Here is a 1,153,433-nt window from a genome sequence, read left to right as displayed (position 1 = left end):
ATTTAATAAAGTATAGTTTGTGTGAAAACGTTTATTCGGAGAGTTTTAGTCCCTTTGCATTTATAGTTTGTATATCGTATGCGGTTCGATATACTTAGATCACTATAAACAATGCTCTGATACCAATCTGTCACACCCCCAAACCAGAACGGCAGAATCGTTCGAGGGCGGATGACTTCATGTAGTATCATAACAGTTGAGTAATAGTAAAGAAAGTAACACAACCATCATAAATATAATTTAAAAAGTTACATTGTTGCATGTGATACATGATTCAAAATAAATTACAATATGATGACAAAATGAGTTTTGAACTGACGCCTTAGCATCCTTTCCCCAAAAGCTGGTGTTTACCTGTATAACTGAATCCCTGAGAAATACAAGTAGTTTTGAAAAAGTGTCAACAATTAAGTTGGTGAGTTCATAAGCATTTTTGTATAAGAATTGTGTTCCTTTCTGTATAAAGTAACCGAGTTTGTTTCTAGAAAATCCAATATTTTCTATAAATATGTGGTGGTTTTAAAAGTTCCAAAACCGGAATGCATAAGTATTTTTCTTACCTAAAATAATGTAAGTAGATTTATATAAGTATATATAATCACTAAGGCGTTTGTGTAATGCCCGTGTTTCTAGGCTAGGCATTAATATTGACGTAATATTCTAGGTTAACCTTTGTAACTCATTTTGAAGTAATAAAGAGGAGTTATGTGAATATTATCTACTTATCTGCTTAATTATTATGATTAATGAATTAAGAATAAAAATAAGCGTCGAAAATAAATATTAGACAAAGTCGATATCCAAGGATAAAGTTGTAAAGAATCTCGTTAGAAACATTTAGGCGAAAACTGATGGATTTTGCGCATTCTAACACTCCTAAGTGTACATGCAACCCTAAATACCTTGGATCTATGTTTTCTCTATTATACATGCAATTATGAACTTTCCAAGGTATTACCCTATCTAGCATACAATACTTGATACTTGGGTAATCAAATGGATAGAATACATACCTTTGTTTGATGTAGCTTGTCTCCATGAAGCTTGAGTGCCTAGTGCCCCAAGTGTGACACCTCAAATGGTTCACACAACACCAAATGCACATGGAATGACTTGAGAGAAATGGAACACTCCTTGAAATCGTCTAGCCCTCATATTCACACATTAGTGCACGATTTCTTGAGCCATGGGATTCTTTTATATGGTGGCTATTAGGGTTACACCATGTAACTCATAACTTTACCCATTCCTTATGCTCCATGGATTTTAACCTCCATGGAGTATCCATGGGTCACCCCATGGACTTAGTCCAACATAAGGAATATTGGATCACAAGCCCACATATATAAGAATGAATGATTTACACAATCAACCCATATATATAATTAGTCTCCTTTTGATCACTTAATTAATTCTTGATCAATACTAATTAAATAACCTTATTAATATATTAGAACTTATAATATATTAACCAACCTTAAGTGTTATTTCTCTCATTATAGTCTATCCAAATGCATGATGTCATGCAACCCAAATGGACCATGTCGGGTCGGGTCAAGTCTTACCAATTATAGTTATGGACTTAGACATTAATCCAACAGTCTCCCACTTAGATAAGTCTAAAACTATTATTGCGTATGACTTCAGGAACCGATTAGCAATCGTAGCTCTCAAAAGCTTCTGTCGAACTCTAACCTTGTCGATGAACTCTGACCTTTGTCAATGACTTGTCCATTAGATAAGGGATCATATATTCCTCCATTCTAGATATCATATGGACTGAGACATGGATTATCAATCATTCTCTCTGTATATTTGTTGTTTCCCGATTTCCGATTCATGATGACTGACTGATTGAACAAATCAAATCAGTCCTGGCTTGGCCAAGCACTCACATGTATAGCGGCAAACTTCCAGAATACTGCTTTAATGGAGCAGCAGCAGTGGCAGGTGTTGTCGCACTATGAACTACCACGATCTGCTGTTTCTTGGCAGCCTTCTTCTTTTTCTTGTCATCCCAGAATTTCTGCTTGGACTCTGCAGTTCTGGCGGTTTCTGAGATGGCCAGGGTGGTTGTTGCAGCCGGGGTACGGACCCCGTGGTCAATTAGCTGCTGTGCCAATCGCTTGGCACTATCAAATGTAGTGGGGTGTGATGACAATACATTTCCCTGGTATGGTGGCACCAGCCCCCATATATATCTCTCGATCTTCTTTCCCTCTGTATGAATCATGTTGGGACAGAGGGCCACCAGTTCACAGAACCTGGCGGTATATGCGACGATGTCGGAGCCCTTCATGGTTAGGCGCCAAAGTTCTTCCTCCAGCTTTTGGATCTCGCCTCTCGGGCAGTACTCCTCAATCATGAGGTCTTCCATGGTGCCCCAGCCCATATCATTTGCCACCACTAGAGATAGTGACTTAACATAGCTATTCCACCATGTTAGGGCTTTTGATTCGAAGGTGCAAGCGGCAAACTTGACCTTGCTTCTCTCCGGGCACGAGCAGATTTCAAAGACCGATTCTGTCTTCTCGAACCATTGTGAGAGTACAATGACTCCGCCAGTTCCCCTAAATGACAATGGCTTGCAGTTTGTGAAGTCTTTGTAGGAGCACGCTCTCGAGCGCACAGGGGTTTCAACCTGAATAGTTGGAACATGAGTCCCTCCTCCAGTGGAACTTGAGGAATGATATTCAGCCATGGCTGTAGCCACAGCCGCAGCTATAGCAGCATTTAGAGCTGCTGTATCAAATTGAGGAGTAGGTGGAGTTGGTGCGGGAGGATTGCGTCTTGTTGATTTACGTGGAGGCATCTTTGAACTGAAAGTTTAGAAAGATGAAAACATTGATAAGCATTTGATAGAAATATGATGAGAATGACTCATGGACTAACTCTTCAGAGCCCAAAAGCGTAATTGAATGAATACTTGAATGAAGATGAAAGCATTTGGATAATAATTTCCATTAGATTAGATATCTGTCAAAGACACTGGGATTACAGATGTAACAAGTTCGGGAAAAATGACCTAGAAGTAGGTCTTACATCAACCAAGATTGGAAACTTTTGACAGTACTACGACCTAATAATTGACCTAACAGGTCTAAGGTTGAACAAGATAGGAAATTAGCCTAAAGTTTTTACATAAACTAGGTTATGTCCAAAAGAGAAGTCGATAAGACTCTAACGGCGACGAGAACTGCTAGAGTGAGTTCTTGAATCCGATAGGAGACACTCTATGTCCCTCACATGCCTATCAGATCTTGCTTGCTGAGTTCGAAGTTCCCTGACTTCGGCTCGGGTTTCAGCAAGTTCCCTCTGAAGCATTGGATTACTAACCTAAGCCCTTTCATGAGCAGACTCCAGCTGGCGAATGCGGACAGTGTTAACACCAAAATTGGCATCCACTTCTACTACCCGGTCGATAGCTGCTCGAACTTGCTCGGTGTTCCGAGCAATCCTACGAACCATGATAGGTAGGACCCTATCAGCTGTACCTCCCTCAGTAAGGTTGTAGAAACTTCTGTCTCCATTGTAGGGAAAAGGTTGACCTTGTTCCTGACTCCACCTATTCAAGTTTGTGGCCCACAGAGGTGTGGGTCCTTGGAATGCGGGACGAGGGTTTGGGTTTTGAACAGCTGGGGGTTGGTTGTTGACTTCTGGCTCCGATTCGGAACCATCTGAAAAACCTTCAGCTTCATAATCATCTAAAGGGATTGGGTGATTATCTTCTGGTTCTTCTTCCAGCCATCCTGCGTTGTCGTGGTTGGGATAGTACGGGTCTCCGTGGGGATGGACTCCAGCCATGATGTCTACGCGAGAAAAGGGATATAAGAAATAACTAAATAGACGTACTAATTAGATAATTATAAGATGATCTTTATTAGTTACTTCAATACTTGTTTAAGGCATACTAGTTATATGTATTCAGGACAGGATAGACCTTCGAATAAGTGACCCTAACTCTAAGCCCACAACCAAACAAGGACAGGAAGTAAAGCAAAGATTCACAGATTCTAAGTCTATGACGTCCTAGGTACCTATAACCTTAGTGTATCCACTAAACAACCATTGACATAATAATGAAGACCTTTAGTTCTTAGATAAGAAATTATAGTAACACAAAATACTCTTATAGTATTTTAAGTTTATGTTCTGTACTACTGTTCTCATTGTAGTAGTGTTGGTAAGTTTTTAGACTTGTTGCAACCTCACAACCACACTTAGGCACATGCTAATCACTCCTCGGATAATTTAGTTGATCAGGCTACATCTTCCCAAGGTTGACCATATGTCTCTAAGCCTACTTGTGCTGTCCAACAATCGTAATACTTTTGTTTTGTCCTAGTGACACTGATTTTAGTATGAATGCATGTATGTATACTTGGTTAAATATTTTATTATTTAAAAGCATAAACTCTTTATCAGAGTATTTTAATCCTGCTGTGTTTATAGTTCGTATATCTTTTATGGGTTGATACACTCGATTCACTATAAACAATGCTCTGTACCAATCTGTCACACCCCAAAACCTATGAACGGCGGAAACGTTCCGGGGTGGAGGACGTCATGTACTGTATCACAACAATGCAAAGTAGTAAACAAACAACAACATCATCCATTGCATTAATAATATAATTTATACAAGTGTGTTCTGTCAAGTTATATAGACACCAAAAATATACATCAAAAATATAAGATGAGTCTGGAACGAGCTCCATCTTCTCAAAACCTGGCTCCGGTACCTGTCTACTGGTGACCTGAGAATACAAGTTGTTTTGAAAGAGTTTATCAGCTTTAAAGCTGGTGAGATCATAAGTATATTAGTGTCTGTGTTTGCATGAAAGCATTTGTAAGATGTTTTGTAAAATGTACTATATATGTTTGTAAAAAGTTTGTATTTGTTTGAACTCTCCTAGAAAACCCTACATTTCCTACTAAAAGTAGCCTTCTACCAAGGCATCTAGTGTCTGTGTGTGTATCTCTTGTAAAAGTGTGTATTTTCCCAAATTCGACTATCATTAACCAAAAATATAGTTTTTACATCATTGTTTATTGTGTGAATAACACAAAGTAAAATGTAAGGGAAAATGTTATAGTACTGTAGTGTTGTATTAAGTAACTATTGCTGTACTAACTACCTTAAGCCAAATGTAAAATTTAAAGGTAACATGTGATCGGCCTGTATCTTGCTACCGACTCAATAGTAAAACGACAATGTAACATGCCGTAAAAATGACGTTTGGCACCCGTAGACTTGCAAGTCCCACTGTAGCGAGCAGCAAGGTGTAGGATAGTCAATCCAGTATAGATCTATACACAAACTCATACGCTCCCCTATTAAGGAGATTCTGATACAAAAACAGTCATGACAGGTAGTGACATGCCCTGTTTAATGGCTCACATAAATGTATTAATGTAAATGTTATGTGATTTGTGTGCTAGCTGTATTGTGTTCTTTCTCTGTCTAGCCTGTATGTTTGTTTCTCGTCATAGTGTCTATTGTTTGTTTCTCATCACTCTGTTTTATGTTTGTTTCTCATCATAGTATGTATTGACTCATGTATGAACTGACTCATTGTATGTTTCATTGTTCTAGTAATAATATCTTCCTAAACTACCCCTATGGTAGCTTACTAGCAATGTATGAACATGTTTGTATACCCTTGCTACCCAAGGGCATGTATCTGAATGAAAGAACTTTTATGACTATATATGTATACAGGATATACAATTAATATTTAAACTACCTTCGGACGGATAACCGATGCCCTAAAGCCACATCCAAACAAGGAAAAGGAATTAAATCGAGCTAGCCTTCCTAAGTCCTTTAAACATTACTTATATAACTATACATATATAGGCAGGCATTTAACAATAAGTATAAAAGAGTTTAAGTAAAGGTATTTGACAAGTAAAAGAGTTTGAGGTAAAACAGTTTGAGGTAAAACAGTTTGGTAAACAGTTTGAAAAGTAAGAAAACCACTTGTTTGGTAGTTATTAATCACATGTGATTGATATAATAACTATAATTGTTCAACTTGTATCCCCCCCCATAAGAGCATTTAAAACATTTAAAAGGTTAATTAAGGGGTATGAACTCACGTGTAGTGAGTGGTTTGGATGAACTGAAGAGATAGGATTTCTAGGTGTCAAGTGAAGACTTGTACACACACAATGATCCTAGTTAACATATAAATACACATATATGAATTCAATTAGTCTTTAAACAACTAATTAACCAAGTTAAGACATCCTAAGACATGTAAAACACCTTATATAGGTGCTATAAGTCCCAAGGATTGCATCTAAGTGTTGTAGGACAAAGCTATTGGGTTTAGGGTTCAAGGGAACCCCTTTCTTGAGTTTACGGTTTCTTGACCATAACTCCATGAGTTTACGGTCGTAAACCCATGTGTTTACGGTCGTAAATCCATGCGTTTACGGCCGTAAACTCCTACTCTTTTGACCATTTGTTGATTTTGAAGGTTTAAAAGTCTTTAGAAGTGTTTCCACTTGAAGTATAAGCCTATGGAAGAAGTTAGGGCACCATTTCACTCCTATATGGAGTTTACGGCCCTAAGACCTTTTCCCTTTGGGTTTACGGCCGTAAACCCCTATGGATGATTGTATTTTGATGTTTTCAAGTCCTAAACACATTAAGGTATGAGTCTAGGCTAGTTTCCAAGGCTAAGGAAGGGACTAGGGCCACTTTCGCCCTTTAAGAAGGGTTTACGGTCCAAGGCATTCTTGGACCGTAAACACCTTTGATCTTGGTGTTTCCTTGTGTTTTCTTGATGTAAAGATGTGTAGCAAGATTAAACATACTCTAGGATAGAAGTACTTACAATATAGAAGCTTGAAATGAGACAAAAGTCCAAGAACACTAGTGTGTGTTCTTGGTGAAACTTGAAGATCAAGCCTTTTTGACTAATTTTTCGGATAGAAGTGTGTTAAAAGACTAGATTAAGTGATATACTAACTCAAAAGGGCTAGAAACACTTACTAGATTGAAGATCTTGAATAAAACTTGGATGATACTTGAGAGAGTTTGATATTTGTTCTTGAAAAAGTGGAAAAGTGTTAAAAATGGCTAAGTGCCACTTATATACCCCTTTCCTTTAGGGTTTACGGCCGTAAACACCAAGTTTAGGCCGTAAACTCTAAACTTTTGATGTGTCGGGACTTTATTGTTGCACAATAAACCCTAGGGCATCCTCTCTCCTGATATCTCCTAAAGTATTAATCCTAAAATACTCAAACTTATTCCAAAAAGTCTGAAAATTTAACAGTAACTGTTTTGACTTCTATTGACTTGACATGTTGTACAAAATAGAAATTTCGGGTTGTCACAGAGTATGACTCTAAGACTTGTTTTGAAACGAAGTATGACTCATCTTCTTGATTTAACCATTTCAACAATTCATGACTCCTCTTCTTAGTCATAAGAATGCACTAAGATGTCCTTAGAAGACCAATTGTGATGTGGTTCTTTAATCATTAAGATGATCACAAAACATGATACTAAAGTACTCTCCCATCTTTTCAGATTTGAGAAACTTTTATCTGTCTGCCTAATTTGATTCTTCCCATTCGTTCTGCCATACATTGAGACTTTTCCAATGTTTCAGAATTATACTTGAACTTGTAAGTATAACCATATTTACTAAAATTTAGTAAATCATGACGAATAGTCTTAACGAGCTTTGTGGTGGACTTGACCAGTGCACAAGAATGCGTACTCGATCCCTTTAGTCCTTAACTTGACTCACACATCCATGTGAACAAGTCTTAATTTTCCAATGCTTGAAAGTTCTCATTCATCATACTATTCAACTTGCATGATTCCAAGTTTCTATCCAACTGAAGCCTTGGGAATGAGAATCTTTCCTTATTTGGTAATTATGACACTACCACAAACGAAAGAATCAAGTCCATTTTTTTTTCAAATATTGCTATCAATGGAATCATATAAACAACCATTTTTCACAAATGCCACTTGTAAGGATATTTAAAATAAATATAAAATTAAAAACTTTTATTTTATTTCAAAACTTTGCGGAAAAAACTTATCCTTATAGTGGAAATGCATACATAAAAACTTGTTCTTATCTATTCCTAAGCAATATATCATAACTCCTAAGTAACAACTTCAAAATTCTGATGCGATCGAAATCCACCTACGCGATCAAAATCAGCATATACTTCCTTTAAGCTTTTTCTCTATTCTTTGATTAAGTGATATACTAACTCAAAAGGGCTAGAAACACTTACTAGATTGAAGATCTTGAATAAAACTTGGATGATACTTGAGAGAGTTTGATATTTGTTCTTGAAAAAGTGGAAAAGTGTTAAAAATGGCTAAGTGCCACTTATATACCCCTTTCCCTTAGGGTTTACGGCCGTAAACACCAAGTTTAGGCCGTAAACTCTAAACTTTTGATGTGTCGGGACTTTATTGTTGCACAATAAACCCTAGGGCATCCTCTCTCCTGATATCTCCTAAAGTATTAATCCTAAAATACTCAAACTTATTCCAAAAAGTCTGAAAATTTAACAGTAATTGTTTTGACTTCTATTGACTTGACATGTTGTACAAAATAGAAATTTCGGGTTGTCACATCATCCCCTCCTTAGAAGGAATTTCATCCCAAAATTATGATTTTAAGCAAATAAGTAGTTACAGATAGCTAAGTAAAAAGACGAGGATATTTCAGTTTCATCTGATCCTCTCGCTCCCAAGTGAATTCAGGTCCTCGCTTGACGTTCCAGCGAACCTTCACTATCGGGATGCGGCTTTGTTTCGTTTGCTTGACCTCCCGGTCCATGATCTCTACTGGTTCTTCCACGAAGTTGAGGCTCTCGTTGATCTCGATCTCGTCGAGTGGGATTACAAGAGTCTCGTCGGACAGACACTTTTTCAAGTTCGAGACGTGGAAGGTAGAATGTACGTTACTGAGTTCGCTCGGTAAGTTAAGTTTGTAAGCTACAGGGTCGATTCTGGCAAGAATCTCGAAAGGCCCAATGTACCTTGGATTTAGCTTTCCACGGTTTCCGAAGCGTATTAAGCCCTTCCAGGGTGAGACCTTCAATAGAACACGGTCGCCCACCTGGAATTCCAACGGTTTCCTTCGTTTATCAGCGTAGCTTTTCTGTCGGTCTCTGGAGGCTTTCAATCGTTCACAAATCTGAACGATCTTCTCCGTCGTTTCCCGAATGATTTCTGGACTTGTGAGAGTGCTTTCAGGAACTCGTCCCTTAGCTAACTGGGTCTCACCTACCTCGGCCCAGCACAGAGGGGATCTGCACTTGCAGCCGTAGAGGGCCTCGAATGGAGCAGCCTTTATGCTTGTGTGATAACTGTTGTTGTAGGAAAATTCGACAAGGGGTAAATGAGTATCCCGTCTGTCTGCGGATGGTAGGCCGTACTCATATCCAGCCTAGTTCCTAGGGAATTTTGTAGCGACTGCTAGAACCTAGAAGTGAACCTACTATCTCTGTCCGAGATAATGGATATAGGAACACCGTGCAGTCGTACAATCTCTCTAATGTAAGTTCTTGTAAGCTTCTCCATCTTGTCTGTCTCTTTGATAGGCAGGAAGCGCGCGGACTTGGTCAATCTGTCGACGATGACCCATATGGTATCAAGTCCACCCGTTGTCTTGGGCAACTTGGTTATGAAATCCATAGTGATCCGCTCCCACTTCCATTCTGGGATCTCAGGCTGTTGAAGAAGACCTGAGGGTTTCTGGTACTCGACCTTGACCTTTGTGCAAGTAAGGCATTTACTTACGAAGGTAGCAATCTCTGCTTTCATGTTAGGCCACCAGTATAACTTTTTAAGATCCAGATACATCTTATCTGAACCTGGGTGGATGGAATAACGAGTTTTGTGCGCCTCATTCATGACCAAGTCTCTGAAACCACCAAGTTTCGGGGTCCAGATCCGATCCATGAGATAATAGGATCCGCCACCTTTGACTTCCAAGTTCTTATCCATCCCTCGAAGGGATTCACTGTTCACATTTTCAGGTTTCAAAGCGTCGAGCTGAGCTGCCTGTATTTGTGTGGATAAGTGTGAATGGATAGTCATAGTCAATGATTTGACTCTACGACCAGAATATTCTTTCCGACTTAGGGCGTCAGCTACTACATTGGCCTTGCCGGGATGATAACGAATTTCGCATTCGTAGTCACTGAGTAGTTCGACCCACCGTCGTTGTCTCATGTTGAGTTCCTTCTGGTCGAATATATGCTGCAGGCTCTTGTGGTCTGTAAAGATTGTGCTCTTCGTACCGTACAGGTAGTGTCTCCAGATCTTCAAAGCAAAAACAACTGCTCCTAGTTCAAGATCGTGGGTCGTGTAGTTGACCTCATGTGTCTTCAGCTGTCTCGACGCATAGGCGATGACCTTACCTCGCTGCATCAGAACACATCCGAGACCTTGGTTTGATGCATCGCAATAGACAACGAAGTCTTCTATCCCTTCGGGGAGGGATAGTATTGGTGCGGTGCAGAAGGCTCGTTTGAGCGTTTGGAACGCTCTCTCCTGCTTTTCTTCCCAGTCAAAGGGTACGCCCTTCTGGGTAAGCGTTGTAAGAGGCTTTGCAATGCGGGAGAAGTTCTGAATGAACCTGCGATAGTAGCCAGCGAGGCCTAGAAATTGACGAATTTATGTAGGCGTCTTCGGTGCTGACCAGCTCTCAATGGATTTGATTTTGGATGGGTCCACGTGGATTCCCTCTTCGCTAACCACGTGCCCTAAGAATTCGACTCGTCGGATCCAAAATTCGCATTTCGAGACCTTTGCATAAAGCTTCTCCGCGCGTAGGGTTTCTAAGACTAATCGCAGATGTTGGCTATGCTCCTCCTTACTTCGAGAGTAGATAAGTATGTCATCGATGAAGACGATGACGAATTGATCCAAGTAAGGACGACACACCCTATTCATTAAATCCATGAATACTGCGGGTGCGTTTGTTAATCCGAATGGCATCACTACGAATTCGTAGTGCCCATAACGAGTTCGGAAGGCCGTCTTCGGAACATCCTCCTCTAGCACTCGTAGTTGGTGATATCCGGATCTTAAGTCGATTTTGGAAAAGAAGTTCACCCCTTGAAGTTGATCAAATAAATCGTCGATCCGAGGCAAAGGATAACGATTTTTGACGGTCAGTTTGTTGAGCTCCCTGTAGTCGATGCACATACGAAATGATCCATCTTTCTTCTTGACGAACAAGTCTGGAGCTCCCCAGGGTGAGAAGCTCGGTCTTATAAAGCCTTTGCTGAGCAGCTCGTTAAGTTGACAGGATAGTTCTTGCATCTCTGCATGTGCTAGACGATAAGGCGATTTGGCTATGGGAGTAGCCCCTGGCACTAAGTCGATTCTGAACTCGACTTGTCGTTGCGGAGGTAATCCTGGTAGCTCTTCTGGAAAGATGTCGGGAAAGTCGCGTACTACGGGAATGTTCTGAATAAGTTTCGTTTCTTGGTTCACATCGACCACATGAGCAAGGAATGCGCGACATTCCTTTCGCAAGAATTTCTGAGCTTCAATGCTCGAGATAATACGAAGGTTCGTGTCGGGTTTGTCGCCATATGCTACTAGGGTTTCGCCAGACGAAAGATTAAGGCGGACAGCCTTTTCGTTACACATGATGTCGGCACGAAGAAAACTCAACCAATCTATGCCGATGATGACGTCGAAACTTTTAATTGAGACCGGCATGAGATCAATCGAGAATGAATGGCTATCTAAGGTTAAGGTACACCCTATGAATATGCAGCTAGTGCTCTCTATCTTCCCATTAGCCATTTCTACTGTGAACAGTTCTTTGAGTGCTCGTGATTTTGCTTAAGTAAATGAGCAAATTTTTGGTTCACGAAGCTCCTCTCCGCTCCACTATCAAATAGTATACAAGCATAAGAGTTGTCGAGGAGAAACATACCAATGACCACTGTGGGGTCGGCAACCGCCTCCTCATGACCTATAGCCAGAACTCTTCCTACTCCACCGGCAGTCCCTGCCTTGGGGCAGTTCCGTTTGTAGTGGCCCACATCGCCACAATTGTAGCAAGCTTAGCCCACTCCAGCGCTGGGGACTTGGGTGATTGGCCTCACCGGAGATTTGCAGAAACGGGCTGTGTGCCCCTTCCTGTTGCAGTTTACACACTGCATTTCCCGGCAGGCTCCCACATGGTGGTAGTTACACTTGTTGCATAGCGGCAAACTTCCAGAATACTGCTTTAATGGAGCAGCAGCAGTGGCAGGTGTTGTCGCACTATGAACTGCCACGATCTGCTGTTTCTTGGCAGCCTTCTTCTTTTTCTTGTCATCCCAGAATTTCCGCTTGGACTCTGCAGTTCTGGCGGTTTCTGAGATGGCCAGGGTGGTTGTTGCAGCCGGGGTACGGACCCCGTGGTCAATTAGCTGCTATGCCAATCGCTTGGCACTATCAAATGTAGTGGGGCGTGATGACAATACATTTCCCTGGTATGGTGGCACCAGCCCCCATATATATCTCTCGATCTTCTTTCCCTCTGTATGAATCATGTTGGGACAGAGGGCCCCCAGTTCACAGAACCTGGCGGTATATGCGATGATGTCGGAGCCCTTCATGGTTAGGCGCCAAAGTTCTTCCTCCAGCTTTTGGATCTCGCCTCTCGGGCAGTACTCCTCAATCATGAGGTCTTTCATGGTGCCCCAGCCCATATCATTTGCCACCACTAGAGATAGTGACTTAACATGGCTATTCCACCATGTTAGGGCTTTTGATTCGAAGGTGCAAGCGGCAAACTTGACCTTGCTTCTCTCCGGGCACGAGCAGATTTCAAAGACCGATTCTGTCTTCTCGAACCATTGTGAGAGTACAATGACTCCGCCACTTCCCCTAAAGGACAATGGCTTGCAGTTTGTGAAGTCTTTGTAGGAGCACTCTCTTGATCGCACAGGGGTTTCAACCTGAATAGTCGGAACAGGAGTCCCTCCTCCAGTGGAACTTGAGGAATGATATTCAGCCATGGATGTAGCCACAGCCGCAGCTATAGCAGCATTTAGAGCTGCTGTATCAAATTGAGGAGTAGGTGGAGCTGGTGCGGGAGGATTGCGTCTTGTTGATTTACGTGGAGGCATCTTTGAACTGAAAGTTTAGAAAGATGAAAACATTGATAAGAATTTGATAGAAATATGATGAGAAAGACTCATGGACTAACTCTTCATAGCCCAACAGCGTAATTGAATGAATACCTGAATGAAGATGAAAGCATTTGGATAATAATTTCCATTAGATTAGATATCTGTCAAAGACACTGGGATTACAGATGTAACAAGTTCGGGAAAAATGACCTAGAAGTAGGTCTTACATCAACCAAGATTGGAAAATTTTGACAGAACTACGACCTAATAATTGACCTAACAGGTCTAAGGTTGAACAAGATAGGAAATTAGCCTAAAGTTTTTACATAAACTAGGTTATATCCAAAAGAGAAGTCGATAAGACTCTAACGGCGACGAGAACTGCTAGAGTGAGTTCTTGAATCCGATAGGAGACGCTCTATGTCCCTCACACGCCTATCAGATCTTGCTTACTGAGTTCGAAGTTTCCTGACTTCGGCTCGGGTTTTAGCAAGTTCCCTCTGAAGCATTGCATTACTAACCTGAGCCCTTTCATGAGCGGACTCCAGCTGGCGAATGCTGACAGTGTTAACACCAAAATTGGCATCCACTTCTACTACCCGGTCGATAGCTGCTCGACCCTGCTCGGTGTTCCGATCAATCCTACGAACCATGATAGGTAGGACCCTATCAGCTGTACCTCCCTCAGTAAGGTTGTAGAAACTTCTGTCTCCATTGTAGGGAAAAGGTTGACCTTGTTCCTGACTCCACCTATTCAAGTTTGTGGCCCACAAAGGTGTGGGTCCTTGGAATGCGGGACGAGGGTTTGGATTTTGAACAGCTGGGGGTTGGTTGTTGACTTCTGGCTCCGATTCGGAACCATCAGAAAAACCTTCAGCTTCATAATCATCTAAAGGGATTGGGTGATTATCTTCTGGTTCTTCTTCCAGCCCTCCTGCGTTGTCGTGGTTGGGATAGTACGGGTCTCCGTGGGGATGGACTCCAGCCATGATGTCTACGCGAGAAAAGGGATATAAGAAATAACTAAATAGACGTACTAATTAGATAATTATAAGATGATCTTTATTAGTTACTTCAATACTTGTTTAATGCATACTAGTTATATGTATTCAGGACAGGATAGACCTTCGAATAAGTGACCCTAACTCTAAGCCCACAACCAAACAAGGACAGGAAGTAAAGCAAAGATTCATAGATTCTAAGTCTATGACGTCCTAGGTACCTATAACCTTAGTGTATCCACTAAACAACCATTGACATAATAATGAAGACCTTTAGTTCTTAGATAAGAAATTATAGTAACACAAAATACTCCTATAGTATTTTAAGTTTATGTTCTGTTCTACTGTTCTCATTGTAGTAGTGTTGGTAAGTTTTTAGACTTTTTGCAACCTCACAACCACACTTAGGCACATGCTAATCACTCCTCGGATAATGTAGTTGATCAGGCTACATCTTCCCAGGGTTGACCATATGTCTCTAAGCCTACTTGTGCTGTCCAACAATCGTAATACTTTTGTTCTGTCCTAGTGACACTGATTTTTGTATGAATGCATGTATGTATACTTGGTTAAATATTTTATTATTTAAAAGCATAAACTCTTTATCAGAGTATTTTGATCCTGTTGTGTTTATACTTCGTATATCTTTTATGGGTTGATACACTCGATTCACTATAAACAATGCTCTGATACCAATCTGTCACACCCTAAAACCTATGAACGGCGGAAACGTTCCGGGGTGGAGGACGACATGTACAGTATCACAACAATGCAAAGTAGTAAACAAGCAACAACATCATCCATTGCATTAATAATATAATTTCATACAAGTGTGTTCTGTCAAGTTATATAGACACCAAAAATATACATCAAAAATATAAGATGAGTCTGGAACGAGCTCCATCTTCTCAAAACCTGGCTCCGGTACCTGTCTACTGGTGACCTGAGAATACAAGTTATTTTGAAAGAGTTTATCAGATTTAAAGCTGGTGAGGTCATAAGTATATTAGTGTCTGTGTTTGCATGAAAGCATTTGTAAGATGTTTTGTAAAATGTACTGTATATGTTTGTAAAAAGTTTGTATTTGTTTGAACTCTCCTAGAAAACCCTATGTTTCCTACTAAAAGTAGCCTTCTACCAAGGCATCTAGTGTCTGTGTGTGTATCTCTTGTAAAAGTGTGTATTTTCCCAAATCCGACTATCATTAACCAAAAATATAGTTTTTACATCATTGTTTATTGTGTAAATAACACAAAGTAAAATGTAAGGGAAAATGTTATAGTACTGTAGTGTTGTATTAAGTAACTACTGCTGTACTAACTACCTTAAGCCAAATGTAAAATTTTAAGGTAACATGTGATCGGCCTGTATCTTGCTACCGACTCAATAGTAAAACGACAATGTAAGATGTCGTAAAAATGACGTTTGGCACCCGTAGACTTGCAAGTCCCACTGTAGCGAGCAGCAAGGTGTAGGATAGTCAATCCAGTATAGATCTATACACAAACTCATACGCTCCCCAATTAAGGAGATTCTGATACAAAAACAGTCATGGCAGGTAGTGCCATGCCCTGTTTAATGGCTCACATAAATGTATTAATGTAAATGTTATGTGATTTGTGTGCTAGCTGTATTGTGTTCTTTCTCTGTCTAGCCTGTATGTTTGTTTCTCGTCATAGTGTCTATTGTTTTTTTCTCATCACTCTGTATTATGTTTGTTTCTCATCACTCTGTTTTATGTTTGTTTCTCATCATAGTATGTATTGACTCATGTATGAACTGACTCATTGTATGTTTCCTTGTTCTAGTAATAGTATCTTCCTAAACTACCCCTATGGTAGCTTACTAGCAATGTATGAACATGTTTGTATACCCTTGCTACCCAAGGGCAGGTATCTGAATGAAAGAACTTTTATGACTATATATGTAAACAGGATATACAGTTAATATTTAAACTACCTTCGGACGGATAACCGATGCCCTAAAGCCACATCCAAACAAGGAAAAGGAATTAAAGCGAGCTAGCCTTCCTAAGTCCTTTAAACATTACTTATATAACTATACATATATAGGCAGGCATTTGACAATAAGTATAAAAGAGTTTAGGTAAAGGTATTTGACAAGTAAAAGAGTTTGTAAAACAGTTTGAGGTAAAACAGTTTGGTAAACAGTTTGAAAAAAGTAAGAAAACCACTTGTTTGGTAGTTATTAATCACATGTGATTGATATAATAACTATAATTGTTCAACTTGTATCCCCCCCATAAGTGCATTTAAAACATTTAAAAGGTTAATTAATGGGTATGAACTCACCTGTAGTGAGTGGTTTGGATGAACTGAAGAGATAGGATTTCTAGGTGTCAAGTGAAGACTTGTACACACACAATGATCCTAGTTAACATATAAATACACATATATGAATTCAATTAGTCTTTAAACAACTAATTAACCAAGTTAAGACATCCTAAGACATGTAAAACACCTTATATAGGTGCTATAAGTCCTAAGGATTGCATCTAAGTGTTGTAGGACAAAGCTATTGGGTTTAGGGTTCAAGGGAACCCGTTTCTTGAGTTTACGGTTTCTAGACCATAACTCCATGAGTTTACGGTCGTAAACCCATGTGTTTACGGTCGTAAACCCATGCGTTTACGGCTGTAAACTCCTACTCTTTTGACCATTTGTTGATTTTGAAGGTTTAAAAGTCTTTAGAAGTGTTTCCACTTGAAGTATAAGCCTATCAAAGAAGTTAGGGCACCATTTCACTCCTATATGGAGTTTACGGCCCTAAGACCTTTTCCCTTTGGGTTTACAGCCGTAAACCCCTATGGATGATGGTATTTCGATGTTTTCAAGTCCTAAACACATTAAGGTATGAGTCTAGGCTAGTTTCCAAGGCTAAGGAAGGGACTAGGGCCACTTTGGCCCCTTAAGAAGGGTTTACGGTCCAAGGCGTTCTTGAACCGTAAACACCTTTGATCTTGGTGTTTCCTTGTGTTTTCTTGATGTAAAGATGTGTAGCAAGCTTAAACATACTCTAGGATAGAAGTACTTACAATATAGAAGCTTGAAATGAGCCAAAAGTCCAAGAACACTAGTGTGTGTTCTTGGTGTTCTTGGTGAAACTTGAAGATCAAGTCTTTTGGACTAATTTTTCGGATAGAAGTGTGTTAAAACACTAGATTAAGTGATATACTAACTCAAAAGAGCTACAAACACTTACTAGATTGAAGATCTTGAATAAAACTTGGATGATACTTGAGAGAGTTTGATATTTGTTCTTGAAAAAGTGGAAAAGTGTTAAAAATGGCTAAGTGCCACTTATATACCCCTTTCCCTTAGGGTTTATGGCAGTAAACACCAAGTTTAGGCCGTAAACTCTAAACTTTTGATGTGTCGGGACTTTATTGTTGCACAATAAACCCTAGGGCATCCTCTCTCCTGATATCTCCTAAAGTATTAATCCTAAAATACTCAAACTTATTCCAAAAAGTCTGAAAATTTAACAGTAACTGTTTTGACTTCTATTGACTTGACATGTTGTACAAAATAGAAATTTCGGGTTGTCACAGAGTATGACTCTAAGACTTGTTTTGAAACGAAGTATGACTCATCTTCTTGATTTAACCATTTCAACAATTCATGACTCCTCTTCTTAGTCATAAGAATGCACTAAGATGTCCTTAGAAGACCAATTGTGATGTGGTTCTTTAATCATTAAGATGATCACAAAACATGATACTAAATTACTCTCCCATCTTTTCAGATTTGAGAAACTTTTATCTGTCTGCCTAATTTGATTCTTCCCATTCGTTCTGCCATACATTGAGACTTTTCCAATGTTTCAGAATTATACTTAAACTTGTAAGTATAACCATATTTACTAAAATTTACTAAATCATGACGAATAGTCTTAACGAGCTTTGTGGTGGACTTGACCAGTGCACAAGAATGCGTACTCGATCCCTTTAGTCCTTAACTTGACTCACACATCCATGTGAACAAGTCTTAATTTTCCAATTCTTGAAAGTTCTCATTCATCATACTATTCAACTTGCATGATTCCAAGTTTCTATCCAACTGAAGCCTTGGGAATGAGAATCTTTCCTTATTTGGTAAATTATGACACTACCACAAACGAAAGAATCAAGTCCATTTTTTTTTCAAATATTGCTATCAATGGAATCATATAAACAACCATTTTTCACAAATGCCACTTGTAAGGATATTTAAAATAAATATAAAATTAAAAACTTTTTTTTTATTTCAAAACTTTGCGGAAAAAACTTATCCTTATAGTGCAAATGCATACGGAAAAACTTGTTGTTATCTATTCCTAAGCAATATATCATAACTCCTAAGTAACAGCTTCAAAATTCTTATGCGATCGAAATCCACTTACGCGATCAGAATCAGCATATACTTCCTTTAAGCTTTCTCTCTATTCTTTGATTCTTAAAACATCAACATGTGACCCAGTCACATCATTTAATGAGGATCTTAGAATAGAAACTTAACAGAGTTAGATAATGGGCTCTACCTGAAGTAGAGTCAGACTTATTGACTTTAACATCCTTAGGTAAACTTGGCAGCTTTGCAATCAACGCCCCTTCCTTTGGCAAAATAAACATATGGACCCTTTGGTAATGGGACTATCTCAAACTTAGCCTTTCTCCTTACCATTTGGTCAACAGGGTTGACTATGGCCAATCCATTTCCATTGGGAAGAGAATGCTTTTTCTGGGTATCCAATGTTACCATTGTCAATGTCCATTGAAGGTTTTGGGAAGTTGATCTACTAATCAGATTTGCTTTACTAGCCTTCCAAGTCATTGCTGATTCAGCAGTACTAAGCAAATAGATAACATCATTAAGGGTCTTGTCATAGTCTGTTTCATAGGAGTCCCAAAGGAACTCAATATGTGACTTAGAAAGTGATTGAACCACCAACTTTCTCAAGACTTTGACAACCAACTCTCCCGGCTTGTCAATATGTGACTTCATCTCCAAGATGTGATCACATCTAGACCTTGCCTTGCCAATAGGGTTTGAGTGACCTTGAACTTGTGGGTTAGGGAGAATAATTGGAGGAGGTGGAGGAAGTAAAGTTCCAAGAGATTTGGGAAGATCATAGATGTCTGAGCTAGACATCTTTTGGGAGATATTCAAGATAGTTGATTCAAAGTCCTTAATATAACACCCAATATGAAATATTAAGGCTAGGACCCAACTCACTATTTTATAACTTTGAAGGTAGGTGAATGACGATTCACCAATTTCCACCATGAAAAACGAATTAATTTATTAGGTTTTTAATTGGATTTGAAACTCCTAGATCTTTTGAGATTCATTGAACTTTTCAATGGCATGTTTCAATCTCGAGTGTGCCCTTCAGGTTTTGTGACTGGGATGCCGAGGATCACAAAACAAGGTGTGAAGTAACCATGCAGATATACTTGGTACCCTTAATATTTACCCCTCAATCGATGTGCTGGTTAACCACACGAGCTCCACCGATACTATGATAAATATTAAGTTACCCTTTGCCTACTTTGTTAAATCCAGGTTAGTGTGCCGGTTAACCACACACGCTCCACTAACGGTTTAAACAAAGTGCAAAGTGTAATTTCATGGATTAGCACCTTATTCATATTTTCCTAAGTAACTAAGATTGGGAATTTATAAGTGTTTAGTTACTTAGTATTTATCATTAATACTTTTAATGATGGGAGAATTATAGTCCTTCTCCTACCCGTTCGGCTAACGACCCTCCACCAGTCAAGGAAGCGGTGGGTGAGAGTGGACACCCATTAAACTGCCATTTTATAGGCAGTAACCTTATACCCCCCTTATAGACCGACTTCGTGAATGAGGCCTACTAACGGTAAGACTGACTTGCTCTTATACATATATTTATTGTTAATTTATAATACTATAAAGTATAAGGGTTGAATTTTAACTTTTAAAATTCTAAGGGCTAACTTGGAATTAAAGTATTCAAGGGGAAAACTTTACAAATTCCAAAACTTGAGGGCAAGTTTTGAAAATATTCAAAGCTAATTAATTCCATAACTTATGTGTTTAAAGTAGTTTTAATTAAAAAAAACTCTTCAAGTTCCATAACTTGAGGACAAGTTATGGAAGACTTTAAACTAATAAAAGAATGTAACTTTTTTTTATTTTTGTAACTTATGGAACTAATTAAGGTTACACATTTTATCATTTAATGAAGTGACTCTTGAACCTCCATAACTTGAGGACAAGTTATGGAGTCATAAAACCATTTAATGAGGACAAGACTGTTCATTTTTGTAACCATTGCCAACTTTTTATGAGTTTTATGAAACTTAAATGTGACTTTTCATATAACTTGAGGACAAGTTACAAAAACACATTTTAGAATCAACTCTTAGATTAAAATGGATTGAAAACACATAATCAATTAACTTTTCTATTAATCTAATAAACTTATATGAACAAAGATAATTCACATCAAATTTTTTTTCAAGTAATTAGCATAACTTTTAAACTAATACAATTCGATTTTTCAGCTAATTTTGCAAGTATAACAAGAAAACAAGCCTTGGCTCTGATACCACGGATGGATTTTGCGCATTCTAACACTCCTAAGTGTACATGCAACCCTAAATACCTTGGATCTATGTTTTCTCTATTATACATGTAATTATGAACTTTCCAAGGTATTACCCTATCTAGCATACAATACTTGATACTTGGGTAATCAAATGGATAGAATACATACCTTTGTTTGATGTAGCTTGTCTCCATGAAGCTTGAGTGCCTGGTGCCCCAAGTGTGACACCTCAAATGGTTCACACAACACCAAATGCACATGGATTGACTTGAGAGAAATGGAACACTCCTTGAAATCGTCTAGCCCTCATATTCACACATTAGTGCATGATTTCTTGAGCCATGGGATTCTTTTATATGGTGGCTATTAGGGTTACACCATGTAACTCATAACTTTACCCATTCCTTATGCTCCATGGATTTTAACCTCCATGGAGTATCCATGGGTCACCCCATGGACTTAGTCCAACATAAGGAATCTTGGATTACAAGCCCATATATATAAGAATGAATGATTTACACAATCAACCCATATATTTAATTAGTCTCCTTTTGATCACTTAATTAATTCCAAATTAATTCTTGATCAATACTAATTAAATAACCTTATTAATATATTAGAACTTATAATATATTAACCAACCTTAAGTGTTATTTCTCTCATTATAGTCTATCCAAATGCATGATACCATGCAACCCAAATGGACCATGCCGGGTCGGTTCAAGTCTTACCAATTAGAGTTATGGACTTAGACATTAATCCAACAAAAACCTCACCGAAATTCGAGTTATAACGAAGAAGTTATGACCTGTCGAAGTTTCGCGACAAAACCGACACGGCACCGAATGACGTAAAAAGTGAGTTTTTGATAAACTACCTTTTAGCCTTGGTGATCTAACTGAAAGTTGTAGTGTTCGTTAAACCGAGAATATGCATAAAAAGAACGCCAAATCTGACTTCGTATGAGGAAGTTATGATTTTTCTAAGTTTCAGCTTAGCAGTAGACAGCTAACAACTCGAATTTTAGATCGATTGATTTTTAGTAGACACAATCTAAATGAGAATCGAAGGTCTTGTCAATATTAGTGCAACGGTAAAAAGACAGACGAAAACGGACGTCAGATGAAGAAGTTATGAATTTTTAACGGATTTTCCTGTCCTGGTCGGTTAAAAATAATAATATTAAAAATAAATCAAAATTAGCTGACGAAGTCTAAACGAAAGTTGTAGAGCATAATTTTCCCTACACGTGCATATAAAGAATGTCAAAAACGGAGCTCGTATGCGAATGTTATGGATTTTAGAAGATTTTGGCACAAATTCTGAGGAATCTGGCATAGATAAGCCTTATCCGGATTGGCCACGTCACCCTCGTCCGGATCTCGCCCCGTGTCCACCTCATGTCCGATGTCGATGAGCTGGGCAGCCGAGAATCCGACAAGCATCGCTATTCGATTCGACCGAAGCCGCGGCCCTCTCCCCTTTCGATGTGTGGCGTCGCGTTGTAGCCTCCGAACTCAGACGCGTGCCTCCGTCCGAACCGAGCCACCTGTCATCCGAGCCTCGCATCCGCCACCTGCGTCCCTCGCATGCGAGCCATCTAGAGCCCCTCGCATCTTCTGCCACGTGCTTGCTTCTCAGCCCTCAGATCCGAAGCTCACACCCTATAAAAGGGAGGGCTGCGAGACTTTCCGGGTAAGTTTGGATTTTTGCCACTTTTTACCACTAAACTCATATTTTCACTATTTTGACTTCCCCCGAAGCCCCGAGATCATTTCCAACACCTAAAACACGCCCCGAAGTGCCCGAAGACCAGGAAAATTTTATCTTTTCGGTTTTGAAGCCCAACCCTCGCAGAGCCCGGTTTCTCAATAAAACTCTCGGTTTTATTAGAAACAATTGTTTCACGAAACGAAGTGCTGCCCGATTATCGTTAAATCAAGTGAGTGTATAGTCACTTTCATCTTACACATAGATATGAAGTATTTTATATAAAATATGTGCTATGTGATTATATATTGTTTATTTATTTGAGATGGATGCTGAATGAATGATTTATACAGATTTTTAAATAAATTAAACTGTATATGTATTTTTATCTACAAATTTGGATAAAACATTGGTAGATAGTTGATGTGTGATGAAATATGATGAGAAGCCTCGATGTTATTGTGATCCAATCATCTAGCGGAGTATGGATGACGACCACGGACTTTTTCTAGACAGTCCAGTGGAACGCTGGCAGGCTCGCAACCTGTAGGTGTTAATGAGCTTGGGTTTTCATTTGTTGTACTCCATCCCCCACACGGTTGCCTTATTTGACATAAATTGATGGGAAACCCCCCAAGCAGTGTTGTCGCCCCGATGAAAATCCTTAGACTAGGTCCCTTGTGATAGTTGTTTTAGGGACGTAAAGTAAGGATAACGAGAATGGTTAATCAGGTTATTATTGTTTGATAAAATTAATAAATTTATTTATTGTGGGTTGAAAACCCTATATGCTCACCAGGCTCCCAAGCCTGGCCCACTCAGTTTTCTTTGTATTACAAGTAGTGGCGCGAGAGCATAAGTTGAACGACTTATCAAGATATTTTGATGATAGGCATGTAGTGTATATAACTGTTGTAAGGCTTATAATGTGCCATTTATGCTTTTGGTCTGTATCGGAACATGACATCCCGGGTTTTGTTATATAATAAAAATACATTTCTTTAAGAAATGCCTTGGTAAATCTTATTTTATCATATTTCGTTTTGGGAACAAATTCCGCAACTCTTTTAATCAAAGGATTACTCTGAGATTATTTTAAAAGCATAAATTAAACCGGTCTTTTCTGGCCGTGAATTTGGGGATGTCACAGTTTGATAGCCCCGTAAACCAAAATGTATTATTAATACTCCATGTGATGTTTTATAACTGTGCTATTGACCCAGACTGACTGTAACAACGTTCTTCAGGCATTGAAATGATATGACGTTTGTCACCCTAGACCTGCCGGTATAACTATAGCTAACAGTTTAGGTGCGGGATTGTCAGTCCCGTATAGATCTATACACAAATATCACGCTCTCCCTACAAGATATTATCGTTTATAATGCAAGACTTTAAAATGCGTACTTAAAAGTACGGAGAAGTCAAATTTTCTCACAAAATTTAGTATCAATAGATTTACGTATGGAAAGCCCGTCTTTCTTGTAAATGTAAGTATTTCCTCTTTATAGTGTTTATAGTATGTAAAATATCATGAATATCTCGTAAACTATACCTATTATAGTTTTAAAAGTGTGTTCCGTTTGAATGAAAAACCTTGGTGTATTACCCACTTTGCATGTAAAGTATAACATTATTAGTTACGTAATTATACGTATTCAACATTTATAAAAAAAATGTAGACGAAGCATTTGAAACTATATGAAAAGATTCGTATTTTAACATAAGTTTTTCTTGCGTTTCACTTGTATTTTCCCCCTAAAATATAGTAAAGACGTGAAAATATAGGGGTATGAACTCACCTGGTAAGTGTGACGATTTGAAGAAAACGAGACTTTACTCGGGCAGCATTCGACCAGAATGTGGTAAATTTCTCGGGAATCTCGGAGCTTCGGGCCTTCGTCGGAGCTTGGATACATAATCGGGGCGTCGGGGTAGTTTCGAGGGGCTCGAAAGTGAGAAAATATGGGAGAGAAGTTGTAAATTGGCAATTAAGTTCGGAAGCCTCGCATGCTTATTTATAGGGTGGGAACCGACCTCGTACACTGGGTGTACCTCCGAAGAACGGCGGGCGTTCCCGGTACGCTGGGTGTACTCGTGTACGCGGTGCGTACGTCATGCATGACGTCTTCGTCGGATACCGGACTTCGGATGGGACGGTCTACAAGGCAATAGGGAAGACGTGGACGATCTGAGGCCCTGCATTGCGTACGCTGGACGTACCCTCGTACGCCGTGGCGTACCCCCCCTCGGTTTGTGTGCCCCAATCTTCTAAAATCCGTAACTTTCGCATACAAGCCCCGTTTTTGATGTTCTTTACATGCACGCGTAGGTAAGAACATACTCTACAACTTTCATTTAGACTTCGACTGCAAATTTTGAATTTATTTTTAACTATATATTTTTAATAGGCCGGGACAGGAAAAGTCCGTTAAAAAAATCATAACTTCTTCATCCGACGTCCATTTTCGTCTGTCTTTTTACCGTTGTACTACTATTGTCGAGATCTTCAATTCTCGTTTAGGTCGCGTCGGCTAAAAATCACTCGATCTTTATTTCGAGTTTTTAGCTGTCTACTGCTATTCTGAAACTTAGAAAAATCATAACTTCCTCATACGAAGTCAGATTTAGACGTTCTTTTTATGTACATTCACGGGTTAGTATAATCTACGACTTTCGTTTAGACACCTAAGGCTAAAAATTATTTTATTGAGATTTCACTTTTTACACTTAACGGTGTTTTACCGGTTTTGACGCAGATCTTTGATTGATGATAACTTCTTCGTTATAACTCGGATTTGAGTGTTCTTTGTATTTCTAAAAACCTTGTCACGATATCCATCGTTTTATGTATCCCAAAGGAGACTTTTGAACATTTCATTTTTGACGCTATTTTTTGTTATATCAAAAATAGATTACAATACTTGACTTAGGTCACTACATTGGCGTGAAATATCTGGTTGTCACAGTACTTCAGTTCTATTTGATCATTGCGTTCTCCAGTGAATTCAGATCCTCGCTTGACATTTCAGCGGATCATCACTGTTGGGTCTGTTGTTCTGATCGGTGGAGAGTTTGTGGGTTTGGCTTACTTGTCTATGTTCATTCGGATGATAGCATGTACGCTTGTAGTCATGGGCAGCCTTTTGTCATGTAGTTCATTGTAGGATTCATACCTGGTTCATCTACATCGCCTCGTGTATACAAGTCGTATATAATTAAGATTGATAAGACGGTCGGATGGGTGACTCTGCCCCAAGTCCACAGCCTGATAAGGAATAGGAGATAGAACGGAAACACATATTCTAAGTCAATAAAATCTTAATTATATACCACCCTCGCGTATACACTTAGTATTGATACGTTAGCCGTATTTTTCCCTAGCCTCTGTGCTTGAACTTGACTTGTTATACTAGTGGTATTCCCGAAAGGTCTGTTGGGAATACTTCGAGAAGGTTTTGGAAGATAAAGTACTCCTCGCATGAGTACTTCGGGGTTCTTGAAAAGAGAGACGAATTTGAGGTTCGTATCTGGTTTGTCGTTATGAATGACGAGAGTTTCGTTAGTCGGTCAGTTAGAGTGAAGGGTCGTTTGGTAGTACGCGTGATTGGTATGGTGAAGACCAAGCCAATCCAGGTCGGATGATGTCATCGTAACTTCTTATTGACACACGTGTTAAGTTGGTTTGGCAGGAGTGTTTGTCAGAGCGATAGTGCATCCTATGTGTATGTTTCTAGTGCTTTCAGTTTTCTCCTTGTTATTACTATTGCGAGCATTTTGTAATGTATTAAGCGAGTACTAACAGTAGAAGTGTTCCGTTGGATGGTATTGATACTTAATATTATGATCCCCTTTAGGTCCGTCTATAATCTCTTGTTGTCTACAAGTCATATATAATTAAAGCCGAGAAGACATTAGACTGACCCTGCCCCTAAATCCACAAACAGACAAGGAATAGGAAATAAGGCAGAATCACGCATTCTCAGTCTATAGGTTTTTAATTATATGTGACCCTAATGTTTACACTAAGCCATTATAGCTTACGTGTAAGGGTACTTAGTTTTTATATGGACGATGTGCTATGTTTGGACGAGGAAGCAATTTATGGTTAGGGTTTAGCTGGTAACGGTTTTCGTAAAATTTAAGTCGTAGAAATATTTTTATTTGGAAAACGTACCACTATTCTTAGATGGTTCTGGGATAGTCTCTCCTGAGGTAATCATCAGCACTCTTCCTTCTTCACCGGAGTTCCTTGTTATTGGACAATCTCTCTTGTAGTGTCACGTTTCGCCACACTCGTAACAGGCCTGACTTACTCCGTCGTATGGGACCTGGGAGATTGGTCGTGCCAGTGCCCTATAGAAACACATAGTGTATCCCTTTCTGAGGAAGTTCTTGCAATGCATCTTCCGGCACACCCCTATATGATCGAGGTTGCACTTATTACGTTTTGGGAGGGTTCCAGCATATCGACTGACAGGTGCTGGAGTGGATGGTATCGTGGCAGCATTAACCGCAATCATCTCTTGGCCATTTGAGGGCTCTTGTGTTGACTGTCTTTTCTTCTTGCTCGCGGATTTTTGTTTATCGTCACACCCTTTGGTTGACTTAGTAAAGGGGGTCATTATCCCTTGGCGGACTCCATGGTCCACCACTGTTAGAGCCAGACGCTTTTCACTGTCGAACGTAAGGGGTTTCGCTGATATGACGTTTCCTTGGATTGGAGGAGGTAGTCCCTAAATATATCTCTCTACCTTCCTGCTCTCCAGGGTAACCATCCCAAGGCATAGCGCGGCTAAATCGATGAATCTATCAGTGAAGGCTACTATGTCTGAGCCTGCCATGGTAAGGTTCCATAGCTCTTGCTCTAGCTTTTGTATCTCGCCCCACGGGCAGTACTCTTCCAGCATCATCTATTTTAGTTTCTCCCAGCCCATCGTGTTTGCCACTGGTAGGGTCAGTGACTTGACATGGCTATTCCACCATGTCAGGGCTCTGTCAGAGAGGGTGCAGGCAGCAAACTTCACCTTGCTCCCTTCTGGGCACGCGCATACCTCAAAAATCGACTCCGTTTTCTAGAACCATCGCATTAGGGCGATGACTCCCCCACTTCCATAAAATGATTTGGGTCCACAATTCATGAAGTCTTTGTACGAACACTCTCTTGTGTGTCTGTGGCTTTCCCCATGGTTAGAGTTGTTAGTACCACTACCCAGTCTGTTGGCACCACTTGAATGGATTTGAGTCATGACAGATGTCACTGCAACTGTTACTGCAGCCTAAAAGACAACCGGATCATACTATGTAGGTCATGGCGGTGGTGCATTGTTTTTGTTTCTATTCGACTTCTTCGGTGGCATCTTTCTGCCATAAGGTTTAAAAGATGAAACGAGGGTAAGTCTTTAGTAGCGGTTACAAGTCAAGTGTTATTCGAATCGAAGTTATTTTAGTTCTGAGTGTATCATGTTATGACTTTTGAAAGCAATTCATAACAGAGGTCTATGTATAATAGACTTATGAATTTTTTTAGTAGTAATCACCTTTGAGGTGAAATCCTATGATCTGGTTTACTGTTACTAGTTGTTACTGAAGTGGCGATATGCCTAACACATAATGTGAGTAGCATAATCACCAACTCACTAGGTTATGTTATTTGGTTAATTATTATTGTGACGCATAAGGTGCTTTACCACCTCCCACGCCTCGTGAATAGTTTCCTTTGTTATCTGTCCTAGTTATGATTGCCTTGGTTTCAGTTGTGGGAATCTGTTGTCTTTGGACTTTCCTATGGTGTTCTTGTTCTCAATAGGTGTGTTGAATCGTCAATATGTCATGCTTTGGGTTCTATCACTGACCTCCATCACTTCATGATGGAAAGTCTGACTCTGAATGTCCCAATGGACCTAGCATGTCTGCGTTTGATAAGGTAGGGTCCCCAGTGATTTCTCCAGTTCTTCACTCCTCGTCTGATCCTTTCTCGGAATCCGTTTTATGAATCCTCTCTTGTTCTTCCTTGACTCCTCTGTTGGTGGTTGTAGTGGTGTGACTATATATATCTAGGTTGTTCATGCGAGAATGGGAATGTCTAAAGAATCTTATGTGATTAAGTAAAACATTTCTTCTAAAGTTTTTGATGATCCAAACTGGTTCCTCCTATAACGACGTTGTCGCACCCCAAAACTGGAACGGCGGAAACGTTCTGGGGTGGAGGACGTCATGTTTAGTATCACAAGACATGCATTATAGTAAGCAAAGTAATGAACAACCATTTCATTAGAAAGAAAGTGTTTACAAGGTGTGTGTTCACAAAACATAGAATACATAAGCAAATAACAAACAAGACTTGAAGCTATACCGCTCCATCTTCTGAATTCCCAGCACGAGTACCTGTCTACTAGGCTCCTGAGAATACAAGTTATTTGAAAGAGTTGATCAGCAATTAAGCTGGTGAGTTCATAAGATTTTAGTGATGTAAATAAGTTGTAAAATGTTGTGGTAAACTGCTGTTGAAAATGTAGTTGAAAAATGTAGTTGAAAAGTGTAGTTGAAAAGTGTAGTGAGTTTTAAGTTCTGTTTAGAAAACTTCGCCTGTTCCCCTTAGGAAATCCTATATTTCCTACCTTGATGAAAGATACGTAAAAATGATCCTATAGTCCCTTCTATGAGTACTAAATGGATACAAGTGATGTAAAAATGATCCTATAGTCCCTAAGCTCTCAACCAATTAAGGAACAGGGAGTAAGGCGGATAGCACACATCCCATTGTTTGTTAGATCATTGTTGTATATAACTTTGGCGTGTTGACTTGTTACTCATGGAGTTAATTGTAATGGTTTCTTTATATTTAATGAAAAGATTCTTTAAGGAAAATTCTTATTTCTTATAATAAAATGGTGACCACAGTGATTACTTCTATAATCTCTTAGTTTATACTGACTATATAGGATCAGATATCGGATAGAGAGTTAATTGGGTGAATCTGCCCTAAGCCCATAACCAAACAAGGAACAGGAAGTAAGGCGGAAAGCACACATCCAACTATCTATTGGATATTAATGATATATAACTGTGATGTATAAACTAAAATATTATAGAGTTAATCACCTAAGGTCCTTTAAGTTTATACTGGTTTAATAAAATGGATTAAACCCTTAGCTGGTAAGTTTCTAGTTTTGTATACCAAAAGTTCTGACTTGGAAAGTATCTTCTGTACTAGAAAACTGTGCATTGACTCTATGTCCTATGACTTGACCCATACCTGGTACCCTTATGATGACTCAATGTATACTAGACATATATATCTAGAATCGAATAGATAATAGGCTGGGTGAATCTGCTCCAAGCCCATAACCAAACAAGGAACAGGAAATGAAGCGGAGAGCACACATCCTATTACCTGTCGGATCCTATCGATATATATGTATCATTTGATGTATACATTAAGGAATCATAAGGTTAGCCTTATGGTCCTTTCTACTAAACGTAGCCTTCTACCAAGGCATCAAATGTTATGTATGTATGTTTCTTGTATGAGTGTGTATTTTCCCGAGTGAAACTGTCATTAACAAAATATAGTTTATACATTAATGAATATGTAAGAAGATCACAAAGTAAATGCAATAGGGAAAATAATATTTTACCTCAGCAGTGACACTGCTGGCTATAAAGTAATAAAAATACCGACTCCAGATAGTATTAAATGTACAATACACCTCGGGGAGTTGTTTTGTAATAAAATACAGACTCCATGTACTATTAAATGGACAATACACCTCGGGGAGTCTAAATTAGCCCTTAATTCCTCGCTATAAAGTAGTAAAATACAGACTCCAGGTAGTATTAAATGTACAATACACCTCGGGGAGTCTAAAGTAGCCTTTAATCCGAAAATGGTAAATTAAAGGTTTTAATGTGAACTCGTATGTAACCATGCTGATCGACGACTAAATAAAAGATGACCCTCCGGTGTCATATGTAGTGAGGTGACATTTGTCACCCCTTGGCCTTATCGGCTGGAACTGTAGCTAGCAGTCAGGGTGTGGGAGTGTCTATCCCGTATAGATCTATACACAAGATGCCCGCTCACCCTCCAGGAGACTCTAGTTACAAATGGATACAACACAGTGTCGTTGTATCCTCAAATAGTTTGTGACATTAATTTATCGTATAACAATGTTTGTATAGTAAGTCATAATGTAGTAATGTTCACTCTGTACTAGTGTATAGTATACTCTCTTGTATAGTATGTACTAGTTGTATTCTATGTTCTCTCTGTCTAGTATGTATGTATGCTCTGCTTGTTTCCCATAATAGTATGCTTTGACCCATGTATGGGCTGACTTTAAACTATACCTATTATAGTTTACTAGTAATGTACTTGAACTGTTGTGGAAAAGACTCATTTTACCACTAAGTTATGTTTGTACTTTAAAAACGGGGTTTTGTTAAACTATAAAGTAACATAACTTGAAAAGAGTCTTTGAGATGTTTTGACAACTTATAAATGACATAAGTAATCCTTTTGGAAATGTTTATAACAAACAATTACACCATTAACATTGTGTTCAACTTGTATTCCCCCCCTTAAAACATTTAAAACAGTTAAAAGATTCATTTTGGGGTATGAACTCACCTGATCTGGGTGATTCAACGAATACGCATGTATGGATGAGAAGTTCCACGAATGAAGTCCCGAGACACAACAAGTCCTAAATGACATAAAATGGCATATTTTTACATAAATATAGTGTTTAGAAGCAACCACATGCAAGGAAACACCTCACGGGACTTGGAAACACTTTGACCAAGTGTTGGAATCACATGTGATTCAATTTAAGGGAGTGTACGGCCACTTGAGGGAGTGTGCGGACATGGGTGTGTGGCCAGGGGAGTGTGTGGCCATGGGTTTACGGCCATGGGAGCGTGCGGCCGCACACTCATGGTAAAGAGTGCACAAAACGTTTTCCAAATGGCAGGGAGGCTTGTAGGACTGATGCTCATCAAGTGTTGAAGCTAGAAAGGCACTTTGGAGGCCGTAAAGCACTAAACAAAGGGGTGTACGGCCACATGGAGTGTGTGCGGCCGCACACTCCTTGATGAACATGGTTTGGACGTTTCTAAGGCTCACATCTAGTAAGTAACAAGCTTAGGGAATGGTACTCACAATATGGAAGCCTTTAGGGGTGTTTTGAGGGGTGTTTGAGGGGTGTACGGCCACATGAGTGTGTACGGCCGCACACACCATATTTTCTTGAGTTCCGGGCATTTTTAAGGGCTTAAACTAGTGTTCTTAACAAGATTTAAGCATAAGGTAAGAGTACTTACGATCCGGAAGCTCAAGAAGGCCTAAAATCGCCAAGAACAAGTGTGTGTTCTTGGTGTTCTTGGTGAAATGGATGAAGATTTGAATATCTAGTCAAAACTTGATTTCCAATGGATGAAATCAAAGAGTGTTACTAGTTTGGAAGGATTAATAACAAATCAAGTGAAGAACACTTACATTCTTGAAGACCTATGCTAAAAATCGGATGATATTTGAGAGACAAATCGAGTTCTAAGCCTTGGAGAGTGAAAAAGGGTAAATGAAGGCTAACCCCTCCTTTGTACACGTGAGTGTGCTTCCAGGAGAGGGGTGTGCGGCCGTACACTCCTGATGTTGGAGTGTAAGGCTTGATTTTGGTGGTGGAAGTTTACGCGATCCATTTCTATGCTCAATGCTGGAATGTACTGAACTTTGAACCTTTAAACGGACTCTAGAACGAGGCTAAATGATAGCAGAAATGAGTCTGACGTTCAACGGAGTTGACTGGCTGTGCTTTGCAATGCAAAAAGTTTAAAAATTTTCGGGTTGTCACATCATCCCCCCGTTAGATGGAATTTCGTCCCGAAATTAGCTTTCTTACAGTACTACTGGGGTTCCGCTCCTTTGATTTGCAGAATACCTACTCGTAGACCTGGCAACTTTGCCCTGGTGTTCCTGATAGGATTCGTACTTGGTCCATCTATCATTACTTCATGTATACAAGTCGTATATAATTAGGATTAGTAAGGCTGTCGGATGTGCGACTCTGCCCCAGGTCCACAACCAAACAAGGAACAGGAGACAGGGCGGAAGCACACATACTAAATATGCGTAATCATAATCATATACCACCCTCTCGTATACCCTGAATAGTGATAGGTGGGTTGTATTCGTCTATAGCCTCTCTGCTCGAACTTGGGTCTGTTGGACGAGTGGTATTTCGTGATGGTCTGCGGACATCCGACGATAAGACTTCGGAGGACAAAGTACTCTTCGCATGAGTACTTCAGGGTTTAGAATGCGAAAGTTAAAAAATGAGGTTTAGGTCGGACTGTTGATACGAATGACGGGAGTTTCTAGAGCTTGACGATCGAGGCGATAGAAACATATGAACTAAGTATGGTGAGGACCACGCCATTTCGTGACGAATGATAGTAACGGACTCTTTACTGAATAGGGTTTGGCCAATTTGAAAGAAATGTATGTTATACGATGATGTATCCCTAGCGTGCTCGAAAATGTACCCTTTGTGTTCGACTGTGTACTCTTAGTGCGTTCGAAAATGTACTTGTAGTGTGTTCAATAGTGTACTCTTAGTGCGCTCGGTAGTGTACTCTTAGTGTGTTCGATAGTGTACTCTTAGTGCGTTCGATAGTGTACTCTTAGTGTTTTCGATAGTGTACTCATTGTAAATGTTCTAGTGATTTCTGTTTTCCCCTTGATGTTAACACTTCTACGTATCGTAACGCGATGTGCGCATACATACAAATGAAAGTGTTTTTGATAACTGGTGATGATACTTTATATCATGATCCTCCTCGGTACCACTACAATCGCCTGTCATATACAGGTTATTAATAATTAAGATGACTATGAACGTCGACTGAGTAACTCTGCCTCAAATCCACAACCAAACAAGGAACATGAATTAAGGCGGAATTACCCACTCTAAGTCTGCAACATCTTAGTTATGCACAACCCTGATGTATATGGTCAGCCATCATAGCTTCTCTAAACGGATCCTTTAGTTCTTTTGAATACTATGACTTGTTCCTATGACTGAGTTATTATAATTACTTTTAGGTGTTATCCCCAAGTTTTAATCCTATATAAATATAAATTAATTGTCAAAGCAATTACTAGGTCGAAAACGTACCGCTGCTCGAAGGCGACTTTGAGGTCGATTCCCCTGCGGTGATCATCAGAATTCGTCCATCCGCTCCTGAGTTCTTTGTTATCGGGCAGCCCTCCTGGTAGTGTCCAACCTCACCACAGCCATAGCAGGCTTGGTTTTCTTCAACTCCGGGGACCTGGGAGATCGGTTGAGCCAGTGCCCTGTAGAAACGGACTGTGTTTCCTTTTTGGTGGCAGTTCAGACACTGCATTTTCCGACATACTCCGGTGTGGTGATAGTTGCACTTCCCACACTTCGGAAGAGTTCCAGCATATCGACTGGCAAGTGCTGGAGTAGTAGGTTTTGTGGCGGTGTACATAGTACTCGTGCGTTCCTCCTGCGGGGTGTTCTGTGTTGTTTGCTTCTTCTTCCCCTTGTTCCCCGACTTCTGTCCATAGTCCTCTTCCCTCGATGGCGCAGGAACCGGGACTTCTACGCCATGGTGGACTTCATGGTCGATGAGTCGCTGAGCAAAATGCTTAGCACTATCGAATGTGGCCGGCTTAGAAGACAACACATTTCCTTAGGTCGGGGCAGTCAGACACCAGATGTATCTTTCTATCTTCTTGCTCTCCGGGGTAACCATCTCGGGGCATAGTGCTGCCAAGTCGCTAAACCTGTCAGTGTAGGCCACTATGTCTGAGCCAACCATCCTGAGCTCCCAAAGCTCTTGTTCCAGATTTTGTACTTCACCCCTTGAGCAGTACTCTCTCATCATCCTTTCCTTCAAGTTTTCCCAGCCCATAGAGTTTGCCACTGTTAGAGTCAGTGACTTAACATGGCCATTCCACCATGTTAGGGCTCTTCCGAAGAAGGTGCAGGCAGCAACTTCACTTTGCTCCCTTCGGGGCACGAACAGATCTCAAAAATCGACTCTGTTCTCTCGAACCATTGCATCAGAGCGATGATTCCACCATTTCCATCAAAGGAATTGGGTTTGCAGCTCATGAAGTCTTTATACGAACATTCCCTTGGGCGTTCGTGGGTATCTTAGTGGTTGTTTAGCTGAGCACCACCATCAGATCCACTGATACCACTTGTGCGAATTTGGGTTAGGGCGGTTATCGTTGCTGCTGTTACCGCTGCCTGAAAAGCAGCTATGTTGAACTGTGGTGGGGGTAGTGGCGGTTGAGTTGGAGTTATCGGAATAGAGCGTCTGTTTGATTTGCGAGGAGGCATATTTGCTAAAAGAATACAAAGATGAGATAGAATAAGTCTATAGCAGTGGACACAAGCCGAAAGCTGAAAAGACAAGGTTATTCTAGTTCTGAGTGTATCGGGTCCTGACTTCCACAGGGTACTAGAAAAAATTCATAAAAGGGTCTATACTCAATAAACTCTATGAATTTGAAATGGCTATCCTCGAATGAATATATGTTACCAGCTGCATGTAAGAAAATAATCCTAACACATAATGTGAGCAGTGTTTCCACTCGCTCATTTAGTTAACCAAGATTATTATTTATTAGTGTGACGCATAAGACGTTTTGGTTACTTCAGTTGATCCTTCTTTGAAAACTCCTCATGAACTTGCTCTTGTTCCTCCTTGACTCTTCTGTTGTCTACTTATGAGGAAGTGGTTACATCTATCTGGGTTTGTCGTGCGAGAACGGATGTGACTAAGGAATCTACGAGATTTAAGGTAACTTTATGGGGTGATCCTTATAGAGTCCTCCTATAATTGCACAATCTATACAAGTTGTATATAACTTAAGATTAAATAGACCTTCGAATAAGTGATCCTACTCCAAAACCACAACCAAACAAGGAACAGGTAGTGGAGCGTAGATCCCAAATTCTATGTCTATAAAATCTCAATTATATATAACCTTGGAAGTATACATTGCAAGATTATAGACCTATCTGTAAGGGTCTTTTAAGTTATCACATAAGTTATTTGTATAGTGCCTAAAATACTCCTATAGTATTTTAATGTAATGTACTTAGTATGTTTCAAACTTGTTATCGCGTTATAGTATCATAGAATACTCCTATAGTATTCTATCTCAAATGTACTTGTTCTAGTATTCTCTTGCCTTAGTATTCGGTAAGTTTTAAGACTGTTGCAACACCACATCACTCCCAAACACATGTCAGTCACATCTCGAATGAATATAGTTGATCAGGCTATATTGATCCTAGCTATGATTACATAACTATTTAGGTTTGACGACAGTGTTCAACCTTTAAATACTTTTAGTTCTGTTCTTCTTGTGATACTTGGTCTAGTATGTACATGTATAAGCAAGTAGGTATATTTTTATAACTTATCGTTATACTCTTAAACTATACCATTATCCAGAGCAGTTAAGCCCCATTGTATTTATAGTTGTATATCTTTTATCGTTTGATATACTTAGTTCACTATAAACAATGCTCTGATACCAATCTGTCGCACCCCAAAACCGGAACGGCGGAAACGTTATGGGGTGGAGGACGTCATGTTTAGTATCACAAGACATGCATTATAGTAAGCAAAGTAATGAACAACCATTTCATTAGAAAGAAAGTGTTTACAAGGTGTGTGTTCACAAAACATAGAATACATAAGCAAATAACAAACAAGACTTGAAGCTATACTGCTCCATCTTCTGAATTCCCAGCACGAGTACCTGTCTACTAGGCTCCTGAGAATACAAGTTATTTGAAAGAGTTGATCAGCAATTAAGCTGGTGAGTTCATAAGATTTTAGTGATGTAAATAAGTTGTAAAATGTTGTGGTAAACTGCTGTTGAAAATGTAGTTGAAAAATGTAGTTGAAAAGTGTAGTTGAAAAGTGTAGTGAGTTGTAAGTTCTGTTTAGAAAACTTCGCCTGTTCCCCTTAGGAAATCCTATATTTCCTACCTTGATGAAAGATACGTAAAAGTGATCCTACAATCCCTTCTATGAGTACTAAATGGATACAAGTGATATAAAACTCAAAGTAAACAAGCAATCGACTGCGCGCATCTTCCCTAAGCTCTCAACCAATTAAGGAACAGGGAGTAAGGCGGATAGCACACATCCCATTGTTTGTTAGATCATTGTTGTATATAACTCTGGCGTGTTCACTTGCTACTCATGGAGTTAATTGTAATGGTTTCTTTATATTTAATGAAAATATTCTTTAAGGAAAACTCTTATTTCTTATAATAAAATGGTGACCACAGTGATTACTTCTATAATCACTTAGTTTATACTGACTATATAGGATCTGATATCGGATAGAGAGTTACTTGGGTGAATCTGCCCTAAGCCCACAACCAAACAAGGAACAGGAAGTAGGGCGGAAAGCACACATCCAACTATCTATTGGATATTAATGATATATAACTGTGATGTATAAACTAAAATATTATAGAGTTAATCACCTAAGGTCCTTTAAGTTTAAACTGGTTTAATAAAATGGATTAAACCCTTAGCTGGTAAGTTTCTAGTTTTGTATACCAAAAGTTCTAACTTGGAAAGTATGTTTTGTACTAGAAAATTGTGCATTGACTCTGTGTCCTATGACTTGACCCATACCTGGTACCCTTATGACGACTCAATGTATACTGGACATATATATCTAGAATCGAATAGATAATAGGCTGGGTGAATCTGCTCCAAGCCCACAACCAAACAAGGAACAGGAAATGAAGCGGAGAGCACACATCCTATTACATATCAGATCCTATTGATATATATGTATCCTTTGATGTATACATTAAGGAATCATAAGGTTAGCCTTATGGTCCTTTCTACTAAACGTAGCCACTGACCAAGGCATCAAATGTTATGTATGTATGTTTCTTGTATGAATGTGTATTTTCCCGAGTGAAACTATCATTAACAAAATATAGTTTATACATTAATGAATATGTCAGAAGATCACAAAGTAAATGTAATAGGGAAAATAATATTTTACCTCAGCAGTGACACTGCTGGCTATAAAGTAATAAAAATACCGACTCCAGATAGTATTAAATGTACAATACACCTCGGGGAGTCGTTTTGTAATAAAATAAAGACTCCAGGTAGTATTAAATGGACAATACACCTCGGGGAGTCTAAAGTAGCCCTTAATCCCTGGCTATAAAGTAGTAAAATACAGACTCCAGGTAGTATTAAATGTACAATACACCTCGGGGAGTCTAAAGTAGCCTTTAATCCCAAAATGGTAAATTAAAGGTTTTAATGTGAACTTGTATGTAACCATGCTGATCGACGACTGAATAAAAGATGACCCTCCGGTGTCATATGTAGTGAGGTGACATTTTTCACCCCTTGGCCTTATCGGCTGGAACTGTAGCTAGCACTCAGGGTGTGGGAGTTTCTGTCCCGTATAGATCTATACACAAGATGCCCGCTCTCCCTCCAGGAGACTCTGGTTACAAATGGATACAACACAGTGTCGTTGTATCCTCAAATGGTTTGTCACATTAATTTATCGTATAACAATGTTTGTATAGTAAGTCATAATGTAGTAATGTTCACTCTGTACTAGTGTATAGTATACTCTCTTGCATAGTATGTACTAGTTGTATTGTATGTTCTCTCTGTCTAGTATGTATGTATGCTCTATTTTTTTTTCCATCATAGTATGCTTTGACCCATGTATGGACTGACTCTAAACTATACCTATTATAGTTTACTAGTAATGTACATGAACTGTTGTGGAAAAGACTCATTTTACCACTAAGTTATGCTGGTACTTTAAAAACGGAGTTTTGTTAAACTATAAAGTAATATAACTTGAAAAGAGTCCTTGAGATGTTTTGACAACTTATAAATGACATAAGTAATCCTTTTGGAAATGTTTATAACAAACAATTACACCATTAACATTGTGTTCAACTTGTATTCCCCCCCTTAAAACATTTAAAACAGTTAAAAGATTCATTTTGGGTATGAACTCACCTGATGTGGGTGATTCAACGAATACGCGTGTATGGATGAGAAGTTCCACGAATAAAGTCCTGAGACACAACAAGTCCTAAATGACATAAAATGGCATATTTTGACATAAATATAGTGTTTAGAAGCAACCACATGCAAGGAAACACCTCGCGGGACATGGAAACACTTTGACCAAGTGTTGGAATCACATGTGATTCAATTTAAGGGACTGTACGACCACTTGAGGGAGTGTGCGGCCATGGGTGTGCGGCCAGGGGAGTGTGCGGCCATGGGTGTACGGCCAGGGGAGTGTGCGGCCGCACTGTTAAGGTAAAGAGTGCACAAAACGTTTTCCAAATGGCAGGAAGGCTTGTAGGACTGATGCTCATCAAGTGTTGAAGCTAGAAAGGCACTTTCGAGGCCGTAAAGCACTAAACAAAGGAGTGTATGGCCACATGGAGTGTGTGTGGCCGCACACTCCTTGATGAACATGGTTTGGACGTTCTCTAAGGCTCACATCTAGTAAGTAACAAGCTTAGGGAATGGTACTCACAATATGGAAGCCTTTAGGGGTGTTTTGAGGGGTGTTTGAGGAGTGTACGGCCACATGAGTGTGTACGGCCGCACACACCATATGTTCTTGAGTTTCGGGTATTTTCAAGGGCTTAAACTAGTGTTCTTAACAAGATTTAAGCATAATGGAAGAGTACTTACGATCCGGAAGCTCGAGAAGGCCCAAAATCGCCAAGAACAAGTGTGTGTTCTTGGTGAAATGGATGAAGATTTGAAGATCTAGTCAAAACATGATTTCGAATGGATGAAATCAAAGAGTGTTACTAGTTTGGAAGGATTAACAACAAATCAAGTGAAGAACACTTACATTCTTGAAGATCTATGCTAAAAATCGGATGATAGTTGAGAGAGAAATCGAGTTCTAAGCCTTGGAGAGTGAAAAAATATGAATGAAGGCTAACCCCTCCTTTGTACATGTGAGTGTGCTGCCAGGAGAGGGGTGTGCGGCCGCACACCCAGTGTGCGGCCGTACACTCCTGATGTTCGAATGTAAGGCTCGATTTTGGTGCTGGAAGTTTACGCGATCCATTTCTATGCTCAAGGTTGGAATGTACTGAGCTTTGAACCATTAACCGGACTCTAAACGAGGCTAAATGATAGCATAAATGTGTCTGACATTCAGCAGAGTTGACTGGCTGTGCTTTGCAAGGCAAAAATTTTAAAAATTTTCGGGTTGTCACAGACGCAGTGCATGCAAGGTTATATAACCAAGATCAAATAGAACTTCGAATAAGTGATCCTACTTTAAAACCACAACCAAACAAGGAATAGGTAGTAGAGCGAAGATCATAAATTCTTAGTCTATAATATCTGAATTCTATATAACCTTGGAAGCATACACTTCGCAATTATAGACCTGCCAGTAAGGGTCTTTTAGTTTTCACATAAGTTAGTTATAGTTCCTAAAATACTCCTATAGTATTTTAATTGTATGATTGTTTCTAAAGTTTCTTGTATATGGACTTGGTAAGTTTTCACACTTGTTGTTATCTTATATTACCATAAAATACTCCTATAGTATTTTAAGTTTGTGTTTTGTTCTAGAGATCCTTTGTATATAGGGTTGGTAAGTTTTAGACTCCTTGCAACACCACTATCACTCCCAAACACATGTTGGTCGTATCTCAAATAAATATAGTTGATCAGGCTATATCTATCCCAAATAGGATTACATAACTGCCTAGGTTTGAATGTAGTGTCCAACATCTAAATACTTTTGTTTTGTTCTTTTTGTGATACTTGTTCTTAATATGTATGCTTGTTCGTATACTTCTCGTAAAATACTTATATTTTAAAAGTATACTTTTAGTCAAAGAACTTCGGCCCCATTGTATTTATAGTTGTATATCTTTTATGGGTTGATATACTTAGTTCACTATAAACAATGCTCTGAAACCAATCTATCACACCCCCAAACCGGAACGGCGGAAACGTTCGGGGGCGGAGGACGTCATGTACAGTATCACAACAATTGAATAATAGTAATCAAAGCAACAATAACCATTGTATTGATATTAAAATGTTTACATTGTATTTGAATCATATATGATTTACTCCAAAAGTAAATAGTATAGTAAAGACTTGAAGCTACTTTGCATCGTCTTCTAGAAACCTAGGGCGTGTACCTGTCTACTAGTGTCCTGAGAATACAAGTAGTTTTTGAAAGAGTGTCAACACTAAAGTTGGTGAGTTCATAAGCGTTTGGTTTTAGAAAAACAAGTCCTTTGTTCTTTGTAAAACATGATGTATCTCCAGAAAATCCTACATTTTCTAATGTGATGAATGATAAGTAAAATGACTCGTACTAGTTGCTTCCTCGAGTACTTAGTGTATACAAGTCATATACAAACCAGATCGAATAGACAATCGATTGTGTGGTTCTGCCCCAAGCCCACAACCAAACAAGGAACAGGAAATGAGGCGGAAGCCATACATTCCACTGCATGCCAGATCCTCATTGTATATCACTTTAGCGTTTTCACTAACTACTTACAGAGTTAACTATAATGGTCCTTTAAGATGTGATGAATATGTTCCTTCAGAAAATCCTATATTTTCTTTGTAAGAATTATGATTACACCAGTTCCTTCTATAACCACTTAATTTATACTAGTTATATATAAACTAATATCGAACGGACAGTTGAATGTGTGGATCTGCCCTAAGCCCACAACCAAACAAGGAACAGGAAATGAGGCGGATACCACACATTCCACTGTCTATCAGATATTCTTCATATATAACCTGGATGTATAAACTAAGGGATTATAGAACTAACAATGATTGTTCGTTAGTTGAATGATAAACCGTTTGCTTGTAAAATACTGGTGTTTGTCCTGGAAAATCCTATATTTTCCATAAAAGTGTGTTGTTGTCTTAAATGTTCCAAAACTGAAAAGTACAAGTATTTTCCCATACTTAAATTGTTAAAGTGTATCTTTTCTATTAAATAAAACTAGTCCAAAACGTGTTTGTTCTATAAACTAGAAGTGATGTTAATACCCTCCTGTGATCACTTAGTACATACGAATTATAGAAATCTAGATCAAACAGACAGTCGATTGGGTGATTTTGCCCTAAGCCCACAACAAAACAAGGAACTGGAAATGAGGCGGAAGTCACACATCCTACTACATGTCGAATGTTAATTTCATATCACCCTGATTTAGATACTAAGTAATCACATACTTACTAACCCTGATGACTGTTTGTTAAGTATAATATTATTCCGTGAAGGAGGCCATGTTATATCCATGTGAGTTCTTATAACCATACTGATGGACGTTAAACCCTACGACGTTCTTCGGACGTCGTTAATGTTAATGACGTTTGTCACCCAGAACGACTGTAGCTAATAGTCAGGGCGCGGGATTGTTAGTCCCGTATAGATCTATACACAAAATCACGCTCTCTCTCCAGGAGACTCTGGTTCATAAGGTTAGACTTCCCTTGGTAGTTAGGTAAGTACTCGAAGACGTGTCTCACAAATTTGTTCCCTCAACGAATTCATGAATAATACAATGAAAACCTTTTTGTGAATAACGTGTAACTTTGTAAAAGTAGTTCGTTCGTTCCATAAACTATACTTAATATAGTTTATAAGTTTCTTTCCGTGTTAAAATTTGTGCTTGTAAAATAGTTATGTCTTAACATGTTTTGTAAATTGTTTGTAAATCTAGTATTCATAATGTTTGCTGTAATTAATACGTTTCACGTTCAAATGCATGTTAGCGGTAAGAAAATATAATAAGCAAAATTATATTTTTAAATACAAGATTACTTATGTTTTACTTGTATTCCCCCCCCCCCTAAAAACATTGAAAAAGCTTGGAAAAATATGGGGGCATGAACTCACCCTGAATGTGTGTGCTCGGTTGAGTTACAAAGTGCTAACGGTAAAGCCTCGGATTAGAATACGTGACAGTAGTCATATCCTAAAAATAATTATCCCCGACGTCGTATTTAAATTAATAAGATATTAATTTAAATAATAATTAAATAGTGATTTAATTAGTTAAGGGATACTTACAATATTTATTTGGAATTAGTTGAAATATTGAAAGGGGTTCACGGTTGAAAAAGAAAAGGGGTTTACAGTTGGAGGTTATGGTGTTCACGGTTGGATCTTGGTGTTCATGAGGAGTTTATGAAGATTTGAAGATGTTACGAATGTTCTTGGTGAATTGGTTGAAGATTTGAAGATTTTGGGCGTAAACCTTTGAAGATTGAGAGGAAATGGGGTTGTTCACAGATGAAGATTGAGAGGATTTTGGAGTGGTTCACGGTTGAGAAAGGAGGAAATGAATTGATTCATGGTGAAAACACACACACATACACACACACACACACACATATATATATATATATATATATATATATATATATATATATATATATATATATATATATATATATAGGGGTGTTTACGAATGAAGTGGTATTGGGCTTTAGTGTTTACTGTCTACAAATGGACTTGAAATGGGGATTACATCCTATTAAGAGGGGTTCACGGTCATAAAGTAACCGTGAACACCCTTTGGTTCCAAGTCCCAAACCGTGAACTTCCTATTCTTGAATCCCTTGGACCGTGAACTCCATGGTGGAGTGACTTTTGGACCGTGAACTACTTTTGTGAGTTATTTTTGGCCGTGAACCCTAAGATCTAGATACTTTTGGGTCGTGAACACTTTCTTTCTAGAACTTCTTGGCTGTGAACACATCCATGATGTGTTATTTATTTTTTAAACCTTAATCTTTTGCCCAAAGTTGGATTATACCTTCCTAATTTAGTTTAGTTTTCTTTCTATACTTCTTTGTTATCTCTATAAACAAGCCCTAAGGCTATAGAGGACACCATGCAACAAGGATTGCAATGTGGTTTACACTAGTACTTGGTTAGGGTTTAGACATTGCTATGTCTAAAATTTAGAGTTGTAACATAGAACATTGCTCACTTATGCAAATTTACCTCCATATTTTTGAGCATAGGCTATTTCTACAGCTTGTTTCATGCAAAATCATTCTTTCATTCATCGAAGATTTAATATCACTCCTTATGAAATCATTAACAAAAGGAAACCTAATGCTAAAATTTTCGATGCTTTTGGTTGCAGATGCTTTATGATGAAATTGAAATATCATCTTTCAAAGTTTCAAACAAAGGCTGATGAAGGATCATTTCTTGGATATTCTAAAAATTTTGTGGCATATAGGATGATGAACAAAAGGACATAAAGGATTAAAGAAACTTTTATTGCGAAATTCAATGATTAATATTTATACTAACAAAATTCTTTCACATTCTAAAGAGTATTCTAACAAAATTCTTACTTTTGATATTGATTTTGATCTAATTTTTACTATTCCTGACAGAGTAAGCTGAGGTAAATATCGAAGATAATCAAGTACTTGAAGCATCGAAGCACTATGATGATTGCACAGTTCCTGATGGATGATCAGATGAATGTACATCTTTGGCATGAAGAGCTCAAGTTGAAGAAGGTCAAACTTCGACACCTTTTCTAGTTGAGGGGAACAAACTATAAACATAACCTCGAGTCGAGGGGTAGTCATTAACTTCTAGTGTTATTGTTGAGGGGGAGTAACGTATAGAAGCATTGTAGAGTCAATGTATCTTCTGAGATGACGGACCTTTGGTAGTATCTTAGATGTTGAAAAGTTTGTAAATAGCGAAGGTCCTCTAGACTTCGCTATGTAATGTATTACTAGGCAGTATAGTGGTTCGCTATATAATGTCGAGTCCTTGTATTTTTTTTCCGTCAGTACACGATAAATAGGGTAAGTGCAAAAGAGAGTCGTAACTTTTTGGGCATTTTGTATGCTTTGAGCTTTCTCCCACTACGATTCTCTTGTACTCATTCCGGAAGTAATTCAGCTGAAACTAGATCTTATTTAGATCTTTGTGTTCTAACTTACTCTAACTGAACTAAAGATTAATCAAAACATATTACAAGCATCCTTTCAATTGGTATCAGTGTAGGAATCTACACATCGATAGATGAATCTTTTTCGCATTTTCATCTTATTGAATCGTTCTTTCCGATTTAACTATTCCTCAAGATTGAAACATAATTATTTATTCGATCATTGTGATTAAACGATTCTAAGTTTGTTTTGTCAATCGATTTACATCGGAGTTATTTCTTGTCAACGATAATCCTCTTTCTACTCAATCAAATGGCAAGTCCGAATGTCAACACCATGATGAACTTTGCAAACTTGCTTGGATCTGCAATAAAAGTTCCAATGCTCCTTCCAGAATACTATGATCAACGGGCAGATCGTATGGAAGATTATCTCAATGGAATCGATGAAGATCTATGGCCATCAATCGAGAAAGGACCTTATCATTCAAATCTTGTTCAAGTTGTTGGAAATGTTAGTAATGTTGAAGACATGATTGCTCAAGGCAACAAGAAGAAGGCGAATGACAAAAGATGTTTCTGTAAACTACGAGGAGCTCTTACACCAGTTATTTAGAACTATATTTGAGGTTTCAAGACACCAAAAGAGATTTGGGATACTTTGGAGGAGAAGTACCAAGGGAATGAAAGAACCAAAAAGAGCTTAGTGACAAAGTGCTTGTCTGAATTGAATGATTTTAAGCAAAACGAAAGTGAGACTATCGAACTATATAACAATAGATTGAATGAGCTCATATTTAAGTGTACAAGATACAGAGTCGTTCGTACCACTCTAGAGTTCAATCTCACGTTCATTTTGGGACTAAGAAAGGCATGGAGGAATATTTTTTTCATGATCAAAACTCAAGAGAATTTTGATACATACTCTTTATCGAATCTATGCAACATTTTGAAGGCACATGAGTCCGAGGTGCAGGAAATTGCTGAGGAAAATAGCAAATTGGATTTTAGTGGTCCAATCGCGCTCATTTCGAAAACAACAAGAAAGGAGGATGGATCTAATGATGAAGGTGAAGATAATGAAGAAATATTTATGCTCAATTCAGATGACGAAGTTTTTGACGATTACTCCAATAACAGGGTTAAGAAGTTCTATAAAAGGCCAGTTAGTCGAAACTTCAAAAAATAGTTATGTGAAGAACCCAATGACTAACTCTGGTGTTGGTCAGAAAGGTGTTGAGAAGGTAGAGAAGAAAGAAGAAGGGAAAAATATTTAAAAGAAATTAAAAGGTGATTCCAGTTATAATTCTAATTATTGTAACAGACATAATCACCTTGTCAAGGACTACATGTTGAGGAAGCAGGAGAAGAAGTAAGAAAAGGTGAAGGATGAGGCTTATTATGTGAAGAAGATAGAGGAAATTCGTTCCAAATCCAAGAATATATCCTTGGTGGAGAAGGGTGTTGATGATGATGAAGTGACATATCAAATATGGTCCTTTAGCTCCGTGGACGAAGAAATGTGTCATCCTACTCATGGAGTCATTTTCACAAAACATGAAGAAGGTTATTCTAGAGGAAAGGGATTGGTTGGTGAAGATATTTTTGGTAGTGATTGGGAAGTGTCACAGAAGGAGATTGGAGAAGAAAAAGAATAGGGGAGTAAAGAAGAAGAGATGTTAATTGGAAGGTGCTTTACGACCACAACATTAAAGTCCCCAATTATTTCGAAGGTATATGATCTTCTTGTTTCTCTTAATGTTCCTTTGAATTCTTATCATGCTATTTTATCTGATTTTCATGATACCTGCTCTTACCTGAATGATATGTTGATCTCTATGAGTAGTGAAGCATAGAAATCTAAGACTTTTCTTTACGAAGAACATAATAAACTAGAGAGGATGAAAACTAGGATAGAAGGCCTAGAGTTAAAAATAACAAACATCATGATTGATAGGGATCCTATTCGTTTGGACAATAGCATGTTGGTAAAACAAAGAAATATTTACTATAACACTGTTGGGCGTCTGTATGGAAAATTGACTATCTTTATCATTCTTCAGACATATGCAAAGAACAACATAGGCAAAGAAAATTGACTATCTTTATCATTCTTCAGACATATGCAAAGAAAATTGACTATCTTTATCATTAGTATACATAACTACTTTTGATTGTGAAAGTAAAGTAGCTGATTATCATCATGTTCCTAATGATTCGTATGCATATGGTATTCTTAATATAAATGATTGTTTGAATCCTAATGAATTGGTTGATATTGTGAATGAGACTTTGACTAAAAACAAACAAATGAGAATTTTCAACAAAACTAAGAATTCGACACAAAGTATTCAATAAAATTTTGTTGATACTGAAGATGATTTTGATAATATCAATGAAATTAAGGAAGATGAATGTGTTGATTGATCAATATTGTCTTTCATTAATTTCATTTCTGTAAGGTCACACCTTATGACCTGATGAGTGAAACACATTACAGGCTGACCACCAGCACCAACGTCAACATCAATGCCAACATCAGCTCCAGCATGATCAGCGCTGTGACAACCCGAAATTTCTAACTTATACATTCTTCATTTTTATCAAAGTTAGCCTCGTGTTGCTATTTTGTTATGAAGTTATGGGTCTATATAAGTGCTTTAGGCTTAATACAATCGAGATATAAGTCGTAGGGAGGTTTAGAACGTTTGTAGCATCACAAAAATCAAGCCAAACACACCCAACAAGGTGTGTGCGGCCGCACACCCGAGTGTGCGGCCAGCCAGCCGCACACAGCCGACCGCACACCCTTTCTTCGGCAGCACACTCGTCTAGCAGCACTCACATACCTATAAGAAAGAGTCTTGGCCTTCATTTCACCCTTTTACACCCTGTTAGGCAAGAACTCGTTTTCTCTCAAGTGGATCCCGATTTTTTTCACCTAAATCTTCAAGTGGTAAGTGTTTCTAGCCTTTGATTTTTAGATTCCTTACTCCATCTAGTGTAAATCACTGATTTTCTCCATGAAATTAGCTCATTCTAGTGAATCTTCAAGTGTTCTTCAAGAACACCAAGAACACCAAGAACATCTACTAAGTTCTTGGGCTCCAAACACCCCCATACGCTTCTACACTGTAAGTACCCTACTCCTACATGTGTTTAGATATATTAGAGCCTTGTTAGAAGCCCCAAAAATCGATCTGAAAGGAGTGTGCGGCCGCACACCTTCATGTGGCCGTACACCCCTTATGTTGGTGCTTTAAGGCCTCAAACTCAAGTAGTATTCTAGCACATGATCAAGGACACTTAGGGGAAACAAGATACGAACTTAGAAACACGTTTTGGACCATTTTGCCTAGGAGTGTGCGACCGCACACACCATGGCCGCACACACTTGGCCGCACACACCAAGTGTGACCGCACACACCCTTTTAAGGGTCCAAAATAGCAACAAACTCTCAATCCAGCTAAGCAATGGCCAAAACACCTTCTTAGGATCATCACAAAGTCTTGGAAAATCGATTTGGACACATTCCTATGGGAGTGTACGGCCGCACACAGGCCTGGCCGCACACTCTGGCCACACACCTGGCCGCACACACATAAAAGTTGAGTTTGGTGGCCTTACACTCAAATCTAAGACCCTACACTCATTTAGGGACTTCCATAGGTGTTTGTAACACTTAATTCTAAGTCTTTTCATGTCCTTAAGGCATGTCCCTATCACCATTAGTGGTTATATACGTTAATGTATTCATATATGTGTAATTATATGTTAAATAGGATTCATTTGTGCTCGAGACTCCATTTGACACCCAACGATCCTATATCGATCTTCCATTCGAGTTACTCAAAACATGTGAGTTCATACCCCTTTAATTAACCTTTTAAATGTTTTTAAATGCTTTTATGGGGGGGATACAAGTTGAATCATGATAGTGTCAGACCTCGCTAAAGTGGAAACACGAGGCGTGGCAGTATAAAGGGTTTCATAGCAAAAGTTAAAAGACAACACCAACCATAGTATTAAAAATCATTACAATTTTACAATGGGTTTGAACAACTTTTAAAAGAAATTACAATGTAAATTGAAATACAACACATGCGAATGCTCCTAAAAGTGAAGTGTCCCTAAGTGCCACTTACTCGATGATTCCTGAAAAAGCATGTAAAACGAGCGTCAACTAAAAAAATAGTTGGTGAGTACTCACAAGTTTAAAAATAATATTGGTTTCATGAATCGAAATCAAAATTTCGATATAAGTTTCCATAGATAAAAATATATTGTTAAAATGAGTAAATAAGTTTGTGTAAACAAAGTTCGTTGTCATCATGAGAAATAAAGTATGTTGCCCAAAAGAGATGCAACGTTCATATCCTCATGGGAAATAAAGTTTGTTACTAAAATGAGTAATCAAGTTTCACTGCTACAAGGAGCAAACAAGTTTGTTACTATAGGAAGTAACCAAGTTTGTTGCTAAAACAAGTAAATAAATATTTAGTAACAAAAGTTTGTTGTTATAATGAGATACAAAGTTTATTGCTACAATAAGTAACGAGTTTGTATGTGTATGAGCAAACAATGAGTTCTCAACCAAGCCTATTACTGAAGCCCTATCAAGATCTATGCTTATCGTTCCATAGATTATATGGTATCATGCACTCCAGCAATCGGGCGAGTGAGGAGTTGTCAATTCCTAATAGCGCTATCCATAATGACCATTGGCTCAAAGAGTTAATGGTTAGAGAAAAGTGTAAGGGAAGGGCCTTAAGACGATAAGTTCTCATGTTTCGTGTTGCATAGACATACATAGAGAGATATAGCAATAAAATAGCAATCATATTTGATACAAATCAATTTAAATACAACGAACAAATAATAGAATTCCGGGACATGCTTTTCCACCCCAAAACATAAAAACTGAAAATAGGGGAGTGCGTGAATACTCACAATATGCAAAATATTGCAACCAAGTTTATACGAGTCAATTAAATACAACGAACATAAATAGTTTAGGACATGCGTGATAAGTTACAAACATTTTTCTGAAATGGTGAAATTTTATAGCTCATGTGATTAAGACAATTTTGGATATTAATTTCCAGATTTTTGTAATATTAATTGAGGGTATTTCAACACATTTAAATGTGTTTTAAGCTCTTAAAAAGCCAAAATATTATCAAAAACTTTCCAAAAATTCTCAAACTTTGCATTTTCATTCTAAACACAGTAGAGGTCTTCCAGAAATTTTCCCTTGAATTTTTGATGTGATTAACTATTTTTCCCAATTTTTAAGCCTTCAGAAAAATATAAATTCGTGAAAAATAGGATCCAGATGATAAAAATTCCCAAACATTTTATAAAATTGTCATTAGACATAGTTAAGCTGGGAAAAATATAAAAATGGATTTCCAAACTATTTAACCCAATTTTATGATTTTTGAGCATTTATTCTAATAAAAATTGAAATAATTAGAAAACAGTTTCCAAAATTTCTCAAACTTTTTATATTACTGTTATTAAACATTATTAAGCTGGGAAAAATATAAAAATTGATTTCTAAACTGTTTAACCCAATTTTATGATTTTTTGTGCATTTATTCTAATAAAAAATGAAATAATTAGAAGTTGTTTCCAACATTACCCAAACTTTTTCTATTACTGTTATTAATCATTATTAAGTTGGGAAAAATATAAAAATGAATTTCTAGACTATTTAACCCAATTTTATGATTTTTGTGCATTTATTCTAATAAAAATGGATTTAAGTGTATTTAATCTTGGGAAAATAGATGAAAAATAGCATACAGAAGAGAGAAATTATCAAAAATTTTATATAGCATCCTAATATATTATAAGGTGTTCTGGTAAATTTTCATGAATTTTGGATGAGTAAAACTATTTTTCCTGTTTTTAGTCCATTATAAACACAACAAATCATGAAAAATAGATACACATTTTTAAAAATTCCTAAAATATTTTCCTGAGTCTTCCTCATAGGGCAGAAGCTGCGAAAATTATTAGATACCCTTTTTATCTTCCCTAATGTGGTTTTATGATTTATTAGAGCTAAACAAAAAGAAACTTCAAAACCATATTAAACAGTAACAAAAGTCATTGAAGCTTCATGGGAGATGTTTATTTGCTTAATGGATCATCCAAGAATTTTTCCAGAATTTATTTACTAGTGTAAGTATTTTATATGATTTAACACTCTATTTTCTTATTATTTTCATGTAAAAATAAAGGAAATATAGATTGAGCTGAAAATTTCCAGAATGCATCTTCATACCATGTAATAACAATGAAAAATTGTTTTCTTATTTTTGATGTCGAAAAACATTCCTAAAGGCTCAATAAATTATAGTGAAAACTTGGTTCTTGTGATTTTGGTAAAGATTATTGATGTTACTTTGAGAATTTTTGTAACATGTTCCAAAGACTTTTGAATCAAGATTTTTTTGTATCTATTAATACATGATGTTAAGAGTGCAAAATAATTTTTGAATGATTTTTAGTGATGAATAAGTCCTTTGAACATGCAACACAAAACAAATGTTCATAAGGAAAGTGCTGTTTGAGCAACAGTTTTGTAAAACTTGTTAAAAATCGAAATATTGGAATTTTCCAGTGAGGTCAGATGGGTGTGAAAGCTAACTCAAAATGTTATATTTCAGAAAAAGAATCACGAATTTTGGTTAAGAAATGAGTGTGATATGGCAGTTGAAAGTCAGGTAAAGAAATCAGGCAGATTGCATGCATGATGATTGGTTAGAAAAGTGAGTTTTCATCATTTCCTTGAGTAAATCTTTTGAAATATTTAAAATATATGATGATAAACACATATTTTAGTCATGTTTCCAGAGATCAAAAGATTAAAACTTATCAAAATGTATACATTCATTTAGGAACAAAATTTTGATTCTCAAAAACTCTTAACTTGAGTTTGATGTTTTAGTCCTTAAAATCGATTTTTGCACTAAGATCATGAACATGCAACCTTGTTTATCATACATGCATGGTGTTAAAACACATCCATCATGTTCTAAAAACCATTTTAACAAAAAGAAAACAATTTTGAAGAAGATGAAGAAGGAGAAAGTGTAAGAAAAATAGCAAAACTTGAAGGGAAAGTGAAGTAGAAATCGATTTTACCTTCAAGAACACCACAAGATGATGAAGATTTTGAGTTTGAGGAGTGTTCTTGGGTTTGCTTTCTGGAAAATTTTGTGGTTCTTAGAGGGAGGAAGAGAGAATGGAGTGGTGTTTGGAGAAAAAAATTAGAGAGAAGGTAAAGAGAGTTTTCAAGAGAGAGAAAGAAGAGAGATGTGTGTGTGTTGGAGAATGAGAGTGTGAGAGAGAGATATGGGGAGAGAGGGATCCGAATTTTTTGTATAATACCCCTTTCTCATTCATTTTCTTTTATAAAATTTAAGTTATTTTATAAAATATCTCAATTTTTATATAAAATGTGCACTAAAATCAAGTTTTTATTCATAAAACCTTGATTTTTGATTTATAAATTAAGGGTAAATGTTAATGAGTTAAATTTTATTCTCCTTGAATGCATTTTTATAATTTTAATTATTATAAGATCATATTATGAGGTTCATAACTATGTTTATAGAAATTTTAAGGTTAAATTTCATAAATTTAGGTTTTTAGGGCATTTAGGGTTTTTGAGAGTTTGTAAATCTTTGGATATCAAAATCAATAGAACATTTGAGACTTAAATTTATCTTATGGTATTATAAATCTTTTATAGTTATAATAATGTTTGTAACTAATTTTATCGGCTTATTGGCATTCTATGTAGTGGTTTCGAGATTCAAGCGAAATTGAGGAAATCAAGTATACTAGTCCTAGTTTTCAACTTTGACTCAAGTTTCTATGAGATTATGACCTAATTTCTACTACTAGGTCAAGTGCAATATGGTGTATATGATTCATCAAATGGTGTTCAAGTCAAGGAATGACCCGAATGTGGATAGTCGTTAAAGTTAAGTAGTTGTAGAATCCACATAACCATGTGAAATCTAAGTACACTATCATTCGATTCTACTTGTTTCCAAGTTTCTAGTAGGTTATAACTTAGATTCTAGTTACTAAGTATAGTATGTGTCGTGCCTATACGTGCAACTAAGTTTAGTCAAATCTAGAACCGACTCGAATTTTGACGGTTGTCACAGTCTCCCCCGGTTGAAAGAATTTCGCCCCGAAATTCAATTCGTGACGTATTCTATTAGAACTCAGCCGAATACAATTGTATACCTAGAGAGGTGGTGACTTGAAGTGTTCTTTGATTATTTTGGGTTTATTTCCTCAAAGGAAGATCCTAATTCTTTAGCTATAGTCAAATTAGTGTTTCCTTAATTCGAGTTCTTTCGTCTAGATTATGGAAAATTTGGTTCATGGAATCATGATCCAACCATGGCGACCTAGTCGAAAAGGATCATCTAGTTAGATATTATCTAAATTAAGAGAGCAATATAAGTTTTGCTGAAGCACCAACTGCACTGAGCGTTAAATTCGCATTGATCCTTAAGTTGCATTCTAAATTAGCACTAAGTGTAAATTCGCCGCCTAATGAAGAAGAGATTAGGAACAATTTGTTCACTTCCGGGTTGGCTATTACCTCTGGAAAAGATATATTTCGAAATAAGAAGGGGTAGCACGAATGAAAGGGAAGCGATCAAGGGTAAGTTCCTAAAAATACGTACTAAGGGTAGGCAACGAAGTTTTGGTACATCTCAAATGTAAAGGCTATTTAAGTGTCGTCTACAAAATAAATTATGAAATGATTGAGGATCTCCGAGGCTATAATTACTACTACGGTTACTCTTACAATAATAGAACTATATTCGAAGAGTATATATAATTGGAGAGTCATTGTTTCTAATGAAGGCGGTGAAAGTTTATGATAAATTAAATCACATTGTGTAGATAGCATTTTAAGTGCTTAGAAGTGATAAAAATCTCACTGTTATCAAAATGTGTGTTTAGAAATGATAATTAATCTCACTATTATCAAAATGTGTAATAATTCCAAGATAATGAAGATACATGTGTGGTGATCCAACAAAGTAGTAAAATAATATAAAGATTAATTAAGGTTAAAGGTTCAAGTCGTCATTAAAGGAATTTGTATAGAAATATTTGTATTAAACTTTTGAGAAATTGTCCAATTGTCAAAGTCTGGACAAATTCAAGTTTACGAGGAGTCAGAATACTAATGAAAACAAGTTTGAGAGTTTAGGAACTCACTGAAAATTGCAAAGTAAAATACTATTTTAAGAAAGGTGTAAAATGTCAATCTTTGAAAATAGTGCATTCATAGTTTAGTGTTTCTACAAAAACAATCATCTAGAGAATAGATAATCGTAAAATTCAAAACTTTTGATGTATTTAAAGAAAAGAAGAAACATAAGGAAATATATCATTCACATATATTTTCCGGATATAGAAAAATTATAAGCATAAGAGTATTCATCTTGTGTATTAATTATAAGGAAAAATACAATGAAAATTGCATTTTATATCAAGTTTCTGAATTTAGAACGAAAGGGCAAATGTAAATAAGGATCACTTGTTTATTGTGATTTCAAAATAAAAACAAGATGTATATGATAAAAGGCGTAATTGAATATATCAAAGTTGACTAAATAAAAATTATTCCTCACGGCTATACATGTATTAATCGCTCAAAACGAAAGGATAGACTTCTAGTATGTATGTGTAAAAACATGATACCAGGAGAAGCAAAATAGACAAAAACAAAGTTAGACAATGTATTATGTTACTATTATGGGTGTGAGCGATCTGAAATCATAAGGAGAGCAAGAAATCAAGTGCGGGGGAAAGAAAAAGGAAGGTAGCGGCGGCAATGATTGTTATTGTTAAAATTATAAGAACAATACCTATAGGTAGATTAAAACCAGGTTGAGATATATTTCAAACTTCAATATTTGATGTATATTGATGATTAAATAGACATGTGGGAGTTTTAAAAGGTTTTCTAAAAATTTATGAGTTATCTATTAAGTTAAACTCCATTTGTGAAAAAGAAGCAACACTAAAACTTGTAATTGAAATTCCGACAGCTTTGACCTTTTTGACTGGAGTCCAACAGTTAAAACGGATAAGTTAAAGACTTAACATATTTAGATGAATAATTGTGCATTGTCGAAAGTGTGCCACTGGAAATTTAAAAGTGAACACTAAGTTTTGCAATGCTTTATATTTTAGAATCTTTATAGATTATAAAACTATATTGAAGCAAAGTACACAAATAAGGTATGTTTTGAATTACAAGCGTTAGATATGTCTTACAAACATGTTTGAAGTAGACATTTGCATAAATATCATGTTGTGTTTTCGAGAAAACACATTAAAGTAAATTACAATGTCTAAATGAGAAAGCGGTTAAATGTGTCAAAGCAAAAGTGGTTTCGAAAATCCGAGGACGCCTTTACATATAATAGGACTTCAATGTTATATGTTTAAGTTTTATAGCATAGAGTTTAAACACTTTTAATTCTCGAATTCTTTTTACACGTTGAACTCTTCATCAAACTTGTTTTCTAAACTACACCTTTCCTTTCAAATTCTGTTATGACTAAGTTTCAAGAAAAGGTTTTCATGTACTTAAACTGTGTTCCAAATAAGGGATTTCTTATACGTTAAACTGTTTATATCAAACAAACTGCTTTTAAATCGTTTTATAAATTGACATCAAGTCATCAATTTCTTCTTATTAAACTTTCCTAATGTTTTACAAAACTTCTTTTAAACTTTTATATTATCAATTGCATGCCTCTATATGTATAGTTATATAAGTAATGTTTAAAGGACTTAGGACTGCTAACCCGCCTTATTTCTTGTTCCTTGTTGGGTTGTAGACTTAGGGTATCCTGTTATTTGTCCAAAGGTCGTCTAAATATTAGTTATATATTATGTATACATATATAAACATAAAAGTTCTATCAGTCAGTTCAATACCTTTGGGTAGCAAAGGCATCCTTCCATTATTCATATACATATAGTACTAGTAACTACTAATGGTATAGTTAGGAGATACTATTTACTATTTCTAGTACAAGGAATCACACAAGAGTCAGTTCATTCATGAGTCTATACAAATATTTAAATACTACAAATAGAATGTGACATATTACTTCTCGATATGACACTTTATTGTGGTATCACCTTGTAACCAGAGTCTCCTGGAGGGAGAGCGGGCATTATGTGTATAGATCTATACGGGACAGACACTCCCACATCCCGACTGCTAGCTACAGTCTGAGCCGATAAGGCCCATGGGTGACAAAATGTCACCTCACTATATATGACCTGGAGGGTCATCAATTATTCAGCGTCGATCAGCATGGTTACATACGAATTCACATTCAAATCCTTTATTTATCCAATTAAGAATTAAAGGCCAATTTAGACTTTTCGAGGCATGTTGTTCACTCAATACCACCTGGACTCTACACTTCATTCATTTACACTTTTCGAGGCGTGTCGTTCACTCGATACCACCTGCAGTCTACACTTCATTCAATTAGACTTTTCAATGCGTGTCGTTCATTCGATACCACCTGGAGTCTACACTTCATTCAATTAGACTTTTCGAGGCGTGTCGTTCATTCGATACCACCTGGAGTCTACACTTCATTCATTTAGACTTTTTGAGGCATGTCGTTCATTCGATACCACCTGGAGTCTACAATTCATTCATTGAGTCTATGTTTTATTCACTTTATAGTCAGCAGTGTCACTGCTGAGGTAAAATATTATTTTCCCTATTACAGTTCCTTTGTGATTTTATCACCTACACGTTTATGTATAGCTATATTTAGATAATAATAGTTATACTAGGGGAAAAACCTCCATTTTTACAGAGGCGCAAATCTTCAAAACAGTCGGGTCTTGGTAGAAGACTGCTTTTTATACTAGTAGGAAATATGGGATTTTCTAGGTTTTTTCATACTTATACCAAGTTTTCATATAATAATTTCAAGTCTTTTCTTTACAGTTTTACAAATCAATGACACTAAAATACTTATGTTCTCACCAGCTTTAAAGCTGATACTCACTTTCAAAATAACTTGTATTCTTAGGTCACCAGTAGACAGGTACGATGACCAGGTTTTGGAGAAGACGGAGCAGTCAGGACTCGTATTTTATTTTTGATTTATTATTATCATACCGTATACTATGAAAGAACACACATGTATTAAAATTCTACTATTAATGCAATGGATGATGTTGTTGCTTGTTTACTACTTTACACTGTTGTGATACTTTACATGACGTCCTCCACCCCAGAATGTTTCCGCCGTTCTTGGTTTTGGGGTGTGACAGATTGGTATCAGAGCATTGTTTATAGTGAATCGAGTATATCAACCCATAAAAGATATACAGACTATAAATACAATGGGATTAAAATACTCTGACCAAGAGTTTATACTTTTAAATAATAAAATATTAAACTAAGTATACATGCCTGCATTCATACTAAAATCAGTGTCACTAGGACAGAACAAAAGTATTACGATTGTTGGGCAGCACAAGTAGACTTAGAGACATATAGTCAAATCTGGGAAGATATAGCCTGATCAACTATATTATTCGAGGATTGACTAGCATGTGCCTAAGTGTGGTTGTGAGGTTGCAACAAGTCTAAAACCTTACCAACACTACTACAATGAAAACATTAGAACAGAACATAAACCTAAAATACTATAGGGGTATTTTGTGTTACTATAAATTACTTATGTTCTTATTCCTTATATCCCTTTTTCTCGCATAGATAATATGGTTGGATTCCATCCCCACGGCAACTTGTACTTCCCTAACCAAGGTAATGGAGGAGGGTTTAAAGCAGAGCCAGAAAATGATCATCCAATCCCTGTGGGTGATCACCAGGCTGAAGGCTTTGCAGATGGTTCTGACTCCGAGCCTGAAGTCGAGAACCTACCCCCGATGGCTCCCAATCCAAATCCTAACCCTCTCCGTCTTTTCAAGGCCCGACGCCTCCTTGGGTAGAATGTTTGGAGACGTGGAGCCAAGATCAGAATCAGCCCATACCATTCGACGGAGACGAAAGCTTTTATGACCTCAGCGAGGGAGGCTCAGCAGACAGAGTCTTGCCAATCCTGGTCCACAGAGTGGCCCGAAACAAGATTCAGGGCAGGACAGCTCTCCATCGAATCACGGAAGCTGACGCCAATGCGAGAATGCATACCCTCCGCACCATTCGTCTGGAAGATGCTCGCGAGAGATCTAGGGGAGACCATGAGACCCTGCTACAAGAGCTAGCTGAAACTCGAGCTGAATTCATAGAGCTCCGAGTACGCCAGAGAGTGTACGAAAGACACCTACTAGATATGGAACGTCAACTTGTTGAACTATGGATTCACAAGAGAGATGACCGTCACCAGTAAAAGATGCCTTATTTTTCCCTCCTTGTTATAGGGAATCGTTTTCTTGTCTATGCCCTATGTATCACTTTTCTACGTAACTACCCCAGCACCGTGAGTACTTTTAGTTAGGAATTTATGCTGTCAAAACATTTCTACTCCAGATATGATGTAAGACCCACTACAAGGTCATTTTTCCCAAACTTATTACATCATCAATATCAACGATGTGGACAATCGGCGAATTTCCGTGTCAAACTTTGTTCAAATACTTTCATCCTACTATTGCTAGAGTTCTATCTGAAACTCACCCTCGTCAAATTATCGAGCTATGGTAATTTAGCTCACGGATCACTTCCACATTCTTGTCGAAGGTTGGATAGCAATCGCCTTATAACCATTCTATGAACTTACTTCTACTCTTTACTAGGACTGCATCATAGGGATGTAGGTCAAACCCTCGAGAACTTACTCCTACTCTTTACATGAATGGTCGAAATGTGTCTAGGTTCAAGCATAATCACTCACGAACTCATTTCCTTTTGTATAACAGAATCATGTCGTCACCCAAAAATAACCACCCGAGCAACGAAACCCCGATCCTTCATATCGACGCCGCTACCTTCCAAGCAGCGGTATCAGCTGTCGTGACAACTGTCCTTGCACACCTCAACACTAGTAACGAAAGCAAGGCTGAAAAAGGTGGTGACAATTCAAATTGTTGTAACCACCCGGGAAGTCAACAAATGATAACCGTTGCGAACACCCAAAGCCACAGCTCAGAGTTTAAGAAACGAAAGCGTCAAGCTCAAAAGGAACGCAAGCGATTCCAAAGGCTTGCCATGCAACAGCAACCAGTGGCGACCCCTGCCACCTCAGCACCGGTCAAGCGATATGAGGGAACATTCCCAAAGTGTAACAAGTGTAACTACCATCATAATGGAGCTTGCCGGGTATTGCAATGCATCAATTGCAACAAAACGGGACACATTGCTCGTTTTTGTAGAACCACCTCTACCACCAGAGCTAGCCAAGTTTGCTATAGTTGTGGTGAGGCAGGACACTATTACAGGAATTGTCTAAAAAGGAAGATCAACGAAAACAACTGTGTCCACATAACTCCGAACCAACACTTCACTTCCACCACTAATGCAGGTACAAGCCAGATATGTCATTTATGTGGTGAGATTGGACATCTGCGGAAGGATTGTCCAATAACAGAGAATTCTGGCGCAAACGGGAAGATACTAAGGATCACAGCCACAGGAGAGACTACTCTGGACCCACGTTGAAATACTAGGGCGTTTCGTTATAATAGACTTGTAAGCTGTTAAACACTAGTGCAACTCGAGTCTTGTCTTTTGCGAGACCTTGCCAGTTAAGGGGCTCTCGTTCTGCGTATACTTGCTTTTGTAGTATACCTTATTCGCAGCAGTAGCCTTGTAGTAAACTTAAGTACTGAAACTATGTTAAAAGTTGCACCATTGTGTTTAGTTTGTAATACCTTTATGAACTAAGTCTAATGCCTTTTATTCCGAGTAGTCCGACATTTTCATATAACTTGAGCAAATCTGACCCTCACAATACCAGTCTCACGCGTAAATTCTTTTCTCCGAAACCGCCTTTCTAGCGAAGCCGTCATTTCAAAATTCCGAGGTACTCATGTGGAGAGTATCTTATGCTTCGTATCCTTCCCGAAGACACCTCAACAAACCTCCTCGGAGTACCACTCGTACAGTACGTCAAGTTCAACCCGAAGACCCATACGGTTGATCTAACACTGGAGAAGGTATACGCAAGGGTAGTATATAATCAAGATTCTACAGGCTTAGAATTAATGATTCCGCTTTAAATTCTTTTCCTTGTTTGGATGTGAGCTTAAAGAAGAATCATTCATTCGACTGCCTTTTCAGTCTTAATTATATACGACTCGTATACACGAAGCTGTGATTGATGAACCAAATATGACTTCTGATAGGAACTTTAGGACGGAGAACACCCAAGACTACGAGTGATCGTACTGCCATGCGGATAAACTTAGAATCCAATCAAATGCCTTCTAACCGATCGAGACAATAGATTCAGATAGAACAGAAAACTCCCAGGATTACCTCCGCAACGTCAAATCGAACTTAGGATCGACTTAGTTCCAAGGGCTACCCCAGTAGCCAAACCGCCCTATCGTCTAGCACCTGCATTGAGGCAAGAACTGTCCGATCAACTTAACGAACTACTCAGCAAGAGTTTTATAAGACCAAGCTTCTCACCCTGGGGAACTCCGGTCTGTTTCGTCAAAAAAAAAAAAAAAAAAAAAAAAAAAAAAAAAAAAAAAAACTTATCACTGTCGTATATGCATCAAGTACAGGAAGCTCAACAAGCTAAACCATCAAAAATAAGTACCCTTTTGCCTATCATAGACGAATTATTTGATCGACTGTAAAAGGGCGATCTTCTTTTCAAAAGTCCATCCGAGATCCGAGTATCGCCGACTACGAGTGCTAGGGGAGGATGTTCCGAAGACAGCCTTCCGAACTCGTTATGGGCACTACAAATTGGTAGTGATGTCGTTCGGATTAACAAACACACCGCAGTATTCATAGATTTAATGGATAAGGTGTGTCGTCCTTACTAGGATCAGTTCGTCATCGTCTTCATCGGTGATATACTTATCTACTCTCGTAGTAAGGAGAAGCATAGTCAACATCGTCAACAGATCTTGGAAACATTTCGATCAGAGGAGCTCTAAGAGAAATTCTCTTAAACGCGAGTTTGGATTCGAAGAGTCAAATTCCTATGTCACATTGTTAGTGAAGAGGGAATTCAAGTAGACACTTCCAAATCCAGGGCTCAGTCGCATTTTGATGTAACGAAGTAAGATCATTACCTAAGCCTCCCATCAGTTAGAAACCCTCAAAGCTAGCTATGAAATTCACGATCTAGAGTAAGAGGGCATCATTAGGGAAGATCGTTCAGATTAGTGGACGATTAAAGCCTCTAGTGACCGACAGAAAAGTTGCGCAGGGCTTTTCGAGATTCTCGCTAGAATCGGCCCGTAGCGTACAAACTCAACTTACCTCGCGAACTTAGTAGCGTACATCCTACCTTCCCCGTCTCGAACTTGAAAAGTGTCTGTCCGATGAGACTCTTATAATCCCACTCGACGAGATCGAGATCAACAAGAGCCTCAACTTCGTGGAAGAACCTGTAGAGATCATGAACCGAGAGGTCAAGCAAACAAAACAAAGCTGAATCTCGATAGTGAAGGTTCACTGGGACGCCAAACGAGGACCTGAATTCACTTGGGAGCGAGAGGATCAGTGGAAACTGAAATATCCTCGTCTTTTACTTAGTTATTTTGTAACTACTTATCTACCTAAACTCTAATTTCGGGACGAAATTCCTTCTAACGGGGGGATGATGTAACAACCCGAAATTTCTAACTTATACATTCTTCATTTTTATCAAAGTTAGCCTCGTGTTGCTATTTTGTTATGAAGTTTTGGGTCTATATAAGTGCTTTAGGCTTAATACAATCGAGATATGAGTCGTAGGGAGGGTTAGAACGTGTGTAGCATCACAAAAATCGAGCCAAACACACCCAGCAAGGTGTGTGCGGCCGCACACCCAAGTGTGCGGCCAGCCAGCCGTACACAGCCGACCGCACACCCCTTCTTCGGCAGCACACTCGTCTTGAAGCACTCACATACCTATAAGAAAGAGTCTTGGCCTTCATTTCACCCTTTTACACCCTCTTAGTCAAGAACTCGTTTTCTCTCAAGTGGATCCTGATTTTTTTACCTAGATCTTCAAGTTGTAACTGTTTCTAGCCTTTGATTTATAGATTCCTTACTCCATCTAGTGTAAATCACTGATTTCCTCCATGAAATCAGCACATTCTAGTGAATCTTCAAGTGTTCTTCAAGAACATCTACTAAGTTCTTGGGCTCCAAACACCCCCATACGCTTCTACACTGTAAGTACCCTACTCCTACATGTGTTTAGATATATTAGAGCCTTGTTAGAAGCCCCAAAAATCGATCTGAAAGGAGTGTGCGGCCGCACACCTTCATGTGGCCATACACCCCTTATTTTGGTGCTTTAAGGCCTCAAACTCAAGTAGTATTCTAGCACATGATCAAGGACACTTAGGGGAAACAAGATACGAACTTAGAAACACGTTTTGGACCATTTTTGCTAGGAGTGTGCGACCGCACACACCATGGTCGCACACCCTTGGCCGCACACACCCTTTTAAGGGTCCAAAATAGCAACAAACTCTCAATTCGGCTAAGCAATGGCCAAAACACCTTCTTAGGATCGTCACAAAGTCTTGGAAAATCGATTTGGACACATTCCTATGGGAGTGTACGGCCGCACACAGGCCTGGCCGCACACTTTGGCCGCACGCCTGGCCGCACACACATAAAAGTTGAGTTTGGTGGCCTTACACTCAAATCTAAGACCCTACACTCATTTAGGGACTTCCATAGGTGTTTGTAACAGTTAATTCTAAGTGTTTTCATGTCCTTAAGGCATGTCCCTATCACCATTAGTGGTTATATACATTAATGTATTCATATATGTGTAATTATATGTTAAATAGGATTCATTTGTGCTCAAGACGCCATTTGACACCCAACGATCCTATATCGATCTTCCATTCGAGTTACTCAAAACATGTGAGTTCATACCCCTTTAATTAACCTTTTAAATGTTTTTAAATGCTTTTATGGGGGGATACAAGTTGAATCATGATAGTTATCATATCAATCACATGTGATAATAACTATCAAACTATGGAGTTACTACACTTTTAGATGTTTTACCAAGCAAACTACTTCAAAATGAATTCTCGAATGCTTTTTACACGTTGAACTCTTCATCAAACTTGTTTTCTAAAGTACACCTTTCCTTTCAAATTTTGTTATGACTAAGTTTCAAGCAAAGGTTTTCATGTACTCAAACTGTGTTCCAAATAAGGGATTTCTTATACTTTAAACTGTTTATATCAAACAAACTGCTTTTAAATCGTTTTATAAATTGACATCAAGTCATCAATTTCTTCTTATTAAACTTTCCTAATGTTTTACAAAACTTCTTTTAAACTTTTATATTATCAATTGCATGCCTCTATATGTATAGTTATATAAGTAATGTTTAAAGGACTTAGGACTGCTAACCCGCCTTATTTCCTGTTTGTTGTTTGGTTGTAGACTTAGGGTATCCTGTTATTTGTCTGAAGGTCGTCTAAATATTAGTTATATATTATGTATATATATATAAACATAAAAGTTCTATCAGTCAGTTCAATACATTTGGGTAGCAAAGGCATCCTTCCATTATTCATATACATATATTACTAGTAACTATTAATGGTATAGTTAGGAGATACTATTTACTATTTCTAGTACAAGGAATCACACAAGAGTCAGTTCATTCATGAGTCTATACAAATATTTAAATACTATAAATAGAATGTGACATACTACTTCTCGATATGACACTTCATTGTGGTATCACCTTGTAACCAGAGTCTCCTGGAGGGAGAGCGGGCATTATGTGTATAGATCTATACGGGACAGACACTCCCACATCCCGACTGCTAGCTACAGTTCGAGCCGATAAGGCCCAGGAGTGACAAAATGTCACCTCACTATATATGACCTGGAGGGTCATCAATTATTCAGCGTCGATCAGCATGGTTACATACGAATTCACATTCAAATCCTTTATTTATCCAATTAAGAATTAAAGGCCAATTTAGACTTTTCGAGGCGTGTCGTTCACTCGATACCACCTGGACTCTACACTTCATTCATTTAGACTTTTCGAGGCGTGTCGTTCACTCGATACCACCTGCAGTCTACACTTCATTCAATTAGACTTTTCAAGGCGTGTCGTTCATTCGATACCACCTGGAGTCTACACTTCATTCAATTAGAATTTTCGAGGCGTGTCGTTCATTCGATACCACCTGGAGTCTACACTTCATTCATTTAGACTTTTCGAGGCATGTCGTTCATTCGATACCACCTGGAGTGTACAATTCATTCATTGAGTCTATGTTTTATTCACTTTATAGTCAGCAGTGTCACTGCTGAGGTAAAATATTATTTTCCCTATTACAGTTACTTTGTGATTTTATCACCTACACGTTTATGTATAGCTATATTTAGATAATAATAGTTATACTAGGGGAAAAACCTCCATTTTTACAGAGGCGCAAATCTTCAAAACAGTCGGGTCTTGGTAGAAAAACCTCCATTTCAAGTCTTTTGTTTACAGTTTTACAAATCAATGACACTAAAATACTTATGTTCTCACCAGCTTTAAAGTTGATACAAGCTTTCAAAATAACTTGTATTCTCAGGTCACCAGTAGACAGGTACGATGACCAGGTTTTGGAGAAGACGGAGCAGTCAAGACTCGTATTTTATTTTTGATTTCTTATTATCATACCGTATACTATGAAAGAACACACATGTATTAAAATTCTACTATTAATGCAATGGATGATGTTGTTGCTTGTTTACTACTTTACACTGTTGTGATACTTTACATGACGTCCTTCACCCCAGAATGTTTCCGCCGTTCTTGGTTTTGGGGTGTGACAAGCGTCAGCATGAAGTCCATGATCTTGGTGATCATTATATATTAGAAAGTTATACATTTTATATATAGAATAGATGTTTGATCCGTAATCTTGGTGATTAGGATTAGACCTTTATATATATATATATATATATATATATATATATATATATATATATATATATATATATATATATATATATATATATATATATATGTATATATATATATATATATATATACATATATGTATATATATATATATACACACACACATCATTTTATATTTAGATTAGATACAATCAATCCCTTGATTGAAGGGATATACTAGTATAGTTTAGTATATATATTCAATAAAAGGATGAAACCCTAATGTATGGCTTGGTGCCGTCAATATCTTTGAGACCTTTGTTGTCTTGGTGAGAACACCCTTTCTTGGTAAAAGTGTGTTTTTGATAATCTTGTTCTTTGTTCTTTTTTTGTTCATCATCTTTTATACTTGAGTGTATTCGATCGATACAAACCTTTAATTAGTATCATAGAAGGTTTTCTGATACATTCAAGATTCAAATGTTCAAGCTTTCTTCAAAAACTTGAAAAATTAGATGAAGAAGAGGAAGAAGAAGAAGAAAATACTTCAAACATTTGAAGATAATATCTCTTTATCTGATTAAATTTTTTTGAAAGTAAGCTTAGAACTTTTGTCGTAAGATCTATTAAAGATTTAGAAGTTCAAACCCAATTAAGAACCTCGAAAATTAAAAGGAGAAGAAGAAGAAGAGCTCAGTCAGGTAAGTTCTCTGATGTATATATGTGCTTAAATAAATCTTTTTACAAAGACAAACATAAAAAGGAAAGGATGTTAGGTAACACAAAACCAAATAAGATTTGGGTTTCAAAAATTACATCTCATGATTTGGAATCGAAGCCAACAAGTGAAGTTGGAAAGTGAGGTATGTTTCAACACCGAATCCCATTTGGGTACCCAAGATCTCTGGTTGATTTTTGAGATATGAGAGAGATGCTGAAATTGTCAAGCATATATATGTTGTTCTCTCTCATTCTAATGAAAGTTTGTGTCTATAATCCATTCTTCACTGTGCTTAAATTTTTTTTAGCAAAAGATTTGATCAGGAAGCAGAATTGTGAGATAAAGTGAGAGATATTTCGTATTTTTCATGTATAAATGCCTGAGTTTTATCTCTTTTGAATAAATGTGTGACAGATTTTAATGGATCTTGTCAAGACTTGTTAAGTAAAAGCGTTTAACAATGTTCTATCAATTCGAAAGGTTCTCTACAACTGTTGTAATATTTTTGGTTTCCTATATGTATGTTGGGTCAAGTTAGACAAGTAAATGCCAATGAAAGGAAAAAGCATGTGATCTTCATTCAAAAAGCTACAAGCCTTCAAGGGTATTTGGTGTCATATGGTTGGAGGATGTGTAAAAGATATGTTGGTATTGAAATTATGGAACTTAAGTGTGGTGATGCTCAAAGAATTAGTCGTTACATCAAAAACCCGAAAGACACATCAACCAATGGGAAAAGCATCATCCTCTACTGTCCAGGGAATTAAATGAATCAAGTGTGATTCCAATTCCTCATTGTTTAAATTTGTATGCAGGTAATCAAGAGAAAAGTTTTAAAATCTCTTGAGCTTTGAAGAAAAATACATTGAAGTTGCATTAGTTTCGGCTCTCGCTGAAAAATGTTCAAAGTTGCAACTACTTCCATCAGCTTCATGAAATTCACCAGTGTCATCTTGCCTTCTAAGTATCCAACGTCTCACTCAAAGTTCATCTACTACCTTCTCATATGTTTTTCACGCTAATACACCTCTCACGCAGATATCACAAGCTGATTCATTACTCTTTTCTTTCAACTTCTCAAAACTCTGCCAGCTTCATCGAGCTTCACACTTATACGTTTTTCACGCTGATACATCTCTCACTCATCAACTTCACTTGTTTCAGCGTTATGCACTCTGTTTTCATGTTCTAAAAGTGAAGAAATGCCTCAAGAAAATCCTTCTTAGCTTCATGATCAATCATTGTCTCAATCTCCAGCTAAATCAATTTTCACACTGATTAAGTGTTGTTGGATTAAGAAGTCATCATAGATTTGCCACTCGATAATGGAGTCCGATCTTTATTCAGTGGGTGTCACCAACATAGAAGATTTGCATTGTATATCCAGCAAGGAGGTCTAACGGACATAAGTTTGGCTTTTATTGATCAAAACAACCAAAATCTTGAAGTGAGATGGTGCAACAAGTGATCCATTAAGTCCTTTGAGATTTCAAAAAAATGCAGGTCCGTTAGAAAAAAAAAGTGACTTAAAGAAGGTTGTAAAGTTATTTTGGTCTTTATTGGTTTCAATAGATTTTCATCTAAAAATAAAGTTGGTCCTTTTTCGGTATGTCAGTGGGTGATTATTATCCGTAAGATTATAGATGAAAGACAAGTGTAGGGGTCGAACGTATATAGAGAGGAGTCAAATTGGTCAGAGACTATAAAGTGTCGAAATCAACATGACTTCGACACTCTATCTATTTTACAAGGCATTGTTATTTCGATACGTTAATGTTTAGTCCTTTGAACTTTTTGTGAGTATGATGTATCCTATAAATAGGGTAGGTGCATAGAGTTGAGTAAGATTCAAACACTTGTAGAATTGACTTGTACTCTTTACTCTCGTGTACTCATTCAAACTAATCGAGCCAAACATACATTATATACATCTTATGTTCATTTACTTCTTTGAATGTCTTAATCGTTTGTGTGCATAATCAATTCTAACATACTACAATTGGTATCTGAGCTGGATTCTTTCAATAGATTTTAGTTTTCTCGTGTTATTCATTTTTTTAGTCCTTCATTCCGATTGAAAATATGCTGCAATTTGAATCACAAAACTTGTGTTGAACGATTGTTTTGAATAGATTTTTGACTTTGCATGTTAGATCGATTGATTTCTAATCGATCTTTATTTCATTTCCTTCTTCAATCTCGTTTTAAATTCAAAATCCTCTTTCTTCTAAATCCGTACAACAATGGAAAACTTCTATCTGAACACAATGACGAATTTCTCTCACTGGTTCGGATCATCAACTAAGATTACGATGCTAATTCTAGAGTACTATGAGCAATGGGATGATAGGATGGAAGACTATCTGAATGGGATCGATGAAGATTTGATGTGATCCATCAACAAAGGTCCATTTATTCTAGATATGCTCGTTACTCTTGGAACTACTACTACGAATGATGATATCATCACTCAAGGAAACAAGATGAAGGTGAATGATAAGAAATATATACGTGAATTATGTGGTTCTCTTCCACCAGTAGTTTACAATTATGTTCGCAGATGTTCTACATCCCAGCAAATTCAGTATACCTTGAAGAAGAAGTATCGAAGTAATGAGAAAACAAAGAAAGTTCTGTGAAACAGTGCTTGCTAGAGTTGGGAGAGTTCAAACAGAAGGATAATGAATCAATTGAATCTTATTATGATTGATTGAATGAACTGATTTTCAAGTGTTCTTGATATGGAGTGACTCATTCGTCTCTGGAGTTCAATCTTACTTTTCTTAAGGACTTGCGAAAAGAGTGGAAGAACATCAGTTTGATGATTAAAACTCAAGAAAAATTAGATGGTTATTCTCTTGCAAATTTATATAATATCCTGAAAGCGTATGAGAGCGAGATCAATGACATTGCTAAAGAAAGTAAACTAATTCTTGGATGACCACTAGCTTTGGTATCGAAAGTTACTGGTAAGGAGTCTGAGTCTAAAGAAGAAGCCAAGGACAACAAAGAGGGATATTTATTCAACTCTGGTGATGAAGCAGTCGCATACTACTCGAACAACTATGTCAATAAATTCTTCAAGAAGCCTTTCAATGAAAAGTTTAAGAACAATTATGAGAACAAGAATGTGTCTTCGACTGGAAAAAGTGTGAAAGATAAGTCGAAAGTGGAGAAGAAAGATGTTCAGAGTACGTATGAGAAGAAGAAGGAGTTGAATTTGAAAGGAGACTTAGGTTAGGATTGTAACTACTGCAATGGGTCGAATCATCTGGCAAAGGACTGATGCTCAGGAAGAAAGAAGAAAAGAAGGAGAAAGTTAAGGATGAAGCGTATTATCCTGAGAAGATAGACGAGACTAGAGCTCAAACTTAGGGTGCGTATTTGGTGGAAATAGGAGGTAACGAAGAAGAATGAACTTATCAGATCTGATCTTCTAGATCAGATGATGATGAGATGCAAAATCCGAATCATAGAGCCATGTACTTGAAACTGGAGGAAGATGACAAGGAGAAAGTTTGTTTTTATGAGATGGGTGATGAAGATCAAATTACTGGCCGGTGTTTTGTGTCCACTGACTCGACAAAATCACCAATAACTGCTAAGGTATGTGATCTTATTAAGTCATTTAAAACTCCTTCATCTTGTTATAATGATATTTTTTCTGAATTTAATAATACGTGTACTTATCTTAATGACATGTTAATCTCCATGAGTAGTGAAGCAGAAAAGTCCAAGTCCCTTTACTATGAAGCTAAGAATAAATTAGAAGAAAAGAAGGGTGTCATAGAATCTGTAGACTTAAGTATCACAAATTTGTTGATTGATAGGGATTCTATTCGTATGGACAACATTATGCTTGTTAAACAACGAAACATTTATTGTAATTTCGCTAGGAGATTATATACTAAAATGATTGAACTTCATCATTCTGCTAAGATTTGTAGTGAACAACATCGAAAGCTACTTCCTTTTCTTTCTTTTAAAAGAGAACAAATAGACGAAACTACATATGACTGTGAAAGAAAGATAGCAAATTATGATAAAGTTCCAAATTATTCATATGCGTATGCGATTGTAAATATTAATGAACATTTGAATGCTGATGATCATGTGCATATTGTGAATGAGATCTTAACTAAAAACAAACAAGTCAAGATTTTGAACATGACTGAGAAATTGACACTTCGATCTCAACAAAATTTTGTTGAGCCAACATAAAAGTGTCAATTCTTCTCCTAAGAGACAAAATGGACCAAAATCTTCATGTTGTTCTCCATGCTCCCACTTGTTTTGATAATCTACTTTAAAGAAATTTTATTAGACTTTTATAAAAGTTATGAAATTTTATAAAAACATTATAAGACCATGGGTTTTCCTCGAATCTTCAAAATGGTCATCATCTTTATCTTGTTACGTTTTATATAAAAAAACTAGTCCAACAGTAATCTACTACTAACTAAATAATAAAGATGAAAACTAGCTATTTATTATCATTACATACCATATGAATAAAACAATATTCTAACCATTTTAATGAATCATCACAAACAACAACTCAATAAGGCTCATGGCTTGTTTATACACTCTAAAATAAGTTAACATATAAAAAAACATTTGTTTTCTAAGACAACTTTAAATGAAAAAATATGCATGTCAACTTTTATCACATAAAATAACAATTATAAAGTTTTCATAGAAAATATATATGAACTTGTTTGTAACAAAAAAAAAGTTATCTATATTTTCTAAGAACCAAGATTGTCCAAATAATGATAAATTCTAACCAAGCTTGTAACTTGGCTCTGATACCAATTGTTGGGTTTTTATTTAAAAATTATTTCTAAAACACAAGATTATGAATGCCAGACTTTAAAATTTGAACAACATAAACTAGTTTTATACCCACCAAATGATCTACATGAAAAGATTGGGAAGAAAAACAATAGAGGGATAAAATATTAAAAAAATCCGTAGTCCTTTGAGTCTTTACGGAGAGGCTTGAATGATGATTAAGATGGAAAAGATACAAAGCAGAATCTTTCTATGTGTATCCTCAACAAGTCACCAAAATTAAGTCTTCAAACAAGAAGTAAATAGAAAACCAAAATTAAAACAACAAATTTGTTGGATAGACGAAAGGGGAGACATGTGTGCTCTCTACTTTTCTAGCAAAAGAAGAGGAAAAAGTTTACTAAAGGTCTCCTTCCTCCTTTACATACTTTCAAACATAAATGAAAACCTATGCTTTCATTAATTAATTTCAAGACTTACAAGCAACTTGTATGTCTAAGAAGAGGTCAAAGGAAGCAACCAGTCATACCTTGTACTTGGAATGGATGGTTGGAAAAGAGGGAGAGAGAATGACTGTAATATTTCAAAATACGGTATATGCACTAACAATCGAGCATAAGCATAAACGAAGTATAGAACTGTAATTGATAAACAGTTCCCTGAGTATTCTAGTGTGTGACCCTTCGATATCTTTTGTTCCTTATAATACATGTGTTTTGAAGATACGTCAACATAAAATTGGTTAGTTAACAGATTTTAACTTTGTGTACTTTTTGTAACCAAAATTATGTTTATACAGTATATATATTTGCTACACCAAGTTATATAAAAACATACTTTTTATAACCAAAGAGTATACATTACAGTCATTAAGCGTTTTATACTTATATAAAATAGTGTTTTTCTAACCAAAAGTATACGTTTATAGTGTATGAATATTACTTGACTTATAAGTAACCTTACTTTTTAACCATACAAATATATGTGTCGTGTATAAATGTTGACTTATAATATAAGTTCTATAATAGCATAGTTTATGTAATTTGTTTATAAGTTCATACAATCCTTTTAAAAAAATACAGATAGATATAAACCGTTTAAATACGTGTTTGTGCTACATATAAGCTTATTTTATCTTTATATGAGTGCTTTTAGAAGTGTACTTGGTGTTTACCGGTCTTATATTTATAGAATAGTGTGTCTCCCACTCATGAGTGAATGAGTGTACCTCCGAGGAATGAGTGAATGAATATTCCTACAAGCCATGAGTGAATGAATATTGCCTCCAAGGCATTAGTAAATGAATGTTTTATATGTTTGCATGTTTGTAGGTTCTTATGATTGTATGTTTGTATCTAAGTTTTTGTAATTAGAGTATTGATAGTATATTACTACTTTATAGATGTATAATCAGAGTATTGATAGTGTAAGGTTTCTAACCAAGTATTTGGCAGCATAACGACTTCTATATAGTATAAATCCAAAGTTTAACAAATGTACAACCAACAAATATATATATATATATATATATATATATATATATATATATATATATATATATATATATATATATATAGAGAGAGAGAGAGAGAGAGAGAGATTTAATCTCAAATAGTGTAAACAGATACGCATATCATTTTAAATTAAACATTTAACGAAAAAACAAAATACTAACAATTTAAAATTATATAATCTATAATATTTATTTAACATTTATATGAATTATAAATATCAAACACAAATGTCACAACTAGAATTTTAGCTAGGAAATTTTGTACTCTTGTAAACATTATCTATTGTAAACTCGTAAACCCCCTAATTCATGTTGTGCTTGAAATTCAACCCACTTTCATAAAACTTAACTTTTTGGGCCATAGTGGGCCTAAAAATGGATTGGTTTACCTTAATGGGCCTTATTAGGCCATAACAAATCCAAATAACTTTAATAGACTCCAATCCATTCTTTTATACACATTGGCCGTGAACCACCTCTAAAAGCCCAACGGGCCGAAAACCTACTTAATGGGCTCATGGTTTCGAACAAAATCAAGCAATGGCCCAAGATAAACTACTTCCTTCCTCCTAAGTCCAAGAATTCGGCCCAACTACAAAAGAAATGGGGAAGAGTTGACTTTTAATGGTGCCACCTCATAATTACCCATGGGATATCCATGCACCAAATCTCATACTTCCATGCACCATCACCTCAAGACTCTCTCCTCTCTCTTCTCTGCTTGTTTCGGCCGAGAGCACCCAACACCCACACAAAATTCATTTTGCAAACACTCACTATTCTCTCAAGAACACCTTTCATTTCTCCATCCAACTTTTCGAGATCTTGGAGCATTTTAAGGTGGTTTTTCCACAAGAATCATCATCTTAGAGAACTCTACGTTCGAGATCCACCCAAGAAGGCTTACTAGGACCAAAACTCTTCCATTTCCTTCTTCAAAACCGAACCCACAAACCTAAGGTGAGTTCATACCCCTCTATTTTCGGTTTTCATATTTTTTATGGGGGAGAATGCAAGTAAAATGTGAAGATTTATGTGTATTTGTATGATATGTGTGTTTTCTTGTGATTTTGTGATATATTTGTGCTAAAAATGAAAGATGTTTCGAGATCTATAGTTCAAAAAGGGAAAATATGTGATCTAGTTCATATTTCACTCAACATGTCAAGATAAACTAATATGTAAGTTTTAAATTAACATACTACTACATCAAACTCATTTTTGGACTATTTTTGTCAAATAAGTAAAAGTTTGGGGAAAAAGTTGTCATTTTCGGTTTTTACAAGGTTCAAAATGCCAAAACAGTTAAAATAGAAGTTTCTATGAACATTATGTTTTTCAAAGGACTAAAAATGAAATTTTATGACTTATTGGGCTAAATTTTGGGCTTTTCGGTCCATAAGCCCAAACTTGCAAAAAATATGTTTCTTAAGCGGCTAAAATGGAAATTTCTCAAAACAGTGGGTAGAAAGGTAAATAAATCTATTTCTGGGGTTTAAAATAATCATATTTGTTAAAAAGGATTTAAAATGCAAAGAATTTGGATTTTGGGTAAAAAGTGTAAAAGTTGCGAAAAAGGTGGGCTAAAATGCAATCTTTTAACTAAAGGGGTTGAAACTTTCAAAAAAGTCACTTTTGGGCTTAAAACATTATTTAAATAAGTGTTTGGGTAAAAGATGTCAAGAAAAATGGTTCAAGGACCTAAAATGTCTTTTTTTATAAAAAGGGCAAAAATTGCCAACTTTACAAAATAAGGGGACTAAATAGGTCAAATTAATGTTTTTGGTCAATTATGTTAATAATAATAATAATTGGGTCAAAACATACAAAACTTTATAACTTATGGATTTTAAATAGAAAAATAACTATTTTATAAATCTATAAATCGTTATAAAACAATTTCGTGATTTATACGACATATCGATTAAGCAACTCGCCACATTAATTCTATATAAAACAAGTAAACGTTCAAGTGGTTGGGCTTCATAGATTCTAATCATGCTTAATGGGCCTTCGTGACCCATTAACATGGTTTCTGGGCCCAACATAAATAATACATGTTATTGGGCCTCCTGTGACCCAATTACATGCTTAATGGACCCTCAATGGTTTTTGCATGCTATTGGGCCTCAGTGGCCCATTATGCATTACTAGTAAGGTCCAAATAAATTATATGCGAAATAGGCCAACGCTCTTTTCGTATACCCGACAGCCTTAAATAACATACGAAATTAGTAGGGCCTAGTAGTCCTCTTCTCCTTGTTTGTTAGGCTTACCTTCTCTTCATGTAAAATAAAATTCGATCATTAATCAAGGTTAATCAGATTCATGTGGATTGAGAGAGTAATAATGGGTGACACCAATAAGTGTCGGTCGTAGTCTGTAGTTGTAATCAAAGTCTCCTGGAGGGAGAGCGAGAGTTTGTGTATAGATCTATACGGGGGTGACTCCCCCACACCTAAGCTGTTCGCTACAGTTAGACTCGGCCAGCCTAGGGTGACAAAGTCTTAGGATCAAATTTCGGTGTTCATTAGAATACCAAAACAGACGAACTAGTCATTATCATGCATGGCTATAACGACTCACGTAGATATCCGACATCATTAATCAGGGGAAATCATTAATCAAAGGAAAATCATTAATCAAGGGAAATCATATTCATTCGATGTAACGATTCAATAAAGCAAAAACACTCATAACTTTTATTCGGAAGACATCCGGTTTTCCGGGGAAATCAATCTTACTCACTTGTACTTTCAAACATCATAATGTAAAACTTCTCATTTATTCATGTTTTGAAATCATTCACGCATATACTTACAGGATCATCACAATATTTTCAAGAAAAGTTTTATTACAGAAAATATCGGATTTTTTGGGTTTTACCAATGACATAAACTACTTTACATCAAACACACTTATGAACTCACCAACATTATATATGTTGACCGTTTTCAAAATAACTTGTATTCTCAGGTAATCATTAGACAAGGAAGCATCCGGTGTGTTGAAAGTTTCTTTTGTAGTAGCTAATCACCAAACACTTAATATTTCGAAATCATGTAATGTAAACCTTGTACTCGATGTAAACAATGCCAGTTGTACTATGTAATGGTTGGTGATGTATGTGTTATGTTTCATATATATTCATTGTGATGATATTTCAATTTAAGTCACGCCAGCCCCCGGACGTTTCCGCCGTCTGGTTCGGGGGTGTGACAACAAAGCAAGTATTCTCCCCCAAAAAAACTTTAAGAAGATTAAAAATGGGGTCGTGAACTCGCTTTCGTTGCCTGCGTTAAACTGTTAATAAGTTAGTTTCGGGAACCAGATTCGGATTGCGACTCAGGATGTCACGAACGGTACCTTGATTCCACGAAACGTTTCAAGAGGGTTATAAATCGGAAAAAACCAAGTTTGAAAAACTGTTCAGACTTGTCGGAAATTTTTTGACAGTGTTGTCGTTGACCAAAAAGATGGTTGGAAAAGTGGTTTTCTAGCGTTGGATTGAGATAGGCACAGTTGGTGATAGTCAAGGAGGAGGAGGGGAACCTGTTTGTGAAATTTGGTGGTTGTTAGTGTTGGCCGACAGCTGCAACCGGCGATGGACGACGGTTCTTAGTGGTGGCAGTAGCTGCCAGAGCTCTTTACTCACCGGTTTTATGGCGGAAGAGAAAAGGGGAGTTGTTGGAGGGGGTAGTTGGAACAGGTGGGGCTCCGATGGTGCTCCGGTGGCGGCGACGTGGTGGCTAAAGGATGGTCGGTGGGGGTTCTGGTGGAATTTGAGAGAGAAAGGGGAGAGAGGTGCCCAAAATGTGTTGATTTCTTCTTCCATTTATAGGCCAAAGGTGGTGATTTGGCTCCTCTCAAAGTATGACAAGTGTCACGGTTATAATGGTGCGATATGGCGCCTCCTCGATCCGCATGCAAACGTCCGACGAAAATCGAAAAAAATTGGCATCTCTCAAATTTTATGAAAGCACTAGTTCGACGTCCCGAAAGTGGTGATTCCAAATATGTAATTGAAATTTTCTAACGAGAGACATAACTATGTCAAAAACGCATTCGAAGTCTTTATTCAGTATTTTTTTGGTTGTTGTGATTCGACACTTTTTGTAAAACTATGAAGACTTCGTGTTAAAGAGATTTTGAGAATGAATCAAATATTAGGCTATGGTCTGATTCAAAAAATATGCTCAAAAACACTTAACAGATGTCACACCCCCGAACCAGACGGCGAAAACGTCTGGGGGTTAAGTGACTTCATCTTGTAATATCATCACATTGAATATAAATGAAACATGACAAACACCATCATCATACATACCAAATACAACCATCATTGTTTACATCAAGTATTGTATTAAATATTACATGCCCAAATAGTTAATGTATGATGATACAAAATATGACAATTTCCGTATGTTCCTGTCGACCTTTCAGCTTAACGATTTCCTGAGAATACAAGTTAATTTTAAAAAGTCAACACATATAATGTTGGTTAGTTCATAAGAATGTTTGAGTAAAATGTTTTGTATTACTTTGTAAACACCAGAAAATCCGATATTTTCTGAAAAACGATTTGAAATGTTTGTGTCCGGTCTTGTATTAATGCATGTGTGTTAATATTTGAAAATGTATAAAGTGAATGGTCCCAGACAATCCGATATTGTCTGTTTATAAAACGTTGTGCTCTTATCACCTAAGACTAAGTACCAGTGTATGTTTCCGTGTTACTAAACTGTAAATGTATTCCGTAAATTTTTATAATGGAGTTAAATTTCTTTGTGAGTCGCTATAACCATACTTGATAATGACTGATCCGCCCGTCATGACGTTTTTCAGATGCCGACTTGTTTAGGTAAGGTTTATCACCCTAGACTGGCCTAGTCTAACTGTAGCGAACAGCTCAGGTGTAGGGCGTCAACCCCGTATAGATCTATACAAAAACTCTCGCTCTCCCTCCAGAAGACTCTGGTTATAACTACAGGCTACGGTTGTACACTAGATAGGTGTCAAGTGAAATGTCTCACACAAGCCTTAACTGAATTTACACGAATATTGAATTGCACAGTAGATATTGTTTCCATGAATGTATATAGTTTTCAAGGCCCAACTAGTATGTACGTGAATATACAAAGTCACAAGCATGTAAATGGACTACAAGGGCCCAAATAAACATGTAATGTAAGTTCCATGCCCAATAGCATGTAAAAGGACAACTAAGGCCCACTAAACATGTATTGTATAATGCAGGTCCAATAAGAATGCAAAAGGACAACTAAGGCCCACTAAGCATGAAATGAGTATTCCAGGCCCAATAAGCATGCAAAAGGACAACTAAGGCCCACTAAGCATGAAATGAATATTCCAGGCCCAATAAGCATGCAAAAGGACAACTAAGGCCCACTAAGCAGGTAATGTATATTCCAGGCCTAATAAGCATGCAAAACGACAACTAAGCCCAATAAAAGTGACTTTAACGTGTTAGACTTGTTTGTTATTGTAATGTTCGTTCTTGTTTAATCATTTTTCAAAATGACATAAAAAGGCCACTTTTGTAATATGGACATTTTTGGTCCATTAGACTAAAAATTTACATTTTAGGCATATGTTTGGTAAAATTTACTTTTTAGGTCCCTTAAGACCAAAAGTTTACATTTAAGGCTAGATTCAAATAAAATAACATTTTTAACCAACTTTTGTCAGAAATATTATTTTCGGCCCAAGTGTATGAAATTTTACATTTTCGGCCCAAAAGCATAGAATTTACACTTTTTTGGCCCAAGTTTGATAAAATTATCATTTTCAACCCTTATAACCGAAAAATAACATTTTTGGCTCACATTTGTTTAAAATGACACTCAAGCCCACATAGTCCAAAAATTTACAAACTTAGCCCAAAAATCGTGAAAACCCAGTATGAGGCCCATTTGTGAAACTTTATGCTTTTAGCCCTTTTAAAGTCATAAATACCATAAAGATCCATATTTATTCAAAATAAATCCTTTTTGGTCCCTTCAAAACCGTGAGTTATTTAACAACTTCACTTTTTTTTATTATTTTGTCATTTTTGGCCCTCTTATTTGATTTTCTTAGTGTTAAACAACCTTTTAATGTTTTAAACCTTTTCTTTGCATAATAAGTTGTATCAAGTGTTATGTTCCACAAATATCATCATATTTTAGCATATGTTCGATTTTATGAAGTTTACAACACATGATCACAACATATATCATGAAAAACACACAAAATCATGCATATACACATAGATCTACACAAAACAACTTGTATTCTCCCCCAAAACATAGTAAAAACCGCAAATAGTTGGTATGAACTCATATTGGGGTTGATGGATCGGTTTTGGAAGAATATTGGAGGAGTTTTCGGCTCTAACAAGCTCCCTTCAGTAGATCTCGAACTTATGAGGTTTCTAAGGAACATGGATCATGAAATGAAGTGTTAAGAGAAGTAAGTTTAACAAGAACATGAAGTTAAACCCCTTGAGTGGAAGTAGCTTACCATGATGAGTGGATTTTTGGATGAAGTGTTCTTGATGCACACTTACAATTCACGAAAGTTTGGAAGAATGGAGATGAAATCTTCATGAGAGCTCTAGAGAGGATTTTATGTTTGAGAAATGAGAGAGGTGTGGGTGGTGTTGGGGTTCTCGGCCGAGGCTAGAAGAAGAGGAAGGGAGGGATTTCATGTATGCTTATTACATGAAGGATTAAGGCTTAACTTGGATGTTTGTGTTGCAATTAGCTTGGGAGTCCATTAAATAAAATTAAGGTGCCAAGTTCTAATTCAACCAAATTTTGTTTTCTTTCTTTTCCTAATTTTTTCATTAAAACCGAGGATGGAGTGAAGGAATGAAAGGAATTTTGATTGTTGGGCTAAAATTGAACATAGCCGAAAATATAAGGTCCAATATGGAGGTTCTCGGCCCATTGGGCCCTCTTATGAGTTTACGGCCCAAAAGGGGAAAATATATGGGTTTTCGGCCCATTTAGGTTCAAGAAGATTGTTCACGGCTGTCACAACTAGGAATTTTGGTGCCTTGTAACTACAACACTTATATCAATTATGAATCAACAATATGAAAGCACGTATGATGCTTATTCAATAACAACAAAACTTCATCAAATACTCCATTCAAACACTACAAATAGTTAATAAAGAATTGGAAACCCTTGACATCCCGGTTTAAGTCCATTTTGGACTAGGATTTCCTTATTGGACCTAATGGACCAATAAGCTTTCAATTTAACTATCTTGAACATAGAACTCTCAAATGGGCCCTAATTGAACCCATATACATGAAACTTAATATTTTGAGCCTTATTGGGTCACGACCAATTTAATATAGCCTTAATAGGTCATAAAAATCATTCTTTGATTTTTGTTGGGCCAAAAATCATCTAACTTAACCATAAAATGGGCTTAAGCATGCAAGGCCCCATTTTCCTCTCTTCCCCTCTCCTTTCTCGGCCCAACTACACCAAAATGGAAGAGGGTTGACTTCCATTGCCACCTCTTTATTATCCCTTGGATCTCCATGCAAAACTCATCTCCCCATGCACACATCACTTCAGCTACTCTCTCCTCTCTCCTCTCTCTTTTGCTCTCGGTCGAACACAGCACAAACACACACACATTTCACTCAAAACTCTCTTAAAGAAACTCTCTTCACTCTCCACCAAATTTTCGAGATTTAGGAAGCTTTCAAGGAGATTATTCCACAAATACATCATCTAAGGTAAGATATTGCTTGGATCCATGATCTAGCTACTTCATTTCATCAAAAATCTCTTCTAAATCTATTCAAACTTGTGATCTTGCATCTTAGAAGCCTCTAAATTCGAGATCTTCCAAGAAGACTTGCTAGGATCGAAACTTTCTTCATTTCTCTCTTCAAAAACCGAAACTGCAACTCAAGGTGAGCTTCATACCCTCTCTTTTCGGTTTTATATGTTTTATGGGGGATAATACAAGAAAAATGTGTAGATCTATGTGTATGTGTATGCTATGTGTAATTTTATGCATGTATGTGTGATTTTATGTGTTTTTATGATGAACATGTCACTAAAAAGGGGTGATATTCGAGATCTATGACATGAGAAAGGAAACAAACATGATCTAAGTTATTTTACACTAAACAAGTCAAGAATAATAACTTATAAGATTATGATGAACATATTTCCAACATAAAACCCATTTTTGGGCTTAAATTGTCAAAAATACAAAACTTGAGTTAAAAATTGTCAAGTCACACTTTCTTAAGGGCCAAAAGAGTCAAAACAGTTTCCATAATTGTTTTTCTGAATATTAACACTTTCAAAGGACTTGAAATGTAAATTTTTAGCTTAATGGCCTAATTTTGGGCTTTTTGGCCCAATAAACCCAAAATTGCGAAAAATGACAACTAAAGGGGCTGAAATGAAACTTTATTCAAAACAGCGGATAAAAAGTGTAACAAAACTATTTCAAGAGTCAAAAATGCTTTTCATATCCAAAAAGGATAAAAAATGTAAAGTTTTTGGATTTTGGGCCAAAACTGTAAAAATTGCAAAAAATAGGGTTTTAACCGAGAAATACCATTCTGGAAGGGCTCAATCTGTTAACAAAATAACTTTTGGGTTAAAACTATCATTTCAATAAATTTATGATGCAAAAGTGTCAAGAAAATGTTTTAAGGACTAAAAATGCAATTCTTTTATTTAAAAGACAAAAATTGTTATTTTTATAAAAAGAAAGGTAGTGAAAAGGTCAAATCCCCACTTTTAAACAAACTATTTCATTAAGTCAAAATACAAAATCACGACGACCGACAAATCGAAAGACGAATACACGTTTAACTCCGAATATCGTGATAAACAAATCGATCGGTCTCGAATCGATACCAAACCAACAAACGTTAAATCAAACCCTTCAATAGATACGTGATACCTAAGATGAGTAGATATACAAAATTTGGGCTTGAGAGTTTCAAATCATGCTTGTTGGATCTTGCAAGTCCACGAACATGATTTTTGGGCCCAAAGGGATAACGCTTATATGTTATTCGGCCTCCTATGACTCGATTCCATATAAAAGGAATTTCAATGGCTTTTATGTGCTATTGGGCCCTAGTGGTCCATTAGTATGGCTAGTAAGGTCAGAGTAATCAAATGCGAGTTGGGCCAACATGTCCTTCGCATCCGCGACAGCCTAAGGTACTTACGATAAGTAGCAGGACTTCGTATTCCTCTTCTCTTCGTTCGCTAAGGCTCATGAGTAATCAAAGCAGACGGAATTAGGACGTTATTCAACAGTAATCAAGGTGGTTTGGATTAAGTGAGTAACAGCGGACGACACCTCTATGGGACGTTTGTAGTTGGCTGTTATAACATGTCTTCACCGGACATCGTTACGACGACTCACTTTGTTTATCCGACACCATCCGAGTATTCAAGGATGAGTAATCAAAAGCCATTCGTTGTGGCGGTATAACAATTTGTAATCACGTATACCTTTCGACATCGGAAAACATCGGGTTTTCCGGGGAAATCAATACTACTCGCTCGGAATTTTAATACTATAATACAAAACACCCTTTTATATATATATGTCTTGAAATCATTCATGCATCAACTTATGGATCTTCACACTTTGATAAACTATTGCCTTTTCAGAAAATATCGGATTTTCTGGGTTTTACAAACTATACAAATCAATTTATTCACAACCTTGCTTATGAACTCACCAACATTTCATATGTTGACGTTTTTCCAAAATAACTTGTATTCTCAGGTAACAGATAAGCGGAAGGGTAATACCAAGTATGTTAGAATGTTTTGTTTTGAAAACTCTGAAACAATTTGTGTTATGAATGTGTAATATTTGAAACAATGTACGGGATGTAAACAATATCAGTTGTAATGTATTGATGCATGGTAATGTTTATGTTATGATTCATGTATATTCATTATGATGGTATTCAATTTAAGTCAGGCGAGCCCCCAGACGTTTCCGCCGTCTGGTTTCGGGGGTGTGACAGGTTGGTATCAGAGCTCTGTTTATAGTGAACTGGCATATCTAACCACACATTGATATGCAACTATAAACCAAAGAGGGACTAAAATAACTCTGAACAAAACAAATAAAACAGAACGATAAAACATCCTTACTTGTGTGATATAGGAAAAAAAACATGATACCAAATCAAAAAAAGATAACACTGACATCTCGGTTAAGTCGGTAAACCTAAAAACATACCCTTGATCAACTACATTTTCTCTGAAGTGCAACTATCACATGCTCCGGGAAAACCTCGATGGTCAGTAAACCTAAAAACATACCCTTGATTTCCAAGAAAAGAATATTAACTCAAAATACATAGTAACTAAAACATCTTAGAAATAATGAATAGTACATTTATATACTCTCGCAGACAGTATGGCCGGCTTCCATCACCCCGGAGATCCGTATTTCCCCAATCAGGGAAATAACGGATGGCTGGAGGAGGAGGAACCCGAGGAAGACCCCGAGGAAGGGTCTGAAGAGGAACCTGAGGAGGAAGTCGAGGGCGGACCTGCCGAGCCAGTAGAGGTCCAGGAAGAAGAAGAAGCCGGAGAGGACTTCGAGGAAGAACCTAACGATGATGATTCGGACACAGAGTCCGAAGTCATCAACCCCCCTTACCCGACTAGGGTGCCCGCTCATCGGATGGGCCCGACCGGCCCTACACCCCCCTGGGGTATCGACCTTTGGAGATGGAGCAGACAGCAGGGACAGCGCCCTCCATTCGGCATGTCTCGCGAGTTCTACGACTTGAAGGCGGGAGGACCAGCTGATCGCGCACTTCCGGTCATGGTGAGACGACTGCGGAACACTGGCGACCTGGCGCAGAGCACCACTGATCAGATACACTAGATGCGGACTAGGGTTGAGCGTGCAGAGCAGGAGACGCGAGAGGTTATTCGAGAGTTCCACATGAGGCAGGTGAGATGGGAGACTCGCCTCCGAGATGCGGAACGACAGGTGGCTCACCTTCAGGGAGCGTCCACTTCTTCAGCACCACCCCCTGGCGCATCCCACCATGACTAGGACTATGTACCATCGACTCTATGTTTAAGTGATTACACTACTCATAGAGCCGTTACGCTGCCTAACTTGCACCACTTATGTATGCTCTTCTGAGCAAAATTTTCATGTATCAAAAATGCAGATAATATTAACGAAAAACTTTATGTGTTCTATTGTGATGTTGTGATCTGCTATGTGTTATATATACATGATTATATGCTAAATTGCGAAACCACTTAAGTTCATGCGAAACACCTAGTCTATAGGACCACAATCTCACAAAAACTATAGGCACTCAACATCTTTCCGTTCCATGACAGAAAGATGCCTCGACGACCAACTCGTGGAAACCCTGGACCTACCCCACCCGAAGTCAACTCAGTTGCATTCCAGGCAGCTGTATCTGCTGCAGTTAGTGCAGCAATGGCACAGATCCAACAAGGAAACAACGGTGGAGTCAATGGACAAGGGGCTAGGAGTTCGAACAATGGAACAAATTACGGACCTACCAGGACATGTTCCTACAAGGACTTCACCAAGTTTAATGGCACGGGTGGAGTGATAACCCTAAAGAGATGGGTGGAAAAGGTGGAATCGGTGTTCGAAATATGTGAATGCCCCGAGGAGGTGAAAGTGAAGTTTGCCGCATGCACATTTGTCGACCAGGCTCTCACCTGGTGGAATGGACATGTAGAGGCCATGACTCTCCCCGTAGCCAACGTTATGCCATGCACAGAGCTGAAGGAAATGCTGATGGCTGAGTACTGCCCACGTGGCGAAATTCAGAAGATGGAGCAAGAGCTATGGAATCTCACCGTCCGGGACTCTGATATAGATGCATACATATCAAGGTTTAGCGAGCTGTCATTGTTGTGCCCTGGCATGATTACGTCGGAAGGAAAGAAGATCGAACGATTCATCTGGGGATTGACCTCCCCAATTCATGGAAATGTAATCGCTGCAAATCCTGAAACCTTCGACAGTGCCAAGAGATTGGCCAAGAGGCTGTACGACCACAACAACAAGAAGGGCGAGAAGCCAGCGGAAATTAAAGGAAAGAAAGAGAGTGACAACAAGAAAGGAAAGAACAACAAGAGAAAAGGGCGACAAGGCTCGGAATCGACAAAGAAACAACAAACAGTGACAGTCAATGCTGCAACCACCCAAGTACCCTTCGCACCACATGCTCCAGCCTCAGCTAATCCAAGCACTCCCAGGCAGTATTCTGGGAATCTCCCAAAGTGCAACAAATGCAATTTCCATCATAATGGCGAATGCAAGGAAATGTAATGCACCAGTTGCAATCGGAAGGGTCACACGGCAAGTTATTGCAGGACCTATCCACCCAAGAACCAACCACAAGGAAACAACAACAACAATAAATGCATCAACAACAACAACACCAACAATAGCGGCAATAACACAGGATCAAGCCCCACCTGCTATGGATGTGGAAGGACTGGACATATCCGTCGAAACTGTCCCAACACCAACAACCCTGGGAACGGAGGAACAGGGAGGGTGCTAGCTATGGGTCAGGGAGAAGCAGTTCAGGACCCCGCTGTGGTTACCAGTACGTTTCTCCTAAACCACACTTATGCATGCATCCTATTTGATACTGGGGCAGAACGAAGTTTTGTGAGCAATAAATTCGAACACTTATTAAAACAACAACCCTAGAAGCTTAATGAAACCTTCACGGTGGAAATGGCTAATGGGAAAACAGAATCCGCTGGGGAAATCTACATTGGATGTACCCTGACTTTAAATCATCACGTCTTTCCAATAAACTTAATGCTTGTTTCCATTAGGAGTTTTGATGTGATTATCGGCCTGGATTGGTTAAGCCCCCACCATGCTGAAATTATGTGTCATGAGAAGGCCGTCCGCCTTCATCTCCCAAATCACGAAACCCTAGTTATTTACGGAGACAAACCCAGCACGAATCTCCGTCTTATCTCGTTCATTAAGGCACAAAAGTACCTACGAAAGAAGGACTTGACGTTCCTAGCTCACATAGTGGACAAGTCCAAAGAGGAGATCAATATTCGTAACATCCCTATGGCTTGTGATTTCCCGGATGTCTTTCCAGAAGATCTTCCGGGGATACCCCCAGAAAGACAAGTCGAGTTTCGAATAGATCTAGTGCCAGGAGCTACTCCCATCGCCAAATCGCCCTACAGATTGGCTCCTGCGGAGATGCAAGAGTTGTCCAGTCAACTCAGCGAGCTTTTGGACAAAGGATTCATCCGACCCAGTTTCTCACCTTGGGGAGCTCCGGTTCTGTTTGTCAAAAAGAAAGACGGTACCTTCAGGATGTGTATCGACTACAGAGAACTTAATAGGCTTACCATCAAAAACCGTTATCCACTTCCGCGAATTGACGATCTATTTGACCAGCTCCAAGGAGCTAGTTACTTCTCAAAGATAGATCTGCGATCTGGTTACCACCAACTCAAAGTCCGGGAGAAGGATATTCCTAAAACCGCCTTCCTAACTCGTTACGGACATTATGAATTTGTCGTAATGCCTTTCGGTCTAACGAATGCTCCTGCCGCATTCATGGATCTAATGAATCGAATCTGCCGATCATTCCTCGATAACTTTGTCATCGCTTTCATCGACGACATCCTCGTCTATTCTCGAAGCAAGGAAGAACACGGCCGACACCTCCAACAAATCCTGGAAACCCTGCGGACCGAAAAATTGTATGCAAAACTCTCTAAGTGCGAGTTTTAGCTCCGAAGTGTGAACTTTTTGGGACATGTTGTTAGTCAAGAAGGAATTCATGTGGATCCTTCTAAGATCCAAGCCATCGAAGGATGGGCAATTCCAACAACACCCACGGAAATTCGCCAATTTCTAGGCCTCGCAGGCTACTACAGGAGATTCATTCAAAACTTCTCCAAAACGGCAAAGCCACTCACCTCGCTTACACAAAAGGGCGTACCCTTCGTATGGACGGACAAGCAAGAAGCTGCATTTCGAACTCTGAAGCAAGCACTCTGCAGTATGTCGGTGCTATCGCTACCCGAAGGAACAGAAGACTTTATACTTTACTGCGATGCGTCAAATCAGGGTTAGGCTGTGTACTCATGCAGCGTGGAAAAGTGATAGCTTACGCGTCCCGGCAACTAAAGACGCACGAGGTAAATTACACCACTCATGATCTGGAACTGGGAGCAGTGGTCTTCGCCCTGAAGATTTGGAGGCACTACCTTTACGGTACCAAGTGCACCATCTTCACTGGCCATAAGAGTCTCCAACACATTTTGAATCAAAAGGAGTTGAACATGAGACAACGAAGATGGGTCGAACTGCTGAATGATTACGAGTGCGAAATCAAGTACCACCCAGGCAAGGCTAACGTGGTAGCTGATGCCTTGAGTCGGAAAGAATACTTGAATCGTCGTTCGAAGACTCTCTCCATAACCATTCGATCCCACCTAACCTCTCAAATCAGGGCAGCCTAGTTCGATGCCATGAAGACAGAAAACAAAACAAGCGAAGCGTTGCATGGAATGGAGAAGAACTTTGAAGTGAAGGAAGACGGAACAAATTACTTCATGAACCGCATTTGGGTCCCTAAACTTGGAGGATTCAGAGAAGTTGTCATGAACGAGGCCCACAAGACGCGATACTCCATCCATCCAGTTTCGGACAAAATGTACTTGGATGTTAAGCAACATTATTGGTGGCCTAACATGAAGGCATAGATTGCCACTTACGTTGGCAAGTGCCTCACATGTGCTAAAGTAAAGGTGGAATATCAGAAGCCCTCCGGATTACTACAGCAACCAGTAATTCCCGAGTGGAAATGGGAAAGGATTACCATGGATTTTGTGACCAAACTACCCAAGTCGGCGGATGGTTTGGATACCATCTGGGTGATAGTTGATAGATTACCGAAATCCGCCCATTTCCTACCAATAAAAGAATCATACAAGATGGAGCGCCTGACAAGAATCTACATCAAAGAAATCGTGAGACTCCACGGAGTACCCGTATCTATCATCTCAGATAGAGATAGTAGATTTACTTCACGCTTTTGGCAATCGCTTCAGAAAGCTATGGGAACGCAACTTGACATGAGCACTGCCTACCACCCACAGACGGATGGTCAAAGCGAGCGAACCATTCAAACGCTAGAAGATATGCTTCGCGCGTGTGTGATAGACTTTGGAAAATCGTGGGATACCCACTTGCCTTTGATTGAGTTCTCATATAACAACAGTTATCACTCGAGTATCAAAGTCGCTCCTTTCGAAGCATTATACGGGCGTAAATGTAGATCACCGCTGTGCTGGGCTGAGGTAGGAGACACCCAGATAGCAAGAGGACAAACACCAAACAATGCCTTAACGGGACCGGAAATCATACGCGAGACGACCGAGAAGATAATTCAGATCAGGGCCCGACTGCAATCATCACGAGACAAACAAAAGAGCTACGCCGATAAACGACGAAAGCCCTTGGAATTCCGAGTCGGAGATAGGGTGTTGCTAAAAGTCTCTCCTTGGAAAGGAGTGATTCGTTTTGGGAAGCGGGGCAAACTGAACCCTCGATACATTGGACCCTTCGAGATTCTTGCCCGAATCGGTCCAGTAGCTTATAGACTGCAGCTACCCGCTGAGCTCAGTAGTGTACACCCTGTGTTCCACGTTTCCAATTTGAAAAAGTGCTTATCTGACGAGACTCTCGTCATCCCTTTAGAAGAAATTGAAATCAATGAGAATCTTCTGTTCATCGAAGAACTAGTCGAAATCATGGACATAAAGGTGAAGCGTACTAAGCAGAGCCGCATTCCGATTGTGAAAATTCGATGGAACGCAAAACGCGGACCAGAATTCACATGGGAACGCGAAGATCAAATGAAGCAGAAGTACCCTCATCTATTCTCACATTCTCAAATCTAGCTTTCAAAAGAATTTCGGGACGAAATTCCCTCTAACGGGGGGATGATGTCACAACTAGGAATTTTGGTGCCTTGTAACTACAACACTTATATCAATTATGAATCAACAATATGAAAGCATGTATGATGCTTACTCAATAACAACAAAACTTCATCAAATACTCCATTCAAACACTACAAATAGTTAATGAAGAATTAGAAACCCTTGAAATCCCGGTTTAAGTCCATTTTGGACTAGGATTTCCTTATTGGACCTAATGGACCAATAAGCTTTCAATTTAACTATCTTGAACATAGAACTCTCAAATGGGCCCTAATTGGACCCATATACATGAAACTTAATATTTTGAGCCTTATTGGGTCACAACCAATTTAATCTAGCCCTAATAGGTCATAAAAATCATTCTTTGATTTTTGTTGGGCCAAAAATCATCTAACTTAACCATAAAATGGGCTTAAGCATGCAAGGCCCAATTTTCTCTCTTCCCCTCAACTTTCTCGACCTAACTACACCAAAATGGAAGAGGTTTGACTTCCATTGCCACCTCTTTATTATCCCTTGGATCTCCATGCAAAACTCATGTCCCCATACACACATCACTTCATCTACTCTCTCTTCTCTCCTCTCTCTTTTGCTCTCGGCCGAACACAACACAAACACACACACATTTCACTCAAAACTCTCTCAAAGAAACTTTCTTCACTCTCCACCAAATTTTCAAGATTTAGGAAGCTTTCAAGGAGATTATTCCACAAATACATCATCTAAGGTAAGATATTGCTTGGATCCATGATCTAGCTACTTCATTTCATCAAAAATCTCTTCTAAATCTATTCAAACTTGTGATCTTGCATCTTAGAAGCCTCTAAATTCGAGATCTTCCAAGAATACTTGCTAGGATCGAAACTTTCTTCATTTCTCTCTTCAATAACCGAAACTACAACTCAAGGTGAGCTTCATACCCCTCTCTTTTCGGTTTTATATGTTTTATGGGAGAGAATACAAGAAAAATGTGTAGATCTATGTGTATGTGTATGCTATGTGTGATTTTATGCATGTATGTGTGATTTTATGTGTTTTTATGATGAACATGTAACTAAAAAGGGGTGATATTCGAGATCTATGACATGAGAAAGGAAACAAACATGATCTAAGTTATTTTACACTAAAAAAGTCAAGAATAATAACTTATAAGATTATGATGAACATATTTCCAACATAAAACCCATTTTTGGGCTTAAATTGTCAAAAATACAAAACTTGGGTTAAAAATTGTCAAGTCACGGTTTCTTAAGGGCCAAAAGAGTCAAAACAGTTTCCATCATTGTTTTCCTGAATATTAACACTTTCAAAGGACTTGAAATGTAAATTTTTAGCTTAATGGGCTAATTTTGGGCTTTTTGGCCCAATAAACCCAAAATTGCGAAAAATGACAACTAAAGGGGATGAAATGAAATTTTATTCAAAACAGGGGATAAAAAGTGTAACAAAACTATTTCAAGAGTCAAAAATGCTTTTCATATCCAAAAAGGATAAAAAATGTAAAGTTTTTGGATTTTGGGCCAAACCTGTAAAAATTGCGAAAAATAGGGTTTTAACCGAGAAATACCATTCTGGAAGGGCTGAATCTGTTAACAAAATAACTTTTGGGTTAAAACTATCATTTCAATAAATTTATGATGCAAAAGTGTCAAGAAAATGTTTTAAGGACTAAAAATGCAATTCTTTTATTTAAAAGACAAAAATTGTTATTTTTATATAAAGAAAGGTAGTGAAAAGGTCAAATCCCCACTTTTAAACAAACTATTTCATTAAGTCAAAATACAAAATCATGACGACCGACAAATCGAAAGACGAATACACGTTTAACTCCGAATATCATGATAAACGAATCGATCGGTCTCGAATCGATACCAAACCAACAAACGTTAAATCAAACCCTTCAATAGATACGCGATACCTAAGATGAGTAGATATACAAACTTTAGGCTTGAGAGTTTCAAATCATGCTTGTTGGATCTTGCAAGTCCACGAACGTGATCTTTAGGCCCAAAGGGATAACGCTTATATGTTATTGGGCCTCCTATGGCTCGATTCCATATAAAAGGACTTTCAATGGCTTTTATGTGCATCCGCGACAGCCTAAGGTACTTACGATAAGTAGCAGGACTTCGTACTCCTCTTCTCTTCGTTCGCTAAGGCTCATGAGTAATCAAAGTAGACGGAATTAGGACGTTATTCAACAGTAATCAAGGTGGTTTGGATTAAGTGAGTAACAACGGACGACACCTCTATGGGACGTTTATAGTTGGCTGTTATAACATGTCTTCACCGGACATCGTTACAACGACTCACTTCGTTTATCCGACACCATCCGAGTATTCAAGGATGAGTAATCAAAAGCCATTCGTTGTGGCGGTATAACAATTTGTAATCACGTATACCTTTCGACATCGGAAAACATCGGGTTTTCCGGGGAAATCAATACTACTCGCTCGGAATTTCTATACTATAATACAAAACACCCTTATATATATATATATATATATATATATATATATATATATATATATATATATATATATATATATATGTCTTGAAATCATTCATGCATCAACTTATGGATCTTCACACTTTGATAAACTATTGCCTTTTAAGAAAATATCGGATTTTCTGGGTTTTACAAACTATACAAATCAATTTATTCACAACCTTGCTTATGAACTCACCAACATTTCATATGTTGACGTTTTTCCAAAATAACTTGTATTCTCAGGTAACATATAAGCGGAAGGGTAATACCAAGTATGTTAGAATGTTTTGTTTTGAAAACTCTGAAACAATTTGTGTTATGAATGTGTAATATTTGAAACAATGTACGGGATGTAAACAATATCAGTTGTAATGTATTGATGCATGGTAATGTTTATGTTATGATTCATGTATATTCATTGTGATGGTATTCAATTTAAGTCACGCGAGCCCCCGGACGTTTCCGCCGTCTGGTTTCGGGGGTGTGACAACGGCCCATCAAGGCCTATGAAAATGAAGTGAGTCATTTTAGGCCCAATAAGGCCCATTATGCTATAGTTTAATGAATGTGGGTTCAACTAGAGCCCAAATGGGGTTCCTTGGCCCAAAATAATCAAATTGAGAGTTTATTGGCCCAATAGGCCCAATAAAAGGATCTTGGTCCATTCCGAGTTTGAATCGGGACATTAGGGTTACAAAACCACAATTTAGTATATGAGATGTATTGAATTAGGTTTTGAACTTCACGAGTGAGTTTTGATTCAAATGGTTGTTTTTGGAATGAGCATTTGTACATAACATCAACTTATATTACAAGTTACACAAGAGTTGATTACACGAAGACATAATTTCCTAGTCACAAATGCTGGTTGTGACAACAAAATCCATAGCCATCCCTACGAATCGATTTAAAGTTCATTCACGGAAAAATTAGTTATATTACTGATTTGTTTCCTTAAAATGGTCATGACTTTCACATACGACCTCCATTTTTGACGTTCTTTATATCTATGGAATCGTATTTTCATGTTCTATCAGTTTTGAATTTTATTTCTACATAAAAAATACTTAATAAGTAAATCATGTTTTTAATGTACTAAATTATTAATTATGTATAGTGAGTAGTGTTTTCTTGTCAAGGATTCAAGTCCATCGAATATTATAGTGATATTAGGTATGCATTTCTAAGTGTAAAAAGTTCAATTGCATTAAAGGTGTGGAATATAATACATTAGGTCTATTAAATAGTGGTTTCACGGTGGTTTTGATTGACAAAGAGTAACCTAATTTTATCGGTTGTCATAAAATCCAATAAATCAAAAGTTCAAATGATCTTATATTTTCTAAATTGTGGCACTAGAGTCGATAATATCGGTGTGATTTGTGGTCAAACCGTAGATTTTTAAAAAAATCATATTTAAAATAGCATGGCTCATTAGGGTTTGAATTTTTTTTCAGAAAAAATCATCTTGTTTGTTAAAAATAATATAAACCTAGTGGTAAACCATTATTATGCCAAAGTATTGAGAAAATCAAGATTTTATCATTCAATAAGTAATGTTGCATAAGAGAGTGTAAATTCATGCCTTTTGTGATGTGAAGTAGAGTTCCAATGAAATTGGCTTGAACATATTTTTTGTGAGGTTGTAAGAGTGATTGAGATAATGGTGAAAAATAAGAGAGAAAATTCAAACTTTATAACATGTGTATACCCTTTATCTTGGTATGATTTGCGACAAAAAATAGGGTTTCAAGTCGGTGATATTTCTCTGCACGATTCCTTCCATATCGGACCGATTTGCTTCTAGAACCTTCTTTTTATCACTCCCTTCTTCTTTTGATCAATATTATCTTCTAAAATGCATTTCTAAACTTAAGGAATCTTTAGAAATAAATTTTCAAATGATAGATTAACATTGTATTGACTAAGGTAAAAACTAAGTTAAACCAAATAAAACTGAAAAGAAAATCAAACCAAACATAGGGTTTCCTCCTGTAAGCGCATCTTTACGTAGCATTTAACTAGACTCATTCATTTTATGTGTTCTTTGGCTTAGCCTCTGTGAAGCTTGGTAGATTTCCTAGGAACCTATCTTTTAACACTTTAGATTTCCCAACTTGATTCTCAATGGTGAGGACTAATGCGCGTGTATTCCTTTATGTTGGTTTTCTACTTGCACATATTCTTTTTTCTACCTCGTCTAACTCATTGTGTTGTTACTCAAACGTTGTTGAAAATTTTACTTACATTTATTCGAAATTAACTTTCTTTACTTGTTGTGGCACTACTTTTCCTAGAGGTTCCTTGTTGTAGTAATCTTGTCATGTTTTCTTATATCTTATTTCCATTTATTTTATATTGATCGTGTGATATCCAACATTTCCTTGCTATAGGTTCATATCTATCTCCTAATGAGTAGAATATATCTTCCTGCCGCATAACTTCTTTCTCTTGTGGATATTCTTTAATGAATAGTACATTTATATACTCTCGCAGACAGTATGGCCGGCTTCCATCACCCCGGAGATCCGTATTTCCCCAATCAGGGAAATAACGGATGGCTGGAGGAGGAGGAACCCGAGGAAGACCCCGAGGAAGGGTCTGAAGAGGAACCTGAGGAGGAAGTCGAGGGCGGACCTGCCGAGCCAGTAGAGGTCCAGGAAGAAGAAGAAGCCGGAGAGGACTTCGAGGAAGAACCTAACGATGATGATTCGGACACAGAGTCCGAAGTCATCAACCCCCCTTACCCGACTAGGGTGCCCGCTCATCGGATGGGCCCGACCGGCCCTACACCCCCCTGGGGTATCGACCTTTGGAGATGGAGCAGACAGCAGGGACAGCGCCCTCCATTCGGCATGTCTCGCGAGTTCTACGACTTGAAGGCGGGAGGACCAGCTGATCGCGCACTTCCGGTCATGGTGAGACGACTGCGGAACACTGGCGACCTGGCGCAGAGCACCACTGATCAGATACACTAGATGCGGACTAGGGTTGAGCGTGCAGAGCAGGAGACGCGAGAGGTTATTCGAGAGTTCCACATGAGGCAGGTGAGATGGGAGACTCGCCTCCGAGATGCGGAACGACAGGTGGCTCACCTTCAGGGAGCGTCCACTTCTTCAGCACCACCCCCTGGCGCATCCCACCATGACTAGGACTATATACCATCGACTCTATGTTTAAGTGATTACACTACTCATAGAGCCGTTACGCTGCCTAACTTGCACCACTTATGTATGCTCTTCTGAGCAAAATTTTCATGTATCAAAAATGCAGATAATATTAACGAAAAACTTTATGTGTTCTATTGTGATGTTGTGATCTGCTATGTGTTATATATACATGATTATATGCTAAATTGCGAAACCACTTAAGTTCATGCGAAACACCTAGTCTATAGGACCACAATCTCACAAAAACTATAGGCACTCAACATCTTTCCGTTCCATGACAGAAAGATGCCTCGACGACCAACTCGTGGAAACCCTGGACCTACCCCACCCGAAGTCAACTCAGTTGCATTCCAGGCAGCTGTATCTGCTGCAGTTAGTGCAGCAATGGCACAGATCCAACAAGGAAACAACGGTGGAGTCAATGGACAAGGGGCTAGGAGTTCGAACAATGGAACAAATTACGGACCTACCAGGACATGTTCCTACAAGGACTTCACCAAGTTTAATGGCACGGGTGGAGTGATAACCCTAAAGAGATGGGTGGAAAAGGTGGAATCGGTGTTCGAAATATGTGAATGCCCCGAGGAGGTGAAAGTGAAGTTTGCCGCATGCACATTTGTCGACCAGGCTCTCACCTGGTGGAATGGACATGTAGAGGCCATGACTCTCCCCGTAGCCAACGTTATGCCATGCACAGAGCTGAAGGAAATGCTGATGGCTGAGTACTGCCCACGTGGCGAAATTCAGAAGATGGAGCAAGAGCTATGGAATCTCACCGTCCGGGACTCTGATATAGATGCATACATATCAAGGTTTAGCGAGCTGTCATTGTTGTGCCCTGGCATGATTACGTCGGAAGGAAAGAAGATCGAACGATTCATCTGGGGATTGACCTCCCCAATTCATGGAAATGTAATCGCTGCAAATCCTGAAACCTTCGACAGTGCCAAGAGATTGGCCAAGAGGCTGTACGACCACAACAACAAGAAGGGCGAGAAGCCAGCGGAAATTAAAGGAAAGAAAGAGAGTGACAACAAGAAAGGAAAGAACAACAAGAGAAAAGGGCGACAAGGCTCGGAATCGACAAAGAAACAACAAACAGTGACAGTCAATGCTGCAACCACCCAAGTACCCTTCGCACCACATGCTCCAGCCTCAGCTAATCCAAGCACTCCCAGGCAGTATTCTGGGAATCTCCCAAAGTGCAACAAATGCAATTTCCATCATAATGGCGAATGCAAGGAAATGTAATGCACCAGTTGCAATCGGAAGGGTCACACGGCAAGTTATTGCAGGACCTATCCACCCAAGAACCAACCACAAGGAAACAACAACAACAATAAATGCATCAACAACAACAACACCAACAATAGCGGCAATAACACAGGATCAAGCCCCACCTGCTATGGATGTGGAAGGACTGGACATATCCGTCGAAACTGTCCCAACACCAACAACCCTGGGAACGGAGGAACAGGGAGGGTGCTAGCTATGGGTCAGGGAGAAGCAGTTCAGGACCCCGCTGTGGTTACCAGTACGTTTCTCCTAAACCACACTTATGCATGCATCCTATTTGATACTGGGGCAGAACGAAGTTTTGTGAGCAATAAATTCGAACACTTATTAAAACAACAACCCTAGAAGCTTAATGAAACCTTCACGGTGGAAATGGCTAATGGGAAAACAGAATCCGCTGGGGAAATCTACATTGGATGTACCCTGACTTTAAATCATCACGTCTTTCCAATAAACTTAATGCTTGTTTCCATTAGGAGTTTTGATGTGATTATCGGCCTGGATTGGTTAAGCCCCCACCATGCTGAAATTATGTGTCATGAGAAGGCCGTCCGCCTTCATCTCCCAAATCACGAAACCCTAGTTATTTACGGAGACAAACCCAGCACGAATCTCCGTCTTATCTCGTTCATTAAGGCACAAAAGTACCTACGAAAGAAGGACTTGACGTTCCTAGCTCACATAGTGGACAAGTCCAAAGAGGAGATCAATATTCGTAACATCCCTATGGCTTGTGATTTCCCGGATGTCTTTCCAGAAGATCTTCCGGGGATACCCCCAGAAAGACAAGTCGAGTTTCGAATAGATCTAGTGCCAGGAGCTACTCCCATCGCCAAATCGCCCTACAGATTGGCTCCTGCGGAGATGCAAGAGTTGTCCAGTCAACTCAGCGAGCTTTTGGACAAAGGATTCATCCGACCCAGTTTCTCACCTTGGGGAGCTCCGGTTCTGTTTGTCAAAAAGAAAGACGGTACCTTCAGGATGTGTATCGACTACAGAGAACTTAATAGGCTTACCATCAAAAACCGTTATCCACTTCCGCGAATTGACGATCTATTTGACCAGCTCCAAGGAGCTAGTTACTTCTCAAAGATAGATCTGCGATCTGGTTACCACCAACTCAAAGTCCGGGAGAAGGATATTCCTAAAACCGCCTTCCTAACTCGTTACGGACATTATGAATTTGTCGTAATGCCTTTCGGTCTAACGAATGCTCCTGCCGCATTCATGGATCTAATGAATCGAATCTGCCGATCATTCCTCGATAACTTTGTCATCGCTTTCATCGACGACATCCTCGTCTATTCTCGAAGCAAGGAAGAACACGGCCGACACCTCCAACAAATCCTGGAAACCCTGCGGACCGAAAAATTGTATGCAAAACTCTCTAAGTGCGAGTTTTAGCTCCGAAGTGTGAACTTTTTGGGACATGTTGTTAGTCAGGAAGGAATTCATGTGGATCCTTCTAAGATCCAAGCCATCGAAGGATGGGCAATTCCAACAACACCCACGGAAATTCGCCAATTTCTAGGCCTCGCAGGCTACTACAGGAGATTCATTCAAAACTTCTCCAAAACGGCAAAGCCACTCACCTCGCTTACACAAAAGGGCGTACCCTTCGTATGGACGGACAAGCAAGAAGCTGCATTTCGAACTCTGAAGCAAGCACTCTGCAGTATGTCGGTGCTATCGCTACCCGAAGGAACAGAAGACTTTATACTTTACTGCGATGCGTCAAATCAGGGTTAGGCTGTGTACTCATGCAGCGTGGAAAAGTGATAGCTTACGCGTCCCGGCAACTAAAGACGCACGAGGTAAATTACACCACTCATGATCTGGAACTGGGAGCAGTGGTCTTCGCCCTGAAGATTTGGAGGCACTACCTTTACGGTACCAAGTGCACCATCTTCACTGGCCATAAGAGTCTCCAACACATTTTGAATCAAAAGGAGTTGAACATGAGACAACGAAGATGGGTCGAACTGCTGAATGATTACGAGTGCGAAATCAAGTACCACCCAGGCAAGGCTAACGTGGTAGCTGATGCCTTGAGTCGGAAAGAATACTTGAATCGTCGTTCGAAGACTCTCTCCATAACCATTCGATCCCACCTAACCTCTCAAATCAGGGCAGCCTAGTTCGATGCCATGAAGACAGAAAACAAAACAAGCGAAGCGTTGCATGGAATGGAGAAGAACTTTGAAGTGAAGGAAGACGGAACAAATTACTTCATGAACCGCATTTGGGTCCCTAAACTTGGAGGATTCAGAGAAGTTGTCATGAACGAGGCCCACAAGACGCGATACTCCATCCATCCAGTTTCGGACAAAATGTACTTGGATGTTAAGCAACATTATTGGTGGCCTAACATGAAGGCATAGATTGCCACTTACGTTGGCAAGTGCCTCACATGTGCTAAAGTAAAGGTGGAATATCAGAAGCCCTCCGGATTACTACAGCAACCAGTAATTCCCGAGTGGAAATGGGAAAGGATTACCATGGATTTTGTGACCAAACTACCCAAGTCGGCGGATGGTTTGGATACCATCTGGGTGATAGTTGATAGATTACCGAAATCCGCCCATTTCCTACCAATAAAAGAATCATACAAGATGGAGCGCCTGACAAGAATCTACATCAAAGAAATCGTGAGACTCCACGGAGTACCCGTATCTATCATCTCAGATAGAGATAGTAGATTTACTTCACGCTTTTGGCAATCGCTTCAGAAAGCTATGGGAACGCAACTTGACATGAGCACTGCCTACCACCCACAGACGGATGGTCAAAGCGAGCGAACCATTCAAACGCTAGAAGATATGCTTCGCGCATGTGTGATAGACTTTGGAAAATCGTGGGATACCCACTTGCCTTTGATTGAGTTCTCATATAACAACAGTTATCACTCGAGTATCAAAGTCGCTCCTTTCGAAGCATTATACGGGCGTAAATGTAGATCACCGCTGTGCTGGGCTGAGGTAGGAGACACCCAGATAGCAAGAGGACAAACACCAAACAATGCCTTAACGGGACCGGAAATCATACGCGAGACGACCGAGAAGATAATTCAGATCAGGGCCCGACTGCAATCATCACGAGACAAACAAAAGAGCTACGCCGATAAACGACGAAAGCCCTTGGAATTCCGAGTCGGAGATAGGGTGTTGCTAAAAGTCTCTCCTTGGAAAGGAGTGATTCGTTTTGGGAAGCGGGGCAAACTGAACCCTCGATACATTGGACCCTTCGAGATTCTTGCCCGAATCGGTCCAGTAGCTTATAGACTGCAGCTACCCGCTGAGCTCAGTAGTGTACACCCTGTGTTCCACGTTTCCAATTTGAAAAAGTGCTTATCTGACGAGACTCTCGTCATCCCTTTAGAAGAAATTGAAATCAATGAGAATCTTCTGTTCATCGAAGAACTAGTCGAAATCATGGACATAAAGGTGAAGCGTACTAAGCAGAGCCGCATTCCGATTGTGAAAATTCGATGGAACGCAAAACGCGGACCAGAATTCACATGGGAACGCGAAGATCAAATGAAGCAGAAGTACCCTCATCTATTCTCACATTCTCAAATCTAGCTTTCAAAAGAATTTCGGGACGAAATTCCCTCTAACGGGGGGATGATGTCACAACTAGGAATTTTGGTGCCTTGTAACTACAACACTTATATCAATTATGAATCAACAATATGAAAGCATGTATGATGCTTACTCAATAACAACAAAACTTCATCAAATACTCCATTCAAACACTACAAATAGTTAATGAAGAATTAGAAACCCTTGAAATCCCGGTTTAAGTCCATTTTGGACTAGGATTTCCTTATTGGACCTAATGGACCAATAAGCTTTCAATTTAACTATCTTGAACATAGAACTCTCAAATGGGCCCTAATTGGACCCATATACATGAAACTTAATATTTTGAGCCTTATTGGGTCACAACCAATTTAATCTAGCCCTAATAGGTCATAAAAATCATTCTTTGATTTTTGTTGGGCCAAAAATCATCTAACTTAACCATAAAATGGGCTTAAGCATGCAAGGCCCAATTTTCTCTCTTCCCCTCAACTTTCTCGACCTAACTACACCAAAATGGAAGAGGTTTGACTTCCATTGCCACCTCTTTATTATCCCTTGGATCTCCATGCAAAACTCATGTCCCCATACACACATCACTTCATCTACTCTCTCTTCTCTCCTCTCTCTTTTGCTCTCGGCCGAACACAACACAAACACACACACATTTCACTCAAAACTCTCTCAAAGAAACTTTCTTCACTCTCCACCAAATTTTCAAGATTTAGGAAGCTTTCAAGGAGATTATTCCACAAATACATCATCTAAGGTAAGATATTGCTTGGATCCATGATCTAGCTACTTCATTTCATCAAAAATCTCTTCTAAATCTATTCAAACTTGTGATCTTGCATCTTAGAAGCCTCTAAATTCGAGATCTTCCAAGAATACTTGCTAGGATCGAAACTTTCTTCATTTCTCTCTTCAATAACCGAAACTACAACTCAAGGTGAGCTTCATACCCCTCTCTTTTCGGTTTTATATGTTTTATGGGAGAGAATACAAGAAAAATGTGTAGATCTATGTGTATGTGTATGCTATGTGTGATTTTATGCATGTATGTGTGATTTTATGTGTTTTTATGATGAACATGTAACTAAAAAGGGGTGATATTCGAGATCTATGACATGAGAAAGGAAACAAACATGATCTAAGTTATTTTACACTAAAAAAGTCAAGAATAATAACTTATAAGATTATGATGAACATATTTCCAACATAAAACCCATTTTTGGGCTTAAATTGTCAAAAATACAAAACTTGGGTTAAAAATTGTCAAGTCACGGTTTCTTAAGGGCCAAAAGAGTCAAAACAGTTTCCATCATTGTTTTCCTGAATATTAACACTTTCAAAGGACTTGAAATGTAAATTTTTAGCTTAATGGGCTAATTTTGGGCTTTTTGGCCCAATAAACCCAAAATTGCGAAAAATGACAACTAAAGGGGATGAAATGAAATTTTATTCAAAACAGGGGATAAAAAGTGTAACAAAACTATTTCAAGAGTCAAAAATGCTTTTCATATCCAAAAAGGATAAAAAATGTAAAGTTTTTGGATTTTGGGCCAAACCTGTAAAAATTGCGAAAAATAGGGTTTTAACCGAGAAATACCATTCTGGAAGGGCTGAATCTGTTAACAAAATAACTTTTGGGTTAAAACTATCATTTCAATAAATTTATGATGCAAAAGTGTCAAGAAAATGTTTTAAGGACTAAAAATGCAATTCTTTTATTTAAAAGACAAAAATTGTTATTTTTATATAAAGAAAGGTAGTGAAAAGGTCAAATCCCCACTTTTAAACAAACTATTTCATTAAGTCAAAATACAAAATCATGACGACCGACAAATCGAAAGACGAATACACGTTTAACTCCGAATATCATGATAAACGAATCGATCGGTCTCGAATCGATACCAAACCAACAAACGTTAAATCAAACCCTTCAATAGATACGCGATACCTAAGATGAGTAGATATACAAACTTTAGGCTTGAGAGTTTCAAATCATGCTTGTTGGATCTTGCAAGTCCACGAACGTGATCTTTAGGCCCAAAGGGATAACGCTTATATGTTATTGGGCCTCCTATGGCTCGATTCCATATAAAAGGACTTTCAATGGCTTTTATGTGCATCCGCGACAGCCTAAGGTACTTACGATAAGTAGCAGGACTTCGTACTCCTCTTCTCTTCGTTCGCTAAGGCTCATGAGTAATCAAAGTAGACGGAATTAGGACGTTATTCAACAGTAATCAAGGTGGTTTGGATTAAGTGAGTAACAACGGACGACACCTCTATGGGACGTTTATAGTTGGCTGTTATAACATGTCTTCACCGGACATCGTTACAACGACTCACTTCGTTTATCCGACACCATCCGAGTATTCAAGGATGAGTAATCAAAAGCCATTCGTTGTGGCGGTATAACAATTTGTAATCACGTATACCTTTCGACATCGGAAAACATCGGGTTTTCCGGGGAAATCAATACTACTCGCTCGGAATTTCTATACTATAATACAAAACACCCTTATATATATATATATATATATATATATATATATATATATATATATATGTCTTGAAATCATTCATGCATCAACTTATGGATCTTCACACTTTGATAAACTATTGCCTTTTAAGAAAATATCGGATTTTCTGGGTTTTACAAACTATACAAATCAATTTATTCACAACCTTGCTTATGAACTCACCAACATTTCATATGTTGACGTTTTTCCAAAATAACTTGTATTCTCAGGTAACATATAAGCGGAAGGGTAATACCAAGTATGTTAGAATGTTTTGTTTTGAAAACTCTGAAACAATTTGTGTTATGAATGTGTAATATTTGAAACAATGTACGGGATGTAAACAATATCAGTTGTAATGTATTGATGCATGGTAATGTTTATGTTATGATTCATGTATATTCATTGTGATGGTATTCAATTTAAGTCACGCGAGCCCCCGGACGTTTCCGCCGTCTGGTTTCGGGGGTGTGACAACGGCCCATCAAGGCCTATGAAAATGAAGTGAGTCATTTTAGGCCCAATAAGGCCCATTATGCTATAGTTTAATGAATGTGGGTTCAACTAGAGCCCAAATGGGGTTCCTTGGCCCAAAATAATCAAATTGAGAGTTTATTGGCCCAATAGGCCCAATAAAAGGATCTTGGTCCATTCCGAGTTTGAATCGGGACATTAGGGTTACAAAACCACAATTTAGTATATGAGATGTATTGAATTAGGTTTTGAACTTCACGAGTGAGTTTTGATTCAAATGGTTGTTTTTGGAATGAGCATTTGTACATAACATCAACTTATATTACAAGTTACACAAGAGTTGATTACACGAAGACATAATTTCCTAGTCACAAATGCTGGTTGTGACAACAAAATCCATAGCCATCCCTACGAATCGATTTAAAGTTCATTCACGGAAAAATTAGTTATATTACTGATTTGTTTCCTTAAAATGGTCATGACTTTCACATACGACCTCCATTTTTGACGTTCTTTATATCTATGGAATCGTATTTTCATGTTCTATCAGTTTTGAATTTTATTTCTACATAAAAAATACTTAATAAGTAAATCATGTTTTTAATGTACTAAATTATTAATTATGTATAGTGAGTAGTGTTTTCTTGTCAAGGATTCAAGTCCATCGAATATTATAGTGATATTAGGTATGCATTTCTAAGTGTAAAAAGTTCAATTGCATTAAAGGTGTGGAATATAATACATTAGGTCTATTAAATAGTGGTTTCACGGTGGTTTTGATTGACAAAGAGTAACCTAATTTTATCGGTTGTCATAAAATCCAATAAATCAAAAGTTCAAATGATCTTATATTTTCTAAATTGTGGCACTAGAGTCGATAATATCGGTGTGATTTGTGGTCAAACCGTAGATTTTTAAAAAAATCATATTTAAAATAGCATGGCTCATTAGGGTTTGAATTTTTTTTCAGAAAAAATCATCTTGTTTGTTAAAAATAATATAAACCTAGTGGTAAACCATTATTATGCCAAAGTATTGAGAAAATCAAGATTTTATCATTCAATAAGTAATGTTGCATAAGAGAGTGTAAATTCATGCCTTTTGTGATGTGAAGTAGAGTTCCAATGAAATTGGCTTGAACATATTTTTTGTGAGGTTGTAAGAGTGATTGAGATAATGGTGAAAAATAAGAGAGAAAATTCAAACTTTATAACATGTGTATACCCTTTATCTTGGTATGATTTGCGACAAAAAATAGGGTTTCAAGTCGGTGATATTTCTCTGCACGATTCCTTCCATATCGGACCGATTTGCTTCTAGAACCTTCTTTTTATCACTCCCTTCTTCTTTTGATCAATATTATCTTCTAAAATGCATTTCTAAACTTAAGGAATCTTTAGAAATAAATTTTCAAATGATAGATTAACATTGTATTGACTAAGGTAAAAACTAAGTTAAACCAAATAAAACTGAAAAGAAAATCAAACCAAACATAGGGTTTCCTCCTGTAAGCGCATCTTTACGTAGCATTTAACTAGACTCATTCATTTTATGTGTTCTTTGGCTTAGCCTCTGTGAAGCTTGGTAGATTTCCTAGGAACCTATCTTTTAACACTTTAGATTTCCCAACTTGATTCTCAATGGTGAGGACTAATGCGCGTGTATTCCTTTATGTTGGTTTTCTACTTGCACATATTCTTTTTTCTACCTCGTCTAACTCATTGTGTTGTTACTCAAACGTTGTTGAAAATTTTACTTACATTTATTCGAAATTAACTTTCTTTACTTGTTGTGGCACTACTTTTCCTAGAGGTTCCTTGTTGTAGTAATCTTGTCATGTTTTCTTATATCTTATTTCCATTTATTTTATATTGATCGTGTGATATCCAACATTTCCTTGCTATAGGTTCATATCTATCTCCTAATGAGTAGAATATATCTTCCTGCCGCATAACTTCTTTCTCTTGTGGATATTCTTTAATGATGTGAGGTCCATTGCAATTATCACATCCTACTTGTATTGTATGCATATATTTTATTATTTTCTTCATTAATCTTTTAATATCATCAACTTTTTCATTTAATGCTTCAATCACTTCAGAGTTATACATACCTTTCTTCTTTCATACTAAAGGATCTCTTACTAGTAATCGTTGGTGAGAATGTTCAGCAAGTTATTCAATGATAGTCTTTCACTTTGTTGGTCGTTTTGTATGAATTGGACCCTAACATTGATGATTTGTCAAGTCGTTATGTCTGACCCATTATAGAAGGTTTGCATCTCTTTATGAGAATTAATATCATGTTAAGGCATCTTTGTAACATTCTCTTGAATCTTTTCCAGGCTTCATAATGCGTTTCATATTCATTTTGTTGGATTTTCTAGATTCCATCCTTTTTCTTTGCAATCTTCGTTGGTGGACTGAATCGTTTATGAAACTTTGTCGTCCAATCTTCTCATGTTGATATTTCGTCTAAAAGTGTAGTTTTAATCAAAGCTTCCGATACTCATATAAGTGTTATTGGAAACACTCTTGACATAACCTATCTTCCAAAGCATTTTGAATATTAAAGCAGTCGATAATTTTTATCAACTCTTGTACGTGTTGGTTTGTGTCTTCATGCTCTTTCTCGGCAAAAGGAGTGCCTTTGATTAAGTGAAGAAATTGTAGGTTTGGCGCTCATACTCAAATCCTTTACTCTTGCTATTACGAGTCATATAAGTTTTCTAAATTCATAATGTCCATCATGTTTCTTTCATCTTCTGCTTTGGAAGATGAATAAAAATATGTCAGCTAAATGTGGATGATTCGTCTTATAATTTGTATACTCTTTCAACTTTTTTCTTCTTCTTTTGAGATCAACTTCATAGAAGCTCTGACTCTTCAACTTGTGGTATTAAGTTAGATGTTGAACTGATGATCGTATACTTCAAATTTTTTTTAGCTTAGTCACCTAGCTCAAAATAAATAAATAAAATTAGAAAAATAGCAACTCTTATCAAAATTCTCGGCAATATTAGTGAATCGTGTAATATATATATATATATATATATATATATATATATATATATATATATATGTGTGTGTGTGTGTGTATGTAAATTATTTATTTAAGTTATTATAAGATCATTCACATTACTGCAATGTCACTAATCGTTCAATTATATCACATCAACTTTGTTATTACATCTTATACCACTGCAATAACAATACTCTTTCAAAAATAACTGATGTGGGCACTAGTGTGGATGATCGGGCCCTTGCATTCCTAGAGGCCCACGATCCTAAAGGGGATTCACAGAAATTGCCATAACTTTGGCTATGGGTCTCTGTTTTGGGCCTATGACCAGTTAAATCGAAGCTTGGAGCAAGGAGCACGTCTGGATAAGTACCCGAAGGGGACTTACCCTTTTTTGAGTCTTGAAATCACTTTCTAAGTGGAATTATGAACAATTTTGTTATTCTTCCTTAAATTTTGGGTTTGTATTTGGCGGATGAGCTTTTAGGGTTCCGCTTTAATTTCTGCTTCTTATTTAACTGTTTTTTGATGAAATCGGGATGGTCGATCATCAATTTTATAAACTTTCATTTTCTCCCAAAATTTTGTGCGTGTTAACCCAGATTTTAAAGCCAATCGCACGGTATTCGTAGAATCAATGTGGTTTTAAAGAGATTGACCTGATTATTCTTTTAGAATCAACATGTTCACTCTTGTTTATTTCTGTTTGTTTTGTACGCTGCATCAATAACCCCCACTTACACGTCAAGAATTCTTTTATCTATATTATTAAATATTTATATATATATATATATATATATATATATATATATATATATATTGAAAGAAACGTGGCCACTATGAAGGACATTGAATGAGATTAAGCTTGTGTGGCATATTAAAACTCATTAGCAATTACAATACAAATAGTCTAAGGTTGGAGGGTGTCATGTTATGGTTCTACAATGATAAAGACACTCCACGATAACTCCATATAAGGTTGGGGTGTGGTATCAATTTTAAAATCATGGACTAGATGAAGTCGAGAAGAAAGGATGAAGAGAGGGAGAGATAGAGGAAAGATGATTGCAGAAGAGACAAAGACATGAGTGAGGAGAGAGAGAAAGACCTCGACTGTTTTTTCCGGGCTCGGTCAAATCGTATTCGAAACTATAGGGTGGGGCAGTGTTCTGCACATATGATGTGGCAAACCGTCTAGCCTAATGGTAATGTATGCATTGTATGTGTGTTGCTTTTAATTGTGTCGGGTGATGAAAAGACAATTAAAAGTCAAATCGAATCATATGTATTAATATTATGTGAACGGTTTATTTATGTAATTTGGATGTGTCAAAATGTATGTGAAAATGAACTAATGATGCGTAAACGAAAGGTGAGCACGTGAAGTTGCCTGGCAAATTTAAAAAATCTAATGGGTTTTCCTCTTTAGGCTACGAGGGAGTAGGGTGCGATTTCGCCGCAGTCCTTGCCACGGTGGCAGGGGAACACCGCGACCGTATGCCGTTCGAACCGCAGTCATGCCCAGAACGGCAGATTTTGGCCGCACCTCTTCCTTTCTTTCTCTCTCTCTCTCTTGAAAATCCTCTCTTCTTCTTCTTCTTCTTCTTTTCTCTCTCTCTCTCTCTCTCTCTCTCTCTCATTGTGTGTGGCAAGGAACCATATTTTTGTGGTAAAAATTGATGTGACACTTACGTAGCAGTGAAAAAAATATAGTTTTTGTGATATCACTCACACCAGGGTTAGGTTGGGTTTGGTTGTATTGGAAATAGCTGCAAGACAAAACAGGATTGCTCCTATCCATTATTTCATTCTATCAAACTTTTAATTACCATTTTTTTTACTATTTTTTTATTTGAATGAGTTTAATGTATTATTAAATAGTAATTTTTTTTTTCTTTTAAATCAATTATCTAAAAATTTTAAATTATATTATTGTTTTCATTTATTTATTTATTTTGAACTTCTTTTTCTCTATTTTTATTATTTAAAATTCATCCAATTCTTTATACTTTATAATGTATGTCCGTTACTGATTACCAAATAAAATTTTGCTAATAAAAAGTTTTATATCACCCATTCTTAAGTCAGATGATAATCTCCATCTAACGTAGACATCTTCTTTCGCTTTTGAATACATCTTCAAAATATCAATCGTTTTATCTCCCTTTTTACATAACAAAAATATACTTTTGATATGTGATATTTTTTTAATAGAACGTACCTTATAGTAAATCTTACTTTTTATGTGCACAATTGTTGTACACCATAAATATTATAAAATAAAACGATATTGTAAAAATACATTATAAAATAAGTATAAAATTTTATAAAGAAAAGTTGTAAATTTAAATAATTTGTATAAAAGTATTAAAGCTGTAAAAAACATAAGCAAACAGGTTTAAAAAATGTAAGTTGTAAAAAAAAAAATTAAACTTATTAAATATATTTTTTTTAAATATATTTGTAAATAAGTTAAAAAATTATGCAAAAGTAGTTTAAAATTTTTGAAGTTTTTTTAAAAAACAATTGCAAAAAATTAAAAGAAATTTAAAAAAAAAAATTGTAAAAGAGTATTTAAAAAGTTGTAAAAAAATATAATAATCATTACTTAAAAGTAATATATCTTAAAAATAATAAATATTCATTAATAGCTAATTATTAACATAATAGTAAAATATTTTAAAAATAACGAATATTCATTACTTACCTAATTATTAAAGTAATAATGATTTTTACTTAAGGTTTTTTAGTAAAGATTTTCTATTTAGTAATATAGAGTGCTTTTTTAGTCATTTATTAAAATAGATGTGATTAACAAAACACTAGATTCCCCGATAACTCGACCAATGTTTGTGAGGCTCTGGCTAGAAAGAGCGGTGACACATATATCTCATATTATTTATGACATAGAAAATATTGTTTTTTGCCACACACTAAGTGTGGGAACTATGATATAGAGAGAGAGGTAAGAGAGAAGAAGAGAAAGAAAAACACATGGAAAGAGAGAGAGAGGCCAAAAAGAGAGGAGCCGCTGCCAAACGGCATCCAAGAACGTATAGGAGCGGTGTTTCCATGCTTATGTGGAAAAGAGTGCGGCCAAACCGCATACCAATCTCCCTAATCTAATCCATTTAATTTATATTATTTACATAATGTGTTGGATATCTTTTCTCAACGTTTGTACTAGTTATTAGTAGAATGCCCTTGTGATGGTATCCAAATCTTTGAATTAAAATGGAGTATAATAAAAAGGATATGTGCTAATTCTTTTTCGTTCCTAAGATGCCAAGTCACATCATACTATGTGATTTAAAAGATAAAAGAAATCAATAATTTAATCATCCAAGAATCATCATCATGATTGGAATCCTACGGGGATCCATAATTTGATTAACATGTTCAAATATATTGATATGCTCTTGTTTTTTGTATATTACCTTTATGTTTAATGGTTTATATGTTATTTAATAGTTTTAAATATTTAATTTGGGAATAACACATGTCTTAAAAATTATAAATTTGTTTTCTAAAAAATAAATCATATATATATATATATATATATATATATATATATATATATATATATATATATATATATATATATATATATATATATATAAGTTCAATTGAGAAAAAATGAAAAATGTTGAGAATTAGGGAATCATTTTCGGTCACTCATTTAATTTTGCCGCAAAAGCATCCGTCGTACCAGCGGAAATGGGAAAGTAATGCACATGTGTTTCCAACAAAACATGTTTCCTTAAACTATAATAATCATTACATTAATATATAGAAAAATATAGTTTTTTTTTTCGTTTTTTTAATTTTTAAGAAGCTATTTTTATCGAAAAATGATTTTAAATATACCAGAATTCATGATTTTTTATTCTCTACAAATACACATCCATATTGATATAGTTTTAAGATAAAATAAAAAATTTATTTTTTTTATATTTTCAGTTATCGTTATTCATAAGTAAATAAAAATGCATAAGATTTTTACTACAACACATTCGTTATTCACTTATGAATAAAAAATATGATTAAATTTTTTTATAGATTAAGTATCATTCATATATAAATATAACATATAATAAACTTTTTACAATTACATCAACTCTCGTCACATGTTATATTCACATATTAATAAAACGTGTATTGACTTTCCTCACAAGTTATATTTATATACGAAGAACACCTTTATAACAATTTTGTTACAGTTCATTTGTTATTCCTATATGAATAAGTATTTTAAATTTTCAAAACACTTCATTTGTTTTAACATACTACTTATTTATATATGAATAACAAATGAACTGTAACAAAATCCTTAGAAAATGTCTTATTAATATATGAATATAACATATGACGACAAGTAATACACGTTTAATTCATATATAAATATAACATGTGACGAAAGATGATGTAAAAAAAATATATTTTTAGGTAAAAAAACTGTATAACGTGTTATATTCATATATAAACGATACTTAAACTGTAAAAAAGTTAAGCATGCGTTTTATTCATAAGTGAATAACGAATGTATTGTAATAAAAATTCTGATGCATTTTTATGAATAACGAAAGCTGGAACTCTAAATTTTTTTTTATTTTATCTTAAAACTATATCAAAATGGATGTCTATTTATAGAGAATAAAAAATTATGAATTTTGATATATTTAAAATAAATTTTAGATAAAAATAGCATTCTAAAAATAAAAAATAAAAAACAGAAAAAATTATGTTTTTCTTTATTTTAAGTTAATGATTAACATACTTTAAGGAAACATGTTTGGTTGAAAAAACACATGTGTATCCGTTACCCATTCCGCCGGTATGCCTAAGTGTTTTGCGGCAAAAATAAATGTGTGGCTAAAATGATTCCCTCATTCTCAACTTTTTTTTCTCAATTGAACCCTCCTCTCTCTCTGACTCTCTCTCTCTCTCTCTCTCTCTCTCTCTCTCTCTATATATATATATATATATATATATATATATATATATATATATATATATTGATTATTATACTATGTGAAATGTATGTTATGTATAATACTTTTGATTAATATAGTGTAAATTAATTAATTAGAGCAGCTGAGCATTGTAGAATGATACTGCAATATAAAGTAATGAGTTTGTTTAGCCTAGATATATTGTAAGAGCGAAATGGTATGTCTGAGAAGTGATTGTGTGTGGAGAATTCTTATTGTTGAATATAACTATTAAAATTGTGCATAAATGGTTATAACTGAATATAATTATCGTCTTATCATGTCATAAACTAAGAATATATATAGTCGGATGGTTATAGTGGAATATAACTATCATACTGTTAAAGCTGAAATGGTTTGTGTGAGAAGTGATTGCGTGTATCAGATAATTATAGAGGAATACAAATACTATTATTGTGCATAGATTGTTATAGTTGAATATAACTATTATGCTGTACAAGCTGAAAACTAAGATTGTATACAGCCGGATAGTTATAGCTGAATATAACTATTATTACTATACTCATATGGTTATAGCTGAGTACAACTATTGTACTACACAAGCTAAAAGATGAGATATATATTATAGTAGAGATTTAACAAATATAGATGAATATGAGTGATATAACTAAGTAAAGTTGTGCAGTTATAGCTGATTGGTTAGATGTAATGTAAAAGAAAAAATTGAGTATACTCAAACCATTGCAGACAAATATAACTCATGTAGTTGATGATAGCCTGAAATGGTAGCTAGAGTAGGTATAAATCCGTTATTATATGTAGTTAGCTAAAATGTTAATCTTTATGCTTATATAACCATAACTACTTGTTAATTAAAAAGGGGATTGTGTTGTTTTAATAATATGGTTCGACGATACTAATTGTTTATAACTTAAACCGGTAGTTTGAATGGTTGTAAAACCGTTATTGAGAACTGTTAGTTGAATTAGCAGTTTGTGTAGTTATATAATTATCGATTAGTGAACCTGCATGACAATACTTAATAAAAGTACGTACCAAGTTATTTGAAAGCATTTAAAGATTTAATTAAGTTGCATTAAGTTATTTATATAATCTATGATACGAGTATTACATATATTGTTGAAAGTGTTACCCACTAAGATCTTGTAACTTACTCTTTTTTGTTGTTGAATGTATGTCTTTCAGGTTTAGGTGATACATTAAAGAAGTGAAGATCGGTATCTCTAATTGTGAAGCCGAGCTCGTATCATCGTGTCATTTTTTTTGTAAATAATGATATTCATAACTTTGTATATCTAACTAGTTAACATAAATATATACCAATTTGTTTTATGAAATTTAAAGAATAATTTTTCTTTTGGTATACTTTGTCTTAAAAAGTCGGTTGTCACGCTCCATGATTTGTATTCGGTCAACCATTTAAAACTCTAAGTATGTAGATCATAGAAGCATTCAAATAACGAACTATTGATATGACCCAATAACATTAAATTTGCAAGATTAACTACATAATTTGAATTTGCACAAGACATTCAGGTAATGAGTTTATAATTTCAAGTCTCGAAATAGTTCGTCATATAGAAATCATAGTTTGAATTTCCATATTTATTGCAAGGTTAATGGTAAGTGTTCTATGAGCTAGCAACTCCTCTCTTCAATGAAATCATGTTTTATATAATTTGTTGGAAAATTGGTCTTAACCAATTTATAAAAATGGGTTTCCCCATTTTTGAACACGAAATTTGAGCCCTAAACCATTACTGAATAAATAAATGGTTATATGTTTGTGTTCCCCTCCGTGATACCTTCATTTCGGTATATCACATCTCCAAATATTTCTTGCAAATATTTCTTTCTTTTGTAACTGAAATCGTAATTAATATTACAGTTTAATTACATATTAAACACACATTTATCTTGTGATTAATAGAGGTGTTTAAATGAGAGGTTATAGAATGTGTAGTATAAATACCACTACTCTACAACCACTTGTAGACACCAAAAAAATGCCAAAACTCTCTTAGTCTTCGGTTCATTTTCCTAGTTTTCTTTCTATATCAAAGGTATAATTTATGCCTATTGAGGGTTTGGGTGAGCTTGAAGAGCCACTTCAAAATGTTTGTATCCCGGGAAAAACACCCGGTAGCCGGCGTATTTGTTTTAAAGACAATATGTTAAACATATGCCTCAACTTTTTTGTTTTCTTGTTTGCTTTCATATATTTCCGTAATATTATTCCTACACTCTTAAAACAAGTTTGTTTGTATGAAACGAATTAGAAATCGGAAACAATTTTACTTGCATTATTTTTTTATATTTTACGATTTTCACGACGATAATAGGAAAAAATCCAATCTTTTGTGGGTTTTTCTTGGTCGTTTTTGGTCAGAACAACTTAATTTTATGCTAAAACAGCTTCAAAACATATTTGTTTTGTTAAAAACATCGTTTTCTGAAGAAAAAAAAAAGAAAACAACTTTATTTTATGAGTTTTAATAGTTTTTTCTGAAAACAAGTTTAATTGCTTAAAAATTACTACAGTTTTGCTGGAAAATAGCATATATATATATATATATATATATATATATATATATATATATATATATATATATATATATATAAGTTTTTGTTGAAAAACAGACCAAAATTTGGTGGAAAAACTGCATTTATAACAGTTTTGGCTGAAAAACAGCTTAGTTTTTACAGTTTTAGTTTAAAACTGCATCAGATTTGGAAAAAACAGCATCATGTTTGTCGAGAAATAGCAATTTTAACTGGAAAACATCATCGAATTTATAGTTTTGTTGAAAAAGTGCATCATATTTTCGCAAAATAGCCATCTTTTAATAGTTTTACTGTAAAACAACATTGGTTTTCCTGGAAAAAAGCTTATATTTACTAAAAACCAGTTTCAGTTTTGCTAAAAAATAGTCCTCACAAAAATTCTCGAATAAGATTTTAGATTTCAGAATTTTTTAAATAGAAGCATCTTTTAATTCTAGAATTTCAAAATTAGATTTTCAGGTTTAAAACCAGATTTTTTGATTCTTAGAATTTCAAAAGCCTTGATGATTTCAGAAATAGTTTTTTGATTTCAGATTTTGAATACAAAATTTGGAATTCAGAGTTTATGAAATTCTAAAATCATATTTTCTGATTTTAGAATTTAAGCATTAGTTTTGCTTCGAATTTAGTAGCGGTTTTCTGCTTTAGATTTTCTCATCAGTTTTCTAAAATCTAGTATTAGATTTGCATCAGAATTACTTATCAGATTTTTGTTTCATTTTTCTATTAGAAATCTTTAAACATTAATTTCCAGGAAATTTGAAATTTTAGAAATCAGTTTCTGAAAGCAGAATTTAAGCATTAGTTTTTGCTTCAAAATTTCAGATCAGTTTCAAAAATCAGAATTTAAAATCAGTTTGTTTCATAAATCAAGTTTCAGAATTTCTATATCAGAAGGTTTTCAACAATTTTCTGCATCAGAAATCAAGTTTCAGAATTTCTGCATCATAATTTAAGAATCATTTTTTTGCATCAGAAATGAAGTTTCAAACTTGTTGAAATATAGATATTCAATTATGTTGAGTTATGTCCAAGCAAGAGCAAGAAATATTTTCTAGGAAATTATAAGTCCAACCCATTACATTAGGTGTTTAAATGATTTGAGAAATATCACCATCAGAGCGGAATGTGTAACACCGCATTTTTACATTACAATAGAATTCGATATAAACTATTGTTTATAAAATTTGAAATAGAAATATATTACGTTTTAGCAAAATTAGTCATTATAAACTTATTGAAAACGTCAATAAGATTTCCATAGATATATAGAATGCTTGAATTTGACTTCGTATGAAGAAATTATGATTTTTTGAAGTTTTGCGTTCAGCCCTATACGACAAAGCGCGTCGTAAAGTACGAATCAGAGATAGATTGCTTATTAGCGTAAGTAATCTAAATGAAAGTCGTAGTAGTCGTAAAATAGAGAGCGTGCATATAGAGAACATCCAAATCTTACTTTGTATGAGGAAGTTATGATTTTTAGATGTTTCAGCGCAGCAGTATGCGACACAGAAACCGAAATTAAGATCGGTCGATTGTTAGGAAAAATAACTTAAACAAGAGTTAAAGATCTTATAAATATGATTTCGCCAATATAAAGACAGTCGAGAAGGAAGTCCATATGAAAAAGTTATGAATTTTACACGGTCGTCAGCAGTGTAATCTTCAAGGAATGTCAAATTTAAGATCGGACGAGAATTAGTAGACTAAGTCTAAATAAAAGTTGTAGTACTCATCGATATCTATGTTTGGATATAAACAACGTCCAAAACAGAGCTCGAATGTGGAAGATACGATTTTTAGAAAATCTTCAATTTTACTAGGCTTGGGAGGTCCAAAGAGCGACATGTGGCAGGCCAGGGTCCACCTAACCCACCTACCAAAAGGCATGGCACGCCTAGTAGTTCGCGTGGTTTCCTGTCTGATTTTTTCCTATTAATTCAGTTTCAAGCTCCCATTCTTCCTTACACCTATCTCTCTTTCTCTTTGACGTCTTTTGAGGTTATAAGCTCGAGTTCTTCTAGTTATTAGAAGCATTTATAAAGCCTTTGAGGAATCTAAGGGTTTGTAGAATTAGATGTACTTAGTATCGAAATTCTACCTATGCAATTCCCAGTTTTCGCTAGAACCCCCCTATAAGGTAAGATGCACTTACTACGCCTTAAGTTTAACTTATATTTATATTCATAGTCGTTGTTATGTGTAACGACCCAAAAATAATGACATCAAAATTTTTGTTTTTAGATTAATAAAACGTTAGTACATATTTTTCCCAAAAACCAAAGTAACAAAGCTTTAACATGACATCATCAAATAAGAGAAATTCGCAGATTCCGAAAACATGCGGTGTGTGCCGTGCAATCATCCAGAGCTCTTCCAATTGAAAACCAGAGTACCTGAAACATAAACTGAAAACCATAAGCAGAAAGCTTAGTGAGTTCCGCAAAATCCCATACCACATACAACCACAGATTATCATGCAACATACATATAGTTGACATGGGCTCCTGTAACATCCCGTTATTTTTCTATATGTAAAGTAACCTATATTCAACCAAAGTCAAACAAAGGTTAACTAAAGTTCTTCTTATTGTTTGGGTTTTTATTTAGGTTATGATAATAACCTTTATTTGTTAAAATCCTTAAAATATCCATAGTTGAATTTAGAAGGAAAGGGCTTAAAAACCGAGAAACTTCGCATTTTATTTCAGTGCTTCGGACCGCAAACACTTCGGGCCGCAAAGAGTTTACGGCTGTAAACTCCTCGCAGCCGTAAATGAGGCTTCGACCGTAAACGTATTGCCGACTTCGGACCGCAAACTCATCGGCCGTAAACCCTCGCATACATATATAGACTTCCTTCAATTTTCACCATTTCTCACACTTTCAACCCAAGAAACTCGATTTCTCTCTCAACTATCATCAAATTTACACCTTGATCTTCAAATAAGTAAGTGTTTCTTCCATTCATTAGTTGATACCTTGCTTAATCTAGTGAAACCCTATGATTTCATTCATGAAATCATCTCTTTTGGCTAGATCTTCAAGAACACCAAGAACACCAAGAACACACACTAGTTCTTTAGACCGTGAACACCCCATTCAAGCTTCAAAACGTAAGTATTCTTTTGTATACTAGTTATTCTATAGGATTTCATAACTTACATCCTTGAAATCAACCAATTTCCAAGAACAATGAGAGTTTACGGCCAGGAGCATCTCCCTTGGCCGTAAACCCTTGTTAAGGCTGCTAGTTTGACCATAAACTCTTCTTAAGAATAGGAATGGGTCTAGAAGACTTCCTTGATGCTTGAAAGACCTGAAAAACACCTTTTGGCACAAGACTTCATGAGTTTACGACCGTAATCACATAGGGCCGTAAACCCTATGGCCGTAAACATATAGGGCCGTGAACACCTTGGCCGTAAACACCATTGTGTAGCCATACACCCCTTAGATGAAATCCTTTGTGATTATAACACTTACATATAAGTGTTTCCTAGTTCCTAAGGTGAATCTCTATCATGATTAGTTGCTTAAACACTAATTATATACATATATGTGTCACTATATGTTTAATAGGATCCGTTGTGTTCAAGACTTCACTTGACACTTAGCATCCTACACCAATCTACATTTGAATAACTTACAACAGGTGAGTTCATACCCCCCGTATTTACATAGTTTTTACTGTTTAGGGGCTGGGGAGAATACAAGTCTAACACAACGTTTTTGTGTTATAAACAAATGATTTTCAAATATCTTATCAAAATGGATTTTAGTTATTATCAAATCAAATGGTTTTAAAAGATAGTTTCAAAATGACATCAAGTCACCAAATGGATTTCAAAATATCAAACTTCTTTCAAATGTTTTTATAAACTTATATTTTTTCCCAAAAATCATACCAGTATACATATATTTATATAAATAAGATTTAAAAGGCTTAGGACTGATAAACCACTTTGGTTCCTTTTCCTTGTTTGGATGTGGGATTACAAGTATCAATTATTTGTCCGAGTGTCATTTAAATTTTACTTATATATATTAATATATGTATACAAGTATAAAAGTTTGTTCGTTAAGTTTCAATTACCCTTTGTAACATGTTAAGCAAGGGGTTGCATTCATGAATTCTAAGTATCAATACAGAAAGTACAAATAAATTATAATAGGTATAATTTATGATTCACAGAACATTAATTCACGATTCAAGTATACTAGAATACATTGTTTTACAATAACAAAGGTTTGAATCAAAACTATTTAGGTGTATACATTTTTCATATACATGTTAAGAATACTAATTCAAGAACATACTATCAATCATTTAATTCAGAATGATTGGGTTTTCATAACTATTACACATGTAACGTTTATATGCTTTTATGAGACAAGTAGTTCAGGTTGTTTAATTCATTTTAAACAACATAGTTAAAGTCCTGACATTATAACCAGAATTTCCAGTAGGGGATCGAAACAATGTGTGTATAGATCTATATTGGGATTGACAACCCCGCACTCGGACTGCTAGCTACAGTCGCGCATACACGCCTATGAGTGACAATTGTTATCAACAGCTTTCAGCGCATTCATAGCATTGGGTCAGGCCATCTAGTCAGTATGGTTATAATAACTCATTAAAGATATTAACAATACGTTAGTGTATAATTAACTAAACTTATGTACATTTTTAAAGTACTAGTTTACAAGATACAGCTTATAGTATTTCATTACAGTGTACAATAACAGTTGATGAAATCAGACATACTCATAGATATAAGCTTACAAAAGGATTACAAATACAAAATATTGATTTACAAATAGAACAGTTTTATGTAACAAAAACTACTTTTCATATACAACAGAAAATATAGGATTTTCTGGAAACAATTTACTTATTACAGAAACAGAAAACATTCTTACAAAACATAAATACTTATGCCCTCACTCAACTTTTGTTGATACTCTCTTTTCAAATTACTTGTATTCTCAGGGAACCAGTAGACAGGTACACCCCGAGCTTTTGAGAAGATGGAGCTATTTATATCTTGTCTTCTTCTTTTGTACAACTATGTATTTTCAATATACAATGTTGAAACACATGTAAATACTTATACTTTTTAAATATAGTGGTTGTTTGTACTCTGATTACTATAATGCATGTGTTGTGATACTACATATGAAGTCCTCCACCCCCGGACGTTTCCGCCGTCTGGTTTGGGGGTGTGACAGATTGGTATCAGAGCTTTGTTTATAGTGAACTTAGTATATCAATCCGTAAAAGATATACAAACTATAAATGCATTTGGGGCTAAGAGCTCTGACTACAAGTATACTTTCTAAAAATTTAAATATTTTTACAAGAAGTATACTAACACTCATATCTATAAGTACAGTATCATAATCATAAGAACTTAAAAGTATTTGGATGTTGAACATTACAGTCAAACCTGGACAGTTATGTAATCATATCTGGGATTAATATTGCCTGATCAACTATATTGATTTGAAATATGACGAACATGTGTTTGGGAGTGATAGTGGTGTTGTGACATGTCTAAAACTTACCAGTCATATATATTCAGAAGAACTCTAGAACAGAACATAAAGGTTAAAATACTATAGGAGTATTTTAGGCACTACATACTAATAACAAACATGTGAAAACAATAGAGCAATTAAGGGTAGAACTATAAATATTAAGGGTATATTAGAATTATATATAATTAAAGTTATATAGACTTAGAATATGTGATCTAGCTTCATTTCATGTTCCTTGTTTGGTTGTGGATTTAGAGCCGGGTCTTTTAATCGAAGGTCGATTATACCCAAGTTATATATAATTAGTATACACTTTATAGTTATAGTAAGACCTAGAACAAGTTATACAGAATACATTATTTGTTAACTGTAAATCCCTCTCGTAGAAACTTATATCCTTAAATAATCGTTACTAACTATATTCTATATCTCTTATCCCTATTCTCGCTTAGATAACAATGATTGGATTTCACTTACCCGGAGACCCTTACTTCCCCGGTCAAGAACAAGATGCAGAGCCAGAGGAAAATCACGAAATTCCCTTAGATGATGATTTTGCAGAAAATTTTCCTGAAGAAAATGATTCTGAATCAGAAGCTTATAATCCACCACCAGTAGCCCAAAATCCTAACCCTCGTCCGGCTTTCCAAGGTCCGACACCTTCGTGGGTAGAAAGCTTGGAAACATGGAGTCAAGAGCAGGGTCAACCCATGCCATACAACAGAGAAAAAAGCTTCTACAACCTGAACGAAGGAGGCTTATCAGACAGAGTCCTGCCGATTATAGTCCGCAGGGTTGCTCGAAATGAAATTCAGGGCAGAACAGCCATCAACCAAATCAGGGAAGTTGATGCCAATGTGAGAGTTAATACAGTTCGCATTAATCGTCTTGAATATACTCATGAGAGAGCTACGAGGGACAATGAGTATTTACTGCAAGAATTAGCTGAAACTCGAGCTGAAGTCATAGAGCTCCGAGCACGTCTGACAGTATATGAAAGACATCTGCTTGCTGTGGAGCGTCAATTGGCTGAGTTGAGGTTTCATCCAAGAGATACCCGTCGGCAGTAGAAGATGCTCTACTCGTTTCCTGTTCACTTTTTTTGGTTATAGTTAAGTCTACGGATAGGTTCTAGCGTTATTTTTCATGTTTTTCAGTAAGACCACGAAAATTTTATTTTCGGTAGGTCTTTATGATGTCGATGTTTTCCCAGAATTTGGTGTATTGTAGACCTGTTTACGGTCAAATTTTCCAGACTTTATGTATTCAATATACCAATTTAATCGACATGCATTTGCTTACTCTCTGAAAAATAACCATTCAATTTCATATCATTATGTTACAAGTTGTACTTGCCGTAGACTTCTATTTCCAATTCATTACAAGATTCAGGTTGAACTATATGTTTTAGTTCATAGATATCAAAATTCATATTCACTCTTGATATCTTACCATCCTTGTATCTTTTGACTTTTATAGAAAAAGATGCCTCCTCGTAGAAATCCAAGACATAACAATGTTAATGAAGCACCGATGCCACCTCCGCCACCATCTCCTCAGTTCGACCCCGCTATGTTCCAAGCGGCGGTCACGATGGCTGTAGCGGCTGCCATGTCTCATATTAATACTCCTGGTGCTAGTGGGTCGGGAGCTGGTGCACATCCTTCTAACCATGGCGAGAGTCATGGGCACTCACGAGAGTGCACTTATAAAGATTTTTCCAATGCCAAACCCATACCTTTAATGGAACCGGAGGAGTTATGGCATTAAGGCAGTGGATAGAAAATACAGAAGCAATTTTCGAAATCTGCTCCTGTCCTGAAAGCAGCAAGGTCAAATTCGCTGCTTGTACCTTTTCAGAATGAGCTTTAACGTGGTGGAATGGCCATGTTAAGTCACTTACTCTGTAGTGGCTAATTCGATAAGCTGGGAGAACTTTAAAGCCATGCTTATGCGGGAATACTATCCGCGTGGAGAAGTTCAGAAACTCGAGCAGGAGCTATGGGGTCTCACAATGGTTGGTTCTGATATATCAACCTATACTAGTAGATTCTGTGATCTGGAAATTCTTTGCCCGGATATGGTTGCTCTGGAGAGCAAGAAGATTGAGAGATATATTTGGGGACTATCGCCCCAAATTCAGTCAAGTGTTTTAGCTTCGAGGCCTGTTACTTTTGACAGTACCAAAGAGCTGGCACAATCTCTTATCGACCACGGAGTCCGTCAAAACTCGGGGTTGCTGCACCAGAAAACCGAAGGGAAACAACAACAACAACAATGACAACAACAACAACAAGAAGGGTCGGAACAAGAGGAAGGGCAAGTTTTCACAGGATTCCTCAAGGAAACAACAACTAGTTACAGTTAATGCTGCTACTGTGCCTGCTGCTGTTCCTGTTAACCCAGTACCAGCTAAGCCTTATGCTGGTAATCTCCCCAAGTGCAACAAGTGCAATTTTCACCATAATGGAAATTACAGGGAAATGCAGTGTCATAACTGCAATAGAAAAGGGCATACTGCCCGATTCTGTAGAGCACCACCCCAACCAATTAACGAAGTACCTGCTGCTGGAGTAGGTCAAGCGTGCTACAATTGTGGTGAAGTAGGACATTTCAAGAAAGATTGTCCTAAAGCTGGAAATGCTGGTGGAGTTGGGAGAATTTTTGCCTTGGGTCACGAAGAAGCAGTGGCAAACCCAGCTGTAGTCACGAGTACGTTCCTTCTCAACAACACTTATGCATGCATTCTATTTGACTATGGTGCTGAGAAGAGCTTTGTGAGCCATAATTTCAAACACTTACTAAATCAAAACTCCCAACCATTAAAAGAAACATTAACAGTCGAAATGGCTAACGGGAAATCCGAATCCACCAACGATATATACATAGGATGTACTCTTACTGTTGGGTCTAGAGTGTTGCGTCATATGGGCTTAGTGTCGATAGTTTGTTTACCCGATTTGGGCCTGTCCAACCGTGGTTTATCATTAGGGTTAGTGTATATATTATGCATGCATGTATAGCTTTCAGGGAATCGATCTCACTAATTACTTTGCATTGTAACCCTAAACACACCTCTACAGTCGAAGTTCTTCATCGAGCTCTTCTGAGGTGTGAGTTATTAATCATTCGACATTGTTTGATCCATTCTTGTTTTCTTTACTTGATTATTACTGTTTTTCTGTTTGGAATCTATCGATCATTAGAGTAATATTCTCATCAATTGGTATCAGAGCGGGAGACTGTGTAATACATACGCATATCTTCTGTTTGAAGAATCCTTTAGGGTTTCCGCTTTTATCAATATATAGAAGTTGCTCTCTTCTTGTGGACGACATCTTTTGTGGTAAATAAAACCCTAAGTTCATCTTTACAAGTCTGATTCTAATAGAAATAGTTCATAATGTCTCACGATGACTCGCAAATCAATCCAATCAACATCTCCAACAACATAGGATCAACTACAAGGATTCCCATACTCTATACTCAATATTATGAAGTGTGGGCGTATCACTTCGAAGATTATGTAGTTGGATCTGAAGACAATGGCTACTTGATATGGGAAGCAATAACATTGGGTCCGTTTGTTCATTCTGGAACAAACCGAATAGTCAAGAATCAAAAAGAGTATAACCAACTCCTGGTGGACGAAGATAAGATGCCTCAAGACGAAAAAGACAAGGTGTTATGCAACGTTAAAGCCATGAGGATGATCCGCTTCGCATTGCAATCTGATACTTTTCGTCTGGTGAGTTCATACACAACAGCTAAAGAAATATGGGATAGGTTGAAAGAATTATATTCAACCGATGAAGATCTAGAACACTCGATCCAAACCCTTTTGCTCTCTGAGTTTGGTGCTTTTGAACAAAAACCTGAAGAGAAGCTTGTTAAGACATTCTAGCGATTCAATCATCTGCTCAGTAAGATGATGAAGCATGGCATTGAAAGCAAGGTGATAGAACAAAAGGTTACCTTCATGAATAGATTAAGGCCCGAATGGATGGCGGTGGTTTCGACTGTGAAGGCTCATGAGCAATTTAAATCATATTCACTGGCGAAACTGATGGGTATTCTAAAATCTCATGAAAACGTGGTGACAAAGGAAGCGAAGGTGGTTTCGGGTGTGGGTTCACTGACCCTCGTTTCTAAAAGCAAGAATGTAGCAAACGAGGAGGAGGAATCTGATTTGTCTGAGTGTGATCTATCCAACGAAGAATATGCTATGATGGTCACAAACCCAAAAAAGTTTGCTCGCAGAAAATTCCCGATCAACAAGAACCGAAACTGAAGAAGAACCGAAGATTGCCACTCAAAAGGACGATAAAAAGAAGGAGAGTAAGCTTGTGGGAGACTCAGGGTATGATTGCAACTACTGTCATGGCAAGAACCAGTTTGTCAAGGATTGCATGCTAAGGAAGATAGCTGAGAAGAAGGATGGTGAAGAAGAAGAGACTTACTACATGAGAAAGCTGGAGGAGATAAAGAAGAAGAAAGCTACTAACGTTTCTATGAATGCTTTGATTGTATAGGAAAATGTTATTGATGATGAGTTTGGTGGAGTGGAAGTCTGGTCCACAGATTCTAAGGATGAAGAGGTACGAAGACCCTCGCGTGGAACAACATTTATGGCAAGAGAAGGAGTTGCTGAGTCGGCTGGGAGATGCTTAATGGTTACAACCGAAAGTAAGCATGAGGAAGCAAAGGTCATGGAAGACAAATGTTTCGCTGCCAAGCCCATGAGTGAAAAAATCAGCGACTGCGATCAATTGATCAAGAAGGTACAAACTATCCTAGAATCTCATAAAGTGCCAATAACAAACTATGAAAAATATTTAAATGAATTATGTGACAACCCGAAATTTTCATTTGTATAATCTCTACAGTCTAATACTTCAAATAATAGTCAAATACATTTCAGTACATTTTTGGCCTGATTTAAGTCCGTTTAGGTGTTTAATTTTAAAAAATCGTCAAACGAATAAATAAAAGGAAGTGTCGTTATGAGTGATGTGTAGCAAACAAAACAAACAACACCTTAGCTAGGTGTTTGCGGCCAAACAAGAGGAGTTTGGGCCGTAAACACCATTTTTCCAAGAACTCATGCATATAGCATGAGTTTACCCACTATTCCCTCACTTTACACTTCCAACCTCAAGAACACCCAAGTTTTTCTCTCAACTATCATAGGATCATTTCTTTAAATCCGCCAAAATGTAAGTGTTTCCTTCCTAGATTCGTTCATACAACACTTAATCTAGTGTTTATACATCATTTCATCCATGGATTCTTGATTTTTACTTAGATCTTCAAGTGTTCTTCAAAACACCAAGAACACCAAGAACCCACACTAGTGTTCTTGGGCCCTAAACACTCTTACAAGCTTCATATAAGTAAGTATACTCCCCTTAACTAGTTATTTGCTTAGTATACTTGCTAATCAATGGAATGAACATCAAAATCCCCAAAATCATATGTGTTACGGTCAAGGGATATCCTTGAACCGTAAACACCACCAAGTGGTGTTTAGATGCCCCTAACAAATTCTATAGCTTGGATAAAAGACTAGAAACTTCCATGCATGAACTAGAAACACCAAAACACGAAATGGTTGGAGTAACCATGAGTTTACGGCCGTAAACACATGGGTTTACGACCGTAAACCCAAGTGTTTACGACCGTAAACTCTCAAGGGTGGTCCAAGGACCGTAAACTCCAAAAGTGAGCCATTTCGAGCCCTAATCACTTCCCAAGCCTTTGATGCAAACCTAGAACACTTCTTTGTGAGGTATAAGACCTTAAAACACACAAATGCACCATTACCATGAGTTTACGGTCGTAAACTCATGGGGGAAATGGTCCAGAAACCGTAAACACATATAGGGTTACCATTTGAGGAGTAAACTCCAATGTGAGGCCATACTCTCCTTAGATACAACCCTTTAGCACTCCTAGCACTTGACACTAAGTGTTTCCATGTATTAGAGTGTCTTTACTTGATTATTTAGTTATCAAATAACTAATTAGACACATTTATGTATCACTACATGTTACATAGGATCAGCGTGTGTGTTCAAGTCCTCACTTGACACCTAGCATCCTACCCGACACTTCCATCCACTCCACTCACTGCAGGTGAGTTCATACCCCTAAATCAACCTTTTAAATGATTTTAAATGCTTTTATGGGGGGAGGGGATACAAGTTGAACTGTTATAGTTATTGTATAAATCACATGTGATTAATAACTAAAACAGACTACAAGATTTGCTACTGCTTTCAAATTACCATCAAACTTTGGATTTTCAAGTGTTTCAAACCTTTTATCAAACTCTTTAAATGCCAAAACTGTTTTCAAACTCTTTTAAACTTGCTTTATTTTCAAACCCATACCTATACTAATATATTTATACAAGTAAGACTTGAAGGACTTAGGACTGATAGCTCACCTTATTTCCTGTTCCTTGTTTGGTTGTGGACTTAGGGTATTCTGTTATTTGTCCTATTGTCATTGAATTCTTAGTTATATATCATATATATATTTGTGTTGGATATAAAAGTCTTCACTTTAGTTCAGTACCTTTGTGTATCAAAGGCATGCAACCAACATTACTATTTAACTATAATCGGTATAGTTAAGGATTACTACTCATTACTACTATTACAATGACACCTACCAGAGTCAGTACAGTTATGAGTCAATACATGCTAAATACTATACAAAGAGAATACTATATACTATACAAGAGAACACTCTATACATTATACCAGAAAATACATTATACAATATACAAGAGAATATACTATAATTAGAATGTGACATACTACTTCTCGATACGACACTTCACAGTGGTATCACCGTGTAACCAGAGTCTCCTGGAGGGAGAGCAGGCATTGTGTGTATAGATCTATACGGGACAGACACTCCCACATCCCGACTGCTAGCTACAGTCCCAGACGAAAGGCCAAGGGGTGAAAAAATGTCACATCACTACATATGACTCGTAGGGTCATCAGTTATTCGATCGTCAATCAGCATGGTTACATACGAGTTCACATTTAAACCTTTAATTACACATTAAGAATTAAAGGCCAAACAGGCTCCCCGAGGTGTATTGTACATTTAACACTACCTGGAGTCTGCATTTTACTTTACATGAATAAAGTCTAAAACTATATTTTATTACTGATAGTTTCACTGGGGAAAACTTTTACATTTTCAAAGGATCAAACATGCAAACAAACGGGTCTTGGTAGAAGACTACTTTTACGGGAAAATATAGGATTTTCTAGGGAGTATACTATTGTCAAACATTGATATCAGCTATTATACTACATTGTTGTAAACATTTTTATACAAGCAATGACACTAAATACTTATAAAATCACCAGCTTTATGCTATAAACTCTTTCAAAATAACTTGTATTCTCAGGTCATCAGTAGACAGGTACAGATGAAGCTTTTGAGAAGATGGAGCACATACAAGACTCATCTTCTATTTTGATTATAATTTTGGTGTCTTACAAACTGTATAGAACACGCTTGTATTACAATTATTATATTAATGCAATGGATGTTGTTGCTTGTCTTTACTATTATGCATTGTTATGATACTGTACATGACGTCCTCCACCCCAGAACGTATTCCGTCGTTCCGGTTTTGGGGTGTGACAGATTGGTATCAGAGCTTTGTTTATAGTGAATCAAGTATATCAACCCATAAAAGATATACGAACTATAAACACATCGGGATTAAAACACTCTGACCAAGAAAATATACTTTTAAATAATAAACTATTTAACTAAGTATATATATACATTTACCCATACCAGTGTCAGTATCATACTAGAGGAGAACAAAAGTATTACGATTGTTGAACATCACAATTAGGCTTAGAGACATATGGTCAAACCTAAGGGGATATAGCCTAAGAATGATTATGGTGTTACAACAAGTCTAAAAAGTTACCCACACTACTACAAGAGCATTAGAACAAGAATATTATAGGAGTATTCTGCATTACTATGAATTACATAAGTGAGAACTAAAAAGGTCGTTACTAGTAGGACAATAGTTGCTAAGTGGGTACACAAAGGTTACATGTGACTAAGGCCCTATAGACTTAGAATCTGTGATCTTTGCTTTACTTCGTGTTCCTTGTTTGGTTGTGGATTTAGAGTTAGGGTCACTTATTCGAAGGTCTATCCTGTTTCGGTTGCATGTAATTGGTATGCACTATGCAAGTATTGAATCAACTAATAACGATCATCTTATAAGTATCTTAGATTAGTACGTCTGTTAACTATTCTTTCCCCATTCTCGCGTAGATAGCATGGCTGGATTTCATCTCCCTGGCGATCCGTACTATCCAAACCAAGGCATTGGAGGATGGCTTGATGATGAGCCGTAAGATGATCACCCAATCCATTTGGATGATCACCTCGCAGAAGGCTTTTCAGGTGGCTCCGACTCCGAACCAGAAGTCAACAACCTACCCCCAGTAGCTCCAAACCCCAACCCCCGTCCGACATTTCAAGGTCCCACTCCCATGTGGGCAACAACCTTGAACCAATGGAGTGATGAGCAGGGTCAGCCCTTATCCTTCAACGGAGACCGAAGCTTTTACAATATAAGCGAGGGAGGATCAGTTGACCGAGTCCTGCCCATCATGGTCCGAAGGATTGCTAGGAACATCGAGCAAGGTCATGCGACCATCGAGCAAGTAGTAGAAATTGACGCCAACTCTAGCCTTAACACAGTCCGTATTCGTCAACTCGAAGAGACGGTGGATAGGACTAGGAGGATCAATGAGACTCTACAACAGCAACTAGCTGCATCCCGAGCCGAAGTCATGGAACTCCGAGTGCGTCAGAGAGTGCATGAACGACATCTTCAGGAAGTTGTACGTCAACTGGCAGACCTAAGGGTTCGTCCGAGGGATACCCGTCGCCGGTAGAAGATGTCAACTCATCTTTACTTTTGAGTTAGGGAATAACCTTTCTTTCCGTGCTTTAGGAAGCACTTGTCTGTAAAATATTCCTAAATTTTTAAAAGTACTATGATTAGACTTCTAAGCTGCCAACAATTTCCTTATGGTTTGATGTAAGACCTACTGTTAGGTCAACTTTTCTGAACTCATTTTACATCAGTAATACCAGTAATATTGACAGTTATCTAATCTATGGGAAAGTTTGTACTCTTGTGTTTCTCTAATCTATTAGTACATTTCTATCTGGTAGTTGGACTATGGCGATTTAGTCCATAAAACACTCCCATCATGCTTACACTTGTTTCTCACTATTGTCATCATCTTTATAAATTTTCAGTAAAAGATGCCTCCTCGCAAGCATCCGACCAGAAACACGCATGCAAGTCAAACTCCACCACCACCACCTCCTCCGCAGTTCGATGCGGTGATGTTTCAGGCAGCTGTAACCGCAGCTGTGACCGCAGCTATGGCCCAAATAAATTCTGGTGATGCAAGTGGAGCCGGAATGGGCACCAACTCTAGACATGATGAAATCCACCCACGTACACAGGGGTGTACCTATAAGGATTTCATGAGCTGCAAGCCAACATACTTCAATGGGACCGGAGGGATAATTGCACTGTCCCAATGGGTCGAAAGAACTGAGGCAATCTTCGAGATGTGCTTGTGCCCCGAAGAGAGCAAGATAAAGTTCGCAGCTTGCACCTTCACTGAAAGGGGCTTGACGTGGTGGAATGGCCATGTCAAATCACTCTCCTTGGTGACAGCCAACGCCATGGGCTGGGATACACTAAAGGACCTGTTGACGAGAGAGTACTACCCAAGGGGCGAAATTCAGAAGCTGGAGGAGGAACTGTGGGGCCTCAAGATGAAGGGGACCGACATAGTTGCTTATACAGCCATGTTCTACGACCTGATGACTCTGTGTCCTAACATGGTCCCCACCGAAGGCAAGAAAATTGAAAGATACATCTGGGGTTTAGTGCCCCCGTACCGAGGGAACGTTCTAGCATCACACCCTACGACCTTTGACAGTGCCAAGGAATTGGCCCAAAGGTTGATTGATCATGAAGTTCCTTACACTCCATCAGCAACCACAACGGTTGCCACTGCACCGACCAAGACATCCGACAACAAAAGGAAGCGGTGGGACCGAAAGAAGGGTAAATCAGCCCAATCCTCTTCAAAGAACCAACAAACGGTGGCTGTCCATGCTGCCACTACTCCCGCTGCCCCTGTACCAGCCAAAACATATGTAGGGAGTCTACCCAAGTGCACCAAGTGCTCTTTCCATCACAACGGCCCCTGCCGGGAAATACACTGCACTAACTGTGACCAGAAGGGCCATACCGCCCTATTGCCGAACACCACCCAAACCCACTTCCCAGGTCCCCAGTTCGGGAGTAAGCCAGGCCTGCTACAGCTATGGCGAGATAGGGCATTTCAAAAGAAACTGTCCGAAGGCTGGGAATGCGGGAGGAACAGGGAAACTACTTGCTATTGGCCACAATGAAGCAGTAGCAGACCCCACAGTAGTCACAGGTACGTTCCTTCTCGATAACTCTTATGCTTGTATCCTATTTGATAGTGGGGCAAAGAGGAATTTTGTATACCAAAACTTTAAACACTTACTTAAACAATCACCGCAACCACTAAAAGAAACCTTCGACGTAGAAATGGCTAACGGAAAGACAGAGAGTTCTAACGAGATCTACATAGGTTGTACCCTCACGCTAGATAACCATTCGTTTCCAATCGAACTCATACCAGTAGCAATCAAGAGCTTCGATGTCATTGTGGGCATGGACTGGTTGAGTCTCCATTGTACCGATATTCTGAGTTTCGACAAAACAATCCATATGAACCTACCAAATAACGAAACCTTGTTGATCTACGGAGACAAACCCAGTACGAGCCTCCGTATCATCTTAAGTATTCAAGCCCAGAAGTACCTACGTAAGGAACATCGTGCATTCCTTGCACACGTCGTCGATACGAGCCAGAAAACAAAAGACCTAAAAGACTTCCCCGTAGTATGCGATTTCCCCGTCATCTTTCCGGAAGAGCTACCAGGTTTACCTCTGCAAGGACAAGTCGAGTTCCGAATCAACTTAATGCCAGGAGCTACCCCCATAGCCAAATCGCCCTATCGTCTAGCGCCTGCTAAGATGCAAGAACTATCCGAGTAACTTAACGAACTGCTCAGCAAGGGCTTTATAAGACCAAGCTTCCCACCCTGGGGAGCACTGGTCTTGTTCGTAAAGAAGAAAGACGGATCGTTCCGTATGTGCATCGATTATAGGGAACTCAACAAGCTGACGTTCAAGAATCGTTACCCTCTTCCTCGCATAGACGATTTATTTGACCAACTGCAAGGGGCGAGCTACTTTTCCAAGAATGATCTAAGATCCGGGTATCACCAGTTACGAGTGCTTGAGGAGGATGTCCCGAAGACAGCCTTCAAAACTCATTACGGACACTACGAGTTCGTAGTGATGCCATTCGGACTGACCAATGCGCTCGCAGTATTCATGGACTTAATAAATAGGGTATGCCGTCCTTACTTGGATCAGTTCGTCATCGTCTTCATTGATGATATACTTATCTACTCTCGAAGTAAGGAAGAGCATAACAATCATCTACGACAAGTCCTGGAAACCTTACGACCGGAGAAGATATACGCGAAGTTCTCTAAGTGCGAATTTTGGATCCGAAGAGTCGAATTCTTAGGACATGTGGTGAGCGAAGAAGGAATCCACGTGGACCCATCCAAGATTAAAGCCATTGAGAACTGGTCAGCACCGAAGACGCCTACGTAAATTCGTCAATTTCTAGGCCTCGCTGGCTACTACCGCAGGTTCATTCAAAACTTCTCTCGAATCGCGAAACCCCTGACTAAATTAACCTAGAAAAGCGTGGCCTTTGACTGGGAAGAGAAACAAGAGAAGGCATTCCAAACCCTGAAGCGAGCCTTGTGCACCGCACCGATACTGTCCCTCCCCGAAGGGATAGAAGACTTCGTGGTATACTGCGATGCATCCAACCAAGGGCTCGGCTGTGTTCTGATGCAATGAGGTAAGGTCATCGCCTACGCCTCAAGACAGCTGAAGACACACGAGGTCAACTACACCACACACGACCTCGAATTAGGAGCGGTTGTGTTCGTCCTAAAAATCTGGAGACACTATCTGTATGGTACGAAGAGCACCATCTATACCGACCACAAAAGCCTCCAACATATCTTCAACCAGAAAGAGCTCAATATGAGACAACGACGGTGGGTCGAACTACTCAATGACTACGAATGCGAAATTCGTTATCATCCGGGTAAAGCCAACGTAGTAGCAGACGCCCTAAGTCGGAAAGAATATTCTGGCCGAAGAGTCAAGTCACTAACAATGACTATCCATTCGCATCTATCCGCACAAATTAAGGAGGCTCAGTTCGAAGCTTTAAAACATGAAAATGTAGCGGGAGAATCCCTGCGAGGAATGGATAAGAACCTGGAAGCCAAGGTGACGGAGCCTTATATCTCATGGACCCGATCTGGACACCGAAGCACGGTGGCTTCAGAGACTTGGTCATGAAGGAAGCGCACAATACTCGATATTCCGTCCACTCAGGTTCAGATAAGATGTATATGGATCTCAAGAAGTCATACTGGTGGCCTAACATGAAAGCAGGGATTGCTACCTTCGTAAGTAAATGCCTTACTTGCACGAAGGTCAAGGTCGAATACCAGAAACCGTCAGGTCTACTCCAACAAGCGGAGATACCTGAGTGGAAGTGGGAGCGGATCACTATGGACTTCATAACCAAGTTACCCAAGACAGCGGGTGGACTTGATACCATATGGGTCATCGTCGACAGATTGACCAAGTCCGCACACTTCCTACCCATCAAAGAAACCGACAAGATGGAGAAGCTCACAAGAACATACATTAAGGAGATCGTACGGCTGCATGGTGTTCCTATATCTATTATCTCAGATAGAGATAGTAGATTCTCTTCGAGGTTCTGGCAGTCATTACAAAGCTCCTTAGGAACGAGGCTGGACATGAGTACAGCCTACCATCCACAGACCGACGGACAAAGTGAGAGAACTATCCAAACTTTGGAAGATATGCTGCGAGCCTGTGTGATCGACTTTGGTAAGGCGTGGGATACCCACTTACCCCTTGTCGAATTCTCATACAACAACAGTTATCACACGAGCATCAAGGCTGCTCCATTTGAAGTCCTCTATGGCCGAAAGTGCAGATCTCCTCTGTGCTAGGCTGAGGTGGGTGACACTCAATTAGCTAAAGGATGAGTTCCTGACAACACTCTCACGGGTCCGAAGATCATTCGGGAAACGATAGAGAAGATCGTTCAGATTCGTGAACGATTGAAAGCCTCTAGAGACCGACAGAAAAGCTACGCAGACAAACGAAGGAAACCTTTGGAGTTCCAGGTTGGAGACCGAGCCCTTTTGAAAGTCTCACCCTGGAAAGGCTTGATACGCTTCGGAAAGCGTGGAAAACTGAATCCGAGATACATAGGGCCTTTTGAGATTCTCGCTAGAATCGGCCCCGTAGCTTACAAACTCAACTTACCCCACGAGCTTAGTTACGTACATCCTACCTTCCACGTCTCAAACTTGAAAAAGTGCTTATACGACGAGACTCTTGTAATCCCACTCGACGAGATCGAGATCAATGAGAGCCTCAACTTCGTGGAAGAACCTATAGAGATTATGGACCGGGAGGTCAAACGAACGAAAGAAAGCCGTATCCCGATACTGAAGGTTCGCTGGAACGCCAAGCGAGGACCTGAATTCACTTGGGAGCGCGAGGATCAAATGAAACTTAAATATCCTCATCTCTTTACTTAGTTATGTTGTAATAACTTAGTTGCTTGAACTCTAATTTCGGGACGAAATTCCCTCTAACGGGGGGATGATGTGACAACCCGAAATTTTCATTTGTATAATCTCTACAGTCTAATACTTCAAATAATAGTCTTACATTTCAGTACATTTTTGGCCGGATTTAAGTCCGTTTGGGTGTTTAATTTAAAAAAATCGTCAAACGAATAAATAAAAGGAAGTGTCGTTATGAGTGATGTGTAGCAAACAAAACAAACAACACCTTAGCTAGGTGTTTGCGGCCAAACAAGAGGAGTTTGGGCCGTAAACACCATTTTTCCAAGAACTCATGCATATAGCATGAGTTTACCCACTATTCCCTCACTTTACACTTCCAACCTCAAGAACACCCAAGTTTTTCTCTCAACTATCATATGATCATTTCTTCAAATCCGCCAAAATGTAAGTGTTTCCTTCCTAGATTCGTTCATACAACACTTAATCTAGTGTTTATACATCATTTCATCCGTGGATTCTTGATTTTTACTTAGATCTTCAAGTGTTCTTCAAAACACCAAGAACACCAAGAACACACACTAGTGTTCTTGGGCCCTAAACACTCTTACAAACTTCATATAAGTAAGTATACTCCCCTAACTAGTTATTTGCTTAGTATACTTGCTAATCCATGGAATGAACATCAAAATCCCCAAGATCATATGTGTTTACGATCAAGGGATATCCTTGAACCGTAAACACCACCAAGTGGTGTTTAGATACCCTTAACACCTTCTATAGCTTGGATAAAAGACTAGAACCTTGCATGCACGAACTAGAAACACCAAAACACGAAATGGTTGGAGTAACCATGAGTTTACGGCCGTAAACTCATGGGTTTACGACCGTAAACCCAAGTGTTTACGACCGTAAACTCTCAAGGGTGGTCCAAGGACCGTAAACTCCAAAAGTGAGCCATTTCGAGCCCTAATCACTTCCCAAGCCTTTGATTCAAACCTAGAACACTTCTTTGTGAGGTATAAGACCTTAAAACACACAAATGCACCATTACCATGAGTTTACGGCCGTAAACTCATAGGGGAAATGGTCCAGAAACCGTAAACACATATAGGGTTACCATTTGAGGAGTAAACTCCAATGTGAGGCCATACTCTCCTTAGATACAACCCTTTAGCACTCCTAGCACTTGAAACTAAGTGTTTCCATGTATTAGAGTGTCTTTACTTGATTATTTAGTTATTAAATAACTAATTAGATACATTTATGTATCACTACATGTTACATAGGATCAGTGTGTGTGTTCAAGTCCTCACTTGACACCTAGCATCCTACCCGACACTTCCATCCACTCCACTCACTGCAGGTGAGTTCATACCCCTAAATCAACCTTTTAAATGATTTTAAATGCTTTTATAGGAGGGGGGGGGGAATACAAGTTGAACTGTTATAGTTATTGTATCAATCACATGTGATTAATAACTAGAACACACTACAAGATTTGCTACTGCTTTTAAATTACCATCAAACTTTGGATATTCAAGTGTTTCAAACCTTTTATCAAACTCTTTCAATGCCAAAACTGTTTTCAAACTCTTTTAAACTTGCTTTATTTTCAAACCCATACCTATACTAATATATTTATATAAGTAAGACTTGAAGGACTTAGGACTGATAGCTCACCTTATTTCCTGTTCCTTGTTTGGTTGTGGACTTAGGGTATTCTGTTATTTGTCCGATTGTCGTTGAATTCTTAGTTATATATCATATAGATTTGTGTTGGATATAAAAGTCTTCACTTCAGTTCAGTACCTTTGTGTATCAAAGGCATGCAACCAACATTACTATTTAACTATAATCGGTATAGTTAAGGACTACTACTCATTACTACTATTACAATGACACCTACCAGAGTCAGTACAGTTATGAGTCAATACATGCTAAATACTATACAAAGAGAATACTATATACTATACAAGAGAACACTCTATACATTATACCAGAAAATACATTATACAATATACAAGAGAATACACTATAATTAGAATGTGACATACTACTTCTCGATACGACACTTCACAGTGGTATCACAGTGTAACCAGAGTCTCCTGGAGGGAGAGCGGGCATTGTGTGTATAGATCTATACGCAACAGACACTCCCACATCCCGACTGCTAGCTACAGTCCCAGCCGAAAGCCCAAGGGGTGACAAAATGTCACATCACTACATATGACTCGGAGGGTCATCAGTTATTCGATCGTCAATCAGCATGGTTACATACGAGTTCACATTTAAACCTTTAATTACACATTAAGAATTAAAGGCCAAACAGGCTCCCCGAGGTGTATTGTACATTTAATACTACCTGGAGTCTGCATTTTATTTCATTTAGCTGGCAGTGCCACTGCTGGGGTAAAACCTTATTTTCCCAATTACTTTACATGAATAAAGTCTAAAACTATATTTTCTTATTGATAGTTTCACTGGGGAAAACTTTTACATTTTCAAAGGATCAAACATGCAAACAAACGGGTCTTGGTAGAAGACTACATTTACTGGAAAATATAGGATTTTCTAAGGAGTATAGTATTGTCAAACATTGATATCAGCTATTATACTACATTGTTGTAAACATTTTTATACAAGCAATGACACTAAATACTTATGAAATCACCAGCTTTATGCTGATAAACTCTTTCAAAATAACTTGTATTCTCAGGTCATCAGTAAACAGGTACAGATGAAGCTTTTGAGAAGATGGAGCAAATACAAGACTCATCTTTTATTTTGATTATAATTTTGGTGTCTTACAAACTGTACAGAACACGCTTGTATTACAATTATTATATTAATGCAATGGATGTTGTTGCTTGTATTTACTATTATGCATTGTTATGATACTGTACATGACGTCCTCCACCCCAGAACGTATTCCGCCGTTCCGATTTTGGGGTGTGACAAATTAAAATTCAAGTTTTCAAATTTAAGTGGAAGTCTTATGGAAACTCGCCTAGCTAACTCTAACCCAACTGACCAACTCAGCAGGGAGTCTTCCAAGCGTGAGGAGAGAAGGATGTGGATTCAGCAGTAGGAGTTAGAGTTAAGTAGGGCTAGGGATGAACTTATTTATTTGCAAAGAGAGAATTTGAAATTTTTAAACAAAGAAATGTTTTCTGTTTGATTGCTAAACGCCTATATACTAACATCACTTAGTTACATTTGGATTGTGAGATAGGAAAACAGATTCATAAAATGATTTTGCCTTTCCTTGAATTTAAGGAGGACGAAGTTATTGCTGAATGTGAATCTATAATGTCCTCGTATGAAATTTCTGTCACTTACAAATATGGACTGGACAAAATAGAATCTTTCATTGAGTCCAAAGAACATAAATGTATGCTTAAGAATTTACTGGACGAAAACGATAAATTAAAAATCAAGACCGAGACTATACAGAAGTTTCACTCATCCAACGCCAAATTGAGTTCAGAAAATAAAATAAATTTGGAAACAACTTCTGAATTTGATGAGGAAAGTGAGGTGAGTGAAATCTATGTGGAAGATGAGGTCGATTGTTCAGAATTTCTTAAAAGCGAACCCGATGTAGCCAAACCACTCATAGCTGAAAATTCGGTTGAATACGCTCGAGTGTCAAAAGACAAATCCAAGAAAGTCAAAGAAAAGGCTATTGTTTATCAGAAAGTGCAAACTACACCAAACCAAGTGTATGCAGTCACTGGAGTTACTAAGAAACAAACAGCTGAGATGACCTCCATGGTTGATAAGGATAATGCTGAAGGGTGTGATAACTTCTTCTGGTCAGCTCCCATTGGTTGGTCTGTTAGAGCAAACCTCGTGGAGAGTTAAGGGATGATACATACCTGAACCCCTCAACAAGACCTCAAGCTTCGATAAACCCAACACAAATGGTACAAAAGATATACCAGAGGAACCACTGAAAGTGACCATCGATTCATCAACAACAACCGGTGCTCATGAGAAAGCGAAACCTAAGGCCAACATTCACTGGACTCAATAGCAACTTGCTGAACAGAAACGACAGAGGAACAAAAGATACATGAAAAATGTCAATGAGAGAAAGCAGTTTTGGCACTCACAAAATCCCTCTTATGTTCGCTCTGAAAAAGCTTCTACTCTCAAAAAGGAAGCACAGGCCAAGTCTCATTCTAGCAATCATCATCAATCGTACCGTCAGGCGAACCGAACGACCTGTTTCGGCCCTAATACTTGTGGTCATGAGAACCAAAAGACAAGTTTTGGTCCCAGCTCCTACTACGCCAAAAACCGAAGGTCCAGTCTCGGTCCCAACACAAGAGCTCAGAACCAAAAGTCAAGTTTTGGTCCCAAATCCCATCCTCCTCACTCTCATCCTAAATCCAACTATATGAAGGATGTTAAAGGAAAGGGAAAGCTGTACTCAGATACTGAAATCCAACACACCAAAAAGTCAACTACCCCTAGAACTTCCAAGAAAACATCTACTGAGAAACCTACTAACAATAACACACACCGGTTAAAACAAGATAAAAATAAAATCAAAGTTTACACCATCAAACGTAAAGATGAAACCACATTAATAAAAAGAACATATATGGTTGATCTTTCGGTTGCAATTCCCTATTCTGTAAAAGACTCACAAGGGCCCAAGAGACTTTGGGTTCCTAAATCTGCTTAATTTTGCAGGTTATTAGTGACGAGCAGTTTGACGAAGAATGGTATATTGACAGTGGCTGCTCTCGTCACATGACTGGAAGGAGGGAAGAGCTTAGGGAGTTTCGGTCCCTTAAGGATGGTGGATGTGTGAAATACGGAAACAACTCTTTCGGAACGATTAAAGGGTATGGGATGATCACCAACGACGAGTTCTCAATACGAAAAGTGGCCTACATGGAAGGACTGCAGCACAACCTCATCAGTGTTTCTCAACTAGTCGTAGGAACCGGTTTAAAAGTCTCGTTTGACGATGAGGGCTCAGAGATAATTGAAAAGAAAACGAAGAAAGTCATGTTGAAATCTGAGCGAAAAGGGGAAATGTATCCTCTAAATCTCAACACAATAAAAGGAAAGCCAGCAGTATGTTTGCTGTCAAAGGCGAACTCAGATGAAAGCTGGTTGTGGCACCGAAGACTGTCGCACCTGAACTTCAAAGATATCAATAAACTGGTGCTCGGTGAACACGTGCGTGGACTTCCTGTTCTTAAATTTGACAAAGAACATCTGTGCGCAACATACGAGATGGGTAAGCAAAGTCGTAAAAGTCACCCCTCTCGAATCAATACAAAGATCATCGATCCTCTGGAACTACTGCACATCGATCTATGTGGCCCTTCGGCTATCGAAAGCTTCGGTGGTAGTAAATTTATACTTGTAATTGTAGATGATTTTTCTCGCTTCACCTGGGTTTTCTTTCTTAAACAGAAATCAGAAGCGACTCCCAAGCTGACGGTTTTCATCAAACAAGTGGAAGTACAGCTGCGAAAGGTGGTTCGAAACATTCGAAGCGATAATGGTCTTGAGTTCAAGAATAAAGACTTTGAAGATTTTCTGACTGAAAAGGGAGTAACTCACAACTTCTCTGCTCCCTATACTCCACAGCAGAATGGAATCGTTGAAAGGCGAAACCGTTCTTTATGTGAAGCGGCGCGAACCATGCTGAGCTTCGCCTCTCTTCCTCTATATTTCTGGGCGGATGCAATTGCTGCTGCATGTTACACTCAGAACCGATCCTTCCTAAACAAACGATTCTCCATCACTCCATACAAGATTTTGAATAATCGTAAGCCCAATGTGAAGTTTTTCCACGTGTCCGGTTCCCGTTGCTTTATTTTCAGCTCCAAAGCGAACCGAAACAAATTTGATGTCAAGGCAGACGAAGGAATCTTTCTTGGTTATTCTCTTACTTCAAAAGCATATAAGGTTCTAAATAAAGGATCAAAGAAGATTAAAGAAACCTATTATGTCACTTTCGACGACAATTATATGAAGAAAATGCGAACAACAGAAAGTCCAATGGAGGAAATCTTTCCAATATCTGGTAGAGTCTCGGTTCCTATTGCTAACTTGTTCGATGAGTACATGCTACTTTTTGATGAACCAGAAAAGGCGATCAACTCAGAAGGGAAAGCAGAAGATAACAAAATCGATAACTTGAAGATAATCATCGATGAAGCTGCTAAAGACATGGAAAAGGAACCTCACCAACCAACCGAGAAGCAGACACAAAGCGAACCTACTATAGCAAGTGATCATCCAGGTACCAATGACCCTCCAAGAGAAAGTACTACAATCCAGGGGGAGGGTTCGGCTACTCCAAAACCACACGACATGCCTTTCCAGGGGGAGAATCCTTCACAGACCCCAACCCATGAAGATCCATCTGAAGGGTGAGCATTGAATCTGACACATGATTCGGTTCTCCATTTGAGGGGGAGAATGAAAATGCAAATGACGAAGGCGATATGTCAGAAATGGAAGAAGAAGTCAATGCTGAGATGGATCCTACCTATGATCCAAATTACCCTCCTATCATTAAATGCACAAAGGTGATGGGTTTTGAGCATTCTAACACTCCTATGGTGTACATGCAACCCTATAAACCTTGGATCTATGTTTTCACTATCATACATGCAAATATCAAATATTCCAAGGTTTCATTCTAACTAGCATATTATGAAGCACCTATACTACAAAGTTCTAGTTAGATGACACCTTTTGATGTAGCTTGATGTCTACAAGCTTTAAGCGCTTAGCCCCAATAGTGTGGAAGCCTGAAGTGGAATCGCAAATCACCAAAACACCTTGGAAGAACTTGAGAGAATATGTATGCACACTAAAATCGGCCCACTCTTATGTCCTCACACACTAGTGCCATTTCTTGTGCCAAAGGCCTCTTTATATAGTATGGAGGATTAGGGTTACATCCATGTAAACCCTAATACCCATGATCTTTCATTTCATAGGATCCATGGGTTAAAACTGCATGGACTATCCATGATAGCTTAGCCCAACCTAAATGAACTTGGCCCATTCCATATATATATATATATATATATATATATATATATATATATATATATATATATATATATATATATATATATATATATAAGAGTCCATATTTAATGAGTTCCTTTTGATCACTTAATTAATTCTAAAATAATTCTTGATCAATACTAATTAAATAATATGATTCCATATTAATATATTAGAACTTATAATATATTAATATAAATCATAAATATACTATTCTCAAAAGTCTATCGACATAAATTGCGCCGGTGAAGTGCAACCCAAATGGACCATGCCGGGTCGGGTCAAGTACATACCAAATATAGTTATGGACTTAGACATTAATCCAACAGTCTCCCACTTGGATAAGTCTAAAACTATTATTGAGTATGACTTCAAAAACCAACTGGCAATCGTAGCTCTTAAAGCCGCTGTCGAACTCTGACCTTGTCAATGACTTGTCCATTAGATAAGGTATCATATATTCCTCCATTCTAGATATCATATGGACTGAGACATGGATTATCAATCATTATCTCTGTCCATTTGTTGTTTCCTGATTTCCGATTTATGACGACTGACTGATTGAACAAATCAAATCAGTCATGGCTTGGCCAAGCACTCACAAGTATCATCATTAAATCATCGAGGGGCCCACATATATCGCTTTTATCCCGAAGGTAAACGGAATGGATAAACTTCGACTCATATGGCTTGTTCTACTACTTGTTGAATCATACACAAAGGCACGTTTTATAACACCAAGTTACCGAATGCGTTTTCGTGCAATCAATGTACAACAAACTCATAGTAACAACTCATATCTCTAGGTTTGAAGAATATAAGATATTATCATCTCATGATCACTCGTGATAAAATCCATGAAGTGATTGAAATGAGCACGGGTTGAATCCAATACTCAGAACTTATGAGTACTCATGAGTGTTGTAGCACAACTTTGTCCACCAACTTGGACCTCTACAAGCCAACCCATGATAGTCTTGATTCATATCTACTTCCAACATATGACCGACTGTGGATGGTTTGAATAACTTAGTCATTCCGAAAGAATAACCTAGTTATTGTGGAAGTCAAAACATGCAAAGTGAAACACAAGAATAAATGAATCTAATATGGTATCAAAACCTATGAATATAAATAAAACACTTTCTATTTATCACCATACTGATTACACATTATTCATTGTTTCGGTTTTATCAACTTTATACTTGAATTAAAACACTAGGTGTCCCATGCTCCAAGCATGTACACTATGTCTTCTAAACAATAGCTTTGCCATACACCAAGTATGAACTCTATGTTTGTCTATGATCCTCTTCTTTGTGAACTAGATCAATTGAACATAATTTCAATGATTCTCTTTTCACACTCCCAAATCCTTGTTTTAACGGTAAGAATTCCAAATTCCAATCATTTATCGAAATCTGTTTAGATTTTAAAATTATATGCACTGTTCCTCTTGTAATGATTATGCACAAAGCCACAAAGGCTTGGCACCAATCATTAAAGAGTATCCCAATGGAGACCAATTCCATGGAAACGATGTCTCAGATTCAAAGCGCATTGCTTTGAACATGCTTCTTGCATTAAGTTTCTTTAACCTTACACAGATTGCTTTCACCTATGAAGACAACTCTCTATTCCCATTTTGACTACCACTTCTGAACAAGAGTTGCCACTTTTCAGACTATGTCAATATGGTTCATCCAATATTAACAGTATACTTCCAACTGTCCTTGAGCAACCAATCTTTGGTAAACCTTAGATTGTCCTCGACAATTGCTTAATCACTTTAGTCATATCCAACTCTCGACATTGTTCCCCTTAATGCCCCAAGGCATTTGGAAAATTCAGAAAGGATAAATATTATAACACATGTAATCGATCTTGTACCCAAAGTAAATGGGACACGATTCATGATGTTTCACATAAAGACATGGTTCTAGACCAGTCTTTTGCCATAATAATTTTTGTTTGCCATATTCTCAAAATTTGACTATGAAAAGGGATGCCGTAATCATAATCGAATTTTGAGAACGCAATATATAGAATTTTCTTAAGTTGAACCAATCCAACATGAAATTCATATACATATTCTTGACTAAAGGTGATTAAAACCTCAATATAAGCTCTTTAGAATGATCATAAACTCAATCTAAGCTTTTTAGAATTGAAATGAAGTATAATTTCCTCTCCCTTAATTATAGAAAAACAACTTTTTCAACCACCGCAACCTCACAAATTGAAATTTTTGTTTTCTATAATTAACATTGCTAACTTGCAATACTTATCATAATTATCATGCTCCCACTAACATGATGATTATTAGTATAACACTTATGCTCCCACTAGCTTTGACATGTATCCAGAAAATAGCTGGACCTCTAGAAGTCAATACTTTATTGACATTCTTACCAAAGTTCAGATTTCTGAACTAGACATCTTTTTTTTGGGAGATATTCAAGATAGTTGATCTAAAGTCCTTAATATAACACCCAATATGAAATATTAAGGCTAGGACCCAACACAATATTTTATAACTTGGAAGAGGGATGCCGTAATCCAAGCTATAGAATATTTGAAGGTAGGCGAATGACGATTCACCAATTTCTACCATGAAAACGAAATAATTTAATTAGGTTTTACTTGGATTTGAAACTCCTAGATCTTTTGAGATTCATTGAACTGTTCAATGGCATGTTTCAATCTCGAGTGTGCCCTTCAGGTTTTGTGACTGGGATGCCGAGGATCACAAAACAAGGTGTGAAGTAACCATGAAAATATACTTGGTACCCTTAATATTTACCCCTCAATCGATGTGCCGGTTAACCATACACGCTCCACCGATACTATGATAAATATTAAGTTACCCTTTGCCTACCTTGTTAAATCCAGGTTAGTGTGCCGGTTAACAACACACGCTCCACTAACGGCTTAAACAAAGTGCAAAGTGTAATTTCATGGATTAGCACCTTATTTACATTTTCCTAAGTAACTAAGATTGAGAATTTATAAATGTTTAATTACTTAGTATTTATCATTATAGTTATAATGAAGGGAGAATTATAGTCCTTGTCCTACCCGTTCGGCTAACGACCCTCCACCAGTCAAGGAAGCGGTGGGTGAGAGTGGACACCCATTAAACTGCCATTTTATAGGCAGTAACCTTATACCCCCCCTTATAGACCAGCTTCGTGAATGAGGCCTACTAATGGTAAGATGAGTTTTGTTCTTATACATATATAAATATTATTAAACTTATAATATTATAAAGTATAAGGGTTGAATTTTAACTTTTAAAATTCTAGAGATTTGAACTAAAGTTTTAATGGGAAAACTTTACAAATTCCAAAACATGAGGGCAAGTTTTGAAACTATTCAAAACCCTTGGATTTTCATAACTTATGAGTTCAATTAAAGCTTTAAAACTTTTAATGAAGAGACTCTTGGACATCCATAACTTGTGGACAAGTTATAGAGCCATAAAAACTATTTATAAGAAAAGACTCTTCATTTTTTGTAACCTAAGGCATTTTTATGAGTTTTAAGATTCATAAATGTGACTTTTCATATAACTTGAGGACAAGTTACAAAAACACATTTTATGAACAACTTTTAGATTAATTTGGATTGAAAAAAACTAACACATATTTTTCATTAATCTAAAATAACTCATAAAACAAGGTAACACAAAAGACTTTTGGTAATCCATAACTTGAGGACAAATTATGGACTCCATTAAAATACATTTAGATCAAGAATTAACTAACAAACACTTTTGTAAATAATTCTTATGATCTACCAAAACTCATAAGCATGAACAATTTCAAGAATTACAACAACATAAATAAAACTTGAAATTTTGATTTTAACCTTGAAATTGGTTTACTATAATCATTACCACTTTAAAAACAAGTTTTATAAGTCCAAAACAGCTTAAGGTAATGATTCTAGACCAATTCCAGCTTTAAAACTCGAAGATATGCTGTCAGGGGGTCCAACTTGTCGAGTGCATGAACCAACTCGACGATTTGGATGAGTTTGCACTTGGACTCGTCGAGTCCCTTCATGGACTCGGCGAGTCTGCTGAGCAGACAGCACAAATCTTCGATTTTTCAGCAATTTAAGCAAGTATAACAAGAAAACAAGCCTAGGCTCTGATACCATTGATGGGTTTTGAGCATTCTAACACTCCTATGGTGTATATGCAACCCTATAAACCTTGGATCTATGTTTTCACTATTATACATGCAAATATTAAATATTCCAAGGTTTCATCCTAACTAGCATATTATGAAGCACCTATACTACAAAGTTCTAGTTAGATGACATACCTTTTGACGTAGCTTGATGTCTTCAAGCTTTAAGAGCTTAGCCCCAATAGTGTGGAAGCCTCAAGTGGAATCACAAATCACCAAAACACCTTGGAAGAACTTGAGAGAATATGTATGCACACTAAAATCGGCCCACTCTTATGTCCTCACACACTAGTGCCATTTCTTGTGCCAAAGGCCTCTTTATATAGTATGGAGGATTAGGGTTACATCCATGTAAACCCTAATACCCATGACCTTTCATTTCATAGGATCCATGGGTTAAAACTCCATGGACTATCCATGATAGCTTAGCCCAACCTAAATGAACTTGGCCCATTCCATATATATATATATATATATATATATATATATATATATATATATATATATATATTAGTCAGTTCCTTTTGATCACTTAATTAATTCTAAATTAATTCTTGATCAATACTAATTAAATAATATGATTCCATATTAATATATTAGAACTTATAATATATTAATATAAATCATAAATATACTATTCTCAAAAGACTATCCATATAAATTGTGCCGGTGAAGTGCAACCCAAATGGACCATGCCGGGTCGGGTCAAGTACATACCAAATATAGTTATGGACTTAGACATTAATCCAACAAAAGGATCATCCTAAAACGCAGATCATAGGTGAATCATCTGAGGGTGTTCTCACACGCTCTCAAATGAAAGCGAAGCAAACTGCTTTATTATCTCAAGTAGAATTCTGTATGTTTAATTCGTTTGTCTCTAAAGTCGAACCGAAGACGGAAAATGCTGCTCTTGATCACTCTGATTAGGTGCAAGCTATGCAAGACGAACTCCATGAGTTTGAACGAAATTGTGTTTGGAGACTGATTCCCACACCAAAGGATGCATCTGTAGTCGGCTTAAAGTGGGTATTTAGAGATAAGTTAGATAAAGAGGGTAAAGTCATTCGCAACAAAGCGAGGCTGGTGGTGAAAGGGTATTGCCAGGAAGAAGGAATAGACTATGAAGAGACCTTCGCTCCAGTAGCAAGGTTGGAATCAGTGAGAATCTTTTTGGCATATGCTGCACATAAAAACTTTAAAGTTTTCCAAATGGACATAAAATGCGCTTTCTTGAATGGAGAACTCCAAGAAACGGTATACGTTGAGCAACCACCCGGATTTGTGAACGAGAAGCATCCTGATCACTGCTACATACTGGATAAAGCAGTCTATGGATTGAAGCAAGCCCCGAGAGCCTGGTATGAAACTCTAACACGATTTCTCAAAATGTCAAAATTCAAGAAAGGTTCGGTTGACCCAACCTTCTTTCGCAAGAAAGAGGGCGAACATTTAATGATCGTTCAAATTTACGTCGATGACATCATCTTCGGCTCCACGAATCCTAGCTTAACAGTCGAATTTAGGAAGTTGACGGAGACTAAATTTGAAATGAGCGCAATGGGTCCAATTAAGTTTTTCCTTGGATTAAATATAAGACAGGGACTAGAAGGCATCTTCATCAATCAGGAAGCGTATACAAAGACATTGTTAACGAAGTTCAGCATGGCGGGAGATTCGAAAGTAAAGGTTCCAATGGCATTTGGCACGAAGTTGACTCCATCTCTTGAGAAACCGGCTGTTGATATGACTCTTTAGCGTCAAATGATAGGGTCACTAATGTATCTAACGACTAGTAGGCCAGACATAATGTTTTCTGTCTGTTATTGTGCCAGGTTTCAAGCTAATCCAAGAGAACCTCACATGATTGCAGTGAAAAATATCTTCCGATATTTAAAGCGAACCTCGTCTCTCGGTCTTTGGTATCCTGCAAAATCTGGCTTCTTTGTTCAAGCTTTCTCTGACGCTGATCTTGGTGGATGTGGATTGGATCGAAAAAGCACAACCGGCGGGTGCCAGTTCCTTGATGGCAAATTTGTCAGCTGGCAGTCAAAGAAACAAACTTGTGTGTCCCTCTCCACAGCCGAAGCTGAGTACATCGCTGCAGCATCCTGTACATCACAGGTTATCTGGATACAAAGCCAACTTAGAGATTATGGCTTAAGTATGAAGAAGATCCCTCTTTACTGTGACTCTGAAAGTGCAATACGAATATGTCACAATCCAGTGCAACACTCCAAGACAAAGCATATCGCACTGAGATATCATTTCATCAAGGACCACGTTGAAGATGGAAATGTTGAAATTCACTTCGTTCGGTCCTCAGATCAACTGGCTGACATCTTCACTAAGGCCTTACCTGAAGCAAGCTTTAACAAGATACTCCAAGGCTTGGGAATGATGGAAGCTGAGTCAGCACCGAAACCTTCTTCTACTCACTAAAATTGAATAAGCAAAATAGAGCGTTTGCTCGGTCTATTTTGGCTCCTGAATTTTCGGGAACCGAAATGAACCGAACGCTCGGTCTATTTCGGTTCTTAAATTTTTTGGAACCGAAATGAACCGAACGCTCGGTCTATTTCGGCTCTTAAATTTTTGGGAACCGAAATGAACCGAGCGCTCGGTCTATTTCGGCTCTTAAATTTTTTGGAACCGAAATGAACCGAACGCTCGGTCTATTTCGCTTCATCTTTTCTAAGGAATGGTTTCGGTTGTATAATTTTGTAAAGCTTTCTTATTCTTTCGTGTGTTAATATTTAGTTTCTTTTCTGTTTTTATTATTTTTCAGAAAATCCAAAAATCCAAAAATATTTTCTTTTCTGTTTTTATTATTTTTCAGAAAATACAAAATTCCAAAAATATTTTCTTTTCTGTTTTTATTATTTTTCAGAAAATCCAAAAGCCTCAAAAATATTTCTAAGTTTCTTTTTGTTTTTGTCTAATATCTCTATTCTAAACATCACTTCAAGTTCACAGATGCGAAACACGACGATGATGGGGCAGGTATAATCTTCTTCTCTTTGTACTAGTTAAGTGTCCCTAGAAGCATGTTGCTGCATGTAGACCGAAGCCTCCATGACTCTGAATGAAGCCTTAATGATTCGAAAAACACCAATCGTTTCTTCCCAATCAGGCTGCTTAAATGACTCCAGTCACGAGCTACCTTAATCTTCTCATAGTGAGTTAAGAGTTTTCTGCTTTGTCCTTCTAAAATAGCAGAGGTACTTTCGGTTCCTTAACCACCTCACATTTCTCCATTTAAGTTTCGCTTCATAAAAGTAACCCTTGAGACTCTCAACAATTACCACTGAGGTTTATGGTTACACAATCTATGTGTTGATGATCTTAGTTTTGTTTACCACGTGCTAAGTGAAACCCAAAATCCAACACCTTGAATGCATTGACGATGAACACTCTAATGTTCAAGCTATTACTTGTTTCCTCACGAAATCTCTTTTTATTTTTGCGTGATCTTTATGAAACTGTCTAACACCAGGACGTTTCTTCCAATAAGATCCAGTTTTAATTTTTTTTTTAGATTTCTAAAATCCATCCTGTTACTAATTTTTTTATCAAACCTACTTGTTCAACAAACCACATCGGTTTCACAAGTACTTCACCCTACTTTCGGTCTTATTTCAAGTATCAAGGTTCGGTTGAAGGTAAGCTACCCTATAAAGCCTATAATTGAAAAGATGCCTTTCAATGTTTCTTTACAAACATTTGATCGTATTTCACGGGAAACCACACAGACACTTCTCAGTCTCTCTAGACTTTGAAAGAAGAGATTCGTGCACGGGATCATCAGTTTCATGTCTCAATAGACATCACTTAAATCCCACAAATGTTTTGCTTTGTTTCTTTTTCTTTGGCACACTCTTGCACGAAGATCTTTATGATTTTCCCAACTCTTGTTTGTGGTACTAATGGCACTTTTCAGCTTTGTGCTTTCGGTTCTAACAGAGACGATGGTTCCTTTCTTAAGAAGGAGCGACGGTTGCTTCAAATGAACCGAACGAATGACTCTTCTTTGTGGTTGCTTGTATTTTTCAAAACTGATGAGACGGTAAGTGGATAAGCATTTGAATTGGGTGCGTGAATTTGAAACGGTTCCTATACCACGCCTGCTGACGTATTTCTAGGGAAACCATGCTGTCAACTCGCTCTTTTTCAGGCGATGTTTCAGAGATCGTATCACACCTTTTGTACCTCCTTACCTTCTTCAACCTCTCTCTTGCAACCAACCGGTGATATTCAACTGTTCATCTTCTTCTTCAATACAAGAATGGCGGAAGCATCCTCTCATCAAGATCAAACTGCTTCATCAACATTGCTAGCGATAAAACCTAATCAGAATCTTATCATTCAACTGGACCCTTTTCTTTATGATTCGTACATGCTTCACGTTTTCGAGTGTCTCACGTATTCTCCATTGGTGATTGCTCTTACACAAGTCGAATCAGTTCCCATGTCCCTTCTATCACAGGTCTATTTCACTGCCTCCTACGAAAAACACAAGGAACATATCTATTTCGATATCTTTGATCAACGGACATCTGTATCAAAAGCCCGCTGTTGTTCACTACTAAAGCTTGCTGCAAATGCTTCTGTTATCTCACCGGATTTCATAACAACAACTCAGTTGTTTTCGATGTTCTACGACATGGGATACATGGAAGTTTTAACTACGGTGACGAGATTTAAGAAGTCCTGTTTACCACCGCAATGGAGTGGTCTGCTTACACTTCTTTACAAGGGATTAGCAGAAAGGGTTGCAGGGTCCGATGGTGCGAGTAAATGTTTCATGACCATCCTTTATGGTCTCTACAATGGCATCAATTTGGATTATGGTTCTCTCATTTGGTCTCAACTGGTGCAAAGTCTCAACTCCTCATCTAGGGATTCTGAGATTTCATGTGCTCGCTTCTAGACTTTAGTCACTCGCAGAGCTATTGAGACTTTAAACATTCCAATCATGGCAGACGCTCTGTTTTCTTCTATAGGTACTTTTCACACGGTCAAAATCATTTTTGCTGACCCTACTAAGTTCCACTACATCGGTTCTATTCCTGAATCAATGAGCCGATGTGTCTATAAAGAAAGTAAAGTCATCGCTGAGTACAGAAAATTGACTCCTTCGGGTCCAAGACAACTCACTCCTGAGATGCAGAATGCTTTGGAGCTAGCTGACAAACCTGCCAAGCGAGGGAAGAAATGGGAGACTAAGAAAGCTGAAACCGAAGGTCCCTCATCTCCTAAAAAGCGAAAGGCTGATAAAGCTGCACTTTCGGCTCCCAAACAGAAAAAGGTCAAGCATATGGCAAAGCGTCCAAAGGGACGAACGCCTTCTGTTTCCAATGAAGAAGAGCAACAAGGCAATGAAGAAGAAGAAGTTCAACACGAACATTCACCAAGGGGAAATACTTCTCTCCGATCTCCGACTCCTGACGTACAGGTTCATGTTTCTACTCCTCCTCCTTCTCCAAAACAAACCTCCATGCCAATCTCAGTTGCTCCCGTTCCACCACCTATCACTTCTCAACCTACTACTACTGCTCCACTACCCCCACCAATCTTTTCTCAAGCCATAACAACCACAACCACAACCACAACCACAACCACAACCACTGGCCCTTCGGTGAGTGTCAATGTATCTGATACATGGGCACATACCGTTGGCCTTACCATCCCTGTTACCACTAAACCTCTTTCACCATTGCCTTCAACAGATTCTGAGCCCATTCTTGAGGTGAAGACTTTGAGTTTGATTCCACTTATTATAGTCCTTATCGAATTCCAAGTGAAGATGCTGATGATGCTCCGGTGACTAGGCTTCATTTACAAGATATTCATGATAAGCTTGACAAATTGATTGGTACTTCAACCACTTATTCCGATGTTGTGTTAAAAGCTTTTCTTGATACTGCTCTTCAGCAATATACAGACTCCATTGATAAGTCTACAAAGGCTGTGGAAGCTTCTACATCTACCCGCAAGAATGCAACAACAGAAGTCACAGATCTCGTTCGTAAGTCCAAGATCTTTTTGGAATCACTCAAAGCCCATGCTGATTCCAATGCTGCCAAGGTCAATGCTTCTGTTGATTCTCTCTCCAAGTCCCTTCAGGAAGGGAAAGCAAAATTCGATGCTATTCGCACTGGAATCCAAGCTGATCACACTTCTCTTTTCACTTCGGTCAACTCTCGCTTTGATAAGTTTCAGGTTGACCTTGCCACATAAAAGAAGCTTATGGATGAACTTGCTCAAAATACTACACAACTTGAAGTCCAGTCAGCTCATCTTTTGTGACAACCCGAAATTTTCATCTAGTGCTATTATTCAAATCAATTAAAGTTAGACTCGTTTTTGCTATTTTCTAGCTTTGTTTTGAGTCATTTGGGTGTTATAAACCTAGTAGATGAAAGTTAGAAGTTTGGATTTGTGTTCCGCAAGTTCACCATACGCAAAAAAGTAGCCAAACACTCCAACATTAGGAGTGTACGACCGCACACTTGGGTGTGCGGCCGCACACACCCTCCTGGCAGCACACACGAGTGTATAAGATAAGAACTTATCCTTCTTTAGACTCTTTTCACACTCCTAATCCAAGAACACACTTCTCTCTCAACTATCATTCGAATTTTCTTATAGATCTTCAAGTGGTAAGTGTTTCTCCTTATGTTAGGTTGATTCAATACACTTCCTAAGTAACAATACATGATTTCATCCATGAAATTACTCCTTTTGTTAGATCTTCAAGTGTTCTTCAAAAACACCAAGAACACCAAGAACACCTACTAAGTTCTTGATCTCCAAACACCCCCATACACTTATACACTGTAAGTACCCTACTCCTAAATGTGTTTAGCTATATTTGAGCCTTGTTTAAAGTCCAGAACTCCATCTTCAAGGAATGTGCGGCCGCACACATTCATGTGGCCGTACACCCCTTATTTTAGTGCTTTAAGGCCTCAAACTCAACTAGTATGCTAGCAAACGATCAAACACACTTACGGGATACAAGATATAACCTTGAAAACATGTTTTTGACCATTTTCCCTAGGAGTGTGCGGCCGCACACTCCCTGACCGCACACACCTAGCCGTACACCCAATAGGCAGCACACCAGGTGGCCGCACACGACCCTGTACGGCGGTACACCCACTTCAGAAGACTTTTGATGCTTCTAACACTTCAATCTAAGTGTTTTCTAAGTCCTAGGGTGTTTTCCTTTCATGATTAGTGGTATATAGACTAATTATATTCATATATATGCCAATATATGCTCATTAGGATCCGTTGTGCTCAAGTCTTCACTTGACACTTAGCATACTATACCATCCGTTCATCCAAACCACTCACTATAGGTGAGTTCATACCCCTTAATCAACCTCTGAAATGATTTGAAACGCTTTTATAGGGGGGGAATACAAGTTGAAACATTCTAGTTATTATATTAATCACATATGATTAATAACTAGAACAAACAGAAATATTTTCTATTACTTTCAAATCATTATCAAAATTTATGGATTTCAAACACTTCAAAATATTTTAAACTCTTATATATGCTAAATCCTTTATAAAACTCTTTTTAACTTATATTATTGGCAAACTCATGTCTATACAGATATATTTATATAAGTAAGATTTGAAGGGCTTAGGACTGATAGCTCACTTTATTTCCTGTTCCTTGTTTGGTTGTGGACTTAGAGTATCCTGTTGTTTGTCCGAATGTCGTTGAAACCTTAGTTATATATCATGTATATGTGTTTAGATATAAAAGCCTTTTACTTCAGTTCAGCACCTTTGGATAGCAAGGACATACAAACAACATTACTGGTAAACTATAATAGGTATAGTTTAAGAGATTTCTACTCACTATTACTAGTACAACGAAGCATACAAGGGTCAGTACATTTACAAGTCAGCAAACATACTATAATGAAATACAATACACACTAGTCACTATACAAGAGAACATACTATACACTATATAAGAGAGTATACTATACACTAGTACAGAGAGAACATTACTACACTATGATATACTATGCAATCATGCGAATACGATAACCAGAATGTGACATACTATTTTCGGATACAACAAGACCGTGTTGTATCATTTTGTAACCAGAGTCTCCTGGAGGGAGAGCGGGCATTGTGTGTATAGATCTATACGGGACAGAGACTCCCACACCCTGACTGCTAGCTACAGTCCCAGCCGATAGGCTAAGGGGTGACAAAATTTCACCTCACTACATATGACACCGGAGGGTCATCATTTATTCAGTCGTTGATCAGCATGGTTACATACGAGTTCACATTCAAACCTTTAATTAACCAACAAATGATTAAAGGCAAAAAGACTCCCCGAGGTGTATTGTTCATTTTATACTACTTGGAGTCTGTATTTTACCACTTATAGTCAGCAGTGTCACTGCTGAGGTATAACATTATTTTCCCTAACACATTCACTTTGTGATCTTCTCACATAAATATTAATCAAAACGATATTTTGATAATGATAGTCATACTTGGGAAAACTCATACTTTTACAAATGAACAAGCGTACAAAAGTCGGGTCTTGGTAGAAGACTACATTTCAGTAGAAAATATAGGATTTTCTAAGAAGTACAAACAACTGCAACTTTTACAAACATTTCACTAACACTTACATTACGCTGTTACAAACATTTTCATACAAGCAATGACACTAAATACATATGAACTCACCAACATTTTATGTTGATACTCTCTTTCAAAATAACTTGTATACTCAGGGAACCAGTAAGACAGGTATACCCATGCAGCTTTTGAAGGACGAAGTGGATCCAAGACTCGTCTTCATTTTGATTGTACATTTTTGGTGTCATTTAAACTTACAAAAGAACACAATTGTTGTCACACCCCCAAACCAAGGATGGCGGAAACGTTCGGGGGTGGAGGACTTCATGTATAGTATCACAACAACGAATATAATAGTGCTCAAAGTAAATACAACCATCATAAATATAATTGAAAAGGTTACACCATGGAATAAGTTTACATGTTTCAAAATCAATTACATTATGATGACAAAATGAACTGTTTGACGATTTATCGTCCCATTCTCAAAATCCTGTTGGTTTTCCTATTTCACTGATTTCCTGAGAATACAAGTAGTTTTGAAAAAGTGTCAACAATTAAGTTGGTGAGTTCATAAGAGTTTTGTTTGAGAAAGAAACCGTTTTCCTTGGAAAAGCGACAGAGTATGTTTCCATAAAATCCAATATTTTCTTTATTAAGTGTGAAATGAATGCTTCTATGTTATACGATAATGTACCCTAGAAGGACCCGTAGATTCCTTCTATAATCGCCCAGCATATATAAGTTATATAAATTTTAAGTTAAATAAACCGTTGGATATAATGGGTCTGCCCTAGGTCCACAACCAAACAAGGAACATGAGATAAGGCGGGCCCACCAATTCTAATTCGATTGTGACTAGATTCTTATATAACCCTAGCATATACACTTACCGATTATAGCTGAAGTCTAACAATTCTAGATGAAATGAAGTTTAACAGAAATATGTTTCCAAAGAAAATCCAATATTTTCCTTATAAAAGTTATGTAGCCTTAGATGTCCAGACCGAAATATACAAGTATTTTTCCATACTTAAAGTAATTCATGTGAGTTAATTTGACATAACTCGCTAATTTAAAAGTAAAACCCATAAATCTTATGATTTGTTAATACCACATGTGAGCTATTATAACCATGCTAAGACTCAGACGGCCTCGTAATACGACGTTCTTCAGGAGTCGCAAGTTAAATGACACTTGTCACCTCAAACCTGCCGGTCTAGCTGTTGCATGCAGCTCAAGTGCGGGCTTGTCAGACCCAATATAGATCTATACACAACTATCACGCTCTCCCTACAAGAGACTCTGGTTACAATTTACAGGACTGTTGACTTTGTTACTATGAAGGTAACACGAAGCAAATGTCTCACAAATTTATTCATTAACAGATTTACGTGAACTGAACTGAAAACCTTTGGTAAATGAGTTTGAAATGTAAATGATACGTAAACTATACCTATTATAGTTTATCCAAAACGTTTGTAATGTAAAAAAACCCCTTTTATGAAAATACATTAGTGCTATGAGTCCATAAACTATTACTATTATGTAGTATATGAAAACCCATTTGTTTTGAGAGTAAAACCTTTCTCATGTAGGTAAAAATCCATAAACTATGCTTATTATAGCTTATTATATGTGTTCGAAATGAATGAAGAATCCTTATCATGAATGACTAAATTTCAGTTTATGATGATAAACTAACAAGAAAATACATTCAATATTTAGAAGTTATTGTTATACACTTTGCTCAACATAATACAAAGTGTTATGAAAGTTATAAGCTGTTAACTAGTTTTTAACCTTTCTGCACTGTTTTAGAAAGTTATAAGCTGTTAACTAGTTTTTAACATAATACAAAGTGTTATGAAAGTTATAAAACCGAAGGTAAGGTTCGGTTGTCTGCTGGAACCGAGAGTAGAGGGAACCGAAAGTGGAGTAGGAGCCGAAAGTAGCCTTTCTCGGACCGAAGGTCAAGATCTCGGACCGAAGGTGGCCTCTCGGTCCCTTACCAGGTTCGGTTCTCAGGAGGTGGTTTCGGTTCTTAGGAGGTTTCGGTTCCTTAAGGGAGGTTCGGCTCCTTGAGAGGGTTCGGCTCCTTAAGAGGTTCGACTCCTTGAGAGGGTTCGGCTCCTTAAGAGGTTTCGGCTCCTTCAGGCTCTTTTTCGCGTAGACTTCCGTTTTCGAGCGGTTTTCGTCTAATTCGAGGGTCGGGATGCCCCGAGTGATTATAAGAAGTTGAGAGAGATTTCGAGAGAGATTTGGGAGAGATTTGACATACTTGGAGAGATTTGACATACTTGGAGAGATTTGGGAGAGATTTCAAATAGTTGGAGAGATTTCTCGTACAGAGAGATTTGGGAGAGATTTCACATTCTTGGAGAGATTTCTCATACAGAGAGAGATTTGGGAGAGGTTTCACATTCTTGGAGAGATTTCTCATATAGAGAGAGATTTGGGAGAGATTTCACATTCTTGGAGAGATTTCTCATTCAGAGAGAGATTTGGGAGAGATTTTACATTCTTGGAGAGATTTCTCATACAGAGAGAAATTTGGGAGAGATTTCACACACTTGGAGAGATTTGGGAGAGATTTCACATACTTGGAGAGATTTCTCGTATAGAGAGAGATTTGGGAGAGGTTTCACATTCTTGGAGAGATTTCTCCTACTTAGAGAGTTTTCGGAGAGTTAGAGTGCAAGAGATTGGGAGAGACTTCTTTTGTGACCTTTTTGAGTGTTTGGCTTCGCAATGCAAGGTTCTTACACTTTGTTAAGCCTTGTTATGAATGTTATACGCTCTCGAGGGGTATGGAATAATGTTTTATCGAGCAGATTCATCACTTATCCTGATTAGGGTTTAGAATTTCCGAATACGTGAAAACTCTAAGAAATACTTTATACTAAGATTACGAGTAGTACAATAAGAATCATAATGGAAACCCTAATATACAAGGGTTAGATGAGTTGACCGGTTTGACTTGTTGACTTTAGTTGACTTTGACTTGGCCAAAAATTGACGGTTGTCACATCATCCCCCCGTTAGAAAGAATTTCATCCCGAAATTAGTGTTTCGACTGGGACTTCAAGAATTTGGAGGAAAGATGGGGAACTTTTCGTGGTACAAGAAATTGATTATGGTGGGGAACAACCCGCCTGATGTTAAATGACGACCTTGGAATTTCTTATTGTAACTTGAGCTGAGTCGATTTAAAAGGAGTTGTTGTTTTGGAATGATAGTGTATTAAATGTGTGCCTTTATGCTCCCTGTTTTATCCTTGTTGTTACCACTATGAATATTTTATAATGTAGTTAGTGAGTACTGGTATTACGAATGCTTTAACAGTTTGTGATGAAATTTGCAATATAAGTCCTATCAGATCTTTTATAATCGCTTGGTGTAAACTAGTCGTATATCATTAAAATTGCAAGGGCATTCGAATGAGTGACTCCGCCTTAAGCCCACAACCAAACAAGGAACAGGAAATGAGGCGGAATCACCCATTCTAAGTCCATAGAATCTTAATGATATATGACCATAATGTTTACACTAGCCATCATAGATTCACCAGTAAAAACCCTGTGTTTTTATATAAATGATAAGACTTATTCGGGTTTTGCTGTGTTCTCGAGATGCTTCCAGCCTTTCTCGAACTTGTACTAAGTCATAAGTGATAACTTCTCCTCGGAGCGCTGCATAGGGTCTGCATTAGTGTTTCTCGTTTGATTAGATCGGTAGGGAACATATGGGTTTGTTTTACACGACTAGACTTATTCGGATGGTGGAACGTTCACTCGCTCTCCTGGGTAGCCTTGTCCCGAAGTTTATGGTAGGACTCGTACCTGGTCCATCTATCATTAACTTGCACATATAGGTCGTATGTACTTAAGGTTGGCAAGACAGTTGGATGGGTGACTCTGCCCCAAGTCCACAACCAGACAAGGAACAGGAAATAGGGCGGAAACAGACATCCAATATCCGTAGAATCTTAATTATACATTATCCTCGCGTATATACTTAGTAGTGGTAGACTAACCGTATTCGTCCCAAGATTCTGTGCTTGAACTTTATCTGCTGCGTGAAGGGTCTCCTGGAAATACTTGTCGTAAGGTTTCAGAAGGTATAATACTCCTCTGGTGAGTGTTTTGGGGTTTCACAGCGAGAGATGAACCGGAGGTCCGAAGGTTTCGATATTCAGTGGGTTAGGTGAAGGGTCCTTTCGTAGCCGTTAAATCGGGAAGGTGAGGACTATATCAATCGAAATTGAATGATGACAACAATATCTTTTTAGGTAAAACATGTTTTAAGTTGTATTCGCAAGAAATGCTTATTAGGGTGATAGAGTATCTTGTGTTTATTTTCAGTGTGTTCCGTTTTGTTCGATGTTATTATTACTGCAGATGATTCATACCATAGCGTCTAGCACTGGTAGTGAGTGTGTTCTGATAGCTAGCAATGATACTTGATATCATGATCCCTGACAGGTCACTCTATGATCGAGCGGTATATGTAAGTCGCATGTAATTTGATATTGGTGAAATCGTCGAGTGGGTGGCTCCACCCTAATCCCACTACTAGACATGGAACAGGAGTCAGGATGGAATTATTTGCTTTAAGTATTTAGTATTTTGATTATAATTAACCCCTATGTATGCACAAAGTCATCACAACTTACAGGTAATGATCCTAAGGTCATATATGAGTGTCTTTGATTTGATTTGAACGAGAGAGTATTTTAACTACTTTTAGAAAGACGGTAATTTTAGCAAGCATACCAAATTCATTACAAACATATGGTACTTAAACGTTTTTGTCATTGGAAACATTACAAAAGTCCTAATAGGGTTCCCTTGTTGCTCCTGCTGGTTTATTCATCACACTCCTCCTGCTCCCCCGTCATTCTTCTCAGTTGGACATTCTCTCTTGAAGTGTCCCGTTTCACCGCATAGGTAGCATCCTGGGCCTACCCTGGTGTTGGTGGTTGAAGCGAGGTGCTGGGTCTGGTTTCTGCAGAAGCGGGCAATATGTCCGTTCTTGTTGCAGTTTTTACAGTGCATCACCCGACAAACCCCATTGTGATGGTATCCACACTTGCTACACTTTGGGAGTGTTCCCATATATTGTCTGACCGGTGCCTGGGTGACAGACCTCGTGGCTAGTGTCGAGGCATGTGTCGTGACTGGTGTTGTAATGGCAGGGGCAGCCACAGATTGCTATCTTCTAGCAAATTTTTGAGGTAGGTTACACTCATTTTTGTTCCAAAACTCTCGTTTCTTGTTCGTAGGTTTGTGGCCTGAGGCGCCTTCATTGGCAGACACCCGCCGGTGTTCCTGATTGTTACAACAATTTGTATTGTCGGTACCGCTTCCATCTCTGCTGGCGTTGTTAGCATTGAGTTGCGCCATGACGGCTGTCACGGCTGCCGTGACTGCAGCTTGAAAAGTAGCAGGATCTATATGCAGGATTGCTGCCTTGCTTGTCGGCTGGTTACCTTGCTGTGAAGACATAATCCTGTTGCATGAGGAGAAACGATGTCGTGAGTGGGGATGATTATCTCTAGTTATATCCTTACCATTTATATACACATATATAAATTTCACACTTTACTGAACTATTCTCGGTGTTTCTGCTAACGTTCCTGAGACAGAGTTATGGTAGTGGGTAAAAGTAGGTTACGTACGGGCGTTAAGCTTTACTCATCTTGGGATCATGTTTGTCCAAACTAACTTAGCTGAGAAGTTTTGATGGGATCCGGTGCATTAGTGCTGGTATGATCGCACTGTCATAGGTATACGAAAAAGGCACCTTTCAACTATGAGGCTTGAATAAGGGCTTATACGTCGGGAGTTATTTATCTTAGTTCTGACTGTATCGTGTTCCGGTTGTTTATGGTGTTCTGATAACAGTTCATAACGAGAGTCTATATATGATAACCTTTTGAATTTTAGTAGTATTGCTCCCAATGAAATAATACACATGCCTCTTTTATTTGTATGATTTTAGCATATTTAGTTTTTAGAGGAAGGTTTTGAGCTTGATGCAGGTCCACACCACATCATTGCAAGAAAAGTTTGGATCGCAAATAAATCTCTCGACTAGTGTAATCACTGACTCGCGGGGTCGGGCCTGCACATGGAGAGGAGTAACACCAACGCATACTCATAGACCTAATCTACAAGGTCTTGTGAGTAAAATGAACTCTGCTTACGATAATACGTCCCCAAATGGCGAGTTATTGTTGCTGATGGCGACTCCATCCCTCGATCAATGCTACCCAACGGGGCACAGGTTTGATGGAGTCGAGACGCTTCGCGAGAGCCCAGGCTATGTGAGGAGAGTTGTCGACCTCTGGCTCCACCTCCGACTCTTTTCCTCATCACTCACTAACTCTCCGGGTTCGGAAAGTAGGGGTCTCCTGGTGTGTAAGATCTTGTCGTGATGTCCGTGCGAGAATATGGGTGGAAGAGATAATTAATAGACGTCTAATCCTATAATTACTTATAGGGGGTGATCCTTATAAGTCACGTCTATAATCACATAGTGCATACCAATTATGCATAATCTGAGATAGAATAGACCTTCGAATAAATGAGTCTACTCTAAGTCCACAACCAAACAAGGAACAGATAAGTAGAGCAATAGTCATAGATTCTGAGTCTATAATATCTTTAATTATGTATAACCTTGGAGTATGCACTCAGTCATTATAGACCTACTAATAGGGGTCTTTAGTTTTCACATAAGTTGATTATAGTATCACCAAATACTCCTATAGTATTTTAATGTTTGTCTTATGTGTTTTAATGTTTCTTTGTAGATAGAGTTGGTAAGTTTTTAGACTTGTTGTAACAACACAACCATTCCCGGGAACATGCTAATCACTTCTGGGATAGACATAGTTGATCAGGCTATGTCATTCCCAGACCTGACTATACATCCCCAAGTCTACTTGTGCCATTCAACAATCATTACTTTTGTTTTGTTCTAGTATGATGCTGACCTTAGTATGTATGCATGCATGTATACTTTTAACACGAAACTATTTATTTCTAAAAGTATAGTCTTTTGAAAAATGTTTAATCAGAGACTTTAGTCCCAATGCATTTATAGTTTGTATATCTTATGTGGTTCGATATACTTAGTTCACTATAAACAATGCTCTGATACCAATCTGTCACACCCCTAAACCAAGGATGGCGGAAACGTCCGAGGGTGGAGGACTTCATGTATAGTATCACAATAACAAATATAATAGTGCTCAAAGTAAATACAACCATCATAAATATAATTGAAAAGGTTACACCATGGAATAAGTTTACATGTTTCAAAATCAATTACAGTATGATGACAAAATGAACTGTTTGACGATTTATCGTCCCATCCTCAAAATACTGTTGGTTTTCCTGTTTCACTGATTTCCTGAGAATACAAGTAGTTTTGAAAAAGTGTCAACAATTAAGTTGGTGAGTTCATAAGAGTTTTGTTTGAGAAAGAAACCGTTTTCCTTGAAAAAGCGACATAGTATGTTTCCAGAAAATCCAATATTTTCTTTAGTAAGTGTGAAATGAATGCTTCTATGTTATACGATAATGTACCCTAGAAGGACCCGTAGATTCCTTCTATAATCGCCCAACATATATAAGTTATATAAATTTTAAGTTAAATAAACCGTTGGATATAATGGGTCTGCCCTAGGTCCACAACCAAACAAGGAACATGAGATAAGGCGGGCCCACCAATTCTAAGTCGATTGTGACTAGATTCTTATATAACCCTAGCATATACACTTAGCGATTATAGCTGAAGTCTAACAATTCTAGATGAAATGAAGTTTAACAGAAATATGTTTCCAAAGAAAATCCAATATTTTCCTTATAAAAGTTATGTAGCCTTAGATGTCCAGACCGAAATATACAAGTATTTTTCCATACTTAAAGTAATTCATGTGAGTTAAATTGACATAACTCGCTAATTTAAAAGTAAAACCCGTAAATCTTTTGAGTTGTTAATACCACATGTGAGCTATTATAACCATGCTAAGACTCAGACGGCCTCGTAATACGACGTTCTTCAAGCGTCGCAAGTTAAATGACACTTGTCACCTCAGACCTGCCGGTCTAGCTATTGCATCCAGCTCAGGTGCGGGCTTGTCAGACCCAATATAGATCTATACACAACTATCACGCTCTCCCTACAAGAGACTCTGGTTACAATTTACAGGACTTTTGATTTTGTTACTATGAAGGTAACACGAAGCGAATGTTTCACAAATTTATTCATTAACAGATTTACGTGAACTGAACTGAAAACCTTTGGTAAATGAGTTTGAAATGTAAATGATACATAAAATATACCTATTATAGTTTATACAAAACATTTGTAATGTAAAAGAACCCTTTTTATGAAAATACATTAGTGCTATGAGTCCATAAACTATTACTATTATGTAGTATATGAAAACCCATTTGTTTTGAGAGTAAAACCTTTCTCATGTAGGTAAAAATCCATAAACTATGCTTATTATAGCTTATTATATGTGTTCGAAATGAATGAAGAATCCTTATCATGAATGACTAAATTTCAGTTTATGATGATAAACTAACAAGAAAATACATTCCATATTTAGAACTTATTGTTATACACTTTGCTCAACATAATACAAAGTGTTATGAAAGTTATAAGCTGTTAACTAGTTTTTAACCTTTCTGCACTGTTTTAGAAAAATCATAGAAAAATCATACGAAGTCGAAAACTGAATCCGTAAATTCTGAGAATTTACAAAATGTGTCTAGTTTATTCATAATTTTTATTATGATTTTTAGAAGTCTTTAACTTGTGTTAAAATGTTTATATTCACAGACTGGTCCGAACTCGTTTCTGAATTGATAGGCAGTTTTGTAAAAATCACCATAAATCGTGTAAAAATCGTATGGAGATGTGCAAGTAGTCATTTTAAAGGTATGAAGCTGAGCTATTTGCATATTAAACAGTTTTGAAATATATTAAGTTTAAGCTAGTAAAAACAATCCGTGAATAAGACTTAACTTTTCTGATTAAAGCTGTTGTTTGAGTTTGGTTAAGTTTTTGGTGTTTTAACTTGTATTCCCCCCCCCCCCCCTAAAACTTGAAGAAAACATGAAAATGTAGGGGTATGAACTCACCTTGAGTGATTTCGGTAGATGGATGATGAAGAAAAGAAGTGTTCAACTCAAGAACACTTAGAAGATTGCTTGAAGATTCGAAGAACTAACACAAATATGATGAAATTTGTATAAGCAACCTATGATTTGAATAGAAAGAGGTTGAATAATCACATGAAGGATGATAATACTTACCAAAAGTAGAATAAAAGCTTGGAGAATAGCCTTGAATCTCGAAATTTAGAGAGAGAAAGTGAGAGAGAATGAAGTTTGTTCTTTGGTGGAAAATGAGAGAAAATAGAGGAGAGAGGGGGGGGGGGAGGGGTTTCCAGCCTTGGATCAAGGATGTGGCTGGAAAATGATGGAAAAAGTACAATGAAAGGGCTAGGTATGGTGGAAGGACAAGGGGTTGTACTATGAAGGTATGGGGAGGTTGCTTGTGTCATTGTCCAAAGGATAAGTCAACACTCCACCTAAATATCTCACTAAATATATTTTATTCATAGGCAATGATTTTCCTCAAAATATGATTAAAATATGAATATTTAGGGTTTTATATGTCAAAATACGAGTTTGGGTGAAAATCCCACGTTAAAATAATTAAAAACGGGCTTAAAATGCTAAAAATATTGAAAACCGGGTAGAATTTACTGAAATCTGAAATTCAGGCCGAAGGTGCGAAGGTTCGGCTCCTTAGGAGCATAGAACCTAAGGTAAGGTTCGGCTGTGTGCTGGAACCGAGAGTAGAGGGAACCGAAAGTGGAGTAGGAGCCGAAAGTAGCCTTTCTCGGACCGAAGGTCAGGATCTCGGACCGAAAGTGGCCTCTCGGTCCCTTAGCAGGTTCGGTTCTCAGGAGGTGGTTTCGGTTCTTAGGAGGTTTCGGTTCCTTAAGGGAGGTTCGGCTCCTTAAGAGGGTTCGACTCCTTAAGAGGTTTCGGCTCCTTAAGGCTGTTTTTCGCGTCGACTTCCGTTTTCGAGCGGTTTTCGTCTAATTCGAGGGTCGGGAAGCCCCGAGTGATTATAAGAAGTTGGGAGAGATTTCGAGAGAGATTTGACATACTTGGAGAGATTTCTCGTACAGAGAGAGATTTGGGAGAGATTTCACATTCTTGGAGAGATTTCTCATACAGAGAGAGATTTGGGAGAGGTTTCACATTCTTGGAGAGATTTCTCATACAGAGAGAGATTTGGGAGAGATTTCACATTCTTGGAGAGATTTCTCATTCAGAGAGAGATTTGGGAGAGATTTCACATTCTTGGGGAGATTTCTCATACAGAGAGAGATTTGGGAGAGATTTCACACACTTGGAGAGATTTGGGAGAGATTTCACATACTTGGAGAGATTTCTCGTACAGAGAGAGATTTGGGAGAGGTTTCACATTCTTGGAGAGATTTCTCCTACTTAGAGAGTTTTCGGAGAGTTAGAGTGAAAGAGATTGGGAGAGACTTCTTTTGTGACCTTTTTGAGTGTTTGGCTTCGCAACGCAAGGTTCTTACACTCTGTTAAGCCTTGTTATGAATGTTATACGCTCTCGAGGGGTATGGAATAATGTTTTATCGAGTAGATTCATCACTTACCCTGATTAGGGTTTAGAATTTTCGAACACGTGAAAACTCTAAGTGATACTTTATATTAAGATTGCGAGTAGTACAATAAGAATCATAATGGAAACCCTAATATACAAGGGTTAGATGAGTTGACCGGTTTGAGTTGTTGACTTTAGTTGACTTTGACTTGGCCAAAAATTGACGGTTGTCACACTTGTACTTAACTATTATATTAATGCAATGGATGTTCTTGCTTGTCTTTACTATTATACATTGTTATGATACTGTACATGACATCCTCTACCGTAGAATGTTTCCGCCGTTCCGGTTTTGGGGTGTGACAGATTGGTATCAGAGCATTGTTTATAGTGAATCGAGTATATCAACCCATAAAAGATATACAAACTATAAATGCAACGAGATTAATATACTCTGACCAAGGGTTTATGCTTTTAAATAATAAAATATTTACCTAAGTATACATACCTGCATTCATACTAAAATCAGTGCCATTAGGGCAGAACAAAAGTATTACGATTGTTGAACAACACGATTAAGCTTAGAGACATATAGTCAAACCTAGGAGGATATAGCCTGAACAACTATATTTTTCCATGGATTGACTAGCATGTGCCTAAGAATGGTTGTGGTGTTGCAACAAGTCTAAAAACTTACCAACACTACTACAACGAGAACATTACAACAGAACATAAATCTAAAATACTATAGGTGTATTTGGTGTTACTATAATTACTTATTTGAGAACTAAAACGGTCGTTACTAGTAGGGAAACAGGTACTAGGTGGATACGCTAAGGTTACATGTGACTAAGGTGCTATATACTTAGAATCTGTGACCTTTGCTTTAATTCCTGTTCCTTGTTTGGTTGTGGATCTAGAGTTAGGGTCACTTATTCGAAGGTCTATCCTGTTTTGGTTGCATGTAATTTGTATGCACTATGCGAGTATTGAATTAACTAGTAAAGATCATCTTATAATTATCTTAGATTAGCACGTCTATTATTATAAGATTCTTATACCTCCTTTTCTCGCGTAGATAGCATGTCTGGCTTCCATCTCCCCGGCGATCCGTATTTTCCCAACCAAGGCAATGGTGGGTGGCTCGATGATGAGCCAGAAGAGGAACATCCAATTCCTTTGGATGATCACCTCGCAGAAGGTTTTTCGGATGGTTCTGACCCCGAACCAAAAGTCAACAACCTGCCCCAAGAGATTCCAATCCCAAACCTCAACCCCCGACCAACATTTCAAGGCCCCACCCCCTTGTGGGCGACAACCTTGAACCGTTGGAGTGATGAGCAGGGTCAGCCCTTACCCTTCAACGGAGACCGAAGCTTTTACAACATAAGCGAGGGAGGCTCAGCTGACCAAGTCCTGCCCATTATGGTCCGCAGGATTGCTCGGAATGTAGAGCAAGGTCGAGCAGCCATCGACCGAGTCATGGAAGTTGACGCCAACTCTGGCATTAACACGGTCCACATTCGCCAACTCGAAGAGGCTATGGAAAGGACTAGGAGAACCAACGAGTCCTTGCAACAACAACTGGCTGCATCCCGAGCCGAGGTCATGGAACTCCGAGTGCGTCAGAGGGCGCATGAGCGACACCTTTAGGAAGTTGTTCGTCAACTAGCAGATCTGAGGGTTCGCCCGAGGGATACCCGTCGTCGGTAGAAGATGCCTAGCCCATCTTTCTCTTGGTTTAAGGAATAGCCTTCTTTTCTGTGCCTATGTAGCACTTGTCTGTAAAATATTCCTATCTTTCAAGTACTCTAACTAGACTCCTAAACTGTCAACATTTTCCCTATATGGTTTGATGTAAGACCTACTATTAGGCCATTTTTCCCGAACCCATCTACATCATTAATACCAGTAATATTAACAGTTAGCAAATCTATTGAAAAGTCTTTACTCTTGTGTTTCCCTACTCAATTGTGGTGTCTCTATTTCAATCATACACTCCTTCTAGTGGTTGGATTATGGCAATTTAGTCCATGGATAACTCTCAGCATACTTGCAATTAATTCTTACTATTATCATTATCTCTATAAACTTTCAGTAAAAGATGTCGCCCCGCAAGCGTCCGACTAGAGGCACACCTGTAAATCAAACTCCACTACCACCACCTCCTCCGCAGTTTGATGCAGTGATGTTTTAGGAAGCTGTGACCACAGCTGTGACCGCAGCCATGGCTCAAGTAAATTCTGGTGGTGTTAGTGGAGCTGGAACGGGCACCAACTCTAGCCATGGTGAAATCCAACCACGAGCACGAGAGTGTACCTATAAAGACTTCATCAGCTGCAAACCAACATACTTCAACGGAACCGGAGGGATCATCGCGCTGTCCCAATGGATCGAAAGAATGGAAGCAATCTTTGAGATGTGCTCTTGCCCTGAAGGAAGCAAAATAAAATTTGCTGCCTGCACCTTTACCGAAAGGGCCCTGACAGGGTGGAATGGCCATGTCAAATCACTCTCACTGGTAGCAGCGAACGCTATGGGCTGGGAGACACTGAAGGATCTGATGGCAAGGGAGTACTGCCCGAGGGGCGAGATTCAGAAGCTCGAGGAGGAACTGTGGAACCTTAAGATGAAGGGTTCCGACATAGTGGCTTATACGGCCAGATTCAACGACCTGGTGACTCTATGTCCCAATATGGTCCCCACCGAAAGTAAGAAAATCGAAAGATACATCTGGGGTTTGGTGCCCCCGTATCGAGGGAACGTTCTAGCATCGAACCCTGCTACCTTTGATAGTGCCAAGGAATTGGCCCAAAGGCTTATCGATCACGAGGTTCCTTCTCCTCCAACAACAACTACAACCGCTGTTTCAGCACCAACCAAAACGGCCGACAACAAGAGAAAGTGTTGGGACCGAAAGAAGGGAAAATCAGCTCAACCCTCTTCTAAGAACCAACATACTGTGGCTGTCCATGCTGCCATAACTCATGTTGCCCCTCTACCAGCCAAGCCATATGCAGGGACCCTACCCAAGTGCACTAAGTGCAATTTCCATCATAACGGCCCCTGCCGGGAAATGCACTGCACCAATTGCAACCGGAAGGGCCATACCGTCCAGTTTTGTAGAGCACCACCCAAACCCATCACCCAGGTCCCCGGTGCAGGAGTAAGCCAGGCCTGTTACGGGTGTAGCGAGACAGGGCACTTCAAAAGAAACTGTACGAAAGATGGGAATGCGGGAGGAACAGGAAGACTACTTGCTCTTGGCCACAATGAAGCAGTGGCAGACCCCACAATAGTCACGGGTACGTTTCTCCTCAATAACTCATATGCATGCATCTTATTTGATAGTGGGGGCAAAAAGGAGCTTCGTCAACCAAAAATTTAAACACTTACTTAATCAAGCACCACAAGCACAAAAAGAAACCGTCGTCGTAGAAATGGCTAACAGAAAGACAGAGAGTTCTAACGAGATTTACATAGGTTGTACCCTCACACTAGATAATCATTCATTTCCGGAAAGACGTCGGGAAAATCGCGTACTATGGGGAGGTCTTTTAGGTCCTTTGTTTTCTGGCTGGTATCGACAACGTGCGCCAGGAATGCACGATATTCCTTACGCAAGTACTTCTGGGCTTGTACACTCGAGATGATACAAAGGCTCATACCGGGTTTGTCTCCGTAGATCAACAAGGTTTCGTTATTTGGTAGATTCAGGCGGACTGCTTTTTCGAAGCACAGAATGTCGGCACGATAAAGACTCAACCAGTCCATGCCTATGATGACGTCAAAACTCTGGATAGGTACTGGTATGAGGTCGATTGGGAACGAATGATTATCTTGTTGGATATAGTGTCTAAGTCCATAACTATATTTGGTATGTACTTGACCCGACCCGGCATGGTCCATTTGGGTTGCAATTCACCCGAACAATTTATGGATAATCGTTTGAGAATAGTATAAGTTATGATTTATTAATATATTATAAGTCCTAATATATTAATATAAAATCATATTATTTAATTAGTATTGATCTATAATTAACTTAGAATTAATTTAGAGATCTAAAGTATGACTAATTAAATATGGGCTCTTGTATTTATATAGTGTGGGCTAATGCTTATTTGGAATGGGCTAGGCTTGCATGGAAAGTCCATGGATACTCCATGGAGCTTTAACCCATGGATCTCATGGAAATGAAAAGACATGGGTATTAGGGTTTACATGGATGTAACCCTAATCCACCACACTATATAAAGGAGGTTTTAGTTCTTGAAATTACACTAGTTGATGTGTGTAAACTAAGAGGGCCGATTTCAAGAAGTTTGTGACTATTCTCTCAAGTTTCCAAGTTTGTGGTGATTTGTGACTTCCATTTGAGGCATCCACATTATTGGTGCTAGGCTCTCATACTCCAAGCAATCAACTACTACTACAAGGTAAGTAATTCTACTAGTTTTATTTGATTCAAGTACGCCATGCGATGCTAGTTAGGACAAGAACCTTGGAAAAATAATTATTCGCATGTATCTTAGTCAAACATAGATCCAAGGTTTCTAAGGTTGCATGTACACCATAGGAGTGTTAGAATGCTGAAAACCCATCAGTGGTATCAGAGACTGGTTTGTTTATTTGATACTTGATGCAAAAAAAAAAAAAAACCTGAAAATCGAATTTTTGTTCAAAAGCTCGTATCAAAATTTCAAGTTTTGTATATGTACTTACGATTCTTGAAATTTTTGATATGAACATTCATAAACATATGAGTTTGGAAGATCATAGAAATTATGTGCTAATAATTGATTAGATTAATTCTTGATCTTTATGTGTTTTAATGGAGTCCATAACTAGTTCTTAAGTTATGGATAACCAAAAGTCACATTTATAAATAACCATTAGAAGAACACATAGGTTACGAAAAATGAAGAGTCTTCCTTTTTAATAACCATTAACTCATAACTTATGAGAAATGAAAAGTTTTGAAAGTTTACAAAACTTGCCCTCAAGTTTTGGAACATGTAAAGTCATATTAAAAACTTTAGTTCCAACCCCTAGAATTTTAAAAGTTAAAATTCAACCCTTATACTTTATAATATTATAAGTTTAATAATATTTATATATGTATAATATCAAGTCGTCTTACCGCTAGTACGCCTCATTCACGAAGCCAGTCTATAAGGGGGGTATAAGGTTGTTGCCTATAAAATGGCAACTTAATGGGTGTCCACTCTCACTCACCGCTTCCTTGATCGGTGGAGGGTCGTTAGCCGAACGGGTAGGACAAGGACTTATAAATTCTCATTAAAAGTATAATGATAATACTAAAGTAACTAAACTTTATTGAATTCCCAATCTTAGTTATTTTAGGAAAATGTGAATAAGGTGCTAATCCATGAAATTACACTTTACACTTTGTTTGAGTCGTTAGTGGAGCGTGTGTGGTTAACCGGTACACAAACTTTAAATTAACAAGGTAGGTAAAGGGTGACTTAATGTTTATCATAGTATCGATGGAGCGTGTGTGGTTAACCGGCACATCGATTGAGGGGTAATACATTAAGGGTACCAAGTAATTTGCATGGTTACTTCACACCTTGTTTTGTGATCCTCGGCATCCCAGTCACAAAACTTGAAGGGCACACTCGAGATTGAAACATGCCATTGAAGAAAGTTCAATGAATCTCAAAGAATCTAGGAGTTTCTAAACCAATTAAAACCTAATTAAATATTTCGTTTTTCATGGTGGAAATTGGTGAATCGTCATTCACCTACCTTCAAATATCTTATAGCTTAGATTACGGCATCCCTCTTCTAAGTTATAAAATATTGTGTTGGGTCCTAGCCTTAATATTACGTTTGGGTGTTTTGTTAAGGATTATCTCTATATCTAATCTAATCTATTCCCTCTTCTTTTCAGATGTCTTCCAATAACAATGCTTATGGCTCAAACCCTACTAGCTCCTTCTCTCTCATGAATCTTTGTGGGAGAGTCATATTTAATGGGTCCAACTTTATAGATTGGATCAGAAACATCAGGATGGTCACTCGGTATGAGAACAAAGAATATGTTCTCGACAAGGAGCTGAAGGTACCCGAGCCAACTACTACTCCTGAAGAGCTTGCTGAATATGAGGTACATGAAAGAGATGCTACAAAAGTGGCATGCATCATGATGGCCACCATGACAGCCGAGCTCCAAAAGTCCTATGAGGACTATTATCCTTTTGAGATGCACCAGGACTTGATGGACCGCTACCATCAAAGTGCTCGTCAAGAACGATATGAAATAATCTCCTCCATGATAACAACCCGAATGAAGGATGGTGAACCCATCACGGGCCACATGCAGAAAATGCAAAGGTATGTGGACCGTTTACTGAAGCTGAATGTGAACTTCCCTGAGGAGTTAGCAATAAACATCATTTTGCACTCCTTGCCATCGTGTTATGATGAATTCCGCATGACATATCACATGAGCAAGGAAGAAGTCACCCTCAACAAACTTCAAGGACTCTTGAAGACCGCCGAAAGTGGTCTAAAGGGTAAGTCGGTTGTTACTACTCCTACTCCTACTCCAACTGCGGCCAATGTCTTGGCAATCGGGCATGGCAAAGGGAAGAAGAGAAAGAACCCTTCTAAGGGTACCAAGGGTAAGACCCTTGAAGGCTCCTCTTCAAGCAAAACCAAGAAAGGTTTTGTCACTCCTTCTGCTAACCCTAATGAGGCTGAATGCTTCTATTGCCATGAAAGTCGCACTGGAAGCGAAACTGCCCAAAGTACCAGCAAGATTTGAAGGATGGGAAAGTAAAACCCAACCATGCAGGTATATACACTATATCGTCTAATAACTCACCTCATTCTAAGTCTTGGGTCCTTGATACAGGTTGTGGTATTCACATATGTTGTGATTTGCAGGGACTAAAAAGAAGTGAGAATGTGGAGCAGGGAAGGATAAACTTGATCATGGGAAACAGGAAAGCTTCACCTGTCACCAAGATAGGAGTTTATTCCTTAGTGCTAAATAGTGGGTTTACATAAGATTTGATTAAATGTTATTATTCGCCAGAAATGGCAAGAAATGTTATTTCCTTTCATGCGTTGTATAAACAAGGTTTTAGCTTTTATTTTGATAATAATAATGGTAGTATTGATGCTTTCTTTAATAATGTTCTTTATTTTAAAGCATTACCTTGTGATGGCGTGTATGAAACTGTATCTGTTGTAGATAATCTAAGAAATAATGTATTGTGTATTAACTCTTCCACTAGCTTAGATAAAGCATCCTTATGGCATTGTCGTCTTGGACATGTAAGCAAGAAACACATAGGCTAACTCCAAAAGGATGGAGTCTTGGAGTCATTTGACCTAAAGTCAGATGATAGTTGTGAATCTTGTTTGCTTGGTAAAATGACAAAGTCACCTTTTACTGGCACTTGTGCTAGGGGTGAAGGTTTGTTGGACCTCATACACACGAATGTGTGTGGAATCTTCAGAACCACCACAAGAGATGCTAATCGGTTCTATGTGACTTTTACTGATGATTTTAGTACATATGGATATGTCTACCTAATCAAGCATAAGTCAGAAACCTTTGAGAAATTCAAAGAGTTTAAGCAAGAAGTGGAGAATCAGTTGGGCAGGAACATTAAGATGCTTCGATCCGATCGTGGTGGTGAGTATCTTAGTACTGAGTTCCTTCACTATCTTAAGGAATGTGGGATTGTCTCACAATTGACACCTCCTAGGACACCACAGTTAAATGGTGTAGCTGAGAGGCGCAATCGGACCTTGTTGGACATGGTTCGTTCCATGATGAGTCGAGCTTCGCTACCAATCTCATTTTGGGGGTATGCCTTAGAGACTGCCGCTCATATCCTTAATCTAGTCCCTACAAAGAAGGTTGCAAAAACACCTCACGAGGTGTGGACTGGAAAAGTTTCCAATCTAGACCACATCAAGATTTGGGGTTGCGAGGCTTTCGTGAGACGCGAGACTCACGATAAGCTGGAACCCCGAAGCGAAAGGTGTATTTTCATCGGCTACCCACAAAAATCCTTTGGTTACATCTTCTACAGACCCAGTGATAATGTGGTCTTTGTAGCAAGAAGAGGATTCTTTCGAGAGAGAGAATTCATGAGCCAAGGAGACAGTGGGAGGCAAATTGACCTTGAGGAAATTCAAGAGTCAAGTGGTGAAGGAACCTCAAACCCTAGCCCTCAACCTGAGGAAGAAACTCCTGTTGAGCCGACTGAAAAATCTATACCTCTGAGGCGTTCCACCAGAGTTAGGAATGCACCTGAGCATTATTATGGTTTTCATATTACTATAGAAGGTGAGACACTTATTAGTGATAACACACTGGTAAATCTGGATGAGCCTAACAGCTACATGGAAGCCATGGCAGGCCCTGAGGCTGCTAAATGGAAAGAGGCTATGGATAGCGAGATACAGTCCATGTATGACAATCAAGTATGGAACTTGGTTGATAATGTACCTGATCGTAAGATAGTTGGTGCAAATGGATCTTCAAGAAGAAGCCGACATGGATGGTAATGTACACACTTATAAGGGACGACTGGTTGCAAAGGGTTATTCTCAAACTCCGGGAGTTGATTATGATGAGACATTTTCACCAGTGGCCAAGATTAAGTCTATTAGGGTTCTGTTAGCCATTGCTGCATTTCATGATTATGAAATATGGCAAATGGATGTCAAAACCGCTTTCCTTAATGGAAAGTTGGCTGAAGATGTTTACATGGTTCAGCCAGAGGGTTTTGTCAGTATAGAGTACCCCAGTAGAGTGTGTAAGCTCGAGAAATCCATTTATGGATTAAAACAGGCACCTCGCAGATGGAATCTTTGCTTTGATGAGAAAGTCAAAGCATTTGGCTTTTCAAGGAGTGAAGATGAATCTTGTGTCTATATCAAGGCTAGTGGGAGTATAGTCAGCTTTTTGGTACTGTATGTGGATGACATACTACTCATCGGAAATGGCATCCCAACCCTGCAGGAAGTAAAGTCCTGGCTTGGGAAGTGTTTCGCTATGAAGGACCTTGGAGAAGTTGCCTATATCCTAGGGATAAGGATTTTGAGAAACATGAGTAAAAGACTAATTGGACTTAGTCAAAGCACCTATGTGGACAAAGTGTTGAAAAGGTTCAACATGCATAACTCCAAGAAAGGAGAGTTACCCATCCAGAGTAACGCCAGATTGAGTAAGACACAAAGCCCTGGTACTGAGGCTGAGATAGCAGAAATGAGTCGAATACCTTATGCTTCAGCTGTAGGATCGATCATGTATGCTATGACGTGTACTCGACCTGATGTAGCCTTTGCTTTGAGCATGGTTAGCAGGTATCAGGGGAACCCTGGCAAGACACACTGGACTGCGGTAAATAATATCCTCAAGTACCTACTGAGGACTAAGGACTGGGTCCTTACCCTCGGTGGCAGTGAGGACTTGAGAGTTGTAGGGTACAGTGATGCTAGCTTTCAGAATGACAGGGATAATTTCCGCTCTCAGTCGGGCTGGGTCTTTACTCTAAACGGAGGGGCAATTACTTGGAAAAGTTCCAAGCAGGAGACAGTGGCTGATTCCACTTGTGAATCAGAGTATATAGCAGCAAGCGAGGCAGGAAAGGAGGCTATATGGCTAAAGAACTTCATCGGAGACCTTGGAGTTGTACCAGCTATAAAGGAGTCAATGGAGATTTTCTGTGACAGTAATAGTGCGGTTGCCTTAGCCAAGGAACCAAGAGATCATGGGAGATCCAGACACATTGACAGAAAATATCACTTCATCAGACATCGAATAGAAGAAGGAATCCTCGTGGCAAAGAGGGTATCATCGGATGAGAACCCATCAGATCCCCTCACGAAGGGACTGACTCGGGCTAAGCATCTCCAGCATGCTCGGAGCATAGGGCTGAAGGATGATATTAGTTTTAGTAGTTAGATAATCTTGAAATTTGTAAAATGGAATTGACATTTGATGATAAATAAAAGTTGTTATTTATGAGTAAAGTGTTGCTATCTCTTGTCAATCGTTTACTATTATTTCTTTTTGCATGTTTTGACTTCCAGAATAATTATGTTATGGTTTATATCATATTATTCAAACTCTCCACAGTCGGTCGTATGTTGGAAGTAGATATGAATCAAGACTGTCATGGGTTGGCTTGTAGAGGTTTAAGATGTTAGACAATGCGGGGCTACAACACTCATGAGTGCTCATAAGTTCTGAGTATTGGATTCAACCCACGCTCACTTGTATCACTTCATGGAATTTATCTCGAGTGATCGTGAGACGGTAATATCATATAAGTCTTCAAACCTAGAGATATGATTTGTTACCTATGAGTTGGTTATGCATTGATTGCACGAAAACGCATTGGTAACTCGATGTTATAAACCGTGCTTTTGTGTGTAATTCAACAAGTAGTAGAGTAAACATATGAGTCGAAGTTTATCTGTTCCTTCTAGGATTAGAAGCGATATCTGGGCCCCTCGATGATTTTGTTTTGACCTATGTACCGGGCCCGGTCAGAACTAAATTGCTGTGTTCAGTTAAGTTCTATGTCAAACAAATCGGAAATCGGGAAACAAATGTTGGACAATAAGCAAGACCATGTTCCATGTATTTGTCCGGCTGATATCTAGAACAGAGGATTATATGATCACTTATCTAAAATGGCGCTTCATAGTTCAACAGAGTTTAAAGAGCTACGATTGCTGATCAGTTCCTGAAGTCATACTTGCAACTATAGTTATTAGACTTATCCAAGTGGGAGACTGTTGGATATATTGTCTAAGTCCATAACTATATTTGGTATGTACTTGACCCGACCCGGCATGGTCCATTTGGGTTGCACTTCACCCGAACAATTTATGGATAATCATTTGAGAATAATATAAGTTATGATTTATTAATATATTATAAGTCCTAATATATTAATATAAAATCATATTATTTAATTAGTATTGATCTATAATTAATTTAGAATTAATTTAGAGATCAAAAGTATGACTAATTAAATATGGGCTCTTGTATTTATATAGTGTGGGCTAATGCTTATTTGGAATGGGCTAGGCTTGCATGGAAAGTCCATGGATACTCCATGGAGCTTTAACCCATGGATCTCATGGAAATGAAAAGACATGGGTATTAGGGTTTACATGGATGTAACCCTAATCCACCACACTATATAAAGGAGGCTTTGGTTCTTGAAATTGCACTAGTTGATGTGTGTAAACTAAGAGGGCCGATTTCAAGAAGCTTGTGACTATTCTCTCAAGTTTCCAAGTTTGTGGTGATTTGTGACTTCCATTTGAGGCATCCACGTTATTGGTGCTAGGCTCTCATACTCCAAGCAATCAACTACTACTACAAGGTAAGTAATTCTTCTAGTTTTATTTGATTCAAGTACCCCATGCCATGCTAGTTAGGATAAGAACCTTGGAAAAATAATTATTTGCATGTATCTTAGTCAAACATAGATCCAAGGTTTCTAGGGTTGCATGTACACCATAGGAGTGTTAGAATGTTGAAAACCCATCAGTGGTATCAGAGACTGGTTTGTTTATTTGATACTTGATGCAAAAAAAAAAACTTGAAAATCGAAGTTTTGTTCAAAAGCTCGTATCAAAATTTCAAGTTTTGTATATGTACTTACGATTCTTGAAATTTTTGATATGAACATTCATAAACATATGAGTTTGGAAGATCATAGAAATTATGTGCTAATAATTGATTAGATTAATTCTTGATCTTTATGTGTTTTAATGGAGTCCATAACTAGTTCTTAAGTTATGGATAACCAAAAGTCACATTTATAAATAACCATTAAAAGAACACATAGGTTACAAAAAATGAAGAGTCTTCATTTTTAATAACCATTAACTCATAACTTATGAGAAATGAAAAGTTTTGAAAGTTTACAAAACTTGCCCTCAAGTTTTTGAACATGTAAAGTCATATTAAAAGCTTTAGTTCCAACCCCTAGAATTTTAAAAGTTAAAATTCAACCCTTATACTTTATAATATTATAAGTTTAATAATATTTATATATGTATAAGATCAAGTCGTCTTACCGCTAGTACGCCTCATTCACGAAGCCGGTCTATAAGGGGGTATAAGGTTGTTGCCTATAAAATGGCAACTTAATGGGTGTCCACTCTCACCCACCGCTTCCTTGATCGGTGGAGGGTCGTTAGCCGAACGGGTAGGACAAGGACTTATAAATTCTCATTAAAAGTATAATCATAATACTAAAGTAACTAAACTTTATTGAATTCCCAATCTTAGTTATTTTAGGAAAATGTGAATAAGGTGCTAATCCATGAAATTACACTTTACACTTTGTTTAAGTCGTTAGTGGAGCATGTGTGGTTAACTGGCACACTAACTTTAAATTAACAAGGTACGTAAAGGGTGACTTAATGTTTATCATAGTATCGATGGAGCGTATGTGGTTAACCGACACATCGATTGAGGGGTAATACATTAAGGGTACCAAGTAATTTGCATGGTTACTTCACACCTTGTTTTGTGATCCTCGACATCCCAGTCACAAAACTTGAAGGGCACACTCGAGATTGAAACATGCCATTGAAGAAAGTTCAATGAATCTCAAAGAATCTAGGAGTTTCTAAACCAATTAAAACCTAATTAAATATTTTGTTTTTCATGGTGGAAATTGGTGAATCGTCATTCACCTACCTTCAAATATCTTATAGCTTAGATTACGGCATCCCTTTTCTAAGTTATAAAATAGTGTGTTGGGTCCTAGCCTTAATATTACATTTGGGTGTTTTGTTAAGGACTATCTCTATATCTAATCTAATCTATTCCCTCTTTTTTTCAGATGTCTTCCAATAACAATGCTTCTGGCTCAAACCCTACTAGCTCCTTCTCTCATGAATCTTTGTGGGAGAGTCATCTTTGATGGGTCCAACTTTATAGATTGGATCAGAAACATCAGGATGGTCACTCGGTATAAGAACAAAGAATATGTTCTCGACAAGGAGCTGAAGGTACCCGAGCCAGCTACTACTCCTGAAGAGCTTGCTGAATATGAGGTAGATGAAAGAGATGCTACAAAAGTGGCATGCATCATGATGGCCACCATGACAGCCGAGCTCCAAAAGTCCTATGAGGACTATTATCCTTTTGAGATGCACCAGGACTTAATGGACCGCTACCATCAAAGTGGTCTTCAAGAGCGATATGAAATAATCTCCTCCATGATAACAACCCGAATGAAGGATGGTGAACCCATCACGGGCCACATGCAGAAAATGCAAAGGTATGTGGACCGTTTACTGAAGCTGAATGTGAACTTCGCTGAGGAGTTAGCAATAAACATCATTTTGCACTCCTTGCCATCGTGTAATGATCAATTCCGCATGACATATCACCTGAACAAGGAAGAAGTCACCCTCAACAAACTTCAAGGACTCTTGAAGACCGCCGAAAGTGATCTGAAGGGTAAGTCGGTTGTTACTACTCCAACTCCTACTCTAACTGCGGCCAATGTCTTGGCAATCGGGCGTGGCAAAGGGAAGAAGAGAAAGAACGCTTCTAAGGGTACCAAGGGTAAGACCCTTGAAGGCTCCTCTTCAAGCAAAACCAAGAAAGGTTTTGTCAGTCCTTCTGCTAACCCTAATGAGGCTGAATGCTTCTATTGCCATGAAAAGTCGCACTGGAAGCGAAACTGCCCAAAGTACCAGCAAGATTTGAAGGATGGGAAAGTAAAACCCAACCATGCAGGTATATATACTATATTGTCACTTGGGAGCGCGAGGATCAAATTAGATTGAAATACCCTCATCTTTTCGCTTAGTTATTTGTAATAACTTAGTTGCTTAAACTTTAATTTCGGGACGAAATTCTCTCTAACGGGGGGATGATGTGACAACCCGAAATTTTCATCTAGTGCTATTATTCAAATCAATTAAAGTTAGACTCTTTTTTGCTATTTTCAAGCTTTGTTTTGAGTCATTTGGGTGTTCTAAACCTAGTAGATGAAAGTTAGAAGTTTGGATTTGTGTTCCCCAAGTTCACCATACGCAAAAAGTGGCCAAACACTCCAACATTAGGAGTGTACGGCTGCACACTTGGGTGTGCGGCCGCACACACCCTCATGGCAGCACACAGAAGTGTATAAGGTAAGAACTCATCCTTCCTTAGACTCTTTTCACACTCCTAATCCAAGAACACACTTCTCTCTCAATTATCATCCGAATTTTCTTATAGATCTTCAAGTGGTAAGTGTTTCTCCTTATGTTAGGTTGATTCAATACACTTCCTAAGTAACAATGCATGATTTCATCCATGAAATTACTCCTTTTGTTAGATCTTCAAGTGTTCTTCAAAAACACCAAGAACACCAAGAACACCTACTAAGTTCTTGAGCTCCAAACACCCCCATACACTTATACACTGTAAGTACCTTACTCCTACATGTGTTTAGCTATATTTGAGCCTTGTTTAAAGTCCAGAACTCGATCTTCAAGGAGTGTGCGGCCACACACATTCATGTGGCCGTACACCCCTTATTTTAGTGCTTTAAGGCCTCAAACTCAACTAGTATGCTAGCAAACGATCAAACACACTTAAGGGATACAAGATATAACCTTGAAAACATGTTTTTGACCATTTTTCTCTAGGAGTGTGCGGCGACACACTCCCTGACCGTACACACCTAGCCGCACACCCAATGGGCAGCACACCAGGTGGCCGCACACGACCCTGTACGGCCGTACACCCACTTCAGAAGACTTTTGATGCTTCTAACACTTTAATCTAAGTGTTTTCTAAGTGCTAGGGTGTTTTCCTTTCATGATTAGTGGTATATAGACTAATTATATTCATATATATGCCAATATATGCTCATTAGGATCCGTTGTGCTCAAGTCTTCACTTGACACTTAGCATCCTATACGATCCGTTCATCCAAAACACTCACTATAGGTGAGTTCATACCCCTTAATCAACCTCTGAAATGATTTTAAATGCTTTTATAGGGGGAATACAAGTTGAAACATTCTAGTTATTATATTAATCACATATGATTAATAACTAGAACAAACAGAAAGATTTTCTATTACTTTCACATCATTATCAAAATTTATGGATTTCAAACACTTCAAAACATTTTAAACTCTTATATATGCTAAATCCTTTATAAAACTCTTTTTAACTTATATTATTGGCAAACTCATGTCTATACAGATCTATTTATATAAGTAAGATTTGAAGGGCTTAGGACTGATAGCTCACTTTATTTCCTGTTCCTTGTTTGGTTGTGGACTTAGAGTATCCTGTTATTTGTCCGAATGTCATTGAAACCTTAGTTATATATCATGTATATGTGTTTAGATATAAAGGCCTTTTACTTCAGTTCATCACCTTTGGATAGCAAGGACATACAAACAACATTACTAGTAAACTATAATAGGTATAGTTTAAGAGATTTCTACCCACTATTACTAGTACAACGAAGCATACATGGGTCAGTACATTTACAAGTCAGCAAACATACTATAACGAAATACAATACACACTAGTCACTATAGAAGAGAACATACTATGCACTATATAAGAGAGTATACTATACACTAGTACAGAGAGAACATTACTACACTATGATATACTATGCAATCATGCGAATACGATAACAAGAATGTGACATACTATTTTCGGATACAACAAGACTGTGTTGTATCATTTTGTAACCAGAGTCTCCTGGAGGGAGAGCGGGCATTGTGTGTATAGATCTATACGGGACAGATACTCCCACACCCCGACTGCTAGCTACAGTCCCAGCCGATAGGCTAAGGGGTGACAAAATGTCACCTCACTATATACGACACCGGAGGGTCATCATTTATTCAGTCGTCGATCAGCATGGTTACATACAAGTTCACATTCAAACCTTTAATTAACCAACAAATGATTAAAGGCAAAAAGACTCCCCGAGGTGTATTGTTCATTTTATACTACATGGAGTCTGTATTTTTCCACTTATATTCAGCAGTGTCATTGCTGAGGTATAACATTATTTTCCCTAACACATTCACGTTGTGATCTTCTCACATAAATATTAATCAAAACTATATTTTGATAATGATAGTCATACTTGGGAAAACTCATACTTTTACAAATGAACAAGCGTACAAAAGTCGGGTCTTGGTAGAAGACTACATTTCAGTAGAAAATATAGGATTTTCTAAGAAGTACAAACAACTGCAACTTTTACAAACATTTCACTAACACTTACATTACGTTGTTACAAACATTTTCATACAAGAAATGTCACTAAATACTTATGTACTCACCAGCATTTTATGCTGATAATCTCTTTCAAAATAACTTGTATTCTCAGGGAACCAGTAAGACATGTATACCCATGCAGCTTTTGAAGGACGAAGTGGATCCAAGACACGTCTTCATTTTGATTGTACATTTTTGGTGTCATTTAAACTTACAAAAGAACACACTTGTACTTAACTATTATATTAATGAAATGGATGTTGTTGCTTGTCTTTGCTATTATACATTGTTATGATACTGTACATGACGTCCTCCACCCAAGAACGTTTCCGCCGTTCCGGTTTTGGGGTGTGACATCTTTCTCAAGCCCATACTGAAATTGCATCCCTTAAGTCTGAGTGGGCAGTTCTTAAAAGTTTTGCTGGGGATGTTCTCTCGATTCTTAGTAATCTTGTTAACGCCCATGATCCTGTTCTAACCCTTACTATTCGTAATCACTTGACTGCTAGACTTCTTCCTGCTATTCAGATATTGAGTGAGATGTAGGGTGTTACGGAGTCTGTAGTCACTCCGCAACAAGGGGGAGATGGTGCTCAAAATCCTCAAAATCCACCCAAAGTCACTATCGAAAATGAACTGAAGGTTAATACAGCTTTGGGTTCTGGTGGACAAGAAAAATTGAAGGGTGTTGTGGAGGATAGTGATGACGAAGAAGAAGAAACAAGTGCTGAAACTTTAAGGAGGAAGAAAAGGGATAAAGATCTCAATGAAAATCTAAGGATAGCCAGAGAGGAAGAAGAAAAAGAGCGAAAGCAGAAAGAAGCTCAAGATGCTCTGGTTTGCAAGCAGGCTCTCTTTCCGCCTTGGACACGCGAAAGATTAATCAAAGAAGCGATTGAGTCTCCAAGTACTCAGTGGCTGGAACCTGTTGCCTCGTTTGACTGTGAAAACTCAAGGGATTCTCAATTTGACATGCCCATCACCTGTAGGGCGTTCGTGTTCCATTGTTTTGATTCCACAGTTGAAGTCCCTTCACCTCATCCACAGGTTGATGAAGATCTAATCAACTATTATCTTCAAAATGCTGAAACCCAATACTTGACATGGAGTGCTCAGAAAATAACCTCTGTCAAGGTATTGAAACCAATCGTTGCTGGAAAGTTTATCAATGTGCAGTTCAGGGTGACCCGAGGTGTGGATAACTTGGTTCACATGATTTCGTTAGCTGATCTTCCCAACCTGAACCCACACAATTGGATTTTGCTTTTCAACATTCTGCTTACCAATCAACAACAGTATGAGCCGATCCTTGCTAACCTCAAAAGAATGTTGGCTTCCTACATCCATGAAGTTGCTAAGTTGCATCGGGAGATTGCTCATGTTATGAGAAAGAAGCCTACTGTGAAGGCTATCGGGAAGCCAAGTGATCTAAATAAGATGAAAATGGGCAAGATAGATCCGGTTCACCACACTGTAATGTTCACTAGAGGGGAAGGTGAAAAATTCCTTTTTGCTCTTGTTGAAAAGCACCTGTTCTCCACAACTTGCTTGGATCACGTACTCGATATAACTCACAGGTGTAAACAGAACAGTGATTCGGATAAGAAGAACTTCTCTGACGTGCTTCGGTGGTATATAGCATTTTGTCACACTCTTTTGGCCATTATACCGAATGTATTCAAGACAGTGAAGAAGACTACACTTACTCAACCGAACTAGTATCTCGCCTCTATTGACGCAATGGGGGAGATTGTTGGGTCTAGAGTGTTGTGTCATATGGGCTTAGTGTCGATATTTTGTTTACCCGGTTTGGGCCTGTACAACCGTGGTTTATCATTAGGGTTAGCATATATATTATGCATGCATGTATAGCTTTCAGGGAATCGATCTCATTAATTACTTTGCATTGTAACCCTAAACACACCTCTACAGTCGAAGTTCTTCATTAAGCTCTTCTGAGGTGTGAGTTATTAATCATTCGACATCGTTTGATCCATTCTCGTGTTCTTTACTTGATTATTACTGTTTTTCTTTTTGGAATCTATCGATCATTAGAGTAATATTCTCATCACTTACCTTGAATAAAATTTGGTTCCTAATAGACCTTATGCCGGTCTCTATCAAAAGTTTCGACGTCATAATAGGTATGGATTGGTTGTTTCCTAACCATGCTGACATTCTATGCTATGAAAGAGTCATTCGTCTGAACTTGCCAACTAACGAAACTCTTGTTATTTACGGTGACAAACCCAGAACGAACCTCCAGATCATTTCTTGCATCAAGGCATATAAGTACCTTCGTAAAGTGTACTGTGCTTTCTTAGCTCACGTGGTAGACAAAAAGAAAGAAGTGAAAGAAATGGAAAAGATTCTTGATGTCTGCAATTTTCCCGACGTTTTTCCAGATGATCTTCCAGGAGTGCCTCCTGAACGACAAGTCGAATTCCGAATCGACTTAATTCCAGGGGCTACCCCTGTAGCCAAATCCCCCTATCGTCTTGCACCTTCTAAAATGCAGGAATTATCCGGTCAGCTTAACGAACTCCTTAGCAAATGTTTCATAAGACCAAGCTTCTCACCCTGGGGAGCACCGGTTTTGTTCGTGAAGAAGAAGGATGGATCATTCCGTATGTGCATAGACTACCGCGAGCTGAATAAACTTACCATTAAGAATCGATACCCTCTACCTCGCATTGACGATCTGTTCGACCAACTTCATGGTGCGAGCTACTTCTCAAAAATAGACTTAAGATCTGGGTATCACCAGTTACGAATTTTGGAGGATGACATTCCTAAAACTGCATTCAGAACTCGTTATGGTCATTATGAGTTCGTAGTGATGCCATTCGGATTGACGGATGCATCTACTGTGTTCATGGATCTAATGAAAAGAGTGTGTCGTCCATTTCTGGACAAATTCGTCATAGTCTTCATTGACGACATCGTTATCTACTCAAGAAGTGAAGAGGAACATGGCCAACATCTTCGTCAAGTTTTGCAAACTCTTAGAACAGAGAAACTCTATGCGAAGTTTTCAAAGTGTGAATTTTGGATCATGAAGGTTGAATTCCTAGGTCACGTGGTCAGTTCAGAAGGAATACACGTCGACCCTTCCAAAATTAAGCCAATTGAAAAGTGGTCAGCACCCAAAACACCTATAGAAATCCATCAATTCTTAGGTCTTGCTGGCTATTATCGCAGATTCATCTAGAATTTCTCTCGAATAGCTAAACCTCTTACCACCCTGACGCAAAAGGGTTTAACTTTTAGCTTGGGAGAAAATCAAGAAACAGCATTCCAAACGCTGAAGCGAGCTTTGTGTAGTGCACCGATCCTGTCTCTCCCTGAAGGGACAGAGGATTTCGTAGTGTACTGTGATGCTTCTAATCAAGGGCTTGGATGTGTTCTTATGCAGAGAGGAAAGGTTATATCCTATGCCTCAAGACAACTAAAGACACATGAAGTCAATTATAGAACACATGACCTTGAACTTGGAGCAATAGTATTTGCTCTGAAGATCTGGATACATTACTTATATGGCACGAAATGCACAGTATTCACGGACCATAAAAGTCTCCAGCATATCTTCAATCAGAAATAGCTGAACATGAGACAACGACGATGGGTGGAGCAACTGAACGATTACGATTGTGAGATTCTTTATCACCCTGGTAAAGCTAACGTAGTAGCTGACGCCCTTAGTAGAAAAGAATACTCGGACGCCGAGTAAAGTCGTTGACCATGACAATCCATTCACATTTATCCACACAGATCAGAGAGGCTCAAATTGAGGCCTCAAAACCTAAAAACAAGGCAGGTGAAGCCTTGAGAGGAATGGATAAAAACGCCAAAGTCAGGAATGATGGAGTCTATTGTTTCATGAACCGGATATGGACACCAAAGTTCGGTGGTGACAGAGACGTAGTCATGAATGAAGCACACAAAACCCGATACTCCATTCATCCAGGTTCAGACAAGATGTACCTAGACCTCAAGAAACTATACTGGTGGCCTAACATGAAGGCGGAAATTGCTACCTTTGTGGGAAAGTGCCATACTTGTGCCAAAGTCAAGGTAGAATATCAGAAACCTCCAGGTTTTTTGCAACAACCTGAAATCCCTGAATGGAAGTGGGAGCGGATGACAATGGATTTCATAACCAAGTTACCCAAGACATCGGGTGGTTATGATACTATTTGGGTAATCGTCGATAGATTAACCAAATCCGCACACTTCTTTCCAATCAAACAGACAGACAAGATGGAGAAGCTAACAAGAACTTACCTCAAAGAAATCGTTAGACTGCATGGTGTTCCAATATCTATTATTTCTGACCGAGATAGTAGATTCACTTCTCGTTTATGGCAGTCTTTACAAAAATCTTTGGGAACTAGGTTGGACATGAGTACAACCTACCATCCACAAACTGACGGACAAAGTGAGAGGACGATTCAAACTTTAGAAGATATGTTACGAGCTTGCGTGATAGACTTTGGTAAGGCATGGGATACTCATTTACCCCTTGTCGAATAGTTATCACACTAGTATAAAGGCTGCTCCTTTCGAAGCTCTCTATGGCCGCAAGTGCAGATCACCTCTATGCTGGGCTGAAGTGGGTGATACGTAGCTAGCTAGAAGTCAAGTTCCTGACGGTACTCTCACTGGTCCAGAAATCATTCGCGAAACCACAGAGAAAATCGTACAAATTCGGGAGCGACTTAAAGCTTCCAGAGATAGACAGAAAAGCTACGCTGATAAAAGAAGAAAGCCTTTGGAGTTCCAGGTTGGTGACCGCATCATGTTAAAGGTCTCACCCTGGAAGGGCATGATACGCTTTGGAAAGCGTGACAAGTTGAATCCAAGGTATATAGGACCATTCGAGTTTCTTGCTAGAAGCGGTCCCGTAGCTTACAAACTCCGACTACCTCAAGAACTAAGTAACATACATCCTGTTTTTCACATCTCAAACTTGAAAAAATGTCTGTCCGACGAGACTCTTGTTATCCCACTCGACGAAATCGAGATTGACAAGAGCCTCAACTTCGTGGAAGAACCAGTAGAAATCATGGACCGAGAGGTCAAGCAAATAAAGCAAAGCCGTATTCCTATAGTGAAGGTTCGCTGGAATGCCAAGCGGGGACCTGAATTCACTTGGGAGCGCGAGAATCAAATGAAACTGAAATATGCTCATCTTTTTTCTTAGTTGTTTGTAATCGTTTAATAGCTTAAAATTTTAATTTCGGGACGAAATTTCCTCTAACGGGGGGATAATGTAACATCCCGTTATTTTTCTATATGTAAAGTTAACTACAGTTAACCAAAGTCAAACAAAGGTCAACTAAAGTTCTTCTTATTATTTGGGTTTTTATTTAGGTTATGATAATAACCTGTATTTGTTAAAATCCTTAAAATATCCATAGTTGAATTTAGAAGGAAAGGGCTTAAAAACCGAGAAACTTCGCATTTTATTTCATTGCTTCGGACCGCAAACACTTCGAGCCGCAAAGAGTTTACGACTGTAAACTCCTCGGACCGTAAACTCCTCGCAACCGTAAACGAGGCTTCGGCCGTAAAGGTCTTGCCAACTTCGGACCGCAAACTCCTCGGCCGTAAACCCTCGCATACATATATAGAGTTCCTTCAATTTTCACCATTTCTCACACTTTCAACCCAAGAAACTCGATTTCTCTCTCAACTATCATCAAATTTACACCTTGATCTTCAAATAAGTAAGTGTTTCTTCCATTCATTAGTTGATACCTTGCTTAATCTAGTGAAACCCTATGATTTCATCCATGAAATCATCTCTTTTGGCTAGATCTTCAAGAACACCAAGAACACACACTAGTTCTTTAGACCGTGAACACCCCATTCAAGCTTCAAAACATAAGTATCCTTGCGTATACTAGTTATTCTATAGGACTTCATAACTTACATCCTTGAAATCAACCAATTTCCAAGAACAATGAGAGTTTACGGCCGCGAGCATCTCCCTTGGCCGTAAACGCTTGTTAAGGCTGCTAGTTTGACTATAAACTCTTCATACGAATAGGAATGGGTCTAGAAGACTTCCTTGATGCTTGAAAGACCTTAAAAACACCTTTTGGCACCAGACTTCATGAGTTTACGGCCGTAATCACATAGGGCCGTAAACCCTATGGCCGTAAACACATAGGGCGGTGAACACCTTGGCCGTAAACACCATTGTGTGGCCATACACGCCTTAGATGAAATCCTTTGTGATTATAACACTTATATATAAGTGTTTCCTAGTTCCTAAGGTGAATCTCTATGATGATTAGTTGCTTAAACACTAATTATATACATATATGTATCATTATATGTTTAATAGGATCCGTTGTGTTCAAGATTTCACTTGACACTTAGCATCCTACACCAATCTCACATTTGAATAACTTACAACAGGTGAGTTCATACCCCCGTATTTACATAGTTTTTACTATTTAGGGGGGGGGGGAATACAAGTCTAACACAACCTTTTTGTGTTATAAACAAATGATTTTCAAATATCTTATCAAAATGGATTTTAGTTATTATCAAATCAAATTGTTTTAAATGATTGTTTCAAAATGACATCAAGTCACCAACACCTGAACTATGATGGCACATAATAACTCAACTCTTAAACCCAAAACCAAAGGATCCATAAAGGCCCACTAATGGCCCAATTTTACAAATTGGGCCCAATCCCATATGGGCCTTACCCTAAGCCCATAGTACCCTTAATTACAATTCAAATTACCACAATTACCCATTGGGACAAACTTTCTCAAAGTCATAAATCAAAAGACAAAGTCAACTGTCCAAGTTGACCCAACTCACCGAGTTGTCCATCAACTCGTCGAGTTTCTCCTGTCACTGCACAGATCAGGAAAACTCCCATCAAATCGTCGAGTTCACCAATGAACTCGCCAAAATGACTAGAAATTCAACATCTTATTGCAATAAGTTGTTTCCATCGAAACCAAGGGCTCCTAAACCCAGATCTCTTCCAAAATGATGTCTAGAAGGGTAAAGTTTTGCAACATTACCCTTAAGAACCATCCAAAAAGAGCCAAACTCACACCCTAGGCTCATTAGAGTGAGTCTTAACCCATTAAGATCTTAAACTCTCACAACATAGTCCCAAAACACAGATCTGAAGTCCAAAGGTTGGAAACTCACGTAAAGTTTCCTACTTTAGGTCCATTCAGGCTAGAAATACTCTTTAGAGCTTAATAGAGACTTAGTGAGGGACTTATTGCATGAATGGGACATAGAAACATATAAAGTTTGCAACTTTAAGTCAAGAGGAGTCATGAAGGGGTCAGATCTAACTTTCTTACCCCTGGAAATCTCAACATCTTGGACAACCCTACCAAAATCCCAAAATGATGCTAAAACTTCAAACAAAGAGATCTATATGAATACAAGGCAAGATGTCGACTTTATACCTCAAAAGAACTATAACAAATGGAGAGTTTCTGGATCCATAACCTTCCTTCCAAATCAAGCACCTTCAATCTTCAAGCCCCTTCCAAAGAACACCAAAAACCCACTCTCCAAGCTCACTACTAGCTCGCACTCGCAACCTTGAAGGATAACACACGAAATTAGGGTTTTCTGGACAAGGAGGCTGGTAAAGAAGCCAACCAAGAGAGTTATGGTCTTTAAATAGGGTGCAAAACCCTAAAATTAAGGTTTCCTCCACAGCCGCCAACTCGTCGAGTTGTGACTCCCTGACTCGTCGACTTGAAACATTAAAACTCGCGGACATAAAATTCTCGACACGATGAGTTGGAGCTCCCCAACTCATCGAGTTCCCACAAAAACTCAAATATTTTGAGAAATGAATAGTACTTGGACCAAGCGTTACAAATCTCCCCCACTTGAATAATACTTCGTCCTCGAAGTCGCTCTTTACAAACACTCATCTCAAAACGACAACCTGAGGAACACAAACGGAAATTTTGCGCATAGAACAACTTTATAAAAAAACCGAAACCCAAACGAAACTTCCATCCCGAAGGCACTAATTAAACCTTCAGCCCTTTCAAACCACCTCTATCTTTCTGAGACCCGCAATCTACAATGAACTGACTTCCTGACAGACTGCCCATGCTAAAAAAACCCATGCCAACCCTCAACGAATATCAAACTAATCCTAAAACTTCCAATTATGATCATACAACGGCCTATACAGGTCTACTGAAACCATCCTCAAAATAGTTCTTCAAGCCCGACGAAGAACGGATTCTCAATCTTTTGAATAAAACCAATCCTAACTCGCCTCAGTTTTGAAACCTATAGTCTTAATGGTCTGACTCCTTGTCAGATCTCTCACACCGAACCGATACCATGCCAACTTCATAGAGATTCGAACCAATAAACAATTAAAAGGGAATAAGGTCCCTGACCATATACAGCTACAAAACACTTATACTCTGCAGAAGGCTCAAATAATCCTTCGAGTAGAAGGTTCATCCCAACAACGGTTAGACTCAAACGAGAGTTGCGCAACAGGGTAAAATCAATTACTCTGAGATTATTTAATCCCGATGTGAGTGAATTAACATTTCCCAAACGCCCACATACTTCACACACACATGAAAACCCAAATCACTAACATTTCCCGAAGCACTGATATTGCCTGAAACACTGATACCGCTTTCCAAATCCACCGAGACCTCCCTGGTCCCAACTTGTCTGCCAATTTTCTGAAATACCGGGTTCCTGCCTGGTTGTTGAGCCAAATATTCCCACACACTCGCCCCTTACGACTTCCGAAAGAAAATCCCGAATCGAAGTCTTAACCAAATCCAATCCGGTACTTCACTTATAACCCGAGATTCATGAAGCTGCACTTGCACTACACTCAAAACCTTCTGATTCCTGACATCCCATCACTAGACCGAGGTATAAATAGTATTCCTATACCATCCCTGAGACTACCAGTCGCACACCTGATCCATCCGCCAGGTTCCCAAGAAACCAAATAACAAGGCTACGCAGCCTAAACCCTATTGCATCACATAGTGATTATCCACATGATCCTGCAACTGAAGATCCAAACCCTTGACCCAACGGTCTCTACTAGTTCCATCCCAAATTCCCATAATCATCCGGGCTCGCCCACGGACTTCAAAGATCCTAAATCTACAACAAAAATAATTCCCCGACAACCCTGGCCGGCATGCCCAAGGCACTAACTGATTCCCCTTCCATGCTTATGACCATCACATAAATAATCTACTTTGAACTGATAAATACGATCCTATCTCAACCTAACGTTACTTCCATCCAACCATGCTTACCACCCATGGCCTCACTACACTCGACCCATCACAACGTCGCACCTCCCGAGCCGAATCTTAAAACCCATCAGGAGTTCGGGTCACGCCTACAAATTCCCACTGCCTACTATGCATAATCAAGGCGATGCCGAACGACGATTGGGAGTTTCCTAAACTACCACCAACACAACCTAGGCCTATACAACCACTTATTTCTCCCCTACATGGAATCAACGATGCTCTCTCACCTCTTAAACCTTATGGATCTCCAATCCATCTCCCTCAATTAGCACGAGCAGCCCAAATCCTGCGTTGAACACTGCAAGCGCCCCATTGCTAGCCAACACAATGATCACTCAGGTCTAGGAATCTCGAAGAATACCCTTGTAATATTAACCAATCGGATGATTCCAATCACTTCCCATGATACCCTTTACTGAAAAAATCCGAGAGCAATTAAATATTTGTCACCATCTTACCGATGCCTAGGAACCGGTGAATGCTACGGGCTATCCCGCAGTCTTACAACACTCTCGCCCCAAGTGACTACTAGTGAATGCTACGGCTCCCCCATAGTCTTACAACACTTTCTCCTCACCAAAATCGCAACCCAATGCCTTACCCCTAATCTATCAATTCGAACACACAGAGTCGAGAACGCACTCGACCGAATACCCAAACTGAAATCAATTCATGATTGGAATCCCAACCTGATTTCCCTAAATCCTGCTATCAAGCACCAAGAGGACGTGATTCCCATGTTGGGAAGTTTTACCGAATTCCCAACTCACACAACCCTTAAACCAAACAGCCACGTGGGCCTCCCCCCCCAACGGGGACGTGGGATTTTTCCTAGTTTCATGACCACTCCCGCTCCTGAATACCTGAATGATTCTCTCCCATTTGATTTGATTATGTTCCCACGACATATGAGAATCGAAGTATTCCCAAAGCTTCTTACCCCTAACAATCTGCTGACAACCAGTGCTTAGCAATGCTAGTGTTCCATCACTAACCATCCCAAAAGACTGCACAATCCCTGAAGATCCGATGAACACTCCCCAAATCCGGACAACACTAATGATCCCAGACACTTACAATGATACAATATCCAAAGCTTGCAACCGTAAGAACTGATACCCAGACCAAAAACTGATCAATAGACCACTTCCCTAGTCGTCCCTAATGGTCAACCAACACGACTAGAAAAACCACTGAATCCTGACGATAATGGAGAATGAACTCGCTGAATCCTGACCATAAACCTTCCACCCAATGCCCATGAACCGATCTCGACTTCCACCCAAAACACGACCGAACACTTGGATTCTGCTATACGAGCTATGACCCTTCAATCATCCCACTAATGACTCCTGGCATGCAAAAGACATACAACAATTCTCGAAGATATAACCCTCAACATCAGAGAACTAGACCAGATATATCGCTTACCCTAATCTGTAAAACACTCTAAGCAACATAAATACTGATAGCAACCGAAGGAAAACAAAAGATACATACCCGCAATATCACCTGTTGACATGGTCAAACCTGCTACGCTTGTGGCAACCTATACTCCTGAAGCGACAAATTCCATAGAATGCAGGGGCTCCACGAGCACGAAACTCTCAGAAAGAAAGGATGCGAGCTCCAATGATCGCCAAAACCTCATAACGGAACGCTCCGAAGCGCTCATTCAAGATCTCCAAAAACCACTCCTTGACCGAACCAAAGATTACAAGAGTCTTCTCCAATACACCACAACTAATCTCCCGATGAAATAAATTCACGCGTCTACTTACTAGTCGGCTAAATACCCTTACCTGAGCCGGAACCAGAACCTAAACCTTCTTTATGGAAGCTCATCACCAAGCCAAAATACAACCCTGTAGAAGATCATAACATACTAAAGAATCCTCTTCCCCAGGCTTCCCAGATTCTCCAAGACTTTCCCCGATTCGAGCATGGATCCTGTGCTTCTAATAGTACGTGCCCAATACTACCTTCCCCACGTATCCATGCTTTCCTCCAAGATCCTCTCGCATCCTCTAAGTCACCAACTCCACTGATGCATTAAATATCCGCTAAACAGCAACACGATACCCACCGAAGCACCTCCTAGGCTTCCCCCTAGGTTCCCGACCTCACCCTGCCATCAGCTGCTGAAGAACTCCCATAATGCCAGTCATCCACCTCATGATTACATTCATATTCACTTAGTGGTTAACTCCCATTACCTAAGAGTTCCACAAAGCACAAAGCAAGCAACATTCATGCAGTAACACTCGAATACATAAAACGATCATAGGACATTCAACCCACATACCACAACTCATGCTACCATTTTCCACCCTCACTGTTGGCTGCCTTATACATGCAAATTATACACAGAACATGATCAAATAGACTGTTGAGTAATAGACTCTACCCCAGAACCACAACCAGACAAGGAACAGGAAATAAGGCAAAATCAATTATTCTAGGGCTATAAGATCCTAACCGTATACAATTTTCAAAGCATACACTTAGCCGTTACTGATACCAATAGATATTCCCATTACAGTATTGCATTCAATACTTCCAAGACTACTAAACATCACACAATTTTGAAAGCATACACTTAGCAGTTACTGATACCAATAGACTCTACCCCATGGTCTTTTTCTGAAATGTCACAGGCTCCCCCATGGTCTTTACTTGGAATGCCATGGGCTCCCCCATGGTCTGATATCCAATTACCACAGGCTCCCCCTGGGGTCTTCCATGCAAGTATCACAGAGACAACTAGCATACTACATAACACAGAACAACTATCATATCACATAACACATAATGGGCCAGAATTGGTGCCTTCGACCCATAGATATAGTGAGGAGACTCACCTCACACTGAAGAAGCTCACTGAAAAATTCTCTCGCTGCTGCCCTGACGGCTTCCCGAACTATCAATCTGAACAATACACCCAATTAACAATTGGGTTCCAATCCAGAATTACAACTCCATGCCTGGGGTAAAAGGACCATTTTACCCCCTCACCTATCCTTATCCAAATTTATGACCCATATACAATCTGAAAGGCCCAAAGGCCCACGGATCAACCATTGGCCTAATTTTCCAAATTGGGCCCAAACCCCTTACATGGCCTTGCTTTAAGGCCCGACTATTCTTTTTAGTCCAACACCTGAACTCTGATGGCCCATAATAACTCAACTCTCAAACCCAAAACCAAAGGATCCATAAAGGCCTTACCCTAAGCCCATACTTCCCTTAATTACAATTTAGATTACCACAATTACCCCTTGGGACAAACTTGCTCAAATCATAAATCAAAAGTCAAAGTCAACGGTCCAAGTTGACCCAACTTGCCGAGTTGTCCTTCAACTCGTCGAGTTTCTCCTCTCACTGCACAGATCGGGAAAACTCTCATCAACTCATCAAGTTCACCAATGAACTCCCATCAACTCATTATGTGTTATGTGGTGTGATAGTTGTTCTGTGTTATGTAGTATCCTAGTTGTCTCTGTGATACATGCATGAAAGACGCTGGGGGGAGCCCATGGGAATTGAATATCATACCATGGGGGAGCCCATGGCATTCTAGTTAGAGACCATGGGGGGCCCATGTCATTTCAGACAAAGACCATGGGGGGAGCCCATGGCAAATATATGTATGTTGCATGATAATCTGTGGTTGTATCTGGTATGGTATTTTGGGGAACTCACTAAGCTTTGTGCTTACGGTTTTGAGTTTATGTTTCAGGTACTCTGGTTTTCAATTGGAAGAGCTCTCGATGATTGCAGGGCACACACCGCATGTTTTCGAAATCTTCGAATTACTCTGATTTGATGATGTCGTGTTAAAGCTTTATTACTTTGGTTTTTGGGAAAAATATGTAAAAACGTTTTGTTAATTTAAAAACAAAAATTTTTATGTCATGATTTTTGGGTCGTTACATTATGAATATATAAATAAGATTTATTCGTAACTCCAGTTGTAATGCTGATTCATCTACTTATAGAAGCAAGTTGTCAAGAATGGTCGCATTTGCTTGGTTGTTGGATTTTAGAAAATCTATATGCTGAAATGGTCTTGTCTCCCAACTTTCCTGCCTGGTTGATCCTTATTTGATAGATTTCTTAGTATTCATTGCGATTAGTGAAAAATATAGCTTTCATTACTATATTATAATAGGGATTAAATAGTTAAAGTATTATTGGATAATACTTGTTCGGTACGTTGCCCTCCATTTGAATCATAGTAGGATCACCTAGATAATTGTCAATCGTTTGAGTAACTATCCAAGTAAGTTATCTGACTATACCATGTAGTATAATATATATCCATGTATGTTAGGATATAGATCTAGTAGAGAAAGAGTTGATAATATAATCTCTTTATGGTTAATAATAGTAGAAAGTATAAATATGCATGTATTAGTAAAGTCTAAAGTCCAGTCTCTATGTGCGTAATTGTTGTATTATCATATTTAGTTAGGGAATGATGGTGGAACGACAAAGAGTTTGGGAGACTATTGGGCCACGTGTTGCTGAAAAGGTGTGTAGGTCATAAGTACATATAGAACCGTGTTAACAAAATGACGTGTAGGCAGTAAGTGCACATAGACCCGTGTTAACGAAATGGTGTGTAGGTCGTAAGTACACATATTATTGGCGGATCGTGAGTCATTTCTTGTATACATGTATATGTTTTGTGGTATATGGTATTTTGGGGAACTCGGTAAGCCATGCTAACCCAGTTGTTATATATGTTTTTTCAGGTGCTTCAAAGATTCATGAGAAGGGCAAGGTTCGACTGTACACACATATTCGCAACATGTTTCCGCATAATCTAATTATACTATGATATATTTGAATAAACAAAAATGAAAATTTTGGGTTAAAATTGGGTCGCTACGAGTTGGTATCAGAGCCTTGGTTTGAGAGAACTAGATGAACACTCATGTGATTCCAGACTAAAGGAAAGTGATTTCCAAAATATCCATATTATGATGATAATTGATATGTGAAGTGTTAAAAATGAATGATAATATGTAGGCTAGAGATCCTTTCAGGAATTACAGGATAGAATTATCTGATACTTAAAGAGACCTCGTAGCCTAGGGTTTTGCTTGTCATTTGCTGCCCAGAACTTATATTAATATTAATTAGTTATTCGACAAATACGTTAGGTTGCATGATCCCAAAAATTAAATAGTTTTAGATTGATTGATTTGACGTTATTGCGCAACTCTCGTCTGAGTCTAACAGTCGTAGTGTCAGATTTTACAATCGACAAACTCTCGTCTGGCATGCAATTGTATTTGTCTGATAATTATTTAATATTGGTATAAGTTCTTCCTCAACCAATGTTAAAGGGGAGGGAAGGAAATGCCCTATCGAGAGTTCTATAACTAGTTATCTGAGGAACAACTTCTACCAATATTAACTAGAGGAAAGGAAATGCCCTATCTAGAGAAAGGGAAATGTGATGGTTTTAGGAATCCAATTTAACTAGAGAAAAGGGAAATGCCATATTTAGAAAAAATGAATGCCCTATCTAGAGAAAAGGAAATGCCCAATTAAGAGTTCAATAACACCAAACCTCCTGAGTTATGCGCAAAAACTTCTACGTCTAGGAACAAAATATTGGTGGAACTTTGTCACCAACATCTATTCACCTGCTGAGAAGAGCGTGGTGACTTGTGAACAGTTTGTTGAGAAGTTCAAAGAAGAGTATGTTCCACTAGTAGAGAGGGAGCGAATCACTCAAGGATATCTGTCACTCAAACTGATAACTGAATCAGAGACTAAGATCACCAAGATGTTCACCGACAGAGCCTTGTTTTGCCCATAATATGCCTCTATAGAGTTGAAAGTTGTTGTGAGAGTCGAAAGTAGTGTCTTTATGTTTGATTCTACAAATAGCAAAAGTTTAAGGACTTTCGTAATCTTATCTATTTACAAGGCATATTAGAGTTTCGTGTGTAATGACTAGTCCTTTTTTTTTGGTCTGTGATTACTTTATAAATAGGATAAGTACGTAGAGGTTAGAATAGTGAACTTTCTCACAATTACTATTGTTCTCTCGAAATCTCTTTGTATAATTCCAGACATAAATTGAGCTAAGCAGATCTTATTTAGATATCTTTGTTCTTTACTACTTTCATTAATCGATTGATTCAAACTCGTTCTAAACACTCTTCAATTGGTATCCGAGTAGGAATCACTAGTTTGATTGAAGATGGTGGTTGTCGAGGCCAACAAAATTAATAACACTAAATCTTTTACACTAAAATAACGTATAGTGGTAAAGGGATCGTATCCACGGAGATTGGTTCAATTTTATAACAATATGAAAAATCTCTTTGTAAAATACTTGTATTTGACAATAAAAGTAAAAATGGGGGTTTTGATCTTTTGAAATACTTGAATTAAACTAAGATTTAAACATACAATTCAACAAAATTAAGAGTTTGATGTAAAATCAATAAGAGAAAGATGGTTGACTTAAGGTTTCCTCACTTCGACTTTTGATGAACATATCGTTAGAATCCAATAGTGCAATACTTGTTTTAAATCCATAAATTAGCTATAGTAATACACGAAGCTTGAGATTACCTAGACTTTTCTTAGTTGTTAAAATGGTTAGAGGAGCTCATAACAATTTCCTTAGTCAAAGTCACAATTTCGATTAAGGATGTAATTAGTAAAAGTCAACTACCATTAAGAACCAAAAAGTCACCAAATCCAAGAGGAGTCAAATTCTTTCACTACCATGTTGGATAAAATGTTTTTATGAATGTGTGAAGTAAAACTAACACAAAAATCACTTGTTGCTTGCTAATTTGAGGATCCTTTACTTAATCAAGAAACTAGCTAACTAATTAGCTCAAGAACATTTAAACTCATGAATAAAAACATACAAGTAGTAATAAGATGTTAAAACATAAAACATTCTCATAAGGATTCAAGAACAAGTTCATGGAGTCTTCAACATTCAACAAAGATTCAAAGGATTCCACCAAAGTCAACCAAGTTTAGTTCAGCCTAGCATGGCTAAACTCAAGAAAACAAGATAAAAAAAGATTGTACCAAACATTCAACAAGATTTAAAGATGAAAAGATGATGTTCTGGAAGGTTCTTGGCCTTCAAAGTTTTCAAAATCTCCGGAGAAAAGGCTCCAAAGTCGGATGTTTAACAGTTGAGAAAAGTGGCACACCAACCTTCCCCATATGGACTTCCAACTGAAATTCCAAAATTGCCCCAGTAGGAATCCACGCGGGCCACATGAACTGACGGAGTATGAGGCTTCTTTGAGTATTGGGCCTCCACAACTTAGCCCATTTGGCCCAGTTCGAGTCCAATCATCTCCTAACCCATTTTTCTGCAAGTTTTCTTCATTTTAAGCCCAATTTTGGCTTCTCCAAATCACCCATAGCTCTCGTAATCGCCGGATCATTGATTCCCGCATGCTGGAAAAATTCTTCCATCTTTGTTTAATTAAGAGGCCATCTTCTTCCTTGCTCCATCCTTCTAAATCCCATTTTAATCATCACCTCCACTAGATATTAAGCCCAAGATCCTTGTTGTCCTCCAAGTCCAACCGCTTTCCATAAGTCCTGAACGTTCCCGTTCTGCTAGTTTCCAAAAACATGCAATTATGCTCGAGAAACTAGAGAGCACCCGAAATAGGCACAAAATAACAAAGAGGGAAAATATGCATGGGAATTAACTAAATTATGAATGAAATAAACTAAAATAATATATAAAAAAAAATAAGTAAAATGAAACTATCAAATCACCCCAAGCTTAAACCTTACTTGTCCTCAAGTAAGACAAGTCTAAAATGAAATTGGCATGAACTATCCTATGAAAAACAAAAAGAATGGATAGAATCGTAGAACGTGATCACAGTTAGTCAACAAGGTAAGAATTAATCTTGTAATTCTCTCACGAATATTTCATCCGATGACAATGGAACCATAAACCACAACCGTAACAACTCATCTAGGTGATTAAGGAGGGATGGTCAGTCGTAGCCCCAATGGAACATGCATACAATGAAGAACATCTGTAGTAGGGAGAAAGCATATGGACGGGCTCACATGGAGCTCTTCTTTAAGTGTACACTCTTATCACGAAAGTTGCATGATCTCATGTCTGTCGGTCACTCTAAAGTATGATTGGGTTTCACTGCTCGGGCACCGTTGTAGGAATTAGTAAACTTAGTGTAGGGCCAAACCACTCGTAGTATCCGCCTCGACAGTCTCCCTAACATCACCAATTTGCAAAAACAAATCGATCTATATATGTCGCACCCCCAAAACGGAACAACGGAAACGTTCAGGGGTGGATGACGTCATGTATAGTATCACAACCATTGTATCATAACAATCATAGTAAACATAACCATTACATTGAATACATATATGAAAAAGGTTTACATCTGTTTAAGTCTTGTTTGAATACATCAAAAGTGTAAGTAATTTATAAAGACATGATTTTAATCGCTCCGACTTCTCAAAACTCTAGGAGGTACCTGTCTACTGATTACCTGAGAATACAAGCAGTTTTGAAAGAGTATCAGTATAAAGCTGGTGAGTCCATAAGCGTTGTTTTATGGTGAAAACTTGTTGATGAATCTGTAAAATATTTGCATGATTCCAAGAAAATCCAATATTTTCGTTAGTAAAAGTGACATACCATAGTAAAAATGTTTGTATGATTAGACTAATACCAGATGCATTGTATGATGAATTTTGTATGAAAAATCTATGTATTAAATGTTCTGTGTGAAATCCCTGGTTACTACCAGTATGTATAGTAGCTTTAGTTCTTATAAAGAAACCATGTATTTTTCCATAATTGTACCCAATTATCATTGTTCATGTATAGTATATTACTACATAAGTAAATCATTGTTATGTATTTGCGAGCTTTATGACCATATATTAACTTGATATGACGCGAATCGGGCACTAGTATCCTTTATGACTTTGTCACCCGTAGGCCTGCCAGTCCTACTGTAGCTAGCAGCAAGGTGCGGGATAGTCAGTCCCGTTTAGATCTATACACAAAAATCACGGTCTACCTTGAGGAGATTTTGGATCATAAGGGGTAGTCCTCCACTTAGTTAAGTTTGTAAGCGCCAAAGGACATGTCTCCAATTAGAATAATGACTTTACAAGTAATAATATAGAAAAACCCTTTTTATGAATAACCGAAAGGTTTGTAAACTGTTGTATGAATTTCCAAACTATACCTAATATAGCTTGTGTGTTTGTATATATATAACCTTGTATGTATCCCCCAAACTATACCTATTATAGTTTGTATGTTTTATATGTATAACCTTGTATGAATTCCCAAACTATACCTATTATAGTTTGTGTGTTTGTATATGTATAACCTTGTATGAATTCCCAAACTATACCTATTATAGTTTGTGTGTTTGTATGTGTAAAATCATGTAGTGATCTGAAAACTGTGTGGTTAAAGTTGTAAGTTGAAAACGTCCCTTATGCTCAGCATAATACAGAAGGGATAAAATTTCTAAATATTTTATAAACATATAGAACTGTATGTTTGTCTCGATTGCGTCCGTTTTTAGTATATTGAAATCCTTTTTGTATAAATTTCATAGAACAATTTATGTTTGGCTTGTATTCCCCCCTAAAAACATTAAAAACTCGAAAAAATGTAGGGGTATGAACTCACCTCGAGTGAGTGGTTTGTATGAGAGATCGATACGAGATGCTGAGTGTCAAGTGAAGCCTCGAACACAATTGGATCCTATATAACATGTAATAACACATATATGATTCAAAATAGGGTGTTTCTCAACTAGACATTGTGACAACCCGAAATTTCTATCTTGTACAACCATTCAATTCAGTTAAATTCAGACTTGTCTCTACTAAATTTTAGCACTGTTTAGAGTCTGTTTGAGCATTCTGAACCTAGTTCATCAAAGGAATCAGTGTTTAGATTTGTCAGTTAAAGTTCCAAACCATATAGGAAACCGTAACCCTCCTCAAAAGGAGTTTACGGTCAGGATCCTTGAGTTTTCGGTCAGGGTGACCGTAAACTCCCTCCTATATATATATATATATATATATATATATATATATATTATGATCATTTTGATCATTTCTTCCCTTTCAAACTCAAGAACTTCCAAATCCTCTCAAGTATCATCAAGTTCATCATCCTAGATCACCAAAATCGTAAGTGTTGTTCCTTTGATTTATTGATACGTCTCTTAATCTAGTATCATCTCATGATTTCATCCATGGAAATCATCTTTTCTTAGATCTTCAAGAAACACCAAGAACACACACTAGTGTTCGTGGACCTTAATCACCATTTCAAGCCTCTATATCATAAGTACTCCCTCCTTAGCTTGTTATCTAGTTGAAACACCTGATTAGAGCTTTGAAAACATCATTTTTAACCAAGAACAAGGTGTTTACGGTCTAAGAGTATCTCCTTAGACCGTAAACTCTAATGAAAGGTGCATTAGAGACCCTAAACCCTTCCTAAGGCTAAGCATGGTCCCTAGAATCCGATGCGCTTGAATGAAGCCCTTGAAAACCATCATTGTGCAAATATTTGATGAGTTTACGGTTGGATCTCCTTAGACCGTGAACTCCATGACCGTAAGGCCATTAGACCGTGAACACTTGGACGGTAAACACATAGGACCGTAAACACATAGGACCGTAAACCATAGGACCGTGAACACATAGGACCGTAAACCATCTTGACCGCAAACACTTATGGTCATGCCTTTTCGACCGTAAACTCTATAGGGTGGCCATACACCCTAGTTATGCAATCTTATGTGATTGTATCCCTTAAATCTTAGAGTTTCCTAGTCCATAAGGGTGTTACCCTTCTTAATTAGTTGTTTAGACACTAATTACATACACATATATGCCATTATATGTCATTTAGGACCCGTTGTGTCTCGGGAGTTCATTCGTGGAACTTCTCATCCTTACACGTGTATTCGTTTGAATCACCCACATCAGGTGAGTTCATACCCCGTAATGAATCTTTTAACTGTTTTAAATGCTTTGAAGGGGGGGAATACAAGTTGAACACAATTATAATTGTATAAATGTTTGCTATAAACATCTTTCAAAAGATTGCTTATGTCTTTTATAAGTGATCAAAACCTTTCAAAAACTCTTTTAAAGTTATGTTACTTTATAGTTTTACAAAACTCCGTTTTTAAAGTACAAGCATAACTTACTAGGTAAATGAGCCTTTTCAATAACAGTTCAAGTAAAACATTAGTAAACAATAATAGGTATAGTTTAGGAAGACACTAATCATTACTTCTAGTACAATGAAGCATACAAAGAGTCAGTTCATACATGAGTCAGATCATACTATATGAGAAACAGAACATACTATATGAGAAATAGAACATACCATAACAAGTACAGGGAGGAACATACTATAACAAGTACATGGAGGAACATATTATACTAAGTACCGGGAAAAATCACGTTAATATATCTTTTCGGGTTTGCGTTGACACTGGTACGATTTCACGTACCAGGACTAGCAGGCACGAGGTGATAAACTTAATAATATATCTTTTCGGGTTTGCGTTGACACTGGTATGATTTCACGTACCAGGACTAGCAGGCATGAGGTGATAAACTTAATAATATATCTTTCCGGTTTGCGTTAACTTTAGTACGATTACACGTATCTGGGTTAGCAGACACGAGGTGATAAAATATAATAATATATCTTCCCGGTTTGCGTTAACTTTAGTACGATTACACGTATCTGGGTTAGCAGACACGAGGTGATAAAATATGATAATATATCTTTCCGGGTTTGCGTTAACTTTAGTGTGATTACACGTATCTGGGTTAGCAGGCGCGAGGTGATAGCAATATATTAAATCGAATTTATTTATACATAGCACACTTATAAATATTTGACAGAAGTGAATAAATCGTACAATTTTACAAAACCTACATCAGTACCAACTAAGTTGTCTATACGATAGAACATTGAGTAAACTAAACTAGAAACTAATCCGTAAAAGGTTTAATCCATTTTATTAAACCAGTGTAACTTAAAGGACCTTAAGTGGGTAATCCTACAATACCTTAGTTTATACATCAATGTTATATACAATTAATATCTGATAGGTAGTTGGATCTGTGCTTTCCACCGCATTCCCTGTTCCTTGTTTGGTTGTGGGCTTAGGGCAGATTCACCCAATTAACTATCTGTTCAATATTAGATTACATATAGCTAGTATAAACTAAGTGATTATAGAAGGAATCACTGTGGTTGCTATTTTATTATAAGAAATATGGGTTTTCTTAAAGAAACTTTTCATCAAATATAAAGGAACTATTACAGTTAACTCCGTGAGTACCAAGGGAACACACCAGGGTTATATACAATAAGGATCTAACAACCAATGGGATGTGTGTCATCTGCCTCATTCCTCGTTCCTTGTTTGGTTGTGGGATTAGGGCAGATACACACAATCGATTGTTTGTTTACTCTGAGTTTTATATAACTTATATTCATTTAGTACTCATAGAAAGGATTGTAGAGTCATTTTTACTTATCTTTCATCAAAGCAGGAAATACAAGATTTTCTGGAGGAACACGCGAACTTTTCTAAACAAAACTTACAACTTACTACATCTTACTAAGCTTTCTACAACTTACTTACATCACTAAAATCTTATGAACTCACCAGCTTAATTGCTGATCAACTCTTTCAAAATAACTTGTATTCTCAGGAAACTAGTAGACAGGTACTCGCTCTGGGAATTCAGAAGATGGAGCAGTATAGCTTTAAGTCTTGTTTTGTTATTTGCTTATGTATACTATGTTTTGTGAACACATACTTTGTAAACACTTTCCTTCTAATGAAATGGTTGGTTATTACTTTAATTACTATGATGCATGTCTTGTGATACTAAACATGACGTCCTCCACCCCATAACGTTTCCGCCGTTCCTGTTTTGGGGTGTGACAAATTGGTATCAGGGCATTGTTTATAGTGAACTAAGTATCAACCGATAAAAGATATACTACTATAAATACAATGAGGCTTAAGTGCTCTGGATAATGATATATTTTATGAGTATAACTATAAGTTATAAAAATATACCTACTTGCTTATACATGTACATACTAGAACAAGTATCACAAGAAGAACAGAACAAAAGTATTTAAAGGTTGAACACTGCGGTCAAACCTGGATAGTTATGTAATCACAACTAAAATCAATATAGCCTGATCAACTATATTCATTCGAGATGTGACCGACATGTGTTTGGGAGTGATGTGGGGTTGCAACAGTCTTAAAACTTACCTAACACCAGTCAAGAGAATGCTAGATCAAGTACATATAGTTAGAATACTATAGGAGTATTCTAGGATACTATAACACAATAACAAGTTCGAAACATACCAAGTACATTACATTAAAATACTATAGGATTATTTTAGGCACTATACAAATAACTTATGTGATAACTTAAAAGACCCTTACGGATAGGTCCATAATCTTGCAATGTATACTTCCAAGGTTATATATAATTGAGATTTTATGGACTTAGAATTTGTGTCTACGCTTCACTACCTGTTCCTTGTTTGGTTGTGGTTTTGGAGTACGATCAGTTATTTGAAGGTCTATTTAATCTTGAATTATATACAACTTGTATACATTGTACAATTATAGAAGGACTCTGTAAGGATCACCCCATAAAGTTACCCTAAGTCTCATAGATTCTTTAGACACTTCCGTTCTCGCACGACAAACCCAAATAGATGTGACCACTTCCTCATAGTAGTCAACTAAAGAGTCAAAGAAGTAACAACCGAAGTAACCAAAACGTCTTATGCGTCACACCTATAAATAATAATCTTGTTTAACTTAATGAGCGAGTGGAGACACCGCTCACACTATATGTTAGGATTATTTTCTTACATGCAGCTGGTAACAGTTATTCAGGCAACAAATATTCATTCGAGGATAGCCATTTCAAATTCATAGGGCTTATTAGGTATAGACTCTTTTATGAATTGTTTCCAGAACACTGTGGAAGTCAGGACCCGATAGACCCAGAACTAGGATAACCTTGTCTTTTCAGCTTTCGGCTTGTGTCCATTGCTTTGGACTTATTCCATATCATCTTTGTATTCTTTTAGCAAAGATGCCTCCTCGCAGATCAATCAGACGCGCTACTCCGATAACTCCAACTCCACCTTTGCAATTCGATCCTGCTGCTCTTCAAGCATCGATATCCTCCGCAGTGGCAACTGCTCTAGCTCATTTCGGTGAAAGTGGTACCCTCGGATCTGGTAGCGGTACCCACCTAACCAAACCCAGAGTTACTCACGAACACCCAAGGGAGTGTTCGTATAAGGACTTCATGAACTGTAAACCCAATTCCTTCGATGGAAATGTTGGAGTCATCGCTCTAATGCGATGGTTCGAGAAAACAGATTCGGTCTTCAAAATTGTTCGTGCCTCGAAGGGAGCAAAGTGAAGTTTGCTACTTGCACCTTCTCTGACAGAGCCCTGACATGGTGGAGCAGCCATGTTAAGTCACTGACCCTATCAGTGGCTAACTCAATAGGTTGGGAGAACCTAAAAGATTTGATGCTGGAAGAATACTGCCTGTTGGGCGAAGTTCAAAAGCTGGAACAAGTACTATGGGAGCTCACGATGGTCGGCTCAGACATAGCGGCCTACACTGACAGGTTTAGTGACCTAGCAGCACTATGCCACGGGATGGTTACCCCGGAGAGCAAGAAGATAGAAAGATACATCTGGGGTCTAACTGCCCCGATCCAAGGAGAGGTATTGTCTTCTAACCCAGCCACATTCGATAGTGCTAAGCGCCTGGCTCAGCGACTCATCCACCATGGAGTTCGTCATGGCGTTGGAGTCCCCGTTCCTGAGCCATCGAGGGAAGGGGACTATGGACAGAAGTCGGGGAACAAAAGGGAGAAGAAGCGAACAACACATGACACCCCGCAGGAGGAACAAACGAGTACTATGTACACCGCCACAACACCTGCTACTCCAGCATCTTCCAGTCGACATGCTGGAACCCTCCCGAAGTGTGGAAAGTGCAACTATCACCACACCAGAGTATGTCGGGAAATGCAGTGCCTGAACTGCCACAGAAAGGGACACATAGTCCGTTTCTGCAGGGCACCGGCTCAACTGATCTCCCAAGTCCCCGAAGTTGAAGAAAACCAAGCCTGCTATGGTTGTAGTGAGACTGGAGACTACCAGGAGGACTGCCCGATAACAAAGAACTCAGGAGCAGATGGACGAATTCTGATGATCACCGTAGGAGAATCGACCTCGGAGTCGTTATCGAGCAGCGGTACGTTTTTGAAATATTAAATACTTTGAAAATTAACTTATATTTATATAATATTAAAACTTGGGGATAACACTTAAAAGTAAATATAATAACTCACTTAATGAAGTAGGTCATAATATTTAAAAGAACTAAGAGATCCGTTCTGAGAAGCTATGATGGCTTGGTATGTACGTTAGGGTTGTGCATAGCTAAGATTTTGTAGAGTTAGAGTGAGTGATTCCGCCTTAATTCCTGTTCCTTGTTTGGTTGTGGATTTGAGGCAGAGTTACTCAGTCGACCGTCCAATTCATCTTAAGTATTCATAACTTGTATATTTCAGGCGATAGTAGTGGTACCAAGGAGGATCGTAGTCTAAGTATCAATACTAGATAACAAATCACTTTCGCGGTATGATATGCGCACATCGCGGTATGATACGTAGAAGTGTTAACATCAAGGAGAAAATAGAAAGCACTAGAACATTTACAAAAAGTACATTGTCGAACACACTAGGAGTACATTATCGATCACACTAGGGATACATCATCGTATAACAGACGTTTCTTTCAAATAGGCCAAAACTTTGTTCAGTAAAGAGTCTGTTACTATCATTCGTCATGAATTGGCGTGGTCCTCACCATACTAAGTTCACGAAACCTTCATCATTCATGTCGACAGTCCGACCTAAACCCCAATTTTGTCTTTCGTATTCTAAACCCCGAAGTACTCGTACGAAGGGTACTTTGTCCTCCGGAGCCTTACCGCCGTATGTCCCCACAGACCGTCATGAGATACCACTCGTCCAACAAACCAAGTTCGAGCATAGAGGCTTAGGATGAATACAAACCACCTATTACCATTCAGTGTATAAGAGAGAATGGTATATAATTATGATTATGCAGATTTAGTATGTGTGCTTCTGCCCTATCTCCTGTTCCTTGTTTGGTTGTGGACATGGGGCAGAGTCGTACAGCCGACCGTCTAACTAATCTTAATTATATATGATTTGTATACATGAGGTAATGATAGATGAACCGAGTATGAGTCCCATCATGAACACTACGGGCAAAGTTGCCTATGCCTACGAGTGGGTATACCGCTAAGCAGAGGCAGCAAATTGAGTTGAGCTTCATAGTCAAGCCTCCCAAGACAACAGGCAGACACGATATCGTTTTGAGTGACCGTTGACGGATTAAAACCGCACGTTCCTCGCAAATCGAAGAAAACAGACACATTAATTAAGATAATGGAACGTACGTCCGAGGGATTTGTTAGACTGCTCGGTGTTCAAAAGATCTATTATTTCTATTTGAGATAATAGAATCACCTTCCAAATTAGGCGGCTACTTCAAGAAAATCCTCGAGGGCTAGGCTAGTCATGAGCATAGCCTACCATCCATGAAACGACAAACGGAATGATTGGATGAATTCAATTATTAGGAATTTTGTGGGAAAAATGTATTTCGACCGACCTTGGAGAGGTTTGGGATACCCAAATTGCCAACTAGTCAAGCCCCTTACAATATTAGCATTCGGAGTTGCTCCATTTGAAAACTTTCATTGGTGGAAAGCGCAGAGCCTCTTTGCACTGGACTTGATTAAGTGTCACGTGACGAGTTAGTTGCCAAACATCAAACAACATATTTGCCGATCCAGAAACGTTCGAGGAAACTAACAAGCAGAAAGTGCGAATTCACAAACGACCTAGAACTTCTAGAACCAACCAGGATAGCTACGCCTTCCGTAAGAGTGAAACCTTTGGAACTCTAGGATGGTGATCACGTCGATTAAGGATCTCATCATAGAAGAACATCATGTGTTCCAGATGCATGGATTGCTAAATCCAAAGTGCTCAGGACCATGGGAGATTCTCAATAGAATCGGCCTAACAGCATGCAAGTTCCATCTATTTAGGGAATTCGATACATTTCACCCTATCCTGCCAAGTATATAGAGATTTGAAAAAGCGGTTGTCGGTCGGAAATCATATCATTCCAATCAGGTAGATCGATGCAAGCAAAAGCCTCATCCTGGGAAAGAAATCTGTAGAAATCTGGTTCAGTGAAGGAAACCCTAGTCAGTAGAGTCCAGCAAACGAAAGCGAAACTATACCTCGTGGACTTAGTAACATACATTCTATTTTCCACGTCTCAAAATTGAAAAAGTGTCTGTCCAGTGAGACTCTCGTAATCCCACTCGGCGAGATCGAGATCAACGAGAGCCTCACCTTCATGGAAAGACTAGTAGAGATCATGGACCAAGAGGTCAAGCAAACATAGCAAAAACCGCATCCCGTTAGTGAAACGTTCGTTGGAATGCCAAGCGAGGATCTGAATTCACTTGGTAGGACGAGAATTAGATGAAACTAAATTATCCTCATCCCTTAGCATAGTCTTCAATTCTTGCTTAAACCCTAATTTCGGGACGAAATTCTCTCTAACGGGGGGATGATGTGACAACCCAAAATTTCTATCTTGTACAACCGTTCAATTCAGTTAAAGTCAGACTTGTCTCTGATAACTTTTAGCACTGTTTAGAGTCTGTTTGAGCATTCTAAGCCTAGTTCATCAAAGGAATCAGTGTTTGGATTTGTCAGTTAAAGTTCCAAACCATCTAGCAAACCGTAAACCTCCTCAAAAGGAGTTTACGGTCAGGACCCTTGAGTTTACGGTCAGGGTGACCGTAAACTCCCTCCTATATATATATATATATATATATATATATATATATATATATATATATATATATATATATTTTATGATCATTTTGATCATTTCTTCCATTTCAAACTCCAGAACTTCCAAATCCTCTCAAGTATCATCAAGTTCATCATCCTAGATCACCAAAATCGTAAGTGTTCTTCCTTTAATTTATTGATACATCTCTTAATCTAGTATCATCTCATGATTTCGTCCATGGAAATCATCTTTTCTTAGATCTTTAAGAAACAACAAGAACACCAAGAACACACACTAGTGTCGTAGACCTTAATCACCATTTCAAGCCTCTATATCATAAGTACTCCCTCCGTAGCTTGTTATCTAGTTGAAACACCTGATTAGAGCCTTGAAAACATCATTTTTAGCCAAGAACAAGGTGTTTACGGTCTAAGAGTATTAGACCGTAAACTCTAATGAAAGGTGCATTAGAGACCCTAAACCCTTCCTAAGGCTAAGCATGGTCCCTAGAATCTGATGCCCTTGAATGAAGCCCTTGAAAACCATCATTGTGCAAAGATTTGATGAGTTTACGGTTGGATCTCCTTAGACCGTGAACTCCATTACCGTAAGGTCATTAGACCGTGAACACTTGGACCGTAAACACATAGGACCGTAAACACATAGGACCGTAAACACATAGGACCGTGAACACATAGGACCGTAAACCATCTTGACCGCAAACACTTATGGTCATGCCTTTTGGACCATAAACTCTATAGGGTGGCCATACACCCTAGTTATGCAATCTTACAGGATTGCATCCTTTAAATCTTAGAGTTTCCTAGTCTATAAGGGTGTTACCCTTCTTAATTAGTTGTTTAGACACTAATTACATACACATATATGCCATTATATGTCATTTAGGACCCGTTGTGTCTCGGGAGTTCATTCGTAGAACTTCTCATCGTTACGCACGTATTCGTTTGAATCACCCACATCAGGTGAGTTCATACCCCGTAATGAATCTTTTAACTGTTTTAAATGCTTTTAAGGGGGGAATACAAGTTGAACACAATTATAATTGTATAAATGTTTGCTATAAACATATTTCAAAAGATTGTTTATGTCTTTTATAAGTGATCAAAACTTTTCAAAAACTCTTTTAAAGTTATGTTACTTTATAGTTTTACAAAACTCCGTTTTTAAAGTACAAGCATAACTTACTAGATAAATGAGACTTTCCAATAACAGTTCAAGTAAAACATTAGTAAACTATAATAGGTATAGTTTAGGAAGACACTACTCATTACTTCTAGTACAATGAAGCATACAAAGAGTCAGTTCATACATGAGTCAGAACATACTATATGAGAAACAGAACATACTATATGAGAAATAGAACATACCATAATAAGTACAGGGAGGAACATACTATAACAAGTACATGGAGGAACATACTATACTAAGTATCGGGAAAAATCACGTTAATATATCTTTCCGGGTTTGCGTTGACACTGGTACGATTTGACGTACCAGGACTAGCAGGCACGAGGTTATAAACTTAATAATATATCTTTCCGGGTTTGCGTTGACACTGGTACGATTTCACGTATCAGGACTAGCAGGCACGAGGTGATAAACTTAATAATATATCTTTCTGGTTTGTATTAACTTTAGTACGATTACACGTATCTGGGTTAGCAGACACAAGGTGATCAAATATAATAATATATCTTCCCGGTTTCCGTTAACTTTAGTACGATTACACGTATCTGGGTTAGCAGACACGAGGTGGTAAAATATGATAATATATCTTTCCGGGTTTGCGTTAACTTTAGTACGATTACACGTATCTGGGTTAGCAGGCGCGAGGTGATAACAATATATTAAATCGAATTTATTTATACATAGCACACTTATAAATATTTGACAGAAATGAATAAATCGTACAATTTTACAAAACTTACATCAGTACCAACTAAGTTGTCTAAACGATAGAACATTGAGTAAACTAAACTAGAAACTAATCTGTAAAAGGTTTAATCCATTTTATTAAATCAGTGTAACTTAAAGGACCTTAAGTGGGTAATCCTACAATACCTTAGTTTATACATCAAGGTTATATATAATTAATATCTGATAGGTAGTTGGATGTGTGCTTTCCGCCTCATTCCCTGTTCCTTGTTTGGTTGTGGGCTTAGGGCAGATTCACCCAATTAACTATATGTTCAATATTAGATTACATATAGCTAGTATAAACTAAGTGATTATAGAAGGAATCACTGTGGTTACTATTTTATTATAAGAAATATGGGTTTTCTTAAAGAAAATTTTCGTCAAATATAAAGGAACTATTACAGTTAACTCCGTGAGTACCAAGGGAACACACCAGGGTTATATACAATAAGGATCTAACAACTAATGGGATGTGTGTCATCTGCCTCATTCCCTGTTCCTTGTTTGGTTGTGGGATTAGGGCAGATACACACAATCGATTGTTTGTTTACGCGGAGTTTTATATAACTTATATTCATTTTGTACTCATAGAAAGGATTGTAGAGTCGTTTTTACTTATCTTTCATCAAAGCAGGAAATACAGGATTTTTTGGAGGAACATGCGAACTTTTCTAAACAAAACTTACAACTTATTACATCTTACTAAGCTTTCTACAACTTACTTACATCACTAAAATCTTATGAACTCACCATCTTAATTGCTGATCAACTCTTTCAAGATAACTTGTATTCTCAGGAAACTAGTAGACAGGTACTTGTTCTTGGAATTCAGAAGATGGAGCAGTATAGCTTCAAGTCTTGTTTTGTTATTTGCTTATGTATTCTATGTTTTGTGAACACATACTTTGTAAACACTTTCCTTCTAATGAAATGGTTGTTTATTACTTTGATTACTATGATGCATGTCTTGTGATACTAAACATGACGTCCTCCACCCCATAACGTTTCTGTCGTTCCGGTTTTGGGGTGTGACAGACATGATAGGAAACCACCCTAAAGACTTGGAAACACTTGAACTAAGTGTTAAAACCTTATGTGATTGAGTGAGGGAGGTATACGACCACCCTAAGGGTGTGTACGGCCATGGGTGTGCGGCCGATGAGTGTACGGCCGTACACTCATGATGAGATGTGCTTTTGAGGTGTTTCCAAGGTTCTAACTAGCATCCATGAAGTGTTCTAGGTCCCATGCTTAGTTGTAATTCAAGTTTGAGGCCAATAAAGATCATCAAAGCGGGTTTGCGGCCCTAAGAGGTGTGTGCGGCCGTACACCCTTCTTGTTCATGCTAAAGTTGTCGACTTTAAGGTGTATCAAGGCTAGGATCATGTCCAACTAGAAGATAGGGGCCAAACTCTCACTTTGGAGGGTCTTTAAGGTGTGTACGGCCCACCTTATGAAGGTGTGTGGTCGTACACCTTCAAAGGATGATGAATCATGTTGAAACTTGATGAATCACGGCTTAGATCAAGAGGTATTTGAAGTATAACAAGCTAGAGGATGGAATACTCACGTTTTGAACCCTTGGAGAGTTCACGGTTCAGTAAGCTTGAGAGAAAGGGAGTAGTGTGCAACCAATAGAAGAAAGGAATGAAGGAAGGAAGGTTCACTCATATATATAGGGGTGGGTGTGAGGCCATAAGGGGGTGTACGTCCGTACACCCATGTGTACGACCATACACTCCTCCTAAAGGAGTGTACGGCCCGGTTTGCTACATTTACGACTTGATAACTCATCCCTAATCTCAAACTTGGTTGTACACAAGCTTAGAACACTTAAACGAACCCTTATAAAATGCTAAAAGATAACAAAAACGAGATTAATATTGATTGAATCGAATAGTTGTACAAGAGAGAAGTTCCGGGTTGTCACATCATCCCCCCGTTAGAGTGAATTTCGTCCTGAAATTCAAGAATAGAGATACAAATCATGGACTTGGAAAAAGATGAGGGTACTTCTGTTTCATTGAAGCCTCACGCTCCCAAGTGAATTCAGGTCCCCGCTTGGCATTCCAGTGGACCTTCACTATCCGGATGCGACTTTGTTTCGTTCGTTTGACTTCCCAGTCCATGATTTCAACTGGTTCCTCTACGAAGTGTAAGCTCTTGTCTAGTTCGATCTCATCGAGGGGAATCACAAGTGTCTCATCGGACATACACTTCTTTAGGTTCGACACGTGGAAGACGGGATGTACGTTGCTAAGTTCTTGGGGTAACTAGAGTTTGTATTCTACGGGACCGATCCTAGCGAGGATCTCGAATGGTCCTATCTATCTTGGATTTAGCTTTCCACGCTTTCCAAAGCGTATCATGCCTTTCCAGGGTGAGACCTTCAAAAGGACACGGTCAACTACCTGGAATTCCAAGGGTTTTCGTCTCTTATCGACGTACCTTTTTTGTCTATCTCGTGATGCTTTAAGTCATTCTCAGATTTGTACGATCTTTTCAGTCGTCTCTCGGATGATTTCAGGAACCGTAAGAGTGCTATCAGGGACTTGACCCTTGACTAGCTGCACGTCACCCACCTCAGCTCAACACAGAGGGGATCTGCACTTACGGCCATAGAGGGCTTCAAACGACGCAGCCTTGATGCTGGTATGGTAGCTGTTGTTGTAAGAAAATTCGACCAAGGGTAGATGAGTGTCCCACGACATGCCGATGTCGATGATGCAGGCTCTCAACATATCCTCCAATGTCAAGCCTCTTATGGCTGTGGAGAGATTGGGAACTTCAAAAGAAATTGCCCCGAGGCAACAACAGCTGGCAACGCAGGGAAGGTGCTAGCTGTGGGCCAGGAGGAAGCAGTCGCTAATCCTACCGTTGTTGCGGGTACGTTGCTCCTTGACAACTCTTATGCATGCATTCTTTTCGATTCTGGTGCGGAGAGGAGTTTTGTTAGTAATGCATTCAAAAATCTACTCAAATGTAAATCCCAACCTTTAACTGAAACATTTACCGTCGAGATGCTAATGGAAAGAAAGAGAGCACTAACGACATATTCATAGGTTGTACTCTTACCCTAGACGATCATTCCTTTCCCATCGATCTTATGCCAGTTTCCTTTCCCAATCATGCTGATATCCTTTGCTATGAGAAAGCTATCCGTCTCAATCTTCCCTCTGGCGAAGCCCTCACTATTTATGGTGATAAACTCAGTTCGAACCTTCGTATCATTTCACGCATCAAAGCCTAGAAGTATCTTCGGAGGGAGTGCCATGCATTCCTAGCTCATGTTGTTGATGAAACGCAAATAGTTAAAGACCTCGAGACCATTCCCGAAGTCTGCAACTTTCCTGATGTATTCCCCGAAGATCTTCCAGGAATTCCTCCCGAGCGCCAAGTCGAGTTTTGTATCGACTTAATCCCCGGAGCTACTCTTGTAGCTAAATCTCTCTATCGTCTAGCGTCGGTGGAAATGCAAGAGTTATCCAGCCAGCTTAATGGGCTAATAAGCAAAGGATTCATAAGGCCGAGTTCCTCAACCTGGGGAGCCCTGATCTTATTTGTGAAAAAGAAAGATGGATCCTTTCGGATGTGCACCGATTACCAAGAACTAAACAAGCTTACCATCAAGAACCATTATCCCTTACCCATAATCGACGATCTTTTCGACCAACTTCAGGGAGCCAGTTATTTCTCGAAGATAGACCTTATATCAGGGTACCATCAGTTACGAGTTCACGAGAATGATGTTCCCAAAACAGCGTTCCGAACTCGTTACGGACACTACGAGTTTATAGTAATGCCCCTCGGTCTAACCAACGCAACGGCAGTATTCGTGGACCTAATGAATCGGGTGTGCTGCCCTTTCCTAGACAAGTTAGTGATCGTGTTTCATTGACGATATACTTGTCTATTCACGGAGCGAAGATGATCGTAAACAACACTTGAGACTAGTGCTAGAAATATTAAGGGAAGAGAAGTTATATGCAAAATTCTCAAAGTGTGAGTTCTGGATCAGGAAGGTAACCTTCCTTGGACACATGGTTAGCGAGGAAGGCATACACGTGGACCCTTCCAAAATCAAAGCGATTGAGAATTGGTCAGCACCAAAGACACCCACAGAAATCCGTCAATTCTTGGGTCTCGCTGGCTATTATCGTAGGTTTATCCGAAACTTCTCCAAAATTGCTAAGCCTTTAACCACCCTGACACAGAAAGGTGTAACCTTTAGTTGGGGAGAAAAACAGGACACTGCGTTTCAAACATTGAAGCAGGCCCTATGCAGCGCACCTATCTTGTCCCTGTCCGGAGGGACAGAAGACTTCGTTGTCTACTGTGATGCATCCAATCAGGACCAAGACTTCGTTATCACCTATGCCTCGAGGCAGCTGAAAAAAACACGAAGTCAATTACACAACTCATGATCTAGAGTTGGGAGCAGTGGTCTTCGCGTTAAAGATCTGGAGACATTATCTCTACGGAACCAAGTGCACCGTATTCACTGACCATAAGAGCCTACACCATATCATCGATCAGAAAGAGCTGAACATGAGACAACAGTGATGGGTAGAGCTACTCAGTGATTATGAGTGCGAAATACGCAACCATCCCAGCAAGGCCAATGTGGTAGCAGATGCCCTCAGCCGAAAGGAGTATATAGGTCGTAGGGTGAAGGCATTGACTATGACCATCCATTACCAATTGTCCACACAAATTAGAGAGGCTCAGCTGGAAGCCATAAAACCAGAGAACATGACGAATGAAGCCCTACGAGGAATGGAAAAGAACTTAGAGGTCAAGGGAGACGGAGCTTACTATTTCATGAACCGGATCTGGACCCCAAAGTACGGCGGGTACAGGGTGGTTGTCATGAATGAGGCTCACAAGACTAGATACTTCGTTCACCCAGGTTCAGATAAAATGTATCTGGATCTCAAACGACTATATTGGTTGCCGAACATGGAAGCAGAGATTGCTACTTTCGTGGGCAAGTGCCTGACTTGCGCCAAGGTGAAGGTAGAATATCAAAAACCCTCAGGTTTACTTCAACAGCCAGAGATACCTAAGTTGAAGTGGGAAATGATTACAATGGGTTTTATCACTAAGTTACCCAGATCTCCGAGTGGGCACGACGCCATCTGGGTAATTGTCGATAGACTTACTCAATCCGCTCACTTCCTAGCAACCAAAGAAAACTTCAAAATGGAGAGACTCACATGAACATACCGCCATAACAGCCATAACAGGCTTGATCAGCATCTCTTATCGATCTCTCATCCAAACCACTCACTCGAGGTGAGTTCATACCCCTACATTTTTCCGAGTTTTTAATGTTTTCATGGGGGGAATACAAGCCAAACATAAATGGTTTTATGAAATTTATACAAAAAGGATTTCAATAAACTTAAAACGGATGCAATGAGACAAACATAGAGTTCTATACGTTTATAAAATATTTAGATATTGTATCCCTTCTGTATTATGCTGAGCATAAGGGACGTTTTCAAATTACAAGTTTAACTACACAGTTTTCAGATCAATACATGATTTTACACATACAAACACACAACCTATAATAGGTATAGTTTGGGATTTCATACAAGGTTATACATATACAAACACACAAACTATAATAGGTATAGTTTGGGAATTCATACAAGGTTATACATATACAAACATACAAACTATAATAGGTATAGTTTGGGGGATACATACAAGGTTATACATATACAAACACACAAGCTATATTAGGTATAGTTTGGAAATTCATACAACAGTTTACAAACCTTTCGGTTGTTCAGGAGCGTTTGCTTCTGCATCCAAATCAACCCCATGATCTATGAGAGTCTGCGCCAGACACTTGGCACTATCAAATGTAGCGGGCCTAGCAGCCAAAACATTTCCTTTGGTTGGGGGCGCCAGTCCCCAAATGTACCTCTCAATCTTCTTGCTATCCGGGGTGACCATTCCCGGACAAAGAAGAGCCAGATCACAGAATCTAGCTGTGTAGGCATCAATGTCGGAACCCTTCATCTTCAGGTTCCATAGTTCGTGCTCTAACTTTTTCACCTCGCCTCTTGGGCAGTATTCAGCGAGCATCAGTTCCTTCAGACTTTCCCAACCCATGGCATTAGCCACTGGTAGGGTTAGGGATTTGACTTGACCATTCCACCAGGTCAATGCTCTGTCGGTGAAAGTGCAAGCGGCGAATTTCACCTTGTTTGCTTCGGAACAGGCGCAAATTTCGAAGATGGATTCGATCTTCTCGAACCATCGAGTTAGGGCAATAACGCCTCCATTGCCGTCGAAGGATTTGGGTTTTGTGTTCATGAAGTCTTTGTAGGAACACTCCTTCTGATGTCCCTGATCATCGAGGTTCTGGGGATGAGTACTACTTCCGGATCCACCAGAGTTTACTTGTGCCATTGTTGCAGTCACGACGGCTGTAACTGCTGCCTGGAACATAACAGGATCACGCTGAGGAGATGGCGGTGGTGGAGTGTCGTTGTTCCGTCTAGTGGGTCTTCTTCGGGGAGACATTTTGTTCTAGAACAATCATGAAGAAGAGGATGATAAGTCCCCTGAATTGGAATCAAGATATATGAAACAAGATATATCTCATTCTGAAAGTTAAAGTGTTCTACGAAGCGATATATAGAGGAGGGTTACTATCGCAAGTAACTATCTCTAAGAAGAAATATGTAGCAACACTTGGAATGAATCTCTGTACTGTATTCGGCTTTAGCTAAAATACTCCTATAGTATTTTAAGTTGTATGTTATTGTTTTACTGAAATCTGATGTATGTATACTTGGTAAGTTTTAGGCTTGCCGCAACACCACAGTCACTCCCAAGCACATGTTGGTGATGTATTGAATAAATACAGTTGATCAGGCTATATTGACCCTAGACATGATTACATAACTGCACAGGTTTAACCGCAGTGTCCAACATCCAAATACTTTTGTTTTGTTCTACTTATGACTCTGGTTCTGTTATGCATGTATACTTGTATACTTCTTATGAAATACTTATATTTTAAAAGTATAATTTTAGTTCAGAGTACTTCAGCCCTTTAGTGTTTATAGTTGTATACCATGTAAGGTTCGGTATACTTAGTTCACTATAAACAATAGCTCTAATACCAATCTGTCACACCCCAAACCGGAATAGCGGAAATGTTCAGGGGTGGATGACATCATGTATATTATCACAACCATTGTATTATAGCAATCATAGTAAACACAACCATTACATTGAATACATATATAAAAAAGGTTTACATCTGTTTAAGTCTTGTTTGAATACATCAAAAGTGTAAGTAAAATATAAAGACATGATTTTAATCGCTCCGACTTCTCAAAACTCCAGGAGGTACATGTCTACTGATTACCTGAGAATACAAGCAGTTTTGAAAGAGTATCAGCATAAAGCTGGTGAGTTCATAAGCGTTGTTTTGCGGTGAAAACTTGTTGATGAATCTGTAAAATGTTTGCATGATTCCAAGAAAATCCAATATTTTCTTCAGTAAAAGTGAGATATCCTAGTAAAAATGTTTGTATGATTGGACTAATACCAGATGCATTGTATGATGAATTTTGTATGAAAAATCTTTGTATGAAATGTTCTGTTTGAAATCCTTGGTTACTACCAGTATGTATAGTAGTTTTAGTTCTCATAAATAAATCATGTATTTTTCCATAATTGTACCCAATTATCATTGTTCATTGTGACATCCCCTAATTTCTCGGCCAGAAAAGACCAATTTAATTTATGGTTTTTAAAATAAAATCAGAGAAATCTTTTTAAAAGATGTTGCGGAAATGGTCCCCAAAACAAAACATGATAAAATTTTGTCAATACCTTTCTTTAAGAAATATACAATTTCCTTTTATCTCAAAACCTCGGGATGTCATGTTCCGATACAGATCAAAAGCATAAACAAGACATTATAAGCCTTACAACAGTTATTCATAACTACTGGCCTATAATCCATAAATCACTCATCATCATCCGACTATGCTCAGGGTCCACTACCTGTAATATAAAAAGCTGAGTGGGTCAGGCTTGGAAGCCTGGTGAGCATATAGGGTTTTCAACCCACAATAAATAAATTTATCGTACTTAAACGTCAATCAATCAACCAAATTACCCCAACCCCATTATCTTATTAATTTCTTAAGGGTTTACCCTAAGATTCAACTATCACTCCTTCCTAAGGATTCATCCTAAGGAATAGGCACGAAGTCACATCATCACCTGGGTTTATACAAAAGGCACTATGTCCATAGCTGCCAAGGTTTATTCAACATGTGCTAAGTTCATAGCTCTCATTTATCGATAGTATTGGTGACAGTATTCACCCTTGTCATACATGTCAATGGGTTTTTAGAGTACACCTTATGAACATATAGTTCACCCACCTACAGGTTGCAAGCCTGCTAGTGTTCCGCAGACAATCTAGAATAGTCCATGGTTGTCATCCATACTCTGTTGAATGACGGGGGTCACCGTTTGGGTAAGGCTTTTCTCATATTTCACCACTCACCCTCAACTTATGATCTCCTTTCACCACTCACCCTCAACTTACGATCAATATTACTGATCATCTCCTTTATCCAACTCACCTTTCATCACACACCCATTATTTCATCTACCCATGTTTTACCCAACATTTTTGTAGATAAAAATATATATACAGTTTAAATTATTTAAAAACATGTATAAATCACTCCTTCAACATCCAACTCAAATAAACAAACAATAAATATTCACACAGCACGTATTTTATATAAAATACTTCATATCTATGTGTAAGGTGAAAGTAACTACACACTCACCTGATTTAATGAAAATCGGGCAGCAATTACATTCGTAAAATGATCGTTTCTAATAAAACCGGGAGTTTTATTGAGAAACCAGGCTCTGCAAAGGGTCGGGCTTCGAAACCGAAAAGATAAATTTTTCGGGCTTCTCGGGCACTTCGTGGCGTATTCCGGGGGTTATAATTGATATCGGGGCTTCGAGGGAAGTTGAAATGAAAGAAATATTGAAAAAAGGGCAAAAAATGACAAATTTTCAAAGTATACCCGGGAGGTCTCGCACCATCCTATTTATAGGGCCGAGCCTCCTGATCCGATGGTTGAGAAGAAGCCACGCGTCGCAGATCCGAAGAGTAGCTCACGTTGGTTGCGCATGCGAGGCCCTCGCTAGCATGTTCTGATTGGACCGAAGTCCGGGTCCGATGAGGGGGTTCGTGGCTCATTGCGAGGCTCGGACGGATGAGTCACTACACACGCGTCGGATGCGAGGCTCGCCACCGAAGCTTATACGTGTAGTCAGCGGATTGGACTGCAGCTCGGACTCGGAAGGACATGACACGCCTCGCCAGGTGGCTTCGTGACTCAGCAGATTTCGGACACGCGTCAGATGCGAAGCGAGGACACGTGGCCGAAGTCCACGTGTGCGAAATTCCTCGGTTTTGGGGATTTTTCTCGTTTTTCGCGACAAAACTTATGAAATCCATAACTTTCGCATACGAACTCTGTTTTTGACGTTCTTTATATGAATGCATAGGTAAAATTACGCTCTACAACTTTCGTTTAGACTTCGTCGGCTAATTTTGACTATAATTTTTATATTATTATTTTTAACAGACCGGGACAGGAACTTCGTTAAAAATTCATAACTTCTTCATCCGAAGTCCGTTTTCGTCAGACTTTTTACCGTTGTGCTACTATTTACGAAACCTTCGATTCTCATTTAGGTTGTGTCGGCTAAAAATAAATCGATCTAAAATTCGAGTTTTTAGCTGTCTACTGCTAAGCCGAAACTTCGAGAAATCATAACTTCCTCATACGAAGTCAGATTTGGGTGTTCTTTTTATACCTACTCTCGGTTTAACGAACACTACGATTTTCGTTTAGATCACTAAGGCTAAAAAGTAGTTTATCAAAAACTCACTTTTTACGACATTCAGCACCGAGCCGGTTTTGTCGTGAAACTACGACATGTCATAACTTCTTCGTTATAACTCGGATTTCGGCATTCTTTATATATTCGTAATCCTTGTCACGACCACTACAACTTTCTTAATAGATATCGGCTTTATCTAATATTTATTTTTGACGCTCATTTTTATTCTTAATTATTTAACTCCTAGTAATTAAGCATAAAACACATAAAACACATAATATTCACATAATCCTTTTCATTTCTTCTAAATGAGTTACAAAGGTTAACCTAGACCATTATGTCAATATTAATGCCTAGCCTAGAAACACGGGCCTTACATTCATGTATAGTATATTACTACATAAGTAAATCATTGTTATCTATTTGCGAGCTTTATGACCATACATTAACTTGATATGGCGCGAATCGGGCACCAGTATCCTTTATGACTTTGTCACCCGTAGACCTGCCGGTCCTACTGTAGCTAGCAGCAAGGTGCGGGATAGTGAGTCCCGTATAGATCTATACACAAAAATCACGCTCTCCCTCGTGGAGATTCTGGATCATAAGGGGTAGTCCTCCACTTAGTTAAGTTTGTAAGCGCCAAACGACGTGTCTCCAATTAGAATAACGACTTTACAAGTAATAATATAGAAAAACCCTTTTTATGAATAACCGAAAGGTTTGTAAACTGTTGTATGAATTTCTAAACTATACCTAATATAGCTTGTGTGTTTGTATATGTATAACCTTGTATCTATCCCCCAAACTATACCTATTATAGTATGTATGTTTTATATGTATAACCTTGTATGAATTCCCAAACTATACCTATTATAGTTTGTATGTTTGTATATGTATAAGCTCGTATGAAATCCCAAACTATACGTATTATAGGTTGTGTGTTTGTATGTGTAAAATCATGTATTGATCTGAAAACTGTGTGGTTAAACTTGTAAGTTGAAAACGTCCCTTATGCTCAGCATAATACAGAAGGGATAAAATATCTAAATATTTTATAAACGTATAGAACTGTATGTTTGTCTCGATTGCATCCGTTTTAAGTTCATTGAAATCCTTTTTGTATAAATTTCATAAAACCATTTATGTTTGGCTTGTATTCCCCCCATGAAAACATTAACAACTCGGAAAAATGTAGGGGTATGAACTCACCTCGGGTGAGTGGTTTGTATGAGAGATCGATACGAGAAGCTGAGTGTGAAGTGAAGCCTCGAACACAATTGGATCCTATTTAACATGTAATAACACATATATGATTCAAATTAGGGTGTTTCTCAACTAGACATGATAGGAAACCACCCTAAAGACTTGGAAACACTTGAACTAAGTGTTAAAACCTTATGTGATTTAGTGAGGGAGGTGTACGACCAACCTAAGGGTGTGTACGGCCAAGGGTGTGCGGCCCATGAGTGTACGACCATACACTCATGATGAGATGTGCTTTTGAGGTGTTTCCAAGGTTCTAAATAGCATCCATGAAGTGTTCGAGGTCCCATGCTTAGTTGTAATGCAAGTTTGAGGCCAATAAAGATCATCAAAGTTGGTTTGCGGCCCTAAGAGGTGTGTGTGGCCATACAAGGGGGTGTGCGGCCGTACATCCTTCATGTTCATGCTAAAGTTGTCGACTTTAAGGTGTATCAAGGCTAGGATCATGTCCAACTAGAAAATCGGGGCCAAACTCTCACTTTGGAGGGTCTTTAAGGTATGTACGACCCAGCTTATGAAGGTGTGCGGCCGTACACCTTCAAAGGATGATGAATCATGTTGAAACTTGATGAATCAAGGCTTAGATCAAGAGGTCTTTCAAGTATAACAAGCTAGAGGATGGAATACTCATGTTTTGAAGCCTTAGAGGGTTCACGGTTGAGTAAGCTTGAGAGAAAGGGAGTAGTGTGAAGCCAAGAGAAGAAAGGAATGAAGGAAGGAAGGTCCACTCATATATATATGGGTGGGTGTGCGGCCATAAGGGGGTGTACGGTCGTACACCCATGTGTACAGACGTACACTCCTCCTAAAGGAGTGTATGGCCCGGTTTGCTACTTTTACGACTTGATAACTCATCCCTAATCTCAACCTTGGCTGTACTCAAGCTTAGAACACTTAAACGAACCCTTAAACAGTGCTAAAAGATAAGAAAAAACGAGTTTAACATTGATTGAATCGAATAGTTGTACAAGATAGAAGTTCTGTATTGTCACAATATATATGTATAAAACATTCCTAATTAAATGAGCAATCATACGCCGGGTGACCAAAATATGAGAAAATTTTGTTCAATAATCGAACCGGTCACCCATCTAGGATAAATGCCTCTTGGAATTTGCTTGAGCCTCTCGGTTTTTTTAAGGGGATACTTGAAGGTCACTAACATATCGATTTTTTTTATCAAGCAAACTTTTTTACTCGAAAATTGGTTCCCAAAATTATGTAAGTGGAACCGAAAGGTAATTATAATAAAGATGTATGCTCCTTTTCAAACTTGTGATTTTCCAAAAAAATATGAAAATGTCCAAATGCGGACTAAAAGACTCTCTATAATCCTAAGAAATCAGCAAAAAAATGGTGATGCAAGGAGACCGGATATAGATTCTACTCGGGGACAAGCACCAGTGCTTCATCCTAACGGTTCAAACATTATCAAGTGTGATCCTATCGGCGGCATGGACCGCAGGGCTAAAAAAATCAATTGCTATAGTATATCCTATAGTTGTTAGTATTGCATCCATAATTCTTCATGAAAACTACCTGACCATGATCACTTACTCCTTTAAGCTCCAACAGTTGATCCCAAGTATGAAGTCCCAAACTGCATCCTAATGGTCCCGGTTCCATGTGTGAGATAGCAACAAGATCCTGGACCAACAATGATACAATAACTATGAACCTGTTCCATGGCATCCAAGGGAGGGGGGTGAGAATAAACAGACAACAAAAATGCAAGCATGCTAATGTCCTAAGCAAAATGTTATGCAAAAATAAAAAGTGGAAAAGAAGAAAATAATTTTTTTTTTTGAATTTTATAAAAAAAATGAATGCAAATTAGCTTAAAACTAAAATGTTATCCAACCTAACTAAAAAGTGCATGAAAAAGTAAAAAGAAAGGGAAATCCCCCACCCCAAGCATAAGAACAAGCATTGTCCTTAATGCTTAAGGAAAGGGCGGAAATGACCTAAATCATAGGGTCGGGCGGCGGAAAGTGTCCTGGCGGTAGTGGTGGTCCCACATGTCCTGGACCTGACGGGAAGTGGGTGGGAATGACTGCTCCAACCAATCAATGCAGGTCACCAAATCCTGAATGGATCGAGTGTTCTCCTGTGGCTGAGTGTCGATGCGCTGAACGGTGGAGAACATCATGGCGAACTGGTCAAAGAATGTAGGGGGAAATATGATGGGATCTCGTGTCCCCCCTGCTGTTGCGGAGGATACTGGGGCTGGTCAAAATGTTATGGAGGAGGCCGAAAATGGTCATCAACATGATCAACAGGTGGAGGGTAATCGAATGGAATGACCCAATGCTCGGGGTCGGTTGGTTCAAATGACCCGATATACTCATGAGGGAGAATGAGGTATGGCTGACCATCAAGATTCCATATGTGACCATCGAGCGAGTCGCAGATGATTTGCATTCGTCGGAGTGCATTGATTTCAAGACGAGAGGGGCCAGATGCTTTTTCAAATGGAAGGGTGGAAAGATGTAGCTAAAGTGGGGGTCTACACGCAATGAGTGTGATCAATCCTCCAATAAAAATGTCCCCGGTGTCCATGGTGGTGAGATTGTGACATTTGGTGAAGAAGAATGATGCAAAATCCGGTCGAGGTCCATTTTCACGTGTCATGCACCAAAAAAAAATTAATTTAGCTTTAGAAATTTGACCCACTTCGGAGCGGGGAAAAATGGTGCATGTCAGGACTCGGTGGGCTAGACGTAAACATGGGAGAATAATCGAGGAAGCCTTGGATGAAGACGATGAATACCATGGTTCGTGGGCAATTTGTTGCCAAAAGTGGTGCTCATTAAAGGTTGCGGGCCAAGGATCTTGTTGGGAATACGTATGGTCCACCGGGGTGCCCATTAGAGCATTCATAACCCTAAATGGCAATGATCGATTTTCGCTTAGCATTTGGAAAGTTACGGTTTTCACTCCGTCATCAGGTTCGAATGTGGAAAGGAATTCTAAGGTTGGTTCAATGTATGTGGCTGCACGGTTATGAATAAGTTGACCCCATCCGATGTTGTCAAATAGTGCTTGAACTCCTTCGAGCACCCCGAGATCTTCAACAAACTCTCTATTGAGGAATTTTGTCGATTTGACTTGCCGTTTGTTGGAAGTGAGAAATTCATATGTTTTACGGTTCTCACGATTTAACAAATGAAATGGGGGGTCCGTGGATTTGCCTTTTGACCCACCTTTAGATGAAGTAAGTCCGGTTCACGCTTAGAAATTTGACTAGGGATAAATTTTTGAAAATAATAACTCTCAAATCACACTAAAGACCACACAAACGACAACTCAATTCGAACAACAAATGGGTATTAAATATGAAAATAATCAAGTGAAAGGAACGAGTGTACCCATTTTGTTCATAACCGGAACAAATTGTGGAAGCGAAATTACAACCACCAATAAGATTCTCCAAGGCACACCCCAAGCTTATGTGTTTGCTTCGAGTTAACGTCTGAATTGTTGAAACGACCCAAAAAACATGCTTCAAAAATATTTTCCGGCGACTGGAGTGGCGGCGGCACTTAAAATCCGGCAAAAAATTTTAGTGACCTTTTGAGTGAAGATTCGTGTGGTTGGAAAGCCCTCGGTAAGAGGAACAAAACCCCGTGCTCGGATTTTCCAAAGGTGGCCGGAGTTGGCCTGAAAACGCAGATGAAGGCGGCGGAGGGGGGTGGTGGCGCCCAGAATTCCGGCCACAGATTGGGGAAACATTTGGATAGGGTTTTTAGAAGAGGAAAAATAGCAAAGAATGGCGGTGGTTTCACGGGATTCCGACCGGTAAATCTCCGGGAAATCGAGTTCTTGTTTGGGGCTTCAATGGCGTCTTGAGAGAGAATGGGGTAGGGAAGAAGAAGTATCGATGGGTGAATGGAAAAAGAAGAATGAATTGGATATTTAATCCATGTGGTCATGAAAGTCAAGAAGGTCAACATTGGTCAACTCATTAAAAATCCGGTCAAGGTGTTACAACCGGGTAGGGCGCGGGCCGCACACAGGCCGCGTCTAGTTTCTCTCGAATGACTGAATTCCCAGAATATTTTTTACCGACTCATGCGGGCCGCATGGAACCGGCACGAAGGCCGTACAAACTGAATCTCGGAAAAATTCTTTAAGTGTTGGAAGAGCTGTGCGGGTAAGGCGTAGGTGGCGTACTAGCTGCATGTGATGAACAAGAATTGAGGGGATTCTTCTACGCGATCAACGAATGGGCCGCACATAAGCAGCATAGAACCCTATGTGGGCCGCGTGAACTTCAGGCTAAAACCTTGTGCAGGCCGGGTTAACTTCCAGCACTTCAAAAAATTTGATTTTCTAAAAACTTGATTTCTGGCCAAAATGACTCCCGTAAGGCCCGGTTTTGAACATTTGACAAAGGTTTGGAACAAAAACGGGAATGAAGTGTGAAATCTTTCAAAAATATCATTTTTAAAATCCCAAAAACATTTTATAAAACAATTTATTGAATTTCGAATAGATGAAAGCACAATGCTTTCCAAAAATGCCCTTCTTTAACGTCTTTGGCGAGACGTCTTCCTAAGTTGATTCAACACATCGGGACATCCAAATGGATGATTTCAAGAGCATTCGCACTAAGACCTTCATAGAATGGCTTCACACGGTGCCCATTGACTTTTAAAACTTGTCCCATTTCTTCACTTTGAATTTCTACCGCTCCATGGTCAAAGGTCTTGATCACAACAAAAGGCCCAATCCACCTTGACCTTGACTTGCCAAGAAATTTCGTGAATGGTAGAGTAAGACCCTATGTCCCGGTTCAAAATGTTTCCGGGTGATGGACTTGTCGTGGAAAAGCTTCGTTTTATCCTTGTAAATTCTCTAGTTTTGATAAGAGTCATTTCTTAATTCTTCTAACCCTTGAAGTTGAAGCTTCCTATGTCTTCCCTTGACTTCTTCTTGGAACTACTCTCTCCGGTTTGTTTACCACTTCTCAAAGTCACTACATTGACATTTGGGTTCTTTTCGGTTTGAGAACGTAGTTTGCCACGGGACTCCAACTTACTTATAGATATAACTATATCTCCCTTTTGTGCTTCAAGGTTGGAGATACTAGTCCTTGTCTCTTTTTGGAATTGTTGGGTACTAATGGTAAGAAACTTGTCACACCCCAAAACCGGAACGGGGGGAACGTTCGGGGGTGGAGGACGTCATGTTTAGTATCACAATACATGCATCATAGTAATCAAACTAATAAACAACCATTTCATTAGAAAGAAAGTGTTTACAAAGTATGTGGTTCACATAACATAGACTACAAAGTAAATAACAAAATAAGACATGAAGCTATACGGCTCCATCTTCTGAATCCCAATGCGCGTACCTATCTACTGGTCTCCTGAGAATACAAGTTTCTTATCTTGAGCTTGTTCTGACCCTTGATAGAGATTTTTGAGCACATCGCAGATATCCTTAGAAGATTTGCATTTGATGATGATGTCAAAATTATCGGGAGCAACACCACAACAGATTTCATAGAAGGCTATAGCATCGTTCTCCATTTTGTCGAGATCATCTTTGGTTGGTCAATACATTGCGGCCTGACCTCCACCTAGTCGTGCTTGAGCACCATCTGCTTGAACATGAGTAAGAACAGGGACATGGAGTCCTTCTTCCACAAATCTCCACACGTCTCTTCCGAGCCTCTTAAGATACATTTCCATTCTTTGTCACCAATGGTGATATTTATTTACAACAAGTATTGGTGCTCTATTCGAGCCTCCAACACTGTTGGAAACGTTCTATGATAATGCTTGTGCCATATTTCCTTTTTTTTTTTTTTTTTTTGAAGAATGAGTTGTTAGTGGTATAGAAGGCTTTTCAAAATCAGAGTTTTTTTTTAAAAAACCAACCACTTTGACTCTGATACCATTTGTTGAGAGAAAAACTTGGGAAAACACTTGAACAAACGTTAGTACAAGATAATAGTTGCAGAATAAGTTAATCTCAAGGATCAAGTTAGCTAAACAATAATAAGTATGAAATGTTAAATAGTTAGTTGCGGAAAAGTAAAGGAAATGTAAATGACAACAAGTTATATCAAGTATGCATTCAACTGATTCATAACGAGGTTTGCATTCGAACACAAGTTAGTAAGTGTGATCAGTTTAAGATGAAGAGGATCTCGAATATTAGATAAGATAGAGATATGAGAGAATGATCTTTGTATTTAAGTGAAAGTTCAAGAGATCGTTAAGAAGTGGTAAATGGGGTAAGATTACATGAAGAAAGGAGACTCTATTTATAGAGTTCCATTAAGTTACATCAGAAAAAAACAATAATAAACTACTGACTTAAGTGACCATGAAAATTTCACTGGATAAAACTATGCTAACACATTAAGTCAGTTGACGTAACAAAATATCTTCACCGTGGTAGACGTTGTTGCGGTAGACAAACATCCATTGCGGTAGCAAAACTGATTGCGGTAGCCAAATGATATACGGTAGCAATACAAGACTGCGGATCGATAAGTTTAAGAGTGTAACTTTTTCCTTTAACAGCATGTGAAGTCCAAGTTTATAAGTCAACTTCAATGGTATCTTGAAGTCCGAGATTGGTTGTTCAGAGCTCATGTGTTCATCCAAGAGGAAGCCAACTAAGCTGACTAGATTGCTAAGTTCACTTAGAGGGAGATTGTTGGAACCTAGAAAGTGAACCTCTAGCAATCACAAGTATTGAAGATCCAAAGTCTGCAAGTTCCAAAGTACAAATTGAGTCCGAACTGAAGACCATTTCGAGATGGTGCAAAGATCTGAGATTGATAGTCTGTTTTCGCATTTATTGTTTCTTCTCTTTTTTGTGATGTAACGTTTCATAGGACTTAGCTTTTGTATATGTTTGATAATCAGTTGTGAGTAGCTGTTTATTATCCAGTCCTAGGAACGTATTAAAGTTTGTACGATGCACATCCTTTTCCTATATAAGGAGTGATTTTGATGACAAGAAATATACGGATTGTTCCTCTAAAGATAGCAAATATTATTTTTAACTCTCTTTCACTTTTCTCGCAAGTTAAAACCTTTCACAACATTCTTCTTGTTCATTTATTGTCTTTACATTGATTATACTCATAGTTTCTTCATTTAATACTTGACTATTTTGTTGAAGCTTTACTTCAAGTCTCGACTGGTATTACCTGACTTGACTGGAACATCAATTAAGAGCAGACATTGATCTTTAAGATTAACTCAAGGTTTGATTTTTCAAACCTTGTCCTTGCGCATTGATTCTTGTACTCACAAAAACAAGTGCACAAAAAACAACTAGGTACAAAATTTTCTCATGAAGAAGAAATAGATCATGATGGAATCAAAGGTTACAAGATGATAAATCATTCGGAGCTGAATTCTACACGTATATGGTTGAAAGAGAACCTCAAACTTTCAAAAAGGAATTCACTTCCTCTGAAATACCTTAATGAAAAGAGGCTATTAAAAATGAAATGGGTTTTATCTTGCAAAATCGCACATGAGAGCTAGTGGATATACCTATAGTATGTAACCCATTAGGCTATTAGTGGATTTTCAAGAGGAAAATGAAAGCATATATATATATATATATATATATATATATATATATATATATATATATATATATATATATATATATATATATATATATATATATATATATATATCCAAATAACATGAGAGTTCCATAAAGTTACATCTGAAATAAACAATAATAAACTACTGACTTAAGTTACCATGCAAGGTTCACTGGATAAAACTATGCTAACACGCTAAGTCAGTTGACGTAAAAAAATATCTTCGCTGGGGTAGAGGTAGTTGCGGTTCACTCCGGTTCTCAAAACAACATCTTCAATTACGGTAGATAAACATCCATTGCGGTATCAAAACTGATTTCGGTAGCCAAAAGAGTTACGATAGCAAAACAGGATTGCGGATCGTTAAGTTTAGGAGGGTCACTTTTGGCTTTAACAATTTCCCCTAAAGTGACCTCTTCAACTTTTCTTCTTCACTTGTCGAGCTTCAGGAAAATGATAATGATCCACCAAAATTTCCTTACTTCACCTAGCCACTAGATCCTCTGGCTGATTTCAAACTTCACCTCTTCAATTGTATTGAGTTTGAGAAATCATTGCGGTTTAGTGGTTTACCAAATGAGAAGTAAGAGTTAATGGCAAATTTGAAATATATGTTTGGATTACAAACATAAAAATGTGTTGATTAATTTCATTTGTGTGCTCTTATAGTTATATGTGGTTCTATTTGATGGGTTTTATAGGTTATAACAAAAATGTACTTGCGAAAAATCATTTAACAATTAAAGGGCACATGCAACCTACAAGGATCTATGTCATAACACTCTGAAGGAAACATACTACGAATAACAAAACCGAACATGAACCTAATGTAATCGAAAATTCCAAGTTAGTATTACATACCTTTGATTTGTTTAGTAAACAAATCTCTTCAATTCCTTGTAGTTGTTGGTCTTGGAAAGCTTAGCACCATAAGGATGATGCCTCGAATGGTTCATACCCAAGCCCTAGAATTAGAAGATAAGAGATGAGAGAGGATGAGCAATGAGAAAATCATATTTTTCTTGGGAATAATGAGGCCGAAAATCAAAGGGTTGTAACCCTTTATATATTTACTAGAAACCCTAAATTTGAACATATAATTATATATTTGAATTCTAGTAATTATATAGTTTCCTAATATCAAATGAAGGCTTCCAGAAACCATAATATAGGGCAACAAAACCGTCTATATGATGGAAGGTTCTGGATCCTCTCATTTGTACAATTATTAAACAATTTTAGCCCAACCCTTGCACCTTTAATTATTTCTAATTAATCCCAAATTAATTCTCGATTAATTATGATTAATAATTAATTAATTCTTAGGGACTGCATATTAATTTATTAATCATATAAATTAACAAATAAATTATATAACTATTGATCTCATATTAATTTATGAATCATATAATAAATTAACAAACCAACTATTTATTTCCAATTAATATATTAATCATATAATATATTAACAAATTATTTATTACAATGTATTAATCATATAATAAACTAATAAATTTTTCCTCTCTCTACTAATGTCATTCTAACCAAGTTCTAGTTATGAGAGAAACCCAAAAAGGACTTCGCTTTTAACTACAAGAGTATACCAATTCTAGTTATGAGGGCAACCCAAAAAGGACTTTGCATGTATAACCTTGAACTAAACAGCAAAGTGTTCTTTCCTAAGCTACTGTCGAACTCTGATTCAAATCAAACTTTGTCCCTAAGATAAGTGATCAACTATTCCTTCATATTAAACATTGTCCCTAAGATAAGTAATTAGCAATTCCTTCATTCTACAAGATATCGTAAGAACAGAGACATTGATTAAATAATCAACCTCATGTTCATTTTTTGCTTCTAGTTCACCGATTTTATTATTAAATTAAGACTACAAAATCGAACACAACAATTTAGTTCGGACCATGCGCCTGGTTTTCATAGATCAACTAAAATCACTGAGGGGCCCACATATATATTTTTTCTTGATAGGGGAAAAGGAACGATTATAATTTGATTATACAATCAGACATTTTACTCACCAAATTATGCATGGAATTACACTTTATAACACTCAATTACGAGATGGGTTGGAGTAAACCAATGCACAACTGATTTGCAAAATATGACTTATATATCTCTGTTTGAAGAATAGAAGATATTATGATCTTAGAATTACTTGTTATTGAATCCATGAAGTAATCCCTAAGCATGGGTTTATCCAATAGTTAAAATCTCCTTTTTCAAAATACTCATGAATATTGTAGCAATATGTATGTAATGACCAATCCCTATGGACAATCTACAAACAATTCATAGTAATCTTAATTCACTACTTACTTCCAAAAGTATGAATGATTGTGGAATTCGAATAATATTTAATTTACTCAGGAAGTAAAACATACAAAGTGAAACACTATAATAAACTAAATAACTATGGTATCATACCCCTTGAATAAAAATAAATCCATATTATTTAATCGCCATAACAATTACGAATTTATTCATTGTATAATGTTTCGAGTAATCAACTAACCACTTGAATTAAATAACATTAGTCATGCCATGTTATGAACATGCATACTATGTCTCTTTATAGTCCTTCCTTTGTGAACAAATTGAATAAACATTACTCCAATGACGCTTATTTTACAATTTCAAATTCTTATCACTATCCAAGATGTAGTGGAATTCCACCTTTACATGCATTGACCTTATATGATGTGGAGGTTCTAAAGTCACAGAGACTGAGCCTTCGATATTACAGAATGTTCCACTAAAACTTGTTACTCATAACAATCCAATGGTTATGATGTCTCAAATTCAAGGTACATCCTTTGAACACTTATCTTGCATTAAAACTTCAAACTCACATGTAGATTCTACAAGCATCTCCCATTATGGAAACATTTCCATATTCCCATATGACCATCAATTCTAACCAAAAATCATCTCAATGCAAAATGTGTCATTATGATCCTTTCCAAATAATATTATACTTGTAACTATCCACAAGCAACTAATCATTGGTAAAACCTTAGAATGTTCTTGACAGTTGCTCAGACAAAATTTTAATCCTTTTCTCACAATGCACAAGGAATTTAAAAAAAAAATAAGAATAAGTACATATTATAACATATGTGATCGATCCTATATCCGAAGCATATGGAACTCGACTCATTATTACCTATACAATGATTTATTAATTGTTCAGTTTCTTCCTATAAGATTTCCATACAAAATCTTCTATGTTAAAATGTTTCAACATGATATTCATATATGTCTTTGACTAAGTTCTATTAAACTATACAATATAAACCTTTATATTCGAAATAAAGTATGAGTTCCCTCTCCATTAAGTCCATTATAGCGAAACATTTATCGAGCTCTACATTTTGAAAATTTGAGACGTTGTTCCCTACAAACAGTATAGTCAACATGCAATACTAGCATAAAAATTATGCTCCCACTAGCTTTGAGATGTACGCAGAAATAAACTGGACCTACAGAAATCAATACCTTTTGACTTTCATACATAACTACATAATTATGTTATGTGATGCTTCTTTAAGTTTCTAATAAGACTTCTTAAGCTTATACACCTTAGTTGGATAATATATGTGTCTGTGTGTGTGTGTATTTAATCCCTTCAACACAGATATATATATATATATATATATATATATATATATATATATATATATATATATATATATATATCTTGAATGTTCAAATAATTCCTTTTTATTCCTCATAATTCGAAATATGAAGAGATATGTCGTAATCATGTTGTGAATTTAAGAATGCACCAAACACAACAAATATCCATATTAATCTTTATCAGATCTTTAAAATCTATCAGGAAAAGTGTTTCCTCATAACCATATTCATGATTTAGAGTGAAACCTTTTACCACTTAGATTTAAAGGTGCATACGTTCCTATCCATGTGAATCTATCACTTCCAACCTACAGTCACAAGACAAGATTTAAGAAAAACGAAGCTCGGACATAGTTTTTCTTCATGAACTAAAATTTTCTATTCTTAATTCCTTTCCTTCTAGTAGCACAAGGGCTTACTAGTGCTTCTATTTTGTTAGCAGCTTACCCATATTGATTAGTGTATTTCCACTGACCCACTTGCTTAGCTTTTTGCTGTCAAATGAAAAACATAGAACTCACAAGCATTGCTAACTTAACTGGAAGTGCAAAGAAATAAGAATGTGTCAATTAAAACACAACAGGTTTTCAACTTCAGGTCGTGTGCAGGTGATAACTAAAAGGTTTATTTCCGGTTGACTCTTGAATTTGTTTCAAGATCAACATGAATTTGTTTTTGTCAAGGAACCCTCCTCGACGATCTAAAACAAATATTCAAAAGTTTGTGCAGATACTCGACAAGAAAACACTTGATAGAATTGGACTCAGATTATCTCTTGTTTCTCGATCTACAAAAACATCAAAACTTCGATTCTAAATGTGCTCGAGTTAGGAAAGCATTATTACACCACATATTATGAGTTGTTATCAACCTACTTATTTTGAAATGAGTTTCAATACGTGATTTAGAGTCACTAGAGCATGGCTCTAAAACTTGATTAGAACAAAGTATGACTCATCTATGAATGAACCATTTCCAATAATGTTTGATTCCTCTACTTAGTCATACAATTGCAATAAGATGTTCTTTGAGGATTAGTTGTGATACAATTCTGCAATTACCAAGACGATCATAAAACATGATACTAAAGTATTCTCCATTCCTATAATATTGGAGAAGCATTTATCTTTCTACCTAATAGATTCTCTTATTCGGTTAGCTACTCTTTGAACCCTTTCAAAAGAATTAGAATGTTGTTTAATCAAATAAACATAATCATATTTACTGAAACATCAATATATCATGACGAATACAATTATCTTCCTTTGTGGTGGATCTAAAAAGTCTATATCAAAATATACTAGATCAATCAATTCTTCACTAGCTTCACATAAACATGTGAACAATGAGTTAGTCATAATTTTTCGATGAACAAGATTCTCATGCATCATACAAGTCAAATTGTATGACCCCAAGTTTTTCTGTCCAATTGAAACTTGGTGATGATATTTCTATTCACTTGGTCAATTATGGCAGTACCACAAGTGATATCATAAGAATCAAATCCATACTTAATATTGCTATTATTGGAAACATCTTCAACACATTCATTCATGTCATTACGAGGATATATAAAATATGTAACCACGTAAACCAAAACTTCACTTTTTATTGATTCAAGAGAAAATTGGAACTTCTCCTTACAATGTGTAAGGGTCGAAGTATGTAGTGAGGTGTCGAAGTACATGTTAGCCTGCATAGTGTTGATATCGAAGTTCTTCACTTCGAATGTATGTATTACGTAAGGCATCTTAGATGTCAAAGCTCAAATGTTAATTCCTTATTTATTTTTTGTAACACGTCTCTTACACCCTATAAATAGGGTAAGTGTTGGAGTCGAGAGTACTTTTGAGAGCTTAAGCACTTGTACTCTTTTGTGTTCCTATTCTATTTAAGACGTAATCAAAGTGCCAAACATATTCTATTTACATCTTTTTTCTTAATTCATTCTGTTATTTATTTCGTACAATATACTCGATTCAAACACAGTAAATTTGGTATCAGAGCAGGAATCATGTTGTTGTTTTATGGTTTTCTCATCTTTTTCAAAAGTTTTGAATCTCTATTTTCAATTCAAAAGATTTTCGTACATTGGAATAATAAAACCTGATCTAATCAACTGATTTGTTTCGATTATTCATTTAGTTTGACGAATCGAGTGTTCTCTGATCTTTTTCTGAAATAATTATCCATTAGATTTCAATTTCTGAATCTTTTCGTCATTTTAGTCCGTAAAACAATGACAAATTTCAACATGAACACAATGTCCAGTTTCTCTCATTTTCTTGGTGATGAGTTTATAGCATTCTAACACTCCTATGGTGTACATGCAACCCAAAAAACCTTGGATCTATGTTTTCTCTAATATACATGCAAATTTTATTTTCCAAGGTTCTCATCCTAACTAGCATGTTATGGGGTACTTGCAACATAAAAAACTAGTAGAATGACATACCTTTTTCTTGTGGTTTATTGATTGGAGCTTGACAGCCTAGCACCAATAATGTGGATGCCTTAAGTGGAATCACAAATCACCACACAACTTGGAAAACTTGAGAGAATAGTATGCACTTGTAGAAATCGGCCCACTTTATGTTTTCACACACACTAGTGCCATTTCATGTGCCAAAGACCTCTATATATTATATGGTGGATTAGGGTTACATCCATGTAAACCCTAATACCCATGACCTTTCATTTCCAAAGGATCAATGGGTTAAAAATCCCATGGACTATCCATGCAAGCTTAGCCCATCCTAAATGAACTTTGGCCCATTCTATATATATAAGAGTCCATATTTAATTAGTTCCTTTTGATCACAAAATCAATTCCAAATTAATTCTTGATCAATACTAATGAAATAATATGATTTCATATTAATATATTATAACTTATAATATATTAATAAATCATAAGTATACTATTCACAAAAGATTATCCATACAAATTTTTTTGGTGAAGTGCAACCCAAATGGACCATGTCGGATCGGGTCAAGTACACACCAAATATACTTACGAACTTAGACACGTTATCCAACAGTCTCCCACTTGGATAAGTCTGATAACTATAGTTGCAAGTATGGCTTCAGAAATCGACCAACAATCGTAGATCTTAAAAATCTGTTAAACAATGAAGTGCTATTTTAGATAAGTGATCATACAATCCTCTGATCAAGATATCAGCCGGACAAATACGTGTAACAACGTCATACTTATTGTCCAGCAGTTTGTTTCCCGATTTCTGATTTGTTTGACATAGAATGAAATTGAACACATCAATTAGGTTCTGACCGGGCCCGGTACATAGGTCAAAACAAAATCATCGAGGGGCCCAGATATCGCTTTTAATCCTCCAAGGACTTAAAAGGAACAAATAAACTTCGACTCATATGCTTGTACTAACTACTTATTGAATCATACAAAAGAGCACGTTTTATAACATGAAGTTACGGATGCATTTTCGTACAATCAATGTACAACCAAATCACAGTCAACAACTCATATCTCTAGGTTTGAAGACTTATATGATATTACCGTCTAACGATCACTAGAGATAAATTCCATGAAGTGATACAAGTGAGCGTGGGTTTAATCCAATACTTAGAACTTATGAGCACTCATGAATGTTGCGGCAACACTGGCTATGTCTAAACACTTTAGACATCTACAAGCCCAATTCATGACTGTCTTGATTCATACCTACTTCCAAAGTATGATTGACTGTGGAGAGTTTGAATAAAGTAATTATTCTGGAAGTCAAAACATGCAATGTTGAAACAATAGTAAATGGTTGACACAAGATAGTAACATTTTACTCATAAAAAAATAACAACTTTTATTTAATCACCAAATGTCAATTACATTTTACAAGTTTCAGAAATATCTATCTAATTATTAAAACTAATATCGTACTTTAGCCCGATCCTCCTCGCATGTTGCAAATGCTTAACCCTACTCAGTCCCTTCGTAAGGGATCTGATGGGTTATCTTCTGACGATAACCTCTTTTCCACAAGGAGTCTTTCTTCTATCTTGTGTCTAATGAAGTGATATTTTTTGTCAATGTGTCTAGATCTGCCATGACCTCTTGGTTCCTTCGCTAAGGCTACCGCACTATTGCTGTCACAGAAAATCTCCAGAGGCTCGTTTATAGCTGGTACAACTCCAAGGTCTCCAATGAAGTTCTTCAGCCATATCGCCTCCTTTGCCGCTTCACTTGCTCTTATGTACTCTGAGAGCGGAAATTATCCCTATTAGTCTGGAAACTGGTGTCACTGTACCCTATCACTCTCAAGTTATCACTCCCACCGAAGTTAAGGACCCAGTCCTTAGTCCTTCGCAGGTACTTGAGAATATTCTTTACCGCAGTCCAGTGGGCTTTTCCAGGGTTCCCCTGATATCTGCTGACCATGCTCAAAGAAAAGCCACATCAGGGCGAGTACAAGTCATAGCATACATGATCGAGCCAACAGCGGAAGCATATGATAATGGACTCATCTCAGCTATCTCAGCCTCTGTACTCGGACTCTGAGTCTTACTCAGTCTGGCATTGTGCTGGATCGGTAAGTAACCATTCTTGGAATTCTGCATGTTGAACCTCTTCAACACCTTGTCCAAGTAAGTGCTTTGACTAAGTACAATTAGTCTTTTACTCCTCTCTCTCAATATCCTCATCCCTAGGATATAGGCAGCTTCTCCAAGGTCCTTCATAGCGAAACACTTCCCAGGCCAGGACTTAACCTCCTGCAAGGTTGGGATGTCATTTCCTCTGAGCAATATGTCATCCATATACAGTACCAAAAAGCTAACTATACTCCCACTAGCTCTGACATATACACATGACTCATCCTTGCTTCTCGAAAAACCAAACTCATTGACTTTCTCATCAAAACAAAGATTCTAGCTGCGAGATGCTTGTTTCAATCCATAAATGGATTTCTCAAGCTTACACACTTTATGACGGTGCTTTTCATTGACAAAACCCTCAGACTGATTCATGCAAACATCTTCAGCCAACATTCCGTTTAGGAAAGCGGTTTTGACATCCATTTGCCATATTTCATAAAAATGAAATGCAACAATGGATAGCATAACTCGAATAGACTTAATCTTCACTACTGGCGAGAATGTTTCATCATAGTCAACTCCCGGAGTTTGAGTGAAGCCCTTCGCGACCAGTCGCGCCTTGTAATTGTGTACCTTCCCATCTATGTCGGTCTTCTTCTTGAATATCCATTTGCACCCAAATGTCTTACGACCCGGTACATTGTCTACCAAGATCCAAACTTGATTCTCATACATGGATTGGATCTCGCTGTCCATAGCCTCTTTCCATTTAGCAGACTCAGGGCCTGCCATGGCTTCCCTATAATTGTTAGGTTCATCCAGATTTACCAGTGTACTATCACTGATAAATATATCACCTTCCGTAGTAATATAGAAACCATAATAATGCTCAGGCGGATTCCTAACTCTAGTGGAACGTCTCAGAGGTATGGGCTTGTCAGTTGATTCAACAGGAGTTTCCTCCTCAGGTTGATTGCTAGGGTTTGAGGTTCCTTCACCGCTTGACTCCTGAAGCTCTTCGAGGTCAATTTGCCTCCCACTGTTTCCTTGGCTTATGAATTCTCTCTCACGAAAAGACTCCTCTCCTTGCCACAAAGACCACATTCTCACTGGTTCTGTAGAAGAGGTAACCAAAGGATTTCTGTGGGTAGCCGATGAAAATACACCGCTCACTTCGAGGTTCGAGCTTACATTGAGTCTTGCGCCTCACGAAAGCCTCGCAACCCGAAATCTTGATGTGGTCTAAAGTGGGTACTTTCCCAGTCCACATCTCGTGAGGTGTTTTGGCAACCTTCTTGGTAGGGACTAGATTAAGGATATGGGCAGCAGTCTCTAAGGCATACCCCCAAAATTATATTGGTACCGAAGCTTGACTCATCATGGAACGAACCATGTCCAACAAGGTTCGATTGCGCCTCTCAGCCACACTATTCAGTTCTGGTGTCCTGGGAGGTGTCAATTGTGAAACAATTCCACATTCCTTAAGATAGTCAAGGAACTCTGTGGTAAGATATTCACCACCTCGATCGGATCGAAGCATCTGAATGTTCCAGCCCAGCTGATTCTCCACTTCTTGTTTAAACTCTTTGAACTTTTCAAAGGTTTCTGACTTATGCTTGATTAAGTAGATATAACCATATCTACTATAATCATTAGTAAAAGTTACATAGAAGCGGTTAGCATCCCTTATGGTGGTTTTGAAAGGTCCACATACATCTATGTGTATGAGATCCAATAAACCCTCACCCCTTACACAAGTACCAGTGAAGGGTGACTTTGTCATTTTTCCAAGTAAACAAGACTCGCAATTATCATCCGAATTTAAGTCAAATGATTCGAAAACTCCAGACGTCTGTAGTTGGCCAATGCGCTTCTTGTTGACATGTCCAAGACGACAATGCCACAAGGATGCCTTATCCAAACTAGTGGAAGAATCAATATGCAATACATTATTTCCTAAGTAATCTACAACATTCACAGCTTCATATACACCATTGCAAGGTAATGCTTTAAAATAAAACACATCATTATAAAAAACATTAATAGCACCACATTCATTATCAAATGAAAAACTAGAACCTTGTATGTACAAGCCATGAAAATAAATAATATTTCTCGCCATTTCAGAATAACAGAATTTATTCAAATCTAATGTTAACCCACTAGTTAGCAATAAAGAGTAAACTCCAATCTTGGTGACAAGTGATGCTTTCCTATTCCCCATGATTAAGTTTATCTTCCCAAGCTCCACTTCCTCACTTCTTCTTAGCCCCTGCAGATCAAAACAAATGTGAATTCCACACCATGTATAAAGGACCCAAGAATTAGTAGGTGGTGAGTTACTAGAAAAAATAGTGTAAATACATGCAAAGGAGGGCTTGATCTTCCCATCCTTTATATCCTGCAAGTACTTGGAGCAGCTTCGCTTCCAGTTCCCCTTTTCCTGACGATAGAAGCATTGTGCTTCTTTTGGGTTGGAAGTGGGAGTGGTAGAACCACCTTTGGTTCCACTTGAATAGGAGACTTCAAGAGACTTTCCCTTGGTACCCTTCGAAGAGGTATTCCTCTTTTTCCCTTTTCCATGCCCAATTGTCAGAACAGGGGCAATGGTAGGAGTAGAAACAACATTTTCCCTTTGAGGTTGCTTTCAGCAGTCCTCAAAAGTCCCTGAATCTTACTCAAGGTGACCTCCTCCTTATTCATATGATAGGTCATGCGGAACTAATCATAACAGGGAGGTAAGGAGTGTAGTATGATGTCAATATCCAGCTCCTCATCAAAGTTCACATTCAGTTTGAGCAGGCGGTCCACAAATCTTTGCATTTTTTGTAGGTGGCCCATGATGGACTCTACATCCATCATATTAGTTATTATCATGGAGACGATTATTTCATACCTCTCTTGAGGTGCACTCTGATGCTACCTTTCCATCAGATCCTGGTGCATCTCAAAACGGTAGAAGTCCTCATACGACTTTTGGAGTTCAGGTGCCATAGTGACAATCATGATACAAGCTAACTTGGTAGCATCTTTCTCATGTGCCCTAAAATCAGCAACCTCATGTGGAGTGGCAGACGACTCATCAAGTTCCTTAAGCACCTTGTCAAGGACATATTCCTTGTCCTAATAGCGTGTGACCATTTTGATGTTCCTAATCCAGTCATTGAATTTAGTTCCATCCAAAAATGACCCTCCCACAAAGGTTCATGAGAGAGAAGGAGCCAGTAGGGTTTGATCCTGAAGCATTGTTGGAAGACATCTGAAAAGAAGAAAGACAAAGTGTAATATTAAGGCTAGGACCCAACACAATATTTTATAACTTAGAAGAGGGATGTCGTAATCCAAGCTATAAAATATTTGAAGGTAGGTGAATGACGATTCACCAATTTCCATCATGAAAAACGAAATAAATTATTAAGTTTTAATGAATTCAAATTCCCAGATTCTTTTGAGATTCATTGAACTTTTCAATGGCATGATTAAATCTCGATTGTGCCCTCTCAAGTTTGTGACTGGGATGTCGAGGATCACAAACAAGGTGTGAATAACCATGCAAATTAACTTGGTACCCTTAATTTTATCACTGAATCGATGTGCCGGTTAACCACACACGCTCCATCAATCTATGATAAACATTAAGTTACCCTTTACCACACTTACTAGTCCATGTTACTGTGTCGGTTAACCACACACGCTCCAATAACGACTTGGTAAGGTACAAAGTGTAATTTCATGTGTTAGCACCAAATTCACATTTTCCTAAGTAACTAAGATTGGGAATTTATAAAAGGTTTAGTTACTTTATATTTATCATTATACTTTTAATGAGAATTATAGTCCTTGTCCTACCCGTTCGGCTAACGACCCTCCACCAGTCAAGGAAGTGGTGGGTGAGAGTGGACACCCATTAAGCTGCCATTTTATAGGCAACAACCTTATACCTCCCTTATAGACCGACTTAGTGAATGAGGCCTACTAACGGTAAGACTGACTTGCTCTTATACATATATATATATATATATATATATATATATTATTAACTTATAATATTATATATATATATATATATATATATATATATATATATTATTAACTTATAATATTATAAAGTATAAGGGTTGAATTTTAAGCTTTTAAAACTCTAGGGTTTGGAATAAAAGTGTGAGTGAGAGTTTACAAATTCTAAAACTAGAGGGCAAGTTTTGAAACTATTGAAAAACATTTCATTTCTATAACTTATGAGTTTTAATGGTTTTAAAGAAAAGGCTCTTGGAATTCCATAACTTGAGAACAAGTTATGGAGTCCATTAATTGGCATTTAGATCAAGAATTCCATAAGTATGAACATTCATATCAACAAATTTCAAGAATCATATAAACATATATAAAACTTGAAACTTTGATAAATATCATTGACATTGGATTAGCATAATCATTACCACATCAAAAACAAATTTTACAATTCCAAAACAGTTTAGGGTAATGATTCTAGTCCAATTCCAGCAACAAAACTCGAAAATATTCACACAGGGCCCCCTACTCGTCGAGTGCATGAACCTACTCGATGAGTAGGATGAGTTTTCGCTTGGACTTGTCGAATACCCCCATGGACTCGGCGAGTCCACTGAACAGTGAGCATAATTTCGACTTTTTTCAGCAATTTGCATCAAGGATAATGAAAACAAGCCTAGGCTCTGATACCACTGATGGGTTTTGAGCATTCTAACACTCCTATGGTGTAAATGCAACCCTAGAAACCTTGGATCTATGTTTTCTCTAATATACATGCGAATTTGATTTTCCAAGGTTCTCATCCTAACTAGCATGTTATGGGGTACTTGCAACATAAAAAACTAGTAGAATGACATACCTTTTTCTTGTGGTTGACTGCTCGGAGTTTGAGAGCCTAGCACCAATAATGTGGATGCCTCAAGTGGAATCACAAATCACCACACAACTTGGAAAACTTGAGAGAATAGTATGCACTTGTAGAAATCGGCCCACCTTATGTTCTCAAACACACTAGTGCCATTTCATGTGCCAAAGACCTCTATATATAGTATGGTGGATTAGGGTTACATCCATGTAAAGCCTAATACCAATGACCATTCATTTCCATAGGATCCATGGGTTAAAAACTCCATGGACTATCCATGCAAGCTTAGCCCGTCCTAAATGAACTTTGGCCCATTGTTTAATTAGTTCCTTTTGATCACTAAATCAATTCCAAATTAATTCTTGATAAATACTAATTAAATAATTTGATTTCATATTAATATATTATAACTTATAATATATTAATAAATCATAAGTATACTATTCTCAAAAGATTATCCATACAAATTGTTTTGGTGAAGTGCAACCCAAATGGACCATGCTGGGTCGGGTCAAGTACACACCAAATATAGTTACAGACTTAGACACCTTATCCAACACTTGGATCTTCAACTAAAATTCCAATGCTAATCCCAGAATACTACATGCAATGGACAGATCGCATGGAAGACTACCTCAATGGGATTGATGAGGATCTATAGCGATGTGTTACAAGTGGTAATTACTGTCCAGGAAGGCTAATACAAATTGGAGCAGCAAGTTCTTCTGTTGATGTTAGTTTACACGGTGAAAAACAAAAACTAATGACAAAAAGTGTCTCTGTGCACTTCGTGGTGCTCTTCTATCGATGGTTTACAATTTTGTTTGGGGATGAAAATCAACAAAAGAAATTTAGGGTACTTTGAAAGAAAAGTGTCATGGAAGCGAGAAGACAAAGAAGAGTTCAGTGAAGCAGTGTTTACTTGAAGTTGGTGAATTCAAGAAAAACGACGGTGAAACCATCGAACTCTATTACGATCGCTTGAATGAATTGATATTCAAGTGTAATCGTTATGGAGTTACACGATCAACTCTCGAATACAATCATATATTATTGATGGGACTTCGAAATGAATGGAGAAACATCAACTTAATGATCAAATCACAGCAAAGCTTCGATGGCTACTCATTGGGAGACCTTTACAATGTTCTCAAACCTCAAGAGAGTGAAATTAATGAGATAGATGAAGAGGGGAAGATGAATCTGGGAGGTCCTCTTGCCTTGATGTCGAAGGGTTCTGCAAAAGAATCTAGGAGTATCAGCTTAAAGATCAAAACATCATTTCCTGTTTCTCTAACAACAACTTCTACTACAACAACTTCGAGACCAATAACTAAAGGCATTGTTATTGGATAATCTGTTGGGGGATCTAGTTCGAGTTCAAGGCCACGACCTTCTAAAGATAATAAAGGTGACAAAAGTAAGGCTATTGAGAAAGTGATTTATGATGAAGAGAAAAAGAAAAATGTGGAGAACGAAATAGAGAAATAAAGACAGATAAATAACATAATAAGGCAACAAGAAAGTGATCCACCAGGTTTTAATAAGGGTGATCCTTGTAAACTTTGGTGTTACGAGACAATCGAACAAGTTGTTTCTACATGAAAGATGCATGATTTTGGAAAGTTTCCTAATAAAAGTTATGACATTGAAAATTCTGATTTCAATCAACTGATTTCCAATTAACCACATGATGTTCGTCTCTTCTCAGTATCAGCTGGTTGATAAGTTTGAAGATAAAGATGAGTATAAGAGATTGAAAATAATGTTCCATATTGTTTGGGGAAAGAAGGAAGATGAAGTTTGGTCTCCTGTCAAAATCGTCAAAGTATTGAACATATCGAGAAAAAGTTTGTTCGAAGGTTTGTTGTAGAATTTTCGCTTCTATGTAGTCAGAGCGAACAATATTGCTTGTGACTTCTCGATTGCAGACTTCCCTCTTATGAATTTAGATGATCTCATCAATGTGGCAAAGATATTAACCATTTTCGGTGTGTCAAAGCTTGAAGTTAACAACATAGAAGATTTCTTGAATGGTTTTGCTCATATCAAAGTTTTCATAGATAACTACTATGATTTCTTGGTTGTGACGGATATCGAACTTGCTATAGCAGTGTATAGAACTTCGAAAGTGCCTCAGTCGATGCTGAAAGGGCAAGGTAGTCTCAAGGACTATGAGGATGAGGAGATTATTCACAAACCTTTTAGTATTGTCTTTGTTGGAAAGAACAAGAATAATAAGATAACCAAATTTTTGTTCCAAGTTTGTGATATGGAGAAGTACAAGAACTCTCAGTATACGAGTCTTCTAGTTCGTCTTAATAATTGCAAGAGGAATACCGCAGAAGATAAAGCTGAAAACTGAAAGACGGTCGTCTGGTATACATAGGTTCGTCGAGTACTTCACCAGGCAGTTAAAATGAAGATGACATTGATTCGACACTTCTCACCAAAGGGGGGGATTTTAAGGGTCGAAGTATGTAGTGAGGTGTCGAAATACATGGTAGCCTGGATAGTGTTGATATTGAAGTTCTTCACTTCGAATGTATGTATTTTGTAAGGAAACTTAGAGGTCGAATCTCAAATGTTAAGTCCTTATGTATATTTTGTAACGCGTCTGTTACACCCTATAAATAGGGTAACTTTAGGATTCGAGAGTACTTTTGAAAGCTTAAGCACTTGTACTCTTTTGTGTTCCTATTATCTTTCAGAAGAAATCAAAGCGCCAAACAGATTCTATTTACATCTTTGTTCTTAATTCTTTTTGTTATTGATTTCGTACAATATACTCGATACAAAAACACTACACAATGCATGAAAAATTGAAAAGCTATGTTTCTAGACATCTCCGAAGAGTAATAGCAACATATTTATTGTCCTAACACTTTATTAGTATCTCCAATTTCTGACAATCGAACCATGCGACAAAATTCCATTTCCTATGACCAAATTTAGCTCACTTTTGCTTAAGCTTCCTTCTTTCTTTTGGATCTTGAAATGCGATCATCACATCATGTATTAAAATTCCATGAATAGGAACTTACAATGGAGTTAGATAATGGATGTACCTGAAGTAGAGTCACCCAAAATGACTTTACCATCTTCAAGATTGTTAAGGTATTTTGGGCAGCTTCACTTCCAATGTCCCTTCAATTGGTAGTAGAAACAAATGTACTCAATGGGGTCAACAGTGGGAATGATTTTAGAATCAATCTTTCTCTTTACCATATGATCAAACGGTTTGACATTGGCTTATCCCTTTCAATTTTGAAGATAAACCTTTTCTTGATCACAAATGTTACTATTCTCAACGTCTATGGAAACCTTAGGATTAGACCCTATAATAATTTCTTCTTCAGCTCTGTTCTAAAGCATTTATGCTTCAACAACTATCAACGTATCGGTCAGATCGGTTAGGGTCAGATCAAGGTTCCTCATAATAAAGTTCTCAATGAATTAACCATATGACTTACGAAGCGAGATATGAACCAAATCAATGGCTTGATCCATTGGGAATGCGACACCCATTCTCTCCAATTTGTCAATGTATTATTTCATTTTTAGAACATGCAGACACATAGAATTTCCATCTTCGTGTTTACACGCCAATATGGCTTCAGTAGTTTCATATCTTTCAACTTGAGGAAAACGTGATGTTAGGAGAGTCACATGTGACATCCCCTATTTCTCCGAACAAAAAAGAACATTCCTTACGCTTTAAAATCATATCATTTTTATTTGCAGAAAAACCCAATGTAATAAAACATTTGCCGAAACTGTTTCGTTTCATTAAAATATCTTTAAGCAAAGAAGTTGTGTCAAAATACAAAAAAAATAGGATGTCATAACCAATACATAATATTGTTACAGCGTAAAGACCTAATGGTCCTGAACATTATTGCAAGTTGTCTCTTAAATTATTCGACAACCTAATCAAGTTCCAAAATGTTTATCCCTATAACTTGTGATGCATATAAATTGAGTGGGTCGGGTTGGGAAACCTGGTGAGACTCATAGGGTTTTCAATCACATAATAATATTATGATAATAAATTTTAATTATCAAACCTCCAAAACCCAACTATTACCAAACAATATAGATATATACTTAACTTAGGTATCTATAAAACATTTCACTCTTACATACCCATACCAACTGATTCTCAGAAATCCTAGTCCACGATTATCATGAAGAATCACTCTGCCTAATGAATTGCTTAGAGCAATGGTTTGAGTACACAACTAGGGGCTTCCATGGCTAGTATATGTCATAATGGCACTTAAGCCATCTAATTAATTGATTAATATGGTATTTCATTTTATCTATGTATGTGTGTAATGAACCCACACTAGCAATATAATTCACAAGACTACCTAGAATGTCAAGTGTTGTCATCCTACTCTAGAAGATGCTTAATACATACCCTCTAGTTATCTGATATGGACCTACCAATTTTGACTATCCAGAGGAATACTTTATCATACTCTGGTACATCATTCGTATAATCAACACCTGATAGTGTCATAGAACAGAGTTCTTCTCTCCATTGCTATCGCACAGAACTTCAATATGACACTACCCAAAACCCAAGCTTAATTGAACTAAGCATCTCCTTTAAGTCCTAGTGTATAACTAGACAAGATTACAAAGCTTGTAATCAACACAATTTCATGTCTATGTAATATTTTTACAACACATGGTGTAACTAAACAATCTTATAACTCAACTCGAACTAACAATTATTTATAATTATTTGTTTATCAGATAAGTTTATAATGCTTATAGTGGATTTCCAAACGATTTTTATGTTTACACCGTACTATCTCAATACCACATACGACTTTTCTCTTTTCCAACTTATCCGGATCTAAATATTCCTTATATGTCTTAGTCTAGAACTTACACGGGATTACAATCCTTGTAATCGTCTTTTAAGATTAACACTTGTTTAAACGACACTTGTCGTAATAGAGTATTAAATATTTTAACATGCAGTAATCTTTTTAAGTAAAAATACTTATTTTAAAATTATCATGTAATAATATCATATAAACATTTTAACAATTAATTAACCATAACTGGTTCACATAATGCATGTTATCAAATACACATTTAACAAAAATTCCAAATAATAAACATCAAATTTCACATATAAACTTTCATCAATGGGCAAGTCAGATCATTATTAATAAATTATTGTACTAAATTATTTTCATGAAAGTAACTATGTACTCACCATATGTAGGTGGAAGACTCATGGGAAAGTCAGATCATTGTTCGTATTTATAAAGTTTTATCGTTATAGAGTTTTCTCAGATTTATCAATAATCCCAAACGAAATACTAACGAATACCTGATAAGAAACAACCATGTAAGATCGTATCAGATGTAAGATCCGTTTGGCATAAAAAGATATATTGTTTGGAAAATCCTCATTAAACACCTCACTAATATTAAATTTTCATCATTCCTATAAGTAGATCGGTCACTATAATGACTGGTATTACGGTATGAGGAGGCTTGGACTGTAAATAACGCTGCAAAAATCGTAACTTCTTCATACGAGCTCTATTTTAAATGTTTTCTATATCGTTGACTTCATATTGAAGAGAACTACAACTTTTATTTAGATTGTTTTAACTAACAATCAACCAATTTTTATTTCGATTTCTATGTCGCACACTATTGTATTGTATCACAATTGAAACTATAAAAAATCATAACTTCCTCATACGAAATTAGATTTTTGCGTTCTTTATATCGACGAGTTCCTATTAACGAGCACTATGAACTTCTGTGTAGATTATTTGGGCTAAAAGGCATCCTAACTCTAGTTTATTTTTTATAACACATCTTCTCGAATTAGTTTGAACGCGAAACTTAGATAAATCATAATTTTCTCATACGAAATCAGATTTGAGAATTCTTTATATCCTCATAATCAATGTCACGACTACTAGAACGTTTGTCAAGATTTTTTTTCAAAAATAATATTTTATTTATATTTTTTATTTTATCGTTTTAAAGATAACTTCAATATTCAAGTTTTCTAAAAATATTATATAATCCTAGTATTTGTTCACTTAATGTGTACGCGATAATTATTTATTATCACACAACATATATGAAGAACAATCATTTTAATTAACAATTTTAATTGTTTGATCAAATGTGTAATTACTACAATCTTTGAGTAATGATTCCCAAGTTGTCTCTCGATCCCCTTAGTAAGGATTTATCTCAGTACTTGTTTCCATACATTGCTATCTCACGAAATAATGTGTTTAGGTTCTTTTATGACAACTTCATAGCTCGCCGACCTAATTCCATAACATTAACTCTATTAATTAAGGTTTCATTTAATCGACCTTTTATCGAGTTCTTTACACAAAACAAATTCTCCTTATCTAGAAATTTGACAAAGTTCACGAACTTAAATGTTTCGTGCCCATTTTAGGTTCCGATTTTGTCAAACTACAACAGTTTTCACTTTACGACCATCATAACTATTCTTTAAGAAGGTCAGAGAATGGCCTTAGAACAAAATCTTTACTTATTACCAATAACGAATCTATGAAAACATTCTCTATAGATCAAGTCTCTAATTTTGTGATACCTACAAAGGTATACTTATATCGCTTGGTCAATATTGACCCACAACATATCATGATTCTACACAATCATGTGACACCTGATGACGAGATCTAAGGTAAGATCGTTCCATTTACCCATAGACATAGGTATAGGTCTCAAGTTCCCTCACGATATTTTCTCACTTTCCAACCAAAACATCCGTTCTATCACTTACATAACAACAATTGAAGATAATAATTCTTTTCCTAGCTTCTTGTGTTGGAAATATCATGGATATTGACATTCAATACATGTTGATTGGCCTTTTTCACTATTGCATTAAGGGGTTGTTATCCCCCTGCTTGGGTTAGAACCCTTATCAACAGCTACTCACAATTAATTAAAGCTTAAATGGCTCGAATTATGTGATTCGTAGCTCCTTTTCTTACTATTAGAAACTCTTGGTTATCATATTTATGATTTTAACATTCCCAGTGCAGTATTAATTCATGTATTTATATGAGTGTTCTTCTCGCATAACATGGATACTATCTTTTCAAGATCATGATAAGCACGAAGTTAACTAATGCATATGTATACAACAATGGTAATAAAGGATATTATTAACGTAGTGGAAATATAGCAACAACGATGGTTGTTGAACTCAATATTTATTCATTCCTCTTTTCTAGGACGATTAATCTTGTGGCGCTTCAATTGATCTTCTTGTGATGATCCTTCCGATCATCTCTTGAAGTATTTGGGTATACACATAAAAGACAATTGCATACACCATATGAACTAGCTACAATAACTATGGCTCCCATAGGTTTTTGAATAAAAATAAATAGGTTTGAACCTATTTGTTGATGGTGGTGCTTGACCCTCAACTTGTTCTTTCATCAACCCATCGACCTTCCGTCCTAACTCTTAAGTTATAAACCTGACTTTCATCGAAGACTATTGTTCTTTTCTAAACTGGGTCACAAATTTAACCCAAGATAAGGTATTTACTTTGGCTATAGTAACAGACCGAATGGCCAGATTCTAATGACCTTCCATTGCATGACGCAATGGATACATAATGAACTGCACTCTTGTATCTACAAAGGACATTAACATGAAATACACCTTCCATCTGGTGTTAACAACCTGATCTTTCCTCTTTTGGTCAAGGAAGAACGACCTTCAACCATATCATGTCATGTAGCATCTTTAGCTACTATCTTCTTATCCCTAACGAAGGCTCCAATACTTATGTAGATCACTCTGATCATCTATATCTCACATCTATCGATAAAATTGATTATTACATAGGAAATGGTTCTCTGAACCAGTTAACTCACTTCACAAATTTATAATATTTGTATTCGATACTTTATGACCACTTGGGTTTGAATCAAGACTACTTCTCTAGTTATCACCATAACACATGTAATAATAGAAACGGACAAAACAGAATCAACTACTAGTGTCGTAGTAACCTTGTGACTCTTCCTGATTCAAGTACAAATCTTGTGCTTCTGGTAGTACAAGCTTATACTACCATTCACACCTATGTATACTCGTCACAAGAATTACCTCGTAGTTCCCAAATCACTATACATGATAACCACAAAACAATTTAGCATATATGTATGTGTCCAGATGAACACATGAAACAAACTTTCCTAGACTCCACTAGGATTTTTTTCGTCTTTATTAGTTGCTTTAACAATAATCACGTGTTTTACCAAACACATACTAGGAACTCCTAGATTCCTCTTCAAGGATTTTTCTTTGTGCATATGCTTGATTTATCATATCTTATGCTTTTTCTTAGTTCCATGTTGAACTCTACTTCTAATTCATTGTATTCCTTATAGAATACTCCCTAGTCTGTAGGGTCTACTATATCCAAATATACTTTGGTGGTATGGAAAAAAAACGCTCTTCAATTACTTGTACCACCTATTGACAAATGCAATGCATCATGCATATCATACTATCTCTATACTTCATTATCCTTTATATTGGAGTCAATCCTAAAAATCTGCATTTTAGCTGGATCTCCGTTTGTTCTACTACCTTCCACTTAGTGCTTTGTCATTTCTTTACATTAGTATTTCTCTTTGTGCAATACTATGGGTGTATCGCCACTTTAGCTAAATGTTCTAACTCTACTTAAACAAGTAAGTTCATTAGCACTTAACAAACTGATGACTAATTTCACCATCCTAGTCATGTAAGTTGAAGTCGGCTTAAGACACTATGGAATGCTTGTAAGAATGTCATAGAAGTCAATTGTCACTTAGTATTTCTAATTATTAAGTTAGAGCATCATGTATATGGTACATATCAGCTCTTAACACTCTATTACTCAAACTTTATAATTCATCGCAATGATAGACAAAGTCTCTGCCTAATGAGTCTAAAAGCTTTGTCGTCCTTTCCTTTCGTTTTCTCGAATTCTTTAAATAAATCTAACTTCGATGTTGTTGAATTATTTATGACCATCTCAGTACTTCTAAATTCGCAAGCAATTACGACTTCTAACTGGTAGACCTCTAATTGTCAATGTACTTCAAATGTACGATAATTTATGAAGGTAGTATCACTTTACCAAACACACTATAATGGTATGATACCACTCTATTTGTATTTATATATTATTTATGATGTTACCAAATCATGGTCCGCAATAGACCTCAAATTCTTTCAATTATTAGCATGTTAGGCAGACAACCAAAAGCATGATATAACACCTAACTTTTAGCACATAATAGCAGAAAAGGCATTAATCTATAATATGTTAGTGCTCCTTATAGAAAGTAAGGTATATAAACTAATCCATGCTATAAATTAATTTTTATTAGCACTAAATATTAATTAAGGTATTTACCCTAAAACATTCTCGTGCTTGTGTCTTTATTATTAATTTACGTATATTACCTAAAATATTCTAGACACAACTTTCGCCATCATCGCTTAATCTCTAAGTTAAATTTTAGAAATCCTAACAATTCCTAGATCGCTTAAACTAATTCTCTAATACGAACTGTGACATCCCTATTTTCAGAAGAAAAAAAAACTTTTCTTTACGCTTTAAGATCATATCATTTTTTTGTGGAAATCTAAGTATAATAAAACATTTGTGGAAATTGTTTCGTTTTATTAAAATATTTTTGTGCAAAGATGTTGTTTCAAAATACAAAAACTCTAGGATGTCATAATCAATACATAACATTGTCACATCGTAAATACCAAATGGTCCTAGACGCTATTGCATATTGTCTCTTAAATCACTTGGCATCCTAATCAAGTTCCAGAAGCTTTATCCATGTAACCTGTGATATATATAAATTGAGTAGGTCGGGTTAGGAAACCTGGTGAGACACATAGGGTTTTCAACCCCACAATATTATTGTGATAAAAACTTTTAATTAGCAAACCTACAAAACCAACTATTACCAAACAATATATATATCCTTAACTTAGGTATCTATAAAAAATTTCACATATACATACCCATCCCAATAGATTCTCACAAATCCTAGTCCACGATTATCGTGAAGAATCACATTGCATGTTGAATCGTTTAGAACAATGGTTTGACTAAACAAGTAGGAGCTCCCTTGGCTAGTATATGTCATAAAGGCACTTAAGCCATCACATTATTTGATGAATATGGTATTTCATTCCATCTATATCTTTGGGTAATGAACCTACAATAGCAATGTAAATCACAAGACAACCTACAATGCCAACTGTTTTCATCCTACTGTGGAAGACTCTCCAGACATACACTCTGGTTTTCTGATCTGGACCTGCCAATTTTAACTAAACAAAAGAATACTTTATCATACTCTGGTACATAATTCGTAACATCAACATTTGATAGTGTCATAGAATATAGATCTACTCTACATTCCTATCGCACACACCCTGAATGTACTGATACCCAAAATCCAAGGTTAATTGAACTAAGAATCTCCTTTAAGTCCCAGTGTATAACTAAACAAGATTACAAAACCTGTAATCAACACAATTTCCTATCTATGTAATATTTTTACAACACAGGGTGTAACTAAACACTCGTATAATTCAACTTGAAGTAAGCATTCTTTGTAATTTTTTATTTTATTATCAGGTAAGATTATAATTCTTATAATGGATTTACAACCCATTTTTATGTTTACATCGTACTATCTATATACAACATATGACTATTCTCTTATCCAACTTATATGGATCAAAATATTCCTTGTATGCCATAGTCTAGAACTTAGACAGGATTACAATCCTTGTAATCATATTTTAATATTAACTCTTGTTTAAATGACACTTGTCGTAACATAGTATTAAATATTTTAACATGCAGATATATTTTTAAATAAAAATACTTAGTTTAAGATTATCACGTAAGCATATCATATAAACATTTTAAAAATTAATTAACCATAACTAGTTCACATAATGCATGTTATCAAATACACATTTAACAAATATTCCAAATAATAAACATCAAATTTCATATATAAACTTTCAACACTTATTTAATACTTATTAATAAATTAGGTATTAAACTATGCTCATGAAAGTAACTATGCATTCACCTGATGTAGGTGGAAAACTCATGGGGAAGTAGATTTTTCTTTAAAACGACCTAAATACAAATATTATTTAGCCTTAGTATTTGTTCGTATTTATATAGTTTTCTCTTTATAGAGTTTTCTCAAATTTATCAATAATCCCAAACAAAACCTGACGTATAGCTGATAAGAAATAACCAAGTAAGATCGTATCAGATGTAGGATCTGTTTGGCATATAAAAGAAATACAATTTGGAAAATCCACTTGAAACACCTCACTAATATTACCTTGTTATCATTCCCGTAAGTAGATTGGTCAGTAGAATGATTTGTATTACACACAGATCTTATTTGTAAGTTCATAATAACGATAATAAACATAACTATAAGTTATACTTAAAGCAAGAGAAGCATAACTCAACTTATAAGTAAATTGACGAAAATTCATAACTTTCTTATACGAGCTCCGTTTTCGACGGTGCTTAAATCTAGGTGAGGCTATAAACGAGTACTACAACTTTCATTTAGACTTCGTCGGCTAATTTTCAATTTATTTTTCATTTTACAGTCCAATGAGGCTTGGACTGTAAATAACGCTACAAAATCATAACTTCTTCATACTAGCTATGTTTTCAAAATTCTATACATCGTTGACTTCATATTGAAGATTACTACAACTTTAATTTAGATTGTTTCAGCTAACAATCAGTCTATTTTGATTTTAATTTGTATATCGCACACTATTGTACTGTGTTGCACTCCAAAACTTTGAAAAAACCATACCTTCCTCATACAAAGTTAGATTTTAGCATTCTTTATATCGACGAGTTCCTATTGGCGAGTATTACGACTTTCGATCATTTAGGCTAAAAAGCAATTTATCTCTGGTTCACTGTTTACGATGCATCTTGCCGTATTGGTTTGAACGCGAGACTTAGATAAATGATAACATCCTCATGCGAAGTCAGATTTGAGCATTCTTTATATAATCGAAATAAACTACTACAACTTTCGTCAAGATTGTTTACCCGAAATAATCTTTTATTTTTAATGTTTCTTTTATCGTTTTTAACGATAAATTCAATATTCAGGTTTAATACAAATATTATATAATCCTAATATATGTTCACATAATGTGTACACGATAATTATTTATTATCACTGAACACATATGAAGGAAAATCATGTTAATTAACAATTATAATTTTTTGATCAAATATATAATTATGATGATTATACTCTAATCTTCTAGCCCACAATTGTGGGCGTTACATCACAGGAGGAGGTTGTGGAAGAGTTGATGAGACACAATGTCCATTTCCACCATTACCTAAGGAAAGGAAGACATTTTCACCTTGATTAGAATGTAGAAGATCATCCCCTAAAGATTGAGGAAAACCATTTCCATAAGAAAGAGGAAGAATATTATTATCTTGATTTGACATCTAAAAATTGGAAAATGATAGAATTCAAGTTAGTTGATTTTAGTCCTTAATTATTAACCCAAAAATTAAATTTAGGCTAGGATCCGTATTTTCTTTTTGTAATATGAAGAGGGACGTCGTAGTCATATTAGGAAACTATTTTAGGTAGGTAGAAACATCTCACTAATTTCAATCACATGAAAATCCTAGATCTTTTAATATTTTCACTGAAACATCAGTGACATGTTTAATCTCGGATTATGCTCTTACAAGTTATAACTGGGATGTCGAAGATTATAATAAAGATGTGAATAACCATGAAAACCCACTCAAACACCCTCAATTGATTTATAATCTCCCATTGATATTCCAGTTAATCACACATGCTCCATTAACACTTATAAACAAGAGTTGTTTCATTATTTCATTTTTATAGTCCCATAGTTGTGTTCCGGTTAACCACACATTCTCCATTAATGACTCATAAAGAAATGATGTGCCTTTTCATGGATTAGAATACATTTTGACATTTTTCCTTAAAGTAACTAGAGTGAGATTGCTTTTAAAGAATGTTCTAGTGTTTTATTATTATACTTTCAATCTTTTTATGTCCTATCAAATTCGTTCGACTAACGAACCCTCCACTACACAAAGGAGCTGTAGGTGAAAATGAAAACTATTCAATGGTAATTTTATAGGCCATTTCCTTATATCGCTTGTTATGATATGTGCTTTGGACTTGACACTATAACTCGATGACTCTTATTGGGTTGAGTCATGTAATGTCAACAACGAAGAGACAACGTCAGTCGATGTCCGAGTGGTGGTCCCGGGATGAAGCTCTGACGGTCTTGTTAGTGTATATTTGAGAATAAGGTGGTCAAGGTTTTTGATGGAGAAAAGGTGATCCCTTTTCTGTAGAAGAATGATCCTTCGGACTTGTTGTTGGTGTAGAATAAACAGAGGACAACGCCATGGGCACTACACTTGTCGCTCTAGAATATGGGCACGAGAGTACAAAGTGTGACGGTCTTAATGTGAGGGTAAGGGCCCGAGTTTGGTGCTATAGCGGATTCGAGATCGTTAGCTAGGTTATCTTAGAGATATCAGTTTTGTTATCTTTAACGTATTCCTAGTCGGTTACGTTAAAAAGTCCCCTAGGCTAGTAGATGTTAGCGTTGGCGTGGCGTAGCTGAGTTGTTCTAGCTTACATCAAGACATGTGTTTGGAAAATATGGCCCTGACGTCTGTTGATGTGACGGAGCCGTTATTGCAGACAGTTTCATGATAGTAACTGTTTGGTTCTCCCGTTTTGCATTTAAAACTTCCTTTATCAGGGACGGTTTTACTCTTTACACTTCCCATTCTTCAACTACTTCTATCTTTCCTTCTTTTCTGCTGTTGCTCTTAGAGAACAATTTCGACACAACTAACTGGAATCGAGCCGCCCCAAGCGATTTCGACTTCTTGCCTAAACACAGGGTGTAGTATCCCAGGAAGGGCGTGATCATCTGTCATCCACCGGAGGGTAAGGTCGAAGTCCCCATTCTAATCTTCGAGGTGGGCCTGAGGCTGCTGACAACTGACTTTTTTTACAAGATCATGCGTCAATACGACTTCTCCATGGATGATCTGACTCCCAACGCCATCAAAAAGATCATGGGCTTTGAACTGGCCTGTTGAGTCCTTGGAGTAATTCCTTAGTTCTGGGAGTTCAAAGCCTATTTCACCTCTTCCACCCAATCTGGCATCCCTACCTTTTCTCAAAGGAGAGGCATTCATACATTTATCGTTAACCAGAAACCACCCAAGAAGAATTAGCAAGATAAGTGGCTTTTGGTGAATATCAACCTGGTTGGTTACATTTATCCTCAGGTGACCGTTTATTCTGACCATTCGCCCAATTGTAGGGTGCTAGCCTAACCGTAGCACAGGTGCTGAGAGGTATTTACTTCACCGGGGAAGACTCGGAGGATGATATCCTTATTGCGGTAGGGATAAGTGTCGCCTGGAGGGCACGAGGGATGATGCCTCAGTACTTTGTGGAGAAGGACAATAATTGTTCTTCTACTCCCCCCCCCCCAAGGATATATTTTTGGCAAAAGAAATTTACTCATTTCATTTAATTATTATATTTGCATGTCATGAGAGGATCTTGCCCTTTGAAATGGTTTTATGGGGAAAATTTAAGCGGAATCTCCAGTACCATGAGGTACCTTTGGTGGAGATCCTCTCACCACCCATTAGCATTTATCCAGCCCAGGCTCTTGCACACCTGTTGCTTGGGATGAAGGATCTGGTCCTCAAGTTGATCTGGCCTTGGTCGATGTAGTTGCCAAGGGTGTTTCTCGCGATCACCCTACGCCTTAAAACTCTAAAGACGAGCCAACGAAAGAGGTGGCGGGTAGCGACGACCGGGAAACTACCAAGCGACAAATAACTTGGTGGACTTCCCACTTGCCAGATACATTGGTACCGGTACTATTGGTAAACGTCTTTGCAAAAGACGCAATATGGACTTCTTCTTAGGGCGTATTATGTTTTGATTACTATCCCCGATGATGACGCTTCCTACCTTTCGGAGGGGATGGACACCGAGGAAACAAAACCACCTCATTAACCAATAGAAGAACCGAAGGAGTGCTTTGACCTTGGTGGTGGTGATTCTGGAAAAGAGCCAGAGGGTAAAATTCCAACCTCTTCTGTTTTTACTTTGTCTCCATTAAGAGACAATGTTGATGTGGGTGCTCCTCCTTCAGCTCCGGTTAATACTAGTTTCTTTCTCACTGACTGGACACTCACTCGTGATTCTCTACTTACGCAACATCCGGTTGCATACGATTGGATTCGTCATGTGTTCCCTCCAGCCACCATATAAGCATTGGAGCTCCTCTTCAACTCCCACATGGCTAATAGCTTGTAGTATCCAGCGGTTCAGGTTGACCCTTCTTGGTGGCGGCGTTTGGGAGTCTGCGTCATGTTAGCTTGGATTTTGTGAGCTTTACTGCCGTCAAGGATGACCATGACGGGCTAAGGGAGAGGGTGCTTAGCCTTGAGGTCGAAGGGCGCTACAACTTGCGAGCTGGGGAGAAAGAATATGTGGAGGATCATCTAGCGAGATTGGATGCGAAGGTGGAGTGCTTGCTGTAGCAGGTGGAGGGCTTGGAGGTAGAGAAGAAGGTATTGGAGAGGAGAGTGAAGTTGCAAGGCGATCATTTAGTTGTGGATGATTCATAAAGGAAGGTTTTGGAGGAACATGTGGTATGGCTCCTCTAGAAGGGCGTCGTCCGTGTGGTTGACGGGGTGATTAAGAGCGTTGAGTTCTTGTTGGGGGTCAGGCGGATGGTGGCAACGTGCATGGCCACCGGTGTGGAGGGTGGAAAACAAGTTGTTCGGGAGCATGTTGCTACCGGGAAGTTTACCCCTAGAGAACCAAGTGCCATTGTGGGGCATACCCAGGCGATGCACGCCTCTGTGAAAAACTTCATGAAAACAAAATTTCCCTCCTACCTCCGTCTTGGTGAGCTAGATATGGAAGGCATTCGTCGAATATGCACCGATTCTGATGTTGAATACAACCAACCTTAAGGTAGCTCCTCCAGAGTCAGGCCGACCTCCAATCCTCTCAATGAGTAGTCATTTCTCTAATGGTTGATGTTTAAAAGACAAGGTTGAACAAAACTAAGTTTTTCTTTTGGCCCTGTGTGGCCTTTGTCTAAGTCCAGGAAATGTTCGGCGAACAACAAACTTTCACTTGTGGTGTTAATGTTGTGGTTGTTCCACTGTTAGATAAGGTGTCTAAGTCCATAACTATTTCTGGTATGTACTTGACCCGACCCGGCATGGTCCATTTGGGTTGCATGGCATCATGCATTTGGATAGACTAAATGAGAGAAATAACACTTGTGGTTTATTAATATATTATAAGTTATAATATATTAATAGTATTATTTAATTAGTATTGATCAAGAATTAATCTAGGATTAATTAAGTGATCAAAAGATGACTAATTAAATATATGGGTTGATCATGTAAATCATCCATAACTTGTATAGTGGGCTAAAAGGCTCCATGGATAATCAAGTTGGGTTAAACCCATTGAATGCTCCATGGAGGCTCTATGGGAGTTACAAACCCATGGGTCATGGAAATGAAGAGTCATGCCACATTAGGGTTTACATGGTGTAACCCTAGATGTGACACACTATATAAGCAACATGTTCTCCACCAAAATCGGCGACACATAAGAAACAAGAGGGCTAGGCCAATTTTAGAAGTGTGTATTCTCTCTAAAGTCATTCCAAAAGCATTTGGTGTTGTGTGAAGCATTTGAGGCATCACACTTGGGGTGCTAGGCTCACAAGGTTTCAAGGATCATAAGCAACAACAAGGTAAGTTATTCTATCTTTCATGCAAGTTAAAATTTGTTCCCCATGTATGCTAGATAAGAATATAACCTTGGAATTCAACTTTGCATGATAATTAGACAAACATAGATCCAAGGTTATTAGGGTTGCATGTACACTTAGGAAGTGTTAGAATGCTCAAAACCCATCAGTGGTATCAGAGCCTAGGTTTGTTTGTTGTTTTTTTTTGTGTGCAAACAGCTTGAAAAAAAATCATTTTTCTGTTTTCTGCTCGTATGAAAGTTTGCACATTTGTTGCTGGAAATGGACTAGAAACATTACACTAAACTGTTTTGATGTTTTAAAGCTTGTTTTAGATGGTGTAATGTTTATGCTAATCCATTTACAATGGCAATTATTAAAATTACAAGTTTTTTTTAAGTGTAATTTTTGATTCTTGAAAGTGTTCATATTCACGTTCTTGAACTTATGAAGATTAGATGATCATAGGAATTGTTTGTAACCTTCATGGTAGTTTAATTCATGATCATAATGTGTTTTAATGGAGTCCATAACTTGTCCTCAAGTTATGGAAAACCAAAAGTCTCACTTTTATTAAAGCCATTAAAAGAACACAAGAGTTATAAAAATGAAGAGTCTTCATTTTTATTACTCAATTAATTCATAAGTTATAAGAAATGAAAAGTTTTGGAAGTTTACAAAACTTGCCCTCAAGTTTTGGAACATGTAAAGTCTTGATTAAAACATTATTTCCAACCCTTAGAATTTTAAAAAGTTAAAATTCAACCCTTATACTTTATAATATTATAAGTTACTAATATATATATGTATAACGTCAAGTCGTCTTACCGCTAGTACGCCTCATTCACGAAGCCGGTCTATAAGGGGGGTATAAGGTTGTTGCCTATAAAATGGCAACTTAATGGGTGTCCACTCTCACCCACCGCTTCCTTGATCGGTGGAGGGTCGTTAGCCGAACGGGTAGGACAAGGACTTATAAATTCTCACTAAAAGTATGATGAATATTATAAAGTAAGTAAATGCTTTTATTAAATTCCCAATCTTAGTTACTTTAGGAAAATGTGAATAAGGTGCTAATCCATGAAATTACACTTTACACTTTGTTTAAGTCGTTAGTGGAGCTCGTGTGGTTAACCGGCACACTAACTTGGACTTAACAAGGTAGGTAAAGGGTGACTTAAAGTTTATTATAGGTCGGTGGAGCTCGTGTGGTTAACCGGCACATCGATTGAGTAATAAACATTGAGTGTACCAAGTGATTTGCATGGTTACTTCACACCTCGTTTTGTGATCCTCGGTATCCCAGTCACAAAACTTGGAGAGCACACTCGAGATTGAAACATGCCTTTGAAAAGTTCATTGAATCTCAAAAGAATCTAGGAATTTCTAAGAACCAATTAAAAACCTAATATCTATATTTCGTTTTTCATGGTGGAAATTGGTGAATCGTCATTCACCAACCTTTCAAATATGTTATAGCTTGGATTACGGCATACCTCTTATAAGTTATAATATATTGTGATTGGATTCTAGCCTTAATATTACATTTGGGTGTTTTATTAAGGACTCTCTTAATATCTAAACTAATCTTGTTCTCTTCTTTCAGATGTCTTCAAACAATGCTGCTTCTGGCTCTAATCCTAATGGCTCCTTTACCCTTATGAACTTGTGTGGGAAAGTCACTTTTGATGGATCCAACTTCAATGAATGGATCAGAAACATCAGGATGATTACCCGCTACGAGGACAAAGAATATGTCCTTGACAAGGAGCTTAAGGAGATTGATGAGACCACTGCAACTCCCCAGGAGATCGCTGACTTTCGGGCACATGAAAGGGATGCTACAAAAGTGGCATGCATCATGTTGGCCACCATGACAGCGGAACTCCAAAAGTCCTATGAGGACTTCTACCCTTTTGAAATGTACCAAGATCTGATGGAAAGATACCATCAAAGTGCACGACAAGAGAGGTATGAAATCATATGCTCTATCATAACAACCATGATGAAGGACGGGGAATCCGTCACGAGCCACATGCAGAAAATGCAAAGGTATGTGGATCGGTTGCTGAAGCTTAATGTCAACTTCCCTGAGGAGCTTGCAATAGATATCATTTTGCACTCCTTACCATCGTGCTATGATCAATTCCGCATGACATATCACATGAATAAGGAAGAGGTCACACTCAGCAAACTTCAGGGACTCCTCAAGACCGCAGAAACAGGTCTTAAGGGTAAGTCGGTTGTTAACACTCCTACTCCAAACTCCGCCCCGGTTTTGGCAATCGGGAAAGGTAGAGGGAAGAAGAGGAAGAGCTCTTCGAAGGGTACCAAGGCTAGGACCCTTGATGACCCTTCTTCAAGTGGAACCAAGAAAGGTTTTGTCACTCCTTCTTCTGAGCCTAAAGAGGCTGAATGCTTCTATTGCCATGAAAAGTCACATTGGAAGCGGAACTGCCCAAAGTACCAGCAAGATGTGAAGGATGGGAAAGTTAAACCCAACCATACAGGTATTTACACTATCTTATCTAATAACTCACCCCATTCTAACTCTTGGGTCCTTGATACCAGTTGTGGTATTCATATTTGTTCTGATTTGCAGGGACTAAGAAGAAGTGAGAATGTGGAGCATGGAAGAATAAACTTAATCATGGGGAATAGGAAAGCTTTACATGTCACCAAGATTGGAGTTTATACTTTATCGCTAAGTAGTGGGCTTAGTTTAGATTTGAATAAATGTTGTTATTCGCCAGAAATGGCAAGAAATATTATTTCCTTTCATGCATTGTATAAACAAGGTTTCACCTTTTCATTTGATAATGAAGTTGGTTCGATTAATGCTTTCTTTAATAATGTTCTTTATTTTAAAGCATTACCTTGTGATGGTGTGTATGAAACTGTATCTGTGGTTGATAACTTAGGAAATAATGTATTGTGTATTGATTCTGTTAATGATAATAACTTGGATAAAGCATCATTATGGCATTGTCGTCTTGGACATATAAGCAAGAAACGCATAGGCCAACTCCAAAAGGATGGAGTATTGGAGTCATTTGACCTAAAGTCAGATGATAGTTGCGAATCATGCTTACTTGGAAAAATGACAAAGTCACCCTTCACAGGTTCTTGTGAGAGGGGTGAAGGTTTGTTGGATCTTATACACACGGATGTGTGTGGGCCCTTCAAACATGCCACAAGGGATGCTAATCGTTATTATTTGACTTTTACTGATGATTACAGTAGATATGGATATGTCTACTTAATCAAGCATAAGTCAGAGACTTTTGAGAGGTTTAAAGAGTTTAAACAGGAAGTCGAGAATCAATTGGGCAGGAACATTAAGATGCTTCGATCCGATCGAGGTGGTGAGTATCTTAGTTCAGAGTTCCTCGACTATCTTAGGGAATATGGGATTGTCTCACAATTGACACCTCCTAGGACACCGCAGTTGAATGGTGTAGCTGAGAGGCATAATCGAACCTTGTTGGATATGGTTCGTTCCATGATGAGTCGAGCTTCGCCAGCAATCTCATTTTGGGGGTATGCCTTAGAGACTGCCGCCCTTATCCTTAATCTAGTCCCCACAAAGAAAGTTGCCAAAACTCCTCATGAGATGTGGACTGGTAAAGTACCCAAACTATACCACATTAAGATTTGGGGTTGCGAGGCTTTCGTGAGACGTGAGACTCATGATAAGCTCGAACCTCGAAGTGAGAGGTGTATTTTCATCGGCTACCCACAGAAATCCTTTGGTTACCTCTTCTACAGACCTAGTGAGAATGTGGTATTTGTAGCTAGGAGGGCTTTCTTTCGAGAGAGAGAGAGTTCATAAGCCAAGGAGATAGTGGGAGGCAAGTTGACCTTGAAGAAATTCAAGAGTCAAGTGGTGAAGGAACTTCAAACCCTAGCACTCAACTTGAGGAGGAAACTCCTGTTGAGCCAATTGACAAGTCTGTACCTCTGAGGCGTTCCACAAGGGTTAGGAATGCACCTGAGCATTACTATGGATTCCATATTACTGCGGAAGGTGATACACTTATCAGTGATGAGACACTGATAGGTCTGGATGAACCTAACAGTTACGTGGAAGCCATGGCAGGCCCTGAGTCAGCCAAGTGGAAAGAGGCAATGGACAGCGAGATACAGTCCATGTATGACAATCAAGTTTGGAACTTGGTTGAGAATGTACCAGCTCGTAAGACTATAGGGTGCAAATGGATCTTCAAGAAGAAGACCGACATGGATGGTAATGTACACACTTATAAGGCACGACTGGTTGCAAAGGGTTTCTCACAAACTCCGGGAGTTGATTATGATGAGACGTTTTCTGCAGTGGCCAAGATTAAGTCTATTAGGGTTCTGTTAGCCATAGCCGCATTTCATGACTATGAAATATGGCAAATGGATGTCAAAACCGCTTTCCTTAATGGAAAGTTGGCTGAGGATGTTTACATGAGTCAGCCAGAGCGTTTTGTCAACATAGAGTACCCTAATAGAGTGTGTAAGCTTGAGAAATCCATTTATGGGTTAAAGCAAGCAGCTCGCAGATGGAATCTTTGCTTTGATGAGAAAGTCAAGGAATTTGGCTTTTCTAGGAGTGAAGATGAATCTTGTGTATATGTCAAGGCTAGTGGGAGTATAGTTAGCTTTTTGGTATTGTATGTGGATGACATACTACTCATAGGAAATGACATCCCAACTCTACAGGAAGTTAAGTCCTGGCTTGGGAAGTGTTTCTCTACGAAGGACCTAGGAGAAGCTGCCTATATTCTAGGGATAAGGATCTTGAGAGACCGGAGTAAAAGACTAATTGGACTTAGTCAGAGTACCTACTTGGATAAGGTGCTGAAGAGATTCGGCATGCAGGACTCCAAGAAAGGAGAGTTACCCATCCAGAGTAACGCCAGATTGAGTAAGACACAAAGCCCTAGTACTGAGGCTGAGATAGCAGAAATGAGTCGAATACCTTATGCTTCGGCTGTAGGATCGATCATGTATGCTATGACGTGTACTCGACCTGATGTAGCCTTTTCTTTGAGCATGGTTAGCAGGTATCAGGGGAACCCTGGCAAGGCACACTGGACTGAGGTAAAGAATATCCTCAAGTACCTACGGAGGACTAAGGACTGGGTCCTTACCCTCGGTGGGAGTGAAGACTTGAGAGTTGTAGGGTATAGTGATGCTAGCTTTCAGACTGATAGGGATAATTTCCGCTCTGAGTGAGGCTGGGTCTTTACCTTAAATGGAGGAGCAATTTCTTGGAAGACTTCCAAGCAAGAGACAGTGGCTGATTCAACTTGCGAATCAGAGTATATAGTAGCTAGCGAGGCAGCAAAGGAGGCGATATGGCTGAAGAACTTCATTAGAGACCTTGGAGTTGTACTAGCTATTAAAGAGCCAATGGAAATTTTCTGTGGTAGTGAAAGTGCAGTTGCCTTAGCCAAGGAACCAAGGGATCACGGGAGATCCAGACACATCGACAGAAAATACCATTTCATCAGACATCGAATAGAAGAAGGACTCCTCGTGGCGAAGAGGGTATCATCGGATGAGAATCCAGCAGATCCCCTCACGAAAGGACTAACTCGGGTTAAGCATCTCCAGCATGCTTGGAGCATAGGGCTGAAGGATGATATTAGATTTAGTAATTAGATAACCTTGAACTTTGTAAAGTGTAATTGACATTAGATGATGAATAAAAGGTGTTTTATTTATGAGTAAAGTGTTGCTATCTCTTGTCGATCGTTTACTATATTTCTTTTGCATGTTTTGACTTCCAGAATAATTATGTTTGGTATATCATATTATTCGAACCTCCACAGTCGGTCATATGTCGGAAGTAAGTATGAATCAAGACTGTCATGATTGGTTGCAGAGGTCTAAGTTGTTGGACATGGCTACAACACTCATGAGTGCTCATAAGTTCTGAGCATTGGACTCAACCCACGCTCACTAGAATCACTTCATGGAATTTATCTCGAGTGATCGTGAGACGGTAATATCATATAAGTCTTTAAACCTAGATATATGATTTGTTACTTATGAGTTGGTTATGCATTGATTGTACGAAAACGCATTGGTAACTCGATGTTATAAAACGTGCTCTTGTGTATAATTCAATGAGTAGTAGAACAAACATATGAGTCGAAGTTTATCTGTTCCTTCTTGGATTAGAAGCTGATATCTGGGCCCCTCGATGATTTTGTTTTGACCTATGTACCGGGCCCGGTCAGAACTAAGTTGATGTGTTCAATTGAGTTCTATGTCAAACAAATCGGAAATCGGGAAACAAACTGCTGGACACAAAGTAAGACACTATTCCATGTATTTGTCCGGCTGATATCTAGAACAGAGGATTATATGATCACTTATTTGAAATGGCGTATCATCATCTTCTCAGTTCTGAGAAACCATGAAAAGAGCTATGATTGCTGATCTGTTCCTGAAGTCATACTTGCAGTTATAGTTATTAGACTTATCCAAGTGGGAGATTGTTGGATAAGGTGTCTAAGTCCATAACTATTTCTGGTATGTACTTGACCCGACCCGGCATGGTCCATTTGGGTTGCATGGCATCATGCATTTGGATAGACTAAATGAGAGAAATAACACTTGTGGTTTATTAATATATTATAAGTTCTAATATATTAATAGTATTATTTAATTATTATTGATCAAGAATTAATCTAGGATTAATTAAGTGATCAAAAGATGACTAATTAAATATATGGGTTGATCATGTAAATCATCCATAACTTGTATAGTGGGCTAAAAGGCTCCATGGATAATCAAGTTGGGTTAAACCCATTGAATGCTCCATGGAGGCTCCATGGGAGTTACAAACCCATGGGTCATGGAAATGAAGAGTCATGCCACATTAGGGTTTACATGGTGTAACCCTAGATGTGACACACTATATAAGCAACATGTTCTCCACCAAAATCGGCGACACATAAGAAACAAGAGGGTTAGGCCGATTTTAGAAGTGTGTATTCTCTCTAAAGTCATTCCAAAAGCATTTGGTGTTGTGTGAAGCATTTGAGGCATCACACTTGGGGTGCTAGGCTCACAAGGTTTCAAGGATCATAAGCAACAACAAGGTAAGTTATTCTATCTTTCATGCAAGTTAAAATTTGTTCCCCATGTATGCTAGATAAGAATATAACCTTGGAATTCAACTTTGCATGATAATTAGACAAACATAGATCCAAGGTTATTAGGGTTGCATGTACACTTAGGAAGTGTTAGAATGCTCAAAACCCATTAGTTCTTGGTTTAAAGTTTCTTCACTTATCATCCCGGTAGGTTTATGTTGGCCATCCTAGGTTTGGATTCATCCCAAAGGTTTGTGTTGGCATTTGGGGTCGTTATGCTTTTTTGAGGATTTTTTTGTGTCAAAAAATTATGAGTGTTTTCCTTAGGAATTTATCGAGTTTAATTCCCACCTGTTTGGCAAGTTTTTAGGACCAAATGTATGCTCTCTTTTAGTTGATGGGGGTTGTTTGTTCTTAGCTGTAATGTTTTGGCTTTAGCCTAGGAGCTCGCTCTAGTAGGATCGGACCTCGTACCTCTTTAGAGTCATGCGCTTATATTTTTGGGTCAAGGCTTTGGCCAGGCTTCTCGCGTGAACCTTGGCTGGTCGATTTTTTATTAAGGTATTCCATTTTTAGTAAGGTTTTTCGATCACCTTTTCAAGACTTCGTTCTAAGTCTTGGGCCTAAGAGATTTGCATTCTGGCCTTTTTCGTCTAAGTTAAGCCGAGATTGTCACCTCGAGGCATTTAGGACTTAGGTATTTTCGTATCAAGGGAAAGGTTATGAGCCTTTAAATCCTTTGTTCACGTCATAGGAAAAGGTGATAGTCCTTTGAATTAGGTTGGCACATTTAGGGATAGGTTATGAACCTTTAAAGCCTATGGTTGCATCCTTGCATCGATTTCGCTCAAGTTACATTCATAATCAGTCCTTCTTGTCGCTTGGTAAATGTGCACAACCTCTTACTAATATGGTACCAAGCTTAGGTATAAATAAACATTTAGATTGTTTTTTCTTTTTTCAAATAGTCAGTTTTCATCATTCCATTGATAATAATTTTGAGATATCAATTTTGTGAAATGAGAGTAATAATGACTAAACACTGGCACTAAAGTGGGCCTAAAACTAGATCTACTTTATGGGGTGTGATTATCCGCTTGGAGTTAGATCTCACTTCCCTCGCTCTCGGCGTGCATTGTTTTGAATTTTCTCCTTGTTCTAGGAGTAAAAGTGGCGCAATTTGCGCGTTTCTGGTTTGGGGGATGGGTCTACCATCTTGTGCTTCTAGAACATAAGCTCCATTTTGATGTGTTTCAACGATCTTGTACTGGCCTTCCCAGGTGACACTTAGTTTTCCCTGAGGTTCTGCATGGCTGGACTTGTTCTTTCTCAACCCCCATTTGCCTACATTGAAGTTCTTTACTCGCACATGTCTATTGTAGTAATTATCGGTGTGGGCATTGTAGGCTGCTTGGTGGAGCTAGGCGGCTTCACGTTTCTCGTCAAGCTTGTCCAGGTCTTGACATAGCTCAGTTTCATTGGCATTTGCTTCGAAGTCCGTTATACACAGTCATCCTGCCAAGTATTTAAGTGGAAGAACTGCTTCCGAGCCATACGTTAAACTGAATGGTGTTTCTCTAGTGTTGGATCTCGAGGTCATGCGATGACCAGAGCACCATGGGCAATTCTGCTACCCAGACCCGTTTAGACCTCATTAGGCGCTTTTTGAGGCCATTGACAATGATCTTGTTTGATATATCAGTCTTGGTCTAGCTTTGGCTTGGGGGTGTGCCACTGAGGTAAACCGACGATGGATCTGTTTTTCTTAAGACCACTCTTTGAAGGGGCTTCCTTCAAATTGAGTGCCATTATCGTTGATCATGAACCTTGGAGTACCAAACCGTGTTAGGATGCTTTTCTACATGAACTTTATCATTTTTCTCCATGTAACAGTGGTCAGGGACTCAACCTCAATCCACTTGGTGAAGTAATCGATAGTGACCAACAGGAACTTAGATTTTCCTGGGGCGATGGGAGATGGTCCAACAATGTCTTTACCCTATTGGTGGAAATGCCAAGGGTTGCTGAGACTGGTTAGTGGCACGGTAGGTTGGTTTTCAAAAGAAGCAAGAGCTTGACGCTCCGAGAACTTTTTGGTGAGCTGGGCTACGTCCTTGTAGATGTCCGACCATTATAACCCAATATAGAGAACTTTTCCGATGAGTGCTCGTGCACCCTCATGTGCTCTGGTTTACCCTGCGTGGCTTTCTTCCAAAAGCGACTGTCCCTCAGAGCTTGCTATGCACTTCAACCATGGTGCAAAGTATCCCCTCTTATATAATTGTTTATCCCTTATAGCGAACTGTGGTGCTTTGATCTTGATCCTCCTAGCCTATGCGGGATCATCGGGGAGGATCCCATGAAATAGATAATCTATAAGGGGTATGGTCCAATCTAGGGTTGTCGAGATAATGTCGAACTGTTTGTTATCAATGCTTCTTTCTGAAAGAATTTACACCAGGACCTTCTTGGTTAGGTGATCGAACGATGTCGAGGCCAGCTTGTTGAGGGCATTAGCCTTCACATTTTCTCCCTGGGGGGTCTGCTTAAACGAGAAGCTCTTGAATGATTGTGCCAACTCTCTTACTATTTTGGGGTACCTTTGCATCCTTTGATCCTTGGCCTCATAAGTTCCATTAACCTGGTCGTTAATAAAGAGAGAGTAACTGAGGGCTGCAAGGTGTTTCGCTCCAACTTCTCAAGCTAGCCGAAGACCTCCTAGGAGTGCTTCGTAGTCCGCCTCGTTATTGGAAACCTGGAAGTTGAAACACAAAGCGTACGTGATTTCATCGTCATTAGGGTTCTTAAGGATTAAGCCTGCTCCTGACCCCTTGTTTCTTCCAGCTCCATCGGTATGTAATTCCTAGATATCCCAACTTGCCTCCGGATCTGAGGGATCTATTGGGAGAATCGATGGTACATTCTTGAGCGTGTTGGGGATCTCGACTAGGAAGTCTTCTAGTGCATGGACTTTGATTTTGGTGCATGATCGATAGTCTGTGTCATGCTCTCCCAAATCGATTGTCCATTTCGTTAGACGTACCAAATTTTCTGGCCTTAACAGAATTTGATTTATTAGATAACTGGTCAAAACCTCAATCTTGTGAGCTTGAAAGTAGCATATGAATCACCTGGCTGCATAGATGAATGCAACAACCAGCTTCTCTAAGATGGGTAATTGAGCTCAGGACCCTGTACTTCTCTGCTCACGAAGTGTATTGGCAACAGCTTCTTGTATGTTTCAACAGTTAGCACCATCAATATGTCTTCGTCGGATGTTTCCAAGTACATCTGCAAAGTTTCTCCTGGTAGGGGGCTTGCCATGGCCTGGAGTTGGTGCAGGGCTTCTTTTAGATGTTTTAGAGCTTTTTCGATTCATCCATTCAAAGTTTGGAAAAGCGGGAGGGATTTGGCTGTCCTGGCGATGAATCTGCAGAATGTTGTTAACCTTCCATTGATCTCTTCCAGTCCCTTGAGGTTTTGATGGGTTTTAGAATCGGGGAACTCCTGCATTGTGGTCTGGATGGGCGATATTTCCTTAATGTTTATCTGATAACCCATAAACTAGCCTTCCTCCACCCTGAAGGTGCATTTTCCTTGGTTGAGTTTCATCTGTGCCTTTGTCAAGGTCTGAAAAGTTTCCTCGATATCATAGAGCAATACTTCTTCGTCATGGATTTTGATGACCATATCATTGATGTATACCTTGACATTCATCCTAATTTGGTCTGCAAACACTATGTCCATCAGGCACTAGTATGTTGCTCAGGCGTTCTTGAGACCGAATGGAATTTTCCGCTGGCTGAAAGTGCCACAATCGGTATTAAAGTCCGTTTTTTCCTCATCTCCTCTTTTCATTTGGACTTGATGATAACCCTTGTAGGCGTCGAGGAAGCACTTGAACTAGAATCCTTCCAAGGATTCAACCTTTTGATCTATCTCCAGGAGGGGGTAATGATCCTTTGGGAAAGCATTGTTCAAGTCGGAGTATACAATACACATTCGTCATGATCCGTCATGCTTCTTTACGATTACTGGGTTTGCTATCCATGTAGGAAAAATTTGTCTTCCGTAGGATGCCTGCATCCACCAACTTTTCCACCTCTGCATTGATTGCCTTACTTCTAACACCTGCTTTCCCCCCTCCTTTTTTGCTTGATGGGGGTGCTCCCCGGGAAAATGTTCAAGTTATGCTCAATGACCTCGCGAAGACCTTGGAGTGACGCTTCAAGAGGGAGACTATCTTTACTTTTGCTTCCTCCGATAACTTGACACCTATTTGGATTATTTTCTTTGGGTAATCCGGATGAATGATACGTTTTTTTTGGGAAGTCTTCCTTTGACTTTTTCGGTGCTCGCACCAGCTCTGGTACGACAATGACTTGATGGCAATGGTGTGTTCATGGGTTAATGGCATCTATTGCAGTTGACCTAGTGCGTGTGTTAAACTTGACAATACCATGAACTGTTGATGGTATGGCATGCAGCTGGAAGAGCGTCGGTTGCCCGAGCAAGATGTTGTGCTCTGCTGGGAGGTGAATCACAGAAAATTCGATCCTGTTTGTGATCTTATCACATCCATCGTGACTGACCAAGGTAAATAGTAAATGTATGGTGCCCGGCGGGAATAGGTTATACCATATGAAGCTTGTTAATGGTCCACATGTAGGGGCTTTAGTCCTTCCTTCCAAGAGGTGGGAAAATGTTGGGTTTTAAGCACTATAACACTCCTATGGTGCACGTGCAACCCTAGATGCTTTGGATCTATGTTTTCTCTAATTATACATGCATTTTTTATTTTCCAAAGCATACATCCTAACTAGCATACAATAGAGGATATACAATATAAAACTCATAGTTAGATGAATACCTCTTGATGTATTTGTAGTTCTTGGCCTTAGAAAGCTTTAGCACCTCAAGTGTGATGCCTCAAATGGTTCACAAACACCATGAACAAAAGAGGACTTTGAGAGAGAGGTTTAGCACCACCAAAATCGGCTAGGGTTCTCTTAGAACTCCTTAGGTGTCACGATTTTGTCTAAGGGGTGATATTTATATAGTGTAGGATTCCAAGAGTCAAGGGTAAACCCTAATCTATCCACTTAGGTTATGATCCATATCTCATGTGGGCCAACTCTTCATGGATACTTACATAAAACTTAGCCCAACATAGATCAATAGCCCAAACACTATATATGTCACTGATTTACATAATCAATCCCCGTTAATTTAATTCGTCTCTTTTGATCACTAAATTAATTCCAGATTAATTCTGGATCAATAGTAACTAAATATTATGATTTCATATTAATATATTGAGAATTTTATATTGAGTATGTTACCAGATAATACCTCGGTTTCATCATTTTCTTTTTGGGGCTCGCCTCTTTTGCGCGGCTTGACGATAGTGAAGATTCACCCTTTTTCTCTAGGCGTTTGCCTGCATCTTTTTGAGCTTGGGCATTCTTCTGATCAACATCGAACATGAATCTTATGTCCTTTTTGATGTCAGAGAGATCGTCCTTCAACATTTTTTCTTCAATCTCTCTCTTCAGCACCGTACAGTCGCCAGTATCGTGAGTTTTTCACTTGTAAAACTCACAATACTCTCCCTTTTCTTTGTCCGTCTTCGAATGAGTTCTCTTGATGGCATGGACATCAAATTCGGTGTCCTCGGTGCTCGTCCTTGCCAAATGGATGATATCTACGGGATGGGTGTCGCGAGTGCCGGATGAGTTTGATGTGGATGTCGTCCTAGTGCTTTCGATGGCTAGTATTGGAGTGAGAAATTGCTTCTTCCTATTTTCTGTATGCATTAGCAACAACCTTTAGATTCACATGTTTTCTCTCTTCTCCTTCAATCTGCCTAAGATACTTCTCGACTCTGTACTTAAGCTCCTCCCTCGATTGAGGGCCAGGGAGTAGACCTTGGGCGAAAGTGCTGGTTACAAGGAATTCCTCATGGTCTGGGACGTTTAGCGTTGTAAGAGTAAATATGTCATAATATGCCCCTATTAACTATCCCTCCTTTGGTTTGCATGTCATTATTGAGTTTGCATCTCCATTTCCCTTCCTTAGTTGCACGAATTTGTTGAGGAAGAGGTATGGCAACTACTCAAAACTCAACATGCTTCCAGGTCGTAGTGCATTGAACCATTTGTCTGCATTTACCAATAGCTTAATAAGGAAATACGTGCAGGTGAACCGATTGTCCATCCTCAACGACATCATCGTCCACTCGTAAGTGTCGATATGTTTATCTGGATTGGTGGTACTATCATACTTTAGAATGTTTGGGATCATTGTCGACTGTGGGATCTCATAGTGCAGGAGCTCTTGGCAGAAAGAAGAGCTAGTGCTTCTTACTGAATTTTCCACGTATGGATATGGAAAACCACCATACGTCGTTAGTTGTAGGGCGTAATATGGGTTGCTATATGCTTGATTGTACATCGATGCTTGGGAGATGTACGGTTGCTACTATGAGCTTGATTGCATCACCCATAGTTGTATAACCAAGGATCCTGAACTTCGACAATGCAGGATCTTCAGGAAATCAACTGGGAAACACAGCTCCTACTACTGCTGCATCACCCTGGGAACGACTATGAACAATCGAGCATATATGATCAATGACCTCGATGAGCCTTTCAATACTCCTAGAAACCTTGATTCTAGTAACCTCTTAAACAACAATAGCATCAATACTAACTCTATGAATGTTGATGTAGGGATACGTCCAAACATGGTTAGGGAACTTTAGCAGTTGAGACAAATGATCTCAAATGTACCCGGGGTAGTTCAACCCATACCAGAAGAATTCGCCGACAAATCATAGGATCTCGAGATTTTCTCCTGCGATAGCCGATACCGAAGTTCCTAAGCGCTTCCTGACTCCTAGCATGAAGTTTACGATGGAACTATGGATCCTAAGGAGGACGTAGCACAATACCGAGAAAGGACGGAGATCATTTCCATCCCAGTGCACTTGAAGGAAGCTTGCCTATGCAAAGGCTTTGGTTCAACCCTCACGGGATCAGCTCTCAAATGGATGTTAAATGTTCCTCCGTATTCTATTACTTCATTTGCACACTTAGTCAATATTTTCAATAACCAGTTTTCTTGTATCAGAACCTTCGAGAATATCACTAGTGATCTCTATCGGGTGGCTTAGGATCCTAAGGAACGACTTAAGGATTTTGTTAACAAGTTTGGCAGGGAATCTCTGAGCATCCCCAACATTGACATGGCGACTGTTGTCAAGGCCTTTAATATGGGTCTAAGGAAGGATTCACCCTTCTATGAAGATCTCGTGATCACTCCATGCAAGAGATTGGATGAAGTTAGGTGCCGAGCATTGAGGTTCATAAGGCTTGAAGAGAATAGAGAAGTCCATAAAAGGAGCAACCCTTCAAGTCAATACGAGAATCCCAACAGGAAGGCCGAATCCTCGGCTCCAAGATTCTACAAATCGAAGCCCTATTCCAAACCAGATCATCACAGGGTTAATGCCCTCGAAGATGAAGGAGAGGAAGGGGAACCCCCTAAGATCACTAACTATTGTTTTTTTTGTGGATGTTTCAGGTTTAATCCATGCTATGCAGGATCTTGAAGACAAAGCAAGGTGGCCAAAGAAGGATAACAAGTCTACCAGTTGGAAAGACAAGTCCAAATGGTGTGCTTACCACGAATATTTCAGTCACATGATGGAGGATTGCATAGCCCTAAGAAAGGAGATCAGCTACCTCCTTAGCAAAGGGAATCTCAAAGAGATCCTCGGAAGAAAGAAAGAAAAGACCAACGAAAACAACAAGGATGGTCACAAGATCCCGGAGAAACCAGGATCTCCACCCCCAAACGCCAAGATAATTAACGTTATCTTAGGCGGATGTAACATTTATGGTACTTCTTATTCTCAGGCTAAAAGACACGCCAAGGTCTCTAAAACATAAAAGGAGGATAGACCACGGAAAATACCTCAGTTAGCAATGAAAAGGAAATCACATTTGACGAGACGGGCAGGCAAGAGATCCAGGATCCTCACCATGACGGACTCGTGATAACACTGTACATTGCCAACCACTTCGTCAGAAGGATCCTTGTTCACGGAGGATCCTCGTTCAACATCGTACTCTTGGAGGCACTGAAGAGGATGAACATCCCGGAATCGGAGATAATCAAAAGATCCTCAATCCTCATAGGATTTAACAGAGAAACAAAACGCACCATCGGGGAGATAAAGCTACCAATATACATAGAGGGGGTAAACTCTATACAAAATTTATGTGTTATTGAGACCTTATCTTCTTATAATGTGATATTGGGAAGACCATGGAGCCACGAGATGAAATCGGTTCCATCAACATATCATCAGTGTGTAAAGATGCCTACTCCGTGGGGAATAGTGAAGATCATAGGAGATCAACAAGAGTTAAAGGAGTGTTATAAAATCTCTATGAAGCCTGTGACAAAACCCCAACAAGCATAGCAATTAAGATAAAATCTCGAAGGAAGTGCCCTTGAGCAGTGAGGATCCTGAAGCCAAAGTCCTCATAGGATCCTTAATGCATGAGCAAATTGAACAAGACCTGTTAAACTTCCTTCGAACCAGAAGCAAGATGTTTACATGGAAACACGAAGATATGACAGATATAGACAAGAGTATTATCACTCACAAACGTAATATTGATCCTTCTTTCGAACCGAAAAATCAAAAGAGAAGGAAGTTTGCACCCGAAAGGAATCAGATCATCCAAGAAGAAGTGGAAAAGCACCTCAATACAGGGATGGTCAAGGAAGTGAAGTTCCCAAGATGGATAGCTAATGTAGTTGTCGTACGAAAGAAGAACGGAAAGTGGCGAGTATGTATAGAATACACGAATCTTAACAAGGATTGTCCTAAGGATCCTTTCCCTCTACCACACATTGACTCCATGATAGATGCAACGGCTGGCCACGAACTCTTAACCTTTGTGGATGCTTCAGCAGGATTCCAATAAATCCAGATGGAACCATCCCATCAAGAAGATACAACATTTATTACACCAACAGGTATATACTGTTACACTGCAATGCCTTTTGGTCTTAAAAATGCATGTGCAACATATCAAAGACTGGTGAACCGCATGTTTAAAGACAAGCTGGGGGACACTATGGAGGTCTACATTGACAATATGGTGGTAAAGTCCATGATAGCTGAAGATTATATCGGGGATCTTAAAGAAGCCTTTGAGATTGTGGACGAATACAACATGAAGTTGGATCCGTCTAAATACCACTTTGGGATGAAGTCGGGCAAGTTCCTTGCGCATATGGTAACCAAGAGATTAATAGAAGCAAGCCCGGAGCATATCAAAGCAATCATCGAGCTGAAATCTCCATCTTCAACAAACGACATCCAAAGGCTAACCGGAAGAGTTGCAGCACTCAACAGGTTTATTTCAAGATCCTCAGAAAAGTGTAAGCCCTTCTACGATATCTTGAAGAAGAAAAAGAAGTTTGAATGGACCAAAAAACACAAAGAAGCTTTTCAGGAACTCAAAATATACTTAAGTTCCGGGCCACTACTGGTGAAGCCTCTAGATGGAGAACCACTTTTCCTCTACCTCTCAGTATCCTCAAGTGCGGTAAGTGTTGTCCTAGCCAAGGATCTTAACGGAGACCAACATTATATCTACTATGTAAGTAAAAGTCTTCTGGATCCTAAAACAAGGTATTCTCATCTCGAAAAATTAATTCTTGCAAAAGTAACTACTTCTACTAAGTTAATACATTATTTCGAGATACATACTATACATGTGAAAACTAATTATCCTATTAAGAATGTGATGAGAAAACCAGAGATGTCAGGAAGGTTGGGAAAATAGTAAGTGAAGTTAAGCACATTTTCCATCAAATATGAGCCAAGATCCGCCATAAAGTCACAAGAATTAGCAGACTTTGTGGCTAACTTTGGTGATGATCTACAAAACGAAGTAGACATTGAAGCTAAACAACTCATAGAAGATGAACACTTGGGAAAATGGATATTATTCATGGATGGAGCTTCAAACCAATAAGGAATCGGGATAGGGATCATACTAAAGTCGCCACAGGGGGATATCCTACCCCAAGCAGTTAGTTGCGAATTCGACGCAACAAACAATGAAGCGGAATATGAAGCACTCATCATGCGACTACAACTTGCTTAGGATCCTCAAATCAAGGATCTTCAGGTATTTGTTGATTTTTTATTATTAACCAATCACTTCAATGGATCTTATGTAGTGAAAGGTCAAACATTAGCATTATACCTCCAAATCCTCAAAAAGTTAGCCTCTGATTTTGAAAACTTTAGCCTAACCCAAGTTCCCAGAGAAGAAAACACAGAAGCAGATGCATTAGCCAACTTAGGATCCTCCATAAGGATACCACCAGAAATGAAGATTCCTATAACCCACATAATAACTCCAGCTATAGAAGCCCTTTTCGACAAACCCGATGACCCTGAACAACCAATAAGTATAGCATCCATCGGAGATCCTGACCCTCAGATCCCTCCTCAAAGAGATCCTAAAGAACAGGATCCTCGCAGAAATCCATGATCATGGATCCAACCCATTATGAAGTATCTCCAAAATGGCACGATCCCAGCAGAAGAAAAAAGCAAAAGAGCATTCAGAACAAGAGTCTCAAGATTCGTAATAATCGAAGGTAAACTCTATAAAAAGTCTATGGCAGGTCCATACCAGAAATGCTTGGAAGATCCTGAAGCTGCAGAAGTCTTAAAGGACATACATGAAGCAGACTGTGGAAACCACACTGGGGGCAGATCCTTATGCTCAAAGGCATTGAGAACATGATACTACTGGCCAACCATGAAGAGATATTCTTTACTACATGCTCAAAAGTGTGATGCTTGCCAAAGACACAGCAACATCCTACATCAAGCGGCAGAACCTCTACATCATATTATCTCTCCATGGCCATTCATGAAATGGGGAATGGATATAGTAATAAAATTACCAATAGCTCCAGGAGGAAAAAATCTTCATGTTGGTGATGACTGATTACTTCTCGAAGTTGATCGAAGCTGAAGCCTTCGTTCAGGTTAGAGACAAAGAGGTAGTCTCATTTATTAAACGTAATATCTTGATCAGGTTCGGAATCCCAGCTGAAATCATATGCGACAATGGATCCCAATTCATAAGCTAGAGGACAAGAGACTTTTGCACGATTTGGGGAATCAAAATGATAATGTCTACTCCTGTTCATCCCCAAGCTAATGATCAAGCAGAATCTAGCAATAAGATCATAGTAAACAACTTGAAGAAAAGGCTAGATAAAAAGAAAGGAAGATGGGCAGAAGAGCTTCCTTCCGTCCTATGGGAAGATAGGACTACTTCCAAAGTAGCCACAGGCTATACCCCCTACTCCTTGGTGTTAGGGACAAAAGAAATGATCCCTACTGAATCAATGATCCCGACAGCAAGATACTTGCTCCAAAATCAAGCAAAAAATGACAGGATCCTATCCCATGATCTTGAAACTATTGACGAACTTAGAGATCTTGCCAAGATACGCATTGCGGCTCATCAACAAAGTATCACCAAGCCTTACAACAAGAACATAAAAGTCACAAGATTCCAAATAGGAGACTTGGTATTAAGGAAGAGATTCCAAAACACCAAGGATCCTACTGCAGGTAAATTCGCTCCTAAGTGGGAAGAACCATATATCATAGATGCTGAAGCATGGAAAGGACCATATTGGCTAGCAACACTCGAAGGAGACATTTTGCCAAGATCCTGGAATGTTGTACATCTCAAAGCATACTACATGTAAACAAGATCGATTGATCTTCAACAAAACCAAGGTGCACATGTTCTTTACCTTAAACTTTTCATCATTACTTATTTTCTCCTCAAATACATTACTAACTTAAGCATCAGAGGGGCGTTATCTAGACTAACTCCCACCCTATCTAGTGTTTGCTATGTAGAAAAACATACAACTAAGGATCTCCATAAGCAATGATCCTGAAACATAAGGATCCTCAAGGTCGAAGATCCTGAAACCTAGGGATCCTCTAGATTGAAGTTCCTAAAACATAAGGATCTTGACACACAAAGATCTCAGCATCTTAACACTTCAATAATTCCATTATATCAACGGTATGATCTTTAAACTATCATATAGACAAGCTAGAGACCGATCATCTCTCATACGCTTAAGGTTACTTAATCCCCTCTAAGGTTTAAAGTGCTAATTAACTCCTTCACACGAACTAAGGTTTATTCATCTCACTTGAACGCACGATAACTAACTATAGGATATGAATAAGGGGGTCATTTCACGATGCAGTGGCTTAGCAACCCTCTTATCTTTGAAAATAAGTTAAGATCTTTAAGGTTTATAACATTTTCATGTTATCTGAAATTGGGACCTTACCCCAAAATTAGATAAGGTTTATAACATCTTCATGTTATCACAACTTGTGATTTTTCCCCACAAAATACACACGAATCGTAACACTTTCATGTTATCATAAGTAGGGATCATTCTCGTGAAATATTTCACAAGTTGGGATCCTCCCTAGTACATAACATTAACATGTTATCAATTGAACTTATGGTGTTACCCAAGAATTTTCTTAAGGTCTATAACCTAAACAGGTTATCCTAAGAAAGGAATTCCCCCGTATGATCTCATGATTAAGGATCCTCATCGTCATCATTAAGGATCCCCATCGGTATGGATCCTCATCAGTAAGAACCTTATCATCAGAAGTCAACATCGATCCTAGCTTCTTTCATAAGTTGAGATTTATCCTCAGTAAATTCTAAGATTGAAAAGCTTATGAAGCTTAAGGAAAAACTTGAAGACAATCAGGTTCTATCCATCTTTATTCTCGAAAAACTCTATGTAAAGTTTAAAGATCCTCAACTTTCTAGGATCCTAAGAAAAAATCATTTGGTATACTGAGAATGATTTAGTAAAAGTATTTTGTCTCAAGATTGTTTGCAGGAACCAAGTTTTCTGGGATCCTGGTTGTTTAAGGATCCTATTATCATAATAGTCATGCAGAAAAATAAAGACAGATAAAAGCGAAGTACTACCATGTCATTCAAAAGGTTGCACACCAACCTACAAAGGTAAAAGCTAAAATGTATTACATAAAGCAAAAACTACTTAATTTATCTTCTTGCAGGCCTATACCTTAGTCTGATCATCATTGGCCCCATCTTTCTCTCCTCCTTCCAACGGCTGCGATGCAAGATCCTTAGTGATAGGAGCAGGCTTGCCAGTCAGCTGGCCTAATGCCTCACGCCAACCAACCACATTCCAGGATCCTAAATTTTTATGATCTCCAGCAAGCTTGATCTTATCTTCCCAAATAGCTATCGCAGCGCTACTCTTCACCTCGGCAATCACCTCCCCAATCTTTACAACATGCTCGCCCTCTTTCTCAGCCTTCTCCTTACTCAAAAGTTCCACTCGCTTCAGAAGATCCTCATGGGTCGCCTTCCACATCTTTTCCTGTTCTTGAAGAGTCTGCTCAGTTCTCTCAGCCTGGAGCCTCAAATCAGCAGAGATATGGTCGGAAACCTGAAAAAGATCAAATGACAATAAAAAATAGAAAAATAACAAAGAATGAAAGAAAAACTTACGACTTCAGTAAAAGTGGTCAACTTCCTGAGAGCATCCTCAATGCCGAGATTCTATAAACCAAAATCCATGATTTTAGAAGGCTTGCGCTTCCGGGATCCTGAAGCCTTAATTGTAGGGTCTACATGAGATCTCTTGGGAGGAAGAAGAGGGACACCCTTTTCTTCCTTAACCTTGATCAAACCGCTAGTCATATCGTCTTCAAGATCCGCCAAACCAAAATGAGCCTTGGACCGAGTAGTCTTGGAACCTGCCAAAGATCTGATGGATTTTGCGCATTCTAACACTCCTAAGTGTACATGCAACCCTAAATACCTTGAATCTATGTTTTCTCTATTATACATGCAATTATGAACTTTCCAAGGTATTACCCTATCTAGAATACAATACTTGATACATGGGTAATCAAATGGATGGAATATATACCTTTGTTTGATATAGCTTGTCTCCATGAAGCTTGAGTGCCTAGTGCCCCAAGTGTGACACCTCAAATGGTTCACACAACACCAAATGCACATGGAATGACTTGAGAGAATTGGAACACTCCTTGAAATCGTCTAGCCTTCATATTCACACATTAGTGCACGATTTCTTGAGCCATGGGATTCTTTTATATGGTGGCTATTAGGGTTACACCATGTAACTCATAACTTTACCCATTCCTTATGCTCCATGGATTTTAACCTCCATGGAGTATCCATGGGTCACCCCATGGACTTAGTCCAACATAAGGAATCTTGGATCACAAGCCCACATATATAAGAATGAATGATTTACACAATCAACCCATATATTTAATTAGTCTCCTTTTGATCACTTAATTAATTCCAAATTAATTCTTGATCAATACTAATTAAATAACCTTATTAATATATTAGAACTTATAATATATTAACCAACCTTAAGTGTTATTTCTCTCATTATAGTCTATCCATATGCATGATTCCATGCAACCAAAATGGACCATGTCGGGACGGGTCAAGTCTTACCAATTATAGTTATGGACTTAGACATTAATCCGACAGTCTCCCACTTGGATAAGTCTAAAAGTATTATTGTGTATGACTTCAGGAACCGATCAGCAATCGTAGCTCTCAAAAGCTTCTGTCGAACTCTAACCTTGTCGATGAACTCCGACCTTTGTCAATGACTTGTCCATTAGATAAGGGATCATATATTCCTCCATTCTAGAGATCATATGGACTGAGACATGGATTATCAATCATTCTCTCTGTCCATTTGTTGTTTCCGGATTTCCGATTCATGATGACTGACTGATTGAACAAATCAAATCAGTCCTGACTTGGCCAAGCACTCACATGTATCATCGCTAAATCATCGAGGGGCCCACATATATCGCTTTTATCCCGAAGGTAAAAGGAATGGATAAACTTCGACTCATATGGCTTGTTCTACTACTTGTTGAATCATACACAAATGCACGTTTTATAACATCGATTTACAAAATGTGTTTTTGTGCAATCAATGTATAACCAACTCATAGTAACAACTCATATCTCTAGGTTTGAAGAATATAAGATATTATCGTCTCATGATCACTCGTGATAAAATCGATGTAGTGATTCAAATGAGCGCGGGTTGAATCCAATACTCAGAACTTATGAGCACTCATGAGTGTTGTAGCACCACTTTGTCCACCAACTTGGACCTCTACAAACCAACCCATGACAGTCTTGATTCATATCTACTTCCAACATATGACCGACTGTGGATGGTTTGAATAACTTAATCATTCAGGAAGAGCGACTTAGTTATTCTGGAAGTCACAACATGCAAAGTGAAACACAAGAATAAATGAATCAAATATGGTATCAAACCCTATGAATATAAATAAACACTTTTATTTATCACCATACTGATTACTCATTATTCATTGTTTCGGTTTTATCAACTTTATACTTGAATTAAAAACACTAGTTGTCCCATGCTCCAAGCATGTACACTATGTTTTTCTTAAACAATAGCTTTGCCATACACCAAGTATGCACTCTATGTTTGTCTATGATCCTTACTTTGTGAAATAAACCAATTGAACATAATTTCAATGATTCTAATTTCACACTCCCAAATCCTTATCGAAAAATGTGAGAATTTCAAATTCCTATCATTTATCGAAATCTGTTTAGATTTTAAAATTATATGCACTGACCCTCCTGTAATGAATATGTACAAAGTCACAAAGACTTGTCAACAGTCATTATAAGGTATTCCAATGGAGATCAACTCCATGGAAATTAAGTCTCATATTCAAAGTACATTGCTTTGGACATGCTTCTTGCATTAAGTTTTCTAATCTTACACAAATAACTTCCACCTATGGAGACAACTCCATATTCTCATTTTGACTATCACTTATGAATAAGAGATGCCTCTTTTCAGAATATGTCAATATGGTCCTTCCAAAATTAGCACTATACTTCCAACTGTCCCTAGCAACCAATCTTTGGTAAACCTCAGATTGTCCTCGACAATTGCTTAATCATTTTAGTCATATCCAATTCTAGACCTTTTCCCTTCTTAATGCCTCTGGGCATTTGGAAAAATTAGAAATGACAAATATTATAGCACATGCAATCGATCCTGTACCCAAAGCAAATGGTACACGATTCATGATGTCTCACATAAAGACATGATTCTAGACCAGTCTTTTGCTACAATATTTTTATTTGCCATGTTTTCAAAATTTGACTATGAAGAGGGATTCCGTAATCATAATCGAATTTTGAGAACGCAATATATAGAATTTCCTTAAGTTGAACCAATCCAACATGAAATTCATATATATATTCTTGACTAAAGATGATTAAGGTCTCAATCTAAGCCTTTAGAACTGACATGAAGTATATCCTCTCCCTTAATTATAGCAAAACAACTTTTTCAATCCCTGTAGCCTCACGAATTGAAACTTTTGTTTTCTATAATTAACATTACTAAATTGCAACACTAACAATAATTATCATGCTCCCACTAACATGATGATTATTAGCATAACACTTATGCTCCCACTAGTTTTGACATGTACTCAGAAATCAGCTGGACTTCTAGAAATCAATACTTTATTGACTTCCTTACCAAAGTTCAGATTTCTGATACGAGATGCTTTGATAAAACTTTATCAAAATCATACACCTTTCCTTAGATAGCATGCATGTGTGTCTAAACAATTTCAGAACTATGAAAAGGGATGTCGTAATCATAGTCTCAATTGTTTAGACCTTTTGCCATCTGCTTCAAATCTACTTGGTGGAAGTGTTTCCTCACCATCATTTTCATGAATCGGAGAGAAACCTTATGACCCTTAGATTTTATGGTGTATGTGTTCTTATCCATGTGAATCGTCAAAACCATAGTCACAAGAAAAGGATAATGACAAATCCAAACTCATATGGACTGAACTTATGCAATCTTAACTTCTCGCCACCTGGCAGTACAGGGCCTGCCATTGCTTCCAAGTTGTTATGCAACCAATTGAGAACTTTCAAAACTCCTATGCAAAGCCAACTTTAACTGGAATGGGCACAGAATATGTCAACATGATAGGTTATAAACCTCAAGTTGTGTGCTAGTGAAGAACCTCAGGTTTTATTCTTGATTAGTTCTTAAAATTCTTTTTAGGATCTTTAAGACTCCCAATGTCCTCTTGACATATAAGACTATCTTGCCAAATATTCAAGAGATAGTGCAGATTCTTTATCAAGACAAACACTTCACACAATTGGCCTTAGTTGGTCTTTGTTTAATCCAAAACATCACAACTTACCAACTTCAAATGTACAAGAGTAGGACACTTTTACTCTTACATTTGACAAGTGTTATAAACCTTTCTTTAAGATATGTCACTCAACTTATAGTCTTGGAGTATGACTCTAAGACTTGTTTTGAAACGAAGTATGACTCATCTTCTTGATTTAACCATTTCAACAATTCATGACTCCTCTTCTTAGTCATAAGAATGCACTAAGATGTCCTTAGAAGACCAATTGTGATGTGGTTCTTTAATCATTAAGATGATCACAAAACATGATACTAAAGTACTCTCCCATCTTTTCAGATTTGAGAAACTTTAATCTGTCTGCCTAATTTGATTCCTCCCATTCGTTCTGCCATACATTGAGACTTTTCCAATGTTTCAGAATTATACTTAAACTTGTAAGTATAACCATATTTACTAAAATTTAGTAAATCATGACGAATAGTCTTAACGAGCTTTGTGGTGGACTTGACCAGTGCACAAGAATGTGTACTCGATCCCTTTAGTCCTTAACTTGACTCACACATCCATGTGAACAAGTAATTAGTCTTGATTTTCTAATGCTTGAAAGTTCTCATTCATCATACTATTCAACTTGCATGATTCCAAGTTTCGGTCCAATTGAAACTTGGGTGATGAGGAAATTTCCTGATTTGGTAAATTTAGACACTACCACAAATGAAAGAATCAAATCCATTTTCCAATATTGCTGTCAGTGGAATCATATAAGCAACAATTTTCCACAAATGCCATTGTAAGGATACTTCAAATAAATAAAATTAAACAATTTTATTTTATTTTAAAACTTTGCGGAAAAACTTATCCTTACAATCCACATGGAAAATTGTTGTTATCTATTCCTTAGCAATATATCATAACTTCTTAAGCAACTGCTCAAAATTCTGATGCGATCGAAATCCACCTTCGCGATTAGAATCAGCATATACTTCCTTTAAGATTTCTCTCTATTCTTTGATTCTTAAAACATCAACATGTGACCCAGTCACATCATGTAATGAGGATCTCAGAATAGAACTTAACAGAGTTAGATAATGGGCTCTACCTGATGTAGAGTCAAACTTATTGACTTTAACATCCTTAGGTAAATTTGGCAGCTTTGCAATCAACGCCCCTTCCTTTGGCAAAATAAACATATGGACCCTTTGGGAATGGGACTATCTCAGACTTAGCCTTTCTCTTTACCATTTGGTCAACCGGGTTGACTATGGCCAATCCTTTTCCATTGGGAAGAGAATGCTTTTTCTCGATTTCCAGTGTCACCATTGTCACTGTCCATAAAGTTTTTGGGAAGTTGATCTTCTAATCAAATTTTCTTTACTATCATTCCAAATCATTGCTGATTCAGCAGCACCAAGCAAATAGATATGATCATTAAGGTTCATGTCATAGACTGTTTCATAGTAGTCCCAAAGGAACTCACTATGTGACTTAGAAAGTGATTGAACATCCAACTTTCTCAAGACTTTGACACCCAACTCTCCCGACTTGTCAATATGTGACTTCATCTCTAAGATGTGATCACACATAGACCTTGCTTGCCATTAGGGCTTGAGTGACCTTGAACTTGTGGGTTAGGGAGAATAATTGGAGGAAGTGGAGGAAGTAAAGTTCCAAGAGATTTGGGAAGATCATAGATGTCTGAACTAGACATCTTTTGGGAGATATTCAAGATAGTTGACGTAAAGTCCTTAATATAACACCCAATATGAAATATTAAGGCTCGGATCCAACAACCTATTTATAACTGGAAGAGGGATGCCGTAATCCGAGTTATAAAATAATTGAAGGTAGGTAAATGACGATTTACCAATTTCCACCATGAAAAACGAAATAATGTAATTAGGTTTTTAATTGGATTTGAAACTCCTAGATCTTTTGAGATTCATTGAACTTTTCAATGGCATGTTTCAATCTCGAGTGTGCCCTTCAGGTTTTGTGACTGGGATGCCGAGGATCACAAAACAAGGTGTGAACTAACCATGCAAATATACTTGGTACCCTTAATATTTACCCCTCAATCGATGTGCCAGTTAACCACACGAGCTCCACCGATACTATGATAAATATTAAGTTACCCTTTGCCTACTTTGTTAAATCCAGGTTAGTGTGCCGGTTAACCACACACGCTCCAATAACGGGTTAAACAAAGTGCAAAGTGTAATTTCATGGATTAGCACCTTATTCACATTTTCCTAAGTAACTAAGATTGGGAATTTATAAGTGTTTAGTTACTTAGTATTTATCATTAATACTTTTAATGAAGGGAGAATTATAGTCCTTGTCCTACCCGTTCGGCTAACGACCCTCCACCAGTCAAGGAAGCGGTGGGTGAGAGTGGACACCCATTAAACTGCCATTTTATAGGCAGTAACCTTATACCCCCCTTATAGACCGGCTTCGTGAATGAGGCCTACTAACGGTAAGACTGACTTGCTCTTATACATATATTTATTATTAACTTATAATACTATAAAGTATAAGGGTTGAATTTTAACTTTTAAAATTCGAAGGGCTAACTTGGAATTAAAGTATTCATGGGGAAAACTTTACAAATTCCAAAACTTGAGGGCAAGTTTTGAAAATATTCAAAACTAATTAATTCCATAACTTATGTGTTTAAAGTAGTTTTAATTAAAAAAAAACTCTTCAAGTTCCATAACTTGAGGACAAGTTATGGAAGACTTTAAACTAATAAAAGAATGTAACTTTTCTTTATTTTTGTAACTTATGGAACTAATTAAGGTTACACATTTTATCATTTAATGAAGTGACTCTTGAACCTCCATAACTTGAGGACAAGTTATGGAGTCATAAAACCATTTAATGAGGACAAGACTCTTCCTTTTTGTAACCATTGCCAACTTTTTATGAGTTTTATGAAACTTAAATGTGACTTTTCATATAACTTGAGGACAAGTTACAAAAACACATTTTAGAATCAACTCTTAGATTAAAATGGATTGAAAACACATAATCAATTAACTTTTCTATTAATCTAATAAACTCATATGAACAAAGATAATTCACATCAAATTTTTTTTCAAGTAATTAGCATAACTTTTAAACTAATACAATTCGATTTTTCAGCTAATTTTGCAAGTATAACAAGAAAACAAGCCTTGGCTCTGATACCACTGATGGATTATGCGCATTCTAACACTCTCCTAAGTGTACATGCAACCCTAAATACCTTGGATCTATGTTTTCTCTATTATACATGCAATTATGAACTTTCCAAGGTATTACCCTATCTAGCATACAATACTTGATACTTGGGTAATCAAATGGATAGAATACATACCTTTGTTTGATGTAGCTTGTCTCCATGAAGCTTGAGTGCCTAGTGCCCCAAGTGTGACACCTCAAATGGTTCACACAACACCAAATGCATATGGAATGACTTGAGAGAATTGGAACACTCCTTGAAATCGTCTAGCCCTCATATTCACACATTAGTGCACGATTTCTTGAGCCATGGGATTCTTTTATATGGTGGCTATTAGGGTTACACCATGTAACTCATAACTTTACCCATTCCTTATGCTCCATGGATTTGAACCTCCATGGAGTATCCATGGGTCACCCCATGGACTTAGTCCAACATAAGGAATCTTGGATCACAAGCCCACATATATAAGAATGAATGATTTACACAATCAACCCATATATTTAATTAGTCTCCTTTTGATCACTTAATTAATTCCAAATTAATTCTTTATCAATACTAATTAAGTAACCTTATTAATATATTAGAACTTATAATATATTAACCAACCTTAAGTGTTATTTCTCTCATTATAGTCTATCCATATGCATGATGCCATGCAACCCAAATGGACCATGCCGGGTCGGGTCAAGTCTTACCAATTATAGTTACGGACTTAGACATTAATCCAACAAGATCCCCATCAACTCAGGATCCTTATCAATCTAAAAGAATTATCCAAGCTAAATAATGTTACCAGTAGCCACAGAAGCAGTAGTTGAAGAATCCTATTGGAGAATGGAATGTTCGAACCTGAACGACCTTTCAAATGCAGGAAGTGAAAGAAATTTGGAAACCTTGTCCTCGGAATCACCAGTAGCAGGAACAAGCTCCTCAAATGTAACATCCTCTTTCGAATTGTTCCCATTTTGAATTGGTGATCAAGGATTAAGTGCTATCAAGCTACGGATACCTGAGGGGTCGGGTTTCCGATCTAGTTGGAGTTAGATAATATGCCTTAGATTGCTCGGGTATTCAGTTTGAGATTTTGGATCAAAGGGTATTTCGGTAATTTGTCAGCTCAGGTCTTTATGGGAGGATGATTTTGGTTCGGGACATTTTACAGCAGGCAAGAATTGATAATTGTGTTGAGCATCTCGATACCTTTCTATGGATATATGAATGGGTGGAATCAAATTTGTATCGAGTAAGTTATAGCCTTCGGAAGAATTAGGGTTTTGGGAAAAACTCTAGTACGCAGGGCATACCGAAGAGAAAGAACTATGCGATGCGTAGCTGGAGGAACGCGTAGCGTATATGCGAGAATTAGATCGGGGTGCCCGGCCTCGTATGCGGGTCGTACGAGAAGGTACGTTGGGCGTACGATGGTCAGATTGAAAACCCTAATCTCTTAGAGTTGTTCCCTATATAAGTATAATGTTGAGCCTCCTTCTTCATTTTAAGGCAGCCCCCTCCCTCTAAAACCCTAGAACTCGTCTCTAGTCATTCATGGTGCCATTTTGACCTTATGGAGTCCATTTTTTGAGTGTTTGGTCCATTTCCAAGAAGGTGGAGTTTGATGCAAAGATGGGGATCAAGGAGAAGCTTATGGATCTGGCTTTTGTGATTCATTTTCAGCTTGATCAAGGTAGAAAGCTTTGAACTTGATCATTGGTGTCTTAGATCTACCATTTATGGGTTTTTGTTTTTTTTGGTCACAAGTATGAGATCTAGAGGTCTTGATTTCATTCTAGGAGCTTTGAGTTGCCCCTCTTAGTGTTTCTGAGGTTCAAGGTCCATAAAGTTGGAACCTTTAGAGTTAAAGACCACCTATGTTGGATTTTGAGCCATTTCCATGAAAGTAGAATGCTATTTGGTCTTGTTGGGGCATACAAAGTCACCAAGTCAATGACTTTATGGGTTTAGACGTTAGTAGGGGCTCAGATCTGTGGTTAGGATTTGTTGGACCAAGCATTAAGAGCTTAATGAGGATTTGGGTTAATGGAGTAGTACGTTGGGCGTACAAGTCTGTACGCGCAGCGTACAAGCCAAACAGGCTGTACGTTTAGCGTACAACTGAGTACGCCCGACGTTACTCAGTCAGATGGAGTTATGAGTATTGGGCTTTGGTGTAGGTAAGCTGTTGGGCTTAATTGTATTGGGCCCTGTTGGGTCATCAGGTTTTGGGCTGTTAGAGATGTTTGGATTATTATTGGACCATCAGAATATAAAGTGTATTGGACTTAAAAGAAGGATTGGGCCTCATGGCAAGACCATGTAGAGGTTTGGGCCCAATTTGGAAAATTAGGCCATATGTTGGGCCTTAGTTGATTATGTGGCTTTTGGGCCTTCAGGCTGTGAGATTGGGCCTTGGTTTTTAAAGAAAGCTAGGTTAGGGGTAAAATGGTTCATTTACCCCATGTGTGGATTTATGGTTATGCATTGAAACCCAAGTGGCTAATTGGGTTTTGTCTTAATGATTGACATTACGAGGATCGGTCAACCAGCAGTAAGGGATTTATTCACGGGAGTTCACCAGTGTAAGGTGAGTTTTCTCACCATACCAATGGGTCTAAGGCACCAAGGCCGGCCCATTTTATGATATGTGGATTGTCGATTGATTATGTGCTATATTAATATGATATTTGTATGGAAGACCCCGGGGTCTGCTCTGGGGAACTCACTAAGCTTTGTGCTTACTGTTTTGTTTATGGTTTCAGGTATCATCGGTTTGGAAAGGAAGAGTCGTCTTGATCAAAGCGCACACAGCCATGTTTTCCGCATTACGTGATTTTGGGATGAACTCTGATAAATGTTTTAATTAGCGATGTTTTGGAATGTTTGGAATAAATGATATATATGTTTTGGTTATATTAAAAAAGAAATTTTTACCCTCGATTTTTGGGGAGTTTTCAAGTTGGTATCAGAGCCTTGGTTTGAAGGATTCGTACATACTTTTGGGTGTGTCTGAAGTCAAACTGAGGATCTGTAAAGTTTTCATAAAAAAAAAGAGAAAAATGTTTTCAAGGAAAAGTTTTCTAAGACAAGAAAGGGTGTGGTGCATGCAATCAATCGAGCTCAAGTAAGTTTCCCCAGAATACCCCTATATGTTATCTGTTATGACTTGATTTATGAATCCGAGAATCGCATGCTAGTTAGGGCTAGGAGAGATCCCTTTATATGTTGTATTAGCTGGTAGACATGCATGCTATTGCTGAGTAGTCAGCGATAGATTGGCCTGATATGTGATACTTGGAGATATTGGATGCCATGCTAGAATGAGGAAGATTATTGGTATTGGTAACTGCTAAGTGTATGTTTTGAAAACTGTATTCGGTTAGGATCTTATAGCCTTAGAATAACTGATTTGGCCTTATTTCCTGTGGTCTTAGCGTAGAGTCTATTCTTCGACGGTCTATTAGATCATGTTCTGTGTATAATTATGCATAAGGAAGACGGCAGCGAGGATGGATGGATGTGGACAACATGAGTTGTGATATGTGGGCCAAATGTTCTATGATAGTTTCATGGGTCATAGATTACCCTAGGGTAATCCTAGGATGATACTAGTGACAGGAGTCACCTGATTGCAATTTTTATGTGTGGATAGAATTGCTTGATTGGAGTATGTTGGTTAATTTTATGTTGTCCGAATGTTGGTTTCTTTGTGCTTTGTAGGACTCTTAGCAATGTGAGTTAGCTACTAAGTAAATATGCTAAGTCACCTGTAGCACAGGCTGGATAATCTCAGAGTGTTGAACTTGACCCTATTGTGCAGCTCTCTTCTGAGTCCAACCGTCCTAGGGTTGAGACTTTTACTCGAAGAATTATCCGATATCTGTTGCATGTGGCGGAAGGGTTTTGAGCATTCTAACACTCCTAAGTGTACATGCAATCCTAGAAAACCTTGGATCTATGTTTGTCTAAAATACATGCAAAATACTTTTTCCAAGGTTCATAAACCTATCTAGCATACATGGGGAACTTTAAACATAAAAGATGGCTAGAATTACATACCTTGTAGTTGTTTTGATTCCTTGAAAACCTTGAGAGCCTAGCACCGCAAGTGTGATGCCTCAAATGTTTCACACAACACGAAATGCTTTGGAATGACTTTGAGAGAATATAGAACACTTGAAAATCGGCCTAGCCCTCTTATAATTACTTGTGTAGCCGATTTTGGTAGATAACATGTTTATTATATAGTGTGTTACATTTCGGGTTACACCATGTAAACCCTAATGTAACATGGCTCTTTATTTCCATGACTCATGGGTTTGTAACTCCCATGGAGCATCCTATGGACCTTAGCACATCTTGATAACCCATGGAGCCTTTAGCCCACTATACAACTTATGGATGATTTACATAATCAACCCATATATCTAATTAGTCTTCTTTTGATCATTTAATTAATTCCAACTTAATTCTTGATCAATAATAATTAAATAATATTATTAATATATTAGAACTTATAATATATTAATAAACCACAAGTGTTATTTCTCTCATTTAGTCTATCCAAAAGCATGATGCCATGTAACCCAAATGGCCCATGCCGGGTCGGGTCAAGTACATACCAGAAATAGTTATGGACTTAGACACCTTATCCAATAGTCTCCCACTTGGATAAGTGTAATAACTATAACTGCAAGTATGACTTCAGGAACCGGTCAGCAATCGTAGCTCTTTTCAAGGTCTCTCGGAACTGAGAAGATGATGATACGCCATTCAAGATAATTGATCATATAATCCTCTGTTGTAGATATCAGCCGGACAAATACATGGAACAATGTCTTACTTTTGTCCAGTAGTTTGTTTCCCGATTTCCGATTTGTTTGACATAGAACTTAATTGAACACATCAACTTAGTTCTGACCGGGCCCGGTACATAGGTCAAAACAAAATCATCGAGGGGCCCAGATATCGCTTCTAATCCAAGAAGGAACAGATAAACTTCGACTCATATGCTTGTTCTACTACTTGTTGAATCACACACAACAGTACGTTTTATAACATCGAGTTACTAATGTGTTTTCGTACGATCAATGCATAACCAACTCATAGGCAACAAGACATATCTCTAGGTTTGAAGACTTATATGATATTACCGTCTCACGATCACTCGAGATAAATTCCATGAAGTGATACCAGCAAACGTGGGTTGAATCCAATACCTAGAACTTATGAGCACTCATGAGTGTTGAGGCCATGTCCAACATCTTAGACCTCTACAACCGACTCATGACAGTCTTCATTCATATCTACTTCCAACATATGACCGACTGTGGATAATTTGAATAATATGTAAAACACAACATAAATATTCTGGAAGTCAAAACATGCAAAATAAATAATAGTAAATGATTGACAAAAGATAGAAACACCTTACTCATAAATAAACACAACTTTTATTCATCATCAAATGTCAATTACACTTTACAAATTTCAAAGTTATCTAACTACTAAAACTAATATCATCCTTCAGCCCTATGCTCCTTGCGTGCCGGAGATGCTTAACCCTACCCATTCCCTTCGTGAGGGGATTTGTCAGGTTCTCATCTGATGATACCCTCTTTGCCACGAGGAGTGCTTCTTCTATACGATGTCTGATGAAATGATATTTTCTGTCAATGTGCCTGGATCTCCGGTATTCCCTTGGTTACTTTGCTAAGGCAACTGCGCTTTCACTATCACATAAAATTTCTATATGCTCCTTTATAGCTGGTACAACTCCAAGGTCTCCAATGAAGTTCTTTAGCCATATAGCCTCCTTTGCTGCCTTGCTTGCCGCTATATACTCAGATTCGCAAGTTGAATCAGCCACTGTCTCCTACTTGGAAATTTTCCAAGAAATTGCTCCTCTGTTTAAGGTAAAGACCCAGCCCGACTGAGAGCGGAAATTATCCCTATCAGTCTGGAAGCTAGCATCACTATACCCTACAACTCTCAAGTCATCACTCCCACCAAGGGTAAGGACCCAGTCCTTAGTCCTCCGCATGTACTTGAGAATGTTCTTTACCGTCGTCCAGTGAGCCTTACCATGGTTCCCCTAATACCTGCTAACCATGCTCAAAGCAAAGGCTACATCAGGACGAGTGCAGGTCATGGCATACATGATCGAGCCTACTGCAGAAGCATAAGGTACTCGACTCATTTCTGCTATCTCAACCTCGGTACTCGGGCTCTGAGTCTTACTCAATCTAGGGTTACTCTGGATGGGTAACTCTCCTTTCTTGGAATCTTGCATGCTGAACCTCTTCAGCACCTTATCCAAGTAGGTACTCTGACTAAGTCCAATTAGTCTTTTACTCCGGTCTCTCAGAATCCTTATCCCTAGAATATAGGCACCTTCTCCTAGGTCTTTCATAGCAATACACTTCCCAAGCCAGGACTTCACTTCCTGCAGGGTTGGGATGTCATTTCCTATGAGTAGTATGTCATCCACATACATTACCAAAAAGCTAACTATACTCCCACTAGCCTTGACGTACACAAAAGATTCATCTTCACTTCTCGAAAATCCAAACTCTTCGACTTTCTCATCAAAGCAAAGATTTCATCTGCGAGGTGCTTGCTTTAATCCATAAATGGATTTCTCAAGCTTACACACTCTATTAGGGTACTCTGTACTGACAAAACCGTCTGGCTGACACATGTAAACATCCTTAGCCAACTTTCCATTAAGGAAAGCGGTTTTGACATCCATTTGGCATATTTCATAGTCATGAAATGCACCTCTGGCTAACAATACCCTAATAGACTTAATCTTGGCTACTGGTGAAAAGGTCTCATTATAATAAACTCCTGGAGTTTGAGAAAAGCCCTTTGCAACCAGTCGCGCCTTATAAGTGTGTACAGTACCATCCATGTCGGTCTTCTTCTTGAAGATCCATTTGCACCCAACTGTCTTACGACCTGGTACATTGTCAACCAAGTCCCAAACATGATTGTAATACATGGACTATATCTCGCTGTCCATTGCCTCTTTCCATTTAGCAGACTCGGGGCCTGCCATGGCTTCCACATAGCTGTTAGGTTCATCTAGACTTACCAGTGTCTCATCACTGATAAGTGTCTCACCTTCTGCAGTAATATGGAAACCATAGTAGTGCTCCAGTGCATTCCTAACCCTTGTGGAACACCTCAGAGGTACAGACTTGTTAATTGGATCAACAGGAGTTTCCTCCTCAAGTTTACTGCTAGGGTTTCAGGTTCCTTCACCACTTGACTCAAGAATTTCTTCAAGGTCAATATGCCTCCCACTGTTTCCTTGGCTTATGAACTCTCTCTCTCTCGAAAGACAGCCATTCTTGCTACAAAGACCACATTCTCACTAGGTCTGTAGAAGAGGTAACCAAAGGATTTATGTGGGTAGCCGATGAAAATACACCTCTCACTGCGAGGTTCAAGCTTATCGTGAGTCTCGCGTCTCACGAAAGCTTCGCAACCCCAAATATTGATGTGGGCTAGACTAGGAACTTTTCCAGTCCACATCTCGTGAGGTGTTTTGGCAACGTTCTTTGTAGGGACCAGATTAAGGATATGGGCGGTAGTCTCTAAGGCATACCCCCATAATGATATTGGTAGCGAAGCTCGACTCATCATGGAATGAACCATGTCCAACAAGGTTCGATTACACCTCTCAGCTACACCATTCAACTGTGGTTTCATGGGAGGTGTCAATTGTGAGACAACCCCACATTCCCTAAGATAGTCGAGGAACTCTGTACTAAGATACTCACCACCACGATCGGATCGAAGCATCTTAATGTTCCTGCCCAATTGATTCTCGACTTCATATTTAAACTCTTTAAGCCACTCGAAAGTCTCTGACTTATGCTTAATTAAGTAGACATATCCATATCTACTATAATCATCTGTAAACGTCACATATTAACGATTAGCATCCCTTGTGGCAGTTTTGAAGGGTCCGCACACATCTGTGTGTACTAGATCCAACAAACCCTCACCCCTAGCACACGATCCTGTGAAGGGTGACTTTGTCATTTTTCCAAGTAAGCATGATTCACAACTATCATCTGACTTTAGGTTAAATGACTCCAAGAATCCATCCTTTTGGAGTTGGCCTATGTGTTTCTTGCTTAGCCATAATGATGCTTTATCCAAGTTATTATCATTAGTAGAATCAATACACAACACATTATTTCCTAAATTATCTACAACAGACACGGCTTCATACACACCATCACAAGGTAATGCTTTAAAATAAAACACATTATTAAAGAAAGCATTTATTCCACCAACTTCATTATCAAAAGAAAAGGTAAACCCTTGTTTGTACAAAGCATGAAAATAAATAACATTTCTTGCCATTTCTAGCGAATAACAACATTTATTCAAATCTAAAGTAAACCCACAACGTAGCAACAAAGTATAAACTCTAATCTTGGTGACAGGTAAAACTTTCCTATTCCCATTGATCAAGTTTATCTTTCCATGCTCCACATTCTCACTTCTTCTTAGTCCCTGCAAATTAGAACAAATATGAATACCACAGCCGGTATCAAGGACCCAAGAGTTAGAATAGGGTGAGTTATTAGATAATATAGTGTAAATACCTGCATGGTTGGATTTCACTTTCTCATCCTTCAAATCTTGTTGGTACTTTGGGCAGTTCCGCTTCCAGTGCGCCTTTTCATGGCAATTGACGCATTCAGCATCTTTTGGGTCAACAGAAGGAGTGATGAAACCTTTCTTGGTTCCTCTTGTAGAGGAGCCATCAAGGGCCATACCCTTGGTACCCTTCGAAGAGTTCTTCCTCTTCTTCCCTCTACCTTTCCCGATTGCCAAGACAGGTGCGGAGTTTGGCGTAGGAGTAGGAGTGGAAACAACCAACTTACCTTTAAGACCTGATTCTACGGTCTTTAGGAGTTCTTGAAGTTTGCTAAGGGTGACTTCTTCCTTGTTCATGTGGTATGTCATGCGGAATTGATGATAACACGAGGGTAAGGAGTGCAAAATGATATTTATTGCCAACTCCTCGGGGAAGTTCACATTGAGTTTCAGCAAACGCTCCACATACCTTTGCATTTTCTGCATGTGGCCCGTGATGGGTTCACCATCCTTCATCCTGGTTGTTATCATGGAGGAGATGATTTCATATCGCTCTTGACGAGCACTCTGATGGTAGCGGTCCATCAAATCATGGTGCATCTCAAAAGGATAGTAGTCCTCATAGGACTTTTGGAGCTCAGCTGTCATAGTGGACATCATGATGCATGCCACTTTGGTAGCATCTCTTTCATGTGCCTCATATTCAGCAAGCTCCTCAGGAGTAGCAGTCAGCTCGGGTACCTTAAGCTCCTTGTCGAGAACATATTCTTTGTTCTCATACCGAGTGACCATCCTGATGTTCCTGGTCCAATCTGTAAAGTTGGATCCATCAAAGATGACTCTCCCACAAAGGTTCATGATAGAGAAGGAGTCGCTAGGGTTTAAGCCAGAAGCAGCATTGTTGGAAGACATCTGAAAAGATGAAAAAACAAGTTTAGTTTAGATATAAAGATGGTCCTTAATAAAACACCCAAATGTAATATTAAGGCTAGGATCCAATCACAATATATTATAACTTAGAAGAGGGATGTCGTAATCTAAGCTAAAACATATTTGAAAGGTAGGTGAATGACGATTCACCAATTTCCACCATGAAAAACGAAATATATAATTATTAGGTTTTTATTTGGTTTTAAGAAACTCCTAGATTCTTTTGAGATTCATTGAACTTTTCAATGGCATTTTCCAATCTCGAGTGTGCCCTTCATGTTTTGTGACTGGGATACCGAGGATCACAAAACAAGGTGTGAAGTAACCATGCAAATTACTTGGTACCCTTAATGTTTTTCACTTAATCGTTGTGCCGGTTAACCACACGTGCTCTACCGACCTATGAAAAACCTTAAGTCACCCTTTGCCTACATTGTTAAGTCCAAGTTAGTGTGTCGGTTAACCACACACGCTCCACTAACGACTTAATCAAAGTGAAAAGTGTAATTTCATGGTTTAGCACCTTATTCACATTTTTCCTAGAGTAACTAAGATCGAGAATTTATAAAAAATTTAGTTACTTTATAATAATCATTATACTTTTAATGAGAATTCTTAAGTCATTGTCCTACCTGTTCGGCTAACGACCCTCCACCAGTCAAGAAAGCGGTGGGCGAGAGTGGACACCCATTAGGTTGCCATTTTATATGCAAAAACCTTATACCCCCCTTATAGACCGGCTTCGTGAATGAGGCATGCTAACGGTAAAACGACTTAATCTTATACATATATATATATATATATATATATATATATATATATATATATATATATATATATATATATATATATATATATTATTAAACTTATAATATTATAAAGTATAACGGTTGAATTTTAACTTTTAAAATTTTAGCGGTTGGAACTAAAGTTTATTAAGATGGCTTTACATGTTCCAAAACTTGAGGGCAAGCTTTGTAACTTTACAAAACCTTTCAATTCATAACTTATGAGTTATTAAAATCAAGACTCTTCATTTTTTGTAACTTGTGTGTTCTTTTAATGGAATTAATACAAAGAAACTTTTGGTTATCCATAACTTGAGGACAAGTTATGGACTCCATTAAAACACATAAAGATCATGAATTCAGCATTAAACAAGTAATTCCTATGATCTATCAAGAACTCATAAGAGCATGAATTAATCATATCAAAATTTCAAGAACATATGAACACATATAATCATGTAATTTTGATATTAGCCATTGTAAATGGATTAGAACAAACATTACACCATCTAAAACAAGTTTTAAAACACCAAAACAGTTTAGGGTAATGTTTCTAGTCCATTTCCAGCAGCAAAAGTCGAAAATTTGCACTCTGCATGACCAACTCGTCGAGTGCAACAACTGACTCGCCGAGTTGGTTGTAGATACGCTTGGACTCGTCGAGTCCCCCCATGGACTCGGCGACTCCCCTGTGCAGACAATAAGAAATTCGACTTTTTTCACTATTTTGCATCAAGTATCAACAAACAAGCCTAGGCTCTGATACCACTGAAGGGTTTTGAGCATTCTAACACTCCTAAGTGTACATTCAACCCTAGAAAACCTTGGATCTATGTTTGTCTGAAATACATGCAAAATACTTTTTCCAAGGTTCATAAACATATCTAGCATATATTGGGAACTTTAAACAAAAAAGATGGCTAGAATTACATACCCTGTAGTTGTTTTGATTCATTGAAAACCTTGAGACCCTAGCACCCTAATTGTGATGCCTCAGATGTTTCACACAACACCAAATGCTTTGGAATGACTTTGAGAGAATATAGAACACTTGAAAATCGGCCTAGCCCTCTTGCAACTACTTGTGTAGCCGATTTTGGTAGATAACATGTTCTTTATATAGTGTGTTACATTTAGGGTTACACCATATAAACCCTAATGTAACATGGCTCTTCATTTCCATGACCCATGGGTTTGTAACTCCCATGGAGCATCCTATGGACCTTAGCCCATCTTGATAACCCATGGAACCTTTAGCCTACTATACAACTTATGGATGATTTACATAATCAACCCATATATGTAATTAGTCTTCTTTTGATCATTTAATTAATTCCAAATTAGTTCTTGATCAATACTAATTAAATAATATTATTAATATATTATAACTTATAATATATTAATAAACCATAAGTGTTATTTCTCTCATTTAGTCTATCCAAAACCATGATGCCATGCAACCCAAATGGACCATGCCGGGTCGGGTCAAGTACATACTAGAAATAGTTATGGACTTAGACACCTTATCCAACAGTGGCTATATTCATGAGGTAGCTAGTTTACATTAATGGGAGTTTTTCAGCAGCTGAGGGCACGGTGAGGTTGGGAACCTAGGAAACCTAGGATATGCTGCAGTGGGTCGGTAGTATAGTCCAGTGAGTACTGGCGTAATGGTCTGAATAAGTGACTTAGAGGATTTGGGAGGATTGCTGAGGAAAGTATGGATAGGTGTGGAAGGTAGTATTGGGCCTGTACTATTGAAAGCACATGATCCATACTCGAATTAGTGAGAGTCTTGGGGAATCTAAGAAGCTTATGGGGAGGAGAATTATTGATTATGCACCGATTATGGGGATAGTTTCCTTGCAGATTGAGGTTGAGCACGCAAAAGGAAGGACCAGGTTTTGGTCCCGGCTCCGGTGGTGAGCCAGTTAGTGGAACGACTGCCGTGATTTTGAGTTTGCCTTGGATCTCTTGTATCAGGCGGAAAGGATTGATTGTGTGATTTATTACACTTTCGGGATTGGAGACTATGTCTCGGGGATAGTTTGTAGCCCGGTTTAGACCAGAGGTTGCTCCAACTATTGCAGATCAGCCATTGACGATTGAGCTGGTGAGTGTGTCAGGGTGCGCGACCCTGAATGATACGGATCCCATAGCCCGAGGGCGGAAGATCGATTTGGAGTACCTCGAGAAGAGAGGTTCAGGTTATGTGCATGTAGTGGACGGTCTCGGGAAGAGATCCAAGACTTTTGAGCAGCGTTTGAGAGGCCAGCAGGGCCGGAGTCCGTACGCCACGTGCGGGGAACCGTACGATGGAGTTATCACTCCAGGAGTATGGGTTACTACAAGAATAGTAGGATTGATCATGCCAGCAGGTCACATTGCGAGTGGGTGCTCGACTTTGGGTGTGTCCAATCCGATGGATCGGGGATAAGTTTTTGGATAGTTGTGATGAGGCGATGGTATTGTAAGACTGTAGGGTAGCCCGTAGCATCTACCGGTCCATAGGCAGCGGTACGATGGTGGTAAATTTGTATTTGCCTTCAGATTTCTTTGGAAAAAGGGTGTCCTGGGAAGTGACTGGATCATCCGATTGGTTAAGAATACAAGAGTATTCTTCAGGATTTCCAGAGCCGAGTGATCATTGCGTTTGGATAATTATTGGGCGCTTGTGTTGTTCGGCGCAGGATTTGGGCGGGTTATGCATATTGCTAGAATTGGATCGGAGGTCCATAAGGTGTAAGAGGTGGAAGAGCATTGTCAAGCCCATGTGGGGGAGAAACAAGTGGCTGCTTAGGCCTAGGTTGTTTTGGTGGGAGTTCAGGAAACTCTCAATCGCCTGTCGGCATCGCCTTGGTTATGCATAGTTAGCAGTGGGAATCCGTAGGCGCGACCCGAAATCCTAATAGGATATAAGACTCGGCTCGAGAGGTGCGACGATGTGATAGTGGAGTGTGGTAAGGCCATGGGTGGTAAGCATTCATCGGTTTGAAGTAGACTATATGTGTGATGGTCACAAGCATGAAGGGAGATAAGCTCTTGCTTTGGGAACACCGGCCAGGGTTGGCAATGAATTAATCTTCGTTCTAGGATAAGGATTGTTGGGGTCCGCAGGCGAGCCTGGATGATTATGGAATTCAGGATGGAAATGGTAGAGACTGTTGAGTCAAGGGTTTGGATCGTGAGTTGCAGGATCATGTGGATAATCAGTATGTGATGTAGAGGAGTCTAGGCTGGGTAGCCTCGATATTGATCTCTTGGGAATCTGATGGTTGGACCAGGTGCGAGGCTGGTAGTCTCGGGGAATGGACTAAGGGTATTTACTTATCGGTCAAGTATGGGATGACGGGAAGTCGTGGTGAATTATGCAAGTGAAGGATTTCGTATCAGTGAGATGAGATTTGGGGCATCTATATGCCAAGGGCGTCAAATGCAGGATTCCAGGGTAATGAATGGGTTTGGTTCGATGGTAGCTTAAGTAGTTGTGATGTATATCGGGCTGGTTCTATCTGTAATAGAGCCACGACATGTTGGAATCAAGAAAAATTGGTAGTTGGTGATCGTATATGATACGAGGCTATTATGTATGTGTATTTTAGCTCAGCAATCGGGTAGGTGTCCGATATTCCGGACAGTTGGCAGACAAGTCGGGACCACGGAGGTCCCGATTGTGCTTAAGGAAAGTAGCTATATCGCAGCAGGAAGAGTCGAAGTGGTTTTAGCGACTGGGATTCGTGTGTGGGGTTGCTTGTTATTCGGTAGTCGCATTTGACCGGTGATTTTGTTCTTTTGGAAACCTCAAGGTATTACGGGTGGAAAGTATTCTGTTTAGGTCGGTTTTCTTATGGAATAAATTCAATGATGGTTCGTGCGGGCAGTTGTTGGGAAGCTAGGCCAATTTGAAGTTTCAAGTTTCGGAAGGATAGAGGTGGTTTTATTCTATAGGGTTTCAGGTTTGGTCAATTTCAGGTTGGTAAGTCCTTTTAGGGTTGGTATTGGTTGCCTTGGGGAGGCTGTATATATTTCGGATTGTGGAGGTATTGACCAGATTGTTGGAGGTGTTGGGAAGGTAAGGACGGATTTCGAGGATGAAATCTAATTCAAGTGGGGGAGAGTTGTAACATCCTGTTTCGAATTATTTCCATTTTGAATAGGTGATCAAGGATTAAGTGCTATCAAGCTACGGATACCTGAGGGGTCGGGTTTCGGAACTAGTTGGAGTTGGATAATGTGCCTTGGATTGCTCGGGTATTCAGTTTGAGATTTTGGATCAAAGGGTATTTCGGTAATTTGTCAGCTCAGGTCTTTATGGGAAGTGGATTTTGGTTCGGGACATTTAATTGCAGGCAAGAATTGATAATAGTGTTGAACGTCTTGATACCTTTCTATGGATATATGAATGGTTCGAATCGGAGTTGGATACGCAGGGCATACCGAAGGTGGTACGCAGGGCATACCAAGGTGGTACGCAGGGCATACCGAAGGTGGTACGCAGGGCATACCGAAGAGAAATAACTTTGTGAGGCCTAGCTGGAGAAACGCGTAGCGTATATGCGAGGATTGGATCGGGGTGCTCCGCCTCGTACGCGGGCCGTACGAGAAGGTACGCTGGGCGTACGAGGGTCATATTGAAAACCCTAATCTTAGAGTTGTGCCCTATATAAGCATAATGTTGAGCCTCCTTTTTCATTTTAAGTTAGCCCCCACCCTCTAAAACCATAGAACTTGTCTCTAATCATTCATGGTGGCATTTTGAGCTTATGGAGTCCATTTCTGGAGTGTTTGGTCCATTTCCAAGAAAGCGGAGTTTCATGCAAAGATGGGGATCAAGGAGAAGCTTATGGATCTGGATTTTGTGACTCATTTTCGGCTTGATGAAGGTATAAAGCTTTGAACTTGATCATTGGTCCCAAGTATGAGATCTAGAGGTCTTGATTTCATTCTAGGAGCTTTGAGTTGCCCCTCTTAGTGTTTCTGAGGTTCAAGGTCCATAAAGTTTGAACCTTTAGAGTTTAAGACCACCTATGTTGGATTTTGAGCCATTTCCATGAAAGTAGAATGCTATTTGGTCTTGTTGGGGCATACAAAGTCACCAAGTCAATGACTTTATGGGTTTAGACGTTAGTATGGGCTCAGATATGTGGTTAGGATTTGTTGGACCAAGCATTAAGAGCTTAATGAGGATTTGGGTTAATGGAGTAGTACGTTGGGCGTACAAGTCTGTACGCGCAGCGTACAAACCAAACAGGCTGTACCATGGCATCCTAATATGTTCGTATGTTTAGTTTTCATGATATTTCCTTGGCTAGTGAAAACCATGTGGGGTTCCCATGGCAGGTAGTTAAGACCATGTGAGGGTTCCCATGGCAGTGGGCTAAGACCACGTGGGGGTTCCAGTGGCACCCGATGTAAGACCTTGGAGGGTTTTGATGGCATCCTTATATGTTTATATGCATGGATTATATGATTGATATGGTTTATGTGATTATGTGGATTATGTGGGTTATGCTCTGGGGAAGTCACTAAGCTTTGTGCTTACAGTTTTGTTTATGGTTTCAAGTATCATCGGTTCGGAAAGGAAGAGTCGGCTTGATCGCAGCGAACACACCCATGTTTTTCCGCATTACGTGATTTTGGGATGAACTCTGATAAATGTTTTAATTAGCGATGTTTTGGAATGTTTGGAACAAATGATAGCTATGTTTTGGTTATATTAAAAATGAAATTTTTACTCTTGATTTTTTGGTCGTTACATCAAATCTGAGTGCTGCATCAAAAAAAAAACAAAATAAGCGAAGTAAATTTCAAGATCCTTAAAATATAAATTCAAATCCTACCCTTTTTTATCCATGTTTTTTTCGGGGGGGGGGGGGGGGGGGGGGGGGGGGAATCCCCTTCGGGAATCGAATCACGTCTCACGAAGAAGTATTTTTCCTTCCAAGCACCATAATGAGGTGGGGTTTGTTTCTCTTAACTCTTAACAAGAAACGAGAATAACTAAAGGTAGAAAGATCATAAACGAGAGCCAGTTCAGGTAACCCGATGTCCATATTCTTGGACTGATTCAAGCGATCAATCCAAAACAGGATCCTCCAAACCATATGCATAGCTTGGATATAAGAAATTTGGGTAATCGAAAGGAAATCATGAACGATACCAGTAAAAGGATAAGTTAAACCTAGAGTAAATGAGTATTCGGCAAAGCAAACCCACGTCATAGAAACAAAATTCGGTTGAACGGTGAGCTCTAAAGGTCGAAAAACTACATCGGAAGGAAAAGCCCCAATAGCTTTCAACGATTCCATATCCTCATCGTTGAAGGAGCAAACCTCAGCATAAGATAAGATTGCTTAATCACTGAAATCGTTCTTGGGAGAAGTAACAACACTAGCTCAAGAACGGATACTTTTCTTAACCAGGACGAAGAAAAACGGAGGAACAGAAGAAAACAAGTAAGAGGAAAATTTACCTTCGCAATAAGATGATGACGACTGAAGAAAGTAAAGAAGAAATTACCGGAAGCCCATATTTATAGCAAAGAAGAGATAAGAAAGACGATTTGACTTCTTCTCGGTTACCACGAGATGGATAAAACTTATCCATTAAGGGACAATTTTTAAACTCTTCTTTATCTTCTCTTTTTAACTTTTAATTTAAGTTATCCCTTTAATATTCTCGAAATTAACTCTCATATTTTCAGGAATAACTTGGGGGCAATTGTTAGGGCCAGGATCCTCAAAGCTCTCAGGATCCTCAAACATCATCAGATATTCAGGATCCTCAACTATCTCAGGATCCCGACTATTACCGTTATTATTATTTACTAACATTTATAACGGTTATATTTGGTTCTTAACTCACACATGTGCATAAATAGTCAAGAGAAGATTTATTCTCAACAGAATTTCGTCTCAACTATGCAAAAGACCCGAAATACCAAGTCAATCAACGTTCATAAAGATGGTCATAGAGGATCCTAGGAATATCGGACATCTTGTTAGCTAGTTTAGACTATAAATTTACACATGTATCTCACAAACGAGACACTCTACTGACTCTTAGCTTACTCTACGAACTTTTTCACTTGTTCTTACTGGAATACTCTTTGTAATCGTCATTTTATATCAATAAAATCATCGAGGCATGTGATCATTATCACATCCCAAGGTTTTTGTGCCGGAGATCCTAGCAAGGATCAAGGGCTTTCCTTGTAAACAATCATGTCATTCTCTTTACCTTTTTCTATTGCACAATTCGAACATCACAGCCTCTCATTCAATTTGGTTGATTTATACTTCTGTAATTTTTTGACTAAAACAACAGCAACGAAGAGACAACGCCAGTCGACGTCCAGGAGGTGGTCCTGGGACAAAGCTCTGATGGTCTAGTTAGTGTATGTTTGAGAATAAGGTGATTAGGGTTTTTGATAGAGAGAAAGTTATCCCTTCTTCTGGAGAAGAAGGATCATTTTATACATGTTTTTCCTTGTGCATGATCCCAACGGTGTCCTTTTTACTGTCTTGGCCAACAAGATGTAGAGGAGCTCCATTTATAGATCGTGCACCACCAGTGGTCATCTGCAATTAGTGCAGAACAAAAAGAAGACAAAGCCTTGGGCACTACACTTGTCACACTAGGAAACGACCAGTTGTGTGTTGTCTCATTATAGACCGGAGATTGTCGTCAGGAATTGGACTTGGGAGCGAGAGTGTCGAGTGTGAGGGTCTTAGCGCAAGGGCGAGGGTGAGGGTCTAGCGCAAGAGCGGATTCGCGATCGTTAGCTTGGTCATCCTAAAGATAGCAGTTATGTTATCTTTAACATATTTCTAGTGGGATACGTTAACACCCTTCTTATAGCATGGCTTCGTTAATGAGGCATCGTAGATATTCGATTGACTTTTCTTATAGATATAGTATTAAACGTTTAATATATATATATATATATATATATATATATATATATATATATATATATATATGGTGTATTTAAAGAAAAATAAACACAAGGTTTAAATATTAACTATCTAAATTAATCATATAATTAATTAATCAGTTTAAACCTAACATGGATATTATAATTATCTTTAAATTAGTCTTATAATTAAATGTATTATTAATCTATAAGGATAAGATAATTTATTTAATCTTATAGTTAAATCAATAAGGATAACTCGATTTAATTAATATTTTAATTAAAAAATTATCTATTCCAAGATTATCTCATAATATTCAGGTTTTTATATTTAATCATATAAGGCATTTAAAATTTGGATATTAGTAGAATCAAAACTAGATAATCACTAAAAATAACCATACTGATCAGATTAGGCAGAAAAATCTCGATATCGTTTTTAGACTGGTGTCACGTTGTGATAGACTGAAATTGAAAATTTTGTTTTGTTCAATTCATCTCACGTACAATCAATGTTAGACACACCAAGACTCTAATACCACTGATGGGTTTTATAGGTTATAACAAACATGTACTTTGTAAAATCATTTAACAATTAATAGGCACATTGAATCTATAAGGATCTATATCATAACATTTTGAAGGCAACATACTATGAATAAAAAACACCTAACATGAAACCTAATGTAATGGGAAATACCATGTTAGGATTACTGTTGGGTCTAGAAATCTGGTTTATACTTTGATTTTCTAAGCATTTATTGTATTTATTATCTAGGCCGAAAATAGTATTAGATTATTTGTAGCTTGGACCGAAAACCCATGTGTTTTCGGTCTAGCATTGGGTTTGAGCCTTGACTTTGTAACCCATATATATATAGAAGTAATGGGTGAGGAGGAGGGGGTAGCCTAGAGGAGAGTTATTGGAGAGGGGCATATTGTAGAGAGAGAAACAAGAGAGAAGAAGAGTGTGTGTGTGAGAGAATCTAATGTGTATGGAGTATCACTCATATCTTTGAATACATCATATATTCAAGTTGTTCTTCTTCTCGTTCTTCTTTATTTGATCTGGCATCATCCGTTTGATTAGGATTCTGCACCATCAAACGGATCTGATTGATACACAAGCAGATCAGGGACTTACAATTGGTATCAGAGCTTGGATTGTATCAATCAATTTTGTCAGATCTGGAGCTTATTTGATCGTATTTTTGAAACATTTCTGCGTTTTTGGATAGATCTCTGAAAATTATGGGACGGGGGGGGAGGTTTGTTCTTCGCGTTTTTCATAAAAACGAGTTTTGGAGCAAAAATGGTGAAAAACGTCGTTTTTTCTTTAAAGCTGTTGAAGGTGTGCGGCTGGTTGAAGGTGTACGGCTCGGAGTGTGCGGCTCGGAGTGTGCGGCTAGGTGTACGGTTCAGCAGGCTCGGTCTCTGTCTCGGTCAGTAGACGTCCTCGTACACGGGAGTTCGGTTCGCATCGCACTTCGTTCAGCACTCAGCATCTTCGCAGCGTGTTCCATTTAAAAAAAGAATCAGATTATTGGAGGTGCCGAGGATCGAACCTGAGTCTCCTCCCAACTCAACCAAGCAACTTACCAGCTGAACCAACTTGGCACACGTTACTCTCGTCCCAAATTTTATTCAAAAGGTGTTCTTCTCTCGCTTCTAGTTTCGCAATTTTAACACTTTTAACCCCAAAAACAATTTCCTTTTATTTTTAAATTCCATTTTCAACCCAAAAATTATAGATTTAATTTTTGACTTTTAATTTTGACGTTTTACTTAAAATTTTGACTTTGACTTTAAGGTTTGACCTTTGACTTTAAATTTTGACTTTCTCGTTTGACTTTAAAATTTTCAAATTTAGATTTTCGGTTTGACTTTGAAGTTTGACTTTTCAAGTTTGACTTTTAAGTTTGACTTTTAAATTTGACTTTTAAGGTTGACTTTTGAGTTTTTAGTCAAAGGGCATATTTTTTATAAAAATGAGTTCCTCATCCATTCCGGTAAATGAAGTTTCATGTAATCCATCTTGTGAAGCTACGATTAAATTTCTTCGCGAACAAATTGATTTGCTAAAAAGGGAAAATGAGGACCTAAAATACGAAGGATATCAACTTAGGAAAGGTCAGAAACCATTAAAAGCACAATTAGAAACCAAAACCAAGGATTTCAGAAAACTGCAAGAAGATTACAGCAACAAGTGTGAAAATTACAATCACATTAAGAAAAAACTTGCTGTTGTAACTGCCGAACTTGATGCATTGAAAGCTAAATATAATGATGCTGAATTTACATTTAAGAAATTCGATGTATCAAGTGAGGTATTTGTGTCCATGATGGAACATAATATGAAATTTAAGGATAACCAGCAAAAGGGTCTAGGTTATGAGGGTGTTCCTCCTCCTTTCAATCACACATATCAGTATCACCCTTTGACTAAAGAGGAGATTGCCAACGAACCATTCATGGTTTATGGCAAATTAGCTGGTTTTGTATCAGGAGGCATTATTAATGTTGAAAATACTAATGTTTCTACTTCCTATGCAGATCAATCGTTAAACCAATACAAGCAAGCAGCTGAAGAGAGTGTGTCTGATAGTAAGGTAGCAGAAGATGAGAACAAGGAAAAAACCATCGAACAAACGAACATCTCCTTGAGCTCTGAATCTGTTGCTTCGAACTCAGCTGCTTCTGATCAATCTGTTGTTGAGAAATACAGGCCACCAATTCCAGTGAAACCGAGTGCCTGTTGTAATTGTGCATGTGGGAACAACCTGAGACAAGGCATGGACATGCCACTAGGGGCAGGAAGAAGCAATTTCCCAATGAAGAAAAAGACTTGTTTTCACTGTGGAACACCTGGTCACATTGCCCGAAACTGTCCAAATCGCGCATATGTTCCCTACTACGCACAAGGATTGCAAAACGCGCCAAGAGGGAGATACTCCAAAAGAAACCCCTCAAGCTCACGTTCAGATAATGGTGACTGGAACGCGTAGAACGCCAGGAATCAAACCCACAAGGCCAAGAATCTGAATCCCAAAGGCAAGAAGGGAATGCCGGACAAGAAGCCAAATCCAAGAGATGCTGCAGCGAAACCAAGAACATCTAGGTCTAAGTCATTTCAACGGCCAACTTCCAGTTCAAAAACAAGTGCCAGGGCACCCATCGGACCGAAAAAGAAATGGATTAAACCCAACTATAAATGGGTACCAAAGGTTCAATCTCCCAAATCATCTAACGATTCTAATATTTCGTCATCTTCTATTTGTGATATGCAGGATATGTCGTGGGAGAGAGTTCCTTGGAAAGATGACAAAAGTCAACCCAGTTTCAAAATGGACTGGGTTCCAAAGACCAACTGATCTCGCTCGGTGTCGGAACAGCTATGGAGGCATATCATCAGACTTCGGTTTGTTGATAGTGGCTGTTCCAGGAACTTGATAGGAGGCATCTCTCAACTGTACAACATTCAGAACTTTGTTTGAGAATATGTGTCCTTTGTGGGAAAGGAAGAAAGGAAGGGATCACACATGGGGTTAGTTCTTAATGATATGAAGAATTTTCGGATCGGTTCTGAGATTATGCATGCTGTTCTCAGACCTTCTGGATCCAAATTCAATCGGTGAATTACGGTTTGAGTTTTCTTCTCGATACTCCTGAGTTTATTTTACACTGATTCATTTTGAAGTTAGTATTTTATTTTCTTATAGTTTTTCGTTAGTAGGTATTATTGGGAAGTGATATGAAGTCTAGTGCTAAAGGGCAATATGCAATTCGTGTAATGCACTAAAGCCGAATTGTCTAGACTCTGTATTCAATGTGCTGGTAGGCACAAAGGATTCAAATGGACTAGACATTGATTGACCATGAAAGGACTAGACAATATAGACTTAGATAGTTTCATTTGGACTGACCATACGACGCTCGGGTAGATTGAGCAGTGAGATAAACATGGGAACCTGCGAGATACACTAAAATTTAATTATCTTGAACTGTGGCTGAACATTTCCTTGATGTATGGACTCATGTCCTTAATTTCGGTATTGATAGGGAAACTGGGGGGTTCTGATAAAGTAGGTCTGTAGGAAATTATTTTCTTGCTTTCTATCTGTCAGTCATATGTTGCTTCCTTTGCGTGATTGGAACAAATCCGACCTGGATTGCAACATATGCAACTCTAATTCTACGGACCTCCTTATCTATGAAATTCTTTCTATCTGTTAGCCATATGATGTCCCCTCTGCGTGATCGGAAGATCCGACCTGGGACACAGCATATGCAACATTCTACCTCTCAATCCCTCTATCTATGTTAGTCATATGTTGTTCCCTCTCTGTGATTGGAAGACATCCGACCTGGGATACAACATATGCACTTCTATATCTGACTTCTTTCTTAATGATTGAATACTCACCTAAAGTAAGGAGTTCTTTGGATGTTCTTGATTAACGGGGTATATCGGGAAGTGGGAAACATGTTCTAGTACATCTAAAATTGAACCATTTAATAGGTTGTCTGTAGATCTTGCTGCTTAATTTAAGTGGACAACAATATCCTTGGTCGTCGTCAGCTAAATGTCCATTCAGGAATATATATCACAATGACTTGTCACCTATAATATGTCCAAATTGTCAACATCATTTGTGTTTAAGTGGACCACAATACCGGTGATTGACCAGATCTAGACATGCAGGCGTGTGCTGATAAACGATATTGGATTGCTTGACAACTTTGATCCCAAATATTTTTGTTTTTGTTAAATTTGTTCATAGTTTTCCTTCATGCACAAATTTAGGGGGAGAATTAAAATTAAAAATTAAAAACAAAATCAAACAAAAATTAAAAAAAAATTAAAAAAAAATTAAAAAAAAATCAAACAAAAAAATCAGAAAAATTCAAAATGCAAACAAAAATCAGAAAATCAAAAATCCAAAAATATTTTTTTGTGTGCTAATTTTTCTTTTAGTTTTGTTTTGTCTTGAAAAGCTTCATTCGTGATCATCGAAGAATTCTCATTCAATCCTTCAACCCCAGAAGCAAGGTGAAGCTGACTTCAAGATTATGTGACGGATTGCATTGAAGCCTCCTCAATCAGTCTGCTGCTATCTTGTACCTGCTGAAGTGATCTAGAAGATTATTTCTCTCCGTTGTTTTCTCTGAAGATTCTCAAGCTGAAAGTGCTATCTTTCAAGAATCTTTTCATCAAGCCTCCTCACCCAATGTGCGTTCAGAGTCAAATCTTGAAGAAATGCCCAACTGCTTAAGATGAAATCATTCATGGAAGATTCATATGTTCATCCTGATGCTGTGAAGAAATCGAAGATAAACGTTGAAGCCAATCTCCAACTGAAGATTAACAAGAAAAGCCAGCTACTTTTTAGGGGGAGCTTGTTGGGTCAATTAGAAAAGAAATCTATAAACCAAGGGGGTGATTGTTGGGTCTATAAATATGGTTTATACTTTTCTTTTCTAAGCATTTATTGAATTTATTATCTGGGCCGAAAATAGTATTAGATTATTTGTAGCTTGGACCGAAAACCCATGTGTTTTCGGTCTAGCATTGGGTTTGGGCCTTGAGTTTGTAACCTATATATATATATATATATATATATATATATATATATATATATATATATATATATATAGAAGTAAGGGGTGAGGAGGGGGGTAGCCTAGAGGAGAGTTATTGGAGAGGAGCATATTGTAGAGAGAGAAACAAGAGAGAAGAAGAGTGTGTGTGTGAGAGAATCTAATATGTATGGAGTATCACTCATATCTTTGAATACATCATAGATTCAAGTTATTCTTCTTTTTCTTCTTCTTCATTTGATCAGGCATCATCCGTTTGATTGAGATTCCGCACCATCAAACGGATCTTATTGATACACAAGCAGATCAGGGACTTACAATTACATACCTTTGATTTGTTGTAGTAAACAAATCTCTTCAAATCCTTTTAGTTGTCGGTAATTGAAAGTTAAGCACCAAAAGGAAAATGTCTCTAATGGCTCACACCCAAACCCTAGAACTAAAAGACAACAAAGGAGAAATGAGGAGCAATGATAAAAGCGGATTTCTCTTGGGAATAATGCAGGCCGAAAATCAATGGGTTACAACCCTTTATATAGTTTGTAGAAAACCCTAGAAACATTAAATTTGAACATATAATAATATATTTCGAATCTATAATTATCTAGTTTTCTAATATCAAATGAAGTTTCCAAAAACCCTAACATAGGGAAACAAAACCCTTCCATATTATGGAAGTTTTGGATCCTCTCATTTGTTCAACTTTTAAATAATTATAGTTCTTCCCTTGCACCTTTAATTAATTCTAATTAATCCTGAATTAATTTTGTATTAATTATGATTAATAGTTAATTAATAATTATTGATTTCATATTAAGTTATTAATCATATAAATTAACAAATAAATTATATAATTATTGATCTCATATTAATTTATCCGTCACGTAATAAATTAACAAATTAACTATATATTTCTAATTAATATATTAGTCATATAATATATTAATGAATCATTTATTACAATTTGTTAATCATATAATAAATTAATAAATTTATCCTCTCTCTACTAATGTTATTCTAACCAAGTTCTAGTTATGAAGGCAACCCAAAAAGGACTTTCTTTTTAACTATAAGAGTATACTAATTCAATGATGAGCTTGGACACCTTAATCCAATAGTAACTTCTCGAAATTTGGAAGTATATATCATTTTGATAAGAAACTAAAACTTCTAAACATATATTTAGAAGTATAAATTTGCATGGAATTGCCAAGTATTTATCTTACCCGGAGGAAAGCAATAAAATGTGTAAGTAGTAAAGTCATTATATGACTTAAAGCAAGCTTTAGAGCTATGGGTATCACAAGTTTGAATATGTCATTCAACATCAATAGATGTGATAAAAATAGATAATGACACTTTATAGTGCTATTCTATTTTATGACATAGTAGGATCCTATATATAGGATGCCTTAAGATATTTACATGTAGACGGTTAATGCATGAAATTGCATGGAAAAATACGATGTTTTCATGGAAACTCATGTTTGGTATATTCATAATTATATCTAGGCAATGTTATTGTGAATTCACAAATACATGTAGTGTATATGCTCATCATATCATGGTGACATAATTATTCATATTCAACAGTGGTAACTATGGTGTAGTAATAACCATATTGATAATGATCAACATTTGTTGGGTAATATAAGAAAATAAGTTTACAAGTTTATCCAAGGTTGGACAGTAAACTAAAGGCCTTTTTCAGTTCTTGGGAGACGTCCCATGATGAGCCAATATCTCTTATATGTGTACATGACGGTGAGTCTAGACGTATTTGACAAATACATAACACCATTTAACAATGACTCTCAAGATGAATGATCTTTAATGATTACATAAATCAAAATAAGATTACGGATGAACTAATGAAATGTTTTGAATGAGAGGTCATTATGAGAAATGGGACTAAAAATCATGAATTAATAAGTTATTGCGAAGGAAAACCCAACCAAGTTAACTAGAGATCCCAAGATCTAGGTTCAATGGGATAACATACTTGCATATAACATTTGTGAATCACTTTAAGGGCTATCCCCGACCCAATTCCTAAATCAAATAGTGATGCAACTTAAGCTTATAGTCATGGATGATAAATTAGAAATCATCACAAGTTAGCTTTTAATGATTATTATAAAATTACCTATGCGAGAGAGAAGTGGGATCGCTTCAAAGGGAAATGTATGGGCACATTCCTATGAGCTCTTACAGAACCATGCAAGTGTTCATGACAATAACAGACACACTAATGAGAACCTAACTAGGTCAGGGAGAATCGCGTGAGAAACATATTGATTATTAACACAAACGACAGAATAGTTCAAGGACATCGAGTCTGTCACACCCCAAAACCGGAACGGCGGAATCATTCGGGGGTGGAGGACGTCATCTACAGTATCACAACAATGAATAGTAGTAAACAAGCAACAACATCGTCCATTGCATTAATAATATAATTTAATACAAGTGTGTTCTGTCAAGTTAATAGACACCAAAAATATGAATCAAAATAAAAGATGAGTCTTGAACGAGCTCCATCTTCTCAAAACCTGGCATCGGTACCTGTCTACTGGTGACCTGAGAATAAAAGTTATATTGAAAGACTTTACCAGCTTTAAAGCAGGTGAGATCATAAGTATATTAGTGTCTGAGTTTGTATGAAAGTGTTTGTAAGTATGTAATGTATAAGTTTGTAAACAATTGTAAGTGTTTGAACTCTCCTAGAAAACCCTATGTTTCCTACTAAAAGTAGCCTTCTACCAAGGCATCAAGTGTTTGTGTGTGTGTCTCTTGTAAGAGTATGTATTTTCCCAAATCTGACTATCATTAACCAAAAATATAGTTTTTACATTACTGTTTATTGTGTGAAGATCACAAAGTGAATGCAATGGGAAAATGAAATAGTACTGTAGTGTTGTATTAAGTAACTACTGCTGTAATAATTACCTTAAACCAATTGTTATTTAAAGTACCATGTGATCGGCCTGTACCATACTACCGACTATAAACACGACGATGTAAGACGTCGGAGGAAATGACGTTTCGCACCTATAGAGTTGCAAGTCCCACTATAGCGAGCAGCAAGGTGTAGGATAGTCAATCGAGTATAGATCTATACACAAACTCAATGCTCTCCATTTAAGGAGATTCTGGATACAAAACGAGCTATGACAGGTGATGTCATGCTCCGTTATGTGGTTCACATAACTGTATTAGTGCAGTTGTGTATTTATTGTATGTACTAGCTTTATTGTATGTTCTCTCTCTGTCTAGTATGTATGTATGTTCTCTCTGTATGGTATTGTTTGTTTCTCATCATAGTATTCTCTATCTGTATGTTATGTTCTCTCTGTATGGTATTGTTTGTTCCTCATCATAGTATTCCCTATCTATATGTTATGTTCTCTCTGTATGGTATTGACTCATGTATGAACTGACTCATTGTATGTTTCACTGTTCTAGTAATAGTATTTGTAACTTCCTAAACTATACCTATTATAGTTTACTATTAATGTTGTTTCAATGCATGAACATGTTTGTATACCTTTGCTACCCAAAGGTATTGAATAGAATGAAGGATCTTTTATATCTATATACATATACATAATATATGACTAGGATTCAAACGACCTTCGGACAAATAACCGATACCCTTAGTCCACAACCAAACAAGGAACAGGAGGCAAGGTGAGCTATCAGTCCTAAGTCCTTTCAATCCTACTTATATAGCTATATCTATATAGATACACATTTAACAAAATATAAGTTTAAAAGAGTTTTGTAAAAGTATTTGACATGTAAAAGAGTTTTGTAAGACAATTTGAAGTAGTTTGCTTGATAGCACAGTTTGAAAAGTAAGAAATCCACTTGATTGGTAATTATTAATCACATGTGATTGATATAATAACTATAATAGATCAACTTGTATTCCCCCCTCCCCATAAAAGCATTTCAAATCATTTAAAAGGTTGATTAAGGGGTATGAAGTCACCTGTAGTGAATGGTTTGGATGAACGGATGGTATAGGATGCTAAGTGTCAAGTGAAGACTTGAACACACACAAGGATCCTAGTTAACATATAATAACACATATATGTATCCAATTAGTCATTTAACAACTAATTAACCAAGTTAAGACACCCTAGGACATGAAAAACACTTGATTTAATTGCTATAAGTACTAAGGATTGCATCTAAGGGTTGTAGGGCCTTGCTTATGAGTTTAAGGTCCAAGGGTAAACTCTTTTTGAGTTTACGATTTTGGGACCAACTCCCATGGAGTTTACGATCGTAAACCCATGAGTTTACGACCGTAAACTCATGGTAACTCCACCATTTCGTTTTTGAAGTCTTATAGTGTTGGATTAATGTCTAAGTCCATAACTATAATTGGTAAGACTTGACCCGACTCGGCATGGTCCATTTGGGTTGCATGGCATCATGCATTTGGATATACTATAATGAGAGAAATAACACTTAAGGTTGGTTAATATATTATAAGTTCTAATATATTAATAAGGTTATTTAATTAGTATTGATCAGGAATTAATTTGGAATTAATTAAGTGATCAAAAGGAGACTAATTAAATATATGGGTTGATTGTGTAAATCATTCATTCTTATATATGTGGGCTTGTGATCCAAGATTCCTTATGTTGGACTAAGTCCATGGGGTGACCCATGGATACTCCATGGAGGTTAAAATACATGGAGCATAAGGAATGGGTAAAGTTATGAGTTACATGGTGTAACCCTAATAGCCACCATATAAAAGAATCTCATGGCTCAAGAAATCGGACACTAATGTGTGAGTGTGAGGGCTAGACGATTTTAAGGAGTGTTCAAGTTTCTCTCAAGTTATTCCAAGTGTATTTGGTGTTGTGTGAACCATTTGAGGTGTCACACTTGGGGCACTAGGCACTCAAGCTTCATGAAGACATTCTACATCAAAGAGGTATGTATTCTATCTTGTTATATTTATTATTTTGTATGCTAGATTAGGATAATACCTTGGATGTTCATAATTTTATGTATAATAGAGAAAACATAGATCCAAGGTATTTAGGGTTGCATGTACACTTAGGAGTGTTAGAATGCTCATAACCCAACAGTGGTATCAGAGCCTAGGCTTGTTTTCTTGTTATACTTGCAAAAGTAGCTGAAAAATCGAGTTGGATGCATATATTCGATTGTTTTGGCTGGAATTGGACTAGGAACATTACCCTAAGATGTTTTTGGACTTATAAACTTGTTTTTGATGTGGTAATGTTCATGCTAATCTAATTTCTAAGATAATTGTCATAATTTCAAGATTTGTATTAGTTTGTATGTTCATGCTAATTTCTTGAAGATTGATGATTTGAATTATCTTGTTCTTATGAGGTTCTTAGATTAATAGAAAAGTTGTGTGAAATAGTTGTTTTCAATACATTTTAATCTAAGAGTTGATTCCAAAGTGTGTTTTTGTAACTTGTCCTCAAGTTATATGAAAAGTCACATTTAAGAATCATAAAACTCATAAAAGTTGGCAAAGGTTACAAAATGAAGAGTCTAGTTCTAATTAAATGGTTTTATGACTCCATAACTTGTCCTCAAGTTATGGAGGTTCAAGAGTCTCTTCATTAAATTAAAAAAAAAAGTGTAACCTTAATTAGTTCCATAAGTTACAATAAAAAAAAGTTATTTTTTTTTATTAATTAGTTTAAAGTCTTCCATAACTTGTCCTCAAGATATGGAACTTGAAGAGTTTTTTTTTTTAATTAAAACTACTTTAAACTCATAAGTTATGGAATTAATTAGTTTTAAATAGTTTCAAAACTTGCCCTCAAGTTTTGGAATTTGAAAAGTTTTCACTTATGAATACTTTAATTCCAAGTTAGCCCTTAGAATTTTAAAAGTTAAAATTCAACCCTTATACTTTATAATATTATAAGTTAATAATATTTATATATATATGTATAAGAGTAAAGTCAGACTTACCGTTAGTAGGCCTCATTCACGAAGCCAGTCTATAAGGGGGCTATAAGGTTACTGCCTATAAAATGGCAGTTTAATGGGTGTCCACTCTCACCCACCGCTTCCTTGACTGGTGGAGGGTCGTTAGCCGAACGGGTAGGACAAGGACTATAATTCTCCTTTCATTAAAAGTATTAATGATAAATACTAAGTAACTAAACTCTTATTAATACCCAATCTTAGTTACTTAGGAAAATGTGAATTTGGTGCTAATCCACGAAATTACACTTTGCGCTTTGTTTAAACCGTTAGTGGAGCGTGTGTGGTTAACCGGCACACTAACCTGGATTTAACAAAGTAGGCAAAGGGTAACTTAATATTTATCATAGTATCGGTGGAGCTCGTGTGGTTAACCGGCACATCGATTGAGGGGTAAATATTAAGGGTACCAAGTATATTTGCATGGTTACCTCACACCTTTTTTTATGATGCTCGGCATCCCAGTCACAAAACCTCAAGGGCACACTCGAGATTGAAACATGCCATTGAAAAGTTCAATGAATCTCAAAAGATCTAGGAGTTTCAAATCCAAGTAAAAAACCTAATTAAATTATTCCGTTTTTCATGGTGGAAATTGGTAAATCGTCATTTACCTACCTTCAACTATTTTATAACTCGGATTACGGCATCCCTCTTCCAGTTATAAATAGGTTGTTGGATCCTAGCCTTAATATTTCATATTGGGTGTTATATTAAGGACTTTAAATCAACTATCTTGAATATCTCCCAAAAGATGTCGAGTTCAGACATATATGATCTTCCCAAATCTCTTGGAACTTTACTTCCTCCACCTCCTCCAATTATTCTGCCTAACCCACAAGTTCAAGGTCACTCAAGCAAGGTCTATGTGTGATCACATCTTAGAGATGAAGTCACATATTGACAAGCCGGGAGAGTTGGGTTTCAAAGTATTGACAAAGTTGGATGTTCAATCACTTTCTAAGTCACATAGTGAGTTCCTTTGGGACTACTATGATACAGACTATGGCATGAACCTTAATGATCATATCTATTTGCTTGGTGCTGCTGAATCAACAATGATTTGGAACGATAGTGAAGCAAATTTGATTAGAAGATTAACTTCCCAAAAACTTTATGGACAGTGACAATGGAAATCCAGAAAAAGCATTCTCTTCCCAATGGAAAGGGATTGGCCATAGTCAATCCGGTTGACCAAATGGTAAAGAGAAAGGCTAAGTCTGAGATAGTCCCAATACCAAAGGGTCCATATGTTTATTTTGCCAAAGGAAGGGGCGTTGATTGCAAAGCTGCCAAATTTACATAAGGATGTTAAAGTCAATAAGTTTGACTCTACATTAGGTAGAGCCCATTATCTAACTCTGTTAAGTTCTATTATGAGATCCTCATTACATGATGTGACTGGGTCACATGTTGATGTTTTAAGAATCAAAGAATAGAGAGAAATCTTAAAGGAAGTATATGCTGATTCTGATCGCGAAGGTGGATTTCGATCGCGTCAGAATTTTGAGCAGTTGCTTAAGAAGTTATGATATATTGCTAAGGAATAGATAACAACAATTTTCCATGTGGATTGTAAGGATAAGTTTTTCCGCAAACTTTTAAAATAAAAGAAAATTGTTTAATTTTGTTTATTTGAAGTATCCTTACAATGGCATTTGTGGAAAATTGTTGCTTATATGATTCCACTGACAGCAATATTGGAAAATGGATTTGATTCTTTCATTTGTGGTAGTGTCTAAATTTACCAAATCAGGAAAGTTCCTCATCACCCTAGTTTCAATTGGACCGAAACTTGGAATCATGCAAGTTGAATAGTATGATGAATGAGAACTTTCAAGCATTGGAAAATCAAGACTAATTACTTATTCACATGGATGTGTGAGTCAAGTGAAGGACTAAAGGGATCGAGTACACATTCTTGTGCACTGGTCATGTCCACCACAAAGCTCGTTAAGACTATTTGATTTACTAAAGTTTAGTAAATATGGTTATACTTACAAGTTTATGTATAATTCTGAAACATTGGAAAATTCTCAATGTATGGCTGAACGAATGGGAAGAATCAAATTAGGCAGAAAGAAAAAAGTTTCTCAAATCTGAAAAGATGGGAGAGTACTTTAGTATCATGTTTGTGATCATCTTAATGATTTACAAAGCATATCACAATTAGTCCTCTAAAGGTCATCTTAGTGCATTCTTATGACTAAGAAGAGGAGTCATGAATTATTGAAATGGTTAGATCAGGAAGATGATTCATACTTCGTTCCAAAACAATTCTTAGAGTCATACTACAAGATTGTAACTTGAGTGACATATCTTAAAGAAAGGTTTAAAACACTTGTCAAATCTAAGAGTAAAAGTGTCCTACTCTTGTACATTTGAAATTGGTAAGTTGCGATGTTTTGGATAAAACAAAGACCAACTAAGGCCAATTGTGTGAAGTGTTTGTCTTGATAAAGAATCCGCACTATCTCTTGAATATTTGGCAAGATAGTCTTATATGTCAAGAGGACAGCGGGAGTCTTAAAGATCCTAAAAAGAATTTCAAGAACTAATCATGAATAAAACCTGAGGTTCTTCACTAGCACACGACTTGAGGTTTATAACCTATCGTGTTGACATATTCTGTGCCCATTCCAGTTAAAGTTGGCTTTGCATAGGAGTTCTAAAAGTTCTCAATTGGTTGCATAACAACTTGGAAGCAATGGCAGGCCCTGTACTGCCAGGTGGCAAGAAGTTAAGATTTCATAAGTTCAGTCCATATGAGTCTGGATTTGTCATTATCCTTGTCTTGTGACTATGGTTTTGACGATTCACATGGATAAGAACACATACACCATAAAATGTAAGGGTCATAAGGTTTCTCTCCGATTCATGAAAATGATGGTGAGGAAACACTTCCACCAAGTAGATTTGAAGCAGGTGGCGAAAGGTCTAAACAATTGAGACTATGATTACGACATCCCTTTTCATAGTTCTGAAATTGTTTAGACACACATGCATGCTATCTAAGGAAAGGTGTATGATTTTGATAAGTTTTATCAAAGCATCTCGTATCAGAAATCTGAACTTTGGTAAGAAAGTCAATAAAGTATTGATTTCTAGAAGTCCAGCTGATTTCTGAGTACATGTCAAAGCTAGTGGGAGCATGAGTGTTATGCTAATAATCATCATGTAAGTGGGTGCATGATAACTATTGTTAGTGTTGCAAGTTAGCAACGTTAATTATAGAAAACAAAAGTTTCAATTCGTGAGGCTGCAGGGATTGAAAAAGTTGTTTTGCTATAATTAAGGGAGAAGATATACTTCATTTCAGTTCTAAAGGCTTAGATTGAGACCTTAATCATCTTTAGTCAAGAATATATATATGAATTTCATGTTGGATTGGTTCAACTTAAGCAAATTCTATATATTGCGTTCTCAAAATTCGATTATGATTACGGCATCCCTCTTCATAGTCAAATTTTGAAAACATGGCAAATAAAAATATTGTAGCAAAAGACTGGTCTAGAATCATGTCTTTATGTGAGACATCATGAATCGTGTACCATTTACTTTGGGTACAGGATCGATTGCATGTGCTATAATATTTGTCATTTCTAAATTTTTCCAAATGCCCAGAGGCATTAAGAAGGGAAAAAGTCTAGAATTGGATATGACTAAAATGATTAAGCAGTTATCGAGGACAATCTGAGGTTTACCAAAGATTTGTTGCTCAGGGACAGTTGGAAGGATAGTGCTAATTTTGGAAGGACCATATTGACATATTCTGAAAAGAGGCATCTCTTATTCAGAAGTGATAGTCAAAATGAGAGTTGTCTCCATAGGTGGAAGTTACTGTGTAAGATTAGAAAACTTAATGCAAGAAGCATATCCAAAGCAATGTACTTTGAATATGAGATTTAGTTTCCATGGAGTTGATCTCCATTGGAATACCTTATAATGACTGTTGACAGGTCTTTGTGACTTTGTACATATTCCTTACAGGAGGGTCAGTGCATATAAGTTTAAAATCGAAACAGATTTCGATAAATGATAGGAATTTGAAATTCTCACATTTTTCGATAAGGATTTGGGAGTGTGAAATTAGAATCATTGAAATTATGTTCAATTGGTTTATTTCACAAAGTAAGGATCATAGACAAACATAGAGTGCATACTTGGTGTATGGCAAAGCTATTGTTTAAGAAAAACATAGTGTACATGCTTGGAGCATGGGACAACTAGTTTTTTAATTCAAGTATAAAGTTGATAAAACCGAAACAATGAATAATGAGTAATCAGTATGGTGATAAATAAAAGTGTTTATTTATATTCATAGGGTTTGATACCATATTTGATTCATTTATTCTTGTGTTTCACTTTGCATGTTTTGACTTCCCGAATAAGTAAGTCGCTCTTCCTGAATGATTAAGTTATTCAAACCATCCACAGTCGGTCATATGTTGGAAGTAGATATGAATCAAGACTGTCATGGGTTGGTTTGTAGAGGTCCAAGTTGGTGGACAAAGTGGTGCTACAACACTCATGAGTGCTCATAAGTTCTAAGTATTGGATTCAACCCACGCTCATTTGAATCACTTCATGGATTTTATCACGAGTGATCATGAGACGATAATATCTTATATTCTTAAAACCTAGAGATATGAGTTGTTACTATGAGTTTGTTATACATTGATTGCACGAAAACGCATTGGTAACTCGATGTTATAAAACGTGCCTTTGTGTATGATTCAACAAGTAGTAGAACAAGCCATATGAGTCGAAGTTTATCCATTCCTTTTTCCTTCGGGATAAAAGCGATATCTGTGGGCCCCTCGATGATTTAGCGATGACACATGTGAGAGCTTGGCCAAGCCAGGACTGTTTTGATTTGTTCAATCAGTCAGTCATCATAAATCAAAAATCGGGAAACAACAAATGGACAGAGAGAATGATTGATAATCCATGTCTCGGTCCATATGATATCTAGAATGGAGGAATATATGATCCCTTATCTAATGGACAAGTCATTGACAAAGGTCAGAGTTCATCGACAAGGTCAGAGTTCGACAGAAGCTTTTGAGAGCTACGATTGCTGATCGGTTCCTGAAGTCATACGCAATAATAGTTTTAGACTTATCCAAGTGGGAGACTATTGGATTAATGTCTAAGTCCATAACTATAATTGGTAAGACTTGACCCGACCCGACATGGTCCATTTGGGTTGCATGGCATCATGCATTTGGATAGACTATAATGAGAGAAATAACACTTAAGGTTGGTTAATATATTATAAGTTCTAATATATTAATAAGGTTATTTAATTAGTATTGATCAAGAATTAATTTGGAATTAATTAAGTGATCAAAAGGAGACTAATTAAATATATGGGTTGATTGTGTAAGTCATTCATTCTTATATATGTGGGCTTGTGATCCAAGATTCCTTATGTTGGAGTAAGTCCATGGGGTGACCCATGGATACTGCATGGAGGTTAAAATACATGGAGCATAAGGAATGGGTAAAGTTATGAGTTACATGGTGTAACCCTAATAGCCACCATATAAAAGAATCCCATGGCTCAAGAAATCGGACACTAATGTGTGAGTGTGAGGGCTAGACGATTTTAAGGAGTGTTCAAGTTTCTCTCAAGTTATTCCAAGTGTATTTGGTGTTGTGTGAACCATTTGAGGTGTCACACTTGGGGCACTAGGCACTCAAGCTTCATGAAGACATTCTACATCAAAGAGGTATGTATTCTATCTTGTTATATTTATTATTTTGTATGCTAGATTAGGATAATACCTTGGATGTTCATAATTTTATGTATAATAGAGAAAACATAGATCCAAGGTAATTAGGGTTGCATGTACACTTAGGAGTGTTAGAATGCTCATTACCCAAAATATAAGTCATAAGGAAGCATCGTAACTTGAAGTCTAAGCCTTAGGAAGTGATTGGGGCAACATTTCACCCCTTTGTAGAGTTTATGGCCCATGGACCATTTCTCCATGAGTTTACGGCTGTAAACTCTAATGGTCCTTGATGTTTTCGATGTTTAAGGTCCTATACACTTCAAGGATGTGATCTAGACTAGTGTCCAAGGCTTGGTAGGGGACTAGGGCACACAATGGCCCTTTCATTATGGTTTACGGTCCAAGAACATGTTTGGACCGTAAACACCTTTGATCTTGTGTTTCTTTGTGTTTACTAGTTGATTAAGAAGTGTAACAAGCCTTATAACACACTAGAGTAAGAGTACTTACAATAATGGAGCTTGAAAGGGTGTTAAAAGTCCAAGAACACTAGTGTGTGTTCTTGGTGTTCTTGGTGAAACTAAGAACACTTGAAGATCTACACAAATGGAATGATTTCACAGATGAAAGCATGTAAGATCACTAGATTAAGTAAGATATCAAGTAATTAGGGCAAGAAACACTTACAAAGTTGAAGATCAAGAAGGAAAATCGGATGATACTTGAGAGGATTTGATGTTCTAGCTTTTGAAAGAGTGAAAAAAAGTGAGTAAAATGACTAAGTGTCATATTTATACTCTTTGAAGTTTACGGCCGTAAACTCCATGTTTAGGTCGTAAACTCCAAACTCTTGGATTTTTGAGACTTTATTGTTGAACAATAAACGCTAAGGTATCCTCTCTCCAGTTATCTCCTGAAGTACTAAGCTTTAAAACACTCAAACTGAGTCTACACATCTCAAAAGTTAGCAGAAACAGTTCTGACTTCTATTGAAGTGAATTGTTGTACAGAATAGAAATTTCGGGTTGTCGCATCATCCCCCAGTTAGAAGGAATTTCGTCCCGAAATTAGAGTTTAAGCAAATAAGTAATTACAAATAACTAAGTAAAAAGTCGAGGATATTTCAGTGTCATTTGATCCTCTCGCTCCCAAGTGAATTCAGGTCCTCGCTTGGTGTTCCAGCGAACCTTCACTATCGGGATACGGCTTTGTTTTGTTTTCTTGACCTCTCGGTCCATGATCTCTACAGGTTCTTCCACGAAGTTGAGGCTCTCGTTGATCTCGATCTCGTCGAGTGGGATTACAAGAGTCTCGTCGGATAGACACTTTTTCAAGTTCGAGACGTGGAAAGTAGAATGTACGTTACTGAATTCGTGCGGTAAGTTAAGTTTGTAAGCTACATGGCCGATTCTTGCGAGAATCTCGAAAGGCCCTATGTATCTTGGATTTAGCTTTCCACGCTTTCCAAAGCGTATTAATCCCATCCAGGGTGAGACCTTCAATAGAACACGGTCGCCCACCTGGAATTCCAACGGTTTCCTTCGTTTATCTGCGTAGCTTTTCTGTCGGGCTCTAGAGGCTTTCAATCGTTCACGAATCTGAACGATCTTCTCTGTCGTTTCCCGAATGATCTCCGGACCCGTGAGAGTGCTTTCAGGAACTCGTCCTTTAGCTAACTGGGTATCACCCACCTCAGTCCAGCACAGAGGGGATCTGCACTTTCGGCCATAGGGGGCCTCGAATGGAGCAGCCTTTATGCTCGTGTGATAACTGTTGTTGTAGGAAAATTCGACAAGGGGTAAATGAGTATCCCATGCTTTCCCAAAGTCGATCACACAGGCTCGCAACATATCTTCCAAGGTTTGGATAGTCCTCTCACTTTGTCAGTCGGTATGTGGATGGTAGGTTGTACTCATGTCCAGCCTAGTTCCTAGGGAACTTTGTAACGACTGCTAGAACCTCGAAGTGAATCTACTATCTCTGTCCGAGATAATGGATATGGGAACACCGTGCAGTCGTACAATCTCCCAAATGTAGGTTCTTGTAAGCTTCTCTATCTTGTCTGTTTCTTTGATAGGCAGGAAGTGTGCGGACTTGGTCAATCTGTCGACGATGACCCATATGGAATCAAGTCCATAGTGATCCGCTCCCACTTCCATTCCGGTATCTCCGGTTGTTGTAGTAGGCCAGAGAGTTTCTGGTATTTGACCTTCACCTTGGCACAAGTAAGACATTTACTCACGAAGGTAGCAATCTCTGCTCTCATGTTAGGCCACCAGTATAGCTTTTTGAGATCCAGATACATCTTATCTGAACCTGGGTGGACGGAATAACGAGTGTTGTGTGCCTCGGTCATGACCAATTCTATGAAACCACCATGTTTCGGTGTCCAGATCCGATCCATGAGATATAAGGCTCCGCCACCCTTGACTTCGAAGTTCTTATCCATCCCTCTCATGGATTCACCCGCCACATTTTCAGGTTTCAAAGCGCCAAGCCGAGCCTCCTTAATTTGTGTGGACAAGTGTGAATGGATAGTCATAGTCAATGATTTGACTCTACGACCAAAGTATTCTTTCCGACTTAGGGCGTCAGCTACTACGTTGGCTTTACCCGGATGATAACGAATTTCGCATTCGTAGTCACTGAGTAGCTCGACCCACCGTCGTTGTCTCATGTTGAGCTCCTTCTGGTCGAATATGTGTTGTAGGCTTTTGTGGTCTGTAAAGATAGTGCTTTTTGTACGATACAGGTAGTGTCTCCAGATCTTCAGAGCAAACACAACTGCTCCTAGCTCAAGATCGTCAGTGGTGTAGTTGACCTCGTATGTCTTCAGCTGTCGCGAGGCGTAGGCGATGACCTTACCTTGTTGCATCAGAACAGAACTGAGCCCTTGATTTGACGCATCGCAGTAAACAACAAAGTCTTCTATCTCTTCGGGGAGGGATAGTATTGCTGTGTTGCACAAGGCTCGTTTGAGCGTTTGGAACGCTCTCTCCTGCTTCTCTTCCCAGTCAAAGGCCACGCCCTTCTAGCTCAAAGTCGTGAGAGGTTTTGCAATTCGTGAGAAGTTCTGAATGAACATGCGATAGTAGCCAGTGAGGCCTAGAAATTGACGAATTTCTGTAGGCGTCTTCGGTGCTGACCAGCTCTCAATGGCTTTGATTTTGGAAGGGTCCACATGTATTCCCTCTTCACTAACCACGTGTCCTAAGAATTCGACTCTTCGATCCAAAATTCGCATTTCGAGAACTTCACATAGAGCTTCTCCGAACGTAGTGTTTCTAAGACTAGTCGCAGATGTCGACTATGCTCCTCCTTACTACGAGAATAGATAAGTATGTCATCGATGAAGACGATGACGAACTGATCCAAGTAAGGACGACACACCCTATTCATTAAATCCATGAATACTGCGGGCGCGTTTGTTAATCCGAACGGCATCACTACTAATTCGTAGTGCCGATAACGAGTTCGGAAGGCTGTCTTCGGAACATCCTCCCCTAGCACTCGTAGTTGGTGATATCCGGATCTTAAGTCAATTTTTGAAAAGAAGTTCGCCCCTTGAAGTTGGTCAAACAAATCGTCTATATGAGGCAGAGGGTAACAATTTTTGACGGTCAATTTTTGACTGTCAGTTCAGAAGGTTGTCTTCAAAACGATCCGTCTTTCTTCTTGACGAACAAGACTGGAGCTCCCCAGGGTGAGAATATTGGTCTTATAAAGCCCTTGCTGAGCAGTTCGTTAAGTTGACAGGACAGTTCTTGCATCTCTGCAGGCGTTAGACGATAGGGCGATTTGGCTACGGGGGTAGCCCCTGGAACTAAGTCGATTCTGAACTCGACTTGACGTTGCGGAGGTAATCCTGGGAGTTCTTCCGGAAAGATGTCGGAAAAATCGCGTACATCTGGAATGTTCTTAAGGTCTTTCGTTTCTTGGCTCACATCGACCACATGAGCAAGGAATGCGCGACATTCCTTTCGCAAGAATTTCTGAGCTTGAATGCTCGAGATGATACGAAGGTTCGTGCCGGGTTTGTCGCCATAAACTACTAGAGTTTCGCCAGACGGCAGATTAAGGCAAACAACCTTTTCATAACACATGATGTCGGCACGATGAAGGCTCAACCAATCCATGCCGATAATGATGTCGAAACTTTTAATTGAGACCGGCATGAGGTCGATCGAAAATAAATGGCTATCTAGAGTTAGGGTACACCCTATGTATATACTGCTAGTGCTCTCCGTCTTTCCATTAGCCATTTCTACAATGAACGGTTCTTTAAGTGCTTGTGATTTTTTCTTAATTAAATGAGCAAAGTTTTGGTTCACGAAACTCCTGTCCGCTCCACTATCAAACAGTATACATGTATATGAGTTATCGAGGAGAAACGTACCAGTGACCACTGTGGGGTCGGCAACCGCCTCCTCGTTGCCTATGGCCAGAACTCTTCCCACTCCACCGGCATTCCCTGCCTTCGGGCAGTTCCTCTTGAAATGGCCCACCTCGCCACAACCGTAGCAAGCTTGGCCCACACCAGCGTCGGGGACTTGGGTGATTGGTTTTGCTGGAGCCTTGCAGAAGCGGGCAGTGTGCCCCTTCCTGCTGCAGTTAGAGCACTGCATTTCACGACATGCTCCAGTGTGGTGGAAGTTGCACTGGTTGCACTTGGGCAAACTTCCAGCGTACTGCTTTACCGGAGCAGCAGCGGCAGGTGCTATCGCAGCATGTACTACCACGACCTGCTGCTTTTTGGCAGCCTTCTTCTTCTTTTTGTCATCCTAGAACTTCCGCTTGGAATCAACGGTTTTGGATGGTTCTGAGATGGCCAGGGTTGTTGTTGCGGCCGGGGTACGAACCCCATGGTCTATAAGTCGCTACGCCAATCGCTTGGCACTATCGAATGTAGTGGGGTTTGAAGCCAAAACATTTCCCTGGAATGGAGGCACCAGCCCCCATATCTATCTTTCTATCTTCTTTCCCTCTGTATGAACCATGTTGAGACAGAGGGCCACCAGCTCACAGAACCTGGCGGTGTAGGAGACTATGTCGGAGCCCTTCATGGTTAGGCTCCACAGTTCCTCCTCCGGTTTTTGGATTTCGCCCCTCGGGCAATATTCCTCAATCATTAGCTCTCTCAGAGCTTCCCAGCCCATAGCATTAGCCACCACTAGAGATAGTGACTTGACATGGCTATTCCACCATGTCAGGGCTTTTTCCTCAAAGGTGCAAGCAGCAAACTTGACCTTGCTCCCTTCCGGACAAGAGCAGATTTCGAAAACCGGTTCGGTCTTCTCGAACGCGAGAGGGCAATGACTCCGCCAGTCCCTCTAAAGGACTTGGGCTTGCAGTTAGTGAAGTCCTTATAGGAGCACTCTCTCAAGCGCACAGGGATTTCACCATGAGTAGATTGAACCGGGTTTCCTCCTCCGGTGGAACCAGAAGAATGATATTGAGCCATGGCTGTTGCCACAGCCGCAACTACTACAGCATTTAGAGCTGCCGTATCGATTTGCGGAGCAGGTGGTGTTGCAGTTGATGGAGGATCGCGTCTCGTTGATCGACGTGGAGGCATCTTTTAACTATAAGTTTAAAAAGATGACAATATTGATAAGAATTTAATAGGGAGAATTTGATGAGAATGCCTCATGGACTAACTCTCCATAGTCCAACAGCACAATTGAATAGCACGATTGAATGTATATTTAGTACTAACAGATGATAGCATTTGGATAATAATTTCCGTGAGATTAGATATCTGTCAATAATGCTGGTATTACAGATGTAACAAGTTCGGGAAAAATGACCTAGAAGTAGGTCTTACATCAACCAAGATGGGAAAATTTTGACAGAATTACGACTTAATCAAGATCTAACAGGTCTAAGATTTACAAAGATAGGAAATTAGACTAGAGTTTTTACATAAACTAAGTTATATCCAAAAGAGAAGTCAAGGAGACTCTAGCGGCGACGAGAACTACTAGAGTGAGTTCTTGATTCAGGCACACGGCGCTCTACGTCTCGCATGCGCCTTTCATACATTGACTGCCTAGCACGAAGTTCCCTAACTTCAACTTGGGATGCATTTAACTGTTGCTGCAGAGTCTCATTGGTTATCCTAGCCCTTTCCATAGCTACTTCTAGTTGGCGAATGCGGACCGTGTTAACGCTAGAGTTGGCGTCAATCTCCAACACTCGGTCGATAGTTGCTCGACCTCGCTCGGTGTTACGAGAAATCCTACGGACCATGATGGGCAGGACACGATCAGCTGAACCTCCCTCGGTGAGGTTGTAAAAGCTTCTGTCCCCATTATAGGGAATGGGTTGACCCTGTTCCTGACTCCATCTATTCAAGTTTGTGGCCCACAGAGGTGTGGGTCCTTGAAATGTTGGGCGAGGGTTCGGGTTTGGGTCTTGAGCAGCTGGGGGTTGGTTGTTGACTTCTGGATCTGAGTCAGAACCCTCAGAAAAACCTTCAGCTAGGTGATCATCCAAAGGAATTGGGTGATCATCCTCTGGCTCTTCTCTAAGCCATCCAGCATTGTCGTGGTTGGGATAGTACAGGTCTCCAGGGATATGGAATCCAGCCATGATATCTACGCGAGAAAAGGGGTATAAGAAATAAGCACATAAGTAATTTATAGTAACATAAATTACTCCTATAGTATTTTAGGTTTATGTTCTGTTCTAAGGTTTTCGTTGTGGTATTGTTGGTAAGTTTTTAGACTTGTTGCAACCTCACAACCACACTTAGGCACATGCTAGTCAATCCTTAGATAATATAGTTGATCAGGCTATATCTTTCCAGATTTGACTATATGTCTCTAAGTCTACTTGTGTTGCACAACAATCGTAATACTTTTGTTCTGTCCTAGTGACACTGATTTTAGTATCAATGCAGGCATGTATACTTAGTTAAATATTTTATTATTTAAAAGTATAAACTCTTGGTCAGAGTATTCTAATCCCGTTGTATTTATATTCTGTATATCTTTTATGGGTTGATATACTCAATTCACTATAAACAATGCTCTGATACCAATCTGTCACACCCCAAAACCGGAACGGCGGAATCGTTCGGGGGTGTAGGACGTCATGTACAGTATCACAACAATGAATAGTAGTAAACAAGCAACAACATCGTCCATTGCATTAATAATATAATTTAATACAAGTGTGTTCTGTCAAGTTAATAGACACAAAAAATATGAATCAAAATAAAAGATGAGTCTTGAACGAGCTCCATCTTCTCAAAACCTGGCATCGGTACCTGTCTACTGGTGACCTGAGAATACAAGTTATTTTGAAAGAGTTTACCAGCTTTAAAGCAGGTGAGATCATAAGTATATTAGTGTCTGAGTTTATATGAAAGTGTTTGTAAGTATGTAATGTATAAGTTTGTAAACAATTGTAAGTGTTTGAACTCTCCTAGAAAACCCTATGTTTCCTACTAAAAGTAGCCTTCTACCAAGGCATCAAGTGTTTGTGTGTGTGTCTCTTGTAAGAGTATGTATTTTCCCAATCATTAACCAAAAATATAGTTTTTACATTACTGTTTATTGTGTGAAGATCACAAAGTGAATGCAATGGGAAAATGAAATAGTACTGTAGTGTTGTATTAAGTAACTACTGTTGTACTAACTACCTTAAACCAATTGTTATTTAAAGTACCATGTGATCGGCCTGTACCATACTACCGACTATAAACACGACGATGTAAGACGTCGGAGGAAATGACGTTTGGCACCCGTAGACTTGCAATTCCCACTGTAGTGAGCAGCAAGGTGTAGGATAGTCAATCCATTATAGATCTATACACAAACTCAACGCTCTCCATTTAAGGAGATTCTGGATACAAAACGAGCCATGACAGGTGATGCCATGCCCCGTTACGTGGCTCACATAACTGTATTAGTGCACTTGTGTATGTATTGTATGTACTAGCTGTATTGTATGTTCTCTCTCTATCTAGTATGTATGTATGTTCTCTCTGTATGGTATTGTTTGTTTCTCATCATAGTAGTCTCTATCTGTATGTTATGTTCTCTCTGTATGGTATTGTTTGTTCCTCATCATAGTATTCTCTATCTGTATGTTATGTTCTCTCTGTATGGTATTGACTCATGTATGAACTGACTCATTGTATGTTTCACTGTTCTAGTAATAGTACTACTAACTTCCTAAATTATACATATTATAGTTTACTAGTAATGTTGTTTGAATGCATGAACATGTTTGTATACCTTTGCTACCCAAAAGGTATTGAATAGAATGAAGGAACTTTTTTATCTATATACATATACATAATATATGACTAGGATTCAAACGACCTTCGGACAAATAACCGATACCCTAAGTCCACAACCAAACAAGGAACATGAGGCAAGGTGAGCTATCAGTCCTAAGTCCTTTCAATCCTACTTATATAACTATATCTATATAGATACACATTTAACAGAATATAAGTTTAAAAGAGTTTTGTAAAAGTATTTGACATGTAAAAGAGTTTTGTAAAATAGTTTAAAGTAGTTTGCTTGATAGCACAGTTTGAAAAGTAAGAAATCCACTTGTTTGGTAGTTATTAATCACATGTGATTGATATAATAACTATAATAGATCAACTTGTATCCCCCCCCCCCCCCGTAAAAGCATTTAAAATCATTTAAAAGGTTGATTAAGGGGTATGAAGTCACCTGTAGTGAGTGGTTTGGATGAATGGATGGTATAGGATGCTATGTGTCAAGTGAAGACTTGAACACACACAAGGATCCTAGTTAACATATAATAACACATATATGTGTCCAATTAGTCATTTAACAACAAATTAACCAAGTTAAGACACCCTAGGACATGAAAAACACTTGATTTAAGTGCTATAAGTACTAAGGACTGCATCTAAGGGTTGTGGGGCCTTGCTTATGAGTTTAAGGTCCAAGGGTAAACTCTTTTTGAGTTTACGGTTTTGGCACCAACTCCCATGGAGTTTACGGTCGTAAACCCATGAGTTTACGGCCGTAAACTCATGGTAACTCCACCATTTCGTGTTTTGAAGTCTTATAGGTCATAAGGAAGCATCCTAACTTCAAGTCTAAGCCTTAGGAAGTGATTGGGGCAACATTTCACCCCTTTGTAGAGTTTACGGCCCATGGACCATTTCTCCATGAGTTTACGGCCGTAAACTCTAATGGTCCTTGATGTTTTCAATGTTTAAGGTCCTATACACTTCAAGGATGTGATCTAGACTAGTATCCAAGGCTTGGTAGGGGACTAGGGCACACAATGGCCCTTTCATTAGGGTTTACGGTCCAAGAACATGTTTGGACCGTAAACACCTTTGATCTTGTGTTTCTTTGTGTTTACTAGTTGATTAAGAAGTGTAACAAGCCTTATAACACACTAGAGTAAGAGTACTTACAATAAAGGATCTTGAAAGGGTGTTAAAAGTCCAAGAACACTAGTTTGTGTTCTTGGTGTTCTTGGTGAAACTAAGAACACTTGAAGATCTACACAAATGGACAGATTTCACGGATGATATCATGTAAGATCACTAGATTAAGTAAGATATCAACTAACTAGGGAAAGAAACACTTACAAAGTTGAAGATCAAGAAGGAAAATCGGATGATACTTGAGAGGATTTGATGTTCTAGCTTTTGAAAGTGTGAAAAAAAGTGAGTAAAAGGACTAAGTGTCATATTTATACTCTTTGGAGTTTACGGCCGTAAACTCCATGTTTAGGCCGTAAACTCCAAACTCTTGGAGTTTTGAGACTTTATTGTTGCACAAATAAACCCCAGGGTATCCTCTCTCCAGTTATCTCTAGAAGTACTAAGCTTTAAAACACTCAAACTGACTCTACACAACTCAAAACTTAGTAGAAATAGTTCTGACATCTATTGAAGTGAATGGTTGTACATAATAGAAATTCCGGGTTGTCACAGAGTCTACTGGTCCGCTAGTAAAATAAATGTTTATCTTAAGGGAATGTTTAAAAGATAACACCTACTTATCCTGTGCATGATTCAACTGCTGGATTTTATTTAGGTAGCTTTAAAATATTGATCAATTTTCATTAATGTGGGGGGGATTAATGGAAAATTGGTTTTAACCAATTTGTAAAAATGGGTTTCCCTATTTTTGAACACAAAATTTGAACCATAAACCATTATTAAATGAATAAATGGTTGTATGTTTGTGTTCCCCTCCGTGATACCTTGATTTTGGTATCTCACATGTCCAAAACGGATTTAAGATGAATGAAAAAATAATCCTTAAAATAAGGGTGTGGGAAGAAGTAAATAAAAGAGTTTAATGGGTGACAGAAAGAAAAGAGAAGTTCAGTGATTACATATTAAACACACAATAGTCTTATGATTAATAGAGGTGTTTTAAATGGGATGTAATAGAATGTTTAGTATGAATATCACTACTCGACAACCATTTGAAGACACCAAAAACAATGTCAAAACTTTGTTATGTCTATTAAGGGTTCGAGTGCTCTTGAAGAGTCACTTCAAACTGTTGTATCTTGGGAAACAAACACCCGCTAGTGGGCGAATATGTTTTAAGGACAAGGTATTAAACATATGTCTCAGTTTTTTTGTTTTCTTTTTTACTTTCGTATATTTCCTTAATATTATTCCTATAATTTTTTCACGCATGCATTGCAATTTCAAAAATACATTAAAGTTCCACATGCTAGTTAAATTCAAACTAAAATGGATAGATGATTTTGTTTTGAGAATTTTTTTTTTCATGCAGCCTACTAACAATGATATGTTTTCGCTGCATGTATGTAGTAAATATAAAACAATAGTTTGCAAATGATAAAACATCGATATGTTGTTTTAATCAGTTTGTTATAAATTTGGTTTTAGCGTTGTTGGTAATATCAACATCGATGTATGCTGTAATGATTATATTATAATCGATGTATTTAAGCTGTGTTTGACGTGCCACAGCTAGCTGATACGGTAGCTTATTTTTCGAGCTTTTTTAAGTTCTGTAGTTAGCAAACCAAAAAGTAGCTTATCCGCTAGCTTTTTAAAAAGCTACTTAGAATAGTTTTTTAGGAGCTTTTTTAAAAATTTCCAAATATAGCCCTTAATTAATTATAGAACACATTTCTTTAAATACCCTTTTATGCCATGTTATATCTTTCAGCTAGTTTTTCCAAACGTCATTTGTTACCTACTAGCTTTTCAGCTATCCGTTAACTTTTTATTTAACAACTAGCTTTTCAGATATTAGCTAATTTTTCAACTAACAGCTAGTTTTTCAGCTAGTACATCAAACATTTATTCTGAGTCAAATTGAATATGAAAACGGATATTATATTATTATTTATAATTATTTTGGAGATATAAAAAACGGTTCCGGAAAACACGATGTTAGTTTTTGGTCAAAATCACTATTTTTCCTACCATTGTTTCACAAAATTGCCAATTATATATATTTGCTGAACATTGTTCCTACCATTGCATCATGTGTGGTGGAGTAGGATTAACAATTAACAAGCACACAATTATATACCATGATGTGACTACTTAAAAAGAGACAACGTCACCTTTTGAACTCATAATTGCCTCTTGAATAGACATTTTTATTCGTCAAATAAGACCAATAATCAAACTAAATCAGAATAACTGAAAAAGAAAGAATACTATATGTTACTAAAGTTGTAGCGAAGACTACAAAAACTAACAAAATATTGGTCTAATGGAAACTAATTTCTAAATTTAGAGTAATTTTCAAAATAAAATCATTCATAATGAAATGGTGTCCGTCGTATTGTTAATTATGCCATTAGTATTTGTAAGTACTTTACAAAAAAAAAATTAATAAATAAAATAAAATAAAAAATTTCCATTCATCAAGACCTCTACATACAAAATTACAAATAAAAAAGTACATTCAGTTTTTTTTTTTATTTTTTTTATTTTAGACCTTATTTTATGAAGAAAAAAAACTATATGTTAAAATTCATATTTCTTTTTCCCTTTTTAAAAATCTCTCTCTCTCGCGCGCTCTCTCTCTCTCTCTCTCTATATATATATATATATATATATATATATATATATATATATATATATATATATATACATATATATATATATATATATATATATATATATATATATAACGTCTCATTTTCATGACCAAAAATTTTCATTTATTTAAAGTAAAACTTCTCAATTATAGAACCATATTAAAAAAAACCATCTATTACCTATTACAGTTATTAAAAATCAGAGTATTATAATGAACGTGAAATTTTCAATGTTGTTGATGAGTGTGTACAGTCATGTCTTCGTGGTCTTATAGTCACCGATGATACCTGAAACAATAAACAACTGGGTAAACGTAAAGCTTAGTGAGCTTCCCCCAAAATACCCCATACGATAAACACATAAGCATGCATAACGACCCACAACCTCCCGGTTGGAATGCCCAGGCCCAATCATTGGATTAGAATGCCAACATGCAACAGGTCCAATTATTCATCGGGTTGGAATACCCAGTATTTATTGGCCTACAGCCTCAACCCAACCGCTCTTCTCGAGCCTTTGTGCCTACGGCTTACAGCCGACCCGCACCAGGTATCTTGGCCTACAACAAAAAGCAAGACTGCCTCAACCCAACCGCTACCATATGTCGACATATAAATAAACTGGATCAAATAGGCACATATTACAAGCAAAAACCAATCAGACAGCTCACTACTGCCTACTAGTCCTCACAGTACACACTTTCCCGCTACCAGCTAACCTCTATGAAATGTGTAACCATAAGTAACCAGAGGTGAGATAGCCACCTGAACAGATGATCCTACTCTAGAGCCACAACCAAACAAGGAACAAGGAAGAAAGCCTAGATCAAGAGTTCTCAGGCTATCCTATATGACTAGATACAGTCCTTAGGGAACTCCACTAAATGATAACTAACAAGTACAGGTAGACATACAGATCTAACAGATCACAACAACATAGCAACATCCTATACACCAAGATACATATCTAACAGATCACGACAACATAACAATATTATATATACCAGGATATAGATCTAACAGATCACTACATCATAACAACATCCTACATATCAGGATACAGATCTAACAGATTGCTACAACAAAGAAACATACTAAGGTCCAACAATACCAAGAATACATGACTATATATACTCAGAGGTGAGATAGACACCCGGAAAGGTGATCCTACTCTAGATCCACAACCAAAAAAGGAACAGGAAAGAAAGCCTAGATCAAGAGTCCTCAGTCTATCATACATGACTATATACAGTCTCTATGACATCCTTCTACTAAAAGACAACCAAAACTAGTGGGTGGGCATCGGTGCCTTCGACCCACGGGTACAATGAGGCAAAACTCACTTGAATCGAAGAATTGTGAAACACTACGATACGATCCCATTTCAGCACTACTTACACCCACGAATTCGCTAATTAGTAAAACCAAGTAAAATCTTAATCAACAGCCCAAAACCTTCATGTTTGACCCAAAGTCAAACTTGGTCAAAAAGTCAACGGTCAACGCCACGTCGTGGTCCTCCTTGGCCACGTCGTGGCGATGCCAAAACAAGGCAATCATGCATTTTTTACTTCTCCACACCGTGGCTACCCTCGCCATGCCGGGGCCACTGGAAAATCACAAATTTCTCAATAAGATCTTAATCCTTTCATATCTAAGCTCATACTTCCAGATCTACTTATCCACACTAACTTAATGGATAAAGTTTTCAACTTTATCCATTAGAACCTCACCATAGGATAAGATCTTAAACCCTAAGTCCATTAAGTCCTAAATGTGACCAAAACGCGAACATTAGACTAAGAACACTCAAGTTAAGACCTTTTTCTCGCTAGCATAAAACTTCATGACCAAATAAGCACCACATGAAACTATGGAGTTCATCAAACTTCAAGAGCACTCAAGAATGGGACCAAATCATCCAAAATGGGCTCAAACATCAAACAAGAAACACAAAGGTCAAGATATGAACTTATACATACAATAACTCAGAAATGTGAAGAAGATCTTGGATCCAAGCTTGCTCCTTGCTTCCTTTCACTAAAATGAACCACCTTCTTCTTCAAGTTTCACTTGATGAAGCAAACAACCTCAAGATATAGCCACCAAGATAATTTCTTTGGAAGAGAGGTTAGGGTTTCGAAATGAAGGGATGTAGGCTGAAGAAGATGACCTAACATAGGGGTTAAGATGTTTAAATATGGATGACACCCTAAAAATATGTGGGCTTGGTCCTGAACAGGTACCACGACGTGGCCATCCACTTCCACTATAACAACCCAAATTTTCAAACAAAATTTTCATTTTTAATTAATCAAAATATTCCCATAAAATATGAAATCCAAATGACAATTGTTTTCAAAATTCATAACATAAACATTTTATTTCAAATATCAGAGTGTCCCATATAAAATGTCGGAGAATGCACGTCGCGCCATCAAGCCTTGCCCTTGCCCTTAGGCTCACAAGTACCTGAAACAAATCAACAAACTGTAAGCTAATGCTTAGTGAGTTCCCCAGAACATACCCCACCCAATCCATATACTTACATAATCCATATTAGCTATATAAGCTACATAAAGCACATAAGCCATGCATACAAACATATAAGGATGCCAAGGAAACCATCCAAGGTCTTATACTGAGTGTCATTGGAAACCCCCACGTGGTCTTAACTACTTGCCATGGGAACCCCCACATGGTCTTCGCTAACTGCCACTGGAACCCCCACGTGATCTTAGCTACCTGCCATGGGAACCCCCACATGGTCCTAGCTAACCAAAGAAATATCATACAACCTAAACATGCAAACATACTAGGATGCCATTGAAACCCTCCAAGGACTTATACCAAATGCCATGGGAACCCCTACATGGTCTCAATCTACTCCCACGGGAACCCCCGGGGTCTTCCATGAAAATGTCATACTAACATAACGTATAATCAATCAACAATCCATATATCATAAAATGGGCTGAACATGGTGCCTTAGACCCATTGGTATGGTGAGAAGACTCACCTCTCAAGAAATGTTGAACTGATAAGATAAATCCCAACCCGTAGCTCCAACTCAACTGCCTACAACTATCAAATGACTAAACATTGTCAAAATCCCGAAATACTAAAAATACACTCGAAGTCAAACTTGGTCAACCATGGTTAAAGTCAAGGTCAACAGTCAAGGTCAACAGTCCATGTTGACCCAACTCGTCGAGTGCATGTAGCAACTCGTCGAGTTCCTTCAGTGTTCAGAAAACCGGGGAAAACCCTAACCAACTCGTCGAGTTATCCTATCAAATCGTCGAGTTCACTGCGCATAACGAAAATAGGAAAACCCAATCCAGCTCGTCGAGTTGCCAGGGCAACTCGTCGAGTTTTCCCCTGTCTTAACATATTCAGTCCTTCCAGTCGAATCCAAAGCCCCAAACTACAGATCTTGTCCCTTAGGACCGATATATCACGTAAAGTTGCTAACTTTACGTGCATGCAAGGCCTCAAGAGGCTAAAACACTAAAACTAAGCTTAATAAAAGTTTTAGGGCATGGAGGATGGCCAAAGCTTGATAAATCTTGAATATTTAGGCCCAAGGAGGCCTAAGGTGTCCAGATCTTAAGTCACAACTTCAAATCATGCTCAACTCCGAAAATGGTTCCAAAATGGGCTTAAAATGCACTAAGCTTCCATGGTATAAGTTCTAAGAAACAAGAGGTCAATGTAAAGACTTTTTACCTCCAAATGGTTGCTAACTGTAACACCGAAATTTTCAAACCAAAATTTTCATTTTTAACATAAAAGTCACATATCATATTTCCCGAAATCTCAAGTATGAACATTAGTAAAATTTATTTATCAAAATTTGATTATCACATAAACCAGGATCCTCCAAAGCGGCTGTGTGTGTACAATCAAGCCGGGGCCTTCCCGCGATCATCGGAAGTACCTGAAACACATAACACGCTAAGCATAAAGCTTAGTGAGTTCCCCAAAATACCACATATAACTCATTAGCCAGTCTAGGCTGTAACTCGATAAGACCCTCCGGTCAGTGTGTCTCAGTGGGACCCTCCGGTCCCAGCTCAGTAAGCTCATAGTAACAATATTCAGCATAAACCACAAAGACATAATGCATAATATCAAATACACAGATAAACACAATAACAGCTCAATCACACAATGTACCACTCGAGGCAAGTATAGTGAGAAGACTCACCTCGTAAGTAAGCTGAGTGAATGAATACTCTCGCACACAAATCACTAGTCTAGCCTCCTCCTAATCACATAAGATAAGTATATCTAATTAACTCTTAATATTGCACATTTCTCTAAGTTATCCCTCTTTCTCTCTCTCTTGAAGTGGGAAAATACCATTTTACCCCTCCATGGTTTCCCAAAGACAGGGTTGTCCAAACCCTAAGCCAACATAAGTCAAACTCGAGTCAACTGTCCATGTTGACCGTACTCGTCCAGTGCACTCATGGAACTCGACGAGTCTACTCGCCATTCCCAGAATTACTCAAAAGTCTGACTTAACTCGCCGAGTTGACCCGTCAACTCGCCGAGTTGCTGTACAATCTAATCCCTCAGGACAACCGCATCCGACTCGTCGAGTCGGATTCTTGACTCGGCTAGTCCATTCAGACTCATCTCTCATTCAGTTGCTTTCAAGGCAGGGAACTTCCCCAAACTCTGGATCTACACTCCTAAGGCTCATCTATCACGTAAGGTCACATGCTTTACGTTCATGCATGGCATTTTGAGATTAAAATGCCAAAACACACCCCAAAAAGGGTTTTTCACTCAAGATCACTATTATGGTTGGATAAAGCATGGACTTTTGGACTCTAGGGACCTCACATGGTCCAGATCTGAAGTTCAACCCTTCCATTGAGCATGGAACCCTCAAGGTCCTCATATTTGGGTGGAAAAACCCTAGATTCACAAAATCCTAAGATCTATACAATAGAATGCGAAAGGTGAAAGCTTTATACCTTTCGCAGAAGCTTTGAAGTGAAACAACCTCAGATCTAGCAGCACCCTCTTGTCCCTTGGCCTTGAAATCTTCTCTTCTCTTCACAAAATGCACCAAACACTCACAATTAGCAAAGAACTCTCTCTCTAGGCTCACAGGTCGTTTAGGGTTTACTCTCAAATAAGGGTAGCCGCAAATGAGGCTATAAGTGCCTTTAAATAGCCCCCAAACCCGGGGATTTAGGGTTTCTCATCACAGCGCCTACTCGGCGAGTCGTCTCTCGGACTCGTCGAGTAGGTCATTAAACCCATGTGTCCATTCGCGATACTACTCGGCGAGTTGTAGCACCAACTCGTCGAGTCATTCTATAAACTTCAAAAGTAAATAATCAAAATGATGTACCTGGGACTCCGGATGTTACAATTCTCCCCCACAAGAATCAGACTTCGCCCTCGAAGTCATGATCTGGAAATAACTCTGGATACTACTCTCACATCTCGAACTCTGGATCCCACGTCAACTTGGACCCTCTCTGATGTTGCCACTGGACCTGAAGCGAGGGTACCTCCTTGTTCCTCGGCACCTTCACCTTTCGATCCATGATTGCAATTGGTCTCTCAATGTAATTCAGGCTCGCATCCACCTGAATGTCTTCTAATGGTACTACTGCCGTCTCGTCGGTTACACACTTCTTTAGTTGAGATACATGGAAGGTGTTATGAATCTGATTCAACTCCGCAGGTAGCTCCAAACGGTACGCTACCCTACCCACTCTGGAGGTCACCCTGAAAGGACCGATGTATCGGGGCCCAAGCTTGCCCCGTTTCCTGAACCCGATCACCCTTTCCAAGGGGATATCTTCAGGAGGACAAAGTCTCCAACCTGAAACTCAAGCTCAGATCGTCACCTGTCTGCGTAACTCTTCTGGCGACACTGGGCCGTCAGTAACCTCTGCCTGACCTGCTGAATCTGCTCAGTCGTCTTGAGCACTATCTCAGTGCTATCCATCACTCGTTGTCCCACCTCTCCCCAATATATAGGAGTCGGACACCTTCTCCCATAAAGGAGCTCGAAAGGAGGCATACCGATACTAGAATGGTGGCTGTTGTTGTAAGAAAACTCAGCCAAGGGCAGATATGTGTCCCAACTTCCACCGAAGTCCATAACGCATGCCCAAAACATGTCCTCGAGCGTCTGAATCGTCCGCTCACTCTGCCCGTCCGTCTGTGGGTGGTAGGCTGCACTGAAATGCAATCTCGTACCCAACTCCTCATGAAACTTCTTCCAAAACCTGGAAGTAAAGCGCACGTCCCGATCTAACACTATCGACGTCGACACTCCATGTCGGGCTACAAACTCTCTTACATATACCTCGGCTAATTTCTCTGCAGAAGAACTCTCACTATTAGCGAGGAAGTGAGCGCTCTTCGTCAATCGGTCCACAATCACCCAAATTGCGTCGACACCTCGCACGGTCCTCGGCAATTTGGTGATAAAATCCATGGAAATTTGTTCCCACTTCCACTGGGGAACCTCTAATGGTTGCAGCTTGCCATGAGGACGCTGGTGCTCAGCCTTAAGCCGACGACAGGTCAAGCACCTCTCGACTACCCAAGCCACATCCCTCTTCATACATGGCCACCAATAGTCCCTCTTTAGGTCCAAATACATCTTGGTGGCTCCTGGATGGATCGAGAATCTCGATCTATGCGCCTCCTCCATAAGAACACGGCGAGCTCCGCCAGTGTAGGGCACCCAAATCTGCCCTCGGAAAGTCATAAGCCCACGACTATCTGTCACAAACTCAGACACCTGCCCAATCACCTGCTCCCTCTTGCGGTTCTCCGGTCTCACGCCCTCCACCTGGGCCTCTCGAATGGTATCTAAAACTGGATTCATCACCGTCATCCTCATACACACATCTCGGATCAGAGCGCTCTCAGCTCTACGGCTCAGGGCGTCGGCTACCACATTAGCCTAGCCCGGATGATACAAGATCTCACAGTCATAGTTTTTCACCACATCCAACCACCTCCTCTGTCTCATATTCAAGTTGGGCTGATCCATGAGGTACATCAGGCGCTTGTGGTCCGTGTATATAGTACACCGCACGCCATAAAGATAGTGGCGCCAAATCTTGAGGGCGAACACCACCGCCCCTAACTCCAAATCATGGGTGGGATACCTCGTCTCCTGAGGTTTCAGCTACCTCGACGCGTATGCTATCACGTGACCCTTTTACATCAACACTACACCCATCCCTGAAATAGACGCATCGCAATAAACCACAGAGTCCTCCACTCCTTCCGGAAGGGCTAACACTGGAGCTTCGCACAATCTCTGGCGAAGGGTCTCAAATGATGCCTGCTGCTCAGGCCCCCAAACAAAAGTAACACCCTTCCGGGTCAATTTGGTGAAAGGAACTGCAATCTTGGAGAAATCCCTGATAAATCTCCGATAATAACCGGCCAATCCTAGAAAACTCTTGATCTCGGATGGGGATCTCGGCACCTCCCATCGCATGACTGCCTAAATCTTGGCCGGGTCGACCAATATCCCATTTTGATTAACGAGATGCCCTAGGAACTGGACCTTTCATAACCAGAAATCACAATTGGAGAATTTGGCATATAGCCTCTCCGATCTCAAAACTCCCAAAACCTCTCTAAGCTGTTCCTTGTGTTGTTCTCTGGATCTTGAGTACACAAGAATATCGTCGATGAACACAATCAGTGATTGATCCAACATGGGCCTACACACCCGGTTCATGACGTCCATGAACGCCGCTGGTGCGTTGGTGAGCCCGAAGGGCATCACCAGAAACTCATAGTGCCCATAACGAGTCCTAAAGGCCGTCGTCAGAATATCCTCCTCGCAAACTCTCATCTGATGATATCCGGACCTCAGATCAATCTTGGAGAACCAAGATTCCCCCTGCAACTGATCGAACAAATCGTCGATCCTCGGAAGTGGATAACGGTTTTTGACCGTCAACTTGTTCAACTCCCGGTAATCAATGCATATCCGGTGCGAACCAGCCTTTTTCTTGACAAAAAGGATCGGAGCTCCCCACAGTGAGCTACTCGGTCTAATAAACCCTTTCCCCTGCAGCTCCTGGAGCTGAGAGGATAACTCATGCATCTCTGGTGGCGCAAGGCGATAGGGTGCCTTGGCAATAGGTGCCGCACCCGGAATCAAATCAATCCGGAACTCTACCTGCCTCTCGGGAGGCACACCCGGTAACTCCTCGGGGAACACATCAGGAAACTCGCATACTATCGGAACCTCAGATACAGATCTCGGTATCTCTGACACAATTCGCGTATCCATCACGTACGCCAAGAAACCCATACAACCCTGCTGCAAGCTCTGCCTTGCCCTGGCGGCAGATCAGAAAGCTGACCCAGATCTGGTACCCTCGCCATACACTGTAAGCACTCCCCCACTAGGGTCTCGTATAGTCACCAACTGACGCTCGCAGTCGATCACTGCTCCAAAACGACTCAAACAATCCATGCTCACAATGACACAGACATCTCCCATCGCGATCTGTATCAGGTCGAACGGAAACTTGACGCCAAAAATCTCCAGCACACATCCTCGGAACACCTCAGTAGCAAAAACCGCATGCTCATCAGCTATAGAAACCCTCAGAGGTCGAGTCAACTCCTCACACTAGATGCCAATGTGACGACTAAAGGCTAATGGATACGAAGGATCGACTCGCACCCGAATCATATAACACTAAAGCAGGTACAGAACTCACAAGAAATGTACCTAAATATAGCACAGGATAATCATAAAAGAAGCACAGAGCAAATAAATGGATAAATAGAGGAATACATACCAGCCACAACATCTGGTGCAGCGCGGACCTCCTCCGCTGTCAACTAGAAAGCTCTCCTACGAGCCTTTGGAACCTCGGCCTTCACCGGCCTAGCATCAGTAACACGCAATGCAGTAGGAGTGGAACCCTGGGTTGATCACTGAACAAGTTGAGGACACTCGACCTTCTGATGGCCGGTCTGATTGCAGTGGAAACAGACTGCAAAACCCTTGGGAAAATCCTTCGCCATATGCCCCTCCTTGACACATTTGTAGCAAATCCCTGCCCGGCAAGATCCCTCGTGACTCTTGCCGCACTTCCCACAAGTGCGGCCCTTCTGGCCTCGTGGTCTCGAATCAGCGGGTTTAGCCCGCTTGGCTGCCGGCTGCGATTGCGCCGGTTGCCGATCTCTCCCCTGAGACTCCGTGTCCTCCCTCGCCTGAGTCTCCAGCTCGATCTCTCTCCTCCTGGCATTCGACTGCAGCTCAACGAAAGTACGGTAAGACGATTTCGCCACGAACTCTCGAATGTCCCTCCTCAAAATGCTCAAATAATGACTCATGCGTGCCTGCCCAGTCGACACATGCTCAGGGCAGAACAACGCCCTCTCGTGGAACATCCGAGTAATCTCAGTCACTGACCCTGTCTTCTGTCTGAGGGACAGAAATTCCTGGTCCAACCGTTCCCTCCCCACCGGGGGAACATACTCATCACAGAACATCATCACAAATCTCTCCCAAGCCACTGCAGTATGCTCTGCAGGAGTAAAGCTGGCTGTCGTAAATTTCCACCAGTCCTTCGCTCCAAAACGAAGCTGGTTCAGCGCGAACCGCACCCTCAAATGCTCTGGGCATGAACAAGTATAGAAACAACCCTCGATATCAGAGATCCACCTCATCGCCGCAATCGGATCCTGAGCCCCATCAAACTCTGGTGGCTTCGTGTTGCTGAATTCTCGGTACAGCAACGAGTCACCTCCTTGTGGTCCGGTAGCAGCGAGTGTTGCGGTGGCTGCAGCAGCGGCGGCCTCAGTAACAGCAGCATACCGCTCATCGAAAGTCACAATCAAAGTGGTCTTAATAGACCCAAACATCTCCGAAATCTCAACTTGAATAGTTGCAGCCACCTCCTCGTGAATCAACCTACGAAGCTCATCATCACTAGTCCCACTGCTCCCGGGCTTGTGGCGTGCACCCACCATGATGTCTCTGAAACACAACACAAAATCATAAGAGTCTTGCTCGATTATACACGCACTCGCTCACTCGTGAATCATCCAAAATTTGGGATTTAGGGTTTCTCATCCCAGCGCCTACTCGACGAGTCGCCTCTCGGACTCGCCGAGTAGGTCATTAAACCCACGTGTCCATTCGTGATACTACTCGGCGAGTTGTAGCACAAACTCGTCGAGTCATTCTATAAACTTTAAAAGTAAATAATCAAAATGATGTACTTGGGACTCCGGATGTTACACTAACACAGGGTAGATTCTGAATCTATAGCCTCCTCATCACTTCAATTTATTCAATCTTCAAGTTTCCTTCCAAAGATAACCAGATTTACTCTCCAAAGCTTACACACACTCAAGAAAGCACTAAAGCATGGCTAGGGTTTCTCTTTGGATAGTAAGGACTACGAGGGAGGCGACAAATGAGCCATGAGCTCTTTAAATAGGGTACATAGCCCTAAAAATTAGGGTTTTCCTTTACAGCGTCTACTCGTCGAGTCGGGGCCTTCCAACTCGTCGAGTAGACCCTAAGTCCCACGTCCAAAATGATCTGTACACGACGAGTTGGAGCTCCCCAACTCGTCGAGTTCCAGTCGAAAACCCAAAAATGATCTGCAGCAGCGGCGGCCTCAGTAACAGCAACATACCGCTCATCGAAAGTCTCAATCAAAGTGGTCTTAATAGACCCAAACATCTCCGAAATCTCAACTTGAATAGTTGCGGCCACCTCCTCGTGAATCATCCTACGAAGCTCATCATCACCAGTCCCACTGCTCCCAGGGTTGTGGCGTGCACCCACCATGATGTGTCTGAAACACAACACAAAATCATAAGAGTCTCGCTCGATTATACTCGCACTCACTCACTCGTGAATAATCCAAACTTGGGGATTTAGTGTTTCTCATCCCAGCGCCTACTCGGCGAGTCGCCTCTCGGACTCGTCGAGTAGGTCATTAAACCCACGTGTCCATTTGTGATACTACTCGGCGAGTTGTAGCACAAACTCGTCGAGTCATTCTATAAACTTTAAAAGTAAATAATCAAAATGATGTACTTGGGACTCCGGATGTTACACTAACAGAGGGTAGATTCCGAATCTATAGCCTCCTCATCACTTCAATTTATTCAATCTTCAAGTTTCCTTCCAAAGATAACCAGATTTACTCTCCAAAGCTTACACACACTCAAGAAAGCACTAAAGCATGGCTAGGGTTTCTCTTTGGATAGTAAGGACTACGAGGGAGGCGACAAATGAGCCATGAGTTCATTAAATAGGGTACAAAGCCCTAAAAATTAGGGTTTTCCTTTACAGCGTCTACTCGTCGAGTCGGGGCCTTCCAACTCGTCGAGTAGACCCTAAGTCCCACGTCCAAAATGATCTGTACACGACGAGTTGGAGCTCGCCAACTCGTCGAGTTCCAGTCTAAAACCCTAAAACCTTGAGAAATAAATGATACCTGAAACGAGCGTTACAGCCACGTCGTGGTGGCCCTCGAAAACATGCGTTCAACAAGTATAACGCCACGTCGTGGGCATCCAAACCCCATATCGTGGCTGAGGGTCTGCTCCAAAAATCCTTACTTGATTCCTTAAGCCTTGGCCTGCCTTCTTTGGAAAAAAGGATGTTAGAATTCTCCCCCACTTAAATTAGATTTCGTCCTCGAAATCAATTCTTGGAGTCTCGTCTCAAACACCCTCTAAACCCCTTGTGGGTTCTTCAAACCCGACTCCCTTGTCACAAGCTGATATCAGTCGCATACTAGCAACTGCAAACATCGACAAAACAGGTTCCATGCCTAGGCTAATGGGCCAATTTGAAAAGAGACCCTAGCGGTCTAAGTCACAACTCCCACGACATTCCTTGATCTTCCGACACCTCTGCAGATTTAACGAGAAAAAAATGACCTGACGGAAAACCATTCCACGAGGAGTTTTCCCTTCCTAACCAATGACCTTCAGATCCCAAAATTACGCACAACCCCCAAGCAACTGAGATATCCTGAAATCTACAGATTTAATCAGTCCAAAAGCTTTTCGTCCACCGGCGTCATGCTAATCCTGCAAAAAAGTGCACCTGCTTAATGAAAACTAAATGTTCGTATACTGAACTAGACGACACTCCTAGTCGGCTCTGACAACCCTGCTTAAATGGTCATCCCTGGTCTGCTAATCGACAACAACAATCAGGCTTACCCCCGACCCACTAACTGACAACAGCACTCGGGCCTACCCCCGATCCACTAATCAACAACAACACTCGGGCTTACCCTCGATCCACTAACCGACAACAGCACTCGGGCCTACCGCTGATCCACTAATCAACAACAACACTCAGGCTCAACAAGACTTAAGTTATCCTACCAAGTCTTCGGGTCGAGACTCAGACCTACAAGCCCCAATAAAACAAAAACAAACAAGGAATCCCTCATCACACCCTCAAGCTGGGCCCCTAACATCCTAGAGTCTAACAAAAGAATGCCCTACATATGATATTAGAACTAAAACTAATACGACCCGAAGGGAAATCCAATAGCTGACGATGATCTTGACGCTAAACAGGAAGATCCAACAGTTGCGCAGAACTCTTGAACTTAGAGAAATTCGACCGAGAGCTGAACCTTGGAACAAGTTCTTCCTGCTATGAGGTTCCAATCTCCCCCACTTGAGATATGTTAGAGTCTGACAACTTCACAATCCTACGATACTCAGACTAACTTGACCTCCACCACTTGATCCCAACCACTGTTGTCTAGATACATAGGAGAATCTGAACCCTCACAACATTCATAATTGTCCAACACACATACATTTCAAGTACAATGATAATTAATCCATTGATAACAAGAAAGCAGACTAAACAGTTAAAACAAGATAATTCCATTCAAATAATGATCCAAGATTACAACTGAACTTGAAACACAAACATGAATTGCAGATGAATAACAATACTGCAGTAGTTGCTACATAGATGAGCTGCTAAATCAAATCTCAGTCTCCAGGAGTTCGGTCGTACCATGATGATCGTCAGATAACTACCAAGCTAGGGGTGTAGGATCCAACACCTCACCGAAAACGATAAAAGGACAACGCACTCTGATGTGGCCTTCCTGGATGCAATGGAAACAAACTCGCACACTTTGCCTGCAATCTCTACCAAAATGGTTTTCCTCACCACACCTATGACATACAAAGGATCTGCACCTCCGCTAAATTGATTTCGAACTCCGACCGGTGGACTTGAACCGCTTTGCTGCAGGCTGGGACTGAACCGGAGCCTGACGCCGCTCCCTCGCCTGGGTATCTATCTCAATCTATAACCTCCCCATGACATAGTGAAGCTCAACGAGGGTACTGAGTCGTTTGAGCCTACTCTGAAGTAGTGAGCTCAAGACAGAACAAATCCCTCTCAGTGAACATCTTGGTGATCTCCATCACCGACTTACTTGTCTGTCTCAGATGCAGGTACTCTTGAGCTAATCTCTCCTGATCCACAAGAGGAATATTCTCCGCTCGGAACATGTCCATAAACTGCTCACAAGTCACTACGGCTCGCTCGGCTTGCAAAATCCCTGGGTCACAAACTCATACCAATCCTCCGCGCCCCAACAAAGAAGATTCAGCGCAAACTTCACCTTCTGGCCCTCGCGACATGAACACGTGAAGACAAAGCCCTCCATGTTAGAAATCCATCTTGAAGCGATGATCAGATCCTGTCGCCTCTGAACTCTGGAGGCTTCGTGTAACTGAACTCTCAGTACTGTATTGCCGCACTTCCCTGAGATCCTACAATGGTGACGGATGTTAAGGCTGCGCCAGTAAAACTCCTCGATTAACGTGGTCTTAACCGACCCAAACAGCTCCAGAATCGCCTCCGTGATCCCCTATACCACCTTGACAGCAATGATCTCGTATATCTCCTCCTCACTCAGATGTGCTCTCCTGGTGCCACCAACACCTAATCTTGAAACTCCAAAAGCCGCCATATTGAAAATGTGCCAAGGAAATATCATACATCAAAACATAGTGCTCAAAACACCAGACCACATTCCTATTAGTTCCTTAGTAGCCTCTAGGTTCCTCATGAATCTCATACAGATCTTGTGCTTTCACTAGTACAGGCCCATACTACCTTCTACACCTATCCGCAATCCATTCAAAATTCATCACAAGGTCCTAAGTTGTAACATTCGGACTCCCAGGTATATTATTTCTATGTTATTCTGGGGTTTATTGAGTAACTCGACGAGTTCGAGCCTCAACTCGTCGAGTAGAGTCGTGTTTGGCCACGTGGGATTAGTAACCTACTTGACGAGTCAGAGAGTCGACTCGCCAAGTAGACGATGAGTGATGAAACCATAAATCCCTGGGTTTGAGGCCTATTTAAGGACACTTATAGCCTCATTTGCGGCTCACCAGCTCCCCAACTTCACTGAGAGAAAACCCTGATCGGCCATTGACCTAAGAGAGAGTATTTGAGCTAACTTTGAGTGTTTGGTGCATCTTTTGCAGAGAAAGGAAGGATTCCAAGCCCAGGAGACGAGAAGAGGCTGTTAGATTCGTGGCTATTTCATCCAGGAGCTTTTGTGAAAGGTAAAAAGTCCACACCTTTCTCATTTTGTTGGGTAGATCTCATATTATTTGGAGTTTAGGGCTTTTTCCATCTAATATTGGGATTTTCAGTGTACTGAGTTCATATAGAGATTTGGACATCAGATCTGGACCTTGAGAGGTCACTAGAGTCCAGAGGTCCCTGCTTTATTCGCCTATAGTAGAGATTTTGTGTCCCCTTTTTGGAGCTTGTATTTGCATTATGGAGAAAATACGCCATGCATGAACGTAAAGATCGAAGCTTTACCTGACATTCGAGCCTTGGGGGACTAGATCTAGAGTTTGGAGTAATAGATCTGCCTTAAAAGGTCTGAATGAGAATAAAGACTGAATGAACTCGATGAGTCAATGAGCTGACTCGACGAGTCAGCTAGGGTTGTCGCGATGAGATTGAACATGCGATAACTCGGTGAGTTGACAGGTCAACTCGGCGAGTTGAGTTGGACCTTCCCGAGACTTCTGAGGAAACGAGTGGACTCGACGAGTCACATGGGTGCACTCGGCGAGTTAGGTCAAACATGGACTGTTGACTAGAGTTTGACTTCTGTTGACTTTAGGGTTGGTCAACATGAGTAATGGAGAGCCATAGAGGGGTAAAATGGTCTTTTACCCATTCCAAGAGTTTGAAAGAAAGAGAAATAGCCTTGATTTGTTTAGAGTTGTGAATAGAGTATTAATTAGAGATAATTATCCTATGTGTTAGGCGGAGGCTAGACCGGTGATTCGTGTACGAGGTGTATATGCTTGCTTCGAGGTGAGTCTTATCACTATACTTTCCCTAGAGTGGTAATTCTTGTGTGACCAGAGGGTCTTATGTGTTTATATTGAGTATTGTGATATCCTACATTATGTCTATCTTATTTATGTTGTCTATTATTCTGAGCATACTGAGTTAGGACCGGAGGGTCCACCCGAGTTGTGGGACCGGAGGGTCCCACTGAGACACATTGACCGGAGGGTCTTATTGAGTTATAGCCTCGAGTGGCTAATGAGCTATGTGTGGTATTTTGGCGAACTTACTAAGCTTCGTGCTTACCGTGTTATGTGATATGTGTTTCAGGTTCTTCTCAGAATCGCGGGAGGGCGCCTATTCGATTGTACACACTAGAGAAAGAGTTATGTTTTGAGGATCCTAGATTATTAATCAAACAATTATGGAGTTGCGTTTTGTAAATTAAATAAATTGGATTTTGTGAAATGTGTTATGAGAATTATGTGATTTTAAATTGAAAAATTTGTTTGAAAATTTACGGTGTTACATAACTTACTGCACTAGGCCACTCCTAGGTGTTCTAACACCCACTTCCCCTACGATCTGCAACTAACTTCATAGGATTATCTTCGCTCCTGCACCATCGGTTGCTTTTGTGCATGCTTGATGTACATAATATGAGATCAGATAGACTTTCGAATAATCGACTCTGCCCTAAGTCTACAACCAAACAAGCAGATATTAAAGCTAAGTCGATCATTAGAAGGCTATTCCATCCTGACCATATACAACTAATCAACATACACGCAACAATCACAAATCCATTAATATATATATATATATATATATATATATATATATATATATATATATATATATATATATATATATATATATATATCAATCAAGCAACTCCTTATACCATCAGGCATCACAGAAATCAGGCATTTCTATTCAACAGTTCCTAAAACAACCTTAGCTTATCCACTATCATGATTTCCTAATAGTTCACATATCAACAACATCAAAACTTGAAGGGTCTAGTTTATGGTTTAGGCTAGGCTAATGGATGTATAGGTCTTATTGTCTTTTGAGTTTTTTAATTGAAGTGTTTTGGTGAGTTTACGGCGAGAGTGTGTTTACAGTCATGAACAGGTTTACAGCAGTAAACCTGTTTACGGCCTGCCTTTTCCCTATATATAGGATGTGTCAGAGTCTGTTAGTCGTTGTTGTCAGTCCACAGAGTTTACGGTCATTTGTGTGTGTCCAAGTTGTACTCGACGTTTCTTTGATATAAATATGTGCAAGGCTTGGTTTAATCTACTTCTACTCCATTCTTATATTGTTTGATTGTTAGATTGCTTGATCACCGGTTAAGATCCATGATTTTAGGGCCTTACAATTGGTATCAGAGCAAATCTGGTGTGAAATCATCTTTCAATCAAGTTCACGGTCAAAGGAGCTTAGTTTCTTCATTATTCGAGGCCTGTTTTTGTGTATTCGGTGTAAAAGGGGATCAGATCTGTTTAAAACTAGTGTTTTCATCAAATTCTTGGCATTTACGGTCAAGAGTTCACGGCCGTAAACTCCTATTCACGGTCGTAAACTAGCAATCTTCAGTGACAGTAAAGTAGCAATCTTCAGTGACCGTAACCAGGCAATCTTCAGAAACCGTAAACTCATCAACCGTAAACTCCTCAACCGTAAACTCAACCGTGAATTCCTGAACCGCAATCTCCAACCGTAAACTACCTTCAACCGTAAACATCTTTCAACCGTAAACTTCTTTCTACCGTAAACTTGGTTACGATCATAATCTTGTGACCGTAAACTAGATTTTTGGTGTTTTAGTTTATTTTTAGGTCATTTTCAATTTAGAAAATTAAAAAAAAATCAAAAATGGTATTTCAAAGCCCTGCAATTCATCATGAATTGGATTCAATCATGGGAACAACCACTCGTAGTCCACGCTTGTTATCTGCAGAAGGGTTCCCAGAATGGAAATACCGGATCGAGAAATACATCAAGATGAAAGATTTTAAGGTTTGGCGAAGTATTCTCAAAGGACCAGTCAGAATCACTACTAATCTTCCGAATGGAAAAATAATTGTCAAATTGTATGCTGATTACACTGATGCAAACTTCAAAAAAGTTGAAGAACAGGAAAGGGCGCTGGCTACTTTAACTATGGCTTTATCTCCCGATATTGCTCAAGGATTCAGAGAGTATGATTCAGCCAAGGCATTGTGAGAAACTTTAATTGAGGTCTATGAGGGTAATGAAGACATGAAACAGAGTCGTCAAGACATGTTAAGACAAAAATTCAATATGTTTAATTATGTTCTTGGAGAAACTCTAGAAGCCCAGTTGCAGCGTTTTACCACACTCACCACTGAAATGAGTTCAGCCGGGATTTATGTGACTAAGTCTGAGATAAACAAAAAGCTGCTGAATTCACTTCCGAAGGCATGGGACATGAACGTGGCTGTCATCAAGAAGACGAAAGATCTCAATCGTCTCAGTCTTTCTGAAACTATGGCAATCATCAAAGCATGTGATCTTGGTTATAAGCAAAGAGAGATCAATCATGTGAATTCTTACTCGACTCCAAATTTTGGGATTTCCTCAAATAATGCTTTTTCATCCTTTACCTCCTCCCCAAGTTAAGCTTTTGCCGTTTAACCACCTCAGAATCAAACCTTTGTTGCTCCATCAGCTGCACCATTTGTTGCTTCATCATCTATGTCTCATCCACAAAGTCAGTCTTTTGTTGTTCCAGAAGTTGTTTCCTCCTCCAAAGCACCAGTTATAGTTCCTGCTCCCAATCCCAACGAAAGCGATTAAAACTTAGCTCTTGCAACTGGACTTGTCAATTGCTACAATGCTTTTGTAGCTGGAGAGCTTCAACCTCAACTCTCATTTGCTGATCTGGATCAAATTCATCCAGAAGATGTGGAAGAAATGGATATTACTTGGCAGATAGCAATGGCAGTGTTCATGGCAAAGCAATTTGCAAAGAAGACGGGAAAGAACAACCGGCGGATGAATGCAGACAAGAAGGTTGGGTTTAACAAGGGCAAGCTTCGATGTTACAATTGCCACGAGCCAGGTCATTTTGCTCGTGAGTGTCCAAAGCCAGACAGAAGGATAAGCAATGACAGAACTATGGTTCTAGTAGGAAATAGTCGTGGAAGTGCTTCTATCAACAGTGAGACTGCTAATCTGGCAGTGGTTGCTCAGTCTTTTGACTGGGAGGACTAGATTCAGGCACTGAATATTTCAGGACCTGAGAGTGCTCACTTTGCTCAAATCGATGATGATCCAGAAGAAAAAGCCAATGTTGATCCTGAAGAAGAGATAATGGAGTTGCAGTTTGCATTTATGGTATCTTCTACTCCGGAAACTAAAAAGAAAGAGGTAAGTAGGTCTTCCTGTTCTCAAACAATCATTGATAATGTCCAAAATTTACTTGAGCATATAGAATTATTGCGTAGAGAGAACGATGACCTAAAATTTGAAGGATATCAACTTAGGAAAGGACAGAAACCTCTAAAAGCTCAATTAGAAGCAAAAACAGATGATTTTAGAAAACTTCAGGAAGATTATAGCAGTAAATGTGCCAATTATAGATTTGTGACTGAACAACTTGCTGAGTTAACTGATGAGCTTGACACATGGAAAAACAAATTTGAAAATGCAGATTTTAATTTTAGAAAATTTGATGTGTCGAGTGAAGTAGTTGCATCAATGATGGAAAATAATTTCAGATTTAAAAATAATCAGTCAAAGGGTTTAGGGTATGATAAAGTGCCTCCTCCTTTTAATCATACCTATTCTAATAACCCTTTGACAAAAGAGGAAAAGGACAGAGAGCCACATCTTAAATATGGATTTCTGTCAGGAGGTAGTATTAATGTTGAAAATTCTAATGTTTCTACTTCCCATGCAGATCAATCTTTAAGTCAATCAAAGCAAGAAGCTGAAGGATGTATATCTGAAAATAAAAATGTTTCTGAACCTGCTGTTTTTATTTCAAATGATAACTCTTTTGTTTCTGATGTTAACATAAATGATGTATCTTGTGATGATTCTGCATCACAAAATGATTACTCCAACTTTTTTGATATATTTGATGATTTTTTTGCCAATAACGATGTTTCTGTTTCAAGCACATCCACTTCACCAATAACACAACATGGTTCATCCTCATCAATCACACAATCTGATTCTTGCACATGTTCTTGTGGAAAAAGTAAGGGTGTCAGTAAAGAAAGTAAATCTAACAAAGGCAGTACCAGTTACAATAATAATAAGCAAATTTGTTTTAACTGTGGTACTACTGGTCACATCCCAAGGAATTGTCCTAATAGGGCATTTGTGCATTTTTCGTCTCAAAGAGGAGAGAACGAGTCTCGAGGAAGGTCTTTAACTAGAAAATCCTTGAGATCTCGCCCTCGTGATGATGATTGGAAGGCTAATCAAAACAAGAAAAGGGCAGTTTTTCAAAAGAACAAATAGGTTTTCAATAATAAAGTCACAAATAGTTTGCCAAAATCGAACAAAGCTAAGCCGAGGTCGGTTTCGTCAAAGAGTAGATCTGGACCTTCAACCACTTCTACTAGAAAATCCAAGTGCCCTAAGCAAACGGAAAAGAAAAATGTTTCAAAAACACCCGTGATTTTTCAAAAACCTAAATACCAGTGGGTGCCCAAATTAACTTCCAACCAATCATCGTCATTCTCTGAAAGTGTTTTAAATGATGAGTCCAAATCAAAAGGTTCAAACGATAAATATGTGATCGTAAAGGGTCAACCCAGGAAAGTAATGACCTGGGTCCGCAAATCTAAATAATCCCGCTCATCTTGCGGGGACAGTTGCGGAGGAATGTCGTCAGACCTTGGTATGTCGACAGCGGCTGCTCCCGACATATGACAGGAGACATCTCCCTGTTGAACGACATTCAAACTTTTAATGGGGGATTCGTTTCCTTTGCGGGCGGAGAAGGCGGAAAAATCACTCAGAAAGGAACTGTGTTAAATGGAGTGCTGAGTTTCGAGAACGTCAACTATGCTCCCGAGTTAAAGCATAGCCTATTGAGCGTCTCACAGATTTGTGACAAGGGTTATTCAACTCACTTCACTGATAAGTAATGTCTGATTCTGAAGCCAGACATTGTCATCCTGGATGAGTGGATTCTTGTTAAATCAAAGCGGGATGGAAATGCATACATCATCGACATGAATAGCAACATTCCTGAACAAGTCACCTGCCTCTTTTCAAAAGTCTCAGAACAAAATGCTATGCTCTGGCACCGACGACTCGGTCATGCGAACGCTAAGAATCTGAATCGTCTTGCTAAAAATGAAATGGTGTGTGGCCTACCTGTCAGAGACTTCATAAAATTCGAAAAGTGTGTGTCATGTGCCTAGGGAAAGAATCACAGGAAACCACACCTGCCAAAACAGGTCAATTCAATCAGCCAAGTGCTCTAATTATTGCATATGGACTTATTTGGTCCGGTCAATATCCTAAGCATCAACAGAAATTCATATTTTCTAGTTGTGATCGATGATTTCTCGTATTTCACGTGGGTCTTCTTCTTATCCAACAAAGCTGGGGTATCTGATTTGATCAATAAGTTCATCGTAATGATAGAGAACCAAACAAATAACTGGGTGAAGGCGCTTCGAACTGATAATGGAACATAATTCAAGAATGCGGTTCTTGATCACTTTTGCGCAGAAAAGGGAATCGTGCGTCAATATAGTTCCGTTCGCACGCCTCAACAAAACGATGTTGTTGAACGGAGGAATCGAACATTGCAAGACGCTACAAGGACGATGCTGTGTGACTCAAAGTTAGCAGTTTTCTTTTGGGCTAAGGCGGTCAACACTGCTTTCTATGTTCAGAATCGTGTTTTGATCAACAAAGCTCAAATGAAGACTCCGTACGAAATTCTATATGGCCACAAGCCATTTGTCAATCATATCCGTGTATTTGGCTGCTCTTGTACCCTTCTTCTCCTGGAGTCCAACCCGAAGTTTAATGCCAAAGTTGATGGCTGCTATTTTGCAGGGTATGCTGCTCGCACTGCGTACAGGGCCTACAACAAAAGAACAAAGAAAATAGTAGAATCCTTCGATGTGCGCTAGTTGGAGGAGAATGAAACGGATGCTAGAGTGGGTCCTGATTGGCTTTTTGATTACACATCTTTGTTCAAATCATTCAATGTGTGTTCAGATAGTTTATTTGGTTCTACTTCTGGTTCGAAGACTGTACCTGAAGATGAAGACGAAGAAGTTGTTTACAGACCGCCGATAGTGTCTTCTGCAATTCCTATGGTGGATTCATCTGTTCCAATTACTTGTGGAGATTCTCCAAGTCACAACAAGCTACAGATGCTGATGCCACACCTCTTACTCCTGTTGAAAGAGAGTTCATGTCCAGAGATGCCTCCGCTGTTACTCAAACTTTTATGGAAGTTCTCTTTCCTGAGCAAATTGCAAATGAGTTTGTGGCAGATCCTTCTAATGAGACAGGTTCATCTGAAGTGGATCATTTGGAAAATGATGGAGTTATCAACATTCACAATCTTCCCATTTCACTCAATGACATCAGTCAGCAGATACCTTCTCGTATTCAACGCGATCATCCGATCGAAAATGTCATTGGCCAGCTGGGTGATGGTGTTAAAACAAGAAGTCAGAATGGACATGTTAATACATGTCTTTATTCTTGCTTTATCTCTCAAATTGAGCCAAAGAATGTTGAAATGGCTTTGAATGAGCCCAGCTGGGTAGATGCTATGCACGAAGAGTTAAATCAATTTGAAAACCTCGGGGTTTGGACGCTGGTTGAACTACCTAAGGGAAAAAAGTCTCTTGCCACACGCTGGGTATATCGCAATAAGCAGGATGATTCCGGAGTCATAGTGCGCAATAAGGCGAGATTGGTGCTTCGTGGGTTTAGACAGATCGAGGGTCTTGACTACACCGAGTTTTATGCTCCGGTGGCTCGCTTGGAGGCTATTCGTATCTTCCTTGCATATGCTTCCTACATGAACTTCATGGTTTACCAAATGGATGTCAAGACAGCCTTCTTGTATGGCAAGGTGAAGGAAGAAATCTACGTTGATCAACCCCATGGGTTTGTTAACTCGAAGTTTCCCAATCATGTCTACAAGTTGGACAAGGCATTATATGGGTTACATCAAGCTCCTCGAGCGTGGTATGCAAGTCTCACAAAGCACTTGCTCGAACATGGATATTCTCATGGCACTATCGATCAAACCTTGTTCATCAAGCATGTGGGTAATGATCAGATTCTAGTTTAGATCTATGTTGAAGACATTATCTTCGGGTCTACTATAACGCCCGTAGATCCGGGCTAGTCAATTCAAAGACGATAAGCATCAAAAATGACTTTTTGATAGAAGATTATTCAGAAGGATTAATATTACCTAAGTTGTAGTATATGTTACAAGGATTCCGTACATATAAAGAACGCCGAAATCCGAGTTATAACGAAGAAGTTATGACATGTCGATGTTTCGCGACAGAACCGACACGATAGAGCGATATTTGGATTTAGCGATCTAAACGAAAGTCGTAGAATATATTAAACCGAGAGCGTGCATGAAAAGAACGCCCAAATCTGACTTCGTATGAGGAAGTTATGATTTTTCGAAGTTTCGGCTTAGTAGTGTACAGCCCGAAGTTCGAATATGAGATCGAGCGATATTTAGCTGAAACAATCTAAACGAGAATTGAAGATCTCATCGATAGTAGTCCAACGGTGAAAAAACAGACGAAAATGGACGTCATACGAAGGAGTTATGATTTTCTAACGGAGTTTTCCTGTCCCGGCCTACTAAAAATAATATATTAAAAATATAATAAAAATAAAGTCAAAGTTACCCGACGAAGTCTAAAAGAGAGTTGGTGAGCATAATCTAACCTTCACGTCGATATAAAGAACATCGAAAACGGAGTTCGTATGCGAAAGTTATGAATTTATGAATTCGGGGCGCGAAACCCCAAAAGTGTCAGAGACCACGACGTGAAATCCATGTTCACGATGTGAAATGTCTTCTGACGCCTCCTGGAGTCTGCCAGACCCAACTTGCGATGACGCATGCAATGACGACCAAGCCCACGACGTGAAATAAGGGTTCACGACGTGAAAATCGGAAAATCAGCCCTATAAATAGAAATTGAAGGCAGCGGGTTTTGGTTGCTAATTTCTCAACCTCTCTCACTCCCGATACCCTCTCTAGCCCTCATAAAGTACCCCCGAAGCCCCAGTATCATCCCGACACCCGAAGCGAGTCCCGAAGCCCCGAAGATCCCGAGGAGAAAAGAGTTTCAAAGTCGAAACTCTACCCACGAGAAGCCCGGTGTGTGAAGATATCCCGGTTTCACCTAAGAGTTACTACTTGGAGAGCCGTAGTGCTGTCCGACAATCGTCTTAACAAGTGAGTGTGTAGTTAGTTTCTTCTAACACATAGATATGAAGTATTTGTTATGAAATACGTGATATGTGTTTATATATTGTTTGTTTATTTGAGATGGATATTGAACGAATGTTTTATACAGGTTTTTAAATGGTGTAAACTGTATATATAATTTTTATCTACAAATATGTTGGGTAGAACATGGGTAGACGAAATAGTTGGTGTGTGATGAAGGATAAGTTTAAGGATGAGACGAAAGATGATATAGATCATGAGATGAGGGTGACAAGTGAAAAATAAGTAAAACCTTTACCCAAATGATGGCCCCGTCATTCAGCAGAGTAGGGATGACAACCACGGACTATTCTAGACAGTCCAGTGGAACACTAGTAGGCTCGCAACTTGTAGGTGTTGTGAACGATGTGTTCATCGGTGTACTCTAGAAACCCTGGAAGCTATGGACTTAGTGCCTTATATAAATACAATGGTAGCTATGGAATTAGTACTGTGTAGGTGAACGAAGGTAGCTATGGATTTAGTACTGTGTGGATGAACCTTGGTAGCTATGGATTTTGTACTTTGTAGATGACCCATGGTAGCTATGGATTTAGTACTGTGTAGATGTACCTCGGGCAGCAATGGATTTTGTGCCAATTCCTTAGGTCAATCCTTAGGAACGAATGAATGAAGGATAGTGGATTCTTAGGGTAAGACCTTAAGAAATAAAGAAGATAATGGAGATGGGTAATTGGATTGATTGTTTGATGATTAAATATAATTATTTATTGTGGGTTGAAAACCCTATATGCTCACCAGGCTCCCAAGCCTGACCCACTCAGTTTTCTTTGTATCACAGGTAGTGGCACAAGAGCATAAGTTGGTTAACATGACGAGAGATTTTGGATTATAGATCAATAGTTATAAATAACTGTTATAAGGTCTATTTTATACTGTTTATGCTTTTGGTCTGTATCAGAACATGACATCCCGAGATTTTATTATTTAATGAAAAGTACATTCTCTTTGAGAAATGTTTTGATAAAGTTTTATCATATCTTGTTTGGGAACACATTCCGCAACCGTTTTCTTTAAAAGATTACTCTGATTTATAAAACAAAGCATAAACAAATCGGTCTTTTATGGCCGTGAAATTGGGGATGTCACAGTTGGTATCAGAGCATTAGTTTATGCGAACTAGGAATTTGTAGGATTTCTAGACTTAAACTTAGAATGCTAAGTGAAGATTATGAGATGAGTGTCTGCCATATTTTAGACACGAGCACTTGTATATTTTAGGAAAGATGCCTAAAATGCTTTTATGTGCTAAATGTTATATGTTTGCCATATATGATATTGTTTGTTCGGATCTATGGTCTGTTGTCGACCGGATCTGGAAACCTTAAGTGTTTAAGATTCTAAGCGTACGATTACGAAATTAGAACTAGCATGTAAACGTTTCGGAGTGATAAGGATGATTTAAATATCTATCGTGAATGAGGATCTAAAATCACCTTATTCGGTGTATAGATCAAAAATGGCAAGAACCAGGAGTGGAGCTAGAAACGTGAACGAAAACAGGAATCAACCACCTGTGATTGAGCAAGTAGTTGTTGCATCAGCACCACCTGAGCCGATGACAATGGCTGGAGTACAATTGATGATTCAAACGATGTTGGATCGTCAGATGGAAGAAACTAGACGCCTGCTTCAGCAAAATCGTGAAGAACTTTCAATACAAGTTAAAGGGCCCGAAGTGAATGGAGGGCAGTCAGAAGGAGGAAACTTAAGTGGGATTATTGGTCAAGCCGACCCACCGTTAGTTTGACTGAACAACCAGGATGGAGGAAATGATGGGCGTGGGTGCAAGTACAAGGATTTCATGGCATCCAAACCGTCGTGTCTATCTGGAAGCCCGACACCAGTGGAAGTTATGGACTGGATCCCCGAGATGGAGACAATGTTTGAGAGTTGCGAGTGTAGCAACCGACAGAAAACCGCTCTCGCGATTACTCTGTTAAAGTCTGGAGTGCTGAACTGATGGAAGCTACTAGCTGGTTCGATGCCCAAGGGAGAAGCTAGCAAGATATCTTGGGAAGTTTTTGTGGTGCAACTAAAGATGCAATACTGCTCTAAGCAAGATCTTCTGTAAATCAACAATGAGTTCCAGAATCTGAAGAAGGGAAGATTGAGTGTCACCGAGTACGCTACTAGTTTTACGGAGAAGATGAAGCTTGTTCCCTACCTACTTCCAACAGAACTTTCCAAGGTCAACAAGTTTGCCAATGGATTACCAGCGGACTTTGGTCCAATGGTCAAGCAAGCAACCACTTTGAAAGCCGCCATCTGGGCAACCAAGAATGTTGAGACCCAAATAAGGGAAAAGGGTCTGGAGAAAGATGAAGTTGGCAAGAAAAGGAAGCTTGAAGGATCCTCAAGACCTGATAGTAAGGGAAAGTTCGCAAAGTCTAACCTGGATGACCAGAGGTATGAAGCCAAGTGGTGTGAAAAGTGCAGAAAGAAGCACTTTGGAGCATGCAACGAAGAAGTAACCTGTTACAAATGTGGAAGGATCGGCCACTATTCCTCGAATTGTACACATAATGATAAGGTATGCTACGGATGCGGAGGCAAGGGGCACATGTCTAGAGACTGCCCAAAGAAAAATGGGGCATCAAGGATAGAGGCACCACCAAAGCCAAGGGCATTCCACATGATCCTCGACGAAGCAGACAATAACGCAAGGAATCAGGAATAAGGATTTCATATCCAAAGATCAAATTATGAAGTAACTTATGGTGTATCCTATTAGAGGAATAGTATAGGGTGAACTTGAACTTTTGTGTAATAGTTTCAAGAATTAATATAAACCATGGTTTTGTTATCTGATGTATTGAGTGACACCTATCGGAAGATGTCGAAGGTGGTATCTTGCCTTTAGTTTATGTTTGATAAAATAACAGTACGTTTAAAGGATTACGGTACGTCTGAAGTACACCTTCGATTGGCAGGATGATGGAACGATTGGTGTAATTCTTGAAGTTGTCCCATAATCTGGAATTTCCATCACCAATCGAGTTAAAGTAGAATTGATGATTGAAGATACGCATGTAAGAAGTCCTAGTAGAGTCTAGGAAAATTTATATGATTATTTGGACACATTCGTATGTGTTAAATTGTTTTGTGATTTTAGGACTTGGGGACTGCGAGACAATACTTGGGACGAGTATGAGTAGGTGTGAATAGTAGTAGAGATCTATACTACTGGAAGCACAGGACTCACGCTTGGATCAGGGAAAGTCACAAGGTTACCAAGAAGCTAGTAATTGGTCTCGTTTTATTCAAATATGTCGTTACCATCGTTTCGGTAATGAGTAATGAGATGATTGTTATTCCGACCCTAGTGGTCATATCAAATTGTGTCCGACTACGATGAGTTTGTTACGTGGTTCATGGAACCAAGTTCGATGTAACATCTGACTTAAGTCAGAAGATTGAAATCAATGCGATCGATGACATCGCACTCGTTGTTAAGGAAGCTTGTAGCTAGAAATGCTACATGCAAAAATGTGATTATATCACATTAGAATATGAAGGAAGGTATATTCCATTCTGGAATTTGACTCTAAGAGACCTGAGTCTAAGCGTTGCATCATATGATGCGAGGTCATTAGAACATGACCCATCGATCTGTTACAATAAATAAAGGAAAGTACTTATCCTAAGAAGAAGAAGGAGTCCTCTATAAGGATTTATTTTGTAACTCGTAGGTTACGATTGAAAGTCCAACATAGTACGAAGAGCAGGTGCAAGATTGAGCATCACTTGCGGTCATGAAGTCCAAGAGTTAGATACTCATTCGAAGAAACATAAAAGTTATGATTATTACCTAGGATGAAAAGATCACGTATGGAATCATTATACAAGTCCTATTTTCGTTGATGATTCCGGGACGTAATCATCCTAAGGGGGAGATAATTGTAACGCCCGTAGATCCGGGCTAGTGAATTTAGAGACGATAAGCATCAAAAATGACTTTTTTATGGAAGATTATTTAGAAGGATTCATCTTAACTAAGTTGTAGTATATGTTACAAGGATTCCGTACATATAAAGAACGCCGAAATCCGAGTTATAACGAAGAAGTTATGACCTGTCGAAGTTTCGCGACAGTATCGGCACGACACAGCATGACGTAAACAATGAATTTAGGATAGAGCGATATTTGGATTTAGCGATCTAAATGAAAGTCGTAGAATATGTTAAACCGAGAGCGTGCATGAAAAGAACGCCCAAATCTGACTTCGTATGAAGAAGTTATGATTTTTGAAGTTTCGGCTTAGCAGTGTACAACCCGAAGTTCGAATATGAGATCGAGCGATATTTAGCCTAAACAATCTAAACGAGAATTGCATATCTCGTCGATAGTAGTCCAACGGTGAAAAGACAAACGAAAATGGACGTCAAACGAAGGAGTTATTATTTTCTAACGGAGTTTTCCTGTCTCGGCCTACTAAAAATAATATAATAAAAATATAATACAAATAAAGTCAAAATTAGCCGACGAAGTCTGAATGAGAGTTGTAGAGAATAATCTGACCTTCACGTCGATATAAAGAACGTCGAAAACGGACTTCGTATGCGAAAGTTATGAATTTCTGAAGTTCGGGGCGCGAAACCCCAAAACTGTCAGAGACCACGACGTGAAATCCGTGTTCACGACGTGAAAATGTCTTCTGACACCTCCTGGAGTCTGCCAGACCCAACTTGCGATGACGCATGCAGTGACGACCAAGCCCACGACGTGAAATAAGGGTTCACGACGTGAAAATCGAAAAATCAGCCCTATAAATAGAAATCGAAGGCAGCCGGTTTTGGTTGCTAATTTCTCAACCTCTCTCACTCCCGATACCCTCTCTAGCCCTCTTAAAGTACCCCCGAAGCCCTGGTATCACCCCGACACCCAAAGCGAGTCCCGAAGTCCCGAAGATCCCGAGGAGAAAAGAGTTTGAAAGCCGAAGCTCTGCCCACGAGAAGCCCGTTGTGTGAAGATATCCCAGTTTCACCGAAGAGTTACTACTTGGTGAGTCGTAGTGCTGTCCGACAATCGTCTTAACAAGTGAATGTGTAGTTACTTTCTTCTAACACATAGATATGAAGTATTTGTTATGAAATACGTGATATGTGTTTATATATTGTTTGTTTATTTGAGATGGATGTTGAACGAATGTTTTATACAGGTTTTTAAATGGTTTAAACTGTATATATAATTTTTATCTACAAATATGTTGGGTAGAACATGGGTAGACGAAATAGTTGGTGTGTGATGAAGGATAAGTTTGAGAATGAGATGAAAAATGATATAGATCATGAGATGAGGGTGACAAGTGAAAAATGAGTGAACGATATTCAGCAGAGTAGGGATGACAACCACGGACTATTCTAGACAGTCCAGTGGAACACTATCAGGCTCGCAACTAGTAGGTGTTATGAACGATGTGTTCACCGGTGTACTCTGAAAACCCTGGCAGCTATGGGCTTAGTGCCTTATATAAATACAATGGTAGCTATGGAATTAGTACTGTGTAGGGGAACGATGGTAGCTATGGATTTAGTACTGTATGGATGAACCTTGGTAGCTATGGATTTAGTACTGTGTAGATGAACCATGGTAGCTATGGATTTAGTACTGTGTAGATGTACCTCAGGCAGCAATGGATTTTGTGCCAACTCCTTAGGTCAATCCTTAGGAACGAATGAATGAAGGATAGTGGATTCTTAGGGTAAGACCTTAAGAAATAAAGAAGATAATGGAGATGGGTAATTGGATTGATTGTTTGATGATTAAATATAATTATTTATTATGGGTTGAAAACCCTATATGCTCACCAGGCTCCCAAGCCTGACCCACTCAGTTTTCTTTGTATCACAGGTAGTGGCACAAGAGCATAAGCTGGTTGACATGACGAGAGATTTTGGATTATAGATCAATAGTTATAAATAACTGTTGTAAGGTCTATTTTATACTATTTATGTTTTTGGTCTGTATCGGAACATGACATCCCGAGATTTTATTAATTAATGAAAAGTACATTCTCTTTGAGAAATGTTTTGATAAAGGTTTATCATATCTTGTTTGGGAACAAATTCCCAACCGTTTTCTTTAAAAGATTTCTCTGATTTATAAAACAAAGCATAAACAAATAAGTCTTTTCTGGCCGTGAAATTGGGGATGTCACATCTACAAGTCCGCATCTATGCAAGGATTTTGAAGGCGTCATGAAAGAGAGGTTTGAGATGAGTTCGTTGGGTGAAATGACCATGTTTTTGGGGCTTCAGGTCCAACAGAAGTCAACCGGAATCCTGCTCCATCAAGCCAAATATGTGGACGATATGCTAGAGAAGTTCGGGTTCCGAGACGCAAAACCTGCATTGACACCGATGGCCGAAAGACCCCTGCTGACTCCGGATACTGATGGCAAACCCGTAGATAAGACCGACTACAGATCGAAGATCGGATGGTTGATGTATCTAACTACAAGCCGACCATACATCATGTTTGCAGTTTGTCAATGTGCTCGATATCTGGCCAATCCTAAACTTTCACATCTTATTGCTGTCAAAAGAATCTTTCGGTATCTCAAAGGCTACCCAAAATTGGGTCTTTGGTATCCGAAAAATTCTGAATTTGATTTATACGCTTTTGCGGACAGTAATTATGGAGGCTGTGAGCTTGACAGGAAATCAACTTCAGGAGGGTGTCAATTTCTCGGTGATCGTCTGGTGTCGTGGCAGTGCAAGAAACAACACACCGTCTCAACCTCAAAGCAGAAGCGGAATATGTTGATGCCTCTGATTGTTGTTCTCAAGTTATATGGATCCAACATCAGCTGTTGGATTACGGTTTGAACTATCTAGAAACCCCTATTTTTTGTGATAATGAGGCTGCAATTTAGATTGCAAAAATCCAGTCCAGCATTCGAAAACCAAGCACATTGATATCAAAATTCATTTCATTAGAGATTGTTATGAGCGTTCGCTCATTCGGCTGGAACAGGTGCCCTCTGCTAATAATGTGGCGGATCTGTTCACAAAGCCGTTTAACAAAGCTCGATTCGATGTGCTTGTGAGTTTTTTGAAAATGATACGTTTTGAGGACTAATTTTTGTTTCAATTTAGTTTAAATTTCCGCATTTTAATTTCATTCTCACCCATGCACAAATTTACGGGGAGAAATAAACAAAAACCAAAAACAAAAATTTTAAAATTCAAAATCCAAAAACATTAGAAAATCAGAAAATCAAAATTATATTGCTGATAGTTTTTGTTTGTAGGAGATGTGTTGGGAAGTGATATAATCGTGTGATAACAGGCAATCTAAATCTGTGTAAGGTACCAAAAGTTGAATTGTCTAAGCTTTGTGTTTGATGTGCTGGTAGGCACAAAATTTTTAAAATGGACTTGACTAGGATCAGATGAACTTAAGGAATTTAGAGACCTGACAAATCTTGAACTAGATAGTTCCATTTAGCCTGACAATACGATGCTTGGGTAGGTTGAGCAGAGAGATATTCATGGGAATCTGCGGATACATTAAATGATCTGTATCTAGAACTGTGGATTAACTTTTCCTTGATGTGCGGACTTTGTCCTTAATTCCGGTATTGACGGGGCAACTGGGGAATTCCGATAAATTAGGTCTGTAGAAAGTTATTTTCTTTCTTTCTTACTTTTAGTCATATGTTACTTCCTCTATGTGATCGAAAGATCCGACATGGAATGCAACATATGCAATTTTGTCTCTCTGCATCCTCTTCTATGCTATTCTTCCTAACTGTTAGTCATATACTGTCTCATTTGCGTGATTAACAATCTGAAATGGTACACAGTATATGCAACCTTCTACTTCTCAATCCCTCTAAACTCTAGTGATTAAAAAGTTTTTGAGTTTTGGACTTAAATTTTAAAGATTTTTGTGGATTGCGGCCCATAGCCTTTTGGACCAGGTATATAAAGGAATGAGTACAGCCAAAAAAACTTTTCATTCTTCATTTTTGTATTTCCGGCAGCAAACTCTGATTCTCTCTCTCTTACTAATTTTTTTTTGTGTTTTTCGTGAAATTGATCGGTTGAATCTGTAGGTATGCTATTTTCAATCCTCAGAGTGCCATTTTCGCATCAAATAGACCTATATTGAGGATGTATTCGAAGAAAAATCGAACTGTCGGCGTTTACAGCCAGACCGTTTACAGCCAGACCGTTTACGGCCAGGCAGTTTACGGCCAGGCAATTTACAGCCGTGAACTCCTTTTGGTCAACAAAAATTGACTTTTCTTTGTGTATTTCACTTAAAAGCCAAATTAAACTGCAAACATGAGTAAAACATAAATTTTAAATGTTTAAATAAATTGTTTTCTCACTTGGCTTGATTTAGTGCAGACTGAAATGGCAGAACTCAAATTCGCTGACAATCACAACCTGGCTATTCTCTTGGCTGATCCTCCTGCTGCTCACGGAGAATTCAAATCAATGATGCATGGACTGCGAGAATGTTGTCTGACTAATGCTCTGACTGTTAATCCAACAATCTATCAAGGTTTGATCAAAGAATTCTGGAGGTCAGCAGATGTGAAGAAAGGAAGTGATGGATCTGTTTTTGTTGAAGCTACAGTCAAAGATTGCAAAATCATCATCACAAAACAGTTCATTAGGGATGCTCTAAAAATTGACGATCAATCAACCTTTCCCTCTGAGATTGAAATCGTCCAAGTTGAGGAATTTCTCATCAAAATGGGATATGAAGGTGTCTTCCCTCCGACTATGAAGAAGTTGTTGCCACCATTCTGGAGGTTCTTAGCTCATGTCTTTATGAGCTGCATATCAGGAAGACGAATTGGTGCAGACGAGATCTCTTTACGGAACACAGGAGCTTTCATTGCTCTTGCTGCGGGATTTGACTTCAATTTTTCCAAGTTCATTCTGGACGAGTTTATGGTGAACATCAAAGCGAAGACAAGAGAAAAATTCTTGAGGTACCCTAGATTCATTCAAGTGTTCCTTGATGAGCAATTTCCCGTGATCATTAAAGAAGGAGAAACCCTCGACATGAAGTCTCTTGGACCGAACACCGTCGGGTTAATGAAGCAAAACCGAAAGGGAAAAATTACTTTTCAAGGAAACTATCCCGTAGTGAAGTTTGGCTTGTTTGCCAATTCATGTGAGGCATTTGAGTCTCATGTATCATCAGACCGCGTGACCTCTAAAGATGACATCTTTTCTGAAGATGATGTTATTCCGGTTTCTGATCATGAAGATGATGTTGTTAGACCTGTTGCGATGGTAGCTGAAGAGCATGACTTGCACTATGTACATGTTGAGAGTGATTACAACGAGGGAACGACAAAGGATGCGACAGAGTACGAAGGAGAAGATGATGATTCATTTACTGATTTGGATCTTACAGGTTTTGACAAGGATGATATTTCATTGAATCTTGGAGGCAATGTTAATTTCTTGTCCAATGAAGACCTTGACACGTTTTTTGACACTATCTGTGATGTTGCTCATCCAGCAACGAAGATAAGGAATTCAGAAGACATTCTTGAAACAACGCCTCCTACTCCAAATCAAATGGCTGACACTTCAACTCCTATGGAGACAACTTTAGGGATTCCTCCCTTTGAGGATGGTATTCCTACTACTGAGCCAACAGTGAGTGAACCGTTGACGACTCAGACCTCCTCGCCTACATTGACGAGGAAAAGACTTGATCCAAGACCGGGAGTATTTGTTCCAGAACTATCTCAAGGCCTTCCGACTCAACCAATAACTACTTCTTTTGCTACTTCACCTACTCCATCCCATGAAAGACCGAGCACGTTTTATGAAGCTGGTGGTTCATCAGTTCCCTCGGGATCATCTCCTCTTAGGCCTTATCATGATGTTGCCTCTAAGCGGCTTGCTCTACATCTGGCCCAAGAACAAAGCTCAATGCCTTCCTCCCGAGCTAAAGGATTTTTTATTGAGGAAGGCCACTCAGGAGAGGATGATCCCACCATTCTTGGACTTCAAAAGGATATCAACGTGCTTAACCAAAAGAATATTGAGCTTGATATCCGTGTGGCTGATCTTGAAGGTCAAAAGGCCCAACTTAAATTTCATGTTGCAGATCTTGAAACGGATAAAACTCTGAAATCACAACAAATATCTAATCTAGAAACACATCTGGGAACCTTAACTGCAAGCTACTTTAACCTGAAGAAGAAACTGGCAGAAGAATTTGGCGACAAGTTTAAATCATCCGTTCAACATTCCAATGTTGGCCAGTCATCTCAAGATCCCCCTGTTGACCCGCCCACTCAAAGAAGAACTTGGATCGTCGATCACTTTGACAAGGAACCAGTTCAAGCACCCAACGTTGATGCACTAAAACGCGCCAAATTAGCAGCATCCGACAAGAAAAAGCAACTACTGTTCAAGAAGAGCTCAGATCAAAACGCTCCTGAAGTTCAACCCAAAATCACCATCACTGATCTTGAAAAGAAAAAATTTGGACACAGATACGGTGATAGAATAGGGATTGTCTCATGGGGCTTTCATGACAGGCTAAACATGTGGATAGTGAGACGCAAAAGTAAAAACATGGAGTATTACAACGACTTCCATGATTTCAGTTCATGGACAAGGATTGATCTTTCAGAATTATCCAATGCTCCATTTGCAAATTCATCAGGTGATCCACGGGCAACTCATTTCAAGCTATCCTTGGAGGACCAAGTAAAGAAGGGATTTCCTGGTATGAAGACTTCTGAGTCTTTCATTAAAAGCTTCCCTAAAGTACTGGATCCCAAGACAAATGAGCTTTTCCAGACTGTGATGTGGCCGCCAACAAATCAAGTTAGGCAAATTCCAGTGTTGCAGACTTTCAGTGATGGATCTCTTGCAAACATGCTTTACTGGGTCTATGATGAAACCACTGCGACTGCTATCATTAAGTTCCAAGATGGTTGCTTTCGCTTGTTCGAAAAAAAAGACCTACTTTAATTTGGAAAGTGGGATATTCATCATTTGGCCCTACATCAGATCAAGGTGGCTGAAGAGATTTTCGAGTCTGCTGCTAAAGATTACACAACAATGGTTGCCGAGATTATTGGAAAAGAGACGTGGCAAGGGGCAATGGGAGGGTCCGAGGTGCTTATAATTGAAAAGGACTGAGTCACGGCTAGCCCCAAACCAAGGGGGAGATTGAAGGGTCTAGTTTATGGTTTGGGCTAGGCTAATGGATGTATAGGTCTTATTGTATTTTGAGTCTTGTAATTGAAGTGTTTTGGTGAGTTTAAGGCCAGAGTGTGTTTACGGTCGTGAACAGGTTTACGGCCATAAACCTGTTTACGACCTGCGTTTTCCCTATATATAGGATGTGTCAGAGTCTGTCAGTAGTTGTTGTCAGTCCACAGAGTTTACGGTCATTTGTGTGTGTCCAAGTTGTACTCGACATTTATTTGATATAAACGTGTCAAGGCTTGGTTTAATCTACTTCTACTCCATTCTTATATTGTTTGATTGTTAGATTGCTTGATCACTGGTTAAAATCCTTGATTTCAGGGCCTTACGAAACTCAGTACATATAACAAGTATGAGTATTTTGGGAACCACTCTCATGTTCAGGCTCTGGCCGACTATACACATCACATCTTCCTGTAAAACCAAAGTTACGTCAAGGTCCACGTTCCCAATCCTAAGCCAACAATCAAACAAGAACATGACAACAGAACGAGTCCATGTCCCTAGCCCAACCCTTTTATTATAAATTATTTTTGAAAACATTTTGTGAAAATTCTCGGATCCTAGTTTGAGACTAGATTCACACAAGTGTTCCTCCAATTCGTTAAAACCAGGGCTCTGATACCAACTTGTAACATCCCATTTTCAGAACCAAAAATTTTCAGTTTATTTAAAGTAAAACTACCAATTATTAAACCATTTTAAGAAAACCATGTATTCCCAATTACAATTATTCAAAATCATAGTATTATAATGAACGCGAAATCCTCAATGTTGTTGATGAGTGTCTACAGTCCTGTCTTCGCCTTCCCATAGTCACCGACGCTACCTAATACAATAAACAACTGGGTAAGCATAAATCTTAGTGACTTTCCACACAAATACCCCATACGATAAACATACAAGCATGTATAACGGTTCACAACCTCCCGGTTGGAATGCCCAAGCCCAATCAGTACTTGGACTGGAATGCCAACATGCAACGGGTCCAATTATCCATCGGGATAGAATACACAGGGTTTGTTGGCCTACACCCTCAACCCAACCGCTCTTCCCGAGCCTCTGAGCCTACAGCTTACAGCCCATCCGCACCAGGTATCTTGGCCTACAACACAAATTAGGACAGCCCAACCCAACCGCTACCATATTTCGACATATAAACAATCAGGATCAAGTAGGCACATAATACATGAAAAAACCAATCATACAGCTTACTACTGCCTACTAGTCCTCACACCGTACACTGTCCCGCTACCAACTAACCTCTATGAAATGTGTAACCATAAGTAACAAGAGGTGAGATAGCCACCCGTACAGATGATCCTACTCTAGAGCCACAACCAAACAAGGAACAAGTAAGAAAGCCTAGATCAATAGTTCTCAGGCTATCCTACATGACTACATACAGTCCCTAGGGCACTCCACTAGATGATAACTAGCAAGTACATGTAGATATACAAATCTAACATATCACTACAACATAACAACATCATATACACGAAGATACAGATCTAACATATCACTACAACATAACAACATCATATATACCATGATATAGATCTAACAGATAACTACATCCTAACAACATCCTATATACCGAGATAAATATCTAACAGATTACTACAATATAGAAGCATACTAAGTACCAACAATCCTAGGAATACATGACCGTATATACTCAAAGGTGAGATAGACACCAGGATAGGTGATCCTACTCTAGAGTTACAACCAAAAAAGGAACAGGAAAGAAAGCCTAGATCAAGAGTCCTCAGTCTATCCTACATGACTATATACAGTCCCTATGACATCCTTCTACTAAAAGATAACCAAAACTAGTGGGCCGGGATTGGTGCCTTCGACACACGAGTACAATGAGGCAAAAATTACATGAATTGAAGAACTCTGAAGCACTACGATACGATCCCTGTTCAGCACTACTTGCACCTACAAATCCGCTAATCACAAAAACCAGGTAAAATCTTAATTAACATACCAAAACCCTCAAGTATGACCCAAAGTCAAACTTGGGCAAAAATTCAACGATTAACACCACGTCGTTTTCCTCCATGGCCACGCTGTGGCAATGACAAAACAAGGAAGTCGCGATTTTTTACTTTGCCACGTTGTGGCTGCCCTCACCACACCGTGGCTACCCTCGCCACGACGTGGCCACCGGAAAATCACCAATTTCTCAATAAGATCTTAATCCTTTCAGATCTAAGCTCATACTTCTAGATCTATTTCTCCACACTGACTTAATGGACAAAGTTTCCAACTTTATCAATTAGGACATCACCATAGGACAAGATCTTAAACCCTAAGTCCATTAAGTCATACATGATACCAAAACTTGAACATGAGGCCAAGAACACTCAAGTTAATACCTATTTCTCACTAGCTTAAAATTTCATGACCAAATTAGCACCACATCAAACTATGGAGTTCCTTAAACTCCAAGAGCACTCAAGAATGGGACCAAATCATCTAAAATGGGCTCAAAGATCAAACAATAAACACAAAGATCAAGATATGAACTTTATACCTTCAATAACTCAGAAATGTGAAGAAGATCTTCAATCCAAGCTTGCTTATTGCTTCCTTGCAACAAAATGAACCACCATTTCCTTCAAGTTTCATGAAATGACGCAAACAACCACAAGATATAGCCACGAAGCTCATTTCCATGGAAGTGAGGCTAAGATTTCAAAATGAAAGGAGGCAGGTTAAAGAAGATGACCTAAAATGGGTGTTAAGATGCTTAAATATGGATGAAACCCAAAAAATATGTGGGCTTGGGGTTGAACAGGTGCCACGACGTGGCTATCTATTGCCACGTTGTCTTGGCCCTCTAAAACATGCGTTTGATAAGAATCACGCCATGTCGTGGGAATCCAAGCCCCACGTCATGGTTGAGGGCCTTCTCCAAAAATCCTTATTTGATTCCAAAAGTCTTGGCCCACCTTCTTTGGAAAACGCGATGTTACTATATATATATATATATATATATATATATATATATATATATATATATATATATATATATATATATATACATATACTAGTTGTGAGACTCATGTAATACATGGGTTAATTTAAAACAAAAACTTAAATATAAAGGTCTAAATATTTTAGAATTTAGAATTTATAAAAAAATAAGAAAAATAATGAATTATTAAAATTGAAATGCGCTTTTTATCTTTTAAATTTAAATAAATAATTCAAATAAATAAACAAAAGAAACTAATGACCTTTAATTTGAGAATTTTGGAGTTAGAAGATAAGTCCATTAATGAAATTGATATCCATTTATTACTAAATTTATTTATATTATATCGAATTTAATAAAATAGGAAAACGCATAAAATGACATGTGGAAAAAAATTATATATATATATATATATATATATATATGAGTATATTTTTCTTTAAATCTTAATAAGGTACTTAGGCCAGAGTAACAACTAATATATATATATATATATATATATATATATATATATATATATATATATATATATATATATATATGTATATATATGAGTATATTTTTCTTTAAATCTTAATAAGGTACTTAGGCTAGAGTAACAACTAAGTATAATGTTTTATCTTAAATTTGGCAAGCATTTTGAACTAGGTGCTTTGTCATCCTAGGATTTGGCCTGTGTAACTGATGTGAGTTAGAGATTGATTAAGAACACGATTAAGACAGTCAAAGCTATAAATTAACACAATATGTATATAATGTATGTTTGGCTCGATTTAGTCTGAATGAGTACAAGAGTTCGAGAGTACAAGTTGTAGAATGAGGTTCGAGATCTACTCCTCTACTCTATGTACATGTCCTATTTATAGGAGAAAACAGACTCTCAAAAAATTACAATGACTAAACATTAAATTGTCGATAAAACTACGCCTTGTAAAACAGATAGAGTATCGAAGTCATGTTGATTTCGACACCTTACAGACTCTGACTACTTCGACTCCTTACTATAAACATTCGACTCCAACAATATCCCCCTTAGTGAGAGAAGTCGAAATTAAACAAGCATCTTCATAGTCTGTAGAATCTCCCTCCTGACGTCCATATACCACAAAAGAATCTTTCTAATCTCAGCCTTGTCTTCAACATCATTCTTCTTGCAGTTGTTGTTAAGAATCAGGATGTTGGTTTGGGATCCACAAGGTTGAGCATCGCATCCGAAATGCAAGCAACATTGGGAAAAATAATAGGATCATCCACAAAATCCTTGGTGCAACCATTATTGGAAACTCGACAGATTCGAAACCAGATGGAACAAGAATATTCTCTTGATTATAACCTTCTTGTAGAATTAGGCTCCAAAAATGAGAACTCGAAACACCAGTTGTTAGATTCATGTGTGAGATCGAAGTTCGAAACTCTTCCCATAGATGTAAAGGATAATCCAAATTCAAACTATAATACAATCCTGCTATGACTGGGTATACTTCAAGCTTAGCTTTGCCGAGCCCAGAGCTTCTTCCTGTTAAACACCTTAGTACAATCCCAAACAAAAGCTCAAAACATAGGGAACACTACACTTCATAAAATGACTGATTTCAGTGAGGGAAGGTTGATGCCCAATTTTATTGAACATATGAATCACCTAATCATTTGTAACTTCATAGAAGGTACCTGATGTTGGTAATTTTAGAATTTGGGAAAATTGCTTCCGAGTGAGCTTCTTTGTTTTTTTGAATTCAAGATCTTGAACGTAACCACCTTAGTAGTTTTGTTGAACACTTTAGTTGAAGCAGCAAGTGAAAGCCATTCCATCAGGATTGCAAATGATGAGGAAAGTGAAATCGATAGTATAGAGTTGTTTAATGTTTGAACAAGCATCCATAATTCCGTTGGGTATTGATCAAGGTATGGAACTATAAGAAGATTAGTGATTTGGATCATCATCATTGGTTGTGAGACTTATTCATTATTAGAAGTTGTTGGATTAGCATTGTGATGACTAGCAGCCATTCTAGAGAATTTTGGAGAAATTTAGAATGATGAACAGTTAGGGTTCTTTGAGGTTTGATCACAGAACATAAAGTTTGATAAGGAAATCAGCATCTTCCTTTTATAAGCTCTGTTATTTTTTAATGTGAACCGGTACCCAATAAGAAAAGGCCATGTATTGTGTTGTTACTTAACCAATATCGTAAAATTCGCCATGTCAAAAAAGTGATCATCACGTTCTCCTTGATTCCCATGAAAATCCTAAACCATCACTTCCATCGGATCTTTTGTTGTTCCCAGTTGGATAAGAACCATCACTAGTTTCGTTCCTCAAACAAGTTCGCCATGTGATTCAAAACCAATGTAAAACCAATCCTTCGACATGGAGGTTGGGATTATTTGCTTTTGGGATTTGAAAGAGAAATAATATGCCAGAATGTGCAAAATCTAAGTTTCGAGTTGGTAAGACTCAAAACCTCAAGGATTTCAGTGTTTTTGTGTGGCAAGGAATGAGATAGAAGAAAATAAAACAAATTGTGGATTTTGTGATATCAAATTTCATTTGCTACGGAAGTAAAATGATCCTAGGAAAAGATCTCTTCATTCGACATCAAGAGAGATGAAGAATTGCTTGTGTGGTATCCCGTGAATTACAATTGAATACTCATTGATGAGCTTCGAAGGGCTTCTTTTGCTTTGGTTTCGAAGGCGGATTCAATTTTGCACAAAGCCACAACTTAACATAAGTGTGATTCAAGTGAGCAAAATTACTTGGATGACCATTATGTTGGGTTTTGTATAATACAACATCCTATGGTGTAAATAGAACCCTAATTGCTTTGGATCTATGTTTTCTATAATTATACATGCAATATTGTTTCCAAAGCATGAAGCCTACAACTAGCATACAATTGACATAAACAACATAGAATTGAGTTATAGAATTACCTCTTTGTTGTAGATTGTAGTTTTGGCCTTTAAGAACTTAGCACCTCAAATGTGATGCCTCAAATGGTTCACAAACACCATGAACAAATGGAGGACTTTTGAGAGAGAATATGAAGCACTAAAATTCGGCTATGCTTCTCCTAGAATACATATTCAACCCATTTTAGGCCAAAGGGGTGTCATATACATAGTGTAGGAATCCAAGAGTCGTGGGTAAACCCTAATCCATAACTTGGGTTATGATACAAATTTCATGTGGGCTAACTCTTCATGGATACTTACATAAACTTAGCCCATCATGGATCAATAGCCCAAACAATATATATATATATATATATATATATATATATATATATATATATATATATATATATATATATATCACTGATTTACATAATCAGTCCCCATTAATTTAATTAGTCTCTTTTGATCACTAAATTAATTCCAAATTAATTTTTGATTAATACTAATTAAATAAAATGATTTCATATTAATATATTAGAACTTATAATATATTAATAAATCATAAATAACCTCTTCTCAAAAGTCCATCCTATCAAATTGCTCTGGTGAAGGCAACCCAAATGGACCATGCTACTCTCGGGTCAAGTACATGCCAATTATAGTTATGGGCTTAGACACCTAATCCAACAGTCTCCCACTTGGATAAGTCTAATAACTATTATTGCAAGTACGACTCCACAACCCGACTAGCAAACGTAGCTCTTAAAAGCCGCTGTAGAACTCTGACCTAGTTAATGACGCGTCCATTAGATAAGGGATCATATATTCCTCAATTCTAAATATTGTATGAACTGAGACATGGATTATAATCATTCTCTCTGTCCATATTTTGTTTCCCGATTTCCGATTTATGACGACCGACTAATTGAATAAAATCAAATCAGTCCAGGCTTGGCCAAGCGCTTAGGGTGTCATCACTAAATCATCGAGGGGCCCACAAACATCGCTTTTATCCCTCTAAGGGGAAAAGGAATGGATAAACTTCGACTCATATGCTTGCTATACTTACTGATGAAATCGCACACAAGAATGCGTTTTATAACACCAAGTTACTGGTACGTTTACGCATCATCAACGTGCAACCGATTTGTAAGCTACAACTCACACGTCTCTGTTTTCAGAATATAATATATTATCATCTCACAATCACTCGTGATAAAATCCATGAAGTTATTCAGATGAGCGTGGGTTTAATCCAAAAGTAAAATTTTATTACAGGAGTACTCATGAACACTGCAGCAATCTACAGTCAGATTCATGACAGTCTTGCCTCAATACCTATTTCCAAATTATGATCTACTTTGGATAGTTTGAACAACCTAGTTATTAGGGAAGACAAAACATGCAAAGTGAAACACAAGAATAATCGAATCCAATATGGTCTCAAAACTTGTGAATATAAATAAAACACCTTTTATATTATCACCATATTGATTACACATTATTCATTGTATAATGTTTCGATTAATCAACTTAATACTTTAATTAAAACAATAGTTATGCCATGCTCCAAGCATGCACACTAAATTTGTCTATGATCCTCCCTTTGTGAAATATATCAATGGACAACATTTCAATGATGCTCATTTCACAATTCAAATCCTTATCGTAAATGTAAGAATACCAAATTCTTGCCATTTGCTAAAATCTGTTAGATTCTAAACTTATATGCAATGATCATCTTGTAATGACTATGTACAAAAGTCATAGAGACTTGGCCACAGACATTACAAAGTATTCCAATGCAGAGCAACCATGGAAACGAAGTATCATATTCAAAGTACATTACTTTGAACATCCTTCTTGCATTAAGTTTTATAATCTTAAATAGATTTTATTATTAACTTCCACTTATGGTAACATTTCCATATTACCATTTTGACTATCACTTCTAAACAAGAGTTACCTTTTCTCAGAGTATGTCAATATGGTCCTTCCAAAATTTACACTTTACTTCCAACTGTCCATGAGCAACCAATCTTTGGTAAACCTCAGCTTGTCCTCGACAATTTCTTAACCATTTTAGTCATATCTCGTTCTAATCCCTTTTCCCTCTTAATGCCCTAGGCATTTGGAAATTAGAATAGATTAATATTATAGCATATGTAATAGATCCTATATCCGAAGCATATGGAAAACGATTCATAATGTCTCACATAAAGACATGATACTTTTGTTGGATTAATGTCTAAGTCCATAACTATATTTGGTATGTACTTGACCCGACCCGGCATGGTCCATTTGGGTTGCACTTCACCGACACAATTTATATGGATAGTCTTTTGAGAATAGTATATTTATGATTTATATTAATATATTATAAGTTCTAATATATTGATATGGAATCCTATTATTTAATTAGTATTGATCAAGAATTAATTTAGAATTAATTAAGTGATCAAAAAGAACTAATTAAATATGGACTCTTATATATATGGAATGGGCCAAGTTTATTTAGGTTGGGCTAAGCTTTCATGGATGGTCCATGGAGCTTTTAACCCATGGATCCTATGTAAATGAAAGGTCATGGGTATTAGGGTTTACATGGATGTAACCCTAATCCTCCATAATATATAAAGGGGTAATTGGCTCACAAAATTGGAACAAGTGTGTGAAAATAAGAGTGGGCCGATTTTAGTGTGCATACATATTCTATCAAGTTCTTCCAAGGTGTTTTGGTGATTTGTGATTCCATTTGAGGCTTCCACACTATTGGGGCTAAGCTCTTAAAGCTTGAAGACATCAAGCTACATCAAAAGGTATGTCATCTAACTACAACTTTGTAGTATAGGTGCTTCATAATATGCTAGTTAGGATGAAACCTTGGAATAGTTAATATTTGCATGTATAATAGAGAAAACATAGATCCATGGTTTATAGGGTTGCATGTACACCATAGGAGTGTTAGAATGCTCAAAACCCAACAGTCGTATTAGATCCAGGTTGTTTTCTGTTATATTGATGCAAATGTTTTATTTTCAAAGTTGGAAAAAAAAGGAAAAAAAAACATGACGTTTGTCAAATTTTAAGATAATTACTTGTTTTTGTGAAAAACTAATTATTTGTAAAATTTGAATCATTTGCTATATGAGTTGAATTAGGTCAAATTTAGTAAAAGATAAAATGATATGATTATTTTATTAGTTTCACAAGTTTGATTTAAAGAGTTTTTTGAAACCTCCATAAGTTATGGATATGAAAATGTTTAAAAAAAAATTGATTCAAAATTTTTTATGGAGTTACAAAACTTGGTCTTAATGTTTTATAGAATTCCATAACTTGTTCTTAAGTTATGGAACATGAAAAGTTTCATCATAAAACAAAACATTAAACTCCATAAGTTATGGAATCCAAAAGTTGTGTTTTAGTTGTTTTCAATCCTAATTAATCTAGAGGTAGTTCATAAAATGTGTTTTTGTAACTTGTCCTCAAGTTACATAAAAGGTCACATTTATGAATCTTAAAACTCATAAAAGTGTCATAGGTTACATAAAAAAAAATGAAGAGTCTTTTTCATTAAATATATTATGACTCCATAACTTGTCCTCAAGTTATGGATGTTTAAGAGTCACTTCTTTAAAAGTGTTATTAAAGAATAAGAGGTTACATAAAAAATGAAGAGTCTTCATTTTAATGAACCATTAAACTCATAAGTTATGAAATGAAATTTTTTTAATAGTTTCAAAAACTTGCCCTCAAGTTTTGGAATTTGTAAAGTTTTCCCATGAATACTTTAATTCCAAGTTAAGCCCTTAGAATTTCAAAAGTTAAAATTCAACCCTTATAATTTATAATATTATAAGTTAATAATATTTATATATATGTATAAGAGCAAGTCGTCTTACCATTAGTAGGCCTCATTCACGAAGCCGGTCTATAAGGGGGGTATAAGGTTACTGCCTATAAAATGGTAGTTTAATGGGTGTCCACTCTCACCCACCGCTTCCTTGACTGGTGGAGGGTCGTTAGCCAAACAGGTAGGAAAAGGACTATAATTCTCCCTTCATTAAAAGTATTAATGATAAATACTAAGTAACTAAACTTTTTATAAATTCCCAATCTTAGTTACTTAGGAAAATATGAATAAGGTGCTAATCCATGAAATTACACTTTGCATTTTGTTTAAGCTGTTAGTGGAGCGTGTGTGGTTAACCGGCACACTAACCTGGACTTAACAAGGTAGGCAAAGGGTAACTTAATGTTTATCATAGTAACATTGGAGCGTGTGTGGTTAACCGGCACATCGATTGAGGGGTAAATATTAAGGGTACCAAGTATATTTGCATGGTTACTTCACACCTTGTTTTGTGATCCTCGGCATCCCAGTCACAAAACCTGAAGGGCACACTCGAGATTGAAACATGCCATTGAAAATTTCAATGAATCTCAAAAGAATCTAGGAGTTTCAAAACCAATTAAAACCTAATAATACATTTCATTTATCTTGGTGGAAATTGGTGAATCGTCATTCACCTACCTTCAAATATTTTATAGCTTGGATTACGGCATCCCTCTTCCAAGTTATAAAATGGTTTGTTGGGTCCTAGCCTTAATATATCATATTGGGTGTTATATTAAGGACTTAAATCAACTTTACGTGAATTTCTCCCATTGTTGATGTCTGGTTTAGACAACAATGATCTTCCCAAACCAAGCTTTCCTAATGAATATGACTTCCCGAGTTTGGCTCATGGAAGTCATACTTCTCTTCCTCCACCTCCTCCAATTATTCTCCCTATCCCACAAGTTCAAGGTCACTCAAGCCCTAATGGCAAGCAAGGTCTATGTGTGATCACATCTTAGAGATGAAGTCACATATTGACAACTCGGGAGAGTTGGGTGTCAAAGTCTTGAGAAAGTTGGATGTTCAATCACTTTCTAAGTTACATAGTGAGTTCCTTTGGGACTACTATGAAACAGACTATGACATGAACCTTAATGATCATATCTATTTGCTTGGTGCTGCTGAATCAACAATGATTTGGAACGATAGTAAAGCAAATTTGATTAGAAGATCAACTTCCCAAAAACTTTATGGACAGTGACAATGGTGACACAGGAAATCCAGAAAAAGAATTATCTTCCCAATGGAAAGGGATTGACCATAGTCAACCCGGTTGACCAAATGGTAAAGAGAAAGGCTAAGTCTGAGATAGTTCCATTACCAAAGGGTCCATATGTTTATTTTTCCAAAGGAAGGGGCGTTGATTGCAAAGCTGCCAAATTTACCTAAGGATGTTAAAGTCAATAAGTTTGACTCTACATCAGGTAGAGCCCATTATCTAACTCTGTTAAGTTCTAATCTGAGATCCTCATTACATGATGTGACTGGGTCACATGTTGATGTTTTAAGAATCAAAGAATAGAGAGAAATCTTAAAGGAAGTATATGTTGATTCTGATCGCGAAGGTGGATTTTGATCGCATCAGAATTTTGAGCAGTTGCTTAAGAAGTTATGATATATTGCTAAGGAATAGATAACAACAATTTTCCATGTGGATTGTAAGGATAAGTTTTTCCGCAAAGTTTTAAAATAAAAGAAAATTGTTTAATTTTATTTATTTGAAGTATCCTTACAATGGCATTTATGGAAAATTGTTGCTTATATGATTCCACTGACAACAATATTGGAAAATGGATTTGATTCTTTCATTTGTGGTAGTGTCTAAATTTACCAAATCAGGAAAGTTCCTCATCACCCAAGTTTCAATTGGACCAAAACTTGGAATCATGCAAGTTGAATAGTATGATGAATGAGAACTTTCAAGCATTGGAAAATCAAGACTAATTACTTGTTCACATGGATGTGTGAGTCAAGTGAAGGACTAAAGGGATCGAGTACACATTCTTGTGCACTGGTCACGTCCACCACAAAGCTCGTTAAGACTATTTGATTTACTAAAGTTTAGTAAATATCGTTACACTTACAAGTTTAAGTATAATTCTGAAATATTGGAAAAGTCTCAATGTATGGCAGAACGAATGGGAAGAATCAAATTAGGCAGAAAGATAAATGTTTCTCAAATCTGAAAAGATGGGAGAGTACTTTAGTATCATGTTTGTGATCATCTTAATGATTTGGAAATCATAACACAATTAGTCCTCTAAAGGTCATCTTAGTGCATGCTTATGACTAAGAAGAGGAGTCATGAATTGTTGAAATGGTTAGATCAGGAAGATGAGTCATACTTCGTTCCAAAACAATTCTTTGAGTCATACTCCAAGATTGTAACTTGAGTGACATATCTTAAAGAAAGGTTTAAAACACTTGTCAAATGTAAGAGTAAAAGCGTCCTACTCTTGTACATTTGAAATTGGTAAGTTGTGATCTTTTGGATAAAACAAAGACCAACTAAGGCCAATTGTGTGAAGTGTTTGTCTTGATAAAGAATCTGCACTATCTCTTGAATATTTGGCAACATAGTCGTATATGTCAAGAGGATAGTGGGAGTCTTAAAGATCCTAAAAAGAATTTCAAGAACTAATCAAGAATAAAACCTGAGGTTCTTCACTAGCACACGGCTTGAGGTTTATAACCTATCGTGTTGACTTATTTTGTGCCCATTCCAGTTAAAGTTGGCTTTGCATAGGAGTTCTGAAAGTTCTCAATTGGTTGCATAACAACTTGGAAGCAATGGCAGGCCCTGTACTGCCAGGTGGAAAGAAGTTAAGATTGCATAAGTTTAGTCCATATGAGTTTGGATTTGTCATTATCCTTGGCTTGTGACGATGGTTTTGACGACTCACATGGATAAGAACACATACACCATAAAATCTAAGGGTCATAAGGTTTCTCTCTGATTCATGAAAATGATGGTGAGGAAACACTTCCACCAAATAGATTTGAAGCAGATGGCAAAAGGTCTAAACAATTGAGACTATGATTACGGCATCCCTTTTCATAGTTCTGAAATTGTTTAGACACACATGCATGCTATCTAAGGAAAGGTGTATGATTTTGATAAAGTTTTATCAAAGCATCTCGTATCAGAAATCTGAACTTTAGTAAGAATGTCAATAAAGTATTGATTTCTAGAAGTCCAGCTGATTTCTGAGTACATGTCAAAGCTAGTGGGAGCATAAGTGTTATGCTAATAATCATCATGTTAGTGGGAGCATGATAATTATTGTTAGTGTTGCAAGTTAGCAATGTTAATTATAGAAAACAAAAGTTTCAATTCGTGAGGCTGCAGGGATTGAAAAAGTTGTTTTGCTATAATTAAGGGAGAGGATGTACTTCATTTCAGTTCTAAAGGCTTAGATTGAGACCTTAATCATCTTTAGTCAAGAATATATATATGAATTTCATGTTGGATTGGTTCAACTTAAGGAAATTCTATATATTGCGTTCTCAAAATTCGATTATGATTACGGCATCCCTCTTCATAGTCAAATTTTGAAAACATGGCAAATAAAAATATTGTAGCAAAAGACTGGTCTAGAATCATGTCTTTATGTGAGACATCATGAATCGTGTACCATTTGCTCAGGGACAGTTGGAAGTATAGTGCTAATTTTGGAAGGACCATATTGACATATTCTGAAAAGAGGCATCTCTTATTTAGAAGTGATAGTCAAAATGAGAATATGGAGTTGTCTCCATAGGTGGAAGTTATCTGTGTAAGATTAGAAAACTTAATGCAAGAAGCATGTCCAAAGCAATGTACTTTGAATATGAGACTTAGTTTCCATGGAGTTGATCTCCATTGGAATACCTTATAATGACTGTTGACAAGTCTTTGTGACTTTGTACATATTCATTACAGGAGGGTCAGTGCATATAAGTTTAAAATCTAAACAGATTTCGATAAATGATAGGAATTTGAAATTCTCACATTTTTCGATAAGGATTTGGGAGTGTGAAATTAGAATCATTGAAATTATGTTCAATTGGTTTATTTCACAAAGTAAGGATCATAGACAAACATAGAGTGCATACTTGGTGTATGGCAAAGCTATTGTTTAAGAAAAACATAGTGTACATGCTTGGAGCATGGGACAACTAGTGTTTTTAATTCAAGTATAAAGTTGATAAAACCGAAACAATGAATAATGAGTAATCAGTATGGTGATAAATAAAAGTGTTTATTTATATTCATAGGGTTTGATACCATATTTGATTCATTTATTCTTGTGTTTCACTTTGCATGTTTTGACTTCCAGAATAACTAAGTCGCTCTTCCTGAATGATTAAGTTATTCAAACCATCCACAGTCGGTCATATGTTGGAAGTAGATATGAATCAAGACTGTCGTGGGTTGGTTTGTAGAGGTCCAAGTTGGTGGACAAAGTGGTGCTACAACACTCATGGGTGCTCATAAGTTCTGAGTATTGGATTCAACCCGCGCTCATTTGAATCACTTCATGGATTTTATCACGAGTGATCATGAGACGATAATATCTTATATTCTTCAAACCTAGAGATATGAGTTGTTACTATGAGTTGGTTATACATTGATTGCACGAAAACGCATTTGGTAACTCGATGTTATAAAACGTGCCTTTGTGTATGATTCAACAAGTAGAAGAACAAGCCATATGAGTCGAAGTTTATCCATTCCTTTTACCTTCAGGATAAAAGTGATATATGTGGGCCCCTTGATGATTTAGCGATGACACATGTGAGTGCTTGGCCAAGCCAGGACTGATTTGATTTGTTCAATCAGTCAGTCATCATAAATCGAAAAATCGGGAAACAACAAATGGACAGAGAGAATGATTATAATCCATGTCTCAGTCCATATGATATCTAGAATGGAGGAATATATGATCCCTTATCTAATGGACAAGTCATTGACAAGGTCAGAGTTCGACAGCGGCTTTAAGAGCTACGATTGCCAGTTAGGTTTTGAAGTCATACTCAATAATACTTTTAGACTTATCCAAGTGGGAGACTGTTGGATTAATGTCTAAGTCCATAACTATATTTGGTATGTACTTGACCCGACCCGGCATGGTCCATTTGGGTTGCACTTCACCGACACAATTTATATGGATAGTCTTTTGAGAATAGTATATTTATGATTTATATTAATATATTATAAGTTCTAATATATTGATATGGAATCATATTATTTAATTAGTATTGATCAAGAATTAATTTAGAATTAATTAAGTGATCAAAAAGAATTAATTAAATATGGACTCTTATATATATGGAATGGGCCAAGTTCATTTAGGTTGGGCTAAGCTTTCATGGATGGTCCATGGAGCTTTTAACCCATGGATCCTATGTAAATGAAAGGTCATGGGTATTAGGGTTTACATGGATGTCACCCTAATCCTCCATAATATATAAAGGGGTCCTTGGCTCACAAAATTGGCACAAGTGTGTGAAAATAAGAGTGGGCCGATTTTAGTGTGCATACATATTCTCTCAAGTTCTTCGAAGGTGTTTTGGTGATTTGTGATTCCATTTGAGGCTTCCACAGTATTGGGGCTAAGCTCTTAAATCTTGAAGACATCAAGCTACATTAAAAGGTATGTCATCTAACTAGAACTTTGTAGTATAGGTGCTTCATAATATGCTAGTTAGGATGAAACATTGGAATAGTTAATATTTGCATGTATAATAGAGAAAACATAGATCCAAGGTTTATAGGGTTGCATGTACACCATAGGAGTGTTAGAATGCTCAAAACCCAACAACTTTACCAGTCTTTCGCTATAATATTTGCACTTATAGAATTTCCTTATGTTGAATCATTTCAACATAACATTCATATATGTCCATGACTAAACTCAATTAAAATCTCAATCTAAGCTTTTAGATTCGAAATGAAGTATCAATTCCTTTCCCTTAATTATAGCAAAACAACTTTTCAAACCCCACAACTTTGCGAATTGAAACTTTTGTTTTCTATAATTAACATTGCTAACTTGCAACACTTACCATAATAATAATTATGCTCCCACTAGCATAATAATTATTATCTTACTAGCATAAAACTTATGCTCCCACTAGCTTTAACATGTACCCAGAAATCAGCTGGACTTCTAGAAATCAATACTTGTTGACTTTCTTACCAAAGTTTAGATTTTTGATACGAAATGCTTTGATAAGTATTTATCTAGGCTTCTCAAACTCATACACATTTCCTTAGATAGCTCACAAGTATGTCTAAACAATTTTAGTACTTACAACAATAAGTATCAACTGTTTAGACCTTTTTCCATTTCTCATAATTCGAACTATGAAGAGGGATATCGTAATCATAATCGAATTTGAGAATGCAAATATCACAATTGCTATCTCCTTAAAATCTACTCAGTGAAAGCGTTTCCTCACAATCATTTTCATGAATTGGAGAGAAACCTTACAACACTTAGATTTTATGGTGTATGTGTTCTTATCCATGTGAATTTGTCATAACCATAATTATAAGACAAGATTAGAGACAAATCTAAACTCAAATGGACTAAACTTGTTCAATCTTAATTTCTTGCCACCTGGCAGCTCAAGGGCCTACCATTGCTTCCAAGTTGTTCATCAGATCACTCTTACTGATCAATGAACTTTCACTGATCAAGTTACTTTGCCCTATGAAAACAATTGAGAACTCATATAACTCACATTCATAGTCAACTTAAACTGGAATGGGCACAAAAATAAGAATATGTCAACACGATAGGTTACAAACTTTAAGTCGTGCGCTAGTGATTAATAATGGGTTTACTCTTGATTAGTTCTTGAAACTTTTCATGATCTTTAAGACTCCCACTGACCTCTTCACATATAAGATTTTCTTTGTCAAGAAACATTACTTGACAACAAATATTCAAGACAAACACTTCACACAATTGGTCTTAGTTGGTCTTTGCCTTATCCAAAACATCACAACTTACCAATTTAAAATGTACAAGAGTAAGAAAAATATTACTCTACATTTGATGAGTGTTATACACCTTTCTTAAGACCATGTCACTCAAGTTACAATATTGGAGTATGACTCAAAGACCTGATTTTGGAACGTAGTATGATTTATCTTCTTGATTTAACCATTTCAACAATTCGCGATTCCTCTTCTTAGCCATACAAATGCACTAAGATGTCCTTAGAGGATCAATTGTGATATGGTTTTATAATCACTAAGATGATCATAAAACACGATACTAAAGTACTCTCCCTTCTTCTCATATTGGAGAGACTTCTATCTTTCTACCTAATTTGATTCTTCTTATTTGTTTTGCCATACATTGAAACTTTTCCAATGATTTAGAATTACACTTAATCTTGTAAGCATAACCATATTTACTAAACTTTAGTAAATCATAACCAATAGTCTTATCGTTCTTTGTGGTGGACCTGATCAGCACACAACCAAGTGTACCCGATCCCCTAGTCCCTCACTTGACTCACATATACATGTGAACAAGGAATTAGTCTTAATTTCCTAAAGATGAAATTTCTCATTCATCACACAATACAAGTTGCATGATCCCAAGTTTCTATCCAACTGAAACTTGGGTGATGAGAATCTTTCCATATTTGGTAAATCCTGACACTACCACAAACAAAAGAATCAAATCCATTTTCCAATATTGCTATCAATGGAAACATATAAACAACAATTTTCACAAATGTCATTGCAAGGAAACTTAAAATAAGATAAATTTCAAAAAATTTTCTTTATTTATAAAATGCGGAAAAACTTTTCCTTACAATGCAATTACAAATGAAAACTATGTTGTTATCAATTCCTAAGCATACTATCATAAATCTTAAGCAACAACTCAAAATTCTGATCATAGAACCATGCGATCGAAATCCATCTCTTCGCGATCAGAATCAGCTTACTCTTTCTTTAAGTTTCCTTTCATTCCTTTGATCCTACAAAACATCAAAATGTAATTACATTACATCATCTATTAAGAATCTCCAAATATGAACTTAATAGAGTTAGATAATGGACTTACCTGAAGTAGAGTCAGACTTTTTGACTTTACCATCCTTGCGATCTTTCAGGTAAATATGGCAGCTTCGCAGCTAATGCCCCTTCTTTTGGCAACAGAAACATATGGACTCTTTGGGAATGGTACATGGGACTATCTCAGACTTAGCCTTTCTCTTTACCATTTGGTCAAAGGACTTGACCATGTTCGATCCCTTTCCATTTGGAAGAGAAAGCTTTTATTGACTTCCAATGTTACCATTGTCAATGTCCATGGAAGTTTGGGAAATAGATCTTCCAATTAAATTTGCATTACCAGTGCGCCAAATTATTGCTGATTCAGCAGCAACAAGCAAATATGTTAGATCAATAAGGGTCATGCCGTGATCTTCCATATAGTCGTCCTTAAAGAACTCGATATATGACTTAGGAAGTGATTGAAGAACCAAGTCAACAGCCAACTTCCTTGAAACGACACCCAACATTCCCAGCCTGTCAATTTGTGACTTCATCTCCAAGACATGTGCACACACAAACCTTCCATCTGGGTGTTTGCTAACGAATAGGGCTTGAGTGACCTTGAACTTTTCAAGTCTTTGGACTTGTGGGTCAGGGAGAATTATTGAAGGAGGTGGAAGAAAAGAAGTTCCACTATAGCACAAAGAAGGGATTAATCATTCACCTTGATCGTTAATGCGACATCGGCTCCAACCACTTGCTTTGAGCGAGTGCTTCTACGCCGTAGACGGATCTGCAAGGTCACAAAAGACAAGGCCGTTAGAGCCGACCCAGGGACTGTGCCCCGGGAGCGGACTCCGACAATCAAGTTAGATCAGCTGGAAGATATGAGATGGTTCTCCTTAGCTATAGAGGACCATCTTGGTGCTGGTGGTGGTGTATGGTGGCTAACGGCGGCGGGTGGCGGCTGAGCCACCCGGCCGGAGTATAGGGCGGCGGCTGAGCCAAAGGGAAGATCCGTCTCCATGGAGGAGATACTATTCACTTTATAGGGGACAATTAGGTCAAGGGGAATTAGGTCAGGCCTTGGGCCAGCCCAATACATGCCCAACTAGCAACGAGCTGGGCAAGGCCGCCCGGAGGCGCCGGGCGGGGCTGGCGGACATGCCCCAGGCAAGGCTGGCGGGCGCGCACCAGGAAAGGCTGGTAGGGGAGCGCCAGGGCAGGGAGCGTCGGGCCGGGCCGGCAGGAGAGTCCCCAGCACGTCCGACAAGGGAGCGCCAGGCAAGGCTGGCAATGGAACTCCAGGCAGGGCTGGCAGGAGCGCGCCAGGCCAGGTTAGCGCTCTACAGCAGTCTAGTCCATGCTAATGGATCATATATCATCAATCGTCTTGTAGAATATCATCTTTATAAAGATAGGATTTGGTAAGACCATAGTAATCTAAACTAGACATCTACAAGGGAGAAATTCAAGTTTAGTTGATTTAAGTCCTTAATATAACACCCAAATGAAATATTAAGGCTAGGACCCAACACAATATTTTACAATTCGGAAGAGGGATTTCGTAATCCAATTGCAAAATATTTGAAGGTAGGTAAATGACGATTTACCAATTTCCACCATGAAAAAACGAAATTGATTATTAACTTTCAATTCCTAGATTCTTTGAGATTCATTGAACTTTTCAATGACATGTTTAAATCTCGATTATGCCCTTCAGGTTTGTGACTGGGATGTCGAGGATCACAAACAACGGGTGAATAACCATGCAAATTAGCTTGGTATACTTAACGTTACATATCACCTAATCAATGTGCCGGTTAACCACACACGCTCCATCGATCTATGATTAACATCAATCTACCCATTGCCATCCTTCATTAGTCTCATATTAGTGTGCCGGTTAACCACACACGCTCCACTAACGACTAATAAGGTGCAATGTGCAATTTCATGGGTTAGCACCAAATTCACATTTTTCCTAAGTAACTAACATTGGGAATTTATAAGAGTATTTAGTTATTTGGTATTTCATTATACTTTTAATGAGAATTAGTGTCCTATCCTACCCGTTTGGTTAACGACCCTCCACCAGTCAAGGAAGCGGTGCATGAGAGTGGACACCCATTAAACTACCATTTTAGAAGCAGTAACCTTATACCCCCCTTATAGACCGGCTTCGTGAATAAGGCCTACTAATGGTAAGACTAACTTGTCTTATATATATATATATATATATATATATATATATATATATATATATATATATATATATATATATATATATATATATATATATATATATATATATATTAAACTTATAATTTTATATAGTATAAGGGTGTATTTTACACTTTTAAAATACTAGGTGGTTTAATCTGTTAATAAATTATACTCTTAATTTAATTAATCTTAAACCATGTTACAATGGATTTATTAAACTTCCCTTTTAATTAAACTCTTTAATTAATTTACTAAAGTCCATGAGGTGTAATTGAACTATTCAAAGCAACTAGGTTATTAAAAATTCAAAATTAAATGTATTGAATTAATTTTTAAGTTAGGAACCCAAGAGTTACACCTTTTAATTACAAGAGTTTCTTAATTTGAGACTTTTCAAATACCGAAACTTGAGGACAAGTCTTGTAACTCTTTAAAACCTTTTGGTTTTCCATAACTTACGAGTTAATGTGGTTTTTATGAAAAAAATTTCATGTTCCATAACTTGAGGACAAGTTATGGCAGACTTAAAAAAAACATTTAAGATCAATTTTACCAAGAAAAATTATCATATAATTTTTCATGATCTAAATTAACTCATATAGCAAGGCAATTCATATCAAATAATACAAATAATTATCTTATTATCTTAAAATTGGACAATTGTCCTTTAATTGGATGAGGATCATCGTTACCAAATCAGAAGCTACATTTTTTATGATTACAAAACAGTTTGTGGTAATGATCATAGTCCAATTCTGGACAAACACTCGAAATTCTGCAACCAGAAGCATCAACTCATCGAGTGCAAGAACTTGACTCGTCGAGTTGCCCTTTTACTGAGTGGACTCGTCGAGTCAGCCAGTGGACTCGGCGAGTTCATCTATCAGAGGCCAGAAAATCGAGTTTTTTCAACTTTGAAAATTAACAAGCATCAAATATAATAGAAAACAATCATTGGCTCTGATACCACAGTTGGGTTTTGTATACTACAACATCCTATGGCGCACATACAACCCTAATTGCTTTGGATCTATGGTTTCTCTAATTATACATGCAATATTGTTTCCAAAGCATGAAGCCTACAACTAGCATACAATTGACATAAACAACATAAAATTGAGTTATAGAATTATCTCTTTGTTGTAGCTTGTAGTTTTGGCCTTTAAGAACTTAGCACCTCAAATGTGATGCCTCAAATGGTTCACAAACACCATGAACTAATTGAGGACTTTTGAGAGAGAATATGGAGCACTAAAATTCGGTTATGCTTCTCCAAGAATACATGTTCAACCCATTTTAGGCCAAAGGGGTGTCATATATATAATGTAGGAATCCAAGAGTAATGGGTAAACCCTAATCCATACACTTGGGTTATGATCCATATTTCATGTGGGCTAACTCTTCATGGATACTTACATAAACTTAGTCCATCATGGATCAATAGCCAAAGCAATATATATATATATATATATATATATATATATATATATATATATATATATATATATATATATATCACTAATTTACATAATCACTCCCAGTTAATTTAGTTAGTCTCTTTTGATCACTAAATTAATTCTTGATCAATACTAATTAAATAACATGATTTCATATTAATATATTAGAACTTATAATATATTAATAAATCATAAATAACCTCTTCTCAAAAGTCCATCCTATCAAATTGCTCTGCTGAAGGCAACCCAAATGGACCATCTACTCTAGAGTCAAGTACATTCCAATAATAGTTATGGGCTTAGACACCTAATCCAACACATTATAGTCAAGAACAAGTATGATGGTGATGAGTTTTAGTGACAAAAGTTCAGAAAATATATTCAAATGGAAATCTTATTCCAAAAAAAATTAAAATACTGGATCTTTTATGGAAAAAACGTCTTGGTGTTAGAAAATTTTATCAAGATCACTCAATTCGAAAGGAATGATATTTTGAATATCGAAATGATACAAGGAAACAATTGTTTCGTAAAAGTATTGAACAATATTGTGCACCGTCAATTCTTTGATAGTTAGGTTTGTTGGGTTTCACCATCATCACGGAAAAATGACTTAGGATCATAAATACAGATTTTTGACATATCTACATTCTGGTAGGTTTCGACCAAAGATGTCGATGATATGCAGTGTAGTGTGTGATCATGAAAGAAATTTTGGGTGAAAAATATTAGTGAAAGAACTCATTGTATGTAACATCCAAAAATTTTCAGGCCATATTTTGCTTTTAAATCATTTCAAACATCCAACAATCATATCAACGCAACCAAAAGTGTATCATAGTGAATAATAATAATATCAGTATACAAATCCCAGAATCTCATAGTGCGGAAAACATGGGCGGATGCGGTGCGATCAAGTTGGGCCCTTTCCATTGGAGCTAGAAGTACCCGAAAGATAAACTGAAAACTGTAAGCACAAAGCTTAGTGAGCTCCCCCAAAATACCCCATACCATACATACATAGAAGTCAAAAACATGTTGGGTCTATTTCACCCCCGTTGGTATCTTTCAGCCGGTACTGAGTCTATTTCACCCCCTACATATCTTTTAACTGATATTGGGTCTATTTTACCCCCTTTGGTATCTTTCAACCGGTACCGGGTCTATTTCACCCCCTTTGGTATCTTTCAACCGGTACTAGGTCTATTTCACCCCTTCGGTATCTTTCAACCGATATCAGGTATTTCACCCCTACAACTAGTATATAATCATAACAACAAGAATCACAGAGACAACAAGCATATACAGGCATAACAAGTAATTGTTACGAAGATAATGATCATCGTACAATCATAATCTAGTGGGCCAACATTGGTGCCTTCGACCCACGAGTACAGTGAAGGAAACTCCCCTCTCGATCGATAATCAAATACTGTTGCTTTCACAGTCAGTTACACCAGAGCTACACCACCCCTAGATAATCATACAAGGCAAACCTTTAGTCCACCATCAAAAGCCAAGAGTTCACCAAAAGTCAACCCTAATCAAAAGTCAATGATCAACATTCCCCTCAGTTCACCCTCACTTCATGATGATATCTATGGTTACGTCATGACAATAGGCTCGACCCAACCCCACTCAGCGAGTCGACTCTGTCACAACTCATCTAACCAGATTCCACAGATCGGTACATCCTCATTTATGATGTTGTGAGATTCCTATTTCTCACGTCGTGAAATCAGTTATTCAAGGTCAGCAACAATGTCCTCGAAGTCCACTGCTGCAAATAACTCTAGATAATGTTCCTTCATTTCATCCTTAGGCTCCCATGTCCATTATGAACCCTTTCGATACTAACACTGCACCTTCACCAAGCCCACAACCTTGTTCCTCAAGGCCTTCGTCTTCTGATCAAGGATCGCTACCGGTCTCTGAATATAATTCAGACGATCATCCACATGGATATCCTCCAATGAAACCACTGCATATTCATCAACCAAACATTTTCACAGCTGAGAGACGTGAAACGTGTTATGGATCTGACTAAGTTCTTTGGGTATATCCAAGTGATAAGAAACCCTGCCCACCTGGGACAAAACCTTGAAACGACCGATATACCTGGGCCCCAACTTACTCTTCTTCCTTAATCGGATGACACCTTTCCAAGGTGACACCTTCAGGATAACCATGTCCCCAACCTGGAACTCTAGATCTGATCGGCTCTTGTTGGCATAGCTTTTCTGCCGACTCTGTGTTGTCTGAAGACTACCATGTACACCTTGAATCATCTCGGTCATCTTGAGCACCACTTCGGTACTCCCTATAACCCGCTGACTGACCTCACGTCAACATATCGGGGTCCTACACTTCCTCCCATAGAGCATCTCAAAAGGAGGTCGATCGATGCTGGTGTGATAATTGTTATTATACGAAACTCTGCTAATGGAAGGTATGTATCCCAACTACCGCCAAAATCCAGAATGCACACCTACAAAATATCCTCCAAAGTCTGGATAGTCTGCTCACTCTGACCATTAGTCTGTGAGTAAAAAGTTGTGCTGAAGTGCAGTGCAGACGATACCTAACTCCTCGTGGAACCTCTTCCAGAACCTAGAAGTGAACCAAACATCCCTATCGGAGACAACAGAAACCGACACCCCATGACGTGCCACAACCTCCCGAATGTAGATGTATGCCAACTTCTCCGTGGAGATACTCTTCTGAATCGGGACAAAATGTGCACTTTTGTTCAATCTGTCCACGATGTTCCATATCCAATCCACCCCGTACGCCGTCCAAGGCAAATTGGTGATAAAATCCATCATAATCTCTTCCCATTTCCAAACAGGAATATCCAACGACTCCATTTTTCCGTGGGTTTGTTGGTGCTCGGCCTTGACTTTCCTTGTTGGTGCATGGAAATGCTCCACAAATAATGAGTGTTTATTAGGTTGTATTTTCCCTTATTGTATTTTAGGTGTATTTACTCTCCCTCATATATAAAGGGAGAGGTGGTCACTTTTGATGTAATGCACTTCTCAGCATGTAATCTCGAGAGAGAGAGAAAGTTGGTGGGTTCTCCCACCCAGGGAGAGTTTCTCTCCCACCATGTTCTTCATGCATTAATATTATTATCTCTCTTTGTGCTTTGCCTTATTCCATGAACTCATAATATGTTCTTCGTGTTCATACTTACAAAAACACGATTAATCTCGAGATATCTTACTTCCGCATTCACCGTTCGTATAAAAATGGGTCTCTACAATTGGTATCATAGCCATAATGGTTGCTTTTTGAAAAACAAAACTCTGATTTCCAAAGGGCCTTCTATACCACTGAAGCTCATTTCTAAAAAAAAACAACTTTAAAAACAAGGAAAAGTGGAAAAAGCACTATATCTGAATGTTTCCAACAATGTTGGTGGTTCGAATCAAACCCCAATTCTGGTTGCAAATGAATATCATCACTGGTCTCAGAGAATGGAAAGATACTTAAGGAGACTTAGTAGAGATGTATGGCGATCCATAGAAGAAGGACCACATGTCCCTGTTCTTACACCAGCTCAAACAGATGGCGCCACAGCCAGACTAGGAGGAGGACAACCAGTCATGAACCGTCCCACCAAAGATGATCTTGATAAAATGGAAAATGATGCTGTTGCTTTTTATGAAATCTCTTGTGGAGTTGCTCCCGACAACTTTAACATTATCATAAACTACAAATCAGCAAAAGAGATCTGGGAAGTTCTCAAGAACTTGTACGAAGGCTCAGAACAAGCTCAAGATAAGAAGCTCACAACTGCACTCAATGAGTTCAACAATTTCAAAGCTCATACTGGTGAAAGCTTAGAAGACTCCTTTAAAAGGTCCAACCTGATAGTCACCAAGTTGTCAAATGCTGGCACCATCCGTAGTAACCATGAAACAAACCTTCAGTTTCTCAACGGTTTAGGAAGACATTGGACTACTGCTAAGATGATAGTTCAAGGAGATAGAAAGATTCATTCTTTGTCTCTCTACAAGCTCTACGGGGAACTACAAGCACAAGAATCAACTGTACTTAAAGACTGTGCTGACTTCGGAGGACCACTTGCTCTTATAGCACAAGCTCCACAAAATCAATCCTACTCTCCCTCGTATGACACTACACCGCAGTCATACGAAGCTGACTCAGAGTATGATGATGAAAAAGAATTTCAGAAGGCTATTGCTCTTGTTGGTCAACAGTTCAACCGGCTACCACCTCCTTCGTTTCGTAAAAATCATCAGTTCAACAAACCTCCATTCAACCGTAATTTCAACCCTCAAAACAACCATTCTTGTTATCCCAAAAGTCCTCATCCACCACCGCAATCTCAAAATACTCAACCAAAGGAGGCACCACAGTCCATTCAAACCACTAACTCCGGTACTTCCTCAGAAGACAAAACTGATGTTGTGATTTGTCACAAGTGCAACAAAGAGAATCATTTTGCAAGAGATTGCAAGGCAAATGTAGTGAAAGACAGAGCATTCTACCTTACAATGGCTCAATAATTGGAAGAAAAAGAAAAGGCTAGGGCATACGTAGCCCATGTCAAAAGAAACCATCAAGTTTGGTCATCCGAAGATGAAGAGGAAGCCATCAGCAATGTCAAAGGACAAGGAAAAATTTGCATGCTGGCAACTGCGGATGATGATGGGTCTACAAAGCTGGAAAAGAACTATTGCTACATGGCTAAGGATGGAACTATAAGCATCGTCGAACAGGTAAAACTCATGATTCAAACTCTAAACTATAACATGCATGACTGTCAACCCTTCATAGATAATCTTAATGACATATGAGTTGCCGTCCTTACAGACTATAACAAAGCCTTAAATGAGAAGAACATAGCGTCCCAAGAGATGTTTCATGTAAGAGAACGACTGGACAACAAAAGACTCAAAATGGCTATGTTAGAGAAGGACTTAGAGTTAGAAAAAGATGCAAGAATGTTGAGTGAAACACAACTAGAGATAGCTTTAAACCAAAGAGACTTAGCTCAGAGTGAGATTGTACACTTAAATATTTTTATAGAAAAATTGTTCAATGAAAGTGAAGCTATTGAAAATTTGGTGAATAATGGAACTGTGGGCAATACATACAATTGGGGTTGGTCCAATGGATATCCTACCGCAAAGGATTCCTCACCCCGGTTTAACAAAGACCGACTGTATGTACCTTCGGACAGAGAATTTCATTTCCCAGTCAATGACAAGACCTTTCCCGAAGATATCAGAACACACTTCGGTAGACTTCATAATCTAAGTAATAACTGTGTCATAGAGGAAATCGTGCATGTGGTTTCGGGTCACACAAGTGATCAAACTCCTATCTGTGACACAATCTATCCAAATTCTCAGACCTCATCAGTTGTTGATGAAGAAATTGTCATAGAGAGTCCCAAAGTCTCACAGGACTTCCCATCTCTGCCCTCAGAACGCAGTGTCTCTCACTGTAGTCAGGAACCACAAAAGTCCCACTAAAGTCCCAACTCAGACTTACTATGCGGTAGTCAAATCATCCTTACCGCAGTCCTCAATAAAAAGTTCTGTGACTCTTTAGCCAATTCATCATGACTTACCCATAGAGAACTTTGAAGTGGGTCAATGCTCTCAAATGACTGAATCTTCAAGTTCGGATGAATCAAGTCCTCGTTTTCAAAAAATTTCAAAGGCTTCCTGGAAACCGCATCTGAACACTAATGACTGCGGTTCTCCAAAAACTATAGCAAAAAAGGCTTTCAAAGAGGAAATTCGTTCCCGAGGCACAAATCGACAAAACTTTTCTAAAAACAAAAGACATATCAGATTTCCAAAATCTAAGAGTCCAGAAAAGTTTGTTTTCTCTCACTATTTTTCAAAAAACTCTCCCATCAAGAAAACATGCAAAAAGGAATGTACAGTTTCAACAGTCATTCCTAACTCATCTAACACAACCCAAAAACGTGTAAGGTGTTTTCGAAGCAATGGTTTTCAAATCTATTCCTCAGATGATCCAAAATGGAAGGGTATCTTACCCACTCAACCACTTTTAAAATCACATCAAAATTTTAACAAGTGGAAGGGCATTTTACCAAATCTAATAAAAAAGTCCAAAGACTCTACACGTGATAAATCTTTTTCGAAACAAACTTTTTCAAATTCCAACAACACTAATGTCAAGTGATAGGAGCACGTGTCTGATCAAGTCCCGATCCGAAGGTACTATGTATCCTCTGGATGTATCTCTAATCATACGCAAACCGCAGTTATGCTTCCAATCCAAAGTAGTATTCGAAGTCAGCTGGCTATGGCACCGCAAGCTAGCTCATCTCAACTTCAGATACATCAACAATTTGGTCACCGGAGAACTAGTCAGAGGTCTTCCAATCCTGAAGCTCAGCAATGATACTCTCTGTCCTGCATGTGAATGTGGAAAGCAATCCAAAGCAATTCACCCCATGGTGATTGACTCCTGAATTTCTGAACCACTGGAACTATTGCACATTGATCTCTGCGGTCCATCTACCGTAGCCAGTCTTCATCACAAGAAATATATATTGGTTATAGTTGATGACTTCAGACGGTTCATCTGGGTCTCTTTCTTAAGGCTCAAATCAGAAACTCCGCACATCATGATCAATTTAATCAAGGAAATTGAACTTTAAATCAAACTACCAGTACGACGTATCCGAAGTGATAATGGAACCGAGTTTACTAATCATCTCCTAAATAGTTTCTTGGTTTCAAAGGGCATCACTCACAACTTCTCAGCTCCTTACACACCGCAACAAAATGGGGTAGTAGAGCGAAGGAACCGCGCTCTAGTAGAAGATGCCAGATCTATGCTCAACTTCGCACACCTTCCTCTTTACTTCTGGGCTGAAGCAGTGGCCACAACCTGTTTTGTACAGAACCAAAGCATTGTGTGCAAACATCTCAGCAAAACACCGTATGAGGGCCTCAACAACCGCAAGCCAAATGTCCGATTCTTTCATATATTTGGGTGTAGATGTTTCGTAATCAACAACAGAGACCACCTCAACAAATTTGCACCGAAGTCTCATGAAGGCATCTTCCTTGGCTACTCCACTAACAAAGTTGCTTATAGGGTTCTCTCAATGGTCCTTATTGTTTGTTGTTACTAATTCTTGTTCAAGTGTTCTCCTCAGTTCTTCTACTGCAGTCATTCAACCATCCATCCGCAATGACAAATGTTCTGTCCGCAATGAAATCTCAATCCGCAACCACATTGATTGTTTTCTCAACTGTTTCATTAATTCTTGATTCATGGTGTGCTATTTAATGATCCTTCATTAAATCAGAAAAACATTAAAAAAAAACATCTCTTGTGTAACTGTCCCATTTTCTCTTTTGAATTAAACCTTGTGTCAGACCTATTTTAGGTATGATGACAAAAAGAACGTTTTTCATAAACAAATCCTTTTAAGCTGTCCCTTCCTATACCCCCAACACGTCCAATCCGTTACACCTTCCTCTTTACACAACGGATTAAACCCACCCTCACCACACGTTCTTCAGACGTGACTTTTTTTGACTGACACTTCATTAAATGCCAACCCTTTTTGGAAAATCTCAAAAAAATAGATTAAAGCTTTTATTAATCTGTGGCTGAGATTTCATCTTCCAATCGAAGAAAACACCCAAACGTTTTTTTACCTTATCTAATTTCACCTAGGGTAAAAATCAATTACCGATCGCATTACACCACTATAAAACCCCTTCTTCTTCCCCAAGAAAGGTTTACGCTTTCTGAACATCGAACCTACTCTCCATTTTTCTTGCACTTTGTGTCTGCAACTTTCTTCAACCTCTCAACAATGGTGAAATCCAACATTTCGAAGAAACACTCCAAGGCTTCTGTCTCAGCAAACCCTACTGGTTCAGACTCTGCAACAAGGAACCAAATGCCAACGATTGCCTCAAGCAATTTTAGGGCTGTGTTTGAAGATCATTCCTCCTACAATGCTCCGATCAAGCTAATGATCAAGTTCCTGAACAATCACCCTCTGTTTGGCCCCTTCGATTCATTCACAGATGTGGTTCCTCTTTCAACTCTATTCAAATGTTCCTTTTCTGCATATCGACCCCTCGAGAATCTACAAGAGGTGCATCTCAATTTGGTGAATGATTCTTTGGTCATTCTGAACAAAGAAAAATTCCTCAATGCCATCAATCTTCTTGTTCATCCGTCCACCAAGATTTTCACTCCAAGCATGGCAGACATTCTCTCTGCTCTATACCAAATGGGTTACCAGAAAAAGATCAAAGGCATAGGCGAGTTCAAGAAAAATCAGCTGCCTACGGTGTGGCAATTCGTTTGCCACTTTGTCATCCGCAGTCTGTCAGGCCGAACCGAAGGCACTGATAATATGGGTCTCAAGCTACTAGAGCTGGTATGGAGTATCTTCACTGGCCATGATGTCAATTATGGTCAGATCTTATGGAATGACTTCCTGCAGTACATTCCCAAAGGGAGTCCAAGAGAAAACCCTACCGAACTCACGTTTGCTAGGTTCTGGTCTCTTTGCATCTCAGATCTTCATGCGGATGTAGGAATTAGCATGGGCAACGACACCAATCTCTTCATCACCAAACATCTGAAAAGGTACAATCCCTCTACTGATCAATCTATTTTTGGACCCATCAGACGACTACCAGTCCACATCCTATCTTCCCTTCGTCTTAAAACCCCTGAAGTCACAGACCATATAGAGGCTACGGAAGGTATTAGCCCATACCTTTCTACCCCGCCTCTACAAGCCACAACCGCACTCACCACTCCTGGTAGTACCGCAGTCTCATCCTCCACCACTCTATCCAATCTATCTCAAAGACGAAAGAAGTTAGCCTCAGCCCATCAAGGCCCCCGCAACGTCTCCAAGAAACAAAGAACTCCAAAGAAGAAAGATACTCCCAAACAAGCTGAAACCCTCAAAGAAAAGAAAGATTATACAAATTGTGTCCTCAGATGACGAATCATCCGAACATCAACCTCACTCTCCCTCTGTGAGTGATTCTGATGAGGATGCACAACCCATCTCCATCCTTAATAAAAGAAAAACCAATCCCACAGACCAAATGCGTGACCGGACTGATACCGAAGCCTCTCAAAAGGCTCTGGTAGTCCTTGGGGTAGCCGCAAACCCATTCAATACCACTATCGAATTCTTCTCAGACTCAGAAAGTGAGTCTGGTTCATCTCAACGTGGAGACTCACCCCCAGCTCACTCCCAAGGGGATGGAACTGGTTCTCGCCCTAAGGTCTCCAGGGCTTCCCGTCTACATTTCTTTTACAGATGATTGTTGGTAGCATTGTTCCTGCAAGTCAGAAACAAAGAAAAAACATAGGCAGAAGTAGTCAACATGGACGTACAGCTCTGCATAATATATATATATATATATATATATATATATATATATATATATATATATATATATATATAATTATGTTGCAGATGGTAGAGAACTTGTACAGATTCTTCTTGTTGCTGGAGCTGATGCTACTGCTCAAGACACTCAACATGGAGGTACAACTCTGCATAATACTGCTATGACTAATGATGTGGAGTTAGTTAAAGTAAGTTTATTTGTTTATTTATTTATTCTTCCATCAATTTCCTCAAGCGTGTTGACATTTTATGTACAAAAAGGCTTGATTGAGTTGAATTGGTTGGGTCATTAACTGCTGTTATGTTTGAAGAAATTATTCCTTATGCTGGAGGTTATGTGAACATAAGGAATGTGCAAAACACCATTCCTTTAAATGTGGCAGTGGCAAAAGGATCAAAATCATGTGTTTGAATGCTTCTTTCTGTAGGAGGTCTGGTAGAAAAAAAAAACTCGAAGCATTTATTTATAATTATATCATATCAGTTATCCAAGGCAATATGTTCCGCTTCCCTAAATTGATCGGATTCAATTTTGGATAGTATTTTGTTGTTAATTTCTTGCAATTTACATGGAAACCCAATAATCATGGGGCTGATTTTATGTAATCTATTCATTAAGGGTCGTTTTGGAATTTCACTTTGAGCAGGAAGGCATTAAGAAGATGACACGTGCCATAAAATAGCCTCTTTTATTAGATAGGAAGATTTTTATGGCTCTAACATGGGTGCTGCTTGTTTCCAATTTTTTTCTTTTCAGGATGATGACGGAAACAATGCTTTTCATATAGCTGTTGATACAACAAAGATGATACGTGAAAATCTGGAGTGGATAATTTTTATGCTTAAATATCCAGGGTTTGTGTTGAAGTTAGGAATCACATTAGTTATTACTCGTTGATGTATGTTGTTTAATGGTTTATATAAATCTAATGTTATGCTTATCTATTGCTTGTTGTATTTATGCATTGATTTGCACTTTACAGCTAAGAATCTTATTCTTGCTGAACTCAAGCCTGTGACATTCAACCATGTACATTATCACGCTCAATCTTATCTCATCTGGGTTCATGCAGGTAAGCTTTTAATTAATATGTCTACATTTGTAGAATTCTATTTCAATTTTTTGTTTCATTTTACTCACCTAATTTATACATTATAAGATCACCTCATGTACTCGAATCCATACCGGGCAAGCTTGTATGGATTTGTTTTTTTCATAATTTGCTAGACTAAATGCGGTTATTTGTTTTTCTGATTTTGGTAAGTTGTACCCACTTTATTAATTGTTTCTAACAATTACATGATTGTTAATACTTATGTAGTCATCTTCCAGATCCACATAGTTTCATCTTTACGTGGTATGCTGCTCTACCCTTCATATTATGGTCATCTTTTTCACTTACTAAAGTCAACTTGATGCCAATCTTTTTAAAAAGCATCTCACATTAGGCAGACTCACTGAAGGTAAGTTCACATTGTTTATAGATTTGAATATTTTTCCAATTTTTTTAAAATTATAAATCCTATAATTAGATCCCTCAAAGTTGTTGGTCAAATGTTAGCTCCATTAATTTTGAGGGACCTGTTTTGCATAATTTGATAAAAATTATAATTTGACAGATTAAAATTATCGAATGTAGGAGGAAATTACTGAGTTATATCACCAATAATGAACTTAATATGTAGTTAAGTATAAATACTTGTCAAGTTTTAATAGTGTGTTTGAATGATGAAGGATATGAAATGAAATGAATAATTAGATTTCTTGAACCTCATTATTCTAGAAAGAAAGAATCATTCTTGAAACTTCATAGTAAGAAAAAAGCCAACATGAGATTTTTTTTATTATTAAAAGTCCTTTCAATTTTTGTATAAAGGATCACACTATCGTTGGTAATCAAATGCAAAAATTGAAGTTTGAATGAGCTATATTAAAATTATTATAGATATATATAGAAACATATAAAAGATTTTGGTGCTCAAAATTCCAAAAGATTGCAACCAATTTAATTCAAGAAATTGTGCACAATAAAATTAACACTTTTTAACGTAGTTTTTTTATTTGACAAAGAATTAGGAAGAAAAGAAATAGAAAGGTAATATAAATTATTATAATTAAAAATTATCACATATTATTCCCTTTATTCACTGATATATTATCATTTTTTCTATTGATTTTAGACAAACTGATGTCCTGCCCCTGGTTGTGACTATGCTGTGGACTTCATTGTTGGTGGTGGAGCATTTGATGTTACCTATGGTTTATGCCTCATGTTTTTTGTATAATTATTATTATATTTTTAGTTTTTAAATGAAAACAAAAAAAATTTCATTACTTTTGACTGATATTAACAATGTACTAAGGAGGCTCACAGACCGGTGGACTGTGACACTGTGCCAAAGTGGATAATGAAGAACAGTGCAGAATCTGAAAACATGAATTGGTATTTAATTATATTTACTTATTTGCCCCTATATTTTTGTACTTAACTTTACGGGCTTACAAAGGGTTACAAAAAACTTTGGAGTTTGGATCCTCAGATGGCTTGGCAGAATGAAACCAGGTGTCACATTCTCATTCCAATTCAACGTCTATTTGTTGCATTTATTGAATTTTGTAAAAAAAATTAGCTTTTGATTTGGGTATGTTTTTTAGACAGAGGAAGAATCAACCTGCTTATGAAATTTTCATTTGTCTTATAGAAAGATTTGCATCTGCATATGACTTTCACTTCCGTTTACAATTATTACAATTATTTGATTTGGGTATTATTTTTTGAAATTCATTTTCGTTTACAATTATTTCTCACAATATTCTTTTCAGAATGTGCATCTACACAAACCATTGTCCCATTGTTGATATTTGACACTCGAAAATCGGTAACCTCCTAATTTCTTCATCCTTTTAAAAATTGTTGATTTTACTCATATTTTTTCCTATTAATTGTAAACATATCATATTAGTTACTAGGTTATCATTTATAAATTATGTGCACACTCCAGCAAGTGTGTTTCCACTTTAAACAAGAAACAAATCTATGATAGCTGTAGTTGACTTGGCATAATTTCTTTCAGCTAAAACCCATGTTTTTACTATATGTCTATTTCAATAGTCTACAGTGTATATTGAGAAATTTCATCATCATTTAATTCTTAATATTCTTATTTTTGTGCTCTATAAAATCTAAGTACAATTTATTGATTATTACTGTTGTAGGCGTATTGGAGGAAATGAATATGAATGTCACTTTTTGTTGATAAATAAGGCATGTTCAATGTTAGTACTGTAGTGCATAAAATAGTCTACTTATGTAAATTAAAGTTTTACATTTTAGGTTTGCACATACGAACCCGTTACATTTTGATGTATTGTGATATTTCAGGCATAAGTGATGGCGCTCTTCTTGGAAGTAAAGAGAAGTCATCTAGAGGACAAATATGCGGTAACAAGACTTCAGGAGGAATATAGAGTATATTGTTAGTCAACTTGTTATATCTTATGTTGATCTGATCAAATTAGTTAATAACATATTTATATAAAAAAATCTATCATGTAGCTAAACTTGATTGTGTGATTAATAAGAGCTTTTTTGTTTCAGCTAATCTTCAAGTCATTACTTGCCATCCACGCCCGATGGACAACAGCCCAACATACCAGGTGGCAAACCAATGATATGGATGATTTTTTTGACATGATATATGAAACAAGAAGGTGCCCTAAATAGCAATGTAGGATTAGGTTATATAGTTAGGGAAAACCTCTTAATAACAATGGACAATCAGATCCCCTTAATATCAATGTATTAATTTTTTTTGACATGATGTTATTGGATGAAATTGATTATTTTGTAATATATTTGTTTCCATATTTTTGTATTATGCGTAAATGAGTATCGTAAAGACGCATCGTAAATGTGTATCGTAAATGGTTGCTGAATTTTATAACATGAAAATGCATGTCATCTTCATTTATGGCAAGAGCTTTAATGATACGCAATGCGTGTTCTAATACAAGTATGAACTTTCATATATAATTTATGATACAACTCAAAGTATACGTCCATACGATTCCAAAAATATAGAGAACGTCTAAATCTGACTTCGCGTAAAGAAGTTATGATAAACCCTAACACTATAAATCTCTATAATTAGAGGAATTTAAAATATACTTAGAATTACCTATTGGAGTCTAAAAGAGAGTTTTAGTACTCATAAATACCTATGTGTGGATCTAAAGAACGTCAAAAACGGAGTTCGTATGCAAAATTTATGGCCTTCCGAAGTTACAGCTGTCTCAGAGCATGACATGTATCCGAAACCCTAATCTGAATGGACTCACAACGTGAGCTTGATTTCTCACGATGTGAGGAGTCAAAATGCCACATTTCGAAGCTATAATTCTATGGAACGATAACTCAAAAGCTCACGACGTGAGCAAGGATTTCTCACGACTTGAGGAGTCAAACGGACACTAATCGAGCCTAGAAAACACGTGGGAAGACTACAGGATGAATCTTGCCATGGCTCACGCTGTGAGTCTTGATTCTCGTGACGTGAGAGAGCCACAAACTTCCTATAAATAGCAAATTTGACCTCAACCATCCTAACACCTTCTAATTTCTTACTCTCTCGTTTTCTGAAGGCTGTTTCCCTTCCCGAGCCCGACGATCACGAACCGCTGACCATTTCTAGTTAGATTCCATAAAATCACACTACTAAGGTGAGTTTCATGGCCCCAGCTTTTAATGTGTTCAGGGGAAAATGCATGCTAAATATTATATAAAAGTTAATATTATGTTTATATGATAGTATGTTCGTATCAACGTAAATAGTTATAGTAACTGGGATATAGTTGTTTTATATCGTATATACTAAGAATATATCTAATATATCTAAAAAATACAACTATCTTAAACTTGTTAGCATGTTGTTATCATAGTTTATACTAATGTAGCCTCAGAGTTATACTCGGGAGTTTTATATGTATTATAGTCTCGGAGTTATACTCGGGAGTTCTATATATACTATTTGTGTTATATCCCTGAAGTTATATTTGGGTATAGATCCTATGCTTCCAATAGTATGAGACCAATACTACCTTCAACACCTATCTACACCCTCCTCATGAACTACCCCGAATCCTCCAAGTCACTCCTTCCTATCTAATACTCTCCTCTTACTATAAGGCGTCCTACGCGGCAATACATACTCCAGGAAATTCCTAGGGTTCTTTTCCTCACCACTCTCTTTTATCAGCTGCAAAAGGAACTCCCACTAGTACCATCTAACTACCACATTGCAACGCCCGCAGACTCGGGCTAGTCAATTTAAGGACAATAAGTGTCAAAAATGACTTTTTGATGGAAGATTATTTAGAAGGATTAATCTCAGCTAAGTTGTAGTATATGTTACAAGGATTACGTACATATAAATAACCCTGAAATCCGAGTTATAACAAAGAAATTATGACCCGTCGAAGTTTCGCGACAGAACCGACACGACACAGCGTGGCGTAAATAGTGAATTTACGATAGAACGATTGTTAGCCTTAGTGATCTAAAAAAAAGTTGTAGAGTTTGTTAAACCGAGAGCATGCATAAAAATAACGCCCAAATCTGACTTCGTATGACGAAGTTATGATTGTTCAAAGTTTCAGCTTAACAGTAGACATCTAAAAACTCGAATTTCAGATCGAGTGATTTTTAGCCAACACAACCTAAACGAGAATCGAAGGTCTCGTCAATAGTAGTACAACGGTAAAAAGACAGACAAAAACAGACGTCGGATGAAGAAGTTATGAATTTTTAACAGACTTTTCCTGTCCCGGCCTGTTAAAAATATAATAATAAAAATGAATTCAAAATTAGCCGACGGAGTCTAAATGAAAGTTGTAGATCATAATTTCACCTACGCGTGGATATAAAGAACGTCAAAAACGGAGTTTGTATGCAAACGATATGAATTTTCGAAGTTCTGGGCACAAACTTCGAGACCTTCACGAGGTGAACATTGAAATTCACGAGGTAAATTCGTTGCATGACACCTTTCGAGCCTGGAAGATACACGGCAAGCCTAGGAGATGATCAGGATCGAATTCATGAGGTGAACATACTTGGTTCACGAGGTGAACCTCAAATTTTCACCCTATAAATAGAAGTTCAAGGGGCAGCCGGGTTTGGTTGTTCCTTTTTCAGTCTCTCACTCCCGATACTCTCTCTATCCGTCTTGAAGTACCCCCGAAGCCCCGGTATCATCCTCGACACCCGAAGAAAGTCCCGACGCCCCGAAGATCCCGAGAAAAAGAGTTTTCGAGTCGAAACTCTGCCCGCGTGAAGCCCGGTTTTTGAGAAAACATCCCAGTTTCATCGAAGAATATTGTTTTAAGGGACGAAGTGCTGTCCAATCGTCGTCTTATCAAGTGAGTGCATATTATTTTCATCTTACACATAGATATGAAGTATTTTATATAAATTACGTGCTATGTGTGTGTATTATCTGTATACTTGTTATCTATGTTAGATGAACACTATTATATATGTTTTAAATGATTTAAACTGTATATGTATTTTATATCTACAAATATGTTGGGGTAAAACATGGGTAGATGAATTAGATGATGTGTGATGAAATAAAAATTGATGAGAGGTATTGATGTTTAAGATGATCTAGTCATCTAGCAGAGTATAGAAAACGACCACAGATTATTCTAGATAGTCCAGTGGAACGTTAGCAGACTCATAACCTGTAGGTATTTTTGAACTAAGTGTTCATTAGGTGTTTTTGAACTATGTGTTCATTAGGTGTTTTTGAACTATGTGTTCATCTGATAGTTCTTCTTTTTGACACTATTGTGTGTCAGGGTACGGGAGCATACGGGAGTACTTTATTAGTATTTTCCCTATAATTTTTATTTTAGAGAGCTTTGGAGTCTTCGTTTCTTTTATGAAGTGATCGGACGAGCTTCATGTGTCAGCATTTCCGTTCATGATATTCAGACCTCTGCTAGGCAAAGTTCGATGTTGGATTGGGTGAGTCTAGGGGTAAAATACCTCATGATATTCAGACCACTGCTAGGCAAAGTTCGTTGCTGGATAGGGTGAGTCTGGGGGTAAAATACCTCATGATATTCGGACCAGTGCTAGGCACTGTTATCTAGATAACTACCCCTGACTTAATTGTCTTGTGGTTCTTTCTTTTACGAACGAAGGTTCGTGGTGAAACTTATTCCATTCCGTTCATTTGATGTCTTTATCGATCCTCGTTTACTGCTTGGGAATTTCCGAAGCAGCTTCGTCAGTTTGTTGTTCATATCGATCCTTTAGGCTAGATCTTGAAAGATCATTGTATAGGATCAGTACGTGGGGATCGATGTTCGTTAGTGCTTGTAGTATAAACCTCAGGCAGCGATGGACTTCGTGCCTATTCCTTAGGATAATCCTTAGGAATGAAGGATAGATGATTTTTAGGGTAGATCCTTAAGATTAAAGAAGATAATGGAGATGGGTAATTGGGTTGATTGTTTGATGATTAAATATAATAATTATATTATTGTGGGTTGAAAACCCTATGTACTCACTAGGTTTCCCAACCTGACCCACTCAAGTTTATTTGTATCACATGTGTCGATACGAAGCTACTTTACACTGAGAGATATAAAGGAGATGTAGATAACTAGTGTAAATAATGTAAGGTCTGTTTATGCTTATGTTTCAGTATTGACGATGACATCCCAAAGTTTTAATATGAACAAAATACATTTCTTCGGAAATGCTTTGATAATATATTTATCATGTTTTTCTGGGAACAAATTCCACAATATATTTATTTAAAAATATACTTTGATTTTCAAATAAAGCATAAACAAATCGGTCTTTTCTAGCCGTGAAATTTGGGGATGTCACACACATGAATACAATTACATACTATCGGTACTAGATATTTTCTTAATGAAAGATCCCACATTACAATGGTTGGACTCATACAAGAGTTGTGCAACAGAGTTAAACCTATCCTTCTAAAATTATCTAATCCCTATAATATGTAACCAAATGAATTCATCCACTAGTCAGCTGGTACTAATAAAATTTCTAAAATCACAAAGCATGCAACATTCGAGCATCAAGCAATTCAAATCAGAACACAACCTAAACAGGCCATCCTATTACATAATTGATTTCATATTGGCATGAAAATCTGTAAGCTCATACGACAGGCACATAAAGGCATCTCTACTAGCATTCAAACATGCAATTCAGAGCAGATCCTTAGCCCTAATCTAGCATGCAATTCTCATATCATAATGTAAAACATATAACATGTATGAGTATTTTGAGAAGACTTACTTGAGCTCGGTTGATTGCACGCGTCACACCCCTTTAATTTATTAAGATACCTTATTTAAAATATTTCTTTTTATGAAAAAATATACCAAACCCCCGATTTGAGTTCAGGCACACCTGAGAGTATGCCTGAATCTGTCAAAACAAGGCTCTAATACAAACTTGTAACATCCTAAAAATTTTAGGAAAATTTTTGCTTTTAAATCATTTCAAACATCCAATAATCATATGAAAGCAACCGAAAGTGTATCATAGTTAATAATAATATCAGAGTACAAAACCCAAAATCACATAGTGCGGAAAACATGGGTGGATGTTGTGCGATCAAGACAGACCCTTCCCTTTTGAGCAGGAAGTACCTGAAACATAAACTAAATACTATAAGCACAAAGCTTAGTGAGCTCCCCCAAAATACCCGATACCATACCTACATAAAACTCAAAAACATGATGGGTCTATTTCACCCCTTGGGTATCTTTCAACCGGTACTAGGTCTATTTCACCCACTTCGGTATCTTTCAACCGCTACTAGGTCTATTTGACCCCCTTCAGTATCTTTCAACTGATAGTGGGTTTATTTCACCCGCTTCGGTATCTTTCTATCGGTATCGGGTCTATTTGACCCCTACAACTAGCATATAATCATAACATCAAGAATCACAGAGACAACATGTAATATCGTAAATTCCAAAACAATTTTTCACTTTTAAAAATATAATTTCATTCATAAATATTATCAATCTCCATGTATCACATAACAAATCCATAAAATTCATCCCAAGATCACAATACATAAAAACTCCACAAATGTGTACTGATCATGCCAGCGCCTTCCCGCGATCCTCACTAGTACCTGAAACACATAACACAAAACACTGTAAGCATAAATGCTTAGTGAGTTCCCTAAAATACCACATATAACACATATTAGCCACTCGAGGCTATAACTCTGTGGACCCTCTGGTCCTAACTCTATGGACCTTCCGGTCCTAACTCTGCAAACTCTGGAATACACACAACATAAATCACATAGAAATAATGCAGTGCAACACATCACATACAAAGCATACAAGATACTCTGTCACATACTCTGCTTACCACTCAAGGTAAAGTATAGTGAGAAGAATCACCTCGGATAGCTCGGTAAACCTCGAACTCGGAAATACTGATCTAGCCTTCGCCTAATCACATAAAATAATTACTCTAATTAATACGATTTTCAAAGACTAGGCTAATCCCTCTCTAAGTTCTCTAAGAAGGGTAAAAGACCATTCTACCCCTCCAATCGCTCACAAGTCCAAACATTGACTCAACCCTAAAAGTCAACGAAGTCAACTCTAGTCAGCGGTCAAACTTTGACCAGACTCGTCGAGTGCATCCGGGCGACTCGGCGAGTCCACGCGGGTCCTCTGAATCCTTCTAAGCCTCACTTGGCATGTCGAGTCCATCCTCCACTCGTCGGGTTTCTCTGCAACGAATCGCGGGGCAACCCCGACTCGACTCGTCGAGTCCACTTATGAACTCGGCGAGTTGCTCCCATGACAACACTCAAATGACCTTCTGAGGTCAGATCTGCTTCTCTAAACTATAGATCTGACTTCCCCACGATCAATAACCACGTAAAGGTCGAATCTTGACTCACATGCAACGCACCCAAGGCTTCTTTTGGTGAAATAACTACTAAAATGGCCACCTAGGCTCATAACTTCAAAGGAATGGCATAAAGCAGAGTGATAGGGGCTCTCTGGACCTCTTAAGATCCAGATCTAAGAATCATTTCACATTGGGACCTCACACACTCCAAATTCAAGCTAAATAATGCATAAAGAAACCCTAGATTCAACTACATCATCATAAATACGAGAATGAGCACAGATTGATACCTCCAACAGCTTCCTCTGGTCAAATGGAAGTAGATCCAAGCTCCCCAACCCGCCTAGCTTGTTCTTCCTCCTTCCTTCTTGCTAAAACACACAAGAAATGGTGAACAATGACCTCCTTTCTCACTCACAAGACTCACAGATGCTCTGGTACTCTCAAACACGAAGGTTGCCGCAAATAAGGGCCATAAGGTCCTTTAAATAGGGTGCAGGCTCGGGGATTTAAGGTTTCCACTTACAGCGCCTACTCGACGAGTCTACTCTTGGACTTGTCGAGTAGTTCATTAAACTCACGTGGCTACCCCCGCTTCTACTCGACGAGTTATAGCACCAACTCGTCGAGTAGATCAAAGATCCTCAAAATAAATAATTAAAAATAACATACCTGAAAATCCGGATGTTACAATTCTCCCCCACTAGAATCAGACTTCGCCCTCGAAGTCTCGCTCTGCAAACAACTCTGGATGCTGCTCCCGCATCTCCGACTCCGGCTCCCAAGACAGCTCGGACCCTCTCCGGTGTTGCCACTGGACCTGAACCAGGGGTACCTCCTTGTTTCTCAGGACCTTAATCTTTCTATCCATAATCGCAACTGGCCTTTCAACATAATTCAGGCTCGCATTCACCTGAATATCCTCCAACAACACCACCTCCGACTTGTCGGCTATACACTTTCTCAGCTGAAACACGTGGAAGGTATCATGAATCTGACCCAACTCCGCAGGTAGTTCCAAACGATATGCTACCCTGCCTACCCTGGCGGTCAACCTGAACGGACCAATGTACCGGGGCCCCAGCTTGCCCCTCTTCCTGAATCGGATCACTCCTTTCCAAGGAGATACCTTCACGAGTACGAAATCTCCCACCTGAAACTCCAGCTCGGATCGTCGCCAATCCGCATAACTCTTCTGGCGACTCTGAGCCGTCAACAACCTCCGCCTGACCTGTTGTATCTGCTCTGTCATCTGAAGCACTAACTCAGTGCTACCCAACACTCGCTGCCAACCTCTCCCCAGCAGATAGGAGTCTGACACCTCCTCTCATACAACAACTCAAAGGGAGGCATACCGATGCTCGAATGGTGGCTGTTGTTATAAGAAAACTCAGCCAACGGAAAATACGTGTCCCAACTTCCTCCAAAGTCCAATACACATGCTCGAAGCATGTCCTCGAGCGTCTGAATCATCCGCTCACTCTGTCCGTCTGTCTGTGGGTGGTATGCGGTACTGAAATGTAGCCTCGTACCCAACTCCTCATGGAATTTCTTCCAGAACTTGGAAGTGAATCACACATCTCGATCTGACACAATCGAGATCGGTACTCCATGCCGCGATACCACCTCTCTCACATACAATTCTGCCAGTCTCTCTGCGGAAGCGCTCTCACTGATGGCAAGGAAATGAGCGCTCTTCGTAAGTCGGTCAACGATCACCCAAATTGCATCGACACCCCTCGCAATCCTCGGAAATATGGTGATAAAATCCATGGAAATTTGTTCCCACTTCCACTGGGGAACCTCAAGTGGCTGTAACTTGCCATGCGGACGCTGGTGCTCGGCCTTAACCCTGCTACAGGTCAAGCACCTCTCCACGAACCACGCAACATCCCTCTTCATACAGGGCAACCAATAGTCTCTCTTCAGGTCCAAATACATCTTAGTGGCCCCGGGATGGATCGAGAACCTCGATCTGTGCGCCTCCTCTATCAGAATGGTATGTACCCCGCCCTCAAATGGCACCTAAATCCGACCCTGATAGGTCATAAGCCCTCGGCTATCGGCAACGAACTCAGACACGTGCCCGATCACCCGCTCCCTCTTGCGGTTCTCCGGCCTCATGGCCTCAACCTGAGCCTCCCGAATGGTGTCCAACACCGGAGTCATCACCGTCAATATCAAACAAACATCACGTATCAGGGCACTCTCCGCCCTACGACTCAGGGCATCGGCTACAACGCTAGCCTTGCCCGGGTGGTACAGGATCTCACACTCATAATCCTTTACCACATCCAACCATCTCCTCTGGCGCATATTCAGGTTGGGCTGATCCATCAAATACTTCAATCTCTTGTGATCCGCGTATATGGTACACCGGACCCCATATAGATAGTGACGCCAGATCTTGAGGGCGAACACCACATCCCCTAACTCCAGATCGTGAGTAGGATACCTCGCCTCATGAGGCTTCAGCTGCCTCGATGCGTATGCTATCACATGCCCCCTCTGCATCAGCACCGCACCCAATCCCAATATCGACGCGTCACAATACACTACAAAATCCTCCATCCCCTCCGGAAGGGCTAACATCGGGGCTTCGCATAATCTCTGGCGAAGTGTCTCAAAGGAGGCCTGTTGCTCTGGGCCCCAACTAAAAGCCACGCCCTTCCGGGTCAACATGGTGTGAGGAACAGCAATCTTGGAGAAATCTTTAATAAATTTCCTATAATAGCCGGCCAACCCCAGAAAACTCCTGATCTCGGTGGGGGATCTCGGCACCTCCCAACTCATCACCGCCTCAATCTTGGCCTAATCGACCAATATCCCATTCTGGTTAATGAGATGTCCCAGGAACTGGACCTCTCGTAACCAGAAATCACACTTGGAGAATTTGGCATAAATCCTCTCCGATCTCAGAACTCCAAGGATCTCTCTCAAATGCTCCTTATGCTCCTCCCTGGATCTCGAATACACTAGTATATCATCAATGAACACTATCACCGAACGATCCAACATCGGTCTGCACACCCTGTTCATGAGATCCATGAACGCCGCCGGTGCATTGGTAAGCCCGAAAGGCATCACCACGAACCCGTAATGCCCATAACGAGTTCTGAACGCCGTCTTCTGGATATCCTCATCACGCACTCTCATCTGATGATACCCAGACCTCAGATCGATCTTGGAGAACCAAGACGCTCCCTGCAACTGATCGAATAAATCATCGATCCTCTGTAAGGGGTAACGGTTCTTGACCGTTAACTTGTTCAACTCCCGGTAATCGATGCACATCCAGTGTGAACCATCCTTTTTCTTTACAAAAAGGATCGGCGCTCCCCATGGCGAGCTACTTGGCCGAATAAACCCCTTCCCCAACAGCTCCTGAAGTTGTGAGGATAACTCCTGCATTTCTGTTGGCGCAAGGCGATAGGGCGCCTTGGCGATAGGCGCTGCCCCTAGAACCAAATCGATACAGAACTCTACTTTTCTCTTGGGAGGCACACCCGGCAACTCCTCGGGGAAAACATTCGGGAACTCACGCACTATCGGAACCTCATCGACCGATCTCAGTCTCTCAGCATCAAACCTCGTATCCATCACATAAGCCACAAACCCACTACAGCCCTGTTGTAGGCTCTGCCTCGCTCTAGCGGCCGAACAAAACGCTGACCCAGAATGGGTACCCTCGCCGTACACCGTAAGAAATCCCCCACTAGGGTCTCGTATGGTCACCAGCTGACGCTTGTAGTCGATAACCGCTCCAAATCTGCTCAACCAGTCCTTGCCCACGATGACACAGACATCTCCCATCGCAATCAGGACCAAATCAATCGGAAACTCAATGCTGAAGATCTCGAGTACACATCCACGAATCACATCAGTGGCATACACCGCTCTCTCGTCAGCTATGGAAACTCGCAGAGGTCGACTCAACGCCTCTCAACGGATACTGATGTGCTGACTAAAGGCTAATGATACAAAAGATCGACTCGCACCCGAGTCAAATAACACCAAGGTAGGTACAGAACTCACAAGAAAAGTACCTACGCATATCATAATATAAGCATAATATCTCAAACTCAAAATAAATACATCAAAGAATACATACCAGCCATGACATCGGGCGCTGCGCGAACCTCCTCCGTTGTCAACTGGAAGGCTCTCCCTCGTGCCTTCGGTGCCTCGGCCTTCACCCGCTGACTCTCAGTAGCTCGTACAGTAGCAGGGGCAGATCCCTGCGATGCTCCCTGTGCTGACCCCCGCAGCTGCGGACACTCGGCCTTCCGGTGTCCGGTCTGGTTGCAGTGGAAACAGACTGCAAACCCCTTGGGGTAATCCTTAGCCATGTGCCCCTCCTTGCCACACTTGTAGCAAGACCCTGCTCTACAAATCCTCTCATGACCCTTGCCGCACTTGCCACAAGTGCGGCCCTTCTGGTTCCCTAATCTCGAATCGGCGGGCTTGGCCCGCTTGGCTGCCGGCTCGGACTGTGCAGGTCGGCGATCCCTCCCCTGAGACTCCGCCTCCTCCCTAGCCTGAGTCTCAAGCTCTATCTCCCTCTTCCGAGCATTCGCCTAAAGCTCGGAAAATGTCCGGTATGACGAGTTCGCCACGAACTCGCGGATGTCTCTCCTCAAAATGCTCAAATACCGACTCATGCGTGCCTGCTCGGAAGACACGTGCTCAGGGCAGAACATCGCCCTCTCATGGAACATCCTGGTGAACACAGTAACATACTCAATACCCTGCTTGGGGGTCAAGAACTCCTGGGCCAACCGTTCCCTTTCCACCGGGGGAACGTACTCATCACGGAACATAGCAGTGAACCTCTCCCAGATCGCTGCGGAAAGCTCTGCAGAAGAATAGTGCGCTGTCACAAACTTCCACCAGTCCTTCGCTTCCAAGCGAAGCTGGTTCAGCGCGAACCGAACTCTCAGACGCTCCGGACAAGAACACGTATAGAAGCATCCCTCGATGTCAGAAACCCATCTCATCGCAGCAATCAGATCCTGCGTCCCATCAAACGCTGGTGGCTTCGTGTTGCTGAACTCCCGAAACAGCAACGCATCACCACCCTGAGGTCTAGCAGTAGCAACAGCTGCGGTAGCTGCAGCGGCTGCAGCCTCAGTAACCGCTGCGTATCTCTCATCAAAGGTCTCAATCAATGTGGTCTTAATAGACCCAAACATCTCAGGAATCTTTGCGCGGATAGCCGCAGCCACCTCCTCGTGGATCATCTGACGAAGCTCCTCGTCACTCACATCGCTGGTCTCTGGTCTGTGGCGTGTCCCAACCATGATGTCTCTGAAATACAACATAAGAAATATCAGAGACTCGCTCGAGCATACTCACACTCGGCAACTCAGCCCTACTTGTTCCTTAGTACCCTAAGGATTCTTACTTGGACTGCGCACTGATCCGATGTCTTCAGTAGTACGGGCCCAATACTACTGTCCACACCGCATCAGTATTCACCCCAAGTCCTCCTCCTAGGATCCCAAATCCCAAGTACTCTACTCTCACTATGCATAGGCTACTTCTAGCAGACCTCTCATAAGCTCCTCACTGCTATCTACTCACTTTCAATCATCTCCCAGCAGCAAAACCCCTAGGCTAAGGCATCACGAATCAGGCCACTTTAGTCCTAATAAGAATACCTAGCCTACTCTAGTATGTATAACATATCATATCATATCTCATAACACATAATATAAGGGTATTTTGGGAAATCACCGTTCGGGCGCTGGCTAATCGTACACACTGCTCTGCTCTACTCTTTTCAAAACCTTTTATTCCTTTAGAAAAATTTTGTTTTATTTCGAAAATTTTCTCAAATCCTCAGTTTGAGTTCAAATGCGCCCGAAGGTGCATCCGAATCCCTCAAACCAAGGCTCTGATACCAACTTGTAACATCGTAAATTCCAAAACAATTTTTCACTTTTAAAAATATAATTCCATTCATAAATATTATCAATGTCCATGTATCACATAACAAATCCATAAAATTCATCCCAAGATCACAATACATAAAAACTCCACAAGTGTGTACTGATCATGCCGGCGCTTTCCCGCAATCCTCACTAGTACCTGAAACACATAACACAAAACACTGTAAGCATAAATGCTTAGTGAGTTCCCTAAAATACGACATATAACACATATTAGCCACTCGAGGCTATAACTCTGTGGACCCTCTGGTCCTAACTCTGTGGACCTTCCGGTCCTAACTCTATAAACTCTGGAATACACACAGCATAAATCACATAGAAATAATGCAGTGCAACACATCACATACATAACATACAAGATACTCTGTCACATACTCTGCTTACCACTGAAGGTAAAGTATAGTGAGAAGACTCACCTCGGATAGCTCGGTAAACCTCGAACTCGGAAATACTGATCTAGCCTTTGCCTAATCACATAAAATAATTACTCTAATTAATACGATTTTCAAAGACTAGGCTAAGCCCTCTCTAAGTTCTCTAAGAAGGGTAAAAGATCATTCTACCCCTCCAATGGCTCACAAGTCCAAACATTGACTCAACCCTAAAAGTCAACGAAGTCAACTCTAGTCAACGATCAAACTTTGACCAGACTCGTCGAGTGCATCCGGACGACTCGGCGAGTCCACGCCGGTCCTTTGAATCCTTCTAAGCCTCACTTGGCGAGTCGAGTCCCCCCTCCACTCGTCGGGTTTCTCTGCAACGAATCGTGGGGCAACCCCGACTCAACTCGTCGAGTCCACTTATGAACTCGACGAGTTGCTCCCATGACAACACTCAAATGAACTTCTGAGGTCAGATCTGCTTCTCAAAACTATAAATCTGACTTCCCCAGGACCAATAACCACTTAAAGGTCGAATCTTGACTCACATGCAACGCACCCAAGGCTTCTTTTTGTGAAATAACTACTAAAATGGCTACCTAGGCTCATAACTTCAAAGGAATGGCATAAAGCAGAGTGATAGGAGCTCTCTGGACCTTTTAAGGTCCAGATCTAGGAATCATTTCACCTTGGGACCTCACACACTCCAAATTCAAGCTAAATAATGCATAAAGAAACCCTAGATTCAACTAAATCATCATAAATACGAGAATGATCGCGGATTAATACCTCCAACAGCTTCCTCTGGTCAAATGGAAGTAGATGCAAGCTCCCCAACCAGCCTAGCTTGTCCTTCCTCCTTCCTTCTTGCTAAAACACACAAGAAATGGTGAACAATGGCCTCCTTTCTCATTCACAAGACTCACAGATGCTCTGGTACTCTCAAAGACGAAGGTAGCCGCAAATAAGGGCCATAAGGTCCTTTAAATAGGGTGCAGGCCCGGGGATTTAGGGTTTCCACTTACAGCGCCTACTCGGCGAGTCTACTCTTGGACTCGTCGAGTAGTTCATTAGACTCACGTGGCTACCCCCGCTTCTACTCGAAGAGTTATAGCACCAACTCGTCGAGTAGATCAAAGATCCTCAAAATAAATAATTAAAAGTAACATACCTGAAAATCCGGATGTTACACAACAAGCATATATAGGCATAATAGATAATTATCACGAAGACAATCATCATCCTACACTCATAATCTAGTGGGCCGACATTGGTGCCTTTGACCCACGAGTATAGTGAAGGAAACTTACATCTCGATCGATAATCAACTACTGCTGCTCTAATGGTCAGCTACATCGGTGCTACACCACACCTAGATAATCATACAAGGAAAACCTTTAGTTCACCCTTCAAAGGTAAGAGTTGACCAAAAGTCAACTCTGATCAAAAGTCAACGCTTAAGGTCAACGGTCAATAGTCCCCCTAGTTCACACTCACGTCATGACCTGATCTCTGGTCACGTCGTGAGAATGGACTCGACCTAGCCCCAGTCAGCGAGTCGACTCACTCACAACTCATCCAACCAGATTCTCCAAATGGGGACATCCTCATTTCTCACGTCGTGAGATCTGTGTTGACCAACTTTGAGAATTAAGCTCTTAATCGTTTAAGACATTCATTGGGACCTTCCATAGGACCTTCCTCGACACTAAGGAATATAAAAATTGTAGCGGTTGATTCATGCATGCCCAATGAATTACTTAGATACTATCTAGTTCAAAAGAAAGGTAATAAGATCAAGAATCATGCTTGGAGTCTAAAACCAACACCAAAACTCTATTCCAAAGCCTCATATACAGAAGATGTCTCAATAATCCATAAATTTGGCAACTTTTTGGATCCCATGCGTGCTACACAACCCATCCATGCAAAGAAAGATCTCAAACCCTAGATATAGCATGCAAGAAGCAAAAATGTAAGAGCTTTATGACTTAAAGAGGTCCAAAAGCTCAGCAAGACCAGGAGGTAGAAACTAGATTCCCAAAATGAAGCACCATAAATGTCCTCTTCCACTTCACTGGACTAAAAATCACCAAATAAGCTCTTCAAGGTCACCAAAATTGGCCAAAGGTCTCAAGGATGTCAAATTTAGGCTTTTTAGGAGGCTAGAGAGTAAGAGAGGATGAGGATGGACAACCCTAGCTGTCTATCATTCCATTAATACTCGAAAATTAGGGTTTTGGGTCATCAGGCCTTGCTCACGTTGTGACGCCTTATGCTCACATCGTGAGATTCAATAATGCGTTTCAAATAGTTAATGGCCTCTCACGTCGTGACCACTATGGTTCATGACGTGAGACCTCCTCCTAAAATGGAAGAATTTAGTAATTTAAGTACCTCAAGGATTCGGATGCTACATTTTACCTCAGCTAAAATTTTTGACCAAACAAAAAACTCTTAACTCAGCATGAGAAGAGTAAGGTAGCTCATTAGACTAATGTGAATACATCCTGATTGGGAAGAAAATTTTTTGTGAAAGATTTCATTAAGGCTTCGAACACATAGTGTCTTTGAGTCTTAGAGGACAACATGGAGCAGCATGGTTCTTGGGACACTTAACTAGTGCATAATTTCAAGTAATACATGTTCCCTTGATGAATATCCTCATGTGGCATGCAAAATTGCATCATGTTGTTACAATGAAGAACAAATTGTAGAAAATCTTATAGAAATTTTGATTTTTGAATAAACAAAGACAAAAAAAAGAAAATCTTTTTGGATTTTTGATGTTTGAAAAGACAAAAAAAAATAAGAAAATATTTTTGGATTTTTGATTTTTGAAAAACACAGCAAAAACAAAAATAAACTAAAAAAAATGTTACCTAGATTCATTCGACCCATAGTCTAGCAGTCATAAAAAATAAGTTGAGCGTTGAAAGTCTCTCACCAGAAACGAATTAGAATTTGCAACTGAACGATTCAGAAGGAAGTTGAATGCGAAGCCAGTCGAATGTTGAACATGAACAGTAACCTCTGAATAGAACACAAACAATCGAAATTGAGTTAAAACACACGAAAGAAATACCTACTAATCGAAAGTAACAATAACAATCGAAAGTAAGATAAAACTTATGTTCGAATCAGATTCAATCAGAATGAGGAACTGAACATGCTTCCATCATACCCAGACCATTCAAAATCCTTAAGAATGATTTTTCATCTCAAGGTTTTGTGAAAATGCAGCGAGATGTTCTATTGTTTTGACAAAATGGACTTCAATATTGTCATCTTCAACGTGGTCTTTGATAAAATGATATCAAAGAGAAATATGTTTTGTATTCGAGTGTTGGACCTGATTGTGACAAATTTGAATTGCACTTTGAGAATCACAATATAGAGGTATTTTCTTCATGTTAATTGCATAGTCACACAATTGGATTTGAATCCAACTACTCTGCCTCAACAGTCGAAATAGAAACAGAAGTTTTCTTTTTCGATTTCCGACTCACAAGTTTCTCATCTAATAATTGACATGTTCCAGTTGTGCTCTTTCGTTCCAATTAACATCTGCCCAGGTCCGAATCAGAAAATGCTTGGATAAAAAATCTTGTTCTCGAAGGATACCAATAATCCTAATGAAACTGTACCTTTGCGGTATCGAAAGATATTCTTTACTGCAGAAAGATGGGGTTCTCTTGGGTTCGATTGGTACCTGGCACAATGGCATATAACAAATATTATATCAGGTCGACTTGCAGTTAAATACAAAAGCGAGCCGATCATGCTTCTATACTTCGTTATATCCACAACAGGCTTATCCAACGAAGGACTTAGGTGCATGCCAACTGCCATATGTACTTTTACTTTCATGTTATTCGTCATTCCAAACCTTTCAAGTGGATTTTGAGTATATTTCTCTTGATTGAGAAAAATTCCTTCCATTCTTTGACGAATATGCGAACCCAAAAAGTTATTGATTTTACCCATCATACTCATTTCAAACTGACTTTTCATGAGTTCTTCAAATTCCTTAGACAATGAAGGATCAGTCGAACCAAAGATAATGTCATCGACATAAATTTGAACGAGCATCAGATGATCCCCTACTTTATTTTAAAATAAAGTAGGATCAACTGATCCTTGTTTAAATTTAGTGATTTTCAAAAAAAATTTCAGAGTTGCATACCAAGCACGAGGTGCTAGTTTCAACCCGTAGACTGCCTTGCCTAAAATATAACAGTGATCAGGATACTTATCGTTAACGAAACCCGGTGGTTGTTCGACGTACACCTTTTCTTCCAGAACCCCATTGAGGAATGCAAATTTTACATCCATTTTGTAAACATCAAAATCCTTGTGAGTTGTATAGGCAAGAAAAATGTGTATTGTATAGGCCAAGATGTCATCAGCTTCCAAACCTTCTCATGTGATTGAGATATTATCAGTTACATCATGAAAATCATTATGTTTATCATTACCATTATCATGGTTCGATCCACTTGACTCCCCCTCAACCAATGGGTTTTAGATGTGATGCTCCCCCTTGACATCAACATGGGTAAGCATATGCTCCCCCTCAACATAAGAATCATATCATTAATTTTTAGACGTCGAATTCAAGTGCTCCCCTTCCACTTGATCATCAGTCGAAATAGGTATTCTTTCGACATTTATTCAAGTAGTTGATGATGAAGGAGCTTTTTTTCTTCATTTATGACCGTCGAATCATCATAGAGTTTCGATGTGTCAGGAACATGATTATCATCAGAATTGATCTCTATATCAATGGCCGTATCAGTAATATCGAAAATTAAATCAATATCAATTTCATAATTATGCATTTGCTCAGATTCAACATTTGATTCAACAATAATTGATTTTTGAACGAAAGGTTGTTCAATTATTTTGACATATTGATCATCGAATGTGAGATTGAACGCTGGGTGTACACTTGTGTACGCTGGGTGTACTCATGTCAGAAGGAAACCCTAATATTTTGGGTTTGGGTGCTATATAAACATCCTTATGGCTCATTTCTCATGTCAGAAGGAAACCCTAACACTTGTGTACGCCTCCATACCCTAGAGACGTCCCAAACTCTAGCCTTGTGTGTGAGTGTGAGTTTGTGTGCATTTTGAGCACTTGAAGGAGAAGGTGTTGCAATAATAGTTCCAGGAGGTAAAAAGCTTCTACCTTGGCAATTATTTTGAGTAGATCTTGTCTTTTTTAGCTTCTTGGCACTTTCTTGTCCCAAAAAACCCCAATATTGTTCATAATGCGTTTTGGACATGTTAAGCTATCCTTCTAGACCCTAGAAAAGGTCCTAAGTGATAAAAATGATGTCCTAATAGCTGAATGCGTCCCATGCACGGAGTAGGTAGGTCATAATGGGTTAATAACATGTATTAAGAACTTTCAGTACTTCCAAAGTCTTATAGTTCAAGACTTTATGAGTCTTAGGCACATTTGGTCAATGGATCTGAAGTTTGGGCTTAAGTGCTTAAGCTATTAAGCACTTATGAGAGTTTTGGTACAGACTCGTGTACGCCCCGCGTAGAGAGCAGTATGCCCCGCATACCGAGTCAATGGTCCCGTTTTTCAGTTAACACGAGACAGGGTACGCCCCGCATACCAGAGGAGTAAGCCAAACGTACGCCCCCTGTTGGGCTTCGAGATTGGGCCACCTTTGGGCTAGTCGGACTTGGGCCTTGCTGGACTCTCTGGATAAGAGTATTTTGGGCCACTTTTAGTAGTGAATCTTTACATGAGGCCCAATTAGGGAGTTGGGGCCAATTTGGAAAATTAGGCCAATGATGGGCCTTGTATATGTGGACTATTGGATCATGGATTTGGTATTGGGCCTTGACCAAATTAGAGAAAAGGTAAAATGGACTATTATTATATGTGGGGCTCTTGGTTACGATTGATATTCCCATTTATTGACTTATTAATCGTTATTTTGGATAGTTTGGGATTTTTGGTGAGACAGTGATTCGGGAATTTGATTCTTCATTTCTGATCGACACTGCGAGGTCAGTTATCCTCACGATACCCATGGGTCTAAGGCACCAAGTCCGACCCTTTGAATTATTATTTCGGATTAGTTGTTGTTATGATATGTTAGATCGATGTGCTGGTAGATAGGATGGTTATTCTTAGTGAGCTATAGTTTGGTCTGACTGTATGTATGCTGATAGGAGATTACCTGTTATATGTGCACAGAATTGATTGGTAGTTGAGGGTATTCCATCTCGAAGATGATAGGACCCTAGTATGTTGTCTCTATAGACTGTTCTAGGATTATCTGATATGGGTGCACATGTTTGATTGGTTATAGGCATTTGAACCCGATGGTTGTGGGCCGAGAGTATTCCATCCCAAGGATGATTGGACTCGTAGTATATGAGAATTCCAACCCGATGGTTGTGGGCCGAGAGTATTCCATCCCGATGATGATTGGACTCGTAGTATATGGGAATTCCAACCCGATGGTTGTGGTCCGAGAGTATTCCATCCCGAGGATGATTGGACTCGTAGTATATGGGCATTCCAACCCGATTGTTGTAGGCCGAGAGTATTCCATCCCGAGGATGATTGGACTCATAGTATATGGGAATTCCAACCCGATGGTTGTGGGCCGTGAGTATTGCATCCCGAGGATGATTGGACTCGTAGTATATGGACATTCTAACCCGATGGTTATGGGCCGAGAGTATTCTATCTCGAGGATGATTGGACTCATAGTATATGCGCATTCCAACCCGATGGTTGTGGGCCTGGGGTATTCCAACCCGATGGTTGACTAGACCCATAGGATGTTGGCATTCCAACCCGATGGTTGAAGGCCTGGGATATTCCAACCCGATGGTTGATTCGACCCATAGTATGTTGTTTGTTATTGTATGTGTATTGTTGTGTGTATGGGTATTTTGGGGGTAACTCACTAAGCCTTCGAGCTTACGTTTATCGATTATTGTTTTAGGTACAATGGATGATCGCGGGAAGGCGAAGGCATGACCTTACACTTCCTCGATTTATGATTATGATTTCTGGGAACTCTAATATGAAACTATTTTGAAAACACTTTGTAATAATTTATGGTATTTTGGATATTTTAAAAGTTTTAAATTTTCATCAATTTTATGGATGTTACAAGTTGGTATCAAAGCGTTGGTTTGAGTGAATTGGACGAACACTAGTGTGAATCCTGTCTCAAATCAAGGAAAATATTTTCAAAATGATTTTAAATGGTTTTCAAAATATTAAAGGAGAATGTAGAGTGTACGATCAGTTGGAGCCAGTAACTAGACCCCAAAATACCATGCAGTTATTTGATATTAAGATATGTTAGAACAACATGCTAGTACTAGGCTAGGGATCTTCAGAAATTGGATAATAGAATTGCCTGATTGTATGATGTCTGATAGCCTAGGGTTTTTCTTTATATGAAATTGACATAATTAATGTAGTTGCTTAGTGTATGCATCACGGCTGTACATAATTAACATCTTATAGCCTGAGAATGTTTGGTTTGGCCTTATTTCCTGTTCTTGTTTGATGAAGGGCTTAGGGTAGGATCAGGTATTCGAAAGTCTATAGGCTCCAACGTTATGTATGGTTAGCATACACGAGTGCTGCAGGGTTGGTGGAAGTTTCATGGGTGGGTTGTACGAGGCCGGTAGGCCAGTTATGAGATATTTAGCATTCCTCTAGGATTGAGGATTGAGTGTTCGCCATGTTATGTATACAGTTACGGTGTTTTGATGATACTTGAGACAAATATCGGTACGTGTGGAAGGTACTATGGGCCCGTGGTACTGAAAGAAAAGGACCCATACGCGTAGCAAGGAAGTCACAACCCCTAAGGTTTGGTTGGGAGTTGGTTCCCTGTCATTATATGGGTTATCAGAGATCCTTCTGGTGTATTATCAGAATGGTGGTTACGAGACGTCTTGAGACCGAATCCGGCTCAGGATCGGGAGCTGGCAGCCAGGATAGGCCAGTATTGTCAGAGGATCGTGTTTGTGAGATCATCCGGGAGGAGGTGATCGAGATTGTCCGGGGACAGTTGCCGGAGATGTTCGGGTCTATCAAGACCGTTATGGTGGAGTATTACGATGAGCGCTATGCAGCCCTTGCGGAGACGGCTGCCGTAGCAGCTACAACAGCTGTAATGGCGGCAGGGGATGATCCAGTCGGGGCTTTCAGTACCGAGAAATCGATAACACGAAGCCCCCGACTTTCGATGGGACCCAGGATCCGATCATAGCCATGAGGTAGCTGCCTGACATGGAGGGATGCTCCTTCACATGTTCATCCCTGCTGACCAGAAGGTGAGGTGTGCTCTGAACCTGCTGAGGTCCGTAGCAAACGACTGGTGGAGGTTGATGACTGGATCATATTCGGATGAGAAGCGTGCTGTGGTTACTTAGGATCGATTTCGGGATATGTTACATATCCGTTACGTCCAGCGGGTTGAGCGGGAGAGACTGGCGCATGAGTTCTTGGATCTGCGACAAGATTCAGAGTCGGTGACGGAGATCACCCGCATGTTTACTGAGAGGGCGATGTTTTGCCCTAAGTTTGCTTCGGAGCAGGCTCATATGACCCGATATCTGATCATGCTCAAGACTGACATCAGACAATTCGTGTCCACGCAGAGATGTGATACCTTGCTAGAGCTACAAGAGGCTGCCAGGCGGCGTGAGTTGGAGATTGAACTTTAGTTGAGGGAGCAGAGGCAGGCCCCGGCGTAGTCACAGCCTGCACCAAAATGGTTTAGGGCCGCTGATTACAGACATCAGATTCAGAGGGGTCACACTTGTGGGAAGTGCGGCAAGGTACATGATGGGGTTTGCCGATCTTCTTAAGGATGCCACAAGTGTGGCAAGGAGGGTCACATCGCAAGGGAGTGTAGGTAGCAGACTCCAGGTTCTGGTGTCAGAGTTTGTTACCATTGTGAGCAGGTGGGCCATATGAAGGCCCAGTGTCCCCTACTAGCTGCCATGCCAGCGCAGGTGTCAACGTCGGCTACCTTGAGGATCATGGACGGGATTCAGAGTAGAGCAGAGCCCCCAAGGGCTCAGGGACACGTCTTTTCTCCTATCTATTTGTTTATGATTGTATTATGAGCTTTTGTTTTCTTTCTGCATGATTTATTAGAACATAGGGGATGTTAGGGAGAATTTATAGTCAATGGATTAAAGATGGTTAGGATCCGAAGATTCATTCAAGGATAAGGAGCTAGGATAGAGAATCGCCAGTCTAGGACGAGCGGTTATAATTTAGAAATTCAGAGGTCATCATCGGGAATTTACATTCTCTTGAAATTCGGTTACTTCGTATCTGGAGGATTTTTTTGCGTAGGTTAACCCCTCTAAGGTTAAGTATGGTAATACTCGATTAGGACGGTTAAGTCGCGTATCAGCTTTGCGACCAGTAGGTAGTAGTTAGTGCTCTAAGTGGGGGAGAATCGGGAATTCTCGGATGATTGACTCGTAGTATATGGGCATTCCAACCCGATGGTTGTCGGCTTGGGGTATTCCAACCCGATGGTTGACTGGACCCATAGTATTTTGGCATTCCAACCCGATGGTTGAGGGGCTGGGGTATTCCAACCCGATGGTTGATTGGTCCCATAGTATGTTGTTTGTTATTGTATGTGTATTGTTATGGGCATGGGTATTTTCAGGGTAACTCACTAAGCCTTCGAGGTTTCGTTTATCGATTATTGTTTCAGGTACAACGGATGACCGCGGGAATGCGAAGGCGTGACCGTATACTTCCTCAATTTATAATTATGATTTCTGGGAACTCTGATATGAAACTATTTTGAAAACAATTTATAATAATTAATGGTATTTTGTATATTTTAAAAGTTTTAAATTTTCATGAATTTTATGGATGTTCCGGGTAAACCACAAACAAGATCATTAAAACCAAGTTTGTTTAGATTTTTGAAGGTGAGATGAGAAAGACGTCGATGCCATAACCAGTTGAGATCCGAAGATGCTTTCGACAACAAGCATACTGAGGGAATGCCCACAATTGGTCTCATTTCAAGAGTAAACATGTCTCCCTTTTTTTTACTTTAGCAGAATCTCCTTCATTTCCTTGTTGGAGATAATACTTCTTTCCTCATCAAAGAGAACCTGATCACCAGTGCCAACAACAAGTTGTGAAACAGTAATCAAATTGTTCTTTAAACCTTCTACATAAGTGACTCGATTCATCGTGAATTTTCCATTTGTCACTTTTCTATAACCTTTGAATTTACACTTGTTGTTTCTAAGCTTGACGACTCCATCATTGTCCAACTTTCGAAAATCTGGCAAATTCTCCTTCCTTCCACTCAAATGACGCGAGCATCCACTATCAATATACCAGTTTTCTTCATATTGCTTGTCACGTAGAACCTGCGATCAATCAGAAGAATTTAGGTCCCCAATACCTTTTGGGTCCTTGGACATTAGTTTGGAACACGTTATGCAACGAAGAACCTAAGACCTAATTACGAACTTTCGATTTAAAATTGTCAATTAAGTCAATTTCATTGGCTTTAGGCATCTAAATATAATCATGCAATGGGGAAGGTTCAACATTGAATTTCACTTTCTCATCCTTTTTCAGAGAAGCATCAATTTTCGTCTTTGGAATTTCGTTCCACTTTCGCACTGTTGGAGTAGATCTTGATATGACGTACTTACATTCATCGAATCATTCAAGTACTTCTCGTAAGCATTTTATATTTTCTCTTGAGAATACTTTCGTTATTGATATTGTTTTCCTTTTCCTTCAAGTAATTATTGATGTTCTTGACATCATTTCGACCTATTGTGAATGATGCTTTCATCTTCTTTGTCGAATCAGGATTTGGAAAGTGGGTTTTTGGGATTAAAAGGCTCATTCTTCCTTCCTTTAAAGTCTAATTTCTTAAATTGTCTTTTGGGAAAAGATCTTTGTGGACGATTTTGAAAACGATTTTGATATTGGTTCTAATAACCAACACCATTTGTTGAAAAACCTTTTGATTTTGATCAAAACTTCTTTGTTCACGATTTTGAACAATCTTCCCTTGTCCATTACTTTGATCAAAACTCTTTTGTTCATGATTTTGATCAAACCTCCTTTGTTCATGATTTTGATCATTTCTTTGTAAACCATATGGTCGAAAGTGATTTTGGACATAGTTTCGACTCCTTAGAAAATCATTTTGCTTTTGAAATTGTTTATTTTGAACATTGTTTTCAATTTGTGAAAACGTGTTGACTGATTCAGAAGATTTCTTTTGAAAAACCTTTTGTTTGTGAAAAGCTTTTACATTTTTCCGATAGGCTTTATTTTGTGCTTTTGATTTCAAAATTCCTTCCTTATAAGCCAAATTTTCAACTTTTACTTTGAAGATTTGTGTTTTCACCTTTTCATGTTTTGGATCATTAGGTGAAGAATCAACACATTTTTCTTTTGTTTTTATTATTAACAACATATTTTTCTGTTTTTACTGCCTAAACACATTTTGGTTTATTTTCTCGTTGAAAATTTTTCGAGGTTTTGTTTAAACCATTTTCGACTATGTTTTGATTCGAATAAAACCCTTCTTTTGTCACACTCTCATTGTCTTCCTTTACCAATTTATTCAATTCAGGAGGCACATGATCACCATTTCCTTTGGTGACAAAGACATGATTTGGAAACACAACTTCTTCTGAATCCTTGAACCTAGGGTAAACCACTACATTTGATTTAAGATAATGTTTCCCTTTGTCTTTCAACACTTTCAAGTACTCCTTTAAATCTTCGAATACTTTATCAACCTCAACTCTTGGAACTGGTTTTTCATTCGAGACTTCACCCTCATCACTCACATAATCCTCAACCACAACAGTATCATAAGAATCATAGATTTTAGATGTCGAAGGTTGATCACTGTTTACTTTCGACACTGAATCTTTACATTATTTTCCTTTATCCATTGAATTTACATTAATGACAACCATTCGTCAGCAATCAACACATTCCTCAGCCTCAATTTCACTAATATTATCAGAATTATCTTCGATATCAGCAAAATTTTGTTGAGAGCCAAGTGTCAACTTCTCACTCATGTTCAAAATCTGGAAATGTTCATTTTTGGTTAAGGTTTCATTCATAATTTTCACAAGATTATCAGCATTCAAATATTCATTAATATTTACAATTCGATTAGCATATGAATCATTTGGAATTTTATCATAATCTACTATATCGCTTTCACAGTCATATGTAGTTTCGTTTATTTGTTCTTTTTTAAAAGCAAGAAAAGGAAGTAGCTTTCGATTCTGTTCACTACAAATCTTAGCAGAATGATGAAGTTAAGTTATTTTTGCATACAACCTTCTAGCAGAATTACAACAGATGTTGTGTTGTTTTACATGCATAATGTTGTCTATACGAATAGTATCTCTATCAATCAACATATTAGTGATCCTTAAGTCCAGAGATTCTATCACACCCTTCTTTTCTTCTAATTTATTCTTAGCTTCATAATAAAGGGACTTGGACTTTTCTGCTTCAATACTCATGGAGATTAACATGTCATTAAGATAAGCATGCATATTATCAAGCTTAGATAAAACATCATTATAAGAAGATGAAGGAATTTTAAATGAGTTAAGAAGATCACGTACCTTTGCTGTCATCGGTGATTTAGTCGAGTCAGTGGATACGAAACACTGGCCAATAATCTGATCTTCATCATCTGAAACTTCTTTCTCTTCTTCATCTTCTTGCAATTTCGCATACATGGCCTCATGAGTCATATTTCGCATCTCATAATCATCCGATCCAGAAGACCAGATCTGATGAGCTCCCTCTTCTTTGTCATCCCCTCTATCAATCAGAGAGACACCCTTAGTTCGAGCTCTAATCTCCTCAGTCTTCTCATCATAATACGCTTCGTCCTTAACTTTCTCCTTCTACTCTTCTTTTTTTCTCAGCATGCAATCTTTCGCCAAATGATTCGACCCATTACAGTACTTACAGTCGTAACCTGAGTCTCCTTTCAGCTCAACTCCTTCTTCTTCTCATGCGAACTCTTAACATATTTCTTCTCCACTTTCGACTCATCCTTCATACTTTTTCCAGTCGAAGACACACTCTTGTTCTCAAAATGGTTCTTAAACTTTCCATTGAAAGGCTTCTTGAATAATTTCTTCACTTTGTTGTTCGAGTAGTATGCGACTGCTTCATCATCATAGTTTAATGGGAGTCCGTCTTCGCTATCATTGGATTCTTCTTCAGACTGAGATTCCTTACCAACAACTTTCGATACCAAAGCTAGTGGTCCACCAAGATTCAGTTTACTTTATTCAGCAATGTCATTAATCTCGCTTTCATGTGCTTTCAAGACATTATACAGATTTGCAAGAGAGTAACCATCAAAACTTTCCTGTGTATTGATCATCAAGTTGATGTTTCTCCATTCCTATCGTAAGCCCATGAGAATGGTGAGATCAAATTCCAGCGACAAACGTCTCACTCAAAAGCAATAACACTTGAAGATTAATTCATTCAATCAATCATAATATGATTCTATTGATTATGTTTGCTTTCGCTTGAACTCTCCTAACTCCAACAAGCATTGCTTAACAGAACTCGTCTTCGTCTTCTCATTACCTTGATACTTCTCCTTCAAGGTATCCCAAATCTGCTTGACTATAGAACATCCACGAACATAGTTGTAATCTACTTGTGGAAGAGAACCACGTAATTCACGTAGATATTTCTTATCATATTCCTTCATCCTGGATCCTCTAGTGATCATGTTTTCAGAACTTAGATACGTCCCAACATCAACTAACATCAACGGATAATATTCTCCTCTTTTGATAGATATCATCAGATCTTCATCAATCCTATTCAGATAGTCCTCCATCATTTCAGCCCATTGTTCATAATACTCCGGAATCAACATTAGAATCTTTGTTAATGGTCCAAGCAAGTGAGAGAAATTAGACATCGTGTTCAGATTGAAAATTTGCATTTTTGTACGGATTTCGAATAAATAGAACTTTTGATTCAAAAACGAGATCTAAGACAGAAATCACTTAGATATTTACCAGAAATCAATCAATATAACACAAAGAGTGCAGAATCAATTCAATACAATCAATTGACACCAATTTCCTGATTAAATTTGCGGAAAAATTTTGAATCGGATTGAACTATTCAAAAAAAATTGAAAAACACGAGAAAACTACAATCGATTGAGTGAATCCTGTTCTGATAACAATTGATGTGAGTTAGAGATTGATTAAGAACACGATTAAGACAATCAAAGCTGTAAATGAAGAGAAGATGTAAATAATGTTTGTTTGGCTCGATTTACTTTGAATGAGTACAAGAGTTAAAGAGTACAATTTGTAGAATGACGTTTAAGATCTACTCCTCTACTCTATGTACATGTCCTATTTATAGGACACAAACATACTCTAAAAAAATTACAAGGGCTAAACATTAAAGTGTCGAAACAACTATGGCTTGTAAGAGAGACAGAGTATCGAAGTCATGCTGATTTCGACAACTTACAGACTCTGACTACTTCGACTCCTCACTATATACATCCGAACCCAACAGTAACGGCTAGGTATACTATTGTCTTTTCGAATTGGCTATCATAACGACTAGGTGTATGATTTTCCTAAAAACTTGGCCAGTATAACGACTAGGAATAATATTATCGCTTAAAACTAGACAGAGTAGCTACCAGGTATAACATTTATCTTATAAATTTTGCAAGGTAACGATAGGATATCATATCAAATGTTATTTTATCAAAGTAGTGATATAAAATATATCATGTGAAAATAATATTTATAGCGCAATGATATATAATGATTTTTAATAAAATAACATGTATCCCCCTTATATTTTATAAAACAATGGACAAAGGGGCCGTGAAACTCACCCTTGAAGTGTGATACCGTTGATGTAGGGTAGATTCGGGACTCGAAACTTCGGGTATCGCCTCGGGATCGACCACACTCAAGAGTATAATAATAATAACAATAACTAAAGATTTCTTAAGGATTTTATAAGAGATTTTGAGGGAAGACGAGCGTAACGAAAGGAAGAAAATAGATTTGAGGTGATGACCAATGACTTGCAGTAACACTCTTTTTATACTCGAAGTACGTGTCGCACAAGGCCTGGTTTGCGCCGTGCACCGGCCTTGTGGCTCCAGCTTCCTACCGACACATGTCCAAATCTCACTGGTGCTGCATTTCCTCCTTCTAGAATCAAATGGGCGCCGCGTGTAGCGCGCACAAAACGCTGATTCTTGTAAAACCCATAACTTCTTCATACGAGACCCGTTTTCAATGTTCGTTTATCCACACGTATCAATTGACGAGTACTAAAACTTTCCTTTTACCAACATTCATATCCGATTTAGGCTGCATTGGCTAATTCTAAATTTATTTTTAGTCCATATTTTTATATAATGTAATGATTTTATAAAATCATAACTTTTTCATACGGACTCCGATTTTGGCGTTCCTTTTACCAACATTCATATCCTAAAAAGTACTACCATTTTCCCATTGGTGACTTTTGTAAACATTCAACCATTCCACTCGTAGTTTTTGATGTCATGCATTCCTTGTGTGGGACTGACTTTTATATTTTATAAAATTCATATCTCCTTTATATGAACTTTGATTTCTACAAAATTTATATTTTCAGGTTGGGGATGACACCTACTTTCTATATATATATATATATATATATATATATATATATATATATATATATATATATATATATATATATATATATATATATATATATATTTATATATATATAGATATTTTGGCGCACTAATTTTTACGACTTATGAATGATTCGATTGATTTTTCCAATTTATCTTAATACTACATTTTATATTTCTATCATATATTAAGATATATTATGTGTTAAGTCTATTATACTCGATATTTGTCACTTTTTGAAAGGTGCAAAAAGTCGTAATCGTTATAAAAATAATACAAGTTAGAAAATTTTGGCCAAAAAAACGCCTTGATGATTCATTTTTTATTGACTCAAGTGATAATTCCTTTTTCGGACAATTACGGTGAGTAATCCGAAAAAATGAATATGGGAATCTTTTTGTGATTCATCTTATTTTTATATGATCTAATGACTCGTGTATTAGGTTCATCAATAACCATACATTTGATTCATTTCTCATGACAATTTTGATTCTCACATGAGCCAAAACCTATATATATATATATATATATATATATATATATATATATATATATATATATATATATATATATATATATATATATATATATATATATATATATATATATATATATATATAGAGAGAGAGAGAGAGAGAGAGAGAGAGTTAGGTTCAAATGTTTCTAGCAACTATTGTGTGAATGTATGCACCAATGAGAATTGAGGAAATAATAAATCATTAAATAAATTATTTGAGGGTGTTATAGTAATCTTTGCATATTTAATTATGGTAGATAATTAGTATATTTATTATCCCTTTAAATATGGGATGTCAAAGTCAAAACTTGTCGAAAACCCTACAATTGTCGTCGGCCTTAACACAGTCCCCAAAAACTTCAATCGGCGACCACAATCCTCAACGGAACTCTTCACTGCGGTCCTCAACTTGGCACCGCCATTCAACCCTAAGAGCATTGTTGTAACTGTTTCCATCACCACTTGATTTGAAGAGGACGCCTAGTTCTCCATTATGAAGATTTTAGGTATGAGATATTTAAATATTGAAGGATGCTTCATACTCTAACCAATCGATGTTTGCTGTGAAATCCAAGGTTAGAGATTTTCCTTATTCCTTTATTTAGTGTTTAATCTCTTAATAAAAATATCACTTACATCTATAGTATAATATTGATATTGATTATCAATATTTTGAAATAACATATTCAATCATAACTAATTATTATGAATAATTTTGTAACATCCAAAAATTTTACGACAAATTTAAAGTTTTCAAGCATAAATAAAACCCAATAGTATTGTTTACAAAAATGTTTTCAATTCATTATTCAATCAGAGTGTCTCAAAAGCCAGATCATAAGGATGAGGAGCGGTACGGTCATGCCTTCGCCTTGCCATGAACTCCTGAAGTACCTGAAACAATAAACTGAAAACTGTAAGCCCGAGGGCTTAGTGAGCTACCCCCAAAATACCAATACCACATTGATAATACCATATCCGTAATAACCAATCAATCAACATGCATACTGGGCAATCGGCCTGACTGGACCGCCCTACAGGGCCTACAGTCCAACTGAATCTACACCGAGCCTTCGACATGACTGGACCGCCACGTGGGCCTACAGTCTTCCCGGACCGCTTATAGGGTGTGTTGGCCTTCAGCACAAAGCAGGACCGCCTCAACCCAAACAACAAGAAAATAACCATGTGCGCATAACTAACATTTACTGGCATATACAAACATCGAACGAATCTATCTCACTGATTACCAAACATATCAATCTCTCATAACTAGAGCACTGACCTAGCAGGTCACTAACATATCAATCCATACGGATCATAAGAGCATAACATACTGTCTATCCTGATTCTGATCTAACAGATCATATCCACATGTAGCATACCATAACGAGAACAACTAAAGGGCCGACCTTGGTGCCTTAGACCCTATCGATATAGTGAGGATAACTCACCTTGCAGATGTCAACTCGGTAGATAAACCTCAACCCTCGGATCACTGCAACAAACTCCACCACCTATTACCATAGTATAACCATACCCATAAGTTCCCAACACTTCAGGGTACACCATAAGCCAACTAATCAAACCCTGGTCAAAGTCAAAGTCATCAGTCAAGGTCAACAGTCCATGTTGACCTTTGTAAGGGTCGAATTGTTGTAATTAGTCGAAATGTATTTTGATCTCTTCGAATATTTTGTAATGTATTTTACTAGGGCGCTTTTATTCGAAGCTTAAGTGGCTATGCCTTAGTATATTTTTTTTACGCTTTCGGTTCCCTATAAATAGGGTTATTTACTAGAGTTAGATAAGAGTTTTTACAGACCTGTCTATTGTACTCTGTAAACATACGAAAGCGTAATAGAGCTGAAACAAGATCATATTTACATCTGGTGTTCAATCTCGCATTCATACTTGAATTCATACTCTGATTAATTCGATACTCGATTCTTTGATTCATCAATTGGTACCAGAGCAGGAATCACATCTGTGATCTGATTTTCATCCATTCAAAAAGTTTTTGAATCAAATTTTTGGTTTGAAAGTTTCCGCACTTTTTGATCGTGATAAATTTGTCTAGATCTTAGTCTGTGATTTGATTCTGCATTTGAATTGTTGAATTGAGTGTTCTTCTAGCAATTCCGATTTGATTCAACTAGCTTGATTTCAAATTTCCAAATCTTCTTAAGAATTTTCAAAATCAACTTCCGTACAACAATGGAGAGTTTCAATCTCAATTCGATGACCTGGTTTTCTCATCTGTTAGGTTCATCAACCAAAATTCCAATGCTAATCCCTGAATATTATGATCAGTGGGCTGATCGTATGCAGGATTATCTGAATGGTCTTGATGAAGAATTATGGTCATGTATCACTGGAAATGTCAATTGTCCAGTGAATGTTCAACCAATTGGATCATTTTCTACAAATTCTGGAGTTGATAATCAAACTGATCGTCTGAAGAAACTGGAGAAGAGGTGTATGAGGGAACTGCGAGGTGCTTTTCCTCCAGTTGTGTACAATTATGTTAGAAGTTGTACAACTGCAAATGAGGTCTGGAACAATTTGAAGGATAAGTTTCAAGGAAGTGAGAAAACGAAAATCAATTCAGTCAAACAGTGTTTGGTTGAGCTGAAAGATTTCAGACAAAAAGAAGGTGAAACAATCGAAGTCTACTATGATCGACTGAACGAGTTAATCTATCGTTGTAATCGCTATGGAATTACCAGGACTTCAATGGAATTCAATCTCATCTTTGTGATGGGTCTTCAAAAAGAATGGAGAAGTGTTAGTATGATGGTGAAGAATCAGCAAAGTTTTGATACATCAACTCTCAATAATTTGTACAATCAGTTGAAAACACACGAAACTGAGGTAAATGAAATTGCTGAAGAGACGAAGCTAAATTTGGGAGGTCCATTGGCACTTGTGTTAAAGATATATGAGAAAGAAGCAGAAAATGGTGATTTTGAGGAAGAAGAAGGTTTCATCATGCATTCGGATGATGAGGCAATAGCTTTTTACTCGAATAATCGTGTTAAGAAGTTTTTCAAAAAGTCGTTCAATCCGAAAACTAAGCTTGCTGAGGTAAAAGGAAGTGCTGTGAGTAAAACTGCTGATGAGGAAAAAAAGAAAGTTGAGAAGAAAGATTTGAAAGTGTCTGAAGGAAAGATTGAGAAAAAGCTGAAAGGTGATGCTGGAATAGATTGTCATTATTGCAAAGGTGCGAATCATCTTGCGAATGACTGTATGCTTTGGAAAAAGGATGAGAGGAAGAATAAAGTCAAGGATAAGGCGTATTATACAGAGAGGCTTGAGGAGGTTCGTGCAAAAGCCAAGAATTTGTCATTGGTTGCAAAGGGTGAACATCAGGATGAAGATGGAACTTATCAAATCTGGTCATCCTGATCAGACGATGAAGAAATGCAAAATCCAACTCATGGAGAATTGTATGCGAAAATGGAGGAGGACTCTGATGATGAGGAATTCGAAGTGAAAGGACGATGCTTCGTATCCAAAGCGGCAGACAAATCTCCAATGACAACAAAGGTACGTAAAATTCTCGAATCTTTTAATATTCCTACACATGCTTATGATTCTGAACTAATATCTTTTGATGAGACGGTTACTTATTTTGATTCAATTGTTGTGTCTACTAGCAATGAGGCCAACAAATTGTCCATGGAGTTATTAGAGACCAAAAAGAGATTAGACTTGAAAATAAGCAAAATCGAATGTTTGGAATTACAAATAACAAATATTATGTGTGATAGGGATACTTTAACGAGTGAAGTCAAACTTTTGCTAGCACAAAGAAACATTTATTGTAATTCTGCTAAAAGACTTTATGGCAAATTAACTGATTTATATCATTCATGAGACATAAGTAAAAAGCAACATAGAAAATTACTACCTTTTCTAGCATTCGAAAGAGCTAAGGTAGATAATATTTCGTATGATTGTGAGCAAATAATAGCTGATTTTGACAAACTTCCTGATGATAGATATAAATATGGAATTGTCAAAATTGATGAATGTATTGATGCGAATGAATTAATTAACATCGTGAATGATACTTTGACTAAATCTGAACAAATTCAAATTTTGAAAAAGACTGAGAATTCAACATCTGATTCTCAATCTAATTTTGCTGATATTGAAGATAATTCTGACAATATTAGTGAAATTAGTGAACTTGAAGATGTTGATTGTTCTCAGTTGTCTGTTGTTAATGTTGCATCAACATCTAAAGGGAAAGAAAAAGTTAAGGATTTGATGGTTGAAAATGAAAATGATATACCTTCAAGTTCGAAAGTTTGTGATATGAACTTTGTGGATCTCAAAGACAGTCAAACTGATGATAGTGATGATGAAGATGAAGAGAAAATTTCGAAGGAAAAGAAATCCTCAAAGGAAGAAGAAACTCCTTGAATAGTGGTTGATCAAGTGTATGGTGATACACAAAAGTTCGAAAAAGTAATGAATGAAAAAGGTGAACACTATCTTGAAACGAATACAATGGTTTATCTAAATTTCAAATATATAGATGATGTCATTTTTCCAAATCAAGTTTTCGTAACTACTGGAAATGTTGAGAATATCATACCAGAATTAAAGAAGTTAGTTGAGGACGATAATTCAAAAACAACTGATGAAGGTCTTTTCGCAAATCAAAGCACAGTTGAAAACAACTTAACAAAGAATTTGTATGTGTTTCAACGTCAAAAACCACAAAGAAACTCTAAGGAATTTAAAGATCAAATTGACAAATTTTCGAAGGAAAACAACATTTCAAAAAGACAAGCAAGAAAGAAAATATTTTGGCAAAATGTTGAGTCTCAAAAGATGTCTGAATCACAATCACCCAAAAATGTTTTCAAAGCTAAAAATTCCTCTTTTTCAACAAAACCTCAACGTTCATCACAATCAATTCATTCAACGTCTGAAGTGAATAAACAACCAAGGTTTTCGAAAGTTTCAGAAACTAACAATTCAAGAACATTTTCAAATAAATCAAAACCAAATCAAAAATTTTTTCAACGTCAACATTTTAAATCAACAGTTGATACATCATATGCTCAATCTTTTCTAACAAATCCAAAAGTTGATTTTGTTCCTCAAAAGCCAAATTTTCCTAATCATACGAAGAAAGAACATAAGAAAACTTCACGTGAAAAAGGAATGACTTCAAGGAAGAACATTGACCATTCGCTTGAAGGCAAAGGAAAGATGTATCAGTCGAATACATATTCAAAGGAGCAAATTCACGAAGCATATGAGAAGTATGTGAATACATCATCAAACGGCAGTTCATCTTCTAAAGATTCGAACATATCAGTCAAAGCTTGGAAACCAGTATTAAAAGCAAAGAATGTTCATTCACAAACTCAGAATTCGAAGGGTAATGTCATTGAACATTCGAAACCATAAAAAATTTATGTTTCGGTTCCTTTAAATGAAGATGTAAACTTAATTGATAGTCTCAAAACCAAAGTTTGTGATTGGGTTAAAAGTTCTTCATTTCATTCGAAATTGAAATCTAATTTCCAAGGACCCAAAAAGCCATGGGTACCTAAATTTTTCCACTGATTGTAGGTACTGTGTGACGAGCAATATGATAACAAGTGGTACATTGATAGTGGTTCCTCTCGTCACATGACTGGGAAGAAGGAAAATTTATGTGATTTTCGAAGTCTCAAAAATGCTGGAGTAGTGAAGTTTGGGAACAATCAAAAATGTCAAGTCAAAGGATATGGGAAGATCACGAATGGACAATTCACAGTGAATCGTGTTGCATATGTTGAAGGTCTTCAACATAACTTGATAAGTGTTTCTCAACTTGTTGTGGGCACTGGCAATCACGAAGAAGGAAGTGTTATTTCGAATGTCAACACAAAAGAAGTATTACTGAAATCCAAAAGGAAAGGTGACATGTTCACTCTAAACATCAATCCGATAGTAGGGAAACCTGTTATATGTCTTCTTTCGAAAGAAACATCAGACATAAGTTGGCTATGGCATCGAAGACTTTCTCATCTCAATTTTCGAAACATCAATAAACTTGTGGTACAAGATCTGGTAAGAGGTTTACCTGTACTTAAATTTGACAATGATTCTTTATGTGCAGCTTGTGAAGTTGGCAAGCAACATAAGCAAGGTCATCCAATTACGATTGATTCGAAAATTGTCTCGCCTTTGGAGCTATTACATATTGATTTGTGTGGTCCTTCGACAGTTTCAACTCTCAACAAGAAAAGGTACATTTTAGTTATTGTTGATGACTTTTCAAGATTTACGTGGGTTTATTTTCTCAAGCTTAAATCCGAAGTTACACAAATCATGATTGACTTTATCAAAAAGATGGAAACAACATTGAAGAAGATTGTTCGAAAAATTAAGAGTGATCATGGAACTGAATTTAAGAACAATGTCCTTGATTCATTTTTGGTGGACAAAGGAATTTTGCAAAATGTTTCATCTCCATACACACCACAACGAAATGATGTTGTCGAACGAAGAAATAGGTCAGTATGCGAAGTGGAAAGAACTATATTGGCATATGCGAATCGTCCACAATACCTTTGGGCTGAAGCAGTATCCACCGCATATTTCACTCAAAACAGATCTTTCATTCATCGTCGTTTTAACATTACTCCATATGAAATTCTCAACAATCGAAAACCTAACATCAAATTTTTTCATGTTTTCGGATGCAGGTGTTTCATTATGAATCTCAAGGATAATCTTACGAAATTTCAAACTAAAGCAGATGAAGGGATTTTCTTGGGATATTCGCATAATTCAGTCGCATATCGTGTGTTGAATAAAAGAACACGAAAAGTTGAAGAAACTTTTAATCTTACATTTGATGATTACTAGATTAAACAAACTTCCTCACAGTTTGAAAATCATCATATTCTGAAAAACATACAAGATGAATCTGAATCCTCACAAACATTAGATATTGATTATGATTTAATTTTTGAAATTTCAGATCATGCTGTTGATGCTGAAATAAAAGCAAATGATAATCATCTCTCTGAACTAACGAAGCTTACTGATGATTCAACATCAAATTCTCCATAGAAAGGCGAAAGTATGCAAAACAATCGAGTGGAGGGGGAGCAATTGGATTTGAATACTCTAGTTAAGGAAGAGAATTCTTTCGAGGGGGAGAATGGAAGATTGAATGCTGATGTTGAGGGGGAGCATAATGTTAATCATCAGTTGATTATGATTTAATTTTTGGAATTTCAGATCATGCTGTTGATGCTGAAATAAAAGCAAATGATAATCATCTCTCTGAACTAATGAAGCTTACTGATGATTCAACATCAAATTCTCCAGAGAAAGGCGAAAGTATGCAAAACAATCCAGTGGAGGGGGAGCAATTGGATTCGAATACTCTAGTTGATGAAGAGAATTCTTTCGAGGGGGAGAATGGAAGATTGAATGCTGATGTTGCGGGGGAGCATAATGTTGAGGGGGAGCATTTAGAAAACATTGAGAATAATAATGATTTTGATGATGTTTATTCGATTGCAGGTTCAGAGAATGATGATATGTATGAAGATGCAGCTTTGAAATTTGATCCAGCATATCCACCAATGGAAAAGTGGACAAGAGATCATCCGAAGGATCAAGTAATTGGGAATCCACAAGAGGGAATTTTAACAAGAGCTCAAATTCGTGCAAAGAATGAGGTATTGAATACTCATCAAGAATTTTGCATGTTCAATGTTTTCATCTCTAAAATTGAACCAAAACAATTAAGGTTGCAATGGAACATTCAGATTGGGTTGTTGCAGTGCAATCTGAATTGTCTGAATTTGAAAGAAACAAGGTTTTGAGATTAATTCCTAAACCTGAAAATGTTTCGATTGTCGGGTTAAAATGGATTTTCAAAAATAAAACCGACAAAGATGGAAACATTGTTTGAAACAAAGCCAGACTTGTTGTTAAAGGATATTCACAACAAGAAGGAATCGACTATGAAGAAACTTTTGCCCCTGTCGCAAGACTCGAGGCTGTTCGTATATTTCTGGCTTATGCAGCTCACAAAGATTTTGATGTTTATCAAATGGACGTGAAGTGTGCATTTCTAAATGGAGAGCTTGAAGAAACAGTTTACGTGGAACAACCCCCAGGTTTTATTAACGAAGAATTTCCAAATCATGTTTATATTTTAGATAAGGCAGTTTATGGATTGAAACAAGCACCACGAGCATGGTATGCAACTCTTACCTCATTTTTGAAACAATCTAAATTTAAACAAGGATCAGTTGATCCCACATTGTTTCAAAAGAAAGTTGGGAATCATCTAATGCTTGTTCAAATTTATGTTGATGATATTATTTTTGGCTCAACTGACCCTACCTTGTCTACAGAATTCGAAGATCTGATGAAAAGCAAGTTTGAAATGAGCATGATGGAAAAAATCAATAATTTTTTTGGACTAAATATTCATCAAAACAGAGAAGGGATTTTTATTAATCAGGAAATATATACGAAAAATCTGCTAGAAAAGTTTGGATTGACGAATAGCACAAAGTTACGAGTTCCTATGGCAACTGGCATAAAGTTGACACCTTCGTTAGATAAACCTGCAGTTGACCTAACTCTTTACAGGAGCATGATTGGTTCATTACTTTATCTTACAGCGAGTCGACCTGATATCATGTTTTCTGTGTGTAATTGTGCTAGGTGTCAGTCAAATCCACGAGAACCACATCTCATTGCTGTGAAGAATATATTTCGTTATCTTAAAGGAACAATTTCGTTAGGATTGTGGTATCCTTCGAGCACTGGGTTCTTTGTACAAGCATATTCGGATGCAGACTTGGGTGGTTGTAATCTTGATAGGAAAAGCACAAGTGGTGGATGTCAATTTCTCGATGGCAAATTGGTGAGCTGGCAGTCGAAAAAGCAAACATGTGTCTCAATCTCAACAGCTGAAGCAGAATATGTGGCTGCTGCTGCTTGCACTTCACAAATTATATGGATTCAAAGTCAATTGCGTGATTTTGCAATCAATATGAAAAAGATTCCATTATATTGTGATTCTCAAAGTGCAATAACAATTTGTCATAATCCTGTGCAGCATTCGAAGACTAAACATATTGCACTTCGTTATCATTTCATCAAATATCACATGGAAGATGGAAATATTGAAGTGCATGTCGTGAAAACAACTGATCAGTTAGCTGATATTTTCACGAAACCTTTAGATGAAAAATCTCTTGTGAAAATTATAGAAGGGCTTGGAATGATCGATGGAAATTATGTTCCATGCGAAAAAGGAGAATGATGGTTGACAAGGAATGAACCAGAGGCGCTGAATAAAAGACAATGCAAAGTCATTCAGAATTCAGAGGTTATTGTTCATAGTCAACGCTTCGACCCCTTCGAATTCGTAAATTTGTTACTTATTTTAAGGGTTGATTCAGAGGTTACTGTTCATAGTCAACGCTTCGACCCCTTCGAATTCGTACAGTTGTCACTTATTAGGGGATGATAAAATTTCGTGTTATTGTAACAAGTACATTATATTTTCATTTTCGAAAAATTAAAAATCCAAAAAAGATTTTCTTTTGTTTTGTCATTTCATTTTCGAAAATACAAAAATCCAAAAAGATTTTCATTTTTTTTGTCATTTCATTTTCGAAAATACGAATATCCAAAAAGATTTTATTTTGTTTTGTCATTTCATTTTCGAAAATACAAAAATCCAAAAAAAATTTCTTTTGTTTTGTCATTTTATTTTCGAAAATACAACAATCCAAAAAGATTTTCGTTTGTTCTGCCTTTACTTTCGAAAAATTAAAACATCAAAAATATTTTGATTCTTATTTATTTTTAGTATTTTGTTGTAGATAATCTTGAAGATATAGAGTGGACTATGCTTGCAGTTCTAGGGTCAGGTACATTTTTCGTATGAATCGATAAATTTTTCATCATTTGAACTAGTTAAGTTGTCCCTAGAAGCATGCTGTTGCATGTTGTCCAAAGCCTCCAATGACTCAATGTGTGTGTACGAAAGCCTTAATGAAATTTTTCATACGAAAATTTCTTCCCAATCAGGCTTATATTCACATTAGTCTTTGAGCAACCTGACTCTTCTCAAAATGAGTTAAGAGTTTACTGTTTGGTCCTACTATAACAGAGGTACTTTTCGTGTCTTACATCAATATTTTTCATCAATAAAGTTCTTACACGATCATACACGAAGACATATGTCCGAGAGGTCTCTGATCAAACTCATCGAGACTTAGACATATCAAAAATCTGAGTTTATGATCTGACATTATGAGACCGTGATGAAAGTGAAACCCAATTCTCACAACATTTTCAAGGAATTGACGGGGAATAATGTTCCAGATTTTCACGAAACTTTTATTTCTGTACCAAAATTCGAAACTCCAAATCATATTCATTTTGAATGAGTGGTCTTGATCAAACATTCGAAACCCATGATGTTTGTTACCCAATAAGATCCAGCACAAATTTTTGTTCTTGAATATGATTTCCGTGTGAGTTTCATTCGAATGTCCAAGTCATTTCAAATTTATCAAAGCAAACTTGTCACTGACTACACTGGTCAAACAAGTAATTTTGGTTACAATTTATCACCTTATGTTTAGGTTGACATGTAACGAAAATTTTGAACTACCCACGAAGCTTAATAAAAGAAGCGCTTCGATACTTATCAACAAGTATTTGATTGTAATTCACGGGAACCCACACAAACTATTGATCATTTCTCTTAATGATTAATGAAGTAATCTTTGCCCGGGATTTCATCTGCTTTTGTGTCAATTGTTTGACATCACAATATCCCAAATTTTTCTTATATTTGTTTCTCGTCTACATTCTTTGGAACACTTCACTCACGAAATCCTTGAGGTTCTGAGTAATACCTACTCAGGCTGATGATTTTGTGACAACCCGAAAATTTTCATTTGTATAATTTCTACACTCAAACACTTCAAATATTAGTCAAAAACATTTCAGTACATCTTTGGCTGGATTTGAGTCCGTTTGGGTGTTTTATTTTATTTTCGTCAAACGGTTTAATAAAAGGGAGTGTCGTTATGAGTGAGGTGTAACAAACAAAACAATCAACACCTTAGCTAGGTGTTTACGGCCAAACAAGAGGTGTTTGGGCCGTAAACAACATTTTCCCAAGAACTCATGCATATAGCATGAGTTTACACATCTTTTCCTAATTTTCCACTTCCCACCTCAAGAACACCAAGCTTTTTCTCTCAAGTATCATAAGTTCATTTCTTCAAATCCGCCAAAATGTAAGTGTTTCCTTCCTAGATTCCTTCCTACAACACTTACTCTAGTGTTTATACATCATTTCATCCTTGGATTCTTGGTTTTTACTTAGATCTTCAAGTGTTCTTCAAAACACCAAGAACACACACTAGTGTTTTTGGGCTCTAATCACTCTTACAAGCTTCATATAAGTAAGTGTACCCTTCTTATTTAGTTACTTACTTAGTATACTTGTTAATCCTTTGGAAAATCATCAAAATCCCCAAGAACATATGTGTTTACGGTTTGGGGATCTCCCAAAACCGTAAACACCCCCAAATGGTGTCTTGATGCCCCTAACACCTTCAAATGCTTGGATAATGGGCTAGAAACTTACATGCATGAGCTAGAAACACCAAAAAACGAAAAGGTTGAGGCATACATGAGTTTACGGCCGTAAACTCATGGGCTTACGACCGTAAACCCAAGTGTTTACGATCGTAAACTCTCAAGGATGGTCCAAGGACCGTAAACTCCAATGAGGGGTCCTTTTGTGCCCTAACCACTTCCTAAGCCTTTGATTCGAACTTAGAACCCTTCCTTGTGAGATATAGGACCTTGAAACACACAAATGCACCATTACCATGAGTTTACGGCCATAAACTCATGGGGGAAATGGTCCAGCAACCGTAAACACATATAGGGTTCCCATTTGAGGAGTAAACTCCAAGGTGAGGCCATACTCTCCTTAGATGCAACCCTTAGCACACCTAGCACTTGAAACAAAGTGTTTTCATTGATTTAGTGTGTCTTTACTTACTTAATTAGTGATTAAATAACTAATTAGATACATTTATGTATCACTACATGTTACATAGGATCCGTGTGTGTGTCCAAGTCCTCACTTGGCACCTAGCATCCTACCCGACACTTCCATCCACTCCACTCACTACAGGTGAGTTCATACCCCTGAATCAACCTTTTAAATTATTTTAAATGCTTTTATGGGGGGGGGGGGGAATACAAGTTGAACTGTTATAGTTATTATATCAATCACATGTGATTAATAACTAGAACATACTACAAGATTTGCTACTGCTTTCAAATTATCATCAGACCTTGGATTTTTAAGTGTTTCAAACCTTTTATCAAACTCTTTTAATGCCAAAACTGTTTTCAAACTCTTTTAAACTTACTTTATTTTCAAACCCATATCTATACTAATATATTTATATAAGTAAGACTTGAAGGACTTAGGACTGATAGCTCATCTTATTTCCTGTTCCTCGTTTGGTTGTGGACTTAGGGTATTCGGTTATTTGTCCGACTGTCGTTGAATTCTTAGTTATATATCATATATATTTGTGATAGATATAAAAGTCTTCACTTCAGTTCGATACCTTTGTGTAACAAAGGAATGCAACCAACATTACTATTTAACTATAATAGGTATAGTTAAGGATTACTACTCATTACTACTATTACAATGACACTTACTAGAGTCAGTACAGTCATGAGTCAATACATGCTAAATACAATACGAAGAGAATACTATATACTATACAAGAGAACACTCTATACATTGTACCAGAAAATACATTATACAATATACAAGAGAATATACTATAATTAGAATGTGACAAACTACTTCTCGATACGACACTTCACAGTGGTATCACCGTGTAACCAGAGTTTCCTTGAGGGAGAGCGAGCATTGTGTGTATAGATCTATACGGGACAGACACTCCCACATCCTGACTGCTAGCTACAGTCCCAGCCGAAAGGCCAAGGGGTGACAAAAATGTCACATTTCTACATATGACTCGGAGGGTCATCGGTTATTCAATCGTCAATCAGCATGGTTACATACGAGTTCACATTCAGACCTTTAATTAACACATTTAGAATTAGAGGTAAAACAGACTCCCCGAGGTGTATTGTACATTTAATACTACCTGGAGCCTGCATTTTCATTACATGTAACCGGCAGTGGCACTGCTGGGGTAAAACACTATTTTTCCCAATTACTTTACATAAATGAAGTTTAAAACTATATTTCATACTGATAGTTTCATTGGGAAAACTTTTACATTTTCAAAGGATCAAACGTGCAAACAACCGGGTCTTGGTAGAAGACTACTTTTATTGGAAAACATAGGGTTTTCTAGGGAGTATACTATTTTCAAACGTCGAAGTTAGTTATTATACTACATTGTTGTAAACATTTTTCTACAAGCAATGACACTAAATACTTATGAACTCACCAGCTTTATTTTGATTATACTTTTGGTGTTTTACAAACTGTACAGAACACGCTTGTATTACAATTATTATATTAATGCAATGGATGGTGTTGCTTGTCTTTAATATTATGCATTGTTATGATACTGTACATGACGTCCTCCACCCCAGAACGTATTCCGCCATTCTTGGTTTTGGGGTGTGACAGATTGGTATCAGAGCACTGTTTATAGTGAATCAAGTATATCAACCCATAAAAGATATACGAACTCTAAACACATCGGGATTAAAACACTCTGACCAAGAATATATACTTTTAAATAATAAAATATTTAACTAAGTATATATATACATTTACCCATACCAGTGTCAGTATCATACTAGAACAGAACAAAAGTATTACGATTGTTGAACAGCACAATTAGGCTTAGAGACATATGGTCAAACCTAAGGGGATATAGCCTGATCAACTATATTTCCTGAGGAGTGACTAGCATGTGCCTAAGAATGATTGTGGTGTTACAACAAGTCTAAAAACTTACCCACACTACTACAAGAGCATTAGAACAAGAATACTATTGGAGTATTCTGCATTACTATGAATTACATATGTGAGAACTAAAAGGTCGTTACTAGTAGGACAATAGTTGCTAAGTGGGTACAACAAGGTTACATGTGACTAAGGCGCTATAGACTTAGAATATGTGATCTTTGCTTTACTTCATGTTCCTTGTTTGGTTGTGGATCTAGAGTTAGGATCACTTATTCGAAGGTCTATCCTGTCTCGGTTGCATGTAATTGGTATGCACTATGCAAGTATTGAATCAACTAATAACGATCATCTTATAAGCATCTTAGATTAGTACGTCTATTAACTATTCTTTCCCCATTCTCGAGTAGATAGCATGGTTGGCTTTCATCTCCCTGGCGATCCGTACTATCCAAACCAAGGCATTGGAGAATGGCTTGATGATGAGCCGGAAGATGATCACCTAATCCCTTTGGATGATCATCTCGCAGAAGGCTTTTCAGATGACTCCGACTCCGAACCAGAAGTCAACAACCTACCCCCAGTAGCTCCAAACCCCAACCCCCGTCCGGCATTTCAAGGTCCCACTCCCATGTGGGCAACAACATTGAATCGATGGAGTGATGAACAGGTTCATCCTTTACCTTTCAACGGAGATCGAAGCTTTTACAACATAACCGAGGGAGGTTCAGCTGACCGAGTCTTACATTTCAACGGAGACTCTGCAGCAACAACTAGCTGCATCCCGAGCTGAAGTCATGGAACTCCGAGTGCGTCAGAGGGCGCATGAGCGACATCTTCAGGAAGTTATACGCCAACTGGCAGACCTAAGGGTTCGTCCGAGGGATACCCGTCGCCAGTAAAAGATGTCCACGCATCTTCACTTTTGAATTAAGGAATAGCCTTTCTTTCTGTGCTTTGGGAAGCACTTGTCTGTAAAATATTCCTAGCTTTTAAAAGTACTCTAGCTAGACTTTTAAACTGCCAACATTTTCCCCTGATGGTTTGATGTCAGACCTACTGTTAGGTTAATTTTCCTGAACTCATTTTACATCATTAATACCAGTAATATTGGCAGATATCTAATCTATTGGAAAGTTCTTACTCTTGTGTTTCCCTACTCTATTGTTATGTCACTACCTAACAGTTGGACTATGGTGATTTATCTATGAAACACTCTCATTGTACTTACAGTTGATTCTTACGGTTATCATCGTTTCTATAAACTTGCAGTAAAAGATGCCGCCTCGCAAGCGTCCAACCAGAAACACGCCCGCCAATCAAACTCCACCACCACCCCCACCGCAGTTCGATCCGGTGATGTTTCAAGCAGCTGTAACCGCAGCTGTGACCGCCGCCATGGCTCAAGTAAACTCTGGTGGTGTTAGTGGAACGGGGACTGGCACAAACTCCAGCCAAGGTTAAATCCATCCGCGTGCACGGAAGTGCACCTATAAAGATTTCATCAGCTGCAAACCTACATACTTCAATGGGACTGGAGGGATCCTTGCACTATCTCAATGGATCAAAAGGACAGAAGCCATCTTCGAGATGTGCTCATGTCCTGAAGGAAGCAAGATAAAATTTGCTACTTGCACCTTCACCCAAAGAGCCCTAACATGGTGGAATGGCCATGTCAAATCACTCTCCCTGGTAACTGCTAACGCCATGGGCTGGGACACACTGAAGGACCTTATGATAAGGGAGTACTGCCCGAGGGGCGAAATTCAGAAGCTCGAGGAGGAACTATGGAACCTCAAAATGCAGGGTTCCGACATAGTGGCTTATACAGCCAGGTTCTGCGACCTGGTGGCTCTATGTCCAAACATGGTCCCCACCGAAAACAAAAAGATCGAGAAATACATCTGGGGTTTGGTGCCCCCGTATCGTGGGAACGTTCTAGCTTCAAACCCTGCAACCTTTGATAGTGCCGAGGAATTGGCCCAAAGGCTGATTGATCATGAAGTTCCTTCTACTCCATCAACAACTACAACCACTACCGCAACACCAACCCACGCGACCGACAACAAAAGGAAGCGTGGAGACCGAAGGAGGGGGAAATCAAATCAATCCTCTTCCAAGAACCAACAGACGGTGGCTGTCCATGCTGCCACTACTCCAGCTGCCCCTGTACCGGCCAAAACATATGCAGGGAACTTACCCAAGTGCACAAAATGCTCTTTCCATCATAACGGCCCCTGCCGTGAGATGCACTGCACTAACTGCGACCGGAAGGGCCGTACCGCCCGGTTTTGCAGAGCTCAACCCAAACCTATCTCCCAGGTCCATAGTGCAGGAGTAAGCCAGGCCTGCTACGGGTGCAGCGAGACAGGACATTTCAAAAGAAACTGTCTGAAAGCTGGAAACGCGGGAGGAGCAGGAAGACTACTTTCTATTGGCCACAATGAGGCCGTGGCAGAACCCACTGTAGTCACGGGTACGTTCCTTCTCGATAACTCTTATGCTTGTATCCTATTCGATAGTGGGGCAGAAAGAAGCTTCGTTAACCAAAAATTCAAACACCTACTTAAAGAATCACCGCAAACACTAAAAGAAATCTTCGTCGTAGAAATGGCTAACGGTAAGACAGAGAGTTCTAACGAGATTTACATAGGTTGTTCCCTCGCACTAGATAATCATTCGTTTCCAATCGACCTCATACCAGTAGCTATCCAGAGTTTCGACGTCATCGTAGGCATGGACTGGCTGAGTCTTTATTATGCCGACATTCTATGCTTCGAAAAAGCAGTCCGCCTGAATCTACCGAATAACGAACCCTTGTTGATCTACGGAGACAAACCCAGTTCAAGTCTTCGTATCATCTCAAGTATTCAAGCCCAGAAGTACTTGCGTAAGGAATATCGTGCATTCCTGGCGCACGTTGTCGATACGAGCCGGAAAACAAAGGACCTAAAAGACCTCTCCGTAGTACGCGATTTTCCCGACGTCTTTCCGGAAGAACTTCCAGGATTACCCCCGCAACGTCAAGTCGAGTTCCGAATCGACTTAATCCCAGGAGCGACCCCCGTAGCCAAATCGCCCTATCGTCTAGCACCTGCAGAGATGCAAGAATTGTCCGGTCAACTTAACGAACTGCTCAACAAGGGATTTATAAGACCAAGCTTCTCACCCTGGGGAGCACCGGTCTTGTTCGTGAAGAAGAAAGACGGATCGTTCCGTATGTGCATCGATTACAGGGAGCTCAACAAACTGACGGTCAAAAATCATTATCCTCTTCCTCGCATAGACGATTTATTTGACCAACTGCAAGGGGCGAGTTACTTTTCCAAGATTGACCTGAGGTCCGGGTATCACCAGTTACGAGTGCTTGAGGAAGATGTTCCGAAAACAGCCTTCCGAACTCGTTACGGGCACTACGAGTTCGTGGTGATGCCGTTCGGACTGACCAATGTGCCCGCAGTATTCATGGACTTAATGAATAGGGTATGCCGTTCTTACTTGGATCAGTTCGTCATCGTCTTCATTGATGACATACTTATCTACTCTCGAAGTAAGGAAGAGCATAGCAATCATCTACGACAAGTCCTGGAAACCTTACGATCGGAGAAGCTATACGCGAAGTTCTCTAAGTGCGAATTTTGGATCCGAAGAGTCGAATTCTTAGGACATGTGGTGAGCGAAGAACGAATCCACGTGGACCCATCCAAAATTAAGGTTATTGAGAACTGGTCAGCACCAAAGATGCCTACAGAAATCCGACAATTTTTAGGCCTCGCTGTTTACTACCGCTGATTCATTCAAAACTTCTCTCGAATTGTGAAACCCCTGACTACATTGACCCAGAAAGGCGTGGCCTTTGATTGGGAAGAGAAGCAAGAGAAGGCATTCCAAACCCTGAAGCGAGCCTTATGCACCGCACCGATATTGTCCCTCCCCGAAGGGATAGAAGACTTTGTGGTATACTGCGATGCATCCAATCAGGGGCTCGGCTGTGTTCTGATGCAACGAGGTAAGGTCATCGCCTACGCCTCAAGACAGCTGAAGACACACGATGTCAACTACACCACACACGACCTCGAATTAGGAGAGGTTGTGTTCGCCCTAAAAATCTGGAGACACTATCTGTATGGTACGAAGAGCACCATCTATACCGACCATAAAAGCCTCCAACACATCTTCAACCAGAAAGAACTCAACATGAGACAACGACGGTGGGTCGAGCTACTCAATGACTACGAATGCGAAATTCGTTATCATCCGGGTAAAGCCAACGTAGTAGCAGACGCCCTAAGTCGGAAGGAATATTCTGGTCGAAGAGTCAAATCATTAACTATGACTATCCATTCCCATCTATCCGCACAGATAAAGGAGGCTCAGCTCGAAGCCTTGAAACCTGAAAATGTGGCGGGAGAATCCCTGCGAGGAATGGATAAGTACCTGGAAGCCAAGGGTGACGGAGCCTTATATCTCATAGACCGGATCTGGACACCGAAACACGGTGGCTTCAGAGACTTGGTCATGAAGGAAGCACACAACACTCGATATTTTGTCCACCCAGGTTCAGACAAGATGTATCTGGATCTTAAAAAGTCATACTTGTGGCCTAACATGAAAGCTGAGATTGCTACCTTCATAAGTAAATGCCTTACTTGCGCTAAGGTCAAGGTCGAATACCAGAAACCGTCAGGTCTACTCCAGCAACCGGAGATACCTGAATGGAAGTGGGAGCGGATCACTATGGACTTCATAACCAAGCTACCGAAGACGACGGGTGGATTTGATACCATTTGGGTCATCGTCGACAGATTCGCCAAGTCCGCACACTTCCTGCCTATCAAAGAAACCGACAAGATGGAGAAGCTCACAAGAACATACATTAGGGAGATCGTACGACTACATGGTGTTCCTATATCTATTATCTCTGATAGAGATAGCAGATTCACTTCGAGATTCTGGCAGTCACTACAAAGCTCCTTAGGAACAAGGCTGGACATGAGCACAGCCTACCATCCTCAGACCGACGGACAAAGTGAGAGAACTATCCAAACCTTGGAAGATATGTTGCGAGCCTGTGTGATTGACTTTGGGAAGGCATGGGATACTCACTTGCCTCTCGTCGAATTCTCTTACAACAACAGTTATCACACGAGCATCAAGGCTGGTCCATTTGAAGCCCTCTATGGCCGAAAGTGCAGATCCCCTCTGTGTTGGGCTGAGGTGGGTGACACTCAGTTAGCTAAAGGACGAGTTCCTGACAGCACTCTCACAGGTCCAGAGATCATTCGGGAAATGACAGAGAGGATCGTTCAGATTCGTGAACGATTAAAAGCCTCTAGAGACCGACAGAAAAGCTACGCGGACAAACGGAGGAAATCATTGGAGTTTCAGGTGGGAGACTGAGTCCTTTTGAAGGTCTCACCCTGGAAAGGCTTGATACGCTTCGGAAAGCGTGGAAAGCTGAATCCGAGATACATAGGGCCTTTTGACATCCTCGCTAGAATCGGCCCCGTAGCTTACAAACTAAATCTACCCCGCGAGCTCAGTAACGTACATCCTACCTTCCACGTCTCTAACCTGAAAAAGTGCCTATCCGAGGAGACTCTTGTAATCCCACTCGACAAGATCAAGATCAACAAGAGCCTCAACTTCGTAGAGGAACCTATAGAGATCATGGACTGCGAGGTCAAACGAACGAAACAAAGCCGCATCCCAATCGTGAAGGTTCGCTGGAACGCCAAGCGAGGACCGGAGTTCACTTGGGAGCGCGAGGATCAAATGAAACTTAAATATCCTCATCTTTTTACCTAGTTATTGTGTAATAACTTAGTTGCTTGAACTCTAATTTCGGGACGAAATTCCCTCTAACGGGGGGATGATGTGACAACCCGAAAATTTTCATTTGTATAATTTCTACAATCAAACACTTCAAATATTAGTCAAAAACATTTCAGTACATTTTTGGCCGGATTTGAGTCCGTTTGGGTGTTTTATTTTATTTTCGTCAAACGGTTTAATAGAAGGGAGTGTCGTTATGAGTGAGGTGTAACAAACAAAACAATCAACACCTTAGCTAGGTGTTTACGGCCAAACAAGAGGTTTTTGGGCCGTAAACACCATTTTCCCAAGAACTCATGCATATAGCATGAGTTTACACACCTTTTCCTCATTTTCCACTTCCCACCTCAAGAACACCAAGCTTTTTCTCTCAAGTATCATAAGTTCATTTCTTCAAATCCGCCAAAATGTAAGTGTTTCCTTCCTAGATTCCTTCCTACAACACTTAATCTAGTGTTTATACATCATTTCATCCATGGATTCTTGGTTTTTACTTAGATCTTCAAGTGTTCTTCAAAACACCAAGAACACCAAGAATACACACTAGTGTTTTGGGGCTCTAATCACTCTTACAAGCTTCATATAAGTAAGTGTACCCTTCCTATCTAGTTACTTACTTAGTATACTTGTTAATCCTTTGGAAAATCATCAAAATCCCCTAGAACATATGTGTTTACGGTTTGGGGATTTCCAAAAACGTAAACACCCCCAAATGGTGTCTTGATGCCCCTAACACCTTCAAATGCTTGGATAAAGGGCTAGAAACTTGCATGCATGAGCTAGAAACACCAAAACACGAAAAGGTTGACGCATACATGAGTTTACAACCGTAAACTCATGGGCTTACAACCGTAAACCCAAGTGTTTACGATAGTAAACTCTCAAGGATGGTCCAAGGACCGTAAACTCCAATGATGGGTCCTTTTGTGCCCTAACCACTTCCTAAGCCTATGATTCGAACTTAGAACCCTTCCTTGTGAGATATAGGACCTTGAAACACACAAATGCACCATTACCATGAGTTTATGGCCGTAAACTCATGGGGGAAATGGTCCAGCAACCGTAAACACATATAGGGTTCCCATTTGAGGAGTAAACTCCAAGGTGAGGCCATACTCTCCTTAGATGCAACCCTTAGCACTCCTAGCACTTGAAACAAAGTGTTTTCATTAATTTAGTGTGTCTTTACTTACTTAATTAGTGATTAAATAAATAATTAGATACATTTATGTATCACTATATGTTACATAGGATCCGTGTGTGTGTCCAAGTCCTCACTTGGCACCTAGCATCCTACCCGGCACTTCCATCCACTACACTCACTACAGGTGATTTCATACCCCTGAATCAACCTTTTAAATGATTTTAAATGCTTTTATGGGGGGGAATACAAGTTGAACTGTTATATTTATTATATCAATCACATGTGATTAATAACTAGAACAGACTACAAGATTTGCTACTGCTTTCAAATTACCATCAGACCTTCGATTTTCAAGTGTTTCAAACCTTTTATCAAACTCTTTTAATGCCAAAACTATTTTCAAACTCTTTTAAACTTACTTTATTTTCAAACCCATATCTATACTAATATATTTATATAAGTAAGACTTGAAAGACTTAGGACTGATAGCTCACCTTATTTCCTGTTCCTCGTTTGGTTGTGGACTTAGGGTATTCGGTTATTTATCCGACTGTCGTTGAATTCTTAGTTATATATCATATATATTTGTGTTAGATATAAAAGTCTTCACTTCAGTTCGATACCTTTGTGTAACAAAGGCATGCAACCAACATTACTATTTAACTATAATAGGTATAGTTAAGGATTACTACTCATTACTACTATTACAATGACACTTACTAGAGTCCGTACAGTCATGAGTCAATACATGCTAAATACTATACGAAGAGAATACTATATACTATACAAGAGAACACTCTATACATTATACCAGAAAATACATTATACAATATACAAGACAATATACTATAATTAGAATGTGACATACTACTTCTCGATACGACACTTCACTGTGGTATCACCGTGTAACCAGAGTTTCCTTGAGGGAGAGCGGGCATTGTGTGTATAGATCTATACGGGACAGACACTCCCACATCCCGACTGCTAGCTACAGTCCCTGCCGAAAGGCCAAGGGGTGACAAAATGTCACATTTCTACATATGACTCGGAGGGTCATCGGTTATTCAATCGTCAATCAGCATGGTTACATACGAGTTCACATTCAGACCTTTAATTAACACATTTAGAATTAGAGGTAAAACAGACTCCCCGAGGTGTATTGTACATTTAATACTACCTGGAGCCTGCATTTTCATTACATGTAACCGGCAGTGGCACTGCTGGGGTAAAACACTATTTTCCCAATTACTTTACATAAATGAAGTTTAAAACTATATTTTCATACTGATAGTTTCATTGGGAAAACTTTTACATTTTCAAAGGATCAAACATGCAAACAACCGGGTCTTGGTAGAAGACTACTTTTATTAGAAAACATAGAGTTTTCTAGGGAGTATACTATTTTCAAACGTCGAACTGAGTTATTATACTACATTGTTGTAAACATTTTTATACAAGCAATGACACTAAATACTTATGAACTCACCAACTTTATGCTGATAAACTCTTTCAAAATAACTTGTATTCTCAGGTCATCAGTAGACAGGTATAGATGCAGCTTTTGAGAAGATGGAGCGCATATAAGACTCATCTTTTATTTTGATTATACTTTTGGTGTCTTACAAACTAGACAGAACACGCTTGTATTACAATTATTATATTAATGCAATGGATGTTGTTGCTTGTCTTTACTATTATGCATTGTTATGATACTGTACATGACGTCCTCCACCCAGAATGTATTTCGCCATTCTTGGTTTTGGGGTGTGATAGATTTCAAACATCTGGCATATGACTTCGCTTTTCATCCCAAAAGTGAAAGAGCCTTGCTTCCATTCGAAGGGTTCTGACGGCTACAATATTCTTGGGGATAACAAGACAGGCTGTTTATAAATGACGTATGGTATTCTGTCAGTTTTTCATGGCGATGTGACAGCTACTTTTTCACGCATGGCTACTTTTACGCAGTAATGGTCCGCTTTTCAAGGTGCCACGTCGGATATCATTAATTACCTATCCCGCTTCAAATTCAAACTTCAGGGTTACATATAAAAGGGGATTCAAAGGTTCATTATCAGTTTACGCGATCAAAAAGCAAAAATTCCCAAATTCTCTGATCATCAAAATCTTCAAACCCTAACAATGGCGACTTCTGCTCATGTTGATTCTCATACCACTGAAGATGCCTCTTCATTACCAATAATGAAGATTCAAGCAACAAACTATCACTTGGAGGGTGATGTTTCTCAATACCCAGAAGAATTGAAGATGCTAATTGTTGCTTTGAAGAACTATGTTTTGTCAAAGGCGATGTTCAGTTCATTCTCTGTTCCAATGTCATGGCTGTCTCAAGCAGGATCTACTGCTACTTACAACAAAGCTTCTGATACGATTACTTTTCATCTGGTGAATGATAAAAAGGTCAGGCTAACCAAGAAACTCTTTTGTCAAATTCTTGAAATTCCGAATTCACCTCCATATGTTGCTTTCACATTTCCTCAAATCGTTAACATGTTTAATGAGATGGGATATCAGCCTCCATTGTCTAAGATCAGTGATTTTAAGAAATCTGGTCTTCCACGACTATGGAATTTCTTATTTGGAATATTTCTACGATGTTTAACTGGGAGAACAATTGGTCTTGATAAGGGAAGAATGGAGGTTTATGCAATGGTTACTGGAATCTATTATGATCTTCAAGTGGACTATTCTACACAATTATGGAAGGAATTCCAAAAGGGTGTAGAACATACGAATGCTATTCATGGTATTTCGTTTGCAAGATACTGGAGCCTGATTTTGCAATACTTTTACAATAAGGAAGGGATTTTGGTTCCCAATGATGAAGAAAAAGCCGTTTTTCAATCATACCACTATCCGAAGGATGTCACAGACAGTGCTGAAGTTTTTCCATCAGTTGCTCGTATTCCTGATGCAATGCTTAAAAGAGTTGATCCTTCGAATTCTGTCTTGGTAGCATATTTGAAGACCATTGATTCTACAGTCGAAACTGGCATACTATTGGGAAGAGATGATAAGAAATCCAAGAAGACGAAGAAAAATGAAACTGAGTCAAAATCGTCTAAATCTCCAAAGAAGAAGTCTGAAACCGTTGAAGTTTCTGTTGCTGAGACTCAAGTGATTGAGCCTATTCTTGAAGAAACACAAGAGAATGTAATCATTCCTTCGAAGACTGGTATGTTTCGAAGAATCAAAATGAGGTCAACCCATAAAAGCAAGTCTCCTACACACAAAGTGGTTCGTAAACCTCAAATCACTCATCAAGGTGTGTTAATTAGAAAAGTGCCCGCACCTGTTTCTCCGGTGTCCAAGAAACAAAGGACTGAGGATATGGCAAAACATTTGTCAAAGAAGAAGAAGAAGAAGAAGACTCGAAAACTCGTGATTTCTACTGAGTCAACAGAAGATGATGATGAAAGAATTCCAGAAACCCCAAAGTTAAATCCTAATGCAGGAAGTTCAACTCCTGAGCAGACAGTCATCATTCCACCCGAAGATTCGGTTGCCAAATCAATTTCTGAGGCGGTACGAACTTCAGGCATCCCTGCAAACGTATCTGATACGAATGCACATGTCAATATGGGTGATGGAGGTTCGAAAAATGATGATCAAAATCAATCTACTTCTGCTCCTTTCGAAAGTACTGTTTCTTTATCACAATCCACTATTCCCATTACATCAACCACTGATTCCCCTACATTCGAACACATTATCAATCAACCATTCACTTCTATTTTTTCTTCTCAATCCACTGACACACCCAAAACGACTTCGAATGTTCAAGAAACCATTTTTATGTAGACAGAAAGGGGTTTGGAGGCACGTTTGAAGAATTGGAATTTCATGAAGAAGAAGAGCAGTTTCCAGATCATATGTTGATGACCATGAAGCAATTTAAAATTCTGAATCAGAAGTTGAATTCGATAATTCAATCTCAAGCTGATCTGGGGGGTGGTTCATCTGTTTCAAGTTTGGAGGTTGATTCCTTGTTGAAAATGCTCGAAGCCAGAGTTGTGAGCAAAGTATCTGGAATGATTACTGACTCCGAATCTCGAATTTTGGAGAAGGTTGATTATAATGATCAAAATAATGAACTTCGGATCAAATCTCAAAATTCAATGTTTACCAGTGATGTGAAAATTTTAAAGAATGTCACAAAGGAACGACATGTTCTTTTTGTTCAAGAAGTGAAGAAAGTAAGGGAAGATGTTAATTTGAAAATTCGTGAACTCCGCGAAGATATGCAAAAAGAAATTGGAAATTTTCAAAAAGATTATGCTTCTCTGAATCAGAAGGTTGATATCATTTGTGATGCAGTCACACGATTTGTTAAATTGTATGAAAATTTGAGTCCACAACTAACTCAACTTTCAACATCCGAAAGTACAAACTTTGAGGAAGTAATTACTTTGCTCAAGGAGTTAAAAGAACTTTCTGACAGGCCGGTTTCTTCTTCCCTGATTACTCCTGAATTTTTATCACAAAATTTTGTCCAATTCGAAGCCATTCTCAACAAGCAACTTGCTCCTCTCTTTCGCATATCAAGCCTTCTTCCAACAACAAATGCCCCACCTGTTTTCATAGGGGTGCAAGGGGGAGAAAGAAAAACTAGTGAGTCGAAGGCTGGTGGAGAAGATGCGAAAGTTGTAGGAAAGGTATTTTCTTCGAAGATCCCAACAACAAAGCCAGTTATAGTTTCTGATGGGATGGTTACTTCAACAGTAGTTACAACATTACCTATTACAAGACCTATTTCTAAAGGAATTGTGATTGGTAAATCTATGGAGACTGGTGAGAGTGGTTCGAAACCAAAAGAGGCAATTGACAATCCAGCTTTGAAAGATAAAGGGAAATTGATTGTAGTGGAAATGTCAAAAGAAGAAAAGAAGGCTGCAGCAGAAGCTGAAATCGAAAAAGTGAGGTTGATTCAAAGCATTATGGCTCAGCGTGCTGGTGATCCGAAAAGAATGGACAAAGGTGATCCTACCAAACACTACAATTACGAAACAATCGAGGCCAAGGTAGCGTATAATCACATGTATTTGTTTGAGAAGAAACCAAAACAAAGTTATTTGGTTACGAATACAGATGCAAGCCAGCTGGATTTTACAATAAACGAAATGATGTTCATCATGCCTCAGTTCAAAGCAGAAGGGAATTTTAAAGAAAAGGAGGAGGGCACACACATGAAAATTCGTTTTCATGCTGTTCTTGCAAAAGCCCCTGAGGAAGTGTGGTCATTGGTTAAAATCAAGAAAGTGATTAGTATGAAATAGGATGTGGTACTCGAAAACACAGTCCAGAACATTAAGTATGTGGTTGCCAGGGCAAATGGAAAAATTTGCGAATTTACTGTTGCAGATATTCCATTGATGAACTTGTATGATCTTATACAAGTTGCACTGCTTTTAAAAGACAAATCATTTTCATACCTTCAAAACACAGAACCTGATGAATTCAAGCTTGGGGTTTCTCACATGAAGAGTTTCATAGAAAATTACTATGAGTGCTTGGCTCTTACAGATGTGGAGTTAGCTACGGCTAAAGGTATGGAAATTAAAGCTCTGATGGCTCCAACAAAGACTCAAGTAGAATTGAAAAAGTATGCTGATGGTGAAATCTGCTTGAAGCCTTTTGGAATGGTATTCGCAGGAAAAGACAAAGTTGGAAAAGCTAAACGGTTCTTATTCCAGGCATGCGAAGTGGAGAGATATTCAACGTCTCAATATACGAACTTAATTGTTCGTATGAATCATTGCAAGAAGAACAATGAAGGAGATAAGAAAGAGCTGAAGAAGATTATCTCCTGGTACACGGAGATTCGAAGAGTGTTACTATATTCCATCACGCTTCTTACGAATTAAGGATTTCGACTATGATTACAAAGGGGGACATTGTAAGGGTCGAATTGTTGTAATTAGTCGAAATGTATTTTGATCCCTTCGAATATTTTGTAATGTATTTTACTAGGGCGCTTTTATTCGAAGCTTAAGTGTCTATGCCTTAGTATATTTTTTGTACGCTTTCGGTTCCCTATAAATAGGGTTATTTACTAGAGTTAGATAAGAGTTTTTACAGACCTGTCTATTGTACTCTGTAAACATACGAAAGCGTAATAGAGCTGAAACAAGATCATATTTACATCTGGTGTTCAATCTCGCATTCATACTTGAATTCATACTCTAATTAATTCGATACTCGATTCTTTGATTCATCAACCTTGACTCGACGAGTACCCCCGGCTACTCGCCGAGTTCCTTGAAGTACTAACCCACTCGCCGAGTCACCTGAGTGACTCGTCGAGTTCCTTTGGTTTACGATCGAGACCCTAAGGCCACTCGTCGAGCTTCCTTCTTGCAACTCGACAGTTACCCGCGCATACATAATTTGGGGCAACCTCATCCGACTCGCCGAGTTGTTCATACACTCGTCGAATCTACGACAATCTTCATCGGACTCGCCGAGTTGTTCTTCCAACTCGCCGAGTTCATGCCTATCTTCATGTGACTCGCCGAGTCGACCATGCGATCTCGCCGAGTCCCTCCAGTCCTTTTTGCCATACAGACTCATTTGAGCCATGCAGCGGCTCCAAACTACAGATCCAAGCTTCTAAGGCATGCTTTTCACGTAAAGTTGCAAACTTTACGTGCATAGATAGCTACAAAGGCTCTAAATGTCAAATCCAAGCTCACAATGGGAGTTTCATACTCAAAGAGACTTCATACATGACCAAATTCGGAGCTTTATGACTCTAGAACTCAAGAAGGGTACAGATCTGAAGTTACAACTTCAGATCTAGCTCATATCCCACATTACCATCTCAACCAACCCATAAAAACCCTAGATCTCAACCAAAAGAGGTCTAGAAAGAAAGAGTAGAAAAGGTGACGACTTGATACCTCCAAATGATGCTATATGAGGTAGATTTCTGATTTCCCACACTTCCTTGCTCCTAGCCTTTTGTTCCCCAAGCTCTTCTTCTCAAAAGATCTCCTCTCTAAAGCTTTACACACATAAGAATGAAACACCACACGAATTAGGGTTTTCTGAGCCCTCAAAGGACTGCAAAGAGGCCAAAGGAGGCTTATGCTTCCTTAAATAGGGTGCAAAACCCCAGGATTTAGGGTTTCCTCTGCCAGCTCCTACTCGTCGAGTCCCTTCATGGACTCAGCGAGTAGGTCACTAAACACGCGTACCAAGCTCGTTGCTACTCGACGAGTAGGGCAACCAACTCGTCGAGTAGGCCTTGAAACCAATTAAATTATTATTTAAAGAATACCTAAGAATCGGGGCGTTACAATTCTCCTCCACTTGAACTAGACTTCGCCCTTGAAGTCTGCTGGAATCAACAATGCCGGGTAATGCTCCCGCATTTCTGCCTCCGGCTCCCACGTCCACTCGGATCCTCTCCGATGCTCCCACTGCACTTTTACCAAAGGTATTTCTTTGTTCCGCAAAATCTTCTTCTTCCTTTCCAAGATGGCTACAGGCCTCTCCACGTAATTCAGGCGCTCATCGACCTATTTATCATCCAGCGAAACTACTGCCTCCTGATCCGTAATACACTTTCGCAACTGCGAAACATGGAACGTGATATGAATTCGGCTGAGCTCCTCAGGTAGCTCTAGCCTATAAGCCACTCTGCGAACCCTGGCAATGATCCTGAACGACCCAATATAACGGGGACCCAATTTTCCACTCTTCCTGAAGCGGATCACAACCTTCCAGGGCGAGACCTTCAGAAGTACCATGTCACCAACCTGAAACTCTAAATCCGATAGGCGTCTATCAACGTAACTCTTTTGCCGACTCTGAGCGGTCTGCAGCCGCTGTCTGATCTGCTGGATCTTTTCGGTAGTCTGCAAGACTACCTCCGTCCGACCCATCACTCTGTGCCCAACTTCACCCCAACAGACCGGGGTTCTACATCTCCGACCATACAATAGCTCAAAAGGCGCGGCGCCAATACTGGAATGATAGCTGTTGTTGTAGGCGAACTCTGCCAGCGGTAGGTGAGAATCCCAGCTCCCACCGAAATCAATAACACACGCCCTCAACATATCCTCGAGGGTCTGAATGGTCCGCTCGCTCTGACCGTCGGTATGCGGATGGAATGTTGTACAAAACTGAAGCCGCGTACCCAGTTCCTCGTGGAACTTCTGCCAAAAACGGGAAGTAAACCTGACATCCCGATCGGAGAAAATGGAGACTGGAACCCCGTGGTGAGAGACAATCTCGCTGATGTACATATCGGCCAATCTCTCAGCCGACGAACTCTCCCGTATGGCCAAGAAATGGGCACTATTGGTCAATCGATCCACGATGACCCATATAGCATCAAGCCCCTTCGCCGTTCTCGGCAACTTGGTAATAAAGTCCATCGTGATCTGTTCCCATTTCCACATGGGAATCTCCAGGGGCTGTAGTTTACCATGCGGCCTCTGATGCTCGGCCTTTACCATCCTACAAGTCAAGCACCTCTTGACGTACCAAGCGATTTCTTGCTTCATGCACAGCCACCAGTAGCTCAAACTCAAATCCTGGTACATCTTGGTGGCCCCCGGGTGTATAGAAAAGTGAGACTTATGAGCCTCCTCCATCACTGTCTGCCGGACCTCTCCGGACATCGGAACCCAAACCCGACCGTGTCGGGTCAATAATCTGCGGCTATCCTGAACAAACCGGGTGTTCTCGCCCTTAATCTGCTCCATCTTCCAGTTCTCTGGTCTCATGCCCTCGACCTGAGCATCCCTAATCAAGCTCACAAGCGGGGAATCCACCGTTATCCTCATACACCTTGCCGGGGTAGAAGACCCAGCTGACTTGCGGCTCAAAGCGTCCACAACCACATTCGTTATACCAGGATGGTAAAGGATCTCACAATCATACTCCTTGACTACATCCAGCCACCTGCGCTGCCTCATATTCAGGTTCGGTTGATCCATGATGTGCCTCAAACTCTTGTGATCCGTGTATATAGTACATCGGACCCCGTACAGGTAATGCCTCCAAATCTTGAGAGAGAATACCACCGCTCCCAACTCAAGGTCATGCGTAGGGTACCTCGTCTCATGCGGCTTCAGCTGCCGCGATGCATAGGCTATTACTCGTCCCCTCTGCATGAGGACCGCCCCCAGACCCGTGATGGATGCATCACAAAATACTACGAAATCCTCGACTCCCTCGGGGAGCCTCAACACTGGCGCCTCACATAAACATTGCCAGAGGGTCTCAAACGCCCTCTGCTGCTCAGGGCCCCACCGGAAATCCACCCCTTTCCTCGTTAGACGAGTGAGGGGTACTGCAATCTTGGAGAAATCTCGAATGAGTCTCCGGTAGTACCCTGCTAAACCCAAGAAACTCCTGATGTCGGAGGGAGATTTCAGAATCTCCCACTGCATAACCGCCTCGACTTTGGCTGGGTCGACCAAAATCCCCTCCTGCTTAACGAGATGTCCGAGGAACTGGACCTCTCGTAACCAAAACTCACACTTCGAGAACTTGGCATACAGCCGTTCTCGTCGCAGAACCTCCAGCCGCTCCCTGAGGTGCTCCTCGTGCTGCTCTCGGGTCTTGGAATACACCAAGATATCATCTATGAACATAATGACCGAGCGATCGAGCATCGGTCTGTAGACCCGATTCATCAAATCCATGAATACTGTTGGCGCGTTGGTGAGCCCAAACGGCAGCACCACGAACTCGTAATGACCATAACGAGTCTGAAACGCGGTCTTCTCCACGTCTTCCTCCCTCACCCTGACCTGGTGATACCCGGATCTCAGGTCGATCTTGGAAAACCAAGATGCACCCTGTAGCTGATCGAAAAGATCATCTATCCTTAGGAGTGGATAACGGTTCTTCACCGTTAGCTTGTTCAACTCCCTGTAGTCGATGCACATCCTGTGCGAACCGTCCTTCATCCTGACGAAGAGGATCGGTGCTCCCCATGGGGAACTACTCAGACGAATAAACTGCTTACCTAGCAGCTCCTGCAACTGAGATGACAACTCCTGTATCTCTGGCGGTGCCAGTCGATACGACGCCTTAGCGATAGGGACCGCACCCGGCACCAGATCAATCCTGAACTCCACCTGCCTCTCCGGAGGCACTCCAGGTAACTCCTCTGGAAACACGTCAGCAAACTCTCTAACCACCGGGACCTCTAAAACTGAAGTCTGATCCCTGACGCAGGTGTCCACCACACACGCTAAATAGTCTGCACATCCGTACTGAATATACTGCCGAGCCCTGGCGGCCGAACAAAACCCTGATCCTACTCTGGTGCCCTCACCATATACCACCAGTTCTCCCCCACTTGGGCTTCGAACTACTACTCGCTGTCCCTCACAGTCGATCATGGCGCCAAACCGGCTGAGCCAATCCATCCCTACGATCACACATACCTCCCCCATGGGAATAGGAATCAAATCTATCGGGAATGATACCCCGAAAATCTCCAGCTCGCATCCCCGGTAAACCGAAGAAGCAGAAATCCCGTGCTCGTTGGAGATCGAAACTCGCAACGGACACTCAAGCTCATCTACCGACACACTGAACTCTCTACTGAAAGTCTGAGATACAAACGACCGACTCGCCCCCGAGTCAAATAAAACCAATACAGGCAAAGAGTTTACTAAAAACGTACCTAAACACAGGTACCAACAATAAGCACAACATAGATAAAATGACTGAAACAGAAAATAGAAACATACCAGCAACCACATCCGGTGCTGCCTTGGCCTCCTCGGCCGTGAGCTGGAAGGCGCGCCCCTGAGCCTTCGGAGGCTCCACCTTGACTGGCCTTCCATCCCTAACGCTCAAAGTAGCCGGTGCGGATCCCTGCGCCGGCTTGGCGGCGAGCTGCGGGCAGTTGGTCTTCACGTGACCAACCTGATGACAATGATAACAAATCCTCATATCTGCTGGAGGGGCGGACTGACGATAGTCCCTGACATAGTGCCCCTCCTTGCCACATTTGTGGCAACCACCTCCTGCTCGACAAATCCCATAATGACCCCTGCCACACTTTCCACAAGTGCGGCTCTGCTGACCCCTCGGTCAGAGTATCAGCGGTCTTGGACCGCTTAGGTGTCGGCTGAGACTGTGTCGGAACCTGACGCTGCTCCTTCAACTGCAGCTCTATCTCCAACTCGCGCTGCCTCGCGGCTTCCTGAAGGTCCAAAAGAGTCTCACAACGTTGCGTAGCAACAAACTGTCGAATATCAGTCTTGAGCATGCTCAGATAACGAGTCAGCTGAGACTGCTCTGAAGCAAACTCCGGGCAGAACATAGCCCTCTCCGTGAACATACGAGTGATCTCCATCACTGACTCTCCATCCTGTCTCAATGTCATAAGCTCCTGAGCAAGCCTCTCCCGCTCAACGCGTGGAACGTAGCGGGTGCAGAACATATCCCGAAACTGCTCCCAAGTAACAGCAGCTCGCTGATCATCAGTGTACGACCCTGTCGTCAATCTCCACCAGTCCTTTGCCCCAAGCCTCAGCAGGTTCAGGGCACACCTGACCTTCTGGTTAGATGGACATGAACACGTGAAGAAACATCCTTCCACGTCAGATAACCACCTCATAGCCCTGATCGCATCATGTGTACCATCAAACGTCGTGGGCTTCGTGTTATCGAAGTCCCGGTACTGGAAAGCCCTGTCGGCTCCTCCTCCAACCCCTGCCGCAGTTACAGCCGATGTGGCTGCAGCGGCAGCTGTCTCTGCTAGAGCTGCATATCGCTCATCAAAGTACTCAACCATCGCGGTCTTAATCGACCCAAACATCTCTGGCAACTGCGCTCGGAACGCTGCAGCAATCTCGTCGTGCATAATCTCCCAGATTCTGGCATCCAACTCCTCTGTCCCTATCTGTACCACGGGCTCAGGTGCTATCGGCACCTCCGACCCTCCGTCTCCCGATCCTGATCCTGATCCTGACCCGGATACAGTAGTAACACGTCTCGTCACCACCATACTGAAATATATATTCAAGTCATCAGATAAATAAAATAATATCGGGAGGCCAAAACCCACAAACCCTAGGGGTTGTGACTTCCTTGCTACGCGTATGGGTCATGTGCTTTCAGTAGTACGGGCCCATACTACCTTCCACACCTACCCATATTTGTCTCAAGTATCACCACAACACCCTAACGCTATCATCAACATAATATGCGCTCAACCCTTACTCCTAGGGAAACATCGCCTAGCCCACAACTAATCTCACAGCTCCTCACAACCCACACATCCATGAAACTTTCATCAACGCATGCAGTGCTAGTGCAGGCTACTCGCACATAACACTGGACCCAATAGACTTTCGAATATCCAATCATATCTGTAGTCTGGATCAAACATTTTCAGGCTATAAGATCTTGATTACGCACAGCCGTGACGCCTACACTAACGACTACAGTAATGATGTCAATTCCATATACAAGAAACCCTAGGCTAGTAGGCATCATATAATCAGGCAAGTCTATCATGCGATTCCTGAAGATCCCTAGCCTAGCACTAGCATGTTGTTCTAACATATCATAATAACTGTATGGTATTTTGGGGTTTACTTACAGGCTCCGGCTGATTGTACCCTCTGCATCCTCCATCCTTTATTTTGAAAACCATTTTAGAATTTATTCCGAAAATTTCCTTGATTTGAGACTGGGTTCACACGTGTGTTTCCCCCAATTCACTCAAACCTGGCTCTGATACCAACTTGTAACATCCAAAAATTTTACGCCAAATTTAAACTTTTCAAGCATAAATAAAACCCAATAGTATTGTTTACAAAAATGTTTTCGATTCATTATTCAATCAGAGTGTCCCAAAAGCCAGATCATAAGGATGAGGAGCGGTACGGTCACGCCTTCGCCTTGCCATGAACTCTTGAAGTACCTGAAACAATAAACTGAAAACTGTAATCCCGAGGGCTTAGTGAGCTACCCCCAAAATACCAATACCACACTGATAATACCATATCCGTAATAACCAATCAATCAACATGCATACTGGGCAATCGGCCTGACTGGACCGCCCTACAGGGCCTACCGTCCAACTGAATCTATACCGAGCCTTCGGCATGACTGGACCGCCACGTGGGCCTACAGTCTTCCCGGACCGCTCATAGGGTGTGTTGGCCCTCAGCACAAAGCAGGACTGCCTCAACCCAAACAACAAGAAAATAACCATATGCGCATAACTAACATTTACTGGCATATACAAACATTGAACGTATCTATCTCACTGATTACCAAACATATCAATCTCTCATAACTAGAGCACTGACCTAGCAGGTCACTAACATATCAATCCCTACGGATCATAAGAGCATAACATACTGTCTATCCTAATTCTGATCTAACAGATCATATCCACATGTAGCATACCATAACGATAACAACTAAAGGGCCGACCTTGGTGCCTTAGATCCTATCGATATAGTGAGGATAACTCACCTTGCAGATGTCGACTCGGTAGATAAGCTTCAACCCTCGGATCACTGCCACAAACTCCACCACCTATTACGATAGTATAATCATACCCATAAGTTCCCAACCCTTCAGGGCACCCCATAAGCCCACTAATCAAACCCTGGTCAAAGTCAAAGTCATCAGTCAAGGTCAACAGTCCATGTTGACCTTGACTCGCCGAATACCCCCGGCTACTCGCCGAGTTCCTTGAAGTACTAACCCACTCGCCGAGTCACCTGAGTGACTCATCGAGTTCCTTTGGTTTACGATCGAGACCCTAAGGCCTCTTGAAGCCATCGCTACCTACACCCTCCTGACATTGTCGCTACCTCCACCCTCAGGCAGCCTCCGCTACCATCACCCACCTTACATCGCTACAACCTAAAAGAGGGTCCCATATTAACCCTTACATACTCCCCCAAGTGTTATTCCCTTTCACCTATATAATCGATGCCATGGAGGTCCACCTATACTGCCACCGGGATCCGCCACCCCTATGCCACTCCACTTCACCTCCCTCTTTATATATTTTCCACATGATTCGGCCTATAAGTTTCTCAGTTGTTCTATGCGTCTGTTAGTCGATTGATGTGTGTAGTTTCAAAATAATTTTTGATTTTGCACTTGCAATCTAGACGTCAACTTCATGTCGAACCTGGGGCTCGCGAGAAAGCCATAAGTGTTTGTTTGATCCCCATTTTGTATTGATTTGTATCGATGGTTGTTGGCATAGGATTGCATGTGCATATGGATAGGTCAAAAATGAAGCTAGATATTTTAATTGATGTCTTATTTGTCTAGATTTTCTTTGTTTGAATTTCAATCTCTCTCTCTCTCTCACACTCTCTCGTATCACCAAATCATTAAAGACATGGTAAGATCTACTGTATTCTTCGTCGTTCGTGATGGTATGGATGAATGTTACGATGGGAGATCATGGGATTTTATGAAATTTTATTATATCATCCATATTTTCATTTATGTTTCCTATTTCAAATTTCGTTGTATTCTGATTTTGTTCTCATCAACGATTTAGGTCATTCAACATACTTTGGATCTGGATAAAGTTTAGGAAGAGAAATATAAATCACGATGGAGGTTACGAAGATAAATTTAAACACATCCATATACACAACATGATCTAGCAAAGAGGTAATGGATTGGAAATATGAAGAGGGGAAGAAGGGAAGCTGATATATGTTTTTATCTGTTTATCTCTTTGTTGACATAAACACATACATAGATGTGTGCTTTTAATCTTTTTGACTAGCTACACTACGTTTTTTATTTGTGATTTTAGTCCTCTTTAACCTAAATTAGGGCCTTTGTTTAAATGTCAAGACTTATGTGTGGTTCTTGCATTTCAGGATCTGATGAAGAAACAGATGGTGAAAATAACAAAAATATAAGTACCAGATAATCATAGTAGGTATTTTTTTCATTCAAACTTAAGTTTTATACAAACCATGTTAACACGTTTTTTCCGTACCGAAAAAATTCTACGTTTGAAGCAAAGCCAGATATCGCAGATGTCGAGTGATATACCTCCTCTCGGTGAAGAACCCATCATAAGTAAGTAAGATCTGGAATTTTTCTCAACCGTTCTCAAGGTAAGCTTTGTTTTCCGGTGTCATATTGCGTATCTGTGTGAGTTATCCTTTTTTCTAATTTGTATTCTTTGAACCCTAAATCGATTTTCTAAATCAGTTTGAGTTGATTTCGGTTTTTTGTTTTGTTGATTTGATGGTTTCTATGTCGCTGTGAATGAATCTAACTGAATTAATCTCAGATGGACAACTTACAAGGGAAACCAATGATGTTCTTGTGCGTCCTGGGTGCTCATTTGTGATGAGCTTTTAGGTTTTGCACATCCATCCTTAAAGTTTGTTTTTTATCCCTAAATCTTGTTTGCTTAGTAGTTTCATAACTTAAATGTCTTAATCTCCATGTATTTTGGGTTGTCTTTAGCTAATACAAGTGGAAAACCCAATGAAACTACAAAGAATGTGTTAAAATCAGGGCAAAAGTGTGTAGGTGTAGTTCTAAGCAAGCTATCAAAATTTCATGGTATGTGGTGGATTTTTAGAATGATATTGCTAAGAAAAAGATAGTGAAAGAAAACACCCCTGAAAACCCTATAGTGGAAGATAAGGATATATGAGTTTTTTTATTATGGTTTTGATTGGATTTTAAGAATGATGGATGAATGAGTATGAAAGAAAACAAATGCCTGTTGTTAATTGATGTAAAAATAGTGAAATTATTTTAGTAAACTTGTGCTTGCAGTTCTGTATAATTGTTTTGATATATATAACTATCACTATAACCGTGTTTCAGGTTCTTCAAAGGAGGCTGTAATTGCAAACCAAGAGGCAGAAAGATTTGCTAGAAATTGTAAGTTTACATGTGACTACTCAAAGTTGGGATAATTAGGCACGTAAATGTTAAAGGTTTATCATGAAATTTTGACATATTTATGCCTTTAATGAACTTTGATTGAGTTAAATTTTCTTTTCAGAGCAAGATATGACCTTGAAGTTTTCCTTTTTGATTATGATCTGGAAGTGATACGGATATTCATCAACATAAAAAAAAAGTCCCCACGATTTGGCTGCATTCTTTTGTTTTGAGATATGCATTCTTTTCAGAGCAAGAAATGACCTATAAAAAAATATGATTTTGGTTGGTAGATCAAGAATAATGTCCTTTGGTATTATTACTACATTCTTCCAGAATTTAAGGATTTAAAATTCCTTTGGTTTTAGAATTTAATAATTATTATTTCTTGAGTTTTTGTTATGTAATTTACATACAATTTGCCCTTTGGTATTTTAACTTTTTAGATTGTTAGATAAGGTTTTTTAGATTGGAAAAGACGTCAATCAAAGTACTTTGCTTTAATATCTTTATTATTTTTTTTATTTTGTTATATTAAACTATTAAATAATAAATTAAATTTCAGTTGAAGTTGTTTTGATTGTAAGTGAGAGGAAAATAAGGTCAGCCTTAGATTGATAAAAAAAAATGGGTTTTGTTTATATAATCGGTATCTTTTATGGATTCTGACGATGAATGTTTGAAATGAAAAGGTAGAACCGGAGGCTACACTTAAAGATGCTATAATTTAGTTTTCTACATGTTCATCACCTTAGCACATCCAATACCAGCAAACACGCATCTTTCTAACTATAATAATTTTTTTTGTCACAAATGGTTAAAATACAATCACAATGAACTTAACTCACAATTTTTTTTAGTTAACATACTCTTTAACTTCAACAAACTTCAATGAACGTTTAGTTTTAATCCAAAATAAAAACATATTTGATTTTTATACCCAAAAGAGAATACCAAAACCAAAGTTATCGACTAAAGATAACAATCTTCCGGTCCACTAAAAGGAAGCGAATCAACGCCAGAACAATACCCCTCCCACCCACCCCCTCCCCACGCCAAAAAAGAGGGACTAATCGTTATATGTAAATTAGTCGTCAAAATAAAATTAATTGACGCCGCCGGATTGCACACCCCTAACTATATCATATCGTCAGTTTTGTAAAACATATCGTTTTTTTTTATATATTAGTTGTCATTTTTTCCTTATGCACACCCTTACTAAATAATCGTAAAGTAAAAACCAGATTAATAGATAAAACCGGAAAGGAAACTATTCAGCCCCACGGCTACAGACCTAGCTAGAAACTATTCTCCGAAAGGTACCATCTGTCACAAACAATCCGCTAAAAGGATGAAACGAACTATTTAACGTGAAAAAGAAACTTATCTCAACATGGAAACTATCTGTCGAAAAAAACTATTTGGCGCCGCTGCATCGCGCGGGTATGCTACTAGTTTAATAATCATATAACAATTAATAAAGAAAGTTGAAAAGTTTGATAGGTTTTAAATTAATAAAAAACTTTAAAAATATTTTAAATATAAATAGTATTTATATAATTATCAAATTAATTCACTGGTTTGGCGGATACCCTCGCGTTGCACAAAAATAAAATAATATTATTTAAAAGTTATGAGAAATATAGATTTTTAAAAATAACTAAAGTATTACCATTATATATATATATATATATATATATATATATATATATATATATATATATATATATATATATATATATATATATAAACATTGTTGTTATTATATATCCTATCATCTCCATTTTGTTTGCATGATATTTACTTCAAACTCCCACAAATTTTCTAATTTCTTTATAATATTATAATTGATGATTTTTATTTCGCACTCATAAATGTAATATTTTTATTAGATAAGTCTTTTAAAATTTATTTTTTTAATATTATTGCTAAAATACATCTCATTTACATCGGTTTGTACATTAAATTTGTCAGCTTAATCTTAATCAAAATATCGATATAAACTTGTTTCATACACTTTGTGGGCAGTTTTAATCTAGAAAGCAATATACGGATAAATTAAAAATATTAACATTGTCACTTTGCCGATGAATATGGCCAAAAAACCTTAAACCAACAAAAAAAAATTAAATTTTCTAGATATTTTGTTTATATTGGTTTTCTCTATCACTTTTTATATGATTTCTCTCTATCTTTCTCTCTCTCTATCTCTCTCTCTCACTCTTTCTATATATATATATATATATATATATATATATATATATATATATATATATATATATATATATATATATCAGTATTGCAGAAATCGGCATTGGCGGCCGATTAATCGCTTGGCGGCCTTGAACCGATTATGATTAGGGTGCTTGGCGTAAATTGGTCAAAATCGGTGAAACTCGGTCTTGTCGGTCCTTGACGGTCCTCAGCGGTCATAGGAGGGAAATATTTAAAAAGTTGAAAAATTTTTATTTTCAAATATTGCATCAATATTTTAAAATTTCAAATTTGTAAGTTTTCAAAATTTAAAATATTATACTAAAATTTTCAAATTTTCAAAATTTCAAAATTCTAAATTTTCAAATACTTAATTTTTTAGGAAATATTAATCTTTTAAATAATTTTATTAATAATTTAGGTTGTCCGATTAAACCCCGATCAATCCCCGTCAAATCGGATTAATCGTTTATCGTCAGTCGACCACCAAGCTACCGTCGAACGATTTTTACATCCTTGATGTGTATATATATATATATATATATATATATATATATATATATATATATATATATATATATATATATATATATATATATATATATATATATATATGTGTGTGTGTGTGTATTTACTCACACAATTCGTATTTTTTATAGTAATAAAAAATTACATATAGTTCAATTGTAAATTTTTTCACTAAATGTTTAATTAACTATGAAATTAGTTAAAAGCTATTCAATTCTCCATAATAAATTTTACCATAATCATTAAATCCTCTCTAATAAATCAAAATCTTTTTGTCACATGTCCACTTGTCATTTTTCTAGAATTTTTAAAATTTACTATTTCCCACTTGTCATTTTATTGTATTTTTCATTTTATTAAATTAAAATTCCACATTTAATATGTAAGGTAATATATATGTACAGTATTTATTAGAAAGAGTTTATATATGTAATGTATTCAATGTAATAAAGCCTCATTAATTTTAATAATTTAAATTTTTTCTTATTTTTCTTATAAATTCAAACTTATTAAATTGTTAAAATTTCATATTTAATTTTTTTTTAAATAAACTCATGTAATACATGGGTCTCACATCTAGTATTTAATAATCATATAGCAATTAATGAACAAAGTTGAAAAGTTATGTAGGTTTAAATCAATAAAAACATTTAAAATATTTTAAATATAACTAGTATTTCGATAATTTTTAAATTTATTGAATAGTGTGATTTAAGTTTTGTATTTAATATATATATATATATATATATATATATATATATATATATATATATATATATATATATATATATATATATATATAGAGAGAGAGAGAGAGAGAGATTCAAATGTTTCCCACATCTACTGTGTGCTCGAATGCAGTAATAAGAATTTAGTAATACTTATATGTATATTAAATGCTATCCATACATATAACTCATTTTTATGAAAACTAATTAAATTCGTTATTAATGTCAACAATAATATTCTTTCAGAATGAATTCATATTTAGGAGAATGAGAGTGTATTCCAGCAGAATGAGAGTGTATTGTATTCTAGTAGAATACACTCTCGTTCTTCATATTCCATGCAACTTTATTGTATTTGAAATGAGTAAGTCCTGAAACAAAATACGAACTCATATATAAAAACCTAGATGCGAATTCATTTTGAAAGAATGTTATTGCTGACATTAATGGAGGATTTAATTAGTTTCCATAAAAAGATAAATATAATTATCGATATCATCTAATATACATATAATTATGGAAATCATTTAATATCTATATTTATTTAATTAAATAATTATTTAATTTACTAAATTTATATTGGTGCATTCTAGCACACAACAAATATAAGAAACAAAATAACCTAACACTATATATATATATATATATATATATATATATATATATATATATATATATATATATATATATATATATATATATATATAAACAAGTTAAGTATGTGATAATTCAAAATAATAGAGAAATATTTACACTGGACCATATGATTTTATTTTTAAAATTCTTATTTCAAGAGTCAGTGAGTTTGATTTTTAATATTTTTCAAATTGTTATTTCAAGAGTTATTTACATTGGACCATATGATTTTATTTTCAAAATAGTTATTTCAAGAGTTGGTGAGTTTTTCTTAATATTTTTAAATTTCAGTTGGACTATAAGTACTAAATAAAATATCTAGGTAAATAATCATGCATACAATTATTTTAAAATCTTAAACACCAATATATATATATATATATATATATATATATATATATATATATATATATATAAATGATATTTTCCTTTGTATTCCAAAAAAATCGCATAAAGTTATTATTATCAAAACTTGTATTAGATGGAGATGTTAATATTATAACATATCATTAATAATACAAAAATGCTCAAATGAAAATCCAAAATCGTGAATAGATTAAATAATTTTGGTCTTGAATTACAAACTTGGCATAAAAACGTAATTAAATAGAATAATATGGGAGCCATTATTTGATACTTATAAATCCATTGGAAAAATAGTTCCATACACTCATGTTTTATAATGCTTGTTGGTTATTTTTAATCTATAAAACATAATTGAAACTACTAAACCATTCTACTAAAATATAGCGATCGTATATATGAAAAGTTTTAACGTTGTAACTTGCCATGAAAGATGGTCGAATAACTTTGAACCAATACACACACATTTCTATTACTTATACACACACTAATTTCATGTATATATATATATATATATATATATATATCAAAATTCTTTTCCATTTCCATGTACTGTAGATAACAAAAGCTAGAAAATATGAAATCATGTGCGAGTAACCAAAAGTAAAACAGAAGAAAATATAAGTAAAACATTTCAATGTTCTTATATAGACAACTTTTTAATTAACCAATCAATTATACCATTAACTATTATAAGCTATAAAAACTATTGTGTGGTTTTTGTTAGATAGATGCAATTATTATTAAATAAAATAATAATTATAAATAAATATGAAAAGACATGGAAGTTCAAATCAATTTGGTGCTAGGGTTTGAAGAGTTATGTGAGTGGTTCCATGAATGTAAGAAATCAATTGAAACTTTTCCAAATATAAATTCATGTAAACTCAAATTGGGTTCATGTAAAGTTTTAGATATTAACCAGTGTTCAAATTTAGGTATGTTTGTAAAGGTATACACGGGATCATTTTTTAAGTTTATGTGTTATGCATCTTTCTATAATCACAGGATGATGAGGTGAGATTGATAATTACTTCTAATGAACTTTTGGTAAATCAACCATCAAGCTATTTATCAGTTATAGAAATTAACTTTGTTAACATGTATGTATCTTTATGTTGTCTCTCTCTTTTTTATTTTAAGAAAATATATTTTATGTACAAGAGAAGAATATTCAACATGTATTTTATGCTATTTATATACTATGTTAGTTTCTATCGTTTACTTTGTTGTAAATAACATCGATGGAGTTTTTTATAATTGATTTTGATGAAAGGAGTTCACAATTATTATTATTCCAAATTGTTGGTGATAATGATGAGTTAAAACGAATGATTTTTAATATGATATGAATTTATTGTTAAAAACCAATAATTATGTGTGTTATAGAAATTAATTATTTATGTTCTACCAAAACTTATATGGATGTACCAAATTTTAAATGTTTTTATAGTCATAAAAATAAATTATCTTACTACATTTGTCAATTTCTTTTTTCCCTATTCGTTTTTTATCATAAAGGAAAAGTAAAATAAATAAAATATTAATATTTTCATAAGAAAATATAAGTGATAAAAATATACCTTAAGTGTAACACTCTTCCTCCCCTAACCTACTCTTAACATATATATTTTTTTAAGATTAGTCGCAGTACATAACAAATATTATAATTTTAAAATTAAAATCACAATTTTATTTGAATCGTTCATTCTCTTCCAATATTTCATAGCTTTAAGGATAAAATGACAGTACAATAAAAAAGTATGATAGTTTTTTGTAAATATAATAATGAAAAATTTCAAACAAGTAGTTTTTAATTAGTAAAGTAATAATTGTTTAAAATAACGTAAAACTAAAGAATAGATTATATTATATTAAAAATTATTGTTATTTGAAATAATATATAATAATAATAATAATAATAATAATATATGAAATAAAAAATATTCAAATAAATTATTTATAAATTAGTTAAAAATACCTATAGTTTAAAATATTTTTAAATCAAAAACTTAATTCAATTTGATTCAATATCTTTCTTATCCTATACTTAAAATTATTATAATATTAGTTACAACTTAGTATAAAAATTATTATTTCAATGATAAATACTTATAATATTGTTTTTATAACATATAAATGTTAATATTTATATTACATTATTGGGCAAAATCAAGATTTTAAAACTACCACTACAACTGAATAGTTTTTTTATTTAAATGTAATTATGTTTTCAAATTTAATGTAATTTGCCTTTATATTTTCCACTACATTCAAAAAAATTTTAAACTTATGGTTATTAATGTGCAATTTATAAATGAAAAAACAATGTTAATAAATGAATATAAAACATATATTGATTTTTATATATAACGAATAACAAACAGTATAAAAAACAAATATTTGATGATTTTATTGACCATTAATTTAAAGTTTGTAAATTGTATATAAATAGTATGTTAATTTATGTATTTAATGAATAACAAATATAAGAAAAACATAAGTACTACAACTTTTAATATCATTTGTAACAAAAAAAACCTTATTAAACCTTGATAAATCATACAAAAAATATATAGAAGACACATATTATATATATATATATATATATATATATATATATATACACACACACACACACAGACACATACATATATACATACACGCTATTAAAATAATCAAATCGCTATTATTAACTTTTAAATAATTATATTTATACGAAGTTGATATAAAAAGTCATTATAGTATGTTTGATGCCTTTAAGGCATACAACAAAAAATTATTAATAACATTAAACTAATTATGAAAGAATACTTATTGTTCCAAGAAAATTCTACATAGTAATAACCATGATGCTGCAAAACACTTTTTTTTTTCAATTCTTCTATTTCAATTAAAAATATCTTAAAACACGTGATTGTTTTTGATAAAACTTATTTATATATTACTAATACGGATACAATATATATAAATAAGAGGAAAATAAAAAGTCATTACCAATTACTAAAAATAAGTTACAAAAACTTTTGAGTTGTAGTGATTAATAACTTTATATGTCAAATCATAAGTATACACAAATTAGAAAACTCTTTTGTTGTTGTGAAAAATTCAAATGAATTTGATTAAAGTAAATTTCCCCAGTTGCGCAGAATAGAATTTTATATATATATATATATATATATATATATATATATATATATATATATATATATATATATATATATATATATATATATACGTATATATATATATATTCAAATGTTTCTAGGAACTATTGTGTGCCTAAATGCACCAATGCGAATTCAAGAAATAACAAATAATTAAATAAATCATTTAAGGGTATTTTGGACCTTTTGTACTTTTAATTAAGGAAATCATTTAATTGAAATATTGCAATTAAGGAAATAAAGTAAATATATTTGACCTAGTCATGTGTGGTAGAACACGTTCATCGTCGGCATCAACACCATCACCATCACCGCTGCCCACTTCCTCTCTTCGCATCAATTTCGTCGAATCAATCAAGCCTTAATCGAGATTGACATGAAGCACGCATGTCATCGCCTCCATTTTATGTTTTTTTGCTGAACTTTCTGTTCATCTCGTTTCCACATCCATACATGAAAATCGATTAAAGGGATGAAGACCGATCTCCACCCGGTGAGTTGCCTGGTGTGCTCGAAACCCACATATACCTCAAGAAGACCAGAACCCACCATCTTCCTTCACTCGATGCAGATCATAACCATTCATGTTCGTTCCTTTGATGCAGAATGAATGCACCAAAAATCATAAGGTACACTTTATAAACCGATTTAATATCACATTATAATCTCGCTGCTCTTCTGATAGATTTCGGTCAGACCATTTATTTGTTGATAATAATATAAGTTTCTCAGGAAGTGTTTTTAGTTATCCAAGTCCTTTTTTTTCTGAACACCAAGTGTTCGACTAAATGCCTAAATGAAGAATTACTTTGTAATTTGTCACTTGTCCATTAAAAACTCTTCTCTATGCTACTAAGTGAATTGTTACTAAGTTTAGGTAGTTCTTATATTTTGAGGAATGGTTTTGATTTTACTTTTTCAAATAGTTTTTTACCTTTCAATTATGTTTGGTTCAATTATTAATTTATGTTTGTGTAAAGTGCACTAATCTTATGTGGTTCAATTCTCGGATCATGTGATATATAATTTCAACAGGCCTAATTAAAAGAATGGTCATGAAATTAATTTATGTTATCTCATCTCATGAAAATTGAGTAAGTAATTGTGTTGTTTATTTGTAACTTATAGGTAAACCATTGAAGGAGCACAAGCAAAGAAAGTATAGACAATATTCTGCCAGAATGTATATTATGTAGTCATCCATATTCTATATATATATATATATATATATATATATATATATATATATATATATATATATATATATATATATATATATACTGATGGGGTTGATTTCATATGCCAACGCAGTGAATTATTTTTGTTTGATTTCATATACCAACATAGTAAAGGCTTGATATCATATGCCAATACATAGAATATATTCTATGTATTCTGCAGAATATATTCTGCCAGAATAAAATCTATGTATTCTGCCAGAATATATTCTATGTATTCTCTCATATTCTATGTATTCTAGCAGAATATATAAAGTGATAGTTAATTGCAAGCAACATGTTTTTAACCATTATTAGTTTTTGTTGTATTTGTGATAGGAATGGCTGGAAGAATGTGTTGAAGACCTAATAGGAATAACTTGAAGAATGAAATAAAGTTTGATCATACTCACATTCTAATAATGTTGTTATTTTTTAAGAATTTTATTCATTTTTGTTAATATTCTTTTAGAATATGTATAATTATATTAAAATGTATAAGACTTTTAGTCTGTAAAAATATGTATGAATTTGTTTTTATGTTTGGATGTATAAGGATATATTAGAATGTTGTTATTTTTCAACCTCGGATTCCAGAACTTTGTTATTATTAAATAATATTCTAATAGAATAAAATTCTAAAAGAGCATCATTCTAACTAAAAAAATATTCTGACAGAATAAAATCGATTATGTTTACAAATTATGTTAGAATTAAAATTGAATTAATTAAAAAAAATCATATTTTTAAAATTAGGAGAATTAATTATCCATAAATATCCGAAAATTTCCTTTTATAATTGTAGTTAATTGTCCAAAATACCCTTTTGCTAAAATTTGTGTGATTATATGGTACATGCTATCCCATTGTAATATCATACACTCTCAAATCATGTCCATTGATGAATTTCATCCGTTGGTCCAGATTTGTGCATTCTGGCACACAATAGTTAGTAAAAACAAAATAACCTAAGCCTTTATATATATATATATATATATATATATATATATATATATATATATATATATATATATATATATATATATATATATATACACACACACAAATACATACATACACGCTATTAAAATAATCATATCGCTATTATTAATTTTGAAATAATTATATTTATACGAAGTTGATATAAAAACTCATTATGACATGTTTGCTGCCTTTTAATGCATACAATAAAAAATTATTAATAACATTAAAGTAATTAAGAAATAAACTTTGTTAAGCTTGTAAACTTCTGATTTTAGGCCACTTCATATAAGATTTGTACGACTTGCTATAACGAGGGACTTGAAATTAAGCTTTTATGATACAAATTATGGAGTTAACATGTATTGCTTTAATCAATTACAATATGTGGTTAAAACAACCTTTTATACATGTACAAATGTAAATATAAAAGGATACCAAAATCTAAGAACAAACAAAGCATATTGAAATATTTATAACAAAAACGAAGAGATAAAAACAAATAGGCTAATGATGATGTTCTCACATGTAACTTCGAAAATTGCAAACCACAACTCGAATTGCACATCACTATTGGAAAAAAAGTATAACACGATCAAACTATGAGTAAAAAGTGATACATTCATCCACAACATTGACTTGTAGAGCTCTTTTAGGGACTCTATCACAGCTAATATGTTCTAAAAGAATTTTTGCCTATTGAAATTTTTTCTTTTCATTTTTTTATGACATCCTTTTTACATGTAAGAGTTTATATAGCATGTTTGGTGTTTAATGCTAAATCAATTACTTAGAAGACATTTGAAAAGTCATTTGAAAAGTCATTTGAGCATATGAAAAGACAAAGGAGTTTCAAATCAATGTGGTGCTTAGTGTCACACACCCAAACCGGAACGACGGACACGTTCGGGAGCGGAGGACGTCATGTTAAGTATCACAACGAATGCATCATAGTAATCAAAGTAACAACAACCATCATATTAATAATATAAATTTTACATTATGTTCAAAACATTTCATGATTTACATTAAAACTATAGCAAAAGTTAAGACGTAAAATTTCGTCTTCGCAACCCCTGAAAGGGTACCTCTCTACTAACGTTCCTGAGAATACAAGTGGTTTGAAAAAGTGTCAACATTAAAGTTGGTGAGTTCATAAGTATTTTTGTTATAAAAAGTATACTCTTTGTTCTTTGGAAAGTTTGCCTGTTCCTCCAGAAAATCCTATATTTTCTTAATGAGTAATATGACCGTACTCGTTAATTCTGTGATTACTTAGTGAATACAAATTATATATAACTCAGATCGAATAAACAGTTGAATGTGTGGATCTGCCCTAAGCCCACAACCAAACAAGGAACAGGAAATGAGGCGGAAGTCACACATTCCACTGTCTGCCGGATCTTCATTACATATAACTCTAGTTTATATACCAAGTAATCACAGAATTAACATTAATCATTCTTTTAGATATAATGTATGTGTTTCCTTCAGAAAATCCTATATTTTCTTGGTAAAATGGTAACCACAATAGTCCCTTCTATAATCACTTAGTTTATACTAGCTATATATAACCTAATATCGAACGGACAGTTGAATATGTGAATCTGCCTTAAGCCCACAACCAAACAAGGAACAGGAAGTAAGGCGGAAATCACACATTCCACTGCCTATCGGGTATTATTTATATATAACTTTGATGTATACACTAAGGAATTATAGAATTAACCATTAAGGTCCTTTAGATTTCACAAAACGTTCGGATGGGTGACTCTGCCCCAAGTCCACAACCAAACAAGGAAAAGGAGATAGGGAGGAATTACACATCCTTAATCTTGTAAAGTCTAACTTATATACCACTCTCGTGTATACACTTAGCGGCGATAGATTAACTCAATGAGTTCTTAGTCTCTATTCTTGAACTTGACCTGCGGTACAATGATTTTCCTATGAGATCTATTGAGGTACTTCGGTAGTTACTGACTTGTATGACTACTTCGGTGCTTTTCGTTTGAAGTTTTATGTCTACTGAGTAGGCTAGAACGGCGTGGTACTCTTCGCATGGGTACTTTTGAAGTTTTGAAACGAGTGACAACCTAAGGGTTTTGTGTTATGGATTGAAAGAATTTCATCTTACCACTGATTAAGGAAAAAGTTCCCTTATACAGCATAAGAATTTTCACATGGTAAGGGCCATGCCAAACCATGTCGAATGAGGACGTCAGAATTTTCTCGATGAAATAGGTATTAAGTCGTCCTGGGACGAATGATTACTAGAATGATATCCTATGTACCTAAGTTTTCAGCGCTTCTGGTTTTATTCTGTTATTATCACTACGAACCCCTTTTTGATTCGAAATTGGCGGGTACTACCAATACGAGAGTTTTGATAATTCGAAATTATGAACTTTCATGAAACGATCCTTACTAGGTCTCTCTATAATCGCTTGGTGTATACAAGTCATGTATAATTAAGATTGGTAAGACTTTTGACTGAGCAACCCTGCCCTAAATCCACAACCAAACAAGGAACAGGAAATGAGGCGGGATTACTCACTCTATGTCTACAAATCTTAATTATAAATGACCCCTATGTATATAGTAAGTCATCATAGCTTACCTGTTAGGGTTTCAATTTTTATATAATTGTTATGATTTAATTTGAACGAAAGAGTAATCATAATTATAGCTAGTTATCGGGGTTTGGAAGCGTACCAAAATATAGCAGGGTTCTTTGATGCTTCTCCATGTATTGGGGTCAAATTCCTCCTGCTCCCCGTCGTTCTTCTCTATTGGACAATCCCTCTGGTAATGTCCTATTTCACAACAAAGGTGACATATGGGAATGGTTACAACATTGGCAGTTGAAGTGATGAACTCAACCGGAGTTCTACAGAAGCGGGCGGTATGCCTCTTCAAGTTGCGTCTATTGCAATGCAGCTTTCGGCAAACTCCATGATGATGGTAGTTTCACTTGCTGCAGCGTGGGAGGTTTCCTAAATACGGCTTAGTCGGTGCTAGAATAACAGGGCTGATGGGGGTATTGATCGCCCCAGTTCGTTGCCCTCTGTTAGGTTCTTGAGTTGAACAACTCCCTTTCTTGTTCTTGAACTTTCGTTTAAGGATATTAGGCTTAAGGTTCAAGGTGTTCTTACAAGTAGGTGCTTGTTGCTGTACTCAGCCATCACCATGATCGGGGTTACCGATAACATTACAACTAACATTTGCATTGTTAGCATTAAGGTGTGCCATGACAGCCGTTACAGCTTCTGTGACCGCAGCTTTAAACGTGGCCGCATCTATCTGAAGGATTGGTGTTTCGCTGGTGGGTTGGTTATATTTCCTTGAAGACATGATTCTGTTACATGATAAGAAAATGAGCTCATGAGCGAGGATAGTTGTCTCTAGATGTATTCTAACTATTTGTATCTATGTATAAATCTTTCGTTTTGTTATATTGTTCTCAATGATTCGACCTGCATCCCTATGATGCAGTCCTGGTAAGGAATAGAAATAAGTTTCTAGAATGGTTAGGAACCGAGTATCATCCGAACTAAGTTACCTTCGTTTGGTGGATATCGTTTCCTAATTTTCGAAAATATTCGAAAATAATTCATAACAGTGTCTACATAAAATAGACTTATGAATTTGTGAAGTAATCATTATCAATTAAGATTCCGTGATCTGAGTTATTGTTATTAGCTGTGACTGGAAAAGAGGATAAGCTCAAAACCTAATGTGAGTAATGAGATCACTAACTCACTAGGTTGAACCGATTTACTAGTTATTACTTAGATGAAAAGGTGCTCAAATGCTTCACATGAATCATGCGTGGTTTTCCTTTGTTCTCTATTCTATTCTGGGTGGTAATGATTTGTTTCCTTCCGGTATCTATAGGGCGTCCTTCTCCTCTGTAGGTATATTGAATTCCTGAGCTGTCTTACTTCCGATTCTGAGACTGATCCCCATTACTTCGTAATGAAGATTTTGAATCTCGGAAGTTAATGCGAATCTCTCATTGGTGTTCTTAATAGGGTGAGGGCACTAAACGATTTCTATAGTTTATGTACTTCTCATATGTTTCTTTCTTGGGATTCTCCTAATGAAATTCTGTTGGATCCTCCTTGACTCTTCTATTGATTGCTGGAGTAACTATGTTTATCTAACGGGTGTATACGGAAATGGGAATGTCTAAAGAATCTATGAGAAAATTTAAATTTTTACGAAGGTGATTCTTTCTGGTCCTTCTATAATCAGATGGTGTGTACCGATTATATATGTAATCCAGATCAGATAGACCTTTGAATAAGTAATCCTACTCTAAAACCATATCCAAACAAGGAAAAGGAAGTAGAGTGAAAATCACATATTCTAAGTCTATAAAATCTCGGCTATATATAACCTTAACGTATCCACTTAGTAATTATAGACTTATCAGAAAATATCTTTTTAACATTTCCCCAAAGGTATGTAACATACCTCGATGTTATTTTAGTTATGAGTTTGATTCTTGGACTTCTATATACAAGAACTCAACAAGTTTTCAGTTTTCTTGTTATAGCATCCTAAAATACTCCCATAGTATTTTAGTCTTTTTGTTTGGTTCTAGAATTCTTCTGGTACTTAGGTAAGTTTTAGACCAGTTGCAACACTACAATCACTTCCCAAACACGTGTTGGTCATATCTCGGATGAATATAGTTGATCAGCCTATATTGATCCCAGATATGATTACGTCACTGTCTAGGTTTAACTGCAATGTCCAACATCCAAATACTTTAGTTTTGTTCTTCTTGTGATACTCATTCTGGTATATATACTCTGCATGTACTTATACTTTTATAAAATATTGATATATTTTTAAATTATAACTCTTGGTCAGAGTGTTTTTATCCCAATAGGTTTATAGTTGTATATCTTTTATGAGTGATATACTGAGTTCATATAAACACTGCTCTGATACCAATCTGTCGCACCCCCAAACCAGAACGGCGGAAACATTTGGGGGCGGAGGACTTTAGGTAAGTATCACAACACATGCAATATAGTAATCAAAGTACAAACAACCATTGCATTAATAAGTATAGGTTTTACATAAGTGTTCAAACATTACATATTCAAACACTAAAGTAGGTACAGTAGAAGACAAGAGTCGCGGTACGGTACTAGGTAGTCTTCTCAAAAGCTTCAGGAGTGTACCTTTCTACTGGATTCCTGAGACTACAAGTTATTTGGAAAGAGTAGATCAACATTTAAGCTGGTGAGTTCATAAGTATTTTAGTTCTGTTAAGTATACCCTATGTTCTTTGGATAAGTTCACTAGTTTCCCAGGCAATCCTATATTTCCTGAGGTGATTAACTGATAACCTCAATAGTTTCCCTCTGTAATTACTTATTTTATACTGATTATATATAACCCAATATCAAATGGACAGTCAAATGGGTGTATCTGCCCTAAGCCCACAAACAAACAAGGAACAAGAAGTAAGGCGGAAGTTACACATTTCACTGTCAATCGGATATTACTTATGTATAACTATGGCGTAGCAACTAAGGAATTATAGAATTAACCACTAAAGGTCCTTTATGTTATACTAGTTTACTGAAAGTAACTGACTAGATTCCCATTTGTAAAAGTGGTTTAATCCCATAAACCGTTCTCTTTGTATTCATGTTTTGTATTTGTATTCCTTTATGAAAACTTGTAAGTAAGAGTGTGCCTGGCTCCACCAGCTGTTATTGAAAACTGTATTGAACCATTGTATTTTGTATTCCTTAAACTGGTACTTTGAAGGTATACTTTCGTTTAGTTGTTTATACACTAACGTATTGTTAATATCTTTTTAATGAGTTATTATAACCATACTATTACGGATGGCCTGAAACAACCGCTTTGTGGGCATTTAAACTGGTGATAACAATTGTCACTCATAGGCTTATAAACCTGACTGTAGCTAGCAGCCTGAGTGCGGGGTTGTCAATCCCGATATAGATCTACACACACTTGTTTCGATCCCCGGCTGGAGATTCTGGTTATAATGTCAGGACTTTTCCTATGTTGTCTAAAATGAATTAAACAACCTGAACTTAGTGTCTCATAAAAAGCATATAAACGTTACATGTGTATTATTTATGAAAAGCCCAATCATTCTGAAATAATGATTGACAGTGTGTTCTTGAATTAGAATTTCTGACATGTATTTGATAAGTGTAAACCCTTGATTTGTTTTGAATCAAAACCCTGGTTTCTTGTAAAACAATGTATTCTAGTATACTTGAATCATGAATTATTACCTCGTGTTTGCTAACTCGGGTACTCTGTATAGTACATTTTCTAATGCAAACCCGGCAGAATGTATTATTACCTCGTGTTTGCTAACTCGGGTACTCTGTATAGTACCTTTGCTAATGCAAACCCGTCAGGATGTTTTATTACCCAGTGTTTGCTAACTCGGGCACTCTGTATAGTACCTTTGCTAATGCATACCCGTCATTACCACGTGTTTGCTAACTCTGGTACTCTGTGTAGTACCTTTGTTAATGCAAACCAGGTATGATGTATCTTTACTTCTTAAATATGTTGTTCGTATATTAAATGTATTATACATATCTTGGTATAGTTGAATGAATTTTGGTAATTTCCTCGGAAAGTATATAGTCGTGAATCATACTTGTATATTTAGTTTTGAATCATAAATTATACCTATTATAATTTATATGTTCTATCTGATTAGCATGAATTCTCATGGAATATCACCTTGGCTCAGCCTGATACAAAGGTAATGATACTAGAAGGAGTAACCTTTTAGACTCATATATGTATAATATATATATATATATATATATATATATATATATATATATATATATATATATATATATATATATATATATATATATAATTAAGATGGAAACGACCTTCGGACAAATAACACAACTTTAATTCCACATCCAAACAAGGAAAAGGATATAAGATAATTCATTAGTCCTAAGCCCTTCAAGTCTTATTTATATATTTATACATATAAACATGATTTTGACATTTATACTTTGAAATAGCTTATAAAACATTTTTCAAAGAATTTAACATGGCTTTACGTTATTTTGGAAGTATTTGGTGATTCTTAAAAGCATACAGAAACTTTCTGTATGATTATTATCACACACAGTTATTAACACAATTTATTATTGTGTTAAACTTGTATTCCCCGCCTTAAAAGCATTTAAAAACCATTGAAAAGGTAAATTATAGGGGTATGAACTCACTTTGATAAGCGGTGATTCAGGCAGCGTTTCGTTTCCCGGAAAAGAGTTTGTTTGACGAAAAACCGGCTCAAACCGGGCAGAGTTTCGGGGCTCAGGGGCTTGCTTCGGGTTTTAGACACGATACCGGGGCATTGGGGGGTCGTGAGAAAGTTTACGGGGTTAAAATGTGAATTTTGGAGAAATTTGGGGTGAAAAATGGCTTTCATCCGAGAAGGCTCGCACCCTTTATATAGGGGTGCGAGGGTTCGGCCGATGAGGACAGGTGGCGAGGCAGGGGGTGAGTCAGCAGCCACGTGTCGGCCAGCAGCGAAGGATACCTGCGAAGCTCGGAAAGATGGGGGCTTCGGATTGGCTAGGCTGCGGTCCAATAGGAAGAGGCCACACATGCGAAGGGGTCATCCGAGGAGTGTCTCATGCGAAGGCTGTCGGCTGCTTAGTGGACCTCGGCTGCGGTCCAATCAGAAGGTGCCATGCAAGTTTCGGTCCTATAAGCAGGTGACAAGTGGAGGTCCGCACGTGATGATGACATGTCCGAAGCCTTGCATGCGAAATTGCCCGGTTTTCAAGATTTTCTTGTTTTTCGTGCCAAAAACTTGGCAAAATCATAACTTTCGCATACGAGCTCCGTTTTTGGCATTCTTTATATGCACGCGTAGGTAAATTCATACTCTACGACTTTTGTTTAGACTTCGTCGGCTGGTTTTCAATTTATTTTTAATATTATTATTTTAAACAGACCAGGACGAGAATCCGTTAACAATTCATAACTTCTTCATCCGACGTCCGTTTTCGTCTGTCTTTTTACCGTTGTGCTACTTTTGATGAGACCTTCGATTCTCGTTTATGTTGCGTCGGCTAAATATCGATCGATTTATATTTCGAATTTTTAGCTGTCTACTACTAAACCAAAACTTCGAAAAATCATAACTTGCTCATACGAAGTCGGATTTTCACGTTCTTTTTATGAACGTTCTCGGTTTAACATATTCTACAACTTTCATTTAGATTGTTAAGGCTAAAAATCTTTTTGTCGAAAATTCGCTTTTTACACTGAACAATGTTTTGCCGGTTTTACCGCGGATTTTCGATTGGTCATAACTTCTTCATTATAACTCGGATTTCAATGTTCTTTATGTTTTTGGAAACCTTGTTACAAACTCTACCACTCGGTTCATCCCAGTTACGATTATTGATCAATTTATTTTTGACCAAAATTTGACTGGTGTCACACTATATCCTCGCACCCTTAAGTCATCACTCCCACCGAGGACAAGAAACCAATCATTGGTCCTCCGATGGTACTTAAGAATATTCTTGACTGTGGTCCAATGTGCTCTACCAGGGTTCCCTTGATATCTGCTGACCATCCTTAAAGCGAAGGCCACATCAGGGCGAGTACAAGTCATATCATACATGATCGAGTCAATTGCGGAAGCGTAAGGTATTCGACTCATCTCTGCTATCTCAGTCTCTGTACTCGGCTCTGAGTCTTACTCAGTTTGGCGTTGCTTTGGATTGGTAACTCCCCTTTCTTGGAATTCTCCATAGTAAAACACTTTAGTACTTTCTCCAAGTAAGTATTTTGACTAAGTCCTATTAGTCTTTTACTCATGTTTCTCACTATCCTTATTCCCAGAATATAGGCAGCCTCTCCGAGGTCCTTCATAGCGAAACACTTCGAAAGCCAGGACTTAACCTCCCGCAGGGTCGGGATGTCGTTTCCTATGAGTAGTATGTCATCGACATACAATACGAGGAAGCTAACTATACTCCCACTCGCTTTGACATATACACATGACTCATCCTCGCTTCGCAGAAAACCAAACTCTTTGACTTTCTCATCGAAACAAAGATTCCATCTATGAGATGCTTGTTTTAATCCATAAATGGATTTATCAAGCTTACACACTCTATTAGGATGCTTTGCATCAACAAAACCCTCTCGCTGACTCATGTAAACATCCTCAGCTAACTTCCCATTGAGGAAAGCGGTTTTGACATCCATTTGCCATATTTTATAGTCATGAAATGCAACAATGGCTAGCATCACCCTACTAGACTTTATCTTCGCAACTTGTGAGAATGTCTCATCATAGTCAACTCCTGGAGTTTGAGTAACGCCCTTCGTAACCAATCGCACCTTATAAGTGTGTACTTTCCCATCCATGTCGGTCTTCTACTTGAAGATCCATTTGCACCTGACCATCTTACGACCTGGTACATTGTCAACGAAATTCCAAACTTGGTTGTCATACATGGACTGAATCTCGCTGTCCATAGCCTCTTTCCATTTTGCACTCTCCAGGCCTGCCATGGCTTCCTTGTAACTGTTAGGTTCATCCAAATTTATTAGTGTACTATCACTAATAAACGTATCACCCTCACTTGTTATATGAAAACCATATAACACAGGAAGAACACTAACTCTACTGGAACGTCTAAGAGGTAAGGACTCGTCAATCGGTTCAACAGGAGTTTCCTCCTCAGGTTGAGCGCCTGTGTTTGAGGTTCCTTCATCACTCGATTCTTGAAGCTCTTCAAGATCGATTTGCCTCCCACTGTCCCCTTGGCTTATGAGTTCTCGCTCTCGGAAAATGTGACAACCGTCAAAATTCGAGTCGGTTCTAGATTTGAATAAACTTAGTTGCACATATACGCACGACACATACTGGACTTAGTGACTAGAAGCTCAGTTATAACCTACTAGAAACTTGGAAGCAACTAGAAACAATGCATAATGTACTTAGATTTCACATTGATATGTGAATTCTACAACTACTTAGCTGTAGAGGCTATCCATATTCGGGTCACTCTTTGACTCGAACACCTTTTCATGAATCATATACACACATCATGCACTTGACCTAGAAGTAGAAATTAGGTGAAAGTCTCATAGAAACTTAAGTCAAAGTTGAAGACTAGGACTAGTATACTTGATTCCTCAATTTCGCTTGAATCTCGGAATCACTACATAGAATGCCAATAAACCGATAAAAATAAATTACAAACATTATTTATAACTATAAAAGAGTTATAATACCATAAGATAATTTAAAGTCTCAAATATTCTATTTATTTTGAAATCCAAATTTTTACAAACTCTCAAAAACCCTAAAAACCCTAAAACTTAAATTTTATAAAGTTTAACATCAAGAATTCTATAAAAATAGTTATGAAACTTATAATATTATCTTAAAACAATTAATTTTAGGGAAATATAATCAAGGAAAATAAAAATTTAAGTCATTAACATTCATCCTTAATTTATAAGTCAAAAATCAAGGTTTCATGAATAAAAACTTGATTTTTGTGCACATTTTATATAAAATTTAGATATTTTATAAAATAACTTAAATTTTATAAAACAAAATGAATGAGAAAGGGTTATTATACTCAAAATTTCGGACCCCTCTCTTTCCATATCTCTCTCTCACACTCTCATTCTCCAACACACACACACATCTCTCTTCTTTCTCTCTCTAGAAAACTCTCTCTACCTTCTCTCTAATTTTTTTTTTCTCCAAACACCACAATCACAGCCTATTAACCACGAAATTATGGAGATTCATAAGGGTTTTTCAAGCCACAAATAAATTTAAGGTAAAGAACATACATCTCTTGAAGATCCACAACAATGATTTCAGCCATGCATGTGCATTTTACTTCAAAAATCGACTTCTACTTCTTCATCTTCTTCAAACTTGTTTTCTTTTTGTTAAAATGGTGTTTAGAACATCATGGATGTGTTTTAACACCATGCATGTATGATAAACAAGGTTGCATGTTCATGATCTTAGTGCCAAAATCGATTTTAAGGATTTAAACATCAAACTCAAGTTAAGAGTTTTTGAGAAACAAAATTTTGTTCATAAATGAATGTATACATTTTGATAAGTTTTAATCTTTTGATCTCTGGAAACATGACTATAATATAAGTTTATCATGATATCTTTTAAAATATTTCAAAAGATTTACTCAAAGAAATGATGAAAACTCATTTTTCTAACCAATCACCATGCATGCAATCTGCCAGATTTCTTTACCTGACTTTAAACTGTCATATCTCACTCATTTTATTAACCAAAATTCGAGATTCTTTTTCTGAAATATAATATTTTGAGTTAGCTTTCAAACCCATCTGACCTCACTGGAAAATTCAAATATTTCGAGTTTTAGCAATTTTTACAAAACTGTTGCTCAATCAGCACCTTTTTGTGAATACTAGTTTTGTATTGCATGTTCAAAGATCGTATTCATCACTAAAAATCAAGGAAAAATTAACTTGAGCACTTAACATCATGTATTAAGAGGTATAAAAATATCTTGATTCAAAAGCCTTTGGAACATGTTGCAAAAATTCTCAAAGTAACATCAATAATTTTTACCAAAATCACAAGAATCAAGTTTTCTCTATAATTGTTTGAGCATATAAAATACTTAAACTTGTAAATAAATTCTGGAAATATTTGTGGATGACCCTTTAAGTTAATAAACATCTCTCATGAAGTTTCATCGATTTTTGTTACTGTTTAGTATGGTTTTTAATTTTCTTTTTATTTAGCTCTAATAAATCATAAAACCACTTTAGGGAATGTGAAAATATTATTTCTTATTTTTCGCAGCTTGTACCTTATTTTTAAGACTCCGAAATTTTTTTTGGGAATTTTTTAAAATGCATATCTATTTTTCTTGAATTTTTGTGTTTATAATGGACTAAAAACAGGAAAAATAGTTATACTCATCCAAAATTCATGAAAATTTACCAGAAACTCTTATAATATGTTAGGATGATACATAAAATTTTTGATGATTTTTATCTTTTGTATGCTATTTTTCTTCTATTTTCCCAAGATTTAATACACTTAAATGTACAAAAATCAGAAAAATTGTGTTAAACTTTTTGAAAACACATATTAATATTTTTCCTAGATTATGTACACTGTAAAATAGTTACACAAAAATTACAAGAATGTTTCATGATAATTTACTATTTTTCCATGATTTTATGATTATTCATGGAATTAAATGGTGAAAAATAGTTAGACAAATCAAAAATTCAAGAAAATTTATCTTAAGGTGTTTGACTTCAATTAAAAATGAAATACAAAGTTTGGGAAAGTTTAGAACTAAATTGATTTCTTTTTGAATATTTAATCATTGGAACACCTCTAAAATGTTAAATATTAACATTTCAATAATGGAAATTTTCCACTTAAATTGTTATATAACAATTGATTCTTTGAAACTTAATTTCCACAAAAATGTTTGTAACTTATCAATATTAAATTTTGACACATTATTGGCATAATTCTATTGTAGTAGTAAGTATACTAGTATTAGATTTCAATTAGAGACTCATTAGTGTGTAACATCGTTGTAGGAAAACGATAGTGGTACGAGTGGAGCGTAGATCAAGGCATCATTTGCATCATCTCAATGCATTGTGAGTATTCACCACTCCCCTATTTTCGGTTTTTAAATGTTTTGGGGTGGAAAAGCATGTCCTAAACTATTTATATTCGTTGTATTTATTTGACTCGTATAAACTTGGTTACTATATTTTATATATAGTGAGTATTCACGCACTCCCCTATTTTCAGTTTTTTTATGTTTTGGGGTGGAAAAGCATGTCCCGAAAAACTATTATATGAATGTTGAATTTAAATTGATTTGTATCAAACATGATTGCTATTTTATTGCTATATCTCTCTATGTATGTCTATGCAACACGGAACATGAGAACTTATCGTATTAAGGCCCTTCCCTTATCTCTAACCATTAACTCTTTGAGCCAATAGTCATTATGGATATCGCTATTAGGAATTGACAACTCCTCACTCGCCCTATTGCTGGAGTGCATGATACCATATTCATCTATGGAACGATAAGCATAGATCTTGATAGGGCTTCAGTCATAGGTTTGGTTGAGACTCATTGTTTGCTCATACACATACAAACTCGTTACTTATTATAGCAATAAACTTGTTTATTAATTATAGAAATGAACTTTGTTTCTCATTACAACAACGAACTTTTATTACTAAAAACTTATATACATGTTTTAGCAATGAAATTGTTTGCTCCTTGTAGCAACGAAATTGATTGCTCATTTTAGCAATGAAACTTGTTTACTCGTTTGAGTAACGAACTTTATCTTCCATAAGAATATGAACGTTGCATCTCATTTGGGCAACGTAACTTTATTTCTCACGATGGCAACAAACTTTGTTTATACAAACTTATTTACTTATTTTAACAATATACTTTTATTATTGGAAAGTTTTATCGAAACTTTGATTTCAATTGATGGAACCAATATTATTTTGTTTATCAGTGAGTACTCACCAACTATTTTTATAGTTGACGCTCGTTTTACATGCTTTTTCAGGAATCATCGAGTAAGTGGCACTTAGGGACACTTCAGTTTTAGGAGCATTCGCATGTGTTGTATTTCAATTTACATTGTAATTTCTTTTAAAAGTTGTTCAAACCCATTGTGAATTTGTAATGATTTTTAATAATATGGTTGGTGTTGTCTTTTAACTTTTGCGATGAAACCCTTTGTACTGACACGCCCTGTGTTTCTGCTTTAGCGGGGTGTGACAGAAAACCCCTCTCCTCACATCGAAGACAATATTGTCACTTGGTCTATAGAAGAGATATCCAAAGGATTTCTATAGGTAGCCGATGAAAATACACCTCTCACTACGAGGTTCGAGCTTGTCGTGAGTCTCTCGTCTTACGAAAGCTTCGCAACCCCAAACCTTGATATGTGCCAACGAGGGAGCTTTTCCTGTCCACATCTCGTGAGGTGTTTTGGCAACCTTCTTTGTAGGGACTAGGTTAAGGATATGGGCGGCAGTCTCTATGGCATAGCCCCAGAATGAGATAGGTAGCGAAGCACGACTCATCATGGAACGAACCATGTCCAACATGGTTCGGTTACGCCTCTCAGCTACACCATTCAACTGCGTTGTCCTAGGTGGCGTCAATTGCGAAACTATTCTGCATTCCTTGAGGTAGTCATGGAACTCAAGACAAAGGTACTCTCCACCTCGATCGGATCGAAGCATCTTGATTTTCCTGCCTAACGGATTCTCCACTTCCTGCTTAAACTCTTTGAACTTTTCAAAGGTTTCTAACTTGTGTTTGATTAAGTAGATATAGCCATATCTACTATAATCATCAGTGAAAGTCACATAGAAGCGTGTAACATCCATAAAATTCGAGCCGATTTAAAACTTTTTAAATCATTTAAAACCACTAAGTTATTACAATTTGTTTTCAAAATAGTTTAAACATCAGAGTTCCCAGAAATCATAATCATCAATCGAGGAAGTGTACGGTCACGCCTCCGCCTTCCCGCGGCCATCCGCTAAACCTGAAACAATAAACAGAAACTATAAGCCCGAAAGCTTAGTGATTTACCCCCAAAATACCCATACACACAACAATACACATACAATAACAAACAACATACTATGGGTCCAATCATCCATCGGGATGGAATGCCCTAGGCCCTCAACCATCGGGTTGGAATGCCAACATACTATGGGTCCAATCAACCATCGGGTTGGAATACCCCATGCCCTCAACCATCGGGTTGGAATGCCAACATACTAATCAAACATGTGGACCTATATCAGATAATCATATAACAGTCTATAAAGACAACATACTAGGGTCCTATCATCCTCGGGATGGAATACCCTCAACTACCAATCAATTATGTGCACATATAACATGTAATATCCTACCAGCATACAGACAGTCAGACCAAACTATAGGTCACTAAACATAACCACATCCGATCTACCAGGATACAGATCTGTAGAGTCGAAATATCTTGTAATATGTCGAAGTCTATGTAATTGTCTGTTTCGTATGTTTCCTTATGTATTTTCTAAGGCATCTTTGTAACGAAGCTTAAAGTTTAGCTTAGTATTTTTTGTACTTTCAGCCTCCTATAAATAGGAGTTGAACATAGAGTTGATATTAGAGTTTCCCTTTTTTACTATCGTTTTGTACTCTTGTTCATTGGAAGTAATATGAGCTAAACCTGACCTTATTTTTACTTCTCGTGTTCATCTTTTACTCTGATTTGATTCTCATACTCGATTAATCACATCTACAATTGGTATCAGAACAGGAATCAATACTGCTAAGATCTGATTTTCAATTGAATCTCTAGTTTTTGAGTAGCGAGTTTGTCTCAAAAGTTTTCGCACTGTTTGATTCTGAAAATCATCTCTGATCTACAGTTTTGATTTGATTATGCGTTTGAATTGTGTAATCGAGTAATCGTTTTTGAGTTTCTGATCAATTCATTCATTCAATTTCAAGTTTCTTCAAGTTTTTCTGAAAAATCTTATCCGTACGTTAATGGAGAATTTCAACATGAACACGATGACTTCATTTTCTCATCTGTTAGGATCTTCTACGAAGATTCCTATGTTGATTCCAGAGTATTATGATCAGTGGGCTGATCGAATGGAGGATTACTTGAACGGATTGGAAGAGGAACTTTGGAGCTGCATTACAGGAATCGCTCAACCTCCATCGAATGTTCAACATATTGGATCATCTTGATCAGCACCTGCAGTTACTGATCAATCCACCAGGCTGAAGAACAACGAAAAGCATTGTTTGAGAGAATTGTGAGGTGCCTTGCCACTTGTGGTTTACAATTACATCCGTGGTTGTAACACTGCAAAGGATATTTGGAATACTCTTAAGGAAAAGTATCAGGGAAGCGAGAAAACGAAGATAAATTCTGTTAAGCAATGTCTTGTGGAGCTGAAAGAGTTTAGACAAAAATAGAATGAAACGATTGAAGTTTACTATGATCGTCTTAATGAACTGATCTATAGATTCAATCGTTATGGAATCACAAGGTCATCAATGGAGTTCAATCTCACTTTTGTGATGAGACTTCGTAAGGAGTGGAGAAGTGTCAGCATGATGGTGAAGAATCAACAAAGCTTCGATACTTCATCTCTGAATGATTTGTATAATCAGTTGAAAACTCACGAAAGTGAAGTGAATGAGATGGCTGAAGAGTTGAAACTGAGTTTGGGAGGTCCTTTAGCTCTTGTTTCGAAAGTGTCCGAGAAAGAAGCTGCTGAAAAAAATGATTCTGATGAAGAAGGATTTCTAATGAACTCTGATGATGAAGCGGTTGGTTTTTACTAGAACAACCGAGTTAAAAAGTTTTTTAAGAAACCTTTCAATCCTAAGGTGAAGCAGAGTGATGTGAAAGCAAGTTTCGTGAATAAGTCTGTGGGTGAGGAGAAGAAGAAATTCGAGAAGAATGATATGAAGGCAACTGAAGCCAAAATTGAGAAGAAACTTAAGGGAGACTCGGTCATTGACTGTCATTACTGCAACGGAGCAAATCATTTGGCTAATGATTGTATGCTTCGTAAGAAAGAAGAGAAAAAGAATAGGGTCAAGGACGAAGCCTATTATGTTGAAAGATCGGAAGAAGTTCGTGCAAAGACGAAGGGGTTGTCTTTGGTTGCTCAAGGCGAAAGTGAGGAAGATGGCACATATCAGATCTGGTCTTCAGGGTCTAATGATGAAGAGATGCATAATCCGACGCATGGGGCTATGTTCGCACAATTTGAAGAGGATGAGGACGAAATGGTGTCTGGTCGTTGTTTCATGACCAAATCAGGAGACAAATCACCGATGAAAACCAAGGTACGTGCTATTCTTCAGTCTTTTAACATTCCTTTACAAGCTTATGATTTTGAAATAATTGCATTTGATGATACTGTTGCTTACTTTGATACAATTGTGGTGTCTGCTAGTAATGAAGCTAAGAAACTAAACATTCAGTTTCTAGAGACCCAGAAATTGCTAGATTCGAAACGAAGCAGAGTAGAGTATTTGGAATTACAATTGAATAATGTGAATAATGATAGGGAATGTCTAGATAAGGATGTTCGATTGTTACTTGCTCAGAGAAACATTTACTGTAACTCAGCAAAAAGATTATATGCTAAATTGACTTCATTGCACCATTCATTTGACATTAGCTAAGTACAACATAGGAAATTGTTGCCTTTTCTTGTTTTGGAAAGAGAGAAAGTTGATAGTTTGTCCTATGATTGTGAGAAAACCATAGCAGAATTCGATAAAGAGCTTGATAATCGATTTGCTTATGGTATTGTTAAGATAGACGAATATTTGAATGCTGATGAACTTGTTGAGATAGTGAATGATACTTTGACCAAAAGTGAACAAATCAATATTTTGAAAAGAACTGAGAATTCGTAACTTAACTCTCAATCTAATTTTGCTGATATCGATGATAATTCTGATAGTTTTAGCGAAATCAGTGAAATTGAGGAGAAGGAAAGTATCGATTGTTCTCAGTTATCTGTCATTAATGTCACATCTAAGTCAAAAGGTAAATAAATTTTTATTGATTCGATGGTTGAGGATGACACTGATAGACCTTGTACTTCGAAAGTTTGTGACTTTGATCATGTGAGTGTAAGAGATAGTCAAACAGATAGTAGTGATGATGAGAATGAAGAAAAAGTTTCGAACAATTCTGAGCCAGAAAAGAATTTTTCGAATGGAACATCCATTCCACGAGTTGTTGTTGATCAAGTGTTTGGAGACACTGAAAATTTCGACAAAATCGTCTGACAAAGGTGCTCATTATTTGGAAGCAAATACTGTTGTGTATCCAAATTTTAAGTGTTCAGATGATGTTGTATTTCTGAATAAAGTGTTTGTCACTAGTGGAAATGTTGAAAACATCAAACCGGAGTTCAACAAAATGGTCGAAGAAGATAACAAGAAAACATCAGACGAAGGATTCTTTTCAAACCAAAGCACTGTCGAAAACAATCTAACAAAGAATTCATCTGTTTTTCAAAGACAAAAACCACAAAGAAAATGGGTTGATAAACAAGAAAATACAAAAGAGATTTTGAAACAGGAATCTAATGAAACAAATGAGAATGTCAAACTTAATTCACAAGAATTTAAGGATCTTGTTGAAAAATTTTCAAATGAAAAAGGAATTTCGAAAAGACAAGCACGCAAGAAATTTTTTTTGTCAAACAGTGTCAAATGAAAAGCAGTCAAAAATACAAACCATGAAAATATCTAAAAAGGGGGTGTCTAAATCAGTACAAACAAAATTTTCAAATCCTTCGGATAAAAAGGAAAATCCCGCTCAACCAATTTCGTCTGACACTCAAAAATTTTCAACGAAGTTTTCAAAATCAACATCTTCAAAGACTTTTCAAACAAATGTGCAACAAAAGAATTTTGATTCACAAAGCCAACAAAAGTTTTCAACTTCAAATTCATCTTTACCAAAACCAACAAACGATCAAAACCGATTTTCTTCAAATTGAACAAATCAAAATTGTGCTAATGTTCGTCAATTTGAAAATATTAGAAAATTTGAAAATGTTCGAAATTTTGACAATGTTCGCAAATTTGAGAATGTTCGAAAATTTGACAATGTTCGAAAATTTTACAATGTTCGAAAATTTGAGAATGTTTGAAAATTTGAAAAAGTTCGAAATTTTGGAGACAATCAAACATTTGTGAATGATAAATCCACAACATCTGCAAACTTTACTCCACAAAAACCAAATTTTCCGAATCCATCCGCACACAAAGCCACTAAAGTTTCGTACACAAAAGGTTCATCTGGGGTGGAAACAATCAATCATTGACTTGGGGAAAAAGGGAAAAAGTATTAATCGGGAAAGTTTTCTCAACATCACATCAAGAAGGCCTATGAACAGTATTTGAATGATACTTCATCTGGAAGTTCATCTTCGAAAGAATCAAATACTCCAGTTCAAAAATGGCAACCAATCTCAAAGGAAAAACACACTGAGAAGCATGAGAAGAAAGTCAGTGAAAGTCCAAAACTATCGAAAAATTATGTTTCGATATCTTTAACTGATGATGTCGACTTAATTGATACTTTCAAAACCAAAGTTCGAAATTGGGCATTAGGTTCTAAATTTCATTCGCTTTTTCAAACTAATGACCAAGGACCCAAACAGCTTTGGGTACCTAAATTCTTTTAATGAATGCAAGTACTGTGTGATGAGCAATATGATGAGAAATGGTACATTGATAGTGGTTTCTCACGTCACATGACTGGAAGAAAGGAGAAATTGAGAGATTTTAGAAGTTTGGAAAATGCTGGTGTTGTGAAGTTTGGAAACAATCACAAATGTCAAGTAAAAGGATACGAGAAAGTAATGAATGGACAGTTTACTATAAATCGTGTTGCTTATGTCGAAGGTCTTAAACATAATTTGATAAGTCTTAAACATAATTTGATAAGTGTTTCGAATGTTGAGACGCACGAAGTATTGCTGAAATCAAAAAGATATGGCGATATGTTCACTCTTGACATCAAACCTATTGTTGGGAAACCCTCAGTTTGTTTACTTTCGAAAGATTCATCTGATGTTAGCTGGTTATGGCATCGACGTTTATCACATTTAAACTTTCAAAATCTAAATAAGTTGGTGGTAGATGATCTTTATGTGCAGCTTGCGAACAAGGAAAACAACATCGTAAAGGACATCCAATTGTCATAGATTCAAAAACTGTTGAACCGCTGGAACTTCTTCATATTGACCTTTGTGGACCATCAACTTTTGAAACTCTCAACAAAAAACGGTACATTTTGGTTATTGTTGATGATTTTTCACGATTTACTTGGGTGTATTTTCTCAGGTTAAAATCTGAAGTCGCTGAAATAATGATTGAATTTATCAAGAAAATTGAAATAAGTCTGAAAAGGAATGTTCGTAAAATCAAAAGTGATAATGGTTCCGAGTTTAAAAACAACGTGCTCGATTCGTTCTTAACTTAGAAAGGAATTTCGCATAATTTCTCATCGCCATATACACCACAACAAAATGGTGTGGTTGAAAGGAGGAATAGGTCTCTTTGCGAAGCAGCAAGAACCATCTTGACATATGCGAATCTTCCTCAATATCTATGGGCAGAAGCAGTTTCGACAACATGTTTTACTCAGAATCGATCCTTTATTCATCGTCGTTTCAATATAACTCTGTATGAAATCATAAATAACCAAAAATCTAATGTCAAATTCTTTCATGTGTTTGGTTGCAAGTGTTTTATCATGAATCTCAAAGATAATCTTTCGAAATTTCAAGCTAAGGCTGATGAAGGAATATTTTTGGGATATGCAAATAATTCTGTTGCATACAAAGTGTTGAAGAAGCGAACAAGAAAATTTGAAGAAACTATTAACCTCACTTTTGATGATTACTATGTGAAACAAGTTGAAAAACATTTCGAACAAAAACCAATACTTAATGAATCAAATGATGAATCTGAAAGTTCTAATTCATCTGATTTTGATTATGTTTTAATTTTTGGTGTTCCAGATAGAGTTGTAGATGCTGAAGTCCATGCTGCTGATAATCAAACTCCTGAATTTTCGAAACATACTGATGATTCGACAATCACATCAGATACAACTGCTAATGGCGAAAGTATGCTAGATGCTCAAGTGGAGGGGGAGCACTTGAATTTTCCTTCAACTGTTGAAGGGGAGCATCCTTCAACTTTTGAAGGGGAGCATCAAAATGACAATTATGTCGAGGGGGAGCATAATGATAATGAAACCGTAAATGTTGATGAAAATGATGAATTTCATGAACTAAATGATAATAATTCTGTTGCAGGATCAAAAAATGAAGAAATGTACCAAGATTCACCTTTGGACGTTGATCCAGCATATCCACCATTGGAAAAATGGACAAGAAATCATCCAAAAGAACAAGTCATTGGGAATCCACAAGATAGAGTTTTGACTATAGCTCAAATTTGTGCAAAGAAAGAGGTACTGAATGCTCATCAAGAATTTTGCATGTTTAATGTTTTCATCTCGAAAATTGAACCAAAGACAATTAAGGTTGCAATGGAACACTCAGATTTGGTTGTTGCAATGCAATCTGAACTTGTTGAGTTCGATAGAAACAAGGTTTGGAGGTTAATTCCTAAACCTGAAAATGTTTCAATTGTCGGATTAAAATGGATTTTCAAAAACAAAACCGACAAGGATGGTAATATTGTTCGAAATAAAGCACGATTAGTTGGTAAAGGATATTCGCAACGATAAGGTATCGATTATGAAGAAACCTTTGCTCCTGTTGCAAGACTTGAGGATGTTCGAATTTTTTTGGCTTATGCAGCTCACAAAGATTTTGATGTTTATCAAATGGATGTGAGGTGTGCTTTTTTCAATGGTGAACTCGAAGAAAGAGTTTATGTTGAACAACCTCCAGGTTTCATAAATGAAGAATATCCTGATCATGTGTATATTTTAGATAAAGCAGTATATGGGTTAAAACAAGCACCAAGAGCATGGTTTGCAACTCTTACCAGTTTCTTAAAACAATCAAAATTTAAACAAGGATCAGTTGACCCCACATTATTTCGAAAGAATGTTGGGAATCATCTAATGCTTGTTCAAATTTATGTCGATGATATTATTTTTGGCTCTACTGACCCTGCTTTGTGTAGTGAATTCGAATGTTTGATGAAAAACCAATTCGAAATGAGCATGATGGGTAAAATCTATAATTTTCTTGGTTTAAACATTCATCAAAGCAGAGAAGGAATTTGCATTAATCAAGAAAAATATACCAGGAATTTGCTCGAAAAATTTTGAATGACAAATAGCACGAAGTTAAGAGTACCAATGGCGGTTGGAACAAGGCTTAATCCTTCGTTAGACACACCTGCTGTTGATCTTACTTTATACAAGAGTATGATAGATTCATTTGTTTACCTTACTGCAAGTAGACCTGGTATGATGTTTCATGTATGTAATTGTGCTAGGTATCAAGCAAATCCAAGAGAACCACACTTGACTGCAGTGAAAAATATTTTTCGTTATCTCAAGGGAACAATTTCGTTAGGATTGTGGTATCCTTCGAAATTAGGATTTTTCATTCAAGCGTTTTCATATGCAGATCTTGGAGGATGTACTCTTGATCGAAAAACTACAAGTGCAGGATGTCAATTGTTAGATGGGAAGCTTGTAAGTTGGCAATCGAAAAATCAAACCTGTGTTGCAATTTCTACTGCTGAAGCTGAGTATGTTGTAGCTGCCGCTTGCACTTCGCAAATCATTTGGATCCAGAGTCAATTGCGTGACTATGCAATTAATATGAAAAAGATTCGATTATATTGTGATTCACAAAGTGCTATACGCATTTGTCATAATCCAGTACAACATTCGAAAACCAAACATATTGCACTTTGTTATCATTTTATTAAAGATCATGTGGAAGATGACAATATTGAAGTTCATTTTGTAAAAACAACTGACCAGCTTGCTGATATTTTTACAAAAGCATTGGACGAAAAATCATTTGTTCGACTTTTGAACGGATTGGGAATGATTGAAGCGAGTTCAATTCCATGACTACTTTCGAAAGAATAACAAAGAAAGAAGATGAAAAAGTGTCGATTCAGAGGCATCATTGAATGATTCAGAGGCGTAGAGTATTAACCATTCAGAGGTTATTGTTCATATTTAGTGCTTCGATACGCTTCGTTTTCGACTTTTGCGGAAGAAAATTTTCGTCAGTTTGGTGCATTCTTAGGTTTTCGTTTATTTTTTAAATTTCAAAAAATTGGAAAAACCAAAAATATTTTCATTAGTTTGTATTCTTTTAGAAAATCAAAAATTCCAAAAATATTTTATTTTTGTTATTTGTTTTAATTTTTGAAAAACTTAAAAACACAAAAATATTTTCTTTCTTTTCAAAAATATAAAAGACCAAAAAGATTTTTGTTATTTTGTATTTTGTCTTTTCTTTCTTAGTACAGATTCCACGGAAGCTTTACAAGGGTCATGCTTGCATTTCTAGGGTAAGGTAAATTTTCGACAACTTTGAACTAGTTAGAATGTCCCTAGAAGCATGCTGCAGCATGTCGACCCAAGCCTCCATTGACTCAATGTGTGATTTCGAAAGCCTTAATGAAATTTTTCATTATGAAAATTTCTTCCTAATCAGGCTTGCATTCACATTAGTCTACTGAGCTACCTAACTCTTCTCAACTGAGTTAAGAGTTTTCTGTTTAGTCCACACATATCAGAGGTACAATTGAATTCGTGAAACAACCTTTTTCATCTCAAACTTCTAACACATTTCACACACAATGACGTATGTCCAAGAGGTCATTGATCAAACCAATCATGACTTAGACATATCAAACTTATGTGTTAATGATCTAACATCATGAGGCCGTGATGAAAGTGAAACCCACATTATCGAAATCATTTAAGGAATTGACGGGGAATTATGTTCCAGATTTTCATGAAACATTTGTTTCAGTACCAACTTTCGAAACTCCAAATCATATTCAATTATTTTGCGTGATCTTGATCAAATAGTCGAAACCCACGATATTTGTTACCCAAAAGGATCCAGTTCAAACTTTTTTGTTGAATATGATTTCCGAGTGAGTTTCATTTGAAATTCAAAGTCACGGGCTACACTGGTCAAACATGTACTTTCTGTTACAATTACTCACCTTATGTTTAGGTTGATATGTAACGAAATTTTTAAGCCACCCATGAAGCCTTTAAAAAGAAGCCCTTTGATACTTCTCTACAAGTATTCGATTGAAATTCACGGGAACATACACAAGCTGTTGATTATCTCTCTTGATAATTAAAGAAGCAACCTTTGCCTGGGATTTAACTGCCTTTGTGTCGAAATTTTATTTTTCGACATCACAAATCCCAAATTTTCGTTAGTTTGCTTCTTATCCCATTCTATTGGCACAATGCACTCACGAAATCCTTGAGGTTTTGAGTATTACCAACTCAGGATGATGATTTCGATAGTTTGGCATATGACTTCGTCTCTAATCCCAAAGACGAAAGAGCCTAACCTCCATATCGAAGGTTTTCGATCTTATCCACTTGGTACTCACGAACAATTTGATGTGACGGTTTGGCAACGTGGCCTGACTTTCAAGGCACATTATCTGACATGGCGTGTTTAACGGCTAGTGGTGCGACTTTCAAGGACAAACGTGGCTTACTCTTTCAAGAAAATGTTTGGAATTCAATAGGGGTTACATATAAAAGGAATTTCCTATCTCCTTTTATAATTACGCGTTCAAATTCTTAGACGATCAAAAAGCCCTAAATTTCTCTGTTCTTTAAGAATTTCTCAAAACCCTAATCAATGGCGGCTGATCCAACCACCACTACTGAAGAAGTTGCATCTCAACCACTAATGAAGATTCAAAGCACCAACTATCAGGTTGAAGGAGATGTGTCAATGTTTCCTGAAGAACTCAAGAGGCTGATTGTTGCTCTTCAACATTCAGGTCTTGCAACAACAATGTTCAATGCTTTTGAAGTCCCGTCGTCATGGTTATCAATGGCTGCTTCCATTGCTTCTTACAGCAAATCCACTGATATAATTACATTCAATCTGGTGAATGAAAAGCGAATTCGACTCACGAAGAAGTTGTTTACTCAAATCTTGGTAATTCCAAATTCACCTCCATTCTTTAAACCTACCGCTGATCAAGTTATGTTCATGTTTAACGAGATGGGTCATCAGCCACCACTCGTTAAGATCAGTGGTTTCAAGAAATCTGGTCTTCCTTGCATATGCAATTTTTTGTTCGGGATATATCTTCGTTGCTTAACTGGGTGAAACTGGGATTTTGCTGAAACTAAGTCAAGAAGGTTCATCCAAGAAGTCGAAGAAGTCAAAGAAGGTTCCTGACGAGGTTGTTGTTCAAGGAACTCCTAAGAAACAACCTAAGACCAAGTCTCCTAAGAAGATTGCAATTGAAACTGAGAAGCCTACGGAGAAGGTTGTTCCTGAATCTTTGAAGGAATTCATCCCTTCGAAATCAGGTGTGTTCAAAAGATTGAGGAATTTCACTTATCAGAAACGAACTTCATTAAAAGATGAATCTCCTACTATTCGCAAACCTCAGCTTAACCGACAAGGAGTGAAAGTTCGTGAGATTCATGCACCCGTTTCCCTATCCTCGAAGAAGCGAAGAGCTGAGGATGTGGCGAAGCATATCAACAAGAAGAGGAAGAAATGAAAGCTGGTGGTTCGTGAAGAGTCATCAGATAGTGAGATCGTTCCAGAATCACCTTTGGGTTTGAATTCCCCAAAAATCTCACAACCACTCATCCTTGAAAATGTTTCGTTACCAACAACAACAGTTCCAATCGAGATTATTGTCACCAAATCAATTCCTGAAACGGTTCCAATTTCTCCAATTGTTGCAAACGTATCTAATACGGATGCACATGTTGTGGTGAGTGTTCATCCATCTTCTCAAGGTATTCCTGAACCTATTTCAAGCACTTTTGTTTCACTTCCACCTTTTATTACACCCGTTTCCACTACCACTCCTTCACCAACTTTCGATCAAGTCTTAAACCAACCCTTCACTACACTTTTCCCATCACAATCCACCGATCCACCAAAACCAAATTCCGATGATGAAACATCTGGCGGAGGTTTCGGAGGAACGTTTGATGATCTCCATTTTGATTCGGAAGAAGAGGATATACCAGATCACATGTTGATGTCTGGTAAGCACTTCAAGATTCTCAATCGAAAACTAAATGCTATTCTTCAATCACAAACTGATTCTGGTGCAAAGAATTCAGTTTCGGGAATAGAGGTTGATGTTATGTTAAAGGCCATGGAGCTTCGAATGCAGAAGGAATTGGATGTAATGGATAAAAGTAACGAATTGAGGGTCAAAGCTCAGACTGATTCGTTTAACTCAACACCCAAAGATCTTCGTTTGACAGCAAAAGAACGACATGTTCTTTTTGTTAAAGATGTCAAGATAGTACGGGAAGATGTCAATCGAAAAATTAAGGAGCTAAAGGTTGAAGTTTCCAAAGAACTAAGTGAGCTGAATTCCAATTATTCGACAGTCAAGTCGAATGTTGACACTATAGCGTCTGCAGTTCGAACGGTTGTTGAATGGTATCAAGCATTAACTCCCAAGTTTGACGCAAAGGATACAGCAGATGCTCAGAATTTCAAAAAGATGGGTGTTTTGCTTGGTGAACTGAAAGAGTTAGTATCAAAGCCAGCTCCAACTTCATTTTTAACTCCTGAGTTTTTAAATCAGAAGTTACATAGTTTGGATCAAGCCATTCAGAAGGCTGTTGCTCCTATTTTGACGTTTGCAAACATGTTACCCACTGGTGCCCCACCTGTTGTCACAGGGGTGCAAGGGGGAGAAAAGAAAACTCAAGAAGGCAACCCTTCGAAAATTACAAAAGGAGTTGATAAGCCGAAAAAGATTGAGAATACAACAGAAGCCATCAAGACAACAACAAGACCCATTCTGAAGGGGATTGTGTTTGGTTCGACAACTGAGGGAGGAAGTTCAAGTTCGTCATAGCCAAAGGTTTCAGAAGCTGATAGAGATAAAGGAAAAGTAATTGTGGTGGAAAAATAAAAGGAAGAGAAGAAGGCCGAAATTGAAGCTGAAATGGAGAAGCAAATGCAAATACATAGCATATTAATACTTCGTGAAAGTGATCCACCTGGTATCGAAAAGGGAGATCCAAAGAAGTTATACAGTTATGAGAATATTGAAGCAAAGAGTTGCTTACAATGACATGTATGCGTTTGAGAAGAAGCCAAAGAAAAGCTACTCTATCTCTAACACTGATATGAGTCAGCTTGATTTCCCAGTGAATGAAATGATGTTTATCATGGCTCAGTACAAGATAGTTGAGAAGTTCGACAATGAGGATGATTATATCCATATGAAACTTAGGTTTCATGCAGTTGTTGGAAAAGAACTAGAAGAAATATGGTCTTTGGTGAAGATCAAGAAAGTTGTCAGTATAACAAAGGATGTAATGTTCGAGAATATGGTACAGAATTTTCGGTATCATGTTGTAAGAGCGAACAATCAAGTATGTGACTTCTCAGTTGCTGATTTTCCTCTAATGAACTTGAATGACCTGATTCAAGTTGCATTAATTTTGAGAGACATAGAGGTTTCGCAACTTCAAGGGACTGACAAAGATGTTTTGAGGCTTGGTCTTGCCCATATCAAAATCTTCATAGATAATTACTATGATTGTCTAGCATTGACTGATGTGGAGTTTGCATCAGCAATGGGAAAGGAAGTGAAAGTTGCTATGGAATTGTCGAAGACTCACGCTGAACTGAAGAAATATGCTGATGGGGAGATATGCTTAAAGCCTTTTGGAATGGTCTTTGCTGGAAAAGACAAGAATGGTAAAGCTAAGAGGTTTTTCTTCCAGTCTTCAGAAATAAAAAGATATACGACTTCGCAATATATGAACTTCATTATTCGTATGAATAATTGCAAGAAGAACAATGATGGAGATAAAGTGGAGTTAAGGAAGATAATGACATGTTACTCGGAGATACGAAGGATGATGCATTTTGCTGCACAGATTCTCACGAATTGAGAAGTTTGACATGATTACAAAGGGGGAGACTGTAGAGTCGAAATATCTTGTAATATGTCGAAGTCTGTGTAATTGTATGTTTCGTATGTTTCCTTATGTATTTGCTAAGGCATCTTTTTAATGAAGCTTAAAGTCTAGCCTTATTATTTTTTGTACTTTCAGCCTCCTATAAATAGGAGCTGAACATAGAGTTGATAGTAGAGTTTTCCCATTTTTACTATCGTTTTGTACTCTACTTCATTGGAAGTGATATGAGCTGAACCTGACCTTATTTGCTTCTCGTGTTCATCTTTTACTCTCATTTGATTCTCATACTCGATTAATCACATCTACAAGATCTAACAGATCATACCAGCATATAACCATCCTATCTATCAGGATACCGATCTAACATATCTTACTAGCATATAACCATCCTATCTACTAGGATACCGATCTAACAGATCATACTAGCATATAACCATCCTATCTACCAGGATACCGAGCTAACATATCACAACATTAATAATCCCAATAACAAAACAAAGGGTCGGCCTTGGTGCCTTAGACCCTTGAGTACAGTGAGGATAAATCACCTGGCAATGCCGATCTGAACTGAAAAATCGAACTCCCGAATCGCTATCTCGCCGGAATTCCAGAACTATCACATAATAAATACCAAGTCATTACACAACATAACAATCTTGACTAAGGATCCCCACAATCCATCATGTCCATTCTCTTTATTGGGCCAAGGCCCAATGCCAAGTCCATAACTTTGAAATTCGTTATGCAAAACCCATTATTGGCCCCATTTACCAAATTGGGCCCCACTCCCTAATTGGGCCTAATTCAAAGATCCCTTAACAAAACATGGCCCAAAACATAATATCCATAAAGTCCAGTAAAGGCCCAAATCCAATTAGTCCATAAACAACCCAAAACCCGAAGCCCAATTACCAAAGGCCCAACAGAGGACGTACGCGGGGCGTACTCTTCTGGTACGCGGGGCGTACTCGTCCTGATGTTGACCACCATCGGGGTGGTTGACCTAGTACGCTGGGCGTACTGGATTTACGCTGGGCGTACACGGGGTTTCATCAAAACCCTAATAAGTGCTTAATGGCTTAAGCACTTAAGCCCAAACTCCAGATCCATCGACCAAATGTGCCATAGGACTATAAAGTCTCGAACTTTATCACTTTGTGTGAGAACAAGATCGATGCGCATGGACAAGGTTTGAAAACTTAAACCTTGAGTGAATGCTTAAGATATATGTCTGCTTCCTAATGAAGGTTCAAGTCAAGTCTGGAAAGACCAGTCAAGTCTTAGATGTTGTAATCAGCAAATGATCAAGTCATTTAATAAGCAATGAGAATAACTGATCAAAGTAAAGATAATAAATTGAGAACAAGAAGAATGTTTGAAGTAAACTTTTAATGAGAATAACAAAAGTGAGTGAAAGATCCGTAGTTGACTTGTATTGAATGCTCCTATATATAGGAGTGAAAGTTACAGCGAATTAACCCAAGTGTTTACATAGGACCGGAAAAAAGAGATCAGCCTGACATTCTGATTGTCTAAATACAACTATAGACTAAATCCTATGAAACGTTACATCAAATACAAGAAAAAAGTAATAAATGCACCAAAGACAAAACATTGATGTTCCGGATCAGCATGCATTCCGGACATGAGGGTCACCTCCGGAATGCCTTCATTCTTCTCATCTTCATCTTACTTTGTCCGGACAGGTTCCAGACAACTCTCTACTTCGGAATGTACACGCTTCGGAATAGGCACTTAGGATTGCTAGAGGTTCACTTCCAGGTTCTAACACTTTGGACGTCCAGAAAGTTCTTAACACATGGTATTAATCCATTAAGACCTTCCTACTTCATGCATGAGACAAATATAGCTATTGGGACACCATTTTGTCACTTAGGACTTCTTCTATGGTCTGAAAGGACAACTCATTTTGTCGAAATCATAACATGCACCATTTTGGGACTTTTGGGACAAGAATGCTTCCATAAAGCTAAAATGACAAGATCTATCTCATACAAGTATAAAGTTCCAAGCTTTTTACCTTCTTGAGCTTCTATGGCACAAACCAACTTCAGATCTACAAGCTTGATCTTCTTCTCCAACTCCTTGATGCAACACCTTCTTCTTAAAACACTCAAGAAACACTCAAAAAGCTCAAACACTCATGGAAATGGCTAGGGTTTGGGGAAAATGACTCTAAGCAGTGGAGGCTGGGGTAAGGGAGGGTTTTGTGCTCATACTGTTGCTTATATAGTCCCCAAACCCTAAATATTAGGGTTTTCTTCTGCCATGAGTACGCCCAGCGTACACAAGTGTACGCCCAGCGTACTAGGGCGCACCTAGTACGCTCAGCGTACCCTTATGTACACACAACGTACTCCTCCTGATCCCAATAATTTCAATTTAGCCCTTAGACTTTCATGGCTTCACCCTTCTATCCACATGGACTATAAATGGCAAATCTTGGGTGGTTACAACTCTCCCCCACTTAAACTAGGCTTCGTCCTCGAAGCCTGCTGCGGCGAACCATTCACGATAATGCTCCCGCCTCTTGGACTCTGGATCCTAAGCCTACTAGGATCCTTTCCGATGCTGCCACTGGTTTCCCTACATAGTTTAAGTGCTCTTCGACTTGAACATCACCCAGCAATACAACCGCCTACTCACCCAATATGTGCCTTTTCAACAGCCAAACATGAAAAGCGATGTGAATCCAAACGAACCTTTTCAAAAGGTCTATCCTACATGCTACTTTGCCAACCTGACAAAATCCTGATGATCCAAAGTATCCGAAACCCAACTTTCCCTCTTCCTGAAGCGAACCCCCTTTGTTCTGACAAGATAATGTGTCCTTCAGCTCCCAAAATATCATACAAAATCAATCCACTAATAAACAGGAACACTCATGCCTGGCCCAATCAGCCTCGGGCTGGAATACCAGGCATCCCTACGACGGGTCCAGTCATCCCTAGGATGGAATACCCTCTGGAATACCATACATATCAGGTCCAATCAATCATAGGGTCCGGTCATCCTCAGGATGGAATACCCTAGATTGGAATACCACTGAATACATAACTCGGGTCTACTCATAATCTTGAGATCCATGGATATATCCTTGCATCTCATCCACCATCCTCTGATTCGTCACAACCGAGTGCAACTCCCCCAAATCTCAACAATACATCCAATCCAAACACGCTCCTACCAGAGACATTACCAACACAATCTCTATGCCCACAGCCTATGACTGGAATACCCTTACATGGTCCTCAACATAGGTATGGATTACCTCTGAGCCCATAGCATGAGTCTAGTTTGCCCTCTCCGGCCCTCAGCTCATGACTGGAATGCTCCCGATAACCTATCGACACTGATGTCGTCACTTCAGATGTCCAGAACTCCATCCTGGAGGTACTCACCTCCTCCGTTGCCCAAGAAGGCCTAATCAATGTCCTTCACAACACCAACAAGTGTCACAGTGCTGAAACCTCACCTTACACTATCCACTTGCAGAACAAGTTGCTACCCCATAAGACATATATACTCAGAACCTGATCATATAACTAACAAAACTCATGCAAAGTCTTCAGCATACTCCATCAGCATGTTCAATACTTGGGGACAGACCTATCGATTGTTATAGAATAGCAGCATACTCAATACCCGCACATAGATCTACAAACACATACAGAGTCTTCAGCATGACTGGACCGCTTCACCTGACCTTCAGTCTATCTCGACCATTCTCAGAACCTACAACATGTCTGGGCCGCCTCTCTAGGCCTTCAGCTTGTTTGGACCGTTCTCCGAACCTTCAGCATGTCTGGACCGCCTCCCTGGGCCTTCAACCTGTCTGGACCGTTATCCGAACCTTCAGCATGTCTGGACCGCCTCTCTGGGCCTTCGGCCAGTTTGGACCGTTCTCTGAGCCTTCGGCCTGATAGGTATGCCCCACCGGCCTTCAGTCTATCCCGACCGCTCTAAACTGTTGAGCACCTCCCTGGACCACCCCTCCTAGTGATCTTTCCCATGCAGACTGTTGTCACCAACTTGGAGTTCCGAACTCCTGATCCATTCAGTGGACTCTAACCCCGGTCTAACCCTAGGCCTGGTGTCGATCGTCCACCCTCTCGAAAATACGTGGTCTGTTCGCTGATCGGCGTGTCAACCACATATGTTAAATAACCCACACACCCATGCTAAAACTACCGCCGAGCCCTGGCAGCCAACAAAACCCTCAATCTATCCATCTAAAAAAAACCTCAGAGTCGAGCACACCCTCGACCGAATACTCGAACTGAACTCAATTCATGACTAGAACTCCAACCTGGTTCCCCAACTTCTATCAAGCACCAAGAACACGTGATACACATGCTGGGGAGTTTTACCGAACTCCCAACTCACACAACCCTCAACCAAACAGCCACTTGGGTTGTCTTCCTTCCTGACCACGATGCGAAACTTAACCCATTTTCAACACCGCTCCTACTTATGTATCCCCGGACGAATCTGTCACACCTCCAAACCAAGGATGGCAGAAACGTCCGGGGGTGGATGACTTCATGTATAGTATCATAACAACAATTTTAATAGTGATCAAAGTAAACACAACCAACATAAATATAATTGAAAAATTTACATCATAGTATTTGTTTACATGTTTCCAAATCAATTACATTATGTTGACAAAAATGAAATGTTTGACGCCTTAACGTCCATCCTCAAAAGCGTTTGTTTACCTGTTTATTTATTCCCTGAGAATACAAGTAGTTTGAAAGAGTGTCAACAATTAAGTTGGTGAGTTCATAAGCTTTTGAATGTAGTGATGAAAACCGTTTCCTTTGTAAAAGAAATGTTTGTTCCAGAAAATCCAATATTTCCTTAGAGTGTGAATTGCAGCCTTAAATCCAAAGACCAAAATGTACAAGTAATTTCCATACTTATAGTAAAACAATGTAAGTTAAATTGACACAAAATCGTTTGCTTTAATGAAATTCGCGTAATTCCTATGAGTTTTTAGTACTTTATGTGAGTTATTATAACCATACTATGACTTAGATGGCCTGAAACGACGTTCTTCAGGCGTCGGAACTGATATGATATTTGTCACCCGTAGACCTCGAGGTCCTACTGTAGATAGCAGCAAGGTGTGGGGTGTCAATCCCAATATAGATCTATACACAACTATCACGCTCTCCCTCAAAGAGACTCTGGTTACAATACAAGACTTATAGTGCATTACTTGAAAAGTAACATGAAGCTAATGTCTCACAATTTAGTCATTAACGGATTTACGTGAAGTGAATGAAAACCCTTTTTGTGTAAATGAAACCTTTAGTAATGAACTTTTTGTGTAGTGTATCATAAACTATACCTATTATAGTTTATCAAATGATAGTAGTAGTAGTGAACATAAACTAAGCTTACAATAGTCTATCAAAATGTTTGAATGCAATGGATATAAACTTTGTTTATTTTAAATAAGTTACCGTCTTTGGAGGTAAAAATCCATTTTGTTTTCTGTTGTATGTATATTTACTAAGACAAAATGACATATAATATGACACATATATGCACATAATGATACACACCTTGCTCAACAAGTTACAAGGTGTGAATGAATAGATAACATTTTTCTAGTGTTAACATTTCTATTCCCGTCCTTAGAAGATTTATGGAAAAATCATCAAGAGTCAAAATCCGAATCTGTAAAATCTGAGAGTTTGGAAAATGTGTCTAGTTTGTTCATAAATTTTATTATGATTTTTAGTGACTTCCCACTTGTGTGAAAAATCCCATATTCACAGACTGGTCCAGATTTGTTCTTGAAATGATAGGCAGTTTTGTAAAAATCACCATAAATTGTAGAAACATCGTATGGTGATGTGCAAATAGTCATTTAAAAGGTATCAACCTGAACTATTTGCACCTAATATAGTTTTGAAAACTAAAATATTTAGGTAGACCAAAACAGTCCGTGAATGGAGTTAAACTTTTCTGATGAAAGCTGTTGAGTAAGTTTAGTTGTGTTCTTGGTGTTTTAACTTGTATTCCCCCCCTTAAAACTTAAGAAAAACATGAAAAGATAGGGGTATGAACTCACCTTTTGTGGTTTCAGTGGGTGGATGTTGAAGAAAGGTAGTCTTCAACTCAAGAACACTTAGAAGGTTGCTTGAAGATTCGAAGAACTAACACAAATATGATGAAGTTTGTGTAAGGAACCTATGATTTGAGTAGAAAGGAGTGAAATAATCATATGGAGGATGATAATACTTACCAAAAGTAGAAGAAAAGTCTGGATAATAGCCTTGAATCTCAAAATTTAGAGAGAGAAAGTGAGAGAGAATGAAATTTGTTCTTTGGTGGAAAATGAGGGGAATGAGGGAAATGTGAGGAGAGGGGAGGGATTTCTTGCTCTTGACCAAGTGTGTGGCTGAAAAATAGTGGGAAAAGTACTATGGAATGACTAGGTATGGTGGAAGGACAAGGGTGGTTCATGGAGTGGGCATGGGGTGGTTGCTTGTGTCATACACTAAAGCAAGGTCAACACTCTACCTCTAAGCCATACCCATTAGATTTTTATTCCTAAGTAAGGATTTTCTTAAAAATATAATTAAATATGAATATTTAGGGTTTATTATGTTAAAATACGAGTTTGGGTGGAAATCCCTTGTTAAAATCTCAAAAAACGGGCTCAAAACGCTAAAAATGTTGAAAACCGGGCAAAAATTGTCAATTTCCGAAATTCAGGGCCGGAGGTTCGGTCAATGCTCATGGAACCGAGAGTAGAAGAGGAACCGAGAGTAGGGTTCGGCTGCGCAGGGTCGCCTCTCGGACCGAAGGTTCAGTCTTCTCGGACCGAAGGTGGGAAGTGGAGAGCCGAAGGTCAAGTCTCGGTTCGGAATGGTCAGGGACCGAAATAGTCCGAGCCCTCGGTCCATTTCGGCTGAGGGGGTTTCGGTTCTGATGCAAGGTTTCGGCTCCTAAGAAGGTTCGGTTCCTAAGAAGGTTCGGTTCCTAAGAAGGTTTCGGCTCCTAAGAAGGTTCGGTTCCTAAGAAGGTTCGGCTCCTTAAAACTGTTTTTCGCGTAGACTTCCGTTTTCGAGCTGTTTTTGTCAAATTCGAGGGTCGGGATGCCCCAAGTGATTATAAGAAGTTGAGAGAGATTTTGAGAGAGATTTGGGAGAGATTTAACATACTTGGAGAGATTTGGCATACTTAGAGAGATTTGGGAGAGATTTGACATACTTGGAGACATTTGGCATACTTCGAGAGATTTGGCATACTTAGAGAGATTTGGGAGAGATTTGACATACTTGGAGAGATTTGGCATATTTAGAGAGATTTGGGAGAGATTTGACATACTTGGAGAGATTTGGCATACTTAGAGAGATTTGGGAGAGATTTGACATACTTGGAGAGATTTGGCATACTTAGAGAGATTTGGGAGAGATTTCACATACTTGGAGAGATTTGGGAGAGACTTCTCTTGTGACCTTTTTAGTGTTTGGCTTTGTAACGCAAGGTCCGCAAACCCCGTTTAGCCATGTTTAAGAGTCTTACACACCTTCGAAGGGTATGTAATAGTGTTTAGCCTCGCTTAGCATTCCAGCGGACCTTCACAATGGGAATACGACTTTGCTTTGTTCTTTTGATCTCTCGATCCATGATTTCTACCGGTTCTTCCACGAAGTGGAGACTCTTGTTGATTTCAATTTCGTCGAGTGGTATCACGAGGGTCTCGTCAGATAGACATTTCTTTAAGTTCGATACGTGGAAGGTAGGATGTACGTTATTCAGTTCTTGTGGCAATCGTAGTTTATATGCTACCGGGCCAATCCTGGCAAGGATTTCGAATGGTCCGATGTATCTAGGGTTCAGCTTTCCTCGCTTGCCAAAATGTATTAAACCTTTCCAGGGTGAGACCTTTAATAGCACACGTTCCCCAACCTGGAATTCCAAAGGCTTTCATCTGTTATCCGCGTAACTTTTCTGTCTGTCTCTAGAAGCTTTTAATCGTTCTCGGATTTGAACAATCTTCTCTGTAGTTTCTCTTATTATCTCCGGGCTAGTGAGAGTGCTATTAAGGACTTGTCCCTTAGCTAGTTGCGTGTCACTCACTTCAGCCCAGCACAGAGGTGACCTGCACTTGCGGCCATAGAGGGCTTCAAATGGTGCAACCTTGATGCTAGTGTGATAACTCTTATTGTACGAGAATTCGACAAGTGGTAAATGGGTATCCCAAGCTTTACCAAAGTCTATCACACATGCCCTAAGCATGTCTTCTAGCGTCTGAATGGTCCTCTCACTTTGCCCGTCGGTTTGTGGGTGATAGGCTGTACTCATGTCCAGCCTAGTTCCCAAGGATTTCTGAAGTGATTGCCAGAATCGCGAGGTAAATCGACTATCCCTGTCTGAGATAATGGATTTTGGCACGCCATGCAGTCGTACAATCTCTTTGATGTACGTCCTAGTCAGTTTCTCCATCTTGTCGGTTTCTTTTATCGGCAGGAAGTGTGCAGATTTGGTCAATCTGTCTATGATTACCCATATGGTATCAAGCCCGCCCGTGGTCTTAGGTAGCTTGGTTATGAAGTCCATGGTTTTCCTTTCCCACTTCCACTCAGGTATATCAGGCTGTTGTAGTAGTCCTGAGGGTTTCTGATATTCCACTTTGACCTTGGCGCAAGTCAAACACTTGCCTACATAGGTAGCAATTTCGGCTTTCATGTTTGGCCACCAGTACAACTTCTTGAGATCCAGATACATCTTATCTGAACCTGGGTGGATGGAGTATCGAGTCTTGTGTGCTTCTTTCATGACGACGTCTCGGAAACCACCGAAATTCGGTGTCCAGATTCGGTTCATGAGGTAACGAACTCCGTCGTCTTTGACTTCTAGGTTTTTATCCATTCCTCTTAATGCCTCACCTGTCACATTTCCCGGTTGCAAGGCCTCCATCTGAGCCTCTTTGATTTGTGTGGACAGGTGTGAATGGATTGTCATCGTTAATGACTTTACTCGGCGTCCCGAGTATTCCTTTCGACTTAAGGCATCTGCTACTACGTTTGCCTTACCTGGGTGATAACGAATTTCACACTCATAATCGTTCATTAGTTCTACCCATCGTCTTTGCCTCATGTTGAGCTCCTTTTGGTTGAGAATGTGCTGAAGGCTCTTGTGATCGGTAAAGACAGTACACTTTGTTCCGTAAAGGTAGTGCCTCCAGATCTTTAGGGCGAACACTACTGCTCCCAATTCGAGGTTTGGAATGCAGTATCCTGCTTTTCCCCCCAGTTGTAGGTTACACCCTTCTGAGTCAGGGAGGTAAGGGGTTTTGCAATGTTGGAGAAGTTCTGTATGAACCTGCGATAATAGCCAGCAAGGCCTAGAAATTGGCGAATTTCGGTTGGCGTTGTTGGCGCAGACCAATTCTGGATAGCCTTGATATTGGAAGGGTCCACGTGGATTCCCTCTTCGCTGACCACGTGACCTAGGAAGTCCACCTTCCTAATCCAAAACTCGCATTTTGAGAATTTCGCGTAAAGCTTCTCCGTTCTCAGCATCTCTAAGACTTGTCTCAGGTGTTGACCATGTTCCTCTTTAGTTTTTGAATAAATGAGTATGTCATCTATGAATACTATCACAAATTTGTCCAGGAACGAACGACATACCCGATTCATTAGGTCCATGAACACGGTGGGTGTGTTGGTTAGTCCGAACGGCATCACTATGAATTCGTAGTGATCGTATCTGGTTCGGAAGGCCGTCTTAGGAACATCGCTCTCTAGGACTCTCAGCTGCTGATATCCCGATCTCAGATCGATCTTGGAAAAGTAGTTTGCTCCTTGGAGTTGATCGAACAAATCGTCTATTCGTGGTAGGGGGTACCTGTTCTTAATGGTAAGTTTGTTGAGTTCCCGATAGTCGATGCACATTATGAATGATCCGTCTTTCTTTTTCACGAAAAGCACTGGTGCTCCCCAAGGTGAGAAGCTTGGTCGGATGAATCCTTTGCTGAGTAATTCATTCAGTTGACTGGATAGTTCTTGCATCTCTACTGGGGCTAAGCGATACGGCGCTTTGGCCACAGGGGTGGCTCCAGGAATTAAGTTGATTTTGAATTCGACTTGTCTCATAGGCGGTACTCCTGGAAGATCCTCAGGAAAGACATCAGGAAAGTCACAGACGTCAGGCACGCCCTTGAAGTCTTCTACTCCTCGATTCACATCCACAACATGTGCCAAGAACGCGTGGCACTCCTTGCGTAGATATTTTTGAGCCTTGATGCAAGAGATGATACGAAGAGGGGTGCTAGGTTTGTCGCCATAAATAACGAGGGCTTCGCCATTTGGCAGATTAAGGCGAACGGCCTTATCGTAACATAAAATGTCCGCATGATGAGAACTTAGCCCATCCATGCCTATGATGACATCGAAACTTTTTATTGAGACTGGCATGAGGTTGATTGGAAAGGAATTATTGTTTAATGAGAGGGTACAATTTAAGTATATTTCCTTAGCGCTCTCTGTTTTCCCATTAGCCATTTCTACTATAAAAGTTTCACTTAATGATTGAGGGATTTGTTTGAGTAGGTTTTTAAAACTATGACTCACAAAACTCCTCTCCTCTCCACTATCAAATAACATATATGCATATGAGTTATTGAGGAGAAACGTACCCGTAACAACAGTGGGGTCTGCAACGGCTTCCTCCTGGCCCATTGCGAATACTCGGCCACTTCCACTAGTATTCCCATTGTTTGCTTTCGGGTAGTTCCTTCGGAAGTGTCCCGTTGCTCCACACTCGTAACAAGTATGACCCACTCCCATATTTGCGGCTGGAGTGGTTCGTTGGGTTGGTTCCTTGTAGAAGCGGACAATGTGTCCCTTCCGGTTGCAGAAGCAGACGTCATGTGCAGTATCATAACAATTGAATACTAAAGAAAGTACACACCACCATAATATAAATATATTTGAAAAGTTTACATGATTGTATGCGTTACATGTTTAAATATCAAATACAATATGGTGATCCAGAATATGTTACTAACGCCAGGGCGTTAGTCCTCAAAAGTAGTTGCTACCTGATTTAGTGTTTTCGTGAGAATACAAGTCATTTCAAAGAAAAAGTGTCAACAATAAAGTTGGTGAGTTCATAAGTAGTGTTTTGATAACATGTATGCCATTTGAAAGTTTGTGTATGTTTTCCAGAAAATCCAATATTTTCTAACAAATGTATGAAATTAGTATGAAAGATCGTTGTATAAACTGTATGTATTTGAACCAGGAAAATCCTATATTTTTCTAAAAGTGAAATGCAGTGTCAAATGTCCAAGACCGTAACCTATAAGCAAATATGACATGCTCAAAAGATGATATATAGTCTTATTTATAAAACAAAACTGTAAGAAGATTTGTAATTGAATGTGAAAAGAATTGTATCTGTTACTTTTCCCATTAAAACGTAATACCATAATAATTGTCTATCCAGTGAGTTTTCATAACCGTACTATCATAATTTGCCTGTAGCGACGTTCTTCAAGCGTCGAAATGAGATGACACTTGTCACCCCGGGGACTGTAGCTAGCAGTCAGGGCGCGGGATCATTAGTCCCGTATAGATCTATACACACTTGTCACATTCTCCGGATGGGAGATTCTAGTTATAAACAGGACTTCTAGTGGTATCTTAAAAGGTATATTGAAGATGAATGCCTCACGAATTCTCAATTAAGTCCCGTATTAAAATGTATATGTTTGTTTCTGAAATGATTATCCTTTTTCACAATGTTAACAAAGGCATAATAAAAGGTGGATGTTCTTGTATGTATAAAAGTTGTCATAACGAAAGTGGTTACCCTTGATATGATGCTAACCTATAAATAGAGCTTATTATATTTATACTCATGTTTCATCCCGTGAGGGTAAAGTAAAGTAAGATGTTTTGTATGTTAGACATGATCCATATGATAGTTATTAAAAACAATCTGAAATGTATAACGAAAGATAGATGTTTTCACACGGGGTTGTCCGTGTGTTTACATGTATTCCCCTCCCGTAAAGTGTTCAAAAGCATTTAAAATCAGTTAAAAGCGTAGAAATGGGGGTATGAACTCACCTAGTAGCTTGAAGAAAGTGAGACAAAAGTCGAGCAGAACTTCGACTGGAGAAAGCTGATTTCTCGGGATCCTCGGGATCCTCGGGAATCTCGGGAACATAAAACGTCCTTCAGGACTTGAATATGATAACCGGGGCTTCGGGATGGCTTCGAGGGGTTAAACACAGAGCATAAGCACGACAAAGGGAAGAAGTGAGCAACTAAACTCGGAAAACCCTTGAGATCTATTTATAGGCCAACTTTTCGGGGTTCACGTCGTGAGAATTGGGTTGCTCACGTCGTGAGGTCGACCCTTATCCTCTTCCACTGACGAGACGCCTGCTGACAGCTCTGGAACCCATCAGTCACAGACTCACGTCGTGAATCTTCTGGCTCACGTCGTGAGCTGTCTGACAGCTTCGATTTTCGTGTCTCGAACTTCATAAATTCATATCTCTCGCATACGAGCTCTGATTTTGACGTTCTTTATATGCACGCGTAGGCGAGATTATGCTCTACAACTCTCGTTTAGACTTCGTTGGCTAATTTTGATTTTTATTTTAATATTACATTTTTAACAGGCCGGGACAGAAAAAGTCCGTTAAAAATCCATAACTTCTTCATTCGATGTCCGTTTTCGTCAGACTTTTTACCGTTGCAATACCATTGATGAGATCTTCGATTCTCGTTTAGGTCATGTTGGCAAAAAGTCGCTCGATCTCTAATTCGAGTTTTTAGCTGTCTACTGCTATGTCCGAAACTTCGAAAAATCATAACTTCCTCATACGAAGTCAGATTTGGGCTTTTTTTTTATCTTGGAAGGGTCCACGTGGATTCCCTCTTCGTTGACCACGTGACCTAGGAAGTCCACCTTCCTAATCCAACACTCGCATTTTGAGAATTTCGCGTAAAGCTTCTCCGTTCTCAGCGTCTCTAAGACTTGTCTCAGGTGTTGACCATGTTCCTCTTTACTTTTTGAATAAATGAGTATGTCATCTATGAATACTATCACAAATTTGTCCAGGAACAAACGACATACCCGATTCATTAGGTCCATGAACACGGTGGGTGCGTTGGTTAGTCCGAACGGCATCACTACGAATTCGTAGTGACCGTATCTGGTTCGGAAGGCCGTCTTAGGAACATCGCTCTCTAGGACTCTCAGCTGGTGATATCCCGATCTCAGATCGATCTTGGAAAAGTAGTTTGCTCCTTGGAGTTGATCGAACAAATCGTCTATTCGTGGTAGGGGGTACCGGTTCTTAATGGTAAGTTTGTTAAGTTCCTGGTAGTCGATGCACATTCTGAATGATCCGTCTTTCTTTTTCAAGAAAAGCATTGGTGCTCCCCAAGGTGAGAAGCTTGGTCGGATGAATCCTTTGTTGAGTAATTCATTCAGTTGACTGGATAGTTCTTGCATATCTGCTGGGGCTAAGCGATATGACGCTTTGGCCACAGGGGTGGCTCCAAGAATTAAGTCGATTTTCAATTCGACTTGTCTCGCAGGCGGTACTCCTGGAAGATCCTCTGGAAAGACATCAGGAAATTCACAGACGTCAGGCACGCCCTTGAAGTCTTCTACTCCTCGATTCACATCCACAACATGTGCCAAGAACGCGTGGCAATCCTTGCGTAGATATTTTTGAGCCTTGATGTAAGAGATGATACGAAGAGGGGTGCTAGGTTTGTCGCCATAAATAACGAGGGCTTCGCCATTTGGCAGATTAAGGCGAACGACCTTATCGTAACATAAAATGTCCGCACGATGAGAACTTAGCCAATGCATGCCTATGATGACGTCGAAACTTTTTATTGAGACTGGCATGAGGTTGATTAGAAAGGAATTATTGTTTAATGAGAGGGTACAGTTTAAGTATATTTCATTAGCGCTCTCTGTTTTCCCGTTAGCCATTTCTATTATAAAAGTTTCACTTAATGATTGAGGGATTTGTTTGAGTAGGTTTTTAAAACTATGACTCACAAAACTCCTCTCCGCTCCACTATCAAATAACATATATGCATATGAGTTATTGAGGAAAAACGTACCCGTAAAAACAGTAGGGTCTGCAACGGCTTCGTCCTGGCCCATTGCGAATTCTCGGCCACTTCCACCAGTATTCCCATTGTTTGCTTTCGGGCAGTCCCTTCGGAAGTGTCCCGTTGCTCGACACTCGTAACAAGTACGACCCACTCCCATATTTGCGGCTGGAGCGGTTGGTTGAGTTGGTTCCTTGCAGAAGCGGACAATGTGTCCCTTCCGGTTGCACTTGGTGCAATGCATCTCACGACAGGGTCCGTGGTGATGAAAGTTGCACCTATTGCACCTCGGCAGATTGCCGATGTACGTCTTTGTAGGTGCGGGGGTGGTAGGGACAGTAACAGCGTGAGCTGTCACTAACTGTTGCCTCTTGGGGTTCTCTTGCGGGGCTTGCCCCTTTCTCTTGTTCCAGGGTTTCCTTCGGTCCTCTACCTCCTTCGGAGGGTCAGCAGTAACTGTGATAGTACCCTGTTTAATCCCGTGATCGATTAGTCATTGAGCCAGGCGCTTCGCGCTGTTGAATGTGACTGGGTTGGAAGCCAAAACATGCCCTTGAATCTGGGGTGACAACCCCCAGATGTATCTTTCCACTTTCTTCGGCTCCGGGTTGACCATTCCCGGGCATAGGGCTGACAAATCACTGAACCTAGCCGTATAGGCGGCTAGGTCAGAACCAACCATTTTCAAGTTCCATATTCCTGTTCCAGTTTTTGAATTTCGCCCCTCGGGCAGTATTCTTCTAACAGTAGGACCTTCAAGTCCTCCCAGCTCATGGCGTTGGCGACTGGAAGAGATACGGATTTCACATGGCCCTTCCACCATGTGAGGGCTCGGTCCGTGAAGGTACAAGCAGCAAACTTGACCTTTCTTATTTCTTGGCATGAACAGATTTCAAAGACCGTCTCGGTCTTTTCAAACCATTGCATAAGTGCAATGACTCCTCCAGTGTCGTTGAACATTTTCGGTTTGGCGTTCGAGAATTCTTTGTAGGTGCATTCCCTAACATGACCATGACCAGTGCCATGGTTCTGATGATGGGTACTACTCCCGCTCCCTCAGGCTCCATTAGAGTTTATTTGGGATAGTGCAGCTGCTACTGCTGTAGTGATGGCTGCCTGTACCATAGCGGGATCGTAAGTTGGAGGTGGTGGTGGCGGTGTTGGTGTCGTATTTCGGTGTGCTGACCTACGAGGAGGCATTGTGCTGAAACAAAGTTAATGGAAGACAATAAGTCTCACATGTTTGAAAGTCATGTGTTAATGAGTTAGCCATTTTCAATATTTCATGAATTGGGTTCGACATAAACAAGGTTCTCGATTTTGATTCATAATTAGAGTTTATAGATAAACTTATGAATTCGAGTGGTAGCCAACGAATTAACACACAAAAGGAGTACTTCCTTATATATTAAACATATATTGGGTTACATTTTGGAGTCAGGAAAATTTTCAACCTTTCTAAAGGTCTCCGATTGCAAAAGTTAGAGAAAAGTAAGACTTTTAGTCGAGATCCTATTCTATAACAAAATTTTGGGAGTCGGGAAAGTACTACTTGCGATGTGGTTTGCGCTTGGAGCTTGTCTCCGTGTCTGATTGCCTGGCCTGCATGAGACACCTGTCAAAGGTGGCTTGCTGCTCCCTCATTTCTCTTATCTCATAGAGGGTTGTGTTTAGTTGGTCTCGGAGTGTGTCAGTGTGGAGTTGGGCATCCTCCTGCACCCTATCCAGGCGACGGATATCGGCTGCGTTACCTTGTACCTCTACGTCGGTTTCGCGAATCCGGTTCGCTTGAACTCCTGATTGGTAGGACTGGTTGGCTATTTTGCCCACCATAACTGGGAGAGCCTGGTCAGCTGAACTTCCACCACTGACGTCGTAAAAGTCCCGACACATGCTGCAGGGAGGGCACAATCCTTGTTGTTGACTCCAACGGTGAATTTGACTTCCCCAGACGGGAGTTGGTCCCTGAAAACCTCTTCGAACCATAGGAGGTCGGACGGCTGGTGGATTGATTATTTCTGGTTCTGAGTCTGTCCCATCAGAGCCTTCCTCTTCCTCCTCTTCCATGGGTTCCTCATCCTCTTCTGGGTCGTCTTCCTCCCATCCCCCGTTGCCTTGATTGGGGTAGTAGGGTCTCCTGGTAAGTGGAACCCAGCCATTGTGTCTATACGAGAATAGGGTTAAGAATTTACTATAACCCAGCCATTGGTAAATGCAAAGTTTAAACTTATTGCATTTACCAAATACTCCTATAGTATTCTAAATGTTATGTTCGATTCAAAAGGTTATGTTTTTGGTAAGTTTTTAGACTTGTTGTCCACTGCAGCTACTCCCTGGCATACGTTAGTCGGCTCTCGGACAAATATAGTTGATCAGACTATATTCATCCCAGTTCCGATTACATGTTCCAAGGCATACCTGCACTGCACAACTCATTTGTAATACTTCTATATTGTTTTCAATATGATACTGGCCCTATTATGCAATGTATGCATGTATACTTTATAAAAATTTCATTTTAAAAGTACAACTCTCAGTCAGAGTGTTTTTGCCCAGTTGTGTTTATAGTTGTATATAAAAAATAAATGGTTTTGATATACTTAGTTCACTATAAACAACGCTCTGATACCAATCTGTCACACCCCAAAACCTGAACGGCGGAAACGTTCGGGGGCGGAGGACGTCATGTGCAGTATCATAATAATTGAATAGTAAAGAAAGTACACACTACCATAATATAAATATATTTGAAAAGTTTACATGATTGTATGTGTTACATGTTTAAATATCAAATACAATATGGTGATCCAAAATACGTTACTAACGCTAGTGCGTTAGTCCTCAAAAGTAGTTGCTACCTGATTTAGCGTTTTCCTGAGAATACAAGTTATTTCAAAGAAAAGTGTCAACAATAAAGTTGGTGAGTTCATAAGTAGTGTTTTGATAAAATGTATGCCATTTGAAAGTTTGTGTATGTTTTCCAGAAAATCCGATATTTTCTAACAAATGTATGAAATGAGTATGAAAGATCGTTGTATAAACTGTATGTATTTGAACCAGGAAAATCCTATATTTTCCTAAAAGTGAAATGCAGTCTCAAATGTCCAAGACCGTAACCTGTAAGCAAATATGACATGCTCAAAAGATGATATATAGTCTTATTTATAAAACAAAACTATAAGAAGATTTGTAATTGAATGTGAAAAGAACTGTATCTGTTACTTTTCCCATTAAAACGTAATACCATAATAATTGTCTATCCAATGATTTTTCATAACCGTACTATCATAATTTGCCTGTAGCGACGTTCTTCAGGCGTCGAAATGAGATGACACTTGTCACCCCGGGGACTGTAGCTAGCAGTCAGGGCGCGGGATCATTAGTTCCGTATAGATCTATACAAACTTGTCACGTTCTCCAGACGGGAGATTCTGGTTATAAACAGGACTTCTAGTGGTACCTTAAAAGGTATATTGAAGATGAATGCCTCACAAATTCTCAATTAAGTTCCGTATTAAAATGTATATGTTTGTTTCTGAAATGATTATCCTTTTTCACAATGTTAACAAAGGCATAATAAAAGGTGGATGTTCTTGTATGTATAAAAGATGTCATAACGTAAATGGTTACCCTTGATATGATGCTAACGTATAAAAAGAGCTTATGATATTTATACTCATGTTTCATCCCGTGAGGGTAAAGTAAAGTAAGATGTTTTGTATGTTACACATGATCCGTATGATAGTTATTAAAAACAATCTGAAATGTATAACGAAAGATAGATGTTTTCACACGGGGTTGACCGTGTGTTTACTTGTATTCCCCTCCCGTAAAGTGTTCAAAAGCATTTAAAATCAGTTAAAAGCGTAGAAATGGGGGTATGAACTCACCTGGTAGCTTGAAGAAAGTGAGACAAAAGTCGAGCAGAACTTCGACTGGAGAAAGTTGATTTCTCGGGATCCTCGGGAATCTCGGGAACGTAAAACGTCCTTCAGGACTTGAATATGATAACCGGGGCTTCGGGATGGCTTCGAGGGGTTAAACGCAGAGCATAAGCACGACAAAGGGAAGAAGTGAGCAACTAAACTCGGAAAACCCTTGAGATCTATTTATAGGCCAACTTTTGGGGTCTCACGTCATGAGAATTGGGTTGCTCACGTTGTGAGGTCGACCCTTATCCTCTTCCACTGACCAGACGCTTGCTGACAGCTCTGGAACCCATCAGTCACAGACTCACGTCGTGAATCTTCTGGCTCACGTCGTGAGCTGTCTGACAGCTTCGATTTTCGTGTCTCGAACTTCATAAATTCATATCTCTCGCATACGAGCTCCGATTTTGACGTTCTTTATATGCACGCGTAGGCGAGATTATGCTCTACAACTCTCGTTTAGACTTCGTTGGCTAATTTTGATTTTTATTTTAATATTACATTTTTAACAGGCCGGGACAGGAAAAGTCCGTTAAAAATCCATAACTTCTTCATTCGATGTCCGTTTTCGTCAGACTTTTTACCGTTGCAATACCATTGATGAGATCTTCGATTCTTGTTTAGGTCATGTTTGCAAAAAGTCGCTCGATCTCTAATTCGAGTTTTTAGCTGTCTACTGCTATGTCCGAAACTTCGAAAAATCATAACTTCCACATACGAAGTCAGATTTGGGCGTTCTTTTTATGTTTACGGTTTAATGATATCTACGACTTTCATTTAGATACCTAAAGGCTAAAAAGTATTTTATCGGAATTTCGTATTTTACGCTTAACAGTGTTTTGTCAGTTTTGTTGCGGATCTTCGATTGGTCATAACTTCTTCGTTATAACTCGGATTTTAATGTTCTTTATATTTTTGGAAACCTTGTTACGATATCTACCACTTAGTACACTCAAAGTGAGACTTTCGAACATTTCATTTTTGATGTGATTCCAATTAATTCAAAAAGGGATTACCACATTTGACTTTTGGTCAATACATTGACCTGAAATATCGGGTTGTTACATATCATGCTCTCCCTCAAAGAGACTATGGTTACAATACAGGACTTATAGTGCATTAATTGAAAAGTAACATGAAGCGAATGTCTCACAATTTAGTCATTAACGGATTTACATGAAGTGAATGAAAACCCTTTTTGTGTAAATGAAACCTTTAGTAATGAACTTGTTGTGTAGTGTATCATAAACTATACCTATTATAGTTTATCAAATGATAGTAGTAGTAGTGAACATAAACTAAGCTTACAATAGTCTATCAAAATGTTTGAATGCAATGGATATAAACTTTGTTTATTTTAAATAAGTTACCGTCTTTGGAGGTAAAAATCCATTTTGTTTTCTTTTGTATGTCTATTTACTAAGACAAAATGACATATAATATAATACATATATGCACATAATGATACACACCTTGCTCAACAAGTTACAAGGTGTGAATGAATAGATAACATTTTTCTAGTGTTAACATTTCTATTCCTGTCCTTAGAAGATTTATGGAAAAATCATCAAGAGTCCAAATCAGAATCTGTAAAATATGAGAGTTTGGAAAATGTGTCTAGTTTGTTCATAAATTTTATTATGATTTTTAGTGACTTCCCACTTGTGTGAAAAAGCCCATATTCACAGACTGGTCCGGATTTGTTCTTGAAATGATAGGCAGTTTTGTAAAAATCACCATAAATTGTAGAAAAATCGTATGGTGATGTGCAAATAGTCATTTTAAAGGTATGAACCTGAAGTATTTGCACCTAATACAGTTTTGAAAACTAAAATGTTTAAGTTGACCAAAACAGTCCGTGAATGGAGTTAAACTTTTCTGATGAAAGCTGTTGAGTAAGTTTAGTCCCCCCCTTAAAACTTAAGAAAAACATGAAAAGATGGGGGTATGAACTCACCTTGTGTGGTTTCAATGGGTGGATGTTGAAGAAAGGTAGTGTTCAACTCAAGAACACTTAGAAGGTTGCTTGAAGATTCGAAGAACTAACACAAATATGATGAAGTTTGTGTAAGCAACCTATGATTTGAGTAGAAAGGAGTGAAATAATCATATGGAGGATGATAATACTTACCAAAAGAAGAAGAAAAGTCTGGAGAATAGCCTTGAATCTCGAAATTTAGAGAGAGAAAGTGAGAGAGAATGAAATTTGTTCTTTGGTGGAAAATGAGGGGAATGAGGAAAATGTGAGGAGAGGGGAGGGCTTTCCAGCTCTTGACCAAGTGTGTGGCTGAATAATAGTGAGAAAAGTACTATGGAATGACTAGGTATGGTGGAAGGACAAGGGTGGTTCATGGAGTGGGCATGGGGTGGTTGCTTGTGTCATACACTAAAGCAAGGTCAACACTCCACTCTAAGCCATACCCATTAGATTTTTATTCCTAAGTAAGGATTTTCTTAAAAATATAATTAAATATGAATATTTAGGGTTTATTATGTTAAAATACGAGTTTGGGTGAAAATCCCGTGTTAAAATCTCGAAAAACGGGCTCAAAACGCTAAAAATGTTGAAAACCGGGCAAAAATTGTCAATTTCCGAAATTCAGGGCCGGAGGTTCGGTCAATGCTCATGGAACCGAGAGTAGAAGAGGAACCGAGAGTAGGGTTCGGCTGCGCAGGGTCGCTTCTCGGACCGAAGGTGCAGTCTTCTCGGACCGAAGGTGGGAAGTGGAGAGCCGAAGGTTAAGTCTCGGTTCGGAATGGTCAGGGGACCGAAATAGACCGAGCCCTCGGTCCATTTCGGCGGAGGGGGGTTTCGGTTCTGATGCAAGGTTTCGGCTCCTAAGAAGGTTCGGTTCCTAAGAAGGTTCGGTTCCTAGGAAGGTTCGGCTCCTTAAGACTGTTTTTCGCGTAGACTTCCGTTTTCGAGCTGTTTTCGTCAAATTCGAGGGTCGGGATGCCCCGAGTGATTATAAGAAATTGAGAGAGATTTTGAGAGAGATTTGGGAGAGATTTGACATACTTGGAGAGATTTGGCATACTTGGAGAGATTTGGCATACTTGGAGAGATTTGGCATACCTAGAGAGATTTGGGAGAGATTTGACATACTTGGAGAGATTTGGCATGCTTAGAGAGATTTGGGAGAGATTTGACATACTTGGAGAGATTTGGCATACTTAGAGAGATTTGACATACTTGGAGAGATTTGGCATACTTAGAGAGATTTGGGAGAGATTTCACATACTTGGAGAGATTTGGGAGAGATTTCACATACTTGGAGCGATTTGGGAGAGATTTCACATACTTGGAGAGATTTGGGAGAGACTTCTCTTGTGACCTTTTTGAGTATTTGGCTTTGAAACGCAAGGTCCGTAAACCCCGCTTAGTCATGTTTAAGAGTCTTACACACCTTCGAAGGGTATGTAATAGTGTTTTATCGCTTTGCTACCTCACTTACTCCGATTAGGGTTCAAGAAATCTAAAATACAACTTTTCAAGTGATGATTTCTTATTAAAATAGTGAGTAGTACAGTAATTACATAAAGTGAACCCTAATATAAAAGAGTTAGTAGAGTTGACCGGTTTGACTTGTTGACTAGACCAGAATTTGATGGTTGTCACAGAATCTCCCCCACTAAGATTCGACTAAGTCCTCACAATACATGAAAATTGGAGAATTCCCAATTTTTCTCACTTCCCAACGATCGATCCGATGATAATCAACTGTTTACAACTAGTGCTCCATTACTAGCCAATCCCAACGGATCCCACATTTTTAAGAACCATATGAACACTTCCTGAATCCCAGTGAAGCCGCCAGTCACTAATGCTTGAATGACCCCACACTCAAGTTCTGAAGACCAAAAGATAGATGCTCCAACTAATACCTCGGCGACAAGCTACTTCACTTGGTGCTTTCGTCCGTCAATCACGATATGTTGCTAAAACCACTGATTCCTGACAATGTTGAATAACACTTCTGTAGGACCCTATCCGCAGACCGCCCATATAATACCCCTTTTCTAAAGGTGCTTAAAACAAGTCTCCTGCTCTCTGGCTCTAGAAATCATTCCATTCAGGGTTCTCACCCTGACTCACTTACCCGCTCAAACGTCCACAGCTAAACTGCAGTAGCTGAGGCAACCTCTGCCCTAAACCGGGCTACAAACTGCTCCCAAGACATAGTCTACAATCCCAAAAGTGCAAAACTTCGCACAATCAATCCTTACCGTCCGATACAAGAGACCCAAGGCAATCCGGACCTCACAAAATACTTATGCCACATCGACCAACCTGCGCTCACCGACGCTGAAATGATGTCGCCAATCCCTGCAACCAACTGACCCCGAGCTGCAATACAACCTGTTCCTGGGTCACAAGCCTGCTCACTCCTTCGAGCTCGGAATAACTGAAAGGGCACAATCCTTGCCCTATAAAACGAAAATCCAATCCATCAATTAACCATTCCACTTCCAGCTGCAAAACCCCAGCTTAACATAATCATCACTCATTTCCGGAGTCCCTGCGACTCATATTCCGACCTCGAGCAAAATTCCCGAGCCTCAAATCTAGAAACTCATGTGCTAGCCTCTCCCGCTCAACCCGCGGAATGCAACGAGTATAGAATATCTCCCTGATCTCAAGTAACTGCAGTTCTCTGCTCATCAGAATATGTCCTAGCACTGGAAAGCTCGACGAGCTCCTCCCCATGCCGTCAATACAACTGTTGCGGCAGTCGTCTCGGCAAGGGCTGCATAGCGCTCATAGAAATACTCAACCATGGAGGTCTTAATAGACCGGAACATCTCTGGCAACTGCCCCCGGACAATCTGGATCACCTCCTCCCGGATGATCTCACTAACACGATCCTCTGAAACTGATGGCCTATCCTGGCTGCCAGCTACCGATCCTAACCTGGATCTGGTCTCAAGACGTCTCGTAACCACCATTCTGGTAAGACACCAGAAATATCTATGATAATCGATATAATGACAGGGGACCAACTCCGAACCCAACCCTAGGGGTTGTGACTTCCTCGATACGCGTATGGGTCCTATGCTTTCAGTAGTACGGGCCCATACAACCTTTCACACCTACCCATATTTGTCTCAAGTATCACCACAACACCCTAACAATATACAAAATCATAGCGAGCGCTCAATCCTCACTCCTATAGGAATGAAAAATATCTCGTAACTGGCCTCCTGGCCTCACACAACCCACCCATCCATGAAACTTCCGCCAACCCTGCAGCACTAGTGTATGATAGCCATACATAACTCTGGACCCAATAGACTTTCGAATACCTGATCCTACCCTAAGCCCATCATCATACAAGAACATGAAATAAGGCTAAACCAAACATTCTCAGGCTATAAGATCTTAATTATGTACAGTCGTGATGCATACACTAAGCAACTACAATAATGATGTCAATTTCATATATGGAAAACTCTAGGCCATCAAGCATCATGTAATCAGTCAATTCTATCATGCAATTCATGAAGACCCCTAGCCTAGTACTAGCATGTTATTCTAACATATCACATAATCAAATAACTCCATGTTATTTTGGGGTCTACTTACTGGCTCCGGCTGATCGTACACTTCGCATCATCTTTTACTTATTTTGAAAACCATTAAAAATAATTTTTAAAATCTTTCCTTGATTTGAGACTGGATTCACACGAGTGTTCCTCCAATTCACACAAACCAAGGCTCTGATACAAACATGTATCATCCATAAAATTCGAGCCAATTTAAAACTTTTTAAATCATTTAAAACCACTCAGTTATTACAATTTGTTTTCAAAATAGTTTAAACATCAGAGTTCCCAGAAATCATAATCATCAATCGAGGATGTGTACGGTCACGCTTTCGACTTCCGGCGGTCATCTGCTGAACCTGAAACAATAAACTAAAACTGTAAGCCCGAAAGCTTAGTGAGTTACCCCCAAAATATCCATACAAACAACAATACACATACAATAACAAATAGCATACTATGGGTCCAATCATCTATCGGGATGGATTACCCCAGGCCCTCAACCATCGGGTTGGAATGCCCTCATACTACGAGCCTAATCATCCACGGGATGGAATACTCTCGACCCACAACCATCGGGTTGGAATGCTCACACACACAATACATATATAACCGATACTATGGGTCCAATCATCCATCGGGATGGAATACCCCAGGCCCTCAATGATCGGGTTGTAATGCCAACATACTATTGGTCCGATCAACCATCGGCTTGGAATACCCCAAGCCCTTAACCATCGGGTTGGAATGCCAACATACTAATAAAACATGTATACCTATATACGATAATCATATATCAGTCTATAAAGACAACATACTAGGGTCCTATCATCCTCGGGATGGAATACCCTTAACTACCAATCAATCATGTGCACATATAACTGATAATCTCCTACCAGCATACAGACAGTCAGACCAAACTATAGGTCACAAAACATAACCACATCCGATCTATCAGGATACCGATCTATTAGATCATACCAGCATATAACCATCCTATCCATCAGGATACCGATCTAACAGATCTTACTAGCATATAACCATCCTATCTACTAGGATACCGATCTAACAAATCATACTTGCATATAACCATCCTATCTACCAGGATACCGAGCTAACATATCACAATAGTAATAATCCCAATAACAAACCAAAGGGCAGGCCTTGGTGCCTTAGACCCTTGAGTACAGTGAGGATAACTCACAGGGTAATGCCGATCTAAATTGAAGAATCGAACTGCTGAATCGCTATCACGCTGGAAATCCCGAACTATCACATAATCAATACCAAGTCATTACACAACATAACAATCTTGACTAAGGATCCCCACAATCCATCATGTCCATTCTCTTTATTGGGCCAAGGCCCAATGCCAAGTCCATAACCTTGAAAGTCCTTATGCAAAACCCATTATTGGCGCAATTTACCAAATTGGACCCCACTCCCTAATTGGGCCTAATTCCAAGATCCCTTAACAAAATATGGCCCAAAACATAATATCCATAAAGTCCAGCATAGGCCCAAATCCAATTAGTCCATAAACAACCCCAAACCCGAAGCCCAATTGCCAAAGGCCCAACATAGGACTTACGCGGGACGTACTCGTCCTGATGTTAACCACCATCGGGGTGGTTGACCTAGTACGCTGGGTGTACGCGGGGTTTCACCAAAACCCTAATAAGTGCTTAATGGCTTAAGAACTTAAGCCCAAACTCCAGATCCATCGACCAAATGTGCCATAGGACTATAAAGTCTCGAACTTTATCACTTTGGACGTCCAGAAAGTTCTTAACACATCGTCTTAATCCATTAATACCTTCCTACTTCATACATGAGACAAATCTAGCTATTGGGACACCATTTTTATCACATCGGACCTCTTTTAAGGTCTGAAAGGACAACTCATTTCGTCCAAATCATAACATGCACCATTTTGGGAATTTTGGGACAAGAATGCTTCCATAAAGCTAAAATGATTAGATCTATCTCATACAAATAGAAAGTTCCAAGCTTGTTACCTTGTGGAGCTTCTAGGGCACAATCCAACTTCAGATCTACAAGGTTGATCTTCTTCTCCAACTCCTTGATCCAACACCTTCTTCTTAAAACACTCAAGAAACACTCAAAAAGCTCAAACACTCATGGAAATGGCCAGCGTTTGGGGAGAATGACTCTAAGCAGTGGAGGATGGGATAAGGGAGGGTTTTGTGCTCATAATGTTGCTTATATAGTCCCCAAACCCTAAATATTAGGGTTTCCTTATGCCATGAGTACGCTCAGCGTACCCTTATGTACGCGCAACGTACTCCTCCTGATCCCAATAATTGGAATTTAGCCCTTAGACTTTCATGGCTTCACCCTTCTATCCCCAAGGACTATAAATGGAAAATCTTGGGATGTTACAACTCTCCCCCACTTAAACTAGGATTCGTTCTCGAAGTCTGCTGCAGCGAACCATTCACGATAATGCTCCCGCCTCTAGCTCCCAAGCCTACTCAGATCCTTTCCGATGCTGCCTGGTTTCCCTACATAGTTCAAGTGCTCTCCGACCAGAACATCACCTATCGATATAACCACCTACTCACCCAATATGCACCTTTTCAACTGCCAAACGTGAAAAACGATGGGAATCCAACCGAACCTTTTCAAAAGGTCTATCCTACATGCCACTTTGCCAACCTGACAAAATCCTGATGATCCAATGTATCGGAAACCCAACTTTCCCTCTTCCTGAAGCGAACCCCCTTTGTGTTGACAAGATAATGCGTCCTTCAGCTCCCAAAATATCATACAAAATCAATCCAGTAATAAACACGAACACTCATGCATGGCCAATCAGCCTCGGACTGGAATACCAGGCATGTCTACCATGGGTCCATTCATCCCTAAGATGGAATAACCTCGTATCCCCACACATGTTTGGCCCAATCAACCCTCAGGTTGGAATACCAAACATATCAGGTCCAATCAATCATAGGGTCCGGTCATCCTTAGGATGGAATACCCTAGATTGGAATACCACTAAATACATAACTAGGGTCTACTCATAATCTTGAGATCCAAGGAATACCCTTACATGGTCCTCAGTATAGGTCTGGATTGCCTCCGCACCCACAGCATGAGTGTGGTATGCCGTCTCCGGCCCTCAGCTCATGACGGGAACGCTCCCGATAACCTATCGACACCGCTGTCGTCACTTCAGATGTCCAGCATTCCATCCTGGAGGTACTCACCTCCTCCGTTGCCCAAAAAGGCCTAATCAATGTCCTTCACAACACCACCAAGTGTCACAATGTTGAAACCTCACCCTACACTATCCACTTGCAGAACAAGTTGCTACCCCATAACACATATATACTCAAACCTGATCATCTAACTAACAAAACCCATGCAAAGTCTTCAGCATACTCCATCAACATGTTCAATACTTAGGGACAGACATACCGATTGCTATAGCATAGCAACATACTCAATACCTGCACATAGATCTACAAACGCATACAGAGTCTTCAACATGACTGGACCGCCTCACCAGGCCTTCAGTCTATCTGGACCACTCTCAGAACCTTCAGCATGTCTGGGCCGCCTCTCTGGGCATTCAGCCTGTCTGGACCATTCTCCGAACCTTCAGCATATTTGGACAGCCTCTCTGTGCCTTCAGCCTGTCTAGACCGTTCTCTGAGCCTTCGGCCTGACTGGTACGACCCACCAGCCTTCAGTCTATCTGGACCGCTCTAAACTGTTGAGCACCTCCCTGGACCACCCCTCCTAGTGATCTTTCCAATGCAAACTGTTCTCACCCACTTGGGGTTCCGAACTCCTGATCCATTATGTAGACTCTAACCCCGGTCTAACCCTAGGCCTCATGTCGATCATCCACCCTCTCGAAAATCCATGGTCTGTTCCCTGATCCGCGTGTCTACCACATATGCTAAATAACTCGTACACCCGTGATAAAACTACTGTCGAGCCCTGGCAGCCAACAAAACCCTCAATCTATCAATCTAAAAAAAAACTCAGAGTCGAGCCCACCCTTGACCGAATACTCGAACTGAACTCAATTCATGACTAAAACTCCAACCTGGTTCCCCAACTTCTTCTATCAAGCACCAATAAGACGTGACACACATGCTGGGGAGTTTTACCGAACTCCCAACTCACACAACCCTCAACCAAACAACCACTTGAGTTCTCTTCCTTCCTGACCACGATGCGAAACTTAACCTATTTTCAACACCGCTCCTTCTTCTGTATCATGGGACGATTCTCCCCTACTTAGATTCGACTAAGTCTTCAAAATACATGAAAATTGGGGAATTCCTAAATTTTCTCACTTCCCAACGATCGATCCGATGACAATCAACTCTTTACAACTAGTTCTCCATTACTAGCCAATCCTAATGGATCCCACACTTCAAAGAACCAGATGAACACTTCCTGAAACCCAGTGAAGCCGACAGTCACTAATGATTGAATGACCCCACACTCAAGTCATGAAAACCAAAAGATAGATGCTCCAACTAATAGCTCGGCGACGATCTACTTTCCTTGGTGCTTTTGTCCGTCAATCACGAACGATTGCTAAAACCACTGATTCCTGAAAATGCAGAATAACCATTCCGTGGGACCCTATCCGCAGACCTCCCACATAATACCCCTTTTCCAAAGGTGCTTCAAACAAGTCTCCCGCTCTCGGGCTCTAGAAATCATTCCATTCAGGGTTCGCACCCTTACTCACCTACCCGCTCAAACGTCCACAGCTAAAATGCAATAGCTGAGACAACCTCTGCCCTAAACCTGGCTATAAACTACTCCTAAGACATAGTCTACGATCCCAAAAGTGCAAAAGGTCTCACAATCAATCCTTACCGTCCGATACAAGAGATCCAAGGCAATCCGGACCTCACAAAATACTTATGCCACATCGACCCACCTGCGCTCACCGACGCTGAAATGATGTCCCCAGTCCCTACAACCAACTGACCCCGAGCTGGAATACAACCTATTCCTGGGTCACAAGCCTGCTCACTCCTTCAAGCTCAAAATAACTGAAAAGGAACAATCCTTGACCTATAAAACGACAGTCCAATCCATCACTTAACCACTCCACTTCCAGTTGCAAAACCCCAGCTGAACATAATCATCACTCCTTTCTGGAGTCCCCGCGACTCACATTCTGGACTCAACCAAAACCCCCGAGCCTCAAATCTAGAAACTCATGTGCTAGCCGCTCCCGCTCAACCCTCATAATGCAACGAGTACAGAATATCACCCTGATCTCAAGTAACTGCAATCCTCTGCTCATCAGAATATGTCCTAGCACTGGAAAGCTCGACCAGCTCCTCCCCTACCATCGATACAGTTGCTGCGGCATGTTGGATAAGGTGTCTAAGTCCGTAACTATATTTGGTGTGTACTTGACCCGACCCGGCATGGTCCATTTGGGTTGCACTTCACCAAAACAATTTGTATGAATAATCTTTTTGAGAATAGTATACTTATGATTCATTAATATATTATAAGTTATAATATATTAATATGAAATCATATTATTTAATTAGTATTGATCAAGAATTAATTTGGAATTGATTTAGTGATCAAAAGGAACTAATTAAATATGGACTCTTATATATATAGAATTGGCCAAAGTTTATTTAGGATGGGCTAAGCTTGCATGGATAGTCCATTGGGTTTTTAACCCACGGATCCTATGGAAATGAAAGGTCATGGGTATTAGCGTTTACATGGATGTAACCCTAATCCGCCATACTATATATAGAGGTCTTTGGCACATGAAATGGCACTAGTGTGTGTGAGAACATAAGGTGGGCCGATTTCTACAAGTGCATACTATTCTCTCAAGTTTTCCACGTTGTGTGGTGATTTGTGATTCCACTTGAGGTATCCACATTATTGGTGCTAGGCTCTCAAACTCCAAGCAATCAACCACAAGATAAAGGTATGTCATTCTACGAGTTTTTTATGTTGCAAGTACCCCATAACATGCTACTTAGGATGAGAACCTTGAAAAATCAAATTTGCATGTATATTAGAGAAAACATAGATCCAAGGTTTCTAGGGTTGCATGTACACCATAGGAGTGCTAGAATGCTCAAAACCCATTAGTGGTATCAGAGCCTAGGCTTGTTTTCATTATACTTGATGCAAATTGCTGAAAAAAGTTGAAATTATGCTCACTGCTCAGTGGACTCGCCGAGTCCATGGGGGGACTCGACGAATCAAAGTGAAAACTCAGCCTACTCGTCGAGTACGTTCATGCACTCGGTGAGTAGGATACCCTGTGTGCAGATTTTCGAGTTTTGTTGCTGGAATTGGACTAGAATCATTACCCTAAACTGTTTTGGACTTGTAAAATCTGTTTTTGATGTGGTAATGATTATGCTAATCCAATTTCAATGATATTTATCAAAGTTTCAAGTTTTATATATGTTTATATGATTCTTTAAATTTGTTGATATGAATGTTCATGCTTATGAGTTTTAGTAGATTATAGGAATTATTTGAAAATTGTTTGTTAGTGTAATTCTTGATCTAAATGCCAATTAATGGACTCCATAACTTGTCCTCAAGTTATGGAATTCCAAAAGCCTTTTCTTTAAAACCATTAAAACTCATAAGTTATAGAAATGAAAAGTTTTTTAATAGTTTGAAAACTTGCCCTCAAGTTTTGGAATTTGTAAAGTCTCACACACACTTTAATTCCAAACCCTAGAGTTTTAAAAGCTTAAAATTCAACCCTTATACTTTATAATATTATAAGTTATATATATATATATATATACATATATATATATATATATATATATATATATATATATATATATATGTATAAGATCAATTCAGTCTTACCGTTAGTAGGCCTCATTCACGAAGCCGGTCTATAAGGGGGGTATAAGGTTGTTTCCTATAAAATGGCAGCTTAATGGGTGTCCACTCTCACCCACTGCTTCCTTGACTGGTGGAGGGTCGTTAGCCGAACGGGTAGGACAAGGATTATAAATCTCATTAAAAGTATAATGATAAATATAGAGTAACTAAACCTTTTATAAATTCCCAATCTTAGTTACTTAGGAAAATGTGAATTTGGTGCTAAGCCATGAAATTACACTTTGTACCTTACCAAGTCATTAGTGGAGCATGTGTGGTTAACCAGCACACTAACATGGACTAGTAAGTGTGGCAAAGGGTAACTTAATGTTATGATAGATTTGTGGAGCGCGTGTGGTTAACCGACACAACGATTAGGTGATAAAATTAGGGGTACCAAGTTGATTTGCATGGTTAGTCACACCCTGTTTGTGATCCTCGGCATCCCAGTCACAAACTTGAGAGGGCACAATCGAGATTTAAACATGCCATTGAAAAGTTCAGTGAATCTCAAAAGAATCTAGGAATTTCAATTCACTAAAACTTAATAATTTATTTCGTTTTTCATGGTGGAAATTGGTGAATCGTCATTCACCTACCTTCAAATATTTTATAGCTTGGATTACGACATCCCTCTTCCAAGTTATAAAGTATTGTGTTGGGTCCTAACCGTAATATTACATTTGGGTGTCTTATTAAGGACTCTTTATCTAATCTAAACTTTGTCTTTCTTCTTTTCAGATGTCTTCCAACAATGCTTTAGGCTCAAACCCTACTGGCTCCTTCTCTGTCATGAACCTTTGTGGGAGGGTCGTTTTTGATGGAACTAATTTCAATGAATAGATTAGGAACATCAGAATGGTCACACGCTATGAGGACTAGGAATATGTCCTTGACAAGGAGCTTAAGGAACTTGATGAGTCGTCTGCTACTCCACAGGAGGTTGTTGATTTTAGGGTACATGAGAAAGATGCTACCAAGGTAGTTTGTATCGTGCTTGCCACTATGGAACCTGAACTCCAAAAGTCCTATGAGGACTTCTACCCTTTTGAGATGCACCAGGATCTGATGGAAAGGTACCATTAGAGTGCACGTCAAGAGAGTTATGAAATAATCGCATCCATGATAACAACTACGATGAAGGATGGAGAGTCTATCACGGGCCACCTACAAAAAATGATAAGATTTGTGGACCGTCTACTCAAACTGAATGTGAACATTGATGAGGAGCTGGCTATTGACATCATACTGCACTCCTTACCTCCCTGTTATGATCAGTTCCACATGAACTATCATATAAATAAGGAGGAGGTCACCTTGAGTAAGCTTCGGGGACTTTTGAGGACTGATGAAAGCAACCTCAAAGGGAAAAATATTGTTTCTACTCCTACCACTGCCCCTGTTCTGGCAACTGGGCATGGAAAAGGGAAAAAGAGGAAGACCCCTTGGATGGGTACCAAGGGAAAGTCTCCTGAAGGCTCCATTTCAAGTGGAACCAAAGGTGGTTCTGCTACTCCCACTTCCAACTCAAAAGAAGCACAATGCTTCTATTGTCAGGAAAAGGGGCACTGGAAGCGAAGCTGCCCCAAGTACTTGCAGGATATAAAGGATGGGAAGATCAAGCCCTCCTTTGCAAGTATTTACACTATATTGTCTAATAACTCACCACATATTAGTTCTTGGGTCCTTGATACAGGGTCTGGAATTCACATTTGTTCTGATTTGCAGGGGCTAAGAAGAAGTGATGAAGTGGAGCACGGGAAGATAAACTTAATCATGGGGAATAGGAAAGCATCCCCTGTCACCAAGATTGGAGTTTACTCTTTATTGCTAAGTAGTGGGTTAACATTAGATTTGAATAAATCCTGTTACTCGTCTGAAATGGCGAGAAATATTATTTCTTTTCATGGCTTGTACAAACAAGGTTATAGTTTTTCATTTTATAATGAATGTGGTGCTATTAATGCTTTTTATAATGATGTGTTTTATTTTTAAGCATTACCTTGCAATGGTGTATATGAAGCTGTGAATGTTGTAGATAACTTAGGAAATAATGTATTGCATATTGATTCTTCCACTAGTTTGGATAAGGCACCCTTGTCGTCTTGGACATGTCAACAAGAAGCGCATAGGCTAACTCCAGAAGTCTGGAGTTTTAGAATCATTTGACTTAAAGTTGGATGATAGTTGCGAGTCTTGTTTACTTGGAAAAATGACAAAGTCACCCTTCACTGGTACTTATGCAAGGGGTGAGGGTTTGTTGGATCTCATACACAGATGTATGTGGGCCTTTCAAAACCGCCACAAGGGATGCTAACCGCTTCTATGTGACTGTTATTGATGATTATAGTAGATATGGTCATATCTACTTAATCAAGCATAAGTCAGAAACCTTTGAAAAGTTCAAAGAGTTTAACAGGAAGAGGAGAATCAGCTGGGCAGGAACATTAAGATGCTTCGATCCGATCGAGGTGGTGAGTATCTTAGCACAGAGTTGCTTGACACCTCCCAGGACACCACAGCTGAATGGTGTGGCTGAGAGGCGCAATCGAACCTTGTATGACATGGTTCGATCCATGATCATTCGAGCTTCGTTACCAATCTCATTTTGGGGGTATGCCTTAGAGACTGCCGCCCATATCCTTAATCTAGTCCCTACCAAGAAGGTTGCCAAAACACCTCACGAGATGTGGACTGGGAAAGTACCCAGTTTAGACGACATCAGGATTTGGGGTTGCAAGGCTTTCGTGAGGCGCGAGACTCACGATAAGCTCGAACCTCGAAGTGAGCGTTGTATTTTCATCGGCTACCCACATAAATCCTTTGGTTACCTCTTCTACAGACCCAATTAGAATGTGGTCTTTGTGGCAAGGGGAGGAGTATTTCGTGAGAGAGAATTCATAAGCCAAGGAAACAGTGGGAGGCAAATTGACCTTGAAGAGATTCAAGAGTCAAGCGGTGAAGGAACCTCAAACCCTAGCAATCAACCTGAGGACAAAACTCTTGTTGAATCAACCGACGAGCCCATACCTCAAAGACGTTCCACTAGAGTTGGGAATCCGCCTGAGCATTATTATGGTTTCCATATTACTGCGGAAGGCGATACATTTATCAGTGATAGTACACTGGTAAATCTGGATGAACCTAAAAACTATAGGGAAGGCATGGCAGGCCCCGAGTCTGCTAAATGGAAAGAGGCTATGGACGGTGAGATCCAATCCATGAATGACAATCAAGTTTGGAACTTGGTAGACAATGTATCGGGTCGTAAGACAGTCGGGTCCAAATGGATCTTGAAGAAGAAGACCGACATAGATGGGAAGGTACACACTTACAAGGCGCGACTGGTCGCAAAGGGCTTCACTCAAACTCCCGGAGTTGACTACGATGAAACCTTGTCGCCAGTAGCGAAGATTAAGTCTATTAGAGTTATGCTAGCCATTATTGCATTTCATGGTTATGAAATATGGAAAATAGATGTCAAAATCGCTTTCCTTAATGGAAAGTTGGCTGAAGATGTTTACATGAATCAGCCAGAGGGTTTTGTCAATGCAAAGCACCGTAATAAAGTGTGTAAGCTTGAGATATCCATTTATGGATTGAAACAAGCATCTTGCAGCTGGAATCATTGTTTTGATGAGAAAGTCAAATATTTTGGTTTTTCGAGAAGCTTGTGTCGTGCTTGCCACTATGGTACCTGAACTCCAAAAGTCCTATGAGGACTTCTACCCTTTTGAGATGCACCAGGATCTGATGGAAAGATACCATCAGAGTGCACGTCAAGAGAGGTATGAAATAATCGCCTCCTTGATAACAACTAAGATGAAGGATGGAGAGTACATCACGGGCCACCTACAAAAAATGATAAGATTTGTGGACCGTCTGCTCAAACTGAATGTGGACGTTGATGAGGAGCTGGCTATTGACATCATACTACACACGCTACCTCCCTGTTATGATCAGTTCCACATGACCTATCATATGAATAAGGAGGAGGTCACCTTGAGTAAGCTTTGGGGACTTTTGAGGACTGATGAAAGCAACCTCAAAGGGAAAAAGGTTGTTTCTACTCCTACCACTGCCCCTGCTCTGACAACCGGGCATGGAAAAGGGAAAAAGAGGAAGACCCCTTGGATGGATACCATGGGAAAGTCTCTTGAAGGCTCCTGTTCAAGTGGAACCAAAGGTGGTTCTGCTACTCCCACTTCCAACTCAAAAGAAGCACAATGCTTCTATTGTCAGGAAAAGGGGCACTGGAAGCGAAGCTGCCCCAAGTACTTGCAGGATATAAAGGATGGGAAGATCAGGCCCTCCTTTGCAGGTATTTACACTATATTATCTAATAACTCACCACATACTAGTTCTTGGGTCCTTGATACAGGGTGTGGAATTCACATTTGTTCTGATTTGCAGGGGCTAAGAAGAAGTGATGAAGTGGAGCACGAGAAGATAAACTTAATCATGGGGAATAGGAAAGCATCACCTGTCACCAAGATTGGAGTTTACTCTTTATTGCTAAGTAGTGGGTTAACATTAGATTTGAATAAATCCTGTTACTCGCCTGAAATGGCGAGAAATAATATTTCTTTTCATGGCTTGTACAAACAAGGTTATAGTTTTTCATTTTATAATGAATGTGGTGCTATTAATGCTTTTTATAATGATGTGTTTTATTTTAAAGCATTACCTTGCAATGGTGTATATGAAGCTGTGAATGTTGTAGATAACTTAGGAAATAATGTATTGCATATTGATTCTTCCACTAGTTTGGATAAGGCACCCTTGTCGTCTTGGACATGTCAACAAGAAGCGCATAGGCCAACTCTAGAAGTCTGGAGGTTTAGAATCATTTGACTTAAAGTTGGATGATAGTTGCGAGTCTTGTTTACTTGGAAAAATAACAAAGTCACCCTTCACTGGTACTTATGTAAGGGGTGAGGGTTTGTTGGATCTCATACACAGATGTATGTGGGCCTTTCAAAACTGCCACAAGGGATGCTAACCGCTTCTATGTGACTTTTATTGATGATTATAGTAGATATGGTCATATCTACTTAATCAAGCATAAGTCAGAAACCTTTGAAAAGTTCAAAGAGTTTAAACAGGAAGAGGAGAATCAGCTGCGCAGGAACATTAAGGTGCTTCGATCCGATCGAGGTGGTGAGTATCTTAGCACATAGTTCCTTGACACCTCCCAGGACACCACAGCTGAATGGTGTGGCTGAGAGGCGCAATGGAACCTTGTTGGACATAGTTCGTTCCATGATGATTCGAGCTTCGTTACCAATCTTATTTTGGGGGTATGCCTTAGAGACTACCGCCCATATCCTTAATCTAGTCCCTACCAAGAAGGTTGCCAAAACACCTCACGAGATGTGGACTGGGAAAGTACCCACTTTAGACCACATCAGGATTTGGGGTTGCGAGGCTTTCGTGAGGGGCGAGACTCATGATAAGCTCAAACCTCGAAGTGAGCGTTGTATTTTCATCGGCTAACCCACATAAATCCTTTGGTTACCTCTTCTACAGACCCAATGAGAATGTCGTCTTTGTGGCAAGGTGAGGAATATTTCGTGAGATAGAATTCATAAGCCAAGGAAACAGTGGGCGGAAAATTGACCTTGAAGAGATTCAAGAGTCAAGCGGTGAAGGAACCTCAAACCCTAGCAATCAACCTGAGGAGGAAACTCCTGTTGAATCAACTAACGAGCCCATACCTCTGAGACGTTCCACTAGAGTTAGGAATCCGCCTGAGCATTATTATGGTTTCCGTATTACTACGGAAGGTGATATATTTATCAGTGATAGTACACTGGTAAATCTGGATGAACCTAACAACTATAGGGAAGGCATGGCAGGCCCCGGGTCTGCTAAATGGAAAGAAGCTATGGATAGCGAGATCCAATCCATGAATGACAATAAAATTTGGAACTTGGTAGACAATGTACCGGGTCGTAAGAGAGTCAGGTGCAAATGGATCTTCAAGAAGAAGACCGACATGGATGGGAAGGTACACACTTACAAGGCACGACTGGTCGCAAAGGGCTTCACTCAAACTTCGGGAGTTGACTATTATGAAACCTTCTCGCCAGTAGTGGAGATTAAGTCTATTAGAGTTATGCTAGCCATTGTTGCATTTCATGATTATGAAATATGGAAAATAGATGTCAAAACCGTTTTCCTTAATGGAAAGTTGGTTGAAGATGTTTACATGAATCAGCCAGAGGGTTTTGTCAATGCGAAGCGCCCTAATAAAGTGTGTAAGCTTGAGATATCCATTTATGGATTGAAACAAGCATCTTGCAGCTGGAATCATTGTTTTGATGAGAAAATCAAAGAGTTTGGTTTTTCGAGAAGCGAGGATGCGTCTTGTGTATATGTCAGAGCTAATGGGAGTATAATTAGCTTTTTGGTATTGTATGTGGATGACATACTACTCATAGGAAATGACATTCAAACCTTACAGGAGGTTAAGTCCTGGCTTAGGAAGCGTTTCGCTATGAAGGACCTTAAAGAAGCTGCCTATATCCTAGGGATAAGGATATTAAGAGAGAGGAGTAAAAGACTAATTGGACTTAGTCAAAGCACTTACTTGGACAGAGGCTGAGATAGCTGAGATGAGCCGATTACCATATGCTTCCGCTGTTGGCTCGATCATGTATGCTATGACTTATACTCGCCCTGATGTGGCCTTTGCTTTGAGCATGGTCAGCAGATATCAGGGGAACCCTGGCAAACCCACTAAACTGCGGTAAAGAATATTCTCAAGTACCTGCGAAGGACTAAGGATTGGGTCCTTAACTTCGGTGGGAGTGATGACTTGAGAGTGATAGGGTACAGTGACACCAGTTTCCAGACTGATAGGGATAATTTCCGCTCTCAGTCGGGGTGGGTCTTTACTCTAAATGGATGAGAAATTACTTGGAAAAGTTCCAAGCAGGAGACAGTAGCTGATTCAACTTGCGAATTAGAGTACATAGCAGCAAGTGAAGCGGAAAAGGAGGCGATATGGATGAAGAACTTCATTGGAGACCTTGGAGTTGTACCAGCTATAAAGGAGCCTATGGAGATTTTCAGTGACAGCAATAGTGTGGTGGCCTTAGCCAAGGAACCAAGAGATCATCACAGATCCAGACACATTGACAGAAAATATCACTTCATTAGACACAAGATAGAAGAAGGACTCCTCGTGGCAAAGAGGGTATCGTCGGAGGATAACCCAGCAGATCCCCTCACAATGGGACTGACTAGGGTTAAGCATTTGCATCATGCGACGAGCATCGGGCTGAAGGACGATATTAGTTTTAGTAATTAGATAGCTATTTCTGAAACTTGTAAAATGTAATTGACATTTGGTGATTCAATAAAAGTTGTTATTTGTTTATGAGTAAAATGTTACTATCTTGTGTCAATCATTTACTATTGTTTCAACTTTGCATGTTTTAACTTCCAAAATAATAACTTTATTCAAGCTGTCCATAGTCAGTCATACTTTGGAAGTAGGTATGAATCAAGACTGTCATGCATTGGGCTTGTTGTCTAAAGTGTTTTCATATAACAAGTGTTGCTGCAACATTCATGAGTGCTCATAAGTTATGAGTATTGGATTAAACCCACGCTCACTTGTATCGCTTCACGGAATTTATCTCGAGTGATCGTGAGACGGTAATATCATATAAGTCTTCAAACCTAGAGCTATGAGTTGTTGATTGTGAGTTGGTTGTACATCGATGGTACGAAAACACATCAGTAACTTGATGTTATAAAACGTGCTCTTGTGTATGATTCAACAAGTAGTTAGTACAAGCATATGAGTCGAAGTTTATCTGTTCCTTTTAATTCCTTGGAGGATTAAAAGCGATATCTGGGCCCCTTGATGATTTCGTTTTGACCTATGTACCGGGCCCGGTCAGAACCTAATTGAAGTGTTCAATTTAGTTCTACGTCAAACAAATCGGAAATCGGGAAACAAACTGTTGCACAATAAGTATGACGTTGTTCCATGTATTTGCCTGGCTGCTATCTTGAACAGAGGATTGTACGATCACTTATCTAAAATGGCACTTCATAGTTCAACAAAGTTTTAAGAGCTACGATTGATGGTCGATTCCTGATGTCATACTTGAAACTATAGTTATCGGACATATCCGAGTGGGAGACTGTTGGATAAGGTGTCTAAGACCGTAACTATATTTGGTGTGTACTTGACCCGACCCGGCATGGTCCATTTGGGTTGCATTTCACCAAAACAATTTGTATGGATAATCTTTTGAGAATGGTATACTTATTATTGATTAATATATTATAAGTTATAATATATTAATATGAAATCATATTATTTAATTAGTATTGATCAAGAATTAATTTGGAATTGATTTAGTGATCAAAAGGAACTAATTAAATATGGACTCTTATATATATAGAATGGTCCAAAGTTCATTTAGGATGGGCTAAGCTTGCATAGATAGTCCATGGGGTTTTTAACCCATGGATCCTATGGAAATGAAAGGTCATGGGTATTAGGGTTTACATGGATGTAACCCTAATCCACCATACTATATATAGAGGTCTTTGGCACATGAAATGGCACTAGTGTGTGAGAGAACCTAAGGTGGGCCGATTTCTACAAGTGCATACTATTCACTCAAGTTTTCCAAGTTGTGTGGTTATTTGTGATTCCACTTGAGGCATCTAGATTATTGGTGCTAGGCTCTCGAACTCCAAGAAATCAACCACAAGAATAAGGTATGTCATTCTACTAGTTTTTTATGTTGCAAGTACCCCATAACATGCTAGTTAGGATGAGAACCTTGGAAAATCAAATTTGCATGTATATTAGAGAAAACATAGATCTAAGGTTTCTAGGGTTGCATGTACACCATAGGAGTGTTAGAATGCTCAAAACCCATCAAGAATTTCATGGCTTCACCCTTCTATCCCTAGGGACTATAAATGGCAAATCTTGGGATGTTACAAAGCGGCTTGCAACCCTTGTGGTGGATCTAAAAGGCCCACACACATCTGTGTGTATGAGATCCAATAAACCCTCACCCCTTTCACAAGTACCAGTGAAGGGTGACTTGGCCATCTTTCCACGTAAACAATACTAGCACACGTCATCGTCCCTAAGGTCGAATGACTCCAACACTCCATCATTTTGGAGTTTGGTTATGCGTTTCTTGTTGACATGTCTAAGACGAAAATGAAACAAGCATGCTTTATCCAAATCATTGAAAGAATCAATAGACATCACATCATTTCCTAAATTGTCTACAACCATCACAGTTTCATATATTCCATTACAAGGCAATGCTTCAAAATATAAAACACCATTAAGAAAAGCATTAATAGAACCTTTTTCATTATCAAACGAAAATCTACATCCTTGTTTATATAAACCATGAAAAGAAATGATGTTTCTTGCCATTTCTGGCGAATAGCAACAATTATTCAACTCTAGTCCTAAACCACTACTAAGCACTAAAGATTAAACTCCAATCTTGGCGACAGGCAACGATTTTCTGTTTCCCATGATCAGGTTTATCTTCCCATTCTCCACATCCCTATTTCTTCTTAGGCCCTGCAAATCAGAACAAATGTGAAAACCACATCTCGTATCAAGAACCCAAGAAATAGCATGCGATGAGTTATTAGATTGAATAGTATAAGTACCTGCATAGGATGGTTTTATCTTTCCATCCTTGATGTCCTGCAGATACTTCAGGCAGCTTCGTTTCTAATTCCCTTTGTCATGGCAGTGATAGCACTGTACATCCTTTGGGTTGGAGGAGGGTGCAGCGGGACCAGCCTTGGTTCCACTAGAAGAAGTGCCATCATGAGTCTTTCCCTTGTTGTGGCTCTTGGAAGGAGCCTTCCTCTTCTTACCCTTCCCCTGCCCAATAGCCAAGACAGGGGCAACAGTAGCGGGAGTTGATGCAACAAATTTGTCCTTGAGGTTGCTCTCAGCAATCCTCAACAAGCCTTGAAGCTAGCTTAGGATGACCTCCTCCTTGTACATGTGGTAGTTCATGCGGAACTGGTTGAAACAAGGTGGCAAGGAGTGAAGAATGATATCAATCGCCAGCTCTTCATCTAAGTTAACATTTAACTTTAGCAGGTGTCGACATATCTCTGCATTTTCTATAGATGAGCAGTAACAGACTCTCCGTCCCTCATCTTGGTCGTGATCACCGAAGTGATGATCTCGTACCACTCCTGCCTGGCACTTTGGTGGTACCTGTCTAGTAAATCCTGGTGCATCTCATAGGGATAGTATTCCTCGTAGGACTTTTGGAGTTCTGCAATCATAGTCGCGAGCATGATGAATTGGATTTTCGTAGCATCTCGCTCGTGGGCCTCAAAGGCAGCGATCTCCTCGGGAGTAGCAGTGTTGACATTCACCTCCTTCAGCTCCTTGTCGAGGACATACTCCTTGTCCTCGTAGCGGGTAACCATTCGAATATTCCGGATCCAATCATTGAAATTTGTCCCATCGAAAATCACCCTCCCACACAAATTCATGAGTGAGAATGAGCCGGAAGAGGTTGAGCCTGAAGCGTTGTTGTTGTTCGAGTTAGACAACTGAAAAAGAAAAGAGACAAAGTTTGATTAGATAAGAATCGCCAATTAAACACCCAAATGAGAAATTAGTGCAAGGATCCAACAACATTATTGGCAATTTAGAAGAGGGATGCTGTAATCTAAACAACAAATAATTTGAAGGTAAGTGAATGACGATTCACTAATTTCCACCATGAAAAACGAAAAATAAATTAAGTTTTAAATGTATTGAAAACTCCTAGATCTTTTGAGATTCATTGAACTTTTCAATGGCATGTTTAAATCTCGATATGCCCTTCAAGTTTGTGACTGGGATACCGAGGATCACAAACAGGGCGTGGATAACCATGCAAATGTACTTGGTGCCCCCAGTGTTACAGTCACCTAATCAATGTGCCGGTTAGCCACACACGCTCCATTGATGTATGAAAAACATCGAGTCACCCGTTGCCACCTTTGCTATACCCAAATTCGTGTGCCGGTTAACCACACACGCTCCACTAACGTCTTGGCAAGGGTACAAAGTGTAATTTCATGGAATAGCATCATTTTCACATTTTTCCTAAAGTAACTAACATTGGGAATTTTATAAAAACATTTAGTTACTTTATTAATCATTATACTTTTAATGAGGAATTAGTTGCCTTATCCTACCCGTTCGGCTAACGACCCTCCACCAATCAACGAAGCGGTGGGTGAGAGTGGACACCCATTAAACTGCCATTTTATAGGCAGCAACCTTATACCCCCGTTATAGATCGGCTTCGTGAATGAGGCCTACTCACGCTAAGACTAGCATTTATCTTATACATATATATAATCATTATTCTTATAATATTATAATAGTATAAGGGTTGAATTTTGAACTTGTAAAATTCTAGGGTTTAGAATTTAATTATTTCCAAATTAAACTTTTAATCAAAACTTTAAATTCTAAAACTTGAGGGCAAGTTTTGAAACATTTCAAAACTATCTAGATCAAATTCAAATAATATAATTAAACAATTAATTGGTGATTATCTAATTTTGACCTAATCCAATTTAATGCAAGATAATTGATCAAATAATTTAAATAATTAAGGTTTATCAAATAAGGCAATAATTATCTAATTTATTGATAAGTATCTTTTATTTTTGACAATGATAATCACATGGAATCAATAAAAATCAGATTTTATTAATTAAAACAGTTTTGGTAATTATCCTAAATCAAAATAAGCCAAAATCCCGAAAATCTATCTGTCTGACACTCCGACTCGCCGAGTCCCTTACATGTGACAACCCGGAACTTTTATCCTGTACAGTTGATCTTTACATCCAAATTAAATTCAATTGTTATCACCATTTTATGCAATTTAAGGATCCGTTTAAGTGTTCAAAGCTTGAGTACAGTTGGGAATGAGATTAGGAATGAGTCAACACGTCGTTTAGAAGCAAAACCGGGCTATACACCCTTCTAAGAGGTGTGTACGGGCGCACACATGGGTGTGCGGCCGCACACCCACTCTCCAGCCGCACACACCCTTATATATATATATATGGGGACCCCTTCACTTATTTCTTTCCTTTGGCTGCACTTTACTTTCTCTCACTACTTTCTCTCTCTAAAAACTTCATCCAAGAACACTCAAAAGGCCTCAAAAACGTGAACTACTCCATCATTCAGCTTGTTATAGTGGTAAGACACCTGAATCTAAGCCTAAAACTCATAGTGTTCTTCGTGTTCTTCATCCTTTGAAGGTGTACGGCCGTACACCTTCATAAGGTGGCCGCACACACACTAAACTCTCCAAAGTGAAGAGTTTTGGCCTTCATTTACTAATAGGACTTGGTATTAGCACAAGAACACCTCGAAAACACCTCAAAATCGACATTTCGGACACAAACGAGGAGTGTACGGCCGCACACTCATGTGTACGGCCGCACACACCCTCTGTACGACCGCACACTCCTGTATGCAACCGCACACGCAACCTGGCCGCACACCCACTCAAATGGTCGTACACCTCCCTTATTTGATCAAATAGGGTCCCAAAAAGCCTTTCCAAGTCTTTAGGGTGGTTTCCCGTCATGTTTAGTCGTGAAACACCCTAATTCTAACACACATACATGTTATCACATGTTAATAGGATCCACTTGCGCACGAAACATCGGTTGACACTCAACACTCGTAACCAATTGTGCTTTCGGACCCTACGATAAACGGTGAGTTCATACCCTATACTTTTCGGAGTTTTTCATGTTTTCAGGGGGGAATACAAGCAAAAGTACAAGGAAACTTGTGCTCAAATATATTATTTTGTTTAAAATAATTACATGTTCAGTATGCTTTCAAACACAGAAAACCGTTTTACCACTCGATTTAGAAATCAATTCGTAGAAACAGTTTTCAAATCTAAAGCAAGGAACTTGTGAACCTTATTATAATAAGTATTATTTCATAAAGGATTCACGCAAATCATAAGCAGGGTTTTCAATATGTTTACTTGTAAGTTCGTTAGGCTAAGTTTGAGACATGTCCTCGGTAACACTCCCCCGGATTCGTGAGTGGAGGACTACGACTTATAACCAGAATCTCTTGGAGGGAGAGCGTGACTATTGTGTATAGATCTATATGGGAGTGACTATCCCACACCCTCGCTGCTAGCTACAGCGGAACCATTTGGTTCAGGGGTGACAAAGTCAAAAAAGATACTGGCCCATTTACGTGCCTTATCCAGTCTCAGTACGGTTAGGGCACTCACAAATTAGGTAACGAGAATTTACTACTCCTCTGGGTGTAACCAGAGCTTCGAAAATACGGCCAATGTACTCCTCTAGGTGTAACCAGAGCTTCGAAAATACGGCCAATGTACTCCTCTGGGTGTAACCAGAGCTTCGAAAATATGGCCAATGTACTCCTCTGGGTGTAACCAGAGCTTCAAAAATACGGCTAATATACTCCTCTGGGTGTAACCAGAGCTTCGAAAAGAAAACTGTTGTCCGAGTATGGTAGATACTCGCGTATGGATAATCAACTATCAACCTTTTTCATAAGAAAATACGGGATTTTCTGGGATAACTGAATCTTTCATAAACAGTCTGTTTAATGTGTAACTAATGGATAATCAAACCTCTTTCATAAGAAAATATGGGATTTTCTTGGGAAACAACTTTTCAAAGAATCAAGGAAACATTTCTTTCACCAGAATTAACTGCTTATGAACTCACCAGCTTTATGCTGATATTTTAAAACTATTTGTATTCTCAGGACATCAATAGGCAGGTACTTTTGCCAACTTTTGGAGAAGATGGAACATCCTGAAGTCACATCTTTTGCTTTTGCTATACACCGTTATGTACAATCATGTTTTTTTTGAACAATGTAAATATTCATATTATAATGTAATGGTTGTGTTTACTTCGCTTACTATGATACAACTGTTGTGATACTACGCATGACGTCCTCCGCCCTGGGACGTTTCCGCCATTGGTTTCGGGGTGTGACAGATTGGTATCAGAGCTATTGTTTATAGTGAAGTAAGTATACCGAACCTTACATGGTATACAACTATAAACACTAAGGGGCTGAAGTGCTCTGAACTAAAAGTATACTTTTAAAATATAAAGTATTTTTACGAAAAGTATATAAGTATATCATAGTACCAGAATCCGTGTCTTAAGTAGAATATAATGAAAGTATTATGGATGTTGAACACTGCGGTTAAACCTGGGCAGTTATGTAATCGTGTCTAGGGTCAATATAGCCTGATCAACTATATTCATTCGAGACATGACCAACATGTGCTTGGGAGTGACTTTGGTGTTGCAACAGGCCTAAAACTTACCAGGTATCCGTACAACTTAAAATACTATAGGAGTATTTTAGTCAGAGCCAAATACATTGTAAAAATTCATTCCTAGTGTTGCTACCCATTCGTTTCTTAGCGATAACTTACTTGCATTAGTAACTTTCCCTTGCTTATCGCTTAGTAGAACACTCCAACCATCGTAATGAGATATATATTCTTGCTTCGTATCTCTTGGTTCGATTCAGAGGATTTACCACCCTCTTCTTCCTGATTCTTTTTAGAACAAGATGCCTCCCCGAAGAAGACCCATCAGAAGAAATGACGACACTCCACCACCACCACCGCCCCCTCAGTTCGATCCCGTTATGTTCCAAGCAGATGTTACTGCTGCTGTGGCAGCCGCGATGTCACAGATGAATCCTGGCGGATCTGGTGGTCAGGGAGGTGGTACTCATCCCCAAAATCATGAAGGTTGTCAGGGACACCAGAAGGAGTGCTCCTATAAAGACTTCATGAACGCAAAACCCACATCCTTCGACGACACTGGAGGTGTCATTGCCCTGACTCAATGGATCGAGAAAATTGAGTCGATCTTCGAAATCTGCTCTTGCTTCGAAGCTAACAAGGTGAAATTCGCCGCTTGCACTTTCGCCAACAAAGCATTGACCTGGTGGAATGGCCGGGTCAAGTCCCTAACCCTACCAATAGCAAATGCTATGGGTTGGGAGAGCTTGAAAGAGCTCATGCTTGCTGAGTACTGCCCACGGGGCGAAATCCAGAAACAGGAGCACGAACTCTGGAACCTAAAGATGAAGGGTTCCGACATTGCCGCCTACACATCTAGGTTTGAAGACCTAGCGCTTCTCTGCCCGGGAATGGTCACCCCGGAAAGCAAGAAGGTTGAAAGATACATTTAGGGGCTGACCCAACCGACCAAAGGAAATTTCCTGGCTGCTAGGCCAAACACCTTCGACAGCGCTAAGTGTCTGGCACAGACCCTCATAGATCATGGAGTCGATCTCGATGAAGTGATAGCCACTCCCGAACCGGCTAAAGGGAGTGGTGAGAAAAGAAAGTTCTGGAGACAGAAAAAGGGCCAATCTTCGCAGGAACCCTCAAAGAAGCAACACACGGTAGCAGTCCACGCTGCTACTACTCCTGCTGCTGCTCCTGCCACTCAAGCACCTACCAGTGGATATACTGGTGCCCTCCCTTGGTGCAGCAAATGCAACTATCATCACCGCATCCCCGGCCCATGCCGTGAAACGCTCTGCAGCAACTGTGGCAAGAAGGGTCACATGACTCGAAGCTGCAAGACACAGTCCAACCAACCGACCAGGCCCCTGGAGCAGGTGTCGGTAAAGCCTGTTGTGGCTGTGGGGAAGTCGGGCATTTCAAGAGAAACTGCCCCAAGGCAACAACAGCAAGTGGCACAGGGAGAGTGCTAACGATGGGTCAAGAGGAAGCTGTGGCTGACCCTACCGTTGTGACGGGTACGTTCCTCCTCGATGACTCTTACGCATGCATTCTTTTCGATTCCGGTGCTGAAAGGAGTTTTGTTAGTCATGCATTCAAGCGTTTTCTTAAACAGAAATCCCGACCTTTAACCGAAACATTTACCGTCGAAATGGCTAACGGTGAGAAAGAGAGCACTAATGACATATTCGTGGGTTGTATCCTCACTCTGAACGACCATTCATTTCCCATCGATCTTATGCCAGTCTCTATAAAAAGCTTTGATGTCATCATCGGCATGGATTGGTTGAGCCCCAATCGTGCTGATATTCTTTGTTACGAAAAAGCTATCCGTCTCAACCTTTCCCCGGATGAAACTCTTGTAATCTACGGCGATAAACTCAGTTCAAAACTTCGCATCATTTCGTGCATCAAAGCCCATAAACTCCTGCGAAAGGAGTGTTATGCATTCCTAGCCCACGTGAAAGAACCCCTTTCTATACTTTCATATTTCTGAAAGACCCAACTTTCATACTTGACAATATAGTTACTCCAAAACATGCTACATGCATATTCATAAAACAATATTTAATATTGATAAAGCGGTTACAAACTATTGGATACAAACCCACTATTTCATAGTGTTATATATTACATAACTTCCCAGGATTCTATAGATTTATACATATGGGAGTGCAAAATACAATAGTTTCAAACTATTCGAAAATCTTCTATCAATACAGTAGTTTCAAACTATTCAAAAAATCTGCTACCAGTATATAACTATATTGGATGCTTATCTCCTGCAAATTAGTTAAACATTGAGAGGGGTAAGCGGTGGCGCTTAGTGAGTTCAATAATAGATACAATATAACGTTATGCCATATATATACTGTAATATGCCAGAAGCAAAGAGGAACAAGGAACAACAAAGGCATAATGCGAAAATCGTTCCATATTAATCAATGAGACATAACAAATTTCATACTTGATATAAAATCAATAAAGTTTCAGCACAAATGGCACAGTAAATACTCAAGAATATCATTTTGCTAGAATATTTAGGCTTTCAGCCTTATCTTTATCATACTACCGAACCCAAAGTGATGCATATGTCATACACTTCATGGTCAACGGTTCATACCAATACCCAAGTGATGCTTATGTCATACACTTCAAGTCAGAGGTACAGCCTTGCTATAAAATAGCAGATACAACAACTCGAGATGATAACATGGAAAAGCACATAGCACATATAACAAATAACATACAATTGTTCCTATATATTAAACTCACCGAGAAATAACCCGGGGTCAAAATAGTAATTTGGGCAGCACTTCGGCTTTAAATATGACTTTCCTCGTTGAAAACCGGGAGTTTTCTTGAAAACTGGGAGTTTTCTTGAAAACCGGGCTCTGCGAAGGTAGAGCTTCGAAACCGAAAAGATAAATTTTTCGGGCTTCTCGGGAATCTCGGGGCGCGTTTCGGGCTTTGGAATAAGTACCGGGGCTTCGGGGGATGTCGTGATAGTAAAAGTATTGAAAAATGGTGAAAAAGTGTGAAATTTCCAAAGTTAGCCGAGAGGGTTCGCACCCTCCTATTTATAGGAGGCGAAGGTCTTCGGCCGAAGGGAGGAGGGGCAGCTGGCGGCTCGCGAGAGGACCAGATGGCGCGCATGCGAGGGCTCCAGGTGGCTCGCTTCGGACGCAACAGGCGTCTTCGTATGTGAGGAGTCACCGGGTGACTAAGCAGCTTCGGACGACTCATCGCGACACGCGTCGGATCCGGGCGAGGGTGAGTCACGACGTCGGAAATGAGGCGGACACGGCATCGGACCAATCAGAAGGTGCCAGCGAGGCTGCGGTCCAATCAGAAATTGCCACGTGGATCAACACTATTCATGCGAAAATTAAATGAAAATGTGCCCAATCTTGTAAAATCCATAACTTTCTCATACGGGCTCCGTTTTTGACGTTCTTTATATGCACGCGTAGAGAGAATTATGCTTTACAACGTTCGTTTAGACTTCGTCGAAAAATTTTGATTTATTTTTATATTATTATTTTTAACACACCGGGACTGGTAAATCCGTTAAAAATTCATAACTTCTTCATCCGACGTCCGTTTTCGTCAGACTTTTTACCATTGTACTGCTAATGACGAGACCTTCGATTCTCATTTAGGTTGTGTCGGTTAAAAATCACTCGATCTAAAATTCGAGTTTTTAGCTGTCTACTGCTACGCTGAAACTTGTAAAAATCATAACTTCCTCATACAAAGTCAGATTTTGGGGTTCTTTTTATCGAACTTCTCGGTTTAACGAATACTACGACTTTCATTTAGATCACTAAGGCTAAAAAGTAGTTTATCAAAAACTCACTTTTTACGTCATTCGGCACCGTGCCGGTTTTATCGTAGATCTTCGATTGGTCATAACTTCTTTGTTATAACTCGGATTTCGACGAGGTTTTCGCCTGCGTGTTTCTAACGAGATTATCTACAACTTTCAACAATAAAATTTTACTTATTTCAAGTTTTATATTTTCGCTGAATTTCACTATTTAGCTTTTAATTGGAATCTCATAAGACTTCCAATAATTTATGAGTGAATCTAAACATAGTTTTACCTTATTTCTAGTAAAAACTATCTGTTAGAACTCAGTACTCAATATCACAAAATATTTCATAATATTATTTATATAAAACACGATCTCAAAACGTGTATGTTACAAATACCTCCTTCTTTTGAGAATTTCGTCCCTGAAATTACATCGATTAAAATAAATGGGGATATTTGGCTCTTATCTCGTTCTTATTCTCCCAAGTATAGTTCGGGCCTCGATGGTGTTTCCACTTGACAAGCACCAACTCTACTTCTTTATTACGTAGCTTAGTCGTTCTTTCGTTTACGATCTCTTCAGGCTCTTCTACATAAGTTAACTTATTATCCAGTTTCACCTCGGATAATGGAACTGCTTCATCATAGATGCTCAAGCATTTACGCAGATAACTCACATGGAAGACATCATGAGTACCTGCCAAATCATCAGGCAATTCCAAGCGGTATGCTTGTTTACCAATCCTCTGGAGGATTTTGAAAGGACCAACAAATCTAGGACTTAGTTTTCCTTTCTTTCCAAATCGCATAAGACCTTTCCATGGGGATACCTTCAACATTACGAAATCCCCCACCTGGAATTCTATTGGTCGCCTCCTCTTTTCTGTATAGGACTTTTGTCGATCCTGTGCGGCTTTCATTCTTTCTCGTACAATTTGAATCTTGTTGGTGGTGTCTTGAATCATTTCAGGGCCTCCAAGGATTTTCTGTCCTATTTCACGCCAACATAATGGAGTACGACACTTGCGACCATATAATGCCTCATATGGCGGCATTTTGATTGAAGCGTGGTAACTGTTATTATACGAGAATTCGACAAGAGGTAAGTATTTATCCCAGTTACCACTGAACTCCAAGACACATGCACGAAGCATATCTTCTACAGTTTGGATTGTTCTCTCCGTCTGACCATCTGTCTGGGGATGATAGGCTGTGCTGAGAGCAACTCGAGATCCCAATTCACGTTGCATACTCGCCCAAAAGTGAGAAGTGAAGCGAGTATCACGATCGGAAACGATCTTTAGTGGCACACCATGTCTTGCAACAATTTCATCCAAGTATACTTGTGCGTATTTCTCCATTGGAGCCGTTTCACGCATGGTAAGAAAATGAGCGCTTTTAGTCAGGCGGTCGACGATTAACCAAATGCTATCATGCTGTCTAGAAGTCTTTGGCAATTTGGTAATAACATCCATGGACAGTTCTTCCCATTTCCATACAGGTACACTAAGGCTTTCTGGGGTTCCGTAAGGCTTTTGGTGCTCTGTTTTGACTTGTAAGCATACTAAGTATTCTTGTACATATCTTCCAATGTCTCTCTTTAATCCAGGCCACCAATAATCAGCTCTTACATCGTAGTACATTTTACTTGTACCAGGATGTATTGACAGTTTAGACTTATGGGCTTCATCTAAAATCTTCTTTCTTAATCCACCGATCTTCGGAATCCACAGCCGATTCTTGAATACCTTCAGTCCTTGGGGATCATCAAGTAAACCATCGGTGTAATGTACCATCCCTTCTTTCTTCACATTTTCTGGCTTTAGGGCTTCTACTTTCCATTTCTCTAGTTCATCTAGGATAGTGAACTTTACTGTGGTGTGAGTAATAGCATAACACACACTATTACGATAAACCTTTCTGCTAAGTGCATCGACAACTACATTAGCCTTTCCAGGATGATATAGGATTTCACAGTCATAGTCTTTGATCAGCTCCATGGCTCGTTGTTGTCTCATATTCAGAGTTTGCTGACTGAATATATACTTGAGACTCTTGTGGTCGGTATACAATTGACATTTTGTACCAAAGAGGTAATGTCTCCAAAGTTTTAGGGCAAATACCACTGCAGCGAGTTCGAGATCATGAGTGGGATAATTCTTTTCATAATCTTTCAGTTGTCTTGAGGCATAGGCTATCACTTTACCACGTTGCATCAACACACAACCGAGTCCTAATCTTGAAGCATCGCTATATACAGAGAAATCATCATCACCTTCTGGAAGTGATAAGATTGGAGCATGGGTCAAAAGATCTTTTAGAGTCGAGAAAGCTTTTTCTTGGGCTTCACCCCATTCGAACTTCACTTCCTTTTGTGTAAGACTCATGAGAGGTACGGCTATACGAGAAAAGTCCTTAATAAATCACCGGTAATATCCCGCGAGACCCAAGAAACTACGAATTTTGGATGCATTACGAGGCACTTCCCAATTTTGAATAGCTTCAATTTTAGTAGGATCTACGGATACACCGTCACCAGAAATAACATGGCCGAGAAATTGAACTTGGCGAAGCCAAAATACACATTTCGAGAATTTAGCATAAAGCTTCTCCTTTCGAAGAAGTTCTAACACCGCACGAATATGAACGGCATGATCAGCTTCAGACTTGGAATAGATTAGAATATCGTCTATGAATACGATGACAGATTTATCAAGCATTGGGTGGCATACCCGATTCATCATATCCATGAATACAGCAGGAGCATTCGTTAAACCAAACGGCATAACAAGGAATTCGTAATGCCCATATTGAGTACGAAAAGCAGTCTCCGGTACATCCTGCTCTTGAACTTTCAACTGATGATAGCCAGATCTTAGATCAATCTTTGAGAAATAGCTAACACCTTGAAGTTGATCGAACAAATCGTCGATGCGAGGTAGTGGATACTTGTTCTTGATAGTCACCTTATTCAGCTCATGATAGTCAATACACATCCGCATCGATCCATCTTTCTTCTTGACAAACAGTACCGGAGCACCCCAGGGAGAGGTACTTGGTCGGATAAAGCCTTTGTCAAGTAATTCCTGCAGCTGGATCATCATTTCTTTCATCTCAGCTGGCGCAAGACGATAAGGAGTCTTAGCAATCGGAGCAGCACCAGGTACAAGGTCGATTCGGAATTCTACTTGCCTGTCCGGAGGAAGTCCAGGCAATTCTTTGGGAAAAACATCTGGATATTCCTTAGCAATGGGAACATCATTCACCGTTTTCTTATCTTCTTTTGAGACATCGACTGTGTAGGCCAGATAGATAAAACACCCTTTCGATATGAATTTACGTGCTTTAAGGAAAGATATTATTTTTAAGGTTCCTTGTTCACCATAGACATAGATAGGATTCTCCCCTTCAATGGGAATACGTACTATATTTTCATAACACAAAAGGTCTGCGTGGTTCTTTGACAACCAATCCATGCCGAGAATAATGTCAAAGTTGGGCAAGGAGATAGGAATTAGATTAGCAAGAAAATTGTAGCCTTCAATTTCTATAACACAATTCCTATAGACTTTATCGGCAAGTAATGATATACTTCCAGCAGTCTCTACGTGAAAGGGTTGCGCGAGTGCATAGCAAGAAATTTGAAAAGAATGCGCAAATTCATAAGACACAAAAGAATCTGAGGCACCAGAATCAAATAAGATGTGAGCAGGTCTAGAGTTAACAAGAAATGTACCCGTCACAATATTCGGGTCCTCGCGTGCCACTTTTGTGGTGATCTGGAATGCACGACCCTTAGCTTTTGGAACCTCCTCCTTTTTAGTTGGAGTACCCCTTGATTGTTGAACAGGAGCTTGACTTTTTGCCGGTTGTTGAACGAAAGCTTGACTTTTCGTCGGTTGTTGAACGGAAGCTTGACTTCGCGTCATCTGACTAGTAAGAGTGGGGCAAAAACGCTTCCTGTGGCCAGTAACACCACATGCAAAGCATGTAACACCTTTCATTGGACACACGAGCCTCTTGTGTCCTACTTCTCCACATCCAAAACAGACCACGGTTCTTTCCTATAGTCTGCATTCGCCCGGATGATTCTTTCCACAATTTCGACAAGCTGGCGACTGAAGAGAAAAAGATTGTGACCTGCCACGGCCACGAAAAGCACTCTGAGATTGTACTTGCTTGCTAGGTTCAGATCGAACGGATTGAGTTGGTGGAATAGGGGAAGCAGGAGCAGTCCTTTCAGTACGTGGATGTTTCGGAACAGTAAGAGTGACACCACGTATTTCTAAGTCATGCTCACGCTTTCGAGCATACTCAACAGCTTTATCAAATGATAGTACTTCCCGATTGGCAACGAAATCGTGAATTTCGTGCCGTAGTCCTTCTAAGAATAACTGAATTTTCTCATCTTCAGTTGGAATATACTTTACGGCAATCCGTGCTTTTTGAGTGAACTGAGTTTCATACTCATTCACAATCATTCCTCCCTGTTTAAGCTCGAGGAATTCTTTCTCCAACCTCCTCCTCATGTCTAGAGGACAATACTTCTCTAGCACACGAGTTTTGAACATTTCCCAGGATAAATTCTCCTAGTCAAACTTGCTGAGAGCTTCATAGGTTGCTTCCCACCAGACCAAGGCTTCTCCGATGAGCATTGCAGAAGTATAGTTAGCCTTGTCTTCAGCATCTACATGAGAAATACGAAACACTTTTTCTGTGTTCTGGATCCAAGTAAGAACAACAATTGGATTAAGAACACCAGAAAACTCTGTAGCACCGCTACTCTTGAAATCTTTAAACGAGGGACGCTTCACCTCTCCTCTCGAAGATTCTCCAGTGGCTTTCTCTTTTCCTTTATCACCACTCTTTTTGTGTTCTTCGAGAGTCTGTCGAATAACACCGGTAAGTTTACCCAAGAGTCGCTCCTCACGAGGAGATACTGGAGTATTCCCTTCCTCAGTTTGAGGACCTTCACCAACCTCGGGGGTATGGCTACTAACCTGTTCAGCCATTGCTCTGAAATAGGGAGTAATATTGTATTTTAGAATATTAGGGTTTACTATTAGCTAATACTTTTATATATATATATATATATATATATATATATATATATATATATATTCCTATGGTTTGTATCCCTATACTTACAATAATTAAGTTCATATATTGAACTTCCAATAGTTTAAGTCTAAATACCAATCCGTCGAATTTAGTTCACTTAAACCACTGCTCTGATACCATGATTGAAAGAACCCCTTTCTATACTTTCATATTTCTGAAAGACCCAACTTTCATACTTGACAATATAGTTACTCCAAAACATGCTACATGCATATTCATAAAACAATATTTTATATTGATAAAGCGGTTACAAACTATTGGATACAAACCCACTATTTGATAGTGTTATATATTTACATAACTTCCCAGGATTTTATAGATTTATACATATGGGAGTGCAAAATACGATAGTTTCAAACTATTCGAAAATCTTCTATCAATACAGTAGTTTCAAACTATTCAAAAAATCTGCTACCAGTATATAACTATACTGGATGCTTATCTCCTGCAAATTAGTTAAACATTGAGAGGGGTAAGCGGTGGCGCTTAGTGAGTTCAATAATAGATACAATATAACGTTATGCCATATATATACTGTAATATGCTAGAAGCAAAGAGGAACAAGGAACAACAAAGGCATAATGCGAAAAGCTTTCCATATTAATCAATGAGACATAACAAATTCCATACTTGATATAAAATCAATAAAGTTTCAGCACAAATGGCACAGTAAATACTCAAGAATATCATTTTGCTAGAATATTTAGGCTTTCAGCCTTATCTTAGCATACTACCGAAGCCAAAGTGATGCCTATGTCATACACTTCATGGTCAACGGTTCATACCAATACCCAAGTGATGCTTATGTCATACACTTCAAGTCAGAGGTACAGCCTTGCTATAAAATAGCAGATACAACAACTCGAGATGATAACATGGAAAAGCACATAGCACATATAACACATAACATACATTTGTTCCTATATATTAAACTCACCGAGAAATAACCGGGGGTCAAAATAGTAATTTGGGCAGCACTTCGGCTTTAAATATGACTTTCTTCGTTGAAAATCGGGAGTTTTCTTGAAAACCGGGCTCTGCGAAGGTAGGGCTTCGTAACCGAAAAGATAAATTTTTTGGGCTTCTCGGGAATCTCGGGGCGCGTTTCGGGCTTTGGAATAAGTACCGGGGCTTCGGGGGATGTCGGGATAGTAAAAGTATTGAAAAATGGTGAAAAAGTGTGAAATTTCCAAAGTTAGCCGAGAGGGTTCGCACCCTCCTATTTATAGGAGGCGAAGGTCTTCGGCCGAAGGGAGGAGGGGCAGCTGGCGGCTCGCGAGAGGACCAGATGGCGCGCATGCGAGGGCTCTAGGTGGCTCGCTTCGGACGCAACAGGCGTCTTCAGATGCGAGGAGTCACCGGGTGACTAAGCAGCTTCGGACGACTCATCGCGACACGCATCGGATCCGGGCGAGGATGAGTCACGACATCGGAAACGAGGCGGACACGGCATCGGACCAATCAGAAGGTGCCAGCGAGGCTGCGGTCCAATCAGAAATTGCCACGTGGATCAACACTATTCATGCGAAAATTAAATGAAAATGTGCCCAATCTTGTAAAATCCATAACTTTCTCATACAGGCTCCGTTTTTGACGTTCTTTATATGCACGCGTAGAGAAAATTATGCTCTACAACTTTCGTTTAGACTTCGTCGGAAAATTTTGAATTTATTTTTATATTATTATTTTTAACAGACCGGGACTGGTAAATCCGTTAAAAATTCATAACTTCTTCATCCGACGTCCGTTTTCGTCAGACCTTTTACCATTGTACTGCTAATGACGAGACCTTCGATTCTCGTTTAGGTTGTGTCGGCTAAAAATCACTCGATCTAAAATTCGAGTTTTTAGCTGTCTACTGTTACGCTGAAACTTATAAAAATCATAACTTCCTCATACGAAGTCAGATTTTGGCGTTCTTTTTATCGAACTTCTCGGTTTAACGAATACTACGACTTTCATTTAGATCACTAAGGCTAAAAAGTAGTTTATCAAAAACTCACTTTTTACGTCATTCGGCACCGTGCCGGTTTTATCGCAGATCTTCGATTGGTCATAACTTCTTCGTTATAACTCGGATTTCGACGAGGTTTTTGCCTGCGTGTTTCTAACGAGATGATCTACAACTTTCAACAATAAATTTTTACTTATTTCAAGTTTTATTTTTTCGCTGAATTTCACTATTTAGCTTTTAATTGGAATCTCATAAGACTTCCAATAATTTATGAGTGATTCTAAACATAGTTTTACCTTATTTCTAGTAAAAACTATCTGTTAGAACTCAGTACTCAATATCACATAATATTTCATAATATTATTTATATAAAACACGATCTCAAAACGTGTATGTTACACCACATCATCAACGAGAAGCAGGAAGTTAAAGAATTCGAGAGCATCCCCGAAGTCTGCAACTTTTCTGATGTCTTTCCCGAAGATCTCCCAGGAATCCCTCCCGAACGCCAAGTCGAGTTTCGTATCGACTTAGTCCCCGGAGCTACTCCCGTAGCTAAATCTCCATATCGCCTAGCACCCGTAGAAATGCAGGAGCTATCTAGCCCGCTCAATGAGCTGCTCAGCAAAGGATTCATCAGACCGAGTTCCTTACCCTGGGGAGCCCCGATCTTATTTGTGAAAAAGAAAGATGGATCCTTTCGAATGTGCATTGACTATCGAGAGCTGAACAAGCTCATAGTCAAAAACCGTTACCCTCTTCCACGAATCGACGATCTCTTCGACCAACTTCAAGGAGCCAGCTAGTTCTCGAAAATAGATCTAAGATCAGGGTACCATCAACTGCGAGTCCATGAGAGTGATGTTCCTAAGACAACATTTCGGACTCGATATGGTTACTACGAGTTCGTAGTAATGCCCTTCGGTCTAACCAACGCACCGGCAGTGTTCATGGACCTGATGAACCGGGTGTGCCGTCCTTTCCTGGACAAGTTCGTCATCGTGTTCATCGACGATATACTTGTCTATTCTAGAAGCGAGGAAGATCACAAACAACACTTGAGATTGGTGCTGGAAACTCTAAGGACGGAGAAGCATTACGCGAAGTTCTCCAAATGCGAATTCTGGATTCGAAAAGTAACCTTCCTAGGTCACGTGGTAAGCGAGGAAGGCATTCATGTGGACCCATCCAAAATCAAAGCGATAGAGAACTGGTCAGCACCCAAGACACCCACATAAATTCGCCAATTCTTGGGTCTCGCTGGCTACTATCGCAGATTTATCCAAAATTTATCCAGAATTGCCAAACCCTTAACCACTCTGACTCAGAAAGGCGTACCCTTTTATTGGAGTGAAAAGCAAGACACTGCGTTCCAAACGTTGAAGCGGGCCCTATGCAGCGCACCTATTTTGTCCCTGCCCGAAGGGACAGAGGACTTCGTTGTTTACTCTGATGCATCCAATCAGGGCCTAGGCTGTGTGCTCATGCAACGGGGAAAAGTCATTGCTTATGCCTCAAGACAGCTGAAAGCACACGAAGTTAACTATACAACGCATGACCTAGAGTTGGGAGCAGTGGTCTTCGCATTAAAGATATGAAGACATTATCTCTACGGAACCAAGTGCACTATCTTCACTGACCATAAAAGTCTGCAGCATATCTTCGACCAGAAGGAGCTGAACATGCGAAAACGACATCGGGTCGAGCTACTCAGTGATTACGAGTGCGAAATCCGCTACCATCCCGACAAGGCCAATGTGGTGGCAGATGCCCTCAGCCGAAAAGAGTACTCAGGTCGCAGAGTGAAGGCACTGACCATGACTATCCATTCCCATTTATCTGCGCAAATCAAGGAGGCTCAGCTGGAAGCCTTAAAACCAGAGAACATGTCGGGTGAAGCCTTGAGGGGAATGGAAAAGAACCTAGAAATCAAGGGAGACAGAGTCTATTATTTCGTGGACCGGATCTGGACCTCAAAGTTCGGTGGTTACAGAGAGGTTGTAATGAACGAAGCTCACAAGACCAGATACTCCGTTCACCCAGGTTCGGACAAGATGTACCTCGATCTCAAGAAGTTATATTGGTGGCCAAACATGAAAGAGGAGATCGCTACATTCGTCGGCAAGTGTCTGACTTGCGCCAAAGTGAAGATCGAATATCAAAAACCCTCAGGTCTGCTCCAACAGCCAGAAATTCCCGAATGGAAGTGGGAGGAGGAATACTATGGATTTCATCACCAAATTACCCAAATCTCCGAGTGGGTACGACGTCGTCTAGGTGATAGTCGATCGACTGACTAAATCTGTTCACTTCGTGCCGATCAAGGAAAGATTCAAAATGGAGAGGCTCACGCGAATCTACATCCAAGAGATAGTTCGACTGCATGGTGTGCCTGTGTCCATTATCTCCGATCGAGATAGCAGGTTCACTTTGAGGTTCTGGCAGTCACTTCAGAAAGCTCTTGGAACTAAGTTGGATATGAGCACAGCTTACCATCCTCAAACAAATGGACAGAGTGAGAAAACCATCCAAACCTTGGAAGACATGTTGAGAGCCTGCGTCATCGATTTCGGCGCATCATGGGACACTCATCTTCCTTTGGTTGAATTTTCCTACAACAACATTTACCATACCAGCATCAAGGCTGCGCCTTTCGAAGCCCTCTATCGTCGCAAGTGCAGCTCCCCTCTGTACTGGGCTGAGGTGGGGGACACGCAGCTAGCCAAGGGGCAAGTCCCCAACAATACTCTCACTGGTCCAGAAATCATCCGTGAAACCACCGAAAAGATCGTCCAAATCCGAGAACGACTTAAGGCCTCTCGAGATAGACAAAAGAGCTACGCCGATAAATGACGAAAACCCTTGGAATTCCAGGTTGGAGACCGTGTCCTGCTAAAATTCTCACCGCGGAAAGGCATGATACGCTTCGGAAAGCGTGGAAAGCTAAACCCGAGGTACACAGGACCGTTCGAGATCATCACCAGGATCGGTCCTGTAGCCTACAAACTCCGATTACCTCAAGAGCTTAGTAACATTCATCCCGTCTTCCACGTCTCGAACCTTAAGAAGTGCTTATCCGATGAGACTCTTACTATTACTCTCGATGGGATTGAAATCAACGAGAATCTAAACTTTGTGGAAGAACCAATCGAAATCATGGATAAGGAGATCAAGCGAACGAAACAAAGTCGCATCCCGATAGTGAAGGTTCGCTGGAATGCCAAGCGGGGACCTGAATACACTTGGGAGCGCGAAGATCAGATGAAACAGAAGTATCTGCATCTCTTTTATAATCTATGATTTGTATTCTATATTCGAATTTCGGGACGAAATTCCCTCTAACGGGGGGATGATATGACAACCCGGAACTTTTATCCTATACAATTGATCTTTACATTCAAATTAAATTCGATTGTTATCACCATTTTACGCTATTTAAGGGTCCGTTTAAGTGTTCTAAGCTTGAGTACAGTTGGGAATGTGATTAGGAATGAGTCAACACGTCGTTTAGAATCAAAACCAGGCCACACACCCTTCTAAGAGGTGTGTACGGCCGCACACATGGGTGTGCGGCCGCACACCCACTCTCCAGCCGCACACACCCTTATATATATATATATATATATATATATATATATATATATATATATATATATATATATATATAAGGGGAACCCTTCTCTCATTCCTTTCCTTTGGCTGCACTCTACTTTCTCTCACTACTTTCTCTCTCTAAAAACTTCATCCAAGAACACTCAAAAGGCCTCAAAAATGTGAACTACTCCTACTTTCTCCGTGTTTTTAATGTTTTCATGGGGAGGATACAAGCTAAACATAAATGCTTACAAAACTCATGCAATTCTCATACTGTAACCCCTTTTCTACTGTGTTGAGCATAAGGGTCGTTTTTCACTAAAATTGCATAGTTTTCCGGATTCACTATTCACTACGTTATACATGCAAACTATAATCGGTATAGTTTGGGACTTTCTAAACATAACAGGTAGAGAATTTTCACTACTAAACATATGCTCTAAGACAGAAATAGTTTACAGTTACATCACCACTTTATCATGGTATTCATAACTGTAATTATCACTACATACGGTATACATACGGGTTTTTGCTATGATAAAACGCTATGACACTACATGTAAACTAGATTGTACGATACTCTGAGGCACTACTTCACTACTGTACCCTTAGGTGTACAGGGATAAATCCTAGCATACTATAACCAGAGTCTCCTGGAGGGAGAGCGTGAGATTTGTGAATAGATCTATTCGGGACTGACAATCCCACACCCGGACTGCTAGCTACAGTTAGGCAGGCATGCCTAGGGTGACAAATGTCATTTAACTCGACGCCTGAAGAACGTTAGAAAGGTCTGTAGTCATATCAAGCATGGTTATACGACTCACATTATGTATAAATCACCTTTAGTTTACAATCTGACACTCTTCAACGGTTTTATTTTTACTAAATAGAACTAGAATACACTACATATACTGGCCAAAGCCAGGGTTTTCAAACAAAACCAATTATGCAATGGCTTCACATACAAAACACTTATACTTCATGATTAGCTTTAGCTAGTCACATGAGGTAGTATTTTCGAATATCACTACAATTTTCAGTAACGAACATTCATGGTTTTACACGGAATCGATAACGCTGCATTTTCACTAAAGAAAATATCGGATTTTCTTGGAAACATACAGATATTCGTGGCTTATTACATAACTGATAACACTAATTTTCACTAAAGAAAATATTGGATTTTCTTGAAACTGTACAAACATTTCTGCTAGCTCATCAACAAGTTTTCATTATAAACTACTGCTTATGAACTCACCAGCTTTAGGCTGATATTTTTCAAAATGCTTGTATTCTCAGGAAATCAGTAGACAGGTACCTGCTGGGTTTTTGAGGAGTTGGAGCAATAAGAGTTTAATGTTTATATTCATGCAAACTATATGGTGTAATTCAAACAAGTTTCTAACAATTTCCAATTTGATGTAAACATTTTATTTAAGTATTCAATGTAATGGTTGCGTTGCTATGATTGCTATTATACGTTGGTTGTGATGCTATACATGACGTCGTCCACCCCAGAATGTTTCCGCCATTCTGGTTTTGGGGTGTGACATATTGGTATCAGAGCCCTTGTTTATAGCGAACTAGTATACCGAACCTTACATGGTATACAACTATAAACACTAAAGGGGCCTAAGTGCTCTACACTAAAAGTATATTTTAATAAATATAAGTATTTTTTTATAAAAAGTATACGAGCATGCATACCTAACAGAATTCGTGACATTAGTGGATCAACACAAAAACTATTTGGATGTTGGGACACTGCGGTCACACCTGGGCAGTTATGTAATCATGTTACAGGTGAATATAGCCTGATCAACTATATTCAGTCAAAACATGACCAACATGTGCTTGGGAGTGACGGCGGTGTTACAACAGGCCTAAAACTTACCAAAAACTTTCATCATAAAATACTATAGGAGTATTTTGCTAGAGCCAAATTCAATGAAGAGATTCATTCTTAGTGTTGTTACCTATCTATTTCGTAGCGATAACCTTCTTGCATTAGTAATCTTCCTGTGCTTATCGCTTGGTAAAACTCTTTTATTATCAGGATAAGATATATCTTGTTTCATATATCTTGAGGAATTACCGCCCTCTTCTTCCTGATTGTTTCTAGAAGAAGATGCCTCCCCGACCAAGACCCATCAGAAGAAACGACAACACTCCGCCACCACCACCACCCCCTCAGTTCGACCCCATCATGTTTCAGGCAGCAGTTACAGCCGCAGTGACTGCAGCAATGGCACAAGTGAATGCTGGTGGGGCTGGAGGTGGAACCGACCAACAGAGACAAGATGAAAGTTAGGGACATCAAAAGGAGTGTTCCTACAAGGACTTCATGACTGCAAAACCCAAGTCCTTCGACGGGAACGGAGGAGTCATCGCTCTGACTCGATGGTTCGAGAAGATCGAATCCATCTTCGAAATTTGCGCCTGTTCCGAAGCCAACAAGGTGAAGTTCGCCGCCTGCACCTTCACCGACAGAGCTTTGACCTAGTGGAATGGTCGAGTCAAAACCCTAACCCTGCCAGTGGCTAACGCCATGGGTTGGGAAAGACTAAAGGAACTCATGCTTGCTGCTCCTGCTACTGCCCCAACTACTGTTCCAACCACCCAAACTCCTACCGGTGTTTATGCTGGGAAACTACCTTTGTGCAACAAGTGTAACTTGCATCATCACAGACATTGCCGTGAGTTGAGTTGCAACAGCTGTGGGAAGAAGGGTCACACAGCTCGGTAGTGCAAGGTGCCAGCCCAACCAACCAACCAGACTGCGGGATCAGGTGCGGGTCAAGCTTGTTACGGATGTGGAGAGGTTGGGCATTTCAGGAGAAACTGCCCTAAGGCAACCACTGGTGGCAATACGGGGAGAGTTTTGGCGATGGGCCAGAATGAAGTGGTCGCTGATCCTACCGTTGTTACGGGTACGTTCCTCCTTGAAATCTCTTATGCATGTGTTCTTTTTGATTCTGGTGTGGAGAGGAGTTTTGTTAGTCATGCATTCAAACATCTAATCAAATATAAACCTCAACCTTTAACCGAAACGTTCACTGTCAAAATGGGTAACGGAAAGAAAGAGAGCGCTAACGACATATTCATAGGCTGTACTCTTACCCTAGACAATCACTCCTTTCCCATCGATCTTATGTCGGTATCCATCAAGAGCTTTGATGTCATCATCGGCATGGACTGGTTGAGCTCCAATCGTGCTGATATTCTTTGTTTCGAGAAAGCTATCTGTCTCAATCTTCCCTCTGGTAAAACCCTCATGATTTACGGAGATAAGCTTAGCTTGAACCTTCGTATCATCTCGTGCATCAAAGCTCAGAAGTAGCTGCGGAAGGAATGCCATGCGTTTCTAGCTCATGTTGTGGATAAGACTCAAAAGGGTAAAGACCTCGAGAGTCTTCCCGAAGTCTGCAATTTCCCTGATGTCTTCCCTAAAGACCTCCCAGGAATTCCTCCCGAGCGTCAAGTCGAGTTTCGTATCGACTTAATCCCTGGAGCTACTCCTGTAGCTAAATCTCCTTATCGTTTAGCGCCGGCAGAAATGCAAGAGTTATCCAGCCAGCTCAGTGAGCTGATCAGCAAGGGGTTCATAAGTCTGAGTTTCTCACCCTGGGGAGCTCCGATCTTGTTTGTGAAAAAGAAGGATGGATCCTTTCGGATGTGTATTGACTACCGAGAGCTGAATAAGCTGACCATCAAGAACCGATACCCCTTACCCAGAATCCATGATCTCTTTGACAACCTTCAGGGAGCAAGTTATTTCTCAAAGATAGATCTAACTTCAGGGTACCATCAGTTGCGAGTTCACGAGAATGATGTGCCCAAGACAGCATTCCGAACTCGCTATGGACACTACAAATTTGTAGTGATGCCCTTTGGACTGACCAACGCACCGGCAGTATTCATGGATCTGATGAATCGGGTGTGCCGCCCATTCCTAGACAAGTTCGTGATCGTGTTCATCGATGACATACTTGTCTATTCGCGGAGTGAGAGTGATCATAAACACCACTTGAGACAGGTGTTGGAAACATTAAGGGCGGAAAGGCTATACGCGAAATTTTCAAAGTTCCAATTCTGGATCAGGAAGGTAAATTTCCTAGGTCACGTGATTAGTAAGGAAGGAATACACGTAGACCCTTCCAAGATTAAAGCGATTGAAAATTGGTCTGCACCAAAGACACCCACAGAAATCCGACAATTCTGGGGCCTCACGGGCTATTATCGCAGGTTCATCCAGAACTTCTCCAGAATCGCTTAGCCCTTAACTACCTTGGCACAGAAAGGTGTAACCTTTAGTTGGGGAGTCAAGCAAGACACTGCATTTCAAACATTGAAGCAGGCCCTGTGTAGCGCACCTATCTTGTCCCTGCCCGAAGGGACGGAAGACTTCGTGGTCTATTGCGATGCATCCAATCAGTGACTAGGTTGTGTGCTCATGCGGCGAGGAAAGGTCATCGCCTATGCCTCGAGGCAGTTGAAAACACACGAGGTCAATTACACAACTCACGATCTAGAGTTGGGAGCAGTGGTCTTTGCATTGAAAATCTGGAGACACTATCTCTATGGAACCAAGTGCACTATCTTCACCGACCATAAGAGCTTGCAGCACATCCTTGATCAGAAAGAGTTAAACATGAGACAGCGACGATGGGTAGAGCTACTCAGTGACTACGAGTGCGAAATTCGCTACCATCCCGACAAGGCCAATGTGGTAGCAGATGCCCTCAGCCGAAAGGAATATTCCGGGCGAAAGGTGAAGGCATTGACTATGACCGTTCATTCGCATCTATCCGCACAAATCAGGGCGGCTCAGCTGGAAGCTTTAAAACCCGAGAACATGTCAGATGAAGCCTTGCGGGGGATGGACAAGAACTTGGAGGTCAAAGGAGACGGAGTGTACTATTTCATGAACCGGATCTGGACCCGAAAGTTTGGCGGGTACAGAGAGGTTGTCATGAGTGAGGCTCACAAGATGAAATACTCAATTCACCCAGGTTCAGATAAGATGTATTTGGATCTCAAGCAACTCTATTGGTGGCCAAACATGAAAGCAGAAATTGCAACCTTTGTGGGCAAGTGCTTGACTTGCGCCAAGGTGAAGGTGGAGTATCAGAAGCCCTCAGGTTTACTCCAGCAACCAGAAATACCTGATTAGAAGTGGGAAATGATAACAATGGATTTTATCACTAAGTTACCTAGATCCCTGAGTGGGCACGACGCCATCTGGGTGATTGTCGATCGGTTGACTAAATACGCCCACATCCTGCCAATCAAAGAAAACTTCAAGATGGAGAGACTTACACGGATCTACATTCAAGAGATAGTTCGCCTCATGGGGTACCTATATCCATTATCTCTGACCGAGACAGCAGGTTCACCTCTAGGTTCTGGCAATCACTTCAGAAGGCACTTCGAACTAACTTGGATATAAGCACAGCTTATCATCCTCAAACAGATGGTCAGAGTGAGCGGACAATCCATACATTGGAGGATATGTTGAGAGCATGTGTCATCGACTTCGGTATGTCATGGGACACTCATCTTCCTTTGGTCAAATTTTCCTACAACAACAATTACCGTACCAGCATCAAGTCTGCGCCGTTTGAAGCCCTTTATGGCCGCAAGTGCAGATCCCCTCTGTGCTGGGCTGTAGTGGGTGACACGCAGCTAGCCAGGGGTCAACTCCCCAACAATACTCTCACTGGACCTGAAATCATCCGAGAGACAACAGAAAAGATCGTACAAATCAGAGAGCGACTGAAAGCCTCTCGGGATAGACAAAAGAGCTACGACGATAAGAGACGAAAACCCTTGGAATTCCAGGTTGGTGACCGCGTCCTCCTGAAGGTCTCACCCTGGAAAGGCATGATATGTTTCGGAAAACGGGGAAAGTTAAACCCAAGGTACATTGGAACATTTGAGATCCTTGCTAGGATCGGTCCCGTAACATACAAACTACAGTTACCGCGAGAACTCAGCAATGTCCATCCTGTCTTCCACGTGTCGAACCTAAAGAAGTGTCTGTCCGACGAGACACTTGTGATTCCTCTTGACGAGATCGAATTGGACGAGGGCCTACACTTCGTGGAAGAACATGTCGAAATTATGGATCGGGAAGTCAAGCGTACGAAACAGAGTCGCATCCCGATAGTGAAGGTCCGCTGGAATGCCAAGCGGGGTCCTAAATTCACTTGGGAGCGCGAGGAATCAATGAAGCAGAAGTATCCCCATCTCTTTCCAAGTTCGTGATTGTGCTTTATTCTTGAATTTCGGGACGAAATTCCCTCTAACGGGGGGATGATGTGACAACCCGGAAACTTCAATCTTGTACACTTAGTCAATTCAATCAATATTCAACTTTTTTTGTTGATTTCTGATGCTAATTAAGGGTTCATTTAAGTGTCTTAAGCTTGTATATAACCAAGGTTGAGTTTAGGAATGAGTCAAAGTGTTGAATAGTGAGAAAATCGGGCCATACACACCTCTTGGAGGAGTGTACGGCCGTACACATGGGTGTGTGGCCGCACACCCACTCCCTTGGCAGCACACTCACTTTTGGGCAGCACCCTTACCCCTATATAAAGGGTAGCCCCCTTCCTTTCATTCCTTTAGCACCTTGGCAGCACACAACATCATTTCCTCTCAAGTTTATCCTACTTTGAACCTTCCAAAGCTTCAAGAACGTGAGTACTTCTTCCTCTAGCTTACAATCCATGAAAGACCACTCTATCCAAGTCCTAAGTGTGCAAAAACGACATGTTCTTCGTGTTTGGAAGTGAGTGCGGCCGCATACCCTCTTAGGGTGGCCGCACACCCTTAAAACACCCTCCAAAGTGAGAGTTTAACTTCCATAATCGATATAGACATGCCCCTAGCCTTGTTGCACCTTGGAATGGACAATTTGGGCACCATTTTGACGGTTGTATGACCGCACACACCTGTGTACGGCCGCACACACCCTTGTGCGGCAGCACACTCCAAGTGTGCAACCACACACTCATTCTAGCACCATAAACCCACTTCTAGGACCATTACCTTGCGCTACAATTGAGTATAGACCTAGAACACTTCGTGGATGAGGGTATGGACCTTGAGAGCACTTCAAAGACACCACATTTCATGAGTGTACGGCCGCACACCCATTGGGCCGCACACCCATGGCCACACACACACTACAAGTGGCCATACACCCGCTATACTCAATCCTACAAGGTCCTATCCCTTGGTGCAAGTAATTTCAAGTCCCTAGAGTGAATTCCAATGGTATTTAGTAGTGAAATACCTTCATTTGACTCGTTTATGTGTCATTACATGTTATTAGGATCGAATCGTGTTCAAGTCTTCACTTGAACACCCGGCTCTTCGTATCGATCTTTCAATCAAACCCCTCACCCAAGGTGAGTTCATACCCCTAGTTTCTCCGTGTTTTTAATGTTTTCAGGGGGAGGATACAAGCTAAACATAAATGCTTACAAAACTCATGCAATTCTCATACTGTAACCCCTTTTGTACTGTGTTGAGCATAAGGGTCGTTTTTCACTAAAATTACATAGTTTTCCGGATGCACTATTCACTATGTTATACATGCAAACTATAATCGGTATAGTTTGGGACTTTCTAAACATAACAAGTACAAAATTTTCACTACTAAACATATGCTCTAAGACATAAATAGTTTACAGTTACATCACCACTTTATCATGGTATTCATAACTGTAATTATCAGTACATATGGTATACATACGGGTTTCGCTACGATAAAACGCTATGACACTACACGTAAACTAGATTGTACGATACTGTGAGGTGCTACTTCACTACTGTACCCTTAGGTGTACAGGGATAAATCCTATCATAGTATAACCAGAGTCTCCTGGAGGGAGAGCGTGAGATTTGTGAATAGATCTATTCGGGACTGACAATCCCACACCCGAACTGCTAGCTACAATTAGGCAGGCATGCCTAGGGTGACAAATGTCATTTAACTCGACGCCTGAAGAACGTTAGAAAGGTCTCTAGTCATATCAAGCATGGTTATACGACTCACATTATGTATAAATCACCTTTAATTTACAATCTGACACTCTTCTACGGTTTTATTTTTACTAAATATAACTAGACTACACTACGTATACTGGCCAAAGCCAGGGTTTTCAAACAGAACCAATTATGTAATGGCTTCACATACAAAACACTTATACTTCATGATTAGCTTTAGCTAGTCACATGAGGTAGTATTTTCACATATCACTACAGTTTTCAGTAATGAACATTCATGGTTCTACACGGAATCGATAACGCTGCATTTTCACTAAAGAAAATATCGGATTTTCTTGGAAACATACATATATTCATGGCTTATTACAGAACTGATAACACTACGTTTTCACTAAAGAAAATATCGGATTTTCTTGAAACTGTACAAACATTTCTGCTAGCTCATCAACAAGTTTTCATTATAAACTACTGCTTATGAACTCACCAGCTTTAGGCTGATATTTTTCAAACTGCTTGTATTCTCAGTAAATCAGCAGACAGGTACCTGCTGGGTTTTTGAGGAGTTGGAGCAATAAGATTTTAATGTTTATATTCATGCAAACTATATGGTGTAATTCAAACAAGTTTCTGACAATCTCCAAATTGATGTAAAAATTTTATTTAAGTATTCAATGTAATGGTTGCGTTGCTATGATTGCTATTATACATTGGTTGTGATGCTATACATGACGTCCTCCACCCCCTAATGTTTCCGCCATTCTGGTTTTGGGGTGTGACACAGTCCCCTTAGTTCAATTAATCTCTTTTGATCACAAAATCAATTTCTTAATTAATTCTTGATCAATATTAATTAACTAATATGATTTCTCTTTTAATATATTATTCATATAATAGATTAATAAACCATAATATCCTTTCTCTCTCTCTCCATAAATCATCCTGTCAAGTTGCTTTGGTGAAGGCAACCCAAAAGGACCATGCTACAACCGGGTCAAGTATACCAAATATAGTTATGGACTAAGACACTAATCCAACAATTACATCTACCTATGTTGTTCGTGCGAGAATGGGAATGTCTGAAGAATCTACGAGATTAATAGGACATTTTTATTAAAATAATTTTTTATGAGGATGATCCTTACCGGGTCTTTCTATAATCACGTAGTGTATACAGATTATATATAACTAAGATCATATAGACCTTCGAATAAGTGATCCTACTCTAAGACCACAACCAAACAAGGAACAGGAAGTAGAGTGAAAATCACCAATTCTAAGTCTATAAAATCTCAATTATATATAACCTTAATTTATACACTCAGTAAAATTGCCTTACTAGTAAAGGTCTTTTAGTTTTCACATAAGTTAGTTATAGTACTTAAAATACTCCTATAGTATTTTAAACTTTATGTTTTGTTCTAACATATCTTTGTATAAACAATGCTCTGATACCAATCTGTCACATCACCTAACCGGAACGGCGGAAACGTGTGGGTGCGGAGGACATCATGTTAAGTATCACAACACATGTGTCATAGTAATCAAAGTAACAATAAACATCGTATTAATAATATAAAGTTTACATTATGTTCAAAAGATTTCATGATTTACATTAAAACTATAGCAAAACTTAGTCACTCAATCTCGGTAAACTAGTATAACATAAAAGACCTTTAGTGGTTAATTCTATAATTCCTTAGTTATTACATCATAGTTATACATAAGTAATATCCGATTGACAGTGAAATGTGTGACTTCCGCCTTACTTCCTGTTTCTTGTTTGGTTGTGGGCTTAGGGCAGATACACCCAATTGACTGTCCATTCGATATTGTGTTATGTATAATCAGTATAAACTAAGTAATTACAGAGGGAAACTATTCAGGTTATCAATCTAGCACCTCAGGAAATATAGGATTTCCTGGAGAAACCAGTGAATTTATTCAAAGAACATTAGGGTATACTTAACAGAACTAAAATACTTATGAACTCACCAGCTTAAATGTTGATCTACTCTTTCCAAATAACTTGTATTCTCAGGAATCCAGTAGACAGGTACACTCCAGAATCTTTTGAGAAGACTACCTAGTACCGTACTGCGACTCTTGTCATTTGTTGTACCTACTTTAGTGTTTGAATATGTAATGTTTAAACACTTATGTAAAACTTATACTTATTAATGCAATGGTTGTTTGTACTTTGATTACTATGTTACATGTGTTGTGATACTTAGCTTAAGTCCTCCGCCCCTGAACGTTTCCGCCGTTCTGGTTTGGGGGTGCGACAGATTAGTATCAGAGCAGTGTTTATAGTGAACTCAGTATATCAGTCATAAAAGATATACAACTATAAACCCATTGGGATAAAAACACTCTGACCAAGAGTTATACTTTAAAAATATATTAATATTTTATAAAAGTATAAGTACATGCAGAGTATATATACCAGAATGAGTATCACAAGAAGAACAAAAATAAAGTATTTAGATGTTGGACATTGCAGTTAAACCTAGACAGTGATGTAATCATATCTGGGATCAATATAGCCTGATCAACTATATTCATCCGAGATATGACCAACATGTGTTTGGGGAGTGATTGTAGTGTTGCAACAGGTCTAAAACTGTCACACCCCCAAACCAAGGATGGCGGAAACGTCCGGGGGTGGAGGACTTCATGTATAGTATCACAACAACGAGTATAATAGTGCCCAAAGTAAATACAACCATCATAAATATAATTGAAAAAGTTATACAATAGTATGTGTTTACATGTTTCCAATCAATTACACTTATGATGACAAATATGAAATGTTTGACGATTTAACGTCCCATCCTCAAAAGCGGTTGATTTCCTGTTTCACTGAGTTCCTGAGAATACAAGTAGTTTGAAAAAGCGTCAACAATTAAGTTGGTGAGTTCATAAGAGTTTTATTTGAGAAAGAAGTCGTTTCCTTGTAAAAAAAAGCGATAGAGCATGATTTCATAAAATTCAATATTTTCTTTATTAAACGCGAATGAACTCTCCTATGCTATGCAATAATGTACCCTAGAAAGTCCTGTAGATTCCTTCTATAATCACCCAGCATATATCAGTTATATAAAATTTAAGTTAAATAAACGGTCGAATATAATGGGTCTGCCCTAGGTCCACAACCAAACAAGGAACAGGAAGTAAGGCGGGGCCACCAATTCTAGGTCGATTGCGACTAGATTCTTATATAACTCTAGCATATACACTTAGCAATTATAGCTGAAGTCTAACAATTCTAGATGAAATGTAGTTTTGATAGAAATATGTTTCCAAAGAAAATCCAATATTTTCCTTATAAAAGTCATGTAGTCCTAATTGTTAAGACAGAGAATATGTGTGTGTTTTGTGCTTATAATGTTCATAATGGGAATGTGTTTCAAAAGAAAATCCAATATTTTCCTTATAAAAAGTCATGTAGCCTTAAGCGTCAAGACCGAGAATATACAAGTATTTTTCCATACTTAGAGTAATTCATGCAAGTTTAAATCGGCATAAACTCGTTTAATTTAGAAGTAAAACCCCTTTTCAAAGTAGAATTTTCCCTGTAAACTTGAAAGATTGTTAACTCCCTATGTGAGTCGCTATAACCATACTACGACAGAATAACCTGCTTACGACGTTCTTCAGGCGTCGGAATCGAAATGACACTTGTCACCCCCGATCGGCCGATCGGACTTATGCAAGCAGCATGGGTGTGGGTTGTCAATCCCAATATAGATCTATACATAATTATCACGCTCTCCCTACAAGAGACTCTCGTTATAACTAATTCAGGATTTTCTGTGATACTTAAGAGTACCCCGAAGGAGAATGTCTCACAACTTACGTTAACTAGTTTACATATAGTTTTTAGTATAAAACCTCTTCCGTGGAGGAAGTGAAATCACCTTTTATGAAAATACATCTGTGATATAAATCCATAAACTATTACTATTATAGTTTATCAAGTAGTATATGAAAAACCCATTTGTTTTGAGAGTAAAACCTTTTCCATGTAGTATGCTTTTATCGAAAATTCATAAACTATACTTAATGTACTTTATTATATGTGTTCGAAATGAATGGAGGAAAAACCTTAACATGAATGATTAATTTCTGTTTTATGATGATAAACTAACAAGAATGCATCCAAACATTGAGAAACTTATTGTTACGTACTTTGCTCAACATACTACAAAGTGTTATTAATAAGGTAAACTATGCAACTAGTTTTTATCCTTTCTGCACTGTTTTGAAATTATCATAGAAAAATCATACGGAGTCGAAAACTAACTCCATAAACTCTGAGAGTTTAGAAAATGTTTCTAGTTTATTCATAATTTTTATTATAATTTTTAGAAGTCTCTAACTTATGTGAAAGTGTTCATAATCACAGACTGGTCCGAATTCGTTTCTGAAATGATAGGCAGTTTTGTAAAAATCACCATAATTCGTAGAAAACTTATATGGAGATGTGAAAGTAGTTATTTTAAAGGTATAAACCTGAACTACTCGCATATTAAACAGTTTTGAAAGATATTAAGTTTAAGTTGGGTAAAACAGTTCGTGAACAGGTCAGAACTTTTCTGTTGTAAGCTGTCAAGTTGAGTTTTGAATATGTTTTGGTATTTTAACTTGTATTCTCCTCCTGAAAACTGAAGAAAACTAGAAAATGTAGGGGTATGAACTCACATTGAGTGATTTCTTGTAGAGTGGAAGGTTGAAGATGATGAGTTTCAAGTCTATATCACTTGATGAACACACGAAGTTTTGGATGATCCTAAGAACGATTTTTTTGGTGTGAAGATATGACTCGTTAGTCCAAGAGTGTTATGAAAACATGTAATAACACTTGAGTTAGAAGGAAATACTTACCAATAGGTGAATAAATGACTGAAGAACACATCAAAAGTGTGGCTGAAAGTTAAGAGAAAAGAGGCCCTCTTGATGGTTTAAGAAGTGTATAATTTTGATGGTGAAGTAAAAGATCAAGGAAATCCCAGGCATTTCCTTATATGGAGGGTTGCTGGAGCAAGTGGCTAGGGTGAAGGGATGTTTGCCTTGGTTTGTGTGATGTGGATAAGGTTGGACCAATGAGAAAGTGACACATAGGAGGCAAGTGAGCACACTTGACCCACTTGTGGTGTAGAATACTCTTCTTATTGTAAAATAATGATTTATAATTAATAAATCCTTGAAAAATAATTAAAATAATAGTTCTGGGGGTTAAAAATGATAAAAATATGAATTTGGTGAAAAAATTCCGTCAAAAACGGGCTTAAGAGGCGAAAGTAGTCGAAAATCGGACAATAGGGACCGAACCTGCGAGGTTCGGCTCTTAGGAGTGTGAGAACCGAGAGGGAACCGAGAGTAGGAGGGAAGACCGAAGGTCCGAAGTGGGGGGGGGGTGCGAGGGTCTCGCATGGGAGCCGAAGTTCGGTCCTCGCTGCTGAGCTTCGGTCTGCTGAGGTTTCGGTCTGAGAGGCTTCTGACACTTTCGGTTCTGACACTTTCGGCTCATAAGAGGTTCGGCTCCTAAGAGGGGTTTCGGTTCCTAAGAGGGGTTTCGGTCCTATATAGCTGTTTTTCGAGAAATCTTTCCGTTTTGCGTGATTTTTGACCAAGTTAAGGGTCGGGATGACCCGGATGACTATAAAAAGTTCGAGAGAGATTTTGGGAGAGATTTAGGAGAGATTTCACATATTGGAGAGATTTGGGAGAGATTTCACATATTTGGAGAGATTTGGGAGAGATTTCACATTCTTGGAGAGATTTCACATACTTAGAGAGATTTGGGAAAGATTTCACATGTTGGGAGAGATTTGGGAGAGATTTCACATACTTGGAGAGATTTGGGAGAGATTTCACATACTTGGAGAGATTTCACATACTTAGAGAGATTTGGGAGAGATTTCACATGCTTGGAGAGATTTGGGAGAGATTTCACATACTTGGAGAGATTTAACCTTAGCCATTATTATCGCATACTCTCGCAAATGCAAGGTTCGCGAACCCCTTTATGCTTCGTTAATGATCGTTTTAAGTCCCCGAAAGGGTCCTTAGTCGTGTTTTGATGCGTTTAACTCCTTTTTTAAGGTTTTTACATTGTTAACACATAGATTCTTCGAGACACTTGAATTTTTGACATAAAGATGCACATTTTTATACATAGAATAACTTTTAACATACAAGTACTAGTTAAGTTTGACCGGTTTGACTTGTTGACTTTGACTTTGACTTTGACTTGAATTTGACGGTTGTCAGAAAAACTTACCCAAGTACCAGAAGAATTCTAGAACCAAACATAAAGACTAAAATACTATGGGAGTATTTTAGGATGCTATAACAAGAAAACTGATAACTTGTTAAGTTCTTGTATCTAGAAGTCCAAGAATCAAACTCATAACTAAAATAACATGGAGGTATGTTTCATACCTTTGGGAAAATGTTAAAAAGATCTTTTCTGATAGGTCTATAATTACTAAGTGGATACGTTAAGGTTATATATAGCCGAGATTTTATGGACTTAGAATATGTGATTTTCACTCTACTTCCTTTTCCTTGTTTGGATGTGGTTTTGGAGTAAGATTACTTATTCAAAGGTCTATTTGATCTGGATTATATATAATCGGTACACACCATGTGATTATAGAAGGACCAGAAAGAATCACCTTCATAAAATTTTCTCATAGATTCTTTAGACATTCCTATTCTCGTATAAACCCGTTAGATAAACATAGTTACTCCAGCAATCAAGAGAAGAGTCAAGGAGGATCCAACAGAACTTCATTAGGAGAATCTCAAGAAGAAACATAGGAGAAGTAAACAAACTATAGAAATCATTTAGTGCCCTTACCCTATTAAGGACACCAATGAGATATTCGCATGAACTTCCGAGATTCAAAATCTTCATTTCGAACTAATGGGGATCAGTGTCAGAATCGGAAGTAAGACAGCCCGGGAGCTCAATATACCTACAGAGGAGAAGGACACCCTATAGATACCAGGAGAGATCAAATCATTACCACCCAGAATAGAACAAAGGAAAACCATGCATGATTCATGTGAAGTGTTCAAGCACCTTTTCATCCAAGAAATAACTAGTAAATCGGTTCAACCTAGTGAGTTAGTGATTTCATTACTCACATTAGGTTTGGAGCTTATCCTCTTTTCCTGTCATAGCTAAATCAGATCACGGAATCTTAATTGATAGTGATTACTTCTCAAATTCATAAGTCTATTTTATGTAGACACCGTTATGAATTGTTTTTGAATATTTTCGAAAATTGGGAAATGATATCCACCAAACGAAGGTAACTTAGTTCGGATGATACTCGGTTCCTAACCATTCTAGAAACTTAACTATGTTCCTCACCAGGACTGCATCATAAGGATGCAGGTCGAATCATTAAGAACAATATAACAAAACGAATGATTAATACATAGATACAAATGGTTAGAATACATCTAGAGACACGATAGTCGCTCACGACCTCATTTTCTTATCATGTAATAGAATCATGCCTCCAAAGAAGTGTAACCAACCCACCAGCGAAACACCAATCATTCAGATAGATGCAGCTACGTTTCAAGCTGCGGTCACAACAGCTGTAACGGCTGTCATGGCACACCTTAATGCTAACAATGCAAATGTTAGTAGTAATGCTATCGGTAACCCCGATCGTGGTGATGGCCAAGTACAGCAACGAGCACCTACTTGTTAGAACACCTCGAACCTTAAGCCTAATATCCTTAAACGAAAGTTCGAGAACAAGGAAGGGAGTTGTTCAACTCAAGAACCTAGCAGAGGACAACGAACTGGGGCAGTCAATACCCCCATCTGCCCTGTTATTCTAGCACCAACCAAGTCGTACTTAGGAAACCTCCCACACTACAGCAAGTGCAACTACCATCATCATGGAATTTGCCGAGAGCTGCATTGCAATAGATGCAACATGAACGGGCATACCGCCCGCATCTGTAGAACTCCGGTCGAGTTCATCACTTCAACTGCCAATGTTGGAACCATTCCCATATGTCACCTTTGTGGCAAAATAGGACATTACAAAAGGGATTGTCCAACAGAGAAGAACGATGGGGGAGCAGGAGGATTTTGATCCCAATACATGGGAAAACATCAAAGAACCCTGCTATATTTTGGTACGCTTCCAAACCCCGATAATTATCTATAATTACTTATATAAAAATTTGAAACCCTAACAGGTAAGCTATGATAACTTAGTATATACATAAGGGTCATTTATAATTAAGATTTGTAGACTTAGAGTGAGTAATCCCGCCTCATTTCCTGTTCCTTGTTTGGTTGTGGATTTAAGGAAGGGTTGCTCAGTCAAAGGTCTTACCAATCTTAATTATACATGACTTGTATACACCAAGCGATTATAGAGAGACCTAGTAAGGATCGTTTCATTAAAGTTCATAATTTCAAATTTTCAGAACCCTCATGTTGGTAGTACCCGCCAATTTCGAATCAAAAGGGGTTCGTAGCGATAATAACATAATAAAACTAGAAACGCTGAGAACTTAGGTACATAGGATATCATCCTAGTAAGCATTCGTCCCAGAACGACTTAATATCTATTTCGTCGAGAAAATTCTGACATACTCATTCGACATGGTTTGGCCTAGCCCTTGCCATGTGAAAAATTCTTATGCTGTATAAGAGAACTTTTTCCTTAATCAGCCGTAAGATGAAATTCTTTCAATCCATAACCCAAAACCCTTAGGTTGTCTCTCGTTTCAAAACTTCAGAAGTACCCATGCAAAGAGTACACCGCCATTCTAGCCTACTCAGTAGACATGAAACTTCAAACGAAAAGCACCGAAGTAGTCTTAGAAGTCAGTAACTACCAAAGTACCTCAATAGATCTCATAGGAAAATCATTGTACCGCAGGTCAAGTTCAAGAATAGAGACTAAGAACTCATTAAGTTAATCTATCGCTGCTAAGTTTATACACGAGGGTGGTATATAAGTTAGACTTAACAAGATTAAGGATGTGTGCTTCCGCCCTATCTCCTGTTCCTTGTTTGGTTGTGGACCTAGGGCAGAGTCACCCATCCGAATGTGTTGTGAAATCTAAATTATATACGACTTGTATACACGAGGTTATGGTGGATGAGCCAAGTATGAGTCTGATCATGAACTTCGGAGCAAAAGCCTGCATCATATATTCTACCAGGTAGAATTCAACATGAGACCACAACGATGGGTTGAGCTACTAAATGACTACGAATTTGAAATTCGTTATCATCTCGACAAAGCCAATATAGTAGCTAACACCCTAAGTCGGAAGGAGTACCCAGGTCATAGTACCAATCATAGACTATGATAACCCATTCAAATCTCTCTACATAGAGTAAGGAGGCTCAACAGGAAGCCTTGAAACCTGAAAATGTCGCAAGTAGAGAAGATAACTAGAACGTGTGAGTGTACGGTATGCCAATATCTGTTATCTCCACTGAGATAATAGAATCATCTCCCAGTTCAGGCCGTCACTCAAAAACCTCTAGGAACCAGAGTAGTCATGATTCTATGGGATTGGCTATGGTAAAGAATGGGATATCCATTTACCAATTAGTCGAGTCCTTTAACACACTAGCATTTAAGTTGCTCCATTCGAAACCTTCTGTGGTCATAAGTACATATTCTATCTGCACTGGACTAAAGTAGGTAATACGCAACTAGCTAGAGATCCAATTTCCACACAGCACCCTCGCTGATCTGGAAATTATTCGAGAAACTACCAAAAACAAAATACGAATCGGGAAACGCCATAAAGCTTCCAGAGTTAATCAAGAGAAGCTACGGCTTCGATAAGAGAAAACCCTTGGAATTCCAGGATTGATGACCTTGTCATATGAAGGTCTCACCCTGGAAGGACAAGATGCGCTTGTGAAAGCGTGGAATACAAAATTCAAGGTACATAAGACCATTTCAGATTCTTACCAGAATCGGTCTTGTACTTTTAAACTTAGACTACCACAAAAACTTTATAACATTCATCCCATCTTTCACATATCAAATCTAAAGAGGTGTCTATCCGATAAAACACTTGTTATTTCACTCGATGAAATCAAGTTAAATAAAAGTCTACGCTCTGTAGAAGAAACAATAAACCATGGATAGGGAAATCTGAAGAACCACGCTAAGTCTTATCCCGTTAGTGAAGGTTCGCTGGATTACAAACCAGGGACCTGGATTCACTTGGGAAGGAAAGATTAGACCTAGTCCATGAGTATCACTTTAGACTTAATTTCGGGACGAAATTCCCTCTAACGGGGGGATAATATGACACCAGTCAAATTTTGGTCAAAAATTAATTGATCAATAATCGTAATTGGGATGAACCAAGTGGTAGAGTTTGTAACAAGGTTTCCAAAAACATAAAGAACACTGAAATCCGAGTTATAACGAAGAAGTTATGACCAATCGAAAATCCGCGGTAAAACCGGCAAAACACTATTCAGTGTAAAAAACGAATTTACGATAAAAGTATTTTTAGCCTTAACAATCTAAATGAAACTTTTAGAATATGTTAAACCGAGAACGTTCATAAAAAGAAAGTGAAAATCCGACTTCGTATGAAGAAGTTATGATTTTTCGAAGTTTCGGTTTAGTAGTAGACAGCTAAAAATTCGAAATATAAATCGATAGATATTTAGCCAACGCAACTTAAACGAGAATCGAAGGTCTCGTCAAAAGTAGCACAACGGTAAAAAGACAGACGAAAACGGAAGTCGAATGAAGAAGTTATGAATTTTTAACGGATTCCCGTCCCGGTCTGTTTAAAATAATAATATTAAAAATAAATTCGAAATTAGCCGACGAAGTCTAAACGAAAGTCGTAGAGTATGGTTTTACCTACGCGTGAATATAAAGAACGCCAAAAACGGAGCTCGTATGCGAAAGTTATGATTTTCGCAAGTTTGGCACAAAAATAAAGAAAAAAATGGGAAAAACCGGGCAATTTCGCATGACACGTCACCCTCGCACGTGGCAGCTGCTGAGTGGACCGAACCCATGCGTGGCACCTCCTGATTTGACCGCAGCCGAGGTCCACTTAGAAGCGAACAGCTTCGCATCGGACAGCCCGGAGACACCCCCCTCGCAACGTGGCATTCCCCCATTGGACCGAAGGTTGGTCAAATTCGAAACATACATCTGTCCGAGGCACGTGTCTCGCACAGGGTCCGAGCTTCGCAACCGCCTCAGACTTTGCACGTGGCTTCGCTGCTGACCGACGCGTGGCTGCTGACTCCTCGCCCTCGCCAGCTGTCCGATGACTCACCAACCTCGGCCGAACCCACGCACCCCTATATAAAGGGTGCGACACTTCTCACATTTGAGAGGTTTTTCACCCCACTTTTCACCCAATTTCACATTTTTACCCCCCTCGACTTTCTCACGACCACCCAAGGCCCCGGTATCGTGTCTAAAGCCCGAAGCAAGCCCTGGAGCCCTGTAATTCTCGAGAAGTCATCCTCTCTCCTGTCGAAACTCTGACCGGTTTGAGCCGGTTTTTCGTCAAACAAACTCTTTTTCGGGAAACGAAACGCTGCCCGAATCACCGCTTATTAAAGTGAGTTCATACTCCTATAATATACCTTTTTAAATGGTTTTATATGCTTTTTAGCGGGGGAATACAAGCTTAACACAATATTAAATTGTGTTAATAACTGTATGTGATAATAATCACACAAAGAATTTCAGTATGCTTTTAAGAATTACCAAATACTTCCAAAATAACGTAAAGCCATGTTAAATTCTTTGAAAAATGTTTTATAAACTATTTCAAAACATAAATGCCAAAGTCATGTTTATATATGTATAAATATATAAATAAGACTTGAAGGGCTTAGGACTAATGAATTATCTTATATCATTTTCCTTATTTGGATGTGGAATTAGGTTGTGTTATTTGTCCCAAGGTCGTTTCCTTCTTAATTATATATATATTATACATATATGAGTCTAAAAGGTTACTCCTTTTAGTATCATTACCTTTGTATCAGGCTGAGTAAAGGTGATATTCCATGAAAATTCATGCTAATCAGATAGAACATATAAATTATAATAGGTATAATTTATGATTCAAAACTAAAGATACATGTATGATTTACAACTGTATACTTTCCAAGGAAATTACCAAAATACATTCAACTATACCAAAATATGTATAATACCTTTAATATAAAAACAACATATTAAAGAAGTAAAGATACATCATACCTAGTTTTCATTAACAAAGGTACTATATAGAGTACCAGGGTTAGCAAACACGTGGTAATGTCGGGTTTGCATTAGCAAAGGTACTATACAGAGTGCCCGAGTTAGCAAACACGAGGTAATAATACATCCTACCGAGTTTGCATTAGCGAAAGTACTATACAGAGTACCCGAGTTAGCAAACACGAGGTAATAATACATTATGCTGGGTTTGCATTAGCAAAGGTACTATACAGAGTGCCCGAGTTAGCAAGCACGAGGTAATAATACATAATTCAAGTATATTAGAATACACTGTTTTACAAGAAACCAGGGTTTTGATTCAAAACAAATCAAGGGTTTACACAAATACATGTTTGGAAAACTAAGAATATACTATCAATCATTATTTCAGAATGATTGGGTTTTCAAAACTAATATACATGTAACGTTTAATATGCTTTTTATGAGACTCTATATTCAGGTTGTTTAATTCATTTTAGACAACATAGGAAAGTCCTGAGATTATAACCAGAATCTCCAGCCGGGGATCGAAACAAGGGTGTGTAGATGAGTGACAACATAAGATTGACAACCCCGCACTCAGGCTGCTAGCTACAGTTAGATGAGTGACAATTGTTATCACCAGTTTAAACGCCCACAAAGCGTTTGTTTCAGGGCATCCGTCATAGTATGGTTATAATAAAAACTACTCATTAAAAAGGTATTAATAATACGTTAGTGTATAAACAAATAAACGAAAGTACACCTTGAAAGTACCAGTTTATAGAATACAAAATACAATGGTTTAATACAATTTTCATTAACACCTGGTGGAGCCAGGCACACTCACAGTTTCATGTTTTCATAAAGGAATACAAATATAAAACAGTAATACAAAGAGAACGGTTTACGGGATTAAACCACTTATCCAATGGAACTTAGTCACTCAATCTCGGTAAACTAGTATAACATAAAAGACCTTTAGTGGTTAATTCTATAATTCGTTAGTTATTACATCATAGTTATACTTCATGTTCCTTGTTTGGTTGTGGGCTTAGGGCAGATACACCCAATTGAATGTCCATTCGATATTGTGTTATGTATAATCAGTATAAACTAAGTAATTACAGAGGGAAACTATTAAGGTTATCAATCTAGCACCTCAGGAAATATAGGATTTCCTGGAGAAACCAGTGAACTTATTCAAAGAACATTAGGGTATACTTAACAGAACTAAAATACTTATGAACTCACCAGCTTAAATGTTGATCTACTCTTTCCAAATAACTTGTATTCTCAGAAATCCAGTAGACAGGTACACTCCAAAAGCTTTTGAGAAGACTACCTAGTACCGTACCGCAACTCTTGTCATCTGTTGTACCTACTTTAGTGTTTGAATATGTAATGTTTAAACACTTATGTAAAACTTGTACTTATTAATGCAATGGTTGTTTGTACTTTGATTACTATGTTACATGTGTTGTGATACTTACCTTAAGTCCTCCGCCTCCAAATGTTTCCGCCGTTCTGGTTTAGGGGTGCGACAGTTCTCCTGTTCCTCCAGAAAATCCTATATTTTCTTAATGAGTAATATGACCGTACTTGTTACTTCTACAGTTACTTAGTGAATACAAATTATATATAATTCAGATGGAATAAACCGTTGAATGTGTGGATCTGCCCTAAGCCCACAACCAAACAAAGAACATGAAATGAGGCTGAAGTATCACATTCCACTGTCTGTCGGATCTTCATTACATATAACTCTAGTTTATTCACCAAGTAATCACATAATTAACATTAATGATTCTTTTAGAGATAATGAATGTGTTTCCTTCAGAAAATCCTATATTTTCCTGGTAAAATGGTAACCACAATAGTCCCTTCTATAATCACTTAGTTTATACTAGCTATATATAACCTAATATCGAACGGACAGTTGAATGTGTGAATCTGCCCTAAGCCCACAACCAAACAAGGAACATGAAGTAAGGCGGAAGTCAGATATTCCATTGCCTATCAGATATTATTTATATATATCTCTGATGTATAAATTAAGGAATTATAGAATTAACCATTAAGGGTCCTTTATGTTATACTAGTTTATAAATAAGTGTTGAACCTTTTGTAAATATGTTCCTAGTTCCACTTACTTTATTGTAAAACATTGTTTTCAGTAGTAATTGTTATTGTTTTCAGAAAGTTAAATCGAAAGTTGTTTACCTTTAAAATAACGATGTTTATCATAGAAAATACTATAAGTTCTATAAAACTGATTTTTTGTTTTAATCGTTCTAAGACCGAAAAGCACAAGTATAATTATCATACATAGTTTAATGATATCTAGTTTTATTTATCAGAAAAATTAGCTGAAGATGTGTTTGCCTTAAAAACTCGATTTGACGATACTACCCTCCTATGATCACTTAATACATATGAGTTGTATATAACCGAGATCGAACAGACAGTTGAATGGGTGAATCTTCCCTAAGCCCACAACTAAACAAGGAACAGGAAGTAAGGCAAAAATCACACATTCCACTGTCTGCCGGACTTCAGTTTTGTCTAACCCTATTGTATATACTGAGTAATCACATAGTTAATATCCCTTGAGATTGTTTAAGAAAAATTATATTACTACGTAAATATATCGTTGTTTGAGTATTATGTGAATTATGTGCCTTTATATGCTTATTACTTATTTATAAATGTGTAATAAATAAAGAATAAAAATAAGCGTCAAAATTAAAGTGTGAGATAAACCCGATATCTCTACATAAAGTTGTAGTGGTCGAAACAAGGATTACGGGAATATAAAGAACGCCGAAATCCGAGTTATAACGAACATGTTATGACCCGTCGAAGTTTCGCGACAAAACCGACATGGCACCGGGAGGCGTAAATAGTGAATTTACTATAGAGCGACTTTTATCCTTAGCGATCTAAATGAAAGTCGTAGCAAAAGTTAAGCCGAGAGCGTCCATAAAAAGAACGCCCAAATCTGACTTCGTATGAGGAAGTTATGATTTTTCGAAGTTTCGGCTTAACAGTGTACAACCCGAAGTTCGAATATTAGATCGAGCGGTTTTTAGCCAACACAACCTAAATGAGAATCGAAGATCTCGTTAATAGTAGCGTAACGATAAAAAGACAGACGAAAACGGACATCGGATGAAGAAGTTATGAATTTTTTACGGACCAATCCTGTCCCGCCCTGTTGAAAATATAACTTTTAAAATAAATTCAAAATTAGCCGACGGAGACTGAACGAAAGTTGTAGATTACGTTCCCGCCTACGCGTGGATATAAAGAACATCGAAAATGGAGCTCGTATGCGAAAGTTATGAATTTTAGAAGCCGGGAAGGAAAATTACGAGACTGATGCGAAATTGATGATGTGGCACAATCACAGCCGTCGCTAGCGGCCCACGGCCTCGCTTCGGATGGAGACACCTGGCCTCGCATACGCGCCGCATGAAAGGGTACACCCCGGGTTCGGAATCGTTTGGTCTCGGAAGCTCCACGTCGCCCCACCGAGGTCTCGCCACCTGGAACTCCTATCGGAACTACGCCCTGCGTAGTGCTGTACGCCCAACATACCACCGAAGGATCGCGCCTATGAATAGGCTGCGAGGGCTGCCGAAGAAATCACACCAAAATTCATTCTCTCTCTAACTTCTTTCTCTCTCTAAGATCCCTAACCCCCCCCCCCCCCAGCCTACGTAAACCCCCTAGCACCCGAAGGAAGCCCCGAGGCTCCCGGCGTCCCGAGAAAAAGGGTCTTTCGGTTCGGAAACGCTGCTCCAAGCAAAGCCCGGTTTTCTATAAAACCCGATGTAATTGAGCTACGCCTACGCTATTTTTAATATAGCTTCTAATTAATTATAGTAACATTATTAGGACCTTAAAATAATTATTTGGGCTATTATTATGAGTTATATAGAGTGTTGTTTAACGCTTATATAATAGCAATAATAGCTAGACTATTAATTAGTTGCGGTTAACGTTAGACTAAACCCTAGTGGTATTAATACTAGGTTTTGTCAAGGGAAAATTGTTTTGAGATAACGAAGCGTTGTTCGAGTACCGAGTCACCAGCTAATCAGGTGAATGCATAGTTACTTTCATCTTACACATAGATATGAAATATTTTATATAAATTACGTGCTACGTGTGCATATTATCTGTATACTTGCTATCTATGCTGGATGAACGATTTTATACATGTTTTAAATGATTTAAACTGTATATGTATTTTATATCTACAAAATGTGTTGGATAAAACATGGGTAGATGTAATAGTTGTTGTGTGACAAAATAAAATAATGAGAGGCCTCGTTATAGATGTTATTGATGATCCAATCATCTAGCGGAGTATAGATGACGACCACAGACTATTCTAAACAGTCCAGTGGAACGCTAGCAGGCTCGCTATCTGTAGGTGTTTATTTGAACTTGGTGCTCACCAGCAGTATTCCATCCCCCACATGGTTGCCTTATTTGACATGAATTGCTGAGGAACCCCCGAAGCATGTGTTGTCACCTCGATGAAAATCCTTAGACTATGTCCCTTGTGTTATATGTTTTAGGGACGTAAAGTGAAGATAACGGGAAGGTGTAATCGGGTTTGAATGGTTTGATAAAGTTAATAAACTTATTTAGTGTGGGTTGAAAACCTTATGTGCTCACCAGGCTCCCAAGCCTGACCCACTCAGTTTCTTGTATTATAGGAAGTGACGCATGAGCATAGATGTTTGGATGAGAGATAAGGGATTGTAGGCCTGTAAATGCGAAATAATGTAGTAAGGCTTATGTTGTACTGTTTATGCTTTTGATCTGTATCGAACATGACATCCCGAGTCTTTTAATGAAATACATTTCAATGGAAATGCTTTGAAAAATCTTTGTCATATTTTGTTTTTGGGAACAAATTCCGCAACACTTTTATTTAAAATGTTACTCTGATTTTCAAACAAAGCATAAACAAAATCGGTCTTTTCTGGCCGTGAAAATGGGGATGTCACAGTTGGTATCAGAGCATTAGTTTAAGCGAACTAGGAATTTGTAAGATTTCTAGACTTAAACTTAGAATGCTAAGCGATGATTGTGAGATGTGAGCACTAGCTTATTTTAGGAATGATGCCTAAAATGTTTTTATGTGCTAAATGCTTTGTGCCTGATATGCTGTTAATTGTTCGGATCTATGGTCTCTTGCCGACCGGATCTGGAAACCTTATGTGTTTAGGATTCTAAACGTCCGACTACGATATTAGAACTAACATGTAAACGTTTCGGAGCGATAAGGACGGTTTAAACGACTATCCTAAATAAAGATCTGAATTCACCTTATTTGGTGTATAGATCAAAATGGCAAGAACCCGCAGTAGAGTCGGGAATGCAAAAGGGAACAGAAACCAACCTCCAGCGATTGAGCAAATACCGGTTGTGGTAGCCACTGCTGAGCCAATAACGATGGACGGAGTGCAAGCGATGACCCAGATGATGTTGGAACGTCAAATGGAGGAAACCAGACGTTTGCTCCAACAGAATCGAGAGGAAGCTACCATACCTATCTAACAGCCCGAGTTGAACGAAGGGAAGTCTGAGGAGGGGAACTACAGTGGGACCGTTGGTCAAGTCAACCCACCAATAGTTCGACAAAACAACCAGGATGACGGAGTCAAGAGGAATGGATGCAAGTTCAAGGATTTTCTAACTTGCAAGCCATCGACTTTCCCTGGAAAGGAAGATCCGATCGGGTTCATGGATTGGATCTCGAAAATGGAGTTAGCTTTCATGACGTGTGGTTGCAGAGGCAAACTACATACCACATTTGCAGTGCGTCAGTTCCGAGGAGGCGCTGTGCCTTGGTGGAATACCCTGGGGAAGACTTTGATCCCCAATGAGCCCCTGCAACTAACTTGGGCAGAATTTTTGGTGCAATTCAAACGAAAGTACTGCTCAGCCCAAAACTTGCTTGAGCTAGAGAACCAGTTCCTTACCCTGAAGAAGGGAAGTATGTCAATTGATGAATACACCAACAATTTCACGGAGAAGATGGAGTTTGCCTTGCGTCTTGTCCCAGATGAACTAAAAAAATGACAAGTACGCCAAGGGACTCCCATGGGAGTATGCAGTGCCGGTACGATAGGCACGTACTCTGGAGGCAGCTATCTGGGCTGCCAAATCTGTGGAGGATATGATTAAGGGAAGAGCTGCCAGCAAGGTTGAGGTTGGCGATAAGAGGGAGTTCGAGGGGTCTGCTAAACCCAATAAGAAGAGAAAGTTCAGTTCAAAGAAGTTTGGAGGAGGAGGGAATGAAGCAAAATGGTGCGAGAAGTGTAAGAAGAAGCACTTCGGGAAATGTAGCGAGGAGGTGACCTGCTACAAGTGTGGGAAGACAGGGCATTAAGCCAATGAGTGCACCGCCAACAAAAGGGTGTGCTACGAGTGCCGTGAAGAAGGGCACATTGCAAGGGATTGCCCGAAGACGAAAGAGGCGGCAAGGCCCAACATTCCACCGAAGCCGAAGGCGAGAGCCTTCCAGATGATGCTCGAGGCTGCGAAGGAGGAAGCAGACGTCACTTCAGGTACTTTTCTTGTAAATGGTTTGCCTGCCAATATACTGTTTGATTCTGGAGCCAACTACTCCTTTGTGTCACATAAGTTTGGTGGGAAACTAGCATTGCGTGTAGAAAAACTTGATAATGCCCTGATTGTAGAAGTTGCCAGTGGCAAGTTTGTACCTGTTAGTAATCGTATTAAGAACGTTTTCATCGACTTAAACGGAAACGAATTCCACAAAGAGCTATTACCAATAGAGTTGAACGGTTTCGACAAAATTTTGGGAATGGATTGGCTTAGCGCCAACGATGCTGAGATATTATGTCGAAAGAAGATAGAAATGGTAAATCCCCCTGGAAAGGAGTCATTTGTGGTGTACGGGGACAAACGCAGAGTGAATTCTGGAATCATCTCCCTGATGAAAGCCAGGAAATGTTTGTCCAAGGGATGTGTATCGTACTTGGCATTTGTTATCGACGCTAAGAAGGAAATGAAGGAGGTGTAGAGTATACCAGTGGTGTGTGATTATCCGGAATTCTTTCTCGAAGATCTTCCCGGATTACTGCATGATAGACAAGTGGAGTTTCGGAAAGACTTGTTACCAGTGACGACACCAATAGCAAAAGCACCATACCGACTAGCACCGACAGAAATGAAGGAGCTCATGACGCAACTTCAACAGTTGTTGGACAACGGTTTTATCAGACCTAGTTCATGACCCTGGGGAGCTCCGGTGCTATTCGTGAAGAAGAAAGACGGGATCATGAGAATGTGTATAGACTACCGAGAGCTGAACAAGGCAACGGTGAAGAAAAAGTACCCATTGCCGAGGATTAATGATCTATTCGATCAGCTGCAAGGTTCGAGCTATTTCTCAAAGATCGATCTCAGGTCAGGATATCATCAGCTAAAGGTAAGAGAGCAGGATATTGAGAAGAATGCATTCAGAACAAGATATGGACACTACGAGTTCTTGGTTATGTCATTCGGACTAACCAATTCTCCAGCAGCGTTCATGGAATTGATGATCAGGGTTTGTAAACCATTCCTCGATAAATATGTGATAGTGTTCATAGATGACATTCTGATTTACTCAAAAAGCCAGGAGGAGCATTGCCAGTATCTACGAGAAGTGTTGGAAGTCTTGAAGAAGGAGAAGTTGTATGGAATATTCTCCAAGTGTGATTTTTGGATCCGAGAAGTCCAATTCTTGGGTCATGTGGCTAACCAAGAAGGGATAATGGTTGACCGAGCAAAAATTGAAGCTGTGATGAAGTGGGAACGACCAAAAAGTCCCACAGAGATTCGAAGCTTTTTGGGATTAGCCGGATATTACCGACGATTTATCAGAGGCTTTTCTTCGATACCTGCTCCATTGACAACTTTGACCCATAAATGAGCTACTTATACATGGAGTGAGAAGCACGAAGAAGCATTCGAGAAGCTAAAGAAGAAGCTATGCGAATCACCGATTCTTTCTCTACCTGATGGAGTTGAAGACTTCGCGGTCTATAGTGACGCTTCTGGAGTCGGGTTGGGTTGTGTTCTGACCCAAAGAGAAAAGGTGATAACATACGGATCTCGAAAATTGAAGGAGCATGAAAAGAACTACCCCACTCATGATATGGAGTTGGCGGCGGTAGTTCTTGCCTTAAAGATATGGAGGAATTACCTCTATGGCACGAAGTGGAAGCTTTTCACTGATCATAAGAGTCTCCAGTATCTCTTTAATCAGAAGGAATTAAACATGAGACAACGACGCTGGCTAGAGTTACTCAAAGACTACGACTGTGAGATACTTTACCACCCTGGTAAAGCAAATGTTGTGCTGATGCTCTCAGTCGAAAAGTAAACCTTGAAAGGAAAAGGCCAAAAGCGTTGAGAATACAAGTTGTCTCGACGATTGTAGAAAGTATCAGGAAAGCTCAAGAAGAAGCTTCAGAGAATTATGACCGAAAGGAAGAACGTTTGGGAAAAACGTTAGTATTCGGTACAAACAGTCAAGGACTGAAGGTATTCCAAGATCGGATTTGGATACCTAATACGGGAGGAATAAGAGATCTTCTGATGGAAGAAGCCCACAAGACCATGTACTCGATTCATCCCGGTAGCACTAAAATGTAAAGGGACCTAAATCCCTATTACTGGTGGCCGACAATGAAGCTCGATGTTGCGAAGTATGTGGCCGAGTGTTTAACTTATGCGAGAGTTAAGGCACAACGTCAGAAACCGTATGGGATTTTAGAACCTTTACCTGTACCCATGGGTAAATGGGAAGACATCACCATGGATTTTGTGACTAAACTACCCAGGACGAAGAGCGGTCACGACATGATTTGGATGGTCGTGGACCATTTTACCAAGAGTGCACACTTCATAGCTGCCAACGAGAGGTGGTCTATGGATAAGCTTGCAAATGCTTACATGAAGGAAGTTGTAAGACTTCACGGTGTTCCTATAACGATTGTATTGGATCGTGACAGTCGTTTCACGTCAATATTTTGGAGAAGTCTACAAGCGGAATTGGGTACGAAGTTGTGTTTGAGTACAGCTTACCATCCGCAGACTGATCGTCAGAGCGAAAGAATGATTCAAACACTAGAAGATATGTTGAGAGCATGTACCCTGGAATTCCAAGGTAACTCGGATGAGCACTTACCTTTGGTAGAATTTTCCTACAACAACATTTTCCACTCGAGCATCAAGATGGCCCCGAGATAGTCCATGAGACTGCTGAGAAGCTGAAGGTGATCAGGGAAAGGATATTAGCAGCTTAGGATCGTCAGAAGAGCTATGCTGACAAGAAAAGACAACCAATGACCTTCAAAGTTGGGGATTCAGTTTTGCTTAAAGTCTCACTGTGGAAGGGACTTATAATATTCGGGAAACGAGGAAAGTTGAGTCCAAGGTTTATTGGACCATTGAAAGTTCTTCAAAAAATTGGGAACCAAGCTTACAAGGTCGAATTACCCTAAGAACTAGATGGTATTCATAACACCTTCCATGTGTGTTATTTGAGGAAGTTCACGGGAGAAGTTCCCGACATAATTTCGATCTCAGAGTTAAGAATGGATGAGAATAAGAGGCTAATCGAAGAGCCCGAGCCAATTGTTGACCGTAAGACTAAGAAGTTACGACGCAAGATGGTCGACTTAGTGCTAGTCCAATTGAAACATTCAAATGTGCTGAATCTCACTTGGGAAACAGAGGATGACATGATGAGTCACTATCCACATCTGTTTGCTGACGCATGATTCCGGGACGGAATCATCCTAAGGGGGAGAGAGTTGTAACGCCCGGGTTTCGGGGTTAGGCATTATCAGATGATGTAATAGTCTAGGTCAACTATTGTAAGTCTTTTTGAGATAATAAAGATGAAATAATTGAGTATTATGTGAATTATGTGCCTTTATATGCTTATTACTTATTTATAAATGTGTAATTAATAAAGAATAAAAATATGCGTCAAAATTAAAGTGTGAGATAAACCCGATATCTCTACATAAATTTGTAGTGGTCGAAACAAGGATTCCGGGGATATAAAGAACGCCGAAATCCGAGTTATAACAAAGATGTTATGAACCGTCGAAGTTTCGCGACGGAACCGGCACGGCACCGGGAGGCGTAAATAGTGAATTTACGATAAAGCGACTTTTAGCCTTAGCGATCTAAACGAAAGTCGTAGCAAAAGTTAAGCCGAGAGCGTCCATAAAAAGAACGCCCAAATCTGACTTCGTATGAGAAAGTTATGATTTTTCGAAGTTTCGGCTTAACAGTGTCCAACCCGAAGTTCGAAAATTAGATCGAGCGGTTTTTAGCCAACACAACCTAAACGAGAATCGAAGATCTCGTTAATAGTATCGTAACGATAAAAAGACAGACGAAAACGGACGTCGGATGAAGAAGTTATGAATTTTTAACGGACCAATCCTGTCCCGCCCAGTTAAAAATATAACTTTTAAAATAAATTCAAAATTAGCCGACGGAGTCTTAACGAAAGTTGTAGATTACGTTCCCGCCTACGTGGATATAAAGAACGTCGAAAACGGAGCTCGTATACGAAAGTTATGAATTTTAGAAGCCGGGAAGGAAAACTGCGAGACTGATGCGAAATTGATGATGTGGCACAATCACAGCCGTCGCTTGCGGCTCACGGCCTCACTTCGGATGGAGACACCTGGCCTCGCATACACGCCGTGTAAACGGGTACACCCCATGTTCGGAATCGCTTGGTCTCGAAAGCTCCATGTTTCCCCACTGAGGTCTCGCCACCTGGAACTCCTATTCGAACTATGCCCCGCGTAGTGTTGTACGCCTAACATACCACCGAAGGCTCGCGCCTATAAATAGGCTGCGAGGATTGCCGAAGAAATCACACCAAAATTCATTCTCTCTCTAATTTCTTTCTCTCTCTAAGATCCCTAACCCCCCCTCCCCCCCCCCCCCCCCCTTAAGCCTAGGTAAACCCCCTAGCACCCGAAGGAAGCCCCAAGGCTCCCGAAGTCCCGAGAAAAAATGGTCTTTCGGTTCGGAAACGCTGCTCCAAGCAAAGCCCGGTTTTCTATAAAACCCGTTGTAAGTGGGCTACGCCTACGCTATTTTTTATATATCTTCTATTTAATTATAGTAACATTATTAGGACCTTAAAATAATTATTTGGGCTATTATTATGAGTTATATACAGTGTTGTTTAACATTTATATAATAGTAATAATAGCTAGACTATTAATTAGTCGCGGTTAACGTTATACTAAACCCTAGTGGTATTGATACTAGGTTTTATCTAGGGAAAATTGTTTTGAGATAACGAAGCAATGTTCGAGTACCGAGTCACCACCTAATCAGGTGAGTGCATAGTTACTTTCAACTTACACACATATATGAAGTATTTTATATAAATTATGTGCTACGTGTGCATATTATCTGTATACTTGCTATCTATGCTGGATGAATGATTTTATACATGTTTTAAATGATTTAAACTGTATATGTATTTTATATCTACAAAATATGTTGGGTAAAACATGGGTACATGTAATAGTTGTTGTGTGACAAAATAAAATAATGAGAGGCCTCGTTATAGATGTTATTGATGATCCAGTCATCTAGCGGAGTATATATGACGACCACAGACTATTCTAGACAGTCCAGTGGAACGCTAGCAGGCTCGCAACCTGTAGGTGTTTATTTGAACTGTGTGCTCACCAGCAGTACTCCATCCCCCACATGGTTGCCTTATTTGACATGAATTGCTGAGAAACCCCCGAAGCATGTGTTGTCACCCCGATGAAAATCCTTAGACTAGGTCCCTTGTGTTAGATGTTTTAGGGACGTAAAGTGAGGATAACGGGAAGGGGTAATCGGGTTTGATTGGTTTGATAAAGTTAATAAACTTATTTAGTGTGGGTTGAAAACCCTATGTGGTCACCAGGCTCCCAAGCCTGACCCACTCAGTTTCCTGTATTACACATAGTGGCGCATGATCATAGATGTTTGGATGAGAGATAAGGGATTATAGGCCTGTAAATACAAAATAATGTAGTAAGGCTTATGTTGTACTGTTTATGGTTTTGATCTGTATCGAACATGACATCCTGAGTCTTTTAATGAAATACATTTGAATGGAAATGCTTTGATAAATCTTTATCATATTTTGTTTTTGGGAACAAATTCCGCAACACTTTTATTTGAAATGTTACTCTGATTTTCAAACAAAGCATAAACAAAATCGGTCTTTTCTGGCCGTGAAAATGGGGATGTCATAGTAGCTAACAGTCAGGGTGCGGGATTGTCAATCCCGTATAGATCTAAACATAAACTCACACTCTCCCTCCAGAAGACTCTGGTTCATAAGGCTAGACTGCCTTTGGTACTTAGGTAAGTACACGAAGACGTGTCTCACAAATAGCTTCAACGAATTTACAAGTAATAATGCGATAACCTTTTTATAAATTACAAGTAATTTGTAAAAAGATCCATTAGTTCCATAAAATATACTTGTTATAGTTTGTGAGTTTGTTTTCATGTTTTAACATGTTTCACGTTTAAATACATAATAATGGTAAGAAAAACATAATAAGTAAATTATATTTTAAAACACCAAATTTCTTGTGTTTTACTTGTATTCACGCCCTAAAAACATTGAAAGAGCTTGGAAAAATATGGGGGTATGAACTCACCTTATGTATGGTAACAGTTTTGAATACGGAATAGAAACAGTGATTCTTTGAGGTGATACACGAAATGATAATTGTATCCTAATGTTTATACACATATATGTGTGATTAAGACGATAATAAGCATAAGTTGGTCGTGAAAACACATGAGTTCCATAGAATCTTTCCAAACTTATAGAAAAGAGACTGAACTTTGCAAGTGAATGAAACGTGTTTGATAATTTGAGAAAGAAAAGGGACTTGAATTTGAGAGTGAAATGAAGATGTTTTTGTTACTGGATGTAAGAATGAGACAAGGACTTAAGTTGCGACTTATGTATGAAGGAACTTATGAGGCGGTCAATGCAAGCTTAGGAAAGTGTGTCAAAAGTATCACCATTGAGGTTTTCGGCCATATCTTCACATGGAGAGATCTAAATTCAGTCATGGTGGTCCAATAGAAAGTGAATTTGGTCTTGGTTCTTCTAGAAAGGGTTGATTTTGGTTTCAAGTCAAAGAGAACAACTAAATTCGGTCTTAAGGTCAAAGAGAACAAAGAATTCGGTTTCTAGTCAACAAGGAAGGAAGTAATTCAGTTTTTTACTTTATTCCAAAGTGTAAATTCGGTTTTGAGTTTGGGAAAAGATTCCCCAAAACGAATTCTATATATACATCTGCTATTATTATGTTTTAAACTTTATCTTTTTGCCAAACTTGAATTTTACTACCCTAAACTAACTTAGGCTTTAATCCATGCTAAGTTGTAACCTTATAAACAAGCCCTTAAGGCTATAGAGGATACAATGCAACAACGAGTGCAATGTAAATTCACTTGTATTAGGTTAGGGTTTAGGCTTTGCTAGGTCTAAAAATTTAGAGTTGTGACACTTAGAAATATAGTCATTTGAGAATATGAAAAGACAAAGGAGTTTCAAAATCAATGTAGTGCTTAGAAAAATGCTTCTATTATAAAATATATAGATAGATATATAGATATATAGATATAAATATATAGATATATAGATAGATTCTAAATATGAATGGTTTGAGCAGAAATATAATAACTAATGAACAAAAATTCATTCTAGATTTGATTGAAAAAATTGAAGAACCTCATAAAAAAGAGATAAAAAAGAGATGCTTTAAAAAGAATTATTGAGTATGAAAAAACAGAACAACATAAAAAAAATGAAGGAATAGAACGATTTCTAGATTAAGTGTTAAATATATTTCATACTCAACCTATCAAAGAGCCAACCATTATTGATTTGAAATATGAAATAAATATATTAAAAGTAGATCTGGTATAATTTAAATTCAAGCTTAGTAAGATGGAAAAAGGAAAAAAAAATTATTAACATAGGAACTTCGAAAGAAAGGGCTATAGAAAAAGAAATAGACAATAAAACCAAAATAAATAATTTCCTCCTTCAAGAGATAAATTACCAAAATTGGTATATTAAAATTTATTTAGTTATAAATGAAGAATATAATAAAAAAGTAATACCATTAGTAGATAGCTGTGTTGATATAACTTATATAAAACATGGATTAATACTAACTATATATTTTGATAAGCTTAGATATAAAAATAATATCACTGCAGCTAACAGAACAAAAATGATATTATCCTATAAACTAAAAAATATTTTTGTTTGTAATAATGGAATATATCTAAAGAATGATTTTATTATGATGAAGGTTCTATCACAAGATTTAATCTAGTACATCCACTCTTATACCGAATTAAATGTTTTGAAAGAATAGACTCTAATGGAATACTTACAACTTTGCAAGGAAAGAAAATTTTATTTAAATGTATTACAAAACCTAGAACTGGCAGGATAAATGAATTAAAAAGGGAACTTGTTTTCAAAAAATTCAAATATATTTTATAAAAGAAGAAATAAAGATTTGAAACCTACAAACAAGTTAAGAAAATCCTTCCATAAAAGGATAAATAAAAACTTTTGAAAATAAAATGAGGGAAGAGATTTGTAGTGAAACTCCTTCAGCATTTTGGGAAAGGATAAAACATGTGGTTCGTCTACCATATGAAAATGATTTTAATGAAAAATATATTCCCACAAAGGCTCGTCCTATACAAATGAATAAGGAGATGGTTGATTTCTGTAAAAAAGAATTTCAAGGATTATTAGAAAATGCTTAAATACGAAAAAGCAAGTCTCCATGGAGTTGTTCAACATTGTATGTGAATTAAAAATTTTGAGAAAGAAAGAGGAGTCTCAAGATTAGTAATATATTATAAACCTCTTAAAAAAAATTCTAGAATGGATTCGATATGTAATTCCTAATAAAAAAAGACCTTCTTATCCGTCTTGAGTGAGGCTTTTATTTTCTCAAAGTTTGATCTAAAATCAGGATATTGGATATATCAGCAAATATTGTACTTGAACTAAGTCAATATTTTCTTTAGTGTGGATTGCATACATCAACGTGTGAAAGAGCTTGCTCGTATTATCCGATCCAGACGTTACTTCAGAGAAATACTTGAAGAATATTGTAAACATAGCATTCCATACATCAGGTAAACAAGATTTCTAGAATCTTGATAATATAGTAAAAACTGGACTATATCCCGTCTGGTGAAAAACCATGAGCATATTAGTAGATGGAACCATATCAAGACTCGATTATGCATCTTCAACATATAACCCTAGCAATTTGTGGAAATTCGCCTTTGAAATTGCCATTTTGTGACCTTTAATTTCAAAACTCATCAAATCCAGAGACTTATTGTAACCAACCATCGAGTACGCCATGATCAAATCAGATAAAGGCACTTGCTCATGATGAAAAAGTACCTTCGTCATAATTGAATGATTCTGACATTTAGTTAATGGTTGAACAATAGTTGAATACTTTGAAGCATCCAAATCATCGATCATATTCTGATTTTGGGTCATAGTAAGAGTAATAGATTATGTAGTCTGATCCATAAATGAAACGTGATCAATAGTAGATGCCATTTCATATTTATCGAGATTAAACACGAAGAATAATCGAAAATCAAAGAATTGCTAGAAAATTCTTAGTAATTGCATTAGAGATTTTGTGAGTGTAAAGAAGTAACCGAGTACTGTTTTTGATATTTACATGGATAGGAATTCTAGACGGTTCCAATTTGAATTTGAAAATTCCAGAATAAGTGAAGAGGAAAACCACCAAAACTTCTACATTAAATGCTTGTCCCATTCGTCTTAAGAATAACTATCTTGCAACCCGTGCCCATCATCACTCTAGTTTACTAAATTCCTAAACACAAAACATAATTGATTTCAAATTCATGAGAACACAAGATAGTTATAGTGTATAATCAAGAAAATTCGTAGAAAAACATTATCAGATGCATAAGTCCCAAAATCTCTACTGCGGAAAATCATAGTATGATGCGACGAGATCAAGCTGGCCTCTTCCCCTTCGAGCTGGAAGTACCTGAAACATAAATTGGAACAGTAAGCACAAAGCTTAGTCAGTTTCCCCCACCATACCACATACTACAAAAACATACTGTCAGGCATATCTGTGTGCCCGACCTACCCTTCCGAGCATATCTGGGTGCTCGACCTACCCTGCCAGCCATATCTGGGTGCCTGACCTACCCGCTGGTCTATTTCACCCCTACCACTACCACTAAATAACATACATAATCACATGATCATCAAGAAATACGTGAACAATGATAATTATCACATAGACAACCATCATACTATGCAATAAATAAAGGGATGTCCTTGGTGCCTTCGACACGTAACATTCATGAAGGGAGACTCACCTCAACTGTGAATGTCAAATTATACTCCGCGGATGACTCGAGACTCCTCTCCGTATATCATAACAAACTTCCTAATTAGTCATTGGATCTAAACCTGACCCCAAGGTCCAAACATTGATTAATATCATAAGGAAAAGGTTCCCTAATCTTTGCCTATTGGGCCTCTGGCTCCCAAGGCCCAACTTTCAAAATAAAATGTCTAAGTACAACCAACTAAGCTTTAAGACCCAATAAGGCCCAATACTATAAATCCTAGGCCTAGGCCCAGAGGCCTTAGTCCACAGGAGGGCTTGAGGCCCAAAAATTCCATGCCAAAAAAAACACTTTTGATCCACTGCATGCGTACGCACGGCGTACCCAGCATATACGACCAGGGTACGCTGACCTTGACCAGACACGGGAGGTTGACCCAGTACGCACATCGTACCAAGGAGTACGCCTAGCGTACTGGCCAGACATCCTAAGAACTTTCATGTGACTTAATCCATTAAGTCCAAACGTCCAAAACATAGATCTAGGCCCCTAAAAACATCCTAAACGATAAAGTTATAAACTTTATGCTTTTGCATGCATGGATGGGGATTAAGACACAATTTAATTCCATAAGCTCACTTAGTTGCTATCTAGCACTTGCATGGTAGAGGCCAAACCATCAAGGTCTGATTTTTATTGCTCCAAACACCTCCAAGAGCCTAAAAGGACATCTCATAAGGACTGAAACTTCTAAAACCCAAGGAACCTCAACTGTTGGACCAAAATATAACATAAAACACCCCAAAACTAGATCTGAGAATGCAATTGTCAAGGTTAAAGATTTATACCTCAAATGGGTCAGAAAGGATGCCAAAGTTATGGATCTACAAGCCTTTTCATGTCCTTACTCCTTCTTCAAAATCACCAAATAACACCAAAAATGCTCAAGGTAAGCTCAAAATGCAAGCAAGAGGCTTAAGGTTCGGGTCTAACACTTTCGCATTCATAACCCTATCTTTCGAAAGAATTTCGGGATGAAATTCCCTCTAACGGGGGGATGATGTCACAACTAGCCTTTTTGGCTAGGAAATTCTGTCCTCAAGTAAGCAAGTACTATTGTGAGACTTGTGCTAACACTTCTAAGTGTACAATATGAGTTCCTAATGAGCCATGAAGTGTTAGAATGAAAACTCTCCAAGTATATGAAATCTCTCCCAAATCTCTTCAAGTATGTGAAATCTCTTCCAAATCTCTCTAAGTATGTGAAATCTCTCCCAAATCTCTCCAAGTATGTGAAATCTCTTCCAAATCTCTCCAAGTATGTGAAATCTCTCCCAAATCTCTCCAAGTATGTGAAATCTCTCCCATATGTGAAATATCTCCAAGTATGTGAAATCTCTCCCAATTCTCTCGAAGTATGTGAAATCTCTCCCGAATCTCTCCAAGTATGTGAAATCTCTCCCAATTCTCTCCAAGTATGTGAAATCTCTCCCAAATCTCTCCAAGTATGTGAAATCTCTCCCAAATCTCTCCAATAATATGAAATCTCTCCCAAATCTCTCCAAGTATGTGGAATCTCTCCCAAATCTCCCTAAGCACCCTTCTTAGTCGAAAACAGCTCAAAACCGGAAGAGGAAACCCAAAAGGACCCTCTTGGTCCGGAACCCTCTTGGTCCTGAACCTCTTGGCCGGAACCCGCTTGGTCCGGAACCCTCGTGGTCCAACACCTCTTAGTCCGGAATGTCTTCTAAGGAAGCCAAGAGGAAGATCATCTCCGAAGCCTCTCATTCGGATAGGTTCGCAGCTCCGGAAGTTCTTACCCGACTTCGGTTCGGAAGCACTTGGTCCGTCCGGACCGCTGACCCGCTCCCGACTTCGGAATCCAAGAAAAGCCTTCCGGAAGTTCCTGTTTGCTTCACTATTTGCTCCGGAACTCCCTGCCAACCACTTTGGACCCTCGCAGCCTTAATCCTTCCCTCCGGAATTTGGGATATAGCTCCGGAATGCTAAGAAGAGCATCGGAATTCACATAATGGCTCCAGATTTCACCATTTAGTTCCAAATTTTGGACTATTCCGGACCTTTTCTTCATTTTGGGGTATTTTGAGGTCGGGAATCCCACCAAACTCGTGTTTTTCTTAACTAAGACACCTAAAACCTTTATTTTATGCCAAATTTAATTATTTAAATTATATTTACATAAAATAAAAGTTTGGGATTTAGGAAGATCCTATCCTAAATCAAGATAAGGACAAAGAGGTTGACTTTGTGATTTGATGAAGTTCTCATTTCCCATGCAAATCACAGTATTCCATGCTTTACCCACCAAACATCCATACATGGACCACCAGATCCCCATGCACCAAAGATTCCCTCCCTTTTTCATCCTCAAAGCAACATCAGTAAGGAGTTCAGACTTCACATTTTCTCTCACTTCTCTCATTTTCTCTAAAAAATTCACTTCAAGAGCAAGAACAAGATCTTGCTGAAAACAAAATTCTCGATTTCTCCCTGGAGTTGTAAGGTAAATTCATCCACCCATCTAATATTTTATAATATTTCAAGATGAATCCATATTATTATATTCATAATAATATGTGATGATCATCCTTAGGAAAACCTCCCTCCCAGGGAAGTCCTTCATCTCAGCTAAAAGTTTAACCTTGAGATCTTCACTCCATAACTCCAAACAACTCCTCAACCAACTCAAGGTGAGCTTCATACCCCACTTTTTTTCAATAATTTTAATGTTTTTGGGGGAGAGTACAAGTCAAATCTTGCCTAAATACTTGCATACTTGCATGTATACGTATGTTTGTGTGTGTGTGGAAATATTATTAAAATATTATTTTAGTAATATCCTCATGAACGTAAGATTTCACAACTTCATAAGAAACAAAAGATACGTTGTGTACAAAAGAGCCTCCCAACTATTGGATGTGTCCAACTTAAGCCCTTTATCTATGCTTTCATGTCTAGAGATAAAACTTATAAAAAAGAACCTTGATAAGTTGACACTATTTCTAGTGATTTTCGAAAATGGGAACTTTGTGACTATTTTGCAAACTGTCAGGGGGTATTTTATAAATATTCAATATAAAAGTTTGCGTCAAGAAAATACACAAATAGAGCCTTTATGACAGAAATATTTGCATGTCATAAATTGTTGTCGTAAATCCTCCAACAACATAAGTAATGTTCTATATGTCATAAAACAGAAAATGCGTTTCACAACCGGCAGTTATAAATTTATACAAATTATAACTTGACACTTTTTGTGACAACCAGAAATTTCTATTATGTACAACAATTCACTTCAATAGAAGTCAGAACTGCTTCTGCTAGCTTTTAAGCTGTGTAGAGTCAGTTTGAGTGTTTTAAAGCTTAGTACAATAGGAGATAACCGGAGAGAGGATACCCTAGGGTTTATTGTGCAACAGTAAAGTCTCAATACTCCAAGAGTTTGGAGTTTACGGCCTAAACAAGGAGATTACGACCGTAAACTCCAAACAGTATAAATATGACACTTAGTCATTTTACTTACTTTTTTCTCACTTTCAAAAGCTAGAACATCAAATCCTTTCAAGTATCATCCGATTTTCCTTCTTAATCAACTAGTAAACACAAAGAAACACAAGATCAAAGGTGTTTACGGTCCAAACATGTTCTTGGACTGTAAAACCTAATGAAAGGGCCATTATGTGCCCTAGTCCCTTACCAAGCCTTGGATACTAGTCTAGATCACATCCTTGAAGTGTATAGGACCTTAAACATCGAAAACATCAAGGACCATTAGAGTTTATGGTCGTAAACTCATGGAGAAATGGTCCATGGGCCGTAAACTCTACACAGGGATGAAATGTTACCACAGTCACTTCCTAAGGCTTAGACTTGAAGTAAGGATGCTTCTTTATGACTATAAGACTTCAAAACACAAAATGGTAGAAGTACCATGGGTTTACGGCTATAAACGCATGGGTTTACGACCGTAAACTCCAAGGGAGTTGGTCCCAAAACCATAAACTCCAAAAGAGTTTACCCTTGGACCTTAAACTCAAATGCAAGGCCCTATAACCCTTAGATGCAATCCTTAGTACTTATAACACTTGAATCAAGGTGTTTTCCATGTTCTAGGGTGTCTTAACTTGATTAATTAGTTGTTAAATGACTAATTGGATATATATGTGTTATTATATGTTAACTAGGATCCTTGTGTGTGTTCAAGTCTTCACTTGACACTTAGCATCCTATACCATCCGTTCATCCAAACCAATCACTACAGGTGAGTTCATACCCCTTAATCAACCTTTTAAATGATTTTAAATTCTTTTATGGGGGGGGGGAATACATGTTGATCTATTATAGTTATTATATCAATCACATGTGATTAATAACTACCAAACAAGTGGATTTCTTACTTTTCAAACTGTGCTATCAAGCAAACTACTTCAAACTGTTTTAGAAACTCTTTTACATGTCAATTACTTTTATTAAACTCTTTTAAACTTATATTCTGTTAAATGTGTATCTATATAGATATAGTTATATAAGTAGGATTGAAAGGACTTAGGACTGATAGCTCACCTTACCTCCTGTTCCTTGTTTGGTTGTGGACTTAGGGTATCGGTTATTTTTCCGAAGGTCGTTTGAATCCTAGTCATATATTATGTATATGTATATAGATATAAAAGTTCCTTCATTCTATTCAATACATTTGGGTAGCAAAGGTATACAAACATGTTCATGCATTCAAACAACATTACTAGTAAACTATAATAGGTATAGTTTAGGAAGTTACTAATACTATTACTAGAACAGTGAAACGTACAATGAGTCAGTTCATACATGAGTCAATACCATACAGAGAGAACATAACATACAGATAGAGAATACTATGATGAGAAACAAACAATACCATACAGAGAGAACATACAATACAGCTAGTACATAAAATACATACACAAGTGCACTAATACAGTTATGTGATCCACGTAACGGGGCATGGCATCACCTATCATGGCTCGTTTTGTATCCAGAATCTCCTTAAATGGAGAGCGTTGAGTTTGTGTATAGATCTATACTGGATTGACTATCCTACACCTTGCCGCTCGCTACAGTGGGACTTGCAAGTCTACGGGTGCCAAACGTCATTTCTTCCGACGTCTTACATCGTCGTGTTTATAGTCGGTAGTATGGTACAGGACGATCACATGGTACTTTAAATAACAATTGGTTTAAGGTAGTTAGTACAGCAGTAGTTACTTAATACAACACTACAGTACTATTTCATTTTCCCATTGCATTCACTTTGTGATCTTCACACAATTAACAGTAATGTAAAAACTATATTTTTGGTTAATGATAGTCAGATTTGGGAAAATACATACTCTTACAAGAGACACACACACAAACACTTGATGCCTTGGTAGAAGGCTACTTTTAGGAGGAAACATAGGGTTTTCTAGGAGAATTCAAAGACTTACAAACATTTACAAACTTATACATTATATTCTTACAAACACTTTCATACAAATAGAGACACTAATATACTTATGACCTCACGAGATTTAAAGCTGATAAACTCTTTCAAAATAACTTGTATTCTCAGGTCACCAGTAGACAGGTACCAGTGCCAGGTTTTGAGAAGATGGAGCTCGTTCAAGACTCATCTTTTATTTTGATTCATATTTTGGTGTCTATTTACCTTGACAGAACACACTTGTATTAAATTATATTATTAATGCAATGGATGATGTTGTTGCTTGTTTACTATTTTGCATTGTTGTGATATTGTACATGACGTCCTCCACCCCCGAACGATTCTACCGTTCCGGTTTTGGGGTGTGGCACTTTTTCTCTTGACTAAAATGAATTATTTTTCAATAAACGAAAAGGAACATACACGAGCACCTAGTTAACGAGCACAATCAACGATATGGAACGAGAACGATATGTCTATTCAATAAGTACAAATTTCATTATTTATCTAACACATAATGGATCTCTAACGATTGCTCAAAAGGTTTTTGATATTATAGTCAGACAAATCTCAAAAGTACCTAAATATAAAAATATTAGTGTACGTCTAAGTCCTGTAACGAGTTATAGCCAGAGTCTCCTGGAGGGAGAGCGGGAATTTGTGTATAGATCTATACGAGGTTGACACCTCGCACCTTCGATGTTCGCTACAGCTAGACAGGCCAGTCTAGGGTGACAAATGTCTTTTCCAAACCGAGGGCGCCTGAGAAACGCCAAAACATGCACTTCGTCAGATTAGTATGGTTATAACGTCTCACTAGAATATGTTATGTCATCTAGAAATTTTTGTATGGAAAAACCTCATAAATAAATCTTTGGCACGTTGTGTTGACCGTCCTATACATGATAAGTGATGGTCCACATTTTTTGCGTTGACTGTCCTTTTTCATCACGTAGAATGTCCACAATTGGCATGTTGATTCTTTATCCTAACAAGTATAGAGTCGTAATACTGCTATTTTTACAAATTAAAAAGCGTAGGACTCTATGGAAAACGTTTGTAAACGACTTTGAAAATGATATATTAACCCACACATATACATAGTTGGAACTAGAACTTACGAATATTTTATAGCAGAAAATATAGGATTTTCTGGAGAAAACGATTTTCTACGATTTCGATAACGATAAACTAGAACGCACACTCAATTCTACTCGATAAGAGGAACAAGATTTTCAACCATATTCACTTTTTGAAAATAAGGGATTTTTCTGGAAACGGTTGACTATTACTATTAAAAAGAACTATTTTCGTACACAACTCTCTTTTACAAATCACACTACTTTTCAAAATCACTCCTTATAAGGATGAATAAAAGTAATGACATGCACACATATATCCATGATATTCAAGGCAAGACTTCAAACGATTTCATAGAAAATATAGGATTTTCTGAAAGTACAATACGAACGTTCTAAACAAGTGGAAACGATTTTATACAAAGATGCTTATGAACTCACCAACTTTTTAGTTGACGCTTTTCAAAATGACTTGTATTCTCAGGAATCTAGTAAGCAGGTAACAAGGGACGCGGATGCAGGACTATTTAGCTGTAACTTGGAATTTTCCACTTTTGTCTCTTTTGTGTAACTCGAAGAACAAATACAATATGTAAACAATGTAAGTTTTTTATCTCAATGTATGATGTTTGGATTGCTCTGTTTCATTTATATTCAATTGTTATGATACTGCACAATGAAGTCACCCGCCTCTAGACGTTTCCGCCGTCTGGTCCGGGGGTGTGACAGAATGTATCATTCTTAAAGACAAATGTGAAATCATTTATTCTAAAAGAAATATTCTAATTTATAATAACAAACATCTCAATGCCAAAATAGATGCTTTGCATAATTCCATTGACATTCTTGAAGCAAATGAACGGATAACTCATAATTTTCGTCCTCCCTGGTCAAAAGCTTCTGGTTTCGGAAGCGTGTTTCCGAAACTTATTGCCCGTCCCTTGAAGGAGTTGTAAAACCTAACTTTTATGGGAGACGTTCTGAACCACAAACATTCGGACACCCCGGTCTCGCCTTTGTCACCCCTTCCTGAGACTTCTGACCAATTTACATCACTGATACCTGAGTTTCAGCCTATAGTTGTCAAGTATCCCGAGTCCACGCCTCTGACCAACTTAGACCTGAATCGGACCCTGGAATCCCACTCTAACATTCCAAACACTGTCGTTCAAATTCCAAACCATAGTCCTCCTAACAACTGTGTTGTTGATGACATTATTCCAGAAACAACTGGACCTGATACTTCTGAGTTTGTTTGGGCATCTTTAGATAGTGGCATTGATGATCCATCTGATTCATGTGTTTCTGACTCTTAAGTGATTTCAAAAACAAATCTTGTGCAAATGAAGAATGTGTTTAAAAATCCATCTGTAGGTCAAACTTCCATGTCCTCTTCCAACTCCAAAAAGAAACCAATGTTAAATAGGAAAGATGTTTTTGATCCTAAGGTGGAAGCGAAGAATGCCCTCAAAAAGGAAATTAAGTTAAGACAAAATTCCAGATTCCTTGAGAACTCCAAAAAGAGTGTATCTTGGAGTCACGATACCTTCGTACCTGTTAAGATTCTGAAAAGGCCATCTAATCCTCCCAGTCAGTTAGAACACAAGAAGGTTGTGAGTCCTACCTCGAAAAAGCCCATTGTAGATACTCAATCTGTCATAACTAACTCTTCTCGGACTATTTCATCTGTTTTTATAGCCAAATCAAATGGTGTGATTTTAAAACCTCAACTGCTTTCAAAACCAAATGTATCATCAAACAAAGAACGACTCTCTAAGAAAACAGTTGCACAAAAATCTTCAAAACAAATTTTTGTATGGAAAGTAAAAAATCTCAAAAATGAAACTGCAACTGCGAGAGACACATTAATTCTCACTGCTTCGAAAGTTGCTGGTCCGAGAAAAGTTGTTCTGAAACCACATGTCATTGAGTATGATTATTGGTTAGCTGAAAGAACCATGGAAACTTCTCCATTTCAAACGTGGCATATGTAGCTGATTTGAAGCATAATTTGATTAGTATGGCTCAACTCACTGATGTGAATCGACGAGTTCATTTCTGTAAGAAACACAAGTATGTCATGACAGAAGACCGGAAGGAATGTTTAATCAAGTCAAATCGCAACAAGAACATGTATCCCCTTGACATCAACATGATCATCTGAAAGCCCCAACTTTGTTTACTATCAAAAGTTGTTCCCGACGTCTGTTGGTTATAGCATAGAAGGCTTCTGTCACACCCCCAAACCTGAACGGCAGAAACGTTCGGGGGCGGACGACGTCATGTGCAGTATCATAACAATTGAATAGTAAAGAAAGTACACACCACCATAACATAAATATATTTGAAAATTTTACATGATTGTACGTGTTACATGTTTAAATATCAAATACAATATGGTGATCCAAAATATGTTACTAACGCCAGCGCGTTAGTCCTCAAAAGTAGTTGGTACCTGATTTAGCGTTTTCCTGAGAATACAAGTTATCTCAAATAAAAAGTGTCAACAATAAAGTTGGTGAGTTCATAAGTAGTGTTTTGATAAAATGTATTCCATTCGAAAGTTCGTGTATGTTTTCCAGAAAATCCGATATTTTCTAACAAATGTATGAAATGAGTATGAAAGATCGTTGTATAAACTGTATGTATTTGAACCAGGAAAATCCTATATTTTCCTAAATGAGATGCAGTCTTAAATGTCCAAGACCGTAACCTATAAGCAAATATGACATGCTCAAAAGATGATGTATAGTCTTGTTATAAAACAAAACTACAAGAAGATTTGTATTTGAATGTGAAAAGAACTGTATTTGTTACTTTTCCCCATTAAAACGTAATACCATAATAATTTTCTATCCAGTGAGTTTTTATTACCGTACTATCATAATTTGCCTGTAGCGACGTTCTTCAGGCGTCAAAATAAGATGACACTTGTCACCCCGGGGACTGTAGCTAACAGTCAGGGCGCGGGATCATTGTCCCATATAGATCTATACACACTTGTCACGTTCTCCGGACGGGAGATTCTGGTTATAAACAGGACTTCTAGTGGTACCTTTAAAAGGTATATTGAAGATGAATGCCTCACGAATTCTCAATTAAGTCCCGTATTAAAATGTATATGTTTGTTTCTGAAATGATTATCCTTTTTCACAATGTTAACAAAGGCATAATAAAAGGTGGATGTTCTTGTATGTATAAAAGATGTCATAACGAAAGTGGTTACCCTTGATATGATGCTAACGTATAAATAGAGCTTATGATATTTATACTCATGTTTTATCCCGTGAGGGTAAAGTAAGGTAAGATGTTTTGCATGTTAACAGATCCATATGATAGTTATTAAAAACAATCTGAAAATGTATAACGAAAGATAGATGTTTTCACACGGGGTTGACTGTGTGTTTACTTGTATTCCCCCCGTAAAGTGTTCAAAAGCATTCAAAATCAGTTAAAAACATAGAAATGGGGGTATGAACTCACCTGGTAGTTTGAAGAAAGTGAGACAAAAGTCGAGTAGAACTTCGACTGGAGAAAGCTGATTTCTCGGGATCTTCGGGAATCTCGGGAGCGTAAAACTTCCTTCAGGACTTGAATATGATAACCGGGGCTTCAGGATGGCTTCGAGGGGTTAAACGCAGAGCATAAGCACGACAAAGGGAAGAAGTGAGCAACTAAACTCGGAAAACCCTTGAGATCTATTTATAGGCCAACTTTTGGGGTCTCACGTCGTGAGAATTGAGTTCTCACGTCGTGAGGTCGACCCTTACCCCCTTCCACTGACGAGACGCCTGTTGACAGCTCTGGAACCCATCAATCACAGACTCACGTCGTGAATCTTCTGGCTCACGTCGTGAGCTGTCTGACAGCTTTGATTTTCGTGTCTCGAACTTCATAAATTCATATCTCTCGCATATGAGCTCCGATTTTGATGTTCTTTATATGCACACGTAAGCGAGATTATGATCTACAACTCTCGTTTAAAATTCGTTGGCTAATTTTGAGTTTATTTTTAATATTACATTTTTAACAGGACGGGACAGGAAAAGTACTTTAAAAATCCATAACTTGTTCATTCGATGTCCGTTTTCGTCAGACTTTTTACCATTGCAATACCATTGATGAGATCTTCGATTCTCGTTTAGGTCATGTTGGCAAAAAGTCGCTCGAACCCATCAATCATAACTTCCTCATACGAAGTCAGATTTGGGGGTTCTTTTTATGTATGTTTACTGTTTAATGATATCTACGACTTTCATTTAGATACCTAAGGCTAAAAAGTATTTTATCGGAATTTCGTATTTTACGCTTAACTGTGTTTTGTCGGTTTTGTTACGGATCTTCGATTGGTCATAACTTCTTCGTTATAACTCGGATTTTAATGTTCTTTATAATTTTGGAAACCGTGTTACGATATCTACCACTTAGTACGCTCAAAGTGAGACTTTTGAATATTTCATTCTTGATGTTATATTAATTAATCCACAAAGGGATTACCATATTTGACTTTTAGTCGTTACATTGACCTAAAATATCGGGTTGTTACATCATCCCCCCGTTAGAGGGAATTTTGTCCCGAAATTAATTACAAAGAAAAAGTTTATGAACTAGGGAAAAGATGCGGGTACTTTTGTTGCATCTGATCTTCTCGTTCCCAAGTGAATTCGGGTCCCCACTTAGCTTTCCAGCGAACCTTCACTATTGGTATGCGACTCTACTTAGTTCGTTTGATTTCCCTAGCCATGATTTCAACGGGTTCTTCCACAAAGTTAAGATTTTCATTCAGCTCGATTTCCTCGAGTGGAATTACAAGAGTTTCGTCGGATAGACACCCCTTCAAGTTAGACACGTGAAACACCGGATGTACTTTGTTAAGTTCGATTGGAAGTTAAAGTCTATAAGCTACTGGACCAATCCTTGCAGTAATTTCAAAGGGTCCAATGTACCTTGGGTTTAGCTTTCCATGTTTCCCAAAGCGTATCATGCCCTTCCAGGATGAGACCTTCAGTAGAACGCGATCACCAACCTAAAATTCCAAGGGTTTTCGCCTTTTTTCGGCATAACTCTTTTGTCTATCTCGTGAGGCTTTCAGTCGCTCTCGAATTTGAACGATCTTTTCAGTCGTTTCCCTTATGATTTCCGGACCAGTGAGAGTACTATCAGGGACTAGATCTTTCGACAACTGCGTGTCGCCCACCTCCGCCCAGCATAGAGTTGATCTGCACTTGCGACCGTAAAGGGCTTCGAATAGAGCAGTCTTGATGCTAGTGTGATAACTATTGTTATAAGAGAACTCCACCAATGGCAAGTGGACGTCCCATGCTTTACCGAAGTCGATTACACATGCTCGCAACATGTCTTCTAGGGTTTGGATCGTTCTCTCACTCTGTCCGTCAGTTTGTGGGTGATATGATGTACTCATGTTGAGCCTAGTTCCCAAAGCTTTCTGCAACGTCTGCCAGAACCTTGAAGTGAATCCACTGTCTCGGACCGAGATGATAGATATTGGTACTCCATGAAGTTGCACGATCTCTTGGATGTAGGTTCTTGTCAGTTTCTCCATCTTATCGGTCTCCTTGATAGGCAAGAAGTGGGCAGATTTGGTTAAGCTGTCGACGATCACCCAAATAGTATCGTGACCACCCTGCGTCTTGGGTAGTTTGGTTATGAAGTCCATGGAAATCTGCTCCCACTTCCACTCAGGTATTTCGGGCTGATGGAGTAGACCTGAGGGCTTCTGATGTTCTACTTTGATCTTGGCGCAAGTCAAGCACTTACCAACATAGGTAGCAATTTCTGCTTTCATGTTTGGCCACCAGTATAGTTTCTTGAGATCCAGATACATCTTATCTGAACCTGGGTGCACGGAGTATGGGGTCTTGTGTGCTTCGTTCATAACCATTTCTCTGAACCCACCGAACTTCGGTGTCCAGATTCGGTTCATGATGTAACGAACTCCATCACCTTTGATCTCAACATTCTTGTCCATCCCTCTAAGTGCTTCACCTATCATGATTTTGGGTTTCAAGGCTTCCAATTGAGCTTCCTTGATTTGTGTTGACAGGTGTGAATGGATCGTCATGGTTAATGACTTTACTCTTCGACCAAAGTACTCCTTATGACTAAGGGCATCTGCCACTACATTGGCTTTTCCCGGATGATAACGAATTTCGCATTCGTAGTCGTTAAGTAGCTCTACCCAACGTCTTTGCCTCATGTTAAGTTCCTTCTGATCAAATATGTGTTGAAGGCTTTTGTGGTCTGTGAAGATGGTGCACTTCGTGCCGTATAGGTAGTGCCTCCAAATATGCAGAGCGAACACCACTGCTCCAAGTTCTAAGTCGTGAGTGGTGTAGTTGACCTCATGTGTTTTCAGTTGTCGTGAGGCATACGTAATAACCTTTCCTCGCTGCATTAGCACACAACCCAACCCTTGATTGGAAGAATAGGAATATACCACGAAGTCTTCTGTCCCCTCTGGAAGGGACAAGATGGGTGCACTGCACATGGCTTGCTTCAAGGTTTGGAATTTATCATCTTGGTTTTCCCCCCAGTTGTAGGTTACACCCTTCTGAGTCAGGGAGGTAAGAGGTTTTGCAATGCTGGAGAAGTTCTGTATGAACCTACGATAATAGCCAGCAAGGACTAGAAATTGGCGAATTTCGGTTGGCGTTGTTGGCGCAGACCAATTCTGGATAGCCTTGATCTTGGAAGGGTCCACGTGGATTCCCTCTTCGCTGACCACGTGACCTAGGAAGTCCACCTTCCTAATCCAAAACTCGCATTTTGAGAATTTCGCATAAAGCTTCTCAGTTCTCAACGTCTCTAAGACTTGTCTCAGGTGCTGACCATGTTCCTCTTTACTTTTTGAATAAATGAGTATGTCATCTATGAATACTATCACAAATTTGTCTAGGAACGAACGACATACCCGATTCATTAAGTCCATGAACACGGCGGGTGCATTGGTTAGTCCGAACGACATCACTACGAATTCGTAGTGGCCGTATTTGGTTCAGAATGTCGTCTTAGGAATATCGCTCTCTAGGACTCCCAGCTGGAGATATCACGATCTCAGATCGATCTTGGAAAAGTAGTTGGCTCCTTGGAGTTGATCGAACATATCGTCTATTCGTGGTAGGGGGTACCGGTTCTTAATGGTAAGTTTGTTGAGTTCTCGGTAGTCGATGCACATTTTGAATGATCCGTCTTTCTTTTTCATGAAAAGAACTGGTGCTCCCCATGTGAGAAGCTTGTTCGGATGAATCCTTTGTGGAGTAATTCATTTAGTTCACTGGATAGTTCTTGCATCTCTGCTGGGGCTAAGCGATACGGTGCTTTGGGCACAGGGGTGGCTCCAGGAATTAAGTCGATTCTGAATTCGACTTGTCTTGTAGGCGGTATTCCTGGAAGATCCTCAGGAAAGACATCAGTAAAGTCACAGACGTCAGGCACGCCCTTGAAGTCTTCTATTCCTCGATTCACATCCACAACATGTGCCAAGAACGCATGGCACTCCTTGCGTAGATATTTTTGAGCCTTGATGCAAGAGATGATACGAAGAGGGGTGCTAGGTTTGTCGCCATAAATAACGAGGGCTTCGCCATTTGGCAGATTAAGGCGAACGGCCTTATCGTAACATAAAATATCCGCACGATGAGAACTTAGCCAATCCATGCCTATGATGACGTCGAAACTTTTTATTGAGACTGGCATGAGGTTGATTGGAAAGGAACTATTGTTTAATGAGAGGGTATACTTTAAGTATATTTCCTTAGCGCTTTCTGTTTTCCCTTTATCCATTTCTACTATAAAATTTCACTTAATGATTGAGGGATTTGTTTGAGTAGGTTTTTAAAACTATGACTCACAAAACTCCTCTCCACTATCAAATAACATATATGCATATGAGTTATTGAGGAGAAACGTACCCGTAACAACAGTGGGGTCTACAACGGCTTCCTCCTGGCCCATTGCGAATACTCGGCCACTTCCACCAGTATTCCCATTGTTTGCTTTCGGGCAGTCCCTTCGAAAGTGTCCCGTTGTTCCACATTCGTAACAAGTACGACCTACTCCCACATTTGCGGCTGGGGCGGTTGGTTGGGTTGGTTCCGTGCAGAAGCGGACAGTGTGTCCCTTCCGGTTGCACTTGGTGCAATACATCTCACGGCAGGGCCCGTGGTGATGAAAGTTGCACCTATTGCACTTTGGCAGGTTGCCGATGTACGGCTTTGTTGGTGCGGGGGTGGTAGGGACAGTAACAGCGTGAGCTGTCACTAACTGTTGCCTCTTGGGGTTCTCTTGCGGGGCTTGCCCCTTCCTCTTGTTCCAGGGTTTCCTTCGGTCCTCTGCCTCCTTCGAAGGGTCAGCAGTAACTGTGATAATACCCTGTTTAACCCCGTGATCGATTAGTCGTTGAGGAAGACGCTTCGCGCTGTTGAATGTGACTGGGTTGGAAGCCAAAACATGCCCTTGAATCTGGGGTGACAACCCCCAGATGTATCTTTCCACTTTCTTTGGCTCCGAGTTGACCATTCCCGGGCATAGGGCTGACAAATCACTGAACCTGGCCGTATAGGCGGCTAGGTCAGAACAAACCATTTTCAAGTTCCATAATTCCTGTTCCAGTTTTTGAATTTTGCCCCTCGGGCAGTATTCTTCTAATAGTAGGACCTTCAAGTCCTCCCAGCTCATGGCGTTGGCGACTGGAAGAGATACGGATTTCACATGGCCCTTCCACCATATGAGGGCTCGGTCTGTGAAGGTACAAGCAGCAAACTTGACCTTGCTTATTTCTTGGCATGAACAGATTTCAAAGACCGTCTCGGTCTTTTCAAACCATTGCATAAGTGCAATGACTCCTCCAGTGCCGTTGAACATTTTTGGTTTGGCGTTCGAGAATTCTTTGTAATTGCATTCCCTAACATGACCATGACCAGTGCCATGGTTATGATGATTGGTACTACTCCCGCTCCCTCCGGCTCCATTAGAGTTTATTTGGGATAGCGCAGCTAGTACTGCTGCGGTGATGGCAGCCTGTACCATAGCGGGATCGTAAGTTGGAGGTGGTGGTGGCGGTGTTGGTGTTGTATTTCGGCGTGCTGACCTATGAGGAGGCATTGTGCTGAAACAAAGTTAATGGAAGACAATAAGTCTCACATGTTTGAAAGTCGTGTGTTAATGAGTTAGCCATTTTCAACATTTCATGAATTGGGTTCGACATAAACAAGGTTCTCGATTTTGATTCATAATTAGAGTTTATAGATAAACTTATGAATTCGAGTGGTAGGCAAAGAATTTAACACACAAAAGGAGTACTTCCTTATATATTAAACATATATTGGGTTACATTTTGGAGTCAGGAAAATTTTCGACCTTTCTAAAGGTCTCCGATTGCAAAAGTTAGAGAAAACTAAGACTTTTAGTCGAGATCCTATTCTATAACAAAATTTTGGGGGTCGGGCAAGTACTACTTGCGATGTGGTTTGCGCTTGGAGCTTGACTCCGTGTCTGATTGCTTGGCCCGCATGAGACGCCTGTCAAAGGCGGCTTGCTGCTCCCTCATTTCTCGTATCTCAGAGAGGGCTGTGTTTAGTTGGTCTTGGAGTGTGTCGGTGTGGATTTAGGCATCCTCCTGCACCCTGTCCAGGCGACGGATATCGGCTGCGTTACCGTGTACCTCTACGTCGGTTTCGCGAATCCGGTTCAATTAAACTCCTGATTGGTAGGACTGGTTGGCTATTTTGCCAACCATGACTGGGAGAGCGCGGTCAGCTGAACTTCCACCACTGACATCGTAGAAGTCCCGAGACATGCCGTAGGGAGGGCGCAATCCTTGTTGTTGACTCCAATGGTGAATGTGACTTCCCCAGACGGGAGTTGGTCCCTGAAAACCCCTTTGAACCGCAGGAGGTCGGACGGCTGGTGGATTGATTATTTCTGGTTCTGAGTCTGTCCCATCAGAGCCTTCCTCTTCCTCCTCCTCCATGGGTTCCTCATCCTCTTCTGGGTCGTGTTCCTCCCATCCTACGTTGCCTTGATTGGGGTAGTAGGGGTCTCCTGGTTGGTGGAATCCAGCCATTGTGTCTATACGAGAATAGGGTTAAGAATTTACTATAAACTAAAGCACATACTGAAGTATCAAAGTTTAAACTTATTGCATTTACCAAATACTCCTATAGTATTCTAAATGTTATGTTTGATTCAATAATGTTATGTTTTTGGTAAGTTTTTAGACTTGTTGTCCACTGCAGCTACTCCCTGGCATACGTTAGTCGGCTCTCGGACAAATATAGTTGATCAGGCTATATTCATCCCAGTTCCGATTACATGTTCCAAGGCATACCTGCACTACACAACTCATCTGTAATACTTCTATATTGTTTTCAATATGATACTGGCCCTATTATGCAATGTATGCATGTATACTTTATAAAAATTTCATTTTAAAAGTATAACTCTCAGTCAGAGTGTTTTTTCCCAGTTGTGTTTATAGTTGTATATCAAAATAAATGGTTTTGATATACTTAGTTCACTATAAACAATGCTCTGATACCAATCTGTCACACCCCCAAACCTGAACTGCGGAAACGTTCGGGGGCGGAGGACGTCATGTGCAGTATCATAACAATTGAATAGTAAAGAAAATACACCACCATAACATAAATATATTTGAAAAGTTTACATGATTGTACGTGTTACATGTTTAAATATCAAATACAATATGGTGATCCAATATATGTTACTAACGCCAGCGCGTTAGTCCTCAAAAGTAGTTGCTACCTGATTTAGCGTTTTCCTGAGAATACAAGTTATTTCAAAGAAAAAGTGTCAACAATAAAGTTGGTGAGCTCATAAGTAGTGTTTTGATAAAATGTATGCCATTCGAAAGTTCATGTATGTTTTCCAGAAAATCCGATATTTTCTAACAAATGTATGAAATAAGTATGAAAGATCGTTGTATAAACTGTATGTATTTGAACCAGGAAAATCCTATATTTTCCTAAATGAGATGCAGTCTTAAATGTCCAAGACCGTAACCTGTAAGCAAATATGACATGCTCAAAAGATGATGTATAGTCTTATTATAAAACAAAACTACAAGAAGATTTGTATTTGAATGTGAAAAGAACTGTATTTGTTACTTTTCCCCATTAAAACGTAATACCATAATAATTGTCTATCTAGTGAGTTTTTATTACCGTACTATCATAATTTGCCTGCAGCGACGTTCTTTAGGCATCGAAATAAGATGACACTTGTCACCCCGGGGACTGTAGCTAACAGTCAAGGCGCGGGATCATTAGTCCCGTATAGATCTATACACACTTGTCATGTTCTCTGGACGGGAGATTCTGGTTATAAACAGGACTTCTAGTGGTACCTTTAAAAGGTATATTGAAGATGAATGCCTCACGAATTCTCAATTAAGTCCCGTATTAAAATGTATATGTTTGTTTCTGAAATGATTATCCTTTTTCACAATGTTAACAAAGGCATAATAAAAGGTGGATGTTCTAGTATGTATAAAAGATGTCATAACGAAAGTGGTTACCCTTGATATGATGCTAACGTATAAATAGAGCTTATGATATTTATACTCATGTTTTATCCCGTCAGGGTAAAGTAAGGTAAGATGTTTTGCATGTTAACAGATCCATATGATAGTTATTAAAAACAATCTGAAATGTATAACGAAAGATAGATCTTTTTACACGGGGTTGACCGTGTGTTTACTTGTATTCCCCCCCCCCCCCCCGTAAAGTGTTCAAAAGCATTCAAAACCAGTTAAAAGCGTAGAAATGGGGTATGAACTCACCTGGTAGTTTGAAGAAAGTGAGACAAAAGTCGAGCAGAACTTCGACTGGAGAAAGCTGATTTCTCGGGATCCTCGGGAATCTCGGGAGCGTAAAACTTCCTTCAGGACTTGAATATGATAACCGGGGCTTCGGGATGGCTTCGAGGGGTTAAACGCAGAGAATAAGCACGACAAAGGGAAGAAGTGAGCAACTAAACTCGGAAAACCCTTGATATCTATTTATAGGCCAACTTTTGGGGTCTCACGTCGTGAGAATTGAGTTCTCATGTCGTGAGGTCGACCCTTATCCCCTTCCACTGACAAGACTCCTACTGACAACTCTGGAACCCATCAATCATAGACTCACGTCGTGAATCTTCTGGCTCACGTCGTGAGCTGTCTGACAGCTTCGATTTTCGTGTCTCGAACTTCATAAATTCATATCTCTCCATACGAGCTCCGATTTTAACGTTCTTTATATGCACACGTAGGCGAGATTATGCTCTACAACTCTCGTTTATACTTTGTTGGCTAATTTTGACGTTATTTTTAATATTACATTTTTAACAGGCCGGGACAGGAAAAGTCCGTTAAAAATCCATAACTTGTTCATTCGATGTCCGTTTTCGTCAGAATTTTTACCGTTGCAATACCATTGATGAGATCTTCGATTCTCGTTTAGGTCATGTTGGCAAAAAGTCGCTCGATCTCTAATTCGAGTTTTTAGCTGTCTACTGCTATGTCCGAAACTTCAAAAAATCATAACTTCCTTATACGAAGTAAGATTTAGGCGTTCTTTTTATGTATGTTTACGGTTTAATGATATCTACGACTTTCATTTAGATACCTAAGGCTAAAAAGTATTTTATCGGAATTTCGTATTTTACGCTTAACAGTGTTTTGTCGGTTTTGTTACCGATCTTCGATTGGTCATAACTTCTTCGTTATAACTCGGATTTTAATATTCTTTATATTTTTGGAAACCTTGTTACGATATCTACAACTTAGTACGCTCAAAGTGAGACTTTTGAATATTTCATTCTTGATGTTATATTAATTAATCCACAAAGGGATTACCATATATGACTTTTAGTCGTTACATTGACCTGAAATATCGGGTTGTTACAGCTTGCTCATCTGAACTTTAGATATATGAATGATCTTGTCTCTATTGAGATGGTAAGAGGTCTCCCACTCCTCAAGTTCGAAAATGATCATTTATGCGTTGCGTGCGAGTGTGGGAAGCAATTGAAGAAGGGTCATCCTATCATCATTAAAAAATCCATCTTGGAGCCCTTAGAACTTCCTGCAAGTTGATCTGTGTTGACCCTCAACAGTAGAGAGTCTACATCACAAAAAATACATTCTTGTGATTGTGGATGATTTTACTATGTTCACCTGGGTCTTCTTCCTAAGGCTCAAGTCAGAAATAACCTTGGAACTCATCAACTTTATCAAAGGAGTTGAAGTTCTCATCAAACTTCCGGTGAGATGAATCCGAAGTGATAATGGTTCGGAGTTTACCAATGCCACTATTGAGAACTTTATCACCGAGAAACGTATTGACCGCAACTTCTCTTCTCCATGCACTCCACAACACAACGGTGTAGTCGAACGACTCAACAAAACACTTGTTGAAGCTGCTCGATCCATTCTTAACTTTGTAAATCTTCCACTCTATCTTTGGGCTAAAGTTGTCTCAACTGCATGCTTCATGTAATATCCGTTCCATGTAATAATCTAAATTTCTCAATGTTAGGATTTTGGTGCTGGGACTCGACGAGTTCGGAGCTCAACTCATCGAGTACAGGCTATTATGTGGACGCGGGGGTTGGGTCCTACTCGACGAGTCGAAAGGCTGATTCGACGAGTAGGAGTTGGAAAGAGAAACCCTAATTTTTAATTTTTTCACCCTATATAATCTCCTTAAGGACCTTGAGACTGACCTCTCATCAGCCTCCAAACCCTAAAACGTTTAGCGTTTCATCAGCCTCCAAACCCTAAAACGTTTGTGCTAAACCCTAATCCCCATTCTCTTTCATTTTGTGAGCTAGAGTGACTTTTGAAACCTAAGAAGAAGGAGATAGTGATAAGAAGGAGAAGATCCAGCAAACCAAGCCCTCACTCTAGAGCTTGATCATCTTGTGGACTGTTGTAAGTCTTCAAGACTCAATTTTTATCTTAGAATATGGCTAGATCTTGAGTTTACTCTTCATTTCCCATTATTCTTGTTGATTGCATGCATGGAGTTCATAAAGTTTGCAACTTTATGGGTCTCCAGGAAAAAATAGTCCCAAGGTAGGCTAGATCTAGCTTTTGGTCAAGCAAGGATGCCATGCAAGGGTTCTTAGAGTATATTTCCCCTTTTTGGCCTTTTTGACCTAAAGACATGCATTGGACATGTATCTCCATAAAGCCTGCATATTTGGAACGTTTTGAGGACTAGAAACTCTTCTGGAAAGGAGGGATTCAAGATCCCTAGAGTCTTGGACCACTTGGGAAAGCTTTTGAGCTTTCCAACCTTTAATAAGGACCCTGGAGTAATTGGAGTAGTTCTAAAAGGTAAAGTTGGAAACTTTATCCTTATAGACACCTTAGGGTTTCAGATCTAAGCCTTGCAGTCCATTAATTTGATGGATTATCATAATAAGCGAACACGGAGGGGGACTCGACGAGTGGCTCTGGCAACTCGACGAGTCGGATCAGGTTTCCCCGTCGATTGGATATCAATTGAACACGTCCAGTTGATGAACCAAATCATCGAGGTGGCTATGGTTTGTTCAGGTGTTCTAGCCTCTACAGGAGCTCGACGAGTTGGTAGATGCACTCGACGAGTTGCGGTCAACATGGACTGTTGACCTTGAGTGTTGACCTTGACTTTGCCTAGGGTTGACCAGGGTTGACTTTGAGGGTGATTATGGGATTATGATAAGTTAATAATTTAATAATAATAGGCAGTTGAGTTGGAGGAGCACGTGGGACATATCTGATTCTAGCTTGTCAGATCAGCATTCAAGAGGTGAGTCTTCCCACCATACCAATGGGTCTAAGTCACCAAGGCTGGCCCATTCTATGTTATGTGGACTATTGATTGATTATGCGTTATGTTAGTATGACATTTGCATGGAAGACCCCGGGGGCTTCCTGTGGCACTAGTCTGAGACCATGTGGGGGTTCCTGTGGCATTTGGTAAAAGACCTTGGAGGGTTTCCATGGCATCCTAGTATATCTGCATTTATAGTTTGCATTATGTCTTGTTTGGTAGTGAAGACCTTGTGGGGGTTCCCAAGGCAGGAAGACCATGTGGGGGTTCCCATGGCAGGCAGTTAAGACCTTGTGAGGGTTCAAGTGGCACTAGGTGTAAGACCCTAGAGGGTTTCCATGGATTCCTTATATGTTGTATGAATGGATTATGTGATATGTGTAGCTTTATAGCTAATATGTTATGTGGTATGTGGATTGTGTGTGGGGTATGCTCTGGCGAACTCACTAAGAATTATCTTACAGTTTGTGGATTTGTTTCAGGTACTTCTGAGCCCAAGGGCAAGGGCAAGGCTTGATGGCGCGATGTGCACTCTCTTAGGCATTTTATGGGACACTGTGATGTTTTGAAATAAAATTGTAATTGATATGAGTTTTGAAAACAATTGTATTTGGATTTCGTGGTTTATGGAAATGTGTTTTGGCTAATCAAAAATGAAATTTTTACCCTTGATTTTTTGGTCGTTACATGTTGGTATCAGAGCCTTGGTTTGATGGATTCGCGCACACTCTCGGGTGCGTCAGAACTCAAACTAAGGAAATGGTAAAATTGTTTTCAAAAATAAAAGTTAAAAACTTTTTGAGACTTGAAAAGAGGAGAGTGCAACGCGCGTTATCAGCCAAGCCAAGTAAGTAGTTCCTCAATATGTTAGCCATGTTATACTGATATTTGAGCTTTAATAATCGTATGGAATTTGCTATGTGTATGATTTTAAAATTGTATACGGTTAGGAGGTTATAGCCTTAGAATGATTGATTTGGCCTTATTTCCCGTTCCTTGTCTGGTTGTGGTCCTAGGGTAGAATCTCTTAATCGAAAGTCTATTTGATCCTTTTCTGTGTATAATTTGCACGCATAAAGGCAAGCTGTGATGATTGGTTTGATTGATATGTGTAGAGCAAATCTTAGGACAACCTGATATTTAGGTTATGTGGTGGCTTGTGGGATATGATTTATGTTGGGACAAATTGGAGTTACCAAGTAGAGGCTTGGGGAAAGGTACAGGTAGGTGTGGAAGGTAGTATTGGGCCCGTACCACTGAAAGCACAGGACCTGTACCCGAACCAAAGCTAGATCTGACAGCTCTAAGGAGGACCGGTGTGGAAGGATGCCTTCTATAGATGTTCTGATTATTATGGTTTATGACATTTCAGTTCAGCATGGTGGTGAAACGATTTGGAGGAGGGGTATCAGGATCAGGATCTAGGTCTAGGTCAGGTGACACTACTGAGCCCATTGATGAGAGGCTGCACGAGATCATTGCAGCCGAGGTTACGAAGTGCATCCTTGACGCTACCCCAGTGATTGCCGGGGGACGAGCCCGGTATGTTATACGTGTGGTCAGCCGGGCCACGTGAGCAGTGACTGCCCCAAGAAGGGCTTGATATGTTTCCACTGCAACCAGAATGGCGATAAAAAGTCGATTGTCCGAGGTTGCAGGGGGGAGGAGCAGTGGCGGCGCCCGCACCCGCCACCATGAGGATTACTGATGGCCGCCCTGCTAAGGCAAATGCTCTAGCGGTGAAGAGCTGCACATTTCAGCTGACTACCGAGGAGGCTCGGGCAGCGCCAGACGTTGTGGCTGGTATGTGTTTATTCTTCTCTGCTCACTCTATTTATTTGTATTGCTTATGTGTGCACTGTACTTATGTATAGGGACCTTTTTGGTCAATGGTATGTCGACTCATGTTTTGTTTGATTCAGGTGTTACACGATCGTTCGTGTCTCTTGTGATTAGCAATAAGTTTCGGGATGCGCCGGGAACTTTGGATTTCCCGCTCGAGGTAGAGATTGCAGACGACCGAACTATGAGTGATGTGAGGGTGTATCAAGACTGTGTCCTGAATCTGCTGGGAGAGAGTTTTCGCGTTGATTTAGTCCCGATACCGTTGCGATGGCTAAAGGTGGTTGTTGGGATGGATTGGTTGGGGGCCAATGGGGCCATGATCGATTGCGAGCGCCAGTTAGTGAGGGTGGGTTCAAACCCGAAGTGGGGGAGAACTGGTTATACATGGTGAGAGGGCCTCGCAGGGGCCAACCCTCTGTTCGACTGTGATGGGAAGAAGATTTCTGCAACAGGGATGTACGGGATTTATGGCTTATATCTCTGATACGAGGGTTGAGACTACGGGAGATGTGGGTAGTGTGCCGGTTGTACAGGAATTTAGGGATGTATTTCCCGAATTGATGGATCATAAGAACCTCAACATGCGACAGAAGAGGTGGTTGGACGTGCTGAAGGATTATGATTGTGAGATCCTATACCATCCCAGGAAGGCCAACGTGGTGGACGATGCTTTGAGCCGCAAGGCGGCAGGTTCGCTGATCGGGAACGTTTGTTTGAGGATGACTGTGATCTCTCTATTTTTGGATATGATCAAGAAGACTCAGGCTAAGGGGGTGAAGAAGGAGAATTGGTAGATAGAGCGGATTTGGGGGCAGTATCCTTTGTTTGTTAAGGGTAGCCATGGTCTTTTGACACAGTGTCACCGGGTATGGGTACCGGTGACTGGAGGGGTAGGGCAGAAGATATTAGAGGAGGCGCACAAGTCCAAGTTCTCTATACATCCAGGGGCTATGAAAATGTATAGAGACTTGAGACTGAGTGATTGGTGGCCTTGCATGAAGCGAGAGATCGCCTGGTTTGTGGAGCCGTGCTTGACCTGCAGGAAGGTCAAGGTCGAGCATCAGCGGGCCTCATGGCAAGTTTCAGCCGCTACCCATTCCCCTGTGGAAGTGTGAAGAGATCACTATGGACTTCATTACGAAATTACCGAGGACGACGCGGGGTGTGGATGTCATGTGGGTGATCGTGGACAGATTGATGAAGAGTGCCCACTTCATTCCGATTTTTGAGAGTGTATTCGCTGAGAAATTGGCGGATATTTATGTGCGAGAGGTGGTGGCTAGGCATGGGGTGGCAATGTTGGTAGTCTCTGACAGGGATGTTCAGTTTACATCTAGGTTCGGGAAGAAGTTTCATGAGGAACTGGGCACTCAGCTACATTTTAGCACAACGTACCACCCCCAGACAGATGGCCATAGTGAGAGGACGATCCAGACAGTTGAGGATATGCTGCAAGCTTGTGTGTTGGATTTTGGAGGGAATTGGGATACGTATATTCCACTGGCAGAGTTTTCATACAATAACACTTACCACGCCAGTATCGAATGACCTCCATTTGAGACGTTGTATGGTAGGAGATGCAGGACTCCGATTTGCTGGGATGAGGTTGGACACCGGGTCATGGGGAGCACTAAGGTAGTGCTAAAGACTACCGGGCTGATTCAGCAGGTGCGTGACCGGCTGCGGGTCGCGCTGAGCCGTCAGAAAAATGTCGATTGGCGGTGATCGGATCTTGAGTTCTAGGTGGGGGATTTCGTACTATTGAAAGTGTCACCCTGGAAGGGGGTCATCAGGTTTCGAAATAGGGGCATGTTAGGGCCATGTTATATAGGCCCTTTCAGGATTACGGCCCGGGTGGGCAAGGTGGCATATCGCTTGGAGCTTCCGGATGAGATTTAGCCAGATTCACAACACCTTCCATGTGTCACAGCTTCAAAAGTGTGTCACGGACGAGGCCGCAGTCGTCTCTCTGGACGACATTCAGGTGGATGAGAGCCTAAACTACATTGAGAGGCCTGTTGCGATTCTAGATATGAAGACCAAGGTTCTTCGAAACAACGAAGTAAAACTGGGGAAGGTGCAATGGCAGCACCGAAGGGGCTCTGAATGAACATGTGAGTCGGAGGATGAGATGCGAGACCACTACACGGACTTATTTGGCTCAGCAGACTTCGAGGATGAAGTCTAGTTCAAGTGAGGGAGATTTGTAACATCCGTTCCAGGTAATAATCTAATTTTCTCAATGTCTGGGTTTTGGTGCTGGGACTCGACGAGTTAGGAGCTCAACTCGTCGAGTAGAGGCTATTATGTGGATGCGGGAGTTGGGTCCTACTCGACGAGTCAAAAGGCTGACTCGACGAGTAGGAGCTGGAAAGAGAAACCCTAATTTTTAGGGTTTCCACCCTATATAATCTCCTTAGGACCATGAGGCTGGGCTTTCATTAGCCTCCAAACCCTAAAACGTCTGTGCTAAACCCTAATCAATATTCTCTTTCATTTTGTGAGCTAGAGTGACTTTTGAAGGTTAAGAAGAATGAGATAGTGTGAAGTAGGAGAAGATCTAGCAAACTAAGCCCTCACTCTTGAGCTTGATCATCTTGTGGACTGTTGTAAGTCTTCAAGACTCGATTTTTATCTTAGAATATGGATAGATCTTGAGTTTACTCTTCATTTCCCATTATTCTTGTTGATTGCATGCATGAAGTTCATAAAGTATGCAACTTTATGGATCTCCTGGACAAAATAGTCCCAAGTTGGGCTAGATCTAGCTTTTGGTCAAGCAAGGATGCCATGCAAGGGTTCTTAAAGTATATTTCCCCTTTTTGACCATTTTGACCTAAAGACATGCATTGGACATGTATGTCCATAAAGCCTCCATCTTTGGAATGTTTTGAGGACTAGAAACTCTTCTAGAAAGGAGGGATTCCAGATCCCTAGAGTCTTGGACCACTTGGGAAAGCTTTTGAGCTTTTCAACCTTCGATAAGGACCTTGGAGCAATTGGAGTAGTTCTAGAAGGCAAAGATGGAAACTTTATCCTTCGAGACACTTTAGGGTTTTAGATCTAAGCCTTGGAGTCCCTACATTCGATGAATTGTCATAATAAGCAAACAGGAAGGGGGACTCGACGAGTGGCTCTGGCAACTCGACGAGTCGGATCGGGTTTCCCCGTCGATTGAATGTCAAGTGAACTCGTCGAGTTGATGAACCAACTCGGCGAGTTGGCTAGGGTTTGTTCAGATGTTCTGGACTCTGCAGGAACTCGACTACTTGCTAGATGCACTCGACGAGTTGAGGTCAATATGGACTGTTGACCTTGATTGTTGACCTTGAATTTGACCAGGGTTGACTATGGTTGACTTTGAGGCTGATTATGGGATCATGACAAGTTAATCATTTAATGATTATAGGCAGTTGAGTTGGAGTAGCACGTGAGACATATCTGATTCTAGCTTGTCAGATCAGCATTCGAGAGGTGAGTCTTCTCACCATACTAATAGGTCTAAGGCACTAAGGTCGGCCCATTCTATGTTATGTGGACTATTGATTGATTATGTGTTATGTTACTATGACATTTGCATGGAAGGCCCTAGGGGGTTCCCGTGGCAGGTAGTTAAGTCCTTGTGGTGAGTCTTCTCACCATACTAATAGTTTGCATTATGTCATGTTTGGTAGTGAAGACCTTGTGGTGGTTCCCAAGGCAGGAAGACCATGTGGGGGTTCCCATGGCAGGCAGTTAAGACCACGTGGGGGTTCCAGTGGCACTAGGTGTAAGACCGTGGAGTGTTTCCATGGCTTCCTTATATGTTGTATGCATGGCTTATGTGATATGTGTAGCTTTATAGCTAATATGTTATGTGGTATGTGGATTGTGTGTGGGGTATGCTCTGCAGGACTCACTAAGCATTAGCTTACAGTTATTGGATTTATTTCAGGTACTTCTGAGCCCAAGGGCAAGGGCAAGGCTTGATGGCGCGTCGTGCACTCTCTCAGGCATTTTATGGGACACTGTGATGTTTTGAAATAAAATTGTAATTGATATGATTTTTGAAAACAATTGTATTTGGATTTCGTGGTTTATGGAAATGTGTTTTGGCTAATCAAAAATGAAATTTTTACCCTTGATTTTTGTGTGGTTACACTTTACTCAGAATAGGAGTATTATCAATCGACGCCTCAATATGACACCGTACGAAGCCATGAACGGTCGAAAGCCAAGTATCTCTTTTCTTCACGTTTTGGATGCAGATGCTTCATCAAAAACAACCGAGACCAGCTTACAAACTTCTATCCCAATGCTGATGAAGCAATCTTTCTTGGGTACTCTGCAAAATAAAAGGCTTATCGAGTTCTTAATCGGTGAACTCGAGTTCTAGAAGAAAGCTTTGATGTCACCTTTGATAACAACTTCGTTCGGAATTCTTGCCCAACCCATGTCACAACTCACATAATGGATTCTGATGCTCCGGCGCCAGGATGTCCGAACCTACAAACAGTTTATGAAGTTGACTTTGAAACCCTGTTCGGACCTTTAGAAACAGCTCCTGTTTCCCTAAATGTTTCAGGTCCGACACCCATTTTCCCTCCATTTGATTCTGAACCATTTCAACCTTCACAGGTTGAGGGGGAGAATGGTCAACCTTCCCTTGAATCAAATGTAGATGGATTCCTATATGCAGCTGGTCAATTTGCTGAATTTGATCCACCAATCAACAACAATGATGATGCAAATTTCATCGATTTCCCACCTGAAGACGACGTTAATGTGTTCGGTTCAGAAGTTCAGAGGGAGCATCATCCCCAAGCTTAAATTATTCAGGGGGAGCAACAAAACCCCATTGTTGATATAGGATCCTCTGCTGCACAAGAGCTTTCGAGACTACACATTTGGACTAAGGATCATCCTCTGAACCAAGTTATTGGAAATCCAAACGCCGGTGTACAAACTCGTTCTGCCACAAGTGTTCAAAATGAATTTCATTTCTCGGAACATATTGACTGGATTACAGACATGCAGGAAGAATTAGAACATATTGATTGGATTACAGCCATGCAGGATTATCCTCAATAGTTGAACCCGAATCCATCAAGGAAGCAATAGAACATATTGATTGGATTACAGCCATGAAGGAAGAATTGACAAAATTCGGTAGAAATAAAGTGTTGACTCTCGTTCCTCCTCCTCGCAATCATCCATTGTTGGTACAAGCTGGTGTTTCGGAACAAGATAGACGACGTAGGAGTTATCATTCGGAATAAAGCAAGATTGGTGGCTAAAGGATTCACACAGATCAAAGGGCTTGATTACGATGAGACCTTTGCTCCTGTTGCCCGTCTTTAAGCTATTAGAATCTTCATTGCTTATGCTGCTCACAAAGGCTTTAAGGTTTACCAGATGGATGTCAAAAGTGCCTTTCTAAATGGTGAACTTGATACTAAAGTATATCTGCAACAACCTCCCGCTTTTGTCAATCTCTCATATCCAAACTACTACTACAAACTCCAAAAAGCTGTTTATGGACTCAAGCAAGCTCCTCGCGCCTGATATGAGACTCTCACCGACTTCCTCAAGCGTTCTAGTTTTCAAAGAGGTATTCTCGATCTTACCCTGTTCCAAAGGTCAAATGGAAAACATCTCATCAACGGTTGCTGATTTTGCCAAACTGATGGTCAATCGATTCCATATGAGTATGAATCGTGCATTGAGTTTCTTTCTTTGTCTCCAAATGAAATAAACCAATCGAGGAATCTTTATTCGCCAAGAAAAGTACATCTCGGAGCTTCTCACGACATACTCAATGGACACCTATGCCTCTGCCAAAGTACCTATGGGTTTCGGTCACTAAATCTTTTCAGACCCTTCAGGTGTTGCTGTTGATGAAAAGAAGTACAGAAGAATGATTGGATAACTACTCTACCTAACAGCAAGTCGTCCAGATATAATTTTTTCAACATGTTTGTGTGCCAGATTTCAAGTCAATCCAAAGATGTCTCATCTGTTGGCTGTTAAGCAAATATTCCGATACCTCAAAGGTACAAAGAGTCTTGGAATCTGGTACCCAACAAATGAAAGTTTCCTCCTTCAAGCTTATTCTGATTCGAACTATGGCGGTCTTCAATTGGACAGAAAAAGTACATCTGGTGGCTGTCAATTTTTGTTTGGTCAATTGGTTAGCTGGTCATCTAGGAAACAGAACTACATCGCACTTTCAACATCTGAAGCGAAATACATTGTTGCTGCTAAGTACACATCTCAAGTTCTTTGGATGAAATCACAGCGCTTGGACTATGGTTACCGGTTTCATCAAATCCCAATATATTGTGATTCGCAAAGTGCCATTGTCATCTCACAAAATCCAATTCAGCACTCAATGACGAAGCACATTGATATACGGTGCCATTTCATTAAAGATCATGTTTTTAAATGGTAACATTGAACTTATTTTTGTTCCATCTGACGATGAAATTATTGATGTCTTTACTAAGGCATTAGACGAAACCTAATTCAATGTTTTTCTGAACAAGATGGGTATGATGATGCCTGATCCTCAGTTCTTTCAAGAGGTTTGTACACTTTGATGGAAACATCAGAGAACAAAATTATTTCGATGTTAATATCTTTTCATCTTGGAATTACTTCCTCTCGAAATAAATAGGATCATTTTACATATCTTTTTTTTTCTAACCACCTTTTTAGTTCTAAGTTGTATAGCTCACTTCATCATATGGAGCTCTTGACCAATATAGTCACATTGCTATTAACATCACCTCGGAACTTACTTTATAAGTAGAATAAGAAGATCATCTCGGAATTCAAGTCCGAAACGGTATTGAAGTTTCATCTCATTCTATGTCCGAGATCAGATCCTTCTTGTGTCGGACTCTCACAATCTGTTTAACATAAGTCCACTGAGATCTTCTTATCTTTTACCTTTAATATTCAGTCTGATTTTGTGCAATCTCGTACTCTATATTATGTATAAGAGTTTTCATTCTAATCTTTGAAGTATCTTATGACTGTTCATCTTGGAACCTTTGTGCTCCGAGATCACTTCACAAAATCATCTTGGAACCTTTGTGCTCCTAGATCACTTCATAATCTCGTCTCAGACCTTTTCATGTTCCGAGATCATTTCACAAATTCATTCAGGATATTTCTTGGTCAGAGATTCATTTTCAAATCACCTCCGCACCCTTTTTGCATATGTCTCCGTAAAAGCAAACATCCCATCAATTATGTGACGGTTTCCATTTTACACGTACCGTCAATGGTTACATTACTCATTGCAGGTCAACTCAATCCAAAAATGGCAACACGTTAAATGCGATCCATTTCCAAATCCGGGTTTGTTCATTACTTTTCTAACCCGACCCATCTTTCTCTGAACCTATAAAAGTCCCTCTAAAACCCGTTTTACCCTTTACGCTCCCAAAATCATCATCTTTCTCTCTCTGCTAAAGTGTTCTTCAGCTTTGAAACCTGCAACAATCGCTTCCTATCAATCTATTAACAAAGTTACCAAATCTGCTCCCAAGAAGAAGTCCTCCAAAGGGTCCGCATCGTCTTCGTCCACTGAACCCTTCCTCAGGGATACAACTCAGATCTTCTCTCTGGACCCCATGGACTACGACGAGTCCATCTAGGTGATGATCGAGTTCATCTCTCATCACCCCATCTCTGTTCCACTCACCAAAATTCCAGACCCACCGATTACCTTCGTCTTCTTCACACCGCTTTTAATCTAATCAAGATAGAGAATGGTGTTCTAGAGACAAGGATAGTTGGATATCGCATTGTGCATGTTCACAAATCCACTTTTTTGAAAGCGATTGGAATTTCGGAAAACCCTAAAGGATTCAAGGTCCAAGAACCATCTGTTGAATAGTGTTAGTTGTTTCTTAATCACATTGGTTATGATGAAGAGTTTAAGGCAAAGAAGTTCAAGAAATCTTCTTTTTCAGGCCTTTGGACAACCCTCATGCATTTCATTCTTAGAGGTCTATATGGGAAACATGGAGGCACAGACACTGTCAGCAAGGATTGGCTTTATATCGTGTACAATATGTTTTCAGGGAAGAACAACGTTGTAGATCTTACGGAAGTCTTGTGGCAAGACTTTCGGAAGTTTGCCATCAATCGCAAGCCTCATGAGACATAAAGTTCGAGATTTTGGGCGCTGATCATCCAAAAACTGTACCGAGAAAGGAAAGAACCAATACCTGTTAACTCGATTCCGAAAAAGGTATTTCTATCGTTCAAAACTATTAAGAATTATCGCCTTCCGAACAAGAAATCTTTCGGACCTATTAGGCGCTTAACTGAACATATGCTGGTCACCCTACCTTCTGATTCCATTCATTTGAAATAACATTTGGAGACTCCGATTGTGTATAGCCCTACACAATCCATCCCTATCTGTAACACTAGTCAAAATAAGTCAATAACAATCACTGTGATTATGCCAATCATGTAATGTGATTTTGTTAAACTAGTAATTTGATAAACTTACTATGTAGTTCATGATAAATTCTAATACAAATATGAACTTTCATACATACTTTATGATACAACTCAAAGTATACGTCCATACGATTCCAAAAATATAGAGAACGTCTAAATATGACTTCGCATGAAGAAGTTATGATAAACCCTAACACTATAAATCTTTATAATAAGAGGAATATAAAATAGACTTAGAATTAGCTATTAGAGTCTAAAAGAGAGTTATAGTACTCGTAAATACCTACACGTGGATATAAAGAACGTCAAAAACAGAGTTCATATGCAAAAGTTATGGCCTTCTAAAGATACAGATGTCTGAGAGTGTGACACGTGTCAGAAACCCTAATCTGACTGAGCTCATGATGTGAGCATAGATACTCACGACGTGAGGAGTCAAAATGCCACATTTTGAAGCTAGAAGATGCATGGAGTCTACAGTGTGATAAGTCAAAAGCTCACAACGTGAGCAAGGATTTCTCACGTCGTGAGGAGTCAAAGGGACACCATCCGAAGCTAAGGACCAAATGGCGGGTCTACGAGGTGAGCAGGATCGAGATAAGGAAGTAAGCATGATTGAATCATGTCGTGAGGGGCCAAAAACCAGCCTATAAATAGCCATTTCGACCCCAAGGCTTAGTACACCTAAATCTCTTATCTCTCTCCCGTTTGTTGAGGCCAATTCGCATCCCGAGCCCGACGATCTCGAACTACCGAGCGTTTCTAGTTAGATTACATAAAATCACACTACTATGATGAGTTTCACGGCCCCACTTTTTAATGTTTTTAGGGGAAAGCGCATGCTAAATATTGAATACAAGTTAATACTATATTTATATGATAGTATGTTCGTTAATCGGGATATAATTATTTTGTATCTACACAACCATCGTAAACTTGTTATCATGCTATTGTTATAGAAGTATACTAATGTAGATCTTGAGTTATACTTAGGATTCTATATATATGTTGTGTGCAATCTAGTTCCAGAGTTATACGCGGAAGTTCTACATGCTAATTGATAAAGTATGTTGTTATTGTTAGTTTTATGTCAAGATAAAACCCATTATGTTATATGTTGTCATTATAAGGTTTATGTCAATATAAAACCTTGTATATTGCATGTTGTTATTATTGGTTTTATGTTAAGAAAAAACCTGGTTTTACCTCAAGTTATAGTTGTTGTACTGCCTAACGTATTGCGGATTTAGGAGTAATGTTTAAAAGCATAATCTTGTAACTTAGGGTTTTAGACACAAAAATGTTTTTGTTGTTAGAGCTATAGGTTTTATGTTAAGATAAAACCTGGTTTTACCTCAAGTTATAGGTCTAACATGTAACCGCTAATCCCATGTGAGCGACGAAGTCGTGTATAAATAATATACGGGTTGACAACCCCACTCGTGGCTATTAGCTACAACCCAATATAAGCGAGTGACGAACTGTGCTTTTATTTTTTTATTTTTCAGGCGTCGATGAAGCGCGCGGTATTATATATATGTTGTGGAAATCCTCATGGAAATCATGATTGTGCTATCCTCATGAAAAGTATGAGTGGGTATCAGATGCTTTGTATCTCATAGCAGCGGTTACAGACTCATGGTAGCAAATAATTAGAAACATTATACTTTGTCCTTATACAAATATTAATGTTAAGTATAAGTTTCCCCATACTTATACCCTAGGTACATGAAATGTTTAGGTATATCACTTATTTGATAAGTAAATTATTATACCTAATATATTTACTAAACGTTGGAGAGTCAAAATGATACTTTCAAAACTATACTTTTGAACTCGGAAAAAGTGTTATTTTATATGGAGTCAAAACCTGTGGACTCACCAACTTTATGTTGACGTATTTTCAAAATGCATGTGTTTTTCAGGAACTTGATAAAGCTTGTATGTTATTCCAACAGGAGAAGTTTTACTATTACCCTTTCTGTTCATTAAGAAGTATATAATAGTCGGATATTATGTAATAAGTACTAGAAACAATAATGTATCTTTCAACCATCAATAAAGGTATGTATTTTATAAAATTTTGTAGTACTGTTCAATGTATGTTATATAATTATGATACACGGAATGACGTTGCACCGCCCGGTGTTTCCGCTGACGGCCGGGGTGTGACACTATCTCCGTTGAGCCTATCTCGGATGTGGCAAAGATTGTTCCATCTGGTGGTAAGAAAAAGAAGTCGGCCAAACGAAAGACCTCTCCCTCAAAACCCTAAGCCATAAAGAGAGCCAAAGTCGGTTCTTCCTCTCAACAGGAAGGAACCAAATACATTCCGGATGACTCTGGCCATCCTCTTACCCCACCTATCCAATCTTCGGAAGTGCCCTTCGGAGTTTAAATACTACAATCACACACTCACGGGGGAGTCTCCACATAATCCACCCTCACATTCCCAACAAGGTGTTGTTGGTGTTGAACATAGTTCCTTGCACCCCCTGGAACAAACCCACGAGTCCATTTGGAAAACCTCATTCTTTCCACAAGCACAGTCTGAGATCCCCGTCTCGGACTCCAAGCATTCCGAAACAGGAGTTGTCTCTCCTACCTTGGATGCCACAACTGGTTTGATACCTGGTAAAGGTATCGGACGACCAGGTGCTAATGATCCTCTTTGGTCAGATTATGTAAGAAGGGCTCATACACATCATCCAGAACTCACTAGATCCCAAGTTGAAGCAACTCTCATTTCGATGAGAAACAGGGCTATCCAAAGCAACTTACCTTTTGTTGCTCCATCTGATGATATCACTGATCTAGAGTTCACCTCAGGAGAAACACAAGACAACATTGTCTCGGAAAATCCTCCTAAGACTCAACACCATGACGCTTTGCACTCCGATCCTGATGAAGAACTTTTAGATGAAATTTTGTTTAATGATGATAGTACTTTTATGACTGCTCAACCACTATTTTCCTCACTTCATCTCCCAACAAAGCCATCTTCTTCAAGGCAGGTTTGTGATTTTGGGTTCTCCTCTTCTTCCGAGCCTGTTGATGAAGAGATCAAGATTGATGATCAATCCCATATGTATATCGGAGATGAAACAGAGTCTACTCCTCCAAAGGCAGATAATACAACATATACAACTCAGGATGGCACCTCCGAACTACCTGTCAATCAATATGATGATAAAGCAAAGTCTTGGACCTCCACCTCGGACACAGGATCATCAGGTGGACATTATGTTGATCCCTTTTCCCTGTTGGAACTCCAAGACAATGTCTCTGCAACTGTAAAGAAGGTCAAATCAATTGAAACCTCTGTGGCCGGACTCGATGCCAAGATTGATGAAAAGGTTTCTGGTCTAGACTCCAAGCTAGATGCAGTTTTACTCTCCCTATCCAAAGCCACAAAGTCTGGACCCACAACTGCTGAAAGGGAAGCATAGCTCGATCAAATTATTTCCCTCCGACTCAAGCACACTGTTGAAGTGGTCGAACAGAAATACAATGTAAGCTTAGATCACTACCTCGACACCATCACCACAATGTTGAAGGTTCACGATGATATGATCGATGTAACAAATGAGCTTATCAGACAAACCCAAGTTTGCCATGAAAAGAAAAATCAGAGACTCGAGAAGGAGATCAGGAAGAAAGATGAGATGAACCTGATCATGCAACAAGTCCTTATCAAGCTCCTCGGGGCATGCTGGAACATTGTGGATGTTCCAAATAACAAATTTGATGAGATGCTTTCAATTATTGCATCTCTCTTCGATCACTTGAAGGCTCAGGCTCCCACAGCTGATGCTTATGCTAACTTAATGTTACAAATGAATAAAATCTTTCAGAAGGTATTCAATCGATTGTTGGAACTTCAGGCGTCCATAATTCTTGCACCGGTTTCCAGGTCATCCGCTGCAAGAGGGGAGAACGACCTAGCAGGAGAAGTCAATCCATCCCCTGGAAACATGTCTTAGAATTCAGACTCCAAGATGAAAACTCTGATGATTCTTTGCAAGTTCTTTCAGGCTCTCTAGATGATAATGATGATGATGATGATGATGATGATGATGATGATGATGATGATGAAGAAGATAAGTACATGTCCAATGCTATCATCGGCATTCTAGCTCCAAGGAAATTCCAAGCCAAAGTGTTATGCGAGGAAGTGCAACGAATATGGTTGGCAGTCTCATGGCTATCAACTCTGGTTGATGTACTTTAAAGAAGTCGTGAAGCGGCTAAGGCAAAAACCAAACTAACAGTTGATGCCTTCCGAGACACCAAATCGATGTTGCCTCCGATTCCTTCGCCCATGATTGCTCCTATTGATGAAGGCTCTCCTCTTCGGAAGCCTGATGATATTCCTGAAGAGCCCCTGACTTCTTCTCCGCCGAAATTCTCCATTGATGAGAACATGCAACACATTCTCTCAGTCCTCAACAAACAGCAATATAAGGGAAATAAATCCATCTCGGAATTTACCTGCTCCGAAACTCCTTTGAAAGTGAAAAGTGGTTGGTCTCAAGAAGAAATAAATCAATCCCCTGAGGAAAGCATTCGGATATAAGCCTTCAAAGATAATCCTCATCCGATGCTAGGGCTTTCCCCTCTTTGTCGAGAAGGGATTATACATGATTTGGACATAGTGCCATTTATGTATTATGATCTCCCCAACCAAGACTCGGACTAGATTGATATGCCCCTCTCTCCATATAACAAATTCTACACCAAGTTCGCTCCTCTCCACCCAGAAGATGATCCATAACTGATCATCAGAACTGAACGTGAACGTTTGAAGACCTTTTACTCCAAGAACGCACTTCCTCAAAACGAAGCATAGACTCGTGTAACACCCGATTCCTGGTACGTATTTAATATTCAAGAAATGTTGCAATTTACTCTGGGACTCGGCGAGTTGGAGGCCCAACTCGTCAAGCAGACTCGACTTTTGATCGGGGGTTTAAGTGACCTACTCGACGAGTCGGAAGACCGACTCGACGAGTAGGAGCTGTCTTGACAAAACCCTAATTTTTAGGGTTTGAACCCTATTTAAACAACTTATCTCCTCCCATATCAGCCTCCATCATCCCTCACACTTCCAGAAGACCTTAAACTGAAACCCTAGCCTTGTTTGAGTGCTAGAAGATCCAGAGATTGTGTGAAGCTTGAGAAGAAGAAATGAGCTTGGGAGTTCAAGTTGAAGCTAGAAGATCCAGAGATTGTGTTCCATTTCCAGCTCATTTAAGGTAAAAAGCTTCAAACTTGACTTTCCATGTGTTGAATCAACTTACGACTTTGATTTTGGTATCTCTAGGGCATTTATAGGCCATTTTCGGGTTGTGGGGTGTAATGTGGAGATATGGCTGCAGATCATGAACTTTGGAGGGTTCTCATGGCATAAAGGTGCCAACTTTATGGCCATGAGAGCCACATGCATCTTGTAGATCTCATTTTTGGTCCTTTTGAGCTTAAAGACCCATGCATCGACGTAAAGTTCGTGACTTTACGTGTTATATCGACCCTAAGAGGTCAGATCTACCCTTTGGATGAGATGAGCTCAACAGAAATTGAGTTTCTGGAACACCGACTTAGTGGACTCGGCGAGTCGGGTAATGGTTCCTCGAGCTTTCCTGCTTTCGAGGAACCTGGTTGAGTCTAGAAGAGGGCTCAACAAAGATGGACGTGATTATAGACATGGAAACGATGGGACTTGACGAGTGTATGAACAGACTCGACGAGTTCAAGGCAATGTCCCAGCCACATGAAGACGGACTCGACGAGTTCAAAGGGAACTCGGCGAGTCATAGACTGAAAATCTTCTTATGGATGAAGATGAACTCGGCGTGTTCAAGAATGAACTCGATGGGTCGGTTGAAGATTGTCCTTTGTGTTGTTAAAGGCCAACTCGTCGAGCTCTTGCTAGACTCGACGAGTAGGGACGGGATTATGACATTTTATGGATATGGGGACTCGACGAGTTAACGTGCCAACTCGGCGAGTCGAGTCAACCAGATGTTGACTTTGACCAAAAGTTAAATTTTGATCATGGATTTGACTTGACTTTGACTTGGATTGAGTGACCCTTGTAAGGATTACGAGTATGATTTGATAACTTATAAGAGTTGTCGTGTAGGGATTGAGGAGTCGGGGAGAGTCGATTTCCACACCGAGATCAGTGCAGACACTACGCGACATTGAGGTGAGTTACCTTTCAGTAGGAGTGGGTCTAAGGCACCAAGGCCGGCCCACTAGTAGATGTTTAGTGAGACGATTGACTTCGTGATAATTGTCTGGTTTGTTATTTTCTGATATGTTTATATGCCAACATGATGTGTTATATGTGATAGTATTGGTAGGAGGGGACTAGTCCCCCGATTCGGTCGCTAGAACCGAAAGATAGGTCGGACACCCAGCTATGTCTGACAGCATGATTATGATATGATATTAAATGGTAGTGGTAGGGGGTGAAATAGTCCTCGTGTTTGGTTGAGACAGACTGGAGGGCGGATTCGGCACCACAGAATGTCCTGACATGGGTAGGTCAGCACCCCATAACGGCTTGACATGGGTAGGTCAGCACCCCATAATGGCTTGACATGGGTAGGTCGGGCGCCCCAGAACTTCCCGACAAAATGTATGATGTAAGTATGTGGTATGGTGGGCGAACTCACTAAGGTTTGTGCTTAAAGTTTCAGTTTTGGTTTCAGGTACCTCTTCATCCAAGGGGGAAGGAGTCGGCGGTGTAGCAGCGCATCACACACACATGATTTCGGCATTAAGTTTTCTGGGATTGTACTCTGATTTTTATTACTATTGATGATATGTTTATACACGTTGTTACGGTTTTATAAACTGATATGACATTGGCAAGGTTTTCGGTAAACTATTTTATAAGTTACTTAATTAAAAATGAAATTTTTTTGTCTTGAAAATTGGGATGTTACAAGTTGGTATCAGAGCCTTGGTTTGAGGGATTCAGACACACCCTCGGGGGGGGGGGGGGGTGTCTGGACTCAAATCGAGGGCTTGAAAGATTCTTACAAGAAAATAGTTTTCTAAAACCTAAGTTAAAGAATTTTGAGAAAGAACGAGGTGTGTGATGCGTGCGACCGGCCGAGCTCAAGTAAGTCTTCCCCAATATACCCATACTTGTTATGTTATGTTATATGATATGATTAAGAGAACTGCATGCTAGAATAGGGCTAAGGATCTAGGAGGATGCCTTGTATGCCTGTTATGTGCTTATGAGAACTGCATGCTAGAATAGGGCTAACGATCTAGGAGGATGCCTTGTATGCTTGTTATGTTCTTATGAGAACTGCATGCTAGAATAGGGCTAAGGATCTAGGAAGGATGCCTTGTATGCCTGCTGTAGGAGCTTATTGAGCTGATTATTAGAGCTGATAGTCAGCAGTATCGTAGCCTGAGTTGGTTATGCTTGATTTGGTCACTCAATGCACGAATGCTGCTTGCTTTGTGCTATAGGGGTTCTGGCTAGCTTTAACCAACTAGTAAGCGAATATGTAACAGTATTCGTAAGCTAGTTAGGGAAAGGTGGTAGTGACTCGTAGTGCAGCTGATGGCAGAGAGTAGGTCGTAGGGTGCCCTAGGAAAGCCTAGGATGAGACTAGTTGGAAATCAGTGTCGGTAGAGGGACTTGGTGAAGTTGAAGCAATCCTTGAGGAAAGTACAGATAGGTGTGGAAGGTAATATGGGCCCGTACTACTGGAAGTAGAAGATCCGTACTCGAGTCAAGGAGGGCCAAGATGGAACCAGGAAACTTGGAGAGTGTGCGAGACCTCTCGAGGATATGTATGATCCTGACGTTCATGTGTTTATTTTCAGTATGGCGATTACGCGACATGGAGCAGGATCTGGGTCATGATCAGGGTCAGGCTCGGGTGCGGGGTCCGAGCAGGTTGATGACGGTTTACACGAGTTCATCACGTCTGAGATCACTAGATGTATCCTTGAGTCGACCTCTATCATTTTCGGGTCGATCAAGGAGGGGATTGTTGAGCTGATGGGGGATCGCCTCCGAGCATTCAGGAGTGACTTGGCGTCCAGCCAGTCGGGTACGCGCACTCTGTCCTTCAACGACTTCCGGGGGAGTGGTACGCCAGACTTTCACGGGGTGAAGGACCCCATTGCTGCCAGAAGATGGATCACATACATTGATTATGCACAGTTGATGAGATTCTGCCCGGAAGGGTCGAAGGTCCGCTTTGCAGCGGGGTGTTTGAGGGACAGAGCTAGGGATTGGTGGGAGTCAGCCGGTGACTCGCTGGGAGCCCTAGCCATCGAGGCTATGACTTAGTCAGATTTCGAGACCAGGTTCAGGGCTAAGTTTGTGCCAGCTGTGGAGCTTCAGCAGCTGGCCAGGGAGTTTCTTGACATGAGACAGACGACTGATACAGTGGAAGAGATCACTGCCAAGTTCAGGGAGAGGGCCTTGTTGGTACCTCAGTATGCGGGGGATAAGGAGATGTGGAAGACCCGCTACCATGATATGTTGAGGGCTGATATCCGGGAGCATGTCAGCTATTCAACTTGCCCGACCCTGGAGTCCATGATTGCCAGGGCGCGGGAGAGGGAGATTGATTTGGAGAACCTCAAGAAGAGGAAGGCAGATACTGAGAAGGTTACAGGGGTTTCAGTGAAGAAACCCAAGGGATCCGACATTAGGTCGAAGGGCCAACCGGGCCAGAGCCGCTGCAGGATATGTGGCAGGCCGCATAAGGGAGCTTGTAGAGCGGGATCGTCAGGATGCTACAAGTGCGGCAAGACGGGGCACTTTGGCAGGGATTTTACTGCCCCCGCCCCCACAGTTCAAACATCATACCTGATTTGCTTCCATTGCAAACAGAGGGGCCATAAAAAGGCCAACTGCCCTAGGTTGTCAGCAGCATCCGCAACAGCACCGGTGGTGGCGCCGACTCCAGCGACAGCACGAGTTGCGGATGGCCGGAAAGTCAAGGCAGAGGCTCCAGTGGTACGAAACCGAGCATTTCAGTTGACAGCCGAACAGGCATGCGCCGCACCCGATGTGGTGACGGGTATGATTTCTTCTCTCTAACTTTTATATTATGTTGTTGTGATTTTGATATGTTATGTTATGTTATGTGCTCTGTTCAAGATCATTCCATTTGAACAGTATTCCAGTTCAGGTGTTGTTTGATACGGGTACTACCCGATCGTTTTTCTCTCTTGCGCTTAGCAAGAGGTTTCCTGAGTCCTCAGGCATGTTGGATTGCCATCTAAAGGTCGAGATTGCGCACGACCGGTCAGTGCGAGAATCAGAGGTTTTCAGGGATTGTGTTTTGAGTTTGTTCAAGGAGCGCTACCTGGTAGACTTGGCTCCCATACCTTTGCGGGGGAACAAGGTTATTGTAGGAATGGATTGGCTAAGCCCCAATTGGGCAGTGATCGACTGCGCGCAGCAGTTGTTGCGGATCAGGACCCGAAGTGGGGGAGAGCTGGTGATTCAGTGCGAGAGGCCACAGCGAGGACTAGCCTTATGTTCAGCAACGAGGGCTAGGCGCTACCTCCAGCAGGGTTGCGCAAGATATGTCTCCTATGTTATAGATACCCGGGAGGCGGGTATGGCGACGGTGGGCGATGTGCTAGTGGTACGAGAGTTCGCAGATGTATTCCCTGAGGAGTTGCCTGGGATACCTCAGGAGAGGCAGGTAGAGTTCAGGATCGACTTAGTTCCTGGTGCGACTCCGATAGCCAATGCGTTGTATTGGTTGGCTCCTTCTGAGATGCAGGAGCTGTCTACACAGCTGCATGAGCTGTTAGACAAGTGATTCATTAGACCTAGCAGTTCACCCTGGGCGCCCTGATTTTATTTGTAAACAAGAAGGATGGGTCGCATTGGATGTTTATAGATTATCGGGAGCTGAATAAGGTAACAGTGAAGAACCGTTACCCACTCCCGAGGATTGATGACCTCTTTGACCAACTACAGGGAGCATCTTGGTTCTCCAAGATTGACTTACGTTCAGGTTATCATCAGATGAGGGTCAGAGAGGAGGACGGGCAGAAGACCACTTTTCGGACACGTTATGGTCACTATGAGTTCATGGTGATGCCTTTCGGGCTCACCAATGCTCCTACCGTGTTCATGGATCTCATGAACCGCGTGTGCAGACCGATGTTGGATCCGTCTGTGATAGTTTTCCTCGATGAAATCTTTGTTTATTCCAAGACGCAGGAACAACATGAGGAGCACTTGCGGTAGGTTCTGGATACTTTGAGGAGGGAGAGCTTGTATGCTAAGTTCTCCAAGTGTGAGTTCTGTTTGTGCGGGATGCAGTTTCTTGGGCACCTTGTCAACCAGAACGGGATTTCGGTTGACCCGGCCAAGGTGGACGTCGTGATGAGGTGGGAGGTTTCGAGGTCTCCATCTGAGATTCGGAGCTTTCTGGGACTGGCAGACTATTATCGTAGATTCATTCAGGACTTCTCCAAGATAGATGTGCCCCTGACCCGGTTGACGAGGAAAGTCGTGGCCTTTTGCTAGGGGCCAAAGCAGCAGGCCGCATTTGAGACGTTGAGACAGAGATTGTGCGAGGCGCCAATCTTAGCCCTGTCGGAGGGCATGTAGGATTTTGTACTATATTGTCATGCGTCCTTCTTGGTTTTGGGCGCGGTATTGATGCAGAGAGGGCATGTTATCGCGTACGCTTCGAGGCAGCTGAAGCCTCACGAGGCGAACTATCCGACGAATGATTTGGAGCTGGGGGATGTTGTTTTCGCCCTCAGTATTTCGCGTCATTACCTCTATGGGGTTCGTTGTACCATTTACACGGACCACAAGAGCCTGAGGTATCTCATGGATCAGCCAAATCTAAATATGAGGCAGCGTCGGTGGCTCCATGTCGTAAAGGATTATGACTGCGAGATCCTCTACCACCCGGGGAAGGAAAATGTCGTGGCCAACGCGCTTAGCCGCAAGGCAACACCGATCAGAGATATCTGTATGAGGATGATGGTTGTGACTCCGCTGTTGGAGCGGATTCGAGAGGCCCAGCAGGAGGTCATGAAGGAGGAACATCGTAAGAGTGAGCGTATTGTGGGTCAGGTTTCCTCCTTTGATTATGACAGACGTGGATTGTTGACGCTACAGCGTAGAGTGTGGGTCCCATATCATGGGGGTGTGTGCTAGGTATTGATGGAGGAGGCGCACAAATCCAAGTTTTCTATTTATCCCGGGGCGACGAAGATGTACGGGGATCTTCATCTTGATTATTGGTGGCCCTGCATGAAGAGGGATGTAGCATGGTTTGTTGAGAGATGCCTGACCTGCAGGAAGGTAAAGGCCGAGCACAAGAGGCTGCACGGCAAGACGCAGCCGTTGGAGGTCCCGTTGTGGAAATGGGAGGATATCACTATGGATTTTATCACGAAGCTTCCCAAGACCGCGCGAGTAGTGGATTTAATTTGGGTCATCTTAGATCGATTGACCAAGAGCGCCCATTTTATTCCGACAGGGATGTGCGGTTCACTTTCTGATTCTGGAAGAAGTTTCATGACGAGTTTGGTACTCGTCTGCACTTCAGCACTACTTTTCACCCGCAGACGGATGGTCAGAGTGAGCGGACCATCCAGACTCTGGAGGACATGTTGTGGGCATGTGTTTTAGACTTCGGAGGTAGTTGGGATACTTACCTTCCTTTGGCTGAGTTCTCCTATAATAACAACTATCATGTGAGTATTGACTGTCCTCCTTTCGAGATGTTGTATGGGAGGAAGTGCAGGACCCCGATATGCTAGGGTGAGGTTGGTCAGAGGGTCATGGGGAGTACCGAAGTGGTACTCAAGACTACATAGAGGATCCAACAGGTTCGGAGCAGGCTTCAGACTTTTCAGAGTCGGCAGAAAAGTTATGCCGATAATCGTCGATCGGACCTGGAGTTCCAGTTCAGGGATATGGTACTCCTGAAAGTGTCGCTTTGGAAGGGCGTCATTCGATTCAAGAAGCGGGTCAAGCTGGGCCCCAGGTATATTGGACCTTTAAGGGTTGTAGCCCGGGTGGGCAAGGAGGCATATAGGCTGGACCTGCCAGCCGAACTCAGTCAGATTCATTCCACTTTTCACGTCTCCCAGTTGCGGAAGTGTCTGGTGGACGATTCGACAGTGGTTCCTTTGGAAGATATTCAGGTGGATGACGGCCTGAACTACATCGACCGGCCAGTGGCGATCCTTGACAGGAACTCGAAGGATATGATGAACAAGAGAGTGGAGCTGGTAAAGGTGCAGTGGCAGCACCGCAAGGGCTCGGAATGGACCTGGGAGCCGGAGGACGAGATTAGGGAGCACTACCCCGAGATTTTTCCAGATTCAGCAGCAGACTTCGAGGACAAAGTCTAAAATAAGTGGGGGAGATTTGTAATACCCGATTCCTGGTATGTATTTAGAATTCAAGAAATGTTGCAATTTACTCAGGGACTCGGTGAGTTGGAGGCCCAACTCGTCGAGTAGACTCGACTTTTGATCGGGGGTTTAAGTGACCTACTCGACAAGTTGGAAGACGGAATCGACGAGTAGGAGTTGTCTGGACAAAACCCAAATATTTAGGGTTTGCACCCTATTTAAACAACTTATCTCCTCCCATATCAGCCTCCATCGTCCCTCACACTTCCAGAAGACCTTAAACTGAAACCCAAGCCTTGTTTGAGTGTTCTTAAGCCGTTTTTGTTCATTTTTGGTGGTTGTGAAGCTTGAGAAGAAGAAAGGAGCTTGGGAGTTCAAGTTAAAGCTAGAAGATCCAGAGATTGTGTTCCATTTCCAGCTCATTTAAGGTAAAAAGTTTCAATCTTGACTCTCCATGTGTTTAATCAACTTAGGGCTTGGATTTTAGTATCTCTAGGGAATTCCTAAGCCATTTTCGGGTTGTGGGGTGTAATGTGGAGATATGGCTTCAGATCTTGGACTTTGCAGGGTTCTCAGGGCATAAAGGTGCTAACTTTATGGCCATGAGAGCCCCATGCATCTTGTAGATCTCATTTTTGATCCTTTTGAGCTTAAAGACCCATTCATGTACGTAAAGTTTGTGACTTTACGTGTTATATCGAGCCTAATAGGTCAGATCTACCCTTTGGGTGAGATGAGCTCAACATAAATCGAGTTTATGGAACATGGACATAGTGGACTCGGCGAGTTGTTCTTGGGACTCGACGAGTCGGGTAATGGTTCCTCGAGCTTTGCTGCTTTCGAGGAACCTGGTTGAGTCTAGAAGAGGGCTCAACAAAGATGGACGTGATTATAGACCTGGAAACCATGGGACTCTACGAGTGTATGAACAGAATCGGCGAGTTCAAGGCAATGTTCCAGCCACATGAAGACGGACTCGGCGAGTTCAAAGGGAATTCGGCGAGTCATAGACTGAACATCTTCTTATGGATGAAGATGAACTCGACGAGTTCAAGAAGGAACTCGGCGGGTCGGTTGAAGATTTTCCGATGTGTTGTTAAAAGCGAACTCGTCGAGCTCTTGCTATACTCGACGAGTAGGGACGGGATTATGGCATTTTGTGGATATGGGGACTCGACGAGTTGACAGGCCAACTCGGCGAGTCGAGTCAATCAGATGTTCACTTTGACCATGGATTTGACTTGACTTTGACTTGGATTGAGTGACCCTTGTAAGGGTTACGAGTATGAGTTGATAACTTATAAGAGTTGTTGTGTAGGGATTGAGGAGTCGGGGAGAGTTGATTTCCACACCGAGATCAGTGCACACACTACGCGACATTGAGGTGAATTGCCTTCCAGTAGGAGTGGGTCTAAGGCACCAAGGTCGGCCCACTAGTAGATGTTTAGTGAGACGATTGTCTTCGTGATAATTTTCTGGTTTGTTATTTCCTGATATGTTTGTATGCCAACATGATGTGTTATATGTGATAGTATTGGTAGGAGGGGACTAGTCCCCCGATTCGGTCGCTATGACCGAAAGATAGGTCGGACACCCCAGCTATCTCTGACAGCATGATTACGATATGATATTATATGCTAGTGGTAGGGGTGAAATAGTCCCCGTGTCCGGTTGAGACAGACCGGAGGGTAGGTCGGCACCCCAGAATGGCCTGACATGGGTAGGTCAGCACCCCAGAACGGCTTGACATGGGTAGGTCACCACCCCAGAATGGCTTGACATGGGTAGGTCGGGCACCCAAGAACTGCCCGACAATATGTATGATGTTAGTATGTGGTATGGTGGGGGAACTCACTAAGCTTTGTGCTTACAGTTTCAATTTTGGTTTCAGGTACCTCTTCATCCAAGGGGAAGGAGTTGGCGGTGTAGCAACGCATCACACACACATGATTTTCGCATTGACTTTTCTGGGATTGTACTATGATTTTTATTACTATTGATGATATGGTTATGAGACACGTTGTTACGGTTTTATAAACTGATATGACATTGGCAATGTTTTTGGTATACTATTTTATAAGTTACTTAATTAAAAATGAAATTTTTTGGTCTTGGAAATTGGGATGTTACAACTCGGAAAAGGATCACCAAGATCTATGGGTTTGAAGGAAAATCTTAACCAAATTTGAATTGAACTGTGGGTTGTTCCGATACCACATGTTCCGAAACAAACAAACTGAAAGAACCATCATCGATGCCGACTTCCCAGCAATCAATCCTAACGATATACTGACGATAGTTTCACACTTCAGAAGCCACCAAATCGACGATCTTAGCATGGGATCCTACACTGCTGCCTTGAGTTTCCTTAAAGATTATGTCGCTGAATTTTGTAGGTGTGACTTTCAATTGGCCCACTTGTTAGGGTTTGTGTATCTTCAAAGGAAGACGAACAAGAATGACTTCTTCCGAGTCCTTGACAAGCATCTGGTTCCCACCAAGGCCCTTTGGAAGTTTATTATTCATGCTTCACAGTCCAATGTACGAGAGCATGTGAAGGAAAAATTCATAAGTGAGCTTCAATGGTATATCGAAGTCAGAGATTGGTTATATCGGGCGTATGTGTTTATCAAGGAAGAATCGAACTAAGATGAATGGATTTCTAAGTTCACTTAGGGGGTGATTATTGGAACCTGAAAGTGAACCTCTAGCAATCTCTAACTACTGAAGATCTGAAGTCGATCTTGAGTCCGAAATGTTTGTGGTACGAGATGGAGGTAGAGTCTAAAGTGGAGAATGTTCAGAGATGAAGAAATGATCTGAGATCATGTGTCAGTCTATGCATTAATTATTCTTGTCTTTTGTATGATGTGACATTTCATAGGACCAAGTCTCTTTTGTTTATTTGGATAATCAATATGTCAGAAGTAGTGTGATTATCCGGTCCTTTGTATGTTGATCGGTTTGTACGATGTTCCTCCTTAACTATTTAAGGAGTGATTGATTGACAAGAATATTACGGATTGTTCTTCCAAAGATAGCATGTTCTCATATTAAGTCTCTTTCACCTTTCTCTCACATCAAACTCTTTCAAAACATTCTACTTGTTTATTTATTGTCTTTACCTTGATTATACTCATATTTCTACAGTTATTACTTGAGTACTTTGTTGATTTCTCTCTTCAGTCTCAACCGGTATTACCAGACTTGACTGTAACATCTAATTATAAGTAGACATTGATCTTAAGAATTAACTCAAGGTTTGAGTTTTCAAACCTTGTCTATGCGCAGCATATCCTTGCTCTCAAATTAATCTACTCCCATTTCCACACGGGGATGTCTAAAGGTTGCATCTTGCCATGAGGACTCTGGTGCTCGACCTTGACCTTCCTGCAGTTCAAACACCTCTCGACATACCAAGCTACATACCGCTTCATGCAGGGCCACCAGTAATCAAGACGAAGATCTCTATGCATCTTCGTCGCCCCGGGATGGATGGAAAATCTGGATTTGTGTGCCTCCTCCATCAGGATTTGGTGTACACCGCCTGAGTACGGGACCTACACTATTTGATGAAGTGTCAATAACCCACGGCTATCATAATCAAAGGAGGAAATACGACCCACGATGCGCTCACTCTTTCAGTGCTCCTCCTTCATAGCCTCCAACCGAGCCTCCGGAATGCACTCCCGAAGCGGAGCCACCACTGTCATCCTCAGACATATATCCCTGATCGGTGTGACGACTGCCTTGCGGCTAAGAGCATCAGCCACTACATTGGCCTTCCCTGGGTGGTAAAGGATCTTACAATCATAATCCTTCACCTCGTCCAGCCACCGACGCTGCCTCATGTTCAGATTTGGTTGATCCATCAAATATCTCAGACTCTTGTGATTCATGTAAATAGTACAACGGACCCCATAGAGGTAGTGTCGCCAAATCTTGAGGGAAAAATGAACTGCCCCCAACTCTAAATCATGCGTCGGGTAATTCATCTCATGAGGCTTCAACTGCCTCTAGGCATAAGCGATGACGTGCCCCCTCTGCATCAAGACCGCACCCAAGCCTGAAATATACGTGTCTCAATAAACTACGAAATCGTCGACACCCTCAGGGAGGGTCAAAATCGGCCCTCACATAACTTCTGCCTCAAGGTCTCAAACGCTGCCTGCTGCTTAGCCCCCCAGTAGAAAATGACAGTCTTCTTTGTCAATCGGGTCAGGGGTACTGCTATCTTGGAGAAATCCCAAGGAAGCTCTGAATCCCAGATGGAGACCACGGAACCTCCCATCTCATCACAACCTCCACTTTGGCCGGATCGACCAGAATACCATTCTGGATGACAAGGTGCCCCAGAAACTGCACCTCGCACAACCAGAACTCGCACTTGGAGAATTCACGAAATGCCTCTCCCTCCTCAGTGTATCCAACACCTCTCGCAAGTGCTCCTCATGCTGCTCTCGGGTCTTGGAATAGACCAGTATATCATCAATAAACACTATCGCTGACCGATTGAACATCGGCCTGCACATGCGGTTCATGAGATCCATGAACGCGGATGGGGCATTGGTGAGCCTAAAAGGCATCACCACGAGCTCGTAATGACCATAACGTGTCCGAAAGGCTGTCTTCTACACATCATCCTTCCTGGCCCTCATCTGGTGGTATCTCGAGTGCATATCAATCTTGGAAAACCAAGACGTCCCCTGAAGCTGGTCAAATAAATCATCGATCCTAGGGAGTGGATAACGGTTCTTCACCGTTAGCTTGTTCAATTCCCGGTAGTCAATACACATCCGTTGCGACCCATCCTTCTTCTTCAGAAACAACATCGGCTCACCCCAAGGTGAGTTACTCGGTCGGATAAATCCCTTGTCTAACAGCTCCTGCAGCTATGTAGACAACTTTTGCATCTCTGGTAGGGCTAATCGATATGGTGCCTTGGCTATTGGGACTACACCAAGAACCAGATCGGTCCGGAACACCACTTGGCTCTCCGAAGGCACTCCGGGTAATTCCTCTGGAAACACGTTCGGGTACTCTCGAATAACTGGAAGCCCATCAACCGTCGCTCTATCCCACTCTCGAGTATCCATAACATTAGCGACACACCCAGAACAACCCTGGTTGGGGGCATTGGTAAGCAAAAAGGGCATCACCACGAACTCGTAATGACCATAACGAATCCGAAAGGCTTTCTTCTACTCATCATCCTTCTTGATAGTCATCTGGTGGTATCCCGAGCGCAGATCAATCTTGGAAAACCGAGACGCCCCCTGAAGCTGGTTACATAAATCATCGATGCTCAGGAGTGGATAACGGTTCTTCACCGTTAGCTTGTTCAATTCCCGGTAGTCAATACACATTCGTTGCGACCCATCCTTCTTCTTCACAAACAGCATCGGTGCACCCCAAGGTGAGCTACTCGGTCGGATAAATCCCTTGTCTAATAGCTCCTGCAGCAGTGTAGACAACTCCTGCATCTATGGTGGGGCTAGTTGATATGGTGCCTTGGCTTTTGGTTTGCACCAGGAACCAGATCGATCCGGAACTCCACCTGCCTCTCCGGAGGCACTCCGGGTAACTCCTCCGGAAACACGTTCGGGTACTCTCGAATAACTGGCACCCCATCAACCGTCACTCTATCCCACTCCCGAGTATCCATCACGTTAGCAACAAACCCAAAACAACCCTGCTGGGGATAGCGTCTGGCCCTAGCAGTTGAATACAAAATGGGGCCGCGCTGAGCTCCTTCTCCCTGGACCACCAATTCTCCCCCACTTAGGGTCCGCACATGCATTAGTTGGTGCTCACAATCAATCAATTCCCCATTGGGGCTCAGCCAATCCATCCCTATAATGACCTTGTTCCTACACAGAGGTATTGGAACCAAGTTAATAGAGTAACGTCACCGCATATCCTGAAAACACAATCCCTATGGACCCTCGATGCTCGGACGCACCGCTCATCTGCAATCTCAACCTCTAACGGGTAGTCTAACATACTCGGAGATCATGCAAACCTCTTGATGAGCGCAAGAGATACGAAAGATGGGATAGCCCCGAGTCGAACAACACCATAACAGGAATATCGTTCACATGGAACGATCTTAGAACAAAAAACATGAAATATAAGTATCGATATTATCATAAAATAGGAGTTAAGGGAAAGAAACATACTCGTCACTACCTTTGGTGCGAACCGCGCCTCCTCTGCGGGCAACTAAAAGGCTCGGCTCCTCACCACTGGAGCATCCGTCTTGCCCTGACGGCCATCTGTGATCCGCATGGTCGCTGGAGCTGGCGCCACCACTGGTGCTCCCGATGCTAGACTCATGAAGTGGGCCTTCTTATGGCCCCTCTGATTGCAATGAAAGCAAATCAGATCTGATGTCTGAATGGTGTAGCAGACTGAGCCCCCTTGTTGGGTTTTAAGCACTATAACACTCCTATGGTGCACATGCAACCCTAGATGCTTTGGAACTATGTTTTCTCTAATTATACATGCATTTTCAATATTTCAAAGCATATAACTTAACTAGCATACAATTCAGAGTAACAACTAGTTAGAAAACTTACCTCTTGTGTAGTTCTTGACCTTGGAAGCTTGAGTACCTCAAATGTTGTGCCTCTAATGTGTCACAAACACTAATATGAAAAGGAGGCTGAAGAGATTAAGACTTGTAGCTTCAAAAATCGGTTCTATGCTCTTGTGTGTAGGGTTAGCCGATTTTGTCACTAAGGGGACTCTTTTATAGTGTTTGTTAAGGCTAGGGTTTCATCCATGAAACCGTAATGCACCATGACCTTCCATATCCCTTAGGCTCCTTGGGTTAATGCTCCATGGACTATCCATGAAACACTTAGCCCACCCTAATAGATCTTTGGCCCACACAATAATAATGGATGATTTACATAATCAACCTCTTAGATTTAATTAGTCACTTTTGATCACAAAATTAATTCCAATTTAATTCTTGACCAACACTAATTAAATAATATGATTTCTCAATTAATATATTATACTTATAACATATTAATAAATCACTAATAATCTTATTCTAAAAAGTCCATCCTATCAAATTGCACTGGTGAAGGAAACCCAAAAGGACCATGCTACAATCGGGTCAAGTACATACCAGATATAGTTATGGGCTTAGACACCAAATCCATCAGTCTCCCAGTTAGATAAATCTAATAACTGTAACTGCCAATGTAACTTCAAGATCTGATTAGCAATCGTAGCTTCCAAAATCTGCTATCGAACTTTGACCTAGTCAGTGACTATCCTTAGATAAGTGATCATATACTCCTCTGTTCTACATGATATCAACGGACAAATACATGGAACATAGTCATACTTATTGTCCTGCAATTAGTTTCCCGATTTCCGATTAGTTTGACATAAAACATAACTGAACACATCAATTTCGTTCTGATCGGGCTAGGTACATGGGTCAAAACAAATCATCGAGGGGCCCAGATATCGCTTTTGATCCTTCTTAGGATAAAAGGAACAAATCATGGCTTGTACTAACTACTCGTTAAATCATGCACAACGATACGTTTTATAACATCAAGTTACTGATGCGTTTACGCATCATCAATGCACAACCAAATTGTAGTCAACAACTCATATATCTTGGTTTGAAGATTATATGATATTATCATCTCACAATCACTCGTGATTAATTCTATGAAGTGATTCTGATGAGTGCGGGTTGATCCAATGCTCAAATTCTTATTTCACAAGCACACATGAATGGTGCAGCAGACTCTTGCCATGTCTAACTCCTTAGACATCTATAGCTAACTCATGACAGTCTAGCCTCATACCTACTTTTAATGTATGATCGACTGTGGATAGTTTGAATAATTATATTATTATTCAACAAGTCAAAACATGCAAAATGAAACAATAGTAAATAATTGACACAAGACAGAAACTTTACTTATAAATAAAAACTCCTTTTATTCAATCATCAAAATGTCAATTACAATTTAGCTATTAGAAGTTTCTAATTTTTCTAATTACTAAAACTAATATCGTCTTTTAGCCTAATGCCTCTTGCATGCTGCAAGTGCTTATCCCTATTCAGTCCCTTTGTAAGGGGATTTGCTGGGTTGTCTTGTGACGATATCCTCTTCACCACGAGGTGTCCTTCTTCTACCAGATGTCTTATGAAGTTGTACTTTCTGTCGATATGCCTTAATCTACCATGATCTCTCAGTTCCTTGGTTAAGGCAACCGCCCCTTCATTATCGCAAAAAACTTCTATGGGCTCCTTTATGGATGGCATAACTCCAAGGTCTCCGATTAAGTTCTTCAACCATATTGCCTCTTTTGATGCTTCGCTTGCTGCAATGTACTCTGATTGGCACGTTGAATCAGCCACAATCTCCTGCTTGGAACTTTTCCATGTTATTGCTCCTCCATTTTGGGTAAACACCCAGCGCGACTGAGAACACATATTGTCTCTGTCAGTCTGAAACCCGGCGTCACAATACTCTAATATTCTCAAGTCATCACTCCCACCGAGGGTAAAGATCCAATCTTTAGTCCTCCGCATGTACTTAAGAATGTTCTTAACTGCAGTCCAGTAAGCTCTACCAGGATTCCCTTGATATCTACTGACCATGCTCAAAGCAAAGGCCACATCACGACGAGTACAAGTCATGGCATACATGATTGAGCCAACTGCGGAAGCATATGGTATCCGGCTCATCTCTACTATCTCAACTTCTGTACTTAGACTCTGAGTCTTACTCAGTTTGGTATTGCTCTGGATAGGCAAAACTCTTGATGAGAACAAGAGATACGAAAGATCGGATAGCCCCCAGTCGAACAACACCATAACAGGAATATCGTTCACATGGAACGATCTTAGAACAAAAAACATGAAATATAAGTATCGACATTATAATAAAATAGGAGTGAAGGGAAAGGAAAATACTCGTCACTACATTTGGTGCGAACCACGCCTCCTCTGCGGTCAACTAAAAGGCTCGGCTCCTCACCACTGGAGCATTCGTCTTGCCCTGACAGCCATCTATGATCCGCAGGGTCGCTGGAGCTGGCGCCATCACTGGTGCTCCTGATGCTAGACTCAGGCAGTTGGCCTTCTTATGGCCCCTCTGATTGCAATGAAAGCAAATCAGGTCTGATGTCAGAATGGAGGGAGTAGGGGCAGTACAATCCCTGCTAAAGTGTCCGGTTTTGCCACACTTGTAGCAGGCTGAGCCCCCTTGTTGGGTTTAAGCACTATAACACTCCTATGGTGCACATGAAACCCTAGATGCTTTAGAACTATGTTTTCTCTAATTATATATGCATTTTTAAATTTTCAAAGCATATAACATAACTAGCATACAATTCAAAGTAACAACTAGTTAGATAACTTACCTCTTGTGTAGTTCTTGACCTTGGAAGCTTGAGCACCTCAAATGTTGTGCCTCTAATGTGTCACAAACACAAATATGCAAAGGAGGCTTAAAAGATTAAGACTTGTAGCTTCAAAAATCGGTTGTATGCTCTTGTGTGTAGGGTTAGCCGATTTTGTCACTAAGGGGAGTCTTTTATAGTGTTTCTTAAGGTTAGGGTTTCATCCATGAAACCGTAATGCACCATGACCTTCCATATCCCTTAGGCTCCTTGGGTTAATGCTCCATGGACTATCCATGAACCACTTAGGCCACCCTAATAGATCTTTGGCCCACACTATAAGAATGGATGATTTGCATAATCAACCCTTTAGATTTAATTAGTCACTTTTGATCACAAAATTAATTCCAATTTAATTCTTGACCAATACTAATTAAATAATTTGATTTCTCAATGAATATATTAAAATTATAATATATTAATAAATCACCAATAATCTTATTCTAAAAAGTCCATTCTATCAAATTGCACTGGTGAAGGAAACGCAAAAGGACCATGCTACAATCGGGTCAAGTACATACCAGATATAGTTATGGGCTTAGACACCAAATCCAACAGTCTCCCAGTTATATAAATCTAATAACTGTAACTGCCAATGTAACTTCAAGATCCGATTAGCAATCGTAGCTTCCAAAAGCTGCTGTCGAACTCTGACCTAGTCAGTGACTGTCCTTAGATAAATGATCATATACTCCTCTGTTCTACAAGATATCAGCAGACAAACACATGGAACATAGTCATACTTATTGTCCTACAATTAGTTTGACATAGAACAAAATTGAACACATCAATTTCGTTCTGATCGGGCCAGGTACATGGGTCAAAACAAATCATCGAGGGGCCCAGATATCGCTTTTGATCCTTCTTAGGATAAAAGGAAAAAATCATGGTTTGTACTAACTACTCGTTAAATCATGCACAACCATACGTTTTATGACATCAAGTTACTGATGCGTTTACGCATCATCAATGCACAACCAAATTGTAGTCAACAACTCATATATCTTGGTTTGAAGATTATATGATATTATCATCTCACAATCACTCGTGATAAATTTTGTGAAGTGATTCTGATGAGTGCGGGTTGATCCAATGCTCAAATTCTTATTTCACAAGCACTCATGAATGGTGCAGCAGACTCTTGCCATGTCTAACTCCTTAAACATCTATAGCTAACTCATGACAGTCTAGCCTCATACCTACTTCTAATGTATGATCTACTGTGGATAGTTCTAATAATTATATTATTATTCAACAAGTCAAAACATGCAAAATGAAACAATAGTAAATAATTGACACAAGACAGAAACTTTACTTATAAATAAAAACTCCTTTTATTCAATCATCAAAATGTCAATTACAATTTAGCTATTAGAAGTTTCTAATTTTTCTAATTACTAAAACTAATATCGTCTTTTAGTCTAATGCCTCTTGCATGCTGCAAGTGCTTAACCCTATTCAGTCCCTTTGTAAGGGGATTTGCTGGGTTGTCTTGTGACGATATCCTCTTCACCACGAGGTGTCCTTCTTCTACCAGATGTCTTATGAAGTTGTACTTTCTGTCGATATGCCTTAATCTACCATGATCTCTCAGTTCCTTGGTTAAGGCAACCGTCCCTTCATTATCGCAAAAAACTTCTATGGGCTCCTTTATGGATGGCATAACTCCAAGGTCTTCGATTAAGTTCTTCAACCATATTGCCTCTTTTGATGCTTCGCTTGCTGCAATGTACTCTGATTGGCACGTTGAATCAGCCACAGTCTCCTGCTTGGAACTTTTCCATGTTATTGCTCCTCCATTTTGGGTAAACACCCAACGCGACTGAGAACGCATATTGTCTCTGTCAGTCTGAAACCCGGCGTCACAATACTCTAATATTCTCAAGTCATCACTCCCACCGAGGGTAAAGATCGAATCCTTAGTCATCCGCATGTACATAAGAATGTTATTAACTGCAGTCCAGTGAGCTCTACCAGGATTCCCTTGATATCTACTGACCATGCTCAAAGCAAAGGCCACAACAGGGTGAGTACAAGTAATTGCATACATGATTGAGCCAACTGCGGAAGCATATGGTATCCGGCTCATCTCTGCTATCTCAGCTTCTGTACTTGGACTCTGAGTCTTACTTAGTTTGGTGTTGCTCTGGATAGGCAAGTGACCTTTCTTGGAGTTCACCAAGCTGAAACGCTTCAGCACCTTGTCCAAGTAGGTAATTTGTCTAAGTCCTATTAGTCTCTTACTCCTGTCTCTCAAAATCCTTATCCCTAGGATATAGGCAGCTTCTCTAAGGTCCTCTATAGCAAAACACTTCCCAAGCCAGGACTTAACCTCCAGCAAGGTCGGGATGTCATTTCCTATGAGTAGTATGTCATCTACATACAACACGAGAAAGCTAAGTATACTCCCACTAGCCTTGACATACACACAGGACTCATCCTCGCTTCTCGAAAATCCAAACTATTCGACTTTCTCATCAAAACAAAGATTCCAACTGCGAGATGCTTGTTTCAATCCATATATGGATCTCTCAAGCTTACACACTCTATTAGGGTATCTTGCACTGACAAAACCCTCTGGCTGACTCATGTAAACATCTTCAGCCAACTTTCCATTAAGGAAAGCGGTTTTGACATCCATCTGCCATATTTCATAGTCATGAAATGCAGCTATGGCCAACATAACCCATATAGATTTAATCTTCGCTACTGGTGAGAAGGTCTCATCATAATCAACTCCCTGAGTTTGAGTAAAGCCCTTTGCAACCAGTCACGGCTTATATGTGTGTACTTTTCCATCCATGCTGGTCTTCTTCTTGAAGATCCATTTGCACCCGACTGTCTTTCGACCGGGTTGTTTGTCAACCAATTTCTAAACATGGTTGTCATACATGGATTGAATCTCGCTATCCATAGCCTCTTTCCATTTAGCAGACTCAGGGCCTGCCATGGCTTCCTTGTAGTTATTAGGCTCATCCAAATTTACCAATGTATTATCACTGATAAATGTATCACATGCTGTAGTAATATGGAAACCATAATAAAACTCAGGTGATGTCCTAACTCTGGTGGAACGCCTCAGAGGTACAGATTCGTCAATAGGTTCAACAGGAGTTTCCTCCTCGGGTTGATTGCTAGTTTTTGAGGTTCCGTCATCGCTTGACCCTTGAAGCTCTTCAAGGTCAATTTGCCTCCCACTATCCCCTTGGCATATAAGCTCTCTCTCACGAAAGACCCCTCTTCTCGCCATGAAGACAACATTGTCACTTGGTCGATAGAAGAGATATCCAAAGGATTTATGTGGGTAGCTGATGCAAATACATCGCTCACTCCGAGGTTCGAGCTTGTCGTGAGTCTCGTGCCACATAAAAGCCTCCCGACCCCAAACTTTGATGTGGTCTAAAGTGGGAACCTTCCCAGTCCACATCTCGTGAGGTGTTTTGGAAACCTTTTTGGTAGGGACCATATTAAGAATACGGGCGACAGTCTCTAAGGCATACCCCCCAAATGAGATTGGTAACGAAGCTCGACTCATCATAGAATGGACCATGTCTAACAAGGTTCGATTGCGCCTCTTAGCCACACCATTCAACTGTGGTGTCCTAGGAGGTGTCAATTATGAAACAATTTCGCATTCCTTAAGATAGTCGTGGAACTCGATACTAAGATACTCTCCTCCTCAATCGGATCGGAGTATGTCACACCCCCAAACCAGAATGGCAGAAACATTCGGGGGCGGAGGACTTTAGGTAAGTATCACAACACATGCAATATAGTAATCAAAGTACAAACAACCATTGTATTAATAAGTATAAGTTTTACATAAGTGTTTAAACATTACATATTCAAATACTACAGTTGGTACAGTAGAAGACAGGAGTCGCGGTACGGTACTAGGTAGTCTTCTCAAATGCTTCGGGAGTGTACCTGTCTACTGGATTCCTGAGAATACAAGTTATTTGGAAAGAGTAAATCAGCATTTAAGCTGGTGAGTTCATAAATATTTTAGTTCTGTTAAGTATACCCTAAGTTCTTTGAATAAGTTCACTGGTTTCTCTAGGAAATCATATATCTCCTGAGGTGATTAACTGATAACCTCAATAGTTTCCCTCTGTAATTACCTAGTTTATACTGATTATACATAACAGAATATCGAATAGACAGTTAAATGGGTGTATCTGCCCTAAGCCCACAACCAAACAAGGAACAGGAAGTAAGGCGGAAGTCACACATTTCACTGTCAATCGGATATTACTTATGTATAACTCTGATGTAATAACTAAGGAATTATAGAATTAACCACTAAAGGTCTTTTATGTTATTCTAGTTTACAAAGATTGAATGACTAAATTTCATTTGATGAGTGGCTTAATTCCATAAACCGTTTCCTTTGTATAAGTGGTTTAATCCCATAAACCGTTTCATTTGTAAAAGTCGTTTAATCCCATAAACCGTTTTATTTGTAAAAGCGTTCTTAGTTATATTTGTTCTATCGTAAAAACCTTAGTATTAATCCTGAAGAGTATTGTATTATCCATAATACTGCCTTGTGATTTTAAATGTTCAAAACCAGAAGTACAATACTTGATTTCATGATACGTAGCTCTTACTGTAAGTAAAAGCTACTGAAGGTATATCTGGTCGGGATGTAATTAACTTTTCTTACTGTTATAATAGAAGTATATTACTTTGTAATTCACTCGTTGTTCTATCCATGTGAGTCCTATAAACCATACTAATATGACGGAAATGCCTGCTGCGACGTTCTTCAGGCGTCGGAATGGTATGATATTTGACACCCTAGGCCTGCCGGCCAAACTGTAGCGAACAGTAGAGGTGCAGGATTGTCAGTCCCATATAGATCTATACACAAATTCACGCTCTCCCTACAAGAGATTTTGGCTAATAGTTCAGGACTTAAAAAGGTCGTACTTAGATAAGTACACCGTGAAGGGTCTCACAAATTTACTGTTTCAACGAGATTTTCGATGTATTATTATTATTACCCGATGAATGCTAACTCTGGTACTTTGTATCGTACCCTTGGTTAATGCAAACCCGGTAAGATGTATTACTACCTCGAGTTTGCTAATTCGGGTACTCTGTATAGTACCTTTGCTAATGCCAACCCGGCAGAATGTATTATTACCCGTGATTGCTAACTTTGGTACTCTGTATATCGTACCTTTGTTAATGCAAACCCGGTATGATGTATTATTACTCGTGATTGCTAACTCTGGTACTCTGTATATCGTACCTTTGTTAATGCAAACCCGACATTACCACATGTTTGCTAACTGTCACACCCCGCTAAAGCGGAAACACGAGGCGTGGCAGTATAAAGGGTTTCATAGCAAAAGTTAAAAGACAACACCAACCATAGTATTAAAAATCATTACAATTTTACAATGGGTTTGAACAACTTTTAAAAGAAATTACAATGTAAATTGAAATACAACACATGCGAATGCTCCTAAAACTGAAGTGTCCCTAAGTGCCACTTACTCGATGATTCCTGAAAAAGCATGTAAAACGAGCGTCAACTATAAAAATAGTTGGTGAGTACTCACAAGTTTAACAAAATAATATTGGTTCATGAATTGAAATCAAAGTTTTGATCAAAGTTTCCAATAATAAAAGTATATTGTTAAAAGGAGTAAATAAGTTTGTAAAAACAAAGTTCTTTGTCATCATGAGAGATAAAGTATGTTGCCCGAATAAGATGCAACATTCATATTCTCATGGAAGATAAAGTTCGTTACTCAAACGAGTAAACAAGTTTCATTGCTAAAAAGAGCAATCAATTTTGTTGCTACAAGGAGCAAACAATTTCATTGCTGAAACATGTATATAAGTTTTCAGTAATAAAAGTTCGTTATTGTAATGAGAAACAAAGTTCATTGCTATAATTAATAAACAAGTTTATTGCTATAAAGAGAAACGAGTTTGTATGTGTATGAGCAAACAATGAGTCTCAACCAAACCTATGACTGAAGCCCTATCAAGATCTATGCTTATCGTTCCATAGATGAATATGGTATCATGCACTCCAGCAATAGGGCGAGTGAGGAGTTGTCAATTCCTAATAGCGCTATCCATAATGACCGTTGGCTCAAAGAGTTAATGGTTAGAGATAAGGGAAGGGCCTTAGTACGATAAGTTCTCATGTTCTGTGTTGCATAGACATACATAGAGAGACATAGCAATAAAATAGCAATCATGTTTGATACAAATCAATTTAAATACAACATTCAAATAATAGTTTTTCAGGACATGCTTTTCCACCCCAAAACATAAAAAAAACTGAAAATAGGGGAGTGCGTGAATACTTACAATGCATTGAGATAATGCAAATGATGCCTTGATCTATGCTCCACTCGTACCACTATCGTTTTCCTACAACGATGTTACACACTAATGAGTCTCTACTTGAAATCTAATACTAGTATACTTACTACTACAATAGAATTGTGCCAATATTGTGTCAAAATTTAATATTGATAAGTTACAAACATTTTTCTGTGGAAATTAAGTTTCAAAGAATCAATTGTTATATAACAATTTAAGTGGAAAATTTACATTATTGAAATGTTAATATTTAACATTTTAGAGGTGTTCCAATGATTAAATATTCAAAACGAAATCAATTTAGTTCTAAACTTTCCCAAACTTTGTATTTCATTTTTTAATTGAAGTCAAACACCTTAAGATAAATTTTCTTGAATTTTTGATTTGTCTAACTATTTTTCACCATTTAATTCCATGAATAATCATAAAATCATGGAAAAATAGTAAATTATCATGAAAAATTCTTGTAATTTTTGTGTAACTATTTTACAGTGTACATAATCTAGGAAAAATATTAATATGTGTTTTCAAAAAGTTTAACACAATTTTTCTGATTTTTGTACATTTAAGTGTATTAAATCTTGGGAAAATACAAGAAAAATAGCATACAGAAGATAAAAATCATCAAAATTTTTATGTATCATCCTAACATATTATAAGAGTCTCTGGTAAATTTTCATGAATTTTGGATGAGTATAACTATTTTTCCTGTTTTTAGTCCATTATAAACACAAAAATTCAAGAAAAATAGATATACATTTTCAAAAATTCCCAAAATATTTTTCGGAGTCTTAAATATAAGGTACAACCTGCGAAAAATAAGAAATAATATTTTCACATTCCCTAAAGTGGTTTTATGATTGATTAGAGCTAAATAAAAAGAAAATTAAAAACCATACTAAACAGTAACAAAAATCGATGAAACTTCATGAGAGATATTTATTAACTTAAAGGGTCATCCAAAAATATTTCCAGAATTTATTTACAAGTTTAAGTATTTTATATGCTTTAACACTCTATTTTATTATTATTTTCATGTAAAAATAAAGAAAATATATATTGAGCTGAAAATTTGCAGAATGCAACTTCAAACAATTTAATAACAATGAAAAATTGTTTTCTTATTTTTGATGTCGAAAAACATGCCTAAAGGCTCAAACAATTATAGAGAAAACTTGATTCTTGTGATTTTGGTAAAAATTATTGATGTTACTTTGAGAATTTTTGCAACATGTTCCAAAGGCTTTTGAATCAAGATATTTTTATACCTCTTAATAAATGATGTTAAGTGCTCAAGTTAATTTTTCCTTGATTTTTAGTGATGAATAAGATCTTTGAACATGCAATACAAAACTAGTATTCACAAAAAGGTGCTGATTGAGCAACAGTTTTGTAAAAATTGCTAAAAATCGAAATATTTGAATTTTCCAGTGAGGTCAGATGGGTTTGAAAGCTAACTCAAAATATTATATTTCAGAAAAAGAATCCCGAATTTTGGTTAAGAAATGAGTGAGATATGACAGTTTAAAGTCAGGTAAAGAAATCTGGCAGATTGCATGCATGGTGATTGGTTAGAAAAATGAGTTTTCATCATTTCTTTGAGTAAATCTTTTGAAATATTTTAAAAGATATCATGATAAACTTATATTCTAGTCATGTTTCCAGAGATCAAAAGATTAAAACTTATCAAAATGTATACATTCATTTATGAACAAAATTTTGTTTCTCAAAAACTCTTAACTTGAGTTTGATGTTTTAATCCTTAAAATCGATTTTTGCACTAAGATCATGAACATGCAACCTTGTTTATCATACATGCATGGTGTTAAAACACATTCATCATGTTCTAAAAACCATTTTAACAAAAATAAAACAAGTTTGAAAAAGATGAAGAAGGAGAAAGTGTACGAAAAAGAGCAAAACTTGAAGGAAAAGTGAAGTAGAAATCGATTTTACCTTCAAGAATACCACAAGATGATGAAAATTTCGAGTTTGAGGAGTGTTCTTGGGTTTTTTTTCTGGAAAATTTCATGGTTCTTAGAGGGAGGAAGAGAGAATGGAGTGGTGTTTGGAGAGAAAAATTAGAGAGAAGGTAGAGAGAGTTTTCTAGAGAGAGAAAGAAGAGAGATGTGTATGTGTTGGAGAATGAGAGTGTGAGAGAGAGATATGGGGAGAGAGGGATCCAAATTTTTTAGTATAATACCCCTTTCTCATTCATTTTCTTTTATAAAATTTAAGTTCTTTTATAAAATATCTCAATTTTTATATAAAATGTGCACTAAAATCATGTTTTTATTCATAAAATCTTGATTTTTGATTTATAAATTAAGGGTAAATGTTAATGAGTTAAATTTTATTTTCCTTGATTATATTTCCCTGAATTTAATTGTTTTAGGATAATATTATGAGTTTCATAACTATTTTTATAGAATTCTTGATGTCAAATTTTATAAAATTTAGGTTTTAGGGTTTTTAGGGTTTTGAGAATTAATAAATCTTTAGATATCAAAATCAATAGAATCTTTGAGACTTCAATTTATCTTATGGTATTATAACTCTTTTATAGTTATAAATAGTATTTGTAACCTATTTTATTGGTTTATTGGCATTCTATGTAGTGGTTTCGAGATTCAAACGAAATTGAGGAATCAAGTATACTAGTCATAGTTTTCAACTCTGACTTAAGTTTCTATGAGGCTCCAACCTAATTTCTACTGCTAGGTCAAGTGCATAATGTGTGTATATGATTTATGAAAAGGTGTTTGAGTCAAAGAGTGACCCAAATATGGATAGTCACTACAGTTAAGTAGTAGTAGAATTCACATATCAATGTGAAATCTAAGTACACTATCATCCGATCCTACTTGTTTCCAAGTTTCTAGTAGGTTATAACTTAGCTTCTAGTTACTAAGTCTATTATGTGTCATGCCTATATGTGCAACTAAGTTTATTCAAATCTAGAACCGACTCGAATTTTGACGGTTGTCACATTCTCCCCCGGTTGAAAGAATTTCGCCCTGAAATTCAATTCGTGACGTATTCTATTAGAACTCAGTCGAATACAATTATATAGCTGGAGAGGTGGTGACTTGCAGTGTTCTTTGATTATTCCGGGTTTATTTCCTCAAAGGAAGAACCCAATTCTTTAGCTATAGTCAAATTAATGTTTCCTTAATTTGAGTTCTACAATTAAGATTACGAGAAATTAGGATCATGGAAATCATGATCCAAACATGGCGACCTTGTCGAAAAAGATCATCTAGTTAGATATTATCTGAATTAAGAGAGCTATAAGTTTTGCTGAAGCACTAATTTCACTGAGTGTTAAAGCCGCATTGATCCTTAAGTCGCGTTCTAAATTAGCACTAAGCGTAAATTCGCCATCTAATAAAGAAGGGATTAAGAACAATTTATTCACTTTCGGGTTGGCTACTAAATATGGAAAATATATATAATCTGAAATAAGAAGGGGTAGCACGAATGAAAAAGAAGCGATCGAGGGTAAGTTCCTAAAGATACGCACTACGGGTAAGCAACGAAGTTTTGGTACCTCTCGAATGTAAAGGCTATTTAAGTGTCGTCTATAAAATAAGTTACGAAACGATCGAGGATTTCTGAAGCAATATTTACTACCATAGTTACTCTTACAATAATAAAACCTTATTCGAAAAATAAATATATTTAGAGAGTCATTTTTGCAAATGGAGGCGATGAAAGTTTATGAGAAATTAAATCACATTGTGTAGATAGCATTTTAAGTGCTTAGAAGTGATAAAAATCTCACTGTTATCAAAATGTGTGTTTAGAAATGATAATTAATCTCACTATTATGAAAATGTGTAATAATTCCACAATAGTGAAGATACATGTGTGGCGATCCAACAAAGTAGTAAAATAATAATATAGAGATTAATTAAGGTTAAAGGTTTAAGTCGTCATTAAAGGAATTTGTATAGAAATATTTGTATTAAACTTTTGAGAAATTGTCCAATTGTCTAAGTCAGGACAAATTCAAGTTTACGAGGAGTCAGAATACTTATGAAAACAAGTTTGAGAGTTTAGGAACTCACTGAAAATTGCAAAGTAAAATACTATTTTAAGAAAGGTGTAAAAATGTTAATCTTTGAAAATAGTGCATTCATAGTTTAGTGTTTCTACAAAAACAATCATTTAGAGAATAGATAATCGTAAAATTCAAAACTTTTGATGTATTTAAAGAAAAGAAGAAACATAAGGAAATATATCCTTCACATATATGTTCCGTATATAGAAAAATTATAAGCATAAGAGTATTCATCTTGTGTATTAATTATAAGGAAAAATACAATGAAAATTGCATTTTATATAAAGTTTCTGAATTTAGAACGAAATAGCAAATGTAAATAAGGATCACTTGTTTATAGAGATTTCAAAATAAAACAAGATGTATATGATAAAAGGCGTAATTGAATATATCAGAGTTGACTAAATCAAAATTATGTCTCACGACTATACACGTATTAATCGCTCAAACCGAAAGGGTAGACTTCTAGTCTTTATGCATACGAACATGATACCAGGAGAAGTAAAATAGATAGAAACAAAGTTAGACAATGTATTATGTTAATATTATGGCGTACGAGATCTAAAATCAGAAGGAGAGCGAGAAATAAGGTTCGGGGGGAAAGAAAAAGGAAGATAGCGGCGGCAATGATTGTTATTGTTAAAATTATAAGAACAATACCTATAGGTAGATTAAAACCAGGTTGAGATATATTTCAAAATTTAATATTTGATGTATATTGATGATTAAATAGACATGTGAGAGTCTTAGAATGTTTGCTAATAATCACGAGTTACCTTATTAAGTTAAACTCCATTTGTGAAAAAGAAGAAGCACTACAAACGGTAGTTGAAAAACTGACAATTTGACATTTTAGAATGGAGTTCAATAATAGTTAAAACATATAACGTAAAGACTCAATAGATTTAGAAGTGTAATTATACATTGTTGAAGGTGTCACTGGAAATTTAAAAGTGAACACTAAGTTTTGCAATGTTGTAAGTTTTATAAACACAGATTATAAAACTAATTTGAAATAAAATAAATAAATAAGGTGTGTTTTGAAATATAGGCATCAGTGATGTCTTGTAAACACATTTGGATTAGAAAGTTGTAAAAATACCATGTTGGGTTTCAAGAAAACACATTTAAGTAAAGTACGATGCCTAAATGGGGAAGTAGTCAAAAGTCTTAAAACAAAAGTGGTTTGAAGATCCGATGAAGCTTTTACACATAATATGAACTTTAACGTCATATGTTTAAGTTTTATAGTAAAGAGTTTAAACACGATAATAAAAGAAAATGTTTCTAGTTTTTCGAAGAAGTGTCAAAATGGTAAGCAATGTTTAAAATGGTTTATATGCCCTTAAAATCACATCAATCCATTTAAATGAATTTGAAATGAAATTGAAATAGCAAGGTTAAAACCAATATTGGTTAAATCGAGTTTTGAAGAAAAGTGTTAAGTTTAAGGCAAGTTGTCAAAAAGGTTTTAGCGAGAATATGGTTTACATTGTTAGGAATGGTCTACTAAGTTGTATGAAGTGGTTATAAAATATTTTATTGATGATAAATAAAACCGATGAAGCGAAATAATTTTTCGATGGAAGATTAAGAAGTAAGGAATAAGTATATTAGTGTAGCTGATCGTACCTAAATACTAAGGCGAGTACAAGGCGAGTATAAGACGAGTACCGATGTCTTTTTCCCTAAGATAAAGGGCAAGAAAATTGTTTGAAAAACGTTTTATGGTGTCAATGCAGTTTACGACCTTTTATAGAGGTCAAAGGGACATCCTATGTTAAGTTTTAAGCTCAAGGTGGAAACAACGTAGAGCTAAATCGTAGCGTAGTAATAAGGTCTCACGTATGCGTTAAACCTCCGTGTCTCCTTCTGAGTCGAATCCGGAATGCCCACCAATGGTATCCAAGTGATTACTTAGAAACGACTCATCTACCTCCTTAAGTGATGCTCTAATTTTCATCCGTGTCAGTATCGGAACGCTTTCCTAGTTGTAACTCTAGTACGAAGACGATGAAGAGGTATTGAGAAATAATTGGTATAGGTTTCGACTTAAGATTATTACTAGTGTATATCTAGCTACTAACCTTACATCTAAAGTCAATAGCTACCGAGGAATACCCATTATCACTACTAAGTGCACTGCTCCTAGAGTGGCTAGTGATACAACCTAAGTGGTTAACCTATCACTTGATAAGGGATAAGAGTATTTCTAAATAAAGGCATTGTTATAAAAGTGCACTTAGTTTCTAAGTGTATCTAGATGAATGCCTATAATATGCAATGCCCGTACGCACACCGAAAAAATTTGTTTTTCAAAAGTTTAAGTTGAAAATTGTTTTGAACATAATTCTACTATAACCGTTTCCAGCCTCGCATTAATTTTCCTTAATTAAGCATAGTTGGCCAGGCTATACTTAATTAAAGTCTAATAATGTGTACTCGAATTAGTTATACTAGTAGTATGTTCAGTATTTTAAAAACATTTTGAAAATTTTTGGCTATAGTTGTGGTTCTCCAAAGGAAAACCGGTATTCTCTATAACCTTCGGCTCTGATACCATTTCCTGTCACACCCCGCTAAAGCGGAAACACGAGGCGTGGCAGTATAAAGGGTTTCATAGCAAAAGTTAAAAGACAACACCAACCATAGTATTAAAAATCATTACAATTTTACAATGGGTTTGAACAACTTTTAAAAGAAATTACAATGTAAATTGAAATACAACACATGCGAATGCTCCTAAAACTGAAGTGTCCCTAAGTGCCACTTACTCGATGATTCCTGAAAAAGCATGTAAAACGAGCGTCAACTATAAAAATAGTTGGTGAGTACTCACAAGTTTAACAAAATAATATTGGTTCATGAATTGAAATCAAAGTTTTGATCAAAGTTTCCAATAATAAAAGTATATTGTTAAAAGGAGTAAATAAGTTTGTAAAAACAAAGTTCTTTGTCATCATGAGAGATAAAGTATGTTGCCCGAATAAGATGCAGCATTCATATTCTCATGGAAGATAAAGTTCGTTACTCAAACGAGTAAACAAGTTTCATTGCTAAAATGAGCAATCAATTTTGTTGCTACAAGGAGCAAACAATTTCATTGCTGAAACATGTATATAAGTTTTCAGTAATAAAAGTTCGTTGTTGTAATGAGAAACAAAGTTCATTGCTATAATTAATAAACAAGTCTATTGCTATAACGAGAAACGAGTTTGTATGTGTATGAGCAAACAATGAGTCTCAACCAAACCTATGACTGAAGCCCTATCAAGATCTATGCTTATCGTTCCATAGATGAATATGGTATCATGCACTCCAGCAATAGGGCGAGTGAGGAGTTGTCAATTCCGAATAGCGCTATCCATAATGACCATTGGCTCAAAGAGTTAATGGTTAGAGATAAGGGAAGGGCCTTAGTACGATAAGTTCTCATGTTCCGTGTTGCATAGACATACATAGAGAGACATAACAATAAAATAGCAATCATGTTTGATACAAATCAATTTAAATACAACATTCAAATAATAGTTTTTCGGGACATGCTTTTCCACACCAAAACATAAAAAAAACTGAAAATAGGGGAATGCGTGAATACTCACAATCCATTGAGATGATGAAAATGATGCCTTGATCTACGCTCCACTCGTACCACTATCGTTTTCCTACAACGATGTTACACACTAATGAGTCTCTAATTGAAATCTAATACTCGTACACTTACTACTACAATAGAATTATGCCAATATTGTGTCAAAATTTAATATCGATAAGTTACAAACATTTTTCTGTGGAAATTATGTTTCAAAGAATCAATTGTTATATAATAATTTTAGTGGAAAATTTCCATTATTGAAATGTTAATATTTAACATTTTAGAGGTGTTCCAATGATTAAATATTCAAAACGAAATCAATTTAGTTCTAAACTTTCCCAAACTTTGTATTTCATTTTTTAATTGAAGTCAAACACCTTAAGATAAATTTTCTTGAATTTTTGATTTGTCTAACTATTTTTCACCATTTAATTCCATGAATAATCATAAAATCATGGAAAAATAGTAAATTATCATGAAAAATTCTTGTAATTTTTGTGTAACTATTTTACAGTGTACATAATCTAAGAAAAATATTAATATGTGTTTTCAAAAAGTTTAACACAATTTTTCTGATTTTTGTACATTTAAGTGTATTAAATCTTGGGAAAATAGAAGAAAAATAGCATATAGAAGATAAAAATCATTAAAAATTTTATGTATCATCCTAACATATTATAAGAGTTTCTGGTAAATTTTCATGAATTTTGGATGAGTATAACTATTTTTCCTGTTTTTAGTCTATTATAAACACAAAAATTCAAGAAAAATAGATATGCATTTTCAAAAATTCCCAAAATATTTTTCGGAGTCTTAAATATAAGGTACAAGCTGCGAAAAATAAGAAATAATATTTTCACATTCCCTAAAGTGGTTTTATGATTGATTAGAGCTAAATAAAAAGAAAATTAAAAACCATACTAAACAGTAACAAAAATCGATGAAACTTCATGAGAGATGTTTATTAACTTAAAGGGTCATACAAAAATATTTCCAGAATTTATTTACAAGTTTAAGTATTTTATATGCTTTAACACTCTATTTTATTATTATTTTCATGTAAAAATAAAGAAAATATATATTGAGCTGAAAATTTCCAGAATGCAACTTCAAACAATTTAATAACAATGAAAAATTGTTTTCTTATTTTTGATGTCGAAACACATGCCTAAAGGCTCAAACAATTATAGAGAAAACTTGATTCTTGTGATTTTGGTAAAAATTATTGATGTTACTTTGAGAATTTTTGCAACATGTTCCAAAGGCTTTTGAATCAAGATATTTTTATACCTCTTAATACATGATGTTAAGTGCTCAAGTTAATTTTTCCTTGATTTTTAGTGATGAATAAGATCTTTGAACATGCAATACAAAACTAGTATTCACAAAAAGGTGCTGATTGAGCAACAGTTTTGTAAAAATTGCTAAAAATCGATATATTTGAATTTTCCAGTGAGGTCAGATGGGTTTGAAAGCTAACTCGATATATTATATTTCAGAAAAAGAATCCCGAATTTTGGTTAAGAAATGAGTGAGATATGACAGTTTAAAGTCAGGTAAAGAAATCTGGCAGATTGCATGCATGGTGATTGGTTAGAAAAATGAGTTTTCATCATTTCTTTGAGTAAATTTTTTGAAATATTTTAAAAGGTATCATGATAAACTTATATTCTAGTCATCTTTCCAGAGATCAAAAGATCAAAACTTATCAAAATGTATACATTCATTTATGAACAAAATTTTGTTTCTCAAAAACTCTTAACTTGAGTTTGATGTTTTAATCCTTAAAATCGATTTTTGCACTAAGATCATGAACATGCAACCTTGTTTATCATACATGCATGGTGTTAAAACACATCCATCATGTTCTAAAAACCATTTTAACAAAAATAAAACAAGTTTGAAGAAGATGAAGAAGGAGAAAGTGTAAGAAAAAGAGCAAAACTTGAAGGAAAAGTGAAGTAGAAATCGATTTTACCTTCAAGAATACCACAAGATGATGAAAATTTCGAGTTTGAGGAGTGTTCTTGGGTTTGTTTTCTGGAAAATTTAATGGTTCTTAGAGGGAGGAAGAGAGAACGGAGTGGTGTTTGGAGAGAAAAATTAGAGAGAAGGTAGAGAGAGTTTTCTAGAGAGAGAAAGAAGAAAGATGTGTGTGTGTTGGAGAATGAGAGTGTGAGAGAGAGATATGGGGAGAGAGGGATCCAAATTTTTTAGTATAATACCCCTTTCTCATTCATTTTCTTTTATAAAATTTAAGTTCTTTTATAAAATATCTCAATTTTTATATGAAATGTGCACTAAAATCAAGTTTTTATTCATAAAACCTTGATTTTTGATTTATAAATTAAGGGTAAATGTTAATGAGTTAAATTTTATTTTCCTTGATTATATTTCCCTGAATTTAATTTTTTTAGGATAATATTATGAGTTTCATAACTATTTTTATAGAATTCTTGATGTCAAATTTTATAAAATTTAGGTTTTAGGGTTTTTAGGGTTTTGAGAATTAATAAATCTTTAGATATCAAAATCAATAGAATCTTTGAGACTTCAATTTATCTTATGGTATTATAACTCTTTTATAGTTATAAATAATATTTGTAACTTATTTTATCGGGTTATTGGCATTCTATGTAGTGGTTTCGAGATTCAAACGAAATTGAGGAATCAAGTATACTAGTCATAGTTTTCAATTCTGACTTAAGTTTCTATGAGGCTCCAACCTAATTTCTACTGCTAGGTCAAGTGCATAATGTGTGTATATGATTCATGAAAAGGTGTTTGAGTCAAAGAGTGACCCAAATATGGATAGTCACTAGAGTTAAGTAGTACTAGAATTCACATATCAATGTGAAATCTAAGTACACTATCATCCGATCCTACTTGTTTCCAAGTTTCTAGTAGGTTATAACTTAGCTTCTAGTTACTAAGTCTATTATGTGTCGTGCCTATATGTGCAACTAAGTTTATTCAAATCTAGAACCGACTCGAGTTTTGACGGTTGCCACACTAACCCTGGTACTCTGTATCGTACCTTTGTTAATGCAAACTCGGTATGATGTATCTTTACTTCTTTAATATGTTGTTCGTATGTTAAAGGTATTATACATATCTTGGTATAAGTGAATGAATTCTGGTAATTTCCTTGGAAAGTATACAGTTGTAAATCATACTTGTATCTTTAGTTTTGAATGTTAAATTATACCTATTATAATTTATATGTTCTATCTGATTAGCATGGTTTCTCATGGATGAACACCTTTGCTCAGCCTGATACAAAGGTGAAGATACCAAAAGGAGTAACCTTTTGTACTCATATATGTATAATATATATATAATTAAGAAGGAAACGACCTTCAGACAAATAATACAACCTTAATTCCATATCCAAACAAGGAAAAGGAAATGAGATAATTCATTAGTCCTAAGCCCTTTAAATCTTATTTATATATTTATACATATATAAACATGATTTTGGCATTTATACTTTGAAATAATTTATAAAACATTTTTCAAAGAATTTAACGGAGTTTTACATGACTTTAAAGATTTGACATGGCTTCACGTTATTTTGGAAGTATTTGGTAATTCTTAAAAGCATACGGAAACATTTTGTGTGATTATTATCACATACAGTTATTAACACAATTTTTTATTGTGTTAAACTTGTATTCCCCCCCTAAAAAGCATTTAAAAACCATTGAAAAGGTAAATTATAGGGGTATGAACTCACTTTGATAGGCGGTGATTCGGGCAGCGTTTCGTTTCCCGGAAATAGTTTGTTCGACGAAAAACCGGCTCAAAACGGGCAGAGTTTCGACAAGAGAGAGGATGAATTCTCAAGAATTTCGGGGCTCCGGGGCTTGCTTCGGGCTTTAGATGTGACACCGGGGCCTTCGGGGTTGTATATGAGTTTGTGGAAGTGGAAAATGTGAAAGAGAATGAAAATTAGGGTGAAAAGTGTAAACTAGTTCGGAACCCTCGCATGCTTTATATAGTCCGAAGGTTCGGACCCGAGCCTATGCGAGGCTGCCACGCATCGGACAGATGGCGAAGGGACGGGGCTTCTTCGGACCGGAGGCTCACTGCAGGCTGGCTCGGATTGGACCGGACTTCGGTCCAATAGAAGAAGGACACGTGCGAAGGCAGCATCCGAGGTGTGTCTCCGGGGTGTCTCCGGGGTGTCTCATGCGAGGCTGTCCGAGTAGGATTGGACTGCGGCGTTGGTCGAACCAGGAGGTGCCACGCATGGCTTCGGTCCACTCAGCAGCTGCCACGTGCGAGGTGACGTGTCACTTGCGAAATTGTCCGGTTTTCCTATTTTTCTTTATTTTTGTGCCAAAACTTGCGAAAATCATAACTTTCGCATACGAGCTCCGTTTTTGGCGTTCTTTATATGCACGCGTAGGTAAAATCATACTCTACGACTTTCGTTTAGACTTCGTCAGCTAATTTTGATGTTATTTTTAATATTATTATTTTAAACAGACCGGGACGGGAATCCGTTAAAAATTCATAACTTCTTCATCCTACGTCCGTTTTCGTCTGTCTTTTTACCGTTGTGCTACTTTTGACGAGACCTTTGATTCTCGTTTAAGTTGTGTCGGCTAAATATCGATTGATTTATATTTCGAATTTTTAGCTGTCTACTGCTAAACCGAAACTTCGAAAAATCATAACTTCCTCATACGAAGTCGGATTTTTACGTTCTTTTTATGAACGTTCTCGGTTTAACATATTCTACAACTTTCATTTAGATTGTTAAGGCTAAAAAGCCTTTTATCGAAAATTCACTTTTTACACTGAACAGTGTTTTGCCAGTTTTTCCGCGGATTTTCGATTGGTCATAACTTATTTGTTATAACTCGGATTTCAGTGTTCTTTATGTTTTTGGAAACCTTGTTACAAACTCTACCACTTGGTTCATCCCAATTACGATTATTGATCAATTTATTTTTGACCAAAACTTGACTGGTGCCACATTATCCCCCCGTTAGAGGGAATTTCGTCCCGAAATTAAGTCTAAAGTGATACTCATGGACTAGGACTAATCTTTCATTTCCCGAAATTAAGTCTAAAGTGATACTCATGGACTAGGACTAATCTTTCATTTCCCTAATGAATTCAGGTCCCCGGTTTGTAGTCCAACGAACCTTCACTAACGGGATAAGACTTTGCTTGGTTATTTTGATTTCCCTATTCATGGTTTTCATTGGTTCTACTACAGAGTGTAGACTTTTATTTAACTTGATTTCATCGAGTGAAATAACAAGTGTTTCAGCGGGTAGACACCTCTTTAGATTAGATATGTGAAAGATGGGATGAATGTTATTAAGTTTTTGGTGGTAGTTTAAGTTTAATAGTACAAGACCGATTCTGGTAAGAACCTCAAATGGTCCTATGTACTTTGAGTTTTGTATTTCACGCTTTCTCAAGCACATCTTGTCCTTCCTGAGTGAGACCTTCACATGACAACGTCATCAATCCTGGAATTCCAAGGGTTTTCTTTTATCGAAGTCGTAGCTTCTCTGGTTAACTTTGGAAGCTTTATGGCGCTTCCTGATTCGTATTTTGTTTTTGGTAGTTTCTCGGATGAATTCCAGATCAGCAAGGGTGTTGTGTGGAAATTGGATCTCTAGCTAGTTGCGTATTACCTACATTAGTCCAGTGCAGATAGAATCTTTACTTTTGACTGCAGAAGGTTTCGAATGGAGCAACTTGAATGCTAGCGTGATAAAGGACTCGACTAATTGGTACATGGATATCCAATTCTTTACCATAGCCGATCCCTTAGAATCATGACTACTCTGGTTCCTAGAGGTTTTTGAGTGACGGCCTGAACTGGGAGATGATTCTATTATCTTAGTGGAGATAACAGATATTGGCATACCGTACACTCACACGTTCTAGTTATCTTCTCTACTTACCACATTTTCAGGTTTCAAGGCTTCCTGTTGAGCCTCCTTACTTTGTGTGGAGATATTTAAAAGGTTATCAAAGTCCGTGAGTGGCACAATGACCTGGGTACTCTTTCCGACTTAGGGTGTCAGCTACTATATTGGCTTTGTCGAGATGATAACGAATTTCAAATTCGTAGTCATTTAGTAGCTCGACCCACTGTCGTTGTCTCATGTTGAATTCTACCTGGTAGAATACATGATGCTGGCTTTTGCTCCGAAGTTCATGATCAGACTCATACTTGGCTCATCCACCATAACCTCGTGTATACAAGTCGTATATAATCTAGATTTCACAAAACGTTCGGATGGGTGACTCTGCCCCAGGTCCACAACCAAACAAGGAACAGGAGGTAGGGCGGAATCACACTTCCTTAATCTTGTTAAGTCTAACGTATATACCACTCTCGTATATACACTTAGTAGCGATAGATTAACTCAATGAGTTCTTAGTCTCTATTCTTGAACTTGACCTATGGTTCGATGATTTTCCTATGAGATCTATTGAGGTACTTCGGTAGTTACTGACTTCCAAGACTACTTCGGTGCTTTTCGTTTGAAGTTTCCTGTCTACTGAGTAGGCTAGAATGGCGAGGTACTCTTCGCATGAGTACTTCTGAAGTTTTGAAATGAGAGACAACCTAAGGGTTTTGCGTTATGGATTGGAATAATTTCATCTTACGGCTGATTAAGGAAAAGGTTCTCTTATACAGCATAAGAATTTTCACATGGTAAGGGCCAGGCCAAACCATGTCGAATGAGGATGTCAGAATTTTTTTCGACAAAATAGATATTAAGTCGTTCTGGGACGAATGACTACTAGGGTGATATCCTATGTACCTAAGTTTTCCGTGCTTCTGGTTTTATTCTGTTATTATCACTACGAACTCCTTTTGATTCGAATTTGGCGGGTACTACTAATACGAGGGTCCTGATAATTTGAAATTATGAACTTTCATGAAACGATCTTTACTATGTCTCTCTATAAGCGCTTGGTGTATACAAGTCATGTATAATTAAGATTGATAAGACTTTTGACTGAGCAACCCTGCCCTGAATCCACAACCAAACAAGGAACAGGAAATGAGGCGGGATTACTCACTCTAAGTCTACAAATCTTAATTATAAATGACCCTTATGTATGCACTAAGTCATCATAGCTTACCTGTTAGGGTTTCAAATTTTATATAAGTGTTATGATTTAATTTGAACGGAAGAGTAATCATAATTATAAATAATTATCGGGGTTTGGAAGCGTACCAAAATATAGCAGGGTTCTTTGATGCTTTCCCATGTATTGGGATCAAAATCCTCCTGCTCCCCCGTCGTTCTTCTCTGTTGGACAATCCCTCTTGTAATGTCCTATTTTACCATAAAGGTGACATATGGGAATGGTTCCAACATCGTTAGTTGAAGTGATGAACTCAACCGGAGTTCTATAGATGCGGGAGGTATGCCCCTTCATGTTGCATCTATTGCAATGCAGCTCTCGGCAAACTCCATGATGATGGTAGTTGCACTTGCTACAGTGTGGGAGGTTTCCTAAGTACGGCTTGGTAGGTGCTAGAATAACAGGGCTGATGGGGGTATTGATGCCCCAGTTCGTTGCCCTCTGTTAGGTTCTTGAGTTGAACAACTCCCTTTCGTGTTCTCGAACTTTCGTTTAAGGATATTAGGCTTAAGGTTCGAGATGTCCTTATAAGTAGGTGCTCATTGTTGTACATGGCCATCACCACGATCGGGGTTACCGATAGCATTACTACTAACATTTGCATTGTTAGCATTATGGTGTGCCATGACAGCCGTTACAGCTGCTGTGACCGCAGCTTGAAACGTAGCCGGATCTATCCGAAGGATTGGTGTTTCGCTGGTGGGTCGGTTACATTTCTTTGGAGGCATGATTATGTTACATGATAATAAATGAGCTCGTGAGCGACTATCGTGTCTCTAGATGTATTCTAACCATTTGTATCTATGTATTAATCTTTCGTTTTGTTATATTGTTCCTAATGATTCGACCTGCATCCCTATGATGCAGTCCTGGTGAGGAATAGGAATAAGTTTATAGAATGGTTATGAACCGAGTATTATCCAAACTAAGTTACCTTTGTTTGGTGGATATCGTTTTCCCAATTTTCGAAAATATTCGAAAATAATTCATAACAGTGTCTACATAAAATAAACTTATGAATTTGAGAAGTAATCACTATCAATTAAGATTCCGTGATCTGATTTATTGTTATTAGCCGTGACAGGAAAAGAGGATAAGCTCCAAACCTAATGTGAGTAATGAAATCACTAACTCACTAGGTTGAACCGATTTACAAGTTATTACTTAGATGAAAAGGTGCTCGAACACTTCACATGAATCATGCGTGGTCTCCCTTTGTTCTATTCTGGGTGGTAATGATTTGTTCTCTCCTGGTATCTATAGGGTGTCCTTCTCCTCTGTAGGTATATTGAATTCCCGGGCTGTCTTACTTCCGATTCTGACACTGATCCCCATTACTTTGTAATGAAGATTTTGAATCTTGGAAGTTCATGTGAATCTCTTATTGGTGTCCTTAATAAGGTAAGGGCACTAAATGATTTCTATAGTTTGTTTACTTCTCCTATGTTTCTTCTTGGGATTCTCCTAATGAAGTTCTGTTGGATCCTCCTTGACTCTTCTCTTGATTGCTGGAGTAACTATGTTTATCTAACGGGTTTATACGAGAATGGGAATGTCTATAGAATCTATGAGAAAACTTGAATTTTTACAAAGGTGATTCTTTCTGGTCCTTCTATAATCACATGGTGTGTACCGATTATATATAATCCGGATCAAATAGACCTTTGAATAAGTAATCCTACTCTAAAACCACCTCCAAACAAGGAAAAGGAAGTAGAGTGAAAATCACATATTCTAAGTCTATAAAATCTCGGCTATATATAACCTTAACGTGCCCACTTAGTAATTATAGATCTATCAGAAAATATCTTTTAACATTTCCTCAAAGGTATGAAACATACCTCCATGTTATTTTAGTTATGAGTTTGATTCTTGGACTTCTAGATACAAGAACTTAACAAGTTTTTTGTTTTCTTGTTATAGCATCCTAAAATACTCCCATAGTATTTTAGTCTTTGGTTCTAGAATTCTTCTGGTGCTTAGGTAAGTTTTAGACCAGTTGCAACATTACAATCACTCCCCTAAACACATGTTGGTCATATCCCGGATGAATATAGTTGATCAGGCTATATTGATCCCAGATATGACTACGTCACTGTCTAGGTTTAACTGCAATGTCCAACATCCAAATACTTTTGTTTTGTTCTTCTTGTGATACTCATTCTAGTATATATACTCTGCATGTACTTATACTTTTATAAAATATTAATATATTTTTAAAGTATAACTCTTGGTCAGAGTGTTTTTATCCCAATGGGTTTATAGTTGTATATCTTCTATGACTGATATATTGAATTCACTATAAACACTGCTCTGATACCAATCTGTCACACCCCCAAACCAGAATGGCGGAAACATTCGGGGGCGGAGGACTTTAGGTAAGTATCACAACACATGCAATATAGTAATCAAGGTACAAGCAACCATTGTATAAATAAGTATAAGTTTTACATAAGTGTTTAAACATTACATATTCAAATACTACAGTAGGTATAGTAGAAGACAGGAGTCGTGGTATGGTACTAGGTAGTCTTCTCAAATGCTTCGGGAGTGTACCTATCTGCTGGATTCCGGAGAATACAAGTTATTTGGAAAGAGTAGATCATCATTTAAGCTGGTGAGTTCATAAGTATTTTAGTTTTGTTAAGTATACCCTAAGTTGTTTGAATAAGTTCACTAGTTTCTCTAGGAAATCCTATATCTCCTGAGGTGATTAACTGATAACCTCAATAGTTTCCCTCTGTAATTACCTAGTTTATACTGATTATACATAACACAATATCGAATGGACAGTTAAATGGGTGTATCTGCCCTAAGCCCACAACCAAACAAGGAACAGGAAGTAAGGCGGAAGTCACACATTTCACTGTCAATTGGAATTATAGAATTAACCACTGAAGGTCTTTTTTATTATTCTAGTTTACAAAGATTGAATGACTAAGTTTCATTTGATGAGTGGCTTAATTACATAAACCGTTTCCTTCGTATAAGTGGTTTAATCCCGTAAACCGTTTCATTTGTAAAAGTGGTTTAATCCCATAAACCGTTTTATTTGTAAAAGCGTTCTTAGTTATATATGTTCTATCGTAAAAACCTTAGTATTAGTCCTGAAGAGTATTGTATTATCCATAATACTGTCTTGTGGTTTTAAATGTTCAAAACCAGAAGTACAATACTTGATTTCATGATACGTAGCTCTTACTGTAAGTAAAAGCTACTGAAAGTATATCTGGTCGGGATGTAATTAACTTTTCTTACTGTTATAAGAGAAGTATATTACTTTGTAATTCACTCGTTGTTCTATCCATGTGAGTCCTATCAACCATACTAATATGACGGAAATGCCTGCTGCGACGTTCTTCAGGCGTCGGAATGGTATGATATTTGACACCCTAGGCCTGCCGGCCAAACTGTAGCGAACAGTAGAGGTGCGGGATTGTCGGTCCCATATAGATCTATACACAAATTCACGCTCTCCCTACAAGAGATTCTAGCTAGTAGTTCAGGACTTAAAAAGGTCGTACTTAGATAAGTACACCGTGAAGGGTCTCACAAATTTATTGTTTAAACGAGATTTCCGATGTATTATTATTATTACTCGATGAATGCTAACTCTGGTACTTTGTATCGTACCCTTGGTTAATGCAAACCCGGTAAGATGTGTTATTACCTCGAGTTTGCTAACTCGGGTACTCTGTATAGTACCTTTGCTAATGCCAACCCGACAGAATGTATTATTACCCGTGATTGCTAACTCTGGTACTCTGTATATCGTACCTTTGTTAATGCAAACCCGGTATGCTGTATTATTACTCGTGATTGCTAACTCTGGTACTCTGTATATCGTACCTTTGTTAATGCAAACCCGGCATTACCACGTGTTTGCTAACCCTGGTACTCTGTATCGTACCTTTGTTAATGCAAACTCGGTATGATGTATCTTTACTTCTTTAATATGGTGTTCGTAGATTAAAGGTATTATACATATCTTGGTATAAGTGAATGAATTCTGGTAATTTCTTTGGAAAGTATACAGTTGTAAATCATACTTGTATCTTTAGTTTTGAATGTTAAATTATACCTATTATAATTTATATGTTCTATCTGATTAGCATGGTTTATCATGGATGAACACCTTTGCTCAGCCTGATACAAAGGTGAAGATACCAAAAGGAGTAACCTTTTGTACTCATATATGTATAATATATATATAATTAAGAAGGAAACGACCTTCAGACAAATAATACAACCTTAATTCCACATCCAAACAAGGAAAAGGAAATGAGATAATTCATTAGTCCTAAGCCCTTCAAATCTTCTTTATATATTTATACATATATAAACATGATTTTGGCATTTATACTTTGAAATAATTTATAAAACATATTTCAAAGAATTTAATGGAGTTTTACATGACTTTAAAGATTTGACATAGCTTTACGTTATTTTGGAAGTATTTGGTAATTCTTAAAAGCATACGGAAACATTTTATGTGATTATTATCACATACAGTTATTAACACAATTTATTATTGTCTTAAACTTGTATTCCCCCCCCCCTAAAAAGCATTTAAAAACCATTGGGGTTGTATTCTCGAGAAATCCGGGGCTCCGGGGCTTGCTTCGGGCTTTAGACGTGATACCGGGGCCTTCGGGGTTGTACATGAGTTTGTGGAAGTGGAAAATGTGAAAGAGAATGAAAATTAGGGTGAAAAGTGTAAACTAGTTCGGAACCCTCGCATGCTTTATATAGTCCGAAGGTTCAGACCCGAGCCTATGCAAGGCTGCCACGCATCAGACATATGGTGAAGGGAGGGGGCTTCTTCGGACCGGAGGCTCGCTGCTGGCTGGCTCGGATTGGACTGGACTTCGGTCCAATAGAAGAAGGACACGTGCGAAGGCAGCATCCGAGGTGTGTCTCCGGGGTGTCTCATGCGAGGCTGTCCGAGTAGGATTGGACCGCGGCGTTGTTCGATCAGGAGGTGCCACGCATGGCTTCGGTCCACTCAGCAGCTGCCACGTGCGAGGTGACGTGTCACTTGTGAAATTGCCCGGTTTTCCTATTTTTCTTTATTTTTGTGCCAAAACTTGCGAAAATCATAACTTTCGCATACGAGCTCCGTTTTTGGCGTTCTTTATATGCACGCATAGGTAAAATCATACTCTACGACTTTCGTTTAGACTTTGTCGGCTAATTTTGACTTTATTTTTAATATTATTATTTTAAACAGACCGGGACGGGAATCCGTTAAAAATTCATAAATTCTTCATCCTACGTCCGTTTTTGTCTATCTTTTTACCGTTGTGCTACTTTTGACGAGACCTTCGATTCTCGTTTTAGTTGCGTCGGCTAAATATCGATCGATTTATATTTCGAATTTTTAGCTGTCAACTGCTAAACCGACACTTCGAAAAATCATAACTTCCTCATACGAAGTCGGATTTTTATGTTCTTTTTATGAACGTTCTCGGTTTATCATATTCTACAACTTTCATTTAGATTGTTAAGGCTAAAAAGCCTTTTATCGAAAATTCACTTTTTACACTGAACAGTGTTTTGCCGGTTTTTCCGCGGATTTTCAATTGGTCATAACTTCTTCGTTATAACTCCGATTTCAGTGTTCTTTATGTTTTTGGAAACCTTGTTACAAACTCTACCACTTGGTTCATCCCAATTACGATAATTGATCAATTTATTTTTGACCAAAACTTGACTGGTGTCACAGAGTACCTTTATCTTCCTGCCCAATTGATTCTCCACTTCTGCCTTAAACTCTTTGAACTTTTCAAAGGTTTCTGACTTATGCTTGATTAAGTAGATATAGTCATACCTACTATAATCATCAGAAAAAGTCACATAGAAGTGGCTAGCATCTCTTGTGGCAGATCTGAAGGGCCCACACACATCAGTATGTATGAGATCCAACAAACCCTCACCCCTTTCCTATTTCCCATGATTTAGTTTATCTTCCCGTGCTCCACATCCCTACTTCTTTTTAGTCCCTGCAAATTAGAACAAATGTGTAATTCACATCCTGTATCAAGGACCCAAGAATTAGCATGTGATGTATCATTAGAGTTAATAGTGGAAATACCTGCAAAAGAGGGCTTGATTTCCCCATCCTTAATATCCAGCAAGTACTTTGGGCAGCTTCGCTTCCAGTGCCCCTTTTCATGGCAATGGAAGCACTCTGCTTCCTTTGGATTGCTAGAGGGCATAACAGAACCAACTTTGGTTCCGCTAGAAGAAGATCCATCCCGGGACTTTCCCTTGGCAGTATCAGTAGGAGTAGGAGTAGTAGCAACAAATTTGCCTTTCATGTTGCTTTCAGCAGTTCTGAAGAGTCGCTGAAGCTTGCTAAGAGTGACCTCCTCCTTATTCATATGATAGGTCATACGAAACTGATCATAACAAGGAGGTAGAGAATGAAGAATAATATCAATAGTTAATTCCTCATCAAAGTTGACATTCAATTTTAGCAAGCGGTCCACATATTTTTGCATTTTCTACAAGTGGCCCGTGATGGACTCTCCATCCTTCATTTTAGTGGTGATCATGGAGGCTATGATCTCATACCTCTCCTGCCGAACAGATTGATGGTATCTTTCCATCAAATCATGGTGCATTTCATAGGGTCAGAAGTCCTCATAGGACTTTTGTAGCTCAGCAGACATGGTAGCTATCATTATACATGACACTTTTGTCGTGTCCCTCTCATGAACCTGGTACTCCTGAATTTGATCGGGAGTATCAGTTTGCTCATCAATTTCCTTCAGCTCCTTGTCTAAGACATATTCTTTGTCCTCATATCGAAGGACCATGCGAATGTTTCTGATCCAATCATTGAAGTTGGATCCATTAAAGATGGTTCTCCCTACTAAGTTCATTAGGGAGAAAGAGCCTGAAGGGTTTGAGCCTTAAGCATTGTTTGGGATAGACATTTGTAAAAGAAAAGGAACAAAGTTTAGATTAGATGAGAATCCTTAATAAATCACCCAAATGAAATATTACGGCTAGGATCCAACACAATATTCTACAATTGCGAAGAGGGATGCCATAATCCAATTGTAAAATATTTGAAGGTAGGTAAATCACGATTTACCAATTTTCACCATGAAAAACGAAATTACTTATTAGGTTTTAATTGGATTTGAAATTCCTAGATCTTTGAGATTCATTGAACTTTCAATGGCATGTTTAAATCTCGATTGTTCCCTCTCAAGTTTGTGACTAGGATGCCGAGGATCACAAACAAGGTGTGAATAACCATGAAAATATACTTGGTACTCTTAATGTTACAAATCACCTAACCAATGTGTCGGTTAACCACACACGCTCCATTGATCTATGATTAACTTTAAGCTACCCATTTCCACTCTTTATTAGTCCCAAATTAGTGTGTCGGTTAACCACACACGCTCCACTAACGACTTAATAAGTGCAAACTGTAATTTCATGGATTTGCACCTATTCACATTTTTCCTAAAGAAACTAAGATTGGGAATTTAATATTAGGTTTAGTTACTTTATAATTTCAAATTAGTGTGTCGGCTAACGACCCTTCACCAGTCAAGGAAGCGGTGGGTGAGAATGGACACCCATTAAACTGCCATTTTATAGGCAGTAACCTTATACCTCCCTTATAGACTGGCTTCGTGAATGAGGCCTACTAACGGTAAGACTGACTTTTCTTATACATACATATATATATATATATATATATATATATATATATATATATATATATATATAAGTATTAACATTTAATATTATAATAGTATAAGGGTAGAATTTTAATCTTTTAAAACTCTACGGTTTTGGAATTAAATGTCTTATTAATGTGACTTTACAAATTCCAAAACTTGAGGGCAATTGCCTATGAACCATTATGATTTTTAATATCCATGAATGTGACTTTTCATATAACTTGTGGACAAGTTACAATAACACATTTCATTAACAATTAGATCAAATTTTTGGATCAAACACAATTATCGTATAATTTTTCCTATTGATCTAAACAAACTCATAACAAGACAATTCATATCAAATACTACATATAATTACTTTATTATCTACACATTTGACAATTTCCTTTTAAATGGATGAAGATTATCATTACCAATTCAGAAAATAGAATTTTTATGATTACAAAACAGTTTGTGGTAATGACTATATCCATTTCTGGCCAAGAACTCGAAGTTCCTGCATACAGGAGCACCAACTCATCGATTGCATGAACTGGACTCCCCGAGTTGATTCCTTACTGAGTGGACTCGTCGAGTCTGTTCGTGGACTCGGCGAGTTCATCTGTCAGAATTCATAAATGTCGATTTTCAACTTTGAAAACAAGTGTGCATCAAGTATAACATAAAGCAATCCTAGGCTCTGATACCACTGTTGGGTTTTAAGCACTATAACACTCCTATGGTGCACATGTAACCCTAGATGCTTTGGAACTATGTTTTCTCTAATTATACATGCATTTTCAAATTTCCAAAGTATACAACTTAACTAGCATACAACTCAAAGTAACAACTAGTTAGATAACTTACCTCTTGTGTAGTTCTTGACCTTGGAAGCTTGATAATAAGACTTGTAGATTCAAAAATCGTTTCTATTCTCTTGTATGTAGGGTTAGCCGATTTTGTCACTAAGGGGACTCTTTTAGAGTGTTTCTCAAGGCTAGGGTTTCATCCATGAAACCCTAATGCACCATGACCTTCCATATCCTTTAGGCTCCATGGGTTAAAGCTCCATAAACCACTTACCCCACCCTAATGGATCTTTGGCCCACACTATAAGAATGGATGATTTACATAATCAACCCCTTAGATTTAGTTACTCACTTTTGATCACAAAATTAATTCCAAATTAATTATTGACCAATACTAATTAAATAATATGATTTCTTAATTAATATATTATACTTATAATATATTAATAAATCGCCAATAATCTTATTCTCAAAAGTCCATCCTATCAAATTGCACTGGTGAAGGCAACCCAAAAGGGCCATGCTACAATCGGGTCAAGTACATACCAGATATACTTATCGGATTAGACACCAAATCCAACACCCCTGACATACAAGCTCCCTCATGTGACTTGTCGCATTTCCCACAGCGGCTCCGGCCTTTCTGGCCCTTCGACCTCGGGTCGAATCCCTTGGGTTTCTTCGTTGAAACACCAACAATCTGACCAGCCCCTGCCTTCCTCTTCCCAATGTGCTCCATATCAATCTCTCGCTCATCTGCCCTGGCAATCATATCATCCAAAGTCGGGCACACTGAATAACTAACAAACTCCATGATGTCTGCTCTTAACATGTCGTGATACCGGGTTTTCTTCATCTCCTCATCCGTTGCATACTAGTGCACCAAGAAGGCCCTCTCCCTGAACTTGGCGATAATCTCCACCATAGTCTTTGTCATCTGTCTCATATCTAAAAACTCCCTAGCCAACTGTTGTATCTCCACTGCTGGAGCGAAATCTACTTGGAACCTGGTCACAAAATCCTGCCAGATCATGGCCTCAATAGCCGGACCTCCCAAAGCATAACCAACCTCCTCCCACCAGTCCCTAGCCCACTCCCTCAAACAAGCCTCATCAAATTTGACCTTAGACCCCTCAGGGCAAAAGCTGTTCAGCTGAGTAGACTCGATGTCTGCTATCCATCGTCTAGCTGCAATGGGGTCCTTCACCCTGAAGAAGTCTGGCGCTCCACACCCCCTGAAATCCTTGAAGGAGAATGTGTGAGTCCCAGACTGGGCATGTGCCATATCACTCCTTAAATCCCTAAGGCGATCCTCCATCATCTTGATAATGCCCCCCTTGATCGACCGAAAAATCACCGGGGTCGCGTCAAGGATGCCTCTAGTAATCTCAGATGCAATGAACTCCCACAAAACATCATCAAACGGCTCAGAACATGTACCCGAACCAAACTATATCCAGAACCTCCTGCTCCCTGACGTGTCATCACCATTCTGTTACAAACCATACGACCATCAGGATCATGAATACAAATTTTCAAAATTTCACATTCTACAAGCCCAGCTTGGTTTCCTCGTGGCTCTCCCCGAATTGAGTACGGGTCCTCTGCTTTCATTAGTACGGGCCATACTACCTTCAACATGTATTCGTACTTTCCTCGAGGATTTATTTGAATCTTCTAGGTCACTTCCTACCCAAACATACAATTGAAATCAGATAAGGCTCCTGGCACTAATATCTTCCTAGACACCCTCTAGGACACAACTCTCCCCACTCACTGCCCTCAGTTGTCGAAAGGACTTCCACGAACTTCCTCTAACTAGTGGATGAATACAGTTACATATTACTAACACTAGATAATTCTTCGAATGAGAGGTCTTACTTTACAACGGTTGGACTCAAACAAGAGCCGCACAGTAGAGCCAAACATAACCTTCGAAAATTATTTTCTTCGCATAGCACGTAACTTGGCGTATTCGTCCACTAGTTAACTAAAGTTTGTTAGATCTCGTAGAAGCATAAAGCAAGCATCATTCAGGCTTCGGCTAACAAAGAAAACGTACCCTAATCAGTCCATCCTATCACTGAAAGATAAGCACTAGCATGGAAGTCTACAAGCTCATACAGTAGCATTTAAGGCATCTCTCCTAGTATTCTATAATGCAAAATTTGAGCATATACCTAGTCCTAACTAGCATGCAATTCACATATTCATAAATCAATTCATAGTGGATAACAAGTATGGATATTTTGGGGAAAACTTACTTGAGCTCGACCAATTGCACGCATCACACCCGATAGTATATCTGAATCCCTCAAACCAAGGCTCTGATACCAACCTGTAACATCCCAAAAATACGAATCAAAAATTTCATTTTTAAGTTTACCAAATTCCTAAACACAAAACATCATTGATTCCAAATTCATGTGAACACAAGATAGTTATAGTGCATAATGAAGACAATTCGTAGAAAAACATTATTAGAGCATAAGTCCCAAAATCTCTACTGCGGAAAATCATAGTGTGATGCGACGCGATCAAGCCGACCCCTTCCCCTTCGAGTTGGAAGTACCAGAAACATAAATTGAAACAATAAACACAAAGCTTAGTGAGTTCCCCCCACCATACCATATACTACACACATACTGTCAGGCATATATGGGTGCCTGAACTACCCTCCAGTCTATTTCAACCGGTTATGGAGTCTATTTCATCCTCTACCACTACCATATAATAACACACATAATCACATTATCATCAAGAAATAGGTGAACAATGATAATGATCACATAGACAACCATCATACTATGCAATAAATAAAGGGTCGGCCTTGGTGCCTTCGACCCGTAACATTACCGAAGGGAGACTCACCTCAACTGTGAATGTGAAATCCTATTCCACGGATGACTCGGGACTCCTCTCCCTATAGCACAACAAACTTCCTAATTAGTCATTGGATCTAAACCTGGCCCCAAGGTCCAAACCCTGATTCATATCTTAAGGCAAAGGTTCCATAATCTTTGCCCTATTAGGCCTCTTCCTCCCAAGGCCCAAATTTCAAAATAAAATATCCAAGTCCAACCAACTAAGCTTTAAGGCCCAATACCATAAATCCTAGGACTAGGCGCAGAGGCCTTAGTCCCCAGGTGGGGTTAAGGCCCAACAATTCCAGGCCCAAAAAAAATACTTTTGATCTAGTACATGGTACGCGCGGCGTAACCAGAATGTGTTGGATTAGGTGTTTAAGCCCATAAGTATAATTGGTACATACTTGGAATAATAAATTTATATAAATTGACAGGATGACTTTTGGAGAGAAGTTGAATTTATTATTTGGAATAATAAATTGATATAAATGATTTATTAATTTGTTATGAAAATAATATATTAATTAGAAATCATATTGTTTGATTAATATTTAATCAAAAATTAATTTGGAATTAATTTTAGGATTAAAGGAATTAATTAAAAGGACAGGGGTTGTTTTGCAAATCTTTGGTAGTTGTGAAACTGGGCTCTTGGACTCCTTGGATAGGAATGGACGAAAATTATAGGCTGACCCTATAATGTTTCATCCAAGGCCTTCTAAAGAGGAGTCCATGGGCTGCTTGGTCCTTAAGCAGGGATTTAGGGTTTCCACCTGCAAACCCTAGCTTTGGGACTAAGTCACTCATGTATAAAAGAGATTTAACCACTTGGATTTTCGGTCCCAATGCTTCTAACCCTTGAAGAGCCGAATTTCTAAAATTATTACCTCCTTTCTACTCTTATTCACTTGTAAAGAGTGTTTGTAAGCCATTAGAGGTGTCACACTTAAGGCACTTCCTTTCAAGAGTCAAAGATCTTCAAAGGTGTTCTTGGTATTACTACATGACAAGTAAGGTAACCATCTAAACCCTATTTTGTGTACTTTTCGAATTATATACTAGTTTCAAGGGTTTTGGTTTGGTATTCAAGTTTGCATGGTCAACTAGTAGAAAACCTAGATCCGAAGCAATTAGGGTTGCATGAACACATATGTTTGTAGTTATTCTCAAAACCCATCAGCATGTACGCCCGGCGTACGCTGGCCTTGACTAGACACGGGAGGTTGACCCAATATGCGCATCGTACCAAGGAGTACGCTCAGCGTATTGGCAACCCATCCTAAGACCTTTCTTGTGACTTAATCCATTAAGTCCTAACGTCCAAAACATAGATCTAGGCCCCTAAAAACATCCTAAACCATAAAGTTATAAACTTAATGCTTTTTCATGCATGGATGGGGATTAAGACACAAATTATGTCCATAAACTCACTTAGTAGATATCTTGCACTTTCATGGTTGAGGCCAAACCCTTAAGGTCCGATTTTTATGGATCCAGACACCTCCAAGAGTGTCACACCCCCAAACCGGAACAGAGGAAACGTTCGGGGGCGGAGGACGTCATGTACAGTATCACAACAATTGAATAATAGTAATCAAAGCAACAACAACTATTGTATTAATAATATAGAGTTTACATTGCATTCGAATCACCTACGATTAACTCCGAAAGTAATTAGCAAAATAAAGACTTGAAGCTACTATTCTCCGTCTTCTAGAACCTGCACAAGTACCTGTCTACTAGTGTCCTGAGAATAAAAGTGGTTTTGAAAGTGTCAACATTAAATTTGGTGAGTTCATAATCATTTTGTTTTAGAAAGCATGTTCTTTGTTCCTTGAAAACCTTAGTGTGTTCCTCCAGAAATTCCTATAGTTTTAGATGTAATGAATGTTAGAAATATGACCCATGCTAGTTCCTTCTACTAGTACTTAGTGAATACAAGTTATATACAATTTGGATCGAGCAGACAATCGACTGTGCGATTCTGCCTTAAGCCCACAACCAAACAAGGAACAGGGAATGAGGCGGAAATCACACATTCCACTGTCTATCGGATCTTCATTGTATATAACCCTAACGCATTCACTAGGTACTTATAGAGTTAACAGTAATGGTTCTTTTTGAAATGTAAGTATTTTCTTCCAACAAATCCTATATTTTCTGATGTAACGAAATGTAAGTTCTGTTGACACGTACTTGGAAAACTAATGTAATACGGTTGTGTTTGTAATGCAATCTTTTTTGTATTCCTGTAACTTGTTATACATTCTTTCAGAAAAGTATGTTTTGTATTAGAAAATAACGTACTGTACTTGTATATATTGACCTGACCCATATCTGCTTCCCCTTATAATTACTTAGTGTATACAGGTCACGTGTAACCAAGATCGGATAGATAGTAAACTGTGTGAATCTGTGAAAGTATTTGTATGTTCCTCAACAATATCCAATATTTTCTTTAGTAGTGAAAAGTAGTCTTAGACCTTAAGACCAAAATGTATATTTGTTACTGTATTTTGTATTTGTATATGAATATCTTTGTAAGCATGACTGGGTACTCCCAGCTGTTTTGTAATGTTTTGTATGAAAACTCTTGAATGAAATCCCTAGATTCCACCAATAGTTTTCTATAGTAATGTACCGTATGAAAACCTTTGTATAAATTCCCTGGATACCACAAGTAATGTATAGTATTAATTTGTATCAAAACCCTGGCTACCACCAGTAATGTATAGTAGTTTTATTACTTAAAATAAAACTAATTTAAGAGTTGAAATCCCGTAAACCTATGATTAGCTTATATTGTTGTGAGTTTCGTATAACCATACTTGATATGACCTAGTGACCTCTACGACGTTCTTCAGGCGTCCGAATGAAATGACATTTGTTACCCCAGAACTTCCTTTCCATCTGTAGTTAGCAGTCAGGTCATAGGATTGTCAGTCCCGTATAAATCTATACACAAATCTCACGCTCTCCTTCCAGGAGGCTCTAGTTATATTGTATAGGATTTAGAAACCGTACCCTGAGGTGTACAACAAAGTAGTGCCCCACAACCCTGTATTAACTAGTTTACGTATAGTGTAGTGTAGTGGCCTTTTCTGATATTTGAATATGTATGTATAACCTTGTAGTAATGTACTTGTAATAGAAAATAATTATTTTTAAATAATTATTTAGTAGTGTGTTCTTGTACCAATGTATTAGAGTCGTGTTTCTAAAACTATACCTATTATAGTTTATTCATAATGTTCTGTGATGTACTGAATACATTTGGAATCTAATCGTATGAAAGTAACATACCTTTATGCTTGACATATTACAAAAGGGTTAAAATATATAAAATATTTTTAGAAGTGTATCGAATGCTCTTTTTGAAACAATTGTAAATGTTTAAAAATGTTTGTATAAACACAAAAGTCATTGTGTTTTACTTGTATTCCCCACTAAAAATATTAAAAATATTGAAAATGTAGGGGTATGAACTCACCTCAAATGTGCGTTAACTTTGATTAGCGAGTTGTAGATATGATCCCCCGGGTAAGCGTACATGCTAATAACGTTACCCTAAAATAATTATATTCGACGTCGTATTTAAATTAATAAGAATACTAATTTAAATAAAGGGTTAATTAATTAATTAAGTAAAAGGAGACTTACAAAATTAATTAGGATTAATTGGAAATGTGGAAATGGAGTTTTCGGATGAAAATAAGGGTTTACGGTTGGAGGGTTCGTGTTCACGGTTGGATCTTGAAATATTATGAAAATTTGAATGTTTCTTGAAGATTTGAATGTGAGTATGAATGTTCTTGATAGGAAATATGAAGATTTGAAGGAATATGGGCGTAAAAAGTTGAAGATTGAGAGAAAAAGGAACTGTTCACGGATGAAGATTGAGAGAATCTTGGACTGGTTGACGGCTGAAATATGAGATAAATGAAAGTGTTTACACCTAGAACACTTATATATAAGGGTTACTTACGGATTGTAGTTCTTCTAGAAGGGGGGTTTACGGTCATGAATCAAAAGAATAAGGGGTTTACCGATTTGCCAAACCGTAAACACCTTTGTGAAATTAAAACTTCTAACCATGAACACTTCTTTGGTTTTATTCCCCAACCGTGAACTACATTGGCAATTAATTCCTTGGGTGTAAACTCCTTTAATCTATTGATTACTTTGGGTGAAAACTCATTTAATGGTTATATTTATGTATTAAACCCTTAGTCTTTTAATTTGTGCTCATTTAGACCACTCTAATTTAGCTTAGGATGCCCTATTTTAGCTTAAAATCCACCTAGATTTCAAATTACACTTATTTATTAGTTTATATGGGTAATAGAGGATAAAACGCATCGAGGAGTGAAATGTGGTTTTTCATTTGTACTAGGCTAGGGTTTAAGCTTTGCTGAGTCTAAAATTTCGAGTAGTGACATTATCCCCGCGTTAGAGGGAATTTCGTCCCGAAATTCGAATGCTAGGTGGTTACTCTTGAACTAAGGAGAGAGGTAGCTACTTCTGTTCCATATGATCTTATTGCGTTCTCCAGTGAATTCAGATCCTCGCTTGACAATCCAGCGGATATTCACTGTTGGGTCTGTTGTTCTGATCGGTAGAAAGTGTGTGTGGGTTCGACTTACTTCTCTATTGTTCATTCGAATGATAGCATGTACGCTTATAGTCCTGGACAGCCTTTTGTCATGTAGTTCATAGTAGGGCTCATACCTGGTCATCTATCATCGCCTCGTGTACACATGTCGTATATAATTAAGGTTGATAAGACAGTCGGATGGGTGACTCTACCCCAAGTCCATAATAAAACAAGAAACAGGAGATAGGGCGGAAACACACATCCTAAGTCCGTAGAATACTAATTATATACTACCCTCGTGTATACCCTTAACAGTGATAGATTCACCGTATTTTCCCCTAGCCTCTGTGCTTGAACTTGACTTGTTGCATATTTGGTATTCCTAAAAGATCTGCTGGGAATACTTCGGGAAGGTTACAGAAGGATATAATACTCCTCGCACGAGTACTTCGGGGCTTGAAACGAGAGACGCTTATGAGGTCGGTGTCGAGTTTGTCGTTAAGCGTGACAAGAGTTTCGTTGGTCGGTCAATTAGAGCGAAGGGTCGTTCTGTAGTATGCGTGATTGGCATGGTGAGGACCAAGCCAATCAAGGTCGAATGACGTCGTCGGAATTTCTTATTGACACACGTGTTAAGTTGATTCAGAAGAGTGTTGGTCATTGCGATAGTGCATCTTAGGTGTACGTTTCTAGTGTTTTTAGTTCTATCCATGATATTACTACTACAAGCATTTTGTACTGCATTATGCGAGTACTAACAGTAGAAGTGTTCCGATGGATGGTATTGATACTTAGTATTATGATCCCCACCAGGTCCATCTATAATCGCTTGTTGTCTACAAGTCATACATAATTAAGGCTGAGAAGACAATAGACTGAGTGACTCTGCCCTAAATCCACAACCAGACAAGGAACAGGAAATAAGGCCGAATCACGCACTCTAAGTCTATAGGTTCTTAATTATATATGACTGTAATGTTTACACTAAGCCATTATAGCTTACCTGTAAGGATACTTAGTTTTATATGAACGATGTGCTTTGTTTGGACGAGGAAGCAGTTTACGGTTTAAAATCTGGTTGGTAACGGTTTTCGCAAAAATTTAAGTTTTAAAAATATTTTTATTTGGAAAATGTACCGCTGTTCTCGGGTGGTTCCTGGATAGTCTCTCCCGCGGTAATCATCAGTACTCTTCCATCTTCGCCAGAGTTCCTTGCCATTGGACAATCTCTCTTGAAGTGTCCAGTTTTGCCACACCTGTAACAGGCCTGACTCACTCCATCGTATGGGACCTGGGAGATTGGTCGTGTCGGTGCCTTGCAGAAACAGATAGTGTGTCCGCTCCTGAGGCAATTCTTGCAATACATCTTCCAGCACACTCCGGTATGATGGAGGTTGCACTTATTTAATTTCGGGAAGGTTCCAGCATATCGACTGACAGGGGATGGAGTGACAGATGTAGTGACGGATGTTGAGGCAGATGTTGTGACTGCTGTGGTGACTGCAGGGACATCCACATGCTGTTGTCTCTTGGTAGGACCTTGAGTCGAGTATTTCCCTTGCTTGTTCCAGAATTTACATTTCTTGTTCTTCGGTTTGCGGTCTGAGGTGTCCTGGTCGGTAGTCATTTGCTGGTGCCCTTGATTGTTACTGCGATTTGTATTGCTGGCATCGCTTCCGCCTCCGCTGGCGTTGTTATCATTGAGATGTGCCATGAATGTTGTCATGGCGGCTGTGACCGTAGCTTGAAAAGTAGCAGAGTCTATCTGCAGGAATGGTGCCTCGCCAGCTGGCTGGATACCTCCTTGTGAAGACATGATTCTGTTGTATGGCGAGAAATGATCTCGTGAGTAACGAAGGTCATTGCTAGTTGCATTCTTACAATTTATACATACATATATAAATTTCGCGTTTTGCTGAACCATTCTCAATGTTTTTGCCAACATTTCTGAGATGTACTTTTGGTAGTGAGTAGAAGTAGGTATTGTACGAGTGTTAAGTTTTCCCAAGCACGCTTAACTGTGGAGTTTTGATGGGATCCGGTACATTAGTGCTGGTATGATCGCACCCTATTGGTCTATGAAGAGGCATCTTTCAAACATAAGGTTTACAAGATGAAATGGTAATAAGTCTTTAGTAGGGGCTACTAGTGGAGTGTTATTTAAACTAAGCTATCTTAGTTTCGACTGTATCATGTTCCAACTTTTATAGTGTTCTGAAAACAATTCATAACAGAGGTCTATATAAAATAGACTTATGAATTACTAGTGGCTACCATCGAATGAATTTCCAGTTGATTGTATAACTGTTACTAGTTGTTACGAAGGGCGAGATAAACATAACACATAGTGTGAGAAGTGTAATCACTAACTCACTAGGTTATATTAATTTATTAAGTGTTAGTGTGACGTATATAGTGCTTGGTCCCTTCGCGTATCTTGTGAGTGGTTTCCCTTATTCTATGTCCTTACTATGATTGTCCTAGTTTCGTTTGGTAGGGATTGGTTGCCTCTGAGCATTCCTATGGTGTTCGTGTTCTCCATGGGTGTGTTGAATCTTTGTTATAACCTGCTTCAGGCTTTGTTACTGATCTCCATCGATTTCACAATGGATGGTCGGACCCTAAATGTCCGAACGAGTTTCTTATGTCTGATCTCGCTATGGTAAGGTTCAGTAGTGATTACCTAGGTGCCTTTTTCTGCAGCTGATCCCTTCTCCGAATCCTCTTCACGAAACTCTTCTTATTCTTCCTTGACTCCTCTGTCGGTTGTTGTAGTGGAGTGACTATATCTATCTAGATTGTTTTTGCGAGAATGGGAGTGTCTAAAGAATCTATGAGATTAAATATAACAATTTTTTTTCTTATGGGTGACCCTTACCGAGTCCTCCTATAATCACGCAGTGTATGCAAGTTGTATATAACCAAGATCAAATCAACCTTCGAATAAATGATCCTACTCTAAAACCACAACCAAACAAGGAACGGGTAGTAGAGCGAATATCACAAATTCTAAGTCTATAAGATCCCGATTATATATAACCCTGCAAGCATACAGTTCGCAATTATAGACCTGCCAGTAAGGGTCTTTTAGTTTTGACATAAGTTAGTTATAGTCCCTAAAATACTACTGTAACATCGTAAATTCCAAAACAATTTTTCACTTATAAAAATATAATTTCATTCATAAATATTATCAATCTCCATGTATCACATATCAAATCCATAAAATTCATCCCAAGATCACAATACATAAAAACTCCACAAGTGTTTACTGATCATGCCAGCGCCTTCCCGCGATCCTCACTGGTACCTGAAACACATAACACAAAACACTGTAAGCATAAATGCTTAGTGAGTTCCCCAAAATACCACATATAACACATATTAGCCACTCGAGGCTATAACTCTGTGGGCCCACTGGCCCTAACTCTATGGACCCTCTGGTCCTAACTCTGTGGACCTTCCGGTCCTAACTCTGTAAACTCTGGAATACACACAACATAAATCACATAGAAATAATGTAGTGCAACACATCACATACATAGCCTACAAGATACTCTATCACATACTCTACTTACCACTCAAGGTAAAGTATAGTGAGAAGACTCACCTCGGATAGCTCGGTAAACCTCGAACTCGGAAATACTGATCTAGCCTTCGCCTAATCACATAAAATAATCACTCTAATTAATACGATTTTCAAAGACCAGGCTAATCCCTCTCTAAGTTCTCTAAGAATGGTAAAAGAGCATTCTACCCCTCCCATGGCTCACAAGTCCAAACATTGACTCAACCCTAAAAGTCAACTAAGTCAACTCTAGCCAACGGTCAAACTTTGACCAGACTCGTCGAGTGCATCCGGGCGACTCGGCGAGTCCACGCAGGTCCTCTGAATCCTTCTAAGCCTCACTTGGCACGTCGAGTCCCTCCTCCACTTGCCGGGTTTCTCCGCAACGAATCGCGGGGCAACCCCGACTCGACTCGTCGAGTCCACTTATGAACTCGGCGAGTTGCTCCCATGACAACACTCAAATGACCTTCTGAGGTCAGATCTGCTTCTCTAAACTATAGATCTGACTTCCCCACGACCAATAACCACGAAAAGGTCGAATCTTGACTCACATGCAACGCACCCAAGGTGTAACAACGTAAATTTCCAAAACAATTTTTCATTTTTAAAACATAATTTCATTCATAAGATATCATAAAAATCCATTGTACCACATGTCATCATAATAAAACAAATCCGAAGATCTCTAATACATAAATCCCATCAGTGTGTACAGATCATGCCGGCGCCTTCCCGCGATCCTCACTGGTACCAGAAACATATCACACAAACACTGTAAGCATAAATCCTTAGTGAGTTCCCCAAAATACCACATACGCACATATGCCACTCAAGGCTATATGACCTTCCGGTCACTGTGTCTCAGAGGACTTCCGTCCCACAACCCTGGTAGACCTTCCGGTCCTACCCGTAATGACCTTCCGGTCCATATCATCTTGACCTTCCGGTCCATATCATCTTAACCTTCCGGTCCATATCATAATGACCTTCCGGTCCTGAGCATTCATAACATACATAACACATCCATATCATATAACAGCATACAACACATACATCACATAGTACATAAGACCTTCCGGTCACACATAGGTACCACTCTAGGTACAGTATAGTGAGAAGACTCACCTGGTACGATGTCGGATAACCTCCCGTGCACGATAACCCAACCTAGCCTCCTCCTATTAACATAATAACATCTCTAATCAATACTTTCTCTTGTCCTCATTTCTAAGGAGTGGGTAAAAGACCATTCTACCCCTCCCAGATCTCTCTCTAGAACCAGCTTGACCAAAACCCTAAGGTCAACTGAAGTCAACTCAAGTCAACGGTCAAACTTTGACCAGACTCGTCGAGTGCACTTGTGTGACTCGGTGAGTCCAGGCGTCTTCCGAATCCTCATAGATCTTTACTCGACTCGTCGAGTTAACATTTCACTCGACGGTTACAACTGGTCATGAATCGCGGGGCAACCCCGACTCAACTCGTCGAGTGCACTAATGGACTCGGCGAGTTCCTTCCATGGCAACACTCAAATGACCTTCTGAGGTCAGATCTGTTTCTCTAACCTATAGATCTCACCTTATCATACCCATAAATCATGTAAAGGTCCAACCTTTACACTCGTGCAACGTCCATAAAGCTTCTTTTGGTGAAATAGCCCCAAGAATGGCAACCTAGGTTCATATCTCAAATGGAATAGCATAAAGCAAGATAGATAGGACTCTCTGGACCTCTTAAGGTCCAGATCTACGAAGAACTCCACCTTGGGACCTCATATACTTCGAATCCAAGCTAAAGAAGGCATAAGAAAACCCTAGATTCAAGTAGAACGAGATTGCGCACAGATTAATACCTCTAGCAGCCTCTTCTGATCAAATGGTGGTAGATCTGAGCTCCTCAATCTTCCTTGCTTGCCCTCCTTCCTTCTTTCTTGTAAAATCACACTTAGAATGATGAAAACGGCTTCTTCTCTCTCACACAACGCTCTCAGGTGCTCTGGTGCTCTCAAGGGTGAAGGTGGCCGCAAATGAGGGCCATAAGGTCCCTTAAATAGGGCACAGGCCCGGGGATTTAGGGTTTCCACTCACAGCGCCTACTCGGCGAGTCTACTCTTGGACTCGTCGAGTAGTTCATTAAACATACGTGGCCACCCCGCTCCTACTCGACGAGTTATGGCACCAACTCGTCGAGTAGATCAAAGATTCTCAAAAATAAATAATTAAAATAATATACCTAGAAATCCGGGTGTTACACCAGGCTTCTTTTGGTGAAATAACTACTAAAATGGCCACCTAGGCTCATAACTTCAAAGGAATGGCATAAAGCAGAGTGATAGGGGCTCTCTGGACCTCTTAAGGTCCAGATCTAAGAATCATTTCACCTTGGCACCTCACACACTCCAGATTCAAGCTAAATAATGCATAAAGAAACCCTAGATTCAACTAAATCATCAAAAATACGAGAATAAGCACAAATTGATACTTCCAACAGCTTCCTCTGATCAAATGGAAGTAGATCCAAGCTCCCCAACCCGCCTAGCTTGTCCTTCCTCCTTCCTTCTTGCAAAAACACACAAGAAATGGTGAACAATAGCCTCCTTTCTCACTCACAAGACTCACAGATGCTCTGGTACTCTCAAAGACGAAGGTAGCCGCAAATAAGGGACATAAGGTCCTTTAAATAGGGTGCAGGCCCGGGGATTTAGGGTTTCCACTTACAGCGCCTACTCGGCGAGTCTACTCTTGGACTCGTCGAGTAGTTCATTAAACTCACGTGGCTACCCCGCTTCTACTCGACGAGTTATAGCACCAACTCGTCGAGTGAATCAATGATCCTCAAAATAAATAATCCAAAATAACATACCCGAAAATCCGGACGTTACAATTCTCCCCCACTAGAATCAGACTTCGCCCTCAAAGTTTCGCTCTGCAAACAACTTTAGATGCTGCTCCCGCATCTCCGACTCCGGCTCCCAAGTCAGCTCGGACCCTCTCCGATGTTGCCACTGGACCTAAACCAGGGGCACCTCCTTGTTTCTCAGGACCTTGATCTTTCGATCCATAATCGTAATTGGCCTCTCAACATAATTCAGGCTCGCATTCACCTGAATATCCTCCAACGACACCACCGCCGACTCGTCGGCTATACACTTCCTCAGCTGAGACACGTGGAAGGTATCCTGAATCGGACCCAACTCAGCAGGTAGCTCCAAACGATATGCTACCCTGCCCACCCTGGCGGTCACCCTGAACGGACCAATGTACCGGGGCCCCAGCTTGCCTCTCTTCCTGATTCGGATCACTCCTTTCCAAGGAGATACCTTCAGGAGTACGAAATCTCCCACCTGAAACTCCAGCTCAGATCGTCTCCTATCCGCATAACTCTTCTGTCGGCTCTGAGCTATCAACAACCTCTGCCTGACCTGTTGTATCTGCTCTGTCGTCTGAAGCACTAACTCAGTGCTACCCAACACTCGCTGGCCGACCTCTCCCCAGCAGATAGGAGTCTGACACCTCCTCCCATACAACAACTCAAAGGGAGGCATACCGATACTCGAATGGTGGCTGTTGTTATAAGAAAACTCAGCCAACCGTAAATACGTGTCCCAACTTCGTCCAAAGTCCAATACACATGCTCGAAGCATGTCCTCGAGCGTCTGAATCGTCTGCTCACTCTGTCCGTCTGTCTGTGGGTGGTATGCGGTACTGAAATGCAGCCTCGTACCCAACTCCTCATGGAATTTCTTCCAGAACCTAGAAGTGAATCGCACATCTCGATCTAATACAATCGAGATCGGTACTCCATGCCGCGATACCACCTCTCTCACATACAATTCTGCCAGTCTCTCTACGGAAGAGCTCTCACTGATGGCAAGGAAATGAGCGCTCTTTGTCAGCCGGTCAACGATCACCCAAATTGCATCGACACCCCTCGCAGTCCTCGGCAATTTGGTGATAAAATCCATGGAAATCTGTTCCCACTTCCACTGAGGAACCACAAGTGGCTGCAACTTGCCATGCAGACCCAGGTGCTCGGCCTTAACCCTGCAACAGGTCAAGCACCTCTCCACGAACCACGCAACATCCCTCTTCATACAGGGCCACCAAAAGTCTCTCTTCAGGTCCAAATACATCTTAGTAGCCCCGGGATGGATTGAGAACCTCGATCTGTACGCCTCCTCCATCAGAATGGTACGTGCCCCTCCCTCAAATGGCACCCAAATCCGACCCTGAAAGGTCATAAGCCCTCGGCTATCGGCAACGAACTCAGACACCTGCCCGATCACCCGCTCTCTCTTGCGGTTCTCCGGCCTCATGGCCTCAACCTGAGCCTCCTGAATGGTGTCCAACACCGGAGTCATCACGGTCAACCTCAAACAAACATCACGTATTGGGGCACTCTTCGCCCTACGACTCAGGTCATCGGCTACAACGTTAGCCTTGCCCGGGTGGTACAGGATCTCACACTCATAATCCTTTACCACATCCAACCATCTCCTCTGGCGCATATTCAGGTTGGGCTGATCCATCAAATACTTCAAGCTCTTATGATCCGTGTATATGGTACACTGAACCCCATACGGATAGTGACACCAGATCTTGAGGGCAAACACCATAGCCCCCAACTCCAGATCGTGAGTAGGATACCTCGCCTCATGAGGCTTCAGCTGCCTCGATGCGTATGCTATCACATGCTCTCTCTGCATCAGCACCGCACCCAATCCCGATATCGACGCATCATAATACACTACAAAATCCTCCATCCCCTCCGGAAGGGCTAACACTGGGACTTCGCATAATCTCTGGCGAAGTGTCTCAAAGGAGGCCTGCTGCTCTGGGCCCCAACTAAAAGCCACGCCCTTTCGGGTAAACCTGGTGAGAGGAACAACAATCTTGGAGAAATCTTTAATAAATCTCCTATAATAGCCGGCCAACCCCAGAAAACTCCTTATCTCGGTGGGGGATCTCGGCACCTCCCAACTCATCACCGCCTCAATCTTGGCCGGATCGACCAATATCCCATTCTGGTTAACGAGATGTCCCAAGAACTGGACCTCTAGTAACCAGAAATCACACTTGGAGAATTTGGCGTAAAGCCTCTTCGATCTCAGAACTCCAAGGATATCTCTCAAATGCTCCTCATGCTGCTCCCTGGATCTCGATTACACCAGTATATCATCAATGAACACTATCACCGAACGATCCAACATCGGTCTGCACACCCTGTTCATGAGATCCATGAAGGCCGCCGGTGCATTGGTGAGCCCGAAAGGCATCACCACGAACTCGTAATGCCCATAACGAGTCTTGAACGCCGTCTTCTGGATATCCTCATCACGCACTCTCATCTGATGATATACAGACCTCAGATCGATCTTGGAGAACCAAGACTCTCCCTGCAACTGATCGAACAAATCATCGATCCTCGGTTAGGGGTAACAGTTCTTGACCGTTAACTTGTTCAACTCCCGGTAATCGATACACATCCGGTGTGAACCATCCTTTTTCTTTACAAAAAGGATCGGCGCTCCCCATGGCGAGCTACTAGGCTGAATAAACCCCTTCCCCAACAGCTCCTGAAGCTGTGCGGATAACTCCTGCATCACTGGTGGCGCAAGGAGATAGGGCGCCTTGGCGATAGGCGCTGCCCCCGGAAACAAATCGATACGGAACTCTCCTTGCCCCTCGGGAGGCACACCCGACAACTCCTCGGGGAAAACATCCGGGAACTCACGCACTATCGGAACCTCATCGACCGATCTCGGCCTCTCCGCAACAAACCTCGTATCCATCACATAAGCCACAAAACCACTACAGCCCTGCTGTAGGCTCTGCCTCGCTCTAGCGGCCGAACAAAACGCTGACCCAGAACGGGTACCCTCGCCGTACACCGTAAGAACGCCCCCACTAGGGTCTCGTATGGTCACCAGCTGTCGCTCGCAGTCGATAACTGCTCCAAATCTGCTCAACCAGTCCATGCCCACGATGACACAGACAGCTCCCATCGCAATCGGGACCAAATCAATCGGAAACTCAATGCCGAAGATCTCGAGTAGACATCCTCGAATCACATTAGTGGCATACACCGCTCTCTCATCAGCTATGGAAACTCGCGGAGGTCGACTCAACGCCTCTCGACGGATACGGATGTGCTGACTAAAGGCTAATGATACAAAAGATCGACTCGCACCCGAGTCAAATAACACCAAGGCAGGTACAGCACTCACAAGAAAAGTACCTACGCATATCATAATATAAGCACAATATCTCAAACTCAAAATAAATACATGAAAGAATACATACCAGCCACGACATCGGGCGCTACGCGGACCTCCTCCGCTGTCAACTGGAAGGCTCTCCCTCGTGCCTTCGGTGCCTCGGCCTTCACCCGCTGACTCTCGGTAGCTCGTACAGTAGCAGGGGCAGATCCCTGCGATGCTCCCTGCGCTGACCCCCGCAGCTGCGGACACTCGACCTTCCGGTGTCCGGTCTGGTTGCAGCGGAAACAGACTCCAAACCCCTTGGGGCAATCCTTGGCCATGTGCCCCTCTTTGCCACACTTGTAGCAAGACCCTGCTCTACAAATTCCCTCATGACCCTTGCCGCACTTGCCACAAGTGCGGCCCTTCTGGTTCCCTGATCTCGAATCGGCGGGCTTGGCCCGCTTAGCTGCCGGCTGGGACTGTGCCCGTCGCTGATCCCTCCCCTGAGACTCCGCCTCCTCCCTAGCCTGAGTCTTAAGCTCTATCTCCCTCTTCCGAGCATTCTCCTGAAGCTCGGCAAATGTCTGGTACGACGAGTTCGCCACGAACTCGTGGATGTCTCTCCTCAAAATGCTCAAATACCGACTCATGCGTGCCTGCTCGGAAGACACGTTCTCAGGGCAGAACATCGCCCTCTCATGAAACATCCTGGTACCATTAAACTCTGGTGGCTTCGTGTTGCTGAATTCCCGGAATAGCAACGCATCACCACCCTGAGGTCTAGCAGCAGCAACAGCTGCGGTAGCTGCAGCGGTTGCAACCTCAGTAACCACTGCGTATCTCTCATCTAAGGTCTCAATCAATGTGGTCTTAATATACCCAAACATCTCCAGAATCTATGCGCGGATAGCCGCACCACCTCCTCGTGGATCATCTGACGAAGCTCCTCCTCACTCACACCGCTGGTATCTGGTCTGTGGCATGTCCCAACCATGATGTCTCTGAAATACAACATAAGAAATATCACAGACTCGCTCGAGTATACTCACACTCGGCAACTCAGCCCTACTTGTTCCTTAGTACCCTAAGGATTCTTACTTGGACTGCGCACTGATCCGTTGTCTTCAGTAGTACGGGCCAAATACTACCGTCCACACCGCATCAGTATTCACCCCAAGTCCTCCTCCTAGGATCCCAAATCCCAAGTACTCTACTCTCACTATGCATAGGCTACTCTCTAGCAGACCTCTCATAAGCTCCTCGCTACTATCTACTCACTCCCAAGCATCTCCCAGCAGCAAAACCCCTAGGCTAAGGCATCACGAATCAGGCCACTCTAGTCCTAATAAGAATACCTAGCCTACTCTAGCATGCATAACATATCATATCATATCTCATAACACATAATATAAGGGTATTTTGGGAAATCACCGTTCGGGCGCTGGCTGATCGTACACACTGCTATGCTCTGCTCTATTCAAAACCTTTTATTCCTTTAGAAAAATTTTGTTTTATTTCGAAAAGTTTCTCAAATCCTCAGTTTGAATTCAAATGCGCCCGAAGGTGCATCCGAATCCCTCAAACCAAGGCTCTGATACCAACTTGTAACATCGTAAATTCCAAAACAATTTTTCACTTTTAAAAATATAATTTCATTCATAAATATTATCAATCTCCATGTATCACATATCAAATCCATAAAATTCATCCCAAGATCACAATACATAAAAACTCCACAAGTGTGTACTGATCATGCCGGCGCCTTCCTGCGATCCTCACTGGTACAAGAAACACATAACACAAAACACTGTAAGCATAAATGCTTAGTAAGTTCCCCAAAATACCACATATAACACATATTAGCCACTTGAGGCTATAACTCCGTGGGCCCACTGGCCCTAACTCTGTGGACCCTATGGTCCTAACTCTGTGGACCTTCCGGTCCTAAATCTGTAAACTCTGGAATACACACAGCATAAATCACATAGAAATAATGCAGTGCAACACATCACATACATAGCATACAAGATACTATGTCACATACTCTGCTTACCACTCAAGGTAAAGTATAGTGAGAAGACTTACCTCGGATAGCTCGGTAAACCTCGAACTCGGAAATACTGATCTAGCCTTCGACTAATCACATAAAATAATTACTCTAATTAATACGATTTTCAAAGACTAGGCTAATCCCTCTCTAAGTTCTCTAAGAAGGGTAAAAGACCATTCTACCCCTCTAATGGCTCACAAGTCCAAACATTGACTCAACCCTAAAAGTCAACGAAGTCAACTCTAGCCAACGGTCATATTTTGACCAGACTCGTCAAGTGCATCCGGGCGACTCGGCGAGTCCACGCGGGTCCTTTGAATCCTTCTAAGCCTCACTTGGCACGTCGAGTCCCTCCTCCACTCGCCGGGTTTCTCTGCAACGAATCGCGGGGCAACCCCGACTCGACTCGTCGAGTCCACTTATGAACTCGGCGAGTTGCTCCCATGACAAAACTCAAATGACCTTCTAAGGTCAGATCTGCTTCTCTAAACTATAGATCTGACTTCCCCATGACCAATAACCACGTAAAGGTCAAATCTTGACTCACATGCAATGCACCCAAGGCTTCTTTTGGTGAAATAACTACTAAAATGGCACCTAGGCTCATAACTTCAAAGGAATGGCATAAAGCAGAGTGATAGGGGCTCTCTGGACCTCTTAAGGTCCAGATCTAAGAATCATTTCACCTTGGGACCTCACACACTCCAGATTCAAGCTAAATAATGCATAAAGAAACCCTAGATTCAACTAAATCATCAAAAATACGAGAATATGTACAGATTGATACCTCCAACAGCTTCCTCTGATCAAATGGAAGTAGATCCAAGCTCCCCAACCCGCCTAGCTTGTCCTTCCTCCTTCCTTCTTGCTAAAACACACAAGAAATGGTGAACAATGACCTCATTTCTCTCTCACAAGACTCACAGATGCTCTGGTACTCTCAAAGACGAAGGTACCCGCAAATAAGGGCCATAAGGTCCTTTAAATAGGGTACATGCCCGGGGATTTAGGGTTTCCACTTACAGCACCTACTCGGCGAGTCTACTCTTGGACTCGTCGAGTAGTTCATTAAACTCATGTGGCTACCCCGCTTCTACTCGACGAGTTATAGCACCAACTCGTCGAGTTGATCAAGGATCCTCAAAATAAATAATCCAAAATAACATACCCGAAAATTCGGATGTTACAACTACTATACTATTTTAATTGTATGATTGTTTCTAGATTTTCTTGGTATATGGACTTGGTAAGTTTTCAGACTTGTTTTTATCTTATATTACCATAAAATACTCCTATAGTAGTTTAACTTTATGTTTTGTTCTAGAGATCCTTTGTATATGGGGTTGGTAAGTTTTAGACTCGTTGCAACACCACTATCACTCCCAAACACATGTCGGTCGTATCTCAAATAAATATAGTTGATCAGGCTATATTTATCCCAGATATGATTACATAACTACCTAGGTTTGACTGTAGTGTCCAACATCTAAATACTTTTTTTTATTCTTCTTATGATACTTGTTCTTAGTATGTATACTTGTTCGTATACTTCTAGTAAAATACTTATATTTTAAAAGTATACTTTTAGTCAGTGCACTTCGGCCCCATTGTATTTATAGTTGTATATATTTTATGGGTTGATATACTTAGTTCACTATAAACAATGCTCTGATACCAATTTGTCACATCCCTAAACCGGAACAGCGGAAATGTTCGGGGGCGGAGGACGTCATGTACAGTAAAGTCTTCTCCTCCTTGCCGCTACTGGTTAGTAATCAAAGCAAAAAAAAACCATTGTATTAATAATATGGAGTTTACATTGTATTCGAATCACATGTGATTGACTCTGAAAGTAATTAGCAAAATAAAGACTTGAAGCTACTATGCTCCGTCTTCTAGAACATGCGCGAGTACCTGCCTACTAGTGCCCTGAGAATACAATTCGTTTTGAAAGTGTCAACATTAAAGTTGGTGAGTTCATAAGCATTTTGTTTTAGAAAACATGTTCTTTGTTCCTTGAAAACCTTAGTGTGTTCCTCCAGAAAATCCTATATTTTAGATGTAATGAATGTAAGAAATGTGACCCATGTTAGTTCCTTCTATGAGTACGTAGTGAATACAAGCTTTATACAAATTGGATCGAGCAGAAAATCGATTGTGTGGTTCTGCCCTAAGCCCACAACCAAACAAGGAACAGGAAATGAGGTGGAAATCACACATTCCACTGTCTATCGGATCTTCATTGTATACAACCCTAACGCATTCACTAGGTACTTATAGATTTAACAGTTATGGTTCTTTTTGAAATGTAGGTATTTTCTTACAGAAAATCCTATATTTTCTGATGTAACAAAATGTAAGTTCTGTTAACTCGTACTTGGAAAAGTAATTTAATACGGTTGTGCTTGTAATGAAATCCTTTTTGTATGCGTGTACCTTGTTATACATTCTTTCAGAAAAGTATGTTTTATACTAGAAAATAGCGTATTGTACTTTTATATAGTGACCTGACCCATATCTGCTTCCACTTATAATTACTTAGTGTATACAGGTCATGTGTAACCAAGATCGGATAGATAGTAAACTGTCTGAATCTGTGAAAGTATTTGTATGTTCCTCAAGAAAATCCACTATTTTCTTTAGGAGTGAAAAGTTGTCTTAGACCTTACGACCAAAATGTATATTCTTTATTGTAATTTGTATTTGTATATAAATATCTTTGTAAGCATGTATGGGTACTCCCAGCTGTTTTGTAATGTTTTGTATGAAAACTCTTGAATGAAATCCCTGGATACCACCAGTAGTTTTGTATAGTAATGTACTATATGAAAACCTTTGTATAAATTCCCTGGATACCACCAGTAATGTATAGTATTGATCTGTATGAAAACCCTGGCTACCACCAGTGATGTATAGTAGTTTTATTACTTAAAATAAAACTAATTGAAGAGTTGAAATACCGTAAACCTATGATTACTTTATACTGTTGTGAGTTTCATATAACCACACTTGATATGACCTAGTGACCTCTATGACGTTCTTCAGGCGTCCGAATGAAATGACATTTGTTACCCCAGAACTTCTGTTCCATCTATAGCTAGCAGTCGGGGCATGGGATTGTCAGTCCCGTATAGATCTATACACAAATCTCATGCTCTCCCTCCAGGAGACTCTGGTTATATTGTATAGGATTTATAATTCGTACCCTGAGGGGTACAACGAAGTAGTGCCCCACAACCCTATATTAACTAGTTTACGTATACTGTAGTGTAGTGGCCTTTTCTGGTATTTGAATATGTATGCATAACCTTGTAGTAATGTACTTGTAATATAAAATAATTATTTTTAAATAATTATTTAGTAGTTTGTTCTTGTACCAATGTATTAGAGTCGTGTTTCCCAAACTATACCTATTATAGTTTATTCATAATGTTCTGTGATGTACTGAAAAAATTTGAAATCTAATCGTATGAAAGTAAAATACCTTTATGCTCGACATATTACAAAAGGGTTAAAATATATAAAATATTTTTAGAAGTGTATCGAATGCTCTTTTTGAAACAATTGTAAAGGTTTCAAAATGTTTGTATAAACACAAAAGTCCTTGTGTTTTACGTGTATTAGCGAGTTGTAGAGATGATCCACCGGGTAAGCGTACGCACTAATAACGTTACCCTAAAATAATTATATTCGTCGTCGTATTTAAATTAATAAGAATATTAATTTAAATAAAGGGTTAATTATTTAATTAAGTAAAACGAGACTAACAAAATTAATTTGGATTAATTAGAAATGTGGAAATGGAGTTTTCGGATGAAAATAAGGGTTTACGGTTGGAGGGTTGGTGTTCACGGTTGGATCTTGAATTATTATGAAGATTTGAATGTTGCTTGAAGATTTGAATGTGAGTATGAATGTTCTTTATAGGAAATATGAAGATTTGAAGGAATATGGGCGTAAACACTTGAAGATTGAGAGAAAAAGGAACTGTTCACCGATGAAGATCGAGAGAATCTTGGAGTGGTTTACGGCTGAAATATGAGATAAATGAAAGTGTTTATGCCTAGAACACTTATATATAAGGGGTGTTTATGGATTGTAGTGCTTCTAGAAGGGGGGTTTATGGTCATGAATCAAAAGAATAAGGGGTTTACGGATTTGCCAAACCGTGAACACCTTTGTGAAATTAAAACTTCAAACCGTGAACACTTCTTTGGTTTTATTCCCCAACCGTGAACTACATTGGAAATTAATTCCTTGGGCGTAAACTCCTTTAATGCAATGATTACTTTGGGTGAAAACTCATTTAAGGGTTAGATTTATGTTTTAAACCCTTAGTCTTTTAATCTATGCTCATTTATACCACTCTAATTTAGCTTAGGATGCCCTATTTTAGCCTAAAATCCACCTAGATTTCAAACTACACTTATTTATTAGTTTATAAGGGCAATAGAGGATACAATGCATCGAGGAGTGAAATGTGGTTTTTCATTTGTACTAGGCTAGGGTTTAAACTTTGCTCAGTCTAAAATTTCGAGTTGTGACAAAGAGCCTAAAAGGACAGCTCAAAAGGACTGAAACTTCTAAAACTCAAGGAACTTCAACTATAGGACCAAAATATAACATAAAACACCCCAAAACTAGATCTAAGCATGCAATAGTCAAGGTTAAAGCTTTATACCTCAAATGGGTTAGAAATGATGCCTAACTTCTGGATCTACAAGCCTTCTTAATGTCCATACTCCTTCTTCAAACACCTTCTTCTTCAAAATCACCAAATAACACCAAAAATGCTCAAGGTAAGCTCAATATGAAAGAAAGAGGCTGAAGGTTCGGGTCTAACACTTTGAGGACAATGGAGGCTGAGAGAATGAAGGTTTGTAGGGACTTAAGGTGTTTAAATAAGGTGCAAACACTTAAATTTAAGATTTGCATCTAGCCAGCCTACGCCCAACGTACGCAGGGGCTTCACCCTCTTCGCGCCTCACCCATGTACGTCGTGCGTACACTATGTACACCCAGCGTACAACCCTTCCCATATATGAAAATTATCTATATTTTTTTAAGTTGCAAAATAAGATACCTGACAACTCGAGCTTTAGAAATTTCCCCCACTTGAATTAGACTTCGTCCTCAAAGTATGTTGCTGCTGTTGGAAATAGCTCCGGGTAAGGCTCCCTCATCTCGTCCTCTGGCTCCCACGTCCATTCTGAGCCCTTACGGTGTTGCCAATGTACCTTCACTAAGTCGACCATTTTGTTCCTCACGTCCTTCGCCTTCATGTCGAGAATTGCTACTGGCCTCTTAATGCAATTCAATCAATCATCCACATGAATATCCTTCAAAGGAATCACCGCAAAAATCATCAACTAAACACTCCCGCAACTGCGAGACATGAAAAGTATTGTGGATTTGCCTGAGCTCCTCCGCAAGATCTGTTCGGTACACCACATTGCCCACCCGGGCTATAATCCTGAAGGGTCCGATATACATGCCAACTTGCCCTGCTTCCTGAAGCGAATGACACCTTTCCAAGGTGACACCATTAGGTGGACCATATCCCCGACCTGGAACTCTAGGTTCGATCTGCGTCTGTCGGCGTAGCTCTTCTGCCGACTCTGAGCCATCTGGAGTCTACTTCGTACCTATTGAATCAAGTCGGTCATCTTCAGTACCACATCGGTACTCCCCATGACTCGCTGACCGACCTCACCCCAACATATCGGGGTTCTGCATTTCCTCCCATAAAGCATCTCAAAGGGAGGTCGGTCGATGCTCGTGTGGTGCCTATTGTTATATGAAAGCTCGGCCATCAGGAGGTATGTATCCCAGCTACCCCCAAACTCCAAAATGCATGCCTGCAACATATCTTCCATTGTTTGGATGGTCCGCCCGCTCTGACCATCCGTCTGCTGGTGGAAGGCCGTTCTGAAGTGCAGAAGAGTACCCAGCTCGTCATGAAATTTCTTCCAGAATCTGGAAGTGAAATGCACGTCTCTGGCGGAAAGCACATAAATCGAAACCCTGTTCCGAGCCACGACCTCCCTGATATAGATATCTGCCAACTTCTCAACAAAAATACTCTCCTGGATCCAAATGAAATGGGCGCTCTTGGTTATTCGATCCACGATGACCCATATTGCATCAACTCCTTGCGCCATCCGTGGCAACTTAGTGATGAAAATCCATGGTAATCTCCTCCCATTTCCACACGGGGATGTCCAATAGTTGCATCTTTCCATGAGGCCTCTAGTGCTCGGCCTTCATGACCTTCCTGCAGGTCAAACACATCTCTTCATACCAAGCTACATCCCGCTTCATGTAGGGCCACCAGTAATCAGGACGAAGATCTCTATACATCTTCGTCGCCCTGGGATGGATGGAAAATATTGATTTGTGCGCCTCCTCGATCAGGATTTGGTGCATGCCGCCTGAGTATGGCACCCATACTCTCCGATGAAGTGTCAATAACCCGAGGCTATCATAATCAATGTAGGAAATCTACACCATGATGCGCTCACTCTTCCAATGCTCCTCCTTCGTAGCCTCCAACTGAGCCTCCCGAATCCGCTCCAGAATCGGAGTCACCATTGTCATCTTCAGACATATATCCCTGATCGGTGCCACGACTGCCTTACGGCTAAGAGCATCGGCCACTACATTGGCCTTCCCTGGGTGGTAAAGGATTTCACAATCATAATCCTTCACCACGTCCAGCCACCGACGCTACCTCATGTTCAGATTTGGTTGATCCATCAAATACCTCAGACTCTTGTGATCCATGTAAATAGTACAACGGACCCCATAGAGGTAGTGTCGCCAAATCTTGACGGCAAAAACCACTTCCCCCAACTCTAAATTGTGCGTCAGGTAATTCGCCTCGTGAGGCTTCAACTACCTCGAGGCGTAAGCGATGACGTGCCCCCTCCGCATCAAGTCCGCGCCCAAGCCTGAAATAGATGCGTCACAATAAACTACGAAATCCTCGACGCCATCAGTCAGGGTTAAAATCATTGCCTTGCATAACTTCTGCCTCAATGTCTCAAACGCTGCCTGTTGCTTAGGCCCCCAACGGAAAATGACAGCCTTCTTCGTCAATCGGGTCAGAGGTACTTCTATCTTAGAGAAATCCTGAATAAATCTCTGATAGTATCAGCTAGCCCAAGGAAGCTCCGAATCTCAGATGGAGACCTCCGAACATCCGATCTCATCACAACCTCCACTTTGGCCGGATCGACCAGAATACCGTTCTGGTTGACAAGGTGCCCCATAAACTGTACCTCGCGCAACCAGAACTTGCACTTGGAGAACTTTACGTAAAGCCTCTCCCTCTTCAGCGTATCCAACACCTCTCACAAGTGCTCCTCATGCTGATCCTGGATCTTGAAATAGACCAGGATATCATCAATACACACTATCAGTCTTCATAAATCAGAAATCAAGAAACAAATCTAAATCTCTTGGCCAAGCCTGGACTAAATTGATGTGTTTAATTAGTAGTCTGATATCAGTCGTCATAAATCAGAAATCGGGAAACAAATCTTGGACAGAGAGATTGAATGTAATCCATGTCTCATGTGCATACGATATCTTGTAGAATGGAGGAATATTTGATCCCTTATCTAAGGACACGTAACTGACTAGGTCAGAGTTCGACATCGGCTTTTGAAAGCTACAATGTGCTGGTCAATTTTTGAAGTTGTACTTGCAATTATAGTTATTAGACTTATCCAAGTGGGAGACTGTTGGATTAGGTGCCTAAGCCTATAACTATAATTGGTACATACTTGAATTGATGGAAGCACAAGTCCTTTTGGGTTGCCTTCACTCTTGCAACTTGACAGGATGACTTTTGGAGACAAGTTGAATTTATTATTTGGAATAATAAATTGATATAAATGATTTATTAATGTGTTATGAAAATAATATATTAAAAAGAAATCATATTGTTTGATTAATATTTAATCAAAAATTAATTTGGAATTAATTTTGAGATTAAAAGGAATTAATTAAAAGGACATGGTTTGTTTTGCAAATCTTTGATAGTTGTGAAAATGGGCTCTTGGACTCCTTGGATAGGAATGGACGAAAATTGTAGGGTGACCCTATAAGCTTTCGTCCAAGGCCTTGCATGGATAGTCAATGGGGTTTTTAACCCATAGATCCTATGGAAATGAAAGGTCATGGGTATTAGGGTTTACATGGATGTAACCCTAATCCACCATACTATATATAGAGGTCTTTAGCACATGAAATGGCACTAGTGCATGTGAGAACATAAGGTGGGCCGATTTCTGCAAGTGCATACTATTCTCTCAAGTTCTCCAAGTTATGTGGTGATTTGTGATTCCACTTGAGGCATCCACATTATTGGTGCTAGGCTCTCAAACTCCAAGAAATCAACCACAAGAAAAAGGTATGTCATTCTACTAGTTTTTTTATGTTGCAATTACCCCATAACATGCTAGTTAGGATGAGAACCATGGAAAATCAAATTTTCATGTATATAACAGAAAACATAGATCCAAGGTTTCTAGGGTTGCATGTACATCATAGGAGTGTTAGAATGCTCAAAACCCATCAGTGGTATCAGAGACTAGGCTTGTTTTCATTATACTTGATGCAAATTGCTAAAAAGTCGAAATTGTGCTTAGTGTTCAATGGACTCGCCGAGTCTATGGGGGGGGGGGGGGACTCGACGAGTCCAAGTGAAAACTCATTCTACTCGTCGAGTAACTTCATGCACTCGGCGAGTTGGAGGCCCTGTGTGCAGATTTTCGAGTTTTGTTGTTGGAATTGGACTAGAAGCATTACCCTAAACTGTTTTGAACTTGTAAAATCTGTTTTTGATGTGGTAATGATTATGCTAATCCAATTTCAATGATATTTATCAAAGTTTCAAGTTTTATATATGTTTATATGATTCTTGAAATTTGTTGATATGAATGTTCAGGCTTATGAGTTTTAGTAGATCATAGGAATTATTTGCAAATTGTTTGTTAGTGTAATTCTTGATCTAACTGCCAATTAATGGACTCCATAACTTGTCCTCAAGTTATGGAATTCCAAAAGCCTTTTCTTTAAAACCATTAAAACTCATAAGTTATAGAAATGAAAAGTTTTTTAATAGTTTCAAAACTTGCCATGAAGTTTTGGAATTTGTAAAGTCTCACACACACTTTAATTTCAAACCCTAGAGTTTTAAAAGCTTAAAATTCAACCCTTATACTTTATAATATTATAAGTTAATAATATATATATATATATATATATATATATATATATATAAGATCAAGTCAGTCTTACCGCTAGTAGGCCTCATCCACGAAGCCGGTCTATAAGGGGGGTATAAGGTTGTTTCCTATAAAATGGCAGCTTAATGGGTGTCCACTCTCACCCACCGCTTCCTTGACTGGTGGAGGGTCGTTTAGCCGAACAGGTAGGACAAGGACTATAATTCTCATTAAAAGTATAATGATAAATATATAGTAACTAAACCTTTTATAAATTCCCAATCTTAGTTACTTAGGAAAATGTAAATTTGGTGCTAACCTATGAAATTACACTTTGTACCTTACCAAGTCGTTAATGGAGAGTGTGTGGTTAACCCGAACACTAACATGGACTAGTAAGTGTGGCAAAGGGTAACTTAATGTTTATCATAGATTGGTGGAGCACGTGTGGTTAACCGACACATCGATTAGATGATAAAATTAAGTGTACCAAGTTAATTTGCATGGTCATTCAGACCTTGTTTGTGATCCTCGACATCCCAGTCACAAACTTGAGAGGGCACAATCGAGATTTAAACATGCCATTGAAAAGTTCAATGAATCTCAAAAGAATCTAGGAATTTCAATTCATTAAAACTTAATAATTTATTTCGTTTTTCATGGTGGAAATTGGTGAATCGTCATTCACCTACCTTCAAATATTTTATAGCTTGGATTACGGCATCCCTCTTCCAAATTATAAAGTATTGTGTTGGGTCCTAGCCTTAATATTACATTTGGGTGTCTTCTTAAGGACTCTTTATCTAATCTAAACTTTGTCTTTCTTCTTTTCAGATGTCTTCCAACAATGCTTCAGGCTCAAACCCTACTGGCTCCTTCTCTCTCATGAACCTTTGTGGGAGGGTCATTTTTGATGGAACTAATTTCAATGTTAGGATTAGGAACATCAGAATGGTCACACGCTATGAGGACAAGGAATATGTCCTTGACAAAGAGCTTAAGGAACTTGATGAGTCATCTGCTACTCCACAGGAGGTTGTTGATTTTAGGGCACATGAGAAAGATGCTACCAATATAGCTTGTATCATGCTTGCCACTATGGCACCTGAACTCCAAAACTCCTATGAGGACTTCTACCCTTTTGAGATGAACCATGATCTGATGGAAAGGTACCATCAGAGTGCACGTCAAGAGAGTTATGAAATAATCGCCTCCATCATAACAACTAAGATGAAGGATGGAGAGTCCATCACGGGCCACCTACAAAAAATGCAAACATTTGTGGACCGTCTTCTCAAACTGAATGTGAACTTTGATGAGGAGCTGGCTATTGACATCATACTGCACTCCTTACCTCCATGTTATGATCAGTTCCGCATGACCTATCATATGAATAAGAAGGAGGTCACCTTGAGCAAGCTTCAGGGACTTTTGAGGACTGCTGAAAGCAACCTCAAAGGGAAAAATGTTGTTTCTACTCCTACCACTGCCCCTGTTCTGGCAATCGGGCAAGGAAAAAGCAAAAAGAGGAAGACCCCTTCGAAGGGTACCAAGGGAATGTCTCTTGAACGCTCCTCTTCAAGTGGAACCAAAGGTGGTTCTGCTACTCCCACTTCCAACCCAAAAGAAGCACACTGCTTCTATTGTCAGGAAAAGGGGCACTGGAAGCGATACTGCCCCGAGTACTTCAGGATATAAAGGATGAGAAGATCAAGCCCTCCTTTGCAGGTATTTACACTATATTGTCTAATAACTCACCACATACTAATTCTTGGGTCCATGATACAGGGTGTGGAATTCATATTTGTTCTGATTTGTAGGGGCTAAGAAGAAGTGAGGAAGTGGAGCACATGAACATAAACTTAATCATGGGGAATAGGAAAGCATCACATGTCACCAAGATTGGAGTTTACTATTTATTGCTAAGTAGTGGGTTAACATTAGATTTGAATAAATGTTGTTACTCGTCTGAAATGGCAAGAAATATTATTTCTTTTCATGGTTTGTAGAAACAAGGTTATAGTTTTTCATTTGATAAGGAATGTGGTGCTATTAATGTTTTTTATAATGATGTGTTTTATTTTAAAGCATTACCTTGCAATGGTGTATATGAAGCTGTGAATGTTGTAGATAACTTAGGAAATAATGTATTGCATATTGATTCTTCCACTAGTTTGGATAAGGCATCCTTGTGGCATTGTCGTCTTGGACATGTCAATAGGAAGCGCATAGGCCAACTCTAGAAGTCTGGAGTTTTGGAATCATTTGACTTAAAGTCGGATGATAGTTGCGAGTCTTGTTTACTTTGAAAAATGACAAAGTCACCCTTCACTGGTACTTGTGCAAGGGGTGAGGGTTTGTTGGATCTCATACACAAAGATGTATGTATTGGATTAATGTCTAAGTCCATAACTATATTTGGTATGTACTTGACCCGACCCGGCATGGTCCATTTCGGTTGCACTTCACCGGCACAATTTATATGGATAGTCTTTTGAGAATAGTATATTTATGATTTATATTAATATATTATAAGTTCTAATATAATAATATGGAATCATATTATTTAATTAGTATTGATCAAGAATTAATTTAGAATTAATTAAGTGATCAAAAAGAACTAATTAAATATGGACTCTTATATATATGGAATGGGCCAAGTTCATTTAGGTTGGGCTAAGCTTTCATGGATGGTCCATGGAGCTTTTAACCCATGGATCCTATGTAAATGAAAGGTCATGGGTATTAGGGTTTACATGGATGTAACCCTAATCCTCCATAATATATAAAGGGGTCATTGGCTCACAAAATTGGCACAAGTGTATGAAAATAAGAGTGGGCCGATTTTAGTGTGCATACATATTCTCTCAAGTTCTTCCAAGGTGTTTTGGTGATTTGTGATTCCATTTGAGGCTTCCACACTATTGGGGCTAAGCTCTTAAAGCTTGAAGACATCAAGCTACATCAAAAGGTATGTCATCTAACTAGAACTTTGTAGTATAGGTGCTTCATAATATGCTAGTTAGGATGAAACCTTGGAATAGTTAATATTTCCATGTATAATAGAGAAAACATAGATCCAAGGTTTATAGGGTTGCATGTACACCATAGGAGTGTTAGAATGCTCAAAACCCAACAGTGGTATCAGAGACATGGGTTGTTTTCTGTTATATTGATGCAAATGTTTTATTTTCAAGTTGAAAAAAAAAAGGAAAAAAAACATGACGTTTGTCAAATTTTAAGATAATTACTTGTTTTTGTGAAAAACTAATTATTTGTAAAATTTGAATCATTTGCTATATGAGTTGAATTAGGTCAAATTTAGTAAAAGATAAAATGATATGATTATTTTATTAGTTTTAAAAGTACAATCTAAAGTGTTTTTTGAAACCTCCATAAGCTATGGATATGAAAAGGTTTTTTAAAAAAAATTTGATTCAAAGTTTTTATGGAGTTACAAAATTTGGTGTTAATGTTTTAAAGAATTTCATAACTTGTTCTTAAGTTATGGAACATGGAAAGTTTCATCATAAAACACCATTAATTCCATAAGTTATGGAATCCAAAGGTTTTCAAGAATTACAAAACTTGCCCTCAAGTTTTGGAAATTGAGAAATGTTTTTTATGAAAAAAAGAATTGAATTCTAAAACTCTTGGGTTCATAACTTAAACAATTAATTAAATGGTTTTAATTTTGAGTTTAATAATTGGAATTATGATGTTTTGTTGAATAGTTCAAATTAACTCTTATGGACTTTATTAATAGTTAATTAAAGCGTTTAGTTAAAAGAGTATTATTAATCCATAAATATATGGTTTGAGTTTAATTAAATTAAAAGTCTAGTTTAATTAATAGATTAAACCGGCAAGTATTTTAAATGTCTAAAATACACCCTTATACTATTATAATATTAAAAGTTTAATATATTATATGTATAAGAGCAAGTCGTATTACCATTAGTAGGCCTCATTCACGAAGCCGGTCTATAAGGGGGGTATAAGGTTACTGCCTATAAAATGGCAGTTTAATGGGTGTCCACTCTCACTCACCGCTTCCTTCACCGGTGGAGGGTCGTTAGCCGAACAGGTAGGGCAAGGACTATAATTCTCCCTTCATTATAAGTATAATGATAAATACTAAGTAACTAAACACTTATAAATTCCCAATCTTAGTTACTTAGGAAAATGTGAATAAGGTGCTAATCCATGAAATTACACTTTGCACTTTGTTTAAGCTGTTAGTGGAGCGTGTGTGGTTAACCGGCACACTAACCTGGACTTAACAAGGTAGGCAAAGGGTAACTTAATGTTTATCATAGTATCGTTGGAGCGTGTGTGGTTAACCGGCACATCGATTGAGGGGTAAATATTAAGGGTACCAAGTATATTTGCATGGTTACTTCACACCTTGTTTTGTGATCCTCGGCATCCCAGTCACAAAACCTGAAGGGCACACTCGAGATTGAAACATGCCATTGAAAAGTTCAATGAATCTCAAAAGAATCTAGGAGTTTCAAAACCAATTAAAACGTAATAATACATTTCGTTTATGTTGGTGGAAATTGGTGAATCGTCATTCACCTACCTTCAAATATTTTATAGCTTGGATTACGGCATCCCTCTTCCAAGTTATAAAATAGTTTGTTGGGTCCTAGCCTTAATATATCATATTGGGTGTTATATTAAGGACTTAAATCAACTATACGTGAATTTCTCCCATTGTTGATGTCTGGTTTAGACAACAATGATCTTCCCAAACCAAGCTTTCCTAATGAATATGACTTCCCGAGTTTGGCTCATGGAAGTCATACTTCTCTTCCTCCACCTCCTCTAATTATTCTCCCTAACCCACAAGTTCAAGGTCACTCAAGCCCTAATGGCAAGCAAGGTCTATGTGTGATCACATCTTAGAGATGAAGTCACATATTGACAAGCCGGGAGAATTGGGTGTCAAAGTCTCGAGAAAGTTGGATGTTCAATCACTTTCTAAGTCACATAGTGAGTTCCATTGGGACTACTATGAAACAGACTATGACATGAACCTTAATTATCATATCTATTTGCTTGGTGCTGCTGAATCAGCAATGATTTGGAACGATAGTAAAGCAAATTTGATTAGAAGATCAACTTCCCAAAAACTTTATGGACAGTGACAATGGTGACACTGGAAATCCAGAAAAAGCATTCTCTTCCCAATGGAAAGGGATTGGCCATAGTCAACCCGGTTGACCAAATGGTAAAGAGAAAGGCTAAGTCTGAGATAGTCCCATTACCAAAGGGTCCATATGTTTATTTTGCCTAAGGAAGGGGCGTTGATTGCAAAGCTGCCAAATTTACCTAAGGATGTTAAAGTCAATAAGTTTGACTCTACATCAGGTAGAGCCCATTATCTAACTCTGTTAATTTCTATTCTAAGATCCTCATTACATGATGTGACTGGGTCACATGTTGATGTTTTAAGAATCAAAGAATAGAGAGAAATCCTAAAGGAAGTATATGTTGATTCTGATTGCGAAGGTGGATTTCGATCGCATCAGAATTTTGAGCAGTTGCTTAAGAAGTTATGATATATTGCTAAGGAATATATAACAACAATTTTCCATGTGGATTGTAAGGATAAGTTCTTCCGCAAAGTTTTAAAATAAAAGAAAATTGTTTAATTTTATTTATTTGAAGTATCCTTACAATGGCATTTGTGGAAAATTGTTGCTTATATGATTCCACTGACAACAATATTGGAAAATGGATTTGATTCTTTCATTTGTTGTAGTGTCTAAATTTACCAAATCAGGAAAGTTCCTCATCGCCCAAGTTTCAATTGGACCGAAACTTGGAATCATGCAAGTTGAATAGTATGATGAATGACAACTTTCAAGCATTGGAAAATCAAGACTAATTACTTGTTCACATGGATGTGTGAGTCAAGTGAAGGACTAAAGGGATCGAGTACACATTCTTGTGCACTGGTCATGTCCACCACAAAGCTCGTTAAGACTATTTGATTTACTAAAGTTTAGTAAATATGGTTATACTTACAAGTTTAAGTATAATTCTGAAACATTGGAAAAGTCTCAATGTATGGCAGAACGAATGGGAAGAATCAAATTAGGCAGAAAGAAAAAAGTTTATCAAATATGAAAACATGGGAGAGTACTTTAGTATCATGCTTGTAATCATCTTAATGATTTAGAAATCATATCACAATTAGTCCTCTAAAGGTCATTTTAGTGCATTCTTATGACTAAGAAGAGGAGTCATAAATTGTTGAAATGGTTAGATCAGGAAGACGAGTCATACTTCGTTCCAAAACAATTCTTAGAGTCATACTCCAAGATTGTAACTTGAGTGACATATCTTAAAGAAAGGTTTAAAACACTTGTCAAATGTAAGAGTAAAAGTGTCCTACTCTTGTACATTTGAAGTTGGTAACTTGTGATGTTTTGGATTAAATAAAGACCAACTAAGGCCAATTGTGTGAAGTGTTTGTCTTGATAAAGAATCCGCACTATCCCTTGAATATTTGACAAGAGAGTCTTATATGTCAAGAGGACAGTGGGAGTCTTAAAGGTCTTGAAAGTTTCAAGAACTAATCAAGAGTAAAACCTGAGGTTCTTCACTAGCACACGACTTGAGGTTTATAACCTATCGTGTTGACATACTTCTATTTTTGTGCCCATTCCAGTTAAAGTTGGTTTTGCATATGAGTTCTTAGAGTTCTCAATTGGTTGCATAACAACTTGGAAGCAATGGCAGGCTCTTGTACTGCCAGGTGGCAAGAAATTAAGATTTAGTTTAGTCCATATGAGTTTGGATTTGTCACTAACCTTGTCTTGTGATTATGGTTTTGACAGATTCACATGGATAAGAACAAATACACCATAAAATCTAAGGGTCATAAGGTTTCTCTCCGATTCATGAAAATGATGGTGAGGAAACACTTCCACCAAGTAGATTTGAAGCATATGGCAAAAGGTCTAAACAATTAAGACTATGATTACGGCATCCCTTTTCATAGTTCTGAAATTGTTTAGACACACATGCATGCTATCTAAGGAAAGGTGTATGATTTTGATAAAGTTTTATCAAAGCATCTCGTATCAGAAATCTGAACTTTGGTAAGAAAGTCAATAAAGTATTGATTTCTAGAAGTCCAGCTGATTTCTGAGTACATGTCAAAGCTAGTGGGAGCATAAGTGTTATGCTAATAATCATCATGTTAGTGGGAGCATGATAATTATTGTTAGTGTTGCAAGTTAGCAATGTTAATTATAGAAAACAACAGTTTTAATTCGTGAGGCTGCAGGGATTGAAAAAGTTGTTTTGCTATAATTAAGGGAGAGGATATACTTCATTTCAGTTCTAAAGGCTTAGATTGAGACCTTAATCATCTTTAGTCAAGAATATATATATATATATATATATATATATATATATATATATATATATATATATATATATGAATTTCATGTTGGATTGGTTCAACTTAAGGAAATTCTATATATTGCGTTCTCAAAATTCGATTATGATTACGACATCCCTCTTCATAGTCAAATTTTGAAAACATGGCAAATAAAAATATTGTAGCAAAAGATTAGTCTAGAATCATGTCTTTATGTGAGACATCATGAATCGTGTACCATTTGCTTTGGGTACAGGATCGATTGCATGTGCTATAATATTTGTCATTTCTAAATTTTTCCAAATGCCCAGAGGCATTAAGAAGGAAAAGGTCTAGAATTGGATATGACTAAAATGATTAAGCAAATGTCGAGGACAATCTGAGGTTTACCAAAGATTGGTTGCTCAGGGACAGTTGGAAGTATAGTGCTAATTTTCGAAGGACCATATTGACATATTCTGAAAAGAGGCATCTCTTATTCAGAAGTGATAGTCAAAATAAGTGTATGGAGTTGTCTCCATAGGTGGAAGTTATCTGTGTAAGATTAGAAAACTTAATGCAAGAAGCATGTCCAAAGTAATGTACTTTGAATATGAGACTTAGTTTCCATGGAGTTGATCTCCATTGGAATACCTTATAATGACTGTTGACAAGTCTTTGTGACTTTGTACATATTCATTACAGGAGGGTCAGTGCATATAAGTTTAAAATCTAAACAGATTTCGATAAATGATAGGAATTTTAAATTCTCACATTTTTCGATAAGGATTTGGGAGTGTGAAATTAGAATCATTGAAATTATGTTCAATTGGTTTATTTCACAAAGTAAGGATCATAGACAAACATAGAGTGCATACTTGGTGTATGGCAAAGCTATTGTTTAAGAAAAACATAGTGTACATGCTTGGAGCATGGGACAACTAGTGTTTTTAATTCAAGTATAAAGTTGATAAAACCGAAACAATGAATAATGAGTAATCAGTATGGTGATAAATAAAAGTGTTTATTTATATTCATACGGTTTGATACCATATTTGATTCATTTATTCTTGTGTTTCACTTTGCATGTTTTGACTTCCAGAATAACTAAGTCGCTCTTCCCGAATGATTAAGTTATTCAAACCATCCACAGTCGGTCATATGTTGGAACTAGATATGAATCAAGACTGTCATGGGTTGGTTTGTAGAGGTCCAAGTTGGTGGACAAAGTGGTGCTACAACACTCATGAGTACTCATAAGTTCTGAGTATTGGATTCAACCCGCGCTCATTTGAATCACTTCATGGATTTTATCACGAGTGATCATGAGACGATAGTATCTTATATTCTTCAAACCTAGAGATATGAGTTGTTACTATGAGTTGGTTATACATTGATTGCACGAAAACGCATTTGGTAACTCGATGTTATAAAACGTGCCTTTGTGTATGATTCAACAAGTAGTAGAACAAGCCATATGAGTCGAAGTTTATCCATTCCTTTTACCTTCGGGATAAAAGTGATATATGTGGGCCCCTCGATGATTTAGCGATGACACATGTGAGTGCTTGGCCAAGCCAGGACTGATTTGATTTGTTCAATCAGTCAGTCATCATAAATCGAAAATCGGGAAACAACAAATGGACAGAGAGAATGATTATAATCCATGTCTCAGTCCATATGATATCTAGAATGGAGGAATATATGATCCCTTATCTAATGGACAAGTCATTGACAAGGTCAGAGTTCGACAGCGGCTTTAAGAGCTACGATTTCCAGTTAGGTTTTGAACTCATACTCAATAATAGTTTTAGACTTATCCAAGTGGGAGACTGTTGGATTAATGTCTAAGTCCATAACTATATTTGGTATGTACTTGACCCGACCCGGCATGGTCCATTTGGGTTGCACTTCACCGGCACAATTTATATGGATACTCTTTTGAGAATAGTATATTTATGATTTATATTAATATATTATAAGTTCTAATATATTAATATGGAATCATATTATTTAATTAGTATTGATCAAGAATTAATTTAGAATTAATTAAGTGATCAAAAAGAACTAATTAAATATGAACTCTTATATATATGGAATGGGCCAAGTTCATTTAGGTTGGGCCAAGCTTTCATGGATGGTTCATGGAGCTTTTAACCCATGGATCCTATGTAAATGAAAGATCATGGGTATTAGGGTTTACATGGATGTAACCCTAATCCTCCATAATATATAAAGGGGTCCTTGGCTCACAAAATTGGCACAAGTGTGTGAAAATAAGAGTGCGCCGATTTTAGTGTGCATATATATTCTCTCAAGTTCTTCCAAGGTGTTTTGGTGATTTGTGATTCCATTTGAGGCTTCCACACTATTGGGGCTAAGCTCTTAAAGCTTGAAGACATCAAGCTACATCCAAAGGTATGTCATCTAACTAGAACTTTGTAGTATAGGTGCTTCATAATATGCTAGTTAGGATGAAACCTTGGAATAGTTAATATTTGCATGTGTAATAGAGAAAACATAGATCCAAGGTTTATAGGGTTGCATGTACACCATAGGAGTGTTAGAATGCTCAAAACCCAACAGTATGTGCGCCTTTCAAAACTGCCACAAGGGATGCTAACCGCTTCTATGTGACTTTTACTGATGATTATAGTAGATATGGTTATATCTACTTAATCAAGCATAAGTTAGAAACCTTTGAAAAGTTCAAAGAGTTTAAACAGGATGTGGAGAATCAGTTGGGCAGGAACATTAAGATGCTTCGATCCGATCGAGGTGGTGAGTATCTTAGCATAGAGTTCCTTGACTATCTTAAGGAATGTGGAATTGTTTCACAATTGACACCTCCCAGGACACCACAGCTGAATGGTATGGCTGAGAGGCGTAATCGAACCTCGTTGGACATGATTCGTTACATGATGAGTCGAGCTTCGTTACCAATCTTATTTTGGGGGTATGCCTTAGAGACTGCCGCCCATATCCTTAATCTAGTCCCTACCAAGAAGGTTGCCAAAACACCTCAGAAGATGTGGATTGGGAAAGTACCCACTTTAGACCACATCAAGATTTGGGATTGCAAGGCTTTCGTAAGGCGTGAGACTCACGATAAGCTCGAACCTCGAAGTGAGCGGTGTATTTTCATCGGCTACCTACAGAAATCCATTGGTTACCACTTCTACAGACCCAGTGAGAATGTGGTCTTTGTGGCAAGGATAAGAGTATTTCGTGAGAGAGAATTCATAATCCAAGGAAACAGTGGGAGGCAAATTGACCTTGAAGAGCTTTAAGAGTCAAGCGGTGAAGAAACCTCAAACCCTAGCAAACAACTTGAGGAGGAAACTCCTATTGAATCAACTGACGAGCCCATACCTCTGAGACGTTCCACTAGAGTTAGGAATCCTCCTGAGCATTATTATGGTTTCCATATTACTACAGAAGGTGATACATTTATCAGTGATAGTACACTCGTAAATCTGGATGAACCTAACAACTATAGGGAAGCCATGGCAGGCCCCGAGTCTGGTAAATGGAAAGAGGCTATGGACAATGAGATCCAATCCATGTATGACAACCAAGTTTGGAACTTGGTAGACAATGTACCGGGTCGTAAGACAGTCGGGTGCAAATGGATCTTCAAGAAGAAGACCGACATGGATGGGAAGGTACACACTTACAAGGTGTGACTGGTCGCGAAGGGCTTCACTCAAACTCTAGGAGTTGACTATGATGAAACCTTCTCGCCAGTAGCGAAGATTAAGTCTATTAGAGTTATTCTTGCCATTGCTGCATTTCATGATTAAGAAATATGGCAAATGGATGTCAAAACCGCTTTCCTTAATGGAAAGTTGGCTGGAGATGTTTACATGAATCAGCCAGAGGGTTTTGTCAATGTAAAGCACCCTAATAAAGTGTGTAAGCTTGATAAATCCATTTATAGATTGAAACAAGCATCTCGCAGCTGGAATCTTTGTTTTGATGAGAAAGTCAAAGAGTTTGGTTTTTCAAGAAGCGAGGATGAGTCCTGTGTATATGTCAGAGCTAGTGGGAGTATAGTTAGCTTTTTGGTACTATATGTGGATGACATACTACTCATAGGAAATGACATCCCAACCTTGCAGGAGGTTAAGTCCTGGCTTGAGAAGTATTTCTCTATGAAGGACCTTGGAGAAGCTGCCTATATCCTAGGGATAAGGATATTGAGAGAGATGAGTAAAAGACTAATTGGACTTAGTCAAAGCACTTACTTGGACAAGGTATTGAAGAGGTTCAACATGCATAATTCCAAGAAAGGTGACTTACCGATCCAGCACAATGCCAGACTGAGTAAGACTCAGAGTCCGAGTACAGAGGCTGAGATAGGTGAGATGAGTCGATTACTATATGCTTCCGATGTTGGATCGATCATGTATGTTATGACTTGTACTCGCCCTGATGTGGCCTTTTCTTTGACATGGTCAGCAGATATCAGGGGAATCCTGGCAAAGCCCACTGGACTGCGGTAAAGAATATTCTCAAGTACCTGCGAAGGACTAAGGACTGGGTCCTTAACTTCGGTGGGAGTGATCACTTGAGAGTGATAAGGTACAGTGACACCAGTTTCTAGACTGATAGGGATAATTTCCACTCTCAGTCGGGGTGGGTCTTTACTCTAAATGCAGGAGCAATTACTTGGACAAGTTCCAAGCAGGAGACAATAGCTGATTCAACTTGCGACTCAGAGTACATAGCAGCAAGTGAAGCGGCAAAGGAGGCGATATGGCTGTAGAGGTTCATTGGAGACCTTGGAGTTGTACCAGCTATAAAGGAGCCTATGGAGATTTTCTGTGACAGCAATAGTGCGGTGGCCTTAGCCAAGGAACCAAGAAATCATGGCAGATCCAAACACATTGACAGAAAATATCACTTCATTTGACACAAGATAGAAGAAGGACTCCTCGTGTCAAAGAGGGTATCGTTAGAGGATAACCCAACAGATCCCCTCACGAAGGGACTGACTAGGGTTAAGCATTTCCAACATGCGAGGAGCATCGGGCTGAAGGACGATATTAGTTTAAATAATTAGATAGCTATTTCTGAAACTTGTAAAATGTAATTGACATTTGGTGATTAAATAAAAGTTGTTATTTGTTTATGAGTAAACTGTTACTATCTTGTGTCAATCATTTACTATTGTTTCAACTTTACATGTTTTGACTTCCAGAATAATTACTTTATTCAAACTCTCCACAATCAATCATACTTTGGAAGTAGGTATGAATCAATATTGTCATGAATTGGGCTTGTAGATTTCTAAAGTGTTTAGACATAGCAAGTGTTGCTACAACATTCATGAGTGCTCATAAGTTCTGAGTATTGGATTAAACCCACGCTCACTTGTATCACTTCATGGAATTTATCTCGAGTGATCGTGAGACGGTAATATCATATAAGTCTTCAAACCTAGAGATATGAGTTGTTGACTGTGAGTTGGTTGTACATTGATTGTACGAAAACGCATCAGAAACTTGATGTTATAAAATGTGCTCTTGTGTATGATTCAATATGTAGTTAGTACAAGCATATGAGTCGAAGTTTATCTGTTCCTTTTAAGTCCTTGGAGGATTAAAAGCGATATCTGGGCCCCTCGATGATTTTGTTTTGACCTATGTACCGGGCCCGGTCAGAACCTAATTGATGTGTTCAATTTAGTTCTATGTCAAACAAATCGGAAACCGGGAAACAAACTGCTGGACAATAAGTACGACATTGTTCCATGTATTTGTCCGGCTGATATCTTGAACAGAGGATTGTATGATCACTTATCTAAAATGGCACTTCATAGTTCGACAAAGTTTTAAGAGCTACGATTGTTGGTCCATTCGTGAAGTCATACTTGCAACTATTGTTATCAGACTTATCCAAGTGGGAGACTGCTGGATAAGGGGTCTAAGACCGTAACTATATTTGGTGTGTACTTGACCCGACCCGACATGGTCCATTTGGGTTGCACTTCACCAAAACAATTTGTATGGATAATCTTTTGAGAATAGTATACTTATGATTTATTAATATATTATAATTTATAATATATTAATATGAAATCATATTATTTAACTAGTATTGATCAAGAATTAATTTGGAATTGATTTAGTGATCAAAAGGAACTAATTAAATATGGAATCTTATACATATATAGAATGGGCCAAAGTTCATTTAGGATGGGCTAAGCTTGCATGGATAGTCAATGGGGTTTTTAACCCATAGATCCTATGGAAATGAAAGGTCGTGGGTATTAGGGTTTACATGGATGTAACCCTAATCCACCATACTATATATAGATGTCTTTGGCACATGAAATGGCACTAGTGTGTGTGAGAACATAAGGTGGGCCGATTTCTACAAGTGCATACTATTCTCTCAAGTTTCCAAGTTGTGTGGTGATTTGTGATTGCACTTAAGGCATCCACATTATTGGTGCTAGGCTCTCAAACTCCAAGCAATCAACCACAAGAAAAAGGTATGTCATTCTACTAGTTTTTTTATGTTGTAAGTACCCCATGACATGCTAGTTCGGATGAGAACCTTGGAAAATCAAATTTGGATGTAAATTAGAGAAAACATAGATCCATGGTTTCTAGGGTTGCATGTACACCATAGGAGTGTTAGAATGCTCAAATCCCATCAAGGCTGACCCAGTACGCGCATCGTACCAAGGAGTACGCCCAGCGTACTGGCAAGGCATCCTAAGAACTTTCTTGTGACTTAATCCATTAAGTCCTAACGTCAAAAACATAGATCCAGGCCCCTAAAAACATCCTAAACCATAAAGTTATAAACTTTATGCTTTTGCATGCATGGATGGGGATTAACACACAAATTAAGTCCATAAGCTCAGTTAGTTGCTATCTTGCACTTGCATGGTTGAGGCTAAACCATCAAGGTCCGATTTTTTTGGCTCCAAACACCTCTAAGAGCCTAAAAGGACAGCTCATAAGGACTGAAACTTCTAAAACTCAAGGAACCTCAACTATGGGACCAAAATATAACATAAAACACACCAAAACTAGATCTAAGCATGCAATGGTAAAGGTTAAAGCTTTATACCTCAAATGGGTTAGAAATGATGCCTAACTTCTGGATCTACAAGCCCTCTTCACGTCCTTACTCCTTCTTCAAACTCCTGCTTCTTCAAAATCACCAAATAACACCAAAAATGCTTAAGGTAAGCTAAAAATGCAAGAAAGACGCTTAAGGTTCGGGTCTAACAATTTGAGGACAATGGAGGCTGAGAGAATGAGGGTTTGGAGAGACTTAAGGTGTTTAAATAAGGTGCAAACCCTAAAATTTAGGGTTTGCATATGGCCATCCTACGCCCAGTGTACGCAGGGGATTCCCCCGCTTCGCGCCTCACCCATGTACGCCGTGCGTACACTATGTACCCCCAGCGTACGGCCCTTCCCATATAAAATATTTTTCTATATAAAAATATTTTTGCATGCGAAATACCTATTTATAAAAATATATTTTTTATTTTAAATGCCTATTTATAAAAATATAGTATGAACGTATATGAAAATACATGAAATACACTTATATAAAATACTTTATTATAAACATATATACCTTCAACTTTTTTTTTATAAAATATGTATTTATTAAGTACATATAAACATTTTATAAATAGGTATATATGTTCATAACTATTTTTTATAAATAGCTATTTAAAATAAAATAAAATGTTTTCATCAATAGGTATTTTTCATACACAAATGTTTTTTAAAAAAAAAGGTTTTTAGATATGTATTTTGCATACAAAAATGTTTTGATATAGAAAAAATGTTTTTATATGAAAATATCTTTTTTTTATAAATATGAATTTATACAACAAAAAAACTTATTCTAAACAAATATTTGAATAAAGGATATAAAATACTAATTTAGGATGAATTCTTAAAAAAATTTGAAATGTGGGTCAAAAGTGTAATTTTTATGCCAAATTTATAATAAAATTTAAATTATGTGCCAAAAGTGTAAATTTGGAAAGTAGGATGACTTGTTGATCGAGTAAAAAGGTCAGAATGAATACACTTTTTTTTAACATCCATTATCTCCATTTCTTCTTGAATTTTGTGAATGTTCTTGGCTTCTTTAAGATTATTGACCACAGATGTGCGCACAGAGCTTCATTAGATTTATAATATTTCATCCTCAAGAGTTGATTGAGGACAATCAGGGTTGAATTGGGATCTTTTAAGGTTTCGAAAATCTTGATGACTTCAGTTGGGGCTTAACTGATCTTTATAATTGCGTAATTCGAGGGGATTGAGGTTTTAAAGAAGAATTGACTGAAACAGTTGAATAATACCATTTTAGATTGATTTTGGGAAGTTTTGTATTGCAAGCAAAGATTGAATGAGATATCATCTTATTTTTCAGGTTTCGGTTTAAAAAAAAAATAGCACATGCCATAAATGTTGAATTGTCGATTTGTGGGCTTCCCTTTCCAGATGATGAATCATAAGTATGATTTCCAAAAGATGAAACAGAAAAAAGAGAAAAAAAAAGAAACAGATGACAATAGGCATCATTATTACCTACTATGGTATATTTAATGGAATTGACAATGGAGGGAGGGGTGGTGTTATGGATTTCCGAGAAAATGAACTCAATCATAATATCGGAGTCAACGAATCCATCTTGAAACTTATCTTCATCCAAGCCCATCACACACTTAAGACATTAGGAGAGGGAAAGGAAAATTCAAGAAGGGGAAGGAGGCACATGGCATCACTGGTGGTGGTTATAGTGTTGTTGAAGGCTCTATAGTTGTAATGGCTGCGACTATGGCGAATTAGCGATGTTGAGGGTTTACAGAGAAGATTCGTTTATAGAAAAAAATTATTAGGGTTTTGTAGAATGGATAGAGTATGTAAAGATAGTTAAAGAGAATACGAATAAATGAAGGAATATCCATAGTTACAACTGTTCAAGAAAAAAACATTACCAAAAACCCCATAACTTCTTAAATACATCGTATATTGAACTATAAATTATTCGAAATAAGTAATATTAAGTGGCGCATCTTGGTAGGTTCTCGCTGTTTTCACATTATATATATATATATATATATATATATATATATATATATTAAAGTTTTATTGAAGATTACTAAATATTTTGAGATCATTAGCATTATTTTTTTTAATCGTTCATTTACGTCTTGTTTTTATAAAACAAATAATTAAAAATATCTGAATTCATCATGTCTTAGAGCTTATTTCACTCGCTTTTCTTTAGTTGTGTTTCAATCAGTTACCTTTTATAGTAGTGTCTTAACCTATTAAGCCGTTTTGCATATGTACTTTAATATGCCTAAACCTATAACTTTTTATTGTCATGTATATAACGTAAGAAGCACCATATCCACATTATTTGAAAAGAAATAATTACAATGAATCATCTTATATAACAATGTTTTAGCTAATTAAGGCATATTTTAAAAAATATATCTAAATACATTTAAAAAAAATATGATATACACACGACATTAACATCAACAAAATCCTTAATTTCATTTTAAACATATGAAATATCACTCCAAAAAACATTTTTTATATATAGGTTCACTTATGCACTTATGCACGTTAATGTACAAACACAAAACATCTTAACGGGTTAAATCATTGTTGTAAATGATAATTCATTAAAAAAAAACAAAAAAAAACGTTTTTCTAGTGATGTGCATGTAGTGCATATTTTATGTATATCTATATTCAAAGAGGTTTATATATATATATATATATATATATATATATATATATATATATATATATATATATATATATATATAGGGAAAGGTTCTTTGGAAAAAAAAAACTCTAAAAAAACCCCAAAAATCATAAAAATGCATAAAAAAAATACCTAGAGATCACAAAACTTTTATTTGATAATTTTTATGAAAAAATAGCAGGTTTTTAAAGAAATTCGCTGAAAAAAAATTTGAAAAATAAACATTTTTTTTACAAAAAAAAAGAAAAAAAAATTGATTTTTTAATTTTTTTTCAGCAAATTTTAATAAAAAGCTGCGATTTTTTAGAAAAAAAATTTAAAAAAAACTTTTGTGATCTCTAAGTATTTTTTTATGCATTTTTATGATTTTTAAGGTTTTTTGTTTTCCATAGAACCTAAACCTATATATATATATATATATATATATATATATATATATATATATATATATATATATATATATATATATATATATATATATATAAACCTCTTTGGATATAGATATACAATTTAGATTATATAACATAAATATGCACGTCACTAAAAAAACATTTTTTTTCACATTTGAGTTTCTTTATCCATAAATAATATATTGTAGAAGTTATTTATGTAGTTTACTCTAAAATGATATGTTCTCAAGCTTACATTGGTTCCAACATGTGTTGTCATAATTATCTATTTTCGATAGAACATAATTAACCAATAAACCAAGGAACCAATCTTTTTTTCAACTTTTAGAACTAATTTTTTATCAAAAAAAAAACTAAAAATACAGAAATTTATAACTTTTTATCCTTTTTCCAATGATATCAAATTCGATTTTTTTTAGGTCAAATTCACAATGTAAATTTTTGAAAATTCACAATGTGAATCCGGATTCACACGGTGAATCCGAAAAATATTTTTCACATTCACAATGTTAATATATGAATTTAGATATTTTTAGATTTTTTTTCGATAAAGAATAAGTTCTATAAATTGAAAAAAAGATTTGGTTTCTTAAAAACCAATAATTATGGTTCTCTATTGAACTTTTATATATATATATATATATATATATATATATATATATATATATATATATATATATATATATATATATATATATATATGGTGGTCAAATGGAAAAAGTAATATGAGGTGGAAGAAGGTTAATGAAACTTCTATTATAAATAAGTTATATAAGGAGAAACCTTACCATATAAAGTTTTGGTTGGATGTACCGACCTTTAAAGTAATAACTAACAACTGTAGGGATAAGGGCTTTTTTGTGGTTAGTTGTTATCTTCACTTATTGATACTTTTTGTTCACAAACAAGTGGCAGTCACTGAATAGATAACACATTGTAAGATATTAATATATGGTTTAATTTTAATAAAAATAGATTTAATTGTGTAACTTATGATTGATTCTTATTGATATTTAAAATTTTGATATGACTAATTTGGTTAAACTCTTTTGTCATAAAAAAACCAAAGTAGATCGGTCGGTATTTGAAAGTTAGGTTTATGAAATAATTTATCATATGATTTGACCGTTCAACATAATGACAACAAAACTACAAAATTTTGTTTACGTTTTTATGTATTTAGATATTCATACCGTGGGCCAATGAGCAATGAGTTTTTAATAAAACGGTTTGAATGATTGTGGATACTGATAATAGTCTTTGAGTTATAATCGGGATAATGATTTATAAAAGTAGTATTCTTTTTAGTTTTTTTATTGTCCATAAATTACTCTTGATCTTGTTTGTACTATTCATATTATATCTTTACTAATTGACAGCTTCGGTCGTCTTCAATTTTACCATTAAATGATATTTCTACTAATTTGTATGGGAGATGTTTCAATTTAATTTTGGTTCTACTCAATCTTTCGTCTTCTTTACCTGTGATAAATCCTTCTTGTGAAGTCAAAATGTCATGATTTTTGTCACCAAGTAGTTTGTTGTGCGTACTTCATTTTAGACTATATAAATATTTTATTTGGTTACATGTTGATTGAGTTACAGGTCCCGAAACATAACATATCAAAACTAAATTATTGTTATTTCAACTTTAAGCTTACTGTTTGAAATTTATTTTAGACTATATAAACACCTTAATTCAGTATTGAGTATACGGGTTAATTTTTGTTGATTGATTTAGTATTATTCTAATTAATTACGCTTAAAACATTAAGTAGTTATACCAACTGCATAAGAACATGTACTGATTCCAATCGGGTATTTAACCGAAACTCGGGAACGACATTGAAACCGATGTAGTCTAACATGTCCCGTAATCGGTTCACATTTTGGTCTAAACCGGTTCCGCTTCCAAATCAGGTTCGGTCTGATTCAGACCGGTTGCTCTTCAAACAGCAAGATTGGTCCCAAAACACCAATCCGTTTCTCTATTGATGTGAATAAACTATTATAGAAATGGGTTATTGACTTATAAGGGTAATATAGTCTAGGTTTTTTTCTCATTTGGTTTTGTTCATATATTGTCATTGAACTTGTTCGGACTGTCCACATTACATCCTTATGACCAACTTAAACCTACACCAACCGGTTATAAGAATGTAATGTCAAAAGTTGAAACAAGTTTAATGGAAATTTGTGGATAAAAAAGAACTTAAAGAACTAAATATTGTTTTTCTGTTTGTTTGAAATACCACATAACGCTCCGACGATTTTGGTGATTACGGCTGTGGTGGTTCTTCCAGCGGGTTCAAACAAAAGCGAGGGCTATTTTAGTTCTTTCTTTTCCGTTTTTCTATGAAAGACTAAAAATTGATAACGGTTCAAGGCAAGAAGCGCACTTTTGTGTTCTAAAGATTAGGGAAACAAAAGAAGAAAGATTGAAAAGAAACTCAATTGGAGAAAATTGCGATCACTGTTTACATTTTTAATTTTCCTTCTCATCTTATTTTGTGTGAACTATTGAATATTTCTGGGCATGTGGGTGTTGTTGTTGATGTTTTCATTGCGAAAAAAGGACAGATTGGGACAAATGTTTGCCTTTATTATATGGATTAAGGTCTTGAACCAGAAAACCTTATTTGAATCTCTCTATAGTATTCGAATTGGTTATGTTCGTATGCATGCTAATATGGCTAAGTTCTCTAGGGAGGCTGCAAAACCTACACCTGCTTCTATCACACTCTCTTCAAGTAATAATAACAAGAACTTTGTGGGGAGGAAATATTATGCCAAGGTGTTATCAGGTAAAAATCACATGGATAGGAAAGGTTCGGGACAAAATGATTTATTGCCTAAAAGTTCCATTAAGTATGATGGAGATCAAAGACTGAATTACCCTATGGCTCTTCTTGGGTGTCATCCCAAAATTTAGGTCAAAAAATTATAGAGAGTCAGTTCACCGCGAACCTCTTTGTCATCTGACCTATTGAGCTTTAATGCATATTTTGAAAAATATATAGTATCATTACAACTATTATAAGATACCATATGGTATCTTACTTCCAATTATGGGAAATCTCAAACGAATCAAACAACTCAAACTAAAACCCTAGTTAGTACGTCTGAAAACTGAAAATATATATTTAGTAGTTGTGAGCGAAACAAACATTCTAGTCTCATAATACATGTTCCCATGTTTCCCAAAATATAAAGAACGTCCAAAACGGAGTTCGTATGAAAAAGATACCACCATTATAAGAAAACAATCCAATATAACACTGATTTTTTTTTAAACTACTAAAATTGTTTCCATCCGTTGAGGTAGTTGCACACTTCAGATGGAAATTCTGAGAGTGTTTTCGGACTCAGACTATGGTCTAATATTTAATTCCATATTCAAAATATTTTTAGTAAAAATATTTGCAAAAGTCAAAAATCGGACGTTTCGGGTCATTTAGACGCGAAACTTCAAATGCGATTTCCGAAGTTCTACAACTCGAAAAATTAATCCGTTTGGGTTTTTGGAACCCTTGAAAAAATAATTAGGCGTTGGGATCTAGGCACGCAAATCTAGGAAGTTTTTAGAGCATTTTTGGGAAGATTAAATCACTAGGCCCCATCATGCTTGCTTGGAAGAGTGAAAATTAACCAATACTTCCCTCTTGGACCCTTACCCACATTTTTTTACCACCTCTCCCTCTACTTGGTTGAGTGCACACTTGTCCTTCTAGTACAATCATGGTGTATGTTGTGTGTTGGACTTTCTGTAAAGGTATGGGTGCATGGTGCATGTGATAGACCACATACACTATAAAAGGAAGGCTTTGGGTCTTCATTTCATACACAAAATCATTAGCCACTTCCTCTCTTCCTATCCCCTCTCCATTCTCTCTCTTTTTTTGGTTTGGAACCCACCACCAAGAACCACCACTCCACCACCGTAAACCACCGTAGCCACCTCTTTTTGCCCCTATTTTCGACGACCAATCACCACCACCTTGTGCCACCTTTGTGTTGTTGTATTTTTTTGTGGTTCTTACTAGTTCAAGACTTTATTCTTCATTATGTTTTGTGGGTTTAAATCATGTCCAAAACAGCCCCAATTTAGATCGTTGCTAGTTCGTGTTTTCTCGAAGTGTTTCTCAAAGATAACCGCACTCTTGACTCTAGTTCACAAATCACGCATAAAGGGTGAGTGTTTACGGCCCCTTTTTTACTTTTTTACATATCTTGGGGGGGGGGGGGGGAATACATGTTCTGACATATTTCGCTTATACAAAAACACTCTTGAAATACAAAAAGTTATCAATTTATGTGAAAAATTATGGTCTGTTCAAGACATGTTTTGCTCATCTTAAACCCTATACTTTCCAAAAATATTTTATTTACAAGTAGTTTAGATCGATACATTTTCAAAGACTACTCGCAAACGTTCATACAATTTTTATACAATTTATTAGGGGTGAGTGTAGGCGGGTACCCGACCTTATTTGCTGGAACCGGAACCGGAACCGGTTACACCAATTCCTAGGATTTTGGAACCGCTGTAACCGGTTCCGATTCCGGGTAACCTATGTCTAATTTATAAAATGATAATAATAATAATTACTAAAAATACATTATAAAAATACCACAAATTGTTAACCTATCTTTTTCATTAGAAATATAATGCATCACTTATATAAAATAAAGGACGCTTGGATTCGTTGTTTAAAATGAAATTAGCCGCTAAGTGGTCTTTCGGAAAAAAAAACACTCCAGTGTTTATATGTTAACTAATATAAAGAAATGGCTATAAATAAAATTATGATTTTGCAAAATTGCCTATCATTGCAGTCTTTTTTCGGACCACTCTGTAAAAATGGTCACTTTTACCTTAGTTAGGATTCATATCAGGTCAAGGAAAAAATTAGGGATAAAGTTGACTCAATTTCTAAACCTTGATAGTTTACGGATCCTAATTCTGACTCCCGATGATTTTTCTAAATTTTTTCTAAAATAGGAAAAAAAGCGTTATTCTAGATTAATTTTCCTGTTTTGACTTACAACTCATATCAAGTTTATAAAATGTTATTTCAACAAGTAACAAGTTATTTGCAAATAAACTAGTTATGTTATGTCATATAGATATATTATAATTGTTATGATTATATTACAACTAATAAAACTGAAATATCTTTCTACTACAAAGTGCTATGACTTTTTATGTATGAAAAGTTTGCCATAAAACATGTGTCGTAATCGGTTATCAACTTTGTAGTTTTAAACATTATATCGTGCTTATATATATATATATATATATATATATATATATATATATATATATATATATATATATATATATAAAACTTGTATCCCAGATTCTTACATTTATTTGTATACACTCCCAAAAGATTTGTCACCTATTTACACGAATATCATACACTGTTATCCTTATACTTATCAAACATACTCGACTTTTATCCATACAATTATATATGTTTACTTTAGTTAATGACCTTTATAGTCAAACTTTATTAAAAAACCTTATCCGTATATCTGTTTATCCGTACTTGCGGTTGCTAACTACAACCCTGGTAGATAAGTTTATCCGTTTATCCGTATCTGCAGTTGCTAACTACAACCTTGGCAGAAAACTTTATCCGTATATTCGTACCACTTTATCCATATCAACGGTTGCTAACTGCAACCTTGGCAGATGACTTTATCCGTATATGTGTATATCCCTTTATCCGTACAACTTCAATCCTACTACTTTATCTGTATAAATATCTTAAAGCTTTACCTATCACGTCTAAGGAAGCGTTGTAAGGGTTACATCTTGTCACATAGTTTGGTTATAGCATTCACTATAAACATTAACTAGAATCTCTCTTTCTCTTACTACAAAACCATGCGTTTGATTGCTTTCAAAACTATTTTAAGTATGAAATTACTTATGCAAAGATACATTTTGGCTTTCAAAGTTTATTTAAAGATTATTTACAAACACAGTTTTAAGAATGGTTACACTTACAAAGAAAATACTTTTTTAGACTTTTAAAAGTATTAGTGCTGTTAGCAGAAAACCTGTAACTCTCACCAGCCTTGTGTTGACCCTCTAAACTACATGTATTCTCAGGATATCATCACACAAGCTTTCATACAAAAGGTTAGTCATGGATTTTCAGGCGGCTTAATTATCTAGTTTTATTTGGTTATATTTGTCTACCTGTTTAAGGAAATTTATGTACTATACTATTATCTGTAAGAACAATGTATTCAAACATCAAGATGGAATATAAATGTTGTTTATTTTATTGTTGTACTTGTGCTATATATCCAATTACACGTGATCCATGAACTTATTCGCAGAACCCGACGTGTTCCGCCGCCTCGGTCGGGGGTTTGACAGATTGGTATCAGAGCTAAATTGGCTATAGAGAACTCGTATACTCGAAAGATGAAATACGACTATAGCAACAAGCTCCTAATAAAATTATTATTATTAATGATAATACTTCTTGGATATGTACGGTACGAGGAATCTTGTTTGAAGGGCCGCATAGGGTTGCTGGATTCAGAACAGCTTAATTGCTAAAACGATCCTGCCCTCTGGTGTTTCTTTTTTGGCACACGTCTGTACGTAGTAGTCTTGGAGTATAAAACAAAATTTAATAATACAACAAACCCCACCAACAGTAATATATAAGAGTTATATATATATATATATATATATATATATATATATATATATATATACTCTGACCCGCGATGAGAACACCTAATAAATTTTTTTAACATCCCTTCAACTAACACTACCATCTCAACCCTTTAGGTCAAAATCCTCAAATAAGGTTAGTACCCTACATAGCCCATACCACAAATAAACCTGGAACACACGCCGATGTTATTTATGGTCGGTCCGGTACACAACCAACCTTAAGCAAGAAGTTTGATAGATTACAATGGTTGAAAGCTTTAGAGGTTGAGGAGTTTGATCAAGATTCGCTGAAGAAGCTTAGTACCTTAGAAACCTTATATCAACCCCCAAAAGAACATATACATTTTAAAATATACTTAAAAATCTGGGATAAAGTTCAAAATTTCCTAGTTCGCCTAAAACCGAAGAACCAATAGCTCCGCTACCTTCATAACAGAAAAACCTATAAGTTCCATACAAAAAATTGGAAATATGTAGGATTTCTGTCGTCAATCACTCTCTATTACATGGAAATCTGTAGGAACAAGTTATACATATACATTATCATAATATACAACCTTTTTATGAGTACATAGTGTAAAACAACTTAACATGTCTATTCAAACGTATTAGTAATGGCCCCATGAAAGGAACCACAAGTTCGTCCACCGCCAACTCCTTGAGGCAATCGAAAACGTGCTCCAGAAGTAACCAAAACCTCAGGAGAAACTCCAAATTCTGGAGCAACTCCAGTCGGAAACAATGAAACCCCACCAGTTATCAATACCTCAAACCCAACATTCCAAATGTATCCCACATTGATGCAAAACCTACTTGCACAAGGGATTGCTACGACCATAGTTGCATATGAGGCTATCCAGCATGGAAATTCCAGGAACAGTAGAAATGGTAGTGGCACTCCAGTGCTTAACGAAAACAACCCCAAACACTGTTCATACAATGATTTCATGGGCTGCAAACCCCGATCCTTCTACGACACAGAAGGATCTTTCGGTCTATCCCGCTGGATAGAGAAAATAGAGGCAGTATTTTGCTTCAGTTCTTGTCCCGACAACTACCAAATCAAGTATGCTACCTACACACTAATGGATTCCACCCTAACTTGGTGGAATAACCATGTTAAGTCCGCGATAATCAATGAAGCTTATGCGATGGGCTGGGAACCTTTGAAGAAAATGATGATCAAAGAGTACTGCCCATGACAGGAAGTCCAGGCTCTAGAGCAGTAGCTTTGGAACCTTACCATGAAAGGAACAGAGATGGCTGCCTACACCTCTCGATTTAATGAACTAGCAAACCTTTACCCGGGAATGGTGACCCGAGAATATAAGAAGATTGAGAGATACATATGGGAGCTAGCTTCACCTGTTCAAGGTCTGGTTACTACATCCAGACCCTCGACTTTCAATAGTGCTAAGCAATTGGCTTAATATTTGAGTGAGCAGTGTATCCGTCAGGGTACCATGGCCCTACCAACAGAAAACCATGGCCCTACCAACAGAAAAGAACCATGTTGGAAGTACCAAAAAGAAGTTCCATGGGAAATCAAAGGGGGACTCCAAGCATCACAAACCTGAACCAGAACCTATAGTTGTCCATGCCGCAACTCCCAACACTCCCACCCCATCCAAGTCCTACACTGGGACTCTACCCAACTATACCGAATGCAATTTCCACCATGTCGTAAATTGCAGGGAGATAATCTTCAACAACTATAACCTAATAGGTCATATCTCGAGGTACTGCAGAAAGATCCCAACCACTACAACAACAACCACCGCGACAAGAGGAAGCTGTAACTGCTTCGAATGCAACCAACCAGGGTACTTTAGGGAGGACTGCTCGATAGTGAAGAATCAAGATGGCAATGGAAGAGCATTTATGGTCACTTCTGGAGATGCTCTCTAGGAACCAACTATGGTTACTAGTATGTTTCCTATCAACAACATTTAGGCTCTTATATCATTTGATATCGGTGCCAATAGAAGCTTTATCTCCTAAAAGTCCAGAAACACAATAAAACCAAAATTCCGCAAACTTAATAAAACTTATACATTAGTGATGGCAAGCATCCAAATAAGGAAACACCTTAGAAATACTCACTAATTTCCTTCTCACCCTAAATAACGTCTTTTACGTCAACCTAACAACCATCGAAGGTTCTGATGAGATCATCGGAACAGATTCGTTATCATCTCATTAAGTTGAAGTTCTATGTTATGAGAAGGTTGTCCAACTACCTCTACCCAACAATGAAGCCCTTGTGATGTTCAAAGAAATTTCAGGAAACAATCTAAGAGTCATTTCTTGCATGCAGGCAAGAAAGTACTTACAGAAGAGATGTTTCTTGACCCACATGGTGGATATGCAAGGCAAGAGTAAGGAAATCAAAGACAATCCATGAGTGTGCAACTACCCGAAAGTATTTGCAGAAGACCTACCTGAAATGCCTCCAGTTAGACATGTCAAATTCCGAATCAACCTGATCCTGGGTGCAACAGCAGTGGCAAGATGTCCTAATCGTCTGGCTCCATCGAAAATGCGACAAATATACAGTCAACTCCGAGAACTTCTTTACAAAGACTTTACCTGTCCAAGCATTAAGGACATGCATCGACTATTGAGAGTCGAACAAACTCACCATCAAAAACCGATGTCCACTGTTGAGGATCGATGACCTAATCAACCAGCTACAAGGATCTTACTACTGCTCAAAGATCGAAGCAATTAGGTAACCAAAAACACCAACCGAAGTATGCCAATTCCTAAGGCTTACAGGCTATTCCGGAGATTCATCAAGGACTTCTCCAAAATAGCCAAGCCTCTCTCTGATGAGAACCTTGTCATTCCTTTCCATGAGATTCAGGTCAACACTAAACTTCACTTTATGAAGAAACAGATCGAGATGATGGATCGAGATATCAAAAGTGTCAAACAAAGCCGCATACCTATAGTAAAAGTCTGATAGAACTCTCATAGAGAATAAGAGATTACTTGGGAACACGAGGATAAGAGGAAACAAAAGTACCCACAACTATCTGGCGGTGTTCCCTCCTCTAGTGGAATGAGATGATAGTGGAACAAAATCCGAAAATATATTAGACACTCATCTCATAATCATCGCTTAGCATTCTAAGTTTAAGTCTAGAAATCCTACAAATTCCTAGTGAAAGGTCTTATATTGTGGTTTGGGCTAGGCAATTGAATGTATTGATGTTATAGGATTTTTGTGGTTGTTTTAGGGCTTATTGTGTGTTTACGGTTTGTTGTGACCGTAAACCAGTTTACGGTCTGCTGACCGTAATCAGGTTTACTGTCTGTCCTCCTATATATAGATTGTCAAATTCAGTCAGAAGAGGTTGTTGTCAGTGGTTGTCAGAAGTGTTGTCACTCTGTCAGCCAAGTTTACGGTCATCGAGTTGTACTTGACGTTTTCAGTTATTAAACGTGTGCAAGCTTGATCCTTATTCTTTTTCTACTCATTTCTTATTGTTTGATTGATCATTGGTTAAGATCCTTGTATTGAGGACCTTACAATTGGTATCAGAGCTCAAACCAGTGTCAATTCATTTCTTTTCACGATTACGGTCTCAATCAGTTTGTGTTTATTCGCATTTGAAGCTTGGTTAGGTGTTTTCATAGCGTCGGGAATCAATTCAGCATTAAAATCTGTTTTTTCATCGAAATTTGGGTGTTTACGGTCAAATTAGTTCCAACCGTGAACTCTAATTCAACTGTAATCTCAAGATCTTCATCAACCGTAATCATATAATCTTCATCAACCGTAATCAGACAATCTTCATCAACCGTGAACTCCAACCGTATTCTCAACTGTGAAATCATACCGTATTCTCAACCGTGAACTCCAACCGTATTCTCAACCGTGAACTGATACCATATTCTCAACCGTGAACTCATACCGTATTCTCAACCGTGAACTCATACCGTATTCTCGACCGTAAACTGTGTTTACGGTCAAAAGTTCTTCAACCGTAAACTAGTCTTTTGATTAAATTTTTCTTTATTTTCAATTAAAAAAAATGGAATCTCAAACTATGTCTACTCATCATGAATTGGATGCCATCATGGGTACCACCTCACGCATTCCTATATTGTTATCCGCTGAAGGTTTTCCTGAATGGAAGTATCGCATTGAAAAATACATTAAGATGAAAGACTTCAAGATTTGCAGAAGCATCTTGAGAGGACCAATTCGCATCACCATAACACTTGAAGATGGAAATGTTACAGACAAGCAAGTTGAAAACTATACTGATGATGATTTTGAGAAAATTAAAGAACAAGAAAAGGCACTTGACACTCTTACCATGGCTTTGTCCCCAGAAATTGCACAGGGTTTTCGTGAGTACACTTCTGCAAAAGCGTGATGGAAAGCGTTGAGTGAAGTATATGTTGGATTAATGTCTAAGTCCATAACTATAATTGGTAAGACTTGACCCGACCCGGCATGGTCCATTTGGGTTGCATGACATCATGCATTTGGATAGACTATAACGAGAGAAATAACACATAAGGTTGGTTAATATATTATAAGTTCTAATATATTAATAAGGTTATTTAATTAGTATTGATCAAGAATTAATTTGGAATTAATTAAGTGATCAAAAGGAGACTAATTAAATATATGGGTTGATTGTGTAAATCATTCATTCTTATATATGTGGGCTTGTGATCCAAGATTCCTTATATTGGACTAAGTCCATGGGGTGACCCATGGATACTCCATGGAGGTTAAAATCCATGGAGCATAAGGAATGGGTAAAGTTATGAGTTACATGGTGTAACCCTAATAGCCACAATATAAAAGAATCCCATGGCTCAAGAAATTGTGCACTAATGTGTGAGTGTGAGGGCTAGACGATTTCAAGGAGTGTTCAAGTTTCTCTCAAGTTATTCCTAGTGTATTTGGTGTTGTGTGAACCATTCGAGGTGCCACACTTGGGGCACTAGGCACTCAAGCTTCATGAAGACATTCTACATCAAAGAGGTATGTATTCTATCTTCTTATATTTTTTATTTTGTATGCTAGATTAGGATAATACCTTGGATGTTCATAATTGTATGTATAATAGAGAAAACATAGATCCAAGGTATTTAGGGTTGCATGTACACTTAGGAGTGTTAGAATGCTCATAACCCAACAGTGGTATCAGAGCCAGGTTTGTTTTCTTGTTATACTTGCAAAAGTAGCTGAAAAATCGAGTTGGATGCATATACTCGATTGTTTTGGCTGGAATTGGACTAGGAACATTACCCTAAGATGTTTTTGGACTTATAAACTTGTTTTTGATGTGGTAATGTTCATGCTAATCCAATTTCTAAGATAATTGTCATAATTTCAAGATTTGTATTAGTTTGTATGTTCATGCCAATTTCTTGAAGATTGATGATTTGAATTATCTTGTTCTTATGAGGTTCTTAGATTAATAGAAAAGTTGTGTGAAATAGTTGTTTTCAATCCATTTTAATCTAAGAGTTGATTCCAAAGTGTGTTTTTGTAACTTGTCCTCAAGTTATATGAAAAGTCACATTTAAGAATCATAAAACTCATAAAAGTTGGCAAAGGTTACAAAATGAAGAGTCTAGTTCTAATTAAATGGTTTTATGACTCCATAACTTGTCCTCAAGTTATGGAGGTTCAAGAGTCTCTTCATTAAATTAAAAAAAAAGTGTAACCTTAATTAGTTCCATAAGTTACAATAAAAAAAAGTTATTTTTTTTTATTAATTAGTTTAAAGTCTTCCATAACTTGTCCTCAAGTTATGGAACTTGAAGAGTTTTTTTTTTTTTTTTTTTTTTTTTAAATTAAAACTACTTTAAACTCATAAGTTATGGAATTAATTAGTTTTGAATAGTTTCAAAACTTGTCCTCAAGTTTTGGAATTTGAAAAGTTTTCACTTATGAATACTTTAATTCCAAGTTAGCCCTTAGAATTTTAAAAGTTAAAATTCAACCCTTATACTTTATAATATTATAAGTTAATAATATTTATATATATGTATAAGAGTAAAGTCAGTCTTACCGTTAGTAGGCCTCATTCACGAAGCCGGTCTATAAGGGGGGGTATAAGGTTACTGCCTATAAAATGGCAGTTTAATAGGTGTCCACTCTCACCCACCGCTTCCTTGACTGGTGGAGGGTCGTTAGCCGAACGGGTAGGACAAGGACTATAATTCTCCTTTCATTAAAAGTATTAATGATAAATACTAAGTAACTAAACTCTTATTAATACCCAATCTTAGTTACTTAGGAAAATGTGAATTTGGTGCTAACCCATGAAATTACACTTTGCACTTTGCTTAAGTCGTTAGTGGAGCGTGTGTGGTTAACCGGCACACTAACCTGGACTTAATAAGGTAGGCAAAGGGTAACTTAATATTTATCATAGTATCGGTGGAGCGTGTGTGGTTAACCGGCACACTGATTAAGGGGTAAATATTAAGGGTACCAAGTATATTTGCATGGTTATTCACACCTTGTTTTGTGATCCTCGGCATCCCAGTCACAAAACCTGAAGGGTACACTCGAGATTGAAACATGCCTTTGAACAGTTCAATGAATCTCAAAGATCTAGGACTTTCAAATCCAATTAAAACCTAATAAATTATTTCATTTTTCATGGTGGAAATTGGTGAATCGTCATTCACCTACCTTCAAATATTTTATAGCTTGGATTACGGCATCCCTCTTCTAAGTTATAAAATAGTTTGTTGGGTCCTAGCCTTAATATTTCATATTGGGTGTCATATTAAGGACTTTAAATCAACTATCTTGAATATCTCCAAAAAAAGATGTCTGGTCTAGACATTTATGATCTTCCCAAATCTCTTGAAACAAGCTTTCCTAAATGAAGATGATGTCCCATGGATATCATACTTCTTTCACCTCCTCCAATTATTCTCCCTAACCCACAAGTTCCTAAAAAGTTTAAGGTCACTCAAGCCCTATTGGCAAGGCAAGGTCTAGGTGTGATCACATCTTGGAGATGTAGTCACATATTGACAAGCCGGGAGAGTTGGGTGTCAAAGTCTTGAGAAAGTTGGTGGCTCAACTACTTTCTAAGTCACATAGTGAGTTCTTTTGGGAATCCTATGAAACAGACTAAGACAAGACCCTTAATGATCTTATCTATTTGCTAAGATCAACTTCCTAAAACGCTATGGACATTGACAATGATGACATTGGATATCCAGTAAAGCTCTCTCTTCCCAATGGAAAGGGATCGGCCATAGTCAACTCGGTTGACCCAATGGTAAAGAGAGAGGCGAAGTCTGAGATAGTCCCATTATCAAGGGTCCATAGGTAACTATTGCCAAAGGAAGGGGCATTGGTTACGAAGCTGCCAAATTTACCTAAGGATGTTAAAGTCAATAAGTTTGGCTCTACTTCAGGTAAAGTCCATTGTCTAACTCTATTAAGTACATGCTGATTCTGATCGCGAAGATGGATTTCAATCGCATGGTTCGGTGATCAGAATTTTGGGCTATTACTTAAGAGTTATGATATTTATATTGCTTAGGAATAGATAACAACAAGGTTTTCATATGGATTGTAAGGATAAGTTTTTCCGCAAAGTTTTAAAATAAAAGAAAAAGGTTTTGATTTTATTTATTTTAAGTATCCTTACAATGGCATTTGTGAAAAGTTGTTGCTTATAAGATTCCATTGATAGCAATATTGGAAAAATGGATTTGATTCTTTCGGTTGTGGTAGTGTCTAATATTACCAAATAAGGAAAGATTCTCATCACCCAAGATTCAATTGGACCGAAACTTGGAATCATGCAAGTTGTATAGTATGATGAATGAGAACTTTCAGCTTGGAAAATTAAGACTAATTCCTTATGTGAATAAGGAAAGGACTAAGGGATCGAGTACACATTCTTGTGCACTGGTCAAGTCCACCACAAAAGATCAAGAAGACTATTCGTCATGATTTAGTTAAGTTCAGTAAATATGGTTATACTTATAAGTTTAAGTATAAGTCTGTAGCATTGGAGAAGTTTCAATGTGAGACAGAACGAATAAGAAGAATCAAAGTATGGCAGAAAGATAAAAGTTTCTCAAATCTGAAAAGATGGGAGAGTACTTTAGTATCATGTTTATGATCATCTTAATGATTAAGATACCATATCACAATTGGTTCTCTAAAGTCATCTTAGTGCATTCTTATGACTAAGAAGAGGAGTCATGAATTGTTGAAATGGTTAAATCAAAAAGATGAGTCATACTTCGTTCCAAAACAATTCTTAGAGTCATACTCCAAGATTGTAACTTGAGTGACATATCTTAAAGAGGGTTTGTTAACACTAGTCAAATGTAAGAGTAAAAGGTTATCTACTCTTGTACATTTGAAATTGGTAAGTTGTGATGTTTTGGATAAAACAGAGACCAACTTAGGCCAATTATGTAAAGTGTTAGTCTTGATAAAGAATCTGCACTATCTCTTGAATATTTGACAAGGGAGTCTTATATGTCAAGAGGACAGTGGGAGTCTTAAAGCTCTTGAAAGTTTCAAGACTTAATCAAGAATAAAACCTAAAGTCCTTCACTAGCACACGACTTGAGGTTTATAACCTATCGTGTTGAAATTTTTGTGCCTATTCAAGTTGGCTTTGCATAGGAGTTCTGAGACTTCTCAATTGGTTGCACAACTACTTGGAAGCAATGGCAGGCACCTGAGCTGCCAAATGGCAAGAATTTAAGATTGCACAAGTTTAATCAATATGAGTTTGGATTTGTCACTAACCTTGTCTTGTGATTATGGTTTTGACAAATTCACATGGATAAGAACACATACACTATTAAATCTAAGTGTCATAAGGTTTCTCTCCGATTCATGAAAATGATGGAGAGGAAACACTTTCACTAAGTAGATTTGAGCTAGATAGCAATTGTGATATTTGCATTCTCAAAGTCATTAGTGGAGCGTGTGTGGTTTACCGACACACTAACATGGACTTGTGAGAAGTGGCAAAGGTCTAAAAAATTGAGACTATGATTACGGCATCCCTTTTCATAGTTCAAAAATTGTTTAGACACACATGTGAGCTATCTAAGAGAGGTGTATGATTTTGATAAAGTTTTATCAAAACAATCTAGTATCAGAAATCTGAACTTTGGTAAGAAAGTCAGCTGATTTCTGAGTACATGTCAAAGCTAGTGGGAGCATAAGTGTTATGCTAATAATCATCATGTTAGTGGGAGCATGATAATTATGACAAAGGTTGCAAGTTAGCAATGTTAATTAAAGAAAACAAAAGTTTCAATTCGTGAGGTTGCAGGGGTTGAAAAAGTTGTTTTGCTATAATTAAGGGAGAGGAAATTATACTTCATTTCAATTCTAAAAGCTTAGATTGAGATTTTAATCGTATTTAATCAAGGATATATATGTGAATTTCATGTTGGAATGGCTCAACATAAGGAAATTGTATATATGGGTCCATTATTTGCGTTCTAAAATTCGATTATGATTACGGCATCCCTTTTCATAATCTGAATTTTGAGAACTTGGCAAATTGAAATGGAAATATTATAGCAAAAGACTGGTTTAGTCTTTATGTGAGACATCATGAATCGTGTCCCATATGCTTCGGATATAGGATCGATTACATGTGCTATATTCATCCTTTCTAAAATTTTCCAAATGCCTGGGGCATTATGAAGGGAAAAGGTCTAGAATTGGATATGACTAAAATGATTAAGCAATTGTCGAGGACAATCTAAGGTTTACCAGAGATTGGTTGCTCAACGACAGTTGGAAGTATAATGTTAATTCTGGAAGGACCATATTGACATAATCTGTAAGGAGGCAACTCTTGTTCAGAAGTGATAGTCAAAATGGAATATGGAAATGTTTCAAAGTTGGAAATTATTCAATCTGTGTAAGATTAGGAAACTTAATGAAAGAAGGATGTTTCCAAGGAGCTGATCTCCTTTGGAATGCTCTGTAATGATTGTTGTCAAGTCTTTCTGACTTCGTGCATAATCATTAAGAGGATCAATGCATATAAGTTTAGAATCTAACAAATTTCAGTAAATGGCATGAATTTGGAATTCTTGCATTTGCAGTAAGGATTTGGGACTGTGAAAAGAGGATCATTGGAGTGATGTTCAATTGATCTATTTTACAAAGTAAAGATCATAGACAAACATAGTATGCATACTTGGTGTATGGCATGACTAGTGTTTAGAAAACATAGTGTACATGCTTGGAGCATGGGACAACTATTGTTTTAAATTCAAGTATAAAGTTGATAAAACCGAAACAATGAATAATGAGTAATCGGTATGGTGATAAATAAAAGTGTTTATTTATATTCATAGGGTTTGATACCATATTTGATTCATTTATTCTTGTGTTTCACTTTGCATGTTTTGACTTCCAGAATAACTAAGTCGCTCTTCCTGAATGATTAAGTTATTCAAACCATCCACAGTCGGTCATATGTTGGAAGTAGATATGAATCAAGACTGTCATGGGTTGGTTTGTAGAGGTCCAAGTTGGTGGACAAAGTGGTGCTACAACACTCATGAGTGCTCATAAGTTCTGAGTATTGGATTCAACCCGCGCTCATTTGAATCACTTCATGGATTTTATCACGAGTGATCATGAGACGATAATATCTTATATTCTTCAAACCTAGAGATATGAGTTGTTACTATGAGTTGGTTATACATTGATTGCACGAAAACGCATTGGTAACTCGATGTTATAAAACGTGCCTTTGTGTATGATTCAACAAGTAGTAGAACAAGCCATATGAGTCGAAGTTTATCCATTCCTTTTTCCTTCGGGATAAAAGCGATATCTGTGGGCCCCTCGATGATTTAAAGATGATACATGTGAGTGCTTGGCCAAGCCAGGACTAATTTGATTTGTTCAATCAGTCAGTCATCATTAATCGGAAATCGAGAAACAACAAATGGACAGAGAGAATGATTGATAATCCATGTCTCAGTCCATATGATATCTAGAATGGAGGAATATATGATCCCTTATCTAATGGACAAGTCATTGATAAAGGTCAGAGTTCATCGACAAGGTCAGAGTTCGACAGAAGCTTTTGAGAGCTACGATTGCTGATCGGTTCCTGAAGTCATACGCAATAATAGTTTTAGACTTATCCAAGTGGGAGACTGTTGGATTAATGTCTAAGTCCATAGCTATAATTGGTAAGACTTGACCCGACCCGACATGGTCCATTTGGGTTGCATGGCATCATGCATTTGGATAGACTATAATGAGAGAAATAAAACTTAAGGTTGGTTAATATATTATAAGTTCTAATATATTAATAAGGTTATTTAATTAGTATTGATCAAGAATTAATTTGGAATTAATTAAGTGATCAAAAGGAGACTAATTAAATATATGGGTTGATTGTGTAAATCATTCATTCGTATATATGTGGGCTTGTGATCCAAGATTCCTTATGTTGGACTAAGTCCATGGGGTGACCCATGGATACTCCATGGAGGTTAAAATCCATGGAGCATAAGGAATGGGTAAAGTTATGAGTTACATGGTGTAACCCTAATAGCCACCATATAAAAGAATCCCATGGCTCAAGAAATTGTGCACTAATGTGTGAGTGTGAGGGCTAGACGATTTCAAGGAGTGTTCAAGTTTCTCTCAAGTTATTCCAAGTGTATTTGGTGTTGTGTGAACCATTTGAGGTGTCACACTTGGGGCACTAGGCACTCAAGCTTCATGAAGACATTCTACATCAAAGAGGTATGTATTCTATCTTGTTATATTTATTATTTTGTATGCTAGATTAGGATAATACCTTGGATGTTCATAATTGTATGTATAATAGAGAAAACATAGATCCAAGGTATTTAGGGTTGCATGTACACTTAGGAGTGTTAGAATGCTCATAACCCAACAGTATATGAAGGGAATGAAGATAAGAAGCAAAGTCGTTAAGACATGTTGAGACAAAAGTTCAACATGTTCAATCATGTATTGGGGGAATCTCTTGAAACTCAACTACAAAGGTTCATCACTCTCACCACTGAGATGAATTATGCTGGTATTCTGGTTACAAAATCCGAAATCAACAAGAAATTGCTGAATTCGTTGCCAAAATCTTGGGATATGAATGTATCTGTGATAAAGAAGACTAAAGATCTGAATCGGTTGAGTCTAGCTGAGACAATGGCGATTATTAAATCTTGTGATCTAGATGACAAGCAGAGAGAAATTAATCATGTTAATTCATACTCTTCTGCTAATCTTGGCATTCAATCAAATAATGCCTTTTCATCCTTCACTACTCCTGAAGTTCAGACCTTCCCTGCTCATCAGCCCACATCATATGTCATTCCATCTGTGCAAAACGTTCAAGTTTCTCACACTCCAACTCCTTTTCAACAAGTTGGTTCATCTTCAATTGCATCTGTTCAGATTCCTGGAAATACTTCTCAAATTCTAGTATCCAAAGAAAATGATGAAAATCTAGCTTTTGCTACTGGACTTGTGAATTGTTATAATGCATTTGTAGCAGGAGAACTTTCCCCTCAATTGTCGTTTGCTGATCTGGATCAAGTTCATCTAGAAGATGTTGAAGAAATGGATATCACGTGGCAAATGGCAATGGCTGTATTTAGAGCAAAAAAGTTTGCAAAGAAAACCGGAAAGAACAACTGGGAGTGAATTCATACAAGAAGGTGGGATTTAATAAGGGAAATCTGCGGTGCTATAACTGTCATGAACCTGGACACTTCGCCAGAGAATGTCCAAAACCAGATAGAAGAGAAAATACTGAACGAACTCTGGTGCCGGTGAACAACAACAGGGGATCTACTGTCAACAATTAGACAGCAAATCTTGCTATGGTGGCTCAATCATTTGATTGGGAAGATCAAATTCAAGCCCTGAACATTTCAGGACTTGAAAATGCTCATCTTGCCCAGATCAATGATGGTGCGGAAGAAGAAGCTGAAATGGATCCTGAGGCGGAAATGATGAATCTTCAATTTGCATTCATGGTTCAGTCCACACCAGAGTCTGCTAATCCTGAGGTTAGTGAACTAGGTTGCTCTCAATCTTGTATTAAAATTGTTCAATTCTTACATGACCAAATTGAGATAATTAAGAGAGAGAATGAGGACCTTAAGTATGAAGGCTATACCCTCAGGAAAAGTCAGAAACCTCTGAAAACTCAATTAGAAAACAAAATAAAAGATTTCAAGAAATTGCAAGAAGATTGCAGCAACAAGGGTGAGAATTATGATCATATTAAAAGAAAACTTGCTGTTGTAACCACTGAACTTGACACATTGAAAATCCGTTTTGAAAATGCTGATTTTAATTTTAAAAAATTCGATGTGTCAAGCGAAAGGGTTGCAAAAATAATCGAGGAACAAATGCAATGGAGGGACCAAAGACAAATAGGAATAGGATATGAGAGTGTCCCCCCTCCATTTAATCATTCATATTCTGTTACTCCTTTATCCAAAGAAGAGATCGACAGAGAACCTTATATGGTTTATGGCAAATCTGCTGCTGAACAGGCTACAGGACCTAGTGTTAGGGTTTTGGATACTAATATTTCCACTTCAAGTGCAGATGTGTCAGTAATCCATGGCGAGCAAGAGGTTGAGAACTTTGAGTCAAATAATTTGGTGTCTAAGTTTGGTGTTCAAATGTGTGATGAGTCTGTGTCAAATTCTAAAACTGATGATTTTGTTTGTGATAATGTGATGTCTCTGACTAATGTTTGTGATGAGTCTCTGTCAAGTTCTAAAACTGTTTCGAGTGCATCTACATCTTCTACATCTGCTACACAATCTAATACATGTACTTGCAAATGTGGAAATGTTAGAAAAGATAATAAAAATCTAAAATCTGATAAGAATGGTACCAAGTCTAGTAATAATATGCAAATCTGCTTTAATTGTGGTACTTCAGGTCATATTGCTCGAAATTATTTCAATCGAATGTTTGTGCATTTCTTGTCCCCAAGAGGAGAGAATGAATCTCGTGGAAGGTCTTTAACTAGAAAGTCCTTGAGATCTCGTCCTCGAGATGATGAATGGAAGGCAAATAATAATACAAAAGGGTAGTTTTTCAACAAAACAGACAGGTTTTTAAAAATAAAGTCACAAATAATTTGCCGAAATTGAACAAAGCTAAGCCGAGATCGGTTTCGTCAAAAGGAGGATCTGGATTTTCAACCAGTAATGGTCAAAACTCCAAATGCACAGAGCAAAAAGGAAAGAAAAACATTTCAAAATCACCTGTGTCTTTTCAAAAACCTAAAATTCAATGGGTGCCCAAATCTGTGTCCAGCCAATTATCATCAAACTCTAAAAGTGCTTTAAGTGAAAATTCAAAAACAAAAGTCTCAAAAGATGAATTTGTAATTGTCAATGGTAAACCCAAGGTTGTAATGACCTGGGTCCCCAAATCTTAATAATCCCGCTCATTTTGCAGGGACAGTTGCGGAGGAATGTCGTCAGACCTTGGTATGTCGACAGTGGCTGTTCCCGGTATATGACAGGAGACATCTCCCAATTGAACAACATTCAGATTTTTAATGGGGGGTTTGTTTCCTTTGCGGGCAGAGAAGGTGGGAAAATCACTCAAAAAGGAACCGTGTCTAATGGAGTGCTTAGTTTCGAGAACGTCAACTATGCTACCGAGTTAAAACATAGCTTGTTGAGCGTTTCTCAGATATGTGACAAAGGATATTCAACCCACTTCACTGATAAGGAATGTCTGATCTTAAAGCCTGACATTGTCATCCCGGAAGAATGGATTCTTGTTAAATCAAAGCGAGATGGAAATGCCTACATAATTTACATGAATAGCAACGTCCCTGATCAAGTCACTTACCTCTTTTCAAAGGTCTCCGAACAAAATGATATGCTGTGGCATCGAAGACTCAGGCATGCCAATGCAAAGAACCTGAATCGTGTTGCGAAAAACGAAATGGTCCACGGTCTTCCAGTCAGAGACTTTATAACTTTTGAGAAATGTATGTCATGTGCTCAGGGTAAACATCATCGAAAACCACATCTGCCAAAACAGGTTAACACAATTAGTCAAGTGCTCAAATTGTTGCACATGGACTTATTTGGTCCGGTCAATGTCCTCAGCATCAATAGAAATTCATATTGTCTGGTTGTGATAGATGAGTTCTCACGTTTTACATGGGTCTTCTTCTTATAAAACAAAGTTGGGATTGCTGATCTGATCCAGAAGTTTATTGTGATGATTGAGAATCAAACGAACCACCGGGTGAAGGCGCTACGAACGAATAATGGAATAGAATTCAAGACTGTCGTTCTTGATCACTTTTGCGCAGAAAAGGGAATTGTGCGTCAATATAGTTCCGTTCGCACACCTCAACAAAATGGTGTTGCTGAGCGGAGAAATCGAACGCTGCAAGACGCTGCAAGAACGATGTTATGTGATTCCAAACTTCATGTCTTCTTTTGGGCTGAGGCGATCAACACTGCATGCTATGTTCAAAATCGTGTCTTGATCAACAAAGTCCAGATGAAGACTCCGTATGAAATTGTATATGGACACAAGCCATTAGTCAGCCATTTCCGCGTATTTGGTTGTCTGTCACACCCCAAAACCTGAACGACGGAAACGTTCTGGGGTGGAGGACGTCATGTACAGTATCATAACAAAGCATAATAGTAAACAAGCAACAACATCCATTGCATTAATAGAATAATTTTAATATAAACGTGTTCTGTATAATATGTAAGACACCAAAAATGTATAATCAAAATAAAGATGAGTCTTTTATGTGCGCCATCTTCTCAAAAGCTTCATCTGTACCTGTCTACTGATGACCTGAGAATACAAGTTATTTCGAAAGAGTTTATCAGCATTAACGCTGGTGAGTTCATAAGTATTTAGTGTCATTACTTGTATGAAAATGTTTGTAACAACTTAATGTAGTAACTAGTTTCAAATGTTTGTGAATAGTATACTCCCTAGAAAATCCTATATTTTCCAGTAAAAATGTAGTCTTCTACCAAGACTCGATTGTTTGTATGTTTGTTCTTTTGTAATAGTAAGAGTTTTCCCCAGTGAACTATTATTATAAAAATATAGTTTTAGTTAAATGTATATGTGATAGAATCACAAAGTGAATGTCGTAGGAAACCAATGTTTTCCTCAGCAGTGACACTGCTGGTTATAAGGTGAAGAAACACAGACTCCAAGTAGTACTAAATGTACAGTACACCTTGGGGAGTCTACAGGCAGTAAAAATGTAGACTCCAGGTGGTATCAAATGAACGATACGCCTCGTAAAGTCTGGAGAAATGAGATGCAGACTCCAGGTGGTAATGAACAATACGCCTCAGAGAGTCTAGAGAAATGAAATGCAGACTCCAGGTGGTATTAAATGAACAATACGCCTCGGAGAGTCTGTTTGCCTTTAATTCTTAATTGGTTAATTTAAAGGTTCGAATGTGAACTCGTATGTAGCCATACTGATCGACGGCTGAATAAGTGATGACCCTCTAGTGTCATATGTAGTATGGTGACATTCTGTTTATAGTATTCAAATGTTTGTGTAATAATTCTTAGTGTAGTAATGTTTTCTCTGTACTAGTGTATAGCATAATCACTTGTGTATAGTATGTTCTCTTGTATAGTGTATAGTATGTATTATTCCTCAGTGTAGTACTTATGTAGTGTCTCGTAAATGTACTGACTCTTGTATGTATCATTGTAGTAGTAATAGTGAGTAGAAATCCCGTTACTATACCTATTATAGTTAAATAGTAATGTGGTCTGTATGTCTTTGTTACACAAAGGTACTGAATTGAAGTGAAAGCTTTTATATCTAACACCTATATATAGGATATATAACTAAGATTTCAACGACAGTCGGACAAATAACAGGATAACCTAAGTCCACAACCAAACAAGGAACAAGAAATAAGGTGAGCTATCAGTCCTAAGTGCTTCAAGTCTTACTTATACAATATATTAGTGTAGATATGAGTTTGAAAATAATGTAAGTTCAAAAGAGTTTTGGAAACAGTTTTAGCATTTAAAGAGTTTAGTAAAAGGTTTTGAAGTACTTGAAATCCATAAGTTTGATAGCAATTTGAAAGTAATAGTAAATCTTTCTGTTTGTTCTAGTTATCAATCACATAAGATTAAATCAATAACTAGAATGTTTCAACTTGTATTCCCCCCATAAAATAATTTAAAATCATTTCAAAGGTTGATCAAGGGGGTATGAACTCACCTGCAGTGCGTAACTCGAATGAAAGATCGATGTAGGATCGTCGGGTGTCAATTGAGGTCTTGAGCACAAACGAATCCTATTTTTTCATGTAATAACACATATATGAATACACTTAGGGTATATAACCACTAATAGACACTTGGACATGCCTTAGGAACATGAAAACACCTAGAATTGAGTGTTACAAACACCCCTTGAAGTCCGTAAATGAGTGTAGGGTCTTAGATTTGAGTGTAAGGCCACCAAACTCAACTTTTATGAGTGTGCGTTCGGGTGTGCGGCCAGAGTGTACGGCCAGGCCTGTGTGCGGCCGTACACTCCCATCTAAATGTGTCCAAATCGATTTTCCAAGGCTTGGGGATGATCCTAAGAAGGTGTTTTGGCCTTTGCTATGCTTATATGAGTGTTTAAGTCTATTTTAGGGCCAAAAGATGTGTGTGCGGTCACACATGATGTGTGTGCGGCCGTACACACTTGAAGATCATCTAAAATGATGATTTCATGGATCAAACTCGAGGAAAAGGCTTTCAAACGTGTTGTAGTAATGATCTAAGGATGTTTACTTACATGTTTTGATGATTGGAGAGGAAAACTTGAAGAACTCTTGAGAGAGAATGTTCCAGCTTGAAGGAGTGTGAAAAGGGGTGTAACATTGGCTTAGGGTCCTTTATATAGGCTAGAGTGTGAGGCTGGGAGGGTGTGCGATCGGCTGTGTGCGGCTGGCTGGCCGCACACTCGGGTGTGCGGCCGCACACACCTTGCTGGGTGTGTTTGGCCCGATTTCGTGATGCTACACACATTCTCACCCTTCCTAAGACTCATATCTAGGTTATACTAAGCCTCAAGCACTCATATAGACCCAAAACTTCAATATAAATAGCAAAACGAGGCTAACTTTGATAAAAATGAAGAATGTACAAGTTAGAAATTTCGCGTTGTCACATCATCCCCCCGTTAGAGTGAATTTCGTCCCGAAATTAGAGTTTAAGCGACTAAGTTATTACAAATTACTAAGTAAAAAGATTAGGATATTTATGTTTCATTTGATCCTCGCACTCCCAAGTGAACTCCGGTCCTCGCTTGGCGTTCCAGCGAACCTTCACAATTGGGATACGGCTTTGTTTTGTTCGCTTGACCTCTCGATCCATGATCTCTACCGGTTCTTCCACGAAGTTGAGGCTCTCGTTGATCTCGATCTCATCGAGTGGGATTACAAGAGTCTCATCGGATATGCCCTTTTTCAAGTTCGAGACATGGAAGGTAGGATGTACGTTACTTAGCTCGTGGGGTAGGTTGAGTTGGTAAGCTACAGGGCCGATTCTGGCGAGAATGTCGAAAGGCCCTGTGTATCTTGGGTTTAGCTTTCCACGCTTACCGAAGTGTATCAAGCCTTTCCAGGGTGAGACTTTCAAAAGGACTCGGTATCCCACCTGGAATTCCAAAGGTTTCCTTCGTTTGTCAGCGTAGCTTTTCTGTCGGTCTCTAGAGGCTTTCAATCGTTCACGAATCTGAACGATCTTTTCTGTCGTTTCCCGAATGATCTCCGGACCTGTGAGAGTGCTGTCAGGAACTCGTCCTTTAGCTAACTGTGTGTCACCCACCTCAGCCAAGCACATAGGAGATCTGCACTTTCGGCCATAGAGGGCTTCAAATGGTGCAGCGTTTATCCTCGTGTGATAACTGTTGTTGTAGGAAAATTCGATGAGGGTAAGTGAGTATCCCACACCTTTCCAAAGTCGATCACACAGGATTGCAACATATCTTCTAAGGTTTGGATAGTTCTCTCACTTTTTCCGTCGGTCTGTGGATGGTAGGCTGTACTCATGTCCAGCCTTGTTCCTAAGGAGCTTTGTAGTGACTGCCAGAACCTCGAAGTGAATCTACTATCTCTGTCGGAGATAATGGATATAGGAACACCATGCAGTCGTACTATCTCCCGAATGTATGTTCTTGTGAGCTTCTCCATCTTGTCGGTTTCTTTGATGGGTAGGAAGTGTGCGGACTTGGTCAATCTGTCGACGATGACCCAAATGGTATCAAGTCCACCCTTTGTCTTGGGTAGCTTGGTTATGAAATCCATAGTGATCCGCTCCCACTTCCATTCAGGTATCTCTGGTTGCTGAAGTAAAACCGATGGTTTCTGGTATTCGACCTTGACCTTGGCGCAAGTAAGGCATTTACTTACGAAGGTAGCGATCTCCGCTTTCATGTTAGGCCACCAGTATAACTTTTTAAGATCCAGGTACATCTTATCTGAACCTGGGTGGATGGAATATCGAGTGTTGTGCGCTTCCTTCATGACCAAGTCTCTGAAGCCACCGTGTCTCGGTTAAATGAGAAGGCGGTTAAATGTGTCAAAGCAAAAGTGGTTTGGAAAATCCGAGGACGCTTTTACATATAATAGGACTTCAATGTTATATGTTTAAGTTTTATAGAACAATGTTTAAACACTTTTATAAAAGAAAATGTTTCTAAGTTTTTCGAAAACGTGTCAAAATGGTAAGCAAGGTTTAAAATGGTTTATATGCCCTTAAAAACACATCTATCCATTGAAATGGATTTGAAATAAAATTGAAAAAGCAAGGTTAAAACCAATAATGGTTAAATTGAGTTTTGAAGAAAAGTGTTAAGTTAAAGCAAGTTGTCAAAAGATTTTTAGCGAGAATATTGCTTACATTGTTAAGAAATGTCTACTAAGTTGATTGAAGTGGTTATAAAATATTTTATTGATGATAAATAAAACCGATGAAGCGAAATAATTTTTTGATGGAAGATTAAGAAGTAAGGAATAAGTATGTTAGTGTAGCCGATCGTACCTAAATACTAAGGCGAGTCTAAGGCGAGTGCCGGTGTCTTTTCCCCCAAGATAAAGGGCAAGAAAAATTGTTTGAAAAACGTTTTATGGTGTCAATGCAGTTTCATAGCCTTTTATAGAGGTCAAAGGGATATCCTATGTTAAGTTTTAACCTGAAGGTGGAAACAACCTAAAGCTAAATCGTAGCGTAGTAATAAGGTCTCACATATTACTAGCAATAGGTTAAACCTTTGTGTCTCCTTGTGAGTCGAATCCAGAATGCCCACCAATGGTATCCAAGTGATTACTTAGAAACGACTCATCTACCTCCTTACGCGATGCTGCAATTTTCATCCGTGTCGGTATCGGAACGCTTTCCTAGTTGTAACTCTAGTACGAAGACGATGAAGAGGTATTGAGGAATAATTGGTATAGGTTTCGACTTAAGATTATTACTAGTGTATATCTAGCTACTAACCTTACATCTAAAGTCAATAGCTACCGAGGAATACTCATTCTCAGTACTAAGTGCATTGCTCCTAGAGTGGCTAGTGATATAACCTAAGTGGTTAACCTAGCACTTGATAAGGGATAAGATTATTTCTAAATAAAGGCATTGTTATAAAAGTGAACTTAGTTTCTAAGTGTATCTAGATGAATGCCTATAATATGCAATGCCCGTACGCACACCGAAAAAGTTTTGTTTTTCAAAAGTTTAAGTTGAAAATTGTTTTGAACATAATTCTACTATAACCGTTTCCAGCCTCACATTAACTTTCCTTAATTAAGCATAGTTGGCCAGGCTATACTTAATTAAAGTCCAATAATGCGTACTCGAATTAGTTATACCAGTATTATGTTCTATATGTTAAAAACGCTTAGAATCTTTTTGGCTATAGTTGTGGTTTTCCAAAGGAAAACCGGTATTCTCTATAACCTTCGGCTCTGATACCATTTTCTGTCACACCCCGCTAAAGCGGAAACACAGGGCGTGGCAGTACAAAGGGTTTCATCGCAAAAGTTAAAAGACAACACCAACCATAGTATTAAAAATCATTACAAATTCACAATGGGTTTGAACAACTTTTAAAAGAAATTACAATGTAAATTGAAATACAACACATGCGAATGCTCCTAAAAGTGAAGTGTCCCTAAGTGCCACTTACTCGATGATTCCTGAAAAAGCATGTAAAACGAGCGTCAACTATAAAAATAGTTGGTGAGTACTCACAGATAAACAAAATAATATTGGTTCCATGAATTGAAATCAAAGTTTTGATAAAAGTTTCCAATAATAAAAGTATATTGTTAAAATGAGTAAATAAGTTTGTAAAAAAAACAAAGTGCTTTGTCATCACGAGAGATAAAGTATGTTGCCCAAATAAGATGCAACATTCATATTCTCATGGAAGATAAAGTTCGTTACTCAAACGAGTAAACAAGTTTCATTGCTAAAATGAGCAATCAATTTCGTTGCTACAAGGAGCAAACAATTTCATTGCTAAAACATGTATTTAAGTTTTCAGTAATAAAAGTTCGTTGTTGTAATGAGAAACAAAGTTCATTGCCATAATTAATAAACAAGTTTATTGCTATAATAAGTAACGAGTTTGTATGTGTATGAGCAAACAATGAGTTCTCAACCAAGCCTATGACTGAAGCCCTATCCAGATCTATGCTTATCGTTCCATAGATTAATATGGTATCATGCACTCCAGCAATCGGGCAAGTGAGGAGTTGTCAATTCCTAATAGCGCTATCCATAATGACCATTGGCTCAAAGAGTTAATGGTTAGAGATAAGGGAAGGGCCTTAATACGATAAGTTCTCATGTTCCGTGTTGCATAGACATACATAGATAGATATAGCAATAAAATAGCAATCATGTTTGATACAAATCAATTTAAATACAACATTCAAATAATAGTTTTTCGGGACATGCTTTTCCACCCCAAAATATAAAAACTGAAAATAGGGGAGTGCGTGAATACTCACAATATGCAAAATATAGCAACCAAGTTTATACGAGTCAAATAAATACAACGAACATAAATAGTTTAGGACATGCTTTTCCACCCCAAAACGTAAAAACCGAAAATAGGGGAGTGGTGAATACTCACAATATGCAAAATACAGCAACCAAGTTTATACGAGTCAAATAAATACAACGAACATAAATAGTTTAGGACATGCTTTTCCACCCCAAAACGTAAAAACCGAAAATAGGGGAGTGGTGAATACTCACAATATGCATTGAGATGATGCAAATGATGCCTTGAGCTAAGTTCCACTTGTACCACTATCGATTCCTACAATAATGGTATTCGCTAGTGAGTCTCTAATCAAAATCTAACACTAGTATACTTACTACTACAATAGAATTATGCCAATATTGTGTCAAAATTTAATATTGATAAGTTACAAACATTTTTCTGTGAAAATTAAATTTCAATAAATCAATTGTTATATAACAATTTAATTGGAAAATTCACATTATTGAAATGCTAATATTTAACATTTTAAGAGGTGTTCCAATGATTTATTATTCAAAAACTAAATCAATTTAGTTCTAAAATTTCCCAAACTTTGAATTTCAGTTTTAATTGAAGTCAAAGACCTTAAGATAATTTTTCTTGAATTTTTGATTTGTCTAACTATTTTTCACGATTTTAAGCCTTCATAACAATATAAATTCATGAAAAATAACATTCAAAGGATAAAAATTCCCAAAATTTTTATAGTAATTCCATTAGACATATTTGAGCTGGAAAAAAAATATAAAAACAGTCTTCTAAATTGTTTAACCCAATTTTATGATTTTTGTGCATTTATTCTAATAAAAATTAACATAAATAGAAAACAGTTTCCAAAATTACCCAAACTTTTTGTATTACTGTTATTAAATATTATTAAGCTGAGAAAAATATAAAAATTGATTTCAAAACTGTTTAACCCAATTTTATGATTTTTGAGTATTTATTCTAATAAAAATTGAAATAAATTGAAAACAGTTTCCAAATTTGGCCAAAATTTTTGTAATACTGTTATTATACATATAGAAGCTGTGAAAAATATAAAAGATATTTTTCAGTTAGTCTTTCTTTTTTTTTTCTTTGTTTTATCCTCTTAAATAATCATTAATTGGAGAATAAATAATAAACAGTTAAAGTAAATTACCAAAATTTTTGTAAACTTCATTTGCAGTGTAAATAATCTGGGAAAAATACCAAAGGTGGTTTTCATATAGTGTAATCCGATTTTGTGTATTAAAGTGTATTTAATCTTAGAAAATAGGAGAAAAATAGTATACAGAAGAGAAAAATCATAAACATTTTTATGTAGCATCCTAATGTACTAAAAGGTGTTCTGGTAAATTTTCATGAATTTTGGATGAGCAGAACTATTTTTTTCTGTTTTTAGGCCATTATAAATACAAAAATCAAGGAAAAATAGGAATGCATTATGAAAAATTCTGAAAATATTTTTATGAGTCTTATACCTCTGGTAGTAATTGCGAGAATTGTTATATATCATTTTAAGATTTTCTAAAGTGCTTTTATGATTTATTGGAGCCAAACAAAAAGAAAATTCAAAACCATATTAAACAGTAGCAAAATTTGATGAAACTTAATGAGGGATCATTATTTAGCATAGGGGTCATCCACGAATTTAACTAGGATTTATAGACCCCAGAAAGTATTTTATATAATTTATTGCCCTATTTTCTTGCATTAATTATAGTAATTCGAGATAAATGAATTATCTTCTGGAAGTTTACAGAGCATCTTATTTTCTTGATGGGAATCTGGGAAAAATCGGATTTGGTCAGAAAAGGAGTTTTAGATATTTATTTGGAAATAAATCCTTCATGAACATATTTGAAAACTTTTAACAACATACTTTGATGATCTAGCATCTAAGCTTGAAGATCATCACATGCATGTTTGTTTGAAGACCATTCATGAGTTTGAAATGTTCAAAAATCATTTTTGAAAGAAAACTTTGAGTGCATGTGGTGATTTTACACCAAAACTTGTAGAAAAGTGCATTTTCATGATCTTGACTTAGGTTTAGGTCCTTGGATTTCACCATTTACAACATGCATGTTGTTTTTGGATGAAATCCTACCACCATCATCATCAAAAGCGTGAGTAGGTGCAAGTGCTCATGATTTTACAATAGAATGGAGTAGAAGAAAAAGAAAGTGTGTGAAAAATAACAAAACTTTGAAGGAAAATGAAGGGAAATCGATTTTACCTTTAAGAACACTACAATATGATGAAGATTTCGAGTTTGAGGAGTGTTATTGGGTTTGTTTTCTGGAAAATTTCGGGAGTGTAGAGAGATGAAGAGAGAAATGGAGTGGTGGTGATGAAGAGTGTGAGAGAGAATGAGAGGTAGAGTGAGAGAGAAGATGGAGTGTGAGAGAGAAGAAGCCATTTAGTGTGTTGGAAAGATGAATTTTGAAGGAGAAGAGTGGGTGTCCGATTTTAGGGGAATAAGATAGGGTTTCCCCCTCTTCCATTTTTATAAAATTCAAATATTTTATAAAAATATCAAACCTTTCATAAAATGTGCACCTTAACTTAGATTTTTATGCATAAAAGTGTTGATTTTTGATTTATAAATTAAGGGTAAATGTTAATAAGTTAAATTTTATTTTCCTTAAATGCATTTTCATAATTTTAATTATTATACGATAATATTAGAAGCTTCATAATTATTTTTATATAATTTTTAAGGTTAAAATTTATAAATGTGAGTTTTTAGGGCATTTAGGGTTTTTGAGAGTATGTAAGTCTTTGGATATCAAAATAAATTAAATTTTTGAGACTTCAAATTATTTTTGTGTTTTCTAACTCTTATTCAAGTTAGAAATAATGCTTCTAATTTATTTTTACCGGTTTATTGGCACTCTATGTAGTGATTCCGAGATTCAAGAGAAATTGAGGAATCAAGTATACTAGTCCTAGTCTTTGACTTTGACTTAAGTTTCTATGAGACTTTGACCTAATTTCTACTACTAGGTCAAGTGCATGATGTGTGTATATGATTCATGAAAAGGTGTTCGAGTCAAAGAGTGACCCAAATATAGATAGTCACTACAGTTAAGTAGTAGTAGAAATCATATATCAATGTGAAATCTAAGCACATTATCCATTGTTTCTAATTGTTTCAAAGTTTCTAATAGGTTATATCTTAACTTCTAGTTACTAAGTCTAGTATGTGTCGTGCCTATACGTGCAACTAAGTTTATTCAAATCTAGAACCGACTCGAATTTTGACGGTTGTCACATTCTCCCCCGGTTGAAAGAATTTTGCCCCGGAATTCAATTCGTGACTTATTCTATTAGAACTCAGTCGAATACAATTATATAGCTGGAGAGGTGGTGACTTGAAGTGTTCTTTGATTATTTTGGGTTTATTTCCTCAAAGGAGAACCCAATTCATTAGCTATAGTCAAATTAATGTTTCCTTAATTCGAGTTCTTTCTTCAAGATTATGGAAAATTTGATTCATGGAATCATGATCCAACCACGGCGACGTAGTCGAAAAAAGATCATCTAGTTATATATTATCTGAATTAAGAGAGCGGTACAAGTTATGCAGAAGCACGAACTACACTGAGCGTTAAATCCGCATTGATCCTTAAGTTGCATTCTAAATTAGCACTAAGTGTAAATTCGCCGCCTAATAAAGAAGAGATTAGGAACAATTTGTTCACTTCCGGGTTGGCTACTAAATCTGGAAAAGATATATTCCAAAATAAGAAGGGGTAGCACAAATAAAAGAGAAGCGATCGAGGGTAAGTTCCTAAATATACGTACTAAGGGTAGGCAATGATGTTTTGGTACCTCTCAAATGTGAAGGCTATTTAAGTGTCGTCTACAAAATAAATTACAAAATTATTGAGGATCTCCGAGGCTATAATTACTACTACAGTTACTCTTACAATAATAAAACCTTATTCGAAGAATAAATATATTTAGAGAGTCATTGTTGCAAATGGAAGCGATGAAAGTTTATGATATTTTAAATTACATTGTGTAGATAGCATTTTAAGTGTTTAGAAGTGAATAAAAAAAATCTCACTGTTATTAAAATGTGTGTTTAGAAATGATAATTAATCTCACTATTATCAAAATATGTAATAATTCCAAGATAACGAAAATACATGTGTGGCGATCAAACCAAGTAGTAAAATAATATAAAGATTAATTAAGGTTACAGGTTTAAGTCATCAATAAGGGAATTTATACGAAAATATTTTGATTACTCTTTTGAAAAATTGTCTAATTCTCTAAGTCAGGACAAATTCAAGCTTATGAGTCAGAATATTTATAAAAATAAAGTTGAGAGTTTAGGAACTCACTGAAAATTACAAAGTAGAATGCTATTTTAAGAAATGTGTAAAAATATCGATCATTGGAAATAGTGGATTCTTAATTTAGTGTTTCTACAAAAACAATCATTTAGAGAATAGATAATCGTAAAATTCAAAACTTTTTGATGTATTTAAAAAAAAAGAAACATAAGGAAACATATCCTTCACATATATTTTATGGATTTAGAAAAATGATAAGAACAATGGTATTCTTCTTGTGTATTAATTGTAAGAAAAATACAATGAAAATTACATTTTAAATCAAGTTTCCGAATCTTGGACGAAAGAGCAATGTAAATAAGGATTACTTGTTTATTGTAGATTTCAAAATAAAAACAAGATGTATATGGTAAAAGGCATAATTGAATATATCAAAGTTGGCTAAATCGAAATTATGACTCACAACTATACACGTATTAATCGCTCAAAACGAAAAGGTAGATTTCTAGTCTATATGTGTACGAACATGGTACCAAGAGAAGCAAAATAGATAGAAACAAAGTTAGACAATGTATTATGTTAATATTATGGCGTGCGAGATCTAAAATCAGAAGGAGAGCGAGAAATAAAGTTCGAGGGAAAGAAAAAGGAAGGTAGCAGTGACAATGATTGTTATTGTTAAAATTATAAGAACAATACATATAGGTAGATTTAAAACCAGGTTGAGACATATTTCAAACTTCAATATTTGATGTATATTGATGATTAAATAGACACGTGGGAGTTTTATAGTGTTTTCTAAAAATTTATGAGTTATCTATTAACTTAAACTCCATTTGTGAAAAAGAAAAAATACTAAAACTTGTAATTGAAATTCCGACAGCTTTGACCTTTTTGACTGGAGTCCAACAATGGTTAAATGGATAAGGTAAAGACTTAACATATTTAGATGAATAATTGTGCATTGTCGAAAGTGCGCCACTGGAAATTTAAAAGTGAACACTAAGTTTTGCAATGCTTTATATTTTAGAATCTTTATAGATTATAAAACTATATTGAAGCAAAGTACACAAATAAGGTATGTTTTGAATTACAAGCGTTAGATATGTCTTATAAACATGTTTGAAGTAGAAATTTGCATAAACATCATGTTGGATTTCGAGAAAACACATTAAAGTAAATTATAATGCCTAAATGAGAAGGCGGTTAAATGTGTCAAAGCAAAAGTGGTTTGGAAAATCCGAGGACGCTTTTACATATAATAGGACTTCAATGTTATATGTTTAAGTTTTATAGAACAGAGTTTAAACACTTTTATAAAAGAAAATGTTTCTAAGTTTTTCGAAAACGTGTCAAAATGGTAAGCAAGGTTTAAAATGGTTTATATGCCCTTAAAAACACATCTATCCATTGAAATGGATTTGAAATAAAATTGAAATAGCAAGGTTAAACCCAATAATGGTTAAATTGAGTTTTGAAGAAAAGTGTTAAGTTAAAGCAAGTTGTCAAAAGATTTTTAGCGAGAATATTGCTTACATTGTTAAGAAATGTCTACTAAGTTGATTGAAGTGGTTATAAAATATTTTATTGATGATAAATAAAACCGATGAAGCGAAATAATTTTTTGATGGAAGATTAAGAAGTAAGGAATAAGTATGTTAGTGTAGCCGATCGTACCTAAATACTAAGGCGAGTCTAAGGCGAGTGCCGGTGTCCTTTCCCCCAAGATAAAGGGCAAGAAAAATTGTTTGAAAAACGTTTTATGGTGTCAATGCAATTTCGTGGCCTTTTATAGAGGTCAAAGGGATATCCTATGTTAAGTTTTAACCTGAAGGTGGAAACAACCTAAAGCTAAATCGTAGCGTAGTAATAAGGTCTCACATATTAGTAGCAATAGGTTAAACCTTTGTGTCTCCTTGTGAGTCGAATCCAGAATGCCCACCAATGGTATCCAAGTGATTACTTAGAAACGACTCATCTACCTCCTTACGCGATGCTGCAATTTTCATCCGTGTCGGTATCGGAACGCTTTCCTAGTTGTAACTCTAGTACGAAGACGATGAAGAGGTATTGAGGAATAATTGGTATAGGTTTCGACTTAAGATTATTACTAGTGTATATCTAGCTACTAACCTTACATCTAAAGTCAATAGCTACCGAGGAATACTCATTCTCAGTACTAAGTGCATTGCTCCTAGAGTGGCTAGTGATATAACCTAAGTGGTTAACCTAGCACTTGATAAGGGATAAGATTATTTCTAAATAAAGGCATTGTTATAAAAGTGAACTTAGTTTCTAAGTGTATCTAGATGAATGCCTATAATATGCAATGCCCGTACGCACACCGAAAAATTTTTGTTTTTCAAAAGTTTAAGTTGAAAATTGTTTTGAACATAATTCTACTATAACCGTTTCCAGCCTCACATTAACTTTCCTAAATTAAGCATAGTTGGCCAGGCTATACTTAATTAAAGTCCAATAATGCGTACTCGAATTAGTTATACCAGTATTATGTTCTATATGTTAAAAACGCTTAGAATCTTTTTGGCTATAGTTGTGGTTTTCCAAAGGAAAACCGGTATTCTCTATAACCTTCAGCTCTGATACCATTTTCTGTCACACCCCGCTAAAGCGGAAACACAGGGCGTGGCAGTACAAAGGGTTTCATCGCAAAAGTTAAAAGACAACACCAACCATAGTATTAAAAATCATTACAAATTCACAATGGGTTTGAACAACTTTTAAAAGAAATTACAATGTAAATTGAAATACAACACATGCGAATGCTCCTAAAAGTGAAGTGTCCCTAAGTGCCACTTACTCGATGATTCCTGAAAAAGCATGTAAAACGAGCGTCACCTATAAAAATAGTTGGTGAGTACTCACAGATAAACAAAATAATATTGGTTCCATGAATTGAAATCAAAGTTTTGATAAAAGTTTCCAATAATAAAAGTATATTGTTAAAATGAGTAAATAAGTTTTTAAAAAAAACAAAGTGCTTTGTCATCACGAGAGATAAAGTATGTTGCCCAAATAAGATGCAACATTCATATTCTGATGGAAGATAAAGTTCGTTACTCAAACGAGTAAACAAGTTTCATTGCTAAAATTAGCAATCAATTTCGTTGCTACAAGGAGCAAACAATTTCATTGCTAAAACATGTATTTAAGTTTTCAGTAATAAAAGTTCGTTGTTGTAATGAGAAACAAAGTTCATTGCCATAATTAATAAACAAGTTTATTGCTATAATAAGTAACGAGTTTGTATGTGTATGAGCAAACAATGAGTTCTCAACCAAGCCTATGACTGAAGCCCTATCAAGATCTATGCTTATCGTTCCATAGATTAATATGGTATCATGCACTCCAGCAATCGGGCAAGTGAGGAGTTGTCAATTCCTAATAGCGCTATCCATAATGACCATTGGCTCAAAGAGTTAATGGTTAGAGATAAGGGAAGGGCCTTAATACGATAAGTTCTCATGTTCCGTGTTGCATAGACATACATAGATAGATATAGCAATAAAATAGCAATCATGTTTGATACAAATCAATTTAAATACAACATTCAAATAATAGTTTTTCGGGACATGCTTTTCCACCCCAAAACATAAAAACTGAAAATAGGGGAGTGCGTGAATACTCACAATATGCAAAATATAGCAACCAAGTTTATACGAGTCAAATAAATACAACGAACATAAATAGTTTAGGACATGCTTTTCCACCCCAAAACGTAAAAACCGAAAATAGGGGAGTGGTGAATACTCACAATATGCAAAATATAGCAACCAAGTTTATACGAGTCAAATAAATACAACGAACATAAATAGTTTAGGACATGCTTTTCCACCCCAAAACGTAAAAACCGAAAATAGGGGAGTGGTGAATACTCACAATATGAATTGAGATGATGCAAATGATGCCTTGAGCTAAGTTCCACTTGTACCACTATCGATTCCTACAATAATGGTGTTCGCTAGTGAGTCTTTAATCGAAATCTAATACTAGTATACTTACTACTACAATAGAATTATGCCAATATTGTGTCAAAATTTAATATTGATAAGTTACAAACATTTTTCTGTGAAAATTAAATTTCAATAAATCAGTTGTTATATAACAATTTAATTGGAAAATTCACATTATTGAAATGCTAATATTTAACATTTTAAGAGGTGTTCCAATGATTTAATATTCAAAAACTAAATCAATTTAGTTCTAAAATTTCCCAAACTTTGAATTACAGTTTTAATTGAAGTCAAAGACCTTAAGATAATTTTTCTTGAATTTTTGATTTGCTTAACTACTTTTCACGATTTTAAGCCTTAATAACAATATAAATTCATGAAAAATAACATTCAAAGGATAAAAATTCCGAAAATTTTTATAGTAATGCCATTAGACATATTTGAGCTGGGAAAAATATAAAAATTGATTTCTAAACTGTTTAACCCAATTTTATGATTTTTGAGTATTTATTCTAATAAAAATTGAAATAAATAGAAAACAGTTTCCAAAATTGCCCAAAAATTTTGTAACACTGTTATTATACATATACAAGCTGTGAAAAATATAAAAGATATTTTTCAGTTAGTCTTTCTTTTTTTTTTCTTTGTTTTATCCTCTTAAATAATCATTAATTGGAGAATAAATAATAAACAGTTAAAGTAAATTGTCAAAATTTTTGTAAACTTCATTTACAGTGTAAATAATCTGGGAAAAATACCAAAGGTGGTTTTCATATAGTGTAATCCGATTTTGTGTATTTAAGTGTATTTAATCTTAGAAAATAGGAGAAAAATAGTATACAGAAGAGAAAAATCATAAACATTTTTATGTAGCCTCCTAATGTACTAAAAGGTGTTCTGGTAAATTTTCATGAATTTTGGATGAGCAGAACTATTTTTTTTCTGTTTTTAGGCCATTATAAATACAAAAATCAGGGAAAAATAGGAATGCATTATGAAAAATTCTGAAAATATTTTTCTGAGTCTTATACCTCTGTTAGTAACTGCGAAAATTGTTATATATCATTTTAAGATTTTCTAAAGTGCTTTTATGATTTATTGGAGCCAAACAAAAAGAAAATTCAAAACCATATTAAACAGTAGCAGAAATCGGTGAAACTTAATGAGGGATCATTATTTAGCATAAGGGTCATCCACGAATTTAACTAGGATTTATAGACCCCAGAAAGTATTTTATATAATTTATTGCCCTATTTTCTTGCATTAATTATAGTAATTCGAGATAAATGAATTATCTTCTGGAAATTTACAGAGCATCTTACTTTGTTGATGGGAATCTGGGAAAAATCGGATTTGGTCAGAAAAGGAGTTTTAGATATTTATTTGGAAATAAATCCTTCATGAACATATTTGAAAACTTTTAACAACATACTTTGATGATCTAGCATCTAAGCTTGAAGATCATCACATGCATGTTTGTTTGAAGACCATTCATGAGTTTGAAATGTTCAAAAATCGTTTTTGAAAGAAAACTTTGAGTGCATGTGGTGATTTTACACCAAAACTTGTAGAAAAGTGCATTTTCATGATCTTGACTTAGGTTTAGGTCCTTGGATTTCACCATTTACAACATGCATATTGTTTTTGGATGAAATCCTACCACCATCATCATCAAAACCGTGAGTAGGTGCAAGTGTTCATGATTTTACAATAGAATGGAGTAGAAGAAAAAGAAAGTGTGTGAAAAATAACAAAACTTTGAAGGAAAATGAAGGGAAATCGATTTTACCTTTAAGAACACTACAATATGATGAAGATTTCGAGTTTGAGGAGTGTTATTGGGTTTGTTTTCTGGAAATTTTCGTGAGTCTAGAGAGATGTAGAGAGAAATGGAGTGGTGGTGATGAAGAGTGTGAGAGAGAATGAGAGGTAGAGTGAGAGAGAAGATGGAGTGTGAGAGAGAAGAAGCCATTTAGTGTGTTGGAAAGATGAATTTTGAAGGAGGAGAGAGGGTGTCCGATTTTAGGGGAATAAGATAGGTTTTCCCCCTCTTCCATTTTTATAAAATTCAAATATTTTATAAAAATATCAAACCTTTCATAAAATGTGCACCTTAACTTAGATTTTTATGCATAAAAGTGTTGATTTTTGATTTATAAATTAAGGGTAAATGTTAATGAGTTAAATTTTATTTTCCTTAAATGCATTTTCATAATTTTAATTATTATAAGATAATATTAGAAGCTTCATAATTATTTTTATAGAATTTTTAAGGTTAAAATTTATAAATGTGAGTTTTTAGGGCATTTAGGGTTTTTGAGAGTATGTAAGTCTTTGGATATCAAAATTAATTAAATTTTTTAGACTTCAAATTATTTTTGTGTTTTCAAACTCTTATTCAAGTTAGAAATAATGCTTCTAATTTATTTTTACTGGTTTATTGGCACTCTATGTAGTGATTCCGAGATTCAACCGAAATTGAGGAATCAAGTATACTAGTCCTAGTCTTTGACTTTGACTTAAGTTTCTATGAGACTTTGACCTAATTTCTACTACTAGGTCAAGTGCATGATGTGTGTATATGATTCATGAAAAGGTGTTCGAGTCAAAGAGTGACCCAAATATAGATAGTCACTACAGTTAAGTAGTAGTAGAATTCATATATCAATGTGAAATCTAAGCATATTATCCATTGTTTCTAATTGTTTCCAAGTTTCTAATAGGTTATATCTTAACTTCTAGTTACTAAGTCTAGTATGTGTCGTGCCTATACGTGCAACTAAGTTTATTCAAATCTAGAACCGACTCGAATTTTGACGGTTGTCACACACTCCCAAGTGAACTCCGGTCCTCGCTTGGCGTTCCAGCGAACCTTCACAATTGGGATACGGCTTTGTTTTGTTTGCTTGACCTCTCGATCCATGATCTCTACCGGTTCTTCCACGAAGTTGAGGCTCTCGTTGATCTCGATCTCGTCGAGTGGGATTACAAGAGTCTCATCGGATATGCACTTTTTCAAGTTCGAGAGGTGGAAGGTAGGATGTACGTTACTTAGCTCGTGGGGTAGGTTGAGTTGGTAAGCTACAGGGCCGATTCTGGCGAGAATCTCGAAAGGCCCTGTGTATCTTGGGTTTAGCTTTCCACGCTTACCGAAGTGTATCAAGCCTTTCCAGGGTGAGACTTTCAAAAAGACTCGGTATCCCACCTGGAATTCCAAAGGTTTCCTTCATTTGTCAGCGTAGCTTTTCTGTCGGTCTCTAGAGGCTTTCAATCGTTCACGAATCTGAACGATCTTTTCTGTCGTTTCCCGAATGATCTCCGGACCTGTGAGAGTGCTGTCAGGAACTCGTCCTTTAGCTAACTGTGTGTCACCCACCTCAGCCAAGCACAGAGGAGATCTGCACTTTCGGCCATAGAGGGCTTCAAATGGTGCAGCGTTTATGCTCGTGTGATAACTGTTGTTGTAGGAAAATTCGATGAGGGGTAAGTGAGTATCCCACACCTTTCCAAAGTCGATTACACAGGATTGCAACATATCTTCTAAGGTTTGGATAGTTCTCTCACTTTTTCCGTCGGTCTGTGGATGGTAGGCTGTACTCATGTCCAGCCTTGTTCCTAAGGAGCTTTGTAGTGACTGCCAGAACCTCGAAGTGAATCTACTATCTCTGTTGGAGATAATGGATATAGGAACACCATGCAGTCGTACTATCTACTGAATGTATGTTCTTGTGAGCTTCTCCATCTTGTCGGTTTCTTTGATGGGTAGGAAGTGTGCGGACTTGGTCAATCTGTCGACGATGACCCAAATGGTATCAAGTCCACCCGTTGTCTTGGGTAGCTTAGTTATGAAATCCATAGTGATCCGCTCCCACTTCCATTCAGGTATCTCTGGTTGCTGAAGTAAACCCGATGGTTTCTGGTATTCGACCTTGACCTTGGCGCAAGTAAGGCATTTACTTACGAAGGTAGCGATCTCCGCTTTCATGTTAGGCCACCAGTATAACTTTTTAAGATCCAGGTACATCTTATCTGAACCTCGGTGGATGGAATATCGAGTGTTGTGCGCTTCCTTCATGACCAAGTCTCTGAAGCCACCGTGTCTCGGTGTCCAGATCCGGCCCATGAGATATAAGGCTCCGTCACTCTTGACCTCCAAGTTCCTTTCCATTCCACGAAGGGATTCTCCCGCCACATTTTCGGGTTTTAAGGCTTCGGACTGAGCCTCCTTAATCTGTGCGGATAGATGGGAATGGATAGTCATAGTTAATGACTTGACTCTTTGACCAGAATATTCTTTTCGACTTAGGGCGTCTGCTACCACGTTGGCTTTACCCGATTGATAACGAATTTCGCCATCATAGTCATTGAGTAGCTCGACCCACCGTCGTTGCTTCATATTGAGCTCTTTCTGGTTGAATATGTGCTGCAGGCTCTTGTGGTCTGTAAAGATAGTGCTCTTCATACCATACAGATAGTGTCTCCAGATCTTTAGGGCAAACACAACTTCTCCTAATTCGAGGTCGTGAGTGGTGTAGTTGACCTCGTGTGTCTTCAGCTGTCTTGAGGCATAGGCGATGACCTTACCTCGTAGCATCAGAACACAGTCGAGCCCTTGGTTTGACGCATCGCAATAGACCACGAAGTCTTCTGTTCCTTCAGGGAGGGACAGTATCGGCGCGGCGCATAAGGCTCGTTTGAGAGTTTGGAAAGCTTTTTCCTACTTCTCTTCCCAGTCAAAGGCCACGCCTTTCTGGGTCAATGTTGTAAGGGGTTTAGCGATCCGAGAGAAGTTCTGTATGAATTTGCGGTAGTAGCCAGCGAGGCCTAGAAATTGACGAATTTCGGTAGGCGTCTTTGGTGCCGACCAGTTCTCAATAGCCTTAATTTTGGACGGGTCCACGTGGATTCCTTCTTCGCTGACCACGTGTCCTAAGAATTCGACTCTTCGGATCCAAAATTCGCATTTAGAGAACTTCGCATAGAGCTTTTCCGATCGTAGGGTTCCCAGGACTTGTCGCAGATGGTCACTATGCTCTTCCTCACTTCGAGAGTAGATAAGTATATCATCGATGAAGACGATGACGAACTGATCCAAGTAAGGACGGCATACCCTATTCATCAAGTCCATGAATACTGCGGGGGCATTGGTCAACCCGAATGGCATCACCACGAACTCATAGTGTCCGTAACGAGTTCGGAAGGCTGTCTTCGGAACATCCTCCTCAAGTACTCGCAACTGGTGATACCCGGATCTCAGGTCAATCTTGGAGAAGTAGCTCGCCCCTTGCAACTGGTCGAATAAATCATCTATGCGGGGTAGGGGGTAACGATTCTTGACTGTAAGCTTGTTGAGTTCCATATAGTCGATGCACATACAGAACGATCCGTCCTTCTTCTTGACGAACAGGACCGGAGCTACCCAGGGTGAGAAGCTTGGTCTTATGAAGCCCTTGCTGAGCAATTGGTTAAGCTGACTGGATAGTTCCTGCATCTCGGCTGGTGCTAGACGATAGGGCGCCTTGGCTATGGGGGTAGCTCCTGGCACTAAGTTGATTCGGAACTCGACTTGACGCTGCGGGGGTAATCCTGGTAGTTCTTCCGGAAAGATGTCTGGAAATTCGCGCACTACGGGGAGGTCTTTCAGATTTTTGGTTTTCTTGCTCTCATCGACTACGTGTGCAAGGAATGCACGACATTCCTTACGCAAGTACTTTTGGGCTTGAATACTTGAGATGATACGAAGGCTCGTACTGGGTTTGTCTCCGTAGATCAGCAAGGTTTCGCTATTCGGTAGGTTTAGGCGGACTGCCTTCTCGAAGCACAGAATATCGGTACGATGGAGACTCAACCAGTCCATGCCCACAATGACATCGAAACTCTTGATTGATACAGGTATGAGATCGATTGGAAATGAATGATTATCTAGCGTGAGGGTACAACCTAGGTAAATCTCATTAGAACTCTCTGTCTTTCTGTTGGCCATTTCTACGACGAAGGTTTCTTTTAGTGCTTGCGGTGCTTGATTGAGTAAGTGTTTAAATTTTTTATTTACGAAGCTTCTCTCAGCACCACTATCAAATAGGATACAAGCATAAGAGTTATCGAGATGGTCAATATGCTCTTCCTCACGTCGAGAGTAGATAAGTATATCATTGATGAAGACGATGACGAACTGATCCAAGTAAGGACGGCATACCCTATTCATCAAGTCCATGAATACTACGGGGGCATTGGTCAACCCAAATGGCATCACCACGAACTCATAGTGTCCGTAACGAGTTCGGAAGGCTGTCTTCAGAACATCCTCCTCAAGTACTCGCAACTGGTGATACCCGGATCTCAGGTCAATCTTGGAGAAGTAGCTCGCCCCTTGCAACTGGTCGAATAAATAGTCTATGCGGGGTAGGGGGTAACGATTCTTGACTGTAAGCTTGTTGAGTTCCATATAGTCAATGCATATATGGAACAATCCATCCTTCTTCTTAACGAACAGGACCGGAGCTCCCCAGGGTGAGAAGCTTGGTCTTATGAAGCCCTTGCTGAGCAATTCGTTAAGCTGACTGGATAGTTCCTGCATCTCGGCTGGTGCTAGACGATAGGGCGCCTTGGCTATGGGGGTAGCTCCTGGCACTAAGTCGATTCAGAACTCGACTTGACGCTGCGGGGGTAATCCTGGTAGTTCTTCCGGAAAGATGTCTGGAAATTCGCGCACTACGGGGAGGTCTTTCAGATCTTTGGTTTTCTGGCTCGCATCGACTACGTGTGCAAGGAATGCACGACATTCCTTACGCAAGTACTTTTGGGCTTGAATACTTGAGATGATACGAAGGCTCGTACTGGGTTTGTCTCCGTAGATCAGCAAGGTTTCGCTATTCGGTAGGTTTAGGCGGACTGCCTTCTCGAAGCACAGAATATCGGTACGATGGAGACTCAACCAGTCCATGCCCACAATGACATCGAAACACTTGATTGATACAGGTATGAGATCGATTGGAAATGAATGATTATCTAGCGTGAGGGTACAACCTAGGTAAATCTCGTTAGAACTCTCTGTGTTTCTGTTGGCCATTTCTACGACGAAGGTTTCTTTTAGTGCTTGCGGTGCTTGATTGAGTAAGTGTTTAAATTTTTGATTTACGAAGCTTCTCTCAGCACCACTATCAAATAGGATACAAGCATAAGAGTTATCAAGATGGTCACTATGCTCTTCCTCACTTCGAGAGTAGATAAGTATATCATCGATGAAGACGATGACGAACTGATCCAAGTAAGGACGGCATACCCTATTCATCAAGTCCATGAATACTACGGGGGCATTGGTCAACCCGAATGGCATCATCACGAACTCATAGTGTCCGTAACGAGTTCGGAAGGCTGTCTTCGGAACATCCTCCTCAAGTACTCGCAACTGGTGATACCCGGATCTCAGGTCAATCTTGGAGAAGTAGCTCGCCCCTTGCAACTGGTCGAATAAATCGTCTATGCGGGGTAGGGGGTAACGATTCTTGACTGTAAGCTTGTTGAGTTCCATATAGTCGATGCATATACGGAACGATCCATCCTTCTTCTTGACGAACAGGACCGGAGCTCCCCAGGGTGAGAAGCTTGGTCTTATGAAGCCCTTGCTGAGCAATTGGTTAAGCTGACTGGATAGTTCCTGCATCTCGGCTGGTGCTAGATGATAGGGCATCTTGGCTATGGGGGTAGCTCCTGGCACTAAGTCGATTCGGAACTCGACTTGACGCTGCGGGGGTAATCCTGGTAGTTCTTCCGGAAAGATGTCTGGAAATTCACGCACTATGGGGAGGTCTTTCAGATCTTTGGTTTTCTGGCTCGCATCGACTACGTGTGCAAGGAATGCACGACATTCCGTATGCAAGTACTTTTGGGCTTGAATACTTGAGATGATACGAAGGCTCGTACTGGGTTTGTCTCCGTAGATCAGCAAGGTTTCGCTATTCGGTAGGTTTAGGCGGACTGCCTTCTCGAAGTACAGAATATCGGTACGATGGAGACTCAACCAGTCCATGCCCACAATGACATCGAAACTCTTGATTGATACAGGTATGGGATCTATTGGAAATGAATGATTATCTAGCGTGAGGGTTCAACCTAGGTAAATCTCGTTAGAACTCTCTGTCTTTCTGTTGGCCATTTCTACGACGAAGGTTTCTTTTAGTCCTTGCGGTGCTTGATTGAGTAAGTGTTTAAATTTTTTATTTACGAAGCTTCTCTCAGCACCACTATCAAATAGGATACAAGCATAAGAGTTATCGAGAAGGAACGTACCCGTGACTACTGTGGGGTCTGCCACGGCTTCATGGTGGCCAATAGCAAGTAGTCTTCCTGCTCCTCCCGCATTCCCAGCTTTCGGACAATTCCTTTTGAAGTACACTGCCTCGCCACACCCGTAGCAAGCCTGTATTACTCCTGCACTAGGGACCTGGGTGATAGGTTTGAGTGGTGTTCTGCAAAGCCGGGCGATATGGCCCTTCCGGTCGTAATTGGTGCAGTGTATTTCCCGGCAGGGGCCGTTATGATGGAAAGTGCACTTGGTGCACCTAGGTAGGGTCCCTGCATATTGTTTGGCTGGCACACGGGCAACGGAGGTGGTGGCAGCATGGACAGCCACTGTCTGTTGTTTCTAGGAAGAAGGTTGATTTGATTTACCCTTCTTTCGGTCCCAACGCTTCCTTTTGTTGTCGGTCGTGTTGGTTGGTGCTGGGGCAGTAGTTGTGGTTGTTGTTGGAAGAGAAGGAACCTCATGATCGATGAGCCTTTGGGCCAATTCCTTGGCACTATCAAAGGTCGCAGGGTGTGATGCTAGAACGTTCCCTCGATATGGGGGTACCAGACCCCAGATGCATCTTTCGATTTTCTTACTTTCGGTGGGAACCATGTTGGGACATAGAGTCACCAGGTCACAGAACCTGGATGTATAAGCCACTATTTCGGAACCCTTCATTTTGAGGTTCCACAGTTCCTCCTCAAGCTTCTGAATTTCGCCTCTCGGGCAGTACTCCCTTGTCATAAGGTCCTTTAGTGTATCCCAGCACATGGCGTTGGCTGTTATCAGTGATAGTGATTTGACATGGCCATTCCACGACGTCAGGGCCCTTTCGGTGAAGGTGCAAGAAGCGAACTTTATCTTGCTTCCTTCAGGGCATGAGCACATCTCGAAGATTGCTTCTGTTCTTTCGATCCGTTGGGACAATGCAATGATCCCTCCGGTTCCATTGAAGTATGTTGGTTTGTAGTTGACAAAGTCTTTATAGGAACACTCTCGTGTACGCGGATGGATTTTACCATGGCTAGAGTTGGTGCCAGTCCCCGTTCCACTAACACCACTAGAGTTTACTTGAGCTATGGTGGCGGTCACAGCTGCCTGAAACATCACCGCATCAAACTGCGGAGGGGGTGGTGGTGGTGGAGTTTGATTTGCAGGTCTGCCCCTGGTCGGACGCGGACGAGGCCGCATCTTTTACTGAAAGCTGATAGGGATGATAACCATAGTAAGAATCAATTGTAAGCATGATGAGAGTGTTTCATAGACTAAATCACCATAGTCTAACTATCAGATAGAGGTATGCCACTAGAGTAGGGAAACACAAGGTGAATACTTTCCCATAGATTAGATAACTGCCAATAATACTGGTATTAATGATGTAAAGTGAGTTTGGGGAAAATGAACTAACAGTAGGTCTTACATCAAACCATAAGGGAAAATGTTGGCAGTTTAGAAGTCTAGTGAGAGTACTTTTAAAAGTTAGGAATATTTTACAGATAAGTGCTCCATAGAGCACGGAAAAGAAAGGCTATCCCTTAATTCAAAAGAAGAGATGAGGCGACATCTCCTACCGGCGACGGTTACCCCTCGGGCGGACCCTCAGGTCTGCCAGTTGGCGTTCCATGTCAAGTAGGCGCCGCTCGTACACTCGCTGGCGTACGTGATGCTCTATGACTTCCGCCCTAGTCTCAGTTAGTGCCTGAAGTAGAGACTCGCTGTCACTTCGAGTCCTTTCGTTAGCATCTTTCAGACGGCGGATGTTGATGTTACTCATCCTTGCGTTGGTGACTAGCTCCGCGATTCGGTTAGGGGCAGTTCTCCCCTAGATCTCGTTTCGAGCAACCCTGCGGACTAGAATAGGCAGGACTTTGTCCGCAGTGCTTCCTTCGCTCACATTGTAGAAATTTTGGTCTCCATTGTAGGGGATGGGTTGGTCTAGTTCCTGACTCCAAGCTTCCAAACTCTCCACCCACAGAGGTGTCAGGCCTTGAAAAGATGGGCGTTGGTTAGGGTTTGGAGCCACTGGGGGTAGGTTGTTGACCTCTGGCTCGGAATCAGAGCTATCAGAAAAGCCTTCTGCACGGTGATCATCCAATGGGATTGGATGATCGTCCCCTGGTCCATCATTGAGCCACCCACCATTTCGTTGGTTAGGATAGTACGGATCGCCGGGAAGATGGAAGCCAGCCATGTTATCTACGCGAGAATAGGGGAAACGAATAGTTAATAGACGTACTAATGAAGATCCTTCTTAGACTGCACATAAGTAATTTTTGTAACACAAAATACACCTATAGTATTTTAGGTTTATGCTCTGTTCTAATGTTCTCGTTGTAGTAGTGTTGGTAAGTTTTTAGACTTGTTGCCACATCACAATCATTCTTAGGCACATGCTAGTCACTCCTAAGTAAATATAGTTGATCATGATATATCCCCTTAGGTTTGACCATATGTCTATAAGCCTAATTGTGTTGTTCAACAGTCGTAATACTTTTGTTCTGTTCTAGTATGATACTGACCCTGGTATGAATAGATGTATATATATACTTAGTTAAATATTTTATTATTTAAAAGTATATATCCTTGGTCAGAATGTTTTAATCCCGTTGCGTTTATAGTTTGTATATCTTTTATGGGTTGATATACTTGATTCACTATAAACCATGCTCTGATACCAATCTGTCACACCCCAAAACCTGAACGGCGGAAACGTTCTGGGGTGGAGGACATCATGTACAGTATCATAACAAAGCATTATAGTAAACAAGCAACAACATCCATTGCATTAATAGAATAATTTCAATACAAACGTGTTCTGTATAGTATGTAAGACACCAAAAATGTATAATCCAAATAAAGATGAGTCTTGTATGAGCTCCATCTTCTTAAAAGCTTCATCTGTACCTGTCTACTGATGACTTGAGAATACAAGTTATTTTGAAAGAGTTTATCAGCATTAACGCTGGTGAGTTCATAAGTATTTAGTGTCATTACTTGTATGAAAATGTTTGTAACAACTTAATGTAGTAACTGGTTTCAAATGTTTGTGAATAGTATACTCCCTAGAAAATCCTATATTTTCCAGTAAAAATGTAGTCTTCTACCAAGACTCGATTGTTTGTATGTTTGTTCTTTCGTAATAGTAAGAGTTTTCCCCAGTGAACTATTATGATAAAAATATAGCTTTACTTAAATGTGTATGTGATAGAATCACAAAGTGAATGTCATAGGAAACTAATGTTTTCCTCAGCAGTGACACTGCTGGTTATAAGGTGAAGAAACACAGACTCTAGGTAGTACTAAATGTACAGTACACCTCGAGGAGTCTAAAGTAGTAAAAATGTAGACTCCAGGTGGTATCAAATGAACGATACGCCTCGTAAAGTCTAGAGAAATGAGATGCAAACTCCTGGTGGTATTAAATGAACAATATGCCTCGGAGACTCTAGAGAAATGAAATGCAGACTCCAGGTGGTATTAAATGAACAATACGCCTCAGAGAGTCTGTTTGCCTTTAATTCTTAATTGGTTAATTTAAAGGTTCGAATGTGAACTTGTATGTAGCCATACTGATCGACGGCTGAATAAGTGATGACCCTCTGGTGTCATATGTAGTATGGTGACATTCTGTTTATGGTATTCAAATGTTTGTGTAATAATTCTTAGTGTAGTAATGTTTTCTCTGTACTAGTGTATAGCATAATCACTTGTGTATAGTATGTTCTCTTGTATAGTGTATAGTATGTATTATTCCTCAATGTAGTACTTATGTAGTGTCTCGTAAATGTACTGACTCTTGTATGTATCATTGTAGTAGTAATAGTGAGTAGAAATCTAGTTACTATACCTATTATAGTTAAATAGTAATGTGGTATGTATGCCTTTGTTACACAAAGGTACTGAATTGAAGTGAAAGCTTTTATATCTAACACCTATATATAGGATATATAACTAAGATTTCAACGACAGTCGGACAAATAACAGGATAACCTAAGTCCACAACCAAACAAGGAACAAGAAATAAGGTGAGCTATCAGTCCTAAGTGCTTCAAGTCTTACTTATACAAATATATTAGTGTAGATATGAGTTTGAAAATAATGTAAGTTTAAAAGAGTTTTGGAAACAATTTTAGCATTTCAAGAGTTTAGTAAAAGGTTTTGAAGTACTTGAAATCCATAAGTTTGATGGCAATTTGAAAGTAATAGTAAATCTTTCTGTTTGTTCTAGTTATCAATCACATAAGATTAAATCAATAACTAGAATGTTTCAACTTGTATTCCCCCCATAAGAGCATTTAAAATCATTTCAAAGGTTGATCAAGGGGGTATGAACTCACCTGTAGTGCGTAACTCGAATGAAAGATCGATGTAGGATCGTCGGGTGTCAATTGAGGTCTTGAGCACAAATGAATCCTATTTTTTCATGTAATAACACATATATGAATACACTTATGGTATATAACCACTAATAGACACTTGGACACGCCTTAGGAACATGAAAACACCTAGAATTGAGTGTTACAAACACCCCTTGAAGTGCCTAAATGACTGTAGGGTCTTAGATTTGAGTGTAAGGCCACCAAACTCAACTTTTATGAGTGTACGGCCAGGTGTGCGGCTAGAGTATGCGGCCAGGCCTGTGTGCGGCCGTACACTCCCATCTAAATGTGTCCAAATCGATTTTCCAAGGCTTGGGGATGATCCTAAGAAGGTGTTTTGGCCGTTGCTATGCTTATATGAGTGTTTAAGTCTATTTTAGGGCCAAAAGATGTGTGTGCGGTCACACATGATGTGTGTGCGGCCGTACACACTTGAAGATCATCTAAAATGATGATTTCATGGATCAAACTCGAGGAAAAGGCTTTCAAACATGTTGTAGTAATGATCTAAGTATGTTTACTTACAATTTTTGATGATTGGAGAGGAAAACTTGAAGAACTCTTGAGAGAGAATGTTCCAGCTTGAAGGAGTGTGAAAAGGGGTATAAGGTTGGCTTAGGGTCCTTTATATAGGCTAGAGTGTGAGGCTGGGAGGGTGTGCGGTCGGTTGTGTGCGGCTGGCTGGCCGCACACTCGGGTGTGCGGCCGCACACACCTTGCTGGGTGTGTTTGGCCCGATTTCGTGATGCTACACACATTATCACCCTTCCTAAGACTAATATCTAGGTTATACTAAGCCTCAAGCACTCATATAGAGCCAAAACTTCAATATAAATAGTAAAACGAGGCTAACTTTGATAAAAATGAAGAATGTACAAGTTAGAAATTTCGGGTTGTCACATTGTCCTTGCACCCTTTTTCACCTGGAGTCCAACCCTAAATTTAATGCCAAAGCCGATGACTATTATTTCGTGGGGTATGCTGCTCGCACTGCCTACAGGGTCTACAACAAAAGAACAAAGCAAATTGTAGAATCCTTCGATGTGCGCTGGCTGGAGGAGAATGAAACAGATGCTAGAGTGGGTCCTGATTTGATGTTTGATTACACATCATTGTTCAAATCGTTCAATATGTGTTCAGATAGTGTCTCTGGTTCTACTTCTGGTTCGAAGTTTGTACCTGAAGATGAAGACGAAGAAGTTGTCTACAGACCGCCGATAGTTTCTTATGCAATTCCTTCGGTGGAGTCCTCTATTCCAATTCCTAGTCCAGAATCTCCTAGTCAACAACAAACTCCAGATGCTGATGCCACTCCTCTTACCCCTGATGAAAGAGAGTTCATGTCATGAGATGCTTCCGCTGTCACTCAAACATTTATGGAACTACTCTTTCCTGAACAAATTGCTGATGAGTTTGTGGCAAATCCATCTAATGAGACAAATTCATCTGCAGTGGATTCCTCAGCAAATGATGGATCTATCAACATTCATAATCTTCCTGTTTTACTCAATGATATCAGTCAGGAGATCCCCTCTCGTATTCAACACGATCATGCGATCGAGAATGTCATTGGCCAGCTGGGCAATGGTGTGAAAACAAGAAGTCAGAGTGGAGATGTCAACACATGTCTCTATTCTTGCTTTATCTCTCAAATTGAGCCAAAGCATGTAGAAATGGATTTGAATGAGGCCAGCTGGGTAGATGCTATGATGGAAGAGCTGAATCAATTTGAAAAGCTTGGGGTTTGGACGTTAGTTGAGTTACCCAAGGGCAAGAAGCCTCTTGACACACGTTGGGTTTTTCGTAATAAGCAGGATGATTCAGGGATAATTGTACGAAATAAGGCTAGGTTAGTTGTTCATGGGTTCAGACAAATCGAGGGTCTTGATTACACTGATGTCTATGCTCTGGTAGCCCGCTTGGAGGCTATCCGTATCTTCCTTGCTTATGCTTCCTACATGAACTTCACTGTATATCAGATGGACGTCAAGACTGCTTTCTTGTATGGCAAGGTGAAGGAAGATATCTATGTTGATCAACCCCCAGGGTTCGTTAACTCGATGTTTCCCAACCATGTCTACAAGTTAGACAAGGCTCTGTATGGATTGCATCAAGCTCCTAGAGCATGGTATGCGACACTCACAAAGCATTTGCTCGAACATGGCTACTCGCGAGGAACAATCGACCAAACCTTGTTTATAAAGCATGTTGGTGCGGATCAAATCTTGGTGCAAATCTATGTTGACAACATCATCTTCGGGTCTACGTGTTCGCAGCTGTGCAAAGAGTTTGAAGGTCTTATGAAGAAAAGGTTTGAGATGAGTTCGTTGGGAGAGATGACCATGTTTCTGGGGCTTCAGGTCCAACAAAGATCAAACGGGATCCTGCTCCATCAAGCAAAGTATGTGGATGATATGCTTGAGAAGTTTGGGTTTAGAGATACAAAACCTGCCCTGACACCGATGGCGGAGAGACCACTACTGACTCCAGATACTGATGGCGAATCCGTAGATAAAACTCACTACATATCGATGATCGGTTCGTTGATGTATTTAACTGCAAGTCGACCAAACATTATGTTTGCAGTTTGTCAATGCGCGCGTTATCAGACCAATCCTAAACTTTCACATCTTATTGCTGTCAAAAGAATTTTTCGGTATCTTAAAGGCAGCCCAAAATTGGGTCTTTGGTATTCGAAAAATTCTGAATTTGATTTATATGCTTTTGCTGACAGTAATTATGGAGGCTGTGAGCTTGACAGGAAATCAACTTCAGGAGGGTGTCAATTCCTTGGTGACCGACCGGTGTCATGGCAGTATGAGAAATAACACACTGTCTCAACCTCAACAGCAGAAGCGGAATATGTTGCTGCATCTGCTTGTTGCTCTCAAGTCATATGGATCCAACATCAATTGTTGGATATGTTGGGTTTTGAGCATTCTAACACTCCTATGGTGTACATGCAACCCTATAAACCTTGGATCTACGTTTTCTCTATTATACATGCAAATATTAAATATTCCAAGGTTTCATCCTAACTAGCATATTATGAAGCACCTATACTACAAAGTTCTAGTTAGATGACATACCTTTTGATGTAGCTTGATGTCTTCAAGCTTTAAGAGCTTAGCCCCAATAGTGTGGAAGCGTCAAATGGAATCACAAATCACCAAAACACATTGGAAGAACTTGAGAGAATATGTATGCACACTAAAATCGGCCCACTCTTATTTTCACACACTTGTTCCAATTTTGTGAGCCAAGGACTCCTTTATATATTATGGACGATTAGGGTTACATCCATGTAAACCCTAATACCCATGACCTTTCATTTACATAGGATCCATGGGTTAAAAGCTCCATGGACCATCCATGAAAGTTTAGCCCAACCTAAACGAACTTGGCCCATTACATATATATATATATACGAGTCCATATTTAATTAGTTCTTTTTGATCACTTAATTAATTCTAAATTAATTCTTGATCAATACTAATTAAATAATATGATTCCATATTAATATGTTAGAACTTATAATATATTAATATAAATCATAAATATACTATTCGCAAAAGATTATCCATATAAATTGTACCGGTGAAGTGCAACCCAAATGGACCATGCCGGGTCGGGTCAAGTACATACCAAATATAGTTATGGACTTAGACATTAATCCAACAATCTCCCACTTGGATAAGTCTAAAACTATTATTCAGTATGACTTCAAAACCTAACTGGAAATCGTAGCTCTTAAAGTCGCTGTCGAACTCTGACCTTGTCAATGACTTGTCCATTAGATAAGGGATCATATATTCCTCCATTCTAGATATCATATGGACTGAGACATGGATTATAATCATTCTCTCTGTCCATTTGTTGTTTCCCGATTTACGATTTATGATGACTGACAGATTGAACAAATCAAATCAGTCCTGGCTTGGCCAAGCACTCACATGTGTCATCGCTAAATCATCGAGGGGCCCCCAGATATCGCTTTTATCCCGAAGGTAAAAGGAATGGATAAACTTCGACTTATATGGCTTGTTCTACTACTTGTTGAATCATACACAAAGGCACGTTTTATAACATCGAGTTACCAATGCGTTTTCGTGCAATCAATGTATAACCAACTCATAGTAACAACTCATATCTCTAGGTTTTAAGAATATAAGATATTATCGTCTCATGATTACTCGTGATAAAATCCATGAAGTGATTCAAATGAGCGTGGGTTGAATCCAATACTCAGAACTTATGAGCATTCATGAGTGTTGTAGCACCACTTTCTCCACCAACTTGGAACTCTACAAACCAACCCATGACATTCTTGATTCATATCTACTTCCAACATATGACCGACTGTGGATGGTTTGAATAACTTAATCATTCAGGAAGAGCAACTTAGTTATTCTTGAAGTCAAAACATGCAAAGTTAAACACAAGAATAAATGAATCAAATATGGTATCAAACCCTATGAATATAAATAAACACTTTTATTTATCACCATACTGATTACTCATTATTCATTGTTTCGGTTTTATCAACTTTATACTTGAATTAAAAACACTAGTTGTCCCATGCTCCAAGCATGTACACTATGTTTTTCTTAAACAATAGCTTTGCCATACACCAAGTATGCACTCTATGTTTGTCTATAATCCTTAATTTGTGAAATAAACCAATTGAACATAATTTCAATGATTCTAATTTCACACTCCCAAATCCTTATCGAAAAATGTGAGAATTTCAAATTCCTATCATTTATCGAAATCTGTTTAGATTTTGAACTTATATGCACTGACCCTCCTGTAATGAATATGTACAAAGTCACAAAGACTTGTCAACAGTCATTAAAATGTATTCCAATGGAGATCAACTCCATGGAAACTAAGTCTCATATTCAAAGTACATTGCTTTGGAGATGCTTCTTGCATTAAGTTTTCTAATCTTACACAGATAACTTCCACCTATGGAGACAACTCCATATTCTCATTTTGACTATCACTTCTGAATAAGAGATGCCTCTTTTCAGAATATGTCAATATGGTCCTTCCAAAATTAGCACTATACTTCCAACTGTCCCTGAGCAACCAATCTTTGGTAAACCTCAGATTGTCCTCGACAATTGCTTAATCATTTTAGTCATATCCAATTCTAGACCTTTTCCCTTCTTAATGCCTCTGGGCATTTGGAAAAATTTAGAAATGACAAATATTATAGCACATGCAATCGATCCTGTACCCAAAGCAAATGGTACACGATTCATGATGTCTCACATAAAGACATGATTCTAGACCAGTCTTTTGCTACAATATTTTTATTTGCCATGTTTTCAAAATTTGACTATGAAGAGGGATGCCGTAATCATAATCGAATTTTGAGAACGCAATATATAGAATTTCCCTAAGTTGAACCAATCCAACATGAAATTCATATATATATTCTTGACTAAAGATGATTAAGGTCTCAATCTAAGCCTTTAGAACTGAAATGAAGTATATCCTCTCCCTTAATTATAGCAACACAACTTTTTCAATCCCTGCAGCCTCACGAATTGAAACTTTTGTTTTCTATAATTAGCATTGCTAACTTGCAACACTAAAAATAATTATCATGCTCCCACTAACATGATGATTATTAGCATAACACTTATGCTCCAACTAGCTTTGACATGTACTCAGAAATCAGCTGGACTTCTAGAAATCAATACTTTATTGACTTTCTTACCAAAGTTCAGATTTCTGATACGAGATGCTTTGATAAAACTTTATGAAAATCATACACCTTTCCTTAGATAGCATGCATGTGTGTCTAAACAATTTCAGAACTATGAAAAGGGATGTCGTAATCATAGTCTCAATTGTTTAGACCTTTTGCCATCTGCTTCAAATCTACTTGGTGGAAGTGTTTCCTCACCATCATTTTCACGAATCGGAGAGAAACCTTATGACCCTTAGATTTTATGGTGTATGTGTTCTTATCCATATGAATCGTCAAAACCATAGTCATAAGACAAAGATAATGACAAATCCAAACTCATATGGACTGAACTTATGCAATCTTAACTTCTTGCCACCTGGCAGTACAGGGCCTGTCATTGCTTCCAAGTTGTTATGCAACCAATTAAGAACTTTCAGAACTCCTATGCAAAGCCAACTTTAACTGGAATGGGCACATAATATGTCAACACGATAGGTTATAAACCTCAAGTCATGTGCTAGTAAAGAACCTCAGGTTTTATTCTTGATTAGTTCTTGAAATTCTTTTTAGGATCTTTAAGACTCCCATTATCATCTTGACATATAAGACTATCTTGCCAAATATTCAAGAGATAGTGCGGATTCTTTATCAAGACAAACACTTCACACAATTGGCCTTAGTTGGTCTTTGTTTTATCCAAAACATCACAACTTACCAATTTCAAATGTACAAGAGTAGGACACTTTTACTCTTACATTTTACAAGTGTTTTAAACCTTTCTTTAAGATATGTCACTCAAGTTACAATCTTGGAGTATGACTCTAAGAATTGTTTTGGAACGAAGTATGACTCATCTTCCTGATCTAACCATTTCAACAATTCATGACTCCTCTTCTTAGTCATAAGAATGCACTAAGATGACCTTTAGAGGACTAATTGTGATATGATTTCTAAATCATTAAGATGATCACAAACATGATACTAAAGTACTCTCCCATCTTTTCAGATTTGAGAAACTTTTATCTTTCTGCCTAATTTGATTCCTCCCATTCGTTCTGCCATACATTGAGACTTTTCCAATGTTTCAAAATTATACTTAAACTTGTAAGTATAACCATATTTACTAAACTTTAGTAAATCAAATAGTCTTAACGAGCTTTGTGGTGGACATGACCAGTGCACAAGAATGTGTACTCGATCCCTTTAGTCCTTCACTTGACTCACACATCCATGTGAACAAGTAATTAGTCTTGATTTTCCAATGCTTGAAAGTTCTCATTCATCATACTATTCAACTTACATGATTCCAAGTTTCGGTCCAATTGAAACTTGGGCGATGAGGAACTTTCCTGATTTGGTAAATTTAGACACTACTACAAATGAAAGAATCAAATCCATTTTCCAATATTGCTGTCAGTGGAATATGCAACAATTTTCCACAAATGCCATTGTAAGGATACTTCAAATAAATAAAATTCAACAATTTTCTTTTATTTTAAAACTTTGCGGAAAAACTTATCCTTAAGCAACCGCTCAAAATTCTGATGTGATCGAAATCCACCTTCGCGATCAGAATCAACATATACTTCCTTTAAGATTTCTCTCTATTCTTTGATTCTTAAAACATCAACATGTGACCCAGTCACATCATGTAATGAGGATCTCAGAATAGAACTTAATAGAGTTAGATAATGGGCTCTACCTGATGTAGAGTCAAACTTATTGACTTTAACATCCTTAGGTAAATTTGGCAGCTTTGCAATCAACGCCCCTTCCTTTGGCAAAATAAACATATCGACCCTTTGGTAATGGGACTATCTCATACTTAGCCTTTCTCTTTACCATTTGGTCAACCGGGTTGACTATGGCCAATCCCTTTCCATTGGGAAGAGAATGCTTTTTCTGGATTTCCAGTGTCACCATTGTCACTGTCCATAAAGTTTTTGGGAAGTTGATTTTCTAATCAAATTTGCTTTACTATCGTTCCAAATCATTGCTGATTCAGCAGCACCAAGCAAATATATATGATCATTAAGGTTCATGTCATAGTCTGTTTCATAGTAGTCCCAAAGGAACTCATTATGTGACTTAGAAACTGACTGAACATCCAACTTTCTCAAGACTTTGACACCCAACTCTCCCGGCTTGTCAATATGTGACTTCATCTCTAAGATGTGATCACACATAGACCTTGCTTGCCATTAGGGCTTGAGTGACCTTGAACTTGTGGGTTAGGGAGAATAATTGGAGGAGGTGGAGGAAGAGAAGTATGACTTCCATGAGCCAAACTCGGGAAGTCATATTCATTAGGAAAGCTTGGTTTGGGAAGATCATTGTGTTCTAAACCAGACATCAACAATGGGAGAAATTCACGTAAAGTTGATTTAAGTCCTTAATATAACACCCAATATGATATATTAAGGCTAGGACCCAACAAACTATTTTATAACTTGGAAGAGGGATGCCGTAATCCAAGCTATAAAATATTTGAAGGTAGGTGAATGACGATTCACCAATTTCCACCAAGATAAACGAAATGTATTATTAGGTTTTAATTGGTTTTGAAACTCCTAGATTCTTTTGAGATTCATTGAAATTTTCAATGGCATGTTTCAATCTCGAGTGTGCCCTTCAGGTTTTGTGACTGGGATGCCGAGGATCACAAAACAAGGTGTGAAGTAACCATGCAAATATACTTGGTACCCTTAATATTTACCCCTCAATCGATGTGCCGGTTAACCACACACGCTCCAACGATACTATGATAAACATTAAGTTACCCTTTGCCTACCTTGTTAAGTCCAGGTTAGTGTGCCGGTTAACCACACACGCTCCACTAACAGCTTAAACAAAGTGCAAAGTGTAATTTCATGGATTAGCACCTTATTCACATTTTCCTAAGTAATTAAGATTGGGAATTTATAAGTGTCTAGTTACTTAGTATTTATCATTATACTTATAATGAAGGAGAATTATAGTCATTGTCCTACCTGTTCGGCTAACGACCCTCCACCAGTCAAGGAAGCGGTGGGTGAGAGTGGACACCCATTAAACTGCCATTTTATAGGCAGTGACCTTATACCCCCTTATAGACTGACTTCGTGAATGAGTCCTACTAATGGTAAGACGACTTGCTCTTATACATATAATATATTAAACTTTTAATATTATAATAGTATAAGGGTGTATTTTAGACATTTAAAATACTTGGTGGTTTAATCTATTAATTAAACTATACTCTTAATTTAATTAAATTTAAACCATGTCATTATGGAATTATTAATTCTCTTTTAATTAAACACTTTAATTATCTATTAATAAAGTCCATAAGAGTTAATTGAATTATTCAATAAAAACATCATAATTCCAATTATTAAATTCAAAATTAAAACCATTTAATTAATTGTTTAAGTTATGAACCCAAGAGTTTTAGAATTCAATTCTTTTTTTTTATCATAAAAAACTTTTTCCAAATTCCAAAACTTGAGGGCAAGTTTTGTAACTCTTGAAAACTTTTGGATTCCATAACTTTTGGAGTTAAATACTTGTTTTATGATGAAACTTTTCATGTTCCATAACTTAAAAACAAGTTATGGAATTCTTTAAAACATTATGACCAAGTTTTGTAACTCCATAAAAAACTTTGAATCAATTTTTTTAAAACCCTTTTCATATCCATAACTTATGGAGGTTTCAAAAAACTCTTTAGATCAAACTTTTAAAACTAATAAAATAATCATATCATTTTATCTTTTACTAAATTTGACCTAATTCAACTCATATAGAAAATGATTCAAATTTTACAAATAATTAGTTTTTCACAAAAACAAGTAATTATCTTAAAATTTGACAAACGTCATGTTTTTTTTCCTTTTTTTTTCAACTTGAAAATAAAACATTTGCATCAATATAACAGAAAACAACCCATGGCTCTGATACCACTGTTGTGTTTTGAGCATTCTAACACTCCTATGGTGTACATGCAACCCTATAAACCTTGGATCTATGTTTTCTCTATTATACATGCAAATATTAACTATTCCATGGTTTCATCCTAACTAGCATATTATGAAGCACCTATACTACAAAGTTCTAGTTAGATGACATACCTTTTGATGTAGCTTGATGTCTTCAAGCTTTAAGAGCTTAGCCCCAATAGTGTGGAAGCCTCAAATCGAATCACAAATCACCAAAACACCTTGGAAGAACTTGAGAGAATATGTATGCACACTAAAATCGGCCCACTCTTATTTTCACACACTTGTTCCAATTTTGTGAGCCAAGGACTCCTTTATATATTATGGAGGATTAGGGTTACATCCATGTAAACCCTAATACCCATGACCTTTCATTTACATAGGATCCATGGGTTAAAAGCTCCATGGACCATCCATGAAAGCTTAGCCCAACCTAAATGAACTTGGCCCATTCCATATATATAAGAGTCCATATTTAATTAGTTCCTTTTTGATCACTTAATTAATTCTAAATTAATTCTTGATCAATACTAATTAAATAATATGATTCCTTATTAATATATTAGAACTTATAATATATTAATATAAATCATAAATATACTATTCTCAAAAGACAATCCATATAAATTGTGCCGGTGAAGTGCCACCCAAATAGACCATGCCGGGTCGGGTCAAGTACATACCAAATATAGTTATGGACTTAGACATTAATCCAACAGGATTACAGTTTGAATTATCAAGAAACCCCTATTTTTTGTGATAATGAGGCTGCGATTCAGATTGCTAAAAATCCAGTCCAACATTCAAAAACCAAGCACATTCACATCAAAATTCATTTTATCAGAGATTGTTTTGAGCGATCGCTCATTCGGCTAGAACAGGTTCCACTGCTAATAATGTGGCGGATCTGTTCACAAAGCCGTTTGACAAAGCTCAAGTTGATGTGGTTGTAGGATTTTTGAAAATGATTCGTTTTGAGGATTAAAATTTTGTTAGGTTAGTTTAAATTTGCGCATGTTATTTTCATTCTCACCCATGCACAAATTTAGGGGGAGAAATAAACAAAAACCAAATAAAAATATTAAAAACTTAAAACAAATCCAAAAACATTAAAAATTCAGAAAAACAAAAAAATATTTCTAATAGTTTCTTTTTGTAGGAGATGTTTTGGGAAGTGATATCAACTAAGTGATAACAGACAATCTGAATATGTGTAAGGTACCAAAACTGAATTGTCCAGGCTCTGTGTTCGATGCGCTGGTAGGCACGAAAGATTTATATGGACTTGACTAGGATCAGATGAACTTAAGGAATCTAGAGACTTGACAAATTCTGATCTAGATAGCCCTGTTTAGCCTGACAATACAATGCTTGGATAGGTTGAGCAGGGAGATATACATGGAATCTGCGGATACATTAAATGACCTGTATCTAGAACTGTAGATTAACCTTTCCTCGATGTGCGGACTTTGTCCTTAATTATGGTTTTGACGGGGCAACTGGGGAATTCCGATAAATTAGGTCTGTAGAAAATTGTTTTATTTCTTTCCTTCTGTTAGTCATATGTTGCTTCCTCTGTGTGATCGAAAGATCCGACCTGGACTGTAACATATGCAATTCTATCTCTCTGCATCTTCTTATCTATGCAATTCTTTCTATCTGTTAGCCATATGCTGTCTCCTTTGCGTGACTAATAATCCGACCTGGTACACAACATATGCACCATTCTACTTCTCAATCCCTCTGAATCTGGTTAGTCATATGTTTCACCCTTTACGTGATTGGAAGAGATCCGACCTGGGTGTACAACATATGCATTCTAAATCTATCCTCTTTACGAATAATTGTCTGCTCACCTAAAGTAAGGAGTATCTCGGAAGTCCTTGATTATTGGGGTATATTAGGAAGCGGGAAACACGTTTAGTACAACTAAAATTGAACAATTATAGATTGTCTGTAGATTTCGCTGCTCAATTTAGGTGGACAACAATATCCTTGGTCGTCATCAGCTGAATGATCATTTAGGAATAATATTTAAGTTCATAGGATCTAACGCCTTGTCACTTATAAAATATCCAAAATTTGTCACTTTCTTTTGTGCTTAAGTGGACCACAATACCAGCGATCGACCAGACATCAACATGAAATTAAAGGTACTGATAAACGGATAAAAGCTGTCTAACAACTTTGATCCCACATCATAATTTTTTTTTTAAAACAGTAGTAAAAGTGTAATTAGATTTAATTTTCAATTTCATTTATATTTTTATTTTAATTTTATTTTTAGAATGATAAAATTAAATTTTTGTTAGAAATTATTTTATTTTTCATTCATTTTATTTTTATTTCAGTCTTATTTCATTAGTCCTCAAAATGAATTATCTTTTTAAATATCCTTTAGTTTTTTTTTGGACTCTATTTTTGCTTTAAGGCTTGCAGCCCATTGGTCTTTGGGCCAAGTATATAAAGGAATTTGACTCATCCGTAAACCCTTCCTTCTCATTTTCTGAATCTCCAACCATGAACTGTTTTTTTGCTCTCTATAATTTTTTTCGATTTTTGTGAAATTGATCCACTAATCTCAAAGGTATACAGATTTCGATCATTGGAAAGTTTGATTCGCATCAAATCGTTGTGTAATCAGAGTTTAATCGAAGAAAATTGCATTTCGGCGAGTTTACGGTCTGACCAAGCTCATGGTCCAATCGGCTTACGGTCAAGCTGTTTACGATCCATCGGCTTACGGTCAAGCCGTTTACGGTCCAATAGGCTTATGGTCTAATCAGCTTACGGTCAAGCCGTTTACGGTCTACTTGGCTTACGGTCTTGACTATCTTAACCGTAAAGTCATTTTTTTTTACTAATAAAATTTGATTTTTATCATTTATTTCATTTCAAAGGCCAATTTAACTTGTTTCAATGAGCAAAACAAAAATTTTAATTGATTAATCAAACGTTTTCTCACTTGGCTTGGTTTGTGCAGGATAAGATGGCAAGCATGAAATTCGCAGACAGTCACAATGTGGCCATCATCTTGGCTGATCCTCCTGCTTCTCATGCAGAGTTTAGATCAATGATGAATGGTTTAAGGAATTTCTGCCTGGCTACTGCACTCACCATAAACTCAACCATCTTTCAATGCCTGATAAGAGAATTTTGGATTTCTGCAAAAGTAATGTAAGGAGATGGTGGTGTGACTTCTATTCAAGCCACTGTAAAAAATTGCAAGGTGATAATTACTGAGCAGTTCATCCGGGATGCTCTCAAGATTGATGATCAATCCTCCTTTCCTACTGAAATCGAGGCCAACCAGATTGAAAGATTTTTAATCAAGATGGGTTATGAAGGCGACTTTCCACCAACATTCAAGAAGCTGCTTCCACCCTATTGGAGGTTTTTGGCTCATGTGTTCGTGAGCTGCATATCTGGGAGAAAGTCATGGTTTGATGAGATTTCATCTCGTAACACTCAAGCCATCATTGCTCTGGCTGCAGGGATTAACTTCAATTTCTCAAGGTTCATATTTGAAGAGATGTCTTCCAATGCCAACGGAAAGGTCAGGGAGAAATTCTTGCTGTATCCAAGATTTATTCAAGCATTTATTGATGAACAACTTCCGGAGATTATCAAGGCTGGAGACACTCTGGACATGAAGTCCCTTGGACCAAACACAGTAGGTCTTATCAAGCAAAACAGGAAAGGAAAGATCAACTTTCAAGGAAAGTATCCGCTTGAAAAGTTTGGTATATTTGCTGAATCTGGTGAGGCTTATGAATTTCATGAATCATCAGAGCGTGTCTCAACTGAAGAAACTGTCATTCCAGAAGATGATGTGATTTCAGTTTCTGATAAGGAAGAGGATGTGGTCACTCCTAGTGCTATTGTGGCCGAAGAACATGAGTTACAATCTGTGCGGGTTGATAGTGACTACAGTGAAGGAACTATGCAGGTCATGACTGAAACTGAAGAAGGAGAAGATGATTCTTTTGAAAATATTGATTTATCGGGTTTTGACAAAGATGACATTCCTATGAATTTTGGAGTCAATGACAACCCTTTGCCAAATGATGAATTCGACAATTTTTTTGACAATATCGATGATGTTGTTCATCAAACAACGGAGATAAGGGAGAAAGAAAATGTTCAAGAGACGACGCCTCATACTCCCATGCAGATGGCCGTTACTTCAATTCCAGTGGATACATCATCAGGGTTTCCTCCCCTTGATAATGTTGTTCCTACCACTGAGCCTCTCGAGAGTGATCCATTGACAACTCTGACCTCCCAGCCTCCTTTCAAAAGAAGAAGACATGATCCGAGGCCGGGAGTGCTCAATTCATGAAGTTGGTGGTTCATCAGCCGGTCAGAGATCATCTCCTCCTAAGCCTAAACATGATGTTGCTTCTGTGAGGCTGGCTATGCACTAGGCTAAAGAACAAAGCTCAATGCCTTCTCCCCGAGCTATAGGAATTTCTATTGGAGAAGGCCACTCCGAAGAAGATGATCCCACTATCCTTGAGCTTTAAAAGGAAATAAATGTGCTCAGTCAGAAAAATATTGAGCTTGACATTAGGGTAGCGGATCTTATGAATAAGAATACCAAGCTCACGATTCAAGTTGCTGATCTTGAAGAGGACAAGACTCTAAAGACAAATCAAATCACTGATCTTCAGACTCATTTTGGTCTCCTCACTGCCAGTTTCTTTGATCTAAAGAAGAAATTGGAAGAGGAACTTGGAGATAAGTTCAAATCATTTGTTGATGAGTCAAGGATGTATTTGCCTTCTCAAGCTCCTCCGGTTGTGCCACCGCCTGTTCAAACATCTCGAATTGTGGATCGCTTTGAAAAAGAACCAGCTCAAACTCCAAATGTCACATCTCTGAAACGCGCCAAATTGGCCAAAGCAGCTGCGAAAGGTCCACTTCTGTTTAAGAAGAGCTCATATCAAAATGCTCCTGTATATCAGCCAAAAATCACCGTCACAGACCTTCAAGAAAACCATTTTAGAGACACATATGGTGGTAGGTCAGGAATCATCTCATGGGGCTTTCATGATACGCTAGACATGTGGCTCGTGAGACGCAAGAGTGGCAACACAGAATATTATAAAGATTCTCATGATTTCCATTCCTGGACCAGGGTTGATCTTACAGAATTATCAAAAGCTCATTTTGCAAATCCTTCAAATGATCCCAAGGCAGCACATTTCAAGTTATGTTTGGAAGATCAAGTGAAAAAGGGTTTTCCTTCAATGAAGACTACATAGTCAATCATCAAACTATACCCAAGTGTACTTGATCCCAAAACTAAACTTCATGTTCGAAATGTAATGTGGCCTGCTACTAGTCAAGTAAAACAGATTCCCGTGCTTCAGAATTATCCAGATGGATCGTTGAAGTCCATGCTCTACTAGGTTTTTGATGAAACTACAGCCTCTGTTGTCATAAAACTTCAAGATGGATGCATTCGATTATATGATAAAAGAGATCTGTTACAGTTTGGGAGATGGGATATTCATCAATTGAACCTTCATCAGATCAAGGTTGCAGAAGACATTTTTGAGCCTGCTGCTAAAGAGTATACTTCCATGGTTGCTGATATCATAAACAAAAGGATGTGGAACGGGGCGATGGGCAACTCAGATGTTCTTCTTGTTGACAAGGACTAAGTCAAGTTAGTCCCAAACCAAGGGGGAGATTGAAAGGTCTTATATTGTGGTTTGGGCTAGGCAATTGAATGTATTGATGTTTTAGGACTTTTGTGGTTGTTTTAGGGATAATTGTGTGTTTACGGTTTGTTGTGACCGTAAACCTGTTTACGGTCTGCTGACCGTAATCAGGTTTACGGTCTGTCCTCCTATATATAGATTGTCAGAGTCTGTCAGAAGAGGTTGTTGTCAGTGGTTGTCAGAAGTGATGTCAGTCTGTAAGTCGAGTTTACGGTCATCGAGTTGTACTTGACGTTTTCAGTTATTAAACGTGTGCAAGCTTGATCCTTATTCTTTTTCTACTCATTTATTATTGTTTGATTGATCACTGGTTAAGATCCTTGTATTGAGGACCTTACACCTAGTTCGCTTAAACTAATACTCTGATACCGACTGTGACATCCCCATTTTCACGGCAAGAAAAGACCGATTTGTTTATGATTTATTTTGAAAATCAGAGTATCTCTTAAAGAAATAAGTTGTGGAATTTGTTCCCAGAAAAACATGATAAATATATTATCAAAGAATTTCTGAAGAAATGTATTTTGTTCATATTAAAACTTTGGTATGTCGTCGTTAATACTGAAACATAAGCATAAATCTAGTGTCACACCTCGAAACCGATGGCGGAAGCGTTCCGTGGCGGAGGGCGTCATGTATAGTATCACAACCAATGAATAACAGCAATCATAGCAACACAACCATTACAGTGAATACTTAAGTAAAAATGTTTACATTAGTTTAAAACGTTGTTTGAATTACATTCAATAGCTTTGTATAGTATAAACTTAAAACTCTTATTGCTCCTGTTCTTCGAAAATCCAGCAAGTACCTGTCTACTGATTTCCTGAGAATACAAGCAGTTTAAAAGAGTATCAGCATAAAGCTGGTGAGTTCATAAGCGAAGGTTTGCAGTGAAAATCGTTGATGAGTTCAGAAAATATTTGTATAGTTATAAGAAATTCCGATATTTTCCTTATGAAAATGTAGTGTTATCAGTTCTGTAATAAACCATGAATATCTGTATGTTTCCGAGAAAATCTGATATTTTCTTTAATGAAAAGGGTAGCGTTATCGATTTCGTATAAAACCATGAATGTTCGTTACTGAAAACTGTAGTGATATGCGAAAATACTACCTCATGTGACTAGCTAAAACTAATCATGAAGTGTAAGTATTTTATATGTGAACCCATTTCATAATCGGTTATGTTTGAAAAACCCTGGCTTTAGCCAGAATACGTAGTGTATCAGTTCTATTTAGTAAAAGTAGAACTATTGAAGAGTGTTAAGCTGTAAACTAAAGGTGATTTGTACATATTGTGAGTCGTATAACCATGCTTGATATGAGTAGAGACCTTTCCAACGTTCTTCAGGCGTCGAGTTAAATGACATTTTATATCTCAGGCGTGCCCGCCTAACTGTAGCTAGCAGTCCAGATGTGGGATTGTCAGTCCCGAATAGATCTATTCACAAATGTCATGCTCTCCCTCCAGGAGACTCTGGTTATACAGTGGTAGGATTTATCCCTGTACACCTAAGGGTACAGTAGTGAAGTAGCGCCTCACAGTATCGTACAATCTAGTTTACATGTAGTGTAGAAGCATTCTACCGTAGTGAAAATCTGTATGTATACCGTATATAGTGATAATTTCAGTTATGAATACCATGATAAAGTAGTGATGTAAACTGTAAACGGTTTCTGTTTCGGCACATATGTTTAGTAGTGAAAGTTTCTATACTTGATATGTTTTAGAAAAATCCCAAACTATACCGATTATAGTTTGCATGTATAATGTAGTGAATAGCAAATCCAAAAAACTATGCAATTTTAGTGAAAACGTCCCTTATACTCAACACAGTACAAAAGGGTTAAAGTATGAGAATTGCATGAGTTTTGAAAACATTTATGTATTCCCCCCCCTGAAAACATTAAAAATACGGAAAATGTAGGGGTATGAACTCACAGTTCTTGTTGGGAGATCGTTGACTGAAATGAGGATCCTCGAGTTGTTGCACGTGACACTTAACGGAATCCTATTATCAAATAAATACATATATGTATCTAAATTAGCGTTTTCGTTAGATAACGTGTTAGAGGAACACTTGAATTTCGTTGAGGAATGTTACCGGGACTTGATCGAATCGATGAAAATGAGTTTTCAGCCAAAAGCACCACCAAAAAGGTGTTTACAGTCGAAGAGGGGTTTATGCTTCCTGATGGCTCGGTGAGTTTACGGCCGTAAACTCAAGAACAGAGTTTACGGTTCTTGAAGGCTTGGACCGTAAACTCAAGAACAGAGTTTACGGTTTCTGAAGGCTGACCGTAAACTCAAGAACACTAGAGCTGGATGCTGATTTCGAAGAGATGAGTGCCCTGAGACGTTGCAAAGCGACCCAAACGTGGGTTTCTCGATGATTTCCGAAATTTGAAGGCGTTTTGAGTGTTTACGGTTAAGGTTCTTAGAGAGAGAAGGAGAGAGTTTTTGGCCAGAAATGTTCTAATGAAGGTGTAGGCATCGTATTTATAGGGGTGAGGTGGGGGGTCCACTCGTTACTGACCGTAAACAGGTTTACGGTCGTAAACGAGTTTACGGCCGTAAACACGTTTACGGGCGTAATCTCATCTAGACCGAAAATGCTTGATTTTTCGAAATAATCGGGTTTCCGTGCGTTTTTGGTTCTGACTCATAAATAATTTAATTAAATATAACTAGATTATTTTCTAAACCAAAAAGTTTGACGGAAAAGTTAACGAATTTGAAATTTTATTAACGGAAATCACGAAATGGAAACGGGAAAAGTTTCGGGTTGTCACATCATCCCCCCGTTAGAGGGAATTTCGTCCCGAAATTCGAACCTAGAAATACAAATCATGGATTCGGAAAGAGATGCGGATACTTCTGTTTCATCTGATCTTCGCGCTCCCAAGTGAATTCAGGTCCCCGCTTGGCATTCCAACGAACCTTCACTATCGGGATGCGACTTTGTTTCGTTCGTTTGACTTCCCGATCCATGATTTCGATAGGTTCTTCCACGAAGTTGAGGTTCTCGTTGATTTCAATCTCGTCGAGAGGCATCACAAGTGTCTCATCGGCCAGACACTTCTTTAGGTTCGATACGTGGAAAACAGGATGGATGTTGCTGAGCTCTCGGGGTAACTGAAGTTTGTATGCCACGGGACCGATCCTAGCGAGGATTTTGAATGGTCCAATGTACCTTGGGTTTAGCTTTCCACGCCTCCCAAAATGTATCATGCCTTTCCAGGGTGATACCTTCAGAAGGACGCTGTCACCAACCTGGAACTCCAAGGGTTTTCGTCTCTTATCGGCGTAGCTCTTTTGTCTATCTCGTGAGGCTTTCAGTCGTTCTCGGATTTGCACAATCCTTTTAGTTGTCTCTCGGATAATTTCAGGACCAGTGAGAGTACTGTCGGGGACTTGACCCCTGGCTAGCTGCGTGTCACCCACCTCAGCCCAGCACAGAGGGGATCTGCAATTACGGCCATAGAGGGCTTCAAACGGCGCAACCTTGATGCTGGTATGGTAGCTGTTGTTGTAGGAAAATTCAGCTAAAGGAAGATGAGCATCCCATGACGCGCCGAAATCGATGACGCAGGCTCTCAACATATCTTCCAAGGTCTTAATTATTCTCTCACTCTGCCCATCAGTCTGCGGATGATAAGCCGTGCTCATATCCAACTTAGTTCCAAGAGCTTTCTTCAGCGACTGCCAGAACCTTGATGTAAATCTGCTATCTCGATCGGAGATAATGGATACAGGTACACCATGAAGGCGAACTATCTCTTGAAGGTAGATCCTTGTGAGTCTCTCCATTTTGAAGCTTTCTTTGATTGGCAGGAAGTGGGCGGACTTCGTCAACCGATCGACAATTACCCAGATGGCATCGTGCCCACTCGGAGATCTGGGTAACTTGGTGATAAAATCCATGGTTATCCTTTCCCACTTCCACTCAGGTATTTCCGGCTGTTGAAGTAGACCTAAGGTATTCTGATATTCGACCTTCACTTTGGCGCAAGTCAGGCACTTACCCACGAAGGTAGCGATCTCTGCTTTCATGTTTGGCCACCAATAGAGCTGTTTGAGATCCAAGTACATCTTATCCGACCCTGGGTGAACGGAGTATTTTGTCTTGTGAGCCTCATTCATGACAACCTCTCTGTACCCGCCGAACTTTGGGGTCCAGATCCGGTCCATGAAATAATACACTCCGTCTCCTTTGACCTCCAAGTTCTTGTCCATTCCCCGCAAAGCTTCATCTGTCACGTTCTCTGGTTTTAAGGCTTCCAGTTGAGCCTCCTTGATTTGCGCGATTAAATGGGAATGGATGGCCATTGTTAGTGCCTTCACCTTACGTCCTAAATACTCCTTTCCACTGAGGTCATCTGCTACCACATTGGCCTTTCCGGGATGATAGCGAATTTCACACTCGTAGTCACTGAGTAACACTACCCAACGCCGTTGTCTCATGTTTAACTCCTTTTGATCGAAAATATGTTGCAAGCTCTTATCGTCGGTGAAGATAGTGCACTTGGTTCCATAGAGATATTGTCTCCAAATTTTTAACGCAAAGACCACTGCTCCCAACTCTAAATCGTGAGTTGTGTAATTGACTTCGTGTGTTTTCAACTGCCTCGAGGCATATGCGATGACCTTTCCTCTCTGCATGAGCACACACCCTAGGCCCTGATTGGATGCATCACAGTAGACCACGAAGTCTTCTGTCCCTTCGGGCAGGGACAAGATAGATGCGCTGCACAGGGCCCGCTTCAATGTTTGAAATGCAGTGTCTTGCCTGGCTTCCCAACTGAAGGTTACACCCTTCTGTGTCAGGGTAGTTAAAGGCTTAGCGATTCTGGAGAGGTTCTGCATGAACCTGCGATAATAGCCCGTGAGACCCAAGAATTGCCGGTTTTCTGTGGGTGTCTTTGGTGCAGACCAATTCTCAATCGCTTTGATCTTGGAAGGGTCCACGTGTATTCCTTCCTTGGTAATCACGTGTCCAAGGAAATTCACCTTCCTGATCCAAAATTCGCACTTCGAAAATTTCGCGTATAGTTTTTCTACCCTTAATGTTTCCAACACCTGCCTTAAGTGATGTTTATGGTCATCCTCACTCCGCGAATAGACAAGTATATCGTCGATGAACACAATCACAAACTTGTCTAAGAAAGGGCGGCACACCCGATTCATCAAGTCCATGAATACTGTCGGTGCGTTGGTTAGACCAAAGGGCATTACTATAAACTCGTAGTGTCCATAGCGAGTTCGGAATGTTGTTTTGGGCACATCATTCTCATGAAGTCGCAACTGATGGTACCCTGATCTTAGATCTATATTTGAGAAATAACTGGCTCCCTGAAGTTGGTCGAAGAGATCGTCGATTATGGGTAAGGGATATCGGTTCTTGATAGTAAGCTTATTCAGCTCACGGTAGTCAATGCACATCCGGAAGGATCCATCTTTCTTTTTCACAAATAAGATCGGAGCTCCCCAGGGTGAGGAACTCGGCCTTATGAATCCTTTGCTGATTAGCTCATTGAGCTGACTGGATAATTCTTGCATTTCCACTGGTGCTAAGCGGTAAGGAGATTTAGCTACAGGAGTAGCTCCGGGGATTAAGTCGATACCAAACTCGACTTGGCGCTCGGGAGGGATTCCTGGGAGATCTTCGGGAAAAACATCATGAAAGTTACAGACTTCGGGGATGCTCTCGAGGTCTCTAACTCCTTGCGTTTTGTCGACAACATGAGCTAGGAATGCATGGCACTCCTTCCGCAGATACTTCTGAGCTTTGATGCACGAAATGATACAAAGGTTTGAGCTAGGCTTATCTCCGTAAATCATGAGAGCTTCGCCAGAGGGAAGATTGAGATGGATAGCCTTCTCGAAGCAAAGAATATCAGCATGATTGGAGCTTAACCAGTCCATACCGATAATGACGTCGAAACTCTTGATGGACATACGCATAAGGTCGATGGGAAACGAATAATTGTCTAGAGTAAGTGTACAGCCTATGAATATATCGTTAGTGCTCTCTTTCTTTCCGTTAGCCATCTCGACGGTAAATGTTTTGGTTAGAGGTTGGGATTCACACTTGATTAAATGTTTGAATGTATGACTAACAAAACTCCTCTCCGCACCAGAATCGAAGAGAATGCATGCATAAGAGTTGTCAAGGAGGAACGTACCCGTAACAACGGTAGGATCAGCAACTGTTTCCTCCTGGCCCATCACCAAAACTCTTCCTGTATTGCCCCCAGTTGCTGCCTTGGGGCAGTTTCTCCTGAAGTGCCCAGCCTCTCCACATCCATAACAAGTTTGACCAAAGCCCGCTCCCGGAGCCTGGTTGGTTGGTTGAGCCGGCGTCTTGCAGTATCGAACTGTGTGTCCTTTCTTTCCACAGTTGTTGCATATCAACTCACGGCAGGGTCCGTGATGGTGAAAGTTACACTTGTTGCATAGGGGTAGTTTTCCAGCATAACCACCGGTAGGAGATTGGGTGGTTGGAACAGCAGTGGGAGCAGCAGCAGGAGCAGTAACAACATGATATGCCACTGTTTGTTGTTTCTTGGAGGGCTCCTGCGAAGACTGACCCTTTCGTTTGTTACCAAACTTCTTCTTCTTCCCACCGCTTTCCTTTTCTGATTCAGAGACAGCTGCCACTTCATCCAGATCGATTCCATGATCGATCAAAGTCTGTGCCAGATCCTTGGCGCTTTCAAATGTGGTCGGCCTCGCAGCCAAGAGATTCCCCTTGGTTGGTTGTGTCAGTCCCCAGATGTACCTTTCGATTTTCTTGCTTTCCGGGGTGACCATTCCCGGACAGAGGAGAGCCAGATCACAGAATCTAGCGGTGTAGGCAGCGATGTCGGAACCCTTCATCTTCAAGTTCCAGAGTTCGTGCTCCAACTTTTGCACTTCGCCCCTCGGGCAGTACTCCGCGAGCATGAGCTCCTTCAGTCTTTCCCAACCCATGACATTAGCCACTGGCAGGGTTAGGGTTTTGACTCGACCATTCCACCAGGTCAAGGCTCTGTCAGTGAAGGTGCAGGCGGCGAACTTCACCTTGTTTGCTTCAGAAGAAACTCAAATTTCGAAGATGGATTCAATCTTCTCGAACCATCGAGTCAGGGCGATGACACCTCCATTTCCGTCGAAGGACTTGGGTTTTGCAGTCATGAAGTCCTTGTAGGAACATTCTTTTTGTTGTCCCTGGGATCCGTCTTGCCTTTGAGGGTTGGTTCCACCTCCAGCCCCACCAGCATTCACTTGTGCCAATGTTGCAGTCACGGCGGCTGTAACTGCTGCCTGGAACATGACAGGGTCGAACTGAGGGGGTGGTGGTGGTGGCGGAGTGTCGTCGTTCCTTCTAATGGGTCTTGGTCGACGAGGCATCTCGTTCTAGAAAACAGTCAGGAAGAAGAGGACGGTAAGTCCTCGAGATATATATAAAACAAAATATATCTCATCCTGATAATAAAAGTATACTACCGAGCGATAAGCACAGAAAGGTTAATATCACGAGTAAGTTATCGCTTAAGGAAGAAGAGGTAGCAACACTTAGAATGAATTTGTATACTGAGTTTGGCTCTAGCGAAAATACTCCTATAGTATTTTATGTGAGTTGATGTTTGGTAAGTTTTAGGCTCGCTGTAACACCACAGTCACTCCCAAGCACATGTTGGTCATGTCTCGACTGAATATAGTTGATCAGCCTATATTCACCCTAGACATGATTACATAACTGCCCAGGTTTAACCGCAACGTTCCAGCAACCAAATACTTTTGTTCTTTTCTACTAGCGACACGAATTTTGTTATGTATGTATGCTCGTATACTTTTTATACAAATACATTATATTTTGAAAGTATACTTTTAGCATAGAGCACTTAGGCCCCTTAGTGTTTATAGTTGTATACCACGTAAGGTTCGGTATACTAGTTCGCTATTAACAAGGGCTCTGATACCAATCTGTCACACCCCGAAACCGATGGCGGAAGCGTTCCGGGGCGGAGGACGTCATGTATAGCATCACAACCAATGAATAACAACAATCATAGTAACACAAGCATTACAGTGAATACTTAAGTAAAAATGTTTACATCAGTTTAAAACGTTGTTTGAATTACATTCAACAGCTTTGTATAGTATAAACTTAAAACTCTTATTGCTCCCGTTCTTCGAAAATCCAACAAGTACCTGTCTACTGATTTCCTGAGAATACAAGCAGTTTAAAAGAGTATCAGCATAAAGCTGGTGAGTTCATAAGCGAAGGTTTGCAGTGAAAATCGTTGATGAGTTCGGAAAATATTTGTATAGTTACAAGAAAATCCGATATTTTCCTTAGTGAAAATGTAGTGTTATCAGTTCTGTAATAAACCATGAATATCTGTATGTTTCCAAGAAAATCCGATATTTTCTTTAGTGAAGAGGGTAGCGTTATCGATTTCGTATAAAACCATGAATGTTCGTTACTGAAAACTGTAGTGATATGCGAAAATAGTACCTCATGTGACTAGCTAAAACTAATCATGAAGTGGAAGTATTTTATATGTGAACCCATTGAATAATCGGTTCTGTTTGAAAAAACCTGGCTTTAGCCAGAATACGTAGTGTGTATCAGTTCTATTTAGTAAAAGTAGAACTATTAACGAGTGTTAAGCTGTAAACTAAAGGTGATTTATACATATTGTGAGTCGTATAACCATGCTTGATATGACTAGAGACCTTTCCAACGTTCTTCAGGCGTCGAGTTAAATGACATTTGTACATCTCAGGCGTGCCCGCCTAACTGTAGCTAGCAGTCCAGATGTGGGATTGTCAGTCCCGAATAGATCTATTCACAAATCTCACGCTCTCCCTCCAGGAGACTCTGGTTATACAGTGGTAGGATTTATCTATGTACACCTAAGGGTACAGTAGTGAAGTAGCGCCTCACAGTATCGTACAATCTAGTTTACATGTAGTGTAGTAGCGTTCTACCGTAGTGAAAATCCGTATGTATACCGTATATAGTGATAATTTCAGTTATGAATACCATGATAAAGTAGTGATGTAAATTGTAAACAGTTTCTGTTTCAGCACATATGTTTAGTAGTGAAAGTTTCTATACTTGATATATTTTAGAAAAATCCCAAACTATACCGATTATAGTTTGCATGTATAATGTAGTGAATAGCGAATCCGGAAAACTATGCAATTTTAGTGAAAACGTCCCTTATGCTCAACACAGTACAAAAGGGTTAAAGTATGAGAATTGCATGAGTTTTGAAAACATTTATGTTTAGCTTGTATTCCCCCCCTGAAAACATTAAAAATACGGAAAATTTAGGGGTATGAACTCACAGTTCTTGTTGGGAGATCGTTGACTGAAATGAGGATCCTCGAGTTGTTGCACGTGACACTTAACGGAATCCTATTATCAAATAAATACATATATGTATCTAAATTAGCGTTTTCGTTAGATAGCGTGTTAGAGGAACACTTAAATTTGGTTGAGGAATGTTACCGGGACTTGATAGAATCGATGAAAATGAGTTTTCAGCCAAAAGCACCACCAAAAAGGTGTTTACGGTCGAAGAGGGGTTTACGGTTCCTGAAGGCTCGGTGAGTTTACGGCCGTAAACTCAAGAACAGAGTTTACGGTTCTTGAAGGCTTGGACCGTAAACTCAAGAACAGAGTTTACGGTTTCTGAAGGCTGACCGTAAACTCAAGAACACTAGAGCTGGATGCTGATTTCGAAGAGATGAGTGCCCTGAGACGTTGCAAAGCGACACAAACGTGGTTTTCTCGATGATTTCCGAAATTTGAAGGCGTTTTAAGTGTTTACGGTTAAGGTTCTTAGAGAGAGAAGGAGAGAGTTTTTGGCCAGAAATGTTCTAATGAAGGTGGAGGCATCGTATTTATAGGGGTGAGGTGGGGGGTCCACTCGTTACTGACCGTAAACAGGTTTACGGTCGTAAACGAGTTTATGGCCGTAAACACGTTGACGGTCGTAATCTCATCTTGACCGAAAATGCTTGATTTTTCAAAATAATCGGGTTTCCGTGCGATTTTGGTTCCGACTCGTAAATAATTTAATTAAATATAACTAGATTATTTTCTAAACCAAAAAGTTTGACGGAAAAGTTAACGAACTTGAAATTTTATTAACGGAAATCACGAAACGGAAACGGGAAAAGTTTCGGGTTGTCACATCTACATCTCCTTTAAATCTCTCAGTGTAAAGTAGCTTCGTATCGTCACCTGTGATACAAATAAACTGAGTGGGTCAGGTTGGGAAACCTAGTGAGCACATAGGGTTTTCAACCCACAATAATATAATTATTTTGTTTAAACATCAAAAATCAACCCAATTACCCATCCCCATTATCTTCTTTACTCTTAAGGATCTACCCTAAGAATTATCTACCACTCATTCCTAAGGAATTTTCCTAAGGAATAGGCACGAAGTACATCGTCGCCAGGGTTTATACAACAGACACTAAATCCATAGTTGACATGGTTCATCCAACGGGTGCTAAGTCCATAGCTCATTTATCAACAGTATTATTTTCGGGAATCCACTCGAAATACATATCAATGGGTTTTTAGAGTACACCGGGTGAACACGTCGTTCACAACACCTACAGGTTGCGAGCCTGCTAGTGTTCCACAGACTATTCTAGACAGTCCGGTGCAACACTAGCATGTTCGCAACCTGTAGGTGTTGTGAACGATATGTTTACCCGATGTACTCTAAAAAACCCATTGACATGTATTGCGAGTGGACTCTCGAAAATAATACTGTCAATAAATGAGATAAACCCTGGCAGCTATGGATTTAGCGCCCGTTGGATGAACCATGGCAACTATGGATTTAGTGCCTGTTGTATAAACCGTGGCGACGATGGACTTCGTGCCTATTCCTTAGGAAGAATCCTTAGGAATGAGTGATAGATGATTCTTAGGGTAGATCCTTAAGAAATAAACAAGATAATGGGGATGGGTAATTGGGTTAATTGTTAGATGATAAAACATAATAACTTTATTATTGTGGGTTGAAAACCCTATGTCCTCACCAGGTTTCCCAACCTGACCCACTCAGTTTATTTGTATCACAGGTGTCGATATGAAGCTACATTACTAGTGTAAATGAAAGTAAGGTCTGTTTATGTTTATGTTTTTGTATTGACGATGACATCCCACAGTTTTAATATCAATAAAATACACGCGCACTTCATCGACACCGGAACAATAAACAAATAAAAGGACCGTTCGTCACTCGCGGACCGTTGGGTTGTAGCTAGCAACCACGGGTGGGGTCGTCAACCCACATAGATCTATAGTCCACAGTAAAACTGATTGGGTTGTACCCAACAACCACAGATGGGGCGTTAACCCACATAGATCCATACATAACTTCCTTGCTCACATGGGATTAACGGTTACAGGTCAGAAGAGTTCCACTAAGATCCCCAATCTTAGTTGATGAATACAGTAGGTCATGTAGACTTTGGTGACTTCCTATAGTTCTAATAACAAAAACATTTTTGTGTCTAAAACCCTAAGTTACTAGACTATGCTTCTAAACATTACTCCTAATTTCATAATATTTAGGCAGTACAACAACTATAACTTGAAGTAAAACCACATTTTATCTTAACATAAAACCAACTATTACAACATACTTAACAAATAATATATAACTTCCGAGTATAACCCTGAGTCTATCATAGAACATAGTATATAGAACTCATGAGTATAACTCTTAGGCTATATCACACATAATATATATATATATATATATATATATATATATATATATATATATATATATAGAATTCTCAAGTATAACTCAAGATCTACATTAGTATACTTCTATAACAATAGCATGCTAACAAGTTTACGAAAGTTGTATATTTTCAGATACAAAATAACTATATCTCGAGTAACGAACATACTATCATATAAATATAGTGTTAACTTTTATACAATATTTAGCATGCGTCTTCCTCCGAAAACGTTAAAAAGTGGGGCCGTGAAACTCACTTTAGTATCGTGCTTTGATAGAATCTAACTAGAAACGGTTAAGTGACATCCCAATTTTCACGGCCAGAAAAGACCGATTTGTTTATGCTTTATTTTGAAAATCAGATTATCTCTTAAAGAAATATGTTGCGGAATTTGTTCCCAGAAAAACATGATCAATATATTATCAAAGCATTTCCGAAGAAATGTATTTTGTTCATATTTAAAATTTTGGATGTCATCGTCAATACTTAAACATAAGCATAAACAGATCTTAAATTTATTTACACTAGTGATCTACATCTCCTTTAAATCTCTCAGTGTAAAGTAGCTTCATATCGTCACCTGTGATACAAATAAACTGAGTGGGTCAGGTTGGGAAACCTGGTGAGCACATAGGGTTTTCAACCCACCATAATATAATTATTATGTTTAAACATCAAACAATCAACCCAATTAGCCATCCCCATTATCTTCTTTACTCTTAAGGATCTACCCTAAGAATTATCTACCACTCATTCCTAAGGAATAGGCACGAAGTACATCGTCGTCAGGGTTTATACAATAGACACTAAATCCATAGTTTCCAGGGTTCATCCAACGGGTGCTAAGTCCATAGCTCATTTATCGACAATATTATTTTCGGGAATCCACCCGAAATACATATCAATGGGTTTTTAGAGTTTACCGGGTAAACACGTCGTTCACAACACCTACAGGTTGCGAGCCTGCTAGTGTTCCACGGACTGTCTAGAATAGTCCATTGTTGTCATCCATTCTCTGGTAGATGACGGGGCCATCGCTTGGCTCATCGCTTCTCACCATATTTTACCACTCATATATCATCGCTCATCATTCATCTCATCTTTCATCTACCCATATTTTATCTCATCTTTAATCTACCCATCTTTTACCCATCATAATTATAGGTATAAAATACATATACAGTTTAAGACAAATAAAACATGTATATTTTTGTTCATCCAGTATAGATATCAAGAACATAGATAATATGCACACATAGTACGTAATTTATATATAAAATACTTCATATCTATGTGTAAGATGAAAATAATATGCACTCACCTTAGCGTGCTTTAATAGAATCTATCTAGAAATGGTTAGCGGTTCGTGATCGTCGGGCTCGGGTAGTGGAAACGGCTTCAGCAAACGAGAGAGAGAAAAAAGTTAGGTGTAAGAAATCTTAGTGTCGAAATGGATATTTATAGGCTGATTTTTTTGGCCTCTCACGTCGTGAGAATTCATTGCTCACGTTGTGAGCCATGCCTGATCACCTCGTAGCTTCACCACCTGCGTTCTAGGCTTGCATAGTGTCCGTTTTACTCCTCACGTCATGAGAATTGATGCTCACGTCGTGAGCCCGTTCCGTAGACTTTCCATCTGCATTCTAGCCTTCAAAAGTGGCTCATGTCGTGAGTCCAGTCAGATTAGGGTTTCTGACACGTGTCATGCTCTCAGACAGCTGTCACTTCGGAAGGTCATAACTTTTGCATACGAACTCCGTTTTTGACATTCTTTATATCCACGCGATGCTAGAGACGTAATCTAAAACTTTCATTTAGACCCCTAAGCCTAAAAAGTAGTTTATCATAAATTCAATTTTTACGATTCCCGGTGTTGTGCCAGTTTTTTCGCGAAACTTCGACATGTCATAACTTCTTCGTTATAACTCGGATTTCAGCGTTCTTTATATGTACGGAAACCTTGTGAAATATAATACAAATTAGTTAAGATTATTTATTATAAATAATATTCTATCAAAGAGTCATTTTTGACGCTTATCTGGGACGCAATCATCCTAAGAGGAGATAATTGTAACGCCCGTAGATTCGGGCTAGTCAATTTAGAGACGATAAGCGTAAAAAATGACTTTTTGATAGAGAATTATTTAGAATAAATAATCTTAACTAAGTTGTAGTATATGTCACAAGGTTTCTATACATATAAAGAATGCCGAATCCGAGTTATAACGAATAAGTTACGACTTGTCGAAGTTTCGCGACAAAACCGGCACAACATCGGGAATCGTAAAAAGTGAGTTTATCATAAAACACCTTTTAGCCTTAGGGATCTAAATGAAAGTTGTAGAGTACGTCTCCACGTACGCGTGGATATAAAGAACTTCAAAAACGGAGCTTCTATGCAAAAGTTATGGCCTTACGAAGATTTAGTTGTCTAAGAGCATGTCACGTGTCAGAAACCCTAATGTGACTGGACTCACGACGTGAGCCTCTTTTCTCACGACTTGAGGTGTCACAATGCCACTTTTCAAGGATAGAATGCAGATGGCAAGTCTACGGAACGGGCTCACGATGTGAGCATCAATTCTCACGACGTGAGGAGTCACACGGACACTATGCAAGCCTAGAACGCAGGTGGCGAAGCTAAGAGGTGATCATGCATGGCTCACGACGTGAGCAATGAATTCTCACAACGTGACAGGCCAGAAAATGTAACATCCCGTTATTTTTCTACTAGTAAAGTCAAACTTGGGTCAACTAAAGTCCTCTTTCTTGTTTGGACTTTTATTAAGGTTAGAATAATAACCTTTGCATATTAAAACCCTAAGAATATTAGGTGATAAGAAGGGAATAAGTGGGATCCGAGAACATTCACATCATCTTTCTTCTTTCTTTCCCTTCGGACAGCAACCTTACAGCCGTGAACGGAACTGAGAACTTCGGACCGTGAACGAGGCCGTGATCAGGCTTCGACCATGATCAGCCTTCGGGCCATGTACGAGGTTCACGGCCATGAACCCTCATATATATATATATATATATATATATATATATATATATATATATATATATATATGTATATATATATATATATATATATATATATATATATATATATGTTTCAGCTGATTTTTACTTCATTTCTACACTTTCAAACAAAATTCCAACCTTTTTCTGTCAAGTATCATCAGCCAAGAACAACCTCTCTCCTCAAGAACATGCCAAATTCATCCTTTCTCATCATATTTCACGATAATCACTAGTTCTTCATAAGATCTAACAGGTATCTTTTCTTGATCTTGTTATCACTTCAAGAACATCCTCCACTCTTCATATACTAGGCTGAAATCTGTTAATTTCACTAGTCTTCACGAAGAACACGAAGAACACCCATCTAAAAACCTTTGAATCTTCTTAGAAACTTGCTTAGGATCTTCAAGTGTTCTTCGCATATTTGGGCCATGAACCTTCATCAGGGCCATGAACTCTTTATGTTTGAGCCGTGAACACTCAAGTGTTCTTTGGCCGTGATCACTCCATAGGGCCATGAACTCCATTTCAACCTCCTAACTTGCTTCTAACACTCATTTGGTGAGTTATTCTGGATGGGTTATAAGCACTACAACATTCCTATTGTGTACATGCAAACCCTAAAGCTTTGGATCTAGTTTGTCAAATGAACATGCAATAATCATCCAAAGCCATAAACCCTAGATCTAGCATGTGATAATAAATTAACATATGAATTAGGGTTTAGATATTACCTTGATTGTTATGTAGCAATAACAATCTCAATTCCTTCTTGTAATTGGATTCTGAAAGCTTAGTGTCACAAATGTCACACCTCTAATGGAGTCACGAACACCATAAGCAATAAGGATGAAGAAGGAAGAGAGAGAAGACGCCAAAAACGTCTAGAAACCCTATGGGATTAGTAAGCCACGTTTTTGGTTACCTAGGGGTCCTTAAATACGTGAGGCTAGTAGGGTTTTGAACTAGTAAACCCTAATCTGACTGCTTAGGCCCTAAGCAGCCCATGGACTCCTCCTTTAGAGACCTTGGACGAATTCTAATGGGTTTCCCCATAGATTTCGTCCACTCCATCCTCTATGGTGTCCATTAGCCCAATATCCAACTATCACACAATTGACAATTCCAGTCCTCTCATATAATTAATGTCTTTTAGCCACAAAATTAATTCTGATTAATTCTTGACAACTATATTAATTAAACAATATGATTTCTCTTTTAATATATTATTCATATAATATATTTATAAATCATAATTAATCTCTTTCTCCATAAATCATCCTATCAAGTTGCTTTGGTGAAGGCTGATGGGTTTTGAGCATTCTAACACTCCTATGGTGTACATGCAACCCTAGAAACCTTGGATCTATGTTTGACTAAGATACATGCAAATAATTATTTTTCCAAGGTTCTTATCCTAACTAGCATGGCATGGGATACTTAAATCAAATAAAACTATTAGAATTACTTACCTTGTAGTAGTAGTTGATTGCTTGGAGTTTGAGAGCATAGCACCAATAATGTGGATGCCTCAAATGGAAGTCACAAATCACCACAAACTTGGAAACTTGAGAGAATAGTCACAAACTTCTTGAAATCGGCCCTCTTGGTTTACACACATCAACTAGTGTAATTTCAAGAACCGAAGCCTCCTTTATATAGTGTGGTGGATTAGGGTTATATCCATGTAAACCCTAATACCCATGTCTTTTCATTTCCATGAGATCCATGGGTTAAAGCTCCATGGAGTATCCATGGACTTTCTATGCAAGCCTAGCCTATTCCAAATAAGCATTAGCCCACACTATATAAATACAAGAGCCCATATTTAATTAGTCATACTTTTGATCTTTAAATTAATTCTAAATTAATTATAGATCAATACTAATTAAATAATATGATTTTATATTAATGTATTAGGACTTATCTTATATTAATAAATCATAACTTATACTATTCTCAAACGATTATCCATAAATTGTTCGGGTGAAGTGCAACCCAAATGGACCATGTCAGGTCGGGTCAAGTACATACCAAATATAATTATGGACTTAGACACTATATCCAACAGTCTCCCACTTCGATAAGTCTAATAACTATATTTGCAAGTATGACTTCAGGAACCGATCAGCAATTGTAGCGCTTTAAACTCTGTTGAACTATGAAGCGCCATTTTAGATAAGTGATCATATAATCCTCTGTTCTAGATATCAGCCGGACAAATACATGGAACATGGTCTTGCTTACTGTCCAGCATTTGTTTCCTGATTTCCGATTTGTTTGACATAGAACTTAACTGAACACATCAATTTAGTTCTGACCGGGCCCGGTACATAGGTCAAAACAAAATCATCGAGGGGCCCAGATATCGCTTCTAATCCAAGAAGGACCAGATAAACTTCGACTCATATGTTTGCTCTACTACTTGTTGAATTACACACAAAGGTACGCTTTATAACATCGAGTTACCAATGCGTTTTCGTATAATCAATGCATAACCAACTCATAGGTAGCAAATCATAGGTCTCGGTTTGAAGACTTATATGATATTACCGTCTCACGATCATTCGAGATAAATTCCATGAAGTGATGCCAGTGAGCGTGGGTTGAATCCAATACTCAGAACTTATGAGCACTCATGAGTGTTGTAGCCCCGCTTTGTCTAACATCTTAGACCTCTACAAGCCAACCCATGACAGTCTTGATTCATATCTACTTCCAACATATGACCGACTGTGGAGAGTTTGAATACTATGATATAAACCATAACATAATTATTCTGGAAGTCAAAACATGCAAAAAGAAATAATAGTAAACGATTAACAAGAGATAACAACACTTTACTCAAAAATAACAGCTTTTATTTATCATCAAATGTCAATTACATTTTACAAATTTCAAGATTATCTAACTACTAAAACTAATATCATCCTTCAGCCCTATGCTCCGAGCATGCTGGAGATGCTTAGCCCGAGTCAGTCCCTTCGTGAGGGGATCTGCTAGGTCCTCATCCGATGATACCCTCTTTGCCACGAGGATTCCTTCTTCTATTCGATGTCTGATGAAGTGATATTTTCTGTCAATGTGTCTGGATCTCCCATGATCTCTTGGTTCCTTGGCTAAGGCTACCGTACTATTGCTGTCACATAAAATCTCCACTGGCTCCTTTATAGCTGGTACAACTCCAAGGTCTTCGATGAAGTTCTTTAGCCATATAGCCTCCTTTGCTGCCTCGCTTGCTGCTATATACTCTGATTCACAAGTGGAATCAGCCACTGTCTCCTGCTTGGAACTCTTCCAAGTAATTGCCCCTCCGTTTAGAGTAAAGACCCAGCCCGAATGAGAGCGGAAATTATCCCTGTCAGTCTGAAAGCTAGCATCACTGTACCCTACAACTCTCAAGTCCTCACTGCTACCGAGGGTAAGGACCCAGTCCTTAGTCCTCCGTAGGTACTTGAGGATATTCTTTACCGCAGTCCAGTGTGCCTTGCCAGGGTTCCCCTGATACCTGCTAACCATGCTCAAAGCAAAGGCTACATCAGGTCGAGTACACGTCATAGCATACATGATCGATCCTACAGCTGAAGCATAAGGTATTCGACTCATTTCTGCTATCTCAGCCTCAGTACTAGGGCTTTGTGTCTTACTCAATCTGGCGTTACTCTGGATGGCTAACTCTGCTTTCTTGGAGTTATGCATGTTGAACCTTTTCAACACTTTGTCCAGATAGGTGCTTTGACTAAGTCCAATTAGTCTTTTACTCCTGTTTCTCAAAATCCTTATCCCTAGGATATAGGCAGCTTCTCCAAGGTCCTTCATAGCGAAACACTTCCAAAGCCAGGACTTTACTTCCTGCAGGGTTGGGATGTCATTTCGTATGAGTAGTATGTCATCCACATACAATACCAAAAAGCTGACTATACTCCCACTACCCTTGATATAGACACAAGATTCATCTTCACTCCTTGAAAAGCCAAATTCTTTGACTTTCTAATCAAAGCAAAGATTCCATCTGCGAAGTGCCTGTTTTAATCCATAAATGGATTTCTCGAGCTTACACACTCTACTGGGGTACTCTGTACTGACAAAACCCTCTGGCTGAACCATGTAAACATCTTCAGCCAAGTTTCCATTAAGGAAAGCGGTTTTGACATCCATTTGCCATATTTCATAATCATGAAATGCATCAATGGCTAACAGAACCCTAATAGACTTAATCTTGGCCACTGGTGAAAAGGTCTCATCATAATCAACTCCCGGAGTTTGAGAATAACCCTTTGTAACCAGTCGTGCCTTATAAGTGTGTACATTACCATCCATGTCGGTCTTCTTCTTGAAGATCCATTTGCACCCAACTATCTTACGATCAGGTACATTGTCAACCAAGTTCCAAACTTGATTGTCATACATGGACTGTATCTCACTATCCATAGCCTCTTTCCATTTAGCAGCCTCAGGGCCTGCCATGGCTTCCGTGTAGATGTTAGGCTCATCCAAATTTGCCAGTGTGTTATCACTGATAAGTGTCTCACCTTCTGCAGTAATATGGAAACCATAATAATGCTCAGGTGCAGTCCTAACTCTGGTGGAACGCCTCAGACGTATAGATTCTTCAGTCTGCTCAACAGGAGTTTCCTCCTCAGGTTGAGTGCTAGGGTTTGAGGTTCCTTCACCACTTGACTCTTGAATTTCCTCAAGGTCAATTTGCCTCCCACTGTCTCCTTGGCTCATGAATTCTCTCTCTCGAAAGAATCCTCTTCTTGCTACAAAGACCACATTATCACTGGGTCTGTAGAAGAGGTAACCAAAGGATTTTTGTGGGTAGCCGATGAAAATACACCTTTCGCTTCGGGGTTCGAGCTTATCGTGAGTCTCGCGTCTCACGAAAGCCTCGCAACCCCAAATCTTGATGTGGTCTAGATTGGGAACTTTTCCAGTCCACACCTCGTGAGGTGTTTTGGCAACCTTCTTTGTAGGGACTAGATTAAGGATATGGGCGGCAGTCTCTAAGGCATACCCCCAAAATGAGATTGGTAGCGAAGCTCGACTCATCATGGAACGAACCATGTCCAACAAGGTCCGATTGCGCCTCTCAACTACACCATTCAACTGTGGTGTCCTAGGAGGTGTCAATTGTGAGACAATCCCACATTCCTTAAGACAGTCAAGGAACTCAGTACTAAGATACTCACCACCACGATCGGATCGAAGCATCTTAATGTTCCTGCCCAACTGATTCTCCACTTCTTGCTTAAACTCTTTGAAATTCTCAAAGGTTTCTGACTTATGCTTGATTAGGTAGACATATCCATATCTACTAAAATCATCAATAAAAGTCACATAGAACCGATTAGCATCTCTTGTGGCGGTTCTGAAGGGTCCACACACATCCGTGTGTATGAGGTCCAACAAACCTTCACCCCTAGCACAAGTGCCAGTAAAAGGTGACTTTGTCATTTTACCAAGCAAACAAGATTCACAACGATCATCTGACTTTAGGTCAAATGACTCCAAGACTCCATCCTTTTGGAGTTGGCCTATGCGTTTCTTGCTTACATGTCCAAGACGACAATGCCATAAGGATGCTTTATCTAAGCTAGTGGAAGAGGTAATACACAATACATTATTTCCTAGATTATCTACAACAGATACAGTTTCATACACGCCATCACAAGGTAATGCTTTAAAATAAAGAACATTATTAAAGAAAGCATCAATACTACCATTATTATTATCAAAATAAAAGGTAAAACCTTGTTTATACAATGCATGAAAGGAAATAACATTTCTTGCCATTTCTGGCGAATAATAACATTTATTCAAATCTAATGTAAACCCACTATTTAGCACTAAGGAATAAACTCCTATGTTGGTCACAGGTGAAGCTTTCCTGTTTCCCATGATCAACTTTATCTTTCCCTGCTCCACATTCTCACTTCTTTTTAGTCCCTGCAAATCACAACATATGTGAATACCACAACCTGTATCAAGGACCCAAGACTTAGAATGAGGTGAGTTATTAGATAATATAGTGTATATACCTGCATGGTTGGGTTTTACTTTCCCATCCTTCAAATCTTGCTGGTACTTTGGGCAGTTTCGCTTCTAGTGCGACTTTTCATGGCAATAGAAGCATTCAGCCTCAGTAGGGTTAGCAGAAGGAGTGACAAAACCTTTCTTGGTTTTGCTTGAATAGGAGCCTTCAAGGGTCTTACCCTTGGTACCCTTAGAAGGGTTCTTTCTCTTCTTCCCTTTGCCATGCCCGATTGCCAAGACATTGGCCGCAGTTGGAGTAGGAGTAGGAGTAGTAACAACCGACTTACCCTTTAGACCACTTTCGGTGGTCTTCAAGAGTCCTTGAAGTTTGCTGAGGGTGACTTCTCCCTTGTTCATGTGATATGTCATGCGGAATTGATCATAACAAGATGGCAAAGAGTGCAAAATGATGTCTATTGCTAACTCCTCAGGGAAGATCACATTCAGCTTCAGTAAACGGTCCACATACCTTTGCATTTTCTGCATGTGGCCCGTGATGGGTTCACCATCCTTCATTCGGGTTGTTATCATGGAGGAGATTATTTCATATCGCTCTTGACGAGCACTTTGATGGTAGCGGTCCATCAAGTCCTGGTGCATCTCAAAAGGATAATAGTCCTTATAGGACTTTTGGAGCTCGGCTGTCATGGTGGCCATCATGATGCATGCCACTTTTGTAGCATCTCTTTCATGTACCTCATATTCAGCAAGCTCTTCAGGAGTAGCAGTTGGCTCGGGTACCTTCAGCTCCTTGTCGAGAACATATTCTTTGTTCTCATACCGAGTGACCATCCTGATGTTTCTGATCCAATCTGTAAAAGTTGGACCCATCAAAGATGACTCTCCCACAAAGATTCATGAGAGAGAAGGAGCTAGTAGGGTTTGAGCCAGAAGCATTGTTATTGGAAGACATATAAAAAGAAGAGGGAATAGATTAGATTAGATATAGAGATAGTCCTTAACAAAACACCCAAATGTAATATTAAGGCTAGGACCCAACACAATATTTTATAACTTAGAAGAGGGATGCCGTAATCTAAGCTAAAAGATATTCGAAGGTAGGTGAATGACGATTCACCAATTTCCACCATGAAAACAGAAATATTTAATTAGGTTTTAATTGGTTTAGAAACTCCTAGATTCTTTGAGATTCATTGAACTTTCTTCAATGGCATGTTTCAATCTCGAGTATGCCCTTCAAGTTTTGTGACTGGGATGCCGAGGATCACAAAACAAGGTGTGAAGTAACCATGCAAATTACTTGGTACCATTAATGTATTACCCCTCAATCGATGTGCCTGTTAAACACACACGCTCCATCGATACTATGATAAACATTAAGTCACCCTTTACCTACCTTGTTAAGTTCAAGTTAGTGTGTCGGTTAACTACACACGCTCCACTAACGACTTAAACAAAGTGTAAAGTGTAATTTCATGGATTAGCACCTTATTCACATTTTCCTAAAATAACTAAGATTGGGAATTCAATAAAGTTTAGTTACTTTAGTATTATCATTATACTTTTAATGAGAATTTATAAGTCCTTGTCCTACCCGTTCGGCTAACGACCCTCCACCGATCACGAAATCGGTGGGTGAGAGTGGACACCCATTAAGTTGCCATTTTATAGGGAACAACCTTATACCCCTCTTATAGACCGGCTTCGTGAATGAGGCGTACTAGCGGTAAGACGACTTGATCTTATACATATATAAATATTATTAAACTTATAATATTATAAAGTATAAGGGTTGAATTTTAACTTTTAAAATTCTAGGGGTTGGAACTAAAGTTTTTAATATGACTTTACATGTTCCAAAATTTGAGGCCAAGTTTTGTAAACTTTCAAAACTTTTCATTTCTCATAACTTATGAGTTAATGGTTATTAAAAATGAAGACTCTTCATTTTTTGTAACCTATGTGTTCTTTTAATGGTTATTTATAAATGTGACTTTTGGTTATCCCTAACTTAAGAACTAGTTATGGACTCCATTAAAACACATAAAGATCAAGAATTAATCTAATCAATTATTAGCACATAATTTCTATGATCTTCTAAACTCATATGTTTATGAATGTTCATATCAAAAATTTCAAGAATCGTAAGTACATATACAAAACTTGAAATTTTGATACGAGCTTTTGAACAAAACTTCGATTTTCAAGTTTTTTTTTTTTTGCATCATGTATCAAATAAACAAACCAGTCTCTGATACCACTGATGGGTTTTGAGCATTCTAACACTCCTATGGTGTACATGCAACCCTAGAAACCTTGGATCTATGTTTGACTATGATACATGCAAATAATTATTTTTCCAAGGTTCTTATCCTAACTAGCATGGCATGGGATACTTAAATCAAATAAAACTAGTAGAATTACTTACGTTGTAGTAGTAGTTGATTGCTTGGAGTTTGAGAGCCTAGCACCAACAATGTGGATGCCTCAAATGGAAGTCACAAATCACCACAAACTTGGAAACTTGAGAGAATAGTCACAAACTTCTTGAAATCGGCCCTCTTGGTTTACACACATCAACTAGTGTAATTTCAAGAACCAAAGCCTCCTTTATATAGTGGAGTGGATTAGGGTTACATCCATGTAAACCATAATACCCATGTCTTTTCATTTCCATGAGATCCATGGGTTAAAGCTCCATGGAGTATCCATGGACTTTCTATGCAAGCCTAGCCCATTCCAAATAAGCATTAGCCCACACTATATAAATACAAGAGCCCATATTTAATTAGTCATACTTTTGATCTCTAAATTAATTATAGATCAATACTAATTAAATAATATGAATTTATATTAATATATTAGGACTTATAATATATTAATAAATCATAACTTATACTATTCTCAAACGATTATCCATAAATTGTTCGGGTGAAGTGCAACCCAAATGGACCATGCCGGGTCGGGTCAAGTACATACCAAATATAGTTATGGACTTAGAGACTATATCCAACAAAGGCAACCCAAAAGGACCATGCTCGCAATCGGGTCAAGTACATACCAAAATAGTTATGGGCTTAGACACTAATCCAACAGTCTCCCACGTGGATAAGTCTAATAACTATTCTGGGTATGACATCAGATCCTGATCAACAATCATAGCTTTCAAAAGCCGTTGTCAACTCTGATCTTATCAGATACGCGTCCTTTACATAAGGGATCATATATTCCACCATTATAGATATCGTATAGACTTGAGACATGGATTGAAATCATTCTCTCAGTCAATGTGTTGTTTCCCGATTTCTGATTTGTGACGACTGACTAATTGAACAAATCAAATCAGTCCTGGCCCGGCCTAGCACTTTATGTTTGTCATCACTAAATCATCGAGGGGCCCACAGATATCGCTTTTATCCTACATTGGGTAAAAGGAACGGATAAACTTCGACTCAATGCTTACTTGTACTCACCACCGAATCACACACATCAATATGTTTTATAACACCAAGTTACTGGTGCGTTTACATATTATCAATGTGCAACCGACTCGCAAGATACAACTCACACATCTCGGTTTCAACAATATAAGATATTATCGTCTCACCAATCACTCATGATAAAATCCATGAAGTGATCCAAATTAGCGTGGGTTTAATCCAATGCTCAAAGCATATTTATAAGCACTCATGAACGTTGTAGCAAACTTTTGTTATATCTAATACACTTTATCAAACTACACACCAATTCATGACAATCTTCTTTCGTACCTACTCCCAAAGTATGAGCGACTGTGAAGCGTTCAAATAATTCGATTATTCTCAAATAACTCAATTATTTAGGAAGTCAAAACATGCAAAGTGAAACACAATAATAATCGAATCCAATATGGTCCCAACCTTTTGAGTATAAATAAAACTCCTTTTATTCAATCACCATATTGATTACACATTATTCATTGTATAATGTTTCGGGAAATCAACTTTTACTTGAATTATAACAACAATTGTCTCATGCTCTTAGCATGCACACTTTGTTTACTTATGGTCCTTACTCTGTGAAATAGTATAATTGAATAACATTTTCAATCACACTCATTTCACAATTCCCAATCCTTACCACAAGTGTAAGAATACCAAATTCTTGCCACTTATAGAATATGTTAGATTCTAACACTTTATGCAATGGTCCTTTCGTAATGTCACAACACAAAAGTCATCAAGACTCGGCCAATGAAATTACAAAATGCTCTATTGGAGAGTGTTACAAGACAATTCCATAGATGTGAAGTCTCACATTCAAAGTACATTCCTTTGAACATCCTTCTTGCATAAAAGTTTCTAATCTAGACATAAACTCTTAACGTCCAACTCCCAATATGGAAACATTTCCATATTTTCCATATGACAACTCATTTTAAATAGAATCTTATCTATTCATAATAATGTCAATATGGTCCATCCATAAGTATACTTCTAACTGTCCATAAGTGACTAATCCTTGGCGAACCTTAGATTATCCTTGACAGTTGTTTAACTAATTCAGTCAAATCCGATTCTAGTCCTCTTTCCCTATTAATGCCCTAGGCATTTGGAAAATTTTAGAAAGGTCGAATATTACAACGACATGACACTTTACCACCCTTTAACTATAATATTTCTATTTCTATTTGCCATGTTCTCACGATTAGAACTATGAAGAGGGATGTCGTAATCATAATCGAGTGTGAGAACGCAAAAATTATTTCCATATATAGAATTATCTTACGTTGAATCCTTTCAACATAACATTCATATATCTTTTTGACTAAATTTGATCAAAATTTATCGATCTAAACCTTTAGATTTGAAACGAAGTACAACATTCTCTCCCTTAATTATGGTAAAAACAACTTTTCAACCCCTGCATCTTTGTAAAGTAAAACCTTTTTTTTATATAATTAATATTGCGAACTTGTAATACTTAAATAACAATCATGCTCCCACTAACATGATGATTATATCCATACCATCATAACATTTATGCTCCCACTAGCTTTGACATGTATTCAGAAAACAGTTGGACTTCTAAAAGACAATACTTATTGACTTTCCAAAGTTCATATTTCCAATACGATGTGCTTCGATAAGCCTTTATCTAAGCTTCTCAAATTCACACACCTTTCCTTAGATAGCTCACATGCGTATCTAAACTAATTTAGAACATAGATTACTAAGTCCTAAATGTTCAGACTAACTCACAATTCGAACTATGAAGAGTGATGCCGTAATCATAATCGAATTTGAGAATTCAATTTACATAATCGCTATCTCCTTAAAATCTCTCTTAGTGAAAGCATTTCCTCACAATCATTTTCATGAAGGAGAGAAAACTTATGACACTTAGATATTATGGTGCATGTGTTCCTATCCATGCAAATTTGTCATAAGCATAATCGTAAGATAATGTTTGTGACAAATTCAAACTCTTATGGACAGAACTTGTTCATTCTTAATTTCATGCCATCAAGGGTCCCACCATTGCTTCCAAGTTATTGATCAGCTCACCCCTATCTTTCAATGTACTTTCCATTGATCAAGGTGCCTTGCCCCTATGCAATCTATTGAGAACTCATAGAACTCACATGCATAGTTGACCAAACTAGAATGGCACAGAAACAAGAATATGTCAACACGATAGGTTACAATCCTCAAGTCGTGTGCTAGTGTTTAATAGGTTTACTTGTTGATTTGTTCTTGAAAATTTTTAAGATCTTTAGACTCCTACTGACCTCTTGACATATAAGATTCTCTTATCGAGAAACATTTCTTGACAAAACAGATATTCAAGGGTCAGTGTGTGTCTTTATCAAGACAAACCTGCACACAATGTGGTACTAGTTGGTCTTTGTCTTATCCAATACATCACAACTTACCAAAATGTGCTTGTGTAAGAACATTCCTACTTAAGATTATGTCACTCAATTCACAATCTTGGAGTATGACTCTAAGAATTGATTTTGGTACGAAGTACGATTCATCTTATTGACTTAACCATTTCAACAATTCCCATTCCCCTTCTTAGCCATACTAATACACCAAGATGTCCTTAGAGGATGAACTGTAATATGGTTCTTATAATCTTTAAAACGATCATAAAACACGATACAAAAGTACTATCCCTTCTTCTTAGATTGGAGAACCTTTTATCTTTCTGCCTAATTGATTCTTCTTATTCGTACCGCTATTCATTGAAGCATTTCCAATGATTCAGAATCATACTTAATCTTTTAAGTATAATCATATTTACTAATCTTTTAGTAAATCATGACAAACATTTTATCATTCTTTGTGGTGGACTTCACTAGTGCACAACATTGTGTACTAGATCTCATAGTCATTCACTTGACTCACATACTTATGTGAACAAGGAATTAGTCTCAATTTTTTAAATACGAAGGTTCTAATTCATCACACAATACCAGTTGCATGATTCCCTGTTTCTGTTCAATTGAAACTTGGGCGATGAGAATCTTTCCTCATTTGGTAAATTTATGACATTACCATAAATAACATAACTAAGAATCAAATCCATTCACAATATTGCTAACAATAGAACCATTCAAACACAAATTTTCATAAAATCCATCGCAAGGAAACATAAATAAGATAAATCAAAATTTATTTTATTGCGGAAAAATATTGTCCTTACAATGCGATTACAAATGAAAACTATGTAAATATTACTTAGCAATCTATCCTAACTCTAAAGTAATAGCTTAAATATCTGTTCCTTGAATCATGCGATCGAACTCCATTTCTTCGCGATCAGACTCAACTTGCTCCTTCCTTTAAGCTTCCTTTCCTTTCTTTGATCCTTCAAAACATCGAAACGTAATCTTATCACATCATGTATTAAGAATCTCCAAATAGGAACTTAATGGAGTTAGATAGTTGATTTTACCTGAAGCAGAGTCATACATCTTGACTCTCCCATCTCTTAGATCTCTCAGGTAGTCAGGGTAGCTTCGTAACTAATGCCCCTTCTTTTGGTAGTAGAAACACATGGATTCTTATGGAATGGTACACCGGGCTATCTCAGACTCAACCTTTCTCTTGCGTAGAGAAAACTTTTATGGACTTCCAATGTTACCATTGCCCATAGAGGGTTGGCATATTGATTTACCAGACAAATTTGCTGGCTAGTGCGCCAAATCATTTCTGATTCAGCAGCAATAAGCAAATAAGTCAAATCAATAAGGGTCATGTCGTGGTCCATGATGTAGTACTCTCTAAGGAACTTACCATATGATTCAAAAAATTATTGAAAAACCAAGTCAACAACCTACTTCCTTGAGACATCTACACCCAACATCCTTAACATGTCAATGTGTGACATCATCTTTAAGATGTGTGCACACACAGACTTTCCATCTTTATGTCTTTTTGCCAATAACGCTTGAGTGACCTTGAACTTTTCAAGTCTTCGAACACGTGGGTCAGGGAGAATTATTGGAGGAGGTGGAGGAAATGAAGCATGATTTCCACTTCCACAATACAATCGTGGAACATCATCTTCACGTGGAAAACTTTTTCCAACGGATTTAGGAAGACCATAGTTGTCAGACTATGACATCTATGAAACGGGAGAAAATTCAAGTTTAGTTGATTGAGTCCTTAATAAAACACCCAAATGAGATATTAAGGCTAGGACCCAACACAATATCCTACAAATTGGAAGTGGGATGTCGTAATCCAACTCGCAGAACATTTGAAGGTAGGTAAATGACGATTTACCAATTTCCACCACGAAAAACGAAAAGAAGGTTAAGTTTTAAATGAATTGAAACTCCTAGATCTTTTGAGATTCATTGAACTTTTCAATGTCATGTTTAATCTCGATTATGCCCTTCATTTATGATTGGGATGCCGAGGATCACAAATAAGGTGTGAATAACCATGTGAATATACGTGGTGCCCTCAATGTTACAGTCACCTAATCGACGTGCCGGTTAACCACACACGCTCCATCGATCTATGAAAAATATCGAGTCACCCTTCGCTACCAATGCCAAACCCAACTTAGTGTGCCAGTTAACCACACACGCTCCACTAATTGTCTCGACAAGGGTACAAAGTGTAATTCTATGGAATTTCATCGATTTCACATTTTCCTAAAGTAACTAAGATTGGGAATTTTGTAGAACATTCAGTTACTTTATTATTCATTATAATTTTAATGAGGAGAGGGTTTGCCCTATCCTACCCGTTCGGCTAACGACCCTCCACCAATCATGGAAGCGGTGGGTGAGAGTGGACACCCATTAAACGGCCATTTTATAGGCCATAACCTTATACCCCCTTATAGATTGACTTCGTGAATGAGGCCTACTAACGGTAATACTAGCAGTTTAAGTTATACATATATAATATTAGACTTTTAATGTTATATATAGTATAGGGTGTAGTTTACACTTTTTAAAAATACTAGATGGTTTAATTTTATAAATTACACTTTTAATTAAATTAAATATAAACAATATCATTATGGATTTATTAACTCTCTTTTAATTATACCTTTAATTAACTTAATAAAACCATGAGGATGTAATTTGAACTTTTTCAAAACTAGGGTTTTAGAATTTAAAATTTCAAAAATCAAACTTTTAATAAAAAATTTAAATTCCAAAACTTGAGGGCAAGTTTTGAAACATTTCAAAACCATTAGGGTTTAGAATTTAAATATTTCCAAATTAACCTTTTAATCAAAAATTTAAATTCCAAAACTTAAGGACAAATTTTGAAGCCTTTCAAAATATTAGGGTTTAACTATTTAAATTTCAAAACTAAAACTTTTAAAGTTCAAATATAAACTATAAAACCTAAGGGGTGTAAATTGAAACTTTTCAAACTTACTAGGTCAAATATTTGACTAATAATAATCCTATATTATCCATATTTAACCAAATCCATCAATTTTGATGAGGATAATCATTCCAATCTTAAAAATTCGGATTTTGGCAAGAAAAACGAGTTTTGGCAATTATCCTCAACAAAATCTGGCAGAAAATTCAAAAATCCCGGCACCAGTGCCCTGCACTCGTCGAGTCTGCCAGTCAGAACCCAAAAAAGTTCGATTTTCAAGCAAGCAATGAACAATTAAGCATAAAATCATCATACAAACAGCCTAGGCTCTGATACCACTGATGGGTTATAAGCACTACAACATTCCTATGGTGTACATCCAAACGCTAAAGCTTTGGATCTAGTTTGCCTAATGAACATGCAATAATCATCCAAAGCCATAAACCCTAGATCTAGCATGTGATAATCAAATAACATATGAATTAGGGTTTAGATATTACCTTGATTGTTATGTAGCAATAACAATCTCAATTCCTTCTTGTAATTGGATTATAAAAGCTTAGTGTCACAAATGTCACACCTCTAATGGAGTCACAAACACCATAAGCAATAAGGATGAAGAAGGAAGAGAGAGAAGACACCAAAAACGTCTAAAAACGCTCAGGAATCAGTTAGCCACGTTTTTGGTGCCCTAGGGATCCTTAAATACGTTAGGCTATTAGGATTTTGAACTAGTAAACCCTAATCTGACTGCTTAGGCCCTAAGCAGCCCATGGACTCCTCCTTTAGAGGCGTTGGACGAATTCTAATGGGTTTCCCCATAGATTTCGTCCACTCCATCCTCTATGGAGTCCATTAGCCCAATATCCAACTATCACACAATTGACAGTTCTAGTCCCCTCATTTAATTAATGTATTTTAGCCACAAAATTAATTCTGATTAATTATTGACCAATAATATTAATTAAACAATATGATTTCTCTTTTAATATATTATTCATATAATATATTAATATATCATAATTAATCTCTTTCTCGATAAATCATCCTATCAAGTTGCTTTGGTGAAGGCAACCAAAAAGGACCATGCTTGTAATCGGGTCAAGTACATACCAAAATAGTTATGGGCTTAGACACTAATCCAACAATTCTTTCATCGTAGGTTGTTTGCTAAACACCTTTGTGGTTAGATTCACTAATTTCATTCCTATATGTATCATTACATGTTATCTAGGACTCATTTGTGCTTCGGGACTTGTCACACCCCAACACCGGAACGGCGGAAACGTTCTGGGGTGGATGACGTCATGCACAATATCATAACAATGCATAATAGTAAAGACAAGCAACAACATCCATTGCATTAATAGAATAATTTTAATACAAGCGTGTTCTGTATAGTATGTAAGACACCAAAATGTATGATCAAAATAAAAAATGAGTCTTGTATGTGCTCCATCTTCTCAAAAGCTTCATCGTTACCTGTCTAGTGATGACGTGAGAATACAAGTTGTTTTGAAAGAGTTTATCAGCATAACGCTGGTGAGTTCATAAGTATTTAGTGTCATTGCCTGTATATAAATGTTTGTAACAATGTAGTGTAAATGTTCATAATTGTCTGTAAATGTTTGTAAATAGTTGAACACTCTAGAAAATCCTATATTTTCTACTGAAATGTAGTCTTCTACTAAGACCCGACTGTTTGTATGTTTGCTCTTTTGTAAACGTAATATTTTTCTCCAATAAAACTATCATTACGAAAAATGTAGTTTACTTAAATGTATGTGACAGAATCACAAAGTAAATGTCATAGGAAAATAATGTTTTTCCTCAGCAGTGACACTGCTGGTCATAAAGTGAAGAAATATAGACTCCAGGTAGTACTAAAAGTACAGTACACCTCAGGGAGTCTAAAGTAATAAAAATGTAGACTCCAGGTGGTATTAAATGAACAATACGCCTCAGAAAGTTTATTTTTGCCTTTAATTCTTAATTGGTTAACTAAAGGTTTGAATGTGAACTCGTATGTAACCATGCTGATCGACGGCTGAATAACTGATGACCCTTCGGTGTCATATATAGTGAGGTAACATTCTATCACCCCTTGGCCTTATAGGCTGGGACTGTAGCTAGCAGTCGGGGTGTGGGAGTGTCTGTCCCGTATAGATCTATACACACAATGCCCGCTCTCCCTCCAGGAGACTCTGGTTACAAAGTGATACCACAATGAAGTGTCGTATCGAGAAGTAGTATGTCACATTCTATTTATAGTATTCAAATGTTTGTATAGTGATTCATAGTGTAGTAATGTTTTCTCTTTACTAGTATATAGTATATTCCTTGTATAATGTATAGTATGTTCTCTTGTATAATGTATAGTGTGTATTGTATCTCAATGTAGTACTTATGTAGTGACTCGTAAATGCACTGACTCTTGTATGTATCGTTGTAGTAGTAATAGTGAGTAGTAAACCCCTAACTATACCTATTATAGTTAAATAGTAATGCTGTTTGTATGCCTTTGTTACACAAGGTACTGAACTGAAATGAAAGCTTTTATATCCAACACATATATATACAATGTATAACTAAGATTTCAACGACATTCGGACTAATAACAGGATACCCTAAGTCCACAACCAAACAAGGAACAGGAAATAAGGTGAGCTATTAGTCCTAAGTCCTTCAAGTCTTACTTATATAAATATATTAGTGTAGATATGAGTTTGAAAATCATGTAAGTTTAAAAGAGTTTGGAAACAGTTTTAGCATCTAAAATAGTTTAATAAAAGGTTTTGAAGTGCTTGAAATCCATAAGTTTGATAGTAATTTGAAAGTAATAGAAAATCTTTATGTTTGTTCTAGTCATAAATCACATATGATTAAAGTAATAACTACAATGTTTCAACTTGTATTCCCCCCCCCCAATAAAAGCATTTAAAATCATTTCAAAGGTTGATTAAGGGGGTATGAACTCACCTGCAGTGAGTAACTTGAATGAAAGATCGATATAGGATCGCCGGGTGTCAATTGGAGTCTTGAGTACAAACGAATCCTATTTTACATGTAATAACACGTACATGAATTTACTTAGGGTATATAATCACTAATAGGCACATGAACACGCCTTAGGGACATGGAAACACTTAGAATTAAGTGTCACAAACACTTATGGAAGTCCCTAAATGAGTGTAGGGTCTTAGATTTGAGTGTAAGGCCACCAAACTTCAACTTTTATGTGTGTGCGGCCAGGTGTACGGCCAGAGTGCGCGGCCAGGCCTGTGTGCGGCCGTACACTCCCAATGAAGTGTGTCCAAATCGATTTTCCAAGTCGTTGTGATGATCCTAAGAAGGTGTTTTGGCCATTTCTTAGCCGGATTGGGAGTTTGTTACTATTTTGGTCCCTTAAAAGTGTGTGTGCGGCCATGATGTGTGCAGTCGCACACTCCTAGCAAAAATGGTCCAAAACGAGATTCCATGGTCATATCTTGCATCCCCTAAGTGTCTTTGATCATGTGCTAGAATACTTCATGAGTTTAAGGCCTTAAAGCACCAAAATAAGGGGTGTACGGCCACATGAAGGTGTGCGGCTGCACACTCCCTTTAGATCGAGTTTTGGGGCTTTTAACAAGGCTCAAATATAGCTTAACACGTGTAGGAGTAGGGTACTTACAGTGTAGAAGCGTATGGGGGTGTTTAGAGGCCAAGAACTTAGTAGGTGTTGTTGGTGTTCTTGGTGTTCTTGAAGAACACTTGAAGATTCACTAGAATGAGCTGATTTCATGGATGAAATCAGTGATTTACACTAGATGGAGTAAGGAATCTATAAATCAAAGGCTAGAAACACTTACCACTTGAAGATCTAGGTGAAAAATCGGGATCCACTTGAGAGAAAACGAGTTCTTGACTAAGAGGGTGTAAAAGGGTGAAATGAAGGCCAAGACTCTTTCTTATAGGTATGAGGGTGCTGCCAGAAGAGTGTGTGCTGCCGGAGGAGGGGTATGCGGCCGCACACCCAAGTGTACGGCCGTACACTCCTTATGTTGGAGCGTCTGGTCAATTTTTGTGTCGGGTGAGCTTACGGGATTCCAATCCAAACTTCTAACTAGCATCTATTAGGTTTAGAACGCCCAAATGACTCAAAATAAAGCTAGAAAGTAGCAAAAACGTGTCTATCTTTACTTGAATTGAATAGTAGCACAAGATGAAAGCTTCAGGTTGCCACATCATCCCCCCGTTAGAGGGAATTTCGTCCCGAAATTAGAGTTCAAGCAACTAAGTTATTACAAGTAACTAAGTAAAAAGATGAGGATATTTAAGTTTCATTTGATCCTCGCGTTCCCAAGTGAATTTCGGTCCTCGCTTGGCGTTCCAACGAACCTTCACTATCGGGATACGACTTTGCTTTGTTAGCTTGACCTCTCGGTCCATGATCTCTACTGGTTCTTCCACGAAGTTGAGACCCTCGTTGATTTCGATCTCGTCGAGTGGGATTACAAGAGTCTCGTCGGATAGGTACTTTTTCAAGTTTGAGTCTTGGAAGGTAGGATGTACGTTACTAAGCTCGTGGGGAAGGTTGAGTTTGTAAGCTACAGGGCCGATTCTAGCGAGAATCTCGAAGGGCCCTATGTATCTTGGATTTAGCTTTCCACGCTTTCCGAAGCGTATCAAGCCCTTCCAGGGTGAGACTTTCAACAGGACTCGGTCTCCCACCTGGAATTCCAAAGGTTTCCTTCGTTTGTCTGCGTAGCTTTTCTGTCGATCTCTAGAGGCTTTCAATCGTTCGCGAATCTGAACGATCTTCTCTGTCGTTTCCCGAATGATCTCCGGACCTGTGAGAGTGCTGTCAGGAACTCGCCCTTTAGCTAACTGAGTGTCACCCACCTCAGCCCAGCACAGAGGGGACCTGCACTTTCGGCCATATTGATGAATCATAGAATCAAGTATAAAACGAATCAGAGTATGAAATCAATTAAGAATGCGAGATTGAACACCAGATGTAAATATGATCTTGTTTCAGCTCTATTACGCTTTCGAATGTTACAGAGTACAAAGACAGGTCTGTAAAAAAAAACTTGTCTAACTCTAGTAAATATCCCTATTTATAGGGAACTGAAAGCGTACAAAAAATATACTATGGCATCGACACTTACGCTTCGAATAAAAGCGCCTTAGTAAAATAGATTACAAAACATTCGAAGAGTTCAAAATACATTTCGACTAATTACAACAATTCGACCCTTACAATCTCCCCCTTTGTAATCATAGTCGAACTTCTTAATTTGTAAGAAGCTGGATGGAATACAACATCACTATTCGAATCTCCGTGTACCAGGAGATTTTCTTCTTCAGCTCTTTCTTATCTCCTTCATTATTCTTCCTACAATGATTCATACGAAAAATTAAGTTCGTATATTAAGACGTTGAATATCTCTCCACTTCGCATGCTTGGAATAAAAAACGTTTAGCTTTTCCAGCTTTGTCTTTTCCTGCGAAGACCATTCCAAAAGGCTTCAAACAGATTTCACCATCATCATACTTTTTCAATTCTGCTTGAGTCTTCATAGGAGCCATTGGTGCTTTTATTTCCATTCCTTTAGCTATAGCTAACTCCACATCTGTTAGTGCCAAGCACTCATAATAATTTTCGATGAAAATCTTGATGTGAGCAACCCCAAGCTTGAATTCATCCGGTTCAGTGTTTTGAAGATACGAAAATGATTTATCTTTCAAAATCAATGCAACTTGTATAAGATCATACAAGTTCATTAATGCAAAATCTGCAATTGTAAATTCGCAAATATTTCCATTTGCCCTGGCAACCACATACTTGATGTTCTGGACTTTGTTTTCGAACACCACATCCTTTTTCATACTTATAACTTTCTTGATCTTTATCAAAGACCAAACTTCCTCAGGGGCTTTTGCAAAAACAGCATGAAATCGAATTTTCATGTGTGTACCTTCATCCTTTTCTTTAAAATTTCCTTCTGCTTTGAACTGAGGCATGATGAACATCATTTCGTTTATTGGAAAATCCAGCTGGCTTGTATCAGTATTCGTGACCAAATAACTTTGTTTTGGTTTCTTCTCAAACGAAAACATGTGATTAAACCCTACCTTGGCCTCAATTGTTTCGTAATTGTAGTGTTTGGATGGATCACCTTTGTCCATTCCCTTCGGATCACTAGCATGCTGAGTCATAATGCTTTGAATCAACCTTAGTTATTCAATTTCAGCTTCTGCTTCAGCCTTCTTTTCTTCTTTCGACTTTTCCAAAACAATCGATTTCCCTTTATCTTTCAAGGCTGAATTATCAATTACCTCTTTTGGTTTCGAACCACTCTCACTAGTCTCCGTAGTTTTACCAATCACAATTCCTTTCGAAATAGGTCTTGTAATAGGTATCGTTGTAACGACTGTTGAAGTAACCAGCCCAACAGAAACTATAACCGGCTTTGTTGTTGGAATCTTTGAAGAAAATACCTTTCCTACAACTTTCGCATCTTCATCACTAACCTTCGACTCACCAGTTTTTCTTTCTCCCCCTTGCACCCCTGTGAAAACAGGTGGGGCATATGTTGTTGGAAGAAGGCTTGTAATGCGAAATATAGGAGCAAGTTGCTTGTTGAGAAGTGCTTCGAATTGTAAGAATTTTTGAGATAAAAATTTAGGAGTAATCAGGGAAGAAGAAACCGGCTGGACTGATAGATCTTTTAACTCCTTTAACAAAGTAATCACTTCCAAAAAGTTGGCATTTTCGTTTGTTGAAAGTTGAGTAATTTGAGGACTCAAACTTTCATATAATTTGACAAACTTGGTGAACACTTGCAATTTCTTTTTGCATATCTTCGCGGAGTTCACGAATTTGCAAATTGACATCCTCCCTGACTTTCTTCACTTCTTGAACAAAGAGAACATGCCTTTCCTTTGTTACATTCTTCAATTCTTTCACATCTCTGGCAAACTTCGAATTTTGAGAATTGATCCGTAGTTCATTATTTTGATCACTATGATCAACCTTCTCCAAAATTCGTGATTCATAGTCGGTAAGCATCCCAGATACTTTACTCATAACTCTGGCTTCGAACAATTTCAACATAGACTCAACCTCCAAACTTGAAACAGACGAACCACCCCCCAGATCAGCTTGGGATTGAATTATAGAATTCAACTTCTGATTCAAAATTTTAAATTGCTTCATGGTCATCATCAGATGATCTGGAAACGCCTCTTCGTCTTCATGAAACTCCAATTCCTCAAACATGCCTCCAAACCCCTCAGTATCAGTTTCTGTCTCCATAAGAATGGTGTCTTGAACAATCGAATTAGGTTTGGGTGTGTCATTGGATTGAGAAGAAAAAATAGAAGTAAATGTTTGATTGATAATATTTTCAAATGTAGGGGAATCAGTGGTTGATGTAATGGGAATAATGGATGGTGGTAAAGAAACAATACTTTCGAAGGGAGCAGAAGTAGATTGACCTTGAGCTTCATTCTTCGCATCTCCGTCACCCATATTGACATTTGCATCCGTATCAGATACGTTTGTAGGGATGCCTGAAGTTCGTACCTCCTCAGAAACTGATGTGGCAACCGAATCTTCGGGTGGTATGACGATTGTCTGCTCAGGAGTTGAACTTTGTACATGAAGAGTGACGTCTGGTGTTTCAGGAATTCTTTCATCATCATCTTTTGTAGACGCAGTAGAAAGCATAAGCTTTCGTGTCTTCTTTTTCTTCTTAGATATGTGTTTAGCCATATCTGTAGCCCTTCGCTTCTTTGATGATGGAGAAACAGGCGCTAGCATTTCACGAATCAAAACACCCTGATGAGTAACCTGAGGCTTTCGTACTACATGAGATGTTGGAGACTTACGTAGATGCGAAGACATCTTTTTGATTCTTCGAAACATACCAGTCTTCGAAGGAATAACCACTTTCTCTTGGGACTCAGGAACAACAAGTTTAATTATTTGAGTCTCTGCAATTGATACTTCTTGAACCACAGACTCTTCAACTGTAACTGGCTTCTTCTTTGGAGATTTCAAAGATTGCGAATCCTTGGTGTGCTTTTCAGAAGAATCCGTTTCAGGCTTCTTCGATCGTTTAGATTTCTTTTCTTCCCTTGGCAACAATTTCCCAATTGGAACATTAGAATCAATAGTTTGCAAATATGCCACTAAGATTGAATTCGAAGGATCAACTCTTTTGAGCATAGCATCAGGAATATGAGCAACAGATGGAAAATTCTCAGCACTATCTGTGACTTCCTTCGGATAGTGATACGATTGAAAAACAACTTTTTCCTCATCATTGGGTACCAAAATCCCTTCCTTGTTGTAAAAGTATTGCAAAATCAAGCTCCAGTATCTTGCACACGAAATACCATGAATAACATTCGTGTGTTCTACACTCTTTTGGAATTCCTTCCACAATTGTGTAGAATAGTCCACTTGAAGATCATAATATATACCAGCAACCATTGCATAAACCTCCATTCTTCCTTTATCAAGACCAACTGTTCTCCCAGTTAACCCTCTTAGAAAAATACCAAATAAGAAATTCCATAGTCGTGGAAGACCAGATTTCTTAAAATCACTGATCTTTGATAGTGGAGGCTGATATCGCATCTCATTAAACATATTAACGATTTGAGGGAATGTGAAAGCAACATATGGAGGTGAATTCAGAATTTCAAGAATTTGGCAAAAGAGTTTCTTGGATAGCCTGACCTTTTTGTTATTCACCAGATGGAAAGTAATTGTATCAGAAGCTTTGTTGTAAGTAGCAGTTGATCCTGCTTGAGAAAGCCATGACATTGGAACAGAGAATGAACTAAACATCGCCTTAGACAAAACAGAGTTCTTCAAGGCAACGATTAGCATCTTCAATTCTTCCGGGTATTGAGAAACATCACCCTCCAAGTAATATTTTGTTGCTTGAATCTTCATTATTGGTAATGAAGAGACATCCTCAGTGGTTTGAGAAGGATCAGCATCAACATGAACAGAAGTCGCCATTGTTAAGGTTTGAAGACTTTGATGATCAGAGAATTTGGGAATTTTTCTTTTTGATCGCGTAAACTGATAATGAACCCTTGAATCCCCTTTTATATGTAACCCTGAAGTTTGAATTTGAAGCGTGATATGTATTTAATGATATCCGACGTGGCACCTTGAAAATCGGACCATTACTGCGTAAAAGTAGCCATGCGTCAAAAAGTAGCTGCCACATCTCCTTGAAAACCAGACAGAATACCATACGTCACTTATAAACAGCCTGTATTGTTATCCCCAAGAACATTGTAACCATCAGAACCCTTCGTATGAAAGCAAGGCTCTTTCACTTTTGGGATGAAAAGCGAAGTCATATGCCAGAAGTTTGAAATCATCAGCCTGAGTTGGTATTACTTAGAGCCTCAAGGATTTTGTGAGTGCAGTGTTCCAAAGAATGTAGACGAGAAACAAATATAAGAAAATTTTGGGATATTGTGATGTCAAAATATCAATTTGACACAAAAGCAGATGAAATCCCGGGAAAAGATTGCTTCATTAATCATTAAGAAAAATGATCAACAGCTTGTGTAGGTTCCCATGAATTACAATCGAGTAGTTGTTGATAAGTATCGAAGGGCTTCTTTTATAATGCTTCGTGGGTAGTTAAAAAAATTTCGTTACATGTCATCCTAAACATAAGGTGAGATATTGTAACAGAAATTATTTGTTTAACCAGTGTAGTCAGTGACAAGTTTTCTTTGAAATATTTTAAGTGACATTGAATTTTGAATAAAACTCACACGGAAATCATATTCAAGAAAAAAATTGTGCTGGATCTTGTTGGGTAACAAACATCATGGGTTTCGAATGTTTGATCAAGACCACTCATTCAAAATGAATATGATTTGGAGTTTCGAATTTTAGTACTGAAGCAAATGTTTCGTGAAAATCTGGAACATTGTTCCCCGTCAATTCCTTAAAAGTGTAGTGAAAATTGGGTTTCACTTTCATCACGGTCTCAAGATGTCAGATCATAAACACAGATTTTTGATATGTCTAAGTCTCGATGGGTTTGATCAGAGACCTCTCGGACATATGTCTTCGTGTGTGATCGTGTAAAAACTTTATAGGTGAAAAAGATGGATGTAAGACACGAAAAGTACCTCTGTTATATTTGGACAAAACAGTAAACTCTTAACTCATTTTGAGAAGAGTCAGGTAGCTCAGAGACTAATGTGAATATAAGCCTGATTGGGAAGAAATTTTCGTGTGAATAATTTCATTAAGGCTTTCTTACACACATTGAGTCATTGGAGGCTTTGGACAACATGCAGCAGCATGCTTCTAGGGACAACTTAGCTAGTTCAAGTGATGAAAAATGTATTGATTCATAAGAAAAATGTACCTGACCTTAGAACTGCAAGCATAATCAACTGTATATATTCATGATTATCTGCAACAAAATACTAAAAAGAAATAAGAATCAAAATATTTTTGTTGTTTTGATTTTTCGAAAGTAGAGACAGAACAAACAAAAATCTTTTTGGATTTTTAAGTTTTCGAAAATTAAATGACAAAACAAAAGAAAATCTTTTTGGATTTTTGATTTTTCGAAAATTGAATGACAAAACAAAAGAAAAACTTTTTGGATTTTTAATTTTTCGAAAATGAAAATAAACTGTACTTGTTGCAAAAATACAAAATTTTATCATCCCTTATAAGTGACAAATGTACGAATTCGAATGGGTCGAAGCGTTGACTATGAACAGTAACCTCTGAATCAACCCTTAAAATAAGTGACAAATTTACGAATTCGAAGGGGTCGAAGCGTTGACTATGAACAGTAACCTCTGAATGCTGACGGTTATTGCTTTGTCTTTCATTTAGCGCCTCTGAATCATTCCTGGTCATTCATCATCCGCCTTTTTCACATGGAACAGAATTTCCATCGATCATTCCAAGTCCTTCTATAATTTTCACAAGGGATTTTTCATCTAAAGGTTTTGTGAAAATATCAGCTAATTGATCAGTTGTTTTCACGAAATGTACTTCAATATTTCCATCCTCCACGTGATCCTTGATGAAATGATAACGAAGTGCTATATGTTTAGTCTTCGAGTGCTGCACAGGATTATGACAAATTCTTATTGCACTTTGAGAATCACAATATAATGGAATCTTTTTCAAATTGATTGCATAATCACGCAATTGACTTTGAATCCATATAATTTGTGAAGTGCAAGTAGCAGCAGCCACATATTCTGCTTCAGCTGTTGAAATTGATACACATGTTTGCTTTTTCGACTGCCAGCTCACCAATTTGACATCGAGAAATTGACATCCACCACTTGTGCTTTTTCTATCAAGATTACACCCACCCAAGTCTGCATCCGAATATGCTTGTACAAAGAACCCAGTTTTCGAAGGATACCACAATCCTAACGAAATTGTTCCTTTAAGATAACAAAATATATATTTCACAGCAGTGAGATGTGGTTCTCGTGGATTTGACTGATACCTCGCACAATTACACACAGAAAACATGATATCAGGTCTACTTGTTGTAAGTTAAAGTAATGAACCAATCATGCTCCTATAAAGAGTTATGTCAACTGCAGGTTTATCTAACAAAGGTGTCAACTTTATGCCAGTTGCCATTGGAACTCGTAACTTTGTGCTATTCGTCAATCCAAACTTTTCTAGTAGATTCTTCGTATATTTTTCTTGATTAATAAAAATTCCTTCTCTGCTTTGACGAATATTCAGTCCAAGAAAATTATTGATTTTTCCCATCATGCTCATTTCGAACTTACTTTTCATCAAATCTTCGAATTCTCTAGATAAAGCAGGGTCAGTTGAGCCAAAAATAATATCATCAACATAAATTTGAACAAGTAGATGATTCCCAACTTTCTTTCGAAATAATGTGGGGTCAACAGATCCTTGTTTAAATTTAGATTGTTTCAAAAATGAAGTAAGAGTTGCATACCATGCTCGTGGTGCTTGTTTCAAACCATAAACTGCCTTATCTAAAACATAAATAGGATATGGATATTCCTCGTTAGTAAAACCTAGGGTTGTTGCACGTAAACTGTTTCTTCAAGCTCTCCATTTAAAAATGCACACTTCACGTCCATTTGATAAACATCAAAGTCTTTGTGAGCTGCATAAGCCAGAAATATACGAATTGCCTCGAGTCTTGCGACAGGGGAAAAAGTTTCTTCATAGTCTATTCCTTCTTGTTGTGAATATCCTTTAACAACAAGTCTGGCTTTGTTTCGAACAATATTTCCATCTTTGTCGGTTTTTTTTTAAAATCCATTTTAACCCGACAATTGAAACATTTTCAGGTTTAGGAATTAATCTCCAAACCTTGTTTCGTTCAAATTCAGACAATTCAGATTGCATCGCAACAACCCAATCTGAGTGTTCCATTGCAACCTTAACTGTTTTTGGTTCAATTTTAGAGATGAAATCATTGAACATGCAAAATTCTTGATGAGTATTCAATACCTCATTCTTCGCACGAATTTGAGCTCTTGTTAAAACACCCTCTTGTGGATTCCCAATTACTTGATCCTTCGAATGATCTCTTGTCCACTTTTCCATTGGCAGATATGATGGATCAAATTCCAAAGGTGCATCTTCGTATATATCATCATTCTCAGAATCTCCAATCGAACAAACATCATCAAAATCATTATTATTCTCAATGTTTTCTAAATGCTCCCCCTCAACATTATGCTCCCTCTCAACATCATGCTCCCCCTCAACATCAGCATTCAATCTTTCATTATCCCCCTCGAAAGAATGCTCTCCCTAAACTAGAGTATTTGAATCCAAGTGCTCCCCCTCTACTGGATTGTTTTCCACACTTTCGCCTTTCGCTGGAGCAGTTGATGTTGAATCATCAGTAAGCTTCTTTAGTTCAGAGAGATGATTATCATTTACATTTATTTCAGCATCAACAGCATGATCTGAAATTCTAAAAATTAAATCATAATCAATATCTAAGGTTTGTGAGGATTCAGATTCATCTTGTATGTTTTTCAGAATAGGATGATTTTCAAACTGCGATGTAGTTTGTTTAATGTAGTAATCATCAAATGTAAGATTAAAAGTTTCTTCAACTTTTCATGTTCTTTTGTTCAACACACGATATGCGACTGAATTATGCGAATATCCCAAGAAAATCCCTTCATCTGCTTTAGCTTGAAATTTCGTAAGATTATCCTTGAGATTCATAATGAAGCACCTGCATCCGAAAACATGGAAAAATTTGACGTTAGGTTTTCGATTGTTGATAATTTCATATGGAGTAATGTTAAAACGACGATGAATGAAAGATCTGTTTTGAGTAAAACGTGCGGTGGATACGGCTTCAGCCCAAAGGTATTGTGGAAGATTCGCATATGCCAGCATAGTCCTTGCTGCTTCGCGTAGAGACCTATTTCTTCGTTCAACAACACGATTTTGTTGTGGTGTGTATGGAGATGAAAAGTTATGCGAAATCCCTTTGTCCACCAAAAATAAATCAAGGACATTATTCTTAAATTCAGTTCCATGATCACTCTTAATTTTTCGAACAATCTTCTTCAATGTTGTTTCCATCTTTTTGATAAAGTTAATCATGATTTGTGCATCTTCAGATTTAAGCCTGAGAAAATAAACCCACATAAATCTGGAAAAGTCATCAACAATAACTAAAATGTACTTTTTCTTGTTGAGAGTTGAAACTGTCGAAGGACCACACAAATCAATATGTAAGAGCTCCAAAGGTGCGACAATTTTCGAATCTATCGTAATTGGATGACCTTGTTTATGTTGCTTTCCAACTTCACAAGTTGCACATAAAGAATCATTGTCAAATTTAAGTACAGGTAAACCTCTTACCAGATCTTGTACCATAAGTTTATTGATGTTTTGAAAATTGAGATGAGAAAGTCTTCAATGCCAAAGCCAACTTATGTCTGATGTTTCTTTCGAAAGAAGACATATAGCAGGTTTCCCTACTATCATATTGATGTCCAAAGTGAACATGTCACCTTTCCTTTTAGATTTCAGTAACACTTCTTTAGTGTTGACATTCGAAATAACACTTCCTTCTCACAACATGTTCGGAAACACTTATCAAGTTATGTTGAACACCTTCAACATACGCAACACGATTCAGTGTGAATTTTGCGTTCGTGATCTTCCCATATCCTTTGACTTGACATTTTTTATTGTTCCCAAATTTCAAAACTCCAGCATTTTTCAGGCTTCGAAAATCACGTAAATTCTCCTTCTTCCCAGTCACGTGACGAGAGCAACCACTATCAATGTACCATTTATTATCATATTGCTCGTCACATAGTACCTACAATTAGTGGAAAAATTTAGGTACCCAAGGCTTTTTGGATCCTTGGAAATTAGATTTCAATTTCGAATGTAATGAAGAACTTTTAACCCAATCACAAACTTTGGTTTTGAGACTATCAATTAAGTTCGCATCTTCATTTAAAGAAACCGAAAAATAAGATTTTGATGGTTTCGAATGTTCACTGACATAACCTTTCGAATTCTGAGTTTGTGAATGGACATTCTTTGCTTTTATTACTGGTTTCCAAGCTTTGACTGATATGTTCGAATCCTTAGAAGATGAACTGCCGTTTGATGAAGTATTCACATACTTCTCATATGCTTTGTGAATTTGCTCCTTTGAAAATGTATTCGACTGATACATCTTTCCTTTGCCTTCAAGCCAATGATCAATGTTCTTCCTTGAAGTCATTCCTTTTTCACGTGAAATTTTCATAGTTTCTTTCTTCGTATGATTAGGAAAATTTGGCTTTTGAGGAACAAAATCAACTTTTGGATTTGTTAGATAAGATTGAGGATATGATGTATTAACTGTTGATTTAAAATGTTGACGTTGAAAGAATTTTTGATTTTGATTTGATTTATTTGAAAATTTTCTTGGAATATTAGTTTCTGAAACTTTCGAAAACCTAGGTTGTTTATTCACTTCAGACCTTGAATGATTTGATTGTGATGAATGTTGAGTTTTTGTTGAAAAAGAGGAATTTTTAGCTTTGAAAAGATTTTTGGGTGATTGTGATTCAGACATCTTTTGAGACTCAATATTCTGCCAAAATATTTTCTTCCTAGCTTGTCTTTTTTAAATGTTGTTTTCCTTTGAAAATTTGTCAATTTGATATTTGAATTCCTTGGAGTTTAGTTTGACAAGTTTTTCATTTTCCTTTACAACTTGTTTTGAATTCTCTTTTTCAATTTTTGATTTTTCAACCCATTTTCTTTATGGTTTTTGACGTTGAAACATGTATGAATTCTTTGTTAAGTTGTTTTCAACTGTGCTTTGATTTGCGAAAAAACCTTCATCAGTTGTTTTTAAATTATCCTCCTCAACTAACTTCTTTAATTCTAGTTTGATATTCTCAACATTTCCAGTAGTTACGAAAACTTGATTAGGAAAAATGACATCATCTGTACACTTGAAATTTGGATAAACCATAGTATTCGTTCCAAGGTAATGTTCACCTTTTTTAGTCATTACTTTTTCGAACTTTTGTGTATCACCATACACTTGATCAACCACTATTCGTCGAGTTTCTTCTTCCTTTGAAGATTTCTTTCCCTTCGAAATTTTCTCTTCATCTTCATCATCGCTATCATCAGTTTGACTGTCTTTTAGATCCACGAAGTTCATATCACAAACTTTCGAAGTTGAATGTATATCAGTTTCTTTCTCAACCATCAAATCCTTAACTTTTTCTTTCCCTTTAAATGTTGATGCAACATTAACAACAGACAACTGGGAATAATCAACATCCTCAAGTTCACTAATTTCACTAATATTATCAGAATTATCTTCAATATCAGCAAAATTAGATTGAGAATCAGATGTTGAATTCTCAGTCTTTTTCAAAATTTGAATTTGTTCAGATTTAGTCAAAGTATCATTCACTATGTTAACTAATTCATTCGCATAAACACATTCATCAATTTTGACAATTCCATATTTATATCTATCATCAGGAACTTTGTCAAAATCAGCTATTATTTACTCACAATCATACGAAATATTATCTACCTTAGCTTTTTCGTATGCTAGAAAAGGTAGTAATTTTCTATGTTGCTCTTTACTTATTTCACATGAATGATGTAAATCAGTTAATTTTCCATAACGTCTTTTAGCAGAATTACAATAAATGTTTCTTTGTGCTAGCAAAAGTTTGACTTCACTTGATAAAGTATCCCTATCACACATAATATTTGTTATTTGTAATTCCAAACAATCAATTTTACTTATTTTCATGTCTAATCGCTTTTTGGTCTCTAACAACTCCATTGACAAATTGTTGGCCTCATTGCTAGCAGACACAACAATTCAATCAAAATAAGTAACCGTCCTATCAAAAGATATTAGTTCAGAATCATAAGCATGTGTAGGAATATTAAAAGATTCGAGAATTTTACGTACCTTTGTTGTCATTAGAGATTTGTCTGCTTTCTTGGATACGAAGCATCGTCCTTTCACTTCGAATTCCTCGTCATCTGAGTCCTCCTCCATTTTCGCATACATTGCTCCATGTGTTGGATTCCTCATTTCTTCATCGTCTGATCCGGATGACCAGATTTGATACGTTCCATCTTCATCCTCATGTTCACCTTTTGCAACCAATGACAAGTTTTTGGCTTTCGCACGAACCTCCTCAAGCCTCTCTGCATAATACGCCTCATCTTTAACTTTATTCTTCCTCTCATCCTTCTTCCGAAGCATACAATCATTCGTAAGATGATTAGCTCCGTTGCAATAATGACAATCTATACCAGCATCACCTTTCAGCTTTTTCTCGATCTTTCCTTCAGACATTTTTGAATCTTTCTTCTCAATTTTCTTTTTCTCCTCAACAACAGTTTTACTCACAACACTTCCTTTTACCTCAGCAAGCTTAGTCTTTGGATTGAACGACTTTTTTAAAACCTTCTTAACACGATTATTCGAGTAAAAAGCTATTGCCTCATCATCCGAATTCATTATGAATCCTTCTTCTTCCTCAGAATCACCATTTTCAGCTTCTTTCTCAGATATCTTTGACACAAGTGCCAATAGACCTCCCAAATTTAGCTTCGTCTCCTCAGCAATTTCTTTTACCTCAGTTTTGTGTGTCTTCAACTGATTGTACAAATCATTGAGAGTTGATGTATCAAAACTTTGCTGATTCTTTACCATCATACTTACGCTTCTCCATTCTTTTCGAAGACCCATCACAAAGATGAAATTGAATTCCATTGAAGTCCTGGTAACTCCATAGCAATTACAATGATAGATTAACTCGTTCAGTCGATCATAGTTGACTTCAATTGTTTCACCTTCTTTTTGTCTGAAATCTTACAGTTCAACCAAACACTGTTTGACATAATTGATTTTCGTCTCCTCACTTCCTTGAAACTTATCTTTCAGATTGTTCCAGATCTCCTTTGTAGTTGTACAACTCCTTACATAATTGTACACAACTGGAGGTAAAGCTCCTCGCAATTCTCTCATACACCTCTTCTCCAGTTTCTTCAGACGATCAGTTTGATTATCAACACCAGAACTTGTAGAAGATGATCCAATTGCTTGAACATTCACTGGAACATTGACATTTCCAGTGATACATGACCATAATTCTTCATCAAGATCATTCAGATAATCCTGCATACGATCAGCCCACTGATCATAATATTCAGGGATTAGCATTGGAATTTTGGTTGATGATCCTAACAGATGAGAAAACGAGGTCATCGAATTGAGATTGAAACTCGCCATTGTTGTACGGAAGCTGATTTTAAAATTTTTTAAGAAGATTTGGAAATTTGAAAACAAACTAGTAGAATCAAATCGGAATTGCAAGAAGAACACTCGATTCAACAATTCAAATGCAGAATCAAATCACAAACTAAAATCTAGACAAATTTTTCACGATCAAAAAGTGCGGATAATTTTGAACCAAAAATTTGATTTAAAAACTTTTTGAATGGATGAAAATCAGATCACAGATGTGATTCCTGCTCTGATACCAATTGATGAATCATAGAATCAAGTATAAAACGAATCAGAGTATGAAATCTATTAAGAATGCGAGATTGAACACCAGATGTAAATATGATCTTGTTTCAGCTCTATTACGCTTTCGAATGTTTACAGAGTACAAAGACAGGTCTGTAAAAAAACTTGTCTAACTCTAGTAAATATCCCTATTTATAGGGAACTGAAAGTGTACAAAAAATATACAAAGGCATAGACACTTACGCTTCGAATAAAAGCGCCTTAGTAAAATAGATTACAAAACATTCGAAGAGTTCAAAATACATTTCGACTAATTACAACAATTCGACCCTTACACATAGAGGGCTTCAAATGGAGCAGCCTTTATGCTCTTGTGATAACTGTTGTTGTAGGAAAATTCGACAAGGGGTAAGTGAGTATCCCATGCTTTTCCGAAGTTGATCACGCAGGCTCGCAACATATCCTCCAAGGTTTGGATAGTCCTCTCACTTTGTCCGTCCGTTTGTGGATGGTAGGCTGTACTCATGTCTAGCCTCGTTCCTAAGGAGCTTTGTAGTGACTGCCAGAACCTCGAAGTGAATCTACTATCTCTATCGGAGATAATAGATATAGGGACACCATGCAGTCGTACTATCTCCCGAATGTATGTTCTTGTGAGCTTTTCCATCTTGTCGGTTTCTTTGATAGGTAGGAACTGTGCGGACTTGGTCAATCTGTCGACGATGACCCAAATAGTATCAAGTCCACCCATTGTCGTGGGCAACTTGGTTATGAAGTCCATAGTGATCCGCTCCCACTTTCATTCAGGTATCTCCGGTTGCTGAAGTAGACCTGATGGTTTCTGGTATTCGACCTTGACCTTGGCGCAAGTAAGGCATTTACTTACGAAGGTAGCGATCTCCGCTTTCATGTTAGGCCACCAGTATAACTTTTAAAGATCCAGATACGTCTTATCTGAACCTGGGTAGACGGAGTAACGAGTGTTGTGTGCTTCCTTCATGACCAAGTCTCTGAAGCCACCGTGTCTCGGTGTCCAGATCTGGTCCATAAGGTATAAGACTCCGTCACCCTTGACTTCTAAGTTCTTATCCATTCCTCGCAGGGATTCTCCCACCACGTTTTCAGGTTTCAAGGCTTCGAGCTGAGCCTCCTTAATCTGTGTGGATAGATGCGAATGGATGGTCATAGTTAATGACTTGACTCTTCGGCCAGAATATTCTTTTCGACTTAGGGTATCTGCTACTACGTTGGCTTTACCCGGATGCTAACGAATTTCACATTCGTAGTCATTGAGTAGCTCGACCCACCGTCGTTGTCTCATATTGAGCTCCTTCTGGTTGAATATGTGTTGTAGGATTTTGTGGTTTGTGAAGATAGTGATCTTCGTACCATACAGGTAGTGTCTCTAGATCTTCAGAGCAAACACAACTGCTCCTAATTCGAGGTCGTGGGTGGTGTAGTTGAACTCGTGTGTCTTCAGCTGTCTTGAGGCGTAGGCGATGACCGTACCTCGTTGCGTTAGAACACAGCCGAGCCCTTGATTTTACACATCGCAATAGACCACACAGTCTTCCGTCCCTTCGGGGAGGGACAGTATCGGTGCGGTGCATAAGGCTCGTTTTAGCGTTTGGAATGCTTTCTCCTGTTTCCCTCCCCAGTCAAAGGCCACGCCTTTATGGGTCAATGTTGTAAAGGGTTTCGCAATTCGAGAGATGTTCTGTATGAATCTGCGATAGTAGCCAACGAGTCCTAGAAATTGACGAATTTCTGTAGGCGTCTTTGGTGCTGACCAATTTTCAATAGCTTTAATTTTGGATGGGTCCACATGGATTCCCTCTTCGCTAACCACGTGTCCTAAGAATTTGACTCTTCGGATCCAAAATTCGCATTTAGAGAACTTCGCATAGAGCTTCTCTGATCGCAAGGTTCCTAGGACTTGTCGTAAATGATCGCTATGTTCCTCCTTACTTCGAGAGTAGATAAGTATGTCATCGATGAAAATGATAACGAATTGATCCAAGTAAGGACGACATACCCTATTCATTAAGTCCATGAATACTGCGGGCGCATTGGTCAATCCGATTGGCATCACCATGAACTCGTAGTGTCCGTAACGAGTTCAGAAGGCTGTATTCTGAACATCCTCCTCAATCTTAGAAAAGTAGCTCGCCCCTTGCAGCTGGTCGAACAAATCGTCTATGCGAGGTAGTTCGTTGAGTTCTCAATCTTAGAAAAGTAGGGTAACGATTCTTGACTGTAAGCTTGTTGAGTTCTCTATAGTCGATGCACAAACGGAACGATCCGTCTTTCTTCTTGACGAACAAGATCGGGGCTCCCCAGGGTGAGAAGCTTGGTCTTATAAAGCCCTTGCTGAGCAGTTCGTTAGGTTGACCTGACAGTTCTTGCATCTCAGCTGGTGCTAGACGATAGGGCGCTTTGGCTACGGGGGTAGCTCCTGGAACTAAGTCGATTCGGAACTCGATTTGACGTTGCGGGGGCAAACCTGGGAGTTCTTCCGGAAAGATGTCAGGAAAATCGCGCACTACAGGGAGGTCCTTCAGGAATGCACGATATTCCTTACGCAAGTACTTCTGGTTCGTATCGACAACGTGCGCCAGGAATGCACGATATTCCTTACGCAAGTACTTCTGGGCTTGAATACTCGAGATGATATGAAGGCTCGTACTGGGTTTGTCTCCGTAGATCAATAAGGTTTCGTTATTCAGTAGGTTTAGGCGGACTGCTTTCTCGAAACATAGAATATCGGTACGATGGAGACTCAACCAGTTCATGCCCACAATGACATCGAAACTCTTAATTGCTACTGGTATGAGGCCGATTGGAAATGAATGATTATCTAGCGTGAGGGTACTGTTGGATTAATGTCTAAGTCCATAACTATATTTGGTATGTACTTGACCCGACCCGACATGGTCCATTTGGTTTGCACTTCACCGGCACAATTTATATGGATAGTCTTTTGAGAATAGTATATTTATGATTTATATTAATATATTATAAGTTCTAATATATTAATATGGAATCATATTATTTAATTAGTATTGATCAAGAATTAATTTAGAATTAATTAAGTGATCAAAAAGAACTAATTAAATATGGACTCTTATATATATGGAATGGGCCAAGTTCATTTAGGTTGGGCTAAGCTTTCATGGATGGTCCATGGAGCTTTTAACCCATGGATCCTATGTAAATGAAAGGTCATGGGTATTAGGGTTTACATGGATATAACCCAAATCCTCCATAATATATAAAGGGGTCCTTGGCTCACAAAATTGGCACATGTGTGTGAAAATAAGAGTAGGCCGATTTTAGTGTGCATACATATTCTCTCAAGTTCTTCCAATGTGTTTTGGTGATTTGTGATTCCATTTGAGGCTTCCACACTATTGGGGCTAAGCTCTTAAAGCTTGAAGACATCAAAAGGTATGTCATCTAACTAGAACTTTGTAGTATAGGTGCTTCATAATATGCTAGTTAGCATGAAACCTTGGAATAGTTAATATTTGCATGCATAATAGAGAAAACATAGATCCAAGGTTTATAGGGTTGCATGTACACCATAGGAGTGTTAGAATGCTCAAAACCCAACAGTGGTATCAGAGCCATGGGTTGTTTTCTGTTATATTGATGCAAATGTTTTATTTTCAAGTTGAAAAAAAAGGAAAAAAAACATGACGTTTGTCAAATTTTAAGATAATTACTTGTTTTGTGAAAAACAAATTATTTGTAAAATTTGAATCATTTGTTATATGAGTTGAATTAGGTCAAATTTAGTAAAAGATAAAATGATATGATTATTTTATTAGTTTTAAAAGTTTGATCTAAAGAGTTTTTTGAAACCTCCATAAGTTATGGATATGAAAAGGTTTTTAAAAAAAAATTGATTCAAAGTTTTTTATGGAGTTACAAAACTTGGTCTTAATGTTTTAAAGAATTCCATAACTTGTTCTTAAGTTATGGAACATGGAAAGTTTCATCATAAAACAAGTATTTAACTCCATAAGTTATGGAATCCAAAAGTTTTCAAGAGTTACAAAACTTGCCCTCAAGTTTTGGAATTTGGAAAAAGTTTTTTATGATAAAAAAAAGAATTGAATTCTAAAACTCTTGGGTTCATAACTTAAACAATTAATTAAATGGTTTTAATTTTGAATTTAATAATTGGAATTATGATATTTTTATTGAATAATTCAATTAACTCTTATGGACTTTATTAATAGATAATTAAAGTGTTTAATTAAAAGAGAATTAATAATTCCTTAATGACATGGTTTAAATTTAATTAAATTAAGAGTATAGTTTAGTTAATAGATTAAACCACCAAGTATTTTAAATGTCTAAAATACACCCTTATACTATTATAATATTAAAAGTTTAATATATTATATGTATAAGAGCAAGCCGTCTTACCATTAGTAGGCCTCATTCACGAAGCCGGTCTATAAGGGGGGTATAAGGTTACTGCCTATAAAATGGCAGTTTAATGGGTGTCCACTCTCACCCACCGCTTCCTTCACTGGTGGAGGGTCGTTAGCCGAACAGGAAGGACAAGGACTATAATTTTCCCTTCATTATAAGTATAATGATAAATACTAAGTAACTAAACACTTATAAATTCCCAATCTTAGTTACTTAGGAAAATGTGAATAAGGTGCTAATCAATGAAATTACACTTTGCACTTTGTTTAAGGTGTTAGTGGAGCGTGTGTGGTTAACTGGCACACTAACCTGGACTTAACAAGGTAGGCAAAGGGTAACTTAATGTTTATCATAGTATCGTTGGAGGGTGTGTGGTTAACCGGCACATCGATTGAGGGGTAAATATTAAGGGTACCAAGTATATTTGCATGGTTACTTCACACCTTGTTTTGTGATCCTCGGCATCCCAGTCACAAAACCTGAAGGGCACACTCGAGATTGAAACATGCCATTGAAAAGTTCAATGAATCTCAAAAGAATCTAGCAGTTTCAAAACCAATTAAAACCTAATAATACATTTCGTTTATCTTGGTGGAAATTGGTGAATCGTCATTCACCTACCTTCAAATATTTTATAGCTTGGATTACGGCATCCCTCTTCCAAGTTATAAAATAGTTTGTTGGGTCCTAGCCTTAATATATCATATTGGGTGTTATATTAACGACTTAAATCAACTTTACGTGAATTTCTCCCATTGTTGATGTCTGGTTTAGACAACAATGATCTTCCCAAACCAAGCTTTCCTAATGAATATGACTTCCCGAGTTTGGCTCATGGAAGTCATACTTCTCTTCCTCCACCTCCTCCAATTATTCTCCCTAACCCACAAGTTCAAGGTCACTCAAGCCCTAATGGCAAGCAAGGTCTATGTGTGATCACATCTTAGAGATGAAGTCACATATTGACAAGCCGGGAGAGTTGGGTGTCAAAGTCTTGAGAAAGTTGGATGTTCAATCACTTTCTAAGTCACATAGTGAGTTCCTTTGGGACTACTATGAAACAGACTATGACATGAACCATAATGATCATATCTCTTTGCTTGGTGCTGCTGAATCAGCAATGATTTGGAACGATAGTAAAGCAAATTTGATGAGAAGATCAACTTCCCAAAAACTTTATGGACAGCGACGGCGGTGACACTGGAAATCCAGAAAAAGCATTCTCTTCCCAATGGAAAGGGATTGGCCATAGTCAACCCGGTTGACCAAATGGTAAAGAGAAAGGCTAAGTCTGAGATAGTCCCATTACCAAAGGGTCCATATGTATATTTTGCCAAAGGAAGGGGCGTTGATTGCAAAGCTGCCAAATTTACCTAAGGATGTTAAAGTCAATAAGTTTGACTCTACATCAGGTAGAGCCCATTATCTAACTCTGTTAAGTTCTATTCTGAGATCCTCATTACATGATGTGACTGGGTCACATGTTGATGTTTTAAGAATCAAAGAATAGAGAGAAATCTTAAAAGAAGTATATGCTGATTCTGATCGCGAAGGTGGATTTTGATCGCATCAGAATTTTGAGCAGTTGCTTAAGAAGTTATGATATATTGCTAAGGAATAGATAACAACAATTTTCCATGTGGATTGTAAGGATAAGTTTTTCCGCAAAGTTTTAAAATAAAAGAAAATTGTTTAATTTTATTTATTTGAAGTATCCTTACAATGGCATTTGTGGAAAATTGTTGCTTATATGATTCCACTGACAGCATTATTGGAAAATGGATTTGATTCTTTCATTTGTGGTAGTGTCTAAATTTACCAAATCAGGAAAGTTCCTCATCGCCCAAGTTTCAATTGGACCGAAACTTGGAATCATGCAAGTTGAATAGTATGATGAATGAGAACTTTCAAGCATTGGAAAATCAAGACTAATTACTTGTTCACATGGATGTGTGAGTCAAGTGAAGGACTAAAGGGATCGAGTACACATTCTTGTGCACTGGTCATGTCCACCACAAAGCTCGTTAAGACTATTTGATTTTCTAAAGTTTAGTAAATATGGTTATACTTACAAGTTTAAGTATAATTCTGAAACATTGGAAAAGTCTCAATGTATGGCAGAACGAATGGGAAGAATCAAATTAGGCAGAAAGATAAAAGTTTCTCAAATCTGAAAAGATGGGAGAGTACTTTAGTATCATGTTTGTGATCATCTTAATGATTTAGAAATCATATCACAATTAGTCCTCTAAAGGTCATCTTAGTGCATTCTTATGACTAAGAAGAGGAGTCCTGAATTGTTGAAATGGTTAGATCAGGAAGATGAGTCATACTTCGTTCCAAAAAAATTCTTAGAGTCATACTCCAAGATTATAACTTGAGTGACATATCTTAAAGAAAGGTTTAAAACACTTGTCAAATGTAAGAGTAAAAGTGTCCTACTCTTGTACATTTGAAATTGGTAAGTTGTGATGTTTTGGATAAAACAAAGACCAACTAAGGCCAATTGTGTGAAATGTTTGTCATGATAAAGAATCCGCACTATCTCTTGAATATTTGGCAAGATAGTCTTATATGTCAAGAGGATAGTGGGAGTCTTAAAGATCCTAAAAAGAATTTCAAGAACTAATCAAGAATAAAACCTGAGGTTCTTCACTAGCACACGACTTGAGGTTTATAACCTATCGTGTTGACATATTCTGTGCCCATTCCAGTTAAAGTTGGCTTTGCATAGGAGTTCTGAAAGTTCTCAATTGGTTGCATAACAACTTGGAAGCAATGGCAGGCCCTGTACTGCTAGGTGGCAAGAAGTTAAGATTGCATAAGTTCAGTCCATATGAGTTTGGATTTGTCATTATCCTTGTCTTATGACTATGGTTTTGACGATTCACATGGATAAGAACACATACACCATAAAATCTAAGGGTCATAAGGTTTCTCTGCGATTCATGAAAATGATGGTGAGGAAACACTTCCACCAAGTAGATTTGAAGCAGATGGCAAAAGGTCTAAACAATTGAGACTATGATTACGACATCCCTTTTCATAGTTCTGAAATTGTTTAGACACACATGCATGTTATCTTAGGAAAGGTGTATGATTTTGATAAAGTTTTATCAAAGCATCTCGTATCAGAAAGCTGAACTTTGGTAAGAAAGTCAATACAGTATTGATTTCTAGAAGTCCAGCTAATTTCTGAGTACATGTCAAAGCTAGTGGGAGCATAAGTGTTATGATAATAATCATCATGTTAGTGGGAGCATGATAATTATTGTTAGTGTTGCAAGTTAGCAATGTTAATTATAAAAAACAAAAGTTTCAATTCGTGAGGCTGCAGGGATTGAAAAAGTTGTTTTGCTATAATTAAGGGAGAGGATATACTTCATTTCAGTTCTAAAGGCTTAGATTGAGACCTTAATCATCTTTAGTCAAGAATATATATATGAATTTCATGTTGGATTGGTTCAACTTAAGGAAATTCTATATATTGTGTTCTCAAAATTCGATTATGATTACGGCATCCCTCTTCATAGTCAAATTTTGAAAAACATGGCAAAGAAAAATATTGTAGCAAAAGACTGGTCTAGAATCATGTCTTTATGTGAGACATCATGAATCGTGTACCATTTGCTTTGGGTACAGGATCGATTGCATGTGCTATAATATTTGTCATTTCTAAATTTTTCCAAATGCCCAAGGGCATTAAGAAGGGAAAAGGTCTAGAATTGGATATGACTAAAATGATTAAGCAATTGTCGAGGACAATCTGAGGTTTACCAAAGATTGTTTGCTCAGGGACAGTTGGAAGTATAGTGCTAATTTTGGAAGGACCATATTGACATATTCTGAAAAGAGACATCTCTTATTCAGAAGTGATAGTCAAAATGAGAATATGGAGTTGTCTCCATAGGTGGAAGTTATCTGTGTAAGATTAGAAAACTTAATGCAAGAAGCATGTCCAAAGCAATGTACATTGAATATGAGACTTAGTTTCATGGAGTTGATCTCCATTGGAATACCTTATAATGACTGTTGACAAGTCTTTGTGACTTCGTACATATTCATTACAGGAGGGTCAGTGCATATAAGTTTAAAATCTAAACAGATTTCGATAAATGATAGGAATTTGAAATTCTCACATTTTTCGATAAGGATTTGGGAGTGTGAAATTAGAATCATTGAAATTATGCTCAATTGGTTTATTTCACAAAGTAAGTTCATAGACAAACATAGAGTGCATACTTGGTGTATGGTAAAGCTATTGTTTAAGAAAAACATAGTGTACATGCGTGGAGCATGGGACAACTAGTGTTTTTAATTTAAGTATAAAGTTGATAAAACCGAAACAATGAATAATGAGTAATCAGTATGGTGATAAATAAAAGTGTTTATTTATATTCATAGGGTTTGATACCATATTTGATTCATTTATTCTTGTGTTTCACTTTGCATGTTTTGACTTCCAGAATAACTAAGTCACTCTTCCTGAATGTTTAAGTTATTCAAACCATCCACAATCGATCATATGTTGGAAGTAGATATGAATCAAGACTGTCATGGGTTGGTTTGTAGAGGTCCAAGTTGGTGGACAAAGTGGTGCTACAACACTCATGAGTTCTCATAAGTTCTGAGTATTGGATTCAACCCACGCTCATTTGAATCACTTCATGGATTTTATCACGAGTGATCATGAGACGATAATATCTTATATTCTTCAAACCTAGAGATATGAGTTGTTACTATGAGTTGGTTATACATTGATTGCACGAAAACGCATTGGTAACTCGATGTTATAAAACATGCCTTTGTGTATGATTCAACAAGTAGTAGAACAAAACATATGAGTCGAAGTTTATCCATTCCTTTTACCTTCAGGATAAAAGCGATATATGTCGGCCCCTCGATGATTTAGCGATGACACATGTGAGTGCTTGGCCAAGCCAGGACTGATTTGATTTGTTCAATTAGTCAGTTATCATAAATCGAAAATCGGGAAACAACAAATGGATAGAGAGAATGATTATAATCCATGTCTCAGTCCATATGATATCTAGAATGGAGGAATATATGATCCTTTATCTAATGGACAAGTCATTGACAAGGTCAGAGTTCGACAGCGGCTTTAAGAGCTACGATTGCCAGTTAGGTTTTGAAGTCATACTCAATAATAGTTTTAGACTTATCCAAGTGGGATACTGTTGGATTAATGTCTAAGTCCATAACTATATTTGGTATGTACTTGACCCGACCCGGCATGGTCCATTTGGGTTGCACTGCACCGGCACAATTTATATGGATAGTCTTTTGAGAATAGTATATTTATGATTTATATTAATATATTATAAGTTCTAATATATTAATATGGAATCATATTATTTAATTAGTATTGATCAAGAATTAATTTAGAATTAATTAAGTGATCAAAAAGAACTAATTAAATATGGACTCTTATATATATGGAATGGGCCAAGTTCATTTAGGTTGGGCTAAGCTTTCATGGATGGTCCATGGAGCTTTTAACCCATGGATCCTATGTAAATGAAAGGTCATGGGTATTAGGGTTTACATGGATGTAACCCTAATCCTCCACAATATATAAAGGGGTCCTTGGCTCATAAAATTGGCATAAGTGTGTGAAAATAAGAGTGGGCCGATTTTTGTGTGCATACATATTCTCTCAAGTTCTTCCAAGGTGTTTTGGTGATTTGTGATTCCATTTGAGGCTTCCACACTATTGGGGCTAAGCTCTTAAAGCCTGAAGACATCAAGCTACATCAAAAGGTATGTCATCTAACTAGAACTTTGTAGTATAGGTGCTTCATAATATGCTAGTTAGGATGAAACCTTGGAATAGTTAATATTTGCATGTATAATAGAGAAAACATAGATCCAAGGTTTATAGGGTTGCATGTACACCATAGGAGTGTTAGAATGCTAAAAACCCAACAGGTACAACCTATGTAAATCTCGTTAGAACTTTCTGTCTTTCTGTTGGCCATTTCTACGACGAATGTTTCTTTTAGTGCTTGCGGTGCTTGGTTAAGTAAGTGTTTAAATTTTTGGTTGACGAAGCTCCTCTTTGTCCCACTATCAAATAGAATACAAGCATATGAGTTATCGAGATGGAACGTACCCGTGACTACGATGGGGTCTGCCACGGCTTCACTGTGGCCAATAGCAAGTAGTCTTCCTGCTCCTCCCGCATTCCCGACTTTCGGATAGTTTCTTTTGAAGTGCCCTGTCTCGGCACACCCGTAGCAGGCTTGACTTACTCCTGCACCAGGAGCCTGGGTGTTAGGTTTGGGTGGTGCTCTGCAAAACCGGGCGGTATGGCCTTTCCAGTCACAGTTAGTGCAGTGCATTTCCCGACAGGGGCCGTTGTGATGGAAATTGCATTTGGTGCACTTCGATAGGGTCCCTGCATATGGCTTGGCTGGTATATGGACGGCAGGGGTGGTGGCAGCATGGACAGCCACAATCTGTTGTTTCTTGGATTGGGGTTGAGTTGATTTGCCCCTCTTTCCGTCCCAGCGTTTTCTCTTGTTATCGGCTGCTTTGGTTGGTGTTGGGGCGGCAGTTGTGGTTGTTGTTTGAGTAGCAGGAACTTCATGATCGATAAGCCTTTGGGCCAACTCCTTGGCACTATCAAAGGTCGCATGCTTCGATGCTAGAACATTCCCCCGATACGGGGGTACCGAACCCCAGATGTATCTCTCGACTTTCTTGCTTTCAGTGGGGACCAGGTTAGGACATAGAGTCACCAGGTCGCAGAACCTGGCTGTATAAGCCACTATGTCGGAACCCTTCATTTTGAGGTTCCACAGTTCCTCTTCGAGCTTTTGAATTTCGCCTCTCGGGTAGTACTCCCTTGTCATCAGGTCCTTCAGTGTATCCCAGCCCATGGCGTTAGCTGCTACCAGTGAGAGTGCTTTGACATGGCCATTCCACCACATCAGGGCCCTTTCGGTGAAGGTGCAAGCAGCAAACTTTATCTTGCTTCCGTCAGGGCATGAGCACATCTCGAAGATTGCTTCTGTTCTTTCGATCCATTGGGACAGCGCAATGATCCCTCTGGTTCCGTTGAAGTATGTCGGTTTGCAGCTGATGAAATCTTTATAGGTACACTCCCGTGCACGAGGTTGGATTTCACCATGGCTAGAGTTGGTGTCAGTCCCCGTTCCACTAACACCACTAGAATTTAGTTAGGCCATGGCTGCGGTCACAGCTGCGGTTACAGCTGCCTGAAACATCACCGCATCGAACTGCGGAGGGGGTGGTGGTGGTGGAGTTTGATTTGCAGGTCTGCCCCTGGTCGGATGCGGACGAGGCGGCATCTTTTACTGAGAGTTTATAGAGATGATGATAATAGTAACAATCATTTGTAAGTATGATGAGTGTGTCTCATGGACTAAATCGCCATAGTCTAATTATTAGATAGAGACATAACAATAGAGTAGGGAAACACAAAGGTAAAGACTTTCCCATAGATTAGATAACTACCAATATTACTGGTATTAATGATGTAAAATGAGTTCGGGGAAATATGACCTAACAGTAGGTCTTCCATCAAACCATAAGGGAAATTGTGGGCAGCCTAGAAACCTAGTTAGAGTACTTTAAAAGATAGGAATGTTTTACAGACAAGTGAAACAGAGACACTGAAGAGAAAGGCTATTCCTCTAAGAAGAGTAAGGATGAGCAGATAATCCCCTACTGGCGATGGGCACCCCTTGGGAGAACCCTTAAGTCAGCCAGTTGGCGTTCCATGTCGAGTAGACGCTGCTCATACACTCGCTGGCATACGCGATGCTCTATGACTTCAGCCCTAGTCTCAGCTAGTGCCTGAAGTAGAGACTCGCGGTCTCCTCGAGACCTCTCGTTAGCATCTTCCAGACGGCGGATGTTGACATTACTCATCCTTGCGTTGGCGTCCAGCTCCGCAATTCGGTTAAGGGTGGTTCTACCCTGAATCTCGTTTCGAGCAACCCTGCAGACCAGAATAGGCAGGACTCTGTCCGCTGTGCTTCCTTCGCTCACGTTGTAGAAACCTTGGTCTCCATTTTATGGGATAGGTTGGTCTTGTTCCTGACTCCATGTCTCCAAACTCTCCACCCACAGAGGTGTCGGGCCTTGAAAAGTTGGGCGTTGGTTAGGGTTTGGAGCTACTTGGGGTAGGTTGTTGACCTCTGGTTCAGAGTCAGGGCCATCCGAAAAGCCTTCGGCACGGTGATCATCCAAGGGGATTGGGTGATCGTCTTCTGGCTCATCATCGAGCCACCCACCATTTCCTTGGTTGGGACAGTACGGATCGCCGGGGAGATGGAAGCCAACCATGTTATCTACGCGAGAATAGGGGAAAGAATAGTTAATAGACATACTAAAACATACCCTTCTTAGTTTGCACAGAGGTAATTATAGTAACACAAAATACTCCTATAGTATTTTGTCCTAATGTTCCCGTTGTAGTAGTGTTGGTAAGTTTTTAGACTTGTTGCAACACCACAATCCTTCTTAGGCACATGCTAGTCACTCCTCGGGAGATATAGTTGATTAGGCTATATTCCCCTAGATTTGACTATATGTCTCTAAACTTAATTTTGTGGTTCAACAATCGTAATACTTTTGTTCTGATCTAGTATGATACTGACACTGGTATGAATAGATGTATGTATACTTAGTTAAATATTTTATTATTTAAAAGTATATATTCTTGGTCAGAGTGTTTTAATCCCGATGCGTTTATAGTTTGTATATCTTTTATGGGTTGATATACTCGATTCACTATAAACAATGCTCTGATACGAATCTGTCACACCCCAAAACCGGAACGGCGGAAACGTTCTGGGGTGGAGGACGTCAAGCACAGTATGATAACAATGCATAATAGTAAAGACAAGCAACAACATCCATTACATTAATAGAATAATTTTAATACAAGCGTGTTCTGTATAATATGTAAGACACCAAAATGTATGATCAAAATAAAAGATGAGTCTTGTATGTGCTCCATCTTCTCAAAAGCTTCATCGGTACCTGTCTACTGATGACCTAAGAATACAAGGTATTTTGAAAGAGTTTATCAACATAACGCTGGTGAGTTCATAAGTATTTAGTGTCATTGCCTGTATATAAATGTTTGTAACAATGTAGTGTAAATGTTCATAATTGTCTGTAAATGTTTGTAAATAGTTGAACACTCTAGAAAATCCTATATTTTCTACTGAAATGTAGTCTTCTACTAAGACCCGACTGTTTGTATGTTTGCTCTTTTGTAAACGTAATATTTTTCTCCAATAAAACTATCATTACGAAAAATGTAGTTTACTTAAATGTATGTGACAGAATCACAAAGTAAATGTCATAGGAAAATAATGTTTTTCCTCAGCAGTGACACTGCTGGTCATAAAGTGAAGAAATATAGACTCCAGGTAGTACTAAAAGTACAGTACACCTCAGGGAGTCTAAAGTAATAAAAATGTAGACTCCAGGTGGTATTAAATGAACAATACGCCTCAGAAAGTTTATTTTTGCCTTTAATTCTTAATTGGTTAACTAAAGGTTTGAATGTGAACTCGTATGTAACCATGCTGATCGACAGCTGAATAACTGATGACCCTTCGGTGTCATATGTAGTGAGGTAACATTCTGTCACCCCTTGGCCTTATAGGCTGGGACTGTAGCTAGCAGTCGGGGTGTGGGAGTGTCTGTCCCGTATAGATCTATACACACAATGCCCGCTCTCCCTCCAGGAGGCTCTGGTTACAAAGTGATACCACAATGAAGTGTCGTATCGAGAAGTAGTATGTCACATTCTATTTATAGTATTCAAATGTTTGTATAGTGATTCATAGGGTAGTAATGTTTTCTCTTTACTAGTATATAGTATATTCCTTGTATAGTGTATAGTATGTTCTCTTGTATAGTGTATAGTGTGTATTGTATCTCAATGTAGTACTTATGTAGTGACTCGTAAATGCACTGACTCTTGTATGTATCGTTGTAGTAGTAATAGTGAGTAGTAAACCCTTAACTATACCTATTATAGTTAAATAGTAATGCTGTTTGTATGCCTTCGTTACACAAGGTACTGAATTGAAATGAAACTTTTTATATCCAACACCTATATATACAATATATAACTAAGATTTCAACGACATTCGAACAAATAACAGGATACCCTAAGTCCACAACTAAACAAGGAACAAGAAATAAGGTGAGCTATCAGTCCTAAGTCCTTCAAGTCTTACTTATATAAATATATTGGTGTAGATATGAGTTTGAAAATCATGTAAGTTTAAAAGAGTTTGGAAACAGTTTTAGCATCTAAAATAGTTTAATAAAAGGTTTTGAAGTGCTTGAAATCCATAAGTTTGATAGTAATTTGAAAGTAATAGAAAATCTTTCTGTTTGTTCTAGTCATAAATCACATATGGTTAAAGTAATAACTAGAATGTTTCAACTTGTATTCCCCCCCCCCCATAAAAGCATTTAAAATCATTTCAAAGGTTGATTAAGGGGGTATGAACTCACCTGTAGTGCGTAACTTGAATGAAAGATCGATATAGGATCGTCGCGTGTCAATTGGAGTCTTGAGTACAAACGAATCCTATTTTACATGTAATAACACGTACATGAATTTACTTAGGGTATATAATCACTAATAGGCACATGGACACGCCTTAGGGACATGGAAACACTTAGAATTAAGTGTCACAAACACTTATGGAAGTCCCTAAATGAGTGTAGGGTCTTAGATTTGAGTGTAAGGCCACCAAACTTCGACTTTTATGTGTGTGCGGCCAGAGTGTGCGGCCAGGCCTGTGTGCGGCCGTAGACTCCCATTGAAGTGTGTCCAAATCGATTTTCCAAGTCTTTGTGATGTTCCTAAGAAGGTGTTTTGGCCATTTCTTAGCCGGATTGGGAGTTTGTTGCTATTTTGGTCCCTTAAAAGTGTGTGTGCGGCCATGATGTGTGCGGTCGCACACTCCTAGCAAAAATGGTCCAAAACGAGATTTCATGGTCATATCTTGCATCCCCTAAGTGTCTTTGATCATGTGCTAGAATACTTCATGAGTTTAAGGCCTTAAAGCACGAAAATAAGGGGTGTACGGCCATATGAAGGTGTGCGGCCGCACACTCCTTTCAGATCGAGTTTTGGGGCTTTTAACAAGGCTCAAATATAGTTAAACACATGTAGGAGTAGGGTACTTACAGTGTAGAAGCGTATGGGGGTGTTTGGAGCCCAAGACTTAGTAGGTGTTCTTGGTGTTCTTGAAGAACACTTGAAGATTCACTTGAATGAGCTGATTTCATGGATGAAATCAGTGATTTACACTAGATGGAGTAAGGAATCTATAAATCAAAGGCTAGAAACACTTACCACTTGAAGATCTAGGTGAAAAATGGGGATCCACTTGAGAGAAAATGAGTTCTTGACTAAGAGGGTGTAAAAGGGTGAAATGAAGGCCAAGACTCTTTCTTATAGGTATGAGAGTGCTGCCAGAAGAGTGTGTGCTGCCGGAGGAGGGGTGTGCGGCCCCACACCCAAGTGTACGGCCGTACACTCCTTATGTTGGAGCGTCTGGCCAATTTTTCTATCGGGTGAGCTTACGGGATTTCAATCCAAACTTCTAACTAGCATCTAGTAGGTTTAGAACACCCAAATGACTCAAAATAAAGCTAGAAAGTAGCAGAAACGTGTCTAACTTTACTTGATTTGAATAGTAGCTCAAGATGAAAGCTTCGGGTTGCCAGAGGACTTCACTTATGAAACTTAGCATCCTATATCGATCTTTCATTCGAGTCACTCACATCAGGTGAGTTCATACCCCTACATCTTTATGATTTCTAAATATTTTAGGGGGGGAATACAGGTGAAACACAATGAAAATTGTGTTAATATAAAAAAATGTTTTTAAATGTCTTTTTGTATATTTTAAATTGTTATAATTATCAAAAATTACATATTTATATATGTGTAAATTATATAATTTGGATTCAAAAGATTTAGAATATATAATTTGACCCCATTTCTTGTTCCTTGTTTGGTTGTGGGCTTGGAGTAAAGTTATATAATTGAAGGTTTAATTAATCACAATTATATAAATATTACATTTATATAAATATAAAAGGGTTTTCAAATTGTTTAGTACTTTTTAGTACAAACAGTGAACTTCATGTAATAGCAGTATTACCGGTTCATACCAACTATTAAACTATAATAGGTATAGTTCAGAAAAGACATTCATTGGTACTTAACAGAAAACAAGTAGAAATCATTCTTTAGAGAACTCATTCATTCGTACTTAACAAAAAACGAGTAGAAAACATTCTTTAGAGAACACATTCATTGGTACATAACAAAAAACGAGTAGAAAACATTCTTTAGAGAACTCATTCATTGATACTTAACAGAAAATGAGTAGAAAACATTCCTTAGAGAACTCATTCATTGGTACTTAATAGAAAACGAGTAGAAAATATTGTTTAGATAACATAAATCAGAAAACAACCATATAAACTATATTTTGTATAGTTTATGAAACTGACCTACTGAGTATTTATTACCTAGTAACTTGTCAATATTCTATACATAATCATCAATATAGCATTTGTGAGGCAACTTTCATGTACTTTTCCAAGTAACAACAAAAGTCCTGAAATTATAACCAGAGTCTCCTAGAGGGAGAGCGTGACACATGTGTATAGATCTATACGGGACTGACAATCCCGCACCAAAGCTGCTTGCAACAGCTAGGTTGGCAGATATGTGGTGACAAACGTTGTAGATTTTGCGACGCCTGAAGAACGTCGTGTTCAGGCCATCCTAGGCCATCTAGTATGGTTATAATAACTCACAATTTGGTATTGAATAAAATGATTAGTATATGAATAAGTAAAACTCCACATAGTTTTATCTTTATAAAACTATAACACCGTATTTGACAAGTATAAATATGGAATACCATTTTCGAATTGGAAAACGCATTTTCTTTGTGGTTTTATGTAAACTATAACACAGTATACCACTTAAGAATATATAAACTTTCACTCTTTTGCTTACCGTATAATACATCTGAAAATATAGGATTTTCTGGGGAAAACGTGTTTACTTTATCAAATAACGAGAAAACGGATTTGAGTATTAATCATGCTTATGAACTCACCAGCTTAAATACTGATCCTCTCTTTCAAAATAACTTGTATTTTCAGGAATCCAGTAGACAGGTACACTCTTGGGGTTTTTGAGAAGATATCCTAGTACTGTGTTGCGTCTTTTGTCTTTTACTATATCTACATTTGATGTTGAATATCTAATGTTTGAACACTCATGTAAAAAATTATACATTATTATTGCAATGGTTGTTGTACTTTGATTACTATAATGCATGTGTTGTGATACCTGACATGACGTCCTCCGCCCCTGAACGTTTCCACCGTTCCGGTTTGGGGGTGTGACAGATTGGTATCAGAGCATTGTTTATAGTGAACTTAGTATATCAGTCAGAAAAGATATACAACTATAAACACATTGGGATAAAAACACTCTGACCATGAGTTATACTTTAAAATATAACAATATTTTATAAAAGTATAAGTACATGCATAATATATATATATATATATATATATATATATATATATATATATATATATACTAGAACGAGTATCACAAGAAGAACAAAACAAAAGTATTTGGATGTTGGACACTACAGTCAAACCTGAACAGTTATGTAGTCATATTTGGGATCAACATAGCCTGATCAACTATATTTATTTGAGATACCACTAACATGTGTTTGGGAGTGATAGTGGTGTTACAACGAGTCTAAAACTTATCAACCATTTACATAAAGGAATACTAGAACCAAACATAAAGTTTAAAATACTATAGGAGTATTTATGAGGCTATAGCCGTGAAACTGAAAACTTATCAACTTATTATATCAAGAAGTTCTAGAATCAAGCATATATACTATAGGAGTATTTTAGGTATCATAAATAACTTATGTGAAAATTTAAAAGACCTTTTCCGTTAGGTCTATAATTACCAAGTGTATACGTGAAAGTTATATATAGTTCAGATTTTATAGACTTAGAATAGGTGATTTTCACTCTACATCCTTTTCCTTGTTTGGATGTGGTTTTAGAGTAGGATCACTTAATCGAAGGTCTATTTGATCTGGATTATATATAAACGGTACACATTGTGTGATTATAGAAAGACCGGAATGGATCATCCTCGTAAAATTGTATTTGTAACGAAAATGTTTTAGATTCATTAGACATTCCCACTCTCATATAAACCACTTAGATAGATGTAACCACCCCACCACAATAACCAACGGAGGAATCAACAAGGATCCAACATAGTTTCATTAGGGGGATTCCGAGAAAGAAACAGATGACGAGTAAAGAAACTATAGAAACCACCAAGTGCCTTTATCTTATTAAGGACACCAATGAGAGATTCCCATGAATTTCCGGGATTCAAACTCTCGATTATGAAGTAATGGGGATCAGTGTCAGAATCGGAAGTAAGACGACACAGGAATTCAATATACCTATAGAGGAGAAGGACGTCATGTATGTTGGATTAGATGTCTAAGCCAATAACTATTATTGGTATGTACTCGACCCGATCCGACATGGTCCATTTGGGTTGCACTTCAATGGAACAATTTATATGGATAGTCTTTTGAGAATAGTATGTTTCTGATTTATATTAATATATTATAAGTTCTAATAGATTAATATGAAATCATATTATTTAATTAGTATTGATCAAGAATTAATTTAGAATTAATTTAGTGATAAAAAAGGAACTAATTAAATATGGACTCTTATATATATAGCACGGGCCAAGTTCATTTAGGTTGGGCTAAGCTTGCATGGATAGTCCATGGAGTTTTTAACCCATGGATCCTATGGAAATGAAAGGTCATGGGTATTAGGGTTTACATGGATGTAACCTTAATCCTCCATACTATATAAAGAGGTCTTTGGCACATGAAATGACACTAGTGTGTGAGGATACAAGAGTGGGCCGATTTCTAGTGTGCATTCTATGCTCTCAAGTTTTGAAAGGTGTTTTCGTGATTTGTGATTCCACTTGAGGCTTCCACATAATTAGGGCTAAGCTCTTAAAGGTTCAAGACCACAAGATCCATCAAAAGGTATGTCATCTAACTAGGCTTTTGTAGTATAGTTGCTACATATTATGCTAGTTAGGATGAAACCTTGGAATATTGAATATTTGCATGTATAATAGAGAAAACATAGATCCAAGGTTTATAGGGTTGCATGTACACCATAGGAGTGTTAGAATGCTTAAAACCCTTCAGTAGTATCCGAGACTAGGCTTGTTTTCAATTATACTTGATGCAAATTGCTGGAAAAAGTTGAAAAAATCGATTTTCTGGCTGTCTGGGCTGTGGACTCGCCGAGTGCTCTGATGAACTCGTCGATTCCATGAAGAAATTCATCATACTCATCGAGTTGGTTCCTACACTCGATGAGTAGGAGCTCCTGGCATCATATTTTCGAGTTTTAAGGTTGGAATTGGTCTAAAATCATTACCTTAAACTGTTTTGGACTTATAAAACCTGTTTTTGATGTGGTAATGATTATGGTATACCAATTTCAAGGTTATTATCAAAATTTCAAATTTTATGTGTGTTTATGTGATTCTTGAAATTGTTGATATGATTGTTCATACACTTATGAGTTTTGGTATATCATAGGAATTATTTGCAAATTGGTGTTAGTTAATTCTTGATCTAAATGTTGTTTTAACGGAGTCCATAATTTGTCCTCAAGTTATGGACTACCAAAAGTCATTTCTTTTAAAGATTCATTAAAATGCATAGGTTACAAAATTGAAGAGTCTTTTTGTTTTATGAACTCCATAACTTGTCCTCAAGTTATGGATGTTCAAGAGTGTCACACCCCCAAACCAGAACGGCGGAAACGTTCAGGGGCGGAGGACGTCATGTATAGTATCATAACAATGCAATATAGTAAAACAAGCAACAACATCATCCATTGCATTAATAGTATAATTTAATACAAGTGTGTTCTGAATAGTTTCAAAGACACCAAAATATGAATCAAAATAAAAGACGAGTCTTGAACAATGCTCCGTCTTCTCAAAACCTGGTCATCGGTACCTGTCTACTGGTGACCTGAGAATACAAGTTATTTTGAAAGCGTAGATCAGCATTTTAGCTGGTGAGTTCATAAGTATTTTAGTGACATTGTTTGTATAAGTTTTATGAAAGTGTTTGATGTAAAAGTTTGTAAGTGTTTGTTGTAAATGTTTGTATACCTCCTAGAAAATCCTATAATTTCTACTAAAGTACTCTTCTACGTTACTAAGTTCGTGAGGTAGTATGAGTTTGTAAGCTATAGGGTCGATTTTAGCGAGAATCTCGAAAGGCCCTATGTATCTTGAATGTAGCTTTCCATGCTTTCCGAAGCATATCAAGCCCTTCCAGGGTGAGACCTTTAATAGAACACGGTCGCCAACCTGGAATTCCAAAGGTTTCCTTCTCTTGTCTGCGTAGCTTTTCTGTCGGTTTCTAGAGGCTTTCAATCGTTCACGAATCTGAACGATCTTCTTTGTCATTTCCCGAATGATCTCCGAACCGGTGAGAGTGCTGTCAGGAACGCGTCCTTTAGCTAACTGTGTGTCACCCACTTCAGCCCAGCACAGGGGGGATCTGCACTTCCGGCATAGAGGTATTCAAATGGAGCAACCTTTATTCTTGTGTGATAACTTTTATTATAGGAGAACTTGACAAGGGGTAAATGAGTATCCCATGCCTTCCTAAAATCTATCACACAGGCTCGCAACATATCTTCCAAAGTTTGAATAGTCCTTTCACTTTGTCCGTCGGTTTGCGGATGGTAGGCTGTACTCATGTCCAGCCTAGTTCCCAAGGAACTTTGTAGCGACTACCAAAACCTTGAAGTGAATCTACTATCTCTATCAGAGATAATGGATATGGGAACACCATGCAGTCGTACAATCTCACTAATGTAGGTTCTTGTTAGTTTCTCCATTTTGTCAGTCTCCTTGCTAGGCAGGAAGTGTGCGGACATTGTCAACCTGTCTACGATCACCCATATGGTATCGAGACCACCCGATGTCTTAGGCAACTTGGTTATTAAGTCCATTGTAATCCGCTCTCACTTCCATTCATGTATCTCCGATTATTGAAGTAAGCCTGAGGGTTTCTGGTATTCGACCTTAACCTTGGCGCATGTAAGACACTTGCTCACGAAGGTAGCAATCTCTGCTTTCATGTTAGGCACCAGTATAACTTTTTAAGATCCATATACATCTTATCTGAACCTGGGTGGACGGAATATCGAGTGTTGTGCGCTTTGGTCATGATCAAGTCTCTGAAACCACCGTGTTTCGGTGTCCAGATCCGATCCATGATATATAAGGCTCCGCCACCTTTGACTTCCAAGTTCTTATCCATCCCTCTATAGGATTCACCCGCAACATTTTCAGGCTTCAAGGCTTCTAGTTGAGCCTCCTTAATCTGTGTGGACAGATGTGAATGAATAGTCACCGTCAATGATTTGACTCTACGACCAGAGTATTATTTCCGACTTAGGGCGTCAGCTACTACGTTGGCTTTTCCGGGATGATAACGAATATCGCATTCGTAGTCACTGACTAGCTCGACCCGCTGTCGTTGTCTCATGTTGAGCTCCTTCTGGTCGAATATATGTTGAAGGCTTTTGTGGTCTGTAAAAATAGTGCTTTTTGTACGATACATGTAGTATCTCCAGATCTTCAGAGCAAATACCACTACTCCTAACTCAAGATCATGTGTGGTGTAGTTGACTTCGTGCGTATTTTGCTGTCTTGAGGCATAGGCGATGACCTTACCTCATTGCATAAGAACACAGCCAAGCCCTTGGTTTGATGCATCGCAATAAACCACGAAGTCTTCTATCCCTTCTGGGAGGGATAGTATCGGTGCGCTGCATAAGGCTTGCTTTAGCGTTTGGAACGCCTTTTCTTGCTTCACTTCCCAGTCAAAGGCCACGCCCTTCTGGGTCAATGTAGCAAGTGGTTTTGCAATTCGAGAGAAGTTCTGAATGAACCTGCGATAGTAGTCAGCGAGGCTTAGAAATTGACAAATTTATGTAGGCGTCTTCGGTTCTGACCAGTTCTCAACGGCCTTTAGATTGGAAGGGTCCACGTGAATTCCCTTTGTGCTAACCATGTGACCCAATAATTAGACTCTTCGGATACTGCGGGTGCATTGGTCAATCCGAATGGCATCACTACAAACTCGTAGTGTCCATAACGAGTTCGGAAGGCTGTCTTCGGAACATCTTCCTCTAACACTCGTAACTGGTGATACCCGGATCTCAGATCAATCTTTGAAAAGTAATTCGCCCCTTGCAGCTGGTCGAACAAGTCGTCTACGCGAGGCAGAGGGTAACGATTCTTGACAGTCAGTTTGTTTAGTTCCCGGTAGTCGATGAACATACAGAACGACCTGTCTTTCTTCTTGACGAACAAGACCGGTGCTCCCCAGGGTGAGAAGCTTGGTCTAATAAAGCCCTTGCTGAGCAATTCGTTAAGTTGACCGGATAGCTCCTGCATCTCGGTTGGTGCTAGATGATTGGGCGATTTGGCTACTAGGGTAGCCCCTGGAACTAAGTCGATCCTGAACTTGACTTGACGATGTGGTGGTAATCCTGGTAGTTCTTCTGGGAAGATGTCGGGAAATTTGCATACTTCTGTGATGTTCTTTATATCCTTCGTCTCTTGGCTCACATCAACAACATGAGCAAGGAATGTGTGACATTCCTTTGGTAAGTACTTCTGGGCTTGTATGCTCGAGATGATACGAAGGTTCGTGTCGGGTTTGTCGCCATAGATAACTAGAGTTTCGTTAGACGGTAGATTAGGGCGAACGGCCTTCTCATAACACATGATGTCGGCACGATGAGAACTCAACCAGTCTATGTCGATAATGATGTCGAAACTTTTAATTGATACCGGCATGAGGTCAATTGGAAATGAATGTCTATCTAGAGTTAGAGTACATCCTATGTATATGCAGCTAGTGCTATCTGTCTTTCCGTTAGCAATTTCTACAGTGAACGGTTCTTTAAGTGCACGTGATTTTTGTTTAAGTAAGTGAGCAAATTTCTGGTTAACGAAACTCCTCTCTGCTCCACTTTAAGTACCAGTGACCACTGTAGGGTCGACTACTGCTTCCTCGTGGTCTATAGCCAGAACTCTTCCCACTCCGCTCAGATTTCCTGCCTTCGGGCATTTTCTCTTCTACTGGCCCACCTCGCCATATCCGTAGCAAGCCTGGCCCACCTGGGTGATTGGCCTTGCCGGAGCCTTGCAAGAATCAGGCAGTGTGCCCTTTCCTGTTGCAGTTAGAGCACTACATTTCCCGACAGGGCCCATTATGGTGGAAGCTGCATTTGATGCACTTAGGCAAGCTTCCAGCATACTGCTTCATTAGCGCAGTAGCAGTAGGTGTTATTGCAGCATGAACAACTACAACCTGCTGCTTTTCGGCCGCGTTCTGCGCCGCGCTCTTCTTCTTGTTATCCCAGAACTTCCGCTTGTTGTCAGTGGCTTTGGAGGGTTCTGGGATGGCCAGGGTTGTTGTCGTTGTCGGGGTGCGGACTCCATGATTAATGAGCCGTTGTGCCAATCGCTTGGTGTCACACCCCAAAACCAAGAACGGCAGAAATGTTCTGGGCGGAGGATGTCATCTACAGTATCACAACAGTGCAAAGTAGTAAACAAGCAACAACATCATACATTGCATTAATAATATAATTTTAATACAAGTGTGTTCCGTCAAGTTCAATAGACACCAAAATATGAATCAAAATAAAAGATGAGTCTTGAACGAGCTCCATCTTCTCAAAACCTGGCATCGGTACCTGTCTACTGCCGACCTAAGGATACAAGTTATTTTGAAAGGGAGTATCAGCTTTAAAGCTGGTGAGATCATAAGTATATTAGTGTCTGTATTTGTATGAACGTATTTGTAAGTAAGTGATGTGTAAATTTGTAAAAAGGTTTGAATCTCCTAGAAAACCCTATGTTTCCTACTAAAAGTAGCCTTATACCAAGGCATCTAGTATCTGTGTGTGTCTCTTGTAAGAGTATGTATTTTCCCAATCTGACTATTATTTACCAAAAATATAGTTTCTACATTACTGTTTATTGTGTGAAGATCACAAAGTGAATGCAATGGGAAAATGAAATAGTACTGTAGTATTGTATTAAGTAACTACTGTTGTACTAACTACCTTAAACCAATTGTAATTTAAAGTACCAGGTGATCGGCGTGTACCCTGCTACCGACTATAGAACGCGACAATGTAAGATGTCGGAAGAAATGACGTTTGGCACCCGTACACTTGCAAGTCCCACTGTAGCTAGCAGCGAGGTGTAGGATAGTCAATCCAGTATAGATCTATACACAAACTCATACGCTCCCCACTTAAGGAGATTTTGGATACAAAACGGTCATGACAGGTAGTGCCATACCCCGTTACGTGGCTCACATAACTGTAATAGTATTCTTGTATATGTATAGAGTGTACTAGCTATATTGTGTGTTCTCTCTCTGTCTAGTATGTATGTATGTTCTCTCTGTATGGTATTGTATGTTCTCTCTGTATGGTATTGTATGTTCTCTCTCTGTCTAGCATGTATGTTTCCTTGTAAAATGTATAGTGTGTACTAGCTGTATTGTAATGTATAGACTCATGTATGAACTAACTCATTGTATGTTCCATTGTTCTAGTAATGGTATTAGTAACTTCCTAAACTACGCCTATTGTAGCTTACTAGTAATGTGATTTTTATGTATGAACATATCTATATACCTTTGCTACCCAAAGGTATTGAATAGAAATAAGGAACTTTTATATCTATATACATATACATAATATATAACTAGGATTCAAACGACCTTCGGACAAATAACCGATTCCCTAAGTCCACAACCAAACGAGGAACAGGAGGTAAGGTGAGTTATCAGTCCTAAGTCCTTTCAATCCTACTTATATAACTATATCTATAAAGATATACATTTAACAGAATATAAGTGTAAAGGAAATTAAATAAAAGTATTTGACATGTAAAAGAGTTTGATAAAAGTATTAGACATGTAAAAGAGTTTGACAAAATAGTTTGAAAAGTAGTTTGTTTGATAACACAGTTTGAAAGTAAGAAATCCACTTTTTTGGTAGTTATTAATCACATGTGATTGATATAATAACTATAAAAGATCAACTTGTATCCCCCCATAAAAGCATTTAAAATCATTTAAAAGATTGATTAAGGGGTATGAACTCACCTGTAGTGAGTAACTCGAATGAAAGATCGATATAAGATTGTTGGGTGTCAATTGGAGTCTTGAGCACAAACAAATCCTATTTAACATATAATTTCACATATATGAATATATTTAATGTATATAACCACTAAAGGTGATAGGGACACGCCTTAGGGACATAAAACACTTAGAATTAAGTGTTACGACCATATATGATTGTATATAAGGGGTATTTGGCTATACAAAGGAGTGTATGGTCAAAATGCACAATATTTGTGTGTGTGCGGCCAGGGTGTGCGGCCAGGGTGTGTGTGCGGCCGCACACTCACTATGAAGTGTGCCAAAACGTGTTTCCAAGCCTTAGGAATGTTGTAGGGAAGGTGTTTTGACCATTGGCTAGCCGGAATGGAAGTTTGTTGCCTTATTAGACCCATAAAAGGGTGTGTGCGGCCGTACACATGGTATGTGCGGCCGTACACACTTGAAGATCATTTGAAATTGCGTTTTTCATGCATAAATTCAAGGGTCTTTAGCTTATAACAAGCTATTGCAAGTGTATGCCCGATTTAGAGGCTTAAAAGTGTAGTTAAAGCCCCAACAAGTTGTGTGTGTTCTTGGTGATCTAACACCAAATAGGTGTTTTCATGGATCAAATCAAGGGAAAAGGCTAGTTAAGGTCATGTAATAGCTAATCAAAGGATGAATCACTCACTTGATTGAAGATTGAAGTGAAACTTTGGATGATACTTGAGAGAAAACCAGTTCTAGCTTTGAAGAAGTGAAAAACTGTTCAAAAATGACAAGTGTTGAATATATATATAGGAGAGTGTGCGGTTGGGATGGGTGTGTGGCCGCACACTCTTGTGTGTGGCCGTACACACAAGTGTGTGGTCGTACACACAAGTGTGTGGCCGCACACTCCATATGTTGGAGTGTTTGGCCCGATTTTTCTTGATATGCATCTAGTTTTCCCATTTCTAGGCCCCTATCTTGATGGTACTAGGTTTAGAACACTCAAATAGACTCTAAACAGTGCTAAAGGATAGCAAAAACGAGTCTGGCCTTCATTGATTTGAATAAGTGTATAAGATAAAATTTTCGGATTGTCACATCATCCCCCCGTTAGAGGGAATTTCGTCCCGAAATTAGAGTTTAAGCAATTAAGTAGTTACAAATAACTAAGCGAAAAGGTGAGGATATTTCAGTTTCATCTGATCCTCTCGCTCCCAAGTGAATTCATTTCCCCGCTTGGCGTTCCAGCGAACCTTCACTATCGGGATACGGCTTTGCTTTGTTTGCTTGACCTCTCGGTCCATGATCTCTACAGGTTCTTCCACGAAGTTGAGGCTCTCGTTGATCTCGATCTCGTCGAGTGGGATTACAAGAGCCTCGTCGGACATACACTTTTTCAAGTTCGAGACGTGGAAAGTAGAATGTACGTTACTGAGTTCACGAGGTAAGTTAAGTTTGTAAGCTACAGGGCCGATTCTTGCGAGAATCTCGAAAGGCCCTATGTATCATGGATTTAGCTTTCCACGCTTTCCGAAGCGTATCAAGCCCTTCCAGGGTGAGACCTTCAATAGAACACGGTCGCCCACCTGGAATTCCAACGGTTTCCTTCGTTTATCTGCGTAGCTTTTCTGTCGGTCTCTAGAGGCTTTCAATCGTTCACGAAACTGAGCGATCTTCTCTGTCGTTTCCCGAATGATCTCCGGACCCGTGAGAGTGCTTTCAGGAATTCGTCCTTTAGCTAACTGGGTATCACCCACCTCAGCCCAACACAGAGGGGATCTGTACTTTCGGCCATAGAGGGCCTCGAATGGAGCAGCCTTTATGCTCGTGTGATAACTGTTGTTGTAGGAAAATTCGACAAGGGGTAAATGAATATCCCATGCTTTCCCAAAGTCGATCACATAGGCTCGCAACATATCTTCCAAGGTTTGGATAGTCCTCTCACTTTGTCCGTCAGTCTGTGGATGGTAGGCTGTACTCATGTCTAACCTAGTTCCTAGGGAACTTTGTAGCGATTGCCAGAACATCGAAGTGAATGTACTATCTCTGTCCGAGATAATGGATATGGGAACACCGTGCAGTCGTACAATCTCCCGTATGTAAGTTCTTGTAAGCTTCTCCATCTAGTCTATTTCTTTGATAGGCAGGAAGTGTGCGCACTTGGTCAATCTGTCGACGATGACCCATATGGTATCAAGTCCACCCGTTGTCTTGGGCAACTTGGTTGCTGGAGTAATCCTGACGGTTTCTGGTATTCGACCTTAACCTTGGCGCAAGTAAGGCATTTACCTACGAAGGTAGCAATCTCTGCTTTCATGTTAGGCCACCAGTATAGCTTTTTAAGATCCAGATACATCTTATTTGAACCTGGGTGGACGGAATAACAAGTGTTGTGCACCTCCTTCATGACCAAGTCTCTGAAACCACCGTGTTTCGGTGTCCAGATCCGATCCATGAGATATAAGGCTCCACCACCCTTGACTTCCAAGTTCTTATCCATCCCTCTCAGGGATTCACTCGTCACATTTTCAGGTTTCAAAGCGTCGAGCTGAGCCTCCTTAATTTGTGTGGACAAGTGTGAATGGATAGTCATAGTCAATGATTTGACTCTACGACCAGAGTATTCTTTCCGACTTAGGGCATCAGCTACTACATTTGCCTTGCCGGGATGATAGCGAATTTCACATTCGTAATCACTGAGTAGCTCGACCCACCGTCGTTGCCTCATGTTGAGCTCCTTCTGGTCGAATATGTGTTGTAGGTTGTTGTGGTCTGTAAAGATAGTGCTTTTTGTACCATACAGGTAGTGTCTCCAGATCTTCAGAGCAAACACAACTGCTCCTAACTCAAGATCGTGTGTGGTGTAGTTGACCTCATGTGTCTTCAGCTGCCTCGAGGCATAGGCAATGACCTCACCTCGCTGCATCAGAACACATCCGAGCCCTTGATTTGACGCATCGCAATAGACAACATAGTCTTCTATCCTTTCGGGGAGGGACAGTATTGGTGCGGTGCACAAGGCTCGCTTGAGCGTTTGGAATGCTCTCTCCTGCTTCTCTTCCCAGTCAAAGGCCACGCCCTTCTGGGTCAGTGTTGTAAGAGGTTTCGCGATGCGGGAGAAGTTCTGCTCTAACTGAATCTCTTTTCTCGATCGACGAGAAGGCATTTGATTGGACTCTAACTTTATCCGCATGGCAGTACGATCACTCGTAGTCTTGGGCAGTCTCCGTCCTAAAGTTCATATCAGAAGTCATATTGGGTTCATCCTTCACAACTTTGTGTATACGAGTCATATATAATTAAGACTGAAAAGGCAGTCGAATAAATAATTCTTCTTTAAGCTCACATCCAAACAAGGAAAAGAAGTTAAAGCGGAATCATCAACTCTAAGCCTGTAGAACCTTGATTATATACCACCCTTGCGTATGCCTTCTCCAGCGATAGATCAATCGTATGGATCTTCAGGTTGAGCTTGATGTATTGTACGAGTGGTACTCCGGGGAGGTATGCTGCGGAGTCTTCGGAAAGGAGACGAATCATAAGGTACTCCGGGGTCTCGCCAAAAAGATAAAACTCGAGTTGCACTAGTTTTTAACAGTTTATAAGTCTACTAATACGAAACGCCCTAGTATTTCAACGTGGGTCCGGAGTAGTCTCTCCTGCGGCTGTGATCCTTAGTATCTTCCCGTCTGTGCCAGAGTTCTTCGTTATTGGACAATCCTTTTTGAGATGCCCTATCTCAACAGAGAAATGACATATCTGGCTTGTACCAGCATCAGTGGTGGAAGTGAATTGTCGGGTCGGAGTTATGTGGACAATGTTGCTTTCGTTGCTCGTCCTTTTCGAACAATTCTTCTTAAAGTGCCCGATTTCACCGAAATCATAGCAAGCCTGGTTGACTCCGATGTCAGGGACTTGAGTGATGGGTCGTGCCGGTGCTCCACAGCTACGAGCATGGTGCCCTATTTTGTGGCAATTGCAGCATTGCATTTCATGGCAAGCCCCATTATGATGAAAGCTACACTTGTCACACTTCGGAAGTTTTCCCTCGTATGGTCTGATCGGTGCTGGGATGGTAGGGGTTGCCACTTGTTGATGTTGCATGGCAAGTATTTGGGATCGCTTGCGCTCCTTTTGGGCTTGACGCTTTCGTTTCCTGTTCTCAGTTTTTTGGCTTTGCAAGTCTGTGACTGTTATCATTTGTTGGCTTCCCGAATCGATACAAAGATCGGAATTGTCAACCACCTTGCCAGCCTTGCTTGTGTTGCTAGCGCTGAGGTTTGCAAGGACAGCTGCCGCGACAGTTGTTACCACAGCTTGGAATGTAGCGACATCGATATGAAGGATAGGGGTTTTGTCGTTCGGCTGGTTATTTCTGGATGACGACATGATTCTAGAAAAGTGGTACTTAGAGTCTAGTTAGGAAGACTATTCTTTCAACCAAAGAAAGAAAGGTAGAATATCTCCTACTGGTGATGGTTATCCATTGGTTGAACCCTCAGTTCAGCCAGCTGACGCTCCATATCAAGTAGGTACCTTTCGTACACCCTCTGGCGTACCCGGAGCTCTATGACTTCAACTCGAGTTTCAGCTACCTCTTGCTGCAGGGTCTCATGGTCTCCTCTAGACCTCTCACGAGCATCTTCAAGACGAATGGTGCGGATGGTATGCAATTTCGCATTGGTGACAACTTCCATGATTCGATGGAGAGCTGTCCTGCCCTGAATCTCGTATCGAGCCACTCTGCGGACCAGGATTGGTAAGACTCTGTCTGCTGAGCCTCCTTCACTGAGGTCATAAAAGCTTTGGTCTCCATTAAATGGCATGGGCTGGTCCTGCTCTTTGCTCCATGTTTCCAAGCTTTCCACCCACGGAGGCGTCGGGCCTTGAAAAGCCGGACGAGGGTTAGGATTTGGGACAGGAGCCACCGGGGGTAGGTTCTCAACTTCAGGCTCGGAGTCAGAACCATCTGCAAAGCCTTCAGCCTGGTGATCATCCACAAGGATTGGGTGATCATTTTCTGGCTCTGCTTCAAATCCTCCTCCATTACCTTGGTTAGGGAAGTACAAGTTGTCGTGGGGATGGAATCTAACCATGTTATCTACGCGAGAAAAGGGATGTAAGAATCTAGCACATAAATAGTTTATAGTAACACAAAATACCCCTATAGTATTTTAGGTTTATGTTCTGTTCTATTGTTTTCCTTGTGGTATTGTTGGTAAGTTTTTAGATTTGTTGCAACCTCACAACCATACTTAGGCACATGCTAGTCACTCCTCGGATAATATAGTTGATCAGGCTATATCTTCCCAGATTTGACTATATGTCTCTAAGTCTACTTGTACTGCCTAACAAACGTAATACTTTTCTTCTGTCCTACTGACACTGATTTCAGTATGAATGCAGGCATGTATACTTAGTTAAATATTTTATTATTTAAAAGTATAAACTGTTGGTCAAAGTATTTTAATCCCATTGTATTTACAGTCTGTATATCTTTTATGGGTTGATATACTCAATTCACTATAAACAATGCTCTGATACCAATCTGTCACACCCCAAAACCAAGAACGGCGGAAACGTTCTGGGGCGGAGGACGTCATGTACAGTATCACAACAGTGCAAAGTAGTAAACAAGCAACAACATCATACATTGCATTAATCAAAATAAAAGATGAGTCTTGAACGAGCTCCATCTTCTCAAAACCTGCCATCGGTACCTGTCTACTAGCGACCTGAGGATACAAGTTATTTTGAAAGGGAGTATGAGCTTTAATGTTGGTGAGATCATAAGTATATTAGTGTCTGTATTTGTATGAAAGTATTTGTAAGTAAGTGATGTGTGAATTTGTAAAAAGGTTTGAATCTCCTAGAAAAGCCTATGTTGCCTACTAAAAGTAGCCTTCTACCAAGGCATCTAGTATCTGTGTGTGTCTCTTATAAGAATATGTATTTTCCCAATCTAACTATTATTTACCAAAAATATAGTTTCTACATTACTGTTTATTGTGTGAAGATCACAAAGTGAATGCAATGGGAAAATCAAATAGTATTGTATTATTGTAATAAGTAACTACTGCTGTACTAACTACCTTAAACCAATTGTAATTTAAAGTACCATGTGATCGGCCTGTACCCTGCTACCGACTATAGAACGCGACAATGTAAGATGTCGGAAGAAATAACGTTTGGCACCCGTAGACTTGCAAGTCCCACTGTAGCGAGCAACGAGGTGTAGGATAGTCAATCCAGTATAGATCTATACACAAACTCATACGCTCCCCACTTAAGGAGATTATGGATACAAAACGGTCATGACAGGTAGTACCATACCCCGTTACGTGGCTCACATAACTGTAATAGTATTCATGTATATGTATTGAATGTACTAGATGTATTGTGTGTTCTCTCTCTGTCTAGTATGTATGTATGTTCTCTCTGTATGGTATTGTATGTTCTCTTTGTATGGTATTGTATGTTCTCTCTCTGTCTAGCATGTATATTTCCTTGTAAAACATATATTGTGTGTACTAGCTGTATTGTAATGTATACACTCATGTATGAACTGACTCATTGTATGTTCCATTGTTCTAGTAATGGTATTAGTAACTTCCTAAACTACGCCTATTGTAGCTTACTAGTAATTTGATTTGTATGTATGAACATATCTGTATACCTTTGCTACCCAAAGGTATTGAATAGAAAGAAGGAACTTTTATATCTATATACATATACATAATATATAACTAGGATTCAAACGACCTTCGGACAAATAACCGATACCCTAAGTCCACAACCAAACAAGTAACAGGAGGTAAGGTGAGTTATCAGTCCTAAGTCCTTTCAATCCTACTTATATAACTATATCTATAAAGATATACATTTAACAGAATATAAGTGTAAAGGAAATTAAATAAAAGTATTTGACATGTAAAAGAGTTTGATAAAAGTATTGGACATGTAAAAAAGTTTGAAAAGTAGTTTGTCTGATAACACAGTTTGAAAGTAAGAAATCCACTTGTTTGGTAGTTATTAATCACATGTGATTGATATAATAACTATAAAAGATCAACTTGTATCCCCCCCCATAAAAGAATTTAAAATCATTTAAAAGATTGATTAAGGGGTATGAACTCACCTGTAGTGAGTAACTCGAATGAAAGATCGATATAAGATTGTTGGGTGTCAATTGGAGTCTTGAGCACAAACGAATCCTATTTAACATATAATTTCACATATATGAATATATTTAATGTATATAACCACTAAAGGTGATAGGGACACGTCCTAGGGACGTAACACACTTAGAATTAAGTGTTACCACCATATATGATTGTATATAAGGGGTATTTGGCTATATAAGGGAGTGTATGGTCAAAATGCACAATATTTGTGTGTGTGCGGCCAGGGTGTCTGGCCAGGGTGTGTGTGCGGCCGCACACTCACTATGAAGTGTGCCAAAACGTGTTTCCAAGCCTTAGGAATGTTCTAGGGAAGGTGTTTTGACCATTAGCTAGCCGGAATGGAAGTTTGTTGCCATATTAGACCCTTAAAAGGGTGTGTGCGGCCGTACACATGGTGTGTGCGGCCGTACACACTTGAAGATCATATCAAATGGCGTTTTTCATGCATAAATTCAAGGGTCTTTAGCTTATAACAAGCTATTGCAAGTGTATGCACGATTTAGAGGCTTAAAAGTGTAGTTAAAGCCCCAACAAGTAGTGTGTGTTCTTGGTGTTCTTGGTGATCTAACACCAAATAGGTGTTTTCATGGATCAAATCAAGGGAAAAGGCTAGTTAAGGTCATGTAATAGCTAATCAAAGGATGAATCACTCACTTGATTGAAGATTGAAGTGAAACTTTCGATGATACTTGAGAGAAAACGAGTTCTAGCTTTGAAGAAGTGAAAAACTGTTCAAAAATGACAAGTGTTGAATATATATATATATATATATATATATATATATATATATATATATATATATATATGAGAGAGTGTGCGGTTGGGATGGGTGTGTGGCCGTACACACAAGTGCATGGCCGTACACTCTATATGTTGGAGTGTTTGGCATGATTTTCTTGATATGCATCTAGTTTTCCCATTTCTATGCCCCTATCTTGATGGTACTAGGTTTAAAACACTCAAATAGACTCTAAACAGTGCTAAAGGATACCAAAAACGAGTCTGGCCTTCATTGATTTGAATAAGTGTATAAGATAAAAATTCCGGATTGTCACACTTGGCACTGTCGAAGGTAGTGGGGTTTGAAGCTAAGATATTCCCCTGAAATGGAGGCACCAGTCCCCAGATATACCTCTCTATCTTCTTTCCTTCAGTAGGGACCATTCCCGGACATAGTGCCACCAGATCGCTAAACTTGGTAGTGTAGGAGACTATGTGGGAGCCCTTCATGGTTAGGCTCCACAGTTCCTGTTCGAGTTTCTGAACCTCGCCCGTCGGGCAGTATTCCTCGATCATGAGCTCCTTCAGAGCTTCCCAGTCCATAGCATTAGCCACTATTAGAGTTAGTGACTTGACATGACTATTCCACCATGTCAGGGCTCTGTCCGCGAAGGTGCAGGCAGTAAATTTAACTTTGCTCCCTTCCAGACAGGAGCAGATCTCGAAGATCGACTCTGTTTTCTCAAACCATTGCGAGAGGGCAATGACTCCGCCAGTTCCGTTAAAGGTCATGCGCTTGCAATTGGTGAAGTCCTAATACGAGCACTCTCTAGAGCGCACTGGAGCATCACCTTGAGTGGAATGAACAGTTGTTCCACTCCTGCTAGTTCCACTAGCACTGAATTGAGCTAGGGCTGCCGTAACAGATACATTTACTGCAGCTTGGATAGCTGTTGGATTGTATTGTGGAGGAGGTGGTGGTGGTTGTTGATTCGGAGTTATCGGAGTAGTGCGTATGTTTGAACTACGAGGAGGGATCTTTAAACTGTAAGTTTATAAAGACGAAGATATTAGTAAGCATTCAATAGAGAATATGATGAGAGTGAATCATGGACTAACTCTCCGTAGTCCAACAAAATAAATGAGAGTATGATTGAAATAGAGATGTAGCAATAAAAGGATGAAAGCATTTGGATAACAATTTCCCATGAGACTAGATTTCTGTCAATAATATTGGCATTAAAGATGTAACGAGTTCCGGAAAAATGACTTAAGAATAGGTCTTACATCAAACTCGAATAAGAAAATTTTACAGAACAAAGACCTAATGGACTGAAAGTCCAAGGTTTTTATGATAAACAGGAAATTTATACTAGAGTCTATACATAGACCTAAATATATCCAAAAGATAAAGTATAGTAGATTCTACTTGCGACGAGAACCGCTCGAACGAGCCTTTGGTTCTGCCTGTTGACGTTCCATTTCCCGCATACGCCTTTTGAACGTTGCTAGACGTGCTCGAAGTTCCCTGGCTTTAGCTTGGGTTGCAGCAAGTTCTCTCTGGAGGGTCTCATTGTGGGCCAGATTCCTTCTATGAGCAGCTTCAAGATGGCCAATGCAGACTGTATTGACTCCCGCATTAGCATCAACCTCCATGACTCGGTTGATAGCTGCCCTACCCTCCTCGTTATTTCGAGCCACCCTGCGAACCAGAATAGGCAGGACTCTGTCTACTGAGCCTCCCTCGCTCAGGTTGTAGTAGCTTTTGTCTCTGTTGTAAGGTATGGGTTGACCCTGCTCTTGGCTCCACGTTCCCATGTTTTCCGCCCACAGAGGCCTCGGCCCTTGAAAAGCCGGACGAGGGTTAGTATTTGGGATTGGAGCTACTAGGGGTAGATCATTGACTTCTGGCTCGGATGCAGAATCCTCCAGGAAGTTCTGTGCGAAGTCGTCATCCAACGAAATTGCATGATTCTCTTCAGGCTCTCCATTGAGCCATCCACCATTTCCTTGGTTGGGGAAGTACGGGTCGCCGTGGGGATGAAATCCAGCAATGTTATCTATGCGAGAATAGGGGTAAAAGAAATAGTTAATAGACATACTACTTAAGATAATTATAAGATAATCCTTAACAATTACTCCAATATTTGCGTAGTGCATACCAGTCATATGTAACCAAAACAGGATAGACCTTCGAATAAGTGATCCTAACTCTAAGTCCACAACCAAACAAGTAACAGGAAGTAAAAAAAAGATCACAAATTCTATGTCTATGACACCTTAGTCACATATAACCTTAGCGCATCCACTCAGCAACTATTAACATACTAGTAAAGACCTTTTTAGTTTACACATAAGTAATTATAGTACCACAAAATACTCCTATAGTATTTTAAGTTTATGTTTTGTTCTAAAGTTTTCATTGTAGTAGTGTTGGTAAGTTTTTAGACTTGCTGCAACACCACAACCATTCCTAGGCACATGCTAATCACTTCTCGAAAAGATATATTTGATCAAGCAATATCACTCCCAGATCTGATTATAAGTCCCCAAGCCTAACAGTGCTGTCCAACAATCGCAAATACTTTTGTTTTGTTCTAGTATTACACTGATTCTAGTATGATTGCTTGTAAGTATACTTTTAGTTAAATATTTTTTTATTTAAAAGTATAAACTCTTGGTCAGAGTATTTTAATCCCGTTGTGTTTATAGTTGTATATCTTTTATGGGTTGATATACTCAGTTCACTATAAACAATGCTCTGATACCGATCTGTCACACCCCCAAACCAGAACGGCGGAAACGTTCGGGGGCAGAGGACGTCATGTACAGTATCATAACAATGCAATATAGTAAAACAAGCAACAACATCATCCATTGCATTAATAGTATAATTTAATACAAGTGTGTTCTGAATAGTTTGAAAGACACCAAAATCTGAATCAAAATAAAAGACGAGTCTTGAACAATGCTCCGTCTTCTCAAAACCTGGTCATCGGTACCTGTCTACTGGTGACCTGAGAATACAAGTTATTTTTAAAGTGTAGATCAGCATTTAAGCTGGTGAGTTCATAAGTATTTTAGTGACATTGTTTGTATAAGTTTGATGAAAGTGTTTGAAAATGTTTGATGTAAAAGTTTGTAAGTGTTTGTTGTAAATGTTTGTATACTTCCTAGAAAATCCTATAATTTCTACTAATGTAGTCTTCTACCAAGACTCGATTGTTTTGTATGTTTGTTCTTTTCTAAAAGTGAGTGTTTTTCCAAAGTATGACTATCATTACCAAAATATAGTTTTCATTATCTTTTATATGAGAAGATCACAATGTGAATGAAATGGGAAAATAAAGGAGTACTGTAGTTTTATATATATATATATATATATATATATATATATATATATATATATATATATGTATATATATGTAACTACCAATGAACTAACTACCTTAAAGCAGTTTGTTTAATTAAGGTAAAATGTGATAAAATTGTAACCATACTCGATTGACTAGTGAAACAGGACGTTCGGAGATGTCGAAATGGTATGACATTCGTCACCCGTGGACCTGTAGGTCCCACTGTAGCTAGCAGCAAGGTGTAGGATGGTCAATCCCGTACAGATCTATACGCAAATTCACGCTCTCCCTCGAGGAGACTCTGGTTAAAAAACGTGACACAGCAGTATATTGCCGTGCCATGAAGTAGTGGCTCACATTAATGTTATAGTATTCTTGTATTTGTATAGTATGTTCTCTCTGTTCTAGTGTATAGTATGTTCTCTCTGTTCTAGCATTTAGTATGTTCTTTCTGTTTCTCATTATAATATGTTTGAACAGACTCTTGTATAAACTGACTCTTGTATGTTTCATTGTTCCAGAAATTAGTGAGTAGTAATCCTCTAAACTATACCTATTATAGTTTACTAGTAAATGTTGTTTGAATGACTGATCATGTTTGTACACCTTTGCTAACCAAATGTATTGGACTGAGGTAATAACTTTTATATCTATACATATATACATAATATATAACTAAGATTCAAACGACACTCGGACAAACAACCGGTACCCTAAGTCCACAACTAAACAAGGAACAGGAAATAAGGCGAGTTATCAGTCCTAAGTCCTTTCAACCCTATTTATATAACTATATCTATATAGACATGATTTTGACAATAGATAAGTTTAAAATAGTTTGATAAAGAGTTTAGCATATAAAATTGTTTATAAAAATGAGTTGAAGCAGTTTGTTTGATAACACAGTTTGAAGTATAAGAAAATCCACTTTTTTGGTAGTTATTAATCACATGAGATTGATATAATAACTATAATGTTTTATACTTGTATTCCCCTCCCCCCCCCCATAAAAGCATTTAAAATCATTTAAATGGTAAGTTAGGGGTATGAACTCACCTGTAGTGAGTGATCTGGAAGGTGAGATAAATATAGGATGCTTGAGTTCACAATTGAAGTTCCGAAGCACAGTTGGATCCTATAAGGCATATATTCACATATATGTGTATTCAATTAGTGGTTATAAATACTAACAAGTATAGGAAACCATCTAAGATTGTAGGAAACACCCTAAATGAAGTGTTATGCTCACAAATGGAAGCTTGGAAGGGGTTCACGGCCACCCATGGTTGGGTTTGAGGCCTTAAAGAGTTCACGGCCTCATGAGGTGTTCACGGACCTTATGAAACTATGAAGGGTTCACAACCCTTATGAAGGGTTCACGTCCGTGATCCCTTCAAGCGCATGAAGATCATGATGAAACTTGACAAATCAAGGCTAGGATCTAATGGCCTTTCAAGTATGACAAGATTAAGGATGAAATACTTACCTTTTTGAGGCTTTAGAGTGTTCACGGTTGAAGCTTTTTGAGAGAGAATGGATGTGTTCACGGTTGGGAGGAGGAGAAATGAGAGGAAAATGAGGTCACTCTAACATATATAGGAGGTGGTTTGAATTTAACCTCCCGATCTCAAGCTAACTAATCCCAACATCCATTCATGCATTACACTAGGCTCAGAAACTCTCAAACAGATCCTTAACAGTGCTAAAAGATAGCAGAAACTAGTCTGACTTTGATTGAATTGTATGGTTGTACAAGATAGAAATTTCGGGTTGTCACAAAGAGTATCTTCATTAAAGTTTTAAAACCTTAATTAAACTCATAAGTTATGAAAATCTAAAAGTTTTTGAATAGTTCAAAACTTGCCCTCAAGTTTTGGAATTTGTAATGTTTCCCCTCATGAATACTTTAATTCCAAGTTAAGCCCTTAGAGTTTTTGTGACAACCCGAAATTTCTATTATGTACAACAATTCACTTCAATAGAAGTCAGAACTGCTTCTGCTAACTTTTGAGCTGTGTAGAGTCAGTTTGGGTGTTTTAAAGCTTAGTACTTCAGGAGATAACTGGAGAGAGGATACCCTAGGGTTTATTATGCAACAGTAAAGTCTCAAAACTCCAAGAGTTTGGAGTTTACAGCCTAAACATGGAGTTTACGACCGTAAACTCCAAAGAGTATAAATATGACACTTAGTCATTTACTCAGTTTTTTCACACTTTCAAAAGCTAGAACATCAAATCCTCTCAAGTATCATCCGATTTTCCTTCTTGATCTTCAACTTTGTAAGTGTTTCTTGCCCTAATTAGTTGATATCTTACTTAATCTAGTGATCTTACATAATTTCATCCGTGAAATCATTCCATTTGTGTAGATCTTCAAGTGTTCTTAGTTTCATCAAGAACACACACTAGTGTTCTTGGACTTTTAACACCCTTTCAACCTCCTTTATTGTAAGTACTCTTACCCTAATGTGTTATATGGCTTGTTATACTTCTTAATCAACTAGTAAACACAAAGAAACACAAGATCAAAGGTGTTTACGGTCCAAACATGTTCTTGGACCGTAAACCCTAATGAAAGGGCCATTGTGTGCCCTAGTCCCTTACCAAGCCTTGGATACTAGTCTAGATCACATCCTTGAAGTGTATAGGACCTTAAACATCGAAAACATCAAGGACCATTAGAGTTTACGGCCGTAAACTCATGGAGAAATGGTCCATGGGCCGTAAAATCTACAAAGGGATGAAATGTTGCCACAATCACTTCCTAAGGCTTAGACTTGAAGTAAGGATGCTTATTTATGACTATAAGACTTCAAAACACAAAATGGTAGAAGTACCATGGGTTTACGGCCGTAAACTCATGGGTTTACGACCGTAAACTCCAAGGGAGTTGCTCCCAAAACCGTAAACTCCAAAAGAGTTTACCCTTCGACCTTAAACTCAAATGCAAGGCCCTACAACCCTTAGATGCATCCCTTAGTACTTATAACACTTGAATCAAGGTGTTTTCCATGTTCTAGGGTGTCTTAACTTGATTAATTATTTGTTAAATGTCTAATTGGATACATATATGTGTTATTATATGTTAACTAGGATCCTTGTGTGTGTTCAAGTCTTCACTTGACACTTAGCATCCTACACCATCCGTTCATCCAAACCACTCACTACAGGTGAGTTCATACCCCTTAATCAACCTTTTAAATGATTTTAAATGCTTTTCTGGGGGGGGGGAATACAAGTTGATCTATTATAGTTATTATATCAATCACATGTGATTAATAACTACCAAACAAGTGGATTTCTTACTTTTCAAATTGTGCTATCAAGCAAACTACTTCAAACAGTTTTACAAACTCTTTTACATGTCAATTACTTTTATTAAACTCTTTTAAACTTATATTATGTTAAATGTGTATCTATATGGATATAGTTATATAAGTAGGATTGAAAGGACTTAGGACTGATAGCTCACATTGCCTCCTGTTCCTTGTTTGGTTGTGGACTTAGGGTATCGGTTATTTGTCCGAAAGTCCTTTGAATCCTAGTCATATATTATGTATATGTATATAGATATAAAAGTTCCTTCATTCTATTCAACACCTTTGGGTAGCAAAGGTATACAAACATGTTCATGCATTCAAAAAACATTACTAGTAAACTATAATAGGTATAGTTTAGGAAGTTACTAATACTATTACTAGAACAGTGAAACATACAATGACTCAGTTCATACATGAGTCAATACCATACACAGTGAACGTAACATACAAATAGAGAATACTATGATGAGAAACAAACAATACCATACAGAGAGAACATACATACATACTAGACAGAGAGAGAACATACAATACAGCTAGTACATACAATACATACACAAGTGCACTAATACAGTTATGTGAGCCATGTGACGGGGCATGGAATCACCTGTCATGGCTCGTTTTGTATCCAGAATCTCCTTAAATGGAGAGCGTTGAGTTTGTGTATAGATCTATTGATGTGTGTAAAATGCACTGGTTTTATTCCTACTTTAAAAATATAAATTTAGCACACAAAGGCAGTGAACCTGTCTTTTAGTGGTATAGTTGGATAAGTAGGGTGTCGAACTCAGGGAACGGAAATTAAACTAATAACTAATTTTAACTAAACAAGTAATAAAAGTAAAGGATTTTTCTCTAGTTTTACAAGACTAGAAACTTAAACACACCACCTAACAAGTGATTAACTAAACAACTAAAAACAAGTAAAAATTCAGCAAATTTGATAGAAAGTGTTTGTTTAGGTCCAACCAATTCACTCCTATGGTTATTTGTATAATAAGATGATAATTAATTGTTATTGGTTACCAACTATAGTGGTTAGATTCATGTTCACTATTACTAACCCTTAGAAAATTAATTAATTCAAGCAGTGGCCAATTGTTTAAACTAATTAAGTCCCTAGTTCATTTATTTGGATTAAATAAGATTTGTAATTGGTTAATCAAGTTGGTGACTCAACTAACCTCTTGTTTGTTGGTTTCTCAAATAAGCTCACACATTAATTTAACCGTTCTCTAATTAATCCTAGTTTCATGTTCATTAATCTTAGACATATGATGAAGTGTTCACATAAACATATGAGGTTAACAACTAAGAGATGTTCATGCAACTTAATTGTCTTCCAATTAACAGAAAATAGTTATGGTTAATGCATAAGGTTCTTTAACAAACTTAATTTAATAAAATCACCAATAAACAATCAATAGAAGTAATAATCAAACCATAGGAGTAACTTGGTTTTTCCTAAACAGAAACAACATGAATTTAGCTCATGATTACAGTTGAAACAAGCTCAAAAACGAATTTAACTAAGCTAGTCATGATTAAATCCTAAGATTAAGTGGAAAATATAACCTAATTCGCCTTGAGTCTTCAAAAGATCAAAGATTAGGGTTCTTCAGGTCTCCAAAGGGTTCTTCAATCGCAGGTGTATCTCCCAAAAAGCCAGAAGTCCCCCAATTCGGAATAAGGTTCCGTATTTATACTTATCACAAAACAGGGTCAACTTGGCGAGTAGGTCCCCAACTCGCCGCGTAGATGTGGAAAATACGTGTTTATCAAGGACTCTTGACTTTTCTTCGCGAATATTCTCGAAAACTCACCGAGTAGCTTCGTGGACTGGCCGAGTAGCTCCAGATATCTTCTCTTTCTTCATTCTTTGGTTTCTAATTGCTTCTCCTTATTCCTTTTTGCTTCCAAGCATGTCTTCTGGACTGAAAACACAATTTAGATATTATTAAGTACCTTTTGTCCATATTATGCACATAATTAGCTAAAAATGAATAAAAATCTTTACTAAACATATGGCTAATTATGCACATATCATCTATACTGGATTGACTATCCTAGACGTTGCTGCTCGCTACAGTGGGACTTGCAAGTCTACGGGTGCCAAACGTCATTTCTTCCAACGTCTTACATCGTCGTGTTTATGGTCGGTAGTATGGTGTAGGCCAATCTCATGGTACTTTAAATAACAATTGGTTTAAGGTAGTTAGTACAGCAGTAGTTACTTAATACAACACTACAGTACTATTTCATTTTCCCATTGCATTCACTTTGTGATCTTCACACAATAAACAGTAATGTAAAAACTATATTTTTGGTTAATGATAGTCAGATTTGGGAAAATACATACTCTTACAAGAGACACACACGCAAACACTTGATGCCTTGGTAGAAGGCTACTTTTAGTAGGAAACATAGGGTTTTCTAGGAGAATTCAAACACTTACAAACATTTACAAACTTATACATTACATACTTACAAACACTTTCATACAAACACAGACACTAATATACTTATGACCTCACCAGCTTTAAAGCTGATAAACTCTTTCAAGACAGGTACCAGTGCCTGGTTTTGAGAAGATGGAGCTCGTTCAAGACTCATCTTTTATTTTGATTCATATTTTGGTGTCTATTTAACTTGACAGAACACACTTGCATTAAATTATATTATTAATGCAATGGATGATGTTGTTGCTTGTTTACTACTTTGCATTGTTGTGATACTGTAATGACGTCCTCCACCCCCGAACGATTCCGCCGTTCTGGTTTTGGGGTGTGACAGATTGGTATCAGAGCATGGTTTATAGTGAAATGAGTATATCAACCCATAAAAGATATAAAGACTATAAATACAATGGGATTAAAATACTCTGACCAAGAGTTTAAACTTTTAAATAATAAAATATTTAACTAAGTATACATGCCTGCATTCATACTAAAATCAGTGTCACTAGGACAGAACAAAAGTATTATGATTGTTGGGCAGCACAAGTAGACTTAGAGGCATATAGTCAAATCTGGGAAGATATAGCCTGATCAACTATATTATCCGAGGATTGACTAGCATGTGCCAAAGTGTGGTTGTGAGGTTGCAACAAGTCTAAAAACTTACCAACAACACCACAACGAAAACCTTAGAACATAACATAAACCTAAAATACTATAGGAGTATTTTGTGTTACTATAAATTACTTATGTTCTTATTTCTTATACCCCTTTTCTCGCATAGATATCATGGCTGGATTCCATATCCCCGGAGACCCGTACTATCCCAACCACGGCAATGTTGGATGGCTTGGAGAAGAGCCAGAAGATGATCACCTAATCCCTTTGGATGATCACTATGCTGAGGGCTTTTTTGATGGTTCTGACTCAGAGCCAGAAGTCAACAACCTACCCCCAGCTGCTCAAGCCCCAAACCCAAACCCTCGTCCAGCATTTCAAGGACCCACACCTCTGTGGGCCACAAACTTGAATCGATGGAGTCAGGAGCAGGGTCAACCCAATCCCTATAATGGGGACATAAGCTTTTACAACCTCACCGAGGGAGGTTCAGCTGATCGTGTCCTGCCCATCATGGTCCGTAGGATTTGTCGTAACACTGAGCAAGAGCGAGCAACTATCGACCGAGTGTTGGAGATTGACGCCAACTTTGGCGTTAACACGGTCCGCATTCGCCAACTTTGGCGTTAACACGGTCCGCATTCGCCAACTCGAGGTAGCCATGGAAAGGGCTAGGATAACCAATGAGACTCTGCAACAACAACTAACTGCATCCCAAGCTGAAGTTAGGGAACTTCGGGCTAGGCAGTCAATGTATGAAAGGCACATGCGAGACATAGAGCGCCGTCTGCCTGAATCAAGAACTTACTCTAGTAGTTCTCGTCGCTGCTAGAGTATCCTCAACTTCTCTTTTGGATATAACTTAGGTTATGTAAAAACTCTAGTTTAATTTCCTATCTTTGTTGAAACTTGGACCGATTAGGTCTTGATTAGGTAGTAGATCTGTCAAAATTTTCCCATCTTGGTTGATGTAAGACCTACTTCTAGGTCATTTTTCCCGAACTTGTTACATCTGTAATACCAACATTATTGACAGATATCTAATCTCACGGAAATTATTATCCAAATGCTATCATCTGTTCGTACTAGATCTACATTCAATCGTGCTATTCAATTGTGCTGTTGGACTATGGAGAGTTAGTCCATGAGGCATTCTCATCAGATTCTCCCTATTAAATTCTTGTCAATATCGTCATCTTTTTAAACTTATAGTTAAAAGATGCCTCCACGTCGATCAACGAGACGCGATCCTCCATCAACTGCAACACCACCTGCTCCTCAAATCGATACGGCAGCTCTAAATGTTGCAGTAGTTGTGGCTGTGGCAACAGCCATGGCTCAATATCATTCTTCTGGTTCCACTAGAGGAGGAACACATGTTCAATCTACTCATGGTGAAATCCCTGTGCGCTTGATAGAGTGCTCCTATAAGGAATTCACTAACTGCAAGCCCAATTCCTTTAGAGGGACTGGCGGAGTCATTGCCCTCTCGCAATGGTTCGAGAAGACCAAATCGGTTTTTGAAATCTACTCCTGTCCAGAAGGGAGCAAGGTCAAGTTCGCTGCTTGCACCTTTGAGGAAAAAGCCCTGACATGGTCGAATAGCCATGTCAAGTCACTATCTCTAGTGGTGGCTAATGCTATGGGCTGGGAAGCTCTGAGAGAGCTAATGATTGAGGAATACTGCCCGAGCGGCGAAATCCAAAAACTGGAGGAGGAAATGTGGAGCCTAACCATGAAGGGCTCCGACATAGTCTCCTACACCGCCAGGTTCTGTGACTTGGTGGCCCTCTGTCCCAACATGGTTCATACAGAGGGAAAAAAGATAGAAAGATACATATGGGGGCTTGTGCCTCTATTCCAAGGAAATGTTTTGGCTTCAAACCCCACTACATTCGTCAGTGCCAAGCGATTGGCACAATGGCTTATAGACCATGGGGTTCGTACCCCGGCCGCAACAACAACCCTGGCCATCTCAGAACCTTCCAAAACCGCTGATTCCAAGCAGAAGTTCTGGGATGACAAAAAGAAGAAGAAGGCTGCCAAAGAGCAGCAGGTCGTGGCCGTACATGCTGCGATAGCACCTGCCGCTGCTCCGGTAAAGCAGTACGCTGGAAGTTTGCCCAAGTGCAACCAGTGCAACTTCCACCACACTGGAGCCTGTCGTGAAATGCAGTGCTCTAACTGCAGCAGGAAGGGGCACACTGCCCGCTTCTGCAAGGCTCCAACAAAACTAATCACCCATGTCCCCGGAGCTGGTGTAGGCCAAGCTTGTTATGGTTGTGGCAAGGTGGGCCACTTCAAGAGGAACTGCCCGAAGGCAGGGAGTGCCTGTGGAGTGGGAAGAGTTTTGGCCATAGGCCAAGAGGAGGCGGTTGCCGACCCCACAGTGGTCACTGTTACGTTTCTCCTCGATAACTCATATGCATGCATACTGTTTGATAGTGGAGCGGAGAGGAGTTTCGTGAACCAAAAATTTGCTCATTTACTTAAGCAAAAATCACGAACACTTAAAGAACAGTTCACTGTAGAAATGGGTAATGGAAAGATGGAGAGCACTCGTAGTATATACATAGGGTGTTCCCTAACTCTAGATAGCCATTCATTTTCGATCGAACTCATGCTGGTCTCAATTAAAAGTTTCGATGTCATTATCGGCATTGATTGGTTGAGTCTTCATCGTGCCGACATCATGTGTTATGAAAAGGCTGTTCGCCTTAATCTGCCGCCTGGCAAAACTCTAGTAGTGTATGGCGACAAACCCGGCACGAACCTTCGTATCATCTCGAGAATTCAAGCTCAGAAATTCTTGCGAAAGGAATGTCGCGCATTCCTTGCTCATGTGGTCGATGTGAGCCAAGAAACGAAAGACCTTAAGAACATTCCAGTAGTACGCGATTTTCCCGACATCTTTCCGGAAGAACTCCTAGGATTACCTCCGCAAAGTCAAGTCGAGTTCAGAATCGACTTAGTTCCAGGGGCTACACCCGTAGCCAAATCGCCCTATCGTCTAGCACCTGCAGAGATGCAAGAACTGTCCTGTCAACTTAACGAACTGCTCAGCAAGGGCTTTATAAGACCAAGCTTCTCACACTGGGAGCTCCAGTATTGTTCGTCAAGAAGAAAGACGGATCGTTTCGTATGTGCATCGACTACAGGGAGCTGAACAAACTGACCGTCAAAAATCGTTACCCTCTGCCTCGTATAGACGATTTGTTTGACGAACTTCAAGGGGCGAACTTCTTTTCAAAAATCGACATAAGATTCGGATATCACCAGCTACGAATGTTAGGGGAGGATGTTCCGAAGATAGCCTTCCGAACTCGTTATGGGCACTACGAATTCGTAGTGATGCCGTTCGGATTAACAAACGCGCCCGCAGTATTCATGGATTTAATGAATAGGGTGTGTAGTCCTTACTTGGATCAGTTCGTCATCGTCTTCATCGATGACATACTTATCTATTCTCGTAGTAAGGAGGAGCATAGTCGACATCTGGGACTAGTCTTAGAAACGCTGCGTTCGGAGAAGCTCTATGCGAAGTTCTCGAAATGCAAATTTTGGATCCGAAGAGTCGAATTCTTAGGGCACGTGGTTAGTGAAGAGGGAATACACGTGGACCCTTCCAAAATCAAAGCCATTGAGAGCTGGTCAGCAACGAAGACGCCTACAGAAATTCGTCAATTTCTACACCTCGCTGGCTACTATCGCATGTTCATTCAGAACTTCTCACGAATTGCAAAACCTCTCAAAATTTTGACCCAGAAGGGTGTGGCCTTTGACTGGGAAGAGAAGCAGGAGAGAGCGTTCCAAACACTCAAACGAGCCTTGTGCACCGCACCAATACTATCCCTCCCCGAAGGGATAGAAGACTTCGTTGTTTATTGCGATGCGTCAAATCAAGGGCTCGATTGTGTTCTGATGCAACGAGGTAAGGTCATCGCCTACGCCTCGAGACAGCTGAAGACACACGAGGTCAACTACACCACTCACGATCTTGAGCTAGGAGCAGTTGTGTATCTATATAGATATAGATATATAAGTAGGATTGAAAGGACTTAGGACTGATAGCTCACCTTGCCTCTTGTTCCTTGTTTGGTTGTGGACTTAGGGTATCGATTATTTGTCTGAAGGTCGTTTGAATCCTAGTCATATATTATGTATATATATATAGATAAAAAAAGTTCCTTCATTCTATTCAATACTTTTGGGTTGCAAAGGTATACAAACATGTTCATGCATTCAAACAACATTACTAGTAAACTATAATAGGTATAGTTTAGGAAGTTACTAATACTATTACTAGAACAGTGAAACATACAATGAGTCAGTTCATACATGAGTCAATATCATACAGAGAGAACATAACATACAGATAGAGAATACTATGATGAGAAACAAACAATACCATACAGAGAGAACATACATACATACTAGACAGAGAGAGAACATACAATATAGCTAGTACATACAATACATACACAAGTGCACTAATACAGTTATGTGAGCCACGTAACGGGGTATGGCATCACCTGTCATGGCTCGTTTTGTATCCAGAATCTCCTTAAATGGAGAGCGTTGAGTTTGTGTATAGATCTGTACTAGATTGACCATCCTACACCTTGCTGCTCGCTACAGTGGGACTTGCAAGTATACGGGTGCCAAACGTCATTTCTTCCGACGTCTTACATCGTCGTGTTTATAGTCGGTAGTATGGTACATACCGATCACATGGTACTTTAAATAACAATTGGTTTAAGGTAGTTAGTACAGCAGTAGTTACTTAATACAACACTACAGTACTATTTCATTTTCCCATTGCATTCACTTTGTGATCTTCACACAATAAACAGTAATGTAAAAACTATATTTTTGGTTAATGATAGTCAGATTTGGGAAAATACATACTCTTACAAGAGACACACACACAAACACTTGATGCCTTGGTAGAAGGCTACTTTTAGTAGGAAACATAGGGTTTTCTAGCAGAATTCAAACACTTACAAACATTTACAAACTTATACATTACATACTTACAAACACTTTCATACAAACGCAGACACTAATATACTTATGACCTCACCAGCTTTAAAGCTGATAAACTCTTTCAAAACAACTTATATTCTCAGGTCACCAGTAGACAGGTACCAGTGCCAGGTTTTGAGAAGATGGAGCTCGTTCAAGACTCATCTTTTATTTTGATTCATATTTTGGTGTCTATTTAACTTGACATAACACACTTGTATTAAATTATATTATTAATGCAATGGATGATGTTGTTGCTTGTTTACTACTTTGCATTGTTGTGATACTGTACATGACGTCCTCCACCCCCGAACGATTCCGCCGTTCCGGTTTTGGGGTGTGACAGTTTTTAAAGTTAAAATTCAACCCTTATACTTTATAGAATTATAATTTAATAATATATATATATATATATATATATATATATATATATATATATATATATATATATATATATAAGAGCAAGTCTGTCTTACCGTTAGTAGGCCTCATTCACGAAGTCGGTCTATAAGGGAGGTATAAGGTTACTGCCTATAAAATGGCAGTTTAATGGGTGTCCACTCTCACCCACCGCTTCTTTGACTGGTGGAGGGTCGTTAGTCGAACGGGTAGGACAAGGACTATAATTCTCCCTTCATTATAAGTATAGTGATAAATATAAAGTAACTAAACCTTTTATAAATTCCCAATCTTAGTTACTTTAGGAAAATGTGAATTTGGTGCTAACCCATGAAATTACACTTTGCACTTTGCTTAAGTCGTTAGTAGAGCGTGTGTGGTTAAACGGCACACTAATCTGTATTTAAAAAGGTAGGAAAAGGGTAACTTAATGTTTATCATAGGATCGGTGGAGCGCGTGTGGTTAACCGGCACATCGATTAAGTGATAAATATTAAGGGTACCAAGTATATTTGCATGGTTATTCACATCTTGTTTTGTGATCCTCGGCATCCCAGTCACAAAACTTGATAGGTCACAATCGAGATTGAAACATGCCATTGAAAAGTTCAATGAATCTCAAAAGATCTAGGAGTTTCAAATCCAATTAAAACCTAATATTTTATTTTGTTTTTCATGGTGGAAATTGGTGAATCGTCATTCGCCTACCTTCAAATATTTTATAGCTTGGATTACGACATCCCTTTTCCAAGTTATAAAATATAGTGTTGGGTCCTAGCCTTAATATTTCATATTGGGTGTTATATTAAGAACTTAAGTCAACTAACTTAAGTATCTCCCATATTAGATGTCTGGTTTTGAAAACTATGATCTTCTCAAAATCGCTTGGAACAAGCTTTCCTAATGAAGATGATGTGCCGTGGTTGGATCATGGATATCATACTTCAATTCCTCCACCTCCTCCAATTATTCTCCCTAACCCAGAAGTTCTTGAATAGTTCAAGGTCACTCAAGCCCTATTGGCAAGAAAATTCTATGTGTGCTCACACCTTGGAGATGAAGTCACATATGGACAATCCGGGAGAGTTGGGTGTCGAAGTCTTGAGGAAGTTGGTTGTTGACTAGGTCTTCAATCGCTTTCTAAGTCACATAGTGAGTTCTTTGGGACTACTATGAAACAGACTATGACATGACCCTTAGTAATCTTACCTATTTGCTTGATGCTGCTGAATCAGCAATGATTTGCAGCATTGGTAAAGCAAATTTGGTTGGAAGATCGACTTCCCAAACTTCCATGGACATTAAAAATGCTAACGTTGGAAATCTAGAAAAACTTTTTCTTCCCAATTAAAAGGGATCGGCCATAGTCAACCCGGTTGACCAAATGGTAAAGAGAAAGGCTAAGTTTGAGATAGTCCGGAGTACCATTACTAAAGAGTTTGTATGTTTGTATTGCCAAAGGAAGGGACATTGGTTGCGAAACTGCCCTATTTACCTGAAAGATCATAAGGATGGTAAGAATGTTGAGCTGGACATGGGTTGCGAAACTATGCTTCGGGTAAAGTCCACTATCTAACTCTATTAAGTTCCTATTTGGGGATTCTTATTACATGATGTGACTAGGTCACATGTTGATGTTTTAAGAATCAAAGAAAAGAGGAAGCTTAAAGGAAGAGTAAGCTGATTCCAATCGCGAAGAGATGAATTTCGATCGCATGGTTCGATGATTAGAATGTTGAGCTGTTGCTTAAAGAGTTATCATAGATTGCTTAGGAATTCATAACAACATATTTTTCCATATGCATTTGCATTGTAAGGATAAGTTTTTCCGCAAGTTTTAAAATAAAAGAAAATTTTTTGATTTTATTTATCTTAAGTATCCTTACAATGGCATTTATGAAAAATTGTTGTTTATATGTTTCCATTGATAGCAATATTGGAAAATAGATTTGATTTTTTCGTTTGTGGTAGTGTCATAATTTACCAAATAAGGAAAGAGACTCATCACCCAAGTTTCAGTTGGATAGAAACTTGGAATCATGCAACTTGTATTGTATGATGAATGAGAATTTTCATCTTTGGGAAATTGAGACTAACTCCTTTATCACATGTATATGTGAGTCAAGAGAGGGACTAGGGGATCAGGAACACTGGGTGTGCGTTGGTACACTATTCGTCATGATTCACTAAAGTTTAGTAAATATGGTTATACTTAAAAGCTTAATTATAATTCTGAAACATTGGCAAAGTTTCAATGAATGGCCGAACGAATGAGAAGAATCAAATCCGGCAGAAGGATAAAAGTTTCTTAAATCTGAAAAGATGGGAGAGTACTTTAGTATTATGTTTTATGACCATCTTAATGATTATGAAACCATATCACAGTTAATCCTCTAGGGACATCTTAGTGCATTCTTATGGCTAAGAAGAGGAATCATGAATTGTTGAAATGGTTAAATCAAGAAGATGAGTCATACTTCCTTCCAAAACAAGTCTTAGAGTCATACTCCAAGATTGTAACTTGAGTGATATATCTTACAGAAGGTTTATAACACTTGTCAAATGTAAGAGTAAAATGTTTTCTACTCTTGTACATTTGAAATTGGTAAGTTGTGATGTTTTGGATAAAACAAAGACCAACTAAGGCCAATTGTGTGAAGTGTTTGTCTTGATAAGAATCCGCACTATCTCTTGAATATTTGTTTGTCAAGGAATGGTTCTTGGCAAGAGAGTCTTATATGTCAAGAGGATAGTGGGAGTCTGTGACATCCCGAAATTTAGGTCAAAGACTGTGAACGGTCGAGTCACAGTAAGTCTCTTGATAATTTGACTCGTTGAGTTTTAGTGAATCTCATGTAAAATAAATGAGTTATTTCAATTATTATAAGATACCAGATGATATCTTACTTCCAAATATGTAATTTAACAGACAAATCAAATAAGTCAAACTGCAACCTTAGTTAGCGCGACTGAAAAACCAATATTTTGTATTAAGCATTTTTGAGCAATACAAACACTCTAGTCTCATAGTACGTGTTTTCCTGATTCCGAAAATATAAAGAATGTCCAAAACGGAGTTTATATGCAAAAGATACGACCGTTTTAAGAATCAAAACCAGTATAATACTGATTTTCTTAAAATAGCTAAATCTGTTTCTAACCGTTGAGGGACTTGCACACCTCAAATGGTTTTTCCGAAAACATTTTTGGACTCAGGCTATAGCCTAATATTTAATTTCACATTTGAAATATTTTTGGATAAAAATATTTATAAAAGTAAAAAAAAAATAAAAATCAAATCAAACATTTTTAGATTTATTAATCGCGAAACCTTAAACTATTTATTTCAACGTGATTTCTGTTATTGGTTATGTATTTTGAAATATATATATACACACACACTTATACAAATGGAAAACACCACTAATACCGACTCAATTAAATCAAATACACAAACATTACACACATATTGAAACAAATACATTATGTATATACAAACACAAATACATATATTTAAATAAATAAATACCAAGAAATAAATAAATACAAAGAAATATATAAATAAGTAAAGAAATAAATAAATAAGTAAAGAAAGACAGAATAGCAAATAAATAAATACCGACTCAACTTATCTAAAATTACACACAAAAAGAAACACATAATTACACACAAAGGAAACGTGTGTTTCCTTCTCAAAGCTAGTAATGAATCACCAATGCCTTAACATCAGTTTTCTTGCCCTCTACTCCTTCATTCCAGTCAAGAACACCTCCATTACCTCCAATGGAGGTGTTGTTCTTCACAAATCAGTCAAACTAAGAGATCATCAAACATCCAGCTTCCTACTTTCTTATTCTTTGTATCATGTTCCGGTCAAGAACACTCTTGTTCTTGATTCTCAGGTACCTGCAACAAGTTGTTCCCTGTAAAATGATCCAACCGAAACTCCCATCGATCCCCTACCAAAAACCAAACCCAAACACATACAAGAAAAGGATTTTGTTGTTCTTCTCCATCGATTTCTGTCATCACACAAAAAGAAAGAAAGAAATCCCCCACCTGTGATTGTAGAGCAAACAGTCACCACCAACACCAATGTCACTCCCCATCTTCTTCTTCCACTTTCCTTTTCCTTGGCTCACAGATGAACCAACACCGAGACCGGCGACCTCGTCATCTCTCTTTCCTCCTGAGTTCCAATCGAAGAACCTCCACCGGAGGCAAGGTTTGTCGGCGATCAAGAGGGCAACGAACCCCCTTAAGTTCCCTGTGTTCCCCTTCAACTCCACAGCAGCAAACACCCTCCAAATCGCGGTCCATCTGCCTTCGAATCATAACCATTCCCAATCAGACGGAGATTACCCTTCCCCTTTCTTTATCATGGAGGATCGAAAACCATCAAGCCTTCCGATCGCTGCTACTATTCATTATTCATCCCTCCTCTATCGAAAATAACGCTTCTTCAAAAACCTTTGTTTGTGATTCTCCCCGATCAGACAATGATCGAAACCCAATGAATTTTACCTTTGATTTCGTTTGGTCTCTGAGTTTTCCCATCGTGAAAGCTTCGAGTTCTCTTCAATCTGTTATCCACTTTTGTCGATCAATGAAGGGTCGACTAATATCTTTCCCAATCGAGCCTTGTGTTCAATTCCCCCTCCTATTTCAAGCCAACACCGAAGATGTGTATTCACCTGCCGTCGCTCGTTTCTCCCTCCGGATGCAAGACCCGTGAATGGCGATCTGCATCCAAGGTTTCAAGTGACAAACGCACATTCAATTTTGACCCAGTCAAAGGTTAAAAGAAATCAAACTTTCATTTGTTTTAATTAAATATAACCCTCAACTTTTTGACTTGTGCGACTTTGGCCCCTCCTGCGAAATAACTCACCATTTAAGCCAAACTATCATTAAAATAGTAGAGAACAGCCCCTCCCTTCAGAAATCTTAACAAGATGGGTCCGAAACTGTAATTTAGGCTGAGAATGTACACTTTCAGTCCCCGTCTTGTAAACAGATTACAAGATTAGTCCCTGAAGTATAGACCTGCAAAACATGTCATGTCATGTCGGGTTCGTGTCGTGTCAAGACATTAAACGGGTTGAGAGTGCTTAACCCTAACCCGACCCGTTTAATTATCGTGTCGTGTCGTGTCAACCCGTTTATTTTCATGTCGATTTTGTGTCGGGTTTCGGGTTAAGGTTTAAACCTTATAAATATGTTGTGTCATGTTGGGTTGAAACATTTTAAAGGTTGAAAAGTAAGACTCATGGAGGAAAAAAACTGAGAAAGTGAAATGCTGGTGTTGGGAGGTGGAACGGAAAAAAAATTATACCCCTTCCGTCCCATATTTATTGTCCATTTTTGACTTTTGAAGTTTTTATTTTTCTACTTTGACCTTAAATAGTATTATTTGTGTTATAAATTACTTGATAAACATATAACAATGAAAAGACATTTAAAACACAATCCACTCATATATTTTGCATAAAGTGTTATATATCAAAAACAAAAATATTTAAGGTCAATTTTGAAGAATAAAAACTTCAACAGTCAAAATTGGACAATAAACATGGGACGGAGGTAGTGGTAAGTTTAGAAAGAAAAATGGAAAGAGTTAAGAGTTAGGATGCAAATGACATAGGTAGTGACGAGGAGTAAAATTAAGTACTTTGATTGTTTGAATTTTACTTTTAATTCTTAAATTTGGGCCAGTACAAATGTATAATATTGAAAATATTTTTAAAAATATGAATATATATATATATATATATATATATATATATATATATATATATATATATATATATATATATATAATTAAACGGGTAATCTTCGAGTCATCTTCGAGTTGAAAGTCTTGACCCCAACCCTACCCGTTTAATTATCGTGTCGTGTCGTGTCAACCCGTGTACATAAACGGGTCAAAATCTCTGACCCTAACCCGCTAAATTCGTGTCGGGTTGTCGTGTCGTGCCAGATTTTGTCAGGTCTACTGAAGTATGATTTTGGCAAAAATAAACCCTAGAGTTTATTTATTTAAAGAAAGACCACCATATACTTAATAATTAATACCAAAACTACCCTTTGGTTTATTAGGAAATACAAATATACTCCGTGGTTCGTCTTAAGAACAAGGAATGTCACGTAACAAATCTCATGACAAGTTGCTCAATAAGAGCCGACTTCGAACGATTGGAGCTCACGCTTCAAGGGTGAGTGCTTACGGCCCCTTTTCAATATTATTTCGGGGGGGAATACATGTGCCTATATATTTTGTTTATACAGATATATTACCTTTTTATGCAAAAAACCTAGTTTATAAAAATATTATTATTTATCAATTTACTATATTGTTACGAATAAACTAGTATAAATTTTCGTATACGTATTATGGTTATTTTATTGTGAAATAACCATTTCACACAACAAATACTTGATGTTATAAAACATGCCTTTGTGTATGATTCAACAAGTAGTAGAACAAGCATATGAGTCGAAGTTTATCCATTCCTTTTACCCTTGGAGGGATAAAAGCGATATATGTGGACCCCTCGATGATTTAGTGATGACACCTCTAAGTGCTTGGCCAAGCGTTGACTCATTTGATTTGTTCAATTAGTCGGTCGTCATAAATCAGAAATCGGGAAATAACAAGTGGACAGAGAGAATGATTATAATCCATGTGTCAGTCCATATGATATCTAGAATGGAGGAATATATGATCCCTTATCTAATAGACAACGTCATTTGACCAGGTCAGAGTTCGACAACGGCTTTAACAGCTACGATTGCTAGTCCGGATCTTGGAGTCATACGCAATAATAGTTTTAGACTTATCCAAGTGGGATATTGTTGGATTAGATGTCTAAGCCAATAACTAGTATTGGTATGTACTCGACTCGACCCGGCATGGCCCATTTGGGTTGCACTTCACTGGAACAATTTATATGGATAGTATTTTGAGAATAGTATGTTTATGATTTATATTAATATATTATAAGTTCTAATATATTAATATGGAATCATATTATTTAATTAGTATTGATCAAGAATTAATTTAGAATTAATTTAGTGATCATGAAGGAACTAACTAAATAGGGACTCTTATATATATAGCATGGGCCAAGTTGATTTAGGTTGGGCTAAGCTTGCATGGATAGTTCATGGAGTTTTTAACCCATGGATCCTATGGAAATGAAAGGTTATGTGTATTAGGGTTTACATGGATGTAACCCTAATCCTCCATACTATATAAAGAGGTCTTTGGCACATGCAATGGCACTAGTGTGTGAGGATACAAGAGTGGGCCGATTTCTAGTGTGCATTCTATTCTCTCAAGTTTTCCAAGGTGTTTTGGTGATTTGTGATTCCACTTGAGGCTTCCACACTATTGGGGCTAAGCTCTTAAAGGTTCAAGACCACAAGCTCCATCAAAAGGTATGTCATCTAACTAGGCTTTTGTAGTATAGTTGCTCCATATTATGCTACTTAGGATGAAACCTTGGAATATTGAATATTTGCATGTATAATTGAGAAACATATATCCAAGGTTTATAGGGTTGCATGTACACCATAGGAGTGTTAGAATGCTCAAAATCCTTCAATATAGATACCAGGAGAGAACAAATCATTACCACCTAGAGTAGAATAGAGAACAGAGGAAAACCACGCGTGCTACATGCGAAGTGTTTGAGTACCTTTTGCGTCACTCTAATAACTAATAAATTGATACAACCTAGTGAGTTAGTGATTATACTACTCACGTTAGGTATTAAGCTTATCACATTTTCCCATAACAACTAATACCAGTAAATCGAATCACAAAATCTCAATTGAGAGTGATTATTTCTAAAATTCATAAGTCTATTCTATGTAGACTCTATTATGAATTGTTTTCAAATCTTTTCGAAAGTTAGAACATGATATTCAATAATCAAGATAACTTAGTTCCGACGAAACTCGGTTTATAACCATTCTAAAAACCTACTTCTGCCCTTTTACCAGGAATGCATCATAGGGATGTAGTTTCAAACATTGAGAACCGTATAACAAAACGAAAAATTTATATGTAGATATAAATAATTAGAATACATCTAGAGACAATCATAGTTGCTCACGAGCTCGTTTTCTCATCGTGTAACAGTATCATGCCTCCGAAGAAATGTAACTAACCCATCGGCAAAACACCAATCCTTCAAATAGATTTGGCTACGTTTCAAGCTGCAGTCACAACAGCCGTAGCAGCTGTCATGGCTCACCTTAATGCTAACAGTGCTAATATTAGTGGAAATGTTATCGGCAATCCCGATTGTAGTGATAACCAATTTCAGCAACGAGTGCCTACTTGTAAAGACACTCCAAACCTCAAACCTAATATCCCGAAATGAAAGTTCGAGAATGAGAAAGGGAGTTTTTCCACTCAAAGACCTACCGGAGGATAACAATTTGGGGCAGTCAATACCCCCATCAGCCCTGCTATCCCAACACCGACCACACCCAACTTAGGAAACCTCTCGCACTTCAGCAAGTGCGACTACCATCATTATGGAGTCTGTCGAGTGTTGCATTGCAATAGATGCAACATGAAGGGGCACATCGGCCGCCTTTGTAGGACTGCGGTCGAGTTCATCACTTCAACTACCAATGTTGGGATCAGTCCAATATGCCATTTATGTAGCAAAATAGGACATTTCAAGAGGAACTGTCCAACATAGAAGAATAACGGGGGAGAAGGAGTAGTTTGACCCCAAAGCATGGGGAGGCATCAAAGAACCCTGTTATATTTTTGGTACACTTCCAAATCCCAATAATTAATCATAGTTATACTTACTCTTTCATTCGAACAAAATCACAGCAATCATATAAAACTAGGAACCCTAACAGCTAAGCTATGATGGATTAGTGTATACATTAGAGTCATTTATAATTAAGATTCGTAGACTTAGAGTGATTGATTTTGCCTCATTTCCTGTTCCTTGTTTGGTTGTTGATTTAGGGCAAGGTCACTCGGTCAACTGTCTTTCCAATCTTAATTATACATGACTTGTATACACCAAGAGGTTATAGAGAGACCTAGTAGGGATCATTTCATGAAAGTTCATTATTTCAAAATTATTAGAACCCTCGTATTGTTAGTGCTCGTTAATTTCATATCAAAAATTTCGTGGTATTAATACCAAGGATAAAACTGAAAGTACTAAAAACATATATGCATTAATTAGCACATCATCCTAATAATATTTCCTTCCAAATCGACTTAATATCTATTACGTCGAGAAGTTCTGAAATCATCATCCGACATGGTTTGGCTTGGTCCTCACCATCCAAAATTTCCCATGCTATGTAAAATGACTTTTCCCTTAATCAACCGTCAAACAAAATTCTTTCAATCCATAACGCAAACCCTTATATTGTCTCTCGCTTCGAAACTCCAGAAGTACCCATGTGAGGGTTACCACACCCTTCTAGTCTACTCAGTAGATAGGAACTTGAAAGCAAAAAACACCAAAGATGTTTCAGAAGCTCGTGACCACCCAAAGTATACCCAATAGATCTCATAGGGAGATCACTTGTGCCGCAAGTCAAGTTCGAGAATAGAGATTAAGATCTCATTAGGTTAACCTATCACTACTAAGTGTATACGCGAGAGTGGTATATAATTTAGACTCAACAAGATTTAGGATGTGTGATTCGGCCCTATCTCATGTTCCTTGTCTGGTTGTGGACTTGGGGCAGAGCCACCCATCTGAACGTTTTGTCAATCTAAATTATATACAACTCGTATACACAAGGTCATGGTGGATAAGCCAAGTATGAGTCTTATCATGAACTTCAGAGCAAAAGCCCGCACGCTTACTACAACAATCGGAGATACCTGAGTGGAAGTGGTAACGGATTGCAATGGGTTTCATAATCAAGTTACCCAAGGCAACAGGTGGATTTGATACCATTTTGGGTGATCGTCGACAAATTAACCTAGTCCGCACACTTCCTGCAAATTAAAGGAAACAGGCAAAATAGAGAAGTTACTAGAACGTGTGTTTCAGATATTAGTTAGACTGCACGGTGTTCCAATATTTTTTATCTCTATTCGAGATAGTAGAATCATCTCCCAGTTCATTCGGTCACTTCAGAAATCTTTGGGAACTAGGCTAGTCATTGGCATAACCTACCATCCACAAACCGACAGGCAGAATGAGAGAACGATTCAAGCATTAGAAGTCATACTGAGAGCATATGTGATCGACTTTGGTAAAGCATGGGATACCCATTTACCAAGTAGTCCATTCCTTTATCATACTAGCATTTAAAGTTGCTCCCTTCGAAACCTTCGATGGTCGCAAGTGCAAATCCTCTCTGCATTGGACTAAAGTAGGTGACACGCAACTAGCTAGAGGTCCAATTTCCAGACGGCACCTTCGCTGGTCCGGAAATCATCCGAGAAACTACCAAGAAGAGAGTACAAATCCAGGAGCGACGTGAATTTCCCTGAGACAGACAGAAAAGCTATGACTTCAATAGGAAAATCCTTGGAATTCCAGGTTGGTGACCACGTCATGTGAAGGTCTCACCCCGGAAGGCCATGATACGCTTTGGAAAGCGTGGCAAACTGAACCCAAGGTACATAGGACTGTTCGAGATTCTTGCTAGAATCGGTCAAGTAGCTTACAAACTCCGACTACCTCAAGAAGTGAGTAACATACATCCTACCTTCCACGTCTCTAACTGGAAAAAGTGCTTATCCGATGAGACTCTTGTGATTCCACTCAATGAGATCGAGAAAAACGATAGCCTCAACTTTGTGGAAGAAACCGTAGAAATCCTAGATAGGGAAATCAAAAGAACCAAACAAAGCCGTATCCCGATAGTTAAGATTCGTTGGAATGTAAAGCGGGAACCTGAATTCACTTGGGAGCGAGAGGATCAAGTGCAATAGAAATATCCACATCTTTTTCCCTAGTCTTTCTGTAATACTATAGTCCTAACTTCGGGACGAAATTCTCTCTAACGGGGGGATAATGTAACATCCCGTTATTTTTCTACTTGTAAAGTCAAACTTGGGTAAACACAAAGGTGTTTAGCAAACAACCTAACTTCGGGACGAAATTCTCTCTAACAGGACGAAATTATCACTTCAAGAACATCCTTCAATCTTCATATACTATGCTGAAATCCGTTAATTTCACTGGTTTTCGCGAAGAACACCCATCTGAAAATCTTTGAATCTTCTTAGAAACTTGGTTAGGATCTTCAAGTGTTCTTCGCATATTTGGGCCGTGAACCTTTATCAGGGCCGTGAACTCTTTATTTTTGAGCCGTGAACACTCAAGTGTTCTTGGGCCGTGATCACTCCATAGGGTCGTGAACTCCATTTCAACCTCCTAACTTTCTACTAACACTCTTTTAGTGAGTTATTATTTCATCATAGGTTGTTTGCTAAACACCTTTGTGTTTAGATTCACTAATTTCATGCCTATATGTATCATTACATGTTATCTAGGATTCGTTTGTGCTTCGGGACTTGACTCGTGAAACTTAGAATCCTATATCGATCTTTCATTCGTGTAACTCACATCAGTGAGTTCATACCCCTACATTTTCATGATTTTTAAATATTTTACGGGGGAATATAGGTGAAACACAATGAAAATTGTGTTAATATCAAAGATGTTTTTAAGTGTCTTTTAGTATAATTTAAATTGTTATAATGATCAAAAATTACATATTTATATATGTGTAAATTATATAATTTGGATTCAAAAGATTTAGAATATATAATTTAACCCCATTTCCTGTTCCTTGTTTGGTTGTGGGCTTGGGGTAAAGTTATATATTTGAAGGTCTAATTAATCACAATTATATAAATATTATATTTATATAAATATAAAAGGGTTTTGGAACTGTTTGGTACTTTTTAGTACAAACAATGAACTTCATGTAATAGCAGTATTATCGGTTCTTACCAATTGTTAAACTATAATAGGTATAGTTTAGAAAAAACATTCATTGGTACTTAACAGAAAACAAGTAGAAAACATTCTTTAGAGAACTCATTCATTTGTACTTAACAGAAAACGAGTAGAAAACATTCTTTACAGAACTCATTCATTGGTACTTAATAGAAAACGAGTAGAAAACATTCTTTAAAGAACTCATTCATTGGTACTTAATAGAAAACGAGTAGAAAACATTCTTTAGAGACCTCATTCATTGGTACTTAACAGAAAATGAGTAGAAAACATTCCTTAGAGAACTCATTCATTGGTACTTAACAGAAAACGAGCAGAAAACATTCTTTAGATAACATCAATCAGAAAACAACCATATAAACTATATTTTATATAGTTTATGAAACTGACCTACTGAGTATTTATTACCTAGTAACTTGTCAATATTCTATACATAATCATCAATATAGCATTTGTGTGGCAACCTTCATGTACTTTTCCAAGTACCAACAAAAGTCGTCAAATTATAACCAGAGTCTCCTGGAGGGAGAGTGTGACACTTGTGTATAGATCTATACGGGACTGACAATCTCGCACCAAAGCTGCTTGCAACAGCTAGGTCGGCAGACTTGTGGTGACAAATGTTGTAGCTTTTGCGACGCCTGAAGAACGTTGTGACAACCCGAAATTTCTATTCTGTACAACCATTCACTACAATAGAAGTCAGAACTGTTTCTGCTAACTTTTGAGCTGTGTAGAGTCAGTTTGAGTGTTCTAAAGCCTAGTACTTCAAGAGATAACTGGAGAGAGGATGCCCTAGGGTTTATTGTGCAACAATAAATTCCCAAAACTCCAAGAGTTTGGAGTTTACGGCCTAAACATGGTGTTTACAGCCGTAAACCCCAAGGGGTATAAAAGTGACACTTAGTCATTTTTAACACTTTTTCACAATTTCAAAGCTAGAACTCAATTCCTATCAAGTATCATCCGATTTTCCTTCTTGATCTTCAACTTAGTAAGTGTTTCTTGCCCTAATTAGTTGATATCTTACTTAATCTAGTGATATTACATGATTTCATCCATGAAATCATTCCATTTGTGTAGATCTTCAAGTGTTCTTAGTTTCACCAAGAACACCAAGAACACACATTAGTGTTCTTGGACTTTTAACACCCTTTCAAGCTTATTTATTGTAAGTACTCTTACCCTAGTGTGTTATAAGGCTTGTTACACTACTTAATCAACTAGAAAACACCAAGAAACACAAGATCAAAGGTGTTTACGGTCCAACATGTTCTTGGACCGTAAACCCTAATGAATGGGCCATTGTGTGCCCTAGTCCCTTACCAAGCCTTGGATACTAGTCTAGATCGTATCCTTGATGTGCTTAGGACCTTAAACATCAAAAATACCATGAACCATTAGAGTTTACGGCCGTAAAAACATGGAGAAATGGTTCATGGGCTGTAAACTCCACAAAGGGGTGAAATGATGCCACAATCACTTCCAAAGGCTTAGACTTGAAGTAGGAATGCTTCTTATGACCTTTAAAGCTTCAAAACACAAAATGGTAGAAGTACCATGAGTTTACGGCCGTAAACTCATGGGTTTACGACCGTAAACTCCAAGGGAGTTGGTCCCAAAACCGTAAACTCATAAAGAGTTTACCCTTGGACCCTAAACTCAAAAGCTAAGTCCTACAACCCTTAGATGCAATCCTTAGTACTTATAGCACTTAAATCAAGTGCATTACATTTCTTAGGACGTCTTAACTTGGTTAATTGGTTGTTAAATGACGAATTGAATTCATATATGTGTTATTATATGTTAACTAGGATCCTTGTGTGTGTTCAAGTCTTCACTTGACACTTAGCATCCTATAACATCCGTTCATCCAAACCACTGACTATAGGTGAGTTCATACCCCTAAATCAACCTTTTAAATAATTTAAAATGCTTTTATGGGGGGGGATACGAGTTGAACTATTAAAGTTATTATATCAATCACATGTGATTAATAACTACCAAACAAGTGGATTTCTTACTTTTCAAACTGTGTTATCAAACAAACTATTTCAAACTATTTTATTAAACTCTTTTACATGTCAAATACTTTTATTAAACTCTTTTAAACTTATATTCTGTTAAATGTGTATCTATATAGATATAGTTATATAAGTAGGATTGAAAGGACTTAGGACTGATAGCTCACCTTACTTCATGTTCCTTGTTTGGTTGTGGACTTAGGGTATTGAGGTTATTTGTCCGAAGGTCGTTTGAATCCTAGTTATATATTATGTATATGTATATAGATATAAAAGTTCCTTCTTTCAATTCAATACCTTTGGGTAGCAAGGGTATACTGTCACACCCCAACACCAAGAACGGCGGAAACGTTCTGGGGTGGAGGACGTCATGTAAAGTATCATAACAGTGCAAAGTAGTAAACAAGCAACAACATCATCCATTGCATTAACTGTAAAGTTTTAATACATGAGTGTTCTTTCATTGTAATAAGACACCAAAATTTGTGAACAAAATAAAGACGAGTCTTGTCTGTGCTCCGTCTTCTCAAAACCTGGTCATCGTACCTGTCTACTGGTGACCTGAGAATACAAGTTATTTTGAAAGTGTAGATCAGCATAAAGCTGGTGAATTCATAAGTATTATGGTGTCATTGATTCGAAAAGCTGTTATGAAAGACTTGTAAATATTCAATGAAACATTTAGTATAAGTGTGAAAACCATAGAAAATCCCATATTTCCTACTAGTATAAAAAGTAGTCTTCTACCAAGACCCGAATGCTTTGAAGGTTTGTATTTCTGTATCAATGAAGATTTTTCCCTGTACAAATATTATTATAAAAATATAGTCTACCTCATCGTTTATGTGAATGTGTCACAAAATAAAAGTAATAGGGAAAAGTATATAATCATTGAAATCGTATCCTTTTGCCTTAGGATAATCACGGCGTGGAAACTTGCCGAACAGTACAACCGAGAACATCCGTCGATGAACAGGTCCCGCTGTAGCTAGCAGCCATGTGTAGGATGGTCAGTCCCGTATAGTATATATATAGTATTTCTCTCTGTATAGATATAGTATTTCTCTCTGGATAACATGTAATACTATCTCTTCATATAGTAGTATAGACTCATGAATGAACTGACTCTTGTGTAATTCCTTGTAATAGGAATAGTAATTTGTATCCCCTAAACTATACCTATAATAGTTTACTGGAATGTAAATTGAATGTCCAAGTAGGTTTATACACCCTTGCTACACAAGAGTGTTGGAACTGAAGAAAGAATGAAAGCTCTCATATCAATACATATATACATGAAACATAAGTGTATAGATATGGTTTTTAACAGTAAATTGAAAGAGGTTTTGTAAAACATTTAAGAGTTTTGAACAATAAATAATAATGACTTGATGTCAGTTTATAAAATAATTCAAAAGTAATTTGTTGATAACAAAGTAAAAATAACTGAAAAGCATTGTATTTATCACATTTTGAAGTATGTGAAATCAGTTGTTTGAAAACACAGTTATAAATCACATGTGATTGATTCTATAACTTCCTGTTTTCTACTTGTATTCCCCCCCCCCCCCCCATGAAAGCATTTAAAATCATTTAAAAGATTGATTAAGGGGGTATGAACTCACCTGTAGTGAGTGGTTTGGATGAACGGATGATGTAGGATGCTAAGGGTCAAGTGAAGACTTGTACACACACAATGATCCTAGTTAACATATAATAACACATATATGTATCCAATTAGTCATAAAACAACTAATTAACCAAATTTAAGACATCCTAAGACATGTAAAACACTTGATTTAAGTGCTATAAGTCCTAAGGATTGCATCTAAGGGTGGTAGCACCTTGTAATTGAGTTTAGGGTTCAAGGGTAAACTCCCTTGGAGTTTACGGTTTGGTGACCATAACTCATTGAGTTTACGGTCGTAAACCCATGCGTTTACGGCCGTAAACTCATGATACTTTGACCATTTTGTGTTTTGAAGCCATAAAGATCATAAGAAGCATTCCTACTTCATGTTTAAGCCTTAGGAAGAGATTAGGGCACCATTTCACTACTTTAGGGAGTTTACGGTCCTTGGACCACTTCTCCTTGGGTTTACGGCCGTAAACCCAAATGGTTTATGATCTTTTGATGTTTTCAAGTACTAAGCACATCAAGGAAGGGGTCTAGGCTAGTTTCCAAGGCTTGGTAAGGGACTAGGGCCACTTTGGCCCCTTTGTTAGGGTTTATGGTCCAAGAACATCTTGCACCGTAAACACGTTTGATCTCGTGTTTCTTGGGTGTTTTCTTGATGATTAGAAGTGTAACAGGTCTTATAATACACTAGGGTAAGAGTACTTACTAGGTAGAAGCTTGAAAAGGTGCTAAAAGTCCAAGAACACTAGTGTGTGTTCTTGGTGAAACTTGAAGATCTACACTTTTGGAATGATTTCACGGATGGAATCATGTAAGATCACTAGATTAAGTAAGATATCAACTTTTTAGGGCTAGAAACACTTACAAAGTTGAAGATCTTGACGAAAAGTCGGATAATACTTGAGAGAGAAATGGGTTTTGGATCTTGAAAATGTGAAAAGTGATAAATAATGACTAAGTGTCATATTTATACCCCCTTTTAGGGTTTATGGCCGTAAACACCTTTGTTTAGGCCGTAAACTCCAAACTCTTGGAGTTTTGGGACATTATTGTTGCACAATAAACCCTAGGGTATCCTCTCTCCTGTTATCTCCTGAAGTACTAACTTCTAAACACTCAAACTTACTCCAGAAAGCTTGAAAATTAGCAGAAACTGTTCTGACTTCTATTGAAGTGAATGGTTGTACAAAATAGAAATTTCGGGTTGTCACATATACAAACATGTTCATACATACAAACAACATTACTAGTAAACAATAATAGGTATGGTTTAGGGAGATACTAATATTATTACTAGAACAGTGAAACATACAAAGAGTAAGTTCATACATGAGTCAATACCATACAGAGAGAACAAACACTACCATACAGAGAGAACGTGCACTACCATACAGAGAGAAAATACACACACGCTAGACAGGGAGAGAACACACAATACAGCTAGCACGTATATATACAAGAACATTACTACAGTTATGTGAGCCACGTAACGGGGCATGACATCACCTGTCACGTAATGGGGCATGGCATCACCTGTCAAACAATTACAAACTTTTACAAACTTATACATCACATACTTACAAACACTTTCATACAAACAATGACACTAAAATACCTATGATCTCACCAGCTTTAAAGCTGATAAACTCTTTCAAAATAACTTGTATTCTCAGGTCACCAGTAGACAGGTACCGGTGCCAGGTTTTGAGAAGATGGAGCTCATTCAAGACTCATCTTTTATTTTGATTCATATTTTTGGTGTCTATTAAATTTGACAGAACACACTTGTATTAAATTATATTATTAATGCAATGGATGATGTTGTTGCTTGTTTACTACTATGCATTGTTGTGATACTGTACATGACGTCCTCCACCCCCGAACGATTCTGCCGTTCCGGTTTTGGGGTGTGACAGATTGGTATCAGAGCATTGTTTATAGTGAATCGAGTATATCAACCCATAAAAGATATACGAACTATAAACACAGCGGGATTAAGATACTCTGATAAAGAGTTTATACTTCTAAATAATAAAATATTTAACCAAGTATACATACCTGCATTCATACTAAAATCAGTGTCACTAGGACAGAACAAAAGTATTACGATTGTTGGGCAACACAAGTAGACTTAGAGACATATGGTCAACCCTGGGAAGATATAGACTGATCAACTATATTATCCGAGGAGTGACTAGCATGTGCCTAAGTGTGGTTGTGAGGTTGCAACAAGTCTAAAAACTTACCAACACTGCTACAATGGAAACAATAGAACAGAACATAAACTTAAAATACTATAGGAGTATTTTGTGTTACTATAATTACTTATCTGAGAACTAAAGGTCTTTATTAGTATATCAATAGTTGCTGAGTGGATACACTAAGGTTATATGCAACTAGGATGACATAGACTTAGAAACTGTGATCTTTGCTTTACTTCCTGTTCCTTGTTTGGTTGTGGGCTTAGAGTTAGGGTCACTTATTCGAAGGTCTATCCTGTCTTGGTTACATATGACTGGTATGCACTACGCAAATGTTGAAGTAACTGATAAAGATCATCTTATAATTATCTAATTAGTGCGTCTATTTAGTTATTTCTTTATTCCTTTTCTCGCGTAGATTTTATGGCTGGATTCCATATCCCCGGAGACCCGTACTACCCCAACAACGGCAATGCAGGATGGCTTGGAGAAGAGCCAAAAGATGATCACCCAATCCCATTGGATGATCACGAAGCTGAAGGCTTTTCTGATGGCTCTGACTCAGAACCAGAAGTCAACAACCAACCCCCAGCTACTCAAGACCCAAACCTCGTCCAACATTTCAATGACCCACACCTCTGTGGGCCACAAACTTAAATAGATGGAGTCAGGAACAGGGTCAACTCATTCCCTACAATGGGGACTGAAGCTTTTACATCCTCATCGAGGGAGGTTCAGCTGATCGTGTCCTACCCATTATGGTCCGTAGGATTTCTCGTAACACCGAGCAAGGTCTAGCAACTATCGACCGAGTGTTGGAGATTGACGCCAACTCTGGCGTTAACACAGTCCGCATTCTCCAGCTAGAGTCTGCTCATGAAAGGACTCAGGTCCGTAATGCAGCTCTGCGAACAGAAGTTGCTGAAACCCGAGCTGAAGTCAGGGAACTTCGAGCTCAGCAAGTAAGATCTGATAGGCGCATGAGGGACATAGAACGCCTTCTGTCGGATTCTAGGACTCACTCTAGTAGTCCTCGTCGTCGATAGAGTCTCCTTGACTTCTCTTTTGGATATAACCTAGTTGGTATAAAAACTCTAGTCTCATTTCCTATCTTTGTAAATCTTAGACATGTTAGATCTTGATTAGGTCGTAGTTCTGTCAAAATTTTCCCATCTTGGTTGATGTAAGGCCTACTTCTAGGCCATTTTTCCCAAACTTATTACATCTGTAATACCAGCATTATTGACAGATATCTAATCTTACGTAAATTATTATCCAAATGCTATCATCCGTTAGTACTAAATCTACATTCAATCGTGCTATTCAATTGTGCTGTTGGACTATGGAGAGTTAGTCCATGAGTCTTTCTCATCAACTTCTCCCTATTAAATTCTTATCAATATCGTCATCTTCCTTACACCTATAGTTAAAAGATGCCTCCACGTCGATCAAAGAGACGCGATCCTCCATCCTCAGATAGATACGACAGCTCTAAATGTTGCAGTAGCTGTGGCTGTGGCAACAACCATGGCTCAATATCATTCTTCTGGTTCCACTGGAGGAGGAACCCATGTTCAATCTAATCATGGTGAAGCTCATGTGCACTTGAGAGAGTGCTCCTATAAGGACTTCACTAACTGCAAGCCCAAGTCCTTTAGAGGGACTGGCGGAGTCATTGCCCTCTGGCAATGGTTCGAGAAGACCGAATCGGTTTTCGAAATCTGCTCTTGTCCAAAAGGGAGCAAGGTTAAGTTCGCTGCTTGTACCTTTGAGGAAAAAGCCTTGACATGGTGGAATAGCCATGTCAAGTCACTATCTTTAATAGTGGCTAATGCTATGGGCTGGGAAGCTCTGAGAGATCTAATGATCGAAGAGTACTGCCCGAGGGGTGAAATCCAAAAACTGGAGGAGGAACTGTGGAGCCTAACCATGAAGGGCTCTGACATAGTCTCCTATACCGCCAGGTTCTGTGAACTGGTGGCCCTCTGTCCCAACATGGTTCACACAGAGGGAAAGAAAATAGAGAGATACATATGGGGGTTGATGCCGCCATTCCAGGGAAATGTTTTAGCTTCAAACCCCACTACATTCGATAGTGCCAAGCGATTGGCACAGCGGCTTATACACCATGGGGTTCGTACCCCGGCCGCAACAACAAACCTTGATGAGACAATGAATCAAGTATTGAACGAATTAGAGAGTAAATTCAAAGTAAAATTGAAAGATTTGAACACCGATGTAAATATGATCTGTTTGGCTCTATTACGCTTTTGCAAATTTTACAGAGTACAATGAATATTCTGTAAAGACTTCGTTACTAAGACACTAGTAATCACTCCTATTTATAGAAGATAAAAGCGTACAAAAAATATACTAAGGACTAAACATGAAGCTTCGAATATTATGCCCTAGTAAAATACATTATAAAAATGTTCGAAGACTCTAAATACAAACTTCGACTATTACAACATTTTGACCCTTACAATCTCCCCCTTTGTAATCAAAGTCGAAGTCTTCAGTTTGTAAGTAGAGTAATGGAGTACAGCAAAACTCTTCGAACCTCAGTATACCAAGAAATAATTTTCTTCAATTCCTTCTTGTCTCCTTCATTATTCTTTTTGCAGTGGTTCATACGGACAATCAAGTTCGTATATTGAGATGTAGAATATCTCTCCACTTCGCTAGCTTGGAACAAAAACCGCTTCGCTTTTCCAGCTTTATCCTTTCCAGCAAAAACTATTCCAAATGACTTTAAACATATTTCTCCATCAGCATATTTCTTTAACTCAGACTGAGTCAACGAAGGAGCCATTGGAACTTTTACTTCCATTCCCTTTGTAGTAGCAAACTCCACATCAGTCAGTGCTAGGCACTCATAATAATTCTCAATGAAGATTTTGATGTGAGCAACTCCAAGTTTGAATTCCTCTGGATCTGTGTTTTGTAGAAAAGAAAAGGATTTATCTTTCAGAATCAATGCCACTTGTATAAGGTCATACAAGTTCATCAGAGGAAAATCTGCAATAGTGAATTCGCATGTTTTTCCATTTGCCCTGACCACAACATATTTAACATTTTGAACAATGTTTTCAAAGACCACATCCTTTTTCATGCTTATCACCTTCTTGATCTTGATCAGTGACCATACATCCTCAGGGGCTTTGCCAAGTACTGCATGAAAATGAATTTTCATATGAGTCCCTTCATCTTTTTCTTTAAAATTCCCTTCAGCTTTGAACTGAGGCATGATGAAATTCATCTCATTTATAGGGAAATCCAACTGGCATGCATCAGTGTTTGTAACCACATAACTTTGTTTTGGCTTCTTATCAAATGAGTACATGTGATTAAAGGCAACCAAGGCTTCGATTGTTTCATAGTTGTAATGTTTTGCTGGATCACCTTTATTCATGCCCTTCGGATCATCAGCCCTCTGAGTCATGATGCTTTGCATAAGCCTCATTTTCTCGAGTTCAACTTCAGCTTCAACCTTCTTTTCTTCTTTAGATTTTTCAAGCAGAATTGATTTTCCTTTATCTTTCGAAGCAGATTTTTCAGTTACGTCTTTTAGCTTCGAACCACTTCCACCAGATTCCAAAGGTTTACCAATTACAATTCCTTTCGAAATTGTTCTTGTAGTTGGTAATGTTGTTACGATTGTTGAAGTCACTAGTTGAGCAGACACAATTACTGGTTTTGTTGAAGGGATGCTAGATGGAAATACCTTGCCCACCACTTTCGCTTCTTTTTCTGTTGACTTCCTTTCTTCCATGCACTTCGTATGTTTCCTCCTCTGATTCTTCCTCCATTTTTGCAAACATAGCTCCATGGGTTGGATTTCACATTTCCTCATCATCTGATCCAGATGACCAGATTTGATAAGTACCATCTTCATCCTCATTCGCACCCTTTGCAACCAGAGACAAATTCTTAGCTTTCGCACGAACCTCCTCCAACTTTTCAGCATAGTACGCCTCATCCTTGATCTTATTCTTTCTCTCATCCTTCTTTCGAAGCATACAGTCATTAGCAAGGTGATTAGCACCATTGCAATAATGACAATCAATCCCAGCATCTCCCTTCAGTTTCTTCTCAGACTTTCCCTCAACAGGCTTCGAATCTTTCATTTCCTCTTTCTTTTTCTCTTCCCCAGCACTTTTACTCAGAAAGTTCCCTTTTGTCTCAGACGACTTTGCCTTCGGATTGAAAGGCTTTTTGAAGAACTTTTTCACACGATTGTTTGAATAAAAGGCAACTGCCTCATCATCTGAGTTCATGATGAACCCTTCATCTTCATCCGAAACATCTTTCTCAACATCTTTTTCAGAGATCTTCGAAACCAAAGCTAGTGGACCTCCCAAAAGAGCCTTCAATTCTTTAGCTATTTCGTTCACTTCGCTTTCATGAGTCTTAAGTTGGTTGTACAAGTTATTCAATGTTGACGTATCAAAGCTCTGTTGATTCTTCACCATCATGCTCACACTACGCCATTCCTTTCGAAGTCCCATAACAAATATCAGATTGAATTCCATGGCTGATCTAGTGATACCATATCGATTGCATCGATATATCAATTCATTAAGACGATCGTAATAAACTTCAATTGTTTCACCATCTTTCTGTCTGAAGTCCTTCAGCTCCACTAAACATTGCTTCACAGAATTAACTTACGTCTTCTCACTTCCCTGAAATTTTTCTTTGAGATTGTTCCAGATTTCCTTTGCAGTTGTACAACTCCTCACGTAGTTGTAAACAACTGGAGGCAAAGCTCCTCTTAGCTCTCTTACACACCTTTTCTCCAGCTTTTTCAGACGATCAAATTGATTTTCAACTTCAGAGTTTCCAGAGGAAGAACCAATTGGTTGAACATTCGATGGTGGATTGAGATTGCCGAAAATGCAATTCCACAGTTCTTCATCCAATCCATTGAGATAATCCTGTATACGATCAACCCACTGATCGTAATACTCAGGGATGAGCATAGGAATTTTGGTGGATGATCCTAGAAGATGAGAAAATGAAGTGATGGAATTCAGATTGAATGACGCCATTGTTGTACGGAATAGATCCTTGAGAATTTTTTAATAAACTTTGAGAATTTGACAACTAACTGTATGATTCAAATCACAATCACTCTTAGAACACTCGATTCAATGAATTAAATGCAGAATCGAATCACATACTTAGATCTAAACAATTTTTCACTTTAAAAAGTGCGGAAACTTTTGAATCAAAAAGTTGACTCAAAAACCTTTTGAACAAAGTGAAAATCAGATCAGAGATATGATTCCCGCTCTGATACCAATTCATGAGACAATGAATCAAGTATTGAACGAATTAGAGAGTAAATTCAAAGTAAAATTGAAAGATTTGAACACCGATGTAAATATGATCTGTTTGGCTCTATTACACTTTTGCAAATTTTACAGAGTACAATGAATATTCTGTAAAGACTTCGTTACTAAGACACTAGTAACCACTCCTATTTATAGAAGAGAAAAGCGTACAAAAAATATACTAAGGACTAAACATGAAGCTTCGAATATTATGCCCTAGTAAAATACATTATAAAAATGTTCAAAGACTCTAAATACAAACTTCGACTATTACAACATTTTGACCCTTACAAACCAGGCCATCTCAGAACCTTCCAAAACCGCTCATTCCAAGAGGAAGTTATGGGATGACAAGAAGAGGAAGAAGGCTGCCAAAAAGCAGCAGGTCGTGACAGTTCATGCTGCGATAGCACCTGTCGCTGCTGCTCCAGTAAAGCAGTACGCTGGAAGTTTACCTAGGTGCAACAAATGCAACTTCCACCACATCGGTGCCTCCCGGGAAATACAGTGTTTGAACTGCAACAGGAAGGGGCACATTGCCCGTTTCTGCAAAGCTCCGGCGAGGCCAATCAACCAAGTCCCCGGCGCAGGAGTGGGCCAAGCTCGCTACGGTTGTGGCGAGGTGGGCTACTACAAGAGGGACTGCCCAAAGGTAGGAAATGCCGGTAGAGTGGGAAGAGTTCTGGCCATTGGCCACGAGGAAGCGGTTGCCGACCCCACAGTGGTCACGGGTACGTTGCTCCTCGATAACTCTTATGCATGCATTATGTTTGATAGTGGAGCGGAGAGGAGTTTCGTCAACCAAAAATTTGCTCATTTACTTAAGCAAAAATCACGAGCACTTAAAGAACCGTTCACTGTAGAAATGGCTAATGGAAAGACAGAGAGCACTAGCAGTATATTCATAGGGTGTACCCTAACACTAGATAGCCATTCATTTTCTATCGACCTCATGCCTGTCTCAATTAAAAGTTCCGACGTCATTATCAGCTTGTATTGGTTGAGTCTTCATCGTGCCGATATCATGTGTTATGAAAAGGTTGTACGCCTTAATCTGCCGTCTGACGAAACTCTAGTAGTTTATGGCGACAAACCAACACAAACCTTCGTATCATCTCAAGCATTCAAGCCCATAAATTCTTGCGAAAGGAATGTCGCGCATTCCTTGCTCATGTGGCCGATGTGAGCCAAGAAACAAAAGACATTCAAAACATTCCAGTAGTACGCGACTTTCCCGACATCTTCCCAGAAGAGCTCCCAGGATTACCTCCGCAACGTCAAGTCGAGTTCAGAATCGACATAGTTCCAGGGGCTACCCCCGTAGCCAAATCGCCCTATCGTCTAGCACCTGCAGAGATGCAAGAACTGTCCTGTCAACTTAACGAACTGCTCAGCAAGGGATTTATAAGACCAAGCTTCTCACCCTGGGGAGCTCCAGTCTTGTTCGTCTAGAAGAAAGACAGATAATTTCGTATGTTCATCGACTATAGGGAGCTCAACAAACTGACCGTCAAAAATCGTTATCCTCTGCCTTGTATAGACGATTTGTTTGACCAACTTCAAGGGGCGAACTTCTTTTCAAAAATCGACTTAAGATCCGGATATCACCAACTACGAGTGCTAGGGGAGGATGTTCCGAAGACAGCCTTCCGAACTCGTTATGGGCACTACGAATTCATAGTGATGCCGTTCGTATTAATAAACGCGCCCGCGGTATTCATGGATTTAATGAATAGGGTGTGTCGTCCTTACTTGGATCAGTTCGTCATCGTCTTCAACGATGACATACTTATCTACTCTCGTAGTAAGGAGGAGCATAGTCAACATCTGCGACTAGTCTTGGAAACAATGCGTACGGAGAAGCTCTATGGGAAGTTCTCGAAATGCGAATTTTGGATCCGAAGAGTAGAATTTTTTGGGCACGTAGTTAGCGAAGAGGGAATACACGTGGACCCTTCCAAGATCAAAGCCATTGAGAGCTGGTCAGCACCGAAGACGCCTACAGAAATTCGTCAATTTCTAGGCCTCGCTAGCTACTATCGCAGGTTCATTCAGAACTTCTCCCGCATCGCGAAACCTCTTACAACACTGACCCATAAAGGTGTGGTCTTTGACTGGGAAGAGAAGCAGGAAAGAGCGTTCCAAACGCTCAAGCAAGCCCTGTGCACCGCACCAATACTATCCCTCCCCGAAGGGATAGAAGACTTCGATGTCTATTGCGATGCGTCTAATCAAGGGCTCGGATGTGTTCTGATGCAGCGAGGTAAGGTCATCGCCTACGCCTCGAGACAGCTGAAGACACACGAGGTTAACTACACTACCCACGATCTTGAGTTAGGAGAAGTTGTGTTTGCTCTGAAGATCTGGAGACACTACCTGTACGGTACAAAAAGCACTATCTTTACAGACCACAAAAGCTTACAACATATATTCGACCAGAAGGAGCTCAACATGAGACAACGACGGTGGGTCGAGCTACTCAGTGACTACGAATGCGAAATTCGTTATCATCCGGGTAAAGCCAACATAGTAGCTGACGCCCTAAGTCGGAAAGAATACTCTGGTCGTAGAGTCAAATAATTGACTATGACTATCCATTCACACTTGTCCACACAAATTAAGGAGGCTCAGCTCGACGCTTTGAAACCTGAAAATGTGGCGAGTGAATCCCTGAGAGGGATGGATAAGAACTTGGAAGTCAAAGGTGGCGGAGCCTTATATCTCATGGATCGGATCTGGACACCGAAACACGGTGGTTTCAGAGACTTGGTCATGACCGAGGCACACAACACTCATTATTCCGTCCACCCAGGTTCAGATAAGATGTATCTGGATCTTAAAAGCTATATTGGTGGCCTAACATGAAAGCAGAGATTGCTACCTTCGTGACTAAATGCCTTACTTGCGCCAAGGTCAAGGTCGAATACCATAAACCATCAGGATTACTCCAGCAACCGGAGATACCTGAATGGAAGTGGAAGCGGATCACTATGGACTTCATAACCAAGTTGCCCAAGACAACGGGTGGACTTGATACCATATGGGTCATCGTCAACAGATTGACCAAGTCCGCACACTTCCTGCCTATCAAAGAAACAGACAACATGGAGAAGCTTACAAGAACCTACATTCGGGAAATTATACGACTGCACGGTGTTCCCATATCCATTATCTCAGACAGAGATAGTAGATTCACTTCAAGGTTCTGGCAGTCGCTACAAATTTCCCTAGGAACTAGGCTGGACATGAGTACAACCTACCATCCACAGACTGATGGACAAAGTGAGAGGACTATCCAAACCTTGGATGATATGTTGCGAGGCTGTCTGATTGACTTTGGGAAAGCATGGGATACTCATTTACCCCATGTCGAATTTTCCTACAACAACAGTTATCACACGAGCATAAAGGCTGCTCCATTCGAGGCCCTCTATGGCCGAAAGTGCAGATCCCTTCTGTGCTGGTTTGAGGTGGGTGATACCCAGTTAGCTAAAGGATGAGTTCCTGAAATCACTCTCACGGGTCCGGAGATCATTCGGGAAACAACAGAGAAGATCGTTCAGATTCGTGAATGATTGAAAGCCTCTAGAGACCGACAGAAAAGCTACGCAGATAAACGAAGGAAACCATTGGAATTCCAGGTGGGTGACCGTGTTCTATTGAAGGTCTCACCCTGGAAGGGCTTAATACGCTTCGGAAAGCGTGGAAAGCTAAATCCATGATACATAGGGCCTTTCGAGATTCTTCGAAGAATCGGCCCTTTAGCTTACAAACTTAACTTACCTCGGGAACTCAGTAACGTACATTCTACTTTCCACGTCTCGAACTTGAAAAAGTGTTTGTCCGACGAGACTCTTGTAATCCCACTCGACGAGATCGAGATCAACGAGAGCCTCAACTTCGTGGAAGAACCTGTAGAGATCGTGGACCGGGAGGTCAAGCAAACGAAACAAAGTCGTATCCTGATAGTGAAAGTTCGCTGGAACACCAAGCGAGGACCTGAATTCACTTGGGAGCGAGAGGATCAAATGAAACTGAAATATCCTGGTCTTTTTACTTAGTTATTTGTAACTAATTATTTGCTTAAACTCTAATTTCGGGACGAAAATCCTTCTAACGGGGGGGATGATGTGACAACTCGAAATTTCTATTCTGTACAACCATTCACTACAATAGAAGTTTGTTATGTGTAGAGTCTGTTTGAGTGTTCTAAAGCCTAGTACTTCAGGAGATAACTGGAGAGAGGATGCCCTAGGGTTTATTGTGCAACAATAAAGTCCCAAAACTCCAAGAGTTTGGAGTTTACGGCCTAAACAAGGTGTTTACAGCCGTAATTAGTTGATATCTTACTTAATCTAGTGATCTTACATGATTTCATCCGTGAAATCATTCCATTTGTGTAGATCTTCAAGTGTTCTTAGTTTCACCAAGAACACACACTAGTGTTCTTGGACTTTTAACACCCTTTCAAGCTTCTTTATTGTATGTAGTCTTACCCTAGTGTGTTATAAGGCTTGGTACACTATTTAATCAACTAGAAAACACCAAGAAACACAAGATCAAAGGTGTTTACAGTCCAACATTTTCTTGGACCGTAAACCCTAATGAATGGGCCATTATGTGCCCTAGTCCATTACCAAGCCTTGGATACTAGTCTAGATCATATCCTTGATGTGCTTAGGACCTTAAACATCAAAAAGACCATGAACCATTAGAGTTTACGGCCTTAAACACATGGAGAAATGATCCATGGACCGTAAACTCCACAAAGGGGTGAAATGATGCCACAATCACTTCCAAAGGCTTAGACTTGAAGTAGGAATGCTTCTTATGACCTTTAAAGCTTCAAAACACAAAATGGTAGAAGTACCATGAGTTTACGGCCGTAAACTCATGGGTTTACGTCCGTAAACTCCAAGGGAGTTGGTCCCTAAACCGTAAACTCATAAAGAGTTTACCCTTGGACCCTAAACTCAAAAGCCAAGTCCTACAACCCTTAGATGCAATCCTTAAGACTTATAACACTTAAATCAAGTGTTTTACATGTCTTAGGATGTCTTAACTTGGTTAATTGGTTGTTAAATGACTAATTGAATACATATATGTGTTATTATATGTTAACTAGGATCCTTGTGTGTGTTCAAGTCTTCACTTGACACTTAGCATCCTATAACATCCGTTCATCCAAACCACTCACTACAGGTCAGTTCATACCCCTAAATCAACCTTTTAAATTATTTTAAATGCTTTTATGGGGGGGATACAAGTTGAACTATTATAGTTATTATATCAATCACATGTGATTAATAACTACCAAACAAGTGGATTTCTTACTTTTCAAACTGTGTTATCAAACAAACTATTTCAAACTGTTTTATTAAACTCTTTTACATGTCAAATACTTTTATTAAACTCTTTTAAACTTATATTCTGTTAAATGTGTATCTATATAGATATAGTTATATAAGTAGGATTGAAAGGACTTAGGACTAATAGCTCACCTTACTTCCTGTTCCTTGTTTGGTTGTGGACTTAGGGTATTCAGGTTATTTGTCTGAAAGTCGTTTGAATCCTAGTTATATATTATGTATATGTATATAGATATAAAAGTTCCTTCTTTCAATTAAATACCTTTGGGTAGAAAGGGTATACAAACATGTTCATACATACAAACAACATTACTAGTAAACTATAATAGGTATAGTTTAGGGAGATACTAATACTATTACTAGAACAGTGAAACATACAAAGAGTCAGTTCATACATGAGTTAATACCATACAGAGAGAACAAACAATACCATACAGAGAGAACATACACTACCATACAGAGAGAACATACATACATGCTAGACAGGGAGAGAACATACAATACAGCTAGCACATACATATACAAGAACATTACTACAGTTATGTGAGCCACGTAACGGGGCATGGCATCACCAGTCATGGCCCGTTTTGTATCCAGAATCTCGTTAAGTGGGTAGCGTTTGAGTTTGTGTATAGATCTATACTGGATTGACTATCCTACACCTTGCTGCTCGCTACAGTGGGACTTGCAAGTCTACGGGTGCCAAACGTCATTTCTTCTGACGTCTTACATCGTCGTGTTTATAGTCGGTAGCAGGGTATAGGCCGATCACATGGTACTTTAAATAACAATTGGTTTAAGGTAGTTAGTACAGTAGTAGCTTCTTAATACAACACTACAATACTATTTCATTTTCCTATTGCATTCGCTTTGTGATCTTCAAACAATAAACAGTAATGTAAAATATATTTTTGGTTAATGATAGTCAGATTTGGGAAAATACATACTCTTACAAGAGTCTTACATACAAACAGTTGATGCCTTGATAGAAGGCTACTTTTAGTAGAAAACATAGGGTTTTCTAGGAGAGTTCAAACAATTACAAACTTTTACAAACTTATACATCACATACTTACAAACACTTTCATACAAACAATGACACTAAAATACTTATGATCTCACCAGCTTTAAAGCTGATAAACTCTTTCAAAATAACTTGTATTCTCAGGTCACCAGTAGACAGGTACCGGTGCCAGGTTTTGAGAAGATGGAGCTTGTTCAAGACTCATCTTTTATTTTGATTCATATTTTTGGTGTGTATTAAACTTGAAAGAACACACTTGTATTAAATTATATTATTAATGCAATGGATGATGTTGTTGCTTGTTTACTACTATGCATTGTTGTGATACTGTACATTCGTCCTCCACCCCCGAACGATTCTGCCGTTCAGGTTTTGGGGTGTGACAAACGTCGTGTTCAGTCCATCTTAGGTCATCTAGTATGGTTATAATAACTCAAAATTTGGTATTGAATAAAAAGATTAGTGTATGAATAAGTAAAACTTCACATAGTTTTATCTTCATAAACCTATAACACCGTATTTGACAAGTATAAATAAGGAATACAATTTTCGTATTGGAAAACGCCTTTTCTTTATGGTTTTATGTAAACTATAACACAATATACTACTTACCGTATAATACTTCAGAAACTATAGGATTTTCTGGGGAAAAACGTGTTTACTTTATCAAATAACGAGAAAATGGATTTGAGTATTAATCATGCTTATAAACTCACCAGATTAAATGTTGATCCTCTCTCTCAAAATAACTTGTATTCTCAGTAATCCAGTAGACAGGTACACTCTTGGAGCTTTTGAGAAGATAGCCTGGTATCGTGCTGCATCTTTTGTCTTTTACTATATCTACTTTGGATGTTGAATATATAATGTTTGAACACTCATGTAAAAACTTATACATTATTAATGCAATGGTTGTTGTACTTTGATTACTATAATGCATGTGTTGTGATACTTGACATGACGTCCTCCGCCCCGAACGTTTCCGCCGTTCCGGTTTGGGGGTGTGACAAAAAAATTAGCCTATAAATAGCCATTTCGACCCTAAGCTTTCTTACACCTAACTTTCTTTTTATCTATCGTTTGTTGAATCCCTTTCCGGTCCCCTAGGCCGACGGTCACGAACCGCTGACCGTTTCTAGATAGATTCTATTATTTTCATCTTACACATAGATATGAAGTATTTTATATATAAGTTACGTGCTATGTGTGCATATTATATGTGTTCTTGATATCTATACTGGATAAAATTATACATGTTTTATTTGTCTTAAACTGTATATGTATTTTATACCTATAATTATGGTGGGTAAAAGATGGGTAGATTAAAGATGAGATAAAAGATGGGTAGATGAAATATGAGATGAATGATAAGCGATGATATACGAGTGGTAAAATATGGCGAGAAGCGATGAGCCAAGCGATGTGCCAAGCGATGACCCAAGCAATGGCCCCGTCATCTAGCAGAGTATGGATGACAACCATGGACTATTCTAGACGGTCCATGGAACACTAGCAGGCTCGCAACGTGTAGGTGTTGTGAACGATGTGTTCACTCGGTGTACTCTAAAAACCCATTAATATGTATTTCGGGTGGATTCCCGAAAATAATATTGTCGATAAATGATCTATGGACTTAGCACCCATTGGATGAACCCTGGCAACTATGGATTTAGTGCCTGTTGTATAAAGCCCGACAATGATGTACTTCATGCCTATTCCTTAGGAAAATTCATTAGGAATGAGTGGAAGATAATTCTTAGGGTAGATCCTTAAGAGTAAAGAAGATATTGGGGATGGGTAATTGAGTTGATTGTTTGATGTTTAAACATAATAATTATATTAGTGTGGGTTGAAAACCCTATGTGCTCATCAAGTTTCCCAACCTGACCCACTCGGTTTATTTGTATCACAGGTGACGATACGAAGCTACTTTACACTGAGAGATTTAAAGGAGATGTAGATCACTAGTGTAAATAAATGTAAGGTCAGTTTATGCTTATGTTTCAGTATTGACGATGACATCCCAAAGTTTTAATATGAATAAAATACCTTTCTTTGGAAATGCTTTGATAATATATTTATCACGTTTTTCAAGGAACAAATTCCGCAACATATTTCTTTAAGAGATACTCTGATTTTTAAAATAAATCATAAACAAATCGGTCTTTTCTGGCCGTGAAAATGGGGATGTCACAGTTGACGGGGCCATCGCTTGGGTCATCGCTTGGCTCATCGATTGGTACATCGCTTGGCTCATCGCTTCTCACCATATTTTACAACTCATATATCATCGGTCATTTTTCATCGGTCATCATTTATCTCATCTTTAATCTACCCATCTTTTACCTATCATAATTATAGGTATAAAATACATATACAGTTTAAGACAAATAAAACATGTATATTTTTGTTCATCCATCATAGATATCAAGAACACAGATAATATGAACACATAGCACGTAATATATATTAAATAATTCATATGTATGTGTAAGATGAAAGTAAATATGCACTCACTTGTAGCGTGCTTTGATAGAATCTAACTAGAAATAGTCAGCGGTTCGTTGTTGTCAGGCTCGGGAAGGGAAATGGCCTTCAGAAAACGAACGAGAAAGAAAGTATAAGGTGTAATGAGAGAAGAGGTCGGACTTGCTATTTATAGCCTAATTTTGGCTCTCTCACATTGTGAGAATCAAGACTCACATCGTGAGCCATGGCGAGAGTCATCCCATAGTCTTCTCAGGTGCTTTCTAGGCTCGATTACTGTTCGTTTGACTCCTCACGACGTGATAAATCTGTGCTTACGTCGTGAGCTTTTGAGTTATCATTCCGTAGACTTCTAGGTTCGAAATATGGTGTTTTGACTCCTCACGTCGTGAGAAAAGAGGCTCACGTGGTGAGTCCAGTCACATTAGGGTTTCTGACACGTGTCATGCTCTCAGACAGCTGTAACTTCGGAAGGTCATAACATTTGCATACGAACTCCGTTTTTGACGTTCTTTATATCCACGCGAAGGTTGAGACATACTCTAAAACTTTCAGTTTGAACCCTATGGCTGAAAAGTAGTTTATCATAAACTCACCTTTTACGATTCCCAGTGTCGTGCCGATTTTGTCGTGGAACTTCGACATGTCATAACTTCTACGTTATAACTCGGATTTCAGCATTCTTTATATGTACGGAAACCTTGTGAAATATACTACAACTTATTTAATATTATTTATTCTAAACAATCTTCTATAAAAAAGTTATTTTTGACACTTATCGTCTATAGATTGACTAGCCCGAATCTGCGGACGCTACAATTATCTCCCCTTTAGGATGATTAGGTCCCAGAATCATCAACAAAACAGGGCTTGTATAATGACTCCATGCGTTATATCTTCATCCTAGGTAATAACTGTAATTTCTATGTTCCTTCGAATGAGTATCTAACTCTTGGACTTCTTGAATGCAGGCGGTGCTCAATCTTGCACCCGCTCTCTATCTCGCATTGGACTTTTAATCGTAACCTTCAAGTTAAATAATCCTTATTAAAGACTCCTTCTTCTTTAAAAGACTTAAGATAAGTTCTTTCCTTCATTTATCATAACAGGCTGATGGGTCATGTTCTAATGACCTCTCATTGTATGATGCAACGCTTAGAATCAGGTCTCTTAGAGTCAAATTCCAGAATGGAATATACCTTCCTTCATGTTCTAATGTGACATAATTGTTGGGTTTTGGTATAATACAACATCCTATGGTGCACACACAACCCTAAATACCTTGGATCTATGTTTTCACTAATTATACATGCAAATGGTTTCCAAGGTATTGAACCTATAGCTAGCATGCAATTGTCATACAAACTACATAAAATACTAGATATTGTAACATACCTTTTTGTGTGGCTGGAAGTCTTGATGTATTTGGCCTTAAGAACTTAGCCCCAATAGTGTGGAAGCCTCAAATGAAGTCACAACACATCAAGGACAAAGGTAGGACTTGAGAGAGAATCTTCATGCACTCTAAAATCTTCATGAACTCCTATAACATGCACACACACACACTAGGGTGGCGGTCTTTAGGTCATAACATATGTTTTTATATGTGTTGAATTCTAAGAGTCATGGGTATAACCCAAACCCATATCCATGGATCTTATGATCCATGATTCATGTGGCCCAACTCTTTATGTATCCATACATAAACTTGGTCCAACATGGATCATAAGCCCAACACATATAAATATATCTAATTACTATAATTAGTCCCCATAGTTTTAATTAGTCTCTTTTGATCACTAAATTAATTCCAAATTAATTCCTGATCAATACTATTTAAAACATATGACTTCATATTAATATATTAGAACTTATAATATATTAATAAATCAAATATAACCTCTTCTCTCAAAAGTCCATCCTAACAAATTGTCCTGATGATATGCAACCCAAATGAACCATGCTACTCTCGGGTCGAATACATACCAATAATAGTTATGGGCTTAGACACCTAATCCAACAGTCTCCCACTTGGATAAGTCTAAAACTATTATTGCGTATGACTCCAAAACCCGACCAGCAATCGTAGCTCTTAAAGCCGCTGTCGAACTCTGAACAAATCAATGACGCGTCCATTAGATAAGGGATCATATATTGCTCCATTCTAGATATCATATGGACTGAGACATGGATTATAATCATTCTCTTTGTCCATTTTTTGTTTCCCGATTTCTGATTTATGACGACTGACTAATTGAACAAATCAAATCAGTCCAGGCCCGGCCGAGCACTTACGTTTGTCATCACCAAATCATCGAGGGGCCCACATATATCGCTTTTATCCCTTTAAGGGTAAAAGGAATGGATAAACTTCGACTCATATGCTTGTTCTACTACTTTTTGAATCATACACAAAGGCACGTTTTATAACATCGAGTTACCAAATGCGTTTACGTGCAATCAATGTATGACAAACTCATAGGCAACAAGTCATATCTCTAGGTTTGAAGAATATAAGATATTATCGTCTCATAATCACTCGTGATAAAATCCATGAAGTCAGTCAAGTGAGCGTGGGTTTAATCCAATACTCGAATCCTTATTCCAGGGGTACGCATGAATGTTGTAGTAACTCTTACTATGTCCACTACGTTGGACATCTACAAACCCGATTCATGATAATCTTGCCTTAATACCTACTTCCAACGTATTATCGACTGTGGATGGTTTGAATAACTTACTCATTCAGAAAGAATAACCTAGTTATTCTGGAAGTCAAAACATGCAAAGTGAAACACAAGAATAATACTAATCACTCTATGGTCCCAAGCACCTTTGAGAGTAAATAGAACACCTTTTATTTAAACACCATATTGATTACTCATTATTCATTGTATAATGTTTCAAATAATCAACTTTATACTTAAATTAAAACAATAGTTGTTCCATGCTCCAAGCATGTAAACTATGTTTTCTAAACACTAGTCATGCCATACACCAAGTATGCACACTATGTTTATGTATGATCTTTACTTTGTGAAGTAGATCAATTGAACATGATTCCAGTGATGCTCATTTCACAATCCCAAATCTTTATCGTCAATGTAAGAATTCCAAATTCCTACCATTTAACGAAATCTGGTAGATTCTAAACTTATCTGCATTGATCCTCTCGTAATGACTATGCACAAAGTCACAAAGACTTGTCAACAGACATTACAGAGTATTCCAATGGAGATCAATTCCATGGAAACGAAGTCTCACATTCAAAGTACATTCCTTTGAACATCCTTCTTGCATTAAGTTTTCTAATCTTACAAAGATTTGAAGAACAACTTCCACCTATGGAAACCTTTCCAGATTCCCATTTTGACTATCACTTCTGAACAAGAGTTACCTCTTTTCAGAATATGTCAATATGGTCCTTCAAAAATTAACACTTATACTTCCAACTGTCCATGAGCAACCAATCTTTGGTAAACCTTAGATTGTCCTTGACAATTGCTTAATCATTTTAGTCATATCCAATTCTAGACTTTTCCCTTCTTAATGCCCTGAGCATTTGGAAAATTTAGAAAGGATGAATATTACAGCACATGTAATCGATCCTATATCCGAAGCATATGGGACACGATTCATGATGTCTCACATAAAGAGGTGATCATAGACCAGTCTTTTGCTACAATATTTTTTATTTTTCATGTTTTCAAAATTTGACTATGAAGAAGGATGCTGTAATCATAATCGAATTTTGAAAACACAGTATATATAGAATTTCCTTAAGTCGAACCATTCCAACATAAAATTCATATATATATTTGACTAAAGATGATTAAAATCTCAATCTAAGCTTTTAGAATTGAAATGAAGTATAATTTCCTCTCCCTTAATTATAGCAAAACAACTTTTCAACCCCTGCAACTTCACAAATTGAAACTTTTGTTTTCTATAATTAACATTGCTAGCTTGCAATACTAAACATAATAATCATGCTCCCACTAACATGATAATTATCAGCACAACACTTATGCTCCCACTAGCTTTGACATGTACTCAGAAATCAGCTGGACTTCTAGAAATCAATACTTTATTGACTTCCTTAACAAAGTTCAGTTTTCTGATACGAGATGCTTTGATAAGAATTTATCAAATTCATACACCTTTCCTTAGATAGCTCATATGTGTGTCTAAACATTTTTAGAACTATGAAAAGGGATGCCGTAATCATAGTCTCAATTGTTTAGACCTTTGCCACTTCTCACAAGTCCATGTTAGTGTGCCGGTTAACCACACACGCTCCACTAACGACTTTGAGAATGCAAATAACACAATTGCTATCTACTTAAAATCTACTTAGTGAAAGCGTTTCCTCACCATCATTTTCATGAATCGGAGAGAAACCTTATGACACTTAGATTTTATGGTGAATGAGTCCCTATCTATGTGAATTTGTCAAACCCATAATCACAAGACAAGGTTAGTGACAAATCCAAACTCATATGGATTGAACTTGTGCAATCTTAACTTTTTGCCAACTGGCAGCACAAGGGCCTGCCATTGCTTCCAAGTTGTTATGCACCCAATTGAGAACTCTCAGAACTCCTATGCAAAGCCAACTTTAACTGGAATAGGCACAGAAATGTCAACACGATAGGTTATAAACCTCAAGTCGTATGCTAGTGAAGAACTTCAGGTTTTTATTCTTGATTAGTTCTTGGAGCTTTCAAGAGCTTTAAGACTCCCACTGTCCTCTTGACATATAAGACTCTCTTGTCAAGAACCATTTCTTATCAAGGGTCAGTGCAGATTCTTATCAAGACTAACACTTCACATAATTGGCCTTAGTTGGTCTCTGTTTAACCCAAAACATCACAACTTACCAATTTCAAATGTACAAGAGTAGAGACACATTTTACTCTTACACTTGACAAGTGTTACAAACCTTCCTTAAGATATGTCACTCGAGTTACAATCTTGGAGTATGACTCTAAGACTTGTTATGGAACGAAGTATGATTCATCTTTTTGATTTTAACCATTTCAACAATCCACGATTTCTCTTCTTAGCCAAACAAATGCACTAAGATGTCCTTAGAGAATCAATTGTGATATGGTTTCATAATCACTATGATAATTATAAAACAAGATACTGAAGTACTCTCCCATCTTTTCAGATTGGAGAAACTTTTATCTTCCTGCCTAATTTGATTCTTCTTATTCCTTTTGCCTAACATTGATACTTTTCCAATGTTTCAGAATTATACTTAAACTAGTAAGTATAACCATATTTACTAAGCTTTAGTAAATCATGAAGAATAATCTTATCGATCTTTGTGGTGGGATTGACCAGTGCACAAGAATGTGTACTCGATCCCTTAGTCCTTCACTTGACTCACATATACATGTAAACAAGGAATTAGTCTTAATTTTCCAAAGATGAAAATTCTCATTCTTCATACAACTTGCATGATTCCAAGTTTCTACCCAACTGAAACTTAGATGATGAGAATCTTTCTTTATTTGGTAAATTATGACAGTACCACAGTCGAGAGAATCAAATCCATTTTCCAATATTGCTATCAATGGAAACATATAAACAACAATTTCTCACAAATGCCACTGTAAGGATATTTTAAAATAAAATAAAAACTTTTCTTTTATTTTAGAACTTTGTGGAAAACCTTATCCTTACAATGCAAATGCATGTGAAAAACTATGTTGTTATGTATTCCTAAGCAATCTATCACAACCCTTTAAGTAACAACTCAAAATTCTTCCTTTAAGCTTCCTCTTCACTTTGATTCTTAAAACATCAAAATGTGATCTAGTCACACCATGTAATAAGAATCTCCAAATAGGAACTTAATAGAGTTAGATAATGGACTTTACCTGAAGTAAATTCAAAACTTTTGACTTTACCATCCTTACAGACTATCAGGTAAATTTGGCCAGCTTCGCAACCAATGCCCCTTCCTTTGGCAATAGAAACCTATGGACTCTTTGGGAATGGTACACGGGACTATCTCAGATTTAGCCTTTCTCTTTACCATTTGGTCAACCAAGTTGACAATGGTCGATCCCTTTCCATTGGGAAGAGAAGGTTTTTCTGGATTTCCAATGTTACCATTATCAATGTCCTTGGAAGTTTGGGAAGTTGATCTTCCAATCAAATTTTCTTTACCAGTGCTCCAAATCATTGCTGATTCAGCAGCATCAAGCAAATGGGTATGATCATTAAGGGCATGTCATGGTCTGTCATATAGTAGCTCTAAAGGAACTCACTATGTGACTTAGAAAGTGATTGAAGATCCAACTTTCTCAAGACTTTGACACCCAACTCTCCCGGCTTGTCAATATGTGACTTCATCTCCAAGATGTGAGCACACATAGACTTTGCTTATCAATAGGGCCTGAGTGACCTTGAACTTGTGGGTTAGGGAGAATAATTGGAGGGGGTGGAGGAAGTGAAATTCCAAGAGATTTGGGAAGATCATAGATGTCTAAACTAGACATCTACAATGGGAGATATTCAAGTTAGTTGATTTTTAAGTCCTTAATATGATACCCAATATGAAATATTAAGGCTAGGACCCAACACAATATTTTACAACTTGGAAGAGGGATGCCGTAATCCAAGCTATAAAATATTTGAAGGTAGGTGAATGACGATTCACCAATTTCGACCATGAAAAACGAAATAATTTATTAGGTTTTATTTGGTTTTGAAACTCCTAGATCCTTTGAGATTCATTGAAATTTTCAATGGCATGTTTCAATCTCGATTGTGCCTTCTCAAATTTTGTGACTGGGATGCTGAGGATCACAAAACAAGGTATGAATAACCATGCAAATTCACTTGGTACCCTTAATATTATCACCTAATCGATGTGCCGGTTTGTTGGGTTTTGAGCATTCTAACACTCCTATGGTGTACATGCAACCCTATAAACCTTGGATCTATGTTTTCTCTATTATACATGCAAATATTAACTATTCCAAGGTTTCATCCTAACTAGCATATTATGAAGCACCTATACTACAAAGTTCTAGTTAGATGACATACCTTTTGATGTAGCTTGAGGTCTTCAAGCTTTAAGAGCTTAGCCCCAATAGTGTGGAAGCCTCAAATGGAATCACAAATCACCAAAACACCTTGGAAGAACTTGAGAGAATATGTATGCACACTAAAATCAGCCCACTCTTATTTTCACACACTTGTTTTAATTTTGTGAGCGAAGGACCCCTTTATATATTATGGAGGATTAGGGTTACATCCATGTAAACCCTAATACCCATGACCTTTCATTTACATAGGATCCATGGGTTAAAAGCTCCATGGACCATCCATGAAAGCTTAGCCCAACCTAAATGAACTTGGCCCATTCCATATATATAAGAGTCCATATTTAATTAGTTCTTTTTGATCACTTAATTAATTCTAAATTAATTCTTGATCAATACTAATTAAATAATATGATTCCATATTCATATATTAGAACTTATAATATATTAATATAAATCATAAATATACTATTCTCAAAAGACTATCCATATAAATTGTGCCGGTGAAGTGCAACCCAAATGGACCATGCCGGGTCGGGTCAAGTACATACCAAATATAGTTATGGACTTAGACATTAATCCAACACGGTTAACCACACACGCTCCACCGATCTATGATAAACATTAAGTTACCCTTCGCCACTCTTACTAGTCCATGTTAGTGTGCCGGTTAGCCACACACGCTCCACTAACGGCTTGGTAAGGTACAAACTGTAAATTTCATGGGTTAGCACCAAATTCACATTTTCCTAAGTAGCTAAGATTGGGAATTTATAAGTGTTTAGTTACTTAGTATTTATCATTAATACTTTTAATGAAGGGAGAATTATAGTCCTGCCAAACCCGTTCGGCTAACGACCCTCCACCAGTCAAGGAAGCGGTGGGTGAGAGTGGACACCCATTAAACTGCCGTTTTATAGGCAGTAACCTTATACCCCCCTTATAGACCGGCTTCGTGAATGAGACCTACTAACGGTAAGACTGACTTTTACTCTTCTACATATATATAAATATTAAACCTATAATATTATAATAGTATAAGGGTTGAATTTTAAACTATTAAAATTCTAAGGGTTTAACTTGGAACTAAAGTATTCATGGGGGAAAACTTTACAAATTCCAAAACTTGAGCGCAAGTTTTGAACAATTCAAAAACCTTTTTCAATTCCATAACTTATGAATTTAAAGTAGTTTTAATGAAAACTCTTCCAGTTCCATAACTTGAGGACAAGTTATGGAAGACTTTAAAAACATTTAAGGAAAAAATAAACTATTCATTTTCATAACCTATGAGTTTAAAGTAGTTTAATGAATAAACTCTTCAAGTTCCATAACTTGAGAACAAGTTATGGAAGACTTTAAAATCATTCAAGAAAATAAGACTCTTCATTTTTCCTAACTTATGGAAATCTTATCAGTTTTAAAGAATCATAAATGTGACTTTTCATATAACTTGAGGACAAGTTACAAAAACACATTTTATGAGCAACTTTAAGATTAATATGGATTGAAAGCAAATTATCACATAACTTTTCTATTAATCTAGACTAACTCATAAGAATAAGACAATTCAAATCAAACTTTTTCATGAAATTAGCCTAACCATTAAACTAATACAAAACATGAATCTATTGACAATTATCTTTGAAATTGGTTTAGCATAAACATTACCACATCAAAAACAGGTTTACAAGACCAAAACAGCTTAGGGAAATGTTTCTAGTCCAATTCCAGCCTTAAAAGTCGAAAATATGTTGTCAGGGGGTCCTACTAGTCGAGTGCACGAACCAACTCAACGAGTTGGATGAATTTCTTCATGGACTCGGCGTGTCCATCAGTGGACTCGGCGAGTCCAGTGCTCAGACAGCCAAAATTTTCGATTTTTCAGCCATTTCAGCAAGTATAACATGAAAACAAGCCTTGGCTCTGATACCACTGTTGGGTTTTGGTATAATACAACATCCTATGGTGCACATACAACCCTAAATACCTTGGATCTATGTTTTCACTAATTATACATGCAAATGGTTTCCAAGGTATTGAACCTATAGCTAGCATGCAATTGTCATACAAACTAAATAAAATACTAGATATTGTAACATACCTTTTTTGTGTGGCTGGAAGTCTTGATGTATTTGGCCTTAAGAACTTAGCCCCAATAGTGTGGAAGCCTCAAATGAAGTCACAACACATCAAGGACAAAGGTAGGACTTGAGAGAGAATCTTCATGCACTCTAAAACCTTCATGAACTCCTAGAACATGCACACACACACACTAGGGTGGCGGTTTTTAGGTCATAACATATGTTTTTATATGTGTTGAATTCTAAGAGTCATGGGTATAACCCAAACCCATATCCATGGATCTTATGATCCATGATTCATGTGGCCTAACTCTTTATGTATCCATACATAAACTTGGTCCAACATGGATCATAAGCCCAACACATATAAATATAACTAATTACCATAATTAGTCCCCATAGTTTTAATTAGTCTCTTTTGATAACTAAATTAATTCCAAATAACTCTTGATCAATACTATTTAAAACATATGACTTCATATTAATATATTAGAACTTATAATATATTAATAAATCATATATAACCTCTTCTCTCAAAAGTCCATCCTAACAAATTGTCTTGATGATATGCAACCCAAATGGACCATGCTACTCTCGGATCGAATACATACCAATAATAGTTATGGGCTTAGACACATAATCTAACAATAATCACATTTTGGCATGTTGCATTTCTAACTATAGGCTTCTTACTTAAACAATGGTCACAATACTTCTATTGATCGCTTCGATTAAATTTTCAGTTCAATCTTTTGGCTTAAGTCGGATGCTACATCGAACATGGTTCTCTGAACCAAGTAGAATACATATCTTAGTTGGACTTGATATGATATGACCACTAGGGTCGGATTAATAATCATTTTCTTAGCCATTACCGAAACGATGGTAACGACATACTTGAACAAAACAGAATCAATTACTAGCCTCTTGGTAACCTTGTGACTTTCACTGATCCAAATGCGAGTCTTGTGCTTCCGGTAGTATAGGCCTATCCTACCATTCACACCTACCCATACTCGTCCCAAGTATTGTCTCGCAGTTTTTCCAAGTCACCATTCAAGAATTTTCATATAATCATTTAACACATCAGATAACAAAATCGAGGTTTTATATTATTTTTTGAAACAATTACATAGATGTTCAAGTTCAACCTATATTATGCCTCTAATAGGCTACACCTCTTAATACTATCCACATGGATACTTCATATCTTGATCCTTGGATATGAAGTCCTCATCCTTGATTCCTTGCGTTGTTATCTGCTTCGTCGAGGATCATGTGGAATGCCCTTGGCTTTGGCGGTGCATTTGGACATGCTGGTTCGTTTTTAGTTGGGCAGTCTCTAGAAATATGCCCTTCTTTGTTACATCCGAAACATACCTTCTTGTTGAATGTGCACTCGTTGGCGTAATGCCCAGACATTCCACACTTGAAACATATCACCTCATCGCCACATTTTCCCAAGTGTTTCTTCTTGCACTTATCACACCACCTTGTTTCACCTCCTCCTCCTCCTCCAAACTTTGAGAAGTTGTTTTCCTTGTTGGAAGCTGAAGTTCCTTCAAACTTTCTCTTCTCGCCAACTTCAACCTTGCTGGCGGCTCGTCCCTTGATCATCTCCTCAACAGACTTGGAAGTCCAGATAGCTGCCTCCAGAGTAAGTGCCTGACTTACTAGCACCGCGTACTCCCATGGAAGTCCCTTTGCGTAGCTGTCGATTTTTGATAGCTCGTCTTGGATAATACGCAAAGCAAACTCCATTTTTCTGTGAAGTTATTGGTGTATTCATCGATGAACATGCTTCCCTTCTTCAATGTCAAAAATTGGTTCTCTAGCTCAAGCAGATTTTGGGCCGAGCAATACTTGCGCTTGAAATGCGCCAAGAACTCTTCCTAAGTCAGTTTCAGTGGCTCATTAGGGCTTAGGGTCTTCCCCAGAGTGTTCCACCAGCGAACATCGCCACCTCTGAACTGACGCACTGTAAATGTGGTTTGTAGCTTGCCTCTGCAACCACATGTCATGGAGACTATTTCCATCTCCGAGATCCAATCCATTACTCTGATGGGATCTTCCTTTCCAGTAAAAGTTGACGGCTTTCAAGTCGTAAAGTCTTTGTACTTGCATCCATTTCTCTCGACTCCGTCTTCTTGGTTATTCCTCTTAACCATAGGCGGTTCCGCTTGACCAACAGTTCTACTGTAATTTCCTTCCTCTGACTGACCCTTATTCAGCTCAGGCTGTTCAATAGGAATCGTAATTTCATCCCTATTCTCATGCAATATCTGCCTCATCTCTTCCCTCTGTTAGGCCATCATAGCTCGAATCATGGCTTGTACTCCAGCCATTGTGATTGGCTCAGGTGCAGCTGCTACCACCGGTACTTGCCCAATCACTTGGGGTTGAAACTGCTGATTGTTATTTATATTGGCATTTCCGACTCCACTTCGGGGTCTTGTCATTTCGATCTATACACCAAATCAGACGTTCCGTGTGCAGTGATGAGAATTAAGATAGGAAAACTTTATTTCCGATAGACGTATAAATCTCCTTATCACTCCAAAAAGTTACATGTCAGTTCTAATATCGTAATTAAAGTTTAGAATCCTGAACACGTAAGGTTTCCAGATCGGGTCGGCAATAGACCATATATCCGATCAAATAATAACATCCTAAAGCATATAAGGCATCTTATATCATATATAATTTAGCACATAAAATCAATTTAGGCATCTAATCCTAAAGTAAGCTAGTGCTCCTGTCTAAACTGTAGTAGACACTCATCTCACAATCATCGCAGAGCATTCTAAGTTTAAGTCTAGAAATAAATCCTTACTCCTAGTTCGCTTACACTAATGCTATGATACCAACCATAAAATCCCCATTTTCACGGTCAGAAAAGACCGATTTGTTTATGCTTTATTTGAAAATCAAAGTATATTTTTAAAGAAATATATAGCGGAATTTGTTCCCAGAAAACATGATAAATATATTATCAAAGCATTTCCGAAGAAATGTATTTTATTGATATTAAAACTTTGGGATGTCATCGTCAATACAAAACATAAGCATAAACAAACCTTACTTTCATTTACACTAGTGATCTACATCTCTTTTAATCTCTCAGTGTAATGTAGCTTCATATCGACACCTGTGATACAAATAAACTGAGTGGGTCTGGTTGAGAAACCTGGTGAGTACATAAGGTTTTCAACCCATAATTATAAAGTTATTATATATTATCATTAAACAATTAACCCAATTACCCATCTCCATTATCTTGTTTATTTCTTACGGATCTACCCTAAGAATCATCTATCACTCATTCCTATGGATTCTTCCTAAGGAATAGGCACGAAGTCCATCGTCACCAGGGTTTATACAACAGGCACTAAATCCATAGTTGCCAGGGTTCATCCAACGGGTGCAAAATCCATAGCTTCCAGGGTTTATCTCATTTATTGACAATATTATTTTCGAGAGTCCACTCGCAATACATGTCAATGGGTTTTTTAGAGTACACCTGGTGAACATATCATTCACAATACCTACGGGTTGCGAGCCTGCTAGTGTTCCACCGGACTGTCTAAAATAGTCCATGGTTGCCATCCATACTCTGCTAGATGACGGGGCCATCACTTGGTTCATCGATTGGCTCATCGCTTGGTACATCGCTTGGCTCATCGCCTCTCACCATATTTTACCACTCATATATCATCGCTCTTTTTTCATCGCTCATCATTTATATCACATATGAGAGACCTCATACACTATAAATGGATGGCTTTGGGTCTTTATTTCATATAAAAATCATCGGGCACTTTCTCTCTTACTCTCCCTTCTCCATTCTCTCTCTTTTCTTGGTTTGGAACCCACCACCAAGAACCAGCACTCCACTACCTTAAACCACCCTGGCCACCTCCTTTTTCCCTTATTTTCAATGACCAACCACACCGACCTTGTGCGATATTTGTGTTGTTATCTTTTTTGCGGTGGTTAATATTTCAAGACTTTAGTCTTCATTGTGTTTTGTGGGTTTAAATCATGTCCACAACAGCCCCGAATTAGATCGTTTCTAGTTCATGTTTCTCAAAGATAACCGCACTCTCGACTCTAGTTCACAAATAATGCATCAAGGGTGAGTTTTTACAGCTCCTTTTCAATGTTTTTACATATCTTGGGGGGAATACATGTGCTCACATATTTCTTTTATACAAAACACTCTTGAAAACATACTACAAAATGTTATCAATTTATGTGAAACATTGTGGTATGTTCAAGACCTATTTTGCCCATCTTCAACCCTATAGATTCCAAAAATGTTTTATTTGCAAGAATTTCAAATCGATACCTTTTCAACGATTACTCGCAAATGTTCATACATTTTTATACAATTTATTATGATTTTTGCAAAACTGCCTATTATTGTAGTCCTTTTTCGGACCAGTTTAAGAAATTACTCTGTAGTTTTAAACATTATATCGTGCTTATATATATATATATATATATATATATATATATATATATATATATATATATATATATATATATATAAGAAACTCAAATTCACAATATCATGTCGCTTGAAGCCATGGACCTGTCAGAGTTAATTGGTGTCCAGATCTTAACTAACTTTTCCTTATGAGGTTTTTGAGTAACTGATTTCATTGTTGACATGTTACAGGTCCTAAGATCACTTAATGGGATAAAAGACTTGAAGTCACGTCTATTATCGATAGTTGAGTATGTATTCTCTTATGATCTTACTCGAATATTATTTCCTTTAGTGTCTAGAAATGGAATTCGTAGCAACATTGTATTTTAAACATCTCTTCAACTATGTATTTTCTCTTTTGTTTTGCAGATACATGTTGTCAGGTCGGAAGAGAATGATGTGGGATATTAGTTTAATAAATGGTCATACAAGTTTCACATTATTTGTATTAACTTCAAACCTTAACATACAGGTTCTTGGATTAACAACTGTCACCTTTTCATCCAAGCATGATGTTGGCTGTTTTGCACCAAGATATCAACGTTCCATCTCAATTCATGAGGAATTTAATAGATGACAATTCTTCAAGTGAGCTTCTAAAAGAAACTCAAATTCAAGATCTGTATGATCTCTTAGAAATTAAATTAGTCGACTTCCAGGTCAACATCTTCTCTGATTTTCACTCAAGATCTCACATTTCACATAACTTATGTTTGACTTCCTGCAGATAAACTTGTTTCTACCTTTCTATCCTTATAGTTTTCCTATCTTGGAGAAGCTCAATGCTTCTGCTACTTTAGCATTGTGCATTGTTCAAGATGAATCATTACTAAAAGCAATGGAGGTAGGTAAACCTTTTCAGAAGCTCACATTTACTATATCCTTCTAAAAGTTAAAAATTTTGCACACTTGTTACCATGAATAATTGGTTTCAGGTTTATGTAGTGGTGGCACCATTTCTGGAACACGTGTCACCATCAATAATTGGTTCAGTTTTGAAACTAGTTGAAAGCATCGACATGCTCCATCATGCTTCACACTTGGGTGCCACGTCAGCAACCTCATCGTTTGATACAGATTCCAATAAAACAAAACAACTTTAGCAGTATCTTTATTATTGCCAAATTGGATTCTGCTAGCTTCATTGTTGACCTTGAAAATGGGTTAGATGCTAGCTGCACATTAACCCTTTCTCTTCAGGACTTGGATATGCCATTGATTACTATGACACACACACACACACAATCTTTCTGGATATGTACATAGGGTTTAAAAGTAACATCTTGTTTGTTGAAAAATGATGATGACATGGACCTTATAAATGCTTCAAGTAATGGGCCAAGCCTTGAAGAGAAACTTAATGTTTCACCTAATGGGTGCCTTACGTTACATCATGATGGTGATTTGAGCATACGGTTGAGTGATCTTGATCTTCATTGCTATCCACATATCATTGGATTGTTGATTAAATTTTTCGATAAGCTACCCGAATATAGCCATGCACATGATGACAAAAATCAAGAATTTGTGGGAGGTAATAGTAACAGTGACAATAATCGTGTCCTCTCAGGTTCTTATTTTGACTTCCAAAGATTTGGTTGCTCCCTTTTTAAGAGACATGTTCTTCAGATTAGGAAAGCATTTCAGTTGATCATTACCCCTTTGTCACAATACACAATGATGGATCTCTTCTTAGCCTCGAGAGTTCACTTATTAACATCAATCCGGACTGGAAGAAGGTTCTCAAGATAAAAGAGGGTAAGATAAATTGCTCAAAGTTGAGGGAAACAAAGGAATTCCAGAAACTATCTGATCCTGATCTGGTTGTAATCAATCTTGATCTCAGAACCATTAGACTACACCTTCATGACTCTTCATCTGTTCTTGCATCGTTTACACTTCCTACTGCCAAATCTTCTATTTCTATCCATGAAAGCTGTCTGGATGTATTGTGTTCAACTCAGGGATTGGTGTCCACAATCTCATTCTGTACATATCCACATTACTTGGTTCTTTATCAACTAGTTGTTCAACTTTTATGCAGATATTGAAACCATGTTTTGTATATAACGATGGCAACATTGCAGTCAAATGTGACAACATACAGGACACGGGGAACTCATCATCTGAGATGGCTAAAACAAATAGGGATAAAACAACTTTTGAAAGCAACCCAAACATTGTTTCAGATCCTTCCTTCGGATGTGGATGCAATTTGGTATCTGTAAGTGGACAGGTAGTTTTCACATTACATCATTTGTTTTTTTATTCGATCTTCTCGTTTCTTGTTTTTGTTTCTCTTATTGATTTCATAAAATCTTATCTTAATTTGCTTCGCTCTGCTACAAAATATAATTTTTTTGGTAGTTTTGTAGAATAGTCTTATGAAGTTAGTGCAACCATACATTCTCCATCTCTTATAAACAAATATGAATCTAACCTCTTTATGGTAATTTAGCTTTTTGAATTAGAAAACTCGAGTATATGTTTTTGTAGATCAGATTGTGGAAATACGTATGATTCACATGTAAATCACATGTTACTCATATGTAATTCACATGTGAAGCACATGTAATTCACATATGAATTACATGTGATTCACATGTAATTCACATATGAATTACATGTATTTCACATGTTAATCACATATGAATGACATGTGATTCACATGTAAATCACATGTAATTCACATATGAATTACATGTGATTCACATGTAATTCACATATGAATTACATGTGATTCACATGCAATTCACATATGAATTACATGTGATTCACATGTAATTCACATATGAATTACATGTATTTCACATGTAAATCACATATGAATTACATGTGATTCACATGTAAATCACATGTAATTCACATATGAATTACATGTGATTCACATATGAATTACATGTGATTCACATGTAAATCACATATGAATTAAATGTAATTCACATATGATTGACATGTGATTCACATGTAAATCACATGCAATTCACATATGAATCACATATGATTCACATGTAAATCACAATAAATTCACATATGAATCACATGTAATTCACATATGAATTACTCAATTAGATGTGATTCACATGTAATTCACATATGAATTACATGTAATTTATATGTGAATCGTCTGTGATTAATATGTTAATCACATATATATTTTTGTGAGTGTTTTTGCATCAATCTATTTTTTTTTAATTTTCTTGTAGATTTGGAAGAAATTGTGGTGAATATTGAAGATGTGAAAATGATAAATTGAAGAAATATGGAAATATTGACACGAAGACATGAAAACACTTTGAAATTTTGTTGCATTTTTTTTATATTTTATTTTGTTTCGAATAAAATACTTATTTTATTGTGTGTATAGACTAGTAAATAAAATGAGTTTTCTTATGATTTCCTTACAATTATTATAGTATATGAAATATACATATAATCATTTGTAAAAATATGGATATATGTACCTAAAATGTTGATTTTTTTGGTTAAAAAATTATAGTACTTTTTAAATATTCCAGTTTTTTTTTTAGTTTTTTTTTATTTTTTTGATTTTTAAATGCTTTTAAAAAAATTTCATCTTTTAAAAAAAATATGTCACACCCCGCTAAAGCGGAAACACGAGGCGTGGCAGTATAAAGGGTTTCATAGCAAAAGTTAAAAGATAACACCAACCATAGTATTAAAAATCATTACAAATTTACAATGGGTTTGAACAACTTTTAAAAGAAATTACAATGTAAATTGAAATACAACACATGCGAATGCTCCTAAAAGTGATGTGTCCCTAAGTGCCACTTACTCGATGATTCCTGAAAAAACATGTAAAACGAGCGTCAACTATAAAAATAGTTGGTGAGTACTAACAGATAAACAAAATAATATTGGTTCCATGAATTGAAAACAAAGTTTTGATAAAAGTTTCCAATAATAAAAGTATATTGTTAAAATGAGTAAATAAGTTTGTAAAAACAAAGTTCTTTGTCATCATGAGGGATAAAGTATGTTGCCCAAATAAGATGCAACATTCATATTCTCATGGAAGATAAAGTTCGTTACTCAAACGCGTAAACAAGTTTCATTGGTAAAATGAGCAATCAATTTCGTTGCTACAAGGAGCAAACAATTTCATTGCTAAAACATGTATATAAGTTTTCAGTAATAAAAGTTCGTTGTTGTAATGAGAAACAAAGTTCATTGCTATAATTAATAACAAGTTTATTGCTATAACGAGAAACGAGTTTGTATGTGTATGAGCAAACAATGAGTCTCAACCAAACCTATGACTGAAGCCCTATCAAGATCTATGCTTATCGTTCCATAGATGAATATGGTATCATGCACTACAGCAATAGGGCGAGTGAGGAGTTGTCAATTCCTAATAGCGATATCCATAATGACCATTGGCTCAAAGAGTTAATGGTTAGAGATAAGGGAAGGGCCTTAGTACGATAAGTTCTCATGTTCCGTGTTGCATAGACATACATAGAGACACATAGCAATAAAATAGCAATCATGTTTGATACAAATCAATTTAAATACAACATTCAAATAATAGTTTTTCGGGACATGCTTTTCCAACCCAAAACATAAAAACTGAAAATAGGGGAGTGCGTGAATACTCACTATATGCAAAAATATAGTAGTCAAGTTTATACGAGTCAATTAAATACAACAAACATAAATAGTTTAGGACATGCTTTTCCACCCCAAAACATTTAAAAACCGAAAATAGGGGAGTGGTGAATACTCACAATATGCATTGAGATGATGCAAATGGTGCCTTGACTATGCTCCACATGTACCACTATCGATTCCTACAATAATGGTATTCGCTAGTGAGTCTCTAATCGAAATCTAACACTAGTATACTTACTACTACAATAGAATTATGCCAATAATGTGTTAAAATTTAGTATTGATAAGTTATAAACATTTTTCTATGAAAATTTAATTTCAATGAATCAATTGTTATATAACAATTTAAGTGGAAATTTCCCATTATTGAAATGCTAATATTTAACATTTTAGAGGTGTTCCAATGATTAAATATTCAAAACTAAATCAATTTAGTTCTAAACTTTGCATTTAAGTTGTAATTGAAGTCAAAGACCTTAAGATAAGTTTTCTTGAATTTTTGATTTGTCTGACTATTTTTCACGATTTTAGTTTCTTGAATAACCATAAAATCATGAAAAATACTAAACAGTTAATAAAAATTACCAAACTTCAGATTTTGGTTCTAAATGTACTAAAAGACTTCTAGATAAATTTTCATGGATTATGAATATGTATAACCATTTTTCACATATTTAATTCTCTAAATAGATACAAATTCATGAAAAATAGAAATCAGTTATGAAAATACCCCAAACCTTTTTATAACAATGTCATCACACACACTTAAGCTGCGAAAAATATAAAAAGGGGTTTCTAAACTGTTTAACCCAATTTTATGATTTTTGAGCATTTATTCTAATAAGAATTGAAATAAATAGAACACAGTTTCCAAAATTGCCCAAAATTTTTGTAACACTTTTATTATATATGTAGAAGCTGTGAAAAATATAAAATATATTTTTCAATTAGTCTTTCTATTTTTCTTTGTTTTATCCTCTTAAATAATCATTAATTGGAGAATAATTATTAAACAGTTAAAGTAAATTACCAAAATTTTTGTACACTTTATTTACAGAGTAAATAATCTGGGAAAAATACCAAATGTGATTTTTATATACTGAAATCCGATTTTGTGTATTTAAGTGTATATAATCTTAGAAAATAGGAGAAAAATAGTATACAGAAGAGAAAAATCATCCAAAATTTTATGTAGCATCCTAATGTACTACAAGGTGTTCTGGTAAATTTTTATGAATTTTGGATAAGCAGAACTTATTTTCCTGTTTTTAGTCCATAATATACACAAAAATCGGGGAAAAATAGGAATACATTATGACAAATTTTGAAAATATTTTTCTAAGTCTTACACAGAGAGTATAAGATGCGAAAATTATTATATAACCTTTTCAAATTATCTAAAGCGGTTTTATGATTTATTGGGGCTAAACAAAAAGAAAATTCAAAACCATATTAAACAGTAACAAAAATCGATGAAACTTAATGAGAAGTCTTTATTTAGCATAGGAGTCATCCACGAATTTACCTAGGATTTATAGACCTCATAAAGTAAGTTATATGATTTATTGCCATATATTATTGAAATAATTATAATAATTCGAGAAAAATGAATTATTTTCTGAAAATTTGTAGAACATCTCATTTTGTTGGTGGAAATCTGGGAAAAATCAGATTTGGTCAGAAAAGGAGTTTTAGATATTTATTTGGAAATAAATCCTTCATTAACATATTTGAAAGCTTTTAACAACAAACTTTGATCATCAAGCATCTAAGCTTGAAGATCATCACATGCATGTTGTGTTGAAGACCATTCATGAGTTTGAAATGTTCAAAAATCGTTTTTGATAGAAAACTTAGGGTGCATGTGGTGATTTTTACCCAAAACTTGTAGAAAAGTGCATTATGTTGATTTTGACTTAGGTTTTGGTCCTTGGATTTCACCATTTACAACATGCATGTTGTTTTTGGGTGAAATCCTACCACCATCATCATCAAAACCGTGAGTTTGTGTATGTGTATGTTTTTGTGTTCATGACCTTTCATTAGAATGGAGTAGAAGATGGAGAAAGTCCATGAAAAACAAGTAAAACTTGAAGGAAAAGAGAAGGAAAATGAATGATTTTCGGGTTTACCTTTAAGAACACCTCAAGATGATTAATATTTAGAGTTCATGGTGTGTTCTATGACCCATTTTCTGGAGAATTTCGTGGTTGAGGGAGAGAGGAAGAGAGAATAGAGAGAAAATGAAGTGAGGGAGTGTGAGAGAGAAAGAGATGGAGTGGGTGAGTGAAATTGATTAATGACTTGGGAAAATGGTGTATTGGGGGGGATGAGTCCGATTTTTGGGAAGAGGAGAGAGGATTTCTCTCTCATAAATCCCATTCAAATCATTTCTCCCAATTTTTATAAATTTCTAAAGTTTTTATAAAATATGCTTAAGCTTTACATTGTTTTATAAAATCCTTGATTTTCCACTTATAAAATAAGGATAAATGTTGGTACATTAAACTATAATTTCCTTGATTATATTTCCCAACTTGATTATTTTAAGATAATTTTATAAGTTTCATAAAAAAATTTATATAATTCTTGATGTTAAACTTTATAAAATTTAGGTTTTAGGGTTTTTAGGGTTTTTGGAGTTTAATAAATCTTTGGACATCAAAGTGAATTGTATCTTTGAGACTTCAAATTGTTTTATGGTATTATAACTCTTTTATAGTTATAAATAATGTTTGTAACTTATTTTATCGGTTTATTGGCATTCTATGTAGTGGTTTCGAGATTCAAGCGAAATTGAGGAATCAAGTATACTAGTCCTACTCTTCAACTTTGACTTAAGTTTCTATGAGACTTTGACCTAACTTCTACTTCTAGGTCAAGTGCATGATGTGTGTATATGATTCATGAAATGTTGTTCGAGTCAAAGAGTGACCCAAATATGGATAGTCACTACAGCTCAGTAGATGTAGAATTCACATATCAATGTGAAATCTAAGTACACTATCCATTGATTCTAATTGTTTCCAAGTTTCTAGTAGGTTATAACTTAGCTTCTAGTTACTAAGTTTATTATGTGTAGTGCCTATATGTGCAACTAAGTCTAGTCCAATCTAGAACCGAATCGAATTTTGACGGTTGTCACAGTCTCCCCCGGTTGAAAGAATTTCGTCCCGAAAATAAATTCGTGACGTATTCTATTAGAACTCAGCCGAATACAATTGTATCGTTCGGGAGGTGGTGACTTGAAGAGCTCTTTGATTATTTTGGGTTAATTCCTCAAGGGAAGAGTCCAACTCTTTAGCTATAATCAAATTAATGTTTCCCTAATTCGAGTTCTTTCTTCTAGATTATGGAAAATTTGATTCATGGAATCATGATCCAACCACAACGACGTAGTCGAAAAAAGATCATCTAGTTATATATTATCTGAATTAAGAGAGCTATAAGTTTTGCTGAAGCACTAACTGCACTGAGCGTTAAATCCGCATTGATCCTTAAGTCGCGTTCTAAATTAGCACTAAGTGTAAATTCGCCGCCTAATAAAGAAGAGATTAGGAACAATTTGTTCACTTCCGGGTTGGCTACTATATCTGGAAAAGATATATTCTGAAATAAGAAGAGGTAGCACGAATGAAAGGGAAGCGATCGAGAGTACGTTCCTAAAAATACGTACTAAGGGTAGACAACGAAGTTTTGTTACATCTCAAATGTAAAGGCTATTTAAGTGTCTTCTATAAAATAAGTTACGAAACAATCGAGGATTTCCGAAGCAATATTTACTACCACGGTTACTCTTACTATAATAAAACAATATTTGAAAAATATATATTTAGAGAGTCATTGTCGCAAATGGAGGCGATGCAAGTTTATGATAAATTAAACCGCCTTGTCTAGATAACAATTTGAGTGATTAGAAATGATAAGTAATCTCACTATTATCAAAATGTGTAATAATTCCAAGATAATGAAAATACATGTGTGGCGATCAAACGAAGTAGTAAAATAATATAAAGATAAATTAAAGTTAAATGTTTAAGTCGTCATTAAGGGGAAATTTTTTTTTATAGAAATATTAATATTAGGCTTTTTGTAAAATTGACTAATTGTCTAAGTCAAGACAAATACAAGTTTAAGAGGAGTCAGAATATTTATGAAAACAAGTTTGAGAGTTTAGGAATTTACTGAAATAGCAAAGTAGAATGCTATTTTTAAGAAATGAATAAAAATACCGATCATTGAAAATAGTGCATTCTTAGTTTAGTGTTTCTACAAAAACAATCATTTAGAAAATAGATAATCGTAAAATTCAAAACTTTTGATGTATTTAAAGAAAAGGAGAAACATAAGGATACATATCCTTCACATATATTTTTCGGATATAGAAAAATTATAAGCATAAGGGTATTCATCTTTGTATTACTTATAAGGAAAAATACAATGAAACTTGCATTTTAAATCAAGTTTCCGAATTTAGAACGAAAGGGCAAATGTAAATAAGGAATACTTGTTTATTGTAGATTTCAAAATAAAAACAAGATGTATATGGTAAAAGGCGTAATTGAATATATCAAAGTTGACTAAATCAAAATTATGTCTCACGACTATACACGTATAAATCGCTCAAAACGAAAAGGGTAGACTTCTAGTCTGTATGTGTACGAACATGATACTAGGAGAAGCAAAATAGAAAGAAACAAAATTAGACAATGTATTATGTTACTATTATGGGCGTGCGAGATCTAAAATCATAAGGAGAGCAAGAAATCAAGTGCGGGGGAAAGAAAAAGGAAGGTAGCGGCGGCAATGATTGTTATTGTTAAAATTATAAGAACAATACCTATAGGTAGATTAAAACCAGGTTGAGATATATTTCAAACTTCAATATTTGATGTATATTGATGATTAAATAGACATGTGGGAGTTTTAAAGTGCTTGTTAAGGATTGCTAAAAATTCATAAGTTATCTATTAAGTTAAACTCCATTTGTGGGGGAAAAAAAGAAGCCCTACAAATGGCAATTGCAAATCTGACAATTTTGACTTTTTAGACTGAAGTCCAACAATGATTAAAATGGATAAGGTAAAGACTCAATATATTTAGAAGAATAATTATTCATTGTTGAGAGTGTATCACTGGAAATTTAAAAGTGAACACTAAGTTTTCAAATGCTATAAATTTTAAAAACTTTATAGATTATAAAACCATATTGAAGCAAAGTACACAAATAAGGTATGTTTTGAAATACAAGTATTAGAGATGTCTTATAAACATGTTTGAAGTAGAAATTTACATAAATATCATGTTGGGTTTCGAGAAAACACATTAAAGTAAATTACAATGTCTAAATGAGAAAGCTGTTAAAAATGTCAAACAAAAGTGTTTTGAAGATTCAATGAAGCTTTTACACATAAAATGAACTTCAATGTCATAGGTCTATGTTTTGTAGCAAAGAGTTTAAACACGATTATAAAAGAAAATGTGTCTACTTTTTCGAAGACGTGTCAAAATGGTAAGCAATGTTTAAAATGGTTTATGTGCCCTCAAAAGCACATCTATCCATTGAAATGGATTTGAAATGAGATTGTAATAGCAAGATTAAAAACAATATTGGTTAAATTGAGTTTTGAAGAAAAGTGTTAAGTTAAAAGAAGTTGTCAAAAGATTTTTAGCGAGAATATGGCGTAAAATGTTAGGAAAGGTCTAGTAAGTTGTATGAAGTGGTTATAAAGTATTTTATCGATGATAAATAAAACCGATGAAACGAAATAACTTTTTGATGGAAGATTAAGAAATAAGGAATAAGTATGTTAGTGTAGCTGATCGTACCTAAATACTAAGGTGAGTACAAGGCGAGTACTGATGTCTTTTCCCCAAGATAAAGGACAAGAAAATTTGTTAGTAAAACGTTTTATGGTGTCAATGCAGTTTATGACCTTTTATAGAGGTCAAAGGGATATCCAATGTTAAGTTTTAAGCTCAAGGTGGAAATAACCAAGAGCTAAATAGTAGCGTAGTAATAAGGTCTCACGTATGTGTTAAACCTCCGTGTCTCCTCGTGAGTCGAATCCGGAATGCCCACCAATGGTATCCAAATGATTACTTAGTGGCGACTCATCTACCTCCTTACGCGATGCTCCAATTATCATTCGTGTCGATATCGAAACACTTTTTCATTGTTGTAACTCTAGTACGAAGACGATGAAGAGGTATTGAGGAATAATTGGTATAGGTTTCGACTTATGATTATTACTAGTGTATATCTAGTTACTAATCTTACATCTAAATTCAATAGCTACCGAGGAATACCCATTCTTAGTACTAAGTGCATTGCTCCTAGAGTGGCTAGTGATATAACCTAAGTGGTTAACCTAGCACTTGATAAGGGACAAGAATATTTCTAAATAAAGGCACTGTTATAAAAGTGCACTTAGTTTCTAAGTGTATCTATATGAATGCCTATAATATGCAATGCCCGTACGCACACCGAAAAATTTTGTTTTTCAAAAGCTTAAGTTGAAAATCGTTTTGAACATAATTCTACTATAACCGTTTCAAGCCTCACATTAAGTTTCCTTAATTAAGCATAGTTGGCCAGGCTATACTTAATTAAAGTCTGATAATGCGTACTCGAATTAGTTATACCAGTAGTATGTTCAGTATCTTAAAAACGTTTAGAAAATTTTTGGCTATAGTTGTGGTTTTCCAAAGGAAAACCGGTATTCTCTATAACCTTCGGCTCTGATACCATTTCCTGTCACACCCCGCTAAAACGGAAACACGAGGCGTGGCAGTATAAAGGGTTTCATAGCAAAAGTTAAAAGACAACACCAACCATAGTATTAAAAATCATTACAAATTTACAATGGGTTTGAACAACTTTTAAAAGAAATTACAATGTAAATTGAAATACAACACATACGAATGCTCCTAAAAGTGATGTGTCCCTAAGTGCCACTTACTCGATGATTCCTGAAAAAGCATGTAAAACGAGCGTCAACTATAAAAATAGTTTGTGAGTACTCACAGATAAACAAAATAATATTGGTTCCATGAATTGAAATCAAAGTTTTGATAAAAGTTTCCAATAATAAAAGTATATTGTTAAAATGAGTAAATAAGTTTGTAAAAACAAAGTTCTTTGTCATCATGAGAGATAAAGTATGTTGCCGAAATAAGATGCAACATTCATATTCTCATGGAAGATAAAGTTCGTTACTCAAACGCGTAAACAAGTTTCATTGGTAAAATGAGCAATCAATTTCGTTGCTACAAGGAGCAAACAATTTCATTGCTAAAACATGTATATAAGTTTTCAGTAATAAAAGTTCGTTGTTGTAATGAGAAACAAAGTTCATTGCTATAATTAATAACAAGTTTATTGCAATAACGAGAAACGAGTTTGTATGTGTATGAGCAAACAATGAGTCTCAACCAAACCTATGACTGAAGCCCTATCAAGATCTATGCTTATCGTTCCATAGATGAATATGGTATCATGCACTCCAGCAATAGGGCGAGTGAGGAGTGATCAATTCCTAATAGCGTTATCCATAATGACCATTGGCTCAAAGAGTTAATGGTTAGAGATAAGGGAAGGGCCTTAGTACGATAAGTTCTCATGTTCCGTGTTGCATAGACATACATAGAGAGACAGCAATAAAATAGCAATCATGTTTGATACAAATCAATTTAAATACAACATTCAAATAATAGTTTTTCGGGACATGCTTTTCCACCCCAAAACATAAAAACTGAAAATAGGGGAGTGCGTGAATACTCACTATATGCAAAAATATAGTAGTCAAGTTTATACGAGTCAATTAAATACAACAAACATAAATAGTTTAGGACATGCTTTTCCACCCCAAAACATTTAAAAACCGAAAATAGGGGAGTGGTGAATACTCACAATATGCATTGAGATGATGCAAATGGTGCCTTGACTACGCTCCACACGTACCACTATCGATTCCTACAATAATGGTATTCGCTAGTGAGTCTCTAATCGAAATCTAACACTAGTATATTTACTACTACAATAGAATTATGCCAATAATGTGTTAAAATTTAATATTGATAAGTTATAAATATTTTTCTGTGAAAATTTAATTTCAATGAATCAATTGTTATATAACAATTTAAGTGGAAATTTCCCATTATTGAAATGCTAATATTTAACATTTTAGAGGTGTTCCAATGATTAAATATTCAAAACTAAATCAATTTAGTTCTAAACTTTCCCAAACTTTGCATTTAAGTTTTAATTGAAGTCAAAGACCTTAAGATAAATTTTCTTGAATTTTTGATTTGTTTGGCTATTTTTCACGATTTTAGTTTCTTGAATAACCATAAAATCATGAAAAATACTAAACAGTTCATAAAAATTACCAAACTTCAGATTTTGGTTCTAAATGTACTAAAAGACTTCTAGATAAATTTTCATGGATTATGAATATGTATAACCATTTTTCACATATTTAATTCTCTAAATAGATACAAATTCATGAAAAATAGAAATTAGTTATGAAAATACCCCAAACTTTTTATAACAATGTCATTACACATACTTAAGCTGGGAAAAATATAAAAAGGGGTTTCTAAACTCTTTAACCCAATTTTATGATTTTTGAGCATTTATTCTAATAAGAATTGAAATAAATAGAAAACAGTTTCCAAAATTGCCCAAAATTTTTGTAACACTTTTATTATATATGTAGAAGCTGTGAAAAATATAAAATATATTTTTCAAATAGTCTTTCTATTTTTCTTTGTTTTATCCTCTTAAATAATCATTAATTGGAGAATAATTATTAAACAGTTAAAGTAAATTACCAAAATTTTTGTACACTTCATTTACAGAGTAAATAATCTGGGAAAAATACCAAATGTGATTTTTATATACTGAAATCCGATTTTGTGTATTTAAGTGTATTTAATCTTAGAAAATAGGAGAAAAATAGTATATAGAAGAGAAAAATCATCAAAAATTTTATGTAGCATCCTAATGTACTACAAGGTGTTCTGGTAAATGTTTATGAATTTTGGATAAGCAGAACTATTTTTCCTGTTTTTAGTCCATAATGTACACAAAAATCAGGGAAAAATAGGAATACATTATGACAAATTCTGAAAATATTTTTCTAAGTCTTCCACAGAGAGTATAAGATGCGAAAATTATTATATAACCTTTTCAAATTATCTAAAGCGGTTTTATGATTTATTGGGGCTAAACAAAAAGAAAATTCAAAACCATATTAAACAGTAACAAAAATCGATGAAACTTAATGAGAAGTCTTTATTTAGCATAGGAGTCATCCACGAATTTACCTAGGATTTATAGACCTCATAAAGTAATTTATATGATTTATTGCCATATATTATTGAAATAATTATAATAATTCGAGAAAAATGAATTATTTTCTGAAAATTTGTAGAACATCTCCTTTTGTTGGTGGAAATCTGGGAAAAATCGGATTTGGTCAGAAAATGAGTTTTAGATATTTATTTGGAAATAAATCCTTCATTAACATATTTGAAAGCTTTTAACAACAAACTTTGATCATCAAGCATCTAAGCTTGAAGATCATCACATGCATGTTGTGTTGAAGACCATTCATGAGTTTGAAATGTTCAAAAATCGTTTTTGATAGAAAACTTAGGGTGCTTGTGGTGATTTTTACCCAAAACTTGTAGAAAAGTGCATTATGTTGATTTTGACTTAGGTTTTGGTCCTTGGATTTCACCATTTACAACATGCATGTTGTTTTTGGGTGAAATCCTACCACCATCATCATCAAAACCGTGAGTTTGTGTATGTGTATGTTTATGTGTTCATGATCTTTCATTAGAATGGAGTAGAAGATGGAGAAAGTCCATGAAAAACAAGTAAAACTTGAAGGAAAGGAGAAGGAAAATGAATGATTTTCGGGTTTACCTTTAAGAACACCTCAAGATGATTAAGATTTAGAGTTCATGGTGTGTTCTATGACCTATTTTCTGGAGAATTTCGTGGTTGAGGGAGAGAGGAAGAGAGAATAGAGAGAAAATGAAGTGAGGGAGTGTGAGAGAGAGAAAGAGATGGAGTGGGTGAGTGAAATTTATTAATGACTTGGGAAAATGGTGTATTGGGGGGGCGGATGAGTCCGGTTTTTGGGAGAAGGAGAGAGGATTTCTCTCTCATAAATCCCATTCAAATCATTTCTCCCAATTTTTATAAATTTCTAAAGTTTTTATAAAATATACTTAAGCTTTACATTGTTTTATAAAATCCTTGATTTTCCACTTATAAAATAAGGATAAATGTTGGTACATTAAACTATAATTTCCTTGATTATATTTCCCAACTTGATTATTTTAAGATAATTTTATAAGTTTCATAAAAAATTTTATATAATTCTTGATGCTAAACTTTATAAAATTTAGGTTTTAGGGTTTTTAGGGTTTTTGGAGTTTAATAAATCTTAGGACATCAAAGTGAATTGTATCTTTGAGACTTCAAATTGTTTTATGGTATTATAACTCTTTTATAGTTATAAATAATGTTTGTAACTTATTTTATCGGTTTATTGGCATTCTATGTAGTGGTTTCGAGATTCAAGCGAAATTGAGGAATCAAGTATACTAGTCCTACTCTTCAACTTTGACTTAAGTTTCTATGAGACTTTGACCTAACTTCTACTTCTAGGTCAAGTGCATGATGTGTGTATATGATTCATGAAATGTTGTTCGAGTCAAAGAGTGACCCAAATATGGATAGTCACTACAGCTCAGTAGATGTAGAATTCACATATCAATGTGAAATCTAAGTACACTATCCATTGATTCTAATTGTTTCCAAGTTTCTAGTAGGTTATAACTTAGCTTCTAGTTACTAAGTTTATTATGTGTAGTGCCTATATGTGCAACTAAGTCTAGTCAAATCTAGAACCGAATCGAATTTTGACGGTTGTCACAAAATAGTTTTTCAATTTTATTTTTAAAAACTCATGTTTTCTATAAAAAATTAAAAAATCTACACTTTTTTAAAAAAGTTGAAAAATACTATTTTTAAAAAAATGTGAAAATTTGATTTATTATGTAAATTTTTAGACATTTCCATTAATATTTCCAATAACACATAAAATTAAACATTAAATAAGATTGGTAAGATTACAATCATGCCCTTAATTAATTAGTTTTGATCTAACGCTCCACTTTTAGTTCTCGGGTTCTCGGGAAACTATGAGTTCTCAATCAATCTCACCCCTATATATATATATATATATATATATATATATATATATATATATATATATATATATATATATATATATACTAGCTATTAAACATGTATCCTAGATTCTTACATGTGTTTTTGTACACTTCCATATGATTTGTGACATATTTACATGAATATCCTACACGGTTACACTTATACTTATCAAACATACTCGACTTTTATCCATACAATTATATCTGTATACTTTAGTTAATGACCTTTGTAGTCAAACTTTATTAAAAAAAACTTTATCCGTATATCCGTTTATCCGTACATGCAGGTTGCTAACTACAACCATGACATATAACTTTATCCGTTAATCTGTATTTCTGGTTGCTAACTGCAACCTTGGTAGATAACTTAATTTGTATATCCATACAACTTTATCCGTATCTACAGTTGCTAACTGCAACCTTGGCATATGACTTTATCCGTATATGTGTATATCCGTTTATCCGTATAACTTCAATTGTAGTACTTTATCAGTATAAATATCTTAAACCTTTACCTATCACGTCTAATGAAGCGTTGTAAGGGTTCCATCTCGTCGCATACTTTGGTTATAGGATTCACTATAAACATTAACTAGAATCCCTCTCTCTTACTACAAAACCAAGAGTTTGATTGCTTTCAGAACTATTTGAAGTATGAAATTACTTATGTAAAGATACATTTTGGCTTTCAAAGTTTATTAATAGATTCTTTACAAACACAGTTTTAAGCATGGTTACACTTTCAAAGAAAATAGTTTTTTAGACTTTTAAAAGTACTACTTCTGTTAGAAAAAAACCTGTAACTCTCACCAATATTGTTTTGACCCTCTAAACTACAAGTATTCTCAAGATATCATCAAACAACCTTTCATACATAAGGTTAGTCATGGATTTTCATTCGACTTAATTATCTAGTTTTATTTCATTATATCTGCCTACCTGTTTAAGGCAATTTATGTATTATACTATTATCTGCAAGTGTTAGGGTGCAAAGTTATGCATGTATGACTTTGTAGTGGTTAGACTTTTATAAACCCACTTGCATGCGGTAGTTTAGGCTTGTGAAATAAGATATATATATATATATATATATATATATATATATATATATATATATATATATATATATATATATATATATATATATATATATATAGAGAGAGAGAGGGAAAGAGAGAGAGAGAGAGAGAGAGAAAGAGATGTAAACACCTCTATACATAGTGAGTTTCATACCACTTGTAGAGGTGTGCTTGAGAGATGTAGTTCATAGTGACTAGTGAGTGAGGTATTTACGAAGTTCTAGTCTAGTACCCTTTTTGTATTCATTTACTTTGATCAAATACATCTTTTAGCACCCAAATCACCGTGTTCTTTAATTCCGCATGCCAAATCAATGCTCAAAATTCACATCAGTTGGTATTAGACTGGGTCTTCGAATATCAAAGAGATTTTTTGAAGAAACGGTTCTCATTTTGGCTACATTCAACACAATTGGAACGTTTACGGTGAGTCTCTCGATGATCTCTCTAAATCTCTTTGATTCGTGCTTGCGCTCTAGAATTTTTGATCATTTTTGAAAAATCGATTTGTTATGATCAAATAATTTTTTCATTGATCAAGCCCGATCCAATCATATTCTTTAGTTTGATTCGATTCTAACTTTTCAATTGTTCGTTTGATTCAAGATCTAGCCCAAAATCATATTAAATTTATTACTTTTCATGTTTGTTTTTAATGTCAAAAATTCTGATGAACCAAAGAATCGAGTATTGAATTAATTAGAGTATGAATTCTGGTAAGAATGCGAGATTGAAAACCGGATGTAAATATGATCTTGTTTCAGCTCTATTACGCTTTCGTATGTTTACAGAGTACAATAGACAGGTCTGTAAAAACTCTTATCTAACTCTAGTAAATAACCCTATTTATAGGGAACTGAAAGCGTACAAAAAATATACTAAGGCATAGACACTTAAGCTTCGAATAAAAGCGCCCTAGTAAAATACATTACAAAATATTCGAAGAGTAAAAAATATATTTCGACCAATTACAACAATTCGACCCTTACAATCTCCCCCTTTGTAATCATAGTAGAAATCCTTAATTCGTAAGAAGTATGATGGAATACAGTAACACTCTTCGAATCTCCATGTACCAGGAGATAATCTTCTTCAGCTCTTTCTTATCTCCTTCATTGTTCTTCTTGCAATGATTCATACGAACAATTAAGTTCGTATATTGATACGTTGAATATCTCTCCACATCGCATGCCTGGAATAAGAACCGTTTAGCTTTTCCAGCTTTGTCTTTTCCCCTCGAATACCATTCCAAAAGGCTTCAAGCAGATTTCACCATCAGCATACTTTTTCAGTTCTACTTGAGTCTTTGTTGGAGCCATCGGAGCTTTAATTTCCATACCTTTAGCCCTAGCTAACTCCACATCTGTAAGAGCCAAGCACTCATAGTAATTTTCTATGAAAATCTTGATGTGAGAAACCCCAAGCTTGAATTCATCAAGTTCTGTGTTTTGAAGGTATGAAAATGATTTGTCTTTTAAAAGCAATGCAAATTGTATAAGATCATACAAGTTCATCAATGGAAAATCTGCAGCAGTGAATTCGCAAATATTTCCATTTGCCCTGGCAACCACATACTTGAAATTTTGGACTGTGTTTTCGAATACCACATCCTTTTTCATACTGATCACTTTCTTGATTTTAACCAATGACCACACTTCCTCAGGGGCTTTTGCAAGAACAACATGAAAACGAATTTTCATGTGTGTACCTTCATCTTTTTCTTTAAAATTTCCTTCAGCTTTGAACTGAGGCATGATGAACATCATTTCGTTTATCGGAAAATCCAGCTGGCTTGTATCAGTATTCGTAACCAAATAACTTTGTTTTGGTTTCTTCTCAAACTAATACATGTGCTTATACGCTACCTTGGCCTCGATTGTTTCGTAATTGTAGTGTTTGGCAGGATCACCTTTGTCCATTACCTTCGGATCACCAGCACGCTGAGCCATAATGCTTTGAATCAACCTCAGTTTTTCGATTTCAGCTTCTGCTACAGCCTTCTTTTCTTCTTTTGACATTTCCACTACAATCGATTTCTCTTTATCTTTCAAAGCTGGATTGTCAATTGCCTCTTTTGGTTTCGAAACACTCTCACTAGTCTCCAAAGATTTACCAATCACAATTCCTTTAGAAATTGGTCTTGTGATTGGCATCGTTGTTACAACAGTTGAAGTAACCATCCCAGCAGAAACTATAACTGGCTTTGTTGTTGGAATCTTCGAAGAAAATACCTTTCCTACAACTTTCGCATCTTCACCACCAGCCTTCGACTCACTAGTTTTTCTTTCTCCCCCTTGCACCCCTATGAAAACAGGAGGGGCATTTGTTGTTGGAAGAAGGCTTGAGATGCGAAAGAGAGGAGCAAGTTGGTTGTTGAGAATGGCTTCGAATTGGACAAACTTTTGTGATAAAAATTTAGGAGTAATCAGGGATGAAGAAACCGGCCTGTCAGAAAGTTCTTTTAACTCCTTGAGCAAAGTAATCACTTCCTCAAAGTTTGTACTTTCGGATGTTGAAAGTTGAGTTAGTTGTGGACTCAAATTTTCATACAATTTAACAAATCGTGTGACTGCGTCACAAATGATATCAACCTTCTGATTCAGAGAAACATAATCTTTTTGAAAATTTCCAATTTCTTTTTGCATATATTTGCGGAGTTCACGAATTTGCAAATTAACATCTTCCCTTACTTTCTTCACTTCTTGAACAAAAAGAACATGTCGTTCCTTTGTGACATTCTTCAAATTTTTCACATCACTGGTAAACATTGAATTTTGAGATTTGATCCGAAGTTCATTATTTTGATCATTATAATCAACCTTCTCCAAAATCTGAGATTTAGAGTCAGTAATCATTCCAGATACTTTGCTCACAACTCTGGCTTCAAGCATTTTCAACAGTGAATCAACCTCCAAACTTGAAACAGATGCACCACCCCCCAGATAAGCTTGAGATTGAATTACTGAATTCAACTTCTAATTAAGAATTTTAAATTGCTTCATGGTCATCAGCATATGATCTGGAAACTGCTCTTCTTCATGAAATTCCATTTCTTCAAACGTGCCTTCAAACCCCTCAGTATCTGTTTCTGTCTCCATAAAAATGGTTTCTTGAACATTCGAAGTTTGTTTGGGTGTGTCAGTGGATTGAGAAGAAAAAATAGAAGTGAATGGTTGATTGATAATGTGTTCGAATGTAGGGGAATCAGTGGTTGATGTAATGGGAATAGTGGATTGTGATAAAGAAACAATACTTTCGAAAGGAGCAGAAGTAGATTTATCTTGATAATCATTTTTTGAACCTCCATCACCCATATTGACATGTGCATCCGTATCAGATACGTTTGTAGGGATGCCTGAAGTTCGTACCGCCTCAGAAACTGATTTGGCAATCGAATCTTCGGGTGGAATGATGACTGTCTGCTCAGGAGTTGAAGTTCCTGCATTAGGATTTAACTCAGGGGTTTCTGGAATTCGTTCATCATCATCTTCTGTTGACTCAGTAGAAATCACGAGTTTTCGAGTCTTCTTCTTCTTCTTCTTTGACAAATGTTTTGCCATATCCTCAGCCCTTCGTTTCTTGGACACCGGAGAAACAGGTGCTGGCACTTCTCGAATTAACACACCTTGATGAGTGATTTGAGGTTTTCGAACCACTTTGTGTGTAGGAGACTTGCTTTTATGGGTTGACTTCATTTTGATTCTTTGAAACATACCAGTCTTCGAAGGAATGATTACATTCTCTTGTGTTTCTTCAATAATAGGCTCAATCACTTGAGTCTCAGCAACAGACACTTCAACGATTTCAGGCTTCTTCTTTGGAGATTTCGAAGATTTTGACTCAGTTTCATTCTTCTTCGTCTTCTTGGATTTCTTATCATCTCTTCCCAATAATATGACAGTTTCGACTATAGAATCAATGGTCTTCAAATATGCTATCAAAGGAGAATTCGAAGGATCAACTCTTTTAAGCATTGCATCAGGAATTCGAGCAACAGATGGAAAAACTTCAGCACTATCTGTAACATCCTTCGGATAGTGATACGATTGAAAAACGGCTTTTTCTTCATCATTGGGTACCAAAATTCCTTCCTTGTTGTAAAAGTATTGCAAAATCAGGCTCCAGTATCTTGCACACGAAATACCATGAATAGCATTCGTGTGTTCTACACCCTTTTGAAATTCCTTCCATAATTGTGTAGAATAATCGACTTGAAGGTCATAATAGATTCCAGTAACCATTGCATAAACCTCCATTATTCTCTTATCAAGACCAACTGTTCTCCCAGTTAAACATCGTAGAAAGATTCCAAATAAGAAATTTCATAGTCGTGGAAGACCAGATTTCTTAAAATCACTGATATTAGACAATGGAGGCTGATATCCCATCTCATTAAACATGTTAACTATTTGAGGGAATGTGAAAGCAACATATGGAGGTGAATCTGGAATTGAAAGAATTTGACAAAAGAGTTTCTTGGTTAGTCTGACCTTTTTATCATTCACCCGATGAAAAGTAATCGTATCAGAAGCTTTGTTGTAAGTAGCAGTAGATCCTGCTTGTGACAGCCATGACATTGGAACAGAGAATGAACTGAACATCGCTTTTGACAAAACAAAGTTCTTCAAAGCAACGATTAGGATCTTCAGTTCTTCCGGGTATTGAGAAACATCACCCTCCAAGTGATAGTTTGTTGCTTGAATCTTCATTATTGGTAATGAAGAGGCATATTCAGTGGTATGAGAATCAACATGAGCAGAAGTCGCCATTGTTAGGGTTTGAAGATTTTGATGATCAGAGAATTTGGGAATTTTTGCTATTTGATCGCGTAAACTGATAATGAACCCTTGAATCCCCTTTTATATGTAACCCTTAAGTTTGAATTTGAAGCGGGATAGGTAATTAATGATATCCGACGTGGCACCTTGAAAATCGGACCTTTACTGCATAAAAGTAGCCATGCGTCAAAAAGTAGCTGTCACATCGCCTTGAAAAACGAACATAATACCATACGTCATTTATAAACAGCCTGTCTTGTTTTCCCCAAGAACATTGTAACCGTCAGAATCCTTCGAATGGAAGCAAGGCTCTTTCACTTTTGGGATGAAAAGAAAAGTCATATGCCAGATGTTTGAAATCATCAGCCTGAGTTGGTATTACTCAGAACCTCAAGGATTTCGTGAGTGCAGTTTTCCAAAGAATGTGGACGAGAAACAAATGTAAGAATAATTTGGGATATTGTGATGTCAAATAATTGACACGAAAGCAGATGAAATCCCGGGCAAAGATTAGTTCATTAATCATTAAGAGAAATGATGAATTGCTTGTGTAGGTTCCCGTGAATTACAATCGAATACTTGTTGATAAGTATCGAAGGGCTTCTTTTATTAAGCTTCGTGGGTAGTTCAAAAATTTCGTTACATGTCAACCTAAACATAAGGTGATAAATTGTAACCGAAATTACTTGTTTGACCAGTGTAGTCAGTGACAAGTTTGCTTTGATAAATTTGAAATGACTTTGACATTCGAATGAAACTCACACGGAAATCATATTCAAGAACAAAAATTTGTGCTAGATCTTGTTGGGTAAAAAACATCATGGGTTTCGAATGTTTGATCAAGACCACTCATTCGAAATAAATATGATTTGGAGTTTCGAATTTTGGTACTGAAACAAAAGTTTCGTGAAAATCTGGAACATTGTTCCCCGTTAATTCCTTAAAAGTGTAGTAAAAATTGGGTTTCACTTTCATCACGGTCTCATGATGTCATATCATAAACACAGATTTTTGATATGTCTAAGTCTCGATGGGTTCGATCAGAGACCTCTCGGACATATGTCTTCGTGTGTGATCGTGTAAGAACTTTATAGATGAAAAAGATTGATGTAAGACACGAAAAGTACCTATGTTATATTAGGACCAAACAGTAAACTCTTAACTCATTTTGAGAAGATTCAGGTAGCTCAGAGACTAATGTGAATATAAGCCTAATTGGGAAGAAATTTTCATATGAAAAATTTCATCAAGGCTTTCGTACACACACATTGAGTCATTGGAGGCTTTTGGACAACATGCAGCAACATGCTTCTAGGGACAACTTAACTAGTTCAATTGATGAAAAATTTATTGATTCGTACGAAAAATGTACCTGACCCTAGAACTGCAATCATAATTCACTTTGTACCTTCATGTTTATCTGCTACAAAATACTAAAAAGAAATAAGAATCAAAATATTTTTCTTGTTTTTATTTTTCGAAAGTAAAGACAGAACAAACGAAAATCTTTTTGGATTTTTGAATTTTCGAAAATGAAATGACAAAACAAAAGAAAATCTTTTTGGATTTTTGTATTTTCTAAAATGAAATGACAAAACAAACGAAAATCTTTTTGGATTTTTGTATTTTCAAAAATGAAAAGACAAAACAAAAAAAAATCTTTTTGGATTTTTGTATGTTCAAAAATGAAAATATATTGTACTTGTTGCAAAAACACGAAATTTTATCATCCCCTGATAAGTGACAAATGTACTAATTCGAAGGGGTCGAAGCGTTGACTATGAACAGTAACCTCTGAATCAACCCTTAAAATAAGTGACAAATTTACGAATTCGAAGGGGTCGAAGCGTTGACTATGAACAGTAACCTCTGAATGCTGACGGATATTGCTTTGTCTTTCATTCAGCGCCTCTGAATCATTCCTGATCAACCATCATTCTTCTTTTTCGCATGGAACAGAATTTCCATCGATCATTCCAAGCCCTCCTATAATTTTCACAAGAGATTTTTCATCTAAAGGTTTCGTGAAAATATCAGCTAACGGATCAGTTGTTTTCACGAAATGCACTTCAATATTTCCATCTTCCACGTGATCTTTGATGAAATGATAACGAAGTGCAATATGTTTAGTCTTCGAATGCTGCACAGGATTATGACAAATTCTTATTGCACTTTGAGAATCACAATATAACGAAATCTTTTTCATATTGATTGCATAATCACGCAATTGACTTTGAATCCATATAATTTGTGAAGTGCAAGCAGCAGCAGCCACATATGCTGCTTCTGCTGTTGAGATTGAGACACATGTTTGCTTTTTCGACTGCCAGCTCACCAATTTGCCATCGAGAAATTGACATCCACCACTTGTGATTTTCCTATCAAGATTACAACCACCCAAGTCTGCATCCGAATATGCTTGTACAAAGAACCCAGTATTCGAAGGATACCACAATCCTAACGAAATTGTTCCTTTAAGATAACGAAATATATTCTTCACAGTAGTGAGATGTGGTTCTCGTGGATTTGACTGATACCTAGCACAATTACACACAGAAAACATGATATTAGGTCTACTTGTTGTAAGATAAAGTAATGAACCAATCATGCCCCTGTAAAGAGTTAGGTCAACTGCAGGTTTATCTAACGAAGGTGTCAATTTTATGCCAGTTGCCATAGGAACTCGTAACCTTGTGCTATTCGTCAATCCAAACTTCTCTAGAAGATTTTTCGTATATTTTTCCTGATTAATAAAAATCCCTTCTCTGTTTTGACGAATATTTAGTCCAAGAAAATTATTGATTTTTCCCATCATGCTCATTTCAAACTTGCTTTTCATCATATCTTCGAATTCTCTAGACAAGGAAGGGTCAGTTGAGCCAAAAATAATATCATCAACATAAACTTGAACAAGCATTAGATGATTCCCAACTTTCTTTCGAAACAATGTGGGGTCAACAGATCCTTGTTTAAATTTAGATTGTTTCAAAAATGAAGTAAGAGTTGCATACCATGCTCGTGGTGCTTGTTTCAAACCATAAACTGCCTTATCTAAAATATAAACACGATCAGGATATTCTTCGTTAACAAAACCTGGGGGTTGTTCCACATAAACAGTTTCTTCAAGCTGTCCATTTAAAAATACACACTTCGCGTCCATTTGATAAACATCAAAATCTTTGTGAGCTGCATAAGCCAGAAATATACGAACCGCCTCGAGTCTTGCGACAGGGGTAAAAGTTTCTTCATAGTCGATTCCTTCTTGTTGTGAATATCCTTTAACAACAAGTCTGGCTTTGTTTCGAACAATGTTTCCATCTTTGTCGGTTTTATTTTTGAAAATCCATTTTAACCCGACAATCGAAACATTTTCAGGTTTAGGAATTAATCTCCAAATCTTGTTTCGTTCAAATTCAGACAATTCAGATTGCATTGCAACAACCCAATCTGAGTGTTCCATTGCATTCTTAACTGTTTTTGGTTCAATTTTAGAGATGAAAACATTGAACATGCAAAATTCTTGATGAGTATTCAATACCTCATTCTTTGCATGAATTTGAGCTCTTGTTAAAACACCCTCTTGTGGATTCCCAATTACTTGTTCCTTCGGATGATCTCTTGTCCACTTTTCCATTGGCGGATATGCTAGATCAAATTCCAAAGGTGCATCTTCGTACATATCATCATTCTCTGAACCTGCAATCGAACAAGCATCATCAAAATGATTATTATTCTCAATGTTTTCTAAATGCTCCCCCTCAACATTATGCTCCCCCTCAACATCAGCATTTAATCTTCCATTCTCCCCCTCGAAAGAATGCTCTTCCTCAACTAGAATATTCGAATCCAATTGCTCCCCCTCCACTGGATTGTTTTGCATACTTTCGCCTTTCTGTGTAGAATTTGATGTTGAATCATCAGTAAGCTTCGTTAGTTCAGAGAGATGATTATCATTTGCTTTTATTTCAACATCAACAGCATGATCTGAAATTCCAAAAATTAAATCATAATCAATATCTAATGTTTGTGAGGATTCAGAGTCATCTTGTATGTCTTTCAGAATAGGATGATTTTCAAACTGTGAGGAAGTTTGTTTAATGTAATAATCATCAAATATAAGATAAAAAGTTTCTTCAACTTTTCGTGTTCTTTTATTCAACACACGATATGCGACTGAATTATGCGAATATCCCAAGAAAATCCCTTCATCTGCTTTAGCTTGAAATTTCGTAAGATTATCCTTCAGATTCATAATGAAGCATCTGCATCCGAAAACATGAAAAAATTTAACGTTAGGTTTTTGATTGTTGAGAATTTCATATGGAGTAATGTTAAAACGGCAATGAATGAAAGATCTGTTTTGAGTGAAACATGCGGTTGATACTGCTTCAGCCCAAAGGTATTGTGGAAGATTCGCATATGCCAACATAGTTCTTGCCGCTTCGCATAGTGACCTATTTCTTCGTTCAACAACACCATTTTGTTGTGGTGTGTATGGAGATGAAAAATTATGCGAAATCCCTTTGTCCACCAAAAATGAATCAAGAACATTGTTCTTAAATTCAGTTCCATGATCACTCTTAATTTTTCGAACAATCTTCTTCAATGTTGTTTCCATCTTTTTGATAAAGTCAATCATGATTTGTGCAACTTCGGATTTAAGCCTGAGAAAATAAACCCACGTAAATCTGGAAAAGTCATCAACAATAACTAGAATGTACCTTTTCTTGTTGAGAGTTGAAATTGTCGAAGGACCACACAAATCATATGTAAGAGTTCCATAGGTGCGACAATTTTCGAATCAATCGTAATTGGATGACCTTGTTTATGTTGCTTGCCAACTTCACAAGCTGCACATAAAGAATCATTATCAAATTTAAGTACAGGTAAACCTCTTACCAGATCTTGTACCACAAGTTTATTGATATTTCGAAAATTGAGATGAGAAAGTCTTCGATGCCATAGCCAACTTAAGTCTGCTGTTGCTTTCGAAAGAAGACATATAGCAGGTTTCCCTACTATCGGATTGATGTCCAGAGTGAACATGTCACATTTCCTTTTGGATTTCAGTAACACTTCTTTTGTGTTGACATTCGAAATTACACTTCCTTCTTCGTTAAAAAGAACTTGATTTCCAGTGCCCACAACAAGTTGAGAAACACTTATCAAGTTATGTTGAAGTCCTTCAACATATGCAACACCATTCACTGTGAATTGTCCATTCGTGATCTTCCCATATCCTTTGACTTGACATTTTTGATTGTTCCCAAACTTCACTACTCCAGCATTTTTGAGACTTCGAAAATCGCGTAAATTTTCCTTCTTCCCAGTCATTGACGACAACAACCACTATCAATGTACCACTTGTTATCATATTGCTCGTCACATAGTACCTACAATCAGTGGAAAAATTTAGGTACCCAAGGCTTTTTGGGTCCTTGGAAATTAGATTTCAATTTCGAATGTAATGAAGAACTTTTAACCCAATCACAAACTTTGGTTTTGAGACTATCGATTAAGTTTACATCTTCATTTAAAGGAACCGAAACATAAGTTTTTGATGGTTTCGGATGTTCACTGACATTACTCTTCAAATTCTGAGTTTGTGAATGAACATTCTTTGCTTTTAATACTGGTTTCCAAGCTTTGACTGATATGTTCGAATCCTTAGAAGATGAACTGCCGTTTGATGAAGTATTCACATACTTCTCATATGCTTCGTGAATTTGCTCCTTTGAAAATGTATTCGACTGATACATCTTTCCTTTGCCTTCAAGCCAATGATCAATGTTCTTCCTTGAAGTCATTCCTTTTTCACGTGAAGTTTTCATATGTTCTTTCTTCGTATGATTAGGAAAATTTGGCTTTTAAGGAACAAAATCAACTTTTGGATTTGTTAGAAAAGATTGAGCATATGATGTATTAACTGTTGATTTAAAATGTTGACGTTGAAAGAATTTTTGATTTGGTTTTGATTTATTTGAAAATGTTCTTGAATTGTTAGTTTCTGAAACTTTCGAAAACCTTGGTTGTTTATTCACTTCAGACCTTGAATGATTTGATTGTGATGAACGTTGAGGTTTTGTTGAAAAAGAGGAATTTTTAGCTTTGAAAACATTTTTGGGTGATTGTGATTCAGACATTTTTTGAGACTCAACATTTTGCCAAAACATTTTCTTTCTTGCTTGTCTTTCTGAAATGTTGTTTTCCTTCGAAAATTTGTCAATTTGATCTATAAATTCCTTAGAGTTTAGTTTGACAACTTTTTCATTTTCCTTTTCAACTTGTTTTGAATTCTCTTTTTCAATTTTTGATTTTCAACCCATTTTCTTTGTGGTTTTTGACGTTGGAACACATACGAATTCTTTGTTAAGTTGTTTTCAACTGTGCTTTGATTTGCGAAAAAACCTTGATCAGTTGTTTTTGATCCTCCTCAACTAACTTCTTTAATTCTGGTTTGATATTCTCAACATTTCCAGTAGTGACGAAAACTTGATTTGGAAAAATGACATCATCTGTACAATTGAAATTTGGATAAACCATTGTATTCGTTTCAAGATCATGTTCACCTTTTTCATTCATTACTTTTTCGAACTTTTGTGTATCACCATACACTTGATCAACCACTATTCGAGGAGTTTCTTCTTCCTTTGAAGATTTCTTTTCCTTCGAAATTTTCTCTTCATCTTCATCATCACTATCATCAGTTTGACTGTCTTTGAGATCCACAAAGTTCATATCACAAACTTTCGAACCTGAAGGTATATCGGTTTCATTTTCAACCATCAAATCCTTAACTTTTTCTTTTCCTTTAGATGTTGATGCAACATTAACAACAGACAACTGAGAACAATCAACATCTTCAAGTTCACTAATTTCACTAATAATGTCAGAATTATCTTCAATATCAGCAAAATTAGATTGAGAATCAGATGTTGAATTCTCAGTCTTTTTCAAAATTTGAATTTGTTCAGATTTAGTCAAAGTATCATTCACGATGTTAACTAATTCATTCGCATCAAGACATTCATCAATTTTGACAATTCCATATTTATATCTATCATCAGGAACTTTGTCAAAATCAGCTATTATTTGATCACAATCATACGAAATATTATCTACCTTAGCTCTTTCGAATGCTATAAAAGGTAGTAATTTTCTATGTTGCTCTTTACTTATGTCACATGAATGATGTAAATCAGTTAATTTTCCATAAAGTCTTTTAGCAGAATTACAATAAATGTTTCTTTGTGCTAACAAAAGTTTGACTTCACTCATTAAAGTATCCCTATCAAACATAATATTTGTTATTTGTAATTCCAAACATTCAATTTTGCTTATTTTCAAGTCTAATCTCTTTTTGGTCTCTAACAACTCCATGGACAATTTGTTGGCCTCATTGCTAGCAGACACAACAATTGAATCAAAATAAGTAACCGTCTCATGAAAAGATATTAGTTCAGAATCATAAGCATGTGTAGGAATATTAAAAGATTCGAGAATTTTACGTACCTTTGTTGTTATTGGAGATTTGTCAGCCGCTTTGGATACGAAGCATCGTCCTCTCACTTCGAATTCCTCATCATCTGAGTCCTCCTCCATTTTCGCATACAACGCTCCATGTGTCGGATTTCGCATTTCTTCATCGTCTGATCCGGATGACCAGATTTGATAAGCTCCATCTTCATCCTCATGTTAACCCTTTGCAACCAATGACAAATTCTTGGCTTTCGCACGAACCTCTCAAGCCTCTCTCCATAATACGCCTCATCCTTGACTTTATTCTTCCTCTCATCCTTCTTTCGAAGCATACAGTCATTCGCAAGATGATTCGCACCGTTGCAATAATGACAATCTATTCCAGCATCACCTTTCAGCTTTTTCTCAATCTTTCCTTCAGACACTTTCGAATCTTTCTTCTCAACTTTCTTTTTCTCCTCATCAGCAGTTTTACTCACAGCACTTCCTTTTACCTCAGCAAGCTTAGTTTTCGGATTGAACGACTTTTTGAAAAACTTCTTAACACGATTATTCGAGTAAAAAGCTATTGCCTCATCATCCGAATTCATGATGAATCCTTCTTCTTCCTCAGAATCACCATTTTCTGCTTCTTTCTCAGATATCTTTGACACAAGTGCCAATGGACCTCCCAAATTTAGCTTCGTCTCTTCAGCAATTTCATTTACCTCAGTTTCGTGTGTTTTCAACTGATTGTACAAATCATTGAGAGTTGATGTATCAAAACTTTGCTGATTCTTCAACATCATACTAACACTTCTCCATTATTTTCGAAGACCCATCACAAAGATGAGATTGAATTCCATTGAAGTCCTGGTAATTCCATAGCGATTACAACGATAGATTAACTCGTTCAGTCGATCATAGTAGACTTCGATTGTTTCACCTTCTTTTTGTCTGAAATCTTTCAGCTCAACCAAGCACTGTTTGACTGAATTGATTTTCGTCTTCTCACTTCCTTGAAACTTATCTTTCAAACTGTTCTAGATCTCCTTTGCAGTTATACAACTCCTTATATAGTTGTACACAACTGGTGGTAAGGCTCCTCGCAGTTCCCTCATACACCTCTTCTCCAGTTTCTTCAGACGATTAGTTTGATTATCAACTCCAGAATTTGTAGAAGATGATCCAATTGGTTGAACATTCACTGGAACACTGACATTTCCAGTGATACATGACCATAATTCTTCATCAAGACCATTCAGATAATCCTACATACGATCAGCCCACTGATCATAATATTCAGGGATTAGCATTGGAATTTTGGTTGATGAACCTAATAGATGAGAAAACGATGTCATCGAATTGAGATTGAAACTCGCCATTGTTGTACGGAAGTTGATTTTGAAAATTCTTAAGAAGATTTGAAAATTTGAAAACAAACTGATTGAATCAAATCGGAATTGCTAGAAGAACACTCGATTCAACAATTCAAATGCAGAATCAAATCACAGACAAAGATCTAGACAAATTTTTCACGAGCAAAAAGTGCGGAAACTTTCGAACCAAAAATTTGATTCAAAAACTTTTTGAATGGATGAAAATCAGATCACAGATGTGATTCCTGCTCTGATACCAATTGATGAACCAAAGAATCGAGTATTGAATTAATCAGAGTATGAATTCTGGTAAGAATGCGAGATTGAAAACCGGATGTAAATATGATCTTGTTTCAGCTCTATTACGCTTTCGTATGTTTACAGAGTACAATAGACAGGTCTGTAAAAACTCTTATCTAACTCTAGTAAATAACACTATTTATAGGGAACCGAAAGCGTACAAAAAATATACTAAGGCATAGACACTTAAGCTTCGAATAAAAGCGCCCTACTAAAATACATTACAAAATATTCGAAGAGTACAAAATATATTTCGACCAATTACAACAATTCGACCCTTACAAATTCGTTTGGTTAACATCTGATGACATTACTCCGATATTGTTCATCCATTATTAAGCCCATAGTTGATCTTGATCCAATTTTTGAATCATTTACTGTTCATAAATTGATCCCATATGTCGATTCGATCCAATATCTTAAAAGGTTGAAACGAAAAATCATTAATATCACTTTTTGACTCGGTATCTTATTTGGTTCGTCGTCATTGCCTCAGTCTTCACAAATACACAGTCTAATGTTCATGTCTCAGTAATATACATTGATCATGTTATTCGATTTCTTTTCAATGTTACTGATAATCAATTTGAGTTTGTTCTTGAATCTAGACTTGTGAATCAGTTGTATATGCTTTATGCTATTAACTAGCTGATGATGAACAAGGAATTGTCAATTAATGTTTTGATTTTGATGAACTTGATCATGAACACTTGAAGGAGGTGAAGAACAGTTGATTGATCACTTTTTGATCTTAAATTTGGAATTAGAATCATCAATTTCATGTTTGTTGATCTTTGACTTTGAAAAGTCAAACCCATAAAAAGTCAAACTTGATTTTTATGTGTTGATTCTATGAATTGGAGGATGAAATTGGTTAATACAAATTGTATTTGGGCTATGGATGTCGAAATCAAGTTTGATTTGGGGTTCAATTTCGAAAATTGGTTGGGTCTATGTTCTTGATGTCGAACACAGTAAATGAGTTTTATTCGACACTAGAATGTTGATTTGGAAATCCAAGTCATTTTCTGTTCAATAGTGATTTCGAATAAAGAAAAATAGGTGTTGGAAGAAATAAATTTTGACATCGAAGGTCCATTTTGAGTTGGAATCGATTTCGACTTTGACTATGGATGGATTGAGAATGATCATGTTAGATGGTTGAATAGGTTTGACGTCAACACAGTTTTGATAATGAGAAAGTCAAAATCGCTCTCACATATATGGATTGGGAGTTCCAAGTGAGCAGTGGTCTTGAATTTTCAACGTGTTACCATGGTTTGGAGTTTCGATTTGGGATTAATTGCTTTGATGTTGAACATGTGAGGCTGAGAACGAAGAATCGAATTGGGAAGGTTTGGGTTGACTTCGAAGACTGGGTATGTCGACGTCTCTTGACGGGATGAGTAGGAGTCGAGCATCGAGGTTCGAAATGGGTAATAGAGCATCGAGCTTTGAAATAGGAGCAATAGCTGGGAATGTTTGATTTCGAAGTGTTGTTGTGGGTATCGACATGGTATGTTCGAAGGTCTTGAAAGGATACTGGACTTCAAAATGTAGAGAAGAAGAAACAATTTGTGTCGATTCGAATCCCTCAATTATCAACGAATTGACATTTTCACCCACCTTCGAAATGGGAACAAAAATGGTGTGAAAAGCTGAATTTTTGTTTCGAATCCCTAGAGTTTATACGAAATGGCAGAATTTACCTAGTTTCGAAATTGGGCTGGAAATTCTGAGAAATGGGAATATTTTCGAAACATGCCCCTGTAGTTAATGCGAATTAACACTTTATGCCCAGTTTCGCAATTGGGGTAAAGTTTCGCATCTTAGGCTAATTAGGGCGCACCGGGTCACTGCGAAATTTCGAAATTGACAATTTCTACCCAAATTTGTGAAATTTTGTCAAAGGCGGTCCGTGAACGAATTCGAAAATTGAGATTTTTTGGATTTTCCAGATTTATGAAAAAAGTTTATGCCATGTGTTAGGGAGAGAATTAAATATGAGAATTCAAAAGTTGAATTTTTCATATTACGCGGACTTGAAGACCAAAGTGACCTTGAGTAACGAAGCTTATGAAGTGATTCGATTTGAGATTCGGAAGTGATTAGTTCATGATGGGTTTGGACTTATTGAATATTTTTGCTGTGTGGTTTTATGCTCAAAGTTGGGTAATATTGTGGTGGTTTCGATACTCCTAATTGCCTTTTGATGCTCAAAGTTGGATTGGAAGGACATTTGTGACAACCCAAAACTTTTATCCTGTACAATTGATCTTTACATCCAAATTAAATTCGATTGTTATCACCATTTTACGCTATTTAAGGGTCCGTTTAAGTGTTCTACGCTTGAGTACAATTGGGAATGAGATTAGGAATGAGTCAACACGTCGTTTAGAAGCAAAACCGGGCCATACACCCTTCTAAGAGGTGTGTACGGCCCCACACATGGGTGTGCGGCCGCACACCCACTCTCCAGCCGCACACACCCTTATATATATAAGGGAACCCCTTCACTCATTCCTTTCATTTGGCTGCACTCTACTTTCTCTCACTACTTTCTCTCTCTAAAAACTTCATCCAGTAACACTCAAAAGGCCTCAAAAACGTGAACTACTCCATCATTCAGCTTGTTATAGTGGTAAGACACCTGAATCTAAGCCTAAAACTCATAGTGTTCTTCGTGTTCTTCATCCTTTGAAGGTGTACGGCCGCACACCTTCATAAGGTGGTCGCACACACACTAAACTCTCCAAAGTGAAGAGTTTTGGCCTTCATTTACTAATAGGACTTGGTATTAGCACAAGAACACCTCGAAAACACCTCAAAATCGACATTCCAGACACAAATGAGGAGTGTACGGCCGCACACTCCTGTGTACGGCCGCACACACCCTCTGTATGGCCGCACACTCCTGTATGCAACCGCACACGCAGCCTGGCCGCACACCCTGGCTGCACACCCACTCAAATGGCCGTACACCTCCCTTATTTGATCATATAGGGTCCCGACAAGCCTTTCCAAGTCTTTAGGGTGGTTTCCCGTCATGTTTAGTCATGAAACACCCTAATTCTAACACACATACGTGTTATCACATGTTAATAGGATCCACTTGCGCACGAAACATCGGTTGACACTCAACACTCGTAACCATTTGTGCTTTCGGACCCTACGATAAACGGTGAGTTCATACCCCTATACTTTTCCGAGTTTTTCATGTTTTCAGGGGGGAATACAAGCAAAAGTACAAGGAAACTTGTGCTCAAATATATTATTTTGTTTAAAATAATTACATGTTCAGTATGCTTCCAAACACAGAAAACCGTTTTACCACTCGATTTAGAAATCAATTCGTAGAAACAGTTTTCAAATCTAAAGCAAGGAACTTGTGAACCTAATTATAATAAGTATTATTTCATAAACGATTCACGCAAATCATAAACAGGATTTTCAATATGTTTACTTGTAAGTTCGTTAGGCTAAGTTTGAGACATGTCCTCGGTAACACTCTGTCACACCCTGCTAAAGCGGAAACACGAGGCGTGGCAGTATAAACGGTTTCATAGCAAAAGTTAAAAGACAACACCGACCATAGTATTAAAAATCATTACAATTTTACAATGGGTTTGAACAACTTTTAAAAGAAATTACAATGTAAATTGAAATACAACATATGCAAATGCTCCTAAAAGTGAAGTGTCCCTAAGTGCCACTTACTCGATGATTCCTGAAAAAGCATGTAAAACGAGCGTCAACTATAAAAATAGTTGGTGAGTACTCACAGATAAACAAAATAATATTGGTTCCATGAATTGAAATCAAAGTTTTGATAAAAGTTTCCAATAATAAAAGTATATTGTTAAAATGAGTAAATAAGTTTGTAAAAACAAAGTTCTTTGTCATCATGAGAGATAAAGTATGTTGCCCAAATAAGATGCAACATTCATATTCTCATGGAAGATAAAGTTCGTTACTCAAACGAGTAAACAAGTTTCATTGCTAAAATGAGCAATCAATTTCGTTGCTACAAGGAGCAAACAATTTCATTGCTAAAACATGTATATAAGTTTTCAGTAATAAAAGTTCGTTGTTGTAATGAGAAACAAAGTTCATTGCTATAATTAATAACAAGTTTATTGCTATAACGAGAAACGAGTTTGTATGTGTATGAGAAAACAATGAGTCTCAACCAAACCTATGGCTGAAGCCCTATCAAGATCTATGCTTATCGTTCCATAGATGAATATGGTATCATGCACTCCAGCAATAGGGCGAGTGAGGAGTTGTCAATTCCTAATAGCGCTATCCATAATGACCATTGGCTCAAAGAGTTAATGGTTAGCGATAAGGGAAGGGCCTTAGTACGATAAGTTCTCATGTTCCGTGTTGCATAGACATACATAGAGAGACATAGCAATAAAATAGCAATCATGTTTGATACAAATCAATTTAAATACATCATTCAAATAATAGTTTTTCGGGACATGCTTTTCCACCCCAAAACATAAAAACTGAAAATAGGGGAGTGCGTGAATACTCACAAAGCATTTAGATGATGCAAATGGTGCCTTGAACTACGTTCCACGTGTACCACTACCGATTCCTACAATAATGGTATTCGCTAGTGAGTCTCTAATCGAAATCTAACACTAGTATATTTACTACTACAATAGAATTATGCCAATAATGTGTCAAAATTTAATATTGATTAGTTACAAACATTTTTCTGTGGAAATTAAGTTTCAAATAATCAATTGTTATATAACAATTTAAGTGGAAAATTTCCATTATTGAAATGTTAATATTTAACATTTTAGAGGTGTTCCAATGATTAAATATTCAAAACTAAATCAATTTAGTTCTAAACTTTCCCGAACTTTGCATTTAAGTTTTAATTGAAGTCAAAGACCTTAAGATATATTTTCTTGAATTTTTGATTTGTCTGACTATTTTTCACGATTTTAGTTTCTTGAATAACCATAAAATCATGAAAAATACTAAACAGTTAATAAAAATTACCAAACTTCAGATTTTGGTTCTAAATGTACTAAAAGACTTCTAGATAAATTTTCATGGATTATGAATATGTATAACCATTTTTCACATATTTAATTCTCTAAATAGATACAAATTCAGGAAAAATAGAAATCAGTTATGAAAATACCCCAAACTTTTTATAACAATGTCATTACACATACTTAAGCTGGGAAAAATATAAAAAGGGGTTTCTAAATTGTTTAACCCAATTTTATGATTTTTATGCATTTATTCTAATAAAAATGAGGATAAATAGAAAACAGTTTCCAAAATTACCCAAACTTTTTGTGATATTGTTATTAAACATTCTTAAGTTGGGAAAAATATAAAAATTGATTTATAAACTGTTTAACACAATTTTATGATTTTTGAGCATTTATTCTAATAAAAATTGAAATAAATAGAAAACAGTTTCCAAAATTGCCCAAAATTTTTGTAACACTTTTATTGTACATGTAGAAGCTGTGAAAAATATAAAATATATTTTTAAATTAGTCTTTCTATTTTTCTTTGTTTTATCCTCTTAAATAATCATTAATTGGAGAATAATTATTAAACAGTTAAAGTAAATTACCAAAATTTTTGTACACTTGATTTACAGAGTATATAATCTGGGAAAAATACCAAATGTGGTTTATATATACTGAAATCCGATTTTGTGTATTTAAGTGTATTTAATCTTAGAAAATAGGAGAAAAATAGTATACAGAAGAGAAAAATCATCAAAATTTTTATGTAGCCTCCTAATGTATTACAAAGTGTTCTGGTAAATTTTCATGAATTTTGGGTGAGCAGAACTATTTTTTTCTTTTTTTAGGCCATTATAAATACAAAAATCGGGGAAAAATAGGAATGCATTATGCAAAATTCTGAAAATCTTTTTCTGAGTCTTATACCTCTGGTAGTAATTGTGAAAATTGTTATATATCATTTTAAGATTTTCTAAAGTTCTTTTATGATTTATTGGAGCCAAACAAAAAGAAAATTCAAAACCATATTAAACAGTTGCAAAAATCGATGAAACTTAATGAGGGATCATTATTCAGCATAGGGGTCATCCACGAATTTAAATAGGATTTATAGACCCCAGAAAGTATTTTATATGATTTATTGCCCTATTTTCTTGCATTAATTATAGTAATTCGAGATAAATATATTATCTTCTGGAAATTTACAGAGCATCTTATTTTCTTGATGGGAATCTGGGAAAAATCGGATTTGGTCAGAAAAGGAGTTTTAGATATTTATTTGGAAATAAATCCTTCATGAACATCTTTGAAAGCTTTTAACAACATACTTTGATGATCTAGCATCTAAGCTTGAAGATCTTCAAATGCATGTTTGTTTGAAGACCATTCCTGAGTTTGAAATATTCAAAAATCGTTTTTGAAAGAAAACTTTGGATGCATGTGGTGATTTTCCACCAAAACGTGTAGAAAAGTGCATTTCCATGGTTTTGACTTAGGTTTAGGTCATGGATCTTCACCATTTTGTAACATGCAAGATGTTTTTGGTGAAAATCTACCACCGTCATCATCAAAACTGAAGTGAATGAACATTCACACAAATTTTCTAAGAGAATGGTGTAGAAGAACAAGGAAATGCAAGAAAAACCTTTAAAACTAGAAAGAAAAGTGAAGGAGATTGAAGGATTTTCGTGATTACCATGAAGAACAACCCTAGAAGATGAAGATTTGAAGGTTAAGAGATGTTCTTGGCTGGAGAATTTCGTGGTTTTAGAGAGGGAAAGAGAGATTTTGAGTGTGGTAAATGGTGGAGTATGAGAGAGAGTGTAGCGAGAGAGAGAGAAGTGAAGGAGATGGAGTGTGATAGAGGTGTGATTATGTGTTTTGGGAAGAGGGGAAGCATCTTGGGAAGAGGGTTGACGGTTTTGAGTGTAAAATTCCCTCCCTCTCTTTTAATTTTATAAAAAAATTCAATTCTTTTATAAAAATATCAAACTTTTTATAAAATATACACCCTAACTAAGTTTTTGCTCATGAAACCTTGATTTTTGACTTATAAATTTAGGGCAATTGTTAATGACTTAAATTTTATTTTCCTTAAATGTATTTTCATAATTTTAATTATTATAAGATCATATTATAAGTTTCATAATTATTTTTATAGAATTTTTAAGGTTAAAGTTTATAAATGTGAGTTTTTAGGGCATTTAGGGTTTTTGAGAGTATGTAAGTCTTTGGATATCAAAATTAATTAAAATTTTGAGACTTCAAATTATTTTTGGGTTTTCTAACTCTTATTCAAGTTAGAAATAATGCTTCTAATTTATTTTTACCGGTTTATTGGCACTCTATGTAGTGATTCCGAGATTCAAGCGAAATTGAGGAATCAAGTATACTAGTCCTACTCTTCAACTTTGACTTAAGTTTCTATGAGACTTTGAATTAACTTCTACTTCTAGATCAAGTGCAGGATGTGTGTATATGATTCATGAAATGTTGTTCGAGTCAAAGAGTGACCCAAATATGGATAGTCACTACAGCTCAGTAGATGTAGAATTCACATATCAATGTGAAATCTAAGTACACTATCCATTGATTCTAATTGTTCCCAAGTTTCTAGTAGGTTATAACTTAGCTTCTAGTTACTAAGTCTAGTATGTATAGTGCCTATATATGCAACTAAGTCTAGTCAAATCTAGAACTGACTCGAATTTTGACGGTTGTCACAGTCTCCCCCGGTTGAAAAAATTTCGTCTCGAAATTCAATTCGTGACGTATTCTATTAGAACTCAGCCGAATACTATTGTATAGTTGGAGAGGTGGTGACTTGAAGAGCTCTTTGATTATTTTGGGTTAATTCCTCAAGGGAAGAGCCCAACTCTTTAGCTATAATCAAATTAATGTTTCCCTAATTCGAGTTCTACAGTCTAGATTGCGAGAAATTAGGATCATGGAAATCATGATCCAACCATGGCGACCTAGTCGAAAAGGATCATCTAGTTAGATATTATCTGAATTAAGAGAGCGGTATAAGTTTTGCTGAAGCAGCAACTGCACTGAGCGTTAAATTCGCATTGATCCTTAAGTTGCATTCTAAATTAGCACTAAGTGTAAATTCGCCGCCTAATGAAAAAGAGATTAGGAGCAATTTGTTCACTTCCGGGTTGGCTATTACCTCTGGAAAAGATATATTTCGAAATAAGAAGGGGTAGCACGAATGAAAAGGGAAGCGATCAAGGGTAAGTTCCTAAAAATACGTACTAAGGGTAGGCAACGAAGTTTTGGTACATCTCAAATGTAAAGGCTATTTAAGTGTCGTCTACAAAATAAATTACGAAATGATTGAGGATCTTCGAGGCTATAATTACTACTACGGTTACTCTTACAATAATAGAACTTTATTCGAAGAATAAATATATTTAGAGAGTCATTGTTGCAAATGGAAGCGATGAAAGTTTATGATATTTTAAATTACATTGTGTAGATAGCATTTTAAGTGTTTAGAAGTGAATAAAAAAAATCTCACTGTTATTAAAATGTGTGTTTAGAAATGATAATTAATCTCACTGTTATCAAAATATGTAATAATTCCAAGATAACGAAAATACATGTGTAGCGATCAAACGAAGTAGTAAAATAATATAAATATTAATTAAGGTTACAGGTTTAAGTCATCAATAAGGGAATTTATACGAAAATATTTTGATTACTCTTTTGAAAAATTGTCTAATTCTCTAAGTCAGGACAAATTCAAGCTTATGAGTCAGGATATTTATAAAAACAAAGTTGAGAGTTTAGGAACTTAATGAAAATTACAAAGTAGAATGCTATTTTAAGAAACGTGTAAAAATATCGATAATTGAAAATAGTGGATTCATAGTCTAGTGTTTCTATAAAAACAATCATTTAGAGAATAGATAATCGTAAAATACAAAACTTTTGATGTATTTAAAGAAAAGAAGAACATAAGGAAACATATCATTCACATATAATTTTCGAGTATAGAAAAATGATAAGCATAAGAGTATTCATCTTGTGTATTAATCATAAGGAAAAATACAATGAAAATTGCATTTTATATCAAGTTTCCGAACTTAGAACGAAAGAGAAAATGTAAATAAAGATCACTTGTTTATAGTAGATTTCAAAATAAAAACAAGATATATATGATAAAAGGCGTAATTGAATATATCCAAGTTGACTAAATCAAAGGTATGTCTCATGACTATACACGTATTAATCGCTCAAAACGAAAGGGTAGACTTCTAGTCTTTATGTATACGAACATGATACCAGGAGAAGCAAAATAGACAGAAACAAAGTTAAATGATGTATTATGTTAATATTATGGCGCGCGAGATCTAAAATCAGAATGAGAGCTAGAAATCAAGTTCGGGGGGAAAGAAAAAGGAAGATAGCGGCGGCAATGATTGCTATTGTTAAAATTATAAGAACAATACCTATAGGTAGATTTAAAACTAGGTTGAGATATATTTCAAACTTCAATATTTGATGTATATTGATGATTAAATAGACATATGGGAGTTCTAAAGTGTTTGCTAAGGATTGCTAAAAATTCATAACTTACATATTAAGTCAAACTCCATTTGTGAAAAAGAAGAAGCCCTACAAAATGGCAATTGAAAATCTGACAATTTTGATTTTTTTTTTTTGACTGTGGTCCAACAATGGTTAAAACGGATAAGGTAAATACTTAACATATTTAAAAGAATAATTACTTTTTTTTATTTGAAAGTGCCTCACTGGAAATTTAAAAGTGAACACTAAGTTTTCAATTCTTTAAATTTTAGAAACTTTACAAATTATAAAACTAATTTGAAAAAAAAAATGAGGTATGTTGGAAATGTAGGAATTAGAGAATTCTTATAAACATGTTTAAATTAGAAAGTTGTAAAAATACCGTGTTGGGTTTCAAGAAAACACATTTAAGTAAAGTACAATGCCTAAATGAGAAGGTAGTCAAAAGTCTTAAAACAAAAGTGGTTTGAAGATTCGATGAAGCTTTTACACATAATATGAACTTTAACGTCATATGTTTAAGTTTTATAGCATAAAGTTTAAACACTTTTATAAAAGAAAATGTTTCTAAGTTTTTCGAAAACGTGCCAAAATGGTAAGCAAGATTTAAAATGGTGTATATGCCCTTAAAAGCACATTTATCCATTGAAATGGATTGAAATGAAATTGAAATAGCAATGTTAAAACAAATATTGGTTAAATTGAGTTTTGAAGAAAAGTGTTAAATTAAAGCAAGTTGTCAAAAGTTTTTTTTTAGCGAGAATATGGCCTACATTGTTAGGAAATGTCTACTAAGTTGAATGAAGTGGTTATAAAATATTTTGACAATGATAAATAAAACCGATGAAGCGAAATAATTTTTCGATGGAAGATTAAGAAGTAAGGAATAAGTATGTTAGTGTAGCTGATCGTACCTAAATACTAAGGCGAGTACAAGGCGAGTATAAGACGAGTACCGATGTCTTTTTCCCAAAGATAAAGGAAAAGAAAAATTGTTTGAAAAACGTTTTATGGTGTCAATGTAGTTTACGACCTTTTATAGAGGTCAAAGGGACATCTTATGTTAAGTTTTAAGCTCAAGGTGGAAACAACCTAGAGCTAAGTCGTAACATAGTAATAAGGTCTCAAGTATGGGTTAAACCTCTGTATCTCCTCGTGAGTTGAATCCGGAATGCCCGCCAATGGTATCCAAGTGATTATTTAGTGGAGACTCATCTACCTCCTTACGTGATGTTCCAATTCTCATCCGTGTCGATATCAAAATGCTTTTTCATAGTTGTAACTCTAGTACGAAGACGATGAAGAGGTATTGAGGAATAATTCGTATAGGTTTCGACTTATGATTATTACTAGTGTATATCTAGCTACTAACCTTACATCTAAAGTCAATAGCTACCAAGGAATACTCATTCTCAGTACTAAGTGCATTGCTCCTAGAGTGGCTAGTGATATAACTTAAGTGGTTAACCTAGCACTTGATAAGGGACAAGGATATTTCTAAATAAGGGCATTGTTATAAAAGTGCACTTAGTTTCTAAGTGTATCTAGATGAATGCCTATAATATGCAATGCACGTACGCACACCAAAAAATTTTGTTTTTCAATAGTTTAAGTTGAAAATTGTTTTGAACATAATTCTACTATAACCGTTTCCAGCCTCACACTAACTTTCCTTAATTAAGCATAGTTGGCCAGGCTATACTTAATTAAAGTCCAATAATGCGTACTCGAATTAGTTATACCAGTAGTATGTTCTATATTTTAAAAACGTTTAGAAAATTTTTGGCTATAGTTGTGGTTTTCAAAAGGAAAACCGGTATTCTCTATAACCTTCGGCTCTGATTCTATTTTCTGTCACACCCCGCTAAAGCGGAAACACGAGGCGTGGCAGTATAAAGGGTTTCATAGCAAAAGTTAAAAGACAACACCAACCATAGTATTAAAAATCATTACAATTTTACAATGGGTTTGAACAACTTTTAAAAGAAATTACAATGTAAATTGAAATACAACACATGCGAATGCTCCTAAAAGTGAAGTGTCCCTAAGTGCCACTTACTCGATGATTCCTGAAAAAGCATGTAAAACGAACGTCAACTATAAAAATAGTTGGTGAGTACTCACAGATAAACAAAATAATATTGGTTCCATGAATTGAAATCAAAGTTTTGATAAAAGTTTCCAATAATAAAAGTATATTGTTAAAATGAGTAAATAAGTTTGTAAAAACAAAGTTCTTTGTCATCATGAGAGATAAAGTATGTTGCCCAAATAAGATGCAACATTCATATTCTCATGGAAGATAAAGTTCGTTACTCAAACGAGTAAACAAGTTTCATTGCTAAAATGAGCAATCAATTTTGTTGCTACAAGGAGCAAACAATTTCATTGCTAAAACATGTATATAAGTTTTCAGTAATAAAAGTTCGTTGTTGTAATGAGAAACAAAGTTCATTGCTATAATTAATAACAAGTTTATTGCTATAACGAGAAAAGAGTTTGTATGTGTATGAGCAAAGAATGAGTCTCAACCAAACCTATGACTAAAGCCCTATCAAGATCTATGCTTATCGTTCCATAGATGAATATGGTATCATGCACTCCAGCAATAGGGCGAGTGAGGAGTTGTCAATTCCTAATAGCGCTATCCATAATGACCATTGGCTCAAAGAGTTAATGGTTAGAGATAAGGGAAGGGCCTTAGTACGATAAGTTCTCATGTTCCGTGTTGCATAGACATACCTAGAGAGACATAGCAATAAAATAGCAATCATGTTTGATACAAATCAATTTAAATACATCATTCAAATAATAGTTTTTCGGGACATGCTTTTCCACCCCAAAACATAAAAACTGAAAATAGGGGAGTGCGTGAATACTCACAATGCATTTAGATGATGCAAATGGTGCCTTGAACTACGTTCCACGTGTACCACTACCGATTCCTACAATAATGGTATTCGCTAGTGAGTCTCTAATCGAAATCTAACAATAGTATACTTACTACTACAATAGAATTATGCCAATAATGTGTCAAAATTTAATATTGATAAGTTACAAACATTTTTCTGTGGAAATTAAGTTTCAAAGAATCAATTGTTATATAACAATTTAAGTGGAAAATTTCCATTATTGAAATGTTAATATTTAACATTTTAGAGGTGTTCCAATGATTAAATATTCAAAACTAAATCAGTTTAGTTCTAAACTTTCCCAAACTTTGCATTTAAGTTTTAATTGAAGTCAAAGGCCTTAAGATAAATTTTCTTGAATTTTTGATTTGTCTGACTATTTTTCACGATTTTAGTTTCATGAATAACCATAAAATCATGAAAAATACTAAACAGTTAATAAAAATTACCAAACTTCAGATTTTGGTTCTAAATGTGCTAAAAGACTTCTAGATAAATTTTCATGGATTATGAATATGTATAACCATTTTTCACATATTTAATTCTCTAAATAGATACAAATTCATGAAAAATAGAAATCAGTTATGAAAATACCCCAAACTTTTTATAACAATGTCATTACACATACTTAAGCTGGGAAAAATATAAAAAGGGGTTTCTAAAATGTTTAACCTAATTTTATGATTTTTATGCATTTATTCTAATAAAAATGAGGATAAATAGAAAACTGTTTCCAAAATTACCCAAACTTTTTGTGATATTGTTATTAAACATTCTTAAGTTGGAAAAAATATAAAAATTGATTTCTAAACTGTTTAACCCAGCTTTTTGATTTTTGAGCATTTATTCTAATAAAAATTGAAATAAATAGAAAACAGTTTCCAAAATTGCCCAAAATTTTTGTAACACTTTTATTATACATGTAGAAGCTGTAAAAAATATAAAATATATTTTTCATTTAGTCTTTCTATTTTTCTTTCTTTTATCCTCTTAAATAATCATTAATTGGAGAATAATTATTAAACAGTTAACGTAAATTAGCAAAATTTTTGTACACTTCATTTACAGAGTAAATAATCTGGGAAAATACCAAATGTGGTTTTTATATACTGAAATCCGATTTTGTGTATTTAAGTGTATTTAATCTTAGAAAAATAGGAGAAACGTAGTATACATAAGAGAAAAATGATCAAATTTTTTATGTAGCCTCCTAATGTACTACAAAGTGTTCTGGTAATTTTTCATGAATTTTGGGTGAGCAGAACTATTTTTTTCTATTTTTAGGCCATTATAAATACAAAAATCAGGGAAAAATAGGAATGCATTATGAAAACTTCTGAAAATATTTTTCTGAGTCTTATACCTCTGGTAGTAATTGTGAAAATTGTTATATATCATTTTAAGATTTTCTAAAGTGCTTTTATGATTTATTGGAGCCAAACAAAAAGAAAATTCAAAACCATATTAAACAGCTGCAAAAATCGATGAAACTTAATGAGGGATCATTATTTAGCATAGGGGCCGTCCACGAATTTAAATAGGATTTATAGACCCCAGAAAGTATTTTATATGATTTATTGCCCTATTTTCTTGCATTAATTATAGTAATTCGAGATAAATGAATTATATTCTGGAAATTGACAGAGCATCTTATTTTGTTGATGGGAATCTGGGAAAAATCGGATTTGGTCAGAAAAGGAGTTTTAGATATTTATTTGGAAATAAATCTTTCATGAACATCTTTAAAAGCTTTTAACAACATACTTTGATGATCTAGCATCTAAGCTTGAAGATCATCAAATGCATGTTTGTTTGAAGACCATTCCTGAGTTTGAAATATTCAAAAATCGTTTTTGAAAGAAAACTTTGGATGCATGTGGTGATTTTCCACCAAAACGTGTAGAAAAGTGCATTTCCATGGTTTTGACTTAGGTTTAGGTCATGGATCTTCACCATTTTGTAACATGCAAGATGTTTTTGGTGAAAATCTACCACCATCATCATCAAAACTGAAGTGAATGAACATTCACACAAATTTTCTAAGAGAATGGTGTAGAAGAACAAGGAAATGCAAGAAAAACCTTTAAAACTAGAAAGAAAAGTGAAGGAGATTGAAGGATTTTCGTGATTACCATGAAGAACAACCCTAGAAGATGAAGATTTGAAGGTTAAGAGATGTTCTTGGCTGGAGAGTTTCGTGGTTTTAGAGAGGGAAAGAGAGAGTTTGAGTGTGGTAAATGGTGGAGTGTGAGAGATAGTGTAGAGAGAGAGAGAGAAGTGAAGGAGATGGAGTGTGATAGAGGAGTGATTATGTGTTTTGGGAAGAGGGGAAGCATCTTGGGAAGAGGGTTGACGGTTTTGAGTGTAAAATGCCTTCCTCTCTTTTAATTTTATAAAAAAATTCAATTCTTTTATAAAAATATCAAACTTTTTATAAAATATACACCCTAACCAAGTTTTTGCTCATGAAACCTTGATTTTTGACTTATAAATTTAGGGCAATTGTTAATGACTTAAATTTTATTTTCCTTAAATGCATTTTCATAATTTTAATTATTATAAGATCATATTATAAGTTTCATAATTATTTTTATAGAATTTTTAAGGTTAAAGTTTATAAATGTGAGTTTTTAGGGCATTTAGGGTTTTTTGAGAGTATGTAAGTCTTTGGATATCAAAATTAATTAAATTTTTGAGACTTCAAATTATTTTTGGGTTTTCTAACTCTTATTCAAGTTACAAATAATGCTTCTAATTTATTTTTACCGGTTTATTGGCACTCTATGTAGTGATTCCGAGATTCAAGCGAAATTGAGGAATCAAGTATACTAGTCCTACTCTTCAACTTTGACTTAAGTTTCTATGAGACTTTGAACTAACTTCTACTTCTAGGTCAAGTGCATGATGTGTGTATATGATTCATGAAATCTTGTTCGAGTCAAAGAGTGACCCAAATATGGATAGTCACTACAGCTCAGTAGATGTAGAATTCACATATCAATGTGAAATCTAAGTACACTATCCATTGATTCTAATTGTTTCCAAGTTTCTAGTAGGTTATAACTTAGCTTCTAGTTACTAAGTCTAGTATGTGTAGTGCCTATATATGAAACTAAGTCTAGTCAAATCTAGAACTGACTCGAATTTTGATGGTTGTCACACACTCCCTCGGATTCCTGAGTGGAGGACTACGACTTATAACCATAATCTCTTGGAGGGAGAGCGTGACTATTGTGTATAGATCTATATGGGACTGACTATGCCACACCCTCGCTGCTAGCTACAGCGGAACCATTTGTTTTCAGGGGTGACAAAGTCGTAAAAGATACTGGCCCATTTACGTGCCTTATCCAGTCTCAGTACAGTTATGGCACTCACAACTTAGGTAACGAGAATTTACTACTCCTCTGGGTGTAACCAGAGCTTCGAAAATACGGCCAATGTACTCCTCTGGGTGTAACCAGAGCTTCGAATATACGGCCAATGTACTCCTCTCGGTGTAACCAGAGCTTCGAAAATACGGCTAATGTACTCCTCTGGGTGTAACCAGAGCTTCAAAAATACGGCCAATGTACTCCTCTGGGTGTAACTAGAGCTTCGAAAATACGGCTAATATACTCCTCTGAGTTTAACCAGAGCTTCGAAAAGAAAACTGCTGTCCGAGTATGGTAGATACTCGCGTATGGATAATCAAGTATCAACCTCTTTCATAAGAAAATACGGGATTTCCTGGGATAACTTAATCTTTCATAAACAGTCTGTTTAATGTGTAACTAATGGATAATCAAACCTCTTTCATAAGAAAATACGGGATAATCAAGGAAACATTTCTTTCACCAGAATTAACTTCTTATGAACTCACCAGCTTTATGCTGATATTTTAAAACTTCTTGTATTCTCAGGACATCAATAGGCAGGTACTTTTGCCAACTTTTGGAGAAGATGGAACATCCTGAAGTTACATCTTTTGCTTTTCCTGTACACCGTTATGTACAATCATGTTTTTTTTAACAATGTAAATATTCATATTATAATGTAATGGTTGTGTTTACTTCGCTTACTATGATACAACTGTTGTGATACTACGTATGACGTCCTCCGTCCGGGAACGTTTCCGCCATTGGTTTCGGGGTGTGACATCATTGAAGAATTGAACATTAGAATTTCATTTTTAAATGTGTCACGCTTGAGGCTTGGTTCGTGAAGTTGCTCGATTTTAGAAGATTGAGGCGGGTCATCCATTCCTAACTTTTAGGGGGAGAATGTTAGGGTGCAATGTTATGCATGTATGAATTTGTAGTGGTTTTACTTTTGTAGACCCACTTGCATATGGTAGTGTAGCCTTGTGACATAAGAGATAGAGAGAGAGAGAGAGGGAGACATGTAAACACATCTATATATAGTAGGTTTCATACCACTTGTAGAGGTGTGCTTGAGATATGTACTTCATAGTGGCTAATGAGTGAGGTATTTATGAAGTTCTAGTATAGTACCCTTTTTGTACTCATTTACTATAATCGAATACATCTTTAGCACCCAAATCAATGTGTTGTTTGTGTGTTCTTTAATTTCGCATGCCAAATCAATGCTAGAAATTCACATCAATAAGAACCATGTATTCAAACATCAAGATGAAATGTAAACGTTGTTTTGTTTAATATTGTACTTGTGCTATATATCTAATTACATGTGATCCCTGAACTTAGTCGCACAACCCAGCGTGTTCCCCCGCCTCGACCGGGGATGTGACAAACTCTACTTTCAAGAAGATTGTTAGCAAACAAAGTGAGTTATTTTTTCTTAGAGAATCAACATGAACATAATGGTTATTCCATGAGAGTCCTTATTCTCTCAAGCCACACTTCTTTGGTTTTTAAATCCATATTTATTGATATTTTTGGAGTGGAGTATTCTTTTATGTCCGGGAGGTTAATTCGTGGCGTACAAATTTTGGTGATGATTTTAAGGATGGTTTGTGCAGAGATGTGAATGATGCAGTTTTAGAGGATACCGGTGCTGAAGTATCTATGCAATCGGTCCAAGATACGTTTGATGTTGATGATATTCCTTGTGAGCCCACAAAGTCTCCAACTAAGAATGTTAACTTGAATGTGACGGAGACTAAGATTGTTGACAATGCTCCTTTTCAACTCGATAGCCTTATTGCTAAGAAGGTTGCAATTGATAGAGGACAGAAAAACTCCATTTTTTGGAATTATTCAAAGCTCCCTTCTGTTTTTGTGCAGTCGTCTCAGGTCCTTTTGGATTCTTACCCATAATTTCCACCCGTGTTTACCTCTTCTATGTATGAATTCGGTATTAATCTTAGTTTAGGAAATATGTCTGATTGTTATTGAGGTTAATTCTTCTAGAGAATTTGATTCCAACCAAGTAGATTCAAACAAGAAGGATGTGAAGGTTTGTTTTGATGTTAATTCAAGAAAAAATACAGCTAGCTTCTTATCGATTGATCAATTGGAAGATAATATTATTATGTGAAATGCATGTAGATGGGACATGACGGGTTATGAAAAAAAAATCTTAAGGGCATTATTGCTACAAATGGAGAACACTTTGGTTATCAATGAATTTGCTTTCTATAAATGTTCATGGTTTAGAGATTTGGATAAGAGAATATGGATTCAGAAAATTTTGTGCAACTCTCACCAACTTATTTTTCTTGTTGTTTAGGTGACTAAATCTGTCCACTTACACTACAAGAAAAATCTGAAATAGAAACGGAAGGTTGTTATGGAATGTATTTCGATTGTTATTGTGCAACAGATCATGCTATGAAATGTCGTTCCATAACTAATTTGCAACCACATTTTCTACAAAATTAATTTTCGGTAGTAAACATGAGAATTGCTACGAAAATTTTTGCAAAAATATTTTTTGTTGTAATTCTTCTATGGAATTAAATATCGTGGTTAATCTGCAACAAAATTTTGCAACGGAATAAAATTTCATAGTTGCTTTGCTATGGAAGTAGCATTCATAACTATTTACCTTCAGAATTGTCATACGAAATTTTATTTTTGTTGCTTATTTGCTATTGAAAAAAAATCCTAGCTAAGTCGTTAGGAATTTTGTTATGAAATTAATTTCATATTAAATTTGATTAGGAGTTAAATTTCATAGATATTTAGCTACTGAAATTTGCAGCGACAATAAAAATCGTGGAAGTTTGACTATGGAGCCAATATCTGTTGTAACTTGTGTTACTAATTAATATTTTGTAGCTATTAAGCAACATATATTAGCTACAAAAATCGATTTCGTAGATGATTTTCTATGGAGTAAATGTCAATTCTATTTTGTAACGATTTTTTTTACGAAATTAATTTCCCTTGCAATTTTGCTACTGAATTATAATTCATAGTTATGTTGTTACGAAAATTTGTAACCAAAATTAATTTTGTAGCTATTTTGCAACGGTCAATGTTTTGTTAAGAATATTGTTAAGGAATGAAATTATGTTGGTATTTTGACGAGTTCCATATGTTTTCGGTACAACTTTGTACCCAGGGGTTTAAGATTGATGTTTCGGGATATAGCTTTTGACGTATTTGTTATAACCCCTAAATGTTACATTGCCTATGTATTGAGCCTAATGCCCTACACTGTAAACTATAGACTCTATGTCTTATACCGTAGACCATACGATGTAAGTTACAATCCATTGACTGTAACCCATAAACCCTTAACAACCTTAAATATTAAATTTTATTTGAATACATGTTAACTTTATTAAAAAAAATTAATTGTGTTGAATAAGAATACATTTCTATGCTTAATTTGGAATTAGACACATTGATATTTTTACAAGAATTTTATTTACGTAAAAACTATAATTAAAATATGTAGAAATGTAAGGATAATTGTTTATCTTGACATTAAGTACAAAATTCATATTAGATGTTAAAGAATCCTAGCACCAACACAAGACCACAACTCGAAAATCGACACTTTAGTCCTTTCTCCTCATGTATTCATAGAAGAATTAGAAATATCATCATGTGAGAGGCTTCCATTTTAATATGAAGTTTTATAAAAAGTTTCAACAAAAAAACAATAGATGACAATTTCTAAATTTCCCCTCAATTATAAATATATAAATAGTAGAACAATATCATAAACATACAAAGAAATAACTAAATTAAGCTGCGAACAAGATCTAAATTGGCAAAATATGCTTCTTGATCAACATTTTCCAACACCATCAGCGCCTTTAACATCATTAAAGTAGTCTTCTCTTTCATTATCATCCAATCTAGTTGAACCCCTCTCATTTACATGCACATCTTGATTCTAGGGATGGAATGAGTATCCCAATCGATACAACGAAGCAATAATTCTCAAACCACATAACATATACAACATTCTAAGATTTCATGATCGTTTGGAGGATCCAAAAAACATAAAAATCAATTACATGGTGAAAATTGAGCAATAAATTGTACTAGAAGTCGCACAAACAAATTCGTAAAGAAAAATTTGAATGATTGCCTCTGGAGATTATGACCAAATACCTTCATAACACCAGAAATTCATTAATGTTAGCATCAAGAAACCTAAACTTGTTTTCCACATGATAACATTACATACCTTTATATTTCCACTTTCTCATTATTGTTGAACAATTCAACATTACATACCTTTCAGCAAGAAGATCGGAAAAAAAACCAAATACATATTCAAATCATAAATAAACATCAGAAAATCAATTTTTTTCAGCAAGAACATCATAAAAGGAATTATTTTAGCAACCTAAATTGATTTCACGAAGAAAATAATATATATATATATATATATATATATATATATATATATATATATATATATATATATATATTTATAAAAAAATGATTACTGGGGAACAGAGGGAAGTAAGGGGTGATGACGTGCTCTGCGAGTGCTACTTTGGCAGTGTACGACGTCGTCGTGCTTGTGTCGGCATTATACGATGTCTGAGGGCTGCTGGAGGAGACACCGTAGAGGGCAGATGCAAGAAAAGGGACAAATTGTGTTCAATGTCACGAGAAGAGAAAGAGCATACAAAATATGATTATGGGTAGGGTTGGGGTAAAAGAGGGAGGCGTTCTTTTTTTTAGATGCGCGCAAGAGTATGGCTAAATAAGAGGCTATTTTCAGTGTTGGTTTTGTCTTTTTGTGTCCTTTAGTTTTCACTTTTTAGTTGTGATACAGATGAAGTGACAATAATGAACAAAAGAACTAGGGCTGAATCGATTCACACATACGCATAAATAGATACCGATGAAGAGACACACTTGGCCAGTGACCAACGACCACGATGAATGGAAGAACTAGGGTTGAGATATTGATCCATATCGATTATGATAAAGTAAGAACTACTTGTTGGATTTTCTATGTTACAATAACAATGTACTTGCGGAATTTCACTTAACACTTAAGGGTACATGCAAACTAAATTAGATCTTTGTTTTTTCACATCTAATAGCAACGTACTTATCAAAAACACAAACTAAACCCTATGAATCGAAATTCATGGTTAGGGATACATTAATTTTGTTGACTCCAATCAAGCTAATCAAAACCTTTATTGTGTCGTTGGAAAACTAGCTCCAAACGTATGCGAACATCTAATGTTTCACACCCACAACACAAGAAGCCCTAAGACCGAGAGGAGAAAGGGGAGAGTGTATGAGAATTTCATTCTCCACCCTTTACGTAATGTCATGAACGAAACATACATGCCAAAGAGTACTATTTATAGTTTTGGTAAATTAGGGATAAAGCAAGATTTGAATGAGTAAATAATATATGTAATCCCAATCCAAGTCATTTACTTACTTATTACCAAGAGGCTTCTGGAAAACGTAAAAGGACGAAACATACATGCCAAAGAGTACTATTTATGACCTTAGACACTTATTTGAATAGTCTCCCACTTAGATAAGTAGCTAACTATAATTAAAAGTACAATTCTGATTAACCAATAAAGAGCCTTTTTCATAGACACAACCAAACTCTGATCAGACGTGGGTTCTAAGATAAGTGATCAAATATCCCTTCATTCTACAAGATATCGTTTGGACACGAGACATGGATTAGAATTAATCTCATAATCCAAGATTTTGTTTCTCGATTCCCTGAGTTATGACAAATGAATTCAGACTACTAATTGAAATTATTAATTTAGTTCGGGCTGGGCCAAGCACTTTAAATATCAGCAACAAATCATCGAGGGGCCCAAAGATATCATTTTTTCTGTTAAGGCAAAAGGAACGAATAAACTTTGACTATATAATCATACATTTTATTGACCAAATCATGCATGGAATTACACTTTATAACACCCATTTACAAGACGTGTTGGAGTAAACCAATACACCAATGATTTGCAAAATATGACTTATATATCTCCGTTTTGAAGAATAGAAGATATTATCGTTTTAGAATTACTTGTGGTTGAATCTATGAAGTATTATTCTCTTAGCGTAGGTTTAACCAATACTTAAAATCCCTATTTTCAAAGTACTCATGAATATTGCAACAATCCCTTTGCGATTTCCAATCCCAAAGTATGACTGATTATGGCATTTCGAATAAATTAATATTCATGAATTAATACGCAAAGTGAAACACAAGAATAAACAAATTTTTCTATGGCTTCACACTCTTTGAATAAAAATAATTCCATATTATTTATTCACCATTACAATTACAGACTTATCTATTATATAAATGTTTTGGGGCAATCGAATTAACAACTAAACTTGTCAACTTTTCTCATGCCAATGCTCTCAACATGCATATCATGTTTTCCTTTGGTGATCACTTTTGTGAATGAAGCATAAAAAAAAATATTCACTTCACCACTAGATCCCCACCCTCAACATTTCTCTTCAATGTAGTGGAATTTCCTCCTTCAATGCATTGACCTTCTGTGATCTCAAGAATCTTTAGTCACTATGATTTCACTTTCAAAAAATGTTTCTAATGGCAGTTTGTTACTTAAAACAAATCCAATGTCAACTATGAAGTTTTTCTTATCCAGGTACGCTCCACGGATACTTCACTTGCACTAATGTGGTCTTACCCGCATTGTAGAATCTACCACCATCTCCTACATGATACCTTTCATGCTACAACTCAAAATGAATATCCATTGAGACCATGACTCAAAGTAATATCTAAAATTCATGTAACTGTAACTCTTCTTAACCATGTTCTCTACTGTCTACAAGCAACCATTCCTTAGTAACTTTCAATACTTTAGAATGTACTTGACAGTTTTCTAGCGATTTAGTCATGCCATTTTATGATCTAATGTGACGATGTTTAAAACATCTGGAACATCATAAAAAGCACAAGTAATAGCACTCATGATCGATCCTATATATGAAGCATATAAGACTCGACTCATTTTATCATTTTTATGATCACTACAAAAGGACCTTTAAGATTCACTCAACTCCTTGCTTTGAACAATGTGAACAATCCCTTTGGAATTTACATGTTGCAACCTTTCAACATATAGTGCTTTGATTGAATCCTATTAAACATTTTGATCTCTACTTTTAGATCAAAATACCAACTATCAATGTTGCTTCCCCTTGTCCATCATAGCAAAACAATTGTCGAGCTTTTGCACCTTGCAACTTAGCACAATGTTTACTATGAGGAGTATTGTCATCTACATGCAATACCATGAAGACAATGACACTCTCACTAGCTTTGATATGTACTTAAGACTATTCCGAACTTCTAGAAAGACAATAATTTTGACTTCCTCATGGAAGAATAGATTCTTTCTATGTGATGCTTGTCCAAATCTATAAATAGATTTACAAGCTTACACACCTTGTTTGGATTCTTTGTATGTTTAAATCCTTTCAGAATATGTCATAGATCCTTTGAAATTCTCATGTTGAGGAAATTCGTTTAAACATGCACTTTACCATATCTCATTATCAAAGAAGACAACTGATGGGTTTTGAGCATTCTAACACTCCTATGGTGTACATGCAACCCTAGATGCTTTGGATCTATGTTTTCTCTAATATACATGCAAACTTTCAAAATTCCAAAGCATCATCCTAACTAGCATACAATGAAGTATCTATACTAAAAAAATCTAGTTAGATGACATACCTTTTAATGTAGTTGAAAACCTTGAAGGTTTAAGAACCTAGCACCAATAATTTGAATGCCTCAAATGAAATCACAAATCACCACCAACTAATGGAAGAACTAGAGAGAGAGAATTCCTTGATTCACAAAATCGGCTAGCACTCTTCTAAGTTCACTTAGGTGCCAATTTTAGTAGGGTCTCTTATATAGTGTGGCAACCTAGGGTTACACCATGTAAACCCTAATTATCTTCCATATCCCTTATGCTCCATGGGTTAAAACCTCCATGGAGTTTCCATGGGTCACCACATGGGTTTAGCCCAACATAAAGAACTATAGATCATAAGCCCATTTTATAAGAATGAATGATTTACCAAATCAACCACTTATATTTAATTAGTCTCTTTTGATCAGAAAATTAATTCCAAATTAATTCTTGATTAATACTAATTAGATAATATGATTTCATATTAATATATTAGAACTTATAATATATTAATAAATCATAATTATCCTCTTCTCAAAATATCATCCTTCAAATTGTTCCGGTGAAGTGCAACCCAAATGGACCATGCTACTCTCGGGTCAAGTACATACCAAATATAGTTATGGACTTAGACACCTTATCCAATAACAACAATGGGAACAAATAACCAACTAGACCTTTCTCAGCCACTGGTGAGAATGTTTCCCTATAATCAATTTCTTGAGTCTGAGCGAAAACAAATTCTGCATACAAGCTTTGAATGTTTGTACATTCCTATCTATGTTAGTCTTCGCATTGAAGATCTAATCACAACCAACTGTTGTAAAACTAGGTTTAGGATCAACAAATTTCAAGATTAGTCATCCTTCATGGATTTAATTTTACTATCCTTAGACTCTTCTAATGGCAGCTATAAGACCCATGATTGCTTCCTAGTAGCTATTAGGCTTATCCAAATTGATAAATGTTTCATCACTAATCAGCGTATCTCATTCCATAGTTAGATTATACTCAAAAAACTTGGGTGGTTCTCTAACTCTACTAGAACTTCTAACAGACAAAGTAATCTCATTTGAATCAACTAGTATTCTAACCTCAAGTTGAGAGATATTGTAAACTATAGGTTCATTGGCGGTCATATCTCGAATTACTTCAAGTTCAATATGACTCCCACTGACTTATTGATATGTATATGTTCTTTCTCTCAAGGAACATTCCTTTTGAGCTATAAGAATTACATATATCAAAAGTCTTTGGTGAATACCCGATAAAGTAACACTTCACAAATATCGATTCAAGTTGGTCATCGATTTCTCGTCCAAAGAAATACCTCACAACAAAAGATCTGAATGTGAGGGAACTTTCCTACTCACATTTCATGAGGTGTCATCAAAATCTACTTAGTTGGATACAAGGTTCAAAATATGTTGTACTATATAAAGTGTATATTCCCAAAAAATTGTGAATGGTAGTGAAGCACGATTTATCATAGATCGTACCATACAAAATTCGATTATCCTTTTAGTATCATCATTTCATTATAATGTCATTTGAGAAGCCAATTATGGAAATAGTTCCACAATCTCTATGATGATTGTTGAACCCAATGCTAAGGCATTCTCCTCTCATTACAGACTTGAGATCCTTTATCTTCATGCCCAATTGATTCCCTACTTTGTTTTGATACCAAGCCTATTGAACTGTTGAATGACAAAGTTTAAAGCAGGTTGAAAAGCTTCTTCATCATCTCGTTGCATATCCTGTTCATATGATGTGATATCCCCATTTTTACGTTCATTTTGAAACTTTTTTTTATGATTCATTTAAAACAGAGTTTATTTATAATTGCAGAATTTGGTCCCTAAAAGTATTTTCGAAGAAATATTTTTCATAAATTTATTAAATCTTAGGATATCATAATTGATACATAACATAACCATGAATGGGCCTTACAGTATCTTAGACTAACAATCTACATCTTCTTGAATCTCTCATCATGCATGCACCTTGGTATTGCTACCTGTGATACAAAGAAACTGAGTGGGTCGGGTTGGGAAAGATGGTGAGTACATAGGTTTTTTAACCCACAGTAATATAGCTAATAAGTTTAATTATCAAACAAACAATTCTGATTACCCACCCCCATTTTCTTATTTATTCTTCCCTAAGGATTTATCCTAAGGTTATCTTTGTCATCGTTGCTGATAGTATTGTTACATGGATTTCTGCGCAATACATGTCAGTAAGATTTCTTTCTGTATTTATTCCTAAGGGTCTGTCCGAAGGAAAATGCACGAAGTCAATTGATGCCTAAGTTCCACGAAACTGTCAAATAGGTACGAAGTCCATCGCTACATGTGTTCTTCAAATAGGGACGTAGTCCATCGCTGACAGAGTATATCTATTAGACATGAAGTCCATCGTTGCCCGAACTCATCAAACATGCACAAAGTCCATTAATGTCTGAGTTCCATGGGATGGTCATGAATAGTCTGGTGGTTGTCACATATACTTTGTTAGGTGACTACATCATTGGTACAATAGTACCCTTCCTACATCGTTGGCACACTAGTACCATTTCTACAATTGTGGCATTCTATCATTTCCTACATCTTTCATTATACTATGGCATCTATTACTACCCTTCGTTACCTAATGTATTATACTTATAAAATCCATATATGGTATAAATCATATAATTTATCTTTGTAACATTTCAGATCACACATACAAATCTTTGCACCTATGCGCATATAGCAATAATTAATTAGATAATTCATATCTACGTGTAAGATGAAAGAAACTAAGTACTCACTTGATAAAAGTAGATGACTGATGATTTTGGCAGCGCTTCGCTTCGTATTTTCAAAAGACCTAGACGTATAATGTATTAAGCCTTAGTTTAGTTTTGTAATCCTTGCGACTATTATAGTCTAGATTTGTCACTAATCCTAGTGTCTACATCAAGATCTATCAAGTAATGATCAGCCAGGCAGGTCAGTTGGGATGTAGGTCCATTCTGACATATAACCTTTCTGAAATCCACCAACCAAGACAACGTGGCCATTTCTAGACAGCTCTCTAGAAAGTAGATCAATCAGTATAACGACATGGAATTACTGATAAACCTTATCTATAGATTCATAGCAACGAATATGACTATAAATATAAATTACACTAAAATAAGGATGTGTGTGATTTAACTTACAGAGATTTCCTAGGAAAAAGTCTAGAAATTATATTGGCAGATCTTCTACATGCTAGCTATTACTAGTTCAGGGATTGTAGGGCTTCACCGCAGACTAAAACTAAGGTTTTATCTAGCTAAGTGGAAAAGAGATCTGACAGAGAATGATCGGAGAAGTGTGGGGACTGTATGATCAGCAAGGAGCTATTTATAGGTGAAGAAATGTGCGTCGTGCTCTTTTTGCACGGGGTGCATTTCCTGAAACTCCAAAAATTCGTAAATTCTTTCTACGAACTCCGATTTTGATGGTATTTATATCCACGTGTAGCTATCAAAGAGATCTACAACTTTCATTTAGATTCTGTCGGCTAATTTTGACTTTATTAAAGTTATATTTTTAACAAACTTATACTGTTAAAATCTGTTAAAAATTTATAATTGTCCCATACCATATCCATTCTCGACTATCTTTATATTGATAGAATCATATGGACTAGATCTTCAACTCCCGTTTAGATTGTTTTCGCTAACAATCAATGGATTAGAATTTTGTATTTCTGTGCCCGCACTTCTACGCTGAACTTCGAAATATCAGAACTTCCTCTTATGAAATCACATTTGGTCGTTCTATATATGCATGCTCTCGGTTTAACGAATACTACGACTTTCATTTAGATCACTTAGGATAAAGTAATTTATCAAATATTTACTTTTTATGCTATGCAGAGTCGTGTCGGTTTAATCGCGAAACTTCGAAGAAGCATAACTTCTTCATACGAAGTCAGATTTTATCGTTCTTTATGTGTACAGAATCCTTGTCACATACAATATAACTTTGGTTAAGATTATTTATCCTAAATAATATTCTATTAAAAATTCTTTTAGTATCTCTAAATTCACTAGTTCGAAATTACGGGTGTTATAATTATCTCCTTTTAGTACGATTACTGATGAGAATATTGCGCTATAGATCGCTAGATTCTAAACAGAAAAACAATATTAATCAAGTAAAGAACACATGAATGGATCAAATGGTGTCGAATGATTAATATCTCACACCTCAGAAGAGCTCGATGAAGAACTTCGACTGTAGAGGTGTGTTAGGGTTACAATGCAAAAGCAATTAATAAGAACGATTACTTGAAAGCTATACACGCATGCATAATATATACGCTAACCCTAATGAGAATCCACGATTAGACAGGCCCAAACCGGGTAAACAAAATATCAACATTAAGCCCATATGACGCAACACTCTACACCCAATAATCTCCCCCTTTGCGTCAATAGAGGCGAGATACTAGTTCGGTTGAGAAAGAGCAGAATTCTTCAGTGTCTTGAACACCTTCGGTATAAAGGCCAAAAGAGTGTGACGAAATGCTATATACCACCGAAGCACATCAGAGAAGTTCTTCTTATCCGAATCACTGTTCTGTTTACACCTGTGAGTTATATCAAGTACATGCTCCAAATAGGAAGTGGAGAACAGGTGTTTGTCAACAAGAGCGAAAAGGAATTTTTCACCTTCGCTTCTAGTGAACATAACAGTGTGATGAACTAGATCTATCTTGCCCAATTTCATCTTATTTAGATCACTCGGCTTCCCGATAGGCTTCGCAATAGGCTTCTTTCTCAAAACGTTTGCAACCTCCTGATCCATCTTAGCAACTTCATGGATGTAGGAGCCCAACATTCTCTTAATATGATCGAGGATCGGCTCATACTGCTCTTGACTAGTAAGCAGAATATTGAACAACAGAATCCAATCGTGTGGTTTTAGATTTGGAAGATCAGCTAACGAAATCATATGAACCGAGTTATCAGAACCTCGGGTCACCCTGAACTTAACGTTGATAAATTTTCCAGCAACATTGGGTTTCAATAGCTTGATAGTGGTTATTTTCTGAACACTCCATGTCAAGTATTGGGGTTGGGCAAATTCAAGATAATAACCGATCAGATCTTGATCAACCTGTGGGTGAAGAGAAGGGACTTCAACCGTTGAATCAAAACAATGGAACACAAATTCCCCACATGTGATGGGCATGTCAAATTGAGAATCCCTCGTGTTTTCACATTCAAACGATGCAACAGGTTCCAACCAGTGAGTGCTGGGAGACTCAATCGCTTCTTTGATTAATCTTTCCCGGGTCCAAGAGGGAAAGAGAGCCTACTTACAAATCAGAGCATCTTGAGCTTCTTTCTGCTTTCGCTCTTTCTCTTCTTCCTCTCTGGCTATCCTCAAATTTTCATTGATCTCTTTATCCATTTTCTTCCTCTTTAAAGCCTCAGCAATCGTTTCTTCTTCTTCATCATCACTATTTCCCACAACACTCTTCAATTTTTCCTGTCCACCAGAACCCGAAGCTACATTAACCTTCGGTTCGGTTTCGATAATAACTTTGGGTGGAATTGGAGGATTCTGATCAGCTTCTCCCCCTTGTTGCGGAGTGACCACGGGCTCCGTAACACCCTGAATCTGACTCAATATCTGAATAGCAGGAAGAAGTCTGGCAGTCAAGTGATTCCGGATAGTAAGGGTGAGAACAGGATCATGAGCATTAACAAGAGTACTGAGAATCGAGAGAACATCCCCAACACAACTTTTAAGAACTGCCTGCTCAGTCTTAAGTGATGCAATTTCCGTTTGGGCTTGAGAAAGATGAGCTGACTGGACTTCAAGTTGTGTAGTCTTTTGAGCAAGTTCGTCCATAATCTTCTTTTTCGTGGCCAGGTTAGCCTGAAGCTTATCAAGGCGAGAGTTGACCGAAGTGAGAAGAGAAGTATGATCAGCTTGGAACTCAGTTCGAACAAAATCAAATTTTGCTTTCTCTTCTTGAAGGGACTTGGAGAGAAAATCAACAGAAGCATTGACCTTTGCAGCATTGGAATCTGCATGGGCTTTGAGTGATTCCAAAAAGATCTTTGACTCATGAACGAGATCTGTGACTTCTGTTGTTGCTTTCTTGTAGGTAGATGTGGAAGCATCCACAACCTTTGTAGATTTGTCAATTGAGTCTGTATATTGCCGAAGAGCAGTATCAAGAAAAGCTTTTAAAACAACTTCGGAATAAGTTGCGGAGGAACCAATCAACTTGTCAAGCTTATCATTAAGATCTTGTAAATGTAGCTTTCTCACCGGAGCTTCATCAACATCTTTACTTGGAAGTCGATAAGGACTATAATAAGTGGAGTCAAAATCAAAGTCTTCACCTCCCAGAATAGGCTCAGAATCTGTTGAAGGTGATGGTGAGAGAGGTTTGGTTGTAATAGGGGTGTTAATGCCAGCGGTATGTGCCCCCGTATCAGATACATTGACACTTACCAAAGGTCCAGTGGTTGTGGTTGTTGTAGCTTGAGAAAAGATTGGTGGTGGTAGTGGAGCAGTAGTAGTAGGTTAAGAAGTGACAGGTGGTGGAACGGGAGCAATCGAGACTGGTATTTTGGTTTGTTTTGGAGAAGGCGGAGAAGTAGGAACATGAATCTGTACCTCAGGAGTTGGAGATCGGGGAGGAGTATTTCCCATTGGTGAATGTTCGTGTTGAACGTCCTCTTCTTCATCGTCTAGTTGCTCCTCTTCATTGGTAGCAGAAGGCGTCGGTGCCTTTGGTCGCTTTGCCATCTTCTTGACCTTTTTCTTTTTGGGAGAGGAAGGTGCAGCTCTATTAGCCCTACGCTTTTTAGGAGATGAGGGTCCTTCGGTCTCGTCTTTCTTATACTCCGGTTTCTTCCCTCTCTTGGCAGGTTTGTCAGCAACCTCCAAAGCACTCTACATCTCAGGAGTGAGTTGGCGTGGACCAGAAGGTGGCAATTTCATGTAATCTTCCATTACTCTATTTTCACTAGAGACACAACGGCTCATGGATTCAAGAATAGAACCGATGTGGATGAACTTTGTAGGGTTAGTTACAATAATTTTGACCGTGTGAAAAGTAGCGACAGAAGACAGCAGAGCACCCTCCATGATAGGAATCTGAAAAGTCTGAATGGCTCTGTGAGTGACTAATGTCCATAAACGACCGCATAAAATCTCAGAATTTCTGGATGAGGAGTTGAGGCTCTGCACTAGTTGTGACCAGATTAGGGAACCATAATCCAAGTTGATTCCATTGTAGAGACTATAAAGAATGGTCAGGAAACCTTTACTCGCCCCATCCGACCCTGCAACCCTTTCTGCTAACCCCTTGTAGAGAAGTGTAAGAAGACCATTCCATTGAGGTGGTAAACATGACTTCTTGAATTTCGTCACCGTAGTTAGAACGTCCGTGTATCCCATATTATAGAGCATCGAAAATAACTGAGTTGTGCTGATGAAATCTAGTGAGATGACAGAAGCATCTGCAGCAAGCCCTAGCAGAGAACAAAAGCGTGCTTTGGATACAGATGTCTTTTGGTTAGAGATATCGAAGAAAATCCGTTCCTTACGTTTGTCGTATGAAGCAGTGAAATAGACCTTTGATAGAAGGGACATGGGAACGGATTCGACTTGTGTGAGAGCAATCACCAATGGAGAATACTTGAGACACTCTACAACGTGAAGCATGTACGAATCATAAAGGAAAGAATCCAGTTGAATGATGAGATTCTGATTGGGTTTTATCGTAAGCAAAGAGGATGACACTGTTAGATCTTGAAAAGAGGATGATTCTGCCATTGTTGTAGTGAAGAAGAAGATGAACAATTGTATATCGCCGGTTGTGTTGCAAGAGAGAGGTTGAAGAAGGTAAGGAGGTACACTAGGTGTGAGAACCCCCTTTTATACCATTGCCAGGAGAGAGAAAAAATCCGTTGTAATGATGATACGATCTCTGAAACGTCGCCTGAAAAAGCGCGATTTGACAGCTTGGTTTCCCTAGATATACGTCAACAGGCGTGGGTGTAGGAACCGTTTCAAATTCACGCGCTCAATTCAAATGCTTATCCAATTACCGTCTATTCAATTTTGAAAATACAAGCGGCCACAAACGAGACTCATTCGTTCGCTTCATGTTAAGCAACCGTCGCTCCTCCAAAAGAAAAGGAACCATCATATCTGTTAGAACCGAAAGCACAAATCTAAAAAGTGCCATTAGTACCACAAACAAGAGTTTGGAAAATCATAAAGATCTTCGTGCAAGAGTGTGCCAAAGAAAAAGAAATAAAGCAAAACATTTGTGGGATTTAAGTGATGTCTATTTAGACATGAAACCGTGGATCCCGGGCACGAATCTCTTCCTTTAAAATCAAGAGAGACTGAGAAGTGTCTGTGTGGTTTCCCGTGAATTACGATCAAATGTTTGTAAAGAAACATTGAAAGGCATCTTTTCAATTATAGGCTTTAGTGGGTAGTTTACCTTCAACCGAACATCGATACTTAAAATAAGACTGAAAGTTGGATGAAGTACTTGTGAGACCGATGTGGCCAGTTGAACAGGTACGTTTGATAAAAATATTCAGTAACTGGATGTATTTTAGAAATCTCAAAAAAAAAAACTGGATCTTATGGGATGAAACGCCCTGGTGTTAGACAGTTTCATAAAGATCACACAAAAATAAAAAGAGATTTCGTGAGGTTACAAGTAAGAGCTTGAACAGTTTAGCGTTCACCCTCAATTCATTCAAGGTGTTGGATTTTGGGTCTCACTTAGCACGTGGCAAATGAAACTAAGATCATCAACACAGAGATTGTGTAACCATAAACCTCAGTGGTAATAGCTGAGAGTCTCAAGGGTTACTTTTATGAAACGAAACTTAATGGAGAAATGTGAGAAGATGGTGAAGGAACCGAAAGTACCTCTGCTATATAAGAATGACAAAGCAGAAAACTCTTAACTCACTATGAGAAGAGTAAGGTAGCTCGTGACTTGAGTGATTTTAGCAGCCTGATTGGGAAGAAACGATTAGTGTGTATCGAATCATTAAGGCTTCACTCAGTGTCATGGAGGCTTCGGTCTACATGCAGCAGCATGCTTCTAGGGACACTAAACTAGTACATAGATAAGAATGTTATACATGCCCCATCGTCATTGTGTTTCACATCTGTGAACTTGAATTAATTTTGAGAATTGAGAGATAAAACTTAAAAAAACATTGAAATATTTTTGTAGTTTTTTTTTGGATTTGTCTGAAAAATAATAAAAACAGAAGATAAAATATTTTTGGATTTTTGGAATTTCTGAAAAATAATAAAAACAGAAGATAAAATATTGTTTGATATTTGGAATTTCTGAAAAAATAATAAAAACAGAAGAGAAAATATTTTTGGATTTTTGGAATTTCTGAAAAAATAATAAAAACAGAAAAGAAAATATTTTTGGATTTTTGGAATTTCTGAAAAAATATAAAAATAGAAAACAAAATAAATACTAAATATAAACACACGAAAGAATAAGAAAGCTTTACAAAAATATACAACGGAAACCATACCTTAGAAAAGATGAAGCGAAATAGACTGAGCGTTCGATTCATTTCGGTTCCCAAAAAAATTCCAGAGCCAAAATAGACCGAGCGTTCAGTTCATTTCGGTTCCCGAAAAATTTTAGAGCCGAAATAGACCGAGCATTCGGTTCATTTCGGTTCCTGAAAAATTCTAGAGCCGAAATAGACCAAGCGTTCGGTTCATTTCGGTTCCTGAAAAATTCTAGAGCCGAAATAGACCGAGCGTTCGGTTCATTTCGGTTCCAGAAAAATTCTAGAACCGAAATAGACCGAGCGTTCGCTCTATTTCGCTTGTACATTTTTAGTGAGACGAAAGGGGTTTCCGTACTGAATCAGCTTCCATTATTCCCAATCCTTGGAGTATTTTGTTAAAGCTTGCTTCTGGTAAGGCCTTAGTGAAGATGTCAGCCAGTTGATTTGAGGACCGAACGAAGTGAACTTTAACATTCCCATATTCAACATGGTCCTTGATGAAGTGGTATCTTAGTGCAATATGCTTAGTATCGGAATGTTGCACTGGATTGTGACATATTCGAATCGCACTTTCAGAGTCACAGTAGAGAGGGATCTTCTTCATGCTTAAGCCATAATCTGTAAGTTGGCTTTGTATCCATATGACCTGTGATGTACAGGATGCTGCAGCGATGTGCTCAGCTTTGGCTGTGGAAAGAGACACACAAGTTTGATTCTTTGACTGCCAACTGACAAGTTTGCCATCAAGGAACTGGCATCCTCCGGTTGTGCTCTTTCGGTCCAATCCACATCCACCAAGATCAGCGTCAGAGAAAGCTTGAACAAAGAAGCCAGATTTTGCAAGATACCAAAGACCGAGAGACGAGGTTCGCTTCAAATACCGGAAGATATTTTTCACTACAAGCATATGAGGTTCTCTAGGATTTGCTTGAAACCTGGCACAATACCAGACATAAAACATTATGTCCGGTCTACTAGCTGTTAGATACATTAAAGATCCTATCATCTGACTATAGAGAGTCATATCAACTGCCGGTTTCTCAAGAGATGGAGTCAGCTTCGTGCCAAATGCCATTGGAACCTTTTCTTTGGAATCTCCCGCCATACCGAACTTTGCCAACAGAGTCTTCATGTATGCTTCCTGATTAATAAAGATGCCTTTTGGTCCCTGTCTTATATTCAGTCCAAGGAAAAACTTAATCGGACCCATTGCGCTCATTTCTAACTTAGTCTCCATCAACTTCCTGAATTCAGCTGTTAAGCTAGGATTCGTGGAGCCGAAGATGATGTCATCGATGTAGATTTTAACTATCATTAAGTTTTCACCTTCTTTCTTGCGAAAGAAGGTTGGGTCGACCGAACCTTGTTTGAATTTTGACATTTTGAGAAAGCGTGTTAGAGTTTCATACCAGGTTCTCGGGGCTTGCTTCAATCCATAGACTGCTTTATGCAGTATGTAGCAGTGATCAGGATGCTTATCGTTCACAAATCTGGGTGGTTGCTCAACGTATACCGTTTCTTCTAGTTCTCCATTCAAGAAAGCACATTTTACATCCATTTGGAAAACATCGATGTTTTTATGTGCAACATATGCCAAAAAGATTCTCATTGATTCCAACCTTGCTAGTGGAGCGAAGGTCTCTTCATAGTCTATTCCTTCTTCCTGGCAATATCCTTTCACCACCAACCTCGCTTTGTTGCGAATGACGTTTCCTTCTTTATCCAACTTATTTCTAAAAACCCATTTTAAACCGACTACTGATACATCCTTTGGTGTGGGAATCAGCCTCCAAACCCGATTTCATTCAAACTCATGGAGTTCGTCTTGCATAGCTTGCACCCAATCAGAGTGATCAAGAGCAGCATTTACCGTCTTCGGTTCGACTTTAGAGACAAACGAATTAAACATGCATAATTCTACTTGAGAGAATAGAGCAGTTTGCTTTGCTTTCATTTGGGAGGGTGTGAGAACACCCTCAGATGATTCACCAATGATTTGAGTTTTAGGATGATCCTTTGTCCATTTTATTAGAGGAGGGTAATTTGGATCATAGGCAGGATCCAGCTCAGCATTGACTTCTTCTTCTAGTTCTGACAGATCACCTTCGTCATTTGCATTTTCATTCTCCCCTCAAATGGAGAACTGAATCCCATGTCATGTTCAGTGCTATCCCCCTCAAATGGATCTTCATGGGTTGGGATTTTGAATGAATTCTTCCCTTGGAAAGGCATGTCGGTTGTTTTTGGTGTAGACGAACCCTCCCCCTGGAGTATAGTGCTTTCTGTTGGAGGGTCATTAGTAGCTTGATGATCACCTGATGCAGTAGGTTCGCTTTGAGTCTGATTCTCGGTTGGTTGTTGAGGTTTGCTTTCCATGTCTTTAGAAGCTTCATCGATGATTCTCTTCAAGGTATCGATCTTGTTATCTTCTGCTTTAGCGTCTGAGTGGATCGCCTTCTCTGGTTCATCAAAGAGCAGCATGTACTCTTCAAATAGATTGGAAATGGGAATAGAGACTTGACATGATTCCGGAAAGAATTCTTCCGTTGGACGTTCGCTTGCTTCAATCTTCTTCATGTAATTATCATCAAAAGTTACGTAGTAGGTTTCTTCAATTTTCCTTGAGTGTTTATTCAAAACCCTATATTCTTTTGAAGTAAGCGAATAGCCAAGAAAGATCCCTACATCTGCCTTTACATCAAACTTGTTTCGATTTGCTTTGGAGTTGAAAATAAAGAATCTTGAACCGAACACATAAAAAAACTTTACATTGGGCTTGCGATTGTTTAAAATCTCGTATGGGGTGAGGGAAAATCGCTTGTTGAGGAAGGACCGGTTCTGTGTGTAGCATGCAGCAGCTATAGCATCAGTCGAGAAGTATAATGGAAGTGAAGCGAAACTCAACATGGTTCGGGCGGCTTCATACAATGAACAGTTTCGCCTTTCAACGATCCCATTCTGTTGTGGAGTATAAGGAGCAGAGAAATTGTGAGTTACTCCCTTTTCAGCTAGAAGATCTTCAAAGTCTTTATTTTTGAACTCTAGACCATTATCGCTTCTTATGTTTCTTACCATCTTTTGCAGCTTCACTTCCACTTGCTTGATAAAAACCTTCAGCTTGGGTGTCGCCTCTGAATTCTGTTTAAGAAAGAAAACCCAGGTGAAGCGAGAAAAATCATCTACAATAACAAGTATAATCTTACTACCACCGAAGCTTTCGATAGCCCAAGCACCACATAAGTCGATGTGCAGTAGTTCAAGAGGTTCGATGATTTTTGTATTGATACGAGAAGGGTGACTCTTTCTGCTTTGCTTGCCCATCTCGCACGCTGCACACAGGTGTTCTTTGTCAAATTTAAGAACAGGAAGTCCACGCACGTGATCACTAAGCACCAGTTTATTAATATCTTTGAAGTTCAGGTGCGATATTCTTCGGTGCCACAACCAAATTTCATCAGAGTTCGCCTTCGACAGTATGCATATTGTCGGATTTCCTTTTATCAGGTTGAGATTTAGAGGATACATCTCCCCTTTGCGCTCAGATTTCAACAGAACTTTCTTCGTTTGCTTTTCAATTATCTCTGAGCCCTCATCATCAAGCGAGACTTTCAAACTGGTTCCCACGACTAGTTGAGAAACACTGATGAGGTTGTGCTGAAATCCTTCCACGGAGGCTACTTTTCGTATTGATAACTCTCCGTTGCTGGTCATCCCATACCCTTTGATCGTACCGTATGAGTTGTTTCCATATTTAACACATCCACCATCCTTAAGGGGCCGAAACTCCCTAAGCTCTTCCCTCCTTGCAGTCATGTGACGAGAGTAGCCATTGTCAATATACCATTCGTCGTCAAACTGCTCGTCACTTATAACCTGCAAAATTAAGCACATTTAGGAACCCAAAGTCTCTTGGGCCCTGGTGAGTCTTTTACAGAATGGGGAATTGCAACCGAAAGATCAACCATATATGTTCTTTTTATTAAAGTGGTTTCATCTTTTCTTTTGATGGTATAAACTTTAATTTTATATTTCTCTTGTTTTAGTTGGGATGTTGTAAATTGTTTATCTTTAGTTGGTTTCTTTATTGAGGTTTTCTTTGGAGTCCTAGGGTTAGCTGAATTTTGTTATTTTGGATTACAGAATCTGAGCACAGCTTTCCCTTTCCTTTGATATCCTTCACAGAGTTGGACATTGGTTGAGAGTGAGGAAGATGGGATTTAGGATCGAAACTTGACTTTTGGTTCTGAGCACTTGTGTTGGGACCAAAACAGGACTTTCGGTTCTTGGCGTAGTAAGAGTTGGGACCGAAACTTGACTTTGGGTTCTTGTCACTACTATAATTAGTAATAAACAGGTAGTTCGGTTTACCTGACTGCATGACTGGCAGTGATTCCAAGAATGAGACTTGTCCTGTGCTTCCTTTTTGAGATTAGAAGCTTTTTCAGAGCGAACATAAGAGGGGTTTTGGGATTGCCAAAACTGTTTTCTCTCATTGAGGTTCTTCATGTATCTTTTGTTCCTTTGGCGTTTCTGTTCAGCAAGTTGCTCTTGAGTCAAGTGAATGTTGGCCTTAGGTTTCGTTTTCTTCTCATGAGCTTTGGTTGATGTTGATGATACGCTCGAAGCTTTCATTGGTTCGTTTGGTATTTCTTTTGTACCACTTGAATTGGGTTTATCAAAGCTTGAGGGTTTGTTGAGGGGTTCAGGAATGTATCGTCCCTTAACTCTGCATGAGGTTTGCTATGACAGACCAACTGTTTCGTCTGCATTATCGATAGGAGCAGACCAGAAGTGGTTATCGCAACCTTCAGCATTATCTTTGTCAACCATGGATGTCCACTCCGCCGTTTGTTTCTTAGTTACTCTTGTGATTGCATACACTTGGTTCGGTGTAGTTTGTACCTTCTGATAAACAACCACCTTTTCTTTGAGTTTCTTGGATTTGTCCTTTGACACCCGAGCGTACTCAACCGAATTTTCAGATATGAGTGGTTTTGCTGCTTCGGGTTCGCTCTTAAGGAATTCTGAACAATCGACCTTCTCTTCTACGAAGATTTCGCTCACCTCATTGTCCTCATCAAATTCAGAAGTGGTTTGTAAATTTATTTTATTTTCTGAACTTAATTTGGCGTTGGATGAGTCAAACTTCTATATAGTCTCAATCTTGATTTTTAATTTATCATTTTCGTCCAGTAGATTCTTAAGAATGCATTTATGTTCTTTGGACTCAATGAAAGATTCAATTTTGTCCAGTCCATATTTGTATGTTACTGAAATCTCATCTGAAGACATTATAGATTCACATTCAGCAATGACTTCGTCTTCCTTAAATTCAAGGAAGGGCAAAATCATTTTATGAATCTTTTTACCTATCTCACAATCTAGATGTAACTGGGAGATGTTAGTATATAAGCGTTTAGCAATCAAACAGAAAACATTTCTTTTTTTTTAAACTTCAAATTGTCTCGTTGTACATAAATAAGTTCATCCCTAGCCCTAACTAACTCTACCTCCTTCTACTGTATCCACATCCTTCTTTCCTCACTCTTGGAAGACTCCCTGCTGACTTGGTCAGTTAGGTTAGAATTTGCTTAGCGAATTTGCATAAGACTGCCACTTAAGTTAGAAAACTTGAATTTTAATTCATTTAGTTCTTTTTCGTAGTTTGTTACTGGTATTTTAAGTGATCTAGGATAGATTGTACCTTCTTGATCAACTGATCGCAATCGTTGATCTTCTCACTCACAGGCTTGGCAGCGAAACTTTTGTCTTCCTTAAGCTTCGCTTCCTCATGCTTACTTTCGGTTGTTACCATTAAGCATCTCCCAGCCGACTCAGCAACTCCTTCTCTCGCCACATAAGCTCTTCCATGCGAGAGTCTGCATACCTCTTCATCTTCAGAGTCTGTAGACCAGACTTCTACTCCACCAAACTCATCATCAATAACATGTTCCTGCACTACTAAAGCATTCATAGAAACGTTAGTTGCTTTCTTCTTCTTTATCTCCTCCAGCTTTCTCATGTAGTAAGCTTCGTCATCTTCACCATCTTTCTTCTTCTCAGCCATCTTCCTTAACATGCAATCCTTGGCAAAGTGGTTCTTGCCGTGACAGTAGTTGCAACCGTACCTGGAGTCTCCCACAATCTTACTCTCCTTCTTCTCGTTGTCCTTTTGAGAGGTGTTCTTGGTTTCTTCTTTCACCTCTTCTGAGCTGTAGCTTCCCTGCCAGTTTCAGTTCTTGTTGATCAGGAACTTTCTACGAGCAAGCTTCTTTTGGTTTGTAACCGTCATTGCATATTCTTCACTAGACAGATCGCACTCTGACATAGCAGATTCATCATCTTCTTCGTCAGCTACATTCTTGCTCTTAGAAACAAGGGCCAGTGAACCCACACCCGAAACTATCTTCGCTTCCTTTGACACCACACTTTCATGAGATTTGAGTATACCCATCAGTTTCGCCAGCGAATATGATTTAAATTGCTCATGAGCCTTCACAGTCGAGACCACTACCATCCATTCGGGCCTTAAGCCATTCATGAAGGTAACCTTTTGTTCGATCACCTTCCTTTCAATACCGTGCTTCATCATCTTGCTGAGCAGATCGTTGAAACGATCGAATGTCTGAATGAGTTTCTCTTCAGGTTTTTGTTCGAAAACAACGAATTCAGAGAGCAATAGGGTTTGGATCGAGTGCTCTAGATCCTCATCAGTTGAATATAATTCTTTCAACCTATCCCATATTGCTTTAGCTGTTGTGCACGAACTTACCAGATGAAAAGTGTCGGATTGCAAAGCGAATCAGATCATCCTCATGGCTTTAACGTTGTATAACACCTTGTCTTTTTCATCTTGAGGGATCTTATCTACGTCGGCCAGGAGTTGGTTATACTCTTTTTGAGTCTTGACCGTTCTGTTCGTTCCAGAGTGAACAAACGGACCCAATGTTATTGCTTCCCAGATAAGATAGAGATTGTCTTCAGATCCAACGACATAGGCTTCGAAGTGATGCGCCCATACTTCATAATCTTGAGTATAAAGAATGGGATCCCTTGTAGTGGATATTATACTGTGGAGATGTTGATCGGATTGATTTGAGAGTTATCGTGACACATGATGAACTTTTTCTTCTAATCTGCTAGAATCAGACTTGTAAAGTTGAACTTAGGGTTTTATCAAACACAAGAGATATCGTCTCCTAAAGTGTCGGATTGATAAAAGCGAGAACACTAAAGGATTCTTCAAATAGAAGAGATGCGTATGTATTACACAGTCTCCTGCTCTGATACCAATTGATGAGAATATTGCGCTATAGATCGATAGATTCTAAACAGAAAAACAATATTAATCAAGTAAAGAACACAGGAATGGATCAAATATGTCGAATGATTAATATCTCACACCTCAGAAGAGCTCGATGAAGAACTTCGACTGTAGAGGTGTGCTAGGGTTACAATTCAAAAGCAATTAATAAGAATGATTACTTGAAAGCTATACATGCATGCATAATATATACTCTAACCCTAATGATAATCCACGGTTGGACAAGCCCAAACCGGGTAAACAAAATATCAACATTAAGCTCATATGACGCAACACTCTAGAGCCAACAATTACGTCTAGGAATCATCAACAAAAAGGGCTTGTATAATGACTCCACACGTTACCTTTCTATCCTAGAAAATAACTGTAACTCTTGTGTCTTTTCTTAAATGACCTTTTAACTCTTAGACTTCTCGATTGTTGACGGTGCTTAATCTTGCCCAAGCTCTTCCTACTAAATTCGAACTTCATTATAGATCCCAGCTACTATGATAAGGTCTTTACTTTGACTACCCTAACAGACCGATGGGTAATGTTCTAACGACCTCTCATCATATGATGCAATTGTTAGATTTAGTGTCTAATCCCATAACTATAACTGGGATGTACTTGACTCGATTGTAGCATGGTCCTTTTGGGTTGCCTTCACCAGTGCAATTTGATAGGATGGCCTTATGAGAATAAGGCTATTTATGATTTATTAATGTTTTATAAGTATAATATATTAATTGAAAAATTATATAATTAATTAGTATTGATCAAGAATTAATTTGGAATTAATTTAGTGATAAAAAGAGACTAATTAAATATACGTGGACTGATTAAGTAAATCAATGATTCTTGTAGTGTGGGCTAATGATCCATGGTTATTTAGGATGGGCTAAACCAGCGTGATAGTCCATGGATAGTCCATTGAGGTTTAACCCATGGAGCCTAAGTAATATGAAAGCTCATGGTGCATTAGGGTTTGTAAAGATGTAACCCTAGCATTTGTTACACTATAAAAGGAATCCCCTAGAGCCAAAATCGGTTACACCTATCATTCTAAGAGTTTGATATTGATTTGGTGCTAACTAGCTTATTCTCTCAAGCCTCCTCTTACATTTGGTGTTTGTGACACATCATAGGCATCGCACTTGAGGTGCTAAAGCTTTTAAAGGCCAAGAACTACAACTACATCAAGAGGTATTCATCTAACTATGAGTTTTGTATTGTATATCCTCCATTGTATGCTAGTTAGGATGTATTCTTTGGAAAATTGAAAATGCATGTATAATTAGAGAAAACATAGATCCAAAGCATCTAGGGTTGCAAGTGCACCATATGAGTGTTATAGTGCTTAAAACCCAACAACAATGGCTAGACTCGGGTCTCTTTGAGTCAGACTCCAATATGGACGATATCTTCCTTCATGTTCTAATGTGATATAATCACATAATAGCAAGTAGCAATTTCTAGCTACTGGCTGCTAAGCACTAATGACGATTTGTAATCTGTTTGTCAATTTCCTTGATCCTTTCGATCTTTTATTAAAATCGGACACTACGTTGACCATGGTTCTCAGAACCAAGTTTTATAATTTACAAATATATCTTAGTCGGACAGGATTTATGATGATTTCTGAGGTTCCAAGATAAATAATCTTCTTTGGTCATTACCGAAGTAAAGGTAATGATGGAAATGAACAAAATAGTTACCTACTTAGAGACTTAGTAACCTTGTGACTTTCCCTGATCCAAGTGTGAGTCCTGTGCTTTTGATAGTATAGAGCTCTACTACATTTCACACCTACTCATACTCGTCCCAAGTATTGTCTCACAGTTCACTAAGTTATCAAAAATGGAAATCACACATAAAGCACATAAAATAATTTAGGAAATTGCATCATATTTGAAAACGGTTACAAGATTTATTTATATTACATACCTATTACATCATGTAACGATCCAAAAATCAAGGGTAAATATTTTATTTTTATTATAGTCGAAACACATATATCTTTTAAATCGAAGCATTCCAAAAACATTGCTAATTAAAACATTTATCAGAGTTCATCCCAAAATCACATATTGCGGAAACACGGGTGTGTGCGTTGTGATCAAGTCAGGCCCTTCCTTTCCAAACCAATGATACCTGAAACCATAAACAAAACTGCAAGCACGAAGCTTAGTGAGTTCCCAATAACATACCTCACACAATCCACATAATCACATAAACCATATCAGTCGCATAAGTCGTGCATAAAAAACTTAAGGATGCCCTGGAAACCCTTCAAGGTCTTACTCCGAGTGCCATGGGAACCCACAGATGGTCTTTGTGACAACCCGAAATTTCTATTATGTACAACCATTCAATTCAATAGAAGTCATAACTTTTCTGCTAATTTTCAAGCTTTTTGGAATAAGTTTGAGTGTTTTAAAGTTAGTAATTTAGGAGATATCAGGAGAGAGGATGCCCTAGGGTTTATTATGCAACAATAAAATCCCAAAACTCCAAGAGTTTGGAGTTTACGGCCTAAAAAAGGGTGTTTACGGCCGTAAACCCTAAAAGGGGGTATAAATATGACACTTAGTCATTATTTACCACTTTTCACATTTTCAAGATCCAAAACCCATTTCTCTCTCAAGTATCATCCGACTTTTCTTCAAGATCTTCAAGTTTGTAAGTGTTTCTATCCCTAAAAAGTTGATATCTTACTTAATCTAGTGATATTACATGATTCCATCCGTGAAATCATTCCAAAAGTGTAGATCTTCAAGTTTCACCAAGAACACCAAGAACACACACTAGTGTTCTTGGACTTTTAGCACCTTTTCAAGCTTCTACCTAGTATGTACTCCTACCCTAGTGTATTATAAGACTTTTTACACTTCTAATCAACAAGAAAACACCAATGAAACACAAGTTCAAAGGTGTTTACGGTCCAACATGTTCTTGGAACGTAAACCCTAACAAAGGGGCCAAAGTGGCCCTAGTCCCTTACCAAGCCTTGGAAACTAGTCTAGACCCCTTCCTTGATGTGCTAGGAACTCAAAACAACAAAAAGACCATAAATCATTTGGATTTACGGCTATAAACCCAAAGAGAAGTGGTCCAAGGACCGTAAACTCCATAAAAGAGTGAATTGGTGCCCTAATCACTTCCTAAGGCTTAAACATGAAGTAGGAATGCTTCTTATGACCTTTAGAGCTTCAAAACACAAAATGGTAGATGTACCATGAGTTTACGGCTGTAAACTCATGAGTTTACGACCGTAAACTCAAAGGGTTATGGTCACAAAACCGTAAACTCCAAGGGAGTTTACCCTTGAACCCTAAACTCAATAGCAATGTCCTACAACGCTTAGATGCAATCCTTAGCACTTATAACACTTAAATAAGGTGTTTTACATGTCCTAGGATGTCTTAAATTTCGTAATTAGTTGTTTAAAGACTAATTAGATACATATATGTGTTATTATATGTTAACTAGGATCATTGTGTGTGTACAAGTCTTCACTTGACACCTAGCATCCTATACATTCCGTTCATCCAAACCACTCACTACAGGTGAGTTCATACCCCTTAATTAACCTTTTAAATGTTTTAAATGCTTTTATGGGGGGGGGGGGGAATACAAGTTGAACAATTACAGTTATTATATCAATCACATGTGATTACTAACTACCAAACAAGTGGATTTCTTACTTTTCAAACTGTGTTACCAAACTGTTTTACTTCAAACTGTTTTACAAACTCTTTTTCATACCAAATGCTTTTGTCAAACTCTTTTACATGTCAAATACTGTTTCTTAAACTCTTTTAAACTTATATTCTGTTAAAAGTGTATCTATATAGATATAGTTATATAAGTAGGATTGGAAGGACTTAGGACTGATAGCTCACCTTACTTCCTGTTCCCTGTTTGGTTATGGACTTAGGGTATCATGGTTATTTGTCCGAAGGTCGTTTGAATCCTAGTTATATATTATGTATATGTATATAGATATAAAAGGTTACTTCGTTCCAGTTCAATACCTTTGGGTAGCAAGGGTATACAAACATGTTCATACATACAAACAACATTACTAGTAAACTATAATAGGTATAGTTTAGGAAGTTACAAATCTATTACTAGACCAATGAAACATACAATGAGTCAATTCATACATGTGTCATAACTTATAGTGATGAGAAACAAACATAACTTATAGTGATGAGAAACAAACATAACTTATAGTGATGAGAAACAAAGATAACTTATAGTGATGAGATACAAACATAACTTATAGTGATGAGAAACAAACATAATACATAGTGATGAGAAACAAATAATACCATACAGAGAGAACATACATACAGGCTAGACAGAGGAAGAACACACAATACAGCTAGCACGTACATTACATATACATTATTACAGTTATGTAAGCCACGTAACGGGGCATGACACTACCTGCCATGATCGTTTTGTATCCAAAATCTCCTTAATTGGGGAGCGTATGAGTTTATGTATAGATCTATACTGGAGTGACTATCCTACACCTTGCTGCTCGCTATAGTGGGACTTGCAAGTCTACGGGTGCCAAACGTCATTTCTTACGACGTCTTACATCGTCATTTTTCTATGAGTCGGTAGCAGGGTACAGGCCGATCACATGGTACTTTAAATAACAATTGGTTTAAGGTAGTTAGTACAGCAGTAGTTACTTAATACAACACTACAATACTATTTCATTTTCCCATTACATTCACTTTGTGAACATTCACACAATGAACAGTAATGTAAAAACTATATTTTTGGTTAATGATAGTCAGATTTCGGAAAATACATACTCTTACAAGAGACACACACAGACACTAGATGCCTTGGTAGAAGGCTACTATTAGTAGGAAACATAGGGTTTTCTAGGAGAATTCAAACTTTTACAAACTTATACAAACATCTTACAAACATCTTACAAACATCTTACAAATGCTTTCATACAAATACAAACACTAATATACTTATGATCTCACCAGCTTTAAAGCTGATAAACTCTTTCAAAATAACTTGTATTCTCAGGTCACCAGTAGACAGGTACCGGTGCCAGGTTTTGAGAAGATGGAGCTCGTTCAAGACTCATATTTTATTTTGATACATATTTTTGGTGTCTATTTAACTTGACAGAACACACTTGTATGAAATTATATTATTAATGCAATGGATGATGTTGTTGCTTGTTTACTACTTTGCATTGTTGTGATACTGTACATGACGTCCTCCACCTCCGAACGTTTCCGCCGTTCCGGTTTTGGGGTGTGACAAATTGGTATCAGAGCATTGTTTATAGTGAATCGAGTGTATCAACACATAAAAGATATACGAACTATAAACACAGCGGGATTAAAATACTCTGATAAAGAGTTTATACTTTAAATAATAAAATATTTAACTAAGTAACATGCCTGCATTCATACTAAAATCAGTGTCACTAGGACAGAACAAAAGTATTACGATTGTTGGGCAACACAAGTAGACTTAGAGACATATGGTCAACCCAGGGAAGATGTAGCCTGATCAACTACATTATCCGAGGAGTGATTAGCATGTGCCTAAGTGTGGTTGTGAGGTTGCAACAAGTCTAAAAACTTACCAACACTAATACAACGAGAACAGTAGAACAGAACATAAACTTAAAATACTAGAGGAGTATTTTGTGTTACTATTAATTACTTATCTGAGAACTAAAGGTCTTTATTAGTATCTCAATAGTTGCTGAGTGGATACACTAAGATTATATGTGTCTAGGATATCATAGACTTAGAATCTGTGATCTTTGCTTTACTTCCTGTTCCTTGTTTGCTTGTGGGCTTAGATTTAGGGTCACTTATTCGAAGGTCTATCCTGTCTTGGTTACATATAACTGTTATGCATTACGCAAATATTGAAGTAACTAATAAAGATCATCCTATAATTATCTAATTAGTACGCCTATTTAGTTATTTCTTTATCCCTTTTCTCGCGTAGATATCATGGCTGGATTCCATATCCCCGAAGACCCGTACTACCCCAACCACGGCAATGCAGGATGGCTGGGAGAGGAGCCAGAAGATGATCACCCAATCCCATTGGATGATCACGAAGCTGAAGGCTTTTCTGATGATTCTGACTCGGAGCCGGAAGTCAACAACCAACCCCCAGCTGCTCAAGACCTAAACCTAAACGTGAATCCTCGTCCAACATTTCAAGGACCCACACCCATGTGGGCCAAAAACTTGAATAGATGGAGTCAGGAACAGGGTCAACCCATTCCCTACAATGGAGACAGAAGCTTCTACAACCTCACTAAGGGAGGTTCAGCTGATAGGGTCCTATCCATCATGGTTCGTAGGATTACTCGGAACACCGAGCAAGGTCGAGCGAATATTGACCGAGTCGTGGAGATTGACGCCAACTCTGGCGTTAACACAGTCCACATTCCCCAACTACAGTCTGCTCATGAAAGGACTCAGGTCCGCAATGCAGTTCTACAGAGGGAACTTGCTGAAACCCAAGCTGAAGTCAGGGAACTTCAAGCTCAGCAGGTAGGATCTGAAGGTCGTATGAGGGACATAGAACGTCTTCTGTTGGAGTCAAGAACTCACTCTAGTAGTTCTCGTCGCCGATAGAGTCTCATCGACTTCTCTTTTGGATATAACCTAGTTTGTGTAAAAACTCTAGTATAATTTCCTATCTTTGTAAATCTTAGACCCGTTAGGTCTTGATTAGGTAGTAGTCTGTCAAAATTTTCTCATCTTGGTTAATGTAAGGCCTACTTCTAGGTCATTTTTCCCGAACTCATTACATCTGTAATTCCAGTATTGTTGACAGATATCTAATCTCATGGAAATTATTATCCAAACGCTATCATTTGTTAGTTCTAGACCTACATTTAATCGTGCTATTCAATTGTGCTGTTGGACTATGGAGAGTTAGTCCATGAGTTATTTTCATCAATTGTCCTATTAAATTCTTATCAATATCTTCGTCTTTGTAAACTTATAGTTGAAAGATGCCTCCACATCGATCGGCAAGACGCGACCTCCCGCACCAACACCACCTGCTCCTCAATTCGATACGACAGCTCTAAATGCTGCTGTAGCTGCACAATATCGTTCTTCTGATTCCACTGGAGGAGGAACCCATGTACTATCTACTCATGGTGAAATCCCTGTGCGCTTGAAAGAGTGCTCCTACAAGGACTTCACCAACTGCAAGCCCAAGTCCTTTAGAGGGACTGGCGGAGTCATTGCTCTTTCGCAATGGTTCGAGAAAACCGAATCGGTTTTCGAAATCTGCTCCTGTCCAGAAGGGAGCAAGGTCAAGTTTGCTGCTTGCACCTTTGAGTCAAAAGCCCTAACATGGTGGAATAGCCATGTCAAGTCACTATCCCTTATAGTGGCAAATTCTATGGGCTGGGAAGCTCTGAGAGAGCTAATGGTTGAAGAGTACTGCCCGAGGGGCGAAATCCAAAAACTGGAGGAAGAACTGTGGAGCCTAACCATGAAGGGCTCCAACATAGTCTCCTACACCGCCAGGTTCTGCGAACTGGTGGCCCTCTGTCCCAACATGGTTCACACAGAGGGAAAGAAGATCGAAAGGTACTTATGGGGGCTGGTGCCTCCATTCCAGGGCAATGTTTTGGCTTCAAACCCCAATACATTTCATAGTGCCAAGCGATTGGCACAACGGCTCATAGACCATGGGGTTCGTACCCCGACCGCAACAACGACCCTGGCCATCTCAGAACCCGCCAAAACCGCTGATTCCAAGCGGAAGTGATGGGATGACAAAAAGAAGAAGAATGCTGCCAAAAAGCAGCAGGTCGTGGCAGTTCATGCTGCGATAGCACCTGCCGCTGCTGCTCCGGTAAAGCAGTATGCTGGAAGTTTGCCTAAGTGCAACAAATGCAACTTCCACCACGTCGGTGCCTGCCGGGAAATGCAGTGTATGAACTGCAACAGGAAGGGGCACACAGCCCGTTTCTATAAAGCTCTGGCGAGGCCAATCAACCAAGTCCCCGGCACAGGAGTGGGCCAAGCTTGCTACGGTTGTGGTGAGGTAGGTCACTACAAAAGAAACTACCCGAAGGCAGGGAATGCCGGTGGAGTGGCAAGAGTTCTGGCCATAGGCCACGAGGAAGCGGTTGACGACCCTATAGTGGTCACTGGTACGTTTCTCCTCGATAACTCTTATGCATGCATTCTGTTTGATAGTGGAGCGGAGAGGAGTTTCGTGAACCAAAAACTTTGCTCATTTACTTAAGCAAAAATCACGAGCACTTAAAGAACGTTCACTGTAGAAATGGCTAATGGAAAGACAGAGAGCACTAGCAGTATATACATAAGGTGTACCTTAACTTTAGATAGCCATTCATTTTCGATCGATCTCATGCTGGTCTCAATTAAAAGTTTCGACGTCATTATCGGCATGGATTGGTTGAGTCTTCATCGTGCCGACATCATGTGTTACGAAAAGGTTGTATGCCTTAATCTGCCGTCTGGCGAAACCCTAGTAGTTTATGGCGACAAACCCGGCACGAACCTTCGTATCATCTCGAGCATTCAAGCTCAGAAATTCTTACGAAAGGAATGTCACGCATTCCTTGCTCATGTGGGCGATGTGAGCCAAGAAACGAAAGACATTCAGAACATTCCAGTAGTACGCAACTTTCCCGACATCTTTCCGGAAGAACTCCCAGGATTACCTCCGCAACGTCAAGTCGAGTTCAGAATCGACTTAGTTTCAGGGGCTACCCCCGTATCCAAATCGCCTTATCGTCTAGCACCTGCAGAGATGCAAGAACTGTCCTGTCAACTTAACGAACTGCTCAGCAAGGTCTTTATAAGACTAAGCTTCTCACCCTGGGGAGCTCCAGTCTTGTTCGTCAAGAAGAAAGACGGATCGTTTCGTATGTGCTCAACAAACAGACCGTCAAAAATCGTTATCCTTTGCCTCGTATCGACGATTTATTTGACCAACTTTAAGGGGCGAACTTCTTTTCAAAAATCGACTTAAGATCCGGATATCACCAACTACGAGTGCTAGGGGAGGATGTTCCGAAGACAGCCTTCCGAACTCGTTATGGGCACTACGAATACGTAGTGATGTCGTTCGGATTAACAAACGCGCCTGCTGTATTCATGGACTTAATGATAGGGTGTGTCGTCCTTACTTGGATCAGTTCGTCATCGTCTTCATTTGATGACATACTTATCTACACTCGTAGTAAGGAGGAACATAGTCAACAACTGCGACAGGTCTTAGAAACACTTCGTTTGGAGAAGCTCTATGCGAAGTTCTCGAAATGCGAATTTTGGATCCGACAAGTCGAATTCTTAGGGCACGTGGTTAGCGAAGAGGGAATACACTTGGACCCTTCCAAAATTAAAGCCATTGAGAGCTGGTCAGCACCGAAGACGCCTACAGAAATTCGTCAATTTCTAGGCCTCGCTGGCTACTATCGCAGGTTCATTCAGAACTTCTCCCGCATTGCGAAACCTCTTACAACAATGACCCAGAAGGGCATGGCCTTTGACTGGGAAGAGAAGCAGGAGAGAGTGTTCCAAACGCTCAAGCGAGCCTTGTGCACCGCACCAATACTATCCCTCCCCGAAGGGATAGAAGACTTCGTTGTCTATTGCGATGCGTCGAATCAAGGGCTCGGATGTGTTCTGATGCAGCGAGGTAAGGTCATCGCCTATGCCTCGAGACAGCTGAAGACACATGAGGTCAACTACACCACACACGATCTTGAGCTAGGAGCAGTTGTGTTTGCTCTGAAGATCTGGAGACACTACCTGTACGGAACGAAAAGCACTATCTTTACAGACCACAAAATCCTACAACATATATTCGACCAGAAAGAGCTCAACATGAGACAACGACGGTGGGTCGAGCTACTCAGTGATTACGAATGTGAAATTCATTATCATCCCGGCAAGGCCAATGTAGTAGCTGACGCCCTATGTCGGAAAGAATATTCTGGTCGTAGAGTCAAGTCATTGACTATGACTATCCATTCACACCTGTCCACACAAATTAGGGAGGCTCAGCTCGACGCTTTGAAACCTGAAAATGTGGCGGGTGAATCCCTGAGAGGGATGGATAAGAACTTGGAGGTTAAGGGTGGCGGAGCTTATTTTCTCATGGATCGGATCTGGACCCCGAAACGCGGTGGTTTCAGAGACTTGGTCATGAACGAGGCGCACAACACTCGTTATTCCGTCCACCCGGGTTTAGATAAGATGTATCTAGATCTTAAAAAGTTATACTGGTGGCCTAACATGAAAGCAGAGATTGCTACCTTCGTGAGTAAATGCCTTACTTGCGCCAAGGTGAAGGTCGAATACCAGAAACTCTCTGGTCTTCTACAACAACCGGAGATACCGGAATGGAAGTGGGAGCGGATCACTATGGATTTTATAACCAAGTTGCCCAAGACAACGGGTGTACTTGATACCATATGGGTCATCGTCGATAGATTGACCAAGTGCGCACACTTCCTGCCTATCAAGGACTCAGACAAGATGGAGAAGCTTACAAGAACTTACATTAGGGAGATTGTACGACTGCACGGTGTTCCCATATCCATTATCTCGTACAGAGATAGTAGGTTCACTTCGAGGTTCTGGCAGTCGCTACAAAGTTCCTTAGGAACTAGGCTGGACATGAGTACAGCCTACCATCCACAGACCGACGGGGAAAGTGAGAGGACTATCCAAACCTTGGAAGATATGTTGCGAGCCTATGTGATCGACTTTGGTAAATCATGGGATACTAATTTACTCCTTGTCGAATTTTCGTACAACAACAGTTATCACACGAGCATAAAGGTTGCTCCATTCGAGGCCCTCTATGGCCGAAAGTGCAGATCCCCTCTGTGCTGGGCTGAGGTGGGTGATACCCAGTTAGCTAAAGAACGAGTTCCTGACAGCACTCTCACGGGTCCGGAGATCATTCGGGAAACGACAGAGAAGATCGTTCAGATTCGTGAACGATTGAAAGCCTCTAGAGACCGACAGAAAAGCTACGCTGATACACGGAGGAAACCGTTGGAATTCCAGGTGGGCGACCGTGTTCTATTGAAGGTCTCACCCTGGAAAGGCTTGATACGCTTTGGAAAGTGTGGAAAGATAAATCCAAGATACATAGGGCTTTTCGAGATTCTCGCTAGAATCGGCCCTGTAGCTTACAAGCTTAACTTACCACGCGAACTCAGTAACGTACATTCTACTTTCCACGTCTCGAACTTGAAAAAGTGTCTGTCCGACGAGACTCTTGTAATTCCACTCGACGAGATCGAGATCAATGAGAGCCTCAACTTCGTGGAAGAACCTATAGAGATCATGGACCGAGAGGTCAAGCAAACGAAACAAAGCCGTATCCCGATAGTGAAGGTTCGCTGGAACGCCAAGCGAGGACCTGAATTCACTTGGGAGCGAGAGGATCAAATGAAACTGAAATATCCTTGTCTTTTTACTTAGTTATTTGTAACTACTTATTTGATTAAATTCTAATTTCGGGACGAAATTCCTTCTAACGGGGGGATGATGTGACAACCCAAAATTTCTATTATGTACAGCCATTCAATTGAATAGAAGTCAGAACTGTTTTTGCTAATTTTCAAGCTTTTTGGAATAAGTTTGAGTGTTTTAAAGATAGTACTTTAGGAGATATCAGGAGAGAGGATGCCCTAGGGTTTATTGTGTAACAATAAAGTCCCAAAACTCCAAGAGTTTGGAGTTTACGGCCTAAACAAGGGTGTTTACGGCCGTAAAACCTAAAAGGGGGTATAAATATGACACTTAGTCATTATTTACCACTTTTCACATTTTCAAGATCCAAAACCCATTTCTCTCTCAAGTATCATCCGACTTTTCTTCAAGATCTTCAACTTTGTAAGTGTTTCTATCCCTAAAAAGTTGATATCTTACTTAATCTAGTGATCTTACATGATTCCATCCGTGAAATCATTCCAAAAGTGTAGATCTTCAAGTTTCACCAAGAACACCATGAACACACACTAGTGTTCTTGAACTTTTAGCACCTTTTCAAGCTTCTACCTAGTAAGTACTCCTACCCTAGTGTATTATAAGACTTGTTACACTTTTAATCATCAAGAAACAACCAATGAAACAGAAGATCAAAGGTGGTTACGGTCCAAGATGTTTTTGGACCGTAAACCCTAACAAAGGGGCCAAAGTGGCCCTAGTCCCTTACCAAGCCTTGAAAACTAGTCTAGACCCCTTCCTTGATGTGCTAGGAACTCAAAACAACAAAAAGACCATAAATCATTTGGGTTTACGGCCGTAAACCCAAAGAGAAGTGGTCCAAGGATCGTAAACTCCATAAAGGAGTGAAATGGTGCCCTAATCACTTCCTAAGGCTTAAACATGAAGTAGGAATGCTTCTTATGACCATTAGAGCTTCAAAACACAAAATGGTAGATGTACCATGAGTTTACCGCCGTAAACTCATGAGTTTACGCCCATAAACTCAAAGGGTTATGGTCACAAAACCGTAAACTCCAAGGCAGTTTACCCTTGAACCCTAAACTCAATAGCAATGCCCTACAACACTTAGATGCAATCCTTAGCACTTATAACACTTAAATAAGGTGTTTTACATGTCCTAGGATGTCTTAACTTCGTTAATTAGTTGTTTAAAGACTAATTGGATACATATATGTGTTATTATATGTTAACTAGGATCATTGTGTGTGTACAAGTCTTCACTTGACACCTAGCATCGTATACATTCCGTTCATCCAAACCACTCACTACAGGTGAGTTCATACCCCTTAATTAACCTTTTAAATGTTTTAAATGCTTTTATGGGGGGGGGGGGAGGAACACAAGTTGAACAATTATAGTTATTATATCAATCACATGTGATTAATAACCACCAAACAAGTGGATTTCTTACTTTTCAAACTGTGTTACCAAACTATTTTACTTCAAACTGTTTTACAAACTCTTTTTCATACCAAATGCTTTTGTCAAACTCTTTTACATGTCAAATACTGTTACTTAAACGCTTTTAAACTTATATTATGTTAAATGTGTATCTATATAGATATTGTTATATAAGTAGGATTGAAAGGACTTAGGACTGATAGCTCACCTTACTTCCTGTTCCTTGTTTGGTTGTGGACTTAGGGTATCAGGGTTATTTGTCCGAAGGTCATTTGAATCCTAGTTATATATTATGTATATGTATATAGATATAAAAGGTTACTTCTTTCCAGTTCAATACCTTTGGGTAGCAAGGGTATACAAACATGTTCATACATACAAACAACATTACTAGTAAACTATAATAGGTATAGTTTAGGAAGTTACAAATCTATTACTAGACCAATGAAACATACAATGAGTCAGTTCATACATGTGTCATAACTTATAGTGATGAGAAACAAACATAACTTATAGTGATGAGAAACAAACATAACTTATAGTGATGATAAACAAACATAATACATAGTGATGAGAAACAAACAATACCATACAGAGAGAACATACATACAGGCTAGACAGTGGAAGAACACACAATGCAGCTAGCACATACATTACATATACATTATTACAGTTATGTGAGCCACGTAACGGGGCATGGCACTACCTGCCATAACCGTTTTATATCCAGAATCTCCTTAATTAGGGAGCGTATGAGTTTGTGTATAGATCTATACTGGATTGACTATCCTACACCTTGCTGCTCGCTACAGTAGGACTTGCAAGTCTACGGGTGCCAAACGTCATTTCTTACGACGTCTTACATCGTCGTTTTTCTATGAGTCGGTAGCAGGGTACAGGCCGATCACATGGTACTTAAAATAACAATTGGTTTAAGGTAGTTAGTACAGTAGTAGTTACTTAATACAACACTACAGTACTATTTCATTTTCCCATTACATTCACTTTGTGAACATTTACACAATGAACAATAATGTAAAAACTATATTTTTGGTTAATGATAGTCAGATTTGGGAAAATACATACTCTTACAAGAGACACACACACAGACACTAGATGCCTTGGTAGAAGGCTACTTTTAGTAGGAAACATAGGGTTTTCTAGGAGAATTCAAACTTTTACAAACTTATACAAACATCTTACAAACATCTTACAAATGCTTTCATACAAATACAGACACTAATATACTTATGATCTCACCAGCTTTAAAGCTGATAAACTCTTTCAAAATAACTTGTATTCTCAGGTCACCAGTAGACAGGTACCGGTGCCAGGTTTTGAGAAGATGGAGCTCGTTCAAGACTCATCTTTTATTTTGATACATATTTTTGGTGTCAATTTAACTTGACAGAACACACTTGTATGAAATTATATTATTAATGCAATGGATGATGTTGTTGCTTGTTTACTACTTTGCATTGTTGTGATACTGTACATGACGTCCTCCACCCCGAACGGTTCCGCCGTTCCGGTTTTCGGGTGTGACAGTCTTAGCCTGGAATGCCATGGGAACTCCCCAATGGTCGGACATCCAACTGCCTCGGGAACTTCCCAGGGTGTCCTCCATGCAGGTATCAAAGAGATAACTAGCATACCACATATCACAAAGACAACTAGCATATCACATAACTAAAACGAAATGTTATACAAGCCATATAAGACATACATGAAATCATATAAGGATGCCACGGAAACCCTCCAAGGTGTTACATCGGGTGCCATGGGAACCCCCACATGGTCTTAGCTCACTGCCATGGGAACCCCCACATGGTCTTACAAACATATAAGGAGGCCATGGAAACCCTTCAAGGTCTTACAGCGGTGCCATGTGAACCCCCATATGGTCTTAGCTTGGAATGCCATGGGAACCCCCCCGAGGTCTTCCATACAAGTATCACAGAGATTGCTAGAATATCACTTATGGCATAAACTGTTGGATTAGATGTCTATGCCCATAACTATATTCGGTATGTACTTGACCCGATCGTATAATGGTCCTTTTGGGTTGCCTTCACCAAAGCAACTTGACTGGATGAATTATGGAGAAAGAGGTTGATTATGATTTATTAATATATTATAGGAATAATATATTAAAATAGAATGCATATTATTTAATTAATATTGGTCAATAATTAATTTGGAATTAATTTAGTGACCAAAAGAGATTAATTAAATTATGGGTCTGATATTGTAATTATAAGATAATTACAAGATGGGTTGTATACTACGAAAAGAAGGATGAGGAAGAAATTTATGTGGAAGCCCACATAGAATTCGTCCATAGTGTGACAACCCGAAATTTCTATTCTGTACAACCATTCACTTCAATAGGAGTCAAAATTGTTTCTGCTAATTTTCAAGCTTTTTGGAATAAGTTTGAGTATTTTAAAGATTAGTACTTCAGGAGATAACAGGAGAGAGGATGCCCTAGGGTTTATTGTGCAACAATATTATTCCAAAACTCCAAGAGTTCGGAGTTTACGGCCTAAACAAAGGTGTTTACGGCCATAAACCCTAAAAGGGGGTATAAATATGACACTTAGTCATATTTTACCATTTTTCACATTTTCAAGATCCAAATCTTAATTATGTCTCAAGTATCATCCAACCTTTCTTCAAGATCTTCAACTTGTAAGTGTTTCTTACCCTAATAAGTTGATATATACCTTAATCTACTGATCTAACATGATTCCATCCGTGAAATCATTCCAAAAGTGTAGATCTTCAAGTTTCACCAAGAACACACACTAGTGTTCTTGGACTTTTAGCACCTTTTCAAGCTTCTACCTAGTAAGTACTTCTATCCTAGAATATTATAGAGCTTGTTACACTTCTAAACATCAAGAAAACACCCAAGAAACCAAGGATCAAAGGTGTTTACGGTCCAAGATGTTCTTGGACCGTAAACCCCAAAAAAGGTGCCAAAGTGTGCCCTAGTCCCTTCTAAGCCTTGGAAACTAGCCTAGATCCCTTCCTTGATGTGCTTAGTACTTGAAAACATCAAACAACCATAAACCATTTGGGTTTACGGCCGTAAACCCAAAGGGAAACGGTCCAAGGACCGTAAACTCCTAAAAGAGTGAAATGGTGCCCTAATCTCTTCCTAAGGCTTTAACATGAAGTAGGAATGCTTTTTGTGATTTTTAAGGCTTCAAAACACAAAATGGTCAAAGAAACATGAGTTTATGACCGTAAACTCAAAGATTTATGGTCACAAAACCATAAACTCAAATAAAGGGTCCCCTTGAACCCTGAACTCAATAGCAATGTCCTACAACACTTAGATGCAATCCTTAGGACTTATAGCACTTAAATAAGGTGTTTTACATGTCCTAGGATGTCTTAACTTTGTTAATTAGTTGTTTAAAGACTAATTGGATACATATATGTGATATTATATGTTAAACTAGGATCATTGTGTGTGTACAAGTCTTCACTTGACACCTAACATCCTATACATTCCGTTCATCCAAACCACTCACTATAGGTGAGTCCATACCCGTTAATTAACCTTTTAAATGTTTTTAAATGCTTTTATGGGGGGAATACAAGTTGAACAATTATAGTTATTATATCAATCACATGTGATTAATAACTACCAAACAAGTGGATTTCTTACTTTTCAAACTGTGTTACCAAACTGTTTTACTTCAAACTGTCTTACAAACTCTTTTACATACCAAATGCTTTTATCAAACTCTTTTACATGTTAAATACTTTTAGTTAAACTCTTTTAACTTATATTCTGTGTATCTATATAGATATAGTTATATAAGTAGGATTGAAAGGACTTAGGACTGATAGCTCACCTACTTCCTGTTCCTTGTTTGGTTGTGGACTTAGGGTATTCAGGTTATTTGTCCGAAGGTCGTTTGAATCCTAGTTATATATCATGTATATGTGTGTAGATATAAAAGGTTACTTCTTTCATTCAGTTCAATGCCTTTGGGTAGCAAAGGTATACAAACATGTTCATATACACAAACAACATTACTAGTAAACTATAATAGGTATAGTTTAGGAATATACTATTACTAGAACAATGAAACATACAATGAGTCAGTTCATTCATGAGTAATACATAATGATGAGAAACAAACATAATACATAGTGATGAGAAACAAACATAATACATAGTGATGAGGAACAAACATAATACATAGTGATGAGAAACAAAACATACAGGCTAGACGGAGAAAGAACACACAATACAACTAGCACATACATATACTTATACATATACATTACTTACAGTTATGTGAGCCACTTAAAGGGGATATGGCACTACCTGTCATGACCCATTTTGTATGCAGAATCTCCTTAAATGGGGAGCGTATGAGTTTGTGTATAGATCTATACTGGATTGACTATCCTACACCTTGCTGCTCCCTACAGTGGGACTTGCAAGTCTACGGGTGCCAAACGTCATTTCTTACGACGTCTTACATCGTCGTTTTTTCTATAGAGTCGGTAGTAGGATACAGGCCGATCACATGGTACTTTAAATAACAATTGGTTTAAAGTAATTAGTACAACAGTAGTTACTTAATACAACACTACAGTACTATTTCATTTTCCCTTTACATTTACTTTGTGATATTCACACAATAAACAATAATGTAAAAGGCTACTTTGTGATATTAATACAACACTACAGTACTATTTCATTTTCCCTTTACATTTTCCCTTTACATTTACTTTGGGAAAATACACACTCTTACAAGAGACACACACACAGATACTAGATGCCTTGGTAGAAGGCTACTTTTAGTAGGAAACATAGGGTTTTCTAGGAGAGTTCAAACAATTACAAACTTTTACAAAACTTATACATTACAGACTTACAAACACTTTCATACAAATACAGACACTAATATACTTATGAACTCACCAGCTTTAAAGCTGATAAACTCTTTCAAAATAACTTGTATTCTCAGGTCACCAGTAGACAGGTACCGGTGCCAGGTTTTGAGAAGATGGAGCTCGTTCAAGAGTCATCTTTTATTTTTGATGTAGATTTTTGTTGTCTATATAACTTGACAGAACACACTTGTATGAAATTATATTATTAATGCAATGGATGATGTTGTTGCTTGTTTACTACTATGCATTGTTGTGATACTGAACATGACATCCTCCACCCTCGAACGTTTCCGCCGTTCTGGTTTTGGGGTGTGACACATAGGGGCCTTCTGGAAGGATCTTGTGGACTGGTTAAGGCCTAAGCAATCAGATTAGGGTTTTGACTGGAACCCTAGTTGCTCAACTATATAAAGACCCCATGGGACTCTAGAATTCGACGACTTGAACCCTAAGAAGAGTATCAGCCGAATTTTTGTGATCCCTAGCCTCTCTCTAATATTATTCCATTGCTTGTGGTGTTTTTGATATATTAGAGGCATCACATTTGAGGTGCTAAGTTCTCAAAGGTTGAAGATCAAGCTAGCTACAATTGAAAGGTAAGATTCTAACTTTGTTTTAATTATGAATATCGATTTATGCATGCTAGATTAGGGTTATAGTTTGGATGATTATTATTGCATGTACAATTAGGGAAAACCTAGATCCAAAGCTTTAGGTTGCATGTACACCATAGGATTGATCTAATGCTCATAACCCAACAGTGGTATCAGAGCCTAGGTCGTTTTTCTATTGTATTTGATGCTATGCTTAATTTTTGAAAGCTGAAAATTTTCGGTTTTTTTTATTCCGTCTGATTCCACAACGTGGAATAGCCTTCCATGACACGGAATGGGATCTGACGAAATTTTTTGGGATTTTGGCTAAGATTGGATTTCGATGATTACCATAAATAGTTTTTTTCTAATAAAAGATTTGTTTTATCTGTTCTGGTAATGCATATCTTAATCTAATTAGAAGATAATTGTCAAACTATAAGATAATTATTAGTTTATATGATAAAGATAATTATTTGTATTATTTGATGTGAATTATCTTACCATAAATTGAATTAGGTCATATTTAGATAATGACAAATTATTTGATTAATTATATTATTTTAATTTGATCCACAAGGTTTTGAAAAGTTTTTAAACTTGCCTTCAAGTTTTAGAATTTAAATTTTGATTAAAAAGTTTAAATTTTGAAATATTTAAATTATAAACCAAAGAGTTTTAAAAGTTTAAAATTCTACCCTTATACTATTATAATATTTAAAAAGTAACAATTATATATATATATATATATATATATATATATATATATATATATATATATATATATATATATATATGTATCTAAGACGAGTCAGTCTTACCGTTAGTAGGCCTCATTCACGAAGCTGGTCTATAAGGGGTGTTTAAGGAAGCGACTTGTTGACTAGTGGAGGGTTATTAGCCGAACGGGTAGGATAGGACAAACTAATTCCTCATTAAAAAGTATAATGATTTATAAAGTAACTAAATGTTTTCATAAAATTCTCAATCTTAGTTACTTTAGGAAAAATGTCAAAATGATGCTATTCCATGACATTGCACTTTGCACCTTGCCAAGTCGTTAGTGGAGCGTGTGTGGTTAACCGGAAAACTAATTTGGGACTAGAAAGGGTGGCAAAGGGTAGCTCGATGTTTATCATAGATCAATGGAGTATGTGTGGTTAACTGGCACATTGATTAGTGGATAAATGACATCAAGAGTACCAAGCACATTTGCATGGTTATTCATACCTTGTTTGTGATCCTCGGTATCTCAGTCACAAACTTGAAGGGCATAATCCAGATTTAAACATGCCATTCAAAAGTTCAATGAATCTCAAAAGAATCTAGGAATTTCAATTCATTTAAAACTTAATATTCTTTTTTCGTTTTTCATGGTGGAAATTGGTAAATCGTCATTTACCTACCTTCAAATTATTTGCAATTAGATTACGACATCCCTTTTCTGAATTGTAAATAATTGTGTTCGGTCATATCCCTAATTTTTCATTTGGGTGTTAAATTGGGGATTCTTATCTAATCTAAACTTTGTCTCTTTTCTTTTTCAGATGTCTACGTCCATGATCACTACGAAGATGAAGGATGGAGAGTCCATCACGGCCCACTTACAAAAGATGCAGAGATTTGTGGACCGCTTGCTGAAATTAAATGTCAACTTCGATGAAGAGTTGGCCATAGATATCATTCTACACTCTTTGCCTCCATGTTACGATCAGTTTCGTATAACCTATCATATGAACAAAGAGGAGGTCACTCTAAGCAAGCTCTAAGGCCTCTTACGAACTGCTGAGAGTAGTTTGAAAGGAAAATCCGTTGCATCTACTCCTACTGCTGCTGCCCCTGTCTTGGCAATTGGACAAGAGAAAGGGAAGAAGAGGAAGACTCCTTCTAAGAGCCACAAGGGAAGGTCCCATGACGGAACCTTTTCTAGTGGAACCAAAGGTGGTTCTGCTGCTCCCTCTTCCAATCCGAAGGATGCATAGTGCTTCCACTGTCACGACAATGGGCATTGGAAGCGAAGCTTCCCAAATTATATGCAAGACATCAAGGATGGGAAGATAAATCCCACCTTCGCAAGTATTTATACTATTCAATCTAACAACTCATCACAAGCTATTTCTTGGGTCCTTGATACATGATCTGGTTTTCACATTTGTTCTGATTTGCAGGGTCTAAGAAGAAATAGGGATGTGGATCATGGGAATATGAACTTGATCATGGGGAATAGGAAAGCGTCGCCTGTCACCAAGATTGGAGTTTATTTTTAGTGCCTAGTAGTGGGTTAGGTTTAGAGTTGAATAACTGTTGTTATTCGTCATAAATGACATGAAACATTATTTCTTTTCATGGTACTTTCTATTTTGAAGCATTGCCTTGTAATGGTATATATGAAACTGTGATGGTTTGAGACAACTTAGGAAATAATGTGTTGCATATTGATTCGTCCAATGGTTTGGACAAAGCATGCTTGTGGCATTGTCGTCTTGGGTATGTCAACAAGAAACGCATAGCCCACCTCCAAAAGAATGGAGTCTTGGAGTCATTTGACCTTAGGTCCGATGACACGTGCGAGTCTTGTTTGCATGGAAAGATGACCAAGTCACCCTTCACTGGTACTTGTGAAAGGGGTCAGGGTTTATTGGATCTCATACATACAGATGTATGTGGGCCCTTTAGATCCACCACAAGGGATGCGAACCGCTTCTATGTGACTTTTACGGATGATTATAGCAGATATGGGTATATCTACTTAATCAAGCACAAGTTAGAAACTTTTGAAAAGTTCAAAGAGTTTAAGCAAGAAGTGGAGAATCAGCTGGGCAGGAAGATAAAGATGCTCCGATCCGATCGAGGTGGTGAGTATCTTACTATCGAAATTGACGCCACCTAGGACACCACAGTTGAATGGTGTGTCTGAGACGTGCAATCTAACCTTGTTGGACATGGTTCATTCCAAGATGAGTCGACCTTCGTTACCTATCTCATTTTGGGGGTATGCCTTAGAGACTGCCGCCCATATCCTTAATCTAGTCCCAACTAAGAAGTTTGCTAAAACACCTCACGAGATGTGGACATGGAAAGTTCCCTCGTTGTCACATATCAAGGTTTGGCGTTGCGAGGCTTTCATAAGACGAGAGACTCACGACAAGCTTGAACCTCGTAGTGAGCGATGTATTTTCATCGGCTACCCGCAGAAATCCTTTCAATATCTCTTCTATAGACCAAGTGACAATGTTGTCTTCGTTGCGAGGAGAAGGGTCTTTCACGAGAGAGAACTCATATGCCAAGAGGACAGTGGGAGGCAAATTGACCTTGAAGAGCTTCAAGAGTCGAGCGATGAAGGAACCTCTAACACTGGTGCTCAACCCGAGGAGGAAACTCCTGTTGAACTGATTGACGAGTCATTACCTCTTAGACGTTCAAGTAGGGTTAGTGATCCACCTGTGTTGAATGGTTTCTATATAACAGCGGAAGGCGATACATTTATTAGTGATAGTACACTAACAAATTTGGATGAACCTAACAACTACAAGGAAGCCATGGCAGGCCCAGAGTCTGCGAAATAGAAAGAGGCTATGGACAGCGAGATTCGGTCCATGTATGACAATCAAGTTTGGAACTTGGTTGACAATGTACCAGGTCGTAAAATGGTCGGGTGCAAATGGATCTTCAAGAAGAAGACCGACATGGATGGGAAAGTACAGACATATAAGGCGCGATTGGTTGCGAAGGGCTTTACTCAAACTCCGGGAGTTGACTATGATGAGACCCTCTCACCAGTAGCGAAGATTGAATCTATAAGGGTTATGCTAGCCATAGCTGCGTTTCATGATTATTAAATATTGCAGATAGATGTCAAAACCGCTTTCCTAAATGGGAAGTTGGATGAAGATGTTTACATAAGTCAACCAGAGGGTTTTGTCGATGTGAAGCACCCTAATAGAGTGTGTAAGCTTGAGAAATCCATCAATGGATTGAAACAAGCGTCTCGCAGATGGAATCTTTGTTTCGATGAGAAAGTCAAAGAGTTTGTTTTTTCAAGAAGGGAGGATGAGTCATGTGTATATGTCAAAACCAGTGGGAGTATGGTTAGCTTTCTCGTTTTGTATGTGGATGACATACTGTTCATAGGAAACGACATCCCAACCTTGCTGGAGGTTAAGTCCTGGCTTGGGAAGTGTTTTGCTATAGAGGACCTCAGAAAAGCTGCTTGTATTCTAGGGATAAGGATATTGAGAAATAGGAGTAAGAGACTAATATGACTTAGTCAAAGCACCTACTTGGATAAAGTGTTGAAATATTTTAGCATGGAGAATTCCAAGAAAGGGGAGTTACCAATCCAAACTAATACCAAGTTGAATAAGACTCAAAGCCCGAGTACCGAACCTGAGATGGAAGAAATGAGTTGAGTACCTTATGCTTCCGTTGTCGGCTCGATCATGTATGCTATGACGTGTACTCGCCCTGATGTGGCCTTTTCCTTAAGCATGGTCAGCAGATATCAAGGGAACCCTGGTAGAGCTCACTGGACTGCGGTAAAGAACATTCGTAAGTACCTGTGGAGGACTAAGGACTGGGTTTTTATCCTCGGTGGGAGTGATGACTTGAGAGTGTGAGGGTATAGTGATGCCAGTTTTCAGACCAACCGATACAATTTTTGCTCTCAGTCGGGCTGGGTCTTTACTCTGAATGGAGGAGTAGTAACTTGGAAAAGTTCCAAACAGGAGATTGTAGCTGATTCAACGTGCGAATCATAGTACATAGCAGCGAGCGAAGCATCAAAGGAGGCGATATGGCTAAAGAACTTCATCGGATACCTTGGAGTTGTACCTGCCATAAAGGAGCCTATGGATATGTTATGTGATAATGAAGGTGCGGTCGCCTCAACCAAGGAACCGAGAGATCATGGCGGATCCAGGCATATCGACAGAAAATATCACTTCATTAGATATATGGTAGAAGAGGGACTCCTCGTAGTGAAGAGAGTATCGTCAGAGGATAACCCAACAGATCCCCTTACGAAGGGACTGAGTAGGGTTAAGCACTTGCAGCATGCTAGGAGTATTGGGCTGAAGGACGATATTAGTTTTAGTGATTAGATAGATTTTAGAAACTTGTAATTGATAAAATGTAATTGCCATTTGATTATTAAATAAAGGAGTTCTATTTATGAGTAAAGTTACTGTCTTGTGTCAATTGTTTACTATTGTTTCATTTTGCATGTTTTGACTTCCAAAACAATAAGATTATTCAAACTATCCACAGTCGATCATACTTTGGAAGTAGGTATTTAAGTAAGACTGCCAAGAATTGGCTTGTAGATTGTCTAAGCGTTTAGACATAGCAAAGGTTTGTTGCAACATTCATGAGTGCTCCTGAAATAAGATTTGAGTATTGGATTAAACCCACACTTACATGAATCAATTCATGGAATTTATCACGAGTGATTGTGAGACGATAATATCGTATAGTCTTTAAACCGAGATATATGAGTTGTTGTTTACGAGTTGATTGTGCATTGATAATGCGTAAACGCACCAGTAACTTGATGCTACAAAACGTATTGTTGTGTACGATTTAATAAGTATTTAGTACAAGCATATAAGTCTAAGTTTATCTGTTCCTTTTATCCTATGAGGATTAAAAGCGATATCTTGGGCCCCTCGATGATTTTTTTTTGACTTATGTGTCGGGCCCTGTCAGGACTAAGTTGATGTGTTCAATTAGGTTCTATGTTAGACAAATCAGAAATCGGGAAACAAACTGCTGGAAAATAAGTATGACTATGTTCCATGTATTTTTCCGCATGATATGTTGAGAACGGAGGACTACATGATCCCTTATCTATAGGACGTGTCAGATTTCGACAGCGGCTTTTGAGAGCTACGATTGCTAATCTGATATTGAAGTCGTACTTGCATTTTATAGTTATTAGACTTATCCAAGTGGGAGACTATTGAATTAGGTGTCTAAACCCATAACTATATTTGGTATGTACTTGAACTGATAGTACCATGATCCTTTTGGGTTGCCTTCACCAAAGCAACTTGACTGGATGAATTATGGAGAAAGAGGTTGATTATGATTTATTAATATATTATAGGAATAATATATTAAAAGAAAATTATTAGTTTATATGATAAAGATAATTATTTGTATTATTTGATGTGAATTATCTTACCATAAATTGAATTAGGTCAAATTTAGATAATGACAAATTATTTGATTAATTAAATTATTTTAATTTGATCTAGAAGGTTTTAAAAAGTTACAAAACTTTCCCTCAAGTTTTGGAATTTAAATTTTGATTAAAAAGTTTTAATTTTGAAATATTAAAAATCTAAGCCCAAAAGAAGGCCCAACTTGAAGCCCAAACATAATTAGGGTTTTCACATAAAATGACTATTAGGGTTAGTTAAGAACACTTAACCCATTAAGGACTTAATCCATTAATTCCATCACTCTACTAGGTCAACCATACAATGTAGTCGAGCTTAATTTATAATTCCAATCCAATTGTCCAAAATGCGGGTCCCGAAAATTCCAAACTAACATATCCAAAATTAGGTTTTTCTAAACCCTAATCAAGGTTTCCAACCCAATCGCATGTCAATTAGTCCATTGGTTAAGTTTTTAGGTTAATTTGTGTTAAATAAGTCGGGCACCACCCACTACCACCTCGGGTAGTGGTGGTCAACGGCGGCTCACGGCAGCAGCCACCACCTCGTGGGGGTGGTGGTTATGATTCTAGGCCAAAATATGTCCAAGAACCTCAAATAGCAATCCAATCACACACAAATGCACACTGCCACCCAACACGGCGGCTGGTGGTGGCGACCACCACCTCACGATGGTGGTGGTGGGTTTTTCCTTGATTAATCCGGCCAATGCAATACATTTTACAACATATTATAAAAAAGGAACACACACAATATAACACACACACAACCACCTTTGTGATGGCAGGTGGTGGTTGAGGGTGACAGCCACCACCTCACGGTGGTGGTGGTGGATTCTCTTGATTTCGACCAGCAAACACACATACACGACATGTAATCAGCAACACAATCACTAACACGAGATGTAACATAGAAAACACACCCAACTCAACCACTTCGGGTGGCAGGCGGCAACCGGAACATAACAGAAACTGGCCACTCGGAGCTGCGGTGGCGACGCGTGCGGCTGGGGTGTAGCACCGATGAAGTGGAAAAGAGATTGCGACCGGGAGTGACAACAGCAACAACCACGATGATGGCTCCGCCCTTCCGACTTCTAATACGACGCGGCATCATCCATAGAGGAGGTTTCTGTTGGTCTTCGATATCACCCGTACAACAGCGTGCGAGGTTATCTTCGGGTTTCCAGCTTTGTCGGCAACAATGGTCTGCCGGTGGCCTTGGTTGATAGGAACAGCAAGAGGATAGGGTGGTGGCGGCTGGAAACACTCCAGGATGGTGGCGGCTGTGAGATGAATTTGGTTTACGGTTTTATGTTGTCTTTTAAATGGAAGCTAAAGGAGGGTGACAGGTTTTATGTCCCGTCCAGAATCATACTTAACCCATTATTACACTTCCAGTCCCTCCCTCTCAATTTCTTTTCAAAACGAATCCATAAATTACGATTCTTCCCTCAGCTTCCAAAATCCTTTCAATTTAAGTCTAACAGCTACAAAATATGTCCAAATGTTTTATTCTAAGCCAAATGCTCATATATTCTTTACACTACAAATCCTGAAAGTACCGTTTAGACTTCCAAGACAAATAATAATGCTAGTCACACCTTTCCTTACCAAACTCTTTATTTAAATTCCATTTATCAGAATAAAATAATACTTAAAATACATTCTCGGATTTAGGGTTAATTTTTCGCAACGGGGTGCTACACATCAGGCTACTCATTCCAATACTACTCATCTTCTTCCTCATATCCCAAACTCTAGATAATACATTCTCTATTCTCGACTTATTTCTATTTTGTTAAGGATCATATGATATACCCTTGCCATTGGTTTCGACGAAACATTTTGCTTTTCTTCTTCGTTTTTCTTTGGGTAATTCTTCAAAATATGCCCACCATCTTCACATTCATAACACTTATTGTCATCGAATGTGCAATATTTGGAATAATGACCCGCTCTTCCATATTTGTAACAGATCACCTCCCCATCGTAATTCCCAAAGTGCTTCTTCTTGCACTTATCACACCATTTGGCTTCACTGCTACCTCCAAACTTCTTGTCCTTTGGGTCGAACTTCGAGAACTTACTTTTCTTGTCTTACCTTGATGTTCCTTCTAGCTTCCTTTTATGTCCTATCTTAGCTCTTTCTAGACCCTTTTCCTTTATTTGGGTCTCTACATTCCTAGCTGCCTAGATGGTTGATTCTAGAATAGTTGCCAACTTCACTGTTGGCCCATAGTCTGTTGGTAGTCATATATCGAACTTATTTAATTTGGAAAGTTTGGTAGGAACAAAATGAGGGACGAGCTTCATCTTTTCGGTGCAATTTGCAGCCAACTCCCTGACGCTCATCTTCCCACTCTTCAAATTCTAGAATTCATTGCTGATCTCCAGAACATATTGTTCAGTGGAATATTGCATTTTTAACTTTTGAAGGAAGTTCTCCCAAGATAACTTAATGGCTTCTACATTCGGCATGGAGTTAGCCAATAACTTCCACCAACTTAACGCTCAAGTCTTTAGTTGTATGACTGTTAAGATGATCTTTTGTCAGTTACTGTAGTTGTAGCTTTCAAACACCATTCCATCTCGGAGATCCAATCTATAACTTCTACTAGTGTCGGGCTACCAGAAAGACTTGTTGGTTTCGCACCCATAAAGTCTTTGTACTTGCATCTATCTCCCTTAATCTCTACTTCAAGGTTATTCCTCTTAACCACTTGTGGTTCCATATGATCGACTGTCCTACTATAATTTCCTTCCTCATATTAGTCCTCATTAAGCTCAGGCTGCATGACAGGAACAATAGGCTCTCTTCCATTTCTTGAATTAGCTGTCTCATTTCTTGTCTCTGTTATTGTGACACCAGTCAAATTTTGGTCAAAAATTAATTGATGAATAATCGTAATTGGGATGAACCAATTCGTAGAGTTTGTAACAAGGTTTCCAAAAACATAAAGAACACTGAAATCCGAGTTATAACAAAGAAGTTATGACCAATTGAAAATCCACGGTAAAACCGGCAAAACACTGTTCAGTGTAAAAAGCGAATTTTCGATAAAAGGATTTTTACCCTTAACAATCTAAATGAAACTTGTAGAATATGTTAAACTGAGGAAGTTACGATTTTTCGAAGTTTCGGTTTAGCAGTAAACAGCTAAAAATTCGAAATATAAATCAATCGATATTTAGCCGACGCAACTGAAACGAGAATCGAAGGTCTCGTCAAAAGTAGCACAACGGTAAAAAGACAGACGAAAACAGACGTCGGATGAAGAAATTATGAATTTTTAACGGATTCCCGTCCCGGTCTGTTTAAAATAATAATAGTAAAAATAAATTCAAAACCAGCCGACGAAGTCTAAACCACATTTGTAGAGTATGATTTTACCTACGCGTGCATTTAAAGAACGTCAAAATCGGAGCTCGTATGCGAAAGTTATGATTTTCGCAAGTTTTTGGCACAAAAATCAAGAAAATCTTGAAAACCGGGAACTTTCGCATGTCACCCTTCGGACATGTCATCATCACGTGCGAACCTCCACGTGTCATCTTCTTGTTGGACTGCGGTACACGTGTTACCTCCTAAGTGGACCGCAACCGAGGTCCAATGAGCTTCGGACAGCCTCGCATCGGACACCCCGAAGACACCCCCTTCGCATACGTGTTAGTCTTCTATTGGACCGAAGTCTGGTCCAATCCGAGCCTCCCATCTGCGAACCTGCGGTCCGAAGTAAGCCAGAAACCTCGCCACCTGTCCGACGCGTGTCACCTTCGCACAGCTTCGGGTCCGAACCTTCGGACTATATATAGCATGTGAGGGCTTCCGAAGAAACCCTCATTTTTCACCCTAAAATTTCCTCTTTTTCACATTTTAGCCCCGAAAACTTTTTCACGACCCCCGAAGGCCCCGGTATCGCGTCTAAAGCCCGAAGCAAGCCCCAGAGCCCCGGAATTCTCGAGAATTCATCCTCTCTCCTGTCGAAACTCTGCCCGGTTTGAGCCGGTTTCTCGTTGAATAAACTCTTTACGGGAAACGAAACGCTGCCCAAATCACCGCTTATCAAAGTGAGTTCATACCCCTATAATTTACCTTTTCAATGGTTTTTAAATACTTTTTAGAGGGGAATACAAGTTTAACACAATATTAAATTGTGTTAATAACTGTATGTGATAATAATCACACAAAATGATTCTGTATGCTTTTAAGAATTATCAAATACTTCCAAAATAACGTGAAGCCATGTTAAATCTTTAAAGTCATGTAAAAACTCCGTTAAATTCTTTGAAAAATGTTTTATAAGCTATTTCAAAGTATAAATGCCAAAATCATGTTTATATATGTATAAATATATAAATAAGATTTGAAGGGCTTAGGACTAATGAATTATCCTATATCATTTTCCTTGTTTGGATATGGAATTAGGGTTTTATTGTTTGTCCGAATGTCGTTTCCTTCTTAATTATATATATATTATACATATATGAGTACCAAAGGTTACTCCTTTTGGTATCTCACCTTTGTATCAGGCTGAGCAAACGTTGTGACAACTGTCAATTCAGGTCATTCTCGGACTCATGCATCTTTATAATAACCATTCATGCACATCATGTCATGGCCTAGTAGTATAAATTAGGTCAAAATCTTACATAAACTAGGATCCATCTAAGACCTAGGACTAATATACTTGACACTTACGATTCTAGTAAGTTGCTTAACTACAATAGGAAATGCCAATGCTATAATTTGAATGAAACTTTCAAGCTTTGTTATAATTGAAAAAGGGTATAAAACCCTAAAAATAAATTAAAATATTCTAATTATACTTCATTATGATGATGAATATCAAACAATATTCCAAAAACCCTAAGAGAGCTAAAAATCCAAATTTATAAATCATAAAGCTTAAAAACTTTATAAAATTTGGCTATAAACTTTCTAATATCAAATTTTTATTAATGAAATTATGGATTATAATCATTGAAATAGAAATTAAATTATCATGCAATAATCATAATTTATTAGTTAAAAACAAGATTTTTTACAAATAAATCAAGAATTGCTTAATAAATATATTTATAAAAATTAGGGTTTTTATAAAAATTATTGGAGGGAATTTTATAAAATTTGAAATTAGGAGAGAGGAGGCCTAATGCATGATAGAGCCAGCCATTCTCCCCTCCCCATGCACTCTCTCTTCCCAAAACTCAATCATTAGACTTAAACCTTCACTCTACCTCTTCTCTCTTCACTCTCTCACACTCCACCCTCCTAACACACAAACTCTCTTCCTCTCTCTCTCTAACTCACGAAATTTCTCTCATTTCTCTGCCAAATTTCTAGATTTTGAAGACTTTGAATGTGTTCTTACTTCCCTCAAGATCAAAACCAAGGTAAACAACAACATCTTCTTCCATAATTTCATGATTCTACTACCTCTTCTTCTTAGCTTTCTCTTCTTTTCGGATTCTATGCCTTTCCATGGCTAGAAATCTTTATTTTTCCCTTGTGGTTTGTAGATTCTCACCATAACACAATGCATGTGTTTGAAATGGTGAAAATCCGGGATCAAACCCATGCAAGGAGTGAAAATGATGCACATATGTTCATGTGACTTCAAAAACAAGTATTACATCTTCTTCTCCATTTCTTTTGTGTTCTTGCATGGTCAAAAGCATTTAAACCATTTCTAGTACATCTTGGATGCTCATTCACTCCATGCATGTGCTAGAAATCGGACCTTATCAAAGGCATGCATGATGTTCTTGTCAAAATGTCCTATGGATGCACTCAAAGCAAACATGCAATCTGCCAGATTACTTTATTCAGCTTTGAACGACCATATCTCGGTCATTCCTTAACCAAATCATGATATTCTTTTTGCATTGGATAGCGCCATGAGTTAACTTTCAAACCCAACTGGTCTTACTGTAAAATATTAAATATCCGATTTTTGGCAATTTTTACAAAATGGTTGCGCAAACAGCTCTTTTTCTATGATCACCATTTTTGCCTTGCATGATCAATGGCCTTAAACCCAACCATAAATCTGGGGAAAAATACTTTGGAAAGTTAACATATCCAGTGAATGATGGCTGAAATTTCGTGGCTTAAAACCCCACAGAATGTGCTTCACAAATTCATGAACTTCAGCCACATTTACATCTCATGCACCATTGCATGCAACATTTCTTATCTTGTTTGGGTTCAATACCCCTATTTCCCTTCTGAATAAATTTCGAACATTTTTCCTTTTGAAAGCCGTCACATGCATGTGATAATCTGTAAAATACCAAAAGCTTTTATTATTTCTTTGATTTATTAAAATTATTGCTAGAAACCAAGGGCATAAATCACATAAAATACTTCCAGAGGTCAATAAATCCGGAACAAATTCATGAATGACCCTTATGATGGATAATGACCCCTCACTAAATTTCATCAATTTTTGTTGCTGTTTGGTATGATTTCCAATTTTCTTTTTGTTAGGATATAATAAATCACAAAACCACTTTGGAGAGTGTGAAAATTTTATCTAACAATTTTCGCATAACTTACCTGTGGGATGACTCAGAAAAATAATTTCAACATTTTTCATCATGCCTTGCTATTTTTCCCAATTTTTGGTAATTATAATGGTTTAAAAATAGGAAAAATAGTTCTGATAATCCAAAATTCATGAAAATTTACCAGAACATCATGTTTTACAGTAGGAGGTTACATAAAAATTTTAAGGATTTTTCTCCACAGTAAACTATTTTTCTCTTAATTTCTAAAGTTAATTACACTTAAATACACATAAATACCCAAAACCTGATTATATAATATGAAGACCACTTTTGATATTTTTCTCAGGTTATTTATACTGTAAGTGATGTTACAAAAATTTTTGGTAATTTATTTTAACTGTTTAATATTATTTCTTCAATTAAAGATTATTTAAAGGAATAAAACAAGGAAAAATAGAAATACCCACTGAAAAATATCTTTTTATATTTTTCCCAGCCTATTTTTGTATAATAACAGTTAAATAAAAAGTTTGGGTAATTTTGGAAACAGTTTTCTATTTATTTCAATTTTTATTGGAATAAATGCTCAAAAATCATAAAATATAATTAAACAGCTTGGAAATCCATTTTTATAATTTTCCCAGCTTAGTATTGTGTAATAACAGTTAAATAAAAAGTTTGAGAATTTTTATCCTTTGAATGCTATTTTCGTGAATTTATGCTGTAATAAGGACTTAAAAATTTGGAAAATTTATATTCCAATGTTGTAATTAATCGCACGATTTGTAGAATTTCATTATTTCAGAAAAAGTGTAACCAATTAATATAAAATCAAATACTAAAACATAAACTGGCATTTCACTATATGTAGAATTTAGTATATTAGCATTAGATTTCGATATGGAAACTCACTAGTGTGTGTTTGATGTCGTAGGATCCCGGTAGTAAGACGTTGGTCCATTCCGAAGTACCACTTGTACCTACTCGAAACATTGTGAGTATTCACGCACTCCCCTATTTTCAGTTTTTATGTTTTGGGGTGGAAAAGCATGTCCCGAAAAACTATTATTTGAATGTTGTATTTAAATTGATTTGTATCAAACATGATTGCTATTTTATTGCTATGTCTCTCTATGTATGTCTATGCAACACGGAACATGAGAACTTATCGTACTAAGGCCCTTCCCTTATCTCTAACCATTAACTCTTTGAGCCAATGGTCATTATGGATAGCGCTATTAGGAAATGACAACTCCTCACTCGCCCTATTGCTGGAGTGCATGATACCATATTCATCTATGGAACGATAAGCATAGATCTTGATAGGGCTTCAGTCCTAGGTTTGGTTGAGACTCATTGTTTGCTCATACACATACAAACTCGTTACACATTATAGCAATAAACTTGTTATCTATTATGGCAATAAACTCGTTTATCAATTTTAGCAATCAACTTTGTTTCTCATTATAGCAATGAACTTTGTTCTCATTAAAGCAATGTACTTGTATTTATGAAAAGCCTTATTTCAAGCTCGATTTTATAAACCTGTGAACTCACCAACTATTTTCATAGTTGACGCTCGTTTTACATGCTTTTTCAGGAAATAATTAGTAAGTGGATATAGAAATTCATCATCATGGAGCATGCTGCATCGTGTGGAAGTTATTTTACGAAGTTATATTTTGAACAATGTTATTTTGGAAAACTTGTACTTTGTTTTGTTTAAGCTATGGGTTGTAAACTTTTAAATATTGCTATGGTGATATATCTTTATCTTTGGCAATGAAACCTTTGTCGCTGTCATACCTTGCGTTTCCGCTTTAGCGGGGGTGACAAACGTGTTCATCCATGAGAAACCATGCTAATCAGATAGAACATATAAATTATAATACGTATAATTTATCATTCAAAACTAAAGATACAAGTATCAATTACAACTGTATACTTTCCAAGGAAATTACCAAAATTCATTGAATTATACCAAGATATGTATAATACCTTTAATATACGAATAACATATTAAAGAAGTAAAGATACATCATACCTGGTTTGCATTAACAAAGGTACGATACAGAGTACCAGGGTTAGCAAACACGTGGTAATGTCGGGTTTACATTAACAAAGGTACGATATACAGAGTACCACAGTTAGCAATCACGAGTAATAATACATCATACCGGGTTTGCATTAACAAAGGTACGATATACAGAGTACCAGAGTTAGCAATCACGGGTAATAATACATTCTGCCGGGTTGGCATTAGCAAAGATACTATACAGAGTACCCGAGTTAGCAAACTCGAGGTAATAATACATCTTACCGGGTTTGCATTAACCAAGGGTACGATACAGAGTACCCGAGTTAGCAAACTCGAGGTAATAATACATCTTACCAGGTTTGCATTAACCAAGGGTACGATACAAAGTACCAGAGTTAGCATTCATCGGGTAATAACAATAATACATCGGAAATCTCGTTGAAATAATAAATTTGTGAGACCCTTCACGGTGTGCTTATCTAAGTACGACCTTTTTAAGTCCTGAACTATTAGCCAGAATCTCTTGTAGGGAGAGCGTGAATTTGTGTATAGATCTATATGGGACTGACAATCCCGCACCTTTACTGTTCGCTACAGTTTGGCCGGCAAGCCTAGGGTGTCAAATATCATACCGTTCCGACGCCTGAAGAACGTAGCTGCAGGCATTTCCGTCATATTAGTATGGTTAATAGGACTCACATGGATAAAACAACGAGTGAATTACAAAGTAATATACTTCTCTTATAACAGTAAGAAAAGTTAATTACATCCTGACCAGATATACCTTCAGTAGCTTTTACTTACAGTAAGAGTTATATATCATGAAATCAAGTATTGTACTTCTGGTTTTGAACATTTAAAACCACAAGGCAGTATTATGGATAATAGAATACTCTCCATGATTAATAGTAAGGTTGTTACTGTAGAACAGATATAACTAAGAACACTTTTACCAATGAAACGGTTTATGGGATTAAACCAGTTTTACAAATGAAACAGTTTATGGGATTAAACCGCTTATACAAAGGAAACGGTTTATTGAATTAAACCACTTATCAAATGAAACTTAGTCAATAAATCTTTGTAAACTAGTATAACATAAAAGACCTTTAGTGGTTAATTCTATAATTCCTTAGTTATTACATCAGAGTCGTACATAAGTAATGTCCGATTGACAGTGAAATGTGTGACTTCCGCCTTACTTCCTGTTCCTTGTTTGGTTGTGGGCTTAGGGCAGATACACTCATTTAACTATCAATTCAATATTATGTTGTGTATAATCAGTATAAACTAAGTAATTACAGAGGGAAACTATTGAGGTTATTAGTTAATCACCTCAGGAGATATAGGATTTCCTGGAGAAACCAGTGAACTCATTCAAAGAACTTAGGGTATACTTAACAGAACTAAAATACTTATGAACTCACCAACTTAAATGCTGATCTACTCTTTTCAAATAACTTGTATTCTTAGGAATCCAGTAGACAGGTACACTCCAGAAGCTTTTGAGAAGGATACCTAGTACCGTATCGCGACTCTTGTCTTCTATTGTACCTACTTTAGTGTTTGAATATGTAATGTTTAAACACTTATGTAAAACTTATACTTATTAATGCAATGGTTGTTTGTACTTTGATTACTATATTGCATGTGTTGTGATACTTACCTAAAACTCCTCCACCCCCGAACGTTTCCGCCGTTCTGGTTTGGGGGTGCGACAGTTATGCTAACAGACCCCTAATCATCGTCATTGTGACAACTTTGACTACCGGTACTGCATCAGGTGGACGCTCGACTACAGGGGGCTCATGCTGCTGATTCCCGTTACTGTTTCCTAATCCTCTATGAGTTCTCACCATGATGTTATGGACACCATAATGATGTTTAGCGTATCGTGATGAGAATATAGATAGAGAAAGTTTCGATGAATACCTCTCCTTATTACTTTGAAAAGTTATATGCCAGTTCTAATACCGTAATTAAACGTTTAGAAACCTGAACACATAAAATTTCCTAATTCTATGTCGGCAACAGAGCTTAAACCTAATAATAACAATTAGATAGGAAACCTAAGGCTTCATAGGGCTTCTTATAGATATAGCATGCATAACTCATTTAGAACATAAAGCAAATTAGACTTCTTATCCTAAAGTGAACTAGTGCTTAAGTCAATTCAGGTGTATTACCTAAATGATATTAGACACACATCTCACAATCATCTCTTAGCATTCTAAGTTTAAGTCTAGAAATCCTCTAAGTTCCTAGTTCGCATAAGCTAATGCTTTGATACCAACTGTGACATCCCGATTTTTACTAGCTTTTTGAAACTTTTTATTTATGATTAATTTAAAGAAGAGTTTATTTATAATTGTAGAATTTGGTCCCATAATAGTAGTTTTGAACTTCTTGTCGTTTGGCTTTAGCGATACCTCCAAACTTCTTGTCGTTTGGTTCAAACTTATAGTGTCAATTCAGGTGTATTACCTAAATTATATTAGAAACAAATCTCACGATCATCTCTTTGCATTCTATTTTTATGTTTATAAATCCTCTAAATTACTAGTTCGCTTAAACAAATGCTTTGATACCAACTGTGACTTCCCCATTTTTACAGCCATTTTGAAACTTTTTTTTTTATAATTTATTTAAAACAATATTTATTTATAATTGCAGAATTTGGTCCCATAAAAGTATTTCTGAAGAAATGTTTTTCATTAATTTATAAAATATTTGGATGCGTAACTAATACAAAACATAAGCATAAACGGGCCTTACATTATCTTAGACTAAAAGTCTACGTCTTTTTGAATCTCTCAGCATGCATGTAACTTTGTACCGCTTCTTGTGTTACAAAGAAAATGAGTGGGTCAAGTTGGGAAACCTGGTGAATGCATAGGTTTTCCAACTCACATGAATATAGTTAGTATGTTTAATTATCAAACAATTTACCCGATTACCCACCCCCATCTTCTTATTTATTCTTTCGTAAGGATCTATCATAAGGTTATCTTTGTCATCATTGTTGATAGTATCGTTACAGGGATTTCTCCGCATTACATGTCAGTAGGTTTTCCTTCTATATTTATTCCTAAGGGTTTTTCCTAAGGAATAGGCATGAAGTCCATCACTTCCTAAATTCCACAGGATTATCAAATAGGTACGAAGTGCATCGCTACATGTGTTCATCAATTAGGCATGAAGTCCATCGATTCATGAGTATTTCTATTAGGCATGACTTCCATCGCTGCCTGAGCTCCATTGGACGGACATGAATATATCCACGGGACGGTCATGAATAGTCCGGTGGTTTTCACCTGTCTCAGGCTAAGTGGACAAGAGATCCGAGAGAGAATGATGGGAGAAGTGTGGGGAAAGTATGAGGAGTAAGGAGATATTTATTGGTAAATTTTTTCGTATACATGACACAAAATCTGATGTGCATGCTGTGCACTTCAAATACGTTGCTCCTCTGGCTTGCTGACATGTATCGGGCATTGGATCGTACGACGTGCCAGGTTCTAGAAGATGCACATCGTGCTCTTTTTCCGCGGGGTGCATCTCGTGAAACTTCAAAAATTCATAACTTCTTTATACAAAATCCAAATTTTGATGTTCTTTATATCGAAGCGTAACCATCGACGAGATCTACAACTTAGATTTAGACTCCATCGACTAATTTTGAATTTATTTTTAAAGTTATAATTTTAACAGGCTAAGACAGTTGAAGTCTGTTAAAACTTCATAACTCTCACATACGATATCTGTTCTCGAATGTCTTTATATCGACAAAATCACATGGACGCGATTTTCAACTCCCGTTTAGATTTTTTTGGCTAACAATCAACCGATTAAGATATCGATTTTTGTGTCCTCACTACTACGCTGAAACTTCGAAAAATCATAACTTCCTCTTATGAAGTCAGATTTGGACATTCTCTATATGCACTCTTTCGGTTTAATGACTACTAAGACTTTCGTTTAGATCACTTAGGCTAGAAAGTAAGTTATAAAAAAATTACTTTTTATTCTACGCGGAGTCGTGTCGGTGTAATCACGAAACGTCGAACAAGCATAACTTATATGAAGTCGGATTTCAACATTCTTTATATGTACGGAATCCTTGTCACATACACTATAACTTTGATTAAGATTATTTATCCTAAATAATCGTCTATTAAAAAGTAACTTATTATCTCTAAATTCACTAGCCCGAATCTGCGGGCGTTACATATGACTATAGTGTTTTGTAGTATGTGGTTTGGTAAGAGGGCTCTTCGATATGAGGATACTGAAGTGGTCTGTTAGTGAACTGCAGTGAATGAGATACCAAGGCGAGTGGCTCGCTAAGATCCATACAATTTTTCATTACCTTAGACTCTTGTGCTTGAAGTTCACCGTAGAGTTTGTATAGTGAAAGTTTCTTGATCTTGCTTGTTGGGTTTTGTATACTTCAACACTCCTATGGTGCACATCCAACCCTAATGCTTTGGATCTAAGTTTTCTCTAGTTATACATGCAGTAAAATATCCAAAGCATGAAGCCTACAACTAGCATACAATTTGATACTTGAATCATAAAAATAGATTAGATGATTACCTCTTTGTTGTAGCTTGATGTATATGGCCTTTAATAATTTAGCACCTCAAATGTGATGCCTCAAAGAATTCACAAACACCATTAACAAAGGAGGACTTTGACAGAGAGTTTCTAGGCACCAAAATTCAGCTATAGCATCTCGAAGATCACTAGTGTGTCTATTTTGTGCATAAAGGGGTTACATATATAGTGTAGAACCCAAGAGTCACATGTAACCCTAATTCTTACACTTAGGCTTATGATTCATAACTCATGTAGACTAACTCTTTATGGATTCTTACATAAACTTAGCCCATCGTGGATCAATAGCCCAAACCATATGTATCAGTAATTTACATAATTAGTCCCCGTTAATTTAGTTAGTGTCTTTTGATCACTAAATTAATTCGAAATTAATTATTGATCAATACTAATTAAATAATATGATTTCTCAATTAATATATTATACTTATAATATATTAGTAAATCATAAAGAACATCTTTCTCAAATATCCATCCTATCAAATTGTCCTGGTGACGGCAACCCAAAATTGACCATGCTACTCTCGGGTTAAGTACATACCCATTATAGGTATGGGCTTAGACACCTAATCCAACAGTCTCCCACTTGGATAGGTCTAATAACTATAACTGCAAGTACGACTTAAACACCGAATAGCAATCGTAGCTCTTAAAAGCCGATGTCGAACTCTGACCTAGTCAATGATGCGTCCATTAGATAAGGGATCATATATTCCTCCATTCTACAAAATATCATATGGAATGAGACATGGATTATAATCAATCTCTCTGTCCATCTTTTGTTTCCCGATTTCCGATTTATGACAACTGACTAATTGAACAAATCAAATCAGTTCAGGCTTGACCAAGCTCTTAGGGTGTCATCACTAAATCATCGAGGGGCCCACATATATCGCTTTTATCCCACATTAGGTAAAAGGAACGGATAAACTTCGACTCAAATTCTTGCTCTAGTTACTCATCAAATCACACACAACAATACGTTTTATTACACCAAGTTACTGGTGCATTTTCATATCATCAATGTGAAACTGACTTGTAAACTAAAAATCACATGTCTTGGTTTTAAGAATATAATATATTATCGTGTCACAATCACTCTTGATAAAATCCATGAAGCGATTCAGATGAGCGTGGGTTTAATCCAATACTCTAATCTTATTACAGGTGTACTCATGAATATTGCAACAAACTTGTGCTATGTCTAACACATTAGACAATCCTACCGTCAGATTCATGATAGTCTTACCTCATTACTTACTTCCAAAGTATGATTAACTGTGGATGTTTGAATAACCTAGTTATTCGGGAAGTAAAACATGAAAAGTGAAACACAAAAATAATCGAATCCAATATGGTCTCAACACTTTTCAATATAAATAAAACAGATTCTATTTAATCACCATATTGATTACACATTATTCATTGTATAATATTTCGATTAATCAACTTGATACATGAAATATAACAATAGTTATCCCATGCTCCAAGAATGCACACTATGTTTACCTATAGTCCTTACTTTGTGAAATAGATCAATTGTAACCATTTCCAATGATACTCGTTTCTCAATCCAAATCCTTATTGTAAGTGTAGGAATACCAAATTCTTGCCATTTACTATATTCTGTTAGATTCGAAACTTAAATGCAATAATCCATTTTGTAATGTCAATGCACAAAGGTCACAAAGACTATGCCAATGATATTACAAAGTATTCCCTTTGGACATTGGTTACTGGACCAATTCCATGGAAGCGAGGTCTCATATTGAAAGTACATTCCTTTGAACATCCTTCTAACATTAACGTTTCTAATCTTACACATATTTTATGATTAACTTCCACTTATGGAACATTTCCATAATTCCATATGACTAGCACTTATGAATAAGAGTTACCTCTTCTCGGAACTTCTCAATATGGACCTTCTAAAACTTATACTATACTTCCAACTGTCCATAAGCAACCAATCTTTGGTAAACCTCAGATTGTCCTCGACAATTGCTTAACCAGTTTAGTCATATCTCGTTCTAGTCCCTTTTCCCTCTTAATGCCCTGGACATTAGGAAAATTAGAACAGATTAATATTATAGCATATGTAATCGATCCTATATCCGAAGCAAATGGAATACGATTCATAATGTCTCACATAAATACATGATACTTTACTAGTCTTTCGCTATAATATTTCCACATATAGAATTTCCTTATGTTGAATCATTTCAACATAACATTCACATATGTCCATGACTAAATTCGATTAAAATCTCAATCTAAGCTTTTAGATTCGAAATGAAGTACGAATTCCTCTCCCTTAATTATCGCAAAACAACTTTTCAACCTCTACAACTTTGCAAATTGAAACTTTTGTTTTCTATAATTAACATTTATAACTTGTAACACTTACCATAATAATCATGCTCCCACTAACATGATAATTATATCCTTACCAGCATAACACTTATGCTCCCACTAGCTTTATCATGTACCCAGAAATCAGTTGGACTTCTAGAAATCAATACTTATTGATTTCCTTACCAAAGTTCAGATTTCTGATACTCGGTGCTTCGATAATTCTTTTCCAGACTTCTCAAGCTCATACACCTTTCAGATTAAATAGCACAACTGTGTGTTTGAACCTTTCAGAACTTAAACTAATAAGTCCCGAATGTTCAAACTATTTGCCAATTTCTCACAATTCGAACTATGAAAAGGGATGCCGTAATCATACTCGAATTTGAGAACGCAATTATCACAACTACTAACCCTTATCCTTTAAAATCTACTTAGTGCAAGCTTTTCCTGACAATTATTTTCATGAATTGGAGAGAAACCTTATGCCACTTAGATTTCATAGTGTATGTGTTCCTATCTATATAAATCTGTCATTCCCAACCACTATCACAAGACAAGGTTTATGACAAATCTAAACTTATATGGACTGAACTTGTTTAATCTTAATTTCTTGCCATTTGGAATGATCACAGAAACAAGAATATGTTAACACGATAGATTATAAACCTCAAGTCGTGTACTAGTGATAAACAATAGGTTCATTTTTTATTAGTTCTTGAAGCTTTTCAAGGTCTTTAAGACTCCCACTGACCTCTTGACATATAAGATTCTCTTGTTCTTGACAAACAAATATTCAAGAGTTAGTGCAGATTCTTATCAAGAATAACACTTCATATAATTGGTCTTAGTTGGTCTTTGTTTTATCCAAAACATCACAACTACCAATTTGAATGTGTTATAACCTACTTAAGATATGTCACTCAAGTCATAATCTTGGAGAATAACTCTAAGACTCGGTTTTGGAACGAAGTATGACTCACCTTAAATGATTTAACCATTTCAACAATTCCCGATTCCTCTTCTTAGTCATACAAATGCACTAAGGTGTCCTTAGAGGATCAACTATGATATGGTTTTCATAATCATTAAGATGATCATAAAACATGATACTAAAGTATTCTCCTTTCCTTTCAGATTGGAGAAACTTTTAATCTTTCTGCCTGTTTGATTATTTTTATTCGTTCTGCTACACATTGAAACTTTTTCAATGATTCAGAATCATACTTAATCTTGTAAGCATAACCATATTTACCAAACTTTTAGTAAATCATAACGAATAGTCTTATTGTTCTTTGTGGTGGACCTGACCAGTGCACAATGACGTGTACTAGATCCCTTAGTCCTTCACTTGACTCACATATACATGTGAACAAGGAAATAGTCTTAATTTCCCAAAGATGAAGGTTCTCATTCATCACACAATACAAGTCGCATGATTCCAAGTTTCTATCCAATTGAAACTTGGGTGATGAGAATCTTTCCTTATTTGTTAAATTTAGACACTCCCACAAACCAAAGGATCAAATCCATTTTATTGCTAAGGAATAGATACATGCAAACATCAATTTTCACAAATGCCATTACAAGGAAATATAAAATAAGATAAAATCAAATTTTTCTTTATTTATAAAAATTGCGGAAAATCTTGTCCTTACAATGCAATTACAAATGAAAACTATGTTACTACATGTTTCTAAGCAATCTATCATAACTCCTAAATAGCACATCAAAAATCCGATCACCGAACCATGCGATCGAAATCCATCTCTTCGCGATCAGACTCATCATTCTTTTCCTTTAAGCTTCCTTTCTTTTCATCGATCCTACAAAACATCAAAATGTGATCTTATCACATCATGTATTAAGAATCTTCAAATAGGAACTTAATAGAGTTAGATAGTGGACTTACCTGAAGCAGAGTTATACACTCTGACTTTACCATCCTCATGATCCTTCAGGTAAATAAGGCAGCTTCGCAACCAATGTCCCTTCTCTTGGAAATAGAAAAAAACAGATTCTTTTGGAATGGCACACAAGACAATATTAGACTTAGTCATTCCCATTCCCTTGGGAAGAGAAATCTTTTATGGACTTCCAATGTTTCTGTTACACCCCAAAACCGGAACGGCGGAATCGTTCGGGGGTGGAGGACGTCATGTACAGTATCACAACAATGCATAGTTGTAAACAAGCAACAACATCATCCATTGCATTAATAATATAATTTTAATACAAGTGTGTTCTGTCAAGTTTAATAGACACCAAAAATATGAAACAAAATAAAAGATGAGTCTTGAACGAGCTCCATCTTCTCAAAACCTGGCACCGGTACCTGTCTACTGGTGACCTGAGAATACAAGTTATTTTGAAAGGGAGTATCAGCTTTAAAGCTAGTGAGATCATAAGTATTTTAGTGTCATTGCTTGTATGAAAGTGTTTGTAAGTACTTGATGTATAAGTTTGTAAATGTTTGTAATTGTTTGTAAATGTTTGAACACTCCTAGAAAACCCTATGTTTTCTACTAAAAGTAGCCTTCTACCAAGGCATCAAATGTTTGTATGTAAGACTCTTGTAAGAGTATGTATTTTCCTAAATCTGACTATCATTAACCAAAAATATAGTTTTTACATTACTGTTCATTGTGTGAAGATCACAAAGTGAATGCAACGGGGAAATCAAATAGTACTGTAGTGTTGTATTACGTAACTACTGCTGTACTAACTACCTTAAACCAATTGTTATTTAAAGTACTATGTGATCTGCCTGTACCATATTACCGACTAGAAACACGACGATGTAAGACGTCGGAAGAAATGACGTTTGGCACCCGTAGACTTGCAAGTCCCACTGTAGCGAGCAGCAAAGTGTAGGATAGTCAATCCAGTATAGATCTATACACAAACTCAACACTCTCCACTTAAGGAGATTCTGGATACAAAATGAGCCATGACAGGTGATGCCATGCCCCGTTACGTGGCTCACATAACTATAGTAGTGTTCTTGTATATGTATTGTGTGTACAAGCTGTATTGTGTGTTCTTTCTCTGTCTAGTATGTATGTATGTTCTTTCTGTTTCTCATAATAGTATGTTCTCTTGTATAATGTATAGTATGTACTAGCTGTATTGTAATGTATAGCATGTACTAGCTGTATTGTAATGTATATTATGTACTAGCTGTATTGTATGTTCTCTCTCTGTCTAGATTGTATGTATGTTCTCTCTGTTTCTCATAATAGTATGTGTTGACTCATGCATGAACTGAGTAATTGTATGTTTCGTTGTTCTAGTAATAGTATTAGTAACTTCCTAAACTATACCTATTATAGTTTACTAGCAATGTTGTTTGTATGTATGAACATGTTTGTATACCTTTGCTACCCAAAGGCATTGAATTGAAAGAAGGAACTTTTATATCTATATACATATACATAATATATAACTAGGATTCAAACGACCTTCGGACAAACAACCGATACCCTAAGTCCACAACCAAACAAGGAACAGGAGGTATGGTGATCTATCGGTCCTAAGTGCTTTCAATCCTACTTATATAACTATATCTATATAGATACACATTTAACATAATATAAGTTTAAAAGAGTTTAATAAAAGTATTTGACATGTAAAAGAGTTTGTAAAACAGTTTGAAGTAGTTTGTTTGATAACACATTTTGAAAAGTAAGAAATCCACTTGTTTGGTAGTTATTAATCACATGTGATTGATATAATAACTATAATAGTTCAACTTCTATTCCCCCCCCCATAAAAACATTTAAAATCATTTAAAAGGTTGATTAAGGGGTATGATGTCGCACCCCAAAACCAAGAACAGCGGAAACGTTCAGGGGTGGAGGACGTCATGTAAAGTATCATAACAGTGCAAAATAGTAAACAAACAACAACATCATCCATTCCATTAAAAGTAAAGTTTTAATACATGAGTGTTCTTTCATAGTAATAAGACACCAAAATATGTAATCAAAATAAAAGACGAGTCTTGTCTGTGCTCCGTCTTCTCAAAACCTAGTCATCGTACCTGTCTACTGGTGACCTGAGAATACAAGTTATTTTGAAAGTGTAGATCAGCATAAAGCTGGTGAATTCATAAGTATTATGGTGTCATTGATTTGAAAAGCTGTTATGAAAGACTTGTAAATATTTGATGAAACATTTAGTATAAGTGTGAAAACCCTAGAAAATCCCATATTTCCTACTAGTATAAAAAGTAGTCTTCTACCAAGACCCGAATGCTTTAAAGGTTTGCATTTCTGTATCGCAACTATTATTATAAAAATATAGTCTACCTCATCGTTTATGTGAGTGTGTCACAAAATAAAAGTAATAGGGAAAATTATATAATCATTGAAATCGTATCCTTTTGCCTTAGGATAAACACGACGTGGAAACTCGCCGACCAGTACAACCGAGATCATCCATCGATGAATAGGTCCCATTGTAGCTAGCAGCCAGGTGTAGGATGGTCAGTCCCGTATAGTATATATATAGTATTTCTCTCTGTATAGATATAGTATTTCTCTCTGGATAACATGTAATAGTATCTCTTCATATAGTAGTATAGACTCATGAATGAACTGACTCTTGTGTAATTCCTTGTAATAGGAATAGTAATTTGTATCCCCTAAACTATACCTATAATAGTTTATTGGAATGTAAATTGAATGTCCAAGTAGGTTTATACACCCTTGCTACTTAAGAGTGTTGGAACAGAAGAAAGAATGAAAGTTCTCATATCAGTACATATATACATGAAACATAAGTGTATAGATATGGTTTTTAACAGTAAATTGAAAGAGGTTTGTAAAACATTTAAGAGTTTTGAAAAATAAATAACAATGACTTGATGTCAGTTTATAAAATAATTCACAAGTAATTTGTTGATAACAAAGTAAAAATAACTGAAAAGCATTGTATTTATCACATTTTGAAGTATGTGAAATCACTTGTTTGAAAACACAGTTATAAATCACATGTGATTGATTCTATAACTTCATGTTTTCTACTTGTATCCCCCCCATGAAAGCATTTAAAATCATTTAAAAGATTGATTAAGGGGGTATGTACTCACCTGTAGTGAGTGGTTTGGATGAACGGATGATGTAGGATGCTAAGTGTCAAGTGAAGACTTGAACACACACAAGGATCCTAGTTAACATATAATCACACATATATGTATCCAATTAGTCATTAAACAACTAATTAACCAAGTTAAGACATCCTAAGACATGTAAAACACTTGATTTAAGTGCTTATAAGTGTTAAGGATTGCATCTAAGGGTTGTAGGACATTGCAATTGAGTTTAGGGTTCAAGGGTAAACTCCGTTGGAGTTTATGGTTTTGTGACCATAACTCATTGAGTTTACGGTCGTAAACCCATGAGTTTACGGCCGTAAACTTATGGTACTTGACCATTTTGTGTTTTGAAGCCATAAAGATCATAAGAAGCATTCCTACTTCATGTTTAAGCTTTAGGAAGAGATTAGGGCACCATTTCACTCCTTTAGGGAGTTTACGGTCCTTGGACCACTTCTCCTTGGGTTTACGGACGTAAACCCAAATGGTTTATGGTCGTTTGATGTCTTCAAGTACTAAGCACGTCAAGGAAGGGGTCTAGCCTAGTTTCCAAGGCTTGGTAAGGGACTAGGGCCACTTTGGCCCCTTTGTTAGGGTTTGCGGTCCAAGGTGTTATTGGACCGTAAACACCTTTGATCTTGTGTTTCTTGGGTGTTTTCTTGATGATTAGAAGTGTAACAAGTCTTATAATACACTAGGGTAAGAGTACTTACTAGGTAGAAGCTTCAAAATGTGCTAAAAGTCCAAGAACACTAGTGTGTGTTCTTGGTGTTCTTGGTGAAACTTGAAGATCTACACCTTTGGAATGATTTCACGGATGGAATCATGTAAGAACACTAGATTAAGTAAGATATCAACTTTTTAGGGCTAGAAACACTTACAAAGTTGAAGATCTTGAAGAAAAGTCGGATGATACTTGAGAGAGAAATGGGTTTTGGATCTTGAAAATGTGAAAAGTGGTAAATATTGACTAAGTGTCATATTTATACCCCCTTTTAGGGTTTACGGCCGTAAACACCTTTGTTTAGGCCGTAAACTCGAAACTCTTAGAGTTTTGAGACATTATTGTTGCACAATAAACCCTAGGGCATCCTCTCTTCTGTTATCTCCTGAAGTACTAATCTTAAAACACTCAAACTTATTCCAAAAAGCTTGAAAGTTAGCAGAAACAGTTCTGACTTCTATTGAAGTGAATGGTTGTACATAATAGAAATTTCGGGTTGTCAGATCATCTACCCGTTAGAAGGAATTTCGTCCCGAAATTAGAGTTTAAGCAAATAAGTAGTTACAAATAACTAAGTAAAAAGACGAGGATATTTCAGTTTCATCTGATCCTCTCGCTCCCAAGTGAATTCAGGTCCTCGGTTGGCGTTCCAGCGAACCTTCACTATCGGGATACGACTTAGTTTCGTTTGCTTGACCTCCCGGTCCATGATCTCTACTGGTTCTTCCACGAAGTTGAGGCTCTCGTTGATCTCGATCTCGTCGAGTGGGATTACAAGAGTCTCGTCGGACAGACACTTTTTCAAGTTCGAGACGTGGCAAGTAGAATGTACGTTACTGAGTTCGCGCGGTAAGTTAAGTTTGTAAGCTACAGGGCCGATTCTGGCAAGAATCTCGAAAGGCCCTATGTACCTTGGATTTAGCTTTCCACGCTTTCTGAAGCGTATCAAGCCCTTCCAGGGTGAGACCTTCAATAGAACACGGTCTCCCACCTGGAATTCCAACAGTTTCCTTCGTTTATCAGCGTAGCTTTTCTGTCGGTCTCTAGAGGCTTTAAATCGTTCACGAATCTAAACGATCTTCTCTGTCGTTTCCCGAATGATCTCCGGACCTGTGAGAGTGCTTTCAGGAACTCGTCCTTTAGCTAACTGAGTATCACCCACCTCAGCCCAGCACAGAGGGGATCTGTACTTTCGGCCATAGAGGGCCTCGAATGGAGCAGCCTTTATGCTCGTGTGATAATTGTTGTTGTAGGAAAATTCGATAAGGGGTAAATGAGTATCCCATGCCTTCCCAAAGTCGATCACACAGTCTCGCAACATATCTTCCAAGGTTTGGATAGTTCTCTCACTTTGTCCGTCGGTCTGTGGATGGTAGGCTGTACTCATGTCCAGCCTAGTTCCTAGGGAACTTTGTAGCGACTGCCAGAACCTTGAAGTGAATCTACTATCTCTGTCCTAGATAATGGATATGGGAACACCGTGCAGTCGTACAATCTCCCGAATGTAGGTTCTTGTAAGCTTCTCCATCTTGTCTGTTTCTTTGATAGGCAGGAAGTGTGCGGACTTGGTCAATCTGTCGACGATGACCCATATGGTATCAAGTCCACCCGTTGTCTTGGGCAACTTGGTTATGAAGTCCATAGTGATCCGCTCCCACTTCCATTCCGGTATCTCTGGTTGTTGTAGAAGACCGGAGGGTTTCTGGTATTCGACCTTGACCTTGGCGCAAGTAAGGCATTTACTTACGAAGGTAGCAATCTCTGCTTTCATGTTAGGCCACCAGTATAGCTTTTTAAGATCCAGATACATCTTATCTGAACCTGGGTGGACGGAATAACGGGTGTTGTGTGCCTCGTTCATGACCAAGTCTCTGAAACCACCGTGTTTTGGTGTCCAGATCCGATCCATGAGATATAAGGCTCCGCCACCCTTGACTTCCAAGTTCTTATCCATCCCTCGGGATTCACTCGCCACATTTTCAGGTTTCAAAGCGTCGAGCTGAGCCTCCTTAATTTGCGTGGACAAGTGTGAATGGATAGTTAGAGTCAAAGATTTGACTCTACGACCAGAGTATTCTTTCCGACTTAGGGCGTCGGCTACTACATTGGCTTTACCTGGATGATAACGAATTTCACATTCGTAATCACTGAGTAGCTCGACCCACCGTCGTTGTCACATGTTGAGCTCCTTCTGGTCGAATATATGTTGTAGGCTTTTGTGATCTGTAAAGATAGTAATTTTTGTACCATACAGGTAGTGTCTCCAGATCTTCAGAGCAAACACAACTGCTCCTAGTTCAAGATCGTGGGTGGTGTAGTTGACCTCGTGTGTCTTCAGCTGTCTCGAGGCATAGGCGATGACCTTACCTCGTTGCATCAGAACACAGCCGATCCCTTGATTTGAAGCATCGCAATAGACAACGAAGTCTTCTATCCCTTCGGGGAGGGATAGTATTGGTGCGGTGCACAAGGCTCGCTTGAGCGTTTGGAACACTCTCTCTTGCTTCTCTTCCCAGTCAAAGGCCACGCCCTTCTGGGTCAGTGTTGTAAGAGGTTTCGCAATGCGGGAGAAGTTCTGAATGAACCTGCGATAGTAGCCAACGAGACCTAGAAATTGACGAATTTCTATAGGTGTCTTCGGTGCTGACCAGTTCTCAATGGCCTTGATTTTGGAAGGGTCCACGTGAATTCCCTCTTCACTAACTACGTGGCCCAAGAATTCGACTCTTCGAATCCAAAATTCACACTTGGAGAACTTCGCATAGAGCTTTTCCGATCGTAATGTTTCTAAGACTTGACGAATATGTTGACTATGTTCCTCCTTACTACGAGAGTAGGTGAGTATGTCATCGATGAAGACAATGACGAACTGATCCAAGTAAGGACGACACACCCTATTCATTAAATCCATGAATATTGTGGGCGCGTTAGTTAATCCGAATGGCATCACTACGAATTCGTCGTGCCCATAACGAGTTCAGAAGGCTATCTTGGGAACATCCTCCTCTAACACTCGTAGTTGGTGGTACCCGGATCGTAGATCTATCTTCGAGAAGTAGTTGGCTCCTTGAAGTTGATCAAATAAATCATCAATGTGGGGTAAGGGATAAAGATTTTTAATGGTAAGCTTGTTGAGTTCCCTGTAGTCGATGCATATACGAAACAATCTGTCTTTCTTCTTGACGAACAAGACCGGTGCTCCCCATGGTGAGAAGCTTGGCCCAATGAATCCCTTCTGGAGAAGTTCGTTAAGCTAACTGGAAAGTTCCTGCATCTCCGCTGGTGCCAGACGATATGGAGATTTGGCTACTGGAGTAGCCCCTGGCACTAAGTCGATTTTGAACTCGACTTGGCGTTGTGGTGGTAATCCTGGAAGTTCTTCTGGAAGGATGTCGAGAAAGTCGCGTACCTCTGGGATGTTCTGAATATCTTTCACTTCTTGACTCGTATCGACGATGTGTGCGAGGAATGCATGATATTCCTTTCGCAAGCACTTCTGAGCTTGGATACACGAAATGATGTGAAGGTTCGTATTAGGTTTGTCGCCGTAGATAACTAGAGTTTCGTTGTTAGGAAGGTTAAGACGAACTGCTTTTTCAAAGCACAAGATGTCGGCGAGATGAAGATTCAACCAATCCATGCTGATAACTACGTCAAAACTTTTAATTGGGACCGGCATGAGGTCTATCTTGAAAGTATGGCCATCTAAAGTTAGAGTACAACCTACGTATGTGCAGTTAGTACTTTCCGTTTTCCCGTTTGCCATTTCTACAGTGAATGATTTATCTAGTGCACGTGGTTTTTGTTTAAGCAGGTGTGCAAATTTCTGGTTTCAAAACTTTTCTCCGCTCCACTGTCGAAAATTATGCAAGCATATGAGTTATCGAGGAGAAACGTAGCAGTAACTATTGTAGGATCAGCTACGGATTCCTCATGGCCTATAGCCAGAACTCTTCCTACTCCTCCAGCTATCCCTGCCTTAGGGAAGTTCCTCTTGTAGTGGCCCTCTTCGCCACAACCGTAGCAAGCTTGGCCCACACCGGTGTTAGGAACTTGAGCGGTCGGCCTTGCTGGAGTCTTGCAGAAACGGGCAGTATGCCCCCTTCTGTTGCAGTTAGTGCACTGGATTTCCCGACAAGGTCCGTTGTGGTGGAAGGTGCATTTGTTGCACTTCGGAAGATTACCGGCATAAGGCTTAGCTGGTAAGGGATTAGCAAGGACAACATGAGTTACCGTGGCAGCATTGATTGTAACTAGTTGTTGTCTCTTTGAGGATTCTTGCGAAGTCCCGCTTTTCCTCTTGTTCCACCCCTTTTTCTTGTTGTTGTTGTTGTTTCCCTTTTGTTGCTCGGGTGTAGAAATTGTTGGGTTCTGGTAGTTTCCGTGATCTATAAGAGATTGTGCCAGCTCTTTAGCGCTGTCAAAAGTAACAGGCCTTGATGCTAACACACTTGACTGGATCTGGGGCGACAGTCCCCAAATATATCTCTCTATTTTCTTGCTCTCTAGAGCAACCAGATCAGGGCAAAGAATTGCCAGATCACAGAATCTATTAGTATAGGTTGATATGTCAGAACCAACCATTACAAGACCCCAGAGTTCCTGCTCGAGTTTTTGAATTTCCCCTCGTGGACTGTACTCTCTCATCAGCATGGCTTTCAAGTTCTCCCAGCTTATCGAATTTGCCACTATCAGAGTCAGTGACTTAACGTGGCCATTCCACCAAGTTAAAGCCCTGTCAGAAAAGGTACAAGTAGCAAACTTGACCTTTTTGTTCTCTGGGCAGGCGCAGATTTCAAAGACCCCTTTTGTCTTTTCGATCCACTGCCTTAAGATCATAACCCCTCCAGTTCCATTGAAATTTCTGGGTTTGGCATTCGTAAAATCCTTGTAGCTGCATTCCCGGGGGTGCCCATGGCTCTCGCCATGGTTAGAAATAGGTCCACCAGTTCCTGATCCACTAGGGACATGAGTATTGATGTGTGACATGGCAGCCGCTACGGCCGCCGTGACAGCTGCTTGGAACATAGCAGCGTCGAACAGAAGAGGTGGTGGTATCGGTGTTTCGTTATTATTGTTACGCCTAGGATTTCTGCGAGGAGGCATCTTTTAACTATAAGTTTAGAAAGATGAAGATATTGATAAGAATTCAATAGGAAAGTTGATGAAAATGACTCATGGACTAACTCTTCATAGTCCAACAGCACGATTGAATGTAGATCTAGAACTAACAGATGATAGCATTTGGATAATAATTTCCATGAGATCAGGTACCTGTCAATATTACTGGAATTATAGATGTAACAAGTTCGGGAAAAATGGCCTAGTAGGAGGCCTTACATCAACCATGATCGGAAATTTTTGACAGGACTACGACCTAATCAAGACCTAACAGGTCTAAGATTTACAAAGATAGGAAATTAGACCAGAGTTTTACATAACTAGGATATATCCAAAGGAGAAGTCGATGAGATTCTATCGGCGACGAGAACTACTAGAGTGAGTTCTTGATTCCGACAGAAGGCGTTCTATGTCCCTCACACACCTGTCAGATCTTACTTGCTGAGCTCGAAGTTCCCTGACTTCAGCTTGGGTTCCAGCAAGTTCTCTCTGTAGAGCTGCATTGTGGACCAGAGTCCTTTCTTGAGCAGACTCTAGTTGGCGAATGCGGACTGTGTTAACGCCAGAGTTGGCGTCAATCTCCATGACTCGGTCGATAGCGGCTCGACCCTGTTCGGTGTTCCGGGAAATCCTACGAACGATGATTGGTAGGACCCTGTCAGATGAACCTCCCTCAGTGAGGTTGTAGAAGCTTTTGTCTCCATTGTAGGGGAGGAGTTGACTCTGTTCCTGACTCCATCTATTCAAGTTTGTAGCCCACTGTCACACCCCGCTAAAGCGGAAACACAAGGCGTGGCAGTATAAAGGGTTTCATAGCAAAAGTTAAAAGACAACACCAACCATAGTATTAAAAATCATTACAAATTTACGATGGGTTTGAACAACTTTTAAAAGAAATTACAATGTAAATTGAAATACAAGACATGCGAATGCTCCTAAAAGTGAAGTGTCCCTAAGTGCCACTTACTCGATGATTCCTGAAAAAGCATGTAAAACGAGCGTCAACTATAAAAATAGTTGGTGAGTACTCACAAGTTTATAAATAATATTGGTTTCATGAATCGAAATCAAAATTTCGATATAAGTTTCCATAGATAAAAATATATTGCTAAAATTAGTAAATAAGTTTGTGTAAACAAAGTTCGTTGTCATCATGAGAAATAAAGTATGTTGCCCAAAAGAGATGCAACGTTCATATCCTCATGGGAAATAAAGTTTGTTACTAAAATGAGTAATCAAGTTTCACTGCTACAAGGAGCAAACAAGTTTGTTACTATAGGAAGTAGCCAAGTTTGTTGCTAAAACAAGTAAATAAATATTTAGTAACAAAAGTTCGTTGTTATAATGAGATACAAAGTTTATTGCTATAATAAGCAACGAGTTTGTATGTGTATGAGCAAACAATGAGTTCTCAACCAAGCCTATGACTGAAGCCCTATCAAGATCTATGCTTATCGTTCCATAGATTATATGGTATCATGCACTCCAACAATCAGGCGAGTGAGGAGTTGTCAATTCCTAATAGCGCTATCCACAATGACCATTGGCTCAAAGAGTTAATGGTTAGAGAAAAGTGTAAGGGAAGGGCCTTAAGACGATAAGTTCTCATGTTCCGTGTTGCATAGACATACGTAGAGAGATATAGCAATAAAATAGCAATCATGTTTGATACAAATCAATTTAAATACAACGAACAAATAATAGTTTTTCGGGACATGCTTTTCCACCCAAAAACATAAAAACTGAAAATAGAGGAGTGCGTGAATACTCACAATGCATTGAGATGATGCAAATGGTGCCTTGAACTACGCTCCACTCGTACCACTATCGTTTTCGTACAATGATGTTACACACTAATGAGTCTCTAATCGAAATCTAACACTAGTATACATACTACTACAATAGAATTATGCCAATATGTGTCAAAATTTAATATTGATAAGTTACAAACATTTTTCTGTGAAAATTAAATTTCAAAGAATCAATTGTTATATAACAATTTAAGTGGAAAATTCCCATTATTGAAATGTTAATATTTAACATTTTAAGAGGTATTCCAATGATTAAATATTCAAAAACTAAATCAATTTAGTTCTAAACTTTCCCAAACTTTGCATTTCAGTTTTAATTGAGGTCAAAGACCTTAAGATAAATTTTCTTGACTTTTTGATTTGTCTAATTATTTTTCACCATTTAATTCCTTGAATAATCATAAAATCATGGAAATAGTAAAAAGTTAATAAAAATTACCAAACTTCAGATTTTGGTTCTAACTACATTAAAAGACTTCCAGATAAATTTTCATGGTTTATAGAAATGTATATCCAATTTTCTTATATTTAATTCTCTAAATAGATAAAAATTCATGAAAAGTAGCAATCAGTTAAGAAAATTCCTCAAACTTCTTATATTACTGCCATTACACATACTTAAGCTGGGAAAAATATAAAAATGGATTTATAAACTGGTTAACCCAATTTTATGTTTTTTGAGCATTTATTCTAATAAAAATGGAGATAAATAGAAAACAGTTTCCAAAATTGTCCAAAATTTTTGTAAGACTGTTATTGCATATATAGAAGCTGTGAAAAATATAAAAGATATTTTTCAATTAGTGTTGCTATTTTTCCTTGTTTAATCCTCTTAAATAATCATTAATTGAATAATAATTATTACACAGTTAAAGTAAATTACCAAAAATTTTGTACACTTCATTTACAGAGTAAATAATCTGGGAAAAATAGCAAATGTGGTTTTTATATATTGAAATCCGATTTTGTGGATTTAAGTGTATTTAATCTTAGAAAATAGGAGAAAAATAGTATACTGAATAGAAAAATGTTCAAAATTTGTATTTAGAGTTCTAATATATTTTATTGTCTTCTGGTAAATTTTCATGAATTTTGGATGAGCAGAACTATTTTTCCTGTTTTTAGTCCATTATATACACAAAAATCGGGGAAAAATAGAAATGCATTATGAAAAATTCTGAAAATATTTTTCTAAGTCTTAATGACAGGGTAAGAGCTGAGAAAATTATTAGATAGCCTTTTAAAAAGTGGTTTTACGATTTACTAGTGTAAGTATTTTATATGATTTAACACTCTATTTTCTTATTATTTTCATGTAAAAATAAAGAAAATATATATTGAGCTGAAAATTTCCAGAATGCATCTTCATACCATGTAATAACAATGAAAAATTGTTTTCTTATTTTTGATGTCGAAAAACATTCCTAAAGGCTCAATAAATTATAGAGAAAACATGGTTCTTGTGATTTTGGTAAAGATTATTGATGTTCCTTTGAGAATTTTTGTAACATGTTCCAAAGACTTTTGAATCAAGATCTTTTTGTACCTATTAAAACATGATGTTAAGAGTTCAAAATATTTTTGATAGATTTTTAGTGATGAATAAGTCCTTTGAACATGCAACACAAAACAAATGTTCATAAGGAAAGTGCTGTTTGAGCAACAGTTTTGTAAAAATTGTTAAAAATCGAAATATTGGAATTTTCCAGTGAGGTCAGATGGGTTTGAAAGATAACTCAAAATATTATATTTCAGAAAAGGAATCACGAATTTTGGTTAAGAAACGAGTGAGATATGGCAGTTTAAAGTCAGGTAAAGAAATCTGGCAGATTGCATGCATGATGATTGGTTAGAAAAGTGAGTTTTCATCATTTCCTTGAGTAAATCTTTTGAAATATTTAAAATATATGATGATAAACTCATATTTTAGTCATGTTTCCAGAGATCAAAAGATTAAAGCTTATGGAAATATATACATTCATTTATGAACAAAATTTTGATTCTAAAAAACTCTTAACTTGAGTTTGATGTTTTAGTCCTTAAAATCGATTTTTGCACTAAGATCATGAACATGCAACGTTGTTTATCATACATGCATGGTGTTAAAACACATCCATCATGTTATAAAAACCATTTTAACAAAAAGAAAACAAGTTTGAAGAAGATGAAGAAGGAGAAAGTGTAAGAAAAATAGCAAAACTTGAAGGAAAAGTGAAGTAGAAATCGATTTTACCTTCAAGAACACCACAAGATAATGAAGATTTCGAGTTTGAGGAGTGTTCTTGGGTTTGTTTTCTGGAAAATTTTGTGGTTCTTAGAGGGAGGAAGAGAGAATGCAGTGGTGTTTGGAGAAAAAAAATTAGAGAGAAGGTAGAGAGAGTTTTCTAGAGAGAGAAAGAAGAGAGATGTGTGTGTTGGAGAATGAGAGTGTGAGAGAGAGATATGGGGAGAGAGGGATCCAAATTTTTTTGTATAATACCCCTTTCTCATTCATTTTCTTTTATAAAATTTAAGTTATTTTATAAAATATCTTAATTTTTATATAAAATGTGCACTAAAATCAAGTTTTTATTCACAAAACCTTGATTTTTGTTTTATAAATTAAGGGTAAATGTTAATGAGTTAAATTTTATTTTCCTTGAATGCATTTTTATAATTTTAATTATTATAAAATCATATTATGAGGTTCATAACTATGTTTATAGAAATTTTAAGGTTAAATTTCATAAATTTAGGTTTTTAGGGCATTTAGGGTTTTTGAGAGTTTGTAAATCTTTGGATATCAAAATCAATAGTGTTGAAAAATGTTTTTGTATGTGACCATCACTGAAATAAGATGAACTGAATTTATTTGATCTGACAAATATTATCAGTTATTTCAGGTTTCATGGATTCGTAATTAAACAAAAATACGCAAAGGCGAAATACGCAAAGACGGAAAGTCAACCACGTTTGAAGACAAAAACCAATCAAGGGCTAAAAGTGTCAAACTTCAAAACAATTTGGATTAATTATGTAAATTCAATTAATCTTAATTGAATTTATGTATATTAATTTATTTGTATTTCATTTGCAAATACCTAGTGAAGAAAAGATACATCTCCAAAATACAAGTATTTATACCAAATACCTAGTATTTATACCAAATACTTCTCTTGCAAATCAAAGAAGCAAAAGCCAAATTGACTTCTACTACTCCACCTTTTTATTTGACAGCCAATAATCCATACATCTTAGATATTTATGTGTGTGTATGTATACTTGTATGTATGTATGGAAAGTGTATGTATATGTAAGTTAGTATATAAGAGAGTTGTGTGCTCTTTCATTCATAACCTCTTATAAACTTTGAAAAACCTCTCCATACACCAAAACCTCTCAACCAAGAACATCTCCTGCATCTTCAAGAAGTTCTTCAACATCATCTTCATCTTCATCCTTGAAGCAAGAACACCAAGAACACCAAGAACACCAAGAACATCAAGAACACCAAGAACACCAAGAACACCAAGAACATCAAGAACACCAAGAACACCAAGAACACCAAGAATACCAAGAACAACTCCAAACAACCTACAAATACCCTCCAAACATCCTACAAATACCCTCCAAACATCCTCCAAATACCCACCTTAAACCTCCTCCAAACATCCTTTAAACCACCACAAAATCTCCACCTTGCTGTTTTTTCGACATCAGAATTTCGAAGTTAAGAAAAAATTCACCGAGCACAACTCAACAAGATAATAAGGGGGAGATTTTTACCACAAATTATTCAGAACCTTACCTACATCTAGGAAGTTTTCTGGACCATTTTGACCAAGGGAAACCCCAGAGAGACGATATACAAAATCGGGTATCCAGATAGATTTCTGTGACCAGATCAGAATCTTCAAGTCCAAAACAAAGCTAACTGGGTACAATACATCCAACAAACCCTGGAGAGATTTTTACCACAAATTATTCAGAACCTTACCTACATCTAGGAAGTTTTCTGGACGATTTTGACCAAGGGAAACCCCAGAGAGACGATATACAAAATTGGGTATCCAGATAGATTTCGGTTCACCAGATCAGAATCTTCAAGTCAGAAACAAAGATAACTGGGTACAATACATGCAACAAACCCTGGAGAGATTTTTACCACAAATTATTCAGAACCTTACCTACATCTAGGAAGTTTCGTGGTCGATTTTGAGCAAGGGAAACTCCAGAGAGACGCCAGAGAAAATCGGGTATCCAGAGAAATATATCCAAAAATTAAGAAAACCTTCAAACCCTTATGTAAACAAATTGTTTTAGATAAAATTTGAAACAAAAAGAATTTTGTGTTACTTATCATATTCCGGATTGAACTATTGAACAAATACTGACAAAGTCTTTTAGGTTACCAGTCCAACCCTAAGCCTGTTCAGTCAATTTATTGGCGAACTTACTTGAAAGACCAGTCGCTTCATCCGTCCAGTTCTAAACCCGTTATATATATTTATACATATTATTTAACTTCTAACATTTATATACAGTCATTTATATTATTTACAGCTTAACGTTATTTAAATACAGTTATTTACTTTATTTATAGCTTTCTGTCATTTACTGCTTTCTAGTGGTGACTAATAATCCCATATTTATTTCCGCAACTATTATTGTTTATATTCCACATTTTATATCTAATTAATATAAATATCTGTTAGATAGTAACTGTATCCGAGCCGTTATTCGTGGTGATTAGATCTTATATTATAATTTCTAACAATTGGTATCAGAGCTCGTGTGATTCATTCTGAAATTTTTGTCGAAAACTTTTGGTTAGCGTTTATATAAACCTTCCATAAGATTTTCTTTAAAAGTTTCATTTTAATATCACTTGTTCAAATCCTTAATCAAAAAATTTTAAAAAAAATTTATTTTATGTCTTCAACAAATTACTCAACAATGAATTCTGTTTCTATTGCTAACAGTTTGGGTTCAGGTTCACGGGCACCCATACTTATACCTGAAGAGTATAATTCGTGGGTTGGCCGTATGAACCTTCATCTAAATACTTTAGGTGAAAATGTCTGGAAATGCGTGGAAGGAACGTATACTGGAATCTCTACAGAAGATATGGCCACTCTTGCTACAAATCAAATCACAATAGCCGAAAACAACAGAAAGCTTGAACTCCAAGCTAAAAAGGAACTAGTTTCTGGAATCCCACACAGTATTCTAAGTCAAATGGATGACATTATACTGTTAACCGCAAATCAAATTTGGGAAATTTTAAAAAATCGTTTTTGTGGAAACGAAAGAATAATCGGAAACAAGAAAACATCCATTTTGAATGAATTTGACAATTTCAAAATGTTTTCATCAGAAACCATTCATGATGCTCACGACAGGTTCAATTTTATTGTTATTAAAATGAACAATTTGGGTATCAAAAAGTCACAACATGAGATAAATCTCAAATTTTTGAATAATCTTTTTGAAAGCTGGAAAATGGTAAAACTCATTATTCAGGGAAATCCAGCAATTCATACTGAATCTTTATAGAATTTGTATGGAGAACTTCAATCGTATGAATCCTCTATTGAATCACCAACCACTACAACTTTTGGTGGACCATTAGCTCTTTTGTCCACATCTTCTCAACACCAAACACCCTTTTTCGATCAAAATCAAAACCAATCATTTTTGGGAAATTGTTATAATTCTTTTGATTCAAATGATGAAGCGGATTATCAACAACTATGCGCCTTGGTAGCAAACACAAACCTACAAAGATTTTTGCCAAATTCTGGTCAATCAAATTTCAGACCAAATTATCAAAACAGGCCATCTTTTGGACCAAACAATTCAGGTTTTCAACCAAGACCATACTTTGGACAAAACAATCCAGGTTTTCAACAAAGACCATCTTTTGGACAAAGTTCTCAAAGACCATCTTTCCAAAACTACCCAAACCAAAGTTTCCAAAACCGGGGATTTCAAAACAATCCCAATCCAATTTTTAATAACAACTCAAATCAAGGTTCTAACAACAATCAAAATTTTGGATTTCAGCAATCTCAACAAAAGAACCAAGCCCAGGCACCTGAAAGACCACCAATTCAAAGTCAAAAGGCTGACAGTGATAATGATGATGTGATCATTTGTCACAATTGTAAAGGAACAAATCACTATGCTCGAGAATGTCGTGCTAAAAGCAAATCCAAAGTCAAGGACTCAACATACTACGTTCAAAAAGCTGAAGAACTGAAGAAACAAGAAAAGAAAGATAAAGCTTTAATGGCAATCCACGAACCCAACGTCGAATACTGGCCAACTTCAGATGATGAAGCAGACTCTGAACCAACATAGTCAAATTTCTGCTTCATGGCTGGTGAAGAAATACCTTCAAGGGCTCCAAACGTCATTGAATAGGTATGGAACATGGTTGTAGAACTTGGTTATTGTAAAACAATTTTTGAATCCCATATAACCAAGATTGAGAATAGCCTGCAAGTTGATCTCAATACATATCATAACAACATGGTTAAAATGGACATTGTCAAGTCTGAATCACAAACGATGCAATTCAAACTCGGAGAAAATACAAGAACGATTTTGAAATTGGAAAGAGACGTTGAACGAAAATCTGAAGATAATGTTCACGTCTTGGAACAATTAAATCAAGCCCTAATTCAAAAGAGGGATTTGGAATTTAAAAACCAGTCAGTTATTTCTTCTGAAATTAAAGATATTTTAGAAATGGAAATCATTAAGTTGAAACAAAAATTTCAATCTTCAACTGATGAAAATTATGTTTTAACTCAAAAACTGACTGATTTTTCAAACAAAATCATATTTCTTGAATCCGAAAACAAAAGACTGCAAGGAAAATTGGATTCTATTAATATTGCTAGAAAATTAAGTGATGATATTTTCACTAAGGCAAAAACCTTAGGATCTGGCACAGTTAATACAAGTTATAAACTAGGAATTGGTAGAGAAGCATTTGAAAAGGAACAAATTGAAATCATGACAATTTGTGAAAACTCTGAATCCACTCTACCAGATCTTTTCACATCTGCCAATGAGGAAGATTCAGATGACGAAACAGTTATCAACTGTAGCCCAGATGATACTGATTTCTTTATTTCCAAAAAGTCATACAAAAGAGTTGTGAATTCTGAATCAGACTCTGTTAGTTCAATAACTCATCAATTGAGATCTAATGAACTAACAAAGAATGATGGCACAATCAAACCTGAGATTTTCCTAAATGGACAAAAATCTACTAATGAGCATGGAAATACTTCTGCTCCAAATGTCTTCCCTTCTTTGAATTCTACCATAGTTGGAAAGAACAGTTTGGGACAAAAGTATTCAAAGAAACAACAAAAAAATAAGCAACCCATTCAGGCTGTCCACGCTCAGTCCACAAAACCAAGGAAACTTTTGAAACCTAACTTTGTGCCACAAAAACAAGTTTTCAACTCTAAACCAAAACCTTTGCGAAAGACTGTTGAAAATTACTTTCAGGATATCAATTTCAAACAGTCAGGGAACTTTCAAAAACCATCATATCAGAAAGTTCAAAACCATCATTATAATGCTTTTCAAAACCATACTTCACATCCTAGATATGAGAAAACAATTTCTAACAAAACATCACATCTAGGATATCCTACACCAAAACACAGATCTTATCAACCCACGGGTTTTCAAAAACAAATCACTTTTTGGGAAAACTTGATAAGTCAGATCAAACCACAATAATTCCGTCATAATAAACCAAGACCCTACAACAAAAGAAATTCATCAAACAAAGTACCTAAGTTAACAACTGACAAACCAGGACCCATTCAGATTTAGGTACCTAAACCTTCTGTCTAATTGCAGGTACTTAATGCTGGAGAGCCCAAGGATGATACATGGTATATCGATAGCGGCTGCTATAAGCATATGACAGGAAAGAGGAATTTCTTACGTGACTTCAAACCAACCGACACCAATCAAGATGTTACCTTTGGCAACAACATGACAGCAAAAATCATGGGTTATGGAAACATAACAAATGGTAACTTTACCATCAAGAAAGTTGCTTATGTTGATGACCTGAAACACAACCTCATCAGTGTTTCTCAGTTGTGTGACAACAATCTTGAAGTTATGTTCACATAACAACGAAGCTTGATCATGAACGCCAAAACCAAAGATGTTATTGTTGACTCTGACCGTGCCGGAAATATGTATCCACTTGACATGGATCTTATTTATGGTAAACCCGATATTTGTCTGCTATCCAAAGCCCCAACATATATTAGTTGGTTATGGCACCGCTGCCTTTCCCATCTAAACTTTGGGTACATCAACAAACTCATAGACGATGATCTTGTTCGAGGGCTACCACTTCTAAAACTTGACAACGAAACTCTTTGTGCTGCTTGTGAAGGAGGAAAACTTTCCAAATCAACTCACAAAAGCATCCCAAATTCTAGTGTATCAGAACCACTAGAATTGTTGCACATAGACCTTTGTGGCCCTGCCAAAACCCAAACCATACAAGGGAAGAAGTACATTCTCGTTGTCGTTGATGGATTCTCACGCTTTACATGGGTCTTTTTCTTAAGACTAAAATCTGAAGTACCTGAAGAGATGATCAACTTCATCAAACAGATCGAACTGAAACTCAAACGACCTGTTCGAAGAATCAGAAGTGACAATGGTTTAGAGTTCAAAAACAAGACTCTAGATTCATTTCTCAAAAACAAGGGAATTGAACACAACTTCTCAGCCCCATACACTCCACAACAAAACGGAGTTGTCGAAAGAAAGAACCGAACACTGTGTGAAGCTGCAAGATCAATGCTTATCTTCGCTGATCTGCCACAATACTTCTGGGCAGAAGCAATAGCCACAGCTTGCTACACTCAAAATCGTTCCTTAATCCATAAACATCTTCATAAAACACCATATGAAGTCATTAACAACCGAAAACCAAACATCAAATTTTTCAATATTTTTGGTTGTCGATGCTTCATAAAGAACAATAAAGACCACCTCTCAAAATTTGAATCAAGGTCGGACGAAGGAATTTTCCTTGGTTACTCAATTTCTTCAGCTGCTTATCGAGTACTGAACAAACGTACCAGAGTAATTGAAGAAAGTACCAATGTTCATTTCGATGAATTTTATGTCAGGAAATTGGATCGTGAACATTTTGGTTCAAAAATGATCGATAATATTTTTCAAAATCCAATTCAACAAACACCTTCTCCTGACAGAGATATTGAAATCGATCTTGATTTACTTTTTGAACAACCCAAAACCGCTTACAATTCTGAACTTCTAACTACTTCTATTGATTATATAGGAACAACCACTGAAGGAACTCCACAAACAAACCGAAATGATGCAGATCAATTCGAGGGGGAACCACCTACACATACTTCTTCATTGGAACAAACACCAAATCCTCCTTTAAATACCCCATCCCCAAATATCCAAAACAATCCCGATGCATCATTTATGGGGGAACCTTCAAACCTATTCCAAGATGAAACTCCCGGAGAAGAACAATGGGATACTGAAATTCCAATTATTATAGCGGAAGAGAATCGCTTAATAAAATGGACCAGAAACCACCCAACTGACCAAATCATCGGAGATCCAAACTTAGGCATCCAAACTAGAGCCGCAACTTCTAATGATTGTTTATTTGGAGCCTTCTTATCCATGACTGAACCCAAAACCATACATTCTGCTCTCAAAGATCCAGACTGGGTAAAAGCTATGCAAGAAGAGCTAGAAGAATTTGAAAGAAATGACGTATGGAATCTTGTCCCTACCCCACCCGATGTTTCTATTATAGGTTCAAGATGGGTGTTCAGAAACAAAACTGACGATCAAGGAATCGTTTGTCGAAACAAGGCACGTCTCGTAGTCAAAGGATATTCACAACAAGAAGGAATCGACTACGATGAAACATATGCTCCAGTTGCCAGAATTGAAGCAATTCGCATCTTTCTTGCATATGCTGCACATAAGAACTTCAAAGTATTCCAAATGGATGTTAAATATGCATTCCTACATGGAGAGTTAAATCGCGATGTATACATCCAACAACCACCAGGTTTCGAAGATCCCAAATTTCCTGATCACAGCTTCAAATTGCAGAAAGCTGTCTATGGCTTGAAACAAGCACCCCGAGCCTGGTATGCCACATTGACAACCTTTCTCGAAGAATCAGGTTTTAAAAGAGGTTCAATCGATCAAACCCTCTTTCGTAAAATCTATAATAAACATCTTTTAATCGTACAAATATATGTTGATGACATTATTTTCGGTTCTACTGATGAATCTTTGAGTATTAAGTTTGCAGATCTAATGAAGAGCAAATTTGAAATGAGCATGATTAGGGAGATGACTACTTTTCTCAGACTTCAAATCAAACAGTCAACTGATGGCATTTTCATCAACCAAGAGAATTATGTCAAAAACCTACTCATTCGCTTTTCAATGGACAAATCCAATACCACAAAAACCCCAATGGCTTTTGGATACAAAATCGATGTAGACTTAAATGGCAAACCTGTTGATCAGAAAAGATATCGTGGAATGATCAGATCACTCTTATACCTCACTGCCAGCAGACCTGACATCATGTTTTCTACATGTGTCTGTGCCAGATACCAAGCAAATCCTATGGAATCCCATGTAGTTGCTGTGAAACGCATCTTCAAATACCTAAAAGGCACTCCCAAACTTGGCCTTTGGTATCCAGCTAAATCCGATTTTCAGCTGAACGCTTTCACCGACTCAGACTATGGAGGATGCAAGTTAGATAGAAAGAGTACATCTGGTAGCTGTCAATTCCTAGGAGGTAGACTGGTGAGTTGGACTTCAAAGAAACAGACTTGTGTATCCACATCAACAGCAGAAGCTGAATACGTCGCTGCCGCCAGCTGTTGTTCGCAAGTCATATGGATGCAAACTCAACTGCGACACTATGGCTTCAAAATTTCACAAATTCCCATATTTTGTGACTCAACCAGTGCAATTGCCATTTCTCACAATCCCATTCACCATTCCATGACAAAGCACATCGATATTCGATATCATTTCATCAAAGACAACATTCAAAAGGGTCATATCGAATTGCACTTCATCAACACCGAAGATCAAATTGCTGATGTCTTCACTAAGGCTCTCGATGAAACAAAGTTTCAATACTTCCTAGGCCGTCTAGGAATGTTAAATCCAGATAACATCTATCCTTAAACTTTTACTTTTTGTTTGTACAAAAGTGTGTTTACTTTCATTCAAAAGGAAAATTCAAAAACAATTGAAAATTGCTTTCCTTTTAAAAATTACCAAAAACATTCAAATAACCAATATTTCCAAAAACATTCAGAAAAACAAATCTTCAAAAAAATTAATAAAAGACTTGCCATAATAAGCTTTTATAGAACCTTGTGATTAATCTTCTCTTGACTTAATTTTCAGATGCTTATGCTCGATGAAGATTTTAAGTCATATTGATTCTCAATTGGAGTGAAGGTTCAAATATCCTACTTTTCATAATGTATATAACTTTATTTCCTTCGATTTTATTTCATTATTGACGATTTTAAACTATCAAGGGACATAAGGTTAGGAGGTTCAGATGAAAACAAAAACCCATGTGAGAATTTGTGCCTCGTCAATCTAAATCATTGTGGAAATCATTTCTTGTGAGCTTAGGTGTGTCGCTATTGCTTATAAGGTATACCCAATTATACCTTGTCACGGTCTCATTTTTGCTTAGATATCAAAATGACCAGGGACGATACATTCATTTCTTACATACTAGACAAACTGTCTTTTATGCCACCTATTCCTACCTAGATAAAAGCCAACCAAAAATGAAGACTTGCGATCCCATGATCCATCAAGCAAACAACAACATATCTTTACAAGAAAACCAAAGGAGAAACAAATATCTATCAACATCTAATCCTCAAAGACAAATCAACAAGAAAACAAATGGATTCAATAAAGATATAGCAAACAAAACAAAAAAAATTATTCTATATTTGGTATTTTCAAACAAACTTTCAACCAAATGGTTATTTCAAAACAAAAATCATAAAATCCCGCGATTTGTTTTAACCATTTTTCACAAAAGAAGATATCTCAATCACTCAAGTCAAATACTCTTAAAAAGGTCTCAAATGTAGCAAATTCTCAATGCTAAAACAAAATATCTTTTTACAATAAATCGATATTGATCAACAAACAGGATACTATCAAAGAAGAAGCTGCAACAACAATGGATTTCTCGGGATACTGTAGCCTTCATCATTGAAGAATCTTAGTTGCAAACTGCACTATGAAAATTGCTAAACCCCTCTACATGTATTTCCCGACGGAGAGAGAGTGAACTTTAATGACATGAATGAAGAAACCCGCTGAGTAATGCCGAAACCAGTCTTACGTGATTGATTATCTAATAATGAGACTAAGTGACCTTTCAGGAAAAGCATAGCTAAACACCTCCAATATGAGTGTGAGTCGTCAGAGAGAGATATCACTCATTTTTAGTGATCATTAACTTGTTCTGCTGCCAGAACAACCAAACACCCAAGTGAAGTGTGAGCTATACCTATGAGCGTTCATCTAAATCGACCTGTTAGACCACTTGTCGTCGTTAATAATGCTATAAAATCTAAGGAAATTTCTTTAGATACATATATGGCTACTCTTTGATAACCGAACCTGAGACTTTGATTCGGAATCAAATTTCTAAAAATCTTTTACATAAGATATGTCAAACCAAGTCATAAACTTTCAAATCGATCACTATGGTTTTATATATATCTTATCGATTGACAAAACTTTTATCCAAAATCTTAAAGATAAATTGTTAATTGATAATCGGTCTTTTAAAAACATACATGTCCTTATTCCAGCAATGATCACATAGGGGGAAATTGTTGAAAAATGTTTTTGTATGTGACCATCACTGAAATAAGATGAACTGTATTTATTTAATCTGACAAATATTATCAGTTATTTCAGGTTTCATGGATTCATAGTTAAACAAAAATACGCAAAGGCGAAATACACAAAGACGGAAAGTCAACCACGTTTGAAGACAAAAACCAATCAAGGGCTAAAAGTGTCAAACTTCAAAACAATTTGGATTAATTATGTAAATTCAATTAATCTTAATTGAATTTATGTATATTAATTTATTTGTATTTCATTTGCAAATACCTAGTGAAGAAAAGATACATCTCCAAAATACAAGTATTTATACCAAATACCTAGTATTTATACCAAATACTTCTCTTGCAAATCAAAGAAGCAAAAGCCAAATTGACTTCTACTACTCCACCTTTTTATTTGACAGCCAATAATCCATACATCTTAGATATTTATGTGTGTGTATGTATACTTGTATGTATGTATGGAAAGTGTATGTATATGTAAGTTAGTATATAAGAGAGTTGTGTGCTCTTTCATTCATAACCTCTTATAAACTTTGAAAAACCTCTCCATACACCAAAACCTCTCAACCAAGAACATCTCCTGCATCTTCAAGAAGTTCTTCAACATCATCTTCATTTTCATCCTTGAAGCAAGAACACCAAGAACACCAAGAACACCAAGAACACCAAGAACATCAAGAACACCAAGAACACCAAGAACACCAAGAACATCAAGAACACCAAGAACACCAAGAATACCAAGAACAACTCCAAACAACCTACAAATACCCTCCAAACATCCTACAAATACCCTTCAAACATCCTCCAAATACCCACCTTAAACCTCCTCCAAACATCCTTTAAACCACCACAAAATCTCCACCTTGCTGTTTTTTCGACATCAGAATTTCGAAGTTAAGAAAAAATTCACCGAGCACAACTCAACAAGATAATAAGGGAGAGATTTTTACCACAAATTATTCAGAACCTTACCTACATCTAGGAAGTTTTCTGGACGATTTTGACCAAGGGAAACCCCAGAGAGACGATATACAAAATTGGGTATCCAGATAGGTTTCTGTTGACCAGATCAGAATCTTCAAGTCCAAAACAAAGCTAACTGGGTACAATACATCCAACAAACCCTGGAGAGATTTTTACCACAAATTATTCAGAACCTTACCTACATCTAGGAAGTTTTCTGGACGATTTTGACCAAGGGAAACCCCAGAGAGACGATATACAAAATTGGGTATCCAGATAGATTTCGGTTCACCAGATCAGAATCTTCAAGTCAGAAACAAAGCTAACTGGGTACAATACATCCAACAAACCCTGGAGAGATTTTTACCACAAATTATTCAGAACCTTACCTACATCTAGGAAGTTTTCTGGACGATTTTGACCAAGGAAAACCCCAGAGAGACGATATACAAAATTGGGTATCCAGATAGATTTCGGTTCACCAGATCAGAATCTTCAAGTCAGAAACAAAGATAACTGGGTACAATACATCCAAAAAACCCTGGAGAGATTTTTATCACAAATTATTCAGAACCTTACCTACATCTAGGAAGTTTCGTGGTCGATTTTGACCAAGGGAAACTCCAGAGAGACGCCAGAGAAAATCGGGTATCCAGAGAAATATATCCAAAAATTAAGAAAACCTTCAAACCCTTATGTAAACAAATTGTTTTACATAAAATTTGAAACAAAAAGAATTTTGTGTTACTTATCATATTCCGGATTGAACTATTGAACAAATAGTGACAAAGTCTTTTAGGTTACCAGTCCAACCCTAAGCCTATTCAGTCAATTTATTGGCGAACTTACTTGAAAGACCAGTCGCTTCATCCGTCCAGTTCTAAACCCGTTATATATATATTTATACATATTATTTAACTTCTAACATTTATATACAGTCATTTATATTATTTACAGCTTAACGTTATTTAAATACAGTTATTTACTTTATTTATAGCTTTCAGTCATTTACTGCTTTCTAGTGGTGACTAATAATCCCATATTTATTTCCGCAACTATTATTGTTTATATTCCGCATTTTATATCTAATTAATATAAATATCTGTCACACAGTAACTGTATCCGAGCCGTTATTCGTGGTGATTAGATCTTATATTATATTTTCTAACAAATAGAATCTTTGAGACTTAAATTTATCTTATGGTATTATAAATCTTTTATAGTTATAATAATGTTTGTAACTTATTTTATCGGCTTATTGGCATTCTATGTAGTGGTTTCGAGATTCAAGCGAAATTGAGGAAATCAAGTGTACTAGTCCTAGTTTTCAACTTTGACTCAAGTTTCTATGAGATTATGACCTAATTTCTACTACTAGGTCAAGTGCAAGATGGGTGTATATGATTCATGAAATGGTGTTCAAGTCAAGGAATGACCCGAATGTGGATAGTCATTAAAGTTAAGTAGTTGTAGAATTCACATAACCATGTGAAATCTAAGTACACTATCATTCGATTCTACTTGTTTCCAAGTTTCTAGTAGGTTATAACTTAGCTTCTAGTTACTAAGTCTAGTATGTGTCATGCCTATATTTGCAACTAAGTCTAGTCAACTCTAGAACCGACTCGAATTTTGACGGTTGTCACACCCACAGAGGTGTGGGTCCTTGAAATGCTGGACGAGGGTTTGGGTCATGAGCAGCTGGGGGTAGATTGTTGACTTCTGGTCGTCGTGGGTGATCATTCTTTTGCCCTTCTCCGAGCCATCCAGCATTGTCGTGGTTAGGGTAGTACGGGTCGTCGTGGGGATGGAATCCAGCCATGACATCTACGCGAGAAAAGGGATATAAAAAGAAATTAATAGACGTACTAACTAAGATAATTGTAAGATGATCTTTATCAGTTACTTCAATACTTGTTTAGTGCATACCCGTTATATGTACTCAGGACAGGATAGACCTTCGAATAAGTGACCCTAACTCTAAGCGCACAACCAAACAAGGAACAAGAAGTAAAGCAAAGATTCACAGATTCTAAGTCTATGACCTCCTAGGTGCATATAACCTTAGTGTATCCACTCAACAACTATTTACCTACTGATAAAGACCTTTTAGTTCTCAAATAAGTAATTATAGTAACACCAAATACCCCTATGGTATTTCATTGTGGTAATGTTGGTAAGTTTTTAGACTTGTTGCCATATCACAACCATTCTTGGGCATATGCTAATCACTCCTCGGACCAGCATAGTTGATCAGGCTATGCCACTCCCAGGACCGACCATACATCCCTAAGCTTACCTGTGATATCCAACAATCGTAATACTTTTGTTTTTGTCGTTGTAACACTGATTTTAGTATGAATGCAGGCATGTATACTTAATTAAATATTTTATTATTTAAAAGTATAAACTCTTGGTCAAATTATTTATAGTTAGTCTATCTTTTATGGGTTGATATACTCAATTCACTATAAACAAAGCTCTTATACCAATCTGTCACACCCCAAAACCAAGAACGGCGGAAACGTTCAGGGGTGGAGGACGTCATGTAAAGTATCATAACAGTGCAAAGTAGTAAACAAGCAACAACATCATCCATTGCATTAAAAGTAAAGTTTTAATACATGAGTGTTCTTTCATAGTAATAAGACACCAAAATATGTAATCAAAATAAAAGATGAGTCTTGTCTGTGCTCCGTCTTCTCAAAACCTGGTCATCGTTCCTGTCTACTGATGACCTGAGAATACAAGTTATTTTGAAAGTGTAGATCAGCATAAATCTGGTGAATTCATAAGTATTATGGTGTCATTGATTTGAAAAGCTGTTATGAAAGACTTGTAAATATTTGATGAAACATTTATTATAAGTGTGAAAACCCTAGAAAATCCCATATTTCCTACTAGTATAAAAATTAGTCTTCTACCAAGACCCGAATGCTTTAAAGGTTTGCATTTCTGTATCAATGAAGATTTTTCCCTGTACAACTATTATTATAAAAATATAGTCTACTTCATTGTTTATGTGAATGTGTCACAAAATAAAAGTAATAGGGAAAATTATATAATCATTGAAATCGTATCCTTTTGCCTTAGGATAAGCACGACGTGGAAACTCGCCGAACAGTACAACCGAGATCATCCGTCGATGAACAGGTCCCGCTGTAGCTAGCAGCCACGTATAGGATGGTCAGTCCGGTATAGTATATATACAGTATTTCTCTCTGTATATATATATAGTATTTCTCTCTGGATAACATGTAATAGTATCTCTTCATATAGTAGTATAGACTCATGAATGAACTGACTCTTGTGTAATTCCTTGTAATAGGAATAGTAATTTGTATCCCCTAAACTATACCTATAATAGTTTACTGGAATGTAAATTGAATGTCCAAGTAGGTTTATACACCCTTGCTACTCAAGAGTGTTGGAACTGAAGAAAGAATGAAAGTTCTCATATCAGTACATATATACATGAAACATAAGTGTATAGATATGGTTTTTAACAGTAAATTGAAAGAGGTTTGTAAAACATTTAAGAGTTTTGAAAAATAAATAACAATGACTTGATGTCAGTTTATAAAATAATTCACAAGTAATTTGTTGATAACAAAGTAAAAATAACTGAAAAGCATTGTATTTATCACATTTTGAAGTATGTGAAATCACTTGTTTGAAAACACAGTTATAAATCACATGTGATTGATTCTATAACTTCCTGTTTTCTACTTGTATTCCCCCCCCCCATGAAAGCATTTATAATCATTTAAAAGATTGATTAAGGGGGTATGAACTCACCTGTAGTGAGTGGTTTGGACGAACGGATGATGTAGGATGCTAAGTGTCAAGTGAAGACTTGAACACACACAAGGATCCTACTTAACATATAATCACACATATATGTATCCAATTAGTCATTAAACAACTAATTAACCAAGTTAAGACATCCTAAGACATGTAAAACAGTTGATTTAAGTGCTTATAAGTGCTAAGGACTGCATCTAAGGGTTGTAGGACATTGCAATTGAGTTTAGGGTTCAAGGGTAAACTCCCTTGGAGTTTACGGTTTTGTGACCATAACTCCTTGAGTTTACGGTCGTAAACCCATGAGTTTATGGCCGTAAACTCATGGTACTTGACCATTTTGTGTTTTGAAGCCATAAAGATAATAAGAAGCATTCCTACTTCATGTTTAAGCTTTAGGAAGAGATTAGGGCACCATTTCACTCCTTTAGGGAGTTTACGGTCCTTGGACCACTTCTCCTTGGGTTTACGGCCGTAAAACCAAATGGTGTATGGTCTTTTGATGTCTTCAAGTACTAAGCACATCAAGGAAGGGGTCTAGGGTAGTTTCCAAGGCTTGGTACGGGACTAGGGCCACTTTGGCCCCTTTGTTAGGGTTTATGGTCCAAGGTGTTCTTAGACCGTAAACACCTTTGATCTTGTGTTTCTTGGGTGTTTTCTTGATGATTAGAAGTGTAACAAGTCTTATAATACACTAGGGTAAGAGTAATTACTAGGTAGAAGCTTGAAAAGGTGCTAAAAGTCCAAGAACACTAGTGTGTGTTCTTGGTGTTCTTGGTGAAACTTGAAGATCTACACCTTTGGAATGATTTCACGGATGGAATCATGTAAGATCACTAGATTAAGTAAGATATCAACTTTTTAGGGCTAGAAACACTTACAAAGTTGAAGATCTTGAAGAAATGTCAGATGATACTTGAGAGAGAAATGGGTTTTGGATCTTGAAAATGTGAAAAGTGGTAAATAATGACTATGTGTCATATTTATATCCCCTTTTAGGGTTTACGGCCATAAACACCTTTGTTTAGGCCGTAAACTCCAAACTCTTGGAGTTTTGGGACATTATTGTTGCACAATAAACCCTAGGGCATCCTCTCTCCTTTTATCTCCTGAAGTACTAATCTTAAAACACTCAAACTTATTCCAAAAAGCTTGAAAGTTAGCAGAAACAGTTCTGACTTCTATTGAAGTGAATGGTTGTACAGAATAGAAATTCCGGGTTGTCACATATGAACTCACCTGTAGTGAGTGGTTTGGATGAACGTATGTTATAGGATGCTAAGTGTCAAGTGAAGACTTGAACACACACATGGATCCTAATTAACATATAATAACACATATATCTATCCAATTAGTCACTTAACAACTAATTAATCAAGTATAGACACCCTAGAACATGGAAAACACTTTGATTCAAGTGCTATTAGTACCAAGGATTGCATCTAAGGGTTGTAGTGCTTTGCTTTTGAGTTTATGGTCCAAGGGTAAACTCTTCATGAGTTTACGGTTTAGGGTTTACGGTCCTAATGGGTTTACGGCCGTAAACCCATGGTAACTTCTACCATTTGGTGTTTTAAGGTCTTACAAGACAAGGTTAAGCATACTATGATCAAGTCCAAGCCTTAGGAAGAAATTGTGGCACCATTGCACCACCTTTTAGAGTTTACGGCCCATTGACCATTCCTCATGAGTTTACGGCCGTAAACTCATGTGTTGTCACACCCCAAAACCGGAACGGCGGAAACGTTATGGGGTGGAGGACATCATGTACAGTATCACAACAAAGCATAATAGTAAACAAGCAACAACATCCATTGCATTAATAGAATAATTGTAATACAAGCGTGTTCTGTATAGTTTGTAAGACACCAAAAATGTATAATCAAAATAACGATGAGTCATGTATGTGCTCCATCTTCTCAAAAGCTTCATTTGTACCTGTCTACTGGTGACCTGAGAATACAAGTTATTTTGAAAGAGTTTATCAGCATAAAGCCGGTGAGTTCATAAGTATTTAGTGTCATTGCTTGTATAAAAGTGTTTCTAACAAAGTAATGTAGTAGCTGATTTCAAATGTTTGTAAATAGTATACTCCCTAGAAAATCCTATATTTTCCAGTAAAATGCAGTCTTCTACCAAGACCCGACTGTTTGTATGTTGGCTCTTTTGTAAAGGTAAGAGTTTTCCCCCACTAAAACTATCATTACGAAAAATATAGTTTACTTAAATGTGTATGTGACAGAATCACAAAATAAATGTCATAGGGAAAATAATGTTTTTCCTCAGCAGTGACACTGCTGGTCATAAGGTGATAAAATACAGACTCCCGGTAGTACTAAATGTGCAGTACACCTCGGGGAGTCTAAGGTAATGAAAATGTAGACTCCAGGTGGTATCAAATGAACAATACGCCTCGGAGAGTCTATTCCTTTAATTCTTAATTGGTTAATTAAAGGTTTGAATGTGAACTCGTATGTAAGCATGCTGATCGACGGCTGAATAATTGATGACCCTCCAGGTCATATGTAGTGAGGTAACATTTTGTCACCCCTTGGCCTTATCAGCTGGGACTGTAGCTAGCAGTTAGGATGTGGGAGTGTAAGTCCCGTATAGATCTGTACAAATAATGTCCGCTCTCCCTCCAGGAAACTCTGGTTACAAAGTGTTACCGCAATGAAGTATCGTATCGAGAAGTAGTATGTCACATTCGGTTTATGGTATTCAACAGTTTGTATAGTATGTCATAGTGTAGTGATGTTTTCTATTTACTAGTATATAGTATGTTCTCTTGTATAGTGTGTAGTGTGTTCTCTTGTATAGTATATAGTGTGTTCTCTTGTATAGTGTATAGTGTGTTCTCTTGTATAGTGTATAGTGTGTTCTCTTGTATAGTATATAGTGTGTATTCTTTCTCACTGTAGTAGTCATGTAGCGACTCATAAAAGTACTGACTCTTGTATGAATCCTTGTAATAGTAGTAGTGAGTAGTAATCCCTTAACTATACCTATTATAGTTAAATAGTAATGTTGTTTGTATGCCTTCGTTACACAAAGGTACTGAACTGAAGTGAAAGCTTTTATATCTAACACTTATATATAGGATATATAACTAAGATTTCAACGACATTCGGACAAATAACAGGATACCCTAAGTCCACAACCAAACAAGGAACAGGAAATAAGGTGAGCTATCAGTCCTAAGTCCTTCAAGTCTTACTTATATAAATATATTAGTGTAGATATGAGTTTGAAAACAATGCAAATTTAAAAGAGTTTGAAAACAGTTTTCGTATCTAAAAGTTTAATAAAAGGTTCTGAAATACTTGAAATCTATAAGTTTGATAGCAATTTGAAAGTAATAGTAAATCTTTTCTGTTTGCTCTAGTTATTAATCACATGTGAGTAAAGCAATAACGAGAATGTTTCAAATTGTATTCCCCCCATAAAAGCATTTAAAATCATTTCAAAGGTTGATTAAGAGGTATGAACTCACCAGCAGTGAGTATCTCGAATGAAAGATCGATATAGGATCATTGGGCGTCAAATGGAGTCTCGAGCACAAACGAATCCTATTTAACATATAATTACACATATATGAATACATTAATGTATATAACCACTAACGGTGGTAGGGACATGCCTTAAGGACATAAAAACATTTAGAATGAAGTGTTACCAACTCATATGGTTGCACATAAGGGGTGTATGGTCCTAGATGGGAGTGTAAGGCCACAAAAGCATGGGTATTGTGTGCGGCCGTACACTCACTATGAAGTGTGTCAAAAACGTGTTTCCAAGCCTTAGGAATGTTCTAGTGAAGGTGTTTTGACCATTTCTTAGCCGGAATGGAAGTTTGTTGCTATTTTGGACCCTAAAAAGGGTGTGTGCGGTTACACATGGCGTGTGCGGCCAGGTGTGTGCGGCCAGACCTGTGTGCGGCGGTACACTCCCCTCCAAATGTGTCTAAATCGATTTTCCAAGGCTTTGTGATGATCCTAAGAAGGTGTTTTGGCCGTTGCTATGCTTAGATGAGTGTTTAAGTATATTTTAGGGCCAAAAGATGTGTGTGCGGTCACACACGATGTGTGTGCGGCCGTACACACATGAAGATCATCTAGAATGATGATTTCATGGATCAAACTCGAGGAAAAAGGCTTTCAAATGTGTTGTAGTAATGATCTAAGGATGTTTACTTAGTTGTTTTGAAGATTGGAGAGGAAAACTTGAAGAACTCTTGAGAGAGAATGTTCCAGATTTGAAGGGGTGTGAAAAGGGGTGTAAGGTTGACTTAGGGTCCTTTATATAGGTTAGAGTGTGAGGCTGGGAGGGTGTGCGGTCAGCTGTGTGCGGCTGGCTGGCCGCACACTCGGGTGTGCGGCCGAACACACCTTGTTGGGTGTGTTTGGCTCGATTTCGTGATGCTATACACATTGTCACCCTTCCTAAGACTCATATCTAGGTTATACTAAGCCTAAAACACCTATGAAGACCCAAAACTTCATTACAAAATAGAAAAAACTAGGCTAACTTTGATAAATTGAAGAATGTACAAGTTAGAAATTTTGGGTTGTCACATCATCCCCTCGTTAGAGGGAATTTCGTCCCGAAATTAGAGTTTAAGCGACTAAGTTATTACAAATAACTAATTAAAAAGATGAGGATATTTATTCTTCATTTGATCCTTGCGCTCCCAAGTGAATTCCGGTCCTCGCTTGGCGTTCCAGCGAACCTTCAGAATTGGGATACGGATTTGTTTGGTTCGTTTGACCCCTCGGTCCATGATCTCTACCAGTTCTTCCACGAAGTTGAGGCTCTTGTTGATCTCGATCTCGTCGAGTGGGATTATAAGAGTCTCATCGGATGGGCACTTTTTCAAGTTCAAGACGTGGAAGGTAGGATGTACGTTACTTAGCTCGTGGGGTAGGTTGAGTTTGTAAGCTACAGGGTCGATTCTGGCGAGAATCTCGAAAGGCCCTATGTATCTTGGATTTAGCTTTCCACGCTTACCGAAGCGTATCAAACCCTTCCAGGGCAAGACTTTCAAAAGGACTCGGTCTCCCACCTGGAATTCCAAAGGTTTCCTTCATTTGTCAGCGTAGCTTTTCTGTCGGTCTCTAGAGGCTTTCAACCGTTCACGAATCTGAACGATCTTCTCTGTCGTTTCCCGAATGATCTCCGGACCTATGAGAGTGTTGTCAGGAACTCTTACTTTTGCTAACTGTGTGTCACCCACCTCAGCCCAGCACAGAGGAGATCTGCACTTTCGGCCATAAAGGGCTTCAAATGGTACAGCCTTTATGCTCGTGTGATAACTGTTGTTGTAGGAAAATTTGATGAGGGGTAAGTGAACATCCCACGCCTTTCCAAAGTCGATCACACAGGCTCGCAACATATCTTCTAAGGTTTGGATAGCTCTCTCACTTTGTCCGTCGGTCTGTGGATGGTAGGCTGTACTCATGTCCAACCTCGTTCCTAAGAAGCTTTGTAGTGACTGCCAGAAACTCGAAGTAAATCTACTATCTCTGTCGGAGATAATGGATATAGGAACACCATGTAGTCGTATTATCTCCTGAATGTATGTTCTTGTGAGCTTCTCCATCTTGTCGGTTTCTTTTATGGGTAGGAAGTGTGCGGACTTGGTCAATCTGTCGACGATGACCCAAATGGTATCAAGTCCACCCGTTGTCTTGGGCAACTTGGTTATGAAGTCCATAGTGATCCGCTCCCACTTCCATTCAGGTATCTCCGGTTGCTGGAGTAGACCTAATGGTTTCTGGTATTTGACCTTGACCTTGGCGCAAGTAAGGCATTTACTTACGAAGGTAGCTGTCACACCCCAAAACCGAAACGACAGAATCATTCGGGGGTGGAGGACGTCATGTACAGTATCACAACAATGCATAGTAGTAAACAAGCAACAACATCATCCATTGCATTAATAATATAATTTAATACAAGTGTGTTCTGTCAAGTTTATAGACACCAATAATATAAATCAAAATAAAAGATGAGTCTTGAACGAGCTCCATCTTCTCAAAACTTGGAATCGGTACCTGTCTACTGGTGACCTGAGAATACAAGTTATTTTGAAAGAGTTTATCAGCTTTAAAGCTGGTGAGATCATAAGTATATTAGTGTCTGTGTTTGTATGAAAGTGTTTGTAAGATGTTTGTAAGATGTTTGAACTCTACTAGAAATCCCTATGTTTTCTACTAAAAGTAGCCTTCTACCAAGGCATCTAGTATCTGTGTGTGTGTCTCTTGTAAGAGTATGTATTTTCCCAAATCTAACTATCATTAACCAAAAATATAGTTTTTACATTACTGTTTATTGTGTGAATATCACAAATTGAATGCAATGGGAAAATGAAATAGTACTGTAGTGTTGTATTAAGTAACTACTGCTGTACTGACTACCTTAACCCAATTATTATTTAAAGTATCATGTGATCGGCCTGTATCATGCTACCGACTATAAACACGACGATGTAAGACGTCGGAAGAAATGACGTTTGGCACACGTAGACTTGCAAGTCCCACTGTAGCGAGCAACAAGGTGTAGGATAGTCAATCCAGTATAGATCTATACACAAACTCAAATGCTCCCAAATTAAGGAGATTCTGGATACAAAACGGGCCATAACAGGTGATGCCATGCCCCGTTACGTGGCTCACATAACTATAGTAATTTTCTAGTATATGTATGTGCTAGCTGTATTGTGTGTTCTCTCTCTGTCTAGCATGTATGTATATGTTATCTCTGTATGGTATTGTTTGTTCTCTCTTTGTCTAGTATGTATTTTTTCTTGTATAATGTATAGTATGTACTAGCTGTATTGTATTGTATAGTGTGTACTAGCTGTATTCTATTATATAGTGTGTACTAGCTGTATTGTGTTGTATAGTGTGTACTAGCTGTATTGACTCATGTATGAACTGACTCTTTGTACGTTTCGTTGTTCTACTAATAGTATTAGTAACTCCCTAAACTACACCTATTATAGTTTACTAGTAATATGATTTGTATGTATGAACATGATTGTATACCCTTGCTACTCAAGGGTATTGAATAGAATGAAGGAACTTTTATATCTATATACATATAAATGATATATAACTAGGATTTAAACGACCTTCAGACAAATAATCGATACCCTAAGTCCACAACCAAGCGAGGAACAGGAGGTTAAGGTGAGTTATCAGTCCTAAGGCCTTTCAATCCTACTTATATAACTATATCTATAAAGATATACATTTAACAGAATATAAGTTTAAAAGAGTTTAAGTAAAAGTATTTGACATGTAAAAGAGTTTGATAAAAGCATTTGGTATGTAAAAGAGTTTGTAAAAAAGTTTGAAGTTGTGACAACCCGAAAATTCTATTCTATACAACCATTCAATTCAATAGAAGTCATAACAGTTTCTGCTAACTTTCAAGCTTTTTGGAATAAGTTTGAATGTTTTAAAGTTAGTACTTCAGGAGATAACAGGAGAGAGGATGCCCTAGGGTTTATTGTGCAACAATAATATCCCAAAACTCCAAGAGTTTGGAGTTTACGGCCTAAACAAAGGTGTTTACGGCCGTAAACCCTAAAAGGGGGTATAAATATGACACTTAGTCATTATTTACCACTTTTCACTCTCAAGTATCATCAGACTTTTCGTCAAGATATTCAACTTTGTAAGTGTTTCAATCCCTAAAAAGTTGATATCTTACTTAATCTAGTGATCTTACATGATTTCATCCATGAAATCATTCCAAAAGTGTAGATCTTCAAGTTTCACCAAGAACACCAAGAACACACACTAGTGTTCTTGGACTTTTAGTGTCACACCCCGCTAAAGCGGAAACATGAGGCGTGGCAGTATAAAGGGTTTCATAGCAAAAGTTAAAAGACAACACCAACCATAGTATTAAAAATTATTACAAATTTACATAGGGTTTGAACAACGTTTAAAAGAAAATACAATGAAAATTGGAATACAACACATGCGAATGCTCCTAACAGTGAAGTGTCCCTAAGTGCCACTTACTCGATGATTCCTAAAAAAGCATGTAAAACGAGCGTCAACTATAAAAATAGTTGGTGAGTACTCACAGATTAAAAATAATATAAGTTTCATGAATCGAAATCAAAATTTTGATGAAGTTTTCCATAAAAATATATTGCAAAAATGAGTAAATAAGTTTTCATAAACAAAGTTTGTTGCCATCTTGAGAAATAAAGTTACGTTGCCCAAATGAGATGCAACGTTCATATCCTCATGGAAATAAAGTTCGTTGCTAAAACGAGTAAACAAGTTTCATTGCTATAATGAGCAATCAAGTTTGTTGCTACAAGGAGCAAACAAATTCATTGTTAAGACAAGTAAATAAGTTTCCAGTAATAACATTCCATTGCTATAATGAGAAACAAAGTTCATTGCTATAATTAATAAACAAGTTTATTGCTATAATAAGTAACGAGTTTGTATGTGTATGAGCAAACAATGAGTCTCAACCAAACCTATGACTGAAGCCCTATCAAGATCTATGCTTATCGTTCCATAGATGAATATGGTATCATGCACTCCAGCAATAGGGCGAGTGAGGAGTTGTCAATTCCGAATAGCGCTATCCATAATGACCATTGGCTCAAAGAGTTAATGGTTAGAGATAAGGGAAGGGCCTTAATACGATAAGTTCTCATGTTCCGTGTTGCATAGACATACATAGAGAGATATAGCAATAAAATAGCAATCATGTTTGATACAAATCAATTTAAATACAACATTCAAATAATAGTTTTTCGGGACATGCTTTTCCACCCTAAAACATAAAAACTGAAAATAGGGGAGTGCGTGAATACTCACAATATGCAAAATATAGCAACCAAGTTTATACGAGTAAAATAAATGCAACAAGCATAAATAGTTTAGGACATGCTTTTCCACCCCAAAACATTTAAAAACCGAAAATAGGGGAGTGGTGAATACTCACAATATGCAAAATATAGCAACCAAGTTTGTACGAGTAAAATAAATGCAAAAAGCATAAATAGTTTAGGACATGCTTTTTCACCCCAAAACATTTAAAAAACCGAAAATAGGGGAGTGGTGAATACTCACAATATGCATTGAGATGATGCAAATGGTGCCTTGACTATGCTCCACTCGTACCACTATTGATTCCTACAATAATGGTATTCGCTAGTGAGTCTCTAATCGAAATCTAACACTAGTATACTTACTACTACAATAGAATTATGCCAATAGTGTGTCAAAATTTAATATTGACAAGTTACAAACATTTTTCTGTGAAAATTTAATTTCAATGAATCAATTGTTATATAACTATTTAAGTGGAAATTTCCCATTATTGAAATGCTAATATTTAACATTTTAAGAGGTGTTCCAATGATTAAATATTCAAAAACTAAATTAATTTAGTTCTAAAATTTCCCAAAGTTTTCATTTTAGTTTTAATTGAAGTCAAAGACCTCAAGATAAATTTTCTTGGATTTTTGATTTGTCTGACTATTTTTCACGATTTTAGTTTCTTGAATAACCATAAAATCATGAAAAATACTAAACAGTTAATAAAAATTACCAAACTTCAGATTTTGGTTCTAAATGTACTAAAAGACTTCTAGATAAATTTTCATGGATTATGAATATGTATAACCATTTTTCATATATTTAATTCTCTAAATAGATACAAATTAATGAAAAATAGAAATCAATTTCCAAAATTACCCAAACTTTTTGTATTACTGTTATTAAACATTATTAAGCTGGGAAAAATATAAAAATTGATTTCTAAACTGTTTAACCAAATTTTATGATTTTTGAGCATTTATTCTAATAAAAATTGAAATAAATAGGAAACAGTTTCCAAAATTACCCAAAAAGCTTTGTAACACTTTTACTATACATGTAGAAGCTGTGAAAAATATAAAAGATATTTTTCAATTAGTCTTTCTATTTTTCTTTGTTTTATCCTCTTAAATAATCATTAATTGGAGAATAATTATTAAACAGTTAAGGTAAATTACCAAAATTTTTGTACACTTCATTTACAGAGTAAATAATCTGGGAAAAATACCAAATGTGGTTTTTATATACTGAAATCTGATTTTGTGTATTTAAGTGTATTTAATCTTAGAAAATAGGAGAAAAATAGTATACAGAAGAGAAAAATCATTACAATGTTTATGTAGCCTCCTAATGTACTACAAAGTGTTCTGGTAAATTTTCATGAATTTTGGGTGAGCAGAACTATTTTTTCTATTTTTAGGCCATTATAAATACAAAAATCGGGGAAAAATAGGAATGCATTATGAAAAATTCTGAAATTATTTTTCTGAGTCCTATACCTCTGGTAGTAACTGCGAAAATTGTTATATATCATTTTAAGATTTTCTAAAGTGCTTTTATGATTTATTGGAGCCAAACATAAAGAAAATTCAAAACCATATTAAACAGTAGCAAAAATCGATGAAACTTAATGAGGGATCATTATTTATCATAGGGGTCATCCACGATTTTAACTAGGATTTATAGACCCCAGAAAGTTATTTATATGATTTATTACCCTATTTTCTTGCATTAATTATAGTAAGTAGAGATAAATGAATTATCTTCTGGAAATTTACAGAGCATCTTAGTTTGTTGATGGGATTCTAGGAAAAATCGGATATGGTCAGAAAAGGAGTTTTAGATATTTATTTGGAAATAAATCCTTCATGAACATATTTGAAAGCTTTTAACAACATACTTTGATGATCTAGCATCTAAGCTTGAAGATCATCACATGCATGTTTGTTTGAAGACCATTTATGAGTTTGAAATGTTCAAAAATCGTTTTTGAAAGAAAACTTAGAGTGTATGTGGTGATTTTCCACCAAAACTTGTAGAAAAGTGCATTTTCATGATCTTGACTTAGGTTTAGGTTCTTGGATTTCACCATTTACAACATGCATGTTGTTTTTGGGTGAAATCCTACCACCATCATCATCAAAACTGAAGTGAATGATCATGCACACATATTTTCTAAGAGAAAGGTGTAGAAGAAGAAGGAAATGCAAGAAAAACCTTGAAAACATGAAGGAAAATGAAAGGAAATCGTGTTCTACCTTAATGAACACCACTAGATGATGAAGATTTTGAGTTTGAGGTGTGTTCTTCGACTTATTCTCTGGAAAATTTCGTGGGTATAGAGAAATGAAGAGAGAAATGGAGTGGTGGTGATGAAGAGTGTCAGAGAGAATGAGGGATAGAGTGAGAGAGAAGATGGAGTGGTAGAGTGAATAAGTGAGTGAATTGATTGAGTTTTGGGGAAGAGTGGTCTTGGGAGGGATGAGGCCGACCTTTGAGTGGAGAGATGAGATTTTATCTTGTTTTGCTTATTTATTTTATATTAATTCCTAAATTTTTATAAATTTTCTTTCAATTTATATAAAATATGCATTTTATATAAAATTTGTTCATAACTCTTGGATGTTTAACTTATAAATGTAATGTCAATATTAATGAATTAAATTAATTTCCTTGATTACATTTCAACATTTTAAATATATTAATTTGATATTATAGTGTTTATAAAATTTTTTTTATAAGATTTTAATATAAAACTTCATAAATTTGAGTTTTTATGACTTTTAGGGTTTTGGAGTTTCATAAACTTTGAATATAAAAATAAATTGAATCTTTGAGATTTCAAATTGTCTTACGGTATTATAACTCTTTTATAGTTATAAATAATGTTTGTAATTTATTTTTATCGGTTTATTGGCATTCTATGTAGTGATTCCGAGATTCAAGCGAAATTGAGGAATCAAGTATACTAGTCCATTGATTCTAATTGTTTCCAAGTTTCTAGTAGGTTACAACTTAGCTTCTAGTTACTAAGTCTAGTATGTGTAGTGCCTATATATGCAACTAAGTCTAGTCGAATCTAGAACTGACTCGAATTTTGACGGTTGAAACATTTAGCACCTTTTCAAGCTTCTACCTAGTAAGTACTTCTATCCTAGTGTATTATAAGACTTGTTACACTTCTAATCATCAAGGAAACACCCAAGAATCAAATGATCAAAGGTGTTTACGGTCCAAGAACACCTTGGACCGTAAACCCTAAAAAGGATGCCAAAGTGTGCCCTAGTCCCTTACCAAGCCTTGGAAACTAGCCCAGACCCTTCCTTGATGTACTTAGTACTTGAAAACATCAAAAGACCATAAACCATTTGGGTCTACGGCCGTAAACCCAAAGACAAATGGTCCAATGACCGTAAACTCCACAAAGGAGTGAAATGGTGCCCTAAACACTTCCTAAGGCTTAAACATGAAGTAGGAATGCTTCTTATGATCTTTAAAGTTTCAAAGCACAAAATGGTCAAAGTACCATGAGTTTACGGCCGTAAACTCATGAGTTTACGACCGTAAACTCATTGAGTGATGGTCACAAAACCGTAAACTCCAAGGGAGTTTACCCTTGAACCCTAAACCCAATAGCAATGTCCTACAACACTTAGATGCAATCCTTAGCACTTATAACACTTAAATAAGGTGTTTTACATGTCCTAGGATGTCTTAACTTTGTTAATTAGTTATTTAAAGACTAATTGGATACATATACGTGTTATTATATGTTAACTAGGATCATTGTGTGTGTACAAGTCTTCACTTGACACTTAGCATCCTATACAGTCCGTTCATCCAAACCACTCACTACAGGTGAGTTCATACCCCTTAATTAACCTTTTGAATGTTTTAAATGCTTTTATGGGGGGGATACAAGTTGAACAATTATAGTTATTATATCAATCACATGTGATTAATAACTACCAAACAAGTGGAATTCTTACTTTCCAAACTGTGTTACCAAACTGTTTTACTTCAAACTGTTTTACAAACTCTTTTTCATACCAAATGCTTTTGTCAAACCCTTTTACATGTCAAATATTGTTACTTAAACTCTTTTAAACTTATATTCTGTTAAAAGCGTATCTATATAGATATGGTTATATAAGTAGGATTGAAAGGACTTAGGACTGATAGCTCACCTTACTTCCTGTTCCTTGTTTGGTTGTGGACTTAGGGTATCAGGGTTATTTGTCCGAAGGTCGTTTGAATCCTAGTTATATATTATGTATATGTATATAGATATAAAAGGTTATTTCTTTCCAGTTCAATACCTTTGGGTAGCAAGGGTATACAAACATGTTCATACATACAAACAACATTACTAGTAAACTATAATAGGTATAGTTTAGGAAGTTACAAATCTATTACTAGACCAATGAAACATACAATGAGTCAGTTCATACATGTGTCATAACTTATAGTGATGAGAAACAAACATAACTTATAGTGATGAGAAACAAACATAACTTATAGTGATGAGAAACAAACATAATACATGGTGAAGAGAAACAAACAATACCATACAGAGAGAACATACATACAGGCTAGACAGAGGAAGAACACACAATACAGCTAGCACATACATTACATATACATTATTACAGTTATGTGAGCCACGTAACGGGGCATGGCACCACCTGTCATGACCGTTTTGTATCCAGAATCTCCTTAATTGGGGAGCGTGTGAGTTTGTGTATAGATCTATACTTGATTGACTATCCTACACCTTGCTGCTCGCTACAGTGGGACTTGCAAGTCTACGGGTGCCAAACGTCATTTCTTACAACATCTTACATCGTTGTTTTTCTATGAGTCGGTAGCAGGGTACATGCCGATCACATGGTACTTTAAAATAACAATTTGTTTAAGGTAGTTAGTACAACAGTAGTTACTTAATACAACACTACAGTACTATTTAATTTTCCCATTACATTCACTTTGTGAACATTCACACAATGAACAGTAATGTAAAAACTATATTTTTGGTTAATGATAGTCAGATTTGGGAAAATACATACTCTTACAAGAGACACACACACAGACACTAGATGCCTTGGTAGAAGGCTACTTTTAGTAGGAAACATAGGGTTTTCTTGGAGAATTCAAACTTTTACAAACTTATACAAACATCTTACAAACATCTTACAAACATCTTACAAATGCTTTCATATAAGCATCTCACCAGCTTTAAAGCTGATAAACTCTTTCAAAATAACTTGTATTCTCAGGTCACCAGTAGACAGGTACCGGTGCCAGGTTTTGAGAAGATGGAGCTCGTTCAAGACTCATCTTTTATTTTGATACATATTTTTGGTGTCTATTTAACTTGACAGAACACACTTGTATGAAATTATATTATTAATGCAATGGATGATGTTGTTACTTGTTTACTACATTGCATTTTTGTGATACTGTACATGATGTCCTCCACCCCCGAACATTTCCGCCGTTCCGGTTTTGGGGTGTGACAGATTGGTATCAGAGCATTGTTTATAGTGAATCGAGTGTATCAACCCATAAAAGATATACGAACTATAAACACAACAGGATTAAAATACTCTGATAAAGATTTTATACTTTTAAATAATATAATATTTAACCAAGTATACATACCTGCATTCATACTAAAATCAGTGTCACTAGGACAGAACAAAAGTATTACGATTGTTGGGCAGCACAAGTAGACTTAGAGACATATGGTCAACCCTGGGAAGATGTAGCCTGATCAACTACATTATCCGAGGAGTGATTAGCATGTGCCTAAGTGTGGTTGTAAGGTTGTAACAAGTCTAAAAACTTACCAACACTACTACAAGGAGAACAGTAGAACCGAACATAAACTTAAAATACTATAGGAGTATTTTGTGTTACTATAATTACTTATCTGAGAACTAAAGGTCTTTATTTGTATGTCAATGGTTGTTTAGCGAATACACTAAGGTTATATGTGCTAGGATGTCATAGACTTAGAATCTGTGATCTTTGCTTTACTTCCTGTTCCTTGTTTGGTTGTGGGCTTAGAGTTAGGGTCACTTATTCGAACGCCTATCCTGTCTTGGTTATATATAACTGGTACGCACTAAACAAGTATTGAAGCAACTGATAAAGATCATCTTATAATTATCTAATTAGTGCGTCTATTTAGTTATTTCTTAATCTCTTTTCTCGCATAAATATCAGGATTCCATATCCCCGGAGACCCGTACTACCCCAACCACGACAATGGAGGATGGCTTGGAGAAGAGCCAAAAGATGATCACCCAATCCCTTTGGATGATCACGAAGCTGAAGGCTTTTCTAATAATTCTGACTCGGATCCAGAAGTCAACAACCTACCCCCAACTGTTCCAAACCCAAACCATCGTCCCGCATTTCAAGGACCCACACCTCTGTGGGCCACAAACTTGAATAGATGGAGTCAGGAACAGGGGCAACCCATGCCCTACAATGGAGACAGAAGCTTCTACAACCTCACCGAGGGAGGTTCAGCTGACAGGATCCTACCCATCATGGTTCGTAGGATTTCTCGGAACACGGAACAAGGTCGAGCGACAATCGACCGAGTCATAGAGATTGACGCCAACTCTGGCGTTAACACAGTCCGCATTCGCCAACTGGAGTCTGCTCATGAAAGGACCCAGGTCCGCAATGCGGTTTTGCAGAGGGAACTTGCTCAAACCCAAGATGAAGTCAGGGAACTTCGAAATCAGCAAGCAAGATCTAATAGACGCGTTAGAGTCTCAGAACGTCTTCTGTCGGAGTCAAGAACTCACTCTAGTAGTTCTCGTCGCCGTTAGAGTCTCATCGACTTCTCTTTTGGATATAACCAAGTTAGTGTAAAAACTCTAGTGTAATTTCCTATTGTTGTAAATCTTAGACCTGTTAGGTCTTGATTAGGTCGTAGTTCTGTCAAAATTTTTCCATCTTGGTTGATGTAAGGCCTACTTCTAGGTCATTTTTCCCAAACTTGTTACATCTGTAATACCAATATTATTGACATATACCTAATCTTATGGAAATCAATATCCAATTTCTATCATCTGCTAGTACAAGATCTTCGTTCAAATGTGCTATTCAATTGTGCTGTTGGGCTATGGAGAGTTAGTCCATGAGTCATTTTCATCAATTGCCCTATTAAATTCTTATCAATAGCTTCGTCTTTGAAAACTTATAGTTGAAAGATGCCTCCACGTCGATCGACATGACGCGATCCTCCAATCACTACAACACCACCTGCTCCTCAATTTGATACAGCAGCTCTAAATGCTGCGGTAGCTGCGGCTGTGGCAAACGCCATGGCTCAATATCATTCTTCGAGTTCTACAGGAGGATCTCCTGTTCAATCTACTCCCGTTGAAACCCTTGTGCGCTCCAGAGAGTGCTCCTACAAGGACTTCACAAACTGCAAGCCATTGTCCTTTAAGGGGACTGGCGGAGTCACTGCCCTCTCGCAATGGTTCGAAAAGACAGGGTCGGTCTTTGAGATCTGCTCATGTCCGGAGGGAAGCAAAGTCAAATTTGCTTCTTGTACCTTCGAGTCAAAAGCCCTAACATGGTGGAATAGCCATGTCAAGTCACTATCTCTTATAGTGGCAAATGTTATGGGCTGGGAAGCTCTGCGAGAGCTAATGGTTGAGGAGTACTGCCCGAGGGGCGAAATCCAAAAGCTGGAGCAGGAGCTGTGGAGTCTAACCATGAAAGGCTCCGATATTGTTAACTATACCGCCAGGTTCTGTGAGCTGGTGGCCCTCTGCCCTAACATGATTCATACAGAGGGGAAGAAGATAGAGAGGTACATATGGGGACTGGTGCCTCCATCTCAGGGGAATGTTTTATCCTCAAACCCTGCCACATTCGATAGTGCCAAGCGGTTTGCACAGCGAGTTATTGATCATGGGGTCCCTACCCCGTCATCAACAACAACCCTAGCCATCTCAAAACCCGCAAGAACCCCTGATTCCAAGCGGAAGTTCTGGGATGACAAAAAGAAGAAGAAGGCTGCTAAAAAGCAGCAGATCGTGGCAGTACATGTTGCGATATCCCCTGCCATTGCTGATGCTCCGATAAAGCAGTACGCTGGAATTTTGCCCAAGTGCAACTTCCACCACGCAGGAGCCTGCCGGGAAATGTAGTGTTTGAACTGCAACAGGAAGGGGCACACTGCCCGTTTCTGCAAAGCTCCGGCGAGGCCAATCACCCAAGTCCCCGGCGCTGGTGTGGGCCAAGCTTGCTACGGTTGTGGCGAGGTGGGCCACTACAAAAGGAACTGCCCGAAGGCAGGGAAGGCCGGTGGAGTGGGAAGAGTTCTGGCCATAGGCCACGCGGAAGCGATTGCCGACCCCACAATGGTCACAGGTACGTTTCTCCTCGATAACTCTTATGCATGCATACTATTTGATAGTGGAGCGGAGAGGAGTTTCGTGAACCAAAAATTTGCTCATTTACTTAAGCAAAAATCATGAGCACTTAAAGAACCGTTCACTGTAGAAATGGCTAATGGAAAGACGGAGAGCACTAGCAGTATATTCATAGGGTGTACCCTAACTCTAGATAGCCATTCATTTTCGATCGACCTCATGCCGGTCTCAATTAAAAGTTTCGACGTCATTATCGGCATGGACTGGTTGAGTCTTCATCGTGCCGACATCATGTGTTACGAAAAGTCGGTACGCCTTAATCTACTGTCTGGCGAAACCCTAGTAGTTTATGGCCACAAACCCGGCACAAACCTTCGTACCATCTCGAGCATTCAAGCTCAGAAATTCTTGCGAAAGGAATGTCACGCATTCCTTGGTCATATGGTCGATGTGAGCCAGGAAACGAAAGACATTCAGAACATTCCAGTAGTACGCGACTTTCCCGACATATTTCTAGAAGAACTCCCAGGATTACCTCCGCAACGTCAAGTCGAGTTCTGAATCGACTTAGTTCCAGGGGCTACCCCGTAGCCAAATCGCCCTATCGTCTAGCACCTGCAAAGATGCAAGAACTGTCCTGTCAACTTAACGAAGTGCTCAGCAAGGGCTTTATAAGACCAAGCTTCTCACCCTGGGGAGCTCCTGTCTTTTTCGTCAAGAAGAAAGACGGATCGTTTCGTATGTGCATCGACTACAGGGAGCTCAACAAACTGACCGTCGACAATCGTTATCCTTTGCCTCGTATTGATGATTTATTTGACCAACATCAAGGGGCGAATTTCTTTTCCAAAATCGACTTAAGATCCGGATATCACCAACTACGAGTGCTAGGGGAGGATGTTCCGAAGACAGCCTTCCGAACTCGTTATGGGCACTACAAATTCGTAGTGATGCCATTCGGATTAACAAACGCGCCCACAGTATTCATGGACTTAATGAATAGGGTATGTCGTCCTTACTTGGATCAGTTCATTATCGTCTTCATCGATGACATACTTATCTACTCTCGTAGTAAGCAGGAACATAGTCAACATCTGCGACAGGTCTTAGAAACACTTCGTTCGGAGAAGCTCTATGCGAAGTTCTCGAAATGCGAATTTTGGATCCGACGAGTCGAATTCTTAGGGCACGTGGTTAGCGAAGAGGGAATACACGTGGACCCTTCCAAAATTAAAGCCATCGAGAGTTGGTCAGCACTGAGGACGCCTACAGAAATTCGTCAATTTCTAGGTCTCGCTGGCTACTATCGCAGGTTCATACAGAACTTCTCCCGCTTTGCGAAACCTCTTACAACACTAACCCAGAAGGGCGTCGGCTTTGACTGGGAAGAGAAGCAGGAGAGAGCGTTCCAAATGCTCAAGCGAGCCTTGTGCACCGCACCAATACTATCCCTCCCCGAAGAGATAGAAGACTTCGTTGTCTATTGCGATGCGTCAAATCAAGGACTCGGATGTGTTCTGATGCAGAGAGGTAAGGTCATCGCCTACGCCTCGAGACAGCTGAAGACACATGAGGTCAACTACACTATACACGATCTTGAGCTAGGAGCAGTTGTGTTTGCTCTGAATATCTGGAGACACTACCTGTACGACACAAAAAACACTATCTTTACAGACCACAAAAGCCTACAACATCTATTCGACCAGAAGGAGCTCAACATGAGACAACGACGGTGGGTCGAGCTACTCAGTGATTACAAATGCGAAATTCGTTATCATCCGGGTAAAGCCAATGTAGTAGCTGACGCCCTAACTCGGAAAGAATATTCTGGTCGTAGAGTCAAATCATTGACTCTGACTATCCATTCGCACTTGTCCACACAAATTAGGGAGGCTCAGCTCGACGCTTTGAAACCTGAAAATGTGGCGGGTGAATCCATGAGAGGGATGGATAAGAACTTGGAGGTTAAGGGTGGCGGAGCTTATTTTCTCATGGATCGGATCTGGACCCCGAAACGCGGTGGTTTCAGAGACTTGGTCATGAAGGAGGCACACAACACTCGTTATTCCGTCCACCCGGGTTCAGATAAGATGTATCTGGATCTTAAAAAGTTATACTGGTGGCCTAACATGAAAGCAGAGATTGCTACCTTCGTGAGTAAATGCCTTACTTACGCCAAGGTCAAGGTCGAATACCAGAAACCCTCCAGTCTTCTACAACAATCGGAGATACCGGAATGGAAGTGGGAACGGATCACTATGGATTTCATAATCAAGTTGCCCAAGACAATGGGTGGACTTGATACCATATGGGTCATCGTTGATAGATTGACCAAGTCCGCACACTTCCTGCCTATCAAGGAATCAGACAAGATGGAGAAACTTACAAGAACTTATATTAGGGAGATTGTACGACTGCACGGTGTTCCCATATCCATTATCTCGGACAGAGATAGTAGGTTCACTTCGAGATTCTGGCAGTCGCTACAAAGTTCCTTAGGAACTAGGTTGGACATGAGTACAACCTACCATCCACAGACCGACGGGGAAAGTGAGAGGACTATCAAAACCTTGGAAGATATGTTGCGAGCCTGTGTGATCGACTTTGGGAAAGAATGGGATACTTATTCACCCCTTGTCGAATTTTCCTACAACAGTAGTTATCACACGAGCATAAAGGCTACTCCATTCGAGGCCCTCTATGGCCGAAAGTGCAGATCCCCTCTGTGCTGGGCTGAGGTGGGTGATACCCAGTTAGCTAAAGGACAAGTTCCTGACAGCACTCTCACAGGTCCGGAAATCATACGGGAAACGACAGAGAAGATCGTTCAGATTCGTGAACGATTGAAAGCCTCTAGAGACCGACAGAAAAGCTACGCTGATAAACGAAGGAAACCATTGGAATTCCAGGTGGGCGACCGTGTTCTATTGAAAGTCTCACCCTGGAAAGGCTTGATACGCTTTGGAAAGCGTGGAAAGCTAAATCCAAGATACATAGGGTCTTTCGAGATTCTCGCTATAATCGGCCCTGTAGCTTACAAGCTTAACTTACCGTGCGAACTCAGTAACGTACATTCTACATTCCACGTCTCGAACTTGAAAAAGTGTCTGTCCGATGAGACTCTTGTAATTCCACTCGACAAGATCGAGATCAACGAGAACCTGTAGGGATCATGGACTGGGAGGTCAAGCAAACGAAACAAACCCGTATCCCGATAGTGAAGGTTCGCTGGAACGCCAAGCGAGGACCTAAATTCACTTGGGAGAGAGAGGATCAGATGAAACTGAAATATCCTCGTCTTTTTACTTAGTTATTTGTAACTACTTATTTTGCTTAAACTTTAATTTCGAGACGAAATTCCTTGTAACGGGGGGATGATGTGACAACCCGAAACTTCTATTCTATACAACCATTCAATTCAATAGAAGTCAGAACAGTTTCTGCTAACTTTCAAGCTTTTTGGAATAAGTTTGAGTGTTTTAAAGTTAGTACTTCAGGAGATAACATGAGAGAGGATGCCCTAGGGTTTATTGTGAAGCAATAATATCCCAAAACTCCAAGAGTTTGGAGTTTACGGCCTAAACAAAGGTGTTTAAGGCCGTAAACCCTAAAAGGGGGTATAAATATGACACTTAGTCATTATTTACCACTTTTCACATTTTCAAGATCCAAAACCCATTTCTCTCTCAAGTATCATCCGACTTTTCTTCAAGATCTTCAACTTTGTAAGTGTTTCTATCCCTAAAAAGTTGATATCTTACTTAATCTAGTGATCTTACATGATTCCATCCGTGAAATCATTCCAAAAGTGTAGATCTTCAAGTTTCACCAAGAACACCAACAACACACACTAGTGTTCTTGGACTTTTAGCACCTTTTCAAGCTTCTACCTAGTAAGTACTTCTATCCTAGTGTATTATAAGACTTGTTACACTTCTAATCATCAAGAAAACACCCAAGAATCAAAGGATCAAAGGTGTTTACGGTCCAAGAACACCTTGGACCGTAAACCCTTCCTTGATGTGCTTAGTACTTGAAAACATCAAAAGACCATAAACCATTTGGGTTTACGGCCGTAAACCCAAGGAGAAATGGTCCAAGGACCGTAAACTCCACAAAGGAGTGAAATGGTGCCCTAAACACTTCCTAAGGCTTAAACATGAAGTAGGAATGCTTCTTATGATCTTTAAAGCTTCAAAGCACACAATGGTCAAAGTACCATGAGTTTACGGTCATAAACTCATTGAGTGATGGTCACAAAACCGTAAACTCCAAGGGAGTTTACCCTTGAACCCTAAACCCAAAGGCAATGTCCTACAACACTTAGATGCAATCCTTAGCACTTATAACACTTAAATAAGGTGTTTTACATGTCCTAGGATGTCTTAACTTTGTTAATTAGTTATTTAAAGTCTAATTGGATACATATACGTGTTATTATATGTTAACTAGGATCATTGTGTGTGTACAAGTCTCCAATTGACACTTAGCATCCTATACAGTCCGTTCATCCAAACCACTCACTATAGGTGAGTTCATACCCCTTAATTAACCTTTTAAATGTTTTAAATGCTTTTATGGGGGGGGATACAAGTTGAACAATTATAGTTATTATATCAATCACATGTGATTAATAACTACCAAACAAGTGGAATTCTTACTTTTCAAACTATGTTACCAAACTGTTTTACTTCAAACTGTTTTACAAACTATTTTTCATACCAAATGCTTTTGTCAAACCCTTTACATGTCAAATATTGTTACTTAAACTCTTTTAAACTTATATTCTATTAAAAGCGTATCTATATAGATATAGTTATATAAGTAGGATTGAAAGGACTTAGGACTGATAGCTCACCTTACTTCCTGTTCCTTGTTTGGTTGTGGACTTAGGGTATCAGGGTTATTTGTCCGAAGGTCGTTTGAATCCTAGTTATATATTATGTATATGTATATAGATATAAAAGGTTATTTCTTTCCAGTTCAATACCTTTGGGTAGCAAGGGTATACAAACATGTTCATACATACAAACAACATTACTAGTAAACTATAATAGGCATAGTTTAGGAAGTTACAAATCTATTAGTAGACTAATGAAACATACAATGAGTCAGTTCATACATGTGTCATAACTTATAGTTAAGAGAAACAAACATAACTTATAGTGATGAGAAACAAACATAACTTATAGTGATGAGAATCAAACATAATACATAGTGAAGAGAAACAAACAATACCATACAGAGAGAACATACAGACAGGCTAGACAGAGGAAGAACACACAATACAGCTAGCACATACATTACATATACATTATTACAGTTATGTGAGCCACGTAACGGGGCATGGCACCACCTACCATGACCGTTTTCTATCCAGAATCTCCTTAATTGGGGAGCGTATGAGTTTGTGTATAGATCTATACCAGATTGACTATCCTACAGTGGGACTTGCAAGTCTACGGGTGCCAAACGTCATTTCTTACGACGTCTTACATCGTCGTTTTTCTATGAGTCGGTAGCAGGGTACATGCCGATCACATGGTACTTAAAAATAACAATTGGTTTAAGGTAGTTAGTACAACAGTAGTTACTTAATACAACACTACAATACTATTTCATTTTCCCATTACATTCACTTTGTGAACATTCACACAATGAACAGTAATGTAAAAACTATATTTTTGGTTAATGATAGTCAGATTTGGGAAAATACATAGGGTTTTCTAGGAGAATTCAAACTTTTACAAACTTATACAAACATCTTACAAACATCTTACAAACATCTTACAAATGCTTTCATACAAATACAGACACTAATATACTTATGATCTCACCAGCTTTAAAGCTGATAAACTCTTTCAAAATAACTTGTATTCTCAGGTCACCGGTAGACAGGTACCGGTGCCAGGTTTTGAGAAGATGGAGCTCGTTCATGACTCATCTTTTATTTTGATACATATTTTTGGTGTCTATTTAACTTGACAGAACACACTTGTATGAAATTATATTATTAATGCAATGGATGATGTTGTTACTTTTTTACTACTTTGCATTGTTGTGATACTATACATGACGTCCTCCACCCCTGAACGTTTTCGCCGTTCCGGTTTTGGGGTGTGACAGAAGTAAAACAGTTTGGTAACACAGTTTGAAAAGTAAGAAGTCCACTTGTTTGATAGTTATTAATCATATGTGATTGATATAATAACTATAATAGATCAACTTGTATCCCGCCCCATAAAAGCATTTAAAAACATTTAAAAGGTTGATTAAGGGGTATAAACTCACCTGTAGTGAGTGGTTTGGATGAACGGATAGTATAGGATGCTAAGTGTCAAGTGAAGACTTGAACACACACAAGGATCCTAGTTAACATATAATAACACATATATGTATCCAATCTGTCATTTAACAACTAATTACCCATGTTAAGACATCCTAAGACATGTAAAAACACTTGATTTAAGTGCTATAAGTTCTAAGGATTGCATCTAAGGGTTGTAGGACTTGGCTATTGAGTTTGGGGTCCAAGGGTAAACTCTTTATGAGTTTACGGTTTTGGGACCAACTCCATTGGAGTTTACGATCGTAAACCCATGAGTGTACGACCGTAAACTCATGGTACTTTTACCATTTTGTGTTTTGAAGCTTATAAGGTCGTAAGAAGCATTCCTACTTCATATCTAAGCCTTAGGAAGTGATTAGGGCAACATTTCACCCCTTTATGGAGTTTACGGCCCATGTGTTTATGGCCGTAAACCCATATGGTTTATGGTCTTTTTGGTGTTTAAGGTCCTAAGCACATTAAGGATATGATCTAGACTATTATCCAAGGCTTGGTAAGGGACTAGGGCACACTTTGGCCCCTTCATTAGGGTTTACAGTCCAAGAACATTTTGGACCGTAAACACCTTTGATCTTGTGTTTCCTTGTGTTTTCTAGATGTTTAAGAAGTGTATCAAGTCTTATAACAAGCCAAGGTAAGAGTACTTACTATGTAGAAGCTTGAAAGGGTGTTAAAAGTCCAAGAACACTAGTGTGTGTTCTTGGTGTTCCTGGTGAAACTTGAAGATCTACACACATGGAATGATTTCACGGATGGAATCATGTAAGATCACTAGATTAAGTAAGATATCAACTTATTAGGGCAAGAAACACTTACAAAGTTGAAGATCAAGAAGGAAAATCGGATGATACTTGAGAGGATTTGAGTTCTAGTCTTGAAATGGTGAAAAAGTGTTAAAAATGGCTAAGTGCCATATTTATACCTCTAGGGGTTTACGGCCATAAACACCATGTTTAGGCCGTAAACTCCAAACTCTTGGAGTTTTGGAACTTTATTGTTGCACAATAAACCCTAGGACATCCTCTCTCCTGTTATCTCCTGAAGTAATAGGCTTTAGAACACTCAAACTGACTCTACACAGCTCAAAAGTTAGCAGAAACTGTTCTGATTTCTAATGAAGTGAATGGTTGTACATAATTGAAATTTTGGGTTGTCACAATAGCGATCTCCGCTTTCATATTAGGCCACCAGTATATCGAGTGTTGTGTGCTTCCTTCATGACCAAGTCTCTGAAGCCACCGTGACTCGGTGTCCAGATCCGGCCCATGAGATATAAGGCTCCGTCACCCTTGACCTCCAATTTCCTTTCCATTCCACGAAGGGATTCTCCCGCCACATTTTCGGGTTTTAAGGCTTCGGACTGAGCCTCCTTAATCTGTGCGGACAGATGGGAATGGATAGTCATAGTTAATGTCTTGATTCTTCGACCAAAATATTCTTTCCGACTTAGGGCGTCTGCTACCACGTTGGCTTTACCCGGATGATAACCAATTTCGTATTCGTAGTCATTGAGTAGCTCGACCCACCGTCGTTGTCTCATATTGAGCTCTTTCTGGTTGAATATGCGCAGTAGACTTTTGTGGTCTGTAAAGATAGTGCTCTTTGTACCATACAGGTAATGTCTCCAGATTTTTAGGGCAAACACGACTGCTCCTAATTGGAGGTCGTGGGTGGTGTAGTTGACATCGTGTGTCTTCAGCTGTCTTGAGGCGTAGGCGATGACCTTTCCTAGTTGCATCAGAACACAACCGAGCCCTTGATTTGACACATCGCAATAGACCGCGAAGTCTTCTGTTCCTTCGGGGATGGACAGTATCGATGTGGTGCATAAGGCTCGTTTTAGCGTTTGGAATGCTTCCTCCTGCTTCTCTTCCCAGTCAAAGGCCACGCCTTTTTGGGTCAATGTCGTAAGAGGTTTCGCAATTCAAGAGAAGTTCTGTATGAATCTGCGATAGTAGCCAGCGAGGCCTAGAAATTGACGAATTTCGGTAGGCGTCTTCGGTGCTGACCAGTTCTCAATAGCTTTGATTTTGGATGGGTCCACGTGGATTCCTTCTTTGCTAACCACATGTCCTAAGAATTCGACTCTTCGGATCCAAAATTCGCATTTAGAGAACTTCGCATAGAGCTTCTCCGATCGTAGGGTCACACACGATGTGTGTACGGTCACACACGATGTGTGTGCAGCCGTACACACATGAAGATCATCTAGAATGATGATTTCATGGATCAAACTCGAGGAAAAAGGCTTTCAAATGTGTTGTAGTAATGATCTAAGGATGTTTACTTAGTTGTATTAACGATTGGAGAGGAAAACTTGAAGAACTCTTGAGAGAGAATGTTCCAGCTTTGAAGGGGTGTGAAAAGGGGTGTAAGGTTGACTTAGGGTCCTTTATATAGGCTACAGTGTGAGGCTGGGAGGGTGTGTGGTCGGCTGTGTGCGGCTGGCTGGCCGCACACACCTTGTTGGGTGTGTTTGGCTCGATTTCGTGATGCTACACACATTCTCACCCTTCCTAAGACTCATATCTAGGTTATACTAAGCCTAAAACACCCATGAAGACCCAAAACTTCATTACAAAATAGCAAAAACTAGGCTAACTTTGATAAAATGAAGAATGTACAAGTTAGAAATTTCGGGTTGTCACATGTGTGCTTGGTTCTTTTGTTTGTTTAAGGTCCTATACTCCACAAGGAAGTGATCTAGACTTGTATCCAAGGCTTAGTAAGGGACTAGGGCTCACAATGGCCCTTTCATTAGAGTTTACGGCCCAAGGAGATTGCCTTGGCCGTAAACACTTATGATCTTATGTTTCTTGATGTTTTCTAGTTGTTTAACAAGTGTATCAAGCCTATAACAAGCTAAGGTAAGAGTACTTACAATACAGAAGCTTGTAAGGGTGTTTAAAGTCCATGAACACTAGTGTGTTTTCTTGGTGTTCTTGGTGAAATGAAGAACACTTGAAGATCTATCAAAATGAAGAGATTTCATGGATGAAATCATGTAAGATCACTAGATGATGAAGGATATCAACTAATTAAGGCAAGAAACACTTACAAAGTTGAAGATCAAGAAGGAAAATCGGATGCTACATGAGAGAGAAATGAGTTTCTAGGCTTGAATATGTGAAAAAGTGTATAAAATGACTAAGTGTCATATTTATACTCCTTAGAGTTTACGGCCGTAAACTCCATGTTTGGGCCGTAAACTCCAAACTCTTGGAGTTTTGAGACTTTATTGATGCACAATAAACCTTACGGGTATCCTCTCTCCAAGTTATCTCTTGAAGTACTAGGCTTTAGAACACTCAAACGGACTCTAAACAACTTAAAAGTTAGCAAAAACAAGACTGACTTCTGTTGAAGTGAATGGTTGTACATAATAGAAATTTCGGGTTGTCACATCATCCCCCCGTTAGAAGGAATTTCGTCCCGAAATTAGAGTTTAAGCAAATAAGTAGTTACAAATAACTAAGTAAAAAGACGAGGATATTTCAGTTTCATCTGATCCTCTCTCTCCCAAGTGAATTCAGGTCCTCGCTGATGGGTTTTGAGCATTCTAACACTCCTATGGTGTACATGCAACCCTAGAAACCTTGAATCTATGTTTGACTAAGATACATGCAAATAATTTTTTTGTCCAAGGTTCTTATCCTAACTAGCATGGCATGGGGTACTTGAATCAAATAAAACTAGTAGAATTACTTACCTTGTAGTAGTAGTTGATTGCTTGGAGTTTGAGAGCCTAACACCAATAATGTGGATGCCTCAAATGGAAGTCACAAATCACCACAAACTTGGAAACTTGAGAGAATAGTCACAACCTTCTTGAAATCGGCCCTCTTAGTTTACACACATCAAGTAGTGCAATTTCAACAACCAAAGCCTCCTTTATATAGTATGGTGGATTAGGGTTACATCCATGTAAACCCTAATACCCATGTCTTTTCATTTCCATGAGATCCATGGGTTAAAGCTCCATGGAGTATCCATGGACTTTCCATGCAAGCCTAGCCCATTCCAAATAAGCATTAGCCCACACTATATAAATACTACAGCCCATATTTAATTAGTCATACTTTTGATCTCTAAATTAATTCTAAATTAATTATAGATCAACACTAATTAAGTAATATGATTTTATATTAATATATTAGAACTTATAATATATTAATAAATCATAACTTATACTATTCTCAAAAGATTATCCGTAAATTGTTCGGGTGAAGTGCAACCCAAATGGACCATGCCGGGTCGGGTCAAGTACATACCAAATATAGTTATGGACTTAGACACTATCTCCAACAGTCTCCCACTTGGATAAGTCTAATAACTATAGTTGCAAGTATGACTTCAGGAACCGATCAGGAATCGTAGCTCTTAAAACTCTGTTGAACTATGAAGCGCCATTTTAGATAAGTGATCATATAATCCTCTGTTCTAGATATCAGCCGGACAAATACATGGAACATGGTCTTGCTTATTGGCTAGCATTTGTTTCCCGATTTCTGATTTGTTTGACATAGAACTTAACTGAACACATCAATTTAGTTCTGACCGGGCCCGGTACATAGGTCAAAACAAAATCATCGAGGGGCCCAAATATCGCTTCTAATCCTAGAAGGAACAGATAAACTTCGACTCATATGTTTTCTCTACTACTTGTTGAACTACACACAAAGGCACGATTTATAACATCGAGTTACCAATGTGTTTTCGTGCAGTCAATGCATAACCAACTCAAAGGCAACAAATCATATCTCTAGGTTTGAAGACTTATATGATATTACCGTCTCACGATCACTCGAGATAAATTCCATGAAGTGATACAAGTGAGCGTGGGTTGAATCCAATACTCAGAACTTATGAGCACTCATGAGTGTTGTAGCCCCGCTTTGTCTAACATCTTAGACCTGTACAAGCCAACCCATGACAGTCTTGATTCATATCTACTTCCAACATATGACCGACTGTGGAGAGTTTGAATAATATGATATAAACCATAACATAATTATTCTGGAAGTCAAAACATGCAAAAAGAAATAATAGTAAACGATTGACAAGAGATAGCAACACTTTACTCATAAATAACAGCTTTTATTTATCATCAAATGTCAATTACATTTTACAAATTTCAAGATTATCTAACTACTAAAACTAATATCATCCTTCAGCCCTATGCTCCGAGCATGCTGGAGATGCTTAGCCCGAGTCAGTCCCTTCGTGAGGGGATCTGCTGGGTTCTCATCCAATGATACCCTCTTTGCCACGAGGATTCCTTCTTCTATTCGATGTCTGATGAAGTGATATTTTCTGTCAATGTGTCTGGATCTCCCATGATCTCTTGGTTCCTTGGCTAAGGCAACCGTACTATTGCTGTCACAGAAAATCTCCATTGGTTCCTTTATAGCTGGTACAACTCCAAGGTCTCCGATGAAGTTCTTTAGCCATATAGCCTCCTTTGCTGCCTCGCTTGCTACTATATACTCTGATTCACAAGTGGAATCAGCCACTGTCACCGGCTTGGAACTTTTCCAAGTAATTGCCCCTCCGTTTAGAGTAAAGACCCAGCCCGACTGAGAGCGGAAATTATCCCTGTCAGTCTGAAAGCTAGCATCACTGTACCCTACAACTCTCAAGTCCTCACTGCCACCGAGGGTAAGGACCCAGTACTTAGTCCTCCGTAGGTACTTGAGGATATTATTTACCGCAGTCCAGTGTGCCTTGCCAGGGTTCCCCTGATACCTGCTAACCATGCTCAAATCAAAGGCTACATTAGGTCGAGTACACGTCATAGCATACATGATCGATCCTACAGCTGAAGCATAAGGTATTCGACTCATTTCTGCTATCTCAGCCTCAGTACTAGGGCTTTGTGTCTTACTCAATCTGGCGTTACTCTGGATGGGTAACTCTCCTTTCTTGGAGTTATGCATGTTGAACCTTTTCAACACTTTGTCCACATAGGTGCTTTGACTAAGTCCAATTAGTCTTTTACTCCTGTTTCTCAAAGTCCTTATCCCTAGTATATAGGCAGCTTCTCCAAGGTCCTTCATAGCGAAACACTTCCCAAGCCAGGACTTTACTTCCTGCAGGGTTGGGATTTCATTTCCTTTGATTAGTATGTCATCCACATACAGTACCAAAAAGCTGACTATACTCCCACTAGCCTTGATATAGACACAAGATTCATCTTCACTCCTTGAAAAGCCAAATTCTTTGAATTTCTCATCAAAGAAAAGATTCCAACTGCGAGGTGCCTATTTTAATCCATAAATGGATTTCTCGAGCTTACACACTCTACTGGGGTACTCTGTACTGACAAAACCCTCTGGCTTAACCATGTAAACATCTTCAGCCAACTTTCCATTAAGGAAAGCATTTTTGACATCCATTTGCCATATTTCATAATCATGAAATGCAGCAATGGCTAACAGAACCCTAATAGACTTAATCTTGGCCACTGGTGAAAAGGTCTCATCATAATCAACTATCGGAGTTTGAGAATAACCCTTTGCAACCAGTCGTGCCTTATAAGTGTGTACATTACCATCCATGTCGGTCTTCTTCTTGAAGATCCATTTGCACCCAACTATCTTACGATCAGGTACATTGTCAACCAAGTTCCAAACTTGATTGTCATACATGGACTGTATCTCGCTATCAATAGACTCTTTCCAGTTAGCAGCCTCAGGGCCTGCCATGGCTTCCGTGTAGCTGTTAGGGTCATCCAGATTTACCAGTGTGTTATCACTGATAAGTGTCTCACCTTCTGCAGTAATATGAAAACCATAATAATGCTCAGGTACATTCCTAACTCTGGTGGAACACCTCAAAGGTATAGATTCTTCAGTCGGGTCAACAGGAGTTTCCTCCTCAGGTTGAGGGCTAGGGTTTGAGGTTCCTTCACCACTTAACTCTTGAATTTCCTCAAGGTCAATTTGCCTCCCACTGTCTCCTTGGCTCATGAATTCTCTCTCTCGAAAGAATCCTCTTCTTGCTACAAAGACCACATTATCACTGGGTCTGTAGAAGATGTAACCAAAGGATTTCTGTGGGTAGCCGATGAAAATACACCTTTCGCTTCGGGGTTCGAGCTTATCGTGAGTCTCGCGTCTCACGAAAGCCTCGCAACCCCAAATCTTGATGTGGTCTAGATTGGGAACTTTTCCAGTCCACACCTCGTGAGGTGTTTTGGCAACCTTCTTTGTAGGGACTAGATTAAGGATATGGGCGGCAGTCTCTAAGGCATACCCCCAAAATGAGATTGGTAGCGAAGCTCGACTCATCATGGAACGAACCATGTCCAACAAGGTCCGATTGCGCCTCTCAGCTACACCATTCAACTGTGGTGTCCTAGGAGGTCTCAATTGTGAGACAATCCCACATTCCTTAAGATAGTCAAGGAACTCAGTACTAAGATACTCACCATCACGATCGGATCGAAGCATCTTAATGTTCCTGCCCAACTGATTCTTGACTTCTTGCTTAAACTCTTTGAATTTCTCAAAGGTTTCTGACTTATGCTTGATTAGGTAGACATATCCATATCTACTAAAATCATCAATAAAAGTCACATAGAACCGATTAGCATCTCTTGTGGCGGTTCTGAAGGGTCCACACACATCCGTGTGTATGAGGTCCAACAAACCTTCACCCCTAGCACAAGTGCCAGTAAAAGGTGACTTTGTCATTTTACCAAGCAAACAAGATTCACAACTATCATCTGACTTTAGGTCAAATGACTCCAAGACTCCATCCTTTTGGAGTTGGCCTATGCGTTTCTTGCTTACATGTCAAAGACGACAATGCCATAAGGATGCTTTATCTATGCTAGTGGAAGAGTTAATACACAATACATTATTTCCTAGATTATCTACAATAGATACAGTTTCATACACGCCATCACAAGGTAATGCTTTAGAATAAAGAACATTATTAAAGAAAGCATCAATACTACCATTATTATTATCAAAATAAAAGATAAAACCTTGTTTATACAATGCATGAAAGGAAATAATATTTCTTGCCATTTCTGGCGAATAATAACATTTATTCAAATCTAATGTAAACCCACTATTTAGCACTAAGGAATAAACTCCTATCTTGGTGACAGGTGAAGCTTTCCTGTTTCCCATGATCAAGTTTATCTTTCCCTGCTCCACATTCTCACTTCTTTTTAGTCCCGGCAAATGACAACATATGTGAATACCACAACCTGTATCAAGGACCCAAGACTTAGAATGAGGTGAGTTATTAGACAATATAGTGTATATACCTGCATGGTTGGGTTTTACTTTCCCATCCTTCAAATCTTGCTGGTACTTTGGGCAGTTTCGCTTCCAGTGCGACTTTTCATGGCAATAGAAGCATTCAGCCTCATTAGGGTTAGCAGAAGGAGTGACAAAACCTTTCTTTGTTTTACTTGAAGAGGAGCCTTCAAGGGTCTTACCCTTGGTACCCTTAGAAGGGTTCTATCTCTTCTTCCCTTTTCCATGCCCGATTGCCAAGACATTGGCCGTAGTTGGAGTAGGAGTAGGAGTAGTAACAACCGACTTACCCTTTAGACCACTTTCGGCGGTCTTCAAGAGTCATTGAAGTTTGTTGAGGGTGACTTCTTCCTTGTTCATGTGATATGTCATGCGGAATTGATCATAACACGATGGCAAGGAGTGTAAAATGATGTCTATTGCTAACTCCTCAGGGAAGTTCACATTCAGCTTTAGTAAACGGTCCACATACCTTTGCATTTTTCTGCATGTGGCCCGTGATGGGTTCACCATCCTTCATTCGGGTTGTTATCATGGAGGAGATTATTTCATATCGCTCTTGACGAGCACTTTGATGGTAGCGGTCCATCAAGTCCTGGTGCATCTCAAAAGGATAATAGTCCTCATAGGACTTTTGGAGCTCGACTGTCATGGTGGCCATCATGATGCATGCCACTTTTGTAGCATCTCTTTCATGTACCTCATATTCAGCAAGCTCTTCAGGAGTAGCAGTTGGCTCGGGTACCTTCAGCTCCTTGTCGAGAACATATTCTTTGTTCTCATACCGAGTGATCATCCTGATGTTTCTGATCCAATCTGTAAAGTTAGACCCATCAAATATGACTCTCCCACAAAGATTCATGAGAGAGAAGGAGCTAGTAGGGTTTGAGCCAGAAGCATTGTTATTGGAACACATCGGAAAAGAAGAGGGAATAGATTAGATTAGATATAGAGATAGTCCTTAACAAAACACCCAAATGTAATATTAAGGCTAGGACCCAACACAATATTTTATAACTTAGAAGAGGGATGCCGTAATCTAAGCTATAAGATATTTGAAGGTAGGTGAATGACGATTCACCAATTTCCACCATGAAAAACGAAATATTTAATTAGGTTTTAATTGGTTTAGAAACTCCTAGATTCATTGAGATTCATTGAACTTTCTTCAATGGCATGTTTCAATCTCGAGTGTGCCCTTCAAGTTTTGTGACTGGGATGCCGAGGATCACAAAACAAGGTGTGAAGTAACCATGCAAATTACTTGGTACCCTTAATGTATTACCCCTCAATCGATGTGCCGGTTAACCACACACGCTCCATCGATACTATGATAAACATTAAGTCACCCTTTACCTACCTTGTTAAGTTCAAGTTAGTGTGCCGGTTAACCACACACGCTCCGCTAACGACTTAAACAAAGTGTAAAGTGTAATTTCATGGATTAGCATCTTATTCACATTTTCCTAAAATAACTAAGATTGGGAATTCAATAAAGTTTAGTTACTTTAGTATTATCATTATACTTTTAATGAGAATTTATAAGTCCTTGTCCTACCCGTTCGGCTAACGACCCTCCACCGATCAAGGAAGCGGTGGGTGAGAGTGGACACCCATTAAGTTGCCATTTTATAGGCAACAACCTTATACCCCCCCTTATAGACCGGCTTCGTGAATGAGGCGTACTAGCAGTAAGACGACTTGATCTTATACATATATAAATATTATTAAACTTATAATATTATAAAGTATAAGGGTTGAATTTTAACTTTTAAAATTCTAGGGGTTGGAACTAAAGTTTTTAATATGACTTTACATTTTCCAAAACTTGAGGGCAAGTTTTGTAAACTTTCAAAACTTTTCATTTCTCATTACTTATGAGTTAATGGTTATTAAAAATGAAGACTCTTCATTTTTTGTAACCTATGTGTTCTTTTAATGGTTATTTATAAATGTGACTTTTGGTTATCCATAACTTAAGAACTAGTTATGGACTCTATTAAAACACATAAAGATCAAGAATTAATCTAATCAATTATTAGCACATAATGAATGTTCATATCAAAAATTTTGGTTATCCATAACTCATATGTTTATGAATGTTCATATCAAAAATTTCAAGAATCGTAAGTACATATACAAAACTTGAAATTTTGATACGAGCTTTTGAACAAAACTTTGATTCTCAAGTTTTTTTTTTTTTTTTTTTTTTTTTGCATCAAGTATCAAATAAACAAACCAGGCTTTGATACCACTGATGGGTTTTGAGCATTCTAACACTCCTATGGTGTACATGCAACCCTAGAAACCTTGGATCTATGTTTGACTAAGATACATGCAAATAATTATTTTTCCAAGGTTCTTATCCTAACTAGCATGGCATGGGGTACTTGAATCAAATAAAACTAGTAGTTGATTGCTTGGAGTTTGAGAGCCTAGCACCAATAATGTGGATGCCTCAAATGGAAGTCACAAATCACCACAAACTTGGAAACTTGGGAGAATAGTCACAAACTTCTTGAAATCGGCCCTCTTAGTTTACACACATCAACTAGTGCAATTTCAAGAACCAAAGCCTCCTTTATATAGTGTGGTGGATTAGGGTTACATCCATGTAAACCCTAATACCCATGTCTTTTCATTTCCATGAGATACATGGGTTAAAGCTCCATGGAGTATCCATGGACTTTCCATGCAAGCCTAGCCCATTCCAAATAAGCATTAGCCCACACTATATAAATACTAGAGCCCATATTTAATTAGTCATACTTTTGATCTCTAAATTAATTCTAAATTAATTATAGATAAACACTAACTAAATAATATGATTTTATATTAATATATTAGAACTTATAATATATTAATAAATCATAACTTATACTATTCTCAAAAGATTATTCGTAAATTGTTCGGGTGAAGTGCAACCCAAATGGACCATGCCGGGTCGGGTCAAGTACATACCAAATATAGTTATGGACTTAGACACTATCTCCAACACTCGCTTGGCGTTCCAGCGAACCTTCACTATCGGGATACGGCTTTGTTTCGTTTGATTGACCTCCCGGTCCATGATCTCTACAGGTTCTTCCACGAAGTTGAGGCTCTCGTTGATCTCGATCCCGTCGAGTGGGATTACAAGAGTCTCGTCGGACAGACACTTTTTCAAGTTCGAGACGTGGAAAGTAGAATGTATGTTACTGAGTTCGCGTGGTAAGTTAAGTTTGTAAGCTACAGGGCCGATTCTAGCGAGAATCTCGAAAGGCCCTATGTATCTCGGAATTAGCTTTCCACGCTTTCCGAAGCGTATTAAGCCCTTCCAAGGTGAGACCTTCAATAGAACACGGCCTCCCACCTGGAATTCCAGCGGTTTCCTTCGTTTATCTGCGTAGCTTTTCTGTCGGTCTCTAGAGGCTTTCAATCGTTCACGAATCTGAATGATGTTCTCTGTCGTTTCCCGAATGATCTCCGGACCCGTGAGAGTGCTTTCAGGAACTCGTCCTTTAGCTAACTGGGTATCACCCACCTCAGCCCAGCACAGAGGGGATCTGCACTTTCGGCCATAGAGGGCCTCGAATGGAGCAGCCTTTATGCTCGTGTGATAACTGTTCTTGTAGGAAAATTCGACAAGGGGTAAATGAGTATCCCATGCTTTCCCAAAGTCGATCACACAGGCTCGCAACATATCTTCCAATGTTTGGATAGTCCTCTCATTTTGTCCGTCGGTCTGTGGATGGTAGGTTGTACTCATGTCTAACCTAGTTCCTAGGGAACTTTGTAGCGACCGCCAGAACCTCGAAGTGAATCTACTATCTCTGTCTGAGATAATGGATATGGGAACACGGTGCAGTCGTACAATCTCCCGTATGTAAGTTCTTATAAGCTTCTCCATCTTGTCTGTTTCTTTGATAGGCAGGAAGTGTGCGGACTTGGTCAATCTTTCGACGATGACCCATATGGTATCAAGTACACCCGTTGTCTTGGGCAACTTGGTTATAAAGTCCATAGTGATCCGCTCCCACTTCCATTCAGGTATCTCCGGTTGCTGGAGTAATCCTGACGGTTTCTGGTATTCGACCTTAACCTTGGCGCAAGTAATACATTTACTTACGAAGGTAGCAATCTCTGCTTTCATGTTAGGCCACCAATATAGCTTTTTAAGATCCAGATACATCTTATCTGAACCTGGGTGGACGGATTAACGAGTGTTGTGCGCCTCGTTCATGACCAAGTCCCTGAAACCACCGTGTTTCGGTGTCCAAATCCGATCCATGAGATATAAGGCTCCACCACCCTTGACTTCCAAGTTCTTATCCATCCCTCTCAGGGATTCACTCGCCACATTTTCAGGTTTCAAAGCGTCGAGCTGAGCCTCCTTAATTTGTGTGGACAACTGTGAATGGATAGTCATAGTCAATGATTTGACTCTACGACCAGAGTATTCTTTCCGACTCAGGGCGTCAGCTACTACATTGGCCTTGCCGGGATGATAGCGAATTTACCATTCGTAATCACTGAGTAGCTCGACCCACCGTCGTTGTCTCATGTTGAGCTCCTTCTGGTCGAATATGTGTTGTAGGTTGTTGTGGTCTGTAAAGATAGTGCTTTTTGTACCATACAGGTAGTGTCTCCAGATCTTCAGAGCAAACACAACTGCTCCTAACTCAAGATTGTGTGTGGTGTAGTTGACCTCATGTGTCTTCAGCTGCCTCGAGGCATAGGCGATGACCTTACCTTGCTGCATTAGAACACATCCGAGCCCTTGATTTGACGCATCGCAATAGACAACATAGGCTTCTATCCCTTCGGGGAGGGATAGTATTGGTGCGGTGCACAAGGCTTGCTTGAGCGTTTGGAACGCTCTCTCCTGCTTCTCTTCCCAGTCAAAGGCCACACCCTTCTGGGTCAGTGTTGTAAGAGGTTTCGCGATGCGGGAGAAGTTCTGCTCTAACTGAATCTCTTTTCTCGATCGGCGAGAAGGCATTTTATTGGATTCTAAGTTTATCTGCATGGCAGTACGATCACTCGTAGTCTTGGGCAGTCTCCGTCCTAAAGTTCATATCAGAAGTCATATTGGGTTCATCCATCACAGCTTCGTGTATACCAGTCGTATATAATTAAGACTGAAAAGGCAGTCGAATAAATGATTCTTCTTTAAGCTCACATCCAAACAAGGAAAAGAAGTTAAAGCAGAATCATCAATTATAAGCCTGTAGAACCTTGATTATATATCACCCTTGCGTATGCCTTCTCCAGCGATAAATCAATCGTATGGATCTTCGGGTTGAGCTTGACGTTCTGTACGAGTGGCACTCCGGGGAGGTTTGCTGCGGAGTCTTCGGGAAGGTGACGAATCATAAGGTACTCTCTGCATGAGCACCTCGGAGTCATGGAATGACGGCTTCGCTAGAAAGGCGATTTCAGAGAAAAGAATTTACGCATGAAACTGGCATCGTGAGGGTTGAATTTACACAAGTTAAACGATAATGTCGGACTACTCGGAATAAAAGGCGTTAGACTAGATCATAAAGGTGTTACAAAACATCACGGTGCAACTTTTACAGAGTTTAAGTACTTTAGTTTTATCTATAACACTACTGCTGCGAACAGGGTATACTACAAAAAGCAAGTACACGCAGCACGAGAGTCCCTTGACTGACGGGGTCTCACCAAAAAGATAAGACTCGAGTTGCACTAGTTTTTAACAGTTTATAAGTCTACTATTTCAAAACACCCTAGTATTTCAACGTGGATCCGGAGTAGTATCTCCTGCAGCTGTGATCCTTAGTATCTTCCCGTCTGCGCCAGAGTTCTTCGTTATTGGACAATCCTTTTTGAGATGCCCTATCTCACCACATAAATGACATATCTGGCTTGTACCAGCATCAGTGGTGGAAGTGAATTGTCGGGTCGGAGTTATGTGGACACTGTTGCTTTCGTTGTTCGTCCTTTTCGAACAATTCTTCTTAAAGTGCCCAATTTCACCGAAATCATAGCAAGCCTAGTTGACTCCGATGTCAGCGACTTGAGCGATGGGTCGTGTCGGTGCTCCACAGCTACGAACATGGTGCCCTATTTTGTGGCAATTGCAACATTGCATTTCATTGCAAGTCCCATTATGATGAAAGCTACGCTTGTCACACTTCGGAAGTTTTCCCTTGTATGGTTTGATCGGTGCTCGGATGGAAGGGTTGCCACTTGTTGCTGTTTCATGGTAAGTCTTTGGGATCGCTTGCGCTCCTTTTGGGCTTGGCGCTTTCGTTTCCTTTTCTTGGTTTTTCGCCTCTGCAAGTCTGTGATTGTTATCATTTGTTGGTTTCCCGAATCGATACAAAGATCGGAATTGTCAAACCCCTTGCCAGCCTTGCTTGTGTTGATAGCACTGAGGTTTGCAAGGACAGCTACCACGGCAGCTGTTACCACAGCTTGGAATGTAGCGGCATCGATATGAAGGATAGGGGTTTCGTCGTTCGGCTGGTTATTTCTGGATGACGACATGATTCTGTTATACAAACGAAAATAAGTTGGTGAGTGATTATTGGTGAAGCTATATGTATTTCGACCATTCATTCAAAGAGTAGGAGTAAGTTCTCGAGGGTTTGACCTACATCCCTATGATGCAGTCCTAGTAAAGTGTAGAAGTAAGTTCATAGAATGGTTGTAAGACAATTGTTATCCAACCTTCGACAAGAATTGGAAGGAATCCTTGAGCGAATTCACCATAGCTCTATAATTTGACGAAGTGAGTGTTTAGATAGGATCCTAACGATAGCAAAACGAAAGTATTTGAACAAGGATTGGTATAGAATTTAGTCAACTGTCAATATCAGTGATATTTAAGATGTAATACATTTGGGAAAAATGACCTTGAAGTAGGCCTTACATCATATCCGAAGTAGCAAAAGTTTTGACGGCATATTGGTCTAACTAGAAAGTACTTACAGTACAGAGTTAGTTACCTAGAAAAGTGGTATTTAAAGTCTAGTTAGGAAGACTATTCTTTCAACCAAGGAAAGAAATGTAGAATATCTCCTACTGGTGATGGTTATCCCTTGGGTGAACCCTCAGTTCAGCCAGCTGACGCTCCATATCAAGTAGGTACCTTTCGTACACCCTCTGGCGTACTCGGAGCACTATGACTTCAGCTCGAGTTTCAGCTAGCACTTGTTGCAGGGTCTCATGGTCTCCTCTAGACCTCTCACGAGCATCTTCTAGATGAATGGTGCGGATGGTATGCAATCTCGCATTGGTGACAACTTCCGTGATTCGATGGAGAGTTGTCCTACCCTGAATCTCGTTTCAAGCCACTCTGCGGAGCAGGATTGGTAAGACTCTGTCTGCTGAGCCTCCTTCACTCAGGTCATAAAAGCTTTGGTCTCCATTGAATGGCATGAGCTAGTCCTGCTCTTGGTTCCATGTTTCCAAGCTTTCCACCCACGGAGGCCTCGGGCCTTGAAAAGCCGGACGAGGGTTAGGATTAGGGACAGGAGCCACCGGGGGTAGGTTCTCAACTTCAGGCTCGGAGTCAGAACCATCTGCAAAGCCTTCACCCTGGTGATCATCCACAAGGATTGGGTGATCATTTTCTGGCTCTGCTTCAAATCCTCCTCCAGTACCTTGGTTAGGGAAGTACAAGTTGTCGTGGGGATGGAATCCGACCATGTTATCTACGCGAGAAAAGGGATGTAAGAATCTAGCACATAATTAGTTTATAGTAACACAAAATACCCCTATAGTATTTTAGGTTTATGTTCTGTTCTATTGTTTTCCTTGTGGTATTGTTGGTAAGTTTTTAGATTTGTTGCAACCTCACAACTACACTTAGGCACATGCTAGTCACTCCTCGGATAATATAGTTGATCAGGCTATATCTTCCCAGATTTTACTATATGTCTCTAAGTCTACTTGTGTTGCCCAACAATCGTAATACTTTTGTTCTGTCCTAGTAACACTGATTTTAGTATCTAAGGGTTGTAGGACCTTGCATTTGAGTTTAGGGTTCAAGGGGACACTCTTTTGGAGTTTACGGTTTTATGACCAACTCCTTTGGAGTTTACGATCGTAAACCCATGAGTTTATGGCCGTAAACTCATGGTACTTCTACCATTTTGTGTCTTGAAGCTTTACAAGTCATAAGAAGCATTCCTACTTCAAGTCTAAGCCTTTGGAAGTGATTAGGGCAACATTTCACCCCTTTATGGAGTTTACGGCCCATGGACCATTTCTCCATGTGTTTACGGTCGTAAACCCATATGGTTTATGGTCTTTTTGGTGTTTAAGGTCCTAAGCACATTAAGGATATGTTCTAGACTAGTATCCAAGGCTTGGTAAGGGACTAGGGCACACTTTGGCCCATGCATTAGGGTTTACGGTCCAAGAACATCTTGGACCGTAAACACCTTTGATCTTGTGTTTACTTGTGTTTTCTAGATGGTTAAGAAGTGTAACAAGTCTTATAACACCCTAGGGTTAGAGAACTTACTATGTAGAAGCTTGAAAGGGTGTTAAAAGTCCAACAACACTAGTGTGTGTTCTTGGTGTTCTTGGTGAAACTTAAAGATCTACACATATGGAATGATTTCACGGATGGAATCATGTAAGATCACTAGATTAAGTAAGATATCAACTTATTAGGGCTAGAAACACTTAAAAAGTTGAAGATTAAGAAGGAAAATCGGATGATACTTGAGAGGATTTGAGTTCTAGTCTTGAAATGGTGAAAAAGTGTTAAAAATGGCTAAGTGCCATATCTATACCTCTTGGGGTTTACAGGCCGTAAACACCATGTTTAGGCCGTAAACTCCAAACTCTTGGATTTTTGGGAGTTTATTGTTGCACAATAAACCCTAGGGCATCCTCTCTCCTGTTATCTCCTGAAGTACTAGGCTTTAGAACACTCAAACTGTTCTGACTTCTATTGAAGTGAATGGTTGTACAAAATAGAAATTTCGGGTGTTCACACCTTAAGGAAGTGTTGTAGGTTTGTATCAAAGGCTTAGGAAGGGACTAGGGCTCAAAATGGCCCTTCATTGGAGTTTACGGTCGTAAACCCTTGAGTTTACGGTCGTAAACCCATGAGTTTACGGCCGTAAACTCATGGTCACTCCTACCATTTCGTGATTTGGGGTCTTTAGCTCATGCATGCAAGGTTCTAGTCCAATATCCAAGCCCTAGAAGGTGTTGGGGGCATTTAAACACCACTTGATGGTGTTTACGGTTCAAGGAGATCCCTTGACCGTAAACCCATGTGTTCTTGGGGATTTTTGATGTTTTCCAATGGTATTAACAGGTATACTAAGCAAACAACTAGATAGGAAGAGTGTACTTACTTATAGGAAGCTTGTAAGAGTGTTTAAGGATCAAAAACACTAGTGTGTGTTCTTGGTGTTCTTGGTGTTTTGAAGAACACTTGAAGATCTAAGTAAAAATGAAGGATTCATGGATGAAATGATGTATAACAACTAGATGAAAGGTTATAACAATAAATCAAGTGAAGAAAAACTTACATTTTTGGATGATTGGAAGGAGAGTGTTATGATACTTGAGAGAGAAGTTGGGAGTTCTTGAGTTTGAAAGTTGGAGAATGAAGGAATGAAGAGTAAACTCATGCTATATGCATGAGTTCATGGTCAAAGGGAGTTTACGGCCGAAACTCCTCATGTTTGGCCGTAAACACCTAACTAAGGTGTTGTTTCTTTAATTGATACACAACACTCCTAAAAGATACTTCCTTTTATTTGATCGTTTCACGAATTTATTTTAAAAACACCCAAACGGACTTTAAACCGGCCAAAAATGTACTGAAGTGAATTTGGCTATTATTTGTAGTGCTTGACTGTAGAGTTTATACAAATGGAAATTTCGGGTTGTCACATCATCCCCCCGTTAGAGGGAATTTCGTCCCGAAATTAGAGTTCAAGCAACTCAGTTATTACAATATAACTAAGTAAAAAGATGAGGATATTTAAGTTTCATTTGATCCTCGCGCACCCAAGTGAATTCAGGTCCTCGCTTGGCGTTCCAGCGAACCTTCACTATCGGGATACGGCTTTGTTTCGCTCGTTTGACCTTTCGGTCCATGATCTCTACAGGTTCTTCCACGAAGTTGAGGCTCTCGTTGATCTCGATCTCGTCGAGTAGGATTACAAGAGTCTCATCGAATAGGCACTTTTTCAAGTTCGAGACATGTAAGGTAGGATGTATATTACTAAGCTTGCAGGATAAGTTGAGTTTGTAAGCTTCGGGGCCGATTCTAGCGAGAATCTCGAAAGGCCCTATGTATCTTGGATTTAGCTTTACACGCTTTACGAAGCGTATCAAGCCCTTCCAGGGTGAGACTTTCAAAAGGACTCGGTCTCCCACCTGGAATTCCAAAGGTTTCCTCCGTTTGTCTGCGTAGCTTTTCTGTCAGTCTCTAGAGGCTTTCAATCGTTCACGAATCTGAACGATCTTCTCTATCGTTTCCCGAATGATCTCCGGACCTGTGAGAGCGCTGTCAGGAACTCGTCCTTTAGTTAACTGAGTGTCACCCACCTCAGCCCAGCACAGAGGGGATCTGCACTTCCGGCCATGGTGGGCTTCAAACGGAGCAGCCTTGATGCTCGTGTGATAACTGTTGTTGTAGGAGAATTCAACAAGGGGTAAGTGAGTATCCCATGCCTTCCCAAAGTCGATCACACAGGCTCACAACATATCTTCTAATGTTTGAATAGTCCTCTCACTTTGTCCTTCGGTCTGTGGATGGTAGGCTGTACTCATGTCCAGCCTCGTTCCTAAGGAGCCTTGTAATGACTGCCAGAACCTCGAAGCGAATCTACTATCTCTATCGGAGATAATAGATATAGGAACACCATGCAGTCGTACGATCTCCCTAATGTATGTTCTTGTAAGCTTCTCCATCTTGTCTGTTTCTTTGATAGGTAGGAAGTGTGCGGACTTGGTCAATCTGTCGACGATGACCCAAATGGTATCAAGTCCACCCATTGTCTTGGGTAGCTTGGTTATGAAGTCCATAGTGATCCGCTCCCATTTCCATTTAGGTATCTCCGGTTGCTGGAGTAGACCTGATGGTTTCTGGTATTCGACCTTGACCTTGGCGAAAGTAAGGCATTTACTTACGAAGGTAGCGATCTCCGCTTTCATGTGTGACAACCCGAAATTTCTGTTTCTGTACAACCATGTGTGACAACCCGAAATTTCTGTTTCTGCTAACTTTTGAGCTGTGTATCGTCAGTTTGAGTGTCCTAAAGCCTAGTACTTCAGGAGATAACAGGAGAGAGGATACCCTAGGGTTTATTGTCACATCATTCCAAATATGTAGATCTTCAAGTTTCACCAAGAACACCAAGAACACACACTAGTGTTCTTGGAATTTTAGCACCTTTTCAAGCTTCTACATAGTAAGTACTCTTACCCTAGTGTGTTATAAGACTTGTTACACTTCCTAATCATCTAGAAAACATAAGGAAACACAAGATCAAAGGTGTTTACAGTCCAAGATGTTCTTGGACCGTAAACCCTAATGAAGGGGCCAAAGTGTGCCCTAGTCCCTTACCAAGCCTTGGATACTAGTCTAGAACATATCCTTAAATTGCTTAGGACCTTAAACATCAAAAAGACCTTAAACCTTTAGGGTTTACGGCCGTAAACCCAAGGAGAAGTGGTCCATGGACCGTAAACTCCACAAAGGAGTGAAATGGTGCCCTAATCACTTCCTAAGGCTTAAACATGAAGTAGGAATGCTTCTTATAACCATAAAAGCTTCAAAACACAAAATGGTAAAAGTACCATGAGTTTACGGCCGTAAACTCATGGGTTTACGACCGTAAACTCAATGAGAGTTGGTCCCAAAACCGTAAACTCCAAAAGAGTTTACCCTTGGACCCCAAACTCAATATCCAAGTCCTACAACCCTTAGATGCAATCCTTAGCACTTATAGCACTTAAATCAAGTGTTTTACATGTCTTAGGATGTCTTAACTTGGTTAATTAGTTGTTTAATGACTAATTGGATACATATATGTGTTATTATATGTTAACTAGGATCCTTGTGTGTGTTCAAGTCTTCACTTGACACTTACCATCCTATAACAATCCGTTCATCCAAACCACTCACTACAGGTGAGTTCATACCCCTTAATTAACCTTTTAAATGTTTTTAAATGCTTTTATGTAGGGGATACAAGTTGAACTATTATAGTTATTATATCAATCACATGTGATTAATAACTACCAAACAAGTGGATTTCTTACTTTTCAAAATGTGTTACCAAACTGTTTTACTTCAAACTGTTTTATCAAACTCTTTTACATATCAAATACTTTTACTTAAACTCTTTTAAACTTATATTCTGTTAAATGTGTATCTATATAAATATAGTTGTATAAGTAAGATTGAAAGGACTTAGGACTGATAGCTTACCTTACTTCCTGTTCTTTGTTTGGTTGTGGACTTAGGGTATTCAGGTTATTTGTCCGAAGGTCATTTGAATCCTAGTTATATATTATGTATATGTATATAGGTATAAAGGTTCCTTCCTTCATTCAGTTCAATACCTTTGGGTAGCAAAGGTATGCACACATGTTCATACATTCAAACAACATTACTAGTAAACTATAATAGGTATAGTTTAGGGAGATACTAATACTATTACTAGAACAGTGAAACATAAAATGAGTCAGTTCATACATGAGTCAATAACATACAAACAATAGAATAATATGATGAGAAACAAACAATACCATACAGAGAGAACATACATACATGCTAGACAGGGAAAGAACACACAATACAGCTAGCACATACATATACTAGAGCATTACTACAGTTATGTGAGCCACGTAACGGGGCATGGCACTACCTGTCATGACCGTTTTGTATCCAGAATCTCCTTAAGTGGGGAGCATATGAGTTTGTGTATAGATCTATAGTGGATTGACTATCCTACACCTCGCTGCTTGCTAAAGTGGGACTTGCAAGTCTACGGGTGCCAAACGTCATTTCTTCCGACGTCTTACATCGTCACGTTCTATAGTCGGTAGCAGGATACAGGCCGATCACATGGTACTTTAAATAACAATTGGTTTAAGGTAGTTACTACAACAGTAGTTACTTAATACAACACTACATTACTATTTTATTTCCCATTACATTCAATTTGTGATATTCACACAATAAACAGAAATGTAAAAACTATATTTTTGGTTAATGATAGTCAAATTTGGGAAAATATATACTCTTACAAGATTGTCAAATTTTTGGTTAATGATAGTCAAATTTGGGAAATGATAGTCAAATTTGGGAAATGTAAAAACATCACATACGTACAAACACTTTCATACAAACACATACACTAATATACTTATGATCTCACCAGCGTTAAAGCTGATAAACTCTTTCAAAATAACTTGTATTCTCAAGTCACCAGTAGACAGGTACTGGTGCCAGGTTTTGAGAAGATGGAGCTCGTTCAAGACTCATCTTTTATTTTGATTTATATTTTTGGTGTCTATTAAACTTGACAGAACACACTTATATTAAATTATATTATTGATGCAATGGATGATGTTGTTGCTTGTTTACTACTTTGCATTGTTGTGATACTGAACATGACGTCCTCCACCCCCGAACGTTTCCGCCGTTCCGGTTTTGGGGTGTGACATCATGTTAGGCCACCAGTATGACTTTTTAAGATCCAGATACATCTTATCAGAACCCGGGTGGACGGAATATCGTGTGTTGTGCGCTTCCTTCATGACCAAGTATCTGAAGCCACCGTGTCGTGGTGTCCAGATCCGGTCCATGAGATATAAGGCTCTGTCACCCTTGACTTCTAAGTTCTTATCCATTCCACGCAGGGATTCTCCCGTCACATTTTCAGGTTTTAAGGCTTCGAGCTGCGCCTCCTTAATTTGTGCGGATAGATGCGAATGGATAGTCATTGATAATGACTTGACTCTTCGACCAGAATATTCTTTCCGACTTAGGGCGTCTGCTACTACGTTGGCTTTAGCCGGATGATAACGAATTTCACATTCGTAGTCATTGAGTAGTTCGACCCACCGTCGTTGTCTCATATTGAGCTCCTTCTGGTTGAATATGTGTTGTAGGCTTTTGTGGTCTGTGAAGATAGTGCTCTTTGTACCACACAGGTAGTGTCTCCAGATTTTCAGGGCAAACACCACTACCCCTAATTCGAGATTATGTGTGGTGTAGTTGACCTCATGTGTCTTCAGCTGTCTTGAGGCATAGGCTATGACCTTTCCTCGTTGCATCAGAACACAACCGAGCCCTTGATTTGACGCATCACAATAGACCACAAAGTCTTTTGTTCCTTCGGGGAGGGACAGTATCGGTGCGGTGCACAAGGCTCGTTTTAGCGTTTGGAACGCTTTCTCCTGTTTCTCTTCCCAGTCAAAGGCCACGCATTTCTGGGTCAATGTCGTAAGGGGTTTCGCGATTTGAGAGACGTTTTGAATGAACCTTCGGTAGTAGCCAGCGACGCCTAGAAATTGACGAATTTCCGTAGGCATCTTTAATGCTGACCAGTTCTCAATGGCCTTAATTTTGGATGGGTCCACGTAGATTCCCTCTTCGCTAACCACATGTCCTAAGAATTCGACTCTTCGGATCCAAAATTCGCACTTAGAGAACTTCGCATAAAGTTTCTCTAATCGTAAGGTTCCTAGGACTTGTCGCAAATGATCGCTATGCTCCTCCTTATTTCGAGAGTAGATAAGTATATCATCAATGAAGACGATGACGAACTGATCCAAGTAAGGACAACATACTCTATTCATCAAGTCCATGAATACTGCGGGCGCATTGGTTAATCCGAATGGCATCACTACGAACTCGTATTGTCTGTAACGAGTTCAGAAGGCTGTCTTCGGAACATCCTCCTCAAGCACTCGTAACTGGTGATACCCGGACCTTAGATCAATCTTGGAAAAGTAACTCGCCCCTTGCAGTTGGTCGAATAAATCGTCTATGCGTGGAAGAGGGTAACGATTTTTGACTGTAAGCTTGTTATGTTCCCTGTAATCGATGCACATACGGAACGATCCGTCTTTCTTCTTCACGAACAAGACCGGTGCTCCCCAGGGTGAGAAGCTTGTTCTTATAAAGCCCTTGCTGAGTAGTTCGTTAAGTTGACCGGACAGTTCTTGCATCTCAGCAGGTGCTAGACGATAGGGCGATTTGGCTACGGGGGTCGCTCCTGGAATCAAGTCGATTCGGAACTCGACTTGACGTTGCGGGGGTAATCCTCGGAGTTCTTCCGGAAAGACTTCGGGAAAATATGTGACAACCGTCAAATTCAAGTCAAAGTCAACAAGTCAAACCGGTCAAACTTAACTAGTACTTGTATGTTAAAAGTTATTCTAGGTATAAAAATGTGCATCTTTATGTCAAAAATTCAAGTGTCTCGAAGAATCTATGTGTTAACAATGTAAAAACCCTAAAAAGGGAGTTAAACGCATCAAAACACGACTAAGGACCCTTTCGGGGACTTAAAACAATCATAAACGAAACATAACGGGGTTCACGAACCTTGCATTACGAGATTATACAATAATAAAGGCTATACAATAATAAAGGCTAAGATTAAAATCTCTCCCAAATCTCTCCAAGTATGTGGAATCTCTCCCAAATCTCTCTAAGTATGTGAAATCTCTCCAAGTATGTGAAATCTCTCCCAAATTTCTCCAAGTATGTGAAATCTCTCCCAAATCTCTCCAAGTATGTGAAATCTCTCCCAAATCTCTCTAAGTATGTGAAATCTCTCCAAGTATGTGAAATCTCTCTAAGTATGTGGAATCTCTCCCAAATCTCTCTAAGTATGTGGAATCTCTCCAAGAATATGAAATCTTTCCCAAATCTCTCTAAGTATGTGAAATTTCCCCAAGTATGTGAAATCTCTCCCAAATCTCTCTAAGTATGTGGAATCTCTCCAAGACTGTGAAATCTCTCCCAAATCTCTCCAAGTATTCCAAATCTCTCCAAGTATGTGAAATTTCTCCCAAATCTCTCCAAGTATGCCAAATCTCTCCAAGTATGTGAAATCTCTCCCAAATCTCTCTCAAACCCTCTTTTGATCTTTTTGTAATCAGTTGGGGCATCCCGACACTTAACTTGGTGAAAAACCATGCGAAACGGGAAGATACCTTGGAAAATAGCCTTTTAGGGCCGGAGTCCCTATATAGGGGCCAAACCCTACTTGAACCGGAGCCCCTCTATGGTCTTAGGATCATTACCAGTAAGCTCGGATAACTTGGTATATGCATTTGGGTTAATCATAATCAAAATACTACAAGCTTAAAGCAAATAATTCCGTCTTAACCCTTATTCCATGTCTAGTAGTGGGATTAGGGTAAAGCCACTCACTCGACTGTTTCAACAATACCAATTTACATACGACTTACATATATCGATCGATCATAGAATGATCGGTCGGGGATCATGATATAAGGAATCACTACTAGTATTCAGAACACACTTACTACCAGTGCTAGCTGTTGTGGTATGAATCATTTGCAGTAACGATAACACCGATCAAAACAGAGCACAATAACAGGAATCACATGATACTCTACCTCCCTAACGAATGATTCGTACGAATACAACTTAGCACATGTATTACTAAAAAGATCGGTTGTCGTCATCCAATGTTGATTGGTATAATCCTTACTTTCCCGATTAATCGGCTACGAAAAGACCCTTCACCTAACCTCGAAACCCTCGTCTCTTATAAACGCAAATCCGACACGAACCTCCGGGCCATCTCTCGCTGTGAAACCTCAAAACACTCACCAGAGGAGTGTTACACTTTCCGCACCTTTTCAAATTATTCCTAGTGAACCCTTCGAGAATAGCACACGTATAACAGGACAAGATCAAGCATAGAAGCTTGGGACGAATACGGTTAGTCTATCACTACTAAGTGTATACGCGAGGATAATATATAATTAAGATTCTATGGACATTGGATGTGTGTTTCCACCCTACTTCCTGTTCCTTGTCTGGTTGTGGACTTGGGGCGGAGTCACCCATCCAACTGTCTTACCAACCCTAATTACATACGACCTATATGCGCAAGTTAATGATAGATGGACCAGGTACAAGTCCTACCATGAACTTCGGGACAAGGCTATCCAGGAGTGTGAATGAACGTTCTACCATCCAAATAAGTCTAGTCTCGTAAACCGAACCCATATGCTCCCTACCGACCTAATCAAACGAGGAACACTAAAGCAGATCCTATGCAGCGCTCCGAGGGGAAGTTATTACTTACGACTTAGTATAAATTCGAGAAAGGCTGAAAGCATCTCAAAGCCGACAAAAGAACTACACAGATAAGGGACGCAAACCCTCGGAATTGCGGGTTGGTGACCGAGTTCTACCGAAGGCCTCACCATTCAAAAGAATGATATGTTTCGGTAAACATGGGAAACTAAACCCAAGGTACAACGGGCCATTCGAAATCCTTGCTAGGAATGGCCCAGTAGCATACAAACTCCGACTGCCCCAAGAACCTAATAATGTACATCCAACCATCTGCGCATCAAATTTAAAGTAAGGTATGTCCGACGAGACTCTTGTGATACCTACCGACGAAACCAAAGACGCATCCCTGTTGTGAAGGTCTGTTGGATCGTGAAACAAGGACCCGAGTTCACCAGGGAACGCGAAGACCAAATAAAGCAAAAATACCCACATCTATTCCCCAACCCTTGATGTCCCACTCAAATACAAATTTTGGGACGAAATTCCTTCTAACTGGAGGATAATGTGACAACCGTCAAATTCAAGTCAAAGTCAACAAGTCAAACGGGTCAAACTTAACTAGTACTTGTATGTTAAAAGTTATTCTAGGTATAAAAATGTGCATCTTTATGTCAAAAATTCAAGTGTCTCGAAGAATCTATGTGTTAACAATGTAAAAACCCTAAAAAGGGAGTTAAACGCATCAAAACACGACTAAGGACCCTTTCGGGGACTTAAAACAATCATAAACGAAACATAACGGGGTTCACGAACCTTGCATTACGAGATTATACAATAATAAAGGCTGATATTAAAATCTCTCCCAAATCTCTCCAAGTATGTGAAATCTCTCCAAGTATGTGAAATCTCTCCCAAATCTCTCCAAGTATGTGAAATCTCTCCCAAATCTCTCCAAGTATGTGAAATCTCTCCCAAATCTCTCTAAGTATGTGAAATCTCTCCAAGTATGTGAAATCTCTCCCAAATCTCTCTAAGTATGTGGAATCTCTCCCAAATTTCTCTAAGTATGTGGAATCTCTCCAAGAGTGTGAAATCTCTCTCAAATCTCTCTAAGTATGTGAAATCTCTCCAAGTATGTGAAATCTCTCCCAAATCTCTCTAAGTATGTGGAATCTCTCCAAGAATGTGAAATATCTCCCAAATCTCTCCAATAATGTGAAATCTCTCCCAAATCTCTCCAAGTATGCCAAATCTCTCCAAGTATGTGAAATCTCTCCAAGTATGCCAAATCTCTCCAAGTATGTGAAATCTCTCCCAAATCTCTCCAAGTATGCCAAATCTCTCCAAGTAAGTGAAATCTCTCCCAAATCTCTCTCAAAACCTCTTTTGATCTTTTTGTAATCAGTTGGGGCATCCCCACACTTAACTTGGTGAAAAACCATGTGAAACGAGAAGATACCTTGGAAAATAGCCTTTTAGAGCCGGAGTCCCTTTATAGGGGCGAAACCCTACTTGAACCGGAGTCCCTCTATAGGGGCCATACCCTACTTGAACCGGAGTCCCTCTATAGGGACCAAACCTTACTTGGACCGGAGTCCCCTTGTGTAGCCATGCCATCGGACCGCAATGACTAAGGAATGGGACTACTAAGGACCAAGGCTGCTGAAGACCGCAGCCACCTAGCCGCAGCCGGACCGCAGCCAAGCCGACCGCAGCCAAGCCGAGCGCAGCCAAGCGAACCGCAGCCAAGCAAGCGCAGCCTCCGAACCGCGGTTCTTCTTCCCTTCGGATCCACTTCAGTCCGGTTCCAAGATAGCCAAGATCCGGAATCAAGCCTGACTTCGGATTTTCCCTTTTTTCACCCGGTTTTCGACCACGACTTCGTTTTAAGCCCGTTTTTCATTTTTTTAACGTGGGATTTTCACCCAAATCCATATTTTACCATTTCAAAACCCCAGAACTCTTATTTTAATTATTTTTTTAGTATTTATTAATTAAAAATCATTAGTTTATATTAAGAAGATATTTACCCCACAAGTGGGTCAAGTGTGCCCACTTGCCTTCCATGTGTCATCCTCTCAATAGTCCAACCCTATCCACATCACACAAACCAAGGTAAACATCCCTTCAATCTTGCAAGTTGCTCCAGCAACATTTACATAAAGAAATCCCTGGAGGATTTCTTGGTTCACTTTGATAAATCCTTCACTTTCACACTTCTCATATCACCTCAAGAAAGCTTCTTTCTCTCTACTTTCCACCACCTTGTGCAAGTGTTCTTGAGTTGCTACAGCACTTTTTGGTAAGTATTCCATCTAAACTCAAGTGTCATTCCATAATTTCATAACACTCTTGGATCATTGACTCATATCTTAACACCAAAAATCATTCTTAGGATCATCCAAACTCTCACGTGTTCATCAAGTGGTCTTGACTTGATACTCCTCGTCTTCGACCTTCCACTCTTCAGGTCATCACTCAAGGTGAGTTCATACCCCTACATTTTCTATTTTTCTTCAGTTTTCAGGGGGGGGGGGGGGATACAAGTTAAAACACCAAAACATATTCAAAACTCAACTTGACAGCTTACAACAGAAAAGTTGTGACCCGTTCACGAACTGTTTTACCCAACTTAAACTTAATATATTTCAAAACTGTATAATATGAAAATAGTTTAGGTTTATATCTTTAAAATGACTACTTGCACATCTCCATATGATTTTTCTACGATTTATGGTGATTTTTACAAAACTGCCTATCATTTGAGAAACGAATTCGGACCAGTCTGTGATTATGAACACTTTCACATAAGTTAGAGACTTCTAAAAATCATAATAAAAATTATGAATAAACTAGACACATTTTCTAAGCTCTCAGATTTTACGGAGTTAGTTTTCGACTTCGTATGATTTTTCTATGATAATTTCAAAACAGTGCAGAAAGGATAAAAACTAGTTGCATAGTTTACCATATTAACAACACTTTGTATTATGTTGAGCAAAGTGCATAACAATAAGTTTCTCGAGGTTTGGATGCATTCTTGTTAGTTTATCATCATAAACAGAAATTAGTCATTCATGTTAAGGATTTTCCTCCATTCATTTCGAACACATCTAATAAACTACATTAAGTATAGTTTATGAACTTTCGATAAAAGCATACTACATGGAAAACGTTTTACTCTCAAAACAAATGGGTTTTTCATATACTACTTGATAAACTATAATAGTAATACTTTATGGATTTATATCACAAATGTATTTTCATAAAAGGTGATTTCACTTCCTCCACGGAAGAGGTTTTATACTCAAAACTATATGTAAACTAGTTAACGTAAGTTGTGAGACATTCTCCTTCGGGGTACTCTTAAGTACCACAGAAAAATCCTGAATTAGTTATAACCAGAGTCTCTTGTAGGGAGAGCGTGATAATTGTGTATAGATCTATATTGGGATTGACAACCCACACCCATGCTGCTTGCATAAGTCCGATCGGCCGATCAGGGGTGACAAGTGTCATTTCGATTCCGACGCCTGAAGAACGTCATAAGCAGGTTATTCTGTCGTAGTATGGTTATAGCGACTCACATAGGGAGTTAACGATCTTTCAAGTTTACATGAAAAATTCTACTTTGAAAAGGAGTTTTACTTCTAAATTAAACGACTTTATGCCGATTTAAACATGCATGAATTACTCTAAGTATGGAAAAATACTTGTAGATTCTCGGACTTGACGCTTAAGGCTACATGACTTTTTTTAAGGAAAATATTGGATTTTCTTTGGAAACACATTCTCATTATGAACATTATAAGCACAAAACACACATATACTCTCTGTCTTAACAATTAGGACTACATGACTTTTATGAGGAAAATATTGGATTCTCTTTGGAAACATATTTCTATCAAAGCTACATTTCATCTAGAATTGTTAGACTTCAGCTATAATTGCTAAGTGTATATATGCTAGAGTTATATAAGAATCTAGTTGAAATCGACCTAGAATTGGTGGGCCCGCCTTACTTCTTGTTCCTTGTTTGGTTGTGGACCTAGGGCAGACCCATTATATTCGACGGTTTATTTAAATTAAATTTTATATAACTTATATACACTGGGTGATTATAGAAGGAATCTACGGGTCTTTCTAGGGTACATTATTGCATAACATAGGAAAATATTAAATTTTCTAGAATCATATTCTATCGCTTTCTACAAGGAAAATGGTTTCTTTCTCAAACAAAACTCTTATGAACTCACCAACTTAATTGTTGACACTTTTTCAAACTACTTGTATTCTCAGGAATTCAGTGAAACAGGAAATCAACCGCTTTTGAGGATGAGACGTTAAATCGTCAAACATTTCATTTTTGTCATCATAAGTGTAATTGATTGGAAACATGTAAACACATACTATTGTATAACTTTTTCAATTATATTTATGATGGTTGTATTTACTTTGGGCACTATTATACTCGTTGTTGTGATACTATACATGAAGTCCTCCACCCCCGGACGTTTCCGCCATCCTTGGTTTGGGGGTGTGACAGAATCGCGCACTACGGGGAAGTCTTTTAGGTCTTTTGTTTTCTGGCTCGTATCGACAACGTGCGCTAGGAATGCACGATATTCCTTACGCAAGTACTTCTGGGCTTGAATACTCGAGATGATACGAAGGCTCGTACTGGGTTTGTCTCCGTAGATCAACAAGGTTTCATGATTCGGTAGGTTCAAGCGGACTACCTTTTCAAAGCACAGAATATTGGTACGATGGAGACTCAATCAGTCCATGCCCACAATGACATCGAAACTTTGGATAGCTACTGGTATGAGGTCGATTGGGAATGAATGATTATCTAGCGTGAGGGTACAACCTATGTAAATCTCGTTAGAACTCTCTGTCTTGCCATTAGCCATTTCTACGACGAAGGTTTCTTTCAGTGTTTGCGGTGATTGTTTAAGTAGGTGTTTAAATTTGTGCTTTACGAAGCTTCTTTCTGCCCCACTATCGAGTAGGATACAAGCATAAGAGTTATCGAGAAGGATCGTACCCTTGACTACCGTGGGGTCTGCTACGGCTTCATTGTGGGCAATAGCAAGTAGTCTTCCTGCTCCTCCCGCATTCCCAACTTTTGGACAGTTTCTTTTGAAGTGTCCCTTCTCGCCGCACCGGTAGCAGGCTTGACTTACTCCGGTACTAGGAATATGGGTGATGGGTTTGGGTTCTGCTCTGCAAAACCGGGCAGTGGGGCCCTTCCGGTCGCAATTTGTGCAGTGCATTTCCCGTTAGGGGCCGTTATGATGGAAAGAGGACTTAGTGCACTTGGGTAGGTTCCCTGCATATGGTTTGGCTGGTATAGGGGCAGCAGGAGTAGTGGCAGCATGGACAGCCACTGTCTGTTGGTTCTGGGAAGAGGATTGAGTTGATTTGCCCTTCTTCCCGTCCCAACGCTTCCTTTTGTTGCCATATGTCTTGGTTGATGCGGGGGTAGTCGTTGTAGTTGTTGATGGAGTAGAAGGAACCTCGTGATCGAAGAGTCTTTGGGCCAATTCTTTGGCACTATCGAAGGTCACAGGGTGTGATGCTAGAAAGTTCCCTCGATATGGGGGTACCAGACCCCAAATGTATCTTTCGATTTTTTTATTTTCGGTGGGGACCATGTTAGGACATAGAGCCACCAGGTCGCAGAACCTGGCTGTATAAGCCACTATGTCGGAACCCTGCATTTTGAGGTTCCACAGTTCCTCCTCCAGCTTCTGAATTTCGCTCCTCGGGCAGTACTCCCTCGTCATAAGGTCCTTCAGTGTATCCCAGCCCATGGCTTTAGCTGTTACCAGTGAGAGTGATTTGACAAGGCCATTCCACCACGTCAGGGCCCTTTGGGTGAAGGTGCAAGCAACGAACTTTATCTTGCTTCCTTCAGGGCATGAGCACATCTCGAAGATTGCTTCTGTTCTCTCGATCCACTGGGACAGTGCAAGGATCCCTCCGGTTCCGTTGAAGTATGTAGGTTTGCAGCTGATGAAATCTTTATAAGTAAACTATCGTGCACATGGATGGATTTCACCATGGCTAGAGTTGGTGTCAGTACCCGTTCCACTAACACCGCCAGAGTTTACTTGGGCCATGGCGGCGGTCACAGCTGCGGTCACAGCTGCCTGGAACATCACCGCATCGAACTGCGGAGGGGGTGGTGGTGGTGGAGTTTGATTCGCAGGTGTGTTTCTGGTCGGACGCTTTCTAGGCGGCATATTTTACTGAAAATTCATAAAGATGATGATAATAGTAAGAGTCGATTGTAAGTATGATGACAGTGTTCCACGGACTAAATCGCCATAGTCTGACTATCAGATAGAGTCATAACAATAGAGTAGGGAACACAAGAGTACAAACTTCCCCATAGATTAGACAACTGCCAATATTACTGGTATTAATGATGTAAAATGAGTTCAGGAAAAATGACCTAACAGTAGGTCTCACATCAAACCATAAGGGAAAATGTTGGCAGCTTAGAAGTCTAGTTTAGATTACTTTCAAAGTTAGGGATGTTTACAGATAAGTGAACAGAGATACTGAAGAGAAAGGCTATTCTTTTTAGGAAGAGAAAGGATGAGCAGATAATCCTCTACTGGCGACGGGCACCCCTTGGGCGAGCCCTTAAGTCAGCCATGGTTTCTACGCGAGAATGGGGAAAGAATAGTTAATAGACGTAGTAATCTAAGATAATTATAAGATGATCGTTATTAGTTGATCCAATACTTGCATACTGCATACCAATTACATGCAACCAAAACAGGATAGACCTTCAAATAAGTGACCCTAACTCTAAATCCACAACCAAACAAGGAACAAGAAATAAAGCAAAGATCACAGATTCTAAGTCTATAGCGCCTTAGTCACATGTAACCTTAGAGTATCCACTTAGCAACTATTTCCCTACTAGTAACGACCCTTTTAGTTCTCGCATATGTAATTTATAGTAACGCAGAATACTCCTATAGTATTCTGTTCTAACGTTCTTGTTGTAGTAGTGTTGGTAAGTTTTTAGACTTGTTGCAACATTACAATCATTCTTAGGCACATGCTAGTCACTCCTCAGAAAATATAGTTGATCAGGCTATATCCCCTTAGGTTTGACTATATGTCTCTAAACCTAATTGTGATGTTCAACAATCATAATACTTTTGTTCTGTTCTAGTAGGATACTGACCCTGGTACGAATAGATGTATATATATATATACTTAGTTAAACATTTTATTATTTAAAATTATATATTCTTGGTCAGAGTGCTTTAATCCCGATGTGTTTATAGTTCGTATATCTTTTATGGATTGATATACTTGATTCACTATAAACAGTGCTCTGATACCAATCTGTCACACCCCAAAACCAAGAACGGTGGAAACGTTCTGGGGTGGAGGACGTCATGTACAGTATCACAACAATGCATAATAGTAAAGACAAGCAACAACATCCATTGCATTAATATAATAATTGAAATACAAGCGTGTTCTGTATAGTTTGTAAGACACCAAAAGTATAATCAAAATAAAAGATGAGTCTTGTATGTGCTCCATCTTCTCAAAAGCTTCATCTGTACCTGTCTACTGATGATATGAGAATACAAGTTATTTTGAAAGAGTTTATCAGCATAAAGCTGGTGAGTTCATAAGTATTTAGTGTCATTGCTTGTATAAAAATGTTTGTAAACAATATAGTGTAGTAACTGGTTTCAACTGTTTGTAAATAGTATGTTCCCTAGAAAACCCTATATTTTCTAGTAAAAAGTAGTCTTCTACCAAGACCCGATTGTTTGTATGTTTGTTCTTTCGTAAATGTATGGCTTTTCCCCAATGAAACTATCATTATGAAAATATAGTTTACTTTAATGAGTACGTGACAGAGTCACAAAGTAATGAAATACAGACTCGAGGTAGTACTAAGTGTACAGTACGCCTCGGAGAGTCTAAAATAGTAACATGTAGACTCCAGGTGGTATTAAATGAACAATACGCCTCGTAAAGTCTATTTTTGCCTTTAATTCTTAATTGGTTAATTAAAGGTTTGAATGTGAACTCGTATGTAACCATGCTAATCGACGGCTGAATATCTGATGACCCTCCACGTCATATGTAGTGAGGTAACATTCTGTCACCCCTTGGCCTTGCGGCTCGGACTGTAGCTAGCAGTCGGGATGTGGGAGTGTCTGTCCCATATAGATCTATACACACAATGCCCGCTCTCCCTCCAGGAGACTCTGGTTACAAAGTGATAGCACAATAAAGTGTCGTATCGAGAAGTAGTATGTCACATTCTATTTATAGTATTCAAATGTTTATGTAGTATATCATAGTGTAGTAATGTTTTCGCGGTACTAGTGTATAGTGTGTTCTCTTGTATAGTGTATAACATGTTTTCTAGTATAGTATATAGCGTGTATTGAATCATAACTATACTGATTCTTATATGTGTCGTTGTAATAGTAGTAGTGAGTAGTAATCCTTAACTATACCTATTATAGTTAAATAGTAATGTTTGTTGCATGCCTTTGTTACACAAAGGTACCGAACTAAAGTGAAAACTATTATATCCAACACACACATATATATATATATATATATATATATATATATATATATATACATGATATATAACTAAGAATTCAACGACATTCGGACAAATAACAGAATACCCTAAGTCCACAACCAAACAAGGAACATGAAATAAGGTGAGCTATCAGTCCTAAGTCCTTCAAGCCTTACTTATATAAATATATTGGTGTAGATATGGGTTTGAAAATGATGTAAGTTTAAAAGAGTTTGAAAACAGTTTTAGCATTAAAAGAGTTTAATAAAAAGGTTTGAAAGCTTGAAAATCCATGAGTTTGATGGTAGTTTGAAAGTAGTAGTAAATCTTTATGTTTATTCTAGTTATTAATCACATGTGATTAAAGCAATAAATAGAATGTTTCAACTTGTATCCCCCCCATAAAAGCATTTAAAATCATTTAAAAGGTTGATTAACGGGTATGAACTCACCTGCAGTGAGTGGTTTGGATGGAAGTGCCGGAGAGGATGCTAAGTGTTAAGTGAGGACTTGAACACACACACAGATCCTATTTAACATGTAATGATACATATATGTATCTAATTAGTCATTTTAATAACTAATTTATCAAGTAAGGACACCCTATACATGGATAACACTTTGATTTAAGTGTTAGGAGTACAGAAGGGTTGCATCTAAGGAGAGTATGGCCTCACATTGGAGTTTACTTCTCATTTGGTAACCCTACATGTGTTTACGGTTTTTGGTCATTTCCCCCATGAGTTTACGGCCGTAAACTCATGGTAAATTGTACCATTGTGTGATTTAAGGTCTTATACCCCTCAAGGAAGTGCTCTAGGTTTGTATCAAAGGCTTAGGAAGGGACTAGGGCTCAAAATGGCCATTCATTGGAGTTTACGGTCGTAAACCCTTGAGTTTACGGTCGTGAACCCATGAGTTTACAGCCGTAAACTCATGGTCACTCCTACCATTTCGTGATTTGGGGTCTTTAGCTCATGCATGCAAGGTTCTAGTCCAATATCCAAGCCCTAGAAGGTGTTGGGGATTTTTGATGTTTTCGAATGGTTTAGCAAGTATACTAAGCAAACAACTAGATAGGAAGAGTGTACTTACTTATAGGAAGCTTGTAAGAGTGTTTAAGGACCAAAAACACTAGTGTGTGTTCTTGGTATTCTTGGTGTTTTGAAGAACACTTGAAGATCTAAGTAAAAATGAAGAATTCATGGATGAAATGATGTATAACAACTAGATGAAAGGTTATAACAACAAATCAAGTGAAGAAAAACTTACATTTTTGGAAGATTGGAAGGAGAGTGTTATGATACTTGAGAGAGAAGTTGGGAGTTCTTGAGTTTGAAAGTTGGAGAATGAAGGAATGAAGAGTAAACTCATGCTATATGCATGAGTTCATGGTCAAAGGGAGTTTACGGCCCAAACTCCTCATGTTTGGCCGTAAACACCTAACTAAGGTGTTGTTTGTTTAATTCATACACAACACTCCTAAAAGATACTTCATTTTATTTGATCGTTTCATGAATTTATTTTAAAAACACCCAAACGGACTTTAAACCGGCCAAAAATGTACTGAAGTGAATTTGGCTATTATTTGTAGTTCTTGACTGTAGAGTTTATACAAATGGAAAATTCGGGTTGTCACACTGTCGAACTCTGACCCAGTCAGTTACATGTCCTAAGATAAGTGATCATATAATCCTCCATTCTGTCATTCGGACATGAGACATGGAACAAAACCAATCTCATTATCCAATACCTTGTTTCCCAATTTCTGATTTGTAATGACATAGAACTTCTAATCGAACACATCAATTTAGTCATGGTCGGGCCCGACACTATATGTCAACACCAAATCACCGAGGGGCCCAAATATATTGCTTTTCATGTTAGGGAAAAAGGAACGAATAGACTTTAACTTATATGCTTGCACCAATTACTCATCAAATCATGCACAATAATACATTTTATAACAATAAGTTATTGATGCATTTACGTATTATCAACGCACAACTGACTTGTAAACCACAACTCATATATCTCTGTTTTAAGATTACAAGATATTATCGTCTCAGAATTACTCGTGATAAATTCCATGAAGTAATTCTCTGAGTGTGGGTTAATCCAATACTTAAATCTCCATTTATATGTACTCATGAACATTGTAGCAATACTATTGCTATATCTAAAACACTTAAGACAATCTACGATTCAGTTCACTGCATTCTTAATTCACTACTTACTTCTAAAAGTATGATCGACTTTGGAGTTTGAATAATCGAATTATCCGATAAGTAAAACATGCAAAATGAAAAACAAGAATAAACAATCGACAAAAGGTAGTAAAAAAACTCGTAAATAATTCGCTATTATTTAATCACAAAAATTCAATTACATTTACTTCGTTACAAGTTTCAAACTCGCTATCTAACTACTAAAACTAATATCATCTCTCAGACCAATGCTCCTGGCATGTTGAATGTGTTTAGCCCTACTTTGACCCTTTGTTAGTGGATCTACATGATTCTATTTAGATGATACCCTCTTCAATATGAGGTGACATTATTCTACTCTATGTCTGATGAAATGGTATTTTCTATCAATATGTCTTGATCTGCCATGATATCTTGGTTCCTTTGTCTAGGCAACCGCTCCTTCATTATCACATAAAATTTCCATAGGCTCCTTGATGGTTGGCACAACTCTAAGATCTCCAATGAAGTTCTTCAAGAAAATTGCCTCCTTTGATGCTTCGCTTGCCGCTATGTACTCTGATTCGCATGTAGAATCAGGCATTGTCTCTTTCTTGAAACTTTTCCTAGTAACTTCTCCTTCATTTAATGTAAACACCCACCCAGATTGAGAACGGAACTCGTCTCTATCTAGTTGAAAGTTGGTGTCACTATACCCAGTTACTCTCAAAGTATCACTACCACCAAGTGCTAGGACCCAATCCTTAGTCCTTCGCAAGTACTTTAGAATATTCTTTATTGTTATCCAATGAGCTTTACCTGGATTTCCCTGATAACGACTGACCATGCTCAGAGCAAAGGATACATCAGGGCAAGTACATTTCATTGCATACATGATAGATCCAACATCGAAGGCGTATGTAATTCTACTCATTTATGCTATCTCTGCATCGATACTCGGACTCTGAGTCTTACTCAGTTTGGTATTACTCTTGATGGACAGTTGTCATTTCTTGGAATTTTCCATACTAAAACGTTTTAGCACCTTTTCCAAATATGTACTTTGACTATGTGCAATTAGTCTTTTACTCCTATCTCTTAGAATTCTTATCCCTAGAATACAAGTTGCCTCTCTTAGAACCTTCAAGCGAAACACTTTCCACGCCAAAACTTAACTTCTTGTAAAGTTGGAATGTTATTTCCTATAAGAACTATGTCATCAACATACAATACTAGAAGGGTACTATACTCTCACTAGCTTTGACATATACACATGACTAATCTTCACTTCTAGAGAAGCCAAACTCTTTGACCTTCTAGTCGAAACAAAAATTCCATCTGCGAGAAGCTTGTTTCAATCCATAGATGGATTTCTCAAGCTTGCACACTCTATTGGGAAACTTTGCATCAACAAAACTCTCTGGCTGACTTATGTAAACATCCTCATCCAAATTCCCATTAAGGAAAGAGGTTTTGACATCCATCTGCCAAATTTCAAAGTCATGAAAGGAAGCTATGGCTAGCATTATCCTATGTGACATCCCCTAATTTCTCGGCCAGAAAAGACCGATTTAATTTATGCTTTTTAAAAATAAAATCAGAGAATCTTTTTAAAAGATGTTGTGGAATTGGTCCCCAAAAACAAAACGTGATAAAAGTTTTTCAAAACCTTTCTTTAAGAAATATATAATTTCCTTTTATATCAAAACCTCGGGATGTCATGTTCCGATACAGATCAAAAGCATAAACAAGACATTATAAGCCTTACAACGGTTATTCATAACTACTGGCCTATAATCCATAAATCACTCATCATCATCATCCGACTATTCTCGGGGTCCACTACCTGTAATATAAAAAAACTGAGTGGGTCAGGCTTGGAAGCCTGGTGAGCATATAGGGTTTTCAACCCATAATAAATAAATTTATTGTACTTAAACATCAATCAATCAACCAAATTACCCCAACCCCATTATCTTATTTATTTCTTAAGGGTTTACCCTAAGAATCAACTATCGCTCCTTCCTAAGGATTCATCCTAAGGAATAGACACAAGGTCACACCATCACCAGGGTTTATACAACAGGGGCTAAATTCATAGCTCCTATTTATTGACAGTATTATTGACAGTATTCACCCCTGTCATACATGTCAATGGGTTTTTTGAGTACTCCAAATGAACATATAGTTCATTACACCTACAGGTTGCGGGCCTGCTAGTGTTCCATAGACCATCTAGAATAGTCTATGGTTGTCATCCCTACTCTGCTGAATGACGGGGGCCAACATTTTGGGTAAGTGATTCTCTCAAATTTCACCACTCACCCTCAACTCATGATCAATATTACTGATCATCTCCTTTACCTAACTCACTTTTCATCACACATCCATTATTTCATCTACCTATGTTTTACCCAACATTTTTGTAGGTAAAAATACATATACAGTTTAAATTATTTAAAAACATGTATAAATCACACCTTCAACATCCAACTCAAATAAACAAACAATAAATATTCACACAACACGTATTTTATGTAAAATACCTCATATCTATGTGTAACGTGAAGGTAACTACACACTCACCTGATTTAATGAAAATCGGGCAACAATTCGTTTTCTAAAACGATCGTTTCTAATAAAACCGGGAGTTTTATTGAGAAACCGGGCTTTGCAAAGGGTCGGGCATCGAAACCGAAAAGATAAATTTGTCGGGCCTCTCGAGCACTTCGTGGCGTATTCCGGGGGTTATAATTGATACCGGGGCTTCGAGGGAAGTTGAAATGAAAGAAATATTGAAAAAAGGGCTAAAAATGACAAGTTTTTAAAGTTTACCCGGGAGGTCTCGCACCCTCCTATTTATAGGGTCGAGCCTCCTGATCCAACGGCTAAGAAGAAGCCACGCATCGCAGATCCGAGGGCTCGCAGGGAAGGCTCGCACGTGGGCTCGCACATGGTTGCGCATGCGAGGGCCTCGCTGGAGGCTTCTGATTGGACCGCTTCGGACAGCTGGTGCGACATGCGTCGGGGCGAGGTAAGGCGGCTTCGGATGGAGGAGTGACCTGGCACGCGTCGGATTCTCGGCTGCACACGCGTCACTCCTCGGATGCTTCCACGACTTCGGTGACTCATCAGAATTTCGGACACGTGGCACCTGCGAGGCGAGGAGACGTGGCCGAAGTCCACCTATGCGAAATTCCTCGGTTTTGGGGATTTTTTCTCGTTTTTCGTGCCAAAACTTCTAAAATCCATAACTTTCGCATACGAGCTCCGTTTTTGACGTTCTTTATCTGCACGCGTAGGTAAAATTACGCTCTACAACATCCGTTTAGACTTCGTCGGCTAATTTTGACTTTAATTTTTATATTATTATTTTTAACAGACCGGGACAGGAAATCCGTTAAATATTCATAACTTCTTCATCTGAAGTCCGTTTTCGTCAGACTTTTTACCGTTGTGCTACTAATGACGAGACCTTCGATTCTCGTTTAGGTCGTGTCGGCTAAAAATCATTCGATCTAAAATTCGAGTTTTTAGCTGTCTACTGCTAAGCTGAAACGTCGAAAAATCATAACTTCCTCATACGCAGTCAGATTTGGGCGTTCTTTTTATCGAACTTCTCGGTTTAACGAATACTACGAGTTTCGCTTAGATTGCTAAGGCTAAAATTAGTTTATCAAAAACTCACTTTTTACGACATTCGGTACCGTGCCGGTTTATCGCGAAACTTCGACAGGTCATAACTTCTTCGTTATAACTCGGATTTCGGCATTCTTTATATATCCGTAATCCTTGTCACGCCCACCACAAGTTTCTTAATAGATATCGGCTTTATCTAAAATTTAATTTTTGACGCTCATTTTTATTCTTATTAATTAAACCCTAATAATTAAGCATAAAACACATAATTCACATAATATTCACATAATTCCTTTTCATTTCTTCTAAATGAGTTACAAAGGTTAACCTAGACCATTATGTCAGTATTAATGCCTAGCCTAGAAACACGGGCGTTACAACTCTCTCCCCCTTAGGATGATTCCGTCCCCGGAATCACACAACGACAAACAACTACGGGTAGCGACTCACCATGTCACTCTCCGTTTCCCAAGTGAGATTTGGACCATTTATACGTTTCCAACACACAAGCACTAAATCAACTATCTTACGTTACAACTTCTTAGTCTTACGGTCAACGATTGCCTCAGGTTCTCCAATTAACCTCTTGCTCTCATCCAACCTTAATTCAGAAATGGGAATTATGTCGGGCACACCTGCCGTGAACTTCCTCAAATAATACACATGAAATATGTTATGAATACCCTCCAGTTCTTCCGGTAATTCTAGCTTGTAAGCTTGATTCCCGATCCTCCGAAGAACTTTAAATGGTCCAATAAACCTTGGACTCAACTTTCCCCTTCTACCAAACCTCATAACTCCCTTCCACGACGAGACTTTAAGTAAAACAGAATCTCCAACTTCGAATGATATCGGTTGTCTTTTCTTGTCAGCATAGCTCTTTTGAGCAGCTAACATCCTTTCCCTAATCACTTTCAACTTTCCAGCACTCTGATGGACTATTTCAAGTCCCATAAGCTGCTTTTCCCCAGCTTCCAGTCACCATGACGACATTCAACACTTTTCCCCATACAAAGCGTGATAAGGTGCCATCTTGATGCTTGAGTGGAAACTATTACCCTAGAAAAATTCTACTAAAGGCAAATGTTCATCCCAGTTACCTTGGAATTCCAGGGTACAAGTTCTCAGCATATCCTTCAACGTTTGAATCGTTTATTCGCTCTGACCATCGGTTTGCGGATGGTAAGCCGTATTCAAACACAACTTGGTACCTAATTCCTCTTGCAGAGTCCTCCAACACCTTGAGGTAAAACGGCTGTTACGATCGGATACAATCGTTAACGGAACACCGTGAAGCCTCACAATTTCTTTCACATAAGAATTCGCAAGTTTATCCATAGACCATTTCTCGTTGGCTGCTATGAAATGCACACTCTTAGTGAAGCGATCAACGACCACCTAAATCATGTCGTGACCGTTCCTTGTTCTGGGCAGTTTAGTCACAAAATCCATAGTGATGTCTTCCCATTTCCCCATGGGTATAGGCAAAGGTTCTAAACTCCCATACGGTTTCTGATGTTGTGCCTTAACCCTAGCACAAGTTACACACTCGTCCACATACTTTGCAACATCGAGCTTCATCGTCGGCCACCAGTAATAGGGTTTTAGATCCCTATACATTTTCGTACTACCGGGATGAATCGAGTATATGGTTTTGCGAGTTTCTTCCATCAGAAGACCTCTTACTCCTCCCGCCTTAGGTACCCAAATCCTATCTTTGAATACCTTCAGTCCTTGACCGTTTGTATCAAACACCAACGTTTTGGCCAAACGTTCCTCCTTTTGGTCATTTCTCTCTAAAGCTTCCTCTTGAGCTTTCTTTATACTTTCCACAACTGTCGAGACAACTTCAATTCTCAACGCTCTTGGCCTTTTCTTTTCAAGATTTACCTTCCGACTGAGAGCATTAGAAACAACATTTGCTTTACCAGGGTGGTAAAGTATCTCACAGTCGTAGTCCTTGAGTAACTCTAGCCAGCGTCGTTGCCTCATGTTCAATTCCTTCTCCATAACTTTAAGGCGAATACTACCGCTGCCAACTCCAAACCATGAGTGGGGTAGCTCTTTTCATGCTCTTTCAATTGCCTCGATCCAAACACTATCATTTTATCCCTTTGGGTCAGAACACAACCTAACCCAACTCTAGAGGCATTACTATAAAATGTGAAGTCATCAACTCCTTCAGGTAACGAAAGAATCGGTGCTTCACACAACTTCTTCTTTGACTTCTCAAAGCTTCCTATGCTTCTTATTCCAAGTATAGACAGCTCCTTTGTGGTCAAAGCTGTCAATGGAGTCGCGATCGAAGAAAAGCCTTGGATAAATCAGCGATAATATCCAGCTAATCCTAAAAAACTTCAGATCTCCATAGGACTTTCAATCGTAACTTTCGAGTTACAAAATAAATTGTGACAACCCGAAATTTTCATTTGTATAATCTCTACAGTAAAACGCTTCAAATAATTAGTCAAATACATTCCAGTACATTTTGGCCGGTTTTAAGTGCGTTTGGGTGTTTTATTTTTCAATTTGTCAAACGAATAAATAAAAGGAAGTGTCGTTATGAGTGATGTGTAACAAACAAAAACAACAACACCTTAACTAGGTGTTTACGGCCAAACAAGAGGAGTTTGGGCCATAAACACCATTTTCCCAAGAACTCATGCATATAACATGAGTTTACCCACTATTTCCCTCATTTTACACTTCCCACCTCAAGAACACCAACTTTTTCTCTCAAGTATGATAAGTTCATTTCTTCAAATCCGCCAAAATGTAAGTGTTTACTTCCTAGATTCGTTCATATAACACTTAATCTAGTGTTTATACATCATTTCATCCATGGATTTTTGATTTTTACTTAGATCTTCAAGTATTCTTCAAAACACCAAGAACACACACTAGTTTTTTTGGGTCCTAAACACTTTTACAAGCTTCATATAAGTAAGTATACTCCTCCTAGCTAGTTATTTCCTTAGTATACTCGTTAATCCATGGGAAGAACATCAAAATCCTCAAGAACATATGTGTTTACGGTCAAGGGAGATCCTTGAACCGTAAACACCACCAAGTGGTGTTTATATGCCCCTAACACCTTCTATAACTTGGATAAAAGACTAGAACCTTGCATGCATGAACTAGAAACACCAAAACACGAAATGGTTGAGGAACCATGAGTTTACGGTCGTAAACGCATGGGTTTACGACCGTAAACTCAAGGGTTTACGACCGTAAACTCTCAAAGGTGGTCCAAGGACCGTAAACTCCAAAGAAGGTCCATTTCGAGCCCTAACCACTTCCTAAGCCTTTGATTCAAACTTAGAACACTTTCTTGTGAAGTATAAGACCTTAAAACACACAAATGCACCATTACCATGAGTTTACAGCCGTAAAATCATGGGGGAAATGGTCGAGAAACCGTAAACACATATAGGGTTACCATTTGAGGAGTAAACTCCAATGTGAGGCCATACTCTCCTTAGATACAGCCCTTTAGCACTCCTAGCACTTAAAACAAAGTGTTTCTATGTGTTAGGAGGTCTTTACTTGATTAATTAGTTATTAAACAACTAATTAGATGCATTTATGCATCACTACATGTTACATAGGATCCGTGTGTGGGTTCAAGTCCTCACTTGACACCTAGCATCCTACCAGGCACTTCCATCCACTCCACTCACTCCAGGTGAGTTCATACCCCTTAATTAACCTTTTAAATGTTTTTAAATGCTTTTATGGAGGGAATACAAGTTGTATATTTCTAGTTATTGCTTTAATCATATGTGATTAATAACTAGAACATACTACAAGATTTGCTTCTGCTTGCAAATTACCATCAAACTTTGGATTTTCAAGTGTTTCAAACCTTTTATCAAACTCTTTAAATGCCAAAACCTTTTTCAAACTCTTTTAAACTTGCTTTATTTTCAAACCCATATCTATACTAATATTTTTATATAAGTAAGACTTGAAGGACTTAGGACTGATAGCTCACCTTATTTCATGTTCCTTGTTTGGTTGTGGACTTAGGGTATTCTGTTATTTGTCCGATTGTCGTTGAATTCTTAGTTATATATCATATATATTTGTGTGGGATATAAAAGTCGTCACTTCAGTTCAGTACCTTGTGTATCAAAGGCATACAACCAACATTACTATTTAACTATAATAGGTATAGTTAAGGATTATTACTCATTACTACTATTATAATGACGCCTACCAGAGTCAGTACAGTTATGAGTCAATACATGCTAAATACTATACAAAGAGAATACTATATACTATACAAGGGAACACTCTATACATTATACCAGAAAATACATTATACAATATACAAGAGAATATACTATAATTAGAATGTGACATACTACTTCTCGATACGACACTTCACAGTGGTATCACCGTGTAACCAGAGTCTCCTGGAGGGAGAGCGGGCATTGTGTGTATAGATCTATACGGGACAGACACTCCCACATCCCGACTGCTAGCTATAGTCCCAGCCGAAAGGCCAAGGCGTGACAAAATGTCACATCACTACATATGACTCGGAGGGTCATAAGTTATTCGATCGTCAATCAGCATGGTTACATACGAGTTCACATTCAAACCTTTAATTACACATTAAGAATTAAAGGCCAAACAGGCTCCCCGAGGTGTATTGTACATTTAATACTACCTGGAGTCTGCATTTTATTTCATGTAGCCGGCAGTGCCACTGCTGGGGTAAAACCTTATTTTCCCAGTTACTTTACATGAATAAAGTCTAAAACTATATTTTCTTACTGATTGTTTCAATGGGGAAAACTTTTACATTTTCAAAGGATCAAACATGCAAACAAACGGGTCTTGGTAGAAGACTACTTTTACTGGAAAATATAGGATTTTCTAGGGAGTATACTATTGTCAAACATTGATATCAGCTATTATACTACATGGTTGTAAACATTTTTATACAAGCAAAAGACACTAAATACTTATGAACTCACCAGCTTTATGCTGATACTCGCTTTCAAAATAACTTGTATTCTCAGGTCATCAGTAGACACGTACAGATGCAACTTTTGAGAAGATGGAGGACATACAAGACTCCTCTTTTATTTTGATTATATTTTTGGAGTCTTACAAACTGTACAGAACACGCTTGTATTACAATTATTATATTAATGCAATGGATGTTGTTGCTTGTCTTTACTATTATGCATTGTTATGATACTGTACATGACGTCCTCCACCCCAGAACGTATTCCGCTGTTCCGGTTTTGGGGTGTGACAGATTGGTATCAGAGCTTTGTTTATAGTGAATCAAGTATATCAACCCATAAAATATATACGAACTATAAACACATCGGGATTAAAACACTCTGACCAAGAAAATATACTTTAAATTATAAAGTATTTAACTAAGTATATATATACATTTACCCATACCAGTGTTAGTATCATACTAGAACAGAACAAAAGTATTACGATTGTTGAACAACACAATTAGGCTTAGAGACATATGGTCAAACCTAAGGGGATATAGCCTGATCAACTATATTTTCTGAGGAGTGACTAGCATGTGCCTAAGAATGATTGTGCTGTTACAACAAGTCTAATAACTTACCCACACTACTACAATAGCATTAGAACAAGAATACTATAGGAGTATTCTGCATTACTATGAATTACATATGTGAGAACTAAAAAGGTCGTTACTAGTAGGAGAATAGTTGCTAAGTGGGTACACCAAGGTTACATGTGACTAAGGTGTTATAGACTTAGAATCTGTGATCTTTGCTTTACTTCCTGTTCCATGTTTGGTTGTGGATTTAGAGTTAGGGTTGATGGGTTTTGAGCATTCTAATACTCTTATGGTGTACATGCAACCCTAGAAACCTTGGATCTATGTTTGACTAAGATACATGCAAATAATTATTTTTCCAAGGTTCTTATCCTAACTAGCATGGCATGGGATACTTCAATCAAATAAAATAGTAGAATTACTTACCTTGTAGTAGTAGTTGATTGCTTGGAGTTTGAGAGCCTAGAACCAATAATGTGGATGCCTCAAATGGAAGTCACAAATCACCACAAACTTGGAAACTTGAGAGAATAGTCACAAACTTCTTGAAATCGGCCCTCTTGGTTTACACACATCAACTAGTGCAATTTCGAGAACCAAAGCCTCCTTTATATAGTGTGGTGGATTAGGGTTACATCCATGTAAACCCTAATACCCATGTCTTTTCATTTCCATGAGATCCATGGGTTAAAGCTCCATGGAGTATCCATGGACTTTCCATGCAAGCCTAGCCCATTCCAAATAAGCATTAGCCCATACTATAGAAATACAAGAGCCCATATTTAATTAGTCATACTTTTGATCTCTAAATTAATTCTAAATTAATTATAGATCAATACTAATTAAGTAATATGATTTTATATTAATATATTAGGATTTATAATATATTAATAAATCATAACTTATACTATTCTCAAACGATTATCCATAAATTTTTCGGGTGAAGTGCAACCCAAATGGACCATGCCGGGTCGGGTCAAGTACATACCAAATATAGTTATGGACTTAGACACTATATCCAACAGTCTCCCACTTGGATAAGTCTAATAACTATAGTTGCAAGTATGACTTCGGGAACCGATTAGCAATCGTAGCTCTTTAAACTCTGTTGAACTATGAAGCGCCATTTTAGATAAGTGATCATATAATCCTCTGTTCTAGATATCAGCCGGACAAATACATGGAACATGGTCTTGCTTATTGTCCAACATTTGTTTCCCGATTTCCGATTTGTTTGACATAGAACTTAACTGAACAGATCAATTTAGTTCTGACCGCGCCCGGTACATAGGTCAAAACAAAATCATCGAGGGGCCCAGATATCGCTTCTAATCCTAGAAGGAACAGATAAACTTCGACTCATATGTTTGCTCTACTACTTGTTGAACTACACACAAAGGCACGGTTTATAACATCGAGTTACCAATGCGTTTTCATGCAATCAATGCATAACCAACTCATAGGCAACAAATCATATCTCTAGGTTTGAAGACTTATATGATATTACCGTCTCACGATCACTCGAGATAAACTCCATGAAGTGATACAAGTGAGCGTGGGTTGAATCCAATACTTAGAACTTATGAGCACTCATGAGTGATGTAGCCCCGCTTTGTCTAACATCTTAGACCTCTACAAGCCAACCCATGACAGTCTTGATTCATATCTACTTCCAACATATGACCGACTGTGGAGAGTTTGAATAATATGATATAAACCATAACATAATTATTCTGGAAGTCAAAACATGCAAAAAGAAATAATAGTAAACGATTGACAAGAGATAGCAACACTTTACTCATAAATAACAGCTTTTATTTATCATCAAATGTCAATTACATTTTACAAATTTCAAGATTATCTAACTACTAAAACTAATATCATCCTTCAGCCCTATGCTCTGAGCATGCTGGAGATGCTTAGCCCGAGTCAGTCCCTTCGTGAGGGGATCTGCTGGGTTCTCATCCGATGATACCCTCTTTGCCACGAGGATTCCTTCTTCTATTCGATGTCTGATGAAGTGATATTTTCTTTCAATGTGTCTGGATCTCCCATGATCTCTTGGTTCCTTGGCAAAGGTAACCGCACTATTGCTGTCACAAAAAATCTCCATTGGCTCCTTTATAGCTGGTACAACTCCAAGGTCTCCGATGAAGTTCTTTAGCCATATAGCCTCCTTTGCTGCCTCGCTTGCTGCTATATACTCTGATTCACAAGTGGAATCAACCATTGTCTCCTGCTTGGAACTTTTCCAAGTAATTGCCCCTCCGTTTAGAGTAAAGACCCAGCCCGATTGAGAGCGGAAATTATCCCTGTCAGTCTGAAAGCTAGCATCACTGTACCCTACAACTCTCAAGTCCTCACTGCCACCGAGGGTAAGGACCCAGTCCTTAGTCCTCCGTAGGTACTTGAGGATATTCTTTACCGCAGTACAATGTGCCTTGCCAGGGTTCCCCTGATACCTGCTAACCATGCTCAAAGCCAAGGCTACATCTGGTCGAGTACACGTCATATGATACATGATCGATCCTACAGCTGAAGCATAAGGTATTCGACTCATTTCTGCTATCTCAGCCTCAGTACTAGGCCTTTGTGTCTTACTCAATCTGGCGTTACTCTGGATGGGTAACTCTCCTTTCTTGGAGTTATGCATGTTTAACCTTTTCAACACTTTGTCCACATAGGTGCTTTGACTAAGTCCAATTAGTCTTTTACTCCTGTTTCTCAAAATCCTTATCCCTAGGATATAGGCAGCTTCTCCAAGGTCCTTCATAGCGAAACACTTCCCAAGCCAGGACTTTACTTCCTGCAGGGTTGGGATGTCATTTCCTATTAGTAGTATGTCATCCACATACAGTACCAAAAAGCTGACTATACTCCCACTAGCCTTGATATAGACACAACATTCATCTTCACTCCTTGAAAAGCTAAATTCTTTGATTTTCTCATCAAAGCAAAGATTCCATCTGCGAGGTGCCTGTTTTAATCCATAAATGGATTTCTCGAGCTTACACACTCTAATGGGGTACTCTGTACTGACAAAACCCTCTGGCTGAACCATGTAAACATCTACAGCCAACTTTCCATTAAGGAAAGCGGTTTTTACATCCATTTGCCATATTTCATAATCATGAAATGCAGCAACGGCTAACAAAACCCTAATAGACTTAATCTTGGCCACCGGTGAAAAGGTCTCATCATAATCAACTCCCGGAGTTTGAGAATAACCCTTTGCAACCAGTCGTGCCTTATAAGTGTGTACATTACCATCCATGTCGGTCTTCTTCTTGAAGATCCATTTGCACCCAACTATCTTACGATCAGGTACATTGTCAACCAAGTTCAAAACTTGATTGTCATACATGGACTGTATCTCGCTATCCATAGCCTCTTTCTATTTAGCAGCCTCAGGGCCTGCCATGGCTTCCGTGTAGCTGTTAGGCTCATCCAGATTTACCAGTGTGTTATCACTGATAAGTGTCTCACCTTCTGCAGTAATATGAAAACCATAATAATGCTCAGGTGCATTCCTAACTCTGGTGGAACGCCTCAGAGGTATAGATTCTTCAGTCGCCTCAACAGGAGTTTCCTCCTCAGGTTGAGGACTAGGGTTTGAGGTTCCATCACCACTTGACTCTTGAATTTCCTCAAGGTCAATTTGCCTCCCACTGTCTCCTTGGCTCATGAATTCTCTCTCTCGAAAGAATCCTCTTCTTGCTACAAAGACCACATTATCATTGGTCTGTAGAAGATGTAACCAAAGGATTTCTGTGGGTAGCCGATGAAAATACACCTTTCGCTTTGGGGTTCGAGCTTATCGTGAGTCTCGCGTCTCACGAAAGCCTCGCAACCCCAAATCTTGATGTGGTCTAGATTGGGAACTTTTCCAGTCCACAACTCGTGAGGTGTTTTGGCAACCTTCTTTGTAGGGACTAGATTAAGGATATGGGCGGCAGTCTCTAAGGCATACCCCCAAAATGAGATTGGTAGCGAAGCTCGACTCATCATGGAACGAACCATGTCCAACAAGGTCCGATTGCGCCTCTCAGCTACACCATTCAACTGTGGTGTCCTAGGAGGTGTCAATTGTGAGACAATCCCACATTTCTTAAGATGGTCAAAGAACTCAGTACTAAGATACTCACCACCACGATCGGATCGTAGCATCTTAATGTTCCTGCCCAACTGATTCTCCACTTCTTGCTTAAACTCTTTGAATTTCTCAAAGGTTTCTGACTTATGCTTGATTAGGTAGACATATCCATATCTACTAAAATCATCAGTAAAAGTCACATAGAACCGATTAGCATCTCTTGTGGCGGTTCTGAAGGGTCTACACACATCCGTGTGTATGAGGTCCAACAAACCTTCACCCCTAGCACAAGTGCCAGTAAAAGGTGACTTTGTCATTTTACCAAGCAAACAAGATTCACAACTATCATCTGACTTTAGGTCAAATGACTCCAAGACTCCATCCTTTTGGAGTTGGCTTATGCGTTTCTTGCTTACATGTCCAAGACGACAATGCCATAAGGATGCTTTATCTAAGCTAGTGGAAGAGTTAATACACAATACATTATTTCCTAGATTATCTACAATAGATACAGTTTCATACACGCCATCACAACGTAACGCTTTAAAATAAAGAACATTATTAAAAAAAGCATCAATACTACCATTATTATTATCAAAATAAAAGGTAAAACCTTGTTTATACAATGCATGAAAGGAAATAACATTTCTTACCATTTATGGCGAATAAAAACATTTATTCAAATCTAATGTAAACCCACTATTTAGCACTAAGGAATAAACTCCTATCTTGGTGACAGGTGAAGCTTTCCTGTTTCCCATGATCAAGTTTATCTTTCCCTGCTCCACATTCTCACTTCTTTTTAGTCCCTGCAAATCACAACATATGTGAATACCACAACCTGTATCAAGGACCCAAGACTTAGAATGAGGTGAGTTATTAGACAATATAGTGTATATACCTGCATGGTTGGGTTTTACTTAGAATGAGGTGAGTTATTAGACAATATAGTGTATATACCTGCTGAGAGTGACTTCTTCCTTGTTCATGTGATATGTCATGCGGAATTGATTATAACACGATGGCAAGGAGTGCAAAATGATGTCTATTGCTAACTCCTCAGGGAAGTTCACATTCAGCTTCAGTAAACGGTCCACATACCTTTGCATTTTCTGCATGTGGCCCGTGATGGGTTCACCATCCTTCATTCGGGTTGTTATCATGGAGGAGATTATTTCATATCGCTCTTGACGAGCACTTTGATGGTAGCGGTCCATCAAGTCCTGGTGCATCTTAAAAGGATAATAGTCCTCATAGGACTTTTAGAGCTCGGCTGTCATGGTGGCCATCATGATGC

Source organism: Lactuca virosa, chromosome 4, assembly GCF_052849685.1.
Source record: "Lactuca virosa cultivar CGN04683 chromosome 4, Lactuca_virosa_CGN04683_v6, whole genome shotgun sequence".
NCBI lineage: Eukaryota > Viridiplantae > Streptophyta > Magnoliopsida > Asterales > Asteraceae > Lactuca > Lactuca virosa.
This window is presented reverse-complemented; position numbering follows the sequence as displayed.